Raw genomic sequence first — 1,141,733 nt, forward strand, 5'->3', positions numbered from 1 at the left:
CCTGGACTAAGCATAAGCTGAAGTGTGCTAACTGGAAGTAACCTTTGCAAAATACTGGTAAGGTGTTGGTTTGGGTTTTTTGCCTTTTTTTTAGTTGTTTTTTGTTTGTTTGTTTTGAGATTGCTGAAGCTAAAACTTTTTTTATTTCTACACACAGTTGAAGAAAGAGACTTGTTTAGACCACATTCAAACATATAATCCAGAAAATTAGGATTACCTTTCTGTGTAGCCTGGAGTTCCATTTGTGGATGAGCAGTTCTCCTTCATACTTCAAGGGGTTTTTGGCCATTTTTTAAGATTGCATGGTCAGAGGAGTGCTCCAAATACTTTTTGTGTGTTCTTCGGGAACACTACAAAAGATGACACCATGTAGTAATGAGCTTCAAACAGCTGCTTTTGCACATTAGAAAGAGAAGAGTTCCCAGGTTGTACTGATTTTACATCTACCATGCATTCAAAGAAAAAGAACAGGCAAACAACAATATTTACAGAGAATTACCATGGAATAATGCTCAAATGAGCTAGGAAACACTAATGTTAAAGTTATTTCAGCACCTTTGTTCCTACAGAGGGAAAAAAACCCAGTGAACTTTTCAGAACATTGGAACACCATAGTCTCTCTACTAAGTTCCTTCCCTCGAGGAAGAATTGTTCTGATGACATTGGCATGCAGACTGCAGTTTTTCAGAAAGCCTTAAGAGTGATTTAAACAGATACTTCCCTGTACTTGGGTATTGAATTCCCTATGGGCACTTTGAAATTCCCGTGCGTGATGATGGATGAATTTGCCTAGACAGTCCTCAGGATTAAATGTTTTGATTCCAAAAGCATTTGAGTTATTTCAGATAACTCAAATGAGAAATCAAGCACTGCCTCCTGTATGATATGAAAAGAACATGTTTCTAAAAATGTGATTTGCTTTTTAAGTCTTTTCTCTCAAAAGCTTAAAGAAGGAAACCCGCAACTTCACTTAGGAAATAATTCTCTGGCATAAACTCCTCAAGATCTTTCAAATACGGAGAGGGAAAGCTCACAAGGAGAGTCACCTACTAACACTGTACACTAAGACCAAGGATGAGCCATCTACTAATATACTCTATGTTCAGACCAAGAATCCCTTGCTAGTCATCTCTCCACAAAGTCAGCAAAGAGATTTATTTGACTAAGTCTTTAAAAAAGAACAGCCGGAAAAAAACATGAAGGAAAGTGAATTAATAAAATACCAGGTCTTTGCTTTTTATATGCTAGTTGCTGGCTCTGTAATGAAATGTGTGTTGACCACTTGTACAAGAGGAGATCACTGCAAATAATTCGTCTTGTCATGCACTGTGGAAGGCACAAAATGATCCGTATTAGTGGCAGTGCACAAAAATAGGGACAGCAAAGTTTTAACTGTTCCTAGGCAGGTACTGCTCCAGACCTCAGGGCTCCAGCAGAGCCTGTTGCATCAGCTCAGCACAGAACATGACGAGGCCCTGACTCCTCATCTCTCCATTTCAGTTGAGCAAACGTGTTAATAGATCTAATGCCATCTTATTTTCTCACTTTGGTTCAACAGAAGGTGACCAGACAACGAGTGTGAGGTCATTTTGGAAAAAGGACTGCTGAGGTAAGGGTCACTGAAGAGGCAAGGTGCAAGAGTTCAGGATCTTGCCTTCTGGGAAAACTAAAGTTTGCACTCTGATTTCTACATTTTTACAAATTCCTTATCATGACTTGTATCTCCACCTTTTTATCTTCCTCGCTAGAGATCATCTTTTCCTAGTTTGGTGGATAGAGAGAAATGTCCAAAATTTGCAAAAGAATATTCGATTGTGCTTAGAGAGCTGTGGGTGGAACATGTTCACCATTACTGCCCACAATTGTCATATATAATTGCAGTGTCTTCTTCAGAGCTGAGTTCACTTTATTCTGTGGAATAGAGAGGCTCGAAGTTGCTGTAACCTGTGCTAACTGCTTACAGCTGCAAATCGAAGTGCTGCTGCTGCAGCTGGACAGCCAGAGGGGACGATGGAATGAGCAAACCTAGAGGTTGCAATTAGAGTTGCATGGGAGCTGTCACAGCAGTTGCCTCTCTGACAGGATCCTCCAGGAGGATGAACCTGTTCATTCTAGAGTCACTTTTCGATAGCAGATTTGGCTCAGCTAGTAATTTACCATCAGATCAAAACACACAAAGCTGAACAATCCTCAGCTGTCTGCAGCAAATTCTTCTTAGTTTTACTCCTTCTTTTGCTTACTGCACATTCCCGACATCTTTGCTCATTCTGAGCTCTAGCCATGTGCCCAGAAGAGAAAACTCTACAGCCTCATTTCCAGATGCAGTGGAAACGTCAGGTTAGATTCTTTCACTGTAGTATTGACAGATACTTGTTTGATCCGAAAGGGGCAGGCTGGGTCAGCATGTGCTACCTGAGCATCAGGGACCCTCTGTTCCAAATCCAAAACAACCTTGCAGAAAAGAAAAGAATTCTGAGTGCAGCCGTCATCCTCCATGTGCAAATACTCACTATCCCAGGAGCAGCAGAGTAAGACTGGCCATTTTGTGAGAGTGCCAAAAAGACAGAAGGCCATCTGGTGCTACAGACTAATCTAACAGCACTGAAGTCAATACAGCCTGGTTGGTATACAGTTCATAAGGCTCTCTTGCAGACAGATTAGTCCCCGTAGTCAGGAGAGACTGAACATTATGTTATCTACACTAGAGAAGCAAATACTGACTATCTGTAAGAGACAAACTGGCAGTGTGGCCCTCAGAAAGAGCAGAGAGTAGGAAGCTGATCACAGATAGATTTGTCTGGGATTCAGAATTTTGGAAAAGAAAGGGGCTGAATGTATTGGACTCCGCTGCAGACTGATTTGTGTAAATTCCTGCCTGGCATAACTTAAGTCTTGTTATCATCTGTACAGGTAGTTTGCAAGAGCGTAAAGTTGTTACGAAGCTAATATGGGAAGGAAGGGTGGAAACTGAGATTCAGATGGGGGGAGTAAAAGGTTAGTGCCAACACATGCAATCACACCAGCAGAACCCAGTGCCTCAGTGGTTTGCTGTGTTTATGTCGATTGCATCGGATGCAATAGTACCATGTGCTTGTACAAACATACAGTACTGAAAGGCAGTACATTTATACACACAATATGTCACTTTCCTGAGTGGGAGGGCAGGATCAGCTACCACTCTCGAGGGAGGAGGGACAGTCAGTTTTGCACCTGTGGTTAGGTAGAAGTGTATGCAGTCACCCAGTGAATTGCAGACCAATGGTTTGCTTTAAATACCTGGTAAATTATTTGGTGATTATAAAATACTCAGAATATAATGGGACCTATACACTATGAGCTCTGCAAAGGAGCTAATCTGTTAAAATTCTTTGGGCAACTGAGTAGCGTAGTAGGTAAAAGAGAAGGCTGACATAATTTATGAAGGTCTCAAAATGCCTTTGTCCAAACCCTTCACAAAGAGAAACTAAATAAGCTAAGCAGGCAAAGAGGAGAAGGAGGAGGAGACAATGTAGTTGCACAGATCAAAAACGGTGAAGTAATAAGAAACAAAAAGAAAGAAAAATGGTTGCTCTGGCATGAGGTTATCCGTGGTGTGCCACAAGGTTCCATCCTCAGGCATCTGTTGTTTATCAGCTATCTGGAAAGTGTTTTGCTGACATTCAAAAATTATTTAAGTTGATCAAGACCAGAGAAACTGTGAAAAACTTTGGAGGCCTTAAGCAAGTTGAGTGAATAGAAAATATGATGGCAGATGAAACCAAATGCTGGCTAATCTCTTTAGCACACTTTAAAGGAAATCACTGGAACTGCTCACTTTCCTGGGTTCTAAGCTGACTGTATCTCAGAAAAAGACTCGACAGACACTGTACATGGATCAAAAAAGACCATTACTCATGAAGGAGCAGTGGTGGAAAAAGTAAGCAGTTACTGGGCTATGCCTCAAATATAATGGTAATAGGACAGAAGTATGATAATGTATGTCTGTATTGTAATTCAGTTAAGTAAATAAATCACTTGCCATCGTGAACGCTGTGCACAATTTTAATTACCGCTATCAAAAAGGGGACAGAATTAACTGAGATAAAAATTAGTAGAAATACACTGAAAGATTCTCCTGTGTTTGCCTTAGACAGAGGCAAGTAAGTGGGGGCACAAGAAAAGAATCACAATAACAAACAACATGCTCTCAGTACAAGAGCAAGGGAGCATTCACTGAAACAGGAATTTGGTGGCAATTTCCAAGTGGTACTAGGAACCTCTTTTTCACACAAAGTAAAATGATATATAATTATATTTATAATGCTAAATATTAAACAACTGATAACTATTGCAGGGATATTTCAGAGATTTTGGAAGAACACTTCTACACAGACAACCAACTCCCTAGCAATATACTGCCAGGCTTCTTGCACTTTCTTTGATATACCTCGTCCTAGCTACTGTTCAAGGTAGGACAATGTGCTTTGGATCTGATTTCCTCTGGACACATCTACAGATAATCACTAGGATAAAAATTATTAGTAATTTGTAGAGTGTATATTGACATTGAAGCTATTTGTTGAATGATTTTATTTTAAAAATTTGCTGCTTGATCTGTTTCCACCTATTTTTTAACTGGAAATAAAAAGCAAGGAAACCAGCAGCACACGACCCTTTTCTACCTCCCTATATTTCCAATTGGTTGTAGAAGGGTTGTAAATTCCCCTTTCCCTGATAATGGTTTGAGTGGGGGAGATGCAGATCACAACAAATATTTCTGTGACCATTAAGCTACTATTATTGATAGCAGATAGATGTTTATGTAACACATCACTTAGTCACTCACAGAGGCACTCGTATTTACCAGTTGGAGCAGCAGGTGGGAGACCAACTCCACTGTGTACTTGGAAGCAGAGGCTCCTGCTGAAGCACCGATGGCTTCTAGGTAGTTGCTCAGAAAGTCCTTCAGGGAGTCCTTTGTTTCATGAGGTGTGCAGATAATCCTGTAGTCTTTTCATACAGCAGCCTCCCAGGATGTGGTCCAAGTTACACAACCCACCGTTGACGCCGGTGTGTGCTAGTAGCCGTGTATCAATTCAGCAGACCCAGGGTGCCATGAGTTTATTAGTTCTTGCGCATTCAACCAAGGTTACATGTCTCCAGATCTTATCCTAAGGGAACTTTCACTAACTGCCTTCTCAGCACTTACTTTTCCCCTCCTTGGTTTGTAGATAGTTAGTATCCAGAGTTACCACAGGTTTACTGATTCAGTCAATCCTGACTTGAATTTTGTGCCAAGGCTTACAAGTAGAGGGAGTGCAAAGACACTTCTGTTCACCAACTTCTTGTTCCTGTGCAGGGGAACTTGCTCTCCCCACATGCATCACTGAAGTGTGGATATAAGCCAGAGTAGAAGAGGATCAGCTGAAATGGCAGGAGGGGATGGATCTATCATATGCTTTTTTTTTGCAGAAGAAGAGTCCAAGTTTTCTCTGGAAATTTGCGTTCATGTCATATCTTTAAAGTCTGCAGTATTAACACTTAACCAGAACAGCCCGTTGCACAGCATATCATATACCCCAGCTTCTTGGAGTCACATCCTCAGGGCACTCTTCTGTGAAATAACATATAAACATATAAATAGATATTGGTCATACCACATACGCCCGTGTAGCACATTCAACAGTTCTGGTCCTTGTTCCACAAATGCAGTGCAAAACAGTAATAATAACAAAGATATCAAAATATATTCATACTACTAATTTTTGCCAACAGCTTGGCATTTATGTTGTGCCCTGCTTTAAATATCACTGCATTAATTGAGGCCTGCAAAGAGTGGAAAGTCTTGGTTAAATTTTACAAAAAAACATGGAATAATTTAGGTTGCTTAAGGATCAACCGCAAGGTTGCCTAAATGATCAGCACTTAAATCAGACCTGACTTATAAGTTAGATCAGGTTGCTCACAGCTTTGGCCAGTCATGTTCTGAAGGATGGAGATTCCATGGTCGGTCTGAGCCCCTGTTCCAGTGTTTGCCTGCCCTCCCGATGATCTTCTTGATAGCCTTCTATAACATATGCTTCTGTAACCATGGTTCTGACTCTTCACTGGATTTGCTCTTGCATGTCACAGAATCACAGCATGGCTGAGGCTGGAATTGACCTCTGATGGTCATCTGGTCATCATCAACGCTCCTGCTCAAGCAGGGCTACCTAGAGCTGGTTGCCCAGGACTGTGTCTAAACAGCTTTTAAGTATCTCCAAGAATGGCGAGACCACAACTTTTCTGGGCACCCTGTGTCAGTGCTCAGTCACCCTCCTAGTGAAAAAATGATTCCTTATGTTCAGAGGGAACCTCCTGTGTTTCCATGGGTGCCCATTGCCTATGGTCCTGTCGCTGGGTACCACTGGGAGGAGCCTGGCTCTCTTCTCTTTGCACCTTCCCTTCAGGTATTTGTATACATTGGTAAGATCCCCCATATACATTGGTAAGATACATATCACACCAAAGTATAGACACCCCCCACACACAATGTGGCAATATTTTTCTTGTACCACAGCACCTCAAACTGGACATAGACTTCCAGAAGTGATCTCATAGGTACCAAGTAGTGGAGAATGATCATTTCCCTCAACCTGCTGCCCACTGTTTTACTAATGTGGTATGTGGTTAGCCTTCATCAGCACACTGTTGACTCATGGTTAAAGACCAGAACGTCATATGAACACTTATATATACAACCACTTAGACACTCATAACACGGTGAGAACACCAAAATCTTCCCATTAGCACACATACATCTACCGAGAAATGTCCTGTACTTGTCAAAAATAACTATAGCACATATGCAAAATATGTACCTATCACACATGCTGATGAATAACAAATATAATACTTACAGTTTTTCTTTTCTTTGGATTACAGTGGATGACCTGCAAAAATTACAGTCATGACTCATGACAAATTCTTAAGAAAGAGCTTGAAGACAGTAGTGCTTTACAATGTACTAGAACATATTTGAGGAAAAAACCCGACCAAACAAACAATGAATTTTGCTGTGGATTAACAGACTAACCAGTGGTAACTTCTTCCGGCACTGTGTGATGTTACATGTGGTCCCATGTGAAGTCTCCTCCTTCAGAATAATATCTGGGCAGTATCAGTCCTTGAGTGACATGCAGGGATTTAGTGGAGAGTCTGCTTTGGTCCTTAAAGAAGGAAGAAGCCAGCTCTGCTGGTGGTGCCTTTTAGGAAACCCTCTACAGGTAGAGTGGAGAATCTGGCCTGTAAATTTGCAAGCTGAAGAAGGATATGCTTGCTGAACTTGCAGAAGCAGAGAGACTGAAGCTATCCCTGTGAGGGAGACAGATGGCTCCTGTGTGGTCATGCAGAAGGAGAAGGTGGCAAGACTTGTTGGTGCTGCAGGAGGAGATGTAAAGAGAGAAACATCTGTAAATATCTCAAATATTTGGGTTCCAGAGCAGACACTGACGAAAAACTGATGTTCTTTCTGTGATGTATTAATTAATTGGCTTTATATGCAAATCTACTCCACAGCAGGAAGGAGGAAGGTACAAGATGAAAATAGAGGCAAAGTTAGGATTGTGATAGGAAGGGGGAACGGTGTCGCAAAAAAAGACACTATTAAATATATACTGAACAAATATATCCTATGCTATGTGCAAGTTTGAAGAGGTATGCAAATCAGACAAGAAGTCAAAACTTTTTTTAAGGCATTCCAAATTGTGTGTCATCATCTATGTAAACATGAGTCCACAAGTATACACAAATAGGGCATATCATCTCTCTGGTCTTTTGCTATATTCTTGTAGCTATTAAGTCAACTGATATGCAACATTTTTCTTCCAGCATGTGTTATAAACACTGGTTCCCAGTTCTTTTAATTCTTACCAACAAACTAAAGTTCATCATACCAGTGGCAACGTTAATCAGTGTGTGCCACTGTGCACCAGACTTAAGTAATAGAAACAGATAAAAAAGAACAGCAGAAAATTCAGCAACCTGGTCAAAATGCTTATCCATATTTTTAAGAGTAAAACTTTTTCTGTAACTGCTAGCAAACACAATGGTCAGAAAGATGAGATCCCCAAGTGATGATAATTTTAATTGAAATGAATCTCATTATATGCATATTCATTTCTATTATGTATGCTTTTAACTGGATTTGCAGAAAATAAAAATACAGGCATCTGTGTGTTTTTTCCTTCACAGATTTAATAGACTCCCTGTGCAGGTCATTTCAAATACGGGCAATATTCAAGGAGTGAAAAAATGTCACATTTTATTAGGATTACCAAGATAGCAGTGGTGAGGTATACCCCTCTGAAGTTGTTGAGACAAAATTATATGCATTTCATATTACTTAAAAAAGGATATATTCTGAGCTAGACTGGTATGAATCCAGAGAACTCCTCTGGAGTTATGCTGATGTAAACCTGGAGAGACTGAAATCCATGTCGATCCCAAAGCATGCCTTTCATTCTGAAATTTTCTGGAGAGTAGGTTCCCAAACAATATAAACTGGAATAAACAAGGAAATAACTACAACACCATCAGTATCTGTGATATATAACTACAAGAATGAAACCAGAATCCTGTCCTCAGAATTACAAATATTCCTGCTGAGTCTCTTTTCTTGGGATGGAAACAGATGGTGGATGCATCAAGGACAGATTTTAATCTCAGCTGCAATCGTGTAAGTCTGAAGCTGTTTTGCTGAAGTCTTTGCAGGGGCTTGTTTTCACAATAGAAAGTGGTCAGTGGCTTAAGGTATTCCCAATTCCTGGCTTGTTTTCATTGGCATGCTGTCTCCTCAGGGATCTGGGTTAAAATAAAACAATTAATAAAACATGTCTCTTTCAGCTTGGATCAGTTCCCTGATTTAATCCACAAAACTGTCTCCCAACCACTTGCACCAGCACAACTTGGAGGGTGATGTCCCATGACAAACACCAGAGCAACTGGGACAGGAATACTATTTAGTCAACAAATATGAAACTGCAGCCTCAGGAGGTTACCAATAATCAGAGAACTAACACAGTGATATAAAGCAAGAACTCAGGCTGGGAAAGGGAGAGAACAAGCTAGCGTTTGCTTTGATAAGTTAGAGGTTTCTAAATTGTATATACCTGATGAAATTTATTATGGCCTAGAGCTCATATGGAACTGGATAAAGCAATTTAAAGCCATTGACAATGATTTCTTACAACCTCAAGGATATAAGAGGTTCTAAAAAACTGGAAATAGGTAACCACCATGCTGGTTTGCACAGGGGGAAAGAGGAGCTGATAATCATTTTAACCCAACATATGCGTGGGTAGTCAATGGGCAGGGCAGTCATACTTTGTCCCACACCACTGGCCAACTCCCTAGTGGGTGGTAAACCAGGCCAAGGAATCCATTTGTCTGAAAACTCTTCCCACCTCCCTCTCTCTACCTTTCTCTTCTCAGTTGGGTTAGTTCTGCTGGATCAAATCCTTAATTTTACTTGGTGTATGGCTGCGTAGACATCAGTGCCACATGAAAGAAAGGAGCCACAGAAGAAAAAGGAACAAGCAAATGATGTGCAAGGAGGAAAACAGGCCAGCCCAAGCTTATTTTGGTAAAATAATCACATGATCATACCCAGCAGCTGGCCAGCCTAACTCAGCTCAACAAATAATCACAGAAAATATTTATAAGCCCAAGATCTGAGAAAGAGCAATGCAACAGCTAGGATACATTTGTTAAGATTAAATCAGGTCAGACCAACTTAATTTCCATCTATGACATGTAACAGGCCTCTTAGCAAGGATAGAAGTAGCTCCTGTGCTATAATTAAATATCACTTACATTCTGCCACTATTTTCTGTGACAATCTTGTAAGTCAGGTCGGGTAACATGGCCCGGACAACTACCTGCTAGATGGGCATGCCTAGGTGTTAGTTATCTATGACCGAAGCTGGAATGCAAAATGATGAATCTAGATGTGAAATATGAACAAAGGCAAATGAAAATACCACCATCAATGCAACAGAGATAACCATTTCAACATTATCGTGTGGGAGCAATATTTCAATACAGTCAGGAGCTAGAAGCAACAGACTTTCTTTATGCTACTCTCATTTGTGACAGAAACATAATGACTAACAAACTGACAGAGTTATACTTCCTGTGTTTGCTCAACTGGCACTTCTTTTTTCTTGGCTTATAATTCAAGTGCCTTAGAACTGTGCCATTTCTGGTGTTGTTTCCTTGTGACTGGGATTGTATCAATCACATCCCAGGGGAATCCAGTAGGAAAGAACCAAAAAGAGCCAACATAGAAGTAGGACTTCTGTTTCTGCCACACATACTTCATGTTTCAAGCAATAACTGAACTGACATACCCACTGGAGTCTACTTCTCTTAAAAGCAGCTGTATCCGTGGTTATATAGAAAAACAATTATATTTTATGGTTTAAAAAAGACTTTTTAACTATTGTATTTTAAATTATTTTAACACATTTTGTATTTCATACAAATAAGCACTTTTTTTCTATTTTAATTTAGAAGAACCATTGTGATTGCTATATTGATATGGCTGGCCTATTTCTCCACATGGAGATCTAGTTCTTTTCATCACATTTCTAAAATATCTGAGGAAATTTTATATAAATGACAAGTAATACCATCCACTGGTGTCTTGAGCAAACTCAAAGATTTTTCTAATCCCCACATAAGAAACCCTTGTCTATGAAAATGTACAATATCTTCTGGAGTTGACATGTATGTTCTAAATCTGTGACATGAGTTTGATTATCTATGCTTTTTGTATTTCTCAAAGGAATGTCAAAGAATGTCTGTTCTTGTAGCACTTAATTTTATTTCTCTCAAATAATTTTCCATAGTCTTCCTGTATCAGCATAATTAAAGATGAGTTTATTTTTATTTGTTTTCTTGTTAAATCATCACTTAAATTGCAATTTCTCTAACATGGGATTGGTCAGTTATTTTTGTTCCATATCTCCTGATCTCTCTTGACTATTAGGTGGCATATAGGTCATATTTGACTTCAGCGCTATTTAAAGCTCTGTAGGTATTTGATCTGAATCCTTTGTGAATCTACCTACATTTAAGCATTTTACTTATTAAATACACCTCCATTTAAGTTTTTTTTAAAACCATAAATATCCCTACAGTAACTGTTGAATATTCTAAGCCCCACTGTACATTAAAAACCAGAAAAGATGATCTAAAACGATCACAGTCTGTTAAACCAGTCAGAAATTCAGTGTTCTAGCTGCTTTCCCCTTGTTTCCTCCAATAAATACAGTACTCTGCAAGGGTATTATCACAACACAAAACAGTTGGGAGTAGCTATAATCACTGTGGCTAAGAAAAAGGTCCCCATAAAGCTTCCACAAATGATATAAGGATGAGCAGATCTAATGTAAACTTATGAGCTGAAAGCATGTATCCTCAGACCGTTGTGGTGGATTTGTGCTAATCTTTGAAATGGGGCGAGCTACAAGATAACGAAGGTAACTTCACTGAAGAGATTCCCACCAGCTTTGTAAATGTGCTGCTAAATATCTCCCAGATAGAGAAAAGCTTTGCAGAGTAACATGGTTTTATATTGTACACATGCTATACTCAGTAGAGAGGCTGTGAGGATAGCATATCCCATTAGTCACGTGAGAGGTATTCAGACTACTTTCTCTATAAAATCAGTATGTCCCTGCCAGCTCACCACTTACCAGGCAGCCTTCTCACTGGGGTTGCTTTCTTATGTCTGAGTCATTTGTTGTGGGTGAAGTTTTGCATATGAGAGTACCTCCAATATCAGAAAAAATGTCTCCAACATGAAACCCACAAATAAGTAATATGTACCATTCCTTTCAAAATACCCAGCTGTTAATTTTTTACCGGTGCACACTACTCCGTGTGATATAAACCAATTTAATACAAGGCTTGGCAGTTCCATAGTGATTTTGCACTGTGAAATGATACTCTCTCTCAGTTATACTAGTTATATGAAAATAGTTTCTCTTTACTATTTGATTTTGCACTGGTGTGTGTGGATGAGGAACCAAATATTTTCTGAGTATCATTTCATATCCCCTCTTTCTGCCCTGCACATACTCATGATCTGGAACCTGAAAAACACTTTGGAGACCAGAGAAACTATGGTAACAAAACCCCACGTCTGTCCATGTTCACAGTGGACAGAGCCTGCAACTCCTTTCCACAGCACAGCGGAGGGTCCGGTCTGCAAACCCCTTCCACTTCCATGGATCAGAAGCCACACAGAAGAGCCATGGGAGAGCAAGCTCTGACTCTCTCAGGGCACGTGTGCTCTGTCACAGCCACATGGCAGGGAAACTGAGAGACAACACGCGCAGCTGACACAAAATGGGTGTTGATTCCAGGTAAAAAGCACAGTTTTGGGTTGATTAAACATTCCTCAGCCACAGCAAAGCACGATTCTCACAAAGGTGCCTAAGTGCACTCAAGGTGTTTACTTTTCTGAGAGCAAAAACCAGGGTGAAACCCAGTTCCTGCTGAACTCAGCTGGAGCTTTGGCACTGAATTAACAGAATCAGCATTTCATTCTAGGCCAGTTTCTCTGCTGCAGGTTAGCAAGGAGGATCAGGAGCTTTAAGCCGCTCTCGTCTCTCCAGACTTCATTCAGCAAGAAGTGAGATGCAGCCTCATGAAGAACTGCAGCTGCAGCATGCAGCTGGCACACACACACACCACAATTTCTCACTCCGTTCCACTGACAATCTAAAGAGACCAATTCAGTATAACACATAACTCACCAATTACACTGGTTTCTAAAGAATTTACTTGGAAAATGCACGAACTGTACCACCACTCAGTCAAGCCACTGGCTCTTCTGCTCACAAAGCTCTCTGTTACCTTTTACCAGCGTTGCCTCATTCTGTGTTGCATTAGTAAAAGAAAAATGATTTACTGAACAGTTTTCTAACCATGAACCTTGCATCCTTTCACTTTAAGTAATGCTAGCAGATATGGTATTTCCCATTTACAAGGTAATATGAAGTTTACTGATAAACATTTCACCTTAAAGTATCACACAAATCTCCCATGCAATATTGTGTTTTAGCAGAGTCGTGTTTCAGAATGCCAGGATTTCCCACACACACACACCATTTTTTTCCTGTTAACTGGCCTATACAATACAGTATTTTTTTAATCCTGTGATTTCTGGTGTCTCCTGCAGATGAAGAGTGTGAGCACACTGCTGTTTTTATGTTGCCTGAAGCCACATCAAAATAATTAACAATTATGTTGCACTCAGCAATTATACTGCACCGTATACTTTTCAAGGGCTGTGCAAACATTCATTCAGGCTTCATGAATCTCAGTTTTTACAACTTAAATAAGGTCATGCCTGGTTAGCACTCTGAATGGAGACCTTCCCTTCTGCCACCCCAAATCCCAGAAGTTCAGAAGGGCAATATTTGAGATATACAATGGATGGTGCTATCCAGAAAGAGGAAAGAGTTTCAGAATGCAAGATTTCAGAAGATTAAAGAGGCTCACATTTTCATGGAATTATATTGAGCCTGGTTTTGTCAATGCCATTTTTAAAAGCTTCTTGAAACAGTAAGAAAACCATGTTTTCATACGGGAAACCAACAACAAACATTAACAAACAAAATACACACAATTTTGATTAAAATGTGTGAAAAAGATCCACGCCCCCAAAATATCAACATAGAGAGGAGGAGGGAAGGCAATTTACTTAACTAATTAATTTGTTTTTCAGTCTACAGTTTTTCTTATAACAATTCATAACGGCATCGCTTCCTAAGCACCGCTGACGAGCGGGAGATATGCTGATACCAGCATCACCAGGCGGCCTCTTTCACGTGAAGTACAAAGCCAACATCTGAACCACTGCTTAGTTCCCTCAACGTTTTGGACACTGGCAGCAAAGGAAATAGTGATATTAATTATTAGTAGGTTTTGTTTACCACTTGAGTTTTTCTACAATTCAAAATGATACAAACACATGGATGGGAAAAATACAGCGCTGTTGCTAAAACCCCACCCAATGGATTTAGAACAAACGTGTTTTTAAAGTTATCACAAGAAATTTCAGATTTTGTCATTTCAGACTGCTGGTAATTTATCTCTCTAGTTACTCATGCTTGCTGCATAGAGGAACACGTGCCAATATCTATACATCTAATGTCATACACTTTGATCAAAAATAAAATGGTTAAGCGTTAAGTTACTGCCGCTGGATCTCCAAGCTGATACTGCATTGACATTAATGGGATATTTCTGACCTCTCAGAGACACAACTGGAAGCTTGCAGAAGGGTAAAGGACCTTCACTACAACACTTGGTATTTGGTTTCTGTTTGTGCATCCAGATGACTCCATACAGCTCTAGAACTGCCCAGATTTTAAACTGATGAGGATGGCATGCAGACTGGAAAAGAAGAGGATGGAATTTCTGAGTTGTAACTATGTAACCAGGTTCTCAGTTATTCCAAGGGGTTTTAACGTGAATGAGACTGAAATCCTTACAGCTGATTTTTGCTTTGATGAAAACCTAAATTCTGGAGCACAGATGGCAGTTGAAAAAAAAAGAAGAAAAAGAAACAGCATGACAACCTACTGTAAGGCAACTCACTCCAGTCCTTGGATACACTCATTTTAAAGTGTTTTCCAATACTGCTATATGTTACTAGCAGTTCCATTGTACAGGGAAATGGGATGAGACTGATAGACAGCATTTATGTGAAGTGAATACTTTTCAAACTGCCCCTTAGAGTGAAGATTTCTGTGCAGATGCAATTTGTTATGGTTTCTGGGTTACACTATATGGCTCATTTAATTCCATCCATAGAGTTTTATATTGTCATATATTTTATTTTATTGAAAACAAAGCTGAGTTAAAATACCAGGCACATTATTTTGCCCCTTCTGAAAATCTAAAATAAGAGGTGTGAAATTCTGCCATTCTTACTCAGTTGTTACACTTTCAAACTCTCAGAATCCAGCTTTTGCTTTGCTTCAAACGCCAGACTTGTCCAAATCACTTGCAATCACAAAGTTTTCCAGACACACAGGTTGGAAAACTAAAGTGCTTTTAACAGCTGCATCCCAAGTTCAGAATGTAGGTCTCTTCATGCTTTGTTAGCCCTGAGGAGGGAAGCAGGGACTTCAGCATTTTGGCTATGTCTTCCCCTGTTTGCCTTTTACTGTCACAGCGGCGGCTGCTGCTGCTGCTAAGGACGACATCTGATGTTGACATCAGACATTGGGGACATAGAACAGACCTTCAGTATCTGCACTCGGTCACTGGGAGAAAAAGCCTTGACAAGAGCCATCACAAAAGGAGATAGTCTTCTCTTCCTCAACCTTCCACCACCTTCTCCTGCAAACACCAGAAAGCTTCACAGGAAGGCAGGCTAATGAGTCACCCCTGAGCCCCACTTTTAATTTATTTATGCTCTACCTTAGGGGAATCTCTCTGCAAGCACAACTGATAATGTAAATAAATCATTTCTGTTTTGCAAAAAAGTCGTATTTATTGAAGTAATTCTGAGGATTGGAAGCAAGCAACCACATACTGACATTTCTCATTCTTTCCAACCGAAAAACTACCTACATCAAAGGAAGAAAACATTAACAGAAAGAGATAGTGGTAACCCTGTAACCCACTTTAGTTTTAACAAGCTAAAGGGAGAACTACCACATGATTATCTTTACTGCCTACACTTACTATGTGAACGTGCATTGAATACAGAACTTCCAGAGGCACAGAACTCTTCAGAGAGCTTGATGCTGCAATCGTATGTCTGTTATACAAAATCTACCTACATGAGCCACCTACTTGCAATGGACTGAGTAACTTATATCTATGAGTTCAACACAGGGGTTGCTAGAGTCTGATCAAGCTTTAATTTATTAATTATTAAACTGAATCAAAAACTAAAAAAGCAACCACTGTAAAATGCTTGAATTTGCTGATGTTACCTCTGGTTTAACCACATTCAGTGTTAATATGATACAAAGCCTGAGTTGGAAGGCTTCCTAATATTTCTGTGAAATATAAAATATTAAACACTTCAGCAATGTAACAATGCTTATTCTAATAAGAATGAACTGAGTTAGGCACACGAAGGAGTGAATAAAAGGAGTTTTTGCCACAGTATGGTAAGCATATGCTCCACCCTCTCCAAAAAGCCATTGTGCAAGCTAGTTGGTGGGACAGGCTGCTGGATTTGGTGCTGACGGCTGCAACGGATTTATTGTCTTTCAAATTTATGTCAGCTGCAGCAAAACAAAGAAGTATGTCAGTATTTTAAATTACCCATCTTTTTCCATTCTCAAAAAGTGTTTCAGCACTACTTAAAGTTTCAAGTCCTCTGAGATTTTTTTTATCCATTGCAATTCATCTATCCCTCTTCAGTACTCACACATGTATTTCCAGTCAGAATAGGTACACAGTTCTGCTGTACATAATTCAGTCTAAAAATGCAACATTTGGTAATAAGCCAGAGATTTTTTTTTTTTTCCCCCGAGGGAACTCTGTAGTTTTCTTTTGAGAGAGAATAGGAATGAAAGGGGAATCCCAGACATTCCCCTCCCATTAGCTCTATGTTAGAAGTATTATTAACACTTTCACTTTCTCACTCCTACTCTCACCATTTGAATCTGGGTCATAACAGCATGCCTACCCTTCAGTACCCTGAGTGGGTGGCTGTTTTGGCTGGCGCTAAGGCATACTTGCTTTGTGACACAGAGTGCCCTTATGGTGACACATACCTGTCCTTTTCAGTTGCTTTTTATACTTTTTTTTTATCAACTCGTTTATTATAAAAGACAGACTAGAGAGTGGAACTTGTATTCATATTGTTTTAACAATGTGTGAAAGGAACTCCCACAAAATATTTTAGTCTATTCTTTTCACAACACTGGATTATTCCCTATAGCTTTCTTTTTTTTTTTTTCTCTTTCCTAATACCCTTTCCTTACTAAAATACGGTAATATATGCCCTACCCTCAAATACTACAATGCATCCCTGAAGTTTCAGGTTGGGACTCTAGCACTGGAGTCGTCAAATCCTGAATGAAGAATTTGAAGAGCTAGAATTAAATTATAGTAGAAATTAAATTCAGCTAGGGCCAGGCTGCCTATCTAAAGGAAGTGTCATACCTATAAGAAGTCCTGTATGAAATGGAAAAAGGGACCAAACAAATATGTGAAGGAAGCCTGATCTTCAAATTTCCCTGTTAGCAGAACAACAAAAACAAGAGTCTGGTGCAGGAAAGGTTTAAGCGATGTGCAGCAGAATGGGAATGACACCTGTAGATTTACGCCTTTCCAAACAAGTGAAGTGTCTTACTGACTCTTCGTGTATCCAGTCATGATGCTTCTTTCTATCCTTTTTGAAGGGTGGAAAGAGTCTGTGAGCAAATAATTCTGGACTTTTAGAAAAGAAGCAGAAAGATGAGATGCTATTTTTCCAAATTAAAACACCTACCTTTCTGAGCATGATTCGAATGAAGATAAAGAAGAGAGATTATTCTACATGGCTCTGTTCTACCTTCCCAGTTATTGTGAAATGGTCATTAACTAATTAGCAAGTCTTCTAAACAGCTGCTATTTTAAAATTTCTCTAAAATCAGTACCAACAACCTGTTCAATCTAGTTCACACCTGTTTTTTTAGCTAACATATCAAGTAGAGACAAAGTATTGCTTGTGTAGTTATTATATACACTATTAAAACATAATCCTAAATTTATATAAATATATGTACACTGTTTGCTTTTACTACTATCCTCACAAAGCAAACACAACATTTGCAACCTGTGTAATTAGCACCAGGGCTGTTCTTTCTAAATTGCAAGTGAGTATCTCTATGCCATCTTTTTTCTTTGCATCCAATTAAGGCTAATGCATACTGCCCTACAAGAATTTGCAAGCTGTACCGAGAAATAATGCAGTGTTAGTTTTGTAATTTAGTGCACAGGGCACATTTGTGCTAAAGCTCTGTAAACTGGGCCCGTGGTCAAAAGGAGCAATTAGCACTTTGTTAGTATGCAATGATGTACTAATCTACACAGTCCCCAAAAGCAATTGTCTATTCCTTTTGCCCTCATGTACAAATTTTCTACAGTATGCAATACTCTGCCCCTAAAATAGCCCAGCACAGCACAGTTGCTGTAAATCAGGTTTCATATGATTAGAATGTACATATCAATTAGAATTTATTTATTGGAAAAAAAAATATCATATCATACCATTAATCCCTTTTTCTGTGTTGATATAGCTGCATAGTTCTCTGAAAGCATTAATCAACTGTAACTGTTCTGTTAAAGAATAAAAGGGGGTCAAATTTAGGTGACAGAATATCTCCATCTGAACCTCCTCTAAAGGTTGCTCCTAACTAAAAATAGACTGTTGCAAGCTGTGATCACCACAAAAATAAGCCTAGTGTTAAAGTGGCTGAATGGTAAAAATCCTAGAAGCTACCATAACACCGACAACTGTCAGAAACAGTGGACTAAAACCTACTATTCAGTGAGTATTCCACATCCCCCTCTTGTGGCTGCTATGTAAAGGATGTGAATCTATCACAGGTACCAGCTAAATCATCTTTTAGGACAGAAGGGCTTTGTGATAGTCACCCGAGATGGTCCACAGGGAGGGCTGCCAGAACCAAGGAGAAACCCAAGGCAGCATATTGCCAAGCATCTGGGAGTGCCTAGTCCTTATTATCAAAGTCCTGGTTTCAAAGGCTATTTTCCACCAACCAGGCTCATTATAAGGTATCTCAGCTGGGGCACTCACCAGCCAAAACACCTGCAGTCACTAACCATTTTGGAAAATGTTGGCATTGTAGTATGTACCTACCCACTAAGGGGGCACATGCTAAGCATCCTCTCCTTGCTGGATCAGTTGCCTTGAAACAAGCTAAGACTACAGTTTCATCTCTCCCCAGCAAAACTCACAAGGCTGACAGCATCTACCACAGGGTTACAGTTTCCAAAAGCAGTATGGAAAACTAGGATGTTAGCTCCCTCCAAAGAAAGGTAAGGCATATTAAGGAGGCATAGCACTTCCATAATAGCAGAATACTACGCAGTTAGGATGAGTTTAACATCACTATCCAGCTAGGTAATGCGGAAGTTCAATCCTCAATGTAAAAGAGGAAAAAAAGAAAAACAAAAAAAAAAAGCAAGCTCTATGAACTGACAGCACCGTCAGTAACTTTAACAGAATGATCCTTCATGGGGACCTCTAAAGGAAAAGATATCCTTCATAGTCACTGCCCACATACCTGTCTCTGATTTTATGCAGACTAGGACAACAAGAGGCACACTCTGAGCTTTGACAGAAGAAAGGGAAGAACAATGAAAAGGAGTTTTACGTAACTGTAGTAAGCTAACAGAGTATTTCCCCTTTCTCCTTTCTTTCCTATTACATCTGTCATTGTTATGAATTTGGTTCAAAGAGCTTCTGGTTTCCATATTCCTTTTTTTTCTTCCTTTTATTGGTTTCCAGCGGGGAAAAAAAGGAAGAAAATAGGAATATGAATGAGGAAATGATAAATCAAAAACCTCACTGAAAAACTTTTCTACATTTAATTTTTTGGGGGGTAAAAAATTGAAAATTAACATTTTTAATGAGAAATATCTAATAATCCCTCTTCCCCTCCTCCGCCCTGACCTCTTCCTCCTCCCAAACCCTTTGAACAGTTTACATTGGCAGTTCTCTTGATAAATATTATATTCACTTAATGGGGACGCCGTTAACTATTCCATTGCTTCTGGCAGGAAAACTGTACCTACACAGAACTGGCCCCATGATATTCCTGATAAACCTGTCAATACCCACCAAGCAGCCATGGTCATCTTGAGACTGGGAGAGCAAGAGGACAGTAACAGACCTGAAAGTGTGCTTGTTTACCCAAATCTGAAGGAACCTACTGAACACAAGAATAAGTTCTGGGAATGCTGTATTCTTCTCTTAATTAGAGTACCTAAATGTTAGCTTCTCAGTATTTGCCATTTTGGTATCGAAAGCAAAAGTAATTTGAAGAAGTATTAGAAATACCATTATATTCACTACCTGCAACACTGTATAAACTAACATATTTCTTCTAATCTCTCCCTTTAACAAGTTAGGAGTCATAGTATCTCTCAGGGAGATGAAAGAAGGAAATTAGAAATGGTGGTTAAGGAGATGGAGCCTCTTGTGACGTGGGATGAGACTATTTAGATCAACTGTTAATGTATAGAATAGTCTAATATTATATATTTTATTAATGGGTGTGTTACACAGCAATATGGATCTCTAAGGTCATATCAACTACTTGTCCTCCTCATTCACTTCCTTGTGCAAGCAGCAGTATCTGATTCATTTGATTTCCTCCATCTGTCTTTCTGTTTTCCCAGTTCATCTCTCCAGGACACCACCTTTTGCAAAGAATGCTTTAAATTTGCTCTGGAAAGAAAATATATTTGCTTGGATGTCATCCAACATGGCTGGGCAATAGAAAAGATTTCAGAGGTTCTTTACTGGGTTTGCATTTAAGCTGCAGAAAGGTTTATGCAACTGTCTGAAATATTTGTAACAGAGCTGAATTAGTTTTCAGATAGTTCATTTAGCTTTCATTGTCAATGAGTTTTGTAACAGAGCAGTGGTAGGTGAGGAGTAGATAATATGTTAACAAGAAGGCTGTTCCTGTCTCTACTTGGTGTCAGCACCTGCCATTTGGGATTCTCTCCAAAATCTGTGTTCTGTTTGTGAGAATACTGAAAAACACTGAAGAGAGTTACTAAGAATTCTAGTTCTGCTTGTCTACACTCACATTTCTGGACTTAGCAAATTAATAAAGAAAAAGAAATGAGCATACAGAACTGTAAGTTTTCAGATATGTTATCCACAGTAGACAGAAGTAAGATCCTGCCAAAGATTTAGCATTTGAACAGATTGTTTAATATTCATGCAAGAAATTTAAACTGATTATGTTCCAAAGATATTTTTCAAGTATGACTTTGCTGAAAATTGTGAATTGCTCATCTGCTTAAATTTTTTTTTTTATAATAAACCAACATATTTTAATATATGTTGTTATCATGCTGTTATAAATATCAGAAATTATAACACTGGAGGAGTATTAAAAATTTAAACTGTTTCACCATCTGTGCTGTTTGTTTATTTTTCACATTTTATTCAACTTGGACAGTGAAAATACATTAGTTTGTTTTTCTCTTTCACTCTTATGCGCTAGCATAATGATTCAGTGTTTCTGCTACAAACACTGCAAGGGTATATTTACCTCCAAACTGCCATATTCAAAAATGCTGTTTTCATATAGTTAGAAAAAGATATACATACATATAAAACCAAACACAAATAACTTGACTTTATTAAATTTACTACGATTGGTCCTTTGTTTCAGTTTTTTATGTTGATTACTTTTCCCAACATATTACAGACATACCTGGGCTAATATAGCTCATGTATATCTAGCTGTTGCACTTGACCAAAGTCTCTTACAAAAAGAGGTTGTCAGGACAATGGATGCATGAAGTGTAAGGTGCACCTGTCTTTGGTAAGGCACTCTCTGTTATTTTTATGTGATGAATGGAAGACAAGTGTGAATACTTTTTTTATAGGCCCACCTTCATTCAGAATGTCTTGCCTACCTGACTGCCACAATTTAAAAGCACTAGACCCTTCAGCTGCAAAATCACTGAGGATGGAATGAAGTTTCAAGGTCCAGATTTACCACAGAAAAGAGTGGTGCCAGCTCTGCTATCCTGTTACAATTTTGCTGCTCAGCTGGAATATCTCAGGGTCATTCTTGTTCCATATTAAAATGAAGAAAAGCTTGAAACAACTGAATCCTGAGTTGATGTTCTCCCTCACAAAGAGAGGTCATATCCCAAGGCCAATTAATCTCTCAGAATCTGACAGAAGAGCAACTCCCCATTAAATCACTTAAATTTTAGCATGAAAACCAATGATGAATCTGTTTGACTTGCATTAACAGGCACCTTTGTTCCATGTTCACAGGCACAATGGCTAGAGATAAGCGTCATCTCTACTACTCTAAATTGGAGTAGATTCCATGCATTCCTCATAAAGTATTTTCCAAATCATGCCCCAATCACCCCACATTTATTGATTCCAAGCCTGGATTCAGTGGCAAAGATCTAGGCCTGAGATCTCCGTGTTTTCTCAAATAAAACAAAATAATACCAATTTCATATACTGCAAAAACTTCACTTGAGAGTGTTAGCTTTCTCTACTTACCCCTTGGTTACAATTCTCCTGGACAATTTCCAGCAACCATTCCACTGTAATCCGCTCATTAGCTGCAGTGTTCCGAAATTCAAGTAAACTTTTTAAGTCTATAGCAAAAGAGATGAATAGAAAGACAAAAGTTAAGGTTAAAACATCTTCTAAATTAATCACGTTTTTCTTGGCAATTTGCTCTGTGTGGACCACACAGTGACCAGAGCAAACCCCACCCCCCCAATACCATCACAATGAATCAGAATAACAAGACAGAGTTAAGGAATTAAAAAAAAAAAAAAAAAAAAAAAAAAAAGGTGTGACTTAGAAGGAACATTTAAAAACCTTTACAAATGACAACTTTATGAATGCGATAGAAATAAAGAATGAAATAAAGAATTATGAATGTGATATAGAAATAAAGAACTTGTCTAACAAATGAACTTGACCAGATAGATTTGCTTTGTCCTTTCATTTGCCCTTGAATTTTGACAAGAATTCCCTTGCATGCCAATTGCCTGGGATTTGAAAGGTCTGACGCACAATATTCATAGTAGCCAGCTTCACTAATAGTTCTCCACTCTTGTTTTTCAAGAAAAAAAAAAATCACACCTTTTGGAGACGTAATTTCCTTACTCATTTTTTCAGAAGGGATTAAAATGTTAAATCCTGTATTCCTTACCTTTGCTGAGTCTGGAATGGATTGTGAATGTAATATTGCAAATTGGCAGAAAGATCTTATTTTGTCTGAATTTTTGAATCACCCTCTCTCAAAGTGTCTAATCAAACCTGTCACTCTTATGAAGACTGACATGGCCAACAAGTGTGCCGCTGAACTGCAACCTGCCAGACTTAGCAACTCCTGCCATAAGCGCATTTGAAAATCTGGATTTTCTATTGATCCCAACTTGGTTTCACTATACAATGACTTCTGCAGCAGGACCGCATCGATATTTCTGTCAGAAAGGTTACACTGCATGTGTTGATCATGTCCAATTTACAAAATGTTGAAGTGACAATAATGGGGTTATCTGAACATTTATTGTAGAACAGTGAGAAACAATGTATTTGCTGATGTCGAGGAAGACTCTATACGTGCTCAGACACCAGCAAGCGCAGAAGTAATTTATCTATCCTTCCACAGGCCCTTGAAAGGGATTTTTCCTTCTTAGCTCAAAAGAACCTTAGGCTCAAAAATAAAGTTGCTTTTTTTTTTTTTTTTTTTGGAAACTGATATTCAGAACTAAGCCATGCTTTACTACTGGGGAAAATCATACTACAAAATGAGTAACCTTGGTTTTCTTCCCCTCCATAGGGATGGCTCCCAAACAGACATTCCCCTGTTTTCTCTCTCCTCCCTATGAATGTTGCACTTTTCCTGCTGCATTCAGCAACATAGCTTACACTCAGATCACAGCTGGGCTTTTTAGGGCTCTGGGAGGATTCTGAATCTTCCACCCAAAACTAATGCTTAGATTTTTAAAAGAAATATGAGAATTGGGTAAGCATGAGTCACTGAGTTCAAGGGGGCTTGAACAGCTAACTTGCTTCACCCCCAGTAGAAACCCAAGACTGGAATTCCGGAAATTTTCCTTGGGCAACACCCTGTAGGGAGTTTTGCTTCAACACAGATGTCAGGACTGGATCTTTACTATACCATTCTTTAGCAAATCTGACTTGTATCAGACTTGTTCCAAGGGCTTGTTTGCTATGTTATATTTCCTGAATGTAAGTAAACAGGAACAAAGGAGGCTGTATAAAGTGGACAGCATAAACATGTTCTGAAAGAACAGTGGCTCAGCAAGTGTCTGTGGGTATGAGGGCTACAATAATATTAAAAAGCTAAATGTTTTCAAATCAATCCAGTCAAGTGCCTATTAAAAAAAAAAAAAAAAAAAAAAAGAGGAAAAAGAAAAAAAGAAAAAGCTCTCTTTTTTCCTCAGCTGTGGTGGTGCAGCACCTGCCATTAGCTGTGGTGGTTCCTATTTTCATATTGTCTGACAGTAGCAGTTGGACTGAGCCAGAGCCAGTGAGGCCGAGAGGCAGACTCCCTGCTTCCACAAAGCTGAATTTAATAAGATGAGAACAGTATGCCAAGATGGTGAACTCCCTCCCTAGCACTTATCATGACACTAGTCACTCAGCAGGGCCCTTATTGCAGCAGTAATCTGGGTGAGCCTGGCAGAGCGTCCTGCTTACAAGTTCAATATAATAGAACAGCAGGGCACTGGAGGCCTGGCAGAAAAGCTTAGCAAAGTTAAAGCCTATTACGCTATGCTTGAAAAAAATGGCTCTCAAAATATTATATGCCGAGCAAAAACCTGGACATGCCAAGTGCAGTGACATACTAAGCCTCTTCCATAATGGTGCACTCATTAGTCTATAGACACAAGCAACGTGGATTTAAAAGTCCATAACTTGAATGGAAATGCATATGCAAATTCATCCTTTTCATCTGCTCGGCTTGAATTTAATAGGCAACACTACAGCACAATATATAGATAGTGAAAACAAAACTTGAATCTGCTCTGAGCTGCATTAAGATGTTGAAGTTAGAAAATCCCTGATCTGCATTTTATTTCCCTTATACTTTCATAAATAACAAAAACCACTTGGAAGTAATAACCCATCTCACTGATATACACTGGTATGTGAACATGAAATCTCAGCCTTGACAAGACCTGTGGCAGGGAAGTCATATCAGACACACCCTTAATATTGCAACATACCACACAAGCCCATCAGTATTTAAATTAAAGCAGAATAAAGATTTTATTGTGAGCTGTCCACAATAATATCTTAAATCAGACAGTTTCATTGGATTATTACTTATTTGATTGAACATTTTAAAGTCTGTTTTACTCCTGTCCCTATTTTTAGCTTCAGTGGTGTCTATTATAGCATGGAATTGAAATTCATCAAGAGTGTGCTGAACCAACCTTGAAACATGGTTAGTTTGCCTAGTTTGAATGGCATTTTGGAAAGAGAATTTTACTTGTTAGGAATTGCCAGAGAAGTCTTTCCATCTGGTCCAGAGACCATAATGATAAACTCCCCTGAAATTCATTCTAAAATGATAAAACAGCTAAATAGAGATGGAAAAAAGAGGTAGGCATATACTCCTCTGCATATACTTCACTTGTAATGGGAAGATCAATGTGTCACCTGGTCACTTTGCAAAGTCAAGCATTCTTTCATTTGTCTAAACACCAAACCCTCAAAGCCATCTGACATAGCCTTGGGTTTTCCACGTAGCCTATATCCATCATTCCAGAAAAGCTAGAGTCTCCTGTGGTTTCTGCACCATGTATGTCCCACATACAATGGAATTGCATATCCTTCCAGCTGGAAGGAATCTGAAGAAGTCTCCAGTCCAACATCCTGCTTAAAGGAGGGGCAACACCACATTCATATGAGGTTGCTCTGGGCTTTGTCTGGTTAAGTCTTGAAAACCTCCAAGGATGGACATTCCATAATTTCTTTGGGCCCCTGTTCCAATGCTTAATTATCCTCACAGTGGAGTATTCTTTTCCTTATTTCCAGCTATAACCTCCACTGTTTCAATTTGTGGCTCTCTTTCTCCCACTGTGCTCCTTAGTAAAGAAATTGGCTCTGTCTTCCTAGTAACCTCCTCTTAGATATCAGAAAGCTGCTGCTGGGTGCCCCACACCTTCCCTAAATGATCTTGCTCTCTAAAGAAGCACAGTTCCCACAGGTTCTCCTGACAGGGCATGTGCTCTAGCCTCCTGATCATCTTGGTAGCTCTGTGCTAGACTTCAAGTTTACCAGCATCTTCCTTGTACTGGGGAGCCCAAAGCTGAAGGCAGTATTCCAGATGCAGTCTCACAAGTGGAAAATAGGTGGGGATAATCACTCTTTGATCTGCTGGCTACACTCCTGTTGACAGCTCCAGTATGCTGCCTACCAGGAGCCCCAGGTCCTTTTCAGTAGCATCTCCCAATGGTAGGGTGGCAATTCATAAGAACCAGGGTCAGTGATCTGGTGGCTTCCCTGAATTGCTTAAAGAAGACTTCATCCATTTCCTAATACTGACCACATGATTTGTATCAGATCCCCACTAAAATGTTGCTCTTAGCAGCCTCTCCTTCGATCACAACCCACAAGCCCTCAGTCACCCTATCTTCTGTTCCACAAAAGAGCTCCATACGTCCAGGCTGCTCCCTCACATGGATAGCATCCCCCTTCCTTGTCTTCCCTGCCCGTCTTTCCTAAAGAGCCTGCATGCTCTTTGCAATGCAGAGCTCCTGCCACATCTCAGTTATTCTCATGATGTCTTAGTTCTGCGCCTACTCACAGAGCTCTAGCTCCTCCTTTTTGCTTCCCAGACTGTGTGCATTTGTGCACAAACACTTAAGGCAAACCTTCTTTCAACCTGTCTTATTCTTCCTGAGGGCTCTCTTGCTCCCGTCACCCTGTCCCATGTATTTACTGCCCCGACTTCTGTTCCCTCACTTATCTGCAAGCTGTCATCACCATCCCCTGATGTACCTGGTTTAAAGCCTGTTGGCAAAGATCATATGTGTGGATATCTTGGATACTCTAGGGCACCTCAAATGGAAAGTACTTGCGTTTAGACAGTTAAATCCTGCCTTTAGTGTCTGAGTCCAAGACTTACAAATGGTTCTGTCTGGTCATGTCTATTTCTTAGCCAGTTTTTTTCCAGTCTGTACCATTTTATCGATCATTCAAACAGTTATAGACCATTATATTCACAGGCGTTCTTTATAAATGCACAGAAAGAGTATTTCAGATGCAGAATTTTTTTTTTTTTTTGAGGAAAATCCTTCCTGAGTGAAAGAAATTAACTTCTTTTAAGTATCAACCAACAGAATCTAGCTGAGAAGTGCACAAGCTACAGCACAAACGTAGCAAAACCAACTAAAACATTCCTACCGTAGCACAAGGGTCAACAATATTTGGCAGATGTGATAAACACAGCAGGTAGCAAAATTTTAGGCAGCACACAGCCCTGAGTCAGGGTGCCTGAGTGCATAATAGGCCTTGCTGGCCCTGACCTGCCTCGGCTGGGGCCTCTGCCTACGCCCATGGCTCCAGGAGCATGACTTAAGTTCAGCCCTGCTCCTTAATTTCTTTTCTAAGCTACTGTTCAGCCGCAGCTATGCCCCTGCCCAGCAATGCACCCAGCTGGCCCTGGTCTCTACGGACTGACGTCCCAGCTTGACCCGGGGTCTGCCTGGCAATTGCTGGACCTGCCTCTGGCCTGCAGACGGACTCCCTGGCTTGACCTCAGACCTGCTTCATCACCACGAACTTGCCTGGTGATTTCAACACCTTTGGTTGGACCTGGCTACTATCTTTGGGCCCGCACTGCTCAGGTACCGCGGGGTGGCCCCTGGCTGACGAGACCCCGGCCCTGCTGCCCAGGTTATTCCCCTTGGCTGCATGCCTCTTAGGGACCCTCTTGCTGCTCTCTGATGAAAAGTGTAAAAAATGGTCAAGGCATGGGACTGAGAGCTAAGCATGTATTTAAAGCATTACTGTGAATAGAGCAGAGGCAGTACTTTGAATTTTACTGCAAAAGAGAAGCTTTCAAAAACATCACCTGTTTCTCTTTCAAATGTTTTGCACTGTTCTAGACTGTTGACAAACCTTAATATATACTGATATCTCTATTACCTCTGAAAGCCTCTATTTAAGTACTAGTTTTCTTGCCTCATACCCTTTCTGCAGTCCCTTGTTATATTCTGCCATGTTGTGGTAAGTGACAGTCCCCTAATCAAAGAATTTTAATTTAGCATTGGCAGGCTTGATGGTTTTTCCCTTTGAAAGGGAAACCTTGTGGCTTTTGTGGAAAACTTCAAGAGTCCACTTATACTGGAGAAGAAATTTTGTGTAGTAAATTATACCCATCATCATTCCTCAGTGTTGTGGCACTTCTGTGCTGGCAACAGAACTGAAAGTTTGATTTGCTCTGCATCCTGTCTCCCCAGGGAGCCCAATGGGGAGCTGAGGACATGCATGGTGTCTTACAGCCCCTGAACGTTAAAGGCCAGACATGGTGCATACCTCTTTCATACCTGCAGTTTATCTGAAAGGATTCCATGTTTAGCATAAGGTAAAAAATAAAACCCAACCGGCTTATGAAACCAACAACCTTAACTTTGCCCTGCAGTATGCTTTGGGATAACCATTAAATTAAGTTTTTTGGATATCCGTAGTTGTAAATTACATGGAATTTATTTGTAAAGATGCTGGAGTTGGGATTTATTCTTAATCTTTTTTTTTTTTTTCCCACTGGCATTTTGAAATATACACACTGCTGTTGCTCATTAGTGAGCTTAAACTACTATGTTGCTCTTCATCTGTAAAATCCATGAGACATTTTTATTGATTAATAATCTACATCCGCAGAAGAATTCCTGGCTAGGATTGGATGATTTAATGCAAATAAGCTTAAGAGCCTTGGAGAACAGTGGTGTCCCAGAATACTTTTCAGGACCTGTGGGCATAATTTGCATGAACCCGAGCAGCTAAGCCTTTAATGTGAACAGAACCTCAGTGAAAAGGCAATGTAAGAAGCCCTTGCTTTGCCATGTGGTAAAGCCTCTGGTGTTAGGAAGCAAGGGTGCCACTGCTGTCCTTCTGTGCATATCTAAAACCGTGAGCAAGATGAACAGAAACAGAGCGCTGCCAAATCTCACCAAAGAAGAATTTACTCCTATTTTAAGTCTCACTTTGGGTGATTTGTTTTAGTTTTATCACCTATCATCTAGTGGTGGAACATTCCCAGGCAAATGGTGTGTGCAGGACAGAGCAATATTAAATGCTCTTGGTACATTTCAGCTATCTTGTCAATGTTAAGTTGGTATTCAACCATTTCAGTGTCATATGAAGGATGGAGACAGCAGTAGTAGCTTCAAAATATTTTGTTGCTGAAGCCAAAATTAGAAAAAGCAAACTTTTCAAATAAGCTTTTAATATGTTGAGACATCAAGGGTAGCAATGCAGTTTCATGGAAAAAAGAAATCCCTCTGGATATTCTGATGGGACCATTGTGCTACTTGTAGAGAAGAGTGAAAGGAACCCTGTAACAGAAAGCACAATGTACGTAGTGTTACATAAAGCTGAATGTGACACTTGGCTTGTGATATAGCAGCTGTTATTCAAAACCATATGGGAATTTATGAAGACAACTTTTATTCTGAACTTCCTCGTGTGATTTAGTAAAGACAAATACGTAGTAATGAGAATGTATACTTGTGATGAAATTCCAAGGAAAAGGTGTTCCAACATTCTGAAAGCAAAGTCTTAATGCCTCTGCATTTTAGTAATCTCTTAGCTTAGATATTTAAGACAAGTCAAATAAATGTTTTATTTTTGTAGGACCAGATGGCTAACAGCTCACAGGCTAAAATACCAGCTGCCAATTTGTTTGTTGGTGTTTGGCTTTAAGTTACTGCATGCACCGGGAGATAAAGAATAAACTTCTAATTTCTGTCAAATCTATTATTTCACAATTTGCATTTTAGTTAAGTTCACATTGAGTGGAGCAACAACCTGAGGCAAATCCTTGCCCTTTTCTCTTGGGAGATATTTTTCTCATGTACTTATGTCACCATTTTGATGTGAAAGATGGGCAGTTATGTTCAAAAGATCCAGTTCTTGTGTTCCAAAGATCAATGTCAGATGAGTAGCTGACTGATTTACTTCTGGTGATGGCTTCCGCTTTTCTTCTGTTGACATCTATTTCCAGCAGCTATTCCAGTTATGCATGCAGTACATTGTAACTGATCTTTCATATTCAATCAGATACGTCTGATGACATAAAAGGCCATGATTCATTATTATTGATTTGTATTGCAATAGTGCAAAGATATTGTGGTGTAGCCTATGTCAACATTGTGCTTGAAGAAGTCTCAAAATTATTTTCTTGTTGTGGAGAAAAAACCATATATATTCTTCTTGAACAGAATTTTGAAGTATTATGCAATGGACAGACCAGATATGGTGCATACTAAGCCAGTAATTCCAGCTGACCCCAGAACCCTCTTCTACCAGACCTTGGCATTGAAAGTTTAAGGCATTATTGTTACCTGTACCCATGAGCTAGTTTGGATATGGGGGACTAATTCATCCTGATTTAACAAATAATTGAAATGCTTTTTGCAAGGCTTATGTAAAAATTAGTTTCTTGGTATATCATACAATTAAAAGCATCCCAAAGATACTTTCATATATTTTATAGTGTCTGATAATAACTGCAGAACTGCTTGAATAAAAAGAATAATCTATGCTAGAATAATAGTGTATAATATAATTCTGGTAGGCTACTAATAGTGAAAACAGGATAGTCAAAGTCAAATATTTTATATCCACAAAACAGATTCTGTTAATCGGGAATAAATTGATGTGCACCGTTGGGTAAACAATGGGAGGTAGAAAACCAGTTGTTTGACCTGAGTGTCAAATTTAGAAAACAAACCAAAGTGTGGATAGTGGATATACCAAAATAGGGATTTTTATTTTTTTATTATTCTGTGATCATCATATATTTAAATTCATTTTAAAACATGACAATTAATGCAGAAAATAAATTACTTCAAAATTGGAACATTAACAACCCGACTTTTAAAAATAATAATAAAAAAAATTATGGGATTTTTTTTTTTTTTTCAGGACAAAAGGGTCTTAATTTCTTCTTAGCTATGACTGGTTGTGAATCTGTAACTGAGGCATTTGTAGGACAAAAACAAACTGTAAAGTAGCTACACATCAGAAGTTACGTATTTAAAATTTTTTTAGGTTCTGTCACTGTTTTTATTTTATTCGGGAATGAAAATAAAGTCATCAATATTAAGTTTGCTTTTTCTCCCTGTCTGGGGAAATCCATAACTCAGTCCTATGACTCATGAACATTAAAATAATCAACAGTAGTCCTACACTGTTAGATTTCTGTAAACAAAAATCTATAAATCCAGTGTTGCCTGCTGTAATGGTGCCTGGTAATATGATTCAAGGGAATTCAATTAGCACTTTTAAAGTTTTCTTTATCCCATATTATAATAGTCAAACCAACACTGAGTATTATTTCTCATAGACTAGAAGCAATGCCTATTTTTCAGATTTTAGAATGTACTGAGTATATCATTATAGGTTTTCCCTCTAGTAGCATTCTCAAGATATTAGACCACTTCTAGTTCTATATCCTGTTTTTCCTTTGGTTGGTTGGCTATTTCACAGTCTTAATTCTGTCTCAAGAGTTAAACTGGTCCCTTCAAACACGCAAAGGCTTTTCACCGAAAGAACTACTTAATGTTTGTTTATTCTGAAAACGAGAGGATGGCACTAAATGAAAGTGTGCATATATATTTGATTCCAGTCTTGCACAGAGCAGGTAAGTGAGACAAGTGAGCAGCGTACAAACATACATATTCTGCTGTCTGCAGGTCATGGGATGGATCTGTATGGACTTATATAGTTGGTATAAATTACAGCTGATCTGACCTGCAGTCACTTCCATGCCTGTCTCTGCTTTGTGGTATAAGGAGCTGCTCAACTGCTGTAAGCCCTTGACCTTTCACTTGTCTGAAGTGGTAAGTGTGAAATTTGCGACCAGCTATACTTTGGTGCAATTTCAGAGCACATCAAGATCATGGCAGCAGATGGATGAATTGAACTGGATAGCGTAAGAGCCAACACTGCAGACTGAAATTCTGATAGAAGGTCCTTGGAGAGAGGATAAGATCTTTATTTTATGAAGCATTGATATTGTTCAATGCTTGCTACTATCATAACATTATGCCCATAGAGAGGATTCCACTTCCAAATGTTGCTATTTTACTCTAAAAGGATAATTTAACAGAAAGACATTCACCAAATAAAAACAATGTAACAATTAATTATCTCTACAACTTCCTCTGTGGTCAGGAAGTTAAAATGGGTACGAACTTGAGAATGAGAACTCAACCTTTTATATTTACAGAGGTGTTAATGTCTCTGTTTATCTTCATGATTTTACTTTATGAAAACAAATCATAATATCAAAGTAAGCCAATACTAAGAAAGAATCAAATCTCCATATTAATTTCCTAGTGGGATGACATGATTTTCTACTCCTTGCTGCAGATAGGTATAAGGCCACAGGCCAATAATCTTTTGAGGATGGTATGTCAGAGTCTTTTTTCTGAAAAAAAGTATATTACTCAACAACATTCAAAGTGTATTTCACAAGCCAATCAATAGTTATATCAATATAGTTATATATGAAAATATTTCAGTTGTGTACGCAGCAGCCAGAAGAGTGTGAGATGACTGTCACTGCATGTTATTAATACCTAAGCTATTAAAACATGACGCAGGGTTGCAGCTGTGTGACTGTTCTAGAAAGCAGCACTGCTTTCTCATTTCTTGTTACGATCTATAGGTGATTGCCCTGCCCTTAGTCTACTTCAGTCCCTTGCAGCACCTATTACTTTCCTGCTCAGGCTGATGTTTGATCAGAAGCATCTGTTCCTCTATTGTTTCCTGAAACTTCTCCATTCACTGTGCACCATGCCTGGTCTTCACAGATTCCAGACTCCTACAGTGCGTCACACCACCCTTGCTCATTACAGGCCTCCAGTGCTGCTCTCCAGCTATCTGCAACGCCATATGGTCTTCAACAGCTACTGTTGCCTGATAAAATTCCAGCTTCATGAATAATAGCAACAGCAAATGAGAAAAGTAAAGTACACCTCTACCCTGATGGAGAAATGCTCAGGGTAGCTGCGTCAAGATAAACAGATGGGAGGCCTGAGTAGCAAACGCAGTCTTGCTCAAGAGGGAGAGAAGGTTGACCAGGGGCTTAGGGGAGCCTGCCTCCTGTATCTACTTAAATTTCAGCTCATCTGAAACTGGGAGCTTCACAGTTACTTCTGTATAGGTGCACTTCAACATGACCGGGCTCTCAGGGCATGACTAGGACTTAATGGCCCTGACCTCCCTCAGCTGGGGTTTCTACCCTAAACCCTAGGCCAGGAGCTCTAGTTAACCTCAGCTTGGGGCCTTCACTCATTGCTCGAGCTTGACCTCGGACTGGCCTTCTCAGCAAGAATTTGTCTGAAAATCTCAACTCTTGGTCAGACCTGGCCATCATCTCTGGGTCTGCCTTGCTCCATTGCTGGGAGCAGTGGGATCAGGCCTGCCTGATGAGGCCCTTGCTTTGCTGGCCTGAAGTGCCCTGGCCACTGCTGTACCCTGACTGCTGCAACTCAGTATCAATGAAGTTTTAAAACCACAATCAAATTAATGAGTAATTAGTTATTGAGAAAATTTAATTTCTGATTCAGTGGACCATTGGCAGGACTTCTTAATAATTTCTAAGAGGGGGAAAAAAGTAGCCACACTAGTGTTAAAAAAGATTTATTGGAGACTTCTGTTCACATACTTTGCCAAATTTCTTTTTCGATATTCAATGAGGTAATTTAGGAGTTCACCAGGTACTTCATGCTGTACTATTAAATTACTCTGACATACATTAAGTCTTCAAAATTAAATACTTGTACCCTTGCAAAAGATAGCAAAGTTTCTCATTCTAACTGGAGAGTGTCCACAAGTTCTGCAATGAAAGTAGGTGGAATTAAAACCAACTCATATTCTTGTTTTGTGATCTTTTGTTTCAAAGATGATAATTAGCACACTACTGACTGCTCCTATAAGTACCACTGGTGTGATACCTGAGAGATAATTAGAGGAAATCAGAAGGCAAAATTTCAAATTGATGCATAATGTTATCACTGAAATTAGCTACTGTGCACCAGTAGGTCAAGAATGACCCAAATTTAGGAATCAACATTATGGTTGGGATTTTTACACTTCTAAATGCCTGTTTGATTCCAATATCAATATTAAAGTGACTGTCAGTCAACAGAATATATGAACAGAATGTATAGATCAGACTGAACCAAACAGACAGCAAATGGCTTAGAATCATGAATATTCATCAGTATATTGGACTAAAGCAACTGCTTGGACTAATGTACCCATTTATTCACTCTTTTCCATTATGTTAAAAGAACACTTGCATGTAGGCCCAATATAAAAAGAAAATGCTACTTAATTTCCTTCCATACTGACTCAGTTTTTTTATATATCAGAAAGACTGAGTATGAGAAGTTTAGTTTTGAGAATGTGGAAAAAAACAAGGCTAAATGCAAACCCAAATATGATTTAGCATGGTATTTTATTACAATTGTAAAAAATAAGCTTTTAAAAGGAAAATACTGAATATTTAATACTGCAAATAAGTAGTATGTAGAATTATGCCTGAGGGCTCTTTTGCTATGTTGAGTTAATTTAATTTCATTTAGAAGAGCTGAAAAAATAGTGTATGGTACACACTTTTCCAATCTACCAACTTTTTGTTATTGTTGTAGAAAGGCAGAAAGGAAGCTGTATAACTAACCTAAAAAAACCTCTACAGTAATTTAAGTAGGAGCAGAGTTATACAATGTTCACCTTGCAAACAGCACAGCAGAGAAAACTGCTACACTGGGAGTAAAAGATAATTCACTCAGACAAATATCTGTACTAACACAAGAAAGAAGATATTATCATCAAGCCTGCTCTTCTTTGTTTCACAGGTACTTCAGTAATATTAAAATACCTTTTCATTTAACATTGTAAACAAATTTTAAATACTTTTCTATACTGGAAATTAACAGAATGTAGAACTGTAAACTTAAAACAAATAAACAAAATCCCCAAACCCCAAAACAAAACCCCACAACCCCTCAGTGAAGAAGCTTTGTAGAAGTCACGTGTTTTGGTCAAAATTTGTCATTTTTAGTGGTCTGGTGCTTAGACTTAATACTGATGTTGTAATGTTATCTCCATGTCAGTGGAGTATTTAAAAAAAACCTCACAGGCGATAGAAAGCCCAAAACAATTCTGCAAATACATTCTGCAAGAATCAGCACCAAAAAAAAAGTACCTTATTTATACTGTGTAGATTATTGCTTATATAATCACATCTTGCACAAATCTAAAATGTTGTGCTTGTACAAACACAGGAGACAGACCAAGTCATTTGTTGGGAGTGTTGAAAAAGTGCAACTCTGAGAAGAGGTGTACCACTTTGCATTCTGCCGTGCGTGTCTACAGCCAATCTTAATATCTGAACTGTATCACCACTACTTACTGGTTTCACTGAAGCTTATTCTATGTAATTTATATGTTGTTAAATACATTTAATAAATAATGGCTGGTCACACACTTAACCAACGAGTATCTACTTTACTTGTGCAACAGAATTGGAAAGATTGGACATACTCAAAATGATATTGTGCAGTATAATACCTACAGCATTTCAGTAATACACAAAATTACATACATCCTTTTAAAGGATTTCACAGAATACATAGATTTACTGGTGCACCCAGTCAATCCTTTGGAATCTATATTAATAGTTATGTCTTATATTTGTTTTACCATTGTAACCAGATAAGGATATTCATTACTCTCTAATTTTATCTTAGCATTCCTGACAAGGTAGAAGTAGCATCTTTCTTCATCACGCTTTGAAAGTGAAATATTCTGACGCCTCAGAAGTTCTAAAATACCTATTATTACAAAGGTATTATTTAGTTAATTGCTTCATCACATATAACTAGCTATTTGTGTGATTAGAGATAAACATCTAAGTCTTGATTCTTAAATAAAAGGATTATATGCATGCCAGTGAAATGCTGTATGTATCCTGCTAGTGTGCAGTGTAACCCTTCGGGCATTTTCCTTTGTATTCACAGTCAGATTTTGTTGTAGAAGTGAACTGCATATATGATTCAAATGGGCTCCGGGCAGATGCTCAGATTTTTCCTGAAAACATATAAAGGCTTCAGGGAAACATCTTCCCTTGGTGATCATAAAAGCAGCACTTGCATGTTTCCATATGGAATATCCTTAGAACCTTGTTCACAAACACAGAGAGAACTGAGACGCAAAGCTGAGTGGTTCTGGCACCCTAAGGATTTTTGAGATAATAACCATGAGGAGAAGGTTCTTGTGTACATAGCAATGTGTTACAAGTAATGGAAGATATCTTACTATTCTTAAATGCTTGGCAGTGCTCTGCTCTGGGGCTTTACTCTGGTCCATTATAAAGCCAGATATTAATTTTGGACTTGTTTAATGTTTCTGTAATTCGGAATCATCTGTAATTACAAATTATAAAAACTAAAAGCATTTGTTTAGAAACAAACAAAACACTGCAAGTTTATTCATAAAGTAGTAGTAGGTGTAATGGATGGTAGCACTTCTTAATTTGAAATGGCTTGTGATTTCACAGCTGCTTTATGGAAGAAATGCTGCACTTAGTGAAATTATTCTAACAAGTTAATCTTATCATCACATCATAACTACTGCTAAATAAAAGCTGGTTATATGTATCTAAATTTTCATTTAGATAGTAGTGACGGTAGGCTAAGGGTGAGAGAAGGTCCTTTTTAAACCAGTATCTAAACCCATTGGCAAATGGAGCTGCATTCAGACTTGAATATTTCCATCTAGATCCAGGATCACTGTAACTGGGAGTGAAACATTTCTTTATTTGAATTGCTGAAATTCAATCCTTTTTTTCTTTTTTGTAACTTTGCAGGGTGTCTCGCCTATATAATTTGGTTATACTCAGTCATCTTTTTCCATCCATCCCCTGGTTTGTTACTTCCAGGGTGGTCTGCATTTCAGATTTTGTGATGGGATGATATTTTGGTTTCCTGTTTCCTTTTTCTCCCTGTGATGGATTCATGACATTCCCTCACTGTTTCTGTTCTCTTCAGAGGCAGAGAATCCATCATGTTTTCATGCATTCATGTCCAAGGTGCTTTACCTGCCATTAAACTCTAGTTTGCAGGCATAATTCAGGTCTCCATTGAGCTTTCTATCATGTTGCCCCCTATATGGCAAAGAAATTTCAACGCCTGTAAACACGTTCTAGTACCTGCATCCACCACGTGATGCTCAAGACAACCCTTCTCTTGGAATATCAGTACTTTTTAAAATGGGCTTTCTTTGTCAGACCTATTATGTGTGTCATTTAATCATGCCTTTTCGATGACTCCTAACTGTATCGCAACTGAAGTTCTGTCTTGTGATTTTTCTCTATTAATCTTTTCTGTTGGTGTGTTACATATTTCAGTTCTTAATATTATCTGCTCTCGTCCACCCATCTGCTTATTTTAGCTGCTTCTTCCTCTCTGCTGGATTCTGTACAGACTTCCCATCCCCCTGTCCACTCCTTTAAACTCTCCCCCATAGCTCTGTCTATCCTCTCAGTCGGTGCATTTGTGACCCTTCTGTTCAGATGGAACCCATCCCACCTATATAGGCTCCATCTGTTCGAAAATGTCCCACAAACCTAAAAGGGGACAGAGGAAGTTCTCCTCTACAGAATTGACGTCACTAGGTGGAATTCTCCTGGGGTTCTGGCCCCGGAGCATCAGTAGCATTTACAAACAATAAAAAGGCTTCTTGCTGAAAGGAATTCCTGCGAACAATGGTACCACAATACCTACCTACTTGCATGTATACTTCTCAGGACCTGATCCAAAGCCTAAGTCACTGGGGATTTTCCACTGATCTCAGTGGACTCTGGATCAAGCCTTCGTTTCACAAATGCAGGCGTTCAAGGGACAGGTTTAAAAAATATCAACTTCTGCCAAGACAAGGGTGTTTAATAATTCCAAAGCAATTCTCTTTACTCAAAAAAATACGGCAACTAAGAAAATAAAATATTACAGAGACACTTCTTTGGGAAACCATTATTAACAATATCTCTATGTATACTGGGACCTAGCAAAATTAAATCTTGTAGATATGATGCAACCTTTTGTCAGTGAAGTGATTTTTTTGGTTATTCTCCAAATGATGCTCCATATCTGCAGTATGTAAAGTATTAAAATCTCCTTGTGATCTGCTTCAGGGGACAAGAAAAGCTGGAAACAGATAAAAGCAAAAAACTCTCAAAAATGGAACCTGCTTTCAGCACTCGTAAAATCTCTAGTGATTTTTTTCTTTATAGCCTAAGGAGAAAAGTTGTATTAGTCTATTGCGTGAAGCAAATCTTTTGCTGTTCAAAATAAATAAGGACTGAAATCTGAAATTCACATTTATACTTCTCACTGAACAACTGTAAAAATGGGGAGGAAAGGCTGAAATTAATCCTTGGCAATTATTACTCTCCTCAGTTGCTGAGACGCACTTTAAAATTGCTAAAAGAAAAGAATCAGAACTGCTCTATACTTTATTTTTTGAATAAGGTTCCTTGCAATGATGGTCTCTCCCAGCTTTTTGCAAGGTACAGTAGCTGCAGCTTTGTTTATCTGGCCCCTACACAATATTGTCAGGATGCATTTCCATTTTCCAAGTGACTGCTGCCACTGTGCCACAATCTGTGCTCATTTCTCGAGCAGCTAAACCCTTTGACACTGTGGTTTTTAATTAAAATTACATTAAACTTAATCAGCCAGAAAGAGGCTGCTGTAGAAGGCAGGTTTGATTGCAACCTGCAAAGGGCGCTGGGGCTGCCAACTCGCTAAAGATGTGCCGGCAGATGCCAAGCTGCTTGTGTGAGCCCCATGGTCACAAAAATGCTATGAGAGGTCAGTTCTGTCTTCACTTTTTTCTAGCACTGTCACCAAACTATAATGCGTGATAACTCTTGATAAAGCTCAAAGAAGAGAAAGAAATACGTTGCTAATACAGCCAATGTACATCTTTTCATTTCTCAAATAATTGAGAGTCACAGAAAAGATGTATTTGACAAATGCCGTTATTTGGGGAACCCTGCAGGTGATACCCCTGTAGGTCTACCTGCATGTTTAAGAATCAAAACATGTGCAAAGGGTTATGAGATTGGGCCTTGTGATATACATAGCCCCTCATCTTCCCATATATCTTCCCTGCAGTGGGTTTATTTTTTGTTCTTGTTTGTCTTTGAATGGAGTAATGAATAAATGAGCAGGCCTAAGAGTGTTAGATTGTCAGTACTTCTTTGCAGAGCTAAGACTGATTCCACTGTACAAATTAATAGTTTTTATCTGAAAAGGAAAGTAAAGGTTAAAGTAGAGTTTTAGAATAGCATTCATAACCTTCTTAAATATCCTTCAATAGTAGCCCAAAGCAATTGTAGAGTTCCTAAAGCTTGGTAGAATATTGGTATCTTCTAAGTATTTTCCCACGTGTTGGTCATTGAACGGGGTATTATTATTTATATTATTTTAATTCTTAAGAAACAAACCAGCTCTTTGTGATTCCTCCCCCACATCTTTTACGTCCATTGCTTAGAATTGAACAAACACACAATGAACTGGAAAGGTACCAGTGATAGGACTAAGATGTGCCTCTGAAACCTATCCCCATCTTCTTGAGTTCTGGATTTTAGACTCACAATCTAGAGGGGCATGGTGGTTATAACAATCATGTTTCATGCTTGAAACTGTCTGATCTTGAGAGATCTTATTGTTTTGAAATCCCTTTTGCATTCTGTACCAGAGGAGGAAAAAAAAAGCCCAGGACCCTTTTGGCTTCTGGTATATGTTATGAAACCCACTAACAAGGCTTCTGAAAGCTTCTGGGCAAGTTAGTGTTTAACTCCATTTTCTGTTTCGTCATGTGGGCTATTTCATCCTTCTACCTATAACTAGTGATTCTGGAATCGCTTGATTTTTGCTGTGAGAGTTTGATTTATTTTATGTATTCAAGGGTACATTGTAATCTCATGACTATACAAGCTAACCAGAATATAATGTTTCACACGGTTTTCAGTTGTGTATGCCTGGAAGCGTGTTTACTGAAACCTGGAAAATCAGGAACAAATTGGGCAAAGTAAGGAAAGAAATGGAGAACAGCTGGATGGGAGAGGTAATGAAATCTAGGAGTCTAGTAGCTTTATAATTAGCGAGGGGAGACATCTGAAAAGAGAGAGTAGAGTAAGAAAGGTATCCCAGTGACTGAAGTGGTGGGATAGCAAAGTTATCTTCTTCCTACATATTCAGACATATCAATTACAGCGGATGGCAATTACTGTGTTAAGATCTATTAAAAACTCTATCAGAAAAGAAATACATTAACACGCTCATAAATTAGGAATAACACTAATTAAATGGGATCAGACTGCTCTAGGAGAAACAGGAATTTTTTTTTTCTTCAGCTGTTCACTCAAGAAAAGAAAACAAAAGAACAAAGAACTTAATGCTTGCTAATTACATTTGGTGTAGGAAGCAATAAAATATATCAGAAAAATTAAACTTGTCTTGAGTGACACAAAAGCATAAAATAGAAGTGATGGAATTAAGAAATAGTTTTTAAAAGTTTAGACTTCTTTTTTTATGGATATAGAGATTTAGGAAAAAGCAAAGAATTAAGCAATGACAGTTGCATCGTATTATATCTTAGGTGACTGTGAATCCTTTTCATCTCCCTTATTCTTGCAATCTCTACTGTATTTTCCATTTTTTTCCATATTATCTTTATGTACACACTTCTTAATTTTTTTTTGAGTGTTTGTTTTGTGCCTTGGAAGTATTCCTGCAACTCTAGCTTTGCTAATAATTTCCTGAGACTGAGCTTTAGCCTTGCAATGAAGAGATGAAATGTGGAAAGCATTACACAGCAAACTTCCCTCTTAATTGTTTGGGTAAAATAGGCATTAGCAATAAACATGAACCAAACAGTTTTACACCTTACTAAATGGTGTTTTTTCACTATATCAGCTAGAGCTTGTATCACATCAAGTGTGCCCAGTGTAGAGCAAGGTTCATGGCAAGAAACACTTACTCTGTATGTGAAGCTTGGCCAGTTACTTAAAAGGATTACACAGTGTGATCTCTATGGTTAGCAGGGACTGGACCCAGCGGTAAAATATTTCCCTCTAGTATAATGTTCTTAACAAGGAAGGATAAAAAAGCAGACAAAATATTCTTTCACATTTTAGGTCATCTTTTAAGCTACTTTGTGTGTAATGATGTCTACAGTAAAGCTGAAGATAATACTCTCTACTGATCACCCCCACAGCTTTATTTGGAATAGTAAGATATGTTGCTTATACAAAACAATAATGAGTAATTCCATGAAAAATAGAACTGCTGTCTTCTGGTTTGTCTTGGTTTTATCAGTAATTAATGCTTCTTCTGGGATAGGCCTTGCTAAATAGCTTCCTCTGTGGAGGATCTAATCTTAGCTGAATTTCCACTGAAATCTTTGTCTTGTGGATCATGGTCTATCACACTGCTCAGATGCCTTGTTATAGGCAACTTGATGAACTTCCAGTCTGAGACCTCTCTGTCAGATTTGATTGAAGCTGGTCAATAGGTTCAGAGAAGGGAGACAAACAGATATACATACTCCCTGGGAAATTGCAGAAGCCTTTCCTCAGAAAATGAGGCTAAAAGAGATATGTAAAAAAAAAAAAAAAAAAGACTGAATATTTATATATTGCCCATTTACCAGATTTCCTGATGTACAGTTGTGAGTTTGTGTTAATAAATTTTAAAGGAGTAATGGACAAAATGCTCTGTAGTTAGAGCAAGGTGCAGTACCTGCACACAAATTCTGCTGGCCCATGGAATGGTACAAACATCACTACCCCCAGGAGAAACGAGGGAGTTCACAATGATGTGTGCTATATGATGGGATAAAGATGGCATACATGGCAAAGGGCAATTTGATATGGGGAATTTCTACCTCTTGTATAATTGGGAAACCTTAGAGGTGTGATTGAATGAAGGCAAGGGTGATGGATACAAAAATGATGGCTTCTTAAACTAATATGTAGAGAACCCTGCCAGGAATGGTTCATGTCTAGATCTAGTTAACCAATGATCAGGCAGTAAGAGCAAATTAGAGTTGAGCCCTTGGGGGTCAAGTGACCATAATCTGATTAAATTTATTATAATGCAGAAACCAAAACCAATTAAAATAAATATAAAAATTATGACTTCTGACTGGCCTGCTCTGATGCCTCATGGAAGAAAGGGACCTTGGCAGTGCATGTACACTGGGGGAGGCAGAACACAGATCTTGGGCAACTCTGGAGTTCAGAGTATGCAAGAAAAACCTGGATTTGGTTCTGTTTAAAGCATGACATTTCAAAAGGAGAATAATTTTATTCCTCCTAGAAAATACTGACCCTACCAGTTGCACCAGTTACATTTTTAAAGTGGTGATTTCTTCCTCCCCAAAAAATATAATTAAAAGACAAGATTAATATTCATATTATTAGCACTCTGAAGGAAAAATGCACCTTTTTCAGAAGTTACGGTTAACATGGATATTAAGATTATGATATCATTCATTTGCATCATTAGTACGTCTCCAAGCCAACCACTGCAAACAGCCATATGGCAGGGAACCATGTAACTTATCAACCTGCACTCACAAAGCAGGATCTGGTAAGCAAAACAGACAGCGAAACACAACCACAATTATCCCCTTGTAGGTGGGATGCACAGTTTTTATTTGGTATCTGCACTGCATTTTGTAAGGGATGGGCACACATCTACACAACGCGGCAGCTGACCTGCAGCTGGTGAGTACTGCTGCTCAGCTGTTTCCAGGCAAGCTAAAACGAGCATATGTATGGAGCTATAAGACACCAAAAAAGATCACAGGCAGGAAACTGGGCAGTATAGCTCCTTCAGGGTTTAGGTAAGCACCCAAACTAGTCAACTGTCCACACAGCAGAAAAGTTCAAGTTCGTGCTGACTTTTAGTTTGGGTCCAAGCACACATAAGCCTGAAGTGTATGCAGGTGGGACATGACAGAGGGACCTCTCCTAGGATATCACCTGCCAGACTGGCAACTGGTATTTGTAGGAAGCCTCAGCTCAGGTTGCAGTCATACAGTGTGGATGCTGGAAACAACGTGAGTGCATAGCATCAGGTTGAGAAACAGCCTGTTCCAGTCTCAGTTAATGTGATCAACGGAGAACTGATTGGTGATTGGAAAGAAGGATTTTTTAAGGGAGAAGTTTAAAAGCCTCCCACACCACAGAACTTCTGATGTGCACTGCTGTGTAATGCTCTCTACAATCTTCAGGGTTCCTCTTCAAAAGACAATGCCATATCCATTACCGTACCAGCTCATGCTCAAAGGCAACGCGCAAAGCCTACAATGTCTCATGACCTCCTATCTCAGGAGAACTCACCTTCCAGCTCTGCTCTCTGCCCTGGCCTGAAGAACCAGCACTCGGCTCTCTTAGTACTTCTGACAGGGAATGCTGATTTTGATTAAGCCTGTGTAACACATCTCACATCCAAGAGTCAACAACATAGCTGATGAGTTACTGCTTTCTGAGTTTATCAGACTTAATGCTAAACCATGAAAAAACCTGAAACAAATCATGAAATGGCAAATGTAATTTTTCATCTATTAATGCAACAATGTGAGGTGCCTCAAAGCAACTGAGATGGTTTCTGGTGGTCAGATATACATTATTTGTAAGATACCCATCATAAACAACAGAATTAGTCATCACACTAAAATATAAATATCTCTATGTCAGTGAAGACAAAATCTTTTTAAAATAAATACAGCTTCCAAATGGTTGAGTCTGCCATTGATATATTTTCTGACTGGTACCATGTTATGTGAGCAACCCCAGTAATTTTAGTGAAATTAAACAAGAGGTAAAGTCCTGTATAATGTAAATATGAAGAAGATTCTAGTCTTTACTAAACTGAGATGGCAGTATTCACCTCCCAGAAGGGACAATTTTGACTTTAAACTTCTTCTAAAACAACAAGAGTGAAGCCTTGAAAGTCTTTTTCTGCACACATAAATTGATACAGATCTTTACATCCTTTTACCACAGGAGAAACACTGATTTAGAAGACAACATCTTGACAACAGAAATATTCTGTCTGGAAATTAAATGAAAGATACCACAGAAAAAGAAAAAAAAAAAAAGTTGAGAAAATACATCTTATAGGACTTGAAATTTTTCACAAAGTTTAAGTTATTATTCATAAATTTATCCCTACTTGACAGAATAGCTTTGATATTTTTCAGTGAAATTTAGTAATGTCCATGATGTGAGAATAAGTATGGGAAGGAACTAAGCTGGAGATAACTTAGCACATTCACTCTTCAGGAAGCTACCTGGAGAAAACAGTAAAAATCCAACAAAACAAATTAAAAAAAAAAAAAAAAAGCATCAACTCAATTCCAAAGTAAAATTACTGCAATTTTTTTTTCCACTTTACACTGTTCAAATTTCTTTCCTGACTGCTCTTTTGCTTTATATTTTTCATGCATTTTAAAGCCATTGTAGCTGTACACTTCAAATTTTGTGTTTAACCTCGTAAATGCCCAGAGACATCTTTCCCTTCCACAAAGGAACGGACCTGTGACTCATCTGGACCTATGACTGTACTTCATACATCACTGCTCATTAGGAAGCATGAGGGTCTATCATCCCACGCATGTCCCTGGCAGCACTGGGTCACTGCACTCAAGGGGTTAACTGATGGCATTTAATATACTTATCTGGGGGTAAAGAGGTTCAAGGCTGGAAAATACTTCCTCTCGTATTACCACTTGGTCAGTTAGCAACCTTTAGGCCAGAGCTATGTGTTCATATCCTCTTGTAATCCTGTCAGGACTCCTTACTCATTCACCAGTAATACAGTTCTGTGACTAAAACCTTTTTTTTGGCCAGGGTAGCTGAAAGACCAGCTTCTGATTCCTCACAGAAACTCTCCTATAGGCAATAAAACAGCAGTTATATCACAGCTGCTCAAATGGCAAATGTGAAGTGACTGCTCGACTATAAGATGCTGCCTGAAAAAAAGGAGATGGGGGTAGCTCATTTGACAAAGCTGTTCACACTTTTTCTGCACAGCTGAGAGACATTAGCTTCATTTCCCAAGATTGGTGTGTTTTCCAGAACGGCAAGTTAGAAAACCCAGCAGCTTCAGAGATAAGCTGGGTTTGATCATACATGTCTCAAAGCTCAGGCACCAAAAGCTGCTCCAATCAAACCTCACAGAAAGCTGAATGTTTTTGCAAGGTCAATAGTTCAAATAAAGTAAATGAAAAAGTAAAAAAGGCTTTGGTGAACTGTCACTAGACCATCTTTCCCCGATACCCTGTCTATCTCAGAATTCCATACTTTCCTTTGTAGACACTTGGTCAAAATTCACCTTTTTTGTCAAAAAAGAACAAATTGTCTATGTTCACACAGACTGGAGATGACTGGTAACAACTAACCAGTTCAGTGGATTTGGGAATTAAGGCAAAGCAGGACATAGTCAGCAATGAAGGAAGAAACACGAGGTCTTTTAATTTTTAGTTTTGATTGATGGCTAAAGCTAAACATCTATATTTTATACTGAACCACTCAGTCTGGCAGATTCATAATCAAGACTGCTGGTTACCCAGCAGCTTCCATTTACCTTGCACAAATCATTACTTCTAATGTATCAAACAATTTTTGGATGCCTAAATACGGATTGAGATTTTTATCTTGGGTAGCCATTTTTTTAACTTGCAGAAAAAATGTATTTTACCAACTTCATTCTATCACAGTCACTGATAATCAATATTCCCATAGAAAAAAATATGTAAAATGTTTTGGGTTTTTTTAATAGCATCAGAACTGTTTTAAAATATGCACTGTATTACAGTGCACTTATTCAGTGTATTATATGTAGTTATTATAGCCCAACATCTGCCAAAGAAAGTAGAAGCAGCAGAGGCTATTTGTCTAGAAAAGGTGGAAATCTGTTGATTTTGGAATGTGAAAATTTGTGGGATGATTTTTGTTCAATACTCCTGGTAAAACTCCTCTTTTAACTCATGGTATGTACCTGGTATGTACTAAGGGTCAATGATTTATTTAGAGTTCAGAATTTGTTCAAACTCCTGTCTCCTTGAACTAAAGCTACTCATACAGTAGCAGTTCAATATGCGGTAAAGGTAATGTGATTGAAGTTGAAAAGGCTTTCCAAAAGTATTTTGGGTTTTTGACTCTCTAGCTGACTGTGCATGCTCACTTTTAGCTCTGTGTAGGCAGGCAGTCCCCTGATCCAGCCTTTGTTATGCTGTGCCACTGTCCAGATCTGGAGGTGGAGGGGTTCTGGGTTTGGTTTGGTTCTTTCCTTTAAAGACATCTTTACCACTGGCTGCTATAGAAATATGGATATGTCAGAGGCCTGAGGATATTTTGAAATGATCTGTGGGAGCCTAATTACATTTAATTTTTGTAAAATTCTGATTTATCAAGAGAATCATGAGCCATAACAGCACCTTCACCTTCCTTCTCACATCAACTCTACGTAGGGACTAGAAAGGTATTTTGAAATTCTCTGGATAAGGAAAGGCTCTGATGATTTCAAATATATTATACTATGAATTCAGCGTTATATGTTTCAGTGAGCTTCCCATTTTTTTACCATTCTTCTTATGAACAACAACAAAAAAAGATGTAACCCTTTAAATGTATATGCATAATCCATTAAACTACTTAACACCCTCAAGGAGATCCTTGTAGTTTTTAATTTAAATTCAGAGAGACTGTCCTTGATTATCTTAATTTGGACTTTGAAAACCGGGCAATTTAGTTCAGATAAAATACATTACCCACTGTGTTCTACATTAGTTTACAAGGACGATGTATTTCTGAGGCAGACTTACCATAGAAGTCCTCAATAACAAGTCTTCCAAACTTTTTCAGCAGGAAACAGAAGCTGATTAGATATGAAAATCGGATACCTTACTGGAATGTTCTACAAGGTGGATATGCAAGATGAACAACAAAAACCTATAAAGAGTCAATATGAGACCCATACTTCGATACATTTCAGGTGCTTGTTTGAAATCAGTGTTTGTCATGTGAGAAATTCAGTGGTGAATGTCAAAACAAAAATCAGAATAACAGCGGTGATCACAGCTGGAAGTAAGTTTGAAAAAGAAACAACAAGGAAAAACCCACTCTCTAAATCGATACAACTGATAATGTAGACCTATACTTTTTTCATATTGACTGAAAGCTTGGAGTATGCTGACCTAGGTCTGAACCCACTGCCATGCCTTCTATATGTATCATGTGCTCTGAAAACTAATTGGTTGATGGACTTACGCATGGAGGCGTGAAAAACTTTGTAATGCTCAGTCACAGCAGGATAAGACCAGAAGAAGACATTAACGGGGACTGAAGAGGAAGATGACATGTTAACAAGAGTGAAGTAATGCGTGTCCTTGTAGGCATAAAAGACTAGGAAGATTAAGTAAGCAAAGAGACATTTTTCCTTTTTCACTGTCAAGAAACAGTCCTCACAGATATTCTCCCAGCTTTTGTCAAAACCAGGCTCCATTTTTTTATTGCACGTAATAGAGAACACGGTAATAATTCCATATAACAGAGATGACTGCAGTATAAAGGTCTAAAGTGTAGGCACTTTTCCTTCCATATTTTATCCAAATTTTTTTTTTGTTTTATACCAGCTAAAGATGGAAGAGAGATTTTTGCTGTTGTTTTAAAGAACCAACAGCATGTTTTACCATGATTTTCACTTTTAAGAGCAATAACTTTACTAAATTCCATTTGCTGACAGTTAATTCCAGCATATGCCCAAATTCAAAAAATATCATATCTTTTTTGTTAAGGTTTTACAGCTATTGCACAGTTTGGTGCTCTTCCTACTGCTTCCTCCATTACCACAGTTCCTCTCGTTCAGCTGGGGCATTCAGCTAAGGGAGAAGTGGAATACTTCTGTAGTGAATACATTTTTTAGAGAAACATTTTAAAAACATTTCTGTCATAAAGAAACCATTATCTGTACGACCACACAGTTTGTGACTTTCGTTCTACAGCTGATGAGCTCGGTACGTAGTTTAGCAAGCTAACACTAGCATTCTGCATATCAGTTCTTTGAACAATATCTTCAGTCGGCTAGGTGACTTTGGTGACTTCTCCAGCCTGCTAAACCATTATCTGCTTTCCAAAATTGCAGCTGTCCTGTGGTTGTTACAGTGCTATAGCAGTACTAAAATCATGCACAACATAACCAATACAGAGCACTGTGCTGTGTCTTCTCAGCAACTGTATACCAGGTATATCCAACCTATCCTCCAGCCCTTGTTCTGTTTTGCCACAAATATCAAAAATTTAGGGCATTCATTTGCTGACACAAAGAGTATCAATATGAAAGATGGCCTAATGCACACAGATGAAGGGGATGATTGCCAGCAATTTTCTGCCTGTCTCAGTGGAACTTTCAACAATCAGGGAGATCTTGTCTGCACAGAAGATGCAGATTTTGAAATGCTTGTTCGTTTCACCACTTCTTGAGGAACTACAGATCATCAGAAACCTCATGTCTGCCTATTCAAGTGAGAGTATATGCTTTTGAGCTTCCTACTATAACCTTTTCAAAATAAAGCCACTTTACTGAACACACTGCTACCTCTCTGGAGTCCCAGAACAAACATGACCAACATTAGTCATCTGCATGCTGCTTAACACACTGATGGCAGGCACATGGATACAATGGTAAAAAATATGGAAAAGAGAACAGAATACCTCAGTACAGGTATAATTGACGGGAAGTGCGTTAGCATTGTAGACTGTAAGAACAGAGAAACCTCTATAAAGGTTAGCTGAGTGTAAAGGACTATCAGTCGTTGAAATTACAAGCACTCATAGTTCCTGTAAAGCATGTGGTCTCAGTACTGAACAGTTATAAATATACACTACTTTTGCAAAACAAATGTGAAGTACTTTGGAAACTGCTAAAATAACTAAAATCTGCAGTAAACACTCCTTTTTTAAAAAAAAAATTACATGTTAAAAAAATTATAACTATGAGCTAGAAGACGCTAAAAAATATAAAAAATAAGTCAATAAGGATGAAATTTATTAGTGTTTTCCTACAAATTTCAAAGCTTCCTATAGGAGTAGCGAATATGGAAGCTCTGTCGGTGCTGCAAATGGACAGCACAAACCAGAGAACTCCAAACAGGGGCAACAGTGAAAATAAAACACTGTAAGGCATGCAGATGGACACTGATTTTGTAGCTGATAGCCACAGTTTGCATGTATTGTAGGAACTGCTATTTCCACCTTAAATTTTTGCTTGCTAAAATAAAGGCTGTTTCTTTCACATTTTGATAAACTGGAAAGTTAAGTCCACTGAGCATCATATGTACCTAACTTATTTAACCTGTAGATGGACTGCAGGACTGCAAATTCTTAACAACATGTATCAGCACAGATGAAGAGGTTTACACAGGTTTAGGATGGATCATCTGGTACTGTGCAGCAGTGAGTCCTGAGACTTCAAGGAATTCCAATCCAAATTCTCCTACACCAAAGAAGACAATGGAGATCATAGCAACATAGAAGAGGAGGGGAAATATCACGTCCTTAAATTATCAGAGGTGCTAGAAGGAAATCTCCTTCAGCTACTACTGGTAAAGTGTCTGTTTTAATACTCCCGAAGCTCACACTTCAGGAGGAGGGATGAGGGACCCAAGTGGGTAGGGTAGGAGGAATATTAAAAGACTTCCCTCTGGCTCAACCATTTCCAGTTTGCAAGATGGTTTTTGTTTTGTTTTGATTTGGTTTTAACACCACAGTTCTGCTGGCAGCCATTTCAACAGCTTGTCTTTGGCTGTGAGAAAGATTCATCCCTATGTGAAGGAAGACGTTCCTTTTGAATTTTGATCTAAGTTCACTACTAGAGAAAGTTATTCTTCCAAAGAAGGGGAAAAAAAAAATATTTGCACACAGCATATAAATTCTCAATAAGCTTTTTCCTTATTTTGTTGAATGAGAAGGAGGTTGTTAAGCTTTTCTTGTTTTTGAAATGCATTTCAGTAGTTCTATCATTTTTATTAGCATCAGAATAGGTTAAGAGAAGGTATTTTATTTATTGTTCCGATTTGCAGTGATGCTGCAAGATGAGAATTCCATTTCCTTTCACCCAACTACTTCAGTATTGTTATTTTTAAGGAAATGTGGTACTGCTGTCTAAAACTAGTGTGCAGAGCTTTAATTTCACAATATCAAACACAGATTTCCAAACTAGCAAATATACCTAGGCTACCAATATCTGTGTAATTCAATATGCTGACACATATTTATTTTCTGTCTCAGTAATGTCTCATTTCACTAACTCATTGCCATAGGCTACAAACAACTCTCACTCCCTGAAATGTCATACATAATTAATACATGGTAAATTTTAAAAGGGAAAGTTCTTCAGACCCATCGAACAGGGCATTTCTTTCCCTTTCTGTCCTACAGTATTCTGTAACGTTGAAGCAAATCATTCTGTTTTCATAGTAGCCATATTTGGATGGTCAGTGAAAATCTCCTATGCCAAGATGAAGATATTCTCAAACCTTTGGTTGTAGAAACATAAGCATAACAGTTCAGCTAAATACATTGGCCTAATTTACATGCTGATTCACCCACTGCAAGTGCAACTTACATAATATATAAATGTAGATATACTTCTGGCCCTATAATGTTTGTAAACTCATGCACTAAACAATTTTTATAAATCTAGCCTTTACAGTTTGTAAATATTTTCGGTATCTGTAGACAAACACAGCACTGTACACTTGGAAGATACATCTTCATTATGTAGTGCTATACTGAAGATCTATTCCTCCTGGAGTCTTCAAGCCAAACGCCATGCAGAAAACAGTTTCTGTTCCCCTTGTTTCTGTTTCACTTACTAGAAATGCTGCATAGCTACCACATGATACCTTTAGTCCAACAGCATGTGTCCACGGATACAGTTCTTTTCCACAAATGGTGTTTACTCACATAACTATTTGCAGATTTAGCAGCACGGTCAGTTTAAAGAAGTAAAGCAGTCCTAGGTCTGAACACCTCAACACAGTGAACTTTTTTTCAGAAGCAGAGACTCAACCACAATGATGACTAAAACCTTGCAGTACTGGTGGAGAGCAGCACAGCCTTCCTCTTTGTTTCGCTTTGCCACTCAGTTTTAACTTTGTTCCTTCACTTTTCCTTTCCTATTTCTATTTTAGCCATCAATCTGAATGCGGGTAAAGCAGTATTTATTGCCGTCCTTTAACACCAACTAGAATGTGAAACTCGGGTCTAAAAATTCTGCTTACATTAGATAAGGATAGTCATCAAACCTGTAGGTGTCTTACCAGGTAGATGCTAATGATGTTATACAGGCTATACAATTTAGATCATTTTAGTAAGAAAAACTGGAATGAAGCAGATTCAGCTCTGAATACAATTTTACAACTGCAACACACGGTATACTTAGATTTTCTTTATGGATAGATACAATATATCTGTTCCAGCCTACCACTGTAGATCTGTTGCACCACCAAGAAAAAGGTGGCTAGTAATCTCACATCTTTCTGGTGCAATTTATGGGCATGTCTGTGCGCTCTTGGTTGCCAGATTCAAGCTCCCAAAGCCAAATGGCTAGCGCTGACTGTGTCCACAGTGTCATCCCACATTCATTCACAACCGATGCCTGTTGCTTTCAACGCTATTTAACAGGCTTGTTGGGCTCATCTGATTTTGCACTCAGCAATGAGAGGCCTTTCCAGGATTAAACACGAAGTGATTCTTGTGTGCTTCACACTTCTTACGATCTCTCAGCACACTCTGTGAGAACCAACCTCGCACGTCAGTTCTTCATTTCCTCCATCAGGACTGAACTCCCTGCACAACCAAACCGCGTGACAGAGCTGATGAGGTCTGGGATGTGAACAAGAGGCATCAGGGTGGTTTGGCTCCCTTGCCTTGAAGCCAACATCCCTGGAGTTGCAGGACCCAGAATTTTTTTGCTCTTTAATCTTGCTAGGTCTAGGCACAGTCCCAGCAAGGAGGACACGTCTAGGTTTGCCTGGATCTAGATAGACTCCTGAGACTTGCACAACAGGCCCCAGAGGACAGATTTACAAAAATGCCTCTTCAAGTTTTCAGTGAACCACAAAGGCCTGAGCAACTATCACATGTGCTCCGCACTTCCAGTTGAAGCTTTCTTGTCCGGGAGATGGTTGTTTTGCACCAAAGAAGAGACTGAATGTGAGCCAACAGTGGGAATTTATGGGTTCTGGTATCAAATCTGTGAGTTTGCAACCTGAGTTACCACAAGAGCGCAAAGTGCAGTGCCAAGCGTAGTCCAGTTCTTACTCTCAGAGAATTTCTGTTTATTTTCACAACTGGGTTCCATTAGTTGGGTTACAGCCGAGAATCAAACCAAGCTTCCAGCAAGGCCACTTTTGTCACTCATTCATTCATTCAACTGTATATCATCGTTTTCCTTGCAAGCACATTCAAAAAATAGCTAGACATCACAGTTTAAGCAACAGTTTCAGCATACGTTTTAATGTCATATATCCTGCATATTTTCCACAATAAGAATCACCACTAAAATTGTGTTATAGTCCATGTAATTTTTCTACAGTTCATACATGAATTGTAAAAGCCAAAACACAGCCAGTGGCTAAATGGAGGAGAGGGGCAGGGGCAGAGTGAGCAACTGAAAGTAGCAACTAAAAGAGTTTTAATTAAGTTTGTCTGTCATCAAACTTGCATTTAAGAAGACTGTGTTCATGCAGTTAACACAAATTGATAATACTAGACCCACCACATCCTGGCATTTACTTTCTTAGATAAATACTGTTTTCCCCAAATGACTGCCCTATTGAAATACTCTATCTTAATGCTTTATAGTAATTCATGAATCATTTTACTGACAATACTCTAAACATCCAATGACCGTGTATCATTACGCTCAATGTTTTGAGTCTTAATGTTTCACTGTTGATTATCTGTGCGTTACTTATTGAATGGAACAAGTCAAAGCATTTCTTTATCACACTGTTTTTAGAGTGATATTTCAGACTCTCCAATAGCATCATCAGTTAAATGCTTAAAGCCTCCTGATAGCCTAAGACCACCATGTATTCTTCTCCAGGAGAAGGTTATTAACAGAATTAACATAATAAGGCTTTTAAGAATGCACTGTAAAAAACTTTTTTTTCCCCTATGGTGAAACGGGAAAAAATAGCACCATTCCACTAATGTCTGATGATACATCTGTTTGTAGAAGTTAACTATATGGGGTAATTATTTATTTTCTGTAACCAATATCTCACTGCAGACATGCATCTGACAAGTTCTACTATGTTTTTAGAAGTCCATTTTCAATTACAGAACCAACTACCTGGCATTTTAATTAATATAGAAAGCCAATTTTCTGCTTTGAACTGGATAAACTTGCTCTGGTTTTGACCTGGGTAAAGATGATAATGTATAGTCCAGCTTGCTTATATGAATGGTTAATAAAATGAAAATTTTCCCTTCCCTTCTTATAATAAAGTGTTTATTCTCTAATAATTTATCTTCTGTCTGGATTGTCTAATAACAGAAGGCCATTTTGTGCCAAATAATCAGTATATAGTGGGAAATTCTCTCTGTGGTAGGGAACATCCCCTGGTGCCTCCTGAACCAGCTGCCCTGTATTTACTTTAAGCAGAGAAAGACGTCAGAGAGGTTCCAGCACTCCCGACGTGGGCAGGTGTGATAACAAGGCACACAGTAACTGGGCTCCTTTACAGAGCAGGAGCTTTTCCAGACCTTGCTTTCCCTCCTGGTAGAAACTAGAACAAAAGGCTGTTTATGGTAGGTACTACTATTCTGCACCAACTCCAGCTGATATTTAGATATAGGGGAGAATGGAGGTCTGTATCACAAGTTTGAAATTTCTCTGTGAGAAGCATACAATATAGTGATCGCCATGTTCCATCAATATACATATATTATTGCATCTAACCGAATATTTCTTTAAAGCCAATTCAGTATATCTTCCTTTTTAGTTTTTCTAGTCTTCACATTTTTAGTATTAAACAGTGTAAAAATACAAGAATTAACAGAAGCTTTCCATCCATCACAGAAGTGTTTGTCTTCAGCAAGCAGTAAGACAAAGCGAAGTGCATATTATGGCAAAATAAAGGGTTTGGGGCACACTAAGCAGCAAAATCTCTTTCTAAAATTCATGTGTGATGGGTAGGATCACACTGTCACTAAGGCATATTCATAATCAAACTGGAAACACAAGCAGATCTTTTCACTCACAAAAAGTTCAGAGCTGAGAGTAATTCATTTAATATTTGTATGTTATTTATTGAAAATAATTTGTTAGTGGTTTTTTTTTTTTGTCTTTTGATTTTGTTTTGTTTTGCCAGATATCTCCTACGTACCTTTTACTTCACTAAATTATGATATCCAGTGCATTCACTGTGTACATATCTGCCATATACAGTTCCCAATTAAGTGACATATTTTACTGAGCTGGGTCTTTATCCAGGAAAAAAGTAGTCAATATGCATAAACTTGACAGTATTTTCTGCTGAAAATACTCCTAATCTTAGAGTCTTAAAGTCTGAGGTGATTTGGCACTGTTTCTCCTCATCTAGAGACTGAAAGAAAGACCATTTCACCTGAGCATACAAAAAGTGTTGTGCAAATTGTGCAGGTGAAGGAAATTTCTGAGTGTCAAAGATTTGAAATACAATGAAATCAGCACTGCTGAGTCAGGGAGGTGTCATCTCCCCAGAATAACAAAGTAAAACTTGAGTGTTCCAAGATGTTTCTGAGGAGAGGTAAAGCCTACTGAAGCTGTTCTGGGTTCTGTATTAGTTTGCACAAAATCACACCAACAGACCCTAAAAAGAGCTACTTCAAGAGGCCAAAATAGGCGGCATTATCAAACGCACAAAGACTAATAAACAAAAGCGCATGAAATGCAATCCCATCCCCTCCTACTTTCTCTTCAATACAGAAAAACATAAATCATAATTCAAAATGTCATTTTTTTCCTTATTTGGGTGAAATTCTAAATAAGCACATAACGGAAACCCAAGAAAGAAGTCCTTTCAAAAAACCATATAGGCACTGAGTTCTAATAATTTGAACCGTGGATGACGCCGCTTTACTGGGGTAGGCAGGCAGCCGAGGAGGGCTGCTGAGAGCACAGTCTCTTAAGATGCACATGAGAAGGGTTTTGCTGAGGTAAATAGAGATGACTGTATGTTTGGCATTTTTAAGAAAGTAAATATGAATAGGAAGAAGCAGCTCCACATTTCAAAATCAGAGATTAGTAATTAATGATGTGCAATTATCCCTGCCAAATTTATATAAGGACTAAATTGAAAGAAAACTACTGTTGTCATCACAATCGGTCAGTTTTGTTTCTTTCTAGACAACCAAGTGATCATGGCTAGGAAAATAAGGTAAAAAAAAATAATTAGCAGATTAATTTTTCCCTTTTAACTTATGCTGGAAGCCAATAGAAAGTAAGTTGAGTATTTTTCCATATAAACTGAATAGTTTTGAATATTAAGTAGATAATACAATTCCAGTTGCAGCCTCTCCTTTAATGACAGCAGTCATCTAAGCAGAAATGCAACATGTTTCTATCTGTTTGACATGTGCTGTTACCCTGATTTACACCAGGTACTGTATGAAGGATATCAAGATATGAAGGACTGAATGAAACATTATGCAATACATATAAACATGTAAGGAAATATACACCACAGTGGATAGATCCCATTTACCAGCAGGCACAACTTCTGAAAAAGCCCATTAAAAGTTGGCTGAGAAATGCTCAGGTAATTGACTACACATGTATTTCAGAATGTCCTTATTACACAACTCAGAGCTCCATTTCCACACTTCAGAAAAGTCACATTACTAATGTACTAAAATAAATTCTTATTGAGGAAAATCAATAATCACTGGCAGAAAGATAGGAATAGAAAAAAAAAAAAAAATTCATTACCTTAGAAAGAAAGGGTCCAAAATAATAACTGATCTCAGCCCAGCCTTCTGTAATCCCTTTTGTCAAGAAATAGAGCAACAAACGTGGTATTTCAACCAAAGAGGAATTTAACACAATTTGCACAAAAAAAAAAAAAAAAATTTGGGCCCCCACAAATTATAAAAGGAAAATAAATGAGCAACTAAATTACTTAGCTTATTATCAACATGCCTTTTTGTCACCTTCTTAATTCAATTACGTTTCATAGGGGTACAATATTTACCAGTCTCCCCATTTAACTATTCCTCAACATCAATCAGCATCATCCACGCAATCCACATTTTTCCCTTTTCTCACAGACAACCAGCATTCACCTGGGGCTTCTACTGTCTACAACACAACTGGCATATAGATCACTGAGATGAGGTTCAATCTCACTACACAACTTCTATAACATCTTTATGAAAAAACCCAAGAGAGAGGTTTTTTTTTCCCCACTATGAAAAATGTAAACAACTCTTACGTCTCAGTAGCTCCATTGACTAGCTTTGGTCAAACTCAGGTAGGTTACAAGGAATAAGAGAAATAGCTCTGCATATATGGTTTTATGTTTGAAAAGCATCTTATGTTTAAGATGTTATTTGAGTCTATGAAGTCTGCAGTTTGTGCGAACTGTGGTTATTTATATAATTGAACTCAAAGATATGTGAGAAAAATGTGCAAAATATCAGTAAGAGAGCATTTATACTTATTTCCTCTGATACAGTCAGTAGATATTTTTCTTAAAATGTGACAAAGAAAATTCAAGTGTCCTCTGAAGAGTTACTGCTTTAATCAGAGACTGAACCCAATCTTTAATGTGTGAAACAGAAGGATTATAATTTTGCTTTAAAAGAGAAGTATCAACAAAATTGAATTATGGAATTACTTCTGGTGCCTCACTGATACTGAATGTGCCATAGAAAGCAAAATAAAAGACTGTCTCACAAGTAAAGAACATGAATCTCTCTAGGTTGAATTAGCACAAAAATACTCTTACCATCTCTTCTGCAGTTGTTGCTTGTTCATTAATTTTTATACAAAAGATATTATCTATCATAATATCTCTGCTGTCAAAAACACATAAAACATCATTTTTTTTGAGTGATGGTTCAGGAAAAACCCTGATACAAAGAAAATCATTCATACAAAGAAAATCATCCAACGTTCATAATAATTCAGCTTCACTATTCAGTAAATAAAATTGTAAACTGTAATAAATAAATATGAATTATTGCAGGAGATATATCAAACCATTTAGTATTATCCTGCTATATTTGTTCATCACTGACGCAGAATTTGGGAAATGCTGCAGCAAGTGACATAAAAGGGCCAATGGCTATCAGGGGCACAGGTAGCCTGCTGTGAAAGGCTAGTGCCAAAAGATTACTCTCCTGTGTGTAGGACACCTGTGGGTGAATCCTCCATCACACCAAAAGCTGCTAGCTGGCAATCAAGTTCAAACACCTGATCACCAGATACATGTGTATTTTGCTTGTCCATCTGTGGCACAGAACATGTGCCAGAAGTTTCACTAAAAGTGAATAAGGAAGGAGCAGTGGTAAAGTGTATCATATGTTTAGGAAACACTTTGTTCCTAAATCTGCACTAAGTATTGATTACTTTTCTTATTCACAATCAAAATGCATGACAGGCAGCGAAAACATCAGATTTTCATTTATGGCCTGAAGGATTTACAAGCTATTATTATCACATTTTGGGGACTACTGTTGTTGTACTGCAATCTTCTCTCAAAGCCCTTGAAATTTCATAGTAAGAGAAACTTCTGAAAAACCAAAGTTAAAGTAAATAATTCCCTTACTGATTCATAAATCTGTCAGAATATGTTCAAAAATCAGATCACTGGTACTAAATGCAAACTTCCTGGTACACATGGGTGAAAAGAGATCTAATGCATGATGGGATAAAGAACTGCCAGTCTTGTTAAAAACAGAGATTAATCTAAACCTCACTGAAGATAATGGGACTTTCCATTAACTTCTACAGTCTTTGGATCAGGTCCTATAGTTTATTTTTCTCTGTCCTTTTATCATCTCTCCCTTTCAGATTTGTTTTTCTCCTTTATGTGTTACAAGAGCAGTACTGAGAGCTGAAATGGACAATGCTTAGCTGGCAGTCATTCTCTGGTAATTAGACTGAGTCTCAAACACCTGACCTGCACATCTATGGATATCAAGCACGTCTGAGTGCCCAATTACCCAGGAGTATTAAGAAATAGGTTTGGAGGATGGGCAAATGATTTGATTCTTAAACTCTTCTCTAGGTGACGCTGCACTTGCTTCTTCTTTAGCACAGCCTAGAAGACCCAAAGAGAGACTGAGGTCAAATCCTGTCTGAACCATCATATACTGTGAACAATTTCTTCGTGCTGTTTAGGATCTTTGACCTTTAGAAAGTCTACAGCATTCATAATCATATCTAAAGCAGCTTTGATGGTGTCTTCCTCTATAATGGATTCACAGACATGAATAATACTCCTTAATTTTCAAGTATTTCTTTTTCAAATTAATATTTCAAAGAGAAAAAGCCTTATCTTGTTAAGAAGAAGAGTTTTTAGGATTGTAGCTCTTGCATAGGATGATAGAGTTTGGTGGCCTCTCTTGTTAAAAATGTTCTAGTACCCATCTAATGCCCACTTATTTATGGATTTTAGACTAAAAGCCCTTTTTTGCCAGTTTTCTTCACAAGCACTTATCTCAACATCCTCATTAGATGGTTTTTCTCTTTTCTTTTTTTCAAGGCCTATCCATGCCCTTGGTACTTTCTTTTGTTCCATTCTGCAAAAGGAATGGCTTTAAAGGATCTCTCTCCACCAGTTTCAACTTTTTTCCTTTGTAATTAGCCTTATTTGAGGAGCAGAAAAGTAGAAGACCAGAGAGAAATAATAATAATAAAAAACCCTGGTGAACAAAGGAGATGATGTTCTTTACTTCAATCATATGCTGTATAGCCTGAGTCAAAGAACTTGCACATCTTTTTTTTTTTTTTTTTTTTTTTTTTTTTAAATCTGACTCATATGGTACATGTAAGCCATCTGAGAGAAAATTTTGACACTAAAGAAGAGGAATGTTTTATTCAGCTGCTTATCATTATTACCGGGATCTTTTTAAAAAGTTATAATTAAAGAAATCTTTTGCAGACAGCAATTTGGAAAGATATGTATGCCGTTATCTACTGAGAGGGAGTATGTTGATAGTATTAATACAGAAGTGTATAAGAAAGAATATATTTATGATGTTAACGGTCAAGTGTATGAATATGCATATTTGAAAAATAAGCAATGAAATAATACATCTGAACTAGAACAGAGCTTGAATATGAATTACTGTAGAATAAAGCCTAGAACTACTCGTATCATAGCTGACTCTGGTGTCAGTCTTTATTAATAAAATCGGGAAGAAGAATTTCTTTGGTATTCTCTTTCAAACTGAAAGGAATGCCTAATACATATTGGCAGCCCTGATAAATCTTAAAACTCTAGAAGGTATTTCAGCATACACAATACCTGCGGAAACAGAAATCTGAATTTGTAGTGGTTCTGAAACTCTCTTGTGAATGGTTCAGAAGAGTTACAAAGAAGAAAAAAAAAAAAGGTGCCTTTACTTATATAGAAAGTGAATGGGTTTGCTTTTTAACTTTTTTCAAACTCTTGTTTAAAAACCAAAGATCATTTGTACCTTGAATATCGGGTCCTGACTTCCTAAGTTTTCTTTGCTCTTTTTGTCTTTTTCCCTTCTTGATATACAGTTCTTGTAAGATGAGATATCTAAATGAAGGAACGTTCACCACCTGGAACAAAAGGATATTTGAAGCTTTAAAAGACATAACTCTCCAAAAAATCTTTCAAGCAGTTCAATTAAGACGACGTATAGAACTTCTTTTACTATCAGAAGTCTACAACTGTGAAATTTATTCTTTTTTTTTTTTATATTTGTGAAACACATAAATGCTTTTATCACTCTGAATAAATACATGAAATTTACTTTAACTGCCACCAAAGAGTAGATTAGCTAACTTTCATATACTTGAAGATGACTAAATTCTTGTCTTGTGTTGACTGTCTTGATTTTATGTTCACTCTAAACTGTTCATCTAAAGCTAGTAGTAATTTCCACAGATGTTATAAGATTATGTAATATTTACTATAACTGAAGCAACATTCATGTAAATCTTGATTATTTAATTTTTGTTTATATGTCTCGCTTTTAATAATTTTAGAGTTATCCAAGTTAAAATAATTTTGGTGGCTACACAGTTCAATTAAACATTTATATAATTGGGATACTTCTGTGAATTTTACTCTCAGTAAAGATCTTTTTGAATCTGCAAAACTAAATGGAAAGAGACATTCAAGCAAGACAATAGGTCATTTGTGCTGCTGCTTATGTCAGAACAACCACCTTTTTTGTCACTTATTCTTTTTAGTTGTTGATAGCATTTTAGTGAAAATAAAGTGGTATGTATCATGTGAGAACGATCTCTATATGCTTTTGAACCTTAAAAATGGATTTAAGTTTAGTTTGAACTTTGGCATTTGTTATCTAAATACGATCACTCTTCCTCATTTTGCATATCATGAACCCAGTCAATCTACCTACATTCTATGTATCGAGATGTGTAGGTTCACACTTGCAAAATGGGGGACAATTCATCAGTTTGCATACTGCTACAAAGTCCAAGTCTGAAGTGGTTACACCTCTCATTATTTTATCTCTGAATCTAGTCAGATATGTTCCTGTGGTCTCTGCTCACTTACAAAACTGTCTCAGCTAATGCAAATGCATTAGGTCATCCATGCTCACAATGGAACTATCAGATTTAGAGGTTGTGGCCTGCATTGTTTAAAGAATTATGTCTCTTTCTGTTAGTAATTGACCATGCTGCATGCTTAAGACACCTAGATGCACTATATTTTATCAAGTAAAGCTCCTTCTTTTTTTTTTTTTGTAAAGGGAAGTGTACTTCTACTTTTTATTTCATATTTTGTATGATTCCTTTTATACTTCCAGTTACAAGTTGACATTTTCAATTGATCCCGTAGATGAATCCAGCAATAGCCTAGATATGCGCAGGAAAGGCAGACAAGGATCACAGACTTTCCAAAATCTATAAATGTGCAAATACCTATGGTGCTTCACCTGCATGAACTTTGGCACAGAAAACATCTGCGGGAAAATTAGAAACGGATTCTTGATCAGGCTAAGGGCAACTGAAGAGATTTATAGAAGGATTTATAACTCCTTCTTTCCTTAGTAATCTCAATCTAATGTGCTGAGAAGAACGGAGCATGAAGTTATTTTAACTACGTCTTGGTAGAATAAGCATAATAGGATGTAATTAATTTTTTGAAAACCTCTTCAGTTACATTGCACAGTTAAATTTCATTTAACAGCATGTTGAATAGATTAAATAAGTTAAATACAAAGTATTTTATTTTTTTTTCCTTTTCATTAGTAGGTAACTTATCTACCTACTAGTGGTAACTTACTTTGTCTGGCAGGAGGCATTTTAAGGGCAAGTGTTCGCTTTCACACAGGACATTACTCCTTCCTACTTTTTAAAGTAATCAGAAGCAAAAAGCCTGAAAGGCATTTTTCTCAATCTTAACTTGTACCTATGCATGTACTATTTAAAATGCAAATGACAAACATTTGGAAAGACTTCTTTACTAGCAGAGCAGTGTAGTTCTGGAATAGGTTACTAAGAGAAGCTACACATCTCCATCCTTGGATGTTTTCACGACTTGACAACACCACAGCTGACCTGCTCCAGCATTGACAGTAATTCCACTTTGACCAGGAGGCTGAACTAGGTGACCTCCATATATTTCTTCCAAACGACATTTCTATCATCCTGTGATTAAACTGTATGAATCCACACTCTAATTAGGCACAGCCAACTTCTGACTTCATTATTCATTCAGAAAATAAAGATCAATATTGTTACTTAAACCCCATATTCTTCATAAAATACTTCTTCAAATACCAGAAGCAAAATCACCTCTGATGGTTCTGAATGCCATTTAAACAGAACAACTATGTTTTTGTTGCCTGGCCAAATATTCTTATACAACATCCTATGCCCTTCATTATGGGTTTTCATATTAAGCAGAGGAAGAAACCTGCCCTGTGCTTGACAGAGCTGAGGACAGTAAAATTGCTCCTGTCTTGCTGTGGAAAACTTGTTGCTTTGTTAAAACGTATTTATATAGGGATCACAAATACTGTGGGTCTACCATTTAATTAGCTCAGCAGAACTGGGATCCCCAAAACAGAAGATTTGGAAGAAAACAGATGATTTAGGGTCAGAACTATAATTGGTAACACACAGATCTCAAAAGTATCTTCCTATGTTACTCATGACTCATGTCAGATTCCTGCTGTTGAAGACAGCCCAGCCCTGCAATCTTGTTCATGGACCAATGAAATGACCTCTTTAAATCAACTTAGCTTGCTTTCTCCATTAATGTTTTAAAAAGGTTGTTCCAGAGCTCACTCCTCTTAAAGTTAAAACCTTTTAATTTCCAACGGTTTGCATGCCCAGATTGAATCTCATTTCTTGTGACAACTCAGTTCTTCTGCCACACTCCTCCTCACAAAGATCTTCTACCTGCTACGAAGGGTTGGGCATGGGTAAGAAAATTTGCTTCATGATATAAAATGAAACCAAGTTTACTTCTGTTTGCAAATAAACAAGCAGTGCTTTGCCACAAGTTCTGCCTGTCCCGTCAAATACCAAAAAGACAAAACCAAATTATATTCATTGCACCTCTTCAAACCAGTAGCACCACAGTAAGGCTTTGCCCAGCACCTCTTTCTTTGGACTTAGTATGTAAAACAAGGCTGTTGGGAACCACAGAGCAGCAGGAAAGAAAGAAACCTCCTTCTGAGTTCTGGGTGGATCAGCATCTACAGGACTTGGCCTCAGCCACGCGTATGTGTCATCAACACTAATGTTACGATGACACTCTTAATGCTCATAATATTGTCAGTAGCCTGAAACCATACACAGCAAACCTCACACAGTGAAGTCTGAGATGAAGGCATTCACTGCCAATCTGTTTTCACCATACTTTACAAATCTTGCAGACACCTAAAAGGGTTAGCTCAAGTCTTCCTCACAGTAAATAAAATATTCTTTAAAAGGCTTTTGGGGATCCTCAGGGCATTCCAGTATTGCCAGGAAGATGCCTTACCCTACCTAGTAGAGAAATACATAACAATGTGCTTTAAAAATTAAAAATTTAGAAGAATCTGAATAATTGCTTCCTGTCAATTTTCTAGGTTGGCACCATGTAATTCAAGAGTGAACCATCTCAACAAATTCATTTGGAAATGTCTGTCTAGCCTGTGGAAAAGCCATGTAAAACTGTGTATAAAGCACTATAGATAACGAAGTTTACATTTGCTTTGGGTTTGTCCTGAGGAACATACAGCAGTTCTGACATGGTATCTGTTAGCATTACTAGTTACAACATGCAGCCTAGTAGCAGAGGAGACTATTTCCTGTTCAAAGGCGAAACCAAAAACTTAAATAAATATTTACACATCAATTACCTTAAATTGTTTCTCCTTAAAAATAAATAACTGCATTATCAGAACAAATGAAAAACAAAGTTATTACGTATATATCCAAACTACAGGTCAGGACAACAAATCTATAATGAAATCAGTGATTTTCAATCTGCTTTTTTAGGTGTGCATATGCTACGGTCTCAGATCACTCCCTTTTGACCTGATCGTAAGAAGCAATCAAAGCTAAATTGATCAGGGTCTTTTACTCTAATTTGCTCAAATAATAGCATTTTGTTTTCTGACATGCAACAAATGGAGCTGTGTGCATAACCAGGGGTGAATATATCCCACAGGCAGAAAGACTCCAGTTTATTTCAGTACCTTTCAGGTTCTTGGAAATAGAACATGCAGGAAAAAGTAAAATGGTAAGACATATTAGTTTAAAGTATACATTCTCTAGATGCATGCACCAACTCAAATGCCATCAATCTTGAACAGATTTGCATACAGTAAAATCTCTGAAAAATGAAAAGTGCTGTTTGAAAACATTAAGGCAACAGAATTTCTCGGCAAAGCTGCAGTTAAGCAAACAAATACACAGTGAAAACAACATATTTTTCCTTAGTTTTTTTTTTTTTTCCAGGAAACAGATGGATTTTATTTGTTTTACTGCTTTTTAAAAAAAGTTAGACTCAAAGCAGACTCCAACCAGGAAGAATTTCAAACTGTATGTCTTCCCATATCTCAAAGCTAAAGGCTTATTAGGCCATTCTAACTGTCAGCATATTTACACTGTGACAAGAACAGTGCACACAGCACAGTGAAACTTCTGCTATGACCATAATATAAATAACTTTTGTATTAACCTTGATAACTGTTCAAGACTAAAGAAAGAATATTGTGCCTAAATACAATGTAGAAAAGTGAAAAATTATGTATTTGAGATAGGAGTACAATTAGATATCCTCAAGAGTTAGGCATTCTTGCAGATTCCCTGCTGCTTCCACCAGCGTTGTCAAGGTCTCCTGATTTAGATGGGTAATGAATCTATCACCACATTCCACTAGTTTCATGTAGATTATACACACATTCCACTAGTTTCATGTATTTATATACGTATTTTGAAGGAATCATTCTGACTACCGTGTCTGACTTCATGATCAAAGACTTCAGTTTCTGTTTGAGCTACAGGATATGGAGCAAGAAAACAAACATTTTGATTGGAAAAGGGGCTGACACCAAATCAATTACTTGGGTTGTTAGAAACTGAATCATACTACTCATCTACATTTGTCTTGCTTTCATTTCTAGCCTCTGAATCTTATCATGTATTTCTCTAATGGGTGCATACAGCATTTTCTTCCAATATTCAACTGCATGCTGGTGAGGACCAATCCTCATCTGAGTCTTCTTTTTCTGATAAGCAAAATATATCAAGGTATTTATAAATATCACTATAAAACAGGCACTGTTAATGTCAAATACACATATTACTTTTAGAATTCCTTTCCAATTCTTGACATTAAAAAATATTGACAACTAAAATGGACACAAACTATTTTGATTCTCCCATCACACTTCCTCTTTGCTCCCTTTCTATTTTCGATCTGGCTTCCTGTTTTTTTTTTGGCAACATCATAAGCGATGTCATGAACAACAATAATGCTACTCTTGCAGTAACTCAGTATTTCTCTGTGTATGTACATTATCCAGCTAGTAGAATGCCCAACAGTGCTGCACTGAATATTTTTATTCAAGAATTGTGGTAGGTATCCAGCTAACATATTTTAAAAGTCATAATTAGGACTAGAGGATTTAACCAAATGCACTTAAAAATACTTGTCAGATCTTGGTCTTAGCTATTAATCTTATTTTTAGTGAAAGCAGGGAAATACAACTAAAGAAAACCCTTCCATCCTCGATCCCCAATAATATATTAATATATTAAATATATTGATTTCAAACTTTTATTTTATTTAATTTCTGCCTGGCAATACTTTTACCAGACAACAAGCAGGAGGAGATTTTTCCAGAAGCCAGCTCAAATCTGACTAGAGCTCAAAATTTCCCAGCAGATACTCATGCACAATCTGGCCGTACAATGTATGCCTCATTCTGAAACAAAACTTTTCAGAAGGTATTCTAACTCTTAATATGCTTTGACCTAAAAATTCAGAAATAACACTTGTGAATCAGTATGAATATTATGAAGAGTTTAAAAAATGGTTATAAAGATTCTTAGAATTGTAAGGGTAAAAGGTTTTGGATAAGACATATTTTTAAAGCAATGTTCAACTCTTAACTTTGGTACCCTGGACACCACCACTTATATGACACAGATCAGTTTCAGGTAAAGAAAAGTCCAAGTGAAAAGAAAGAAAAGAGGAAGAGAGAACTACTCTTCATGGAGCAAACCACTTTCTCTTCATTTGCAGGAGGAGGGTAGTGAAAGTTTGAGAGCACTGCTTTTATGGGACCAGAGAGGCAATTTGCTTTCATCTTTCCCCATTGCTCTCCTAGGGCATAGTGCTGCCAGCTTCAAGGCAACACCAGCAGCATTCAATCGCAAGCCTGACGAGAGCACCCACTAGCTATAATCAAGGCAGTACTACCGAGCCCTGCCCAGTAATTACCAGGTACTACTGAGGTTTAAAATGATAGTTCTGGTTATTGAGCAAACAAAAAAATTTCCACTCAAGCAGTCCTGCCAGAAAGCCATGACATTTCCTGCACAGCCCAGTCCTTCCATACGGGTAGCCCATTCGCTGAGGCTCCCTCTTCAGTTTTGTACCCTGACAGCTACTCTCCTGTGGTGCCTTAAGATATTCCTGAAGTACTTCACTACCGTCTCGCTATTGCGTATTGGCTCTTCTCCCCAGCACTAGACAACAGCCTCACGCTGATCCTCTTCAGCTTGCCACAAAGCATTCCCCAGCTGCAAGGTGTCATGAACATGTCTTGGGAAAATGGTTCCTCTTCACACATTAGCAGAAAATGCTTCAGAGAAAACACAAACCCTGAATTTATGATTTTTCCTTGATCTACCCGAACCCTAACTTTAGCTAAGTTTACTGACAAAAAGCCCCCGAAGAATTATTAGGCAAGTACTAAATTCAGACTTTTAGTTCAAGAGTGGAAACCCTAAACTCCCACTTATATCCTAAACCTGGTTGCTCAGTCAGTAGGATTCTAATCTTTATATCTGTAACTTCTTTTTTATATTTTGCTGTTAGTTTTGGGACACAAAAGCAAACACCCTAAGCACTCCAGCATAGTAGAGGTAATTGTATCAGTGGGAACTATGGTCATGTAGTGAAGATCTTCTCTTACAAGGAATGCTTTTTAAACCAGAGACTACATCCACCAGCAGCAATGCCAGAAACTCATGGACTGTAATAAAATAATAAGTATATTTATACAAAATTTGCTTTTATGGAATAGAATATGAAACATATGCTTAAAGTATCCTCTTCGAATAACCCAAGACCTGTTACTTTAATTTATTAGCTATTTGGAATTGCATACAGAAAAAAAAAAAAAAAAAAAAAGAGGTGATATTTCTTCCTGAGCTAACATAAAGTAAAGTTGTTAACGTCTAATTTTGAACTCTACCTTTGTGCTCTAGTGGATCTGAAGACAGAGCTTGACAAACTGGAGTATTTATCCAGACAAAAATAGCCACTCAGCTGTGCTTTAGTGCCATTTTCTGTCACACCAGCATGACAGCACTAAGTGTTTAGTTCAAATAAGTGGTTCCACGTCCTCTGATAATACAACATGGTTCCAGCATTCTGTTCACTACAATTTCAGCTCCATCAGGGGTGGCACAAGACAGCTCAGTATTCCCAGAGATTTTCAAACTGTGGTGCATGTGTTCTATTATGCACTCAACCCGTCTGGTCCATTTGGACTGGATTCACCAGGGAATACAATTAGCTGGCCATTTTATTTACACAACCCAGCCTGCCAATTTGTCTGGAGCTTCAGTTATTTTTATTTTTCTCTTTCTCGCGGTTTTGAATTATTTCTGATATGGTAACTATCTGTAGCACAGATCCTTCTTCCACTGGGAATTAGTGTGTAAGGCAACCAACTGTTGGGGACTCATCTTGGGACAGTTAGGATCTTCAAATTAGAAGTAGTAGCTATTTCCTCAACAAACTCAAGTATATTGTTCTATTACATGCACCACCAGATAAGACTTCTTCCTAACATGCTGCCAAACAAATAACGAAGACTATGAAGGCACAGCAACAGAAGAGCAGACAGACAGCAACAAATCGTGCTCCCTACTGCATCACTAATTGGCGGTCCCAAGTCAGGGTGCTACTGTTACACTGAAGACCTGAATTTGACACAGAATATTTAGTATTTTAGGAAAAGAGGCAAATATTCAAAAAATGAGACAAGAAATTATCTTGACCAAAGGGCACAGAGCTTATCAAGCCTCACAGAACCACCACTGCATTTTGGGTATAGTTTCCAAAGTTCAGATAGCATATGTAACACAAATATTTCATGTCAAAAAATAAGACCAGACAACCAGATTATTACAAAAAGTCACTCTCATTCAAATGCAAACATCTGAAATGGTAAACCTATGAAAATATTGTGTGCTTATTCAAACTAGGTCTATGCATTATTGATTTTATGATGCCAAATATTATTTTCTACCAATGTCTTCTACTTTTTTCTTTCTCTTTCTCTGCCTCTTTCCTCCTGTACCAAAGAAAAATCTCTCAGCCTCCTACATGTTTATCTTGAGGCAACGAAGTGTTTCATACAATTAAAAGGAAAGAAGAAAAACTGTACCACCTTTCATCAGACACTGTGGTTTCCTCTGCTGCTACTCAACATAAATAGCCTGTCATTCTTACAATTTTCCTAACTACCCTAATTATCTTTTTTTCCAAAAATGTGCCACTTCTGGACAAGCCCATAGAATATGTCCTAACTTACCCTCTTGCCAAAAGCTTTTCCACAAGCTTTGATAATCAGCTTCATGTAACTTATTAATTTTTGTAATGATTTACAATTACATTTTGACAGGAAGCCTAGATTCTTTGGCCATTTAACTATAAAGTATTCAAATTACTAAAAATTGTAGTATACATTGCAATCACAAAATGACTGATGAAATTACGTAGCATCTCTCATAACCCTGACGACTTCTATCACTTTAAGTCTTTCCATGAGTAATAGTAAGTCAAACTGAAACTATCATCAAAATAGAGTTAACTAGAAAAACTTATCAGTGCATTTATGCTGACAGACAGACAGTGTAAACTCACTAGAATGCATGAGATGTTCACTCTCCTTACCAATACAGCATGTTCTTATTTACATGAAGAGGCTTGAGAGCAAAAACCAGAACCTTTATTCTGAGTACTTATCTCAAGTGTCCCTTATTCCTCAGGGCAGTCCACTGCCTCCCAGAATGCTTTCCCAAAGCACTGCAGATTTCCTCTTCTCAAGGAAACAGAAAGTCCTACAATCACTTCTCTCCATTCTGTAACTTCATATTGCATATTTGTTTGGTGGTCTGACATAGCAGTTAGAACAAATACTCCTGTTGTTCTTGATGCATGTTGGGTTTAGAGCATCTGGGAAGCTACAGGAGGACAGAGAGACACACTGTCAGGACAAATGGAGTGGTTGCCTGGTCATTCTGGCAGAGCCCACTGAGGTGCTGAACTGTGAAGGGGAGGTCTTAAAAGCACTGACAACATGCCATAGGCAAGCAACAGAACATGATGAAGGTTTTGCAACTTCATCAATACACTGGCCTTGGCATGTTCTAGAGTTTTGAATGATTGCTGGTAAATTTTACAAATCTAGTAGGGCATACTAGATTTGGGGTTTCAGAGGGTTTTTTTGTAAAACAAACTAAACATATCATTGCTTTCCCAAAATAAGACACTTCAACAATAAGCAGAAACACTTTCAGGAGACATTTAACAGCCTACGAAAACAACTGAATGCTAACGCTTGGATCAGGACAGCAATTGTCTTTGTTCTCCTCTCCAGCCGAGCAGAAGGCCAATTACACTTCCTTGCTGGAGTGGGATGGATGGAAAAATGTGTGCTCCCACACCAAAAACCAGAGCTGTCTGGCCACTGTAATTACTGCTGGGGTATAGGTCCCACATGATTTCTTCAAAGTGATTGGTAGTAGCCCTTTTAGTTATCTCAAGAGCTGTGTGATACCCTGGTGAACTTGCAAGACATTTATTGCTCTTCTTCGTCTCTTGCTGAACATGCCTCCTCTACTCCTCTCTTTCTTGTCCTCTGGACTCACAATTTTAAGAAGATTACAGAATCCATCTTCATAGGGCCATTTTTATTTCCTGATGAAAAAGGACAATCCCTTGGCAAATATGGAACAGGTGTATCAGAAAAATGACATCTGAAAAATGGGCAGCTATTGTTAAAAGATAATAAAAGCATAAAAGCAAACTATATTAAAAAAAGCCTGCCTGGAATGTTCCAGTTCAGATTTTCAGAAAACTCTTAAGTAATCATATCTGCCCTCAAGCCACTTGCCTCAGGACAGCTGCAGAGATCAAGCACAATGAGTATTTAGGGACACTTTTCAAAGCCTCTGGCTGTGAAGAGTAGAGCACTGGGTACTGTAGGTCACAGGCATGAGGCAAATAAAGTCTGACTCTGCTTGAGAGAGAAGGGATCTAAAGACAACAGCTGCTAAAGGTAGGCAGAGTTACCCTGCTGTTGGACTTTTTAAAGCAATGATGTTGTCAGAGCTCCTTCCCAAGGAGTCCAGAAAGGTACTTTAACACAACAAAAGAATCAATTTGGCCACATAAAGATGGCTTATAGTGTACCTGATTGGTAAGTGTATCCCATTTCTACTGGAAAAAGTGAACTCTGCACCAAGGTTAACTGATCTGGCAGAAGCGGAGAAAGTTTGCTCTTATAATCCAAACCCAGACAATTCAAAGACAAGCTCAGTCAGTCACTAAGAATGTGTCCATTTCTCTCCCTACCTCAGTATAACTGTTGAAGCGGTTTCTCTTGTGCTTGAACTTCAGACTGGAAATTCAACACACTGCACCGCATATGCAGACTTCAGACAAAAACCTTGTCAGCTGATTGACCAGTTCCTAGATTGCTTACAAGGACTTCTTTTTTAATTTATACATACAAGTATTAGGTTTACTTTTTCCATTTTCAATACACCGATTTATGCTTAGAAGAAATAGTACGTTCCTGTCCCACCAAATGCATGTGCACATTTGGAAATGTTTGGGGTTGCTTAAGGTATTCTTAGTTGTGCTTATGTTTTCAAGTACAGAAAGTTATTTTAAGAAATTATTTCAAAGGCAATTACCTGGTCACACAGTTTCTGCTGCAGTCTCCAGACAGTGGAAGTGAAAGGAGGCCAGGGGAAAGAGTGTAATTAATAAACACACTCACTTTATTCTGTGGTTTGTATTCCTAAATTTCGAGGGAAGGTTTGAGCAGTTTTAAAGGATCTGAATCTTTGGAGATCCTCGCAAAGAGACTGATGTCTGCACTTCTGGATGTCGCAAAATACCCAGTGCTACGTGACAGGGAGAAGATAGTTTTCCCAGCCAAAATGCATTCAGCTTTATCAATACATTTTCCTGGTAATATTAAAATATCAACAATTTTAATACAAAAAAAATCTTTCCTTTCAAGTGTGTGTCAGAATTAATTTTAACATTTCCAATAAGATCTGGACAGAAATTCATACATTTCTAGCTAAAAGTTTGGCAACATTCTTTAGGTTTCTGTATTTCAGACAGATGATAGAAATCTTAAATAAAACACCATTTAATTCCTACACACCTTAGTAGTTTTACATATTTTCCCATGGACATTTTTGTCATCATTCATCATCTGTGCAAGAAAATAACTCACCCTCTCTTAATCTCAATTTTTTTCTCTAAGATGGGCAACACTAATATTAACATTCCAGAAATGAGCCCAGTTCTTATGAAATAGTAAAAGAAAAAAATAAGTCCTTTGTTGATTTTTTTCTGGAAATGCTAAAAGGGAGAAAGAAAGAAAGAAAAAAAAAACAACAACCAAACAACACCCCCCCCCCCCCCCCCATTATACAAATGAACTTTTTCAGTACATTTGAACAACGCTGAGATTTGTTAGTTAAAAAAAAAGGAGAGCATTTCTGGTTCTCTGATAATTTTAATGGTAAAATGACCTAGGTGTGCCCCCATACAACCCAAATACTGGATTCTTCATCACCAATACCAACACAAGAGGAGACCTAAAACTTGACACTGACACATACAATATCTGGTAGTCCAGAAATCAATAAGAGCAGTGACCTGCTTTCAAATGAAAAGCAGAAAGAATCTCTCCCAAAGGCCCAAATGTCTATATGGCCATCTGAGTAACCACCAAAACACAAGGAAAACATGGAAGATTTATACGTGACTATAGAATGGACAGAAGTAAAAAACCCAGTTGTTCTAAGCAAGTATCATTCATGTTTATATACCCTACAAGTCTAGGGGTTTTACTGTAGAAGTCAGAAGTGGTCTGAAGTAAATGACAGAGGAGAGAGAAACTGAATGAGAAAGTGTTAAGAAGAGCTTATGGCAAAACCACCTTGCCAGAACTGCACAGCACTTACAGAATTATGGTAGTCTTCTGACTGATAGTGTGTGAAAAGCTGGGAGGGTATTTCTCATGTACATCAAACACACTAGTTAAAGCTGAAGTAAGATCACACAGCTCCTTCTCTTATCTGAAGCAAAGTATGAATTTAAGTCTGCAGAAATGGAACTGCTGTGTGTATGTCTTCTTCTGAGGAGGGTCTTGCATACGCTTCCTAGAAAAATTGTTTTACAGTAGCACAGCTTCTCACTCCAGTGAGTTAGGAGTATGTTAGTGCTTGCTACTCTCCCTTTGCCGCAGACTTCAGCTCCTCTCTGAGTCAGACTGAATGCACCTCTTTAAAAAAAACAACTATTCTGACAATATGTTCATCCTTCCTCTGGGTTTACTGCCAATTTCCAGAGCCTAATTGCTGCTGTGAACTGTGAGGTATATAATACTTCCAAACTGTGCCTGGAATGAAAAACTACCTTTTTCCCCTCTCTGTTCTCTCCCTATTTCAGCTGCAAATGTTCTCCCTTGATGCACGGGTGTGTTGTGGAGGATTTTTCCTTCACAATAAAACTAAAAGCATCTCTTGGTTTCCAGCATTGTTTGTTACAAATCAACAGCGATTCTGATTTCATATCTGACATTAGCATTGCTCTTTAAAGCAAATTTGATAGTTTCTCAGCAGTAGCATCACATTTCTTTAATGCTTATTGACAGGCAGGTCAGTAGCCAGTGACTTTTTTTTTTAATGACCGTATTCTTTTGTTCTCTTTGCAGTACCCACAAGGACTTGAATGACAGAAAGTTCATTTTTCTCCGAATGAACATCTGATTAGAGTAGCCCATGCTTTACCCCCCTTTGGGAGGCATGCTGTCAGCCAGTAAAGCCACGGTGGTCGTGGTAACTGTCACTGCCTATCCAACAGCTGCTCCGTTACACATTCCCTAACCTGGCAAGGACCGCGCTGCTGGGATTCTGCCGCTTCCCCCCGCCCGGGCTCTGTGCTGCCGCAGCCCCGTGCCTCCAGCAGGCAGGCTGGCGAGCAGCTCTGGCTGCAGCTGCTTCTCACCCTCCCGGTGCTGGTTCACCACCAGCAGAAGGGTCTCACGGGCAGCAGGAGGTCTGTCTCCCTCAGGTGCCTCCGATGGCCTCCACCCTGGAGACTGAATGTCATCCCCGTCCAGGAACCAGAGCTCCTCAGCTGGTGCCTAACCTGGTTGGTGCTCAGAAGTTGCAGATGGGGCTACACTGGGGGATTTTTGTCATACCAGTGGAATGAAATTATGAGGAAAAGATTATTCTGAAGTGGACGTTTTGAATTCTTTGGGTTCAAAGTAGAACATGGCTTGGTGAATACAAAGCCAATCAAATGGCCAACGTATGTTCCCCTGATCTCAAAAGAATTATGTCTGTGCAGTTGCCGTATTCTATCTGAGCGTTAGCTCGGGCAGAACTTGGGCTGTGTAAGACAGAATTCAATGGAAATTGCATTTAATAGATGGATGTCCTAATCTTCATCCAGACAGTAATGTTAGTTTAATGCTAAATTGTTCAAAATGATCTTTTAATTATACAAAGCTAGGTACCATAATATTTTATTTGGAACAATCCTTTACATCTCTGTCTTTGCTGAAGCAACGATAAGAACATGAATGGAGCTTAAACTGCCACCACAAATGGTTACACCTTCCTAGAGGTACTTTGCTTGCACTTATGCCGGATGGTTCTAGTTAGGATTATATTCTAAATCTCTTACATATGAGTAGCTCTGTCTTCCACAATGGAATCTACAACTGAAATCAATGTGAGACATCCTTAAACATCATATTATTCTAGAAGCTTAAAGATATAGCAAACTGCTTCTTTTTTTTTTTTTTTAAATGAACATACATTTCTGCTTGTGTAAACCATGCATGAGCTTAAAAAAAAAAAATCAAAATTTTCCCAACTTTTTTCACTAATAAGACTTCAAGTAAATTCAAAAAATATGAGAGCTGAATTACAAAGGTATTTATTTACTTTCAGCTACAGTATTAATAGCCATCTTCACCGTTGTAATAGTACAAATGCATTTCCGTACTTCAGAATGGTAGCATCCATGCATATGCAGTATTTTTAATGACTTGACATTCCAGGTTATGGATTGCTTTTTAAGGTGAAAAGCAAGTTAACGTATAAATGGCTGAGCAAGAAGCAGATGAATATGAAGGGAGTGTAAAAGCGCATCTGCGGAAACTCCAGTTGATCTGCATTAGTACATCTGCCAGTACTGGTACAGACCAGACGCCACTCACCAACCACAGCTTTATATTTAAAAAAGTAAACAAAAACTTTAATGGACAATGAAGGATGGCAAGAAAGACAATTAGTATGACAAATTTAGGGATGAACTGTGGTAAAAACCAAGTGATATTAATGAACTGGAGGATACTGGATGACAGCAGAACTGGCGTACCAATGAATTTGAAATTGGAACCATAACCAGAATACCATTTGACAGAGATGGGAGATAGTTTTGCAACATACTGCTGCTTCTCCCGATAAAATTGACAAAAAGTGATCCTTATGCATTACAAAAGGCCAGGCTGTCACTCTTGTAATAGAGAGCAAAAGAATAATGAATGTTTTTCTATGCATGAAATAGCAGTGGAAGACAAGATGCAACATTAAGATACTATACTTACAGTATATACTTCTGAAATGAAAAATCAAGAAGCATAACAAGAAGGTGTAAGAAGTATTTAAGAACTCAATAAAAACATACTGAAAAAAACATGGAAATAAAATTGTGATTCTCTAAAGGTGCTATGATTTCTTCAGCTACCCTGGCTGCCTCCATTTTGCTAAGATTTCCTAACTGGGGAAATAAATACCAAACTATGCAAATTTCCACATCTTAAAACCTTATTTTCTAACCAGGAAGATAGGATCCTCAAAGCAAACAGAAGTTTTATTTCTGTAGATGCTAGCAACAGTATATTGCACAGCCAAGTGAAAAAGTTATTCTGACATTCCAAGTGCAATGATTTTTTAGAACACAGGGGTTAAAATCTTGCCGTTACTCATAATCTGCTGTTCTATAACAGACAATGATGAAATTCAAACCTCAGCTTCCCCTTTCTACAGCGTATCCCAGCATGGGAATTGATTCATCATACCTTGCAATCAACTTTTTGGTACTTAACTGAGTACAAATTATGATACTGAGGGAGATTTTACAGGTTTGCGTCGTAGAACGCAATGCTCAGGGGGAAAAAAAAGTTGCTTTATCCTCTTCAGTGGATTTAGTTACATTTTCAAATTCTCATTCAAAGTAAAACACAGAAAGATTGGGAGGATGGGCATTTAAATTGTTTTCTATGCTTTTCTATGCTAATTTATGTAATTGTTAATTTTTAAAATAATGACTGTTTGTTTCAAGCCTTTGAGTTACCAGAAATATCAAATTTGCTCTCCCATAATTTTGTTGTAGAAGTTCTTGGAAATATCAGAGATGTTATGAACCTTACTGAAAGTTTAAAGCACTGACTGTTCTTTTCTCTCAAATGTGAATTAGTCACTGAAATTAAATAAAAGGTGTTAAAAAAGAGGGGGTAGAAAACCCCGAGAAACAATGAATTTTAAATAGCCTGACCAAAAATCCCTGCTTTTCTGTGTTGATTAACACTTAGCCCTAGTTATATAAAAACATGACAGAAAATTAAACCTTAGTTACACTTTCTCTTACACATCACTGTTCAGTCATGTCTTCTTTGGTGCTATGCTCCTTCCTAATTCTATAGGATGGAGAATTAAATACCTATATATATAATACATATACTGCATTTCACATATATTACACATGTATAATGATAGCAGGTGATATGCAGTACATATGTTCATACCACTATTTGGTATGTATGACGTTTGTAAAGTCTTCTTGCTCTCATTGCCCTTATTCAATTCTGCCTGTTATGCCATTTCAATTGTTTATACTATAAGTTTTGGAACAGATATGCAGATAATGCCTGAAGAAACAGACCCCAATCCCTGATACTGATGTTAAAAATGCACAATGATCAGATTAATGCTGGAGATAAGTAAATAATATAAATATTTACGTAAAATCTATAATCCCAAATTGCATCTTGTTAGGAAACATTGAGAAACACAGTACACAGATTAAACACTTACTTAGTCAGAGAGCAAAGAGATTAACTGTGAAATCCTGATTCACAGTATCTATATTCAACTTCCAGTTTCAGTTTGCCCTAATTTAGAATTGTTACCGCTGTCACTGAAATTTCAGAACTGTCTAGTACTCCCAAGATCTTATAAGATTTGCTTTACTAACTTTGCCAAGGGTTTCCATTGAGTATCCATTTTTGCATCCAGCTTCATTGCATTACATATCCTCATATAAATTTTTTAGTTGTGAATAAAGGTTGAACACTGGTTGTAAAGCAAAGGAGATGTTTAATTAAATTCTTTGCAGCGAAGAATTTTAATGCAGAAGTTGTCAGGCCTTTATGACCTTCTAAACACAACTAGAATCAATGGGATAAATATTTTGAGTTTTCATTTGGATTCTATGTATTACACCACCTCACATTAATCTGTCCAAAAAATACCTTAGGATTCTACAGACAATACTATGGTTTGCCACGTCAACAGTAACTAACCCTTGCTGCACTCCCGCCATCAGAACTGGAGTTGCACAAAACCTGCATTACTTAAGGATGTAAATATCCCACTAAGATAATTCGGAACATACCAGAATCATGTTGTGGGGAAATACACGTTGAAAGCTGAGTTTTCAAATCAGATCTCCCTTCCCTGCATTCAGTGCTCCCTTAACACTGAAATGCATGTCAGTAGATGAAAGTACAGCAGCTATAAGACCATAATCAGCAACATAAAACATAAAGAAGAAGAGAAGGGAGAAAGGGATAGAAACTACATTTGTTTGCAGCCACAATGAGATTTTACTTCTCATCTTGAAAATATGTGACGTGGTAATTTCACTGCCTTCAACAATAAGACTCCTGTACTTATAAACAGGCAAGTGTTTAACTGCACAACATAGATAAGATACTAGGAACTGAGAAGTTGATTTCCAAAGCAATGGATAAACACAAAGAAGCATGCAAGACTTTTTTCCCCTTACTGAACTTCAGGTTATGGAGTTTTATGACTGCCAATACCACCTCTTGATAACATCCATATCTCAGTAAGGAAAAACACAGAATCAGTGCCGGTCAGTTGAGGCTCCTTAGCAGAGTAGTGTTAAATTTAAAGTCAGATTGAATTTTCCAGGCTGGTGAATACAGAGAAGCTAAGTGTTCAGCATTATTATCGTTGCATCACTCTTATACACCTAAAAACTAAAGGGAGGGGAAAAGCTTTTATTAAAAAAACATGTTTTGATCATATCTGTCATGGTAGGAAAAGCATCTTCCTCTACTCACATCCTGTTTATCAGTGTTTAAGTGTCAAGTTTGAATTCGAAACAAGTGAAAGTGTAGTGAATGTATTTAATTAGTGTAAGTCTTAAGTAACATAAATCCCAGTATCTCAGACTGTTTTTTATATTTTATGGAGAAGGAGACAAACAACCACAGACTTCTCAACAGTGTAAACTATGGAGGTATGCAAATATAACATCATAAATAATAATGTAACACCATCCTACTGTAAATTTGGGTATAGATAGGTATGAGGATTTACTATAAGCTAAATATTGAGAGCTCGATGCATGTAAAAAGAAGCTATCTAGTGACAGAAAGATTTTTCTAGACAATATCAGCATCACATTCAGCAATGACCTTTTTTTCATCATTCATTTCTGCATCTTTCTACAAACATTAATAAGTATCTTTTGTCTCATCACTTTTGTCTTCTGCCTTGATGAATCAGATTTTACCATTTCCAATTACACCAATCCAAATGCAAAAGTATGGATTGTATTTAGGCCTAATTTCCTGAACTATGAGAAGTGTTACAATCTTGTGTCATCTCAATGAAGTATAAATCGAGGAGCTTGATCTTCAGATCTCCACCACTAGCATTCCCCCACAATGTCAGGCAAACTGCTTAAGCACTTTGTACTGTTGTTTCCCTGTCTATAAGACTTTTTGAGGTTGAGAGATGAAAGAAGCAACTACTGCAGTTGAATTTCAAGGCAGAATTATGAACCTACATTACAGGGTGGCATGTCCTATAAAAAGTAAACATTTCCAGAACTAAAGAAACAGACAGTGATTCTTAAGAGAATCACCCAGCAGTTAAGAGGATTTGTATCTCTAAGCAGGGCTTTACTACACAAAAAGAGTATGTACAAACAAGGCTAGTGCTCAAACAGGACCGACTATGTAGCGTGCTTCAGTTATTAAATGCTTATTCTTTTTCTATACTTGTAGTAACTCCTGACACCAAGGATGGAGCTGTAACACCTGTCTATGTTAAGGAATGGACTGGAAAGCACCTTAGAAGTTGAGAGCTTCCCTCCACAAAGGTATTCTCTGCCATGACAGAAAACCCCCAAACAAATTAAAACCAGACCAGTGATTAGGAAATGTCCAGGCTAGTACTAATGACAAGACAGCAGGAAGACTCTAGTGCCAGCTCACACACCTAAAGGACTGCACTACACAGTGGTTACTGTGGCCTAGAAGCCGCATCAAACACTGAACCACCTCCTTTCAAACATTTATGATCAGGACTAGTCCTTCTCTGTATGGCATTTTAAACAACAGGAAAGGATGAAGCAGGAGAATGGCTAAGTAGCTTTTTAAAGAAAACCATGAACAGAAAGAAAATTTATGACTGCACGCAGAGCTGCAAAGAGGGAAAATGAAAATCCAAAGCTTCAGTAATGGCTGAAATAAGTTTCCAAATAAAACCTTCAATGCAAGGGACAGTCACCCTATAATTGTTGTGAATGTATTCAGACAAGAAAACATTCTGACCATAACCTGAAAAGTAATTGTTCTTGTAAGCAGGGTAAATCAAACGATGGGTGTTTATAGATTGGTTTGTTTTGGTGGTGGACTTTCCCTTCCTTTTATATTATTGAGCTACTATTATTTGAAAATCTTGATGCCTGTTGAGTCATCTACATCTGGTATATATCTTGCAACTGTGGGGTACATCTGAATGCGTTGAGATAAAAGAGGAATTTTTAAGGAAACAAAAGCCAGTGAAAGATTGTGCTCCTGTGTGTGGACTTTGGGAAAGGAACTTAAGTGTTTTTCACTCTGCCAATCAGATCTAGTAGTGACAGCAAACGTGATTATTATTTGATGCAATTTTTCTACTTGAGCAGATGGCCTGTTCCCTAGATACTACTTCAGTGATGTCTTCCTAGAAAGGCAACAAACAAATTATGGTAGTCACCCCGATCGGACACTTCCAGCTCCCCTGAAACACGAGTGGAAAGGCTGGGCCCACAAAGGGGAAGGTTTCATTCTTCGTGAAGTGGTAAGAGACAGGCCACAGGACTCGACACAAGCACTGCCACCACAGACCCAGCCACCTAGCCACACGTCAGCTGCAGTTCTAGAGCAAGAGAGAGGCCAAGGCAGCACAGCGCTAGCGCTTGCACTGTGAAGACACTACAGAAGTCTCACGCCAGTTATGTGACACTTGACAGGCTGCAGGTTCCGAGGTCTGCAAGCTACTAGTATCCACTCGTTAGAACAAGCAGAATTTTAGATTAAGAAGACAGGACAGGAATAGTGCAACATGCCTAGTGCTTCCACTTCCTACAACAGCAGAGTCTGCCATAAAGACCTCCAATCCTTACACCTACAGAAAACAGACGTATGGATGGGTTTAATTTTATATGGAGGAATAAATACAAAATATTGCAACTTGCATAACATAAAGACACTATAAACTCCTCCATCTTTTTCCCTCTCTCGAAGACATGTCTCCAGTCAGTGAAAATCCCAGATGGCAATTGCAAGTAAGGCCATCAACAACTTTACAGTGGCTTCAGTAAAACTATGGTCCCTTAAGAAGAAAAGGAAACGCGTCTTTGATTCTAAAGGTTAATTCTCATTTAAAGCTCCCCCACATTTCTCACCTATGAGTGAATGTGTTTTACATGGGTAAGCTTAGCAAAGAATCACAGCCTTTTACTGGAATTTATAATTCATGAAACAAGATCAAAAATGTCAATAGCAAACACGTTGAAAAGGTGCCATCTGAAAATATTCCCTTGAACTCATTTGACCAAGGCTATTGTTTGGAGTTCAAAAAAAAAAAAAAAAAAATCACACCTGTGTGCAGATAGATAGGCTCTCTTTATCTGGTAAGAACAAGGTGCAGAGACGTGTGTGATAGATAATTAATCTCGATTGCTATCTATAGTTTCATTGTTAACACTGTCTTGGTTGAAGTGTGAAAATATGTTCACACTTTTGAAAATGGGCGATTAACTAATCAAATGACAATATGAATCTTAGAAGCACAGAAATGACTGTCATCTAACACTTCTTATGACTATATATTTAATTTTACAAGAAAAACGTTATATCAAGCATCCTTCAAGACTATAAGGGAAGTTACCAGCTCTTCCCTACTGTAATAATCAGTGCAAAAATTGCGACCACCATCACCAGTCTATTTTCACTAGAGCACCCAGTATTTTACCCTCAGGGAATTAATTGCAGGGAACATTTTCCTTGTATAGACGAGTTCCAAGAGACTGTAACAGACAGATGACATAAGCAGCACTGAATAACGAGGGGCAGACACTAGTAAGCAGTAGTCACTGTCCCATTAAGGCCCTGTCGAGGAACAGTTGTGTGTATTAAGTACTCCTGGACTTACATCAATGCCCCAGGAGATATCCCAATTAAGCAAGTTTTCTGGGTAAGTATGTCAGTTAAATGAAGCCTATGGTACTGACTTGTATTGAAGTGCTACACAGAAAAAGCTCACACATTTCACCAGAACTTCACACGGCTGCAGAACTTGTGCAAGTTTCGTACTTATAAAGATTTGACTAAACACAAATTACATACCCCAGATGTCACATCCAAACTCTCTCCTGGGATGAGAGTTAGACCTCACGTTTAAGGAAGACCAATTTTGCACTTTTTTTTTATTTTTATTTTTATTTTAATTAAACCATCCCTTTATATCCTTGGATGGTCCCACAGGATAGAGTTCACAAAACAGGCATTTCCACATTAATGAGGGAAGTAAATCTATCTCTTCTCTCTAAATAGGTCGATGATCTTACTAACGTCTAGACTGTATATAAAAGCATGCAGAACATGTATTTACAAAGTGTCTAGCTTTCTTATCGATGCTACTAAAATTGTTGACACGGCTCTTAACACTTCACATCTCTAACACAGTAACTTCCTTTTTTCTGGTGGTGAATATTGCTCTGCTTATATTCATTCAAACTGCTATAAGAAAATAATTTTATTGTGTCACTGAGTCAGCCACTGTACCACCTCCTGGGATCACTGCACTGACTCCCAAGTCAGACACAAGGTATTTATCTTAATTTAAAGCCCTTTGTGGACAGTTTCTGTCTTACTTATGCCATTTCTGCTCCACATGTCAGTCTCATTTACTTACCTGTCAAGATAACACTTTCTCTGATACTTTCTCTTTTCCAATACTTTCTAATAGCCCGAAATAACACGAAACTATTATTAGACCCACATCTGCATATGCCCTCACTCAAAAACTATTTCTGTGCTATTTTTCAAGAACAAAGTTGTTCTATCGATTTTTTTTCCTCTGTATTTGTTTTCATTTCCCCAAGATGTTTCTTACTGCCTTGTAGTTCTTAGCATTCTTCATTCTTGTCTGCTAGACATAAAAATAAGACTTACAGAAAAATCCTGGTTTTGCTTTCCAGGCCTGTTACTGGAAGAAGAAGCAAGAGAGGACAACTTCCCCGAGTTACAAAGGTGTTGGACTTTTTGTATTTATTGTATTCACCAAAGAACAGAAATACTACTTCAAAGCAAAGTTCTGTTTAGCTTAGTATCCCATTCCTGAAAACTGTAACATTAACACAATACACAGAGCTGACATGTGAGTTCAACGATCTTCGTCTTAAATAAATCTTCACAGTTATGATTCAGCAGAGCATGTATAAAGACTAGTAGCCATGAGTTTAAGAGCAGGAAAAATTACTAATGTCAATTATTTATTTATTTATTTTAAATTCAACTTACTGTTGTAAGTGTACACTTTCCTTTTTGGTTTTCTTGCTGAAAGCTCCTTTTTGTACCATGTATTTTCTTGTATTTTCTCATTGGATATACATAATAACTCTTCACAGATTTGCTGATTTTTTGTTTTTAACACTCTCTTACATTCATTGCAGAAGTGGCATAATCCAAAACCCCTTAATAAAACAAATACACATAAATTGACATGTTGCATTTTCACAGCCCTGTTCAATTAAAATTTTCAAATCAGTGTATAAACATTAACTGAAGCAGTATAACTTAAAGTTACAGAAAGCAACTGTAATATCCACATTTTACTCTAAGGAATGAGATCAAACTTGTGGATAAAAAAAAAAAAAAAACAAACCCAACCCCAGCATAAAGACACTTAATGCTCTAGATCAGTAAGGCCAAAAGCATTCGTGTGGAAGATCTTGCCTACATCACGCTCTACTAATTTCTGTGAACGTATCAGCATGAAGAACTTGGCTCTTAGCATGGTCTCAAGTTGAAACAATCCATTTTCAAATAAATGAACTGAATTTTCATATGGGGTAAACAATGTAAATCTGGGGAAAAACTGTGGACTTGAAACTTTAATGAAAATTTATTTTAAGAACAAATGACATGGTAATTGTGATCAAAATGTCTCTTACCGATTTTTTTCTAGACTCCTTATCTATTTGATTTTTGGGGAAGGCTCCAGGACATCCCACTTCCCTGAGAACGTAATGTTTAAAGCTCACATTTTCACTGAACAGGAAGTAACAGTGCAGGATAACTGAACAAATGCTATATTTAGAATAATTTTTGCAGTCTTGTGTAAGAGGCTTCTGCATAATATGACTAATTTTCCATATCACCTCTCAGCGTGAAATCTGTTGAAGACAGGAAAAGAGGGTAGTCTCTTTGAAAATTCTGGATTGTATTTGTCAAAATAAGTCCTGACTTTCAGCTATGTCTCATTTTTAACTTCTCTTAATTTCTGGGCAATTGGGTTTTTAAATGTATGGTAATTTCTTACAGTTTTTTTATTCTATGTTTTGTTTCTGGAAGCTGTCAGCTTTGCCTCATGCCACCAATAACTAAAGAAAGACTGGTCAGTTAAATGTCCTACAAACTCATAAATAAAAAATACCACCTGAATGACTCCTTTGCCACTAAAGTATACTTCGCATGTGTCTTAATGCTTACACAAGCAGACCAAAAGGACACACAGATAAACCAGTCATTTTTAACAGTATTAATCTTTCAGTGACACTATACAAGAAAGCATTTTGTATTCTATTGACCTTCTAATTCGTATAAACGCTTTTCATGAGCAATCACACCGTTATTCAAATTTTGCCTTAAAACCTGCATAATTTTAATAACCACGCAGCTACTAGCCCATATTCATTCCTCTATAGCACACTACACGCATCTGTACGAGCTTCTGATTGCCAGCATTTATTATGCAATGTTTTACATGGCAAGGTCCCGCTCTTATGTATGAAATGCTTGAAAAAAAAAATGCCAGGCTGTTGGCACAATATCCAATGGAGATACTGGAAACTTGATGGTGAACTGCACAAATAGAAGTATAAAAAAAAAAAATGTAAACTGTAAGTAACCAAGGTATGGAGAAACCCAACTGCTGGCATTTCGCTAGGCTGACCACCATGCCAACAGGAGCTTCCACAGTAATATTTTGCCCGAGTTTCTGGCGGGGCACTAAATTTCCTGATTCTTCTCCATCACCTGAACATCTGTCGCAGGTCCGTGGTCCCAGAGGCAGAGTCGGGAGGCAGCGTCTCCCGCCCACGGACGGGGAAACCCTTTTGAAAGAGCACATCGACCGACTCATCGATAAAAGCGGCCGCCCTTGCGATTCCCCCACCTCAAGCCCTCGCCGTGGAAGCCGCGGGCACCCCAAGGGCGCCGCCGGGCCCGCAGCCCTCTCAGGGGCTGCACCCAGACCCGCGGGGGACCCCCACGGAGAGAGACCCCCCCCCCCCCCCCCCCCCAAGGACCCGGCGCCCGCCCGCGCCCCCTCAGCCTGCCTCGCGCTCCCTCGCCGCCGCCCGGCGCACGCGCCCCTGGCTCCCGCTCCCTGCCCGGGGCGGGACTGAGGGGGGGGGGGGGGGGGGGGGGGAAACCGCGCCGCTCCGCGCCTGCGCAACAGGGGGCAGGGGAGGGCTGCGCGCTCTGCGCAGCTGCCGCTGCAGCGTGGAGCCGCCGATGGAGCCTCCCCCCGGCGCCGCAGGTAGGGGCGGCCGCGGTTCGCGCGTGTGTGTGTGTGTGAGGGAGGGAGCAGGGGGGGGGGGGGCGGCGGCGGCGGCGGGGGAGCGCCCCCTCTTCCCTTCCACCCGCCGCCCGCCTCGCCGGGGCTTCCTGTGGGGAAGTCCCCGTCGCTTTTCCCTCACGTACGCCCGGCTGGGCTGCACCGCCGGGCCGCTGCTGGGAAGGGCCACCCTGAGGTGGTGGGGGGGGGGGGGGGGGGGGGGGGGCTGCCCCGCCGCCCTCAGCGGGCTCCTGGCGCCTTCCTGCCGGGCAGCGCTCGGCCCCGCCGCGCCCTCCCGGGCATCGCGTCGAGGTGCCCGCGGGGCCTTTCGCCGCGCCCGCCGGGCCTGCTGGAGCGAAACACCGGGGTTACGTGATCCTCGGCTTTCGGTTCGGCCAAGGCCGCGTCTGAACAGTTACAGCCCCGAAGCGAGTTGGAGCACGTGCGGCCCCGCAACGTTCGCTCGCCCGCCCTCATCCTGAGGCAGGTGCCCGCGGCCGGGCGCGTTGCTGTTACGAGGGGAATCCCCCGGCGGAATGAGCCCGGGCAGGCGTGGGCATGCTGCCGCCAGCTCGGGGTGTTGAGGCACCGGTGGCTGGTGGTAAATCAGCGGTCGTGACTCTGCACCTGGGTCCATGCGGCCTGTGGCCGCTTCTCCAAAAGCCGAAGGATGCCGGCCAGGCTCTTAGTTTCCGATGGAAATCTGCCTTGGGCCTGGATCTCCAGGCCCCGCAAACAAGGCCTCAGTAGTAGAGTAATCAAGTTCTGGTTCTCTTGACCGTATCATCTAAGCATTATTCTGGTATTAACTTAAGAAAGTGTTATAAAACTTACTGCTGCATTTCAAGTGGTGGTTCTTCATCTACCGTGTAATTTTGCTTCCCAGTTGTCCTTTGGAAATAGTCTTGTTATCGCAGCAGCTTAATTCAAACTGTTGTGCGTTCAGTGTAGAGCTAAAAGGATGGCTCCAAACACTGAAGTTCATCAGCGTTCTGCTTCCCTATTTATGTCAATAATGACATTATATGTCCCTCCTAATCCATGTTGTAGTTGTATGTTAGCAGTGGTCAGACGACTAAGGATGTACTTTGGGTACATGCTGTGTGACACCAATACTGAGAGGCTGATCTGCTGAGCACTGGCATTGCTTACTGACACCTCTCTAAATCTGCTATCTTGTTATCCAGTATCTTTTGCTTACCTCGCCCCCGCTTCAGTCCCTGGCTGTTCTGGCTCTTTTGAAAACCTCAGAATGTGAACTAAAAGCGGAGATGTCTGAGTGAGGTTGTAGAGGAACTGGAACAATAGCTGCAAGAGGTGTGAGCTGCCCTGTTCATATCAGTAAGGTGTTAACTCAGATACCCCAGTGTGGTAGTTTTTAACGTCATCGTTGTTAACTGCCTCTTGGCTCGTATATGAGAAAAAAGAGGGAGAATCACTGTTTAGTAAATTGTTACCATGACTGATGCTTCATTTTATGGCCACAAAAGACACAAATACTCTCATGGCTTTGCCAGCCGATAGGGAGAGAATATCAGGGAGTCCCCTGAAGCTCAGAATGTACAACCTGTGAATTCTACTGTGATTTGTATGGGAGGAGTTTTTTGATAGCCACACTTTGGGAAAGAATTGTGTCTGCGTCACTAGGTGACTGCATCCAGTAAATAAATTGGTAGATAAATACATCGTCAAAATCTTATGTTACACTGTTTTATTTTATATTTCTTCATTATGAATGTGCTGCAGCCCAGCACTGAAGCTGATTTTTGTGTACAGCACTTCCAAAACTCTGTAGGGTGCTATTTTCAGTTGTAGAGGTCATGAGTTATTAGAAAGCTCATTTTTGTTTTAATGTACACTTGGTTGTAGCTGTGATTTTCAGATGGTGATGTCTGGATCCCTAGTTGAAGATTCACAAATGTGAAAAAAGAGAAAAGCAGGGTTATTCACAGTAGCTTAGCTACACAATGCATTTTTTTTTACCTATCTTGGACATTTTTTGGGGTCTTAAAACCAGAGGCATTGAAGACTGATATAGTAATTTTCCTAAGGTACTTAAAATGTCTGTTTCTTACTGTCGTGTGGAAATCTAGGTTGTTAAATACAGCAGCAGCATATCAGTGTAAGGAGAGAACTGGGCTTGCAAAATGGTTGTGACTTGTTTCGAAGTGGCATGGGCAGTAAGAGCTAGGGGAATATACTGAAAGGAATGAAATTATAGCTTCAGAAGACAGAAAGGGAAAAATAATGGGAGATAAAGCAATGTTGAATTTAGAGGGGAAAATATATAAGTAAAGGAAGAACAGTTTCAGATTTTAATTAAGCATCTTTTAGATAATTTTTGTGATTAAGAACGTAAGTTGCCACTGTCAAGAAGGGAGTTGAATGAGAATGACCTTTTTGATATTCTTAGTGTCTTTGATCTGTATTTGAAACGTGAAGGGAAAAGATATTTGTGATTTCCTGAAGTTATTTGACACCACATTTTAAATAACTGTTCTGGGAAACGAACTGAAAAATAAAAGATGTATTTGGACGCTTTTTATAATACTGAACGGCTTGAAGGGATTCTTTAGAGTTTAAAATCCAGAATAACATCTGCAATCCTTGATTTAATGTAACCAAAAGTCTTTCAGCCTTCTCTTTGTGTCAGAACACCTCATGCTCTGCAACTTTTGAAAACGGTGGTGTGTTTTGATCATATCCATGATGTTAGTTTCCAAGATCTTTATTCATTTGTATTAGATGTACTGATTGTTCACTAAATACATATGTACAGAAGTCAAAGGTAGGCATTGTTTTTTCTTGTCTCTTAGTCCCTATTCCCAGTTTTAAAAAAAAAAAAAAGGCAGGAAGAATGGTGTTTGGAACTGTTATTCAGAAGCCTTGCTTTTAATTTGTGTGTAGTGTTCATTACTTGGAATGGAAGGTGTAAATTTTATCTTGAAGGAAGTGATTAAAGAGCTAAATATTCAAGCTCTCAAGGAGTTTGAGCAGATTTTTTTTAAATTGAACTTTTATTTGTGATTTACTCTGCTTTTCTTTACGCCTTATCACACAATTCTGAAAATTAGTAGAGAAGAGTATGTAGTGCTGGAGCCACCAATTGGTGTTATTTGTCGTGGTGGGAAACATTAGGTGTTTAGCACATCATCCTGTAATAATTGGAGGGTTTCATTGGTTGTTAGATTTTCCTGCATCCCTTCTTCATCCAGATGTTGGGTACTTTGCTCTTTCTATGTAGATTTTACCTGTTACTCATCTGTTTTTTTTTTTTTCCTGATACAATTTATTGCACAGTTCTTGAGGTCACTGCTTAGCTCTATTTTATGTGGTCTGTTTGGTTTATATCCCTCAGATAGATTGTGATTTTTGCAGGACCTTTCATTATGTCTTACTCCATGTGGAAGTAAGCAGTACATTCTTGGACAACATCCACTGTTGGTTAGGTCATAGAAGAAAGAGAGATTGTATGCTCGTGACTAGTTTCAGACAAGAGGCACTCTAAAGTTTAGGCTTCAGTTAAAAAATGTGGAAGCCTACGTGTAGGAATCCAATTGTATCTGTGCTGTTACTGTATTTTTTTCTGTCCCCCAAAAACCACCCCAAGTCTGTATTTGGTTGCTGAAATATTGCTGCATGGTGTCCTTCTTTAAGTGACAGTGGGTTGTGTTGTGGATTTTACATCAGTTCCCAAGTGAAGCATTCAGAAGCCTTGCAATGGTGGATTTGAGGCTGGCTGTGCTAATTTAGTCCTTGGTCAGTTCATGGCCCTAGTTACTGACATTGTGTTTTGTGCATTTTGCTGGAATCCTCATCTACAGTTGTCAGAAGGGGTTTGAGGTGGGGTGTTCCCCTTATAGATAGCTCACACCCTAAGTTTTCCCAGCTGGCAGGTCTGTCATACCTGAGCAGTAGCTCAGGCTAGGTGTTAAGGAACCTATATTATTTTCAGTAGTAAATATTAAGACCTGATCAGTAATTAATTTTGGGGCCCTGTAACTGTGATCAAGAGTGTAAAAAAAAATCTCCTTGTGTCAAAAATCTTCGCAAGCAACTTCAGGCTTGGCTTTAGTTATTAATCACTAGATGTATGAGCATTTGCAATCCACATGTAATTAACAAATAAGTGTGCTTTGTTTGGTCTGCTTTTCCTTTTCTTTCTAGATATTACAGACTTGCTAGAATGTAGCCATTGTTCATTTTTAGCAAACAAGCTTGTCAGTATTCTTGTAATCCAGTGCTACCATATTGCAAGAACATGAGCCCCAGAGCAAAATGTAAGATAACAAATTCAGCCAGTGAAAAAGGTGAAAATTGACTTTGAGGTGATGATAGAATGGTGAGAAGTTAAAGCTTTGGAAATTTTCCCTGGTGTTGTCGTCCCTGTACTCCATCTTAATTTAAAATGATGTCAGTATTAGATAGAAAGATCTCAAAATCTGTAACTTTTTAAATACAAAAAAATTTATTCATACACATTTAAAGAAGAAAAATTGGTTGCTGTGTAGAGAATCTGCCCGGATCAGCCGCTTTTGCTTTAAATCAGAGTTTCAGGATATCATGTGTGTCATTTCACTTGGATTATAATACTTCTGCCACTTCGTGTTGTCCTTCTAAACCTTAGTAGAGAGCAAAGTACTTAAGACTCTAGTTCATATGTGAACACCTATGGGCAAATGAAATTGCCCAGCTTAGTAGCATTTCATGTATGCGTAAAGGTGTTTGGTCCTGGTCCCTCATCAGTCCGTTCACACTGGATGTTTTTGACTGATAAAATCCTTCTGAATGTTTTTGATGGGACCGAGGTTATAAAACAGTATGCTGCAACTGTTTGTCACTTTGTCCCCATGAACCTCTGGGCAGTAAGGGCACAGGAGCCCCTGCACAGGCTACAGGGTTGGGTACTTAAACTATTAATTACATTCATACATAAAATTACAATTGTGGGAAAAAAAACTCTTAAGCTTTAGAAACGTACATTATTTTTCCTCTCATGACTTTAATGGGTCTGTCTGTAAATTAATTTGTTTCAATGTGTGACTCTGTGTTTTCAAATAGAGGTTTTAAGTAGTTGATAATAGATTCAATGACACAGACTTTTTTGATAACTGTTTTTATGATGCACATATGTGCAAATGAGTTTGCATGAATTAAAGTAAGATTGGTAACATTTAATACAAGTGGATAAACTGGGCAGAATAAAGGATATGAAAATTTTGAATTGAATGCATTCTTTTCCTGGACGAGTAGTAAGCTATAATTATCTTTGCCTATTCAAAATCCTGCTACAAGTACAATAAAATAAATCTAAAATGATTTTTGAAAAACATTAACCTCTAGAGACAGTAGTCTGATTGATGAAAGGAATGTTTGCCAATAAGCGTGCAATTAACGCTGCCGCTACTTCTGTTATTAATAAAAGTATACTTTTTCAGTGTAGTTTCATGATTATCTCACAAGCAAGTGTTTTAAAATAAAACTTTGGGATGAAATGGAGTATTTACAGTACAGAAATAATTTTTACCAAGTGATATGAAAAATAACTGAATCACCAAAATTAATGCACTTACGCAACTTAGCTATAAACTTGTTACTTGCTCTCTCAAATAAGGGAATGATGGATAAACTCAAGTTTAGTAGGCTCACCACAAGCGATGGCAAGACCTCCCCTTCCAGGAAAAGACCTGTGTTATACTTCTTTAGAGTGGAGATTCTATTTAAATGTTGTATAAGTTAAAGAATGGGAATTCTGCACGTATCGTCTTATTTTTCTTCCCTTTCACTGTAATAACTATTATTTCTGCTTCTGAAGTTTTCATGAATACTTTTTCAAGTTCTGTTTGTTAGCTTAAAAAAGAAAGGCATCTTAGAAATCTGCTCACTGACAACTGCTTATGTTTGATGGCAGCTGGCAGGAAAAAAAATAGTAAGGTGTATTTTAAAAAAAAAAAAATCCCTTTTATGGCTTCACTGTTCTGAACCAAAGCCCCAAAATAATGAAAGTGATTATTTTAAAGTGTTTATATTTGGAAGAGTGTTGTATTTTTTTAACTTTGATTCTTGAACCTGGACTGAATTTCTACAGCTTTTTTGCTAGTAAATAACGTAACTGATGTCTAACAGTTGATATAACTGGGACTTCAAGGCAAACGTGAGGTATAACAGTTGCTAATGAAAATGTTAAAAACTTAATAAAACTTTATCCGTTCTTCATATATACCGTGATTCTTTCTGAAATAGCTATAATGTTTGAAGTACTAATTTGAGCTATTTTTTTAAAATGTGCATAGATAGACTGAACAAAGAAAACCCAAATTACAGGTTGTATAATGAGAAATGCATGTTTCAAAAACTGATACTGGAATTGCTTGACTTGCTTCCTCTTGGATGCAGAAGGTACAGGTACGAGGCTTCTGTAAATATCTGGGTAGACAAGTTTTCAGCTTTTTCTCAACTCTTCTGAGTAATCTGTGTCCCTGCTACCTGAAGTCATGAGAGGTGAAAGAAGAGCTGTAAACTACCAGCAGTATGTAGTGGCGTAAAGGGTGAATAAGTCAGTTACCCGCTGTGTTGAATGAAGAGGGGACGATACAACTTTTCACGGGCCACTCTTCTAGGAAAGCTTTTGTCTTGACATTCCCTTTTTGTAATAGTCTTCTAATTAATATGACAAGCCACTAGAGTTCCTTTCATTGTAAGGACTGTACAGCAGCTTTGTATTTCATTCTTCTCTTGTTCTCTTGAGGGTTTGCTGTCTACAGCACAGGTCTGCACCGTGGTCCTCTCTTTCTCAAGGCCTTCCTGGACCCTGTGGTCAGAGGCTAGAAAGCCAGGAGAGTATTTGTCATCTGTTTTCCGAGCTTCCATATGGAGTGAATTTGATGTGTATTCTGTGGTGTTCTGGTGGTTGTGATGCTGTCATTCTTACTGATGCATTTATTGACTGATTTTTTGGGGGGTTATTTTGACAAAAATATTTAAAACCTTTAAGTCGAATGGCTGTGGTCCTTGGCCTTCCATGGCAATAAATAGCATTTGCAGCTGAGGGTTTTGATTAACCACAGAAAACTATTACAATTGTAGTCTTGTGCCTAACATATTGTATCCAACCAGAGAAACATTTCAAGCATTGAGATTTGCCAAAACCCACAGATTTTATATAAAAAAAAAAAAAAAAAAAAAAAAAAGTTTTAAATGTGTTCTTAGTGTCTTGCTGAATGGGGATATCTCCCAGTTTAATAATGTTTCCTTCCTTTAATTCTTTACACTGGGCTGAGGTGGTACAGAGAACAGTTTCTCTTTCACAGAGGTATTCCCTTTTTTGTAGTTTTCTCTCTTTCTGTCTTTTTTTCCTGGCAATTGCAAGCTTACAACCTCTACAATGGTTCTTACCCTATCCTCCGTTCTTCATCCCCATGAGGAGCGGTAGCATCCTGGAGTGTTCTGATCTCTGTCTTTAGGAAACATTCTGTAGTTTCATTGCACAGATTCCTTGGCTGTAGCCTTACTCACATTTTCAAGGAGCTAGTGACTTAGATGCTGTAACACCTGCAAGCCTGCATTTGGTTTTAATTCTGGCTTAACTTCTCCGTATATTTTTACAAAATACTGAATTTTTATTGTTAATTGTATTTAGTGTGCTTTTTGTAACCTTCACTCAATTAACTTGTGTTCATCCATCTGTCCCTTGCAATGTTTGATAGCACGAAGAAATGTCAACAGAATGTAAGGTAGAGGTAGAACCTCAGAGTATTGTTACCCTTAACAAACATGCCTGAGTTTTGGCTAGTGGGGGAAGAAGGAAAAGCTGCTGCTAAAGTTTATCTGGCCCTCTGGAAGCTGGGAGGCAGAGTGTTTTTGTTGGTTCACTTTGTGGCCAAAGGCCGTGATCATCCCTTTCCTGGTCCTTTTATATTGTTACACAGTGAACTGGATTGGAGAATTTGTCTGGCTGAAAAACTGCCTGACAAGAAATGAATTTACCTTTACACCAAATTAACTTCCCTTTTCAGTTCCCCACAGGGCTGCAGAGCACATCTGTGTGGGCAGAGGGGAAGGAGCACCCGAGGGGTCGGGAGAGGCAGGGCTGCAGTAGTGCCAGCTTGCTTTGACTGGAGTCCTGCAAGGGGGAGCTGGGGCACGTAGCCTGGTGGTGCTGTTTCCTGCCATGTCATTCAGCTGAACTGATTTGTCCTGCGTTTTAAAAGCATGTGTAAAATTTGATGAGAGCTTTGTGTTGTCTGTAACATAGTAAGTGCTCAGTACAGGAATTGTACTGATATTCTGCAGAAAGTTAAAATGAAGGAAATTTAGTTGTAGTTATTTTATCTCACTCTTGAAAATTAGAGCATAGAAGCAAATCTAAGTTGTGAGCTGTTTGTGTTTGGTATTTTTGTTGTATTTACGGAAGACGGTTTGTTTTCTTTTTTTTTACTGTAGAAATTTCAAGTAAGAGATTTTTGAGAAGCTAGTCTTTAGTTCAGGTTCTATATGTTGCTTATTGTAATCCTCTGTTTCATTACCTGATTCCCCTAGTAACAGCACAGATTGAATAGTGTGTAACTTCATAATATAACCTCATAGGATTGGTAATCTTTAAAACATGAGGAGTTAGAAATGACTAGAGAAATGTTAGTGTCTTGCCTTTTGATCTAGAAGTAACTGCAGGTGCTCTGAAAAATAGATAGTGTTTGAAAGTGGTAGGTGACTTAAATTCTGTTTCTTTTCCTAATTTCAGTATATCAAACTTCTGATTTCTTTCATCTAATTTCTTTTATAAGTGATTTTTAAATGACAGTATTATCACTCAAAGTAAGTGTATCTGCCGTTAGAGTTTTTGTAATGCGACCATCACAGCTGATGCTATTCTGAAGCATAATATCAACATCAAAGGGTGAATAAATAGTGTGTTTGAGGAGGAAAGCCAGATATTTGATATAACTGTGTTGGACTATACAATGTTCTGAACAAATATCCTTTAAAGGGGTTTTAATTCAGAAGCGAAGGGGTAAAAAGATGTTCTTGATAAATTCTCATCTCTGTTTTGAAGAAAGTGGATTTGGAAATGCAGTATTTTTTTTCTAACTGCTCTGTGATGTTTAACTATTCATATTCACTAGCTGCACTCAGAGTACTGAATTCTGTTTTGGGACAACTAAAAGCAAACTGCAACTGTACTTCTAAGCACTGAATTCAGGCAGCAGCATTTGTTCTTGTTTTGAATTTCTCAGTGTAAAAACTCCTACATCCTCTAAGAGGCTTAGTTTTTATTTTAAAGAACTGAAGTCTTCCATGTAGCAATACAAATTTCAGGTTGTGCTCCAATATGTGCTATATTTCTCAGCTTTATGACAGTGAGTAATAAAAGCCAGTTTGTAGAGATAATATGCATAGAAAAATACTGGTATCCTGGAATAAAAGTAATTCTAAACCCTTGTATGCAGACTTTCTATTTAGTAAGGCAGAAGTTAGAATGTCCTGCCAGAATTTTCTCCATTATTTTTGGTCCATTGTGCACATTGAACAGAAGAGAAATATTCAGGATAATGCTCCTATTTGTATCTGAGCAATTTTAAGCCTTGGACTTTCTCCCCTTTTGGTCTATGTGGTCTTTCCATGGTACTTTATGCTGCTAGTTTGTGACAGTTTTAATATACTAGTGTATTTAATATATACAATGCTGTGTTATTTCTGTAGATTGACTTTCTCTGATGTATAGATAAGAATTTATTTTTCCCTATTTTTTTTTCACTCTTGCAGAAAATTCTAAGCTGAGACATGTAGAAAAAGATATTTTGATTCCACAAATAATGAGGGAGCGAGCCAGGGAGCTGTGTTCAGATAAAGTGCAAGGTAAGAGTCAAATATTTATTGGGAGATCAGATGTATTCACTTTTGTGCCCTGAATATAAACCTTGTTTCTGAAGTCAGGTATTCAGAGAATTAATATGTATGGTCTGCATCTTATCTGTTCACTGTGAAACCGGTAATAAAGCATATAAATCTGCTGTGTTGGATTTGGCTGCTTGGTGTTGTGGACTATTTTCCAAACTGACTTGTTCTTGAACGCTGTGGAATTTAGTATGATTAATATAAAAACTTCCACATCTCAGTCTAGACTACGTGATGACAGAGCAACACAAGAGTTACTATATTCCAGTGGTAATATTTAATAATTAAATAAATGGAATTCCCTCGGATGAGCCTTCAGTTAGGGCCTCCCTCATTATGATAAATTTATTTAAATGATCCCAAATAAGTACATCCTTTCCCTGCCCCAATATTTTAATGATACATGCACATAACCCATACGTGTTATTAGACAGACATTAAAATATGATGGTGCAGTCCACTTTTGAAGAGTACTGGAAAATAGCTCTTTAAAGTTGGGTATCACCACTTCTGCTGGCACCCAACTGTTCATATATTCCTGGAAGAAATCTGGAACTTTCTGGAGTAACAGAAAGATAGAGCTACTTATGTACAGGTTAGCTGAGAATGTTGCTGCAAGATGGATGTAAGAATGGAAAAAAAAAAAAAAATCAGGCCACAGAATTATTCTATGCAAGTGGCATGCTTTTAGTAGAGGGCATGTGCCTCTTGCCATCTAGATCTGCTCATTCTAAACTTCTTTAATCGTGCACCCTATCAGTAAAAAATTTCTGAGCACACAACTGAGATATGGATAATATATATTTATTTATAAATTCTATATGTGTACCACTGTACTAGTATATTATGTACATTATAAAAAAACAAAAATAGAAATTCAGAAATTATGAGATAAAGATGAAATAAACAGTAATTTTAATGCTAATTATCAGTGGTACAAAAAACTTTTTGCTCTAAAAATATTACTGTTAATAACAGTATTTTTATTGAGAGCTATATGATTGAATATGCTTCATTATTTTTAAAAATTTTTAACACTTTGTGATACAGCAATTCAAATGTCTGGTTCTGAGAACAGTTTATTTCAATACTTGGTTCGAATGGGTGTCACAGCTGAAAAGACACCTCACAAAGATGCGTAGATCCCAATGGAAGAAGGGCATGGTTTCACGTGCCTACTAAAATCATGATACTTATTTTTCAATCCCATCCACAAGTTTTGCAAAGGTTTTGCTTGAAATTGGGCTTGTAAACGACCATCTCCCCTGATGTCAACCAGTTGCTCTTCCAAACTAATCTAGAGGTGTTGCATCTTTATATTTTCAACAAATAGTTTCAAAAACCACTGAAACTCTAATTTGGAAGATTTTTAAACAGGTTAGAAAACTCTGTTTCTGTCCTTTAAAAGTGTCCAGATACCAGAGGTTTTTATAGGTGACAGGCTGACGCTGTGTTCAGCAACAAAGAACAAAACCAAACAAAAATTGCCGAAGGAGGGGAACATGGCCAAACATCTGTTTTCAAAGGGCTCTCTCCACAGCATAAGTTTCTTTTGAAAAGCAGTTACTTTCTCACTGGTTGTTAAAACATCACCTTCACCTTGAAGGGACACACTAAGGGCGTTTATTTTTTGGGAATACCTGCTAAGTAGCAGACTACTCCCAGCCACCTGTCATCACCAAAAGGGTCAGCAAATCTGGAACACTTGTGTTTTTGTAAAGGAAAAGGCATAACATTTGATAACCCTTTTAAGCACTTTGCCACAAGATAACCAGGGATCCTCTCCAGGGCACGAGAGATTGTCATGGTCCCTCCCCATCTCATTGCAAGGATGTGACTGTCTGAAGGGCTGGTTTTTATGCCGTTAACCCCATCGATGCCATCCCGTAACGCTCTGTGCACTCCTGGCTCCAACCCCTTTGCTGCAACAGCTCAGCTCGTCTGTGAGTGATGCAGCGAAGGAGTTTTCACGTGCGGTGCTGCCTCTGTGACCTTACCCTGGAATCCCTTTTTTATTCCAGTCAAAGCAGCCTCTCCATCAGTGGTTACGCTCACACAGTTCTTCCATAAAACAGTGGGCTTTTTGAAAGAAACCATTTCCTGTGGAGAATACATCTTCCGGTACAGCTCTCCTTTAGCAGCTCACCAAAAAAAAAATTAAATACAAAGTTCTTCATGTATTTCATTACTGAAGTTCAAATACCATAAGTTGAGAGAAGTTAGAAACTTCTGTACTTTCACCCAACTGCATGTCAAACCTCCCACACTGTGTAACTTGTTCTAACACTTCTTTCTTCAAATCTTCAGCAGTGTCTTCTGTGCATCTTCCTAGAGTATTTACTGACAAAGGAGTGCATTTTAGTTTGCTGCCGTATTGTTTTGCACATACTATTTCAGCTATTTTTACCATGGCAGAAAGAACATTTGGTTCCCCAATGGTACATGGCTTTTTGTCTTTTGCTATTACCTAAAAAACTTCAAAGGAGGCTTCTAGACATTTATCACTAGGTTTAATTGAAGCAGACCAGCATATTTTCTAGCAGCTGCTTTTAGGGGTTCTCCAAAAGACATAAGAGAGTAGTGCTGTAATAATTTTGAGATAAGTAAGTGGGAAAAGAGTTGGGAATATCTGGCAAAGGAAAGTGGCATCACATGAGAGATAAGTTCTAGTGCTGCCGGAAGGACTTAATATAGCTTTTTTTCATTTGAGTGATAGTTGAATTGTTTTGTACTTTGTACCTGCTGGGGGAAAAAAATGAAAAGGAAAAGCAATTATGTAATATCGTTCACTGAAAGATGTCAGTTAAAAATATTTTGAGAGCATGCTATATGTATAATTTTGCTTGGGGGTAGACCAAAGGGTATGTGTGTTTCTCTCCTCTGAACTTTCTCTTTGTAAGATGAGGACTTCTTTTTCAGCATCTTAATTTTCTGTGGCATCAGCCAATACTGGAGATTATTGAGCTGTGAGTTATGGAGCATTATGTTGCAGTTTCTCCATGGTTTTGCCTCCATAAATTTTAAAGCAAAATTTACTTTTTTTTTTTCTTTTTGTGATGTTACGCCAAAGTATGGGGGTTTTAGTCTTTCTTCTGAATACAGTTCAGTTGTGTATCTTTAGGAAAATGAGATTTTGTGGATGCATCTGTTTTCCCCTCGTTCCTCTGTCACCTGTAAGCCAATTTCAATCAAATTGTGTGAAAATCAGAGGTGGAAAGTGAGTATTTCTGATGCAATTTTTATGATCAAATAAATAAGCAAAACTCACATTGATACCCCTATCAATAAAAGGTGGTAGCATAAGTTCAGCTATTTAGTTGTACATCCTGTAATCTGAACAGGGCGGGAGAGACCAAACCATGGGAAATGAAGCTTAAGCAGTTTTGTGAACAGAAGAATTTATCATCTCTTAAATCTATTGTGAAATTATTCCTGGAATAAATTTGTCTTGTTCGTACACAGGGATAGGTGTTAATCAGAGTAAATAGGCTCTGGTTTTTATGCTGGAAACAATTATAAGCTGTGTAATTAAGTAATCAAAACTGCTGTGATTCGGTTTGTGTGCTGCAGAGTGTACCCATGTGCGTGACATTGTGCCGCTTACACTAAGTGGCATAGCTACTCATTTAACTTGCTCTCACTGTAGGATTCTTCTGCTTTATGTTAATTTTGTTTTAACAACTCCTATTACTACATCATTGTTTCATTTTGTCTTTAGGAAATTGTGGTCAATGCACCGGTAATAGAGGATATAAAACTATTCTAGATGTATGGGCCTTTACAATTTACTTGATCACTCTAGGTTCATATGTGTCCCTATGGGGAGTCCCTATGCATTCAATAGGGCTCTGCATGAGCACAGGGGTCCATCTGTATACAGTCGGTTACCTTAGCCTGCAGCTATACCACCTAGAGCTGTGTGCTTAGCAGAGCTAATAATGCAAGTAGTGACAGTCTGTCCAGCACGTGTTCACGAGCCGTCCAGGGAAAAGAAACCCCAAGGGTTAAAAAATAAATAAAAACTAAAGGTTTTGTTAACTCAAGAGGTGATCCTGCTATCCTAGCACAGTTAAATGGGTGACCCATTGCTGTGCTTGTTTGTTAGTCTACCAGAGTAGCTTAGGGATGAAATAACCATGGAAATGTATCCATCTGATAATTTTTAGAACAAGTAAGTATTGTGTCTGGTCATATTTCATTTCACGTAGGTTATTTAAATTTGCTTTGAACTTTTCTCAGATTGTTCCAATATAGTTCTTGTGTGTGCTGCATGTTTCTCAAGAATTTAGTACATCAGATTTTCAAGCACTTTTTTCAGTGAAAATGGATGTATATAGTGATTTTATTAAGAGGATAAACATGCTTTCTGTCAATTTTCCATGACTATTATGTAATTATGCTTTATTGTGTTAATATACATGCACTGTATGTATGTGAAAGAGTGCACTATTATAGGAGTATCAAGTGTCGTAAAAGAACAGCAAACAAAGAAACCCAACAGCATTGTCATACAGGAACTTTTCACTGTAGAAACTGCAGCGTGAATTTGTCTGAAGTAATATTAAATCCATGTGTTTCTGTATCACTGTGTCCTTGGCTTATAAAAATACAGGCGTTCAAACTGAAGTAGCTAAAAGGAACATTTATTTGCCATTGCCTCATCGATTGCTTTTATAAAGACATTTATTACACAAGCTGTTTTCCTTTAAAATTATAATGGTTTTGGCTTTAACGTCCAGTTACAAAATTTAAATTTGAGTAAACTTCAAAGGAAAATCATAGGAAATTTCAGGAACCTGAAGTTAGCATTTGTTATCAGAGAGGTTCTCTTTTGCTTGTCAGAACTTCTGTGGATTCATCCAACTATGCTGTGCTTTGCACGATTCCTCTCTGCTCTGAAACTAGGGACACTCACTAAAAACACCTGCAAGAGCTTTGGTTGATCTTGATCATAACTACAGAAATGTTCGTTCCATTTCATAAGAGCATTTAGTCTGCTGTTCAGTTAATGATTCTGGAGCTGAACTTGATGGGTTTAGGTAGAGAAAAAATGTTGAGTACAGAAATATACAAAGGTGGAAGGATTGTTCAGCTTGATTTTGGGTTACTTGGCTTGGAAAATAAAAACAGAAACAGCTGACTGACTTTGACAGCTTGTGGGTTTGGACTCTGAAGAAATTGTCTTAAGTTGGGATCCCCAAAACAAATAACTGGATCATAATTTTGCATTATATTTGTTGTATCTGTTTTGTGTATTTGTTGTATTATAAAGCAATTCTGCCCACCTTCCAAAACCTCTCAGTCTTTTCTGGGAGAAAAACAATCTTGCTCCAGAGACAAGGGGTTTTAGTTCTAAACTTTTTTCTTCTAAATTTTGTTGTTTACTCCTCATACCAGGTCTGGATTTTTCAAGGTCACCCAGAGTGACTTGCAGTTGTCTTCTGTAATTGTGACTCATTTGTTAGACTGAAGGATCCAAGGAAACTGAGCTACACGCTTTGCAGGGTGAATGAATACAGGGGTAGGTAGTTCAAATCAGCCTGGTCTGCCATTAGGAAGGTGGTAGAGTAAGGGAAACAATTTGGACAATTGAAGATCTGAGCCTCTCTGTGACTCTACAGAATGTGGTCATTTCTTATTTGGAACTACTTGTGTTGTGGGAGATATCCATCTGGCCAAGATAGCAAGTTAGTTGTTCTGTCTTTTTTTTTCTTTTTCTTTCTTTTTTTCTGTCAGGGAGACAGGAGATATTTCCACCTGTGCTGTGCTGAGGTCCTTTTGTGAAGAAAACTGCTACGTTGGTTCTGTTGTCTGTGTAATTAAGGCAACTGGATTCATGTTGCTAAAGAAACTCTTGATACTTGGCAAGGCTTTAAAAAATGGTTTGGAAAACATGGCCGGAAAAGGACATTTCCAAGCAGCCGCCCTCCTCCCATTCTCCAGTTTCACCATTAGCCCTCTCCTCCTCAGGGCTCATGTTGATACTTAGTGGAAATGATGGGATGCAACACTACTGCAGGCTTCTCTACAGTTGAGCATGACCAGTGTCAACCAGAGTTTTGATAATGTGCAGTTACTCAACAGTCCTGTCACTGACATTATTTCTGTCCCCGTCGGGACCACCTGCTCCAGACCATGACCCTTACACCTGACACATCAAGGCCCATAAACCCAAAGAAATTTCTGATTGAACTACATGTGATGCTGCACATTTAAATGCCTAAGCACACCTTTAGATATTCCTCCTTCAAAAAAAAGTCTTGTTATATATACTTTCGTATCAGAAATGCAGATAATGTGTGAAATACTTAGCAAATTTCATCTTGATGTTACTCAGTGACGTTGCTCCCTTTCCTTTGTATTGCAGGCCAAGTTCCATTAATTGGTACAAACCCTTGCTGAACGCTGGGGGAGGATTAACCTGTTGGTACCTACAGTCATAGTTCTGATGTTGACACTGGAAGATTCTAAGACTGATAGTAGTGGGAAATTACGTGACAGCTTCCATTTAAAAATGTTGATGAGTCTGATTTTCTTGAAGCAAATGAAAACTAAAATCACCATTTATAACTGAACTTTGCTCATCTGCTTTGCCTCATTGTGAAAATATAGTCCTTACAATTCTTTTTTAACATTCAGCTATTTTAGGAGTATCTGGGAGTGCAGTGATATAATTGACCAAAGCAAAAAAGATCAAGTAGCTGATAAAAATCAATGAGTTAACATGACAACTCCTAGTAACTTTTTTAAATTGAGCTGCTGTGACCAGAAATTGCTTATGTACGTGTGCTTGTGTACATATTGTTCAGAGTTTGGCGGAAAGCCTGAGAGTTTACATGGGACGAATCATAGATTTTATGACTAGAATAGCCTCGTCTTATAAGGATGAAAAAAAGAATGCTGCCTTATTACCTGCAACTTCATTTTTGTGAGAGGAAGGTTAGTATAATTCGAGAACACAGTTTCAATCCAGGGGCAAAACTGCAGGTGGAGAAGGGGAGAAAAATGTTATCCTCTGTTGCTGTATTTATTATCTAAATACTAAAGTACGTTATACTCCCATTGTGACCCCATGACCCTATATGAAGCTATTGAAATTACTGTTGTACAGGTGCAGGTGAGAGTTATTTGAATTACTTTAGATGTTTTGATTGTGTACAGCTGTATTTAGGACTGGTAATAAATTACTATGTGATTTTCCCTGGCTAGCATTTCTCAAGAGTAAGATGCTGAATTTTTACATGATGTTCATAATAGCTTTTATTTTGAAAAAATGATTCAGGTCTATATATTTCCAATGAACATTTACTCTCATCACATTTAACTATGTGAATTAATACAGTCTCTAGAGGGATTATGGTATATTGAGCTTTGCTTCAACAAACTGGGCAGATAGAACAGCTATATGTAAATTACAGTTTGAAGAAATGAGATCCTAGATCTCATGGCCCTTTTTTTTTTTAATGATACTTACAGCATTAACTACGCTAAGCTAATTTAGGGGATTTTATAGAAAAGAAATATGAGAGCATATTGTGTTGCTCAGTGATGGAAATTTAAGTATTCTAACTAGTGCTAGGACTTCGAAGAAAATGTTTGGGGAGGCAACTTACCCTATTTGATTATTTTTTTTTCTTCTCCCCTTCATGTCATTTCAACCCAGCTGATGACAAGAAATGGGTCAGACTGCTAGCTTTACCACTGCAACTTAGTTGTGTGGGGTTTTTTATTATTTTATTAGGGAATGGAACAGCTTTTACAGGGACAAAGAGAAATGAAATCACTTTCAATGAAAGAAAGAGGCCTCATTATAGCCACCAACAGCAGTTATTGACAGCTACACTTCCTATTAACAAGGAGCATTTAAGAGTTTGGCTGTTGGATCTTTGGACTTGATCTAATTTGCTAGCATTAATTAGTTTCTTTTGAGCACAGACACTTGGTGCTCACAGCTATAGATTTGGAGGACTAATTAGGACAGAAAATTGAACAGAATGGGGTAAGGCATTAACCTTCAACCATTACCAGCTGGGGCTCTGATAAAGACCACAGAGTCCAAATGCTCCTATTCATGCAAAGAGTACTCTAATGAATATCAATTTCAGCCAGGTTGCTGTATCCTGCAAGCGCCGTCTTGATTTTGATTCTCTTACCTGGTAGAGATTTTTAAGTATAGATGCTAAAGTGATGTTGGTAGTTCAGAGCTCACAGATGACGGACTCGTGAGGTGACCAATGTTTTGTCCAGTCTTTCAATTTGGTTTTCTCAAGTTGGAGATTTTATTGGTTTCTGGTTAAGATCCTAAATTCGAAATTGTTTTCCCTGTCCAGCATAAATATATTAATGTAGCATAGATTGATTACATGATGTTAACAAATGCTGGTTTAAATAGAGGATGCCTGCATGCTTTTGGATTATTGTAGTACATGGTAGTAGTATCCATGACAAGAGCACTGACCAGGCTATCTGCTGAAGGTTGAACAATAGGATTGCTTCTTTTGCAGCTTTTATGGTGAGATACAATCATTATATTGTGGTGTTAACCTGGTGATCAGTTTTAGGAGGAAAACTGTTCTTTCAGACTGTGGATTGATAGTGTTTTAACCTGCAGAATGGAAGAACTTTAACTGTATATAAAGAAAGGAGAAAACCAATTTCCTTTGTCCTTTTGTACCATTTCTTGGATTGTTGGAAGTGTTGGACTTGAAATTAAGATCCAGGATCATCAGTTGTTCCTACCCTTTAGTCATGCCACTAATCCCTGACAAATTCCCCATCAAATGTTGGTCATTGCTTCTCTCTTCACGCAGCTTCTGTACCTGGAAATTCTTTGCCCAGTGATGAGAAAAGTGTAGCAGTCTCTTCTTTGACATCCTTTCAGGAAGGACGCAACTATTAATGTATAACCCATGACTTTTGAGGAGTTGCATCTGTTGGGGTTGCGTCTAGTAGTGTTTAGTCCTCTGATGCTAAGATTGCCTTTTCTGTGCTTTAATTATTTCCAATTCTCCACTCGTAAACTCTGTGCTGTTAGGCTGAATAGCTGGTTCCATGTCTTAGCGTCCCGGTGTGGTTGGTTTGGTGCAAGCTGTGAAAATAGACAAATTCAAACTTCCTGTAGCTACTGATCTTGGGACATTTCATGGTATTTAGATGGGTCTTTAGGGAACTGCTTTTGCTGACTGTCTGTGAGGTGAGTGTCCCTAGGGCAGCAGCAAGTGGAGAGGGGAGACATGGTCAAGTTCTTCTCCCAGCAAAAGGGGGAGGCTAGGGTGGTTGCTGCTGCAGCCTCTTACCAGTACCAGGCTTCTATCTTCTCCTAGGTGTTATATACAGTATTTGCTGATTCTCATAGTTTTCTTTCCCAGTTGACGTGTTTTGATTCTCCTGTGTCATTCTTACTGCCAGCAAGTGAAGGCATACTTGGGATTCGGTAGGGTTTTTTGTATCCATTCATTGATGGTGGTGATAACCTGCAGAGGCCATAGCTTATGTAGTAGAGTATTACAGTATAGTGTTACTGTGGCATAGTTGCACATAGCAGTACATTGTTAATGGCAGTACATGAGACTTATGGTAACTTTTATTTTAACTGCATGTCCTTAATGATGTATTAAGTAGTTGCTTTGCAGTTTTGGATTATAAACCCCTCTTAGGTACTACATTCAGTAGTAACACAGTTAGCACTTTGTGTAAATAAAACTAATACTTTTAAGAGGTCATACTATATTCCCATTGCATGTGTATAAATATTTATATTGTATATGAATTATGAATATTACCCTGGGGTTACTTTCACACAGAAAATAGGTTATTTTTCAACTGTTGAAGTCAGAATGTGTTGTGTAGATACCATTAGGTTCAGAAGTGAAAAACAGAACTTGGTTTGGTAAAGTACCCACTGTATATTCAGAAATACAATAAATAGGGAGCTTTCAGATAGCCTACAAGTGGTGTATTGACCTTGTAAAGTACATATGATCTTCAGGGTAAGGTAATAGGCAAAAACTTCTGTCCACCATTCTTCAGAAAATGCATGAAGTTGGCAAGTGTATTTGCCAAAGAAAATCGCTCATCCGAATCGCAAAAATTGAAATGAAGTATTAATTCCAGTTGAGCTAAATGGGAATCAGAATAGTAGCTGCAGTTTCATCTGATATGCTTTGATTTTATGAGGCAGTGCATTATGAGAGTTGTGGTTTTGATCTCCATGATTTCCCGTTGATGGGAGAGCTATACCTGTTGTACGTGTCTTTGCACGGAACGTTACGAGTCAGCAGAGCGAGTCAAAAAAAAAAAGGCAGGAATCACAGGCAATAGCGGGATGCAGTTAAAGTTGAAATACAGTTTGGCAAATAAACACACTTTCAACAAGATCTGGTGGTCTAAGTGTTCTTCATGCTTTTTGGTGTTCTGGAAACATCAGAGTGTGTTTAATGAAATCTCAAGTTTTCATCCTGTTTTGGGATGAGAACATTTCAAGCTTGTTTTTCCATGTGGAACAGTAGTTCTAAAGATTGCTTAGCTTAAATTGAGTGAGTTATCCCTCTGGCACTTATTCTTTGATACAGAAGTTAATGGATCCTGCGGTAACAACACTGACAATGCACAACTTTTTTTTTAAAGTAGAAACAATGTTGTCTGTTGCTGAGTAAAACCACATTCTTGTACATTATTGTTCAGGTCCTTTTATTAACATCAATAAAAAGTAATCCCCCCTCTTTCCCACCCCCAAATTTAGTTTTGTTGCTGTTGTAATTGTTTTTTGATAGTTGTCTCTGTGGTGCTGCATAGAAAAAGCGTAGGGAGATCAGTGCTCTGAAGAGTGTTCTATTTGCAGGTCTGATGCCTACGAAGGGAGTAAAGGCCACAGGAATAAAAGGTCATAAGACACCCGTGCTCTATTGTCACCCCTCTGAATTTTATTTTTAACAGTTTATCACTCTCAAAAATCAGAAGAAAGAAACATTGCAGAAAAGAGCACCTGGAATGTGCTGCTAAGATCAGGATAGATACCTTTACATGAAGTGTAAGCATACGACAGAAGACGAGAAGTATTTTGCATGAGGAATCAAGAGCTGCAGAGCTGGTCAGAGGATGTGAAAGGGGATGGACAAGGAATAGTGGAGCTGTACAGAGCTTTGGAGGTATGGATAAGGCTTTAAGTTTATGATCAGGGAGCAAGAAAAACAGTTTAGCTCCTGTATTCTAGATTTGAGAGGGATACTGGTAAAGAATTTGAAAGGAATCATGTAAGGAATGGAAGGTAATCTGATGGGATAATGAGTAGGAAAGGAACTTACATTAGGAATTTTGAAGAAGATAATATAGAAAAGCAGTGCATGAAAATTTCCCTTGGATGGTATGAACAGATTCTTCTCTTGATATCCACTATATTGGGAAGGAGTTGACATAACTGTAGGTGATTTTGGAATTTATGGTGTTAACAGATCTGTCTCCTTACCTTTTTCCTAAAATGTGTTTTAAAAAAGGTTTCTTTAAGTCTGAAATGCATTTTTTTCACTTCTAATGGTCAAGTTCAGGATTTCCCTGTATGAATTTTATCACGTATATTGTCTTGCACTTTATAGCCTTCTTTCTTCTTGTCTGTGATCCAGAATCAAGGAAGTATCTAGTCATTCTTCTTTTTCCCTATCTTCAATGTAAACTAAATATACCCTCCAAGCCTCCAGATCAGCAATGTATTTTAAGGATATTTAAGTAGTCCTTTTTAAAACACTAAATCTTACAGTCTGCTTGTGTGTAAATTCATCATTACACTTGCATACCAGGCTTGATACGGGTCTTGCTTTGTTTCTTGGTGACAGAAATACCCTATATGCTTCCCTGTAGTGGGATGCTCTTAAAGTTCATGAAGCAGCACTGCAAAGGTGTGGCTTGAGGTATAAACTCACCTGTGGCTGTAGACTGTCAATTGAACCTTTTAAAAGTAATTTTTTTTTTTGGAGATGCAGCTTACGTTGGCAAAAAGGACTTCCGAATGCTATTGTTTGTTATGTGAGAAGTGTATAGGAAGTATATAATATGGACGCACCCAGGAGGGAGTTGAAAGCAGGACTTCTTGATGCAATCTAGACCGGTCTAACGGTGCTTTAATAGCGTTAACTTCAATTCTAAAGAGATTGTCAAACCTGAGTGCTCTAGGAAATTTCCTCCACATCGGAGGGCACATTTATCAAGTGTAAGAGGAATGCAGGGCTGGGAAGGACTTTTAGAAGATACTCAAGGCTATCATCCTCTCTGGTGGCCATATCTAGTATGCCTGTGTTTGTCCTATAATCTGATTAATGTTGCAACTTCTATAGTCAGGCTGTTCCAATGCTTAGTTATTTTTTACTGTTCAAAGAATTTTTTTGTTTTGTTTTCTGAGTTTTGGGTGTTTTTTTTAATGTCTAAACTAACTTTTCTATATATATATATCAAGCCATTTATGTTCTCAGACATGGAACAGATTCCTGGTAGTGGTATGAATAAAAGCAGCACTTTGAATGCAAGAAATAGGACAATCTGTTTTCTCTAAAAAAGGTGAAAATGGAAAATAAGAGGCTTGTTCAGTATCCATCCTGGAAAACAGTTTCTATCGCTGAGTCCCTGAGATTGCTTAGGGAAGGTGTTGGACCCTGAGATTCCAGAGTTGTTTTCAGGAGCGTGGAGAATTTAAAATGAAAAAAAAACAAAACAAAATCAATGTCATGATGTAAAAAGTGATGTTTAAATTCATGAGCAGAACTAGTGCTTTCAGGTTGAAGAGAATGGTATCTAGTAAACAAGAGTGGCCACAGTCTACAACTTCAAATACTATACTTTGTTGACCATTACTTTTTTTTTCTGTTTGGGGTGGTAATTTTCAACAGTGAATCTGACAGCCTGGTCAAAATAATCCATAAGGCCAATGATAAAAAGTACTCTGTATTTTTTCTGGTGTAAATAATCTTTGTCATTCCTCATCTGTCCCGATTTCTCCTCTTGTTTCTTTGCTTTGTTTTCTGAGTGTTTTTTTTTTTTAATGCTCCTTCTTAATGTATAGAAACTCTTTCAACTTCCAGTGTGCCTTCTGTTCATGAGTTAAGAAGTCTAACAGAAGTATAGTCTAAACATTGCTGAAGAAACTGAGCTCCTAAATATGGAAAACCTGTTTGTTACAGGTTTTTCAGAAGCATTAATTTGTCTGTGATACCCATCCGCGGCACGGCTATAGAATAGTAACCTGGAGAAGATGGTGCCTGTCTTGTGTGCTATCCCATTTCCTGCCCAACAGTGCAGCTTGCACAAAATTCACGTACGCAGGAGATGTCCCTTCTCTTTCTTTCCAGATTGCAGAGCACCTCAGTGAGGGAAATATTTGAAAGGAAAAGTCAACGTGGTTGAAGGACCATGGCATGCTGAGCGATACCCAGTGCAGCAGGGCAAGCACACAGACTGTCTGGGATTCAGATGGGCAGATTCCTTCTGACTGCTAGGAAGCTCAGGATAAAATTTTGCCAGGCCATAATGTTTACATTCTTACATTATTTTAAGGCACTGTTCTGCATTATTACTTTAATGTAGGCTTTGACATGTATCTAATTGATGAACGGAAACTTACCATTGCTTCCCACAGAATATGGGAAAGAAGAATATAAAAGAATGCGTACTGCTCGGGGTTATATAACCAAAGATTTAGCTACTAATTAATTAGTAATTAATTAATTCATCTTTAACAGAGAACTGACAGAGCTCAGAGCTTCTGTGGTGTCTTCAATGACTTCTATGCAATGTCCTATATGTAAAATATTTTATATTTACATTTAATGATGCTTCATTACTGTCAAGTAATAGTACTAATGGTTCTTCAGTTTTCTCTTTATAATAGAGGTGTTCTCATCTTATACTTTTGAAAACTATTCCTGATATAACTAGTTGGAAAATAAAAAGCATATACGTGTATATGTGATGGATTTTTTTTTTATTATTATTTTATTTTATACATTTAAAACAGCTTGAGAAAGTTTTAAGTCTTTTGTGGGGAGTGAGAATGGTGTGGAAAAGAATCCTCTTGCTTCAGCAAGGCTATTGTGTAAGTTCATTTTGATACGCTTCATCTGTTGAGTATGAAACTTTGGCAGTTTTAAAACAGAATATTGTTTGGGGAATCTGTCCTCTTCACTCTGCCATCAAATTCATGTAAGTATTAGTTACTGACTGTGCATGAGCTTTTGAGAAACATTCATTGTTGGGCAGAGAATACTTAGTAAATTACAGCCCCAAAAATTAATTTTGCACTTCTGTTGAAAGGGGATTTTTAATAGAATTGGCAACTTTTGCTTTAGCTGCATTTTCCCAACAGACTAGTAACTCAGATGAAGAGTTCTCATCTTTTTGTCTTATGCTCTTGCTGTTTAAATATCAGTTCAGGACAATATGACAAGTGGTTCATTTTTTTTTTTCCCCTAAGTTAAATATGCTACTTCCATTCACTTCTAGATAACTACTTACTTATTTGAATATGCATTTATATACCTGAATGTAATTAGTGTCTTGTTATTACTGTTGTTAATGAAAGGTAAGATTTCATGTTGGATCTTTAAATGCAAAAATATATTACTGTCTCTGTGGAAAACTGCTGGATTTCCATAACTACAGAATGAAGTTCTCTTCTAAATAATAACTAGTTGGGCTTAGGAAACCGATACGACATTTCACAGGCAATTTTGTTAGTGCAACCTAATTTTGATCTCATGGTCTTACCCAAGGGTTGCAGTTCACAAAAGTATTTTCACTCTGAGGCACAAGCAGTGGTTTCAGTGCAGTGCTGTTTGTTCCAAATCTGACATTACTTACCTCCATTGCCCTGGTGTTTGAGGTGCAATGGCCTGATTTGCCTGAAAGCTAATTCAGCTGCTCTAATAAGGAGGAGAAAAAAAATCACCTCTCTGAGTGTGTTAAAAGTACTTAAAGGTAATTTAATGTTTGCATTAGTGTATTTCAGGTCCACCTAGATACATTTCACATAAAGGGTAAGTTCTAACAGTAACTGTAATTGCTTTATGTGGAGTGGGTGGATTTTGCTAGATTCTAATGTAATGTAGTCAATGTCTTAAGTTTGATTACAAGGTTGAGATAGTAAAGTTTAGGCTCTGCTATGTGCTCTGGGCATCCGTATAAAGAAATACAGTAGTAATGAGTGTTTTGTGTGTCTAAGCCCTAAATGAACAGTAACTTTTTACTTGGGCAGGTTTTGTACTAACAGTTCTCCAGTGTTCAAGTCTCTAAGCTTTGGCTGAACTCGTGGCAAAAAGTCAGAATGATACCTAAAGCTTGTTCTGTTTCAAGCAATCAGAGGGATGAATCTCAATACGAAACTGTGTCTAGCCCTCCTCATCTCCCTTCTGCAAGTCTTTCAAAGCTCCAGTGGGGCAGCAGGTGCTTCACACTGTTCTGCTGTGTTCAGAGAGGAGACCCTTGTGTAGAGCACTAGCCTTGGGGACTGACATTGGTTCCTTGAATGATTTTTTTGTTAATTCGGGTAGGATGGGAGACATTTCATCCCAGTTTGTCATCTGGAAGTTATGTCTAGTCTAAACCAGTCATCTTGTTTAAATCTCTTAGGTGGGACCTAACTGCATTTTGGAAGTACTCTGCGCTCGCTCTCTGTTTTGTGTCAAGGCAACAAGGCTGACAGCAAGGTAATTCCAGAATCCGCTTTAGGTGAGACATGTAAATTTGAGATGGCTAAAATTAGGTAAAGTGAATTCCATGGTAGTCATTTTTAGTCTCTGTTCACACATGTAAATGAGGATAAGGCCATATATGAAGGAGAGCTAGCATGGCTAATGCATATGTGGCATTGTATTAGTGTGCATAAAGCAAGGATGGCTACGCTATGAATTTTTGTTAGGGTCTTTGATCTTCTGCGAAAGCCGTGTAGAAACCTTGGGGCTTTGTGAGCATTTGCTAAGGATTCCTTTGAGCAATTTTTTTTTTTCCCTCCCTATCTCAAGTTGCTTCCACATTGCTTGGGAGTCCCACTGCTTTGTTAGTGCCTCCTCTAACGTTAAACATCAGTGTGTCTGCAGGTTCTGTACAGATGTGGACTGGCAGGATAGTAAGTGTCTTTCAGCTGCTACTAAGATTTGGTAGAAAGTAGGGGAAAAGCTGTTGTTGCCTGCTACTTTATTGCAAGCAAGGCTTGGCTGGACACTGGAGTTACGGATTTTAACATTTGGGGAGAACACTTGGAATGAAATGAAGGTTTTTTTACAGCTCAAATGACTTCCCATTTTTTTTCTTTCACCACTAGCAGCAGGCCTGAACTCCAGTTGAAGATTGAAGAATAAACGAAACGATTTTCCATAACTAATTTGACATCTTATTTCCTGTTTCATCACTTTTTTTGTGTGTGTCACCAAATACTTATGAAATGTAAGGCTGAAATCATAGTATGTAGGGGAAGACAGGCAAATAACCTCAGCCGTACAAACTTAAATTTCTAAGTCTGAGACTTGCAACCAGCCTGCTGTACAAGAAAACAGATGCCATGCAATAAATTAATACTAAGCTGAATAATAAACAAGATGTATTGTTAAAGGTCTTTAATGCAAAGAAAGTGATTTCAGACTTTCATATGCTTGTTTTCTGTCTTTGTTTAAATGAGGCCCTTGCATGTGTTTTCTTTATTGTTCTCTTTTGCACACATTTGGGCTGTGCTGGGTTGAGAACTCAGTCTCTGGTTGGGCAGTGGTGATTAACTTACACTAAATAGGCAGCAGTAATGTGATTTGAGAATGAAAAGGATTCATTTCTTTTAAATGAGGGGAAAAAACCCAAGGTTGAGGGAAATAGTTTACATAATCTGTAAACTAGTTAAGGAGCTGAATATTTATGCAGGTTGAAATTGAAGCTTAGTTGCCCTCTAGGGGTTTTACATTAATACAGCATATGCTAGCTTTTGGGTGTTTTTTTTTTTTTTTTTCCTTTCAGAATAAAGGTGAGAGAAGTCTTTGGAAAAACTTACATACTGACAAATCTGTGGTGGTGGAGGCATGTGTACATCTGCATTCAGTGAGTAAAGCTCGCTTGGTTCAGAACCCAGAAAAGGGAGGAAAGATTTTTAGCCAGATTATGCTCTGGTAATTTCAGCGTAGCAGTGGAGAAGGTACTCACGGTCATCTAGTCGTAGCACTGAGAGGTCCCAACCAGGAAAGATCCTTCCATAGAAGTGGGGATACACCCCAGAGAGCTTTCAGCCCTAGGTAGCCACAGAAGACAGAAGGTTACAGGGGGATGTGACGGTGCTGCTGAGGTGGCCACGGTAATGGCAGCATTAGGACCCTCAGTCACTTTCTGCTTGTGTCCCCCCCCCACTGCGCGTGACTTTGACTTGCTAGTGTCCTCAGCTGACGCGCAGGGGTCCGCTGTCCCGTCTTGCCTGACAGCAGCTTGAGCACTCTTTACAGATTCTGTGACTCAACTTGTTAGAAACGATCTTTGTCTCCTCCTTTCAAAAGCAGTTGACAAAACCCGAGTGGTTCTTGTTTGGGTAGGAAGTATCCTCCTGCCATGGGAAGAAGTGTGACTAAAACGGCTTCTAAACTAAAGCCACATAAATATTTCTCCTTGTCTGAACTTTTAATGTCCCCTTTGCCAATGGTTTTGTAGCAGATGCATTGCTAATGTTTGTTTGAAGGATTGTTAAATAAATTCTTTAGAGTGTGGTTATTTTTCTAAATTTGGAAACCACATTTATGTTATTATTCCTCTGCTTCTTTCATAACAGTGTCGAGACTGTATTACTCTCAAATCTTTTTGCACCAGAAACAAGATACTTGGAGCAGGCAGAATAGGTGTGCTTAAACAAGCACCTCCTGCCAGACTTGGACACCTGTGTGCATACAGCTCGAGGAACACAGTGTGGGCAACTGTCAGAAGTTAGAGCGTTGTCCCTCTGTTTTCCAGAACCCAAACAAAAAACTTGAGTTGCAGTGCTTTGTCATTTGAAAAAGCTTTTGGACAGCAGTTTCAAAGATACAGGAAGAGTATGGTGGCTGGATTATTTTTCTGTCTGGTATTCAGTCCTTCATAGGTATCTGGTTATCGAAATAATGTATTTGAAACAATTTACAGAAGATGGAAGATAAATGTTATACAGTTACCACCAAATTTCCAGATCTTGCTAAGGTTTGGTAGTGTGCTTTCTTGTTACATCATTAAGACTCATCTCTTCAAAATCATTAACTGAATAGGGAAGTCTGAAATTCTGACTGCCTATGTAGTAAATTATATACATTCTTTTGAAAAAGTAATTATACATGTTTTATCACACTGTGGCCGCCACTGCAAAGGGTCAAATTACTCTTCAGTATACAGTTCAGAATATAGACACAGCACAATTTTGTTGGGGTTGGTTTGTTTGTTTTTTCCTGAAAAATTACAGCTCTGGTTCTGTCACCCTTATAAACACTGAATAGTACCTCATTCAGCAGGAATTTTTCCCACACCTCCACACTGGCATGTGCTAAAGGCTAGTCGTTTTTGAAAAAAAGAGACTAAACACATTCTGCAAAGTGAGTGAAGTACATGGTAGCCTGTTTTGGAGATGTTGGAATGATGGTTGGAAAGGAGTATAGGATGAATTGTGACCTGTAAGGGAAAGTCAATTCCTCTTTTAAAAGAGCGTAAGTGTTTTAATTTTGAATATTGTATCCTTGGTGGTAAGAATGTATCCTTATTGGAGTACCCAAAAGGCCTGAAATTTTGACCCTGGTGGTATGCCCAATCCCACCCAGCTGCAACTCTGGAATCAGTTTCACTTTTGTTTAGAGGATATTTTGTTTATTTCAGAGGAGGGAGAAATAATAATAATAATGATTGTAAAATAACAACAACAACAACAACAACAATAATAATATAGAGTTTAAATCCGACTTTTGGAAGTACAGTAAATTGAATTGAGGGAGGAAAAACCTAATCCCCGAAACAGCATGCTGTAAATTAGAGCCGGCCTCATGGTGGAATTGCCTCTTCAGGAGTTACATAAATGACCTGCTCTATCTCCACCGTGTGGCAGAAGCACATTACTGCTGTTCTGCTGCTCGCCGAATCCCTTGTCTTTTATAAATATTTTTAGAGCCCAGCTAAGGAGTCGGTGACTACGGGGCAGAGGGAGGGGGGGGGGATGTCGTTTCTTTTAACCATCGGTTATGCTGACCTCTCAGCCGGCCCTGAGCAGCCCAGCAGCTCCGAGGGCGGTGGGGAGGGTGGGCAGCCTGGCGGGTCGGATGCACTTGCTTATGTAGAAGCGAGCGGTGACAGACAGTAGCCGTGGGGGAACTCGCGTTTGTTCCAGTTCTGCCTCTTCCAGTGCCCGGTATGGTAACGCTTGATGTCAGGGATACTTACTGCAGGGTGGGAGGAAAATCAGATCGAGTCAGTCTTAAAGGAAGCGGTTAGTTAAACTGCACTGTTTCAAAACCAGGGCAGTTTAACTAGGTGGCTGTGCTCACGGGGCATGCTTTACCTGAAACCTTACACAGAAGGCAGTGCTCGTACTTGACGAGAACGTTCCTAAAGCAAGTATCTTTAGTAGACAAATCCTGATTTACCCAAGTAAACTCTTTCACAATGATGTGCTTACTTTGGCTTAAAAGGGCATTTTTTTTTTTTTTGTAATTTCCATGGGAAGAAAAGGAGGTCTGCTTTTCTTGACAAGAGTAGCCCAGCAGATTGTCATCTCTGAGCACTTAAATCTGCCTTGCCTGACAAAGTACAGTCACTGTAAAGCCTTACACATAAAACAGTCACTGCGAAGCCTTACACATGATAGTTATGCCCTTGCTGTTTCTCCCCTGTCTTCTGAGGACATAACCCTCTCCTTGGTACTGCTGTGCTCTGGGGGTCTTGCTCAACTCTTAAAGAGCTGGGTTGCTGGAACTTACTTCATAAATGTGACAGTGTACTATATATCTGTGTGTTTGGGGCTTAATACACACGCACAGGTGTGTGTACACACACACGTATCTATACACACACATGTATAGATACGTGTGTATACACACACGTACAAAAAAGGCTGACAAATCTGGAAATCCAGGATGTGGGGGATCAGATCAGGTCAAGCTTGTGCCCACTACACTAAAGTTAACAAGTAGGTATTTCTCTGCATCATTGGTGCCAAAGCTCCGTTTGCTGTTGAAGTCCAAGTCCTGTCGAAATTCTAGCGACTAAACACATATTGCTAAAAAATTGTCTACCACAGCATTTCATCAGCATTCAGCGATAGTCAGGAAAGTACTGTCTAACATTTTAAGGTGTATGTTTTTTAAAAATCCTCTTTTCTGGCTTTGTGATTACTTAGGAAAACACTTCAAGTTTCATGTGTGCATTCAGAATACTTGTCAAACTGAAAACTAACTTTACTATTTCCACCCCTCGTCCCTCAAAAGTAATTTTGGGCAGCTCTTGTGTGCAGGACTCATACAGAAATGTAGAATGAGGAGAGCTGACCTGTCCATGCCCAAGCAGCAGAGCAAAGAGCTGCTGAAAGTACTGTGAGATTGCATGTGTACGTTTTCTTCAGAACTGTTTTTTAACTCTAATTTCTTACATCTGGCTTATTTTTGTTAACAGTTTTAAGTATTTGTCTATTTTTTGTTAGTTGTACTGATGGGGTTGACTTGAATTACTGTGTTTGGTTGTGTTCCTTGGTAATTTTTTTTTTTTTTCAAACAAAAGAATTTTGCTTTCTTAAACTTACTGCTTTTCAGCTTCATTCACTGTCTCTCAGTGCTTATTTTGAAATTTAGAAGAAAAGGTCCAGCAATCTGCTGTGGACAAGTGTGGGTTAACTGGGACAGACAGATGTTCTTCCCTGCTGTTGCTTGGGGTTTCTGCATATACCTCTGACAAACATCCACAATTCTGAGTCTGAATGGGAGCAAATTTTAGCCTGCAGAGTATGTATGGTGAGTCCGGTGAGAGAGTTCCCCCAGTGTGAGCCTCTGCATCGTCGGGGAAGGGGATTGTGTCTTCATCATTCATGGCTTTCTTGGATTTATCTGTCATTCCTTGATATAAGTCTCTTAAAATCCTCTTTTTTTCCCAGAAATTCGGTCTTTAATGATCGTTGGGTTTGAAAACAAGAGAAATCCTGTTAATGTTTCTGTAATAAAAAGTAGATCAACAGCTGAGCAATGACTTCTGTTTTGAATTAAGTGATGTTGGAGAATCCCTACATGTCTTACATGTGTTTTCAGAATTGGTGTGGTATTGTGGTTTCTAAAAAAACCCAACAAACAACACAAATGGAAAAAACAATAAATTTTTTTATAACTTTTGAAACAGAAAGTTTAAAAAAGCCATTGATTTACTATATTATTTTGAAAAGCCCCTTCCAAGCCTTAATTTCAGAAAAGAAATGCTCTTGCCAGGTGTGACTGAACCCAGAAACTTTCAGTATCTATGCATTTAAGAGATGAAAACTCTGAAGACTGTTGCTTCTAAGTGAAGGTAGATGGTATTTACACAGCAAGTAACTGGGTTGTTCTGCAAAAAACCAACCCGACCAACCCCAGACATTTTTGCTCTGTGCAGCCTGCCTTTCCTCCCTGCTGCTGTGGCCTATTCTACGTCCAGCCGAGGGATACTTTGAGGCCAATTAATTTTTGCAGCAGGATTTTGAAAACTTGCTAATGAAAAAGGCATCCATGGTATGACACAAATAACCACAATTGCAATAGTTGGGACTTCAGCAGAACTTAAGCCAGCTGGGGCAGAGAGATGTTGAAGGAATTCAGGCTAGAGTATGCATGCCTTTTCAGTATTGGGGTGGTTTTTTCCTCTTTCTTCTTCTCTTGGAGGCTGGTCAGTTTAGACCCGCTGTGCAAGTCATCGTAAGGGTTTTGAAAGGCCTGTGAGAACTTTCTGGTTCAAGGTATAAGTCAAGCTTACAGTTAATAAGAGTTAAAAAGAAACTCCACTCGAGAAAATGTTTTTCCATAACCTAGACTTCCTGGCACCTTTTTCTCAAGCAGCTATTACTGGCTTCTGAGAAAGAGGGCGTACAGGACAAATGGGCCCTTTCTCCGATTCAGTATGTTATTTTCTCAACTCTAAATGTCCCCTAAAGCAAAGCCTTCAGATTTGTTGCTGGGATGTTGGTAACATGTATTCCTTACCCCAAGGCAATGTGTTTAGAGAAACAGTTTCTAGTTTTTTGGGGAAATATGCTTGCTCTGCAGCTCACAGTTGGGCGATTTGCCTTGCTGACAGTCCTCTCCTGCTGTATGTTCACCTCTCGATCGCGAGACAAGTGACTTTTCAGCATTTCATCCTGGTGTGCAAGAGATGCTGTGCTCTACTGGAGCATCCTGTGTTTGTATTGTATACTTTAGGACAAAGCTGGTTTTCTGTGCTGTGAGTGCCCTGGAAAAGATTGGGCGGGAGGAGAGATCTTTAAGAGGGTGAATATCCCTTCCCTAAAATTACTGAATTCCTGGAATCGTCTCTCAGCCCGGTCCTGTGTTGTGTGCTACTGTGTATTGCTCGTGCCCCCCAGGATGGATACCCCCAGCTGTATGTTGGGGCTGCAAAGGTGAAATGGAGCAGTTTTTTTGGGGGGGATGGTGACGGGCAGGAAAATGGAAAGTATATTATTATTTTTATGTTATAGCAAATGAGTATTTGTGGAGACAAAGTATTTGATCTGATAACAGAGGTTCACTTGAAAGAATCAAGGTTATTTTATGTCAATTTTCTCTTTGCCCTATAGAAGATGCATTTAATTATTTCATGCTATCTCCCTCTATTCAAATTAATCTGTCTTATATATATTGTTGCTCAAATTAGAATAATTCTTTAATCAGCTGTGTTATGCATGCCATAGTAGACTAGAATAGGAAAGCTATTGCTGGCATACTGACGATGCATGTATTTTATTTGTTATGTAATTTAAAAGTAAAATCAGAAATATTGATTTCTACTTGACTGGAGAGATGATTTAGTTTGAATATCAGACTGATCTTAATCAGGTGAGAATTAATTGAGTTGGAGGTATTAGATATTCAGTGATGTTAACTGAACCGTGATCAATCTACAGAGAAGCTTCCTTTTGTACTGTGTTGGAAATACCAAATAGCTCATACACTACAATGTAAAACAATCTTTTCATGTTCATCCTACTACTTCCTCTGGCTCATTAAATGCACCAGTAATCTGTTCTGTGCATACTGAGTAATCTTCAGAGTAACAAGCTAATAAATCACAATTTAATATGAAATTAAATGTATAACAACTTCACTATAAAATGTTGCCGATAATGTTTGGTGTAATTTTAATGGCTTTGTACACATTTTACAAACACAGATTTTAAAATCTTGTCCTTGTTTACGTTTTAAAGGCAACTGTTTCCCCTTCCTTCTGCCGTCGCCCCCCAAATCCCCATGGTTACTTGGGCATCTTTCCTCCACCCAGTGGTAGAGCTCAAGGAATGACCCAAATGTTGGACAAAGCCATTTCCTTTTCTGTGTAAAGGAAAAAACCTACCCCAAGAATAGAACATAAGTCTGGTCTGGATCATGATACAAGGTTGGGGTTTTTTTTGTTGTTTTTTGTTTGTTTTTTTTTTGTGTTTTTTTTTTTTTTTTTTTTTTTTATTTTAAGAGTGTGATAGCAGTATCATAAGTGTTGAGAAAATATAAATGGTGAGATAACACCTCTGTAGGACTTTCTCTTAAGTAGTAAAATTGTAAAATCTTTAAATAAACTAGTCAGACCCGAGAGGATCAATTTATCTTGATAATGGGGAATATTTCATTTATTTTGTATACAAGAACATCTGCAAAATTGATACATAATTATGACTGATAAAACCACAGTTCTAATATTATATGAATTGCACAACACTTTGCAATATGAGTCAATACGAAAGCGCCAAGTATTGTTATAATCTGAATCTACAAAACCCCCAAACTTTCAGGAACAGCCTTCACGCTACATACAGTTTGTACACTGAAAATAATAATGATGGTCCCTTGGCATTGTTAGATCAACACAGTTTCCATGTAGCCGGTTGTCTGGAAAGAAGTCTGAAACGCTTTTTGTTCTTCTTTGGCTTTGCACACGGAAAGACTTTCATGCTTGTGGAAAGAAATAATCATGTAGCTAATATTTTTAAATGTTTAAAGTAAAAAAAAATTACTTTTAAAAATCCCCTACAAATGCAATCTGCTTGCTGGTTGTTCTCCTTTATTAAATCGCAAAAAAAAGGAAAAATTCATTTATTTGTAATGCTTGGGGCAAGGTGTTACAGGTTTTTTCATAAAGTCTTTCCTTTACACGTATGTAGCTGAAACTTTTGCAGTCCAGCACACCAATTCTGCCATTTCATTCTGAAAGCAGCTCAGGGAAGAGACCAGCCCCCCTCTGTTTGAGGGCGGAGAGGTCTTGTAGGCTCCATAAAGAACACTTGCGTCTTAAATATGGTGCTTTGCTTTTGTTGTTTGCTGTTTGTAGGTCTGCAGACACTGAGATTAAGAATGTTAAATTTAACCTTGTCTGGTTGAATAGTGTGGAAGAAAATCATGTCTGTCCCTGAAAATCATAGGAGCTAAGTGTTCTTCCCATGACAGGCAGATCACCTGTACCTGCTAGCATGCCGCCGTTAGCAGGTGAGCACAGGCCAAACTCAATTGCTCTGTATTAAAATGTGGTTGTTCGGCTTTTGCTCAGCTGAAAGCAGACCTTTGTCTTGGCAAAATCCCGTTTGGCTCTCCGGGCGTGGCTGGTGTAGAGAAGGTAGTGAACTGCCGGCTGGCTTTAGCAGTTAAAGTCTCTCGACATGGTTGTAATGGCCAAAAAGTAACGAGACTTAAAATTCCCAGAACTGCGCCCAAGCTTCATTTTAAATTTGCCTTGCAACAGAAGCGCAAAGCTTGCTTTGGGAGAGAGAGGAAGGCGACAAAATCTGCCTCGGAGCGGTGATGAACTGTTCAGTGAACTATTTCTGAGGTGTAGCCTCGAGAAGAGTTCTTTGCTCCGTGTGCGTCCCCAGCCGCAGCCCGTGGTGCGGAGAAGGGCCCGGGGGGGTACCCTACGGGGGGTACCCTGTGGCAGGTATCTTATGGCAGGTGCCCTACGGGGGGTACCCTATGGCAGGTATCTTATGGCAGGTGCCCTACGGGGGGTACCCTACGGGGAATACCCTATGGCAGGTGTCTTATGGGGGGTACCCTACGGGGGGTACCCTATGGGGGGTACCCTATGGCAGGTATCTTATGGGGGGTACCCTACGGGGGGTACCCTATGGGGAGTTACCCTATGGCAGGTATCTTATGGTGGGTACCCTACGGGGGGGTACTCTATGGGGGGTACCCTATGGCAGGTATCTTATGGCAGGTGCCCTACGGGGGGTACCCTATGGCAGGTATGTTATGGGGGGTACCCTACGGGGGGTACCCTATGGGGAGTACCCTATGGCAGGTATCTTATGGTGGGTACCCTACGGGGGGTACCCTATGGCAGGTATCTTATGGCAGGTGCCCTACGGGGGGTACCCTATGGCAGGTATCTTATGGCAGGTGCCCTACGGGGGGTACCCTATGGCAGGTATCTTATGGTGGGTACCCTACAGCGGGTACCCTATGGCAGGTATCTTATGGCAGGTGCCCTACAGGGGGTACCCTAGGGGGGGTACCCTATGGGGAGTACCCTATGGCAGGTATCTTATGGTGGGTACCCTACGGGGGGTACCCTATGGCAGGTATCTTATGGTGGGTACCCTACGGGGGGTACCCTATGGCAGGTATCTTATGGTGGGTACCCTACAGGGGGTACCCTACGGGGGGTACCCTATGGCAGGCGCGGCCTCGGGGACCGTAGCTGCTGCGGGGGGCAGAGGGGGGCCACGTCCAGTTTCCATGGTAACCGGTAGGCGCCCGCAGCTCGTTGACGCAGTTCTGGGTCCGTCCTTAGCTGTGCACAGAGCATTCAGTGACGGACACGTGTAGCTGTCCGGGCAGAGCCTCAGCAGGGCTCGTTTTGCAGAGGGCAAGCTTTTTTTCCCCCCCTTTCTAACAAGGCATTTCCACTGCTGTTGTGTTAAGCTCCATCCCTCGTTTTATTTAGCTTGTATTTGTAGATCTTGGGGATAACTTTTAGTGTTTGAAACATCTCTTTCTGTTGTGTTAGTCTGCAATGAATTTACAGGCTGGCCCAAATTTACATGTCGTCTCGCTGCTACCTGAGGTTCTGTTTTGGTAGCTTGCTGCTTGCAAGAAGAGAGAAAACATTATAGCAGCCCACGAGCTTGTAAAGTCATGGAAAGCTGTTTGCTAAAGCCGTAAAGATTGGACGATGCCCAAGATTTCTAACAGATCAATTCTGCTCTGAAAGAGCAATTGTTCTTTGTATCACATGCAGTATATCAGGAAGGAGGTTCGTTGGAGTGTGAGACTGGGTTCCCCGGCGTTCTGATTACCACTCGTAGCTGCTAAAGTGTTAAACTACAATGGGTCTGTAATCAGATCCTGTGTATCTGCTCCTTTTGTGGTATCTTGCTACGCACCCTGAAGCTTTGGTCTACAGTGCAGATACTGCTTGAGCAAGGAATGAGTGGTGATTGTCAAGATTACGGCGATAGAGATTAATTCTTGATTTGAGATTATATCTGGAACTATTGTGCGTTATTTGTGAGATTATTCTCCAAATCAGCAGTTTTACCACTCTTTGTGTTGCTCAACACTGCGATGTTTTGCTTCATGAAAGAGTTGTGAGCAAGACAGAGCATAATTAAAAATAAAACAACGTTCTCCAGACTTCCGTAAGGTTTCTGGTAAGCATTTATAACTAAACCTGTCTTGCACCACACTCCTTACGTGACTGCCAAAGGGATTTTAAAGTGCTGGAAGTAAGAGGAGAAAAGGGACAGTCGAGTTTTGTGTGCTCGTATGAGGATGCCCAGTATGCTTTAACCTCCTTTTTTTCCCCCCCTCTGTTGTTAAGCATCAGCAACGTTACAGCGAGATAGCTGGAAGCAGTTTTATCACTTTTCAGCAGTGCCTGGCCACGTACCACAGGCGGAGCCTCCCGAAGCCAGGGAGTGCTTGCAATTGCAGTTCAGGTTTTGTTCACTGGGACATCACGCCTTCAACCAATCAAGACTGGTGAGCTAACAAGTGAGAGGGACCTCCTGTTGTCTTCAGTGGTTTTTTTACTTTCACAGCTTCCAGAAGGAATGAGTACTACAAAAAAAAACCAGCACAGCACTTAAGGAAGTGCCTGTAGAGAGTAGAAATCAAACTGGTGACTAGACAAACCATAAGCTTTCAAAGGCTTCTGGTGCTTTTCTCAGAAAAAAACAAAGGACATTTTTAGAACTGTGATAATAGGTATGATTTTTCTGAGATGTTGATGTAGGGACATTCAATGTAAACAGTCCAGGCAAGAACTGAAGAAACATCAGAATCACATTTAGAAACCAGAGAGACATTTTGATAACCTAGTAACAAATTTCTCCTATTGTTCTGAGTTTACACTGCTTCGTAAACTTTAGCTATCCAGAACCATCCTCAAAGTTGTGCATGTGCACGTGGATGATTTTAGGTCTACAACTAAGACACATACCAAACGAGATCTTAGAAACCGAGTATGGTTGTTAATAGATACCTTTGAGCACAGGTTACAGTGTCTTCCAAACGGGTAATTAACTGGTTAATTTAAACCCATTTTTTGCGCATTTTCAGGCGCCGCACGGTGATGTTACCAGCGTGTAACGTTAGGGGCTGGGTTGAAGCACATTTTAATTGTTCATCAGTAATATATTCCAAGTAGGTGACACGTCAGTTCTTTGCGGTTTTGCAAAGGTATATGTAGGTTTGGCAGGGCGCTGGAGACTCTCACCAACACTTCCAGCAAGCACGGCCTGGTTTTGTGAATTATTTTATCAAAACCCTAATTCGTATAGCCAGCGGGCAAGCACATTAGCCTCGCCCAGGGGTTGCTTGCAGCTGTTGGATCACCTTCTCTTTAAATTCTTGCCGGTAGCATCCAGGACTCTAGAAGGTGGATTCTGTTCCACTGAAGCCCACAGTTGCTTAACGCCCATATCAGGGGGCATCCGCTATGAAAAAAACGACAGGATTGCTGCTTTGATGGGCACAAATCTCTGTTTTCTTGGTTTTTGCAGTTTTGATGTAATGGCAATTACATCATTGTCCAGGATCAACAGTTACTTAGTAGGCAGCTCTGAAGCTCCAGCTAAATGTCCTGAAAACATACCAGGACAGACCCAGGCCTATGCTACAGTCGGTGCGTTTAACAGTCGTGCCTTACTTTCACATGGTCAATAACCTGCAGGTGCTTGATGTGGCTTTTTGATGCTCGGCCTGACTTCAGAAGGTACCTCTATCCAGGAAGTTTAAAGAATTGAAGTGATACAAAAATTGCTCTTTCTTGTAGATATTACCTATCTGGTCACTGTGTTCAAAGAGTGGGAAGAACCTAGTGTGAGTACATGAAGTACAAGTGTTTGGACAAAACAGAAAAAGAGCAATGCATTGAGCATATGTGTATACCTGTGATACTCAGTAGACATAACGTCTGTAAACACAGTCAGTGTACATACACTGAGTACAGACCATGTGAATTCCCCTTTGTATGGTGTGGCACCGGTAAGTCTTGATATTACTGGATTAGCTGTAAGTTTTGCTAATGATGTGCAAAACCAGAATAATTTCTGTATGCCCTAAATTTGCTGGATATTAAATCACTACCAGGAGAAGCTCAGAAGAGGAGGAATGGATGGAACTCCGGAAGGGGACATGGTCGATGGGACTTTGTTCATGACCTGGCTACTGGTTGATCCTGGACAGTTGGCTTTCCCCCTCTCCCACCTGCTAAATGCAGACGATTGCTAACTCGGACCCCTCATAACAAAACAGTTTGGAATCTCCTGATAGGAGTAACAGCTCATTCTTCTCTAGAGTTATTATTTAGTGCCCCGCCAGTACAGGGTGCTGGTGGTATAACTGTAGTTACTCCCAGGTGAAGCCCCCACCCTTAACCGTGGCTTTGCTGTTCTCTTTCAGCTTCTTACTGACTTAAGTCTCGAGATCCTGAAGACTGACCGGGTACTTTCACTTCACTGAGCAGACTGGGAAGAGACAGATAGTTGTCTCTTCCCCTTTCATATTCTCTTGTTCTTAAATGCCAGAGATCACCATCCCATAAATGTAGATGATCAGCAGTATTCTTGCGGGCAGTGCTCGTTACTCTAGCCCTCTGGACTTTGAGGAAACCCCCAGCTGCAGAGCAGCTACAGGCCACTACACAGCGCAGAGAAGATACAGAGAGGACAGGAGTCCTCCCTGGAGCACTGTGGTGCCACGGAGTGCAGCCCGGCACTCCCAGCTGATAAACCCCTGGCTTTTCCTGGCCCTCCCAGGAGGGATTTTTGGAAACGCCAGGAAAGAACCACGACCTCATGGATTCTTCTGTCCCAAGGGAACCCTCACAGGAGGTGATGGCCGGGGGCATTTCTTTGAGACAGTAGCTGCTGTCACCATTACTGCCCTCTTAATTTGGAGATGCAAACATGCTTCAGTAATTTCAAAAGCTTTCATTGCAGAGGAAACGTTAACAACCCTGGCTTACCTCATTTTTCACGCTTCCTTTTGTTTTGCTGCAATAGCCCTGAGTAGTCTGCATGAAAAGCAGGCATGAGAATCATGGATTTGCTGCAAGAATAACTTCAGAAATGTGTTGGTATTAGCAATGGCAGTATGTGTGTGAATGTGGTGCATGATATGAGGGGAGAATCCCAATTAAAATCTTGTTGCTAAACAAGTGACAAACACCTTACAAACACTATGAGCCTCCACGCCAACTATTGTTATAATAATAATAATGTATCAGATGTTGTCTGTGAGGTTTTTTTATATGGAATAGCATATATAACCAATTGTCGTTTGTCTAACACTAATTTAGTTTGTGTTGGGTTTTGTTTTCTTTTCCCCCCAGCATTCACTAAATGCTGTCAAGAAGCTGGTTTACTTATGGTGGTGAAGTGCCGGCAAGAGAACTCAGCACTGAAAGACTGTCTGGTCGGCTAGTAAGTCCCTCATGAGTTTTTGTTGTTTTTTTGATGGATGGCCTATACTAATCTAGCAATGAGTAGAAATTTTTAAGTGTTCTCAAAAGCGTTACGCCGGGTTAGTGATTTTGATGTATTTGCTGAAAATCGTATCTTTGCTTTATTAAAAAAACATACTGGTCAGGGCTCTACCTGACAGGATTTTATCTCCTTAATGAAGCTGCCCTATGGCTATAAAGGGTCTATCCTCGATTTAAATGGTGACAGATGTAGAGTTTCAGCCCCGATGACACGCAGCCCTGGATTCACTATGCTGAATTACACATGTGGGGATGGGGGTGAGCCGTAGAAGCACCTTCCTACCCTGTTAGTGAGACATGAGAGGTTCGGCTGGATTTTGCTTCTCGAACTGTTTTTCAAGATGTAGTCTTGGTCCTGAAGTCGTCCTGCTGTTGGGAACAGCAGCAGCAGCAATGGGAAATTGTTCGGTATTAGAGAGGCCAGCGTGACGCCACGGTGGATTGAAACATCTCGTAGAAAGCCCGATTTAGCCCCAGTGCCAGCAGGCTCAAGTGTTATTCTGGGCATTTCCCAGGGTGGGGGTTGAAGATTTTTTTTGAGTTTGACTGGGGGATGAGCAGGGTTGGTTTGGTTTTTGGTGGAATGTGTGTCCTGCCCTGTTAAAGCCGAGATTAAGGTGAAGTGCCTTTGATGTAGTGAGGGTTATTCTCAGGTATCTGGGAATCGATGAGAACGCGTGTGCAGCCAGGCAAGAGTTCAGGCCGAACTGCAGTGAGAACTCGCTGGGGGTGCTCAGTTGTCTTTGTCTGTGCCTTTGCCTTTTTCAAAAAAAAAAAAAAAAAAAAAAGCCAAAACACCCAAATTAAAACAAAACAACACAACTGAAAAAATGTGTAGTGCTTGACTAAGTGTACTTAAAATCCAAATGATGAGAGAAATGAATTGAATTTCGTGATGAAAGACCCACATGTTTACTGTTCGAGACACACTTGAACCTGTTCCTGGTGGTGGGTTGGGTGCATAAAAAACACGAGTGTACTCCAGCAGATTCCTGTGCTGGGGAAGCTAACTGCAAATAAAACCAAATTATTTAGCTGAACTGAAATACCAGATGTCTTTCCCTTTTTCTACCTTTCCTCTTCATGGCTTCACTGTAGAGGCTTGAAAAGGACGATGGCTCAAGAGAGAGTAGTATGATGAGAGGATGCAGACCAGCTCAGTATTTAGAGTTGACAACATCACTGTAACGCTTACAGGCTTTATAAAAAAAAAAGTCTTTTATTCTCAAAGGCAGGCAAAGTTTCTCTGGGTGTGAAAGGAAGATCAGTTATGAGTGTTGCTCATGCAATATCTGTTCCATATTCCAAGATGAAAAACAGTATTATGTATTTGTCTGTCTCGTAGCTATTCTGATCCATTATTCTACGAAGAGTGCAAAGCAGAATATTTGAAGCAAAGAGAAGAATACAGAGCAACTGGAATTAAGAAAAAAAGACAGAAGCCTACTTCAAATGTGTAGTTAAAACTTAAAAAGAACTTTTCAAATTTTATATCCAACTTTGCTTTGACTTGATTTAAACAGACTGAAATCATCTGTATCCCTCTGTGGAATTTAACCGAGATGCACAAAATGAATCTAAAATAAAATAGTCTCTGCACTTGAAAGTAAATTTTCAAATTTTCTGTAATTCAAGATAGAAAGCATGCTGTCACAGTTTGCAAGAGAAGTTGCAAAGGTCTGTTCCTCTGCCTGGACTTGAGATTTTGTTACCAATTTACCAACGGCCTTTTGGAATTTAAAGCTTGTGTCTGGGTAGGCGCGGCAGGTTACATGAAAGCTTAAGAGTGATTAATTTCAGTTGCATTCACCGGTCCCAGACTGGGTATACACTAAAATTTGTCTGTCATCGGAAGCTGAGGGTGGATGGAGATGCTCTTGAAGAGAAAGGGCAAATGCAGGAGAGCTTAGCTTGGATCAATTGGATTTACCTTTTTGACGAAAATGTTGAGTCATACGAGAGCCCGCTAGTACTTCTGCCGACCCTGACTCCGTTTTAAGACCCCACTCTCAGAAGAGGTGGAAGCCCCGTGCCCGCCGGTGGCCCGGCCCGACCGTTTTGACTCTGGCAGAAAAAGTCACCCGACGGAGACTTTCCCCAAGAGTGGGAGAAGCCACGCTGGAAGCAAAATCCTTGGGAGCTGCACCCTCCCCTGCTTCCCTCGTTCAGAATGCAGATGAGTGTAGATAAGCTTTCACACTTCGGGAGTGAGCGAGTGAGCAAAATTATTCTGAGTAGAGGTGAGTAAACAACTAAACTAGGTATGGAAGGTGCAGGTCGCTTCTTGCAGGAACTAAGCAAGTCCCTATTTAAAAGGCGCATAGCAGGGGTCTTGTGTATCCTGATACTCAAAGCTGCTCAATTGTAGAACTCTCAAACGCATAAATGGCTTCATTAGATAAGAGTCTGTGAAATTTCCTATTACTATTTTGAAGTATCTTTCAAAGTGCTTCAAAATAAAAAAATTCTTTACAAGTAAGGCAAAGCTGCACTTGGAAAACCTACTCACATGGTAACTTCAATGCCCTGATTTTTTTAAAAAAGAAATTTGTCTTAAGTAGTAGGATTTGTTACTTTTCCCTCAGCAGATGCAAAATGTGACACGTTTATTTTAGAACTGTTTCACCACAAAACCACTGCTGCTGCTCTAAAGCCATTCAAGTAGTAAATTCAAAGCAGGCTTCGAGACACATCTATGTGAAGTACTTGAGTTAATGTTGCAGGTTGGTCTTTGCCCTTTATTCCATACCTTTTGCTGGAATAATCAATAATAATGTTGCTTCTGTTATTAGCAAATTGGCTGGAGGACTAGGGCGTGCTTGTGAATGAAAAACTGAGGTGATGTGTAGCCGTCTGCCTTGTCAGGCAAACTTAAGTGGCATTTAGCTCAAACTAACCACCTTAAAATAGCTTCTGGGGAATTAAGTTTCCTACACACGTACTTGCTCTTGGCTCCTCTGTTCAAGCATTTTGGAAAACAAAAATATTCCAAATCAGTTATTGGAAAATGAGTTGTTTCCGTGTATGTATTTAAAAAGGAGGAAATTTAAGGTAGAAGGTGAATTTTCTTTTTTTTTTAAGGTAGAAGGTGATTTTTTTTTTTTTTTTCGTAAGGACAGCGACTGTTCTCTTAACCCACTGTGAACACTTCCAGCTGCGTCGCAGCCTCTGGGTGCAGGTGCTGCCGGGAGCACTTGCAGGGAGGGTTTGGGCTGGAGCGGGCGCTCCGGCCGAGGCAGGTGCTTCGCAGGATCCCCTGCCCACTGGGCAGTGCTGCTGGGCAGCAATTAATGCCGGGAGTGGAACAAAAGCCCCTTTAACCTGCAGGTGCTACTCCCCCCCCCCCCCCCCTTCCATAATGTGAACCGGTAACCAAGCTGGACTGTCAAGCCTGGAACCGCACATACTGAATTCCGCTGGCAGCCATTCATTTCCCTTGACCTCCGCTGCTGCCTCTGCGAGGAAGAACTGGGTTACTCCCCCCGTAAACAGCTCTTGTTTACCTCGGTGTGCACTTAGAGCGGGGCTCTGCCCTTGCCTCTGGCATCCACTTCCTCCCGGGCTTCATGGAATGTTTCCTAGTTTTGAGTTCTTGATTTCGCACCTTTCACTTTCTTGGTGTCGTGTGCAGTATCTTGTATTTGAATTGCATTTACATAGTTTACGTAAAGTTTAAAGGAAAGAATAGGTACTATGAAGTGACAGGTACTAGTAAATTGCTTTCAGTTTTGTTTTTTTTGTCTCAGCTGCAGCCTCTCCTGCCTAACTGGAAGCAGCCATAGAATCTGAGAGATGTAGGAAAACAGGGATAGTACTGACAAAAGCCTTCAGCTCTGCTTCAGCAGGGAACTGGAAGCTTTTTTTGCTACGCGCTGAACATCATTTAAAAAGCACATCTGTTTTGTCAGCAGATACTCATGAATGACAGGAGGGTCTAGCCCGGGAAGCCTGGCGATCTTCCCAGCTCAGCCCCTCCACCTCCCAGAGGAACACAGGGAGTGAGCTGCCGGTGCTTCCCCGGAGTAGCCAGCCCCAGGTGAGGAGGAAGGGAGCCAGCCTTGGCGCCTCTCGCTCGGCACCAGGGATTGCAACCCTGATTAGTGGTCCCCTAGACGTTTCTTCATGTGCTCTTTTCATTTTGAAATCAATTCTGCAGGGTTCTTACGCATCACTATTCTGCGTAGGAGCAGACAACGGGTCAGATTTATCTAGGTGTGGCTCCTGTGTTTTCAGGTGCTCCTGTTCATGTGAAATGGTTACGGTGTGCTCAGCCAGTTTAAAACCATCCACCACCACGTGGCACTAGTGATTGCCACGGATGGATTAAGGTCTTAAAACCAGAAGGCTGATGTGTCACCTCCCACCCTCGGGCCGTGCAGCCGGGCACCCATCAGTTGCCGCAGCACGGGGGGCCTATCTTTGCCTCTTCACAGCAGTTGGGAGAACTTGGCAAGCACCCAAGACACCCACATTTTCACCTGAGACGACACTTCCAGTGTATCAAAGCTCTCTTCAAACTCCTGAGACGAGCCCCCTACAAAGGCAAGATCTGAAAGGAAGGAGGAAAAGGGCATCATAGATTTATTTAAAAAGTTTGCCTTCATAGAGTAAAATGAAAACTCAGAGGAAAGATAAGTAGCAGTTTGCACAGGGTTTCCAGAGGTGTGGAACTGCTGTCTGAGCCACCGCCCAGCCATTAACCTGTAAGCCAGAAACCCGTCCTGCCTCCTATTTCCTACAGCCACGCTCCTCCTCAAGCGACTCCTGCAAGTAATTCCTGTGCTCGCTTTACTCTGCTGGTCCAACAGTGGTCAAACCCAGTTAAAATGCAAGTGGTCCATCTAGTTAAAAAGCAGTAACAGTAAGCCCCTGGTTATTTCTCTCTCCCCTAGATCAAACATCCAAAGTTAACCCCCACCGCCATCTTACTGCTTAATTACTGTGCCTGGGTGTTTGAACCACTTTTGTCTCTGCCATCTTAAAAGATAATGAAATTAATTCTGCTGGACACTGATCTCAGTTCACATTTACTACAGGGAACAGATTTGATTTTTTTTTTTTTTTTTCAAATGGTTCAACCGCAACTCCATTAAAATTAGTTTACCTTCAGCGCTGATACTATAAACCCAAATACTTTAGTCCACTGTCCTATATTCGTGCAATTGCAAATAGCACACCCGCTGCCCCTAGAGAAAGGGCCAAAAGCCTGACCCCCTAAAAAAACCACCAAAAGCAACCCCCCCCAACCCCCACCTGCCTTTTTGTAGCCAAACTGCACAAAGCAAGAGGGAAACACCTCACCCCTCCGCAGCTCCTGGAGCTTCTCCCTCTTCCCTTGTCAGGCCAGCGCATCGCTGAGAATACACGTGTCCCTGCCGGAGTCTCAAAGTACCCTCCCGTTTGGTTTTGCAATAAAATCCAGGGTCATAGTTCATACTCTACTCCCGTGGGCCTGGGTTAATGACTTGGAAGGGGCCTTGTCTTGCTGTAACTCTGCCCTGTGCCTGGTACCGCTCTCATCTCTTTCCAGCTGTAAAAATTTGACAGTGCGTCACAATTAATTTGGGAGTTTGCTTTCTTCAATAGGGCTACTTCATGTAAGAGGAAAACTACTCAGTTGTAAACCCACAGAAGTGGCAAGGAAGACTTAAAATGATGAGATTTTACAAGTATTTAAAATGAAACAAACAGTAGAAGGTTACATCTGAGTTATTAGAAAGTTCGTCCAACTCTCCAAGTGCACATTCATCAGCTGGCCTCGCGCTCGCTTAGACGCGCAAACTACCTCCTCCTGCCCCCAAAGCTGGCTCCCATTTCTGTTAAATGGAACTAGTTCTTTGACAAATTGGTGAATCAGGTCAAGTTTTAAAACGTTCAAAGTTTGCATCCAAGTTACTTTTTTTGGGGTGTCATTTATTATACTTATTTGAGGACTTTGGTCCTTTCCTTCATGGTTTCCTGTAACAAACGCCCACGTCCACACGAACCACCCCAGCCCCTTTCCCACAGCTGTTTCTGCACGTAATTTGCTGGCACCGCGCTGAAAACACTTCACTCCTGAAAATGAAAAACCGCCCCGTCAGCCACCAGCGGCAGGGATTTAAATGACTTTTTCCATCTCCAGTCAGAATTTGATTGCGCGCTCCGGACCAGCAGATGCTTCCCAAGCCAGCGAGCTCCGGAGTGACTCTGGATCCGGGGTTTTTCCTTTTCAGGCGTTCTGGCTTGGCCCCGGCAGCGCGGGACTGGACGGGAAGCGCTGCCTACACCGAGCTCTCGCCCTCCTCCAGACTCGCTCTCCCCGAGTCCCTCCGGGCAAACCCAGAGTGAAAGGCAGAGCCTGGAAACTCTCAGGCATGGCAGGGAGCAGCTCCACGTCAAGTTTCCCTCTCGCCCAGGCCAGGCCAGCCTGGCCAGGGACCTTCTGACACAAGGAGACAAAGCACAGGGACACGCCGCAGCGTAAGGTAACCCAGGCCGCCAGGAGAAGGCTTTTCGCACAGTACACTGCAGCAGGCTCCAGGGGATGAGGAAGAGGAGGAACCTCAACTGTAACTGGTCGCATTTGGAACGACTTTTATACGCAGTCAAGGAATCAAAACTGGAGGAAAAAAAAATTCTGTGCCAAATAGGGAAAGGAGATTTGTGAGTGAAACCGATTTCAAACAAAAATAAATTTATTTAAAATCTTACACAGTAGAATTCCTTCATTGAACAAATCAAAGTTTTAATCATGTTGAGAGCTGTTGGCTAATACATTACTTTTAATAAAAAACATTTGTGATGTTGAGGTGGGGGACCCCAAAAAGGAAGCTACATTAGAACTAGAGATCACATAGCTTATGCAGCCACACGAGAAATGTTTTCTGCTGCTTTGTTATTACACAGGTAGTTGGTTTTATCAGCTAAAGCCTAGGGCCTCGGATTTGTTTTATGCATATTGGGTTTTGTTCTATTACTTTCCAAGAGATTGTACTCCCCTGAGTCAGCTGTGTTCATTGGTCAGAATAAATTCCAGCATCTGACACTATTTCCATTAATCACAGACAAGCCAGGATACGTGAGCAAGATAATAGAAAGATAAAAGCGCTATCTGGTGAACGGGAAGCATTATTTATGTATGCTGTTCGCTAACACAGCGGAAGTTATCCGGAAGGCATTTTTTCAACTCTGACAGACAAACCCAAAGAGAAGAAGCCGGGCGTCATACCAAGTATTTACTCCACAGGGAAGGAGGCGTCTGGAACCACACAGATCACGTAGCACCTTGGTGACACTTTTACAGCCCTTCGTTACTAGGGCTATGCTGGTCATAGCTTCCCCAAGTATTTGCAAGCAATTTTAAGACAATTTGCTACTAGAAAGCTGTGAAGCTAATTTTTTTATTACACTGAGCTTAAACTGGGACCTGTGAAGTCGAATACTTTACCCACCCACACATCTGTAAGTAACATATTTATTATTAAGTGTCTTCCCACGCACTACAAGTATCATGGATCATAAAATACAAAACATTTTTCCTCAACATAATGAGTAGTCAAGGCATTTCACTTAACCCTCTTATGTTAAGCCAGATAGGAAGCAGAGCAGGTTTTTTTAAAAACAAACAAACAAGCATAAATTGTATTTGTTGTAAAACGATCTTCTTGGCCTTAAAATAACAATAATTAAAAAAGCAGCAGTATTTGGACACCCATAATCTATAAAGCAGGCAGCTGCAATTCAAATAACTAGTTCTCAGTGGCACACCAAAGGTACCACGGGAGTACTTCTGTCTGTCAACAATGCTACACCACCTCATCCAGTCCGATTAAATTAAGGCTTTGCTTCTTTAATAAAAGAAAAGTTATTAGCCTTCACCACCACACAGATAAAAAGGTCAAGGTCGTGGTGGTGTGCACAGGCAGCACCATCGGGGTGACTGCAGCGGGAAGGGGGTGGCTGTGCTGAGCTGGGCTGAGCTGAGCTGGGCTGGGCTGAGCTGGGCTGGGCTGAGCTGGGCTGGGCTGGGCTGGGCTGGGCTGGGCTGGGCTGAGCTGAGCTGGGCTGAGCTGGGCTGAGCTGGGCTGAGCTGAGCTGGGCTGGGCTGGGCTGAGCTGAGCTGAGCTGGGCTGGGCTGAGCTGGGCTGAGCTGGGCTGAGCTGGGCTGAGCTGAGCTGGGCTGAGCTGAGCTGGGCTGAGCTGGGCTGAGCTGCCCACAGCACGGACGGACGGAGGGAAACGAGCCGAACACCCAGGCTGCCGAGCGTTGAGCAGCGTCACTTCGGATCCCGTGTAATTCACAATAAGGCCCAAAATGGTGCAACCCGAACAGGACAGCCTAGGAGCGATTTTCCGCCTGCCACTATCTAATATAAATCAGGATTTTCACTCAAAGATCTCACCTGTCGTGGTTAAAACTGCATTTCTAAAGCAGAGGAATCAAAGTCCATTGAAAGGAGGAAGGGAGAGATAATCCAGCTCTTCATTTTCTGTCTTACTCTGAAAAAAAACGCTGTCAAAAAAATCAGCTCAGAGCCGGTACAGATTTTAGCACAGGGTATCAAGGATTTTCTTGACAACATACAAATAGCAAACAAATACAAAACTGGATTATTCTGTTTTATTCCGAGAACTCACTTTTCAGTGTAATCTCCTGCACCTGTACGCCATTTGCAGTACAAGGCTATCGAGGCCCCACGCCAGGTTTCTCTGCATTTCCCTTATACCAGCACAGCTCTAACTTCAAGGAACTTGTTTCTGACTTACAGCAGAGGAAGACTAGGCTTGCTGTTTCGGAACTAGAATTAAAAATAAAGAACGAACATTTCAGGCAATTTGTTTTCCCTCTTCGAAAGTTCAGGCATTAAGGTGCCGCTCTAAAAATGCCTCAGTTCATTCTAACAATTGTTTAACTCTTGTGCAGACAGTTTTGATTACACCGATCCAGGTAATCTGCTGGAGAGTTTAACAAAGTTGTTTTATTTCTCATTTCCCAAAACACATTCTCATTAGGCTTCGGAGGACTTGGGAATACCCAGGAATTATCTTCCAGAGAGCTCTTCCCATAGGAATGGTGTTCCTGAAACGTCTTGCCATCAAGTGGAACGGGTCTCTCATCTGTCCATGCTCGGAGAATCACCCTTTCAGATGGGGTTCTTGCATCTCTCGGCGGAGGGGGAGACCCCGCGTTGCTGAATACTTTATCATTTTTGGAGAGTTTTTTATAGGCTACCCCAGATGTCAAATTCAGCTTTGAAATGTTCAAGTCAACACATTGTACTGGTGCAGTAGAGGCAGCTGAAGAAAGAAGATAAAAAGGATTTTTTAGATTCCGTTATCTAATGCATTTTTCATACACTCCAAATCTGGTACAGTAGAGCAGGGATGTTAAACCCAGCGTCTTCGAGCTACAAATTTTCAGACCGTATTTTACTTCAGTAACTACTAAAAAGTTGCAAGCTGAACATACTAACCTCCTCAGTCTGATTTTGCAAGATGAAACAGAGATCCTGAAATTGCAATGTCTGAAATATACCCAGAGCCAAGGCAACCTCCCAGCTCGCACCTGAACACCGCTAAAGCGATGAAGCTTTTTGCCAGGACTGGAATGAATGCTGCAACAGAGATTCCGTGGAGGAATCGGCGAGATTCAGAGCACTGCTTAGGCAGAGCCTGCTTCCTCCTGCTCTACGGATTGCTTTAACACGTCGTGTTCTCAGGCTGCCAAGCAGCTGAATTCTCGCTGTCCATGAAGCAGCACGAGGGCAGCGCACGTTTCTGTGCTCCACTACTGCCTGACCTCTGAAAGCAAAGCGACAGGCTACAGCCTTCAGCCATCTCCAATTCCAGGGGAGTTTTAAACTCTGCTGGTGAGGGGAGGGGTTTGAAACAGAACAGCATCTTCCTGAAATGAAAGAGCTGTGTCTCAACAGATGGCCAGATACAACCAGGACATTTTTTTTTTTTTTTTTGCAGCGGTGATTTACGTAACGTGCAATGGGAGCAGATTCACCATTCCTGCGGTTAAGGAAACTCCCATGGTACAGGCAGTTTTCCAGCACAGCCGTGAATCTTGAGAACGCTCTGGGATTTGTAACTTTAGTTCTTAAGGGACAGAAAGAGGAGCCAGTGTCTTGGTCAAAGAATACAACTTCCGTTTGTCACTCTGAATTAAAACGTGGAGCCCAATTCGCCCATGTCAGCCAAAAGCAGTTCCCAACAGCCCAGGCACCGTATCTGAAGCCAAGGCACTGGATCCGGCCTCTTTGTGCTGACAGGAATAAAGAACAGTTAGAGGTCGACAGACCGTTAGAAGTTCAAGAAAAACAGAATCCACTGAAAATGGATTGCAAATGTAAAAAAAAAAAAAAAAAAAAAAAAAAACAAACCAAAAAACCAAAACCAACAAACAAAAAAACCCAAGAAACAACAAACCCGAAACAAACAAAGCCAAGACAAATAAAAAAAGCCTGCAGACACACGGTTGTTGAAAATGCCTCTGAACATAAAGCCAAGCAGAATCCACGTGTCGACTGACACTGCGAAAGTCTCACAAGCAGCCAGGAACGCACCGAGTTCTGCAGACTTTACACACCTCTCGTAGGGGCACCGGTTCGTATGTGGTAAAATAGCTGGGACTACAGGTGTAGGAAGTGGAGGCTTTAAGTCAGTAAGTCAGCTCTACCCACACTTTGCATAAGCCGAGATTTTTTGATAAAGTGAAGCACAGATCCGTCTGCATTACATGCTTAAGTGTGGCTGACGAGCAAGGTAAACAGAAAAAAATCAAGACGCTTTTAATTTCTGCTGAACCTGCCCACTCTTACATACTTCTGAAAAATTCCTGGAAAAAAGTCCACAAAGCAAAAGCAAAAATCCACTGGTTCCCAATCAATCAAATGCCTTTTATAGCCGTGGATATACAACCGCATGAGCAACTGCAGAAAATCAGACTGTTCACCAACCAGAAGAGAAAAATCAGCATCTGTGCAGTGGCAAGACAGATGTCTGCAAGTTAAAAATACGGACAGAAAGACACTACGTGATCCCAGCAACCCTTGAGAGACTTAAGGATTAAAAACTCCTTGTCGGTTGCCAGTTTCTCTGTTGAAGTTATTGGACAAATGGGTCTTGGAGCTGTAGGAACACGGCCTCAGCTGGTAAGGGTATGTCCCAGGCCACAGGACGTGTCGGTCTGTTCATCGGGCAAGTACCAGAGAGGGGCTGTTAACCACTGCTGGCCACGAAGGCAGCGACTGACCCGGAGGCGAATCCTCCCTGACCTCCCCCAGCCAGTCCGAGGTGCTTAGGAACAAAAACGTCTTGATCTTGTAATGGACGGGGACACTGGGGACTGTCACCCGCCCGTCGGAACCAAATGTACAGTCTCTCACCGGCGTCTTCTGTTTTCTGAACACAGTAAATACCACGACTGAAGTGAGCAGAAAGCAGAGGGAATAAACACAGCGATAAACAGGCAGGCTGAGAGCCGGCCCCCACCAGGGCCACAACGCGCTCCTTGGGAGAAAAGAGACCTATGGAACAGAACCATCTGCTGAACTGCTCGGAGAAATTATACTTACTTCATATGGAAATTATTTTCCCCTTAACTATTTGCAACGTAGCAGCAGAAAGGAGGCAGCTTTGCAGCCCCTCTGTATTTTGACAGTCAGCAAATGTCATCTTGCATAGCGTTTTGCCAGAGGAGACAGCTTTTCTGAAGGCCAACATAAAGAAACACGCAACCATAAGGGAATTTCAGGCTATTAAAGCCTGATTTTAAAATGTTGCCAAATACTTTATGTATTCTATACTGGGAAAAGACGACTGTGTTTGCAAAAAGATTTTTTTTTTTTCCCCCTAATATGAAGTAGTTGTGGTAAAAGGTCAAATACGAGTAAACTTAACACCTCAGCCTTGTGCACATAAGCAACACTTGACTGAGAAAAAAGCCACAAGGGGAACAGAATACAGTACTGAAGAAAAAACACATCAGCAACACCTTTATGTGTGAAGTTGACCAGTATGAGACAGAAGCAAAAGCAGAAAATGGGTAGGCTGGAACCATAATACAGTCTATCTTATCAACTTCAATTGATGAGATTCTGATAAGATATGATAGCTAGCTTCTTTTGAAATGGTACAGCTTGCATCAACCGCTTGTGTCTGTGAACGCTGTTACTGCAAACACTGACTTGCCTTTCTGGGTCGCCGTCGGGTTTGTTTTCAGTTTTCGCAGAACCTCAGCCTGCACGTCAGTCACCAGACGCAAATTAGACATTTCTCTCTTCAGTTCCCAGTATGCTGCTTGTACACTTCCAAAACAAAAATTTTTTAGAAGTTAAATAACTGGCACCTTTAAAGCACCCCCATGCCTACTGACATGCTCATCGAGCATTAACAGGTTTTTGCCTGACATACACTGCTAATTTTACTAAAGTACCATATTTCGAAATTAATCAGTACTGACAATTATCTTAAACTGATGGACTTTTGTACGCTTTGACTCTTGCAATATTACAATCTATAATGTATTATATATTAACATTCTAGAGGATTCTTTCAAGTTTCCCAAATGGAAAGAAATATGACGCATAGTCTCCAATTTCATTATTTGAAACTAACCATCTTACTAGAAAACTAGTAATCTCCAGGGAATACTTTTTAGAAAATATATTAAATGGACCCTAGACTGCAAACAAGGTAGAGTATTAACTTTGAATGGCTTCTGATAAACGACCACACGCACCATCATGTGTCATGACCCCAGTAATGTTAATTAACCATCGTTTTAAATCTCCACATCAAAAGCAGCATTGGGGTCTCTACGCCGCTCATTTTGCTACAGTGAATTTGGACTAGATACCCAAGAGCCAAACTAAGCACCCACACACAGACCAAACTGGAATATAAAATACACCGTTTCCTATTCAAGTCATCTAATTTATGTTAATACACTGCTGAAGAGGGAAGACATATGGAAAATTACAAAATTCTTGGCTTCACTGCCTTATCAGACAGTTTAAAAAACAGCGACCCAACTCATTCTCTGGTAAGATAGGATAATATGAGAAACATGGTCAGCAACAGCAGCACTGTCCCAACATTGAAGTTTCTGGTTATTAGCTGGTAAGAAAAATCAAGAACAAAACAACAACAACAAAAAAAAAAAATCAGAAAAGTCCACATCACCATATGTTTCTTGGTAAAATTTTGAGCAAAGGCTCACTGAACACAACATTTACGTTGATTAATAATTAACTTAGTGTTCAAAGACACAAGGATGCAGTTACTACAACTTAAACATGAAATCAATGATTTAATGTTTTTCTTAACGCTCAACATTCTACCACAACATTTATTGAGGACAAGTATCATGGATGAGATTTTTCAGAATATTTCTTTCTTCCTCACTATATTCACCTAGAAGACATGTATTTGAAAACAGTTCAGTGCCTCAAACTATTGTTGCGATGACTAAGAACTATTAAGCTACATAAACACTGTTTTTCCAAACATGAATATATACAGATTTGCATCCCTCTAAAATATCAATTCAGGATCAGTCCTGCATGAAATTTATCAGACATGAACGTGTTCAAAAGCACTCTGAGAAACAGCTATTATTCTGTTCTGCAAGTTAGTGCTAAAAGAGTTCCCTTAAAACAAAGACATTAAACTTGCTTCCATGCAGAGAAATATTTTCCCAGAATACAAAAGTTCAGATTCAAAAGCTCTGTAGAAGAACAGAGGAGGCTGTAAGGATCAGCAATTCTGAGAGATGGAAAGTTCATTTTCAGAACTGGTATTTCAAGAAGTTTGGCTAAACCCGTGGCTTTTTCACGGCAGAATCCATTTGGCTCTCTGAACTTGTAAGAGAGGGCAATTTAAAAATGAAGTTGATGTGGCAACCACAATTTATTCATCTGTTTTGGTCTCAAAAATAAGATCAAACAGAACCATCCAATATTTAAATATATTTACGTATAAAAGTGGTAAATATAAGAGCAGCTCAGCCTCTGCCACCAACCAGAAGGCAAGTGCTTCGTAAATTTTGTAACGTGCACTTTAGCACTTCAAAAAGCAACTGGCAAAGGCATGCAGGTACGAGAATTCCACTTAAATCCCACAAAACGTTTTAACTGTTTTTGGGAATACTGACCTAGAATCCCCCTGCAAAGCCTAATTTTCAAGCAATCTGCAACTGAAAACCAAAGGTTCCACACGCTCTGAAGTTTATCCTGTCCTGCCTTCTAACATGCAGGATAAACCTTGACGGTGATAGCCAATCTAAATCCTCGGCGGAGTAGATTTGCAAACTCAGAATTTAAAGTCAGATTTGCAGGCTGCTGACAAATGTGAAATAATTACTCTCTAAAAAGTTAACTGCAAACGCCTCCATCTCCCACAAACAGCAGGATTGCTTCCTACGACAAATGTTTCGCACAGGAGGTTTTTCAAGTGTTTTTCCACAGATTTCTGGAGAGATTTATATATTCAGTACACATTACGCTTCCATTATTTAGGTCAGATTACAGTAAATACTATACTGTACACAGGCTAATTCATATGGTTGCCACCCGAACATCATTTTGTGGAAGAAATCTGCTCTGAAAGATCAAAGAGCCAACTGCTTTACCTTGAAATAGCACCTTTTCTCAGGCGTGTAAGACTGACTACGAAGCTCCAGCAGAAACCACAAGAAAAAGTGTTAGCTAGCTAGCTAGCCAGGCAAGGTGAAAGTGTAATCTGTGTATAGCCCGTGTAGTATTATTCTCATTACACCAGAGAACATATGAAAAGAAATATCTGTGCCGTTCTCTTTCAGTGACTGATTTCCTTTCCCGTCTGTTCAAGAGGCAAGTAAGCAACAAGGTGTTCCGCTGAACCACCCGTCATTAGGAAGGGCCAGTCTTCCCTCTTGTGGAAAGTCGTGTAATTACACGAACGGGCATAACAGCGTAAGGGATGATGCAGTTAGTGCTTCATTTCTGCAAGACAAAACAGTTGGAAGCCTCCATGCATTCATGAATTGTTCTTTTGCGTGAAGAATCAAAGAATACACATATACTTTCCAATAAAGCACCCATACTCGACAGGATAACATAGTATAGATGCTTAGGTTTAGCACAATTATTATCTCAACAGCTGCAAAATGAGAACAAATGCTTTTTGATAAGTCAGCATTTTTCCTGGAAAATTGCTATTTCTTTTTGAATAGGTCACACAATGACTCCTCAGTATTAGGAAAAAAAAAAAATCCTTTAAAATGTCTTCTAATAGAAATATTATTGCACTGCACTAAGTAAGAATGCATCTTCCAACACTAAGCAAGAGATCTGAAGCCATCAGCTATGCAAATACAGAAACCTTCCCATACACAGAATGAAGATATTGCACAGCTGGGATTAGACTTTGAAATTTATCTAGCACCTCATCAAGTCAACTAATTATCAAAAAGCAGATTTTTAAATACAATATAACTTAACATTCATTTTCTGTACAACAATTTGAAGATGTAAATGTGTTCTTATCATCATCATCCTGGACTGCCAATATAACAAAAAAAAAAAAAAGAATTAAAATGATCTTGCTCAATCAGTATACCTAGACTTGAAAGCAGATTATGTAATTTCAAATAACAATTTGAACAGGCTGCAAGAATATTTACTTGTTCAAATACCTGTCCCTCAGTAAACTAAAACATGAGAGCCACTTGATTTTCCTACCTCTGGATGTCTTGCCTTTGAAGTAGGTCTCCAGTTAATGGATTTTCATCCTGAGCCTGGTCCTGCATAACAGAATGAGGGGATGATAAAGAAGGAACGACTGTATGATTTCAGATCCTCTATCTGAAATTACTGCAATGAAACTACAAGTTCTCTAATATCACAATTCAGGAGTAGTCTTTTGTGTTGGCTGCAGTGGTTTTCAAAATGGACATAAAGACATCTGCTAAGAATTTCCACTTAAAAATGCTTAAATTACCTACTTGTGTGAAAGCACTGCTCAGCCATACTCTCTCTCTTCCTTCACTTTTTTTTAAAAAAAAAAAAAAAAAAAACAAACCAAACAGCTGAGCTCTTGGAAATTGTGATTCTTTGAAAAGCAAAAATTGAGAAAGGTTTTTGACTTGAATTAAAAATTGAATCAGTCTTCTCTTGTTCCTTCCCTGTCCCAGTCTATAAAGACCTTTAATTTAAAGAAAACCATTTCAGTATAGATTTAATTCCACAAGTTACATTTATGAGAAAATATAATTTATCCCTTGAGACTGAAAGACTGCTTTAAATGGTGAGTACAAGCAGCCTCACTGCAGTTCACAGGGCCAGTTAACAAATCAAACACGGGGCTCCCTTCGTTAACCATGTTCGTATTAGCCCATCACCTGTGATGAGTTCCCATCCACATCCCTTCTCTCCATGCTCCCTTCCTGCTCCCATTGCAAGCAACTTGTCAGTAACGTACACACTGCACCAACTACAATGCAAAACCCAAATAAGAATATCTAAAAATAGAAAAAAAAAAAAAGAAAAAAGAAGTGTACTTACCTAAGGTAAAAAATATCTGAAAATTGTAACTAATGTAAAACCAGTAATAATGAAAATACCAGCTGGGTTTGAAACAATGCTGACTTGTCATTGCCCAGCGATCACATTTCCCTGTATTTCACCTGACAGTATTTCCCCCCTCCTGAACTCTTTCCCACCACCCATCACAGATTCTATTTCATTTAAAAAAAAAAAAAAAACAAAAAAAAAACAAAGCCCCACAATTGCGCTGTATTACCCCACATATGAAAACTTGTACCTTTTTATTTCCTCTATTAAGCAGTTCCCAGGATCAAAAAATGATGTTAACAAAAGAAAAAGGCTGTTCCTTATATTTGTTCTTTGCAAGAAAAGCTGCTGACATAAGCATTATTTAAGCAGTGTCATGCCTAGTACTCCTTACAACTGCTATTTGAGTCCATTCTTTCTAGCAACATTCCTTCTCACAACCCAAGCTGCAATCTTCAATTATTTATGTAGCTGTTACTCCATTCTGCAGAGCTACCCGAAGACTAGAGCTGCCGACAAGTCACCGTGTGCCTTCAGACTTTGCAAGCTGCTGAAAACACCTAGCAGAATTCCCCATCCAAGTGAAAACAACCACCAACAGTAACAGAAGTTACCCGAACCCCTCGCATGCCTGCCAGGTGACATCCTTTATCCCCACCTAGTGGAAAAAACAGATTAAACCCGAGACAAGACCATCGGTGCACGGACGTCTGTCGGTGTAAGCGGGGTGTGGTGTGACAGCAGCAGGTCTGCAGAGGCGCATTCAGCGCTGAGAACCCAACACCCCAACTACGGATGCTCTGAGAGCAGCAGGGGGGAAGAGCTTCACTTCAGGCTGGCTCTGAGAGGTTGGGGTGCACCTTCTCAGCTTCCTCCAAAAGGAACCCGGTTCCCGTACTCCTGACTGCACAGCAGGCAGTGGTGATTGGGGGATTTGCTTCAAAAGTACATTTCTGTAGTAATGTAAGCGTGCCCGTAAGAAAAAAGAGCCAAAGAAGCATTTCCAAATTAAAACCAAATCCTGTTTGAGGGCAGGGTGAGGGTCAAGCAAGGGTTCTACCTGCAAGTCTTACATATGTCAAATGTTGGCTCGCTCAAATATTACGTAATGAGGTTACATAATCATAATTATTAATGACCACAAGAAACCTAAAAGAGTCTGCCTCTTCAAGCAATCACATTTAAACCTTCTAAATTTATTGTGTAACTTCAATGAGTCCCAGAGCCTGCCACTTTTAAAGCAGTAAGCACGCACTAGACATGATTTTTTTTTTAAAACTTAATGCATTTTATTACTGTTAAGATATCTTAATTTCCTTTTTGAGATCCTAACCACATCTCCGTTACCCAATGAGTCCCTCACCACAGACATCTGCCCCAGACTAAAAGAGGTATAAGCAGGATTCTGGAAACCTTGTTACAAAAATGCACCTCCCTGACAAACTGCATGCAACTACCCTAAAGAAAAGTGCTTGAGCTCCTTAAACCAAGTTTGTGGTATCTTTTAACATAAGCATTTGGTTGTTTCTTAAAAAACAAAACAAACAAACAAATAAAAATAAATAAATAATAATAATAAAAAAAAACAAACCCACCCAACCAACACCAAAACCCAAGTAGGTTTTGCCCAAACTTTCCAAGAAGTCCAGCCCGAGACAAATACCAGCACAGGACACTTCGACTTGATTGGCTATTTATAAGAAATTGTAAAGCTCTATTTTCTGTTGTTCTGTGGGCAGTGGCTGGGAAATGTCACCTATGTAAGCGTACTATTTCCAAGAAACAAGCCAGTCTACGAGACTATTTAAGGTTAATTTTACTGGGATGTTAATCTTTCACTCAAGTATATACTTTATATATCTTTGTTTACCCTTTATTTTGCTTGAACAAGGGACTTAATCATACTGTACACACAGCCAAATCTATCAGTACAAAAATTCCTTAAAAAATAGAGGTACCTTCTGCTTGGATTTTTGCAACTCCTTCCTGAGACTGTTGCACTCTTGCTTGAGCTTCTCTAGATCCTGTTCCAGACTATGCACTTTCAGGTCACTGCTCAGCTTCTCTATTTCCCAGCTAGACTGAGTACAATTCAGATTTTTCATCACTGTAAAAAGACAACCAAGACAACCAGATTTCAGTCTCGGTTCAAGACACGCAACTCTTGTACATGTAAAGTTTCACTTTAACCAGCCCATGCCCTACAAAAAAATATCCTCTGTATTCTGAAGAAACTGCAGTCTATGACAACAGAGAAACAGTGATACTGGTACAGTTGCTGGCAGAGAAGTAGGATATTTTCTGAGTTTAAAGTACCGAGTCCTACTTTCCAATTATGCACTGGAGACTTTACATAAAAAAAAAGGAAGTGACAGCATGAAAAGGCACTGGGAATAATAATAATAAAAAAAATCTGTTAATGGCAAATACACAGGATACATACACCAACTTGCATACTTCTTACATGCTTTGAAAACATAAGCCTTCTCCTCCCTCAGATTTAAGTTACCTTAAGTTTTTCCCAAGCTTAATATCAAGAAGTTCCAAACAGAACTACACAAGATACGATCAAAACAAAAGAGTAAAGTCTAGACCTACATAAGTCTTCTTAGACAGAAGAAATTCACACGGTGTCTATTAAGACACAACCTAAGATAACCCTAGCATCAAATCAGTAGTAGGCAGATAGCACAAAAAGAAAGAACATGACAGGAAGAAAACCCTTAAGCCTTCAACTGCATGGTACACTCACTCCTAGATTTAACAATTTAAACAAGCTTAAACTACACTGATTTTTCTTAAACAAGGTACTCAGAGCTCACTTATGAGTAAAATTGATTACTAAATAAGGCTTGAAATCACCACATTTTCAGAGCTCTCTTTATAAACTCTGCACTTCTTACCTCTTTAAACCACCATGCCCTCGACAACGATACTACTACTACATGTGGCTTGTTCTTCTAGGTTTAAAAACTCGTGCAACTGAAGTAGTGCATTACATGCTTGAGGTCCTCTTGCAAAGCAATCCAATTCAAGCACAGTAATACGTACAAGTACCCTTCAAATACCTGATTTGTACAGAATCTGAAGTCCAGTCCATATCTCTAACTTTACACAGATGATATTTTCTTCTTCTTTTTCCTTGTAACAGTACATTAATAAAGATTATTTTTTTCTTCCATAGAGTTTTATTTTATATACCTATCATCCACACAGCACTCTTCACAGTGGCAGTGACAGAAGCTGGATTTGGGCCTTTGGAATTGCCAGGGTACACAGTTTGCTTCTCTTTCCTCTTTCCATCAGGCTCTCTACAACCAGGATCTTTCTACCTTTCTTCACCCCCAGCCCTTTAAAGAGCTGTTGTGGACTGCAGCTATTGCTCTCCAACATCCTCGTGTACCTGTCCCACCCCAACAGTGAAACAAAGCAATATACCAGATCATCTGCAGCTACCAGAGAGGTGGTATCGACTGGATACTGTCTGATACTCAAACAGGTACGCCCCTACCCCACCCTGAGGAAAAGCTGGTGGGGTCCAGAGATGCAGGTGACTAGCCTAATAACTGTCAGGTAGTGCACATCTCTCAAATTATTAAATAACCTACAGCCGAAGAAGATGACAGCCTCAGATTTTTACCAGGGAGCTCCTTGTCTGTGATAATCAAACATGCCTGTCACCATTTACAAGAACAAACACATGTCCAAGCTCAAGGTCCCTCACTGCAGGATATTCCTCTCTTCCCTAGCCACTATAGGGTTAAGCCTCTTCATGCCCCGAGATCATAATATAACCACTAAGACTAATCAGCGTACGTTAAGATGAAGTAACCAAATGCATACCTTGTTGAGTTTCCACTTCAGTTCTCAGTTGTAACAGCTCTACTTCTTTACACTGTAACTGTTCATTCAAGGTTTTCAACGATTCCGCACTTTCTTTCACCTATTTTGGGGGCGGGGAAAGCCACTTGTGAAGCTTCTTTCTATCAGATCTCAGAATTCAACTTCTTTTTTTACAACCAAGAAAACTATTGCTTTGATTTTTTTTTTTTTTTAGCATTAGCCTACCCCAGTAATAAAAACTGAGATACTTCAAATTGTTATTCCTACATAAAGTATCATCATGTACTTTAAAAACCTAAAGATGTGATAAAACAAACACCACAGATTTTCAGCAAATAAAATTAATTTCACAGTAAACATTTACTAACTGTGCAGTACCTATATAACATGCCTTTAAGTTATTACTCAGAGGCATACCATTTTATCCAGTTTGCTTTTCAGATTGTCTCGGTCAATGCAGGCCTCTCGGTAGGCTTGGTATGCCTTATTTACTTGCTCGCGTCCAACTGAACTGCATTCCTCTTCCAGCCGGGAGCCAAGCAGCTGAAAGTTTAAACAGACATGAGAAATAAGAAGTTTTGTATGTCACACTGAGAACTCCAAAAGTTTAAAAGTGCAGTAGTACAGTCTGCAACGTTAAACTAATAGCATTTTTTTTTTCTTTAGTTCAGAAAACAAATTAAATCCAACACATTGATATGGACCAAATTTTTTTACAAAAGCGCAACAAGGGCTCCTTACAAAATCTGCAATCTCTAACCATATTTAAGGCTTGCTAGTTTGTTGCTATGAGTATTTAAAAAACATGATTACTCATAATGACAACCCCTTAATCATATTTTTTCCAGGCTCTGATAAGGTACAAACTGCTTTTTGGAAGAAGAGTTTTAAGCATATAGAGACGTAACATAGAAAATTAAGAGGAAAAGTAACATAATTTTTTAAATGACTCATAATTTAAACAAAGATTTTTTTTCACTGTATTTATGTGGCAAAAGCCAAAGCTGAATTATCTTACAAATAACTATTAACTTCCAGATCACCACTGTCTCAATGCCTGCTAGAGCAAGAGACAAGCAAGGAGGAATAAGCACTACCGACTAGATTGTCAGAAAGAGGGGAACAGAGTTAAAATGTATTCAGTATTTTTAATGAGACAGCAAGAAGGTAAGTCTTGCATCAAATTACATCTGTCCACATAGAAAGTTCTCGTTTTGATTAAGTGTTGCATTAACTTTTTCATCCTGTTTATCCTGAACGTTTAAATTGTTGAGGCATTTGAACACATTCAGTGTACCTTATGTAGACACTTGCAACAGATTAACGTATATATGTTTTCTTAAAAATTAAGAGCCATACCAAAAACAAAATTAGAGAAATCAGAGGTGACAGTTATGTATCTACCTTAAATATCTCTTCTTTTAAGCGTTTGCTTGAAAGAAAGTATGGGAAGGCAAGCCATAAAGATACAAAGCTTCTGCCCTCCGCTTTTAGTATTGACCCTCAAAGTATGTTTACTACTCATTTTAAGTTTTGTCCTTTGCATTTTCCTTCCCCAAGTAAAGCCATTCAGATAGAAAATAAGCTTATTAAACTTTCTGGAAGCTTCCATACTCTTTGAAATTTAAAACTCAAGAGGGGTAACTCCCCATGTATTTTTTACCTTACAGATACACTAGCCATTAACAAAGACTCAAAGTTCTGCTACTTAACAGTCTGGGCCTTCTCAATGCCTCTCCCTCCTAGAAACATTTCACTGGTATTCACAAACTAAGCCAGAAGTTTTCTCTATGGAAAACAAAGTATCATCTTCAAGACAATTAAGCTGAACCAGGCCAAACCAAAAGACACAGGACTAAAAGGGATCGTCAAGGTCCAAGTCCTGTTTTTTGTGATTTTAAGTAACCACATAAAAGATGTCATACGCAGCGTGGTTCAGAGAATTTTCAGTTTAGCACTCTATTCCTATCACCATCACCCCCCTGGACCTTATATAAAGTGCTGAGAAAGTTTTGCCTTTCAGCAGAAAGTCAATCCTGTCAAACTAGTCACCAAGAATTCCTGAATAAGTGTTTCAAAAACTGTACCGAGTGTGACTCAAGCTCTTCATTCCAATGCCACGAAATAACACATACTTTGTAAGCTTTTAAGAGTCAATGGCACATATTTAGACCTACGTTCTAATAAATGTCTCAGCTCTAACTCTAGGATCTAGCTTTCTATCTTACATTAACAAGAAAGCAATCTGTCAAAGTCAAGACCTCCTGCAGTACAAAGACACTCACCACGGAACGACGGGTATACGTTAAACGACAGCATTCTTTACCCGGGGCAGAAAAGCCCGTGCCATGGTAAATTTTTAGCTTTCACAAACTTCACTAGACTAAGGCCATGACAAACTGCATATAAAACAAACTCCTAGTATTCCTTTACATTTTACAATTACTGCATCAAAAAATAGCCAGCCACCACCTCTATGTTAAGCATTGCAACTTGGTGTTTCATGTTTGCGATTGCTACTAGCTAGACCTAGTTAGATATTCTTAACAACCAATTTTTCCTTATCATTTTGGTAGGCTGAGCCCAAGAGATTCTTTTGCTAAAGAGGCTGATAAAGTACAGTAACGATCCAATGCAACTACATATCCTTCTGAATCAAAGCTAGTGTCTTTGCAGGACACTACTGCATTTCATCACATACATGCCCAGTAAGAATTCAAAAATCCCAGTATGATGTAACTAGACTACCAGAGGAACAAACTGTGTTTCACTTAAACAAGTAAAGCAACTTGCCAAAACTTTTTAACTTGGAAATTATTTTAAGTACGTATTTTAACTACTTAACCATCTGCTCTGCCATCTGGCCAGGAGCAAAAAAAGTAGCTACTACCAGAAGCTGGTAAATCAACTCTTTTCTTACCTTCTCTTCTAAAATTCTCACTCTTTTTTTTAAGAGGGAGTTCTCCTTCTCTGTCTCCTTTAGTCGTTTCTTGATATCTTCATATGCAGTGACAAGTGCGAAGTGTGAGGCAACAGACTCATCTCCACTGTAAGATGAAACAGGAATCTCCCCATCTCTCTTATGAATGTTGTCTGCTTTTTCATGGTTCAAAATACAGATGTCATCCTCTACCAACTCCTCCATGACAGCTGTTAAAAAGACAGATACGAGTGTAAAATTTTCACAAAGACGAATTCATCAAGAGTCTCAAGTCTGAAAATCTTCCAAAATAACACTGCTGAGTGTTTCTGTCTGACAAGACTGAAAAATTACGAAATATATTAATCTTGCAGAAAAATCCTGAAATACATTTTACATTGAAAATACATTGGTTATAAAAGAAGCATCTTTCACTGTTACTTGATCAAAATATTTTGAACACACATCAGATTCATGAACCCTCAAATTAAGGCCTAACACCATCCTAGAATTTGGCTGGTGCCAAATATTTGAACTCCAAAGGAACATCATACTAGAGTGTGTGCAAGCCAGCACTGAGCAGTAAGAGATTACAGTTGCAAGAAATCAACCAACTACTGCGGTTCCTGAGTGCACGTGCCAAATTTCCTTCATTCATGAATGCAAATATTTGTACTGTTCCCAAACTTTAAAATGGAATCGTAAGGTACACTTGCTTTAGTCCTTAAAGAGGCTGCGTGAGTAGCTATTCCTTACGTGGTCACAGTAGAAAACATCCTGCTGAACAACAGTTACAGTAATTCTTGACTGCAAATATGGTGAGAATGAGAACATAATAACACGATCTGCCTCAACATGCATGGAAAAAAACTGACAACTATCTGACCATAATAAAAGTATCACCCTAAAATACTAGGCAAATCCACCTGAATGACCAATGCAAAGTAACCATTACATTGAGTTTTTGCTACAACATGCATCATTCAGGCACAGCAACTATTCAAGAAGAAAATAGGACCTTTGAAAAACTCCATATACTTTCTTGAACTCCAGGTTTTAAGGGAAAAGCCCTAACAGCATTTTCCTTAATGTTACTAGTTATAAGGATATATACTAGCTATAAGGATATATACTAGCTATAAGGATATATACTAGCTATAAGGATATATACTAGCTATAAGGATATGTACTAGTTATAAGTTCAGGGATTTGATTTAAAATTAAACACCACACACCCCACCTCCCCAAAAATACCCCAAACCAAACCCAACCAACCGATGACAGAGCTCATTCTTACTTAGTTATGAAGATCAAAATTCCTTGCATTTCTGTGCAGTACTGACAAATGTTATACCGCACCTCATAACATCTGTCCCTCCCCTTAAACAAAGTATCGATGCTACTTCCACCAAAAGCAGATTTTTATTTTTACTTTTTTCCCCTCGAACAAATCTTTAGGTTCCTGATGATTAGCTAATGAACCAACAGAAATGCTGCAATGAAAGAAACGAGCGTGATTAAGACAGTTTGTATCGTAGGAAAAAGTTATTTCAACAGAAAACTGACCTGACTGGCAGAACTCTGCAGGAAAGGCAGGCATCAGTAAGGGAAAAACCCACAGCCACAATTGCTGTCTCTACTGTGTATTTGTTATTTAAATTCAAACTAGACTTCCATGTGTTTAGTGATACTAGGAAGTAAAGGGATCAACTGCCCTGGAGCTTATCTACGTGGTCAAATTTCTCTCACTGTGCTAGCAATGGAAAAGCTACATGGGCTGCAGCATTATGAAGAGCTGTAGCACAGCTATAGTTGAACAATGGTGCTGTTATCACATTTGTCTCAATTTGCTCCAAGCCAGTCAGACAACATGATAAAAAGCTGTGACAGCACATTTATACTAACTAGACAGCAGTGGAGTTGCAACAGTGAAAAAAAAGACAAGAACGCTACAAACGGAAACTGAAGTCCTTTTAAGGGTTATCTCCAGGAGGCAAACAGATGCCTTTATGCTGTATGATGTGTTCTAACAAAATAGGTAGCCTAAGCTTCCCTTGCCTGTTGCTCTGCCTCATACTTAAGGAGAAAGAGCCTTGCAAAAAAAGATTTGCTCGCTTTTCATTGTAAGAATAATACCACTCTATGCACAAGGTGACCTTGACCGAAAGCACTACATCTTTCAAACTCCACTAACTGAGGGAATTGCTCATTTTGTCTTCAAAGATGAGCATAACATAATAGCTCTTCCTCCCCCGTTTTACCAAGGGCCCTGTAAGTCTTGTCACCCATCTCATCAAATTCCAAGAGCTTGCCCTCTCACGGCAACGCATCTCCTTTCCTCTGAACACTAGACTCAAGTGTCATTAAAGAAGTGGCACAGCTTATCATTATCTCTTGAGGAAAGCAGCAGATGGTGTGACCTTGTACATAAAATACATCTTTACCCCCACACTTTCCTACAGCTCCTAAACTTGAGCATCATACTTTTCCTATTTCTTACACACATTAGTTCCACCAGGAGGTGGCATTAAGGGAAAACAGGAGACAACATTAGTAGACTAGACCGTATTTACTCTGTATTTTGCTAACTAAAACCTATTGCCTTTGTGAGCTTCCAGAAGAGCAAAACCCTCCAAAAAAGACTCAGCATACACAAATACTATTTTATAAATTCAGGTACACACTTAACCTGCACCTGCTAAGAGGACTAGTTACATTACCATTTTTTTACTTCGAAGACCTCATTTCGCTTACAGGATTATGCCACTCTGGTTTTCTGATGCTGCTCTCTAAGCCAGGACTGGATGCTATTTAGAAGATACGTATGTAATTCCACATAATTCAAGGGGCTTGCAATACACATTTTTCTAAATTTCTACACACAAGACAACTGTTTCGGAAAGATCCCATATACACATTTTTGACTAATCTTATTGGATACTAAGTGACAACAAAGTTCCTACAAAACAGAAGTCTACTGAGAGAAAGGTGCCCAAATAGGACACTTTCCTCTTAGCTCATCCCTTTAAAATCAGATCTGATGATGTAACACTTCGGAGGGGAAGTGGCAACACACCTTACGTAGGCTTAAATGAAGTAATTCAGAAGGAATTGTGCAATATTTAAAGTTTTTGCTTCAATTATTAAAAATAAATAAAATTACCACAAAACAAGCTTCTCTGTACTGGAAGTTCAACAGCCTGCCAAGAAGGGAAAATCACCCCAATATTCCTATGGTATATACTTTATTTTTATCTTTCATTATCTCTATTATCAAAGTATTAATAATATCCACACACCATATTACACTGCCACAATCATAAAAAAATGCATGTTACAGCTTTGCAAGAAACACAATTCAAATCACGCCCAACAACATGGAAAAAAAAAAAAATAGAGCCTTCAGACTTCACTTTCAATAAATGGACAGATTTGCATAAACTGAAATTTAAATGAAACTGAATACCAATTTACTGAGAATTTTAGAGCATCATATGGAGGAAATATAGTAAGATATTTACATTACTCTTAAGTTTAGCGTAAGATCACTTCAAAAAGCCATAATGTAGACAGTCAAAAAACAAAAAGCTGTTGGTATTTTGAGATTTCTCCCTACCTCATAAAGGACATTTCTGCTTTTGGAAAGGAGCACTACTCTTGAAAGTAAAAGCACCTCTTCTTCGCAAAATAAGCAAGCCACTATGATTTCAGAGGGATTTCACGATGCTACTGTCAGTAAATCTGAAAGGAAAAGTCTTTACGAATTTTATTCTAAATAAGTCCCCATTTCCTCCCATAATAGTTATTCTACAAAACAACAGTTAAATTAAAAAAAAAACAAACACCTGCAAAAATTGTAACAAATTTATAGAAGAGAAAAAAAAAATTAAAAAAATGCATTTATCAAATCTCAGGTATGAGTTAATACAAAATAATTTTAACTGTTACCTCTATTAGTAAAAATCAGTCTGTTGCCTGTGCTTACTAAATACTCCTTTTATTGCATATTTCAAAAAGTTTCAAATCTCAGTCTACAGAATTATATGACAGATAGTTCCTAGTAAAAAAAGTGCTATGACTTCTGTACTTTATAGGTGCATGATGACTCAAAACCAAGTTATAATACACACACTAACTGCTGTGTAAATTGGATAAGCATGAAGAAAAAAGTCACATTAGAAAAATAAGAGCAGCATTGCTAAATATATCCAAATAAATCAACACAACCAAAAAAGAAAACAAAAAAAAAACCCTGAACAGTTTATGCTGAAAAAAACACTTTCTGAAATATTTCCAAAGAAAAAAATAAATGCGAAGTTACTTCTCCAGCACCTGCTAAGCCTGTATGAAAAGGCCAATAAGAGATATAAACTCCTACAAGAATAAAACCTGGCTGTTAAACAGTGTAAGATCAGCAGTCCTATAAAGGTCATGGTGAAATGCGCAGTTCACCCAGCTCTTTGTTCTGCAGTCAGGAGAAAGGAAAAAAAGGCATGCTCACAAATACTTCTTTCTCCATAAGCAGCTCTTTCATGTTACTAAAGCGATAGACAGAAACCCTCAGAAGACAAATCCTCACAAACTGGGGCTGTATCGGTAAGAAACACCTGACTACAGCTGCAGCCTTTTATTTTACTCTTTCAGGACAGACATCAAAAACTAACTTCTCCAGTATTATATTACATCGTTTAAAAAATACGAACTGTAAGCAGAAATCAAGGATGTGTTTTCGGACACAATACACGCCCTAGATTATTGCACAAGTTACGCCGCCTCAAAGCTGGCGGTCGGCTCCCCCCGTCCCAGCACAGACCCCTGCCCCCGCGCCATTCCGCTCCCTCGGCTTCTCCAATTCGAAGCTACGCTTGGATGCACCGAATGCCCCAGAGCCGGCGCTCTGAAGCACCTGAGTGAATTCTGATCTCCCTCTGGAGTTGCAATTCACAAGCTAATCTGTACTAGAGTAACCAGTGGAAGATTTCCCACGAAAATATTTCAAGTAATATACAGACAAGTTAATGTGTATGACTACAACAGACGTCTACCTCGGCCTTCTTAAAGCAAGCTCTACAAACCCACTTACCACACCTCCCAATCCAAGAAAGGTCTCCCCAATACTTTTGCCCGTGACAAAGGAACATGTTACAGTTATACTTTTTTTTTATTTTTTTTTTAAGAATGATCCACACGTGAAACAGCCTATTTAAAAGGACTTTAATCTTTACTTCCAAAAATAAATACATCAACTGAATACCAGTACCAGTGTTTGTATTAAATAATTAATGTTCTAAAAAAACCCAACCCAATCCAAATACACTGTTGACAGGATGCAGTATTAAGTTCTAGCAAGAGTAATTAACTCCGTTTACAAGCATACAAGTTGGAAGAGATGGCACCACTTAAGTTTTCTTTTACATGCCACAGAAAAGAATGGTTTCCAAAACCCACTTCTGTTGTTCGTGGATGCTTAATGCAGGCTATAGAACAGCTTTAGGATTTAATATATTAAATATCTTGAGAATAAGAACGTTTTCCCATTTCTTACTAATACTTAGCAGAAATACAGCTCTTTACGGAATTTTACAAATATTAGTCATTAACACCATGGGAGGTAGTTAAATATAAAACACATTTTACATACAAGGAACACAGGATGCCGAGGCTCTAATAGCAAACAGATCGCTGCACAAACAGATTTCTGTAGTTTGAAATACTAATCTTATTCTTGGATCAAGAGGAAAGACAGTAAAAGCAGAATTACATTACAGTTTTCCCAGTATGCAACAGATTCCCATTTGTCTCATCTTTTCATTTGAAAGAGAATAGAATGGTTTTCAAAATATTTCCAAACGTCAAATGCAAATAATTTCAAGATGGTATTTTTCCTGATTTTTTTTTCAAGGTTACTGAGAGTCTGAACCATTTTATTTTGTTTACCTTCCAGACTTGAGGGGTTTGACTTCATAATAGTAATAGGAACGGTCTCTAGCTGTTAATAATGAGGGTAATTTTTGTACTGGTTTACCCTGCCTTTCATACACGGCTGTATATATGCATGCAGATATTAAAAAAAACCCTTAAATTCAATAAATTCATTTGATCCACAGGAATTCTGAATGAGTGTTGCAGCCCTCACCTTAATTTCAGAACTTTTTTTTTTCTTTTTAAAAAGACACTGCAGCACAGCAACAAAACCCACAGAATTTCTACAGTCAGCATCAAAAACTCCACAGCGTATACGGAGTATATGACACATGATGCTAAAACAAGCAAGACTTGCAGACTCTCTAAGCATCTATCAGTTTGCATCTCTCCCTCAAAAATCTTAGGCAGTCTTTGATTCCAGTCATGAACAGTCTGTTCTACAGAGAGAGACATTGCTTTTTACAGGTGGTTGCTCCATTTTTAGAGCAAATCATCTGCACGCACACATCTCAGTAGCTGCTAGCGTTGGCCACTGCTCGTCCTTTCCTACGGACAAAGTCCACAGCCCCAAAGCACTCCCCGAGAGTCCATGTGTACAAGGGCACAGCCCTGCAGCCTCAGCATACTTGTGGCTCTTTCAGAAACACGTCAGCACATCAGCTAAATCAGACCTCCAAATCGCTTTCATTTTTGCTGCCTCCAGGAAGTGGAAAGTTACCATCTCCAAGCTCACAAACCAGATCGCTGTAGTTCATTTGCTGTGAACATCCGAGTAAGCTAGAGGAGCCAAGCAAAATCTCCTTGGGTACAACAGGCAATTTTTTCTATCTCAAGCCATTTACAATAAATAATCTGCTCTCACAAGAACTAGAACAGTACTAAAACGCTCATGACAACGTGCTTGGTAATTTTTACTTTCTCTGAACAGTTTTGTACTCCAGTATCTTCATCGCTAATTTGCAAACCCTATGCATCCCCAACATAATGTATTTGATTTGCTTTTCTGTGGATGCTGTCACAACCACCACTTTCCCTGACAACTATCAGAGAAGGGGGAAGGGGGCGGGGGTAGAAAGCTGGAATAAGCTAAATATTGTCCTCTCACTATCATATAATCCTGTTTATCAAACTATTAAATTTATTCCGGAAGCTCATTAGAAACAATACTGCCAAAGAAACATGAGTAGGAGCGAGATGGTTTCTGGCTGTTAAACCTTTCTAGCATCAAATAGAAGTATATTCAAAGGTTACTGAAAAACCCATATGTTCTCATGCTAACAATGAATAATATTTTAACAGACACTTTCTTGGTGTTCATGTCTTCCCATTTCGAAACGTTTATAAAGGACAACTATTTATGAAAGCTAAGAGGGTTTGTTTGTTTGTTTGTTTTTTAAATCTTCTTTTGTAAAACAAACAGTAAGTCCTACCTCCCAGTCATAAATTTCCTCCCACTCAATTCAACTGTCAGATTAATTAGTGTTTAATAAGTTCACAAATTTGGTGATAAGGTATTACAAAAGCCTTGTATAATTGCATTAGCTTTTAATTCAAGTGGAAATACACCTCACCTCTTACAGCTATTAAAAGGCAAGTTAAACCTTGTCACACTTAAGGGCTGTTGGTCATCCTGCAATTCACTAACATCACATCTGGAGGTTTTCAAGACACAGCAGGACAGGGTGCTAGATAATCTCATTTAGGCTCCATTTCCCACAAAAGGCTGGACCAGATGATCTCTCCAGGTCCTGTCCAACCTGGGCTATTCTGTGATTCCATATTCAGGTTTACATCTCCTTATTTCAGACAAACCTGGTCATTTGAATGCAAGTTCCTGTTAGCAGCTTCTAAGTGAATAACCTTGAATGTTCAAGTTACTTATGCTTCACTTTCCTTCTCAAACTTCAATTTTTTCTCCCCAAACATAATGACAAATTTTTGTAGTATTTACGATTTTATACACAAAGAACACCACATAAAAAGATTATATAATCATGTAAATAAGTTAATTAATGCAATTATAGCATAAAAGTACAGCAAAACCATACGACTGATTGCAGTTGACTGTAAATAAATGACATAAGGAGTCTCTAAAAGCCCCCCTTAGCAGAACCCACCACCCGATTTAGAGTTCACTCAACCAGTGTTTTCTGCCTTCTGACCTCACTCAGAGTTGTTAGCTCAAAAATTGTGCTTTGAATCTGGGGCAACAGTCTCTTACTTAAGTTACGGTGCAATCACTTGACAAACACTTCTATCACAAGCTCTTCTATAAAATAGCAATTATTCAAAGAACAAAACGTAGTAGTAATCTTAGACTTCTTTTGGTTTCTACAGTAAAAATTCCAGGATACACATGCTAACAGATAACTGGTATTATCAGCAGCAGTAGCATCTGATCACACACCAATAGCCAGGAAATTAAATGCTTCCCATAGTACATAATAACACTTCTCAGAAAGCTCCATCTCAGATGACCACCCAACCTTTGGAGCCCAGAACAGATTGACCCTTACAAGACTAACCCTCCCCTCACTCCGCTTTTTCCAGACCTGGCTTTCAGTATGCTGATTTTACCGCACACACACAGCATAAGACAGCAGGGAAATAAAGGGATTCCTCAAGAAATGCAACAGCTCCTAAAACCACTCACTGGAACAGTTTACAGCACAACCCATTCTCACTTGTAAGTTGCTGGGGGGCAGAGTTATCTGAGGAGATCAGGGGCATCTCCCTACCAGGTGAAACACCGGGATTTAAAGTTGTAATTTCTTAAAAGCTGGAAGCATCATTAGCCCGGAAGACTACCTCAACACTTGTCTGTAGCTGGCCTCTCTCAACTCACCCGCACTCCCTTCTTCCAAACCAACAGGGCCTGCAACACCTGTACTCCGGTCCGCTCCAGTATTTCATCACGTTCCTGCTTTCACATCTTGTGCTAATAATCCCACTTTGCTGATTTCCTTTGCCAGATTCCCCTCTGCCAACGCACAAGTTGCTGCTCTAAAAACTCACCCAGTCTCCCAGCGTAATTAGGGCGCAGCTTTCTAACTACTCCTATTGCCTACCTGAGACCCGCTCCCAACTTGTTGGCCGAACCTTTACGCTTCGCTCCCCGTCCCCCCACGGGGATGCCCCTCCTCGCCCAGTCCCGCCTCGCCCGTGAGGCGAGCGCGGGCGGGGACACCACGCGAGACGCCGCCAGCCTGCTCCTTCGACGGCAGGGGCTCCACTTTAAGAAAATAAACTAAAAACCGGCCAGAGCCGCCCTTGCCCCCGGGGGGAACCGCTCTTCTCCCACCGGGCCGCGGGGCCGCCCACGGGCGCCGTGCCACCCGCGCCAGGACCAACCTCTCCGGGCCGCGCTCGGGCTTAGGCAGGCGGGCGGTCACCTCGGCCGAGAGGCGGCAGCGCCGGCCGCCGCGCTCCCGGCCCCGGCCTCCACGGGAAACTCCCGGGGCACCGGCCCCGGCCCCGCCCCCGCCGAGGAAGTGAGCGAACTCCTCACGTGACGCGGGCCACGGCCCTTCCGCCCCCGCCCCGGACGCTCGCGGCTCCCGCACGGAGAGTGGCGGCGGCGCCGCCGCCTGGGCGGGCGGACCGCGGCGGGCTCCGCGCGGAGCATCTCGGGAAGCGCCGCAGACCGAGGCCCGGCCCCGCCCGCGGGGCGGTTGCGGCCGCCAAGCTCTGAGAGCCCACTGACTACTTCGGGGTTTTTTAGTTTTTTGTGGTTTTTTTTTAGGTTGTTTGTTTGTTTTTTTTTCCTCCAAGAAGCACAGGTAAGCGCAAAGTCAGAGGTGAGAGGGGGTGCAGAGCCCGCTGGTGCACAGGGGTGACGCGGTCACCCTACGCAGCCTCGTCTGACAAAAACACCGCTTTTTTTCCCCCCTCGGCTAAGTTCAAAGTGAAGCAAGAATAAATCTAAACCGCAGTTCAGGACCTCGGTTTTAGGCATTAAACCAAGCTGATTGAACAAATCTAATGTAGATCTGCAGGGGAGAGCAGCTGTACTGTTCAAGACTAATTTAAAACTACCAGGAGTTTCCTCTTCGGCTAAAAAAACCCAGCAGTTTGCTTTTATGTTAGGAGAGCTCTCTGGCCCAGGGCCAAAGGGCCTTTTACAGCACTGCCACAGGGTCAGCTGGAGCAAGGGAAGTGCGCTAGCCTGCCAAATTGACCTGTATATGGCAGGATGCTGCAACGTCCTGTCCTCCTTAAATACTTCAAATGGAAACGGGACCTCACAATCTGCTGTGGGGAGGGAGTTGTTATTTGGACAAGGATCACATTTAAAACACCCACAGGATCTCCATTAACCATGTTCATAGACCTCGAAACAACTTTTTAAAGTTTTCAGCATACTGCCATTACTAAGATTTTCACCAGAAGTTTAGATTAGATACAAACTTTGCTTTTTCTTATGAGCCCAAGTAGTACACTGCTCTGTTTTCAGCTGTATTTGAAATCCTTCTCACCAAGAGCAGTGCTCTTCTTTTAAAGTCCAAAATACACCATTTCCAAGTTAAGAGCTGATTGTGATAACTAATGTCATGGATACAAACGTGGTTGTATGCCATTAAGTTACAGAACAAAGGTTTTATTACATAAATTAGCATTGATTTGAAATTGTGCCATTATGAAATCCAGAAGAAAAGCATGTAAGGATTTGGGCTAATCACATACGTCCACTATTTTTGTGAATAACATTAATAGACTAATTATTGTATTTATTTTTATCTATGTATTTAATTCATAGTCTTTCTCCCACTAAAAATTACAGCTGGGATCATATCTGCAGGACAGTTAAAAAAAAAAAAAATAGCCCCAAGTTATGGCCAATATCGTAAAAGCTGGTGGTATATATCTAAAGCCAGTTTAAAGACAGTAATATTAGAATTAATGTCAGACTTTATTCCCATAGTAGACAGCCTGTTTTTTTTTTACTTTGAAATGTTGAATATTTAATTGGACAACTGTTCACGGTGCCCCTTATTTTCTGAAACAACAGATAATTTCTGAAAATATAAAAACTAATCTATTATCACCCTATTTACACAGAAAGTATTACAACAGGGTATGGATGAAAAAAGCTAATTATAAACTGTAAAAACATATATAGTACAGCTGCATATGAGCATACAGTGTTTCTGTTGAACAACTATGTAATTAAAAAAAAAAGGAGAATGAAATGTACCGTTAGTTTGACAAGACTCTTCTTAAAACACCATAATGTTGCTACGTGGCAGTTTGTAAGATGTCCAGCCTAGAACTTGCAAGCTAGCAAGCATTACCCTATAACTAGCAAGACATCTCTGTGTACATCAGTTTGACATCCATGTTAAGCACCTATAGTGAAATATAGTGCCAGGTAAAAGCATAAACCTGCAGAACCAGAATACTGGACTTTTAAAACAAAAAATGAAATCTGCACCAAAACCAAATCCCAAATATTTTCAAACTCTTGCAAGTAATTCAACACAACAAATGGACACAAGGATGCGGGCCAGAACCTCTGATGTCAAAAGGTATATCTTTAACTGAGACTAGTAACTTTTCAGTACTAAATACATTCCAGTTTGATAACCCACCAGAGAAGTACATCCCTTAAAGAAACTGATTCCATAGCTTGTTTTTCAGATTTACAGAAAGACTCTGTGTTTTACTACAAAACATAAAAGTTAAAAATTACATAATGGAAAAATCACCAACCAACAATTAAATATAGTTGCTTAGTACAAGCTATATTAAACCAGACCACATCAGATCTTAATCTAGAAAATTGTAAATAGAAGATAGAAGATTCTGAAACGTTAAGGACCCAGTTGACAATTAAATAACTCTAATGCCTGAAAAGTATGTGCCTAGAACAGCTTATTCCCTCTACTCTGCTGAATTCTCTCGAGTATCCCTATTGTGCAATGTAAATAACATATAATTAGAACGATACAAAATTTTTATTGTATATAATTACAATAAAATGAACTTAATATCAAAATCAGCACGCTATAAAACATATTGAGTTAGATTTGCTTTGGCAGATGCAAAAGCTGTTTTAAACACTCCCATCTAGTCATTCAGATTAGCATAGCCTCCAAAATAAATGTGAGTAATCATAGGTATTATTCTCTCCTCATACAGTGCAAATTCTTGCAAATACAAATACAAGTTGCTCCCCTCAGATCCTTTCCTGTACTCGGCACTGTCCATAAGCAGCACAAAGATCATAAACCACGTCCTGCCCAAAGGTAATGCCTTACCAGTCTCTACACGCTCTTTGCAATCCTTCCGTACCAGTTGTTGGGTTTTAACCCGGCCGGCAGCCAAACACCGTGCAGCTGCTCGCTCACCTGCCCCCACACCCAGGGGATAGAGGGGAGAGTTGGAGGGGTATGGAGACTCGTAAATTGAGATAAAAACTATTTAATAATTGAAATAAAATAATAATAAAAAATACCAACGGGTAACGCACAGTGCTCACCACCCGCTGACGGATGCCCAGCCTGTTCTCAGCTAATGATCCCAGAGAAGAGAGAATCCTTAAACCACCATCCTGAAAAACCTGAGTGGAGCTTTCCAATCAACCCTTACCTATACACTGAGCATGATGTTAGATGATATGGAGTATTCCATTGGCCAATTTGGGCCTACTATTTTGGCTATGTTCCTCCCCCAACTTCTTGTGTATCTGTGCACTGGCAGATATGTGAAATTGAGAAGTCCCTGATTTCTTAGCAACAACTAAAAATGTCAGTATATTATCAACATTCTTCTCATATCAAATCCCATACTGAATCAAAAACACAGCACTATTCTAGCTACTAGGAAGGAAGGAAAAAAAACCCCAATTAACTCTATCCCAAACAAAAGCAGGACACTAGTCGATGTAGGACACAAAGCTGTATTACAGTAAAAACTTGGAAGTACTAAATACTAATATATTCAATTACAGTCGTTGCCATGTATTTCTCTAGACTGCTGATTAAGCACGAGTAACATTTAAATATAAAGAGCATTTGCTGAATTTTAGTTACAGGTTAACCTTTCTGTACTATATTAAGCATAAATTATTCTACAAGACTCACTCATTCCTTTTTCCAGATATATCATTTAATCTGAAATCACAAATACAGTTTTCAAAGTTACAGCATACTTTTTCTTCAAACACCCATTCGATTGAAACTGTTTCTACAGTACTGTTTCAACAATTCATTAAGGATCTTCAGGCTACTCAAAATAGAAATTTGTAACAAATAAACTGAAGTCTTTTGGAGAGAAAGCGTATGTACGCAGGTTCCTATGCAAAACAGGAAACCGGTCTGTTAATCCTTCAAAAACGCTGTAAGAGTGGAATTGCAGAATTTTCCTGTCTGCAGAGTATGTTTTATGGAGAGCCAGCTGGGAGCATAGCTCTCTATACCCATTAAGTGCAGCAAGCAGAATCAGGACTTCAACCAGTATGGGTTTGTTCAAGGTCAGTAGGTCAGTAGGTATTGGTAAAGGCAGAAAAAAGCAAAAAAAAACCAAAACAACCCCCAAACACTTTACAATATGATGTCTGCAGTCCATTGTTCATGGATTTCTAACAAAACCAAGTTCTTTATCAGCTGTGGAAAAAAGAAGTCCATGCAGTAATGCCCCTGGAAAACACTGGGCGGTGCAAAAACATAGGAGCAACACACCCCTTGCTAGAATTGCTACACTTTCTAAGATGACTTGGCTGGCATTTTTTAACCTCGCTGTCTTGGCAGACGGCAGAACATGCTGGACGGTAAATCTCCACATTTCTGGTGACTCAGGCAGGCAGGTGGAGCTTGTTCTGTCCTGGCTATTATCACAGGGCCTTTTAATAAAGGATACAGTAACACCAAAACCAACAACAACATGACAACAAAAAGACTCTCTCTTAGGGAAATAATGTAGGATATGTTTATACTTCATTACTTTTTCAGGATTTTTGTTAAGAATTAAAGCACAAAAGCGTAACTGGGTAATTTTGTGACTGGCAAAGAAAAAGCGAAGACTAAGAACAAAAGAAAAGCTCACCTTCATTTTTAAATCGAAGGCAGTACATTTCCCACAGTCAATTCTGAGGTATTTTCAGTCCCTTAAGAAAGCCATGACTGAAAAAAACCCCACGCAAGTTCAGTACCGCATGGGGGACAGATATGGGTGACGCTTTTAATGAACCAAGCTGTGAATAAAAACGAACAAACACTTAACAGAGACTATAGCAAGAGAGAACCTTACAGTATGTATTAGTAAATTTATTCCTATTGCAGTAGCAAAAGAACCGGGAAATTAATTTCTAAAGGTTTAGGGAGAAAAGAATTTGAGAAAGAGGTGTAAAAGCAGTTTTTAACTAGGCAGATCCGGCTGACCTGGGCACCAGCGGATCCTGGGGTGGGAGAGGTTATGAAGACACGTTTTTGTCTAGAAGCCGTCTTACCCAGCTGCCTGCGAAGAAGAAGAAGAAGCGAGCCCACTCCCAGCTGAAGAAATGCCCGCAGAGCCGCGGGGAAGGGCTGAGGGAGAGGGCGGGCGGTTGGCGGGAAATTCCGTTGGGAGCGCGAGGCCCCGCGGCGCCCCTTCCCCTCAGGCGGGCCGGGCCGGGTCACCGGGGCGGCGGCGGCGGCGGGGCCGGCTCCTTCGAAGGCGGAGGGGAGGTGGCGATGCAGGTTAGCGGTGCCCGGTTTGTCCGGGGGCTGGGCGGCTCGGGGGCGGCGGAAAGGGAGGAGGGTCGCAACGCCGCGACTCACCCACCTCCCCTCACCTCACCGCGGCCGCGTTTTCCCGGAGGGGAGGGGTGCCGCCGCCGCTCCGGTGCCCCTCCGAAGCGAGCGGCTCGCCCCGGGGCGGGGCCGGGGCCGCCCCTGAGGGCAGCCCCGCCGGCCGCGCACCTCCCCGGGGCCACCGCAGCTCCTCTCCTTCTTCTTTTTTTGCCGCCTTCTGCCTAAAAAGCGCTTCTGGAAGTTTATGAGCCGTGGTAGCAACCTCCTTAGAGGAACTCTGAGGTGAAGAATATTTTTTTAATCGCGATAGATCCATGTGTATTGCTTAGTTCTAATGCTGCTGCCTTGGAACTCACCTGAGTTGAAATGGTGAATCTTTGCAGAGAACAGACGCTTTGGCAGATGAAAAATTAAGTCCTATTAGAGCGTATTTAAAGGGTACTAAAAATATAAAATATTTCAGTTTGAACTTTCATCATCATCTGTAGCTCAACTAGTTGGTGTTTTTTGGGTTAAAAATCAATGAAAACCTTACACTGAATTCAGCTAAATTTCTTCTGTTGTCCCCTTAATGCCTGTAGATTTTGAAATGCTAAATTATTTTGCTCATTAAAGTTGAATGCTTCTTGTTTGTGCTTAGAGTAATGTTATTTGTAGGTATTTCTACTTTGTCCCCTCTCTATTTTTAGACTTGAAACAAAAATTAGCGTCTATTTGCATTCAAGATATTTCACTAACTTTTATTTCTGTGTGGCTAAATTACTTACATCAATAGGTCTTGTTCTATGTATCAAAAGAAAGAACTGTCTGTTTGAAGCTTTGTAGAATTTTACAAATGACTTGAAAAGATTCTTAGAAGTCATATTTTTACTTTTGTTTGATGTTGCTAGGCGGTAAATATGCATGTGAATGAGAAGAGAAAGGGAACGGAAAGAGATTGTCCAGAACTAATTTGGTGGTAAACCGTGTGCTTTAGAATGGTCAGTCATTTTTATGAAGGAAACAGTGTCTGAAAGACAATGTAGTCAGCCAAATTCATACACTTCAAGGCAGCACAGCATTGCCATTCTAAATATGGCAGTTTACAGACTTTTATTATGGTTTGTAGAGAAATAGGTTTTGGATAAGAAAGGAATCGGGGATGAGGGGAGGAAGCTTAGAGAATCACCTGAGTTTTGCCACTGGCTTAGTAAGTATGGAATCAAGCTAATTAAACATTTTTTTTTTTTTAATTTTAATTGACAATAGCTATTTTTACTTTTTTCTTACCTGTTTCGTGTTTGCATTCAGTTTTCTTTTTCAGTACAATTAGGATATGGTGCAAATGGGCCAGAGGAAACGCAGTCAGATATTTTTAATATGATAAAGAAATGCATCTAATTATTAGTATTACGAAATTCATAAGCTAAGTAATATTTTTATTATCAAGGTAGCAGTTAGCTCTTGCTTAATTTGTCTGTCAGATTTCTCCTAAATAAAAGGCATGATCTGTCTGCTGTTACCTTCAAGGATTATAGCAGAAGAAGGTGGCAAGAGCTGACAATACCCTCAGAAAATTCCAGTGTGCTGTGACACATTCCCATAGCAGATTGTTCTTACTGTTTGCTTGCTTCCACAGTCAGATTTCTTAAGGCTAATTATGTTTTCTTCCCTTGTGAAATACTTATACTGTCTTATAACTCTTCATTTAAATTACCATATAGGTTAATGACGTATGGATAAGTAGGCTAGCATCTTCTGTGATCTTATTCATAAGCCTTCTTATAGTAAGTCTTCATGTTGTATGAGTATTGCTATTTCCAGTAACAAATTGTTATTCTGTTCGAGTATTAAATACAAGGTAGAAATGTTCAGAACTTGTAGCTCTCTGAAAATGACAAATTATCTGAATTCAAAAACTGCCATATCCTGAGCCTGTCTTCACTTGTGGAATGCTCTGAACTAGTTGGTGTCTAATATTTTATTACTCTTTAGCAGCATATAATCAAGATATCTGAGCTAGAGAGACCTGATGACTGTCAGGACAATGTGTTTTGGTAGCATTTCAGCTAAGTGAAGAGAACAAGATCTGGTCCTGAGCACCTAACTCATTCTCATTAGTTGCAACAAGTTTGAACTTCCATATGATAAAAGCAGTTAATATTGCTTTACCCTTTTCTGACTAAGCTTTTAAATTTTGTGTTGGTGTTAACACCAAACTGCTCATCTTTTACTTATGAGTATTCAGAATAGGAAATTTAGCTGATTTTGCAGCTAAAGGGCTTCAGAGCTTGCTCAAATACAGACTTTCATATTGTTTGGCTGTCATTTTGGTTTTGGGTGTGTTTGGTTTTTTTTTTGGTTTTTTTTTTTTTTTTTTTTACAAATATTTAGTGAAACACATTAAGAAAGCATAGGGAAAGGAGAAGAATGTGTGGGTGTTTTGGGGGGCAGGGAGGGGGAGGGGAAGAGGAGTTTTGTCAGGAGGAGGACTGTAGGAGGGAAATGTTTGTACTCCTTATTCCCAAGTTATTGAGTGGTACTGTGATAAATAGCTGATTTGGTACTATAAGAAGAATGGGTCATTTTCTGCTGAGGTAGTTACATTAATTAGAGACTGGCTTAATAAGTCTCTGGTTCAGTGACACACTGAAACTGCTTTGTATTCTCAAGTCTTTCCTGACCAACGGAACTCTTTCGATGGCTTCAAGGTTTAAAATATTTTAGCTGATTCAAGAAAACTGTTACTTCTCAGGTCCGGAAAACTGACTGACTTTCTCAAGGCCTTTTGTTGATAACACAAGCGTTGTCTTGCTGCTAAGGTATAGATCTCTTGCATGAACCAGGAAGGTCCTTTGGCATAATTTTCCACCTCTGTTTTATACCATTAAGTACTGCTGAACCACTCAAGATCTAAGATGACGCTTTCAAAGCTGTAAGTTGGTAAGCATGAAAAGAAATGTACAGAGATGTCCTGGGCTGCTCCATGATGGATCTGCGTCATGCTTCAGAAGGTCAAGAAAGAGAATTAATTTTGTTAATTTTGGGGGAGTAATCACAGTTCAGGATAGATTGATGCACTCACCAGAAAAGCAGTATTTTCTTGAGGACTCTTTCTTCCATCTTTTTTTTGAACCATGAGAAGTGAGACAAGTATAGATAGGTAATACTGTAGTAAAGGTGAGCTCTGTGATCTTTGCACTAATCACCTTTTTCCTCTTTTCTTCTACTGTGCTCTTGTATGAGAATGCATTTTTTGATGTTTTTTTCTGGTAGTCTTGAATGTATCTGACAGGAGAGTCTGGACTAAGTCTGGACTTGATATCCTGGTATCTATACACATTGTTGATTTTGTCCCCCCCTCCCTGCCTATGTGCACCAACAATATCGTATTTTGCAGTTAAACCTTGTAAAACAGTCCTGGCTTTAAGTTCTGTTTAACATGCTCTCTAATCACTGGACTGACCTGGTAATGTGGGCAAGGGTCTTTGCTGTCATACTTGATCTTGTTTTCAAGCACCAAAGCAATTACTTTTTAAGAAGACTCCCTCCTTTTATGCAATATTCTGATTTAACGAAAAACAAAAAATGTGTAATAGTCATGCTTCCGTGATAAAACAAAGCAGAGCTGGCTCTGTAAATTACCAAATGAGTGAAAATAGAAGGTTACGTTAGAATTTTGTTGTTGAAATGCTATTAATGTGCATAGAATTAACTATGCATCTTAAATATCTGGTATTCTTTTGGATGTTAGAATTATGGAGAAATTAGATGTCTGAAGACACTGTACTGAAAAATATATTTTACATGATCCTACTTTACTTTTTCTCCACAAAATTTCTTTTCCTTTTTTTTTTTTTTTCCTTCTACCCTCTCCATTACTTGATAGAGAAGTAAGTAGCTGAAGTAATGTTACATATCCACTGACTGACAGTTTATTGGTATCTTTGTTGAATGTTAAGATAAAATGCTTTTGTTACAAGGTGTTACATTTGGATCATAAAAAGAATTAAAAATTAACATCACTAAGTAAACCTTCCTTGAACAAAATCTGTTGAACAGGGACTGTTTTCAAGTGATGATTCTATATAAGTTTATACAAATTAGCCATGGTATTGCAATGTGGCTACTCATCCATGATTTAGTAACTGTTTAGTTTCTGACAAGTATTTTCCTGAAGAGTCTGAGTTCCATAACAGTGGAAGTAAGTATATCTGTCCAGAGCTTCCTCTAGGAAGCAGTTCTGGTAAAAGTGTGCAATTGGCCAAGATAAGATTGCAGGTGTTTTAGATTTTGGTTGCTGTTTTCTTTTTTTTTTTTTTTTTTCCTTGAGACACACACATCCTTATTATGTGCAGAAATATTTTAGATGTGCTCTTTTTCTCAAGTGTACTTTAATATGAAAAATAAAAATTAGTTTTGAAAAAACACTATTATCTCAATCACTGTTGAAGCTGTGCTTGGTTATTGGGGGAAGATGATTTATATCTAATTTTCAGCACCAGTGATGTTTTTTTATTACCTTGTACTTCATGTTGTCTCCATTGATACCTGTTTAACTTTACTGACTAATGTTTTGTAAGAGGTCTTTGTTAAAAGTTTCTAGTACCAGTTGCCTTTAAGCAAAGATGACTTTTATGATGATCTAAGACTTCTTGTTAAGTATACAAAAACAATAGAAATGTGCAACCCAATTTTATCCTTTCAACAGACCAATATCTGACCTGCCCACCCCATCCCTGCATTTTTCAATGCTTTTTATTCCATGGGGATTTCTATTCATTTTACTCTCTTAAAAACCATACCATTATCTTGCTGGCAAATGAGTATGTTGAACTCTTCCAGACCTTTGTCTGATGCTCTCTAACAGACAACTGTTCTTCCCCCCATTTCCCTGGCGAAGCTCCCGCTAAGCGCTGCCCTCTCTCACACCGTGCCTACAGCACCGCTCTTGATAGTGCTCACACAGTCGCATGCCCTGCCTTACAGTTTCCGAGCCTGTTCACATTGATTCTGGACAGCTGCAGCACTTCTTGGAGCAAAGGTTAGCTCTTGCTTGCCGATTGTAGTATTGACAGAATGCATAGAGCTTTGCTGTGGGACAGGAAAGCATTCCAATTCCTTTTGTGAATTTTGCTTTTGCAAAAACGTTAAGAATGTGGAAATTATAAAACATGCATCTTGCATGCTATTCCAGTGGAAGCTCATTCCATTGCACTTTTACAATCATTACTTATTTTGGGGTCAGGTAATACTAAGTCGATCCCCAATTGAGCAAAATTGCACAACTGTGATATTTGTGTCATAGTACTATTGGACTTGAGTATTGACAGGTCTTTCAAAGTCATGGTAAGAATTTCTGAATGTCTATAAAGACAGTCACAATTGGAAATTTGGTCATTGAAGGATCTCTTAAGCTTTATGTTTTTGTGTTTTTAAAATTATAATAAGCAAATCCATAAAGTCAAAAAAAGGAACAGCTAGTGTGCCCTGCCACTACAGGAATATCAGTGAAATGGGAGACTAATTTGGGGCTTGCTTTCTCTTGATACACAGGTTTATCACAAAATTCGGATGCAGTTAGTATGGATGTTATAATTGTTCATCTTTACAGAGCTTTCAAAGTAAGATTATTTCTTCCTTCTCATGCATTCCATGCAGTAGTTGATGGTAACAGAGATGTGGATAGATCTCCCAAATAGTCCACATGTGAAGGCATATTTTCTTTTGGTTACTTCTCAGGGTGACCTGACATACTGTGTTCCAATCCTGTTAATGGGCAGTTCATGATACACGATTTATACGGCTTTGTTTAAAGCTATCATGTTGAAATCCTGGTTAGTCATGTTCCAGAGCTTGTGTTGCAGCAAAACATATTAGCAGTTATTCCAAATTCCTTCAAAGTTGGGAAAATAGTTACATTGTACATAAATGACTGATAGGATATTTTCAGATATGAGTTACTGTATATATTCATGCTTAAAGGTAGGTGGAAATTGACTTTGCATATTATGTAGGTATCGACAGACATAAGAATAATGTGATAATTATTTAGAGAATTTGGAGATTTTTTGACTGTCAAGTGAAAAGTTGAAAATGAAACCGTATTTTAGAAATGGAATAAAAGATTCTATTTAAAAGTAACATTTAAATATGAAGTAGATTTAAAAATGAAAGTTATGCATACTGTCAGATAGACCAAATGTGTATCTACAGCAGTTGTATGAAAAACAAGTACTATAACCAAAGCTATAGCTTCACTTTTGAAAAAAGAAGGTGCAAAAATATGATTGAAATTTCTGTGATCACAAAGGCAGTGAATAAAAGAACATGGAACTGTTACTTGCCAAATCTCACTGTACTAAAACTAGCTGGCACTCAAGGTAGTAGGAGGTGAATTTAAAACAGATAAAGCAAAGTGCTGCTTTATGCAGTGGGCATTGAAGGTTTGGAATTTACTAGAGACTGGAGAGTCAGGTAGTTTAAGTAAGTTCAAAAAGGAATTGTTGTGAAAAACAAAATGACAACTTTGTACCAAAAGGAGTGGGCAATCCAGTGCCGCCTATCATCCCCAACCCAACACCCACAGGTGCTGTGCGAGTGCGCTGGGAGACACTGGCTGGACATAGGTGCTCTCATTAAATAGCATTGCCTTTTGCTGCTCCGAAGAGCTGCGCTAGGTGGGCCTTTTGTCTGACTTAGCAGGACAAAGTTCTTACATAGAAAACCTTCAATTTTTTTCCCCCAAATATTTTTTCTACTAGTACTTGCTGGCAACCTCATAGGAGCTTACAAATGATATGAAAAAGGAAGAGCACTCTCTTTCTAAATTACTTGTAATTTATTTTTGTGTGTGTGTGTGTGTGTGTGTTCATTTTTGCTTTTTATAGGCATTTGGAACATCAGTATGCATTTCTTGCAAGTGTATACTAATGAAAATGTCAGATATTTACCATATAATAAAACTATCTCATGACTGCTGCTTTGACTGCTTTTGAGTGCTTGCCAGAGATTAGACTGTGGGTATAATTTTCTTTTAATAACTTCTTGTTGGGTAGCCCTGCACTCTAGTTTACTGAGAATTGTGCCAGAACAAATCAAATATGAAATAGATGTCTTATTTATTTTGGAATTATGAATGTAAAATAGCTTATGGTTATTTTAAGCGAGTATGTTCTGTATGTTGTTATCAACTATAATCCTCTCTTTCTCCAGTTATTCAGCGTATTAGCACTTGTTCCTCAGTGGAATGCATGTTTTTCTGGAAGATTTTACTACTTATATCCCACTTACAGAACTGTAAAACAGCTACCTCAAAAGTGCCATCTTTTTTGTTGAATATTATCTGAACAATTTTTCACATCTTCCTGATTTTCAATAAATCAATAATGCATTACGTGCTACTTGCTGCACTACCCATAGCCAATGCTTATTTTATACTGGTAGGAAGAGCAGAATGCTAATATATTTACACAGGAGTCTGTAAGTCTCCATATCCACTTATTTGGGCCTGAAACTGTTGAACTACTGTAATTTTTCAGTGTTGAGGCACAGCTTTGTTTGTAGATACCATAAATAACATGCGTACAACTAAACTGGAATTTTGCATGCTGCAATTAAAAAGAAATTGCTTTCAAATAAATAAAAGTAGTCCTTAGAGAGGTAATATTTTGTCCAGAAAGGAGTCTGGGATCAGTTTTTAAAACAATCTCTAACATTACCACAAACTTTTCTTATATATGTGTAGCTTTACCAAGCTAAGTATTAGTGTCCTTTTTAATTCTTTTTGTTTAGTTTTTAGACTACCATTCTGAGAGGAAAAATCTGAAAAGGCCATCTGACTTGTTACGTCTGAGAAGTGTTTGAGTGGTTTCTTTAGGAAAGATAGCATGTTGTCACCGATCTTTAGAACCTCCAACAGATTATTAAAAAGTTATGGTGTAGAGTATGGACAGATATGCTCTCAAGCAGAGTTGACAATTTAAATGGTTTCCAGTTTCTCTTAGAGCGGCTGAAAGATTTTATTTTATTTTTTTTTTCTTTTGTGTGGAGATAAGCTGAGCCTTTGGTCTTTATGCTGGACCAAAAGTATATGCCAGGTACCTGATACAACTGCTGTTTAATTCACCCAGCTCATTCATGTATTTTTTAATACACTTATTTCTGTTATTTTCAGACACTTCAGTTCTTTTTCTCAAGAAAGGCATGTCCATTCTTACAAAGAAAAAAATCTTTCTTAAAGGAATTACTGTGTTGCCTTTGACTGAAGCATATCTCACAGTTAAGGTTGTGAGGAAGCTTGCTATGCCACTCTGTGAGAGGAGCAAGATTGTACCTGAGATTAATAGTCCTGTTAACTTCTTTCATAGACTTTTTCCTAGTACCTGTCTGAGCAGGTGATTACCTACAGCACTGATTGGCAGCAAAATTAGTTCCAAACGGGTACTATACGTGAGGTCTGTGGAGCATTCCTCCAAAAGTCCTCAGAACCATCTGCCGGTGAGAACTCCAAGATAATATGCTTCAGGACTTCATTTCAATTTTCACACCCATCTGTTCTGATCATTAGACACATCTGATCGCCCTGTTGGAGAGGCTGTCTCTGACCGAGAGGGGCGGGGTGGGCGACGCAGCTTTATGTAAGTGTTCCAGAACTCTGACCCCTCTCCTTCTGTCCTCCCCTCAAAACTGAGCAAGAGGGGCATCTTTCAGCAGCTAACGCAAATAAGAAAGCTATATTTTATGGAACGTAAAGGAGTATATTTATTTTAATTCTGGTAGCACTTTGGGACTGGTGTCTAGCTCCTCAAGTACATCTGATGCTAGCTTTGCCAAGCGGGTGTAAAACTCTACCAGCAGGACTCAACAGCAAGTTTCAAGATATCACGAGTGCTGGTTAGATCATAATATTGCGCTAGGCTTGCTATTCAGGAGGTGCAGTGATCTACCTGTAGATAAATTATGGCCTAGTGGATAGGAAGTATTCTAAGTTTTTGCTGTCAAGTATAAGAAGATGGAAATTTGATCGTGAATGGTTTTGTGTTGGATTTAGTTTTGTGAGTTTCTGTTAATTCTAGTAGTAATCAGACATACACCGTGAATCACATTGTATAATAATGTCTTCTTCTATACAGATCAGACAGTAGTGGTGTAGACATTTTCCCACCTCTCTTACCAATATCTCCTTTCCATATGGCTAATTCATAATACCTTGTCTGATCCTTATCTTTACGTCATGGCTTAACTCATATAACACTGAGTATAACTGTGTCGAAGTCAAGATGTTATCTGGAACTGTGTATACTATGAAACATCACGCTTGGGAGAAAATGCTTATTTGTAGCAGAACAGTGTAGTCCCCCTCATTCTGTATTTATCTACTCACATTTTTTATTTACTGTGTTAGATATGTCTAGTTTCTCTGGACCTTTTATTCAGGTACTTCTCTCTTCCCTCTGAACTTACCTTATGCCTTGACTAGGAAGTAATACTTAAGTCCTTGTCATAAAAGTCATTCTGTTATGTGACTTCAACTTATTGATAAGAATTAGATTTTTCCTTCTGAAATGTTCAGCTCACTCTTTGGTTATGTTGCTCAAGACAGCATTTTTATTGCTTAAAAAAAAAAAAGGGAGACTTTAATCCTCACATTGCCATATTCCACAAGAATATATTTCAATCTCATCTAGGAAAAGCAGATTTGCAATTTAAATGCCAAGGGAGCATTACATATGCTCATTTTATTTAGTTAATATGAAATTCTTGTCAAGATTATAAGTTGCTTAAAAAGAAAAAAGTTGGTTAATGTGATTTGCAACACTACTGAGTTCTTGAGATATATAAACATTTTTTAAGCTGTTAGACCAAATACTAATTGAGATTTTGGGAGGAGAAAATCCCCTTGAACAAGCAATAGGAAAGTTTTGTAGGACTCTCTAAAGGTGTGAATTCTTTTGTGGCTACTGTAAGCAAATAAAACAGGAGAAATTCAACACAGCCATCAGGCAACATAGTAGCTTCAGGAGAAAGCACACAAGAATGATCGTCATGAGCAAAGCTCTTACAGTATTTGCTGTTGCTAAAAGGCAAGCTTCTGCTCTTCTCAGAGGAGCATTCACCACTTAAAATATGGACTGTAGAGAGGGAATGAGGGTGACTGCAAAAATCCAGATATTCTTCCACTTGCATGTTTCACTAAATTCTTCACAAATAAATGTTTCGATAAAGAAATATGGCTTTTTTCTGAAATCTTTAGCCAGAGACATCTCATACGTGAGTATGCATCAGGTATATTTATGTATTTAATTTATTCTTTAGACTATCAACAATAAAGTTTTGTCATTAGTTCCATTATTTAATATTTGCATTAGTTATTTAAAATAAACTCTATTGACCTGTAAGGAAAGACAATTAAGCAGTTTATTTTTAACTAGAAGTGTTGGAAATGCGGAGAATTAAAGATGAATAGAAACAGCTTATTTCACTACAAAACTTTCTTGTTCTGCTGCTTTCACTACAGAAGATAAGTGTATCAGTATGCAAGTTAAATAAAAATTGTGTGTTAAATCTATTTCCATGTAGAAATATTATCTAAATGATTGTAAGTAGGTAACATTATTTTTAAAACCACCTCCTGTCACTTTATTCATATTTTATTAAAGAAATACTCATTTTAGGATTTAATGTTTCCATCAACTAAAGTGACTTTTTATTTTAAGATTGATTCAAAATTTGCACTTGAATAAGTATCTCAGTGAATATGTTATCCAATATATTTACACTTTGAAATTCAACATTAACTATATGAGAATATTTACTTTTAAAATGAAATATTCAATCACTTCACAAACCTAAAAGCAGGTAAATGAAAGTAGATGTAATAGTTGAAAGGTCATACAATACCTGTGACAAATTCTATACGCCCCTTTCTTTTGAGGAGCTCAAAATAAAATTATTAGTATTGCTTTTGCTACGCTGAGCTAAATGGCTCTTAAATGGTGCACAGAGCCAAAACAGGGGATAGGAGCAAGTTGTGTTCCCAGAGGGTTTCCAAATGAACAGATACGTTTTGTCTCCCGTGCATGGGTCTTTTAAGATTCCATGTGTCCTCGCGTCTCCTGGAACCATACCATATGTATGTGCTCTAACTCAATTCCACTCACAGCTGAAGGAGCTTTATTCAGGTGGTTTATGATTTTGGAGTTTGGATTTAGTCTATTTTCCTCAATAACTGAAGTTGCATTTAACAATGTTACTGAAAGCATGTCTGTTTAAATCGTAGAACAGCATTTAAGTAAACTGTTTTGTTTTTTGTTTTTTATTTTTTGTTTTTTTTTCTTTCATGTGTCACCCTAGAACTTGACACTTTAAAACCCAAGATCTAAGAAGCCTTCCTGATAACCACTCTTGTTAAATTTTAGAAAAATAACCATATATATGGATATATATGTAACATAAGAAGTGTGTATTCCTGATTTTATTCTGCCCACCTCCACCACCCAATCACTGATCACGACTTCAGTGTCTCTGCTTTTAATATTGAAAGCAAAAATAAAGGTGCTCTACGGCAGATTTTTTTAATGCATTTACGTTGTCTGACCACTAGATGTCACACACCTATCTGTGAATGTGTAACATAGCACCATGGACTTCTTTTTTTTAATAACCTATTTGTAAATATTTTTTCTTCTTTTTTTTTCCAGAACTCTAATATTATCTTTGGAGAAGGGTTTATTTCTTAATGGCAGATATTTCTGTCTTCAGCTGCCTTTATCATTTGCTCTCTATTTGCTAATTTGGTAGTCAAAATACTTCTGTTTCGTGACAAACATTCATTTGGACTTTCTTCACAGCTTTACTATTTTGCTTTCTCTTTTAAGTAATGGCTTTTCCATTTTGTTGTTGTTGCAGCTGTTTATTTTTGTGAGGACATAGTAAGTCAGGAAATATGAAATAAAAAACCCCACAAGAATTCTGGAGGTCTCAGCTTCCCTTTTGGTTGTGGCAAATCTCTGAAAGTGCCATCACCTTGCTAATATTCCTTCCAGTGAGTTCTTCAGAGGCCTTTTGCTACCCTTCAGGCCAGGATTCTCTTGTTAGACTCCAAATTCTATTTTTACACCTTTACTGTTTTAAAAACCTGATCCACCTTCTCTAGTGATTCTTTTCTACTGTCAGTTTGTCGCTTCTTGAAAAGTACTCCAATATAATACTCCTGTGTTTTGGGGTTGTTTTTGTTTGTTTGTTCTTGTTTATTTGGCTTTGTTTTTATCTCCTTTTCTCATCTCGCATAATATATGCAATTTTCATTTCTTTATTCCAAAATCTTAACTTTTCCTGCCTTCATATTCTTCCTCCAAATGACTTGACATGTTCCCTTTCTGAAAGCAAACTAGGCTATGTGTACAAAACTACCAGAAAGTGTGGGTTTGGGGAAGTGGTGAAAATGAAAGTATAGAATGCAAAATTGTAACATAAGAATATTTCTAGCAAGTCAGACTGTTGGTTCATGTAGCCTACCACTCCTTCTCTGATCAGTCAATACAGAATGTCCAGCAAAGAGTATATGAACAATGCCAACATGTTGTAGTACTTCTCTAGGATGCTCTCTCAGCCTCCAATAATTTGTAACTATAGGGCCTTCCTTTACAAGCAAAAGTCGTGGTGGCTTGTTCTTTTCTTTTCCAGAAATTGTTCAGTTGCTTTTGGGCCCATATAAACTTTTATGTGATGTGCCAAGGAGTTCTTCAGTGTAACTACATATTTTATGAAGTATCTCCCTTCCTTAGTTTAGAGCCTACAGTACACAGTTGTTGTTTGATGCCACCTAGGTCTCGTGCTAAAAAAGACAGTAGAAATCATTCCCTATTCACTTTCTCTACGCTGGTCAAGATTTAGTAGGTCTTCATTTTATCACTTTGTCAGCCATCCCTTTCCCAAGCTAAAGACTTTTACCTGATGTAGCAGTACTTGGAAATCATTCTATACCTTGATTCCTTGTTGCCTCTCCCTCTTTTTTTGTTCTATGTTGTGGAACCAAAATACATGCAGCCTATAAGATTTGAAAGCATTGTGGAATCACGCAATGGCATGATGATGTTTTCCTCTGTTCCATTTTAGTAATTCCTAATATTTATTTTACTTTTTTGATTACTACTGAGCATTGAACCAATATTTTCATAGAGCTGTCATAATCTCAAGGTCACATTTCAGTGTCAGTTTTCAATTCAGAGTCTGTCATGTTTGTAAAGTTAAGATTTCTTTCACATATTCTATCACTTCTTGGTTTTAATTTATGCTGGATTTAATCTGCCATTTTATTGCTCAGTCAGGATTAGGAAGTTGTGTGGGGTTTTTTGTTTGGGATTTATTTTTATTTGTTTGGGTTTTTTTCAGTTCCTTGTCCTTATGCCTTTCATCTTTCTGGAATAAGTTAGTATCATCATCAGAGGATACTTAAAGATTCATCTCAGTGTTTACTCACTTTTTCAGTTAATTTATGAACATGTTGCACAACAAAGGCCAAGCACAGACCATTTGGTGATTCCATTAGGGAAATCTCATTACTGAGAAAACAGACTAAATAACCCAAAAATGGGTAAAAGGATTTTTTTTGTCATTGGTTTAGTCATTTGAGGACCCATATTCCATGGCATTCTTAATTGTTTTAAGAGCTTATGGTAAGCAACAAAGTGCCTTTCAGAAATCCAAGAAGATTGTATTAACCTGATTTCTTTGTCCAGATACTTGCAGACTTCTTCAGGGAGTTCAGGTGGAAGTAATAATCTTTCTGTCTATATTAATTCTCTACAGTAAGCTGTGATTCAGTATTCCCATCAGCTGAAGGTTCTTTGAAGATCAGTGGGGTTTTTTTGAAGAACAGTGGTTCTTCAAAGCAGCAATTCAGCAGCACTGCATGCACCTGTTTTCTCCATACTAACACCATACATTCTAGCACTGTATCCGAAAACTCATCTGGTGCAGCCTTTACACTGTCACTATGGATATTTCCTCAGCCATGGCATTATCTATCCCATTACACAACTTTAGTGTTAAGAAAAAGCATGAGAACTGGAAGATTATTCTTCAGTGCAAGTTCTTTTGAAAGAGAAAATGTCACTATTTGCATCATGATGTAACTCTGTATGCTACTGCCCTATGGTCTTAACATTTCAGTTTTCCGTACAGCAGAAAGTCTGTGATCAGAAAATAGTCTGAGTAAGAAAGGAAGTCCTTTGTTTTGTAGATAGGTAGTCAGATGAGGGTTTTGTTGTGTTTTTTGGTGTTTGTTTGTTTGGTTTTTTTTTTTTTATTTTTTTCTTTGTTTGTTTAGGGGCTTGGTTTTGTGGTTTTTTTTGTGTTTTTTTTTTTTTTTTTTTTTTTTTCTGAAGCCCTGTTTGATCTCTTTGCTCTTGAACTGTTTTTTTCTGTTGTTTTTTTTTTTTTTTTTTCTTTTTTTCTCGATGAATAGTTCACTTGTTGAATTCCTGGAGGCTCATTCAGCATCAACCCATTTAATTTCCCTAAAGCTTTAAAAGTATCAAACTTAAAAAAATACATAGTCATTACTACCTACATTATTCTATCTGAATGCAGTGCTAATAGAATTGAGGTGTCAGTCTGACTACCCTTAAGATGACTTTTGGACTCTTCTAAGGTAACATTCTAGCCTACTTCCCTGAAAAACTTGGTGGGTTATCCAAAGATTTTCTACATACTTAACTGGTACATCTTCATTTGTAACTGTGACTGAGGTTCCTGTCTTGAATTGGAATTATTCTACGTACTATTGCCTTAATTGCAGATACACAAATTAAAATCTGTAGAGTAGCCATAAAAGAGTTAATGTCTCTTCTTTATTAGTCAGTACCTTAATCTGTAATTCTGCTTTGTTTTTTGCTTTATACTTTTTCCTACATTTAACTACAGAACAACTCATGCTTCCTTATATTCTGTGCAACGTTTCTGACAGTTACTGTAAAAATGTACAGAGGTCCTTGAAGAAATATATTTTCCTTTTAATAATGGTGGTTCTCTAAGAACTATCACTGTATACACAAACTTCCTACCAGTGCATTTTATGCATCAGAGTTCACTTTGCTCAAGGTAACATCACAGTTGAAGCGATTTAACTCAGTATGTGGCTACCTCACTCTCAGATATCCCCAAGTCATGTTTTATGAATGCTTTCAAGAACAGTGCCACTGGAGGAGGAGTTCCCATCCTTCCCTTTGACTGCTTTTCATAATTTCCAACCTGCTTGTTGTCCTTGCTCTAGAATTTGATCAATGATCAAACGAAAAAGATTGAAATTAAGCTGACAAAAAGTGGATTTCCAGTTACGCCAGTTTACAACATACTTGTATTTGGAAACAGGATTTAAGACAAACACCAGTTTCAAATGCTGATTTCAGTGGCCCTGAGATTAGTTAAGCATTTTGTAAGTTTATCATCAGAGGCTGCTAATTCCACAAACAAGACAACGTAGAAGTAACTCCTAACAGTAAATTTTCTTCAACAAGATATGCTCAAAAAATCTGTATTCCCCTATTGACTTAGTCTCTCCAATTTCAAAACTCTCTTAAGGTGCTGATTTATTTCTTATAATTCACTGTGGCAGGATGTGGTTCATTAAGAGCTCCACGCTAAAGAGTGATATGAAGCAGAAGACAGGTTTTTTTCAGGAACACAAGGACACAGGTTTTGGACAACAGCAAACCATCAGAGTTTAGTCTGCTAATGCTACTCTTAGAAGGCTTTAATGGAACTTGCATTAGTGTGCTACAACTGTGGATTTGGTCCAGTGTGATTAAACTATGTTCCAGTCAAGGTAAACATCATGTTGAATAGGAACTGCCAAGTTACAATGCCATCCAAAAAATTTCAAGTATAAGCGTCCATATTTTTGGAAGTAGTCTTTTCATATGAGCAGTGCTTGGTCTCTTCTGATTCAAGTCCTGGTATGTGGGTATAGCAAAATCCAAGAGCACTATGAATGTGTTGAAGGTTACCTCTGTTTTCAAATGTGAAAATTTGCTGAAGTTTAGAAGACAAACACTTGCAGGCATTCACTTTCTTCTCTTGTCAAAAGGTGGAAAGCATGATCCCAAACTCCATCTGCTCTGATTCTTCATAGAAGATTTTTTGATCAAGTTACTAAGATTCAGTTCAGTGCTTTTCTATCACAACAGAGAATTTCAGATAGGCTTCTTTAAAGCTGCAAAACCAGAAACCTCAAAAGGACATGAGATTTGATCAGAAGCCATAAAGTAGATTTTAAAACTATAGGTCTTTTATTTTTGTATGTCTGCTCAAGCAGATTACAGGTATAGATATTACTATTGTTTTGTTAATGTAATGTGTTATATTGAAGACACTATGCTTAATAAACAATAGTATTGGGACTTGTATCAGACTTAGTTATAGTTCCTAAAAATTTTAATTTTAAAATACATTCTATTTTGCACTTAAACTGTTTCAGAGTCAAAATCACCAGTGTTCATGAGTAACATTTTACTAATTCAGAAATTGTAGGAAAATAATCTGCATTTCAGCTTAGGTAATGTCATAGCATGCAAGTCACCCTACCTGCTGAAACTCTAAAGTTAGTCAGAGGCGTAATGGTCCCCGAATGATTACATTATGTGAGCTGAACAGTGTTGACAGAGGAAGATAGAGAACTATACTGGATTTCCTACAGATGCCCAGAGAGTAGTCATGTTTCAGTAGCTATATGGAAAATTACAGCATTGTTCAATTTGTTTTGATCATGTTTTCAAGTAATGGCTTCTAAACTTGTTCAGTATTTGTGAATGTTTCATGTCTTGATTTATACTGCCAACTTCTGCACAATATCAAACAACTGTCATCTGGAGGTAGATACTATAAATACGCAACTGCGCTCAGTGATCGCTATTAGACTAGAATCAAGGCTGGAAACCAAGTTAAGGTGAGCCAAAATTGAAATAGAAGTTAGGAGTAGCACAGAGAATTGTTTTAAACAAAAAAACATCAACAAAAAGAAACATACTAAGGAATCAGACTTGGATTGAGAAAGCCACTGAATCAAAATGTATACTAGTATACTAAAGTGAAGGACAGGGTAAGAGTCTATTTAGAACTGGATTGAATATCAAGAATTGGTAAGCTGGCAGGCAGACTAGTCAAGAGTGGGAAGTAGAATTAAGCAGGTATTAACTGGATCTGAGAAACAAGCTATAGGAATGTAGTTGCAACTGATCACAAATAACTGAGAGCTCACTTGGGTGGCATCTCCAGGTCTGACCACGCCAGCATGCAGACAGACAAGTCGATCCTTAACTATTCAAACTGTTCAGACTTATTAGGCCTTGCTGGGCAAAATCCTCTCCCCTCAGTAAAGACTGGAAGTTTTAAGTTCTTTGTAGAGCAATACAATTCATTTACCTCCCTGATGTCTGCCTTTGTTCCAGCAAGTTCTGGTCCTATTACTTAGAAAATAAAATAAATATATGTAGCAATACCCCTTTGACACTACACCTGATAGCTTTGTCAAGAAACTGGTACTACTAGAAAACTCTTTTACCTGAAGCAGGGACTGCAGGGTAGTGACAGAAACATTTTCTTTTTTAATAGTAGCTGTAAGAAAAGAATGGGAAGAATTTGAGTTTTATATGAATATAATAATTTGGTTAGTGATCATCTAGATCAGAAGTCTTCAAAGTGCAGGGTGCATGCACCAGGAGGTACACAGGATGATCCACTGGCATGTGGGAAAAACAATATGGTAACTTGTAGTTATTTTCTATCAAAAAAAAAAAAAAAAGCTTACTAATATTTAGGATAGAGAGGGATGCTGGTGCCCTCTCTTGGTCAGATGAGCACATCAGGTATGGCACGCGACGTACCCTGGGCGAGGAGTGTTCCCCAAGGCAGAGGGGTTGACAGGGGCACAATCGATGTTTTCAGTGTATTGCTTTGTATCGCCTGCTTAAGTGGATTTACACTTTATATTGCTTAATTGTAACTACATTAACCGTCACAAAAAGTAGACATGTGGCGTAAAATGGTTCCTTCAAAGAAACCGTGATTGAAGATAACACTGATCACAAGCAAGCAACAAGAAAATGGCAGAACTGACACTTCTGTTCCTAGTGCAAGCATTTTGTCAGCCACATGAGATCAAAACCAATGGTGCTCTGATCAGATCTGACAGTAAATCGATCAAAAATATTAAAAATTTGAAAATATGAAAATTTTAAATATGGATTGATGTCCACTCTTGTTAATGATGAACTTTGCTCTAAGTGTGTATTGTGTCGTGAGATACTAGCTAATGGTAGCATGGAGCCATTAAGATTAGCAAGATGTTTAGAAACTAAGCATTCAGAACATGAAGACAAACCTTCACAGTTTTTTCCAGTGATGTTTCAAGTTGTGATGCTCAATCCAGTACTTTGCAGATTTAATGATAAATACCTAGAAGTTTCTTAGGTAATAGCAAAAGACCATATACCATTGGTGAAACAATTATTCTTTCTGCCATGGTAAAAATAGCTGAAATAGTATGTGCAAAACAATATGGCAGCGAACTAAAATGCAGTCCTTTGTCAGTAAATACTCTAGGAAGATGCACAGAAGACACTGCTGAAGATTTGAAGAAAGAAGTGTTAGAACAAGTTACACAGTGTGGGAGGTTTGACATGCAGTTGGGTGAAAGTACAGAAGTTTCTAACTTCTCTCAACTTATGGTATTTGAACTTCAGTAATGAAATACATGAAGAACTTTGTATTTAATTTTTTTTTTGGGTGAGCTGCTAAAGGAGAGCTGTACCGGAAGATGTATTCTCCACAGGAAATGGTTTCTTTCAAAAAGCCCACTGTTTTATGGAAGAACTGTGTGAGCGTAACCACTGATGGAGAGGCTGCTTTGACTGGAATAAAAAAGGGATTCCAGGGTAAGGTCACAGAGGCAGCACTGCACGTGAAAACTCCTTCGCTGCATCACTCACAGACGAGCTGAGCTGTTGCAGCAAAGGGGTTGGAGCCAGGAGTGCACAGAGCGTTACGGGATGGCATCGATGGGGTTAACGGCATAAAAACCAGCCCTTCAGACAGTCACATCCTTGCAATGAGATGGGGAGGGACCGTGACAATCTCTCGTGCCCTGCAGAGGATCCCTGGTTATCTTGTGGCAAAGTGCTTAAAAGGGTTATCAAATGTTATGCCTTTTCGTTTACAAAAACACAAGTGTTCCAGATTTGCTGACCCTTTTGGTGATGACAGGTGGCTGGGAGTAGTCTGCTACTTAGCAGGTATTCCCAAAAAATAAACGCCCTTAGTGTGTCCCTTCAAGGTGAAGGTGATGTTTTAACAACCAGTGAGAAAGTAACTGCTTTTCAAAAGAAACTTATGCTGTGGAGAGAGCCCTTTGAAAACAGATGTTTGGCCATGTTCCCCTCCTTCGGCAATTTTTGTTTGGTTTTGTTCTTTGTTGCTGAACACAGCGTCAGCCTGTCACCTATAAAAACCTCTGGTATCTGGACACTTTTAAAGGACAGAAACAGAGTTTTCTAACCTGTTTAAAAATCTTCCAAATTAGAGTTTCAGTGGTTTTTGAAACTATTTGTTAAAAATATAAAGATGCAACACCTCTAGATTAGTTTGGAAGAGCAACTGGTTGACATCAGGGGAGATGGTCGTTTACAAGCCCAATTTCAAGCAAAACCTTTGCAAAACTTGTGGATGGGATTGAAAAATAAGTATCATGATTTTAGTAGGCACGTGAAACCATGCCCTTCTTCCATTGGGATCTACGCATCTTTGTGAGGTGTCTTTTCAGCTGTGACACCCATTAGAACCAAGTATTGAAATAAACTGTTCTCAGAACCAGACATTTGAATTGCTGTATCACAAAGTGTTAAACAAAGATACTTTTTTTTATTTAAAGAAAAGCAGCATATGCAATAACATAGCTCTCACTAAAAATAGTAGTATATGTTAATTTATAAATATACATATGTGCTACTGTACTGAAATATACATTATAAAGCATATACAAATTAAAAAAGGATGAGATAAAGGAAGAAAACACACAAACATGTCTTATTTTGTTATTTATTAACAGTATGTTATTTATTAAGAATAATATTAATAGTAACAGTGACCACTGATCTACACATCTAAAAAAGTAGTCATTTGAAATGCAAGCTGAAATTTTTATTACTATTCTTTAGTGTGATATAATAAATCAATTACAACACCTGTATTAATATTTCGACATGTAAGGATTACGTTTATAGCATGAATAACTGGTATAACAATTTATTTTGTTTGTCAGAAGCATTTGGCTTCTGTTTTTATTGGTTTTGTCTTGGGTTTTTTGGCGATACTACAGGATCAAGCAGGTGATAATGATGCAGTATTGCTCAAGAGAAGAGTGAGACCCTGTATAAATTTTGTTGTAAGATATTAATTTCTAATGTTCTGATTAAAACTGATTATGAGCATGACATTAAGTTCGTATTTTTTTAATTGCCATATCCATGGTTTTTGCTGTTGACCACTTTTAGACCTTGAGCTCTTAAGGTAATTTGAAAAAACAACTTGATTAAAAAACCCCTGAAGTCTGTTGTTTATACCAGAACAGACTTTAAGTTTTTTCTTTTATTTTTTTTTTTAAAGCATATCTAGAAGACTAATGATGTGGTTTAAGATATGATAAAAGCAATTGTTTATAAATATTGAGTTTTGCATTTCTTTCATATTACTATTTTTTGCATATGTTTTTCAGATTTTTCACATGCTTTTTTTGTGTGTATTTTCTGTATTTTAAAAGTAGCTTTTCAGATACCACTGTAGAACTGTAAGGCACAAAGGAGACATCCTTTGAGGGGGAAGAGAGCAATATCGAGTCTAAAATCTGAGAACGTGGTTAATGTTTTTTGATGTGTTAGACATAGTTCAGGCTTATATGGTAACATAGGAATGCTATTTAAGAAGTGGCATGTAAAATATTTTGTGTGGTTACGCCCAACAGCATAATTCAATTAACTCTTAAACTATATGTCTCAATTTAATTAAATTTGTTAGAATTTCTGTAAAATGGTAACGAAACATTTTTCTAGTATCTAATATTCAGTCTCCACCAAGCTGTTAGAAAAAGAGATCCCTAAGTCCCTATTTCACTGCAAAGAATGTGAAAGCAAACAAACAAAGCAGTGCCCATTCATTGCTCACAGCGCGGACCTCCAAAGGAGTTGTTGCTGCAGTACAACTCTTTGGTATGAAAAGTAAGAGCTTGCCATATATGGTGAAATAAAAATGATTTGCTGTAGGTTGGTATGCTTCAAGACTCCATAGTTTGACAAGTTTCTTACGCAACATAACGGTCTCAAAACATGTTCTAAACTTGCAGCAAAGATTTCGGAGGGTGCCTTTTTTTTTTTTTTTTTTTTTTTTAACATTAAACTCCCAATTAAAATATAGGAAAACAGATTCCCTACATTTTGGCACTTTATTTTAAAAAAAATTAACTACATATATTTATTTTTGTATACTTTGTCTTTTTTGTGTTAAGTCAATGGATTTAGATACCTAAACAGGTGGACAAATTTAAAAAAATCATAATACTGAGTACTAAGCTCTCTTAAAAATCAGGTCAGAAGTATTTTAATGGATCCAAGGGCGTACAAGACACATCTGAAAATCTCATACCACATATAGCGGATTAATTATTTGAAAAAAGCAAAAAAGCTGTCCCAGTAGTTTTGGAATTTTAAAGAAATGGTACTTGGTCTGACGTTTCTTTTAACTTTACTGGTAAATACTACTATTAGTAATGTTTCCAGATGCCATAATATTAGTTTGTACAAGTGATATGTTTTTCATTTATTAATTTACCAACCTGGACTTCCTTGAAAATCAAGTTTTTTTAATATACTATACTCCAACACAATAAAATATATTTATTATGAAAAATAAGGAACAATTCTTAAATAAGGGATTGAAAAAGAACTTAAAAAGTACTGGTAAATAGCCGGTTGATGTACTGTAAGAACTGGTTATGCTTTTGTCCCTTTAACTAGAACTACAACTGTATTTTTGTGCTAGTTAAAAGCCTTCTGATTTTTGGCCTGAAGTGATTTCTGATGCATTTATAACCATTTTCTTCAAGCTTGAGTTGTCCTGATGTCTAAGCAGCAGTGTTCCTTCTTGGTGCTGCCATTCAACATGTATTTATTAGCAAACTCTCCACTTTCACCATAAATTGGCATTGCTGCTCTTACCTCAGCTTCAGGCCTTATTTTCTGTGTGCCAGGACAGACTCACATGCTCAGGAAATAAACCCCATCAGGAAACTGACGATTGAAATTAATTAGTTCACTGCATGAGCATTTGGGTTGGTAGAAAGGTTGCAGGCGATGCTGAGGCAGAAACAAGCAATGGTGGAATGGTGGGTAAGGAGAAAAATGTAGTGTGACATCATCACTTTATGCAGGCTTAAGTGTTTTTTTTATAAAATGAGGGATTTTCCATTCTCTGATCATCCTAGTAGCATTTCTCTGCACGTGTCCCAGTTTAAATCCACTTATCCTTAGTATATGTTGCCAGAATTCTGCAGAGCTGTGTACACGGGGGCTCATTAGTACAATGTAAAATAGCATAAAGACTTCTCATACTCTACTGAAATGATCTTTTATGATTTAAAGTCATGTTTTCTTTGTAAGGTTGCATCACATTGGTGGCTCAGTTGTCCTGAGACTGACTAATATGTTATGATCTTTATTTCCCTAATAGGTTTTCAGTGTATTAGTTTCTGAGGAACTGTCACAGAACTAGATTTAGGCATAAATAGTTGTGTACAGTGACAGACTGATGTGTCTGCAAAATCATCATGGTACAGAATTGCTCCCATAGCTCATCCTCTCTTAGCAGCTCAGGGTGCCAAGATCATGCAAGCATTAATTTCATGTGGCTGCTGCTATGCTGGCTGTGTACTCAGCCCCTTCTGCCCACACCTCATCTCCAGCCTTGTCAACTCGGCTGCTAGAGGGGATAACAAAATAGAAAGCGTTCCTTTCAGCATGGGGGAGTAGAAGATCAATTTAAGGCCTTAAAGCTGGCCCCTACTTCTAGCAGGTCTGGGTGGTTTTAGGTTTCATAACCACATATTACTGGGACTGGAAAGTTTTACTTAGTTGTGGCTTTTCTCCCCACTTCATTTCTTCAAATTGGAGATAGCAGAGTGTTCTGGAAGGATTTGGCCATTGACAGAGGTGAGCACCAAGCAGACTGTGGGATCTTGGCTATCTGATGCTGGAACTTGAAGTTCTTTTGACCTGGGATGTGCCTGTTTCAGCTCCGTGCCTCTGCGGGCAGCCTTGCGTTGTCCTCCTCGGGCAGGGTGCACGGCCCCAGCCCGGGGTCGGGGGGGTTGTGCAGGAGGCAGCGGGACTGGGGCTCTCTGTTATTGCTGGTAGGGATGTTGCTTAGCTCAGCAACACACAAACTTCTCAGGGAAGATGTTCTTGTCCTGGCTCCTCTGTCATCACCATGAAATATAGTTTTGATGCCTGTTCATGCTGAGAAAATAAGTAATTTTATCCTCTCCTTGAGGGCATCAAAATCCAATTTGGTATACACTGCTAAGAAGCCTTGAGCACTGAGCCTGTGTCCCAACCTCATACTTTGTATTATTAAATGTCATGACACTTCTATTACTCCAGTCCTCAAGTCACCCACTTTTTCCTTTATCATAGTTCAGTTCTCTGTATTGACACATGGTTAGGAGGCACTGACATCACTCCTACTTTTTATGCCAGACAGTTTTAAAAATATTTAATAAGATTGTTCCCAAATATGATCTTTGAGGAACTTCACTACTAACCTAACTCTAGGGCAGAGGTCTAGCACACAGGAGTTGATGTCTCCTCCATAGCTGCTTCCTTGCTTCTTACAATTGTAGCATTAATCCCCATTTTATGTAAAACTTCTTTGTAGTGTAGTACAGAGGTCTGGATAAATCCCATCCTACTTTTTCTCTGTCCACAAAATTTGCTCTTTTATCAAAGACATCCAGTCATTCTAACAGGATTACTTTGGTAGTCATGTAATTTTATCTCATTTTCCATTTACCCTCATATTTTTAATGACGTATTTTCTTCAGAAGTTGTTTTAGATCTTTTGTGCTCTAAGATCAGACTAGTGTGTTTAGGAGTGTAGATCACTTTTTTTTTTCTGTATTGTTTGCTGACATAGAAGTGTTATAGGAATAGAGAAGTAGGACAATGTTAGCTAATGGCATAAGCTAGACTATTTCTGTAATATTATTTTCAGTTATGGTTGTTATATTTCAAAAAGGAAAAAATTATTGAAAAAGTGTTGAGAAATAGCTGTAAGAATGTTTGTGGGCTTCTTGTAATGTGAGTTGTGAGAAGCTTGGGAAGCTCAAGCTGTTCAATATGTCTGAGTGAGGTTTCGGATGTAATTTGATTAGAGTCCACAAATAGGTGCATGAAAATGAGATTTGTAGTATTTGATGACCTTAAAACCAGTAAAGAATATAATAAGGTCCAGAAGCTCGAAACTGAAGGTAGACAAATTCAGACTAATAAATAAGGTGCGTATCTTTTAACGGTGAGGGTTACTAACCTTTGGATCACATGATTTAGGTGTCATTACTTGGAATCTTTACAAAGATGTTTAGTTTTGATCTAATAGCAGGAGATTCTGTGGCCTGTGTAGGAAGTGTGGTCATGCTAATTTAGTTATAGTCCCTCCTGGCCTTGATATTTTCCTACTTCTCTGTTAAAATTCTGAAATATAAAACAAGTCCCTCCCAAAAGCAAAAGAAAGGAAATAACATTAACCTCTATTTTCAGTTTGTCACGTACAATGCAGGTATCTTCATTTTCTATACTTAGAAGCAAACTGCTTTACAGAGTGAAATCTACTTGCCCTCCTCCCTTGATAATCTGCAAACAATGGCATTTTATAATCATAAACTGTTGGAAACGTTATCTTATTTTTATAATACAACAAAGTTTGTTGTTTAGTCAAGATTATTTGAGCTTTAATTAATTACTAGTGTAGTCTGTTTTCAAATGAGCATTGCTTTCTTTGTGCTGTGAGAACTATGAAAATAAAACAGCATTTGTATAAATATCGGTAGCCACTTAAAAAGGCACAATGTTGCACTTCTGTTATATGTGGGAATCCAGTTGTAGACTGTACAGGGGAGTATTGGGGATTTTTTGGAGCCAAGTCTTATGGAAACAGAGAAAAATTCACTGAGAAATATGGGCAGACATAGGGAATAGAAGTGGTGCTGATTTTATCAGCCATACAGAGTGTAGGAGTAGATGGGCCGATACTGGAAGTGACTGGCATGAGGATCTCTTTTTGAATAAAAAATTTACAACTTCTATGCTTTATTCTTAAACTCCAGTGTAAAAAATGAAAATTATTTAATCTTCTGTATCTCTCCAGGCTTCATTAATTAGTGAATAATTAAGGAAGAATTTTTTATTAAAATATTAGAGGTACTAGGAAACAATGAGTAAGCTTAAAAATACTGCATCTTAAAATATTTCATTCTATCACTTCTGTTTTCCTATGTCATATCACTTGTTTGTGTGTTATTTGAACAATTTAAAAGTTATCATCAGTTGAGGAAAAAGAAGTATGAATGAAGAGATAAACATTGTTTGTTTGTTTGTTTTTAATTTAGGAACATTTTCACTTTGAAAGCACTGAACTACTGATTACTGTGGTAACATCCCTTGACATTGCGCAAAAAGTAAAAGTCAGAAGACTGAATTAGCTGTGACCTTTTATGAGAAATCTTAACCTAGATGAGAGAATTAAAAATGGATGAACAATCTTTGACAGATGGATTGATAGATTGTCGCCTAGTAAACTTTTAATACCAAAGTTGTTCAATTAGTGCTCTCTTTTGAGAGAAATAAATTGACAGTGCCACTAACAGAAAGTCAGAAAGTTGAAACTGATACGCAATGTCATGAATCCGATAAAAAATCTTGAGAATCTAAGGACAGGAAATCACCTGTTTCTTATAGAACTCTATAGAGACAATACTGTATTCTTAGGTGTTTGATAACAATTATGCTTATTTTTTGCTTGACATCTGATTTAAGAACATAAAAAATATGTTATAGAATCTTAATGGAAAAGCCTACCTTTGCCTTCTAAGTAATGAAAGCATGAGTGGGCACTATGGTACTTAATCTTTGCCTGGAGTTCTGTGATTTATTTATCTGGAGTATTTTTGGTCCAGCATACTTGTGATCATTTGTGTGAGCATAAGTAGGTTTGAAGAAACACTTATTTTAGAAATGTGGTGAGGCTAATCATAATAGTATACCATTACATGATTTAATTCCATAAGGGCAAAATTTGAAGAAGGAAGTACAAAGTTCATCTGGATTTGTCAATTAGAGCAGATGTCCAAGATGAATACTGAATTATTTTAGTCTTTAAACAGGAGACTTAGAAAGCTTCATGTTTTGAGTTGCACTGGAAAGAGCTGTAAGAAAGAAATTGACTTTGATGTTGAAGATACACAAGTGAGCTTTTCTGTATAATGTACATTGTATAACTTTATTCTAAAATTGTAATACTGTTGCTATTTCATTCACAACAGTTTTTGTGTTTCATGTTAAATGGTGCCAAATTGGTAATTCTTGCAGTGATCCACTAAAGGATACAGGGATACTACCTAGTCCATTTTTAAACATTGAACTTGCTAAATAGTAACATATTGCTTCAGCAAAATTTCAGTGTACCCTTGTGCCCTGAAGAAACAAGTTAAGGGAAAATCTACAGTAGCTAGGACTAAAACCTTAATTGATCTGAAGTATATTCTCAGTAGAGATGTTTTAAAAATAATTGGCATATTGGCATCATACTTAGAGTTTCTTGTTAAAAAATTACACAGTTTGTTAGAACAAATCTCAACCCAAACATGGAATTTTCTGCTGCACTTAATTAAAAATGCTGTTTCTTCATATAACATCACTCTATAAAAATCACTTATTAAACAGAAGTGCAGGACTTTACATACTACTGTTTAGGCAGTCAGTCCTTGTTTGCTTGAAGTTACAAAGAGTTCAAATCTACTGTGAAAAAAGAGTGTTAAAAAGACATAAAATCAGTATCACCTTAAAATAAGTTAAACTTGCATATTGAAAACATTTAAATTGCTATTTCTTCCAACTACATGTGAACACAAAGGCTGAGGTTGTGGAATACATTATTACTGGTAAGAAAGAGATTTGCAGATAAGCGACACTCACAATAGAACCTAATAGAACAGTATTGCAGGGCTGAGAGTGTGGAGAACCAGATAAATGATAAGGAGATATAAAGCATACTCTTCTAACTATATAGTTGTTAGTATTATAAGGAAGGAAAGTAATAATTATTGTTATAACCAGCTACATTGGTGAGACTGAAGACTTGTAATAAACAGATCTGGAGAACAGTAATGCATTTTCATTTGATCGCATTTCTAAGTAGAACCTTCAAGACTTCTTGTCCTTCCAGGCATTTGAAAAACAAGTATAGGTGACTGCTGATTTTCTCTTGTGAGTGACTACACATGCCCAAAGACATTTTTGACAAGGTGGATAGGATCTGAAATTCATGACATTCAGGGAATGAGAGAGAAAGGCTTGGGGAAGGAAAAGGAACATTACTGTCTTATGTACAAGAAAAAGAGGCACGATTAAATTATAAGTTTTCTTCGGACAGAGACTTTCTGAGAACTACATATAATATTTATGTAAATAGAGGTAAAAGTCAGAGACCATAGTTTTTTATTTCTTTGCACAGAAGTGTTCACAGAGCTTACATTACGGTCCTAGAAACAAAGACAAATCTTAGCTGTGCAGTGGTTCGAGATTTGATGTGGGCAGAACTCCTTAAGCTGGCTTCAACACACAGGCTGATAGAATAAGAAGTAACTTTAGATTTTAAGTGTTAGGACAAGCAGCACTTGAGAAGAAAGCTATTTATTGTTTGGTCGATTTGTGCTTCTGAACTGATTGTGAACCATTAGTATTTTTTAATGATTACTTCTCTACCATTTATTGGAAATATCACCATAAATTTACCTGGTTTTCCTTAACATATACTAATTTAGAAAATCTTAATAAACAATAATAGATTTTTATTATATGTATTAAGTGCATCAAGAAGTCTACTCCATGGGACAGTGTAGAAATACACTTCCAAATACTTAAAAATGTATATAAATAGAGCTGACAGATAATCAGAAGGAAGATGGAGACTCAAAGATGTGAAATATGTAACCCAATATTTCACAACAGGTCAGTGGCAGAGTCAGAGGTGAGACCCACATCACCAGGCTGACTTAACCAAATGACCAGTGTTTAGTTTCCTTATAATATCGTGAAACTTTAATGAGCAATTCTAAGGAAAACTGGTGATGAAGAGCAGTTTTTTATATTAAATAGGTTTTGTTTCCTTTGACAATAAGTCTAGTCTTTTGGCCAAGAATCCATTAACATGGTTTTCCCTTTTCGGTATTTAGAGACCAAAAAACCCCACTATGTTTCAGCCAATGTATCAAGGCTAGGGTCTTAACTGTGCTAGCAAAATTCTCAAAGATTAACTTTTTACACATATATGCTTGGTGTAGCATCTCATTTACTTTTTAATTGGAAAAACTTCTATAACTATAAATTTAAATGTAGATTGAACTTCATTTTGTAGCCAAATTTATTAATGTACATGAGAAATAAATAAAGTGTTACAGCTAATTATCACTGAAATATCAGAATTTATTTTTACTCCCTTAGGGAGAACAAACTCATAAAAAAAGATATGGACTTGGACAAAAGAGAAAGTTTTGGAGTAGGCTTTAAAAAATGTTATTATATAATCTAATAAATTGTATAAACTAATAACTCTTCATTACTTGATAACACTGTGACTAACATGCAGAATAATTTGCTAAGTTATTTCTGCATTTTTTCAGCTAGTCATTAATGATCTGGATGACGGGATCAAGTGTACCCTAATGAAGTTTGCTGCTGGTGCCAAACCGAGTGGGGAAGTGGACACTTCGGAAGGGAGACCCACCCTGCAGGAAGACTTGGCTAGGCTGGAAGAGTGGGCTAACAAGAACCTTATGAAGTTCAGCAAAGAGAAGTGTAAGGCCTTGCACCTGGGAAAACAGAATCCAGGAGTGCAGCAGAGGCTGGGAACTACCCAGCTGGGGAGCAGCTCTGTGGAAAGGGACCTGGGGGGGTCCTGGAGGACAAGCAGCTCAGCATGAGTGAGCAGTGTGCTGCTGCGGCAAAGAAAGCCAAGAGGATGCTGGGCTGCATCAACAAGGGCATCACCAGCAGAGATAAAGGAGTCGTTATCCCATTCTGCTCAGCGCTTGCTGGGCCACACCTGGAATACTGTGTTCAGTTTGGTCCCTGCTATACAAAAAAGATGTGGACAGGATGCAGAGGGTCCAGAGGGGGTCCACAAAGATGATCAAGGGACTGGGAAGCCTACCATGGGAGAAAAGGCTGAGAGAATCGGGTGTTTTCAGCCTTGAGAAGCGAAGGCTTAGGGGAGACTTCATCACCATGTTCCAGTTCTTAAAGGGTGGCTACAAAGAAGCCAGAGACTCCTTTTTTACAAGGAGTCATGTGGTAAAGACAAGGGGTGATGGGTGCAAGTTACTCTGGGGGACATTCAAATTGGATGCAAGAGGAAAATTTTTCACAATGAGAACAATCAGCCATTGGAATAATCTCCGCAGGGAAGTGGTGGATTCCCCAACATTGGACACTTTTAAGATTCAGCTGGACAGGGTGCTCAGCCATCTTGTCTAGACTGGGCTTGTGCCAGGAAAGGTTGGACCAGATGATTCTTGAGGTCCCTTCCAACCTGATATTCGATGATTCTATGATTATATACCCATGGCTCACGAGGATACAAATGTACTTTTAGTCTATTTCAGCAAGGAGTGATTGAGGACAAATAGATACCCTGTTCTGGGATATAGCCAGTATTTCTTAGTAGTAAATTCATAATGCTGCTGAAAGGAAGAAGCTCCCTGTGGTTGCAAGATCCCTATAACAAAGAATTTTGAAGGAGAAGACACGGATAAGGTAATAGTTCCCTATAGAGTAAATATAAAATTATTTTATTTGGAAGTTAGAAGCACTCTTAAGTAAGAATTCCTTTTCCCAAATTCACATCTGCTTAGCTTGCTAAATAGCTTATTGCTACTTCTAATGAGTTAGAGTTTCATTGTGATTTTTATCAGGCTTTAATTTTTGGTTCAAACTATGTCAGTGGAAACAACAGCAGATGCAGTTCTTGTTGGGTAACAGCATAGACCATTTATACCTTGAAATGTCTCATTTATCAGTGAAATTAAGTACTTAAAGAACTATATAACTTAGATTAGTTTGCGACATATTTGGGCAACAGAGTTTTGCCTCATTGCTCATAGTCAGAAAAGCTGTTTTTCAGAATGTGTAACTGTGGAATTATTGCCCTGTTAATAAATTGCAGCAGAATGAGCTAAGTACTATAATTATTGCTAAATGGTGAAAAGAAACAGTCTTTTTTTCACAGTTGATGTCCAGCCACTAACTCTTTTATGAAATTATATTACTGGAGATCATATTTCAGCTTTTTGAAATTGTGAGTCTTATGGATATTTAATGACATCTCACAAAATGATACAATCTTTTTAAAGAAAAGGTGTGCTAAGATGTTCTGTTAAAAGAGTTGTTGTGGGTATGTAAGATACATGGAAGTCTTCTGTTTATTGCTGAGGATTGTCTCATCAGAAATTATTTGTATACAACTAATACACAATACATGTGAAATATTTAATCATTTCTCTAGGAGGATAAAAAGGTTTATTTCTGATATAGCAACAGGCAAGTCAGATGTGTACTGCAGGCCCAAGAAAAAGGCTTGTATGCTAATGCTTTTTTCTCCCAGCTGTATCATTTGTTTGATTGGTTGGTTGGGTTTCTGGGTTTGTTTTTGTTTTTTTTTTAATATCCTCAGATAATCACAATGCAATGGTACAACTATTAGTACAGTGAGTATATATAAATAGTATAAGGAAAAAAAAAATCCAAGACATCTGTTATTGTCATATCACATTTTACTTCCAATAATTTCAAGATAATGTAAATTACAAAGCAAGTAAACCCCTAATTTTTAGCAGCCATATCTTTTGTTTTTCAATCTAAGTAACTTTGTCAGTTTGGCACTGGAAGCAGTGGCAGAACACCGGGGTGGCTTGCTAGTCTGCTGGCCCACCTTATTGTACTAATAAGCACTGTAATGAAAGATTACAACACTTACTTTGTCTCAGATTGTTTGTTTAGTTGAGAAAGTTCTGTAGGACCAGCTTCAGTTTAAAACCAGTTGAACCAACTTCACATATAACTAATTTGCATGATTTGGATCTTCCATAGTAGAGGGCCAGGTTCTGTGCTATTCCTGTCACAGATTGTTTTATGCAGCATCTTAGGTGATCAGTTAATTTGTTTATAAACCGTGTGGAGTGAAAATACCCCACTCAGTAAGAGCTATGAAATTACAGAGTTTTTAATTTAATTCTGTTGAAAAATTGAGGTTGAAACGGTCATGCTATAGTTCCCAGCCAAACTCATCTTCATATAAGCTGCAGATCATTTGGAAAGGATGGGAATGCAGAGGGAGGGGCAGGATTGAGGGAAGAGAAGCTGGACTTGCTTTGCTTTTATGTTGGCTAGAGATTTAGTTCTGTATCTTCCATATGTAGAAGGTGAAATAAGTGAAATTTAGGAAACCTGAACTTCATCTGTATTGTTAATTATAAAAGCATTTTACAAATAAACAATAGTCATAGAAGTAATTTCAGTGTCAGTGAGAGGTTTTCTTTCCCCCTGTTTTGACAAGAGGAAGTATTCATAAGTTGTTTTGTCATAGTGCAGTTCCAGCTGTTTATGTGTAAACCTTTTCAATCTCTTGTATAATTTTCTTTGGTCAGTTTTGTTTTTGCCAGATATGCCTGTGCTTTCCAGGGAAATAGCTGACAGGCAGAAACAGAAAATTAAAACAGCTGCTTGACCAAACTCCATTCTCAAATAGGCTAAAAATGACTTAAAACCTCTAGACTTCACAACCAGTTTTAGAGCATGTATTTTTGAGGTCAGAAACCTTTTTAGATAAACCTTTGAAGTTACTCTGAATTACAGTATGTAAAAGTGTAGGAAAATAAGACTAAGTGAAATAACCCTGCAGTGTAATACTACCAATATACTAGAGGCTAAATAGCAACTATTTGGTTTATTTTGCTGGTTTCTCGTCTGGCATTCCAAACAGGCTAGCTGTGGTCCAGTTTGAAAAGCCCTTGAAAATATTGTATGGAATTTTGTGTAAGCCCATCCACAGGTGGTATTTAATAATATATGGACTGCAGTCAATCAGACACAAAGAAAATTAAGTCAGGTCTCCCAAAAGAAAACAAGACAAAACATCCCACAGTAATTAAAAGCAGATTTCAAAACCCCTTCCCCTTGTGCTTTTCAGATTTCTTGCTGAGCATGCTCAGTAATAACATTGAAAGTGGTTAATAGTATCAAGTTTTAGGATATATAATTTTTGTGTACAGCTGGGTTTCTTAGCTACATCTTTGAGGGACACAGTTTCACAAATATTCTTAATCCTCTGAAACAGCCTGAGTATAGGCTGCAATAAATGCAAAAAGCTGAACTTTTGACATTTCATGTATTTTTAAAATATTTCTCCCTGTTAATCTGTATGTAAGTTTTCTTCTAAAAGAGGAATTTTTATCAATAAGGAAGAAATAAATCATACATAAAATAACCGCTTGCTATTCTAATAGCTGATTTTCACATAAACAGCAAGAAGCTGCTGTAAATTAAATGTTTCCTGCTGATCTACTTCCTTTTAAAACACAGTAGGAGGGGCATTAGTTAACGTTAAGGCAAACACGGTTATCTACTGACTACATTGTATTAAAAATAGCTAACAGCAATAATTCTTTGGCTTATTCTGTCATTGCAGGTATCTTATGAAATTAGTTCATGTAAACATGTTGGACACCAGTAATCACTTAATGATTTCCTGTATGCCAGTGTGATCCTTGGTCATAAAAGTAATTTCTAGTAGTGAAGAAACATATTAACCACATTTAGTATGATCAGTTTAAACTTATTTTCAGTGGGCACAATGACAAAATATTTGTGGTAAACATGAAATGAACCCTATTTTTTTTTTTTTTACATAAATACCTATATATAAATAATGTATTTTTCTCTTATACTTGTTTTATACCCATGTATAGAAGTATGTAAGATGGCCATGTATGGTCCATTGTCCCCAGAATCCTGTTGTCTCCAGACAGAGCTTCCACAGCTAGCCTAACATTGTATCTAAGAGAAAGATGAGGAAAAAACAACCAAACAAAAAATCTGTAGCCCTTTCCAGAGAGTTCAACATCAGGAACCTTACTTTCTCATGTGGTGTTTCGTAATCATTCTTCCACAGTGTTTTGCCTGAAAAGATGAAGATGTCTGTTTTGATTTGTGTGTATAAACAAAAATTATTATTCATTTATTTCAAATAAGTGAAAACTCTGGGATAAGTTAAGTCCTAACCTAAAGCAAAAATAGTTAATCTGTGCTCACATCAGTATAATGAGAGCTAATTCTTTTTTGCTAGTTCTATATGTTTTGACAATGTGAAACCCATTTTTTATGGTTAAAGTCATCATTTTTCTTACAAATAGTGTCCTACTGTACCACTATTTAAAATGATCAAATAATAGAAATAATATTGCATAAAATAATACTGTATATGCTAGCTAAATTTTGCTTTTTAGGAGACAGCAATTATTTTAGAAGATCTGGAACTAATTCTGAGGCATGTTGCAGAGTTGTTTTAAAACAGCTTGTGGGTCATGTAGAGAGAGAAAGAAGAGATACAAGTAAAAAAGGTACAAAGTATACATATTTTTCTTATAACTGATGACTAGAGGAATTTTTGCATTTTGGAAGTATATTTATTTATAATTTTAAAATGCAAATTTAAAATTCCTTTGCAATTAATAAAAACTATTTCTAAAACCAAGGTGGTTTTTTTGCACTTACTGTATCAAGAAGAGTCAGCTATGGAAACTTGTTTTCACATTGTATTGATGTTCCTGCTGCTCTTCTCAGGCAAGGTAGGATGCACAGGTTGGGATGCTAGTGGTTTTGTTTTCTGTAAGCCTTCATGTGGGCCATGATATTCTTGATGAAGGTCTCAGGTGTACTTCTAAGCTCAGACCTTTAGAAAAAAAGTTGGAGCTGCTCCCTTCTGCCTCATTCTGTGTCCAAAAATTACACTCAAGATCTGCCTTTTTAAGTTTCAACTGGATTCAATACAAACTCTGTCTTGTGAATAGGAGAATAATATAAAGAACTGCAGAGAATGATGATAACTTGAGTAGTCTTACTATATGGTGGTATGCGCAAATTCTGAAGTGTAATATTTACATGAGACTGACAGTCACAGCAAACTTGTTTGGTTACACAGACCTAGTGTTCCAATGGTAGTTACAAACTTAAGAAAGAGTAGCACACACTTGAATTTGTAATAGAAATAGAACATTTGAAATGGAAAAGATAATGCCTGAGTAGGTCCCCACCTTGTGTGTATGCTTCAGCCCTTTGATTGCCACAGAAATTTGCTATCAAATGTTGGGACTCTGTGGGGATGTATATTTGGCTGCCTTTTTTATGCAATTAATTTCTAATTGGTTTTGAAGAAAGAAATTTTCATAACTCATGAAGATGTCTCAGCCTATTGCAGCATATTTTAAAACACAGCATTATATCTCAGTATTTGTTATTATTTGTTATTCCACATGTTTTCCTTTATTTGAAAAAGAATTATTTTGGAAATATTCAAATGGCAAATGAACTTTCTTCAGAAAAATGGTGCTTGTAACTTGGGACGCTTTTTAGAGTCTGTTATGCTCTGTGTCTTTCACAACCCTTGAAACATTAGTGGTCTGCATTGTCTTTGGACTTGAGAGTACGTTTTCTTTTGCTGTTCCCTCCTGGGAGCAGTATCCCAGGGAACCCCAGGGTTTGTTATATCTTATGCTACACTGTGTGGTTTCCACTACAGCATTTTTTATAGGGAGGCCTTGTCAGAGAAATGCTTTTGACATACTTGAGCTCTCTCAGCTCTCTTGTGTTTCTTGTCTTTATTTTCTCATCATGGTTTTTAGGTCAGACACAGTAAGGCTATGTTTATACAATCTAAATGTATTAGCATTGAAACGCATCCTCATGCACACTGTTTGTAGAGCCTCTTGGGCATGTTTTGGAAGTAACTTGTTTCACTTGTGTTCTAGGGGCCATTTTTGAATTAAAGTATACTATGGTGTGAAAGGGATAGGCGCTTCCTGCCCCCCCTTCCCCCGGAAAGGGGTCAGGAATTCATGTGCTTTTTTTTTTCTACAGATCTACATCTACTTAAAAAGCAACTGGGGAGGGCTGTACAGTGTTTACGTATTCTGCATGATCTGAAAGCTTTGTTGATTCTTCTGACAGGGTGGTTTTGTATTTATGTGCAGAGGGAGATCAGATTGAAATTAATACCATTTATAAGGCAATAGGTTATATGCTTTGCTTTACGAGAAACATTAGACTTGTGTGTTGTCTATAAGTGCAGTGTACTTTAAGAACAACCATATTGGCCTAAGGTATTTCTTCAACTGAAATTTATTATAAATATTTTCCAAAATGCGCAAAGCCAAAAGTTATTTTTTGAGACATCAAATAGCGTGTATTTGACTAAGTTCAATGCAAGGAGCATATTTTCATGTATACTTCATATATTTCAATGTAGTTGAAATCCGTTGTCGTGAAGGTGTTTGACCCAACACATCATTCAGCATATGGGGATGGAACTCAGAAAAGAAAACCCAGAATTGATTGTCTTTTAGGCTTTACCTTTGTATACATTAGGTAGAGAGTTTAAGTTAGGATTCTGAATTTGTGACAGAGGAAAACTGTAACAGTGATTGAGTTGTAATTAACTAAAGTTATGGTAGTGGTGTTTTCCATCTTAGTATGGAAGACATTTTTTTGTTCTTTCATTACTTCTCAGTAGAAATAAACTGTCTCCAACTGTTAGAAGCAAAATGGGAAAAAATACTAACTTGGTTATTTACTGCTTACATTATCTCCTGTGAAAAAGTTGGTTACTTTCAGTGTTTCCTGAAAGGCCTTCTAACAATTAGAAACTTTTCATCAAATTATCTTTGTCTTTTGGATGATTTTGCTATGGTGTTACATTCTTTAGAACATAATCTCCCAATTATTTTCTCTCTCAGCTTTTTGAAACAATTCTGGCAAGAAAAATTATGCTGTAATTTGTTATTCAGAGATTCAAATATCAGACTTTGATCATATTTCTTGAAAGTGAGCATGTATATGCAAAACATTAGGGATAAATTTTCTAAAATTTGTTTAGAAAATTGACCTCTTTCCATAAACCCTTTTAAGGAAAATAGGAGCAGCAGTTCCAGAAGGGACTGTACTCTTATACTTGGTACCCACTTGACCACAGTCCTAATATAATCTTCAAATGAAAAATGATCCCTATAATTATCAATATAGCTTAGTGACCCTCATGAAGCACAGAATGCTGTTCACTATCATCAGTGTGCTGCATTCACAGGGTGTTACCTCTCTTATTTCTATGCAGTTTTCAATCTTCCATTCAATAATATTTTATTTCACCATCTTCTTGCTGCAGTTCTGCAGTATCAGATCTTTTTAACTACAAATGCTTTGAAAGGCTTTTATATTTCAGGACACATCTGAGATGCAGGTATATCTGGGCAAAAACTTTGTCCTTCTGTACAATTGCATTGTTTTTTCCTTTCCTAGTGGCAAAATTAGTCCATCGTGATAGGATTGTCACAGAATCAGCAGAACAGTTGAGGTTGGAAGGGACTCTGAAGGTCGTCTTGTCCACCCCCCCTGCTCAAGCAGGACCACCCAGAGCTGGTTGCCCAGCACCGTGTCCAGACAGCTTTTGAGTATCTTCAAGGATGGAGACTCCACAGCTGCCCCGGGCAGCCTGTGCCAGTGCTGTCACCCTCACAGTGAAAAAGTGTTTCCTGATGTTCGGAGGGAACCTCCTGCATTTCAGTGTGTGCCCACTGCCCCCCCGGGCCTGTCACTGGCCACCACCTGCCTCCATCCTCTTTGCACCCTCCTTCCAGGTATTTGCATACATCGGTGAGATCCCCCCGCCAAGCCTCCTCTTTTGTAGGCTGAACAGTCTCAGCCTTTCCTCAGAGGAGAGATGCTGCAGTCCCTGAATAGTTTTCATGGCCCCAGCATGCCCACGCGTCTCTCGGGCTGGGGGGCCCAGCACTGCGGCTGCGGCCTCACCAGTGCCGGGCAGAGGGGAAGGGCCACTTCCCTCATCCTGCTGGCAGTGCTTTGCTTAATGCAGCCCAGGACACCACTAGCTGCCTTGGTGATGAGGGCACGGTGCTGGCTCATTATCACTAACGGCAGAACATTCTGAAGGCCGAGAGGAGCTGGATGCTGCTTCCTACCGCAGTTCTCTTCAGCAGCATATGCTATGTATATGCAGCTGCTTTTTTACTCTGTTTTCTCAGCATCATCTTCAGAACCGTGATGCCTCAACTTTGAAGAGTGCTCTGCAATCTGGTGATGGGAAAGATACTGCAGAGCCATCCAGTCATATATAATATATGATTATGTTGTACATATAGAAAATTATATAGCCATTCTATATGGAGATAAATATTTTCATAATTTTTATATTTTATAGGATTTATATAATTTTTAGATATTATACATAAGCTATATATATTATATACAGATTATATGGTATAGATAATTAGATATAATTTATATATCAAATAGCTATTTAATAACTTTTCTATAATTTATATATATAAAAATATACACCTTTATATATTTTTTATATATGTATAAACAGATATAATTAGCCATGCTTTAAAAAACAGCTGCTTTGTACAGTGCAGAATAGCATTTTAGCCCTTCATGAGATACTTTTCACACGATTCTTGGTAAATGTTGGGGGTTTTTTTGCATATAATTTTTCATATGCTAAGATGGTGCCAAAATAATGAAAAAAATGAATAAAAGTGGAATTAAGAAAGAAGCAGAAAGAGACAGGTAAAATATTAGTATTAAATGTGAAAGCTTTCACTTCACTATTCTACAGGATAACTGGTCATCACCCACACATGAATTTTTCAATGAAAAGCCTTTTAAAATTATTTTATGCTGTTTTTGAAATAATTAAAAATAATTATTTTTGAGGCTTTTAAAAAATAGAAGTATCACTTAGGTGATTCTCAAAACATTTCTGTTTCTGATATCTGTGCTTTTTAAAGTTTCAGATAATTACTTATTAATTTAAGTAATACATCGTCTCATTTAGGCCAGTTACCTTGTAGTAATTTTTATGGCCTCAAGCAAACATACGTTATCTTTGAAAATACTTCTTCTTTGCTACATTTTGCTTGTGACTAAAAGACAAAAGAACTGTAGGAGCAATGCAGTAACATAAAATGTAAAAGTGAAACTCTAAAATCTATACATTATTTAAAGTAAAAAAAAATATATATATATATTTGAAAAGTGTCTAGCACTGTTTCTGGCTTTTAAAAGGATTTGAGAATTATTACAGGTATCACAGTCTGGCAAACTTCTCTTCAGTACTAGAAAAACTGATGGAGTATAATGAAGGACAAAGTAATTAAATGCTTGGATAAATATATGCTGATAAAATCAAACCAGCCTGTTTGCCACAAGAGTAAATCATGCATTCTTGACCTGCTAAATTCTTTGAGTCAACAGTACAGTGTATAAAGGGCATCTTGAGGAAGTAATTTACTTTGATTTTTTTTTCAAAAGGATTTCTGATAAAATCTCTCACAAGAAACTAGTAAGAAAAATAAAGTAGCCATGAGGTAAGGCCAAAATTCTGAGAAGGATTAAAAGTGAGTAAGCCAAAATAAACAAGGTTTTAATAGCTCCTTCACAGACTAGGGAGGAATTCTTATCAGGCAATGTGAAAGGAAAAAATAAGGCTTTATGGTTTTACCCAATAGCGAATAGTTTACCCTGTTTTAGTAATTATGCTACCTAGATTGGTGCTTTCCAGGAACTCTCTCTCATGATTGCCTTTTCATCACAGTTTGCTATGGTAGGCCCACTGATGTGTTTTAGGTACCATCTGATTTTTAATCACACTCTTTTCTAATACTGTAGCTTCAAATCATCAAATTGACATTGCTGCAGTCCAGTCCTTCTGACTTTGGTGCTTTGTTTTTGTCAGAGTCACTTGATGCAGCTCCAGTATGTGTGTGGGTGTTTAGTAAATTAGATCAGGAAACCAATCTGGGTCAGAATTAATCCCATATCCCCTCCAGCAAAGAGTTAGTGTTTTGCCAGGTTACTTTGCTGATGCAGTTCACCATGTAACCACATAAATACCTCCGATGACATAAGAGAGGGAATAGAGCAAGGGCAGGAATACTGGCTGCAGGGGATTCCTTCTTTTGATGACAGTTCCTGTTTATGCTTGCTTCATGTCATTTTTGAAGCTGTGGCTAAATCCGAGTAGAACAGGTAGTGAAATCAATTATACCCAGTTCAAACTTGAACTCTAATAATTGCTAGCACAGATGCAAATGCAAGTGGTGAGAGATTTGGAATAATTGCAATGGTGAGAGATATCCTAAAAGGGCCGTAATAAAGTACGATACATCTTGATTTTCAACAAGCATCTATATTGGGATCCATTTCACTTCAGTGAAGCTTAACAAACAGTCAGATTGGTGATCATTAAAAGAAATACTAAAAATTATTTGAGTTAACAGAGTTTTGTCTGCATGATGATAAGAAAGACTTAAAAATGTAACCGGACTTTATAGAATGCTTGAAAGTTTACAAAACAAAATATAAGCATGCATGTTGTACTGTATTCAACATGTATATTAATATAACATTTCACGTGTATTAAAAGAAAATCAATCTTCAGTCTTTTTTTCAACTGGTTCGTAGTAATAGAGACAGGAAAAGCTGATTAGATGAAATGCTAGTCTGAGAGTTGTATGTCACACAGATCTCTCAACAGAGCCATAAATCTTTCACCATTCAAGTAAATAAGTGAATAAATAGCTCAACTAAGTTATTTAAATTTTTGCCAGAATAAGTCTAGGGGTGAGAAAGACGTAACAGAAATTTTCCTCATTTTTTGGTACCTTGATTGCATGTGAACATTTTGGCCAAAGGAAAGTAGTAATGGATATTGGAGAGAAGTAATCTCTGAGTGTTTTTTTCAGTGTTCAGGTACTTGTAGCAGGTGATTAAGAGCCAAAGCATTATGAGCAGTATGGGTGTAGTACCCTTTCTGGCTACCTTGCAAGGTGACATACAGCACATCACCTTGTGGCCCTCAGTGTTGGAGAGAAGTAGCATGCACAGAAGTCTAGGTTAGAGTTAGTAGTTTGATTGTGGCTGGATAGGGCACACTTCTGTGAAAGGTCTCTAGCTACACCAACAATCAGTGACCCTTCTACTTAAATTTAGTAAAACCTGAGTTTGTGAACTTTCTGAGGATAAGGTAGGAGTGTTTTTCTGTTGATGGAAGATCAGAGGGGTGCCAGTTCCTCAGAACCCAGTATGGTCCCTAGGCAATCGGCGCTACCATTTATTCCAATCAATCTTTAGAGAAACAGATTTCTTCAGGTTGCATGTTGCAAATATACCTTGAGAATGCAAGGAAGGAAGCCACACAATCTCTTAAACGTGTCTTATTTAACACTATTAATAATAATCTGAAAGATGGGGGTCTTAGAAAAGAAGATATCAAGTTTCACAGATGATGTTAAATTAGGAGGTGTTGCAAATATTAGTGAACATAGATAATACAGAAGAGAGAAAGGAGGTTACAAATACAGGAAGGAAGTATATAAAACAAAAAAAAGGTTTTTATTAGAAAATTCAAAGCTAACTATATAGAGAAAAATAATATGAAAGAAGTTCAGTGTTAGAAATATGGAAAGTAGGAACACTAAAGAAGCTACAGGGACAATAATTGCACGGCAAATCGTATATGAATGTGAACTGGAACATGGAAGAAAACAAGCAATTTGATTTGGGAGGAAAACTCCCTTCTCCAGCTCTCTGATCTGCAGAGCGCATAAATAAACTATATCATCTTTCAGGATAATGCATCTTGTTCTCTCAAGTTTACCTTGCCAATTTTGTGAGCTAGTTCCAAGAGAGGATATATCACCAGAATGCAGCATTTTTATTGTGCACCAAGTTAATGCACAATGTAAGCTACGTTGCTGTAAGCAGAGAAATTATAATCCCTCACTGTATCTTTGAGGCCAGAGGCAGATGCAGTACCATTGTTAATGAAAATGGGACGCAGCCTCCCCCTCTGCCATTGTTTCAGGTCATTCCCTGTAGACTGGGTCATGCAAGGAGGCATGCTGCCAACTTAAGAGCTGCAAAGCATATTTTTGCACTTATATTTTCTGGTGCTGCACAGCACTGCAGTTTCTTTCCAGCACTGGAGGAGCAAGAAAGAAACTGCAGTGCTCTGCTCGAGTCAAGACTGGAATAGTGAGTTGCTGGTGCAGTAGTGGAGAATGAGAGAGGAGGTAGAACACTGTAATAATAATACTGTCAGTACTTAATATCATTCTTAGCTATGAGCATCTCAGAGCTTTCTTTTCTCTACAAGGAAGAGTTGAAATGCAAAAAAACTTTTTGATACTGGCAGGGTTGGCTTGTGGAAAAGAGTAAAAGAACTAGACATATGTTCATGAATATGATTATGTCTACATTGCACCTAAGGGGCTGGACCACGGAGCTCACTAAAACTGCTGTGCCCCTTGATGTGTCTCAGTGCTTTGCATGGTCAAATATAGGACACCTGTAGCATACCCTACAGGCTTAGAAAGGCTTCTGGAGCTCAAACAACCTGCAAATCCATCTGCCTTTGTATTTCACAACAGTGGGACTCTCCGAGGACAATTCACATAGATGGCTTGTCATTGGCTATGTTATGTCACTGCAAGGCAGCTGATGCTTGGCCAGTGTATAATTCAGACAGAAGCATACTCCAGCTTGCTAGGACTTGGTCTAAGTTTTCAGTCTGCAGCATGCCCCAAATCTATCTCACTTAAAGTTCACAATAAACATATCATCCATATCCAAACACTGCGAGCCTGAGACAACTATGGGCCTTAAAAAATGGGCTTTAAACATACACTCCACAAAATCAGGGGTGAAGGTGTATATATAACATGTCTGACATAACTGAAGAGAACTGAATAAGCATTCTCTAACAAAATATATACTGTACAATAAAATGGAAAGAGGCATATGGAAAGAGTACCTGCACAGTTTAACATGAGTAATATGAGAAGATAATGTTAGGATGTTAGTATGTGCTGACTCTTAAGAGACCTTGGCTATGTATCCTGTATGCCGAAGAATGCTGAATGTACTGGAAATCTCCATTGCTATTGTCACTAGAATATTCTACAGTTGCATGCCTTTTTGTTGTGCACATATACCCAAACATAGCAAGTTTGTACAGCTATCATCTCCCGAGGGTGCTGCCACGTTTCAACAGCTTTATTTCATACCGTGATTGCATTCATCCTTTCTGGCTGCAGGTATCTTAGGAAATCGTGGTTCAGCCTGTCTCCTTAGGCATTGTGTGTCCTTCATACCTTCTTCAGAATTGCACTTGACATTTCAATATCCAAAACTTAGTGCATGTGATACATGGTGTTCATTTCCACACTTGAGTTGGGCATCAGGAAGAGTTCAATGTTCCTGCCCCAAAGAAACAAAATATTGCAAAGGACTGAGTCTTAAAAAATAAATTTGAGAACAGGAGACACGAGACAGAACAAATAATATAAAAAACAGTGCAGTATAAATATTTTATAAAAGAAATACTTACGCAGTGCACTATTGATAAGATTGGCAGACAGAAAGCAACCCTATCACATAAAAAATGGTCTAAAAGAGTAGAAAAATGCTAACGGTTGGCCAGCTGTTAGGCAAAAACCTTATCCAAGTTTTAAACACTAAGCTGCAAAGAAGCAAGGATCTTAATGTATCTGCAGCTGGGAAGCTGAGCATGAACAGGAAATCGGTGCCAGTGCAACATTCTCTCAGGGCAGGGCCCCGTTTTATCGTCTAAGCACTAACCTGAAGAAGTGGTAGTACAAATGGGGCAAATGGATGTACCTACTTTTGTCAGCCTTTCTCCAGCTAGACTAAGTCAAACCTTAGACTAATTCAGTTACTCTGAGATTAATTATGGCAGAAGTGGAAAATACGGTGTTACTGGTCTTTGAATATTTTCATTGGTACTTCCTTAGACATTTCTTTTTGTCCTACTTAGATTAAAAGCCTTAGTTTACACAGCATGGTCTCTAATGTCCAAATTTATCTTCCTATAAAGCATTAATGCCTACTGATGCTTATACTGATGCCTAACTGCCTATTTAAAATCTGTTAGCATTATTACATCTCCTTCAGTTTTCTTTTTTGTATTTGTTTTTTAGAGTAGGAGTCATCTTTGTTCTCTTTTTTGGTACATCTCCTAGCGCAATGGGACCCTGATCTGAGACTGATTTCCTTAAGTAAAAAAGTTCTAGAGGAGATGTATAGGGAGTAAAAATTTCAAAACAGATCTATGCCGTCTGAGTTTCTGTGCTTCACTGCATGACTCCCATTTTTAAAGACAGGGTCAGATTCAGGAGTAAAATAGATGGAAAGATAATGGGGGGGGGGAGCCGCTACGTGAGACTTCTGCCAAAAATAAGATCCTCCATCCATAGTTCTGCAGTCTCTGAGACTGACTTGTCATGTTGTGAAATCATAGACCTTGTGCCGGCCTTCATTTGTGTGGTAAGAAAACACATGGGAGGAGGGTAACAACTGTTTCTACCAAAAAAAATGTTTAATACTAAAAATATAGAAGTGTCATGTGAAGCTTTGATAATTGCTTAAATAATCATTTGATTGACTGAAATACCGTATCAATGTACTCAACAGTATTTTAATCAAAAAGAGTAGATACCAAAATATGTGAATCTTATATTAGTCAGTCAGATAATATAAAGTGAAAGAGTGAATATGTGAGATGAAGCAATAATTAACAAAAAATAGAGTTTATCATTATTAACATAGGTTTAAAATTTCTGGGTTTTTTTTTGATTGTAAAAGGAATTTTTAACGAACCTCTATTAAAAAACAGGGAAGTATTATGGAGTCACCTAAAGTACTTGCTGATAAGCAATCCTTTGAATCTTTGAAAATGTCTTGTCTTTAATAATTATACCAGCGGCCACCCCCAACCACAAAGGAAAACTTAAGTGGCCCAGTTCCTTAAAAAATGCAGCAGTTGTCTGGGGAGACTAAACAACATATTATTCTGCATTTATTTTAATAGATATTAACATGCATATGCAATTTGTAAATGCACATACTTTCATACTTATAAGCAAAAAGAACAAAAAGACCTCAGCAAATGATACTGTTGATGATTTAAGATTCCATAATCCCCTTTACAGACCCCTAATAGGTATTGCAGCAAAAACAAAAAAGGAAATTTTCCATTTTAACCAGGCCTCTTAATCCCGAGAAGTATTTAATCTTTTGGAAATGCCTCAGTGGCACATTGCTGATGGCATGCAATAAAGGTAGTTGACCTGTCCGCTGCGGAGCAAACCCAAGGCGACCTGCCTAATCTCATCCTGGGAAACACAACCAGTATCACTGCAACTGGAGAAATCACATGGGTATTTTTTCAGATGCCTTGTAAATGCATACACAAAAATTATTAAAACAAGCTTTGTTCGGTTCACAGTTTAGCCTTTCTGAAGTATCTCCCATGCCCTTGAAGAACAAAGAAGCCAACTCTAGTTAAATTCTGGTTTTAAGATTGTCTGCAAAATTACTCTCATCCCCTTGAGAGGAAATAAGTCAATCACCAAAATGCCGGGTTTCAGAGGAAATACTGGTACAATCAAAATTTAATATAAACACAGATAATTGGCAGAGCACAAAATCCCTATATTTATGACATTGTCTTTTCCCATTATTAAGTGTCTTAAGATATAATACAATTTTGCTAGATTTTAAACGCTCAAAGTTTTCTATGGCAGGTGTCTGCCTCAGGCTGAAATGCATGTAGTTCTTTACTTGTTTTGGAAGGCTTAAGCAAGCAGAGCACATCGGTACCTCACAATAGGTTTCACAGGAAAATATTTTTGCCCCTTTGAAAAATGTTGACAGTTACCAAGAACACTACACTGTATTATCTTCATGTTCTGGAGCTGCGGCCTAAAATTTGGCATGAGCTATCCCGTGAAAATCTGCCTACATTTGGCTTGCATTTATAACCTGCTGGGAAAAGAAAAAAAAAAAAAAAAAGAAAAAAAGAAAAAGCTTCCATGTTTTTAGCCATTAGGGTTTGGCAGCTATCTTCTCCAAGGCTTCATCTGCACTGCATCTGCTCCTTGCCTGGACTGAAGGGGCTGAGTGGGACTTTGTGCAATTCCTCCTCTCTTTGACAAGTATTGTGGTTTGGAGAACAGAGTTTGTAGCAGGAGATTATCTCTCTTTTAGTGTCAAAGAACCCCTGCTGATGCCACAGCAATAAAAGGAAAACTGCCTAAGTGGAGCAATAGGAGCTGGATCTGAGTGTTACAAGGTTGGGGACAGCGATGAAGCACAGGAGAAGAGAGAGTAACTGCAATTATTAGCCAAAAGATGTGAAGACAGAGAAAAGTAGAGCTAAAATGTAAAAATAATAGAGAGGAATGGGAACGGTCTGGATTTGAGAAAGGAATTATTTGACCGGGAAGGCCAGCAGGGAATCTATGACTGTCATATGGAAATAGCACCAGTGGAGGATTTATGCTTGGAAAATGATAGATCGGTATGTACCTTTGCTTGCCCCCCAGAACTAGTCTTTTGCTCCTACCAGGTAATAATTCTGTAGGGCAGATGAAATGCATGTCTCGCCTGCCTCTTGTGGCTGATCACAGAAGAGTGACAGCTTTTCACTACTCAAGTACTTTTCTAGATTGCATGTCAGAGGTCTGTTGTGCACCTAAAAACTCAAATCAGTTGAGAGTACACGTATGTGATGTAATTTAGGTTTGTAATTTTTGCTTTTTAAAACATATATTTCATCAGAAATTCATAACAGCAAGGTTTTCACTGAAACCTGATATGAATCAGTCATTCTTAGGGTCTATATGCTTTGTGTTGCTGTCATCACATGTCTCTGAGGAGGGAAACTCTATATCAGAATACTGAAGGAAAGAGAATATTTGAGACATATTCAAGCTCATAGAGCTTAAAAGACAGGGATATGTTTGTAAGCTCAAAATGCAGCTGCCTGGAAAATGTCCAGTGATGAGAAATTTGCAAGGACTAAGGACAGAAACTCAGTAAATCCCTCCCTGGTCATCCAGCTATGCTGCCCAATTTACTAGAGCTCTGGAGACAGGAATTGACCCATCCCCACATGCTTTGCTTGTGTTGATAAGCATTGAGAAGTTTCCTTTGCCTTTGTACAGTATCACTAACCGAGCTATTATGCAACCTTAATACTTTTTTTTTTTTTTTCTATTTACCATTTCTTGCTTGCTGTCTTTCTCAATAGCACTGATATTTACTCCTACCTAAAATTACCAATGAAGTTTTATAATGAAATAGAAAATAATATTTTGATTGTAGTTCTGCCAAGTACACAATGCTTTGTCATGGTAAATGCTCCCCACAGATATCATGTCTTATGACCACTGCTGCTTAGAATTAAGAAAAACCAAACGTCCAAGTGATAAAATCTTTTGCAAGATCAGTGGAACACACTGAAACTCCACTCTAGCTAGGAAAATTGAGTCATTGCCACGACTAAGAGAAATGAGATGACTTACTCATAAATTCCTGGTAATCTTTGTCTCTCAGACATCATAGCTAATGAATAACCATTTATTTACAAATAAGCTATATCATCCTCTGGTAGCTGGAAGTCTGTGCAGCTAGATCGTATTTATCTCTTTCTGAAGCCTTCTAATAAAGCTTCTAAAAGTTTCCCTTTGACTATCTTATGTCTATAAAAATTGAATCCACCTTAATCCCTTTGGATACCATAGTAGGTACAACTTTTCTCAAATCATACAAAAATCTTGAAATATCACTGTGAGGATTTTTTTAATGATGGTTTAATTGTGAGCCAGGTTAAGTGATGTATGTAGCTGCATTTCCTTCAGTCTTTAATTGTACGTAACAGGTTAATTACCTTTTACAGCTAGCATGAATATTTTTTCCTAAAACCTAGAGCTATCAGACAACTGAAAAGTTTTCAAGGTAATAAACAATGTTGACTGTGTCCTAGGTATTAGAGATGTTAAACAATGAGAAGTAAAACCAAAATTTGATTACCAATGAGCACCTGAACATTAAGGGGATACTGTTTTATCCAAATGATGCATTTCAAGAGAAATTTTTAAAACTTCTCTCCTCCTGGAACTATTTTGTTTTGAAATCTCTATTTTTCACTGTTGATAAAACATGTATTGCTATGGAATTCCTTGTGAAGAAGAGCAGGGATTTCACTCATTGGATCACCACCATCAGTCATAAAGGCTGTCCTTTTTTTATGTTACCCCTACCTCACATTCCTTTCGGTTGCTGCCTGAAGACAAAATCTCTTTAGTCAAGTATTAGTGAGATAACAAGAAGTTGTATTTTAACTAGTACAGATAACTTGGTTGCTGTGCCAGAAATTCAAGTTTTCATTTTTGACAAAGAAATCACTCCAGTGAATTTTTTCCCCACGACTCTTAAAATATACACCAGCACTACATCAACACCCTTTCATGGATTCACTTGAAGACCTGAGCTGTGAAATTTCAGTTCAAGAATTTAAGAATTCTTTGTACTATGACAAGTAATACATACTAAACTTGTTACCCAGAACTGGCCAAATGAGATCTTCCAATATAATGGTATCTTTTCATCTTTTTAGTGAAATCAATTTCTGTGATTTTAACTTTCCAGATTTTCTGAATTTCCGCTTGAGGGCATGTATGGCCAATATGATCCTACATCTTTTCAATTTATATCTCCTCTGTGTGCTACTCATGAATCATAAACTTGTTCTTCAGCCAGTCTGCAACATCTATTTCACTTAAACTTAGTCTTGGCACTCTGAATCAGGCTTCTGTTCTCTTAATATTTGACCATAATCAGCTACACCAATTAGTGACTTTCTGCTCAGATTAATTTATTTTTCCAACATTTTACAATTATTTCATCAATCAAGATTTTATTCTATTTTTTCCCCTGGAGACTGCTTTCAATTCTCCTTTGTGTTTGCAGGGAAGTTTCCAATTTCCATTGATAAACACTTTTTTTTTTTTTTTTCCTTAAGAATATTACTTTTCCCCAATGCCATAGCATTTCTTTCATGTAAATGCTTTTCTAGTTCATCCTGAAACATGGCAAATGGGACCGAGCTAAGAAGCAGCGATGGTTTTGTTTGCCACCTACCCTCCATTCCTTTTCACATATGGGGGTGTAGGTGTGTCTGTATAATATGGAAATATATATGCTTTATATATGTTTGTGCTTTATATACTGATATATACTCAAATACACAGGATCATCTGAGTGGATTTTTAAAATGAAACATAGAGATTAGCTTCAATATTTTCTTGTTCTCTTTGTTTTTGTATATGCTGCAGATACACTTGAAACATATTAAGTATTTCCTAAGCAGAGAATAAGAAAGTTCTCAGCTTGGCATTCTTGAAGTTAGTTTGTTGAGAGAGCGTGACCAAAGGGCCATATTATCTGCTTGTCCCTATTTAACCTTCCCATCCCTCTGAATCATGTCCCAGAATACAGGTTTCTTTAGTAGGAGGCAAATCTTAAGTAAGAGCTTGAATGTTCTCCTTAATTAGATTGTTATGTTGTTATGACAGGTAAAAAAAATAAATCAGCTATTAGATGTCATGGGGCTGTAGAATCACCAGATTGTTTAGAACTTCCGTCTGACTGATAGTACTGCACTGGAAGATGGAGCTGTAGAAATAAAAATGCATATCTAAACAACACTGAGTCATTAGCCATGTTGTTTGAAAAAGTAATGTCTACTGATTTGCATTTGCTTTGCTGTACCTTGGATTTTTAAAAAGCCTTATAAGATTCTTAGAGCATCAGACCTTTATATGGGTAAAGAGAACATCAGCAGTTACAGGAGTTAGTAAGGGATGTTTTTTACACTGTAGATAAAATTTGTTAATTTTGGCATAAATTAATCACAACGTGGTGGGAATTAAGAGGAAATATCTAGTACAGACTAGTTAGTGCACACTTATTCAAAACTTTTGCCTACTTATTTTCCTTTGAAGAGCATTTGGCACTGAGCGCTGTCAGGGTATTGGAGCAGGAGGCCTGTTAGTCTTATCTACAATGTAAATTTCTAATTTTCTCCAAATTTACTTTAGAAAAGACAGAAGTGCCTAATATAGCAAACACACAAATAATTATTTCAGAGCAGTTATTTTAGGGTTACCAAAACAGATAACTTGACAAGCTTATAAAGTCTCTATAAATATAGCCAAGTATGTAAACTATAATGTTTCTCATTAGAAAGTAATAGAAATGCAAACTGATTTCATGGAAGGCACATGAAATAGGTTTTTTTTTTTGCAAAATTGTTTTGTTATTGTGAGACATCAGCGCGATAATGCCACAGGAAACAGCAGGCATCTTGCTGTTGCTTAGTTCTCTGAAGACAGGGGTTTTCCCAGTACCAGACCTGCTCAGGTTAATGTGCAGCTCTATTATTTCTAATAATAACTGTTTAGCTCTTTGACTATCTTCCAGGCAAAGCTCTTACATTAAACCAGAAAATATTCACTGAATCTACTTCACACAGGCTCTGTCTTCACGGACATACCCTCTAGCTCTCAAACTTGAATTCCATTTTTAAATATACTAAATTCCGCTTTGGTGGAATACCATTTATCTTATGTTCAGGTGTGAACTGACTTTCATGAGAACACAAGGTAATTTAAGAGCTATTACTGCTCAGGGCTTGAATCCTGACTACTTTTACATGTACACAGAATGATGTGAGGACTCGGGTTTCACATGCTGCCACTGTGTTCCCAGAGGGCCAGACCTTAAGCTCTGGAAACCAAATTTCAATCAAGGTAGGTACAGGTAGATCAAAGGAAAGTACTTTTTGGAGGTTGAGAATAGATTAAGTGGCTGATGAAGAAGTAAAAATATAATCTCTCAGATTGCTATTGGACGCTGACTTCAACTGTTTTATGCAGTGCAGAGTTCTCCTGGTGCTCATATGAAATGAGATAAATAGCTGAACAGATAAGCTCACAGACTGTGAGTGAATGTGATTTATTGTATGAGGGATAGCACTGTCTCCTACAGGCAAGTGCAAGAGTTAAACTGGACAGTGAACGATATAACAGTCCGGTTCTTTTCCCTGGCAGCTGAGTCTTATGTTTCAGAATCTAAGCATTCACTCTAAATACATTTTCTCTAGCTCTTGCTACAATATCCTGTCAATCATAAATAAAAAATAATATATTTTAAAGGCAAATAGGCAATGCACTGGGATCCATTGGGCTGGGGTAGGTGGGACTGTGCCAATGCAGAATTCAGGGAAGGACCTAGCTCAGTGCTGAAGATGGCACAGGGAGATGTTTGCTGACTAACTCAGCCTCAGACCTCTCCTGATCCAGGAATTTTACTTCTGGTTACATGACCGGCACCATTGTAAAGTACAGACATGTCATGAGTGTTCAGCGCAGGATCAAACAAGAGTACCAAGAATTATTAATTGTGCCTACTCGTAGAAAAGGAGTAGTAACTTCTCTGAAGTTAACTGACCCCTATTGACTGTCAAAATTATGAACTACTTCACTGTCAATTAAAGGGCACAAGAAAGGGAACAGACAAACACACTAACATTTACATGTTGCCTGGCATCTTGTTTGTTCGATCTTAAATTGTGTATCTTATTTGGTGTCATTGCTGGAAATAGATTAGATTGTATCTGCAGCATTGTATTGTGGTTTTTTTTTTTGCTTTTGCTGAGTGCTACTAAGAACCAGATTTTTGAAATATGACATCTGGTTTTCAGGTTCAATTTCGAGCACTGCTTTTTCTGCTAGCAAATGATAAAATACACAGATATGCATACAAACCTCAGCTGTATGTGCTAACTGCATACAAACTAAGCACAAATGGGCTTTTACAGATGTAAATTCTATCATTTGCTTGTACAAGTGACAGTGATAAACAACCGCACACCCCAGTGATTTGCATGAACAAAGTTGAAGTTTAGCCCTGAGTGCTTTTTGAGACCTTATGTGTCAGACCCTGTTGACAGCATATTTGACCTGAGAACATCAGCTTTTTAATAAAACATTTTCTTGCAACTTCAGTTTATTTTCTTTATATCTATTACCATGTCTATTTATTTTTAATCTGTCATCAAAACATCTATCTTTGAATGGTTAGGCTGACTGTTGTCTTTTGCTGAACTATTGCTAATATAGTGGCAGGCACTGCTATTCAAGAACATTTGCCTAATTCTGGGTCTAATCCTACTAATTTTTAAATTAATGGACATCTTTCCATTGGTTTTTCGATTGTATGCTCCTTGGGGCAGGGATGTGTCTTCCATTGTTTTTTGTGAGTACAGTACTAGTGATGGTGTCCAAGAAATACAAGTAGACAATAACCTATTCTTTCAAGGAACAAAAGGATGTTCTTTTTGATGCATCATCTTTCATCTCTCTTGAGTTTGCCATTCAAAGTCAGAAAACTGTTTGCAGGGGTTTCCACATCCATCAGTCTCCTAGGTTTTTGCATCTTACAGTGTTCTCATCTATCCTCATTAACTTGCTTCATACTCAGTTGTTCAAATGTCTGTTTTTAACTTTACTATTGTGGGTAGAAAAATTAAACAAAAATAAATTTCTTATGTTGCTTTTGGAAAATGCATGATATCCCACTCAGCAAATGTTTCTTTAAAATTTTTACTGTGTTTTGTTTTGTTTTGTTTTGTTTTTTTTCCTATAACATCCTGCAAAAGCAGAAATAATAAAAATATGGCCTTTACAATTAAGGAGATATTGCTAGCTCCAGAGTACACATATATTTAAATTATTTATGGAATTTGAAATTATTTTGAAAAGGGAAATCTTAGGATTTTGTGTTTCTTCCTCAAAGCCCAGTCTTTCATTCTACCTTGTCATTATTGCACTGACCTCAAAACGGGTTTATGCTTGGCAAAGACATCAGTCAGACGCTTTCCTAAAGATTAATTAAAGTGGTGAAGACTATACTGTTTAAATATGTCCTGTCTGACTCACTGGATTCAGCCAGTTACGGATTAAGACCTGAAAATAGTGAACAAAACTGTATAACCCTAAACTCAAGTCCTAGCAGTTGAACAGAAGAGTAATTGATAATGTACATACTTGTTATCAATTTTTAGTTTTAAGAAGATGTAATGAATTGTGTTTGGTCTTACTTATGCTGAAACATACTTTATTTCATTAATTTATGCTTAGCACATTTTTTTTTTTTCTAATTCTAAGAGATTGGGTGAATTTAAATGCATTTCCAATCTGCAGAAGGAACCAGGAGAGAATGGAGCATATCTCAGCAGGGTCAACAAGTTACCAGAAGTTGGAAGAAGTAGTCAAATTGAGTCAATTTAATAATTAAAAGCATAAACATTTTAAGAAAGTGGTTTTGTTCATATTGCTTACACACAGGTACTACCAAATTGATTATTCATCTATTTTCATCATCAAGAGAATTCTCCAGACTTCAGTTTTGACAGTTTTAAACAAAACCCATCATCCCAGCTCAAAACTATATTTGCAGATGTATATATGCAGTCTGCTACAAAAAAAGAAAATGCTGTTAGCACATTGAGCCCTTATGCTTCTCTCTACTACAAGGGACAGAAGCAGTGAGAAGAGATTGGGAGAGAAAAAAAAATAATGAAGGAGGAAGGGAGGAAGGGATTAGTGGAGCTGAACACCTAACTGTTCTTGGCATTCTCCTTACCCCATGGCATATTCCAGATCTGAGGATGTTTCTTTAGGATCCCACCGGGCATATCGGAAATAAAGGCACGTAGGAACACTCCGTAGCATGGGAAATTGGACAGGAGTTAGTGCTCCTAAAACCTACACTAGTTCCTACACAAATCTTCTCTGCACTTTGCACAGCAGAGCTGTGTGCTGTGTGTGGGCTTCAGGTCAGCTGGTGAAGCAGAAATGCCTGAGGGCTAAACCCACACGTATTCTTGTCGTCTCTTGTCTCTCCCTGTTAGTGGGACTCTGAACTTCAGTGGACCAGTCCTCGCACACCAACCCTTGGCTGACACTGGAGATGCTGTATACCGTGGAGAGCATCTTTGTGCCTTTGTGTGCTCCTGAAAGTTTAGTCTCTGGCAATTAAGATTTGTCATCTATCAAGAAATAATATAGAACAATTATTTTTCTCTTGTTTTAATGCATCTCCCTTTTATTTATTTGTTTCTAACAAATTATCATTATGACAAATTACTTCTTTCCCCATTTTCTAAGTTAAGTGAACTCAGTAGAGATTTTCTTTTCCAAAAAACTGAAAACTAGGTCAAATTTTTCAATTTGGCACAGATCCAGGCTTACCACAGGAACTGAGAAGACTGCAGCATCACCCAGTGAAATACAGATGTTTTCAGACTGTGTGAAACAAATGTCTGTGTGGCTGTGCTGCCTGCCCATTTGCCTCAGAGCTGCGTTTCTTTTCTTTGAGTCTGCTAGGTTAGGCCTTCTGTCCCACCCAGTGATGTCTTGGCTGACTATGGGTCCAGGCCAACTCTCAGACAAGTCAGCAGAAATATTTGCTTCTCTTTCTACTTCACATAGCAATTTTGAGGGGAATAAAACCTTCCATACACCCTGCAAAACACATATTTGCATGCTCAAATTATGACACTGCTTTGGAAAGTGAGTTCAGGGTCTGCATGGCTGTTGCTCTCTTTGCAATATCTTGGGCAAGGAAGGATGAAGCTCTGGCTATGGCCAGAATAGTTTTGTTTGTCGGTTATATAGCACATAAACTATACGGAGCTATGTTCATATTTAAAAGTCATGAAGCCTATCAATTCTGTTTTGATGGCTTCCTCGAAAAGGAGCTATAGGAGCTCAGGAGACCTCCCAGGGGCTACAGGATTTTTTTGTTCCAAAAAAGGAATGGAGATAAATCTTTAAAAGACTCAAAAAATATTACTCAAGGCTTGAGTTGTGCAGCCATTCTCCGTGGTTTCAGTACTTGTGAGCAAAAATGTTAGAATGCAGGGGAGAACTGATTTTATCAAAATTGTGGGTGGAAAGCTAGAAGACAAGATGCTTTTGAAAATGCAGCTTGTAATGTATCCATTTTCATGTTGAACTGTGTAGAGAATGGTGGAATTCAAATAGTATTTTCAGCTTTTACTCTCTAAGAATATCCACAGCACATCTTTCTATCTCTGTGCAACATAATTCTTTTAAGATGGCATGTATTAAGCATATACAATTATAGACTTTCTGAGACAGAAAATACCTGCACAGCTAGATCCCAAAAGTTACAGGAGCTCCCAGGTTACTGAATGTTTGCATACTTGCAGTAAAGAACCTTAGAGAACAGAAGCAGAGATCGATGGCTGGGAAAATGACTCAATGAACATCTGTGTTAGCCACTTTGAAATGTATAGTACAGAGGGAATTATCGATAAGGTCAGAGTCTTCATGAGAAAGCAACTCTGTTTGCAACTCTCAAGCAATAAATGAAATAGCCTAGAATGCAAGTTGACAGATACAGTGTTGAGTGAGGCCCCAAGGAGCTTGCGTTGACAACAGGAAACCTTTGATTTGAATTGTCTAAGGGTGGTAAAAGGTCAAAATTATTCAAATGTTGAATGCAGTTGGTAGGTGAATCCTGAAGCAACAGATATGTGAGGCAACAGAAAGCCAAATGCTCCGTCTTTCATACAATGATAGCTGTGTTTTTATAAAGATTGCATATATCCTGCTAACTTTTATTAGTCATTTTTTTATATTTGGCATGTGACATCTTCAGTTTATCCACATTAGCATACCCGTGCTTGAGAAAGACCTGAAAATGTATTTGAACAAGAATTGTTGTTTAAGTAAATATCAATAAATTATTTAGTTAGTTTCTGAGCAGTTATCTTAACTACTGTTAAGAAAAAGTGACAAATTGCTAAATGAAACAAAAGACCAAAAGAAGAGACCATGGAAAGGGCATAGAAGTTCTGTTTAATCTGACACTGAACTACTTTATTATCTTAGGCAAATCATTTAATTTGTGTATGTCTTCCCACCATTTTTAGGCTTATTAATTAGGCCTACGGAGGATTCCCCTGCCATGTGGCTTGCACAGTATGCTGTACTATCATCTGATCATAATCAAGAATAAGAATGCAAAAATTACACTGGATTCTAGTAGAAGCAATCTTTGATCCTTTCCATCAAATCGTTCCGACACTTAGCCTGTAATTAAATTCATAGTGTCATCAGTCCCTATTTTTAATTTTTTGAGACATGAAGAATGTAGTTGGTCTTCAATTGGATGAGGAACCGACTGAGAGTTTATGCGTCAGGATTAGAGGGAGGTCGGGAAGGGGTGACATTGCAGTGGGGATCTGCTACAGGCCACCTGACCAGAAAGACTGAGCAGATGAGGCCTGCTATAGACAGACAGGAGCAGCCTCAGGTTCACAAGCCCTGATCCTCATGGGAGACTCCAACCACCCCAATATCTTTTGGAGGGACGACAAGCAGGGTATAAGCATTCCAGGAACTTCCTGGGATGCGTAGGTGATAACTTCCTTCTCCAAGTGATAGAGGAACCAACGAGGAGAGGTGCCATGCTGGACCTTGTTGGCACCAGCAAGGAGGGGCTGGTGGGGGAATGTGAAGCTCAAAGGTGGTCTTGGCTGCAGTGGCCATGAAATGGTGGAGTTCAGGATCCTTAAGGGACGAGGAGGGTGCACAGCAAGCTCGCTACCCTGGAATTCAGGAAAGCAGACTTTGACCTCTTCAGGGATGTGCTTGGTAGAATAGCATGGGATAAATCCCTGAAGGGAAGAAGGGCCCAAGAAAGCTGGTTAATATTCAAGGATCACCTCCTCCAAGCTCGGGAGCGATGCATCCCGACAAAGAGGAAGGCAGGCAAAAACACCAGGAGGCCTGCATGGATGAACAAGATGCTCCTGGACAAGCTCAAACATAAAAAGGAGGCCTACAGAGTGTGGAAGCAAGGACAGATGGCCTGGGAGGAGCACAGACAAATTGTACAAGCAACCAGGGATAAGGTTAAGAAGTCCAAAGCCCTGATAGAATTAAATGTGGCCAGGGACGTCAAGGGGAAGAAGAAAAGCTTCTGTAGGTATGTCAGTGATAAAAGAAAGACGAGGGAAAATATGGGCCCTCTCTGGAAGGAAACAGGAGACCTGATTACCTGGGATATGGAGAAGGCTGAGGTACTCAATTACTTTTTTGCCTCAGTTTTCACCAGCAAGGGCTCCAGCCGCACTACCCGAGATGCAGAAGTCAAAGGCAGGGACTGGAGAAAGAAGAACTGCCCATTGTAGGAAGAGATCATGTTTGAGACCATCTAAGGAACCTGAAGGTTCACAAGTCCATGGGACCTGATGAGATGCGTCCACAGATCATGAGAGAACTGACAGGTAAAGTGGCTAAGCCACTATCCATCATATTTGAGAAGTTGTGGCAGTCTGGTAAAGTTCCCACTGACTGGAAAAGGGGAAACATACCCCCCATTTTTTAGAAAGGGAAGAAAGGAAGACCTGGGGAACTACAGGCCAGTCAGTCTCACCTGTGTGCCTGGGAAGATCATGGAGCGGATCCTCCTGGAAACGATGCTACAGCAGATGGAAAATAAAGAGGTGATTGGTGACAGCCAAAATGGCTTCACTAAGGACAAATTGTACCTGACAAATTTGGTGGCCTTCTACAACAGGATTACAGTGCTGGTGAATAAGGGAAGAGCAACTGCTGTCATCTACCTGGACTTGTGAAAAGTTGTTGACACTGTCCCACACAACACCCTTGTCTCTAAATTGGAGAGACATGGATTTGATGGATGGGCCACTTGGTGGATAAGGAATTGGCTGGATGGTCACACTCAAAGAGTTACAGTCAATGGCTCGATGTCCAGGTGGAGAGCAGTGATGAGTGGCGTTCCTCAGGGGTCGGTGTTGGGACTGGTGCTGTTTAACATCTTTGCTGGAGACACGGCCAGTGGGATCGATGCCCCCTCAGCAAGTTCCCCGATGGCCCCGAGCTGTGTGGTGGGGGACACGCGGGAGGGCAGGGGTGGCATCCAGAGGGACCTGGGCAGGCTGGGGAGGGGGGCCCGGGCAAACCTCGTGGGGTTCAACAAGGCCAAGGGCAAGGTCCTGCCCGTGGGTCGGGGCAACCCCCAGCACAGATCCAGGCTGGGCGAGGAGGGGATGGGGAGCAGCCCTGAGGAGAAGGACTTGGGGGTGTTGGTGGGGGGAAAACTGCCCGTGAGGCAGCCCCGTGCGCTCGCAGCCCAGAACCCACCCATGCCCTGGGCTGCAGCCAGAGCAGGGGGGGCAGCAGGGCCAGGGGGGGGATTGTCCCCCTCTGCTCCGCTCTGGGGAGACCCCCCTGCAGTGCTGGGGGCAGCTCGGGGGCCCCCAACAGCAGAAGGACACGGAGCTGCTCGAGTGGGGCCAGGGGAGGCCACGAAGATGCTGGGGGGGCTGGAGCAGCTCCCCTGGGGGGCCGGGCTGAGAGAGTTGGGGGGGTTCAGCCTGGAGAAGAGAAGGCTCCGGGGGGACCTTCGAGTGGCCTCCCAGGGCTTAAAGGGGGGGCAAGGAAGGTGGGGAGGGACTTTTTACAAGGGCATGTAGTGACAGGACAAGGAGTAATAGCTTTAAACTGAAAGAGGGTCGATTTAGATTGGATGTAGGGAAGAAATTCTTCCCGGTGCGGGTGGTGAAGTGCTGGCCCAGGGTGCCCAGAGCAGCTGTGGCTGCCCCCTCCCTGGAAGGGTTCAAGGCCAGGTTGGACGGGGCTGGGAGCCCCCTGGGCTGGGGGAAGGGGGCCCTGCCCGGGGCAGGGGGGTGGCACTGGGTGATCTTTAAGGTCCCTTCCAACCCAAACCATCCTGTGATTCTGTGACAAGTTTTCCTTTGGCATTTTTGAGCATCATTGTCTCTGGAATCTGATTAGTCATCTCTACCTGTTTTACAGCACAACCCACAACTGCAAAATATGCAGAGGCGTGGAGCGTGTTTTAATGAATTGTATTGATTTCACCAGCAATATTTTAATGCCATTTCTCTTGAAAACAGAACAAGAGATCTGGACTCAGAAATTCTTAATGCATATTGTACATGGTAATAGACAGTCCATATTCACTAATGTACTTTATTATTCCACATAGAAGCTAAATTATATGCTGTTTTACCACAATGAACATGAGTGAAGGATCCATGCTAATTTTTTTCTATCTGTCAGTACATCTGGAAAACATTCAACAGAATGTTGTTTTCTCACAAACGTAGCCTTCCCTGTGTGGATTGCCTTGCCTTCCAGAGAGACTCTCTGGTTTCTTCTTCTCAATGCCTTGTCTTCCAAGACAATTGCCATGTGATACAGGATTCTGGCTCACCATTCTTCCACCTCAGCTCCAAATACTATTCTGTGGACTTACGTTTTGAGTTTGATGTATGTACCAAGTTAGTTGAAGGTACTAAACCTTTTCCTTATGCAATACTGATCAACTGTTCAGCTCTGTGGCTTGTTGCATTATTATGGTCCGTAGTATCACCGTTCTCTTAATGCTTACCAAAAATAATTCAGAGTAAAAGCTCACATGTTATTTTCCCTGGACCCAAGGAACCTGATACTGGTCAGAAGGACCACTTAGGAGACTGGAAGGAGGTCATATTTCTTATCTCCTCAGCCTGTTGGTTCAGAGTTCGTTTTCTTGTCCAGTTTGTTAGTATTTGTAGTTACTGTTTGTATTTCACAGTATGTTTGCCCTGAAGACCATTATTTCTCTCACAGAAATTTGTGATGACTATTCAGACCTTTACTTTTGCCTGACAAAATATGTTCTGATTAGGATTCTCTTGAAATCCATTGAATAACAGCAGCTGGGCAGATACCTGGTTTATGCAGAGAACAACAGGGACCACACTGTTGTGAAGAATTTTTTGTAATAATTTTATTTTTGCAATAATATTGTAAATCTTTTGGAGCTCAAAAAAGGAAAGATGGGGAAAAGAAGAGAAAAGAAAGGGAAATTTGAAATTCAGCAGACAAATACAAATCTTTGTAGGGACTTTCATATGGTCTAGGGCCTGCCCTTCTTTTCTTGTGTGTGACCGTGTTCACTCAAACCATTTAAGAAGTTTCTACTGGTTTTGGGGGTTAAACTCTCTTGGATTAGAAGCAGAGCTTTCTGAGTCAAGGGCCCCCACCTCTGGAATTAGGTTTCCTTGGTTCTCTGCCAATGTCCAGCTTCAGTAAGCTTCAGAGCACATGGTGAAATGTTTGTATTTGGGTTAGCTTTTCTCTATTTTTAGATGGTTTGGTTTTGCTTTGAATTTTACTTTACAGATCTGGAGATGGCAGATGGGGAATTGTTATTTTCTAACAGGATGATTTGCTATTACCCACCATGGGAAGGTTTCTATGTCATTTATCAGTAATTTTGTACGTGTGCATTGCTGCGCCTGAATGAACAGTAACTTTATTTTCACTTTTATCTTGTCATTTTCCAACCTGTGATGCTGGAAGTGCTTTGACCCAAACTGGAAAAGCTCTTGAACACAGAACGTTGTTCCTTTTGTGCTTTGTTGTGTGTGTGGAGGGAGGTGGTGACTGTGCAGGTGGACTGACAGGAGGGCGGCTTGTCATCTACATGGGCTCACTGTGTTGCTCTGGGCAATTCTGCAGCAACATCCACCTTTGTACGTGTTCCGCAGCCGTCGTGGCCACGCAGACAGATCCCCCCCAAAGTGCCTGTTAGTACTGCTGGTTAATGAGGCTAAAGCTGTATGAGTATCAAAATGTTTAAATCCTTCCACCCCAAAATGTGGACTATATTTAGACGATTCTAGATGAATCATTGTAAGTAAAGTAGTTTTTTATAAGCTTTAATATTCAGGTCTTGGTTATCTTATTACTTACCTCAGTTTTAAACATGGATGCTGATAGTTTCAATAGAAATGCTCCTTATTTGCACCAATCTGAGGAGATGGCAGGGCCCGCAAATACTTGACGTGCTTTGAGAATAATACTAAAGGATCTTCAGAGATGTTGTAGTTTAAAAATACTGCTTTGGTGTGTGACAAAGACTTTTTTCTTCTCTATTGTGAGATTAGCCTTTGCCCTTCGTCCAAATATATTGTTGCCATAAGGTGTGTTTTAGATTCCCACAGTAACAATCCTGTCGGGGAATAACGGAAGCCAAGGCGAGGAATAAAAGGGCACCATGTAATACCTGATAGCCACCCGCTTCCCGAAATGCCCTGGGACAGGTTCTCGTCTGGTCTAAACTAGAGCAGCTCCTGAGGATGTGGCCCAGTGTCTCTGCAGAGCGAGTAGTTGCTGTTGGAGAGGTCAGTACGTGCATCAGACAGATCAGGTGTAGATCAGATACGTATCTTGGCACTGCAGGCTCTCGGTAATGTTTTCAGTTAACTTTCAAAGCAGCTGCTCCTCAGGACAATGTGGTGTTATATTTAGACGTGCAGACCGGTCACCTGATGGTGCCCTGATTTAAGAGCGATCGGGTCTACGCTCACCATTCATCTCTTCAAAATGAAGAGGGGAATAGCTGAAGAGTTGGCTTGGTTCCGGCGCCACTAAAGAAATTCTTGTTTTGATATAAAACACTCTTAATGAGATTGCATTTTTCCCTACCATGTCTAACTTCAGTCTGAGAAGGAAGCTAACACGAGGAATAAAATAATCGTGTGCGTGCTGCCGTCACGACTGATTTAGCAGCTTACACCCGATTTTGTTTTCCTTTCTCTTCTTCTGTTTGTGTTGATAAAATCGGAGAGCCGGTGTCTGGTACTGATTTAGCTTTCCAGCCTGGATTTGCTCTTGTTTTTCTCCTTACTCCAGTTCTCCTTGTGCAGTGCTGCGTGGCGCTGGCAGCCTGAGAGAGAGGGAGCTCCAGTCACACACATTCTCTCAGACCACGGAGAGGAGATTAACATCAAGGAGCCCACATTTGCAATAGCGGGTGGTGCTGGGGGGGTGGGGGGGTGGGGAGGAGAGGGGAAAATAAAATAAAAGCAACAATCGGGTAAATGCTCGTCTCTTCTCGCCACCAGCACCTTGCACAGGTCTGAAATCGCTTGTTTTGCTTTGCTGTATTGCGCTTGCCTGGGATGTGGAGAGGGGAGGGGGAGGGGAGGAAGGGGGAGGTTTAACTTTTACTTGACATTACCGGGTTATTGTCAGTTCCCCCGTGTTAAACCCCGGTGGTTTCCCCTCGCCCCCCAGCCCCTCCCCGGGCTCGGCTCCCTCCAGTTAACTTTGTTCAAAGGGCTGCAGCCAGAAGGGCTTGTCCGGGCCTGGGACATAGATAGCGTAAAGTAAATAACCACCACAATTAGAGCGGGGCCGGGAGTTGATCTCGGTGGCGAGAGATCTGCTTAGTTAGCGTTTGCTGTTTCGGGGCGATTGAAGGCCATCGTGCCAAGGACACCCGCGCACACGCACACGCGCGCACACACACACACACACACTCATTCTCACACACACACACACACACACACGCTGGATACAAAAGTCTGGAGGATCTAGGGGAGAATTGCAGCCGCCGGATCGGTGCAGCAGCGGCGGCCAGAGCCATGCGTGTCACGGCCTCCTGAGGGGGGGAAAAAAGGAAGGAAGGAAGGAAGGAAGGAAGGAGAGGAGAGGAGGAAGGAAGGAAGGAAGGAAGGGGGAAAAAGGAAAGAAAGAAGGAAAAAATAAAAGAGGGAGAAAGGAAAGCGCAAGAGAGACGCGGGGTGGTGGAAAGTGTTTGCCTGCTTTTGTCTCGCAATACAGTGAACTGGAAGATGGAGATGGATGTTAAGGGAGTTTCTCCGTGCCCGGAGCCCATCCCCCCGGCGGCGGGGTCTGGCGGCTGCCCGCACCAGCGCCCGCACCACCGCGATGGGCAGCCCGCGGAGCCGGCCCCCGCCGCCGACAGCGGCCACCCGGAGCGGAGGCACGGCACCGAGAAAGAGGACAAAAAGGTAGGTCCGCTCCGCCGCCGCCGGAGGGGCCGCCTGCCCGGGGCCGCGCTCGGCGGGGCGGGCGGGGGCGGCGGCGGCGGGTCCCCTCCGCTCCGCTCCCCTCCGTTCCGCTCCGCTCCGTTCCGCTCCCGCCCGGCCGCGGCCGCGCCGCCGCGGGCAGCCCCGCGCCGCCCTTTGTCAGCGCGGCGGCGGAAGGCGGGAGGGGTGGGGGGGGGGGGGGGTGGGGGGGTGGGGATGGGGATGGGGGGCCGGCGGCGGAGGTTGTCTGAGGACACGGGGGCGGCGGGGCGGGGAGGCGCGGGGCCGCCGGCGGGCCCGGGGCGCCGGGCATTGTTCTGGCCGCCCTCCGGGAGCGGCGCCGCGGGCGGCGGCCCGAAAGTTTCCCTCACTTCGCGGGGCCGGTGCCGGCAGGGCCGCCGCTCCCCCCCCCCCCCTCCCCTCCCCTCGGCTTTCGCCCGGCGGCGAGGGGCCGGTCACCTGGGGGGAAGGAGCCCGGCGCCGGGTCCCTCCAGCCCTGCTGTGTCATTGTGGAGGGGGGGGGGGGGGGGGGGGAGACACGACGACGGCTGCTCGCCGCCGAGTGGAAACCTGCGGGTGACGGAGTTCAACGAGAAATGGGTCAGATCGCATCCTTTGGTGCGGATGTGGCTGCTGCTGGAAGAATCGGAAAGTAGGGAGGGTGGGATGGAAAAAGGTTGCCATTAAGCTAATGTCAGCGGAGTGCATTGATCAGTGCTTTTGTCTGTGGGCACTGTCTTCATTTCCATTCATTTTTCTCGGCGTGGGTTTACCAAACTGAAGCCGATGCGTTCTGCAGTGTCTGTAGGTCTGTAATAGGCAGGGACTGGTAAATGTGGAAGTTTCATCGTAATACGGTGATTGTTGCAAGGAGTGATCCGTGTGTGCCAGACCGTAACACACACCCGTTTATATTTTATTGAAAGCTGAGCAATTCTCTGAATGGACAGATACCCCCAAACAGATTATAAACCTAGCGTAAATGAAAAAAAAAAAAAAAAAAAAAGAAGTGTTGCCATGCACTGGATTTGAGCCGTGTTTCTTCAACTAGTTTTACTATAGTTTGGTTTTGTTACAAATGTGTAAGAGAACAGTAACACAATGAAGGAATGCAGACCGGCAGTGCAATAAATGAATGCAACAACTATGTCACACCACATATTTGCATGACTAGAGTTGCAATTATCCTGAGGAATACAAGGTATTTTGAAAAAAATGGTATCTCTGTCTGGAGACCCCGAGTTTGTAGTATTTACTTCCTTTACTTTTAGGGCTCTTACTGTTTGGTAAAATCTGTCCTATTGTTTTAACTAAAAGAGAATATCAACGACTGATCATTTAAACAGGGCCTGTACAGTTTAATAAGGTGGATACAGGGGCTTTACTTTAAAAATGATAACTGCTGGTTTACATATTGTGATAGATGAACACAGAATTTCATCTCCCTCGAGTTTATGAATATTTCATTCTGTCGTGACTGCATGTTACTGTACGTAGCTAAATGATTTGTGTGTGTGTGATGATTGCTTCTAGGATCCCTTTCCTTGCAGCATGTTACTTACTGGAACTTAAAATGCTTTTATTTCAAAATAATTAAAATGTAGAGCCAAGGTTGCCATTTACATATGAGTTGGTTGTGCCAGTGCCTTGAGCAATTAAAACCCCTGCCATCAGCAGAAATCCATGCTCAGTAGTTACTTTCTGATGTGCCACACAGTCTGTCTAGCGTTTTACCGATTGTGGACATGAGGAAGGCAAGCAAGGTATGACTGAAGGTGAATGAACACTAGAGGAGGTCTCATTCTCTACCGTGTGGCTAATTAACGTGTTTAGATGCCTCAGTATTGCATTGTTTTATTCTGTATTTGCCAACACTTTCTGCACATAGAAACAAAATTACTACCTTTTTTTTTTCTTTTTTTTTTCTTTTTTTTCCCTAGTTGTAGTCATATTAAAGTACTGTGAGATATATATATATATATTTCTTTTTTTTTTTTTTTTTTTAAATCCACTATCAGCTTTTCCAGGCTCACCATTGCCAAGGTGGTTGCAATGGCTAGCTTGTATTTTTGGGAAATGCTGTGATATTTCAAATCTCCCTAAATCTATGTATCTTTTCTGGATGCTGTCCCAGGACAACCAGTACTTCTTATTAGTGCAGAAGTGTTTTAGATATCTGGTAAAATAGTGGCACCAGAAATATGATGAGAAGGGGAAAACCCATTAAAGCAATAGTAAAATCCAACACTATTGTGGAAAAAAAAAATGTTCCAACCACAAAACAAAATCCAAGTATTGCTGGAAACATCATCTAAGAACTTTCTAAATAGATTGAAATAACAGTACCATTGTTTATTTGACCCTTAAACAAATGTCAGAGGCACACTGATACATGCTGGAAGTGTAAGCACTCTACGTGGAAATTGTAAAGGACACTGGAAACTGATTTCCTGAGACATGCATACTTATGAGTAACTAAATGTTAAGATTTTACAGCATCTTATGTTTCCACTGTCAGGACTTGCTTTTTGGGATCATGCTTCAATTATGAAAAGGCTTATATTTTATCATCGAGCTCCATTCCCACTGGAGGTAAAAAAGAGTTTTCCTTCCATTTAAGTGGAGCTGGGTCAAATTTATGCTCTAATAAAACTGGTTTTTGTCACTGTCTCCAAAAGGAACATTGTTGAATTAATGAAAGTATTTTCCTAACTCTGTGGAATTCCGGTGGAAGGTACTACCATAGTATCAATTACATGGATATTGGAGTTTTTTTTTTTCTGTATGTTCATTTTTTATTTGTCTTTGAATTTCAGTAAAATTGTGAAACATGCATAACTTGAAATATACCCCACTGTCTTCAGCTGGGATGCTGACATGCCAAACTGTATGCTTAAGTGCTTTGCTGGAGGAAGACCTGGGTTACCTCCTGTATATCTTTCTGTGTTGAAACCATCTCTGACCAGTGTATGAGAAGAGAAATTATGAAGATTGACTTTATAATTTATTAAGTATATAGTACTTGGTGCTTTAAAGCATAGTTACCATTCAGGTGGGGGGAAAATTAAGCAGAAATAGTAGAGTGTAAGATTTAGAAGACAATTGACTCTATAAGGATACTATTTTTTTTTCTCTTAAAGCAAAACACATAGGAAAATATTTTTCAGCACTCCTAGAGTGTTTTCTTTTATATCAGTTAAAAGCATATCGGTCTAACCCTATGTACAGCAGCATGTTGACATTCTGCAGCATGGCAAAGTGGGTGACTGGGGGGAGGGAGCGACAAGCAATCCTGGCTGTGCATTCCTGGCTGGAGGTGCAGCTGGTGATGCCCGTGACAGGTTGTGGGGGTGGCCGTCACACCGTCCTGCCCCTCCGTGGCTCGGTGCAAAGGGACGCAGACCCATGAATTTTACCAAGGATCCTTTCCAGCTTATACTGGAGGGATAGCATCTTTTGCAAGGGTCGGTGTAGGGAGCAGTTGAAGAGTTGAAGGCAGCTCTGCAATTCCTTTGCAGAGTGGTGACTGTGGGTGACATTTGTCACAGCTGACACCATGACCAGAATTTTCCCAGGGGTGGTACCCTGAGCTAGGACTTTCAAGCCTTTAGCTACAGCCAGTGTGGTACAGTGTTTCCATTTTCCAAAGTACTCTGTAGTCCCCAAGTCCTCCAGAAGTCGGACCTAGGTATGGATTTGTTAAGGTAACATCGCATACCCAAATAAGAGCATTGTGTTTTGTTTTCCACCGAGGAAAACCTATGTATGTCTGAGGTTTGCACAGATCATTTAGCACAAATGATTTAGAAGCACACCCAGAGCTTTCACTTTGTGCCTATATTCCAGATACAAAACCCCCTGTGAAATAGCTCCAAGGTGAAGAACTTTCTGTGTATTTACATGGAAATGAGCACACTAAGGTTACAGCAAAAGCAAGCCTATTTGGGCTGGGTACATTGTATTCTGGCTCAAAAACAATTTGCCAGTGTTCGATGTAAGCGTTCTGAAGTGTTTTGTGGGCTTATTTGTCTGTTATTTCCCAGAATGCTCACCTGTGATATCACCGTGCGAAAGTGGTACCCAGGTGTGAGCTTCTAGAGGGGAAATGCTGAGTGCTTTGGGGAAAGGCACTTGCTATTAACTTGGGAATTCTGTTCTGCTGTACACGTGATCTGATCTAATCGTCAGGCTCTGAAAGCCTTCCCCTAGTATTTACAGGACTACTGCTATCAACAATACGGTGGTTGTTCACTCATCATCCACAAGCGGTAGGTCAGGAAGAGTGGAAGACTCTTCAGGGGCAATTCTTTTTTAACAATTTCTCTTATGCGTTTAGTTTTGCTTGGTTTGAAAAGCTGTGTGTTACTATGTGTTTACATTTAGAGGAGAGAAGGCCTAAGAAATGCAGTTTATGCTTGAAGCAGGCGGTGGGAAAGTTCATTTTGGGGGTGGATTACTCCAGTCTCAGGTCAGATGTGCTTATCTTAGGCAATTCCGTTGTGGACAGGAGAGCAGTTGGCATCCACTGCCTTTTTTTCCTGGAGGTTTAGGTGTTTTTTTCAGACAACCTGGTCCCAGCCCATTGAGCAACTTGAAGTTAGGATTCAAAACCTGAAACTGAAATTGGTAGTGGATAAAGGGAACGAGTCTGGAGTGTGCGGGACAAAGAAAGCAGAGATAGACAACAGTACCAGTTGCTGATGGTAGCAGCTGCTCCTGACAATCGTGTAAAATGCAATGCCTTGTGTTAGCTGGAGTTTCCAAGTGCTGAAGGTTTTGCCAGGTATATCATGGGCTATGGTCCTGCCAAAATGTAATGCAGGCATCAACAGTCAAGGTCAGGCCATTGTCTGCCTGGATGGACAAATTCTTAGCCACCCAGAGATGGCAGAAAATTTTACTTGCGGCTGTTGCTGCTATTCTGAGAGTTTGATGTCAGACAGAAATTCCCATGTATCTTTAAAGGGTGGACAGAGCTGGAGAAAGATGGGTCTTTCAATAACACAATTGCTATGAACGTTTCAGAAATCATTCCTCAGCCCAGCAACATCAACTCTGTCTTTTTCAGGTCCACTTTTAAGCACATATTCTTCATTCTTAAGCTGCCCCTTACCATGCTGTAGGCCATCATGGTATTTTCATTGATCTGCATGGTACAGTGTCTTCCTGATGAAATGGTCTGAAAAAAGCTTATTCTGTACTAGCACCCTGTTCTTACAGAGTTCCCAGAGCCTGATGGCTGTCTGGATGGTGAGTCTGTCCCAAAGCCACAGACCCAGGAGGTGCTGAGTCTCTCATATTTGGGTGTTTGTCCCGCAGAGTCCCAGGTCACAGCTCCAGGGCAGGCTCCAATCCGTTGTGGTGTGGGGAGGCTCCCAGACGCACCTACCTGGAACGGCTGCACAGAGCCACAGTGCCTGGCAGGTGCCTCTGGAAGGGAGGTTTCAGTCCTTTGTATTGCTGCCGTGGGCAGCAAAGCTATTAACCATGCCATTAACCTGTTTTAGTGAGCAAGGCCCAGGGGCCATATGTTTTGAGGAGAATAAGAAAAGAAAATTCAGATTAAAAAAAAATAATCAAAAAGAGGAAATTCACTGTGAGCTGGAAACCTTACTTTGCAGGCAGCTCTACTTCTGCATTTCCATGCATTTGATGTACTCAGCCTCTCACATTTCTCTTGCCTTCCAGTGAGAGAATCTTAGATGAACCTAGGATTGTGCCTTTATTACAAAAATAAGCAGATGACAAGAACAGAGAGAAAGAGAGAAACTGTTAGTACCTCAACTGAAGGCAAGACTAGTAAACTCATATTTTATTAGACATCAGAGAATCTGTAAGGAGGAGAGATACTGGGAATCAGGCCTCATAATTTTCATAGCTCCAAAATTACTTTTTATCTCATATTCTGAGAATTCTGTCTACTGATATGGGAAGAAAACCTTACCTCAAGTAGAGTAGATACACTTTAAAAATGTATTTATTTTCGGGTAGCATACTGAGAATCTAGAACGTGAAGAATGAGGTCTAGTACTGGTTTTATGTTAGAGTTAAAGCACAAAGTTGGAGAGAGAGGAACTGACTTCCTGCGCTTCGCCTGTGTCTGTACTAAAACAACATACGTGGTAGTGCATATGAATGACTCTTTAAAATCTTACACAATAATGAGACTTCTGAAAGAAGAATACACTATTTGAAATAGTTTTCCCCTCAAATAAATTGCATGAGAAATGTTTTGGCAAAGAGCAAACAGCTGTTTAAATTTTTCAATCAACTGATCAATAAGCGGATGAAGCTTGAAAAGCTGATCACACTCTGGTTCCTGGGGTAAAGATAAAAATATTCATTGTAACGCAGAGATTTCGTGAAAAGTAAGTCCTACTCAGGGTTATTACACAGTGAAATTAAGTGCATATGTAGTTCATTCGGTAACAAATCCAGCGACATAAACAATGAACATCATGGGTGGGAGCTAAACAACACTCTTGAGTCATTGGAAACACAACCACAAATATTGTGTGCAGAAGACGCAGAACTGGCTCTCTGGCTAAAGGCAAATTTGTCTTGGCTGCAGAAGGGTTGCGAGGATTCCTACTCGGAGGAAGATGCAGCACTGAAAAGGGCATTGTTATCTCCTCTTGAGCAGCTGGGACATTGCCTTGACTCAGATGTAGTGGTATGTGTTCGTGCCTATGTGCTGAGACTGGAAAGCAGTCCTATTCAGGACTGCACATGACAGCCCAGAGCTTGGCCAGTGCGTGGCATATCCATCCCACTTACACAGAGCTTGTTCTCAAAAGCCCAGTATTCACAGGAATTCCTGTCCAAGGGTTGAGTGCCAGCTTGTAACGAATCTGAGGCTTCAAACAATGGATAATCAATGAAGCTAGAAAAGAACAATACCCATGTTGTTGCACGCTATTCCCAGTGTTTTGCTAGATGCTCACAGTGTTTTTAGACCATTTCTATCTGTGGTAAAAGCTTACTGTGTCATACTGCACCCTTACGGCACAGTAATTCTAACTATACTGAGGTTAAGGTTTACTTAATTGCTTGGAGCTAAGAGGGAAGTATAGTTACTGGTGTGTGAAGTGGTTCAGTTTTTGTTTGGTTCCATATTCGGTTGTTCTCTGCCTGGCTGTAGCCATGCCGCTCACATAGTGACTGGGATTATTTCCCAGCAGCTTGTGCTAGGTGGATTTCTGTACTGACTAGCTGCCAGTAGTAATTACTCCATAAGGGTATAAAAAGTCGCACAGTCTCAGTAGAGTTATTAGTTTCTAACAACCTGTCTCAGAAAATACCCAAATAGTAAAGAAAATGGGACTGCAGCTGTAAATAGGAAAAATGACAACAGGAGCACTAATAATAATTATTTCCATAAAAGTAGTGCTCGGGTCAGGTTCTAATGTGAGGTTTAAACAGGTAGAAGAAAAAAGGACAGATCTGAAAGATATTACAGATATTAATTATTCTACAGTAGTTGCTTTCTTTCCTCACTCCCCATCTTTTCTCCATGGCTCCGGAATTCTCTGTCTATAACAAAACCTTCTGTTTTGTTTCATTTCCCCACATTGCGTTCTGAGCTATGAGGGGAATATGAATTGTTCCAGGAACTACAGTAACTAGTGCATCTAAACTGGGATAAAACAAGACACAGTTTGGCTCATAGTATGGACGAGGACAGTCATGTATAAAATTTGTTAGACAGCCATGATTTACTAGAAAAAGAGTAATTCTTCCATGCCTAATGGTTTCTGCCATGTGTTTTAATACAGCTGTTATTTTCATTATACATTCTATTAAGTGAAGACCAATCTTGTTATAGAAGCAGAAAAGAAATAGTTTCCTTGACTGAAAAACAAGTGTTGGGTGAATAAAAATTACAGACGCAAGCCCCAAAGCTTGGTTAAGATACTGTTCCCGGGCTTCTGAGTTCATTCCATTGAACACCTTGGCCTGTAGTTTCAGAGTTTATTCTTTCCAAAAAGATATTCTACACAAGTTGCTCAAAGTGATAATGTGATTAACAACTGCAAATACTGCAGGGAGATAAAATGCCTATTTCCCCACTTAGTTCTAGACCATCTGCAAAGGATCGTTATCACTGACTGGAGAATGAAAATAAAATGGTGTGGAACCTATGCCTGTTCCGTTAGCATAGGGTCTGTGTTAATTGATTTCAACAAGTGCTTCAGGCACCACTGATACCTCTTCTTTGCTATTAACTAATGATGATTGTCTCACTGAGCTTATTACTGAGTCTACACTCATTTCCAGGAGCCCATAGCAGAAAATCTCTCCTTGGATCCAAACAAACATGCTCAAGATAAGTCTTTGTGCAAAGGGAGTTAAAGGGCTAGTACCTACCAAAGGTAATTGTTGTAGCTGTTATATTCGGTAGTCATTTGATATTAGCTATAGTATAATAAATATGTATTGTGCTTTGCTGAGAATTCAAAAAGAGTGCGTTATTACCTCGGGGCAGTTACCATGTGCATCAGACATAACACAGGAAGGATAACTGCAAGCGCTCACAGACGGGCAGGTGAGCATGTTGTGTGGGGGTGGGATGTAAGTAACTCCTGCTCTTAAGGTGAATTAAGAGTGAAAGGGAGTGGCACGGAGGGCAGAGAGGGAGTCCTTGCTGGAAAGCTGATTGAAAACAGCAACTTTTTTTCCAGTAGGACTGGAAGGAAGGAGTTTGTAAGGTTTGTATTTTAGACAAAAGACCTTTATGAAGTGTGTATTGGGTCCATGTGGAGATAAGGAAGCACACAACAGAATCTCGCAGCGTTCACAAAATACCTATCTAGGCTTCACAGACATTGTACAGTGCCTTGGTTAGCCTTGTTAACTTTATTGAGTGTGCTTCGAGGACATGCAGACTTTCAAAGTATGAAAGCCACTTTTAATAATTAATTGGCTCACTCTCTCCCACCTATTGCTTATTGCTATTAATAAAAGGCAACAGCGAGTCCTTGCCAAAACCAACAGATACAATAATAGTTAGGTTAGTTGTGTTTGAGATACGACAGGCTAGAAAGGATATCCCCAAAGATTTTAGAAGTGAAACAATCCCCATTTTTTGTCCTGTCTTATTTCTCCCATGACTCTCATATGACGAGCTGTTAGACTAAATTTTCCCTGATCCAGTAAGTGACTTCAGGAAGATCAGTCCGCTTTCAGAAAATGAGAAGTGTGTGCGTACGTCTGTTTGAACTGATTTATAACTGGAAGCACGTTTCAACTTTACTGTGTCGGGGAGACATGCTGAAATTTCCAGGTGATAGACCGACTTCTGCTTTAATAGGAGCAGCCACCATGCACACTGTCATCTACATCCATGCACGTGCAGTAGGACGCAGGAAATGACACACCATTATCGGGTGGCTGTTCAGATGGATGTAGGGAAATGCTGAGCTTGCTGGCATGACCTCAAAGAGAGACATCCACAGATGTTCTGTAGTCACTTAAGTGTGTGCAGTTAAAGTGTGCCTGTTGTGCACTTGGGGAAACTGTTGTTTAAACAGAGAACACTTAAGTTTGGAGGAGGCCATGAGTATGTTTCCAGAGGGAGGAGGGAGGAAGCCATCAAGCTTAATGGGAAGGAAAGGCATATAGATTTTCAAGAGACCAAGAGGAGCAAAGTGGTAACAAAGGGTCAGACATTCATCCTGAACCTGAACTTTATCTGCTCCCCACAGCAGGGAGGCGGCTAATGCGGTGGAAGCTTACTGTCACCTGGTATTGTAGCCTTAAAATGGGGACCAAACGTGCCACTTCTTGAACTTGTCAAGAGGACACACCCTGTGCAGAAGATAAATAAATGATTAATCAATTCTAAGAGAAGCCGTGTGGAGGCTAGAGAGTCAGAGGCAATCGAGGTCAATGTGGCTCAGTGAATCCTTACAATAAGGGTCATATCACAGGACTGTCACGAGGTGATCAGCCAGATCTGCACCAGAACTGGAATCACCCAGTGCTGGGAAATGCTGCTCGGGGCAGGAACAAGGCTCTGGCTTCTCTGTCTGGTCTGGTCTCTGCTGTGCATGTTCTGCTTGTTGGGAAGACTCATTGAGTTTCTCTCTTTAGGCAGTGTGTTATAGTCATATCCCTTAGCATGCAGTTGCATGCAGAAGTTACTAAGGTCTTTCTTACTAACTGGTCAAGTAATGCACAGTCACAATTATACCTAACTGTTATTGTTTTAGAGTTAGACTTACACCCTCACAACAGGCTGTCCGTTAGATCATGCTGTCCCATGGACTGTGGCTTTATTCCTGGTAGCTCAGAACTATCCATAATGCCCATGTTGTCTACAGGTACAAGCAAAGCCCATGAAAAGATGTTTTTCTGCAATGCCAGTCTGCATTTCCCAACTGCCCGTGCATGTTACCTCTGATCATATCATGACACCTCTTAGTCATACATCCACATCTGATGGTAATAAGTGGAAGAGACTAGAGCCATTAAAATTAGATAGCCGTAGATAACAGGTGTTTATGTAGTATGTACTGTATGTTATTATTAAGAACTAGGAGCAGGAAGACACAGTGATACAACACTTAAAAGTGCCTAAAGCGTTACTCTCTTATTTGCTGATACAGGTGACTTGTTTCTCATCGACGCAAAGGAAAATTATAGATGAATCTGTCCTAGGTAGAACTTTTGCCGTTTTTAAGATGCAGGTCCGAGCAGTTGCACCTGTTGACACACAGTTCTGTGGCATCAATAGTCTCAGCATGCAGTGTGGTCATTGCTTTGTCATACATCGTGGGTTCCCTTCTAATGCTGCGGCAGAGCCGGTCGCAGCCACCCCGAAGGCTGTGAGGAGGAGTACGGGACTTCAGCAGTCAGGGTCAGGGCCTCTGATAGCCAGCATGGAGATCACTGCAGGGAACTGAAAAGGTGAAGCACCAAATGATAAATACAGAAAGGCTCTGTGCACAAACAGAAGTATATGTATCCTGCAGAGTAGAGGCAGAAAATATTTCCAGCCAAGATTTGTTTCATTATAATGGTGTGTAAAATAGTGGGGGAAAAGCGTATGTGCAACAGTTGGACAAGAATAATAAAACTCACATTTAAAAGCTGAAACAATAGAAAGTGCATAAATGTAGCAGTGGGATGTAGTGATCCATTTTAAGTGCAAAGTTAAGGGAAAGAAGAACAAGACAGTTTATTCATCTTCCCCTGTTGTTAGCAAGTGTGAGGGAATGGGGCCTGCTTGTATGGCAGGCCATTGCTTGCTCTGAGGTATCTGGGGGCACATTCGCCATAGGTAAAACAATCTTTGGGTGCTGTCTGTTGAGGTAATACTGGATGCCAGTACAGTACTGGCCACAGTGGGAGACAAAGCGTCACCTCTGACCTGTAGTCTGTTACTGTCCCCTTTCCTCTTCCAAACCAGTGCCAGTGTGTGCGGCCACTGCTCCTGTGGGCTCAGCAGAAGGGAGCAGACACCACACCCTTGACACGCGCATCACCGAATCTCTGACGGCAGTTTTAGTACTTTATCATCGGCCCTGATGTGCAAGGGTTGAAAGGACTATTAAGTTAAAAAAATCTAAAAAACCAGAGTTTGGAAAAGTGCTTCTAATATTCTAACAACATTTTTAAAACTGAGATCTTATTTGTGACTTCATCATAAGCTAAGGACAAACTTTCCTACTGGCAAAGGAAGTTCACCACTTTTTCACAGACATGTTATATTTTACCTTCTTGAAATGATTTATGACTGAGTAAAACTTGTTATGAGAGGAACTGTGCAGAGGGGAGTGGAGAGTTACAGACTGTTACAAATAATCCAGAAGAAGGTGGATTAGGAGGCTCAGATGAGGTAGTCAGAGGTGTGTTGCCAGTGCTCTAGCAGTTTAAAGGGTTCTTATATTTACAGACGTAGGAGAAGGACATGCTATAGCATGAATGGGAAATTGAAACTCACTTGTGTGCATTAAGCTCTTCAAGGTTGTAAGAGAATTGTTTTGTCCGGTATAATTTTGGGAGTAATTTTCATCTTTGGAGAAAAAGGAAAGAACATGGACAAGACGAAGTTTGAAATAAGTCTCAGGGTTTAAAGTTTGTTAAAATAACAATTTTACTGAACATGCGTAGTCCAAATCTTACTCTGTTCCACACAAAAGACAGAAACTCACTTGATGAGATTTGGTTTGGGATTAGGAATTATCCCGCCTTGGAGCAGGAGAATGCTGTGGATCTTCCACTTCATTCTTGTATGATTCTGCACCGGAAAATGCTTTGAAGCTTTTTAAAATGAAACTGAAACACGGAGTTTTCAGATGCACTCAAACTCCAAAAGCTGATATGAATTACCTGACAAGTATATAAAATGAATGTAACTGTAAATAGAATTACTCACTCCAGCCTGACAGTCAGGTGTGCACACTTGCAGGATCAGATCTCACAGTTTCTAGCTTTTGAGCGGGAAATACCATCTCTCTCTAGGTATTTAAACACTGCTGCTACAACAAAACCTATATGCTTGTATGTTCATGTGGCACTAAGTATAATATTTCAACGGCATAAAATTGTATTTCCTACTATATCAAAAACAGTCTTAGAGCTCAGTAAAACAAGTGTGCTGGGTATGTGATATCTAACCCGGATTTATTTTTGGTAGTAGATAGTTCATATAAGGTGCTAGCGTAATAACTGAACAGTGGTTTGAAGCACCTTAAAAAGAAAACATATTTTAAAGTTGAAACCATCAGCAAACTTGCATTTTCCTAGGGTGATATGTTTAATGAGGTATTTAATTATAACGCAGTATTTCAAATTCCAAGTAGTCTCTTTTCTCCATGTAGAAGGGATGCGTAACAATGTCAAATGTTGCTACTGATACTAGAGCCTTAGCCTGCACAATAGCAGAATGCTTTGTCCTCTCGCTCTTGCAGGAGCATCAGTTTGAAGAGTAACACATCTGTAATAGAGTCAGGTTGCTTTTTTATCAGCAGCCGATGGTGACACTCTTAAGAAAGGGCCGAATTCTCATACCTACAAATACATTTGTCAACAAAATATGAGCATGCAAGACAACAGTTCAGCCACATTTCGCTTTCATTTTTTCTCTTTTGTGCTAGGGCGTAACTTCCAACTGTCAGCTCTTTCAGCTGAGTGTCAGCCTTTTTATAATTGCTGCAGCATGTCAACCCCTTTAAAATTACCATATGTCAGCTGTTTACCATACCGACTGAAAGCACGCGTGTTGGGTTGTTCCCCTTTGCCTTACCTGTGTTGCTTTTGGAGACAGCCAGGTGATTATTGTAGCTGACAATTCAGCCCCTGGCAGGAATGCCCCAGGTGTATCTGATGTGGCTGTGCTCAGTCCTGAAACTCAGTCAGTCGCAGGACCAGGCAGCAGGAAGGATGGGGCTGGGTGGCCAATGTGCTTGGCAGGCTGGCTAGTGGAGCGGGCAGGCTTACGGACCTAATCCCTTCCTTCCTTGCCTGAATATTTAGACAACCAGGAGACAATTAGGCCGTAAGTTGTGTGATCCCCGTGGGAATTTGCTCCTGAGGAGACCTGGCTACAGAAGCAGGAGAATCTGTTTGCCCTACTGTCTGCCTGAGTTTTTGACTAATGCCATCACTATAGGATGTGAGCACCTTGCAAATATTTTAAACTATTGCAATGACCCTATTTTTCCCTGTCTTCACTGACAAAAAGATGGATGTCAAAGGGCTTACTCATGGCAAACCTTGTGTTAATGGTAATGTGCCAGTGTGTGTCTGGTTTTGGACTGTGTCCGGTGACTGGTTCCTGACTGTGAACCAGAGCTTTTGCTGGCATTTTTCTGTGTCTGACATCCAATTTGGACCTGTACTGCAGAGGGAAACAGTAGTAAGCTAGTAACGGAGTGCCAGATAGTAAGAGGATGACAAGTCTTTTCCAGTCTTGTGTGAATGTTATTGAATGAGCAGTCAGTGTGCTAGGGGCCAGTGAGCCAACAAATATGTTCAGCGTTCCCACAAAATAGTCTCTAGAATAGTAGGAGGTGTGATTATGAAGGGGAGGCATTTGAAAGCTATAGATAGTGGAGTTAGGCAGGGGAAGTGAGCTGGCAGAAAGGTGTTTTGAAGCTAAATGGGGCTCGTAAGCCTTTCCCACAGCAGCTCTGCCCATCCAGCTAGCACAGCCCGCTGGCGCGGAGCAGCTGAGGGCAGGAGGCTGCCGGCACGTTTCCCTGGGGGAAAAGAGGAATGAAGGTTGCAGGGAAGCGTCAAGGACACACACACACCGGGTGGACACAAAGGAGTCTGACCAAGGGGTGTCTCTGCCGGGACCGCAGCCGTAGCAGTGACCAGGACTGGCCGTGTGCACTGCAACTTCATTCACCAAGTCTCTGCATATGGTGAAAGTGAGACCTCGGAGGCTGAATTGTCTGGCAGTCTCTCCTTTTATATTAGCTGTATTATTTACCAGTTTCAAAAATGATTCAGTAGGGGATAACTAGTGTTCTGAGCTCACGGTGGGTCTAGTCAGCTTTCTAGAGCACAGCAATTACCGTGTGAATAGAGGTGAGCGTGAGGGACAGGTGGGGTGGCTGCTCTCTCTAACCTGAGCATGTTTTGTCTGTTTACGTGCACACCTCTTCTCTGTGATTAGCCTCAATGGAAACACCGTTGCAAGGGTCCTGTTGGCAGCAACAACTTAGCAGGCAAAATGGAGGGGGGTAGGTGTTCTGTCTTTTTCATTTTTAATTACGTAAGGCAAAATACGTAAAAAGTGAAGTCTGATTTGCATGAAAATTTTTATGCATGTATAAGAAATCTTAATATTAACATGGGAAATTACTTTCTTTCAACTCAGTGGCCTGTATATTTGGTGTTTAGAATTATTTGCTTCTTTTTAACTTTCAGTAAGTTTCTGTTGGGAAATAGCGAAATACCCTGTGAAATACTCAAGCACTTTGTAGTCTAGTAGATAAGGACGTTGCCTTCTATTGGAAAGTACTTTTTATTAAAATCCATTGGCAGCTTTTCGATAAATTCTTCTCTTTTTCCTCTGTCAAATGTATTATTACGAGTATAACAATGAATGCTATCATTAAGAAATACCATGCATTTAATAGCCATAATTTAAAACTTTTATTCTACAAGCAAGTGTGCGTGTGTGTGTGTCTCTGTGTGTAAAAGCCAGTTTTCATTGGATTTTTGAATGCAGCTAAGTCTTGGAATGAACTAGGAAATATCATTTGTTTAAACTTAACAATGCTTGTATTTGATATTTTCAGAATTAATTTTGATAGCAGATTTCATTATATCTCTGTTGTGTTCTAGGTACAATAGGGCAGCTCACTTGCAGCTGAACTAAAATCTGTGGTTTAATAGCAGTTTGACTTGCCTAGGCAATAGATGATCTCCTGTAAATGGAGGTGCTATCAAGATAAAACATGTTAAGTTAATTCTGTAACAAAACCCTATGTTGCTGATGGAAAATATTCCAGAAGAATTACTCCCTGCTATGCATGGAGGCTTCATGAATTTCAGGATAATGGAGGTTACTATCTCTGAGGGGTCTGCTGAAATATACCCTTTCCCAAAGCACTGTCTGAATTCTTCTTGGAAGTCCTTGTGGATCAGAAACTGGCGATGGCCTAACTATACTTTCATTTGCTCTGCTTTAAGAAAAGGTATGATTTTAGTCTGACTTCAGGAATTTGGGGAAAAATCCTGTGTGGATACACTTAATTCAGTTAAACCTAGCTAATACAAATTTAATATGCACAGGTAATTTATAGGTATAACCTAAGCTAACAGAGTAAGTTTTTAACTGTTTACCTAAATCAGTTTTTAAACAGACAAGGAAAAACTTTCATATAGTACAAGATTGAGAAGATTGGGACTGTTTACCTTGGAGAGGAAATGAATCTGATGAATCAGAAGTGAGATGATAAAAGGTTACAGACAATGAAGGCGTAGGTTCTACAGAGCAAGAAATGCTATTCTACCATCAGGGAGGAACAAGGAGCATTCAGTGAAGCTTAAAAGCGTCAAAGTCAAAAGTAAGTAAGTAGAAAGAAATGCACCGCTATGCAGTGAACTAGGTGCTGATGGAACTCACTGTCACTGGGTATCTCTGAGGGCAAGAGTTTAACAGGACTCCAGAGGAACAGATGGTTACATGCAGGGCAGGCTTAGGCTTGACTTAACTGAAGGGGGAGGTTGGAGTGTAGGAGAAGGAAAGCTCTGCAGCTTGATGGTACAAGAGCATGCTGATGCTTAGCAAGCTCAGCACTAATGTGTGTACTCACCCGTTTAGGTAGATAACAAGGGTATCCGGTCGCAGTGGTAGAGATTAAAACCCCAAAAGAATGGTGGAAAAGGTAAAGGCCCATTTAGTTCAAGGTGCTCTGCTATTCAATGAGGTCAAAAGGACCTTTTTACCATGTCTTTTCTAAACGCAGTCGTTTGTGCAATCATTTGGTTGCAGGATTCTCGCTGGGTAGATCTCCAGTGGCAAATTCTTGCTCCTGAACAGATTACCGCAGTGGTACCCATTCCTTTCCAAAAGCTCGGCATATCTGGTTATGCCTCAAAAGCTACAGCAAACTCTGTTGCAGACTCATTAGGAGTTTGAGTCATTGCATTTCAGTGTTTCTAAGGAGCAAATGCTGACAATTTGTATGTAAAGGTGACTGTCTCTCCCACGCAGTTGAATAATAGAAAGTACCTTTGTCTGGTTACCGGAGTATGAAATAGGACAGGCCTGGAAAACTTTCAGTGTGGCTTAATGCTTAGTCTTTGGGAAAGGCAGTGCGTCATAGGCCAAGGGGGTTTGTTCATGGTTGTAGCTGCTAATCGAATGAACTGGGGTCCCTTTGTAAATAGCCACAGAGAAGCAATGCGGGCAGAGCAGGAAAACGAAGATGACCTGTTCTCATCCTGCTGCCTCACCCTGGTGAATCTCTTCTCTTAGACATACAAAGACACCTCTTGAACACAGTTTCTAGAGCTTAAAGGGCTTATGTTGCTGGTCAAAGCAGGAGAGCCCAGAATCAGGGTCCTGAGTTGGATTTGTGGAGGCAGCAGGAAGGACTGCAGTGCAGAGTTAACCAGCACTTCTGGGTTGGTCTCAGTTCAGCCCAGAGAGCTGTGTGCTACATGGAATAGAGGTCCGGTAAGTGACTTCTTTTTCATGTGGGCTCTTGCCTTTTTGTTGCTTACTGCTCTGCAGCCGACACTGAGGGTGTCTGTGCTTCCTCTTGGCTCTCCTTAGCCAGCAGCTGCTGCTTTGTTACCTGTGGAAGATGCCTAATAATCTCGCCAGGTAAGCAGCTAGGTTATTCTGGGACCCAGCTGCTACCTGGATCTTCTTTCTGTGTTGAAGCTGCAGACTGCACATCGTGGCAGGCCAAGAATATGTGCAATATGCTGTTTCTTTTGCTCAGCTAATCCTGCCAGGTTGTTTGAGCCACACACAAGTTCTCTCACTGTTTGATGTTTATGATGGAACGAGGTCACAAGTTAAGTCTAAGGCCATTTTATCATTCGCTTTGTCCCTATCACATACCCTCATATTCTGCCGTCCTCAGTCGTGCCTACGGTATCAGAAGACTAATTGCTCTATGGTGGAAAGACCTGACAAGCAATGCAAATCTGCCATTGTTCATTACCGTGGCCTGGTTTGCGCGCCGAGTCTTCTGACTGTCTCTCCTGAACTGTGTACTCCACATGGTTACAGGCTGTTGACAATGACCCGGTCATATTCAAAGGTTTTGAAGAATCCTCTATGTAGAGAGGATGTTTTTTTCCTTTTTTTGGTTTTGTTATTATTCTGTTGTTCTTCATTCATGTAAGTGAGAGTCAGGCACTGAACAAGAGAGTGAAGATTAACTTTTTTTACTACGACTTTCTTTTCCTCGCCTCCATTTCTTCTAGTCCTTCCCGGTGGATCTCTGAGGACACAGCTTCATCAGACCTGGTGAACTGGAGGTAGACTTGATAGGTCGATGTGGGAAGAGAGCTGGTCAAAAGATTTTTCCAAAATATTTAATTGGAAACACTTGGGATTTGATCTGATTCCAGTAAATCAAAGACAGGTTCTCACAGTTACATCTGGACTCATAGCAGGCTGAGGACTTGTAGCAAAAGCCTGATACCCTTGCACTTCCACGCTTGGTGGTGTGGAGTCAAGACTCTGGAAACTGTGGAAGTCCCAGCAGTAAATGGTGCTTACCTCTTAGGTCCTCATCAAAAAGCCTAGGTATTTCGAAAGGTCATCTAGCTCTGGAGAGGCAGCTGGAGCAAAGGTCTGGAAGCTCTGGTTTCCCAGCCCACGGCAGTGTGGCTGCGGGGAGGGGGCTTGGCTCTGCTGGAGCCCTGGCCTTGGGAGGCCCGGCAGCTGTTCGGAGAAAATGTCATGTTCCTCAGGCTCATGGCTACTGCTAGCACAAATACCAGTTTCTCTCAGCCTCAGAGAAGTGGTGGGGGGCCACCTCCCTCCCAAAGCAGCAGCCTGCAGACTGTCCCAGCTCTATGGCAGTGGCAGCTTTAAAAATTTTCTTTCTGTTTGTTAAAATATTGCTTCAATCTAAAGGAAAATGAAAGCAAATAGAAAGTAATTCCTGGCGAATGTGAACTGCTGTCTTCTGGCCGGCTCCAAAGGGGAACCTGAGAGCAGCTTGCCAGCTGCACTGGGGAGCAACTTCTTCCTTCAGAGAGATAGGGCAATGCATTTCTCTTCCCAGCTGGCAGACACTGCAGCTCATGTTTATGGCTCTGCCCGGTGGAAGCAGAGCTCTCCAGAGGACTCCTGGCTAATAGCACAGTCTGATGGAGGGGCCCCTGTGCTGGGTGGTGCTGAGGATGGAAGTTGGAGCCTTACAGCTTGCATTAAAAAGTCAGGCCCTGTAACTGAAAGCTGTAATGATTCATTTCCTTCGTGGATGGACTGTAGAGAGGCATGCGTAACAAACAGTGATGAGTGCTAGGACGCTAGTAAAACCAATATAAAACAAAATCGTGCCAGTAAAAGGGACGCTAAAAAAATGTCAGCGAAGAAATAAAACAAAGGTGATGCATGGCTCATTCCACAGGCAGGAGTTTTTTGCCAGTCTTTCTTATTGGAACATCAACTGTAATTCTGAGATAAGTAACATTAATACCGAAATAAGACTTCTGTGCGTGTGTACAAACACAGGTTTTAGAGAGGGTGGTAGTTTTAGAAAGCCCTTTTCTGATGCTTATCTATTGCACTTTTTTGAAGTATTGTTTGCGCGCTGTAATATGCCGCAAGTATAAGTGTGTGTCTTATATTTAGATCTAATGTTATGATGGCCATAAAATAACCCATTTAGAATAATATGCAATTGGACTCCACTAATTTTGTGTGTTAGCCTAAAATTTCTGCTGTGGCAAGGTTATTTTTATGTAAATAGAGAAGTTTGGATTGTAAAGTAAATAATTTCCATTCCGTATTCAGCGACTGAACTATATTTCTTTTTGACACTTTTGCAAAATGTGTTACACAGGATTAGTAAAAAAATCACTCACTAGAGCTTTTGTATTTAATTTCACACGGCTGTGCTAACTGAAAGAGGCAGTACTATGTTAGAAATACAGTATTTTCTTTGTTTGGAGAGGAGGATGTTACCTATGATTTGCTTACTTGTGGTTATTGGTTGTTATTGGGAACGCTAGCGTTTGGAGCTGAAATTAATACAGTTGAGATCCATTAAGCAGAGAAAAAATATAAAAGAGAAAAATGTGTGATCCTGTGAAAAATCCCTTTGTAGGTAATAGTATAGCTACGTGTCATTTTTTAGCTAGTGAAATGTAAAGTAGGTAATTGGAAAATGCCTACGTTTTTCAACTCCCTAGGATACTAATAAGCATACTTCTGATACAAACACTGCATGTAATGATTTTACCAAGTCAGCCTGCTGCTGCTGTGATACCAGTACCATCAAATCACTGGCCATACCAAATGTGGTTAGGTGCTGTCACAGTAAATTTAACCCTCATCTGTTAGGGAAAGAGTCCAGGTGAAAGGTCACTTCCAGCATCAAAGTGGCCATTTAATGCTTTTATTTCCTCTAATTAGAAATGATAATCAATGAGAATCATTTATAAAACTTGTCCAGAGTAGTGATTCTCTACTTAAAATTACATCTTCCGCCTAAGGCACTGTAATTGCAATCAGGTTTATGCCATATGATCATAATGGGATTCAGAATTTAATGATGTATATGGTTAACTTGTTTGCAGTACTTAGCAAATAGACCTGGGTAGGTTATTTCTCTGATAGGAACTTCATCGAGTTTGACCTTTTGTTATCCAAGGATCTGAGTAAAGTAATACTTTCTCTGGAATTAGGTGCTCGAGTAAAACGTTTCATGGGCCTGCTTAACAGTTCATCTGTGCTACAATAGCAATTAATGTCTGTGTAAGTAAACTTTCTACTTTAAAGGTCATTAATTTTCTTTACACGATACAGCTCAGAGAGCCTGCTACTAAAATAATTGGGAGCTAGAGGTATTGATTTATGAGGGCGGATTAAAAAGACTAAAAATGTAAAGATTAGCTAAGTGATGACTAGGAAGGGGTGTGATGTAAGTCTGTCTCTTGGTGTTTTGTTCGTATTGTGTATCTGGGTGAAGTTCTTTGGCTTTTGTTTCAAGAGAGTCAAACTAGATGTTCTAGTCATCCTTTCTGATCCTAAAGCCCATACACCCTACTTACCTAATTCTTTAAAACTTGAGGAGGAACACGGTCCTTCTTAACATGGAGGAATATTTTACCTTACAGATAAACCAAACGGGGCCAGTTCTGCTGTAAGCCTTGGGAGCAGAGAGGATGTTTGGGTGGTGATGTAGCTCCAGGACCACAGATGTGCCCCTACATTGTTTTCCTGGGTCAGGCAGCTCTTGTTCCACGCAGAGGCTGCTTTGCAGTGGTGTCACAACACTGTGTTAGGAGATCGCTCCTTGCTCTGATGGAAAATGTTCTTAGTCCTGGCTCTCCTTTACGCCAGTTCTGACTCAGATTGATGCAGGTCACCTGTATGGGAGTTACTTTGGTTTTACAGCTGTATTAGGGGCAGACTGCATTTCATTAACTTTATGAAGGCTACGCTAATGTGAACAAGGGTTTGTAGGACTGAAGCATTTCTCACTGATGAGATTGATTCAACAGTAATTCCTCTTACGGATCTGTTTTGGATTTGGCTCCTTCATTTGGCAGCACAATTAGTCCTGTAGCATCTGGAAAATGGTTGTGCATCATACATTGCCATCATAAGAGTCCTTATTATAGTATATTATTTATCTGTAGCAGTGCCCACAATTTATTGGGGCTTTCCAAAACGTAAGAAGATCTTTACTCTGAAGTAATCACAAAATAAATAATTGGTAGCTTACCAAAATTTAGAAACTAACCATTGTTGCCAACTAGATCCGTAGAGAATATTTGATGGCATGGCTCACAGTACATCAATTAAGAATTGCTGATGAGAATCCAACACAGTAAGTAACAAAATTAATGGAAGGGCAAGCAGTGGAGCTTCTTGCAGTATTTCAGTGTTATAAAGCTCCATTTCTAAATTAGCAGAGTGTGTGCTACCAGACTTTCAAGTTGTTACTGATCCAAAACTGAATGTTGCCCATTAAACACTATGGGACAGTGTCATCTTTGTGAGGAAACCACGTGATGAGCTATGCAGGAGAAAGCAACGTTTTCTTTGGCAATTAAAAAATAGGTATCTGTTTGAACCTGCGCAGAAGCTGAAGTGTGAGAAAGGCAGAGGGAAACTGGTCAAAAGGAAGGGAGACTAACCGGAGCTAAGCCTCAGTGAAGATGGGGGGAGGACTCCAACGCCTGGCTTCTCTGCCTTTGCTTTTGGTAGTGCTGTGGGGCTGAAGCTGCCTGTGTGTGTTTATAGACATACTTAATGCAGTGAGATTGAGATCCTTAATCTGGCACTCCCAAGCAACAACAATGGTTAATAATTCTGCTTCATATTTTTCTAGAAACTGATCAGTGCTCTGAATTGTAAGGAACAAATTCACAAAGAAGATGGAACTGTAGAATTCTATTGCTTAACCAACATTTTGCAGTACACGGGCTTTCCTTTCACTTTTTTTTTTTTTTTTTTTTTTTTTTAAGCAAAGAAGAGTTTAAAGCATCATGTAAGGCACATCTTCTGTTGGATTTGTTTTAGTTTTGTGTAAGATATTTCTGTGAATGAATGTGAGTTCTCTTCCCCTTAAGACTTCCGTTGACTGGCAGAAACCATCTGTTTAGATGTTTTTATGCCTGTTTAATTGATAATCAAGACTGAATCCTGTTGTTTAACAAATCTGACTTGCCCGTTAGTAAACTCTATTCCCACATTAAACTCTGAAGTATAGAGTACACAGAGAAACAAATTCCTGACCTGTAATAAAACTGACAACCTGCACCTTCTGCTAGTATCTGTAAGTACAGCCTCTTTAATCATGGTCTAATTGAGGCTTTGGTATTAGAAGGGAAGAGGAGACTGTTAGAGCCTGAAGGGACAGTTTATCTTAAAATACCAAGAAAACTTCCAGGGCTCCCTAGGACACAGAGTAAAATGAGTTATGTTCACCTGTCGGGAAGGGAAATTCAGCAGTTCTGCTAGACTTCGCAGTTCAAACCATGAATCAGGATCCCAATGATGAGTATGGCTTAGGACTCATGAATGATTTATGAATGACTTCTGCTTTTTAGCTTCTGGAGGAATCTTCTTTTCAAGTGTTTTCTTATGCTCTGCCCACCACCTTTCTTTAAGGGAAATTTGCAAGTGTAACAGAATACCTTGATGATTAGAACTGAAGTTTTAGGGAAAAAACCTAAATACTGTAAAAGTAGGAATTTGATCATGAGAGTTAGCAGGAATGTGCCTGAGGTTCTTTTTTTTTTTTTTTTTTTTTCTTTTGCTAAGTCTGCATGTCTCTAAAGGGTGTGCATAGTGGAAAACTCTTACTGCTCTCTCACATACACTCTCTGTTCTCATCATGTTCCCAGCCTGCTTCAGGTCCAACTGTTGCTAACTGCAATAATGCTTTCTACAGGAAGAAACTGCCAGTCTCCAAATCTTATTCTTAGCATGTTGGGCAGTAATCAAATTCAGATTCAAAGTAGGGGAAAGACAAGTTCTCCTTCTGCAATGGACTTGCCCCAGGAGTTGTAGATTGTGAGGCTCCAGGAATTTGAGCACAGCAGTGGCTGGTCACAGCTGCCTACAGGTGTTGTGCTACTAAAACAGTCTACAGTTTGTAGACTCCCAGTTTTCTGTTGATAGCTTCTGCAGGTGTCCACTGCCTTCTCTCTACCACAGAAGGTAACTAAAGCCATGTAAAAGGCGACAAAATTATAATGGAGCCTGAATCTACCCTGAAAAAAATGCAGGAATCTGCAAGGGAGGGGAAGGAAAGGGGGTAGGTGGTTGAATAAAGTTGACCTAGAAAGTTGCCAAGTAATTAAAAGAGGGATCTGTGGTCTAGTCCATGGTCAGTACAGTTGTCCTCAAAATGCATCTGTACACAGAAGTATGCATGAGGAAATTCTTGCCTTTGTAAGCAAAATCCAAATTATTCCCTGCATTATTTGTCTGAGGTAAGGGGCTCCTTATACCTGCGTGCAAGCTGTGTGGCAGGTTTCACTCGCCCAGAGTGGAGTTTCTTCTAGTTGTTCTGCTGCAATCACAGAGGTTTAGATTGCAGCTAAGCATTATTCTTGCAAGGCTGAATGCTGGAAGACAGGTATTTCCAATTGCTACAGCATAAGTACCAACATCTCTGTTTGAAATGGATTACGTTTGTGCACCTGAGACTTTTATTTACAGCTGTTGTCTGAAGTGTTGCATCTTATGCTCTGTCTTCACAAACACGGGGCATGTTTTTCAGGGCTGAAGTGTATATTTGTAAGGGTGAGAATGGTTTCAGTTGCACATGAACACACTGTGTGTGGCTTGTTTATATGGAAAGAGTTTTTGTGAAACACAACTAGGATTTGAATTGGGAGTGTAGTAGCACTGTGCCAAATGGGTGATTCTGCCCCCAGAGTGCCTCTGTAGTTCAGATTAGGTGGAAAAAAGGAGTCCCTAGTGCAGAGTAAGAGGGCCCAGGTGAGAGTTAAAGTAGAATAGAACTTGCTCCTTCCCCAAGTAGACAAACCCAAGAGAAATTTATTCTTTAGCCATCAGGCCAACAGAGACTCTCTTTCCTTGGATTCCTCCTTATATTACAAACCCTTTGTAAATATTTCCTTTGGCTCTAAATGCAACATTTCATAGTCTTAGAATTTTTTTTTTTTTTTCCCATAATGTAAATGTACATTTTCTTGTAGCTTAAATGGAACCAGTCATGATGCTGGCTTGTTTGCTTGCTTTGTATAGGGAATTCCACATGAGACCTTCTCCTCATTGTGGTATGGTACTTTCTTTCTTCAGTATCAGATTTTTTTTTAAATTTTATTCTGAAGTCAGTGATCACGGAGCAGAATATGTTTACTTGAAACCCTGGTGGACTCGACGAGCAGTTTCTCTACTTAATCCTCAAAGCTCTAGTGCCACTTTTCCACCGTCTTCCCGATTTCAGTCCCAGTTTGGCCCGCTGCATAACAAAAAGAAGCTCACGGGATGCTGTAAATTATATTGGCATGTACGCTCCCTTGGGAGGTAATGCGCTGCTTCATCCAAGTCCCAGGGTACCCTGACACCCATCTGCCAGGGAACTCCTCATCTGCCTAATGTGGGATTAGATGCTGTATGAAGCACTTGCTTTTTCTTCCTTTTTAATACATTTTCTGAATACTAAATATCCCTTTCTACACCCACATAGCTTACCTCTTTCATGTTGTTTTATAATAAGTATCCGTTATTAGCATAATAACTGCTCAAAGTGACATCTTACATTGTATTGTCAAAGATCCATGTATTAATATTTCCACAGTTCTGATGCTATGATACACTGTAGTACTGCAATTTTGCTAGAGATTATTATTTTTATGTCAAAGATCTGCCTATTCCATTTACATACCATACAGTGACACCACTACTGATAGTGGGCTTTTACGAAGCTTCTGTAAAGCAACGTGTCAAAAAAAGTATGTAAAAGCATGCCAAACCTCAAAGTGCTTTGATTGCTTCTTGAGTTGCTTGGAAAAGGGGAATGAAATTCATTCATGCAACATGTGCCTGTTGCGTATGTATTTGTTTATCTTAAAATTGTTTAGGCCTGCCTTATATCCTGTCTTCTAAGCAGTGTGAGTTGGCAAAGGCCAGCACACCAGTGCTAGCTCCATTTTATTACTTATCAAAAAGACTTTGTAAAAAGATTAGCTGTGTTTGCTCACTATTTGCTATTATTTCTCCCCACTGTTCAGTAAGTACCCCAAGCAGTTTGATAAGATGAGGGAAAGGTTGTCTGGTTTCTTTGTTGGTCCTCTCAGAATCTCTTGTATCCTCTGGCGAAATGTTATCTTGTACTTTGTTACAGTAATAGTCCTCAGTGATTCAAAACAGGTATTCTTTTGTCTCCTACGCTAACAATGCACGTAGGGGAGACCATTTGTTCTCTTTCACCAGCTCGATGCTGTTAACAAAAGCAACACTGGATCAGAAGAAGGGCTGTCTCTACACCCAGTATCAATAGATCGCCCTCCTCCTCCTGCATGATGATAAGCAGAGGGGGGGCCGCAAATGAGCACAATCATCTTGACTCTTTCCTTGCTCGGGAGGCTGCAGACTTCCTTTTCCCTCTCTGCTACAAGGCATGTTTCAGTGCGTGGTTAGAGAAGGTAACAGTGGTACTGGCAAATCCACGTGTGGTTGCGAGGTATCCTCCTCGAGATGCCCCAGTTCTAAGCCAGAGTCTATAAAATAATTTTAAAAATATTTACCTGAGGTGATGATTTCCTTTGACAATAGCATACTTATAAGGTGTGTGTGGATAGAACTGCTAAATCCATATTCTCTGTTTACACATAAAATTTTGAATCTAGGAAAATATTTCCTCGAGCCACACCTTTTTTTACCATTCACTGCTTCTTGAAAATGGTCTGACTGCCATCACATTTTTCAACATATAATAAATGCTGAATCAGTGGATAATGCTGGTTTAGCCCTCTTTGCTTCTCTTGGGGTGGCAGGGAGGAGGGGTTTGGGAGAGGAGTTTGTTCTGTTTTTTCTGGGAAACTTGGGAGAAAACATTTTACAGAGATCACTTGTGTGTAATAAATAGACTCAACCCTAAGGAAACCCACTTCATCTTGAAGTTTTCTAAAGAAAAAAAAAAAAAAAAAAGACTGAAGTCACATATGGGAAGGGGAGAGAAGAAAGAAGGAAATAGTGCTCATTTCACCCCACCACTGTAGATTCCAGAGACCTGGTCTGGATTGTGCTTGGCCTCGGCTCAGATCTTCACTTTGTGCAAAACCATCCCTTGCCCCATTTTGGGAACGCTCTCACTACAGAGCTATAGGTTCTCCTGGGATGCTCTATCAGCCCGAAGCTCTTCGATCACGAAAACTATAATGCTAATGGTCATAGAGCCAGAAAGAGAGTGAGAGCGACTTGGAAGGTTTCTGATTTTGTCTTCCATGGTTGTTTTGTATAAAGTGATAGAAGGCCAGGTAGAAATAGTGAAGAAAAATCTACTTCAGAATAGCTTTCAGCCTAGTGATTATATCTGGCTCCTCAGAAATTAAAGCCCTGGGTTAATGTTCCTTCCCTACCTAAGAGCAGCAACTTAAAATGAGGATTCTGTCTCTCTGTTTGTCATAAATACTAGCACCCCATAAACATGTGATTGTCACTGTAGAAATCGTAACCTATAAAGACTATATTCCAAGGTCTTTCAATATTTGAGGGGGGTTTGGGTTGTTTTACTGAGCCATAATTATTTGCCAGATATTACCTGAGTTTCTCATGAGCAATATTAAGATCACAGTGAATCTGAAAGGTATGCAGTAAAACCAATGTCCTCATCCCCTAAGCAGGCTTTGACCCAGCCCTGATTGCAGTCTCTGCTAAGAGAGAAAAAAAATTGAAACGGTGTTTTGGTGCACTGCAGCACCTAGACAGTGGAGTTTGCCATTCCATCCTCTGATCTAGGCAGGGATGGCAAGCTCTTGGTTTAAGGACTAAAAGATTTGTAGAAATAAAACCCTAGATAAGAGAGAGGAGAATCTGTACCTTCTGTAGTTATTGTAATGTATTTACTTGAGCTTGTTTAATTAAATTGTTTATGGCTTTAAATACTTTGGCATGATTTCCATCTGTATGGTGTTAATCATTTCAGAGGGTCAATGAGAAGTACAGCGTTTTCTGTACTTACTTCCATTCTGACTAATGAAACTTCTTGTGGTATTTAGCTATGCAAGAACATACTGAACGATAGGAAGAGACTGTGTTCATGAAGATCTGGAGGGACCTCCCAGACAGGCAGTTTCTCTAATATGCCTATTGGTTCTCTGGTTTCTCTGATGAGATTTTTGTTGTAATGTGCATTTATGATGAAAATTATAACTTCTGTACATCTGCAGTAACTCTAGCAAACTGCCCTGTTGAGAGTGGCTTGTTCCACAGAATTAAGATGTAAATTAGCTCATTTATTTCTAATGGAATAGGTGCTGTAGTCTGTAATTCTCACAGTACCTGGCTGAACTCTTCCTTACACAGACACAACTCTTACTGATTTCTGCGGAAAGTTTGCTGGAACAGCCTGGGCTAGGGCCACGCATACAGGTGTTCTTATACTGACTTACCTGCTGGCAAATACTGACTCATCAATTAACTTCAAAGACAAACAAACGAACAGCTTTACATTTTGTTTCTCTGCTCAATAATAAATTCAAAGTGGTAACCTGGACCAGTGGTAGGTAGGATAGGACTGTGATACTGATGCTGGTTGTATTTATTAAGAATACGTTAAGATGTAACATGGTCAATTTATGTTTTGCCTTTAACAATTCTAAAGTGGTTGGAAACAGTAGGTTACTGTGTTCTGTTGATGTAAATCTGAGTGGCTCCAGGGAAAACTGCTTCCCTCTCTGTCATCTGTGTAGGTAACCGATTTATTTATTTGGGATTCTGGACTTGGAATTGATTTTGTTTATGTGCTTTAAGCTCCTGTGAAACAGTGACAAACACGCTGGTGTCTCGGTAACACTGCAGATCTGATTATCCAAAGTCGTTGCATTATGTGACCTCTCACTTTCCGAATCTTGAATATTGGTATCTGTTCTAAGAAGGTCTTAGAGACCTTCTCCAAAAGGAAGCTGAACTGCCCCCAGAGTGATGTTTTGTAAGAATGTGTGTAAGGGGGAAAATATTAGTGCACTTTTTCCCTAAATGTTTATGTTCTTCATCTTCATTATACTAGTTAAAATGAGAAAGAAGTAAAAAGGCACTGCAAGCTCTTTCCAACCAGCTTTGGGAAACACGGTATTTGCTGTGTTGCTTAAGTAACAGAACAAGCTAAAAAGCTGTGGAGATCAACTTGTCCCAGGTTTACTGAAAAATACAGTTTAATGAGAATTTTTGCTTTAATAATAAATAAGGCTCCTCTCCTTGAGTCACAGACTAATCAAGTGGCATTTCCAATAGTACTGCTCCATTGGGCTTCTGATTAGTAGGAGCCTCAGTTAATGTGAAAGGATGCACTGCATCTTCAGATGCTCGACTGCTGTGAAGTACAGAAGTAGTACGTCTGTTTTCAGGAGGTGTTAATCACCTGTGCTATAAGGGCATTTGTGCATGGATTAATGCAGCAAGAGCCAGGGTAGAATTGGATTATGAAAATACTTGGACCTATTTATATAAATCTAAGTATTTTTTCTATTTATATAAAATATATCTATTTATTAATTCATGCCTTTATTGATTATCAAGGGACTTGATTACACATATGGGCAGCTAGGATCAGGACCTAAACATGATGGGGGACCGCATTTGGTGATAGAGGAAAGAAACCCTATGTGGAACAGTGAAAGAGGAATGGAGCTAAGTTTTATTCTTGAGATTGATACTTGGAAAAGGCAAGTAACGTTGAAAGCTACCCCAAGTGAGTTACTGCTGTCTGCCCCCCTCCTGCACCCTCTGGAAGCATCAGAATTGTCACAGCCAGATCCCTGCTGGCCCTGGGCTGTATCTCTGGACAGACACTGTTACAGAGATTCTTGAAAATGTTTAACACATTGTTTTTTCAGTAGCTTACTGTATCTCAGATTAAATATTCTATTAAAGCAAATTTTATTTTAAGAAAAAATACTACAGAAGAAAGGCTGTAAAACCAAATCTTTTCAGCTGTTCTTCCAGAATTTTCCCTATCTCATTAGCTCCTTATGATTTTTATGCAAAATTTTAGGTGAAAATACCCCTGACTCATTAAGTTAGCTCACTGCCATCCCCCCTTGGAGTTTAGATACATTTTTTTTTCCTTCTTCTTCTTCTTTTTTTTTTTTTTTTTTTTTTTTTTTTTTTTTTTTTTTCCAGTATTTTATTCACAATCTGCTCAGAGTGATTATGCTCTGCCCTGCTTTAGTTCAGGCTGAAGGAACCCTGAGCAGGATGACTATCAACACTTGTGCAAATGCTTGCTCACACCTTGAACACGCTCTTTGCTGGGAGGTGTAGGGTGAAAACTGGGAAGGGCTGAGATGAAACAGGAAAGCACCGGCCTCTCTCTGTGGGCTCAGATCCTGTGCCCTTCTCTGCGAAGCCGCAAGGACTAAGCCCAGCCCTGTCTAAGGCTGTTTGCTTTGGCACGTGGCTGTAGCAGGTTTCACAGGCTTGGATGCTGGCTCATGGCAGTAGGCAGATCTTTGCTCCAACCATAATCCAAGCCCCTTTTTTCTTTCTGTCTACTCCTTAATAGTCAGCACATCTTCCATGTGTGCCCCACCTTGCAGGTGTTTTCAATTTTCCACAATCCTTTTACTTGACCTGCTCTATATTCTGAACCTTTTTCCTCCTCTGGTAGATATTAGTTATATTGAATTTGGAGCAAACCCATTGTCTCAATGCTCTCTGTATCTCAGGCTGAAATCCTGAGCTTGCTGCTTCTAAAACGGAGCCTCTAAAATGGCTGTCCTAAAGGCGAAGATGGCTTTCTAGTTTGGGGGGTTACGTTTTTTGTCTTTTTTTTTTTTTTTTTTTCCTTTTTTTTCCCCTCAGTTCCTTGAGCTGTTGGTGATCTTGAGTAACTTGTAGCTGCATAAAACTGCCTTTACAACATGGGTAATTTGCTATAATGACCTCGCTGCTGGCTAATAGATGTGAAAGGGGTGCTTTTTAAACCCAGTGGAAATCTTTGGAGCGGTTGTGGCAGCCAGCAGACACAACCCAAACACAAATTCCTGTAATCTCAACAGACAGCAGCACTGAATCACTTCCAGCAGTCTCTTGCCAGCGTAGCGCTGTGTGTTTCGGAGGCAGGGGTATCTGCAACCCCACAAATCCTCACGGTGCTGGGCGCTGCTGAGTAGCCTGGCAGCACGTAAGCCGGGTCCCCAGCCCCGAGGGAGCCAGAAGAAGGTGGTGAACCTCGGCTGCTGCTGCTCAGTGCGTCCTTAGCAGAAAGGGAAAGGAAACGGAGAGGCCTGAGACTGAAAGAAGTAATCCCGGCATCAGGGTCACGACTGACAGTTTAGACAAGGAGCCTGATCTTTGTTGACCTGGACTTTTGTAATGATCCGTGAGAGCAGAGTGAGCCTGTTTGATGCCCGCGCTGCTGTAAAATAGCACAGGATAAAAGGCACCGACCAGAAATTCTCTCTGTCTTTCCACTGGCAGCATTTTTCTGTCCATTTTACAGAGGCGTACGTGACTGCAAAGCAATGGAAAAAATTGACTTTACTACACATCATTGTAAATATCTCCTGTCTCTGCCCAGGTCACAGAAGGGAGGAGGAGAGGATTTTAAATTTGGATTTTTTTTTCCAGAGAGCCTAAAAGATCAATGCTTTGTACTGTTTATATTTAGCCTAAGAGAACTGCTCACACACTTATTAGCATTATTAAAAACGGTTCTGATTTTGAGTACCAACTGGTAGAGAACTTGCAGCTACATTTAATAGTTGCTTTATTGTAGTTTGTTCCTGTTGGGAGACTGAAAGCCATATGTTTCAAGGTGATTTCTGGATGAACTTCTGGCTAGCATAAACACAGGTTCAGTCATTAAACTAGTGTTCAGTATATTAAATAATTCAGTCTGTACCCCTTTGCATATCTCTTAATTAATGTGTACCCAACATTTTCATATTCTGTTACTTGTTATACAGAGATAGCAGGCAGTGAGTTTCAAGACAAACAGACAATAATAGCTGGATCGGTGTGTTTAAGACCGATGGAGTGGAAGTCTTGGTGGTTTCTGCATAGTGATTTGGTAATATTGAATATAATAGAGAAATTTTATTTTTGCTTATTCCAAACTTCCATTTCAAAGGTGGGAATCAGCAAGTAACATCTTCTAGTCCTGTCTTCAGTGGACTTTTGCATGAAGGTACACCCTTAGGCGTTGCTGTGGTTCAGCTGGGGTTGCTGAGCAGTTCTGAGAAGGAGGCTCCTTCTTCCTAATTTAAAAAGAAATGGTAGAAGAAAAATTTGTGTGTAATGGTGATTTCAGGGAAAAAAAAAAATGTTAGATAGCCTCACTACTGTTTCTATTCCTCAAACCTTAGGAGGGAATTATTAGCAGGAGGCAAACACTCCTTGCCTCTCCTTCTTCAGAGGGTCAGGTGCTGACTGGCCAAACAAACCTCTCTGCTCTGGCTTTCCAGTAACACTCCCAGGCACCAGTTTCATGCTCTATGTGTGTCAGTACCAACCCAAGGAAAATGGTTTGTCCTTGTGGCAGAAAGTGTTCTCGAGAGGCTCTTCACCACATAGGGCATCACGCTTCTGTTTTGACAGTATCTCTTCTCACGCTGTCATGTTCTCAAGTCCTTCTAGGCTTCAAGACTCTTATGTAAAGGAGTGTGGGACTGAAATAAATGCAGAGGGCCAAACTGGTCCTGACTTGATCAGTCACAGAGACACATCCTGGTCTTGCAAGGAAGGCTTGTCTGAGAATGGCCTTTTTTGCTTCCCTAGGTAGATAAATGATGCATCTTTCTCCAACGGGGCTACAAGGTTGAGTATGTCCACACCCCCTTTTGTAAACATGCTGTCTGGTAGTGCTGGCTGGGAGCAAGAAAAGGACCCTGGCATATCAGCTCCTGTGGTGAAGTGTCCTGGGTACAGATGAGAGGGGGGAGGGATTATTTTACAAAGGTACGAGCTATTCCAACCCTCTTGGGGCTGGGTGACTTCCCACTGCACTTTCCTCGGGGCTGTGGTGAAATGCCAGTCTAGCCCACATGCTTTTGCTTGGAAATCTGAACCTCCAGGCGTGAATAACTTACTGGAATTAATCTTCAACTGTTGTCATCCACTATTCAAATATTAATGTGGCTGATCAGAATGAGGCGGTGCAGCTATGGTGGTCTTGCAAAATAGTGCATCGCGCAAGTGACATTTCCTAACATCAGTCAATGTTTGTTCTTCTGTAAAAGGCATTCTAACATTTTTTCTTCAAATGGCCAGGCTAAATGGCTTGTGCTGGCCCAACCCCTGTGCAACAAACAGCACATCTGCACTGAATGGCAAATATCGAGAAATAACATCTGAAGAGGAATGGGGGAGTAATGGAAATGCCAGCACCTCTCCTGCAAATGATCAGACTTCAGAGATACTACAGGTTTACCGAGAACTGCCTTTCCTTTTGTCAGCCATGCAACCAGCATAGCGCTGGGGAGTGAACGGTGCCAGGGTATGAGCGAAGTGATCCTTCCAGGAGACAAATGACCTGGTAGCTCTCAGAGTGGCAAGTGAGGCAGGGCCATGTTTCCAGATATGCCAGATTTACTTTGTGCTTTGAACTGGAAAGTGTTGTGCAAGTTTGTCAACTATAACAGTGATCAAGATTTTTTTCAGCCCGTTTTCTGAAGGGCAAGTGTTACCATGAACTAAATAATCTTGGATCTGGGTTTTTTGTTCCCATACAGGTGGCTTGTGCTGCAGGAGGTTATGTTGCACTGCTCTTCACTTCCAACTGACCTTCTGGGTTGCCTGGGGACCTAGGGCAAACACTGTTCTCTCGGGGCTCTGTTTTTCTCATCTGTAATGATGCTTACAGCTTTTATTTATTTATTTTATTAGATTTTATTTATTATGATTTTTTAATTAACTGATGGAAATTGCCATGCAAAACTTGGAATCACTGTATTTCAAGTGAATTCATGAACGAATCTCAGAACAATGCTCTCTGTGCTCGTTCATGAGAAGGAATGCTGTTCTAAGTCAATGAGGCTGCTCAGATCAGCTTTTACCCTAGTGCACAAGTGATCACCTTGTATGGTATTAGGATTAAAAATCTCTTTGAGGAGAAGGAGGCTGTGCTGTTAAATATGGCCATAACTATTTCTCAAGCATGTAAAATATAATTTTTCTCATCTCCTCCACAGTGCAAGGACTTTATGCAAGGACAACATGCACATTTCCCAGCAAGTGAAAGACAACAGAATTTCCTAACTCTCTTTGAGCTTCAAGTGAAGATAGATGAGTACAGTGTGAGGCAACATAGAGATGGGTCCAGCTGTAGGTAACCGAATCCAACCTTTTAAAATAAACCCACACGAATGGAGCAGGAGACATGAGTGGCACAAGGGAAGAAGTTGCTCCCTGACAACTCACTTTTTTCAAAAGCCAAATTAATGATATGGTGTGAAACATGCACCTCTAAGAGCCGCTGGGCAGACTGCAGCTCTTCCTGTCTACCACACTGAGCAGGACCACCAAGCATCTTCCCCACAGGCTGACATGAAGGGGCATCAGTCTGCTTTGCAGTTCACTTCACAGATATTTGACAGAAATCTCAACTTTTGGCTCAGCCACACAAAGTCCCCTGATTATGGATTTTCTTCTGATCTGTCCCTGCTTAGATTTTGTTATTTTCTGCCGCGTTGGTTTGTTCCCACTGAACGTCAGGCCCCAGCTCCTTTCCAAAGATACCTCAGCCAGTTGATACCCCTTGGACATAGCCTCAGCATTTCTTCTGCATCCAGGATCATCAGAGCTATGGCTCTCACCCGTTTTCCCACACCGTATTGACTCCTTGCCATGGTTTTCTTTGCCAAATTTCCGTGTCAGACTTGTGAATAATCTGTCTCCCTGACTCTCAGATCCCATTTCTCATCCGTTCCTATTTCAGCCTCTCAGGACAGTCATTAAGAGTTTAGGGAGACATTTCCCAATCTACATACTTTGTTGCCCTCTATATCTCCTTAACTTTGCAAGCCCAACATTTTTGTCTCTACTATGTTTGGTTCTGAAAACCTTCTCTTCCACGTTGCCCGGACCAAGCAGAGGATGTTGGCTGGGAAAACACTGATGGGGAAAGAGAGTATTCACGCTTTTGTTTCAGAGGTCTGGATCTGGCAGCATTCAGCATGGATCCAAGGAAATTCCCACTCAGCTGCGAGCTGGAGCAAACCTGCTGGGTTGGGAGCCTTCAGGGAATGGCTGAAATTGCCTAAGCAGCTTACCGGCTAAAACAACTAAAAATCAAATACATTTTTATTGACAGTTTTGGAACTAGAGTTTTTCTTTTCTGTTCTGCTTGAGGACTTACATCTTGCCCAAGCTCGGGTAGTTTTTTGTTCAGACATTTTCCTAACACAAAGGGCAAATTTTTGATGTGTCATATTTATTGTCAGACCTGAAGCACAGAGGTAGTGGTGAGCCTTTCTTGAAAAAGAGCTTTCCCCCTCCACACCTTTCCCCGTATCCTCTTTCTCAAAACTGCCTACATTATTACATCTTTTAAAAACCTTTTCCTCCACCCCAAATCAGGCTGCAGCACATATTCAATGCATTTCCACCCCAGATTCCCACTCAAGGGGGTCAAAATTTTGCAGAGTTATCGGCAACTAAAGAAATGAAATTTTACGTGGGGAAGTATCAAGTAACCTTGGTAACAAGCAGAGCTGTGCCCCATGGTACTCTGAGCTGACACCCCCCACCTTCCGCCTGTGCCTTTTCTTGCCGCTTTATTTAGCTCAAGGTTTCTTATGATTGAGCCAGTTCCTGTTCCCAGCTGAAGTCAGTGACAAACTTCTTGCTGGCTTTGGGGCCGGAGAGTTCACTGCTTGATAAAATGGGAGCACACTCAGGGGATCACTCAGAAGGTCACCGGGCCCAGCTGGCTGAGGCCACCGCAGGATGTTGTGCTGCTGAAAAATACAGAACAGAGTTGTGTGTGCTGTGCTGTTTTGTTTTAACTTTGTAAACACCATTTAAAAATTTTAAATAGTCTGCCTTATTTTTTTTTTTTTTTTTTTTTTTTTTTTTTTTTTTTTGAAAAGAAAACCATTGCTGGAGGTGTTGTAAGCAGGAAGAAGATAAGGTGTTTGATGCCGCACATGGCACGAAGCTTGGGGTAATGAAGGAATGGGTACGTTTCGGGTCAGTGTGAGTTCAGGCAGTGAGGTCTAAATAGCTGCCGGAATGGCACAATTTATCATTGTGTGCAAGAGAAGGTTTTGGTTGCCAGACCAGTTTGTCTGTGATCTATGTACCTTTTGAAATCAGAGTGCTTTATCTACCTTAGCAGAATAGAGTTTTAAATACAAACTTAAATACATTTTTTTTTAGCACACCGAGAGTTTGGGAGTGTCCAAGTATTGTGATAATATTATCTTAAAGTGTGAAGGTGTGGACGTACTCTAAACCAAGGTAAAATACCTGAGACTAAAGTAACACCTTTGTGTAATTCTTAGCTGTCATTGACTGTTTCCTTGTGGTGTTGGAGTGGGATAGAAGTGTATGGCATTCTTCCCTTGAGGCAAGACTTCTTTTAAGTTAATGTGAATTATCCTGCATTTGCCATAGTCCAAAAAAATTTACAAGTGGCCTCTTGATGTGAATCAGCAGATGTGCAGCAACTGATTTGTAACTCTGGGCCCTTACAATACCTTGACATATATTGTCATATCACTGGCTACTGGCAATGGGATAATATGTAGGTTTTGGATTAAAACAGTTAAAGACTATAATTCATTGAATGTACAAAAATTCGATGAGTTGGTATGTGTCAGGATACAGATTAGGTGAGCTTTTTGACAGCTTTCTATGTAACTACATCAGCAAAGAAGAAGAGGGGAAAGTATAGCTATTGATATTAGACTCTAGGATTCTTTTTGATAAAGGTTTGTGCCATGTGAAGTCATCACAAGGTAAAATTGAAGCACTTTTCTTATCACAGTTAATAGCAGGGAAATTAAAGATAGAGGTGGGGGAGGGAAGTGATTAACATAGCAGAATAAGGGAGGATTTAAACATATAGAATAGTTAACAGAAGAGAATATACTTGCATGAACAGTGATGAAAGAGGAGTGGTGCAGGGCGGAAGGTAGGAGTTAAGAGTTGCATGGCTGCAGAGACAGCTGATCATGAAGAAAAGCTGGAAAAAAATGCCATCGGTAGTGGTTCTGGGGTTTGGTCTTGTTTTTAAAATGCGCTTTCAAAATAAGCTTTTAGCAGTGTTGCAGGATTATCTTACTGCTGGCGTTCGTATGCACTGCTCAGCTGCAGCTTTCCATATGTGCTGGAGCTGTGTGAGCTGGGATTGGGAATGGCACACAGGAGATTTCTGCAGCATTCAAGAGCAGAGGAGACTAGAGGCTTGAATGACTACTATGGCTGAGAAGAAGAAAAATGTATCAGCACACTTGGGAAGTATTCCAGATGGGGGAGAAAACTCTTCCCTCTGTGTCAGTATCTGCCCTATATCCAAACAGATCTGATTTAAAGGCTTGAGGCTGGAAGAGGGGCAGGGCTATGCTGATATATAACTGTGGGTGCCTCTCTGAGAACTTTCTGGAAAGCTTAGGGGGTATACCAGGTTTATTTAGTAAAAAAGACATGAGTAAGGAAGGAGGAGCCCTGCAATGTAGAGGATTTTTCAAAAAGTCCATAATTTTGATTACTGAATGGCTGCCCTGAAATTCTACCCGGAGCAATATTTTGTATTGGATAATGAAGTGTGTCAAAGTTTTTAGGGGAGAAAAGATATTCTTACACTACTGTAAAAGGTAAATCAGTAAAACTACACTATATAGCAGAATTTCTAAGTTAAATCAATAACCCAACACACTAAAGTAGTGCTTTGTAAGCTAAAAGTGCTCTACGCATCATACTAATCCTTTGAGAGTGTAGAGAGTTTAGGAGATTGGTTATACCATCTGCAATATCAGTAAAATGCAGTATTAGGTTACATATGCCTACTAAGGCCGGCGTCGGTAAATAAGTATGTGATATTAAAAATTTGACACTTCTAAGTCATTCTTTGGTAGTGGAATGTGTGTATTGCTATGTTGCATCTACCTTTCTGTGTATGTGATCCGAGTGAAAATTAGTCCTTTGGTAGAGCTAACAGGCCACTTTAAGCATCTACCAGTGTGTGGATGAACCTCAGAGATTAACACGGTAATAGGAAGAGGAGTTGGAGGGCTGACACTAGTTTCCAGAGGTCTCTGGGGTGACTTATCTGCAGCTAGAGAGGCTGCATTTGCCATTAATTTTTAAACGGTGAATGAGCTGGGCTGAATCCACTCCCTGCTGCCGGCTGCTCTGCGTCCTGGGGAAGCAACGTGTGCTGCAGGAGGTGCAGTCCTGGCCAGGCTGGCAGGCGGTTGACTGCTCTCTTCCCACCATGTTTATGTCCTTGAAAAGGGAAGCTTGGGGTTTCCACTGGGTGCCCTGGGGAAATCTAGGGGGTGTGTCTAATGAAGAAGTGCATCTTTTAACTCCGGTGTCGACCAGTCACTGGAGTAGTCTCCCGGGAAGAGAAAGTACCAGCTACTCCTGTGCTATAAGGTTGCAAAGGGCAGAGCTCTGCTGGAGAAGACAGAACCAGAATCTTACCAATTTCTGTTTTCTTTAAGTTTGTTTTTTTTTTTTTTTTTTTTTTTTTTTTTGACTCTTTACTGCTTAGGAGCAATTATTTACTACTTCTGGTGCAGTACCTTGGTAAAGGGCCATGCAGGGCTTGAGCAGACACCTTTCTGTCCACAGCACTGCACTGTGAGGACCATCCGGCCGCGTCGGGGCTGGTGTGTGCCATGGGCCTGTACTCAGGGTGGTGGAGGTCCTGTTCGTAAAGAAGCTCCAGGTTGTAGCACAGCCAATTGCCCCATGTGTTGTCCTAGCGATCCTGGGGTTGTGCTTGGCTGAGGTTGGACTGCTGTCTGAAACTTGCAGTTCTTTTGGTTTTGTACTTTGCCACGCCTGTGCGTTTTGTTTGCTGATTCAGTGTAGCCAGCTTCATCCAAATAATTTGAATTAAAATCCTCATATTGGGTTTCTGTAGTTAAAGTGCATGCGTGCAATAAGAATTTCCTCCTTTATTACTCTCAATGGTATGTAACAGCTCGAGTCCCTGAAGGGTCATTGGCATTGTATTTGAGCCAATTATTTTATTTAGAAGATTATACTTATACATCTACTGTAATATTAAGTAACCAGGGTTGATGTTTTTCTCTTCCTCTAGCCTGCATTTGCTGAGCTATATCTGGGAACATATGCATCACATTCCTTTTTATTTGGTGGGCCTCAGAGTCTAAATTGGGACTTTTACGCTGCTCTTGAACACTGGGAAACCATATGTGGCATTGCGTTGTTTGAATGACATTCAAAACCAGAGGGTTTGTGTAAACATGTCATTGAAAATATAGCTCAGTCAGTGCAAGAACATGCACCATTGTTCAACCTATGCATGTGTACAAGAAGGCTGAGAATGAGAGAGAAGAGCTGCAACTTTTCTAAAGTAAGAAAGAACAGGAAAATAATCATTCCGGATGGACTCTGTGGAGCTGGTGTCTCCTACTACATACTTTGGCTTATGGTCCTGGAAGGAACGGAGCAATTGCAGCCTGTAACTGCTGGTAAACCCAAGGGGCTGGAATGGGCCCTCCTGTTTATCAGTTCACTGTGATTAAAGAAAGCATGGTGAGAAAAAAACCCCTTCGAAGGGAGGTACACGTTCCCCACAGGGGCGGGTAGCTCCTGTGGCTGGGGAGAAGTTGTTTAAGGGTATAGATATGTGTGCTCTTATTTTAAGAAGAAGCTTAAAGCTTGGTATATGAAGGGTAAGAGTTGCTTTAAAGGATTGGATGGTGACAGAGATTTTTGAGCTTCAGAATGTTTGTGTTTGTGTTACAATCAAATAACCAGATTTTCTAAGTTTTTTTTTTTTTTTAAGGTATACCTCCTCAAAAACTTTATATGAAATCAAACTGCCATGGAATAAGGGGCAAGGTCCTTACACGGATTAATAATCATTCCAGTTTAGGAAATAAAGGTTAGGGGAAAGGTGGCCAGCTTTTGAAAAAGGAGTGGAGTGGCCAGTGAGGTCTCTCTATTGAGTCTGGTGCTGTTCAGCATAGTCCTGAAAGAGATGGAGAATGTGACAAAGAAGCCTCCTCATAATACCAAGTCAGGCGAGGAGAGAATGTACCAGGGGACCACAGAGAGGCCTGACAATACAGAGTGACTGAAGGGCGATCTGACAGTTAAAATTCAGTGTTGATGAATATAGAATAGTGCAGAGGAGGAGAAACAATCCTAAACTGATATACACAGCAGTGGAATCTAAACTATCCCTTGGGAAGAAACCTTGGGTTATAATAATTTTATAAAAATGTCTGCTGAATGTGCAATAGGAATAAGAAAAGGAAAAAAAAAAAAAAAAAAACAAACAAACCCCAAACTGAATACTAAGAATTATTGGTAAAAGAATCGTGAACAAGAAGGAAGATCTTTCTGCTACAGTATAAATGCATGGCACAGTTGAGTATTGCATCCTTGATCCCTTATTTTAGAATGAATGCAGGAGAAGGGGAGACAATACAGGAAATGTTGACAAAAGATGTGGAGTGGCTCCCATATGGAAAACGACATGTGGGGATTTTCAACCTCTTGTCTGAGCAGGAAGAAAACAAAGGTCTATCAACTCTCAAGTGGCATGGAGAAAGCAGATAGAAAATAACTGTTCCCTCTCCCATACCACGGGAGCCAGGCAGCCTCAAGTGAATGGTTAGGTGACAATTTTAAAACTAGCAAAAAGGACTTCCTATAGCTGTGAAATTGCCCTGGGATATCGTAGATGCCAAAAGTTCCCTTGCTGACAGGGGTGTTTGGACATATCCCTTAAAGAAGACTCTCCTGGGGGTTATTGCACGCAAAAATGCAGTTCTGGTTCAGGGAATCACCTCGCCAGAGATTGCTGGGAGCTGGGGAGCCCCAGAGGCTGGGCAGCTGCGGGGGAGTGGGGGGGTGGTGTGTCCTGCGGGCAGTTGTACTTGCTGAGGAGGAAAAAGTGGAAGTTGTGAGTGTGACAGGACACTTGACTTCCTCAGTCTCGGAACGGATCCTGTCTGGCTGTTCCTGTGTAATTAAACCCACCTTGTGCCAGGATATTGTTTAAACACATGAAGCTCCTGCCCTTAAAGATCAATATGAGCTTTTGTGGAAGGATTTCAGTGTGTCTTTGCAGAAAAGAGAGGCAGAAGAATTGAAAAAGAGAAAAAAAAAAAAGCTGAGATGAACAAAAATGTATACTGGGTGAAGTCTTAATTTGCAAAGATATTTCAATACTTTTGGAGGGTCTTTTTGTCTTAATAGCTATACACAGTATGTTAGTATGTCACCCACATGGGAGTATCGGTGATGTTGATGTCTGGCGATCATCTCCAAATTGTGAACATCTTTGTATCCAGGCACTTGCTGTAGCTTTTCAGAGAGACTGAAATGCAGCTGACCTGAATAAAACCTGCCTATTGAAACACCTGATTTTCTTTTCTTTGAGGGTATTGTAATGTGTGCAGTGTATGTGCTAAATACGTTGCTTTCTAGTTGGCTCTCCACGTAATGTTGGATTGCAACAGACTGCTCTCTGTCACACCTGATGATTAAACCTGTCTCACCCACGCCATGGGAAAGTACTGGTGCATTGAGCCTTCTTAGAATCAAGCTGTAGGTTGTCCTCAGATTTCAAACCTCCTGTGCACTTTTTTTTAATATGGCCTCTATCTCAAGAGATACAAGCACAGATGGATTCCAGGCAACAATTAATCAGATAAGTATTTATTTATTTAACTCAACCTATAGAATTATGCTGGCAATAGTTTTTTCAGAGTTAGACTTTCATTGAGCAAAAGACTGTCTTTTAAAGACTCTTTTCTCTTTTTCAGGCATCTGCACTGAAACATTCTGGATTTCATTGGGCCTGGTAAGAAATTCCCTCCTAATTACAGAAAAAGAGTCAGTTAAGAGCTGGCTGTTTTGTTTACCTTCCAGATATGCTCAAAGTGGAAGTATGGCTGTGGAAACTAGATACATTTGGTTTATGTTTTGCATTTTAAAATAGCAGGGAAAGATATCACTGAAGCAAACTTACGTTGCAACCATGTGGGACAGTGTTTACTGCCGCAATACCAAGAAGTGGGTTAGAGCTGGCCATAAGCTGGGGCCGAGGGCCCATCAGAAATTGTGGAATGTCTGTCTGCGTGATGGAGAGAATTTTTTTTTTTAAACTAGATATCATAAGCACCTTTTAAATGGTCTTAGTGAGCATACAGTTGCATAGTTGATACTGTAAAAGTTGCCCGGCAGACCCGCGGTTACCAGAGTATGGGCAGGAAGCAAGACAAAGCCAGGCAACTGAGGAGGGTGCACTGTGCTGTGAGGGGAAAAGCTTGTAATATAAATGCTGCTGAAATATGAGGTAGTTCAATCTCATTGAGATGAAGGCTTTAGTCCTGCTGGCACAGCTGTGTCAGGAAGGGATTTATTATATTTTTGTCATCATTGCTATGCTAGCAAAAGCCCTAGTATACATGAAGTTACACCAGGGGAAAAAAAAGAAAAAAGGGGTTTTTTTCTTGGACAACTTAATTTGCTCGTGGAAGTGTTGTAAAACTGTACCTGCAAAAGGCTTTTTTGCTGGTGTAAATTGTCTATGCTTGTATAACTATACCAATAAGCTATTACAAGAGACTACAAGGACTTGCTGAAAAAATGATCTGTCTGAAGCTAAAGACAACAAGTAATCCTCAATATAAATTGCCTAATTCATACGATTGGACATGGTATGTAAAAAGTAAATACCAAATCCAGGGATGCCACAAGTTTTTTTGGGGGGTTGTTTTTGGCTGTTTTTTTGGGTTTTTTTTTTTTTTTTTTTTTTTACCCATCCCTCTCATCATGTGGTCGCTTTTTGCCTAAAGTTCAAGCTGAGAAAATTTCAAGACAGCGTCATGCAGACGTTTTTTACTCCTTGGGCATTTATTATCTCTGAGAAACTACTGGTGAGGCCTGAGATGGTGGGTCCCAGAAAGCCCTGCTGCCAGACCGTGAGAAGTACCACTTTCTTGGGCAGAGCTGAGGGAGTCGTTCTTTGAAGACTCCCTCCCACATCTGTATACTGGGCTTGAAGCCAAGCCTCTCTTCTGTAAAGAAACCTTGCTAAAATTTCTCATTTCATGCCCCTTTATGGAGAGAGACAGAGAATGTGAGGGAGACAGAGAAGGAGATACGTGCCAAGCGTATTGAAGGAGCATAACAGAGTAGGCTCGTGATTTTGTGTGTTTGGGGATAAGGGGGCAGCAAGGAAGGAGAAAGTTTTATATTAATTAGCACCATATTTGCCATCCCTTCCTCCCACCTCAAAAGTGATAGGTTCTCCTCCTTCTCCTCGCCAAAACACATCTATATTTATTTTAGACAACTGTTTATGTTTGAGTCTTTTGAACTCGCAGAAGCACTTGAAATAAATGCACTTACAAATGTGCCTCCTGCCAGCCTTTGCCTAGTTTGCGTATGGACACTTAAAAGAGTTGAGGAATATGTCTTACAGATCTCAGAAATATGCTAAGTTCACAGTGGTGGCACCTGGAATAGCTTTAATCTTCCCTCCCCCTTAGCATACAGTGGAATTGCTAGTGTATTATTTGATAAACAGTCACCAATTAGTCGCTCCAATCCTTGCGAATTCAGCAACTGCTCTCCAGGGCCTCCAGGCAGCTTGTATGCCGGTTCATGTGCTCGCCCCAGGTAGCTTTGAACTGAAGGAGTTTCCTTAATTGTTTTTGCCGCTGTGTCTGTTTAAAAGGTTTTCCTGCTCCTTTTGGTGAGCTAGGTGGTGTATTACAAACGCACGCTTGCTGTCTTACCTTTCCCCAGTGTGCCATTAGCAACATGAGTACATAATCCCCAAACCTAACGCTACGTCCTTCCGGTACCTCTGCACCGTGGGTAGAAACACCCACTTTGCACACCAAATTCGGGGTGGCCTTGATGAGTGGGAGCCGTGGGCGTGATGCTGCTTCACTTCCTCAGTCTTTTATAGGTTTGGGTACTTATGGGGGGTCTTCGTGCATAGCCCTGCTGCCCCTGCTCTACACCTGGTTCACAGATAAATCAGATCTCATTCATCTGCTGATCATAGGATGCAGGACAGGAAGGCGAGTTAGCCATCCTTGATAGATGTTAAATATTCTTGCAAATTCTGCTGAGCAGCAAGCTGTGGATGGGAGAAGTGTCTCTCTGCTAACACTTTTTCCTTATTCTTTTGTCTTACAGGTGCCTGTCGATGACTACAAAAACTGCTGCTGAAGCAAATTCTAGAGGAGGTGGCAGACCTATGGTTGTGGATCCTTTGCACATATAAATATTATTGTGTGTGTCTGTTTGACCATGGTAGGATATTTAATGTATCATAGAAATGAGTTTTGTACCTCCAGACTCAGTGTCACTCTCACCATAGATTCTTCCTTATAAACATTTTTTGCCTCATTTGAGCCTTTAAAAAAAAAAACAAAACAAACACCCTGGAAAAAAATGTAACTTCCTATGAAAAATATACCCTATTGTCATCTTCTGGGGAAAAAGGGAACTTTACTGTATCCACTGTTGTAAGTGAAATATGGTGTACAGCATGCTAAGTAACTGCTCAGTCAAATGTCTGTGTGAACCCTGAAATCCTCAGTAGAGGAAAATAATAAATATTTTTATTTTCTCCAAGAGCTTCCCTGTAAAATTCTTCTAAAGATTTTCTTTATGAGACAACAAAAGATTTTCTTCATGAGACAACACAAAACAAGCAGACGTGTGCCTCTTCACTTAGCCTGGCGGCAGGGTTGTTGGGACTTTTGGCCAAGCACTCTGAAAATATTCCAAGTCTCCACAAAGATGAAGCCCATGTTGTTAACCAGGGATATGCCTCATCTGTGGTGAGCAGGAGACTCGAGTATTAGATGTTTCTATTTGAAGTCACACTGTCACCCCTTCATCACTTCCTCCAAAGAAACTGCAAAGACGACTGATGTGAACATTCTCTGCTCACAAGGTCTGGGTAGAGAGTTGGGCAAAGCTGTTCATCTAAAGTAATTACCTTTTTTGTTTCCTTTCCTTACATGTGCAGTGACATCTTGCCTTTTGAAGTATATGCCATTTTTTTTTCCACATTACACTGTCTATGCTTCAGCATTTTCATTCTGATCTGTATATTTTCTTTTATAACCCTCTTAATTTTCAAACAGATTTGGTTCTTTCAATCCTTCAAATGAATTGTTTGGCCTCCACACACAGAATCTTCTAGACTTGTTTTGAAGATTGTAGAGAAAAGCTGATACCACAGCATAGTACATGCAGTACGGTGCATCATCTTGTAACCAGACTAAATAGCAAGGCATTACTCAGAAGGACAGGAGGTTAGATTTGTTGCTGCTAAGTTCTTAGCTGTTCAGCTTTAACACTGGTTTCTTTTTATGGAGTGCCTGTTTACTCTTGTATATTTTTATAGAGTAAAAGGGTGGTGGGGAGAATGAGGGTGTTATGTGCAGTAATGTTATAAATAACGTTGGCTCTCAGGTTATTTGCATTATATCCACTTGCCCGAATGCGTAAAGTTAAACAAAAAAGTCCTAAAAGGCAGAACAATGGCATGGATAAGAGGTCTAAAGGAAATGTTACAGAATATATTTATTGGGGAGCATTCCCTACCTAGCTAATAAGCCAGACAGAAAATTGCTTACTCCTCCCACAGCCTCAAACAGATCAAACAGATATTAACGCCTTAAAGATCCGGATGTAAGGAAGGAGGATTACTCAGCACCCATCACGTTGAACTGACAGGCAAACGGGGAGCATGACGGAGGCAGAGCTACATTTCCAGAGACAGTGACTCTAGGGTGGATGACATGATGAAATGCAGCTGTGACAGAGAAGGGGAAGCACACACATGGGGGTCGTTGTTGTTGTCGTCGTCCCTTTGCCCTGTGTGCTGTATACTTCGGGGTAAATAAACAAGAAGTGCTTACTTTTGCGCTGCGTTTCCATCGGTGTGGTGGTATTTGGTTCAATAATGAGACATTCAGTTACGTTGCCAACTCCTGAACAAACGAGGTGCAGGACAGGGATCCAGGGGCGAGTGGCTGAAGTTCCTCCCGCTGACCATGTGTGAACGCTTGCAGGGGAGAAGGATGCCGAGGTCCCGGTCCTGCAGCTGCCGGAACTGGAGAGGAGGCAGACTCCAGTTTCAGGCAAGGAAGGCCTGAGCCCCGAGGAAGCAATGCTGCCGTTGTGAGGGCTGTCTGAAAGATTTCAGAGTATGTCTACGCCTGTGATTTTTTCCAGTGCTGGAATTTAATTTCTAAATTGTAATAACACCAGTGCATCCTTGTAATTTTATTTCATTTTTAAATTATGGCTATCATTTACAATAACCCTGCTGTCATATTGGCCTCTGGTATGGTTTCAGTAGTCTCCGACTCTCCGTTTAAGGTGATGGAAGTGAAGTTGGAGCATTCCATACAGGCTAGGTTTTCTTTCTTCCTCTCTCCTTCTTCCAAAATGCTGGTTGAGTCACTGGGATTCTTTTGGCTCGTTCTTTCCTAGCATTCATCCTAAAAGGTACACAGCATCCGGGTGACCTTCCCTTACAGTAGAAGGATTAAATAAAACTCCTTGACAGAGCTGTGTTCTTGCAGCAGAGAGTATGAAAGACACTGTGTGCTCCTCATTTTTCCTGTCCTTCCTGGAGTGCTGATTCCCATCCCATAACAAAAATCTTAAATTCCTGCCTGGCAGCTGGGCCCTTGAAGCTGGGAATTCAAATTCTGTAGGGCTTTGAGGCAAGAGGAGCCCTCGAAGGACTTCTACAATAGCAGGGTATGTTCTGCTTCTCAGAAATAATACAGAAACACCTGTGAATCCGCATGGGTGCAGGGCAAATCTGCAAAGGCAAGCGGGTCAATATTGGAGCTAGCAAAGCCCTGTGAGAAGAAGTGGTTTGGCTAAGGGCTATGACTTGAGCACGCACTGCAGAGTGCTCCAGCAGCAAACCTCTGCTAGATCGATTGGTCCCATATGTCAGAGGACTTTGATTTGTGACTGGGTTTAGCAGTGATGTGAGGCTTGCGTCTCTTCTGTAAATGCTGCTGAAAACAGTGCTTCAGCTGAGAATCAGTTACAGGCGTAGTTAGTTAATTCAGTGATATATTTAAGTAACACTTTACATCTGGACTTGGCAACCGACTTGAAATCCTCATTTAAAAACAATAGTAAAGTACCGGAGAGATTCTGGCATGATGTAGCCAACCCGCATTTTTTTGTACAATGAGAGCTGATGTTTCAGTGGTCTCCTAGCACGGAGAACGTGTTGGAGGAGTCATGAGTAATTGGAAACAAAATGCTGTGAGTGACAGGCCTTCAACAAAGCTCTGGACAAAAGATTACAGAAACTCCAGTGTTGTGGAGCGACAGGCAAAATACTGTTATGGCTGAAAGTTGGGGAGGAGAGGAAAAAGAGAGAGTTAGGCTAATCCGCTGGGGTAGAAAGAGACCAATGTTGGGCTTTGGACATCTGCAAATTAACTAAGAATCCTGATGTTAACCCATGTATTGCTGCCATTGAGAGAGGGCTGGAGTCATGAAGTTGCAAAATCTGTAGTGGATATACTTCGTCTGTTCAGGAGCAGTAAGGACTATGAAGACCTTCAGAGAATTGTAAAGTTTTCCACCAAGTGAGCAGAACAGTGATGGATAAAGATCAGTGGTGAATAAAGAAAGTAAGACTGAGTGTGAACAGTCAGTCCTGCTGGATCCAGAAGAACCGGGTATGAGAGATCAGTGGTGACACTTGCTCAAATTACAACCACAGTCAAACCCCAAATGTGATATTAGGTTGCATATCATTCAAGACTACTAAGAAATAGAGTAACTGGGAGAGTATTATACAGGCTTTTGTACACAGCTGTGCCTGTGGTCTCAGCTAGAACACAGGGTGCAATTTTGGCCTCCCGAGCTCAAAAAGGATGTGGCTGAAATCCCCAAGGGGGATTGGGAAAAGGGTGACAAGAACATTCAAGAACCTGGGAAAACTCCTACCAGAAAAGGGACCAAAAGTTTAGCCTTACAAGGTAGAGAAAAGGAGAAACGATACAAGTATGGAGGATACTGCTTATGTTTGAGATGAGAGATCAGGAACTTACTCTCTTCTCATCCTGTGGCATTGGCCCACAGGGGCACGGGATGAAACTTCACAACTGTTCAAAAATAAACTAATTATGACTAACTGGGGAGGTGATATTAACAGTTCAGGCTTCGTATTGTAAACTCAACTTTAAGAGGGGGAAAAGATAGGTGGCAGCTGCAGTCCTACAAAGGCCTAACTGCTGATAAGTGTCTCTCTTCAGAGGGAGTTCCCTAGTTACTTCATGCTCTAGTTTTCAAACTGTTACTTGAATTTTTCCTGATTCATTCCTCTTCTGAAATCCTGTTTACATTCTGAAAGGGGAGTTAATAATTCAGTGTACTGTGCTCATTCACAAAAAAAAAAAAAAAAAAGCCTTTGATAGAGATGTCTAATGCTTGTGCTGTTACAGTGTCATTCAGCTACTGTGCAACTTTAAAATGTCTTTTCTAAGATGTAATATCTCATGATTCTAGTTTGTGTGCTTTGGAAGAAAATTAGGCATTTAATTGCTTGATTAGCTGGCCTAAAGCCACTTACTTAGATGCATATGAAACAAATGTGTGTGTATGGGTGTTTGTGTGCACGCAGACATGAATTTATAGTGAAACATGGTAGGGGATTGCTCAGTAGGATGCAAATAGGAATAACACAGTTGTAGGGGTCTTTTTCAGTGGCTTTCATGACCTTCTTTCAGGGTTGTACGCAGATGGCTCTTTCCCCAGTGGGTCCTAGTCCCCTTCACAGTGTCAGAAGGACGGCTGCTGCTTTGAGAGGTTGTTCCTTGAAGCAGAGTCATCATTTTTATCTTCCTTTCCCTTTCCCAAATATTCTGCTGCGGGTCCGTGTCCACACATTCCTTGTGCCACGGCAGTGCACAAGGTAAATTTTCCTAGAGGCATGATGCAGCTCTAAAGTAACGTCTCTGTTGACGATAAACTTGCTGGAGACCATAGAAGCTAATGCACGGACTTAGATATTTTTGCACTTCTTGGAAGACAGATTTTAATCTAAACATCCATGTGCCCTTTGTATTGATTTGAAGTATATGGAGACATTGAACAGCTGATCTCAGAAAAGATCTGTCATACAGAGCTTTCCCTCTGTTTAGCTTGCTCTGAACAGCTCTCAGGAAATTAGATACTTTTTAAAACTAAGATGAATGAAAATTCTGAAGCCTGAATCTTCTCTGTGACAGAAAGATTTTTCTTTTTTTTTTTTTTTTTTTTTTCTTAAAGAAACATAAATAAATTGGTTAAATTTTTAAATATAAATACTGGTAAGGACCACTCAGGCTTGTAAGCAGGGAAGTATTTATTTTAGAATGGTATATTTTTTCAAAGATCAATTACTAAATTATTAATTTTTCCCCGTTCTCCATTTTATTACAGCTTTAATTTCTAGGTGGCTAGAATGATTAATGGGATGTGCTGGGTTAATGCCTTGAGTTTGGCTACTCAAATGATAGAAGCAGCTTTGTGCAAAGCTTTTAGTGTGGGTGCAAGATTGGAAGATATTTTGAAGGCAGCAGATTGGCCATGGCACTTCCACTTCCCTCAATTTAGCCATAAATCAATTGTGAATGATTTTCCTACAGTAATTTTTCATAGTTTGAACTTGGGTAATGAACATCCCTGTCCAGGAGTGAAATTGTGATTTTTCTAGATCTTGTTGAAGACGTGATCAGGATTTATGAAGGGTGACGATGTAAACCCCTTACATTTTCCTCTCTGTTGTTTGCCTCTTCACCCCTTCCTTCCTTCCTGCCTTCTTCCCTCCCTGCCTTCTTCCTCCTTTCCTCCCTTCCCCGCACCTCCCAACCCAAGGAGCTTTCAACTGCCCACAGAGTACAGCCGTTGCATGACAGTGGCTCTTACTGCACGGACAGTCATTTATCCGTGGCCGATAGCAGGAAACGGCAATAACCCCGATGGATACGAGGTGGTTCAGATCAAGGAACAGTAGGATGTGAGCAACTTCCTACAGTTCTGAACATTTTTTTTCCCTCTTAAACTATTGCATTTGCTTTTACCATTGCTTGATATCAAACTACAGTTCTGCTTAAAAAGGAACTTTGTAGAAATGACCTTGTGGAGTCTTATATTCATTTTGTCCCCTCCTCAGCTCCTCTATCAAATGCTCAGGTTGAAAACAAAAGGATACTTTGGTTTGTTTGTTGTTTTCCTGGCAGTCCCCAAATCTTCTCTGGACTCCGAAGCTCAAAGGTAGAGCCATTTCTTCCCTCTGTCCCCCTTTCTCCTCATCTTTGCCTTGGACTAAAGTGAAGCTGCCAGTACTGCGTAACCCCTGTCTGCTCATGGTGCCCTTTGTACCAGCACGGCAAACCTACTTGACAACCACAGTGGAATACTGCATTTATGTATTGTGCAATATTCTGCAATACTGTATTTCTGCCTTGCTTGGCTGGTAGCCGTGATGTTGAGTTGCAATTTATTAGCCCTGGAGCAGAAAGCGTTTCCTTGAGAAGGACCAGCTAGGTCTCTCAGATGCATTTGGCAAGTCATACGTTAATAAGCGCTTTTGGTTTTCATCCAATAATAAATACACATACACATGCAAACTCATTTGGCTGCAGTCTGCCTGAAATTAAGTTGCAGATTGTATCTGGCCCTTGGGCCAGGAATTCCTTGTTCCTGTATTAGACAGTGTCTAATAGTAGTTGAAAGAGAAAATTTTTAGAAATCATTTTGCGAGTGACTCTGGAGAGACAATGAATGTAAATCCTTGCAGGCTTACAAAGACTGCAGTCAGAATACTGAGTGAAACTCAGAGTGTGACATAGCGGTTCCTCCCTACATCAGAAGCTTCAGAGATTTAGTATTCAAAAGAATGTGGGAAATCGGGTCATTTCTGTACAGTTTAGGAAAGATCTGAGGTTACCAACTTTCTTGCTTTAGCCATGCAGAACCTCTGAGTCTGGATTAGCAGGAGATCTGAACAGGATTTTCCTCTGCATTTAACATGAAAATCTAACAAATTTCCTTGAACTCAGTGGGTGAAATTTGGCCACCATTGCAATGGATGTCGATTTTTCCATTGCCTTTTGTTGGAATAGGTTATCGCCCAATAAACATAAAAACAAAGGAGAATCTTTAGGTCTTAAACGTAGTTATTTCTGTCAGGATATAGTTATTGTAAGACTTTTTAATATCTTATTTTAAGAAAAGCAGTTTAGCTTTCCTGCTCAGAAGTAAATTTTCTGCCTTTTAAAAATGGCTAAAATTTACTTTTCAGTAATTACCACTTAGAGTGACACCTTTAAGGATCTGAAGGTGGAGTTAATTACCATCAAATAAATACGTAATCGTTATCCTTCCTGCAAGAAGTTTGAGTTTCTGTTATTCTTACCCCCCTTTATTTTTTTTGTGAGTAATACAAAAGGGAGTTGCTGTAACAATTTTATAGTCCCCAAATAGTTTTCAGAGTTTATGGGATAGTATTTTATAACTACATTCTGTAAGCAGTGGTGTCTTTTGGAATGGCCATGAAATGTTATAGCAGAGATTTCAAAAAGACAGGGTCTTGGCATAGATTTCTGCAGGGAGAAATAATGACTTTGGACTGGTTTTGAGCATGCCTCATGCCAGAGGTGGCCCCAGAGCTGCCTGGTTTTGTAGGCTGATGGGTCTGCTTCATCAGGTGGGAATTAGTAGATGTAAGAACAGCCAGAAACAGGTCAGACTGAAAAGCCCAGGTTGCCTGTGCCCACCTTCAGCACTGGGAAGTGGTGGATGCTCAGTGAGCTTATGTTGATACCTTGTTCTTATACTTTCCCAGATTCGGGAACTTCATAAGCCAGAGGGTACAATAACAGAGTAGCAGTGGGGGGGGGGGGGGGGGGAGGGAAGAAAAAAAAAGCAACATCTGGTTTCTCTTTCTGTATTGCAAGGCTCTGAAGGAAGTCTTCCTTTATCTTTTTTTTTTCACAACGCCCCTGTCTCAGTAATTGCCCTGCTAGAAATTAGTACAACCTGACACTATTTTTACACAGAGCATGAAAGCAGTTAATATGTGAGTTACATGCAAGAAAATCTGACTGGGAAGAGGCTGAAGGAAAAGGAGAGAGTTAAAGAGGCTGTAAGATAAAGGCATGTATAGTTTCTTACTGTATTTTATTCTTAATTACTCTTTCGGATACTTCCCCTTTCCAGCATCTCAACGTGCAAGGTAAATCTATTTTACCCTGCGTGAATGCCTACTAAGTTGGATGTTTGTTTCTTTTCTCTACATCTGTTTGTTCAAACAACCCCAGGCCAACATTTTGTGTTAGTGTAGAATTTGCCCAAGATGTAGTAAATTTTGGCAAGGAAAAAAAAAATCTAATGGTATAATAGCAGTGTAAGTTTTAAGGCATAAATCGATGGTTCATATAAAGATTATAAGACATTTTGGTTGCAGGCTGGTAACGATGCTCCCAGTACATTACAGAAGTCTAGCTTGCAGTTGTCAGCATTCCAGAGTTTCACCCACTAAGTCATTAATTTGTTCTCATGTCTGGAAGATTTAGCATGCCACTATAGTTTTTTGAATATTAATTTTTTAATATGTTTTAAAGAAATTGTAACTAAACTATTTTTTGGTAATAGAACCCCCCAAATATCTGAGACTCCATTTCTTCTGTTGAATGCCAAAATCTAGACTAGTATTATTTGCATATTCAGCTGGCTGAAAAGTAACAGTTACACCCAGAGTTGAAGCCTGATGAAAAATCAGACTGAAAAATATCATACATTGAAAAATACAGGCACCTCGTTTTCTACGCATGTCTGAAACTGAACATAAAGTATCGCTGGTTGTCACGTGATAAGATGGACTCTGCTGTATTATCTCACAAAACATATTTGTCCAGTTTCTAAGAGGAACAGATTAAGATATTTGAACACCTCGGTTAGACTTCTTAGAGGTTGGCTTGAAGTTACTGAACATATGGTGTTTTGGGTAAACAGAGAGCCACTAAGAAGCTATTTGAAATCTTTTGGAATATATACACCAATCACATTCCCACTGGGATCTGACACTATTGCATGGAGCTCAGATCACGTAACTGCTGCTTAACCAGATCTAAAAAAGGGAGCAACTAGCCTGAGCTAATTCTCTGGGTTCCCTCTACAGTCAAGGAGTTAAGGAGGTAAATTCATTGCACTTGGTTTAGAAGCCTGTGATGGAATTCAATGAATCTTCAGCTGCCTTCAGTGTCCTCACTTACTATAACAGGAATTATCAGGCTAGCCTAGGACACATGCCTTAAATCTGAAATAAAGCAAGTTAGGCGATACAAATCCTGTCCCAAACATACTGCTTTCCTGCAATGTGACCTGGGTGGAGCTGTGGTGAAACGAACCGGTGTTTGTGTCGCCTGACAATTGTTATCCAGTGTAAACTGCATAGAAAAATGTTCAGGACAAGGGATGTCCAAAATACAGGATGGGGAATGGATTCCAGGGAGCCGCGGGATTGCAGCATCTGAAAACTGCTGGAGAAGTTTGGGCGGTTAGAGCTGCCAGACAGCAATTAAGCCTAGCAACACGGGCTGTTTGCTGTCGAGACTGAAGCATATGAGTTGAGTACACCCTGTTCTAGGGGGAAGTTCACGGGCTGGCTGTTTTGCTTTTGTTGAACAGAAATTCCAAGATGAAGGAAATACCCAGAGTTTGCGCTTCCCTTTCTGCTTGGCGACTGTCACTAAGGCAAGGGTCCGGGGGCGCTGCCGTTTGACTCGAGGCGGTGTAAGGGCAGGCTGATCTTTGCTCTAAGGCTGCGTGGGCGGCAGCGAGCAGCGCTCCTCCTATCAAAGCGGCGTTCTCGTGGACTTCAGTGGCACCACATTTAGGCTGGCATTGAGGTTTGCTTTTGACAGAAATTGAGATGACAGTAACGGATGCTCTGTTTGTCCAGAGTGTTCAGAAAGACAAGATTTGGGGGGGAGAAGGGAACCGGGTGCATACTGGACAAACAGAAATTAGCAATTTTAGCGTACCTTGCCCTTCCTCCCTTTCAAAACTAGGTGTTTCTAACAGTGACCTACACACAGGAGTCCTTCGGATGGAGGGATGAATGCTTGTGGGCTTTATAGCCTTTATAACTTTATAGCCTGCAGTTATCAGTAGGCTCACAGTAAAATGAAGTTCTTATTTAAAACAATTGTTATGCACTGCATCCACACAGTCACAAAGGCAATGTATCAAATTAAACTGTTTTTCTATGTCCCTCTATTTCTATTGTTTCAGACCTGGTCTAAAGGTCTGCTCCATCGTATTGTGAGAAAAGAAACAGGACCTTGGCTGGTTGCTTTCCTTCCCTCCGGGTTAGCCGATGCCAGGGTACCCGCACCGAAACGGCAGAACATGATCAGGACGTGCTCAGGCGCAAGGAGCTGCTCTGAGCTGGGTTAGGTACCAATGGCCTCTGGGCAACAGTTGCTGTACGCAAGTCACCTAATTTCTGCAACAAAGATGAAGGTCTGCAGTGTATCCATAGCATGCTCACCTCTGATCATGCTACACGGTGGGTCAAAATCTCACAGTATGCCATTTTAAGGTTTTTACACGTATCGTGCTTTTCCTGTGTCTGCCACCAAACTCATCCCTTAACCTGAGAGGAAGATAAGATCATAAATTCATAAGTACTTTCTGGTCTGCAGAATTTGAGGCATATCAGTTCTCTGGAGAGGATTCATGTGAGAGGGAGAACCTGGAGAAAAAATAACTGTTATGCCTCAGATTATGGAGAGCGTCTAAGAAGTCTTTCCATTACATACGTAATGTAAAATATTTTTTCTTTTTATTTATCACCTTCCCTGAAAACACAATAATCCAATCAGCACTAAAAGTTTCTTTGATGTCATTGGTTTGGCAAGCTAACATACTGCTTAATTTCTTGTTTCTTTCTGGAATGCCCGAGAAAATGGCAAAAAGCCAACCTCAGAAGCAACCGATCTCGGCCAATATGTTAGACCCTCTCAGTTGGACTTTGGACTAGAACACAGCAGAGATTACTTTTGTGTTACTGATGGATGATTTCTTAGTCATAGCTCATAGACAGATTTATTTCTGGCCTGTCTAGAATATTTGACATCGTGAATAACGCATTGCAGCTGATATGCCTTGAAGATCTTGTGAAGATGTAAGCAAATGATATGGATTCAATCCAGCTTCAGTGACTGAACTGTAATGCATAACTGCAAGTCTTCCCCCGGTGTTCTTCTTTGTCAAAAAGCCTGCAAAATGCTGTCCTCTCTCCTGTCTTGGTATAAGCACTATGAGAAAATTAACCGTACCTTAGCACGTATAAGCATCTGTCCTTTGCATCCGACTCAGAAAATACAAAATTCCTGACTATTCCTGTAACTACGTTGAAAAAAAAAAAAAACTTTGCTGAGAAGTTTCAGGCTAAAATCAGACTCTGGCAAAATAAAAGAAACAAAAAGGAAAAGCTAACATTTGGAAGACTAGATAATACATAACATCATCAGTTGCCCGTGAAATTATTCCAAATTTCATGTACTCTTCAAATGGGGTCTTCACTTTTTTTTTTTTTTTTTCCTTAGATCATGGCTAATTAATTAGTGATGACTCCCAAAATGTTTCCTCCCTCCTCTTTGCAAATTTTCTGTGGACAGATAATATTTTGATAATATTCCAACAGAACCTTAGCTCAGGTTATATTCTCCTTTCAAATCGAAAATCTGGTCTCCAGGATGTCAAACTACCTGTTTAAGTTCTCTGGGTAAAAATTGGCCCTCAGTATTATGGCCTGCTCACCTTCTTGGTTTGTGTTACATTTGGGACTGGGTGGTGAATCAGGCTTTACAGGGCTTATTGTGAAGAATCTATCTTTTATTTTATTTTATTTTATTTTTATTGTTACCAAAGCCTATCAAGCATTCATCCGCTGGGAGAAATGAATTTGGAGACAAAATATTCAGATGTCCAGCTCCCAGTTTCATAATTGTCTCTTAGAGATCAGGCTTACCATAAATCAACTTGAAGCTGATTTGAATAATCCAGCTATCCTTAACAATAACTCCCCTAGTAAGAGGCCAACGTTGTCCTTAGCTGGGGGACAGAGGAAGAAAGGGATTTGTGAAGCTGCAAGTGCGGGCTGATGCGCAGATTTCTGGGACAGGTGCTAAACGTTGCTCGTGCAGAGATGGCACAGACACTGGGTGGTATCACTTCGTTATCCTACACGGGCCGCAGGGATTTTTGTCCTGTTCTTGCCCTCCTCTTTCAGAACTAGCTGCGTGTTATTTATTGGCTTCATAAAAAATGTAGATAACAGTATCTGGATAGGTCAGAAAAAATGTAGATAACCGTATCTGGATAGAGTAAAATCCCCCAAACAGCAGCCAAATTCCTGTTGACTTCACCAGAACTAAGACTGCACGTGAAAACACAGTTTTACCCTATGGATCACTATTCTTCCATTCCTTCATAACATTTCAGAAGGTGGTATACTTCAAGGCACTTTCTTTTACGTGTTGCCTAAAACCATTTTACACAGTAAAGATCAAAAGAGCACGTAAAGATGTGGCTGTAGTTTATAACGATTATTTATTAATTATATCATTCATATTATATTTCCTTGCCATACCCTTACCGTATAGAGTGATGCTATCAAAGCATAACAGAGTCAACTAAGCAAACTTTTTAAATGCATTTGGGTGATTTAAAAGCTAACTGCATGTTTGTACTCTGAATCCTAAGTGAGACAGCCTGAGACTGAAACCCTTGACTGAGATTAATCAAGGTGCTTCCCTTCCCCCCTCACCCCCCAGTTATGTGCCCTATAGTTAAGTGTTGGGTCTGGTAGAAAATGGCAAGCGTTGAAGAGGATGAAAAAACAGTAAAATAGACTAGGTTAATTTTAAACTGTAATGGAACAAAAGCACACAAGGGATGGTTCAAAATTGTGCTAATTTTGTGAATGGGCTTAACTGGAAGGTAGTTTATTTTTTGGCCCCTTCTGGCATGAATTCACTGTAAACAAACAAGGGAATTACAAGGGGTCTAAAATAAGATGTCCCTCATGTGGCAGCGTAGCAGTTATCTTTCTTTCTCACTCTTGCATGATCTTTGCCCTACCTTGTTCCTCTTGTTGCAACATACATTTCCCAGGAGCAATGTGCGAAGTTTCCCTCCTCTTGTGAAAAACTAAGCATTTTTTTCAATAATCTTGAGTTATTACCCAGTGATAAATAAGGAATGATTTCTATTACCACCAAATCCTAGAAGAGATCCATTGTGAAAAGCTGTTCAAAGCCCAGGGTGAGCTTTTCAAAGGTATGTGCTTTTACGGGGAGTTGGATTCCTGTCATGCCATGATGTGTCTTTGAAACTCTCCCCCGTGCGACTAAGACCATGTGTGCGACTGTGTGCCTAATTTGTGAGTAGTCATAATGATCACACAGTAATAGGCATGCAACTGAGCCTGCGTTTTGTTCATAACTCCAAGTGCCTTTAGCTGAATTTTCAAAGAGGCTGAATTCTCACATCTCCTGCTACTTCAGTGGAGCTCCGGGACTGAAAATCAAGCTACTGACATACTGGAAAATTAAAGTTGAGGTATGAATGAGTCAATCACATATCTACTGTTCATTCGTAAGTCAGACTTAGGAACCAGGTCTTTCTGAGTTTAATGGAGACTGCTGACATAGTCTTTCAGGAGATTTTCAATTTGAGAATTTCCTCTTTTTGTCACCTTATCACCCAAACTTTAGCCTTATGTAATTGGTATTTTCTATTCACAGGCCGCTGACCCCATTTTATTTATTGGTTTAGGCATTTGGTAACTACAGAGCTCAGTGGATGTTCTATTTTTTTTTTTTGCCTTCGTACTGCATGTTCTCACACAACACTTCCCGTCTAGGTTTTCGATGGTCTGTTGGCTGAGCTGTGGTTACATCCCCAAGGCTGATACTCATTTTTAATACACAGAAACAAAAATGAATAAAATTTGCTATCCAGCCTGGGTCAGCAAAAAGTGCTTTTTCCACTAATGTTTGTCCCATATTGTGAATATTCATACATGTTCACACTTATGCATGTGAATAACTCCATTAACTTATTGGGCAGACTGGTATGAGCAGTTAAACAGGTATTCTTATGCTTGCAGGAAAAGGCATTTTCCTTATATTTTTTTCTCCAGTTCCAACCTTTATAAATCATGTAATACTTCAAAAACAGCATGATGCTGACTGAAAAAAAATACAGAGCTTTAAAACAAAACGCGCGTTCTTTTTATTTGCCTTCTGTTTTTTGATCTTTTATCTTCAGCTTAGTGATGTTTTCAAAACTTCTCTTTTCAATAACGAAGGCTAAGAGCATCTGGGTTTTTATTTTAAAGCAAAACATGTAATCCTTACATCCTTACATAAACATACCATTGAAGGACCTGGGCTTTAAGAAAAACACCAAATCAAAAGACACAAAATAAAATTATGAGGTAGAGGTAGAGGATCCTTAGACAGAGAGCAAACTAAGAGCATTCAAGAAAGAGTATCTTTTTAGCAGTTTGATGCTTAGAGGCACATATAAGTAAAGACCCTTGAATCCATGTGAGTTTTTAAGACAATGTAGTTTCAGGAGTCTCTCAGCCTTGCAAGGCTTAATTTAGACCCACTATCAAACAGGTCTGAACTTCACTTGGACAAGAACTTAATGTCTGGATTCTTGCAGGCACTAAAGGATTATTGATGAGTAGGTGGAGGAATTTTGTCTTGTTTGGTTATATATGTTGGCATTTTTCACTGCAATAGCTGTAGCTGTTTGCAATGCTGTCTGCAACCACCTCACTTGAGGATGAATTTTTCCTACATTTGCCTTTGATTCTTGTAGAGCACCCATCGACTGTGAAGAAAACAGCAGTGCTTAAGCATAGTCTATTCAAGTATATTCAAAATAAGTTATTTTTAGCATTATTGTTAATATGAAATGTTCCACCAACCAGCTGGAATTATGCAAATCCTAGCACATGCGTTCCTCACTAATCTGCACTCTTGGATGTACTCTTTACATTCATTTCATTTTATGAATGTCTTTCCAGCATACTTCCCTACAATAGGAGATTGAAAAGCCTGCAATTTTCTTCTTGCCTGATTCTCCCATTGGGTTTTGTTAGTATTTGAAAAAATAAATTGATGTCTTTTTTTTTTTTTTTTTTTTTTTTTTTTTTTTTTTTAGTCCAGATTGAGGAGAAAATCAACCTGCCAGCACAGATGAGTGGGGAGAAAAGGGAAGGCTCACAAACTGTAAAAGCTGAGTTCTTCAGGCAGTTCTTTGGTGACTCACTGTTTGCAGTAGAGGTAATTAGGGCAGTCTTGGAAGGAGCTCTGAAGGTCTGAGTAGTTTTTCAATAGCTTGATCTCAAGCCAAAAGCTCATAAACTCTGTCACCTTCACTAGTATCACCAAATTATCATTTCCAGATGAGAGGAAAAGGAAGAAGTGATGGCTCTGCAGTGTTGGCCTGTTTTATTTGAGTCTGTTTGTGGACTGAGACAACACAGACATGGCCTTTGTCATCGTCCTCATCACACCAACGTTCTTGCTGTGGAGATGCTGCACAACCTCTCTTACACATTTCTCCTTCCGCCTAGGGGCACTTAAACATGTTTTAGGAAGCTTCTGTGCGTGTCCTGGTCTTTATGTGGTTTTGCATCCCTGCTGATCCATTTCTGGTGTCTTTCTGGAGCAGTGCGTTCTGGTGGCTTCAGAGGCACGGCTGTGGGAGAGGTTTCTCTCTGGCCACGGTCCACCTGCTGCTGGAGCAGTTCTCAGCTTCTTGCTCTCTAGCATGTTCCCCAGGGAGCTGGAGGTGAGCAGCCTCATTCCCTGGTTTGAATTCCCATGGTTAAATGACATTCTAAATCTTTGTTTTACCCTCGCCTTGTAAGTTGTCTGTTTTAAAGCTTGGAAAAATTCAATTTTAAAAACTTATTTACACCTCTAGTTCACCTTGTCTCCCTATAAAGGTCTTCTCAGACCTGGTAACTTCAATAATTTGTTGTGTCTCTTCATTTTTGCTGAACTTGTGATTTCCAAATTGAATTGGTACAAGGTTTATTTGCTGCTGCTGCTTTAGTTTTCGCAATGGAAGATAAAACACACAGCAAGATAGGATTTTTCAGGCTTTTTTCTGACTAAAATAATAAACCAGCTCCAATTGTTGCTAATCAAAAGCTGACGATACATTTCACATTAAGCCTCCTGGGCAGAAGTGACCCACCCTGTGTGCACTCACACACTGCCGAGCACCTTCAGGTCCTACCCACAGAGTCTGACGGACGCTGGCACTTTTCATTCCAAGATTCTTGCTTTTCCTGAGGCCATCTCTTTCCTTAAGCAAGAAGGGACATTTAGAGTTGTTACCACTGTGCACAAGAAGCTTCTCACTTCTCTAACAAATACAAACTTGCAGATCCAGTGGCCTAGATACACACTCTTCCATGTTGACCTAGAGTTCCAAGGAGTGATAGGGGTTTATTTCTTAATTGCTTCAGGCAGTCCTGCCTCCTAACTACTTTAGTTTCTGCTATTTTTTTTATCCACTTAGGACCTGGTTTTGATCTGTGTTTACTAACACTGTTTTCTTAAACAAAAGGAACTTTCACTGAGCTTTTTTTTGCCTTTAAAAGAAGGCAAAACAAAAAGGTGGCTCAATCTGCTACCAGTTTCAGAACTTCCCTAAAACTGACCTTTATTTTCCTAGTTTAATATTTATCAGTATTTTGTAAACATTAGGTATCAGCAGCTCAGTCTTAGCTAATTCAAAAGAGATTGCTGACTGAGACTGATAAGTTGTATCTTGACCAGAGCACAACTGAATACTGATTTTAAGTATTCTGGGTTTGGAACTATTTCCTCTGGTTGTAATGGTTAACCATAACTGTTAACCCCATATGCTAATAATAGAACCCCCTGATTGCTTTACAACCACAACTAATTTTTTCTACTCATTCCTTCTACCAATGAGTTTACATTGTAAAACAATCTGTCCTGCTTCATTTGATATGGTTTCTGGCTTCCTAATGTTTTGATAGAGTTGCAAAATGTTCTTGTTTAGGATTATTGCTGTCCACATGACCTCTATTTCAAACCTAATATCTCTTGATATAAGTGATGTTGCTCTGTTTAATTACACCCTAAATTTGTGAAGGGTGGCAGCATAATTAGGTCTGTCAAACTCCTTATGAGTTTTGTGAAACAAAAAGATGTATCAGATGATTTCTGGACTGTAGGAACTGGTGATTTCAGAACAGAGTAAAGTGGATGAAAGAATGACAGTTTATCTTTTGAAGAATACAAATTTGGGTTCAGATAGATTTCTAAAACACTTTTTCCTCCCTTAGGTCAACCTTGGGCTTTGGATCCCTCCATCACATTCTGTGGGAAGAATTAATCTTTTGCCTTTATCCATTTAATGGCTGGTACACTGGAGTCCAGATCTCTGATTAGAGCTTCTATGTGGTATTGCTACACAAACAATAAATACCTTGCACAAGCCATGGACAAGGTGCATTGGGAATAGTGTAAGACTGGCAGCAGTACCTCTTTGCTGGCATTGATGAAATACTCTACATCCTCTTTTCACAAAGACACCTCCTGATAGCTGCTTTAAATAATTCTAATAGGCGACTCAAAAATCTGCAAGATTAATACTTCAGCATTGACCGATGAGGGCTTTAACCTCCCACTCAACTGGCAAGGGATTTCCACTGACCTGGTACGGGATTTCTGGTTTTGCTGGGTGTGTTCCAGTGTCAGTGATTTCCTCTGCGAGGTTTATATCCTCCTTGTGGTAAATGCTCCAAAAGCGTATGCTTTTCAAAATGGGAGTACAGGCGTGTTCAGCATAAGGCAATACATTTATTACAATCAGGTTTCTCATGTTTCTGAATTACAAACAAAGAATTACTTTCTCCTTTGTTGCCTTGCCATGAATCATGCAAAATTGACGTCAGAGGAGTCATTCAAGGATTAATTTGATTGCATACATACATGCATACAGAGAGAGGGAGGGAGAGAGAGAGATACGTTTGTCCTTAAACAGCATTTTCTATCTGTCTTCACTGACAGTGGATCATTCAAATGGGAGTGGAAGACTTTCCCAAAATAATTCTCTTTTTTGAAAGATGGAAACCTCTTCTCTTCCAAACATGAAGTTAACATATGCCCTGAAGCAGATGTATTAATTACACTTAAAAAAATCATAAACTGTAGGTTCAGCAAGATTCCTACCTGCTGTAATTTCCCTGCACGGAGAGAAATTCCTCCATACAGGAAAATTTCATCTCATAAGAATCTTTTCTGCAAAGTATCATTTTTTTATGCAGTGGGTGAAATAGGTGCAGAGTTCTTTTAAGAAACTTCCTAATCCAAGGAGCTGAGTTGCCAGAGGCTAATTATATACGATATAAAATTATTTCCTATTGTCTTGTTCCATCTATAAAATGTAAGCACAGTCTTAACAAGAATCAGCAGCACATGGTGCTCTTTAGAAGTCAAAACAGTTCCAGCAAATCTGACAATAGGACTGGAGAGATGAAATATGTTTCTAAAACATATTTTCCTGCTGGTGTGAGAGTGTCAGAAAGCGGGGAGCGATGGGTCAGAGAAAAATGGTGAAAAGAAATATTAAAGTGAGAAGGAAAGGAGAAGACCGAGGAGGGATTCTCCCTGAAATGTCCCACATTTCACTTTGAATGGTAACACACACCTCCCTTTTCCTGATCCTGGCTCCTGCTCCGGGCCCGGGTCTCGCTCTGCGGGGGGCGCGGGGGGCGCGGGGCTCCGCGCCGCCCTGAAGGACTCGCTCTCTCACCACACCGGTTTTGTTGCTGCTGTTGTTGTACGTAGCACAGGTATCAAAGGCTTCAGGTGCCTTTAACATGCGACTCAAACACTCTTTAAAAGAAAGTCTGGTACGATGGTGGGCTAGAACTGAAATCCGTTTCAATGGGCAAGGTTCCTGGCAACTGCCGATTCGGTTTCAATGTGAAGCAAATGAGTGCTGAGAAGGAATTTAAAGGCCGTGAAGGAAAGCAATGCGATTTAGCCACGGGGTCAAATAGAAATAAAACTGTTTGCCTCTGTCTTAAGAAATGTTGACAGATTTCAACACCCCGAGGGAAGGAGTGGTAGACGATGGATATAGCACAGAAAAACTTGTCTTAAGCAATAAGTTGGAGCCTACCAAAAAGTGGTTGCCTAGTGATGGTGCTTTGTGAGATCCAACAAAATTATGCCAGGAACTTAAGAAGTGGATCGATGCAGTCTCCAAAGAGAGGAGGTTTCCAGCTGCAGGCAGCCTTTTACACCGTGTCTGTCTGTGAGTGGACTAATGTTTGGAGCTGGAGGGCCAACTTCACACCGTCAGATTCTCATCCAAATCCACGCAGCACTGGAAGACGTGAATAACTGTGATTCGAAACGGGCCTACTTTTCTGTCGAAGGTTGTTTTGACACTCATGTTTTTGCCTGCTCCCTGCTCCCTAGCATTTGTTACTGCCCTTTACCTGTGCAAACTGTTCTGTCTTTTTACTGCCACAGCTGTGCTGGTTGGCACAGGTTTTTATTTAGAAAGTGGGAATATGGCTGGGTCTGTGGCTCAACCCACTCCTTCTGTTCCCTTATTCCCCCACGTGGAAGCAAAGTCAAAGTTAAACTGCAGAGCATCAGAATTGCTGAAGAGCAAAGTGCTAAGGAAAGATTATAATTGATACAGAGCAAAGTTACCGTATGGTGGAGTGATGTTATGCCAAATATTTTTGCAGCATTTCTAGAAGTGGGAGCATAACTTTTCAAACAACTAGGAAGTGCTTACAAATTGCCTGATGTGAATTGCTTTTCTTCATTTAGCAATATTTAGGAGAACTGAATGGTTTTGCTTGATTATAGCACATAATTTGATCTAATGCAATTGATGTAAATCATGTAGTTAGCCTGATTTATGTCAATTGTGCCAGCAAAAATTTGTTTATAAACCAAGCCCGGAGTGTCTTTCTTAACACCAAAAGTATTTTTGTGACAACTGCTGCTGTGAAGTGGAATACATATTGCCAGGCAAACAACATTTCAATTGTATTTTTGATTTCTTTATGGGTTTGGGTAGGGAAAAGACTTGAATTATTAATTACAGAAATGTGACATTTTGTGGTGATTTCTTAGTAGATTTGGGAATTTCATTTTCAGAAAAAAAAAAAAAAAGCTATTATGTTCAAAAGACATTTGGAGGAATACAACGGTGCTTTCTCACTAATGCATTTCCAGTAAACATGGAGATTTAATGATTTTCAGAGATCTATAATTGTATGCTGACAGTTTCTCCACCGAGGGAAGACCAATCTACTGAGGAACAATTGTCCCACATGTGGATAATTCAGAATTCCTTTTGCAAGGGATTTTGTGGCTTCTGTGGGCATTTATTATGACATTTTAAAATATCATGTACCAGTCTTAAGGCGGTGATGTTCACTGGCTGGTTCTTCTCTCTCAGGATTCTCTTCCATTGAATCTGTAGCAATTTCTCAGGGATCAGTGAAATTACACTGGTATAAAACTACTGTGGGAGGAAAACCAGATTAGATGCACGCAGGTATTTTTACCTTATGCCTCTCTACTGTCATCAGTAAAAGCCCGCTGTATATTTATATGTTTTAAGTATTTTAAAAGAATGGCTGGGTTTTGATCTAGAATGCTTTGAATAATGCATCTAGTAAGTGTTCAAGAATCTTTGAAAACCAGCATAGGAACAAACAGCTTAGGGTTCCTGTTACCTACTGCGTTTATATAGGTCTTTCGAGGGGCTCCAATAGCAACACCACTCGGCGTGCTCCCAGTCACACCTCTCCTTTCCCTATGCACAAAACTCCCATATGTTTCTTCAGTTTCTCCGTCAGCTTCGCTGTTCTCGTTCCTGTTAAACGCAGAGCCTGGCAGGTAGATGTGAATTGCCTCTGGACCAGGGCACAAGTAGGAAATGTGACCCCCTGGGAGGGAAATTCATTATGTGCAAATGCTGCCCAGTGGCATAAATCAGCCCCTGTGGAGGAGTGTTTCACCCTCTCGAATCTCTGCCAGTGCTAGTTATGCTGAGAGCCAGTTATAACTATGTCTTATACACGCTCTTCCTAAAGAAATGTGGGGTGTTTTTTACCAAGTTGTCTGTGTCCCTTTCCATTGAATAGAGCAAATCCCAATCCGCTATTCGGACAAATTGAGTAATTTGGTTTCATGCATTCTTGAGACACCGTCTTCTTGCTGTGCTGCCTCAGCCCCGTTCTCGGGGGAACTGTCACAAACCTCCAGCTAATGCAAGTTAGGAAAGCAAAGTTCCTGGCAGGGCTAGTTCCTGGGATTGTTACTATCCCCAAAATCTGGCTCTGTCCAAAATCCTGATGATGCAGTTCATCTGGCTCAGGGCAAATACACACTTTGTTATACATAACACAGACATGATTACATTTTCCATTTGGTAAAGTCATAGCATAGCTCCAAGTTCTCTAAAAATAGAGACATGATTCAAGTTGCAAACAAGATGGAAGGATTTCAAATGGCTGCATTACACATAGAGCAAGCAAAGTGAAATTAATAGGAAAAAGCTGGTTTGGGGACTAGGGCTGTGTTCTGTTTTTCTAAGCAAATGCTTAGCCGTGAAGCTGTGTAAATCAACAGTTCCATCGTTGCAAGCAGAAAGAGTCTGGTTTACTTAAAATGCAGGCTGTTGCAGGGTATACCCTCCTGATATGACAGAGCAAAGAAACAATTTTTCTTAACTCACTGACCCGTTTGTTACCTGCTGAGTTGCCAAATACGCATTTACAAAAGATATTTGCATTGGCTAGAAAATCAGTATGTATATATACAGTATTCTCCTGCACCTTTTATTAGGAGAGACTGAGGCTATTTTAATTGCTAGTTTTGCATTTTCTGTCCCCTGTTACCCACAGCAGCCTCACTGACCTCTGCAAAAGCCAATTTAAAATTTAATTGCAATTATTACTGTTCAGGGTAGGAGCAGGTTAATAAGATGTTCTTCTCGGCTCTGGGTGCAAGGGTCCGCTATGCCAAATGGCATTTAATGGATAAATAGGAACTGCATCTGTCAGGCCAGGATATCAAAGCCTTTTAAAAGGACGGCAGCATTAGTTTTACAGGGGGAATTATTGGGGGAGAGAGAGTTTGTCCACGACTGCAAAACAACACCCGAAGCAGAACCGTGAGGGGAAGTCCCAGGCTCATTAAAGGAGAAGACATGCTCCTTAAAAACACTTCTGGTTTTTATGTTCAGGAGTTAGGGTGGTAGACTCCTGGGGCTCTGGGCTTCCAAATCCCATTCAGAGATCTGTCCAGGCTCCTTGTGTGATCTCAGGTGAGTGAGTCTTTCTGGGCCTCCTACCTCTGAAATGGGGGCATTAGCAATTCCCTGGTCTAGAGGTTTGAGGAGGTTAAATTCGGGTAGGAATTTCAGGTTTACAGACTGAACTGGCCAGATACCTCGTATTTTCCAAGGACTGAGAGGGAGAGGGTTCCCTCCTCCTCTTACCGTTGCCAGTGTGTTGGTCTGCATCCCTGCTGCCATCTCCCTTTAGGAACCACAGATCCTGTAGAGGGAAATGATGCACTTAAAGTAAAATGCACCTTATGTAAGGAGTAGTTTGTAAAATAGCATATTTATATAGAAGTAATTAATGTGTGCTATAATTAACAGCAAACTTTACGCTTTCTGCATAATAAATATTTTAAAATTGGGAATGTATTTCTATAGTACCGAATATTTTCTTTTTCAGAAAGGTAAAATCCCATGCAAAGATGTGAAGCTTACCTCAAAATAGTATTCATACATGCTGCTCTACATAAGCATTCAAATATCCTCACTGTGGTTTTTGGATCTGTTAGGTATTTTTAAAATTTCTTTGCTCAGTTCACAGTGTTTTCAGTGTCAAACCAAAGCAATAAGAAGAGCAAAGATATAAATATTCTACTTAAGGTATCTGTTATTTCCTTCTTGATGCACGTGAATAACAACTATATGAACAGGAAAAAAAATGACGGGAAAGGTGAAAAAAACCCCTGAAAACACAGAGCAGTGTACTGCAGCACACACAAGGTTTCTCACTGTAACTTTAACGAGGTTTATTAGGTTTCTGATTTGTGCCGGGGCTGAGGTTATGACCAAACCTGACTCCTTGGTGCTCCCGTGGACCAGCGCTGCTCAGTCTGCCCGTGTTATTATCCAGTTTTTCCTGTCTAACTCATCCTTGTGGCAGCTCAGTTCCCGCGAGCCCCTGAGCTACCTGGAGCGCGCCGCCTCGCTCTTTCGGTCTCACCTGCTGGCACAGAGGATTTTCTGAGCGCGGTGGACGCGGCGGAGGCCACCAGACACCCGGACGCTCTTGTAACACAGGCAGCCAAGGGTCAAACTAATCCACCTACTCAGAGGTTCGGCCCGAGTGTTAGTGCGTCCCACCGGTTGGAAACTGGACGTATGGGGGGGGGGTGCCAAGAGTTCAGCGGTTTGCAGGGCTTCACTTCTTCATTCTCAAAGAACCCGCAGAAAAGCACCGTCTGGCTGCTGCCACAGAGCCTTTGGCTTATCACGTGCTGGCCTTGGAGTTTGAATGGCTCATTGACTTGCAGGGACGTTGCAAATCCAGATTAAAAAACCCCACGAAGTGTCGCTCCATTTTATCTTGTCATTTCCTGCCGCTAACAGCAGATAATGATGGAATAATTTGTTACTATGTTCGAGCTCCGGAGTATTGGAGATTCTCCTAATCTAGTTTAGCCCATAGGTAGTTCATGGGAAAAGAACATGAAATTTTCCAATAACTCTCTCTTTTCTCTTTTGTAAAGAACGTTGAACCTGGTTCTGTGCTTGAAAGCAATTAGTTTTGAGGCCATTAAGAATAAATTGCTGATACCCTAGAATCCTCTTAATTGCTATCCTGATCAATGACACGCCTGCTTAATTGGGATGATTGGCAGGTAAGTAATCCTGTGCAATGCATTTCAATTACTCTAAACAATATATTAATGGCCTACCTGTGTTTAAATGGCACATCTCCTGTTGTCTTCTGCTGCTTCGAGCTTTTCATAAGAGCTATAAAGAGAGCTGAAAGCTGGAGAGGAGACATGTCCTACTTATGCAGCCCCCTGCTTTCTTCCCGTTGTTCCTCCTCTTCTACATCACTCAACTTTATCCGAAATGTTTAGTACAAAATTATTGCATGTACACTTAAAGACAATTCATGAACTACAGCAGAGTATCTCCCAGCACTGCGCGTTCCCCTGGTCCCTGATACCTGGAAGAATCACTTACCTGGTTGGGTTCTGTTTGCACTGGGTCTTTTGCTAACTGGAGTGAGCCACTGCATGTAGCCTGTTCTTGTGGTAGCTTCACACTTCATTTCCTAATGGTATAAAAATGTGTAATTCAACAAGCCTGTGGTCTTTCTATTAGAAAAGAATACTGATAAGGTATATTGATGTTCTCTTGTTATTAGGGGAGCTTGTTTAAAAAATGTCAATGTTTCAATGATGAAAGAGATAGTTGTCTAGGAAAAAAAAGATGCATTTCATTTTAATTAGCTCTAATTAGAAGATTAATAGATTTTAAGGACAGAAGGAGTCGTTGTGATCTTTAGGGCTAGCTCCACAGGACGTAGTCACATAAACCAAAGCAGATTCAGCCTCTGATGGTACATCAGTGTGCATATAGCAGATATCTACTGCTTACTGGTCATGTAGACCCATTCTTCTGTCACTAGGGAGGATGTGATTTTCACCTCCTAGGTAAGACATCTAAAACAGTTTAAATTGACCATGTTCTAAAGGCACCTAGACTAAAAAGATCCATAGACTAAAAAGGGAATCAATATTGACTAGGTGAATATGATCGACGTCAAAATCTAGGTTAGATTAATCCCACTGTGTCATATATCCCACAAAACAGTGAAATAAGGAATTCTTCAGCAGCCACTGCCTTAGCTTGGAGGTGTCTGAACTTACAGAGTATTTTGTCCCTGAAACTCCCCATGCTGCAGTTCTCTCTGGTACCTGTGGCCAGGGCTGCTCCCATCTGGGCAAGCATTTCAAAAGTGAGGCAGTGAAAAGCCCCCAGCGAGGGAGGAAGCACCCTGACTGCGTGCAGCTCCCGTGCGTGGCTGCTACAGGTCCTTTGGAGGGAACCCGAGTGAGCCAGAGATGTTGGAGTACATGCTGGTAGCTCCTCTGCTCGGGTAAACGGGAACTGGGATTATAGGGAGCACCATCAAACATTCACACTCCACGGGCAGCTCTTCGACTCTCAGCTATTCCCTAAGCCACGTGCTCCTAAATCTCCTGTTGGCCACCACCTCAGAGGTGTGCTGAGTCCCCCCAACACGTGCTAGTAGGACTCAGTCCTTCATAGGATCATAGAATAGTTTGGGTTGGAAGGGATCTTAAAATATCATCTAGTCCAGCCACCTGCAATAAGCAGGGACAGCTTCAACCAGATCTGGTTGCTCTGAGCCCTGTCCAACCTGGTTTTGAATGTTTCCAGGGATGGGGCATCTGCCACCTCTCTGGGGAACCTGTTCCAGTGTTTCACCACCCTCACTGTAAAAAATATCTTCCTCATACCTAGTTCATCAGGAGGCAGATATGGCTGTTGTCTTTTTAACTCATCAGAGAAAGAGAGGGCTGTTTTCCATACGAATCCATATTGATCAGGAACGCTTTCAAGATACCTTTTTTTTTTTTTTTTCATGTAGGAAAACTAGAGTCAGTTGCTGTCTCAGTCTGGGGTCATTCAAACCCCACTGCCCTGCATCCGAGAAGACTGCTCTAACCCCAAGACTATTGTGAAAAATGTCACTGTGCAACTGGTATTTGAAAATTCATCCCTGCTTTTCTTGTTCTCTGGTGTCACAAATCCCGAACCACGCAGTGCTTGAGTTCGTGGGAGAAAGGAGAGGTGCCCTTTCTGTTTATCCCGCCAGCTCAGCAGGGCAGCCTGCCTCTGGCCCAGTTCTTACGCATTCACAGCAAGGACAGCATCAGTAGCACACCCTTCTTCTTAGCATTGCCCAGTTGCTCGCTCTAGATATATGATCAGAGTACAGATGTTTCGGACTGCCTCTTTGGAGCGTGGATCTCTTCCCCTGAACAGAGATACTGTCCGTAAATCTGGTGTTTGGATTCAGCCTGGCAGAAAGAAGGGGACATCGGGTTTAGGATTTGCAGATCCTCATAGGGAAGTCTTCATGTCTTCCCTTTTTTTGGTCGCATCCTTAGTCTAATATTCCATCATGGCTCTTGATGAACTTGTAGCTAAATTATCTCTGCCATGCTTCCAGGTTTTGCTTACCTAGCTCTGCCTTTGCTGTACAGCAATGAATCTGACACAGACCATTTTGATTTGGCTAAATTCCGCTTTTAGAAATCTTTTTCCTGTGTATCTGCTCACGTACTATGTAAGTACATAAAGCAGTGATCAAGTAGCTACTTATCTTTTTTTGGTAAGTAATAGATCACATTCCTTAGCTCTTCAGCTAAGTAATGGATAATAACTCTGGTATATATTGTTAATAAATACAATTTAAAAAATTTGCTAATAGAAAAAAAACAGGTCTATCCTTTATTAGAGATGTTCATTTCTGGGCATCTATTTCATGCATATTTGTTTCTGTTTATCCACTTACCGATGCATTTCTTGAGACGTGTTTTAGTGTAACTTGTGATGAACAGGCAAATGAATTGTTTTCACAGCACTTACATACGTGTAAAATAGGCTCTTTTATGCTCCATATTAAACCTCTAGAGAATTGTAAAGACGGACTTTAAGATTTCTACATTTGCTACACAGCTTTGCAGCCTTCAGTCTTATTATTTTCTTTATATGTATAATCACTACCCCAGGGACAACCTTCCTTCCAAGTAACAGTGTGTAGTTGCTGAATCTGTATTTTTAGAGAAATCTTTATTTTCCTGACAGTTACTCCAGAGAGCAAAGAGAAAAGGACAAGTGTTTTCTCAGATGTGGGTTTGGTGACAAGGGCAGGAGAGTGAGTTCGTTGGAGTATTAATGTGCTTTTTTAGGGGAACAGAGGAGAAAAAGGAACTGATGTGCAAGAGAAGTCAGAAATACAGAAGGAAATGTGGATGTGTAGGAGACAGGACAAAAGGAACGGGGCTGAAGATGGCTTTGCAGTGACACAGCGGTGAAGGAGCCGCCGGGAGCCAGCGGTGGCTTGCCTGGGGCAGGCGTCGGGGCAGAGCGAGGGCTGGGGCCCGGGACCAGCCGAGTGTCCCGGGGGTGGCAGGGCAGGACCTGGCAGCCAGGACCCGTCCCACCCCCGGGGCAGAGGCAGGGCAGGCGGGGGGCACCGGGGGCAGCCCCAGCCCTGGGCATCGGGCTCCTCCCTGGGGACAGGGACAGGCCGTTCCCTGGAGTATCCGTGCCATGCCACCCTGCCGTAGGAGAGTTGGGGGGGGGGGGGTAAAGCAATCCGTTTGCAAAAAAACGAGTTTGACTTCGCCAGGCAAGCGCAACAGCAGGAGGGGTTCAGCACAGCCACTGGCCAAACCCAGAGCTACCCCAGGGGGACACGCGGGGACTGCAGAGCGGGTTGCTCCCGAGGCGGACGGCTGTCACTGTTGGGACAGAAAAGCACTGAGCCAAACCTCCCTGCAAGGGGGGAATAGGGTGAGCAGGCACCAAATCTTTGGATTCATCTTTTTCCGCACAGCGTTATGGTCACAAAACCAGCCGTTTCTTTTGCTTGAACTGTTTCTCTATATGAATAGCGTTAGGATCCATGGACTGGGTATGTAAAATAAACGTAAGCCACCAGGATTGTAATTTCTGTGCAGCAGAAGATGGTCCTGGTAAGAGCGACAAGTGAAGGTGTGTGGAGAGATGAATGGGGGCCTGTGGACTCGTTGTGGATGTGTGTGGATGTGACGTGTCTGCCTAATGCACAAGGGAGGGCAATCTTTAGCTATGTCTTTGGATTGTCTTCCCTCTGAGGAATGGGATGGCACTTCAAGTAGACTTCTGATGGTCGTCTTCATGAATAATGCTAATTTCATCATAATACAAAAAGTTTAAAACTTTAGGTTTTGTACAGTGTGAAATGAATGAACAGTGCATCAGAAACATCTGTCAGGTTATAGAATAAAAGCTTAATTAGCATTTTTGTGTGGTGTGGAATAATTCATGCTGGGACATCAAAATTTGTCTTCTCAAATGTACAGGGAAAACACATTTTCTAGTCTTCCTTGTTGCTCTCAATAGACTGGTCCAGGCTGGGGGGAGGGGGATAACGGAGCTGTGCCACATTGGGCCCAATGAAGATCTGCAGGGCGCAGTGCAGTAGTATGAGCATCTTCAAAACACCTTACAAATAGGAATTAATACATTGACATTACAGAGGAATTCTGTATCCAGGATAATGCTTCAGTCCTATCAAGAGCTGAAGGGTCTGGTTTCTGAAAGCCCTTAAATGACTTTTATAGCACAAACTCAGTTCAGTGGCACTCAAGGTTCTGTTGCCTAAACCCTGTGTTGAGTTGCAGTATATGTTGGCACTGCAATAAAGATAGTAGCAAAAAAGGAAGAGATGAGGAAGGACCTCTATGAGTGAGCTGAGCTCTGGAAAACCTGTCTTGCTCTCATTGCAAATTCCATGTGTTTTAATTGTTACAGAGATGTATGTGCGGCTGTGGAGAAAGTAGCTACCTATTCTGTCTAGCAAATGAAGTATATTGCCAAAGACAATAGTTGGAAGGAACAGTTATCAGTAGGAGGAGGATGTCGAGCAGTTCAGAACAGAAGTTGGGGTAGGTATTTATTCTCCTAGTCTGCTTTTAGCTCTTGCAGGCATCTCGTTTAGACACTCTGACTCAATATGCTGGAGCTGACTGACTGCCTCTTTTCATTGACTGGGCAGGGAACTCGAGTCCTTCACTTTGATCTTTTGAATCATTCCTAAGCTAGATACCTAACATGGGCATGCATATATGGTGTGAAAACCTGCCAGGATGTATATTTTTATCAGTGAGGCTATGTTACAAAATTGAAACAAATAGCTGGAAATCCATAAATAAAGGTTGGATATTAAAAAAAAACAAAAAAACAAAAAAAACAAAAAAACAAACCCAACACTTCTAGAAACTGTTAGGTTTATAAAGGAAACCCTGAGTGAAATCCTATGGGCTTGTGTCACGCGAGTAGTCATCTCAGAAGAGCAAAATGGTCCCTCTGGCCTTAACATTAATATGAAAGTCACTGTAAGCTGCTCTCAAGTCTCTTACGCTTCCTGGACAGTGCATCCTGGGCTATAGGGTCTAAGGAGCAGAATGCAGCATATTCATGCTGCATCTTGGCTCCACTGTGGCAGAGAGGTTTAAGAAAATATAAATAATCGAGAATTTATTAACCCCTTGGTCTCAATTTTATTGTCCCTCCCCTTTATGTACTGTAGACACACAGAACATTTTAATTGATTCAATTATAAGTATGATGGGATGAGTTAATAGGATTTATATGCTTTGTATATCCTTCATAAATTCTGAAGCACTATAATGCATTGGAGTTATAGATAAATTATATGAAGAAGCTGGTGAATGGAATAATAGAAAGAATAATAGGAAAACAGTAATTGAAAAACCTATAAACTCCATTAATGCATGCCCTTCCTTTATTAATTTGTAATAATAACATAGTAGATAAATCAGTCAAGGATATTACAACAATAGGTGACTTAAAATGTTCTCTTCTAACGTGATTTCTTGCATTTTTATTCTAATTCCACGCACTGAGTGAATTAAGAATGGAGTCAGTCAGATACCGTCCTGTGTTATGCCGGACTGGTTTTGAGTGGAGCCATATTAGTGTAATTGGGAGCAGCATTTGGCCTTGAGCTCTCACTTACCATGTGAGGGAGGAGCGGGGAGAGAGGGACGCTCCCCAGATTTGCCCATAGTTTTCTCATTTGAAACTTGCGCAGAACGAAGCCCTGAACACAAGCGCCTCCGTATCAATGGCTGCATACATAATGCATAAGCTGTTAAGCGTTATGAGGAGTGCTCTGCTTGTTGGGTAGCTGCAGAATAACATGGCTAACAGATGTTGTGCTTCTAAAGCAGTTGAACTCCTGAGTGTGCTTTTATCTTCTGATCTGCAGCATACTGTGGCTCCCTCACTAGTGCGTACACAAGGCAGACAGATTAGCGTTAATTAGAGAGAGGTTTTGCTCATTTTTCATTGCCAGTTTCAATTTTGGGGAAAGTAAATGTTTCTCTCCGTTACGATTTCAGATGAGGGCATTTTAGTATAGGTATGGGGGCGGGGGGGGGGGGGGGGGCGGATTAGGCATTCATCAGCGATGCTTACGCTTAAATTGGCTGGGGCAGATCTGGAAGTGGAGCATCGAAGTCCCAAAGTGGACTAAGGCTGACGGGGAGGATGGGAAAGGCAGGGCTGGGCTCAGCGCTGGCTGTCGGGCAGGGGGCCTAAGAGGAAAGCCAGAGGAGCCAAGGGGCCGTGACATTTTGCAGCCCGGGTTCGTGAGGAGAAGCATTAGCTGATTATTCCTTCTAGGACATTACTGAGCTTTATTAAAGCATTTTGCACTGCTGCTAGTAATGAGAAAGGAAAGGGAGCTCTCTCCACCTTCTGACCCCCCTCCCTCAAGCACCAATGCAAGGGAGGATTTATTGCTTCATTAGCAGCGTGATCACGCTTCACAATGAGTATTAAAGTATTGGCTTACTGGGTTATTTAGGGAATGACTCTTCCCCCGGCTATCCCGCCCTCCCACCACTACTGCACCCCCACTTTATTTCATGTGCTTTTGCCATTTACCCACCACGATCAAAATATCACTGCTATCCCTTTCTGTAGTGATAGGACATTGGTAACAGAACAAATATTTTTAGGTTGACAGTATGTTACAAAATTGTAATGTGGGCAGGGTAAATTGAAATCAAAGCAAAACCAAATTCCACTCATTCTTCAGATTCCCAGGCAGACCGAGACATCTTTTGCAGTTCATTGATCTTTTAACGTGGGCTTAGAGATCATTCCCAGACAACGGGAGTAAGTTCCCAGATGGTGAAGGCTATGCACTCTGTTCCAGTTGTACTTCTTTTTTTTTTTCCCCACAACTCTGTATTTCCTGTTGTGAGAATACAGCAGGGCCTCTGCAGTGTCTGCGTTTGCCTACTACGCTCCTTAATTACCCCTATACAATGGTATTTTATCAAATGGCATGCGTTCACTTTATCTAATGTCTTCCTGAATATATCAGTGATAGAAAAGAACTTTTGCTTTTGCAAAACAGTAATTGTGGTGGGCTTGTGAATGTTGCTTTCTTCTATCATTAATTTCAATTATGTCCTGTTAGATTTCAGCAGCAGCTGTCCAGCGGTGAGGCTCTGTAGGACACCATGCCTTGGCACTTCAGATTGTGGTTATGTTTAGAAAAGCGAATTCTTATTCAGCTTGTCTACTGCCTGTGTGCTTTGAGTCATATTTGCTTACTTTACTGACACAAACACATTTTTATTACTGCTACCATCACAGTGCCAATATAACTCCAAGCTGCAGAGTGACCTGTAATCTGCTCTGTCTCATGTAGCCTCAACAACATTGTCAGCAATACTTTAATTGTAGATGATATTTTGGCCCTGATGCTTGGAGCGGACTCAGCTTGGCCTCCATCCACAAAAGAATTTGTGACAGTGTATATTTTTTTCCTGATATGTTAGGAGGCAATTCACTACGTGGTACTCGTTGGTTTTGTCATGAGTGAACAGTCTTTGATGTTACCAGAGCAGCGGTCAGAGAAGCTAGGGTCCAAGACGTTTCTTTAGTGAACCTCGGGGGTGTTCAGCAGAGGCACATGCTCACTCTCTGAAGTGTCTTCAGAGGCAACATCCTTGTCGGACCTGCTCCGTTTGTATGAGCTGAATACTCTGAGCTGCCTACCTGTTTCCCTGTTTTTTCTCGTGGACTTGTAAGACTGCTCTGCACACAGAATTTTGCTATCGAAAGGTATGATGCTTGTTTTGGCGCTGTAGCTGATACTTGTTTGGGCTCTGTAGTAATGAATGGGATTATTGTTAGCATGAAGCCAGGATAATTTGACAGTGCCATTGCAGTTTAACAAATTAACACTTTAATTTGTCATTGCTACCATCTCTTAGGAGAGGAGTTGTTCTGTAGGGTACTACAGTTAGCAGTGGCAGCAGGCACCACTGTAATCAGCAGCAACAGTTCCTGACTCCTTGCAATTCTGAAATGGTGCAAGCATCAGTGCTGGCATGTTTTTCATGGTACGGGAGCGCCTGCATTACGAGCACTCATGCCAGGATGCAATCTCTCTGTGGAGGAAGGAATAAGCAAGGCACTGCGGAACTTTTCTTCTAGTAATATTCGTACTGAAGATCAGTACTATTCTCACCTGTATTTCACCACTGGTAACGCTATGGCTGCCTCTCCCTTGGCTTTTTTAGGGCTCCCTTTATGCACTTCACACTGAGAAATAAGTTGTGCCAAAGGTTCTTCGCTGGCCCTGAAGCTGAGGGATGTGGCACAGGGTGTGTGCACACTGCTAAACTCTCTAGTCCCTCAAAACTTGGTGATCTGATTCAAACATCCCAAGGGGAACGTGAGGCCAGGGACTAAGATAACACCCAGAATGGCCAATGGCATGCAAGTGCTGGAGCCCATGACCTGGCGTTGTTATTTTAGCAGCACAGATGTAGTCCTTGAGGGCAAATAACTTGCTTGTCTCTTGTATCTTGGCCTGTATCTGGTATATATCAAGGCAGCCCTTGCTCTGAACACTAAACATTTAGGACCGACGTGGCTGTTGTGTAGTCTTTATTGTATTCCTTCACTGAATCTCGATGATGCCTTTCAAACGTGTGTCCCTGTTTCTTGCCCATGATGTGACATCTCTTGGTTCAGTGCTTTTGGGAAGCTCTAAAAAGTCCTCCAAAACCTGTGTGCACGAACAGAAAATCCAAGAAAGCGTTTTTCCCTTCCTTCCTTCCTTCCCCACACTAAGGCTCTCTCCAAGGGGAGAGCATCCAAATCCTTCTGTGTCCCCCTGGGAAATGGTGAAGGGATCTCATGGCACATGCCTGAGAGCCCTGGCCTGGCAGTCACGGCACAGAGGGTGCTGAGTCCTGTTCCCTGTAGGTACATGTGTGATGGAGCTGGTAGGGGCTCTCTGCTGCTTTGTCTGCTCCAGGGGGGCAGATACAGGCAGGTCCTCAGGCTACATTTGCCCACTTCCTCCTCACTTAATTAACTAGGAAATGGTGAAATTTGGGGGGTTTGGGGCTGGGGTGGTTGGCCATGGGGCAGCAGATGAGTTGGGCCCGGGCTAAGTTCTAGGGGGATCTGCTGGAGCCTGTAGGCTGCATATAATCAAAACGCGTATGATTATCATGCAATCACAATTTTTGTTGTTTCTGTGATTGAGAACACTTGGTTTTGTTTTATCTAGGCCCCAAGCACAAGCTTATCATTAGTAATCAGGAGACTGTTTTACTCTTTGTGTTTAGTTAAGAGGAAATTTTTCCACTATTCACCACATAACCACATCCTTTACCATCACAGTTTTATTTTCTGGCAATCCAAAACTTTGAGAGGGGAATACTTCTGAGCTCAGGCATTGGATGGGATAAATACCCCATTTTTAGTGGCAATGGTTGGCATAGATACTCATCATTAATATTTAGTTAAAGACATACTGGATCAGGCCACAGAATAACTTGAACATAAAGGATGCTGTCAGATTTTGGCAAACAAGAAAGTAAGTACCTGTTACAGGAATGAAAACAAATCAATAGCAGCACATTGTCAGTCATGATGTTTATTGTGTTTTGTTTTTTTTTTTTTTTTTCCCATAACCTTGTTTCATGGATATTCAGTTTCTGACTTCTTTTTCTCACAGTGTGAACGATATGTTGGGATTAAAGCATTAACTCTAAGACAGGGCTTTCCAGTTTCTAAGTTACCTCACTTGATGATGACTATAATTAAGTTTCATATTACAGCTCTTTAATTTGTAGAGTTTCCTAATTGACCCGCTTACAGAAGAGGGTTTTCCAGGGGGTTACAGCTGCATCCAGCTCTGCTTTAGTTTCTGCCTTTAACAAACACTTGAAAAACTAAGCCATGAATTTTACAGGGAAAACCAGTTGTTAAAGGCAATCCAGTCATGTCCTTTGTAACACATCTTCCCAGATACCAATTTATTTCATAGTTTGCTAGTTATTCTGTCAGGTTGAAAAATATTTTTAAAATATTTTAGGATACTAATCTGTTAGCATGTGGTAGATTTTGTCTGACCTTTGATGAATTATAATTTGAATTAGAAATTATAAATTCCTTTTCAGTGGCACTTTATGTTGAGAATCGTGATTGCTTTACATTTTCGAGGCTGAACAGCTGAGATACTTTACTTCTCGCTGGCTAAAGAAGGACTCAGGGAGTGCTCACAGGGTCTTTTGATGGTTTGTCAAGTTCCACATTAACCAGAGCTCAATGGCAAACCTCCATTTTGACGGAAGGTGAACTTCAACTGCTCCATAGCTGTTGGGGTTTCTCCACACAGCCCAATGTCATTCCTCCAGCATCTTTCCTCTCTTATGTCCAGACGAGAAGACAATAGAGTTATCAGCAACACCTCCAGGTAAGAGGCTCTTTGGGCAATATAAACCTTTATTACTCCCAGGAACTGTGGTAGGAAGGGCAAGAAATGGGAGCTCCATCCTCAGGGAAGGATTTTGATTTTCCTTCTTATGCATTCAGCAAGAAGTCTGGCTCAGGATTTGCCACTCAGTTAACACCCACATTAACTCCATTGCAGAAAACTATCCCAAGTTCCCCAGAAAGCAAACTATGTCATCAAATCAGTCTTTTTTTTTTTTTTTTTTCACCCCCCATTAATATGAAACTGCTGTCTTTTTCTAATGTCCAGCAAACTTCAATCCAGTAATGCGTTTGTATAGACAGACAAATTTACGTTTCCCTTTTTCTTTCTTCCTTTTCAGTAGCCTGAAGGACATGGATTTTTTTTTAATGTAGAAACAATCCACAGTAATCAGCTGGCTCTTGTAATCTTTGTACCCTTTCCTGAGCCATTCCCTGATTACTACAATGTAATTTCATTTGCTTTTATTACTTACTTCTTTTTGCTTGTACTGTCAGATTAGTTCTGAAATATTTCCATTCTAGGAGCTATTTAAACCTTCCTCCTTAAGATCCATACCAGATAATCAGGGCAATTTGATTAAAAAGGGAGGCTGAATTTTGATTCATGTTTCTTTTTCTAAGATGAGGGAAGTGAGTTAGGGTCATCCTGGAACCACACATAATACTAGTCAAAAACCAGTATGATAAACCTGCCTCTACTGGTCTTCATCTCAGTAGGAATTCAGTTCTGTTTATCTATGTGTAATTTCTATTCAAAATATAAATTAAAACACTGCAATTAAAAAAAAAAAAATGACCACTGCTCACACAAAATGCAGAGAGAATCATGCTGAAAAATCTGTAGAGGCATAAATCTCCTGCCAGTGCAACAGAAATAAAATGTGTCCATAGTTCTTATTAAGAAAAGAGCATGAGCAGGGAGATAGCAAAATGCACAGAGGATGTAACACTATTTAGATGGGAGAATTTAAGAGGGTACTTAAATATTCTAGTTGGATGATCGACACGGCGTCCACGGAATTTTTGTTCTGAAAAATGCAGATTAAGGCACGGTCAAAGGTAGATTTCTTCTGTCTAACAGTAACCACTCGGGAAGCAGAGCTGGACATCGCTGCGGGGAGTTCTGCATGCAGAAATGATCGAAAGGCAAACAAAATACTTGCTTTAGTAGCTTTCTTCCTGTCCCTAGAACTTGGACGTTTTTCTCTAACTGTATTGAAGCTGTTTTACATTTTCATACAGCTGAAGTTATTTTAAAGAACAATTGGTTTCTGCAGGTAGTAACTAGACTGATTTTTTTTAATTTTCATTTATTTTCTTCAGCACATTACCAAAGCAACTGACAGACATCTGAAAAGGTGACCGACTTCTGCCTCTGAATATTTGTGCATTTGTAAAATACATTTCTTTGTTATTATTTTTAATTGTGCAGCGTCCTATGTAATCAAGACAAATGATAATAAGTACAAGTCAGCTTTTCAGAATTATGTTTATATCTTCATTTTAGTTATAGTACAATTCAGAAGAGGACTACTGTGATGTCGTTTCTCTTCAGTTTCTATTCAGAAAAAATCTGCTAGATAATCGATGTATGTTGAATGTCTACCTTCACAGAAAAGGGTAGAGGAGAGGTTGTCGTGGTGTAGTATCAGATGCTGTCAGAGACTGCAAAAGGGGCTTTTCCTAATTGCCACCGCTTGACACTGGAGTAGTTACCTGATAAACACTATTTACTGTATTTCCCATTTTCAGGAGTTTTTGAGAAGCTTTCAGTGCTCTGAGAGTGACTGACCCTGGGTCCCCAGAGCAGCATGGCACATGGCTGTGCCTCTCCATGGTCAGCAGAGCAGTTCAGTTCATTTTTAAGTTTAAATATGTGAGTAAAGTTAAGTACGTGCTTCACTGCTTTATAAAAAGTTATGGCTGTCTCAATCGTGGCCGGTAAAGACTCGTTTGCTGACACTTGGGCAAGTTGCAAAGGCCTGGCCAGCTGGGAGCTGCCATCTCTCCCTTCTGCTCTGATCCAGAGGCGTCTTCAAGAGGTCATTGTGGTTGAGGGGCTGCCTCAGAATGCTGCAGATTACATCTTTCCCTAGCAATGCCTTTTCTCCATTATACCTGGCACAAACAATCAAATAAATGCAAACCAGAGAAGCAAAATAAATCAGACAGAAGCCTCAGAGGTAAATGAAGAACCTTTGTTTTCCATTTAAACCTGCTGGATGCGGTAGTCTGTATGCCAGACCTTGGATCTCTCGAAAATTACTTATTCCCAGCATAATTTGCCACCTACATTAGACTGAATGAAAATCCATCAGTGAATGGCTTCCAGGTAGAGACTCTGCAACATTTGGATTTAGTTCCAAATTTCAAAGGTCATTTAGAAAATCCAGGTCAGGACTCAGAGCTGAATTTCAAATGTCCCAGAAGTTCATGTTTGTTCAGACCTAAGCCTACAGATCTGAACCAACATGATAATGCAGATTTAAACAAGAACTTCTAGGTTTATGCAGAATCATTTATTGAAACCCTTGGTTACTTTTTTCTCCGTGGTATTATTTACCAGTCACAAGGGCATGTAAAATAACTACTTAATAATTATGAACTGCTAAAGCCACTCATTATGCACTGAAAATGTGTAAGTGCAAATTCTCTAAATGATGTGGAAGTTGGACTGTTGGGAACATTCAGATTGTACATTATCAAAGTGTAGGCTACTCTCTAGTACATTTGTCTGATATACAAGACAATTTCATCTCAACTTGGACGAGATACAGAAGCGTAGGCTCTGTGGAATAAGAAGTGGGCTTGGTGGAGCAGAGGGAAATTCATGTTATCTTCAATGTGCCTAGTAAATAATGAGATATTAAATTATAATGTGTTCCAGGAGTTTTCAACTGTGTTTTCTCTTTAATCATTTCATTACTCAGAGTCCTTTGTTTCTGACTTGTGTCTTTCATTAGAATTTTAGGACTCAAGCATGTGCGTGGGGAGTTCTGTAAAGGTCCCTGTGGCACCTCCACTGCATTAATTCCTTCAAATAAGAAAGAGATTTGTCCACAGCAGAATCACTTTTTTGTTTCCTGAGCTACAGATTTCTGCTATGGGTGTGAGCTCCTGGGCAAGCCTGTGAAGGCAGGCTTCATCCCCAGCAGCCACCGTGTACAGCCGGAGCTCCCTTGGACCGTCTCTCTCTTCCGTGGCGCCGTACTCCGAATGAGCAGATGTGAACCCTTTTTCCGAGAGACTTGCAGCAGAAGCAACGTAGTGTGACTGTAGGGGTGGAAGCAAAGGAAAGGGCTCTTGTAACCTTATGTGAGCGAGCGTTATTCTGCTCGGTGTTCCCGTCCCTTGGCATCGCTGGGTGAGCGTTGGACCAGCAAGCAGGATTGGTGCTTTCAAACAGATGGGCCTGAGCACAGTCTGAGCCAAGGGAAACATGTAGATGAATCACTTGTGGGTGTTAAGGGCAGGATTCCCATTTGATATTCTCAGCGTCGCAGCAGGTATAAGGTCCCAAACATTTAAACAGCGTAAAGCACTCGAGCCTCTTAAAAATGCACGATAGATAGTTAAATTCCTGTTAGTGGGAGGGGGAAGGAAGCTTCTGAGGTAGCCTCACCAAGCAGCAGAGGATTTTGGGGGTGTGCAGTCTCGTTTGTTACCAGTGACTCAAAGATGCCCTGGCATGTGAATTTGGGACTGAGGAGGCAAATAGGCTTCTAACGCATGGTCTCAGTGAAACTCAGGGACAGACTTTTCAGCTATTTCCCTTTGATTACTAAGTGCTAAAGTGTCTATTACAGGAAAGCAAGAAAAGTGCTTTAATTATGCTTCCATAAACAAGATCCTGATTTCCTGGACTGAAGCCTCAGGGAGCATTATAGTGTAGCAATTGGTATGGACCAGTGTACTGGTTGTTTTGTTTTACCTTGTGCTATTCAGAGGACCTTAAAGGTGTTTGATCCCTGGTTGCTCATGACTCTCTTACATTTCTTTGAAAATCTCCTCTTTAATGTTCACTGTAAAATAAACCCTGTTGACATTGGCTACGTTTATGGTACTGGACTGCAGGAGCTCTCCTTTCTGTGCTTCTCAGTCCGGGCATACAAAATAGCCATGCTTTATTTCTACAGGGGATAAAGCTTGGCCATGCAAGCAAACTGTTCTCCCCGACCTAGGGTTTTAAGGAAAGGAAACATGCCTGGGTAGGAGCAAAGACATGCTCCAAGAGATGTCCTGCCAGACTAGGCAAGCGGGAACACAAGTCATACATTAAAGTAACCCCACTGGTAAATCCATAGACTGAGAAAGACACTACTCTGTGTTTTAGTACCTTTTATACACACAGAATTTGTCCAAATATGGCACTTACTGAATACCCTGCCATACGATTTGTGAAAACACTTATTGAGGTGCACAGTTATTTGCCTTGCATGCACATGTTTGATTTTTTTTTTTTTTTTTTTTTAAATGTGAGTGAATGGACTGGCATACATGTATAGTTGCCAAGACCACAACTGGAACAATTTAGCCTAGTGTAAATGAAAAGCCAGAAAACCTTTGCAGTTTTGGATAAGGTCACACTTTCAGTGTGGGTCCAGGATTGGTGCCAATTAAACTTATGTAATGGCAGTAAGAGAACATTAAGGTTGGGAACATCGCATTCCAGAATTGGAAATTCTGGAGCATGTGTTGGCTGAATTCTTTGGTGCATAGTGGCATTGTCTTTAACAACAATACATAGGCACACGTTCACTTCCATTATCAGCCGATGGCAAATGTGCTCATAGATGGCACTCAGAAAAATGTAACGGTGTTTATGGCTTTTGCAGGATCAATAAAGTTCATTGTTGTGCAGTCCAAACAGCTGCCTTTGGTGCAGCTCTCTTTATGGCAGCTTTGAACAACAAAGCCCTTGTTGGAGGGTTCTGAGAAATGGTAATGTAGTTTCAAAGATACTAATATAATATACAGATATATATTTTACTAAATTGAAGCATTTGATAAATATTACAAAGCCAACACAGGAAATATTAAATGCAGTTTAATTTGGCTGCTGCTATAATGCAGGGTGCTCTCAAATAAATATGCACTTTTATTTCAGAAGATCAGTATTGTTTTGCTTTGCTGGTAAGAAAATATGCAGCACTGATCTGAAATGTGACTTGACACTTGAAAATATAGCCTAGAACTAGCAAAAGGAGTAAAAGAAAACATGCTGGCCTGCCAACCTGTTAGCTTAGCACCTGACTTACAGATGCCCTACGCTCAAAACATTTTTTCTTTTTAAATGCAGACTCATGGGTGTATTTATTTCATTGTCTCCATGTCTTCCTCCACGTACAGTTCCTTTTGTGAGCAACAGCTAACTGTGCTCTTGCATAGTATAAGCTGCCTTGAACCTTTCATAATATGTGCTTTCAAAACGTAATTGTATGAAGTTATCTGGGAGCACTGAAACCTTCAGAAATGCCGTGGTATCAGTCTTCTAGGGGTAAAGACTCCTCTGCTTGGCAGAGGTTCTTCGGTGCGCTGGTTGCCCTAAATCCACCCCAAATCTGCAAGTTGGTGCTAGACACCGTATGCCCTGTACAGCCTGTGTAGATGGGCCATACGGTGCAGATTCGGTGCCCTGCTTGTACGTCCCTGAGCCTTTTGCAGAGAGCTGGGAGGGATTTTCCCAGAGAAGTGCTGTTGATAGATGGGCTGGGCAAGGGTTAGCACCTTTTCCTTGGCACATCAAACACAGCATGAGCTGGGCTGCGTGTGCGAAGAGGAGGTGTTACGGTCACCCTTGCCTGCAGCTTCAGATGGGTGACAAATTCTCTCTGAACGTTTCATGCTGTAATACTCTATCCTGCTTCAATATGGCAAGGAGTCAGATTTGTACGTGCTTACCTCTAAATACAAATGAATATAAATAATAGGTGAATATTTTAATTTGATATTCTGTTCAGTGAAAGAATCAGTCAATTGATTAACCTATTATTCAGTCCATTATTCAAAAGGGTTTTATCACAATGAAGTCACAATTATTTATGAAACTTTGATTAATTTAAAATCTGTTCTTCGCTTTAGGCCATCAATTAAGCTATATAAAAAGAAGTAATTAGTTACTTTACCTTTTAAGAATTTTTTATATAAGTTCATACAAAGATTTATTTCCATCTTGAAAATACCGTAGCCATCTACTACTGTGTTAGTCTTAGGTCTGTTCTTTCTGATATTTCTGTTTTCATGTAATTCCAAAAATTTGCTGAAAGCTCTGAGTACTCAGCACCTTCACAAACTGGGCTACTTTGGTTTCATTGCTGAAGTATACATTCAGGCATTAGCTTTAGGTAGAAGTGTTTTGAAATGCTGGGCAGTGGTTTCTGGCAGGAATGTTAATCTTTACGAGCACCACCACTGAGATTTCAGTCTTTGAGGGCTACCCCTTGCGGTAATGAAAGCGCCTGTGTTTCAATGATCCTATCATCTCTGCTGGCTGGAGTTTCAACTCCTGGTAGGGCCACTTAAGTCTAACAGGTCAAAGAGGCCAGATGAAATGAAGTTCACTGTTTTGCCAGACTGGCAGATGATTGATAGTTCTATAACTTATACTCATTACAAAATAACGTCAAGCATCAAAAATACACTAAGGTGGTCACACAAGCAAGGTAATGGACTCGGCAATTTTTGCAAGTCTTTATGTGAGTCGTTGGTAAAGCCAGGCCTCTGCGACAGTCTTCTCTGAAGTTAAGTATTTAAGTAAATTTCTAGAGCATTAGAACAATAGTTGCAATAATAAAAGTTGATAGCGGTAATGAAAGAAATGGACAAAGGCAAGCCCTAAATCCTTGGAGTACGCAAACATCAGTGCTGACAAAAAGCAATTTAAAAATGAGAAAATCTGTAATGTATCCAAGGCTGCAAGATAGTTACTATTCAGTGAGCATAACGTTAATTCAGAAACAGCATCATCCCTCATAGGCTGAGAGCCAGTTATGACTGTGGAGTTACTCATCAGCATGCCCCAACTGACAGCATTGCTGGGCCGGTATCTTTGCAATAATGGCAATAACAAAAGTTGGGGCAGTCAAACTATATGAGAGAAACCAATGAGCAAGCACAATCCCTGTATTTTACATCAGCATGAGGAAAAAAATATTAACCAGTGCCCAGAGTCAGAGTTCAGAGTGAGCGGAAACCACTGTCAAATGTGGCTGTCCACCAGTCACAGGAGACATCCAAATGGAGTCATCAGGAATTGATTTAATTGGTTTAACTTTTCCGAAAAGGAAATTTAGGTCAGCTCTTGAAGACATGAGATGGTTTAGATGAGCTGGTATTAGGAGTTACCATATTTTTTGTTTGGTAAGACCGAAGAACAACTTAATTAAGAAAGCATACCTCTTTTATGCTGATGCTGCAAAAACATGAGTGACACTTTGGGACGTTTTAACTTGGCAGGAAGAGTGATCTGCTCCTCTTGGAACTGGTGTAGCTGCAGTTGAAATGAGGTTTGGGGAGATGGGCTTAAGAGTAGACAGACTGGATAGACCCCAGAGGAGGGTAACCGGAAAAGAGAATTAGAAAACGTGCTTATGGAAACAAGGTGAAGGAGCTGATTTGTCTAATTTAGCAAAAAGAGGCCTGAGGGGAAACGTCATCTCCCAAAACGCACACGAATGGCGGGAAGGAAGAGTGAGCAATTGTTCCAACACTGGGACGGTTGTTCAGGGCTCCTCATTAGAGGCTTTAAAAAAATGGTTAAAGGAAACTGTGCCAGGGATAGTCTACAACTGCTTGATCCCAATTTAATGCAGAGAGTAGGGCCAAAACAGCCTTGGAATTGTTTTTTAATTCTTATTTTTTATGATCCTAAAAAAAAAGCATAAGGAAAAGGCTAATCAAGACACAACAAAACAAATTTCCAGTTGTAGCGATGTCTACGTGTGTTGAGGCTCAGATCCTATACAAGCCTGCCCTGATGTGCCATTGTCTTTTTTGAATGGTGGTATCGTAGATGCTGCAACAGCTGTTACTGATTTTCAGAAAAGTGTCTCTGAAGTTTGCATAACTGAGGGACAGGAAAGAAACAAGCCAAAAAAAGCATTAACTCCTCCGAAATACCTCTGCAAAAGAGGCAGCAAAGAGCTGTAAAACGAAGGACAGCGCAGTACAAGGCAACATGAGTAGAAATGAAGGGAACCACAAAGAAAATTTTATCAAGAAGTTGAAACAGTTGGTTAAGGGGATTGTAGTAAAGTATTCTACCAGCTCAACGGATGAACTTGATGAAGATTTTGACCATTTTGAAATTGGTATTATGGCATTTGCTTTACAGGTACAGTAGAAGGATACGATAAACATTCATAAACTTGAGAACACTTCAGGTGAAGCTCAAACCACCAGGGAAATGCTTGTGAGAATGAGATGGCTGATAAATTACTGAACTCCACAGCAAAGCAAGGAACTAGCAAAATCGCACAGAATAATGGGGAATGCAGCATTATAGCCAAAATATCAAAGAACGAAGATGCAAGCCATCATAGCTGTTAGCAAACTAAACAACTGTGACTGTTATACTTCTTCCAGTGACAGGCAAAGTATTCCACATTGCCATATAGAACAATATGAAAGAAGTGGCTGTGCTGAAGGCTGGATTTCAACCTGGAAAATTAACCTGTCAACTGATTTTTCACATGAGGGTTAATCATTCAAGAGAACATCAAATGGCTTAAAAAAACCTTCATACCCTTTCTGAAATCACGTGGCAGATTTATTTATAAATTACTCCGAAACGTCTTGATGTGTCACGGTATGCCAATAAAAATAATTTTATCAAGGTGCAGCGTGCACAGATAAATCAATGTAAACTTGAGCGAATGATTTGATAATAGATAAATGTCAAGCATGGTTGTATTATCTCACCTCTGGTATTTGACTGGCCATTACGCTGAAAAATGTAGGTGGATACAGCACAAGCACTGTGTGACTCAGAAGCCGTACACTGCAGTTATTTAGATTTTGCTGGTTGCAGAAGTCTTCCAAATGGCAAAAATCCACCCCCCTTCTCCCTCTTCCCCCCACGTAGTTCAAGACTCTTCAGCATCATAAACATGATCTGGTTATCAATCAGGTGTGAGTAAACAACAAATATTGCAGCAAGAACCCCCCACATCCCAGCTCATACATTATTTTAGGAGGCAGAGCATACAAGCGGTAATACACATCCTTTGCAGTAGATTATGGGTCAGCACAGATGTATAAAAGGAAATCCTGTCAAATAGCCAATGTGTGCTTCCACTTAAAAGAGGCTTGATTTCCAAGGGTCTACAACTGGAAGGCTAACTGACAAATCAACTCAGAAGTTAATTCTGATAGAAAAATAATGTTCCTTAAAAAGACTAAGTGTTCAGTGGAATTAATCTATAAAAAATACCAGAATTCATTGGAGTTTTCAGATAATTATGCTTTATCGTTAAAGCTATTCAGGCAGGAAAATGGGAAATACTTGCTGGGAGTTGTGAACCAAGTCAGGGCATCAGCCGTGACAACTCTGCCATGGGGCAGTCGGAGGGGCACAAGAAAAAGGCCCAGAAAAAGAATGTCTCTAATTGAACTTTATGCAGTGTGGGAAATGGTGCGATATTTGACAATTCTGGGAATATGTGGAAAGCTGTCCAAGTCCAAAAAAACCTGGCAAAGCCTCATTCTGGCCCTAAGTTACTTTGGATGGCAGAGGAAAGAATCATCCTGGAGCTTAAGGATCTCTTGTGTTTCTATAGTCCTTGCAGCTATAAAAGGTTTGTGTATGGAATATAACTATTTCATCACTGAGTAATATATTACAGGGGGTAACTAGCTATTACTAGTTCATTTAAGAAAATACTTTCAAAAGGCACTGTGTGCCAAAATTGCAAGGCTAAATATATTGTATTGTAAAAAAAGGCATTAATGATTGCTTCCTGGAGATGAGCATTATAGGTTTCAATTTGTAGCTACAAAGCAATGAAATTTTCAGTACACTCAGAAAATTGTACATTGTCTATTAAGGGAATTGAAGACTTTGAAAATGTATATGGGTGTTCAATTTTTATATCCATACAACTGTGGAAGAACTAGGGAAAAATGCCTGCTTTGACTTGACTCTTGAAGGAAAATGCTGATGTAAAATTGCTAATTAAAAGCAAAACAAACAAAAAAAAATCATACCCATATCCCCCGACTTGCTCAAATGTGTTCAGCACAGGCTTCCTATAAGCTACCAGAATCACTCAAGTACTTGTAAAAATGAATAGAAAACTTCACTGGCTTTAAATCAGTGCAGGCTGGGCAATCACAGGCTCTGTTATCACTTCCGAAAATGACCTGCTTAGAGTAAATTGAAGCACTTTGATAGTTCAGATAGCTGTACAATTCACATGTTCAGAGTGGTGATCACCTTCAAATTTAAGCACTTAATTTAAGAGCTTCAATAATTTTAAATTGCTATGTGCCACTGAGTGGCAGACAGAGACCCGAGGGCTATAGTATTTTAAAAAAACTTTAGTGTTCTGCTTAATATTTTTATTTCAGGGATTTCAGAGAGAGTTTCTATAGTCGAGAGTAGAAATGAGAGTAGAAATCTCGAGAGTAGATTTCGAGATTCAGGTAGAAAAGTAAGAGACTTTATGTTTTTGAAAAATCAGAGCAAAGGTCTTCTCTGGGGAACGTACAGCTCCTAAGCCTGCGCTTGGCCTTTTCTCCAAACTATTTGACCAACGTCCTTGTGTGGACTGCAGCAGAAGGTAGAAGGAGAGGTAATGGCGTTTACACGGGCATCAAGAGACTTTTCTGTCTATTTACTCTCCCGAAAGAGCCTGCCCGGGTTAGGTTTGTTTCCATGAGGCATTTCTGCTTAACACCTACTTCAGCAGGAGCAACGAGGAATGAAAGCTTTACTGTTATTTGAACGCTTCCCCGCTTGTGGGTTCAGATATTTTTACCTGGCTGCAGGTTTGTTGGTTTGTTATTCTGGTTTTGCTAAGCTTCAATTTGATGTCAGTATAAATCCTTCCCGTGTGCTTTTAAGTAGCCCCGTACAAGATTTATCGCTGAAATGCTCTGCCGAAGACTGAGCTGAACTGCAAGTGGCTACCATGGACTTGGTCTCAGCGGGTAGGAGAGCTGCAGAGCGTGCCACAAAGACCCTCACAGCCCCATAACTGTCGGGCTTCAGAGGTGGGGAGCAGGATTTTTAACCGTAATGGGAAAGTCAGACTTCAGAGATGATTACTCACACCCCCTCGGGAGGAGGTGCAAGTCTTTGGACTAGGAAGGTGTCGCTCCAGCCTCCTGCAGCCCGGCTGACAGCAGGTACCGCTCTTCAGGCTGGGAGGGAAACGGAGCAGGGAGCAGCAAACTGCAGCCTCCAGAAAACTTGCAAATGAAATGCAGAGAATTACAGCTTACCTGAAGAGCCTAGGAGCAATCCGCTGGAGCCGCTACCTTGTGACCTCTCGTTTAGTGGTACGAGACCAAAATTAGGCTCCTGAGAGCTAAATGTGAATAGTGTCTTTCACGTCCAGAAAACTAGAATCTGGCTCACAGAGATTTTATTATGGAGGGTGCCACTTTAAATGCTAATCACTATTTGCAGGCTCATTACAGCTTCAGACTGGCCTCTTCAAAGGAATGAAGGGGTATTACGTGTTCATCTACCAGCGAAATTCAAACTCCTTTGAAAATCCCAGCTTGAAGGTAGAAGGACACAGGCCAAATGTGAGTTCAGTGATTGTTTTGCCAAGGCCCCTTTCAGTATCCGTGTGTGCGAGTACAGCCCCAGCCTACGCAATGATCTGGTGTCGGCGTGTCGACATTGGACCTAGGGGTCCTTACGAAATCTGACATCAGACCGGCAGCACCCGGCGGGAAGCCAAGTGGCTGTTTCTCCGAGGGAGCTGCACTAAGCTGTGCTGGCTGAGCACAGAACCACTCCCCAGTGCACCACTGCCGAAACACCCACTGGTTAAAATGGGAATTTAGAAGTCCTCATGTTAAACTTATTAATGCAGCCAGCGTACATGCATCATACTGGATACGACTTTTATGTTATAAGGAAAGCTGGCCTGCTTCAAATCCAGATTATATTTCTACTAGCCAAGTACCCTGATGCAGTACTTGGCTCAATACACTGCTGGTATTACACAGCTGAAACTCTGGTACACCTGGTGACGGACTCGCTGGGGCTCTGCTGGATCTCTGCCCTTGTTTGATGATTTTTTTGATTGAATTTAAGCAGGTTGTGTGGGTTGAATTGTGGCTTTTCAGCCTGCAATATGAACAGCCAGATTAAATTTTAAACTAATTTCTTCCTGCCCCACTCCCAATTGCTTGAATGGATTTAAGTACAGTAAAACTGTTGTGCAATTTCTTCCATTTTTAATGAATATCAGCTCACTTTCCTTCTTGTTTGTTGGCTTGCTTTTTTTTTTTGTTCTCAGAGCATGCTTTTTTTTTTTTTTGTGACACATCCTAGGAAGAACTGTTTTTCTTCTGTATTTCGGTTCTTACTGTGATATTCCAGACTATTTGTAGATTGGGTCTATGAGTGTAAGCTTTTCTCTTCCACACTTCCTGAAACCCAGTGCTAAGGTGTTTAGATCTACTTGTCTTACTCAAGAGTTGCATCTGCTGACTGAAACTTACATTTAAGGTTGTGAAAAGTTTGATACTCCGCCTTCCGAAGTGCTCAGGTGTTGAAAGCAGGCTGTGAACGTTTTGTGCATGGCCATGCTGATGCTTGTGCAGAGAGGTCAAGCGATCTAAAAATTGACTTGGCTTTTGCACATGGGCGAACCTGGCGGTCAGCCTAGGTCTGGCACTTGGCTTTGACGTGAAGGAAGGTGTTAGGAATCACCCAGTGCACACCTAGGGAGTTCCTGCCCAGAATAATTACACAGACCTGGAGATACGCTCTGAAGTATCAAGCTTTATATATTTCTATTTTGGGGGAGGTAAAACTAAAGTAATTCTGAACGGAGATGATGAGGTTACAGCAACATGTTATTGGAGAGGTTTGGGTATTTAGGGAGGGGTCTTGTTCGTTTCCCACCATTTTCTGGTTGGAAGTCTGAAGGTGAGTGTCTCAGAGGACCGTGAATCTTGCAGATTTTGGAATAAAGGTGTTGCTACATTCTTGATGTCTTTTGCCTCGAAAAAGGAGACAGGCAAAATCAAACTATTTCTTTGAGTGAATTTATCAGCCAGTGCTTGGGACACAATTAGGTTGCTTTCTTGATTTTATTTAAGGAAAAACCAGTAATCTTTCTTTGTCTTGTCCCTGAATTTACACTGGTTTCCTCTAATGTTTCAATATGAATTTGTATTTTATCCCATTAAAAACTTTCATTTCTTGTGTTCTTCATCGATTAATAAATTTCCATGGGTTCATTTACCTGTTCAAATCCTTTTTACTGAAACCTGCTGCCCACAGAAGACTTCTGACTGCTCAGGTTATTTACTTTTTGAAGTCCTGTACGGAGTCTGTAGGCTGTGATTATGAATCATCACTGAACAAAGTAATTTGTATAAGAATATGATATTAAGTTTTGGAAGTGGTATCAGGCAGTTACTGCACAGGTCACTTTTGATGCCACTTCTGCAATGTTGAAGGACAGCGAACGTAGCTGACAAGCCCTCTCAGCAGCCCGGGCCTGGAAGAAGTGGAAAGGCTTGCACGTAATGGGAGAAAAGAGCAGTGTTTTTACCCAAAAAAAAAGGCTTATAGTGCATTCTACAAAAACTGTTTCTTCTATTATTTTTCAAAGTCCATTAGCCTTGTCTTTTACAGGAAGTATGCTGCGGCTATCTTGTAGAGCAGCCTTTTAATTTTAGGATCCTCGTTTGAGTTTCTCAGTAACTCACAACAGGTACACAGCTGTCAGGACAGAATTTTATCTCTCTATACCCACGGCTCTGTCCTCCCGTGACTGGAAGGAGTACTTGGGGTTTTCCCAGAGATGTGACTTTGTCATGGAAACTGCACTCCTTACCAGTAAAATTGTGAACATTTTTAATTTCCTCCTGGGAAGAAGGAGAATAAAATTAATTCCAAAGCTGAAAATGTTGAATGGCATTCTCAGACTCACCAGTGGTTTATATAACAGAATCTGTCACTTCAGAAAATTCATAACCCAATCTCTCTTCATAGTACAAGCAGTCTTATAATTTAACAGCGTAAGAAAATTCAAGAATGCCAGTGTGGACACCCCTGTGTTTCACTGCAGGAAAGAATTACAGCACAGTTCTCAGGAATTCTATTGTGCGAGAACTAGCAATAGCATATAAAATGCTGGTATTCAACTAATATGCCTTTCTTTTACACTGTGTCTCAACTGAATGAAGGAAAAGTACACAAACAAAACTGTACTGTATTTTGATTATTACAAAATCATGATTATGTTTTCCATCGAAATCATTTTAGTAAGTGTATACCACAAAATCACAGAAAGTACTGCTCCTATAAATAAAGATAGCAGCACGAGAGGTGGCTGAGTCAGTGTGAAGAATAATGGGGTTTTACTGGCAAAAGGGCGATATTTTGAATACTCATAATTTATTTACTCTATCTATCTTAAAATTTCAGCCCATCAATTATACATGAAACTGAATACCAAAGTACAGGAGGGGACTAAAAGGAAAGTATTCATTTCCGGCTCTATCATCTCAGTCTTTAAACAAGACCTGCTCCTTAGCATACTGGTAAGAAAGACAGATGGATAAGTGTTGGTTGATATGAGATTTATAGTTTGGCATTATTTAACTTCGCCATAATTTGCTTGTCCTAGTGCCCTCAAGCGACATTTTTTCAGAAAGTCTGATTTTTCTACGTTTATTCTAGTAATGGTATATTGAGAGTTGTTAAGGAAATTAAAGTCCCATTTCAGGCCTCAGTTCAACAAAGCATTCAAGTAATGCTTAACTTAAATTATATCTTAAACCAAATTCTATCTATGAAAGGCAAAAAAAAAAAAAAAAAAAAGGGAAGCCTTCAGAGGGACTTCCCCCCATGGTTAAAGTTAACAGTGTGGGGTTTTTGTTAAAGTGAACTTAGAAATGCTGCCTGTATCATAGGCTCAAGAGACTTTTGGTGGAAAGGGACATTTAAAGGAGATATTACCTGTTGTTCAGAAAGCCCATGTGATGTGTTAAAGGAGGCAGGAAACTTGATTCAAATTTCGGAGCAGAATATAGAACTGGATTTGTCATGATTAAGGGAAAGGCTTTGAGACAAAAAAAAAAAAAAAAAAAACACAAGTTTTTTTTTGCAACGAAAAAGAGCCATATCTCAGCTCACAAACTTATTGGGCAGTTAGGCATATTCCCCCAAGACATCATGACATTGGAGGCTTTGCTGAAAAGCTAGAAAAAAGACCTTGTCTAAGGATGAATGGAGATAATTCCATCAAGCTGGCAGTTAAATTCCTTGTATCTTTCTGTCACTAGTAATACTTCCTCTTTTAGTAGCAGCGTCTCTGCTCCCTGTTCTAGAGCAACTTTAGGGGGGGCTATATTGACAGTTAATGACTGTTTTAAAAAGTTTGCCTAGTACGGTCCCAGGTCCTGTTAAAGGACTTGAAAATTTTTGATAGCTAAATATTAGGTTTGGTATTGTGCAATATAATCTGTATTTTCTTGTTCTCCTTGGCAGATCCATGATACACCTTTCAGTTTTCAAAGAAGTAAAACACAACTGAAAATATTTATGTCCACCTCACCTTCCCCAGAAAATTGGAAGCTATTATTTACAGTAGTAAACCCTGATACAGTTATTTTATTCACACAGATCATATTTCTCATGAAAATTCATTCTTATTCACCAGAAAAGTACCTGGTGGCCTTTTGTTTTGCAACCTGGTGAGATGCAAGATAAAAATCCACAATTTCACCTGTGAAGACACTCAGATGACCAATAGTGAGGAAAAGAAAAGTAACTTTCTGGCTAAGTAAGGTCAGTTTCCTAGTTGTTCACGAAGGATTTGAGGAAATTAAATTATAAATAGCCGTCAAGTATAAAACACCAATGGTGATGACAAAAACATTTTTCCACTCCCTGTTTTGGATCATTAGGGAAATCAAAATAGATCTAAATACCACGTATTTTTAGAGAAAAGAAGCAAGTTATCATGTTTAATAATTCCCCTGTGACAGAAATTCAGCACTGCAAAACGGGTTATTTTTCCATATGACAGTATGCAGAAAGCTCAGACTCAATAGCTTTCTTAATTAATTATGTCTCTGTATTTCAGCATATGAATGAGAGTTTTAACAGCCTTATAGAAAATGTATAAACGGATCTGTAGTGAGTCTAAACAAACACACATTAATATCTAGCTAATGACAAGAAGAACTTTATATAGTAGCAAATTGTTATGAAGCAGAAGAAAGTTGATATTATGTTGATATTGCACTGCACAGTTCATTTCACCACATTTTTATTTTAACTTCAAGACACTTAGAACTTCTTCTGGGTACCTTTTATTAAGTTTGTCTGAAGAGGGCAGCCTTTCCTAATGCACTTGGAATTTTCTTAATTTGCCAAGGTTACTGTACACTGAACAAACTGACAGCAGACATGCTCACGATCCCAAGTTCGCCTCTCATTATTGCCTATGTTTTCCTTGAAGTCTCTTTCCACGTATATTTATTGATCAACTCCAAAGAATAGTATTATTTTAAATATTTGACCTGCCTGCTAAAATGCAGTCCAATTTCACTTACTCTGTATGCTAAATGAATGGAGACTTGCTGAGAGATTTCTAGAAAGAAATTTAAAGGAAGGCATTAAGAAATTTCTGAAAACATCGGTGGTTTTTATTCATTCTGCAGAGCAGAAATAGGTGTCTTAACTGCTAAGAATGCATGTGAATAGATCAGGGAAGTATATGTCCCTTTCTGTTGACAGTTCTCCTTATCTTTCATGTTTTCCACCCTGAACTCCTCTCCAGGTTTCAAAAAGCAGCATTAGCTTGGAAGTAGGCAGAGTGATGCTACTTTTCCCTGTATTTTATGCTTTAATCATAAGGAAACAATAAAAAAAAAAATAATTTTACAGCAAATTCACGCATTGCAATGTTACCAGGAAAGATGAATGGCTACTCCACATTTAGCAATTAGTGTGATAGATTTAAGGGCTCTTAGAAGAATTTATTGCCATGGTGCGCCTCGATCCCGGTGCAGGGAGGAGCATCTGAAGAAGCTGGAATGATGTATTTGCACAGTTATTGCTGCTGTAGCCACTATTTCGCATCGCTTCTCTTGCAGTGACAGCCAAATTTGAATGCCCGTCTCACCTTCTGTGGTGTTGGGACTTAGATTGTGTGATAGTCCTGGCGGAGAGGGAGCGCAAGCTGAACACGGGGAGCAAGCACAGGGGTTTCGAACAAGGAGAACCTAAGGGCTTGCACTGGTAGAAGAGGGAGGCAGGTGGAGAGATTTCACAGCCTTTAGATAAATGAACATACTGTTTGCAAAATGATCGTATCTGGATTACTAGAATCTCTCTAGAAAAATCGTGTCCAACACACTGCTTGGGCAATAACAGCGGTGGTGTGGATCCTGTGCAAAACAGCCAGCTGACTGTAATCCCAGCAATTCTCTGTATAAATGTCTGCAACAGAATGAGAGTACTTTATGGACCCCGGAGCCCGGCGAGTTTGCCGTAGTGGCTGACAGGTAGTAAACCTTGTACCGCTTCACAGTCACAGCAGCTGTCACCCATGCTAGTTACATTATGCAAACACTGACTACAGTCAAACTGCAGTACAACGTCATCCCTTCACTTTGTCAGCTCCTTGTCGCAGCTGGTGATTAGGCAGTATCGGTGCTAATCTAGCCAAATGATCCCTTTTTTTTTACTTTGGGGGCTTTTTAGGGTTTTTTTTAGGAAAATAAGAGTATAAAGACAAATTTCCCAGCTGTCATTAGGGTCAAAGTAGGAAATAATAGATTTTTTTTTTCCTCCCCCAAATTTGTAGTATTATTTGATTCTGCCAGGTGTTTAATCTACCAAACTCATTTCAAACTCATGTCATTGCCTGACAGAAGGCTTGCTTAAAATCTTACCATTACATAGCTGATTTTATATGCTTGAATTTTTCTTGCAACGTTCATTGATCTGAAAACACCCTTTTGCTCCTTCCTTGTCTTTCCTACAGTAGCCACTTGCTCAGAAGTCAAGGCAGATAGCTTCAGTTCCTTCCAACTCCAGACTCTCCCAGTGACTGGACTGCTTTGAAAAAAATGGGGCTTCGTCCTCTTCTTCACTTAGCATTGGGTTGCTATGAAACAGAGCAGAAATTTCATTGTCTTCCTGCTTAGAAAACCCTCAACTTTCTGCACATCAGACAAACAATTTCATGCTTGTGTTATGGCCTTCTAAGATGTCAGGTCCTCTCCCTGCAGGCCAATGACCCACTAGCATATTCTTCCTAAATCCTCTAAGAAATTATACCTTAATTGTGTTCATAGCAATTTTTTTCTCCTGAGACAACATCTAACTGAAATTGATTGCTTGTTTTCAATTTTTGTGACTAATCTTGGGAAGGAACGTCATGCTTTTTGCCAAAGAGCAATACTCGCTGTATCTCAGTGTCTCCTCTGTTCAATGAGTATGAGTCTGTACAAGGTATGGAGGATGGATTTATGAGCTTGTAATAAGAAGAAATATACAAATAATTCTTACATTACCAATACATCCATATTTTGAAACTGAAAATGTGCCTTTATCTTTCCACTCCTTGGGAATGTTTTCAAAATTAGGTTGTAAAAAATTTGACTAAGCTTATTGTGTCCTGGTCTTAATAATTTCGGAGGAATTGCCAGCATTTTTCCTGATTCTCTAATTGCCTTTTGCATAGTTTAAAAATTTGATTCCTTTGAGAATGACTCATTTATCTAGAAAATAGCCTTTTGTTGTTCACTTTTATCTGTCTCACCATTAAAAAGATCATTAGAGTACCTCCTCCACCTTTCGATGATGACATTGTTTGCAAATAAAGATTTTAATTTTTGTACTTTCCTGAACCTTCATGATTCATGTCCTTGCTTCCCAGTACTGAAATACATGTAAAGTATTCTGATTAGTACATCTACTGTACACCATCTTTTACTTCAATTTCTGCACTATTGTCTTTTGCATTGTCTTATCAAGGCTTTTTTTTCTCTTCTGGCTTTATTATAATCTTCAATGTAAGCATAATTCTGAAATCTTATTATCTTTGGTGAACATTAATAAAAGAAGGAAAGATCCCCCCACACCTTTATGAAAACATTCATTGTTTTTATATTCGCATTTGTTCCTCTAATGATTCTTGATACTCTATAGTGTATCTCAGAAGGTCTCCTCCTCAGTGTCAGTCTTCTATGTGGTCACTTCATTATCTTTCAACATCTCAGACCTGATATTACTCAAAGATTCTGGGTCACTTTTCATATTTCTTGTCTGCTTTTTAAATGGGACGGGTATCTTTCTCAGGATAGCTGCTGGCAGAGAACAGCTCTCAGTACTATGAAATTCTTTTACATTCCTGGCGTTATTCCTTTGTCTCAAATCAACATATACCTGGTAATTCAATTTTTGCAGACCTGTGCAAACTTCTGAAGAAAGCTACATCTTTCAGTCCCACAAAACTAATCCCATTCCACTGCCTGTCATAACCAAGACTGTCTTTTTTTATAGTTCTCTACACGTCCTATGCCCCAGCATTTCATTTGCTTGGCAAAACGGTGAGAGTCCAAAGTACATAAATGATGTCATATGTTCCAAGTTCTTCTGATAATGCATCTTATATTTCATTGTGCATTCTTCCAATAGGAGTAGATGTCCTGGTATTAACAGTACTGTTGTGTTACCTGATTAAATTTACTGATCGCTGATAATATAACATTGCTTGATATAATACTATAATTGCTTCCTACCTTGTGGTCTTTTTTCCACAGAAGCAACAGCCGGTTTTTAAGAATCCATTTCCCGACTATATTATCTCTCACATAGCTGTGATGTGCTCCCCTACCTTCTCTGTAGTGCCCGAGAGAGTTCGTGACCTCAAAGCATGGAACGTTTCCATATTCTCGTTTCACTTTTCTGCACTCATCACAGCTGAGGTGATTTCTCCTCCTCATCATCGTGTGTTTCCAAGTCAGGTGACTTTCTAACAATTTCTTAACTGTACATTTTATGGCATAAGGATGCCAACTTCATGTCAACTCCATCTGGAAGACTTGAAGGTTGTTCCTTGATCTCTTTGCAGCTTACCTTCCAATTCTCTGGCTCTGGGGGAAAGTGCTGTCTGCACAGTAAATCATGGTGTATGTAACAGCTCCACAGAGAAGTTCTTCCACCATATTAAAATTCCTAAGAAAGAAACTGTTGCTTGTCACCAACAGTAACAGTTGTTCAGCTTGTTTGTCATTCAAGTACACTGCACTTTTGTTGGCCAATACAAATAGGAACAGAGAAGGAATTAATGGCTTCGGTATCGTTGGCCCGAGCTTGACCAGCCAGTTCTGTTCAGGTAGATGTGGTTTGAGATGCGTAGCGCAATCTCTAACATCAGTTCTTATTCATTTTGTCAGATACAAAAGTCTTGTGGACTTCATCCCCATTTAAAGATTTACTTTGAAATTTCAATTGCGTTCATTATTAGTTTTAACAATCAAGTAGGATATGGGAGGTCATGAAGTGAAGGTGGGGTTTTTTAGTTTGTTTTGTTTAACACAAAAACTCCTGGTTGGTAAGTGTAAAGAGAGTCTGAAGAGAGGGTATTTTGATCCCTGGATTTGTCCAGAATTTTTTTTCCTTCCAGGGTGCCAAAATACCTATATTAAATTGGTGAACAGGAGTGGACAAAGAGAAAAAAGAGGGGGAATCACAGTGTCATGACAAGCCCCTACACTGTGGTTCAGAGACCATATCAAATTCCTAAACTGTCAAGAATCCATTGTTGGGGTGAGTAATAGGTAAATTATACTACTTTTAGCAATTTCACCTCAAAAATTATGAGTCACTATGTTTATGACCAGGAGTAGACAGTGGATATAATATGCAAGTGAGTACGCTGAGTGCCTGAGTTCCTATAAAAATGTCTGCTGAATGCATTTGCTTCTTCAAAGCCCAAACCCACAGGTTCAGAGAGATGTACTCCTATGGTTGACAGCTCAGTCAATATCTCTCCTTCTCTGTCTCTTCCTGTCATAACATTGATTTCTGTAAGCTAGAGGAAGTAATCCCTGATGACATTGTGCAACAGTCTCGAGGAAAGTTTGTTTTCCCACTGTGTATTTTTTTCATACACAACTGATAAATGTATTTCATTTACAACTTACAAACTCTGCCTCTCATAATTCAATTATAGTTTACACCCTGACCACTGTATCCAGATCTGCTTCTTTTTTAATGCTTTCTTCTCGATTTTACACTCATATGGCATAACATACTTGATTCTCCTGCATCATCTCATCACTGCAAAACAATGACGTGACTTTGACATATGCTATTCACTCAGCTGCCAAGCTAGCTGAAGAATGCACCATGTGCCCTTTGCATGGAAGAGAAGACCATGCTGTCATGCCACGTACTGTCATTCCACTGCTGTCAACACCACTATATTTCATTTTGTGTCCTAACCCCATGATCAGCAATGTTCACCACTGAACGGTAAAAACTGCTGCACAGCTGTAATGAAATGACGTTCCTGTTATTAATCTAATTATCAACTTTTTCTGTCTTCATTTTTCTAACCAAAAAATAAGTAAATCCATCTCTCTCTGGAATTTTATATTGCTATTCTCACTAGAAAGCAGGTAGTTTTTCAGGCAGTTATGGAGGATTTTTAACTGTGAGGAATGAGAAACTGAAAATTAATTTTACTTCTATGGTGTGGAAGAAACCATGGATCTTTAAAGTATTTGAAATTTGTTTTGTCTTACATCTACAGCAGCACTAGCTATGAATTTCCAGCGTAACACTGATATCGTTGAAAAATACGTTGCAATAGTGCAAAAAATATGTTGAAAAATGTTCGAAGAAAGCAAGGAATCCTGTATATTTGTGGCACAGGAGTGAAAATGGCTTCGTGGGTGAACGGCACATCTGTAACGAACAGGCTTCAGCGCGGTTTGTCTCCCCATGGAGCCAGGCGTGAGGCCAGATGGGGAGCACAGAGCCCCCTGCCACTGAGCTGCCTCCTCCGATCCCCCGAGGTGACGTTTGTGAGGAAGAGGCCGTGAAGGATTTCGTATCACTGAGTGTGCAAGGACTGACCCCACACGGAGAATCAACGAGGCCGAAGGCAGTCTGGAGCCAGACCAGGGGCAGGGAGGGAGTGATGTGTAGGCATGAAGTCTATGTTGTTTCAAGAGATACTACCGGTTCAAATTTCAGACTCTGTAAATTCTCTAAGCACTATTGTTGATCAGATAGAATCGGATAAGTTGGCACCCTTTCTACTTGACTTGTATATAGAAATTAATAACTCGCCATTTTCTATACTGCGATGTTGTGGAATAAGCTCAGTAAGTAAAAAGAAATAAAACTCAGTACTTCAAAAAAAGCATCCCATCCCACCCAGTCTGCTACGGTTAATGGCGAAAGGACTAAAATTTCCATGTATTCTCCAAAAAGTTTTGTTTTTTTTTTTTTTTTTTCTGGCTTATTGCTTTGTCACATACAGTGTTCAGTAGCAGGAATCTTCTGAGAAAAGACTTTTCCTGCAAAGTGCATATAAGCCAGCAGATTTGCACAGACACCGCATCATTTGCTCTTCTTTTATCTGTGCCACTTTATTGCTATGAAAAGTACTTCTTTCCTGCTCTTGCTGGGCTTTGGAAGCAGTCTGAGGTTTCATCAGCACTCTTCATGTTCAGGTTTGGGTCTAGCCATGTGCTTGAAGCACACGTTGCACCTGAACCTACCTCAGATTTTCTCCTCTCACCCCAAGTGTTGGCTGGGCAGCACTGTGCAGATCACCAGCTTTCCTCACTCTCTTATTTTTTCCCACAACTTCCATCTCAGATACCAAACCCCACGTGTCCAGTCGGTAGTTTTATTGCCTTCAAAAGTGCAGTCTTTTGTGAAAAGTGTTACATCTTTGTGAAGTTTTCAGCAGAAATTCATTGGTTTTTGAAAGCAACCGGTGGTCACCTGCAGCTGTGGGCGATTAACCTCTCCACAGGTGGGGGGAATGAGGAGGAGGGGCAGGGATATAAGGAACAGCTTGGACGAGCAGCTAATTAGAGTAGTCAGTTGTAATTGGTTTTTAATAGTTGGGGGAGGGGTTTTTGTACCTACATATGGCTGAGAGAGAGCTTGCAGGGAGCAGAAAGGAGCTGGGAAGTTAAAATGGCTGGGGGTGAAAGGCAGCTGATAGCGGGGGCTTGTTGGAGTCCTCGGGGAGTCAAGAGCTGCTTGGTTTAGATGTGTCAAGCGATGTTGTTGGGGATCCTTACAACGTCAGGGAAGGAGTTTATGTCCAGGGCTTGTGCTAGTTGTGCCAGAGGGAGAGTCCTTAAATCTTCTGCGTATGAGCTCCTTTTCTCAAAAGGAAGAGTGATGAGGAAGGTGATTTTAACTGGCTAAAGGGATTTGGCTCGAGGGACTAAGTTCAGCCCATGTTCTCCCTGGTAAAATACCTCGTGAAAATGCAACCCTTTGAGGTGTCCTTTGTGGTGCAAGCTGCACAGAAAAGCTATGAAGCCAGCAGAGAGTGTGTGGTTTTGGCTGCTAGGTGTGGAGGGTCACATTATTAGAGGTAAGTGGTTGTTCTATTTCTACTGATTGCAATGAAATAGGAGTGAGAGTGTGTGGGTGTGTGTTTGGAGTTTGTTCATGCATACTTTTTTAAGTCGCCTGTCTCAATCGTTTTAACTGCTGAGATAAGTAGGGGATGTGGTGTAGTCTTCAGGTTTTTTCCTGTTGCCACTTAGAATTTGGAGAGCTGCTCGGATGGCAGTATTTTCCAGATCTTTCAGAATCTACTCAAAAAGATCTGATACAGAAGCTCCTGTGTGTGAGATTTGTAAGCCTTTACTCTATAACCTAATATTTTGATTCCCTTGAAAAATGCAAGTGATCTTACTCATTGATCTGTGGAGGAAAAAAAAAAGCCTGGGAGGATAGGTGAAACATGCTGATCTTAAACCTTCTATAGAACTATTTTTACACTTTTTTTTTTTTTTTATTTTTTTTTTTATTTAATGCCTACCTCTTAATCCAATTAGAAGATGGAGGCTCTGGTCCTTTCTTGTTTGTAAGTTTAAACAAAAAATTATCTTCTGCCTTTGTCTTTAGAGGTATTTGTCTCCTGGTTGCCTGACCTGGAAAAGGTTCTCTTGTTTCCCTGTAATATTGTGGTACTGTTTCTTTGTGGGATATCTTTCTTTGGCGTGTCCTTGAAACTGAGATGGAATAGTTCAAAAGAGCAATTGCTGTAGAGGAAATCTACCTAGTAGAGGTAACAGGTGTTGGAGTAAGTAATGAGACCAAAGACTGCTATTTATATGTTTAGACAGGAGGAATATGCAGTTTTTATTGGGCAATACTAAAGGCAGACATCCATTATATATATAACTTAAGAAAGGTGTGTGGTGCTTGTAGAAAGACGTCTTGCTGGAGAACAACTGCCATAAAAACTCCAGCTATCTCGTTATCCATAGATGGACCAGTCTGTCTTCTGAAGCAGGTGGAGCTAGTTTTCAAAACTCTTCCTAAAGCTGAAGTCAGCATTGTGTGCAGTTTGTCTTTTCTGAAGTTTTTATCAAAAGAAGGTGTTATTCTGTTGCGCAGCGTATCTGTTTATTTAAAAATGCCTATCCTTCTGAGGCTGTCTAGTAGAAGCTAAATACACTATACAAAAATGTTAATAATTAAACTTGTGAAATAACTGCTTTTTGATAGAGTAATGCAAAAGCACAATTACAACAGAGGCTGTTTCTCATTAGTGGGAATGACATACTAGCTTTAGAATATGTAATGATGCATAAGCCCTAGTGGTTATAATTGGCGTAGAAATGTACTATATCCTTGGGTGCTAAAAGCCATAAGCTATTTATTTTCATACTTACAAAGAGTATAGTACATTGTGGTATAAATCTCACACGGATTGTCTTACTTGCATTTTTTTTAATATAATTTATATCCATATGGTTCAAATATAAATTCATCCCCCTATTAGCATCCTGCTGGTGATACAGTGTACTGATAAATTAGTATCTCATGTCTGGAAAGCCTGTTTGAATTCAGATTTCACAAGTAGGTAAATCAAATCTACCTGATCTTCCTGATACAGTTAGCCTTGTTGTCCCAGGGTTTCTGTAACACCTGAGCTTGCACAATATATTAGTGATTCATTAGCTAAATATCTTGCAGGTGTATGTGGTGTGGGGGGGGTTGGGGGATTTCTTAGAAGCACTAAATTCACATATGTGAGGAGTGGATTTGAAGGAGCTCTGTGTCATGCTAGGCTCTAGCCTAAACTAGGAGTAAATGGTGTAGAAGTTCATGGTGTAAAATGATTTTGAAACCGGGGATAATGTGTATTAAAATAACTGGTGGTATTTTAGTAGACGCCATATTGCATTGATACTTCTGCAATTATCAAAACAAGTTTGATTATAAGATCTGCATGTGACACACATGGTGTGGATATGGAAAGATGATACAGATATGAAAGTCCATAGTACAGTGTTTTTTCTTGGTGCTTCAGAAGACAAATATACGTAAGTGGATGAAAGAAGTATAGGAATAAATCATGAAGATTGTGTTTTTTCTTCAAAAATAAGTTAGTAAATAACTAATCTCATTTATTACCTATTCTAAAAATATCTATATTTCACTTTTGAGTAAGGTGAAGTGATTCTGAAAGAATAATTTTATTTCCTATGAGTTAAAGAATAGCTTTTATGAAACTAGTATGAAGTATGGAATGGAGCATCACTGAGTTAGGGAGAAATACAGATATAACTTCCCACAACAGGCAGACAAACCCCTTTAATAATGCCTTTCTGGAATATATGTGAATTTTAGAATATATTTGCTTAATCTGAGTAAATTACCTGGCTGAAGGGTAGAGCTTTGCAGCACCAGTTTAGTTTAGGGCTCAGCACTTAAATTTGTAATCTAGGTGACATGCAGAACTTGAGGGGAAAACTGAGGTTCTGAGGTCCAAAGCTGAACAGAGCATTGGTAGAAAATTAAGCAAACTTTCACCTCTGATTTTAATGCTACAGTAGCATATTTATTGTTTCTTGAGGTTTTTGCTTAGTGTTTGTTTTTTTTTTTTTTTTTTTTTTACTATGGGAGTTTACATGGTTGAGATTGGTGAAGATGACTGTGTATGTGATGAAGATGTGTGTGAATATTTGACAAGTCTGTCTTTTATTTTGCAGAGAACTACAGCCAACAAGACTTCTGGTGCTCCTTCCTACAGCAGATGGTCCAGTTCACAGCCTCATCAGGTAATATGTCCTTGTCGAAAAGGATATGAAGCTCAGGGTGGCACGTGTTTCCTGCTGAAATGAATCTGTGAGGGGATCTGAGAGTTTTATCTACCTGCCTGAGCCCAACTAGGTCATGCTGATCTGAGGCTGTCGCAGGATTTCCTGTGGCAAACTGATGAATTTGCTGCTCATGGAGGGGGCTGGTACAGCTGTGACTCCTCCAGTGGTGGGGTGTCAGGGAGGGATATTATGGCTGGATTCCCCTATCCTTTGCATCTTATCACTTAAGTTACAAGTGTGTGTGTGATGCTCTCTGGTGACTTGTGAAGTCATCTTTTCCCATACTACTCCTCCCACCCTCAGTATTTTTAGCACTACTTAAAACAACCGTGTTGTGAAGTGGTTATGATGGCCAAAACTTTCAGGAAAACTTTTTATAAACCCAGATTGAAGCTGGAAAATTGTTCAGTGATAGCCAGGAAGCAATGTGACTTTTATAAGAATTTAAGTGGTGTTTCTCTTACTTTATCAAGGCCAAAAGACTTTTGATTATAGACAAGGACATGTAATCAGATAATGTGTATTTCAACCGATCGAACTTCCTCTTTAAAAATTTTTCAACTGTTTGTTCAGTATTTCTTGTATTAACATTGCTTTCCTACAACGGCTACTTCTGATTTTTTCAGACCTCCTAACTTCACTTCCTCTTAGAAAAAAACCCAAACCAACAAACCTTCCCCCACAACCTTGACACTGAAAAATGTAAATTATCCTGGTGAGCAAATCCTTGATCTGACATGCTGGATTTTTTTTTTTTTATGAAGGGTGTGTATACACTAACAGAAGTTGAGATTTGGCCTTGAAAACTAAAGCCAAAGAAATTATTAATTTCCCATGCTAATTTGAGTATAAATGAAAGAAGGTGGTCAAATGCTTCATGGCCTGTTAGCTACCTATTTCGCTATCCTTCCAATCTTAGTAGTTCTGCTTTCACAAAATATTATAAGAGTTTTGTGCCTCCTCCATATAAAAACACTCTCTTTTTGCTTGCTAAGGTTGCCATCTTTTCTTTTTCTTTCACTTTTTGAACATTGGGTTTTCACTGTTTGGGGGGATAAAATGAATATTTTGTAGGCAGAAGGTTAATTCTTCTCAGTGGTTATTGCTTGTCCAATCCTAGGGGAACAGATGGTAGGCAAGAAAAACTTCATGGAGTATAAATAATATGTACAAGGCTGAAATCGCAATGACTGTTCCCCTCTTTCTGCATGTCTGCAGTTGCCCATTAATGTTAATGTGTGACACATTCCTAAGTCAGGAGGGGATCATGCTCACAAATGATACGAAATGCACTTTACACACTTGATTTCCTTTTTGAGGAGGGAGGGAAAGATAAGTACATAATAAAAATTGTTTGTAGTGTTACAAACCTGTCAAATCGCTAGCAGAATTGAGAGATTAACTACCAGGAATGTTGTTTGAAAGTATGTCTAGACCATCCAGCATCTGCATGAAAAAAATTATTACACTGTATTCAAACATGCCTGTGGTAATTTTCCTCCACCTATGTTGTACACCACACGTTTTAATCTCATTTTTCTTTGTCATTTACACCCTAATCTTTTCTTTTTCATCCTTGTTTATTGTAAGCTTTTGTCTTCTGTGTTTTGGGTTTGATAAGCTTACAAACTTGCTTCACAGATATTAGAAATACCAGTGCCAGCCGTGCGGATGTATAGCCGTGCCGCGGTTCAGTTTGGGAGACCTGGATGCTGCTGTGCACTCCCATGAGCTGAGTGGCAAAATGTTTGTATTGGATCAGAGATTTGTATTCAGCCTTGCAACTTGCCAGCATCTATATATAGTTTATTTAAACACTTTTTTTGAAGATGGCTTTCCAGGAAAGAAAAAGATTAAAGTTCAAATTCATATTGTCTGCATTTTCTTCAGTCTCATGCAGTGAACCCAGTGAAGGCTTTTCCACATACATCTTACAAGAGTCCACACAGAAACTTAATAGAACTACATGGCTGAGACCTTTATTGCATCTAAGAAATGTTAAAAGTTAAATTGATTTCTTCCTTCCCTCCCCTAAGTTTTCTTTTTTCATTTCCTCTATCTGTGTGAAGTTGGAAGGTCCATTGTGTGAGAGATTTGAAAGGGGTTCTGCAGGTGGGGTCAATGAGTCACTGAAAATAACACATTTTTTCGCTGACTTATTTTGCTTTGTGCTTCCCAAACATACTTACGTTTTGTATCGGATAAGCTGAAGCATGTTTGTCTATCTCAAATATGCTATCTGGGGAAGGTTTTTAATAAATTCCTATTAACTTGTAACTCTCATGGACGTGCAGACCTTGTGTGCTCAGGTTTTTTTTTGATCTGAAGCTGCTCAGAGAATGTGGGGGGGTTTTCTGCTGCCCCTTGAGCCTGGGAAAGTGTTTTGTTGCAGGGGAGGTGTCTTGAAAACTTGATTAAGAGGCTCCTTCTGACTGCCCTGGGAAAGTGGCATTACTACCTGCTTCAAGCTAGCTTTTTCCAAGCACTCCACTTTCTCAATGTCAGAATAAGAAGCCAATAGTCTAAAAGGTTGATCTTTTCTGGAGCCAAGGAATTAATCTATCTAATTAAAGGATTGGGGGAGTGGGCAGGGAAGCCAAACCAAATCTAAGCTTCCTAACTGGCATCCACGGAGCTGTGCTGGACCTTACTGCCTTCAGATGCACTAAACTGGCTTGAGGGATGGAATCAAGGAGAAGATACAAACTGACAGTAATGAGCTGAAATTGCCTACGCTGCTGTTCTTGGCTAGTGGCATCTCTTGATGTGTGAAGAAGTCTGCAGCAATTTTGTGAGAAGCTCTGAAGAGAACTTGGTCCTTCTGTGGTATTCTGAAGATTGTGTGTGCTTCCTTCTTACTGCTGATGAAAATGTAGGAGGAAGGGGCACTTTATCAGGCATGATGATATAGCTGAGTTCTAAGATGCTGCTGCTTTTGCTGAGTGGGAAGGCAGCCAAGGCAGAGTGTCTTAGAGTGGTGGCGTATCCAGGTGTGGGACAGTCTCTGTCTCATTAGGAATTGTAGGTGCCCAGGCAGGGTGGGACACAAGGCACTTGGCATCGCAGCACAGCTGTGCCTAGAAGCAGTTTTTAATGTTAACAATTCACTCATTCCTAGTAATGACTCGAGAACCGAGTGCTAGAAACTATTGGGGTGGTATAGCCAAAGTAGATGTAAAAATGAAGGAAAAAAATTGATTTTTTTTTTTTTTCTTTGGAAAAACAGAAGAGATGCAGTATTTCATATGCCAGCTTAAGGTTGAGGCATTGAAAGAAACCGTAGGTGAAGTGTCCTAAAAGAAAGCAGAATGGGACAACAATCCTCTGAACTTGCCTATGTCCCTGCTGTTGATGAGAGGCAAAAAGTGGGTAGCACCTAAACAGATCTCACAAATCCACTTTATATGCAAGCAGAAGACAGTGATACCTTCCCTCTGAGTGAGATAGGCTGTCTGTTCTTGCTTGTGGGCACGCTAGGGAGCTGGTCGAGTCTGATAATTCACTTGGTCCCCACTGTTGGCTGGCACCTTCATGACCGTATTCCATGTCTCTTGCACAGGGGTTGTTAGCAGGAGTATTTTTAGAGATGCTGAGATTATATTACTTTCTAGAAATATATGAATGCGTCTTTAGTATTAGGTGCTAAATGAACCTGCAGAATAATTGGTGTGTCTTAAATGCCATTAAAAATAATATAGAACATTTCTGCATCTGTCCCCTCCCCATATCTATTACCAAGACATTAGCTTATGAGCTAATGATGTAAAAATGCAGAAAGTGAAACGCTGTCCAATGGGCCGTGGGACAGGAGGACTCAGCTAAACTTCCATAATGTTCCTCTGTCTGGCTCCATTGCTGCTTTCTTACAGAATTATTGCTCAGGCTTTCTGCTGTTGGCAACAGAAGCTTCTTGCTTTCTTGTGGGTAGTCAAAGCTTTGTCCATTGCTTAACTTGGCATCAGTACCTCAATTAAGGTCAGAATGTGTTTTTTTTCTTCAGTGTCCTGCTCTTTAAATGTAGAGATAAGTAATATATTTTAGCACCTAGTGGTCAGCAGTTTTCTTAGAGCAATCGGAACTAAGTGTTGATCAACATTGTGTAGGATCTAATTTTTAAATAGGCCAACTATTCTACCACTTCACTGTAGTTTATAATACTGCTTCCTCATGATTGAGGTGATGGAAATACCAGTCAAGAAGATGGAAGCTAGGAAGTGTGATATTCCATCTTTACTGAGGCAGCTGTTTCATTGAATTCCAGGCTGGAGATTTCAGTATGTAACTTGGTGCTCTTGCTTCCTCCCTGTTGTGTGTGTGTCCCTGCTTTTTCCTTGCCCTGTTTTTGCCCTTGTATTCTTCCTGTATTTGTGTTGGAGCAGCAATGTGTTGATAAACAGATAATTGCATACAGTGGTCAGTTCAGGAGTCTCTTTCGTAGTGCACTAGGTCAAAATGAACCTTGTGATTGATCATTCAGTATAAGAGCAGAGCATTTACTTAGCTTTAAGAAGCCATTCCAGGTGTGGCTGCTGGTAGTAGTTGGGATTGTTGCAGCCTGCTTGTATCCAAAATAATAGGGACCTGCAGGTGGAATTCATCACTTGTTAGAGCAGGGAGATGGGTAATGGTGAGTTCCCTTTACGGGCTCTGGCATCTTACCTGAATGCAAAGGTTGGTGGAGCACTTGTTAGCAATGGGTCAGAAGATCCATTCCTGTGAAGTGACTTTTCTTTTAAACTGGTGGAAGACACCTAGTTGTAAATACTATAAAAAAATCATGTATTAGGCTGTTTTGAATCTTCTTTGGGTGTTTTCCCTTCTGTGCCTCCAGTCTGACTTGGAAAAAGTCAGGACTGAGAAAGTCACTGTCTCCCTGATGACTCAGCTGTTTGCCTTTCCGCTGAGCCTTGCAGACTGTGGCAGTAAACCTTAGGTTAAGTGCTGGTCCACTAGAAAATGTACTGGAAACACCAACAATTTTCCCAGAAGCCACTGAACAGCTGTCAAATGGCAACAGCATTCCTTTACTCTTGACCTAGGTTTGAGCTGTACCAGTCTGCTCCTCTAAATGAGTGACCTAGTCAAACTACGAGGGTTAAACCTTATTATAAAGGTCAAATGAGATCTGGCAACTTTCCAAAACCAGACCAGACAACCCAAGCCACAGAAATATGTTCCTGCCTCCTGGCACTTGGCGTATTACCAAAAAACTGTAGCAAAATTCAGTGGGCTTCATCGGAGTTAATGAGGGGAATTTGTCAGTTTTGCAATACATTGAGTGTAAAATCCCTAAATACCTCCTCTCCATAATATAAAATCCCTAAATAGCTCCTCTCCATAATATATCTTTTCAGAACTATACATACCTCTACACCATACATCATCATAGTTTTACAACATTTGAACTTGATTCTCATTGCACTTTGATCCCAGTTACATTTTGTTTTAAATCATCTTTGGACAAGCACGTGGAATATACTCAAATATGTAATGAAGAAAGCTGAATTCTTAGTTTTTTTGACAAGTCAAACGGGCTTGCTGAGTTTCAACAAGCCTCTGTTAGGCTTACCTTGGATAATTCATTAAACTTGGATTTGAAGTGGAGACAGTGCTTTGCAGAAGGAAGTTTAGCTAGTTCAATACTTGTTGCAAGGCATGATGTATAAAAGAATTTTTATACTTTGAAGTTCACTGAAGGAGGAATCAAGTATTTGTGGTCTGTACTCAGTTTGCTGTTCTTGTTATATCCATAGTATATGCCATGTATGCACATAATAGTTTTGTGGGGTTTTGTCTACTGTTAATAAAGACTGACCCACATAGTAGGTAGCCAAGACAAGTACAACCCTGACTAATAGACAGTTTTTCTTGTTTGTCTCGCCTCTCATAGTACTTGCTCACCTCTTCTGCTAGAAGTTGCTGGTTTCTTCCAGTCAGCTGGAAAACTGGTGTTAAAGGCTCTGCTTGACTCTAAAGTTTGATGCTTCCTCAGTAAGATCTGTGGGCCACTGCTTCTAGTGTGATGCTTTTGGTAAGACATGGTAAGGGAAGTTTGAACCTGGCATCTGTTTTTTTAAAGCAGTGGGAATTTGCAGCCTGCACTGAGAAACCCAATGTTGCCAAGGTCATTGGCAAGGGCAGAGCAGTCCTGTTAATCTCTGACTGCTATGCAAGTAACAAGAGAGCGCAGCACGCTGGGTTGGCTACTCAGCTAAATGCATAGGTACAGCAAGATGTGTAAGCTATTTTTATTGTATAAAGATAACTCAGTTAAATGAGACTTGAGAGCTGTTGTATCTGTTGCCAAGCAAAGTATAACATAAACTTAGCTTTGAAAAGCTAAGGTATCTTTAAGCAAAATAAGAAGGGAACAAAAAAAAGTTGATTTTTTTTTTTTTTTTTTCGGGTCAGTGGCAGATTATAAGTAAATGTACACAGTGTTAGTCCAAGGTTGCTCATCCAAGTACGCTACCTGTTGTGTTGGCAAAATTACCAAGCAGCCCGCAGAACTGAATGTAAAACTGTTTTTTAAGCTGCAAGTAGGATGAGATCCTGTGCCTGGAGGGAAGCAATACCTGAAGATAAAGTCGAACCCCATTCTTTCTTTTGCTGCTCGTGGAGAAACACTTTGATAGCATCAGTAGTCTTCATCCTGCATGGTAGCTGTTGTGTATCTTTAGAAGGAAACTAAAACCTATATTTATAAGCAGGGTTTATGCTTCACGGGCTACTGTAAGTGACAATGCAGGTTAATGGTCATATGCAATCTATATAACTAGTCTCTCTAGACCACTCTGAGTTGGAGACATATATATATATATATATATATATCACCAGACATAGGATTTGGGCATTAGTTCCCATTACGAAACTACTAGAAGAGTCTAGTATGACAGTACTCAAAAGTTTGGACGGTGCATGCTTTGCAGAAGTTATGATGACCTAAGCCTTGGGGAACTAATGATGTTAAACTTCTGATTATGGGATACGAACCTGAAACTTTAGGTGTAATGCTTATGGAAACATACGAGGACTCTTATAAGATGCAGTATTGTGTTTTCTCTTCTACAAGTATGAGAGGAAAATAGAACTGGTTTCCTTTCTCATCTATTACTCAGTCAGAGATTCCATTGGTATTTTGTTGCACTTTCCAGATAAGGTTCAGAAGATTCCATCTATAGCCCAGCTAATCTTAAAATCAGCAGGCAAGGAAGAAAGCTTTTGTTCAAAACGATGTTTCTAGACAGCTGCCATAATAGAATTTTTCTAGACCAGCTAACTTTTTTATTCTTTTTCACTTTCATGTAATTTTTTTTGATGACAAATACCAAATGAGTGTATTATGCTAAGTGTCTGTTCAGTGTGCTCAAGATTGCCTAGAGAATTGTGTGCTGGGGATGAGGGGAAGTAACAGCATTTGTGATGACTTCCATAGGCATGAAACACTTCCAAAAAGTATGTCAGCTGCACTTATTTTGCCACTCAGAACTGTTTTTTTTCTAGCAGAACTTTATAAGATTTAAAAAGACTGAAACCAACAGCGTTCTACTAATTTTAAACCAATAAAGTCAAAATTTTCCTTCTGTCGTATCTTGTATTGTCACTGAAAGCTGCCCTACCTCTTTCAGAAAGCTCACTCCAAAATTGTGGAGAGACAATTTGAGGACTCCCTGGAAAGTTCCTCCCATAACTCTTTTGCCTGTTTTTCTTAGCCAGCGAAGCTTATTGATATTCAGTCTGTGAATGCTGATTGCTCCCTATAACTTGGCCTATTTTGACCAAATTTGACAAAGAAAGGGAAGAGTGCCATTTTCTGGAACCTTCCAGAAATGTGAAGTTTCTCTGTGAATTGTAAGAGCACAGCAGAGGAGAGAGGTTGGTAATGCCACACGGAAGGAAAGCATCAGATCATCCTTCGCTAGCCACCGGGCAATTCGTGGGGCAGAATGATGTCGTGCATTCCCTAACAGTGGGGCTAAAGACTCGGTGGTTGTCTGTGTTTCTTCAAGAGCAAGGATAAACTTTCTCTCCTGTGCAGATTTTCTGGTTAAGGGATGAGCTCACCCAAGAGCTTAAGGAATAATGCAATTAAAGTCAATCAGCTGCAAGACATGTGTACATTCACTAACAGGCTTAATTAGTTTTGTTGTTCACACGGCTACACAGTTGAATTCTAACAAAATTCTATACTGGATTGATTGAATTCAGAACTCTTTAAATCTGTGAGTCTTTTAAGGAAACTATCTCCTTGCTGCATCTAGCAACATTATTCCTGACTCTTCTCAAGGTTCAGATCTTGTCAGATAAACTTCACATATTATTTGAAGCAGCACTTAATCTTACAGTGGGGTCTTTCCATTACACTGTCTGTAATATCCCTGATGTGTACATGTTGACTAATAGCAAAGATTGACAAAGGATTTTACGCACAAATATCTTGCCTCACGTTCTATTAAATGTGTCATTGATATCTTCTATTGTAGTCGTCTTGGTTTTGACTTTGCTATGACATCTTCTTAAAAGAAAAAGAAGCTGCCAGCAGATGATGTTTTAACACTTGTCAGCAATTCGTCATGATTCTTCTTACTTCAGATTTAATTGTTCTTGGAATGAACAGTTTGTAGAGACTTTTCAAAATTCTGCTTTCTGGTTAATGCAATCAATTTGATGCAAAAGATAATTAGCATGACAAATTGCAGCCATGTGTACTACTGTGTTCTGTACCCCTTCCTACCCCCCATTTTCTTCAGTGTTCCAATGGCTTTAAAGATTAGAAGATAGGTGGAAGCAGAAGAGTTTAAGTTATTTTTAGGAGACTTTTGCCCCCTGTCCTATTATTTAAAAGTAACAGATAGATTCTGCTCTTCATGCCTCTCATCTTTCATACTCCTGAAGCCTTAAACCTGGAAAGGAAATGCAAAGAGATGGAGGCTGGATCTCCCATCAGCTGCACTAACAAAGGATTTGATGATTTTCCAGAGCAAACATGAGCTGAGGGGTAGGGTTGACCTTCAGAGGAGAAACAGCTGTTGTTGAGCTGTGTCCTAGAGAAGGTCTGGGGTTGGGGGTGTGTTTAGGGAAGACTATCAAATCAGGGCTGGTGGCATAGAACTGTTTCTCTGCCTTTCTAAACAAGGTCTTGACAAAAAGTTCTCTAAAACCTTTCACCTTTCCTATCTTAAACATGAAAGAAAGCAAAGCTGGCTGATGAATTGTTTTAATAATCTAAACGATGATCGCTCTGTTTGATAATTAACCATGCAAATCTGAAAGAAACAATTGGTGGATCAACAAAAGTAGATCTGCAGGCTACATTTGGGGGAATAGCTGAAAAGCTAATTTGGTTATAAAGATAGGTTATGCTTTGTAATGAGAAACGACAAGGCATTTTGCTGCAACTGTCATGGCAACTTTAGAGCTTCTTTATATAGTCTAATTTAAAATGTATTTACCCTGTAGCAATGAAATTGCAATCTATATATGAATCATAAAAGCTGGAGATGGAAAATACCTCTTGAACATATGGACCGGTTCTTCAACAGATACAAATCATTTTAACACAGAGTCAGAGAACAGATATTCTTTGTCCTCACAGTCAGTGGTTTTTGTCCTGGATTGTTTTCTGACTGTGGACTCCTTCTCGAGTCTATTTGTCTAATCTTAGAGCTGGTCTTGGCTAAGAGTCTTTCATTAGATATCAATATTTCAGTTTTACTTCAGCAGTTTGTGAGCTCTGCCATTTACTACGTGGCTCTACATAAGCTTGAATAGTCATTGAACACTGGCAAAAATCAGTTATATCAGGATGCCTACTAGTCCTCATGTTTAGTTGCCTACTGAGTTGAGATCTTGATTGCACGAGTGCTCCTTTTTTGTTCAATCAGGCTATGTTGATACTTGAAATAAAGTTGTATTTCTCAGGAAATGACAGCTTTATGCTGTTCTGTGTTAACAGTGCATCAGTTACTAGTTAATGCTAAGCAGTGGTGGAAGCTATCTGAAACACATGAATGTGGTGCTAGAGAGAAAATGAGACTTTTATATCAGCAATTGAATTCAACGTGAGGTCCAGGGTGATGGTTCTCCCAGCATATCTGGAGATCCTGTGTTATCCTGAAGCCTTTTGACTTAAAGGGAAATTTTTTGAGAATTTCTTATATGTGTCCATAGCAGAAACTAGTTAGGTTGCCCAAATTCACTGAAGCTTGCATTGCTCTATCTTATCCATAGTTTGGTATCCTACTGAAGAGTTCTGTTTGCAAAGTCAGGGATGATTGTCTTTAGTACCATGCAGTTCTGCCAGTGCCTGAGGACATTCTGTAGAGTTACCATCACCCTATCTATGAAGTGGGCTATCAGCTTTGACTGGGTTTATTTTAATAAGCACTAATGTTTCACGTGTTTGGGGAATGGGATTGTTACAAAAGCCAAGGGTCTACAAATAACTTAAAGTAATACCTCAAAGTTCATGGATGTCAGAGGGCAGGACCCTAATTCCAGCCTAAGTGAAATATTCAGCTCTTCTAAGCATCAGGCTGAAATAGGGATAATGCAATTCTGTATAAGCTTGGCTTAGAATTTGCCATAAATCCACTATATTTGTTTCAGCTGTAGTGGATGTGAAAGATAATTATTCATGTTGCAGGAGAAAATTTGCGCAGGAGTATAAACTTGAAATAAACCTTCAAAAATGAAGGAAAATCCCCTATCAAGCTATTGAGAAGGCTGAAGTTAACAAAACCAGAAATCCTACAGGCTTCATACGTGAAGTTGTGATCAGCAATGTAAGAACTTGACTGTAACAAAACGTGTGGGTTTGTTGGTTTCTTTTGCGATTAAGTGTAAATGGTGCTTACATCATTTCACCCCGAATGGAGAAAGCATCTGAACTGCAATGAATGAGTGACAGCGCCTCTATGGCTGAGATTTGATTTGAATCCCTCTTCATGTAGACGTTAAAATGCAGATTTTAATTGGATAGCTGAAAAATTAGGAAGGGGAAACTAGACTATTGTGTGCAGGTTGCTAACATACCCACCCAAAACTTGTGGAGGAAAATAATAATCTGGCAGAGTATGATAATGTGCCTTAGACTTAAGGCACACAAACTTTCATGATTTACATTTGTGGGCAGTGAAAGCAGTGAGCAGAATCATGCTGTGTGCCTCCATAACTGTGGCTGATTGTAAGACGTGTGGGGGAAAAAATGTTAATCCTCCCAGTGACGCTTAGATGGGTCTCCAAAGACTATACAAAACTCAAAGCCACTTAGAAGGGAGCTCTATGGTCTCCTGCAGTACAGTGCTTGCTTATCCTGCTAAAGATCAAGCTCTGCTTGTACCCATCTAATAGGAATATATTGAATCTTGCATGGAGTGCAAGCAGGACTTTGATCAATATTGCACGCAGTTTATTTGAGGACCTACAGCAGAGGCCCTACACTTAGAAAAACAATTGAAGTAGGTCTTAGGAACACTTGACAGAATACATAAACAGATGATGTTATGGTCTCAGTGGAAATCTAGCTGTATTGAACTGAAAATAGACCATACAAGGAGAAAATTGTAGAATACTTAGTCCTTGTAGTAGGATACCCTATACAGTAGGCCAGCAAGCTGTGTTTAGATTCCTTTGGAAAATAAAATTACATCAAAACTATCTCCCTTGAATAATATAGTGCACCACCTCATACTACCATGTGAACTTCTGAAGGAGGAGTTTCTCTGTCTTAGTGAGTGAATTATACTGTGGTTATCCGAGAGTAAATATTAATTGGCAAGAAGAGGACATTTCAGGAGTTGTTCGTAAGATCTCGCACTTCTTCAGGGGGAGGTGTGAATCCTAGGGTTAGTTTACAGTTTGGCAAAACAAATAAATGTATTACCCCCGAGCTTCAACGGCTTGTGTTCTGTGTCCTCCTGTGCAATGGGACAATGCTTATATCAAATTACTACATATTGACAAACTGTGGGTTGTGAAGCTTTATCTGAACTGGATGTCATCTGATGTTTGTTTGTATAACTTTGTGCATGTTGATTTTCATCTAGGAATGTGCCAAAACACTTATTTTGGAAAAGTAACTATGGAAAATTAAGTGAAAATAGCATTAAGTTCTGATTTAGGCCAACGTAAACAGCCAGTTCAAAATGAAAGGTCTTCCATGCCGTTTGTTTTCAGTTCTAGTAAACAGGCCCACCTTTTTTATCACAGTACAATAGTCTGGAATCCTTTGATTTCACTCCATTATTTGAATAACTAAATTGCATTCTTACTTTATCTTAAGCATTGCTGCTCTTAAAATCCAGAGACTTCTCCTAACTTCTCCTTAGTCTTGTTTCTTCTATGATGTTATTTCCCAAATGTAGGATCTAAGAAGTTTTATAGTTACTAAGCAATAGTGTCTGTACTAGCCTTTGAAGCACAAGTACAAATATAAAACCCTGCCTATAACAATGGTTGTAAAACTGTGGAGATAGCTGCATTAAGAAGTATGAGAAATCAATCATAAAAGGCCATGTGTTTTGACTGGTATGGGAAGTGTCCGTGAACTGGAGTGTTCTCATGTCACAGTTAAGTGGTTACTTTTTTTGCCAGAACTGTTTCAGAGTTCCTCATGTTTAAGGTTCCAGTGATTTATTTTTGTCTTCAGTGAGAAAGCTTTCATTTAGGGACTCACAAGCTGTACTTTTATTTTTTTTAATTCCTTATGCACTTTGCCCTATTGTGATATAAAAGCATCTGCAGAATTAATTTTGAGTCTTTCAGTTTTTCTTCCAAATTGCCCTTAATATGATCTTTCTCAAGACCCACTCCATTTTGGTCCCTGAATACAATAAAACTATCAGTTGGGATTGCTTAAGAGCCACGGGTGGACTAAACTGAAACCACCAGACTTCAAACTCCACTTTATACTTTGTGTCAATTGTTTTGGAGATACTGAATATGATGCCAGTCTCCCAAAGAGGTGCTGGGATCATATATATCGAACTTGCAGCTGGCAAGGATACTGATTAAAAAGTCTTATGCAATTTAGAAGTGACATGATGACATCTTCCTAGGGAAGGTGAGCATCTGCCTGAATTGTGTCAAGGAACTGGAAGAATCCTAGGTAAAAGTGCTATGGATCCTGCAACGTACTTGGGTTTTGACATTAAAACAGTCTGGCTGGAGTCCTTCACTGAAGGTGCCTAAAACAAACTGAAAAACTCACTAAAACCTCATAAGATGAGGAGAGGTTATTCTGTGGGTTAGTAAGATGTTGAAAGGTAGAAAAAAAACCCTATTCTTTTCTACTGTAGGGGAAAGTTGACATTAGGGTGCCATTTGGATTTGCTCTTGTGCCCATGCTCAGTATATTCCTAAATGATCTGAAAAATTAGATGCTACAGTTCTAGCAAATAAAAAGTGTTTGGGCAGAGTAGGCTGAAAGCTTAACTGCACTGAGAAAAGTCTTAAAGGCTGTATAGAATAAGTTACGTGGAAGAAACTAATAGAGAATCCATATCCTGTTGTCTGTGACTTCTCAGGAGCCTGCAAGGCATCAGTCGGGCAATCTGTTTCAGAACAAAAGGAAGATTGTTCTCATAGAAGGAATAAATAACATAGGGGAGTCGCTGCCGTGTAGTATTGTGGATGCAGAACATATGGATAGGTTCAACACGCTTGAACAAGACCTGACAAAAAAGTCTACGGAGATGTGCGCAGCATAATGATGCATCTCTAACTCTTGGCTCTGAAAGCTGTTGATTTAGGAGGGGTCAGGAGACAGGATTACGCGCTCCGGAGCAGTATCACTCCAGGCTTGCACTGTTGCTTACACTTTTTCCTGAAGCTACTCTTAGGATTGGAGGTGTACAGAACCCACTTGGACCTTTACTCTGAATTGCTACAGCTGTTCTGTTGTTTCTTAAATGCGTTGTGTGATGTATTCCAAAAGTGAAGGCTGTGTTAGGTGATAGAGAATATAATTTTCACGTGTAGGGCAGGCCAGCTCTTCCAGTTTCTGCTGCTGTGTGACAATAATCCATCAGCAATGCGTATTCTGTGTCAGTATAGCAAAAAGAAAAGTAAGCATGGCACAGACCAAGTCTCAAGCAATTTAAGGCTTTCCACATCAAAGCCACCAATTCCCTCACAATATTCATGAAGGATAAATGAGGTAAAGTCGGTATTCAGAAGGTGCTGGAGAACTTTGGGCTCAGCTTGCTAAGGCCTCCGAATGAGCGCTGGGATGCTGCTCAGCTTTGCTTTCCCTCGAGCTGGTGCCTTCAGAGGTTTGCTAAACAGCCACAAATTTGGGAAGACAGGGGGAACACCACAAACTTTCCGGTGAGTTTTTTCTTCATTTGTTTCCCTGCGACTTCTTGTGGTTTCTCACTCAGTTAAGAAATTAACTATAAAGCTGCGTTATGATGATTTTGGTAGGAGAGCCAAGGCTCCTGTGTTTTTCAGAGCTGACATGCATTTGAAGCTGAAGGAGCTCTTGATGGGAGGCTCATTCCAGTGTTTGCCACAAGGAGGCAGAAGCATTAAATCTTAAAATACTTTTAAACCAGGTCCTTGATGGGTATCTCTGTTAAAAGCACACTTCGGAGTATCTGTAGCTGCTTCCAATGTGTACAGATGATTGGGGGAAAGGAAATTTTGCAGGGAGAATCCAAAGCATCAAAGAAGTTTGTGCGTAGTGGGGTTTTAATTGCCGTTTTGACAAGGTGTAAAAAATGGTTATAAAAACATCAGCATTGATTAAAACAAAGATACATACCCCCCCGTCCCAGTACCTGCCATGTGACAGTTTCCCACCCATTGCATTTCATAGTTATCACTTTTGGTCCCTTGCCCTTTGTAAAGGCAACTCTAAAGTCCAGATCAGTGACAGTGACACATTAACATTGCAGTAATTGTATTTTCAATCTTGCCTGGCTTCCTGTTCAGCTAATATGCTGCTTACTCAGCTGCTTGCAGTAATTTAGAAGCGCAGCATGGCATATTCTTGTTTCTGGACTACCTTCTTGGTGAGGAAGTGGTCTGATTGCACTGTGATAATTCTCTTAGAGAAAAACTATGGAGAATTCTAAAAAGCGTGAGTGGTTTAATTGAGTCTGATCCCTGCACAGCACTACTGAATGCGAATGAAATCCCCCTTGCATCCTGGTGAACAGAGTATTGAAAGCTTGATGGTGGTTTATTGTAGATGCTTTTTATATTTGGTAATGCGTGTGAAAGAAATGGAGAAGGAGAGGCAAAATTCAAAGTGAAACCTAGTATTTTGTCCTTAATTTGGCCTGCTTTTCTTAAGTATCAAAGCACTTATGGCAGAAAGTTCACTTGGGTTATCTGAAACAACTGCAGCTCAATACACACCTGGACATAATGGAATTTGTTTAAGGACATGGTATAATCCATAATGTCAGCTGTCATAGCTGTTACCATCTGTGTCAGACTTCATCTGTCTGACTGTAAATACAGAGCCTCTTCTGCATGCTTTAGACTGCTGATCTCTGTTAATGTAAGTTAGTTCATGTGTTGAAATCCACTTAAAAGAGAAATTTCTTCCTGACCAAAAATGTGTGTGTAAGGAAAACCTCTTCTGCCTGTAAAGGGATGTTGCAGCCTATTGTATAAAGACGTATTACAGGTTTAAATTACAGATTAAGACACTTCAAAGGTGCTTTCTGATATTCTTGCAGCAATCGGACACGCAGTCATGATGTTCTTGTGGCTTAGTGGCTTACAACTAAATAGGAAGGGAAAAGGCCCTCGATAGCAGATCTGCATTTCTGTAAAGCGGCGTATTGTTTCGCTGTCATCCTGTATGCAACCACAAATGCATATTGCTGAGAGCAGGCTTCTGCTCCTCCGCTTCTGCTGCAGCGCACGAGCGGAGTAGTGGAGATGGTGGAATGCAGCGTGCTGTGCGATGTGGGGCTTGTAACCTTCATCTGTTACAAGCACTGTCCTTACGTTTCAGCAGCGTACTGAGGGCACGTCTTTACACAGCCCAAAGCTTGAATTTGGGATCACATCATCTAGCTTCTGCTCTAATGAGTTAAGTACACTGGACATTTTCATGCGTTAATTAATACCCAGTGAGACTGTATACAAGGTGGTGAGTAAATAAAGCATCAATATATTTACATTCTTTCTTGGGTACCTGTATATATCAAGGGGTGGTTATACCTACTTCTAAATGGGGAGATATTTTCTATCAAGCGTTGTGGGAGCTTTGGATTGAAAGTAATCATACACTTTTAATAAAATAGCTTCAAAAATGTCCAGGTTCTGACCTAAAATTATTTTCCTCTTCTCACCTTCTCAAATTAAATGCAGCTTTTTTTTTTTAAATGGTTGTTTTCATTTCATTCGTTGTTAAATGTTAAAAGGGAGATAGCCAAAACAGGTTAGCATCCAGGCTCTCTCCTTTTCTTTGCCCTTTCTCATGCTTTCATCAAGTGCTTCCAGAAGAAAATAATCTATGCTATGTGTTGTTCTGCCATAGGCTTTATGTATTGATAAACGTGTCTCTTGTGAGAGATCTCTGTCAAAAACACTGAGGAGCAGAAGATAAATGCTTTATATACATAAGCTGTTAAATGTCCTGTTACAGCCAGTAAGATCTACGTTGTCCTATTAATGCAAGTAATCACTTAACCTTTTTGGCAACTGACCTTTCTTCTCCTGTATTTAGGAGGGTTGTTCTTGCGCATCTCAAGGCTGTGCAAACTGTTGTGCGTGTTTGGCAGATGGCAGAGTACATGTCTTACTGTCACGCAGAAGCTGCCTGACGCTCGCTGCTTTTGGTGTTGCAGTATTTTATCAGCTGCTTCAGTTAAGAACGGCCTGCCATACATTTTTCTTTCTCGTCTTGAATAGCCATAACAATTTTCACTGCTATTCAGCTTTGCCGTTTGACTGACTTCTGTGTTATGGAAATGGTGTGTGATATGCCTGACTTCCCATTTCCAGGTAAATCACACAAAGACAAGGGAGCCCAGTTTACTGTAATGATACTTCACGATTTCAGAGATCATGGCTGAGCAAATGGTCCATTGCCTTGATTACAGTGGCCACTGAGGTAATGTCTGACAGGTTTTTTTTTTTTGTTTTTCAGTTCCCAGGTATCTAGATAGTAGTCTGTGCTAATGATGTTGTGTGCTTTTTGTAGCAAAATGAGTGATTCCTACTATGCTTGCAAATCTGCTGTGTTTCAGCAGGGCTGTAGCCTGGTGCTTAGTCTGGATGTCCCGACGCGCATCGTGGCTCTGCATTGGGTCCTGAACAGTCGTGGCCCTCCTGAGGAACACACTGTATCCTCAGAGCCTCCAGAGGAACGTTTCCAGTTTAGAGTGACTCCCACACACTTTGGAAAAACTTTTAAGAAGTATTTAATAGTTTACAGCCTAAGTGTTTTGTCTTGCTGTGTGTAACACTGAAGTATTTTTCAAATCGCCTTGAGAGTTAAAATGTTCTTAAGTGTCAAGTTTTTTTCCACGGTATCTTGACTATGCAAGTAGATTTGACATAAATTTTGCCTTATATATTTCTTTTTTGATTTTTTTTTTTTCCCCCCTAGCTGTTACCTTGAAGTGGTCTGAAATTGGTTTGGTTTAACAGTTCCTGTGATTCAGATGCTATGTTGTTCAGATGCTATGCTTTTCTGTTACAAGACTGTCTGACAGAAGTCAGCAATATATCCCTCTATTTTTTTTTTCCTTGTAGTAGTGCTAGCAGTGACCTTACTTTAAAGCCTTCTCTGTCTGCTCACTATAGTTCCTATGAGCAGCTTACCCCTCTTGAAAATGATTACAATGGTATGGCATGACTTTAAATATTTGTCAGATTACTATTTTTTTCCCCCTGTTTTGACAATCTTTTCCCTCATCAGAAGTGACCCTGGCACAAAAGTTCTGGACACTGGGATCTGCAGGAATGTGTGCTGAAAAGTCTGGTTTTCCTCATTGAAAAATGTCAGGACTGGGATGGCTTTTTAGCAAAGTTTCAGTGAGACACAAGTCCTTCTGACTACTAAATAACAGCAGCACAGTTTGAAGAGTTGAAAACTTCAGAAGATGTTTTTACATCTCATAAAACTAAATAACCTTTGAATTTACTTAATCTTTTTAGGGAAGGATGTGTGTTGTAATGCTCGTACCTCTTCCAGTAAGAGTGTAATCAGCATGGACAACAAGCATATGGTCTCGTATGTAGTTTGAATCTCAATCTTAGATTCATATTGGGTTTATCTTGCGTTTTACTTCACTGGCTGTTTCTAGCAGAGAGGTGAAAACGTAATTCAGATCTTCCTTGCTGTCTCTGGAGCAATTTTCTTACATTTATTTTTGTGCCTGCTACACACAAACATGTTCTTGGTGTTCATATTAGTCTGTGACTTAAAACTGTTCTCATGATTTTTAGTTTTGTCATGCATAAAATATTTAATCCTTTGGGACTCGCTGTTCTTTTGCTGCGGTGTGCTTTCCCTTGGTTTGCAAGGATAGGTATATCTTTCTTGCTGCACTTAGTAGCTTTGATTCCATGTGCAAAGTCCTTCCTACGAACGTTGTCATGGCTTTTCTCTACTGTACGTACTTGTTGCATTTCTGGTTAACTTTTTTTACCCTGTGTCTTTTGCAAAATCTATATTTTTCCTTCTTTTTACACTTTTCCTGTTCTACTCTGACTTATTTGTATGCTTGCTTCCCCAGCTTCCCAGAGTTCATTGTGAACTTATTTGCTGATACTTCTCATGTCTATAATTTTTGATGGAGTAACTCTTCTGAGTTCTGTCTTTGCAATTATGTATCTCTTATCCTTATTGTCAGTCAGAAATTATTTTTCCTGAAGTGTGTGTTATGGGATATTTTCTACTGTGCTGTAGCTTTGCAGGAGCCCTGAAAGCCAGAAGGTGTTCCTCTTAACCACTTATGTATACAAGCCTCCTCCTACACATACTATAGGCAGTACCCTTCTTTCTTCAGCTCCTCTCAGCCTGTGGCATAAGTCATTCAGCTGTGCTTCCTTTTCTTTGATGCTGGGTATGTCTTTATGTCTTCTAGTAATCTCCTATATTTGAACGTTTGGGAGGTTCACTCTTCAGAGTCCCTACTGCTCCTGGAAACAAAGTTCAATGTTTTTTAACTAGGCCATCATCATATGCCTTTGGTATTCATGCCAAATTTCTAACCACGTGTTGTGTCACAGTTGCTTCTCAAATTCATGTGGATGTTCTCATTACCTCTATTGCTTGGGAGAGGAGTGTGGTTCCCGGTGGGTGTTTAAATCTTGCTCTAAATAAGGTTGATAGCACTGCTTCCAGGACGATTTCAGAAAAACCTCCAAAACCACTCTTAAAGGCTGTCATCCTCAGAAGGGTGATCCTCCTACTTCCTACTCACCATTTGGACGTCACCTGTCCCATCAGGACTTCAAGAGATGAAACCAGTGTGATTCCAGTTTTGGTGCTAGTGGTAGCTTTGCTGCTTGACCAAGGTGCTTATTTGAGCAAGTGAAATCATATTTTAACACTTTGTTGAAATTCCTCATTCTTGCACTCTTCACGGAAGGGGGTGGGTTCTCTAATGAAGGCAGTGTAATTTTTCAGACCTGCTCCTTTTGGTGACTAGAACAGAACTAATTTTAAAATGGAGGCCAAAAGGTTAGGAATTTTTTAGAGATCATGTGTTGGATCTTCTGCCAGTCCTTCATTTCTTCCTTTAGGCATGCTGAAATGAAACCTCAAATTCTGACACTCAGCAACTCCCTTAATCTAAACCACAGGATAAGATGAGGCCTTCTAAGCAAAGGCAACATCAGTCAGCTCTTGCCGGAGACTTTTTCTGACAGGTCCACTATATCCAAGTGGAATTACAGAAAAATTTGCAAATTGTTCCTCTGCAACAGTTTGCCACTGGGGGCTCCTGGTAATCAAAAAAAGCTCACATGAGGAAGCTTGAATGGCCTGGAATCTTAACAGTAGAATGTCTTTCCCCTCCTACCTCCCCACCCTGCCGCACGCTCCACTAGCAGTAGGCATGAAAGCTCCTGCCTGCCTTGCTGTCCTCGCTGGGAATTTCCCATTCATTAATCCTTCATCATGTACAAGGCTGTCAGGAAACACAAGCTTTTATAAGCATATCTCAGTTCCCTGTTAGGCACCTGATACTGCTGACCTTGCAGAAGGGCCTGAGAACTTTTCCCCTCTGCCTCTTTCATCTTTGCCCACTACCAGTAAATCCTGCTCATTGTATGACCTGGGTCTGAAACGTGCCAGGAACAAACGGTACAAATTCCTCTCTGACCTGAACAGAGGCTGAGTCTTCAGTGGAGAAAACTGAGATGGTATCTGTGCTCAGAGGTACTTTCTTCTGCCTCGGCTTCATTAAGGCACTGCTGGTAAGCTGTGTTGCTGCCATTTGATGGCATCTGGGTGCAGCAGCCGGTCCGAGAGAAGCAATCAGGAAGTGTGAGATTCTTTGAAGTGATTTTTATTTTGATCTTTTGGGCCTTTATGGTCTAATGGTAGTTTGAACTGTAGAGTGGAGGAATCAGCCAAAAAGTTCTTTTGCTGGGGCCCTGTAAACATACGGATACCTTCTGATGAGAAATTCAACACACTTCTCGTACAACTTGCTATATCAAGTTGTGTGACCTTAAGTAGTGTTGGTCCCATAATACACCTACCCACTTATCTTTTGAAAAGGGAGGAGAGAAGACATCTTCCAGTTCCACTGGGATAAGTATTGTTAGCAGATACCAACTGACAAGCGCGTTTCTGGCTTCCTTGTGTGATGCTGTATGGCGTTTGTAGACAAATACTGTTATAATCCTTCACCTTCCCCAAGAAGTTCTAGTCCAAAATAAAAGACATTATTTTGAGAAGAACTATCTTCAGCATATAGGTACTGACAAGGCGCTGGCAAGGAATACCTGGGCAGAACTTGTTTTAGTTGCAGGTGAAGATGCACCTAGAGAGGAAAAGCGGCTCTTGGCCCTGTTGTTCTCCAGGCAAGGACTGTGTTTCAGTTGGATGTGGGGAGATGAACTTTTTGGGGATAATATTTGTATGTGATTCTGCCATCATATGCACTTTGGAAACATGTTTTTCCTGAATATATGAGAAAGCATATATGTTGAGTGATGTACTTACATATAGTTTCTAGGAATTACTTCTCCTCCTACTGTTACAATGTACAGATGGTTTTCACAAGCTCCTTTTATGACCAAGAGTAGTGCTACTCTTACTATCCCTTTCATCCATCCCTTTAAGAATTTATAAAATTTGAAGTTTTTTGTTTTTCCTTTTCTGATCAAAATATAAACTAGTGATGAATGTATCTGCATACACATCAATCTGTTCTAACACAGATCTTGTGTGACATCAGTTGTTGTCTTTTGTTGAATGTTTGCAGCTTTTTCAGAACTCTTAATTTCTAACTTCTAGCATGCCTGTAAGAGCTGCCTTGGCTTCCCCTCCCATTTTATGTTTAACATGTGTTAAAGGCAAGACAGTGAAATGTTCTTTTTTATCTTCCCGTATGTGTTTTGTGGTCCCTTTTCAAATACCTTCTGAAAGTACAGTTCCTGGAAAACTTCAGTTTCCCCTGTTAAAAATCTGTTTTATCTTCATTCATGTGATTCTGATGATTGCAAATATAGATCTTGGCTTTATTATTTTTTTTCATGTGTTATGGCTTTTTTGGTCCTCTTTAAATACAAGATAGTAGGCTGCATGCACAATAGAGTGGGTGTATCTGTTTTCTGGTCTATTTATGATGCACAACTTGTTTGGTGGTTTGTTTTTTTTTTTTCCCCCCTAAATGTAAGGTGTCAGCATAGCACCCCAACAATATGTGAATATGTGCTATATTGACCTCTCTGCAGCTGAGCTATGAGGGTCTGATCTTGCAAGTATTTAGATACATACTTAACCTTAGGTTCCTCAGCAAACTTACAGGTTTGATTTGACATTACTTGCAAGCCTTAAATTCAGAGTTCTTCCCTGCATATGTTCCTGTTGAACACAACACTTTTTTTTTTTTTTCCCCCTCCCCATACTGACTCAATTGCTATTCTAAGATAGGGTACATGCTAAGATACAGACCAATCACTAGTTAAATAGTCTAGCTGCTTAAAGTAGACCAGTTTAACTTGAGGATGGAAATAGTGGCTCTTCTATGTGATCTAATTAAAAGTTTGCTGACTTGGAAGATGGTATTTGCCACATAATTTGTTATTTGTCATACAGTAACCTTGAAGTTAGTGGGGTTATGTTGATAGCTGTAGCAAAAAGCGAGCAGTCACAGTACCCTACACTGTTATTTTGATATGATAGTAAGCTGCATTAGTCATAAACGCTGATACTTACAAATTAGGATTTATTCACAAGCCTCTTAGTTGCTCTTAAGTATTTACTTTTTGGGTATTATTGGCTTCAAGAAGAATTAACTGAATGATATCTGTTGGTTTGAAGGCTATGAATGTTAAGTACTTCAAGCAGAAAGACTTTGATTTATACTTGAAATCACTGGTAATAAATGGGACCATGACACTTAGATATGCTCTTAGTTTCCCTTGGTAGCTCAGTCGGAAGCAGAATTTTTCTATGGTTGTGCGTTTCTGGGTGTCTCAGCTGTAGCCTTGTAACTAGTTTGCACTTTAGCTTCGTGTGCATACATCAGATAGGTATACCATTTTACCTGGTTTTCTTCTTTATTGAAGATAGGTAATAATATGAAATGTCACAAGTGTTCTGAATTTGGACTGTTTTGCAAAGAACAGGGCAGTGTGAATACTGTAAATACTGCCTTCTGTTCTTAGCATCCCTTGACCTAGTCCATTGGACTACCGAGTGTTGAATTGATATAGTGAGAGACAAAAAAAAAAAAGCCATGTGTTTCTAGATCTATTTTACAGCTGAACGACACGTTTCTGGGCAGACAAAATAAAGGGTGACTGGGGAAAGAGTCAGAATGGATCTGCCAAGAGCAAAGCGTGCCTGATGAACCTTTCGTGGTAAAATAACTAGAGCTGTGGACAAGGGAGGAGCAATGCATGTCATTTACCTTGACTTTAACAACACTCCTGATGTGGTCTCCTGCGGTATTCTTGTGTCGAAGTTAGGACTGGGTAGTTAGCTAGAGGCATAAAAAGATATCGGTTTGGATGATCAGGCCTAGGAACTAGATCCAGATAGGGCTGTACTCTTCCTGAGCTGACTGAGAAGTACAGGGGTCTGTACCGGGACCTACCCTGTTCAGTGGATTTACTAGTGACTTGGAGAACATGACAGAGGACGCTCTCATGTTTGCAGATGACACCAATCTAGGGAGAATGTGTCAACGTGCTTGAAAGCAGGACTGCCATCTAGAAGGACATAGATGGGCTGGAGGAACGATCCGGGAGGAACCTTATGGAAGTCAGTGAGGGTAAATGCAAAATCCTGTGCCTGGTTAGGACACTGGCTAGGGCTATGGGGCTGGGAAAAAGGCCCTGGTGGATGTGGCAGCAGAATGGGTTGCCCGGAGAGTCTGCTCAGTCAGTGTCCACCAGTGCATCCGTGGATATTTGAGACCCATCTGGATAAAGCCCCGTGCAACCTAGTTTAAGTTCACAGCTCGTCCTTCTTTGAGCATGGACTAAAAACCTCCTGTGGTCATTCTGACCTGAATTTTCCCATGATTCCTATGACTTTTTGCAATGAAATCAAGGTCCACGTGAAATATTACTTACTTTCCTTACTTTACTTTTCAGTATTTTGGAAAATGCTCTTGTTTATTTAGGAGCCTGCCACATTTTGATTTAAGATTCAGGAAGAGTTATCTAATCTCTCCAAAGTAGTTATAGATATAAATTTCAAATTCAGTAAGCCTGAAGTTTAGTTTATTGATGAGTACAATAAACAGAAAAGTGAATTTAACCTGATAGTAATCTGGCCAGTAACACAGTAAGATGTGTGTTATAATTCATTCAGGTTCTTCCGCAGTACTCGTCATTGCATTGGAAACTGTACTTAAAGTGTGCACACAACTTCAGAAAAAGTGTCCAAGGTTACCTACTTTCTTATGAGCTTAGAAGTTGACAACCGCTTTTGTGATTTCCACTAAGTCTGCCATTTATCACTTTTTGCAAAGTGGTCCCTGCTGTTAGGGTTGGGTTGCTGATCGGGTGTCTTAACTGTTAACCAAGAGCATGCGTTGCCTTGGTTAATGCATTTACCTTGTCATAGATCTACACTTTCATGTTTTAGATCAATCCTCTTGCACATTTCACTTAAACTAGTGAAAATCAGAGACATCTCAATGAATTAGAAGTGAAATAAATCAGAAACTTGTCATTTTTTAGTAGAAGGCTCCTAATACGTTGCGTTAGGTGATGAAATGCAAGAGCCTCATTCTTGAAAAATCCATGGTGACCTTTTTAAAGTGCAAGTTTACTGACAGTACAGTGACAAAAGCTTTAACTCCAGTATCCTCCTAGAGCTTCCCTCAGAAGTGTTAACGCTTGCTATCTTAGCAGCTAATTATATCAGCCTTGCAGTGGACTGGTCTGTTGGCCTGGATTAGGTTCTGATGGCTAAATCTGAGATGACTCCCAACGACGAGCGTTTTTTTCAGGACACTGGTTGCTATCCAGTGTGAGCTAATTGGGTCTCACTGGCATGACAGCAGGGAAGATGATCATCAGAAGGGCGGAATTCAGTTGCTCAGAGCTGCTTTCCACCTCTAAGGGGGCTCATACAAGTCTTATATGGCAACTTGATATAGGAAATATCCTATAAGCCTTAATCTTGACCTGAATATACTTACAAGGGTGTTCTTCCCCTAGCATTTCTGCCTGTTTGGTTTTGGTTAGAAATTCTACATCTCCCATGGGAGGGCGCTTGCTACTTAGCCTTAAACAATGTTGACCTTTTTGGTCGCCCATGCACCCCAGAAGGTACTGTACGGTATAGGAATGACAATTTACTACAGCATCAGCTTCAGTTGTTAGGGGAAATAGCATTAAAATATCTTAATGTTGGAAGAGAGTTGATTATCTCTCTTAGTCACTGTGATACATTTGTGCAAAAAATTGACAGCCTGTAGCACTAACTCATAAATTTAGAAGCAGGGATTGTTTTGGTTTGCTCACTGCATAAATCAAACAGAGCCTTTAAGGAAGTATAACAAATAATGATGCTCCCACTGTTATAAATTTTCTGCTGCTGAATAAAAGGAGAGAAACTCGATATGAAACCTATGAAAATACAAAATGATAAAAGCAGGTATTTGGCTCTAGAAATTGTTCCCAGTTATTCCCAGCACTGGGGATTTATTCCTAGGTTATATTTCACCCTGAAGTGTGTGGCTGATGTTTTTCTTGAAACAGTGATCTGCCCACTCTCATCTGAGGGCTGATTTTGTTCCTCTTGGATTTTAGTATGTATATGATGTTCTTGTAGTTGAATTTGACATGGCTTCCTGTGATGAGCATTACAGGCTCCTGTGAGAAGAGGTATTGTGAAGGAGACTTGAGCTGCTGAAGTTTGGCAAGCCCCAACGGATCCTGTTAGAGATCAGAGGAGTAACCCACAAGCAAGGACATGGAGTAAACAGCGATACATCTGTCAGCAGGCAGAGGATGAAATTCGTGCTCTCAGTATGGTTGGGGATGAAAGAAAATATTCACATCGCTATTTCACCTACCTTGCACCTCAGCTTCTGGTAAAAGAAAGGCCACGCTGTTGAATATGGGCTGCTCTGTTCATGAGAGATCATGCTACGAGTGAATATATGGTATGGATATTAGCACATTGGGTTGCAGTGTGTCTACTTTGGCAGTCTCTGGAATAAATGGGACCAATGCTGTCTTCAGTCAATTAGGTTTTCTGTTCTAGAAGAAAGCCAAAGTCAAGAAATAGAATTGTTCAATGAAGGGTGCAGTAAAAGAGCTCAGTTTACACTGTTAAGACGTTGAAACTTTTGTTCTAAAAATGAAAAGTATATAAATTGTTCTGAGAGGATGGAAAAACACCTGATGAACATTTATTTTCCTGACTAGTCTCTCTTACACTTTTTCATTTAAGAAATTGGAATTATGTCTGCTTTTTTAATTGAGCAGTGAAAACAGGAGAGGAGACCTGAGAGACCTTATACATGTATAATTCTTTATTATTTTTACAGTAATATTTAGTCAAGGACCATACAGTAAATGAACAAAACTTAGGAATTGGCATTTCATTCTAGGCATTGCATTATGTGTGAAAGTAATATCTTTTTATGACAATTTCTTTAGACTGCTCTAACTCAGAGTGCTCCAAAGAGAACAGAACTGAACATGGAAAACAAGTAACTGGTCCTGCCGGTGGTCCTGCCAGCTGGAGGCAGGGAGCAGAGGTCCTGGCGCATGGCTGCCCCTTGGTAGGCTGTGCTGCTGGACGAGGGTAGGATGCTGCTCGGGTACACTCCTCCAGCCCGGAGTACTGTTTTTCAGCTGAGCTGAGCAGACATCAAGTGCAGACTAATTTGGTGCTTGACACACAGGTTAATTGTTTCAGAGCTGTTTTAACCTCCTTTGTAAATGGGGAAATGTATAAGATTGGGCCTAGGACCGTTTCTGGTAGAAATAACTTTTCCTTCTGACGTTATTCTTTGGTCTGAACTGCTTGGAAAAAGATTGGTTTCAACTGCAGTTGAAGGCAGAGTGTATCCCAGGTTGCACTGATGTTAGCATTTTTGTTCAGAGTGGTAATGCGGCTCTGAAGCAAGTCTGCTAAACCTCCCTGCTTCCAGGGCAGTGGCTTGATTCACAGTGTGGCTCTGGAGCACATGCACTGGATCCCGTTGAGAGCAAAATAAGCTTGGATGTGTCCACGTTAAGTGTTCAAGCATGCTTGCTAAAAAGCTTAACAGGGATAGAAACGTCTGACCCAGAGAGTGGTAGTGTGTGCAGCTTGAAAAAAAAAAAAAAAAAAAATTCAGGTCCTGCAGGTGAGGCCTCTAGTAGCCTTCCTTGATTGACAGCAGACCTGGAGGCCAAGCAGATGAAGTTATAAAACTGATATTACCACACCAGAAGGTGGAACAAAGCAAAACCGCAGCGACCCCCGAATTGTCTGCTGTGGGCATACTGAGGTGTAAGTCAATAGCCAGCTGTCTGTCCCACGGAGGGAGCAGCACACGACACTAGCTTTAAAGCTCTTCAGTTGCGATGATGATAGTTGCCACGTGAAGATGCGTCTGCAAAATGTTCCATCGTAGCACAGATGGATGAATGGCACTGTTTGCATTTTTCTGATTTAGTATTTCTGTACTTAGAATGTTTAACGGATGACCCAGTCCTTTAGCAAGAGTCCCTAAGAGAGCGTTGGAGGATCAGGATGAGGGAAAGCCCTCAGTCATACGACTGCTGGGCGAGGCTCAGAAGAGCCTTGCAGAGATGTGAACTATGGATAGAAATGGCACAAAGACTCAGTATCACCCCCCTCCCACTGGCCCTGGCAGGTTTTTGGCCAGCTGCTTTGGCGGTAAGGCAGAAAATCCCACTTTGTCTGTGCACGTGCTTAGTGTAGTTGATGGGGTTTGGTAGTTTGTGCTTTTACCTGTCGGAAGAAAGCTATTTGCTTCTGGGAGAGGGGTTGGGTTCATGTGGTGCCACAGTTGAGCCATCGAGAGCTGGAGGTGCAAATCAGTTCCGCACATAGGTGTAGGGGAGTGCTTAAATCTGAGCCCTGGCTACTCTGTTTATCGAGAGTCATCAGAGTTGGGTTTTAATGCGACTTCATTCATGTCTTTCTGGATCTTCAAAACGTGCTGAATTCACCTTAGTTTCTCTAACAAGTGTAACGTGGTTTGGTTCATAAAATATTTAAAAGAATAATTGAAACCTCAATCTGTGCAAGGTAAGCTTTCAAACATAACTAAGAAATGTGTTGCAGTTCGAGCTGTAAGCAAGATTCTATTGTTTATGCTCCCAAATATTAATGTCTGAAAAATTTCTACAGAGAAGGAATGTTCTGCAGGATGTTATTCGTGAGATGTAGAAGTAATTTCTAAAAGAAATTACTGAATTTTTCTGTAGTGGGAAACAAGGCTAGAAAGATGTCATTTTTAAGTTGAATTACATTTGCACAGCTTCTACCTTTTAAATTGAGAGGTAGCTTGTGCAAGAGCTCGAATGCAGTGTGTGGTCTTGTAGGTAATGTGTAGACATGTGACTTCAGTCCTAGCTGCTTATGCACTAGCAAATAAAATAGCTACAGTAACCTTTTTTTTTTTTTCCACATAAGAACACATTTTCAGTTTTCGGGTTTGGCCTTGACTGTCCATGAGTGACATCTTCCATTTGAAGTTTTGATCTCTGCTCACTGCTTTTCTCAGTTTAATCAGCAGCAACTGGTATGCGTTACTTTATTGAGATGCCATGAAATCCAGTATATGATGTGGACAACGAAACCTACATTTCTTGAATAATGCTTTTTTTTTTTTTTCAATATAAATTCAAAAGACCTCACCATGTACTACTTCGTACATTTGATGACATCAAAATGTGAAGGGTTGAGTTTGAGATCTGTTGCTGAGGCTTTCACCCAGCAGTAGCCAGCTGGAGTCCAGCACGTCCAGCCTTCCACCGGCCGGCGGAGCAGCGGCGGCACGGGGTGGGCTCCGAGCACGAAGCTGGTGGAGTCAGCCTGGGCACTTTCAGAATGGATGTCTGCCCTCTAGGAAGGAAAATAACCACTGTTGGCATTAATGACCTTCCATTTTGGAAGTTTAATCGGAGGAAGTGCTAAATCAGCCCAGACACTGAAAAAGCTACGAGAGGTGAAAGGCTGGTGTGTCAGTGTGATGCAATAAGTGCTATTGCTGTCTGTGGGGATGTGCTTTACTCTCCTGGAGTGTGAATAAAGGTTGCTGAGTTTTTAAAGGAGTTCTGCAAGCACTTAGTGAAGAGGAAGGTTGTTGTTGATAATGCTGACGTGGGTAAGGAGCTGGCTGGCCACGTGTCCATCCGACACTACAGGGCAACTGCCTCTCTTTAAGAGTCCCTGTGTACCTGTAGGATAGCTGCAAAGCAGGACTGAAGATTTTGGGTTTTATATGCCCACCTGAGTATGTCAGTATGATGAAATTACTGATGATGTTATTGAGATATGAAGGAACTTTTTTTTTTTTTGCAATTAATAGAAGAAGCTATGAAAAACAATCTTGTAGCACACACATAGTAATTAGTTTGCAAAACTGGTGTATTCAGTGCAGAAAGCTGCCAGACTATGTCTGTTTAATTAAAGAATCTTAATATTTTGATGCAAACCCAGTGTGTCCGAATGTGGATCTGGTAGACCAGCAGGCAGAATGAGGCTAGAGATGAATTCCCTTGCCATGAGTAGCCCCTGGCCAGAGAGCTTTTAGGAAAGAGAGTCTTTAAGTAGTAAGGATTTCAAATCACGTGGGATTTATGAGCTAAAACCTGTGCTTTAAGTAACGCTTTAAAACAAACTGGTAGTCTTTGCATTTTAAGACCATTCTTCCTTTTCTGCGAAGGGCTGTGCAATGCTGACATGGCATGTCCTGAAACAATTAGCTACAGCTGTACTAATTGCATTCCCATACTGTGGGGGAACATGGTATAGGAATGCAATCCTGCAAGTTGTTCCCCGCAGTTTAAAAAGGATGCGAAGGTGTTTGAACCCCTGCAGAGCAGGGCAGCCGAGCTGGCAAAGGGGCTGGAATGCCTGTCCTCTGAGGACACTGGGTTTGTCTCATTTGGAGAGGAGGAGGCTGAGGGGTGACCTCCTTGCTCTCCGCAGCTTCCTGGGGGGGAGCAGAGGGAGGTGCTGAGCTCTTCTCCCTGGGATCCAGTGACAGCACACGCGTGAATGGTTCAAAGCTGCATCCGTCAGGGGAGGTTCAGAGTTGATGTGAGGAAACGTTCCTTTGAGATGGTGGTCAGATCCTGGAACAGGCTTCCTAGAGATGTGGTCGATGCCCCAAGCCTGTCAGTGTTTAAGAAGCATTTAGACAATACCCTTAATACCATGCCTTAACTTGTGGTCAGGCAGTTGGACTAGATGATCATTGTAGGTCCCCTCCAGCTGAATTGTTCTAGTCTGTTCTTACTACCTCCTCCTTTCCCTAGCAGTACATGCTGAGGAAATCTCTGAGGACACTTCTTCCCAGCTCTGCACTAACAGAAGGCACTGAATGGGTAATCGTGTCCCAGGCTAGTAATTGTTTCTGTCACTTGGTGGGAAGCATGTGCCTTCTCATGAGGCTGAGAGCTGCGGATGGTCTTTAGGTAGTTTGGCCAGCTGAACAAATCTGCAAAAAGCACGTGTGAAGTGCAGTTCTTGAAAATGGTCTGTGTTCAGTTTAGCTGGGTTTCATATCTCTGACAGTAGCGGGGCTCAAGGCCTCAGCTTGAAGTAGGACATGCTCCTGAACTAAAAGATTGCAAGTATACTTGGTGTGAGCAATACCTGTTCATTTCCCTGTGGACTTTTTTTTTTTTTACACCTTGTACTCATTTTCAGAAATGCCCAAGTTGTTTCCCTTGGGGAAAACACACACAAAAAAAAATAAATTCTGAGAACAATACTTCATCAGAGTGAAGGTCCATCTTTCCCAGTACTGTCTCTGAAGTGGCCAGCCGTGAATGTCTGGAGCAGAACATGTGAGCAATACAAATGTACTTCTGCCAGAGTCCTGTGGGTGCTCAAGGGCTGGGACTGGCCTCCCCTGGGACCCCACCAGCTCCTGCCAAGGGCCGAGGGGATGTGTCTCAGCTTAGCCTGGGGCCTTCAGTCCCTGCCTGAGTGATCTTGTAGATATGCTCATCTCCGCCCCTGTCTCCTGGATGGGCCTGGGATCTGCACTGTGGAGAGCTGCTACTCTGGATGGACCCCTCTGGCCTATATTATAGGTGTCATGCGTAACTCGGGGCATAACATAGTATAACTATAATATTTTATTCCATTCCCTGTGTTCCCAGTGAGTCAAGTAACGATGAGACTGTTATTTGCCTGAAGTGCCAGGGATTTTTTCATCTTCACAAAACACTTTCAAGGTAGACGTATCATGAAGGTTACAAGTGGGAACAGAATTTCATTGCATTTTTCCGAATCTCTTTCGGAGCCGATGCTCACAAGCATTAACACAATGTGCGTGTGTAGCCAGGAGCAGGTGATGCATTCTTCAGTTTAGCTTGAAAAAACCTCCCTTGCAGTCTGGCAAAGGAGAGTCACAGACCTACAGAAAGTATCAGTGGGAACAGAGGCCAAAGCAGTTCGGGTCCTGAAGGCTGAGAAGGTGAAGGAGTGAGGATCGGGTCTGACCACACACAACGAAGAGGTGCGGGGTGCCATGGAGTATTTTCAAAAGTATGACATGTATCGATGACAAGCATAGCTGTTGCTTTCAGAAGCTTGCTCCGCTGTGCTGCTTGGCCAGTGACGCATGAAAAGCACCCTCGTGCCTGCCCAGCACTTGCATTGCGTACAGGGAGAGCTGAGAAGTGGCAGCTCCCGACGATGCAGCAAGCCTGGAGCACTTCCAAGCTCGGGCTGTTTTGCCCAAGCAAGAATACCTGGGGAAATGGAGCTGAGGAAAGAGCAGAGCTTGGTCCCGCTACAAGCTTGCGATGGGAAAGAGAGCCAGAGCGAGCCAGGGTGCAAGAGCAGCAGGTAAGATCCCAGCCAAAATGGACCAGAGGAGCCCTGACAAGGGGCTGTGCTTAATGCTAGAGAGAAGTAGTAACCCCTGGAGTCCCACCCTGGGGGAAGAGAAACCTTTCTCCTTCCAGCTGTGGCGCACAAGGAGAGCCTTTGTGGAGCACGAGCAGCAGGCACCTAGCCAAAAACGGCCCAAAGGAGCCCTGGCAAGGGGCTGTGCTTGCTGCAGAGGAAGGCAAAGCAACCCTGGGGACCAGTGCCAATCTGCTACGGGCGGGGAAAAAAGCCTTCCTCCCCCCCAGCTGCAGCAGGGCATGAGAGGACCTCTTTGTCATCTTCGTGGTGCAGGAGTTGCAGGAGGTAACCCTAACCAAAATGGACCAGAGAAGTCCTGGACAAGTGATCATACCCAGTGCTGCAGGAGAAAGCAAAAAACCCCTGGGGACCAGTGCCAGTCTGCCCCGGGGGAAAATTCCTTCCTGACCCCAGAGCTGGTGATCAACTATTCCCTGGGCACGTGAGCAGGACCTGTCTCCTCGTCCCACAGGCTGGTCATGCCTCACAGAAGATGCCCAACCCCTATCCTTCCTCAACCTGGAGCCATCTGGGGGTCTTCCAAGAGTGGCCATATGCCCCTGGTCTGAACAAACTTGGGGGGGGAGAATCCTTCCTGTGCCTGGCAGGACACTGGTGGGTTCTCCAAAACACTGGGACCCCTTACAACATCTGTGCATCCCATTTCTTATGGCTGCTGCCCCTGGCTCTGCAGAGGATGAGGACAGAGGGCTCTAATGCTCCTGAAGTACTTCTCGAGGAGGCATCCTGGTGGTCTTGCCACTGGGGGTTTGTGGTGGTTCTCCTCTCCCGAGGAGCTGGCATCCGTTCCCTGAAGGCTGAAAAAGGATTTCCACCCATCAGAGGGGCTTTGAACGTGGCCTCACCAAGAGCCGGACTTGCAGCTGAGAACATCCAGCAGCCTTGTCCAGCCTCTAATCTTCCTCCCTCCAAGTAATTCTGCCGGCTCCTCAAGGACTTCCTCTTGCATGTCTTCGGGCTGCAGCAGGACAGGGGAGGGTGGCCCCTTCATCCCGCCCCTGGGCAGGGGGGTGGCACTGTGCCCCGGGGGGGGTGACAGGGTCCTGCCTGCTGCCCCTCCGCAGAAGAAAAGCGGGTGCTGTTTTCTGCCAGTGCTGACCAGGACAGAGCAGGCCCCAGCTGTATCTGCACAGCCTGTCCCATCCACATTAAGGTTCCTGATCCCCCCCAAAATACAGAGGACCGTCTACCTTTTGAGCCCCTTTCATTTTTTTTTTTTCTAGTGAGCTCTTTCAGCAACTGTGCAAGACTTAAACCACCCCGTAACCCAGCATAATCTTTCTTGTTTCCTTTGAAAAATGAACCGCAGGTGCCCAGCTGTGGTTTCTGATGATGGCTCCCAGGATGGTGCACGCACACCCCCATACCTTCTAGCACCGGGAGAGGTCATGAAAACATCGGAGCTCGTGGGAGCTGGGTTCTTCCATTTCATACAAAGTCTTGGGACAAATAGAAAATCCTCTTCAAGCATATGAAGAACAGAACTTCACAATCTCATATGGAAGATGTACTTCCTTTTCTTCCCTCCTTCGGAAAAAAAATGAAACTGTTTTTGGTTTTAAGTATCTCTTTGTTTGCTTCGTGTAAGACAACACAGAAGCTACATTCTGAAAAGATCAGAATTGTTCAGGAAATGGCTTGGTTTGTTTTTCCGGAATGCAATTGTGTTTTTATAAGTGGCGTTTGTAACAAAGAAGAGTTTTCCCATGGAAATGCTATTTTGGAAAATGCTGGAATTATCAACAACTTGTATAACTGTTGCTCCCTGCCTCAAATAGTTGGACTTTTCCCCCAAGTTGTGTTATAAATTTATTTTATAATCTGGGAGTTTCTCATTAGCAAGCTTTGCCAACTGAAAATTAAATGCTAATCACAGGAGAAAATGATTCTATTATCTTTATTTTGGCTAAAAATATCCTTTCAACTAAGTCTAACAGGTTGTTTTGTTGTTGTGCTCTTGGGAGTGATCTCTTCTTGCTGTTTGTTTTATGCTGTGGGTTTAGATAATATCAGGATAAAGTACCATGTAAATCAAGGAAATAATCTTAATCTTCTGTCTGGAATATGGCAAGTGTTTCTAATTGTAATTAATAACTCACATATTAAACAGTCAAATTAGCATTGATTGTTTAAGCTAGGAACTGGTTTCATATCAATGACATGGAATTGTTAGGCAGTCTTTCTGAGGATCAGATCATCAGGTCTGCTATTAGGCTCTCATTTCCTTGGTCAGATTATTTTCACAAAATTTCTCCCTGTATGCGTGATTAAATCCTATTGAATTTCTTGTCATCTTGAATTTGGTTTCTTAAGGTAACATTAGAATTTTAACAAGGTTTTAACGTCTATCTGAAATGCTTTTAAGTAGTGTTTTAATCCATTATTTCATAATACGGTCTATTGTACAGTGTCAACTACATGCATTGCATTTTCAAATACATATGTCTGGCTCAGAATCATGAAAACACATGGTTTGCAAGTGTCTGAACTTCCTCAGCTATCACAGATTTACATCTTCGCATGCGAGTTCTCTGGTTTAAGAGCAAGCAGACCCTCTGCCTTGCCTCCCGCTCCTCCCTGGGGCTGTGTCGCGGGCTGCGTCTGCAGGTAGAGCGAGTTAAATGGAGCTCAGCAGTGCCTCACCTTTCTCTTTTTTTGGGTGGTTTAGCACCAGACTTGCTCTTGAGCAGAAGCCTGTTCTTCTCTAAAAGGCTTAACTGTTGTCTGCGTCATTTATGTGAAAATACAGTTACTGACTGGCACCCACCCTTCCAGAGAGATGCTGTATAGATTAAATTATGGAGCAGACCAGCAGCCCCTTCTATTTTTATTTCCTTTGTTTTGGTATGGGTGTTAGCAGCTCTTCTGGAAATATTTACTTCTCTTTCTCCAATTGCAAAATCTTGACATGTTTTTTTTTTTTCCCCCAAATTATATTTATAAGTCTCTTTCTCTTTTCACCAGCTGTAAGAATGTTACTGGGAAATTTCTTAACAGCAGATTCCCAGTTGTATTCCACATAATGAAAGCTGCTTTACCCCCAGACTGTCCCACACTGAATGGCAGTGATGTTGCTGGGTCAGAATCTTCTCTGGTTGGCTGTGGATGGGCCTGTTGGATTGCCCCAGAACTAAATTTATAAGTGGAGCTCCTTTTATAGCTCCTCTATATGCTGTGAATGACTCTGCTAATGAAGGGCTTGGGCAAGGTGCTTTCTCCTCTGTGGCTCGAGGCAAGTGCTGTATGAGAAGGGGAAGCAGGAGAAAATGAGGAAAAGCTCACTGCAACTAATGTTTTGCTGTGAGCATGTTTGCAGTATTAAAGCAAATTCATTTTTATAGCCTTGTTAGTTTTAACTTTATCGCCTCCAATTCAATTCATAAACTTAGAATGTCTTATGTAAATGCAAAACTACAAATACCAGTAGTGAAGAATTGGCAAAATAAAGAGTTATCTGTATAATTTATTGAAAGAATGTAAACAAAGATGAATGAATAGACAGACTGCTCTCATGGGGACAAGGGGAAAGCAATGTCAAAAAATGTACACGGCATGAAGCCCTGAACAGTTAATACAGCATAATGCAACGAGGCCTGCAGAATATTGGGTGAAGCCAATTACTGCCTTGAGCCCAACGTGTTTAACAGATTCAGTGTTCTGCCCTGTCCTCTTAACTAACTCACTTGGGACAACACAGACAGAGCCTTAAAGTAGCCACAAGATGTGACTTTCCTCAAACAATTTCTCTATCCTATTATCAGTCGAAAAGGTTTGCATTAAGATCTGAGAAACTTGGAACTAATATTTAAAAAACTTCACAGAACAGATTTACTAGAGGTTGTGACTGGAACAGAGAGCCTGATTCTTCGGTAAATGCCTTGGCCAAGTTTGTGTGTTTCACTCACTTGTTTGATCCTTAGAAGTTGTGTCCACAAAAGCTATGGGGTGGAGGGGGATTTTTTCAGTAGTTATTTAATACCTGGCACTTTCCCAGCTTGCTTTGAACGTGTTCCTTTCTCTTGATTTTACAAAGAGCTGAAGCAGCGCTACAATTACTTTCCTGTATCTCCTATGCTGTTAGTCCTAACTGTTCACAACAGGAACCCGTGCTCAGAACTGGGCAGGTTTAGGAACACCGTTGGCGTTGAAAACGCGTGGAGCCTGTGCAGTTGTATGTGGACGAGGCTGAGTTGCGGCCCCTCGCTAGCCACAGATAAGCCAGCTGTGGGGGGTGGATGTAGTTTAGCTCCACCAACGTGATGCTGACCTATAAAATCTGCCTCTTGCTTGTGTGAGGATTCTGCCAAGTGATCCTGTTGTCTCCAGCTTTGTGTGGTACGCATGGGATATGAATAACAGGAAGAGATAGAAAACTAAGGCTGCAATGCATGTCTTTCGATGCCAAGCTTCTCATCACATGCATTTCACACATTCTTTAATCAGTCTCGTATTGTGGCTGTAATTTTCCCAACTACCTAGATAAGGTAGCGTGGTGATAGCGTGGTAGGAAGGAATAGCTACTCTTTTCCCATGAAAATCATTAGAAGTTGGAGGAGATGAACTCTGTCCCATAAGTTAGGGAAAAAAATATAGCCAGTCTGCAGCTTTGGCTTCAGTTTACAGGCTTAATCCCCTGGCCTGATATAAAGACCATGTCCTTACCCCTCTTTGGTTCCCTTTGCCTGTTACATCGGTGTAGGGTGCAACCATCCAGCCCTCCGAGCTGTTTGAAAGTGAACTTGGATATAGTTTACGTAGGGCTGGATACCCGCTTCAGGGTATGTGGGTTTAAAGTGTTTTGCTGAAATGACTCAAGCGCTTAGTGGTTTGTAATGCTGGGGGCATTTATTGCTAAGTGCAGGACATCTCCAATATTCATGGGAGGACAGCAGCCCCATCATGGGACACCACAGCAATAACATGGTTTTTATTATGGCTTTATAGCTCTCTTGAAATAAAGACCTGGTTACAGAATTTGTGACCGTTCCCTCAAGCGCGTGCACGAGGACATTCTCTTTCTGCTGTTTAATTTCAAGCACCGATGTGAATCTTCAGTTTAGAGTATGTAGAGATTTTCACAGACATGGATGAATAAACAAACACCTCTGTGGTCAGTGAAATGGGCAGCAGGTCCTCCTCTTTTACACAGACCTGTTAGAGCTTTCATGGCTGCTCTAACTTTGGTGGGAAGCCTGAGGACAAAATTCCCACCAACTTCAGCCCAAACTGGTTCCACAGGTGCTTTCCCTGCAAGAAAGTCCACTCTGAAAAGGGATCTTTTACTGCTGGATCCACGGAGGCAGCGAGGTGTATAGAAACAGGATGTGTTGTAGCCAGGTGGAGGAAAACCTGTATCTGTATTTTAATGTTTTCAGTGTATGCATTGTATATATCTCAGAATTTATATTTAGGTCACCATAAAGCTGTAACTTTGTAAAGGTTGAACCTCACCTTTTAGAATGTGGACCTTTAATGATATCCAAATGAGCAATACAGCACAAGAGCCTTTGCTATAACACAATAAAACTTTTAGTAAAAATAGAAAAATAAAAAGTCAACTCAAGCTCTTAGCCAGTTTTGTTAAAGGATATTTTTAAAACAATGCAGATGAAAAAAAAAAATAAAATTGGTGGTGGTGGTAAGGAACTTGAATTTCAAAAGCAGTAGAGGAAATATTTTTGAAGTGTCAGTGGAATCGTGCCAAGGATACATACTACACGTCCTGGTTGACGGAGAAATTGCCTACTAGCAAAATTTTGGGAGACAGAAGCAGAAAAATGGATGTGCAACTAAAGGCTCATAGACTTGTAGTGTTACCTCCTGCTTTTTTAAAAAAAAAAAAAAAAACAACCCAAAAAAACGTAGCCACTGGACTTCATATGCTTATGCAGTTTTAGTTTTTTAATATGCACAGATGCAGTGGTGGAATTCTTGCAAGATAGCGTGTTCTGTATTATTCCCAGCAGTTGCTTAGCATGGAAATTAAGAGCATCTACTTAGTCAGCAAACCTGCCACAGTGGTGCAGAATGGAAATCTTGATTCTTGTGTTTCTCTTGGATGGAGAAATAACTCCTTCAGCAGCCTGATCGAATGCTGCTTGTACTGACACTGTAATGCAGATGAACACGTGAGGAGGTTGTGTTCTGTGTAGCATGTTGCCATGATGCGGTAGAAAGGGCAATGTGGTAAGTAGCAGATGACTGATGACTGAGCAATAAAAAACAATAAATAAATAAAAAGAAGATGCTGTATAGTTTATTGCAATTTTCTCAAACAAGAAAAGATATTGAATTTCTTTCAGGAAGGATCTCAAGAGCCTTCCTTAATGCACAACCAAGGCCAAGCTCTTGAAAGCCCCGTGTATTGTATAATATGGCTAACAAAGGAAAAACTGCAACAAAGCAGGGGAGGGGCTCGTATTGACTGAATGTGGACACGCTGTGATTGATAGTATTGCCTTTTTTCCCCTTTGTGCGCTGTGCACAATAATTACTGTAGGCAGAACCTCATGTTTTAATACATGGTACAATAGCCTCTCTTTTGATTGAAATTCATGTTCGTTTGATCTTGATAGCAATGCAAAGTTAGTTTTTTCCGGTAACATTTTTAATAATTAAACAAGCTATTTAAAGCTTGGCATTTTCATTATATTTGCACCAGTGCTATCCATTATTCTGATGATCCAGTGATTCTTTATTAAAACAAAAATATTACATTCAAATATTAAATGTCAGGCATAATTCATAAATGTAATGAAAGTCATATCTGGCTTGGAGATGCAGTCTCCTTATGCATCTCAGTGGCCAGAGATTGCAGCATCCTTTTATGCTGGGCCATCTGGGTGGCGGTGGATGCACTCCTAAACCTGGTGTCTGTTAACCCTGATGTGTTCTTTCTGGAGAAGATTCTCTCTTGCTTTTGAAAGTATTGTTTCTGTGGATGGAAACTAATCAGCGATGTTGCATCACAGTATTGTTGAAGCTGAAATGTCTCGGGTGTCATAGTCTAGGCCTGTTATCCTGGAGGGGCAAAAATGAAAACTGAAAAACCTGTTTAATCACACTGAGTTAGGTGAGATTGTGATATATAACCCTTGGAACGATGGCATTTTACAGAAAGTATGTTGTAGAAATATCACAGTTTAAGTTGGGAGCTTAGACTCGGCTTAACTTTACCCACTTCATATTTTTGCCCTTGAAAATCACCTAAAAATGTTTTCTATATAAAGGTAAGGAGTCAGAGAATATGAATTTCTTATTGAGCAAGCAATGTTGGTAAAATAGGCTATTCCAGCTGCTTCTCTTCTGAGCAGTACATACTTTTTGTAGAAAATCTCTGTCTGCCTGGACTCCTGCTGTTGTTTGGGGAAGGTTACGCCGTCCTGTGCGCCTGTCCCTGTGCAGCGCAGTCTCTCTGGCTGACACCCAGCAATACAGATGAGCCACGAGCCTCTTCATTGTCCTGATGGGCTCCTGTGGCTGTGAAGGGGTTTGTCCAGCTGATTCCCTTCAGTGGCACAATCCCAGTTCGGTATGTTTGTGACGGTTTATCCCCTCTCATTGCAGGGGGGGGGGGCATACTTGTTACAGCTGATCACGGTGATGTTGCTGCTCTAGCCACAGCTCCTCCTGTGCTCTCCGACTGCTTGCCCGGAGATGGGATCTGGTTGAGGAAAATACAGCATTTTGCCCTCATGTGCTTTTCACCAACACGCTGCTTTTGCTTGAGTTGGCCCAGTCAAAAGGAAAATGCCAAATCATGACGTTGCTGTGAAGAGAGCCGTGCCAGACGGAAGCTCACCTGGGAGGCGAGGATTGACCCTGTGGGAAGGCAATACATGCTTTGTCAGCAGTGGTGTCATTGCTTCTTCCCCACGTTGGTTTTTTGCGGAGAGGAAGGGAAGGTTGGAATGAATGGGGTTTCAACCTATATGGAGTCCCAAAAGGCTGGAATCGGAGCAGCGGCATCATCTGGTATTATTTACAAAGGGCAGGAGAGCTCAGGCCATTTCCTCACCTTCCCCCAAATATTTAATCTCTTCTGGTCCACAGAAATGACATGAAATGGCAGCTGTCTAAAATTCCAGAGTGTAACTTCAAATAGAGAGCAGGTACAACTAGATATTATAGGCCAACTGTGCGTGTAGATTATTCAAACAATTTTTGAGAACTTAGAGCTTTTGTTCAGCAGCGGTTTGCGGACCTCTTTTCCAGACTGTTTTTCTGCAGGCAGCCGGATATATCCGGAAGAGAAATCCGGGGGGAATTGTGTCTAAATGCTCCATCCGAGACACGGTGCTTCCTGGGGTTCCCCAGCTCTGGTCTGGTTTTACACTCAGCTCTTTGCTGAAAGCGCTGCTGGCGGCGGCCGCCTCCCCTCTGGTATCCTGCGTATTCAGAATCCCCTGATAGTATCCTCCAGTATTCAGAATCGCAGGGCAGCTGAACCTCTGGAGGATTTCCAGAGGGCCTCCGGGAAGGGGACGAGGTCCTCCTTTCAGTACACGGTCCTTTTGGTTGCTTTTTATTATCGTTCTGTTATTTCATTTAAAAGGACCCCCAAAGTTTTGTTATGTTTTTGTTTTAATAAGGGTAAAGCCATTAAGACAGTATGCTGGGATATTATTTCAGTATCGATGTTGTTGAAGCGCATTTTTCAATTTAGTCTGACTTTGAAGCCATGGGAGCAACTTTGCATTTGAAACCAATCAAGGAACTCTTGATGTAATAAATGAAACACCAGGGAAAAATCAAGGGTAACAATTGTATTTTCCCCTTTTGACTTTGGATTTTTAATGGGAAGAATCATTTCTGAACATTTTGAGAAATATTAAGTCTTTCCAGGCAAGCGTGCTTTTGCCTATTTGTTTTTTATGTATTCTTGCCACATAACAGTGGGAGATTTTTAACATACAGCTGAGACTGAAATATAAGCTCCCCTAATGAGTAAGATATATTGTCAGTGTCAAGTCAAATACAATAAAAAATGAGTGAATAATATGTGTACAAAAATGTACCATATGCCATTTCATGATGATTTTTATTATCATATTTATTCTTAAACTGATGCCACAGGCAGGCAAGTGCTTTGTACCTTGTGAGGTTTTCCTTTGAAATCTGTGTGTGTTTTTTAGCTGATGCTAATCTGCTTCTAGTTGAATAACATATATAAGTTTGCACATGCCTATAATGGTATGTACATACATATGTGTATGTGTTGTGAAAGTCATATGACACTGCTTGGTGACAGTGTCTTGTTGTCTCTTTCCTTTTTTTTTTTTTTTTTTTTTTTGTTCCTTCTTAACCCATGGACTCAAGGTGAGATGCAGTCCGTAACCCAGGCACAGGCCAAAGGCTCAGTGTCTCGCTGGGTGGTTACACCAGGCTCCAAGCTTGCTTACTCACCGCAGACACCTCATGCCACTGTACTAGGAACTGAGAATTAGTGAAAGCAAAGTCTGAGCCCTTACTTGGTTTTACTGGCAAAGCTGTTATTGTCATTGATGGGAACTGCATCATGTGTTTAAAAAAGAAATAAATCCTGATTTTGGCCTAGTTCTGTAACTTCATTAAACTTTCTGGTGCTCAGAATCTCATTTCAATCATATGCAGCTTTTAGCCTGACTTTCTTCAGCTACAACCTACTGATCTTTGCTGGTTGAGCAGGTCTGTGATTTATTATCCATTTTTCCCACCCCCACCTACTTCCCTCTGCTCTTCTACCCTTTCCACATATGCTTCTTCTCTTCAGGTCTTTATTTTTTTTTTCCCCAGTTTGTTTATTTTCTTTCCAGCATGCTTACATGTTTTATTGGCTGTTTTAGACCAACAGAAATTTAACTGAGGGGCCTTATTTGAGTGCCAAATGCAAGATGCTTTAAGAAATTTCAGTTTTGGGAAGGTATCTCGACCCTTGGAAAGGAGCTCTGTAAAGGCGTTGGGAACAGGGTACCCCAAACTTCTAGTCACTTTAACACCATTTTTTCAATTTAGTCTGTTTTGGATTAAGTACATTAAGATAACGTGACCAGAATAATTTCAAGTGATTTTTTACTTACGTTGAGTTCAAAATACTGAAAAACTTCGCTTTAATACTTCCTATATTTATAACTACTATGTGAGATTCAGAGGGAGGCCCATTCGTTCTTTCCACCCTATGAGAACTTTAGGGATCAGAAACGTATGAAAATCTGACTGGGTTGGGGGGGAAATGTAGTTTTAACCAGATATTTTGGAAGTGCTTTAAAATTACTGTTAAGTGGAGCGAGGATACGGACTTTTTTTTTTTTAACCTACATCTGTTACGTGTGCATTCAAAACTTAAATCGATTTCTTCTCTTTGAGCTGTGTCTCTTCAAAACCTACAAAGTAAGTCCTGAGTTGAAACAATGGGTAGAGCACAGTGGGTCTGGTTCCCTGTCCCAGAGTCAAATGATAATCAAATCACATTTTGTTCCTGACTTGTTCAAGGTTGTGTCATCAGCCATGGGTTTCTTGTTTAAATGAAGGGATGCCTCTATTCTAATGAGGTTGGATTGAAATAAAACTCCATTTCCTACCTCAGTTATCCAAGTGACACACTTAGGGTAGCATTCAGTGTTTGTAACTAAACATAAACCTCAGAAGATACCAGAAAATTCTTTAATATGGACTGGAGTAAAGCAGTAAAAATTAATACGATGTGCATCTTCCTCCTACATGTAAATAAATAATGGGTCCTGTTAGCAGGCTGTGAGGCTTCATTGTGCCATAGTCATGGACTTTTCCTGGCCAGGGGGAGGGAAATAAAAAGGGTGAAGCTATAGTTAAAAATGATGGGAACATGTGTGAATAATGTATGGAGGCTTCTGAATTCTGTGCTGTCCTGGGTTAGTGTAGCTGTTCCTTCCCTTCTTGTGGAAATGATGACTCATGCAGGGGCTGCAAGTTGAGAAACTAAATAATTTGAAGAATGTTAATGAAATATTTGTAACAGTTGCAAAATATGGGAGGAAGGGTGCAAGAATGAAGCAACTAACAAAATTATTAAAAGTGTAAAAATATGTAACGATCTGCCGCTTTTACAGCATTCCCAGAGATTCTGCTCACGTCGCTTTCTAGGAGAGATCAACTGTTATGACCTTAGGGCCTGATTCTGTAAGTGTTATATTGCTGGCATAATCCCACTTACTGCACTGGCATCACTTTGTGAGAATCCTTCCAACACCTGGTGCTTAGGATCCCAATTCTGAAAGGTTAAATTAATATTTAAAAATAACTGTAAATGCTATTTAGAGTGTGTTCATGTGCAGATGGGTGTATATATATGAAATAAGAGACAAGCAAGAATTTTTTTGAATCCTAGGTGAGCGAGTGTTTGCTCCATCAGCTCCCTCCGCTGTTCTTTGCACTCAACACAAAAATCTTGTGCTGTGCATCTGCAGTTGTATAAGAACTGTATGGTGCAAAATTTGTAAGTGATATGGCACGCTGTCTGCTCGTTTCCTCATTTTTTTGCTCATCATTTTGTTAACATTCAAGAAAGTGGTTCCAGCTCCCAAGAGATGAGATTGTATCAAAACTGAAACAGCGAAACATCAAATTTTCTGTTGTTCTTTCTTACCATATGGATTTTAAACCTTTAGGTTCACGATTTTACATGGTTCTTTGGAACCTTGAGGGCTGGAAACTTAAACATGCTTATATGGTGTTTATGTCAGATGCTGTGAGGCTTGCTGGAGTTAAACCAAACCAACCAAAAAACCCAACCCACCATAGATTCACAAGTTCATAATGTTAGAAAAGAAGTTGTTCAAACACAGAACGCTTTCTGTGGAAACGTTAACACCTGAACTGTTGCATTCCAAACTTAAAACATCTTGGGCTTTTGGGTTGTCAACTGCTGCACTGCAGTTTTGTTTCAGTATTTAATACAGTATGTGCTTGATCTTTTTCTTAATGAAATTTTGGAGAATGAGAGTGGGGTTTTTTTGCAGAAAATGTTTCTTTTTACTTCTGGAAAAATAACATTTGTCAATAGGAGAAAAGTTCAGGAAGATTATGTAGAAATAATTAGCTCTAGTGCTAGGACTTTGAGGGGGTTTGGTCACGCAGCTGTTTGACACCTCTCAAGAAGGTGAAACTTTATGAATTTATTTCCACCAATAAAAGCGAGATTCACTAGCCTTCAGAAAACCAAAAGTCTAACTGGGGGAGGCTGAAAACGTCTGCTTAAAAAGAATAACATAGCTGCGGTGGCATTTTTAATGATAAAGGCTGCATTAGAATGCAACCTGCTGTTGCGCTATGTTACATATTATATCAGCAACAATGAAAATTTCACTATATGCTTGCTGTGATATTGAGGATAAACTGTCCCTTAGATCACACGTGAGGTTTGTGCATACCTCTGACCTTTTAAGTCTTGCTAATCAATTCTCATCCATCAGGGTATCCACAAATTGCTGTACGACTTGCTAGAGAGGGGAAATTCTTCCCTCATTATACGCAGTACAAAAGGTTTGTCTCCCCCTGAAGCATGAAGGTACTGCTGGAGGCAGGTTACTGAACTAGATGTACAAGTGGACTTGATCTGTTTTGGCACGTCCTACAACACCAGCACAAAGACACCAAGAGTCATCGCTGGGTTAGAACATCGCGTTAGGCCACAACAATGAGCGGTGTCTAATCTGACAATTCTGCAACTACTGCTGTCAGAGCAGTTCTGTGCTGGGAAAATTTGTGGAAGTCAGGGGAGCTATACCAATAAAAAGCTAGAAAAAGCCAACGGTGAATTATATCCATGGAAGAGTATTTTATTTGGCAGGGGATGAATGCCTGTCTCTAAGTGCAGGATACTTCTTGGCACCCATGGGAGTGGTGGAAGTCCAGGAACTGCAATAATCCGGCTGTGAGAATCTGACTCTGCAAAGTCTTGTATGTCCCTGTAGGGTGAAGGGCACCTATATAATAGTAATTAATGAGATGTGATGTTAGGAGAAATGCAGGATCTTACAGGAGTCTGCTTTTAATATGATGTCCATTGTGTGATACTCAGAGCTCCTACTTCAATGGTTTGTGTTGCTCGTGCATGACATGCTTCGTTTGGGAGGGAAAAAACCTTCATTGCTAAAAAAATAACCCCCTAATCCTACAAATTCCTAGTGCATAATCAATCTGAACCCAAGTAAAAAGCAGCTTTTTTCTAAAAAAAGAATTCTTAGATCTGTTCGTTCACAATTTTTGCAGATGTTTATTTGAGTGCGAGCAACACAGTGTAATGAAACAAATGAGTCAGAAGTGTCAGAATGCCCAATTATACAACTCACTGCCCGTCTATGAGGCCGAACAATGGACACGACTAGGCATGCTTTACTCATTTAACTTTGTTTAAACTATTGGCACCCATGTTGCATTAATGCAATAACTTCTGTTGTGGCAATTAACAAACTGTAGCAATCGGAGACATTCATACAGTGTGCTGGGGGAGGATTGCAGGGTGGGCAGTTAGCTGTTGGGCTCATTTCCAGGTGGACCTGGAAGGAGGGGAGGAAAAGATTCAATTCTGGTTTTCTTCTCTCAAATCTAAAAAGGAAAAAATCCCCATCAAATCTGAATAGGACTTGCTGTTGCTCCTCCCAAAAGGACCTAAATTCTTCTCTTTGCCAGTTTATTCCTTTAGCCACCATCGGAATTTCCTCTCCTTACTTGCTCTCAAGCTCTGTGTCATAAAAAAAGATGGACAAGAGGAGGAGGGTGCCTTTGTCAGGAAAGAGATTGGAAGTGAACAGGGGGCAGGTGAGAATGAACCAGAACAAGGCATAAAAACTCATTATATTTAGGAAGAGGACAGCTGGAGTAGTAACTGCAGCTGGACCATCAGGGGAATGGAGATCCTGAAGATGAAAGAGCCAGTCCTGAGCTGCACACTAAGGAATTTTTGAAAGAATAAACTTGATCTTAGGCTCTGAAGGCAGCCGGGCAGGGCCTATTTTCACAGACATTGTTCTCATTGACTTATATTTAAGATTTCTTTGAACAGAGACCACAGATTTGAACCCATCTTGTTCAAATAGATGTATCTTTTATATATGCAAAATGTCACTTGACTGTAAATTATTTCAGTCTGTGCTTTCTCCGCTGTCTAAGTGGTAGAATATAAAGTGGCCCGAGACACACATTATGCAGAATTCTGTATGATTGTTAATAATAGCTGCCCGGCCACTTTCCTACAATTTTATGGCTTAAAAATAACGCTCAGCTGTTCTGGAACAAGAGGCCGTTGGAAAGGGGTGAGGGCGGAATCTTTCATAACCTCTGAGTGGAAACGGTAGTTGCTGATCTGTTGGCACAGGATTTACCCAAGCCTATTATTATTCTATAAAAAGTAAATTGTTATTACCATATGTACAGACCTCCGTTTGGCGGTGCAGAATCAGAACGGCTATTTCCTGACAGCCCATGCTTGTTGTAGCTGTGTTGCGTGTCATACAAAGGAGCTTCTTGGGCACGGAGGATAACAAAAACCACTCATGAAAGGATGACCACCTACTGTGCATAACTACAAGGGCTCTTCCAGGGGGTGTGTGACCTCCAAAATTCCTGTTGACAGTAAAACAATACAGCATCTTTCTTTCTTTTTTTTTTTTTTTTTAGTGGAGAGCAATACATGACCATGCTTCGTGGAAGCATGGTTTTAGTGACCAAGCCCACAATCCTCATTCCTGTTTAGTAACGTGTATTCATGGAGGAAGAAAGAGCAAATAAAGGAGTATAGAGTGGAGCTCTCTCTGGACAGTCGGTGCATTTGACTTGCCTAGCTTCAGGAGAACGTTAGGTATCTTTTTCATACTAAAGCCTCATAAGTGTATGATTTTTGGTTAACTTGAGGCTGAAAACCCAAAGCGAGGTCTATGCTAAAGCAACAACAGTTGTCTTCGCGTAGGTTAATATTATGACTTGACAATTTCTGTGTCAGATCACTGGGTGCTTTTTTTTTTTTTTTTTGGCAAACTGACTTCCAGGGAACAGTTTGCAGGAGTAATTACTAGTAACAAGTAAGGCTTAGAAAATTGGGTCTTAAGTCACCTGACAAATTTGGACTGTGTCCTCTCTGTAAACTGTGCTGAAATTTTCTAGAGGTATTTCTAGAAGCTGTAAAGTGTAATGTATGCGTGGCAACTGAAAGGTGGAAACATGCAGTGCCTGCAGCCTGCTTTTGAATAGTGTTGCATGAATGTCGGTTTGTGCAGAGGTGTCAGCTTTCCTGCAGAATTTGTATGTGGCACTAGATCATGGATGCATAAGAGTAATTGCCTAATTCTGCAACTTATCCTTATACTGGCATGGGGTGGGTTCGCTCCACTGGGTTCTCAAATCAAATATATTTTAAGTGTGAGGAAATGGCTCTTTATGTTCACATACTGTATGAAGTGCTTAATCATTCATAGCTGAAAATTAGCTGAGTGTGATTATTCACCAAGGTACATTAACAGCAGCTGGTGTTTTACTGCACTCCCGCAAGAGAATAAAATACTGGTCCAAAATGCATGCAGAGCTTTTATAGTCTTCTGGGTAAATACCTAGAGGAAAATGGACCGAGTCTTCCTGCTTGTACATTTCCTGACAGAGAAAGTCTTGTTTTCAAAGCTACTGTGCGAAACTGAAGGATGAAAATGTTTCTTGGGCACTGAGCACAGGGGCCAGCTCTCACCCCTTCTGTGTTCTCCCTGCCTCTGGATCGGGGCTGGGCTGGTGGAGGGCAAGCACTGCATGCTTGCTCCTTGGGGAGAAAGAGAGATGGAGCTTGTCACGTTGTCTCCTCTTTATTCCGGAATAGAAGCCAATTATTGTTGCAGACTGTACTCGGGTCTGCCTGTGAATTCTGCTGCCCTCCCCTCTGCTGCCTTGGTCCATGTTCCAAAGCTCAGAGGTGATGCTCTGAAGGTACCAAGCACTGTTCTTGTGAGCGCTCATACATTTTCAGAGAGAGAGTTGGTCTGCCAGAAGCTCAAACATGTTAATATTCCAATCACACTTATTTTCCATAGTTACAATGAAAGTTGAAAGAAAAGAAGGCTGTAAAGGAGAGGTCAATCTGTCCATCCACCTGCCCCAAGACAGTACAGATACAACAGCTATATTTCAGACAAACGTCTATATAGCTGTTCTTAAAAGGCTTAAGTAATGACAATCACAGGATCTCTGCAGGCCAACTATTCCAAGGCTTAACTATCCATACCATTAGAAAGCACTTCCTCAAGCCTAACCTCAATCTCCCTTGCTGCCATTTCGGCTTATTTCTACGCGTTCTACCCTTAGCAAACACGGAAGAGAGCTCGTTTCCTTTCTTTCTAGCGGTCTTTTTCTATACTTGAAGATTGTTATCGTGTCTCCCTTCAGACATCCTTATTTTTAGACTAAACAACTCTGCTTGTCCCCGACTTTCCTCCAAGGATAGGTTTCGAAACCTCTGGTGATAATTCTTTTCATCTGAACTCCTTCCAGTTGGCCTGCATTGTTCTTGCCTTAGATACTGTGCCCAAACCAGGCTGCAGTACTCCAGCTGTGGGATCCTTACGGCTTCTTAGCAAAGCAAAAGCTTTGCTTCAGCTGTCTCACGAGCAGTGCTCCTGTTTATATATCCCCCTTTGATACTTGCTTTCTCTCAAAAGCAAAACGTTCTTGTCTTGCATTCGGGTTGTGATCCACTGAAGACCTGCTGCCTCTCCAGTTGTTTCCTCTTTTATATCTTTTGTCAGCTGCACAGGTGTGTATATGTATATGTGGCTGGCACATTTCATAGTCTGCTACTTCATACTTGTTGAGATGCATCCTCATTTTCTCAGACACTTTCTTCTCTTGCTCAAGATTGCTTTGAGCCCTAAATCTCTCCTCTAAAGGATCTGTCGTACTTTCCCAGCTCGATACTCTCTTCAGACCTGGTGTTTTATTTTTCACCATACCAAATTATTAATGAAAATATTGAAAAGTCCCAGAATGAAAGCAGGTTCCTGCACATAATTCAGCTTTCCTATTTGGCAGTGAAACACTGCTTGTGTGATTTTTTTTTTTTTTTTTTTTTTTTTCAAATAGTCACGAACCAAACTGAACAGTTTCACCTAAACCTTAGTTGGTAGTCTTGTTTGTAATAAATTTGTGAATAAATAGCAAAACCCTTACTAAAGGCAAGACCTAGTATAGCCATTGCTTTTTCATTCTCTGTAAGACCAATCCTATCAAGGAATAAAATTAGTTTGTTGGATATGTTATGTGAGACATTTATGTTTGTTTATAACTTTCCTTGTGTGTTTAATTACTGCTTGCAAATAATTTAATTTTGTTCAATATCTTTCTGGGATTTGAGGTTACATTGATTAATCTGTAAGTCTACTCAAAGTCTTTGAAAAAGTGCAACGCATGTTATCAAGGTTTCCTTCATATGCTTATCTGGATACATATATTTTTCTACCCATCTGCTTGCATTTTGTTGTGGATACACTTGTCAGCAGCAGGGTCTGTGCTAACACGTACTTGATTTCCAGTCCCAAATTTCAAGGGGCTTGTCAGCTAGCTACAAAATTTGGACTGGCTGGCTGGCCTTCATCTCTGGCCGCTTCTTGCTTGAACCTGGTTCATTCAGTCCACAGGGAATGATTTTGTTTTTCAGTGCTTTGGGATAATACCTCTTCCTCACTTAAGCAAGGGAACTTTTGTTCAGCCTAAGCAGGATGAGAAACAGCAAGCAGGGTTATGCATAGGCTTGTGAATTTGTGATACATATTCTGCCTTGGTTTTGCACTTTATAAATGTATGGGAGCAACTGAAGGACTGAAGCTTTTACATCTACCTCTTGTTTTTTTTTCCAGGTCCCTAATGTGTCAGGATTTAACTGTGGCAGAGATTTGTTCCTGCAGCTTTGTTCTTTTGGCAATATAGCTGTCACTTCAACAATGCTTTGACATCTAGTATTTTTTCACTATCTTCCTCCTGGTGTCCTTAGTTGTACTAAATGATTGCATTCTGGCTTTAGTGATGAGCAGAGTTTAGACGTAATTCCTATTAAAACCCAGCCTGTGTCTCTGTGCCCTTCACATCACTTCAAAATCACGAGAGCAAAACACCACTGTAACAAACTCGGCTTTTGAGTTCTAATCAGGAGCGGTGCCTGTGCGAGATCAGCGCCTCTTAGTTTTAATAGATTCATTCGGGAGCTTTTCCTTTCTTTGCTGGGTTTGTATATTTTTGCCAGATTAACTGATTTACTTCCATGTTTTATAGGATGAGTCGCTAGCAGTGCCTACTTTTAAGCTGCTTAAAGCTTTCCAAAGATGCTCGCAGTCTTTCCTTTGAGAAGTTCCTGTCTTTCTCCTGTTTGCAGTGAGTCATTGATACGCAGCATGAAGAATGCCTTTTGGCTAAGGAAATGCCCCTTTTCATTGTTATTTTCTCTCCTATCCCACAGAATGACATCCAGCTTGTCCTTAGATAGAAAATATTGAACATTGTCACCTCACTTGTTGCCTTGTGTGCGGCAAAAAGTGCTGGCAGCCCACCAAAATCGCAATGCAGTTTAAAGCCAGGCTCCTACTTAGCCACAAATGCAAAGGTGGAGAAAGGACTGAGTCGCAGAAAGGCAATGGATTAATTATAGCTAAGTGGTTAAGAACAACTTCTTGCTTTCCAGGGAGCAGAGACAAACCTTCTCTCCTAATGCAGGTTTTGAGCAGCCTGTTGCTCATCTTACTCCAATCTACCACTTAAGGGCTGGAGCTTCTTGAGACGTTGGTGAGAGGACCCAACTGTTCTTCATCTTGGGAAAAAAACCCACACCAAGCAGCAATGTCCAAAACTTGGTCACGCGTTCAGCCGACACACTCTGAAAGAGAAGGACCAGTGACATAGTAGGCGATGGTCTGTGTTGTCACAGGGGTGGCTGAACGCAAGCTGCACCGGGCCGTTGTAAAGCCAAGCACTGGAGATGTTGGACAGGCCACCTTTACAAGCTGCGTAACAATTTCCCGAGTGCAGCAGAGTGAGGTGGCTGGGTGGTGAGGTGATCTGAACCTGATCCGTGCTACTGAAGCAAATGGATCCTTGCTGCTCACTCCAACAGGCACTGGCTCTCCGCAACTGCTCAAAATGAGCCTTCGAGTCATCTGGTGCCTCGTGCCCCCAGAAGCCAGTCTGCCTCTTCTGTGCAGCACCTGCTAAGTCTAGGCTGCTGCTCCTACCTGAGCAAAAGTTGCTGCTAATTTTAACAGAGGCCCTGACTAAAACGTAATGCTGTATGATATTGCGGAGGCGAGCTTTTCTGGTGATTACTCTTGCCCTTTGATACTAGCCTGTGTGCAAGGCAATACCCACTTCACTTGCAATATGTTTTCACATACCTAAACCTCGTGCAGGTGAGTCTCCAAGTAGTTCGGCCACAGTTCAACTCTTAATCCAACCAGCTTGTTCAACTCTGAAGGTAACGGTTGCAGAATCAACCTTTTCATCATCAGGCCTTCCGTTGTGTCAGGTACAGCAAAAAAAGTGTTTCCGTTGAACTTTTCCTTCCACCTGGGATGGGAACAAACATTCCACAGCGAGTTCTGTACCCTTCTACTCTTAATCCATTCCCCAGGTATGCGTTACCTTTTGTTGTAGGGAAGGATAAAAAGCCCCAATATTGAACTTGCCACGCTTCAAGGCAGTGGGTGTTGAGAAGCTTTGGGAACCAGAAAAGCTACCACTGGCTTCCAATCCTGTCTCACTGTACAGCTGGAGAGGACAATAGGGACTTAAGGAGCTGCCACCCATGCAATTTCAGGGCAAAAAAGGGCTTAAAAAGTGTTAATGACATTCTTTAATATGTCTTTACTATGGAAAACTTCAGAGCATCTGTCATTTGTTCGAAGTAAAATCTGAGTCTTAACCTGATGTATTGGTTAAATATGGATTCTCTGGCACAAGCGACCGTTTTTCAGTGTTTGCTCTGCCATGCTACGGGCTAAGAAATACGGCAGCAATTAACACAGATGCACTCTGATAACTTGCCTGTGCATCAGTGCTATTAATATCCATCTATCTGGCTAGTTTCAAGCAGGAGACCAAAATAATCCCCCATGCTGAGGCAATATCTTGCATTGTAAACTGTAATGAAATCAGACTTACACCACTCTATGAAATCTGTTCCTTCAAGCTCTTGACAATGCCCCTCTGTTATCAGGGGGGTGCTGTGTGTCTTGGTGTAATGCAGCCATTGCCACTTGTGTCTCAACTTGTCCAGCATTCCCACATCGTTGAATTTCCTGGCACTTTAACTTACATGATAAATGTAGCTTTCTTTTCTTCTTGAATCAGACGCAGCTATTTTCCAACGACAATAAACCTGAAGAAACATCCTAAAAGCTAGATATATACATGGCTCTTTCACATTTATTGTGGATGTAAAATACTCTGCAAAGAATATAAGCTGCTGCCAGGCATGCAACCACAAGATGGGTGTTTTTCTCACATATGTATCCATTTCTTTTAATAATGAATAATGGACTTTATATTTAAAAGTGACGTTTCTATGAATGTGCTAGATTGTGCTATATTTCTTTCACATGAGTATATTCCCATCATGGCAAACTTCTCACAGAGCATGCCTTGGGGGGGTTTTGTTTAAAGTAATGTACTTTAATGAAAAAGAGCTGCTGAAATTTGTCAGCTTCTTCCAGCGTGATTGTGCTTTGGTGGTGGTTTAAAAAAAGTCTTTATGCACTTTATGATCTTCACGCTTATTCTGAAATCCCTCTTCATTTTTAAAAGTAAAAAGATATATGTACACACATATTACTGAAAGCCCTAAAACTGCCTTGGACCTTTTGCATGAATAGTCTCATTGAAGTCAATGAGTAATAGAGGTAGATTTTAGCTGTGTGCAATTTTCAAGCTCAGGCTGCAGGGTAGATTTCAAATATTGCAAACAATTTGCAGATACACACTTGACATGGAATTTTCAAAGCCAGCATTACATTTAAAGGACTTCATATCTAATGAGGAATGGATGACTTCGATCTGGTGTTTTGGAAGTTGTCAGCCTTGACTCAATGAAGTACAGACATCTTTCTAAGACTAAGGATAAGTGAATGAAGTACTCCTGTAAGAGTAATGGCAAGTAAGTGTGCAACTTGTAGTTTTTTGTTTCTTCCGTTTTCCTTGGGAGAAGTTAAGCTCCTTTGGCTCTGGGACAGATGGGCATGACAAACCACATGGTTGCGTTGGTCTGCAACATGCCAGTTCTTGGTTATTTGTTTCCTCTTCTCCAAGGCGCTGTAGAGGAGACTAACTCAAAAATAAAATTAATTCCTGTGGGGTCAGCTCTCCTTTACCAGAAGCAGTAAGGGGCTGGGTTGCTGCAGTGCTGAAAAGAGAGGAATTATTTAGAGAGGGCAGCTCAGGGTAAAGCTTGCTGGAGGGAAGATGGTCTCTGGGGTGCTGCTAAAGTGTGTTGGAGCTCGTCTGGGGGAGATGTACCATGCTGTGGGGCAGCAGCTATGCTCCTGCAGCCCAGTCTGCCGAGGTGTGTACATACAAAGCACTGATAAAAGGAACGATCTGCTTGGGCAGGAGCCCAGCTCTGGGCTGAGCCAGCACTGGTGGGAAAGATGACCTGCGGCACAGGGATCTGGTAGCAGCTGGTACATAACTTATAGGTGACAAGTGCAGGGTGTGCCCCATTTTGTAATGGAAAAAACTTCCTAGCTGCAGGCGATGTGCTGGATTTACAGACAATTGGTTTCTGTGGTTTGGAGGAGCTAGTGGCCACTACGAGGCCTGTATTCAGGTCATTTTCAAATCAAACTGACTGCTTGTGTCTTATAAGTATCTTGGTGGATTCTGACTGTAAAAGGTCAATAAGGTCATCAGGAATGATAATTTTTGCAAGGGTATGTTCATTTATGAACGCTGATGGAAATCTGGAACTAGAAACATATACACACACACACACACTCCCACACCCCTGAGAAAGAGGAATACAAAGTGGAAATATTCCTTCAGAGACTTACTAAGCCAAACATTACAGGCTACATTAGACTGGCCCTTGTGAGAGGGTTACTGTGTGAGCCTTGCCAGCAAGGACCTGCAGATCAAATGAATCTTCCTGGCACAGAAACAACAAAAATGAAGATACCAGTCCTCAGCGTGGCCCAACCATCTGATCGCTCAATTTTCCGTACCAAAGATCAGCATCTGTTTTCCAATGGCAGGCCTTGGGCTATTGCTCAACAACTGTCTCGGTTATTTGGCAACATCATAATGTGTCCCTAATAGTTGGCTGCAAAACTGACATTTGGCCTCCCTTTCTTACTCCATACTGTTCTAGACAAGCAAGCATTTCCTCCGGAGCCTGGACTCATTTCTCTGTAGAGATGCCCAAAATTTCAACAAGCAGCACTATATGGTCTCAATCAAATGGTTCGGCAAGGAAACATGTTTTAGAGGTTATTAGGTAAAGATGAAACCCGTAGGAACTCTGTAATCTATAGGAGGAATGTAAGAGTAGGATTTCTCCAAATCAGTACTCTCATCTTTCCTTATAAATCTTTAAGAACTTAAAAAAAAAAAATCTCAAAACAAAATTTCAGCTCCTATCAGAACGTGCCCTGAAAGGGTAGATGAAGTTAGGAAGGGCCAACGTTTTTGTTATTGATTTGTATCAGATATTACAGTGATGGATAGCAGTAAATTAATAGTGCATGATCTTCAGTAGCATCCGTGCCCCCTTCGCGTTGTTTTATGTTTTCTGAGCTTGCTATTAGCTCTTCAGAGCCATTCTCAACTTGTTGGGAAGATACTTTGTCATGGAGCGATTTATTTTTTTTACCTTCTGCAGTGTGACATCCGTGCCAGCTTACTCCCCTACCCATTTTGGAGTGTTGTGGCCAAAATTGCTGCTGTTACTCCCTATAAGCACCAGTCAGGCAAATGCTTCCCACACAAAACCATTTCTAGACTAGCTGGTTTTGCAATTCACATATAAATGTCTAGTGGAGCTCTCTGGAAATGTTTGAATTGCAAGTAATAGACAGACTGAGTTATTTGGTAGTTGAAGTGTGACTAATACTTGTTTTACATAGTTCAAGCTGATGATTACAAACTTTGAAGCTTGGATGAATAGAATTTAGTACCTAATACTCTGCAGAGCTTGTTTTCATTTTACATTTAATCAATTGATTTTTCTTTTAATGGATTCTCTTTGAAATTTTATGTTTGTACCAATGCGTAGACTTCACCATTGCTATGTTTCATTACCAAGGGCAATATGAGTTTAAATCACTTTATGATAAAACTTTGCATAATCTGCTCATGCAAACTAATTAAATGTCAGGTCATTGTAATACAGAGCTCATATTATCACCATGGGTCACTAGAAACAGCAATTAGTAATTCATGTGTAATCCAGTTAAATTCAAATTAAGAAAAAGAATGTCAAGTCAGAGTTTTGTTCCTAATTCCTAGTTTTTATAATTTTGTACAGGTTTGTGGGGGTACCACCTAAAAACACAGCTTCAGAATTGACTTTTAATTTGATTTTATTTGATTTATACTGCTCAAGCATGGCTCAGAGGTTGTTCTAACCAATGGTCATATGAGTGACTTGTACTTAGAAATTAATTAACTTTAGAACACATACATACTTTGAATATGTTAATCCTTCACTAAGTACACTGTTATTTTGCTGATGGGTATTTAACGGTATGAGGGACCTCTGTGTTTAGCTTTCGCAAGCAGAAACAAAAGAAGTGGCTGGTTGTTAGGTGAACTGTGCAATTCATACTGTAGTAAGCCATAAAAAAAAGGAAAGAGTGCAACAGTAGAAAGACATGGAGGTTGCTGCACCCTGCATCGTGCTAGGCAAAGGCAAGAGAAGCCAGGAAGGGGTTTTCTTCGGCAGCCAGTTCTGCCCCACGGGGCAAGGGCTGTGTGCTGGGGAAGCACCAGCTGGGGCTCACTCCGTTGGGGTGTCCGCCTCGTCCCCTGGTTTGTATCGCCTGGCACCCGAGGGAAGATGCACTGCAGGATGCGTCGTCTTACCCTGCCAGATGTGATCCTGTTTCTGCAGCCAAGGACTTCCCAGCTGCCGTCAGCGCGTCCTTAACGTAGTACTCGGTCTTGCTGTAAACGCTCTGCAGCCAGAGCAAAATCTCCACTGCTGCAGTTCTCCTGCTATTGCTTTTTGTGTCAGAGCTCCAGATAAGAAGGATGTGCTCAACATTAGGTACCATCAGCTTGCTCTCTATATAGTCTTTATGGGCTTTTGCCTTTAATTTTCCTAGCTATATCGGGATTCAGTCATCTTAGCGTTTGCCTTCCTTTGGTTAAAACCTCATTAGGCTCCTGTCGTATTTCAAACTAAATAGAATATCCTGACTAAAATGTCAGTGACATTCTGATAATGGCCACGTCTGAAAGACGCTAAAATACTGGTTGTAATTTAGTTACATAACATGCAAAGGTTGTAGGTGATTTAGAGAGAAGTCTAAAGACAAACAAGCTCTGGTCATGTAATGGTATATCACAGATTATCTCAGCTTCATCCAAAGGCTTTTAGTTGGTGTGAGCAGTGTCAGAGCTTGATTAAAAGTCACTGTGAAGATACCCACCATTCCCAGCCCTGCTCTTCTGTACTCATGAGATCTGTACCCAAACAGTCACTGGTTTCACTGGATGTCGTATGATACCTGTCGGACACGGCTTTCTCATTAAGGGAGTCTATTGAGATAATTTTGAAATCCATTAAATATGAAAGGAGCAGCATATTCCAGGGCACTTTTATTTTGATGAGACTCCAATTTAAGTATTTAACTTCAGTTACCGGGTTTTAAAGAGTCTGCCTTCTTTTTTTCCTTAACAAAATGAACATTTGAATTCTAAATCACAATCAGCCAAGCCCATCACTGCCAAATTAGGGATGACAAGTATACCCCATTGTGCACAGTTTGAGAGGTGTTTTCAGAGATGAATTTAGCTTTCAACAAAGGCATGATTTCTTTGTAACTTTCCTGTCACATTCACTTTGTGATACAGTAATCACCGAACATTTACAAGTAAATAGTTACCCCAAAGTATTGCTTGTGCTCAGTTTATTATTCTGTGCGATACCGCTGTATGTTGGTAACCTGTAATATTGCAAAATACTGAAAACTTGAGCAGCCGAATCAAATAAACATGGAGATTAATCAAGTGCTATGCTAATCAATTTTTCATATTAAATTAAAGAAAGTGTTTTGCTTTGGAAAGTTGCCGTGAGAGCTGCAGATTTCCATTCACATCCCAGCAGACTGAGACTGAACCCAAGAAAACTCACCCCACGCGGTACGTGGGGCTGCTGGGCAGCTGGAATAACTGAGTGTGGCACATGGAGAAGGCTGTGGTACACTTGGATCTCTTCTTTTCTGGACTTAGTAAATATCACACGAGGCTGGATCATTTTACCTCAGCTGAGATCCTGGCCTTGTATTTTGGAGGAAAAAAAGTGTGTTTTGAAAAGAGGGAGAGACAGACTTACGAAGGACCTGGAGATGGGAAGTTGGCACGTTACCAGAGCAGCCCTTGCTTAAGTGGAGCTGTGTTTCAGTACTGCTGTGTTCTTTGCCATTGTTCCACAAAGGCAATTATAACTGAGTTCATTAAGATGGCATCACAGGCAGAGAGCTCCCACCGCCTCTTGTACGGCCACTGCAGCAAGCATGCGAGCGTGCTGTTCATATGCACAGAGAAGTGGTAGTGGGTATTTTGTTTTCCTGCCTTACAGCCAAAATTCAACATCATTTATAAACATTGAAGACAATGAAGAATGTCTCTGAAAAATAAGCCTGCTTTGGAGTAATTATCTCTCTGTGTTGTTAAAGGTTAATTTGGACAATACCAAAAATGGGAGTTTAACGTCTTTATGTACATTACAGACCGTGGCATCGACTCCCTTCCTGCTGATGTTGGCAGAAAACTCTCACTGGTTTTGAATGCTCTGGGTTTGGTTTCTAACTATAGTCTTAGATCTTGCCTGCCCTGCAGTGGCAGCAGGAGCTCCCGTTCACCTCACCTGGCTAGCCTAGGTACCATAGCAGCCAAGCCGCAGCCACGTGCCACTTGGCCCAGACAGTGAAAATGCAGGTTGCCCTTCTGAGGAAAGCCAGCCACATCAATCAGAAATCACAAGGCCATCCCCTTCCCCTCCCACAAAATCCCACAAAGCTGTTTAGTTTTAAGATAGATATATTCTATATTTGCTTGTGACTGAGTCTTTTAGCCTTCTAAACATAAGGGCTTAAATTCTAGCCTTTAGGGGGGGAAAAAAAAAAAGTTTTTTTCATACAGTTGCACAATGCTGGAATATGATGTTTTTTTAAGAAAAGACATCAAATGGTAAAAGAAGTAGGTAGAAGTTATCACTATCTAAAGTGAGCATCATCTCAAAGACGACACATTTTCTCATGGGCATTTAAATGTTTGGTGATCTTTAGTTATGACAGAAGTCCCGTCAAAGGATGCATATTGAAGTGACTTGGTCTACATGGTAACAAGGATGAATTTAAAATACAGTTACCTCTGAAACTAGGATGCTTTCATCACTGGTAATGGATGAGTCAAACTAAAGTACAAATATATTGAAGTTCTGGTAGGTTAAGTTGGGCTTGACCTGGAAGTGTAGCAGTGCAGGAGCAGCCTGGTCTCGCTGGTGTTGCAGGAGCTAATGGAAACGCCAGGATTAATTGCCTGTGCACCCATATGATGACATGAAGCTGCTTGTATACGCCTAGCAAACAAAAGCAACACAGATGTTTCTTCTACAAAAGCAGTACGTATCGTGGTGCCATCTTCTACAGCGAGAAGAACGACGAGGCGGCCACTGCTGTTGGTTTCCGGAGATGTGATAACAGCCGCATCACCAGTGAACTCCCTCCATGTCCCTTCAATGGGATATTTGCCAAAGCTGTATGCCATATGTTGTGGTCTATGTGGGTGAATTTGGAAAGCAAGCACTCACAACCACGCAAAAATAAAACGCAAATTGGTCTTTTCTGAGCATGTGTCTATAGGAATTTACCACTCCTGACAGAACTAGCCCGTTGCCTTTTCAGATTTTTTTTTTTTTTTTTTTTTTTGGGGTGGGGGGGAAGAACTGTAGCTATGCATGGACACTAGTGAATACTGGTGTAGTAATACTGCTTGATTGAAATATCCATTGCCTTCTGTGGACAGCCAAAAGAGTTGCCTTTACGCAGACCAATACTACCTCTGTGCCCATGGAAACAGCAGCCATTGAAAAGCAAAACCGCAAAATTTTTGTGCGCATTAGCAGGAGCATAGAGGGAATGAGATCGTGGTTGAAATAAATCCCTTACCTTTTTACATTCCTCCCGTTCACTTTGGTAACTGCAGAACCAAGAATTCTGCGTTCAACTTAATTCTACATCTGTTCCCTTCTTTCTGCCCCTGTAGCTCTGAGGCATTGGGCTCAAATGTTTCCCAGAGCTCCTGCCAGAGTACTGCGTTTCCAAATATGCTTTATGCAAGCTTTTTTCTATAACCACAAAATCCTACATGTTGGCCGGTGGACACTGAGAATGTAGACTGCCCCAACAGAGGAAACTGCAGGTTGCTTAAGTCTGAGAGGCAAAGCCATGCCATGTGCAAAAAAGATATTGAAAATGCTTCCTTTGATGGCAAGCAACATCACTGTTTGTGTTTGCTCCTAGAAAAGCAGTTCATTTAGGTTGCCCTGCTTTGTTTTCATAAATGTAATCTATAGAAGTAATGATAAGCCAAGCAAGCTCTAAGGGTCCTGGCACCGTCAGGCTCTTTAGAATTCATTGTAGCTGGGGAGAACATCTGCAGTCTGAAACCTCAGGAGTTTGGAATGAAAGACTATTCTGTGTGTTTAACTGGCAATGAACTATTTTTAAATGCCTCTTTTATTTGTTAACACCGAATAATGACAATAAAAAGGAAAACATGGTTCCATATAGCTTCAGAGGGGACTAGGCTATTTTCACCAAAATTCTTGTTTCTTCAGCCCCGGCTTCTTCCCTCACCCCTGAGTGAGTCTTGTTGATGACTGTGACGTTTCTAGAGGTCTGGATATATCCTGATGTCCAAAATCCTGAACGTGTGCTGAAAATGTTTGAGATTCAGAGAAGCTCATCATCATGCTGTCTGCCTTAAGTGTGTGGCAGTGGGCAAGCTTTCATTATGTGTCCCACCAGGGACAAATGGTGCATCCCCTCCCGGTGACTGACAAGAGGCGGTGAAATCTCATCTCTTTCTGCTCTCCATCAGCCTGCCTCAGCCCGTCAGCTAACTGACAGATGGGACACAGTCCTGATGTATAGGTACTGGGAGATTAAAGAACAACTCTACAGCAAAATAAACCCATAGGACACAACCCATAGTTTTTAAAATGACCTCAGGAGACGTGTCAGTCAGCGCACAGCCTGCGATTTTCTCAGGTAGGAATTGCATTTACAGACCATGTGCGTCGTTTAAACTATAAAACTCCCTACTGCCAACCATTTGCCCAGCTGTTTCTTCCTGAGATGAAGGAAGGAGCTGGATCTAGGGCTCCCTGTGTCCATAAACAGAGATTATAGACCTGTATCTACTTGTCTGTGCTGAATGTCTCTTTTCAAAATGACACTGGCTGAATTTTGTGTAAAGTGGAGCAGAATTCTCCTGTGACGTTGATTAGAACACACACTGCACACATTTCTTATTTCCAGGGGACAAAAACTTAAAAAGTTGTTGAAGCAGAGAGAAGTACACAGGCCTTGTTATAGTTTAATGGCAAAGCACAGATAAGGGAACCTCGCTCCAAGCAACTTCTATAACAAAAAATGGAACAAAACTTGACCCTGGACTCTGCACGTGCTGATCTCGGTGTGGGAGTTTCGCTTGCAGGAGAGTGGTGGGATCAGTCCTTTAATATGAAGGGCTTTGCCACAGTCTGCCTTTCGTGCCCTTCACCCCCAACCAAAGGGGAGAATTGTAGCCGAGGATTTTTTTTTTTTTTTGTCGTTGTGAGCTTTTAAAAACCTGAAGCAGATGCCTTCAGTAGCGGAGCAGTGAATGGTGCTGTGGCGAGGGACCGAAGTGGTGTCTGTGCAGCTTGCTGGTGTGCAGGAAGCCAGCCAAGTGTTTCCAGTGGACATCTTCCTCAGCTGGCATTAAATTAAGTAACTTTTTCTCTTAATTTGAGGATGGCTGATTTGTTGTATCACTCAAATATATAGATATTTTAGGGGAACAAGTCTTTCATGGGCTGATTGTCCCTTACATGCAAAATTATTTGCCAGACCACGACTCTGTGTGAGATACAGACCTCAGGCAAGAGATGTTCAACTACCTCCAGTGCAGGAGAGGGAGGAGAAAAGAGTTGAAATCAATGTGTTCACAGGTGAAATCTCAGGTGTTTCATGGATATTGCAAAAAGCTTATCTGTATGCTTGCCTTAGAACCAAATGATCATTTTGACTGCTCAGGAGTGATTCACTTTCAAGAAGAAAACTTGACTGGTTTTTTTTGACCATCAAAGGTAATAGAGATTCCTTTAGAATTTCTCATTTTAAATTTGGATATTTGGGGTTTTTTTGGTCTGTTTAATTACCTGTAGACTGTGCAGCACGGGGCAACTGTGAGTAGTGAGAGAAAGAGCAAAAGTGCTTTTGTAGCAGCTGGAGTCACTGGAGAAGCAGAGACAGACCTCTCATTAGTTACAGCAGGAAAAGTTGGAGAAGCTCTGCTGAGGAAATTAAAAATCGGCCAAGCCCAGTGTTTCTGTCTTGATCTTTCAGTCAAAACAGCCAGTCTTCTGGTGTCAGAGCTATAAAGAAACGCTGAAAGCACCTTCAGGGGCACCCCACCTTCTCGGAGAGCAAGGTGAAGCTTCATGAGAAGGGCAGCGGTCGCTTGCAGCCTGCAGGCCCTTCCCGCTGGGACGTGGCTGCCCTGGACTCTGGGGGAGAGAAGGTGCCGGGCCAGGGACACCCTTATGCTGCCGGCTGGTTACGCTCTGCCTCGCCCGTGTAGGAACCAAGGCCTCGGGTTTGCTCTAAGCAACGCTGGCAAATTTACAAGCAACCGAAAGCACTCTGCAAAGGCAATATATGTGATTTCATCTACCATGACATGCTGCAAAGAACTGAATTATTAAAATGTATGAGATTTTTCTCTTTGGAGCCAAATCAGGAGCTGCAACTCTTCTGTGATCTGAGGCCTGGCAGTAGGTCAGGTTTTTGCTTTCAGTGTACAGTAAGTACAAGACGTTGCTCCACCTGCTTTCCCTTGGTTTTCTGAGATGAAGGCTTGCCAGGTGCCTCCTCTTTGTGGCTGCCTCTAAGTGCTGTGGTCGTGCAGGCTGCAGCCTGAGACAACTCCACGTGGCTCAGCAGGAGTGGTGCCCAGGGGCTGCTCCTGCTGGAAAGTGAGTTCGGGCAAATTTCACTGCAGTTCTTAAGCACGGGAGCACAGGCTGAAACGTCTCCTCTTTCCCAGACTCTGCTGGCTACTAGTGAAGGACAAATAATGACCGCTGAAGTTGCCGTGATTCCTACCACAGGGTAAAAGGCACCTTCACGACACCCTTCAGGCTTTACCATTGTGTAAAAACAGTTGTGACTTAAGCAAAATCAAGACCAGATCACATCCCTTAGGAGAAGACTTGAAGAAGCTGTATTTCCGGGGGTTTTCATCAGGTTTCTCTTACTAAGCAAGTGCTCTCTTGCTGGATGGGTGGGTCTTGGGTTCCAGTAGAGCCATGAGGAAATGAACAAAAACCTCAGGAGGGCCAAGACCACTGGCATGAAGGGCTTGTCCTCCTGGCAGTCTCAGAGATGTTTTTCCCTTATGTAAACACACTGATCCCACACCACCACCACTACTCCTCATCCCAGTTTCCTGGCAGTAAAAGGCCCATAAAATTGTGCTGGTAAACAAGGCATCCTCGAGTACTGCCTTGGTGGCCATGTGTGACCATGAGAGACTTCATGTGTGGTCACCACGTGAAAGCATCTCATTGCAAAGAATTGCAAGTATAATACTTTCACCGAAGCCGGGGGCTTGACAGTTTCCTGGAGAGCCTCACACGCAGCTCCTGGGGGCTTGTTTGAGAAATGCCGCCCCAGGCACCTCTCATCCGACTCTTAATTTCCTCCTTGGGAGACAAGGGGAGGGGGGGGTGTGTGAGAGAGAGAGAAGGTGTCAGGACGGCCTGGTTAAAACTCGAGCGTGATGACGAGCTGGGCGAAGCTTTCAGCAGGCTCCCGCCGAGCGGGCGGGGGGAAGGAGTGTGAAGCGCGCCCGGGGCACACGCGTACCCTCGGCAGCCCTGAGACCCGGGGGGCTGGTGGAGCTCCTGGAGGCAATGGGGGGCCAGCCCAGCCCTCCCCTCGGCGCTGCAGCACGAAGCCAGCCTGCCTGGTCCCGGGAAGCTGCTGCCCGCCGTGGCTCTGCGCGCAGCTTACGCGGCGTAGGGAAACGCCTCTCCCTCCAATATTAGACGGGTGATCTCAGGCGACGTGGGGGGTATTAGCGGGGCTTCCCTCTCTGCGTTTTATTTCTGAGGCATAGAAAAATAATTGGAAAGACTGAGTTTTTAAAATCTTTAAGGGCGCCCTTTTTTTTTTTGCCGTTTTGTATTGGAGATTTTTGGAACAAAACTGACGCCTTTCCTGCCTCATTGTTGTGTTCCCAGAAGTGGTGATTAGCAACCAAGATAAGTAGCTAAGGCTTTTCTGCAGGGATAGCGTTCCTGGATGCAAGGCACAGCGATTCCCACGGCAGAGCTGCCTGCTCGGTCCCTGCTGCCCGGTGCTGGAGCTGAGACACCATTTTCATTGCGTTCTTCCTAGCAAATCAGAAATAGGAAGCTGGGTGGTTTTATTCCATAATGTGTATATAAGACGTAACTTCTTCCTCTTGGCATTAAGGTATTTGCCTTTATTCAGGATAAAGCACTTCAGTGGGTTATGGAATTACTCTTAGCTCCTACTGGAGAGCACATGAACTATATTCCTTGTGAAGCAAAGTTGTTAACACACTGTGTGCTCCAAAGCACTGATGCAGTATTTATGTTGTTCCACGTTCTACTGGCAGATTTAAGCATAATATTGTAGAGTGGCAGGAGGCTGTTATGATCTAAACTCCTCAATTATGTCAGTGTTTAATTTCAAGTTCTGTTGCACACAGCAATGTGTATCCAGTTACGTTTCTGTGTATGATTCTCCTTCTAGGAAGCACAGCTATCGGTGGTCGTGACCTAGGATGAAAGGCATAGAGTCTTCTTCTCACTCAGAGTAAACCGTGCGTGGTCTGGGCTCTATGATCTCAGTCATTTATCCAAAAGACATGCTTTTCAGTGCAACAGCAGGTGGCATATCTCTCATTGGTGCTGTGTTTTCTGTAAGTCCCACACTGAGATCCCATTATCCCATTTAATTTGGAAGCATGTGCAAGTACCGTAAGGAGGATGCAAGCGTAAAAGACCTTTCCTCACAATGCCTTTGGTTTTATGCCAGACTCATTCCTGATTTGCATTACGCTGGCAGGAGAGGAGAGAGTAGATGCTTCTCCCCAGTTCCCTTGTCTTCCCCTTGAGAAAGGTCCATCAGTGCTAATGTACATTGCCTGTGTCAGTCCTCTCTCCTAATAATTAATTTGTTCATTTTAGCATTTAATGCGGGGTGATCTCCACTTGGCTTCCTCAGCTCACAATCTTATGAGAGTACTGTAAGCTTTATGGGTGCTCAGCACCTATTAAACCATTAATTTTTGTGAAACACTCAGCTCCAACTTAAGCAAGAAAACATCTTTGCTTTGAAATGTTGCGCACCCACCATGCTTAGCAATTAGAATTCACAGGTAATTTTGGTTTCAAAAGTGAGTTTCCTGAAAACTGTGAGGCTTGCTGATCTGAATCTTAAGGTGCTACTGAAGATGTGGATGTAAGCAGTTGCCTGTTCCTGTTGATGGTAGCTGTGAGACTGATGGCTATTTTGCATGCCTGAAGGCTGTTTGCCTGGTATCCAGAAGTAAGCTGTCCCAAATGGTTGGCCTCATCCTGCAAACTGCTGAATTCCTATGGAAGACTTTTTAGCTTGGTTCCATCAGTAGAGATTGCATGCAAGAGAAGTTGCATTGTATATCTTTTTCCATTGTGCATGATGCTCATAGAAGTAGTGCAGCCATAGCTTCAGGAAGAAAGCACACTTAAGTTTTTAACTTTAAGGACAAGTAGGAATTTTTGCTTCAACGCTTAACGCTAAGAACATCCTTGAAAACTTAATTGCATTTGTGATAGTGTAGTCCCACTCCATAGAAGGCACTTTATTATTTTAGTTCAATATAAACACGAATTTGTTCTTGGCAGTTAAATATTGTGGCTGAAATTTATCCCAGCTAACTGAGGAACTGTAGCTTCCCTGTGTGGCCAAGGAGGAGAGGTCTACCTAATCATGTCTTAAGTGGGCTGTAGCACCTTTGCAAGCATCTCTCTCTCCACTGATTGCATCAGCTACTCTCCTAACTTAAGTACTTTGGCCCTTAAAGTTAAGAATTGAACGTAGGCCTGAGGAAGGCTCCATTTTCTGTTGATGAATAGAGGTAAAATGATTACAGTCCAACCAAATACTTTTCATTCCTTTATTTGCTGCTGTGGCTGTCTGTGAATGTCTCTCTTCCTTTCTATTAATGAATACAGATGTGCAACTGCCTGCACCCATCTGGCTTTGTTCAATAAATGTGCAGGCACAGACGTTTAAATCAAATATTGATAAATACAGCCTTTAATATGTAAATTTGTCTTGTGAACAAAACTATGTCTGCCTGTTTGTTTCAATGGAGAGGCACTTCTGTCATGGTGATACTTTTTTTGATTGTCATTGTATGCTGTCTACAGCATCACATGCATTGTTGCTTCAGAGTCGGAGGGGTAGGAACAGTTCCTGAAATGTATTTGGGGAGAGGGATAAAAAAGGTAGAAGGAGTTCTTTGGGCATAACAATTCTCCTTCTGTTTCAATAGCAACTTCTTCCTCACCCAAATGCCTTTTCAACAATCGGAGACGTAATGTGCAAGGTGCACTAGAGAAGTTCTAAATGGTCCCAAATAACATCCACGGGAGTGCCAGACAGGAGAACATTAAAAGGTGCACCTATGTATGTACACGTTAAAAAAAAGTGAGTAATAATAACCCCCAGCTCTCCAGATTGGTAACACTCTGAAAGTAGTGAACTAAGGCCCTGATAATATGTTTGACAGGTGCTTAATGGGGTTATCAAAGACTTTAAGGTGAGGTGCAGTATGGGAGAGCTTATCCAAAGGTTGTGAGCAGTCCTTTCTCAGAGTAGTTTGTGATCAATTATCACACTTGCTGCTAATTCTAAGATCTTCAGGACTTGTGATTTCAAGGGATATTCTTCTTCCCCGCCCCCCCTCTTTTTTCGAAGTTATCAATCCGAAAAATTCTAGTGGAAAAGCAGGAAGGATTCAGCTTTGATATTTTCACGGGAGAAAGTTGCAACTAAGTTTGTCTTTAAAAGAGACACCGCTGCTGTATGGGTGTTCAGGGAGCGCATGGGGAACTGATGCATGGCTGTGCATACTTTTCTCCCCTTCTGACTGCTCCAAACATATTTTATTTTGGCCTTCTCAGAAAATCAGGTATGAAATGCATCTTACTGTGGAGAAATGTGATAGTAAAAACATATATATATATATAATTTTTTTTTTTACAAGTTCATAAACATTCATTTATTTGCATTTTTTGGTTTTCTTCAATTTGCAAAAGTTTGTGCTGATTTGAACTGCTCATGATGGAAAGAGCTGTTTCTTATGTTGAAGTGCAGGATATTTAACTTCACCCTCCCCACTTTCCTTGGATTTTTTTTCTTCTCTGGAAGCCAGATGTAATGAATTATCAGGTCTGCAACTTTCTTCCAGATTATTTGATGCCCTTTGCATGCATAGGAAAGACTTGTCCGTCTAGTCTTGTTCGCTGGACAGTCAACTGAGATTGCAGCTTTCGTGGTACATCAAGTTGAAGGTTTTAGGCACAGGAAGGGAACAAGAAGCGAGGCATTTTTTAAACTTACGGTATAGTCTCAGCATACTTTATCTGAGGGCAAAAGAAGAAGAAGTAGCTCCTGCGTGCTCCAGTACCTCCCGCCCCATGACTTGCTGCCTGCTCTGCTGTGCAGGTACTGTCCTCCGTGAAGTTGCCCTCGAAAAAGGAGGAGGTGTGTCTCCAGGAGCCACGACTGGTGGGTTTCTGTCAGGGCTCTCAGGACAAGCCCTGCCACTCTAGAAATATAGCATTTATTATGCTACGAAGGAGAGTTTTAAGAGGGATTAAGGTAGAGATGTAAAACTGTAGGGTATGTATGGTTACTCAGTGTCATAAAATGGAAACTTAAGCTGTTCAGTCTGTTAAAATACTTTGGTTTCCTCGTCTGACCTCAGAACTTTCTATGGAGAATACTTGCATGTAACTTATGGCTTTTTTAGTATCTCCAGAAATGTCAGAAATTCTATTAGTTTTTCCAGAGACCCATATGCAGAAATAGATGGCATTATTTCAGTGGTTTATAGAAAGATTACTGGATTAAACTACCTTTATGTCTAGACAGACTCCAGCAGTTGCCCTGTGGTACAAAAGTAAATTTGGAAATGTATTAAAAATCAACATTTTATTTATTGCTGTAAATTGTACTTCGAAACAATTTAAATGACATTGCCATTATGTACGCAAATGGAAGGAGCAATGTCAGTAAGTTGGAAGCTCTGTGGGTTGTATTTTATGCTTTGTACTGCGGTAAAGGAATGTATCAAAGAAACCTCTCAAGTATACACATATGTTGTAAAAAGTAACACTATAAAACATCAGGATTTGAAATGCTTGCAGTAAGTGCTCTGTGGGATTACGCTGCCTTCATAAAAAGGTTGTCAGCACAAAGAGACTAATTCCAGCCTTAAATTAACCAGCTCAGGGGAGCATGTTTTGGTACTGAGTGGCAGGGTTTGTGAATCACTCCTGGAACATTTGCCCTGTGGATGGAGGAAGAACATGGTCCATAAAGTTCACAATGGGCCTGAAAAGCAGAAATGTGTGTTGGAATCCTGTCGCGCTCGTTGGCTAAACTCGGCAGCGGGGAGCCTGCGGTTCATCAGCTCTGCCTTCGTTTAGAAAAAAAAGGGAAAAGCACACATTAAAAAAAAAAAAAAAAAAAAAAAAAAGCAACCAACCAATCCACACATGGGGGAAGTTGCTGTCATCCTGAGATCCAGAGCCCTTTTTCTTCTGTTTTCTTACAGGTTTTATTGTTGTCCTGGGCAGAGTCTTAAGCTTTGAATTTTACGTAAATGTTTTCTAGAGAGTGGTGCTCAGATAGGACGGGATGGGGAGCACGTTTCAGCCCTCGGGTTCAAATGTATTCCAGATGCCAGAGCCCGCACCCAGCACTCTGCAGGCTCCCAGTACCTCCGGGTGGGAATGGCATCTCCTCCCTTCCTCCTCCTCCCCACCCTGTGCATATTATGGCTTGGTTAAACTATTCCCAAGTCCTTCAGGTCCCTCCCTCAGAAAGCACAACTCTTGTGAAGACCTGCTGCTCGCACCAGCGCTTCCCAAAGAGCACCCTAATAACCAGAAATGTGAAAATTCCTCCCGTAATACATCAGAGATTTTTCCTAATTCCCTTAAAAAGTTAGATCACTCTTGCATGAAAGGAACTGGAAAACAGTGTTTGATCAGTGTTATTTTGTTTCAGGAAAGAAAGAAAGAAAAAAAAAAAAAAAAAAGGCAGCAAGAGACTTCCCTGGAAATCTATTTGCATTCTACACTTTGTCCTGGGAAATAAACACCTACCTTTACTGTGTCGTTTTACCGCTGCCTTTAACAACTTTTGTGCACGCAAATACATATTAAGCAATACGATGCCTGTTAACTAGGTGTTCATGAGCTGTGATAGATTACTTTTAATGGCTGGCATTTACCTACTCCATCAAACCTTCTTTGATAGGCTGCTGCGACGGGAGAGCTGGAGCCGAACCTCGCGGGCACGGAAAGCCCAGCGCCCGGCCCGCGGAGTTCGAGACGTTGGCCAGGCTGTTAAGAGCGCTGGACTCTGTGTCTCCCGTGCTTTCCATCTCTATCTGGCTGGCCTGTTGCCATGTTCATGCCAGTCTCCATGGTAACTTCTTTGGGGGATAAAATAACAGAAATGTGAGTTAGCTGCCTGCCCACAGGAAAGCTGCCACGGTCCCGGTGCCAGAGCCCCGGCGAGACGCGGCCCCGGCACCCGCATTCCGCCGGGGTTAGGCAGGTTACAACAGCTGCTTCCAGTTAAAGGTGAAATCCCTCCTTCCCCGCTAGCCCTGCCGGGCACCATCTCATCAGCCCTTCTCTCACGTGCGGAAACATCCCTGTGTAATTCTTCTACGGATTACTCTTCCCCTCCTGTTTGCAGGTTTGCATGATTCATTTCACATTTTAAATGGCTTTGTCAATAAAAGCTTCAGTTTTCAAATGAAACATTAGCTGGTAACTGGGGAAATGCTACAGGAAAATGTTTACTAACAGTTGTTAGTAAATTAATGAGTTTGCTGTGCCACAGTGTACATAGGAAATGGCAATATAAAAAGTGATTTAGAGAGCCAGGCAGTTTATTAGGAACAAAGCACCTGAGTTCTGTCCTTCCCTTGGCTGTTCAGGTGGTTGTGTGACCTTGTGCAAAGTCGCTGTCAAGTCCCGCGCTTCTCCTTCCCTAAATGTGAAAAAAGCAAATGGTTATCCACACTCTTAAATGATTCTGGCGATTGCGAGTGAACTGCTTTCTAAGTGGAGGCCACAGTCGCATCGCTTGGGGTCCTCAGAAATGGATGTTTGTTTTTTTGGTGCTACATTAGGAAGTGACCTGTGTTTGAGTCCCCACAAACTCAGTTGTAGCAGGAAGCAGTAGATTCACTAGATATTTAGAATACTTCTTTTTTTTCTTTTTTCTTTTTTTTTTTTTTTAACACAGTCTTGTAGATTTCTTGCAAGTGTATTGCTTGCACTACCTTTTCTTTACAAGAAGTGTCATTAGAAATCACAACTCTGTTGTTTCAAGCTCCCTACCCAAAGCTCAGGAGAGACTTCCATGAACCACTCAGTCTAATTGGATGAGAAGGAGGCATGTTAGTAAATGTTATTAGCCCATTCTGGAATGGCTTCTGTGTCACACATCTTTGCATTTAGGGCTGGAATTCTTCTTAAACAGCTACCCCTCCTTCCTCCACTGACATGAACTGAAGTTACACAGGTCCTCCAGCAAAGTCAATGATTTAGGTAGCTGGTTTGAAAATGTTATTGTCTCAAGAACTGCTTGTTGTGGTATATAGAAACAATTTACAGGTTGGGGGATCTAGGCACCTTTCGTCCTACTTTCTTGAAGTGTCATATGGAAAAGAAGGCGGTGCTTGGAGTTTGCATGTCCTTGGCCAAGTACCGTGCAGAGCCTTGGCAGGCCCTGTCTCTGGCGTTGGGCAAAAAGGCGTATAACAGGTTATTGTAATTCCACTCCTCACCCCCAGTGCCCTTCATAGCAGCTATTAGGGAAATGAGGAAAAGAGGCAGTGAGTTGGCCCTCCATGGTCCCTCTCGCATGCCTTCTTTCCCACAAGGTTGGAAGCAAAGCCTTTGAAGTGACCCTGACGAATGGGAGCGTACACAGACTCCTGTAGGGAACTTGAGAAGCCTTTCTGTCAACCGCTGCCCTCTTTTTTTCTTTGGATGCCTTCTGCTAAATCTCCTCAGAACTAGAAAGTATTTCTAAGGGATGGATCGTAAATCTGGTGGTTTAGCAGATGCTGGCCTTACGCACTCTTCCCCCTTGTGCTGAGTGGTGAGCATTCACTTCAAATGTTGGTGAGGTGTATGGTATTATTTCATCTCAGTGAAATAATACACGCTATCATTAATTGTGGGTTGTTGACAAGATTTTTGTGGAAGCAGTGGAGAACTACATTCTGCTGTGTGGAGAAATTGAATGTATAAATAGAAAAGAGAGCAACTGGAGGCTTTCATTTCTGGCACTCATGCAAACAGGTGAAAACAGATTTTGAATGCAAGTATGTATAAAAATAAGGTGTTCTGAATGAATAATTTATCTTCATGTGGGAGTGTATGAAATTGATCATTTGCTCAGCATCCCCAGTTTGGAAATTGGAGCTATGTGTTGTATCGGCCTGACAACAACATTGTGTGCTCCTCTTACGTTGGCGTCAAGAGGCAACTGTTGGTCAGAGATCATTAATATTCACATGTGCAGACCAAAATTAAGCATGTGCTTTTTGAATTGGCTTCTTCATGGTAACTCTGGCCATATTATCTCTGCTCGGGGTGAACCCATGCAGAAGGGAGTGACGGCAGGGGGAATTTCTGCATTCTCCACATTGCCCATTAGGGAAGTCAGGTTCATACGATAGCAAAAAACTGGACCCACTCTCAAAGCTGCTGCTCCCACAGAAAGTCCATTTCCCTGCTGTCACTCTGGTCCCCTGCTGTGATAGCTTAATTTTCCTTCTAAGAGAGGCCTTTCCCTTGGGCTGTGACCTGGAAATGCAGTGTGGCTCTATTCTGGCAGGTCTCTACGGAGCCCAGGCAGATGAAAAACATCTCTGGGCTTGGCCTTTCATGGCTTAGTTCTCACCATAGTGTGTCTGGACCACCAGACCGCTGAGTCTCGAAGAGGTCTGTTAGTTACTGATGGAAAAGTATTGATGACACTGTTGTAAACACAGCTGTTGCCCCATGCTCTGGGTAGGAGTTGCAGATTTCTGAAACAGGGTGTTTATTTGTTAATTTAAAAATATAAACAAAACTGATACTGCTATCAACAGTGGTGATAAGAAAATAAATAAAAAACCCTACAAAAGCCAAAACCCATGCTATTTTCTTCATATTAAAAGACAACTGGCCCGTTACAAACACAGAGCAGGGGTTTGATTGTTCATTTTCTTGTTTCATACAGAAATACACAGACATCTTTTACATCTGTGCTGAAAGTAGTAAGGCCCTCTGTTCCTCAGGATATTTGCTTTTGGTCAAGTCTACATGTTAGGCAGACTTAGTGATGAGCTAAGCACTTCAGGCAGTGTTAAGGTTCCTGTCTGAGCATTTTTTATCTCCCTCCTGTGCCTCCTCCCTTTGCTGGAATAGAAGTGTTCTGGTGCCGTTGTGTTCTTTTTCTCCAAGTATCCTCTTTGGAGGTACACTCTTGTTTTTCCTTGTCCATAATTAATGGCACGCAGTACTGTCTGCAAAATAGAAGGACTCTGAGTTCACCTTAGCAGTTACTTACTGTCACCTAGTTGCTTTATTACTTCATCATCCATTTTGCCAAGTAACGTCTGTGGGTGTGATCAGGTGGAAAAAACGACTTGTCACCTTAAGGTCGGTGTGTGAACCCTTGTGCATAATGGTCACTTGTCCCTGTTCTGCAGCTTATAAATATGCTGCTGGACACAGGAGAAAAATGGGTACGCTCTGTTGGGATGTCATCCCCGAGAGAAGAGCCAGTTGGTGACTGCTGCTGAAACTTCTGAACGCTGCTAATCCAGCTTCCATTTCATCTTTCTTGCTGTTGATGCTTCTGCGGGAGATATTGCTGCTCTCTGCTTCTTTATACTTCAGGGCCCGCCTTACTGTCTTGGGACCATTCAGGGATACTCAGCAAAGTTTGCCTGGCTTATGTGTTTGTCTTCATGCCAGCTGCATAACCTAAAGAGTAAGGCACTGGGAAACACTGTAGTCTCATCTTAAATTTAGGGCCTTGGGGGTTGAGGATTAGGTCCTCTTCTCCTTCAAGGTCACACAGCTCCATAGCAAGTTGCTCAAACTTGCTCTGCCCCTGTTTCCCCACTGTAAAATAAGGATTGTCAGGCAAAATACAGCTCATGCTCATCAGATCTTATAAAACTACAAAGTGTCTTTGCTGAAGGTAAATATTTCTGTTTGTATTCACGTTATAGATTTTTTTTTAATGCATATTCAGTACTTAATATTTTGAAAGTAATTTAAAATAGATAGGAGCTCTACATGTAGAATTTCCACACAACTCTCAGATGAATTCTCTATTGCTAATGATATAATTCGGGATTTTAGAAACTAGAGGTGGTGGAGGTTTCATACCCGATTCAGTACGATACCCTGACAGTGAGGAGTATTTGTCTGCAAAACAAGTTTGCAGGGTGATGGTGTGTTCTGCTTAGACTGTGATCATTCTGTTTGCCAGCATTGTTTAATGCTTCCACACAATCTCAGTTTTGATTTTAACCCAGGTGCCTTTTATTGAGAAGAGCCTACATGGCACTATTTACATCCAACAGAGCTTAAATAGTTTTGTAAGATTTCACAAAGGCATTTGACAAATGTGGCACTAAAATTCAAATCTGTTGTGTCTGCCGAGTTCCCGTCATCACATTTTGGAGGCAGAGGGAAGAAGATCTGTCGAATATAAGAGTGATTGTTATGATTTCTTCCTCAGTGATACAGCTGCCTGGAGTTGTCAGTTATTTTCCTTCATAAGTATAGGGTGGTTTTCTTCCCCTTTTCTGACTATTCTCTGCATTGTTTTATAAAGAAATTACTTTAGACTTGAAACTGTGTGTTTCATAAATATCATCTGATTAATGGTCATTTGCTTTACTTTGTTCCTTGGGCATATCCTCATGACTTTATAACCTGAGTAGTCTTTGATGCCTGCTAGAAACCCATTTGCTTCTGTTGACTTAAATCTAAGTAGATGCTTTCAAGGCCTTGCTGCAGCAAGATCTCAGTCACCAATGGCTTGAGAGATTCATTAGTTAAGTTCTTTAAATACCATAAAACGCATGTCGGATAGTCTATCCGTAATCTGTGGTTTGGCTAGGAGAAGGTTTTTGCTTTCAGTTTGAAGGGATTTTTTTTTATTTTCCTTTCTCCCCTCGACTTCTTTGAAATAGGTTGGTATTTCTAAATGGAGCACAATCCTAAAAATTCCACTGTCCTTGAAAGGAATTTTCTGAATTCCCTGGTGTTTCCATAGCATAGACACCCGCTTTATTGCCAGTTAGGTGGCACTTCAAAGCTCTGGTTTGTGAAATTGCTGGTTGGAAGTCACACAAGAATTTTTTGTTTTAATTCAATGGGAATCAGAATCAGATTTGGGTTTTGTCACATTTTAAAATTAAGAAACCCCACACCAGCAAGACCACAAGCACTTGTTTCGTGCCAGCCTATTTTACGATGATGTTTCATCTTTTACTTAGGAGTGGGGATATGATCTGTCACCCTGTAAGCAGCTACACAGTAAAATCCAAGAAACCATTATTTCCTCTCCTCAGTGCTCTGCTCTTAGTTACATCCCTGCTCCCAACACTAACTTCAGTGGGAGTTTTAATGGGACAAAAGATTTGTTGACTCACTGACTTTTAGTAATATTGTTTGAAAAAGAAGTATTGAATTCTCTCACAGCTAGGATTGTGCTGTCTTTTTTATGATGAAGAATAAACTTTTTTGCACCATCTGCGTAAAATTCATGTTGTGGTAGTTTTACTCATCTTAAGCAGATCTACCTTCTTCCGACGAAAACCATGCGTTTGAACTGCCTTGTGGTCAACAGCATTAGAAAAACAGGTTGTCTTGGAAAAATACATTTGCCAGTGTTATTATGCATTGGAAAGTGATTTTTCCATCCTACCACTCGTATTCCAGTACTGATGAAAATTACAGCTATTAAGTTAGTCTGTTTTGTCTCAGCCCAACTAGCATTTTACTGCTAGTTTGTCACTGGATCAGGTTGAATACTTCTGCTCATTTTTTTTTTTTTCAAGGAAAAATACAAGTAGAATCTATTAACATTTGGTATAACAAGCAGCAAGGATGCTCTTCCTTTAAAAGTGATCTTTGCATGTTAGTATGCAGTCAACCGTAACTTCCTCAAAAATGAACGTATTTTGGAAGCCAAATGTGGGTTTCCTTCCACCTCCTTGCATTGTCTGGAGAAATCACTGTTGTTGCGAGTGGGATAGAGAAACCACTGTAGCCAGGAAACCAAATTGGTCTTTATTTGGGGGGGAGGGTGTTAAGAAATGCTAGATTTCCCAGGTTTGCATAATGTAACCAAGACAAAGCATGTGAAAGCAAAAGAACTGTAAGAATGTTAATATGGCTCCAATTGCTGAAACATATGGAGCCAATCATTGGCACTGCCTCAACACAACTGGGAATGGAAATTAGCATTTTTCTCTGAAAAATATGGGATATTTTTTCCTACGGTTTGTCTAATTTTTGTGGCATTTTTCTTGTATAAAAGAACGGATATTTTCAAGAGCAAGGCAAGGTATTTTGCCTTCAATATTGATTTCTGGTCTTATTTTTAATGCCTTAAAAATAGGAGAATTATGTGCAAGGAAAGAAAAATATGAAGAGGACTTGGTATGCAGTTGAGCATGTTCTCTGACATTGATATGTTCTTGCTGATCCTACTATGGTGCACACTGAGGGAGGAACTACTGATAGTTTCACAAAAAAACATGCTGGTATCTAGAAGGTGGTACCCCGACAAACCACAAGTTTAAATTATATTTGGGTTGCAATGCATCTTCTTTGATCTTTAACACAGATCTGTGTTTCAGTTCAGTGAAGTGATGAGTCACTTTTTAAAATAAGACTTTTTAAAAATAAGATTTAAAAGCTTTTAACATCTCAGATTTTGATCTAAAGAATCCTTTAATATTGACAATAATGATATGGTAACTTCAAAAATAACTGTGCTCCAAAGAAGTGATTGCTTGATTTGTGCTCCGAGTGAACTTTCCTCATTCTACCTCCTTTATTCCTTCTCTTCTGATTTTAGAATTGTTCGAAGTGGAGAGAGGAGGGCTTTTTTTTTCCCCTACGGCATCTGTAATTTTTAAAGGAGACTTTTTGCTGTTTTCTTTTCCTTTTGTAAAGAACTTTTTCTAAAGCTTTACTTTGTTTTTATTACTAATTCTTATTATTATTCCCTAATGGATTAAAAAAGTACATATTCAAGTTTATGCATAGTGACTTAAACTTACATAAAGCTGTTTGCTGGAATATCACCATGCGTAAGCACCAGCAGTTTAAGGACCACTTTTTATTTTATTTTATTTTATTTTAAATATAGTTAGTATTTCTCAAACCCCTTGCCTTCATTGGGCAAGGTCCCTCTGTTTCTAATAAAGCAGGTCATCCCTGTCATGGCTGCCAACAGCACTGGAAATAGTACTTAAACTACTTTGTGTAAAACAATGAAAGAGAATTCACGTATGGTATATTCTCCTTCTTTTGTTGCGTTTGTTTTGCCATGGTGTCAGAGGGGAAAAGTAAGATGCAAGGAAAGAGGATGACTTCCATTTTTTAGTAATTCGGATTCAATTTCTTGTAAAGTTATTTAAAGAAAGGCTGCACGTTCTTTCTTGTTTAAAATTATCAACTCAAAACGCAGTGTGTTTTGGTAAGCAGCAGACATAATTGAGTGCTCACCTTACCCGTGGCTCCCGTACACACAGAGACTCAGTGGGCGGCTTCTTTTGTGAACTCTGCAGTATCTTCATTGGTTTGGCTGGAACATTTCCAGCTCAGAAGAAAACTGCCACTGGGTTCTGTTACGTGGATTGTAAGAACTGGTTGGATTTTCTTAGTTATTTATTTTCCCTAGGTGGAAAGAGCCGGTTTTGTCCAAACCAAAGCGTTTATGGCAACATAACCCTTTTTGATTAAATTTTACTGGGAAAGAGCCAGGTAGAATTTCTCATGGAAGTATAGTGCTATTGCATATATAAACTTGAATATGTGTTGAATATGAAAAGCACTAGTTGAGAGCAGTCCTGCTGTGCTGCTTGCTTCCCCAGTTCCTGGCAATAAATGGCTTAATGGCTCTGAGATCAAGGTTACTTCAAGTCCACCAGCCCTCACAGTCACCACAGGATCTGTCCTCCAGGATCCATTTTGGGACTGCACAACTCAACTGGGCATCTTCTAAGAAAACTCTTTCTTCTCTTGGCTTTAAGTCTGGCAAGTAGCTTCCTTAGGCAGCCCCTCATCGTTGTATTCCTTGCTACTTCTCCACTTGTTTTGTTTTGTTTTGTTTTGTTTGTTTGGGTTTTTTGTTTGGTTTCTTTTTTTTTTTTTTTTTTTTTTTTTTTTTCCAAACGAGTCCTTTATTGCCCTGTTCTCCAGGTGTTGTCTCTTTCCCAAGGTGGAAGCTGTTTCACACCTCTGATTGCTTTTGTTGCCTCCTCCACTAACTTCTCTAGTTCACGTATGTGGTTACCATGAGATGAGGTACCCAGACAGCCAAGCACTATTTCAGATGCAGTTGCAGCAGAGCATAACGGGGCCCTTTTTGTTTCTCTAATATCTTTTCTTAAATAATTTGTAAAGTGCTGTCAATCTGGAGGCCACCTCTCCTTTTAGCCCAGGGCTCAGCCACTCCACCCTGGGGACCCTTGTGCCTCCGAGCTCTGAAAGGACAGTCCCAAGGCACGGCTATTTGCCAGTGACAGAATTCTGATTTAGCATCAAATAGCCACCCGCTCACCTGTAGTGGACCTTGTTAAACATTGTAGATTTGCATTCTCACGTACGTTCCTCACCTTTCTATGTCGTATCCCTTATCCTAGTAACCCTGCTGTGATAATCTGAGCCCTTCTGAAGAATGAAGTGTTGCTGATACAGATTTCTTTATTTCTGCCCCCAAATCAGACAATTCTCAACAGCACCTGACTTTTAATGACATATAAGAAGGGAAACAATTCCTGTTTAATGCCACATGAAAAATGGCAGATTTTTCATAGAAAAATAGGTTTTGGGTTTGGGTTTCTGATTTTTTTTTTTATTATTTTTTCCATTTTGCTTTTTTTTAAACATGGATGATCCTGACTACTGAGGTATGAGGAGAGTGGATGTGTCCTGCCTCCACTTCTGCTCTCTTCCTCTTACCAATAAAGTATCTGATACTCCCATGGGGAGATAACAGCTCCACTTATCCAAATCATTGTATCAGTCAGAGTGAAAAATGAGAGTGCCAAACTTGTCGGGTTCTTCAGCATGTCTCTGCATTTTATATCACATTAACATAAATTAAGGCAATGTTTTTGTTACCCAAAGAGTCCTCTCATGGTTCTATGAGGTTTAGATCTCACTAATTATAATTTCAAGCTATTTTTCTGTCTTTAACGAAAGTTTTTCCTCCAATCTGGTTCTACGGTTGCATTTGGTCTCTTGACAAAGTACAATGGTGAAGAAGTGTTTTCATTTTATAAAATGATTACTAAATGTGAAACATCTCTTTCCTCAAAAAGTTGGCAATAAATATAGGCAGTTTGATTGAAGGAAACACCAGAAATTAATTTGAAAATAAAAACCTTTAATGTTTGTAGGTTGTTTCACAAATAATGTCAGGGAAATAAGTAGAGGTAACAAAAATGAAGAAAACTAACCTCTAAATTACTGTTTAAATTCAAATTCTCAGCTTGAGTAAATAAAAACTGCTGTGCTGAAGTGACGTGATCTATTTTCACTTAAAACTATTCTATCTAAATCAGCAGAAATATGGTATTTGCACAAGCTGTCTACCAGGGTATCACGGAGATTGTCCTAAGAAAAACAGCTACCTTTTTAATTCAACAATGGGGTTTAAATACTTGAAAACTAAAATTAGACAAATAGTTGATGTCAGAGTTGCCCAGTTTATTCCTGCTTACAGTGAAGAATGACAAACTGGAGAAGGACTGGCAAAATCTGGATCCAGACTTACGCTAAATTCCAGTATTTTGGCTCCAGCGCTCTGGGTTAGAATGATGAGTAATTTTCTTTCTGTTGAAAGTATGTTGAAACTATTTCTGCAAAAAGAGGAGAGGGGTGATGGAACCCTCTGAAGTTCTCTTGCAAGTGGCATCTGACCTTCACATGGGAACTTCAATGCGTTGGTTGTCAGTTCAAATGAAGAGGAGCTTTCCAATCTGCTGTAAATAAACAACAAAGCATCAAAGGACTCGAGCTATGGCAATACAAACTGCGTGCCCTATACCTCCTGTATTGATTACATAATTCTTTAAACCTGTGGACATTTGACAACTCAATCAGCTTTCCCAAGTTGTACATCATTTTTTTTTTTTTTTGTCATAACAACTCAACTTCCAGCATAGTTACAATACAGATATAGAAAGATGCTTCAGCAAAAACACTAAAAAGACTTTACAATTTACTTTTGGGGCAAGGGTCACTGACTCCTTTGATATTTTCTTTTCCTCTTTCTGCATGGTTCATTAAATTCCCTGAAAAGACGTTGTATCTTGTACACATAAATGAAATAGCAATAACAAGGTCCCATCGCTTAGGTCTAGTAACTGGTTTAAAAAAAAAAACAGCAAACCCCAAGCCCTTCCACTGTTGAATGGGGCTATTTCCACACGAGTAGTATCACAAGCGCTTTTAAGTCTTTGTAAGTCAAACCTATAAGAATATATTGCACTAGTGAGTTGCAAAGACCTTGGTTAGATAATTAGTGTATTTGTTATTAATTAATGTAATAATAATCGATAGGTAATGGAGTTCACATTGTTAGATATTGATATATCTAGTGTTTAATGTTATCATTGTGTTCATGTTACAAAGTGAGCTGCAACCAAGGAGTTTTTCTGCTCTTAAGGGACAGTTGCTGCAGCTGGCAAGAATATGTGTTGAGGAGTAGCCTCGTGAATTCAGCATCTGTGACCCAGAGATTTAACCAAGTCTACTAGTTAGTCTACAGTTTATGGCACAGAAATGATAAATTCACATTATCCGTGTCCACATCTCCATTCACATTATTTAATGCAAATTAATGTAAAAATACCATATTGCTAAACATTATGATAATTTCTGGTTTATAGCTTGCAACCTGATTTTTGCAGAATTTTTCATGTTTTTTGCTTCAAGGACTCTCTTGATAACATTATTATTACTATTATTAAAAATATTGAAAAGATTAATATTATAAATAATAAAGAAGTGATTGTTTTCTTTATCAACAACTCCTGCAAAAATCCATTTTTAGAAAGAAGGTTGGTTTGTAAATAAGTTTTTGCATGGAAATCTGTCACATTAAGCTAATATTGATGTCATTAAAGGTATATAGTTGTTTTTACACTAGTTTTTGCTATCTCTCCTTTCCTTGCTTTTCAGGCCTTGAAGGAAGTAGGACTAACCTAGGAAGATTAGCCAGGTCACTATATCTGAACTTGTGAAGGATCAGCGCCAGTGCAGTCGGTGTTTATTCCTTCCTTTCAGGATTACAGATGCTTCTTTTGCAGCTAGAGTTCATAGGACAGGGGAACTGATAAAGCTAGGAAAGATGGAGCAATTGAGCAATTTGGGTGCAGTAACATAATCCCTAGTTAAATCCTTAATGATATCAATGTGCTTTAAAAACAACTTTTTTTTCTCACTGCCCGGTGAGGTCCTTACGTAATATTATCACATTGCACCCCAGCCACTCGCTGCCTCGAAATCACAGGATGAGTCAGTGCAAGCATCAGGAAAAGTCATGGAATCTTCTTCTCCTGTCTAGTCCTACACGGTGATCTCTAAAATATAACCTTGGAATTTGTCTGAGTGTAAGTGATAAATGAAACTGGACTAATAATGCTAGTAATGCAAGTCCATTTTAATTCCATTTTCTGCAGTAAAAAAACCACTTCAAGGTGAAGTGGATTATCTGGTGAAAATGCCTGACTTGAGGAAATAGCCAAAAAAGGGAGGAACTATCTAATTCAGAAGTGAAAACATTTTTTCTTGCTTCCCATTCCTGCAGTCCAAACTTATTTTCATTCCGTTGTTCTTGCTGTTTCATCCAACTAGATTACTTTTTTCACTTTTTACTTTTTTAAAAAATTCTCTCCCTTCCTTGTACTCATTGTGTTTTCTTTACTTGATAATTGATAGCTAAAACATGAGCTGGACAAGGAATTAAAAAAATGTATGTGTAAGACGTTGAGGGAAGAAAGGCCTTCAAGCAATTTTACTAATAAATATTCATTTTTATTTGTATTGCATTCAGGATAAAGGAAAAGGAGAACTAAGGAATTCTGCATTTGGTTTTTGCCATGGGAAAAAAAGTGTATTCTGAGGCATCGCTTGCTATTAATGAATGCTTAGTTTTGTCTGTCTTCTTAACAAATATTGATAATATTTATTAAAATAATAACCTTTTCTTCATTGTCCCTCCTGCTCCAACTAGTAAAGGAGCCAGATGGTCAGTGTTGATGTCGATTTAATAGTTTTAGAAATCAGAGAAGTTATCTGCTAGTTTATTTATTGTGATATTTATACGTGAACCCCTGAGTTCACACAGGTTTTATTTTGGTAATGATAAACGGGTCTGGCTTTTAGCTGTCTCACTGGCTGCATGGTTTTCTGGTTGTCCTCTGTTGCGTCTGAAGGTTTGAGGATGTCTTCTGCAACCCTGACATGACAGCATGGCAGGGAGCTGCTCTCACAAGTAACTTCCTTTGAGAGTGTTTCCCTTCAATGACAATCTGCTTGGAACCTAATGAAATGTAAATTTGATAGCCAGGATTGATCTATATAATGCTGGCTCCATAATCCAAGCATAATCTAACAATCTGATTAAGTAGCACTTTTTGAGCATCTCTACTCTTAAGATGAATTGAATGAAGTGGGTAAACTCTCTGAAATGTTTGCCTCCAGAGGCAAAAGAGTTCCCTGCCTCACTCCCACTAAGTTTCCTTCAGAGCAGTTTTTGGATTTGAATTTCAGGCGCTGTAGAAGTTGCGATGGTTGCTCACAAGCATCCATACCTGAAAGAGACAGCCGCAGAGATCCAAGTCTCTTTGGCTTATCCCACTAAATGTTTCCCTTACCTATTTCTTCCTGAATCATGGAGATTCCTGCTCAGTAGCCATACCTGGCAGGTTGTTTCTCACACACCTGCTGGCAGCAGTTGAAGACTGGAAGTAGTAATATCCAAACATGCAGCCCCAGGATTTGTCAGAGCAAAGTCAGCAGAAGAATACCAAGGCCAGTGGTTTTGCCACACTGGCAAACCTTGATGCAAGAAAACGCCATTTCAGCAGTGGCATCCGGGACATCAGGCTGTGATCAGGAATAACTAAAGTGCATGTTTCTTCTCCTTCCTTGACTACTAGTTCCTTGTCACGGTTAGTTTTCTGGCTTGGCACTTGAGCAAGCAAACTAGATCTTTTCCTGTTATAACTGTGCATGAATTCTGCTGTGGATCAAGCAGGTGAGAAGACTTGTAATTATATGTTGGAGAGGAGGCAGACAGAGAAGGTCCTTTCAATTTTTATTGTGCCAGCCAGTCTTAATATAAGAGATTAAGCAGCGGGGATAGGCTAGTTATGCTGTTTAGGTTCTTGGATGAGAAATGCAGCATGGAAAATTACCAAATCTGCCTGCTTATGAACATGATTTCTGACTGGCCACATTTGCATGAAAACCAGATACAACAGACTGGGGTTTTTTCAGGCACTGAATAGCGGCTTGCACTTGTTTATAAGAAAGAAGGATGTTAATATGAAAGGATTTTTCTTTTCTTTATATAAGCACAGATAGTGATGCTCGGAAACCCATGAGACTCAAAGATACTTGTTGAAGAGAGCTGAATGTGCAGAACGAAGAGATGAAGTGACCGAAGCTGTGCTTGCTTTATCATGCTTTTTTAGGGTAGGATCTCTAATCAAGAGCTGTTTTGATTGAGGAAGGCACAGTGGGAATTGTAGACCTCCTTGACGGTGATTGTATGACTAATGGAAATTGAATTTCTCCCATGTTAAAAATAAAAAAAAAAGTCTAGACAAATACTTATGGGCCATTTTCTGTACATGTAAAATAAAATAAAGATTATAGTAATAATTTTTAAGTGAAGAATAATGTGTAGTGCTCATCAAATATTTGGAATTGTGTCTGCCTGTGGAATGAAGCCAGACTAGCCCAAGCAATCTGGTGGTAGTGGTAAGAGCAGAGTCAGCTAGCCAAGACTTCTGCCAATATTTGATTATCTAGAATAATATTGGTCTGTATGATTGACAGACTTTGGAAATTTTTTTCTTTCTCAGAAGTATATTTGTATTGGTTTTCAAAAGGAATTAGCCAATTTTCCCTATTTCAAGAACTAATGAAGTGTATGAATTGTTCAAGACCCTGGCAGCCTTCAGAAGACAGTCTTTTGCTAAAACTGTCCGATACACGGCATGGGCCATTTGCACGTTATTAACAGCATTTTGATGATTTAATTTTGAATTGCAAATTTTCCAGTAATCTATAGATTATCTAGAACATCTAAACCAAGTGGGTTTATTGTAGTAGGAGCCACTAAAATTAGTGTTTTTTTATAGGACTTTAACATTTATGTGTTTATGTGTACAGTCACACATCCTTCATGATGCAAGAAGCATCCAAAAGATTTTCTGGCCTTACTTGAAGATGGTCTTGATCAGTTTTTTCCAAGGTCCCCAAAGCTTCTTTTCCTTCTGCCTTAGTCTTCAGATTCTTCTTCTTTTTTTGTACCTCCAGTACCTTCCATTAATCTGTTTGCACTGGGAGGCTTACACGTGTCCTCTGCTCAGAAAACTCACCTTTAACAATGTTTTCTGGTGCTTGCTCCTTGTTTGTTTTCTGAAAATTAGCGGGTGGAGAAGCGAGAGTCTTTTACAGTTGACCTCTTTAGTATATTCATTACTCTAATTAGTTGGAATCATTCTATGTTAATTGTTGTTGAGATTATCATATAAGCGCTTCCAAAAAGGGTGTGTGATACATGAAATGGTCCATGTCAGCAAATGGTTGTTCGGTGTGTGGTGGGAGAGAGTGGAATGTTTCACAAAGACCGTCTTCAGCGTGGCTTCATTCCCTACATTGCCCAGGGCAAGCCTATGTCTATTCATTGGCTCTGGTGGGAACACAGTCTCACTAGATTAAACTCTGCTTTTGTAAACACCCCCTCAGCAGTACAGACCCCTTTCATTAAATCAATCAGAATCGGCCAGTTGCACATTGACAAGTTTCTTAAACATTTGCAAGTCAGCTTTCTCCCGTGTGTCTTAGCGGAGCCCTTGTTTCAAGAGGAACCATTTAGCCATCTCTTGTGAAGTCGCTGTGTGGTTTTGGCACCTTGCAGGGATGCATGAAGCTCACTTGTTAGGAGGCTTTTTTTGCGGCCACAGTAGAAAATATCTCTAATGAGGGCTTTGGAGTTGATGACATGAACCTACCCTTGCTGTTAGATATGCAGGCAGAATCCTGGTCCCTGAGAGCTGGGGTTTAGGGAAAATATCTGAAAATTCTGGTGCCTGGCTCAGCTATGGCACTTCTAATTGCTGCTTTTTATATATTTTTTTTTTTAATCAGCAGTTCTCTTATTAGAATCAGTCGGCAGCAGTTTTTCTCCTCCTCTCCCTGCTTCCCACTTCTCTGTGAAGAAATGTGTGGCTCTTAGGGATTGCAGGGAGCAGCTAACAAAGCAGTCAAGAAAATTCTTCGTATTACTAAGAAATGGGATGATGGCTTTTTGCCTGAAGGTAAAAATAAATTTGAGCAGCAGGGGGCATGGGGAGTGTTTGTGAGCATAACTGCGGACTGCAAAGCTGGTGTCCTCTCTCTTCTGCACCTTGCTCAGGAGGGCCAGAGGAGAGTTCAAAAGTCAGCTTCAAGTGTGCTGGATTGCTCTTTTCTAAATCTCCCAAGTCTTGGGAGTCTGATTTTTCAATGAGAGATGGACAGTGCTTGGATGAAATACCCATTTGCTACCTTTTTGTGAGTCACAATGTCATGTGCTTTAAAAGAATGATTTCTATAATTATACCTGTATCCAGGATGCTATTCAGACCCTTTAGCATAGTAGCCAAGAGCTCTGCATGCAGCTCAGCCTGTGGTCTCAGGGGAGGCTGGTGCCCTTAGGAGGAGGACTCGTACCTTCCCTTCTCTTACCCTCCTGCTCTCCTCTCCAGCATCCTTTTGTACTCCTAATATTTTTGAATTGCTGTTGCCCCAAACAGAGGTCTGTAGAAAGGATTTTAGCCCAAGGGGTTTCTGGCAGATTATTTCCTCCTTTGTGCCCCTGAAAGGATGGGATCCCTTAATCTCCTGACTCATTTGGAGCCAGCCTGCCTGCTGCTGAGGGAGGGACGTGAAGCTTTTCTGCCACCATCCCTTTCAGATACACTGCTGAAACTGCCACTGAGCACGAGGAAGAATTTCCCCTTCCTGCTGGCTGATGCTCGATGCTCTTGGTTTGCCCTGGCTTGTGCTTCTGGCTGGTAGCACTAGGGCTTTGATTTGGAGCTCTGCCTTCATTTCCTTGTGCCTGGAGGCAGTTTTGGAAATAACCCTGTCTTGCCAAGGTAACAGAAGCAGGGCAAGGCACATGGCATGGCTTGTAGTCTGTCACCAATTTATCTGCATCTAGATCTCCCAGTTCTTCCTTTTTTTTTTTCTACAAACACCACACAGTGCAAAATGGGAGATCACTGGAAGGTCCTGTGCTTTCCTCTGTTGCTTCACTGTTGGACCCTGATGTAGCTTCATCATCTGTGGGTTGCTGAAGATGTGAATCCCTGGCCCCAGAACAGTATTTTTTTGTATTTGTTCTCACTTCCTTTTTCTAGCCAGGATCTGAGTTCCTGCGTTTAGCTGTAGGAAGGCAGCAAAGCACGGTTGTTGTAGACATGCAACTTCAGTCACGAATATGCTGTGTGTCCCTTCAGGCTTGTGTCATTGAACGTGAGAGGAAAAATAACTCCGGGTTTCTCATAGAGGGCTAATATGCTGCAACCAGATCTCTGAGGCACGGTCACAGCTGATTTTTACCCGTTTGTGCCTCTGTCATTGGAAGGAGTGACACCATCTGTCCTTGGCAGCAGGCCCCAGGAAGCCGACCTTGGAACTGTAAACATTTTTCCTTAGGTTTGATGTGATGAGCACATCAAAGTGCCCAAGTCAGTTTTGGGGTAATTTTTTAGATGCAAATTAATCTGTTACGTGGCAGAAGTGCTGCTCTGCCAACTTCACACACTACCCTGTAACGTCAACAGGCCTGAATGGTGATCTGAGCAACTGGGACTCCTCACCCTTTCTCTGTTGGGCCTGGTCACCCAGGAGGAGAAATTCCACCGAAGCATCTGCCCAGTCTGTGTTTTTTTTACCCAGAACCCTCATAGGGGTTATTACAAATACGTGCTGGGCAATGTCAGAATAGCTGCAGTAGTAAAGGCTATTTTTGCCGAAGTACGTGAATGTTATTAGGTAAGCAGCTACTTCAAAGTAAGTCAAGTTCACATTTAGCAGTCTTCTTGAACATATCATGTGCAGTGTTCTGGTGAGGTGGAATGAGAAGACTGGGTATTTGAATTGCACAGCAACTTCACAGCTCTTTACAGTACCAGACCACCGATGTTCCCAGTACGATAATGAATTTGCCATTATTTCTTGGTGCTTAGAAGTGGTGAAACAAAACAGTAATCTAAAGCTCTTCTCCTTTCCTCTGTATCTTATTTCAAGGAATAGGATCATTTCAATTGCTGTGGAATTTGCTTACTGTAAGTAGTATTGAATGCTATCTCAGGATTATCGGGACCATAATAAATTAAGGTGTATGGAGGGAATTTGTACAAACATACATAACCCTACATGTTATTAACTACTAATATAACTTAATTAGTTACTTAATGAACTACTACTATAACTTCTGGATCTCCAAACTGTGATTTGTCAGTGGTGGTCAGTTTGCACAGGGTCTCAAGGTTCAGCTATAGCGAGGACTTTCAGTGAAGAGTGTGAAGGTATGGCACATTATGGAAAGCCCCGAAGTCGCCTCACCTTTTCTGAGCTGGCCAGAGGTTTCATGGCAGCCTTCAGTGAAGCACAGATTATTTATTGTACAACCTTGCTGAGAAGCAGAATTCAGGATCTCACATCTGCTTATACCATTGTATAGAAGTACTGACATTTTAGTTAAATGTTTGGCATCGTTTCATGGTGGTTAGTGAACAATGGTGAAGACCGTCAGCACACCAGTGGCCCAAAATTTTGGGACTTAGTGATCTGAAAGCTATTATGAAAAACACAGCCCTGTTCTGAATGAATGTCAGAAATGCAGATTGCAGTGCAGTGAGAGAATGGAAGATGTTGCCTAGAAGCCAGTTAAGTATCATGTAACTCTTTGGAATTTTTTTTTACCTATTCATCCTCTGAAGGTACACTTCAATTCCTGTCCACTCTTGAGAATAAAAAATTGCTTGAGGAAACGCTTGAGTAAAATTTTATTTCTCAGCTTTGGAAATTTTGGAGCCTGTATGTTTAAATAAGAAACTGTGTTTCATAAAGCTATATGGTTACTATACATAGGTAAATTAAGTATGATTTCCTGTGCTGTGCTTGGCTTATTTTTTGTGTGTTATACCTGCAGATCTTATTTTAGGATCCATTCAGAAAGAAAACTCTTTGAATTGAGAATTTCTAGTCTTTCAGAGGGAACCCAAGAGACTCACGTAAAATTGGTGTCTTTATTGATGACATTGTTTTCCAGGATTTGCAGACAGAAGTCTGTTGTTTAATCTTCCTCAAATTTAAACAAGTGCTTCCTGACAGATTTCTATCAGGAACTATTGGACCACTATATCCCAACAGCTGTCAGACACTCTGTAAAGATAATTACCCCCATGGACTTGGTTGACCCAGTAAATTAAATTTGGATACACCTTTGAAATATAATTGGCCACACTATGGTTAACTTTTTCTCTGGTAAAATGTCATGTTTTTGCCAGGTGCAGGGAAGGGGAGGAAGCACTAAGGGGGGGGTAATGGAGAGAATGGAATTGATTATAACTGGTATAAATTTCAGATGATGTAAAGCATCAGCTTTTTGCACAGGGAAACCAGTGATTAAAGACCTGGATAGTTCTACACAATTGACTTACACTCTAGAGTGGTGTTCTCCAAATTACAAAACCAATCAACCACCCTAATTGCCTTCATTCAAAACCAGTCACCAATTTGATTCTTTTACCAGGCAAGTAAGACAGCATAAATCAGGCAGTATGAGTGTCGGGGAATGCACATTTGGGACGCGGCCAGATCTTATGCAAACCTAACAATAACATATTACATCCACGGCCAGGAGTGACTTGCAATACTCATTTTGGTACAGCATCTCCTTTCGTTTTTCTGTGACGCGGTGAGCACAGGACTGAAATGCTCCGGGTCTGGATGTGGACCCCAGCTACGACGGTGTGACTTGACAATGGCTACGGTGTAAGCAAGGGCTGAACGGGGCCTTTACTTTGTAGTGTCTGCTTTTATTAGGATTTTTCTATAAAAGGCTCTAATGGGATTTACTTTGCTCCCATTGAATCAAACTGTTACTGACATTAGTGAGAGCAAGTTCAGGCCCCAGTCAGCTTTTCACTGTTGTAAAAGCATTTGTTGGGTTCTTTTCGTGGAGTGGAGCTAATTCATTTTCGTTTTCGGCATGCGTTCTCTTCGGCTGCTTTTGTATGCATGTTCTATTTTTGGGGAAAAAAATATCATTTCCTTATTTTAAAATCTGACCCTTTTTCAGCATGCCTGTCACCCACTAGTATAAATGTGAAATGGAGTCGTATGGCAGCTTCTGGATTTTGGACAAATTGAATGACTATGGAAACAATTAAAGATTGCTCAGTGCCTGAGGAGTCTTTCCTTGGAAAGAGGACTGAACTGCTCTCTAGCTATCAGTAGGACTGAATGCCCATTAAAAAATTCTCCAAGCCCAATTTGAGTGTCAATTTAGGAGGTGCAGCCACAGATAGGCAGGAGAAGATCTTGCTGGGCAAACAGCAGTAGTTAAAAGCAAATAGTTAACTGGGTGCTTGAAGTAGAAGAATAGAGAATATGAGAATATGTCTGCCACTGATGTGGCCTTGTAAGATGTCTTGTAACACATGTTGACCACTATACAAATGAGTATAATGTGGAAAGTCATGACTGAATTGTCTAATACAAAAAAAAAAAAAAAAAAAAAGAGGGAAAATTTCAGGAATTTGGAGAACTTCCATTTCTTTCAAATGTGAACAAGAGGACAGTATAGGTGACTGACAAAATGACAGAATAAACCTGGAAAGGAAGTGCAGAACATTTCACTGATACATGAAAGACTATGGATGCCGTGCTGAAGACCTGACCTGTTCCTCTTTACAATTCTGCCAGTAATAAAAGAATATGGAAGTCTAACTTCTGATAAAATATAAAGGCATTCCATAAAAATAAAGTAATACTTTATGCAGAAAATATTGAGCCTGTGATTCTTCCACAGGAGAGTACTAGCTGTGGCCACATTGTGGTCATTATGATCAGTACCTTCTGCCTTTACAAAGATTTAAATATAAAAATAATTAATTCTTAGATTTCAAGATATAAATATAACTGAAAAAGAAACCTCTGCTGATGAATAGCATTACCCAGCTTTCTAGGTGTTTAGTACTGATTATTTACTGAGTTCTCTAATAGATTACCTCTAAACTAGTGAACAGGATGCCAGATTATAAAACAATGGCAAACATTTAACACAAGTGTCAAAAAATATATTTCCTGTTGCTGAATGTTTTCTGAAATAGCTAGAAGATACACTCTGTGACTTCCTTTGGCTCTTAAGTGGAGGTAGAATGCACCATTCTAAAATACTAAAGAACTGAAGACACAGGGACACTTGCAACCAGTTTCAAGTATAGGGACATTGTCATAACCTGTGAATTCTGGTTAATTTTATGAAATTGCTTTATCATTCATGGCTTTGTATCTAGAGGGATGTCATTCCTCAGCTTGGACAGGGGAGAGAAAGGGAGACATGATTGCACGTGCATGACCTGATCCATGAGGAAGGAAGCTGGCTGCAAAGCAGAGGTTGTGCATGAGAAGTCAAAGGAAGGGCAATAAGGAATTTTTTTTTTTTAGCAAGGTCTGAACTAAGCGTAGACAACACTTGAGACTGTTTAGAAAGCTAAAGAAATTTCTTGGCTGTCTGTACAGTCCCTTCGCAAGCTTGTGGGCCTGCCTGCCAGCCACCAAGGAGATGAACTGTGAAAAGGGTAACTAAAACTTTGAGGAGGAGATATCCTCACGTTATGAGAGGATGAGCAGGAGAGAAGTTGGCCTACTGGAAGCCGGCAGAGATCGGAGAATGTGGACAGCGAGGTGCTGGTTCTGTAAAGAAACAGAGAGCTGCTGGGCTGGAAGTGAGCTGAGGAAGGCAAGGAAGGAAACTGGAGCCTCTTCTCCCAAGGGCATCTTGAGTGCCTGCACAGAAAGCCCCTAGGGCTGGGCTTGGCTCTGCTCAAGTGCGCATTTCTCATCTGAAACCCCAAATGTGGTGATCTAAGGGAAGAACCTGAAGCGGTGCAGTGGAGCTGGACGGGGATGGAGAAACCCTTCCCCCACCCGCCCTCCCCCTTCCTATGCCGAGGGGAGTGTGGAGAATTCCTTCTGAAAAGTGGTATTGTAAGCTGTACAGAGGAAGGAATTGAGTGCCTCCCTGCATGAAATCTAATTGCATAGTAAATACTTTTTCCCTCTCTTTTTACTTGTCCCCTTTCTGTTATTTTCTCTCCCTATCTCCTGATTTTCATTCCTTCATAGTCTTTCACTTCTCTTCCATTCTGATTTCATCTGTCGTTTCATCATCCTGCCTTCTTTTGCTCAGATTTTGGAAACATATCTAAATAATTTTGATAAATATACCAGTGCTCTGGTCTTTCTGCCTTTCTCCTCTAAATGACAATATTCTGGATCCTGTGTTCCACCACCTTGACCCATGGACCACATCTAGCCATGCAGAGGTGACTCCTTCCCTTCCCACACCCCACGAAACGGAGAGCACTGAGGTCTGATATATATGGGATTCAAAGAAGCAAGCCGGAGGTGCATATATTCATTTCCTTCCTGCATCAGGCAACTGATTCTGTGGAAGCAGTGTTAAAACGAATAGGATTGTGTCCTGCCAAAGCTCGAGATGGTCTCAGCTACTTCTCTTTTTAGAGGGAGGAATGCATGCAACACATTGATCTTCCTTACCCCTCCGAAAAACCCCTGCATTTTTATGGTGACTGGTCTGAAAGATCTGATTTTGCAGGATGCGAACAAAGAATCCCAGATTTCAGTCTGCAGGCAGATGGACCTTTAAACAAAACTCCCTGCACAGCAGGGACATCTGTTACAATGTGTGATCCACAAACTTTAAGGATACTCAAAATTCAGCTATGGGGCTCAATCCTTAGCTAGACCCAGCAGGAGAAGTAAAAGGCAAAGTCTGTGTGCTGTGAGATTTACTGAGAGCTGAAATAGTTCCTGCAGCAAACTGGAACTATGTGAATTTAACCTCATGTTAGCCAGAGCATGGCTTGGACATCTTCCACTTCTTTATCCCAGAAGATCTGACTGAGGAGGTGGGGAGAGTGACCAGCACCTTGGTGGAGCCATTAGAGGGGTACTATACGTTAGGATGATATTTTTAAAAATAGATTGTTCCTCAAAGTGTGCCAATGGCAGTTTTGCACTCACCCTGTGGAAGCAGGAGCCAGCCATCTGCATTTAATACCTTCTGCATCTTCTGTTGGGAGTTAAAGGGTACCAAGTAATTTTTGTCGTTGGAGCCTGTAGAACTGTTTCTGCCCTACTTTAAAACAGGCTCATTAGCTGATGAATGATACGTAGTTAGGACAAATATAATTTTCTATTAAGTTCCAGGAGCTCATTTATTCAGTGTATCTTTTCTTTAACAGTTTTCAGGGTTTTCTGGAAAAATGATATGACACTTTTCGTTGCAATAGTCGCTTCCGATGGTGGTGCTAGCATTTGTGCAGACGTTACATGATGTTTTCAAGTGTTAATTATTAGATTGGATTTTTTTCCATTAATGGTTAATGCTAATATGGGATAGGGGTCATTTAAGATAGGACTGAAGTACTTTGCCTTATTTGTCACTCATTAAAAGTGTGTGCTTTCTTTTCATCAACTTCATTCTTTTGGCAAGTATTTCTTCATCTGCATTCCTTGCAAACATTAAGCGAGGGATTGGAGGAGCTTTAGTTAAATGCTCACAATGTGTTTTGCTTGGACAGATAGGACAAACATAATATTTGTAGGACTGTGTTGCTGGCACACCACATGCTATATTTTAAAATAATTCTATCTTTAGCCTCCCTGTTCCTGATACTTTTAGACATGAATTAGTATTATGTTTATAGAAGTTCTGAACTAATGGCTGTGAATATTTTCCCCAAAAATCCAGAAGGTGCAAACTTAAAGGCAAGCACAGCCAAAGCAATTTCTATTTCTTATTTTGGCGAATATTTAGGAGAAATATTTAGATATTTTAAGTCCTGCTTGACAAGTTTCCCTTAATATCTCAGACTCTGCTATTCCTAATTGCTGGTGTCACAGCTTTTCTGCAGTAGTGCTCGTGCCAGCAGAGGCTTGGAAAAGCCGTCTGTAATTTAAAACTTTATTTTGAAATTCATTTCACAGGGTATACCTGGCAAGAAGTCAAAGTGCTTCATTGTGTGATCTTTCCACTCTCTGCACTACACAACATGGCTATAGCTCTCCTAGCTCTCCTGGTTGGCTTCCCCCCTGCTCGATCCATCTCCACACGGTCTGACCTTTCTCGTTCTGGAGTAGAAATGTTGAACTACAGTGTGAATATTAATTTAGCAATTGAACTGTGTTCTCCAGCTACAGCCTTCCCTCTCAGATACAACAGGCAGAAGGAATTGATTTATCATCTGCTCACGTTAGACTGAAACCTCATTGTACCCCCTTGAAAGAAAAAGTAAAGTAGTAAATCTACTTAGCTCCTCCTGTTTCTTCATAGTTTGGGGAAACATTAAAAGGCAGAAACGTGTGCATTGTTGATAACACACCCAGAGTGACTTGGCCATTTGGAGATCTTTAGGTAATATTCAAGAGAAGAAACTTACTGGTTTTCACAGTGGCCTACAATCGATTTTATCTATCGAATAGTCCATGCTAGGTGGAATGTCCCATGATTGTATAGCTCTCCGTATTGCTTTATGTTATTTGTAGGTATCATTAAGCGAGAACAGTGTTTCACTCTATAATCTTTGCATAACAAAGTCCACGTGGAAATGTTCCCAGCTGTTTTCCTGTCATTTTCAAAATTTCACCCAGGTTTAGTCATCTGTGGATTTTTTTTTTTTTTTTTCAGATTATCACTTCTTTCTTCACTAATACGTAAAAAAATGGTGACAAATACATGTTGCTTTTTTTAGACTTTAGATTGCACTGGGAAAAAGGAAAACCCTAAATTGTGCATTCATCATGAAAGTTGTCAATTATTAAGTGGAAGGAGGGCTACCCCTGGGTGCTTCTATTTGCCAAATTGCAGTAAGAGATCTTTTTCTAAGGATATAATAAACTCTTATAAGATGCTAATAGAGCGTGCTTACAGGAGCATATTTGAGAGTAAATAGCAGCACGCCTGGGTTTCGTAGTGAGAATGAAGCTTGGAACGGTGCATTGCAGATGATTTTCTCTTTGAAACCCTTTTCACAGTGCTGCTGCTCAATTTGGGACTTAAACATGAATTCTGATTCCCCAGTTAACTTCCCCCATCCTGCCAACCAGGACAATTTTGTGACTGTTTTGCTTTCTTTTTTAAATAACAGTACCAGTAATAGTTATTATTAAAATGCAAAGTGAACCTTTAGGGGAACTGCTCTGCAACCTATAAATTCAAGTTTTAGTAGTAAAGAATAAGGTCCACGATATCTCTTCTCAAGAATGTTATAAACTTACGGCTATTTATCTCCACATAACTCAGTCAACCCCTGAAGAGTTTAAAAAAAAAAAAAAGTTTATATCAGCTCTTAAAATCCGTGGAGATGTCTGTGCTCCTTATTGGAGGCAATTAATAAAAGTATATTCCTTCATGTCAGGCATTTGGGTACTAAAGGTTAGTTGGCCATTATAAACCTCGAACTCTTTTATTACCCATTTAATTTTGTACTTTAAATGTTTGCTTGTTTCCTGAGAGTGAAATTAGAAGGGTATGAATTTTCAGGTGGGTATTCTTCATATATTGACCTAACTTGAAACTGTTAAAACTCTCTAAATAAAGAGAAGAGAAAAAAGTTTCACAAGAAGTGTGTGCAAATAAGTAAAGAGAAGAATGGAAGAGACACGGGTAAACTGGAATAGATACCCAAGATTTTAAGGAATAGCCTGAAGCTGGTGATAATTTCAAATCTAGCTGCAAGTTGCCTGCTTACACATACTTTGTCTGAAAATTCTTGAAATTTTAAGGGCAGATGTAAGTGTTCAAGTACAAATTACACAGCCATTTCTTTTCTGTTCGTTCTTGCTTTCTCATACAAAAATGTAGATTTTTTTTGAAGGTATAGCAGATGACTCACCTTTTGAACAATTTAGCCCTAAAAGTAGGTAGAAGTAAGAAGAATTCTTGTGTAGAAGAATATTGAAGGAAAAGGCATGACAGTGAAATACTTGAATTGTTTGTTCCTGTTGTTGAATCTTCTGTCTCTAGACCACAGCTGCACCAATACTTCCTCCAGGAAGTAGGAGACATAATGAATGGATGTGTTTTTTCCAAAAATGAGTTTATTAAAAGAAAGAGGTCAATAGGGCTCCTCACAATTTGCAACCCCGGTGCGTACAGAGGCAGTGTTCTGCCAAGCACTTACAAACACTATTGACTTCCCTTAAGTTCAAAAGTTTTGCGTGATGGCTGTATCGATTGATTTATTTATTTTTAAGTAAGGAAATACACAAAGGAGAGAAATGAATAATCTGACTATATGTTTTAGAGATTAGCATAGTGAAATTCTCTTGTAAAGATCAAATAGGGCCATGTGCACCCTCTGGTTTTGATTGCTGTATCACAGTGATCGATGCAGCAAGGCCATATCAGACCATTAAACATCTCTTGTTCCATGAGCCATTGCTAAATGCTTCAGAACAAGGTGCAAGATATCCTGTAGATAATAAGAGTGGAATATGATGCCCAGAGAGTATTAATCTTCCTAGCCTTCTTTTATAGCCTGCATCATGAAGATTTATATCCTTTTAAAACAAACAACAAAATCCCCCCTTTCCTATCTAAGTCTCTATCTCTTTGTTCTTGCAAAGAAATAAAATTTTTTGTCCTCAGCGCAGGATCAATTATCTTAGATATTTAAGCCTTTCAAATGAAAACCTGTGTGTGATTCTAGCACTATAATGGATTCTCCAGACTTCAGTAAACTTCCTCCTGTGCTTACAGGTGTGCATGGGCACGTGGATCTTGACGCACTGGGTCCTTAGCATCTAGGACAAAATTGACATCCAGCACCTGAATGGCATTTCCTGAAGTGACCAAATTTTTGCAGATGAATGGTTATCAGAATCTCGTCAAACTGTTTGGTTCTGATGTTAAAGAGACAAATAAACAGTATATCTGCTGCTTCATCTAACAAGTTTGCTACCCTTGGATCAGCTAGATGTGATCCATGAAATCAAATGAGTACTTAAAATTTGTCTTATCATAACCAAATTCTACTGTGTTTATAGCAACTATATTTTTTGTATATTTTTTCTTAAATTTGAGGCTACAACAACACATGTACTTTTTAGAGTTAAATGTTCTACTTCTTAAAAATAAGTTTTTTTAAAGTAAAAATGGTTTTGCATAAAGCAATTAAATTGTTTTGCATTAACTAATAATTTATCTAGAGAATATGAATTAAAATGTTTCTGACTCAAATCAGAGTTTTAGACAATGGCAAATAAAAAAAAAATCCATGAATGTTCTATCAATTTGATCTATCTAATCTAACAATTCTTATTAGGAAAGTCTGCTTAGGTAATATGCATTTTTATGTATCATGGCCAAAATAAGAGAGCACTGTGGAAACAGTTGGTAACCTCAAATCTTGGTATTAGTAGCATCTATTCAGTGTCCATTAATAATTTTTATTTTGTTAACAGGTTGACAATGTCATCAAATAATTCAACAGTTTATCTCTGAATATTCCATTGTGCAGCAGCATCTGCAAACAATTTGGGTCTAGGTACATTCTACAACAGACATTTTTTAGAATTAGAGGAGTTAGGGGCATAAATATATTTAATTTTTAGAATAGAAGATAATTTTTTTCTTCCCTATTTAAGCTGTAGCACATAACCTATTTTCCTGTGCCCTTCTTCATCCATGTTACATAAAATCTTAGCAAGTCAGTTAAAAAAAAAAACCCAACCTTTTCCTCTGAAATAAATGTTTCTAGATATTTCTTTCTAAATATAAAATTTAAAAAGAATATTCAAAAAGTCCTAACAAGATCTGGTTTTAATCTCTATGAATTAAAGAATAGCTTCACAACATTTCCCCCCTTATATAATATATACTTAGATGTATAAATGTAAATATGCTTGGATAATGAGATGGAGAAAAGCTCTGTTATTATGATTCAGCTCCTCAAATTTACTTTCTCCTGTCTTTGCTTTTGTATGTGCTTTAGCTTTCTTAAATCCACCTAATTCATGGTTGTGGTATTAGCTTCCTTAAAAAAATTACTCTGCCAATAGATTTAAACACCATTAGAAATATCATCTGTATTATGCCTGTGTTCTTCTTTATTTCACTTACCTATGCTTATGCATATATATGTGAATTACCAGAAGCCTCTCTGCGTCTTTTGTTGCATTCATTCCAAATTATATTAACTTTCATAGTCATTATAATTGAACAAAAAATTTATTTGGTGTTTAGGTGATTGGTGATTGATTTTGTGATTTGGGACACTGCTGTTCTGTACGAATGAAAAAAAGTTGTCATAACGTCTCCCAGAGGGTGCAGAGGGGCAGCAGTAAAACCTCTATTACAGAGACCAGGAAAGAGTTGTGGAAAGATTGAGTCACATAAGCCACCCAGTTTAGAGCTAATGGTGATTTTTGATCTTCCAAATAATAGTTTTCCTCTTTAGGTGAAAGACCATCCTTTTTTATCAGGTATAGTAGGCGAGATTCTTTTCCTTTATAAACGTATCCATTAACTTCCTATCTGAGTATCTACATGACAGTTCACTAAATAATAAAAGTTGCACTTAAATAATAATGAATCTATGTATAGGTGATGGGAGTTTTTAAAATATATTCAAAACTGAAAAAATAATGTATCTCTAAAAATATCCTTTATCAATCTTCAAAGATATTCCCACCAGTCATTCTGAACTGTTTTGGTAGATATAGGGTAAGTAACGTTGGAAGCTTCTGTACAAATCTTGTTAATACTACTGTTTTTTCCTGTTTCTGCTGTAAGGTTATGACACCCACACGTATCAGGAAATACAAAGTACAACTGAATATGCTATATGGCAAATTTTCCTGAAATGTATATTCTAAGCAGAGAGCCACAGAGACTATCTACTGACATAGAAATATGAAATTCAAAATACACCTTTTAAAGGAATTTCTGTGGTAACAGTATTAGTTTAATTTGCTTGTTAATCCTCTAGCATTTTTAGACCACTGTCCTTGTAGAGTGGTAAGAAATTCTATCCATCCTCAGGCTTTGGAAATGCCGTCATCAACTCTAGAGAGGATTTGACTGGAGAAGCGGAGGTTTCAGACCAGCTGGGAACAGTGTGACAGAAATCTGCGTCTGCATTCATTCCATGCCTAGTCTTTGGAGAAGCGGGCCCAAGAACACAAACCAGAAAACACAGCTGAGGCAGTGTAGCATGTGTTTATCCTCGGAGCCTCCTGCTGTGGTTTCTGCTCATCTTCTCCCTGGTCCTCAGCCTCTGTTCCTCAACTCTCCTCTGGGTATTGCAGCCTGGACGTGACTGCTGTACTTGCATTTTAAAATCTAGATGTTAACGTTTTTGCAGACATTTGGGGATAGGAAAGGGGGCTCTGGTTACAGCAGGGAGAAACACAAAAGCAGATCTTTCCTTCTTTTCTTCCCTTCCTTTTGCCCGTCAAGTTTATGATGTTGAAGGTGGATAGGAAGGATAGGAATTTTCTTCACGCCATTAGGCACTGGGGCAGAAGAATCCCGTCGACGGAGCTGCACGGAGCTATTCCCTTAGCTGTCAGTATTTCCTAAGCAAAGAAACGCAGCTCCACGTGCCAGGCTCTGAGGAGCCTCAGCTGGATTTCCTCTCTCGAGGGTCTATGACTTCTCTTATTTGAGCACCCTCCAATAAGATTCAAAAGATCTCTGCTTTCCACTTCGAGCCCCTCAATGTGTAATGTGTTGGGGTTATTTTTTCTCAGCAGTGTAATTTCATGAAAGCTGAAGCTATTTTCAGACCTGCATGAGTTTTTCCTTACTGAGGTAACCTTACTAAAATGTAAGTTATTGACATTTTGTTGCTGCTGTAGTTATTTTGGTTTGTTTACCAATTCGTAGAGTATAAAATGCCAATCTGAAACACTAATGGCACCACCAAAATGCAAGTCAGCCCGTAAAACTGTTGATAGTTAGCTGATAAGAGTAAAAGGAGTGGTTTGTGTTTTGAAGGAAAGGTACTGCGAGGGGAAGGTTGCTTGTTGGCATTCACATTGATACTTAAGAGTAAAAATGGTTTTATATATTTAGAAACATTTGATTGGCATTATCTAGAGGGAAGTTTTATTTTACGATCTGGCCACGTGACAGTGCTTTATGTTCCATAGACAATTCTGTAGGAGAGAACTCTGTTTAATTTAAGGAGTAGTTTCTACAGAGCTTTGTCAGGGATCTGTTTGCTTATACTCATGGTTTACTTTAAAGTCATGAGTAGTCCCATTATTTTAAATACGGTGTTGACCAAGGCCAAAGCAGCTTTGCATGGCCAAACCTTGAATACATGTCACTTCATGCTGCTTCATTAATTCATTTATAATATTCATTAAATTTTTAATAGACTTAATAGTATTTTTGCTGTTGCCCATGCCTCCTTCCCACTAGTTTAGACTACAGGATTGCCAACAATCTGCAGAATTATTTGGATTTTAATAGCCTTTCACTGCTTTTTTTTTTTTTTTTTTTTTTCCCCCCCCTTAGGTGAGTAAAAACAAAACAAAGACAAAATCCCATAAACTCTTTGGCTTTAACACACTATCGCTTAGGTATTTTTCTTGTCTTTTATGTTGTGAAATTTAATGTAATTTTGCATTGACATTTACTTAATTTTTCAAGGAAATTTGTAACTTTGTCTTCATATATCCTGGAAAACAAGTCTTTGCTACACTGAATTCAAATATCTTATAGTCAGCTTTCCAACCATAATTTGCTCATCCCTTTTAATAAATTAATGATATCTCTCTCTTCTCCATCATGAGTGCCCAAAGCTTAAGGGAAGAAAAATCAGCTTTTGTAGTCAATTTTGTAGCCCTGTGTGTATGTTCCTCTGTTCTGTATTTGATACTCAACAGATATCTGGGGCAGTTGAAATTGATTTTGAGTACCCTGAGAGCTGGTCTTGGATATGTCTTCTTATTTTCTTCTTCTCTTTGTAGTTCATTTTGCTTTCTCTTTTATTTTTCATACCTCCTATTGAAGTCACGGAATGGTTAGACCGACTATTACAGTTCTAATGGATTAGTTGAGTACTGGAAAAGCCAGAGGATATTAGCCTTTTCACATTCAAATGTGTCATATACAATCTATGTGGTTCTATGAATATTTAATTTGAGTGAAAGGCCTGTCTGAGTACGATTTCACTGAGTAAGAAATTGCTTTTCATTTATGGATTTCCTGGGTATCTGGTTTGCTTCCTTGCTTTTTAAAATGTTGACTGAACATTTCCAGCCAAACTGAAACCTTTGGCAAATCCTGATCCCAGTGACAAAATTCATATTGAGTTTTTGTTTTCATTTTAAAAGAGAATTTTATCCATTTGATTTATTTGACATTTGCTTCCTCCTCCTGTGTTCCCTCAGTTGGGGCTCTGTTGTCCGTAGGGTCCCTCAAGCAATCAGACATATTGGCACTTAACAGATAATGAGAGTTCAGACATGATGTTGAAAAAAAGCAAGCTGTAATTTTCCCTATATTACTTAATTCAAGAAGAAATGGTGCTGAAGTTCAGATTGTTATGCTGGAAATTATAACTCCGTGGTCAGAGAAAGCAATCTGTTTTATTGTCAAGGGAGGAGGAGCCTGTTCCCCAATCAGCAGTAAAACAATTTATGGGAGGAGTATTTGTTTCTCCAGCAGAAAATAAAAACTGTTTGCAGGGTATTGTAGCTAATGACAGGATGGATAAATCATGCACCTGCAGAACTCCCGGCGTACTATAGGTATAACATTGTGGGAAAGAAATCATAGCTTTGATAAATGTCCTAATCCCACAGTGAGATTTACAAAAGCGTGCAGGCCCATCCACAGGAGTTAGCTGTAGAGTGGTACACCGGGTAGCTTTGCAGGATTTATAGGATTCTTCCCAGTGGCCAAATGCATTTCATAACCGCATTGCATTCAGTAAAAGAAGAATTTTGTGGACGTGAAGACTCGTAATGTGCGTGTGATGGTGGAATCAACACTTTGCCTACTGCAGCTGAGGAAAGAAAGCTGACTTCTTCTCGCGTGGTAAAACTGTTGAAGTGGCGTTGTGCCATGGACGTTTTTTGCTTGTTCATAAGCATCCCTCTTTCCTGGTACATGACTCTGGGTCGCACTCACCGGTTAACATCGCAGGCTTGCTTAAATTGTCAGCCAGCTGTTGCTCTCGAGATTTTCTAAAAATAGTTGTATATTGCAGATCCAGTGTGAGGGTAAATAATTTTGTGTCCAAGACAGTGGTTGATTTATTGTTCAGAGAGTAATTCAATATACATGTAGTAAACAGACACATCAGAAAAAACATTAAGATAATGCGGAACATACTGAAATAGACCTTTGGGTACTGTAAAAGGGGAAGGAATTCAAGTGTTAATGAAATAATTATTTTTTTCCCCGAACTATCAAAAAATAATGAGTTTCATGAAATATGTTAGCTATATGTAAAAAGTCCTAATTTAGCAGACAGGTAAATGCTAAAATCAGTCATTGATCAGTACAGCTCCTGAACTTGTGCTTCAGTCAGCGGTACATAGGTCCGCATAAAAAAAAAAAAAACAGATGTATGTAAAAGGGGTTTTTTGACTTACGAGAAAACTAGTGCAAGAGCCCTCTGTACCCTGGGAGTGTGATCCTAGGAAATGCACTTATCACGTTACATTTTTTTTTCGATTTTTGAAGCACCCCTTTGCGTTGTCTCTTTTACCAAAGGAATGCTGCAAATCCCCGGTACAGCTGTGTAGTTTGCAGAAAAGACTTTAAGGGTGGCAACTGTCGTATACGAGAAAGGAATTCTTAGACCTTGTAAAAATACTACTGCAGAGATCTGCCAAGATCAGAGACTTAATATGGTATGTTTTATATGTAATGAACAGCCTTCCTTAAGATCAGTGTTCACCATTAGACCTTTTATCTGGCACAAATCCTCCCTTTCAAGTTCTTTGCCTCTGTGACGTGTGTTCAACAGCTCCTGGTTGAAGAACATCCTTTTCTCCAGTCATTCCATATAGATGAGCTGTATAGGAATATTGGACTGAGTGACTATTTTATATTGGCGACTTCTTTAGAAAGCAGAACTATGCAGGTCATCCGTGGTGGGGTCTTAACCAGTGCTATCTTGTCAGAATTTACCAGCAACACTCAGATCACGCTCATCTTGGGTTAACGTAACGCTTCACTACTTTAAACTATAACCTTGGTGGTGTAAAAAAGGCTGGAGGAAATTTAACAGATGCCAGTGTGTTTTATTTTCAGAAAATAATTACTTAATGACCTACCATTACAGGGTCACATTCAGTGTCCTTCTGAAGTTGTTAGGACTTAAATTTTTCACAATAGATTGACTAAATAATATTCTGAACAGTAGAAACTTTGACATGCCCTCTTACTCCTTTCAGAGTGAAGGAGGTGGAGGAGAAGGGAGGAGGAGGGGACCTGAAGTCAAGATATTCACTGTGTTCAAAGCTAAATTAAAGCTTTACACTAGACCAATAAGAATCCTATCTAACAACATACATTTTAATCAATCCCAGTTTACTCTTTACAAATAACCTAACAAAGATAAACAAACACACACAAAAAAAAATCCTTTCGAAAGTCTCCTTTCACTTTTCCTTCCGTGGAAGGAGGTCGTACAAATGAGCGGTCTGGGAGCATGAGGGTCCCCAGTCCCTGGGGCTGGGTACAACATGGGTAACAAAACCAGTACTGTTTCTCTTACGCATGCAAAATTCATTTCCTTACTCTGGAGAAATCAGTTTGAAGCACAGGAGCATTTCTCGTGACATTTACTTGGCCTTTGCATTGAGCTTGCCTGGTGGTAGCAATGCTTTTTGGGAGATGCATGTGTGCAGAAGTTTACAGGAACCCATTGGTCTCTTGCCTAGAGAACCACCAGGAAACAGCAACTTTTGATTACACCCAGGTCTTCCATGCAGGCTGCCAAGAGACTTTGAGGCTTTAATCTGAATTGTCACCGGCCTTTCTCTTGTTATTAATTCTTTGCCCCTTCGCACTGGCTTGGATGATAAACCAGCAGAAAACAGGGTTCTTCGTGGCCTCTTCTTCAAACCGTGAAGGCCTTCATTTTTTTCAGCTCCCCTGCTCACTGTCTGTAACTACAAGAGCAATGGTTCATACTTTGCCCAGGAAAAAAATGCTCTTAGGATTCAAGTAACAGTTAAAAGTACAACATGAGTTACAGGGTTGAGACACTGGAAATGACAGCAATTCTAACCAGAAAAGTGTGAGAATGATATATATTTTGTTTTCAAGGCATAACTGCGGAAAATTAACAATGAGTGGCAGACTCTTTTTCTAGAATAGATTCCTCAAGAGTTATTTAGATAATGTGGGACCTATCCTAAAAAGTGTCTCAACTTAGCGTGCCGATTGGGCCCCGGCTGTAGGTAATTCGGCTGTGAGGTGGGTCCTCCGGGCTCTGGGTCCCCTCGGGGTGCCTGCGGAGCGAAGCCAGCCCGCCGAGAGTTCCTCTCCCACCCCCCAGGAGGGAGTAGCCGTGCTGCACACCGTGGGTTTTGGCGTGATGTGGGCCAGCGCTCAGCACCCTTGGATCCACTGGATGAGCTACAGCCTTACGTGTATGCTGAGATATGAAACACAGCCTCAGCATTTCTCTGTGGTTTCAGTGGAATGCTATTTCTCTCAGTTGATCCTGTTTTTCCAGGTACACTGTATTGAGTTTCAATCCCATGTCTGGAAAAACAATGTTCTTCTTAAATTTGGTCATGTCTCTGAAGTTTTTTCATAAAGGTTATGAGACAAACTTGATAAAATCTGCAGTGGCCAAATATTAAGAGCTCAGTTCTTACTGGAACAGATGGAATCTGGTTCTAGACTTTGAAAGATTTGCAAGCTATAGTGAAAGATTATGTTGGGAAAAGTAACAGCACAAAATTCCTCATTCCTGCTACTATCAAAAAAAAAAAAAATCTGCAATGTCTTCCATGTTTAGTTTTCATAGCAACCCAAAAAGAAGAAAACACCCTCACTTTTCGATTTCACAATTACCATAATCTTTAAGGTCTCTCAGGTGGATTTTGTGATGAACTAACTTCAGATTTGGTTTGCCAGTTTCATATTTTCTCTAAGCAAGAAAACAAATGCATCATTTTAGCTCATGCAATAACGTTCCAGGGCAGCTATTTTCATTTCTGGCTTTTCCAGGTTATAGGAAAACTTTGATTTCTATGGGAACGGTAGTATTTTGTAAAGCATCCAGACTTTTAAGAGCATAGTACTGTGCTTTGTATCATGGTCTGATCCAAATACAGGCATATAGAGTTCCTGCAAGCTGTATCTCCAGAATGGCAGTTTCTCTACTTGGCCTTTCCCAACTCCTGTAATCATTTTGACATCCAAAATAAGGGATGTCACAACCCTTAAAGGGATAGGGGGAAGAGGGTGGACACCCTTTCAAACACACAAATTCAGAAGATGCATCTGAAGACAGAACCGTTCTGTCATCAAAATCCAAGTGACTGGAGACAGCTCAAATTGTGTGGGCTGAGAAAATGACATCATAGCTCTGGGAAGTTACTTTTAAAAGATGAGGTAGTGGGAGGCTGAATTCAGATGTTATTTACACCTCTTTAATCCCACTTCTCTCTTTTTTTTTTTTTTAATTATTTATTTTTTTTTTTTTTTTTTTTTTTTTTTTTTTTTTTTTTAAGTCCATGCATGTATCGAGATAATGTAGAGCAGAATATTTGAGCCCCTCTTCTTTTGGAGTGCCAAAGCCAATAATAATCACAGCATTTTGGAATAGTTGCAGAAGCGTTTGTAATAGATGTAGTCAGTCTTGCTTTTGACGTGATGTAGAATTTTAGAATAGCCACATATTTTTCCTGTTAGTTTACTGCATGATGGTGCTGTATTGCAAAAGAATGGAGAGCACGGCTGCGATGATGGGAAGACTACGTCTACATCAGAATTATTTATGTTGCTTAGGGTCCCAGTCAAATTGTGTGCTTTATTCACATACAACTAGGAAGGAGTGGCTAGTTCTGACATCTACTATAAACTGCTTTAAAAGTTGGAAAAGTTGCATCAGTCAAAAATTTTGCCACCATTTAACATTTGCGCAGTGCTTTGAAGATAAGAAGTGCTCCATAAATACTGTGTTCTATTTTTTCCACTGTTAGACTTCACACATCAGCTATTAAAAGAACTAAGAACTGAAAGCAGTTAAGCTCAAGAAATATTAATAATACTAATAATACTTTGCACTTCACTCATGCCTGTGTCCAAAAGTGTTCAAAACTTTTACAAACATGAGGAAAACGTTAGCCTGGAAGTTTTAAAGTAAGATTATCCATATTTATAAACCAGAGAAATTAAGGCAAAGAAAAAAAAGGGTCATATTTTAAAATATGCTTAGACATTTAAATTTTATTGATCTCAATTTTAGATTGCACCAGACCTTTAGGGTATAAAGGTACTGGAGTGACTTATTCAAGGAAAAGAAAATTCTCCCCTAGCTTTGTAATATTTGTTGTTTCTGGCAAAACATAGTAAGGAGGGCAACGCTTTGTTTTTGTTGTAATCTCATAATTTTCTGCAGATGTTTTCTGAGAAAAGCTGATCAGGTTGTCCCAGGAGTGTCAGCGGTGGTCTGCCATTGACAACTTAAGAGACATAAATAAGACAGAGTGAGCGTGAGAGGTGATACCTTTTATTGAAGTAATCAGTAGAGTTAGGGGGGAAATAGATGCACTTTCAGATCCTGAATAAAAGCCTCTGTGCCATAAGACCTGCCCATTTGTGGCAGGTTTACCTTTGCTGGCTGCCAGACACCTACCCAGCTGTTCTTTTACTCCTCCTCCTCAAGAAAACGGCGGAAGAAAATAAGATGGAAAAGCTCATGGGTCAAGATAATGACAGGGAGATCACTGAGCAATTCCCCTCACTGGCAAAACCAGCCTCAACGTGGGGAAAATGAATTTATTTGCCAGTTAAAATAAGCTTGGATAGTGAGAAGCAAGGGCAAATTAGGACAACAGCTAACCCCTTCCCCCTTTTCCCCAAGTTCAGCTTCACGCCTCCGTCCCTGAGCCTCTGCTGGCACAGGGCTGTGGCAAATAACGGCTCCTCTGTCCCCCTCCTCACGCTCTTCCTCCGCTCCAGCGTGGGCCACAGCTCCTTCAGGACACAGCCACCTCCTCCAGCATGGGATCCCCCCTGGATCCTGTTCCATCCCAGCTCCAGGGGGGCTCCCCAGGGGCTGCAGGGGAGCCTCCTCACCCTCCTCCTGCACTCACAGGGATGTTTCTCATTATTTTTTTTTTTTTTTTTTTTTTTTCCCCCCCCCCCCCCCTCACTCCCAGCCAGCGTCTTGCCCCTTTCTTAAGTACGTTTTTCCCAGAGATGCCACCACCTTGGCTGGGAGGCTCAGCGGTGCCCTGTGGTGGGTCGGTCGGGGGCAGCTGGAAGCGGCTGTTTCGGGCATGAGGCAGCCCCGTCCCTCCTCGCGGAGGCCCCTGCGCTGCCAGCACCTGGGCACCTGCCCCCCCCCCCCCCCAAACCCCGGGCACCCCTTTTCCCTCCCAGTTCTCCCAGCTGGCCCAGCAGCTTCCCCGCAGGCGCCTTTTCGCTGAGCTGGGAAGGCTGCGGAGATGTGCAGCGTTTGGCTTTTCAGAGGACGCCCGGAGGTCCCTGCTCTCACATTTTAGCTCCCCGGTCCCCCCACGTTAGAGCCGTGGGGTGACCAGGCTGTCCCAGGCTGGCGGAGCAGATGTCTCTCCTCTCTGGCTCACAACCCGGACAGCTTCAAGATCGCAAAGCCAGATATCCTGGGAGCGTCTCTGTGTGTTGACTTTTGGTTTGGTTCGGTTCATTTTTTTTGTTTTTTTGTTTGTTTTCTTCCTTTTTTTTTTTTTTTTTTTTTTTTTTTTTTTTTTTTTCCTGGCGGTAAGCCAGCAAAAAGAGAGAAGCTTTTATTGGGTCAGAAATACTGGCCCCCTTGCAAAGCTGTTGAGAGCAGAGGGCTCTCCTCGCGGGCACCTCCCTCCCGCGGCCGCCCCGAGGGGGAGCGGGGGTACCTGGGGTCTCGCCCCCCACCGTCCTGAGTGACCAGCACGGGTGGGACACCCAGCACATCCCTGCTGATCTGAATGGCTCCCCATTTCCAACGCCACCCCGTGAGGTGGGAGCAGAAGGGGGTTGGAGGGGCCCGTCTCCGCGCCTGGATTCAGCACCAGGGCTGAACGGTGCCTCCAGCGCAGTGACGGATACGGGAAGGGGTTTTGTGGAGCACACCAGCACAAAATAAAACTCAGTCAACAAGCACAAGGTTGCTCAGCATCTGAGGCAGGCTGGTTAAAAAAAACAGGCTTATTTTTTTACTCCCGTTCTCTGATACAGGAACAGGCGTTGTGCACATCTGTGTAGTGCTAATAGCATGTCTCTCCTTACCGTAGCGGGGTTGACTCCATAGTGAAAATAATCAGTTTACAATTATCACAGCTGACAATGCATCTTCACATCCCATCAGCCACAGATCTTTTCCCCTGGTCCATACAATGCAGACCCATCAGAAATAATGGGAAGCAGCAAAGCTATTGTTAGGATACAGTAGCTCAATATTCACAGAATATTTGGCCGGGGGTGAACTCCTGAAGAGAAGTTAGGAAGTAGCCACAATTGAATACCTGATGTTTATAAAGGGGAGAAATGTACACAATGTACATTATAGCTAAAACCCACTTGATCTGTCCGGGACAGAACCTAGCCTTCATCTCTCATGTAAAAGAAGCAAGTCTGCAAGGGCCCAGAAAGAGACATTTGTCTCTGAGCAATCTGAAAGATAAGTAATATGTCAAAGGAAAGAAAATGCAGTTTCTGCTCCTTGGGGAAAGAGGGTAAAAGGGGAAGGAAAAAAAAAAAAGCATTAAAACCCTTTAGCGTTTTTTTTAGTTTTGGTTTTTTTTTTTTTTTTTTAGCTGTAGCCATAGCCTCTTTCCTTTGATTTGTCATGATTTAAATTCATACAAAGAGATTTATTTCAAATAAGCCCCTTTAACTGTAGGGGCAGATTTTTTTTTTTTTTTTTTTTTTTTTTTCCCTTAAAGCCCTTTGTAAGAACAAAGTAACCACTTGTCACACACAGTGACTAATGAGAGTTTAGTGTGGGGTTTAGTGTTCATTCATACGCTTTGTGTTCAGCTAGTCGTAAGTTAAATCTTTAGAAATCACACCGCAGGAATCCTTCGCTTAGGGGTGGGGGCGGGAGGCGAATCTGTCGAGATATTGAGAACTGGTGAGCGGAAACTGCTCTTTTCGGGCGTCCTAATCGGCGGCGCAGGAAATAAACACACGCAGGAAGTCACTTGGCCTTTTCTTGAACTTCAAGTTTATACAGCCATTGATAACGGAGACAAACTTTGTGCACTTAAACTTTTGAAAGTTAAAAGAAATAAAGAGGACATGGTAGCCGCTGCTAGCGTGGCCTCTACTCTCAACAGCCAGCTCATCTAAATACAGTATTAAAAATTGGAAAGGTTACACAGGGTGTATATTTATAGCTAGAATGTGTCCTTGAAACCTTTTTGTATGTCTTCTCTCAGTCCCCTTTTCCTTCCATTTCACTAATCCTCTCCCAGTGAAACCGAGCTGAGGCATTGAAATGAAACTGAAAGTCAGTCGTGTTTACAAAGCTGTTTTCTCTGCTTCTACATTAGACTCTGCTCTTTCATCCTTTCTCCGACCTTCTCGTTTATCTTGTAAGCTCTTTGGGGTATGGATGGTCTTGGACTGTGTGAAACACCTTGCTCAGTGGTGACCCATATTGATATTTGGTTGATGCTACATATATCGTGTATAAAAGTTGTCTTTGAAGGGAGGGTGAAAATAAATGAAGCGTCGTTCTTGAATATAGCTTTTGAAATTGATAGTATCAGTTTACTAACAGGGATATTTATAAGCATTTGTAAGAAATATTATTTGTGTTCATTTTTCTCAAGCTTCCCCTGTATTACTGAGGTCACCGTGAATTTGAATGCTTTAAAAAGAATAGTTTCAGGTTTATGATAATTACAATCAGTTGGTGTAAATTTGATTGTGGTATTGAGAACACCTTTGCCAATAAAAAGAAAGCAAGCAGAACCCAAATGCAGAACAGAATATGGAGGAAAAAGTACATTTGCATGTCTTTGAAGACCAATCTAAATATCTGCTAAAAATGCATCCACTTCAAATGCATCTTTTACTTTTCTTGAAAATTGATTTTTTTTTTTCCCTGCCCTAATAAACCACCCCTAGCACTGCAATCATTTATTAGGAGTATTTTTTATAAAATGAGAACTAGAAGCAGAGAACTGCAGTTAAAGTAAAATGAGAGAAAGACAGAAAGAATGAAAGAGAATTTCATATCCATACTTTGGGTTACTTTCAGATGAAATTATTGAATTAACTTTAAAAACAAAATAATTTCAGATTTTCTTTTGTTGTGTTTTGTTGTTGTTGTGTTTTTTTTTTTTTTTTCCTTCTGCTTTTAAAGTAATTTTAAAATGTCCTGAAGTTTCGCAGTCTGTTTAGAAGGTTACATATTTGAAATGTTGGGGTTTTGTGACAACTTGGCTTTACCCAGCCACTGGATGGGATTTCAAGACTTATAGAAATATATCTAAACATTGGCCCCAAACTGCCATTTACTGTAAAATGGACATAGCTGATCAGGAGCTCAATAAATGTCAGTATTTAGTTCATTATAATAAATAAATATGGAAGTTTCAACTATTAATCTTGCATGATTGTACCCTCTACACATTTTTAGAACATCCCCTTATCTCTGTCACTTACCCATTGCCCATCTGATTTACATCCCAGCCTGAAGTCTAACTGTCAGCAGTCTTTCTTTGGGCATTACAACAACATAGCTGTTTCACCGATATCTTTGAAGGAATCATTTTTTTGCTCTTCTGAGTCCCTTACAGCAAACATTCAGGTTTGTTCCAGACCTTGTGGCAGTATGTATATGCACAGTGATGATATGTAGCTGCATTGTTTGTATTCTACCCTAAAAGCTATTTTTACGTTGCATTTCTTTCTTTTTTTGATAGTCCAGCTCCACAGTGAGAACGTACCAAAACAGTAAATCGAGAGTGACCATGAGCCCTGGCTTTAGCTCCCAGTGGAATAGCAGCCAACCTGCTTGGAATACATACACCTTTCCAAGAGCAAGCTTGCACTACCAGTCTCATGCTAGCTACACCTACTGTGCTGGACATCCTGCTGTAAGTAATTATAACCTTTTCTGCAGTTCCCTGGGTGAGCTGTGTGATTCCCCGGGAGGTGGAGGCGCTCGGGGGGCTGACAGTTTAGGACACTGCACTAGCACTCGTGTCCCAGGGCAGCTCCTGGGTACTAACCGTGGCTCGAGGAAATACGAGAATGAGTCGAAGGTGTAAGCGAATGCGAACGTTTCATGGCTCAGGAGAAATACACATATTTTTGTACATTTAGCAATCCTTCTCCTCGCATGAAATTACTGCTGTGTGCCTGGGATTCAGCGTCAGGGATGTGGGCTGGAAAGCAGTGTTATTGATGGCTTCTTTACTGTTTCTAGTGAGTCTGTTAGATGAATGAATTATTCTTTCTATTTCAGAGATTTAAAATTTTATGGATGAGTCAGGGAAGGGGAGGGCATTTCTTCTCATCATTAGACTTGTTCATATTCACTACTTTTTCATTAAAGTGATCAACAGTGAAAATGCAATCTTGTTGCTAAACAAAGACTACTGGGCTTCTAAAATTTGCATGAACTGGTGGCCCAAAAGAAAAGGGTGGGGCTCGCCATTGCTGTGTGTTTTGGTCTGACAACCCTGAAAGGGTCACAGCTGAAGGTTGATGGTGGGTTTTGTCATATTGGTGTAGCAGGCTGCTTACAGGAGAGCCCTTCCATTCAGTTTCTGATTTTGAGAGACTCCGAGAGTTAACGGGGGAAGACCTCATTAGTGTAAGCAATCTTCTCTTCTTCCCACTCTACGCTTTTTTGTTTTAATGTTTGGGTTTGAACTCAGCTTTCGATATTGTTAGAACTTCTTAAAGGACATTCTATCTTAACATCCTGTCATGTGTAAGTAATGAAGTTTAGCCATCCTACAGTGAATTCCAGTAGGAAAATAGGGGAAAGTGCAGCTTTTGCTACAGAGGGGAAATTGTGCTATGCAATCTTATTGCAAGCTCTTTGTGATTTGATTTAGATCTGCTATCTTACCTGCCAACAGACTTTTGGCCAGAAGTTTGGGTTAGGAATTGTCTCAAGCATTAACATGGTAATTGAAATAAAGGAGGAGAATAAATTTGTAAAATCTTATCTCTTTTCTGAGGTAGTGAGATCTCAGAATGAATTAAACATCTCTATGGATTCTGCCGTTTGCTCAATTCCATTATGGTGTCATTGAAAATGATAAAAACTGTTGTGAAAGAAAAAAAGGTATTTGGCATCACAAGGCCACAGATATTTTCCCTGTTTAGAATGATGGCTCAGAAGGAGTCCCTGCACAACTTAAATTAATTTAAACTGTGGCTATTCAAGTCATTAACTGCTCCTTAACTTTGATCATTTAGAATAAACATTGCCCTCTCTGTGAGTCAAGCTTTGACTCTACTAAGCAAAAGAGCATACAGGTAGAATGCTCTACTTCCAGTAAGATGGTTTAAAAACGAAGATGTTTTTGTATCCGTATGAATTAAATTGTCAGTCAAGGCATGGGAGTTTTTTTTTTTTAGCCTAATTCCACAGTTCCTCTTTCCTTTACTTAGACTAAAGCTGATGGTACCTCAACTAGAATTGCTTTACCCAGACAATATTTGTTTTCACTGAGCACCTTAATATGTAGTTGTTGGAAATGATACTTCAATCTCAAAGCCGATTTAGCCGCTTGCTGCTAAGTAGAGATTTCAGAATAGCCAGAGTTGCATGAACCTTTGTGCTGATGAGAAATGCCAACATCAAGTAGGTAGGTACAAGATAAATAACTAAATTTTTCAATTACTCCTGCCCTCAGCGTGCCTGGGTTCAACTGTTTAGAAAACTCGGCACATTTCTTGGCTCCTGCTCATCTGAGGAGCTCTGCTGCAGTGCTACTCAGCAGATAACTGGATTGATTTCCTAGACTGGCGCTCAGAAGCTGTAACAGGTTAGCTGCCATTGCAGTCCCTACCACCGCGATCCCGTACTTTTTCCGTACCTTCCCTACTTCTGCACGCCTTGAGGTGAGGCCGTAAGCGGGGCCCGGGCAAGGCACTCCAGCAAACTCAGCTCCTCCCTCCTGCAGCATCAGGTGAGGGTCAAGTTTTCCAAGAGAAAACAATGCCTTAATATTTGCTTGAATATCTGTTGCAGTGTATATGATAAAGTTAGGATTCGTCTGGTTCCTGTTTCTAACTTAGATTTGTTTAATCTGGGCTCCAACCAACGCTTCTATGGCAAAGACAACAATGAAAGCTGGATACGGAGCAGCTCCTTTATTCATGAATCTTCCCAGTGTGACACGCTCAACTGGATATCTACTCCACTTCAGAGGATTTTGCTTGCCCTCATCTGACACAGGTTCACCAGAACAAGCTGTAGGTTTTATTGCTGTATGAAGCTGTCTCTGCCAAACCTCACACATGGAATATGTCTAAAGATCGTTGTAGATTCCTGACGTTTTGGAGGCTAACAAACTTACGAGCGCTTTGCAAGTTCGAGGCAGAAAAATGTCAGGGACTTGGATCTGTCCTTGAAGGACTTAAAGATATTAGTCCCTGGAGAGAGAGCCAAGAGAAAAGCTTTGGATTTCTGTACTGTTTGGAGAAAATCTGAAGGAGACAAAAAAGATTCATGTTAATTGGGCCACATGTAACTAAAAAAAAAAATAAAATTCTCTGATTCATTTTTTTTTCTAAGTGAAGGAAAAAATATCATACAAAGTGCAGTGTTAAGAGACCCTTATGACTCTGGCTGGTCATGAGAGATATCTCTGAGCCAAAGGTGGGGGGGGTTATTTTATTTTATTTTATCTGAGAGCACACTGCATCTTCTCTTCTAGTGCTTCAATTGTTGATTACAAGAAGACTTTTCACCCCAGGAAAGAAAAAGAACAGGAAGTTTGTTTAAACAGAGTAATTTTTCAGCTTTTGGAGTTATCTAGTGGAAAAAAAATACTGCATATCATCACAGTCAACAGTGCAATGCAGTTTTTGAACAAACAAGACGACGCTAACTTCTAGCCATACTGGGAGGCAGGATACTCTGTAGGATATGTTTATATTAATATGAGTGATAATGTGGTAGATGGCCCTTACAAAAGTATATGATGACTTGTTTTTGATATTAGGGGCTAAAAATTCCCCTGGCATTCACATGCAGAGGCTTGTAGTCAAAGAAATTCAGCATGTAGTGCTCAGAAGAGGAGGAGACACCTAGCCATCTGACATGCATTTCTCTTGAACTTCCTTCACACAAAGAAGATAAAAAATAGTCAAAGTAATTCCAATTATTCCCACTAGGCAAAATAGGAATGGTCCTTTGAGCACTTTGACATCTGTGCAGGTTTCCTACCCATGCTTTTTGCAGTGTCTCAAAGACTCACGTAATTTCCCTTTCTCCACATTTACTGGAAGGATGATAGCATTTCAGCAGATCTTAGGAAGTCTTGTCCAGAGAATTAACTCTGATAAATGACAGCTCAGATTGTGCTGTAATTTTAAACAAGTACCTGTGTAAAACGGGCAAACAAACCACAGATTTCACCTGCTTTAGACCATTTCATTTGAAATTGTAAGGGAGTCTCTTACGTCTTTTTTGAATATTCATGTAGCAATCAGCTATCTGCCACGCTCACTTATGTAGAAGTCAGCCCTTCCTTATGAAGGAATTTGTCAATGTGATACTCTTTGATGAGGCACGCAGTACTGCTGCAGTCGGAGTTACCCTGTAGGGTTTGAAACCTTTATTGTTAGACCCACGGGACGACACATTTAGTTGCGTGTATTAATTTCTTCATGTGCATACATCTCTGTAGCATATGTGATGTCTTTACATTCTCTATCCAGATATGCAACCCAGCATATGTAAGACTTTCCGCTAGAATCTATTCTGCACTCTAACGGGATTTGGTCACGCTCCGCTAGATCAGTGACAGCCTTCAAAGCATGATTGGTTAAATCAGTAAAGTTATTATTTGGAGCTCTACAGATAATGTTTACAAGCTGTTACATCTGAGATGTCATATGTGGATCAGACAATCAGTTCGCTTAGCAGTACTCCTGTCCCCGTTCCAACAGTCTGTCCCCAGACTTCTTTCTGCTAACTTCTTTAAATGCGCGATTGCTTCTGAAATTATGCCGTTAGTGGGAATGTGCAAAGCAGAACTTAAAAAAAAAAAAAAACAGCGACGCAGGGCTCTGCGAGGCGCTACTGGCCTTCTTTCCCCCACTTCTCTGAGCCCTAGTAGGATCTCAAATCTTTAATCTCAGGAATCTTCAGACCCAGTAGAAGGAGCTATAGCTCCCTTTACACTTTCCCACTGACAATCCTTGGACAGAAAAGCAGAAAATAAGCAAGGCTGTCACCGTGGGCAACACTAATGGAAGATCCTACTCACTGTCAGCATGACTATGCAGAGTCCATCAGAAAAATTCCCGGTGGCAGGTCGGTAACCCCCACTGCCGCTGACGGAGCTGCAGGCCCGCAGTGTTGCACAGCCGCAGTGCTTTATGTAAAAGGACGGGTTTGATCGTTACCACACAAATTGGATTAAGATCGATACTGAGCTCTCAACGGCTGACTTTTTTTTTAACACCTCACTTTGTATACATTTATAAAATTGGAAAACCTGCCGTCTTTATGCGATTAGATAATACAATGTTTAGGGACCACCTGGGAATGCGAGAGACAGTTATTAATTTGTATGTGTGTATGTATATCTCTCTAATGGCTAAATTATTAGTTTGTGCATATATATTTATGCACACAGATCCAATTTTTGGCTGAAATCCTTGAAGGATGACATAGGAAGGTTTTCAATGCAGGGCTGCTCTCGGGTGTCAGTCCCTTGTCTTCTGATGTGATCCTGTCATCTGAAATGTAAACCTAGTTAGGGAACACATTCTTGTAAGTGTAATATCCTACTCAGAATTGGTTCTGTAGCACAGAAATAAGACTGACAGAAAGAATACAGTGATACATGCCAAATTCTTAAGATAGACTGTAAATGATGTGACCATACGCTATAATGCAAAGATTATGTTTTAAGAAGCAACTTTCCTTAAATTCAGGGAGTGTTCAATACATATCGTGTGGGTGTCCTATTCAAAATAGGCCGTTATTTCTCTAGAAATATCAGTAGAACAGATCAGCACTCCAATTTATTGTTTCTTTTTTTACCAAGTTCTTTCCAGTGAGTAATTGTGTTGCACCTCTTTTTCGAGAATGTGACAGTGCTAAGAGTTAAATGCTTATGCAGTATAATACCGTCCTCTATCATCACTACTTTCCGAGATTCCTGTTTAAACAGAAGCTGTCACTTTCTGATCTGGCTTGAGCCTCCTGCCTGATTCATTTTGTAGTGTCACGAACAGTGGATTGTGGATTCATGGAATAGAGCTGGTCTGATTAGAGACGAAGACACTTCCTTTTACACATGCACATCCTTATAATCAGTAATGATGGGAAAGGAAATAAATAGTACAGTAGGCATGAATTGGAAATGTCTCTCTAAGAACCTCAATTTCACTTGAAGTTCTGAAATCTTGTTTTTCTCTGTCCTTAGCATTAACCCTTTCTTGCCTTCAAGGGCCTTTTAGGTGAGAGTGATCCCTACTGTTCTGCAGTTGGTATTTCTTTGGTGCTACTGGCCACTGTCATAATAATAGCCACAGATAAAAAAAGTGGAAATGGATCCAAAGAATCATGCGCTGTTGAAGGACCACTGAGCAAAATGTCTGCTACATGACACTCTGGCCGCAGTCTTACAGTATATAAAGTGTAAGGGATGTATTTTGATCCTCTAAAGATGGTGATCACTTTACAGAGCACTGTCATAGCTCCAGATTTGGAAGCCCATTAGTTAATCTGGGGAAAGCTTAAGTGTGGGCTGGAGAGAGGTGGGAAAGAGAGTTCCAAACCAGGAGAAAAAAAAAAAAAAAAGTTTTATCACCAAAAGCTATTTTTTGTAATTTCTGATATGTTCCTTATGAAATACTGCAAGAAGTGAGGGAGCAAATGAAATAGGCAGTCATTAAAGTGAGAATGAACAGGATGACATCTCCGTTGCTGGGTGTCAGTTGTGGTACGAGAGAAAAGCTGTGCTGGGTAGGAGGAAAGTAAATGAAGAATGGTGGAGAAAGGAATATTTTTAATTGACAAGATGTCGTAGCTATCAGGTGCAATGTGTAGCTTAGTGATCAAGTGCAAATCCATATGCTAACTGCTGACATAAATTATTTATTCTGTTTATCTATTACCTCCATCTACAGGAACAGAGCCTCAAAAACATGAACTTATTAGGCCGCAAGCGTAAAACACATTTTCACTGTAGCTCAGCTTCTTTGGGGAAGAGAGGGTGGAAATTTCAAACCCCCAAACAAATATGTCTCTTAATTAACTTTTCTCACCATCTGTGCTTACTTATAGCTGAGGCAAGTGGTACCAGTGACTTGTGAGATTGCTTTCAATGCTGCCTCTTTAGGCCAGCTTTTCAAAGCAGCAATCACATGCAGTTAATTCCTATCAGATCAGCTTATCAGCTCGGTTCATTGTAGCGCTTTCATAATCATTCGTGTGTGACAGCCCATTAAAACTTGGCCAGGCTTTCAAAAAAAAAAAAAAAAAAAAATCAAAAAATTCACGGATGTGTTTTGTATTCAGCCTTTGAGGTATCCAGTGTATTTGTTTTGTGTATTAACCTTTGCAATTGAACTTCTGTGAAGGGTTGTAGGGACGTCACCAGTAATACAGGACTTTAACCAAAGTAGTTTACTGTATTTTACCTCAAAGCATAGTTTTATTTTAAAAAAATATATATGATGCTGTGATAATTGTGTTAAATGGCGTCTACGGCTCCGCTTGGCTCCTGTCAAGGTCCAGTGGTGGGGCTGCTGCCCGCCGGACCCGCTGGGGCGTGTGTGGGAGGCCACTGCCCCCGGGAGGTTCAGGTTGACCAAGTGAGATTTTCCTTTCTGGAGGAGTTTTGGTGGCTGGCAATTACAGCTTGAAGCCGATTGCCCTGGTCAGAAGCGGCAGGGCCTCTCAGGGTGGAGAGCACGAATAGCACGAAATGTTTCAACGGACCTGAAACAAATATTTTTTCAGAAAGTCTGGGGAGATGGGGAAGTTCCACCTAAATTTGAGTTTGGAGACGTTTGGTTTCAAAATTCTGATTTTTATGTGTGAATGTTGTTTTGATGCTATTTTTTCCTGTGTCCCACTACTCATTTACACATCACATATACTATGTCTTGTTATTGTTTCTCAACAGATTAATTAAAGAATGTTGTGGAATGATATTTGTTGACATCTTTTATAGATTTCTCTCTAGCTTGTATTTTAGGAGAAAAAATTCAAAATTTCCCCCAGAATTACAGGACAAAATATTTTTTTCTGAACTATTAATATTAACAAGATTGGAAAAAAAAAACCTTTATATGTAACTCTTGTGCACTTTCAATAAAAAAGATTTCTTTGTGGAAAATATAATTGAAATCTTTGAAATGACCAAAAAATACATGTAGATGTATATCCACAGTACTGGTAAAATATGTACTGCTGAAAAGTTTCTCACCACCTCCTAGTGCTACTAAGGTCAACTGTTTTGGAGATGGGAATGTTTTGTTTACAGACTCTATAGGAATTTTCTTGCTGATTGTACATTTTTATTCTCGTGTACTGAAGTGGTAGATACACACCATACCAAAGAAGGTATTTTTTGAATAGACTTGAAAAATACAAACCAGATGCTGCCTTTTTTTTTTATTATTTTTTTAAGAAAAGAAGAAAGTTCCCTAATTTTAGATTCTAAAATAGACTTGTAGGAGGCAGTAAATACAGATCTTGGTAAATGCCTATAATTTGCAGCCACAGATATATATCTACCTATACACATCTCTGCATGTATTTGTGTCTGCATTCATATATGTGTGTGTGTCTCTATGTATATACGTGCTTCAAATGCTTATTTTGGTTTTGGTTTTCTGCTTCAATTTAGCAAATAGGAGGTCCGTGGTTCTAATTTAGCTTCTCCATCTCATTTTCAGCGATCCAGACAGGTTGTCTTTAGGATTTGTTAGTCAAGGCGACGGGTTCCTCCAGGCTTCAGATAAAAACCTGGTATTAGGGCTCGGGAATAGATGCTACAAACTGCCAACCTGTCACATGTTTTGGAGACACCTGACACTTTTTGAAAGATTGATTATTTCAAAAGGCCAGCAACTGTGTTGCTCTCATTTTAAATAATTAACACACTCAGGAGACTTCCTGGTTGCACTGCAGCCCCCAGGGTGAAGAGTTTTGGACCAGTCTGAACAAATACTGCTTCAGATAATTTTGCTGGCGGAGTCTTTCTCTGCTCTCTTAATTTTAATTGGAGGTATTGATTTAATATAAACCCCCCCAATTTAGGGAAGGTTGATGAAGGGGATGAAATTTTTCCTTTTGCACTTAGACCTACCTCCTTGCCTTGTGGTTTTATTTATGCCAGTCTCGCAAATGGGATGATATTCAGCAGCACTGTCAACAGTGACCTCTGTTTACAAAGGGAGCTGGAAGAAATGCATGTCTGTGAGAAATACTGATCTGTCAAAATTTAAATGTTCTTTTGATGAAATTTCAGGGTTTTTACCCTTAACAAATTTCAGATGCTGCTTTACTGGAAACCCAAATGCTGACCAGAGCTCATTTGTCCCTTGCTGTTTCCTGGCATATGTTCCACCAGCAGTTTAGACACTTTGTTGGGAGCACATGATCTAAAAAATACCCAAATCCTAGAGTAATCTGCTAGGCAATCTGAATTTTTATCTTTGTCACCTTTATTGAAATGTTTGCTGTTGCTTTTATTAGCTGGGTTTCCTTTAAAAGAAAGACTTTGGGAGATAGTGTGATCTCTGTGTGTGTCTTTGGCCTGTTTTCCAGTCATTTGTCTACTTTTGGCCAGTTTCAAGATGAAGGTTACTGTGGGAGGACTTACTCTGTGTTGGGGAGACTGGAAGTGTGCTGTGTGGAAGATGTTCTCACAGGACCCATAAAGGAGGGAGCTGGACATTTTGAGAGGGGAAAGAGAAATCCACAAGAAACCACACTTTATTTTTTTCTGCTACTTAGGGAACGACTCATCACAGTGCTCTGTTGACTTTTTCCCGGCTAAGGGCTCTACTGATCTCAGAATTGTACCAACATACTGTAAAAGAAGGTTCCTGTCCCAAAGCAGGTAACTAGATGGGACAGAAAGTAGGAAGGGAAGCAGGGTCACAGGGAGGAGGGATGCTAACAAAGGTCATGCAGCTATTAAAGGAAAAGAATGGCAGTGGGCTTTAGTTTTCTTTAATTCTAAGTTGGTGCCTTATCTATGAAACCAGGCCGGTTTGCTGTATTTTTCCAAGTATATAACTAGGCAGTGTTTAATTTTGTTCTAAAACCTGTAACTATAAGGTGTTGGAGGTGTTTCCTGAAGACCAGACGTCTAGCTGAAAGCAGGTACCATTAGTTATGTTCTTTGCTTTTAACCAGCGTCTCTCCTCTGTGCTGTATCAGGTTCTCATTAAGGATGTTAAATACAGACATACGTGTTTTTGGGAAAGAGACACATGCTTCCTGCAGGGGCACCTCCCCACGAGGTGTCACTCATTTGTTTCTTTGCTTTTATTTTATTTGGGGGCTGTCGGTATTTTAGTCTAGTGTTCCATGGTGTTTCTCTTTACAGATACAAGATGAACTGCCTGGATTTTGCCAACCTTTAGGTTCCCCAAGGAGCAGAATATTTTCCATTTGGTCCATTCATGTGCAAATACCTATCTTCCTTGGGCATGCAGGCAGCTTCCAGGCAAGAGGAAAAATTTGAAAGGGCCTGGAAATACCGCAAAGATCTCTGCGGAGGTTCTCTACAGTATTGTCACCTTTTGTACTTTTTTCTCATCTTTCTAAGCCTTAGCCCTTTGGCACGGTCAGGTGCCAGGAGTCTCCTGGCACCAAAGGCAAATGCTCAGTTGAGGCTCTGTCCTTCTGCCCTGGTGACCTTTCCTTGGATGCCCGCGGCACGGCTCTGGTGATACCCGAGCCACTGCGGATCTCTCCGCCGAGCACTTGCGGGCAGTCAGAGCAAAACTCAGCCTTTATGTTCAGCATGGTCACAAACTCTCTACAGTTGGATTTGATGATCTTAAAGGCCTTTTCCAACCTAAATAAGTCCATGAAACAATGTGAAGGTTGTCTGGAGATCCAGGTTGCAGTCTCTTCCAGCATCTTCACTTCTGCTCTATGCTGGGTTCTACGACTGTGTCTCTGTGTGGTCTTGGAAAAGACACGTGGCATTATCTATCCCCACATCTTACTTTGTTTCTTCATTTGTATCACATAAATGAGAAAGTTTGCCCAAAACCACTTAGATGTGCAGCTGATTTTTTTGTTTTGTTTTGTTTTGTCAATGATTTAGTTTAAAATTAGACTCTTTTAAACTTCTAGAAAGCACTTCAATTCTTTCTTTGTTATCAGGGTACTCTTTCTTTGATTGAAACCTTCCCTTTCTTCAGAAGCTGCACTAGTAGAAATCCTTATATTGTATACAGCTGGATGAAAGGTTGGATTGAGTTGTTTTCCTACCAAACTATAAAGAGATTTTTTTTTTTTTTTAAATCTTTCTTTCCATTTGGCCGCTACTTAATATCTTTTGTCTGCTTAAGGAGGACAGGTGCAATTATTCACCTCTGAGGCCTGGGAAAGAAATTGTAATTCAGCATGGTCTCTTAGAAGCAAATGTAATTCACTGCCCCACATACAGTACATTATGCAGGTCAAATAGAATTGTGAAAGCTGTAGCATCGTCAAGGAGAGCACACGATGAACAGTGCTTGGTACCAAATCAGGCTGTTTATCTTAATACTTTATTTAGGACTAGAAACGTAGAAGAATTAATTACAGATCGAAGCTTGATAGAATCATCTTTTCTGTTTTTTAAGGACAAAATCTCTTGGTACTGATATATGAGGAAAAGGATGTGTGAAGGTTCTCCAACTAGTTCATTGGGGTGTAGATTTTAAAGTGCCGGTAGTAGATCTGTCATTATTCAGATAACTTACTCTTTTTTTTTTACTTTTTTTTTTTTCCCCTTTATTTAAAATTTTTTTACTGTGATGAAAATGGGAGCCAAGACTTCAAAAATGTAACACAGAATTTTTTTCTGAAGAGAGGAAGTTCTCACCCTTTCCTTAAAGAGCAGCCCTGCCCATCACTGAGTTAAGATATTCTGTCTGACTGCATAGAGGTTTCAGCCAAGAGTGAATATACTGAATAGATATTTAATAGATTAATGATGGAAGAGATCTATTTACAGAACAAAATTCTGCACGGGGTAAACTAACAGAGTTCCTAGCAGTGGTCACTTACAACTGCAGAGCAGTTGTGTTCCATCATAGTTGTTGCTTGAGAATTATACAAAATTAACAGATCTAATTTAAAGATATTTAGTTTGTGTTTCACGACCTTTTTTCTCACCTGTGGGGAAAATAAGTCAGGTTCCTGTTTGTGTGTATTGTGGCTAAATCTTTGCATTACAGTCCCAATTTTTACTTGCTGATAAGTTTATGACACTTGCACTTTTCCGGGAGAAACCCCTCAGGTCTGGTCTAATCCTAAAGGCAAGTTGCCACAGAATTTTGAAGAGAGTCCTTTTTTCTGCTTCGTAAGCACAGAAGTCAGATGCACATTTCTCACCTTTGCTGAAATAAATAATTTAATAATAAAATCTTTTCCTTCACCTAAATACAAGACAGTGGTTTATAGAATAGATACCAGTCTTTTCAGGCAGTTAAACGTTCATGCTTTTTTATTTCTCCCCTCCTACACATGATCAGTTAGTTCAGGAGCGGAGACATAAACTTGGTGCTTTCCAGTAGAGGGTGTCTGAAGCAGATGTTTGGTCAGTTTGATTTTTCTGAAATGCAAAATGGAGTTTTGTCTTTTTTGTCCTCTTTTCTTGCACCGGAGGAGTTAATTTGAGGTAAAAAGGGTAATATAAAGAGGACAGAGCATTCGATTTGTTGTTTTTACAGCCAAATATCATACAATAGGCAAACTGAATATGGAAACTATATCTGCTTATGGTAAGACGTATAATTTGCTTCAGAGAAAATACAGACTTCTGTGCAGATCTAAAAAATGCTCAGAGTCTGGGAATAAACAGCTGTGCTGCTGTTCCAGGACTGAGTGTACTACATGACAATCACTTTGTTTCTCTTGAAATGTTAGTGAAGTAGAAAAAAAAAAAAATCACATAGCATTAATAAAAGAAAGCCAAGCATGTTAGTGCTTTTGTGAAGGCTAAGTTGCACAGCCTCATGAATAACTGTTTTTTAAAGGGCAACCAGGATTGAAATCTTGTTAACTGACTAAAAATAAATTAATTGATTTGAAGGACTACATCTAATTTTGGTATTTTATTCTAAGATGTTCTCTGTGAACAAACACGTTTTTCTAGTCTTGTTAACACCATTAGGTGTGTTTGCATGGGTGGTGGTCTCTCTGGGTAAAGTAACTTGCATGGTTAAAAATATTTTGCCTTATTTAATAAAAAAAAAGGGAGGGGGAGAGGGAAGATTTTTTTCCTCTCAAAAAGGAATTACAAACTCACATAGAAGGAAAAGTGCCAATTAAATTATGTTTTGGGGGAAACAGTTAAACTGTCTATTAATAACATGTCAAATAAAAAGGATGGGAAAAAACTCAAATATTTCTTTCAGCAAAAGTGGACTTATTGTTGCCTGTTACATTCTTAAGGAATTTTGGTTTTACCATATTTAAGTTAGTCCTGAAAAACCCAACACCCTACCTTCCACCCTCAAAAAACCTCAGCAAAAAACCAGATCCAACAAAGGTGTCCTTCCCAGTCAATGAATGCTTTTTAAGCTGACCTTACATGATTTTAAAAGTCATATGTCTGGAGGAATAAGAACATCTAATTTCCTACACCCAAAGTGAACATACTTCATTCTGATTTAAACTGAAGCGAATCAAATGTCATTCAAAAGCAGATGTAAATAAGGCTAGCAATCAGAAAGGGTGAGTTACTGGTCCAAACAGGGAGCTGAAGGAGAAACTTAAGCATCGTCCTGCACGAATTACAAAGCTGGAAAGAGAAGCCTTTCTCTCGCTTTGAACAACACTTGAATTTCGTGAGGAAGGGAAGGTTTCTCCAACAAAGTGCACACTAAAATGATGTCCAGTGATGGCTGTGCTGTCAGCAGATCTGCAGCTGCATATAAGACTCCTTGCTGATATATTGGACATTAATAATGCAGCTTCTAGTCCGAGGAGGTGATGGGCTGCATTACTGCACAAAATGTCTCCCACAGATACTTCACTTTTGCTTTTCTCTCTGGAAAAAACCCCAAAGGATACACTTGCTCTTTCTGTGTAGAGAATACAACTGGCCAAGCTCTGAGTGACCCAGCGGTGATGAAGTCCCATTGGCCTCCGCCAAGACATGCTTGTTCGTATTCACTGATGGGCTGATGAGCAAAAGTAGCCAAAGGGTGTTTGACTCCAGCACGGACTTCTTTGTCATGAACTTAAGTCTTTATTATTGTATCGATACACTCACACAAGCCTGGTTCCTGTGATTCTAAGAAGAGGCAAATTGACTCTCTGAGTTTTGTCCTGACCGTGTTGCTTTGATCATGTATATGTGCTGGTTTGTTCTGTCCCATTCTGGCTTTTCATGAGAGCACAGGAGAAAGGAAAATACCTTTTTTACATGAGGCAAAGAGGTGGGCTTTTTTTTTTGTTTGCTTGTTTGATTTTTTTTTTTTTTTTTTCCCACTCTTTTCCTTCCTACGTTTTGTTCTTTCACCAGTGATGTGAATCCCCCACTTACCTGTGGGGATTTTAAGAAAATAATCTTTTAATGTGGAAGTGTTTATGTTCTCATTAAGGGGTGAACATAATATTGATTTCCTCTACCCTTACCCAAAATCTAATTGCAAACTGTAGTGGCTGGAGATAAGTCTGCTTACCAGGTTTAATGATGTTTTACTAGTTTAATTAGGCTTTGGGTTTAAGGTGTTTCATGAGAAGAAAAGGGCTTCTCAATAGTTGGATTAAAAAGGCAGGGAGAAACAACAGCCGTAAGGGCACTTTCCCATGTACTTGAGCATGATTAAATGTAGCAGGGGGTTCTTCCTTCACCGAGTAAATTACCTTTGTCCCACGTGTATATTGATATAAACTTTAAACATTTGGCTTTGCAATATATCTCAAGCTGCTTCTCTCGCTGCTGAGGGTCAAGAGGGAAATTCATGAATGCTGACAGGAAATCTCTTTCTAAGTATAAGGAATAGGTGTCCAGTTTCTCAGATAAACAGAAGATTAAAATTGTGAAATTCTTTGTGTGTTTGCTTTTAAACAATGCACATGGCAAATGAAGGAACCTTTTCACCAGATGTATATTAGTGATTCAGATGACGCGTATATTTCTCCAGTGTCATACATACAAAATCCCTTGAAAAATCTGTCTCTCTGTACAGATTATTTCAGCCTGGTACAGCGATTCAGAAAAAAATGTTGGTTTGGGTTATTTGTTATTATTTTAGAAACCAAAAGATCTGAGCATTCAAGAAACTACCTGACATTGCCAGATGCTACTGAAGTGATAGTCGCATCAGGGTGCCACAGGGTTTTAATAGGAAGAGTGTGCATTTCTTTTACAGTGTAGGAAATGGAGAGCAGTTCATAAATTTGTTAATTTTCTCTCCTACTCTCCCATCTCTATCCATCTTAAAATATTTTTCTTCTCTGTAGCTTATGACAGATTTAAGACCAAAGTTGAAACATAAGGCATAAATAAGTGAATACACGATCTTTTTAATCCAAATATAATTCATTAAAATCTGTTCAAAATCTTGTCTAATACAGTAACCTATATTTTAAAATTCTTCAAATCTTATCCCTTGTATCTGGAATCACGTTAAATCATTTGGGACTGCTATATGTTGGATATGTATTAAATAGAGTATCAATATATTTATATTTTTACATTTTAATTTACTAATATTGAACCAAATACAAAGTTTCCTTGAAGTTTAATATTAAGACTGCAAAAACTCGCGATGTGCTTTTCAGTCAAGATGAAGACGTTTTCTTGGATCCTGTTTTTATAACAGCATGACTAGAAGTTAAAACAAAAATAAAATGGTTTGAACCAGGGTGCGTAAATTTATAGGTACTAAAATGAGACTAAACCAACTGGAACACAACACTTGTGGATGTATTCACTCAGTCTACGTCTTGGTCACTGTGCTTCCCGTGGGCTTATTCCTTCTGAATTTGGGGTACACAGTCTTTGCTATGGAGGCAAGAGCAAGGGGGGATTCAGACCCACGAAGCTGTGCCCTCTAGGGGCAATTCACCCCCCAGAAGTCAGCAACTACCGGGAAATCTTGCCAGGGCTCTCATGCCACCACAAGTCTACACTGGCTCCCGAAATATCTTAAATGACATTTGCTCAAAAGCAAGATTTTAATCTCAGTTTCTAGAAGTACTTCAATGAATGCCCTTGTTCATTAGCGACATACTAGTCTTAAACATCTGTTCCATTTTAGCCACTCTTTAAGCATGCTATTTCTAGCTCTTGCTCTGAATACACTATTTAATAATGATGGTGAGCAGAATAACTTTAGCCATATCGCTAATAGTCATCTTAACCGACCTATTGTGCAGCTGAACAGATCAAGTTAATGCAGGAGGTGGAGGGGTTTGGAAGCAGTTTCATAAAAATATAAGACCATTCACTTCTACATTGATTCAGCTTTGAAAAAAGTAAATTGCTGATCTGAACAGAAATATATGCCAGTGAGAATAAATATTGGCCTCAATGAGAGTTATTTTGCTGGAGAAAGGGATCTGATATTCAGGAGATTCTTTAGCTGTGCTAGTTGTTGAGTATTGCTTATTCAGGCAGTAGAATTGTTGGGCTGCAGCAGGGAAAGTTTATTAGCCTTGCCTTGGGCATCAAACTATTAGATTTCATGTAATTTCAGCAGGTTTATAGGAAATATTTTACACCTCCATGAGTAAATGTGAAATTTCGGGCATTGGGAAACTATATGGGTATTGTATTTTTATACCATTTTCAAAATAGTGCTTGGTTCTTTGAGACCATATTGTTTTTATTACAATAAGCATTATTTGTCCCTCTGTACTGTTGGTGCTCACTTTCTTTTTTAAGGAGAATGTAAGAATGAGTGCTGATATAAGGTACTGCATAACTTTGTTTAAAAAGAAAGAGGGGGAGGATGGTGGGGAGCTGCCTCAGACAGATGAAAAATGCCCAGTGTGTCGAGGAAAATACATTCCCCGGTGCCATTTCATGCTCCGCAGGGGTCTGTTTTCTTGAGTCCGGTGCAAATGCATACTCTCAAGAAAGCCATTTTCTGCTTAATGTGGAAAAGAATAATAAAGCAATTTTTTATTCCACTTTTATGCAATCTTGTCAGGAAAGAGAGGTGGATGAAGAATTATAATCTTCAGAGATGACATCAAGACTCCCTAAACACAAACCTTATCAACCCCAGTCTGTAATCATGTCAAATTTCACAAATTAAGCAAGACTGGATTCTGCTTTGGACGCCTCCAGGGAAAACCCATGATACAACAGGAACTAGCATGCACACTTCCTAAAGCAGAGCTCTTTTTTCCTCTGAGTGAGGAGCGATGAGATGAATATGGAGCAAATATGCAAGCCCTCCCTTCCGTTCCCTGGAAGAGGTTCTCCACCTCCCCTCTCACCACCCCAAAATTAAAATTTGCTCTGACCTATTTTCATATTTGGTAGGCCTTGTGCTGCGTGCCGGAGAGCAGGCACAGAGCAGCACGGAGAGTTCATGCCCCAGCCCACAGAGAGGGGGAACGCGATGCACGGACGAGCTGAGGCAGGAGAATTGATCTCCTCAATATCCCGCTGGCAAACACGTCGCGTTCAGCTCCTAAAGGAGTCTGAGCAAAAGTTCCCTGTGCCATTTGAAATGTCGTAGGGGGTTATCCTTCCTTGCCCTGCAGCTCCTGCTCTGGGGGACCACAGGTCTCCCGCAGGTGTTGGGTGATACCTGCCAGGCCTCTGTGGTCGCCGGGGGTTCTCTAGGGCATCTCCAAGGGCGCTAGGCAGCTATAATTAGGCAACCTAATCGAGCCCTTAGTTCCTAGGACTGCTTTGCCAAATCTCTGATTTTAGCTGTCAGTGATGCCATAAGTGGTCATTTCAGATGCTGCAGAAAATGAGAATTTGTCACCATATGACCCACCAGATCTGCCAACCCGAATTAAGTGCTCGGCAAACCATGAAAAATTCAAGGGACAGCACCTGTAAATGGGAGTGTACGCCCAAAAAGGAACTTATTTTTGGCTAGACACTTTGCTTCCATTGGATTTTATGCATCAGAGGGGAGAATGCTGTGCGGTAGTAACAGCAAATGAACCCAAGGAGAAAAAAAACAATAAGCCTTCCTGAGATTAATTAATGTAGATATTAACACCATTGAATGTTTTGATGTATCCTTAAAAGACTCCAAATCTCATAAAATGAAATCGTACAAAGCATTTGCTTTCATTATAGGTCAATTTAAGCCTAAATGTTTGGAGAAAAACGTTCTTCATCGTGGTAGTATTTTATTAAATAAAGTCTATAAATAAAATCGTAACATAGCAATAATTTTTTTCTGGAGTACTGCATGATAATTAACTTTCTAGGATGGGTGGGGAGAGAGGTAGTAACACTATTCATTTTAACAAGCTGCCTTGATAATACTCTGCTGCATTACTTCCAGAATGCATAAGTAGTAATGTTTGGAATGGTTCTGAATGCAATTAGGAAAGTCACCTTTCATTTCTGTATCTACTTTTAAATGATATGAATATAAAAATAACAGTATTCCTGCAATTGGTAAAGGAGACACATGCGTAGTCTCTAGAGAATGCCATCTATGAGAATGCTCCCACAGCAAATCCTCACGCTCTTCCTATTGATGCAACAGTTAAAATATTTTCATGTTATATTCCGTCCCCATATGGTTTTCTTTAGTGTTGTTTTCTCAGTTGATGGAGGGAAATTCCCTAGACACATTTTACATAATTACTTGTATGGTTGCTGTTGCTTACATTTGTTCTGTCAATTGTGGATAGTTCTTATTTCCAACTATTTTGTTAGAAATGTTCAGAATGCTTAAAAATGCTGGAATAAAGTATATTTAACACAACCACCCACTTGCAGAGCTCTACGAAGCTGGAATTCATCCCTCAACTCTTCTCTCGGCACCCAGCTCTGTCTCATGGCAATACCTTTGCTGTTTTATTTTGCTTACTTTAACACTTCTTTGAGTTTATTTTTGTTAATTTTTATAAATTATTTTGGTAGTTTTGAAAGATGCTTTTTCACCACTGTTTTTATTTTCAAAGTGCTTTTGCCCCCTTTGATGAGGCAGTGCAGGCTGTTGAAAGAAGCCCAGGCTCTAGAGCCAGGAATTGTAAGGTTCCCCCAGACTTTGATTGGCAATGATTTTCAGATTAATTAATAAAAGGATTCTGTAGCATCCTACAAGTACTGGCAGCTATCCTCCATATTTCAGTGGGGGACCTTTTCATTTATAGCTTTGGAGAGCTGCTGTACAGTGAAATTAGATGAGGAGCAATACTGGGATTGGCACTTACGTTTCTTACTACCTACCACCTCACTAAATGTACCAGAAGGTTTTACTCACTTACTCACCTTTTTTTTTTTTTTTTTTTTTTCCCATGGCATTTTCCCCCATAGCAGAATGATGTTGCCATTAGCCATCCTGATGTTTTGAAACTATTATCAGTTCTGAGACAGCATTAAACCTCTGTGCACAGAGACGATTGCCTGAGGTAGGGATGAAGGTGGACTCCCCACATGGATCTCCCTGCAGCATCTGGGGTATTTTTTCCCCAAAATGTTTGATCTTTCACTTTGAAAGTTGAAGTACAAAGTCAAATGAAATCTGAGCTGGTCAAGTAAAGTATTTTTTCAGTAGACTTGCAGAAGCCTCCACAAATTGGATCTATGATTTAGAGAAGTTACATAGGTTTTAGGTTTTGCTTGTTTGGTTGTTTTTTTTGTTTTTTTAATTCCAAAAGAGTGTGCTGTTGGACACATTAGAGTTGACATGAGGGTGAACGTTTCTGAAGCATATGCTCTGCAAAGACCTGTTCAATACATTAATCTTTAAAACCCCAAGTATCCTGTCTTGTAATAAAATAAGATGACAAATCTCATAAGGCAAGTTGTATTTGGGCTTTCTTCATTTACTGAAAGACGACTTGGGAAAAACTACGTGAAAGTCAAACCAAAAGCAATAGATTGTGCCTGTAAGAAATCATAAAGTTCATTATGTACACAACGATGTGTCAAAGGAGGAGAGCTGAATTTTTAGTAGCACTGGATGAAAATTAAAATAATCCTGTGTAAGTAATATGTTGCAAAGTGATAGTTCAGTATGTTTGAAACTCATTTGAATTCAGCACTGATGATAAGTGAGATCTTAACAGAATATTTTAGAATGCCTTTTCAAGTCTGTAATCTGTAGGACAGAAAGGTTTTTATTTGATACCTGCATAAAACAAACAAAAAAAGTTTTTATCTTTCTTTCTGTAGGATGAATTTGCAATACTTGTCCAGTTTTATGTGTTCCCATAATAACCCTTCACTGGGGAAATAGTCTGTCAATTATTCCTGTTTTTCATTTCAGATTTTTACATTCTGCTTTTAACACAAAGAAGGTGAGAAGTAAAACTAATTTCCCAAGTGATTTTGTTTTTCTTCATAATGAGAAATGTAATTTGTAGTGTTTCAGACGATGTAAAAATCAGCTACAGATTTAAATGGCAGATTTCCACTTTCCATTAATATGCCAGTTCATGTCAGCAGAGTCGCCTTTCCCTGCGTCTGTGCCCATCCTGCCACCAGTCAGATAAGCAGGAGATGCTGTACTTGGGAGGGATGTGGGGTTGTTTGGTTTGGGTTTGTTTTTTTTTAAACTATATATAATGACCCATTAGTAATTAGTAATTTATCAGGATTCATTTTAGGGTACAGAAGGAGTACTTTCTATTTGTGCTCTATTTGCTATAAACAAATACCAAGCTGAGAACGCTACATAAGCCAGACGCAAGCAGAACTGTAGTTTCAGATCTAAATAAGCATAGAAAGGGAATAGCCCTGAGAATTTGATGATGAGTCCTAATCTGATGCCACAGGAAATTTAGGGTATTTCTAAAGGCTTCTGACAATAGATTACCATCCTAAAAAAAGCAAGTTATCTGCCTGAATATATCTATTAGACACAGGCCACTGAAAAATGAGGAATATTTATTTGGTGAAGGAGACTTCAGCGGGGTAACTTTAGTTCTGCCTGCTGTTCACTAGTCATGTCGTGACGGAGTAACAATTTTACCTCTTATTTTTTTATCTCTCTTCACCAGTGGCAACGCTGGTGACGAAGATGTGGCATGGGAGTGGGGCGAGCTCGCGGTGCCGGGCACTGCGGAGCTCGCGGCTGAGGCGCTTTCTGAGCCAGAGGTGCTGGTTTTGTTTTTTTTTTTTTTTTTTTTTTTTTAACTACCACTGTTTTCGGAGGCATTGCAGTAATTCTAAGAAAAGATGGGAAGAACAATTGTTCTCAAGGATCTTTATGGAGAGTTGCTCCCTTAGGCAGTTCCTGTGAAGGACAGCCTGAGGGAAACACGTATTTTTGACAATGTAATGCATGGTTAGTGGGGACCGAGATTAAAATTGCAAGTAGGAGCTGACTTACTGGTACAAAATGAGAAAGAATGCATAATCGTTGCATACGAGAGTGAGGGTCTCCTAAGAAGGATAGATTGCGGTTGTTTCTGGTGGAAATTAAATGAGTCACTTGCCTGTATGGAGATGCCTCTCTTTCCTGTAGTGTTTGAAGCAGAAGAGACACTGTCCCAAGCAGTCAGGGGACATTAGTTGTACCCAAACTGAAGTCAAGCTGCTCAGGGGCTGAAGGGCTGGGAACTGACTAGCTAGGAAGGACTCGAGCGCCTGCTGAGGTTTCACGTAGGCTGCTGCCAGCTAGCTTGGTACCTCTCATCTGAGCAAACGCTTGACCTGAAAATATTTCTGTCTTGTCCCACTGAAGTGTTTCATTAGTCAGCAGTAACTCTTGGGTGTATGTCCAATCACCTTCACGAACAAGTGGAACAAATAGCTTGAAATCTGAGGAGAATTTTTTTTTTTAATTGTAGAATTCAATAGTTTGTTTGTTTGTTTTCGGTTTTGTTTTTTTATTTAAAAAAACCCCTGCACATTCCCATGATATTTTTCTCAATAGAAGTGAAATATAGCAAAGTCTTTGTTTTTAGGACAAAAAGTTATGTTCAGTTTTAATTGTCATGAGAACCCCTGGAATGCATTGTCAAAGTATGAAGACTATCAATACGTATGGAACACTGTCACATTAAGTAAACATTTCCCAGGACATTTGTTATTTTCCTCCTCTTTCTTTTTGGAGTAATATAGTATTCAGTGAGGTAGACAACTCTCCATGCTGGTAGGTGTGCGCAGGAAAATGATTAATTTTTAAATTTAAATTTGGGGGAAAAGAATTAAGTAAAATGCACAATTAAAATTCGATATAAAATAAATAATACACAGTGTATATTAATTATAAACTATAGTTACTCTGTATGGGACAGATTTTGACTAAATCACTTTGCAAAACAGGCCCTATATGCTGATCAGAATTCTGGTTCTTGGCAGATAATAATCTTTCCTTCCTAGTAAGTCACCGATAAATTCTGGTTTTCCATCAATTCCAAAATGCTTACTGCTCTGTGGGTTCGATCTCTTCTCGGTTTGAAACGTGTATGCCCGGACATCGTGGGGTTTCAGGAGAGAGCAAGGTCAATTCAACCATCGTGTCCCGACCCAGGTGTCTTGGAGAGTGATGGAGAGGGGCTCTCGGCCGTGTCTGTGCGGGTGCAGGAGCACCAGGCGGGCTTAGGCCAGCCCAGAGGTCAAGGCACAGGACCTGTGCACTGATCTTTACACCGATACAGTTGTCAACCTTCAGTAGCATATGACTTCCTTACCCCAGTTAGATGTAAATCGCAGCGTTTTGGAACTGCTGATGGCCTTAAGATTTTTCAACCCTTCCATGTTTTTGCTCTATTCGTTGTCTTCTAGCAATGAGTTCCATGGTTGATCTGCGCTTGCTAGGAAGGAACATTTAATTAACATTTTGGTGGGTTTAACCTGTTGCCTGAATTGGAAATTACATATTTGGATGTCTTGCAGTGGTCTGTCTACCATTAAAATGGGCAGAGGTTATGTTACCACACAGCCGAGATAACGGTTTTGTCCTTTTCTACAAGCAGAGTTTAGGCTTTCTTGTGGTAACTGTGTGGTCGTGAGCTGTATCTACTCTTTCTCTAACCAGCTTTACTGGCTGGGGGTGAATCCCAGGACCTTGGATCAGACTTTAGAAGATTTAAAAAAATATTTCACTCAAATAATAGCAGGATCATTTATTTTTAACACGGAGAGTAGCTAGTACATTTTATTTTGAGATACTATTTATATACTGTTTAATTTTTTTTCTGTGAGACCCAGCTTGAATTTACATTCTTGTTGCTCTTTAGCAGTAATTAAAACTTGCTTTGTATGGTCTTAGCTATATAATCAGCTGAAAGAAACAATGAATTTCTGTAGCTTCTGATGTTTGCAAATTATTTCTTCTGGATATTTGCTGTCTGCTATTAAATCACTTCAAAACTTTGGTATTATCCCTAGGCATGGCAAATACGTTATATTTTTAAAATAAGTTGTTTCGAGAGTAGTAAGAATGTTTACTTTACAGAAATATAGTTTGGGTGAAACTTGTGCTGAAATAAAATCAATTACTGTCTTCCTCTTGAGGAGAGATGAAAACTGCATTACTCTTGGTGGTCAAGTGACCATTTCTAAGGAACCTGTCCTTTATTAACTTTCTTAGGGATAAGAGCAACAAGGAGTAGTTGAGGAATGTGAAAATAGTCTCTCTGAGAAAAACTGGTTACTTAACTAGCTAACTAGGAAGAAAGAGGGAAACTGTATGTTCATTTGTCCTGATATAATTTCTGAATAACTTCTGAAGTTGATCAAGTTTCTGTGAATTTCTTGGTTTAGACTATGGAATGAGGAGATGGGGATTTATCTCATGGAGCTTTCCCAAAATGGAAGTTAAACGTTTTTTTAATCTAAATCAAAAGGACACACAAGTTCTCAATTCTACCATATTAATCTGAGGGTCGAGAGAATCTCTTTCTCTAGGAAATTTTTCTACGGTATATCTGGTCTTACGTTTGAACAATATCTTATCTATGCATGAGGCAGTCACCGTCGATCAGCCGGTTTGCACTTTCTCGCTGCTGTGCAAGGCAGCCGGCAGGAATTCAGCAAGATCTGGCTGCTCAGCATCTGACTCGCCCTTGCGTGAGGTAGGCTTGTAGGATTCCAGCGCCCGTGATCTCACTCAGCGCTTAAAAGCGGGTTGGGAGGAGGGAGAGGGTTCGGAGAGCAGTGGTCGTGAATTGGAAAATCAGGCAGGGATCTGATGGGAGCACAGAAGAGATGATGTAGGAAGGCTGAGTTCCTCTTTTAAAGGAATTAAGCATGTTGAGGTCTCGTTGAATTCAAGGTCATATTTGTCCTCTTAAAGACAGTGTGTACCCATGCAAATAAATAAAAATCACGGTCTCCTTACATTCAGGTAAAGACAGTAATTTTACTTTTATATAATAATATAAAGCAGTTGTTCTGCTTTCGATGGAGTAGGTCAATATTAATGCATCTGAGTTTAGAATTTGACCTTAGCAGTATAATGAAATGATCTTCCTGTTGAAGCATGGCAAACATCACCACCTGGAGACTCCTGACATTCAGTGAGAAGGAAATTGGGCTAGCACTGTGCCCGCAGCGAGAGGGATGCTGGTCTGATTGACCCAATACTGATTCAGTCTTTTCAACTTTAGTTTCTATGGCACCTTGAAATCTTTGCAGAGTTTTCAGCCTTTGTTTCCTGTTAGTAATCCTTAGGACAGCTGTTGTTACGTGCTAACTTAAGGGATAATAAACCAAATCCAGCTTCCAGGGTCTTCTCTGTGCCTGTGTGCCACAAAACTGCGGTCATGGTCCTGCAGAAAGGCGTGCATGCAGAGTCATTATTTCCTCACTTGAAAGATGAACTGCGCATTACTGCCCGATGGAGCTTTTTTCATGTTTTCTTCTTACCCTTCAGTTCAGATGCACAACTTCGGTTTTGATCAGTTTGACAAGTTGAAACTCAGCCCGCATGGTGGTGTTTATTGCAGATTTGATGAGAACAGGAGAACTTAGGACTGGCAATATTCTCATATTACATACATATTCAAACTTTTTACCTGACTCAGGTGCTTACTGCTTTTATAGCCTTTCTGCCCAGCCATCACAAGTGCCTGGTAATGCCATATATTTCTTTTCTACATAATTCAGGTAATCCTCCATTGTTGCACAAATGTCAACAGTTACTGACGAAGCATACTTGGGGAAAAGTAACTTAAAATGCAACCAGAAAGGGGCTTTCTGTGGAAACAGTCATGGTTGTAGCATTACACCTACCCAGTGGTCCAATTACCTTGTCAGATACACTCTGGAAAAATGAAGTGGACACACAGCCAATGTCTGAAGATCAATACAGTGTTGGACCCATCCTGGATTTACTAAAAGTGTGGATAGCACTATGGATGTAAGAGGGATTTTATAGATAGAAAGAGGTATCCATATTTTCAGATCTGATAAGCAAATTTGATCCTCAGTGCTTAGTAAAAGGCAGTTCAAAATGAGTTGATTTTCTCAGAGTGCCAAGATCCCAAATATTAAAGATCTGGTCTCTTTTGGGGATTTCTAATGTAACATTTCTCCATAATGGAGGAAGAACCAAAAAAAGTCAATTTTTATGTCCTAGTAAAGTTCCTGGTCTCAGGAGCTTCCACATTATATATACTGTGATGTCAAGAAACAAATGAGAACCATCAGCTGAGTGTAAGGTAAAACAGACCACAAAATTGCACAATAGGGCTGTGTATTTTTGCTGGACATGTATTGGTGGTATGGAAAAGAGTCATCTAATAACGGTTGCCATCCTGACTCGGGTATTCTATCTGTATATTGAGATAAATGAACATGAAAATATTTCAGATGCTGACATTAATAATACAATACTGTTATGCTCTGCCCTTCACACTGTCCCTTGGTTTTCATACAGTTCAGCATAATGAAAACACCAGCAAAACAGTATGTGTGGCTGTCCAGTGTGAAAACACAGCTGACACCTTAGTCAGACGCCTCACAAAGTAAAACTGGCCCTGAAGATTTAGTAAAAATCTCAGATGTCACTGCTAACTTACACAAGGCAAAACAGCAAGAAAATGTTTTCCTCGGGGAAGATGTCCCAGTGTTGTCCCAAGACAACAGTGGAGAATCTGTTGTCTTTGAAAAACAGATGTTATGCAGGGAAGATGAAAGACAACTGGGAAAGCTGACCAGACTGAAAGATTATGCAACCATACATTGCTGCAAGACGGAAGTCAGATGTATCTGCTTTTTATTGCTAATGGGAGAAGCTTTACAGTAAACAAGAAAGTCACAAAAAAAGGGGTAGGAAGCACAGGTCAGGTTTCTTCCTCAACAATTCCGTGCGTTAGGCGGAGCAGACTGTTGCACCGCTTGCACCGGGAAAAAGGACAGCAAGGGCAGTCCAGTCACAGCAGACTGCGGATTTGCGCAGGGTTGCCAAAATAATGGCAAGTCTGAAACTGATCTGGAAGTTGTGTGGCTTGAATTCACCTCTAGTTTCAGACAACAGGGCCTGTGCCCTTCTCAGCACCGCTCAGTGGCTAAGCCTGTAGTGATTCCAAGTCGGTGTTATTTTCCTCTCCCTGTCATTTTAGGATTTGGCATCCATAGTTCTGTTTTGTGCGAATGTTCGTTAACCCCCCTCTTGGATAAGATGAGTTCTGAAAAGGTGAAGCTTGTTATACATTTAGACACATCCTAACTATTGATGAACACACTTGTGTACTCTCGGAAGTCTGTTGCATTGCAAACATACTGCAGGCTGTATAATCTACCTCTGACTTGAATGAGAGAAGTAATGGGTCTCTCCCTCACCCCTCAGTCCTCCACCTTGGTTATTTACCAGGCATCTTAAATTTCTGTTAAGGTGAGACTGACGACTGCCCTTAGACCTGGAAGAGAGCAGGGTCCTGCAAAAAGGCCAGCATGAGGAGACAGTCAGGAAAATTTGGTACATTTTCACTCTCCAGCACTTTGCGTTTTCAGTTCGGCATAGACTAAAATTGAGTCCAAACCACTGCAGATCTGTCTCTTTCCAAAACAGCTCCTTGCCAACATCTCCATTTGAACCATTAAGCATTGGCTCTGTATTTCTTCCTGATCACTATCATGTTAGCTAGGAGAATTAAACATCCTTCTCCACTCAATTCGACAAACTGCTTCTTCAAAACTGGCCCTGGAAATTTTTGCCTAAGACTGTCCTTCCTCTCTTGCCCTGATAGGAAAGTAGCTGTTTTATGTTTTTATCCTTCAACATGCAACCTCTACAATTTCTCTACAAAACTAGAATCCTCCCCCCATAGTTTGTTTGTGGAATTCTATCACAAAGTATAAGTTCTTCAGAGTATGCTAACAAAACCAAAATAAAATATGAAAACCTGGCACGCTTGGAAATGTTCGGCTTTTCTGAAGTATTAGAGAGTATTAGAATATTAATTTCTTTTTTCAGCAAGTCCTAGCAGGAAGCATCCAGTGTATTACCTACTCAGTGTTGCTGTTGGGTAGGGAACAGATACATTTCAAATCTACCTAAATGCTTGAGGTGGTTGTCGTCTTGTCTGTCCCCCACCCATCTGATAATTTTCACACGAAAAGCAGCAAGGCACTACGCTGTTTCTAACTTCACATATTTCAGTCCTAGAGGCTGCCAGCCCCCCGTGTTTAACGTTACCAGTTGCTTTGTAAAGATGCTATATAATGAGTAAAAGTGGTTGACTCCTTGTAAATCTCTCTGAAATACTGTTTTGTATCCTGCTTGTTGCAGCAATGATAGAAAGTCTGGCTCTTTTAACCTCTCACTGAGAAAAGAGAGAGCTGCACCCAGGTTTGAGGGTTGCTCCTACTATTGCCTGCAGGAGCTGTAGCTCCAGCAGAGTTTATCTCTGTGGGTATCTGGGAAATGCTTTGCACTGTGCCTGCGGTCTTTCAAATAAAACATTGGAAGGGTTTCATTATCTCCAAACAGTTGTACAATACTTTTTGCCATTACTGTACTCACTAGAAACGTGTTGGGAAGTCTGGTAGGCTTTGGCATACAAGTGTGAACGGGGTTAAATCAGCCAAAATAGATGCCAGTGATTGGAGACGTGCAGTTTCCCAAAATCTCCAGAGATGTACCCTGGAGTGGGTGGCCAGATGCTTTTTGAAAATCCTACTGAACCATCATGTATCTGTTTAGGAAACAGAAGACTCTTATCGTTCTGGCACCAGATACTCACAACTTCCCTGAGCTGGTTTAAAGTGAAGTTAGTTTTACAGATGAAGTAACATCGTTCCATTCAGGTGACCCGTAAAAATTTTGTTAAGTTTACCCAAGCTAAGTTACCAAATTACCCAAGTATAGTTGCCAGTTTTGATAACTGTAGTCCCTCAAATTTCTTGATTTCAAGGCTGTTTTGGTTACCTGGTCTTGATTTTGTATATGTTGGAGACTATCAGCACTCCTTGCAGGGAATCCTATTTAATGCAAAATCAAAGGACTACTGTAGCTGTAACTGCCCGGTACAAGATGAATGGCACCGTTGTTTGGGCTGATGTTGACTGTCATGGTATGTGTTCTAGCAGTGAGATCACAGCTGACCTCACTGAAATGTTAAGCTCAGCTTTCTCTAATTTATGCACAAGTCACCCACCTAAACCGAAAGCAAATTTAAGTCAGTTCTGTCTGGTCAGTGTCCAGAACTGTGACAAACACAAAGAACATGCATCGCTTGTTCTTTGAGGCAGGCAGGGTTTCTGGAGCTCTTTGCTAGTCAGCCTAGCTATCTTGGCAGTATAATGTGGCCCCAAAATGCAAGGCAAAAAGTGAGCCTTGGGCTTCTGATATCTGAATACAAGTGTTTCTCCATAATATCATACAATACATGAAAGGAAGCATCAGGAAGGAAGTATACCCTGTGGCATCAATCTCAAGGGAAGGTATACTTCCACAAAATGAAAATAAATGAGTTGGTATTATGGTAGTCTAATGCTGTGATGTTATGTACAACAGATGCATTTTTCTGCTAAGGGTTTAATCCCTTCAGGCCCATTAAGCAAGGGGAAAAGTTTAGAAGGGATGCTGTTAAAAGAAGACATTAATGCACCTTTAAAAGAAAGTAGTTGGAGCACAAATCACAGGAGAAATACAGTACAAAATAGTGAATGAAATATTTATACTTTCCACTGAAGCTGAGTTTATGCACTTGAGGGAGAAGCCCTGTTGAGATGGGTCTTCCCTTTTGTTCTGTATCTATTTTTCCAATTGCTCAGACACAGCTGTTGGTTTCACAGTCGCTCTGAGGTCGATTAGATTAGAACTCATAGGCCCGCCTGCTCAGCGTGGCTGGTGGCGCACAGAAAGTTTGGATGTAGTCTAAGCATGTAGTTTAGGTAAAGGAGATTTCTTTTTGTGTGCTTCAAGACGCGTATTTGTTTTTTCAAATTGTAGTGGGAGCAGATCGACTTTCTTGTCTTACCCTAAACAAAGCAAGTTAAGACGCGATAAAATGCTTGTATGTGTTCATATGAAATCTCACTGAAGGGCCAAATATGCAGCTAGAATAACATGGCATAGGTTCACTGACTTATCCAAGGCCCATGACTCTCACATTTATATACCATTACTTTTAATTATATTTGTTCAACATGAAGCAAAAGTGCATAATAAAAAAGCTATGAAAGCTTTTTGGGGAAGACTTTCTAGAGTAGACAAAAGAGGAAGGTGCCTGGCTTGAGAGTAAATTGGAGTTGGTGCCTTTTAGAAGCCTCTCTTTCTCTTTGGACTTTGACACTGAAATTGCTTATACAGGACTGTTCTCCTTTTAAAACAATTATTTATGGTTATTAAAAGAACACTATTTATTTTCAAATAGCTCCTGAAAGAGCAAAATTCAAAAGCAGTTTTGTTCCTTGCATTCTGCAAAAGGGTTCTCAAGTTTTCTCTACATGGCTCATTTCTTCCTAGAGGGTCTTTTCCAAGCATCGCCCTCCTATTCAGTACCACTTATACCTGCTGCTGGCATCCTTTATCAGTGACAGGATGAGGGGTAAGGGTTTTAAACTGAAAGAGGGTACATTTAGATTAGATATAAGGAAGAAATTGTTCCCTGTGCGGGGGGTGAGGCGCTGGCCCCGGGTGCCCAGAGCAGCTGTGGCTGCCCCCTCCCTGGAAGGGTTCAAGGCCAGGTTGGACGGGGCTGGGAGCCCCCTGGGCTGGGGGAAGGGGGCCCTGCCCGGGGCGGGGGGGGGCACTGGGGGGGCTTTAAGGTCCCTTCCCACCCAAACCATTCTGTGATTCATCTACCTACATCCCACACCACGACTACAGCAGTTGCCTTAAAGGAAAAAGTGAAGCCAAGGTGGTGTTTGGTTGTTTGGTTTTTATTTATTTATTTTTGTTGTTGTTGTTGGCTAGGGTTTTTTTTTTTTTAACCTTAATTTACTGCAGTTTGTGAATTTGAGATTTGATATAAAGGTCAAAATGATCATGGCAAGGTGTCCCTCTTGTGTTTCAGTTTCCTGAACTGTTTTTAAGCTCACAATTTTATGATCTGATATAACACCTTCACCTGCCTTTTTCATAGCTTTTCATTAAAACACACAGATCTCTTAGGCATTCACAGTAGCTCTTTCATACAGAACATTTAATACTCTTGTTTTTTTTTTTGCTTAGGAGTGGCCTTTGTTTTTCAAGGTTTTTAGATTTATTTTAATAAATAGATTTAGATTTTTAGGTAAATCTGAAGGTGCATAGATACAAGACCTATTTAAAACCCCCCGAAATGAGTAAGCGTCTAAATTAATTGTCCTCAAATAATTTTACAAGGAGTAGCAGTAACATGCTTTGTGCATGCTTATTTCTTAAATATATATAAGTATCTAAGACTAAGATGGGCTGAACATTAGAGAAAATAATTTGCACAGAAAATCTTAAAATTGTAGCCCTCAGGAATGGCTGGCAAACATGATCAGGGGGCCACTGAATAGCATTTTTATTTGTAGTGTCAAATCAAGAGCATATGTAACAGTGGAAACCATTCCTTGAGAACTGTCAAATCTAATCTTTCTTTGTTTTGCTGTGTTAATGAGTGATCGATATATAAAGAAAGGAAATGTGTTAATTCCCCCCTGAAAAGATCTTCTGCTCACTATTTCAATAGTATTAATGCTTATAGAGCCTTTTTCTTCCTCAAAATGTGCTAAAGATGTGAATTTAATTTATTTAATCCATCCAACACTTCACCGAGTCTGGTAGTTATATACTACTATTTCTGTCTGAGAGGGAGGAGAGGGCGGGTGACTTAGGTTGCTTCATTAACTTTTTTGTGGACAGGAAAAAGGGGCACAGTTGGATCCCACTTTAGAGCTAAGGATTTCCTGATTTTCAGTCTTGTGTTTACACAACTGCATTGTGCTGCTCTGACTTGAACTGAGTATTCCCTGGTTTAGGGGACTGAGGTGTTGTAGATGTAATCAAGATGTCCAAGTCTGCGTACTGCAGCGGTACTCTGTTAGCTGTCACACGGAGCTTCCTGAAAATCATTTGGTGTTGTCCACATGGATCTCATAGCCAGGGATCCGTTGCCTACTGGTTCATTTAGGACATTGTATTTTCTCCATAACTTTAAATCAAAATGCTGTAAGATGGTGGGCTTCCATATTTTACCGTATTGAACGGAAAGGTCCTTTGAGACATTTGCAAACGATGCATTGTAAGGACAAGGTAGCATTCTTCTTGTTTACTACTTCTTAGAAGTTTTTCTTTTCTGATATTAAGGACGCTTTTTCAGGGTAGAACACAGGGAATTTATTGTGTAACACCTGTTAACAAAAGAGGGACTTGATTAATTTCCCACTCATGGTGCTGAGAATGTTCCCCTTTGTTGTCATTTTCTCAGGGTTATTACTCATTACCCTTATTCATTCTGCTTTGATAGAAGTAAATAGCTTTTAATTCCCCCTGCCCCCAAACCTTCTTAAAGTTTCCTTTGACAGCTTGTTGTAATTACGCCCCTCATTGAAGACAAAGTCATTATTCTCTGTTGCCCTGAACAAGATTATTTAAGGCTCATTTTGGACTTACTCTGTGCACGTATGTTAAATGTGTTTCACTGAAAATTAGAAAATAGCAATATAGGGGCAGTGTGAGACAATAGTAAATGTGATACTGATCATAGATTGTATGTAGTTGGAGGTATTTCAGTGAACATGAGCAATGCCCTTGTCATTACACTACAAAAAAAAAAAAAAAAAAAAAAAGAAAAAAAAAGAATGCCGAAAGGATACAAGCAAGAAACTATCCAAGCTTGCTGTAAAATCTGTTATTGGGTAATTGTTACATACAGTTTACTGTTGAGCTGTCACTGTATCCTCAGCTTTAATAAAATATGAGCCCTTTTTTTTTTTTTTTTCCCTATAACAGTAGTCTTTTTTTTGGAAGGCATCTGATGGCATTATGAATGTTATTCATAATGTTATAATATTGCAATGCAACATTATTACATCCTCATTTTCTCCACTTCAGCTCCCCAGACATAACTTACTTGCCAAAATTAACAAGTTCTCAGGAGTGTCAAGATTCTTGCCTTGCCACAGGCCTTATTGTTACTGAGACATCGCAGTACTGAGGCAGTTAACGAATAGCTCAGGCCATTCCTGAGAGGCAAGGAGAGGGCACTGGTTCTTCATTTCATGTTTTCTCTACTTTCCCTTACAAAAGGGTGCTGCTTGGTAAGGCTCTGTTCCTAATTGCTAAGGCTGTTAATTCTCTGACAGACCAGACGGCAGGGGTAGTTCCAGAAACATACCTTTGCCCTTAAATGAACTTGAACTCACTTGAGTGACTATAATAAACGAGGGTTCCTGTCCAGAAAAAAAAAAAAAACAAAAAAAAAAACCAAAACAAAAAAAAAAAAAAAAAAAAAAAAAAAAAAAAAACAACCAACCAACCAAACAACCAAAACAACCCCAAACACATAACCTACCACAGGAGTTATGTACTTGCTTTTTCATATATATAAGTGATCGCATTTGAATTATCAGCTCTTGTAGAAGCTGCAGTCACATGTTTTCTAGCTGCATTGCATCTCATCTAAACAGATGTTTTTCATTTGGAGATAGCAGGTATCTTTAGCTTATGTCCTTAATTTGGTGTTCTTGCCTGCTCCTTTTTACGTTAGGAATTCGTATTGTTTTGGTATTGTAACAATGTTAGACTATTTAGTAGTAGTCTGATTCATTAAGGTATTGGCACTTCTGGTTATTTGAAAACAGTAACATGATGCAAGGAATGCTCTAGAGATTTAAGGGAAACAATTGTTACTTTACAAATGAATAACAAACACTAGTTCCTAGCTTATCTTCAAGAGTATCTTCAGCTACACTTTCATATTATGAAACTGTTTTGCTTTATGGCAAACATATTCCTGATGGGGTGAGTTTTCAAACACAGACATTGTTTTGCCTGTAAATAATCCATACTGAAATGGCTGCATGTGCATAGTTTTTTAACTGGATATGTTAAATTAAAAAAAAAAAGGAGTTTCTCTAATGGCACATCCCAAGTAATACATGTCTACCTTGGAAAGTGGGTAGCCTTATTTTTACAAAATCATAGGTGGTGGCTGCAGGCAATAGATATAGACTTGCAAAATGTACTTGTATAATTTACTGATTATTTTTTGCTTCGTCTAAGCCACAAAGGGTCGACAACTGTGTAAAGATATATATTGGAGGAAATAATTCTTGTTGAAAAGGGGGAGGCTGAATAAGGATCGAGAAGCAAAGCTGGGAGCACTATGGTGGTCTTACCTTGGCACAGTTTGTGTTTGCTGGCTAGTCCCAGGGTCCACTTGTTGCCCACCCGATGTAGACCTGCTGTGGGCAGCATCTGTCTACCTGGGATTTCTGGACGTCTGTAGCAGGGGCTGCCAGAGCACCAACAAATCCCCCTGAAGGAGCAGTTTGCACCACAAGTGGTGAAACACCACCCTAGCCAGCAGATTGCTCTAGGACCACCCTTCCTGTAGGAGTTTACCTGGGAACGGTGTACCTACACGCAGTGTGTGTGTGTGTGTGTTGAGCTGTGTCACTTCCAGATGTACATACGAGTCTGTGAGAATAAATACAACTGCTGTGTACGCACACAGATTTTTACAGGATGCTTCCAAGAATTTTGAACAAAAAGGACACAGAGCCAGTGCATATTTCAAAGATATCATCATCTATACGTGTGCTTCTCCTTGTTTTCCACTGCCTGAGCTCCTATAACTGGGAATGATCCCAGTCCAAGAACGAAAACGAGAAATAGTGCAAATAATGCAGACTCTTTTTTATCGTAATGGTCTGCACATGCCAAATCTAAATGTGCACACAGATGCCACTGAAATTGAGACAGATCCAAACCCATCTCATGCCTTTAGCCTAGCAAACACTTTTCTCATTTCCCAAGAGAACGTGAAATCCCTCACTGAATATGAGAGATTGTACCTTAAAAATTATATCAAGTGATTATATTTATAGGCTGTTTATGAGGCTCATTACTATGTACACGAGCACATAAATGAAATTAGCCTCACAAGAGGCGTTTATCCAAGGACACACAGGATGTCTGCAGCAGAGCCAGGAACCAGAAGATATCTTCCAAGTTTAGTCCAATATCTTAACCACAATGCTATTTTTGCTTGCTCGAGTCCCACTGCACTCCATTAGCGACCAGAAATCTTCAAGCAGGGAACTCTGCTCTGTCTTTCCAAACAAGATCACATGTGGCTTGTGTGTTCCTCCCCATTATATTAAGCCATCTCAACAAGACTATGTGCCCGTGTCTTCAGTCACGACCACTACGTCTAAATGACTGTAGCAAATAGAAAAAGAAAACAAAAGGCGTATGTAAAGTAAGATACTACAGATCTTTTTAAAAGGGGTGTCTCATGCTTCTGCTATAAAGAAATACCCTGTTCATTCAGAGAAATCCATTACCCAATTTGGTATGGAAGGGATAATCTACTGTGGATGTTAATCCTTTGGAGTCTATTTTAGCTCTTTATTTCGTAAAATTATTGCTTCATTCTCAGATAATTTTACAATTCAATATCATTAGTTTTATATATGGAAAAGGATTGATGGAACTGCTTATTGTTAAGGTTTCCCATCCTCTCCCATTAAAAAATCCTTTCTTTTTAGTTGCTGGAAGACTAGGATTAAGTTTACTGAGGGGGAAGGTTGAGATTAGCATGCGGGCCGTTGGCTTGGAGCGGTACCTGCCTGCCAAGCCTCAGCAGGTCGCTCTGCTGCCAGGGGGCTCCCGGGGCTGACCCCACAGGGGAGGACGAGAAGGGGTCTTGTTGCTGCCGACGGCTCTGATAGCTCCGTGCCCGAGGCCTGTTTGAGATGGAGCTGCAGATTGCAGCGTTGTGGAGGAGGCATGGCAAGGATGGCTCACCCGAAGCCCCCAGCTGACAGATGAGCTGGGACCAATAAGTGTATGGCTCCTGGCAGAAGCCTGGGCTTTGGCCGGGCCCGGGCTATGTGATGCACAGTATTCTGAAAACGGAGGCTTTTCCTGCAAACGTGCACCAAAACCCAGTGCCGACTTCATAGTTGGTTTTCTGTGTGCCTCAGTTGCCTACCTGTTAACGGGAGGTGAACATAGCTCTCCATCTCCTCAGCTGTTAGGAAGATAAATTTACATGTGATATCAAGCATGCCGTCGCTGTAGTTAAAAAAGCACCTACTCGAAAGTCTATGCAAACACTAATAATTCTGTCTTCCGAGCAGACTTTGAGTTCTGTACAGTAAATATGGTATGGCATTAAAAAGTGAACAGAAAATAGAATACGAAATATTTTGTCATTTGGTTAGCAACGCCCATCCAACACTGCGAACGAAGCGAGGGGCCCTCACAGTAGAATTAGATGTAGTTTGGCAGATTTTATTCTAATGCAGAGGCTCAGGGGGGTAGTTAAGGTGGAATAAGCAGTCTTAATTCTGGTACTCCAGAAATTTTGGCTGTTTACTTTGCAACTTGTCTTTTAATATCCTTTCTGCTGTGTTATATAAAGCGACGAAGGTGGAAATTTAGAAGCTCCATCACCAGGCTGGTGTAGAAATCCTAGCGTCGTATTCCAGAAATCCCAGGCTTGGTATGACACCTCTTCCCCGGCCAAAAGGCACTGGTATTCATGCTGGCAGCCGTGCAACAACCGCCAGCTCTGCGGAGGAGGCCAGAGCTGGGGACTGAGCGCCGGAGGAGGTGACAGCGGAGCCACACACCGAGCAGAGCCACGGGCGTCGTGGCTCCCGGGGGAGCTGGGGCGAGTGGCCGGGTGTGCAGCTTGCAAAGGCTGCTGCTGGAAAGTGGGTTTTAATAGCCGGCTCAGGAAACGGTTGCGCTATGTTTAAGGGGGAGTTCTGCTGAACCGGGCGGGCAGCGCTGTGGGACCGAAAGGGGCAGCGGCACACTGGCAGCTGCCGGCCTGCTGGGACCACGGGCTCGGCGGGTTTGCGTGCCGAAAGCCATCCATCCACCGTTTCAGCTCGGAGGCAGGCCTTTTCAAAGCAGTACGTCGGAATGTTTTCAGTCATCTTTACAGGAGTTACACAGCCAAGTGTCCATACATCACCTGATTTTTTTTTTTTTTTTTTTTCCCTGGCTGGTTAGTGCTGTTACAAGGCTAGCTCTTGAATTATGTGCTACTCTGTTTCCTTCGTGCAAGGAGGCGGCAACTAAACTATCGCATAAAATTAGAAGTATAAACTCTAATTCATATACTGTTCTTTGTAATGTTGAAGAGTAAGCGAATTACTTGCTGCCACAGTGAGAGCGTGGGATCTCTGTCACCTTTCTCTTAAAACCATGGACTTAATAATAGAAAAGACCAATTCAGAGAGGCATGCAGAGAGGGCTTTTCATTTGCCCTACCGTACTTCAATACTGTTTCCTCCTGCTTGATCTCTCACTTTACACCTAAGACATGTTTCTCTTGCTGTTTGAAGAGTGCTGAGTAGAGATTGGCTCTTATCTAATATTATTTAGCGTTAACTCCCCTTTTCCACTCAGCCTGCAATGACTGCTTCAGGGTCATGCGGCTGGAAATGAGAACGTGTGCTCCGCGGGTAGTCAAGTCACTGAGATGGTCCCCCAAAGTGTCTGCTCTTTACTGCAAACAGGTTTTTTTTTTTTTTTTTTTCTTTTATTGCAAATAGAAATCTCAGCTGCCAAGAGAACCACCTGCATATAAGCATGCAGGTAGTGTAGTGGTTGTTGCTAAACGGTACACATTAGGATTCCAGTCTGAATGATGCAGATGTTTAGGGACTTGCAAGTGGCTTTAAGGTGACCCAGAGTTGCCAGAGTGACAAGAAGTTGGGAGAGTTCTCTGGGGCATTTATTATTATTACGATACTTTGGAAAGAAGAACTTGCTAAGAGCTGACATTGGCAGCTAAATACTCAATGGCTGAAGCAATGCAAAAGCAACCCTTATTAATATTGGCTTTTCCTAGCAGTAAACTTGAAATACGGTGATAGTTTGTAAGCATGCAATGCCTCTTTCCAATTAAAAAAATGTGCCTAGTACCATGTCAAAGCAGGGGTCCAGCAGTGAAGGACAGCACGTACAACTGGAGTAATCAGCACAGTGTCAGATGAAAAGGAATCAGGAAAATGGTTGATGCCATGCTCTTGGCCACAACCCTAACTGAACCATTAAATATTTAATTGTGTCCTGAAGCCTCATTAACTTGGGTTCAGTTGTTAGACCAATAGGAGAAGCAAACTGCAGAATCAAGAAATTTTGACAGAACTGTCATAAATGCCGAGGCTTTAAAGCAGACAAACCAAGCCCAAGAGCTGGTCCCAGCTGTTGAGATAGGATTTATGAATGTGCGGAGAGGAAACAACCAAATACATCCCTCACTACCTCCTGGCTCTTGCTCAGTGAGGTAATCGCTTGCCTCTTCTCATATCCAGTGCTAAAATTTGTTTGAAACAGATCAAGGAAATGTGAAGACTGCAGATGGTGTCTAGAGATTGTTATATATCATTACACAGGCAAAAACAATGTTAAAAAAGCATTAAGGTTGCAAAGTCAAGTGTTCAAAAGGTATAAAATTACAGAGTAATGGTCGTCTACGCAGTTGTAATGGGCTTCTGTGTGAACACTCATTATCTTTTTATTATTCATTATAATTATCCCATTACTCATTAACCTTAAATGTGGGATCATGTGGAATTTTCCCCCTTGTTCTTTTAATTTAATTTATGTGTGAAAAAGGTTTTAGCTCTAAAAAAAAAAAAAAAAAAAAAAAAAAACAACACCAAACCAACAACAAAAAACCCCCATCTGAAAATGCCATCCCATGGCATATTGACAAATGGATTGTCAGCAAGGTTGAAATCTTTCTGTTTATCAGAGAGACGCGGAGAGTCTGGCAGCATTAGATTTTAATCATCTGTGTGGACCAGTGCTAGAAGGGGATGGATTGTTTTGCAGCTGGGCGTAGGTGATTTTTGTTGACAACAGAGGAGTGGTCAACATCGGGAATTTGGGGTTTATGGCCAGGATGCAGAAGGAAAGGGCTGTCCTCTTCTTTCCTCATACGTGTCTCTGCCCCCTTCCATTCGCACCCGTTTTGGCTCCTCTCTTGTCCTGCCTAGCCCCCCAAATCAATTCAGCTCTTCTTAACTACCTGGTTGCCCTCGCTGCTGCTTTTTCATTCTTAATTTTAGTCAGTTCTCAATCTCACGTTCCATTTTGCACAGGTATTTTCAGCTCCCCATTTGGTTTTTCTCCACTCTGGACTCTAACACCCCCCTTACGCTGGGCTGCTTTTACACCACCAGTGCCTTGACGTAGTGCCCCCGTCTCTCCCCATAACCTAGGCGTAACGCCTTTTTACTCCTCAGTCTTTTTGTTCTCCCTTCCTCTCAGCGAGTGATGGGCAATACCCCGACAGCACAGCGGTATCATAACTGCAAAAATTAATGCAATACCCCACGGTGCTACTGGAGTTGGGTGCCGGCGCCTCCCATCCTACCTGCGATCCTTGGCTCCTGCGGTGCTGCTCGGGTGCGAGCAGGGGCGCTCAGCACGGCTCCTGTTTCCGTGCGCACCCTTCCCCACAGCCGGGAGGGAGGTCTGGTGCCATTCCCTGGCCGTCTGGAGACATCGCCGCGAGGGCAGCGGGTGTAGAAGCTCCAGGGACGTATTTGCTGAGCACGCGGGGACCGTGCGATTTCAAGTGTTTCCCGCGGCCAAACGTGGAAAGGTTTCGCGAGAAAGGCAGCAGGCACATCCCTGCCAGAAAGAGCCACCCATCTGGCCAAATTTCAGGTCCCTCTTCCACATGTAGCAAGAAACTTTGCCTTCCAGCCACCATCCGTGGAGAAGAAGATGGATGGATCAGCCTGGACGTTTTGGCTTACATTTGGCACCACTTTATTCCAACACAGGAAAAAAAAAAAAAAGCCCTCTTATCTTTCTTGAGAAGTAAGAAAAGGACAAATGGTTTGACAGAAATCTCTCACCATGAATTCACAGGGAGGATGTGAACTACAGGATGGAAATACTCAGCTGAAATGGTAGAGATCTAACAAACCAGTAGTTCGCTCAAATGGAGGTCTGATATCATGGGAGATGTCAAACTCCAATAGTGACAAAACGCTACTGGCCCTTCCGATCAAAAATTCAAATAAGATGACGAGCACAAAGAAATACCTGTTGCAAAAATACAACTCCCAGATTAAATGAAATTAGGTTTAGTTTTGTTGTCTGTTTGTTTGTTTTTTTCTTTTTTTTTTTTTTAATCCTACAACCTCTTCAGAGTACACGTACATCTACCTTTGCCTGGTGGGAATGTACCAAATGGCCAAACCGCAAATTTTCTGCAAGCTGAATTTCAGATTGTTTCAGTATTTCAGCTGGAAAACTAGCAAAAGATTAATATTTTACTCCTACTCATTTTTAGTGTTTTCTCCTCGTCATTCTTACCCTGTTGTATGAGAGGTGAGAAATCTTTGGCAAAGACTGTTTTTATGTTTTTAAGCTGATATATTTTGCTGCCATAGGGTCCTGAAAAGACAAATGTGTTGATGTCAGGGGTGTGTAATTTGAAACTGTGAGAAGGGAAGATGTGTACATCCATACCTAGCAGGAACTTCTTTAAATCCCTTTATTGAAGAGAACTCAGTAAGAGGTGAGACTGATTGGATCCTCAGTTTATGAGACCCAGTTCTTCCTCTGTTAATGTACTTAATATCCTCAGCTTCTACTGTGTTTTAAACTCCCCAACTCTGTCCACAGCTCTGCTGAGGCACCTCGGCTGACATGAATTTAGATTTTTATGGCATACAGTGCTTTCTCCTCCCATCTAGCAGGACGGATCCAAGTTAAAAAGAACAGCTCAGTGGTATCTTTTTTCCCCCCATGAATATTTTGGTTCTACATTCAAAGAACTGTGACATAAGTAAGAAAACATCCGTGGAGCCTAAAGCATCTGTGACTGAGAAATCAGGGCAACCCAAAAAAAAAAAAAAAAAATTGAGAAAAGGTTAAGAAAAGAAAAGTACTTGTGCTGGCAAGAAAGGGGTTAGGTGGGGACAGGAATGAAGAGGAGACAAAACGCATGAAGGATTACAGAGTAAAAACGATTTGGGAATAGGATGTTGGGAGAGGTGAATAGGGTAGAACAATAGGGAAGAGCGTTTGCTGAATGTGAATAGAAATCATTATAAAGTTTCCACCATCTCCTAATAAAAATACAGTAGCCTTGAGTCCCTGTGCTTTATTAAAAACCCCAGCTGGAATATATAAAAGAAGGCAGGCAAATTATTCTCAAAACAGATAACTTTTAGATGAAGGAGAATGTAGAGAATTGATGAGATTTTTTTGAAGGCAAAAGATATTTGATGAACAAGGCTGAAGAAAAGATGCACCAGGGAGGGGAGGAAGGAAAGGAAAAAAAATTGGTAGAGGAAAAAAAGAGGGAAGATTTGAGCTATAATTAGCATTTGTCTGTTTGGAGGAAATAAATGATCTCTTACCCAAAGAATTTCTCTGGTACAGGAAAGTGGCTGCCCTAACTCGGTTTTTGTTAGATGTCGGGTGTCACCCTCCCTTTTGCTCTGGGAAGTTGACAAGTGTAGGACTGTGAGGTTAAACATTTCTACAGGGTGCTCTGTTCAGAATGGGCTTGGTACCATTTAATGGACAATAAGCTATATTGCAGCTGACAAAATACAGATTTCCTGAACCAAATATATTCAGTTCAATACATTTTCTTTGGTCATGATGGACAGTAATCTGGCGTGACATGAGGTTTGATTCTGCACGGCAGGTTGCATGGGTTCTGTGGTAAATGGAAGCTGTCCATTACAAAAAAAAAAAAAAAAATGCCATTATTCCTATAAAAGAGTGAACTGATTTGAAAAACGGAGGATTGGTTCGTGTCTCCAGCTTACCTGCACATGGAACTTTTTACCCAGCTCCCAGTACTGTACTTCTCCATTTGCTATGCATTTTCTCCCTATCTGGGTGAGATGGAACCTGAGAGCCGGAAATTCCCCCTCTGTTGGGAATCATTACACACAATCCTTTGATTCCATATTTAGTGGACACTTATAATTTTTCTTGTAATGTCACGGGGAAGCTTTAAATGTTGATAACAAGTCACTGGAGGTCCTGGTAGAGTGTTTTTACGTACTTTCCACTTCACAATTGTGTTTAGCTGAGAAAGAGAAAAATAGCATTTTGCTGTGGCCGAAGATCACTGTTTCTCATAACCTGTGTTTTTTCTTTATTTATAAAATACTCCGGACTGAATAGACTCTGAATTACTGTAGGGCTGACTGGGGCAAGCTAAAGTGCAGATTGCTTTTCCCAGTCATGAATTTCAATTAAAAACAAACAACTGATGAACACATTTCTCTAGAGACTGATTTAAATAGTGGTATTTCATCTGTATAATTCCTAAACAAGATTTTCCTACATGTGTAGAGAAGAAAGAGAATTTTTGCTTAAGATATTTTTGAAAACATCGTAGAGACTTTTTTTTTTAGACTGATTTTTCCTTTCTCAGGGAAACCAAGTAGGGAAATTTTGATCGCAGTTGGGCCAAGGCAGAATTTGTATGAGGAAATTAAAAGATCAAAATTTGAACCAAAAAAAAAAAAAAAAAAAAGTCACCTTTTGAGATTTCATCAAAACTATACAATTTGCAATGGTCGTGATGAAAAATCATTTTTATAAACACTTTTGAATGAAGTTTTGGGCTAAATTGCAAGGGCAGTGACATAATTGTACTGCACTTTAGAAGGGAGTCTATTAGCAGATGAAATAGAAATTATTAGCAAAGGCTCCTTCAGGCTTTATTTACAGCCAGCATTAGATGAAGAGTTATTTAGTGGGCAAATAAGCCTGCCAGATATGAAAAAGACAAGAAGAAATGTGTCTTGGCATGCTGGGGAGGGTAAGTATGGAGAAAGCAGAAAGTATCATATTTGATAGTGATGGAATGTAGCCTGAGATGACCCTCTATCCTTGCCTATTGTTAACTTTTTCCCATGCAAAGAAAAAATGCCACAGCCTGTGAGTTCTCTAGCAGAAGCTGTCCGGATGGTGGAAGAACAAGCTGCTGACGTACATTATTACAGATTTCTGACGATGTGTTGTTTTGGTACCCTACCAAACGCGAGGTTCCCCCGTGGTGCTGTAAAAAACACAGAGATTGTTCTTGCCACGGGGATCTTCCAGTGACAGCTCGTGAGACAGAGCCAGAAGGGAGGGAAAAGGAGAAGTGCTTTGTCCGAGGTCGTGGTGTAGGTCAGGGGCAGCACCGGCAGGAAAACAGGACCCAGACCTCTAGTATTTCTGGGCTTGTGTAAATCGGGGCATTTCCCAGCGTAATCGCTCCCGGGTAGGAATGCCCGCACGAGGCATTACGCGGGTGTAGCTCCAGCTGCTGAGGATGCTGGTGCAATTACGTTAGTAAACTTTCCCAGGCAGATGAGCCCTTGCTCCCAGGCTTTAACTGCAACAGCCCCGTCGCAAGGAGACTCTCTGTCAAGGAGCGTTGTTGGAAATTTAGCAAAAGGAAGGAAAGAAAAAACAAAACAAAACAGCCCTCACTTCAATTAGAGGAAAAGATAATTCCTTTCAAGTTGAGAGGCTTGACTCCTGCTGGCCTTTGTTCTTAAGCTTACCCTTGCTGTAATTTCATAGAGCGACTTGAATAATGCCAGTTTGTTCTGTGATTACCCTCAGCTGGAGCTCCAAATTAATATCTCGCTAAGTAATTCAGTACATGATGGGTGAACATTTAGTTAAACATGCCCTAAAAAGCTCGGATTTTCCATGTTCGCTGGAACTCTCTCAGTGACAATTAATTGCCCGTGTTCTTCTGTGTTTATGAGCCTCAGTAAACAGGCAGCATATTTACGTCTCCCCATTACCTTCAGAAATAAACTTCCTTCAGAAAAAAAAGTCTCATGTACCCTGATCACAATCTAATTTTAAGTAAACAGAGGGTGGGGAAAGTGACTAGTAAGCAGGACTTTGGAGGGAGGAAGGTGGGAAGTGGAGAATTTTCTCCCTCTGAAATCATACCACGTCTAATGCTGGTAGTGTTAAGTTAATATGCTGCAAGAATGAGAAGACCTTGGTTAGTCCTCTTACTGTTTGGGGCTTTGTTTGCCCTTTTTATCCGAAGAGTTTAGACTCAAGAACAAATGCACTATTTGCTAACTTGTGATTGAGGAGGTGCTGTAGAAAATACCACCTTTGAAAGCCCTGTCTTCTAACGTGCACAACCCTGGTGTTTTCTGAAAGCCCTAAATTATGGATGTGGGATCCTATTTGAGGGGTCAGCAGTGATAGGCAACAGCCAGTGTTCCTCTCCGGTTTCTTCACGTTGTATTTCTCTTCCATTGCACCGCTTTCTCTCCTACGAACCTCTACCAGAACAGAAAGGAGATACCAGTCCTTCTCCCCATCAGTCGTGCTTGCTCTGGCCTTTACCATGCAGCGAGGGTTTGTGAGGAGGGAGGAACCCACTGTTCTCTGCGCCAACGGGGGCATTGCCGCTGCCTGATTGTGTTACTTAATTCTCTTCCACATCACAGAGTGAATTAACACTTGCAAAGCACTCCAAGAGGCATAGGAAACAGACTGTAGACGAAAGAATAAGATAATATTATTTACTTTGGTTGTATCTATTAACATCTGCAGAAGGAGGACCTTGACGTGTAACTTTGGGCTGTCTGTACAACTGGCTGCTAGTTTCGTTTGTTTGTGCAGGTTAGAGACTATATCAGATGGAAAACACAATTTGGTAGCAGTGAATGTTCACTGTTGTTCACTTCTTCACAAAATTATTCACTCTTGATGCCGTCTGAAGATTTCCTTTAGGCTTGGGCCTTTCTCTAAAGGTAGACCAATACCTGAGCCATAGTGTTAAGATAGAAGATGATAAAGTGAAAAATAATGAAATCTAATGATTGATAGATGGCAAGCCTTTGCTGTTGTCCAAAATCTCCTACGTTAACTCTTCCAGATTTCCTCTGGGCCATCCGCAGCTCTGCCTAATTCTAGACTTTGTGGTGCTGCAGTGTGGAGAGCAAACCTGGCTCGTTTTCCATGCAGGCGGGAGGTGGGGGGGGGAGAAAGCCACCCTCAGTGATATTTGGCCTCTCGTGAGAGGAGGACATCTGAAAACGTTGGTGTCCCCCACCTCAGGGAGATTTTTTTGATCCCAGACACTTAATGCTGTTGTTGTTAAGCTAATGTTTTGTTCCTCTGTGTCTTCCCCCCCGGCCCCCCTGTTATCACATGCTTTACTGGTGGTTGCACCAGGATATATTGCTTGTTAGAAATTCAGTTAGCTACCCTTAGGCAAATCAGCTTGATTAATGAACTATTAAATAGCAAGATTCTGTGTTCATAAATATAGTTTTAACATACCTGGACTAAAGGAGCTGACAGATCTAGAAATAAAATCAGTATTCTTCTTGTAACCCATTGTAAACAAGCTGTCAAGCATCGCTATGGTCTCCGTTGAAATAGCTTTAATGAGTAAATAGAGAGAATAAAAGCAGAAAAACAGTGTCAAAAATGTAAGCTCAAGATAATTGTGTTGTTTTTTGTTTTGTTTTTTTTTTTTTTTTTTTCCCTTTAACCTATTAGATTGAGTTAGGTGGTAGTAGCTCTGTTTCTACCACCCAACGAGCAAATTTTCTCTAGTCCTCACTTAGATAATTTGGACATAATTTTGTCTAAAGTTAGTACTTCTAGAATATGTATTGCTGCTTTTCAAAAGCAAGGAGCTAGAAAACATTTGGATTTTTCCCTGATTCTGACACCTGTGACTTTAGAAGGTTTTCATAGGATAGTCAAAAAGCTTACCTAAAAAACAAAGCGAAGAAAAAAAGTGTATGTAGAATTGTATTTTAGTAAAGAAGAGCTCCTGAATTCCATTCTCCTACTAGGTGTCTGCTTTTTTCTTTGAACGCACTTCTTGTGAATGAAGAAATCTGCATTTTATGAAAGGTGAAAATACACCCAAACACACGTAATTTTTGTGCTTCAGGCTGCCAGTGGAAGCATTTTTTTTTTGTTTTGTTTTTGTGTTTTTGTTTTTTTTTTTTTTTCCCCATCAGTTAACTCCAGGTTTCTCATCCATGGCTTTGGTTGTTGCCGAGTTAATATCCTTTGGTGCCTGCCTTCGAAGGTATTTGGCCGTCTGGTTTCCAGTTGAACCGTTCCCATTTATTTTATTTCCTTTCTAAATTTCCCGTTGAACTGATCCTTCCTGCCCGCCTGCCTGGTGAATCCCCCCCAGGTCGGTGACACGGGTGGCAGCAGTGCCTTTGCTGGATTCCCGCGAGCGGGCCTGGCTTCGGCTTGATAATGAGCCTCCGGTAGGAGGAAAAAAAGTTGTCAAGTTTGCTCGCTGTTGCTCACTGGAATCGAACAGCTTGTCTTTTCTTTTGAGGAACATTTATACTTAACACTCGGTAGGCAAACTGCTATTTCAGTTTGCAAGTGGATTCGGTTATTCAAATGCACGGGCCAGAAAATGAAGGGGATTCTATTTAAACAGTGTGCTCCCGAGTCACAGATGATCTTTTTGATGTCTGTATTTTGCAAATGGAAATTTTCCATTTTCCAGCGCTAGCATTTGTTCAGTGGCTGTGTGTTATCTAAATCTGCTTTTGTGGCTGCTCATTTGCATTTTTGCTAGGCTGTGTTGCCTCCCGTCTTCTCCCCTTGGCCCCCCACTCTTTGATACTGAATTACTAGGTTTGCTGCCTCCACTCTATCTTGCCTCTCTGAAGGCTGAACCATGCGAGGTGCTGAGCACGCGGAACGAACAGCAGAGGCTGCTCAGCACCTCGTCAGGATTACAGGTGAAAAGGGAAATCCGAACCACCTGCATGTTTAAGACTTTTGCTGGGAGAGAGCAGGAGGAAGGTGGAGCCGTTACCCGCTCAGGTAACAGCCCGGCTTCTCCTGCAGCTCCTGACCAACTGCTGGCACTACTGGCCAGTGCGTCTGATGGGGGTGGAAATCTTGTTTTGCAGTTTTATGGTATGATGTGAAATACTCACAGTACTCAGGTGACGTAGCCAAAATGGTCCTTCCTGGACTTACAATAACGGCCACAGCAAACCTTGCATGTTCAGATAGATCTCTCGGTCAGAAGGCGCGGCTTTCTGCTTCCCTCGTACTTCTTTTTTATTTCACCCCGTACACGTGGGTTCTTTCTTCCCCCAAATCTGGTTACATCCACTTCTACAAGCAAACCGCTCAGCAAGAAAAAAATGCGTTAATACCCTGAGGGAAGAGTGAGAAGGTGGGGAGCGAAGCACAACAACTTAATTCTGGCAGTTGAAAGAACAATCTGAAAGTTGTCAGGCTCAAAGTAGCACGTACCGTCAAGTAATCACTATTCACTTCGGCAGATACCAACCCTCAAACAGTCTATTTCACCCTCGGGGAAAGCAGGAGGAGGAGAAAAAAGAACCTAAGCAAGGGTATCACTGGAGTATCACGCACTACCACGAGCGGCAGCGTATTTAAAGCCGAGCAGCAATATAAACCATATTTATGGCTCGGGAGCTGGGAGTTCCAGGCTTCTCCTCGCAGCCCCGTCTTCTTCATTGACCTCTGCTCTGAGCTTCCGAGGGACCACGCGGCCCTGGCCAGCTTGGACTTCAGTAGGAATTGAAAATCCTCAACCGTTCACTGAACCTGGCCTTTCTTCTGAACCTGCTTCGGCAGGTCGGGAAGCTGGAGCGGTGGTGGTGCTCCGCTGGGTGGGCAAGCGCCCCGTGAACGCCCGTGCAAAAATTCTCTGTTGCAAAAGTTTTTCTCCTGAAACCGGGGGCAAACACCTGTGTAAGCATGGCGTGTTGTCCCCACTGTATGGCACGGGACTGGTAGCTAAATACCAATAATTAATAATTATGTTAATGCCTGGTGATGAAAGCGGAGCGTAGGCACAGATATGTAGGCAGTATTTTGGGCACGTGTGTGGCTTCCTGCGCTGCCCGTTTCCTTCGACTGTTTTCTTTTGCCCGGGAACTGACTGCCTGGGGGGGCAGCTGTAGGAATCCGTAGCAAACCCCTCTGCTTACGAGAACAGCAAACTGCCAGAGTAAAGCGTGATATTTCCATGTTCCTGTCATGTGCAAGCACGTGCCCACAAACCAAAACACAGCTGGCAAGGCTAATTTTAGCTCTACCAGCCTTGAGAAGTGTCCCTTTAAAGAAATTCTTTTTATATAATTTTTTTTTTTTTTTTCCTGAAGCAATTTGGTTGATAATACAGCAGCTGACAATCCTGCTGCCATACTACCGACAATTTAAATAAAAACAAAAAGAAACTGCTGCCCCATGTTTTCCCCCCCTCCCCGTCCCTGAATTTATAAATAGGCGAAGCCACTGTAGAAAAGGCCCAGGAATTTGATGACGTGTTAAAGGAGTAAGTGATGGGAAAAAAAAAAAAAAAAAAAAAAAAAAAAAAGGAGAAGCGCTGGGATTTGTGTCCAAGAGGAAACATTTTGTTATTCACGCACTTTCTAACTGGTGATTTATAGTCCTGCCGCAAGACGGACTCTCCCCTCGGGGGACGGTGCGGGGCCCGGGGGGGCGGCAGGTGCGGGGCCGGGGCCGCCTCACCTGGGCCCGGGCGCTGCGGGGGGGCCGCCCGCTGGGTTGGGGCTTTTTTTTTTTTTTTTTTTTTTTTTTTGGGGGGGTGTGTGTGTGTGGGATGGGGTGTCGGGGAACGGAGCTGTGGGTAACTTTTGTGACGCCGTGGTGTTTCCACACGCGCGGCTGCAGGGCAGGGACCCGTAAGTCAGGCCGGGCGAGTTTCCCCTTCACCCTCTTCCTCCATTTTGTTCCAACTTTAAATAAACCCAGGCTTATATAAGCGCTCTAACAAAGTATGTATTTAATATGTCTGGCCCCGGGTCGCCCCTCCGCGAAGTGCGGGATGACGCTACGGAGCAGTTTTCTGAGGGGGCCGGGGGGAGGGCGGGACGACCACTTCCCTGCTCGGCGGGCGTGCTGCGTGACCTCCCCGAGCCCGTTTCTTTTTTTTTAAAAAAAAAAAAAAAAAAAAAAAAAAAAAAAAAAAAAAAAAAAAAAGCAGCGGCGGCGTGGGGCTGCCTCTCCCCCCTCCCCCCCGAGCCCCAGGGCTCCCCGAGCCCCCCGGCCGCTTCCCGCGGGGGCGGGGCGGGGCGGGGGCGGGCGGGGGCAGGGGGCGGGGCCTGCGCCGGCCTCCCGGGGGAGCGGCGCGCCGAGGCCCCGCCCAGCGGCGGCGCGGCGCGGAGGGGGTTTGAATGAAAGACAGGACGAGCCCCGAGCACCATGTCACTCCGTGAGGGAGGCAGCGGCAACTAGGCTGGGGAAGGCTCTTCCCTCCCCACCCCTCCCCCCTTTTTTTTTTTTTTTCTTTTCTTTTTTTTTTTTTTTTTTTTTTTCCCCTTTATTTTTCTTTTTTTCTTTTTTTTTTTTTTTTTTTTTTATTCCCTGTTGTTGTTGTTGTTGGAAGAGGGGCGGGTGGGGAGCGAGAGGGGAGGGCTCGGCAGCGGGGCGAGCCGAGGAGAGGGAGCGGGCGGGCGGCTCTGCGGAGGTTTGGAGTTGCACTGTCTTCCCGGCCCCTCTCGCAGGACGTTTCCCCCCCCCCCCCACACCCCCCCCCACACCCCCTCCACCCCTCCCCAAACCGGGCCGGGCAGCGGGCACCGCCGGAGGCACACGGCTGCCAGCGGGGCGGCGGGGGCTTCCACCCACCCAGAGCCCCGCACACCCCCACGCACGCCCCCCCCCCCCCCCCTCCTTTAACCCCCCCCCATATATGTGCGTGCGGGCGCGTTTTTGGCTGCGCTGGAAGTAGCGCATAGACGGCGAGGAAGTCTCGGCAGCCTCCCCCGTCGCCCGCGCTGTCAGGAATAGCGGCGTGCGAGGAAGAAAAGGCCCTGGGGCACGACACCCTGCCAACGAGTTCCCTGCACCAGCCAGAAGGACTCCAGCTACATGGGCAAACGCCTGGACCAGCAGCCAATGTACCCCCAGTACACCTACTACTACCCCCACTATCTCCAAACCAAGGTAGGGCACGGCGGGGCCGGGCAGCCCCACGGGCGGTTTTTTTTTTTTTTTTTTTTTTTTTTTTTTTTTTTCCCCGTCGCTTCCTCGCGTTCGGTGTCACGCAGAGCCGAGCTGGTAGGCAGAAAGCGGGAGGGAGCGAGGCAGGAAGGTTACCGTCTGCCCTCCCTTTCATTCCTTTATTTATTTTAAATATATATCTATATATATTCCCCCCCCCACACCCACCCCACCCGCGAAGGGCTGCTGGCGGCGGCTAATTCCTTTTCATTGTTCGGGGGGAGCGGTGCGGTCAGCGCTGTGGTAGCAGCGGGCAGGTAGCGTGTTTCTCCCGGCGTGGGCTAAAGATCGCTCCGGGCAGCCTGGAGGACGGGACGCCGTTTGGGTGGCTCTCCCGGTAACCGCTGCAGTTTCTTCGGAGCTCGGAAGCGTTTTGCCGTTCGGCAAGCTGGCCGCGGCGGCTCAAACTTTTTTTTAATCAGTTGAGGAGGAGATGCTGGGGAGCTCAGCGACTGCGAATCTGGTGGAGTTTGTTTCAGTGCGTTGCGCTCCTTTTAATATTTCATTAAATGTTGAGGATGAGGCGGCTGTGCTCTGTTGTATTTGAAAGGTCTGGAAATAGAGGGTAGCTACTTTTGGAGAGCGCGTCGAAGTGCAGGCTCTTCGGTTTTCTTTCTTTTTTCTCTTAATAATTTTTAAAATGCCAGCAGGCTGGAAAAGCAGGCCTGCGTCTCTTAAAGAGGCTGAGTGAAGTCAGTGCTACCTGGCCACGAGTTAGTTAATGAAAGCTTTATTTTTCTAATGCCATTGTATAATAGTTTGCTCTCTGAAAAGATTTCCTGTGTGGCCAAGGGACAGAAACAAAAGAAACCCCTAAACCGAAAGTTTGCAAACCCTGTTTAGGACACTGTATTGAAGAAAAAAAAAAAAAAAAGGGGGGAAAAAAAAAAAAGGGGGAAAAAATACTGTTCTGAAGTGTGACCTCATAGCCCCAGATGAACAGCTTCAGTCAATAAATGAACATCTTGGGGGGGGGGGGGGGGGAATAGGCAGGGCGCACACACGTGTGTTTGGCACTGCATACACATACACACATGGTGCTTCTGTGGCAAATTTAACACATGGGACATTTGACATGTGCGTGTGGGGAAGTGCCACGGGGGGAGGCTGACTTCTCCAGACTTTGGGTTTGAAGCACGTTGATCTGGCTGCAGTTCTGAAAGGCTAAGTTACATTTCCTTGTTAATAAAATTACTTTCCCGTTAGCGTTTACAGCCTGACTACTGCATTATATAAATTAACTAATTGTCAAAACGGCAATTCAGGCCGGTTGGAGTTGCGATGACACCAGAACCACTCAATATGATTACAGCCTTGTAATTCATGGCAGGGTTACCTCTCACTTCTTTGCTCTGCTGTTTCTTTCACTGTATCGTGCATATTTTTTTTTTGGTATAAATTTTAGCATTTTTTAATTTTGTATTTTGGAATGATTTTTATCTTTTTTTTTTTTTTTTTTTTTTTTCCTCTTTCCTTCCTTTCAAGGTCGATCCAAATTGCATTTTACCTTTGTGACCATTTAGTGTGTACTGTTGCTGTTGCAGCAGCAGCCCGTCACTAGCTTGACTGCAATATTGCCTATAGCTTTAACTGTTTGGGGGATTGGGGGACGCAGACTGATGCTATTCCTCAAAACCTGGCAAGCCAAGGACATGAAACAATTGATGGTGTTTTTTTGAAAGAACAATAGCCTCGAGTATTGGAGGAGAAATATTGGACATTCCATGCCTTTTACTCACGTAGCTTACATTTTGCCAGTCTTTTTTTTTTTTTTTTTTTAAACTTCGTAAAATAAGCTTTTTGAGGAAAATAGCCTTGTATTTGAGCTTAAAATAGTAAGGATAGCTTTTCCGAACTGTGGCATTTTTGAACCCAATGCTTTAAAAAATAAATTAAGCGCACTTTTATAGCCGGTATATAAAATTATCAACCCCGTGAAAAGTCATGTGTGTCTGTCTTTGCACACATGCACTATTGCTGTAAGGACAGGTAACGTTTCAAATCGGTGATACGTTTTATACGGCGTTATTTTTTCTTGTTTTCCTTGCTTCACAGTTAAGTGCATACATAAAACCTAAATAATAAACACATATACACACGCGTATATATACGCATGCATGCAAGTATTTCTCTTCTATAGACCTTAAGAGTTTAGAGTAGTGCAGACAGGCAGCATCTGGATTTTGTTACCTTAAAGCTAGCCATCAGCTTCTGGGACATTTTAAAGCAGTTAGATCCATTGTATGTCTAAAGCTAATAGTCGGGTAATCAAATAATGTTGTGGTGGAGAGCTGTATCTTTTATCGTGCCTATTGGAGCAACACATATTAATAAACCTCTGTGTGATTCCAGCCGTCCTGTGAACTCCAGCTTTTTATTTTCCCCAAACTGCTCTTTGTACCGAGCATGGTAGGATTCAGCCCTACAGAAAGAATGTGTTTTTATGCTCATAGTCATGCATGCTGAGGGGGGGGGGGGGGGATGTGTGTGTGTGTGTCTGTGCGCGCCTTCATTTGTAATTAGGAAAGAAATTCTGGGCTTTGCTTATGGCGCTTGTGTACAGCTTGTGAAATGCAGAGTGGCAGCGTGCTCAGCGGGCCAAGTTTGGAAATCCGTATTCCCCAGCACGCGGGGGTGAAGGGCTGCGTTTGCTCCGCTCCTTTGGCGAAGTTGTCTCGGTTGCTCCTCGGGAAGCACCCGCGTTCCCCTGCATCGCCCCCTTCTCGCGGGGGGAGCACCGAGCTGCCCGGGATCTCCGTCTGCCGCCCGTGTTTTTGTCTTCGAACATCGCTAGCACGTTGTTGTGCAGAGATGGTGTAAATGAATAGCTATATGGGTAATGGGATTATAAATAGCAAAAATGGATTCCATATGTTTGTCTGATTGCTTTAAGTTTTTAGTGTTCCGTGGCCTTTTGTGGAACATGAAGCACGCACTCTTATTATTCGATTTGCTTGTTTTCCTTCATTATCAGATGCCACCACTGAAGCTAAAACTTTAATTGCAGGTTTAGACAAACCTGTTGTCATCCAAAACTAGGAGGGGGAGGGGAGGGAGGAAGGTTAATTTTTACGAGACAATTGCAAGGAATTCAGTATTTGTCTTAAGGACAAGCTCGGAGTTTGAGGAAAGCCATAACCTTATTTTTCTCGTTTTGTCATGAAGCTGTCTGACCACTGCAGATTGAAAGTACAGTGTTGGAACTCCTTTAGGCAGATCCTGGGAGCAGAGTCCAGTTGTCCTAGGAGTTTATTTCAGAGTAAATATTTTTTTGGTTACTGTTGTAAGTGAGGGATAGTTCTTGCTGCAAAGAATACTGTATAGAGGTGGTCCAGCTCACGTATGTCTGATGAGAATTTGTAGTAGTTTTTTGTTTTATTTTGAGACGTTAGGTGAATTTCCTTAGTTGCATCCTTCCTGATGGCATAACTACTCAAAGAACTGGTTTACAGGAGTATGTTGTAAATTGTCACATATGAAATGATAATGATGGCAAATTTTGCATTGTGGTCTGAATTTCTTGCTTGCCAAAGCAAATTTTTTTTCTCTCTGCGGTTTTGCACAGAGGAAAACAAAGCTAAGCACCATGAAATATCATGCAATGATACGAAAAAGGGGGGAAGAATACCAAATGAACTATTTGAATATATTTGAAAGAGTCTCTTTAATTTAGTAGATATTGTATTTTATCTTTGTCCTCTGCAGCCTATGATTAGCCCTGGTGCTGGGGTAAGCTTTCTCTGCAAACAGTCTGCTGAAAAAAACCTGAATCACTTGGGTAGAAAGGAGGAGGCGCCACAGTTACCTGCTGACAGGAATTGTTTGGTTCACGATGGCTGGACCTGCATTTGGGGTAAAACTATGCCAGTTTAGCAGCTGTTTCCGTGCGGTTTGCTTTCATGGATTCTCCAGATCTTTCCTTACCTATTCGCCATGGTTCGGGTTTGGTAGTTTCACTCTGGAGGTCTTGGCTCTGCTACCCGGTCAGAAGGCTGAAATACCCCGAATGCAGAGGCAGTGCTCACTGTACCCGCCGTACCTCTTAGTCTCTGTATGCCTGATGCCCATGTGAACACTTGCAAAAGGAAGAACTGTGATTTTTTCCAACACTTCGGTAAATAAAATCCTGTCTCTGTGGGTGTAAAAAGTGTGCAAACTGGCCTGCAGGCAGGAGTGGCTTAGTGAGCGTGTCCGTGAAGTGACAGATACCTGCCCCAGCTGAGGGAAAAACTATTGGGAAATTCACACAGGTGTACTCAGAAGCGATTAAGCTTGATAAAGTAATTATCCGGGGAACACGCTTGGGTGTGTCCGCGTGTTTCATTATGTTTCCCCTTTGCCATTTTTAGGGCATCCTCTGGCACGAAGGAATTGGGGACCTCTTCCAGGTGCGTGCCACGAGCATGCCTCCCTCTTTGCTCGATCAGGCTCTTTTAGCAAGCGTGTTTTTTTTTTTTTTTTGAATTGGTGCAGAGCTCTTGCCTCTCTTCACCTTCTACCTACCGACCCCGCGCTCTTTTGTCACTCAGGCTTCTCTTTAGCGAGTTTACCGCATTCCCCACTTTTGGCCATCTGGCCATACAGAAGGCCTTGAAGAAAGCGTTCCAGATACGGAGATGCCTGACAGGGCTTCTCTGGCTGGTAGTGTTCAGATTGTGTTTGGTGCCTGGTGTGAAGCAGGGGTCAGGTGTAAGGAGTAATTCATCAACCACACACTGATTTCAGGCTGCATTTCCAACCATCTGCAGCTTGGATTGCTGCCAGAGCTCAAAAGTCTAGCTGGAGCCCATGTGATCGTGCCAAAGTAAAGGCAAACACTTGCAAATAGAGAAATGCATTTCTAGGAACGAAGTTTGTTCGCGCTTAGCCTCTGTTTGATTCAGTATGTTGCAGGCTGGTTTAAATGCCTCTGGGAGCTGCCCGATAGAAATATGAATTCGCTTAAATGCCATTTAAAGATATTTAAGCCTGGCTGTAATTTTGACAGTGGTATTAATATCTGACTCTGGTATTTTGCTGCTTCCTTTAAACAATAAGGAAGATAAAAGTTATGTTCCTCTGAAAAATGCAGAAGTATATGAACTCGTTTGTTTTCCATTACTGTTTGCCATCTATCCTTACATGACTGGATAAAAATATTTTTGTTGCTGTAAGGGACGCTATGATATGTATTAAAATGGTGTTGAATCTCTTGGTTGATCTTCCTTTCATGTGCTGCCTCAATGCAAGTGTGTTTAAATAAAAAACAAAACAAAAAAACAAACATAAACCAACCAACCAACCAAAGAAACCCACCAAAATGCCAAAACCATTGGAAAGGGAAGTTCAGATTTTTACTTCTTTGAACATTTGTTTGTTACTGTATTTTACAGAGATTTATTTTGCAAGGAGGTATTTTACTTCCGCAACAAAAGATGGAAGTTACAAGCAGTTGCCAGATCAGGCTACACAGATCCTGCTGTGGCAAATGCTGTGTGTTAGTAGTTATAATTTAGAATGCCTTATACAAGGTGCCACTTTAAAATAAGTTACGATGCTTCAAAACTGGACTGGCTTGGTTTTTAATGCATGGGGGCCTCTAAAAGTAAGCATGGTGGTACATTCACACTTCAATTCAAGTATCTTGGTAAAAATCATCAGACTGTCAGTTCTTAAATTTCCATGCATTAAAAACCAGATATGAAAAGATGCATTCCAAGTAGGATGCCTGAGTTCATTTCAGGTCTTGCTGTAAGTAGCCTGGATAGTGTTCCCATTGCATATAATTGCAAGCAGGGTTTTTTAATTATTATTTTTTTTGGTGTGGGGGAAGTGGGTTTGTCACTATCTATACTCCAGGCAGGGACTTTGAGTTCACTTGCAAACAAGCCTGTTCCGGAGTGTCCAGGAAGAGAAGCCGATTTTAAAAAACAAGTGGGCTCTTATTATTTTTTTTTTTTTTTTTTGTCTGTTTTGTTTTCCTTGAAGAAAAGTCTTTTAATGTTAGAAACTTTATGTAGAGGAAAATGGTTAATGTGTCTCCAGAACCGCTTCCAGTGCTGCATTAAATTGTGTTTTGTAACAGTCTCATCAGCTACAGCTGTATGTGATTAAATAGTGTAATATCAAAAGCATGTGTGAATAAGAGCTTTTATGATATAGTTGTTCCATACCAAAGACTGCAGATGGGCAGAGAAGGGAGATGGAGAACAGTGATTTACTCAGATATTGTCAGAGCCTATATTGTGAGTGTTTGTGTAGTGATGTTTCGCAATTGCTTTTCCACTGGTATGGGCAAGATTGAGTGATGGAGGGAACTTTAGAAGCGCTTTTACATAGAGAGCTACTCTAAACGTGCAGGGTATCAGCCTGAGAATGGTGCCTCCTGATGCTGAATGACATACCAAAGTTTTAAGTAGCTGATTAACAATAATATTATTGAATAGAAGTGCTAGCGAGAGGGATCTGTTCTGTTTCCTTTGGAAAAAAAAAAAAAAAAAAAAATCAATGAAAGAGCCTCAGTTGCCCTCAGGAAGGCAGAATCGGGCCCACAAAGCACATACTGTTCTCCATGGCAAAACCAGGACAGCTGAACAATATGCAGGTTTTTTGTGTGTGGGTTTTTGTTTTTGTTTTTGTTTTTTTTTTGGTGGGGAAAAAAAACAAAACAAAACAAAAAAACAAAACCAAACCAAGGACTGTCTATCAAAATGATTCTACATTGTACAAGTGGCTGAGGACATACCTCATCTGGTACTTAACAGCATTTTGGGTTTTCTATGGCTATAATTTCTATTTAACATTATTTACTCTGATTTATAATTGTAGGGAATGAGCAGCAAAAAGCAGATGCTCTGTCTTTCTGTCTGTTTCTCTCTCTGCCACAGTTGAGATATGATTTATACGTAGCGGAGCTCTAATTGCTACAGGAGATGTCTTGCATGGAGCCCGTAATGAAGATTAGCAGTTTCGCTGAGAGAGTAAGTGTGGTTAATCCACAAAAAGTAAAGGATAGAGGGGAGAGCTGGTTTTGCTTTTATTTATATAATACTTAAGATAAAAATACTGTGTAGCCTCTTTGAAATTTGAAACAAGTCAGTTTTCTGTGTAGGTCTTTTCTGAGGATACAGTCTTTCCAGGCAGAGACTGAGGCCAGGGTTGCTTGTCCTATCTGCAGTCGCAGAGACGAGTCTCCTGTTGAATTCTGCAGCCTGTCTTTTTGATGGTTTACAGCAAACTCTAATCTCTTCTCCTAGAAGTTTTTATTAGCTGAAAGACTTTTCAGGCCTGACACTGTCAAGTAAGAGAAAAAGATGCTTTTTCCTACTTTTGGATGCAAAGACTTTTTTTTTTTTTTTTTTTTCTTCTTTTCTTCCTTGTTTGTTTCTGTGCTTGCTTGCTTGCAACTGTGATGGGAATAAATATCCCCTCTGCTTATTTGTTGTAAAGTCAACTTCAGTATCCAACACGGCTGTTTATTTAAAAAATAAATATTTACATTTTTCAGTGTTTCATTTGTGCCAAATCTATGCAGATGAAATTTTCTATAAGGCTTCCTCTGTTAATTGTATTGGCTTCGTTCAGATGCAAATTAATGAAATAAACATCCTGACATCTATAGATCATAGTAGAAGCCAGAGGACGCATAAGATCGCATGTTTACAGTGTAAAGCTCTGATATTTTGTTCCTCGTTGGTGTCTCCATGACACGTGTTTTACGGCTGGTACCATGTGGCTGCCGCTGATTTATGGGCTGTCATGTAGTGGAAGTGATGTCACTCCTGTGTGATTCAAACTTACTCAAGACGAAAAGTTGTTGAACAGACTTGGATCCCCCTCCCCAAGTATAAATCAAGCAGCAGTTTGTTCTTACTCTGTGAGTTTGCATTAATGGAGTCAGTCCTGCAGCTGCAGCTCGACGCTCGGCTGCGGGGAAGAGCGGGCGAGTCGCAGGGGTGGACCAACGCGGCGGCGGTGGTTTATTTGACAGATTGCTCCCTCGGCTTCTGTCCCGCTGCCTTCCCCAGCCCTTCCTCTGCCCAGCTATATTTAGAGACCAGCCGGGCTGAGCCGTTCCAAGCTCAGCATCGATGCTGTGGAGGCGGCAGGGCCCGATGGGAGAAGCTCCCCGGTCATCTGAGACAACTCGCGATGCAATCTCGTTGCCTCCCCGGGGGGGGGGGAGAAGCTGGCCAACCTTGGCCCCGGGGTTGCCCGGAGGGTGAGAGGCAGAAGATGCAGTAGATAAGGCAGAGGGCCCCCGTGCCAAAACCTCGAGGTGCTGTATTGGTGACCTGCGAGATAAAGGGGGAATAGATTAGGGGACTTCAGTTGGAGGCATTTCTGCCAGAGGAGGAGATAAGGGAGCCTGGTGTACCGCTACATCACAAAAGGTTTTTAAAGCTAGGTATCCATAGTTACAGCAGGAGAGTTAAAATCTAGATTTCAGGGACTCACCTGGTGTAATGTCCTCCTTCCCTTTAAAGAAGAAAGTATTTGGCAGGTCTTAAAGCTGGAATGGTGTGCCTGCGTGAATTCCCTGGTGCTCGGAGAACTGCCTGTTTAAAGTTTGCTCTATTTTTCCCTCTTGTTCTAATTTTTCCGGCTGTGGAAAAAAAAAAAAAAGGCATTGCAATTCTTAGCCATATAAGGGACTTGTTAGTTTCTTTATGTGGTTGGGAATTGTTTCTCCTTTTGGTCTTCAAAGGCTGTTGCTGCTGAGTTTGCTTTAAAGGGAAGGAACTACTTCTTGCTTAGACAAAGGCTGCAATCCTTATTTCTTCTCTTTCTCGCATCTCGCTGACCTTTTATTGGGGGACATGCATATAAATAAATTCTGCTTGTTGGTATCGTGCAAGCTGATGGATGCTCTTACGAAGAGAGAAGTATAATGGGAAATGCAGTCTTCATTTCTGTTCTCTCATTTTATAGTGATGAATTTGGTTTGATGCCAGTTAGTAAGTACATGACCTTTTCCCTACATCTTTTGATTCATGACAGGGGGTGTCAGAGCTCTGTTAGTGATCTCTCGTTTCGCCTTTTAACAAACTATGAAATATTAAAAATGAATTAGGTCACTTGGAGCTCGGCTAATAAGTCTGTGATGCAGGGTGGTTATTTCATATTAATGAAGCGTAACACACAGCTGAAAACGCACAATTCAGATTTTTATGAACACACAAACAGCGTGGACGTGTGACTCGTAAGTCGGAATATTTTACCTTGAAAATGTTATCTTTTTAAGACAAACCAAACAAGATTTTTTGCAAAGACGGTGTTATCGGCAGCATTTGTTTAGCGTTCATTCCAGAAAATGGTATCTGCCTTTCAGCCTAATTAGAGCTAAGTTTTTTCAGTGCATTTACTTTAAGACCAAAACTGCCGACAAGACTTCTTTTAGTATCAGCTGAGATGTGTCTACACAGCTGTCGATGTTCTGCTTAGCTGATACACACAAACTGATAATCTACCATACGTAACTGAACGGTGTAATATACCCTCGTTTTGTGTGCAGATGACACTTCTGAAATTGTTTAGTGGAAGGGAGACTGGTGATAAAAAGAGCTGTGAACGGTACGATGAATAAGGTAAAGAATAGGACTGATAGCTCTTATACAAGGCCCTGCCTGGTTTTGTATTCGTGAAAACTACCTTTAATACCGCTCTATACCTGAAAGACATCAGAAAAAAAGTCAGAGGCACTGCAGTCCTTCAGATGTTTGACAAAGCGTGCGATAGGACTTGGTAAGCTGAATGCTTTACCTAGGCTGTATTAAGACAACGTTTACTGTGTCAGGGTAAAGCTGCACTAAGTACTGTTAAACAATCCTTCGTGAAAAACAGGCATAAAGCAGACATATTGCTGTGGCCTCTAGCAAAGCAGCTGGGAGCTTTCTGCCTGGGAGAGCATTGCACTTGCTGGATTTTTTGTTTGTGCTCTTTGTATCTCTTTGGAGCTTTTGCATCCTAAAGAAATACAGGGGTTGATCCAAGCGTGCCCAGAAAAAGCGTCCTTTTCAGTGGTGATTTTACTGTGGGTGCTGGCTGGTGGTGGAAAATAGGATAATAATAAACCTGGCTGACGTATAGTGACTCCAGGATGGCAATAGTGGGGTGCACTGATCCCGCCTGTCTGTCGTTGCCTCCCAGATACAGGTGTGTAATGCACGGAGTCATTCTGAATTTTGAGATTGCGGCTGCAATTCCCATCTCTCGAACCAGCCGTGAGAAAGCTGCCGAATACCGGCCCGCCAGGACATACTTGTTATCTGTGTGATTCAGAAGCCTCGCCGGCCACTCAGTTTCTGCTTTATATCTCTGCCATTTTGCAAAATCACTGTAATTGTGTACAGTTGTCCCTGCGCAACGTGCAATTTCCTGTAGTTTGAAAAGCTTTCAGCATGAGATTGTCTAAACTTAATAGCATAAACATTAATTTACTGTGTTAGATGGGTTATTGGGTGTTTTTAGCATGCATAAGTCTGGCAATAATTGTGCCGGACAGAATAAATAAGTTTTGTTTCTTTCACTTTCTGCCCTGCTTTTACTTAAATGGATCCCTGGTGATGGTAATACTTAGCATGTAGCAGTCATTTCAATTTTCAGTGCACTGTATAAACATTAACTAATCTTCAGAGCCCGTTCTGAGAGGTGCCTTAAACACCTTATTTGCTCATGTGATGGCTGCATGCAAATAATGGCCTCAGCCTTCAGAAGTCTTCGCTGGATTATGGAGAGTTTGGGGATAGACTTGTGTAGCATCCACACCTTCTCTTTTCAGGCAGAACGTGGAGGTGGGGAATGTTGTTGCTGCTTTATGAGCAAATGCAGTGTGTGAGTGGTATAAGAGTGGAGGCAAAGCTGGGAAAATAAAGGGAAAACATTTGCAGAAGGCGGCATGTTAATCTCTGGTTATCTGGAAGTGCTGTGTATCCAGAGCTCTGACAGATGGAGGTCTCCCAAACGTTTGAAGCGAGACCCAATACGACTCCCAGATGGGGCACCCAGAGTTACAGAGCACTTGGGAAAAAAAAAAAAAAAAAAAAAAAAATCACTTACCTGAAGCGAGTCCCTGAGCCAGCCTAGCTGGTTCAATGTTCCCCCTTCCAGCCCTTGGGCCGTTCTGTTGGAGAAGAGGAGAACTAGATCGAGGTAAAAGGACGTGCTCTCGGGCCGAGAGGAGTTCCCTGCCCCAGTGCCGGGGAAGGCGGCTGTCCGCTCTCCTGCTGGGGTGACCAGGTGAGAAGGACGTTCATGGTGTGTGACCGTGTGAGGAGCAGATGAGGGCCCGGCCTGTACTGATGCAGAGATTCAAACGGTGCTTGGCACCAGTTTTTCCAGAAGTAGTGAAAAACCTAGTGGACACCTAGGTAAGGATGCAAAGGACTACTTCATCCTTCCAGGTAACAGAGGGGAAGCAGTTTTTCAAGCAGTGCCCATGCACAGCCCCCAGCCTTCCATCGGGGGCGGATGGGGGAAGGATGTTGGAGACAATTGTCATGATTTGATCGACGTCACGTAAGGACTGGTCTGTGTTCAAGTCCTTCAGGATAATTTTTCCAATCTACAGCACCCTGTTAACCAGCAAGGGAATAGCAAAGAAGTTATTTATGGATAGGTGTCAGCTAAATAGTTGATAGATACAGATTCATCAGAGCCAACTGGCTTTGGTTTTCTCATGCCTGACGTTGTATGTCTTGCCAGGACTTATTTTAGATTTTTGTTGTCATTACTTTTTTTATTCCTCTCATCTTGGCTTGTAACGTTATCATATGTGCTTCCCTTACTGTTGTATTGGAATTAGTTGCATTTTCGAAAATTACAGCTTCTTTGACTCAAAGGAACATTGCATATCGGAGAGAAATAGATGATATTCCTGTTGCTGATAACTGCTTGTGTCCCAAGGGTTTTGTTTTAAATATGTGAAAACACTATAAACAAGGGTGGATTATTGGCGTTTTTAAAGCTGCACAAGGAACTGTGCCAATGGCCACAAAGATGTAGATTGTGATTTTTACAATGTGTGTTGAGGAATGAAGTATGACTGCCATGCTCCAACAGCAGCCGATGAAGTAGTCTGCATTTATGCTTCATCTCTCCTGGTCTTTTAGCAAGGGAGTAAATTATTAGTTGTTTATTTCTTAACCTTCAGTGGGTGACTTCCTTTCTGTGCTCGTCAGCTATTCAGGGGTAGAGATATGTGAATTTTATTTCCTTCCTCCTCTTTTCCACGTTCTCTTTTGCTCTCAGGGTTGTGGGGTAGGTCTGTGCCTTCTTTTTAGCCGTCGTGAGTGGCAAAGGGGCGATCTGACACCTAGGTGACAAGGACAGACTTTGAAAAGGCCGAGGCATGAGCTGTGGGCACCATTAGCATGAAACGAATGGAAGGAAAGCCAGAAGCCTTAGGTTTATTCTATGATTTGTCCATCTTTTGCGATTTAGCAAATCCACCTCTTTACCATCTTCTCTGTTTTGGATTTTTTTTTTTTTCCCCCCCCTCGTTTTGTTTTTTCTCATCCTTTCAAGAGCTCTCCTGGTTCTTGTTTTTCTTTCACCTAATGCTTATGTGTATGTCACAGTGCTTGTTCTGCTATTTGGCCATCACAACTTTTTTTTTTTTTTTTTTTTAGATAGACACTGCAATTGTATTTTCTAAGCCAGTCATACTCTTCCCCTCTTTATTTTTTTCGATGGTGTTTTACTGTTGGCAGACCGCCTCTGACTGTGCAGTTCTGTTGTGCTGAGCTGCATACAAACCCGGGCTAAGAGATAGTCCCTGCCTGCAAGAGTTTATGAGCAATGTAAATAAGACCGGCTCACCGAGGTGGGTAGGAACAGAAGCGGACAGAAATTAAGTGCCCGATGGGAGGTTGCGTTGCAGAGCGGTGCCAGGACCTGGGTGGTAGATGGTAACTAGTGTCTGTTGTTTACCCATACACCGTGTGCTACTCCATCACCTTGGGAATGAGTCACTACCTTCCCGGTTCATGCATTGCTAATTTCTTTCTTTTTCTTTCCTAATATTTAGGGTTGCAGCTGTACGCATTCAGTTCACAACTACCTTTATGTTTCCCTGGGCTTTGCTTTCTCCATCTTTGCTGTTTGGTGGCTGTTGTCCCTTGCGTTGCTGCCTGGAAGAGTTTGGGCGTTGGCAGCAAAGCAAAGGAAGCCCCGGCGTGGTTCTGTGGAGGTGCCTGTGTCAGTGTGCTGGCACTTCAAAAATAAACTCTTAGCTGATGCGTCTGGCTGGCTTCGTGGGGAACGAAATGGAACTGGACAGAAGAGCAAAGCAGCCGAGGTCAGTGTGAGACAGCAAGTCTATTCCCAGCAGATGAGAGCTCTAGAAATACCATGGTGTGCAATTGCTGGGGGCTCGTGCTCGGTGAGGATTACAGTTGGTATTTTTTCACATTTGTTTCCTATTTCTCTATGGCTTTAATGTTGCGGGGGAGCCGTGTTTCCCGTAACAGTTTGGTGCTTTTGAAAAAGTAAAAACTGGGGGGGGGGAAAGGGATGCATAGGTCTTGCACTTCTGCAAGTTGGCCGCTGATAAATGTTAGGCTGCAATTTCAAAGCGACAGTGCCCTGTACAGTAGCTTGGGGCCTCAGAGTCAGAAGTGCTGGTCACCTGCAGCTCCTATTAACTCCAACTAGAACCGTATGTACTTTGCACTTTTGAAGACCAGGAGCTCCTTAGGGCTTAAATGTTACTCTTTTTTTTCCTTTTTTTTTTGAAGAGCAGTTACAAGCTGACAGGGAAATCTTCTCTCATTTTTACCATATTTTTCTTAGCGGGGGGAAAAAAAGTGGTTTGGGAGACCAAGGGAAGAAATTCTTTTTTACAGCAGCGATAGAACGTATTTCCAAAAGCAAATACATCTGTATCTCTTACAGGGAACACTTCATATTGTTAGCAGCATAATGTTAGTGATTTAAATAACTTTATTGTTTGCTTGCCTTTGGCAACTTAGATTGGGTAATGAGGATGGACATAGTTTCTTCCTTTATATTTTTTTTTTTTAACTTTTAAAAATCTTATAGTGTTTGGGACGTAAGGGCTGTCAGAAAATTATTATTTGCTTGGATGAGGAGTAATGTGACAGAAGCTCCTCGAGCAGTTATGTGGAGTTGTTTTTATGAAACATGCGTTTTGAAAAATACTCACTGCTTTTGTCTGGTACCACCTCTCATGGTTTATAGTAAGTGGCAGGAATTTATTATTCCTAAAAGTACATTAGTTCAAAAGGATACAAATTTTCAATATGTGTGTTTCTATATGTACCAATTTTTATCTCCCTCTAGATTGCAGAGAAAAACTTGAATGTCTAACCCAGGTATACCTTAAAGGCTCAAAAATCACACAGAAAAGGCAGAATGCAGTTTTCTGAAAAGCTTGGGATGTATCGGCCAGTCTCACCAGGGCTCCCTAGCTTTAGGTGCAGGTTGCAGTCCCGAGTATTGCTTGAGTTTACAGACTGAGGTTTTGGGGTTAACACTCAGCTGATAAGTGACTTTTTTTTTTTTTTTTTAATTGGACACGTATTTTGAAATCCTGGGTTTGTGTTTCATAGTGCTGCCCAACGCTGCTCTATCTGTTGCTTAGTCAGCATTAACAGTGGGAACATGCAAAGCGGACATCTAGAGGAAAAACCCGGGCCTGATTTATTTAGTTGTGTTCATTTTCTTCCCCTCGTTACTGGTAGAATTGATTTACCGACTGTCGTGGTTTGGGCCTGGTTGGCAGCCAACCACAACGCAGCAGCTCTCTCTCCCTTCCCCTCCGGCAATGAGAAGGGACAGAGAGCCAGGCTTGGGGTTCAAGATAGGACTGGGATGGGGGAAAATCCCCCTTTTATGATCACGAGCAAAAGGCAGACTCGTTAGGGGAATCAAAAAAAAGAACATACATTTATTACAGACACTAACAACACTTAACAGAGTAGGACAGTGAGAAGCATTGCCACATCTTGAGAACACCTTCCCCCCACCCCTCCCTTCTTCCCGGGCTCAGCTCTGCTCCCGATATCTCTACCTCCTCCCCCAGTGGCGCAGGGGCAGGGAATGGGGGGTGCAGTCAGCGCTGCCACTTCCTTCATCTTCGGTGAGGGGAGTGTCCGAAACTTGTTCCTCCTGCTCCATCGTGGTCCCCCTCTCACAGGAGACAGTCCTCTACAAACTTTCTCCGACTTGAATTCCTCCCACGGGCCGCAGCGTTCCCCACACTGCTCCGTCATGGGTCACTAACTTCCTCCGACTGGATTCCCTCCCACGGCTGCAGCCCTTCCCGAGCTGCTCCGGCGTGGGACTCCCCTGCATGCTGCAATCCTCCCAGCACTGAATTACAGCAGCGGGGCTGCCTTTTCCCATGAGACCCCGGCCTTATTCGGGCACAGACACTTGATCAGTCAAGCAGGAGCCACAGGCCGTAAATCAATGTCTGCTCCACCGTAGATCTCCATGGGTGGCGGGGGGGGGCCGCCCTGCCGTCTCCCCACAGGATACAGGGGGGTCTCTGCTCCGGCACCCCTCCCCCCTCCTTTCTTCCTCCGTTCCTCCACTGACCTTGGTGTTCATGCAGCTGCAGCAACTCCTCCTCACCAGTCCCACTGCCTGTCACCACGTCCCGTCTTAAATACGTTATCGCAGAGGCGCAGCCGATTGGCTCAATTTCCCAAACAGAAGTGGAGCTGACGTGGAGCTGGGGGAGCTTCGAGAAGCTTCTCACAGGGGGCCGCCCCGATAGCCCCCTCCCCTGCCACCAAAAAACTCCACCACTCACTCAACCCAGGACACCGACAACCGGGTTGCCCGTGCTGGGAGACTGATAACTGGTGAGGTGTTCTGCCTTCGGGCCCCAGCCTGCGGTCTGCGTGTACTCGCAGCTGAACGTCACCTCGTGGGCGACTGCTGAGACCGCGGCGGTGCGGAATTACTCAGCGGGAGGAGCACGGGCAGAATTTTGGCCTTTAGGAAAGAAACTTCATTTTGTGAGCGTATTGCAAACAATAGAGAGTTAAGAGATGAAAAACTACCGCTACGTAGAAAAATAATACAGTTTCAATTTAAGCCTTCGTTTAGTAAGTTTTCCTGGAAAGAAACTTGCTCCTGCGGGCGTTTGATGTATTTTTCTCTCTCTTAGGGTTTTATACTGCTGCCCATCACTGCAGTATCTGTATGCTTTCTATATAGAGATTGATAGCAACTTTGAAGTCCCCAGTGAACTCTGCAATCTTTGGCACTTCTTTCTTTAGGGGGTGAGAAAAAACGTCGGGTGGGATTTTTCAAATCAAGTATTAGTCTTCCTTAATTTTACGTTATAATAGTTAAAGTAGTTTTTAAAAATTATTACTGTGGGAGATGTTATGTGTTTTTCATTTCTCTTTTCCTTTTATGATTCTATTGAGGTTCTAGGATACAAGAAGTGCTAGTGTTAAAGTCAGAATACAATAGTGACTTTCAAAAATGTGTTTTTTCTAGATGTTAAGCAGGTAAGGGACAAGTTATCAAATATCTAATGTTACAGAATGTTACAGAGGTTTTTTTTTTTTTTTTTTTGTTCAGTGTTATCTAGAGTGTTTGGAAAACATTCAAGTAATATTTACATTTTTATAGGTGATGCATACCAGCTCGTGAGAACTGTTAGATGCAGCCCTTTATCTCTGAAAATGATTCAAGTAAAAGTAAATGTTTAAATTAGTAGATAGGAATAAATTCTTAAAACTAGCAAGATTACAGCGAGAGGATTTACTAACTGCTTTGGATATTCAGTCCTGAACCATTTCAGTATTAGTCTTGTGTGTCTAATCTCTCTATCCAGCTATGGAGTCTGTTTAAACAAGGTACTTAGCTCTTCCCAGATAATTTCAAAGAGAAGTAAAAATAACATCATTGTTTTCTCTCTCTTTCTTTCCAGTCTGTCAGAGAAATACCTTGATTAGCTTATACTTAGTTTATATGTGTGGGTGTCTTCCTTGGATGGGAACAGTAAGAAATTTTTGAAGAAACTCAAGTAGTAGCAATGAGTCCTGTGGTTAATTCAGAAGATGACTCGTCCTCTCGTCATTTCTTTGTTGCCGTTTTTCCTTAATTTCACGTGATTGTGAGCTCCAGGTGTTAGAGCGAGCTCGTAGACCTGTCCTGCTGCCGGCATTGATGAGTGCCTCTAGAGGTGTCCTGGTGAAGATAGATATGTCTGGCAGCTTTTGACTGAGAAATGGTGCTGGTGGTACCTAGAGAGAGTCGAAGGTAAACCGCTTGCTATTAAGGCATGGATTTGAACTAGGCTGTGCATTTAGCGGGCAGTTGGTGAAGAAGGAGGAATTCTGGTAGAGTTCGGGGGGGAAAAAGGGGGAGAGCAGGAAGGATAATCTTACAGAAAAGTTTATTTCCTCCATGGACTGATAGTATTCTGTTAGAAGAGTTACAGTATTAGGAGAGACCTCAAGAAGTCATCCAGACCATCCCCCCCTACCTCAAAGGTGAAATCAAGTGGAATTCAAGTCTCTTTACCAGCCATTTCTCAGTGGCTTGCGTTATAATGAGACGCAAAGAATTCCCACCTCATGCTGAGAGGTGTGGCTAAGGAAGCTGCTGAAGCCCTCACCCTCTGGTGAAAGGTTCTGCTACCTACCCAGGTACCTCATCCAGTATGCTGATAATTTTAGAGTGAGGAAAGGCAAATTTGTCGGGTTCTTACATTTTTGTCCTTCAAGGAGGGCCGGTTGCTCTTCCCCATTAAGGACACTTCATTCTGAACAGAATATATGGAGGTGAAGGAGCACTCGGGAGTGGCAGCTCCATTTGAAATGTCTATTATTTTTTACGATACCTTTTGTTATTTTCTGCAGCTGTTGTTTTAACTTAACATGCTTTTCAAAGGCGTTACACATGTATGATCACGTGGGTAAGGCCGTTTTTACCAGTGGGCTCAAGAAGTCACCTGTTGCAAAAGCTAACTGTGTAGCCTTGCCTTATTTTTCACTATTGAGTGCCCGTTGGGTTTGGTGGGAGTTATTGTGTGCATAATATTTTTGGAAATCGGGCTATCGAAGTATACCTTGGTTATAAATAACTGTGGGCTAATTAGGTTTTAAAATGATAAAGATTCGAAAATGAAGCGCGTCTTTCTTACCGCTTACTAGTAAAGAGACCGGATCAACTCGGATGAATTCCTGGCTGGTGTGGATGGCATGCCCGTGTCTCAGTATGTTCTTTGAGCAAGAGTCTTTTTTGAGGACTGTGAGTCAGCAGGGTTTTGAAGTGGATGAGTCACGGGCAAACTAGCTGAATGATGGTTACCAAGTGGGTGGGGGAAGCAAGGATTTTATTCTGGGAAGGTGTAAATGTAGACAGAGGCCAAGTCTGGAGGTGAAGGAGGCCGCGGGATGAAGGGCATTAGCTGATGGGGAGCGCTGAGCTGGTGTTTGATGCTGGCTGCTCTCTGTGGTTCACTGCAGCGATGTGCTTCCTCCTCGTGACTGTTGGATGCTCCTGTGAGAAGGCTGTGCCTCTCTTGCGGAGCAGATGTGCCAGACGAACAGCAGTTAATCCTGACAGATAATAGAGAAACGTTGACTTTGCTGAGAGCCAGCTAGTTTATATCCAGGAATTAGATTTCTGACCAAACGAGAAATCAGGCTAGTCAATATTTCAGCCCTTTCATTCATGCAGAGTGTAAACCTTTAACATCTCTCTGTCTGGGACAGGCAGCATCAAGCGCTCCGGTGCAGAACGGATTAGCGTGCCGACCTCTGGAATCAGAAACAACAGTGGCGTATTGTATTGACCGATCAATCTTCTTGTAGGGCTTAGAAACAAGAACGCAAACCACATGAAAACATCCTGTTCTGGATAATCCCATTAACTGGTTGGTAGAGGACCAGAACGCCACTCCAGAGCATCCCTTTGTGTGTTTCTCATGCGTTCCTGCAACTCCTCAAGTTGTAATGGAATTTGAAATGAGATTTCCCTTGAGGTGTGAGGATTTTTTATTACACAGTATTTTGTAGTTCAACAGGAAACCAGAAAATATGACTGTATATCATTGCCACCAGAGTTAGTGCTGACCACATACCTCTGTGCGTTAGCAGATGGTGACGAAATCTGAATTTTCTGGGATACACACAACATTTTTGTGTGTGAAGGAGTGTTTGCTTAAAGTGGAATAGCAGAATAGCTGTCAGTCAGAGACCTTTGTAAAGGACTGAAGAGCAGTGGCTTAATGATCAAGCTGCTTGCAACTCTGGCTCTCTTTCCCTTCCTTCCAGTATGTTCGTTCAGATAGCCCAGCAGAGAGAGTAAAGTAAACACTTCGACTGATAGTATCCTGGAGCGTTCAGAAACTTGAAGGAGGAAGCTGTGGTCACCAGATTCCAGCTGTCCTGTTTCCTCTTCCAAATGAAAAGGCTTTTATCAAGATAGTGTATATAAATATTTTTCAGCGCAAGCTCAACTAATTCTAAAACTATTTTGATTGCAATGTTTGTGTTCTCTTGAGTTCGGATCTAGAAAATGCGAGGCGTTGAACTGAAGGCCGAGAGGCAATCTGATATATTCTCCACAAAAAATACAGAAAGAAATTTATCCAACCTTGTAGAACAAAGAAAGAGCCAATGGCTGAAAGTTGAAGCCAGTAAAATTGAGGAGATGACACGGTGCATGTTTTGAAAGGCAATGGTAATTTACCGTTGAAACAGATTGCCGAGGGATGCAGCAGATTCCCCTACCACGCGAAGCCTTTAAATCAACATTGGGTGCCTTATTCATCCTCAGCTTGCTGTGTTCAGTCCAGGGGTTACTGGGTGATACTTGATGGCTTCTGTTGTGCAGAAGGTCAAAGTAGATCATCGTGATATTCTTCCTGGCCCTACAACGAGGGTCTGTGGGCTGTGGCTGCTTGTATTGTTTGAGCAATAAATTCAATTGCTAATGATAAAGGAGGGCGTGCAGAGCCAAATCTCAAGCTCAGTCTAAGCGATGAGGAGTGTAGACGTGCATGAGAGACACACCTGGCTTCCCTAGCCTCTGTGTTATGTCAGCTTTGATTTCCTTGGAGTCATGCTCCCTTACCTGCTTGGCCCATTGTATCTCAGGAATTCTTGATGGCATAAATCACAGGCTTGAAATGGTAAAAGGAGGGATGATTCAGGACAGATTAACGAAGAGAACAATATGTAGGAAAGCATGACTTTAAGTGCCCTCGACGTTGGGGCCTTATAGCGTTTCTTTGGCATATAAATTACATCAATTCAGAGTCCCTCATGCATCAGTAGATTAGGTAGAACAAGTTCTAAGGGAATCTGAGTGAGCATAAGTGGGTATAAATTACATTACCTTACAGATTGCCTCTGAATTTGGCCCAGATTCTTTCCTTTATTTTCATTATGTCAACTTTGTGCATTGGCATTACGGTCTTTTCAACTACTGGCCTGACAGCTAATGAGTTCTTTCTACCAGCAGTAAATCAACCAAGTCAGACAATGCTGCTCCGTGTAAATAGTTCTCTTCATGTTCAGAGTATTCAGAATCCCATTAGATTTAGAACAGTGTGCTAGTAGAAATGCATGTAGAGAAGAATTGTAAAAAGTGATAATTATTCATAAGCCACCTGGTTTCTTCTTTGCTCCCCAGCTAACCATGTTCTGAGTCTTGGGGAGAATTAGAAGGGGGCTAGACAACACGGTAATGCTGAAATATAAACTGCTGTGTTGAAAACAATTAAGTCCAAATGGCTTTAGGAAGTTTTTTCGACTTATGCTTGTTTGTAATCCCTGAAATTCCTGCAACAAATAAGGCCAAAAGAAAAAGTCAAGAAATAAACTAGTAACACGTCCGTTCTTAGAGAGCTGAAACAAAGGAAACTAACAGTAGTTCATTAGGAAACAGAATAGAATTTTCCTTTTTTTTTATTGAATGGAAGAAAAATTGTGTTTGTATGTTAATTAAGTTACAGTAGAATTTGCATTAGGAATAAATTACATACATGCTATGCGATTTATTTAATCTCTCAGTTCAGAGTATATTGCTAAAAGGCTGAACTCTCTCCCAGATTGCAATGTTGATAAATATTTCTGTGTCACTTCATTATGTTTTAGAGAACGTTTTCTTTTTCTGATGTTGGCACTTGAGCATTTAAGAAGCCGTGGGTTAGGTAGAGCAAGGAATTCCTGACTGGTTTCTTCTTCTGCCTTCTACCCTGCTGTATGAACTGAAGCAAAAGTCACTATTTTCTGTCATCCTTTGCTGATCTGAGATCAGTAAGAAGCCTACAGAATCTTATGAAAGATGTTCAGAGATACTGTTGATGTCCTTTTTTTTTTTTTTAATATTCTCAGGTGGTGGGAGCTATATAAATGCAAACTACCCATATTATTTCCTATCATATAAGATTTTCTATCGTGCTTCTCTTCCAGAATCCCTGTGTTCTCTTGAATGATGAAATTGCAAATGTTCCATGAATGTCAGTGCAATTTATTATCATCTTTCATTCAGAGCATTACAAAATGATTTGCGGATGCAGGTGTTGCTAATGATTTTCAGCCACCCTCCTTAAAAATTGGAGGACATAATTGTCCCTGTTTCTATAACAAGGATGAAACTTGTTAGCTAAAATAAAAAGGCCAGTTTTGAAGGTGAGTCTGGGTTGCTACTACATCTTCTCGTGGCTCTTTTATACTTCTACTTTTTCAGTTATTTTTGCTTAGTGGAATCCATTGGCTGGAAGGGAGGTGGAAAATTGTTTTACATGCAGAAGGATGCTTTAGATGAAAAGAAGGGGATGAAGGAGAAAAAAAAAAAAAATTGCTGCTTATTAGGCCTAAAAAAGTATGTTCCAATATTTACCTGTGGACATTGCAGCTCTTCCTTTGTCATCTAAAGACTCTTAAACCTCTGTTTGCTCCTAAAATCTACTTCAACATCTTCACTTGTAGTGGCTTACAGATTGCCTCTGATTTTGGTTCTACAAAGTCCTTAGGTAATGGGAGGCATTATATAAGACTCTTACCATGGCAGGTTTGAAGGAGATGTGTAAAGGAAACATTTCTGGCCATATCTCAGACACTCCTTTGTTAAGCTTCCTGGTGAGGAGGTTCCCTGAGAAATCACAGCTGTAGATGGAGGCATCCTAGAGGCACAAAATGTTTGAGAACGTACAAATCTATAGACTTGACCCCTTGTTGGTGAGGATGTTGGATCAAAGGTGAGAGGAATGACTGTACCAGTAGAAAAAGGACAAGATTCCTTCTCTCTTCAGGACTGAGCAGGTGGGGTTTGTCCTGGTTGCATAGAGATGCACAGAGTTGTTTTTTTTTTTTTTTGTTTTTTTTTTTTTTACCCCGGCAGCCTCAGATGGAGAAGGTACTGTAGAGCACTAGCTGCAAATTAAAGCTTTCTTCCATTGGAAAAACCCTTGGGGTAAGGTTGGCAGCACTCTCCTGGGGCAAATCCTCTTAGGCGTTACTGTATAGGGAGATGCAGTTTGCAGCCACTGCCAGTGAGAGTAAGCCAAGTGGAAATGCCTAACGTGGCCAGTGTCTAAATGTATTTTAGTACAGCTGTGGCTATGAGATTTTTGTTGTTGTTTTCTGTTAAAGTGAAGTTGGACATATTTTGCTTGTGGCAGCTCTCGGAAGGTTCACTGGCTCGTTTTTTATTTGATTTTGATCAAAATCGATGTTTCTGCCAGCCTTAGTGATCTCGTGAGTGAGATAGCCGAGTTTGATTCCTGGATTTGATCTTTTACTGTGGTGTATGACGCGGGGAATCCCTGCCTCCCTCTAGGAGGAAGGTGGAGCTTCAGATCTCGGTGCAGCAACCCCTTGTTAGGGGTAGGGTGGCTTTGATGGGCTCTGTAGGAGGTGCCTTTTACCACTAATTGGCTGCAGATATGCACCAAGTAGGCATTCCCAGCAACCTAAACTTCCCAAACACAGAGCGGGCATGCTTTGTGCAAATCTCCCATCCCTCCCTGATAATCCTATTTAGTGTTTATATGGAGATATCTGGTCTTGTGGAGAGTAGGGCACTCCGTGTCCTAGGTTGACGTAGACCCTTGTGTTTCTTCACTCAGCAGAGGTGAAGATGGCAGGTTGTGATGTTGCTGTGAAATTAGGCCGGGATCGGAACAGCACGTCGTTGCTGAAGTATGTTCTCTATTAAGCAAGCTGAGGCAGGCTTAACGGCTTAGATAAACTATCCAAAGGTTGGTGAAGTAATTAGTAAATGTGCACTGTCAGACCAACTAATTTGCTTAATCTTGAACAGACAAAATTTATAGAAATTTAAATCATTTTAAGAAGTGGTTGTCCAGAGTCGTGGCAGGCTCGTGATCTAAGCAATGCTGCAGACAGACGGACCTGTTCCCTTCCTTTGCTGCAACGTCACTGAGCACTGAGAAAGCGGGTGCAGTCCTACCATGCTGCTGTCTCATGGTTATTTAATTCAGTCCTAGTGGCAGAGGTAATTCTGTCCTTGCTGGCAGCTGCTCCTTCCTTGGTGCAGGCATTTGCTTTCGTGTGGCTACCAGGTGGATCAGGCTAGGGAGCAGATCTGGCTGAAAGCTAAGGCATTCTCATTCATTGCTTTTATTTTTTTATATTGTGTGGAGGTTTTATGTGTGTGTGTGTGGTTTTTTTTTTTTTTTTTTTTTGTTTTGTTTTGTTTTGTTTTTGTCCTTGGGCTCCCTGAGCCAGCTCAGCACATGGCCAAACGAGCACTCGTGCTGGCACCAAGGAGGGAATGGGAACACCCAGCCAAGGGAGGTGGCAAGGACAGAGGCAACTTGCACTTTGGACAGCTTCAACTGGTAACAAAACTACAACCTGAGTTTACATGCCTGTTTGTGTAAATTGAATAGTTTACTGATTTCTGGCAGGAGTTGTGTTTGGGTTCTCTGGGTTCCAGGGACAAAAGTGTCAGAAGCTTCACTATAGTGACTGAGTCTTTCAGCTTCTCGTGCATTTCTTTGCCAAATTAAATAGAGCCAGAAATCTCAGCACCAGCAGCTGGAGGGAGTTAATCCCACCCAGATCCAGATTAGCCATGGCACATTCTTGTAACCATAGGCACGACAGCTTAGTGTAGACAGCTGTTCTGATAAACTGATCTGGGAATCCTGCCCTCGTAGCAATGTTTGATCTGTATTGGTCACAGAAGTTGTTTACAGAGTTATGGTGAGACAAACTGGTAGCCTTGATAGCAGTTGCATGCTATTGCCACTGTTGTGATGGCAATACCCCACGGTTACCAAAAATGACATGAGCAGTTTTGCTTTAGAAGTGGAATGAATCTGCATCTCTACCTGAGTTACACAGATGCAGTGCTATTACTCATCTCCGCGCGTTGTGAGGATGATGCCTGTTTTGCTCCTACACCAGAGGCTTGACACAGAGAAACAACAGGTGTAGAGATGGACAGCTTGCTTCCTACCCCGAGCAATGTTCTTTTTGCACAAGGATTTTCTTCCCTGCCAGTTTTGTTCGTGGCCAATGTTGGCATGATTCGTGATCGTGCAGACTGAATATTTGGTGGAAGGGGAGGGCAGGGATAATTGATAATTAGGGGAGTGTGGTGACTGTAGACAGGGACAACCTTTGGTTGGGTGAACGGAGGTAAAAACCTTAAGATTGTTTGGAGCTGTAAAGGTGGGTCAGCTTGGGTGGCTGTATGGGTTGAGCGCCAGACTTTGAATCTTAAGATTTGAGCACTGTTTAAGGAAAATGCATGATTTGCTGTGGGGCATTGGGATGCTAAAAGTTCACGTGGGTTCAAAATGAGAATGGTTAACTCCATTGCATAGAAATCCAATGGGGATGCTAAATACTTGGGAATTGCCTCCAGAAGACACTGCGAAATGCAAAACCCTCAAGTTGTTGAGGGCTGGGAGTGTGCTCAAGGGTATTATCTGTATGCTTCCTCTGTTCCCGTGCTCTTCTGTTGGCATCTGCTTCTGGTTGTTGTCGAGGACAGGAGCTGGGGCTAGATGGGCTTCTGGTCTGACCCAGCATGGCCGCTTTTGTGACTTGGAGGGGCGAATATTAGAAGTGAAGTAAAGTATTGTAACCGTAGGCCTGACAGCTTAGTGTAGACAGCTGTTCTGATCAACCCATCTGGGAATAGAGGCCTTGCAGGAGTGCTTGGTGTGTATGGGTCGCAGGAGCTGTTTGCAGTTACGGTGGGACAAACTCGTAGCTCTGATAGCCACCTTGGTAGAGCAGGCGGTCTGGAAGGAAATCCGTTATTTTCCAGGCTGTGCCATTGGCGTGCTGTTCAACTTGGGACAGGTTATTTCACCTGTTTGACTCGACTCTTCCATTCCCCTGGCGTGAACCCTTTTTCCATGTTGCCGTTTCAGTTGTCAGTTCTGTCAGTCGAGGACTTTTTTAGTCCATGTTTGCCCCGGGGGGAAGGCAGGGCAGCTCGCTTCCAGTGCTGCTGGAAGTTCCGTCTCAGCCGAAATTTGGTAGCTGACTGAAACGTTTCAATTTGATTGTGGATGTAAATTTAAGGCAGGTTAAATCAAACTGTCCTGAAGCGTTGCCACCAAAATGGTCTACCCTAACTTTGAAATTGTAGTCGGTCAGGAGCACACATCTCTGGGGTACGAGGGGGTAGCAGCATCCCAGGGTACATGAACTCACCGGCTTCCCATTGTGCCACTGTCCCCTGTGTTCTGCACAGCGCTTTGCTCAAAGGAGCTCTCAGTCCATTTTATGTCACTACTCGCTGTTCTAGGAATAACAATGATAAATCCGAATAGCAAAATGATTCTGCTCAGATGTTCAACCTCTGCTGCTCCTTTGATTAAGGAAAGATTTAATGTTTCAATTTGAGACATGTTTTGTTAAAGAATAGAGGGCTTTGATTTGCATGTTTATAAAGGGGTGCACTTCCTGAGCAGAATGGAAAACATTCTTTGCTGGTGAAGGATGTTGAAAGTACAGGCACTCCCTGCAGCTGATGGATTTGTTCTGGACTCGTATTTATCAGTACATCTTAACAGAAAAGAAAATGTTGAGGTATTGTTCCGCAAACAAGGTAAATTATATTCCTTCCCACCCTTTTGCTGAGGTGGGTACAAAATCTGCAACTCTATCCGAGTAATTTCTTGATGTTAGGACACCTTAGTGGCAGGATTTCCCCCCCACACCTTGATGTTCATTCCTTTCCTTCATATTGTTGTCAAGTGACTGTATCTAACTTCAGGAAGCATTTGGGAAGGATATTTGTTTGGCAAATAATATGCATCTTGAATGAAATGAAATTTTACTGTATTAGAAGATAATTTGAGTTGAAAATATAAAACTCCCCAAACAAACACAACAAAGTCTCCTGATGATTTGACTTCGTGTTTTTTTTTTTTTTTTTTTTTTTTTTTTTTTTGAAAGACTGATTCTGATAGGAAAGACAAAGATTTTTCTCTCTTTTTTTTTTTTTTCGTTGTTGTTTTGTTTGGTTTGGTTGTTGTTGTTTTGGTTTGGGTTTTTTTGTGATTTTTTTTTTTTTTTTTTTTCTTTTCTGAGGAAATAAAAGTTAAGTGCCTATTGTATAGCCGAGAAAGAACGTATATTACATAAACTGTTGGTCTTCTAGCTCCAGTTTGGCACTATGATTTTTATCAGCGCCGCAGAGTGTCACTAATATGACCCAGAGTTTAAACTTCCTACTGTCACTGTAACATGTGTTTCTTCTAAAACCATTATCGTCAGCCAGCTACTGCAAGCCCGATTCCACATTCTAGCATCCTCTACGAGAACAGCTAGGCTTAGCTTATCATCCCTTGGCTCAGGAAGGGATGTGGTTTTGAGCTCTGCAGGGTGCAGTCGGAGCTGAGGAGCGCCGTTCTCCAGGAGCAGCACAAAGGCAGCGCTGAGTTTCAATCTGCTTTCTCTTCAAAACCAGCGTGAGCATCCCTGGCTTGTCCAAAACTCAAAGAGAAGAATTGCCAGGGTTCTTAAAAGTAGGGCTGAGATTACCAGGGTTTGAAAGATCTGGAGACTGTCAGGTCTTGAGCAGAAGGAAGGCTTTTGGCTGTTCTGTAAGACTGGCCACGGTGGCCTTTTTGGGGAAGGTGCGGCATGCCTGTCCTTTCCCCTCGTGCACCGCAGGTGGATTGCTAGAGGAGTGACAAGCCATGACCTTCCCCAGGTGCTTTTGAGAGTCTAGCACTGGCCCACCCTCCATAAATTGGAAGGCTGTGAATCCTGGCTGGCCCTGCGGAAAGTATATATTGTGTTGTAGGTTCTTTGTGATCTTTTTCCCCTTTGCACACCGTCGCAGAGCTAGGCACAATCCAGCCCATTATCTGTATGTGAGAGTTTTCACTATTATAGACTTGTAAAAGTTTCTATTAGCAATTCTGATTTGGAAAGGACAATTGGAGGCTGAAAGAATGGCAAATGCAACCCGGATATAACTTTTTGATCCCAGAACCCAATTAAATTTGTGGTTTTAAAGTGCGTGTGACTCCTGAGTTCAGCTCTAATACTAGATTTATATTATTTCCTGGAATGAAAGTCACTGCAGACAATTTCCAGAGGAGCATAATAATGACCCAGTGAAGAATGAATCCAGCTTTTGATTTTTATTTTTTTTTTTTCCCCAACAGAAATAAGATAGAGAACCAATTTAGTTTTATATTGGCTATTCTTTTAATGATCAGTAACTTTGCTACCATCACTGACTTCTTTTTTTCCCAGATACCTTCTTCGTTAGTGCCGCTGTTGCTACACAGCATTAGCGTGCATTTGTCTTGACATGGCTAATGCTATAGCACTGCCACAAATTTGAGGAGGAGGAAAATAACCAGAATATTGGTTGAACAGAAACATTTCTTATCACATATCCTATTCCTAAACTCACTTTTCATGAATAATTTTCTGTGATCCATGTGTTTGTTTTTTGTTTTTTTCATCATGTCAAGGTCCTGTGCCTAAAATGATGCTGCAGCCTGGTTAGTTAAAGTAAGGGGGATGCTTTAGACAGCAGTAACCATGAATGCTCTGTGCTGAGCTGCTGGCCGGCTCAAAACAGCCTTCAGGCTTCTGAATTATTGTTAGAGACACTTAAGTTTTGGACTAGCAGTACTGTACTTGTTTCTCATTCCTAGTTATATCACAGGACAGTTTTTGTCTCACAAGGAGACTGTCATCTTAATTCTGTTGTTTCTTGGAGTTTGTGGCACCTTCTGTTCTTTCAGACCTCTAGGAAAGAGAGCTGAGCTATACCAAAGATAAAAGCGAGTGTCCTTGCCCTCCTCTTCACTCCCCTTACCAAGCTCTTAGCTGTGGAGCTTGGCAGGTTCTCCGGATAGTATGAGGTTTCTAGTCTGTAAAGTGATATAATTGAGAGCTTTGGGGGAAACCAGAAGTTATTCTCAGGGAGAAAGTGGCTACAAATTCTGTTTTCCATGGAAAGAAATGAAGGTGGTGTGAGAAGTCTTGCTTCTGTGGGGTTAAGCTCTTATTTTTCCTACCTTTGCTGCCTGACTCTTGATTTTGGAGGCACTGTCTACCTGTAACATTTATCATCATGAAATTTTTGTCCAGCAAGGCTGTGCTCTGAAGATGAGCAAGAACCAGAAGTCCAAATGTGCTCCCTTCCTGTTACTGATGGACTTGCATGGCCATGAATGAAGCTGTTTTTTTTTTTCAACTACCTGAGGTTGGAGCAGTGCAACCCATACAGCATTCTCTTTCTAACTCCACGTGATTGGGGAACAATTGGAGTAAAGCTCTGTCTGGCACGTGTCTAGGTAAATGCCAAAAATAGGTGCATCTTCACATTCTGTCTTCAGTCTGAATATGAATTGCAGCTTTGTTTTCAGCCTTTGGTTGCTACTGTTTGAATGTTTTCCCAGATAAAGCTAATGTAGTTGTGAAAAAAAAAGCATATTCACTTTTACTTCTTCCTTGACTTTTTTTGCCCCTCTGATCTGAGCTCTGTCCAGAGACAAAGCTGAGGGAAACATACATGGTAATGCAGTTTCTGGATTATCCTGGATTTGTGATAACCATGGACACAGTGGGATGAATGCTGTCAAGAACAAGTTTCAGCTCAGATGAATGTTAACTGAAGAGGAAAATAGCTATGAAGAAAAAGAACTACTGCTGCAAAGCCAAAACAACACATCCTTTTCGAGGCCTTTTGGGAAAGCCCTTCTTGCACAAGAAATCTTCTGTGAATCTCAAAGACATCCATTAATTCATCTTATCCCTTCCCCATTTCACATTAGAAGATACCTCGGCCATGATGATAATCATCTTTATTCTTTCTCTGCTGTCTTGACTGAGTACACAGTATGAATCTGTGGTCAGCCTGAGTTTCATTTCGGGTGCTGAGAGGAAAGGTGCTCATTTGTGTCCAAAATCAAAGGACAAAACATCCATCCACCTGAACGTGGTGATTCACTGAGATCTCAGAGCAGTACTTTTTCTGCGAGCAGCTGACTGGCTCAAACTGATGCTGAATTACTGAGCAAACCTGTCCTGGATGATACAAAGCTTATTGTAGCTATCAGCATTGCCTAATAGAGGGAGAACTCAGCAGAATGAAGACTTGACCCCTAAATAATTTTTTTTAATTTTCTTTCTTTCTTTTCAATCTAAGCCAGTTTGGTAGCTGACCACTTTGCACCTTGAAAGACCAGTAATGTGGCTTGTGGCCTCTCCATTCAGAGTGGAGCATGAATCACAAAACTGGCATGTATCTCGTCATCTGCTTTTTTCCAGACTCTGTGGAGAACAGCGTTATGGTATCGGTGCTGGTTTTGAGCTGGCGTTCCTATCTGGGTAATGTATCCCTTGGCATGGTATGTTGAGCTTGCAGAGCTGGTCTGCTGCAATGAAACCCAGGACCAGATGAGTTGAAATGGATACTTGAATGAAATCATTATTACTCTCACAGACACAGAAAAGTAGACATGCAGTAATGGCTTAGATGAAATGTATTGTTTAAAGACCATGTTAGATGAATTCCTTCAGGAGGGCTTGCGTTTTTATGGAGAATGCCGTCCAAGCAAGAAAGCTCTGTTCTTCTTTCATCCTAGAGAGTAATTGAATGTGATTTCGAAACTTCAGTCTGCTTCACGTGTTACTCTTCAGGTCAAATACCTGCAAAAAATAAATATTATACTACTTTTTCCATCAAGATAGATGTGCTCAGAGGCCCTGTTTCTAATCAGATAGTTTTTGAAGCCTAATATTATACTCTGAAATCAGAGCAGTAGTCTTCTCAACTGATTCACAATTTTTTCCAAAGTAAATCTAAGAGAATTCCTTTCTTCCATTAAACTTCAGAATGTATTCCCGCAGAACTTTTATGCTCTCAAGGCAGAGCAGTCACTTTGCATGGACTGACAGAGGCCAAATGGCCTCTGGGTTAGTGGTACAGAAATTCACCCATTGTGCTTCTTTGTCATCAATCTGCTACCAGTTCTGTAAGTATGTGACTAAAAGTGTTCTCTGTGCTGTGGTGCTTATTGAGAGAAAACCATATACAACTTGTCTCATTCTGGGTATTTATATTCTAAGGAATGCATCTCAGAGGAAGAGGTGGAAATTCTCTTCACAAAGGATCTTTGATCCCTATGATCGTGATAGATAGGAAAAAATGTGTCTGTATTTAGTTTAAAATCCTCTTTCTTTTACCAAGAAGATCCACAAGCACAACTCGGCTAGATATAAACAGGTCAGGGAGGAGAGGGTCAGAAAGTGACTTGGTCACAATTACTGGGAATGCATCCTCTGCTTTTTGTATATTCAGAACATATGTTACCATAAATTTACAAGTTGCTTATGAGTTTTTCCCCAGTTTGTACTTGGAAACTGGTGTGTATTTCTGCGTGTAGGGAATGACCAAGAAATAGAGTATCCCGTCTAAATGTTTTGTAAGCAAACAATTATATCCTTTAATTCTGGTTTCACACAAGACACTGAATGTTTATCTCGCACGTGCACAGACCCACAGACAGGCACACACACATGCGTTGCTTGTCAGGTTATCCATCTGTAGAGATGAAAGCTGTCTTTACAGCCGATGATGTGCCTTCAACCTCTTTATTACCAAGATGTAGTTATAAATAAGGTATCAACTTTCCTGTTTGCCATTTTATTTTCTCGCTATGTGAGTAAGTCTGTACATTAGTTCTGATTTGTGGGCTTTCTTACGTGTAGAAGTGATTTTTGGCAAGACTGTGTTTCTCTCCAGGGTTCTAATAATATAATAATACATTATTTTGAATTATGCGGAAGTGTTTATTTTTAATATCTGGTTTTGCTGCTCGGAAAGTGATAGGTTTTTGGCGGGCTGTTTGCATGTCAGAAGGGTATGCTCAACGCTATTGAAGGGTTTAGGTACGTTTTGAGGGGTTGCACTCTGAACAGTGGCTGTGTTGCACGATACTGAAGATATGCCTGGTGTAAGCCTTCATTTTGCTCTGAGACTTTGATGCTGTTAGGTAAAGTAATGTAGCTCATTAGCACAACTGCATCTTGCCATGCTAGAGTAGTATTCCAATTTTAGCCTAGCCTTAACTGATCTTAAGTCTTTATCCCACCTTCAGTACAAAGATACTATATAAAAAGGCACAACTGAATGGCGAGAGGGGTGTTACGAGTGGCAGTCCCCAGCACGGCTGAATCTCATTAGGATGGTTAAGAATTGTCATGAGAGTAAGACTGTGAGGTTCAAAAGGTGATATGTTTGTAGGCCTGGTAAAAAATGAAGCCCCATCGTTGACCTGACATCTTGTTTACTAATGTCTCGTTGTGCTGGAGAGGAAAGCATTCATTTCACATTAGCCATCTCCTGAACATTGTTCTTTCCCTTCCCCGCACCCGTCGCTGGGGGACTTATGAAAAGATACAAGGCTAGGTTGTGGGATGGTGGATATTTTTCGTTTGTTTTGTGTTTTTTTTTTTTTTTTTCTTTTTTTTTTTTTTTTTTTCTTTTCCCCTCACAGGATCCTCAAAGAGTGTGGTATCCAACTTCTATTTGAGCCTCAGTGGAAATTGGCTGTCTGATTGCCATTCCAACATAATACATCATGAATAGTAAAACTCCAAAAATGTGCAGCTGTGTGTGCATTTCTGCAAGTACTACAACTCTTATAAAAGCAAAGGCGAAATTTGCTGAGCTCTTAACAAAATACCTTCTTCCTTAGGAGATGTTTCAGAGTAGAGACATCACAAACGGGTGGGGGCAAGGGTTCACCAGCTTGATATTGCTGTTGGTGGTGCTGGCACCAAGAGCAGTATTCAGACATGTAGGAGAGGAGCTGTTTGAGCAGTTGCATGCAGCTCTGAAGAACCAGTGCAACGGTTTACAAAAATCTTGATTCCTTTTTGAGTAATGATGCAGTGGTTACAAATACCCAACCATTTGCTAAGGGCCCTCAGTGCTCGGTTTGGGTGGTAAGTCGCGTTTGAGCCAAACATAGAATCCCAGCAGTTTCTGTAGGACTGCCTGTGGAGTGGGATGCCACACAAGTAGCCCCAGCAAAATCTGGCCTTCATTGCTAAGAGAGGAACCAGGAACAAATGTTAAGTTTTTGGTTTTGTACATGCATCTTCATCTATTGATAAACAAAAATATAGCCATGGAAATTTATATGTCTTCCTTGTGAAATCTCTGCTTTTATAACTGTTTCTTCATACTGTAGAGCAAAGCTAACAAAAAAAGTGGTTTTATGAGGCAGTGTTTTTCCTATTTAGCTTTCTGAAAGCAAATCTGAAATAAATAGTTGTGCAACCAGGGTATGATTTGCAAGCAGTATTAGAATAAAGATAATAAAGAAGAATGATATTTCACTATAAGAACTCAGTTTTAGTTGCATCAATCTTAATGCCGTGTTACCTTCTCTGCATTTATAAAAGTAAAGGCATAAAGTGATAGTGGCCTTAAAATATAGATATTGCAATGTAGACAGCTGCCAGCAGAATCCAGTCTTCATTAAGAAAACAACTTTTAGTATTGCAATAAATTATTTTTTTAATTAAGACTTCTCTGTATCTTTATCCTCCTTGGACTCAAGGAATTACGAAGCTAGTGGTTCTGAAATGCAGGAGAGATGAATAACGTAGCTTTACAAATAAGAAAAGTGTGCAAGAAAAAACATTAGATTCCAGTATTAGTCTGTTACTGAATGTTGATTTAAACAAGTGGATGCTCTTCCATTCATTTGTTTTGAATTCTTATTGTTTTAGTTTGTAAACTTATTGGAGCAGAGACATCTTATTTTGAGCTTGTGTAGGCAGCAAGGTTTTGGCTTGGACTTGTCAGTACTCCTAGGAAAAAAAAACAAAACCAGCAACCAAAAATGTGTTTTTGAAAGGTGTGGAAATCACCAGAGGTGTGAGAAGTAATGCAAATGAGATGTGGAACTTGAACATACCACATTTCAAATTCTGTTTGGACTTTGGACCATCCAGCTCAAATGTAGGTGGAAACAGTAGTGAAAAATAGCTAAGAAGAAATTTTATGGACTTTTCCTAAGCACATTATAGGAGCTATAAATACAATGTTTATAGTAAAGTAAGAGAGCATGATTTTAGAGTGTATTTCTAGGAAGCAATCAAATGGGATTACTCAATGGCTGGTATTAAACAACCATTAATATCATTCTTAACCGCCTACCAGTATAATTTGATCAAGAGTTTTTTACTGTATATGCTCATTTGATTTAATTGAAGTTGTGATATAATATCAAAATACTTGTAATTTAGGCAGGGAATTGTTGTTTTTATTGGAAAAAAGATAAAGAGAATCCTACTGATTTGCTAAAGTAAACTTGGATGCTGTTTTCAATCAATACCTTTTAAAGAAACTTTCAGTCAAGTCTCGTGGAATCTAAAAGTTTGGCAAAGCGTGTTGTTTCTGATGTTTTAGGGCCAAAGTTTCCGTTCCCGTGACTTCCTTGCAGACGAAAAGTAGTTGACAGGATGACATCTCTTCCCTGTGTTTCTGCAGCAGGAACAGAATTCCTGCCTTACCCTGTTGGCGGTCTTTCCACTGCCTTCAAAGGGATTTGGATCAGACCCATAAATCCCTGCTCGTTTCTCCAGGCTATTTGAAGGCATTGCTGGAAGAATCCGGCTTCTTCCATTCCTGTTCAGTTCGGAGGATTCGCGGTATTTGACTGAAGGAAAGGCTCAGCGATGCCTTCTGGCAAACTCCCTCGTCAGGGGGTCGTTGCCTACCTCTCGTTATTGGAGAGGGCAGGGGAGGAGGGACCCCGAGGGCCCGCGGTGGCCCCCAGCCCGAGTCTGTTCGCACCTTTTCTGGGGCTGGAGAAGGCAGCGTCACTTACGGACGCCTTGCCCCGAACCGGGGGGCCTGTGTGCCTGTAAAAGGCAGGGATATTTCTCTCCATCACTGCCACATCCTTGAAGCTTTGTGTCTGCCAGAGCTCCCAGCTCCCTAGCAGGCACGCCTGAGCTCACCAGCTCCAAGGGCAGGATTACCAGGCACATTAGTACTGAGGTCCGTTTTCCGCCTTCTGGAAGTTCTTTCCTTATCAGCGCTTTGGTGTTCCTTCACGTGTTCCCTCAGTAATAGAGAAGTTGTGGTCTGAAAGCAAAGGACTCTGACCCTGTTCGTACCCGGTTGTTTTTTCTGTCTGTCTCTTCTTGCTAATGGATCCTTTTTCAAGGCGAGTGAGAGAGAAGGATGACTTTGACATTGTCCGCGTGGTTTTAAAACGGTTCAATAAAATTCTTTCGCAATCCTAAAAATATATTGCTGGCTCTTTACTTAATACACTGTCTTGAGCAGTGACTCTTATCTGGGCCTTCAAAATATGAACAGCTAGGTTTTCAAAACCTGAGGTGCATTCCTCACACTGGCCAGTGCCTGGACACCACAGGTCCTACCTTGTGCAGCAGGTGTATTGGATACAGCTGCCCAAAGATGCCACAGAGGACAGAGGTGTGTATGTTTTAAGAAATGCATTATTGCGCGGTCCAGTTGTCAGCATCCGGCTTTGATTCTCCTATAGAAACTGTTCTGCTGTCCCAATAAAGAGGAATTAAAGAGAGAATGGAGCTAGTACTTAAAAACTGACTTTAGGTTGGCTGCTGAGTGGAAGAAAGAGTCATGTGGTTTTAATAAAATTTAAGGGAAACTTTATCAAAGGTTTTCAAGATGACTATACATCTTCCCCTCTAGCCCCATCAAACAATAATTAGGGAAGATTCTGTGTGGAGGGAGTGGGGGTTACTGCACAAGAATCAGGGGGGTGGAGGGGTACTTCTGTCTCCTGTAACACATCCCCTCTTATCAGCCTCAATTATTCTTTTTGTATCTATACAACAGTGGGAAAGGATTTCCCTTGCATTAAAGCAGGATTCTTTAACTCTCCACTCCCACTGATACTTCATCCTATGAGGTTTTATTTTTAACCATGAGTTCTTTGAAAACATTTTGCGAAGGCTGCCTTAAAACACACGTTGGTGCTGATGGGAAATGTTGTGGACTCATGGTTTTGGTTATATGTCACATAACTGAATTTATAATGAGGTTTTACCATGGATAAATGAAGTCTTCTGTGGTCTCTCGTAATTAATGAATTTGTGTAATTGGTGTTGCAGTCATCTTACTCGTGATGGGTCTACACTGCTGTTTAGTGAAATATTAATAATCTTAGAAAAGAAAAATTTTGTAGTTTCTTCTTCCAAATATCAAACAAATTTGCATGTCTCCTGACCAGGGTACTTTTTTTTTTTCCTAATTTGTTTTGTGTTTTTTGAAACATGAGACTACACAGGTGCAGGGAACTGTGTTCATATAGCTTCACTGTAAAATGCAGTTTTATTGGATGGGAACATTACATTCTGCGATGTAGTCAGTTTGGGGAGAAGTTTCAAGGTAGCATGTGGGTGATAAGTGTGCAAATCACATTATTTGTTTACAGGATTATAAAAGATGAATGAAAAATTAATTCAGTATGGCGTGTTGCTTTTTCATTTGTGACTCTCGAAGCGTTGGTCTGTAACATCAGACAGCACAAAATCAGCATTCTTACACTAATTCTGAAAGTGTTTAGATTTGTAGTGGAATAGGGATAGAAAATGTACATACAGTGGCTCACTGGAAGGGGTAGGAGACTTTGTCCTCCAGATTCGAATTTCATTTTCACAGTTGTGGATAATGCGTAAGTTGGAGAGACCTTAACCTTTTTTTTTTTTTTTTTCCTTTTTTCTTTTTTTTTTGTTTTATTTAACACCTTTTGATTGAGAATGTGACGTGCCACAATACCTGTTACTTTCCTATAATCGCTCCTTTTACACATCTAACAAATATGTCCCATCAGGTTTGATTTTTCATTTACATACTGTGTCCTCGCCTGTGAAGGTCCTTTGAGTTTAGGTACGTTAGTACGACTACATCAGAATGAAGGGGAGGAGAATGAAGCCCCAAGTCCCCCCGACTGATAGGCCTGAGTTGGTCTCTTTGCTTGTGGCCATCTCCTGTCTCTCCGGGCAAACCGTTCCGTTCTTTGAGCTGCTACTTTTCTTATTAGAATCCCTTGATGATGAATATACCGGATGCTGAACCGAAGCTCAAGTTTCCCGTGGTGATATTTTCCTTCCCGGATGGTCTGTTACCGAAGACTCAAGCAAAGGGGAGGGGGGTGTGCAGGTTGTTTGTCCCGCAGCATCAAGTGGTGTCTGGATGGAAGCTCTTGGCACGTGAGGACCGATGCTGTTCAGCCAGCGCCCCGCAAATAATCAGTGGCTGACTTGGTCCCCCCCATCCAGCCCAGCCAGAAGTCCCCCTCGTGCCTCTGCCAGGAGGATGAGGGCTTTCTCACCCTTGGTGAGACCAAGTGTGTCACACCCCAAAGCTAATGGGGTGGAGGTGGGTGGTGGCTTTGCACTGCTTTATCTCAGACTAATTACAAAGGGGTTACTAGTATGCCGTGCTGGCTAGGATTAGCTGGGTCCTCGCCACGTGTGAATGTGAGAGTTAGGCTTGAAATTCTACAGTACTGCAGGGATGTCCTTAAATAGCACTGTGGAGCCTTATAAATTAAGGATTTGTTTAGCCTTTCATTGTTCTAAGGAATCCGCAATTATAGCGTTGGTTTGTGCATGAATGTATACTACTAAACCAGTTTCAAAAAAATGCATCATGCTTGGAGAGTGGCGTTTTGCAAAGTTGAAACTTGGCATTTATAAGTTCATTCTTTAGCGTTTGAGTGGAACATGAGGAAAGAGTGCAAGTCTCTCAGAAATTTACGCCTCGTGGTCCTTCTTTCAGCTAAGTAATCAGGTGTCTCCCCTTCGGCGATAACTTAAAGTATTTCCTTTCTTTAAATATTTTGTTGAAATCTGCAGGACACCCCTTCTAACCCATCAGTCCATCCCCATGTCCCTGCAGAGCATCAAGTACAAACTCCTAACAGATCTGCTTTATGCTGAAGTTTGCAGGCACCTCATAAATGCTAAGCCAGAGCCAATATGAGGTCCTCCATCTCTTGGGATTAATGAGCACCCTTCAAGGAAGGGGAGGAAAGGAAAGAGAAAGAAAAAATTAGTGCAAATCACTCTTTGTTCAAGGTTGCCTCTTACACCTTTGCTTTTGAACAGTTCTTGTAAAAAAGTAAATTTTTCATTTAAATTAAAGGTAGATTTTCTAGTTAGTCATGTTGTTTTTAGAAAAAAAATATCCAAATCTTATTGGAAAGTCTGGAGTCTGATCCTATAAAATGATGATATGTAAAGCACACATTGGGTTCTATCATTTTGCTTTGAATTTTTGAGACGTCAAGGTATATTTGGTTCCCATTCCCAAGCTTTTATGTACAACATGAGGGCTGGAAAAGTGCTTTAGGATGTGAAAGCTGACATTCTTAGCTGATAATTTGTTTGGAGGAGCTGGGGTTTTAAATAAAACAGCAAATATGAGAAAATCAGAACAACTGTCAATGTTGTCATTACCTGAATGCAGCTCAGCTCAGCAGTGTTGAAATGTTGTCATCTGATGGTTACGAGATGGCCTGTGACACAGAGCAGATTTCTCAGACAGGTGTGTATTAGGCTGATGTAACAAAATTGCTACCTGCAGAAAGATAAGCAGAGATGTACTTTCATTCCTCGTATTAACTTCACCTGTGATGAGGCTAGGAGACCATGCTAATTGCGAGGGTAAGAAATACTGAGCTATTACTCTGGGGAGAGAAGAGTCTGCATGTGCTGAGAACAAACCAAGGTAATAATTGTCCTGGATTTCGGCATTTTTATAATCTCAAAACACATACAAGTGTGGTTTTACTAGAAATCTCCTTTGGGTGCTTCATTTGTCTTTCAGCCTGTTACCTCAGTTCCATCAGAGAACGTAACTCCAGCTTTTTTATTTTAATTTACTTTTTATGTTTTGTGTGCCTGTGCATTGGTTGGAAAAAAAACCAAATCTGACCTGCCGGTGTGAGTCAGAAGAAATTTCAGTGTATGCTTAGGCAGAAGGATGTCTAGCACTTGGCTGAGGCTGACTTGACAGAAGAACTTTTAATTCCTGTGCAAGTACATGGAGCCCTGGCACCCGGGTCCGCGGGCAGTCGGGGTCAGTGCTACCACACACGTGCTCACGGACTGTTCGTCGCCTGTAGCACAGGAATCCTTGCAATCTGTTCAAAACTGACTGATTTCTGCTCTTAATTGGAGAATGGACCCAGGGATGTGCATGCTCCTAAACGCCGTTCCTGTTGTAGGCGAGTGCCTCGTAAAAGCACAGGGAGTACAACTAAACCCGCGTTGGAAGCGACAGGCGGAGTTGGGTGAAGCACCTCCAAACCCACAGTCAGCCTGGCAGAATCCTGAGTCCAGACTGAAATCTTGTGAGATTCAGTCCAGAGCCTCAATCAAAGGACTGTTCTTTTTGTCTCTTGCAGTCCTTCATTTTCAAAGACGTTCCTGTTTAAACGTGTCTTGACCACGTACGGGTGACCTGCGAGGAGCAGGAAATAATCAGAAAGCCTTCAGATGCTCTGTTACACTTTATTTCAAAGCCCTGACCTGTGCAGGATGCCTTCTGAATGTCTCTGACCAACTCTCTCATTTCTGGCCTCTCCATGGCAGATCTTTTGTCATGTGTTTCTGTAAGTGAGAGCAGAGAGGCTGTTGGCAAACCTTATGCCCTTTTAATAACCGTTTGAATGCATCTAAAGCAAATTGGGGAAATAATATTTATGTAGCATGGTCACGAAAACATTAACAAGCTGGCTGGCAAATCAAAATTTGTAAAAAAAGATAAATTTAATTAAGTGACGACATAGTGCAGTTTCATACCCTTCTCCTAGACGAGCATTCATTATGAGCTTGAGTAAATCTTAGGCATTTATCACATAGGATGTTAAATATTTGATTTTTCCTGTAATAGATATATATTCCTGCCTGGTGGGCTGCTACTTAATGTGGCATTAGAAGGAGAAGTTTCTCTTAAGTTGTTTTCTTGCTTAGATGTCAATTTGCAATGTACAAGCATTGAACTAATTGAAAGTAAGATTTTGCTATTGTGATTTCATAGTTAAGTGGCTACTCTGGGCATTAAGGCTTTTATTTCAAAAGAATCTTGTAACAGCCTGATCCTGAAGAGTCTGATCAGTGGCAACCAGCACCTGCAGCTGGTACTGTAGGGTGAAGGCACAGAAAATGGGCTGTTGGCTTTCGGGGGACATGTCCCATACTGACACTTGGCATAAGGGCTTTTCTGGAGTTGGGGTATTCATCAAGCGTGCTGTGAGCTCTCCTTGGCCAAATTTTCCAAGGCTCCAGATGTGTTGCCTTTCCCTCTGTTTGTGTTACATTACCCTTCTCATCGTTTTCTAGTCTCTAGGGAAGAATCTGCGGGTGATTCCTACACTTCTTGGACATGAAGTCCAGGGGGGCTGGAGTCATCGCGTTCCTCCTTGATTATCAGATCTTGGTAGAAATTTAAATGTAGAGTCTTGTGACTAGAGGTGTGCTTGGGGTAGCAAAGGACTGTGGAGCCAGAAGTAAATTTCTTAATAGGCCTTGCGTCTGGTTTGTACCTGTGCTACCAGCTGGAAGGGAGTTTGAAGTATGCAGCATAAGAAATGACATGTGCTGAGACTAGACTGGCAAAATAGGATCAGTTGTGTTAGATGTGATGTCTTCAGCAAAGGTATTCTCATGTTGTCTCCCTGTTACCTTCATTTTTTTTTTTTTTTTATTTCAGAAGACATACACCAGCTATTTGTAATTTTGAATGCATCAGGAACCAGTCAAAACAGTGACAGCTAGGTCAGAAAAACAGAGGCATTACTCCATCGTAATTGCATATGATAATCCTCTCCATTGTTGTTATTTTAAAGGAAATTATACTGATTTTAAATTAGTCTTTGATTTGTCTTCTGTGTGAGAACCACAGCTGAGTTATCTTTGCCTTAGAATTGACAAAACTGCAGTGTCACTCATTTAGTAGCAACCCAGCAAATGCAGTGCTGTTCTGCAACATAACTGTATAAATCAAAAACTAATATTTGCTACCACCTTTTAAAAAAGTTGCTGACATATTAGAGAGATGCTAAGTGAGCCCTATTGATGTTTCATTCTAATTAAATACAAGGTAAATGCTAGGTAATTGTGCCTTTCATTAAAATACGAATGTGTGATTTGCAAGCTTCCCAGAGTTGCCCTTTAAAAATAATCTGAAATTATTTTGGTATGGTGGCATTAAGTCACTATAGCTTAGCAATGTATTGATAACTTAATAAGTTGCTGGCATTTGTTTTGGAGAAACTGTCTTTGGTATGCAAAGCTGTCACGCTGCTTCACTTCTTCATGTGAAATAATATGATAAGGTTCTTAGCGTCGAGTTGAATGCTTTATTGGGACCTGTACTTGGGATCTTTGTGTGCGGACTGGAATTGCTTCACAGCAGAAGTATCATTTGGAGACAAACACGCCGATTTCTTTGCATCCATCTATCTCGTTTACATTACACCTACTTTCTGGTGTGCACTTAGGTCTGAGCTGTTGCACGTTGCGAAGGGGAACCGGCATCCTGGTTATTTTTGATGTTGTTGAAGTGAGACCATGTTGAACTTGCTCTAACAATACTGCAGGTGCGTTTGTGCCTCCTATGAAAGCCTGACATGCATTGCTTTGTGAGAGGAGAAGATGGGAAAAATTTACATTCTTGCCTGTTTTAAATTAGGATCCGTATTAACGATTTAGACTGTTGTGTTATGAGAACATCGATTTCATCTGTTCCAATGATTCCTTTTAATGAATTTGTTCAGGGCTCAGTTCACCATAGAGGAGCGGCTGCTCTCTGCATTATTGGAGCCAAGTTAAGGTCACAGATCTTGGCTCTTCCATCGTAAGAATCGCTCAATAGAAAACATGGATGGGCCAGAGAACAATTTTGAGCTAATTCCATGATTGCTTTGAAAGCAGTGGTGAAAAGCACAGGAGTTAATGAGTCTCTCCATTACTTACCCATTTTACCTAACTCAGCAAGCTAAATAAAAAAAAAAAAAACAAAAAAAAAACCAACCACCCAAACCCTGATTTTTCGACTGAAGCTATTTTTTTAGCTGTCCCCAAAATAGACCTGTTTGAGCTGTGGATGTCTGTGTCTGGTGAGACGAAAGATCAAAAGGCTGAAAGACTGATTCTCCTGCTTTCTGTTCTCCCGTCTGTCAGTGGCCTTGAGCAAGTCACTTCACCTTTACTTCTGTCTTCTCATTTGAAAAGACAGTATTTCCCACTTTGTGAGGATTCTGACTTTGCAGTGTTTGCGCTGCCTGAGAAAACACAAGTGCAATTAACAACAAAGTATTTCTGTTGGCTAGTACAATTAAAATACAACGTTTCCTGTTCCTTAAGGTACTTGTTACGTATTTAAAACAAAACAAAAAAACCCCAAACCAAAAAGCCACCACCAAACCCTCCAAAAAAACAACCAAACAAAAAGAAAGCCAGTTTACATCATCTGTGTTTCTTCACATGATGTGTCTAGCATAGGGTGTTTTAAAAGGAAAGCTAGGCAGTCAGAGAAGAGCTACGCAAGTACATGGGTTAATTGATAAACCAGTATCTAAAATGTTAAGGAAATTGTTTTCATTCTGTTCTGCATGTGTGTGTATTGAATTGGAAATATGTTGCTGTGTATATATATTATATATACTTATATAATTATATATGTAACATTGTACTATATGTATGGATATAAATATTTAATGTAATATAATCAGCATCTAGAACAACGACAAAGAAGATGTAAACATGTGTGTGCTTGTGTACTAATATATAGACAAAATTTAGTAGATAGAATAAGGATTGGATAGGTACAACAATCTGTTTCCTGTTCAGTATGCCTTTGAGCAGCTCTTCTCACTTCAAAGGTGTTTTCATATGTTACTGCCCCGTAAGTATCTTTACGGTGGCAAACTCGGAAAGCCTGTCTTCTAGGGCATCCTTTGTGCATTCCCTAGATAGCACTGATAGAAAGCTAGTTTCCTTGTTTCCATGTAAACAAGGAAGGCTGCAATTCAGAGTATTTTGTCTGGCACAGAAGAGACAAATGATAGTAATACCACTTACCTTTTCTAGAGCACATCTCCAAACCATTTGGCCTAACCATGAGTCAGGCGCTATCAGGGAACGCTAATTCCTTGTGTGTTGTTATGGCCCAAGTCCTGATCGCTCCCCAGGTCTTGGAGGGCTGCCACGTTGTGTTCAGGGATGAAAACGGAGGCACCCAAAATCTAGGCCTTTCATAAAGTGGAAGAGACAAGAAAATAATCCGGGATTATATGCTTCGAGAAACATGTTTTCAGTAGATGCAATTCATTCCTGAATGCACCCGAGTTCAGCTCTCACTTTATTCTGCCCCAGACACGGGTGGAGTTTAAAGATCCCGCTCTGCAAAGCGCAGCTGGGCTGTGATCCTGCCTCCGGTCTCCAGTCACAGCCCTGGCAGGAAAATGGGCAGCGGTAGCTGTTCCAGCCCAGTGCTCGTAGCTGGGCCGTGGGAGCTCGGGTGGGCTCATACGACAGTCGTGTCTTGGCTTCTCCAAGAGATTCTGCAGTAGGTTACTGCTTCCTTCCTTATCGTTTGTCTGTCTCTTGATCTAGCCTGATGAGAAAAGGGTCTCTGCAAAAATTCCTCTAAGAAACATACTGACGTGTTGGGAAAGCCCCCAAAAAAGAAATCTGCATTTTTGAACCGTGGCTTGTGCCTGACTCTGAGGATTCGAAGTGATCATCTTACCCTTGCACACAGTTCACTTTCAGGAATGTGCAGCTTTAACAGTTGTATGGAAATGACTGCAGGGGAAAAAATGCCAGGAAGGAGGGAGAGAACCTCTGGACCAGATTTTGTGTCTTAACTGCAGCGTCACTGCTGTGAATGTGATTTCCAGTCTCCTCGTTTGGTTGTTTTAGAGTGATGTATGACTTGTGCTTAGGCTGCTCTACATTTTTCAACCCTCCCCCCCCCCCCCGATGCTTCTAGACTCAGATGCAAAGAGGTCACCTCTGCAAGGAGGAGCTGACATGGTGAGCAGCCAGTCCTGAAAACTCTTTTTGGTGACAGTGGGCAGGAAAAAAATGTTTGATCGGGGTGAATGTGTAAGACTAGAGGATATGGGCGTTCATAATTACTGAGTGCTCCTTAGAAATAACTCAAGTGCTGTGTGGAGAAAAGCAAGCTTTGCAAGTCTGGAATGCCATTCACCTCCCTACCTTAAACTTGGTTTGTTGAAGTAGGGCAAAAAGACCACTTACACTCTGCGGATGATTGTACATTGCCTGGCAAAATAGTCCTGTGTTTGAGGCAGCCTAAAATGTTAGTGAATGAGTCAGGCAAATACACAGAATAACATATTTTTCAGAACTTACAGGTAACAAAGTCTTCAGTTCTTGATGCATAGTCATAAAGAGGAGCTGAGTGCCATATACTTGTTTTAATTAGACCTGCTGAACTGCAAGAAGTGGTTTACCGCTCTTCAGTTTTTGAAGAAAATTGCCCTACATAATAATAGTTGTTTTCCTTATGCCACAGTTTGGCAAACAACGCTATGTGCACATCAAAACATTCTCTAGATAACAGTGGAGATAGAGATAACAGTAAAGGTCTGTGAGTACCTGCATATGATTTTCTGTATTAAATTTATAAGGAACATTTTGCTTAGAATTGCTGAAAATTAAGATAAACGTGGCCACAGGGTTCATACTTACCCTCACTGTTGGTAGCTGACTTGTTTAATAGTGGTAATGAGACTTATGCAAATTTGCACCCTGATTCTTGGAAGTGACTTGTCACAGTGGTGTTGAGCTCCTGTAGCTCCCCCTAATTTAGAGAGCATTTAGAAGATGCGCAGGGTGGCTAATCTGGGTTCCAGGTGCACTGTGAATTTACTCTTGGTAGAGTATACTGTAAAAAAAATGACTCTGAATAACCTAGATAACTACTTGGGAGATTGCTACTTTTTTTGTTATTGTTTTGTTGTTGTTGTTGTTGTGGGGGGGGTTTTTTGTTGTGTGGTTGTTTTGTTTTTTTCCTTGTGTTTTTTTTTTTTTTTTTTTTTTAAACTTGTGATTTGTATGGCATCAATCTGACAAGTTTCATAATGCTAAATTCTCTGAGTAGAAAAGTAATTATAGGACTAAAAAAAGTGACCGGTGATATTGGAAATGGGGGGGGAGGGGGGCACAAAAAGGACTCCAAACAATGAAGTTTAAGGAGCAAGTAAAGTGTGCCTAGATAATTGCGACGTAATCTATCTCAGTAGAATTTTGTGCTGTGGAAATGCATCAATGATTGCTTTGTTAAAAGCTAATAACTGTAACTCATTCAATTAAGCTATTGCGTACGCGCTTGTGTATGCCCGTGTGTGGATGTGACGGGAAGCACAGAGCGCAGGAGTCTGCAGTGTCAGTCTGCACACGTGCAGGATCAGGACAGGACAACCACGGCTAGGCAGAAACCAATTTCTGAAAGTTTTTTCTGGCGAAGGATTTTTTTTTTTTTTTGGATCTGATTTTTCAGGTCCTATTCTTAGTTAAAAGCTAATTCTAGGTCATAGTGCGTGGCCACTTGGTTTTGTACATGTTTTTTTTTTTGTTTGTTTTTCTTTTTTGTCAGAGTTACATAAAGATTGTGGCATGCAGAGGGGCCTGGAGAAAGATTTCTGAGGTGGAAATGCATTTATAGTGAAATTGGCTCTACTTTAATTTCTTTGCTTGGAAATATGAAGGTTTTCAACTTTTTATTCTGTATCTGGTGCTTCTCAAGTGGGAAGGGAAACACCTTTATAGATCTTTGCTATCTTACATTGCCTTACTGAGACCCCAATTTTAACTAGAAATATATATATATATTTTAGAATTACTACAGGTTTATAAAAATAGTCAATTATTTTAGTTTTCTTTTAGTAGGCAAATATTTAATTCTTCCTAAATACACAAAGAAGTAATGTATAGGGAATGGAATCATGTGAACATGACTTATGATGTTCAAAGACAAACTTTTTTGTGGTTAAAATCCTAATTTCTTGAAACTCTTTCACTGAATAAACTGTTTAATGATGCATACATTTAATTCCCTTTTTCAATCTTGTATTTATCGGTTTTGCTGCGCTAGCCTGTGTTATGCTCTCAGTGATGCTGCTTGCCCATTGTACTTTTTTGGTGTTCTTCTACCAGCTCTAAAAATCATATGGTTCGTCCAAAACGGTAATTAGGAAAGAAAAGGCTGTGATCAGCATTACTTGAACAGGAGATGTTAAAATTAGGAATGGCGTGAGTCTTCTGATTTGTCAGAATTCGTCATATCAGGTGGCTTTTTTTTCCCCTTTTGTCGAGAGGGGAGAGAAGTGTACCCTCGGTGAGTGCCCAGCCTGGCTACCTCCAGCATTTGCACGTGAAGGACGTTTCAAAGACGAAAGCAATCCTGGCAATTACTGCAGGGGAAAAGAAGGGAATTGAGGCCAGTGAAGCTTTGCAGTAAAGGAGGACAGAATGGAAATGCAAGGGGGATATGTGGGCTGTTGCTGGACTTTACGTTTCGTAAAAGAAAGATGCAGTGGAAATCCATGGTGGGAAAAGTGGTTCAACAACATAAAAACAAGAGTGGTTTCCTCTGGGGGGGGATCGTCAGCTGAATGCAATAGATTTACCCCAAACTGCCCAATTTCAACCAGGATAGGACCTGTCTTTTACACTTGCATCTCTAATCTTAAGGGAAAAAGTATTTTTTATCACTGAAAAAAACCAAACCAGAAATCACACTATATTATGTGGAAAGTCGAAAGACTTCAATATTTTGCTGGCAAACATTTTAGCAATGTTTGTAAACTATATATAGATTCTTGAGTCATATTTCTTAAATAATTGCTAGGCACAATTTCAGTCTACGAGAACTTACAAAAGATACTATGAAACTGGAGTAGGGATGAATTCCTTACAGATGAAGTTGCCAAAGTAATGCTTAGACCGTTTTACTGTGTGCATTTAAATTCAAATTTTACCTTGGAACCTTGCTGTAAAGCACAACGTAGCATCATTTGTAAAATAGTGTTGTTTGATAACAAGCTTTTAAGAATACATCTTATAAATCTGCTGGATTGCACCAGTGATGTTTATGTAGAAAATATGTTCCAATACAGCCCAGACTTTTAGGAGACACAATTTGTCTGCGTGTTACTTTGCATGGGTAATGCTTTGACTTCATTATTAGCTGGCTGATGATACTGATGTTCTCAAACTGCTAAATAGATTCAGTACATTATAAAATGCTTTCCTGTGGGATATTCAGAGGACTTAGATCTAGCCTAGATTGTTTTCACTGCTTACTCTGTGAATGAAAATAGACACTGCAGATCTGTGTAAAAGTTGTAGAAATCCCTGGAGTTTGACCTTATGTATAATTATTTTCCCCCTTTTAGTTGCCCGGTGCCATTCAGGTGCTAGCTGATTTTACATACCAGCATTGTCAAGCATCAGATATTAATGTTAAATAAGTCATTAGAAATTTGGTGACAAAAATAAGGAGCCTCTTGCTTTACAAACCCCAAACGCTTGATATTTTAGCAAGAGAACTGCTTTCTGTATGGCAGGCTGTCCTTTTCTGCGTGTGTTATTTTTAATTCTTAAACAGCTGTGATACGGAACAAAATACTATACAATAGCAACTGGAAGCTGTTTTTTTAAGCTCAAATGAGGTGGAGCTTTTTGTGTGGCTGCAGATGCTGCGTTCAGTGTAGAGGGCTTTCCCAGTGCCTTGGGAAGCTCCGACCTCACCTGCCTTCTGGCAGGCTAGGGCAAATCTCACCTAGCTCCATCAGAAATGCTAGCATGCTGTCCCAGTGGTTACTGGTAGCTGATCAGCCGGAATTACCTTGAGGAATGCTCTGCCAGGGCAGTGTTGCATACTGAGGCCAGCAAAATAGCATTTGAGAAGCAGCATTTTTGTAGCACAACTTCCTGATGATCCAGAGTCTAACCAAGAGGGCTGTAGCCCTATTTTACATCTTCCTGCAGGATGGATACATATATTGCATTTTCAAATAGCTAATGGGTGATGGTTCTACTTGGTTTCCTTTTCTTGCTTCCTGCCACACACCTCTCACCACCACCACACACCCCCCCCAACAAAAAGCTTCCATGGGAATTTTTCAATCAATAGAACACCACCCCCCAACTCTAATATAATAGCCTTTGCTGTAGTGAACTGCCAGCTGTTATATTTGATGAGCAAAAATCTGATCTTGGTGTAAGTGCTGGAGGTTGGCACGGTGGCGAGATCTAGTGCCGCACCTTTGGACCTCATGTGTGGAAACCGAGGGACTCGCAGGGAGTCTCAAGGCATCTCATCGAGTTAACGGTTGGTGCCGGGTGGTGCCGGTGAAGCACATCACTTGAGTACCATCAGCATTGCGCTGGGGCGGTGACAATGACAGCATCAAATGTGTGTGTGGGGGGGGTGTCCTGCCTTTTCCCCCTCCTCTGTGTCGGTTGATATTCCTGCTGCATTGTCAGCACCAGCTGCAGTCCCCTTGCTCGAGCTTTGAGTGATACGCGTGTGATACCACCGCTCTCCTCCTTGCCCACCCTCCTCTGGCTTGAGTATCACACAAGAAGGTTTGTGCTGGAAGGGGTTTGGCCCAGAGGAGATGGTCCTGTTCCTTTCAGGCCTGTGGTGGTCTACTTTTTCCTGTTTCCTTCTCAGATTGAAAGACAGATGGGCTAGCCCCACACCAGGGAGAGTAGTGTACATTCGCCTCCACGCTTCCAGCAGATGATGCTTGTGGCAGGGAAAGGCTTCAAAGGTTCAACATGTTTTTTTTTTTTTTTAGCAGCTGACTGTGGTGCTCCCAGCCCACTTCTCCGTGAGGGGTCTGAAATGCCCGCCTGAGTTTTAGGCCAGGGGCCCCACAAGGGCAACGTGCCACCTCTGATGGTGGCATGAGGCTAACCCGTTCCTCCTGTCCTGCCCCAGCACCCCCGCGAGACGGGGGACATCTCTGCTCGTGGCACTTCAGCATCTGCCCACGTATTTGTTGTCTCGTGGTTTCTTGTCCCTTTTACAACCTCCTCGTGCCACCGGCCAGCCTGGCCTCCGGGGCAGTGGATTCCCGGAGCTCGACACTGTAGTGTGAAGTTCTCTCCCTTATATTTTTTTTTTAAGGCAATGATTTGCTAGTTTCAGCAATTTTCTGCTGGTTTGTAGCACGATGGGATTTAGGAAGTAGCAGTTCTGCGTTCAGCTCTTCTATTGCCCAACAATTTCTGTAAGCCTCACTCTTCCTACTGCCCTCCCCTCCCTCGCCAGCCATCCCCTCTCCAGATTCAAACGTCGCAGCCTTTTTAGGCTCTCATCGTAAGGGGCAAGCTGCTTGGCCAAACTTTAGGCAAAAAGTCTGACTTAAGGCTGTTTTGTTTTAAAATGGCTGTGTAAAATTAGGCATCCCCAAGGTACGGTCCGAAGGGACTCAAGGAAGTGGCCTGTTTTTCAAATTAACACCCCGGTAGTTCCTGTGCAATGATTAGAAACTGCTGAATCTTCAGCAATTTTGGAAATTAGGCCAAGGATTTAGTTGCCCGAGGGTGGTATTTTCAAAAGAGTATGGGTTAGGCCAACACAAAATGCTGGTAAGCACCTTGCTTCAGTGGCAGATTTAAGCATGTGACTTTACAAAAGCTAATACTTTTCTTAAAAGGATAGTTATTTAGCCTCATAGAGGGGCGGATGGGTTTTATGGAAGCTGAAGTGGGAAAGAAAATGCGAGGTGTGCATACTTTCAGGTGCTGTATTGTTAGAAAGTTAGCTTTTGAGAAATATTTCTGAGAAGACATGCAGAGCGGCCAGTCTGGGAGTTTAATAACATGGTTTTGATCTGTAAATGTTATTCTGCCGTGGTTAAAAGGTAACTATATTTTTCTTGTCCAGTAATCACTACTAGCATAACTGCAGTGTATTTCCTTTCAGGTCTGTGTGGTTGGTTATAGCAGAAATGAGCTATTGACTGGGGTCTTATCATTTATCTAGACTTCTTTTGGTTATTTGAAATGTGCCTGAGAGGTAATAGGTGGCAATTTGCATTCTTTTGTTCTGTGAATTTTACCTTACAGTCTTGTCTACAGGCTCTTTTGTAAGGTTTAAAAGAACACCAGGGATGGGAGGAAAAAGGCTGAGCAAAATCCTGACCTTACCAGCACATATTTTTGTTGTATCAAAATTCTGCCAATTTAAGTTTTGCTGAAGCAAATGCAGAAACAGGAAGGAGCACAGCTCATCACAAAGAGGAAAAAGCAAAGGAGTACTTTCTCATGGCGAGGTGTTTTTTGTGTGTGTTTTTTTTTTTTTTTTTTTTTTTTTGTTGTTGTTGTTTTCCTTCTCTGCAATACTTCCATTTAAACCAAATTTTCCTCTTACGGGAATTCGAATGAAAGACAAAAATTCCTGTCCTCCTGAGACATGACTTCTAGGAGGCTTGTTGTTTTGGGCTTTTTTTTTTTTTTTTTTTCCAATGTGCCTATGAAAATTCAGTTATATTTAAATAATTCTTTAAATTATTTAAAGTGACTATTTGTATGAAGACCTGCCTATAATGGAATCTCCTAACATGTAGTTTAGCTATTTAAAAGGATATTGAGTAAAAAAATGTATGGCAACAGGATCTCATTAACGAAACAGATTTGATTTGAAGCCCTGATGCAGCTGTTGACAGCATAATTAAAATGATTAATTTGGAGTAGAAGTAGTACTTTGAACTAATTTGAAAAAATGGCTATGATCTTGACCATACATCTGACTGGTGTTAGGCAGGTACATAGAAATATTAAAAGGAAAAAAAACCTGAAGAAATGTTTTAGCTGAAGAAGGGAAGGCTTTGTCTCAGATTGCAGGTTGTTTTTTTTGTTTTGTTTTGTTTGTTTTTTTTTTTTTCCTTAGACATCAAATATTTCCTAAGAAAAAAAGGGGGAGGTAAGAAAAATGAAACCAAACATGACCTAAACATATGAACAAAAGCAATTACGTATGATTTCTTTCCTAAACCTCTAGGGATTTCTGCGTGTGCTATTTTGTCACAAAGAATCATATTTAAAATCATAATTAAGGCACTAAATATTCTTTGCGTTTAATTCCATCTATTTTCCTCCTCTGAAATGCAATTGACTACATGTTGTTTGATGAATATATATGTAATTTTATATATACACACATGCATATATATATTATTTTTTTCTTTAATATCTTTTTCTTGTTCTCCCTGTCTGGATCATGGTGGGAATTTCAGTTAATGCCTGGGGCAAAGTGCCCTGCAAGGATGTTTGGAATTCCTTTGCTCCCCATAAAGGAGATGTTTGGAATCTATAAGAGGGTTAGGAAATCCGTGGTGGTTCTGTAACAATTGGCTTAACTCCTATTAGTTTCTTTTGTTGTCCTGTTATAATACTTAAATATATTTGATATGCTTTAATTATATCCTAAAACAAGAGCCGGGCTGCATTTTGTAGTTTTAAACAGGCTGAATTAGTCTGTCCCCCGTTAATGGCAGCTATGGCACATGCTGTTTTCTCATAGATGCTGTTACATATGTGCATTTACGCTCATATATGTAAGCTTTCCTTTTGATAGGAGGCTTTATATCTCGGCAGTTAATTGCTGGAAACTTTAACATGGGTGAAATTAATTGTTCACACAAGCCGGGTTTTGCAGTTTACCTGGTATTAACCTAGTCAAGCATTTATTTTTATGCTGCTTCTCACCTTTGTGTAGGCAGGGTTTATAGGGCTGTAAGGTACAGAGAGAAAATTAAAGCTGGGCAGACGTTTAGCTAGAGGAAGTGTTCAATTCCATAGTCTGTTAGTGTTTGTATATTAATGCTAGAATGACGGTCTTTTTTGAAATTTGGAGCTTGAGGACTAGCTTGTAGTTTTTATTTCTCTCCTCTGGGCTTCTAGCTTCATAATTGTTTTTCCTTACTTCTTCTTATGGTAAAGATAAAATGTTTTTATGGTAGGGGAACCAAACATTTTGCTTTGTAAACACAAAACCACACACACACTCTTCCTGCAAAAGTATTCTTGACACCGGCACTTGTCCCATCTGCATGAGTGTCGAGGCATGACTGGTCCATATGTGTAACATCCTTTTCTTTTCAAAGGTGCAAAAAAGTTGCTAAAGCGAGTGCACGGTGCAGTGTCGCATGCTCCCAGTTTTCCTTGTCCTTCTGCCTGAAATTGAGGCACAATGTACTGTGTATGCAAGAAGTTTTCTTTGCTTAAGATTCTGCATCCTACATTGCCTCATACTGCCTCAGTGATGGTAACCCATGTATTTTCTGACAGGCTAAGTGCCTGCTTAAAACATGATAGTTTTTCTTTACCCATATAAGAAAAAGAAAAACCAAAAAGCAAACCCCCTCCACCAAGAAAAAAAAAAAAAAATACCCAACCCCAAACCACCCAGCTTTCTTGAACAAATGATCTGCTTTTTTTAATCTTGGACTGACCTTTGGAGTTAAGCCTCTCTGTGGTGTATAAATAAGTAGTGACCAATTACTCTTGGGAAGAAGGAAGTTTGATGAATCACAGGAAATGGTAAATTATGTGGATTCCACATGATTCCCAAGGTTGAAACAACTTTTTTTTTTTTTTTTTTTTTTTTTTTTTCTCCCCTCTTCCCTCCCTTGCACAGAGGCCCTAAAATGTCACCGATTTGATGGGATGGTAGGCTCCAGTTACTTTCGGAGGGCAGAGTGAGGGGAGTGAGGAAGGGAAAGCAGATTTCAGTTTTTATCGCACTGTGTACGTTAAATTTGCTCTCTTTGTTTCCTCCCTGGAGGGTGGAGAAAAACAACTGTGGTGTGCTGAAGTTGTTCAAAAGCACACCAGCTATTTGGGGACAAGAACTGATGAAAGTGGGGCCTTTAGAGGGAAAAAAACCAAAGCATGCGAGGCATTGCTGCAGTGCTGATAACCTATGAAGTTTTACTTTGCCGGTCTCCCGTGATTTAAAGTTTCACCATATCCATGAAGTGGTAGTAATATATAAATAGTTAGGGTGGGGAAGGCTGCAAATACTAATAGCAAATAGACTCCAGGATGTGAGAGCAAATGTGGAAACGGAGCCTTTCCTGGTCTACTCTGTCTCTTCTCTGCTATTCTCTTGGCTTCCTTGTCAATTAAACTAATTGGTGCTGAAGATATTTCCCTAAAGGAGATCTTATACTAGGGCATTTCAGGCAAAAACATTTGCAAGACTTTTAATCTAGTCAGGATATATTAATAGTATGCAGGTTTTTTTATACGTGAAGGGAATGCTCTGAAATTGCTACATTGTTCATGGTCCATATAGCTAGACAAAACACTCGGCACTTACTGTCTCCAGAAAATGAAAGTTAATTTATACAGTGTAGCAACACGCTTTGTTGTGCAGCCACATTAATATAATATAGTTTGAGTTGCAGGAATTTTTACAATTTGATTTGGTCTTTATCATAACAAAAGTAACATTTTAATGTAAAAGAAAGAATTTCCTTTCCATTTCCTTTCGCGCTTTTTTTTTTTTTTTAGTTTGCTGTTTGCACATTTTACATCAGGAGGTCTGCGACCTTTATTTTACTTGAATGCCTGATATCTGCATTGTGCCACTAAAGGTTTTCACTCTGCGTTTGCTCTACAATAAAATTTATTTGTGGTGTATGGCAATAAAATGTGTTGGAAAGAGGGTGCAAGAATGGTAGTAAAAGTGGTGTATCTAGCTGGAATTTATCATACCTTTGGGAGAGTTCATTTTAAAACAACCAAACTAGCCTCTAAATTAAATGACAAGCAGTTAATTTTTTTTAGACGAACCTTTGTGAAGTCTGATTTTGTCACAGGATTTCATTGTTTGTGTATCCTGAAAGATATAAATGGCTATTTTCTAATAATAGCATTAGCTTACAAATATTACCGTGCTTGCCAGAGGTGAGCTCTCCTCGGAAAGGCCTCTGTGCCTAAAAGGGTGCCTTGCTGTGATCGAAGACAGCTGTAGGACGAACACCACTTCTTAATTGAAAATATTCCTTGCTTTTGGGGTGTATGAGGTAGTCCTAAGGATATAGGATACGCTTTATAAAGCGGCGAGATGGAGTCTGTATTCCTTAGAGCGTACCGTGGCTGTGCTTGTGCAAAGCTGTTGCACGACTGCCGTCGGGCTTACCTAGGTGAAGAGCTCTAGTAAAGTTTTTTGGTGTCGATTGAGTGGTTGGAAGCTGGGTAAGTGGGTTTTAGTCACCGCGTGAGTGGTGGTGTGAGCGCGTTGCAGCTTTCCACCGGGTGAATGCCTGGGACAAATGCGGTATTTGCGGTAGCCTTAAAACCGTTCTCCGTTCAGGCGGCTTTGGGGCCTCTTCCACGGGTCAGCTGCAGGGCTTTCACGCTGTCACACCTCTGGGACGCGGCAGGGAGGGGCTGATGTGGAGACTGGCACCTGGGTCTAAAACGCGACACCTTTTTTAGTAGTTTTAACTTGCTCGCGGGACCTGGATTTCAGACGGTTTGAGCGTGGCGCTCGGGGGAAGGCTGCAGTTCCCACCTGGCTGGCTTCCCAAGAGCACTGACCCGAGAACACGGCACTTTTAGGTGAGATACTTGGGTTAGGTGCCTCCTGGCTGAGGCACGATGAAACCGCTCCGTCCCGGGCACTGGCCCCTTGCAAGATTCCCTCTCAGAAACTTGAGCAGGTGAAGACCAGGAAACACCAGGGATGTAGAACTGCTGTAGTAACCCACCAGCTTCTCAGAAGCTCGTTTGTACTTGAGGGTTATCACCACCTGGGGACGTCCACTCCAAGCCACGTAGAAAGTGACCCGAAGGAGAACTGGGCCAAGGAGTGAGATGCATTGCCTGGAAGCTGAGTGTACGCAGGGCTTTCAAATCTGTTGATTAACTGAAAAAAATTCTTTGCACTGAATCAAATAAATCTGAAGGTTGCTATCTTAGTTAATGGTTCTTTGTCCTCTAATGTAAGGGTGCTTAGATGATGAAACCCCACCTTTTTCTGCTTGGAACGTCCTGTGTGTAGCTCACTTGCGGGTTTGTTTTTGTTGTTTTTAATACTTTAACAATGTCAACTTCAAGTGAACTGTTGAAAAGTGTAGTGAAAAATGTGAAGAAAAACCTTACCGTTTTATACATTAAATATTTCAGTTAATATAGCAGCTGAAACCTTTCTTTCACTGAAACTATTATCTGAGTTTGAACCATGGATAGCTTCTGTTTGTATTTCAAAATACAAAATACATTTTCCAGTGTATTTCATATTGATTTTCTCCCCCTTCCCCGATCTCCCTGAAAGTGTTACGTACTTATTTTTATTTGGACTTGCAGGTACATGATTAGCTTTCTACAAACCGTGACTCAACTTAATCCAAGGTCAGTTCAGTTTTCAAGCTTGCTGGGGCTCTCAGCGGGCATTTAAACCAATTTTCACTGTGACTGACCACTTGGAGAGAGTTGCAGGCAAAGCTGGGCAGGAAGTTACAGAATACTACTTCTTCCAAACTTAAGCTTAAGCCTTTCCCACTCAAGTACCTACCGATTTCAACAAAACTTTTTATGTAAACATATCTGAGATGCCTGGTGAGTTTTCAGTCAAGGCAGAGGAAGACTGTCCTCAGCATGGTCATTAACACCTTTTTTGGGGTAGTCACCTGCGGCGAGGATGAGCACAGTGCAAATTCCAGGTGCTTTCCAAGTTGGCTGCGGGCCCTGGTTTCTGGGTTTCCCACACTCTAACCAACGTGTTTGCCATCTCGTAGATTGGTTCCATTTTATAGAACTAAACATAAATTCATTCAAGAGGGACTGGCTCTGTGGTGGCATGGATCAGGCACTTACCGTGGCGCACACAGCAGAATGACCTCTTTTGAATCCTTCCATTTGTTTGAGGAGTCTGGCAAAGAGCTTTATTCCACGGTGGCACATTTGGTCGGTGACTGAGAGGGAGGGCATGGTTTATGGTTTATGTTTTTATCCTCCCTGCCAAAATACAGATGTGTGTTAGCAATGCCTCTTTTTATTATTATATTTTTTTTTTTCAATGTGAATAGAAAGGATATCTATGAAAAGCAGGGGTGAGGGAGAGGAGCTGGAGGCAGAGAGAAGCAGCTGAGCACCAGTGCCTCCCAGGCACTGCCCTGCGATGGTGCATTCACCGAGCTGCAGGCATGTCGGGGCACAGCCAGGGCTCTGAGCCAGACTTTGCTCCAGGTTTTGAATGCTTTTGGGTACCAGCAGCTCTTAAATGCTCTCCATACGGCCATCTTCTGCTCCTCATGAAGATCCATCGTGCTGACCATTCGTGAGCAGCACTCGTTGGTAAGATCGATGAACTCGCTCTCGGGCCAGGCAGCCCTTTTTTACTAAAGACTGTTCTTGACAGCTTCTTTTCTTTGAAATGCAAGATTTTACCCTGTAAAGGAACAAAATCAGTTGTAGGAAGGGAAATGCATGTATATACAAGGAAGGAAACCTCTTTTTGTCCCCCAGAACAATATTTTCTGCAAATACTTTCCCCTGTTTCTTCATCTCTAGAGGCTGTTGCCTTGTGGAACTTGAGGTTTCAGAAGCCTCCAAGTAGAATGAGAGTTGGAAAAGAAATTCCCTTTTATTGTATCTTCATGTTGTAATGGGAAAATATGTGGTTGCCAGCAGACAATTTCTTGGTGTCATCTAGTCTAATCAAAATGTTCTATCATTGGGCTGCTTTAACAAGGAGTCTCATTTGGCTCTCTTTCTCCTCATGGAGTAATGACAGCATCCTTTCATTCCCAAATGACACCCAGAAGTCCCCTGCTATTGAGAGCCAGACAGCAGTGTGATGCCTGTGACTTTCACACAATCTGATAAGTATTCATAAGTCTCAGGTTGTTTCTGTTTAGCTGGCGCGCATGAAAAGTGCCCACTTACAGCAGCGAACTGACAAAATGTCTTTGCAACTGGAATCTTGCAGTCAGTTTTGATGGGGGGGGGAGAAAAAAAACAGTGAATGTTCTTGTCAAATGGTTGAACATGATCTCCACTTCTGGACATGCCTCGCAAACCAGAAGTCATGCAGTGAAGGGGAAGAGAGCGCTTTTGATGTATGTGTTTATCTAGTCTTCCGCCATGGTGTGAGAAATGCATTAGCCAGCTTTGTTTACCCAGCTAAAAAGCAAATCAAGGTTACCCATAATTAGAGGTGGTTGAAGAAGAGGGGCTCTCAGATCTGAGACTGGATTACAGGCAAGCTGCAGTTTGTGTTTGAGGCTCAACGATCTTGTCTGGCTTCAAGGGCACTGAAACTGGAGAGGTGCAATTCTCAGGAGTATTTTGGCCTCAAATGGCAGAAATGCATGGTGTGTTGTTTATAACTTCCTTGTGAAGAGAAATTTTTGACTTGAAGTTTAGCCCCTGGTAGCTGATCTAGAGAATTTCACACTCCTGTCTTCTATGTGGAGCCATTGTTTAATATTCATTGCCACAATACATGAACTCCGAGGAGGCAATGAAGTGCCCTTTATGAAAAAGAGCAGAGAGCTGTTGCAGCAACCCTCATTTCATTATCTATGGGGAGATCCTGTGGGGGAAAAAAAACAAACAAACAAACAAACAAACAAAAAAAAAAACAAAACAAAAAAAAAACACAAAAAAACCCAAACTATGTGGCTTAATTGGAACTCAGTTTTCTGCCACTGGCTTTCTTTATTCTCTGCTACTGGATGATTTATGTGGATCATGGAAATGTTTCTTCTCCATTCTTGTCTCCCCAAAGAACTGGGATTTCATCAGTAAGGAGAGCGGATATAAACATGCAGTTACTAGGTGAGTGCATGAGATCTCTAGTTGATTTCCAAAAATCTAATGCTGGGGTCATTAAATACGTTTGTGAGTTACAAACAGCGCAGTAATAGGCCAGAAGATTTGTCGTGAATGTGCTGTTTAGGTCTTGAGAGTAAAAAAAAGAGCATGAAGACTTCCTGCCACCCCCTGCTCCCGCACCCCAGCTATTTGAATGATTACATCTTCACGTCTAAATATGCGAGCGTGGTCTTGGAATGCTAAAAGTGGATTCTTTTCAGGTTTATAGATTAATCTAACAAAGAGGGGTTAATAGTCAAATAGATTTGATGGTATCTATCTAAATGCCTTTTTACATAATTTATACTTTGCTAGCTATAAAAAGATGCTTTGGAAATGATTCAGAAAGTCCTTCAGGAATAGTCCCAATCTCTGCAGCCTTATTAAATGCATACAGGCATGTCTCCCAGTGAGAATCTCAAGCTGTGAAAGTCATTAGAATAATAAATTAAACTTCTCTGTATACAAGCATTTTAAACTTCAGGTGAAAATTCCTTATACGCCATATTCTAATTTTCAACTCGGGGGCTAAAGAAACGAGACTTTGGAAGTCATTGGTGATCTTCTTCAAAGTTCTACATGCATAATGAGTCACTGGGCTGCGCTGACTCCTGAAACATGTTGCAGAGCTTGAGATGTTAACACTCGGAAAGGTTCTTTTCCTTTCTTGATTCCTAGCACTGCAACAGCTAAAATCTAATTAAGGGGAACAGCCTATTTAAATGGTGGAAACTACACGGCTAATAGCAAAGTGCATGCTGCTATTTTGGATTGGTTCCTGTCATCACTTTCTATTAATATTTTTGTCAGTATTATATTGTAAAATGGACTCTTTGCATACATTGTGTAATCAGGATGACAAATGGAAATCATCAGGTTTTGCAACGGGAGAAACATTGCTTAAAAGAATAACCAAGAATCCAAAAGTCAAGGAGCCAATGGAAACAATTCTTTCATGGAAAAATCTGAGACTAGTGCCTGCATGAATCTGCAGTTGACTCTGGATGAAAGGCTAACTTTGCTTTTCAGTATCAATTTCCCCAAAACATCTTGCTCGCATTAAATTGCTTTATTTGATGAGTGTATTTGCTTCGATGTTTCAAGGTACTTAGCAGCCAGTTTATGAAGTGGGAAGAACCAAAGAATATACTTAATTTTCTGTCAAACATTGATGCCTCTAGAAGTACTAGGATTAGCTACTTGACCTGAAAAATATTATCTTTAGTCGTTCTGAATTACTCAGTGCATGTCAGGGTACTTACCAATGCCATGCATGTGAGGGAGGGGGAGGAGCACAATACGCATGAGGGAAGACAAATACAGGAGGAAAATAGTAGGAGAGTTGGAGAGAGGTTTGCAGGGGAGCTATAAAGTTTGTCTTCCAGATGAGAATTTGGTATATACATTGACTGATTGATGAATGCTCCCTCATAAATTTCACTAAAGTTACTTAGACTTCGCTAGAGACAAGAAGGTACTTGTATTTAGACAAAAGTTGCAATTTCTTCTATTTCCAAAATTCTGATTTTTGTCAGAATGGGAGAATTCAATTCATGAAATTGATTGTTGTGAGTTGAAGGACACCACCTAAAAGCTAGGGAGTAGAAAAATTAGAATTTCTTGCTTGATTATGTGGGAGTTTTTAAATGGCTGGAGGTTATGATTATGGAGGATGAGAGATCTTCTGATTAGACATTTATTTCTTTGTTGATACCTTAGGCTATGATTGCCAGATAAAGTAGTCTGATGGACTTTCTGACTAAACAGAAATTAGGAAGGGATACAACTTTAACTGGAATCAAACGTGCCTTACTGGCTTCAACCACAGCCAGAATGACATCTTCACAACACGAGTGTGGCCTCTCACTATGCTTGGGCTGAGGAACTTAATCGAGAACATTTTGATTCTCTCTCACAGAAACTGCAGAAGCTGTCAGAAAAAAAATCTACATGCATGAGGGTTTTGGGGGGAAAGAAAAAAAAAATTTAATACTGTCCAAGTAATAACACTGGATCCAACTCCTGCTCATGATGCTGCAAAGTAGTCTGTGGCAACAGCTGCTGCTCAAACAGCATCTATTTCAATACAAATAAAAATAGACCTAAAAATGCTTAGTCTGAACCTAATTCAGAAACTAATCCAAAACAAGTGTATTCTGGGAATTGGCTGTATTCAACAACTGGTCATTTTTAGCATTTCAGCAGGCTATAGCATGAAAGAAATATCAACTATAAAAGTACTGAAGAACCTAGTCAGAGGTGGATAGAACAAATGGTGGTAACAAGTGGTAGTGTTTCCATTGATTTTGGTGGACTTCCAACTCGTCATATAGTGACTGTTTGCCCAGATTCCTGCATCCCTTTTGGCCTGGGTGAGCGATAGCAATAATGGCCCTAATCTGCATTTGTTTTGCCTGATGTAAACCTTTTAGGATTTATATATGTAGCCTTTTTCACGCCTTCCTCAAGTCTGGATGAAAACCAGCCTCAGTGCAACTCCATTCTTTTTCCCTCAAATCTTTGGGAAACATCCCTCTTTTTAGGATACCTTCCAAGAACAATAGGAGCCACCTGCACATCGACTAATTGCATCATCAGCAATTGAACAAAAAGGCATAACCTCCTTTCAGCATATTTCCGAGTTCCAGGTGTGTGCAAATCCAGTTCCTCAGGCTTTTCAAGGTGTGAGGGGAACACTCTTCCTCCTTCTTTGCTCCTGGGAAGAGGACTCAACATACTTCTCAAAGAATACCCCTTGAGTCTCCAATTAAGACTATACACAGAAGTTTCCCATAATGGGTGTGAATGCCTATAACTGTCATGGCAAAAGAAAACCAGCATGCCATCTCATACTGCTCCTTTTGACTGTGTCTTGGTCTTCTGACTTGGAGAGACAGGGAGAATATTCTTCTCAGACATGCATTCCTCGGAAGATCTACTTTGGGTATCCTCGTCTGCGCCTGCAGGACTACACAGATTGCTAGTTCTGAGGCTGCCCCTTAGGTCTGAAATTCCAGTCTGGCAATTGCAAACTCCAGGGATGATGCCCATGCTTTCCAACTCCACCAACCTGGGCAAAGTTGCAGAAGGAATGAATACGGCATATTGTTTATATTGCTTATTTTCACAGAATCTGTATCCGTCTTGCATTCAGTTCCCTTGTTTTTTTTTTGGTTTTTTTTTTTTTTTTTTTGGATGTCAGAGTGCAATGTCCTGTTGGCACTGTCCTTTACAGAAGCTGTGGGTCACGTCCATTGTCTCCTCTACACCCTCTGTGCCAGAGGAGAATTAATGCCTAGGACACCCAGGCTTTCTTATTTTGTGCTACTTTGCTTGCTAGAGCATGTTGCTTTGGCTGGTGTGTTGGAGTTTGGGGTGGAAGTCGGGGGAAGAGCACCGAGGGCTTGACCTCGACCTCTGCCCGTGAGGAGTTCACAACCCAAAGGGAACGTTCTTCTGTGAAGCGACCCGCTGAAGGCACAGAACGAGGGTCGGCCCAGTGTGGCCTCACCTGGCTTAAAATTGCCATCCCACCACCGATTAGAAAAGCTGCAGGGTGGCCCACGTTGACGCTTGGCCCAAAGCTGGGGGCAGCAGTTGACAGGAGGAAGGTGTCAGAAGAGCCACAGCGGCTTTGAGGGCTGTGCTCAGATGCTGTGCTAAGCCCCGCGCCTCTTTTCAGGTGAAAGTCTTCTCTCCCTGCCTGTCAGCTGCTCTATTTGCAAGCAAGACAGAGAAGAGAAGATTTTTGTAAAGCTGTTTAACAGCATGAAATAATGCTTTCCCAAAATGACTGGAACCACTCCTTAAGTGAGAACCTGCAGGCGGAGGAAGAGCCCTTGCATTCTTTCTGTATTTCGACAAGAGGACAGACAGGCTCTTGACAGGTAGTAAGCAAAGTTTGATTAATTGACTTATCTATGGGAGATTGAAAGAACTGTTGCAGTCAGCAGTCTGCTGGCTTATACTTCCCTAACATAGTTCTTTGCAGAACAGAGCAGTCGAATGATGATCACATTTTCCACCCCCTCCAACCCTTTCCCACAAACCCCCCCGCCCCTCCACTTTCTTAATGAGCTTTTGCTGAGCCTGTAGATGTATTGGGCACATACCCCTGGTTTGATAATTGATATGCAGAGTCTAAGCTTCCATGGGATGGATTTGCAAAAAAAAAAAAAAAATTGTTAACAAGCAGGCTTAGTGTTTTCATCATATGTAGCGTCCCTTTTGAATTGTGGACTTTTTATTACTACTATTACGGTTGAGAGCTCTTCCCGTATTTCTGTCCTTTGGTTGCCTTTAGTGCACAAGACATGAATTTTAGAATCTGAGTTGAACATGTGAGTGGCCTGAGAACATAACTGCTGCTTAATCATGAGAAATCTAGCTCCTCCTCTTGTGTGGCTAACAGATGGATCCATCCACTATGTCATGTTAAAGGAATAATTAAAAGCTTCGTTCACATGCAATATGAAATGACCAAAAATGATTGCACCCTGCTTCAAGATGTGCTGTAATTTGTACTGTTACTTTGGATTGTTTTGGTTTTCTAAAAATAATAAATGACCCTCCGAATAGTGGTTGGCCAGAGGCATTCAAGAAGCAATCCATAGTATATGGATTTGTTCAATGGCATTTAAAGGACCTTGATTAAAATTCAGGCCAGGCTGGAGTGATGAGAAGACTGTTTACTGAGGGCTGTTTGAAGTCGTACGTTGCACTGCAGACAGACCAGAGGGATGCACAGATTGAAACGTTTTACCTTGCCTGCCTGAATCCGGCTGTCAGGAGCCGATGGCACTCTGCGAGAGAGGTATCAACATTCTTGAGCGGTTTGACTGCTGCCGCTTACGAGTTTTAATTTTCATTGTTTTCAAGTTGGCATCTGCGTGAGCTCAGCGTCAGAGATCGTGGCAATAACAACAGTCTTGTTAGCTGGAGCTGCATTTTTTTGTCAACTACTACAGATGCTACGTTTAGATATTTCATTTTAAAGGACTATGCATTTGAAAGTTTGTGCTGTAAAACAGACATCACTTTTATTTCTCTTTTCCCTTAGCCCCATTCAAGCACATCTCCATGCGTCTCTGAAGAAAGATGAAAGTATTATTCTCTCTTACTTCTCTATCTCCCTCTCTGACTAGAGTACGTAAGTACCATAGACCAAAAAAAAAAAAAAAACCAAAAAAACAAACCAAACCAAAACAAACAAAAAAAAAACCCACACCAAAAAGCCCCAGCAGGCAAGTACTGTGTCCAATCTCCCTCTTGTTTTATATTATGTTTTTTTGGTTGGTTGGGTTTTCTACCCCCCCTCCAAATGGAGAACTTGATACTTATTTTTTTGTAATAAACCCCTAAACATCTGAGTTGAACATATGATTTTTTTAAAAAAAATAGATTCTTTCATTTGATTTTTTTCTTGATTCTGGCTTTTGACTAGATTTCAGGGTTACAACTGTAAAAGGACCTTTCTTGTTCTATTTCTATAGGTATACTTTGCCACAAGCTGTGTAACCTTGGGAGAGATGCAGGTGGTACAAAAGGGTTTAAAAAAAAAAAAAAATCAGTTGAAAAAGTTTGAAGAGTAAGGTTTCCCTTCCAGAATGAATCCTACATAAAAGTGATGTAAGCCAGGGACGTCCTTCACTGTTAACACAGGCAAAATTTGCACTAGCTTCAGAATACTGTGCGCAGTACTTACTGCCTTAAGAGCCCGTGGAAATGTCTGTTATATAGATGGCACTGGTTAATGGAAATTCCGAGAGTCAAGCCATCATTAATAAATGAATAAAGTGGAAAGCAAAGTGCCATGATCTTCAGAGTAAAGGAAAGAGAAAAAAAAATATTCTAGATAATAAAGAAAATATTTGCAAAGGGCGTTGATGAAGACTTTGAAACACCTGACTTTGTATTTCAGCACTGAGGGTAATTCTGTTGGCCTGTGGTGCAGAGAGCTTTGCTGCTCCTGCTCCCACTCACTGTGGTGTGAACTGACAGTTTCGCTGTTGTGATCAGCTCGGATGCCTCTGCTGGAAGTTTGCTGGAAGTTTTCCCTTTTGCAGGTTGTCAGACACTTGGATGTTTTGTCAGCATCCAGTGTTATCAGGCTCTAGTTTGGCTAATCAGTTTCTGGGTGTGCTGGGACAAGTGATATTGGATGTGGGATATTTTTGTTGTTGTTTCGTGTCTTGAATGGGTTTGTGCAGCTAACGGGTGAGCGTAGGAGCAGGGAAGCCACAGAAGCGTGGTCAAGTGGATGTGCAATAGACAATTAATACATGACAAGTCATTATGAGACACTGATTTCTCCCAGTGTCTGCTGGAAGTGTGTTTGGCAGACCAAGCTCAATTACTGAAAAGGTGGAGGAGTTGCTTTTAAAAAAGATGGGGCTCTGAGGGCTTATTCATCCTGCTTTGTGTGTTGCACTTGGGTATAAGCATGTATTCTGAACTACCGTGGCCTCATCCATCATTAATCACCATTCCTGCATCGAGGCTATGGAGAAAAATATATCTGATGTATCAATATTCCTCTCGCAGCTTCACATGGGATCCTTGTTACAGCCTAGGCATTTTCAGGAAACTTCTAGCTGTGTGTATGCTGTGAATAGTAGTGATCTAGTAAAGTAAATTATGTGGGAAATGGAACACACTGGGGTAATAATCTATGAAGTTGGGAAAAATAAGTAAAGCTTGGTCCCGGTTTTGAGAGAAGTCATTGGTATCAGTTTAAAACTCCTTAATTGCTGCTTGTAAATGGTTATCGTTAGTTATTACCCATTTAGAAAGAGTGGGACTGCTAACATCTGAAATGGAGCAAAAAGTAGCAAGTAATTGAGCCTTGAGGGACTCCTTGTCACTTAGGGAAGCATAGTTGATGTTCATATTGCAGTTTATGGGTGCCTGCCTGTAATGAATGCACTTATGGTTAATTATTTTTTGCCTAACATTTGCTGAGCTATAATCAAAACTCATCCAGAAGTACAAATGATCACGAAATGCGAGGGCCGATGAGCTAAAAGGGTTCATGGTGTTGCTCAGCTAGTGGTGAGCATCTGAGTTGCAGTCTTGTGAGCTCTGGTCCCCACATGAGAAACCAGTTTGAGGTGTTCCTTTACTGTGCAATGCAGATGGCTTCGAGATGGAGGCTTATTTTTCAGTGACAAGCTGGTGCAGCTAGCTAGTTTGATAACTTTAGTCCGAGAACTTGGCACCAATGCAAGCAGAACCCGCTTAATGCTTTTCAAGGAAGTTGAAGCATCAGCCTCAAACAATAGTTTAGAAATTAGTAAAGCAACCAAAAAAAAAAATACAGGTATTCACCTGATATCTGGAGTGGGGAGGTAACAAGGTAACAAGACAGTTGAAAGTATTTCCGTTTTTTGTTTTTATTTTTTTTTCCCCAAGGATGCAAAATTTGATGTCTTATATTCTGTGCATCTGGTAGTGTCTTGGATGTCCTGCCTAACATTTGAAGTATGTGCTGATAAAAAAGTTTTGCTGTGTTGCTAGTGAGCTTTAAAATTTTTAGTGAATTCAGTCATCAGGTGACTGAAGAGTGATGGTGGAGGACTGTTGGACAAACAGTTAAACAAATGCATTGTGCAATGTAGATTAAAAGTTCAAAAATCAATGTTATTTGCACGTGGGATGGGGGTGACGGACTAACAGGGCTTGAGATATGGAGGAAATCGAGGTAGCTGGCAAACGAGAGCAGGGTAAGTAGTTCTGGTAAAAAACAAAGCAGTTTCATCCAGTGGTGGTAACTGTGCGTTTAGCTTTCCATGGATTATGTGACCTCATGTACTGAGGGACCATTTCCCAAAACGCTGTCGCAGACAATAAGGTGCACTGTGTCGCTTGACAGCTAATTAGGAAGCAGAAAAATCTCCTCCTCCCTCTAAAGCTCTGTCTATTAAATCCTCAGTTCTACAGTAGAAACACTTCTGAATGGTGCAGATTCATGATACTTCTGCACTGCAGCATTCATGGGAGTGCCAGCTACTTGATGCTAGTAAGATAAACACGGGTGATGTCTTCAGGGTCTCTTACAAAATGTGAATTTGCTTTCTCTAAGGTCTTTGTTAGTTCTCAGGCAAGAGTAGTTTGTAAGGCCTTTGCTCATACCCAGTGTCATAGAAACCTTTTAATGAAACCTATGCTTCATTTTTGAAAATTGTGCTAAACCTGTTCTTTTTGTGTAGGGAAAAAAAAAAAAAAAAAAAAAAGGCGTTTCCAAACACCTGTATGTCAGATTAGCACCTTTGCATTCTTAATCTTGAGTGCCTCAAGTGCGGAGGCCAGTAGAGATTTACTCCTGCTTCCTTGTCCAGTTTGCCACATGCTTCAGATCCCTCTGACACAATTTTTAGCGACAACTCTTTCCCCTTGCGTTCCCTTGACTTCCATTCTGTTACTAGGTCACCATCCCCATCTCTCCCATGAGAATCAGTGGTGATAGGTCTCCCTAGGTAGTTGATGTAGCAGTACCTTTGGGCAGGTGTCTTTATTCCTTGTTGTTGTGATTAACCCTTGCTCAGTTGAAGGCCATGATGCGGTTTGACTGAGCATACGAGTGCACATTGGGTGCATTTTGGTGCAAAGCTCCGGAGTGGATTCTTGCAGGGTAGTTCCTGCTCCCTGTGAGGTAGTCCTGGCTTTCCTTGCGGTGGATCAGTCTACCCCTAAGTCGTGTCAGCAGGAGTCAAACTGCACCTGTGATCTATTTGAAATGCAGCATATAACTCTGTTTCCCAAGGTAAAAAGAAGTAGATTTTCAGGGGCAATCTGAGTAGAGGGCGTATACAAATGTGCTCGTCGCATTCCCCTGGAAGGCTGGCAGTTAATCATGCACGCAACATCTGGCCTGCTAGGACACAAACTGCATGTTGGATGCGGCCTGTAATTTCGTTTTGTATGGTCTAATGCAGTGTGACTTGTATCTCCACGTGGGTACTGCTAAGGTCTAGCTTAGTGTGTGGCTTCCAGCAGTATTTCGAAGTCATGTTTGGCCTGAAGCAAGCAAAAATTTTCATAGTAATTTGCTAGACCAATGTATGCTGATCCTGTAAAAATTACCCTGTACTGAAGCAAGTAATTCATCTGGGGACAATGTACGAATTCTCTTAGGGTATATGATTTTGGGCAAAGGAATGCTCTACCTTCTGTTCTAGTTTTCATACCTGTATAGATGTTCACTTGTCTCTGAGATCTTGTAAAGTTCGTAGAGAACGTTGAAGTAGTTGTGTGAAGACTGGTTTGGTATTGAGGTTGTGCTTGTCAAGCACATGATCTGTGATTGAAGAGAGCTGTTGGATGAAGCTGATCAGTTCTGCGTTTGTCCAGAGTACAAATGCACACCATCTGCCATGCTGTAGTGTGGCTGTCCCTTAACAGATACATTTTTTTTTTTATTATTTTATTTTAAACTGGTGTTGTGTAAGAAAATAGTAGTAGATGATAGACCTTTAAGTGTGCTCCTCTTCTGTATGATTTTGAAATGTATTTTTTGATCACCCTAAGCAGGGCCCCGTGTATTTCGATCGAGAAAGCTGGTTTCACTGTGAGAACTGGATCAGGTCCTGCGGTGTAGCAGTGCAGCAGAAGGTTGTTCCTGTATGTGTGACCTTACTGCCACGATGGTCTTGTAAATTGATCTGTAGAGGAGGATTCCTCTTTCTCTATGGGCAGATTTTAAAAATCAATGCGGGTTATGACTTTAAATGCTCTCTGGTTTAGCACTTCAAATGAGATGTAGAGTGTGGGGACAGAGACTAACGGAGGCAGGAGGGGGTAACAGCTTTTAGAAAATGCGGTATGGTCCTCAGTGAACCTACTGCCAAACATAAGCAGTATGGGGAGAGGAAAAAAAGCAGCTTTGTAAAAAGGAATGGCTTTTTATATCGGTAGGATTTACCAAAGGGAGAGTTTGTTCAGGCATGGTTTGATCGGGCAGGTGGTAAAACTCACAGCCTTCAGCTGCGCTCTTGTCTTGCCTGGAATTATTCACCTGACAGCCAGTGTTGGTTTTGCTTATGGAGTAGCCACGTTCCATTGTGAGTTATGATAGCATCGCTGCCGTGGCAGTGTCAGTGCTGCGAGTGGGATTCTGGCTCTGCACTGGTGGCTGGAAGGAGGAGGATGTGTGAAGGGTTGCTCTGAGCTCTGAAAATGGTACCAAGCACTTCTTGCTGCTCTTAAGACCACTTTGAGTGAAGCTTGTGCTCACGTGTTGTCAGGAGTCTTCAGCACTGTTAGTAAAAAAAAAAAAAAAAAAAAAAAAAAGGAAAGGCTGGCTTTCTAGTTAGCTCAAATTACCTTGTTCTGAGTAAAGGAAGATTTAAAAAAAAAAAAAAAAAAAGGATGGGGGGGGAAAAGAAAGAAAAAAGGCTGTGTCCTCCTTGTTACGACAGATCTGGTTGTCACAGCCCGTTCTGTTGCAGTGCTGCCCTGCAAGGCAGCTGCAAAGTCACCCCGGTTGTTTGGCTGCTTTGCTAACAAAATAAGTGTTGTGGAGCGTCTTGCAGCGCTTGCTCAAGTGATGTTTCAAGCAGGCCACCAGCGAGAGCGAGGACAGCAGCCCCGAGTACTGTACCAAACCCACTCCTTTTGATGATGTTTTCCAGCGGTCGTACTGGAGGGCTTCAAGCAAGGGGCAGGGAATCCAGATTTTTGGGCTGGAGGCTACAGCACGAACAGCTTTGATGCGATGGGTAGTTGGCCCTGCTGTTAAGGGTGTGGGAATTAGGAGGGTGCTAGGCAGAGCAAGGCTTTGCAGGTGAGGCGAGGGCCGAGGGGTGGATGGTGTGTGCTTGCGGGTGGGTAAGTGGAAGCCCGTGGTGCTGGCTGGCGTTGCTGCTCCCCGTGTTTGTAGTAGGATAGAGTTTCGAAAGGATTAGATAACACGCCTGAGCGCCATGGCGTGCAGTTTTTAAACTGTGTTTACAGTTCAGGAGGTGCTGTGAGCAGAGATGATTATGTCCTTTAAGTGCTGTTTTTGTTGCAGCTTCTGTGATAAAAGGAGGCTCTGGTGAAGACGTTTTTGCTGGCAGATATATATTCTCTGAGCCGTGGCTGTGAAAACTTTTGGGGGATGGGAGCAACCTACAGAGATACCTCAGCACTTCCCTTTAATAAAGGCACATCATTAAGCCATTTCCTGCACATCTGAGAGGCTGTTGGAAGAGCAGGATGGTATTGAAATGAAATTAAAGAACTGTTTGATTTTTTTTTTTTTTCTAAGTATTATTTAATTTAATCTTTTTGGAGTATTACTGTTTCTGGGGAAAAATAATGTAATGAAGACAGCAGAATTACATTGGGTCTGTGGTCTGAGTAACTAGAAGGAGAAAATCCAGTCTCTTGTTTGCTTTCCCCTTCTGAAAATATAAAATAAGGAAGGCAGTACAGATTGCAAAATTGTTTTACCATGTCAGCTCTTAATGTGACTGATGCAATCCCTGTTTGAACTACAAAGAGGCCTTTTGCTGATGTGTGCTCTCTACTGTGGGTATATATATATTGTATACACATTATGTAGGCAGAAAAATACATGTCTGTATCGATTTAATGAATACATTATATTCTCATATAATGTGCTGTAACATAGCGTAACGGAAATAAAATAGAGGACAGGGAAACCAAGGAGCCTGTGCAGGCCCAGCAAACCTCGGTGGGCTCCAGACGAGCGATGGGTGCTGGGCAGCAGCGTGCTGGGAAGGACAGAAGGACACCTCTGTCTGCTCGGTAGTGGGCATGGTGGAGAGCTCTTCGGGCTATTTGGAGCAGAACAGCTAATAGGGTTTTGATGGTAAAGATGAAACAAGTAATTTACATTTTTGGTGACGTTTGGAATTGGAAGATCTTGCCGTCAGGGCGTTTCTGTTGGTATGTGAAGAGCCCAAAACTCGTGCTGGAAAGATATATAAAAAAAAAACAACTCGGAAGATGCAGCTTAGAGTATTCAACAAAGTCCTTGCATGACCTTTATTCAGCAAGGAGGTGGTCTTGCAGCACTTTACTGCAATAGCTCTTTGCAGCATATTGCTCAATATCATAATGGCTGCGGAAGAGCCAAAACATCATGCTCTTTCTGTCATCTTTAATATTTTTTCCAGAGTTCTGAGCCAGCTGCATCTAGCTGGCTCTTTCTTTTTTTTTTTTTTATAAAGGAGCTGACAATCCCACTGACTTCCGTAACAATGAGTTATCCTCAGTTCGTTTGTATATGAAAACTACACAGCAAAGGCAAGTCATGTCTTTGTAAGTCAATACTGAGACATGGATGAAATGATTATTTGGCATCCTAAGGATATGAGAGGGCTTTTTTTTTTTATTATTTTTGGTCTTTGAATTGAAATGTTGAAAATATCTTTCTTTATATGTGAATGTGGACATGGTATGTGCTGGATTTTTATCTGTCACACTGCATTTTACTGCTTTCCTCAGAGAAGATGAGCCTTTAAAAATATTTCAACTAAGAAAAAGTATTATTATTTTCTCACATAAAAGCCTTACGCTTTGAATAATGCTTCATGTATTAATGCTTCATGTTCAGAACTCTGTGCTAGTATATGCTGTGCTCTGTTTACAATTTATATGTTTAACCTTTAAAATGGGGGTATTTTTTAGGCTAATTGGTAAATGAATGGCTAAGGCAAATTGCTGGAAGTATAAAATCAGAAGAAATGAGTCTGGACTCAATCCTCCAGTTCTTTGTCTCCCGCGTACTTGTTTGGATTACGAATCGGAGTGAACGGCTTTTTAAGTTATTGACCCCAAAGCGGCTCTGTGCGTTCACTGGTGTTGAGCTGAAAGGCCGGGTCCGAATTTAGCGTGACATCGCGACAGCTTTCTGTCAGAGGACTGGGCTGGTTCCAGGTGCCAGATGGAGCAGACTAAAACTTGCTGCCGTTTATACTTTGCTGGTGTCATCCTGCTGCTGCTGCTCCGGGTTTGCTCCGAGGCACCTATGCTGTCTGGCTGCGGGGAGTCGTAACCGGGGGGGTGGTGATGTGATTTAGCAATAAAAGCTGCTCGGGAAAAGCGAGAGTGAAAGAATTGACAAGAATAATAAGCACCACCAGCATGCACACAGTAGCAAGAGAGTTTGTTAACTTCATATCTTAATTTACCAATGTCTCAGTGTAGTCTGACACCATAGGTCTTGCCTGAGGAAAGTGTCCCAACTCATAATCCCGTTAAATTAAGCATGTCTGCCCCTTCAGATGGAAGGCTGTCCCCACAGGACAGCCCCAAATCCCATACGAAATGTAAAGATCTCAGAAAAAGCAAAGCCATGTTCTTTACTGGCATATCGAATCATCTGAATTAATCAGGGGAATCGAAAGGAGGATATGTTTTAAGGGACAAGAAGTTCCTTGGCAAACATCAACTTGCTGGTGGGAATCTTCTAAAGGAGATTTTCAGAAGTCAATGTGTTTTCCTATAACGTAATGATTTAGTGTGTCAGGACAACCATTAAGTAAAAAGGATGATGTAAATTTTGAGAAGTTTCCCGTATCTGCAATCTTTCTGGGTCAAAGAAAGCTTTACTTCTGTTTCTTTCCAGTTTGAAGAATGACAGCCAGATTTGACAAGTGGCACTGCTAAAACTTTGCTGAAAACCAAACATAAAAGATATCACAGGAATTTTGTTTATAGTTGTTCAGTGGTTTGTAATTATTGCCTTTTTTTTAAAAAAAAAAAAAAAATAGATTTATTGCTGGGCTGTCTTATAAATACCATGAAAATTTCAGGCAAAATGTATTTCTAGCTTGCCTTCAGTCACATAAGTAATATTCCCATTGATGACATACATGGTGAAAAAAAGCCTTGCTGCTTTTCTGACGTCACGAATGGAAGAAAACTGGTTTTTAACTTGGAGTGAAATGTTCCCCACACCACAGATGCAAAATGAACAGACAGCTGATGAATCAGGTGCCAGTTTTACTGGTCCCCTTTTTCTCTTGGCCAAGAGAAGAATATATATAATGGGATCTGTATAATTGTGGTTAAAATGTTTTATAAGCTGTTCCAATATCTGAAATTAAAAGGTAACTGCTGAAAAGCATGCCTGCCTACACATACAAGATTGCATATAAAAAGAATGATTTGGGAGGGGAATCTCAAGAAACAAAAGCAGATAAATAAAAACGGCAGAAGTGCCCATTATTGGGGGCTGATCCAAAGATGCCTGTTTCTGTGTTTTAGTGAAATAGGTATTATACTTTTCCCGCATTTTGTGTATATTATCCTTTATTTTCCATATGTAACATAGGTAAAATGGAATATAGTTTTGGAATGACACTTAGCATTTATTATTTTGGATTCAGTACTATATGATCCTTTTTTAGTTTCTAAACAATTTTTTTTCGAATGGAGCTAGACACGACAATACAAAAAAGTTGAAAAGAGAAAGTGAAGGTATACTCTATGATTCAGAAACCTCGTAAGAAAGGACTGATCCTGCTTCCCTTGTCAGCTGCCATGCTGTTGATGAGTGCTGATAAACCAAAAGTGATGGGACCAAAAAGAGAAATACGTGAGTCTTCAATTTTAAAGAAACTTAAGGATTAAGATCTATTTTAATTTGATTGCAAGTCCTTTAAGAAGCAGTGAGTGTTTAGTGCCTCTGCCTCAGGGAAAACCCCAGCACCTAAACTTCAGCTCCCTTCTCTCCTTGCTAAAAGTATATTCTCTTTTCCTCTCCTCCCTTCTCCCTTTCTTTGCTTAGGGCTATGGTTACAGTAGTTAATTTTTAAAACAGGAAAATAGAGAATTAAATAGAATTAGAGAAAGACGCCTTTGTACTAGGTACTGTACAGTATAGTGTTTAAAAAGTCAGAAAATATGTTAGCAGAAAATGCCTAGACTGTAATTTAGATAACAACCCAGACAATGAGCTAGCTTGTTAATTGTAAAGGCTGGTGGAGAGCTGCCAGTTAGAGAACTTGTCTTTTTATATCCCACTGCTCCTCACAGCTCTCCTAGATGGCGAATGACAGAACATGAACTTTTTAAATTTAGGCTGGGATTTTTTTAACACTATTATTTTTCTCACCTTTATTTCACCAAAAAAAAAAAAACCCAAACCCCATAGTCCTTGTATCAGAATAGTTGTTAGCTGAACTTTGATAAGACTAATGATCAATACTGTGAGGAAGCAGGCAGGATGGGTGGTCTGGGAAGCAGTGTAAGCGGAGTCCTATGGCCTGAGAGTTGGTGCTGTAGACATCACTGTGAGTGCTCTTCAGACCAAGAATGCAGTCTGCAAACAGCGAATCTCGCCAGATTACTCAACTGAAAACCGTTCCTGAAATAGCAGCCGTGAGGTATGCAAAGTCACAGGCTAGCAGCCGTCAGATCCTTTTTTTTTTTTTCAGCCGCCTTAGAGTAACTGCAGTGACGGAGGGGCAAAATAGGAGTGCCTCTTCGGCCGGGCTGTTCAGCAGGTTTGTGTGTTGTCTCGGGGAGCTCCTGGTGTGAGTTTGTTTAGGGGAGATGAGCCCTGCAGCACCCCAGCCCTCCCCGGCACATTTCTGAGCAGGCACGGGATGGGAAGATGACCTGGCAGGCCGGTCCCCGACCCATCAGTCCTCAGTCTGCCTTCGTGCTTTTAGTTGACCGATTTTGAGGAGCAGAGGTATTAAACCTGGTGCAGGGGTATACAAAACAGTAAGTTCTGAGGTTCCAGCAAAGAATTTAAGCATAACTTATCCATAAACATCTAAGTAACCCTGCTGCTCCTCTGCAAAAAGATTAAGCATGTGGTTAAAGCATCCTGTAAAACGAGGGGCAGGAAGAAAGGAGCAATAGCTCTGGTAGATATGCAGACTGCCCAGTTCATCTCTGAGGGGTTTTGATGTGATTGCTTCTTGCTCACAGTTTAGGCTAGGATTTCCTGAGGAATTTGAGGGAATTAAGCACAGGACTGTCACTGCATTTCAATGTGGGTTTGGGTGTCTGATTCTTCAAGGGCTAAGCTTATGCAAAATGACAGTAGTCTGACTAATGGTGTGGTTTCAAACTGATGTAGTTAAACTGATGCAAAAGACTGTGTGCATAAGCCTAAATCAACATTCTCTTGGCTTTGTAGCAGTTTGGTTTAAATTAATTAGGACAAAGGTTTAAACTAAGGTAAAGTCAGTCACTTGTAAACTGAACGGTGAATTGATAAAGTTTAGTGCAGGTAGACATACTCTAGGTGCACAGATCGAGGGTTGCATTTCCTGGTCAGACCAGCTTAAATTCCCTGGGGTCTCTTTGCCAGAACAGCATTAGTTCCACAGAAAACCCCTCTGTTTGTATGTTTCCACAGGCTGTTCAATTTCTTTTGTAGTTTCCTTTAAAGATTTGTAGAAGTAAGTTTTGCCTTTCATTTACTCTTTGACTTAAGGAGTCCAACTGCTGGGCCTGGATACGCTGTAAGATAATAGAGAAGACAGCAACTCTTGTCTTGAGAGAAAACTCAACTGTCAGAAGGGCTGGACCTTTGTGGTTGTGTTTTATTGTCTTCTTAACTCTTTGTATTAACTCATTATAAAGTTTGGTGGCACTTTTTAAAATTTACCCTTGAAGTTTTGGAAGGGAAGTGGAAAAGGCAGGATTTATAGGCTCCCGCTGTAGTGCAGGTACAGGTGGAAGAGTACGTGTCTGTGTGTGTGCGTGCATCAACGTGCTAGTGCCAGGCTGGCTGCTTGTGGAATGGATTTATTTGGAAAGGGATCTCTTCGGCAGCTGGTGGTTTCCTCTTTTGACCGGTGCTGCTTCCAAAGAGGACTTGAGATGCTTTAGTGGTGATGAATTGGCAGGCTTGTCACTAAGCTGTAAATCGTGAACCTGCCTTGCTGTGTTGAGGTGTGAACCTGAGATCTAAAGGAGCTCAGCGTCTTAGACTGCTGCTGTATAAATAAAATTCTTAAACCTTCTTTAGTGAAGGAAGTACTGTTAATAATAATTTTTCCACTTTTACAGTCCCTTTGCTATTCCAAAATTAACTGATTGACATCCGTATTATCAAGTAAATGCATCGAGTTAAAAACAGACAAACCCCTTGGAAAACCCCCAAACAAACCTCCAAAGTCAAGCCCTGAATAATTTTGTTCTGATATGACTTTAATTTCTTCTAGTTCCAGGACAGATATAAAAGAAATAGGAAATCGCCCTTGTTTAAATATCACTTAGCATTATTTTATAAGACTGTTGCGTGTTATTTTGATGTTGCCATTAGGAAGATAGGTCTCTGCACGGTCTCTGGATTTTTAGACGTTTGATATTGTTGGGCTGCATATTCCTATGACATATAAAATACCTCTTTTTATACTCTGTGTACTTTTACAAGTTGTCCAAGGAACTGTCTACCTGGCATAATGCAACCTTAAATTAAATTACTTCAGCTCACTTTGAAGGAGCTGCTGGGTCTGTGCTTGTAACTGCAGAGCAACCAACTAAGGTACAAAAAGCAGTTTAACTCCACTATTAGACTTAGCCTTGTTATGACTAAGCCTCAGCTTTATTACTTCTGGCTCTGCCGTACTGGCCGTTTTCCTGCTGGTCATCCAGTCTGTGTCTAGAAAAGATGAAAGGAGGATGGGCCGAAATGCTGTACTGTATTGGTTAACACATTTTAAAAAAAAAAAAGTTGTTCAATTTATTTATTATAAGGTGACCACAACATTTTCGCCTAACTTGTAGAAATTAATTGATTCATACTTTCAGTAGATAATATATTTCTAATAGGATTTGGAAGTCTTAAAATGGAGCGATGTGAAAGAGTATTTAAAAACCCCTGTTATGAGCTACTGAGTAGATACATGCATATTCCTATGTAATTGAACTGAAGGAGGAATTTTAAATTGAAATGCTTATTTGCCACACTGAGTGTGAATTCTCTTTTCGTGATAAAAGTCCAGCAGATTAAAATCAGGTGGGAGAAAAGGTGGTTCTCAGCAAGTGAGAAGATTTAACAGCGTATCAGCAGAATTTCACCACAGAAGGCTTTGCTCATACACAATCTCATTATTTCAAGTACAATCTACAACAGCTAAAATTAGCATATATAATTGAATAGTGCCAAAGGCTGAAATAATTTACACTTAATCTTGTAACATTTTTTGTAACACTAAACAAACAGAGGTAGACACATAATCCAAGCAAAAACACCCTCTGGGCTTTATCCCTCTTCACCCCCTCTAATTAAATGGAGTTCAGAACCGGGCCTGAGATATGAGGATGGCTGAAGATGTTCATATGGAAATCCTGCAGCTTTTTAACACTTAAAGTGTTGACCTCTGTCTTTGGCCTAGATTTGGAGATGGCTATTAGATAGCTCTTTCGTGCATCACTCTAGGGTCTGATTTTGAATAGCCGTGGAAGTGGTAGAACAGTATTGCTGACACTAATAATGTTCTTTTAGAGCGGTTTTCTATCCAAAGATCTCACAAGTGCCTAAAAAGACATTGTTGCTCTCATTTTGATTTGAAGAAATGAAAGTACCGAGTGACAGCTTCGTCAAAATCACCCAGCCAACTAATGACAAAATCAGAAATAGCACCGAGGTAGGTGCACTCTGAACCAGGACCTACCTTCTTGGCCCTCCATGTGTTCTCGTGGTAGATGTTCACTCGACATGAGCAAGAGGGTCGTAAAGGGATCATGGATCTGCAGACCCTTCTTTGCCAAGGATCTCTACTGTCTAGTAGCATCACGTATGAGTATAACAATACAGTGTTGAAGTGGTACGGCTCAACTGGGTTAAATTCTGAGCCTGTTTTTTGTTGTTGTCAAAGATTGTGCAACACTTTTCAGTGTAATTTTTATACCGCTGTGTGTAGAGTTTGTTGCCGGAGCTGAAGCTCTCCTCGGGAAAGTCTCTGTTTGCATGCTTAATTTTTAATCCGATCTCTAGTAAAAGTTAAAAAAATTATTTTAAGCAGTGATAGACCCTCCAGTGTGCATTACAGGCAAGCTGAAAGGAACAAGTCTGGAGAAGAAGGCACAGCAACAGAATTTCAAGTGACTTGAAGGGGCTGTTTTTCGTACAAGTTGCAGTTTAGCCCTACTTTTCAATCACACCTTATTGCCTGGTAGCTGACTTATTCTAATGTGACTGAGAGCAGAATCTAGCCGGGAGGTTGTGGTGATTGCTGGGCAAATATGGAGTAAGTGTGCTTTTCCCTGGAGTGAGTGAGAGCTGCAACAACTCAGCAGGTAATTCAGCCACCCTCAGGGCTTGACCTTATGTTTCACATCAGGCTGTAAATTTTCCTTGCGAGTCCAATTTGAGTTTTTTGTTCTCCTTGTTAATTTGTTAAGACCCAGTCATGTGCGAGGTGCTGGGAGATGCGAAAGAAAATCTGGACTCAGGCCTGAGAGAGCCTAGCCTTAGGCTTGGCTCCTGTGCAGAGCAGCAGCAGCTGAGCTCTTGTACCTGCGTGGGGCTCTCGTGGTGTGATTTTTTTGGACTCCTTTAAGGCACAGGAATCGGCTCCATGCGCTTCTCTTTGTGCGGTTGGGGCCAAAATAGATCACCAATATAAGCAGGCTTTGGGAGACTGCAGCAATGTTTTGTTTTAAAAAGGGAAAAGAAACTAGCTAGTAATTATCTGGTCAGTGTTTTTGTTCTTCCATTTTGCAAGAAAGCTGTCTTGCTGCTTCAGCCCATTCCCAGGAGCAAGAACTTGCTACCTCAGAACTGGCTCCCAACGAGGCTGCATGTTTCTTTTTGTCTCTTTTTTTTTTTTCTTTTTTTTTTTTTTTTATCCCCCGGGGGGAAAAAATAGCAAGCAGTAAGAAGTGATATTGTATACAGGGCTATTACACTTTTGTCTTGGCCTGCTTAATGTCCTTGACACATACCCATTTCACCCAGCGACAGCCAGTATGCAAATTGGCTAAAAGCTCCATTAGGTTGTTCAAGGCTGGGGAAACCCATCTGTCAGTGTCTGTGACACAGCCGGGCTGGAGTCTCACGTGGGAATCTGTCCTTGAGATACCCAGGCAGCTGAGTTTCTTCTAGCCTCCAGTGTTCCCAGAATCAAAGGAATTGTTGTACACTCTTCCTCTTGCCGCATTTTTTGTATTTTCACCATTGCTTTTTTTCCTCCCAATCCCATCTCAGAAAAGCACAGGCGTATACGGTGAATTAACAGGGAAAAGTGTGGGGTTTTGTCTTTTAGTTGCTTTTCCAGAAATGAACAATTACGCATATTACTTGCGGAAACAAAGAACAGTACTTGTTGTCCAAAAAAGAAGAACAGCTTTATAACCTTTTTCCGTATTTTCCTGTGTGATCTGCTAATGACAGGCGTGAGGTTGTTAGTTAAAAAAAGATCTGCTGGGCATCAGCTGCGGTTGATACGTCCTCTGTGAGTGGACCCGAAGTGCACGATAACCTAACGAAGATCTCCAAGAACGCACCCGCAAAAGGCTTTCCTTGAGAGGATTTGGGTGTGGGGCGTGGGCCGGGGAGCAGAGCTCCTGCACCGAGGTTTGGGAGCAGGCTGGAGCCTGTGCCCGGGGGAAAAGTTCCCGCGATGCCAACAGCACTTACCGTACCTCTGCTTACTTGGGTTTTTCTGCTGGATGGAGGGTGAGCCTGCAGAGTGGCAATTTCGCTGGTTTTTTGCTTGCCTTCTGACATCTCCAACGCTCAAACCAGTGGAGCACGCCAGGATGAATGTTGCGGGAGTAGTTGTTAGCCCGTGAGTGCTACGGTTAGCGACGGTACAGCGTTTTGTAACGGGAGACAGGGACAGTGAAATAGTTCAAATTTTCATCGCCTTAGAGCAGGGAGGCCAGGCGTATGCCATCGGAAGCGGAGCCTTTCGAAGGGTGTAAGGTCTTTATTGACAGGCCTTGCAAATGCTTGATTGTTTCCTGTTGGTGTCAAGCAAGGGCCCTGAACACAGACTATCTGGCAAAATAGCTTGTGTAACTTCAAAGCCCAGCGGTGTTCAGATGCACGAGATAATTACAGCCTCCTCCATAGCAGATGCTCTCTTCTCCAGTTTGGCACTTTCCTCCTCCAGTGTGCAAATAATTTTCTCTACCTAAGCTGATGGCCATCTTGGTGATACAGAGATCATTTTTTTTTTTTCTCCACCAAAAAGTCTGCAATTTGTTTTTTATGGGAAAGCTTATATAGGTAAGAGAGTGCGATTTCCCTTTATTATCCTGCTGTGAATCAAAGCCCTTTTGATAAAGAAAAGCCTCCTACTCCGTGGAGACTGATAACATTAAGAGTTAATGTGTTCGTATAGCTGGGATCAGAATAAACTTTATCTTTCCAGAAATAGAAGTTAGATATTCAGCAGTTATCCTTCATATTGCTAAGTGCAACTTATTCAAATCATGACATATTCTGCTTTTTGTGTTCCAAACCCAGTCACATAATAAGGAGGCTTTTAGATTAGCATATTAGTTTAAATTTCAGACATACCATTTTAGTTCTGTCGTATGCTCCCAATGCTTTTTTTCTCTCTTTGTCTCTTGAGGGCAACGTAGACTTAGCTAGAATCACATGCTGGGGCAAACAAAATTAAAAATCAGGGTAAGAGATGGTATATGCATTTGTCTGGAAGTTAGTTGTGGTTGGATTTACACAACCTTTGCTCTCACAGTTGAGTATTTTTTCACACTGCCCAAATTATTTCTGTGCCAATGGGGGCAGAGGGCTTGCGATCTTGCTCAAAGCCATTTCTGCATGTATGTTTTTCTGGCTGTCTGATCAGAATGCCACATCCTAATGGGAGGCAAAACGTAATTAAACATTGGTGAGTTGAACAGCTTGCTTTGAAAAGAGGTGGACTCTGCTTTATGTGACAGTGAATCAGCCCTTTAAAAAAAAAAAAAAAAAAACAAAAAAACAAAACCAAAAACAAAACAAAAAAAAAACCCAAAAACAAAAAAACCCCAAACAAACAAAAAAACTCTAAAAAAGGTAGACTGTAAATATTTGTCCTTGCCTATGCAAGGGGTTGCTGTGCATAGGCAAAGCAGGAGATGAACTGAGGATTTTACATGCATTTAAGGAAATTGGATGCCCAAAGCTGTTGGGAACAAAGAATCTGCTTTGTCTGTAGAAAAAAATTAGGTTTAATACTCAAGCCTAGTTTGAGGAAAGAGTAGTCCTCAGGGCAAACTTCCTGAGCCTGGTTCTATATGGAAAGGGGCTGAGGACATGCCACAAGGAATATCTTCTTTGGTTGAGGAGGAGGGAGGGGCAGAGCCTTTCTCACAGCAGTTCCAGGGCACGAGGGCCACTGCAAAGCATAGGCTGTAACATTTGCTAAGTGAATGGAGAAAATGATGGGACTGTTTAAAAAAAGCAAAACAAAACCAAAACCCAAACAAACAAAAACCCCAAACCCAAACAAACAAAAAAAAGAAGCCACCAAACCTCTGCGATTTGCTAGGTTTCCGTGGCCTATTTATGAATGCCTGAGAAATGGATTTTAATTTTAGTGAATCCTCACAAGCCAGTCAGTGGAGCAGCACAGGGGGACACCGTTCTAAAATAGCTCTAGCAGATGCCACAATAATATGAGTTTTCCCTGCATCTCTCATTTATTTCTTGCTGTGTGCATTTCTCTACTAAATCTGTTCCCTTGATAAATGCAAGGATGTTCTTGCCATTGGATAGCATAGCTAAGTGCAGTTGTCAAAAACACTAACTAGCTTAACCTTCTCATTGCGTAGCTACTGCTGCTCTTAAATATTTCCTGGGCTAACAGACATCTTTGAAAATGAGTTTTAAAGGGTTTTCTTTCTATATACACAGGGCATGGCTGTTAAACAATGGCAGTTTGAATGGAAGCTATTTTAATGATAACAACAATAGTGTCAGTTATTTGGATAAACTGTCAGCTTAAAGGAGGAGACCGGCCATCAGTGGATCACTGCAAGGGAGCTTAGAAAATTGAGGAAATTAACCTACTGGCATAAGCAGTGCCACCAGATCTTCAGAAAGGATAATTATCCTGCTGCCTTGCTTCGTGTGTGAGTGTTAACATTTGGTACTAGACGTCAAGAGACCTCCGATCTTGCCAACTTTACCTTCCCTGAAGAAAGGGGGTTCTTTCGTGTCCTTGATTGCTTTCAATTCGAAATACGGTGAGTCGGTGCTGCTTTATGAGGCACCTTGGTGATCACTTACCCAGCCGTGTGAGGAGGCCGATGTTATCGATGCGAATATTTATTAATTGATGCGAAGCGCCAGCTCCGCCGCCCGCGTTAATCTCTGGGGGTCTCTGCTCCGGCGCAAAGTGAAGGATGCCAAGAGGGTACCGGGCGCCGTTGGCCGAGTGATGCTGCGCCGAGGAGCCCGGGGCTCCGCATCCCCCTCCCGCCGGGGCACGGCCGTGCACCCACCTCCCGCCGAGTCCTGCCCCCCAACCCCCTGGGTTGGGCCTTGCGTGCCCCCGCTGTCCCTCCTCGGTGCCTGAGCCCTTGGCTCAGGACCGCGGGATCCACGCGGATCCCCCCCGTCCCCGGGGGGGCTGGGGTGACGCGCGCACCCCGACTGCTGCCACCCAGCACCTGATAAATGCAGCTACGGCGCTGCGAGCACCTTGCCTGCTGAAGGCTTAGGCTGGAGAAAGTGCTGAGAGTTTTTTGGTTTTTTTTTTTTTTTTTTTTTTTTTTTTTTTGTGGTGGTGGTAGGTTTTTGGTTTGTAGGGGTTTTCTTGCCTTTTGTTTCTCAAGGAAGCTGAGGCCATTTTAAAAATTGGTAAATAGGAACGATAGAGTAGAGTCACAGTCAGCAAACTTACGGTAATTTGGATGCTTGTTTAAGATCAGCGGCTGCTTATGAAGGTGAAAGCGGTTTGTCCTGTTCTGGTTTCATTAAGGAACGTGATGTATATACATCAAAAAATCTCTGATAAATAATGAAATATTTCAAGAACCACTTGAAATTCAAAGTAATGAAATTAATCAGAAACAGCCACATAATTTGGTTAGTAATTTTGTCAGTAACTTTTCAGTGCAGTGAAGAAAACCCTAGTGCCTGGATTGTTGACAAAAAAATAAATTAAAAAAAAAAAAAAATCTTAATCCCATCTATTGTCTGTAAGCATTTCTTTCTTAATTTTCAACTTCCTTTTTCTTTATTGTTCTGTTTATAACGAAGCTGGGCCTTATTTTTGTTGCCAGTAGTTTGATGAATGGCTTGAAAGGAATTGATGGTGATGGCCTTGTTTGCTCCTTAGCCGTTGTGGCAGGGGAGGGGGTTTTGTGTTTGTTTTTAATTCCCTTTTGTTGGCGTAAATGGTTCTTATTAAACACAGAGGTCAGTTCCCAAACTTGGGATGCTGGGTGAGAACTGGTAATCCAGAGGCGTTTTTTGGTGTGTTGTGGGTTTGGTGTTGTTTTTTTTTTTTTTAAGATGTCTTTAAACTGGGACTCAAATTTAAACTGTCAGAAATGTTACTGTGATCAAATGAGTAGCTGATAAACACCATTTTAGCAAGCAGGCTGCTAGCCTGTGGAGATGCCCGCTGCCAGGGCGCCTTCAAGTAAAATGCTGTGGCTAATTTTAAAAAAAGCTCGGAACATTTTAGGACCAAAAATAGCGACGTTTGTAATTAGGGATACTGAAATAGAAGCAGTCAGATCCCTGGGGATTTGCAGGAAAAATCCCTGCCTCTCCCGAGCTCAGGTCTGCTGAAATCGCCGGGGCTTCAGCACGTCCCGGGTGCCGGCGTGGGAGTTGGTGGCCAAGCCAGAGCCTTGCTTCAGGGCGAAGTCACCCCTTGTCCTCAGCCGCGCGCGCCGCTGCAGCAAGAGGAGTAGGTGCGCGAGTCGAGCTGAGCTAGGAGCGAGCCGGCCAGGCGGTGATAAGCTTAGGAGCGGGTTGTCAGAGCCCCGTGGGAGCTCAGTCGTGCCAGCTGTGTGCGCGCCTGTCGTGCGCCCTGTGGTGTTACGCGACGTGGTGACATACGCCTGGGTTTCTGCGGCGCGTACGAAGGACTGTTCCCGCTCCCCTTACGCGGGAGAAATGAAGGTCCTGAAGGAGTTGATAATTTGGCTCCACTTGCTTTTTTTTTGCGTGCGGGCTGTGATGCAACTTCAGCAGGTGTGATTTTACCCTGCGTTGTGTTTGCGGTAGCAAATTGGGTTGAATACACCTGATTTTATGTGTGCCCTCTGGACAGGGTTTTGTAAAAGAGCGGCTGCGGCCGCTTTGCGTGGCTGTTAAGGACTGCACAGCACTATATAGGGGCAGGGGGAAAAAGATAAATATGACCTGGGGTTTTATCTTCCAAGTCCTGCCATCCAGCCTGCAATCAGCTGCACCTCAGTAGTGCAGGAGGGAGGGACGTGGCCTGCAAAGGAGTTTGTGATACTCCTGGGTGAAATGTAGAATAACAGTTATCAGTGGGGTGGACCTACGGAAAGGTTTGTGTTATCTGTGAAGAAGGGTGCTGGAGTATATGGGCAGCTGGTAATATAGTGGGGCCTAATAAAACCATTTGTCTGCAGCGTAGACGTGAAGTAATTTGATGCAAGCCAGACAGGGTTGGGAAGGAGCAGATTTAGAGGTGGTCATCTTTTTAAGTGTGCAGAAAGCAAATTACAACGCTAGTAACAGATGACATATCACGAGAAGCTGCTTGTGTAAGTGTCCTTTAATTCTAAACTGTTATGGAGATGAAAGTATTCAGACTCCACCTTTAGGAACATATTGTATTTCCCTATTTATGTTTGTTTCCCATCATGTGATGAGGTGCAAGGGAAGGTGTTGCTTGCTAATTTTAGCCTTGCAGACTGTCACTGCAGAAATCTGGCAGTTAACGCTTCTGGAGGGTAGTGCTCTAAGGAAAACCAGGCTGTACTGTGCGTCATCGTCCTCGGTGGCACTGGTGGGGAGAAATATTTCAAAGTCGTGTTTTCCTGGCTTGTGTTAATGTACTAGTTGGCTTCCTGCAGAAGAATTACCAAGGACGATACAAAGCATTAATGAGAAAAGAAAACCTGTTTCTTTGCTGAATAAATGTATCATATGGAGACTGAGAAATGCAGTGAATGCATATGTGTAACCTTACAGTCATTGCTGTATTTTTCAGAGCTGTGGTACTGATTGCAGGAATCTCTCTGCACATTGACCCTCACCTGTACTTGCCCGTTTCACCATCAGAGCCTGAACAACTCCTGTCCTTCCAGATGCTCTGAGGCATCTTTATGCAGCTGCTGATGTTTAGAAGTGGGGATGGAGGGAAAGGATGGAGGATGGGAGTAGGGAAAGGATGGTGGGGGGGAAAGGATGGAGGATGGCAGGAGGGAAAGGATGGAGGATGGCAGGAGGGAAAGGATGGAGGATGGGAGGAGGGAAAGGATGGAGGATGGGAGGAGGGAAAGGATGGAGGATGGGAGGAGGGAAAGGATGGAGGATGGGAGCAGGGAAAGGATGGAGGATGGGAGGAGGGAAAGGATGGAGGATGGCGGGGGGAAAGGATGGAGGATGGCGGGGGGAAAGGATGGAGGATGTCAGGAGGCCACCTGTGGCTCAGAAATCCTCGGTATACAACCTGCCAAGGAACATTTAAGTTGGTCTCATCCTCACCAGACCAGTGGATTGTCAGAGGTCTGCTGGCTGCAGAATCTTCCATATGTGTTGGGAGTGGTGTGATGTCTGGAGTGTGGGGAGCCGGAGCTGGGGACAGGGAGAGCCGGGCTCTGTATGGCAGCAGAAATCTCTGGCAGGGTCCCTCCCAGGGCTGCCGTGTTGCTGCATATATTTCCTCCTCTGCAGCAGAGTTTTGTCTGTTGGGGTGGTAGCACGAGGGAATTGCAATGATAAATGGACCTCAGTTGAAATATATAATAGCCTGATAACAGGTTGTTTCCTTCGTGGAAGGACTTTTTGCCCTGCAAGAACTGTGTTAACCCAGGGTTCCAGAAAGGAAATTTAGTGGCAAGCCCTTGCAAATAAAATATTAGGCATATGAGGGATAACACAGACATTTAACACCAGTAGAATTAAGAGTATCCATAGATTTTTAGTTTAGGATTCCATTTTTTTTTTCTTTTAGGAGGAACCCCTAAGAAAAAACATTCTTTTTAATATAGACTTTTGGGTTTTGAAGTATTTTAAAAACATCTGGCACTTTTAATATCTGACTGTATTTTGGCACATGCATCACCATGTCAACGATGTTTCTGTTTACTTCCAAAAAGATGTGATAGCAACCCCCCTGACGGGGTGGCTGCCACCCCCTTGTGTTTTTGAGGATTGTTCATGTAAGACATAGGATACAGTATGACAGAGTTTTGCACAAAATGTTCTGAATGGTAGGAAGGAAGTGGAAAAAGAACCACTGCAAAATTCTCCATGTAAAACAAGTTTGGGGGGAAGCAGTACCGATTTACTTTTTTTTTTTTTTTTTTTTTGGTGGCAGAATTAAAATGTTGTTTTATTTTTTTCTTGAACATAAAATTAAATTCAAAAACTGAATCCCACTAAAAGATTTTTAGAGGACTAAAGTCTAAATGGGTCAGTTTTTAGAGGACTAAAGTCTAAATGATCATGGAAGAGGTAGGAGCTTTGGTATCTGGTAGGTTGATGGTCCACGTCCAGCTTCTGGTTGGGAAGTCCCAAAGTGAACGGTGTACTGGGAATAATTACTCTCTGCTTGGATTTATAATGCCATTTCCCAAAACACCTGTTACTAACGACTCCCAAATGTAAAGCGCTCTGCTAGGTGGGCTTTTTGTTTTTCCAAATGTGGTGTTTCTTACAGAAAGTAACTGTCAGCTTGTTTTCAGACTGTTGATTATGTTAAAGGAAGTTAAGGTTTATACAGTCAAGGAGTCAGAAGGTAGGAAATGTTGGACTTCATGAGCCTGTGCACTCTGAATTTGGATCCTGTGTGAGTAGTTATTACCACACGCTCATTTAAATACTTGATTAGATATGTTCTGCTTTCTGCAAGACCTCAGCCTTTGCAGAGGTATTTAGTGATAATTTAGTTTCTTGTGTTGTGTCTGTGCTGATATCTTTCAGTGTTCTGTTGCAGTTTTAAGATTGCTGAAGAAGTTATTCAAGTTTTCTTGGGCCAAATTCCCCAAACTTGAGGCTTAAATTGTAGTTACCATTTTAGATCTATCGTGCGTGACATTTTATGTCTGAGATTGAGCCTCGATACTCTGAGTACCTGCTCTGAGAACCTTGTGGATTGGGAGCTATGCCTTGATGTGATTGATGGAGTCAGACTGCCTTCCCCTTTTTAAGGAGGTAAAAAAATCTATTTTTTATAATTAGGGGTGCATTTAATTTCAAAGCTTGCCAATATTGAGCTTTGATTATCTGATGGAAGCTGGCATTGGCATTAATTGTGTAATTTTTAGTCTCGGAGATTTTTAAAGATCTGACAGTTTATTTCATTTCAAATGATTGAGAACCAGACTGCCTTTAAAATGGTACTGGTTTTTCTTAGGCAGCGTTCCCTTCGACTACACCGTAGATCTCCAAAGAAGCTGAGGAATAGGATTTTCATCATTTCTGTTTCCTTTAACCCAAGGATATTGCATTAATGTAAACACTACTGCTGCTGAAATCTGTGTGGAACATTGTTGTTTAATAATGACTTTAGCAAATGAACTAAACTTGAGGTCAAAGCGTAGCACAGGAATAAAGTTCAGATGTCTCAGTTTTAGTAAATCCTTTGTGTGCAGTTGCATTTGATTATAGGCTGTATCTGCACCTTCAGAAATCACTTAGTAGACATTTGCTCTGTAAGTAAACCTGGAGGGTTTTTAACACACATAATGCGTGAGGTGAAGGAGTTTTGTGTTGAGTAGTTCTTTCTTACAGCACTGGGTGTGCAGGGAGGGATGTTTCGAGTCGGCCCTTTTCTCTAGGCCAGTCAGCAGCTTCCCCCCCCCCCCCCCCCCCCAGGCTGGGCGCTACCTGCAGTGGCGGTGAGGATGCTCTCCCTCCTCTTGCCCACCTTGTTGGTGATGGTACCGTAGTGCAAGCCTTGCTAAAGTCAGAGCAAACACCCCCCCCCCACTGCTCTCCGCGCTCTGCAGAGCTGGTTGCCTCAATACAGGAGGCAAGTAAGTTGGCCAAGTGTTACTTGCCCTTGCTCATCCGTGCTGGCTGCTCTCTGTTGCCTTGTCCCTCCCGTGCTTGACATAGCTCCCGTGAAGCTTTTCTCTTTAGTTCGCCGTGCTGCGGCCAGCCTGCGTGTCCCCTGGCTCCTCCCTCCTTTGAAGACAGGTGTAAGGTTTATGTCTTTTTCCGGTCACCAGGAGCATCCCGATGGCCTCCAGTTGCCACAGCCTGCCAGAGGCTGCGAGCGAGCAGCTTGGCGGTGACGTCGGGTGGCACTGCGTAACCTGTAACTGGGCGTCCTGGAGGTGTTTCTGACTTAATGCTCCTCTTCTGGGGCAGCACCTCTCCCCCCAGCCCCTACTACGGGGCAGAGGGACCCAGTGGCAGCAGACCTTGTCAGTGGGGGCAGGCAAAGAAAGCCCCAAGAGCCTCCATCTGCTTCAAGTCCCTTGTCACTAGTCCCCTGCCCTGTTCAGCAGTGGACAAGTGTTTTCCTTAGTCTTTGCTTTTGCTGCTGACGTGCCCGTAGACAATCTTAATGCCCCGGTATTCCTAACCAATTTCTACTCCAGCTGGTAACACGGTGTGTTACTGTTACAATCCGCTTATTGTTTTGTTCCAAGTATTGTAGCTGTAGCTCTTCCCCTTTCTGTTTATGTAAATCATGTTTTATTGTAGACTTGAATTCCTTTTATTTTTGCTCAACATTTAGTGACCGTGAGTCTGACAGTGGTATTAAATGGTATTAAGACTTTCAGAATATTTATTTGTATCTGATTTGAAATATAAACCTTACTGTTACGTGCCATCATTCTTTAAGCTTCTGTTCCAAAGCATGGTGCAACATTTTTAAGGAAATGTATTAAGGAGACTCCCTTTACTTATTCAGATTTATCATTTGAAATCACTTCAAATACATATTCTTGTCAAAGAAAAAAATGCAGACTTAAAAAATAAATCATGTGTGAATGAAGACTATTAAAAGGTCAAAAAGCCAGAAAGTTAACAGAAGAGGTTGGAGGCAATGTTGCAGTGCAGAAGGAAATTTAATCTCTTGTTTATTAAGGAATAGATAATTTGGATGAAGAACATAGTAAATACAGATGAATTTGTTAGAATCGCCTTTTGGTTAAAACAAAACAAAACAACAACAACAAAACAAACAAACAAAAACAAACAAACAAAAAACCAAACAACACTTTCTGATTTGTGTCAGGAATTTTAACATATGTATCCCGTTATTCTGAATTCCTATTGCTTGCAACAGGAGAAACCTCATTATCCCAATTAGTGTTCCGTTGGATTTTACATAGATGCGTAATGAAGCGGCTGGGTCCCCGCATTGCAAGGCTCTTCTCTTCTGAGCACACAAGTTCAGGTTCTCGGTGTTGTTATGCACAGTATGGAAAAAGTATATGGCACAAAGCCCCACATGGTTTGGGCAAAACGTCTTGAGCTGAACCTGGGTATGTTATCAAGGTACTTGGCTCATCATCCCACAACATTTAGCAGAAAATAATGATGATTTTAAGGAACTGCGAAAAGAAACTTGTCGCGATGAAATTAATTTCTGTGCTGGTTATGATCCATTCTAAGCATATCAGAAAAAAAGAGGGTAGGTTACTTTTACCAACCGGGAAATTTTGTATGGATATTTTGAGTCAACATTTCTGAGCACATGAGTCAAATGACATTTGAAACTTCGGACAAGCACGGAAGCACAATCTGTTGTTGAAGAAATGGGAAGAGCTTGAAAACTTATACCATCATAAATTTAGAGCTTTTTTTTTTTTTTTTTTTTTTTTTTTCCCCCTGCTCTGAGAAGTGCTAAAAACCAGAGATAGTGGAAACATTGAAGAAAAAAGTAGGAATTAGAAGGGAAGGAACTAGCTGCATAATACTGGATTGCAGCATAAGAAATGTGTCTTTCATATGTCTAACCAGCAGGGCAATTTTATTCTTGTTCAGATTGACTGATTTTGAAGCGAAGTGGACTTCCTGACGGTTTTTGTATACTACTTCAAAAAAAGTTCATTATTTTATTTAGATTCTAGCAAGACCAGGTGTCAAAATCTCACTAGCTGCTAAGAAATAGTTGTCATCTTCCAGTGACTTTAAGTATTACAAAATTCAGAACGAGACTTTCCTCATTCCATAGTGTTGTGGGCATTCCCACGGCCCCCAGTTATGACAGCAACGTGTGTGCTGGGCATTAACTGCTGTGATGTCTAGTTGCAGAGGTGGTCAAATACCCCTGTGGGTGGGCTGATCACTTTGGACCTTTGCCTCAGACTGCATTTGATGCGAATACAGGATGTATCCCGAAGGATTTAGTGCTCGGACTTCAATTCAGCTGAAGGTACATATGATTTCCTATTAAGAGTATGAATGGAAACAAAAATATGGAAATATTTTGTTTCCTAGATTCAAAAAGACAGCAGTGTTGGGGTTTTTTTACACACTCATAGCACGCTTAAGTAAATTCATCCTCAAAACCAATATCATTTATAGAAAGTTGAATTTCAAGAATAAAAATAGAAATGCCTGTAAATAAATGGAGTGCAATTCTGAAAATTCCAAAAGTAGAATAAAGAGGTTCTCTATTTTTGCATTTAATTATTTAGTAAGCTTTACCTCAAGTGGATTTGAATGATGTCTGGAAGAAAATTTAAACATAAATTATAGTGGATGCTTGTCTGCTGCATGAAATGTAGAGAAAATAGAGATTTTTATAAGACAGCAGAGTCTACGGTAACAAAGTGGAGAGCGTTTATCTGGATTCAAATTCCTTAGCGTATGAGTTGAAGGACTTAGTGATACGAGCTGAAAATGTAAGTGCTTAAATCCCCAAATGTGGCCTGGCAGATCTCGCTCGCCTTCCCAGGTACCTAACGTTCTGTGTGCTCCTGGGCTGTTGGGTCTGTGATGATGGAAGTTGCCTTTGACCCGATGGAGGCCTGGAATTCACCTCGTCGCCAAGTTCCTTTAAGGCTTACAGAGACCCATTCCTTCCCCTCAGTCTTTACATGGGCCAAACCACTTTCCTAGGCTGTGTATAATGGTGCCTTCATTATAAAGCTCACTCTTAGTTGGACAACTCGTTGTGAGCAGGTGGAGGAGTAGCTAGAATGGGAAAGAGAGGTTCCTGACGTGAGGTTTCGTGGTGACCCTTGCGCGTCCTGCCACCCTTAACCATTTGTGGGACGCTGTTCAGGGCTGCTGGGAGCACGAAGACCCCCCAGCCCCAACCTTGGCCAACCCTTTCCACAGGCTGGTGCCTAAATCCTAACTGGTACCATCAGATTCTTATCCCTGCTGTATCAGCTTACTGTTAGAAGGCTTTCCAGCCCTCCTTTAAATGCCATTGCGTCCATCAGTCTGATGAGGTTGGTTTCCTCCTCCTCTTCCTAAGTGAGGAATTGTAATGACTCGTATGGGCATTTTTTTTTTTTTTTTTAAAAAAAAAAAAAAAAGCTATTTGCTTTCATGAACTTATTGGAGGAGTTTGCACTGGAAGCGAAAATGCAGTAAGGTTTGTGATGGGTCATATCTTCTGTGGGCATCCTCTGGCCCCTGGCCTGGCAGCAGTGTGTTGCTGTAGCCCAGGGGATCCCAGAGAAAACATGAACTCTGGCTATTGTGGAAAGCCCCAAATTCTGTCCTGATGGTGTCACGCTGTTATCTTTGGGACAGACCTTTCCCAAACTCTGTGTTATGTGGATTCTTTTGGCCGCCGGAGGGGAGGCACAGCTCAACTTTTCATATAGTGCTGGGTGGAGGGGCAGAGGTTGCCCATACACATCTACAGAGATTGTTGTGGTAACGTGGGGAGATGATGGGGCCGTTCCCAGGGAGCCCTGCCACCCCTGATTCCTCCATCCCACCAATGCTCATGTCAGCAGTGGCAGATTTCCCACTTAATTCTTCCACAAGAAAGACAATCTGAGGAAACTTGGTCAGATTTTGAACAACCTTTTCGGTTGGGGTTTCATTCTGCAAAATGAACATGTATCTGCTTCCGATCTCTGCTCACCAGATTCTCCAGTGAAGAGGAAAGAGGTGATATCGATGTTTCAGTTTTATTCTGTGCTTTAAATTCAGTTTTATGCGTTGAACTTTTATTATACTCAGGTTCTTGCACAAGCGTTGATGCTGTGGTATGTGTGGACTGCGTGCAGAAAAGCAATGCCGTGAAGCACGTGCCTCCTACGTCTTATTTCCAAGATGCTTCTAGTCTGCTACGTGTAAACAAACACCCAGAGAGGAAATCTAGTTTCTCAGAACCAAAAAGTGTTTGTTTTTGCAAACATTTGGGAAATTAAGTATTAGTCTTTCAATTTGCATTTTTTTTCTTAACCTTCAAACGGACCGACAACTCATTAGTGTAGCCCAAAAATTGGCTACATGGGAATGTAAACAGAAACAATAATTTCTGTTTAAATTTGTTATTTTTCCCCTCATTTTTTTTACCACAGTTGTTGTATCACAGGCAGTAATAGCTGTCATATTTTGATCTGTGCGCTAAAATATTCTTATTAGAGGAATTACAATGTTTTATCATCCAGATTGCCCAGATTTAGTATTTTTAAGATCTAGATTCTGTTCACATTTAGACTCAGTATATCAATAAAATATGAATGGGTTGGATAATGAAGCAATAACACTAATTTATGTCAAAGAATATAGGTTATTGTTTACGAGTTTGGCAAAATACTTTATCTGTAGAAAGAATTCTTCTTCTCCCTTGCTGAGAAATAAATAATGCCACAGGAATGGTCTGTCGCGGGAGCCTCCTGCCATGAAATAAATGGGAGGAGACAAGGCTGTGAAGGTTGTTTTCTGCTCTGGAAAATATTTATTTGGTGACGCAGCTCTTATTCCTAGTCTTTGGCTTTTTAGTGCTAAGGACTAAATTGTACTCTCCTATCTGGGTGCAAGAAGCCCTAAATTCAGGATATCTACCATAGTGTAGCCCAGAGCAACAGGCAGTCCACGGATAAACAGAAAATTAATGTAGTTTTACACAGTTAGTTTTTTTTTTTGGTATAGCAACGTGTAGGGAGGAGAGGGTGACAGGCTGAAGTTGACAGATTTACATCTATTTAGTGACCAAAACCCCTGGGGGCAGCGATGGCTGGGGTGTTTGCAGCCTGCAAATGATGCTCTTCGCCTCTGTGCTGTTTAGTCTTGTCTTAGACTGGTTTTCGTTGGGGCCTGTTCATCCTCAGGTGAGGTGACCATCCGTGTCTCCTAATTATATGTGCTCTAATTCACTTTGATATTCAAACTTCGTCACACTTCAAAATAAGATGCTTTCCACCTGCAGTTTCCCATTGGTAGTGGTGGGAAACGGAGGGATGCATGGATTGATGTATTTCAGTCTATCTTAGTGGAAATAGAAGATGCTGTGATCGATCAGTGAGAAAATTTCCAGGTTTCTAGTGTGTGTCACCCACCCTGGCTAAAATCTCAGTGTTCTTAAGGATAGCCAAGAAGAGTAAATTGCTGTTGCTTTTTGGTTGGTTGGTTTTAATGCAGAAAATGGTATAAAATGAGACCTACTTTGCAGGTGCTGTCCAGTAAAGGATTTCCTCCTCTTCCCATGGATGCTTTGCATCCTATGTATTGTCTACCTGTAAGTGCTTATCAAATGCTAAATGCTGGGCAGTAGTGGTTTGGAAGAGAAGTATTTTAGGACAGAGAAAATGGAGCCAAATTGTGCCCAAGTTTAAGCTTTATGGACCTCTAGTGCTTTGTGGCAGGTTCAAGGGAACTGTAAGCCCCGGGAGTATTTAGCCTACTAATTTCAACAGCTTTCTGTGTGAAACAAAGATCTCAAAGTATCTTACTGACCTGTCAAATCCCAATTTTAATCTGACTGTTGAATGACTACTGTGTCTATTGGAGGACTAAGTTTTTAAGTTTTTTTCATAATCGTCATTTTTCACAAGTGATTTTTTTTTTTTTTTATGCTGTGTGAAAAGGGGAAGCAAAACACAGTGACACCTCTTTCCTAGGGAATAAAGATGTTATTTGGAATAGAATGAAAAAAGAAGGCTCAATGTATACAAGAAGCATGAGCAAGAGGGCACTGTGATTGCATAATTCTAAGTTTGTTTTTAAATAAAATAAAAATGATCATTTTTAATGAGAAAGTAATTGGATTGGCATTTTATTTAAGATTTAAAATTATTTCATTCGTTCAGTTTAGATACAGGGTAGCAAAATCATTGTATGCAGAAATAATTTTTATCTGCAAAAGCATTAGGGATAGCTTTAGTTGTTAAATTCTAATATTTCCTCCATCTTGAATATTGCAGTCCTCGATAGCATCTTTCTTCCAGCAATCACAGAGCATTATATAAGACTTGAAAAGGTAAGGAAGAGTCATTACAGACTGGTAAACTGAGACATAAGGAATCTGAATGACTTGCTTGGGGTAGCACAGTGATATAGTAGCGGTACACAGAGCGTAACCCAGCAGCTCTGACTCACCGGTTTTCTTGTATCCAGCAAATCACTTTTAAAGGCCTTGGAAGGTATTCAGAGAAATCAAAATCCTCTTGAGGTGTGTTCCGATTTTCTTGATTGAAAGAGCTGTGATAGAACAGACTTTGAAGCTTATTGTCTGTCTTCATCTTCTGAGTTTACTTACATTTTCACATGCCATTCCTTTACAAATGGAACGTGTTGCCAAGCGGTGGGCTGTAGCTTCTACACAAGCAGTCCGGGAAGCTTTGTCACCGTGCAGAGAGGTTAGAAAATATGTGTGCTGTTACATCTGTTTGTTTTCTGTTAGATGTCTGGGGGAAGACCTGACTGTAGGAAAGCGTCCAAGAGGAGCTCTGTCTTCCAGGCCTTCGTCGGCCGGATGGGAGCTAGACAGTAGTCATGGTCAGATTCTGCAAGGCCAGTGAATGCCCTACAAACTCAAGAAGAAAATTAAGACTCAAGCTCCCTTGACTGCAGACTTTCTAAAATACATGAGGTTTCTGTGTTGCTGGTTTCAATCTTTTATTCGCTTTTTTGTTCCGCCTGGCTACGGACAAGAAATACAGCTTACCTTTTTGTGCCGCTCCTCCTGGAGGAGCCAACCAAAGGCAGAAGAGTTGCTGTGGCTTTTATCTGGTTCTTTTTATTGTATTTGCCCTACCTATCTGTTTTCTCTTCAACTGTGATGCTTGTCTTTTGCTTAATATGAGATTTGCCATTCAATCAGCTCCAAAATCCCATCAACAGGCCGATAAGTTGATGGCATCCTCTCATCATTACCATAATTGGCCAGTAAGAACCCTCCAGCTCTCAAAAATTGCTCCTTTGTACAGTGGGGTGTAGAGAGAACAGTGTTTTGCTCGTGTGAGCTGTAAACTGATATTTGCACAATTTATTTGTATTTACTTTATTTTATTCTCTCAATCAGGAGCTGAGGGAATTGTGTGGCAATTGGGCTCTAAGTGAGATGAATCTAGCAGCTGGAAAACACTCTGTTCAGAGCAAAATGGATAGTATATGTTCACAATTGCTTAAATAATGCATGTTTTAATGCAGGACTGTGTGTCATGCGCGTCTTCTTAATGTAAGATATGCCCTACAATAGGAAAAGTCAATATATTGGCGTTAATGGGGAATCTTTCCAAGATCTTACTTTCAAGTGGATAAAAGAGTATGAATTTGGGATAGCCAAAGGTGAATACCAACAAATTGGCTAGTCCATTAGCATAGCTGTCCAGCTGCATCCTCGGCTCTGAGGCCACTCCAAAACCACAAGCCCGACCGCTTCAGAAGCCTGCCAAGGAGCCAGCTGCTGCTAATAAAGCAGACTCTACAACTTGGCATCTGGGGCCTGTGATTCCCATCCAAAAGGAGTTGTATGTGAAAAATATTTGAAATTTGTCTTTTTAAGTAGTATTTTGCTTTGGAAGAAAAATGCTTTAGACTAAACTCGCAACAAGTGAAAAACTACATGAGAGCACTGTGGTTGTCCTGGGAAGATAAATACCATTCTTGTGTAAGGAGGTTGGATGTCGGAGGGAGGAGTGGTATTCGTTTAGTAACCAAGAGGCTTCTGGTTCAGCATTTCTGGGTTACTGAGTAAGAAGGACCAAGGTATCTCATTATTCATGCTTAGTTGTGTGCACTTGTATGGGACACTGTTTCAGAGAGCTCAACAGTAGGGTTTCAGCGCAAGAGTGCGTTCCTGAGACTGGTTGAGAATAAAGCACATTAATTTATCTGTTTTAAATAATGAAAAAGGAGAAATTTCATTCATTTTTCAAAGATGAAAACAAATCCTATTAGCCAGCCATGCTAAATTAGTAAGCTGCTTGGAATGATCCACAAACCAGTTCATTCCCCCCACACTCCCTATTGAATAATGAAGCATGAGAATTGAAAAATGAGTCGTCTGCATTGGTTATTTGAAAAATTAACAGCAAAGCCAGCTCTGAATTCCAGCTCCCTTTTGAAGTAAAACATGTAGATTTTTGCCTAATACTTTTTTATTTTACTTTATTTTATTTTTTTCCCTAGCGCTGCAGGTCCTGTGCTTGGCTGTGTTGGCAAAATGTCTTTCCCAGGTTTCTACAGCTGGTGTCAGGGTGTTTTGAGCCAGTCTGGGAAGCTGGGCTCCTCGTGGCTGAGAAGTGCTTTGCCCCCAGCCACGGAGGGGGCCAACATCAGAACAAGGCACAAATTTGCTGCCGTCGGGCGCGCAGGCGGCTCTCCAGGCAGTGCCCCCCTTGGCATTGTCAGGGATCCTATAGCAAGTGGTCCATATCTGGGATCATCATCAGGTTGCCATCCGTTTCTTTCACTCCAGTTATTACGCGGAGATTAACAAACCCAGACCCTTTGCTCATTTTGGAGGCAAAATGCATACTTCTGCCATCAGTCATACACTCATCGGCTCAGGAAACGAGAATTCAAAGCTTTCTTCTGACCTGAAGCTTTTAGTCTGGCAACCGGCCAGGAGATGTCATCAGCCCTCGTACAGGCAATTTTGTAATCTTTCTGCGGACGGTATTCTGGGATATTGGATATGCATGGCAATTACTGTGGGCTGCAGTGGCTAAGATTTATTAGTGAAGAGGGTTTGGAATATAGCAGTGCTTGCTGGTCCGAGAAGATCAGCATCCTCCCAGGTGGACTGTGGCTGCCTCTCTGCCCACCCTTAAAGCATCTCCCGGGATGCTGCTGTGAACCGGGGCGTCTGCGGGCGCCTGCTGTCCGAGCAGCTCTTGCTTGAGAGACCACCTGTCCCATGACCTGATTTTCTGGGTATACTGAGGACTTTATTTTTTTTTTTTTTTTTTTTTTTTATAACCGTGGCCTTAAGATCGCTGTAAATGCAATCCGTGTTCACTTCTAGGTCCCTTTTCAGCTGGCTGAGAAGGATAAAATGCTTAAATTAGAATTAGGCCCCCAGTGCTTTCCTCTGTGTGAGGATAAAGATCTTACAATAGAATGAAAATTGCTCTTTGTATTTCAAAGATATATTTCCACTTGTTTTTTTTTTTTTTTTCCTTGCTTATTAGGTTGGTGTGAGAATAGGCCATTTACTCATTATCCCCTGCTAAGACATATATAATAATAACAATTAATAATTAAAGTACGTAGCACTTTATTGGCTTACAGAAAATTCTGTCCTTGCTTTACATCATTTGTGTGCATTCAGTGTGTACAGTAGACTTAGAGGTGTGGGGTAAAGCACTAAGAATCTTACCTTGGCTTTTTTTTTGTTTTGTTTTTAATTTTACATTACCAATGATCAGAATGTGCAAGGTTGGCACAGGATATTTCCTGAGCTCTTGGTATGCTGAAGCCGAAGACGTGCTAGACACAGTCACATCTACTTCTTCCCGGGCCCCGCAGTGCCCAGAGATTCAAGTATGCTTGCAGCGAGGATGTTTTAAGATACAGGTGCCTGTGAATTTGTTGGAGGCTACTGCTGCCTGCAGTTTCGCCCAGCCACGCCGTGGCGTGGAGCTGGTTTTCCCGCTGTGCCCACAGCACCGGGGCTCAGTTGAGGCGGTTACCCATGCTGGTACTGGGGGCTGCTGCTTCAGCTCTCTCTTTCTGGGACTGACATTGAAGCTTGGGTGGGTGGGGATTACCTCGTGGTAAAATGTGTGTGCAGAGAAATAGGATCCGTATGCATTAAGTGCTTTTGATTGTCAGCAGAAGTCTCTATGCAGATACTCGGGGAAGGAAGCTCATTGCCCTTTCTCTTTTAATGTAGATGAGAGTGAATGTCATTACTTGCTAGCATGGAGATTGCACTGTCTATTAAACTGATTTTTCCTTTTAATGGGTCCTGCTTGAGTCGCGTTACATCCAGGCCAGATTGCGGAGGGATTCTGATGTCCTGACAGTTGATGGTGTGTTCCCACTCTCCCAGTTTAAATGGGAGAAACTGGGAAGAAGGAAGGAGAAGGCAGAAAGAAAGGCATAGCTGCGAGTGTGGTGCTTTATGTATTTCATCAAAGCCTCTGAGCTTCACCTATCACTGATGCTTCCCTTATGTTCTCCAACATTTTTGGTCCTTCTAATTGAAGGGACTTCTTTGAAAGAGTTTAGAGCTACTAATTTAAAAATATCCATCTGCAGAGTCTCTGATTTTAGTGTGTGCATAATCATGAGCACTAAAATAGGGCCACTGAAATGAAAGGGGCAGTTGATTAGCGTGATCAGAATTACTCACAGACTTAAATATTTTCTCTGTTCAAGGCCTAAACGCAGAACGAGCACATCAGAAGTCACTAAAGTGTCATCGCTAATATAACAAAAATTGCAGATGCTTTGCTTTTATTAGTCCATTAGCACATCATAGTTAACTTAGCATTGGCCCAACCTTTACCTGCTGCTGTAACCGTGCATACAGAACGTGCCCATCAGCTTGTGGAAACCCGCTTTCCCCCCTCTCAGCAGATGGCCGTGTTCCTGGAGCTCTGACTCCAGTTCCCTCAGCTGGAGCCTGGGCCTGCAGCGTCCCCCCCCCCCCCCAGCTCCCCCAACTTCTCCCCTAGAGCTCAGATTTTCTGCGTCGGTCACAGCAGTGGCAGGACCTGGCCTCCTCCCGCCTTCCAGCCACTCCTCCCTTCTTCTGACAAGCATTCTGTGCCGCGAGTAAACGCGCTGATGATGCTCGGGGCACCAGGGATGGTTGCAGGGGCTTCAGTTCCCCGTTGTTGCCCCAGATCGGAGGCGCTTAGGTAATTTTTGTGGCATGCGTGCATCTGCTTTCATAACATGCATTTACCAGGGAGTTAGGGAAGAGCGTTGTTTTCCCTGTGCGAATGCCTCCCTTTTTAAGTGATATTTCTCAGCTGCGTGTGGTTTGTGGTTGTTCAGCAGCGGGTAAGGTTTTGAGAGCAGGAGGTCTTAGCCAGATCATCTTTCCCAAACCCTGCTTCTCTGCTGTGAAGGACGTCTGTAATGACAGTCTTTTCAGGATGCTTTGGGTATTTTTTTTTTACCCCATTTCAGGCTAGCCAACTCTCTGCCACCTGACTGTGCATGTACTGGATGCTGCTCATGTTTAGAAAAGACTAACTAGGCTTCTGGCATCAGCTTCTGTACCTTTGGCTAGATCTTCTTATTTGTGTCTTAGAGTATTCTTAAAGCAGATTGTGTTTAACTTCTTTTTTTAATACCAGTTACTCCTGAGTATCTGTCATTTCAGAGCTTTATTTTGTGATCTAGACAAAACAGGCTCACAATCTAGCTACTGTAATTCCAGATTAAAAAAAAAAAAAAAAAAAGCAAGCACAGTAATGCACTTCACAGCCGTGGCTAAACCCAAAATCTCGGTCCCGTTGGGCGTTTTGAAAGGCACTGCTGGCTCGGGGCGGGTGCACACGCGGTAGGAGCGGAGCTGGAGGTGGTCAGGGAGGGCAGGCCAAGCGTGTGCCCTCAGAGCATAGCTCTGGAGTTGTTAGCTGGGTAAAGCACGTGAGTCTGCCATGCTTTTCTTTTCCAGTAACAGCCTTTTTTTGTTTTGTTCTGTTTCCAGCAGTCCTATGCACCAGCTCCCCACCCCATGGCTCCTCCCAGCCCCAGCACAAACAGCAGCAACAACAGCAGCAACAACAGCAGCGGAGAGCAGTTGAGTAAAACCAACCTGTACATTCGAGGCCTTCCACCCGGCACCACCGACCAGGACCTTATCAAGCTGTGCCAGCCGTAAGTGCACTTAAAATACTCGGTGTCTTCGGGTCGGAAAATGTCAGAGCTGGCCTTTCACTTTACGCTCACCTATGTCGGCAAAAGGACATCAGTACCCTCCTGCACTCGAACGTTAACCATTATTCCTTTAGTTTAAACAGCTAATTAATGCCTGTTGAAAACCTGGTAATGAGTTTCGGGGGATAGAGAGGTGAGGGCCTTCACATTGGCTTCTGTTTATTTTAATCTGGCTTCTTTCTTTCATTAAAAGGAGAATTTGTGTGGGAAGAAAACCTTCCTAATGACAGATTTTATAGTTACGATGATCTGTGAATAACAACCCAGTGCACAGCAAAACACGGGTGTTCCCTCCTCATCTATTTATTGCTGTGTTACACATTGCTCAGCTCCAAAGATTGAGAAGTAGGAAACCCACTGAAGGTGGCCCTGTAGCCATCTAATTAACTGCAGTTCCACTGAAAAATGATGCTGTAGAAAGTAGCACCTTCTGCCTCCCTGTTTATCTTGAGTCATATTTTCAGATTGTACTGATGAATATCAGTTTGATCGTGTTTTATTGCTGTTGAAACTGGAGAGGGAGCAGAAAGGAGCTCTTTGCTCCTCGTGCATCGTCAAAAGAACTGTTTCCCAAAACGTTGCACCCTGTTACCCGTCCTCGCTCGACTGAATGTAGTGGGTAATAGGAGTAGAAATGAGAACCTGTTAGGATTTCCAAAGTCTTGACTATTATTGATGACGTGTGGGAGGGGAATAATCCATTTTGAGAGTCCAACCGGAGATCGCCTGGGTGGAATTTAGGATTGCACATTTCTAGTGTTGAGATAATAACATGGAGAGATTTGAAAAATAAAAATCCACTCTTGCTGTGATGCGGTTATGATACAGTGCAGTTGGAGCTTTTGACACAGCACAGTCTGTTCCAAAAGACAACAGTGTCTGATATGTTTTGTCACAAATCAGCCTTTCGAATCGGGATCGATAAGTGAAGGTTGGGAAAGTCAGGAACGGTCTGGGACTGATCTACTGACTTCAGTCCAAATGGCTGTCGTTTTGAAGCTTGCAATAGCAGTAACAATTTAATGGGGTGTTACAGTTTTACATCATCGTTCTGCCTTTCCTCATGTTGACCAAAAATGCTGAAAGACTTCCGGAAGTATGCGTTATGTGCACAGGGCTGGAACTAACAGTCTTACTGGAGCGATATCTGAACTTGAGCAGAATTTTGGGAGCTTGGAACTCTCTCCCGTGACTTTTTCCTACTAAAACTGCTACAGGTAGAACTGGCGCCCTACAGGAGTGGAGTGAGCTGAAGATTTTTTTTCATATTTCACGCAAGCTGAATTGCGAGTGTACCTGTCTGGCACTCGTACAAACTACATTCATTGACACCTCCCGCTTGCGACAGTCACAGATAATCCCAGTTCAAGGGCCAGATCCTCAGCGGGTATAAATCGACTGTAGCCTGCTGACGTTCAAAAAGCTGCTTTGCTAGGCATCTTCTCGCCGTCTGACCCTTTCCAAGTTCAGGCAAAGGCTTTCAGCCGGTCGGGAATGAGCTGGCTGCTCCGAGAGGAGCCTCGCGGCTTTGGTGCTCGGTGCCGCAGTCGCGGTGGGCGGCTGTGGCCCGCGCCGCGCTGCTTGAGTCGCGAAGTGCGGGGAGCACGTCCCTCCCCCTTGCCTGGGCACGGGGTAGTGCCCATCAGGTATCGGAGAGCTGCCTTCCGGCAGGGTCGCAGGGTTTTTAGTGCGCACCACTGGACTTCAGCTCGTCTATGATTAGAGGGGCTCCGCCTTGCTATCGTGGAGTTCCTGTGTGAATAGATGCTCTTTAAGAATGATGACACTCCGTTTGCTGTTTTTTTTTTTTCCTTTGGCTGAATGGAAGTGAGGGGAAACCAGGTAGTCGTTCTGTCTTTTTTTTTTTTTTTTTTTTTTTTTTTCTTCAGAATTTTAGAAGTATTTATCAAAGCAAAAGGGAAAGATGATGTAGGGAAACTTAAACATCTGAAAAGACAACAGTTTGTCATGACAGCATGTAGATCTTTAAAGTAATATATTGCAAGACATTACCTTTACAGATGGTTACATAGTGGAGGTGGGTTAAGGTCCAGCTCCCTTCTCTTTTTTTCCTCCCCTTCTCCCGCCAAATGCAGAAGGCATAGCAGCAATCTGCGGCTGTATGACCAAGATGTAAGTTTGTCTCTGGAGAAATGGCTGTCTTCTGTAGAGCTCTCTCTTAGCTTATGTTGCTGGGGTCTCACAGTGAGTTAAAGACTTCGTGTGGACAGGTATTCACAAAACAGCAGAAGGTGCTGGCTCTTAGACTTCCTGCATAGAAGTATTAGCATCATTTGCTACAAGACGTGAGGTGAGAACCTGAATTCCAATCCATAAACTATAGTATTATTTTGCAGTACAAGATTTTTGGAGAGCTGTGTTTGAGAGGTGTTCACCAAAGCTAGCTTATGCCCAGGACACTGGTTCCCCTAGGCTAAGTGCCTAAAATGAGCCCTTTTGAACCCATTTCCTCTGCTCTAGCGTGTGACAAGGCTGCCAGCAGTGCAACTGTCACTTGTAAAGTCTGACATTTGGCAGGTCTGAGGAATAAGGTTCTAAAACCACAATATTTCTCTATCAGCAGTACGGGGAATGCTGGAGATGCTTATGATTAAGTACATTTATCATAGCCCATCCCATTTCCAGGTTTATTCCAGATAGAAGGACACCCTTTAAGTGACGTGTAATCTTTTTTATTTAACTGTGTTTTGCCAGGTGGGTTATGGAATAGGAGCCCTTTAATCAGAATTGTTTGATAAAGTATGGGGCTGTTTTAGTGGATCCTGCCTGCTTTCCTGTATTTCTGCTGTGTGTTTTTTGGGTGGTGTGTATCGCACACTAAATGGAAAACAGCAGACTGGAGTACCATTGATGCTTGAAGTGCAGAGTCCATTACATGTGATGTCAGACATTTCTGACAAATGTTCCGACACTATCAAACCTTTTATCAATTTAAGAGTAACCTTGTCACAGTAATCTGTCAAACTGTTCATATAACTAAAGGAAAACAAGTCATCATAGGCTGTACAGTAGCTGAGTCAATAAAAAAAAAAAAAAAAAAAACAAAACAAAACCAAAAACAACTTCTGCTGGAAGATTTTCTTTTTGTGTGCTTCTGATCCTCAGTATTTGGTTTAACACGTGTCCAGCAAAGTTGCATCAAATTCTCTTTTGCAGCAGGGAGCTGTTAGGTTGCACTGTATCTTTTGGGACTTTATACAATGACTCTGTCAAAGTTTTTATCAAAAAAGAGTGAATAGGAAAGTTAATCACGCAAGAGTCTGTTGTTGTTTTATGTATATATCTTATTCTGGATTTTCATAAACACCAAGGAAAGGAATTTCCAAAAATGGACCTTGGCCTCTCCTGACATTTCTTGAGGTTTTTATAGAAGAGGTTTTATACCCATCTGTGATCATATCGATCATCAGAACTTAATAGTCTAAAATTTTTATTTTAAAATATTTAATTAAATTAATAGAAAATATCACATCATTAACATTTATTTCTGAGAGGTACACAGTCTCTGTGGTGCAGTGATACACACCATTATGCATGTATCTTTGCAGTCAAAATTAGCCTTTCATCACAAGGAAAGATAATCAACCTTAAGATGTAAAATTACAGATTATAGACAGAAAAATGTGCGTGATGTGTCACCGTACAAGCAAAATATAAATGATTATGTTTGAAATAATAATCTGTCACTATAATTTTCATGCATGGTGTTATTTCATCCCGAAGAATTATGAAATTATCTTAAAAACGTACACAGATGGCTTAGTCCCCTGTTGATATACTGGACACATCCCGTTCTTACTAACTACATCCCAGTAGAGATAGATTGAAGGAAATCACATGCGGAAATTAAAAATTTGAGCTTTATTACTTTGAAACATTTTTCATTTCAAAAACTCACGGTCTGTGTCTCAAGATTTTGGTCTCTGTCTTTTGCTACACGTTTACACTGAAGAAGATTTAGGCCCCAAATGTTTTTAAAGATAAAATAAGTTTTGAACAAGAGAAAGGGATTTTGGGAAGAGAAATAAACTATATCTTTCCCCCCTCACCTCCCCACCCATGATTTTGAAAAGTTGGCTTAAAAAAAAAAAACATTTGACAAAAAAAGAAAAATCATTGTGTCTTGCACAATTAAGACATTGGCATGTATTCAAAAGATAATCCCTGTCCATCCTGATTCAGTCATAAATTTTTCAGGCCAAGTCTATAGTGTGAAAGAAATCTACTTCAAACTTCTGATAGTTTAAACTTACTTATGTTTTCGTCCTGGCTTAGTCTTCTCCCCTTGTGTCTATAATGTACCTTCAGAAATTTATTTCCATCTGCTTTGTTCTTATTTGTATTAGTTATCTCATTAGTCTTCAAGTTTTGACTTCTTTGTGGTCCAGGGTAAAATGAAAGAACTTAATTAACAACAACAATCAAAATACATAAACCTAAAGAGCAGCAAGTCTGTATGCTCCTTGGGCTGACTCTTGAGGAGATGAGACTGAATCTCTCAGATAAAATGGTTTTCCACGTATGGTAAATCCCTACTGAATCATGATCATTTTGAGTGCTGCTTTCTCTAAATAGATTCCGGATCCATATTTTGTGCAGATTACTCAAGGTTTTGGGTTTTTTGGGGCGGTGATTTTTGTGTTTGGTGTTTGGTTTTTTTGTTTTGGTTTTGTTTTGTTTTGGTTTTTTGTGGGTGTGTTTTTGCATTTTTCTGTTTGGTTGTTTTTGTTTTTTCTTTTTTTCTGAAGGTATCCTGATTGTCTCCTTGACAAGTCATCAAGTGTGAGATTTTATCCTCTTACTTCCTTCTGAATGTCCTTGGTTTTGTCCTGTGGAACATCTGAATAAAGATTCAGGCTGCCAATGTTTGGATTCTACTAAAGGCTAGCCTCAAGGATAATGTAACTGAGGTTATTAACTGAAAATACACACATTGCTTTACTTAAATCCTAGACTGTTTTTCAAATGAACTGTGTGTATGCCTTTTGCCCCCCACAGAAAACTGCTGAGTTCATTGAGGTTTCAGAGGGTTCAAGGTGCTTTCCAGGACAGGGTCCCTTGTTAATAGCTGCAGCAAGTGCAACATTTTCATTTAGATGGAGCTTTATAGCAAGTTCCTGATGACCATTTCTACCATGTGTTAAGGCAGCAATTTAACATTCCTGACTATTTTTATTTTCCTTTTCTTCTGTGAAAACAAGAAGTCCATATTACGAGAATTGATGAAACAAAGGTATAGGGAAAGTAAGTTCCCTTCCTTTCCTTTTTTTCTGAATTAACATGTTAATTGAAAATAATTATCGTGAACTATAAATGAAATAAAGGTTAACCGAAATAAAATTCCCATAATAAGCTCAAAACAAAAAAGACCAAAAGAATCCCTGGAGTAAATCCTTTGTTCTACAGTGAAGCCAGACCAAACTGGGTACCCAGTGTAAACTGGTGTTCTTATCCCGGCCCTGGTGAAGACAAGACCCAAACTCTCTGAAACTTAATGTAGCAGCAGTGTTAGCCTGTGTCTGTGCCTGTATTTTTAAGAAGTAATCTCTGGAGACGTGACGGAGTTTACTGCGTTATGTAACCTTGTGTGTGCTAAAGCAAGGTGCACCGTGGCTTCAATATTAATTCAAACAGAACCACATAATCTGTGTCTCTCCTGTAATTAATATCAGCTGACACTGTTGCTCTGTGATACAGCGGGGACTGAAAGGGCACGCAGGTGAGAGGGCTTACGCGGTGGGATTAGCTCGTATAGGAACCATGTGGCATCATATAATCATATAGAGTAGTTCCTGCTTAAATCTTTGTGGATGTTTTGGTTCCGTGTATCCTGCTAATAGGAGAACTGGCAAGTAGCTCTGAAATCTGCTGAAGAGATCGGTCTTTGCGAGAACCAAAGAAATGCGCACACTGGAGGGGAAAAGAAAAAAAACCTCCAATTCACCTGTGTCCTGTTGTCCCTGTCCCCCTGCTCCCCGGCCCCCCAGTTTTCTTTGTTATTCCAAGTTAAATCAGGAAAGCAAAGTCCCAAGAAGGGTGGGCTGTTGGGCCAAGCACAGCAGAGGTGTCCTGCTGGGCTAAATACGCTGAGTCAAAGCAATAAGGGAACTACGTGAATTTGTTCCTTGCATTTGTTGATGTGTCCCTCAGACCAGAGGAAAAAACACTGATGGGATAGCTTGGAGAAATATGTATTCTTTTCAAGTTCTTTGTATCACAGACTTTTCCTGAAAGTTTATTAAGAGGGGCGGGAAAGGGAAAAGAAGTCAATTTTAGGTTAATGCTTAAAAGTCAAAATGCCTTTGATTGGGAACCAAATGGTGAACGTTAAGATGAGCAAAGTAGACGTAAAAGCAGAGGAAGCTAATGCCATGGGCATGATTTGCTAATTCTTGCACTGAAGACATCTTCATAGTGACGGTGCTTATTACTGCTATTAGAAACATCATGGGATTGCTTGTTGGGTCTGATTTGGTAGAAGGCATTGAACTCGTATTTCATCTCAGTGAGATCTTGGTTTCTGAAATCAGTTGAATTGCAGTTTTGCACTCAGATATACAAATACTACATCTTTGCAGTGTGTAAATACGGGCATGGATGTGCGCAGATTTTTTTTTTCCTTTACCTGATATCATTAAAAAACTTATTTGTATAATAATTGTCCATTAAAATAATCTTCAAATATCTTCCATTGTGAAAGACTAACATTAAAGTCGCCCCAGTAGGCAATGAGCTGCTCCTCTTCTTATCTAGCCTCTTTCATCAGGGAAAATAAAACTTTAGGTCAGCAAATGCCCACAGCACTACAGAGAGCTCCATCTGGGATGTGAACGTTCCCATTGTCAGGAAGAAAGGCAGAAAAATAATCTGCGTAAAGTAATAAATGAGCACCTGCACTCTTCTCTGTTTTGAATGTGCCTATCTTTTCACTGGAGTGTGACAGAATGTCAGTGAGAGTTTCTCATCTCCTTTCAAGTTGGATGAACCTGATTTAATGGAAGATAGGGGAGGAGGCAGCGTTCTTAGACATTGCTGCTGAAAACATTTCTTCAGATGAATTTTAATTAAAGTCCTTGGGAAAAAAAAAAAAAAAAGAAAAAGAAAAAAAAAAAAAAAACACAACAAAACAGAAAGCTCATAACAGAAATATCGAGTCTTCTGTGTAGTGGTGTGAAGGGCATGACTGTAACAGCCACTTGTTTTGCTTACTGCGCAGGGAGGTGTGTTGAGGTAGAAAGAGCGGAAACACTCTTAATGAGCTGCTTCTGACCTGTCCCCAGATGTGCATGTTTCCAGTCTTCCCTGGTCCTTTTTCTTTCCCCACTTCTTGGGCATATTCTGCGTTCAGCCAGCCAACCACGGCGTCACCATCCGTCCCCGAGCCTGTCTTCCTCTCGTTGACGTAAGCATTGCGGAGCCTGCAAAACCATCCGGAGGACGGGCGGGCTCTGCACCGTGCGTGTCTCTCAGGCAAATGCTGGGGTTTGGAACGTGGGTGTTGCTCTGGGGAAGGGCCTTCATGGCCACGGGACTCTTGACAGTCTGCGTTTGCCAGCCCCTCAGAGCGTTCTGTAAATCTCTGATGCTTGGTTTCCGCTTTCCAGTGAGGAGGCTGATGGATGCGCTGGTGGTCTGACAAAGGTTCCTCCGCTGCTGTCCACTGAGTATCCACAGGGTGGGTTTTTGTTTTTTTTTTTTAGTTGGTGTAGTGGCAATGGGAGTTCTGGTTGTGTCTGGTTCTTCTGTTTTGAAGCTCATCCACATCTTTTAGATTTGTCGACGTTTTTGGTGTTTGTTCTCCTAAATTCCGTGGTGTGAAGTTCAAAGGGTCTCTTTGATTCGTTGTCCTTCAGGCATTGATGGAAGCGGTGTGAGAGCAGAACCGATGGTTGTATTGCATGGGCAGAGAGTGGAAAATGAAGTAGGAAGTTCTCTTGACTGGGATGGGGTTTCTACTCCTTAGGAGTCCCTGACTTTTGGGAGGGGATGGGGACACACTGTTCATGTTCTGACATTAGTGTAGCAGAAATGTTTCTATAACCTTTCTCTAGAAGGTATGACGCAGGTAATGTTCTGATCTGGTTGAGAAATACATTGTCCTAAATCTTTGCTGGAAGGAAACACCACCAGCTATGCTTAATACCCCTCCTCTCCCCTCACCCCCCCAAACAGGAATAACCTGGGCACCGCTTTGGGCTAATGGCAAGAACCTTAGAGCATGCTTGTAATTTCTGTACAAGGGGAAGTGGCAGGCCAACTTTGGTGGCAAAGCTATTGAATATTATCAGCACGAAAACAAAAATGTCATTGTGTTCGGCTGCTAGACTTTCCCATACTGTTCCAAACAAGCGTCGACAAGAGCTCTGTGCTATGCAGCATGCAATGTCCTTCATTCCAAGTATTTGGTAACTTCCCGGAATTATTTGTATGACAAGCACTGCAGCTAGATTTGTGTTAAAAACTGAAAAGTCTTTCATTTTTTTAAAAAGATGTTCACTAGAGAAGGAATTTCTTAGAATTTCTGCAGCTACGTCAGAGATTTTGTGTCTGCCTTGTTATAAAACAGAGTCAGAGGGAATGTTTTCAGCCTGATTTTTAAAAGATGTTGATCTGACAGAGATCTGAAAAGGCTTTCTCTGTCTTTGGACATGTATTTTCTGTGTCCCTGTCATGAGCTCTAGGGAAAGTGGAGACCTCTGGATTCCAGTTCTCTTGGAAAGTACCTAGCCACCACTCCGGGGGCAACTCCAAATAAAATAATAAAGGTAAAAGCAGTGTAGAAATATAGATCCTACTCTGAAATAAGCACTCTGCCAACAGACACCTAGCCTCATATAAGCTTCATGGAAGCACAGCAGTCTGTTCAAATAGCAGTTATTGCAGGATCACAGCCATGTTATTGTTTCAGTGTAATACAGGTAATAAGTGCAGCATTTATGGCTATTACTGCCTAGTGATCATACAAAAAAAAGGAAACAGACATTATTTCCTTACTTCAGCTTCCCAATTCAGCATTTCCATATACTCTTGGGGTTATAATCCAATTATGAAACTTCAATTATTTTCTGTAATTCGCTGATTCAAGAAGAACATTAACTTTTTAGCTTCTTTATAGTAGGGAGCTAGTAACTAAAAGGGATAATTCACAGATGCATAGCATTTAAGGTCCAGGAGAGACCAAGGGATGGTCTACCATTATTTTCTGGTTGATTCAGGTCCTTAAATTTCCCTTATTTGCTCCTGGACCGAATATAGCAATTTATTTTTTGATGTAAAGAATATGTTCCAGAAAAGCACCCCACTGCATCTGAAGATACGAAAGCAACAGCAAACCTCCTGCTGGTGCTAACAGTTTGCTCCTGTTAGCTGTATTCCCCGGTCAGCATTTCTGATGCACTTCCAAACCAGCTTTCTGATGTTGATTTTTACCTGTTGGTTCTTGGTGTAATCAGATTAAGGACCTTTCAGATTCTCTCCCTCTCCCTCTGTCCTCCTCTGAGATGTACTTAGGCACTTATAATCAAGTCACTTTTCAGAGTTTTTTCTTTAATCAAAATAGATGGAGCTGTTTAAGTCTTTGATTATAAGACAGTTTTTTTCCAGCCTGTGTAGAAATTCATCAAGGACTGCAGGGGTCATTTAAATGTTTTTAAAACTAATTATTTGAGGTTAGAAATATTTTCTTTTTCATGTTTATGGAGATTTGTTATTATGTGTCGTTTATGTAGCCATATCTGTTTGTATATGTTCTTAAGTGGATGAAATGTATCACTGGAACATCTGTTTTGCTAAGTAGGAGGAGAAAGGATGCTGAAAAGCTGCCATGGAGTCCTAGCAGGGGTGTCAGGAGGTGCAGTGTGTGCTCTCTGGAGATCGCCGTACACTGGTACTGGCATTATGTCAGAAGCAGAAGCTCATCTCTCCACCTCTGAGGTCTTGATTATTTAATTGCAAATCAGTTGTCTGTCCATCCTTGACTTTGAGTGACAAAAAAACCCATAGAATGAGTAAACCGAAGCACCTGGAAGCTTTATTTTAAAAAGTAAGGAATTTGGTTCTAAGCCATACCTACCTTAATTTTGTCGAACTTAATTTCTCTACTCATCTTTAATGTTTCTCGTCCCCTCTGCTTTATCTAAATTAACACCATGTTTAGGATTGTCGATTCAATGGAGTATGGCTATGAAGTTTTTTAATTACTCTACAATAATTTAGCACAATTATTTCAATATGAAGTTTATTAAGTGCCTTATGAACTGCATAGCAAATTAATTTCTCTCACATATACGAACATACAGCCAGTTCAAGGAGATGTTAAGGATTCGTGTAGGGAAATCTCTTGACTAAATAAAATGAACTCAAAGCAACTGCTTCTGAATGGGAAGGTAAACTGGTGGTATAGTGGAACAAAATGGAGTGTGACTGGGTCGTTGGTGGGGTTTAAATTGAAGCAGGACAGCATACTCATGCCATGATTTTGCTCATTACTTAACATAAGAATTGGACTAAAGATGTGATTGATTGCACATCTTACAGACAGCGGAGACAGGCTGTACGATGCAGCTATTAAATACTATCAGCGCTTTTAGGACTTATAGTTGTTTCATTTCTATTTTCAGTGAGTGTTAAGAAAAACCTGGCTTTGTTGTAACATGGATTTGCAATTGTTAGTTCTTGTTAGATTCCTGCATTTGTCTGTTGGTTCTCACTCTACGCTTAGATCTAGAGGAACAAGAATTTCTGTTAATCAGAAGACCACGTCGCTTGTCCCTGCTGTGTCCCTGCCTTGCTGGTCCCCTGGTAGGCTGGGGACAAGGGGCTGTTCTGGCTGAGTCTCCCACTGCTGCTGGGTGAGTATAGCTCTACCAGCCAGGCTGTGAGGCATTTAGTGGGGAGGAAGAGGTGGGTTGGAGTGGCAAGAAGAGTGACTAGAATACATTGCAACTTCTTGGATGATATTCCCTGTCAGTACAGTTTAGCAGGTACTGAGCCAATGACGTGGAACAGACTTAAATCACTGTTCCTCCCTCATTCTTTTTTTTTCCATTGCCCCCCTCACCCCCCCCTTCCTTCCCTAATGCAATCCTGCTCTAAAGAGGGATATTTCCACACGGTATTTGAGTGCATCTTTTGCTTAGTAGGTGCTGGTTAGCAGTGCAAGGGTACCGATGAGAAAGCTTGGGTTAAATCTCCCTTTGGAGGCTGCCCTAGAATTGTTACAGCTCACGTACACGTGGTATTTTAATCTCTCTGCAAAGACTTTTTTAAAGGAATTTTAAAGGACCACAACCCTAGTTAGTAGCTGTCACCAGCGTGCGAGGCATGGTCTCAGCGGAGAATTTAGCAGCCCTCCGCTGCACCAGGAGTTGAAATGTTGCCGAGTAAATACATCTCTAGCTTTTCAGACGGCCAAGTCGTGGCGGGGCTCGGGACGTTGAGCCCACGAGAGGGATCTCAGCAAATTCCCAGGGCTGAGCCCTTTTTTCGGCCGGGGACCCGCTGCGGCAGGCTGTCTGGTGGGGACGCCGAGGCGAGTTCGAATGCTCGCAGGATTCAGGCCCTGTGCCAGCAGTAAAGTGCCCGTCGCCTCCTAATGAGGTAGCCCTCCAGTCCTGCTATCAGGAGGTCTGCAGCTGGTCTGCTTAATGGTATTTAGTAACAGTATGTGCAGTAAAGCATGCTCTCCTATTACACAGAAATCCACTAATGCTGGCATCAAGAGCGGTGCGTAATTCAATCACACCCACAAAAATGATATTAACATAACATTAAAGAGCTGTGTAGACTAGCAAAGGACAGGAAATTACGGAGTTCAGGCTTGAAACTTTATCCTTAACTCACCCATATTGTGCCGAGGTATTTGGAAATTTCCACAGAGCGTGTGATTTTATGGAACCTACAGTGGGGTGGATTGTCCTGTTTGTCTGTGGAGGATTTCCTCAGCTAACATCAGCCAGCATTAGTGAGAATTATATAAAGAAATCCTGGCACAATTTGCAGAGTGTAGCTAGACAATGTGAGCTTTAAATATGAATTTCTTGGCTGGAGCAGTTTACCTACCCCAACATTTCTGAAGTGCTGCATCAGGCGTTGGCTGTGTTGACTTTTTTTCAGACCACGTTCTAGTTCAATAGCTAAGTCCCTCTCCCAGATTAAGAACTAATTTTTGGGTTTGTTGTTTTGTTGTGTTTTTTTGTTGTTTTGTTTTTTTCGTTCAACAGTCGCTAAATAGATTTTGGTTTCTTTTAAATGTACCTTTTGATCTAAAGACAGTGCTCTTGTTTATTTCAGGTAAATTCACTGTATCTAAGCTCAATGATACTAAAAAACCCCAACCCACCTCTATACCCATCTCTGGGCCTTATATTTTTCCTCATTTTTGGCTCTGCTGAAACTGGTAATGCAACTCAGTAAGCAAGATTGACTTCATCACATAAAAATCCTTAACTGGAAATGGAAGAAAAGCTGTTGACTTACCCCTTCTTCCTTGTGGTTTCCAATCCTCTACTGTACCTCCCTGTACCAGCAGGGACAAGGGGATGTTCTTGCAAGGACCCCGTGTCAAGGAGGAGGCAGAGAGTCAACTTACTGTCTATCCACAAGATGTTTATAGAGAAGGCTTAAGCTGTTCTGTGAGTATAGTCACTTTATTTTACCCATTGGCATCAGAGCCACCGAGAGCTAAGGGGAGAATTGTCTGTCACCCCAAGGTTGGGACTTCACTGCAATCAAATGTGAGATTGCAGATCTTCCAGAGATGGTGAAGCCAGCAGGTACACTGCTGGCAAAGCAGCTAAAATGGCAGAAAGTACAGCACCTGGATATTTCCTCACATCTTTGGGCTGGTTTTGCAGCTGAAATGCATTCTGCCTCTGGATGCCAGTGCCCAAGTGAAAACAACCTGAGTTTGTCCCATCTGATTTCGAGATTGTTCCCACATGGCTCTGGGAGAGAAGGAACTACCTGATAGTTGTTATTTGAGGGAGATTTAAAAATTGTAATCTGGCGCGGTGGAAGTAAAAAGTGACAGAAAGCAGCAAGAATTATTTTACTCTCATAATAGCTCTTTGGGAGGTTTTGTGTGGTGTTTTTTGGAGATGAACTCCCGGTATGGGTAAGCTGTGAGGTGGCTCTGATTTTTCCCCGTGTCCTTTGTGCGTTAAGGAGCTGGGGAGGAGTGCCGCCGCATCTGTCTCTCTGGTGAACAGGATGGTCATTAATGACCATGCATAGAACAGTAGGATGGCTGTATCCTAGGGGAAATCAATTTTCTGCAGAGAGCCAGGCTTGTAAAGAGTAGAAAATTTCCACTAAAGGGGATGGGGAAAGCGGCGACAAAATTGGCAGAGCAGGAATTAAAAAATACAAAGGCTTCAAAAGTGAGGGAAGACTCAAAAGGCTTTCTGTTCAAGGTGGATTTCCACACACACACACCCCCCCCATCAAAATTGAGCAGGTCTCAAACATAGTAATCTTAGAGATGGGAGAGAGAATGGCCTTCTGCTTCTGTAGAAGCTCTGGGGTGGGGGACATGCATGGGGAGGTTGGGGAGAAGACTGCCTGAGGTTTGGACAAACAGTGATTCTTTTTTTAAAGTGTGTTTTTCTTTTAGATGGAGACCAAACGAGCAGCATTGGAACAGTGCTGTGCAATTAACTTCCTGAAGGAGCATCTATATTGCAGATGCTTCTGGGTTTGAGAGCCATGCCGTGAAATTTGGGATTAGGTTAAAGTGAGCTGAGGTAGCGCCACGCTTTCCTGCAGAACCAGCATGACCGTGGCGTGGAGAGGTCCTTGTGTTCCTCACCGTGTGTGGGTGTAGTTGGGAATTCACACTAGGGTCATATTCTTCTGCCATTCTTCACCCTTAGACATTTCTGTCTCTTCTCTGAATCCCGGAGTTTCACTGCGGTGCTGAGTCTCTCTCAACTTTGGGTGGCTCTCCCCCACACTGTAATGGTTTGATTCCCTCTTTTTTTCTGCTGATTCCCTGCTGCTTAAACCTTACTGCTCCAACCTTGCTGCTTCCTTGCAGACAGGCTGGAGAATGCTTGTTTTCCACTAAGTTGCTGTTATTTTACTCTCGTAACAGATTTTGAAAAAACTATTTCGCAAGGGAGGTAAGGAAACCAAACTGTAACTGGTGTTAAATATCATTATTCAGATAACGTCTCTAATAAGAGTAAATTTGCTTAGACTGTGTAAGTATGTTTGTATGTTTATGTATCTTAAAAATGTAAGCAGACATAAATCTTTACATCTCAAACAAGAGGATGATTCTTTTCTGACTGCTCAATATTAAAGGCTAAACCAGAGATAAGATAACATTCCCATAAATATGGAAGCTTGAACAAAGGAGCTGTTGTCCTGAGAATGTGGGAATCAAAAAGAAACTGAAGTCTGAACTTAGGAAATTGCCTTACAAAATGGAATGTTGCATGTAGAGTAACATTTAAAGGCTTTCAGAAATTGCAGAACTGGGCAAATCCATAGGTCTTTCTCTTGATCTCAGTGGTCTCTGGAGCGGGGCCAAAGAAAGCAAAGGGCATAGGCATATGGGAAATGAATAGCTGGAGTGGACCTTTCCTTTTGCTTTGGCTTCTTATTCAAGATGCTGCTCTTTTGAGACCTTCCTTTCTTAAACAGCAGAAAAGGAAAGGGCTGGAAACTCCTGTGGTCTGAGTAAGTGGGAGGAAATTGTGCAAGTGCTGTTGATGAACAAGATGTTTGAGGAACATATAAATACATGGCCTGATACCGCAAGTGCTTGTTTTATGAGAACTGGCCATTGCGTGCATTCAGGACTGTCCGGGGTATGAATTCCGTTGTCCATAGCTGTAAATATTTGCAGACTATAGGCCTGTTTCTTGGAGAACATGTCTTCGACTCCATGAGGACCGACTGTGCCCTTTTTAGAATGGTTTTGTGCTTTCACTGCTTCTGATGGGATGTTCACAGAGCAGTCAGCTTGCCCGCTAGGCGTGATCATTGTAAATTTTGTGACATTAACTTTTAAACCCAACACATTTGGAAGATTATGTGTTGGCTGCTGGAATATAATTTATCTGTATAAGATATACTTGCTGTTTATGTGTGTGATAACAGTAGTAAAGTGAGAGGCGTCAGCACTGGGGTTTTCATAAACCTTTAAATCCAGCTCTTTTACAAAGTGGGGAGTAGAACACAGGGTGAGTTTTGTTCGTTGTTGTTATTTTGTTTATTTTGTTTTCCTTTGCAAGGTTGTTTTCGGAGACCCAAAACATGCAACTTCCAAGCAGTGTTTTTTTCCCTAGCTGAGTATGTTCACTAATATTTGATGAAGATGTTGCCCTTGGTGTTGCCAACCCTCAGAAGTTTATTGCGAGGTTCACAATAGTTGTTTCTTAAACCCTTAGATCCCGAGGCATGTGATAAGATGGGAATCTCAGCTTTCGTTTTTTTTTTTTTTTTTAAATGTAGGTTTCTCTCCTTCATGGCTGTAGAGAGAGGCATGAAAATACAACCTGATTCTGTCACAAAGGCTCAAAATATATAAGCAAAATAAAAGGATATAGCAAATGTATTTATTTCTTAGTTATTTTTTAATATAAAAAGTTATGAAATTAACTTTTTTGCTGTATTGGAGAGCAACCTGAATTGTCAGTACTGTACTCCTTGAACAGTTACAGGAAGAATTGTGGGTTTATCCCAGTGCACCACAGTTCTCTCTCCCAAAGTATTCCCAATACTCAGAATGAGGTCTCAGTTTTTCCCTGTGTATCTTTATATGGTTTGAGGATTGTATCTTAATTAGTTTATTTGAAGGCACCTGAAGCCAGTAATATACAGAAGACTTTTCTTGAGGGCTTCCAAACAACTGAAGCTAATTTGCTTCCAAATCCAGTGTTCCTGATCAGATTTTGAGATGTGCTCACTGTGTTTTTCAGTGAGTCTTTTGTTCCTAGGGTAATATTTCTCAGCAGAAATGTAAAATATTTAAATTCTTGCTCCTTCCTCCAGATCTGCCCGTGTATTTGTCAGAAAGGATGGACTGTATAGCACATTTTTTTTCACATCTCTCCATCCACGGTTCTGCCTGGCAGGACCAACCAAGTGTCCTTTTAAGGACAGAAGACAGCCAGTATATAAGGAGTGTATTTATTTTAGTGAATCCTGTGGCTTATCTAACCCCTTCCCGGTCCACGTTGGCTGTTTCTGGGTGCAAGCTGAACCACAGCAGAGCACAGCAGTTGCCAGTGTTGGCTTTTCTTCTGTAGGAGACTCACGGCCAAGGTGCCTAGTGAGAGGGAGTTTTTGGTTGACTAAGATTTTGTTCGTCTCGGGCTCAGAAGTGCCGAGTGACGGGCAGGGAGCTGCAAGGCATGCTAATGATGCCATATTCCTTGGCCCTTGATGATATCTTGAAGTGTAACTTCAGTGCTCAAAGACCAGGAAATAATGAGGCAGTTGCTCTGTCGATGTAAAACGGGGCAGCCCACTGGACCCAGAAGGAGGGCACCATGTTTCTGGAAACCAAGAGCCCGATCCAAAGTACAGTTTTTAATGAGCTCTCCCTCTCCAAAGATGTTTACCAGCCTGACACAGGGAGGCTAATATGTTCAATGATGCCTATCTTTCTTTGGACAATGAAGAATAATTCCTGTAATAGACAAGGACTCTAAACTAAATGTATTTTTAAATCTGTAGATGTGTTTTTGTAACAGGTTACTCTTCATTTAATGCTGCGTTTGCTTTCAGGTTTCTAAAGCAAGTTGAGAACATGAAAAAATTAACACAACTCATAAATTATATATCTATATTGCGTGCTGGACAGCTTCTTTTAGTTTGAGTTTTATTGTTGACAAAGCTATCACTTCAGAGAAGGTTTTGGAGAATACCTGCTTTGAGACCCTGACCTGGGAGTTATGGTGAGTTACCAGCAAGAGCAGATTTGTCCTCTTAAAACTAATTACTGTAGTAATTGTAGGCCTTGCAAAGCACTCACTGACTAGAAACATGCACTTGCATGTCCTGTGTAAGTCTGTTTACTGTATCAGGGCTGTAGGGAGGACTTTCATACCAAACAAGCACATTAATTTATGAGCCTGCAAACATACTTTAGCCTTGAGAAACGTGGATCTTCCTGTTTAAGTTCAACTGGGTTTCTTCCGTGCCTGGGGTTGTACACGTGCATGAGTATTTTAAAATATAGTGGGCAAATAGCGTAATCAAATCCATTTTCATACCCTCTTCTGGGTCTGTTTTCGTGTTACAGAGTTGTCCAAACAAATGGACTGAAAAAAAAAAATCATTGCTTTTAAAAATATACTTGATGGAGTTAAAGAAAATTCAAAGAAACTCAAAACCAGAGGTATTCTGTCCCAGTCCTGGGCAAGCGGTGTGAACTTTTGTCCACGTAATTGCAAAAATCCAAATCTGTGCTTTTGTTGTTCTTCCCTGAAAATTTCAGTCAGAGAAAAATGTGTTCCTCTGCATTACTTTTGCCAAAGTTTGGCCCTTGGAAAATAAACACGGCTGTGACATCCCAGTGCTGGAAATAAAAGATTAAAATAAATATAATTACGAAAAAGAAGCAATTCTGCAACGTAGTTCCTGAAATATGTATCTTGCAATGTGCAAATCTTAAGCAACAGTTCCTTTCAAAACTATGTTGTTTCCAAAGGCATTCCAAGTACCTGGATTTTTCTAATTTGTAAATAATGAAATGGGAGCTCTGTGAACTCTAGAAGTCTTACTCACACATTTGATTCAAATGGCCTCTGTGTGAACTCTGTAAAATGCTTTAGCTTTAAATTATCAGTTTGAGTTCATGGGCCCTAGTGGTAGCTGAGGTTCTTGCTTTTTTCTTTAATTCTTTTTCTTGGCTATTACTGGAGAGGAACCATCTGATCAAGACACATATGTGTGTGTATATATATATTTTACAATATGTTGCAGTCATCGAATTATTTCAAGAGTAAATTGTTTTAGGGAAATGTCAGAAAATCTGCACAAACTGAACACTCAGAGCTCTCTTGAATAATGAGGCTATTGTTAAATGATTGAATACTTTAGAGATTAATATCATGGTATGTTGGCATGCTGGTTCATACCAACTGTAATTTAACAATGAATTCTCTGCAAGTAAGCAAGACTGTGAATGAGAAATCGGACACAAGACAGCACAGCATGCAAGAACATACAAAGTAAATAAACTCCACACACAGAAGTTATACGTTGGGGGGTCTGTTTCCGCAATATCAGAAATAATTGAATTGTTGTACAGAGAAGATGCTTCAAGTTTGAAGATCTGCTTAATTTCCCCCCCTGCCCCCCACCTGATGGGGAATGTCTTTACAGTAGAAAAGAGGGCTTTTCGATTAAAAAAAAAAAAAAAAAATTTCCCCTTCTGTTCTTTGAAAATTGGGGTATGCCTAGATTGTAATTCGTGACAGGCTCCACTAAACCACATCTCGTTCTGTGAAGGATTTCAGATCCCTGAGCTGTCTTCCCAGTAATGCATCCTATCATTATACAGAAAAATGTAGTGGCACTGCTAAGTGTCTGCAGACAAAAGTTGCATCTTATTTTTTTAAGACATCTGAATTCTTGCAAATATGGAATAATTAGTAGTTGAAGATTTAATGATGGCCCAGAAGAAGGACTGAAGTGTTCTGCATGAAATCATAGTTATTAATTTATGCATGAATTTCATTTTCCATACTTAATTTAGCAACTGTAGAATATTTTGCTAATTAATTATTAACACTGGTTATTTGTCATGGCAGAACTGTGAGGGAAAAACAGCTTTCTATCAAAGCAAAGATATAAATGTCAGAATTTTAATTTAAATATGATATATAATAATGTAATCATGTTTTAAATAGTCTTAAATAGCTTCAATATTCAAACATACAGATATGATATGAATATAACATATATATCACTAATTCAGAATAAACAGTGTTTAGAATAAAAACTGCAGCTAAGAGCCGAGTGTCTTGCTTGCAACAAAATGGGGAAAAACGCTGTAAAATGTCAGGCTTTTATGGGGAATGCAACTTTAGTAAGTGGCATTTTATTCTGTCTTGGGTATCAAGAGTGTGACAAATCTGTAGCCTTATTATAAGCACTGAATAGAATTTGAGCTTGTACCTACTGAAGGCAATGCAGAAATCAAAGGCAGTTTTTTCAAGTGTTGGATCAAGCCACTTAATTACATTTACATGCAGACAAAGTCGTCTGTCTCTTTTTTTGTTTTTTAAAAAAATTTTTATTTTGTCAAGGAAAGGAACAAGGCTACAGGAAAAGTTACTTCTGAACTACTAAAGTGATATACTTCTTACAGGTCTGAAAGTTCAAGTTCTATTTCTAGAAATGTAGTATCTGTTTAAATTTAATTTACTTTAACTTCTGTTTTACCTGGCTTAACTTCCCAGGTACTGAATACAATTAGAATATGTCTTCAGAGCCTATACACTTTCATATGGGCCTAGTTTCCAGAGGTGAATGTGCATACGATGTTTAAGTATATGAATCCAGATTAGTTTGAATAGGGAATATTACTTTCTTTCATGATAAATATCTGCATTGTCTTGTCTCACATTCAGGTTAGAAATGTGTTTACATCTCTGTCATTTTAGTGAAGATGAAGGTGAGATGCATTCCTGTGCTTTAATAGCAGTAGATTTTGGGGGTGCTGGAAAGGAAAGCTAGCGTTTTAGCAGTGGAAGGATTTTTTCATCATAGGTGTTCCTACACATATTTTAAGAGGTTTATTTACAGTATTTTCTGCCCTAGGTGGTTGAAATTTTACAAGAAGCAAACCTGACTAAAACTACCAAGTTTTCCATATTCTTCAATAAAAGAGCACTAAAGGACCTGTCACAGCTCTATTAGAGCCCTGTGATTTTTAGTTAAATGGGGCTTGCATCTTCTCCTGAAAAGCAGGATTTCTGAATATGATCTGTAAATGCAGTGTAAAGTAACTGGCATGATCAGTGATCTGAAATGCCTTTTAGGCTCTTTTCTCCTAACATGGAACTGTTATTCAAGAGAATGGTATGATCTTGGGGTTTATTTGTCCAAAGCAATAATAGTGTTCATAGACATATGCATGTAGTCATCTTTTGCTTTTTTATAGCTTTTTTCTCTCGTACTTCTGAAAAATATATTTTCCGTGGGCATGGGGTGATGGTGAATAATAGGCCCATGTATGAGTCAAATCACTACACTGTTAGTAGCAAGTATCTGTAGCAGAAGATATTATTGAATATGCATACGTTCCTTTATCAGCTTGCATGCTCTTGGAAATTCGCTTCTCATAGATGCTACAACTCTCTGCTTAAAAGTGGGCTCCTAACTGTGTTAGGAACAGAAATACATGATCTGAGTTTCAAAATAGCTGAGCAACACCTGCCCTTACAGAATTCACTACTGATGACTCAGGAGCCCTTCTGAAAGTCCAGGACCATGTTAGGTGTGCAACCAAAGGATTTAAGAGCCCCCCCCTCCCTTTTTCTGTGGTGTTTTTGAAACTCTTGGACAAGCTGTTCCTCTAAATTGCTGTACTAACTTGTATTATATACAAGTGAAGGAGTGATTTTTGCAGACTTGACAGCCAGACTGAAGTAAGTAGAGAAGAGGGAGCAGCCAAATGTTAAACTCTTACAGAAGAATGGTCTTGTTAATCCACTACGCTGTAGGTTCCCTGCAACTACCACCTCCTGTTTGTTCCTCAAGCCATGCACTGGTCTGTGAAAATAAAAGGTCCTCTGAATAACATGAGTTTTGTTCTTGTATTTTTGTGAGAATAAAAGAGTTTAACTTTTCCTGTTTTTCTTTATTTTTAATTTAAAAAAAAAAAAAAAAAATGTACAGAGAAACAACAACAAAGCAGCTCAATCTTTGTTGGTGGATAGACTAGTAATGCATTTTATTTTGGGAAAAAAAAATACAAGTATTGAAAATGTCAAGTAATAGATGAAATGCTGAGAAATGATCATGCAAATTAGGATTTTCTTTCTGAGTGAATTTCCCTTTTGTGCGTTTTTGGATGTCTTAAGTTCATATGTCAGTGTATTATAGGAGTGACATCTTTCCGAGAAACCCAGCAGCAGTTCCTTCTGTACTTTAGGCCTTTACAGTGTGGTCTTTTTTTTTTTTTTTTTTTTTTTTTTTTTTCCTCCCCAAATCCATGATTTTCCTAATAGAGTTTGCTTTAAACAAAATAAACCCAGTTTTTTTATTTATTTATTAATTCACAGGAAAGAGAGAGGCTCAGAGTTGCTTATCTAAATCCAATTACTGCTGGTCAAATTCATTCCAGTACAAAAGTTCCCAAGATAAAAGCATATATTACCTAAATGTCCAGAAATGCAGACTATTTTCAGTTGAGTGAATCTGCGTGAGGCCTTGAGTGAACCCTAATGCTGGGGATATAATTATTGAGATCTGAACTTGGAAATTACATGGTAAACCCGTTGGTTTAAGTGAGCAAGGAAGAACTCTGTACGCTGGTTGCTTGGGTTTAAATCCCATGTTTTCTGTTCATCTAAAACGTGCAAGCAACTTTTACCAAGGGATTGGGGAAAAGCAGTGTTTTGTACATGCCTGTGCATCTTCTGCCTTCAGGTGGGGATGGCAGTGGGTGTGTGGCACTGAGTGGGGCAAGCGGGGGGAGGCTTGGCCTGTCCTCTCTGATGGCCATTCTGTGCTCCAGGACTAGCCGTGGCCAGCCCAAAGCCTGGCTCGGAGGACAAAATAAGACGTTCCTATCCCGGAGGCTTTTGTTTTCCGTCGTGACATGGAAAAGCTGGAAGGTTTGAGTGGCTCCGACCAGTCTGGCCTCCCAGGAAAATCCCTTTGTGGACCCAGCAGCTCTCGGTGGCGGCGGTCCCTCAGCCGGCTTCTGTCCTGGGTTGAGTGAGTGGTGGAGGTTTTGGTGGCAGGGGAGGGGGCTATCGGGGCGGCCCCCTGTGAGAAGCTTCTCGAAGCTCCCCCAGCTCCACGTCAGCTCCACTTCTGTTTGGGAAATTGAGCCAATCGGCTGCGCCTCTGCGATAACGTATTTAAGAAGGGACGTGGTGACGGGCAGTGGGACTTGTGAGGAGGAGTTGCTGCAGCTGCATGAACACCAAGGTCAGTGGAGGAACGGAGGAAGAAAGGAGGGGGGAGGTGTGCCGGAGCAGAGACCCTCCTGTATCCTGTGGTGAGACGGCAGGGCAGCCCCCCTGTCACCCATGAAGATCTACGGTGGAGCAGACATTGATTTATGGCCTGTGGCTCCTGCTTGCATGATCAAGGGTCTGTGCCCGAAGAAGGCCGGGGTCTCGTGGGAAAAGGCAGCCCCGCTGCTGTAATTCAGTGCTGGGAGGATTGCAGCATGCGGGGGAGTCCCACGCCGGAGCAGCTCGGGAAGGGCTGCAGCTGTGGGAGGGAATCCAGTCGGAGGAAGTTAGTGACCCATGACGGAGCAGTGTGGGGAACGCTGCGGCCCATGGGAGGAATTCAAGTCGGAGAAAGTTTGTAGAGGACTGTCTCCTGTGAGAGGGGGACCACGATGGAGCAGGGGGGAACAAGTTTTGGACACTCCCCTCACCGAAGATGAAGAAAGTGGCAGCGCTGACTGCAGCCCCCATTCCCTGCCCCTGCGCCCCTGGGGGAGGAGGTAGAGATATCGGGAGCAGAGCTGAGCCCGGGAAGAAGGGAGGGGTGGGGGGAAGGTGTTCTCAAGATGTGGCAATGCTTCTCACTGTCCTACTCTGTTATGTGTTGTTAGTGTCTGTAATAAATGTATGTTCTTTTTTTCTTCCCCTATCGAGTCTGCCTTTTGCTCATGATCATAAAAGGGGGATTTTCCCCCATCCCAGTCCTATCTTGAACCCCAAGCCTGGCTCTCTGTCCCTTCTCATTGCCGGAGGGGAAGGGAGAGAGAGGTGCTGCATTGTGGTTGGCTGCCAACCAGGCCTAAACCGCGACAGCTTCCCACTCGGGCGTTTTGCCTGCCAGCCGTGGGCTGGGTGGCACCTGGCTCCTCTGCCTCGAGCGAGTCCCCGCCTGAATCTCCCTTGCTTCCTAACCCTGGTTGCCCATTTGCCTCCCCTGCACCCCCAGCTTCGTGCAGGCAGAAGCAGAAATGGCTTGAATCCGTTGTGTTCTGTAAGACAATAAATTCCCCTCGGTTCGAGAGCGGCGTGGGCGAAGGGTCAGGTTCCTGCATCTTCCAAGTGGTATCACTTGCAGCTGAAGTGCTTCCTTCAGGAACTCTCCCTTTTAACAGCAGTTATCAAATAACTTCCCGGGGACGACCGGGTCGAGCTTTGTCTGCAGCGTAAGTGCTGATCGACCGCCTGCCTGCAAGCTCTTGAAATGATCTATTGATACCGCAGCTTTGATGCACGTTCAGGGCTTGTTCTGCCTCGCTTGCGCCTTTCCTGATTCCGCTGAGCAGTCAGAAAACGCGGGGTGCAGTGGGGTGGGGCTCTTGGGGGGTGGTTTTTGATACAGCCGTGTAACGGGGCCCGAGCGGGGAGATCGTTTCTCTGTGTAGGGCACTGTGGGGTCTTCCCTTAGCCCTGAGCTCCGTATGACGTTGTGCGTGTTTCGGCCGTTTGCAAGTGAGGTGTTTTCAGGTGACCTCTGTGATTTTCATAGTGGAGATCCCATGACTTGAGCTGTTGCGCACCGAAATGTGCATGAGAAGGTAAAAAGGCTTGTGTTTGTAAGAACCTAAATTAACGTTCTTACAAACATAAGCATAATTTCCACCCCCAAATTAATGTTCTCTTGGAATGTGAGAACGGCTGGGCTGGGTCAGACAGGAATTTGTTTTGGCAGCTGTGGAGGTGCTTGATGTTAAATCAGGGACAACGTGATGATAATACTGTGGTATCTTCTCCCAGTTTCTGGCAGTATGTGACTTCCAGGGCCACTATTGCATATCTGCTTTTAATTTCGTGACAGATTTTCCATTCTAGCAGCTGTCTGATTAGCTTTTTGTAGAGATGCGCTCAGTGGGACATCGGCAGAGGCTGTGGCAATGAGTTCCACAGGTAATTCTCCGTTCTGGAGATGTACACCTTCTGCAGTTTTTAAACCTTATCATTTTCTTGTCAGTCCTTATGTATTATGAGAAACAATGAAGACAGCTAGTCGCCATCTCACTGCATGAGTCCTTCTTTAATGATCTGAAGTCCTAGTCTGTGCACTTGCTCCTGACATGGAAGCTCTTTCAAATATCTGACCGCCTGGTTTTGAATGAAAATTATTACGCAGAAAAACACTAAAAGCATAATTGAATATAAGGGAATAAAAGGATTTTTTTAAAAGCATGTAAACAATTTTATTTTTTGTTTACTCTGCATTTAGATAGCACGTCAGGAAGAATATAATTAAAAATGACACATTGTATATCTGGAAATCTTTTGAATAGCGATTTCGGTTGAGATGTTCAGTAGACACGTTCTTGAGGTAGCCGTCTTACAGATTCATTACATCTATTCCCCTGGATACTGTGATGCAGTAGGTTATCCTTAATGATGCAGTCATTATGTTGAAGGGTTGGTAATAAGGCATTGAGATGGACTCGGTTCCACAATTGCCTTTTTCTGACTGGAATTTTTGATTCAAAATCTTTGACAGAATACCTCCGTGCACCGTAACTCAGGAGGAAATTGAACAGTGTTCATGTTTTCTCATGACAAGCAAACCATACCTGGTATTTTTTTATATTAATGATATCAGTAGTTTGCAGAACAGAGGTGTTCAGGCTGTTGAATTTTATAGTAGCTTTCATGTAAATATAGGAAAACAAGAGGCCGGTTCTAGTGATGCACTTTATCCTTATTTCTGTGGGCATTCCCACTGAAGAATGCCTTTTTAGTACTTCTGAGTGAATCAAATCACAGTTGAAGGTCACACAAACAGAAAGGCAAACAACTTTGGAAAGAAGACATGACTTAATTGCATTTTCCACACATGCAAGAAAGAAATACGACTGCATTTGTAGGAACAAAATACCTTCCTGATTTCATGCAGCACACAAACTAACATTCTTCATCAGAACTGATGTTCTGATTACTGTAAAATAATTATTTGAAATATTTAGGAAAACAGTGTCCAAATTAATTCCAATTACTTTCCTGTGGTAGTGCTCAAGGTTTATAGCGGTGGACTAAATCACCTGCATATGGCTAATTGCCTATAACAATGTTTGTTATTGTGGTGCCTCTTACCACTCTGATGTCTCTTTTTGCAAACGTGAAGGTGGGCACGTAACTTTACATGCAGGAGGAGACCTCTTCTGAACTGAGCAGAATTACTTCTGTGAGTAAAATCTCTAGTGTAACTAAGTGTTTGCAGGATCACAGTATGTAGCAAATAACTCTGGGAAATCTGTAATAAAAGCAGTGGAACCACAAATGCCTGTCTCTGCTGGCAAGAAATGTTAACTTTTAGCTCTCACATGACTTGGATGAAACAACATATCAATTCATTAGGAGTGGCTGGACTGAAATGGAGGCTGGGTGTTAGTTTTTGTTGGCGGAAGTTTAGGTAGGGGTTGTGTTTTATTTGAGGTTGTTGTGGGTTAGCCGCTGATTTTTGTTGGATTCTTTTTCCATATATCTGTCAGAGGCCCTTTACTGTACAAGATAGACATGTTTTTGCATGTTTTTCATGTCTTTGATTTTAAATCTAAATAAATCAAATAAATGAAGATGCACCACACGGGCCAAATTTCCTGCTGAGTAAATTGGCCCACTGAACAGCCCTAAATCACAGTAGCAGGGAATTTGGCTTTGCCTTTTAAGATACGTGTTGTAATGTCTTCAAGGCCAAAGTCAACTTCAGGTATTACCATGAAGAATTATAAAATTAAGTGGAACATAAGTGAGTGTAAAGGCCCCGATTCTGGAAACACCTGAGGTTAGAAAAGCCTGTGATCTCGCAGTCAACATTAAATCTGTTATGTATGTGTTTGAACTGGAGTCAGCTCTGGCAAAATAGACCCACAGCTACCTGCCCACGTACCCATTGTTGTGGAGTGTACAATGGATTACGCCTGCCTTCTGAGCACAAAATCCTGCCTGCCTACAGAGCCAGCAAAAAAGGGGGGGGTGTGGCAGGGAGGAAGGCTTGTATGACTTTATTTTTTTGTTCCTAAAAGATGGTTGAATTGGGGCTGAGCTTAGACTGCACAGAGTGTTAATGCCTTTAGGTCAGTTTGTCCTCCTCCTGACTGGTTTCAGTCTGATATAAAGCAAAGCATGTTTTTCCTCCACAGAATGAGAGGCAAATGGAAGCAAATGCTTTTATGGGTTCTTAGGGAAAGGAAGAACAGTGAAATGGAAAGTCTCGCTTTGCATCAGTCATGAAAACAGAGTAAAGAGAGATGGAGAGACAGTGGTCTTTATCTAAAGCTGAGTGGTTACATGTCACTCACGATGTGGAAACTTCAGCTGAGAACTCTGTCAAGCACAAAATTGCCTCAAGTCTTCTTTGTTGGCATCAAAGAGTATGTTTAGACAGGCTGTTCCAAGACTTTCCTGTTGGTGTTGCTCCCCCTTTGTGAGATATTTAAGTGTTTGCTGGGTCCCAGACTGAAACCCAAAGGTCCCTTTTCCCCTGTGAGTGATGGTACCATTCCCTCCTTGGCTCCGTGTCTTTTTTTTTTTTTTTTTTTTTTCTCCCCCCCCCAGTTTACTGGGTATGTTTATAGACTGGTAGGACAGAGAAAAGTGTGGCCTTGAATATGTAGCACAGTGCTCTAGCTGCCCTTAGAGTCCTCTTCTACGTAGTAGGATACATGGGTTTCCTCCTGAGGCAGAGATGAGAATTGCAGCAAGGTCTGCCACATCCTGGTTTGTGGACTTCAAGTAGAAGTCACTAACACCAAATTTTATTGCTGTTAATGAAGATTAACCAAGTAAAAATTGGTCTGCAGTACACTTCAGTGCTTTATAATTGATGAACTATTGGTTATTTTCCATGGGTGTTGCTTTGTCACCAGAAGACACAATTTTATTATAATCTTTCATAGTACTATGTCCTTCATTGATGGGGAAGTGTTCCATGGGAAGGTCTTCCATATGAATCTATCTGTCAGAATACCATTGATGCTTTTTTAAAAAAAACCTGGGAAAGGACGTTTTAGAGGAAGTTCCCTTCAGTGAAACAGAGACCAAGACGTATGAGTGAACTGAGAAATAAAATTATTTTCCTTATTCTCCTGAAGCCTTATAATTAGCCATAACTGTCATCTTCTGTGAACTTTTACCAGGGTTTTGTGATACTTACTATTAAGTCTGTGTTTTTAGTCTTAACCTTTGTGAGGTAAAGATGGATACCTATTTTATGGTCTCTTTGCTTAATGCAACAAGCTGTAGCTGTCAGAATTCCCTTTTCGTCATGCTAAGTCTATCAAATTTCAGTGCAGTGCCATGCTATCTATGGGAGGTGGCATAAATTCCAACGAGTATTAACATACCTCTTGGAAAAGCTAGGAGGTGCGTATAAACCTCAAAGCTTCTGTTTATCCAAACCAGAAGTTTAGAGTGTATATGGGCAGGCATGGATGCAAACAGGAGCGTGGTTGTGTGTGCATGCTTGTAAAAAAATTGACCGTAATTCCTGTATTTTTGTTAATCCTGGCGTAATCTGGCCCATACGTATTAAAAGAAAACTTGTTTGGCAGCTAAAAATAAAAAAATATTTTTAGGCAGACCTAGTTAATTTAACCAAAGAAACATCCTTGCCAGTGCTGATGCCTTAAAATCCCTGCTATAACTGGCATTTATGCTGGCAGTGCAGCACAGTGTCCAGAGATGGACAGGTGGTGGCAAACAATCAGTGCTCTTCAGGTGAACCCTAAAGGTGTTTGTTGAACTGTAGTGGTGGAAGAAACCTCTCAGGAGTATCAGGCAAACGTTTCTCAAGAGCACTAGATCTCTTCTTGGTGTATGTGTTACATGTGTGTGAAAATAACTATGTGCGTTATTAAAATACAATAACATGTATTTCTGATTTTTGTTTTCTGCATAGGTATGGGAAAATTGTATCCACAAAGGCAATTCTTGACAAAAACACAAATCAGTGCAAAGGTATGTGCAAAACATCTACCCTCTGAGTTCATTGTCTGTTTGAATGATTGACTGGTGGCTTGACTGCCAAGGCTTTGGATCCAACTGTGCAATCAACATAATGTACGGTGTATTACAAACATATTTAATAATGCCAAAGCTTTGAGCTGTGTTTCCAGTAACATTGCTCATTAATTTTTTTCATTAACAAACAAAATGAAAATCACAAATCAGAACAAGTATCAAATTGCTTCAGCAGAAAAGTAAATTACCTTCTAACCACATAGTGCTGTCTGATTTGAATGATATCATCAGTGATGCAAATTGATTTCCTATATAAAAATGAGAAACCTTTGGGAAAAGTTTCCCAAGCACAGCCTGGTTTAATTTTTCTATTTTGCTGAAGTCTTGGCCTGCACTATTGGAAGACACAAATAGATCCACAAGTTGCAATACCAAGATATAAAAATGATTCCTCTTCCAGTTTCATGTTCTTAAGTTTTCTGTTAATGTATGAAGACATTTTTTTAGTGAATTATAACATGTTTCGTGTGTGTGTGTGTATAGCTATATTTGCCTAGATGAATATTGCCTAACATGTCTGGTAGTATCTCAGGACTAGAATTGTTATTCATTTACCAGTCTGAAGAGCCATTAAATCTATGAAGGAGAAGCTCTGCTTTAAAATGACTCTGTAACTTTACACTAGTGAGATACAGAATCCTTTTGGAGTAATAAGATCTACTAAAGTGGGTTCTTCTGATAAGCAGCACATTCTGGACAGCATTTCTATATGAGTTAGTAAAAAGAAAAAGCATTACAGTACAGAAATATCTCACAAGCGGGCAGATTGGGTGTGAAGAGAAGCAGCGGAGAAAGACATTTCGGGGAAATTACAAGACAGGGCAAAATCCTGCCAGCTGTATCAGTGACGTTCTCGCAGTTGGTAGAAGTGTCTGCCTTCACTGTTGCCTGCCACACGGCGTTTATTAGCCCCTCGAGAGCAAAGGAGGCTGGAAGACTTCAGTTCTACTACTTTGAAACCTCCACCAGCCTGATCGCTCCCAGGCCACCGCGAGCTGTGGTGCTGATGGGCGCGCGTTTTCCTTCCTTCGAGCACTGTTCCGTCAGGCTTCTGATCAGGTCGCTCTGTCTGTGCGTTACACCAGGGAGGCAGCCTGGTTGGTGGGGGGTTTTTTTTGTCCGATCGTTTTCGCTGTATTTGTGAAGGAACACCCCTGCGGGAAGACGGGCTGGGACAAGTGCCGAAAGCCCTGTCAGGGTGTCTGGGGGGGGACGCAGGGGTGAGTTGCTGCAGTTTCACAACCGGGAGGAGAAGGGCGCGTCTGCTGCTGCGGGGCCGGGAGGCGTGAGTTTTGGGGGCAAGGTGCAGCACGGGGAGCTGTAGGGAGAAGGGGCTCTGAGCTGGTTTAACAGGAGGAAGAGTGCTGTGGTGGGATGGGGAAGGCTTTGAGCCGGGAGAATTTGGGGATAGGGCTCTGGAGCAGGAAGGAGTTGGGGCTTAGGCCTAGGAGAGCTGGAGGGGCTTGAGTGCTGATGTGAGGGATGAGAAATAGGAAGTCTGTGGTCAAGTAGGTTGGGGTTGTTGTGCGGCCGCTCTTCACTGTCTTACACTTCACCTAAGACCTTCATTTGGGGACAGGGGCGTGTAGGTCCCCCTTCCCACAACCATACAAGACCAGGGTGTTTTCCGTTCTCTCATGTGTCAACTCCATCCTTTTTTCATCTTTTTTTTTTTTTGTGAAATTTGCTCATCTGAAATGGCAGTACAAGTCAAGCAGATGGAGCTGGATCTGAGCTGGACTGTGTGGTGAATAATGGAATGAAGTCCGTGGGAAAGAGAAACGTATTTGTCTCCTTTGATCTTGGTCATCTGAGACCACTGTGTTATCAGTGTAAATGCTTCAGCTGGGTGCCTAAACGTTGGTGGAGGGTATGTGGGGGAAGCACGCTCAATGATTGTTCTTAACTTTCTGGTTTTAAATGCATGTTTGACTGGTAACCACTTCACAAACGTGGTGCCCTGTGATCAGAACTGCCTTCTGCCCCCATTGCCAGCAGTAAACAATGAAAGCAATGGACCTGTCTGTGAAACACAAAATGTGAAGTGAAAAGATTGTAAAGAATATGAAAGGTAGAATTTTGAGAAGGAAAAACATCTGGCTTTTGGCGTTCTTTATATTGTAGTTAGCTTTGAGATTATTGTAGTAGGGGCCATCTAACAGTGAGTTGGAATTTTGTAAAAGTTTGCTTTCACGTTGTTGTATTAGACCGTAGGGCAGAGATATTTATTTGTATTTTCAAAGATGAATTTTTATGACAGAAGTGGTGCCATTAAAAGATTGTAAACTTAATTGGATTTATTAACAGTACGCTTTGTGGCATAAAAAGAATAGACATTTTGCTGCTTGAAATGCTGGGTACAATTACCTTTCTCTTCAGTAAGGCTGCAAAAAAAAAAAGCTTCCCAGGAATCAGAAGTAGAAGGGACCTGAAGAGGTCAGGACCTGCCTCGGGGCAGGATCAGCTCTAACCCACAGCTGAGGGGTGTTTCTGTAACCTTCGCTCAAAGGCCTCCAGCGGTGGAGATTCCTCAGGCTCCCCAGGCAATCTGTGATAGCATTCCCTCTCCCCGCTATAATGAAGCGTTTCCTAGTGTCTAACCCAAATCTCCCTTGATGCAATTTAAGCCTATTGCTTCTCTTCTTATCCCCAGTGGACATGCAGAGCGGTTTATTTCTTTCCTCTTTGCAGCAAACATACATCTATTTCAAGACTGCTGTGCGTCTGCTGTACCTTTTCCTTAGACTAAACACTTTCACTTTTTGCTTAAAGACAACTTGTTTTAAGTTTTTGGTTATATTGCACTTTGCTGGTGTTTCTCTAATTACCTTACTTCTTACTTGAAGACCTTAGAGCCAGGCACGGGGTATCAGATGGCCTAAATCTTACAATTTTAAATAGTGTGGAGAGGTTATTTCATTTGTCTTCTGTGTGATCACATGATTTTCCTCTTTGTTGATACATCCCTGTAAATAACTATGTGTATAGATATATTTCTGAGGCACAGGGTGTTGCATGAGAACAGCAGTGCTGATTTATGCTAAGAGATTCTCTGCAGCCCCCGGTTCTGTTATTCTTTTCTCCAGCACTGCTGCCAGCCAGGCATTCCTTATTGTGTGCTCTGCTCCGTGCTGTTGATTATTCCCTCCTAAGGCTAGTACTTTTCCTTCGTCTGTATTGAATTTTATCCTATTTTTTTCCCGGCTACTCCTTAATTTGGTAAGATTATTCTCAAATCTTAAGTCTCCAGAGTGCTTGCAGCACTTACCTCTTTAGTATCCTCTTCACATTTAATAAATGATTTCTCTAATCCACTGGACAAGATAATTTGGAAAAGACTGAATAATAACAGACCTGGGGAAGACTTTTGAGTAAACCCTCTCAGTACCCCAGGTAGTACAACACTGAGCCATTGAGAACTTCTTTTTAAAATTGGATCTGCTAATCAGTTTGGTGTCTACATCAGCAGTTTTAGCTAGATTGTATTTCTCCCATCTGCTCAAGTTATGAGCAACAAGCAAGGTTTAACTAAAATACGTAGTACTTACTTATCCATAAGACTAGTTACCTACTTCTAGATGGAAGTATGATATGACATTCTTTATTTGTGCTAAATCCCAGCTGCACGGTACTAATGACATGTAAACTTTGAGGGTCTGTGAGTGGATTTATATGACTATTTGCTCTAAGATTTTTTCCAGAAGTTGAAAGTCTCTCTAATACACTGGGGCCTACATTCATTCCTTTTCAAAAAAACAAAACAAAAAAAAAACCCCAAAACAAACAAACAAACAAACAAAAAAACAACCGAATCAGAAAGCAAAAAACTAGGCAATTTGTTTGCTTCTTTCCAGTCTTCTGGATTGCACTCACCTTCTGCAAAGCATGAGGTATCTTGTTAAATGAGCATATCACCCTGTGATGTGTATCCAGTGCAGTAGGGTGGATTAAATTCAAGGAGATGATAGAAGAAGTTATCACGATTGGAGATTTTTGAATCTATTTCAGCATCATTTGTGTGTTGACCAAGGCATAGAGTAGAGCTGAAAGTGGAAAACAGTTGGTACAGCAAAGAAATGATTTCAAATACACCGTGTAACAGCAGCTCTGTTAAAATAGGTTACTGCTTAGCGAGAAGTGTTAGGTTTCCTCATGGAAAAATGAGGAAAACACTCTGCAATGGACTTTAGGTCATTTTCCAGTATTCCTCAGATTTTTAAAAAGATACCCACTACATTCCTGTCGTGCTAATAGTGTTATATGAGGATTTCTCCCTGGTATGAATTAAGCAGTCGGGTCTAAAGTAACCATATACGCTGCAAGGGAGTTCACTAGGGAAACCTTTTGACGTAACCTCTCATTTTCAGATTGCTCTTTGCTGGTGGCATAACTGCTAAGTGGGGCAGGGGAGAAGTAACAGTCACCCTGTAATAGAACAATATATAAAACAAAATAAGCACGGTCATGACAAAATGGCCAGAAATCACTGAACAAAGCAGGGGAACAATCACATATGGAGAGTAATGAAAAACAGACACATGATTCATTCAGATGTTCAAACACAAAAACCCTAATGAACAAGTCGGAGAGTTTTGGCTGCTTTTGCTTTTTCCCTTTCCCTCCCCTCTTTCCCTCTCCTCCTTGCGCATTTCCCTTCTGGGTCTACTGTATTTGCTAATTTAAAAAGTAGAGGAAATGAAATAAAAGAAACCATTCAAGAGAAGCGTTAATCTGAAACGTGTAGACTCTTCTCTTTCCAGCCCTTGCCCCCCGCCCTTTCCAGACTGGCCTGCCTTTGATAGACCTACGTGCTTAGAGCCGAGGGAATGAGTAATGGTTGTTTCACAGTACAGTTTCCATACCTCATAGCAATGGAATACAGAACAGTTAATCTGCCAAATACACAAGCCCATTTCTTAGAGTATGAATTACTGTCATCTGCATCTGCCCTTGCAGACACTTTAATTGCATGCATGCAGATTTACTTCCTGGTTTAATCAGGAGCTCATACGATTTTGAACATTTTGCTAGGACCTTGGAAGATGAGCACAGGAGAATGAGTAAAAGTCCCAAATCCCACCTGTGGGAATTTTTTTTTTTTTTTTTTTTTTCAATAAATAAAACCTATGAATCACGGTAATATCTAGGAGACAAACACTTCGACTGCTTATTCTTCATTTTATGTATATTTTTTCAAACCATGCATGACTTGATTTGTTGAATAGCAGTGTTTGTCTTAGGAGAGAAATGTGCCTAACATGATGAGGGGAACTATAGAGACTCTATTTATAATTTTAATATTTCATGATGACATTTTTCTTGTTGAGAAATGTTACCAATGATCTATTCATTTTTAAAGTATGGAAACTGGGAATGCAGATATGCAGTCATTAGGATTGCGGTGGGTTTATGGTAAAAAAATGCCATGAGGTCATCTGTGTTAACCCACCGTATATCACACGCAATTTTATTTCTCCGTTTGCCTCGCTGTGTTTAGACCTGGACTTAAAATTTACCATGACCTGTTTTATAAATTGAGAGTTTATTTCTCTAAGAAAATTGGGATAACTGGAGGCTTACTGTAAGTGTTGGAGGTAATTGGAATGGCATGATAAAGTGGTGCTTCCTATCTCCCCAAAGGAGTCTGTCCTGCCTTGTGTCAGTGGTGCTACTCATCTGCTTAAGCTCACCAGCATCCCTATGCACACTAATGCATTGGAGCTTCAGGAGCTGGAGGTTTCTGCTCTGGCGTTCTGATAAACCAAGCTTATAAGCATGTAGCAGATACAACTTGGTGTGTATGTTAGACGAAATACTTGCATAACTTGAAATTTCAGTAAATAATTTTTTTTTGCACGCAGTCTATGAAGACTAAAGATTATTTGTGATTATGTGAAATTTTGTGTTTTCACTTTTATATTTATTAATTTCCATTCCTGTTGTACTTGAGGTGGCACAGTTTGGTTGTGACTAGCAAGCCTATGTAAAATAATAAGCAAGTGAAGAAAGAGCTAAGCCGCATAGAAAGCTATTTAGTTAATAAATTTTATTTATTGGGAATAAGCTCAAATTGCAATAACTGTGCTGTGTTATTTATGATTCTCAGAATTGCCATTTTGAGAGAGAAAAAAAAAATCCAGCCAAGTAGGTCTATGCCTGATCACAGACTGTAAACTCTTCACACTAGGAGGGCATGCACAGTGTGCTTGAAGGGGAAATGGATCTGGTAGAAAGTAAATAATTTGTAAAACAGACTTATTTAATTTTGAAACTCTAGACTTACGTAGCAAATAAATCAATCCTATTTTTGATGTCGGGACATACAATAGATGTGGTGATTTTCTTGTTCATGTGTGTGTTTGCGTTTCCTGTTCGTGTCTTTTTTTTTTGATCCACTCCGAAGTTTTATGTAATCAGTGGCATAATAGTTCACAAGTTAATAAAAATGTAGCGATATGGAATATTTTAATGTGGCAGATTTTCTGACAGTGAGGCATTTGTGAAGGCTGGATAGATGCTGAGTGTGGGCAGGTGCTCAGCAAATTTTATCTATGCCTCTGCTGATCCATCTCACTACTAATTTTTAGCAGCCTCAACTAACCTGGTCCTTCTGGTCCTGGGTCTTTTGAACAGAGAATACAAACTACGCTGAGTTGTGGCAATTTCGGTTAGCAAGCCAGCTGATAAACCCACATCTCCTGAGTTTGAAGGACAAAGTCAGCAGTGTCACTTAGTCCCCACTTCAAAACAGTAAAAAAAAAAAAAAAAGGCAATCTCACCATGCTAAGTTTTTAGTATTTTGCTAACAAGAGATACATTTAAACATCATGAGGTTAGTTGCTTAAAAATTGTAAACATTTGGAGTTATTTTTAGTTCATTTTTTACTTTTTGAATCTTTAGTTTCAGTCTTGTGGTTTTTTGTAAGCAAAGGTTGAGATTTTTTTTTTTTTTTTTTCTGTTTATTTATAAAAGTGATGTTACTGTGTAACCACATGAGACTAGGAGCCAAGTATTTAGGAAAAATACCTAAAGGAGACATCTAAACACCCTGAACTCAGGCAAACGTCAAAATGAAATGACAAGAATCTCCAATAAGAAACCGTGAGGTTTGTTCACTCACCGATGAAGTGTTTGTTGGTAAGCTCACACCCTACCTAATCAGATGAAAGCTTGTTTCATCTGCCGGCTCATGAACCATGATGCTCTCTATATCTGACCATTTTAAGAATTTACCAGAAACTAGGTGGGGGCAAAAAAAAAAAAAAGTGCATGTGTATATTCAAAAATATGTATGTAGCTATTCCCTTGAACTTACAGATGGTGCGTTTATGGATGTTTAGGTAACATAAAGAAGCAATGGCCCTCAGTGGGCGTGTGTGATGCCGGTGGGTGAACTATTTTCCTGGCACCTGTTGGGTTGGCCAGCAGGCATTATATGTGTCTTGGCAAATGCGGGAGAGTTTCACAAAATCTCGCTTTGGCTTGGAGGTAGAGATTCTCCCGTCTGTATATTTCTGAGTGCTTTCCACATCTGCTGAAGTGCAATAAGAAAGGGTTTGACGAGTTGTGCTGAGCATGTTGTCATAGTTGGATCGTACCAGCACCGGCCACGGCTCTGCAGTGGTGAGGACTCGGAGACATTCTCACCTGCAAAACGTTGCTGCACCTCAGCAGACCTTCCTGACTGCCTCTAAACAGTGCTCGGTCTCAAGCAAGTCCTCTAAAAATTGCTTATTGGGTTTAAAGCCGGGTCCTTCGCAGAGGAAACTCCTTTCTAATTAGTTCCCCAGACACTTTCTTAAACGGCTTCTTTGCAATTAAGGAAAATATTTCCTGGGTCATTATCTTTTCATAAATGAACTCATGGCCTAGCAAATATTTTCTATAAGGGGACCCAAGATGCTCGAGTACTCTGTGACATATCTAATCTGTGATTATTCTTAATTTACTGATTCCAAAATTTGCAGGCCCATATTGCTGGCAAATAATTGGTTTAATTTTGTTTCTTTCCAGAGAAATAAAAAAGTAAAATTTCCATTTATACACAGTGATTAATGTTTTGATTCACTGGTCTGTGTAAAACTTTGCCAACAGCTTGGCACGTGTTTATAGTGCGTTTTGGGACTGGGTAATGTTAGCAGGCTCTTAGTGGTCTCGGCAGACTTGGAAATATCTATTTCATATCACAGAAGTGAGCAGAAGAGAAATTTTTTTCTCTTTGAACAGTGGCTCATGATCAGCTCTGTTGAAAGCTTACTTGCAACCTGTTGGCTTTCTCGACTGTCTTGCAGAATCACTTCGCTTACATTTTTTTTTCTGGAACGCCACGAGACAGCATTTCATATGTCAGTTTAGCATCCGGTTGCAGGAAGGCGGGTCGTCTCTCCTGAAAGCGGTGGTACCCTGCTGAGAAGTTGGCCTCGCAAATGTCTCAAGACCTTTAGCGCAGGAGCTGGCCCGTGGAAAACCCTGGGCAGAGGCAGAGGAGGGCAGTGCCTGGCTCCTTGGTTTTGCTAGAGCCAACCGCTTGCGCGCTCGCGGAGTTCACGGCATGTGCAAAACAAATGCTTGCTTGATATAGTGACAACGGGATGATAAATCCAATCAACAGACTCTTGGTGAACACGGGTACTCAACGGGAACCGTCCCGAATCGGGTCTGTTAATTATAGTGTGACTTCACTTCTGCAGTATGCCAGCAATCAGAGCAGCCACTGTTCGTGTTTTCCCCTATTAGTGCACGTCCCTGGCTTTTGTTTAGAAGAGCAGAACTCTCTTACCGAAGTGAATGAAGTAATTGTGCTCTTTCTTGGTAGATAATATACCGCGAAAGTAAAACACTAAGAGACCGTGCTGTCATTTTTCCTAAATCTGTCTTTCTGGGTATTGAGGGCTGCCTGTCTGGAGATAGCGTAGGATTGCTAAAGTAGGAATAAATGTACAACACAGGAGAAATATCATAACCTCTGGCAATAAAGATGTAGCTCCCTCAAAGCTGAACAAAAAACCTACCCACACAGTTCTGGGCAAGTAACTGGTGGGTATTACTAATATTACTCCATCTGTTTAAGTTATGGTAGCCGTATAGCAGTAAAGCTCTAGGTGCTAATCAACTGTACAGAAAACAATTGTACTCTACAAAAATTAATTAAAAGACTACCTTGTCCTATGGACTTTGCAGCCCAGGGCTTTGAAAAAGAGCAGGGTCCACAATTAATTTAGGTACTGTGAGTAATCTTATGACTTTGAATGGAGTTAAATAACATTTTTTCTGAAATACTGAATTCTCCGAAAAAAAAAAAAAAAAAAAAAAAAAAAAACAAAAAAAAAAACCCAAACCCGTCTTTCAACTCTCTGGAGAATAGTCATACATTTGGATAGCATTTAGTGAGTTTTTTCAACCCATAATGTTTTGAGGAGAGCTAAATTTATGGATGAGAAGAGGAGGCCATGTCAGGGGTGGCAGAAATGACTTTCATACTTGGTGAAACAGTTTTTGTCTGACTGGGTCTTCCTCAGGACCAATGATAGGCTGATGTTTTCTTCCATTAGATGGCAGTGGTGTGATGTGTGGTTTCTTTGGACCCCCAAATTACAAGTTTGATTTAAAAACTTACAAATAATTCAATTTTTCTTTTATTTCAAGAAAAACATCTCTTAGTTTCAGAGTCTAGAAGCCTTCAAGTTTTATTCACATGGAATTTTACAACTTATTGGCCAATTAGACTGGGCCTTTCAAATCCAACCAAGTTAAATAGTTTCAGAAAATGGACACCTACGTAGAGTAGAAAATCAGTACTCCCACAGAAGGGCACACAAGGTAGGTTTACTTTTACTCCACCTAAATTAACCACAGTAAATCACCACTTGCTCATCTATGACGGAGCCGGAACTTGTGCTGGTTTTACCCAAAAAGGAATTTGGGAGGAAGATACAGGTATTGGGAGGGGAGGGTGGAAGCAGTACGGAACATTTTGGGTGGGGGACTCAAGTTACTACAGCAAGCTGTAGTGTTACCTTTGGGATAGGACATGGGCAGAGACAAGAAAGATGGAGCTCAAATGTATAAGACGACAGGCTTTGTTCACTTCATTGCTTGTAGAATGTTCTGGTTTATTCTAAACAAAGGAGAAAAACAGACTTTTTTTTTACATGATCTCTATGAAGATCTTTCAGCCACATGCCCTTGTTGTTTATGGTATTAGTCGCGGTGTTGTTATTTATTAACTTATTAAATATGGAGCAGTGAACACCATTTATTTTTAAATGAATTAAAATGGACTTATTGCCCTTCATGGCTTTTTATTAATTGAATATTTTTGCTAAGCTCCCTGCTTTCAGAGCAAAGGTTGCAGCTAGGAGATAGGGGTCAATCGGACCTCCATTTAAATGCATGTTATCTCTATGTTAATTGCCTGCATATTTAACCAACCAAGCATATCATTCTGCAGAAAATAAAGGTTTTTGTGGTCAACCTTTAATCATGAAACAGCAAGAAAAAGTATGAGTGACCTGGTTTGCCTGAGGTGTCTTAGTTGCTCTTGTCAGTCACTTCAGCTCACAGTAAATCGCAGGGTAAATTCCACATAACTGATGGAATGTATCTTGAAAAAAAGCCCTAAAACTGAGGAAAAAAAAAAAAAAATCAGTGTTCACAATCTTAGTATTTACTTTTTATTTACTTGTTGCACATTACTTTGGTAGTTGCTTCCTTTTTTTAAATAAAAACAGATTTTATTACTACTATAGATAGTTATCAGAGAAGAAAGTCACAGAACAGACATTAAATATGCCTTGAGTTTTGGAGACAGATATGTATTTATCAGGTTGGGTGAATTTGAGTTCTTACATTAGAAAGAATTGCATAGCTACTGCTTGCCATGCTCTACTTTCTTGGGCTGTTACTGTAGAAATGTTAAGATAGTTACACTTAAAGGAGAGGGCTGTATGCCATGCAACAAATCCTTCTGAGGTTGCTGGGATTTAACGAGCCTCTGTTTTGTAACTGCTGTGTTTTCTCTAATGTCTAGTAATGAGATTGAGTTTTTGGAACTCAAAGTATTTGAGATTGCTACCTGTCAAATTTGCTTGAATAGGGTCAGTCGGTTCAAAAGTTATGGGAAGGGAGGGGCTGACGGGGAAATATATGTAGATACTTCTGCAGTATATTATTTACCTTGCTTTTTACTCCTTTTGTAACGATTCCTCGAACTCAGTTTGCCCTTTTGAGCAAATATGGAGCTGACATTTCTATGGACAGTTCAAAGGGCATAATCTTATAATGTGGAACTGGAATTTTCTCCCACGTGCATCACTACATTTATCTACATCGAATTTCTTCTGCTGGTTTATTACCCAGCTGCTTGGCTTAATAAGGTCCTTCTGCAGTTCTTCACAGATGCACACCCCTTCTCCCCCATTTTCTCTCCTGAATAATCTTGTCCCTTCACTGCTTAGCCTCTTCCTCTCATTTAGAAACCGGTTGTGCAGTATGGGTCTTGGCGAAGCTCCATGAGGAAGTCCATTGGTGCCATTCCCCTCTCGTAAGAAAGATCATGCCCTCTACCCTCTGTTTTTATCATTTAACCAATTGTTTAACCAAGAAGCTTCCCTCTTAAACCACGACTGCTTAGTTTCCCAAGAAATCTTTTGTGATGGCGTTGTCAAATGCCGTTCAGAGATCCAAGCAGACTATATTAGCCAGATCACCCTTATCCACAGGCTCGTTGACCTTTTCAAAGAACTCCAATAGGTCTGTGAGGCAAACCTACAAAAGCTAGGTTAACTATTTCCGCTTATTGTATTTCCACTGCTTTTACTCTGTTTCTGTAATTTCTGGTGACTTAACACCAGGTTTACAGACCTGTAGGTATCCGGATCTTACCCGAGATCTTTTCAGAGCACTGCCACCATGCGTGCTGCCTCCTGGTCCTCAGGTACAGAGTCAGTTTTTAGAAAAGCTGCCGCACACCACTTATTAGCATGTGTAGTCAGCTACTGTGCCCTGGGGCTCTTTTGGGGAGGGTGAATGCCATCTGTTGTTGCAATTTGTTAGTGTTCACTTTTGTCAATTTGTCCCATAACCTCCTCTGTGGTCATTTCAAATTAAGAGTTGCATCTGTTCTTCTGGGCTTCCTAAGCAGCTGCTCCCTGAAACAGCACCTAAAAATGTGATCTTTGTGTTATATCCCATTTTGCCCAATCTGTGTTGGGATAATTAAAGTCCTCTATGAGCACTCCTCTCTCTGACTTTACGGCTTTTTTTGCATTTTCCTCTCGGTGTCGCAGTTGGTTGTTGCCATCCTGGCAGGGCAGTCGGGCAGGAGTACGGAGGTAGCTCCCCACTAATGCAGAACTCTTGTTGTTCATGTTTAGGGCTGGGATTTCAGTTCTCGCAGGTTGTGAGTTACTCGCTGCCACGCTCAGCCTGATCATTTTTCCACCACTAGCACGGCCTGCACTCCGTGCTGTGCATGTTTTGTCTTAGCGTTACAGTGGTCCACTCATTGCATCACTTTCACAGTCTTTCTAATACATGAGTGTTTTCTTACTGTAGTATTTACTCCAGTTCACCCATCTTTTTAATCTTAAAACATTTAGGGAGCTACTAGTGTTTCACTTGTGTTGTTGGCACCATACTTGAGTGACTCTGTGGTAACTTACCATATCAGTACGTCCACTTAATGTTCTCTGGCCTGTCGTTTTGTTTGCAAGAGGGATAGATCTGGTGATCGCCCTCTGATTTTCTCCAAGGTTACCAACTGCCCCATCTGTTTGCCTGGTGAGAGATGTTGCCATCGCTCCAGTGTGCACCCTCTTTCTGGTTAGCTCCAAGTTCTAGAGGGACAATTTCAATGCAAGAAGATGTAAAGTCAGCAGCTGTCAGTGGGGGGAAGATCCAGCAGTGGATCACGTCCTGCTGAATGCCACCGTGAGTCGGTGGCTGCCCTGATGGACTTGGCTCTGCTGGATGACACTGCTGAAATATCCTCTGTGAGCCTCCCCTTCCTCTCCGTTAGCAGGATTTGGCTTGATTGCTTGGAAAATGATGTCCCAGAAGGTGCGGCTGCTGAATTTCTCCATCTCATCCAGTCCCTCCTGTTTTGCTATCCTGCTCACAGGATCCAGAATCTCCTGCTGAATACCACAAGTTGTCTGCACAGCACATTCATGTGTGCAGCTCTTCAGTGGGAAAGACGTAGAAATTATAGTTGGCATAGTTAAGTGGGTAGTTCCCACCTTAGTTTCTTCTCTGTGAGTATTTGATAGGGTTGTTTCTTCAGATTCTTTCTATCCAGGTAACCTGTTTGGCCTCCCGTCCTGTTGCTGCTCTAAGGACAAAAGCTAATGTTTTCTGCTTCCATGCAGTCAAACTCATGCTCTTACGGGGTCATGTTACTTCTTGGAAATTTCGGGGCTCTTCTTACTCAAAAGAGTGTAGAGAGGGATTGGTGAGACATGGAAGACGTAGTAGTTAAGAGAACATTTACAACACCAAAACAAAATAGGAAAGGCACTGTCTGTGAAGAAATCAGTGTCTGGTATTAGGTGAAGGGAAAAAAATGTGTGCACAGTGCTGGCAGCAAGAGTAAGTAAGGGTAAATGGGCCGCAGTTAAATTACAGGTGAAATACGGATGAGAGTTCCTGACCACCAGAGCAGCAGAGTTTTGGTACGGGAGATGGAGTAAGCTCAGGGCTTTTTTTTTGACAGGAGTTGTGGCACAAGGCTACTTGAGAGGGGGGGGTGAGGGTTCAACAACCGACTTCTTGTCCAAACACGTGCACTTATTTTGTAGAGTTGTCCCACTGTTTTGAATTCAGAGTCAGGCAGATATCAGCTGCTGCGGTAACCCAAATAACCACACCTCCACAGGGGCACCGGGGGGGGGGGGGGGGGTAGGAGCTGGGGAGACGCGCTCTCTTTGGGGCCGTGTGTGGGAGCTGGGCGCCGGTGGACACTGGCTCAGGGCTCCCGGGGGGCTGGGGCTCCCTCCCGCACTCTCTGCCCCCTTTTTTAAACAAACCCATCCCTGGGGGATGCCTCCTGGGGCAGCTCTTTTACGAGCGGAGCCCGGCTCGCGGGCTGAAGCGGGGGCAGCAGTCTCGCTCCCCCCTTGCCGCACTGGGGTGCGTGGGAGTGGAGCAGGGGGGCTGCCACGGTTTGCTGAAATGCTGGGGAGCAGGAGCTGGTGGAGCCAAGTGGGACTGTGTTGCGGTTCCTCTCCTTGCAAACTAGGTGTGTGTTTGCCAGTGTGAGGCCTAGGAAATGCCTGTAGGTTTGCACGTTAAAGAGAATCAAAGAATTCCAAAATCGGTTTTGTCGAATTAAGCTTCAAAAGCCCAGCAAGGTGAGCTCTCTGTGTTTTGGGAGCGAGGATAAGGCAGAGGAATGGCAATGAAATGCTCCTTTATTATTTTAACTGGAAGTTGAGACTATCACTCAGTCATTTCATATTAATAAGGCTCATAAGAAAATGAGATTTTCAGATTACAGTTTTAAAGCCCCATGTTCCCACTGTGTTTTAGGGAAGAGTGGAAGCACATGTTGCCCACAGGATTAAGTGAAACCAGAACTTTCATTTCAGTATAGACAGTCTTTACTGACACTCTGCTCCTGGGTTTGGCATTCCTGGAAGGGAGAAGAGAAGTGGAATGTAAGAAGGGAGAAACTTTCCAGTCAACATTTGGTTTGAATTTACATATAACTTTTAAAAAGAAAGGGAAAAAGAAGAAGAAAAAAAAAAAAGCACCATTATAATTTCAGTGTAGGTCCACTTTAACCTCAGAAACACTAGCTGTTCTGTAAACCTCTCATATACCGTTTTTTCTATAGGCTGCATCAGTGTCTCTGCACCTTTATTTTATCCTGGTAAATACAGATTTAAATGGACAAAACTTTACAATACAGAAATATTTGGGTTGGCATATAGAAAAGTGTGCTTCTTTATTTGTTTTACTTATTTTGTTTATTTTGTAAATGAGATAGCTCCCCACATACCTTCAGGAAACAGAAATAAGATCTAATGTTATAGTTTATTTCCTCTATAGCAGAGTTTTACACTGTAGATTGCAGATCTAGGCTGTGCTATTCCAGGCATTGTAAGAAAATCTCTGAGTTAGGGTAAAGGCGGCCTTCAGTTGTAAGACTTCAGTTGCTCTGTGCAGAGCAGTGTTAGCAAGGAGCTTGTGAGAGAGAGATATATATAAATATGTGTATATGTGTGTTGAACTACTTTGTTAGAAGTTGATATATCAGTCCATCTCTCATAATACCTTGCATCATTGTAATTCAAGAATTGACAATTATAAGCATTTAGATGTAAGTTATGGAAGTTGCAATTCATAAATAATAACTAAAAATATAATTTTGGTCTGGTGATAAACTTTCCTAGAAAGAGTAATTTAATTACCAGTCGCAAGATTGGTGTTGACATTTGAAGTTGACAGCAGGATTCAACTCATTAATGTATTTCCATTTTGCAAGCGTCCTTTACTCTGCCTTCTGAATTTTCTGAACCTACAAAGGGCCGACTAAGGATGTGCGTACTTAGCATTAGATGTGTGCTGAAGCACAGTGCTGAAGAAGGCCTTGAGTTTCACTAAAATCAATCTTCTTCATAAAACATGTCAGCTCTGATGCATCCTAGTGTTTCAAAGTTCATTTTAGGACAAAGGATGCATAAGCTTACTATTATAGGACCCACAAATGCTACCAATTATACTGAGCCCTACACCTCAGTGTTTTGGTTTATAGTACTGTTAGAAATACCACGGGCCCGAGGGTGTATTTGAAAAGCTTCCTCCCGTTTTTGTGGTGATGTAAAGGTAGTGTTCCCAGGTCTGACCTGCTTGGAATGAATTCGGTCGTCACGGCAAGGCCGCGCGTCAAAAATGTTGTCTCCGTTATTTCAGTGAAACCCTGACGACATGCTTAAATGGTAGCCTCGAGGAGCACGTATAGCCCTCGCCTGGCGAGGACATTACGCTCCTGATAGTTGTGCTGGCTGGCCTCCATGCTTGTTTTAAGCATAATTCAGATCTTTTGGGTCACTTTGCAGATTTGGGACTGAATCTTCAAGTATTTGTTAACTGCTCTCAAAAGTGAGACAGAGGGGCATGCGAGGTGTATTACGCTTACGCGCCTTAAAGCTTACGGTACTTTTGGGAAAATAATACGTTGCTGCTCTTGAGAAATGCTTATTTGTTCTGCTTGTGCTACTTCACCTGAAGCTGCACATGGATCAGTGCCGGTGCTTCAGGTGCATTTAGTGGGTTATTTTGAGGCGTCGTTCTGCAAACTCTTACTTCTATGTGCATGAGCATGAACACCTCCTTTAATTATTACATGGGACTGCAAGATCAGTAAGAACTTCTGGAAAGCTCAGAGTTAATGCAGAAGAAGAGAAGAGGACCTTTTGCTTTGCGAGTTTCTGGGAGGAAAGAAGGTATTTTACACCAACTGGCAAAGAGCTTACAGGGCACGCTTCCAAACCTTCAGAAAAAGTTTCCCACAAAGACTTTTTTTTTTTTTTTTTTTTTTTAAGTCATGCTGCAGGAATTAAGTTGGAGATATCACTGACCGAAAGGACATTTTTTCTGAATGAGCCGAGAACCAAAGGAAATGACTCCAGGGTTTGAAATCCTTTTATTTCCTCTGTGGAAGATATCTGTGCAGCTGAAATGAACCATTCTGGCTGGCTCCAAGCCAAACTTTATGGGAACTGAGATTAGGAAGTTCTATGGTCAAAATAGCCATTGAACAAATTGCTTCCAGTTTAAAGCCTCAAATTTCCTGATAAAGCTACAGCGTTTAACCCTTCCGTTTTTTTCACTTGGGTGAATGACCTGCCCGTTATTAGGCACAAACTGTTTATCCAGTTGTGGCCCCCGCAGGGCTCTCAGAATTGCCTGCAAAGCATTTGCTGTATTTTACTTTTATGAGAGACATGCAGAGCAAAACCCAGAAAAATGTTAGAACGGGTCTGGGTGATGTTTCCTGCTTGAAATAGCAGGAAAACTGCTGTAAACGAGAAATCAGATTGCCGGCTGTCCTGCGGCATTTTCTTCTTGCAGCCCTTTTTTGAAGGGCTGCTCGGTTTTGTTTTTACGGTGGGGCTAGCCGGTTTGCTTGGCCTCCGCGAACCAAAGGAAGAGGCAGCAGCCGTAGCAGCTGTGCCTCTGAACTGCCGTATTTACTCCAGACAGTGCTAAAAACCAGCTGTGCCGGGACCTGAGCACGAGGTCTCGGCCTCTGGGTGCCGTGGCACGGGCTCGCCAACCTCCAAAGTGATGCGATACTTGGGTTAGAACAGCGACATTCGCCGTTCCTGCTGGTGGATTTCTTTCCCCGTTGCCTTCAGGCTGTTCTGCCTGGGGTAGGTAAGGGCGCTGAGGAAGGCTGGCAAAGGCTTTCGGTGCTGGCACGGGGCACAGAGCCCGGGTGTGCTCGTGGCTCCTCACCCCCCCCTGCCCGGGGGGCTGCGTGGAGCCGCCTGCGCGCCCGTCCCCTCGCCCACGCGCCCCGCTCTTTGCCCACGCCGCGGCGCCGGTCCCACGTGGGTGTAGGCTGTGTTTTGGGCAGCGCTTGAGGAGGGGGTTGGTGACTGTACTGCGGTCACAGAGCCGTTCTTTCTGTCCTCCCCCCCCCCCCCCAGCACTGTTTTATTCCCCCCGGGGTGTATATGCTTTTGCGCATACTTTACGTATCGTGCGTTAATGCCTTTGCGCAACCTACATTTTCAAGTCCTAAATCTTAGACAGGTGTTTCCGTCATTTCACCTGAGAGGCTAATTCCCGAAATAATAAAACTCATTATTAGTAAGGCTTTTTTTTTCCTTTATACTCAGCCTAAATTTTGCTTTTCCTAATTTAATCCCACTACTCTTCATTATCCTTCCTCCCCTACCTCTGGGCACCACGCTAATTAATTCATCTCCCTCTTTGCTTTTTGCTTTCTACCCTTCAATATTATAGTTCCATAGTAAAATGCATTCCTCTTTTCTTGTGTTTACACAGCCCAACAGATATATTTTAGCTCCAGCAATCTTTCCTTGTAAAACTGTTCCTGCTGACCTCTATTCAATGTTATTGTTCAATGTTACTGTTCATCAGTGAACAAACCCTCTGGTTTGTTTACAAATTGCTGGTATGAAAGTGATCGGAACAAGATGCATTACCCCAGGTAAGTGTGTGAGTGACATTATAAACTGGGAATGTATATATCAGTGCCCTTAAACCATTTTTGTTTGCTTTCCCTTGGTGCTTTTTGTCTGGGTTTTTTTTGTTTTTGTTTTTGTTTTTTTTTTTTTTTATTAATTTACTATTAGAGGGAGATTGATCATAGTTTTTAAGATCAGATTTGAAATTAAACCAGAGTCTGACACTTTTTGAAATATACTCAAGAAGTCCTATTTAATAAATATTTAGGACATAGGTGATTTTCATAATTTGATGATTTTTGAAATGTGTTATATATGTGGGTGACCTGGCATGAACCTTGCAAAAGTCTCAGTTTGCATGTCTCTCCTTTTCAATCAGCACTATTTCTGGAATGATTTCTGAACATTGTGGAGGCCCTTCTTTCGTATTCTACTCTTTGTTGTAAGACAGATAATCAGCCTCTCTATTCCTTGATGACATTCTCTCATGTATTTGTAGACAGCTATCACATCTACCCTCCTTTTTTTTTTTTTTATTTTTTTTTTATTTTTTTTTATTACCATTTGTGTCCTAAACATAGTATGCCAGTGTAAGTAAACTTAAGCAAGCCACTCATGAAACAAATGCTTAGTCTGTCATTAGTCATCTGAATCTTGACCAAACCATGATTTATTCTCTTCCTTTTTCCAAAAAGGGCACCTAGGATAATTTTTCCATTTACAAGTGTACCGTCCAGTTACAAAGGGAGACAGTACCATCATGTATTACCAATCACCTTAAAAATAAATAAAAACCCCAAGCACAAGTCCCAAATGACAAGCAAATAAAAACTGAGAACAGCATGTCCTTGTCATCTGGCAAATAAGGTCTTTACTGCCACAAAAAGCAAGAATTATGTGAGTTTTGCCTGGAAAAAACAAATCACTTTGTTTGTTAGGCCTTCTGCAAAAAGTCCTGTAAATTATCATTTGAAAGTTCCACAGGGCTTTATTTTTCTCTTAATCATTCTATCAAAATAGCATCTGTGGTTTTCTGTCACCTGAAAAAGAGGAAATGCTCTCTAGACCATGTTCCCATGGAAGATTGATTAGGAGGAAAGGCCGAGCTGTGTGAAAGCGGTGATGATACTGCTTGGCCTGAAGAAAATTGCTGTAGGACAGTAAACGCGGGAAAATGTAGGGAAACTAAGAAGAAAGAGCACCCTGAAAAGATACTCTGAAGTCATGCATTTTTAGTCCTTACCTTAGAGATGATGGAAGATTCCTAATTCATGCAACGGGAACAACTGGTAAGCTCAGACCAGAGAACTGTCACGAATAATGTACCGTTATCTTGAGAGGTTGTATTTAATAGGCATGTGAAGCAATTCTGCAGTGTCTGTATTTAAATGGATCAGCAATAGGACTAAATTATTAATAGTCAGAACTTTCATTCCTTAAAATAGTTTAATGAATTTAAGATCTCCTCACAGGAGTGCCATCAGTCTATTTTGAGATTCTTTCATGGAAACTGAAGCTACAGGAGGAGGGAGGGAGAAGGTTGTTTTTATCCACAGTCATCGAGGGAAGTGCTGGCGAAGATGGGATTAATCCTTCTGAGTTTTCTTTGCTGTCTTATGGGAATCTCACAAAACTCTTTACAAGTGTCTCCAGGAGGTAAAGAATTCATAAAAACCTTTTAGACCAGAAGATGATTGCATTAATCAGTATAATTAAGAAAACAAAAACATGGAGTCCTTGCAAGTGAAATGTAATTACTGAATGACAAATTTATAATCTGAATTTTGAAGTCCCGTGCAGTAAACCCGAGCTTAAAAATGGAGACAACCCCTTTAATTCCATGTTTTTCATGTTGCACAACTGTAGAAAATGTACTGGCTTCTGGTCATGCAAACTTCTAATGCTACGCTGAAAATTGCAAATTTATCTACTAAAGATATGCAGCAATACCCCTCATGCAGGTAATAGCTACAGTGACTCAGGTAAATAAAAATGTAGTAGTAATGCTGGATAAACAGTAGAAGATATGTTCCCATACATATGCTTTTAAATTGATAATGAGTTTATTCTGGCTGTACATCGTTGTGGTTATCCTCCATTAATATTTGTACACAGCGAGTTTCACTGCTGTCAGTGTTCTTGGAAAGTACCATTTAGATTAGTATGAGACACATTTTAGTCTTGGGGGGAGCAGAGTATTTACTCCATCAGCATTTGTCATCAGAAAGCAGGAGCCTGGTCTTGGTACTTTGCTGTTTTAAATATAAACTCGATGAGCTCAGCACTTTGTTTTTTTTCTAGAGGTAATCAGATGACCTGCTGAATGCAGTGTTACACAATGACAGGTTTCTGATAGTTAAAAAAAATGCAGACAATTGTACTTCCTTTTAAATGGTTGACTGGAATGCCTATTTTGTTCTTGGAAAAGCTTAAATCTGTTTGTGTATGTGATGTAAGAACTTACATAAAACTTAAATATCAAGTAGGCTGCTTTCTTGCCTAATCATATTCTTGAGTTCTGAAGTAGTGTTGTCATAAATTGCTATAAATTATTTCTTAATATTACAAATATATGATTTTTACAGGTGCTCTCATTTTCTTTAAAAAATGTGTTGTTCTGAACTGGACAGTTCTGGAGGGTTGAACTTGAAGAAATTCGTAATAAAACTTCTGGTGAAATATTGGTGCTTATTCCTTTACAGATACGGCAATACATTTTTCTGATTTGTAAAGACTTTTGAAAAACACTGAGTTTTCATTTGAACGTTTGGTAGCAAAAACGATCATTCTGTAAAGTGTTGATTTCCTGGGTGGTTTATTGCACATGGGAAATACTGTAGCTGTGTAACTGTCGTGATTGAATGTGGGAGGTATAAACTCTCTTAACCTACAAATATCTTCTTATCAGACCTATCTTTTCAAAAGTGCAGAGTTTGCAGCAGTTCCCATCAGTCTAACTTTAGTCTCTCCCTCCTTCTCCTTCCTCCTTTTTTTTTTTTTTGTAACTCTTGATCTGGTTTCCTAATCTATTGTTGCAAGCAAAACTAACAGGCACGAATCCCACGGGCATCTCTGTCCCCACATTTACGGCTTCTAAATTGCTATTCCTTGACTGATAACTCTTTTCTTGAAACCACACAGGCAGAGGTATTGCCAGTGGAAATCAAGAGTCATTCTTCCAATGTCATTAGTTACTACATTGCCATGAAACTTGTTTGGTAGTAGTGAGCCCCTCGGAGATGTAAGGTCCTGCAGAAGGATCGAAGCAGAGCTGGTGCTGCCACCTTTCATGGTAAAGGATTAGAAGTGACAGCCAGCTCTTCCCTTGACTGACTTAAACAATTGCTATCAAAATGAGTATAGTCGTGCCACATTCAGTCATTTTGTGCAGTAATATATGCTAACACCATCGATGGGATAGAGGAGATGGTATTTTATATTCATTGGGCTATGTAGCTGGGAATCTGCTAGTTGCTTGACTCCCATGGTCTTATTTCCAGTCATATTCTTCATGTTGAAGCTTGTTCCAAATGTGTGAAGTACTGGGGAGAGGAGGATGAAATTCTCTTTGCGGCACCCTCCACATATTTTTTTTGAGTGACGGGTCACTTAACTTCTCTCTGCTTCGGTGTTTCCCCATCTGGTATAAATGAGGATTATCTGTCTATCTTGGATTCCTCTACAGCTTGCATCGCTGAAGTACCGGAGTGCCTCACAGCCTCGGATGCATTTGATCTCCCAACACCCCAGGATGTGGGAAAAGTACCAATAATCCCATTTTAAACAATTTTAAAGAAAATGTGTGGTAGAGCAGACTTTCCAGGTCAGTGTTTGATAGGAGACATTTTTCCTTCTGGTTGACCATATATAGTACCCAGAGAAAGGTGGAGGATCTTGAAAGTATCATTTGCTTTTTGTTGTCATCATGAGTGACCACGTCAGTTGGGTCGTTGAGTTCGCTAACTCGTTGCCTATCTTAGCCAAGGTAGGCCCTGCCTGCATTATAATCAGGACAGTCTGTCAGGAGATAGGCCGTGACAGTGACCGCCCCACTGATATTTCAGAAGGAGCTGAAGATATTCCGAATCTGATTAGAGCTGGGTGGCCAAAGGCGCTGTTCACACAACAGCCTCGCCGCTGCATTTCCTGCACCAAAAGACCATCAAGAGCAGAGAATGAACATAAACTTCCTTTTTGTCTGTGGGGTGGTGCCCAGTGTAAGGATGGGAATACCGCCAGGTTGTGATAATGTTTAAAATATACTCAATCTTGTGTTTAACGTGAACTTAATACTGTAAACCATGTGTAGGATAAAGTAAGTGTCTTGACTTTGGCATGCAACACTGACATGTTCTACAGCACCAGAGGGGCTCATGTGTCGGCATTACAAACTTACAGGAAAGGTTACTGTCTCTGCCACTGGAGTTGATGCATTTCTTTCCCCAACAACTTATCTTGGGGGATGCGTAGAAAGGAATGAACTTGCCCTGATTCTTGTAGCAAGCTGTGAAGGAGCTGGTGGGGATGGAGCCCCCCCAAAAAAGTGAGGACTGTCCTGAGAAGTGTTGGAGATGCTCCCAGTTCTGTGGGGAAACAGGATTCAGACTTGCGCTCAGCCTTGCAGCCCTCTTTTTCCCTTGAACCAGCAGATTGCCAGGGTAAACACGTTTGCTTCGGGGACACTGCAAGACAGGACAAAGTCCCAGTACAAGTTGTGGTCGGATGGTTTCCCAGACTCTGTACAAAACTGTCATTGGGGGGCACAGGTCCTAATTCGGTATCAACAGCATCCTTTATTTCCTAATGTGTGGGGATGGTTCAGGAAAATAGCGTTCCACACTTGTTACTCTTTTCTCCTCTCTGTCAGCTCTCTCGGCAGGCAACAGGTACTGTGACTTTCTCTTAGTCTTTCTTTTGAAGACCTTTGTCACTTATGAGACACGTATGTCTTGAAGGTACCGGTACTTTCTTGACACTCTTCAGATTTGCCCACTAACTGAAATTAAAGAAATCTACTCGGCTGCTTGGTGTACGCTTGCATTTGCAGGGGCTATTTGCTCCGTCTTAGTGCAGAACATTCTGGTATGTGCATTTGTATAAACAGATTTATTTTCTTTTTCATAAAGCCTAGGAGAGATTTTGGAATTGTCTAGGATATAGTACTGGGACTTACGCCTGTTCCTGTTGCATTTCCCAAAGTGTTTTTCCAAAAGAAGGTGCTCTAGTTCAGGGATTGCTATTTTTGTCTTTGCTCAGGGTGACCAGCACACACACATCTGTGTCCCCTGTGGTTCTGCATGGAGTGATCCCAGGGCACGGAAGGATGAGCGCTTTCAAGGCCCCAATTTACTCCTAAGGCTTTTCAGCATGTGTGCTGGGGGCTGGTGATCAGCCTTCATTTCCTCCCTCCTGCTACAGCCAAGGACAGACTCCTATCTCTCAATATATTAAACCTGTCAATGTTTGACAGAAGCAACCAAAAGATTGATGAATGGAATGTGAAGCAGCTGGTTTTGGGGGTGTGTTATTTTGTTATTGATAGGCCACCCTTTTAAACAACAAAACCTGTTTCAAAGGTGTATTTTCAGTGATTGTTTAAGGTATTTTAAAAAAGAAAACCAAGTTCTGTCATAAACACCCGTGGTAGCTCATCCTGCGGGTCACCATTTCTGTACAGATCTATAGATCTTCATCGTTAATGACTTTAATGAAGGTGCTAGAAGGGGATTTGATACAGGCCTTTCCAGTAGTTTTATAAAAACATTTTTTTAGTCAGTGGTAGCGCATGTAGAGGTCAGGGATCCTGTGTTCTGCTCTGAAGCATGAGAGGACCCTTGTCAGTGTTTAGCTAGGATTATAGCCAGACCTCTGGGTGTGGAAGAATTGCTCTGAGATGCAGTAGGGTTTCTCTGTTGACCCGGGTCCTGCTCCTTGCTCTGTAGAAGTGAATACTTGGTCACCTTCTAGGGTGCAGGATATGAAAGTGGTTTCCCTCTTGCTTACTTGCTCGCTTACTGTCTCTTCCTCTCTGCTCTGGTAAACCCTGCCTTAAAAAAAAAAAAAAAAAAAAAAAAAAAAAAAAAAAAATGCAGCCCACTTCAGCTGAAATTCTGCAATATCTCCTTTCCTCCAGAAAGGCCTTCTTAAACTGCAGCCTAGTATTTTATACCCGAAACAGTCTTTTCAGCCATCTGCCTTTGTATAAGCCTTACATTTTCTAATGATTTTATGTTTTATTCTTATTGGAAGCAGTGTGAAGGGCTGAAATTGTGAGACTAGTGATGAACATATCAGAGTAGGCTGTTCCTGACTATCAAATCTCTCTAAATATCCTCTCTTACTAGTGGCAATAATTAGGAAGGGGAAAATCTATTTTCTAATCATTTATTTGACAGGAAGCTTTTTCTAGGAAGATAAGTAAATACCAAAGGAATGGTGGGTTGAAAAATATTGTGCAAAGTTTATGTAAACAAATTATGTGAAGATAAACAGAAAAATCCAGAGTTTGGGCTTTTGGCTCTTGATTAATGAGCTTTTCCTGTGTTTTGCTGGACAGGATCACTCGATTACACCATGCTGTGTACAAAACCCTTCTAAGGCTTTGTGCATCTGTTTCTGGAACTCTTTCACCCAAGATATGTTTTTATTTAAAAATCCTGATGCGTATCAGTAAGTGCAGTGGGCAAGTAGGTCTTCGTGCAACTTTGAGGTTATTGGAGTTATACCAGGGAGACTTTGGTCCCAGCATCTCTTCTCTCGCAGATGGCCACCCAAGTGCAGTAGCAGTGTACTTAGAAGCACGGATGTCTGTTTTCATCTATTTTTTAAGTTAAGCCTAACTCTTGTTGAACTCGTGTTGCTGTTGTGTGACAGACTGGGGCAAATGCTCCTTATTCAAAGGTGGTGTAGGTAATAGAGTGATCACATCCATGTTCATAAGTGAAGGCAAACCAATTCCCGTTCCCTTTAACATTTCAAGAGCAGATGAATTATTTTATTTTTTTTAAAGCTCCAGGACTATCATCTGAAACTTATGCCTTATTGCAGCCCTTAGGATCATCAAACACAGAGTTCAGAGGGAAGGATTTCTATTTATCTTTGTTTTAAACCACAGACTTCTATTTTGTCTCTAGATTCTAAAGTGCAGTGAGAAGCCACGTTGTGTCACAAGTAAACAGGATTAAACCTAAGGGAAAGAAGAGACTTCAGTGACTAAATCGGGATGTTATAATTACATATGACAAATACATATATTTAGTAAGTTTTTGGTTTTGGAATCCAGAATCTGGTTGCAAGAATAACGTAGTAGTTATTTATCAGTGCTAGCCCCAAATGCTCTGTTACACTTACATCCCACATTAAAGTAACTTGAGGATTTGCATTTTCGGCGTGTTTTGCATGTTTGTTTCAGTTCTTTAACAGTGCAGTGATTCAGCTATCCTGAAATAACACATGGATAACAGCTGTAGGAAATCATGCAAAAATTTTATTAAGCACTAGACTCTGAAATTGCCTTTTTCCACTACAAATGCACTGACATCTGGGTCATATCTTCTGGTTAATTCCAGTGTGTCTGACAGCGTAACACACGAACAAACAAGAAGGCAAACAACACAAAATGCACAAAAGACGGAAATAGAAAATCAGCGTTTCTTGTGTTTCAGACACTGTGCTCCGGAATATCTTTCAGATTTTCCTAATGAATCAATCTGAAGGTCTGACTTCTAGAGGCGATGACTACAGAAAGTCAGTATGACAGAGCTGGCTGCCACTGTTGTGGAGTTTTGAGGTTTATTATTTTCTACCAATCAAATGAAAATGGCAGGAAGTTATGTCCTGAAGGTAGAAGCAGGTGTCCTCCATGGGTCGTGTTACTGGACACTGAAAATAAAAGGGATCGGAAACCATTCTCAAGTTTTCTGAAAGCTTTTACAGTGAGGGATGAACATAATTTCAAACAGACTGTGACAAACAAAGCAACAGAAGTGCCAGCTGCGTAATGATTGACTGTCTGAATAGCCTGAAATTTATATCTGTGGTTTTTTTTGATAAAATTGAGATTTGTACATCCACTTCATACATAAGCTTTTGAACACAAATCAGTCTTTTAATTTACAGAGGTTAACGTGAGAAAAACGTGGGTGTCCTCAGAAGTGAAAAAATACTGCAGTTGTATATGAAATATGCGGTCTTTCTTCAGCTGGTAGTTAGCTTAATGCGCATGACATTTTGTTAGTTACAAAACATATTTATTACAGGCTTCAAATTATAAGTGACAGGTAGTATAAACCTGTTGTTGTGAGAGAGATTCAGGGTAATATCAGCGTCCATTCTGCAGTTTCAAGTGAGATTAAAATGGGGCTCTATAAAACTAATACTTCTAGTGTTGGCAAGAATTTCTGTAGTCCATCCACGTGATCTTAAGGCAGGCTTAACAATATCTGATTTATTTCCCACACTTATTCCTACATCCTATCCCCCAAAAGTTCCACGATTGGGATACTTGAACGCTCCCAGGCGATGCACGCTATGCTTACCCCTTTTTTTCCTGACATCTAATCTATTTTCCTTGCTGTGTTTTAGGCTACTGTTCCCAATGAACATGGAAAAATAGTTTTACCTTTACACATTGCAGCAACTGCTAATTTGCCAGAAGACTGTTACTCTGTCTCTCCGCTACCTTCTCCAATAACTGACCCCAATTATTTCAGTCTTCCCTCTTAGCTCATACTATCTAGTCCTGTAATCATTTTTCCCGTTCTTCACTCGGTTGTGAAATGTGGCTTTCAGAACTGGGCACAAACCTCCCAACTGAACAGCGGAAGGATGGTTTTAGCGGGTTCCTGTGCCCACGCTGCAGGGCGACCTGCTCTTCGGTGCTCCGGTGGCCCTGTTTGGGTTGCTAGCCCTGTGAGCGCCAGCGGGGTGTGTTTCAAAGCTGCTGCCAGGTGGTCATTCCCCTTCTTAGTTAAAAGCGTGTCCCCAGTATGACCTAAGCATCGTGTTAGATTACTTCTGTTGCAAAAATCTCTTCTTGCCGCTTTTTCTTCTTGCTATTTGTGTGACAAAGTCAACAGAGGGAGGAGAGGGGGAGTGAAGGCTCAGAGGAGCTAGTTACCGTCAGGCGGCAAGTTCTTGCGTGCTCCTCAGGGAGCGTTCAGGTCCAGGCACCGCTCGGTGTGCTGGGGAAAAAGCAAGTTCTTTTTGAGAGGGATTACCTTCAGCAAAGGAGCAGCAAGCTGCTTTGAATTTTTCATGGAGTGAGAACTTGCAAAGGGGGTAGCCAAACAGATGATGGATGGTAATTTGTTCCTGTAATGCTACCTCGGTTTCATCCTGAGCTATAAGAAAAACTAGTTAACGATGTTTTAAATACAAAGGCCTTTATAAGCATACCATATAACGTGGTGGAAAAGACTTCTCATCAAAATTAAAAATTGTAATGAGGAATTTAAAATGGTGAATTATTTTTATTCTTTCTATTAGCGATACTTTTTGAGCCGGCTGACTTCAGGGCACTCAAATTTTCTGGCAATAAGGAAAAAGAATCTTTCTATTTTTAATAATTCCGTTGAAATTTTTAGTCATCCAGTTAAAATTACTTGGAGAGGAATCCACAGTCCTGTTTTAGAAAGTCATATTTGAGCTCTGACTCTCATTTTAGGATATTTTTTCCTTACGTGCAAAAGAAATTCAGAAGTGTTGTCTTGTTTTTTTTTTTTTTGGGGGGGGGGGAAGAACTAAAAAAAAAAAACCCACACAACTGATTGAATCCCCCAAAACTGCATACAGTCAAGTTGCAGGGATGGCTATGGACAGATTTTCCCCTGCAAGTGAGGTAATTGATTTGGTTTTGAGGTTAAGCAGCTAGTTTTGAACACCTGTTGTGATATCTAAAGAGCCTTCATACGTCTGAAAAATCTCCAAAGTGGAGCTTTGAGCAGTGAACAAACGCCTTTTGGCACCGGCGATGCCACTTGGTTCAGCTGCCTGGAAGCTTCTGCTTCTCACACCAGTTAACTCAGAAGTGCTTAGAAACTAGTTGGGTCTACACGTACTTAGTACTTCGTGTCATTGTACACACAGACGGCCTGGAAATGCAATTATTTTCTATCCATGTGTGGGTTTAATGGGATTTCCGAATAGTTCAAGAGCTCATTTTTTCCGAGATGCTGAGGGAAACATGAACTCGTTCACAGAGTGGCTCTGAATTGTTTTACCTAAGCCTTTTGCATTGGCTCACCGTCTATTGATGTGCAGTATGAAACGGTGGACAGTATCTAAGGAGAGGATCAGAATATCCTTTAATCGAGTAAAAAGTCAATAAAACACATTTTTAAAATGAGCCTGAAGGCATGAGCTATTTTTCATAAGCTCAGTGCTTTCTTTTTTTTTTTTTTTGGTCCTCTTTTTTTTCTCCAGTCAGGTTTTGTTATTAAGCACAGTGGCTTTTTAATCAAAGCCCGCAGTTACCCGGAGTACATTTTGGTGCTGGCTCCGGCCCAGGCGCAGGCTGCCGAGGCTGCACATCGACAGAGAGCCCCGAGAAGCGTTCCTCAACTTGGACCTTTTGTCCCAGCTTGCTTCCTGTTGACCGACGAGTGGCCCTTTGCCTGGCTTCTTGTCAGGTTGTTCACACAGAAGAGAGTTCAGTGTTTCTAAGGGCAGCGAAATCTTGAAGCGGATTAAAAGTAGTATGTGATGCTCTTGGAGCAAGAATGCCAGCTTTTGTTGTGTTGGGTTTTTTTTTCTTTTTTTTTTTTTTTTTCTTTTTTTTTTTTTTTTCCCTTTGTGGGTTTGCTTAAAGGACAAAGGTTGCAAGGACGAGATAGAGCGGTTTGGTGTGCTGGGGTGTAATTACACTCCTGCTAGGGAAGAATGGCACAAGATATTTACGGGCTGACTGTTCTTTTTAATGGCAGGGTTGAATCCCTGACCATGTGTAAAGCCTCATGAAAATGTACTGTTACTTGTCAGAATATAATTTTAATACAGTTGCTACAGCTCTGTTGCAATATGTCCAGCGTAAGCACTGCATTTAGTAGCTGAAGGGAAGAACTGTATTTTGACACGTCCTTTAATGCAAGGCCTGTACTATGATGTGTTCATCATAATATCTGGAAAATCTCATTGTCTAGCTCTTTTCCTCTGCTACATACATGTGTGAGGCATGTATCTATGTATGCACATAGGAATATGCAGAATGATTTCAGTGTTTATCATAGGAGTAGAAATACAGTTGTAACCGCAGTAGTGCAGTGATGATACAGGGAGCCCTGCAAAAATCATCTGTGCCCCAAAGCTTTTCTCTTCTCCTCCAGCTATGTAAACTGGACTAGAGACAGTCACTACTACTGCCTGCAAATACGATAGGCTTTACCTTGCTTTTTTTAGTGCTTGTGGCAGAGGGGAAAAGTACTGTAGTGAAGACTTCTCCGCTCAGCTAAGCCTGTGTGCACAGCTCTCCTGGCACACGGGTATTTTACTGCTGTCCTGAGCTACTAGGGATTGATATGAATAGGAGATACCTTAACTACTCGCCCTGGAGGATGATTCGGGAGAGCGAGACGGAGGCTTACAGAATTAAAAGAAGAGAAGGAAGATGCAGTTGAACATCCGAACATCCTACCCCCCACTTGCTGAGACACAGCCTGCTGTTCGAGTCACCTCACTGAACGTGGCAGGGCATGGGACAGAAATGCCTGGTGGTACAGGCAGGGGTGGGAGGAATTAACCCAGCATTTTCCATGCCAAGAGCTCAGCCCGCTGAATAAAGGTGCATGTAGGTCCAAAAACTGTTGAAGTGGTTTTTTGTGTATGTGTGATTTCAGTGACTGAAGGCTTGGATTTTTTTTCACGAATTTCCTAGGATGCATCCAGGTAAAATTCACTAAGAAGGAGCATGCTAGTGAGAGGTTTTAATAGGAGGCCAGCTCACAGCAATACAGAAGTAGGTTATGAGTCCTAGTGCGTGTCTGTCTCTCATTCCTCATTTCTCTGTCTGCATTCCTGAGGGACTCCTTAATATCACGAAGCCCATTTGACTTATGACCCAAGACAGATTTTTTTTTTTTTTTTTTTTTTTTCCCAGCTCAGCAGAGGTGAAAGGCTAGGGCAGTATCCCACAACCAACCTAGCTTCCACATTTTTTCCCAGTCTTAAACATTTCAGTACTTGCAGATAATTTTCCACTGTCAGGATACCTGCTTCCAGTGGCTGGAGGATAAGGGGAAATTGTGGGGTTAATTAAACAATTTCACAAAGTCTGCACAGGAAATCATAAATAGTTCTTAATACTAAACATTTTTTTTTTTTTTTAAATTGAGGGGGAAAAATGCTGTTCACTTTTCTAATTGGAGAATGCCATTAGTTGTTCCTATCGTTTATCAATGTAATTTAATTTATTGCTGGCATTTTTTCCCCTCTATACATTTCTGGTATCATTGTATTTTTAATATCATGGCTATCAAATTATCGTAAAAAGAGAACTAATGCTTTGTGCTTATGCTTATGGCAACACACGTTATTAAATATGGAAAATTAAAATGTCTTTGATTTTTTTTCCTTTCTGTTAGATCTGGGTTTTTAGTTGGTATTTGTTACACACTACTTTTCTCTTTGTAAAATACCTTTATATGAATAAATAGCTGAGCTTATACATGGAAAATGATTGCTCCCACAGATGTTAGGACTCAAGAACCATCTTCTTTGGAGCCAGACCACCTATCCACACAGTTATTTCTCTGATTTTTCAGGTCATCTTTATGGTTTTGGCATGAGCCGCCAGAAAAATTAGCCCCCATTAGTCCATTTTTGTTCCCTCAACTTCCGAGGTTTTAGGTGCCTGAGTATTACTGTGAAACCTAAATCTTGGTCTGTAAAGTTATGCAGCTAATAGATCACATATAGTAAAAAGGAGAGGGCCAAATTACTCTACAAATGCCCAGAGGTAAAAGACATGAGGGGATTGGTTTGTGAAAACGAAGGCGAAAGAAGGCAATATACATGTTCACTGAAAATGTGGGTTTTTTCAGTCTTTGGGCAAGACCAGTGGTGACTGCAAGCTGAGAAGGCAGCGGGTCTTTTCAAAGTTTATTGGTGGTCGTCTTCAAAGTTTGTCCATTCTGAAGGACTAGAAAGGAAACACAGTGATATCAGAAGTGGATGCAGTTAAGAGGAGACCTTCAGTCTGGCCCCGGTGGCCCCAAGACTGAAAGGATGGTACAAAATGAGTGAGAAAAGCTTACGTACACCAGTGGCACAAGGGACACCAAGAGCACGAAGCTGCTGGCTCCCAAATGGCTGAAAGGATAAATGCTCAATTTGCACACGCAAAGAAAATGTTTCTTTGACAGAGCATGTCGAATTACACCCAGGGAAAATTCCACACACCCTTAAACAAAGTTTAAAAAATCAATATAGTGTTTTACAAATATATTTTTATTCCCTGGTTTCAGGGACTTGTGTAAGCTGCGTGTCTGATGCCTGGCTTCCAGGTCCAAGCAGCCATGATACATTAAGTAGTTGTGGTTTTTAAAAAACAACCTGTTTTCTTTTTGAATTAAACGAAATATCGAAGCATCTTCTGGCAAGCTCAATAAATTAATTGCTTTTTATTTTATATCATTGGTGAAAGAAGAAATATGCAGTATAGATGCATGCGTGAAAGCTCAGGGAAAAAACTTTAAGGTGATAGGATGTTGATGACATTGCTTGGCCTTTTGGGCCAGTTTAAAACATCTGTGCAGCTCAGCTGAGTTGTGTTTTTACTGGTTGGATAGCAAAGTTAATGCGTCAATACAGAGTTTGAAGTAACAGGACTATTTTCTTGGCTATCACTAAAAAGCCAGGAATGCAGACCATTCTGAAACATAAATGTTCTCTTCTGTAAATATTTCAATTCTAAGTAGGTGTAGCTGCAGATATCCATCTTAAACAGAAGGTCCTCAGATTCAAACCCCAAAATCTCTGCGCAACTTTTTGGGGTACAAATTCTCTCTTTTTTACCAGCTATTTTACCAGAAGATGCGTACGAACAAGCAGTGTCATCTGGAACAACAGTTTCATGAATTATTTTATGTTAGGAATAAGCTTTTGCGTAGCACTTTCCTGTGTCTATCTGGAGTGCTGTTTCGATCAGGGGTTTTTTTCCCCTATGAGGTTCAACTTCTCTGTCAGCTACAGTTAGCAGTGAATTAATACTTGTGGATGAAACATGGAAAAAAAATGGGTTTCCTATCTGCTAAGTTTTTGTAGAGGATTTTTTCACTTATTCTGTACTGGGGTGAACCCAGGATTTTTTGAAATGGAGGCAGGGCAAAAGAGAGAGGGGGAAAAAAACCCCCAGTCTGCTGCTTTTTGCAAATCTGAAGAAAAGCTTGTGTGTGCCAAAGTACCTTTTCCAACCATACGTTGGTGTAATAAAAGGTATTTCCTCTGTACCTGCTTCTCTCCTGTCCTTAGCTGGGTACTGTAACAGTGTCGTAACCACCAGAAAGGATCCAGACAGCTAGCTGAGAGGTGAAAAATTCAGGTTGGAGTTCTGGGCCTGACCTCCTCCACCCCCCCGAGGGTGTCCTGACCCTCAGGCAGCTCTGCCACCCTTAGCCCTGTTGCAACTTCAAGTAGAAATTACAACGTGGAGGTGAAAGGTCTGTGGAAACCACTACATTGTTTTGCGCTAATTTAAATGGATTGGTTGTTTTTTTTTTTTTTTTGGTTTTTTTTTTTTTTGTTTTTTTTTTGTTTGTTTGTTTTGTTTTGTTTTTTTTGTGTGTGTGGGGGTTTTTTTTGTGTTTTTTTTTGTTTTTGTTTTTTGGTGTTTTTTTTGTTGTTGTTGTTTTTTGTTTTTTGATTTTTTTTTTTTCAGAGGGAAACTATTTGTCTGGCAACTTCCCACTCCGTTCCGCTGCAATAGTTGTGTCTGCCTTAGGAACAAGTTGCAGCAAAGTGGTGAATGCCTGGGAGAGATGAAGCGTTGGATTATATATCCCAGGAAAGCGAAGGCGCCTGGGTCCTGGGCTGCTTATGGGCTGTACTCGGTGTGAGGAAAGCCCGGAGGCGGCCAGCGTAGCCTGCACCAGCAGTGAGGCTGTAAGACTAGAAGCAATTCGAACAAACCAGTAAGAAGTTCCCTAGTCTGGCCTACAAGTTTAATTTAATGAGAAGTAAGCATCCAGCATTTAGGTGTGAATTGACCACCAACACACAGCAAGTTGTGACTCTGACCCCTTGAAACTGCGGGGCATTGGAAGATAGGTATTGACTCCACTGGGAAGAAGTCAAAACCTTGCCGGCGTCTAGCAAGAGGTCATAGCAAACTGTGGGAATAACTTTGATTTAGCAATTAAATAGCTAGAGTAACCAGTATAAATACTGTAAGACCGAAGATTTGTGACTGGTAAGAGGATTAAAACAATGCTCTGCCATTAGACGTCGTGCCCCTCCCATCCTCCTCCCTCGGGTGAAAGTCCCTCCTTGAGCCGAGACATTTTGGTGGTTACCAGCTGAACATCAAGAGGAACGTGCTGTCAAAGGTTGACTCTAAATTAAGATGTTTGTTGTGTTAAGTGATTATCTCTTTAGGCATATGCCCCCAAATGAATATTTATGGAGAATCTTTTATAAATAATGCTTGTGGAAAATGATAATGATAAAGTGACTTGTTAAGGAAGAGAGGACAAGGACTCATGCCCTGTGGTGATGTCTTGTTTATTCTGAAGCATATAAACAAATGGTGCAATAATTCCTTCTCTAGAATACAAAGGTTATGTTCAACATAGAGATTTGACCAGGTCTTTCGTTCCCTCTCCCGTTCCCTCCTTCCTTCGCTAAGCCTATGTAAACAGTGTGCTAATTCTTCGCTTTTGTCTAGAGAAATCATCACAATAGCATAGTTACAGCTGTATATGAACTGTTTATTAACTGGGGATCCCAGTGACTTGTTTGTTTTTTTTTTTTTTTTCTTTTTTCTTTTCATTTCATTCTCAGTTGTCTTTCACTTTATTCTGTGCAAAGCAGCATGCTGTGATTGGTCTATCTCTATAAATTAGTGCATCTTGTATAATACATCTGCCTTCTTTGGATCGAAGTCATTAGACTTTCTGAGAACACCTTGGTTGAAATCTTGAAGGGAAATGATACACTTAGCCAAACACAGCCTATATGGATGCAACTTTATTTTCTTGGGATGGACATACGGTAGGGTAGCAGTTGTTACTCATTCCACCAGCCCCCTCAGAACTGATGCAGTACTATTGCAATACTTCATGGCGATGCTGTCAGAGACACCTCCTTTCTGATATAGAAGAGCTATTAAAGGTTTCCTATGTGATTTCTAGTCTGATGTATCATGGCCACAAGATCCTGTGATGTGCCATTATTTCATTTCATTTTCTCTAAATAAGGCGGAAGATAAAGATCTCCTTAAGACTGAGATCAGGCTAGTTTTTCTAACACTATCTCAGGTGTGCTTTACTGAAACCCCTGATGTGCTAGAACTGAAGACACAAAACCTCAGAATCCAATTTTAGCTTGGTCACTGTAAATTAGAATAATCTCTCATATCCTTGGTGTTCTCCAGGTATACATTAACATCACAGTCTGATCAGTAAATTTCAAGTTCAAATCTTCAGTGTGGTGACAAAGTAATTAGAAGTAGGTAAGCTCTGGTTACCCATCAAGCTTTAAGTATAGCTCCATGGTTTTCATCCCTTTTGCTAACATATCTGCTGACACAACACGTCACTGTCTAGACTCAGTAAACAGTTATAATAACAAAACCACATTAATTAATATTGTTAGAAAAAATAAAAAAGGGAGAATTAATTTGCCACCTCAAATGAAAATAATTTAAAGGGAGTAAGAGGGTGAAATTATCATCAAACCCAAACAAAAATGTAACCACAACAGTTGCGTGTTTTAATAAACATAGTTAACAAAAACTACAAAGCTAAACTTGGCAGGTGAATGTGATCTATTTAAATGTTAAAATTGCGTAATATTTTAAATGTACAGTTGATGCTAATGCATGACTTTTTGGCAATTTCCAGAATGCTTTTTATGATCAGAAAATGTGTTTTGCCTGTCTTACTAGTTGCACAAGATGACTTTAAAGTGCTTCTAGTCTGGCGCAGTAACATTAGTCCTTTGTGTAGCGCAGTGTCCTACAGTGTGCATAATGACAGTGTAGTTATCATAGCCGTTAACAAATGGGGCTTAATGGTTGCTTCAGTCTTTATGACTCAGGCGAGACCCTTTAAAAATTGTACTGTAAACTCATTAGATGTAATTTGAATTGGAAGTTCTAGAAATAGATGCTAGCTGATAGACTTTGTTGATGGTCATAGAGCAAAACAATTAATCCCTAGCTTATTTATCCTGGTGGGTTTATTCTGTGTTTGTTGATATCTCACTTGTTCTTGTTTCTTTCTCTGAAGACCTGTTAGGGCTTTTTTTTTTTTTTTTTTTTTTTCCCCAGAGGGGCAGAAAAAAAAAAATCTATTTTGTTTGTGTGAATTCGGGTCTGAAGAGCTTAAAAAACCTGGTTTTCACTTCTTCTCACTGCCAGCACTCAACTGTCCTGGTAAGCTGTGCTTTTTCACAGATGTGAGGCAGGCTGGTACAAACAGCTTTCCCCCTAGTAAAAAATTGAAGCATTAGATCAGTGTTGATGTAGTTTTTATTATTTTTTTTTTTTCCTTGAAGGCTAGTAAATAGTGGCTGAAGTTCATGTGAACAAGGATGTTTAGAACAATATGTTTTGGCTGCCTGACTCTCGACATGAGGCAATGTGTAATTCACATGAACCTTCTGCAGAAGTTTCTGGATCACATACCAAATGCAGTGTTGGCCTCATAGCACAGAGACCCTGATTGAAGTCCAGCTTGCAGTTCCACACAGACTCATTTTTTCCAGGATAGAGCTCCTTCCAAGAGCACAAGTGAGTAGTTAGATGATGTTTGGCTCATTAGCTGTTCAGTCTTATGACAGAGAAATAGTTCCCTTCCAGCATTCCCTCTTCTTCTGAATGGAGGTGCTCAGCAGAGTCACCCAGCTTTGGTAACAACCAAAAACATCCCCTGGCCAAGGCCATTAAAACGTTCTTTGTGAAGTACGCAGAGTATTGCCTGGATGAGCCGAGCGCGGGCACGTGAGCCAAGGGGTGGGCGTGAGCCGCTAATTAGGCAAAACAAAATCAAACTTGGGTTTGGAGCGCTGTATGGGTCAGAGCCAGCAATGTCTCCTGCTCCAGCAGTGATTTATGACACTTGCTCAAATACAAAACATCTGGGAAGAGAGATCGGTCAAGTCCCTTCGAGAAAGCGCACGCAATAGGATGGCAGCAGAAGGCAATCCCCATGAAAACCGCCAAAATCTTGTATAAATCTTTTTAGCGTTAAGAAGGCAAACAAATAAATAAATGTAGCTTTCTCTCTCCTTAGCCAAACATAGTATAATGCTCCTGATGGATAAGATCATTATTTTATTTCTCCCAGATAATGAGGTCTCATTTGGGTTAATCCTATGGCAAAACAACCCACTAAATTAGAGCCCCAGCTCCTGCCTGATCTGTTATGTCGTTATTTCCGCACACCCATTGTTTTACCACATAGTACATTTTATTTGGTGTAGTAGAGCCTTTCTGTTATGATACTTGCTGATATGGAACATATGATATTGTGACTAGTCCACGTTTTCTGTCATATTTCGCTAGCATAACCTTGCAAGTGGTATGAAAGGCTTTTACACCTGTCAGAAAGGCTTACTTAACTCATATGTTAGAGCTACTGCAAAACCAGCTTGCTGAAATGAGCTGCAAATTCAAAGCAGCATATTGAATTTTGTAATTTATTTGTTCACAACACAGGTCAATTAATTTATTTCACAGTGATGTAATATTTAATATTTGAAAAAAAATAGCTAAAGCATGGCTGAGAAGCTGTTCTCTGTTCAGCTGAGCAAAACAGCGAATGTTTCTCCTGTTTGCAGCAAATACAATGCGTGTCATACGAATAGTACTATCCTGTGAATAATAGACATGCTTGCTGAAATGGTTTGGACTGTATTGTTTTTTGTGTCAACAGAAGATTCCTTAACATTCCTTATTAAAAAGCATGGTACAATTAAACAAACAAATAACTCTTTCCCAGACAGGGAAAATAAATAACCTTTCTGGGCCTCCCAAGCTTAAATTGTCAGGCATATTTTATCCATAGTTCTTTGAGACATAAAATATATCTCCCTTTTTGTTTTCTACGAGGCTTTCCAATGTGGTGCCCAAGCTCACTGTAAGCCTTTCTTCTACACTATAACGCAAATAATCAATGATTATTGCAGCATCCTGGTTTTTTCATCATCTTTTCAAATAGCAATTGAAGAGGTAGCATTGTGTGCTTAGTCAGGTATGTTTATTCCAGTTCCTTAAGATTCACCTTTTGCCAAACCAAAATGTTTAAAACGAAAAAAAAAAAAAAAAAAACAAACAACAACAAATCACAAATGATTATGAACATAAACTCTTGAGTTTGACTTTTACATAAGTCACCAATACCGAGGAATCTGAGATGAAAGATCTGCCACCAGTATTTCTTTTATAAAAAGGAAAAAAACCCAGAAATGCTTGTAGGTCCAGTCATATGTCCTGTAGAGTTTAGGCAATGATAGTATAAGGACAATAAATGTATATAAATGATGTATTATAACTGGAACACATCCTGTAATCTCAAATAGCAGCTTGTTCTTGTACACATGTTGACACCCCTGGCCTGGTCTTGGTGCATTCCCTCTGTCAGGTCCCATATATTACCCCTTCCTGAAGAAAGGCCAATGGACAGTCTCCCTTACATGTTTACGTGGTGGTGCTTCTGCCAAGATAGCTGGTAAGGCTGTGTTCTAAGCAAATGAACTCGGTATTTTCATCCTATTTTTGAGCTAAATTACAGAGGTGAAATACAACAATTGCATCTTTCAAGGGTATTCATCTCTATCAGCTTGTTAAGGTGAAGAGTACTTGCGTTGCAGTCATAAGTGTTGATTTTGATGGCCAAATTTTGTTTTTGTTTGAATGAGTAAATGCTTGACAGTTTGCTGATAGGACTTTATGAACATCCTTACTAACGTTCATGCCAGTGCCAACATATATTAATTGTCATGTTTTCTCCTTCTTTACTTTCCAAATTAATTCGTGATTTTTGTTAACTTACCATTAACAGCATCTCGTTTGCATTCCGTTACTGTGCGTGAAGTTTTGAGGGCACGCCTGCGTGATAGTTGAACTGCAACTTTGCTATTTTGGCTTTGAATGCCAAACCTCCTGCTAGAGAGCTAAGCCAATGTTTAAATAGCGTCCATTCATCCATTCTCCGTACCAAAATCCGTGCTGGTGTCCTGCGGAAGACAAACAGCATATTTTGCTCCCATGACTTTATTTCATTGCTTCACTTTGATAACTCATTTTGAGGCTGGTCATTATTTTTAACTGGAACCCATGGCATATAAAGACTCGGGGTTGCTACGAGTGGGGCACAGAAGCCTGGACCAAAGCGGCAGTGGCCCAGCTGTCCATGCTGCCCATGGCAGAGCCCTAGGAACCCACGTTTTTTTGGTGCTGTGGCCAACAAGGTGTTGGGATGAGGAAGGTGATGGCTACTACAGGGATAGGGGGAAGTGTAAGAGCACTCTTTCCTCCTTGTTTTTCAAGACAGTAAAGACGACGAATAGTTTATGCCCTTCTCCTCCTGCGACAAGAACAACTCAGCCACGATCCCTTGTGTCAGTGACAGCAAAGGTCTGCTTTGCTACTGATCAACCTTCAGGTGCCTCTGTTAGTGTTTAAGTGAGCAGCGATGGAGGCTGTCAGATGCTATCAAAAACTGATTAAATTAACGTCATGGTTTAACCCCAGCCAGCAACTAAGTGCCACACAGCTGCTCCCTCACTCCCCTTCCCGTGGGATGGGGAATAGAATCAGAAGAGTAAAAGTGAAAAGTGAGATGAAGACAGTCTAACAGGTAAGGCAAAAGCCACACCCTCAAGCAAAGCAAAACAAGGAGTTGGTTCACCACTTCCCACCCGCAGGCAGGTGCTGAGCCATCTCATCTGTAACGGTGGCCTGGGAAGAGAAACACCAGCACTCTGCGTGTTCCCCGCTTCCTCCCTCTTCTTCTCATAGATTTATATGCTGAGCCCGATGTCATACAGTCTCGGATATCCCTTGGGTCAGCTGTCCCCACTGTGTCCCCTCCCAACCCCTCGTGCCCCCCCAGCCCCTCGCGGGGGGGGTGGGCTGAGGGGCAGAAGAGGCCTTGGCTCTGGGCGAGCACTGCTCAGCAGGGACTAACACATCCCGGTGTTATCGATGCTGTTTTCAGCATAAATCCAAAACACAGCCCCGTACTATCTACTCTGAAGAAAATTAACCCTCCCCCAGCTAAAACCAGCAGTTAATGAGCTTGTTTTGCCACTTGATGTGCTTCTCATTAACTGTTCTGAAGGTGAAAATCCGGTAGAGATGTGATCTGGACTCATCTACTTCACCTGTCACCAATAATCAGCGTAATTTAGATCACCTTTGATTTACACACTTTGTTTTCCTGCCTTTTCCTTTGAGGACATATTTTTGAGGAATTAACATTTGGTTTGACTTGTTCTCTTTCTTGTGCTGGTATCTTCACTTGTCCAGGCTTTCGGATGAGTCTTCCTGCAAACTGTTTGCAGCTGTAGCTTCTGCATCGCCTTCCATCCGTCATATAGGCAAAATTGTGGTGTGTCAATAGTGGCTTCCTGAGATCGAAGCCTAAGAACACTGAATCCTGCTCTTCAGTTTAGCTGAGGTTTATTTTCTGTTGGTTCCTCCAGCCTTCTGCTCTTGCTTTTCCTAACACTGTGAGAGCATCACGTTTCCCTGAACTTGATTTATGGTTTTAATAACCAGAAATTAGATTGCTCGTGATGTTAGTTCCTTTGATATCGCGGGGAGGTTGTCTAGTACATAGATATGTTTTAAATCATGTGGTAGGTACAGGTGTGGGGAAAAGGTGTTCTGCTGCTCAGCTTGGACTTCTACTGAGTAGGAAGTGGTTACCTGTGTCTGACTTGCCTGTTGTTTTCTCTACTCAATTGTCAACATCCCCAACGTTATGCTGAAGTTTCCCTTTCTAGCTTGTGGGAATTTGACAGTAAATAATTGTAGGTTTAATCTTTGATCTCATCATCACAGTCGTATTTTAGTTAGTAACATCGTATAATTGTAATTTTTACGTGTTTTGAAACCTACCTTGGAGCAATCAGTTGCTAATAAGTTCCTACAAGATGAGAAATCTTGTTTTAGAAGGTCTAACTAGCGATGCTTCCTGTGAGTGGTAACCATCTTGTCTCTTTGAGTGAATGTTTTTATTTTCTTATTTCAGTGGCTTTCTGTCTGTTTCTTATTATTAACTGTTGCTTATTCCAGGAGGAATAATTACTCCAGGATAAGATTCTGCTTGTTGATTCCTTTTGGAGTCAAAAATCTTTCTTGGTTTTTGCTGATGCAGCCGTGGTCCAAATGTTCCCAAAACCTCTTTCAGAAGTTGTTGCACATCCTCAGAGATTTTTGTTACTTTTCAGTTTTCAACAAGAGTCCATGCTTGCCAGTACAGAGTCTGTTACTTCGGTGTGTTCTGTGCCACACATGCCATCTTTCTGCATCACTGGCTAGCATAACTTTTCTTAGACAGCCAGAAAGGTCCTTTTTAATTGGAATCTACCCCTTAGTCCTGCGTAATTCAGATGTCATGAATAGGAGCGAAAACCCGTTAGAGTCTTAAAACCTTTTTGCAAAATCAAGGCATGAGCCCCAAGGAAGAGATTTATTTAAATTAAATGTATATGATATGTGTATGTGTGTTTGTATAGATATATATATGCATATACTTGAAACAAACTCTAGGCAAATCTAGAGATGAGTTAAATCAAGAGGGGTTTTGGCCATGAATATGTTAACATATCTGTATTTTTGGGAGGGAAAAACCTTTTCATTTTTTTTATATTGAGGAGGTTTTTTTTATCGTGAATCTGATTAACGAAAGCACCTAAATGCTGGTTTTACTCTAAGCATGTGCTTAAGGACTTCTGCTTTTGGGAATCCTGGCTCCATGGAAAAAAGCTGATCAGACAGTATTCTGAGCCACAAGGAGCTTTCTGTGAAATAATCTGACAACAGCTCCTTAACCAGTTGAAGACTGGAAGCACAAGCCTGCATAATCAGCAGTGGTCCTGCTTTTATTACAATTAAACTGCTGCCAGTAAGTGAGACTTGGATATTCAATCTGCCAGCTGGCATCTTCCCTTCCCCTCTGATTTTTGATTATTTTTACAACAATAACAATAAAACTTCATGTTACTGTAATGCTTTGCATCTGAGGAGCTTAGAGTGCTTTACAAATGCACAATAACTGGGTAATGGGATTAGTTAGTCTAATTGCCAAAAGGTAAATATAATTGTATTATTCCCATTTTACAGAAGAAGAGACTGAGGCAGCAAGAGTTTATGTTGTAGGAAGGTCTGCAGACTGTGTAGCCTTGGTGTAGTGAAGGGAATAAAAAGGGTAAGCTCAACTGATAAGGTTGTATCAAAAGGGAGATAAGGTAACGTTCCCTCTTTGGTGATTTAGGACAATTGCTGAGAACTGTATCTTTCATTTCACCCTTCGGTTTGTAGCCCTGTGAGCTGCACAAATTCAGTCCTTCCTTTCTGAGAGGATACAGTAACTCCCCCAAAGGGCAAGCAGAGAGAGAGAAATACTTCAGAGATTTTTTAGCAGTATTATTTTTGCTAGGAAGACGGATGGAGCGGGTGAAGTTATGATGTGAGTGGAGCCAGAAGAAGGGGGGGGAAAAAAAAAAAAAAAAAAAAAAAAAAAAAGTCTTACTTAGGCTGTGCAAGGAGCGAAAAATCTCTGCGAGGCACTTGCTGTGTTGGCGTGGACCTGCACTGACCAGTCTCCCTGGGTCCTGCAGCTGCCAGCGCGCAGGGCGGCTTGTTCGGAGCTCTGTCAGGGATCTCTGCACGTTTCTACCCCGTGACGGGGACACGCACGGCCAGGCTCGGCTGTACTGAGGGCACTAGTGACCTCCAGCAGCAAACCTGGTGCCGGTTTCCCGGTGACTGTAATGCAGTCAGCTGCTATTGATCCCCTGCTGGGAATCAGCCTTTGCACGTGTGGAGTTACCGTCGGCGTCCTTTTCTCAATTTACTGCCCTTGCCTGGCATGGAGAGATTTGGAAATTTATGTGTGTTGTGTATGAAGCAGGTTACTGTATTTCAGATTAAAAACAGTGGAACTGTCCTTGAAAGGGTACAGCCTGAGGAAGTAACAATGAAAATGGGCTTAAATTATTTTAGTTAAGAAGAGATTAAGGAAGATGCTTTGATCACCCCCGATAATGATGAACTTCAGCAGATGTACCCGAAGTCTGTCATTTTTTCTCCCACTTTCTCCCAGTTAAGTAAAAGACCGCCAAAATCTACAACACTTGCTTTCTGCATTTTTATTCCCAAGAGGAACTCACTGAGGATGAGTGAAATGCTCATTAAATTGGGCCAGCTTGGTAGATAGAGGGTTGTTTCCACTAGCTAGCTAATCTGTTGGGCATCAGCCATAATCAATGAATGATTACATCTGCATCTATGCAGCGAGTTGTTTGTTCGTAGATCTGTCTGTATCAATGCACATTTGTATTTCAGTGATAGTGCATATGTATTATGCAAATTTAAGAGGGCACTTCAGGATTTAGCAGGGTGCTGCATACTGGGGGGGGGGGCGGGATATGCTGTAAATATAGTAAATTGCACCAACTGAAAACTTGACCTCCTATTTTTATTTAGAAGTTATTATGCATGCATATAATAATGTGCATGATTGTATACTCCACCTACTCTGTAAGGGGGGAAGAAGCTAAAGAAGAAACAATTGGTTTTAATTCTCTCAGCTTCTTAAAATATACATAGTAGCACAATGATTTAAAAATATGTATGGGAGCAGAAGAATTTGAGGCAAAAAAGTTCATGCTTTCCAGCTAATACTTGCTTTTCAGTCTAAGGGCTTGCTGTGGTTTGCCTGCATGACCCAGCTGCAATGAATGCAATGGGGCGAGAGCTGTTTGCCTCAGTCTTTTCTATGTGCTAACAGGAACAAGTAGTGGTGACAGTTGTACCCTTCATCATCACTGGGAAAGAACAGAGAGGGGAGGGAAGAAAGACCAAGAGCAAATGAGAACAATATTTGGCCCAAATTAATTTTCCTGACCAAACACTTGGTATTTTTGTTCCAAAGGCCCTTGGCTCACAATGAAAATGAGCTAATCCCTATTAGGAAGTCTTTCTGGATTTTGACTGGGAAGCGTTTGGTGTTGAATGAACGAGCTTTGAGAGAAGCTTTTGTCCATGTTGTGTTCTCATTAGCAGAGCCTTGTGATAAGGGTGCGTTGCCCTAGTTTTTATTTATTAGAACTAAAATCCAATGTGCAAGTATCCCTGCCTTTTTTTTTTTTTTTTTTTTCTTCTTCAAAATTTCCTTATCCACCTATTCAGCGACTTGCACGAGTGCCTTGCCGCCCTGTCTCTTCCTCTGCCTACAATCCCAGCGTGGGAGTCTCGCCCTCCTTTCCCTTCCTTTCTTCTCCCTTTGGCAGATGCCACGAGCTGGCTCTTGCCCCACATAGTAAACTTGATAAAGGCTGACTAGTGACACTCGCAGAAGGAAATATTTGCCCTGCCCAGGTTTAGAAATAAAGAGAAAACTCTCAGTTCAAAAGCTGGTTTCTCTAGACTCTGTATATAAAGCTGCAGGGAGAAGCTCCTTCAGAAGGCGGTTCAGAAAATGAATCTGGCTTTGGTGCTCTGAAATGTCCTGTGGAGGAGCTGCTCTCCATTTCCATTGAGACATGAGGAACCTGGGGTTCCCATCCTCCTAAATTAGTCAACATTACCTGAACCTGGGCAGAACTGAAGTTCAGAAGAAGAGCTATCTTCAGCTGTGCACGGGTGAACGAGTTTTCTCCTGTGGCAACCACACTTTGAGAAGCCAAATAATAATCTTCTAATACATGCTCCCTGGATAAAAATTAGTTCTTGTAAGTGTGTTCAAAAACTTTCCAAGGCCCCATTTCCATCTTGAGTGTTTTCTAGCTGTGTTTATGGGACAGAGCAAGTGCCTGAGGAGCAAGTGGCAGCAGGCAACCAAAGGCTGTGACACCAGCCGAGTATTTGGCTTCCTCGTACAGCTCTAGAAATGTGCTGCAACTCTAAACTGCAGCATCCATCAAGATAAAGTTTCAGTTTCTTTGTTCTGTGCCCTTGGCTCTTCAGCTAGGACCAAGCTGTCCTTTGTCTTGGGGGATGTTGATAGAAAAGCCCCTCCTGAGGCACCTAGATTGAATCTTACAAAGTTGGTTAACATGTTGGAGTATTAAAAAAATTTTCAATTAAAAAAAAAAAAGGTTTTTTTTTTTAAAAAAAAAGATAAAAACTTAAAAAGTACAGCACTTCATGGGCCTGGTTTTGCTCAGGATACAGGGCTGGACTCTTTCATGAAATAAATTTTCCATTTAATTACCTAGTACTTTCTCTTTCTGATATATCTAGAAATTCTGGCATTTTCTCTGTCTAAGAGTCTCATTAGTAGGAAGACTCTCATGATATTTTGGCAGGTCTACTCCAAATTTTGGGTAAAATCAGTAAGTACAAAAGCATATTGGACAAGAAAAAGAATGGAAGTAGTATACTAACATTTTCTTTAACTGAAAAAAGCTTCAATTCCAAGCCAAGGTTTGGGTTAGTTTTCACTTTTTTATTCCCTAATTGGTTCCTTTGTTGTACTATCATTTCAAAACAGACCTTTTTGCTTACTTTTCACCTTATTTCAAAGCCCCTTTATTCTGTACTGGACTCCTAAGACATCTGTTGTCTCTGTAGTTTTCCTGTTTCAACTTTAGAAGCTGGTGGGGGTTTGTTTGTTTTGTTTTGTTTTGATTTTTTTTTTTAGAGTTATTTTTTGCGAACAACTGTTTCCCGTCTTAATAGCTGAAATTAGCAGACAAGGGAAATTGGGGGCTGGAGAGGCTAGAAAAACAGGTTAGGAAAGAGGAGATGATGGAAGAAAATGACAGAAATACATAAAATGTAGTAAAGGAAGGATCTGTTTGAAACATAGCAGGAAGTATGGAAAAAACAGAAATAGTGGGGAGAAACAAACAGAGAAGGAGAAGAATTACATTGCCAGAGCATGAGGTCTTCACTCTCTCCTTTCCTCAGTTGGCATGATCATGTATTTGCTGGAAGCGTGCAGGATTTTATGGCAACATCTTCCCTGTTGTCATCCCGGGATAGAATGATTCCTTTGAAATGACTTCTAGAATTGGAAAAGTCATTAATCAAGCCATCCTCCCAGCCTATGCATGAGTCTTTTTAAGTCACCTTAGAGGAGCAGGGAGAGGAGGAGCTGGAAAGCGAACAATAGGAGTGATCATCTCAGGGCTGGAAAGAAAATGGGCAAGGCTGCCTGGAAAAAATCAACGAACAGAACAGCCTACCACAGAGCTTCCTAATACCAATATATATCTAAAAAAAAAAAAAAAAGGAGAATATGTTTGTGTGTGATTTTCTAGAGGAAGTTGAGCAAGGTCAAAAAAAGCTAGCGACTTGATAAATTATTAGTTTCTACTTTATTTTATATACATTAAAGTAAAGAGAAAACTCCAATGAAACACTCAATTTTATTTATTCTTGTTTGGATGGTACGATGGCCAGGAATTGTTTGTTTCAAGGGGGTCTGCTTCACCTCTTTGTTCCGCTATGGGAACAAGCCTCTCATACTGTTTGTGTCTCAAGAGCCATGCCAGAAGTCTGCAGTTCTTGTCTTCCTGCACAGAACCGTTTTGCTTGGCCGTGAGCATAAAAGCTCTAGGGAGGCACTGTCTATTAAGGCTAATTCTGTTTCAGCCGTATCCAGTGCTTTTTGTCTTTTGTGTGGCTCTCTTGCACTGTGTAGTTTGGCTGTAGTTATAATCCCTGTGCCTCTGGCTTATGAAATGTTGTGCTGGTTCAGTTGCTTTCCAGTGGCCATGTTCCATACGCTCTTTCTCAGAAGTTCCCAGAGTTTAAATCTATATACTGATCTAATCTGATCTCCAGCACGGAACCAGCTACAGAACTTTGCGCGGCGGTCCCAGTAAATCCAGGCTGCACCTGAGCATGGCTGGTACTGACTGTGAAACGTAGCAGACGGGGACAGTGGAGATCTCAAAGCAGGTTGTGCAGGAACTGGGGTTTCCAAAACTCCTGAGCACCTAGGAATACTCCTCAGCGCAGTGCTGTGCTGAGTGGACCTTTCCAAGCTCTCACCGAAACCACTAGCACGGTGGTGCTCTGATAGGTCTTTTTGTACTTGATGAAAATCAGGCTTAAATATCTGGGAAGGTCCCTACGGCTAACGCACTGCTCTGTGCCACGTAGGCGTCCTGCCTTCTTCCGTGCTGGTGGGAAGGTCTCTAGTGGATGCTGGTGTGATATGGTGTGGATGTGCCTGTTGCATTTCATCAGCAGAAAGTCCCATTGACTTCCAGCGGCGCTTCCAGAAGGGTTTCTGGTAATCCCCCCTCTCACTGGTTCCTTTTGCGGTCCGCGCGGGTGGTTGTTGTTGCCACTGCGGCAGAACGGTGATTCGCATCATGGGAAGTCCTGGAGAGCCCAAAGAAAACCAAAGCGCTGTGATTCTTCATGCTTTTCACACATGTAGTAAAAACCAGGCCTTGCCCCGAGATCTTACTGCAACGGGCACTTTTTTTTTTGTGATGTTCTGCAGAGAAACAGTGTGTATTGGGGGAATGATTTTATTCAAATTCTTAAGAGGATACAGTGATGAAGAGCTTCGGTGCTACACACACTATCTGGGATGATATCCAAAAAGCCCAGATGTTTAGTCTTCAGTGGCTTCATTTTAAGCTATTAAATGTGGAGTTTATTTTTTGGTTGGAAGCTGACTTTTTCCCAATTTTCCTAGCATACACTGAAATGTTGACTTTCCTGAGGGAAGCTTGATTCTGTTGGTTAGCCCGTTAAACAAGTGCAGTGCACTTGTGCCACATGTATGTATTAGCTTTGGGATCACATGATTTGCTGGGCTTTTTTTTTCTTATTTTATTTTAAAGGTTTTCCATTATCTGAGACAAATATGCCTTGATGCAATAACTGCACATTTTCTCAGTGCCTGAAAACGCCTGATAGGAAGGCGAAGTGGGCATGCCGAGTTGGATACAGCTGCCATGTAGACTAAGGGAGGGGAAGGCTGCCTAGTACTGTAGCCTGTCTCCCATCATGTCACACCACTGTGTTTTGTGTGAGGTCCTTCACCTGCCCCATCTCCTTGTTTCTCCATAAAGGCAAAAAAAGGTTACTTCTTATTTGTGTGCAGTGTTTCTCCCAGCCATCCAGGGAGAAAGAAGAAAAAACCTAATAAAATGAGAGAAAAGGATGGTATGATTTCTAGAAGGCTAGAAGGTTTTCCCTTTCCAGATGTCTTTTGTTTCTGGAACCTCCTATTTTCTTCCAGTACAGGAGAGAGCACTAGTGAGGCTGAGTCTGTTGTGCCCTTTGACTAGATGTGAGAGTGGCAATCCCCGTTTCCTTCAAAGGCTCCAAGCCTGGTGCATGAGGGTATCTGCACCTCTGGGAAATGATTACTTGAATTAGACACCTGCCACCCTGAGGGGTAGGAACACAAGGAATGTTTTTTTTCCTTTCCCAGACAGATATGGTGAACGGGTCCATGTCCCCCTCGCCCCTGCCCTTTAGCAGTGAAAAATATACCTGATCTGAAGGTCATATAATGCTGTATCATCTCTGTGTAATAGAAATAGCCAGTACAGGATGTTCTGGTGGCATTATATACAGAAATACATGGATATGCCATTTACTGATTCATGCACCACCTGCCTGTGTCACCCGATGGAAGCTCTGGAAGGAGGAGTCCCAGGTCTGCCCCAGAAATACAAAATAGTGACTGGGAAGATGTGCAATGGTAGAGTGGCAAGCTGCTGCTGGGGCTGCCCTCTCTGCATAATGGAAATGGGATGGGTTGCCTCTTGTGGACGCCCTTTTGGTCATGGATCCTGAGTCACTCTGTGTGTTTCCCTTAATTTTTTCAGCCAACTAGCACCTCATCATCTTCCTCCCCACACACCTCACTGCTTCCAGTGTCTACTGGGAGTATGGGAAGTTGCTTTCCTTTGCGTTTGGTCACAAAAATGGCTTTGAGAGCAACAGGCCAGCAATAAAACAAGCAGCCTGCAATTTTTGTAGTACAATATTTGTACTCTAAGGAAGAACAACCATGCGTGCCGGATATTCCTCTGGCTTATTCTTGCTGTTGACAGGAAGCAGACATTCAGTCTGAAAACATTTACACATCTCTGTATTGACAACCCCAACATGTATTTGGCGTCTGTTTGCAAGAGGCGCTGCAGTCCCTTTGACTGTTAGCTGTCTTGCCTGCTATGACAAACGTAGGCCAAGTGATTGACCAAGGACACACAAGTATGCCAGATTCAGCACCATCTCTTGAAAGGCTAAAAAATAATTTTGGATTACCAGTTCTTTCTCTTTGATGCAGTGTATGAGGATGCTGATGGGCATTTAAAATGTCTTTTTTTCCTTTATAGGCATTTTGGCTTCCTGGACAAAAATATGTTTGATGGGTGTGTGTGTCCTGGCAAAAAAAAACCTCCCTGCTTTCTCTTTCATTTTGGTTTATTTGATATACTAAACTGATACACAACCACTCTCTGCAAACAAACTCAGATCCTACTACAGACTTGGCCATCTCAGTCATTTTCTGTATAATTCCATAAAAATTCTGGGTTTTTAAAAAATAAAATATCCCTCATAAATAAGAAAATATCATTATATCTGAATTGTCCTCACTTTCATTTTAAAAAAAAGAATACTTTAACACATAAATTCCCCCTCCCTCTCACTTATCTTCTATTGTTAAGCATTGAGATGCATACCTTTCTCTCAACTGGCTTCATGGAGTGAAAGTTCTCTGTTTATTTGGCTTTTCGCTGGCAATATATGTCAATGAGTTTGCTATTCAGTTACAGGTGTAAGGTTCGCCAGAGACCCTAACAAAACGGTTTTATGTTCAAAAGGTGCCTGAACATTTAGGAGGAGTACTGAGGATAGTCACTCCTGAATGTAGCTCGTTGCTGATATTACTATGATCTGGATGCAGGCTTGGACATGTCAGTCGACATCATTGGCAGCACCCATCTTCCTCTCTCTTTTTAAAGCATAGGACAAATTTCCCGTCTCATCTTTAATGATACTGCTACCAAAACTTCCTTGATACCTGCTTGCTACACAAAGTTGGGAAGCAACTATACAAAGTTAGGCAATTACACAGAAAGGTAATTAGGTGATCCTGAAGACTGGACTGCGAAAAACAAGGAACAAATCCAGTAGTAAAATCATCTACTTAAGAAGTAATAGGAAAAGCTGCATGGGAAGTTAGAAGCTTATCTATAGCAAATAAAGAAAAAGAATGATACAAGTACTTGGATGATCTTGTAAGTGTTCAAGCCCAAACGAGGCACAGCTATGAAGACAACAAATATGGTACAAGGATGTATCAGGTCAGATCCTTCCAGTGGGTAGGGGGTAATATGAGAGAGATTATGTGAGTCACTGGTGTTACCCCATGTGGTCATCTAGTGTAGGGTTATAGTTATCCACTTCCCAGAAAGTCCCAGGATACCTCTCCGGTCCCATATTTGCGTCTTTTCTCCCTACAAGCTGTGTGAAGGCCTGTTGTGGACATGAATTTCAGTGTGCAAGAAGCTTCCTACACATTGGCATCTGTGCACAGGGGATTGTCCTTCCACTCATTTGACCTCCTGATGCCTCACAGTCATCGTCCGGGCGGCTTCAGTACAGCCTCCAGATAGCGTCCTTCGTCATACCTCTGTGGAGCGTGCCTGCCCTGCACTGCACCAGCAGGTGATTTTAAATGCGAGCTGACTGTCAAAATAACACTAAAGCACTACCTTCAGTCACAGAAAGAAAGAAAGAATGAAAAGTGTTCACTTAAGATTAAAAAATTATATTATTCACGTGATTCTTTTAATATATTTGAAGTATGTGATTTGTAATGATAGGAAAACTTCTACAGGTTCAGAAATTCAGATTAGATTAAAAGCCAGCGTTTTAACCACTTTACTTGCATCTTCCGCTTACCCGGATTGTAGAACTATCTCAAATCTGAAAAATGGATTGGAGATCTTGAAAAGAGATTTTTCTGATGTGAGGAGTTCTCCACTCTGTTTTTTTTTCTTCCTTAGCCTGTAAAACTAATAGCCGTTTCTGGGGTACCATAATAACATAAATTTTGAACTTCAGGCTACAGATAGATGTGGTAGATTTATGACAAGAGGCTCAGAAGGTGCAACTGGTATTTAGTCATAAAAGGATCTGTTGCAAAAGAAAAAGAACACCCTATAAACAGTACTGGCCAATATAGCTATAAGGCTATAGGGATACTTAAATTCCGCTTGTCTAAAATACCGTGTAAGACCAAAATCATTGCGCATTGAATCTACATGGTATCTTTAATATAGGTTTTGTTCTGAGCCCTGCGCTGCCCATCCCTGCCGCGCTTCCCCTCCGTAGCACAGGTGCAACGTTGGTTGTGACCACCAACCATTTCTTGAAAGCGCAGCACCCTCTTGCTCAAAAGGTCGTTGGTATTTTAGCGTTATGGTGATGGCGGTATCAGGATCCTTTTCTTAGTATCAGAATCATGAAATATTCAGAAGATATTGCTCATCTCTGCCTAAAGTTCCAAGGCATCATGAGTGTTGATGGGTTGGAATAGGAGCTCTTTGCATGTTATCCAAAATGTTTATCATAGCAAAGGTTGACGTGCCAGAATTGGCCAACTGGCATGAAAAAAACATTTCACTTTCTTGGGAAAGTGCTATCACTTTGCTGCCTTTTAGAAATGATAGTTGTTTTCTGAATTACAAGTGGTTTGCATAAAGAACATAAATTGCTGTGCTCTTTATCACTGCTTACTGTATGACAAATATACAGTCCAATTTTTCAAGTGTGGTGTCTTGAAAATGAATGTCTATTTGAAATGAAAACCATTTCAGTACTTGAGCATCCTCCCTCTGGAACAGGCTGGATAATAACATGTTCATCACCTTGGGTTATTTTAATATTTCCTGAAGCCTGCACAAGATGCTTTCTATTTTCTTGTCAAAACATACTGAAATGAAAATTATTTTTAATAAAGTACAGTAATCACAGTGTGATCACCAAGTGCATCTTCTCTTGTCAGATTGTTTCTTCCTACTCACGAGTATTTACAGTTACTTAATGTTATGATTGCTGAGCAATCCGGTGTTGGGAGGAAGAGAATGGAATGTTTCATTTCTGACAAAGAGCCCTGGGTGATACAGAACATCCTCCTTTGCCTCCTAGAATAGCATCATTGTTTAAACCTAATGCTGGAAGAGTTGACTGCTGAGGGACTTCTTTTTTTTTTTTTTTTCCCCCCCGTCTTCTTTCATTGCTGTCTTCCACAGGTACCATACACTGAAAGCAGAGCTGCTGCTGATACTCGGTTTTGTCCGTGTTTTTCTGTAAATGCCTGCGGGAGTGCCATGCCAGATCCCAGGCCTGAAAGATGCTTGGCATGACAAAATTAACATTTGGTCCATGGGAGCGCTGGAGTTAGTCTCATAGCTTCTTAGGTTACATGCTCTTTTGGTGAACAGCTGGTGGATAACTTGCTTAGCTTTGGGTAAACTGAGGTCCAGTATTTAGAAGAGAAAATTGCTTGTCTACACAGGCACTGGGAGCTTTTGGAGATAACGTCTGAATGATTTTTTTCTAAACTGTTTCTGTACACCAGGTTTTTTATTCAAGTCACTCAGCTCTAAAATAAGTGATGGACAAATCTCAAGAGATTTGGTTTCATATCTTACCCAAACATTATCCAAGCTAAGTAAAGCTCTGGAGTCTTCATAACTGAGCATGAAACCTCAGAAGAACAGACTTTCTCATGAGAGTGTCAGTGTTTCCTGCCGGCTGGAAATACCAACAAAATAGTCTTTCTTGTGGTATTTTGGAACTTCAGCATCTGGACGTTGCTGTAATCAGAGAGAAAAGTGAATGCGAAAAATAATTGTTTAAAAAACAAACCCCGTTTCAATTTTGGGTGTGAGGTTCCTTTCAAGTTTTTCAGTGAAGCTATTAATTGATACCGTAACTCTCTATCCGAAGGTAGGAGATCTTAATCTGAAACTGCAAGTTCTGGCTATTTTGTTCTGAGTATTGCAAAATATTATCACTTGTGAGTCACTGAGTATTTCTTCAGTCAAGGGAAGAAACTGCTATTGTATCCTTCCCTCCCTTTTATGTAAATATGTAACTAAGCACTGCTCTTGGAGTACTTGTTTTTTGGGAGAACATTCTGCTTTCTTCGATCCCTGCTTCAAGTGTGAAATGTAGCTCAGCTGCAGAGCCACAATGAATGTCTCATTCTAAACAGGTCTAGTAAAAATAATCTTAATGACTGCATTATATAACTAATGCAGTGATAAAGAGTGTTATGGTACTAAATAACTGTAATGTGAAATCATGCATTGATATTTATAAGGAAATTGTAGAGGTGAGCTATACCTGGATTTAAAAATAGAGTTAATCCTCATTTTGGATTTTGACAGTGAATCAGTGGGACTCGCAGAGAGAGTAACTTCAAAAGTTAAAGATGGAAAAGTGTGTTTATCTCTTGTCCTTCTGCCACTGCAAGATTTACAATATGTTCTTTTCTTTATTCATGCCATATTTAGTAACTCGAGCAATGAGTTTTCCCATCATTGGGTTTGTATGATTAATCCAAGTTTGTGCTGTTAGCAGAATACCAGGAAATATTTCTCAACTTCCCTCTCGGTTTATTTTCACCAACATTTTAGTTCTTTGACAGGTCCTCACGAAGTCTTAAACCTCATTCTTCATGCTGGTCATATGCTGCAGTTTGGTTGCCCATAGGTACTCACTCACATCTAGGTTCACATTTAAGGCTTGACATATTGTTGGGGATAATCAACACCTGACATATTGTTGGGGATAATCAACACCTGACATATTGTTGGGGATAATCAAGTAGAGTTCTGCTCTTTGCAAATTCTGGATTTTTATGGCTATATTTGTGCTCTTTCCAGAATTTTCTCCAGTTTGCCACTCTTAGTGGTTCTGAATTACCAGGATTGCAGCATAAATGTTGAGAGAGAGTAGTCAAGTGCAATATCATTTTCCTGATAGGTATATTTGCTAAATTTGTACTGCTTACCCCTCTCCCCCTTGCTGTTGTTATTAAAACCACATTTCACAGAGAGCTTTTGTCAGTTTTGAGGTCTGCTTCTGTTTTTCTTTTTTTTTTGAGAATATGTTTTTGGAAGCATTAAATTCCAGAAAAATACACGTGCATACATATATACACAGTTATTTATTTATTGTATAAGTACTTCTTTCCCACATACCAAAATGTTACAGGTTTCTTTGTACCGTTACCTTTACTTACTGGAGATTGCAAAAATGTTTCACTTTAATAGCATTTTAAAATACAAGAAAATATCATCACCAGTTTCATACTTTGGTTTTGCATGTAAATATTACCATTAATTAGTTATGCAATTAATAATAGCCTGCATTCATATACACTGTGTTTAAATCAAAGTAAATGAATGTTCAAATTAAGAATGTGTTTGCAAACAGATGTCTAAAAATGGATTGTTAGTTAGTTACCTACAGTGCTGTTTTTCTCCAGTTCTGTTGTTATAAAGGGGATTCAAATAATGCAAGAGGCAAAAGAAATCACTGCAGGAACATAATCAAAGTGACAGTTTTGTGCCGTATTTCCATATCAAGCTAAAACAAACAAAAAAATTCAGCTGTATATGCATACTTAACAATGTAGGTGTGTCTCTGGGGAGTGATCGGAAATGAAGGGACTATCTTTTCTTTCTCTCCTTTAAGACTCTCCATTTCCAATTATTTTTCTAACTATATATTAGCTGTTTTAATTAAAAGGTGATGATTCACCAGTTTCTAGCCACTGAGAACATTTTTATAAAGTAGATGTTTAAAAATAGTAATAATGTAGGCTATTTTACTATTACTCTGAACATTTGGTGCTTGTAGGAATATTTTAGCACAATTTGAACAATGAAAGAAAAAGCTGTTTTCAGTGATTTTGTGTTCAAGAATGATTCAACCTCTTTGCATGCTAACTCTAATTTTCCAAGGCTTATACGACTTTAATTTGATTCTTTATCTGACCATAAAACAATGTCTGAAAATTGCATAGCACATTACTGGAGAATCACTTTTTTTGTGGACTACCTGATTGTCAGAATGAATACTGCCTTTTAAGAGACACTCTAAATAAGTGCTGGGCAAAAGTGAACTTTACAACTCAAATTGACATAAGTTCTCATGAAATCCATGTGGTTTCATCTAAGCATGAAGGAGAAGCGTCTCACTGATTATTAAATATTTGCTTAATTGTGCCTATATATTAGTGCTTGTGTAAAGACTTGGTGCTGGTGTCTTCAAATGTATGCATATAGGTATACAGATACGTGTGGAGGTGACGTCCTAAAGTTAAACAAAAAGGTGTTGGTGATAAATATATTTCATTTCATGGTTTCTCAATTCAAGTAGTTTTAACTGCTACCTCTTCCCTAGGCTGGTATTCCTCTTCCTCATCACAGCCTCTTTTGGGAGTGATTTTCCATTTCCAATCTCTAAGCAGCATTAACAAAAACATAAATGAAAGAAAGCAAGCACTCTCTCAAAATGACTCTATCCTCCTTTTTGTCCAAAGAGCCCCTACACCTGTTGAAGACCCAACATGTATGGTATGTTCAGTCTTGTCTGTTCTGGATTTCAGATATGATATAGTGAATTTTAGATGGCCAGAAACAAGGACAGGTATCTTCCTTACATTAAAAAGATGCTGTATCCCAGCGGGAAGCAGAGTTCCAAGCAGTTTGATACATCAGACCTAGAAAGACAGGTTTAGGTATAACAGAAGCGCTGTAATGACACATAAGCAAAATTGGGTATACCTTAATAACAGAAAATTCTCCACCGTTATGCAATTTTATGGAAAATTTACACCAATTTTACGTTGCCACAAAAAGTCATTGTGCCAAAGTCAAGCTCTCCAAGGTGAGCAAATGGCGGTGCTGGAGTCCCTGTTTTGCCGTAGCTTCCCCCAAAACGCCACGTCGGCGGCGAGCGCAGAGGGCCCCGCAGGGGTGGGGGTTGTGTGGGACAGCCACCGACCAGCATTTCCCGCCTCTCGGGCCGCCTGCCTCCTCCTGCTGATGCCTGCGCCAAACGGAGCCCTGCGACTTGTGATTGAAGCGCGCCGTTTGGCATCGGAGCCACCAGAAGAGCTCCTCGGCATGTGTGAGCTCCCCCGTCAGTATATTTAGGGGCTTTTTCGTTTTTTTTTTTCAATAACGAGATGATTTACTCAGGCACATTAGTCGCACTAACGGGCAGCCTCCGTGCTGGGTGCCTCAGGTGTCCCGTCTCCCGGCTGCGCGCGTGGGCGCGATGGAAAAGGCAGCGCGCTAGCTGACTTGAATTCGAGGGATTTAAAGCAGCGCCTGGTCCGAGGTCGGGCCTGGGACTTGGCCTTGTGGCAGGGTGAAGCTGAGAGCTCACCAGCCCCAGCTTATCCTCCCTCGTCCACCGTGGCTTCCCCTGCCTCGGCCCCTCGCCGGAGGTTACCGCCTTTGCAGAACCCCAGCTCAGCAGCGCGTCCGCTCCCGGCGCCCGGGAAAGCCCTCTCCTCCCGCCCTTCGTTTTTCCTTTCCTCGTCTTTTCTCCTGGGCCGCCAGGACCGAGCTGGGGCGGGTGCCAGGACCCAGCTGGCTGCGCGTTGCCCTTTCACAGCCCTCGCTGGCTGTGGGTCCGTGGGCGAGCCGGTTCAGGGGGGCAGAGCCCAGCGGGGAGGAGGGGGCTGCTGAGAGGCCCCGGGGGGCGCGGGGCCAGGGCAGGAAGGAGGGCAGAGCCGGGGGCTGCGGGTTAGTTCAGCAGCCGTGACACCTCCCTTTCTGACGGGGACAGCAAGGACGTCGGCCGACCGAGGCTCCGCCACGCGCAGAAGCGCCGCGGTGTGCTAGCTATGAGGACTGATTGGGGGACCAAACTTCCAGGGTACCCTGAAACCGCTGTTTCTGTTTGCTTCCAGTAACTAATGCCGCTTTCAGCAGCAGCAGAGGAGCTGCCTCCGTTCTCCAAAAAGGCAGCCAGGGCCTCCCTTCCATCGCTCGGCGATGGAGCTCCCCGGAGGCGGGCGGCGAAGCCCACGTGCGACAGCGGGCCCTCGCCTTTGCTGGGTGCCACCGCTCCAGCGCTTGGTGATAATTGCGGGGAACCACGAGTGGCAGGCAGGCCCTTAAATTATTTGGCATTACCCTTAAGTGCCTGATCAGTCGGGGCAATTCAGAGTTTGATGTCTAAGAGCTCTACACACCTGCAATTACTTAAATCCACAAAATTGCACCCATAGGTATTTGCAGGCACAAAAATGTTGGCATAAAATTAGAGGCCATTTCCTAAAACCTGTGCCTAAATTTTGATGATATACTATATGAGGGGTTGTTATTTTGAAATGGATTTGCGGAAAGCAATTGAAAATCTCCAGGCATCCCATCTGTGTTTAAAGTAACAACAATAACAAAACTTTAAATTAGCATAGGAGGTTTAAGACATTTCAGGAAAACATTGATTAAATCTGCCAATGGAATGAACGTGTTTGGCGAGTGACCTAATTAGTGTACACTTGGTTCTTTTTCACTGCACTGCTTACCACTAATTGCTGTTCAGCTGGTCTTCTCCTGACAAGTCAGAAAAAACAAGGATGAGGGATTTGTTGAGGAAATAGTGACATTCAGTTTTAATTCATTTGAACCTGCTGCCAAGCTTAATTATGGAACTGAGAAGCTGAGACCGGGAGGCCCCCAGCCGTTTAGGTTATAGGAGACGAGGATGTTCAGTCTCTGCCGGTGTACTTGGGTAGCACTTACTGCAGCTAGTTAAAAACTTGTGCTTGCTGATGCTTAGCTGTTTTCTTTCCCCCATAGGTAACAAAACCACTGGTTTTATTCCTTAAATTTAATTATTTATCTCTAATGGCATCAGGCCAAAACAAAACTACAGGCATTTTATTTCTTAGAGGAAAAGTTTAACAATTAATCTCGATAGTCTTGTCTTGGGGTTTGTGTGTGTGCTTACATGTACAAACTAGTAATACGTCATTCTGCAAAAAAACCCTTGCAATCCTGGAATGCATGTTGTAGCCTTGGAGCGCCAGTCACCCTCAGTGTAAGCACGCTTGAGCTGCGGGGCTCACGTTAGTGATAAATTTCAATTCCCGCCTCTCGAGGCAGCGGGGGATAACACAGCTTTCTGTATTTGCGTTTGGAGCTCTGAAAGGAAAAGGGCAGGATGCTTCATGAAAAAGGGGGAAATAGTTTTGGTTTTGGTTTCCTGTGGCGGTGATGGATTCTTGTGAGCAGAGTCTGAAAGTCCTGGCTTAGAATCCGGGTGTGTTTTTTTCATGGTGTTCTGCACAAAAACTTGGGGGGGGGGCGGTGTGGGGTGTGGGAATTATAATCCATTGACCAGAATTTGTACGAGGCAGTGCACACCCGCAAAAAAAAAGAAGCAGGAAAAAAAAAAAAAAAAACAAACAAAAAAAAAAAAACACCAAAAACACCAAAACAAAACCAAACCCAAAAACCTGTGGAATTTGAGGCTAGCAGAGGGTGGGGCTGGTGGGGCTTGCACTTGTTTTCAAAAGAGGAAAAAGAAATTCAGACGTTTTCTTCGAGCAGCAGCGTCCAATTGGCAGACCCTGGTCCGAATCCCTCCCTGGGGGATGCTTCCAGCCAGCCTGCTGCCTTTGCCCAGGAGGAGCCAGGGAAGAGTTACTTGAGCAGGGGTGGGTGCCCACCCGAGCAGGGGTCGGGGGGCCAGGGGCAGCCCGGGGGGGGCCCAGCCTGCGCCCGCTCCAGCCGCAGCCTGGGCAGGAGGGAAGGGCTCTCGGCACAGGGAGTCTGGGGATCCGTTTATGCTACAGGGAGAGCTGGAAGGGTTGTTCCAAGACCCAGCTTTTAGCTTCTGTGGAGACAAAACTCGATCTACCCTGAGAAGTATAGAAAACCAACCAAACAAAAACCTCGGAAAACCCAAACAAAAAAAAAAAAAAAAAAAAAAAAAAAAAGCCAGCACTACTCTGTTAGTGCCCGAGACCCAAAAAATGAAGTGAGATTATAAACAAATGAAATATGTTATTGTAGGTCACCGACATAGGCTATAAACATCTACATGGAGGAACGTAAACTACAAAAAGGCAGCACGCCTGGTTTTCTGTTATATAGCATTGCAGGGTTCTTGTAAGGATACTTGAATGCTGAAACAGCCTGGGAACTTGGCTTCCCTTGCGGCAGATTGATGTTCTTTGGACGGGTTTTCAGCCATGGAGTGATTTTGTCCTGATGTTCTGTGTGTGGTGGAGAGATGTGTCGGGAGTGGGGAGGGCCAGCAAAAGATACTTGGAATGAAAATGAACTTGAGGGGAGGAAAAAGAGCAGCTTTGCAGTGAGGCTGGGAGTAGTAATACTAGAATGCATAATGAGCAGCTAAAGATGCAAGGTTTTTTTGTCTTGAGACTCTCACTGGGGCTCTGTTACGGCTGTGTAGCCCCTTGTGCCCATTGAATAAACGTGCAGAAGATATTCATGGATTTAGATATTATGGACTGATGTTAATCTTCAATAATTCACTTTGTTAGATATACCTGATCTCTGTAATATACCAGCAGAATATTCTTACACATTCCAGTTTATATTTACAAGCAATACTAACTTAGATGTGAATACTTACCATGCTATCTAGAAAGTCATATTAAAAATCATTTCCCTTCTATTTCTGTATATTTGAATTCTACCGTGTCCACTGATGATAAATATAAAAATCTAACTCTGTTATCTGTTTTAAATGCCAATAGTAAAACTTATTTTTGCACTTTCATCTCCTTGGTTTTGGGCATGAACATGGTGAGAAATTCAAAGAAATTTAGTCTCCTGAGAAGAGCACCTTGTTATCCTAAAAAATAACTTGCTCTGTGTTTGATCCAAACCATCCAGTGGCTTCCTGAGGCATTTCAGATGTCCCACTTGGCAGCTCTGGCTTCTTGTCAGGATCTCTTACCTAGCAAGATGGAAGCTGCATCTAATTGTATCTCCTTCTTCCTCCCAGAAGCTGCCCTCCCAAAGGGCAAAGGCGTTGGAGAAATTCGGGGAGGAGTCTTGCTCTATGGTAGCATGATTCTTGGTTCAGAGCAGCATCAGCTTCACTCCGCTCCACAGCTCTTCAGAGGGCTTGGTTCACACTGCAAAGTAAAATGTGGTGTAGAACAAACTGATTTAAAAATGGCAAGCTCAGTAGCAATAAAAAGGGAAAATCAAACAGGGAAATCTGAGCAGGTAAATCACCCCCCACCTCCTCAAGATGACCATACTCCAGTGGGCTTCTTCATGGTGGCGTTTATTAGATTTGTTGTCCCAGTGTACAGTTGTTCTAGGCTTTCCCTCAGTTGGCAGTGTTGCCTTGCCAAAAAATCCACCCCAAACCAAAAAAAAAAGGTAAAACTGAGGGAAGAGCACAAAGGTTCAGATCTTGACTTTGTTGTCAAAATAGTGCTTTTCATACTCTTCGTCAGCAGTTTCTTTAACAATTTTGGCTATTTCTTTTTTCTTACTTCTTTTTCATTTTCTTAAAATTTTACGAACAATTTTAAGCCGAGAAAACAAAAAAGTCCATGTGTACAAAATTCTTTCATCATTGGACAAACCCCTGCATCAAACATTGCTTACATACCAAAATAATAATAAAGAGATGAATATAACTTGTGGGGCAAGGTGATCCCAAGCACGCGCTCTTATGCCTAGATTTGGTGCAGAGGGGAAGGCAATAAAGCTTCCCAGGAGCAGGAAGAAAGGCTGGCAGGAGAAATAAAAATGGATATGGCAGGAAAGCATGTCTGTGGTTGCCTCCTGCATGATGTGTATTGACCTAGTAAATGGAGATGTCTGCAAAGGAGCTGCTGTGCTATAAAAATGCTTGTGGGAATATCGTTAAAGCTTTCAGACAGATCAGTTTTGTCCGTATGGCTTCCCAGGGAGATGCCAAAGAGGTGGCCCCTGGCCACAGCTTGTCCAAGCAGCAGGTGACTACCTGTGCCGTAATTGCTTAATAAGGTGGTCTGGGGTTTTCCCTCCATGAATTGTGAAGTACATGCAGCTGCCTAAATAGGTGCTTGGTGAAACTTTTAAATCTTCCTAACTCTGTTGAAGTCTTTAGGAGCAAGACATTTGAATGCTGTTGAAGATCAGAGATAGCTCAGTGCTCAGAGATTGTGAAAAGTCCATTCCTTGTCCTCTTTGCCCTCCTTTGTATCTTCAGGAAAATAAAAATACTCCCAGAGTTGTTGATAGCCAGGAGGGGCTTAACAACACTGGTCTTGCTTGAACATACCAGTCTTGCTGGTTAAAGGAATGAAAAAAGAGAAGAAGAGGAGATAGGAAGTGACTGGCTGATTAATAAACTTAAATAATGCAAATACTGGGAGTTGGAAAGCCACTTAAAAGCAGATGATTATCCCTTGCCAATCCCTGAGATCTAACCTCCTTAAGCTGCTCTTCAGATGATACCCTGAAGCAGTTCCTGGTAGGGACCTGGCCCTTGTTCCAGCAGAGAGGGCGGTGAGATGAAAGGGATGTGGTTTATCCAGGCTGCGACTTTATTATCGTACCATCTTCTAGAGCTCTCTGGCAGTCACTTGTAGAGCGCAGGTGGAGATTTCTCCCTTAATTGCTCCCACCTGCTGGAAGATTCTGCTCCCTGCCCCTGCACAGATGGCCCCAGCCTGCCGCAGAGACCTGCTGCCCTCCTCTTCTGATGCTTAATCCTCGTACGGGTTCAACGGACAGGGAAAGGGTGGAGTTTTCTCACGAAATCAGCCATTGCAAGCTGGAGCTTTGTGTCCTAGGGAGGCCCATCCTGCTGCATCCTCGTATGGAAAAGATGAGGCAGGCCTCCAGAGCCCCACGAGCGCGTGCCTTACTGCTGCCAGAAACCTTTTATCTGTTACAGCAGTCAAAGAGCGGCCTTCTCTCCCCCTCTGCTGCATACCTTCCTGCACTTTGAAACTTCGGGTCGTTGCATTTTTTTAAACCTGAACCCACTAGGTTCAGGAGGAAAGGTGTGAGAAATAGAGGTGTGATGGCTGGTGGTGGTGGCAGTGCTACTGGGAGACTATGTGACAGTGGAAGAGAATGGAAAGGGTTTCCTTCTTTATAAAAATAAATTCTTTATCTATGCGCGTACACATGGAAAATAATGAAAATGTCCATTTATCTGCTTATTTTTCAGGTTACGGTTTTGTAGATTTTGACAGTCCGGCAGCAGCACAGAAAGCAGTAGCATCTCTCAAAGCAAATGGCGTGCAGGCGCAGATGGCAAAGGTAAGAGCAGCCATGTTGTTTCAGGATTACTTGAGCTGTTGAGTTAAACTTCCAAGCGTTTGTTTTGCTCCTGTTTTTCTTAAGGTTTTGGATTGCTTATTTAATTTTTTTTTTTTTTTTTTTGTTTCTGCTTTGGCTCCAGTGCCTTATTCATCCTATGGTTTGTCTGTGTTCTTGAGAGCTGTATCTCATGCGATGGGTTCTGCTCTGATTCTCTCTGCCCCTCTCTCTAGAGAGGGTTGTAAGGTGGAGAGCGGTTGGAAAATACTTTGTGCTGACTGCAGTGTGGAAGAGTTGCTTTTTCTTCACCTTTGAGTTGTCTTCGTTTGGTTCCTTTGCCTTGCAATAGTTATTCTTTTCTGATGTGCCTGGTGGACTTCTCTGAAGGGGTGATTGACTGAACATAAGGAAAGTTTGCTTGATCTGCCTTGGTTTGGCTTTTCCTGTCTTTTTTCTGTTGAGGACATAAATGAGAGCGTAGCAGGTTGCTGAAGGAACAGTTGCTGGAGGTTGTCTGGAGGTGACCGGCGCCTGTTGTTCAGCGAGGCTGCAGGAGCCATGCTGTACATCTCGCAGCAAATGCAGTGAGCTCAGACACTCCGGTCCTGGAGTGGCCCTTTGTCCCCGAGCAAAAAGGGGCTGCCGGGGAGACGGGGGTTGTAGTAAATGACTGTCATGTGCTCCGGCTGTTGCCTTTCTGAAGGCATAATCATGTGTCTTTGGGCTCTAGACTGTGTCGGCCAGCAAAAATAGCTGTTGCTTTGTACCTCAAAAATGCCTTGCTCTAGAATCACAAAAAGCTCTTAATATATTCCCTGGTTTAGTCTCTGCAGAAATGATGCTGGCGTAGAATCGCAAACAGTAAAAACAAACAGGTAATTACAAAACCAGAGGCAAATCAACTAATAAACAATCACCACGTTTGAAGATTGCCATTTAAAGGAATGCTGGTGATTGAAACCTTTGTTTTTCAGCAATATCATACTACAAACATACTTTAAAAAAAAAACTCGTTGGTGGTAAATGAGGTTCTTTTTGCCTTCTACTGAATTATACTCAGTGTGCCTTAAAGTAACTGGATGTTATCCATGTATTCCTGCTTAACAATGCCCCACAATGAGCTATGCTGTTTTATTGGCTCTTAGTTTTTATTGATATGTGGCGATAAAAAATATTTGCTTCAAAAGGGTAAAAGATGGCAAGCCGAAGAATGTGAACACCTACTAAGGACTGTGCTATTTTATTTCTCAGATATACTGCATCTCCTTGTTAAAGTATAGTCAATTTGCCACATTAGTCAGGCTGTGAAAAAGAAACCAAAGACAGGAGCTATGTTTTGTCCTCCTGGTTGATATCAAATAGCCATTTCTGGGGAGGAGTAAATCTCTAACTATATAAATCTGTAAAGTTGTAGATTTAAAATTAGAGATTTAAAGATAGGATTCAAAGATAAATCTATAGTCAGTATTCTCATGATTCAGAACAATGAGTGATTTCAGCAATTGCATGCATGGAAATACCAGAACAGATGATGACTTAAAATACTGTGTTTTGGGTTGTCCAGTATTTTGGGGGCGTAAAGCAAAGTCTGATGCTTTTAGAGTGGGAAGGGCTTTGCCAACCACTGAGGTTTGTTTTCTGGGGGATCTGTGGCAGGAGTAGTTTTTTTTTCCCCGCACGATTTTGAGGCGGCTGGCATGTACACATTTGTTTGCATAAGGCCAACTGTATTTTTACTATTTAGTCATGGTGCCTGGAATCCCGGATAGGTGCTTTTTAGTGCGTTTGATAGTTCAAGATAAATATACAGCTGATTTTTCCTATCTCTGAAAAAAATCGAAGTATTTAGAAAAACAGGGATTCAAAGGAAATTGAGACGACTCTACACAAAGTACCTCACATTGCTGAGAAGGTGGGAGCCTGGGAAAGCAAATCTATCTGGAGAAACATGTTAGTTCTTGCACATGTTGGGAGCCAAGTTGTGTAACAGGACTGAAACACAATGTTACCTGCCAGTATGGGAATTAACAGTGAGGGCTCAGAAGAGGTTTGAAGAGAGAGGCAGAAAAAATAAATTAGCCTCCACCTCTGCAAGTTTAGCCAGAGCAGTTTTGCTTCAAGAACTGCTTTAATTAGCGGTAAATGGTGGCTATCAAATGAAATCAAAGAAAAATAAGTAAGTGTGAAGAAACTACCTAAACTTTTTGCATGCCTTACCTTCAAAAAATATAGTCAGTGTCCTGTATCTTTTGTTCTGCGTCGCAAAGCAGTGAAACTGCCCCGTGTAGAGGCCTAGGAGAGCACTGCAACCTGTGTTCAGCAAATGTCAAAAGTCTCAGTCCAGTCATGGGTGCTTTTGAATAGAGGTGAAAGAGGTGTCGACCAGCTTTTGCAATGCACTGGCCTTCTCCAGTAGCAAGAGAAAGTATGCTGGAGTGTCGGTATAGTCTGTGATGTTTTCCTGGAGAGAAATCTTACTCGGAAAGAGAAGTTCTTTCGCAGTTTTAACACAATATAATTTTTCCCATAAAAATCCAGGAATCTTCATTGAAAAACAAAAAGCAGAACTGAACCCCCTCCCATGTTGGCTAACTGACACATCTTGTGGATACTTGAGTAAAATATACTCATTTTATCGATGCTTAAATACAGCCACCTCCCTCATTTTTATAGCATTTGGACACCTTTTTGGCTGATTTTGTTTCAGCTGCCTCTGGAAGAAGGTTAAACTCTGGTGGATGGATGCTCCAAGTCCCATCACTGTTGGAAAACTTGTTCTGTTGAGGCTAATACACCCCGTAACCCTAGGCAGGGAAAAACATCATTAAATGTGTTTGAATCTCTCCGTTCCCTTGGATGCTCTTCAGTCTGGTGGAAAGTAGTCAGGAGAGGGTTTGGATGAGGGAGAAGAGCAGCAGTATTATGCCTGCAGAGGTTGTGGTGGCAGCTGGGAGGCGAGGTCTCATGGGCCCACTTGGTGGGACAAGGACCCTCCTGGCCTCCCGTGACAACAGATCTCCTGTGAGATCTGGGGGGACAAGGACCCTCCCGTGACAACAGATCTCCTGTGAGATCTGGTGGGACAAGGACCCTCCCGTGACAACAGATCTCCTGTGAGATCTGGGGGGACAAGGACCCTTCCAGCCTCCCGTGACAACAGATCTCCTGTGAGATCTGGTGCGAAGGATCCTCCCGTGACAACAGATCTCCTGTGAGATCTGGAGGGACAAGGATCCTCCCAGCCTCCCGTGACAACAGATCTCCTGTGAGATCTGGGGGGACGAGGACCCTCCCGTGACAACAGATCTCCTGTGAGATCTGGGGGGACGAGGACCCTCCCGTGACAACAGATCTCCTGTGAGATCTGGGGGGACGAGGACCCTCCCGTGACAACAGATCTCCTGTGAGATCTGGGGGGACGAGGACCCTCCCGTGACAACAGATCTCCTGTGTGATCCACGTGAGGCTCTTGCACACTCACGTGTTGTCACCTTGCCTCTTTAGCATTTCCCTCACCCAGGTTCCCTAAGCAAAAGTTTTGACTACTACCACTGTCCCGCGTCCAATGAAGTTCATCTAAGTTGTCCATCATTTTCAAAAGCGCTTGTTCACAATTCCATTTCCTGAGAAGAATTAATGCTATGGAGGTGCTAAGTGGTGATTTCTCAGCTGGCCTGGCTTATTGGGCGATGTGCTTTCTGCTTGCCTTTGAAAGAAACTGAGACATGCAGATTCTTTTGTGTGTATGTAGTGACTGCTTGTCCAGGCTCGTAGAGTCCAGGTGGGTTTTTGTTTTTGTTTTCTCACTAAAAGCCACACAACTGATATGCCAGGGGATAATCTCACAGGAATTACTGATTTGTTTGTCTCTGTGCTAGGGACTGCACAAACATGACACAGCAAAGACAGTGCTTATGTGCATGGTTTATATATCAGTTTGGGTACTTCTACTTGCTCCTTTCTTGCATTTTCTAGAGAAATGTTATAGAGACAACATGGAAAATTAATAAGAGTCTTGGTAATATGGGAGTTGGCTCGGACATCTAGTCAAGGAAGCTAGTACACATGAAAAACATATCAGTGTTCTAATAAAATCTGTAGCCACATCTATTCTTGGGATTTGCAATAGTCCTTCACCCAGATTTACATATTCGTGAGGACACTGCTTAGTCTGCTCTATATGTTAGCTTTTAATGATGCCAAGGAGTCTAAATCACCTGAAGAATGAATAGAAGTATGTTGTCTAAATAAATTTGAATGTCTGAATTTGTGTCAGCCTGAAGTTGGCAGACTGTGCAATCAGTTTATACCTTCCCAGATATTTTGGGCTCCTCTGTACCATCTTTTGTTTCCAGTTCTAGTCTGCTGTATGATTGTGTAAAGTTTAAGTTCAAAGGTAGGTTCTTGCAGAGAGTTTTTAACAGCTTCTTTAATATCTAGCAGCCCATCAAGAGTGTTGAAACAAACACGTTCACCAAGGAGGTGTTTTCAACCCTGCTGTTATTCCAAGTGCGTTTATAAGGATTTAAAAATGTATTTGATGATGCATGTCTTCTCTGGGTTTTCCTTTTGTATGTATAATGCATTTAGACATCCCCAGCACCTGTGTGAGAAATGTGGACGCTGAAGAAAAGTTTAATTAGTGTTGACAGTTGTCTAAGTCCAAGGAACATTCCTTGTCTACTCTGCTGCAGTAATTGCTTTACAGAGGGTACACTGAAGGAACTGGTTCTGAAAAAGGACTGTGCCAATAGGCTCTGATGTGTTTTGCTCAACAAGGGAGTTACAGAATGTGATTTTGCTTCTTGTGTGATATTTTTCTCATCTCTCTATCATGCAGAAGCTTAAATAAAAGGAGTAATCACCATCTAGGTGAAACATAAAAGGGGAGCTGTTTCCCACAGGACAGAGCCAAGTATAAGAGCTTCTGAAGAGGAGCAGAGAACTGGTTGCTCTATAGTTAAACAGACAGTTTTTCTCCAGGGACCAAGGAAAAGGAAATCCCACAGAAGAATTTTATTTATTTTGCAGGCTTTTGCGTAGGTTTCAGGAATTGCTTTGGAATTAATCAGCTGACCAAATAAGTCCATTCTGCCTGCTCATTTTTCAGCTTCATTTTCTCTTCTTTTTAAATGACTTCCCTTTTTTCTCTGTCATATACCACTACTCTAAAGGACTGTTCATCAAAATGGAAAATGCAGAACATGGAAAGTGAAAAGCCTTCTTCCTAATATTTTTTTTTTAAATCTAGATTTTTAATGGAAAATTTTAATTCTCTTTATTTTGCAGTTTAAAAATATTTAATAAAAATGCTACCCTTACAAAATATGAAATACGGCCTGTACACTGAACGTCTGATACACTGAAATCCACAAGGGGTTTCTTAATTCGTGATTGAAACGTCTGCAAATTTTAGCTAACCAAACTTCAGGTTACCGGTTGTTTGTGTTTTGGGGCGATATTTGTGCGTTACAGCCTTGTTGACCGAGTTAACTTTCCTTTTGATACCAAAGCAGGGCGCTAGGATTTTTAGCGTTCAATACGGAAATTGTCAGGCTTCGTTTCAATCCCATTCTTTAAATATCTGTTCATTCCCTCCCTCCCCTCCCGCCCCTCCCCAACTCCAGCAAACCATTCTATGAAGTCAAATATTTATATTGGCTCTATAAAAATTGTCTTCATTTGCTGCTAGAGGTGGAGCTGGTGGCTCTGGAAGCCCCAGCGTACTCGGCAGTGCGGGAGAAGCTGAGAACCGTTCTGTGCTGTTGCTGGACAACTTCCACGTCATTTCTGAACGAACTGCGCAGCCAGGCGTGGGCTGCTGCTGCTTCACCAGTTGTCACAGACGTTGGGCACAACTGAGTGTATGTGTGTGGAGCACTCTGCTCCTCTTACCTTCCTAAAATGTTAACTATCTCTCCCTGTGTTCATGCACAGTACGTACTGACTGACTGACCAATACTGACCTGAAGCAATAACAATCCTGGGTTAAATGACAATGAAAAGTTATAGCTGAAAGGAAGTGAAAGGTGGTTCAGTTTAGTTCTGGAAATTACAGGTGCTAGTGTCTCTCTCCTTTGATTTCTTTTACTAAGTCAACCATACCAAAGGAGTCCTGCATAACCAGTAACCAGAAGCCCCAAGTTTCATGTGGTGCCTCGTATCAAAGCCGTGCCCTCCTCTTCCTCTCTTGCCTGCTTACCTGTCTTGTTTTGCATAAACTATCTTTCACACTTGTAATGGGGAATCATAGTTTCCCAGCTGGAAACTATGGCCCTTAAGTGCAGGTTTTGTAAATATAGGATATTTTTCCATTCCTCAAAGGATAATGATTGACAAAGTAAAAGCACTGAAGAGATGCTAAATTATTTGCTTGTATCAGATTTTTTCAAAAAATTTCTCAGGAAGATGTGCCTTTCCAAACCTGGAGCTTTTTTTTCCAGATGAAATACTGTCTAAATTCAGGATGCAAATCACAGATGTGCTATACAAAAGTGCTAACTTTAGATTTCAAAAAATCTGCAGCAGCAGATGACTGTGTCCTATGAGATTCCTAGACAATCAAGTCTAAAGCAGCGAGCAGCTTTGTAAAAACGGTGATGGATTGGGGTGAAAAGGAAGATACATGACATGAATGGTGGGACTTCATAGTCTCATCTAGCCTGGAAAATCTCATGCCTCTACCCGAGAGCTATAGGGTAGCCAGTGTGAAATGAGCTAATGATCTTCTTCCTGCTTTTAGATGCACGTTCACAAGCCAACGTAGAATGCATTAACTGGAGACATTCTCAAAAGAAGAACATGAAGTAATCCTGGGGATATTAAAATCCAGCTGTCCTTTCACACTTGCATGCATTGCTCCTAAAAACATGTAGGTCAGTATGAAAGGGGGTGTGAATCAGCAGTGCTTGTGCCACAACTGCCAAATTTATGCATTAAAATTTCTTTGGGGGTTTTCAGAAGTGCTTAACTTAGCATAATTCTACTCTCTAGGAGTGAATGGGACTTTACTGTTGGAGAGGAATTAGGTCAGTGCTATGTTCCTTTGTTCCCAAAAATCTTAGCTCAGCACCTTTCTTAACCACTAAGTTAGCTTAGAAAATCTTACAGCGCATACAATCATGTTTATTCTCTAGCTATCACCTCAAATAGACCTTGCCATGGTATTTTACTTCCCTTTTCAAGCACTGCTTTATTTTCTAGATTGACTTGATTTTTTTTTTTTTTTCATACTGTAACTTCATCTAAGATTAAAACATTCCTCTGCCTTTGAAAACTGCAATGTAAATAATCAGTAAATATATCCACCTCTATGCTACTCATGCCCTGCACCACAGAACAGATGCTGATAAGTGAAAGATGTAGCCAACTTTAAGGCTGGAGAATAGCGGAATTACTGGGTTCTTTTCAGGTTATGAACTTCAGCCAAACAAGAATTGGCCTTTTTTCATAAATACACATTGTTCTTGACTTTCCTCTGACTTGGAACACATTTGAATTGGTAATAATACAGCTGAAATCCACAGAGCTTTGGCAATTTAAGCCAGAGAGAAGAATGGAGCTCCCTATCTTTAGCACTCACATAGCTATACATCTTGGAAGCTCTTACGCACTCTTTGCAAACCCTTTATGTTTGCAGAACAGGAAATCTGAGTCCTGCAAATGAGTTAAACACTGGAGTCAGATTATTTCGGTTTTCCCTCCATACTCAGGAAACTCCAAACGCCCCACGGAGGAGTTATCCGACCACAACTATGCAGCCTGGGAATCTGCAACTCAGACCGAGAAAAACTGTGCTCTAAATTCAGTAAGCACATCTTTACTCACCAGGAAAAACCCAGTGCACTCTGAAATGATCAAAAAACTGTGGTTTTAGAAAGTATTACTGTGGTAGAAAATGGACGTAGCCATTCTTTCAGTGACATATCATTTAATCGTGTTCTTCTGTAGCTCAGCGTGAGTACAACGTTTTTGTAAGGTGAGAAACAAAAAATCACTGTATCTAGCATGCTTCCTCGGGAGGAGGAGGAGATGATTCACATGACCACCGGCGGGGAGATGTGTGCTTGCTTTCTGGGGTACCACTTAGTCTGGACCGAGATACAGATTCAACGAAGCAATGCGATCTGTGTGAAAATCAGACCACTTTCAGATCATTTTGTTTCATTTGGAAAGCAGGTGTGCAGACTTCAGTAGCATTTCTTCTGAGTTGATGCGAGTGCCTCTGTAGCAGCTCATCAGCCTGGAAATACACAGGTGCACATTCTACCAGTAAACACAAATCTACTAGTAATATGCACAGATATTCCCTTTGCACATAGGCATCCCCCTCTGAATACCTAAACATTACTGTATTAGTGAATACTCTGATTGTTATTTCCTTATTAATGAATGTCTCCCATTCAACTGACATATCTGAGTGTTTTAGCTGTAATCTAAATAAATTTAGGTTAGATTCAATTTTGTTCACTAATGAATGATGATTTTTGTCACTGGAAAAACCCCTCTGTTTTTCCATTGTATAAAATTATCAGGTTAGGCTCTCCTCATGATGCATGCAACAAACCGAGTCATAATGGCAGCTCACTGAATTTTTTTAGGATTTAGTCTTTCCCTTTATGTATTTGTGCTCAGAAAGGGAGGTTATGATGATATGAAGGGTTAAAATCTATTTGCAGTCACGTTAGACTAACTTAGCTGTGATCAAACTAAATGTAAGTGATATAAGAATCTAAAACTGGCCCTATCAGGCGAGGACAAAGGTCCCTCTGACATCAGATTCTCTTTCTGATAGAGCGCTGTAGCACTTGCCAACAGAGAACAACAAGAACCAGGCAAGCATCTGAGGATACTTTCTCAGAGTACTCTGCTAGCCTCCAGCAATTTGCAATTTGGGGTTTCCTGAGCTTGTATTGAATAGCCTTCTGTAGAACTGCCTCCCTGCTCCCAAATAAAGATTTGTCCTGCCTTATTTGCATTTAAAATTTTGGCAGCACAACATCCAGCGATCAGAAATTCTTCAGTTTAACCATGCGTTCTTCAAAGGACCATCTCCTTTGCTTGCTCTAGACCTGCAATATAGATTTTGTTGATTGCTTCCTAATTCTTGTATTGGAAGAGACAGAAGCCTCTTGTTCCTTACAAATCCTTTTTCATGCCACTTACGATTTTATAAAATGCAATTATAACTTCTCTTAATCCCTGGGTGTTTGTTTTTTTTTTTTACTTTTAAGAAAGATGTGCCAGGATGTGGTTCTCAGAAGCAAGGAGCAGTTGCTAAGTAATGAACATGAAGCATAGTAAAGTGTTTTTGTAATGTGAGAGCACAGCTGATAGGAAGCTTTAGAGGGTCATTTCATATCAATGTGCTGAACGTTAGGTGAGTAATGCTAATGCTGTGTAGTGCTGCAGCCTGGGAAACAGGAGAATGGACACACAGAGGAAGGGTGTACGTTTTGCTGGTATCAGATATTTTGTAAAGGTGTTCCTCATTTTGTATGAGGATAAATGCACATAGCAAAGATAGGAACATCAATTTTTTAAATAAGAACTGTCAGCTTTGGAAGAATGTACCCCAGAAATAATTGAAGTGTTAAAAAAAGTAACATAACTACTTCTTTAAAACAGCAAGTGAAGAAATAATGTATGAGGACGTATTTTCAATGTTGTGCCAAAAGGAAGTACAGGGAAACACCACCCAGCCCCCCCCCCCCAATCTGTCTATAAATACCTTAATAATACTGTAATGAATACCTGCCTACCTTAAATTCTGGGATTGTTTGATCTCAGCTTTCCTTAAATCTTAGACCAAATTAGAGTCTGTCATATTGCTGAACAATACCTGAAACTAATACCACTGGTGGATCAGTGTGTGGCCAGTTCTGTCCGGAGGCGTGAGGCTGTTACCTTTGCCAGGGCCTCCTGAACTACCCCCGTGCATTTTATCTTGCGCTGGCTGCTTGGGCATGATGTTACCAGAAATGCTGCAGCATCTGCCTTCATATCTAAAAGGCGAAAAGGACTGCAGCAGATCTCGTGCTGTGCAGATGAATCCTTACTTAGGAAGGATGTATATTAATGGTGTTGTGTTTTCCCTAGTGCTCACAGAGGAAAACGACCCTTTTATGAGCCATACTCTAAAATGGTGGACAGATGGGAGAGCCTAGGGACCCTAAATCGACGGTTTCTCTAGCTGTGTAGGCAGGAGTCTTTGTTTGATTCCCAAAAAACCTATAGAAAGGTATGTCCAGGGGACCTCTGGGAGGTTTACATCTACCAAAGACACCCCTTACACTGCAGTAATGGAGGTACAACAGTTATTTCCTGTACTGCGCCCCATAACTTTGTGGTCTTGAAAACCACGGAGAACAATGAAAACTTTGATGATAGAAGCTGTAAATGCATTTTTGTAGCTGCAAAAGTTGGACCTCCCCCGAGTGAACACAGAATTAGAATGGATATAATATTTGATAGGAAGTATATTTTTCAAATGTTAGAATGGATATAACTTTGCTTATCTGGGTGCCAGTAAGGAACAAAGTGAGGTGTGTTTAATAATTACCACTCATCAGTCATCTGCAGCCCTGATATTTTTATCAAGATACAAAAAGGAAAAGAAATAGTGAAGACGGAGAGTATGAGATGTTTAATTTTTAAAGTCAGAAAATGTTGGAGTTGGGATAGTTAAGGCTTGGTGCTGGAAAACTTGCCTTTGAATTCATCATAACAAGTGGACATCTTTCTGAGAGTTGTCCCTGAAGTCTTTGCTTCAAACGTCATTTCTTTATGCAGTTAAATCATTCTTGGCTCTTAAATGCATCTGATAGGTAAGGAAAGAGAAGGTGCCTTGAAGAAAGGCTTCCCCATCTTCAAAGGTATCTTTGCCACTGTCCCACTTAGTTAATACACCATGTTGTTTCAGTGCAGTATCACAGTTCTGTCTCTCTGTATATAGATATACAGGTTGTTAGCATGTGCATGCCCAGTTGATAAGTATTCAAGTAACTATAGTTATATAAATGTATAATATATATATAATATATATGTATAATATATATAATATATATGAATATATAATATTTATGCATGATGATTTAGCAATATTCTTTAGAAAATTTTGTAATATAATGCAGTTCTCACGAGTAGCAAAAAGTATTATTGTGGTATTTTTATAGTATGTACCGTTGGAGTGTGACTATTTACTAGTAATTCTTCTGAGCACTGGGAATAAAATGCTGTGTGTTTTTTAGGAATGCGCTGTAGATGTAGGAAGGAAATTAGAAGTAAATTATATCTTGGTCACATTCAGCCAGTATTTTTCCATCTGTCAGCAAAAACTGGCAGAAACCAAAACAACACCACCACTGTAAAGTCTGAGATGAGATTTAGTGATTTACTGTCTGCTTTAACTGTGCCTATGGCTTGAAGTAGAGCTACACAGCCTCAGGGTTTCCCAGATATTTCCATAACTTATTTGTCCATTTTGCATAAAAGGTTATGATCCCACCATTTATCTAAACATTTTCCTAGTCACCTACTCCAATTATAGCTTGTTACGGAAAACCAGGACTATCATTTATATGTCTGTGTTGCTTTATTACAGTGATGCAGCATAAAGCAGCCTGTCGAGTCAGTGAAGGGAGGGTCTTTGCAGCGTCTTGGCTTCCAAAAATTCTCTTCCCTTGCTTAAAAAGTGTTCATCAGTGAAAGGTCACCGCTGCTAATAGGATGACCAAATTCACGTCAGACTGCCTGCTTACAGTACAGCACATTTCACACGGCAAGATCATGGGTTTGGTAAAGGAGCTAGAAGTGATCCAAACCGGGGGGAAATCTGGCTGCAGTGGGGTTGCAGAGGTCTCGCTGCCTTGCCCTCTCTCCTGGGGCTGCTGGGCCTATGGTAATGGAAATGTTTCCCTTTCAGAATAAAATTTTAATTAGCCGAAATACGTAATAGCTCTCTTTTGTGTGATCAGTCTTCTAATTCTTTTTGAACTCAGGCTTTCTATGTTAAAAAGGAATGTTGGATGCAGACTCTGCTTTGCTTTGCTTGAAGTTCAAATAAATAGATTCATCTTGCATGATTGCCCTGTTGCATGCTATTCACTTCTCTTGAGTATATCAGTAATTTCCAGATTGGTTTATGAGAGTACATTGAAGAGGCTGGACATTTTATGTCAGTCAGCAATTAGATTAGTTACGAGGGTACCTCTCTGCACTCCTGGAAGTGACTATTGTACTGGCTGTCTTTGATTGTAAGACATCTGGGAAACCTGGTACAGGTTTATCTAAAGGACATGGTCTGACAAAGTAGCAACTTAGGCACTTTCCTCCTGGGAGCATCATCTAGTACCTTATCCTTTATACTGGATTTTACTAAAGGTTTCTCCGTTTCTTTGGTGAGAGGTCTTTTGAATTTGTAGGAGCTGAGACCTGAAACACTTTATACTGTGATAAAAGCCTCTCACAAAACACAGCCCTCTCAAGTCACCTGGTCTTAACCGTCCATAGATCAGATCAGGCATTGAATGGTACCTGTAAATGCTATTTATTGCCTGTTTGCTGCTATTTCTTTGATAAGCCCTTACGTGTTAGTCTTTCACTTAATATTTTGAAAATTTTTCGTAGTGATCTTTACCTTCACAAATGTCTTCACTTCTGTAGCATTCCCCTTCTTTCCCACGTGAACGCAGTCCTTTCACTTTAGTGTTTTCCACCTCCGTCGATCCACAGGAAGCTTTTGTAAAGCAGAACGATTTTCCATTCGCATCCTTCCTTTTGCTACTGTAAATATATTGCATTCTTTTTAGGGTGTTCCTCCACACTTCTCACCATCCTGTTTGCAGTCACATGAATTCTGGATCCGGGCTGGCCGGATGTTGCACAAAGCAGGCAAAGTCTCTCTTCTGGGAGAAACCAGCTCTTGGGATATTCCACTGATCAACAGCCCTTTTTTATACCTTTTCTACTTACAATCCGTCTTTCTTGAACGTGGTTGGGCGGAGATGTACACTGTTTTCCAGAGAGGGTCTTTGCAGTGTTGTAGTACCATGTCCCAGGTGGGGGGTACCTTGCCTAATATGTGTATTTTACTACCTTTTAGTCAGCTGATGAGCACCCTAGAGTTCGCAGCAGAAACTCTCGTTTTTAGGAAGTGTATAAACTGCATTATTTTGCATGTTGAACTGTTAAATTGAATTTGGTCTCTTAAATTGAAATCTCTGAATGCTTTACCAGGTTTAGAGTCAAATGCAGATGTTATATTTTATAAGTGCAAGTTTTAAAATGACCATCCAAGTGTTTGCAGATGTTCACAGCGAAAGTTCTGTTCTTTGGCTTGTCTTTAGCGATTATGTCAACTGGCTGTTGTTTAACAATACAAATGTGACAGGTCCGTATCTTGAGTTGTGCTAGGAAATTCTTGCCAGGTGTCCTAGAGCTTAATTTCTAGCTGTGTATAATTCTAAAAATGTAGTAAGCTAAATAGGGGATATAGAAAGTAAGTTAAATTTATGTGTTTCTAAACTTTAACTGATTCCTAAAATGCTGCATTTCACAAAGAAAAGTGGACCTGGGAAAATGGCAGTAGAGGGTAGATGAGTTTCTAACATACTAAATCTTCATATTTTTGCTCTAAGGAGCATTTCCTTCAATCATGATAAAATCTAATGTGCTTTAAGAAATGACAGTTAGGTTCCATGGAGTTGGCAGATTTTTATTACCCTTAAGATTATTTTAAAGAAAGGCAAGCACCAACAACTTTGTATTATCTATGTAGATATTTCACTGCTAAAAAATTTTAACATGAAGGTAGAACATACAGAAATATAGTCCTGCCTTATAGATCTGTAAGAAGCAAATGGGTATTTTACTATTTCTCCCATCATGTTTTTTGTTGTTGGCAGTTTTTTTTTGTTAGAATTATTGTTCACATAAACACTATGTAGAGAAAAAACATTGAGACATGCAAAATCTATTTGCTAAGAGAATGATCTACCCTGTTCGAATTGGCACTCTCAAAACATGCACTCTTGAGACATATTTGTATCTAATGTTTGTTCTAGACAACTATGAAATCTTGCTGTCCCAAAATAAATATCTAGATAAGATACATGTACAAATATTTCTCAGGGAATCGAGTTCAGTTGTTTTAAGACAGAACTCGATTTTTGTGAGGAAGAGGTAAAATCTGGAAGTTTAGGTGATTTAGATGACCCTCAGCCTTGTTGGTACTACCGCTTCTAATCGTGTTTAAAAATAAAATTGCTCAGAGTTACACAGCAGTGATTTGTGGTTCTGAAGTTTGCCACTTCAGAATACAGACCTATATTTTGGACTGAAAGTTAGAGATGCATTCAGTGTCCAATACTGGAGTACAGATCCTTCTGTTAGGAAGATGCGCTGGATTGTTTCAAGATTTTGGCATTTTGCTTCCCTAGCTGATATTCCACCTATATAAAATACTTTGCTGCCTCACTTGCAGCAGAAATTGAATATATTGTGGTTTTTTGATCAAAAAAACGATCTCTGTTGATCTTTTCACTTTATTCCCATCAGCACCTGATCTTAATTTTTGTTTTAAAAACAATAATGCAAGACAGTATGTATTTGACCAAAACCCACCAAATCTTTGGTACTGCTCTGCTTGGTCATCAATAATGCAACCAACATCCACTTAACATGTTGGGGAAAAAAAACCCACAACAATTCTTTTTTCATCAAAACCAAACAACTAAAATTGGTTTAGTATAGAGCTTCCTTCTATTTTTTACCCCTAGTGGTGTGGTGCAAGATTTTATTCTGGAAGAATTTAGGAACGAGGAGTCAGATTTGCATTTAAAACTCAAGTCCCAGCTAGAGGAAAATATCCTTATTAAATCATTCCACTAAATTCTTGTGTCTGTCAGTGGGGGCCCTACATGCCTACTGTGGATGGTTTTAAGCCCAAAAGCAAAGCAGAGGTAACAGAACCCTGCCCAGAGGTCAGAGGCCCGTCAAGCTGGAACCAAAATCGAGGAGTCTGGCTTTCTAGACAACTCTTAAATTATCGGCCACAGTCCGTGATGTGTGCGCTGGCCGGCTGAATCCACAAACCGTCTCCTCCCTCGTAAATCTGAAGAGCCGAAAGGAGGTGCAACAGAGGCATGTGGGGACCTAAATCACAGGTAAGGTTCCAGCAGTTTCTTCAAGAACCACTATCACATCTGAGTTGTATAAGCAGTGTACATTAAGGCAAATATTTCAGCTGTTTCAAGCCATTTTAGAGTTTCTAAAACCAGTCTTAACAAAGTAGAAACCCTCAATTAATCTGCTTGCTGCAAATTAGAGGTTGACAGCTTCTTACAGACTGCAGAGTTTAAAAAAGAAGCCTTGTTAACCAAAGCTAGTTTGGTAAGTCCTGTGTTTTTCAAGCTGGAACAGTAGCGTCGAGAGCATTATTAACTTCTGCAGCTCCCTTTAAGTGCAGAGATTTCATTTCTAGATGGTGAGTGACAGGATTGGATCAGGGACCAACTGTGAAAAGCTGTAAAGGTTCTGACACATCAACAAATTATTTCACAGTAATAAATTGGTGATTTATCATTCTTTTTCTGAAGGATAAACTACCTCAAATTGCTGCATGGATTTTCAGGGAAAAATATGTATGTGGATATTTTCTGAAAAGTGGCTGATGTGCAATAACCTGTTACTGGGCCAAAGTCCTGCAATATGCGCAGGTTTAATTTTAGCGGTCTGTGATGAGTAGGCCACATCCTAGCTGAATACTGTGAATTAGTAAATAAGTAATTTAGATGATTGCATTTAACACATGTATTTTCTATTCTCCCTCATCAGTTGAACACCAATTCTGTGCATAGCTCTGTAGATGGTACAAATTGAAATCCAAATTGCAGTGAGTAAAATACTTACCATAGCAGAAAATATTGGGATGCCTTGGCCAGAAGTTGATTTCAGACATTACGTGTCATTTCTGCTCGTCTGTATGTGCATGCCTGCCTGCCTCACACCCGTGCATTCAGGGAGAGAGGGATGAAAAGGTCAGATGCCTACTGTGGATATGATCTTTGTTCATCTTGCCGTGCTGATGAAGTTTTGTTGATTGAATGTAAATATGTCTTAACTCTTCCACAGCAGGTACATCAAAGAGAACTTTATTACAGAGAAGACAGGCAACAATGGAAGTAATACTGGATGTGCAATACTGTTTAGAGGTGGTGCATAGTGGTGTATGGATATATTTGCATCTAAATGAGCTGAGCATTTCTTTTCATACAGCTTTGATTTACCTCGATTGCTACAGGTTTTTATTCCTCTTGGGATCTGGGGAACCGTATTCCCATTATGCACTCATCTTCCCTTCACATACTGTCTGCCACCTTCACTCAGTGCCGCCAGACAAGTATCTATAATAAAGATCTTTTACATGAGATCTGGCTACTATGCTGTCAAGCCAGTTACTGTGTTCCGGGCCTCGGGAGGAGCAATGAGTGATGAGTACTGCATTTATTTAAGTACTACTTCTTTTTTATGTTAAGTATTGACTGTATCTGAACCTACTTCAGCATTATTAATGTTTACGGGAACGATTGGGTCATAATGCATAGTTCCAAATTTTTTGGTTTAGAATTGTTTTGAGAGCATTGATTTTCCTTTTAGCTTTTTGCTTCCAAAGAGCCTCAGTAGCCCATTAACAGGCATCCTAAAGGTCTGTGTCAGACTCCCTCACCCAGTGAGTTTGTAGATTGCTGTTGGATGTTTCACTTATGTCACGATGCTCCATTTGCTGAATGTGTCACTTAGTGTGGGTCATCTTAGCAAAAACATTTCTTGGCCCAGCTCTTCTTTTGGTTGCACGAAGTTGCACTTTAAATTGAAGTCACAGTAAATCAATTTAAATCTCAGTATAGTGCTGATGTATCTTCCAGGGGAGACAAAGCTTTGGCACTTTAGGAAAATGATGTAGAAAAACATTTGGGAAGCAAAATTTGTAAATCAAAATACAAAGGCATGGGTGAGCCTCTTGTGCTGCACGTTATAAGGTTTTGTTTTGAATTAGTGCAAGATAATTCTCAATTTCTCCTTTGCATTACATAACCATTCACTGAAGTTTTCTTTCCTATATTCTGCAAACTATACAAAACTTTCTGAACTATTTCATCATTGGAAAAGAGGAAGCTATCATTTGTTGGTCATTTTTATTTAGATTGCAGTACCTTCCAAGGAGTGCTAGACACTTACCAAAGACAGAGGAAGGTCCATCCCATCCCCTAAGGACTGTACGATTTAAAAAGGCAAAGGCAACTACACAACAAGGTAACAGCGGAGTTGTGTGTGTGCTCTCCTAATGAGAAGCAGAATCACTCCCACTGTCTTTGCTTTTTCATTCCCTTTTCTCATTTCAGTGAGGGATTTCAGGTTTCAATTCTTACCTGTTTACCCAGATTTTGTGTTTGAGTCTTACGATGTTAAGTACGTTTCCCTTCAGTGAAGCATCTCCAATATTTCCCTTTTTCTTCCTTCACCAGTTCACTGGGACAATCTTGTCCTTCTGACATACCTAATGGGATTTGTCAAGTCCTTGGTGTAACCGTGTTTTATTTCCATGAGTAATGAGATACTGTGGTAGGGCATCTTGTCCTGCCCTAAACGAGACATACCAAGCCAAACATGAAATGGAATGCCAAACGTTATGTCCTTTATGTTTGTCAAGTGTGTGATCTATTTTTGAGAGACCCAACTCGGTACACTGAAATATTTTACTACTTGTGAACTTTAGCTTCTGTTAATATGATTGAAGCAAGTGGAAATGGAAATTGTCAGGGCAATTTAACAAAGAGAGCCTGTAAAACTCATTACATCCCAGGTAGTAAAATCACTTTAGAAGGCACATTCTTCAAACTTGAGCTTTATTCAGTAAACTGCATTGGTGCCTGACCTTTTAAGAGCTTTCCCATCCTTGGGAGGGAGGAGAGGGAAAGGCCCTGTTGTTCAGAGCTACCTATCTTAAATTATAAACAGCAGCTAGACTTGACTCTGTGCTTTAGATCACACGGGATGACAGACTGTGCAACTGCTCCAAACAGACAGTTAAATGGCCAGCTATTTAGATGAGTTTGATGTGTATTTCATGTAATTGTATACTCCATAAAGCAGTAAAAAGCCAATGTTGTGTGCTGGCTGTATTTTAGCACAAAGTAAATCAAAGTACCAATCGCAAGTTTGTAATTCAACTTAATCTTTTCAAGACCTGATGCTTTTAAGAAGCTTTAGATTCATACTATGCAGTGGGTGTGCAACAGTTAAAGTTCCTTTGGGGAAAAATAATTCCTATTAGGTCTATATCTAATTTGCTTAGCAAGTTAAATCAGCTGGTAGAGAACTCTCCAGGTCCATGGCTGGGTTCCTCCTGCACTACAGTGTAATCATGCCCCTAAGTGTGCCTTGCTCTGCACTGTCTCCACACTGGTGTAAATGACTGTTTTTTCCTGCCAGGGTTGTGAATGAGCTATCCATCCGCTCTAGATAGCAAATATAAGCACAATTTTTTCTACTTGTAAATCTTTTATTCTTCTAATCATGTGTCACAAATTTTGATTAGTGGAATACGTGAAAAGTAAATGTGTTGTGGTCTGTGTCTCGACCAGTTCATTAATTATGTGATTATTCTATTTTCCAGCATCGAAACAATTATGGGCTGTAGGGATTGCATTTTCTTGTAGCTATCCTCTGCCTGGCTCATGGGCACAAGTCAGGTTGCTCATTAGTGAGCCGCAGTCTCAGGGTTTAGTCCAGCAACCTTTGAAGTAGATGGAAAGCCTCCCACATATTTATTGGGTGTCAGATTGGACATTTAGTGCACATTGTGGCATTACAGGATTATGTCTAATTACATGATAAGGCTTTTGCCTTATCTATGCAGTCTGTGAGATAGTATTACTTATGGGAAATACGTTAGAGCTGATTGTAGCAAACTTTGAAAAGAGAGAGCATTTGCCTGCTCTGCAATTTTCATGTTGTTTCATGTATGGTTTTGCCTTTGGTGCTATGCATTTTTTATTTCTCCTGGATCTGTCACCATCTTATCTAGAGGTTTCCTGAACATGTTTAATGGAAAGTTGATAAAAGATGTAAGTGAAAATAAAAGAAGGCTAAGAAACGATTGAGAGTGAGGAATAGAAACTTAAAAAAAAATGAAACTTTTGAGAAGAGGAACTGATATAAAAAAGAAGTAAATACTTCTTCTTTTTGGTTTACTATAGGCAGAAGAATTTTCAAATGCATAAACGGTACCGAGTGCTTCATGCAGAGAGAATAGTCAGGTCCTTAGGTGACAGATAAAAAGCTATGTAAATTCACAGCACTCCTGGTAAGATTTCCCCTTGTGTACGTAATCCATAAAAAGTTTGCCAGCATAAAGAAAAGATGGGAGATGGTTATACATATAGGTATTTGAACTCTGCAGTAGGGTTTTGTTTTTTTTTTTTTTTTCCACAGCAAAATGCTGATCTTTGTGTATAAATTGTTTCACATCAAGTAGAAGTTGGTAAGAGCCCAGATGTAGAGCCAAAGATGATTCCTCTTTGAAAATTTTGCCTTTTCTCATCCAGAAAAGAAATGCTCCTTGCTTTCTAACAGGTGAAATTTATTCCATTATTCCTGTACATCTGTAGCATTTCCTCTTCCCTGTCTAAATTCCCTTTTCCCAGTGTGTGGCAGTGCCTTAGGTTTGTAGCATAGAAAAGAGAGCAGTTATAGAAGAAATGTTAATCTTTCTGAAGATGCTAGGATGTAAATGATCCACTGTCCTGTAGAGCAGGAATGCAGATGAAACTTTGTAGATATACGTGGCATGTGTTAGGATTTTCTTTCATAAATACTCTTTCTTCTGCATGAAACAGAAATAGGGATAGTTGAGAATATACTCTGTTCCACTAATCAACTTGCAAACTGCCTGCTGTAAAAATACTTCCTTAATGTATTTCTTTAGTGCCTGGGTGTTATGCCCAGGATTTAAAAAAAAAATACTTTAACACAGTGTGTTTACTATCCATAGCCAGGTAACCTATAACTATTACTGAGGTAGGAAGTAGTCTGGAGTGTTTACATTTCTGTAAGGAAGATTGATGTTCAGTCATGGGAATTTATTCGATGATGAAAGGAAGTATTTATTTAAATATATTGCTTGCCTTCATTTATTAGAGTTGTTTATTTCATATGAAGCAGAGTTTTCCACAAGTCTTACTCTAGAACCAGCTACAAAGTACCAGTGGTTTCTGCAAACTCCACCAGGGAGATCATGAAAATAATCATGAATTGTTTTACCTTAGTCAAACATTTTTACCCAGCAGTATTTGTCCTGTCATTTCTGAAACGTCAGATTTTAAGGCTAATTATTTCATCTTTGAAAAACACAGTTAATGCTGTGTAAATACTCATTTCAGCAATCCCCCTGTCCCTGCATGCTCCCCTACTTGACATGCAGGTCAAATGGTGAAGAGAAGAAGGGAAAAAAGAAGAAAAGATTGCATTTTGGAAACAACACTGTGATTGAATATTAAATCTCATTCTCTATTTATATACTTTGTCACTATTTTCTCAGCTTTTGCAATACTGTGGTTACATTTTAATTTCTGGTCTTTTTTTGTCCATTTGCACTATTTTACATGTGCCGTTTTCAGTATCATCTTCTGCTTAAATGCTTTATTGTTGATAGCAACTGAATTATGAGTCATTTACAAGACATGTCTGAATGGGCTTATCAAGAAAAGCCTTCCATCTTTTTAACAGGTTCTGTGAAATAGAAAATCAAGGCCTAGTTCAGCAAAATACTTTTAAAATATGCTGCAATTCTAGTATTGTAATTGATCTGATTTTTGTTCAGGAGAAGTTGAGTTTAACTGTGTATTTAAACTGAAGCACGTGAACGGATCAGAAAGCTTTCCTATCTCTAACTCAGCTCTTTCCTGACTGCAGCTCTCTGATTTTCAGTTCACTCAGCGCATGGACAGAAGGAGTTTCTGGGGAAATCCCTGCAAAATTGTGCCATAAACACAGCCCCCTTGCTGACGAAAGGGACTGAGGCTGTCCTTGGCGCGCAGCGTCGTACGCAGTGACACCAGTCGGTGCGCTGGATATGAGGTTTCTAATAAATTGTGTAGCTTGAGTAGCAGTTTAGGATGGAGACTTCTAGGTCATTACGTGTAAGCAAGAGCTAGTCCCAGCCTTGCCTATGTGTTAAGACTGACTGCGGTTCCCTCCGCAGCTTGGGTGGAAGAAAATGTACTAGGCTGTATCTGGTTTAACTACCTGGAAGTATTTTAGAAAGAGGGTGAAGAAAACACATCTACCGAAGGCATCGAGTACCCAGCGTAAAGTCAAATGGAGCAAATTGCAATTCTTGGAAATTTTTTCCCAGGTAGACAGTAGGAATGCTTCAAGGCATAAGACTCAGACCTGCACTCAAACGGCATGACTGTGTGTGTTGGAAAGCAGATTCAGGTTTTTGCTGTGTACATCATTTTGCTAGTAATCTGAATCTCTCGCTAGCAAACTGAAATTATGCATAATTTTATAGAGGAGATGATAAGTAGTCGCAAGGAGAAAACCTACAGTGACTCCCAGACGCGATTTCCTTCATAGATTTCACCAAAAAAATAAAAAAGATGTTGGTGGGAAGCATATTCCCTTGTTAAGCTGTTTGGTTTTATTAGCAAATCACTCAATTTTTTATGTTAGTCACTGGGTGTATTTCTTTTGTCCTAGTGCTTATTCTTCCAAGTCATGGAATAATCCCAGGATATGATTAACTGCCAGTAATTCTCACCGATTTTAGTGGGGTTTGAAAGCTTTCAGTTCTTTGCAAGATACTGTGTAGAGTAAAAATATCTACCCTCTGTATACATATGTGTATATCAGAGGCTAGAGTGGTATTCGATAGAAGTAAACATTGCTGAGCACATTATGTATAATTCTATTGAATATAAATCTGTTTTCTGCAACACACTTCCTATTTTGAATAACTCTTCTTTCTTCTTCTCGGTATTGCTTATATTTTTTTTTCTGAAATTAGGTAAAAACCTGAGCAGCAAGAAAGATACGCTGAGAAAATATAACAACTAGGTGCATTTTTATAGGCTTCTGTCTTGTGTTCACGTAGTGGTATGTAAAGAATTTGTTGACATTTTAAGCTACACAAAGGTGAAGAATTCAACACAGAGAAAGGACATTTAGGAAACCTCACAGTGAACACAGTGACACCTAAAAAGCATACTGGTGCTTTCTAGGAACTTGGAGAAAAGAAAATATATTTTGCCTCATTGCAATAGCACGCTGTGACACTCTTCTCATGTCCTACCAAAATTGCTGAATTTAAAAAAAAAAAAAAAAAAATATTTTCAGTGACCGAGAGAAAGTACTTAATAAGTAAACTTCACCTGATTTTACAAATAATTGATCCAATAGCTGTTTCTGGAGTAGCAGTATTTTGAGTAAAATGTTGATCAGCATTAAGGCAGCTTAATTGGCTACATGGTGTAGCTGCACCATGCTCACTACCTTCCGATGGAGGTTTCCCTCTCTAAAAAAAGTAGTGTTAGGGTCTGAGTGTAAGCTAGAGGAGCTTCTGCCTGGTAGGGTATACTTGATCCAGACACTGTGCAAAGCAGGGCTTATAGTAAGTGCTGGCTTAAAATATTCAGCCTGTGGTTTTCTGCGGAAAATTTCCAAACTGGTAACTGTGTCATATTTTCTCTCAAAACACTATTTGCTTTCTGTAAACAAAGAGCAGCTTTTGTATAGGTGGTTGGAAGTACAAAGGGGTCCCTTGGCAAATCATTAATCTTGCTTATAATTGCTAGTCAGCACTGTAGCTCTTTTCCATAAATTAGAACAGGAGAGTTAGCCAAACGTCTCATGTTCCCTGCGACAGGGAGCAAGAAGAGCACTGATTGTCAGGGGCAAGAACCCCATTTGATATTTATCTTAATGTATAATACCTTATGCTTTACTCAGAAGTGGAGAAGGGAAGGGCAGAGACAGATGGGGAGAAAAAAGAAGAATTAAATTGGTTTACTTCATTAGAAAAGTGGAAAATAAGCTTAATTCCTCTCCAGCTTCCGTAGGTTAAAGAGTGATGGCTTTTCCGCTGCTCATTAGCAACGATCCGAGCGCCCATGTTTCCTTCATGCTTTGTTCCATGTGAGCGTGTGCACACGCACGCGTGTCAGAGCGTGCGTGGCCCCGGTCTCACGCCGCAGAGCGGGCACGGCAGGGCGAGGACCGCAGGGGGTGAAGCTCTGGCCCGATCCAGAGACCTTCTGTAAATGTCACCACTGGAAAAGGCGGATGGTCTCTCTCCTCCTCCTCCTTGAGGACGTCCATCTAATTACGATCTTCTAAGGGGTATGACTTCACCGAAGCACAGCTTGTGGCACGGGGGTGGAAGCTGAGACACCTTCAGAGAGAGGACTCTGGTCTCATTCCTGCCTGCGTCTGGATGCAGAGCTGTTATTTTATTCATTCAGGGGGAGTGTCTGAGTTTTCCCAGTCTGACAGTACAGACGGGGAAGGAGGAGACTGCCCCCTTCCTCGCCCCGCTCGTGTAGGGGCAGGGCTGCTCGCTCGCAGGCTCAGCGCGGGTGCGGAGCGAGCGCTGGGCTCCCCACACCCCGGTGCCCTACGGGGGTCATGCAGGAGGAGGGCTGGACTTCTGTGTCCCCCTGTCCTCCCTTGTTGTTCCTCTGTAGTTTGTTCCTAACTTTTCGTAACAGAAAGCTCTTAATTAGCCTTCTTTGAAGGGCTCTGACTGCCGCTCCCGAAGAGCTCTTTAGGTAAGTCAGGTGTGGGGTGTTCTTCTGTTCTGCGTTATAACACAGCTTGTCAGCTCAGGGATTTCACAGGCTGGTATGGCAAATACTGTTCTTTGTATGTATCCCAGGACCATTACTCTTACAAAGTGCTTTAAATGTATTTTAAAAAAAAGCGGAAGGCAAAACGCTTGTCCAGAAGAGCTTGCACAGTGCTGGTGCTTGTGGATTAAATATGTATAGCATGCAGCTATACTGTGCTAGCAGCTTTTAATACTGAAACATTCAACATTCCCCTGTGATAAAGGCCGGTGTGGTGCCTGCTTCCTTATATGCTTCTGGATAGGGCATAATGATACTGAGGATGTGACCAAGCAAGCATGCAGCTACAAACAATCCTGCTGTCAGGCAATAAGGTGTTTTTAAGCTTAGGTTTTTCCCTTTCTCAACCTTCCACCTGCCTTGTCTAGACTGAAACCTATTCTGGGAGTTTTCTTATGTTTTATTTTTAAATTGTCTATCAAAGTCCAATGCTTAACAATCATCATAAAAAAAAAAATAACACCAATTACTATCAAAAATGAATGGACTTCGTACTGAAAGATGCATATGGAAATTGCCTGTGTTACTCAGACCTTTCAATACACTATACAAAGTTCCTCTTTATCAAAAAAAAAAAAAACAAAACAAAACCAAAACCAAAAGGTGTTTCTCATACCACTCGCCTTCTGGACAGTAGCACTGTGACATTCCTGTTCAGTAAAATTTCCCAAACTCTTCTCCGGTTGAATGCCTGTGCAAAGATGCATGCACCATGGGTGCTGCAAAACAGTACCCCCAAATTCCTGAAAGCACGGGAGGCCACATTTTGTGTAGGAGCAGAAACGCTAGTCAACTTGTCCCCTTAATAACCTTCTCAAGGGTGGCAATCGTCCACCCCCAGCTGGAAAACCGCTGCTCTCCAGGCTAGGGATCAGCTCCAGCTTCCCGGTGTACAAAGTACAGGTACTAGTCATCTTTAGTTCTTATGTAGTATAGAAACCTGATTGCATGAACACCAGTGTAAAGGCAGTTTGATGGCAGTGGAGTTAATATTCTAAACAATGTTCACAGAAATATAGAAAGCAGAAAAACATGAACATGGGATGGAAGGGAAGTCAGTGTTTGGAAAAATCTATCTGCATGCAGCTCGGATAACTGGTGTTTTTCTGTTCATGTATGTTCCTGAATTCTCTTTCCCGTTTTATCATGTTTTGTTCTTTGCTTGGAATTTGCTGGTTAGTTTTCAAGATGAAGTATGTGAAGAAGGACCAGATGGTTATAGAATCAGGATTGGTGGTAGGCAGTGAGTGAACCGTTTTATAACATGAACAAACTTCAGGTTCTAGCCTGTTTTTTCCTAGATTGCAAAGTCCTCTGTTGAATTTCTGTTTCCCATATGGGTGCCCATAGGCTGAGATCAAGTCACCTTTAAGCCGTCTCTTTGATGAGTTAAATAAATTGATCATCTTGCATCTCACACTGTGAAGCAAACGCTTTGATCCTTTTGTCATTCTTCTTGCTTTCTCCCTTGCAACCGCTCTGTTTTTTCCAAGTCTTTCTTAGTATGGAAGTGAGAACTTGGACCTCACAGTTCCTCTACAGTGAGCACCAGAGCCAGAGCCGGCGCTGTACGTACCCACCCTCTATCTCCCTTCATCACATTAGCCTCTGGGAGCAGCGTTACACAGGAATTCATGTTCATCTTGTCATTTAGCTTGACCTCGAGGCTTTGTCAGAGGCACAGCTCAGGGTCAAGCTCACCACCTAGAAAAATGCTCTTTATTCCTTATTCCTAGATGAAAGCCTGTATGCTTTTTAAATAGCACATTGTTTCATTATGTTGATGCCTGAGAGAGCACACTGATGTCAACTTTTATATCAGTTTGATCTGGAGCTCTAGTGAGAATAAATAGTTTTTCTATTTCCACTGAAACCAAGGATTGACAGTATATCTGGCAAAAAAAAAAAAAATTACTTTGAGATGCAGGTGAAATGAGAAAAGGATCACGCATGGGATTGGTTTGGTTTTGTGTGTTTTTTTTTTTTTTAAACCAATCCATTAATTCTAACAGCCTAATTTGGAATATTAGTTTCAAAAGTCAGAGTTCTGGCATTATTTAAGATGGTTGTTTTGTGTTCCCATGTTTATATAACAGACCTCATGTAACTGAGTATAGAGGGGGGGAAAGAAAATCCTTTGATCCTTCAGCAAAATGTTTTTATGTAAGTAGCCTTCTCATGGTGAGCTCTGGAAGTCTGGACAGATCATTGTCCATCTGTTTTTACAACTTTCTGTGATCACTATCCAGCAAATGCTGTTTAATCTACAGAGAATAAACACTTCCAGAGTTGACAATGTGCTTCCCAGGTGCTGAGGGGGAGGGTCACGCAGCCAGGCCGTTAGCTAAAATGTAGGAAAACAGTCATCCAGAGAAAACAAATATCCACTGAGACTGGAGAGAAGAATCCCTTCTCTTTCATTTCCCTTTCTTTTTAGAAACCAGAGACTCTTTTGGAAGGAAATAAAAAGGCATCGCTAACCTGTTCTGTGCTGGAAGGGCTAGTGCAGGAGGAAGGAGAGATGCCAGTGACCTTTAGGATCGGTAGCTCCTTCGTGAAGAGCAAAGGGGTGCGAAGGAAACGTGTAAATATTTGTGCAGAAGTCTAACGAAACAAATTCCCATAACTGCATTTCCATGTGGAGCACTGTTGGCTGCTGGAAGGGGGGGGACTGGAGGCCCAGCACTGCAGCGTGGAAACTGGATCGTGTCATGGCAAGGAGGCTTAGTAGCTGTGGGGCGCTGCCCTCATCTGTGCTGTACCCTCACATCCATCCAAAAGGCTGTGCAGCGAGCAGATAACTAGCCCTCGTTATTGTTAATCCCAAGTGCCGTGCCTGGCTAGGCGACATTCAGGTTAGAAATTCTGTCCTGGTTTTCCTACCCCAGGATAAACTTGCAGGGCTTGGGCTCCCTGGCGCGGGACGTGAGTTGATGGATGCATGTCTTTATGTTACGGCAACAGAAAGGCGCGTGCCACTGTTGCTGGTGCTGCCCAAACTACGGCGCTGCTGGCTCCTCTCGCTCTCCGTTGTGCGTTTCGTGCACCTTTGTGAGTGCTTCTATTTCTCCTCACAGGGTTTTCCTCCATGAAAATCCAAAGGGCAATACAGAACCATTGCGTCAAACTTCCTGGGGTGAAATACCCTGCTTCAAATACTCTGCGCTTCTGAAATGTTCAGAATGTCCAGGATTCTTTCCTTATCTCTCTTAACAGTTCTTCACTCTGAAGTATACAGGACCGTTTATTCCTGGAGGGGTTATTCCCCACGATATTCAGGAGACCTCAGTTCCAGGCCTTTTTTGTGAATGTTTTTGGGGTCCCTCTCTACGTGGTTAGCAAGATTGGTGATATGTGTATGGTCCTGCCTTTGGGGCCAAATTAAATTCTCTGACATCCTTCCATCAAGCACATCAGCTGTGTGCAGCAGGGTTTCTGAAGGGGGAATGGGAGAGGGGATGAAGCAGTTTTTCTTCTTGACTGCTTCTCTGTGAGCTTTTTGGAAGGCGTGTGACAGGTCTCTACTCTTGATCGGTCCCCAAATACGTAAGAATAAATCTTGTCCAAACAATTCCCTTTCTCTAGCTGTGGTGTTCTCAATAGCAAGTTTCCCTCTGAGCTGGGATTCCTTTTGTGTTTTCTTATCCCATATTTAAGGCTTGGCGGTTTTAAAATGCAAGTAAACGTTTCCCATCTTTGCCTCTAATCCATAAATATCACATATCGTCGAAGCTGCTGAAATTAATCAGTGTAGTGAAGAAACCACATACACACCCCAACTGGCCTTCTTTTATGGCTGGACTAGGCCAACGGCACTGCCTGCCAGCAGTATCCATCACTGCCAAACGCGAGTCTACTGGATGAGCTGCAGTAGGCTCGTGAAGTATTTTGCCACTACAAGTCAAGCAACAGAATATGAATATTGTCAGGTTCACATTGCAAGAGCCTTATTTGATGAGACCTGCTCCTTCTTAGAAAATGGCATTTAAAATGGACTGTGAAGCTAGCTCAGGACTGAAGGGTCTTGTGGATCTGACTGAAAGGCTGTATAAACTAAAAACTGCTCATATGAGATGTAAAATCTTGGAAAATTCCACCCCCTGAATGTGGCTGAGTCAAGTTCAGGGTCAGATCACTTCCATTCTGGACAAGAAAAGTCGTACCCGTTCCTTGTCACCTGGGAACACCAAACAACTGAGATTACTGGGGTTTGTTCTGGTTTGCTAATCAAGGTGGGAGATATAACTACTTTTTGTTTATCGTGCCTTAGGGTACTTAGAACTGCATCAACTGTTTCCATCTTGCTAATTATCTATAGTAAGGAACAATAATGAACCCTTTTAAATAAGTCCTGCTGTCATTTTGTTATCTGTATGTATTCTTCTAGCCTGTCACAATTTTCTGTTAATCTAGAGGATATTCTTTATTCACCATTATGAAGTTTAAAAACAGTAATGAACAAAGATAATTTGTGAATTACATCACTTCAGAACAGACCTTTGAGGTTTAACTGCGAGGCCAAAGTCAGAAGGCACTGATTTTGACACAAGGTGCTTTATCATCTGCAGAGCTAAAGTTCTATTTCCTCTTTGAAGGCTGGGAGATGCCTGCTGAGAACTAGTTCATGTCAGGTTGACCTTACCAGCAAGAGACACTGTGAGCAAAGGTCTTTAAAAGGGGTACTGATGAAACATTTATTTACCTCGCAGTTACTTATAGTACTTTGAGACATAACCTCCTTGCAGAACCTCATTAGGTTCATAGAAGGGTAAAGGAAAGAATAGGGGAAAACTACTTTGTCCTGTCAATACATATTATTTAGATTTAATGTCTAAATGTGTACATATATGTGTGTGTATATAGACACAGAGCTCTGGAAAGAGAGAGGACTATTTAACCATTATTTTACTAAATAATTTAAAATGGCAAAATGCTTGCCAAAGGATGCAGGGCTCTGGTGTCGAGCGTGTCGCCTCAAAAATACTCCAAGCATGACCCACAGTGCTGATACAGAAACAAGATATACATCTGCTACTTCAGATTTTGTGCCTTCTCTCTGGGCTGCGAGGGCATGGATGACACAGTGGATAGTACCGTCCCCCCCAAGATTAAGAGGTGACATGGCCGACTGGATTCCAGTTTGGGGGAGCGTGGATGCTTTTCCGTGCTCTGTTGCTTGTCTGCTGTGTGACAGTGGTCGACTCGTGTCTTCTCACCATCTTTGTTACTCCCTCCAGATTTTATCAGTTTCTTACTTTCGGCTTTCAGATGCTTTGTTACTTTCTGTCTATGGAGGGCATACACAGAGCAGCACTGTTCTTGGCTTCAGTTACTGTAGCATAAATATTAGTGAAGAGAGAGAAGCACTTCTCTCTGGTTGTGACTCTGTGCTGCTTCCATTGCACTCGAGGGGATACTGCGGCCAGGCTGACGCGAAATTTGGAGACGGATAGAAAGAAAAAGGGCTTTTCTCAAAGCGATCCCCCCTGATCCCTTGGCACGGTGTGGATCCTGCCGTTGGGAAGCGGGGCGTTAGCTTCCTGTGCGTGATGGAGCTGGTGGCTCTGCTGGTAATACACCTGCTTAAGTGCTTTTCGCTGGATCGCAGCCTGAGCAAATCGCGAATTCCTTATCCTCTCGTATCTACACTACGGCGCGCTTCAGAGCCGTAGCAAGGCGTTTTGGTGTCTGGGATAACACCTTGTACTTGGCAGCTCTCCTGCTCCCCCGGCGTGGTCTCCGGAGTGTCAGCACCTGGGATGGGGGAGGCTCGGGAAGCCAGCACCAGCCGCAGGGCAAGCTGCTGCAGCTCACCTGCGCGGCTGCCTGGCTCCCGGCCCCGCCGCTGCGCCCGTCTGCCCCTCTGCCTTCGTCTGGAGAGAAGCACAACTGGTCAGGGAGGGCACTGCTTTTGCCATTTAGAAGGGACTGCTCTCGCTCCCTGTGTGAAAAGGTTTGGGCCGCGGCCAGAGGCAGGCTGCTGGGATGCTCCCACTGCCCGGGTTGATGCCCCTTCTACGCCTGGCCCTGCCTTTCCCCCGGAGGTTGCCCTTCCCTGCCCCAAGCCCTGCCTCTGTTGACGTCAAAAACTCACAATCTGTTTGTGAGCAGTCCCTACTTACGAGGAGGAAGTTTTACGTGGCATGATCTTATTTATTTAGACTGCTCCCAAATCCACCATTACGGTTGATCCATGTATAGAGCAGTCCCGTAACTCCTATAGTTCTGACAGTAAGTCCTTGTGGGTATGTCTACCTCCAGGAAAGCCTTTGAGATGATTGAAATGTAATTAAAAAGTGAAGACCAGATGTTCCTTCCCAGACTATGTTTTCAAGATCGCAAAAGTCCTTTCAAAAGGGAGGAGAGGGAAGAGAAACAAGATAAAACCTCTGCTGCTCTGCTTTAACAAGGGAATTTCCTAAAGAATATACAAGGAAAATCTGGATTTTGTTGTTTTTTTGTTTTGTTTTGTTGTTTTTTTTTTTTTTTTCCTCTTCTTCCACACTGAAGTTTGTAAGGAGTTTGAAATGGTAATAAAACAAAGTGGACTTTCCGTTCCATTGTGCAAAGCCAGCAGATGTGTTTTTCCCCAGTGCACCTGCTTTGTTGCTCAGCCTTTCCAGAGAGGGGAAAAAAAAAAAAAAAAAAAAAAGCTGATTTTTGTGCTGGAACAGTGCCTTACTAGTATTTTTTTTTTTTTTTTCTGGAATTTACTGCAATGAAAATGTTTTCTTGGATATACTTTTGAAAAATCTTTCATTCCATTGTATAAAGGCAAATAAAGATGTGGAGGAGTTGGGGGAGAGAACCCACACAGATCGAAAGCAAAAGAGAATGTTTGAATAGATGCAAATCCTCTATAATAAAACTGTGAGGAAACACAGAACAATAATGTAATTATGGCGTGGAACTTGCAAATTAGTCAAGATATGCTCCTGACATCTTTAAACAAGCCACTTCCTATACAGACAGAGGATGACTTGATAGATTGAGGTTTCTTCTAAGTATTTAGTTTTATTTTGTGGTCTGTGTTTTATGTTGTCCTCATGTACAGGCTTTGACAAGCAAAAGCCCTGTCAAAGAGGTTTTTTTCCAGGATGGTATGATAATGTTTTGTGTCTTGCAGACAGCAAATACGTAGGCAAACTTTACAGGTGTTTGCTTACTATCTTTATAAAAGGATAGGGACAGATGTGTTATTTATTTTACTAATTTAATCTGACTTCTAAAATTCAGGTGCTACTAAATGTCCTACAAACCATTCCAGGACATACTAAGTCTACTTTATGTCCGACAAATATGTTGTTCGTTACTCTAATCAGCACACACATTTGCCATGTCCATGAAAGCAGATCTTGGTTAATGGTCACTAGGACCACATTGCTATAAGTTCTGTTTCAAAGTGGGACCTACAATAACTTGATTTTTTTTTCAAGGTTATGGTACTTTTCAGGACAACTGTGAAAACTATTATGTTCTCATTAATAAAACTAGATTTGGTCATTCCATTTTTATTTTTTAAAATAAGAGGAAATGATTAACCAATCCAATTTCACACTACCGGAAGAGTATAAATACTTGAGTAAGATTTCTCTGGAAGTAGCACTAGTACTCCCACAGAAATCATGAAGGAATTTTTAGCAACTGGATCGGTGTGGTGGTTTCTTAAACTGATGCTTCAAAGCATTCAACGCTTCTGTCCGGGGGCAGCAGTGAGCAGTCAACCTCTCTATCCTTCAGTAGCCTCAGTGACGACTGAAAGGTGTTGTATGTTAGAAGCAATGTCCAAGAAGGTAAGAACAATGCTGGAGTGAGGCAAGGGGACCAAAATGATTACTGACCCTGAACTCCTCATTCACTTGATTCATCTTTAGATCAGCTTAATCCCATTAAACTCATAGAGAAAAATGGGTCTGCTGTTTTCAGCTGGGCAGCGTTTACTGAGCTGAGCTAAGAACTGTAGGGCTTTGCCCAAGTCTAACATTCAGGTTGTGTCTACAGTAGGAAGCAGAATGGACTAATGGGACCAGATCTGGGGAGAGAAATAGTGCTGTAGAGCTGACCTCCACATTGTGCATTTCAGTGGGGTTTTATTTTTGCACTAGTTCTTGCCAGGTCCTGTAAGGCTGAGTGCTTGGTAGTGGTGAAAATACATCAAGTGTAGTCCTGAACTGAAATTCTGGGTAAATTTAATTTGAAAAAAAAAAAAAAAAAAAACAAAAAAACTGCATTCCTGTGCTCCACAACCACTCTCTGATATGAACCAGCACATGGCAAGTGGGAATAATTAGGACATTTACATCAAAGACACATTTCTGATTCACACTGAAATGCAAATGTAGATGCAACTTCAGTGAGCTTTGTGCCTGTTTATACTCAGGCTACTTTGCACCTCTTGGAAAATGTGAAGGAAAGAAGTGAGAGTAGATTAGGCTGTGGTAATAACTGCACACTGGGCAAGTGAGAATCAAAGCTCGTAATTGCCTTAATTTATGTTGTAAATAACTTCATACAGCCATTATCGGGAAAAGAGCTTAATAGAGCAAGTAGATTGCTTTATAAGGTTAAAAGGAAATACCGGATCGTCTTTTGCCTGTATCATTATCTGTTCATCACAGTGCAGACTCTGTTAGTTACGTGAGCCCTTGATGCGTGATGTCCCTTTGGAACAAAATTCCTTCTCAATATATTGTAGAATCACAGAATGGTTTGGGTTGGAAGGGACCTTAAAGACCATCCAGTCCCAATCCTCCTGCCCTGGGCAGGGCCCCCTTCCCCCAGCCCAGGGGGCTCCCAGCCCCGTCCAACCTGGCCTTGAACCCTTCCAGGGAGGGGGCACCCACAGCTGCTCTGGGCACCCCGGGCCAGCGCCTCACCCCCCAAACAGGGAACAATTTCTTCCTAATATCTAATATAAACCTACCCACTTTCAGTTTAAAGCTATTACTCCTTGTCCTGTCATTACATGCCCTTGTAAAAAGTCCCTCCCCCCCTTCCCTGCCCCCCCTTTAAGCCCTGGGAGGCCACTCTCAGGGTCCCCCCGGAGCCTTCTCTTCTCCAGGCTGAACCCCCCCAACTCTCTCAGCCCGGCCCCCCAGGGGAGCTGCTCCAGCCCCCCCAGCATCTCCGTGGCCTCCTCTGGCCCCGCTCGAGCAGCTCCGGGTCCTTCTGCTGTTGGGGGCCCCCGAGCTGGCCCCAGCACTGCAGGGGGGTCTCCCCAGAGCGGAGCAGAGGGGGACAATCCCCTCCCTGGCCCTGCTGCCCCCCCTGCTCTGGCTGCAGCCCAGGACACGGGTGGGTTCTGGGCTGCGAGCGCACGGGGCTGCCTCACGGGCAGTTTTCCCCCCACCAACACCCCCAAGTCCTTCTCCTCAGGGCTGCTCCCAATCTCCTCCTCACCCAGCCTGGATTTGTGCTTGGGATATTGCAGCATGTACTGTCTAAAATGACAGTTATCTAAAAGCAGGGAGGAAGAAAAATGTGTAGTGCCTGCCATCGTGTCTCTTCACACAGGGTGTGGGCTGAGGACCTGCAGAGTTCAAAGTGGTGGGGGTACGGCCTGAGCTGAGGTGCTAAGGGCTCGGGGTGAGTAGGGTTGCAGGCTTGTGGACTCCAGCACACAGGGGGATTTAATATACGTTCCCTGGAGGACTGCTGTAGTGGTTTTGTACCTTACCTTCTAAGGATTTGGGGAGTTTTGTGAAGAGGGGTGTGTCCAGGTACTCAAAGACTAAATCATGAAGTGTAGTTAGGTGTCCTGTGTGGTGCCAGAGCTAGCCCGTGACAAAGAAGTAAGCAGAGTTAAGATGCCGTTTTCCTCTGGCCTCCTTTCTTAAGTAGACTAAAATTCTTTTGCAAATTGTAGCTATTTATAAGAGAATCTCATCTGGGCTGTCTCTCCTTAGATTTGCTATCATGGCAGTCCCCTGGCTCCCAAAAGCTGTGCTCTAATCAACCTCATTGACACCTCTAATTAAATGAGGAGACAGGAGGCTGAAGAAGTGAAAAAGATGATAAAGTAACAAGGAGGCCTTCAAAACAAAGCTCAGAAGTCTCTGGAGCCACTCCTGACAGAAGATTGTCAATTCCTGAGTTCTCAGGATTAAAAAAAAAAAAAATGGGGGGAAAAAAAAAATAAAATCAGACATTTGCTTATTTTATGATGGTTGGCTGCTGCATGTGTTCTTCCCCCGGTATTTTATATCAGTGCTGTAGATTACTGTGGTGGAGAGTATCACCATAGACCTCCGTGTCATTTGGAGCATCACAGTCCTATCTTAGAATGTAAAATATTTTGAAATGTGCAAGCCCAATCTGAACCTCCTCCTCCTTTTCCCTCTCAAGTCCGGTTTGTTTCAGCTCTACATCTTATCTCTCTCAGCTTCTTCATTCCTCCCCAGCTTCTTTGAGTCCCAGATGCTAAAATACCTGCTGAAACAAATTTTGATAATGGTTTAGAAAATAAATGCTTTGCAAAGAGTTGAGGGAGAGGAGAAGGGGTGACCTTTGTTAAATTTGTGGCTGGTTTGGGAAATAACCAGTCCCAGATGCTTAATGGAAAAAACTTGAGAGCTTCCAAACTTCCTCAGAGCCACCGATTTCACAGTGCAAGGCAGTGCCGGTGTGTGTGTGCGTTTTCACTGGATGTGTTAACCCTGAAGCAAGAAACCTAAAATAAATCAGAGCTGTAAGTTCACTAACTGCCTTAGGTTGAATTCCTTATGTATTTGTAGTAGATAGCTCAGAGGGAGGCTCTCTGTTCTTCCTTCTGCAGAACACGTTGGGTGGTAGAGGACAACAGGCGCTGCGGGTGGGTGCGTGTTGCCGTGGCTGCTTGTCTCTTGCTTCCTTTCCCCCCCCCCCACCCCCCCCCCCCTATTTTTAATGCTTTTCCTGCAAATTGCAGAAGTCCTCAGCAGCTCTCCTTTGAGCGTGCTGCCAAAGGTGTGGATGCATGTATATGGAGGGTACTGCCAGGACTGCCTGGCTTCCCACCTTTGCTCCTGAGGGGATTTTTGATGCAACTCCAGCTATTTCTACCAGTGTAACCCTGTAGCCTGCCCTCCTGGGCCAGGGATGCTGACTTCAGCTGCCCAGGCTGGGCCCTGTCTGTCTCTCTCACCCAAAATCTGCTGAGACTTCCTTTGCATTGGTATATGGGCACTAGCTTCCTATCCTTACCTGAAAGCAGATGTAGGTATTTAGGACAAGAGGATTTGTTCTCTAATTTTAAAATCAGGGTTTTAATAGTCTGTGCCACAGGTTGACATGTGTTGCTTCCTGATTTTCCCGGTATCCTTTCCAGCCTTCAGCCCCCTGCTTACTGCCTGTCTCGGGACAGGGTTGTGCAATTTTTCCATGTTTGGATTTGAATACCCCGAGCAGGAGCACGTGTCGGTGATTATCTCAGCAGGTCTAATTTGGACTCAGCACCTGCAGCTCTCTGCCCTCGGGGAGCACCATAAATGGTGACCGTCATAAATAGCAAAAACCTTGCTTAAACCCGAGTAGTATTCTCGGAGTACCAAAACACTGAAGAAAGCACAGATGTAAACATGTCCTTTATGTTTTAGGAGCAGGAGGAGTTCCTTCAGATTTTCAGTGCTCTCTGCCACGTGTAATCTTGAGCAGCACCTGAAAATGGCTTCCTGCTTCCTCTCCCCTTCTTACCAAAATTTTTGAACCGCTGTTCTCTCTCTCAATCTCTACACTTCTTCATGCAAACTTGTGCTTGCACTGGGGATGGAATACAGCCCCCCCCCCCCCCCCCCGACGGTTCTGCTCCCCCCACATATCTCGAGAGGGCTGGTTTGAAGCCTGGCTTCTGTTAAGCTTAATCAAGGCAGTCAGGAGGTACCTTTGAATCATTTACTGTGATTTTAGGGTTGTCACTGCCCATGTTACATGTGCTGTTCACAGCATTATTCCCCAGTGTCTCTGGGCCCACCGTGGACCCAAGACTTTGTCTCCCAAAGCTATGTGCTAATTAGCAGGTTGTTTTTCTGATGAGGCCCACACGGTGTTGATCCGGGCTCGACTGGTGACGAGGTTAGTGAGTGCCAGCCTGCAAGCTGCCAAAGGAGGACGGTAAAATGAGCATGGCCTAATGAACATACAGCTCTTCTGCAGCCCCTGGTAGGATTTTCCGTGTGCTGAAACACAGAAGATATGTTATTTATCTTCATGTGCAGTGTTCATTACCTGTGTAAGATTGCTCATGAAGCTCTTCTAAGAGCTTTCAGAGAAGTAAATTTTGCCAGAACAATGACTCAAAGCTTTAGTCTGCTAAGAAACTTTAATGAGTGTATATTTGTTTACTGTGTTAAATTATTATTAGGTAATGGAAGAAAATAGGAAATGACTCAGACTGCAATAAAAAGTTTTGTTTTTTTTTTTTTTCCAATCTCAGCAAATGCATTGCATAGCAGTTTGTGGTTTATAAGTAGATAAATAATGAAAGATGCTATTCCAAATAAACCTGCTTTGTTTTGTGCTGTTTTCAAAACAATGCAGGATATGTATTGATAGGTAGAAGTAAAGGGAGAGACCTTACAGAGGTGAAACACAGGCAAGCTTTTGTGATCTCAAATTTTTTTTTTCAGCTTTTATTTTCTTCCTATGCTTTGTGGTTTGCCCCTTTCAGAGTTCTTATTTATTCTCCTTGTTTATGAGGGGACTTTCTTGGTTTGATTCCCCTGTGTTTGCTTGCAAAACATTAGTGGTAAGCAGAAACTAATTGTCTGCATTGTACAGCTCTCTTGGGATTTTGAGCTCCTCGAGGTTCACTTGGTTATATTGCTGTTTTTCTTGCCATTTTCAGAAAATTTGACTGTGATTGCAAAGGATTTGTGTAGTTGCCATAATGCATTTTGTATGACAACCAGAATATTAAGGTCCCAAAGCAATGGAAATGACTAAATGCTTGAAAAGAACAATGAGTGGCTACTTTCTGAGATGAAAGATATGAATATTATGATAAATAACATATGCCGATGTATTAGCAATTATCTCTGACTTCAGCGTAACAGAAGACACTCAGCCTGCTTGATTTATTTTGCAATGTGTTGTGTGAACAAATTATCTTTATCCTGATCGTATATATTAATCTACAGTATGACCTGACTAGTTGCTGTATTCTTTGTTGAAATATGTTAGGTGAATTTATTTTTCATGAAGAAATTCTATTTATCAAAACCCTAAACATTCTAATACTTCAATTCACTGCTGAAGTCCTTCCAAGTGCAATTTTATGAATGCAGAATCAATGAAATTTCAATTTCTGTAGGCTGTTTATCAGTTCTCAGTATTTCTACCTTCTTCCTCCTGGACTTTAAAAACTTAGTTTACATCTCTCTTATTTCAGTGTAGGACCCTTCATCATGGATCTTGTTGGCCCACCTAACCTTGCTTTGCTTTGACACTTGCAATGGTAGATATAGTAAATATGGTGGTGAAAATGGTGAGGTTTTTTTGACCTTACTGTAGCTATAGAAATGTATTTAGACAAAAAAAAAAAAAAAGTAGCTCTTCCAAAATAAATTTTAATAGTGAAAGAATCTTTTTTTCCTTAGAACAGTTAATAATTCAGAGCTTAAAGAACTCATTTAGGTTGTGGTGTCTTGGCTTCGGTCCTGTGTCAGTCTAATTTGAAGCAGGGGCTCTAAGGAGGGTCTCTTACATGCCAGGTGATTGCCCCCCCATCAAATTATTGGCTGTCTTGAAAGAAGCCTCTCTCATTCTCTCTCACCCAGACTGAAAGAAGCCTCTCTCACCCAGACCTTTCCCACCTTGTATGAATAATTGAATAATCATTGGGGCAGTGCAAGAGACTGAAGTTACAGCCTGCTAGGTATCAGGGATGTAGGGCCCTGAACCCAGAGCTCCTGCATTCTGCCAGAGAACCCCGGAGTCCCTGGGGAACCTCGTGCTGTCAGATTTTGCTCTATGCTTTAATGTTCTTTTCTGGTTTGGGCAAAGGCAGGATAATCCACCAGCAATTCCTACCGACCCGCATTCACATCACTCCCTCAAAGAGACAATACAATGGGCTGCATAGCCACCTCTGTGTAGGTTTTCTTACTAATATTCTGCATGGTGTAAGACATACTACTTAATCCACAGAGATATCCTGTTGCACTCCTGGCTCTCAGGTTTCCTTCTTTTGTACAAAGCAAAAAATAGTTTATTCCCATCGTAAGCAATGCCTGTTGTTTATCAGTAGCTTTGATTGTCTGAGACTGCAAAAAACCCCTATCATCAAGCCCATTTTGTTTATAATTAAACCTAAGCTCATTTGGTGGTCAGGGAGTCTGAGTTTTTTGTTGTTTTCTGTTTTTTTTTTCCCTTCTTTTTCTGTACTAATTCAGTGATAATGATAATAATGCTAATAATGAGAATTAATCTGTGCCTTCTTCACTGAAATTCACTTAACCACTGTAGAGCACAGATATGGAGGTTTCAGTAGATGAAAAGCAGAAATGCTGGAGAGGGGAAATCTGTGTTCCCATAATGAGAGGCAGGTGTCGGAGACCCAGCGCAGACTTCTTGCTATTTAGCTTGCAGTATGAGCTGTGGACCTGGGTTAAGTGGTAGCTTCACTGAAGATAATGGCAAAACTCCCGTACATTTTGCTCGTGTTTTCAGAAAAACTGGCTCTGACGTTAACGTGGACACCATGGAGACTTTATTATTTGTGTTAGAGTAGTAATGGATTGGGCCCATGACTCCACTAGGTGCTGTACAAATCAAATGAAAAGAGCAACTCTTGCCCCAAATTAGTTGAAGAGATTCAGGTGGGAGACAGCAGCTGGTGACAGATGTGGGATAATACTCACCAAGCGTTAGAGGCTGGCCTTGTGCTCAGATGTTGTGGCATGTTCATGGCTGGCTGTGTATTTGGAGAGAGAGGGTTTGAATAAGCTTGAAGCTGTGCAAAGCTTAGGCAGAATTTTTCCCGCTGCTCGAGGAAATGTTTTGCCTGGAGGTTATGGCATTCTAAGAAATGAAGCTACTAGAATAGTTTAGTAGGAAGAGAAAATCCTGGATTTTTAGGCGTTGTTAACTAATGTTTTCACACGACTGTGGCAAATTACTCGGCAAGAAGTGGAAATGTCAGTAGTTTGATGCTTGTTTACACAGCATGTTCCTGCCAACTCTGTTTCTTCCTATACATCCATTAATAAAGAAATGCCGGTCGGAGCTGAGGACATGGTAGAGATCTTTCCTGTAAGACAAAACCTGCCGGTCTCAGCCCGTTTTGATTCCCATCTGCCAGCTCTGTCCCATAGCTGGCAAGGACACGGCTACAACCCACAGGACAAAATGGTGAAACGGGAAGGTAAAGGGGGGGTGTAAAAGAGGCACTGTCAGGTCACAGCTACGGCCGCGCGCCGCGGTTCCCTGCACGTCGGGATGCAGGTGGGGATGGAGCGGGGGCAGCTCTGGGGGCGGCTGGGTCAGGCTGCCCTGCACCCGTTCCCTGAGCCCAGCCCAGCCCCGTCCTCCTGCCTTCACATCAGCACACCCTCATTTGTTCTTACGTTACGGAAAGGGCTATTTATTACCATCAGCTCAGGAAATGACCTAATGTGGCCTTGTAAGGCAGAATTAATTTGCAGTGACTCCAGCTGGAAGTTGGCCGTCTTTTAACTTCATAACTGAAGAACTGTCAGCTTCTTTTGAAGTTAATAGCAGTTGTGATGTTGAAATAGAAATTTTCATAGAGGAAGGCAAACTTGACTTGATTTGGATTTGCAGTATGCAGTGTTTTTCTCAGTGGAATAAAGGGAGAGGGAGAGGGGTGTTTAGCTGTAAAACAAAAAAAACATTCCTTTTGTGTTTAAAGAGAACTTTTACTATGCCGTGCCTTTTGAATACAAACTTAGCAGTGATGTTTTGCAGTGAACGTTCAAGCTGGAAATATTTAAAATGTGAGTGACTCTTATAAGTTGTGTGTTTTTTCACAGCAGGGACCACACACTGCAAATAAATGCAAGCCTACGTTGGCTCTACCACATCTCACCCTGGGATGCAATTTTCTGCAAAGGTGTATGAAGCCCTGTTTTAATTAGTTTTTCCCTAACGATCAGAGGAACAGCTCAGCTGTAGGATGAATAAAGGATTTATTGCTCTAGATGCAGAGATTGTTTATTATTATTTTTCCTCTTTAAGTTATGTAAACTTAAACAAATTGGTCATTTTGGATTATCAGCAATCAGATCGCGTGTATGAATGTGAGTGTGTAAAATGTAGCTGTTTCTAATTTAAACTAGAGTTTATTACTGCCACTGGATCTGCTTCATTGCTGCTAATGAGGTTTTAGGGATCCTCATAATGTAACAGCCTGAATAACCTTTTGTTAAAATAAGGCCACCCAAAGTACGTGAAGTGGTGGATACTGTTCACATTAATGGGTTAGTGCATTTAGTTCCCGTGAAGGGACTGGATGATAGCCTTCCCAACTGAAGAGCACTCACTCCCAGCACACCTAAGAACAGGACGAAAACCCTCCTACTCCTACGATACTGGCTTTAATCATAATCCCACTCATTATTAGCCAAAATGTATTAACATCTGATAGTTGTTAGGCACGGTGAAAGGTGTCGGTGGTTTCCGCTCGGCTCAGGTTGGACAGCTGTCCACATCAGAGAAGACCTCCATCGCAGGGAGCGCGAGCACACGGGCTCACGAGGATGAAAGCCCAGGGAAAGTGGAGTTGCCCTGCTGCCACTGCCAGGAGAGGTTTCCTTCAAATGGCATTATCAAAGCAGACTCGAAGAAGGAAGAGTTACAGTGCAGTTAAGGAAGAACAGAGTATTTCAAATTTTAGCCAAGGTTTTATGAGCTCTTGACTGCACGTGCATCTGATACACAGCATAGACAGGTGAATAGTCTATTTGTACTTATGTCAGCGTTAGCTTTATATTAATCCATCTCTCACAGGTCATTTTCTTCCATTCCAATTCATCAAGCAACCTTAAACGAATGCCATTTGACTTCTGTAAAGTAGTCAAAGACGTTTTTCCTTCCTTTCCTCAGGTGATGGATCGTTTATTACAAGATGACTCCAAACCCCTTTCTGTGTTGATTTTAATCCCAGCCCACTGAGTAGTGATCAGAACATGTTTATACCCAGTAGCCCAAAGTTATCAACCCAAGGGTCTGGCTCATCAGCAATTTTCATATACACAGTTTTGTAAAGAATGTCATAGCTCTGGGATCAGAATGGGTGAGGATACGTGATAAATCATGCCCGTGATGGATACAAATCAGCCTGGCTCCATCAAAGTGAATGGAGATTTGAGGTTTTACACTAGTTCTCTGTTATATGGGCCCTAATTTTTGGGAACTTTATTTTTCTGTTGGAACTTAGTTTTCTGTAGCATTCAAAAGACATATGGAAATGGAAAGGTCTTTTCAAGGTGCTATGTTGCTAATCTCATTTCTGGTTGACTTAAAATGTAAAGATAAGAAGTTAGCATGTATTCACAAACAGAGTTAATATAAATATCTAAGCATAGATATTATTACAACTTTTATTACAACTTGATAGAAAGGATCTCACAGTACTTACTATCCCTTCCAATCTGTAAGATTGGAAAAAGTATTTGAATATTTTGGTCGAATTCTAATTCAAGAAACCTGTTATAATCCCTCTGCTGTTTTCCTTAGGTAAAGTGTCACTCACTTCTTACCCAGACTTACTGTTTGATGTTGCTGGGCACTGTAAATCAGCCGGTTCGTTTTTCCTCCAAGGTGGTTCTGTTTCAGTCACAAGTGAAAAAGACAAATAATCTGCACTTAGTTTTATAAAAAACAGAACCTGTGGGTGGGGGAAAAAACCAACAAAAAAAAAGTTTTTTTGATAATTAACTCCATATCATTAACTTGATTAAGTTTGCTATTCTAACTGTTGTTGCAAATCCTTGGAACTATTGTTCTTATCAGATATGATAAATATACTTTAGTATTGTAAATAGAAGCTATGTAACAGTGGTTTGTTTCTTAACATTGACTTTTGCTCTGTACATTTATAGTTCACTGTTTTAGCTGCTTATCTAGCCTCTGCTTTGTTGCAATTGTTTATAACTCTACGGTACCCCTTCCCCGTTTCATCGGAAAATAATCTCATGCAAATGTAAAACACTTCTACAGTTTAAAATAAATTTAAAAATTAAAACGTCATTAGAAGGCAAAAAAGGTATTAATGCAGATATAGCTCTACAGCTTCAAATGTTTTTGATATTCTGACATACATTATTGGAGATGTTCTACCTTTTCTTTGGCTTCCAACTCCTCTTTCTTGTGCAAGCTTCAAAAGATACATTTTTCATCACGTTGCATAAATTTCCCAGCGAGACCAGATGCACAGAAAATTTCACTGTTATTAACTAGCTGTGGAAAGACTCCAAATACGGCGCTGTTGCGAAATTTAAAGAAGGAAAAATACTGGAATGTCTAAAATGTAAACTTGTGCCTTGTTCCAAATGGCAGACCGCTTGGAATCCCCGGGGGAAAACCCCAGTGGTGCTGTGATAGCTGGTGGGTGTCCCAGCGGGGGTAGCTGCTTTGCTGGTTTGCTGTGGGTGTCTCAGTGGGGCAGCAAAGCGCCCGGCGTTAGGGCCACCAAGGGCTGCTCAGGGCAGTGGGAGACTCGCCACCCTTTTCAGCCGAATCGAGACCCTGACGCAGGTTTGGCATGTGCCCGTTGCTGTCTCTCAGAAGACTTTTCCCACCCAGTGATCGCTTCAGGGAGAATCGCCGAATTTACTGATCTTCATGAGACGAAAATGTACAGGTTTGACAATAGTAACGTTATTTGTGTAGTTTGGGTGGTAGTAATTCAACTTGCCATTCTGGTCAGATAACAGAGTTCATGTCAGGATCTTCAAGGAGAGAATAGAGGAACCAAATGCCACTAATCTACTGGTCACTGCTTTAACAACATGTGGTACAGGACCGGCTGTGGGTATTCAGGAATATGAAAAGCTTTCACTTCCCACATTAAGCAAATGTGGAAGATTCAGACATACCTGCCAGCTCCTTTCTTGGATTGAGCAGAACCCCGGAAAGAGCATGCAAATGAGAAAGTTGTTTCTTTGTGAGCAGACCTTTGAAATCTTCCTTCTTTACCCCCTTTAAAGTGTAATTTGATTTTGCCCTTCCATTAAGTAAGCGGCCAGATGAGTATTCAAAGCCTTGTGATTCCCATTTATCAAGTAAAATTAAATGTTTCTGACCAGGTTTATGAACTAGGTATGTTTTAATCAAATTTAATAACATTTTCAATGAGATAGTAAGTGCATTGGGCATTTTTCTTATTGGTCCAGTGGAGGTAGAAGAGGCATTTACATCCTTTGAACATGAAAAGCACTTGGTGTCAGTCCCTGTTTGTTATTGTGGAACATGACAGTTATCTGAAGAAAACCAGCAGGATTTAATCTGACAGCCCAGTAAGGGAAGAGTGCCACCAATCTAATTATCCAGTAATCTAGTCAGAATGGGAGTAATTCTAGGCCTTTCTCAGTCAGTTAATCACATTTCCCATGCATTAGCAACTGCGCATGCAGAGCTTTTAGGGATGAGCTCTTAGCACAGTGTAGCCCACAGTAGATACAAGAGGAGCATCGTGTCATTGGCTTTGTTTGTTGTCAGTTTGTTTTTTCTAAATTATGATAAAGTGTTTCTGTTCAGATTTGTTTTCAGTCTTTGAGATAACCCTCTGTTGATAATTTCTCAGTTCAGCATCAGTCATTAACTAGAAAAGACACTTTTTAAGTTTGGATGTCCTGAGATGGAGGAATGAGGTATCATCCTCTGCTATTGATAATATTGTCAAAAATTGTCCTTTCTCCATCCTTTTTTCTTCTTGCTAATGCCCTATGGTAAACTAAGTGGCATAATGAACCAAAAAAAAAAAAAAAAAAAAAAAAGAAAACAAAACCCCTTAGTGTTTAGCAAAGATTGTCAAGTTATCTTCAGGCCAGGTGTCAAACAACATGAGATATCTGTAGTATAAAAAGTGGGTTGGGGGGGATTATTCAGGGAGAGAAATTAATTTCGTTTGTGACAAAAGTTCAGAGGTTTGGGTTTTCTGCTTTTGTTGTTTTTTATTTAACAGTGCTTAAGGCTTGATTCAACTATTTGCTAGTTGCATGACAGGGCACATTTATCCTGCTTGTCATTTCTCCCCCCCACATTTTATTGTCAAGCCAGGGGAGAAATTATTTCATAACTCTGTCCTCAGAGGTATAACTTGCCATCCAGAAATATCTACTTTGGACTGTAAGTAGTTGGGGCGAAAAATGCTGATCCCTGAATCTTTCACCATTTTCTGCTAGGGCAGCAGACCTTGTGCTGTCATATATTTATTTCTGCAGTCCAACCCACTGTTCTCATAAGTGGGCAAGATATGTCTTACTCTTATTTTAGTGGAAGAAGAAAGATAAATTCTAAGTGTGCGCCTTTCCTACACTTGGCATTTGAAAGAGGATTCTTGGGGGCAGCCAGAAAATATTTAAGTGCTTGCTTCTCAGCTTTCCCTATGACAGCAAAGGGTTTGAACTCCCTGAAAGTTTAGATATCATCGAGCACCCTGCGGCTTGGTTAAGTCCCTGCAGGACTGCAAGGATTTGCCTCTGGACAGCATCACAGTACATGAACAAGATACCCATACATGAAGCAGAGATAAATTGAAATTAGAATAATAAAAGAAAAGAAAGTAAAGAAAAATGCACGGCCAGATCCCTTCTCTAAGCCTTGCTTAACTGGAAGAGCACTAATGCACCTGACTTGCCTGAAAGACCTCTCATCCGCAAGCCAGGCCAGAACAGCAACTCTGCCTGGAAAGCCAGGAATGGGGTTTTCTCCTGTCTCTAGAAAAGACCTGATTAATAAAATACTTGAAGTTTGGTGGTCTTCCCGTTCACCTTTGAATTGGGTCTTGGCGCTGTCCTGAAGCTCCCTGTCTCTCCCTCCTACAGTGACATAAGAAGAACTCTTTGGATCCAGATATTGCAGTTCAATTTGATTTCTGCTTTATCTGAATTCCTTTCATCTTTCTCATCTTGTTTGGATTAAAGAGATTGAACTGAGCAAAGACCATTTCTGCAGCAGCAGTCCATACAGACTGGTTATGCATTTTTTCAGCTTTCTTGTTACTTGTGTAACTCTGGATGTTGTCACTGACAGCAGGAGCTGATTTAAATGGAAGAGCTGGTTGTTTTCCATTCCTGTTTGACAGGGAGGTGGTGGAGGTCGGAAACAGAAGAGCTGGCATCTGTGATGTGGATTTTTCAGAAGGACAAATGGCTCCAATTAAAAATAACAATAATTCCTTAAAAAGAGATACCAATGTCTCCTTTGAAACACTAGTGACTAAAAAGTCAACAAGGAGGAATTACGTGCCAAAAGGGAGAATGGGAAGAAATAACCCTGCGAGATGAATTGAGCTAAAATTCATGCCAAGGTTGGCATTTCACTTGCAAATGAGTACCAGATCTGAGCTGATGGTCAAAAATACATTTGCAGAGTTTGAAAACAAAGTATGTAAGAGCCTGCTTTGCAAAAGCATCCGTCCTTTTTTTAATTTTAACTTAGTGGAAACAGCAATTAAACAGCATTTCTAAGAACTGGAGGTGCTACCATTACGTACATACTCTTGTAGAGTCATGTAAGCGGTTTTTAATACGTCCAAAGTAGTTACATTTTTATAATGAGTAGCACCGAACAGCAGTATATTTAATTTGCAAATATGGTTCTTGTAAACACTGTTTTATATTCAGGAGCTCCAGGTCTTCCCTTTCTAGTTTAATTTTTTTCCTGGTCAGAAGTCATCTGTAACATTTGGGAATATGAGTGATATTCTTCTTCTGAAGTTCCTCAGGAATCCTCTTTCATTGTTATTCTTTAACAAAGTGCAAATAAATTAAATTTTTGCTCTTGGATATGCTACCTATGTGCACAGTTTACTTATCTGATTGACTTGAGACCATGAAACCAGCGTATTGAAAGAAACAGAATTTGTTATTGCTTTTAGAGATTTGTGCTTTGTTTTAAGTATTCCCTACGTGGATGAATAAGGTACATATGCTTTGCTCAGATTTTTTCTTAAAAGAACTTTTGTAAGTAAAATAACTTCAATCTGCAGATAGGGGCCTGTGTAATCAACCTCATTAAGTAGAAAAAAAACATCTTCAAACTTCAACTCCAAAAGAGATAGAAGTGAAAGGCTTCCTTGTCTTTTGAGGTCCGTTTTAATTGCTTATTTAAACTGTGATTAATGAGTGAGATGTTGAGACTCAGAGCATCAGTTTTAGAGCTCCTGCTTAACAGCACAGCAACAATGCATAGGCATGTGCAAATCTGAAGGTCCTTTCGCTGCTTTATACCTTGGGTCTTACGTTTCTTCAGTGATGTTGAGATGTTTGTCAGCAGACACTTTGATTTCAGTGTTCAAATTAATATCTGCTGAATGAGCAGTGCTTTGCAGAAGTTGATCTTTGTGTCTTGTTCATTCCCAACAAGAGGGTCTGCTGCTGTCTAAGGAATTTCCCAGTGACAAGAAGGGCTTTGTGGAAGGAGTAAAGGGAAAAAAAGACCTTAACTGACGTAAGGGAATTATCAGTCTGCCTTTCTGTACAAGGAAATAACTAAGGACTTTGAACTCTGGAAAATGAAAATGGGGTTATCATCTCAAATCTTGATGTAATATATAGGGTGTTCCATTTTTATCCAATTTTTGACTTATTTGTTTCGCTTTGTTTTTTCATATTAATAATCTGTGGTCAAATTCCTGACTGATTTTATCCATGTAATCACTATGCTCTTTCAATCTGCTTTCCCCTATCAAGTGGAAATACTTTGGGTTGGAACTATGACATTTCTTTTTAACCAGACCACGAATTCCAGCCTCATTTATTAGTTTAGTTTTGGTCAGACTCGCTCAATCCTACTGCCAGACCATAAATACCAATGCTACCAATAGTATTGCTCCGCGTGAAAATATTCACTTTCCCATTTTCTTCTTCAGGATCAGCAGCTGACCACTGAAGTGGTACAGCATGATCAGGCGATGTTGAGAGACAAAAGGGTTTGTGGTCTGTATAGTATTTCTAAGACCACAGGAGGAGAAAGAATCCCAAAGAACTTAAATCACTCAGTCGAGGCCATTATGTCAGGCCTTGGCATTATAACCCGTCTTTTGGCTTCCAGAGTAACACTCAGGTGCCCCACCAGTCACAGGCTTACACTTTTGCTACATCAACCCTTTAGCTTTTAGTGTCCTGAGAGATGCTGTATATTAAAGTGTTTATTCCACAGAGCTTTTCAACACAACACTGAAGCTACCCCAGAAAGCCTCGGAGATTAGCTCTGAGGAGGAGGTCTTATGCCCATCTCCAGAGCCGAAGCTGGAAATGTTCCGAAGGGTTATTTTTCTTGGTTTTTCTTTTTGTTCTGTGTGTGGGTTTATTTTTACTAGAGCTCTACCTAACAGGATGTTAAATCATTGATTCAAAATGTTTAAAGAAAAATATTGAAGCAAAAGAAAATACTACAGTAGGCAAACCTAAAAGGTCAGCACATACCACAGAAAATGCTGTGAATATTGGAAATATGTGGCAAAGTCAAACTTATGCAATGGATGGAAAGAATGACCTTTTAAGGGTGCCTTTCCTCTGCACTCCGTGTTCTCCTTTTGACATCTGCCGCCTTGTCTTCAGACTGTCCCTTGCCTATGGCTTCCTCTGATTCTTATGTTATTTTTCATTTGTTTAAAAGGACTTAGATTTGTTTCCTTCCCATTTCATAATATGTTTTCGTTAACCATTACTCCATTTATTTTTGCTTTTTATCCCATCATCTTTTCCAATTTTTAACAAGTAGATTTCTCCCTGTTTCTAAGTTTTCCATATCTGTGATAAACTTTGTTCCTTCCATTTGTTTCACTCTACCACCTATAAGCATGCTTTTTTCTTTTTTTATTGTCCTATCTTAACCCATTTTAAATCTAGTATGAAGGTCGTGCTTGTATTAAAATGCAAATAATGAAAATTTATTAAGTTGAGAGATTGAGAAAATGAATTGGCAACTAAACCTTCCAAAGGTGAATGAACAAAGAGCTGAGAATTTAGATAGTCAGGACTTGTAGGCTGCTAGAAAGTGACTTTGCTAAATGCACCTGTCTGTGCAGTCCTCTTTTATAAGCCCAGATATTTTAGTCTGTCGGTTTTCCATTGGTTATCTACTATTGCGTTATTTTAAATGTGTAAAATATGTGGAGTGCAAAGCTGCCATGTTTGTGAGGCAAAATACTTTATCCTGATCAAAAACTCTGTAAAAGAAGTCGGGAGGTCAGTTTAAAGAACCTGAATCTCTCCACGATGTGAAATCCTTGACTTCAAAACTTGACAAAAGAACAGGCCTCAGTAAAAATGTAATGATGCAAAAATGCCTATCTGTTGGCCTTTTTGTGATTAATAGAATAACAGATTTAGAAGATAGACATAAATATTTTTTTTCTTAAGTGTAATATATTCTTTATTCTCCTAATGTGAATCATTCAAATACATTAAACATTTAAATAATACAAACTGAATTATTAATAGCAGTAATTGTCACCCCAGGTTACCTATATTACGTAAATACTATTTTTAATACAAATTGAGGTGGAATAACAATGTTGCTCAGTCTGTATTTTGGGGGAAATGGTGGTTATGTTAGCCAAGGCTTTCTGGCAACTCCCTGGGAACTAAGAACCAAAGCTCACGTCGCACCCTTTTGGCAGACACGCTTAAGGTGGGGAAGGGTTCAGGCCCTTGCTGGCAAGTGCCCCCTTGGCTCTCCTGCCTTCTCGCCTTCCTCTCACGGAGCTCCTTCACCAGCTTGCAAGAAACTGATGTGATAAGCTGAAGCCTGATTTTCCCAAGGGACGGTAATAATAATGTAGCTTGGGAAGAAGGGAGATGGAAGCCACGTTGACCCTTGAGACTGTCCTGAAGACGTCAGTGGTCAAAATAAATGGAGCGTTTCCTATTAAGGATTAAGTATTGTAAATGTGATGAAAGACTAGACTAGGGTCATAAAGGCAAACAATGACTCTTACCTGACTTAACCATCCTTATTTCACAAGGCAGTTGCCTGTGCTGCTCTTTGAGCTCCCAGGACATATGAAACTCCTGGTATTACCTGGTGAATCCCAACAAGAGAGGAAGGTGTGGGTTGTTCCTGTGGTTCTTCAGCCATTTACGCATCTAGAAGTCCCCAGCAGGCTGATGAAATGTCAGAGATCTTTGGGCATCTGTGAATTAAAAAAAAAACAAAAAAACAAAAAAACAAAAACAAAAACAAAACAAAAACAATCAAACAAACAAAAAAAACCCAACCCAAACCAAAAACGAAAGGAAGAAAGAAAGGTCCAGGGTTCAGAAGTCCCTAAGAGACCTTTCTGCTCATTTGGCCTCTTGCATGTGGCAGCCTCAGGGATCTGCTTTGATCCCTTATTACTCATCACAAGAGAGCTGGTGCACTGCAACCCTGAAGAGATTCACGGGAGCAGGCAGTTCCCTTCATCTCTGATCAGCCAGCCTGCCAAATGGGTAGAGATCCAGTTTGCATAACAGCGCTCCCTCAAACCATCTCCTTAACCTTGGTTTCTCCTCTAACTCTTCTGTGTTGCTTATTCAGCACTTGAAATCCATCTTCTGCCCTGTAAAGGACAGTGAATAACCGTGCTTCAGCCTTGTGCTGGGTTGGTAGAAGGGAGACCTCTTGAAGACATTTCTGTATTTCCACTAGCCTTCTTGCCACTGTTTTCACATGCAGGTTCATTACAGGGCTTCTCTGTGCTAGCTACAGGGTGTGGAGGTAAAAGGTGCCCTTCCACAGCATTCTTTAATTATAGTACTTGACAAAAATCACAAATATTTATTACCGCGCTGGTTTTAATTGAATATATGTCTGGAATATTGAATTGAATATACTGGACTGCTCAGGGTCTCCTTTTAAAGCAGAAAGGAGACATCTTGATTTCTGTTTGCAAATTTTTATTACTGCATCAAAGAAAGTGTTATCAATCTCTCCAACTCATTCAGTAACAACTTACTTGGACCAGGTACAAATGTTTCTTTTGCCACAGATTTATTTCCGAAGTCAGACTAGGCAAAGACTGAGACTTTTTTTTTTTTTTTTTTTTTTGCTGCCGTCATTAGCACAGCCTCCTTCAGGACAAATTGATTTAATATGTGGAGCACTAGGGCTGTGCTAGTTTTGGAGATATTTAGCTGCCTTCAGAGAGTACAGGGCTATCTGAAAGCAGGCACAATGGAGCAGTATGTGCAAACACGTCGCCTGCTCCCACTGCACTGCAAGGCATGTCTTCCACAGACAATTTTTGTCATTGCTTGCATGGATGCCGGCTTTTCCCAGGGAGCTGTCTCTTGGAACACATTAGTGGAATGTGTTAGACTACACCATAAATAGAGTTAGCACACAGTTGCATCCAAATGATAGTTTTCTTAGAACTGAAGAGAGAGATCTGTATTTGCAGGCACAGCACATGAAAATAGTTTTATTCCAAGCTTTGTCAACTCTCCGTCTAATTAAAAAGCATACCTCTCTAGGTATAGAAATTTAAATGCTTTTACTATTTTTTTTTTTTCTTTTCAAATGCCATCAGCATTCAAATAGTAATTTACAGCCCAGTTCTTCCAGCAGATGTCTTTCTCCTGCAGATCTCATTTAAGAAGGTGGTGTGCTGGAGGAGATCTAATGGGACTGAGTTCTAATACAAGGATTTAATTGCTCTTGCTTTTGAAGTAATGAGTTGGCTGATTAAGTTATGGAGGATAGATGGGAGAAAATGGGACACTATTGGCCAGAATTTTAAATTTATTTTATATATCTAAAGATGTAAATAGGCTTGCAGGGAGATTCTAAAAAGCAGATCGGTATCTAACTCCTACGCATGGAAATCTCATAAAAAACTGACCCAGAGTGCTTTTTTGGAAAGTCTTGGGTTAATGGTATGTTCTGAATTTTTGTCTCAGACAATTCAGCCTCGTGTGGACAGAAAAGGTGTCCAAAACTACAGGTTTTAGTTGTCTGTATTAGTTCTGTTTACTATAGCTGTGGGGGTTTTGTCAGGTTCTCTCTCAACACCCTTAAAAGCAATATCTAATCTTGCACAAGATTTATAAGGTGAATATGTATGCTTTCAGGGCCCGTCCAGGCTATCTTTACCGTTGTGGCTTTATAGAGGAATTACTAGCCCTTAATCCAGCCCTGAACTATTGAAAACCAGTTTTTTATCTAAGCCTACTGTTATCTGCACCTGTGTTTAAAATAACTTTCCCAAGAGGAGTCTAAAAGCAAAATTGAAATCTGCAGGAGGTATTTTTATACTAAGAGTTTAATATTCATTTTTACATGTGTTTCAAACACTTTGTCTCAAGGTAGTAGGTTAGTTAAGAGGTAAACAGGTTAACTTCAAAACTAGTTTTAATTCATTTTAATTAATTTTTTAATTAAAAAACTTAAAAGAACAGGTTAATTTTTTCAAAGCTTAATCTGCAAGAAAGCTCAGAAACATGGTGGTAGAACAGTGCTTCTGAGTTTTGTTCTCTTTGGGGCATTTAAGTGTTGTTTTTTTCATCAGTAGTACCTCAGTTGCACTCTAGCTGTAAGATTTGGAAGAGGAATATCAGGCTAACAGTTTGCAAAGCCTTCTTAACATCTGTGGGGTCATCACAGAACGTAACTGCTGGCAAGGAAGAGCCTCAGGCTGTAAGATGCTTGGGCAGATGCTCCATCTGATTGATTTAATAGCCACGTCTAGTGATTCGGAGGAAGAAGGGTAACCTGGGATTTACAATTTTATTTTAATTTAATTTTTATTTATTCTATTTTATTTTATTTTTTATTTAGCCCTGAGCAAGGAAAGCTAGAGCCACTTCAGTCATGCAGTTTGGCTCTGAAGGCAGCACTTGGAATGGGCCTGGGATGTTCAGCCTCAGAGGAGCGCTGTGGAGTGAAAAACTAAAGGCTTATTGTTTGCTTTTCCTCCCTTTCGGCCCCAATGGGCTACCACACTCTTGGCACAATCTAAGCATTGCATTATTTTTCCTGACATGAAGGCACATTGCTCAGCCTCTTTGCCTTTGGTCAGATATCAGCAACACAAAATGATGTCTTTGTGTAGCAGTTTTGTGAGGAGGAGTAGCTCTGGTCAGTATTTCATAGATCCATTTTATTAGTCAAGATCTAAAACCTTCCCTTTTTTCTCCCCGTATGAGGGAGGGATGCTGGTTCCACAAAAGACTGGTTCTCACAAGACAGTGGGACATTTATTTAAAACCCCAAATGTGAATCTTTGAGAACTTTTCTTCCTTCCTTGTTTTGCCTGGGACTGGAAACAAAAGGCAACAACCCCCCCTCCCCCCCCCCCCCCCCCAAACCAAGTACAGAGACTTTGTAGTGCTGGCCATGCCTCTCAAAAGCCTTCCATCTCAAACTGCAGCTCAGAATTTCCTTACATCCATGGAAACCTTTCTGTCTTTCCATGGCTGCAAATGAATGCCATTCAGAAAGGATGGGCTCAGTGCTGATAGTACAGAGCCCTTGCACTGGCACAGTGACGTCTTCAGCATTTTTACTCTTTGGCAAGATTGTTTCACGCACTCTGTACGATCTTCCTCTCTGCAACGCTTCAGAATCACATCTGGGCAGGCAGCTGAGCCACTCTTTCCAAACTGGAGTATCAGAAAACTTTGGTGAAGTAGTCTCTTCTCATCATTTCTCCAATCCTCTTCCAAAAAGACCTGGATAAATTTTACGAAGATTTGGGAAAGTGTTAAAATTTTGGATGCTTCTCTAACATGCTGCTTTTTACAACAAATACCCAGCAGTAAGAGGGGATTTATCAAACAGGGCACCCAGAAGCCATTCCAAGATCTGGACTGAAATGTTGTCTGGGGTTGACATGTGCATCAGCTTGATTCACTGGGCTTTTTAGTAATTCGGGCTTTTAAGCAATTCATCTGGTTTTATTATCAATTCTGCTACCTGCCACATGTGGTTTGGTAGCTCTGAAGTCAAAAGTCTGCACTCTTCTTCTGCCCTGGTTGTGTTGTCTGGGACACACTATGGATTGGAAGACGGAGGGGAGGGGATCATAGTGCCTAGTGAAGAACTGGATACTGTAGAGGCGTGCGTGTCAAAAATGGAAAGGAGATTGTGAGCGGATAGTGAAGAGAAAGAAGGAAATAAATGAGGCCCAGACAGGCCCAAAATGTCCAGGTGAGGAGGTTGTGGAGGGAGTCAAAGCCTGGAAAAAGAGCTTTCTGGTATCAGCTGCTTCTTGATATCAATCGCTCAGTCTGGACAAAGGCAGGGCTTGGCCAGAACATAAAGGATGAAAATAAGGTCTCTGGCAATGAATTTGAGCAACCGCTCTTCTGAATATCATTTAAGATACCAAGAAGTATGTAAATTGTGAATGTGGAACTCACAGTGTGTAATTGTTGTTGTTGGGTTTTAAGTTCTCTTTCCAGGCTTGTGTATCTAAATAAATTCCCACCCAGGAAGAATGGGTTGGAAACGTTTGACTAAACCAGATGTGACTGCAGCAGACAGCATTAGAATAGTTACTTGTAGCTAAAAGAAGATGCCACTAACGCTGCAAAAACATTTGCGGCTCTCTTATAATTTGGAGAGGATAGCAGTTGGTCTACAACAGGCCTTTCTCTGCAGTTTTGTTTTCATATTCCAAGTTAAAATCAAAGTATGTTCTTTTCTGATCATGGTACATAGTAGATTTGTAGGAATTTTGCAAGTTTTGGCCCAAATCTATTTACGAGCTTTCACAGGAACCCTACTGAGTAAACATGGGGCTTTTTGAATTAAACTTAGAGGATTAATTTCTGCCCCCGCTGAAGCCAAGGGAAGTTTTGTCACTGGTGTCAAAGGGGCTTGACATTTCCTCAAAATGGGCAAATTTATTCTATATCAGGGAGCTTAGTGGCTTCAGACTTTTTGCCATATAAGATATCAGATTGCTGTAGCTGATATATGTGACGATGCTCAAGTATAAAATAAATCACTTGCTATTAGATGTTCTCTGTAAGAGCTGATTTATTCTGCTTGTCTCCTACTCTGCTTCTCAGTCCTTCAAAGCAGACCTTTAGGAGTCTCCTTTAGGAGATATGTAGGAGTATTGCAGAACAAACAACTGTTATATACAAAATGGGCAAAGGCAAGTCAGAGACTTAAGTTTAATTTTTTTACTCATTTTCTGATTATTTTTTTTTTTTTTACTCACACAGTTGCATGCAGACAAAAGCTGCTGCACATTTGGAGATGCTAATTTTGGTGGATTTTGTAAGTAATTTTCAGAAACCCCCAGGATCTTAGATAAGGTCCTCCTGTCATTTCACAAATTTTTACCTAATGGAATGAAAAATTAGCCCTGAGATGGTAAAATACAAAGGAAGATTTTTCCAAGTTTGCAATTTGGAGCTGGGCAACGACCAGATGACGTGATGTGCCAGCCCTAACACCAAGTGGGCTGTCTCTGTGCTGCTTGGTGAGAAGCTCCCCCAGTCCAGTCTGGGCTCTCCACACGAGAGGATGCCAACCGTCTTTACACTGGCACAGCATCTTCCATCCACGGGCGTGAGTTTATAGATACCAAGATCTTGCCCCACTGCTCTTCGTGGATCCAGGTGCTGGGATCCATTCTGCGAGCACAGTCCTCGTAGAGCAAATGACCTCACTTAAAACAGATAATGGCGAAGAGTTGGAAGATCTTGATGGGCATCAGCAATGAAATGATGCTAGGAAGAAAGCTGTGGGGTTTTCTGGCTTTTGGGACTTACTTGCAGCATACATAGAAGTCCATCTGCAGAGGTGGCTGAGAGAATTTTTGCCCATCTTTGCTCTGGCTGCCAACCTCTGTAACAACCTGGACCTCCAAAGTAGATCCATATGGTAGTAAGCTTTCCGTAGAGGAGTAAGCTGTCTCGTACCCGGGCAATCATAGTCCTGCTGTGGTCATTACAAGATTAACCATCGATTTCAAGTAATTCCTGGCTTTATGCTGTTGCCAACATTTGGATCCTTTAGAACCATGGCGGAATTAGTCAACAGCTGATCTGACCTCGTGTGTTTAAGGAGAGATGAGGGCTCCTGAGGGAGATGCTGATCAACTTGTAGGTTTGGTGAAGGAAGGTATGTTAAGAAACAAAAACTGTAAAGGCTGATTAAATGAGAGAAAGGGGTCAATAATACGGTAAAGCTCTGAAAGAATACTACAAGCTTCCTCTAATGCTACAGAATCTGAGACCACTTTGTACAGTTTTACATGAATCTTTGCGTTGGTGACATGCATCCATCTTTGTACAGGTACGCCACAAGGTTTCCAAGGCACAGCAGTACTGCTCAGTGCTTTAGGCAGGTGGAAAACAGTGCTCAGACGTGAGATGTGCAGGGATCCAAACTGTGAAAACTGGAATTTAGCCATGAGATCAGCTTAAACAGATGCCTGCTTCTCAGAAAATTATCTCTGGAACATCAGTTGGCATGGTGTGAACTTGGCTCTCCGAGTTTCAACAGTGCACTTGCATCTTCCAGCTCTGCTTAGATGGAAAGATAAGACAAGATCACAACCTGGAGGGGTTCAAATCTATGATTTTTAATTTTTTTTTTTTTTTTTTTTTTTTTTTTCAAGGCAGGGAGGGAACTCAACCACCCAGGCAACAATAGGGTAGTGGTTATAGGGAAAAAATAAATAAATAAATAAAATTAAGGTGCTGTAATGTGCAAGCAGAAAAGAAGAGCAGCGCTGAGAGCCGAGCAATGCATCGGCAGCGGGCTTGCCGTGGCGAGGGAGCGCCTAAAGGCGAGCTGCCTTCCTGGCAGGGAAGGGGTGCAGGGGCAGTGGGAGCCATGGTTAAGTATAACAAAGATGGAAATGAGGAGGAAGTTCCCTTTTAGCACATTTAGCATGCTCAGCCACCTTGCAAGGTAGGACTGCCGGAGACAGTAGCTGGATATTAATAGGTGACATTAAATAATTGCCAAATGTAAATGCAATTGAATGCCTCTCTTTGCAACTAAGTGTTCATTATGCCATAAAAAGAGGTTGTTTTCCCCCCCTGTGTGGGTAGAAAGGGCTCACAGTAGCAAAATTCAATTTACATGAAAGATAAGAAAAGATGAAATAATCTTTAAGTCATTTTTATTCTGTGTAATTTTATTGTGAGCAGATAAACTGTGTATATCATATTAGTTTTGTCCAAGTTTACACTAGACGTTAGATTATTTCAGAAGATGAAAGAGTCAAGGGTAATAATGCAGGTCCCTGTTTATAAATCTGTTTTGTTGAAGTCTCTGACATAAATACAGGAAAGTGAAAAATCAGAAAATGAAGAAAACAGCACAGACATTCTCATAATAATTGTGGTTCACATAAAAATTAATCACTGAAGCGTCTAGCTTGGTCAGTGACTGCATTCAAAGTTAAGTACAGCCTGTAGCTTGTCTGTAAAAATCAAATGCTCTTTTTCAGCCTGTTAATGGAAATCTGTTACTCATGGCTGAGGGTGCACAAGTAATGCTTGTTACTAAGCTTCAGCTTTTCTTCTTAGAGTTGTTTGGGATTTTGAGAAAGCAAAACACTCGTTCCTGTTTGATAATATTCTAGTTCGGTGAGAGGCATCCTTGGGGCCTTAGCAGCAAATTTATTCTGAACAGCAAAGTTAGTGCATAAATTAGTCTGTTTAAATATCTAAAAAAGGTTTTGTTTTTCTGATTTCTGGCTTTACCCAATTCTCTCTCCACAGTATATTTTTTCCCCCAGCAGCCTGTGTCATTAGCTTGTCAAAAAACCTAGGGGAAGGTTAGGGGTATTAACAAGGAATAATGGATAGCCTTTGAGGTAACTTTTTATTTCTCTGACATAGTTTGTTGTGTCCATTCTTAGAGTAATGTTGACTGCTTCTGGGTTTCCAGTGGAATAATTAATCTGGGTCACTGCTTTAGCATCATTTTGCTTCTCCTGTGTCTTAATGCGTGGAAATTTCTGGAGTCTTTGACACGTATTGTTTCATGTATACTGTGATATTACTTAGAACAATCTCATTTGTACTTGAAATCAGATTTCAAGGTTTTAATCCATTCTGAGCTTAAATATTCAGCCTCACTTAAGGTGAATTTGATTTATGTCTTATCTGAAACAGGAGAAGTGGTTTCAGATGCTTTTGTTGACAGACTGATATATGGCGAAAGATTCAGTGTAAATGGCTGTGTTTGCTTATTTTCCAACAATGTGATGGCTCCACTCTGACTACCTTCGGTTTGATACAAATTGTATTAGGGCTCCATTCCTTCTTGCTTCTTTCCTAATTTATTAAACTGAGTAAAAGTCGTGTACAAATTCAGTGGGTTTGTCTGGGGTGTGATAGGGAAAACCAAGAGAAAGCTGGACAAAATGAAAGGAAGTACTCGGAGTTAATCATCTCTGATCAGCAATTTGGAGAGTCTGGGTGGATTTGAAAGTAGAGTTGACTGAGAACAAGCAAAATGCCGCTGCTGTTCGGCGCGTTTGTTCTGTGCACCTCCATCTGCCCGTGTAAAAATTGCCTTACTCTGCTAGTGTTGAGCTGAAGAAAACCGTTAGGAGGAAACCAGCCGCGAATGCAGCAGTGGAGGAGGCGGGCTTGGCGTCCCAGGGGACAGACCTGCTGAGAGCAGGGGTGAGCTGTACCTCCCCACGGGGCTCAGCAGCCCTCTTTGCCTGCACCAGAGCCTCCACGCACGATGTGACTGAACTTGTTAAAACCCCCCTCGTTTTGGCAAGGAAAGAGAAGCAGGGCGTGGATGCACAGAGGCCGCGTGGGAGAGGCCGAGGGCTTCAGGCATCGTCCCACCACCCCTGCAAGCAAAGCTGGGGCTTACTGCTTGGGTTTGCAGCTTTGGGGGACTTTGGGTGACCAGCTCTGTGTTTGATGGGAGCTGCTCTCAGCGAAGCGTTGCTTTACGCAGGCGCCGTTCGAACTGTCTTGCAGACATAGGGCCTTAAGGAGCATAAGAGGGGCAGGGACTGGAGGCTTGTTCCCCTTGCTCAGATCCGGGCTACCCTCAGGAACTGCAAAATTTCCCCAGGGAAAAACTAACGTAGCCAAGCTGGAAGGTCCAACAATACGGAGTTTACATTTAACAAATGTTTAGCTTGTTGGGTCAGATGGTTATAATGGAAACTCCCATAAATGTATTTAAATTATCGAATATCTTGACCTCTGAAAGGCAGTTTCTCAAGGTTTCTCAGAAATTGCTGTGTGGTTCTTCAGGCACTGACATCTTACTGCATTGCTACCATTTTGGACTAGTTTTAGAGATGGCAAAGGGCACGCAGCAACCAAGTGGCCCATACATTTCCATTCCGTTTGTAGCATTCTTCTTGGCAAGTGGAGTCCAAAAGTAAAAGATCAGGGTAAGTCTGATCCTTTCCAGGGAGATATTTTTCAAGGTCAATCTTGAGTGAAGCTTGAAGGGCAGTTTAAAACCCAGGGGTGATTTTGATGCTATCTGTATTGGGCCAAATCTACTGGAGCAGGCTTGCTACCCCTTCTCTGCTATCCACCGTGTTTTGTGCTTCCTTGGAAAAAGGCCTGAGCTTGATTAGCAGGTTGAATTTAAAACTCTTGATGGAGTCGCCACAAGATGTATCACAGCAGGTCTGGTCTGTAAACCAGGATGTTGGGACCGGCCTGTCTTCACAGGGAGACAGCATATGTTTGTTGAAATTACAAGCAGAAAATCCTCACTAAATCCTCTTCCCAACAGCCTGACAACATGGTTGTGGGTCAAAAATATGAACTATTGTCTTCACATGCTCTTGAGCTTCGTGCAGTCAATTAGCTCTGCGAGGTCCTGGGAGGAGCTCCCCATCCTTTCCCTGGTCTCTGAGGTAGGGGAGGAGGAGGAAGAGGAGGAGGAGGAGGAGGAGGAGGAGGAGGAGGAGGAGGAGGAGGAGGAGGAGGGCTGTCGCACTCCCCCTTGCTGCGCAGCAGCAGGAGGTGGCTCAGCCACAGGCTCACCCTGGGTCTTCTCACACCCCTTTTTGGGCCGTGCCGTCCCCTCTGCCCCTCGCAGGGGTCAGTGCCTGCTGCTGCATCCTCAGCGCAGGCACAAGCCAGTCAGGCCTTCCCCTGACTGCCTTTTCTCCCGTCCTTCCTTTCATTACCCAGATTTCTCTTATTTATGTCTCTTGTTAAAAGCTGATTTATTCATTTTAGAGTCACTGTCTTTTCTTTGTCCCAGCCTTCATTTATTAGTGACCCTCTTCCATCTTTTTTTCTGCCTGACATGAAGTATTTGTAAAAGCTTTTCTTACTCCCCTTAATCCCTCTGGCTATCTTGAACTCCCCTTGCTTTTCTGTTACTCTTACTTTCCCTGCAAGTCTTAACTGATTCTCAGCAGTCTTGTGTGGATCCTCTCTATTTCCACTATACCCGCTTTTTTTAAACCTTCAGAGTAGTCCCTTGTGAAGCCCCACTGTCTGCTCCTTCTTTTAATTTTTCTGTATCACAGGGACTACAACAGGCTGCGTTTTCATTAGAGTGCCTGTCAGGATTTTTCTGCCGCCTTCTGCACTCGCGGCTGCTCAGAAAGGAGGTTGGATTTTAAGCACCCCTTTGGGAGGAGAATCTACATCCCTCCTGCCCACAGCTTCCCCCTTTCAATTTGCAAATGAAAACTGGTAATGAGGGACAGATTAAACAGCATCATGCCTGGGTGCACTGATGCGAGAGGCTTTCGATGTGCTCGTGTTTTTCTTCTGAGGCATGTAAGAGTATGGGATGCAAATACAGACATACACATAATGAGGTCCCTAGGTTGGATTGCTCCATGCAGATTGGATCTTTTTTTTCCCTGCTTAACACTTCGTGAATGCACGCATCTAAAAAGTCCTGTGGCAGTGAGTTCCACAGTTTAATTAACTCTGTGTAATTGTTTTAGACTTGTTGCCTGACAGTTTCATACGATGTTCTCTACCTCTGTGGAGAAAAACAGGGCATTGCCTATCTGTTGTCACCTCCTCTATGATGTTTAAGATTGAATTGGATTTTATATGCTAGCAGGTCATTCAGTCTGACTATTTAAAATAAATACTTGGTGTCTTTAATAAAACCAGTGTGGAGTAGTTTGGTGTACACACATTTTACCTTAAAGCATTTTATAAGGCAGGCTAGCGACATTACTGTCTTTGATTTCAAACGTTAGAAGAGTGCAGCATATATGGAAAGATACATAGAGGTATATTTTCCTTCTGATAGTAGCAGATATTTTAGAAAAAAAAAAAAAAAGGCATCTTCTGTCTAATTATGCAAGTGAAAAACATATTCGGCATTAACTTGGCTAGTGTCCACAGGAACATCTACTGCAAATGAAGTAATAGGTGAATATTTCGGTGACCCGTGGTGATGAGTAATTCGGTATCCACCCAGTAATGTAGCAATTTAAAGGTATGTGAATGAGGCATGAGGCTGTGTCCAGTGCTAGAGTGTCCGTAAGCCCAAGAGCTGTGCAGAACAACAGTTGGGAAACCAGAAACACCTTCCAAAATGAACATGTGTCAGGTCCAGGGTCCCAGCCCCAGAGAAGGATTCCAGATGACTTTCAAAAATCAGGTTATTGCGTAAGTGCATAAAATGAGATGTCTGCAAATGCACGTGGTCACCGGAGCCTTGCAACCGGTCATTTTGTATCCGTCTCCTGCTAGAGGCAGAGTGCCTCTTCTAAAAGCCTTTTACCTCGCTGTAATTTTAAGTGGCAAGTAGGCAGAGTTGAGTCACGCTCTGTATTCCAGTAATAAGGAAGCAAAGTGTCATGACCCGTGTTCCCTTTTTATTCCCTCTTGTTCCGAAAACCCTGCGAGTTTATCAGCAGCACTGTTGTGAAGGGAAGGCAAAGCCTGGGATGACAACTGCCTCGTCGTGTCCTTGTAAGTGGTGGGAGCTGAGCTCTGCCGAGGGCTTGACAGCAAGAGCTGCTGAGCTGCAGTGGTGCCTGTTAGGCTGCAAGTGTGCAGATATCGGTAGCATCAAGTGGCTTGTTGAAAGTCATCGCTTCCTCCACATGAGGTGCTCTCTTTGCACGTGGGGGAATAATTCATGTGCAGGAGTTTTTGGCATAGATATTATTGTCATGGTTTCAAGTAAGAGTGAATATGTAGGTGGAGGCACTGGGGTAATAAAAGAGATTTAGAAAAAAAAAAAAAAAAAAAAAAAGAGGAGGAACAGGAATCCTTGCGTGGGTGTAAGTTGTTAAAAGCCCAGAAATAACTGTACGCAAGATAGCAATATTAGTGGCATGCAGGGGAGCTGGCTCAAGCGCAAGCCGTGCAGCTACAGTCCTGGTACTATCTGGAAAGGAAAGAAAGCACTTTTGGCTGCAAACAGAATTGAAAATGCTTAGAGGGTAAAAATTCTAAGCATAAATAAAAATAGGCCTACGTTCAGACTTTTAGTAATAATTATATTAAAATGACACAATTCATTAAATAATGCAATACATTCACATCTCTAAATACACAGCAGCTGTTCACTTCTGTCAAACACGATTCCTTTAGGGACTGAATAGAGAAGAGTAACATGCTGGCTTGCATGGTAATGTCCTGATGAGCGCCGGGCTGCAGCCTGCCCCCAACATTTATTAACAAAGGGTGTCTCTGCCAGCGCCAGATCCTGAAGGTGCCCCTCTGGCTGGGCAGGAGGTGCCAGCTGGGCAGGGGAGGGGAGAGAAAGGGTGGGTACAACACAGGACTTGGAATTGTCCTTCTCAGGCTTTGTAGAAGCTGAGTTTTAAAAGATGTTTCAGCCTAAGGCTATAAGCAGATGAATTTGGCAGGCTGTGATGTGCTGGAGTTGAAGCTCATAGGAAGATTTTACTTTAAAATAACAACAACAACAACAAAAAAAAAAAGGGCTGTGAAGAAAGCTTGCCAGGCGATGGCTAGTTGAGAGAGGGAATTGTCTGAACGTATTGTCATCTTTCTCCAGCCTTTGGTTATGGAAGTCATACATCCCTCCTGTTGCCAAATTTGTAATGCATAATAATTGACGTCAAAAATTTATTGATGCATCAGTTCACCAGCCAGTAGTTGTGTTTCCCTTTGCTTTCTAAAGAGAGGATCTTTTCCTTTACACCAAAACTGAGGTAATGTTCAGATGGTGTAGAAAATACAAGTGTCTCACCAGCAAATGATAGGCACTTGCGAGGAGCCCAGCCGCGGGTAGAATTCGTGGTGTTGCCGTTGTCATCATCTGGCTCCTTACAGAAGATGGTGAGCTGCATGTCCCCCTTACGCTACCGTGCTTCATTTAGAGACATCCCTGCGCATCGAGAAGTGTAATTTGGGCCTTAGTTTCTAACGATGGTGAGAAGGTCTTTGCATCTTCTACCAGTCTTTATTAAATTAAAGCGAGTCTACAGAAATAAAATCTACTTGCAATGGAATACTGCTCCTGAAAGTATTATCTTTGACTTCTGTGTCTTACCCTTTCGGTCATCTGAACTTATATATGAGGCCCAGAATTTGGCACACCAGCATTTATACGTGACGTTTTACTTTTACTTGTGCCAGACTTAATTTTCAGATTATATTAAATCTAGTATCGGGAAGCTCGTAGTCCCTCATTTGTGCAAACTGAGAATTCAGGGTTAAAGTTGGCTCTTGAAGCTTCTTTGTGCCAACATCTGTAGAGAAAATGGCAATAATCTACAAAATTAGAAACTCAGAGCTTGTAATTTCCTTGTGAATTATTCTTTCCTCGTTCCTTTTCTATCACTATACTTGTATAAATAGATCATGGTAGCTTATTTTTCTTTGCTGGTGATGCATCTGGAGTGTTTGTCACCTGTACTCTAATATGATTTGTTGTGATAAACTGAAGGTTTTTATCTTGGTAAAGATTTTTCTCTCTTGTGCTTTGTTTGGGATTTTTTTTTTTTTCCCCCCCCTCTTCATTGTGGTATTATTCAGGCACTAGCTTTTCATTCAGGATCATAACACAGGTTTGCTAAGAACACTCTAGAGAATGGAATTCTGACATGAAAAGAGGTTTTTAAAAAAGAAATCCACGATTTTATTAACTTGTAGACTAAATTGTGTGGCCCAACATTTGAAGTTTAAAATGGCTCTACGTGTTGGTGAAATGAAGCATAGGCACCGGTATACGGCATTGACAGACTTCTCATTTGGGTAACAGACTTCTCATTTGGGTAATATATCATTATCCGCTGCTGCTTTATACCAAACAGCTGAGCTTACCCACTCTTTCTATCCCCTGTGTGCCAACTAACCAGTATTCAGAACCTTCACCTTTCAACTTACATCCCCAAGACTCAGTCTTCTTGTCTTTGGAGACAAGGAGAGACAGGTACAACATTACTACAGCTTGCTGAGAGTTAGCATCTCCCCTCTTTTAAATCTTAATATAAACTATGGATTCTTTCCTTTGTCTTTTATTTACTGGCTTCTTTGTGCCTTTACCTCACACTGAGCTCACAATGTAAGGTGTAGGTGAAATTGCACTTCACTGCACCTAAATAAATGCATGGCTTTTAAATTCTTCCCCTTTCTGAACTACATAAAGCCAGGCCTCTGGAATGCAGTGGGAAGAAGCAGAAAAATCCATCTACAGGTGTCTTCTGGCTTTAAGGGAAAGGGGAAAAGACCAGGGTATCTGCAGTCTCTTTGTTTATCCTCTCAGGATCACAGAGGTTGTCTTTTCTCCTTTGGTGAGGTTAAGCATTTCCAGAGGTTACAGGAGTGGGGATGCTGCGGGTTATATATTAGCATATTTCATGTCCAGCAGAGAGCTGGCCTTGCAGTAAGGCTTTAACTCTTTCTTTTCTAGAGCCACTGATAAGCGTTGTATGACTTTTTGAAACTCTGTATTTTTCAACGTTTTCTACACATTATACCAGCAGTACATTGGTAGCACAATAATTGAAAATAAATGGTTAACATTTATTTAGTTCCGCTCAGTTGTGTTTGTCCTGAAGGGTTTATTTTAATTTCTGTTCTCTCCTGTCTCTTTCTGCTCATCCAGTTGCCACTGCTTTTCCCCATGACCTTTTTGCACAGAAAATGGTACGGTGCTGCTCTCCACACTCAGAGCATTTTGGACCTTCCTCTCTGAGTAAGGAGGTACCTTACTGCCCGCTATCTCATGTCTGTCTTCACAGATGGAAAAAAAAGCAAGCAACCAACCAACCAAAAAAACAAAACAAAAACCAAACCACCACCAGAAAAACCCAACAAAACCTCTAGAGAATATCTCAAGTTATATGATGCTTTTCCAGTAGGTAACACAATGCTGTGCAGTAAAGGCTGAGTAGCTAAATTCAAGCACCTTTGCTGAAAATGTCCATCTAGCATCTTTCCTGCTTGAAGAGTGACAGCCCTTCACATTTTTCTCTTAATTTGTACCCTTTGGTTGACTGTAGTATTGATCTGTGCATTAAGGATGATTTAATCTTTCTTCCACCCTCTTATTAAGAGGGTTTGAAACCGTACCTGGAGTCTTTATTAGCTTTTGACATCACAAAGGGAAATGTCAACACATAATGAGATAAATTTCAACATCACAGAAGACAGGAATACAACTTTCACAAAAGATGGATATGGGCAACACCAAAATAAAAAACAAACAAACAAACAAACGAACAAACAAAAAGTACCAAAAAACAACCAAAAAAGACAGAACCCTTCCTTTTCAGCATCCATCCATCTTTCTGTTTGTCTGTTGCTGCATGATAGTATTTATTAGAGTTTGTCTTGCTATACAATGGATTGCCAGAATCATGATTAAGAAGCTTATTCAAACGAATTAAAAATGTTTAAATGAAAAAGACCCAGAGAAGTAATTGCCAAAATTTAATCAAGGATTTAATTTGTAGCACAGACCAGCCAAATGGATTTTGCCGTTTTCACTGCACTGTTTGTACAAGGAAATTAAAAAGTATAAAGAGTCAGAGACTCAGCAGTGTAACCCTTTAAGAATATTGCAGTGTGCTCACTTATTCTCATTAGCCGTATTATATCAAACTTGCTCCTCAGGGCTTGCAGTTTGCAAAGCCAGACCACAGACGGTGGAAAAAAAAGATGATAACACTTTTTCCAATGTCATAAATTACTGCCAGCACACATTAGATGATTTCTCCGCGCGTTGCTGTAAGCATTTCAATGGTAGGTTAAATATCCCGCTTCTTAATGCCACTTAGTAATAAATGCCCTCGTTTTAGCATGTCATCTTTAGCTGAACTGAAATAACTGAGACGAGGGAGCTGTCGGGGTTTGAAACAGAAACATTTCACTTGCATTTACTGCCGGGAAATGCATACATGGCGCCATTGTGCCGTCTCTGTTTCATTGACGATAATAAGGTATCATCAAGCCTGGCATATCTGTTTGAACGTGTTTTGCAGCAGTCTAATCATTAAGTAATATGCATCCCGTTTCATCCATCATTTCCACACAAGGAGCCGTACAATGCAATCGGCGGAACAATGCTTTACGAGCCACGAAGAGCCGGAGCAACGGCCACTTCCAAGTGGCGCCTACCCGCCCCGGGGTTGTGCTCCGAATCACACCGCTGAAGGGGCGGGAGGAGACAGGAGAGGTCCCTGCTTGTGAGGAGGAGGCTGGGATCGGGCGCGCGTTTCTTTCCGATTAGTCGTAGTCGAGTGTCCTGGGTTGAGTGAGTGGTGGAGTTTTTTGGTGGCAGGGGAGGGGGCTATCGGGGCGGCCCCCTGTGAGAAGCTTCTCGAAGCTCCCCCAGCTCCACGTCGGCTCCACTTCTGTTTGGGAAATTGAGCCAATCGGCTGCGCCTCTGCCATAACGTATTTAAGAAGGGACGTGGTGACGGGCAGTGGGACTTGTGAGGAGGAGTTGCTGCAGCTGCATGAACACCAAGGTCAGTGGGGGAACGGAGGAAGAAAGGAGGGGGGAGGTGTGCCGGAGCAGAGACCCCCCTGTATCCTGTGGTGAGATGGCAGGGCGGCCCCCCCTGCCACCCATGGAGATCTACGGTGGAGCAGACATTGATTTACAGCCTGTTGATCCTGCTCGGCTGATCAAGGTTCTGTGCCCGAAGAAGGCCGGGGTCTCATGGGAAAAGGCAGCCCCGCTGCTGTAATTCAGTGCTGGGAGGATTGCAGCATGCGGGGGAGTCCCACGCCGGAGCAGCTCGGGAAGGGCTGCAGCCGTGGGAGGGAATCCAGTCGGAGGAAGTTAGTGACCCATGACAGAGCAGTGTGGGGAACGCTGCGGCCCGTGGGAGGAATTCAAGTCAGAGAAAGTTTGTGGAGGACTGTCTCCTGTGAGAGGGGGACCACGATGGAGCAGGAGGGAACAAGTTTTGGACACTCCCCTCACTGAAGATGAAGGAAGTGGCAGCACTGCCTGCACCCCCCATTCCCTGCCCCTGCGCCACTGGGGGAGGAGGTAGAGATATCGGGAGCAGAGCTGAGCCCGGGAAGAAGGGAGGGGTGGGGGGAAGGTGTTCTCAAGATGTGGCAATGCTTCTCACTGTCCTACTCTGTTATGTGTTGTTAGTGTCTGTAATAAATGTATGTTCTTTTTTTCTTCCCCTAACGAGTCTGCCTTTTGCTCATGATCATAAAAGGGGGATTTTCCCCCATCCCAGTCCTATCTTGAACCCCAAGCCTGGCTCTCTGTCCCTTCTCATTGCCGGAGGGGAAGGGAGAGAGAGGTGCTGCATTGTGGTTGGCTGCCGACCAGGCCTAAACCGCGACATCGAGCCAACCGCTCGGCAGCAGGGCGCCAACCGCGCGGCCCCTCCTGCGGCGGAGGCGCGGGCTGGGAGCCTGCCGCCTCGGGCGGAGGCTGGGAGCCTCCCTGCTCGTCCCGCTCTGCAACTGCTCACAAGGACGGCGAGAGAAGCTGGCTGGAGGAAACGTGCGGCCTGGCAGACGCGCGCGTGGCCCCTCGCGAGCCCCAAAGAGCCACAACACAGGGTCTCCCCTCAGCCGAAAACGGCGTCAGCGGTTTTTAAAAAAAAATGGGAAGGGAGGAACGAGCTTGGCGTTTAGTACAAACCTGAGGGGAATCACACCAAGTGTAACAGCACGGCATGGCAGAGAAGCGTGTAAGGCTGGGGGCAGGACTATTCCCTGCCTGCAGGAGGAAGGGTTTGGCGTTCGTTTACCAGTCAGGTTTAAAGGAAATTGTGTGAAGTCAGTGATTCTCACCCCTGTGTCCTTCAGAGAGACAAAGGTGATGTTTGCTATTTCTTGTTTTGGTTTTTTTTTGTTTGTTTGTTTGTTTTTTTCTTACTCCTGTAGCACCTAGCGAGTATCGGCTTTATAGCAGAGAGGTGGGCTCAGTCTCTCCCCACAAGAGGATTAGCGTCTAACACAATAAGATATTTTCTAAAAGGAAGGAGCCTTTCTGTGAGCAGAAGCAAGAACCCGCTGTGTCTTCATCTGTTTCTCTGCCCCTGCAGCCACTGACAAGTCCTGCTCGCTTCATTTCTCGTGTCCTGGACGTTGGAAAAGTAGAGGGGTAGAGCTTTTGGAGAATGAAAACTTCCTTTTCTTTTGATTCCTGAGCTCATGAGTGAGCTTAGCCTGCCTCTGCTCCTAGTCGATTTTGGTTTGCATGTTGCTTTTGCACAGTTGTTCTCTTCGCAGCACACTTCTAATGTAAGGCGCCTCTTGCCCGCTCGGTTACGTGGTTCTCATTTTATTTGCACAACAGAAATGTTGCTGATAAACAAAGTTGAGACTTTGGAAAAGGAAGGAGTCCAAAATCCAGTGGTTGAGTTCCAAATATTTGAATTTTGTTCCTTATCCAACGTTCTGAGCCTTTTAAAGATTGTGGCAGTGTAAATTATGCAGCTGCTTTCCTATTTTTTTTTTAAGCGGAACTTAAAAAGGTCATTTTGTTACATGGAATTTGAGTTAGATCCATGCATGTTTTTACTTCTTGTCTGCCTTTTAGAGACTTACTCTTTTTATAAACTGTGGTTATTATACAATGTAAAGTTCTTGCATTTAAAAGAACAAATAAATTATGTTGAACAAATGAGCAAAAGCATTATAGTATGAGATATCAGTGGATATTATCATTCCACATGGGCAACATTATTTTCACAATTTATTCTAAAACCAGTTTTATTTGCCATTGCATTTCCCCACACAGATCTTAATATTGCTATTGTAGAATTGACTGTATATTGATACCATTTCCAGTTGATGGAGCCCAACTCAGTTTAGCCACTTTCCTTGCTCATAAAGAAAAGTGTCGTAGGTCACTTTTAGATTGTACATAAACCTGAAGAACAGCCACATTTTCCTTTAATCTTTTTACTGCTTGTTTGAGTTGTAAACTAGCAGAAGATATTATTATTTTTTATTTATTTTTCTTTTTAACTCTGCTTTACTAGGCTATTTCAGGAATGCAGTTATTAGTGCAGGACTATTCTAAAAAGCTGGTTTTGAAAATGAGACTGAACAAATTTGCCACATATTTCTTCACGGGATTTTCTGAGCAGAAATATCTGTGCATGAGCCATGCAGCCCATGTGTTGTTTGAGACATAGAGGAAAATCTTGGACAAATGGCCTTTTTTTTTTTTTTTTTTTCCCCTCACTAGACAAAATTTACACCAGAAAAAAAAAAAAAATCAAAAGATAAGTCCAGAGAAACAGGAAACCATGATAGTCCTGGTCATTCTACTCTTAGCATGAGTCATGCAAGAAGAGAACGTGGTGACTTCCGTGTGAATTGCATATACCCCCAAATATGTTTATTTTCGCTGGTTGTTATGAAGGTAAATAAAAAGATATACAGGCTTTGAAAAAAAGGGCTTTTTTTTTTTTTTTTTTTTCTAGTGACATTAGAACAGAGCAGTGTTGTGTGAAAGCTTCTCATCCATAGCATAGCTTTAGCTCCTGAAGGGGCCACGGTCAGGACGCTGCTGGTTTCCTGTCCCTGCCAGGAAATAAAACAGGGAGTTGCTGCCTTGATCCAAATAGATTTGCACAGCATTTCATCAGGGAAACAGAGCCGAAGAGGAATGTTTAGACTGATAAGCTTTTAGAAAATATTTCTGGGAGTGCACTTTTTGAACTGGTGAGCAGAGACAGTCTGTCTGTATCAGGCACTTCTCCTCCTCTTTATCATGGAATTTACTATTTAAAAAAACCCCAGCACCTCCTTGAGCGCGGAGGGAACCTTTCACAATGCAGTTTCTCAGCAGCTGACACTCTGGAGTCATGCTGGAGGTAGTAAATGAATAAAGCCGTTTTAAAAAAAAAAAAAAAAAGTGAATAAAGCTATAGCATCTCAACTATGTTAGAGAATCAATCATAGGCTTGAGCTCATTTGTTCCACTAGAGTGTAGTCTTATAAGAAGAGAACTGCTTGTTCCAGAAAAAAGTGTGAATAATGTGATAAAACAAAATGAACTGCAGAATATATTCTAGCCAGCAGCCAAGAAATTATTCACACTGACAGATATTACAGGTACAGTACATTTTCTGTCTAGAATACCACCTTCTAGTTGCTCTTAGCATATGCATTATGGTTGCTGCTTTCCTGTTTCCAGTATAGAAACGCACCCGGCTGTGTACATGTGTTGGTGATACACTTCGTATTTTTCTATATCATACATGGTAGTCAAAATAATCATGCTTTAATTAGAGCAACTGACCTTGTTTATACAGTTACTCAAAAATGTTTGACTGCTTTGAAACTTCAGATATTTAGGATTGAAATAGGAGGTTTGTTTCTCTTCTGTTTTTACTTTGAGCTGGTGCACGTACGTGCACATTTATGTTTATAGGAAGACGAATAGGCACTTGGGCCGAAAGAGCAGACTTGCTGTAGTCTGAAGCAATAATTGTATGGGCTGTAGTTTTGCTTTAGATATGTTAAGAAACTCGTGGTTTTCTGCCCCATTACTTGGTGTGGTTTCTACTATATCCCTGTATATAACACACAGCCTAATGCAGATCTAGATAAATAAATCCATGTATTTCTTGAATCCTCATCTTTTTTTGTAGAATTCTATAAAGTAGTTGTGCTGATGTCAACAGCTTTTTTAGGTATTGCAGCCTTTACTACCAACTCGTGAGTATCGATATGTGCAAGACTTGCATAAATTAAGTAGGTTGTGTCAAATACTGGCAGTATAGCCCACAACAACAGAAAAAAAAAAAAATACCTGGGAGGAGGTTGTACAAGGAGTTTTAAAGGATGAAAAAAATAGCCTGAAAATGGACAGACCTAGGGAAGAAGTTAAAGGCAAGGGGATGAAGATAATTAGTGATACACGCATGTAACTGTACTCTTCTGCTTATAGATGCTGTGTTTGAAAAATATTACATTCCGTCTACTTCCTTCTCTTGTTGTATTTACAACCTGGAGCTTCTTTCATGTGCTTGATATGTGGTAGGTGGTCTTCTCTTGACACAAGGACCTCCTGTTTTTCCTCCTGTTGAGATTTTTTTGTGCGTCCTATGGAATATATGTATTGCGCATAAACAGCTGCTGATCATTTGTGAAACTACATTTGAAGCCACACACGAAAAACCAGGGAGCTTGTCTAAACCTGTAAGAGTTGAACTTATTATATGAGTCTGTTAGGGAAACATTGCAAATAACGTATTTTTTTTTTATTGCAAGTCATGGACGTGTTTGCTACCAGAACCCCCAGTCAGTGATCAGGTGTGAATGAAAGTGCGTTTGTAAGTCAATTCTTTGATTTTACCCCAAGTGTACTGTGATGGCAAGATCTTTCAGGATGCTGGGAAAATGGATTTATTACTTTACTAAGTGGACAGAAACGTTGTTACATCGATTACACATATGCAATTTGCCTTTCACTCTTGGAAGTGAACTGGCAGACACTGGTTTCATGTTTCACTCCACAAAATGTTTTGTTTGGGTCTGTTTCCCTTCGAGAGCCTGACTGGGGAAGAATGAGGTCATGCATTTTGAAAGTACATCACTGTGTGAGGATTTTCTTTATGCATAGCTTCTTTCTGAGTCAGAAGCTTATTCTGGCATGAGGAGCTGCTTATGCCATGTCCTATAAACTGTGTCAACTGAGGACATACCTTTGAGTCGTGGAGGGCAGAGAGAGCGCAGTAGCAAAGGACCACGGCAGGTTTAGCTGACCGTAGGGGTAAGCCTCCAGTTAATCTCTGAAGCCCGCACAAAACAGCCCCGTGACTTGGCTCATTGATATTCTATGTATGTGAAAATCAAGCTCTTCGAAGTTACCGCCGGATGGTCAATACGTGTTGTGCCCTTGACTTTATAGCGGCGGGGAGAGGCGAACGCCCTCAGCGGTGTTCTCCACGGGGCTTTCGCTTCAGCCCAGTCCTCCCGAGCTGCATGGGAGTTCTCTTCTGAACGACAAGGTAGTTGACATATTGTGTCTCAATTTAAGCCCCATTACCATTCATTAGACATGCTCCCAGTTAATTATTTTAAAAAATAAATGTAAATAACAAGTGTTAATTATACCCTCGAGGCCATTGATGTGTACCATGTTGGCATTTCATGTGAGAAAGGCTGCCTGAAATTAGAATGAAGAGCAGTATAATGCAAGGAGGAGGTTTCAGGAAATATTATTGCTAACATAATATTTTATAACAGCCATTTCATCAATTATAAGTCTTAATATTTAAATAATATTCTATTGAGAATCCGTTACAAAAAGCATTTAGGTGATTTGTTGGCTGTTAAATTTCCCTTTGCATTTGAAAGGCTTATTTTGTTAAAAATGGTTTCTAACCATCTATAACATCACACAGTGTTTCTGGGGCAGTCTCTGTACATGTTCACTTGTGGCTTTGTATCCTGTCACTTTTGAACAGTGACAACTTTCTAGAAGAAGGTTATAATAGTCCGCACCTCCCCGGTGTTGTTCCTTCTTGCTGTCTGGTCTGTGACTTCACTGGATTCCCCAAGAATTTTTTTTTTTAAACTCTTAGACAAAAATTTCTTCTTGCTCCACTGTGTAGTCAAACAAAGTGGGGTTTGTATGGCAAATCAGTTTGGATTCTTATCATTTTCTGGCATGGGATGTCTGAACCAAAATGAAACCAAAGAGAAGCTGCATCAGCTGTGCATTTCAGGTCCATTTCTCTCTCTTAAGGTCATGTACTATGTGATGTTCTCTGGATTTCATTCCTTTTCCTTGGAAAAAATATCTTCTCTGTAGATCCTGTAACGATAATCAAATGTACACTTTCAGATTCTCCTCCGGAATAATTTTCTGTGAAATTACATTTTGGGGCTGTTGTGAGAGAGAGCCAAGGCCGACATTTCTTGGCTGCAAAACTTTGTAACATGGAAGGGTAAAGCTCCACACTTAGGTCTGATTCAAGATTAAGGGATCAGTCTGGGGTTTGCCCCAAACTTCTCCTGGTGATGGCTGCTGGATCCAAGCCCCTGGCCTGTTGTTCCTTCCCAGGATTCCTCAGCCATGATGCCAATCGGGCTGTGGACTGGTGGTGTCCTTGGGTGATACGTGTCCGTCTCAACACCAAGAAAGGCTCCAGCCAGGCAGTCTTCTGCTCTAGGGAGTCTCCAGCCAGTTTGTACCATGGCAACATTTTTTACAGAGTCAAGAGGGACTTGGGTATTCACGACTGACTTCACACGGGGAAACCTTCACAATACTGGGCAGTTGCTCTGTCTGTACCCAGGAGTCACTGGCATCAGGACTTTCTGTTGGTGGAAGCTTCTGCTCCTGCCTGCAAGCAAAGGGTAAGACAAAGTCAAAATTAATGTCTGTTACTAGAGGACACAGTGTTAGAAGAAAGAGGGACAGGGGGAGAGAGGGAGAAGGAAAGAAGATAAAAGGAGAAGGGAGGGAGGAAGGAAGGAAGGAAAGAAGAAAAATATTTTTCATGTGGCTGTACATAGAAGCTTTTCTTGCAGCTTCTGCATCCTCTCCTGATGGCACACGCCGTCCTGCAACAATATATTGTTGCCTTCTCGTGATGTCCCTGCCTCACCAGAAAGCTTCAGTACTGTCCTGTCTACGTTCTAGCTCATGCTAACCCAAAAGTTGGGCAGACTGCAGCTCAAAGCAGAGTGGGCTTTGTGGAGCTGCGTACCTTGCACTGGATATCGTCCCTGATGTTTCCAAGCTCTTGTGGATAAATACGAGGTGTCACAGCCCCTGCAGATCTGGATAGCAGCGGCTTCTCTTCCCCCAGTGCCTGCCAGGCTCCCTGCACGGTCTGCCGCCTCCCCCTGCCTCTTCCTCAGCCTGGCTTTTACCTTCAGACCTGGCAAAATACTGGTGAGAAGCTGCAGGGCTGTGCTCTAGCATCTTCAGATTCTTGGGGTGAATGCAAGGACGCCCTTCTCCCAGGGATTGCAGATTGCGCCCCCTCTGTCTGCTGAAGCTCTCCGCATCACACCACACCACAGGCTTCCTTGGCGGACTTGAGAGAGAAAGAAGACAAACAAAATCTTTCCCTTCAAATCACGCTGTGGCTTTCCATCGCTTATTCTGCGCATCGGGCTGCAGCGATGCTGATGGATACCTCCCCGAGCTACCCGGGGTGTAAGTCTGCGGGGCCGAGTCTGGGGGTGCCGATAGTGCTTTGCTCTCTCCGGGTGTGCTGGGAGCCGGCCGGCGTGCCGACGTGAACTTTTCCTCTTGGATTTCGTGACCTGGGTAACGACGTGATCCATTCTGTGCTGAGGAGCATGTGTGTAAACTACGTGGAAACCCATTTGTCTAACCGGCTGGTCAGATTTTATATTGGCCTGTGATCTTTCCATGAAAAATAATCACAGGTCACCTTGTCTGACTCTTGACAGTGTTATTGTTTGTCCTATATTCAGTAATAATATAAGGAAATTCCAAGTAATTTTATCTTGTGTTTGTAGGGAAGGGAATGTGGGGGCTGCTCTAGAAATTTGAAGCGTTATGTAAACTGCTTCAGGCATTTAAATACATTCCTTTTGCTGCTCGGGGCATTCTTTAGCCCTAAAATACCCTAAAATTAACAGTTCGAGGAGGGGGTTATTAAGATTTGTATCCATCACTACTTCTGCTGGTTGCCTCTGCGTTAAGTTTGAGATTGAAATTATTTAGTTTTTAAATCTATTTAAAAACATGCACAAATGAACTTATGAGAAAATGTTGCCCTAAGCATAATTTTATGACCCATACATTTTGAATATTTAAAGCAGCACTAATAAAAATAAAGCAGTGAATATTCTCAGGGGCTTAATTTTGCTGGTGTGTGTTGATCTGATGGTTTGTGAGTTTTACTACATTTCATTAGGGAAATTTTACCAGAGAAATGGAGTTGAATATACAAAATAGTTTATCCTAAATTGGCAGCATGAATCCTCAGTAGAGCTTGTTTACAAGTACTGATTCACTTGAACACTTACTTTATGAAGAAACATTGTGGAAATAATTTTATTGCCTGTAGTACTTAAGCAAGAAAGATAGTAAAAGACTTACTGAAACAATCTTCTTTTGGATGGGAGTCTTTCAGATCCTTACAATTGCTCTGTACGTTTATTTATGTGTTGAACATTACTTTCCTACCCATCAATATATCTCGAGATAAGTTCAGTAAGCCCTTTTTCAGATACCTCCGCTGAATTTTTATTAATATTGAAGTTTGAAATCAAATAAATTCCGTGAAGTCAACAGCACTGAAATTTTACTAGATGTTGGCCTCAAAGGGGAAGACTCTCCTGAGATTAAAAACATTGAAGGCAAGCATGCTCTCTCCTGCAAAACTTGCAAGTTTGACTAGACGCACCTCCCTGAAACTAAACCCCCTTAGTATCACCTAACTTTCTGTTCATAATGCCAGAAGCTGTTAATCTAGCTAGAGAAAAAGCCCACACGTACACTTTTGAAATGCTCAGAGACAAATAATAAAGACAGTGGATTTAAGGGAAAACTGTCCTAATGCTGAAAACAGTAAAGAGAAATGTATCTTTTATTTCAAAACCAATTTGCCTTATCACTGGATTTGTAATTTATGCTTTTTTTTTTTTTTTTTTTTTTTAAATTTTGGTTTGTTTTTAATTGGGCCTGGGTTTTATGTTTACTGAATGGTCTCTCCCCCAGCCCACACTCTAAAATTCAGCAGCAAGTTAGATTACTGTTTACTCTCCCTTGGAGAATACTTGCTTCATATTTCCTTTTTAAGATAATGGAGAAACTCTTTGAAGTGAAGCATTTCATGGGAATTAACTGTTCTGTGGGGTGACAGAGTGATTTCAACCAGTGAGAGGTGAAAAGGAAAAAATGCGGTTCTTTTTATTCAAGTAATATTTCTATTTTCCTTGATATTCTTGGTCTTATTTCTTGCTATTTGAAGCCTGACTGCAAACAGGTGTTAGAGAAAAACATTTCTCTGTTCACACAAGACTTCTCCTCTTGATTCCAAGTCCAAAGAGATTTGGAGAGACGTTTAAATGACTACAGACATTTCAGAGCTGACTTAGCTTTAATACTTCTATCACGTTTCTCTACCTCTTCTATTGTGTTGAATGATGTTTAAACTGTGTTATTAGAGGGTGTTATGCACTGCACTCTCGCAGTCATGTTTTACAAGTTTAATGAAGACCAGGCAGGATAAATTTCTAACGTGGCCCATTGGATTGAATGGAAGCTCCAATTTCTCTGTAAGTCCCAACATGAGACAGCTTTGCAATGTGCTGAAACTAAGCGCTGCTTGCTGGGGTTGGGCCTGCTCCTCACAATGCCCAAGTGAGCTACAAAGCCATACCAGTTTGTCATCTTTTACAATTTGTGCCTTTTCTTTTATTAGAGTTTAGTCGCATTGCATTTATAAGATTATGGGGCTGGTAGAGAGAGCCATTTCCAGTTTCTTATTTGATAAGAATAAAAAAGCATTTAGGTAAAAATTTGGATTAATATAAACAGGACAAGAACAACAACCAGAATTATTTAAAGAAGTATAATTTATACGAGTATGCTTTAGAGTATAATACCAGCTACCAGTAAAGGCAATATTGTGTCTATACATCTGACTGCAGAATGTGACAGCTGCTTCTGAAGTTGCATTTATATGTAAGGGAAAATAAATGTACAAAAATAAAGTATTGAGTATACCAGCTCTTGTACAAGATGAATTTTGAACGTTTTGACCTGCCTAATCCTCCAGTTCGTCTTTCCTGGATTTCTTTTTCATGTTTGAAACTTTTGAACAGCATAAAGCACGCATCACTTTGGTGATCTGAAAATGAGGGGGTAGCCTCTGCTGTGATCTCATTTTCACTTTAAAAAGGATGGAAGCTGAAATTTTGGACTGGACTGTTGTCCAGTCTACAGGGTAAGAGCAGTTGCGCCGAACCTGGCCAAATGGAGTAGATCATCTGAGTGACTCTTAGCAGATGCTTAAGGAAAAGACAAAAGCACTGTGAAAGTATAGTAGGATATTTCTCTAAACAGTATAATAACACGCCTTTTGGTAGCTAGGAGGGGGAATTTTATTTCCATGAAACAAGAAGAGAAACACCCAACATCTCAATGATCTAAGATCTGCTTTTATCTCTGAGTGACTTTAGACTTTTAAATCCTAATACTGTTGCTGCGGAAAAAAACAATTTTCCGTAAAACTTTAAAACATCTTTAGTTATTCTTGTTCTCTGCTCTCCTTTTGATGGACGCTTTTTAACAAGGAAAGCTTATCCTCACAGGAAACCAGTGAGTAATATCAAAACAGTTAGTATGATTGTTGGAAACACTAACACATTCCTAAAGGAGCCTCCCCCTATTTGTGATGCTAAACTCTACATTGTCACATGTGCTCTGAGTGTGAGGGGAACACTAAATGAGAAGGAGCCTTCCACAGAGGCTACGTGGAACAATAAGTGTTTGTGAGCAGCTGCCTCTCTCCATATGTGGTCTCTCTAAAGGTCGTGAGTGTCCAATAGATGGCTTTTTGCACAAATCCAGCCTTAGAACCTCACCTAATTGACCTGCCTTAACCCTGAAACATATGGCTGAGTGTAGGATTTGACATACCCGTGGCAAGTGATGCAGTAAGGAGATATTCTGTATACTTTCGTATAGCACTGGCATGCAAAGGAGGGCTGCTAATACTAACAAATGCACTCTGCAGCTCAGCAGTCTGTTTCAAGAAGCGCGTCAAGTAAAATCATGTTTTGCGTTTGAGTGCAATTATCTTGAGGACGCATTTGTTTTCCCCTGAAGTGTTCATATTGAACTTGAATTTAGGATCATTAATGGCAGTGCCTATAGTGCATCAGGCACTTGCAGATACGGTGCCCCGCAGTCGTCACGCGCGCACCACCCTTTTGAAGTGCAGCGTTATCAATATTGCTGTTGTCTGAAAGAGTGCTTCTTCATAAGCAGTAGCTATGGGAATTGAAGTGAAGCGATAATGTTTCGTTATGCTTTGAGCCATGGAAACTGTGACTTATCAATATTCTTTGTGGTGTTTCCCCCCCCTTGCTAACAACGGTGGAAGCTGGGTAAAGACAGCGCATTGGACTCGACAGGTCTCAGCACTCTTAAAATCATACCATCCGCAGCGGTGGTGTTGCTCATTTTTCAACTTCATATTTGCATCTGGAGGAGTGTTACAAGCAAACTGTTCAGCTAGTCTGCTCTTGGTGCAATGACCAATTTGTGCCCACTTACGAATGGGCAAATTTAAGGCAGGTGACTTTTTTGGGGAAGTACATTAAAAGTAATGATGTCGTTTAAGCTCTGAAAGCAAGAATTTTCAGTGGCTTCTCAGGAGACGCTGGGGGCAGCCTGGTACCACTGTCACTCAGCTGCTGGCTTTGTGGAAGGATTAGGGCTTTATTCTGCTTTGAGGGAGACAGTGCTCTTTTCTTTAGAAAAATGTACCATGTCTACTTGTGTTATTCCGTCTTTAATCTGGAGGGGAAAATCCTCCTATAAAACATTGTTATAGAGGAGATGACTAAATAGCGTTTAGCCTTCCTAACGTTGTAGCCAATGACTGAAAAAGAAGTATAACACTGGTGAACAGTTAGTCTCCTATTACTCCCCAAAAGATGGATAAAGATGACTATAGTACTTGAGATAAAAAGAATATGGCTAAAAGAATAAACATTAATTTTTACATGGCTGTTGTATTTATTTTGCTGAGGTTTTGGTCTGTCCTTGTTATATCTGGATAAGACAAGAGACTGTTTAAGGTAAGAATTGCTCTTTTCTGTTTTCCTCAGCTAAAATAATATTGTGTTTCATTATGCTATATCCTTTTTATATGAAGTAGGTCTGCATTGCCCATTTCAGATAATATTAGAAATGTTCTGAACCCTCATTCATTCTTTTGGAACCCAACCAGGCACAGACATGCTAGAATTTTGGCTGGTAACCATTCAAATTACAACTCCAATTTTGTACTTTGCTCTATTTTCTTGGGCAACAGCAGGGCCCTCGCTTCCTTTCTGAGCAATTCTGGGGTTTTTGTCTGCTGTCCCATCAGGAGATTTGGAGGAGGCAGCTGTAAGCACCGGTAATAATATAGGGCGGGCGGGAAAACAGTTGTGATGGTGCTCAAGAACATCTACAGTCTCAAAAGATTTTTGGAGAGAGGAAGACAGATCAGAGCTGGGAGATGGGTCAAACTGACATAGACAGACCTCAGCTGCACTGGCCCATTTGGTGGTGGTGAATTAGATAAGTATATCTGCATATATCATATATCTGTATCGCATTATTTCTGATGTATGCCTGTCAGACTTTCCATGCGCTAAGTGCCGTAACCAGAATTGGAGTGAGGAGGTGGACTGGTATGTGCCTTTATTGGAAGATTGTGAATAAGAGTAAACAATGTCTTAAAGCAAGTGGTAGACCTTACTAATCTGTCGGAGACACAGAAGGAACCAGCGCACACTCTGTGTATTGAAAGCAATCGACCAGAATAGTTTAACTTGTAATAAAATTGATTTACTTGAATGTCACCTTCCATCTGAGAACCAGGGTATTTGGCTGTGTCAAAAAAGGGAGTAAAAGTTTAGTGAACAAAGGCTGCAGGACTCTGAATGAAATGAGACAAATCTATTCTAAAATATTACTCAGATGTTTATGTAAACATTTTATGTATTCTATACGTAAAGCATATTTTATGGCCAAAAGCACTGAGCAAGATGGATATTTTTTTTTTTATTTTTTTTTTTTTTTTTCCCTAAGTCAAAATGGAGCACTGGGTCAATTTTGAGAAACAAACATTGCACACTGCAGCAAATACAATTATGTTCACTATGATGTTATTTCTTAAATACATCATTCGGGCTACTAGACATGAATAATTTCAATTTTCTTGTTTAGATGAACATTCTCAAATCTAATTTTACTAGTCTATCTTTATTTGCACTTCCAATTAGTCTATCCATTGTCATAAAAAAGACCCAAAAAAGGGCATTTATTTCATTTTTCTGTTTTATAATGAGTTTACGAGTTGGTATAATATGTAAGTTTCTACACAAGAGTACAGACTTCCCCTGTTCCTGTCTTTCTCTCAAAAAAAGTGTAAAGCATGGCCACGTTTGTTTTAAACACACCGAAGAAGAGCGACCTGAGAGAGGTTTTGGTGGAGCACTCAGCAGCCACTGTTGCAAGAGTATCCGATGAAACGTTTCCTGTTGACCACCATGACGCTGTAAATTTTAACAGAAATTCCTTGACATTATAACTAGCTGGCCTCCTGAATTCACGGCATTATCTTGGGAAGCTGAAGTGCCACTATTCCCCCTGCGTGGTTTGGTTCCTCCACCACTGATATTTATGAGTGTTCACTGAGTACTACACTTTAAAGATTGCCTTTCTTGCTGGGAGGGGCAAAAAAAGAGGTGTCTCAGCCTGTAGGAGAGAGCTCTTTTTCTTTCTTTTCCTCTACACAGAGGAGACACTAGTAAATGCCGTAGAGGACCCTCTCAAAGAAGTTCTTGCTGCCATTTAGCACCTCATTTTTCAGAAGCGTGTAGAGACGATGTGAGCTTCTGGGGTCTTGGGTTTGTCTGTACGTGAGGGTTGTGCAAAGAGGCGGAGGGAGAGCTCAGCAGCCATGGCTGTACTCTCCCCACAAGACAGGTACAGCTTGTGATGCAGGAGTTCAGACTCTCCCCTACCTCTTGTCTTAAACTCCAGCCTCCACAGAATTGCCCCCCACATCGGTGTTTGGGGAGGTGGAGTGAGTGGGGTTTTTTCCCCCTTCTTTAGCTTATCATTTAAAGCTGCCCTAAAAAATAAAAAAAAAAAAAAAAAAAAAGCTGATTGCAATGGCAGCCTTCCTGGTGAAATCTTCATTAGAGAATGAGTTGAGGCCATCCATCATTTTGTGGGAATAACTGAAATGGTGTCTGGCAGCAACAGTGCTGACTTTCTGGAGCTGGACTGAAGAAACTACAGCCTCAGGGAAAAATGTACTTTCATCCTTTTTACCCAACAGCTCCCCCAGCCCCCCGGTTTCCACATAGCTCTATCAAGCAGCCAATTCACACACTGAGGGGAGTGGATGTTTTATGTGTAGTTGAACGGCAACTCTCCCAGGGCTCTTAAGCATTTAACTGATTTTTTTTTTTTTTTCTTTGGGAAGAAAGAAAAGAAAAGCTCCAGATGTTTTGAGTTTACTTTTCTGGAATTGGCGCATTGCAGACAGCTCCTGTGCCTCCCTGGGAAACAGGTAACTGCTACCCAAGCAGTCCTCCTGCTCGTGCAGTGGTCAACCCTTGATAACCAAGGTATAGAGCAGAGTTTCATAAAAGAAATGTTTCCCACTTTTTCCCATTAATGTCTTTTTCCAATCAGAATTGTCTGGGGGGATTTTCAAGGCTTTTTATTTGGGCAGTATATGAGACCTTTGTTAAACTCAACTCCACTTTCACTGCCAACTGTCTTAGGGATCCCTGGGGCAACTCTGCGCACTGTAGCTGTGTCCACGGTGTGCAGACGTTGTGTGGTGTAGCTGGAATCACCGCTCATGCATACTGCACCGTGTCGCAACGTGCAGAAAATCCAAAGCACTGAGCCGTGAATGTGTCGCCCGGATGACTTCTGTGAAACAGTAAATCCAGCATTTATTGTGTTGGGATTTACACGTGGACAAGTCAACTGTTTGTAAAGAAAATCTAGAGTATGATGTTCTTAAACTGAGTTTACCAAGTATGTGGAATAGTTACGGGCATAGATTTCTCTCCAAAAAGTTCCTGGATAAAAATTGGAGTCCACACAGGATGAGAAGTTCATAAGCCGTGGGTAGAAAAAGTATTGTTGGTGCCATTGATGTCATGCACTGTGTCTCTTTTTGCTTGCAAGATCCTTTGGGTTTAATTTGTATTATTAATTTTTGCATCAATAACTCAAAGAATAGTTGTCTTTCAAGACTAAATACTTGCTTCAGCACCAGAAATTTTCTTTGGATAAAACTGCTGCTTCATAGGAAACATATTCATTTAGAGTAGACTGTTGGTTTTGGTTTGTTTTTTGTTTTTTTTTTTTTTTTTTAATTTGAATAAGTGACTTGCTGTAGTGCATTTTTATACATTGTCCATAATTGTTTTCAGTTGCAGATAGCATATTTTCCACAGGATAATATATTTGATCGTACTTGCAGGAAATATTTGAGGTGTTTTCCTCAAAATTAATAACTAATAAAAATGACAAAAGAAAAATCCATGCCATTAGAGTTTATTACATAGCCTTGATGAAGGAAAGACACATTCTGGCTTTGCCTGAATTCCTGTTAAATTAAAGCTCTTTCATTGGACATAGCAATTACTCTAATTATAGTGCTGGGGATTTGGAGGGAAGCTGGTCTGCAGGGCTCTGCCTCACACCCAGCATTATCTTTGTGTGCTAAACTTCAGCTGAGGATACCCAGGGCCAGAGAGAAACGCTGCATCTCTAATGTGACCTTCCCTGTGATAAATGCTTGTCCTCTGGGAGAAAAGAATTGCGTGGAGGAAGGAGGGGAGGCAAGGAAGAATGGGAAGTGTTCCTCCCTGTCTGGCCTAGGCATAGGGAGGAGGGCTGTGCCTGGTGCTGAGCCATCCCAGCACTCTTCCATGCTCAGCAGCCCGGCAGCCGTCCTTTGCTTCTCTTCCAGCTCGCCTTGCTGCACGCTGGCAGGGTGGCAAGGGGAGCTGCAGCTCTAGGAATGGAAGAGTGTTTCGCCAGGGCAAGCATCTCATTCCTCTTCATGCTGACAGGGAAAGGAGAAAAACGAGCTCTTCGTTTTCTGACTGGTTCATACATTGAATGGGTGCTGTCCGTGTCCATCACTCATTCCTACCTTGTTCAGGCATGGAAATAGAAAGTGAAGGTGTCAGTACTGGTAAACCAGGAGCCCCAACTGGATGCCACAAAGTCACGAGAAGTGTTTATGACTGGTACTAAAAATGAAGATTTAAATTAAATTGACCTTTCCTTTCTTTTTTTTTTAAAAAAAAAAAAAAAAAAGATAGAAAAGGGAAAGACAGATCTAAAAGCTATGCTTTTTCCCTGAGTTCAAACCTAAAATGGGGATGTCTTTTTTTTTTTTTCATTACTATTATTTTTTCCTGGTAGTAAGGTATGCACATTCACTGTGAGTTCACACATTTCTGACATAGGAGTGACAGAAGCTCCACTTGTCTCTGAAGGCAGGATCCTAATTTCTTACGGATGTCATCTTCGGCCCCCTTCAGAAATACAGAGCAGATGTGACTGAGAGCTGTGTTGTCACTTGGTGAATCGCCACGTTGCCCCGCCACGCTGAGCCCCTCGTGCTGCAGGGAGGGGAAGAGAGAGTGCTTGTCCCTACAGCAAATTCAGAGTGGGTAAAGCCAGCAGCAGGAAACGAAGCTGATGGTCTGGCATGATGGACTGAGCTTGAAATCTCTGGGATGTAATGTGCTGGTGTTCTGCTGTTGCAAGGAATCCAGAAAACAGGGCGTTTGGAGGGTGAATTGCTGCTGTTACTGCTGTTGGCTTCCTGAAGTAGCAGCAGGTGTGTTAGTGAGGGCTTTGACTCCTTCCCCGTTGTCTAGTATCATTTTTATGTGGCTGGACATTAGTACTGAGCTATGGATGTGGCCAGGACCTGGTGGCACGGGCACCAGGCTGCCAGGTCGTTGTGACAGCACAGTTCTGTGTGTGCCACTGTGGCAAGTGGCATCAATTCTGTGGTGTCTGCCACTGGATGTCAGGAACAGAAAATTGCATGAAAACCATAGTATGACTGAAATTGCCAGGAACATTTAAATTACAGAATCACTGTGCTCCCAGGCTGTAAAATTAAATGTTACTGCTCACTGGAGTAATTGAGTTGAAATGGCTTGCAAGAAGGCACTCAAGTAATTGTAATTTGGAGAAAGTATTGTCTGCGTTCAAGTTTCCATATTCGCTTTCTGGACGGGGAAGCCGGTACGGTGCTTCTGGGACATCCATCAGGAGTGATGCTCCAGCCAGGCTGGAGCATGGAGCCCGACCTCACCTCAGACGTGCCACAGCTGGTGGAAGAGAGGTATGCAAGGACGAACAATTTCACACGCAGAAGCCCTCTGTGTAAATGAAGCTCAGCATTTTGCAGCGTCGGTGCCGATCAATGGGGGATGCAAATACAGAGGTAACTCAGGCAACCTGAATGTTCCTGTAACCCAGCCACCCATGGTGCAGGCGTATCAGAGAGCGGAGCCAAGAAAGGATGCTGCACAGTTAGCTGCAACGGTATTGTTAACGCATCATTCCCTGAGCACCAGAACTAACAAAGCTTAGTTTCCTGCAGATTTCTGTTGGAAAGTTGATTGATGGGGGTGTTTCAGAATCTCACAAGATCTGAGTGAAACTTTTTGCACGATGAAGGCATTTATAAGGCATCTCTCCTATGTGGATATTCTGCTGTCTAACAAAATGTGAACTCATGCTACTTTTTTTCTTATAGCTGGGTGAACTTGCTTGGTCTCTCATCTCCTTTTATGGCAAAAGGCACATAGATTTATGGTTTATCTTTGAAAATGTTAGCTTTCTGTTGGGTTTGGCAGTAAGCTGCCATTATGTTAAGAAACGAGGAACACGGGCAAACAACATGCATGCCTGATTTCCCTAGTAACTAGGATAAAACAACCACTGTTTACTTATAAGAGATGGGAATGTAGTCTAATTTGTTTTTCTAGTCATCTTCCAAACGTGGCAGGGTAAAAAAAACCAACTGAAAGTGAATGAGCATGTGCGTGTGTGTGTGTGCACACGGGGTGGAGCACACGTTGATGAGGGAGGCCATTCCCATGGAGCTATTCTCCTGTTCTCTCTGGCATTCCGGTAGAAGAAAATACTCACTCTGAGCTGCAGGTTGTCTTCCACTAGAAAAAAAAAAATCTGTGAAATTAGTAGTTGTGGTTCCTAAGAGCTTAGCTGAACAGGAGAAATTGCTCCATCCAGTTGAGAAATGAATTCATAATTGGGTGAAATAAGAACAACGTAGGACGTAGTTAATTCCTCAGTTAATTGTGCTGTAGTGCAATGCCTGAACGGACATGAGACTGAAAGCAAGTGAAAGAAGCATTGCAGTCACCTTGTGGAAGGTACCACACTTCCACTTACATTGCATTAGCTAAGTAGGAGGGTTTTAAGAGTGGTATTTTTCTTCCTATTTGTTATCTGCCCAAAGTGCTTATCAGTCTTTATCTCTGCGTATTGATTTCTCTGTGCTCCAAGCCCTAAGTAACAGTGAATCTGCCCTTCTAACTTGTGTTGAAGCATTGTGTTGGGAACTGTCTAAAATCAGGTTTGAAAATGAGGCGCACTGGTTTAGTTTCCTCCCATCAGTGGCAGTGCTGAGACTGAAATGTCCTTGCTGGCCAAAGGAGAGTAAAGTGAGAAAATTCTACCTCATCATCATTTGCAGAGATTTTTTTTCCTGGTATACTTTATTCCTCGTAACTAGATGTTTCTGCTGTCTCAGTTAAGCGTCAGTCACTGATGGAGAAGAAAAACTTTTTTTGCTTTTTGGTAAAGAAAAGTCCCTTGAAAGAAGATGGGTTACGTTCAGATGCTTGTTGCTTTATGCTGCTCCAGTGATGTAAAGCAGCTGCTAACTCACTGAAACCATTCAACTGAACTGGATTTACAATGCTTTGCATTGCTGTGATGATGCAAGGCAGCTGGAAAACACCAGTGAATCTGTTCTTTTAAATGAAATAAAGTACTTTGATAATTAAAAGTACAATGCTACTTTTATCTCTGTTTGACATTTGTTTTCTCTTCAACTCTGTTTATAAAGACCAGATTGTGCCCGTGATTTCCATAATCTGAAATTAAAGGGAATGTTTATGGAAGAGAGTACTCCTCAAACTGAGGAAGGGTAACGAAATTCAGCCGTGGGAGACACATGAGGAATAGCAGTCTTAAAGTGACAAACTTGTTTGAATTAGGATGAAAAACTCTTTAGCCATGTACTATTAAACAGGTATTCTGATCATACTGTCTCTTGGCCAGCTGTCCCATTTGCTAGCTTTACAAGCCTTTTTTTTTTTTTTTATTTTTCACCAAATCCATGCAACTCTATCAGTAGCCAGCATTGTACTTAAGGGCCTAATCCTGCCATATTGACTTGGAGCAGAGCGCATCTCCCCCTGCGCAGGTACAGAGCATCGCGGTGGCTTTTCTCTGGAGCCTTCTCAGAGGGTCTGTCCGGGTTGAACTGCGGCTTCCTGAGTCATCGTGCGTATCTGTTACACCAACATCACTGTCACACGCTGTGGTGAGAAAGTTCATCCCTCTTAAAATTTTCTTCCGTTTCTTTTTATCTGTATGTTCTTCTTAGCGAGGCAAATGTGCTGCATTTTGGGAGGTTTTGCAGCTGAGGAAGAGGTAAATAAACTTCTCCCCTTTTACTTATGCAACGTGTTTAGTTACAGTAAAAAAGCCGCAAACAGGGCAGACCAATGTAATATTTCATCTGGCTAGGAGTGAGTGAAACTTAAACAGTTTTTCCTTTTTTTTAAAAAAACAAACAAACAAAGAAAAAACCACAAAAAAAATAAAAACAAAGAAACAAAAAACAAAACAAAAAAAAAAAAAAACAAAAAACAAAAAAAAAAAAAACAAAAAAACAAACAAAACAAAAAAAAAAAAAACAAAACAAAAAAAACAAAACAAAACAAAAAAAAAAACAAACAAAACAAAACAAAAAAACCACAAAGCAAAACAATAATCCTGTTTGCTTCTGAGGAATGGTGATGGTGGAACGCCCGGTGAGGACGTATCGGGAAAGGCAGGCCGAAGCGAGCTGCTGCTTAACAGAAAAGCCGCAAAACTTGCCGAAAGGGGAAGTAGCCGTGTTGCGTAGCTGCACAAAGGGGTTTGTGTCGTGTCGTTCTGTTCTCCTGCTGGCGTGGTTCTGCCCCTTGGCTGGTCCGAAGGGCGGGCTGGAATGCGCCGTGCTGCGCGGCCCTCCGCGGCGCAGCAGAGCCCGGCGCACGGTGATTGATCCCTCCATTTAGCGGGGCATAATGCCTTCTGAAGCAGAGAGCGGATCAAAGACTTCAATGATTGACAGCGATTTATGCCGCTTTTGTTTTTTAATGCCTTGACTCCTGACGCTTTCAGATGGGACTTTATAAAAGAAGGGTGCCGTATCCTAGGGTTACGCCTCCTTTCATAACGGGGAAGGCCGAAGCAGCTGTGGAGACTGATACCCAGATTCAGATATATTAGTTTTTATTTAAATCTGAGGTTCAGAAGTTTGTGGGCATGCTGTTTCTGTTATTAAATCATTATGCACCTACCTGGGGGAAAAAAAGCCAACAATCTTACCAGGAGTGCCTCTATAAACATTTTTTACACTCCATAGTGTAAGGCTGGTATATTAAAAATTCTTGAAATAGCTGACCTCGACAGGTGTTTTATTTGAGCAAACAAAACAATAAATAGTAATATAATCCCTGTGGAGCTGGCATTAGGCTTTGTGGGAAATGCATAATTTCCTTTACTAAGTGTAGGAAGCCGCACAAATTTAATTTCTTCATTTTTGTCATTAATACAGAACCATTCCGGAGCTCTTTGCTCCTCGAGGCCAAGGTCCAAAGCCTGTTGCGCGCAGTTTACACGGAGGGTTTTCCTGTTGGTTCGTGTTAGGTTTTTCTCTCCTTGGCCGGTGCAGATGCTCTCGGGGGTGTCTGCCAGCCGGGGCGCAGCGTGGAGGACTGCAGCCTGGCAGCCCTTCTGCCCTGGGAGCGGGTGTTAGGCCGTTGTGCTCGGAGGAAAACAGCGAGCAATCTCTTTTCTGAGCGGAGCTGGGATACGCTGCAGAGCTTCGCGGGCAGCCAGCTCCGCTGTCGGGCCCTGCTGTACAGTGTAAAGCAATTTCTGTACTTTCCACTCCTTGTTTCTGGAAGGCCTCGTAATTTAAAGGGCTGGTTGGTTTGTGTGTTGGTTTTCATCTAGGCTGTATGTAGGTTGGAGTTTTAGTGGCTGTATTTGACGTGTTCTGGAAGGATGATGTCAACTTAAAAGCTAGGCTTTGCTGAAAGCCTTTTGCCATTCCTCTGTGCAGCAGAAGCCGTGATGTTGTCCTGGGGTGTCCAAAGAGGGGGACGGCGGCTCTCCTGGAGCACTGTTCCTGCCGTGCCAGGCGAGGCAGAGGCCAGGCAGGGTCCCAGTGTCATGATTTTTGTACAGCCCTGGAAGTGTCTAACCCAGCCTTCCATTTTAATGGCAAAGAACAGTCCTGAAGGGACTTTAGGCCTGAAATGTAAGTTACTTTAGGCTATTTTCCATGTTCTGCATAAAGCAGTGATGACTCTTATATTTTAATTTTCCCTTATATATGAGTAAACTCCAGTTATGTTAGTAAAAGCTACTGTTGTTCTTGCATTTTGATGACAAAACTGATACTAAAGGGGTGCGATCTTGCGGTTAGGTGGACCAGCAACCTCACCCAGGATGGCAAATGCAGCCTTTTTATGCTTACTATAAAGCCTGAGGTCCTACCCATTAAGAGATGATGGCTGAACTGTGGAAGCCATTAGAAAAGCCCATCACTGTATTTTATTGTTCTCATAAAGTTCATGAATTAAGATCCGCATTTTAAGCATCATTTACTGTTAACTCCTCTATTAACTATTTATGTATCTTCAGAAAGGACGTGGTCTTGTAGTGGTTCTCACGGGGGTTTAAATTATACTTAAATTCTAACTTGCGAATTCTGTTCAGACCGCTAGGAACAGAAATCTTTCCTAGCTTTGAACATGTTTTCATAAGAAGATTTCAGCTAAGTTCGGTCCTCTTTGTGTTGGCAAACTAAAGAATTTGGTTAAAACCATATGAACATGGGAGTCCAGTAGCCCAAGTACAGCTAGAATTCTGACAGTGTTAAAAAATGGGGGGGGGGGGGGGGGGGAATTAATGTTTCTTTATAATGCAGTGTGCACAAGCATAAAAGAGCCAAAACCCAGACCCAAAAACTGAGGGCAATATTTTCAAAAGTAATTCTAAACAGCGTTTGGTACATGCTTTCCCCATATTGGTTAAGAATGTTCCTTACTTTTAGGTATTCTGAAGAATTTTACGAGATCAGCAATGTGCACTCTTCTATTAGTTCTATAGCCTTTTGTCCTGGCATTTACAAACAAGTATTGTGCTTTAGCTTGTACATAGCCTTTCCAATTCAGCATAATTTGATGTTGAATCTGCTTGACCAAGTTCATATTTAGTCTTTGTTTGGTTTATGTTGTCAGTTTCAAGTTGGGTAATTGACAAACCGCTTCAATGAAATTGGACCAAAGCTTAGCTATTTTGTATCAAAAAAGCAAGAAGTCTTTAATTTCCAGATTTATTTATGCATACAGTATTTAGAGCAAAAGATTAGGAAAGGTATTCCTTTACAGCTTAATTTTGGTCCTGTTGGTGGCAGAGATTTTCAAATCGCTAGTGTAAGTTAGATCAGCAAAATGGTTGGCTGATTAAAACATCGTTGATTTATAGACTTGAAACAACTGAAACAGAATTTATACATTCACGTTTTCTTTTCTTTTTTTTTTTCCTGGGTTCTTTTGTTGTTTGGTTTGTTGTTGGTTCATTCGGTTTCTTTTTTTTTCCTGCTTACTGTCTGTTTTAGAAATACAGGTTCTGGTGTCGCATATACTTTTCAGGCCATAGCTGCACATTAGGGGTTGCTCATGAAAATGAGCTTTTCATCTGGCCCACTCTGATCCTTGAGCTTGGCCCTTTAACATCATCTGGCAAGGAAAGGCCAGGTGCTCAAAACCTCAGGGGGTTGCAGGGGATAGTACTGAGACCTGTATGAGGATGAGGTCTGAAGGGATGGTACCACTTTCAACTGCTGCAAGCGGCTTCTGGGATCAAGCCGGAACTGACTTAGGAATGAAAGCAAACATAACCCAAACTCTTACCCCAAAAATTGTTGGGCTGACTTAAGATAGTAAAGTTAAATTTAGCCTAGTCATTTCGAACGACTTCTTCCTCTCATTTCCATCTCTAAAAGGTTAAGCACAGGCAGTGCGAAGAAAAAGCTCTCAAAATCAGACAATCCTCAGGCTGGAGTCTGCAATCCACTCAGTCCTCTTTGCCTATTCACATGGACTTTAGCACCAGGTGCAGGTGCTAAAGCAGAGCAGTTTTGGATTAGGATAATTGAGGTCCCTTATGACAACAGCTTAAGGTAAAACATCTCATAAGTGTCTCACATATGCTGGAGGGAAACTATATGTGATGCGATACCTACTCCCAACTCCCTTCCTTTCTGCCGCTGTCCTAGTGCAACCAGGGAAGGTGAACGGGCTGTCGTCTTCTGCACGGCCCGAGGAGCTTCCTCTCCTACACTAGTATTCAGTTTAGCCAGACACTCCAAATACTGCACAGAAATGTTAATATTTCTATTGTGAGCCTTAAACTGTAGTAAAGGCTTTGCTTTCCGCAGTGTGCAGTCTGGACAACGCCCGGTAAATATTCAGGTTTTCTTTTTCCTTTTTGGAAAGCACAGCCCCCATTAACGGCCAAAGCATAATTAATTAATAAAATTAATAATTGAAACTGTTCTTAATAGTCAGTTTGAAAACTAGAAAATATTTTATTCTTGAGAGCACTGTTTTTAAAATCAGCGAAGTCTTTTTCCCTTTCCTTGAAGAGCCAGACTGAGATATGCAAAGCCAGGTGCATAGTGCACATCCGAACCTCCACGGTGTGGGCATACTGACGTTTGAGCACATACCTCTGCCTTCGTGTGCAGTTCAGTCATTAGCAAACAGCCTCAAGTGCAACAGCGTGCCTTCAGCTCCACATGCGCAGTATTATTCAACTGCAGTGACACAATTTTTAATGCAGTGAGTTGAGGTGCAAACTATAAAGTTTTAATTTCTATTTTTAAAAGATTCCCGGGAAAATCTCTGCAAGCCAAATCTTCTCTCCAGATGGGTACTTACTGTGTAAAAATACTGACCCATTCTCAAGAATAAATAAGATTACCATACCTGTAAAGGTGTACTTGCTCACACTGCAGAAGGAGAGATGCTTAGTTGCACTGCTTGCATGTAAGCATGGTTGTGTTTTTTTCCAAGAGAACAAAACTTTTGCCCAAATAAATTAAGGGTTTTTTTTTAAGATTGTGATAGAAGTTTACTATAGTGTTTGCAAAATAAAAGATGGCAAAAGTTCAATCACTCTACATTATAGGACAAGGAAACCCCTGAGTTGTCTGTAAAAGACAGCTTTTGCAGCATGACTTGGAAGCGGAGGGTGCTGAGCTCTGTTGGACTCAGCAATGTGGATGAATTCCCCAGTGATTCCTTCCCTGAACACCTTGCATCCCCTCTTACTTATATCATAAAGCTGTCAGCTTGGACACCCCAGTTTGTCGTAATGAAGTGATCTGACATAAGGAGTAGTATGGTTTCAGGAGGGAAATGCAGGACAAAATGCTGTTGAAAATGTTTCTTTTTCTTCTGGGTACCGTCTCCCTGATCGGATGGCAAAATCTGCTAAGTTACGTGTTGAAAAGCTCCGAGGGCTCCCTTCCTTCTTCTTTTTATTGTCTCCATCTATCAGTTCCAGCCCCCAAAACAGCCGGCCAGCTGAAACTGGTACAGCCCTTTCCTTACTGGGCCTGTTTTCAGGGAAGAAGTTGGGGTTTGCCACCGCTGCGTTGCTCGCAGTGTGTGACGTGCAGGCAGACACCTCCCGTGCCCACGCTGCTGCTGGCGGCTGGGAAGCAGCTGAGGAGTGCGGTCGCCGTGGGGGCTGCACGTGTGTGCACTCACTCCCGTGCGGGTCAGCAGGCAGGTTTTCCTGCTCTCCTCCCTTGGCATGGGCTGGGTGCTCCCAACGGAATGTGTGAAGCCAGAATAGCGTGCCAAAATAGTTGGATTTCAAAAGCAGTCGTATTGTGTTTTGTCAAGAACCGTAGGGCTTGTGTAGTGTTCTTCAGCTAAGATTTTGGAAGCTACATTTTTCGTTGCCCGTAACAAAACCACCTCAGTTTGTACACTGTCAAAGCATCTTTTGCTTTAACCACATGCCTTCTTTTTGTCATACTGTAATCTTCCCTCATAATGTTGCTTTCTTTGAGTTTGCTTGATGTAGACAGGAACACCCATGCAGAACCCCACCCCTTTTTTTTCTGTTATTAATTCTGTAATCTTTAATGTGAATATCTCTTGCTGAATCTTTCAAATCCGCTTCTGAAATACATAATCTTCTTCATCACTTTGGCATTGCACTTTCCTCCATTCCTTTCAAAAATTTTTAGAGGAGGAAAGGGAGCAATTTCCCCCTCTCAGGGAGACAATCCACTCGTTGCTTTGGGGAATAGTTTGGAATAAACAGATAGAGTTTGCACATAGAATTTAACAAGCCAAATAATAGACCCAAGACGGTTTCTTTCAGTTTTGTCCAGCACCAAGCTTATGATGGATCTTGTGAAATCTCTAGAGTAGTCACTGTTCTCATAGTTCTTACTTTTAATTTTTGGTTAGTTACTGGCTTTTTTTTTCCTTCTGTTTTTCAAATACCAAAGGAAGCGTGGTAGGTGGCCCAATGGAAATTTACTTAGAAACAACTCCTTCAGCTGGAACAATCTGACTAATGCACATCAGCATTGATAAATCTTGGCCTTCTTTGCCCTGGGGTTGGTGAGACCTGTAGATATTAGAGGCACAGTTGTGACCCTCCTGACTGAGGAGGAGGCAGAACATGCTGTTACCAGATCAAAGAGAAGGGTTGTTTTTAAGTGCTGTTTGCAATCGCTCAGTATGCAAAGTGGCTGGCTTCTAGCTGAGAAGGGTTGAGCACTGGTTATCCTGACGCAGTCAGAGAAAAATGTAATTTTGCTGAATCTCGGAAAGGTGCTGTCCTCTGACCGTCAGGACCGTGTGCCGTGCGTCTGCTGGAGAATGCATAGGAAACGTATATGGGGCATCCGCAAACTTGCTGAGGGCTCAGGATGTTTGTTCTGCTGCCACTTCGCAGGCACAAAAATCCAGCCTCTCAGCGAACAGGGCAGGAGGACATTTTCGCCATGCAGATGACCATATGCAACTAGCATTAGCAAAAACACCCATCAAAGTGCCAAGTGCTGAGCTTTGAGTCCAGAAGAGTGACACCCAAGGAAACAGAAGTCTACTTGGGCATAGTTTGGTGGGTGGCTTGGGAATTGTTTTCTGCCTCTGAAGGTATTATGTTTGGTGTTGATGGAGAAAATTGAATTATATTCTAAAAAAGTAGCAGCGATAGCTGAGGTTTTTGTGTTGGGGGAGGGCTACTACAGTATGCTGGTACATTTTGCTTTTCTGTTCAGAATATTAGCGTTGTTGTGGCTTTTTGTTTCTCTCTTCCAATGGAGGAGGTTGACGGAGAGGTTAGATACCAGTTCTGCCTCAGTGATTCTTTAAAGCGGAGCTGGAGGAATGGAAGTCGCCCTGTTCAAAGGTGTGGGGAGTGTTTTATTGTTCTGCACGGTGCTGTGAATGCCAACGATTTTGCAGCTGTGAAAGGGGCTCTTAATGAGTTTCAGCATTTTAATGTACTTCAAGTTCCCAATTGTACAAATTTAAGAAGCTTAGCAATTCAGTATCTCCTGAATAATAGCATTTATTTTATACACTAAATACACTCGGGGAAGTCTCAACAATATTGCAGGAAGTCTTGGTAATATTGTGTCTCCTTCCTGATGTAATAGCTTTAGAGGACCTAGTTGACTTGAAGAGTGGAATTGGTCCTTTAAAAAACATGCACACACAATTTTTGATTAATGAGCCCCATAATAAATCATTAATCTTTTTTGGCTCAAAAAGTGATTTGAATAGTTTTCAAAGTAGAAGAAGTTGTGTATGTTTTCCTAAACTGTCTTCATGATACAGTGCTTACATTTCAAAGCTATCATCTTAAATTTGCAGAATAAATAGCCTAACCTAATTTAATTTTTAGAAAAGCCAGTCCAAACTCTGAACCACTTGGTTACTAAGAGGCATGTGAAGAAACATCTAGATAGGAGTACTTCCTCTTAGAATAATAAAAGCACTGTAAAATGACCATGTAATAAGTGTCCTTCTTCCTGAAGGATCCCAAAGTGCTTTTACACATTTTCTATAGTCAATGTGGGTCATTCACCCATCACTTGAATGAAACCAGTCTTTACTGGCTGCACTAAACAACACTTTTTATAGGAAGGAAATCACAAATAACTCTTGCATTTGAAACTCTGGGGAGAATTTGAGGTAGGCAGATTGTAATTGCCCAATTTGGGACTGGGCCAGAACACTGTGATTAATATACCCAGGCTGTGCTTTTAATTGTCCCAAAGTAGTCAAGGCCTTGGTTTCAAGTGTGCTTTGTCTATGAACAGTATTTCTTTTTCTCCATGTTAATTTTGGATCTTATAGAATGGGTGGGTGACAGGTTTAGCAGAATTGAAAAGCAGGGAAATTTTTTACTTACGCGGGGAACAGCCACACTGGGACAGTGCAACAGAATTTTCTACGTGTATCTCAAGTGACAGAAGCTGGTTGTATATTTGGGGTTTTCTTCCTATTTTTCTGCATGAACTTCCGATTTGGTTGGCTCCCTCAAAATATTTTCCCCACATTTCACTATTTTGTCCTCTTTAAATATTATTTATGGTCTTAAAATTAATAGCAGAGTAAATGCAAATGGCTCTAATCCTTAACTTTTCACTTTCTGTGGGAATTGCTTGATCTTTTGAAACAGTGTAATATCTCAAAAACCTGTGAAAAGCAGCCTAGCAGGTTAAGTTGATTGATAAATTAAAAAATAGGGTCACGTATCTTGAAACTATTTCCCTCAAAAAGCTTTTCTCAGTGGAGCCAGCCTCATCCCCTCCCTGGCTGGGTAAGGCTGGGAAGCCTCTGAACGTCAGATCCCATCCTGAGGCTGCTGGATGCGCATCCGTCTGTGACAGTCACAGATCTGCGGACCCACAACTGAGTCAACACGAGGCTGAGACATTACTCAGTGGCATCCAGTGGATATTTATTTTTCTCTTGGGCAACCTGAGAGTTTTTAGGGAATTTTGTGGAGATACGTCCAATTTCCACATTTAGGACATGGAGGTGGTTTTTCGTGTTTGGGAGGGTTTGGTTGTTTTTTTTTTTTGCACATGACCCACAGAACACAGCTAACGTTAGCTTGGTCTGTTGACGGAGTTCTTGCAGCACAAATTTCTCAGGACTGCAAACTATCAAGTTTGGTCCCTTAGGTTTAAAGTGTTTACGTGGCTTGTTAAAACGCACACACGTCCACAGCTGTATGTGTTTTACCATGAGCCACCAGGAATTGCTACAGTCGTGATGGGAACTTCACAAGCAAACTCTGGAATTTCATAGGCATCCACTTAAAGGTGTTGTACATGGTACCTTTTGGTCCTACCTCCTTTAGGAACAACTGCATTTTACCTCCTCAAAAAATGGTTGAAGTTGTTTCCCGAGTATTGGGTGATTTTCTGCTTACGTCATTAACTGCTGATATCAGTTTCAGCAAGGATAAGCACTGGCATAAGAAGCGTGCCTCTGATAAAGCATTCCTAATTTACATGATAAAGTGGTGCTCTCATTCTAGTTCTTTGCCCTAGTGGTGCAATATTAGATAGCTAAGAGTTTAAGATGTTCAGCTTGTAAGCCTTCAGCTTTTCGTTTCACTAAAACTGATTGGAAAAAAAGTTGTGAATACAGCACCTGGGAGCAGTAATCCGGAAGCCTAAAGTGTTCAGTTGTTCAAATTCCTTTCTTTAACACTGTCTTTTTAGTTATGAAAAAGATTCCAAAGCCGGAGCAAAATGACTCAGATCATTTAAGGACCAACACAAGAGCCAGGTTGAGCTTTCAGCATCCTAGGAGGAGACACACACCACTCCCTCTATACCCTGCTGCAGATTCTCCTTTGCCTTTAAATCCCAGCCATCCACTACATCCAAAATTTCTTTCCAGTCTGGGACTCAAGGAATGCCTATGTATCTTGTCTCACAGTTCTATTGCTGCAGTAAGTTCTTAAAGTTCCTTATGACTTACAAGTGAGAAAGAGGATAATATCCTTCATTTGCTCGATTGATCAGCCATCGCTTTTTGTATGAATGGTTTATACATGTATACAAGTAAATGTAAAATATGATTACATGCAGGTATATTTAATCACACACAAGCATACCACCAGCTAAACACATTAAGTGGCTATGTATGGGGATATCTCCTTCGTATACACAGTTGCTCACACATATGTATGCATAATTGCAAATGTGCCTCCTTTTTTGGAAGTCTGGGTGTAGCCTTGTATGTCTTTACACATAGACATCTGTTTACCCAGATCTTCAAAACTGAAAGTGTGTTCAAACTGGAATGCATTTTTATGTGTATAATATATTTTGTTGTTATATATGTAATATAGAGCTGTACTTACGTACTTAAACACATCATTCCCATGCATATACACACATAGGGGCACATGCATATACATATATACATTATCCACAGCTGAAATACTGTATAGACGTAAGAAGAACAGAGAAGCAGAAGCCTCAGAGAGCTTAATATTTAAATGCTAGTGCATTTTCTCACAGGCCAGCTCAGTACAACACAGCAAATCGTTGACATGTGAGCAGTCACAGCCACTTGTGTGCTAGGCAGAGCGGCCAAGTCCAGATTTGTGGAAAGAGATGGAAAGACAGAGTTACAGGGCTTGGAGCATTTCCTTCTCACTTTCCTCCTCCTCACAGGGACTGGTCACGTGTACTTGGGTTCAAGCATCGTGCTCTTCCTTGAATTTCAACTTGTATTATTTTTCAAGCTCTGCTGTACTGTTCTCTTGTATCATCTTGTGCCATTCCTGTACAGTTTGCCTCCTGGTCTCTTGGTTACAAAGGAGCTGAACTGCACGAGCTTTTGCGGGTAGGCGTCCTTCCACAGCGACACCTCCGAGCGAGTCCTCGCTGCCCTGTGAGCAGCCCTGTGCTGCGGAGCTCCTGTCCAGCCACCCCAGCTCTGCTGCAGACAACTGCGTCCGTGATTTCAGTTCAAATGCCAGGCATCTTTGCTTAACGGCCTTCTTGAAGCTCCTTATTTCTGCCGCAAGAACAGTACATGTACCCTTTCACATCAGTTTCTTGAGCAGAGGGTAATTCTTTTTCATCTCCACAGCAGGACCAGGTTATGGCTCTTCATGGCTCAACAAAATTGCCTGGTAGTTCTGTCTTGATCCTTAGTAGGTGGATAGAACTGGCCACGTTACGCACCTTGGCGTACCTGTTCCCATTTCAGAGTAGTTTGCTGCTTCCTTCTTCAGAAAATTGTTGCCTTTGTCTTTTTTTTTATGTGAATATGCAACTGGAAACATTTATTGGCTTGGAAAACCTGAGTCAGCATTTACTGCTCAGAAAACTGCGCTCTCCTCGCTGATATGAAAGGCAGAAGGAACTAATGACAGGTTTGTAGGAAAACTCATGAAGGACTCATGCTTTCCTTGGTTTTGGAAAGTAAGAGAGTTCATAGACTCCTTTCTGGTTTGCTGCCCCACATCTTGCACAGAGGCTCTGCTCTTTGTAGATGGAAAAGCACAGTAAAATTCCCTCTTCTCTCTGCTTTCATCAGCTGGCAAGAGAAGAACCATGTTTCTGTTCCTGCTCTCTCTATCCCTGATTTTTCCCCCAATGTTGTAGAGTTGTAGGAGTGTCTACTACGGTCCCCTGGCTTTCCCTGAACCTCTGGCTAATGCGCCGTGCCACTCAGATCCCTATTTTCTGCCTACACGCAGCAGAATATACCCTTAAATAATGGCTTCTTCCCCCGTGGCGCTGGTGTTTTTGTGTCAGGGAAGGGAAGCTTTGACACTTTGCTCATCTCCCTCTGCCAAGCAGGCCGTGAGGAATGACAGACGCCCGGCCCCTCTTCCCTGTGATGTCCATCTGGAGACTGATGTGGCGTCTTCTCTTCTGCTGCTCATCCAGTGGCCACCATGAGTTATTGACTTGTCCGATGTCATTGCTGAGCTTTTCCTCTTCATCAGTTGTAGCCTCTGCTGCTTCCCTGGAGCTGGTCACAGCCCCAGGCTACCTGCAGTCCAGGCTCTGCTTTTTGACACTGGCTGCAGCTGTGGGGCAGTGGACTCCTCTGGCAGCAAAAACTTTGTGGGGCAGTGCCAGCACTGCTGAGACTGCAGCCTGCACAGCACCGGACCGTGCCTGCTTGATGTGGCGGAGAGGCAGGGTTTTAGCCCCATCGTTAACCCTTTTCCGTTGCTTTCCTGACGTTGGCCCCCAATCTGAACTTCATTTACCCAGGCATTCTCATCACAAGGAGCAAGAGTTGCTCTGATGGGCACGGAGGAGAGCGCGGACAGCTCAGATGCTTCTGCGCAAAGGGGATTCAGCAGCAATAACCACAGCAATTCAATCCTGCCACTTGTTCTATTTTAATATCTTATTTTTAAAGTAAGGCAGTGTTTCACTTTCTTCACTTACTAATAACATTTCCTGACTTTCATCTGTGAGGGTGGAAATTGAGTATTTCAAGGCCTTTTTGCTAACCCTCTGCTGGGACTTGCTGACTCAGCGTCAGATATTCCACACACGGGGAAAAATGTGGTATTGCTGTGTCTGTCGTGCTTCTGAGTGATAACCATCCCTTGTCACATTTGAAAAATGACTTGGTTGCCTTTTTATATCTGATGCACTTAGGAAAAGTATAAGTATTTCTGCAGTGTATGTTTTGTGATTTGTGCCTGATCTTAAATGGGAATGGTATTTTTGTCTGTGTTAAATACGGCTTTCTCAAAATAAAACTGTCAAGGCTGTGTTTTATGGTGGAATTTGTTTTCCTTAAGCAGTATCTATGTAGATTTTTTCTTAAGTTTCTGTAGTATTTAAAAGAATCCAGACTCCCTGAAAACTGATGCATCCTCAAGGACTAGTAGGTTTCCATTTCTGGCATGTGCATCAAGATGAATAACTGTTCTCTAGCAGTTTGTATGGACTCAGGCTAAGTAGACCTCAACCTTTATCCCAACAGGAATTCCCAGACAAGAAAATTCTGACTTCATTTATGGTTTATAGGAAGTAATGTAAAACATGACAAAAGAAAGTGTTTTGTTTTCTTCACAAGCAATCACATGGGATCTCTGTGCTGCTTGAATACGCCTTTGGGTCAATAGGCCAAATATTAAAAAGCATTATACTGTCCCAAAAAGTCCTCTTAAAGCTTCTAATGCTTTCCCAGTGCTGATAATTTACTACTGTTAATAGCTACAGTCTTTTTTTCAGTGCAAGTGTAGACAGTTAACTGCTAAGGCTTTGAATTTTACATGAAGAAATCTGAGTTTCCGGACTTATCCCCAACCTAGAGGAGCGTCTGAAGAGAAATAAGTAAGTTCCTATTGATCCACAGATAGATGCAATATTCATAAGAATTTAACCCCGCATACCTATGTAGCATTTAAAGTCCATATTGTCTTAATTTTGCTGGCAGCTTTGAAAGGAGATATTAAAGGTAAACAATAAAAGCATGATAATCATCAGAGGAGATGCATCCACTTGGTTTTTTGCACCTTTATTAATCTGAAAATAGTTCTGAAGATATTTTCCAAGCACAGTTCCTGATGCTGGCAACTGAGACCAATGAAACTTTTGCTATAGAATTCAGTTAGAGAAGGATCAGGCCATGAAAGAGCAAATATTCTGCCCTTAGGGAGAACAGCTGCTAGAAATAGTGGACAGAAAGTCCTAAAGCCACCTCAGCCAAGTACGGGTTACGCATGCATGGAAACATCTGTAACTTGTTCCTCGGCTGGCTCATCATGACAACCTGTGGCCACTGGAAGATCAGACAACAAAGCCCTTCCCTTTGTCACACTCCTGTCATTTAGAAAGTCTCATTGCTTCCTTTCCTGAGCTTGAGGAGCAACGTGCAACCTCTGCTCTAACACCTGGCACAGTTTCCACGAAGTACATGGGAGGGATTGATCCGTCGGCTGATCTAAACGCCTTAAATCTACTGTTTGAGGAACCCAAATTTGTCCTCTACAATGCCAGATTCTGTCTGCACTGAGTGAGTGGTATTACTGTATCCTGAGATAGATGAGGGAGAAAACAGTTTATTTCCACTACCATTTGCAATCCTTTTGATCCAGTTACTGTCATGAGAACAGAGACATCCTGCTTGAAACTTTGAGATAAGACAGTAGCACAGACCAGTCAGCTCCAGGAGTCACCAGACCGTGGCTTAAGAGTTGCCACCTTGACAAATGTATACTAAAAAAGTGAGATCTAGAAATCCTGTCATAATTTTAACCATTTACTCTAGAATCTCTATTGCTTTGCACACAAATCCAGCTTTTCAGGATCTGTTACCATAACTTTACAGATTTCAGCTTAGGCAAAGGGGAACTATAGAATTCTCGAAAGAGTTTTATGTTTTCTGAGTTGCATCTTGAAACTCCTTGTGATTATGTGAGGTGTTTGGCAGTATTATAAGTTTTAAGTAGAGCAAAAAGAATTGTAAATATTTTTTTAGTTATTATTACATTTGGACATTTTTGCACTGAACATTTTGCATACTAAAAAAAATTGCATTTCAGCTAGTTAGAGTCACTGGCACTGCAGATATTTTTTTAAAGAACTGAAGTAAGCAGTGCTACTAAATACTTACTATTTATGTGTGTCATGTTTTTCAAAATGCCAAATAATCACAAGAATCCATGACAATGGGATGATTTTTGTGCATATTTCTAAAATCTTTCTTTAAGAGCACTTTAAGTTGTTAATTTGATTTTACTCATTTAGCGCATATGGTATTTTAGATCGAATTAGTTTTCTTTCCTCCATTATTGATAATGGAAAGTTTACACCATGGTCTGGTCGCATGCTATGTCCTCTGTAAAGCAAATGATCTCTTCTGTGACCTCCTCTTTCTCTGTTTGTGTCAGTATATACATGCACACATACACACCTTTTCTGTGGGACAGTAACATGTAAAACACATTTCAGTGAGGATGCAAATAGTGTGAGTTGAATTGCAAGAATCGTTGATTCTATGCATGGGCAAAGGACTTTACTCCTGTCTAAAAATCAGTAAGAAAATCCTGGAAAATACACATTAATCAGCATGTCATTAACCCAGTATAGCATAAAGCAAATAAACCTACTCGATGTACTGTTGCCTTATGTGCAATAGGACGCGGTGTCTTAGGTTCACTAGAGCACAGTCGGTGACAAATCAAAATAAATAGGTAAGGTGTTCAATTTAAGATTGCAGCTCATCTGACAAATCGGCCTTTTGCTTTCAGAGATCATCAGTGAGTGTCTAATTTAGGGTTCACGGCCAGGAGATTATGTAACATTTTCAGAAATTGTTATAGACAGCCTTCAGATAATCTGAGGTAATTAATTGATTCTTGCTTAACAGCAATATAAATAGCAAAGGAGTTGTTAAAACAGTGTGAAAGAGAATATAGAGGCAACTGAACACCTTCAAAGCTAGAGCGACACTGTTTTTTGTAGAAGGATGAGTTGCCTTTTTGGCTGCAGTGCACTGTGCAAGTTGGAACCTGTGGAAATTTGTTTCTAGGAAAACGAAGAGGTACAAAGTTCTAAAAATCTCACCTTATAACAGCAGAATTATGAAAAATAGGGGTTTATATCACTCTGTGATATTTCGGGTTATGATTGTATTTTGTGGAAATAAAAGGAGGTACCATGTATCTTACGCAGTGCTTTGAAGGCAGCACCCATAGCGACTCAAGTCCGTATTTGTCACACAAGACAGAGGGCAAATCAAATCACCATTGGCAGGTGAAATGCATGATGGAAGGTTCTGCAGCAGCTCTGCACTGGACAGACCGATAACAATTCGTTTCCAGCAATATTTAGCTTTATCAAATGCTGTGCTGTCCATGAACAAACTTAATTAAAAGAAAGCTGAGTCCAGCTTACACAGCATGGCGCAGCACTGATAGTTTGCACAGTGAGAAGAAATCTTGGGCATATATAAACTGTGAACTCTTTTTAAAGTTCATGGTTTTAATTAAAACAGTACTTATAAATAATGCTCTACCGTGGAGCTGATACAGGTATTTGTGACAAATAAATTCCTACAGTGCTTTTGTTCTTATTCTCTGCATAGGTCATGGTTTTTAGGAATTTGCCTGTTTGCAATTTTTTGACAAAATTTGGTAGAGCAAATATTAGCCTATGCCATGTTTAAGAACTGCAAAGTGTGTTGCAGTGATGGCACAGTAAGGCCGGATGCCTGAGTCACATCTCGCTTTTCTAATTAGATGATCCCAGGTAAAAGATTCCAAATGGCAGGAGTTCTGTTCTTGGGTCATTATAAAGCTCAAAAGTGCTTAAATTTACTATGCAAATAGCAATAAAGTATTTCTGAAAATCATTGGGAAAATGCTTTTCTTCAGAATAACACCTGAGTGTTTTCTGTGTTCATGCACAGAACTGGCAGTGTGTTTTCAGAAAGTGACTTTGTTGTCTTTAACAGGCTTTTCATATGCCTTGTTGACAATCAAGCTTATACAGAAAACACATGCTGCAGGTTTAGTTTTAGAATGTTTGATGGACTGGGCTTAATTATTGCAGTATAGTAGTTGCATAATTGTGCGTAGGCCGAATCTCCTGCAGCTCTGTGGAAAAACCATTTTGCCAATAAATTTTGAACTATTGTAGTGTAAGAGTCGGGTAGGGTTGGGTAGGGAAGAAAGATAATTTATGAAATATAGTCAGCACTCAGTCTAAACTGGCACGGTGACTACCAGGAAGTAGACATCTCAGGCTGAAAGAGAGGTTTAACATCTCAGGATGTTGAATTTTTACATATTGGAGCCTTTGGAAGGCCATCAAACAGCACCCAGATTCTTTTGAAGGTACCTAAGACAAAATAGGCTGCTTTGAATACCCCGATGTCCTCTGCTCTTCAGTACTTTCCCTACAAAACCTTCAGTGTTTAGATACTGTCTTGGTTGAGGAGATAGCTCGTGCTTTTGGCAGTGCCTCCTGCAAAGAGCTTTGGAAGGACTCTTGACAAGGCAGCCAGCACTGCTTTTGCCAGTTTCCTTCTGCCGTATCTGTTGGATTATTGGTACTTAGTGCACTAATAAAAACCATGTAAAGTTTAGGCTTTCTGTACAGACTTGTAAGCCATTCGGTCTGCTGCTCAACGAGAGAGTAAAACCAGCCAAGGATCAATAGTTAACTGGCCATTGATTTAGCTGTCTACACTGTTAAAAACATGCCCACACAAAGGGAATCAAGTAAGTCAGAAAAAAGTCAAAGGGAACCCTGGCAGCTGCACTTGATTAATTCCGTTCACCTCGTGTTACTGCAGTGATGGCTCAAAATATGCCATTAACAATTCTGAGAGGCTGTGTGGTCGGGACCACTGCTATACCAAGTGTTTCATGTGACTTTGTTAGTTTGTTTATTCTTTCTTTTTTTTTTAAAAATGAAACTGTAACGTGAAAAACCTCTGAAAGCAGGGCTACTATCATTTGCTTCAAGTCAGTGTTTCTTCCTTGATTTGAAAGGCACCATACAGGTGTATGGGGGCACGATCCCAGTCCCCAGCCGCTGCACGGCACCCCTCCCTCCCACCCCCCTGAGGGGGAAGAAGAGGGTTTCCTGCCATTGCTTCTCTGATACTGGGAGGTGGTGGAGATTAGAGTGACTTTCTTCTAACTTTCAGACCACTGGCCCATATTCATCCTATCTAACTGTGATAACAAAGCTGGGAGCATCCTGCCATGCTTGGATAGGTCAGTGAAGAGAGAACCTCTCCAAATGTTACATGCAGACATTAGGTATTAGATCTGAAGTTAAACACCTGAATTATAAATTCAGTAATATACTGTGCCTGATAACCAGGCGTCTTTTACATATGTGCAAAAATATGCCACATTAATGTGAAAAAGCAGCAGGAATAAATGGAGAAACAATAGAAAACTGAGGGAAAAAAATCTTTTAGTTCAGATTTTTGATGTGTGAATCCACTCAAATGCATATCAAATCAGCTTTCAAATGAATGTCTATTTCAGATGTCCTGGAAAGTTCTCATGATCTGCAGAACCAAAAAAAGTAAATATTAAATAATAAAACAACAAGAAGAGATATTAGATGTGAAACTACTAAGAGGAAGTATTACATGCTTCCTCTGAATTTCATTTAAGCTCAGTGACTTGTGTAGAATCCAGTTTAGAAATAATCTAATAAACGGAAGATGACACCGATGCTACAGGACAACTGCAGTTTTCAAAATACGGATCAAACACTGGAAAATGTATGAAATGGCATATAAATGTTTCCATGTAAGTGATCTGTTTTCATATAAATGGTTCCACATAAATGGCTTTTTCCATAAAAAGCATAACTATTTTTATGTTGAGGGGAGTCAGAAGTTCAACTCAAATCTTTAAAGGAAAGAAGTAGTTACATACATAGCCTGAAGATGGCCATTAGGCAGGGATGGACTAGTTTTGGGAAAACACTAATTGAGGGTGATTTGAACCTGGATCTAAAATGTTCAGAAAGACAGGACCATGCTTCTAAAGGTGACCTGTGTCAGTGTTAATATGATGAAGTCTCAGTTTATTAGACAAGAAAAACGTATGATCTATTAATATAAATATTGACTATATCTTTAAAAAGAGGAGGTCAGAATATCATATTGATTCACATACAAAGTTATATTCCCAGAATAAGTTTGGAAGATGGAAAAAGGAAAAGTTTGAACTAATGATCAGCACTTAGCTTCCTAGAACAAGCTGCTCTAAGGAGAAATAATTTAGGTTGAATAAAAAGAATTGGGACACAGGGTTCCCGGATAAACCAAACACTCGCTTTCCGGCCCTTCTGAGATTACAGGAGGTTTGAGTTCCTTTTGGGAAAAAATAACATAGCCAAAAACTGCCCGTCCCTCCCTACACATGTGTCTCTAAAGAATGCATTACTAAATGTACTACGTAAAGAGGCTCAGCCTCTTCTTGCACAAGCGGGAATTGTTCTTTCAGCTTTTCATGCGTTGCTTCCAAAGATTATCTCAAGATGGGAGGAAAAATCCCATCTGAGCCCTGTCCTTTCTTTCAAAAGTGGGTGGGAGGGTTCAGCAAAGCAAACAGCAGACTTGGAGTTGCAGCACGCTCTCCACTGGGTTTTAGCTGTTTCAGATGCTGTTGGTGTAGTGCGTTTCAAATCCTTTGCATTATAAACTTCTTTAACCTCCTTGGAACAGGCCTTGGGAGCTGAGTGGCTGGCCCAGTTCTTGCTAAAAACCAGTGACAAAATTTCTGGCTGTTTCCCTGGTACAACTGCTCCTGACTACTGAACTCCAGAGCTTTGCAGCGGGACACCTGCTGCTGAATGCTGGAAATGCTCTGAGTTAAGCAAAAACTTGGGTTTGACCTACTGTTAGTTCGCAGTATTCACAATTTTAAGCCTTCCTAGCTGTGGTTTTGACCAGTTTGGGAGTGTCTATCATGTACACCCCCCAGCCAGAATGGTGTAACGTATTCATGCAGCTAATGCCCTTGGAGCCCACGGGCCAAAGCAGCTGAGGTACTGGGGCTACGACAGGCTGGGAAGGGAGCAGAGGGAGCTGCAAAAATCCCTCCGTTTGTCTGGAGAGGAGCTTCAACCGGCTTAATTTCTTTTTTTTTGTTGTTGTTGTTGGCCCATTCTGTTTCACTCCGTGTACCCGCACGGACCGGCACACACCAGGACCCCAGAATGAGTTCAGTCTAGTGTGAGGCTGCGTCGGGATTTCAGAGGGCTGGGGCTGACTGGCTGAGTTCACCTCTGTTTCTGCGGGGCTGCGATGCGAGTGAAAGCTGGACTCGGAAAATGTGACCCTCCTCGGGCTGTCAAACGGGAGATCTTGGGTAAAACGAACCTCGGGGCGGACGGCTGGGAGCAGGCTTTGGACGGTGCCTCGGGGCTGCGCTTGCAAGTTCGCATGCCTTGAGCATGATGCTGTTGCAGCTGGCACACACAGCAGGCTCCACAGCTGCCTTCCCGCTCCCTTTGAGGAGCAGCGACTTGGCCTGGACCTGTACCCGTTAATTAGCCGCGTTTGGCACAAGGGGGTCTGGGAAAGGCAGGGGAGAGCCGTGCCACAGAAACTGCAGCGAGCCCTCAGCCGCTCCCGGCAGCCCCCTTCCTCCTCCAGCCCCCAACCCCACCTGGCTGCGGCAGCCTGCCCTGCTCCCCCTCGGGGGGGGGGGGACGGGGGGACCCTTCTCGCACGGCGGGGATTAAACCCGAGAGGCCGCTGTGCTCTGGGAAGACTGTGTCAACAGGCATGCCGTTCCACCGGCAATGCGGGGCCGAGCCGGGTGTCCCTGGTGTGGCCCCGAGGGGGAAAGCGGGACGGGGCTCGCAAAAGCCCAGGCGGCGGCAGGGGAGGGGGGATCCCGCGGAGCCGCGGACAAACGACACGCCGGGACGGGTTCAGTGTGGGCGATAGAGCATCAATCAACGTGTGTCTTTATTGGTCCAGGGTACATATACTTATACAATGATAATTATTATGCCTACTAGTCACTAGCTGATTGGCTTAAGCTCTAAAGGTCGTATTCGCACGGTCCACCTACTTGCAGTTAGCTAACAGCACAAGCTTCTCACAACACTAAGTTTCTCATGATACTATTTCTGATTCCTGTTGACTTGTTTTCGATACACGACAGCACCGTAACACAATGTTTCTCAGACCACCGTTACCATAACGCTGGGTTTCTCAGACCACTATTCCTAATTCCCCTTAACCTGTTTTCGACACACCACGGTACACAGGGCTGAAGCGTCCTTGACATTCCTCCTGTATCAGCAGCTGCGAGCAGCTGCAGGCAAACCCTGGTGAGGCCCAGCATCAGCAGCCAGAGCAGGTTCTGATCACACAACTGCTCGGGGGGCTCAGGACCCTCGTCTCTGAGCCATTCTCCAACAGGATCCGCTCGGGGGGGCTGGGAAGTTGGCGGCGGTGGGGCCGTCGGAGGCGCGGTGCTGTTGGAGGTGTTTGTGGGGAGCGTGTGGCTTTGTGCCACCCCGCCCCTTCTGATCCTGCCCGCAACAGTGGGGGCGTAAGGGGGGAAAACGCCGTTTTGAAGTGACCGTATCGCGTGAACGACTTGCAGCCCTCTCACTGATGACTGCCCAGGCAGTCCAGTTTGGGACCGGGCACAATAACAAAGGAGATTTTAACATCCCAAGATGGGAAGTAGCATTTTTTAACGCCTAGTGAAAAGCCATAGAAAGAATTAAATGAACCAGAAGGAACATGGGCCACGCTGTGTGGATCCAGACGCCACCATTGCCACCAGTCCTGCGACCTTGGGGTGTGATCCTTCACTGAAGACAGAAAACTAACCATCAACTAGTTAGGATTATGAAAGGCTAGTAGTTTGCAGGGTGCTTGGATTTATGGTTCTGGGTAGGCTCTTCTGGTCAACAAACAGGCACATTTTGAACAACAGGATGCCTGACTTTCACGCTGAAAAGCTTGGCAGTTAACTGGGCCAGGGAAGCGAGTATGTCACGCAGGAGCTTGGGGAATCTGGGGTGAAAAGGCTCGGGCAAAATGAGGAGCATGTGTCAGCACCGCCACGTAGCAGAGGGTATCTCTGCACAACCGAAACAGGTCACAAGGAGTCCCAGAGGCTGGGAGCGGGGTGCTGAGCCTGAGAAACAGGGGTTTGTGAGAGTAGGTGGCCGTGGGATCTGGCTTCTCTGTGACAGGGCAGCTGGGCTCCACACCGCTCCTGTAAAGCCTGCTCAGCTCCCGGCTTTGTTGCTGGGAAGGTATTTCATCTTCTTTCAGCGTGTGGTGTGAGATACGGCTTCTGTGGGGTGATATTTCTCTGAAAAGGAAAGGGGTATTTCTCTAAATGTTATATTTGTATAGTAAGGAAAAATAATGTGGATTTTTTTTCCTTTGTTAGAAAACACTCTTGCGTTGTGGAGGTAGCATGAGCGGCCTCATCTGTCTCTCTCTGCTTGCAGCTCTTCTTTATCATGTTGATAAAAGATAGGCTTGGTAAATCCTTGTGAGAGAGTGACTATGGCCTGGCCTGCTAGTCTTTCATTCATCCTCAGAGTGTAGCTAAACTTTCTACAGATGTTTAAAACAACGGCATTTAATCTCTAACACAATTAAAAGACTTATGTGTTCCTACTCCAGAAGTGAGACATGTTGGCAATGGTTCTTACTTGTTTTATTTGTTTGCCCCAGCTTGAAAACTGAGTAGTCAAAAGAAAAGTTCTCATTTTAATATTCTGTGGGACTGACTTGCTTCAGTGAAAGCAAAGACTGTTGTGCAGTTACTGATGGATAACTCTGCTTTTCTCGTATTAGTCCTTTGGCTGTGGGGATCTCATCTGCATATTTTTTTTAAATATTGACAAGGGATGTCAGTCCCTGATCACTGATTGGTTGATTAATCAAAGTCCTTAACCAATCGTTGGGTAGAGGTTTGCATAACAATGTGATAATTTCTGAAAAACTGTGCCTATTGAAATTGCAAATGTTTCTACTTTGATTTGCTTCTGTAATGCCTCTGCTTTAACTGCCTCCATTGCTCACATTTTCAAAGTGCTTAGTAACAGTGAAGATGCTTCCTAACTCCTATATCTTTCTTTTTTTTTCTGGGGCTTGTGGGGAGGGGAGGGGGGGAAGTAGCAAGCAATAGAACTGAAATAGTTTGCACACAGAAAAGTGGAAAAATGTGGAAAAAATAAAGGGGAAAGAAAATGTTTTGGGTTTTTGTTTGTTTGTTTTTCCCAAAGCTAAAAGTATCATCTGAAGCTCATATTCCTCTCTTTTCTTGCCTACCTTCCCTCCAGGACTGTTTGCATGATTTTCCTTGCATTGTTGAAGCTGTACCACTTCTGACCCTTCACTACTATCTCTTAGTTATTGGAGAGGAACAAGCTTTCAGATCTGTATGAATGTAAATTGAAGTGAGAGAAAGGGAGATGACTGCAGGGAAAGATGACTGCAGAGGGAAAGAATGTTTTTCTAGATTTGGGGTTTGTAACTTCAGTTCAATTTGCAGTAGGTTCATGTATGTGTGGTTTTCCTCTCCTCTGCCCCTTACTATAAGGCGTGGTAATAACTGGGTATATTTTTTTTTATGGACAGCAGCTTGAAAATATGCCTACTTCGTTCTTTTATTTCTGTTTTGCAAAACAGTGGGGAATTCAACCTGCATGGTAATGTGTTGTTTCGTGGGGCAGTGGGTCTGGAGATGCAAAGCTAGAACGCACTGAGCATTAAGCAGTATGTCCAAAGGCAAGTGTTCACAGGTCAGAATCCAAATTATGCAGTAGAACAGTATTACACGCCTCCTGATTTTGGACCCCTTGGGGTATCCTTTGGCAGCTTTTTGTCTCATCCAAAAGGGCTAAAATTTCCCTTGAGCCTAGGTCAAGGGAAGCTGAAAACTTGTTTTGGCTTCTGATTCTGGTATTTAGCTACGCCAGACTTTGCTCGATCATTCTTGCCCCTGCAAAGATGGGGTGTGTGAATCACAGCTTGAAACGATTTCTGCTTCCATTTTGGGGGCCCTGAATGTGCAAGGCAGTGATGGAGCAGACATCTTGGTTCTGTCCTGTCTTCATACATTTTCTAGAAATAGGACATGTGGTTCCTTGTGTTTGACGAGACACATCTGCACTGATTTTAATGGAGTGTAATTTGAAACTAGTTTAGTTAAACCAGGGCAGATGGCTACAGGACTGTGTGTAATTTCTTCGGTGTAAGGTTGTGGTGCTGCTGCAAGATTATTAATCTGGTTTTAGGACACCTCATAGCAAAAAAAAAGGCAATACTCTTGTCATATAAATCTCAGTGTTGAACAAGTACAAATTAATTCTGCCCATTGAAATGTGTAATGAAAAAGGATCCAAAAATCTGTCTCAGAAGGCTTTGTCAGGTAAGGTATTGTCTGGCTTACTGCACAGCATAAAGATTGTATCTTACATTTTTGGATATTAAGCATTAGCTAAAATTATGTAGGCATGCCTGATCCCAATCAGGCTTCTACTGACAGGTGATCAGGTATTATGTAAAGCTTTTATCAACAAAAATGGAACCAGAGCCATGAAAACTTGCAAGGGCTTAACTAAATTGATTTAATGTAATCAAGACCTGTTTGTCCGTAGACAAGGCTTTTATTTACTGCTTTAATACACTTTACGTACATCATCTATGCCTCTTTCATGTTACTTTGCAGTAGTTCACAAGCAAGAATAGAAGTTGGAATGGTTGCCACAATGGAAGTTGAGCCTGAAAACCTGAAATAGAATGAGAAAGCTGTCTTCAAATTTGTTTTCTCAATTATTCATACTACAGGCTTTAGTTTTATAAGCTATTTTAATTCAGTCTGAGAATAAACATGTGTCCTGTCTCTCCAGGACCTTAGATTGAACTGCAGAACTCCCACCCACCCAGTTAGGTCTTGTTGCACATGATCAACCAAGACATTTCTGATGGGGAGAAGAAAAGGAAAAGATATTATGAAAAGTGTTCTGTGTTTTCAACCAACCTTGCTCATGATGAACAGGTTGAATGGGAAGTCTGCAGGCCGGAAAGCACATCTGCTTAAAACATGTGTTGAGAGTTTTTTATTTATTTATTTTAACAGTGAGCACACTTGTGGAAATCATTTTGTCTTCACAATCTGTTTGCTAAATTAGGACACAATCCCGATTACATTTGTGCATGAGAGTAATTTTCTATAAATGAGTAGTGTCACTGAGTTCAGTAAGAGCAGTCATGCACAGAATTAAGCACATTCATAAGAGTTTTCAGAAATTTTGCAAACATGTTGCCCTCATGAATAGATTGCCCAGCTTTCCTTCTAATGCAGTCATAAATTCTTGGCTTGGTCTTGTTTTGAGTAACCCTTGTTGTACGAGCCTAAGGTATTCTAATGTGCTAAGCCTAACTGAGGATATTTCTCTTATTTTGTCATAGCAACAAGAGCAAGATCCCACAAATCTATACATCTCAAATTTACCCGTTTCCATGGATGAGCAGGAACTGGAGAATATGCTGAAACCCTTTGGACATGTCATTTCTACCAGAATATTAAGAGATGCTAATGGAGTCAGCAGAGGAGTCGGCTTTGCCAGGTGAAACTTTTACTCTTTTTTGATTCATGCACTTTTTTTCGCTTTGATCCTTTGCAAGTGCTGTCTGTTCCGTAACTCTGAAGCTTCATAGCTATGGAAAATGCAGAGCAGCACCTTTATCAGATTGGGTGTCTGTTCTTTCCACTGAGCTGAAGAACACCAATACAGAAGGATGTTCATTTCATTGCTCTAAAAAGTAGTTCATTGTATGTATGTATATGTACATAAAAATGGCTAGGAATAGTGAGCTATCCATGCAGTATCAAGCTTGGATAATAATAAATGTCCTACAGCCAAAAGCACACACTTGGTGAAGAAACTGTTTAAATGTTTAGCAACGATTTTGCAACAGGGAAAAGTAAATTTAGCAGTTGGAAGAGCAAAGGGGAAGAACTATAACTGAAAAAATGTGGCTTCCTTGAAAGCTGCAGGCAACTCAAGCCTGTGAGAAGAGCTTGAGAAGAAATATTTGCATATAACAAGTCCTATTGAAGTAGTCAGATATTTTAGACAGAATGGGCAGCATGCTATTACCATGTACTTCATTGTCAGGACAGATAGACAAGTTTCCATGTTTACTCTCAGAGAATATTTACATAGATTCTCTTCAGCTTGAAACATTCTCAAATCAAATAGTTTTCTTTTGAAAAGCCAAGGAATAGAGATCTATGTATAGAAAGGTATTGAAAAGGCAAATAAGAGAGATTTGCAATTGTGCTGTAAATCAGTCTTCTGCTTCGAAAAAAAAGGAAAAAAATCCCAATTCATTGTTTCTACAGAATATTCATAACATTGTGCTCTGTAGAGGCAAAAAGGCTTAGTCATCTTGTGACTTTCTCTGAAAAACGCTCTATCTTAGTATATCATGGCACTTCTGTTAGTAACTCGTAACACTGAGTGAAATGGGGTACTGTATGATAAAAAGGTAGCTTGCAAGATAAGTGACATGGTAGTGTGACCTTTGTCCTTGATGTGAAAGATCATCACGTGCAAAGAATGTTAAGATAATACTGTCTGAATTCAAACGAAAAAAAGCAAAACATTTGTGCTGGAAGATGACTGTTCCGTATGCATTCTTGCAGGTAATAACATGAGTTTTTCTAGCTCACTAAATATAGATTAGTGTAACACACAGATAAATTTGCATTTTAAAAAATTGGCTTTGTTTGTGGAAATGTATTTCATTATGTAACTGATTTCAAGAAACCTATAGTGATCTACCATGAAGGTCGTGTAATTCACCATGCAAACAAGAGAGGGGTAAAACTTTGGCTCCATCAACGTATACAGCAGATCTCCCATTGACTTGAATGAGGCCAGAGTCAATCCAGGAATTCAGAACTATAGTTGAATGCTGACTCTTGTCTTTGCAGAATTATCAATACAGGATTGAATTACATGACCGTATGACCTTCTTTTTGAAATAAATTGCTATTTGGTATCTCTTTCCTGCATGTCAGTCCAAATAGATTAATTTGTTTAGCTTTGCTCGTAGTCATGAATGTTTCAGCCCAGTGTGAGCACACACTGAATGGGTATAAATGCAGTACAGGTAGGGGATGGCAGCTGTATTTAAGTCCAGATAAGATTTCAGAAGTTCAAATCGGCAACTCACGTGGTGATCCTGGCTACTATTCCTTGTGACCCAGGGCCTTTTGTCACAGTATATCTTGCCTGTTTGTGGAATGTGCCACGCTGCTAAGCATAGCTCTTAACTGAGCCACAGAAGCAGAGGAGAAAAAGTTAACTTTGCATATACTAAAATGATGCAATTTTGAAATTTGATGTTTCAAAATTATTAATTAAGCACTATGATGATTAAAAATCACTTTTTGTTTCTGCCCAGTTATGTGAATAGTCAGTCTCAAAATAAGTAATCAGAAGGAAAGACTTACAGTAGACAGCCATTGTCAGATTTTTCTCCTAAATGGATATGATTAGCAGATTTACAGTACTGCAGGTGGCTACTTAATCATTTATAACCTGGGTAACTTCAAATGTTCTTGGATCAAAATTATCTGAGTAATGTCTGGCCATGTTGGAGTTCAGCCTCCTTCAAAGTATGCGCGTACAAAGCTAGCTCTCTTTTTTTTTTTTTAAGCTGTGAAAGTATTTCCTCTCTTTTGCGTCCCTCAAAAGCAACCGAACAGATTTTCCCGAAACTTTCCAGAGCATTTCACTGTGGCTTGAACCCAACTGTGCCTAGGTATGCCCCAGGGGAGATTTTTGGGGAGGAGAATTATGAGCAAGGGGCCAGAGAAGGGAAGCTTCAGACTCCGACTGTGGCTCCACAGAAGTCCATCCAGTTGAAAGGGAATTGTTGTAACCCCTGGACAACCGCCTCTGCCTCGCCCCTGGCCTCTGCTTTGTATTTCAAAGCCGTGTTACCTGGCTCCAGGCTCTCCGTGGGAGCTGGCGTTCTGCAGGGCTCGAGTTGCTGTTGCCGTTTGGCAGCGTGGGTTTCTGCTGACACCAGCAAGCAGAAGCTGGGACTAAGCACAGCCTATCGTAGAGCAGGGAGAGAAATTAGGAGGAGGGGGAAGAAATACTTGCTAGAAGTAAGGAACTGGAAAAACGAGGCAGTGTGCATGAGAAGCTCTAAGTTCAGTCTGTTGTAAGGTTCTGTGTTGAAAGGGGGAATGACGCAGTGTTGTCCTCGCAAAGGATTTCATCATAAGACTTAAAACTGTAGGTGTTTCTCTCAATCCCTGTTGCTGAGAATCATCTGACTTTGGCATCTGATCTTTCATTTAAAAAGTGTAAGTGGATTCCTCAGAGCTTAGAACAAAAGTACAGTCCTTCATCCTCAAAAAAAAAAAAAAAAAAAAAAAAAAAAAAGCAAAGGAAAAAAGCCACAGAAATGGGATTTTAAGACTTTCTTCAAGATATAATTTTAAAGTTGATCTCTTATGATTTGAGTTTTACAGACTGGACACTAGCAGTGTTGTTGGTTGTGTGAGTAAAATGCAGATCAGAGGTAGTAAGTGAGAAGGTCTCCGAGGGAGGCCGGAATTACCAGATGGGAGAAGGTACTGAGAGCGTGGAGGAAAATATTTAACTCCATTCTGAAGATGTGTCGTCACTTATGAAGAGGTAACTCTGTGTGCTGGAAGACCTGGCTTTCCACAGGCCCATAAAGGGAGAGTTCCAGACGTTAAGGTTGGAGAAGATAGAGAAGTAAAACAATCATAGAGGTGCCAAAGCAGCGGTGCTGTTTTGCTAAATGAAAGGGGGGAACATTTAGAGGGAGATTTCTGAGGATTTTGGAGGCAGAGAAGCGTCAGTAGCACCAGGGGATAAAGAACATCTAGGCAGTTTAAGGATGCATTTATGAAGAAGGGAAATGCTTTGGGTTTCCTGATTCAAGGGTTTGATTGAAGGCAGTTGAAAAGGTGCTAAAAATTTAGCTTTAAGAAGTCTGTCCCCTGGGACAGTACTGCAGGCTTAGGTATTACGAGGGTCATTGCTACTTTCAGTCAGAAGAACGATCTGTCGCGTCCTACATATTACACAGGAAATTGCTTTATAATTGGATATCTCAGATGAAACTGGAAATCCCAAACATACCCCAAAGACTTTGTGTGGTATCTGTAAAATATTCCAATGCCTGTGGTGATAAATTTCCATTGAAAGGCCTCCCTGAAAGGGGCTCACATCATCACTGCAGGGTGCTGGGGAGGCCTGTGGGAGAATGTAGCTCTGAGAAATCGCACGTTTCCATCTGGCATTGCCACCTGGACCAAATTTTGGTAGTCTCAGTACATCCCTAAGAAAATTGTCAGGCATGGAGCTGCACTTTGAGGGAGGAGCAAACTCCAGAGAGAGACAAGTGGGTCAGGATCCCAGGACAAACATCAGTTGGACTCCATAACATGGAATGGATACGAAGCCCTTAAAGGTGAAGAGGGAAGGGTAAGGAAAGTTAGGATCCATCAGATAATTTGGCTGAGCAATTTTCATAATCCAAGCCCAAGGTACTGTGAGTTTAATGGAAAAACTCCTTGGGACATGGAAAAGGGGACAAGGAGGCTTTGGGATATACCTTGGACTTACTGATACCACTGAATGAATGAAATAAAAATTTAATTTTATCACCCCACAGTAAAATACCATTCAAGTATTATTTAAGTATCCTCCCTATAGATATAGTAATATTAATAATTCCATACATACATGCACCACACTCAGCTGAACAGCGGAACAAGTGTTTTATAGGTCCTTTTAAGTGGTAAAGTGCAAAGAAGGAGCTAGAAACCTCTAACTTTTTTTCTTTTGTTTGCTGTCTTGTAACTTAAAATGACCTTGCAAGATTCACCCCCCAAGCGACATTTTACAACGAAGTCATAAGCCTCTGAAAACAGAAATTTATGATGGAAATGCTGACAGTCAGACAGTCAAGTATTGCACTGCTTGCGGGCACCTGTATAATACTTAACCCGAGACTGTGAAGACAGTGGCATAAATCAGCCTGGGTCTAGGTGGAAATGACTGTGTGTTCATACTATTCTTTTCCAGTAACATGAGAAAATCTGTCCAACACGAACTGTCATAAAGGAATGTTATGATGCTGTTCCCAGCAAACGACCAAAGTCAAGACATTCTCAATTAGCTGTCTCTATCCTCTTAGAGCAAAAGGAAATATCAAGGAGGTGCTGCCATCCCTCTGTGACAGAGCTGGGTGGTCTGTAGTGAGGCATTTACCCACTTTGTTGTTGAGAGTTTGGGCTTCATCCTTGTCTTTTCCTTACCTTGTTCTTCTGGAAGAGTTTCCAATGGGATGCTTTTCTCTACCTGCGTATGTTTTTTATTAAGCTTCTCTCCTGCTCGTCTGCATTTCACATGTGTTAAATTTAGTCCTTGGAAACAACATTCAACCCAGCAACCGAAAGGGAGCAACAGAAAAGGGGAAACAAGACTTTGAGCCCCCACAGGATCATTAGTGTATTTATAGAAGTTTTGCATGGATTTCAGTAGAAATGAATGTGCTGCGGTTTCCGCTGAAGCCAAGGCTTTAATTGGTACGTTCTTTTCCTCAAAAGAAGCTGTGCATCTTTCAGGGTTTTTTTCAGAGTGACATAGGTGTCATTTAGTGATATTGGATTTCTTCTGAAACAAAGAGGTTTCAGCGCGGTGGCTCTGTGCAGAGTTGCTGACTCGGGCAGCTCAAAACGGTGGCGTAATGGGTCTTGCTGCAAGGCGTCATGCGGACCATATCCCCAGAGAAGAGGAGCCTTTTCTGTCCTCACCGGAGTGGGTTCTGCAGATTTTGTATGTTCATCTGATTTAGTAAACAGCCTCCTGTTGTTCATGCAAACAGGACTGCACATGGAGAATATACGAGCAAGACATGTTGGGAAAAGATATAATTTATGAGCGATGACGAGAACTTGTCAAAATTAGTATCTCTTTCTAGGCTGTAAATGACAAAAGGAACAGTTTTTCCAGCGTAAAATGGATTCAAACCAAAAATCACAAACATCTTGAAACAATTTCTTACCAGCTGAAAAGTTGGGAACATAAAATATCTAAGTCAGTTACAGAAGAGAAGAAAATTGGAGGTTGCATCTATATCAGGGTCTTAGAATGCCCGGAATTCAATTAGCAAAATAAATTAAATAAATTAGTGAACATGTTGCCACAGAAGGATGAAGAGTACAACATAAGGGGGTGCTAAGAAACCTCATACTATTCAAACCTATCTTGTAGCTTTAGACTATTTAAGACCTGAAGATCATTTTCCCTGACCTCTTTTATATATTGCAGGCAGTTGAAGAACACCCAGTTTCCTAATATTGAGATAATACTTGTCTTTTACTAAAGCACAACTTTCAGAAGTGATTTGAAGACATCATTAAGAATAAAAAAAGCTGCCTCTTTTCTATCTAATGCATGCCTGTGGATCATCTTCCTTGGAGTTAAATGTTTTTGCCTAATTTCTCTTTCAAATGTATCTGGTACTTGTCACAACTTTCTCAACAAGATTAAAGAACTACTTAGTACCTAGTTTATTCTCCCCACAAAGGTACTTCTGCACTGCTATCAAACTGCCCCTCTGGTCATCTTTTTGACACACTAAGGAAGTTGAGTTCTCCAGTGTGTATTCTAACGATGGCGTCAGTTTTTTGGGCTCCTTCACTGTATAATATTGCTTCTACCTACCCATGTCCATCTTTGCAAAATGCATGAAATAGTAAAGAAATATTGCCTCCCCCCCCCCCCCCGATTTATTATTCCTGCTATTATAAATATAAGAAAATATCAATATTCATATGCTGATCACAGCATGAATGTGGTCGTCACAATTTAATCTTTAAATATTTACTCTGGATATAAAAAAAATTATAGTCCTGATTTTCATTTACATTATTATCGTTAAGCAAAGTGACTACAGGGTATATGTAAACCAAACCCACATTTTACCACTGAGTGGTAATTACATGGTACTGAATATTTCTCATGTAATAATTTTGCAATCATCATGTTATTCCTTGTATATAAATTTTATTAAGTTGTTTCTTGACACTGCATCAATCTTTATAATAAGCATGTGTAAGAGCTTTAGTTTTTTTTAAAAACACTTCCTTTTCCTTTTTTTTTTCTTCATGGTAAAATTTCCCTATTACATATAACAACACATAATGACTACTTTGGAGCCACTGTGGTCTGTAGAGTAGCATACATTTTTTTAAATTATCTAACATAAATATTTAATAGCAATACATGAACATCAAATTATTTGGTTGTGATACTTGCTTAAGCACCCCCAATTTTTTGGTTCTTCTACTAATCATATTGAAATATCTTAACTTTGCAAACTATGGCTAGAAGAAAATAATAAAAACAGTCTTCCTTTTCAGATTTTTTTTTAAATTCACTTCCTTTCCAATTAGACAGTTTAGTTACTCATATTGTATCTGGGAACTTTACAACTTAGTTTCCAGAACCTGGAGATATATAGACACAGGTGAAAATAAATGTTCATAGTTTTGTTAGTTTCTTTTTTTTTAATCATTATCTGTACCATTTAAAATACCGTAAGAATCTGGCCTACGGCTCTGATCATTTTCTTCCTGCAGTATATTTCCCGATTCAAAATTATACTCAGATGCATTGTAGTTATCTCAAAGTTTCATTTAATCATGAATTATTATCTATGATCCTCTTAGGATCAGCACCAAAAACATACTGTTGAAGGGAATTTGAAAATTATACTTTGCGAATGATCTAGTCAGAAGCAATTTTCTGTTAGCATGTGAAGCTGATGTTCTCCCCTTTCCAGCATGAGAGTTGCATAGTCATTAGAAGGTTTTGAAGTATCTAAGATCTTTATCTTTTCTCCAGAATATTATTTACCACATTTTTCTTCTATCAATTATGAAAAAAAAAAAAAAAAACAAAAAACAAAAAACAAAAGCACCACACTAAACTAATGGATTTAAGAGTGCTCTTCCCCTAAGTTTACCTGTGCTCAAATGACATTCTTTTGTAGCAAACCTGTCCCCTGGAGGCTAACTTTTAACACATAACATTCCTGTTAATTATATTTTTATTAAATGCCACTCCCAATCAACGTTTTGAAAAATTCCTATCTCAGATCAGAAGAATTAATTCATGACAAAAAGCATATTTCGCCCGTCTCCCCCACGTTTCCAAGCACATTCTGTAAGAGAGGCGTGCCATAGCTTTCTGAAGAAGAGTATTTAGATTTTATTAGTGTGGACCTAAGGAAAGCATATTTTTATTGGGCCTCTTCCCAGGTATGGCTAGTCTTTCTGGCTAAACAAGTAAGAAGAGAACTTACTTGTTTAGCTAAACTTGGCTAAACTAACAAGTAAGAAGAGAAGGAGAAATGTCCGGATCAATGGGTGCAGAGAGGTTCAGCTCACGGGCAGGTGCCTGCCGTAGACATTGCCACCGAAGTGGTTGATGTTGGTCAAAGTTTTACCTAAACCAAAACTGGGCTCTTGCGCTGGCAAGTATTGGACAGTTTTAGTAATAAATCTGGTTGCTCTGTACCCCTCATTCCTCCCAGCCAGTGGGCCAGTGAGCTAATCGCCCCGCGAACACAATCTGGAAGGCTTATTTCTAAACGGACAGGTGTAAATTTATAATTTGTATTCCGGTGGCCCTCGCCGCCGTTTCGCACCGAGCCGCCGATGGTGCCGGTGTGGGTTTCAGGCGAGGCGTGTGCCAGATTGCAGGTGGCTAGCGACGGCATGTGAGAGCCGTTAATTGTGAAACTTGAGAAGAAAATGCGCGCGTCCCTTTTCAGAGGGCTGTTGGAAGGATGGCCTTTTCATCCCAGAGCACCGTGGGTTTCACTTTTATTCTCTTCCCACATAAAATGCATGAAGTGCACCGAGTCCCCTTCACTTGGCAGCTTATATATTGCATTCTTTGCAGGGACTGCTTTGGCTTGTTAAAACGTACCCCGTGTATTAAAATGAAATTGTCACTGCTGTGTGATGCAACATAACATGGTTTGACACCAAGCGCCTGCAGCTACAGAAAACAGACTGTTATTGCATTTATTCTTTCAGAGACAAGAGTCTCTAAAGGCTCAGTGCAGACACTCGCTTAGTTAAATCTGAATGAAGCTAAAGTGAACAGTCTAAGTTGCTGTCTGTGCTTGTAGAAATGGCCCAGCCCACATGATGTGGAGCGATACAACCTGCAAGGGACAATTTTTTAATGATTCCACCTGAAACAAACTGACAAAAGTCCTTGACTTGCTTGGAAGATTAATCAGGCAATCGAGACTTTGGGTTTGTGTTGGGGGTTTGGTTTTTTTTTGCTTTTTTTTTTTTGTTTGTTTGTTTGGGGTTTTTTTGGGTTTTTTTTTGTTTGTTTGTTTTGGGTTTTTTTGTGGTGGTCCTTTGAACTCTAGCAGACTTGTACCATGGGAGATAAACTACTGCTCTGCATGAGCCACTCTTTCCCAAAACTATGTGACAGCAAGGGTGGTGGATAAATTACGTTTTAAAAGATCCAGACTGATGAGAAGTAAGCAATACTTATGTCAGTGGAGTTATTTTGCAGAGAGTACCTGGGGGTAAACACTGGTGTATTGAAGGAGCACTGAACATGTATTTTGAACACATTTTTCCTAAGAAAAACAAAAGCAGTATGGTTTTTCTTTTTTGCTTGCTTATTAGCTTTCCACTTCTCTCTTTTCTGTCTTCAAATTTCCTATGCCCACTCTGTAGCAAAGTCAACTGTCCTCTGGACTGGTGTGCAGTCAATCTGCAAGACCTGAAAGAATGGTGAATTCCCAGATGTGGTATAACCATGTTTTCGGATTTGACTAGTAGCTTTGTGTTCTTTACAGTTCTTTCAATAGTACAGGTGTCAGTTCACTGTTGAGGCTTTAATGTCTCAATGCTGAAAGTTATCTTGAGATCATATGAGATAAACAGAAAGACATTTCACCTACCAGTATTACATATAAATTACTGTCTTCCCTCAAAATTTGGCTTTATGTTTATGCATTTGGCTTTTATGTATATGCATTGTCTTTCATTTCGCTGTACAGTCTTTCTTTGCACGTTACTTCTCTATGACTGTAATCCTTAATAATTATTGCTTAATCCTCTGGGTTCTTTTCCAAATCCTGTTTGGTTTGTTTAGGTTTTTTTGTTTGTTTGTTTGGGGGGTTTTTTTGTTGTTGTTGTTTTTTTTTGTTGTTTTTGTTTTTTGTGGGTTTTTTTGTTTTTTTTTGTTTGTTTGTTTTTTGTTTTTTTTTTTTTGTTTGTTTTTTTTGGGGTTTTTTTTGTTTGTTTGTTTTTTTTGTTGTTGTTGTTGCTGTCTTTGTTTTTGTTTTTTTTTTCCATGCCATTTGAAGTTATTTTGGGCGCACAAGGAATCTAGAAGCACGTCCTTTGCCTTCCCGAGCAGCGCGTGAGGGCACAGCGAATGTCCTTGTTCAGGGAGATCCCCCGGCGCCAGGAGGGGACTGGTCGCTGGCACTGCCGTGGCTCACACAGAGCCGCGAGCGCAGCTGCAGGCTGCGAGGGTGGCAGGTCCTCCCGAGCCACACCATTCCGTAATGAGCTCAACCAGTTTCTCTGCAGAAATAGGCAAGAACAGCTTTGAAGATTTCTCTCTGTGCTTGTCCTTTTTTTCCCCTCCTTTCGCTGTTTGGTTTCACTGACTAAGCACTTTCATAACGGTCTAGTAACATGTAATTGCCTCTAACCCCATCCTTCTCTCTTCTCTTTTCCAGGATGGAGTCTACAGAAAAATGTGAAGTAGTAATTCAACATTTTAATGGCAAATATCTGAAAACCCCACCCGGTCTACCAGGTGAGTCTAGCCATCATTATGAAATTTTAAAATCACTGAAGAGTTTAGAGTACAGAAACACTGGAATTTCTGTTGAGGGGTGGCTTGTATTACTGGCCCTGCTAGAAAGGCATGCGACCTCTCAGGTTTGAGCCTCTCCTTTATGACCCACAGCAACTTCTTCCTTGCCCAAGTTTGTATTATTCAAGCATTTATGCCTGACAACAGTGAATTTAAGTACATATAAACATCATGTTGTCTTACTGTGTTTTTTATTCTTTTAAATGCATATATGGTGTGTGATTTTCTCCCCCCTTGGAGCAAAGGCCACATCAGTAAATGCCGGTGCTTTTCTAGCAAACCACGAGTATAACTGGAGCAGCAACTGCGTTATAGGTTACAAAATATTCAGGATTTCAGATTGTAGTAACTTTGTGTTCTTTACAGTTACTAATTAATGTTACTAGTTATTGTTACTGCAACAACAGCTGTTACTGTTAATACTAACAGGATATTTCAGATACAAAGTGATTCTATACCATTTGTACTTGGCATAATTTAATGAAATCCTGCCATTTTCTGACAATACCAGTAGAATACATTCATTGGTGTGTCTGTGCCACATCAAAAGTCAAGTTCCAGCCAGTATTTTGCTTTTGAAAACGTCGGCTGTCATCCGTGTGGCCATCAGTTGTGCAAAGTTTAGTGATCAGTTGCCTGGTGCTTGACAAGACCTCTCTGAGGCCACAAATCTGCAAAGATTTCTCCCTCGGATTGTCCGAAGAGCTATGTTCAATGAGCAGGAAATCCTTGCAAGAACCATGTCCTAAGTTGTCCTTTTTCTCTTTTTTTTTAAACTTCCATTAAACTATTTATATTTGTTTGTTTGTTTGTTTCTTTCATTAAATTTCTCCTTATTCATTGCCTGGTTCTTTATGCAGAAGATGCACTAAATACTCTAATTAAAAGAGAGCCATCTGTACAGCTACTGTGTACATTAATTGAATGCTGCAATGTACATATAATTTTTATTCAGATCACCTTGATGAAAGAGTATAAAACTTTTTGTACAAACTTCAAGACTTCATTTAATGAATATCTTTTTCAAAAGTAGTCACTGACAATAATTCTCAACACCAGCTAATGAAGTATACCACCAACTTTGTGAAGTACAACAGACTCAGGCTGTGTACAACAATGGGCAAAGCAACATAGTCAGAGACCTTAAAGCTTTGGCGTGCCTTTCTGTATGCATACATTGAGCCACAGCAGTAATCTGTTTAATATCATAGCAACACCCAATGGAAAGAGTGTGAATAGCAAGGAATCCGTAAGTGCAGCTTCATCATTATAATCCTGCGTGCTCCATGGTCACGTGCCCGGTTGTCTCAGAGAGGACACATCATATTAAGAAATAAAGCAGAATATTCTTACAGCGCCTACTTGAGACAAAAAGGCTGCGTGGTAAAGAATGAAAGTCATAAGCTGAAAATATTTTCTTCTTTTTTTTTTTTAATTTGTAAGTTAGGAATATACTGGGTATTTCACATGAACAATGTGGGACATCAGAATAGGAGTCATGATAAGACAGCACAATTACTTTTGTTCCAAGAGATACACTGAAATTGGATTTTAACGGTTATAACTTTGGCTGCTTTCTCAATTAAAGGACATGAATCAGCTCTTAGTTTCCTGAAGAAGGTGTCCATGTGGGAAAATTGTCTACTATGATTCTCTCGTGATTGCTGTGATCAGATGGCATTTAGTTGCAAGGATGAGCTGGGAAGTGACTACTTTAAGAGTTTTCATTTACTTGAGTACCATTGAGATGCAGATAAAGCATAATGCAGTTTGGGGCAGAGCCACTGAACCAGTAACTGAAATCACTCAACTATGCACTACCTCTCTCTAAGATCCCATTTTGCCCTCCATTTTTGGAAGACAGATTTTGTACTTCCAAACACAGGTAATTAGACATTATCGTAGGTTATATTATCCACATAAAAGAAAATATTTGTGCCTCATGATTAGAGTAAAGCACTCTTCAAATCCATATTTAAAAGATTCTTCATATTCATTTGTCATCTTCTTAAGAAGCCAGAGGACAAACACGATCATTTGAGTAGCTGGGTAATTCAAGTGATACTGGCCACTCGTATTCATTTACCTTTGATCCAGTGCAAAAAAAAACAGTCTTCGTTTTCTTCTTCTTGACATATATTCCTATTAGAGCTTCTACTCCATTAATACATCTGTGCTATGAACCTGTGTTTAAGCCTCTCAGCAAAGAGAGAAGTGTCTTGCTCTCTCCCCCTCCTGGCAGTTGGTTATCTTCCTGCATGGAGAAAGGAAGGAAAATCAAGTCTCCTAGTGTACTTGGAAAATCACAATCAGAGTCTGAAAATTATCCTCCCAGCATCTCAGTAATTGGCATAGAAAGAAAATAATCTCTAGCTATTGCTGTGACCTCTTTGTGGATTTCAGTTAAGAAGGAACTGGAGAAAATTAGCGGAAGTAGGCAATACTATCTGTTATTAACCTCTACTGCTCAAAAACATGATCTTACTGCGGGAGAAAATTAATCTTTTCTAGGGTTAAATTAAATTGATTTAGGATTTTCAGCTGGCTTTCTTTCAAGCATTGCAGTGAACTGGAGGGTTTTACATTTTTGTCCACATTTCCACTCAGCCAAGCTGTGATGTTCTGGTTCAGACTTGCCAGCTAACAGAAGGTTGCATGAGGCCTATTGAGAAATAAATCAGTCTGGCTGCAGGTTGTTTTGTCCTACCCTGGTTCCCGAGTCAGTGGGATTATGGACCAGACAAACCGTTTTGGCAGCTGACTTCCATGCATGCTGTCTTCCCCAGTTGTGTTCCCTGAGATGTGATCCTGGTGGTGCAGTGGGATGTATGTGTGTGAGAATACAATGTCTGTAGGATAAAATGTTCACGTGTGGTGGGGACAGTTGTGCCTGGTTACCAAGCTGTGATGGAAGGACTGGAGTAGCTTTCACGTGGTGACGAACAGCCCATCAGAAGGACTGGGTACCATGGCTCTGACTTTCACAATGGACAATGAACCATGGACCGTGACCTACTTACATTCTCCCAAAGAGTTGTCTCAAACATTGATTTGGAACACAGAGCTCTTTCCCAACTAGTGTTTCCTTGGCAAATGAGATGTAAATGTAATTGGATGTGTGTTGTTGTTGTTGTTGTTGGAAATAAGATAGAAATTACAGGAGAGTCACTGTTGTGTAACTGGACATTTGAGCCCAGCCAGGAGTCACACATCTAAGCTGACCCAGGCCAGCAATATGGCAGGAGAGAGTAAAGCAGTGTTGTGTCTGCAAGGAAAGGGGGGCACACAGGGCAGTCTGGAGGCTCTGTATTCTATATGTTTCCAAGGCAAAAATATATCGTTCCTTGTTTGACTTTCTAACTTAAACTACTGTCTGTTGTCTCTTAAAAATTGTAGAGCAGGGCACTGGCAGTCCAGACAACTCTGCTTCAACCCAGTGACAATATAAAAGTTATTTTCTGGCACTTGGAACATTTTGCTGGTCAGATGTGTAATGCCTGGGTAAAATGAGCAGTACTGTGTCTGTGTTAGTGAATTATTCTTGTTAAGGGTGCTTCTCTGTCCAACTCCTTGGCTTCATTCCATTCCAAAGGGAATTGCTCCACTGTCCTGCTTGCTCAACTAATAAGCATTTTATGATGTTCAGTCTTAGATATATGGCACAAAATAATTGGTTGTCCCATAAATAATTAGTTAATATCTGCATTTCTTCCAGACTGAGAAAGAACAGTTGTCTCCAGAAATATGCAAACTCTCAGTGCTTGGCAGATTCCGTGCGAACTTCATAAATATTCTGAGTAGTTTTGAGTGATTATTTTTTTAGTGGGTTTTGGTGTTTGTTTTTGTTTTCCCTTTATTAGCATGGCTTTTCTGAGATAAATAGACCAGGGCCTACTGGGTATGTTTTCTTCCTATAGAGAGTTCAGCCCCGTGTGAGACTGATCGTATAGGTCCTGCGTTGGCACGCTGAAAGAGAAGTCAGCAAATGAATGCATCAGACTATAGCGCTGTACGTCTCCATCAAGATGTGAAGGGCACTACTGATAACGGAAGGTACCTCGCCCTCAGTCTTTCAGTGCTGCATCTCTTTGTTGGTGAATAGGAGACTTCATATGAAATCCTTCTGATCTATCACATTTTGCGATCGCTATGTTCAAGTAAAGATTCCTAGTTTTTCTGCCAGTAACAAATTGATTTCTCTTTGGATGGGCAATCTTAGGGTACAGTCTTTGCACAGAGCTTTTGTTCATTTCCCAGCATCCTTGGATGTCTTTTAAAAACTTCATTTTCTCTTTTTGAATAAACGCAGAGACTTAACGAGTTCTACTTTTCTCTCTGGAATTTCACAGGAACATGCCTCAATTGCAGTAATTATCCTGTGCTGATACGTCCATTATGCCCCCTCACAGCATCTTCTAGTCATTATAGTACTTCTTAAATTTCATTTGCTTTGTAAATACTTCTGTCAGAGGACATTGGGCCAATTCCTATCTCAGGGAAAATTCAAAAAAAGTGAGACACGTGAATGCTACAATACACAGTCAAGAATCTTCCTCTTTCATAGTGGCTCCGTGTAGCTTTTATTGCTAATTTTAACGCCAGGTTACAAATATCTGACAGAAAGAAATAAGAGGTAAGTGCTATTTTTGTGTAGGTTAAGAATGCCACAAATAACAAGCGACTGTGGCATTTTGGGACTAACTTTTACTAAAGCAGAAACTCTTAAATAGAAATAAATTATCTGCAATAGTACAGATGCATTTGCAAATACCTCATATCTTGATTTAATCATTGGCCATGCGTTTTTCTCTTGAAAAGGTCCCAAGCACTGCATTTTTAACATCTCATTTCACCAGAACGAATGGATATTTTCCTGCCTCTCTCCTCAGTTTAAATATTGCTCTTAGGTCATGTCTTCGATCCTCCAACCACAGAGAGTAAATTCAAAGGCTTAATCTTTGTTTCAGAGAAGTAGACTTAGAACATGGAGTAATGTATTTAGAGCAACATATATTTTAGGAGATTGTGGCTAAAATAGTCATGAGAAAAGGGTATTCCAGTTGAGGGTTAACTGTGCAACGGACAGTAGCAACATTTTCCATTGTTTTCTTCTTATCTTAGTGGATGAACAAATGATACCTTGTTTGTCATTAGTGATGCTGTATTTTTTTTTTTTCATTTAATCTTTTTATTTAATTATCTCTCTATTTATATGCATTAAGCACTGAAAAATTCTCCCAAGACTGTATTCTTGGGGAGTTTACCTTGCTTTATCAAGGTAAGCAACACATTACTGTAAATAGCCATGTCTTTCTATCTCACTCTCTGTATACGTGTATATGTATTAGACATTTTAAAGAAGGCCAAAAGGCAGCCAAAGGTAGAGACTGGATACGGGTTTGTAGTTAGCTTAAAACATTTGTTGAATACTACAAAGAACTTGAACAGAATAAAGGACAATATACTAGGTTTGGTACTGCTAATACTCAGTGGTGCTAGTTTAAAAAGGGGCTTATCTTTTACGTGTTGTTATCCTCAGAAATTATCTTTATCCAAAGAACCCAAATTGCCTTACTTGTATCCTAGTTCCTTTAACATATATGATGTTAATGTTATCTGAATTTTTTATATTGTCTACCTTCTAAGAATTCAGTTTTGTAAATATTTTCATTGTTATCTTCTGACTGCAGTATATAAATCCTTCCCTTCTGTATCAGAAAATACGATCCATCTAAAGACCTTTGTAAAAAATAACTGTTTAACAAATTTTCCATTTCTTTATCCCGTTTCCAATTTCTGGCTGTCACTTTTTATGGAATTGCTGCTATCTTTCTGTGCTCCATGAATGCACATGCTCGCCTCTTTGCTAGCAGAAATTTCTTTTACATCTTGCACCCTCTAAACATCCTTTTAACTTCTGTCGGTTTCCAGTCTTCGTCAGACAATTAAAAGCTTTAATTCCTTCTGTGACTGTCGTGCCTGAGTCCTGATGATGACCATGAGGCCACTGTAGCTCCTGCTTTGGACCCCAGGTGCTTCCCACGTCCTCAGCCACGTGCAGGTGGCAGTCCACAGCTCGGGTCTCTCTGACAAACTGCTTAGTGCAGGGTGGGCTCAGTGAACTTGTTGCCTGGTTCGTGTTGGATGTTAAGAGGTGCCTTGGTGGTATATGCAGAGAGTCTCCCTAGGAAAATAGTTTCATTTTTTGGACATCACGTAATGGTTAAACTCACCTAGACTTTGCAGGAGACGGTCATAAAGATGGATTTTCCAGGAAACTACAGAATGGGTACTGAGTTATGAGAAAATACAAAACCTGTAGCTTAAAAAGCAGTTCCCTGATGGCACCTTTGTGGCTCATGCAGATTTGTGTGGTGTGGCCAGCCTCATCGGTGCCACACATTCTGCTCTCCTGTTTAGAGCCACGGCTGTCACACACCACCAGCGGAGGCTCCTGGCTTTGCCCTCCTTCTGGTGCTCAGCCAAATACCAAAATGCCGCTTGTAGTCAAGCCAGCTTGTACTGACTGTTCAGCAATAGATCTCCAATAGACCGTAACTTCAGCTGAAATCAAGTGTTTCTTGGACTGTCTCCTTCCTTTCAAAGACGGCCTTTAAAAGTCAGATTATAATTGTGTTGCTTCATGGCATTCTTGAGAATTTCAAATGTGAAGTGTGTCATTTTGTGTCGCTGAACAAGACAGGTTTCTCTGTCTTTAGCGCCTTTTTTTTTATTTCTCCAGAATCATGTTTATGCGGCCTTCAGTTGTCCTTGCTGTGCTGACATTTGTGTAGATGCTTCTGGTTTCACAGCACACATTTCCATGTTTTGCTGCAAAGATCCATTCCAAATTTCCTGGATTTCTTGGATTTTGAAGACTGTATATTCTTTAAAGGCAAGGGATACTTTCTAGGAAAAAAAAAAAAAATCTCCTATCTCTTCAAGACTTGATCTCATTTCCATTTAGCTCAAACAAAGACTCCCTTTGGCTAGAAGGATAAAGAATTAGATGTTTACCCAGTAAACCCCAAAAGCTGGTATGCACTTATTTCTTAGAGGAACATGAGTTGAGCTCATTCGTATTTCAGATATTAGGATGTGTGTATCAGTGCTAAATCATGGCTCGTCAGGGAATTTGTGTGAGAGAAGACGAAGTGCTGACATTGTCTAAGACCTGCTTTTCCAGAAATATATAAAGACGTTCGTGATGGGGACAGTCTTAAAGATCTGATGTGCTCCATATTTATGTCTTGTTTTATTTGAGCTTGTACTGGTCTGTAAGTTCTTAGGAAAAAAACTTTTTGTATTTTAAATAGCCATATTATGAAATACTGACTTTCGTAATCTGGCTGTATAAGTAGTAATAAATTCTTTCACAGTTTTTTTTTTTTATTACTTCATAACTAGAAGTGATAAAAAACGTATAAGATCAGTTTGTTTGTGATATTGCAGTAATTCAGGTCATGATGTATAAAACAGTATTACTGCAGTTTGGATTAAGATCTTTCACTTGGTTTATAAGATTGACGTTAGAGAACAATATGGCATATAAATGAGAAAAGGTCTTTCTGTCGCAGTATCACCTGTCATATCCTTCTCAAGATTTCCAGAAGTCTGCAGCATAAATGGAGAATTGCTTTCCTTTCTCGTTCATAGCATCCAGTGGTAACGAACCATGTCACAGTTTATCTAAACTAATTTTAATGTCTACCTTTTTTCTTTTAACTCAAAGTGTGTTTTTTCAGCAAATCCATCCCCTTTATATGCAATGGCAGATATGTTTGTCTATGAACAAAAACGTCTCTTCTGTATGCTGCTGTTGCATAGCCAGCACAGCTGAGAGCGTGTGCACTGAATTCTGTCATGCCTCATACATCAGCAGGAGAAGTGTCGACAACTTTCAGGTCCAGGGACAGTGCTGTTCCTTGGATGCACTTGTAAAAACCAAGACGAGACAGACGAGTTGCGCAGGTGTTACGGCAGGCAAAATTTACGAGCCAGAAAGATTCACAGCTTGAATTTCAGATTGTTTAGGTCTAAAGGGCTGGCAATTTAAAACGAAGCAAAGCAAACAAATAAAAACATGCAAATCAGAGCATGAAACAATGTGGAACATTGTAAAGTCATTTGTACGTGATTCAGATTTCAGGGAGGAATTCTGCTTTTGCATCAGCTATGGCCAGCAGTGGCACAACTCCTCCTGTTCCTTCCTCTCCTGCATTAATTTATTAGTCCCTTCAGGACACTATAAATGATGGAGTACATCTGCTTTGCAGGCCCTACTGCTGCACTATAGTGTTGTCACACCTGAGCCAGCTAGTTTAAAACTCATTTAAAAAGCTAACTTGAGCAAGGGTATCAATCTAGCTGAACACAGACTAACCACTTGAGCTCAACCATATTACGCTCAGTAATATCCAGTAAGTGGTTTACATCATATTTTTATTTTTTTTTTTTAGTTATTTGACCCAGGAAAAATTATTTCCCTTTTAGCCATTTCGTAGAAGAATTCTTCCTTTCCTCTTCCTTTCTCCCTCACTCACACTTTTCCATTTGCTTTTATGTTAAACATTTTTTAAATTGGAAGTATAGCAAAGTTTAAGCCAGAAGTTTCAGTGCAAACCTTTGCCCTGTAAATTCCAGCTAACCTGAAGGAAAAAGTTTTATTGAAGCTTAACAATGTACAAATAGATATTTTTTGACACACTCCTTTGGGCATCCGTATTTCAGCCAGAAGTGGAAGCCTCTGGGACTGGACTTTTCCTATGTCCCAGTAAAATTGGAGCACTGGTTTTTCACAGGTTTTGGAACGCCGCTGTAAGTCAGTCAGCGTCCAGGTGATGTCCGCCTGGTCTGTGCTGCCTGCGGGGCTCAGCGGGGGCACACTTGGGCAGCAGACAGCCTCACGGAGGCTCTCAGGTGGGTTTGCTCCGTCAGGGCTGCTATGGAGGGTTCTCTCCAAACGCATTTTTCCTGGCGGAGCTTGTGAAGAAGTAGGTGGCTTGAAGGAGAGGACGTGTATCCAAACTTCAGAGTGCTTTTGTCACCAGAAGTCAGCCTGCAGGTGCTTGGGATGTCCTTAAGCGTTTGGGGAGAAATTTGGTGCTGATGCCTTTAGTGTCTTGGTTTGGGCTGAAATAGAGTTAATATGCCTTTTCAGGGACTAGATGAGTGCTGTGTTTTGGATTTAGCTTTGGGGTTGGTATGGGAAGGATGCTGATAGCACACTGATGTTTTCAGCTGCTGCCGAGACTTCAAGGACTCTCCGACTCCCCGTGTCCTGCCCGTGCGCAAGGGCACAGGGAGCAGGGGGGTAGCACGGCCACAGCACCTGACCCAAACTGGCCAGTGAAATATTCCATATCATGGCACGTCATGCTCACTGTATAGAGGAGGGGGGGTTGGGAAGGAGCTCTCTCTCTCTCGCTTCCAGGATTGTGATTGTGGGATCTTGGTATCTCGGGGTCGCTGGCCGGGAACGGGCTGGGGGTTGGTCAGCGGGTGGCGAGCAATTACGCTGTACATTGCCTGTTTATATATTTCTTTTTTTCCCCATCATCGTCATTGTTCTCATTTTATTGCCATTATCAAACTGTTCCTATCTCAGCCTGCGAGTCTCCCTTCCCCCCTCTAATCCCCTCCCCCATTCCCAGGCGGGGAGGGGGAAGGGAGGGTGACCAGCTGCGGGGGTTGGTTGCCCATCAGGCCCAAACCACAACATTTAGGAAGGACTGTGTAGTGAGAAATGGAGTGTAACAAGAGAGGGAAGGCATAACTAATAAGAAAGGAGTATACAGGTTCTGTCCTCCCTTCCTGGTCTTGCCTTTCACCCTCCTTCCTTCCCTCCCTCCCTCCTTCCCTCCCTCCCTCCTTCCCTCCCTCCTTCCCTTAAACCTTTCCATGCCACCAGAGGAGCACTGAGGACTCATCCGCAGGGTTCCCCTGCCCCCAAGTGAAGTGGCATGAAGTGTCTGAAGTGGCGTGTGAAGATCTTTCCCTTTGTGATTCACCCACACAAAGCAAGATGAGCGGTATCACAACAGCAGTTTCCATATGTTTTGAATACCAGAAGCCTCTTTCGTAATTGAAGTTTCTCTCTCCCTTCTCCTCCTCAAACGGTGCTGTACAACAAAGAAAAGCAATTCAGTCTGAAAGCACTGGGAAAGCAGGATGCTAACTTTTTTTTTTTTTTTTTTTTTGGTCACAACAACATCATTATGCCGGTCAGCAGTCCTTATCCGTGTGTAAAAGCCCCATTTCTTGCCCCTTTCTGTTAGTCTTTCTTGTTTGAATGGCAGCATTTGATCACAAGATCATAGGAAGGTCTTTCCCAGGTTCAATCACAGGCACTTGAAAGAGGGGCAAAACAACCTACATTTTGCTAGGACTGCCTTAGTGCCTATGATGTTTCTGCAATTTACCTTCTACAGTGTAAGAGACATCAAGAGGGAGGGGAAAGGTGCTGGATGACTGATTCTACGCTTTTTTTTTTTTTTTCTTTAAAGCTCATTAAAACAGCATTTTATATGTAGTTTTTCCCCCACCACCCTGTATATAATCCTCGAGTATATAGTATTTCCAGAAACGCTGCTGTTCAGCAAAGAAAAAGAAACTGAAAAACAAGAGAGGAGGAGGAAGGGAGTAATTTAACTTTTTGATTACATGGACATGGTATGAGAAAATATTTTTCAAAAGCCAGGTTTTACAATCCTTACTTCACATAAGAATTCCCATTTCAAAAAATGCAAATTTTAACCACAAAAAAACCCTAACAAAAAATGTCCTAATTGTCATGGGTGGCTCTTCAGTTTACAGTGTTACATTACTGAATACAATCAGCACCTTCCCCAGTTAGATTAGTGATTACACTGAATTCGCTAATTCTGAGCCTTTTTTGGTTTTCCTCTCGCTTTTTCCTTTCCTCTCCCTCTCCTCCAACCTCTCTCTCTCCCTTTCCTTCTTCTTTTCATGTCCTTTCTTCCTTTCCCTTCTTCCTTTCCCCTCCTCCCCTCCTTTTCTCCTCCTTCCTTCTCCCCCCCCCCCCCCCCCATTCAGTAAATACCATAACTGTGTGAGCAAATGCAAAGTTTTGTAGTTCAGAGCTGACACTATAAAGATTTTGAAGTAGGTATTCAGATTAAGAAAATAGGACCCAGCGGCCTATTAACTGTATTCTTGTCTGGATTTCCCCCTCCAAGATCACCCTCTATAACAGCACCATGAGTGAGCACCTGCCTTCCAAAGCACTCTTCCTTCAACGAGTTCTCCATCAGCTGAGTTTTACATTACACTGTAATTAAAACCTCAGCATTTGGGATTTTCAAAAGAAGCCTGGTAGCATAGGACTAAATATATTGTGAGAGTCTGTCTTTCACCGGTGCAGGAGTTGATGTCATTGGTTATTTTCATCTCTAATTTATCTTATTTCAGACTAGCCCCAAGGATGGCTCTTATAGAAACCAAAGAAAAATGAGCTGGGTTCTCTACAAGCAGAGAGTATTCTCCCTGCATGTGAGCGCCCGCACCAAGAAACGTGCCTTTGCCTTAGGAGGCTGTGATTCCAACTGGTGTGGTGTGTGGTGGATCCAAGTTTAGCTTCAGCGTTTTTCTCTTTTCAATACAAGTTATCTGTCTTTCAACGTACTGTATATAATGTAAGAAAGAATAGTCATTAAAAATCCTAAATGCAATTTTTTTGTGATTGAGCTGTCGGCAGGCAGTTTTTCATTTATGTAAGTATATGTTTTGCCTGCCGGTAGTTTCAACCAAATACAGTCCTTTTGTGCATCTCCTGACCCAAGTTGCTGGTTTTAGCATCGTGTACTAGGCATTTCATTCAAAGTGAGATTTAATTTCAGTGCTAAGAAGATAAACTATCTAGATGTGACAGGAGTAGTTCAAGATGGAAAATAATGAAGGTGTTGGAGCGTGTCTAAAGTTTAATTTTAAAACTTTTTTCCCAAGATGTTGTTTGTTTGCTGGCTTTGGAAAAGCAAGAAATGTTCAGCACCCCTAAAAACATATGTAATGAGAGGACTGCCTCAGGATTCTTCTGTTCTGATGATTTTATGTGATCTTTGATTGCAGAAGGTTTTTGTGGACATCAAAGTAATGTTGGGCGGGAGGCTTACTATTTTGTAAGTGGGCTCCATACTACTCATCTCATATCTTTTCCTAATTCAAAATAGTTGACATTTTTTTAAGTAGTTTGAGTGAGAATTATGTCAGTTCCATTAAAGTGCATGGATACTTAGGTACTGAAGTCTTTTGGGCTTAATTGAAACTATCGACCATTAATTGACATTAATATAACCAAGCGTATGAAAATTAATAGATGGAGCCAGGCTGTCAAACCTAGGAAATAGAACTGTTTCTTTATCCAACAAAAACAGCGTGGAAACTGAAAGCTTCTGTTTGTCACACAAGAAAGATCAACTCAGGATCAGGAAAAAGATCCACCCTTCCTTTAAGCAAAGAGTTTCAAAAAGATGCTAATTATATTGATTTTGATAGTGGTTTTTGTTCAGCAGATGTTTTTCTCCTAGGAAATACATGAGGACCACCAACATACTTCAAACAGACCCCCAAAAAAAGAGCAGTCACCACATAATGGTTTTCAGTCACCACTGGCGGGTCTGAATCAATGGCTAATTTGTTATCTCATTACCATTTCTCATGCATCAGATCCTGTACCTTAGCAGTGAACACAAAAACCTTTCCGCCTGATGGCTGCACATCTTCTAATAACAAACACAAACTTAATTCTATTTATTTTCATGTTTCTAACCTTCTGCAGGGGAAGAGCAATACAGGCAGAGACGAGCAGTAGCTGCTGTGCAAAATTGCCATTGTAATTATCCCTTTTTCCAGGAACACAGTGAATCCCAAGCAGTCCAGTCTCAATCTGAACCCTGTAATAGAGCCCCAAGGAGGCATCATGGAAGGCCGTAGCCAGCACAAGTGCATTTAGGAAAATTAAATGTGGCTGTCAGAACTTACAAACACTAGTTAAGAAATCAGAATCGCTCCGTTATCTAACAGAGCTGACAGATCCAAGCTATGGGTCTGTGGATGGTTCGTGTTACACCATCTAAGGGGGAGGTGGCAGAGGAGGGTCAGTCAGGGGAAGAGGCAGTGCCGGGTTAGTTAGGATGTCAGTCCTTCCACCAGACCTATGAGAGGAGAGACCTTCGTTAGGTACCAGAGGGGAAACTCCACAGCGTGTGCTTTCTGTTAGCTGCAGCTGTTAGACACACCATAGGTTTGCTCTTTGTTTTGATCCTCATTTTGGTACCTTTCTAGTGTTTCTTAACCAGCTGCTTTCTAGGTAAGAACAAGCTTAACCTGCACAAGCAACGACTCGAAGAACAGCTGACCGCATCTCACTTTTCCTTGCTGCCGAGCACCTTGGAGAGAGTATCTTGATTAATAAAACGGTTGTCCCTCACTCTTTGCTGTTCCCTGCAGGCGTAGCGCAGTGTGTCTTCCCTGCAGCTAGTGGTGCCTTGCTGTCACCGTCTCTTTTACGCCAGCATTTCAGAAATTTCCTCCATGGGTTTTGAGCAGCCTCAGCCGCACTGAAATTCTTGTAAATACAATCCTGCATCTACGTGTCCTGTGCCTGCAGCACTAGACGAGGGACCATCTGCAGCTTGTCACTTCCCTGCTCCTGAAGGAAGGGTTTTGGCGGCTGAGGACACAGCACAGATTCTTCCACTCTTGGTAGGCAGGCTGGGCTTGGACCGGGAGCCTATCCATTGCTGTCCTTTCCCCAGCTCAGTCAGAATGGCTTAATGTTTTATGCTGTGACAGATTAGACAGGAGAAACCTTCTGTTGTCTGATACCCTCTTTTGATAACAAGTTTGTATCATTAGAGCTGAATCCGTATGACAGCTACTCATCTTGCTTTGTCTGTTTTGCTTGGGCTTTCTGAGCTCTGATGTGTGTGAAGGACATTGACTTGAATATGCCTTGCATTGCTGATTTCTGTGGATTAAGTTACAGCCTAACAATCTGGGAAGATCTGAGTTGTGGTCCCACCTGTCATGCCAGAATCGCTGGCAAGCTCATTTTTCATCAGAGCTGATTCTCATAGGATTGTGTGCATGTCTATAAGCATATATATGTTTGGGGTTTTTTTCCCCAGAAATGTCACTGATGACCTCGATTGAGAAAGGTTTCTTAGCACATACTTAAATAACCCTTATTCAAATTTTAAGAACGAGCTTGATTTTTGTCCTGAACAGCAGTGGTCTCCCAAGTCGGAACTTTCTATTTAAACAGTAAAAGAGCAGCTGGGTGAGAGAGCAAAGTTCATTTTCTAACATCTGCCAAGGTTTTGAAGGACAGTTTTGAATCTTTTTCCTAAAGACAAATGGAAGTTAATCATTTTGGATAGATAAAAATCAATTTCTCTGAATTATTTGAACAAGCTAAGAACTCCTCTGAATCACCAAATGTATAGAGGTATACTGATGTCCAGTTACATTAAAAAACAGTTCTGTTCTTTTTGTAATTTGAATGCTTTGGACTTTTTTATTTCCTGAATATGCCTATCTATTTACGTTACATTCAATGCCTATAATACTAGAGCATCTTACAAATGAATTAACTCCCAGGATAATATACTGAATAATCTTTGGCCATTCTTTATGACAGGGAAGGTGAGACTGAAGAAGGGAAGATTTGCTTGATATCATGTAGGAAGTTTGGAGTCGTAAGAATGATGAAAGTAATTAATGCATAGATTTTCCATATACTTTTTGACTCGCAGATCTCAAAGAAGTCTGGTTTTTAATCCTACATCTTAGTTCAAGACCATTAACTCTTCTTAAAGTCAGACTGTGTTTGTTTTGATGGGTTTTGTTTTGGTTTTAGAGATTATAAATCCGTTTTCCTAGGTAAGTAATTATTTTTAAGGTATTAAGTTTCCTGGTATTTTACCAGGAAATTGTGTGACAATTTTTGAGACCATTGCTGCCTGCATCTTCCATCTGGATACTGCTTTTAATTTGTTGGCATGTGTTTTTGTGGTGAAATACCTGTCTCTTGGAATTAGATCTCAGCTGAGCTGGATGGGGAATTGAGCCATGAATGTTAACATTCCCATGCATCACTTAGTTGTTACGGGCTTCTGCAATTGAGCTTAGCTCTTAGAAAAGGACTCGTGTTCCTTTCAGGGAGGATATCCTCTTGCTCTTGTGGCACTTTAAAGGTCTGTCCCTAATATATACCAAAACCAAAATAACAATTCCTTAGGTATTTCCTGTTTTCTCTTGTTAAGAACTCTAAACCATCTATCAACTTAAATCAGTTCCTCCTCTTCCGTGCTAGCTTTTAAAAGTTGCGTCAGTCTTAAAAACAGCCAGTTCTCAGCACATTCCTTTGCATTCAATATCCTGATAGTTTTTTCTTTTGGTATTTTGTGTTCAATTTCATTCTTTCTTTCTGTGTGTTGAAATTTTTTCACTGCTTGTTGCCTGTTTGGAAATCTCAAAGTTCTGTTGCAGACAAAAAGACAGTCTTTAAGATGCTGAGTCTCCTCCTTTGCCAAAATTAGAAACATGCTTAAGGCTTCTGTTGGATCCTGGTTTTAATTTCCTGGTTAAAAGACTTCCCCTCCTTATTTTTTCTAATGCCGCCTTTATTTCCCCCCTGCCTTACTTGCCTTAAAATTGGTTGCTCGTGCCCATGCGCAGTGAGATGACAGTTCTGAGAATGTCTTTGGGCTTCTGAGCTCACAGGAAGAGAATGCTAGAGAATAGGCACTTGACGGCATCATCTCTGCTTTCCCATGGCTGTTACTGCTTGGTTGAAAGAGAAGATTCTAATCTACTCTGTTTATATTCTTTGCTATGATTATTGGGGGTTTTTTGTTTGTTTTTCATTGTATGAAAAATAAAAAGGGGCAAGTTTGGAGTCTCTGACTACTAGATTGTAAGCAGTATCATTTTAACAGCGCACAGAAAACGTTTTTCCTCCCGAGACTCTGATTGTCAGAGTCCAATACTCTGTGACCAGGTTCCTTCAGATATTTCACATGAGAAGAGTTCAATGTTTTAATACCAGATTTACTTCTTTAAAGATATTTGACATGATGTGGGATTGTGGTTTAGAAGAGCAATACAGCAATATGCTGAAACTACAACACAAGCATGATACAGCAATTATTATATACAGTGGAATCAAAATAGAAGCGTTATTCCACGGGCTGGTCTCTGTATGCTTCACCATTGTGACGCTGAGCATTCCCAGTCACGAGAAAGGAATATGTGGCTTGAAGCCAGCTCAAACCTATTGCTTTTTTCTAAGTTTGTTGTATTAGTTGTCCATATTTTATACTTTACATGGGCCTGAGACTTGCAGCCACTACCTCCGTGCTGGTCTGTCTGGCTCAGGAGGATTCACACCTCTTGGATTAACTCAGGGAAGTCCACTTAGACAAACAGGTGATGCACTCAACTGATAGTGCCACTGAAAACAGAGGCCACTTTACGGTGCCCTTTGTGTTGAGCTCAGTTCAGCTTTCTTTACAAGGCGGTGGTCACCCGCTATGTTCTTCCCTAAGCTTCATGATCACATACCTCACCTGTGCCCATCTCCTCTCAGCCTTTTTCCAAGGAGGAGGTGGTGTTGGCCAGTGATTTTCTACCTCCATCTCAGAGCAGCATTAACGATCACTGGTGTTTCACAGTGAGCTTCATACATTCATCACATGAATGACCAGCCCTCTTGCCTGGGCACAGTGAGGGTGAGAACATATGCCTGTAGGGAATGCCAGTGGGCCCACTCCCATGGGTGCGACTCTGTCCCTTTGCTCCATGGGGTCGACCCCATCATTATTTATACAAGCCCTGGTGATGACTCATGTGTCAAAGATGTCATCCCAGATGTCCCTCTTCTCAATCCATTGCCCTTCCTTGCCGAGACAAATGATCCAGTCCATGGCTCAGTGAAATGCCTCTTCAGTATGCCACCCAGAGGACAGCAGCCTCTGCTGCTCTGGATCCTGCTTGCTCCAGGTCTCCTTGCAGATGGGGAGCATCAGAAGACTGCTCTGATGGCCACTGTGATGGTAGCTGTCCTGGTTTGGGCTGGAATAGAGTTAACGTTTCTTTTTGGTAACTAGACTGGTGCTGTGTTTTGGATTCAGCATGGGGTTTGGTATGAGAAGAACGCTGATGGCGCACTGATGTTTTTGGCTGCTGCTGAGATTTCAAGGACTCTCCAACTCCCCATGTCCTGCAAGTGCACAAGAAGCAGGGAGGGAGCACGGCCGGAGCACCAGACCCAAATTGGCCAATCAAATATTCCATATCATGTCACATCATGCTCGCTATAAAGAGGAGGGGTGGTTGGGAAGGGGCTCGCTCTCTCTCTCTCTCTCTCTCTCACTTCCAGGATTGCAATTGCAGGATCTTGGTATTTCGGGGTCGCTGGCCGGGAACGGGCTGGGTATTGCTCAGCGGGTGGGGAGCAATGCATTGTGCATTGCCCGTTTATATTTTCTATTGCTGTCATTGTTTTCATTTTATTACCATTATTAAACTGTTTCTGTCTCAACCTGCGAGTCTCCCTTTACCCCTCCAACTCCCTCCCCTATTCCCAGGTGGGGGGTGGAGGGTGGGTGAGCGGCTGCGTGGTGTTTGGCTGCCGACCAGGCTCAAACCACGACAGTAGCCCGTGCATGTGGCCATCAGAGCTGCCTCTTGATATCATGAGCCACCTCACTGCCTCAATTCCTGAGTCCTGTAGAAACAGAGACCTCTGCTTCTGGTCCACAACTCACCGACCTCCTCATCCCTCTAGTGCCAAGGAGACTTGGTGGCTGCCAGACCTGACTTACTGGTCTATCCCACATGTCTGAGGCATCATGAGGGTTTAGTGTTTTTAGTACCAAATTTTGGTATTTGAAGATATTTGGTATTACATGGGATTTTAACTTAGAAGCGTGATATAGCAGTATGTGGAAACCACAACACAAGCATGACACAGCAATTGTAATACACAAGTAGAATATTGAATCACAATACAATCCTGATTCCAAATACCAGTGTCTATATGCTCCACCATCACAAAGAGGGAAGTTTTGTCCTAAAGTCCCAAACATGGATTGAATAAAAAGCAGCCTGGAAATCTTTGGATGGCCTACATACTAAGGCATTCTTACTACTTGTTTCCTAACAGTTTGCATTCTGCTGCTTCATTTATAACAATGAATGTTGCAATTTTTTTTTCCATGTTAAGCCGTGGCTCTCATTTTAGACAGTAGTTATGAAGGACAAATCTTGTACTTCACTAAAATCAAGTTCTGAAAGTTGTCGAGGGAAGAGGAGAGCCTGCATAATGCCAGAGTTGCTTGGAGATTCAGAGTCAAGGACGTTAGGGTAATTGTGCATGACATTTCAGATCTGAGATCTGTCTGCGCCGGGAAGGGGGACAACTCATTTGAAACATTTCCCAGGATCAAGGCTTTTTCTGGCTCCATCAGGAGTTTCAGGTTTAAATGGCAATTCAGTCAGATGTATCTTGTGCCATCAGCATGTGGATGCCAGCTCAGCTGTGCAGGGATAGGGTGGCTTTGTGTGCGCCGGTGGGAATTTACACCAGGATGTAAGGCTGCATGTGGCTGATACAGTATAAAATGCCATCACTGTTGAATTTTTAGGCTTTATGACTGAAGTGGGGTGAAATCAAAGCCACTACAGTTAATTTTTGATTTTCCATGCTAAAAAAAAGGGAAGGAGGGAGCAGCCTAGATAAGATGTGGGTAATGCAAATCATATATACATGAAGCTATCCTAACCTTTGATAAACGTGTAAGCAGTTTCTGTGGAGAGGAGGGGCAGCAGCTTTTTAGCAAGCAGCAGCCAAAATGTGGAGAGCAGTGGTCATTGTGCATCCCATTTTCTGTGCCATGGTGCTGGAGCCAGGGGTGTCTGATGAAATCTCATAATGAAACATTTGAATGCTTTGAGCAGTTGAACACAGCTCAGCAAAGCAGAGCTGAACTAATGTGGACTGCCTGTTTGCCAGTAAACAGATAATTGCACTCTGTTGTTTAATTGAATTTTCATGAAACTAAAAGATACTTTGGTAAAGTCCACCATGAAAATTATGTGTTCTGCTTGTGGATCTTGTGTACCGAGGGGAGGGAGGGTGTCTGTCAGATGCACAGGTAAGACTTGAGGTTAAATTGTTATCAAAATAATACAATTTCCACATATTGTGCAATTTAGATGTTTTTACCCAGAAGGTTTTTCATTGCTGCTGCTCTTATCAGTTGTGATCTGTTCATAGATGGATTAGAGTCAGGGAACATTATTAGGCCACAAAAAGTTCTTTTTTTTTCCTGAACAACCTTGCAGCTGTATCACTCATACGTTGTTAGTTTGCATTTCTTGGCTACCATCCATTCTAAATGGTAAAGAGCATAGTACTGGACAATGTGATTTTTTTGTGTTGCTTTTTTTTTTTTTTTTCTTTTTAAAGGAAAAATCAAAGAACCCTTCTGATTCATGTTCTTTCTCACGAGGCTATCATTTCAAAGGCTCGGCATGCAAGTTATGTCATCATAACCTCCCCTGTTCTTCTTTACTTGCTTCATGAACAATTTTCTCATGGAGGAGAGGCTGGATATTCTCAAGAACTTTTTACTCTTTGAAATAATAGAAATTTTTCTGGTTCCTCGAGGCACTGTGGGCAAGGTTGATAAATCTTGCTTGTTGCTTCATTCGCAATCGCTTTGCATCGGGCATTACAACCTCACTCCTATTCGCACTTCTGGGATTTGACCTTGAGCTGGGGAATCGGAGGTTTTTTTTTCTCTGTGCTGTCTAGGCTGCAGGGGGGAATCAAACATACGTATGTGACTCCCTCATAGCTCTTACCAATGAAAGCTGAAGAACATAGGCAGAGATCTTGTTTGCTTTTCAGATGCCCTTTTGGTTTAGACGCCTACATTTAAATACCTGAAGGTAGCTTTCAAAGGTAAAGACCACCCAAAGTTCCACTGCTTAAAAGAAACCTCAGAAAATCATGATCTAGATAAGAAAACAGACACTTTCAAGAACAGAAATACAAGGTGGAGGGATTGTTATAATTTTCAAATTCCTTCGTTTAGTTAGGTACCTGGAAGGAAGATCGTTAAATGTTAATGGTGTTTCTAGAATTATTACTGTCTCTATTTGTCATAGATAAAAGCAGTGGTCCAGAATATTTCTGGAGCAAAGGATAGCCTTGGTCTTCTGTCAGACTTCACAAGTTTTTGAAGATTATCATATCAACACCTTTAGAATTAGAAACACTCTCCTGTAAGTTTGCTGTGACAACTTTGTTCTCTGGCCTTATGGTCCATAAGAAGTGTTATACCATCATTTGGAAACATGCTGTAAGGCATTCCTGAAATGTCTAGAGTAGTATAATGGTTGTTCATAGAGTCCTGATTTGGATGCCAGCAGCATATTTTCTTTAATAAAATCCTGTCCTTGTAAGGAAGTAATCCATCCCCCAAGTCAATTTTAAAGTTTCTTGTTCACTTTAAATATTTCATTACATTAATTTTTCAAAACAACAAAACAAACATTCATCAAGTGAAACTAAGCATGTCACCCTTGAATCTGTACATCTGTTGCTCTCCTGCTGCTTTCCTGCATAATTCATTTTAATACATCTAAAGTGTATATCTCATTAAAATTCTGTACACGCATTTATGTATACAGTTTGCATTAAAAAGGAGAAAAGGTGGGAAAGAGCTTTATGGCAAGGAGGTTCATTAACATGACTGTTTCTCTTTTTTTCCTTAGTTTTTTTATGTATTGAATGTATACCTGTGGTCTGCCTTTAACTATCTACCTCAGCATACACTGTTGTCTGTCTCTCTCTCTCTCTCTCTGAGTCATCTCTTTAGTGCCATTAGAAATTTCCTCCAGGATATTTTCTCTTACTCTTGATGTCTTTGTTCCTCTCTAAGTGCATACATCCTCTTCTCTTCATCCTCTTTTACTCACTTCACATAATTTATATACACAATGTGTTCTGTGCATCAGCCCTGTTATCAGCCAAGAGAATATCCATCATTTGCTCGGATGCCCTAAAGAGTTCTTGTGGGCAGACTGCAGTGCTGGAAAGGGGTTTGATTTTCAAATTTTATTCAGTCTGTGGTTTCTTTTCTTCTACCAGTACTTTCAATGATTGCAGTGTTTGGTTTGGTCACATTTATTTTCACATTGTGGAGTTGTTGGTTTTTCTTAAACCAGCTGTAGAAAACAAGTCAGTCTGGTAGCTTGAGGTACCAACCTTTTAAAATCGACGACTTCTTATTTCAGTGATTACTGAAACTTGCTCTCTGAAATCCGTGATAGATGTTTCAAATTATGTGTGATTGTTACAAGCAATCATGAAGTGTTATTGTAACCCTCGACAAATCATGAGAAAAGCTTATAACTGCAGAAGAAAGCTCAAAATACTTTGAGAGGAAAAGTAGGTCCATATTTGAAAAGAAAAAATATAAAATGGTAATTTAAGGAATTACCTTCAAGAATCATTCTTGAGGAATAAATGACATTTTATGTAAGGTGGTATATGGTTCTGTCTACCTGGTTTCTTTAGACTTTCACATTTAGCTTTTGACATGTATTGCTTAGAATCCTCATGAGAGGTATTTGATAAATGAAATTAGGAAGTGAAATACACAGCGATTGTCTACTTGACTAACCTTTTTCCTTCTTAGAAATAGGAGTTGAAATACACTTTCTGGAAAAGTTTATTCAGAGTTTCCATGGGAAGCTCCTCTCTACTTCCTGGATATGATGCAATGTCAGTCAGCAAGGAAGAGAATGAAAGACATGTATGAGTCCTTTAAAAATATTATGTCAGATGCATTGAGTCACTTCATCTTCCTTGAAACTGAGTAACAGAAAATGCAGGTGTGAAGGGAAAATTGAGAGAGTTCCCTTCTGAGCAAAAGTTATTTCATTTTATTCAGGTTACCTAGTTCCGGATAAGCAGCACAGGTTTGAATTCTGTAGCATACAGCACTGTCAAATATAGGTTGTGAACTATGGGAAACGGGCTCAGGCCTGGCAGGTTGTGGGTCTGGAGGCAGCTGAGCTCGTGTGCACTGGAAATCCTCCCCCTTGCACCTCAGTGAGAGTTCAGTCTCTTCAGCAGCAGGCAAACACAATTTTCAGGTACAGACTGTCGTCAAATTAATACATCCATGTTCAGCATTGCAAAAAAAGAAAAGATTCTCGTGGTCTCTAAATCTGTAGTCTGTGTTGCCCCTGTACAGATATATGTTGCTGGGCTTTATAGTAATACACTTGTATTATTATGGGGTTTTATCTGGTGTATTATCTAGCCCAAGCTTTTACAACAAACATGTTACATGTTTGCATGTTGCAAAGATAGAAAACGTGGAGATTGGGAGCAGACTTTGAGCACAGCGGACTGCAACGATTTATTTTCAAAAGACCTTCGCGGTAGGAATGACCGATGTGAAATTCCTTGTTTGTGCTTTTCCTTTGCAGTCAAATGCGCAGCAGGGTTTTGCATGAAGGGTGGGAACCACACTATTTGTTTCAAGGCATTTCAGCTACTGGAAGCATGTGAAACGTAAAAGAGCAGAGTTAGGTTCACAGGTTGATTTTTCCCAAGTAGTGCTAGGTAATTTTGTATGTATTCCAGTGAGATTAATGAGCGAGAATCCTGCAGTATGTCTTGAGAGACTCAGAATGACAAGGCAAATAATGTTTTTTTACAGGCTGCTTATTTCATAAATGTCTATAGTTTGCTTCCTTGAACTTTCTTTTTATGTATCGGATACACAGCATTTTCTGGGGCACACTGGACGTCAGTCTGATTGCTGATTTCTGGTTTGCCGCAGCAAACACTGACTTCCGTCTGGCTGCTGTGTTCCTATTTGCTCTTCCTTTTTGGCTTGCATGGCACTGCGTAAAATTAAATTGGGACAAAAGCTACCAAAACACCCTGTCTTACTATTTTTATAAGCTAGAAAACTAAACCAAAAATGTTTCTTAATCAGAACCACTAATTGAACACCTAATTAGTCTATGAACCCAAGCAATTTTGTACTTTTTTACCCTTTCACTACTTTGTTCTGTTGCATCACTTTTATTTAATTTCATCCTAAATTATCTAATACTTTAATCTCTTGATGTCAGAGACTGGATTTAGCTATGGTTTGGAAAGCTCCCAGAAAAATGAGGCTGGGAACCATCAAGTGCTACTGCACTGCACAACATGGTTGATTAGGCTATGGTCAGGTCAGTGGCTTCCTCCTGATCAAGAGAGAATTTCGTGTCCCCATGTATTAAACTTCAATGATGTGTAGCATACTTTAGTCAATAAGTAGCATTTTGCTGTTCACGCCAGTTGGAAATAATACATCGTGCTGCAAGTATTGATTGAAGTGCTCTACTCTGTTAATCCCTCTGCTTGTAGCAATGTTAAATATTTACAGATTCTCCTTTAGTATCCTGAAGAGTGTTTTAGCCCTGCAGAGGATGGTCAACCTTTGTGTTTTATACGTGGTTTAGAAGTATTTTCTTCTTTTTTTTGCTCTTTTTTTTTCCAAGCACACATCCATCACATAAAGCATTGTACCAGTTTTAAAGCTTTATTGCATTAGCATGTTGTGAATGTATACATTCATTGGGATGATGTAGCAGTTTGGAATTAAAGAGGAGAATGCCTCAGAGACAAAATCCATCAGTGACTCATCTCCAAGAGGCTGATTTACAGTAAGGACAGTCAGAGGCCAACACTGTGCAGCATGTTGCTGTATGTGAGATGGCAGATAACAAAGAAGGCATATTGATATCAGGTTTATTTATCCAAATATTTATCGTAGGTTTACTTATCCAAATATTTATCGTAGGTTTATTTATCCAAATATTCATGAAATTATCTGAAAATTATCAGAGTACTAAATAATGAGTTATTTCTCTGCTAACTGCTTATTTATTATATCTGTATTCTCATCAAGAAGTCTCGGAGGTTTGTAGCAGAAGATAGAATGAATCGTGTAGGCTTTCTGTCTCCTGTACTTGTTCATTGACCTCATGAAAATGTAATCATTTATCCTCAATTTTTTATACTAATGTATCGAAGGCAGACTTGATATTGTCAGACATGCAATGGAATACGCTCCAGGAAACCTTCCTTCCAGTGGTGAGGTGACAAATGAAAAAGAAAATAAAAATGGATTTTGCAATTTAAAACATAGTGTGCTCAGGGAAGAATGCATAGCAAGCTATAATGTGATATGAATCATTTCTATATATGCAGGGAAGAATTTTACACAAAAGCTTTATGGGAGATGTACAGGATATTTAAAGTAACATGAAGACTATTCTACAGAATGGTGCTTGCTTTATCTATTACAAGCTAGAAGAAGGGTTTAAATACTCGTGTTTGCCCTCTTATCTTTCAGTAAGATGTCACATTATGCCTCATTCCATTACCTATTTAATCATCCTTTAGAGCTGGTTATGTGTTTAGAGGAGAAGGTTGGCAGAGAGAGTAAAACAAAATGCACACATGCTTCTCTCACTAAATCCCTCAAGATCTTGTTCGTAGTATGTAAAGAAATCACAACTTTAGATATCTGCAAAGCTGGTTCAAAAGAAGTCAGTGCTTTAATTGGAAAATTTTACATGACTTCGGAGGATTTCCCCTTCTTCTAGGTGATCAATTGCAAGTGGATTTTAATGGTTTGAGCTGCTGTGATGCTCACCAAAGATTTGGGGCATTTTTGTTCAGAGTTCAGGTTTCATCTGAGTGCAGACCTGAATATCCAACATTTCGGATCCTTGAAGTGTGCAGTTTTAAATGTCAACATGACTGTTAGAAGAGACAGAGCACTTTTAAGAACCTAATCTTCATCTAGGTGATTTTGTTGAGTGGAACTGTGTGAAAATCTGGCCATTACTGGGGAGAGGGTTTGGGAGAGTTCAGTGGCTGATGGTGCCACAGAGTGGCAAACGATGACTTCAGCTGCTCCTTTCTTTCCTCGTGCCCAAGGAGACAAAGTTGTTCATGTTTAGGACCAGCACAGGGATGCTGTGTTCTTTTCCCTGTCAGATCCTCTCAACAGGTTAAGAAATCTTATTTCTGTCAGCGGCATGCAAGGTAATGTTTTCTAAATACCGATTATTTTAGCTTCCTTTGGTTCCCGTATATGAAGAAAACCTCTCAGTTTCCCCAGTAAAGAGACTGAGGCATAGATACAGTGAGGTGATGGGTAGGAGTGCTTGGTGCCTTTTGTACTCGGCGTCCTGCTCGGATGAGTTGGCTTGGCCTTCCAAAGACTCCTGCTTTCTCTGTGAAATGCATGGGGAACTGAAGCCCCTAAATTTTGCCCACTGAATCGCAGAGGGAGTTGCTGTGTAGTCAGTGTGAAAACCTCCCAACATGACTCTCTGAGGCCTAGGCAGAAACAGAACCCACATCTCCAGGTCTCTAAGCCCGGGACTTAATTTTGAGACCAGAAAAAATGTTCGCAAGCCTCCTAATCTCTACTGGCTGGCCCTCAAAACAGAGTATAAGTCTTGGGATCAGTGAGAACTGATTTCAGTGTAAGTGGTTGGATCCTATGCTTTCTGGAGCATTTCTGTTTAAAATGTATTTCACTGATTTTTATTGGGGTGTTTTTATTTGTGGCAGACGGCTATATCTGGATATATGATTTATTGTTCTGTATTACATTTTTCAAGCTGATTTTTCACCATCTATATGTAAATAAATTGCGCTGCCAAAGTTGGGAATTGAACTCCCAAGGCTTGCCTAGCAGTCATGACCAGATGTATCCTCAGGTGAGTTGTCTGAATCATTAAGACTAATGACTCTGCGCTCTCCGCGCGGTATGAGGAGTTCACACTTACAGGAGCTACAACCACCTCTTGTCTCCTCCGTAACGGCTCGAGGACATACATCAGCCCAGGTGGGCATCCATGAGTGAGGAAAGCTGTCCCTGCTTCGTGCACAACGATGCGTTTAGCTGGGCAAATGATTGAAAAAGGATTTGAAGCTTGAAATTTTTCCGCAAGTATTTGCTAATACTCCATCCCATGGCACGAGGAGGTGGCCTCTGCCATCCCCTGCTGTGGGTTCTGGGTTTCCACGTTCCATGCATTTTATGCTCAAATGACAAAGTGCTGGTTGTTGCACTAGTAACCTGGATGGGATAGAATTTTAGTGCAAGCCTTACCCTCCGCTAAACGTGTTCTTGAAAGTACCTATAGAAATGCATTTCTTTGTATTGTTTGCTTGATACGTTTTCTGCGTTTCAGCAGTTCGGCAGTAACATGCGATTACTCTTAGGATTTAGCAGTCTGCTAAAACAGTTGCAAACTGGTGTCCTGTGGTGAAACTCAGCTGGTAACAGAGAATGCCCTGTAGTGGATGGCAGCTGTCATATTTCATCAGGAACAAAACAGCCAGTGATTCCTCATTCTGGAGGAAGAAGGTTTAAAAAAAAAAAAAAAATAAAATAAGTATCAACTTAAAAATGTAGGGGGTGCACTAAATGATAAAATTAAGAAAAAAATAGAGCTGAGTGGACGAAGACTCCAGTGGAATGGGCTAACAATATGTGGAAGCATGCTGCAGAGCATAAAATGCAAGGGCATATTATTTTTTAGTTTGGGAATACTTGTATGATCAGAGCTGTGTGATGAAGAGCTTTAACTTTTGTAGGTGAATGTTTAGGAGAGTATATTTGCTGCAATATCTGTCCTTCACAGCAAAAAGCACTTTTGTACCTTGTAAGCCCATGTGGCCTGACAGAGGTAGTTTTGTGTCGTTGCTGAGTGATTGCATGCTTTCTGGGTCGTTCATGTTAACATTTTGATTATAGTGGTGAGTTACAAGGGATGAGCTGTAGAAAGTGTGATGTCACGGTGGAATGTACTAACTCAGATGAAGAAAAAAAAAAACATTTATTTAGCCACAAAGCTTTGAGACAAAGTGAATCACATAAACAGATACTCTGTAAGGCAAACTTTCTGCTCTGTGTTCTGATGGAGGTGTCATCCGATGGCCTAATCTTGGTGTCCTTCAGTTTGTGTGTTTTATAGCAGCTGTGGTCCATGGAAGTCTGTAGGAAATACTAGGATGAGCTCAATGATGATAAGGTGCGAACCCTTATGAGAGCTCAGTTTCCCCAATAATTCTGTCGTGCGTTGGGAAAATATACTTGATCCTGGAGAACACACAAATGGAAATTGTGAGGAACAGAGAGGGGCGTAATCCTGCATGGATGAAAGCACTTTGCATTATAACCAGCTCTGTTCTGCCACTTAACCACCACCAGGAGACAAAAGACAAGAGTAAGTACTCTGCTGTTAAGCCTAAGTGTTATGTCTTGATTCTTTTCTGCCAAAACCACTTCAGACTAAGTGCACAGCTATACATTAGGCTCAAGATTCCCACTCGATTTAGCATTTTTACACCTCGGTGCATCTATATGCTGACTCTGTGCTGGATGACAATAGTTGCTGCTCTTTGCTGGACAGTGTACAGAGCTGCATGATCTGCCTCTAAATACAATTAATTCAGTGTTCCTTTGAAAAGCTACGACAGGTAAAACCCCAGACCTATCTTTGGCTTTCAGTGAATCGGATAAAACTTGAAATAAATCTTCTACCAGTCACACAGGGCAAACTCACCTTCCTTGAACTTGATTTTCAAGACTTATCTACCTCAGGGATCTCTATTGCTCATTCCCTGCCCCTTCTATGCATAGAAGTTTCATTGATCTCAACAGGATTTCTGTGCACTAGGCACCGTCAGGATATACAGCAGAGACTTGTGGTGCAGATAAGAGATGCAGAACACCGATTGGAAGGAAAATATGCAGCGGCGGATTGCCCACCAAGAACATGTAGTTAGCTCTTTACAAGGAGAGTGGCACTGAGCTGAATTTATGTACAGTGTAATTTATGTTTCACACAGTTTTCAAGCTTCGTTCATCTTTACCTCTGTGAATGCTCCAGGTAACCCTTTGCTGCCTTCAGGTGTAGGGTCCCTCTTTGACATTGGCTGAGATAGGCATCTGTGGCTACGAAGCACACGTGTATATAGTGCAGTGTATAAAATTGGATGTGGAAGAGGAAAGGGGCATGCTGTATGTGTTTTAATAGTTACAAGAAGTATTTATTTTGGGGGGGGGGACTATATTCTGAATGTAGTATCAGGTGCTAGATTGACCTGTAGCTACTGTGTCCTCTTGCATTGTCCCAGTAGGGCTGTGTGGAAGCTTGGAGAATTAGCTTTACAGTAGTACAAGTAGAGAGACATTATTGTAAGCATGAAGAAATAAGAGTAGGGCTGTCTAGTTTGTAAACTGGAGAAGAGTAAATGTTGCTCTGCTGTTATTTCAGCCAAATAGTTCCTCATACTCTGCAATGCCTGGAGTGTTTTGACTTGATTATTTTACCTTGGGGAGTCAAATTTAGGGGAGAAGCCATTCTCCTTCCATTGTCCTTGTCCAGGTACACAAAATGGTAATAAAGCAAGGTCAGAGAAGCTGTTAGGGATCTCTTCCTTGTTTTGGTGTTCGTCTCCCACTCTTCTCTCATATAGACTTTAGCTCTCATTAGGGTCTTTTTTTAATTTAAATTGTTTTTATCTCATGTTGCCAACAAATCAATCAGAGGACGAATCCCTATGAATAGAGAACATCCATGGAGGCCAACATTGATTTCTCCTCAGCTGCTTCTTATTATAAAGTTCCCTGGTGTGAGGAAGACACTAAATAGAAGCTAATAGACATTACATCTCACATGCATTTTCACATTCTGACAAATACAATTTGGGGATTTTTTTATTTTTTTTTTTCATTAAGAATTTAGCTGTTCGTTCTTGAAAAAGGTTAAAAATACATTTCCCCTATTTTCTTTTCCAGTGCTGGAGAGTAGAAACTTGCACAGGTATTGGGAGTCATTATTCACCCTGATCAACGGAGTGTGGTTGCCTTGCAATGATCACTTGCATGGTAGAAATATTTATATTTCCTGCTGTGTTAATTGGTGTTACTAGTAAAGTCTGGAAGACAGGTATTTCTCAGCTACCAAGAAGTCAGTTGCTAGCCAGTCTGATTAGTAAAGAGAGTGAAAGCCATCCAAATTATTTTAATAGGATTTTTAGCTTTTGCAGATGAAAAAAAAAAAATAAAAAAAATGCAGAAACAAAAATAGTCCACTTAGAAACCTGACACTTTTTCCTATTAACACCTAGCTCTCTGTTGCACATAAATTTGTGAACTACCGTGAAATCAATGTCCATTGTTGTGAAAGGCAGCTGCCTGAGGATAAGGAAACCTGGGATAAATAGACTTGAGGTTCCCATGTTGATAACAAAGGTGGACTATTCCTCTTATGTCATTGTAAAAAGGTGTCCCAAGCCAAATGTCAAAAAAGCCAGCTTATCCCTTTCCCTGAGGAGCGCTCCTTGGCTGGGTGTTCTGCGTATGGTGACTGTAGTGGTTAAGCATCTCCTTCCACTCTCACACTTGCACTTCCCCCCTCACCATTTTGGGCAGCTGGATGCCAGGAGTGTCCCAATGGGCGCTGTTGTCCCTCCTACTTCGAATTTTGTGGAAAACCCCCCCTGTCCTCCATGGAGGAGAGCTGTTGGCTCACAACCTTTGCTCACTCCAGCTGAAATTCTTGCTGCAAGTTCCTCTCCAGCATCTCCTTTAAGTCAACGAAAGTCAGAGTAGGCTTGTGAATGCATCAGGAGCATGTGAAGACAGCTTTCAAACAGATTCCTTCGGTTTTGTTCCTCACTGACCTCTTGTGCTGAAGGTAGTTGGTTGTATTGGCTAGACACCAGGATCAGGCCCGCTAGGTCTAAAAATCTGTTTGAAAGTTTTCAAAGATTTTTTTTTTGTCATTTTTTCTTTTTATCCCACCTTAGTGCTATCAAGTGGCTACTTCTCTAAATGGCATATATGTAGGCTGTTGGCTACTTTTGATCCCTGTATATGTTGGTTTGCAAAGATTCAGCCAACCTAAGCATTCTTCAGATGGCTACAGCTTTAGAATTTAAAGGTAAATTTATTTTAGGAGAAACAAATCAAACTCACATTGCAGACCTACAAAAACAATATTAATATATTAATATATATTAACCTGAAAGTTCTCAGTGGAATAAATTGAGAGCTTCAGAATTGCCATATCCAGAGACATTTAAATTCATTTTGATTTTAAATTGAGTTTCTTTCCAAATTCCAGGCCAGACCAGCAGCCATCGCTATTTCTCAGCATTTTTAATTAAAGCATCTGCTGTGCTGGGCTGATGTGATATAAGAATGAATGAATGGCTAAGAGAAGTAAGGGACTGACTATTCCGGAGAAGATAAGAACTGGGCCCAGGTTATGGATCATATATTAATGTCTTCTGTAGATAGAGAAAATTGGGCAATAATGATTTCTGTCAATATTTTTGTCTTTCACCCATCCAGATGGTGAGAACCGTTTCCGCAGACAAGTCAAAAAGAGAGAGACACTGTAGTCTTAATCAAACTCTTCATAATTTGATTCCTTTTTTGTTTTGCACAACAAAAAAGGCTGAAAATAATCCTTCACCCCAAACTCTCATTCGCATTCATCCATCACCGTGTCAGAAATAAGACCTGTTAAGCTAAAGGATAAATTAATCTAGCAGTAGCATAACCCAAACAAAGAAGATAATGTCCTCGTGCATAAGCAGCTTCACTTGATATTAAGAAGAGCTGATACACATACATACGCACTCTATCACCAGCACACCGATGTACACGTGTGCACAAACCCACATACATTTAATGTAGAAGATCAAGGTTCATTTTCCTTTTGACTTTGGAAAATGAATTCTGTTTACAGTAGGGCCACTTGACATAATACTGGCAGCATAAGGTGCCCTTTGCATTGATATAAATCAATGACATCAACTCCTGCCATGTCATCAGCCAGCAGCCGAGAAACTCACATTTTCTTAATCAGAATCACTAACTTCCATATGTAAAGTCTTGTTACCTGTTTTCTTAGCTGATTTTGTGATTTAACTGTCCTTTTTTCTACCTATTTTTAACATGATCAATATATTATATTAAGTATACCGCTGCCTTTATAGTGTTGGCAGCTGGAAGCACCTCTACGAGTAGCAATTCTAATCTTCAGGCTCAAGAGACTGAATTTAGTCACCAGAAGCTGAATGTAGAAGCTTACATCACCTGGTCTCCTCTCACAGTTAATGGAAAGAAATAGGCAGTTTCAATTCATGTTTCATCTTGTTCTAAAGTTGGTTATATGTCCCAAGTCACAAGTCTGCTCTTTTATTTCTTAGTTGATGATAGAGGAATCTCAGGAGGATCAGCTCGCATGTAGAGGTCTGTAATGCCCATATCAGTTTTAAGGTTAAACATCCTCCACAAAAGCAGAAGTTCAGTACCACGAGGGGATCTTGCTTAGTAACCACAGAGCTGATATCAAAGGGCATCTTCATTCTTGATGTGGTTCCACCACTTGCTCCATTTGCTTAATTCCTTCTGCTGCATTTTCCCTGCCTCTGGAGATAGAACATCTACACTAAGCAGGGTTTTCACCCAGCTAGTATGTATATAAACTTCACAGGAAACGTGATATTACTAGGTGTATGTCGTGGTTTAGGCCTGGTTGGCAGCCAACCACAATGCAGCACCTCTCTCTCCCTTCCCCTCCGGCAATGAGAAGGGACAGAGAGCCAGGCTTGGGGTTCAAGATAGGACTGGGATGGGGGAAAATCCCCCTTTATGATCACGAGCAAAAGGTAGACTCATTAGGGGAAGAAAAAAAAGAACATACATTTATTACAGACACTAACAACACTTAACAGAGTAGGACAGTGAGAAGCATTGCCACATCTTGAGAACACCTTCCCCCCACCCCTCCCTTCTTCCCGGGCTCAGCTCTGCTCCCGATATCTCTACCTCCTCCCCCAGGGGCACAGGGGCAGGGAATGGGGGCTGCAGTCAGCGCTGCCACTTACTTCATCTTCGGTGAGGGGAGTGTCCGAAACTTGTTCCTCCTGCTCCATCGTGGTCCCCCTCTCACAGGAGACAGTCCTCCACAAACTTTCTCTGACTTGAATTCCTCCCACGGGCGGCAGCGTTCCCCACACTGCTCCGTCATGGGTCACCAACTTCCTCCGACTGGATTCCCTCCCACGGCTGCAGCCCTTCCCGAGCTGCTCCGGCGTGGGACCCCCCGCATGCTGCAATCCTCCCAGCACTGAATTACAGCAGCGGGGCTACCTTTTCCCATGAGACCCCGGCCTTCTTCGGGCACAGAACCTTGATCAGCCGAGCAGGAACAACAGGCCATAAATCAATGTCTGCTCCACTGTAGATCTCCATGGGTGGCAGGGGGGGCCGCCCTGCCGTCTCCCCACAGGATACAGGGGGGGTCTCTGCTCCGGCACACCTCCCCCCTCCTTTCTTCCTCCATGTCTCCACTGACCTTGGTGTTCATGCAGCTGCCCCAACTCCTCCTCACCAGTCCCACTGCCCGTCACCACGTCCCTTCTTAAATACGTTATCGCAGAGGCGCAGCCGATTGGCTCAGTTTCCCAAACAGAAGTGGAGCCGACGTGGAGCTGGGGGAGCTTCGAGAAGCTTCTCACAGGGGGCCGCCCCGATAGCCCCCTCCCCTGCCACCAAAAAACTCCACCACTCACTCAACCCAGGACAGTGTAAAATATAACAGTTCTCCTGAGTGAAACCTGCTTAGTTTGTTTTATTTAGGCAGACTCTGGCAGAAGCAGGTAGCCATCATTTCTGTAGCATTAGGTGTCACTTAGAGAAATCATCCCGAGAAGCCTCCCCTGTCCACTTTACTTCTTAGAAAACAAACTCTTTGATTACCTACATTAAATATTGGGCTGGTGGTCTAAGTGTGTTTTTCATTTGGTTCTGATTGCACAGAGCAAGGGGAACAGCAGCATTGGTTTTGCCAGGTCTCTTAAAATGTGGCTTGGAAAGGTGCTAACCTGTTAGTAAGAGAGAAAAGTAACTTGTTCAATGTCAAGGCTAAATACTGAATGCAGTAGAATATGAGAAATTACTTGAACTGTGGATGGCACAGCACGATCTTTTATTATGGGCTTAGCTGTAATGACTCTTAGAGTTCATTTTGGCAGAGATGAGACTCCCCCATCCCCTCCCTCAGAAAGCCAGTGTGCAGATGAGCATGCTGAGCATAGTCTACTATCACAAGTTATAATAAAATACGCGATAACACAGCATGCTTGGCTTGAAGTTGGTAGTTTTTCAGCAATAAACATTATTTACTTTGTGCAGTGAACACAAAAACCTTGGACTGAGTTGTAATGTAGTGCTATGGTAATAGTGATTGATTTACCAGATGTTGTACTTTAGGTAGTGCCTGTTACCAGTATCAGATCAATAAATACTGGATTAGCACACTTACAGAAGGTGGAGTAAACGGTAAGGGATATACAGCATTGCTGTTATTACACAGGCAAGTTTTTTTTTATTTAAGTAGAAAACCAAAAAAGTATTTAGCGGCATGGCTTAAAATGCAAAAGATAAGAGAACAGGTAGCTATCAGCCTCATTTTTAAAGCAACTCATTTTTGAACTACTTACAGATGAAACAAAACATAACAATTATGGGCTTCAGAGAATTCTGGATCTAGCCCAGCTTCATCATTCTCTCACATTTCCCAAATGTATGCTACAAGCAGAAATGAACACCTAGGTAGAATTTCTTGGTGTTAACATCTTTGCAAATTTAGCAGCCCTGCTGTAGTGTGGTAAGATGTGTCAATTTAGAGGAGTTAGCAAAAAAAGAGCAAGAAATGTTTATATGGAATCTGTGTTATTTTCAATTCATGTATGTGCAAATGTGCTATTCAAAGGCTGTATGCATTTCTCATTATATTGTCTCCCTAAATTAGGTTGTGTGCTCTTTGTGCCATAGATATTATATTGGTATTTTGCAAGGCAGTATGCACACACTGCTACCACCATTTCTAGTAATAATTGAATAATCACTTACTGAGTCTTATTTCTGTGATTCTTACTATTCAGATGTGACACAATTAGGAGTTGACCGTTAAATCATTCTGGGTGTTGGAGGTGTTAGGATGTAACGACATGGGATTTAAGTCGTTGAACCTGTGTGCAATACTTTGCTTTTGTTGTTTCCAAAGAAATACAGGGAACAGCAGACAGTTCTTTGTTCAAGTTTAATGTTAGAGTTCGTTCCAAAGTGCCAAAAAAAGGAAACACCATTCTGTGAAATGTTTCATAACTTAAGAATTTTGTTTCATACGGTGAGTTAAAACACAATTTCAGTGTTTTCATATCCAATAAACTCTAAAGCACGGTGTATGTCAGATAGGTAAACATGAAATGTTTTAATGAAAACAGAGAATAACTAGGAGAAATATCTTAGGTGAAAATGGTGAGAAAAAGGACTCACAAAGGAAGTGTCAACAACAGCAATGCTGAACTTCAGCTTCTTTGATCTAATTTTCATTTTGTCACTCAAAGCAGAAGTTGGAGTCAAAGTTAGATATCTCTAGACAAGGGCACATGTTACAGAGCTCAGACAGAGCTGACAATGTCTGAAAGAAGTGCTGATTTTTTCCCATATAAAATTGAGAAGGAAACTTTTAAGTTGAAATAACAAAGAAAACTGAGAACAAGGACAGAAAATTTGAAAACAAATGGAAAACTTGGAACCAGACAAAAGTGTAGTGTTTTATGTTATTCCCAAGTATTTATTTCTCTGTCCAAAGTGATGTGATTTCATAGCATTTCACTCCTAAATGAAAATTGCAAAAATTCCTGCATTATGACCAAGCAGTTAAACCTCAGATATTTCAATGGTCCTGAATGTGAGTTTGAACTAACTTTCATTGGGGCTTTAACATCAGTTTTCTTGGTCCATCTCTACTGTAAAATGTGCAATCTTTTTATTTTGTGTGTGGTATGTATCTGGAATGCAGAAGCATCTGTAAGTCCCCATCACAGTTCTCCTGGTCCATCTTTAAAACTCTATTTGCGATGTCGCTACCAGAAAATTGACATGAGATATTATTTGCGCATAAAGAACAGAGCCAGATATTGTCTTATGTTTCTGTTGTTTCTTGTTTCGTATTTCAGTAGTAAACACTTTGTTCGTTGGTTGTAGAGAACCTAATATAATAGACTCCCTTGCATTTCAATAATTCAAACCCATAATAATGGTGAGGGTGATGATAGGATGTTCAGCCCACTATGCTGGAGTATTACAGGAGTAAAATGGTCCATTTATGCCTTTAGAGGGTTTGTTTGTTTGTTTTTGTTTACATTATTCTGTAAGTGGAATTAAAATTACTAAAATGGCTGAAACATGAAACTATGTTTAGTCCAGATTTTTACTTTTGATTTATTGAGTATTGTTAGACTCAAGTCAACCAATTATGTAGTCAGGAAATAAGTGTAATGGAAAATAAGATGTCATCAAATGTGGAGGCATTCAATGCCATTGGGAAAACAGGATTGGTAGGAAATTGGATCAGAAGGAGATTACCAAGTAAGAGCTGATATGAAATGTGCTAGAGCACAAGGTTTTAAGGACCATTTCGTTAACTTGTGTGATAAAGTACTGAAGAGTCCAGAATCTTCCAATACCCCACTCAGGAGAGCTGGAGGAAGGAGCCAGCAGAGAGTAATGATCTGACTTTTATTTTTTTGGTTTTATGCTTTGAGTTTTGTAAAACATATGCATTTTCATGGTACTCCAAAAATGAGAAATTTCATTGTATCTAGCTCTGCACGTATGTTCCAGCTATATCTCAAATGAGCTGTGCACATTTGAGAGAGCACGTGCTTTGGAAATGAGACCACTGCTGGCAAATACCCTAAACTGTGTTTCTGATTCCTTGCTTATTCTCAGTCCTTCATTTGCACCCTTACTAAATAAGGAGGAAAAAAAATGAAATGGCAACCATCTGAGCTAAGGAATTGTGAAGCTGTTGCACAAGTTACCTTACACACGCTTTATTTATAAAATATAAATTGTAAGAGGAGTAGCAGATGCCATTATGTAAATTCATTCTTCTAACAGTGATTTCAACCAAGTAAAGAAAATATAGTCAAAATTGTGCTTGGTGGATTTGCATAATTGCATGTCTGAAAGACTTAAGTGGTAATAACTATTGTTAAATTACTTTGTAATATGATTTTTTAAAATTCAAACTCAAGTTTCAACAATTGCTAACTGAAGGGAATTAACTAGGCTAGACTATTAAAAACAAACACAACCCATTGTCATTCCGATCTTAAAACTGAAATTGTATAATTTTCCTTGTTTAGCTTTGCTGGTTTCTCACTTGTCAACCTCGTCTTATTTCGTTCCTGGGGCCAACGTTCACATGTTTATATTGATCTCCAGAAAAGCCACATAATCTGTGATATGAAGATCTGATGAGATCCAGCTTTCAGAAATTAATTTTGACCACGTGTTGTGATGGGGTTGGAAATGAAGATTGCATTGTAGCAATTTAACAGCATGGTTGCTTTTAGCAAACTGAATAAAATCATGGGAATGTCTCATATAGACTGAGTGGGAACACTTTGCATTATATAGTAGTCCTGGACAACTGAACATATATTTTATTCTTTGTAACTACTTAATTTTGAAGTGACTGGAAAGATTGCAGAAAACCAGAAGGCAGACCTAGAGGAAGTGGCCATGCAGGGTGTCACCGTGCCTGAAACATCTGTGAGATGCCTAGCACGGTATATAGAAATACCCTTCCCGGGGTGGACCCGATGTCATTTTCCTCTTTTTGTTTACTACAATGATGCAAGAGAGGGCAAATACCAAGAATGTTTCTACTGGTGGGTCATTGAGATCCTTGTCATGAGAGTCCATTCATATAAATGAATGCAGTCCACTGCAAATTACAGTGTTCAGATAGGTCAGAAGCCATAGCAATTGCATTATGTACGGGGAGGCCGTACAGACAAATAAATCTCCTGCACGTCGTATGCTAACAAAGGTAGCAGATGTTGGATTTGGAAAAGAGAGGACCAAGAGACAGAAGATTAATAATGGAAAAAAAAATCTGGATAAATTTTTGAGCTACATGAAAAGCACATTTGCAGCATGATTTTCTTTTGTTTCTGAAAAAAATTTCATGCAAAATCTTTAGTTTTCTTTCTAATGGGAGTTTTCTTTTTAGGAATATAACTTGCGTCAGTGTAGAATAGTCCACACAGACAGTAGAGTAGAACTGTAGCCATCCCTGCATGTGGCAAAAAATTGCTTTCTGAGAGCTGGATTCCTTCAGAATCTCAGATCGCAAAGGCAGGAACTGTGCGAGTGTGTGTGAGTGCATGCAAAAAGGAGGAAATCATTGCATCTCCTCTTATCAGCATTTATTATTTTTAAAAGTTAAAGAGTGGCTAAAGGTAAAGCAGAAGGTGACAAAAGTTTTAGAACAAAAAGTGCCATGTTGAGATGGGTGCTCTGCATGGTTCTAAGTAATTATTCCGATCACGTAGTGTAGGTTATGTATTTATGAAATATCCCGGGCAGACATGCCAATTGAGTTAAACCCATTAACGATGAATCTTGCAAGAATCCCTACAGCTTCCCATCACTCAATATCAGGCATTAAGATTGAATATAGGCATCAACATAGAAGATTACAGTCTCTGTAGAACCGACACCGGAGAATGGAGACAGGCGAGTCATCATCAGGCTCAGAATTCTTCTGCTCAGAATAATTGCCTATTTGCTCTGCATTCCAGCTCTATTCCTTGGGCTTAGATCTCCTGCACATCTAGTTAGAACTTGCAGAATTAATATCAGGTTTCCTGTCACCTCACTCATTACTTTTGTCAGGGGAATTCAAGGAGGAAAGTCAAAAACATGTTTTTTAGAGGCTATTTCTTAAGGACTTCTCTTTTTTCTTTTTTGTTTAAATAGAAACCTGTCTGTTAGCATGTCAGGTTATTTCTTTAGGCTACACTGGAAAGGACATCTGAATAAATTGCGATTTTACAATACAGGTATTGTTGCTTGAAGATCATTAGTGTATTATCCTTTCTACCCACAGCCACACCTTCCAAAAAAAGGCACTTTAGAATGGAAAAAAAAGGTTGAATAGCAGATTGAAAGAGTTCTCTTTAAACTTCTCTTTCAGAAGACTTCTTCTGTTCTGAGTCTTAGAGCATGGGAGCAATGCTTTGAATAATGTAGCAATACAAAATCGTGCTTAATTTGTTTAATGTAGTGCTAGGAAATCTCGGTGGGCCTTTGTGTAAAGAATGATGATATACAGACAGCATATTGAGTATCTTCACCGGAAAAAAGCTTGATGTCTCACTTCTAGTCATGTAGGATTCTTTCAAAGAAAAAAAAAAAAAAAACAAAAAACAAACAAAAAAAAAAGGCAATGATCCTTTAAACTTTTAAATAGTTTTCTTTAGAAAGCTGACCTGCATTTTCATGCGTTTTTGATGGAGTGGTACATGGACATGGAGTGCCATAAGACCTATAAACACATAGTCCCACTGACTTCAACAGATTTATACTGACTGAGGAAGACCAAAAAAAAGCAGTTCAATTCTTCATGCAGAGGAAATTTAAATAAATGAATAAAATCCCAAAGATACACACAGAACAATTGCTACTACAACCTGCTTTGTTCCAAAGAGTGCAAATGCTGTTATGGAAAATAAATTACTGGACTTTGTTAGTCACTGCCACTGAAACTAGTGAGCATACTAGAATGCTCACTCACTACTTCTCTCCCCTTAACACTGAGGGTTTTTTTCATTATTTTATGCACACTCATATATGTCTCTCAAGCTCTAGCCATTATTTCCTCTCTCTGTGTTACAAAAATGTAAAGGATATAACTTTCATTTCTTAACAATTATCTCCCTGATCTGACTAATCATTAAGTAGCTAATAAATCCTTGCAATAGATTAACAATGCCAGCCAGTATTTGACAAAAAAAATACATGTATTCTTATGCTGAACTGTTTTGTTTTGTCCTCACTCAACTATTTTTACGTGGCAGATTTTTTTTAACAGTTCACATACACAAAGGAATTATTAGTTTCCAACATTATTTTGGAGCCATCTTGGAGAGAGTGTATACGAAGTAGTTCAACATGAAAGAGAAAAGTTGAGAATATGGGTTGATTTAGCTTCTCTGCTATCATTGATGTTGGATTCGTTGTTTTAAAATATCATTCTGTACATTATTAAAGTGAAGGAGCAAGAATTTTCTGGAAAATAGATTTTTATATCAGAATTGGAAATGAAATGAAAAGTAATGAGAAAAGAAATCAGGTTAAAAGGCCGGAAAACCCATTAGAAACTGTATGTTTATGTATTATCTAGCAAATCAAATGTCAGGGGAAGACATTTGTGAAATAATTATCAATCATTTAAAACAAAAAGGAAGCAAACAACAGAAGCCTACATTTTTATATTTCGGGGGATAAATCCAGGCTGCTAAATCCATCAATAAAGCAATTACATGGCATTATTCTAATTTTAAAAGATGTTGAACAGTCACAGCTTCCCTCGCGGTCACACTGTCAACAGCTTTGCTGGAAAACTTCACTCCTCAAACCTAATTTTCTGTTCAGAGGTAGCACGTGGTTGTTGAAGCGGAGAGTTTCACTTCATGCGCAGCCGAAAGGCAGCTGCTGAAATCACGTTCACCAGATTTGTCAGCGCCGTAGTACGCAAGCTGAACAATGTTGAGAGTAAATGTGGAGTGAGACCTGGGGATGGACATGGGCCTCACCAACAAGAAACTTGGCTTTATGAAAAAGAATATCAGTTGCAAAGCATCAAAGCGATAAATGCAGGGTGGGAGATGACCGTTCTGTTTTCCCGTCACGTTTCTCCTGTTCAAGCATTCGGATTTGGGGACACTATTTGCTAAGGCCTCAGTGTCTTGAACTGTCTCTTTACTTGTGCCTAAGACTGTTTGGCATAGGGACGTGGTAGGAAAATCCCAGAGGTTTGCAAAGGTAGGCGAATTTTGGATCATCAACTGTACTTTGCTGTTCTTGAAATCGGGCTGCAAAACTTCTTGAAAGAAAATAGGGACAAGTCTGTATTTCACTAATTTTATTAAGTGCAGACTTACTTCTGTCTGTCTTTGCAATAGCATAATCTTTGGCTTTATATGAAGATGACGGGGACATGAGCACAACCTGTTAGGTGACATTGCCCTCTAGAGATATAGAAGCGTGAGCTTGGAATAGCTAAATATTACAGTAAATAGTACAGGTTTGTTTGAAGCTTTAGGTAACTGCACTTTGACCATTCTGATGTTCTGTATTTGATAACTTTCCACAGATTCCCGGTAACACGCACATATATAGATATGTATATGTGTGTATACGTTATGTGCAGAGACACAGTCATGCACAGACAAATGTATATGTGTACACCTATAATGGCATCCAGTCCTTACTTTCATTACAGGCTCAAATTTTGAACTGTAGATCGAGCTGTCTTCTGATGATGCATTTTAGTGAGTTGATGGTGTCATTGAAAACTTAGATCGGTGAAAGAGATCTTCCCTGAAATAGAGTGAAGTGGGAAATGAGGCTGAGAAAATAGGGCACCTAGGCAGAGCTCTTTGAGAAGGGTTATCCTGTGAATAAATCCTGCACAAGAACCCAGGAGATCTGTACTCGGTGACTGTGTGACACCGGCCAGCTTACCATTATCCCTGTGCTGCAGCTCATCTCTTTGTGAAACAAAGAAATTACTTCACTACCTACCGGGAGGATGAATTCATTAGTGCTTGTGAGGTGTTTGCAAACAAAGTCTATGATAAGCACATTAAAAAGCCCCACCTTAAGTATACAAAAAGTGGCAGCAGAAGTTACCTCGAAGGAGCATGGCATGACACAGCTTGAGAACTGCACAAGCACACTTGTACCCAAATGCTGCAAGGCTAGTACATGTTGCATAATGTAAATACAAATAGTTCCGTACGAGAAGTGGAATTCTGAAGCAGGAATAAGAGATACAGGATTAAACCTGGAATGACTCTGTGTTCATTTTATATGATATGTAAACGCAGTAAAAACTGATAATAAAAGCAAGCTAGCTTGGTCCAAGCTGACCCTTTCAAATAACTGTATTTCCTACTAGTATTGTAAAGGAAGTCTTCCTGGAGCAAGTGTGAAATATTATTACGCCTTGGCACAAAGGCACCCTGAAAGCAAGAGCATTTGCCCAAATGCACTTTTATCTTTGCTTATCCAGGGGCAAAAGCAGTCTGGTGCAAAGAAGCTGGGCCAAGCCCTGGGTCACCGTCATTGCATCTGGTGTCACCCGCGCTTGTATTTCTGTCCAGGAAGCACATTCTGTCCCGGCTAGTTAAACACCCCGTGCACATACTATGTAGCTGACCAGTAAGTTCCCAGGAAGTTTCGTATGATTCTGTCCAACTGAATGAACAATTTGATAGATGCACTTTAATTATATGGCGCATGTCCAAGTAGTCCAGTTCTCTGAGCACCTCAGGCAGAGGTGGACACAAAGAAATGTTATGTTTTTCATCTCCTGCTCCACCAGCAGGTTCATGCTGGCCTATTCAGTAAAGCTTCCTCCACCCTCGGCACGGAGTCTTAGTATCACCGGTCATCTTATCTCCGGTATTAGAAGTTTGTCCTTCTCAAATCAGAGCTGAGTTTTAGACCCTGAGGCGTTGTCCTCCCCATTGGTCACAGCCCAAGAATTAGAACAACATTATTAACCATTTGTTGCAGCTTCTTTTAGGATTAACAATCAGTTAGAATCCTGATGCTGAATTAAATCTAGGTTTCTGTTATTCCTCTCCTCAACACTGCTATTAAAGGTATAAAACCCCCCACTTTCTACTCTGTTTTAGAGTTACAATCAAGTCTCATAAGGCAGTACAGTATTCTACTGTTGTGTTAATCCTGTAGCATTATTACTGACATCCATGTGTTGTGGTTCATTATCTAGAGATTTTATTTACGTGCAGATTTTAGTTGAAGTATTTGAAGAACGTTTAAAATTGGGGTAGTATTCACGCTTTTGTTAGTCTTTACCTTACCCTTCATTTAAACTTCATTTTTCCTCTTCTGACCAGCCTCAGATTTTTCTGCCATCTCTGGGTCTGTACCAGAACACATTCTAGAAAATGTTTTCTACCTGTCACTTCAGTCTGTTTGTCGCTGCAAAGTTTAGTACTGAGCTGGCCTTCTCATGGCAAGAGAAAGCCATGAAGTCTCTGCTAGGCCTGCCACATCCCTCAAAGTAGAAAAGTTGTTCCCCTTTAATTCTTAGTCTACTGTGTTGTCTTCAAGTTTTATTAACAACATGGAGTAGACTTTGTTCTCTGTCTCCAGGGAAATACTACATTGTAAGCAATAAAGCTGGCAAAAAGGGGAAAAAAAAAAAAAAAAAAAAAAAGGAAGGAAACTGAGAGCCAGATTAGCATCTCTGTTAACAGCAGAGTGAAAAATATGATCACGTTTGCAATGGACTCTTATTAAGCTGGTGGAAATTGCAGCCCAGAGGTCATATGCTTAGTCACTGGCAGCAGAATATTGTCACTCCCTGCTGGCTGATTCATGAAACCATTTGCTCTGAAGCAAATTACTGCTTCACATCAGCTGGAGATGGCTTCTGTCAGGCCAGACCCTGAGATTGCGGTTTGGTTGTAATCCTGCTTTGCACACAGACTCATCGTGCCGGTGTGGCTGCGTCCGCATGACGGTAAACCAAGGAAGGATCCCACACAAATGGGGACAAAACATTGAAGAATGGTTAGATTTTGGTGTCAAGAGTCTGTTACTGTTGCTCACAATGTATCTGGGATCGATGTCCTTCCTTTTTCATCTTTCTTGTAGCCATCTCTAATTTTATCTCCCATGGCACAGAAGTGTTGGAACATCTACGGAGTTTTGCGATGAGCTTTTAAACCGACTTTGATAACAGAGCCTTGGCATTTTTGTGTCTCTACAGCCTCAGTTTCATTCACGTTTTGATGAAATTCAATTACTCTGAGACCATCCACAGTCTTAGTGGGTTCCTCAGAGTGCAACATAACAGATCTTCAGTCTCTGTTTTCAGATAAAACCACCATTTTTTATGAACTTCTGTCATTCTCTTTGCTGTAGACAGTGACATTTAGCCCATCCATTTGCTTCTTCTGTTACAGTGTTTTCTTGCTGCAGTCTTTGTGCTTGTGAATCATCCTTGTCAACCAGAAATGGAGAAGGACATGAGTTGCATTTGCTCCTGTGTGAAGCTAGAACATTTTCAAGGGCAATTCAGAAGCATTCCTCTCTCTTACTCTTTCCCCCTTTCATTTTCTTAAGGTTTTTTGCTTTGCCTATATCTATACCTTTTTTATTTTCTTTTTCATCTATTCTTCCTTGTTGTGCTTGGCTTGCTCCTGTTCTTATTATTCCAGTATTTTTAACTGAAAGAGTAGAGGACTGATTTTTACTTTGCCAATCTTAGCACTGAAATCATATTCCTTTTGTAATTTTTGGACCCATGGCAAAGCAGGATCTAGCCTGACCTTCATACAACCTCTGAGACGTGTATTACACAGAGGTGAAGAAGAAGCAGCTATCCCTCAGTCTGTAATATGTAAGTTTGCTTCCTTGTCTACCCTCAGCTGAGAGCTCTGCAATTGAAAATTTCAGAAGGGTTTAGTGTTATCTATTTAATATTCTAGAATACTGTCTCAGATGGTAATAAAGGATTTTTAAGCTGCAAGGGTTAGAATTTTCCTTATGTCATAGCACATTAGATCCAGCGTTAGTATCATCAGCATGTTTTGAAAAGAGCTAAGAATTATGAGTAAGATCTTCCATTGTCTTGGGAAAAGATTAAAATTTCACTTTTGTGCCTTTCCCTTGGTTAAAGTGTCATCATAAATAGGTGACTTACTGGAAAATTCCCAGTGAAACCACTGTGCAGTTTTCTGTCATGGAAATCACAGGTACAGTTGTGCCTCGAAGGCAGAGACTTACTTTAAGCTGGGGCAAAGCCTGCATGTCCTGTCAGGAGCTCCAGGTGGTGGTATGCTTCAGGGGCTTCTGCCTTCTTGTCCTTCAAGGAAATGGGAGCCACTGAGCAATTTTTTTTTCCCAAGGCCCTTTCTTTCTTTCCTGGCACGTACATGCCAGGGCCACTTTTGCTCCCTACCCGCAGGTGGTTGGTGAGGGGAGCAGTGGTGTTCGGTTCAGGAGCAGCCAGAAAAGCCTGTCTTGCAGACTCAGAGGCTTGGAAGTTGCTGTGAGGAGCAGCCGATGCACCAGATTGGAGCTGGAAGGGGTTTTGGTGTGGCCCATGGGTGCTTCATAGTCAGCGGTCCACGTTCTGAGCTGCTGCTCGCCCCTCCTGCTGGGGAGGAGAAGGGAAGGGGTATCAGCCTTGTTACTTATATGTTGTTTCCAAAGTATTCCCTCCCTCCCTTTGGGCCTGTTTACAGGGGAAGGTGGTAGCACACGCAGTGAGACTTTGTGGTACACAGTGATTAGCCTGTCCAAGGTGTTTAGTGCGATTTGGATATTCTCCACCACAGCGAAATGAACCCCTGCCTTTAAGAATCGGTCAGTCACCATCTTATAAATGCTTTCTGCTGTGTAACCTGTCCCCAGCCATAGTTCTGACACAGTCAGGGTCAAATCCACTTTTTGAAGGTGTTCCTGCATTTAAGTGAGGAAGCTGGCGCTGCTGTGTGTTAGCTTCTAGCAAACTCGCTCATTTTAGGTCATACACATTATGCCTCTCAGTGAATGCAGAAGAATAAAATGAAAGAAGGGCAATAACAATAAAAAGAATTTTCCCTTCAGCTTTTCCTTCTTTCTCACAGTAGTGGCAAAATTATATTGCACAGCAATGTTTTAGATTATAAGTGGTTGGAGTTTTTTGCCTCTGCACCCAGTAGTCATTGGAATGTGTGTTAATTAGAAATGATTTAAATAAAAAGATTTTCATTAGGCAGTCTGAGAAAAAGAAATCTGAATATTTTTTAACTGTTGAACAGATCGATAGCTGAGTATATTTTAAATTGGGTTTATTTTTTCATTTACACAGGAATATTTCACGCGTCCACAGTAACCAGAGCTTTTAGGAATATGCTGTTTCAGCTCCGATATCAAGAAGGTCATGCTTTGACCATGCACAGGGTATCCTTACCCAAACCAAATCTTTTTTCCTAGCGTAAGAATTTTCTACTGCTACTATTTAACAGGCTATGAGTAGAGCTGCAAATAATGTTAGAATTATATATATGGCCACTTTTTTATTGCAGTGACCATTCACAAAGGCACAATAGATGTATCTTTCCCCACATTCAGTAAACAAAATGTAGTATTTAAACATGTGCATCTGAATTAAATAAGCTGTTGGTCATAAATGAAGCATTTTTCCTTATGCACTTTAACACTGGGTTGCATAAGCTCTTCTGGACATTAATGGCATGCATATGTTGGAGTGCGAGCAGAGAATGCCAAGACTCAACCTTAATTAGTCAAAAATAAATGTCTGTGTACAGCAATTATCATTATGCTGGTGGAAAGAAATCATTGTATTGACACAAGACATTTGGCCAGGTTTCCTTGTTTATATTGAAAACATATGTTAGAAAAGAATTTTCTTTTCTCTCCTGTTAGTTCTAGTAGTGTCACACAGACAAGGAATGATACGATGGTAAGGTTCTGGTTTATCTAAATAAAAACTACATAAAAAGTAATAAATAATAGAATACAATTAAATTTAAAATAAATTAATTCAGTACTAAATAATAAATACTTAAACAACTACATGAAATAACATTGTATTAACAGAGACAGAATTAATTCTTTGTACTGCATATTCCAATCATTTTGTCTCTGGACTGTCAGTGCAAGTAAGTTTTTCTTAGTGGGATAATAGCAAAGTCTCTGTGATCAATAATATTAGTTTATGAGAATAATAAAAATAGATTTTAGAGCAGAAGCACAGAGCCATTGTTTTGAGAAGCAGCTTCGGATAAAAGCTTTGCATTTGCTCTTTTCTCCTGAGACTACTAAACAGAACACTGAAAAGTGAAATGGGTGACCACAGAAGCAAGTAGGGTCACCCATTACCAGGGATTCATTTTACTTCCATTAGAGGGGAACTAGAAAGCATCTCACACTATTTGTACCTGATTTTCCATTATAAATTACGGTACATGAGATCATTTAAAAATCGCTGAGCCTTTCAGATGAAGCTGACTCTGTTGCTGTTCCTTAATAATTGAACAGTAAGAAATATAAGATCTCCATTTTCGTCCAAACAAAATAACTTCTGAGATTATGGAAGAGGGCAAGCAGGTATATGAAGTACAATCTCCCTGAGAGCTCGTAGGGCAGTCTCAGAGGGGGTTTTAAAGAGTGGGTTTGGGTTCACGTTTCAAGGGTGAGGTTTTTTCAGTCGACTTCTGCCTGCAGTTGGGAGTCCTGGGCGCACGTGCTCAGCCGGTGTCTGTTGGTGCAGGAGCATTCAAGTGGGTATTGGGTCTGGCTGAGGTGGAGGTAATTGTCCCCAGAGCATCCCCCCTAGTGCTGTGCATTGTAGTGGTGGCTAGAAAGGTGGTGATGACACAACAACATTTTGCCCGCAGCGGAGCAAGGCTCCACAGCATCAAGGCCATCTCTCCAGCATTCCCCCCTCACCAGCAGGCTGGGGGTGGGCAAGATCTCGGGGGGGGGGGGACACAGCCAGGACAGCAGACCCGAACTGACCGAAGGGATATTCCACACCACGTGATGTCTGCTCGGCAATAAAAGCTAAGAGACAGGAGGAGGAGGAGGGATGGCATTTGTTATTATGTCGTTTGCCTTCCGGAGCAACCGCTATGCCTACTGAAGCCCTGCTTTCCTGGAAGTGACTGGACATCCCCTGCTGATGAGAAGTAGAGAAAAAAATCTTTTGTTTTTCTTTGCTCCCATGTATGGCAGCCTTTGCTTTTGCTTTATTAAACTGCCTCTATCTGACCCACGAGGCTTTTTTTCCATCTTATTTTCTGCCCCTACCTCCTGATGAGGAGGGGAGTGATAGAGTGGCTTGGTGGGCACCTGATGTCCAGCCAAGGCCAAGCCAATGCAAAGTGGTACACCAGTATGAGGTAAATGCAGTAAAGTCAGGGTGCTACTTGTTTAAAACCATGATACAACTCAGACCTCTCCTGTAGTTCACTGCTGCACATATGAAAATCCAGCTTTAATGCTCATCTGGGGTGAGGAGCAACACAGTAAGACAGCAGAACCTCACTCTGTATTTTTTTTTTTGCTGAAAACTAGTTCCTGATGACAGGCTGGCAGTTGTCTTGACTTTATTAACATGATACTAATATGAAGGGATTGCAGCTTTAGGTTTAAAGACCCGATAAGACACTAGCACCTGTAATTTTTGAGCAGTGGCACTGAAAAAAAAAAAAAAAAATGGTGGGAGAGAAAACAAAGTTCATAAGAGAGACTCCAGCATAACTGCTGTCATATTTACCTCCTGTTCAAGTCATAGGCTAGGAACCTGTGCCACAACCCACTGAAGGTATTGAAAGAGTTCTCATCGACTTAATTGGATCTTATTCAACTGATATTATTCAACCAATCCCTCCAAATTCTTTGTCACGCATGGCAGAAGCATGTGCCTGCGTGGTAAGTCATGGTCTAGGAATTCACAATGAAAAACAGTAAAATGTTTTAAAATGATTTCAAGAATAATTTTTAAGTTTGGCATTTTTTTCGTTTCACTTGGAGGAATCCACTACTGCCCAAACATGTGTAGTCTAATGAGTCCCTGAAGCAGTAAACTGATGGCATAAAATTGGTAAAAGCGACCCCTTTTGTTTTAGCTTTTATTTATTTATTTATTTAATCAGAAGTCTGAATCCCAGACAGTAATTAGCATTTGCAAATTCCGTACAAAAACATAAAGAATGTATTTTTTGTTGTTCTTTGAAAACTGTTCACACTTATCAGCTATTGTCAACAGGGAGAAGCTCTTGGTAGGAGACCGCTGCACTATTGTATCTTTATTCTACCTAATTACTTGCATAGTTTCCAGAAGAGCTATGTAGGCTCTTCTTTCTTCAGTGTCTTTCTTAGTTACTCTGGCATGAGAGAAACACAGGGAAGCTGTGGCATATAAGTTCCACAGAAGAATTCTTCAGACATGGAAAGGTGGGTTGGTTTCTTAAGCATTCACTTTTTAACAGTGCTGATGGAGCAAGGGTGAGATTTCGCTTATTTAACAACAACAACAAAGTAATTTGTATCTACTTGTTTCAATGTTTCTTTGTTATATGTCTCACAGATAATATGTGAAGTGCTCTCAGTGTCTTGTAACCAATACTCCTTTTCAAAATACGATACTGTCTCATTTTTTCTGTACATGGCTTTTCCAGTGACGCAGGAATGCAAGGGAGGCTATCAGAGTGGGTTTTGAAGGAGGTACTAATCCAGTCAAATTCTGTTTTAAAAATTAAAATTTAAGTACTTAAACATTAAAACAATGTGCCCCAAATTTCAGTTGATTATGGGTCCTGTCCGAAAGACATGGAAAACAAGCATAGGTGCGTGAAATGATTTCTGGAAGATGGCACGCATACTTAGTTGGTTTGGTTGCACAGTTGTTTGACAGAAGGACCTTCTCTTTTGCTGTAAAGGCTCTTGGAGGAATTTAAATAGCAGCAAACCAAATTCCTCCTCAAAGACCCCCCTTCCTTTTCATCCAGTAGTTAAAGGTTGTAGAGAGCTGTCATAGCACTGGACATAAAGGATGAACAACAGCTGATATTTTTCAGCATTACGCCGGGGACCTCCAATAGGGCAGAACTTTGCTCTGTCATCCGATTTGAGGAAGCTGCTTTCTCTGGCACAACTCATGGGCCTGACTCTGCTCTTGCTCGCAGTTACCTCAAATTTAAATTTGGCCTCAGTGGGGTGGGTTGGGGTTCACTGAGAATCTCTCTCAAACTTCTGTGAGCTCCGATTCAGTCCTTTTGTTTAAAACTAAGGCAGGCTCCAGCATGGAAGTGCGGTGTATTATTTAATTAGTAATTGGTTAATATAGTTAATTAATGAACTCCTTATATCTGTTCTGGATTTGCTCCTCGTCCATTTATACTCTCTAACAGAGACCAGCACCAGAATTGGTTAAGAAATGGAATTTGTTAAAATAAAAATGTACCATCATATTACAACATTTCAGCTCTGTATTAATACTGCATTTCAGCTTTGCTATTTTGATTGATTTTATTTAAGTTTCAATACCATATTGAAGCATCTGTTTCTATATTTTATCTCCATAAAATAATGTATTGAGTTATAACAGTTTCTCCTTACTAGCAACACTGGAATGGAGCATTTTAATAGGCCTGAATCAGGCACTCTCAATCTGGTCTTCTGCTGAAAATTTATAAATGAAAATAGTTTTTAAACAAAAACAAACTGTAAAATGAATGTTCCATAGAGAGGAGACTCCAGTTTCTGATCTGCTCCAACAAATCATTATGGGGACTTCTGCAACAATATGATTAAGTATAACTTATCTAGGCAGTAGCTGGAGTGTTTGCATCAATTGCAACAAGATCTGGGCCTCACTGCACAGTTGGCATGCTCTTTCTCCAACGTATGCATACAGTTAGCTGTTCTGCCCGCTCCAAGTAATTTCTGTTTCACAGAATAGAAACACTAACTTTATGCTTGACACGCTATTTCTCCTCTGGGATTTACTTTCCTTTTCTAATATATTCTTGCTCTTTAGAAATAATTATTATACAGAAAGATGAAAGGATTGCTTCCCATTTCTTAAGACAAAGAGGTGAACTAGAGATAATTACTTAAGCTATAATACAGTTTATCAAAAGTAAATCACTTTTTTTTTGCTTGCTAGCCAAATAGATGTTTGCTTATTAATTGTTGCTTTGGGGTATTTTTGTGTTATGTAAAACTGTTTCCCCAATTTCTATAATTATATTGTGAAAGTGGTATGTTGTAGAAACTAAAATGCAGTGTTAACTAATTGGTTTGCCTTCATAATCAGCTGTACAAGTCCACTGAATATCATGTAGTTAAATTTAACTCTAAACCTAATGGGCAGATATGCTGTATATTGCTTGGCCTGTGTAAAAGTTCTGGCTCTTGCAAAACCACAGAGCAGCGAGGAATCATTTGAACGTGTAATAGTTCACTTTCATTATACTTCTGTGTGTATATGTTAGAGTTTGCCCTGTGACATCACATCCAATATCGTGGGCTTCTGGGGCAAAATCTATGACTCTGTCCTTCAACAAGTCAAGTTCTCCGTATGGGTTAGGCCGAAGTGTTTATTTGCTTCATTACTTAGGGTTTCCTTACTCAGCTAATGCTTTATCCTTACATGCCCTTTTGTCCTTTCATGTCACGTGCCATCTTTTGTAATTCTCCATCTTCATTCTCCAAGAGCGGAATAGCTATGGTTGTGTTTTCCAATATTGCTTGAAGCTTGAGTTTTGTTTATTTATGACTTGGGGATGAATGAGTACTGCGTGACAGAACTTTCCTAGAAGCCAGCGGTCTCACTAGAGCAGAGAGTCACTCTATTGATGGGTTCCTGAAACTTTTACAATTTTAAAGCTTACAACAGCAAAATTCGTTTTGTAAATAAACTGCAGGTTCTGTAAAGGCCGTAGTCCTGGGTACATCCACCTGAGCCCAGGTATAGAATCAGAACTTTACCTTCCTCTGTTCTGTCTTGCTTCTAGAGCTTTTGTGTGTCTCATGTCTCCCTTTAGAAATACTGCGTGAGTAAACATGTCTGCTTGCAAAGTGACTTCGATGTTACCACAGGATGAAGTTTTTCTTAAAGACTAAAAATGATCGATCTGTGGTAGACAAAGGGATTAGTTCTTGTATGGATGTTTTGATCAGATATTCTATGAGATTTCTACATGAAAATGTTATCAAAATACTTAAAATTTGGAAGGGAGTTAAGGAGAAAAATAGTTACCAAAGCTTGATCAGTTTGCTTGGTGTAGTTGTGAGCTCAGTTATTACTCTGCTCCGTTTTTTATTGTGGAGGAAGATTTGCCAAGGCTGAAAAATAAATTAGTCCAACTTTCTCATAAAAACATACTTTGAAAAAGATCATTGACTGTGCACTGACCATTCATTGATATATCAGTGACTTTCTCATAATTTTCCTTTACATTAACAAAATGAAGGTGTTTAAAGACCCACGTGAATGTTCACAATGCCCTTCTTGCTAGGCTGTCTACTGAAGATCTCACTTTGATTTTTTGCACGAGATGAGGAGATTAAACTCTTCCTGACATGCTGAAAAGTATTCTGTCTTCAAAAAGATTCATAGTGAAAGCAATTAAAATACATAAATATGTTCTTGTTATTACTTTTTTATATATGTAATTCTTGCCATTCCTGGACAGACTATAGGACTGAATCAGTAGATGCGGAGGGCAAGCTCTTCTCACTAACTCTTTAAGATAGAAAAAGTTTCAGAGCACCTGAAATAATGAAAAAGATTCATGGAATGCAAATGACAGCTTTCATCTTCCTTTATGAAGCACATGCTCATGAATATATACATTTTTGCATATGTAGAAGCTCAAGTGTATCTGCCTTCCGATGAATGAAAGAATAAGGAAATCATGTATTCAGAACTAGTTAGAAATTTTTTTTTTTTTTTTTTTTTTTTTTTTTTATTGAATTCCCCAATTTAATTGGAGTTGCTTTCCTGAGATGGAACATTTCTAAGAGGCTCCCAGATTCGAGAAGCGGGCACTGTTATCCCCCTCTCCTTCCGTCTAAAGGTTGTGCCCTATTTTAAATACCAGTGTCGCTTTTGGTGATGTTAACAGCCTTTTGGCAGTTCAGTGCTGTCCGTCTGCACAGTCTGTCCGTCTAAAGTAGCAGAGCCTGAGAAGCTGATCTCCTAAGGGAACTCCAACAATATCGACAGGCTTGATTGACATAAAGCCAGTCTCTCTCTCTCACCTCCACTGAACTCTTAGAGAAAATTCAGGGCCCGGCTGACGAGAGATAGGGCTTTAGCCATTGACTTCCATGGGAACAGAATTTGAACACTAGCAACTACTGCCGTCTCCTAAAGCAGCCCTGAATGTCTTGGCAAATGCTGTTTAGAAGCACTATCAATTTGATCCCACTTCCTTCTCAGGACTGAAAGCCAAGTTCAGGGCTATTTATGTCTTATTAACTAGAGCAGGCTTTGGGTGGGAACTACAGCAAGCATTTAAATCTTCTCCTTGAAAAATGGGTTATGGCTTAATGAACCTTGTTCAGGTTAAAGCTGTTATTTATTCTTGATATTTGTATCTGATACTGTCAGGTAGAAGTCAAAGAAAGAGCAGTGCCTTCTATCTTGAAGAGTTTATCAGGATAGAATAGCCTGAAATTTGTCTGAAGTGAATCAATTCTCACTTTTCTGACAGGAAAATACCAAAACTAGATTTTCCAGATATGCTTCAAAATACCACACTAGCTCAAAACTTTGAGGATTTCAAGAAGCATACAAAAAGATGTGCTTATCGGTTCAAAATATGAACATCTACAGATATCCAAATTCCATTTTCTATTAAGTCAGCAGTACAAAAGGTGAGAGGAGAGGCAGGGACACAGGTATTTCTTTTCAGTTGGTGTGTTCATACAGAGGAAAGGGAGAAAAGTAAAAATTCAGTCCATAAACTGAAGTGTGTCTGTCTGGAATGGAAGAAAGCCAGAGCAGAAAAAGTTTAACAGATTCCCCTTTTTGTTTCTTCCTGCTCTGAAGTATTTTGGGGTGAAATACCCCATTTCTGCTGCAATCCTCTGATATTATTCATGTAATGTTGATATTGTTTGAATAGTTCCTAAATATTTTTTTAAATTGATAACCATAGTACCCGATTGAGATTTTTTTCTTGTCTTAAGTAGTTATTATTTTTAAAGCACTTCTGACATATCATGAAACCATTAAAAAATAATGCTACTTAGAAATAGTTTTGTTGATGTAGTGGAATAGGATACGCTCTTTCTGGTATCTTCTGTTGTTATGCATTTGATTAGTAAGAATGATGGTACTAATGTCAAATATTCGTGTGCATCAGATCTTGCAATGCCTAGAGAACGTTTCTTACAAGAGATTTCAAGAGGGATGAACTAAACCAGAGATTTGAGTTCTTCTGTGTCCTTAGAGCAATGTGTTTGAACTCCTAAGATTCTGTTACACTCTACCTTGTGTCCTGAAAGAAGAGATTATTAATTTGATTTCTTTACGTTTTGAGGTTGGTTACCGTAATCCTTTCCAGGTGTAAACCATTAAGACTTACACCACTTCAGAGCTAATAAGATAATTTTCTATCTTGCTGGATGTTACATGCCTGTGTTTTTCAAAAAACCCTGAACAACCCAAAACCGTCTTATCTGGACTCTTCCTGTCAGAACATTTTCTTTTGGTCTTTTTGCTTATATTAATGTTGATCAACACAGGTCGACTTTTTCCCCAGAATTCCCCCCAGTTTGCTGTAGGGGGAATATAACCTCCCGCGCAGAATCCTGCCTGTGAAGGCCGTGGAACAATTGTCCTTTTCCATCTTCTTCCCTACCTCCTGAAAAGTCTGTACAGTGTTTTTCATGCTTTTTCTAGATGGGGGTGGGAAAGTTGTTGGGTAGTTCTACTCAATCTCAGTCAACTTTGAGAAGCCCTGAATCAACAAATAGGAGGTTGTCAGATGGTAACGCTGAATATGGGGAATTCCAGAAATGGCAATAGGTTCCTAATTGTGGTCGGCTAATATATAGAGAGGATATGTAGTAAACCATGTGATTTCCTAGCTTGCTCAACCACATCATAGTGTATGGGCCAACACCACATGTGTACATTAGCAGATGATGATGGCATGTGTAAATATCCAAAGTGCAGATTGTTTTTACATGTTCCTTCTAATGGTATCACATGTTGCTTGATAGTTGTTCAGTGCCTAAACCAAAAAGCTTTTGAAGCTTCAGATGTGATGTTTAATAGGTCTTTCTCTAATGCTGGCTTAGCACCTGCCCCTCTCTCAGAGTCCCATCAAAGTGAATTGCAAGTAACCACTCTGAAATCATGCAGCATCACACTGTGGAGTAAAACTGGTGAAAGTACAGGGCAGTCAGCCCTGTAAAATGTCTCCAACTGCAGAGAGAATCTCCATAGCCACCTGGATGCTTTTAAACCTTCATTATTTTAAATTTAAAATGGTTGGCTGAGCATTGCTTCTACCAAAATCTGATACAATAATCGAAGTCGGAGGTGGGGAAGGACTTCTGGGGTCACACAGTCGAGCTTTCTGCCAATAATGGATTGTTCCCTGCAGTTCAGTTTCTAGTGACCTTGGAAATTACTAGCCTGGTAAAATGGTAATGAAAAAACAAAGCTGTTAAAGCTTCAGAAGTAGCCAAAGTGATGCTGTCCCAATGAGAAACTGTGTTTTTGATGTGAGATTCTGTGTGCATTGCTCTTTGGTTGCAGTTTTCAAGTGATCACAGTTTTAATCTATACTTTATGACCCATTTTGAGCTGGCTGTATCTAAGAAGTTGGGGGAGGTGAGCTTGTTTTAGTATTATATGTACTTATCCTTTAACCAAATCATAATTTTTATTACAAATAAGTAAGTCAGCAACTTGACAAACCCCCTACTGCAACATTTCCTTCATATCCCTGTACTGTTATTCTTTCAACATTTCTAGTCTCCCAGAAACAGGAAACAAGGAGGAGAAACCAGATTCGTTGCTTTTTTTTTTTTTTTTTTTTTTTTTTTTTTTTCCATCAAAGCCCCTGGTTAATTAATAAGAGCCGCTATTTGTTCTTGCCTGGGAACCCAAAAGTTCCCCAAAAGATTCAGATACAACACATCATTTTTAGATTTCCTTCAGCCTACGCAATATTGGCATACCTGTCTGTTGATGCAGGCATTTAAGGGCAATCCTGACATACACCTAATGACGTTGGTCGAATTTGGCCCCTCTTTTAAGAAGGAGGCAGCAAGAGCAAGCTCCCACTGGCAAGCTAATTACAGTTTTGGCTGAAAAATATTTTAGGAGGCTGTTAAAAGCTGGGTAGATGGGAAAAGATCCCAAGACACAAAGTTCCCTTCCTGCTGTACCCATTTGATGTGTGGTAATTTCTTCACTAGGGGGCTCAATTGTGAGCTGCCTTTTGGGGTGTGCAGCTCTGTGAATATCCTTTCTTCCCGGGGCTCTGGCCCCCCGACTATTGTATTCACACCCACCAAATCTCAGTTGGAGAGGAAAGGGGTTTTCTCAGCTGCCAACTTGCTTAAAAGAGGAGCTAAGAGGAAAAGAAAGCTAATTGGACTCTGCTTGGCAAAAGTCTTTATTTTATTCTGTTTATTCAGATTTTTAAAGGATCGGGTGCCGAGAAACACAGAAATAGTGAGAACACTTATTCCTTAAACAGATTCTTGCAAAGTTTTTACAATAAAAACAGAAAGCTGCTTTAGTAAAGCCGTGTTTATCCTTGCACTAATACTGGTCATGAATACGTGTCTAACTTAGCTGGAACTAATGCCTGACTCTACTATTCCACTACAGCAACTTAACATTCTGCGTAGGCTGATTATTTTTTCAACAATATTTGCTAACTTCTTTTAAAGGCTGCCAGTATATGTTTTTTGAAGCTTAGTTAATAAGAACAGCTGCCAGTGGAGTCAAGGCTAAAAGAGGCAAAAAATATCTGCAGAAGGCAAGATTTTACTTCAAAAGATCAGTATGACAAAGCACTACTGTTGCTGGTATAATCACTTTCTTGGGGGGGGATGCTAATATAGACTGGGTTTCTTGTCTTCACAGCCCCCACTGAGCCTTTGCTGTGCAAATTTGCTGATGGAGGGCAAAAGAAGCGCCAGAATCAAAGCAAATACACACAGAATGGAAGGCCGTGGCCCAGAGAAGGAGAGGTAAGTGCCACGCGGCAATTATTTTCCCGGGCTTTGGCAGAAGTCAGCTGCAGACCTGGAGATCTACCTGAAGAAATCAGATTGCACGCAAAATACAGTAGTTTCACACAGAAAAGGGGATATAAGCAGGGGAGAGAGAGAGGCTTATAATAATGTGCAGAGTGTAAAGTTACAGGAAAGAAGAATTTTAGAGCTTGGTGTGGAACTGTGAGCAGCCCGGTCCCGGTGAGAGCGCTCTGTCTGCAGCCAGACCTGAGCCCAGTATTCTCTTACTGGTGTGCCACCAGCTCCTGTGGTGTACCTTTTATAAACCCCAGCTCAGTTTACACTTAAGCAACTCAACAGTGGTATTTCCTCCATATAGTTCCTGGTGATAAAACACCATTGGGGAATAGGTGGGTTGGTACAAAAGGGAGAGGTGCATTTGCACATCAAAACGTATGGTCCATGTAAAAGTTTTCTAAAAGCTTATCTGATCTGGGCTCTTCATTCTATCCGAGACAAAACAGTTTACAGTAGCCTCAGCTTCATCATGTGCACAAAGTGTAAAAAAGGAAAAGACATATAACGGTTGCTTTCTGTTCTGCTGCAAGTCATTACTGCAGTTTCCTTTCTGTGTACTTGTACATGAAGTGACTCCAAATGTGCATGGCATAAGAAAGGAATTCATTCGAGTCTTCAAGAGTTTGTTTACCCTTCTTGAATGTTATTATAGGATAAGACACTTCAATATACGAGGCAGATCTGGTCATAGTGCCTTCTTATGCATGATTATAGCTATGAAGGCTGAAGGACTTACAAGTATTTCTATCCTAAACATTCTTTGTGTTTATGATCTAGACTTCAACGAAAAAAAAAAAAAAAAGTATGTTGCTCAATTGTGACCCACTGGAATAAAACTTGGTGGGTTTTGTTTGTTTGTTTGTTTTGTTGGGTTTTACTATATTTACTTAAATTTTACAAAACAAACAAGAAAACTATTTGGTATTTCTAAGTTACGTGTTTCTAGAGGGTTTCTGCTATTTTGTAACTACTTGATTTTGCTAGCTTTTGCTTTTCAGACCATTAGCTTGTGACATATATACTCATAGCACAACTGGTGAGCTCCTAAAACAAACAGAAAGGCCTCTTGAAAGCACAGAAATTTCTCCCTCCAGCAAGGTGGTTATTGTACACTGTTCCAACAGCAATGCTCCAAAATATTTTTAGCTTTGTGGGCTGAAAGTGCCAGTGTGGCAGCCACATTTGCTACAAGAGACTGCAGAAATCTCCAGAGGTTCGCTGCAGTCTCTTATGTCGTAAGTCTCAAAAAAGAGAGACATCTTCTTAAGAGCCATTATGGTTTGTCATGATGTATACAGAGCTTGAAAAACAAAGGTCTATCTGTAGGAGATACTAATAAACCCCCAATAAGGTCAACAATCCATATTTTAAAGACCTGTAAATCTCTGTTTAAATAGTAAATAGCTGTTATCTCCACTGTTCTATACTTCCTTCAGTTCAAATCAATAAACAAGAGAATATAAAGTTAAAGACATCAAGCCACCATTATGCCTAGGGCCTCAGGGCATCAGCTTATTACATCATATGTAGTTTATTTGCTGCTAGTGGAGTGACTCATATTAGGCACAGTGATATCCCTGTGACCTAAAGGCAGGGTGGAGTTGGTGTGTTTATAGTATCAACATTTAAAACCAAGTTTTCAGTGCTGGGAGACATTCCTTATTGTTGTTCACAGCCAGCTACAGAGCTGTTGTCATGGTATAATCTACAAATGTGGAAAGATGGTAAAGATACAAACTCAAAAATATTTCAGGCCAGGAAAGTGCTCTGTTTTCTTAGATTTTCTTAGATTTTCTCTGTTTACTAGCATCTAGTTAACACCTTGATGCACACTGAATATTCGCTAGTCAAAGCATCAAAGACAAGAATGCATGTTCTCTTTTACGGTCACTCATTTATTGTATTTCTTCCCCATCAGTGTTAATTTTCTTATTTCCAATGTAAAATCCTTCTGTATAATTACTCTTACGTTTTATATGCAATAGGGTCTTTCTAACACTTTGTCCTTTAATGATCTTACTCTAAGCATGACGTACCATTCTGCTGTTCTCCGTGTAGCAGCACTCAAGTAACCTTCTTACAATTACTCCTGTCAACTTTAATTTCTTTAAAAAAGAACAGGCAGTGAGTAGCGAGAAATAATTGATATATGACAAGCGTCATAGTTCTGATTACAAATGGGATCTGGAAATATTCCCTTCACCTCTGCTTTTCTTGGTTTCTTCCCCAAAGAAAAGCATTGAAATAGTGTCCAAGAGATTACTCCCTCAGTATTTCTACCCTGGCCAAGTCCTGTGGTATCTAGACCAAGATGTTTTTTGGCTATTGTTCAGATAAGCCTTTGCATTCTTGAATACTTACGTGAAGGGCATTTCTAAAAGTTCTGAGGTTTAACCAGCATTAACACTGAGTGTGTGAGGATTATTGCAGATCCCAGAGAAATGATACTAACAGTTCTGTCACTGGCCTCAAATTTAAGCGTGCAAAGCAGAGACAGGCAGCTGTGCCCAGTGCTCTGCTCTAGGGGGGAAATGGCAGGAAATTTAGTGGGGAGGAGCAGGTTTGCTGCAGTGTTACCTCTCCGGCCATGGTGTTCTCGGAGGTTTTGCTTGCTTTTATGGAGAACTTCTGGGAAATTTTATGAGAAGCTTACTTTTTTTTTTTTTTTTTTTGGTAAAGTTTTCAGGCTGTACTGCAGAATGTAATAGCAAATCTTATTCCTACCCTACATTTTTGTAGATTACTTCATAACTGTATAGAAAAACTAGTTGCCTGTTAAACTAGCATACTTTTTAAAGTCAAGTCTTTAGGAATACACTGAATTTCTCCAGGGCTTTTCAGGGTTCTTTTTTGGTACTTGGTTACTTGGCCAGTTGGAACCGGGGAAGAACACCTGACCTTGAATTCCACTTTCTAGTCCTTACCCTTCCACTCTTGTTTGAAGCCTCAGGAAATACTCAGCAGTTGTACTGAGGATTTGTGATGGCTGAGCAGTTCTGGACTAAGGAGCCGAGATCTTAGATTACTGATGTCTTTGTAAAAGGCTGTCGAATTAAGCATCTAACATACACATGCAATAAATGTACAGTGAAACCTGCAAATGTTGGAAATATTTTCAGTGAAATTCTGACCTAACAATTGTCACAATTTCTGCACAAACTTTGATTTTTTTTCAGACTAGTTTTTCCTGAGTCACACTGGTTTAATTCAGCACTCTGTTTTGAAACTTTCCCTGACAAGATCATGCTGAGATGGTGATAGAGGGTAATCATATTCAAATTCCATTGTAAACTATTTGATTTAATTTGCCTCTAAATTGCAGTTGACAAGTCTAGAGATGGGTGACATATCTCCAAAAAAATGTTCATTAGCTGAAAATGCAACTGGGAAATCAATAGTAGTTATAAATTGACATCAGACTGGATTAAAAACTGCAATTTAAATTTTACAACATAATCTTGTATTTCAGATTTACTCAAACACTGTTTTGGTTATTCAGAAATAAAATCTTTTTATATGTGTATTTAAGAGAGGGATTATTTGAAATTTATCTGTTAGAAAGGGAGAATTCTCACATAAAATGAAAACAAATGAAATGCTTTGCATCAGCCCAAAGGTTATTATAGTTTACATTGTTCTAGAAAGAACAGTTCTAGAAATGGTATCCGTTCTATATCTGGTCAGCCCAAAGTGATCAAGTTTTTTCTTTACAGTCACGATATTTTGAAACCTCTGAAACTTCATTTGCAAGTTTCTGTAAAATTTCAACCATTTGAATATTTGCGTTGTCTTTCTTGCAAGAGAATATCACCATGACAGAAATGGTGCATATATCACAATAGCAACACGCACCATTGAATGTGACCTCCTGGCATTGAATTTGGTCTGATGTCTATAATGGTATTTAATAATTGCCACCAATAATTCTTCTATTGATTGCTTTCTTGCTTCTGTAATCTGGGTTACATTTTTGTTTCTAAAAAACCAAGAGGTTAACCTCTGTTTCCCCACTTCCCTCTCTTCCTCCTTTCCCCCCCTCTCTTTTGTTTTCTTTCAAGATCAGTTGGTGAAACGTCTATAAAGAATCAAACATGTTTTTAATTCTTTCTTAAAAAAAAAAAAAAAAAAAAAAAAAAAAAGGTGACCTAGTAGTTTGGGAATGTTGTTTTTGTTAACAGTTTCTCCTTTTATCTGCTACTCATTACGATTTTGTCTAATGCAAACAATAATTTAGAAAGAAAAACATACAATAGGTAATTTGAGAGACTTCCCGTTTTTTTTGTAAAGTCAGTACCAATGAAAGCCTGAAGCAGTTGATTCTGGAGCCAGTCGTCCCTTTTTTACTAGCAGCAGGCATTTAGAAATTATTAGTAGATCTGTGCCAGGGCCATTTATAACTCAGACATAGATTTCTTCTTATGCTTCCAAGGAGATAGGTAATACTTAGCCGTGTTTCATAATCCTCAGCATCTAGGGCTGATGTACTTTATACCCAGGCAAATAATTTTTTCTTTTCTGTGGGGGACAATTCCCAGGCCTGTCCAGATATGCAGTAGTACCCTCATATGCAAACCCCAGCGCAAAGACATTTACTCTATATTCAGGGTAAGTGTAAATTAGACATTGGTCAGTATTTTGCTTGCTTATTTTCAGCAGGAGATTAGTTTAGCAAAGAGAGGAATTGAACATGAAGAGAAGCCTACACAGAGGGAGAAAGTAGAAGGGGAAAAAATAACTGGCAAATAAGTGAAAAGATACAGATCAATGAGTTAAAAATTCTTCATGACACAAGATGCTGTTGTTGTAGGCAACATTTTGAAAAGGTGCCTAAGTGGCACAAGTACAAAAAAAAAAAACAAACAAACAAACAAAAAAAAAAAAAAAACCAACAAAAAAACCAACAGTTTAAATGGTTGGATTTTGAGCTTATAAAGCACGTAGAAATATTTTAAAATAATGGCCTATATGTTATTACTGTGTCTGAAATTACTATTTTAAAAGGGACTGGTTTTACTCATAGTAAGGGCCATGGTTTGCTTAAAGTAAAATCAGGACTGTACCTGCTCTCTGAGATTAGTTTTCTTAGTTTTCGTTTTGGCTTTGGATTTCCTTCTGCAGTGAAAAATGTTGTGCCATTTGCCCCCGAGTTTTTCTTGCAGTTGGGTTTTCCTGCAAATTCTGCCGCTAAGACAGTGTTTTCTTATGCAGAATAAGCAGATGTTGGAGACAGGGGACAAGGACGTATCTTCTTCCCCACTCTGCTGTATCCCCAACAGATATTTGGTGGGCTGTCATTTTCAGTAGTGCTGCAAGTTATCCCTGGAAGTCTTCCCAACTCACTGTAACACACACCTAGATGTGACTGTGACCCACAGCTGATTTAACAACGGATCAGACTGATGGCAAAATGGGTGTGCCAGATCCTCCAGAGCAGATGGTTCATAGACCTGAAGATGGGAAGGTTAAATACATGAGTTGGCTGTGGAAACAAAATAATTACGTTTTACTATCTGTCTCTGTGAGGAGGATATTATCCTTTTTGTTTTCTTTTGAACTTTTGTGAACTTCAGCACTTGTCTTTTAACTCATCAGATAAATTGAAGTGGGAACAAAGTGATGACCCCAAGAACAGAAGCCGTGTGGATCGTATCATAGATCACAGAATCACAGAATGGTTTGGGTTGGAAGGGACCTTAAAGATCACCCAGTGCCACCCCCTGCCCCGGGCAGGGCCCCCTTCCCCCAGCCCAGGGGGCTCCCAGCCCCGTCCAACCTGGCCTTGAACCCTTCCAGGGAGGGGGCACCCACAGCTGCTCTGGGCACCCTGGGCCAGCGCCTCACCCCCCAAACAGGGAAGGATTTCTTCCTTAGATCTAACTTAATTCTCCCCTCTTTCATTTTAAAAACATTACCTCTCGTTCTATTCCCACACCAGAGTCCCTCCCCACCTCTCCTGTCCCCCCTTTAAGCCCTGGAAGGCCGCTATAAGGTCTCCCCGAAGCCTTCTCTAGGCTAAACAGACTTCCAGTCCAGTTATGTAGAACAAAAACGGTTTCTTGTCATTTATCTCGGTATCTGAACTTGTCACTGTGCTTATCAGCTCAGCCTAAGACCTTTCGGAGGTTCATGATCCACTTCCGAAGTTTCACCTCAATACTGTATGTTTTTCTCTCCACAACCACTTTTTTCTCAGAACTTGCAGTTGCTTAAGGAGCACACATCACTGGGAAATGCCCCATTTCTTTCATATACGTTTATATATTTGAGAGGTGTCACATTTACATTCTAGATTTCTCCTTCTCTGAAAAGGAAAGGTGTTTTTTATTCAGAATTAAATTCAGAAATACTTCTAATGTGGAATGTTTCTGACAGAACTGTTTAAATAATCAAGGGAAGGAACTCTGCCAAGTTAACTTTTCTAGTGACTGAGCTTATTTTATTAAATCACTATTTTAAACGAATCTCTTTTGGGTTGTTGGTTTCTTCCCCCTCCTCTCTTCCTTCTTCAGAGTGTTTCAGTGAGAGCATCTGCTGTCAGGGCACAAGAGATCCTTCTGCTGTGATGCCTGTCAGATATTAGCGGTGGTAACAAAACAAGTACAGGAATTTCAGTGTTGAAATTTCAATTGATTCCACTGTAGTAGCCAAGAGTACACCCATTCCCTTAGGATGGCAGTCCTCCAGCATGAAAAATGAGGGGATGAGTCAGAGAAGATGGGGAAGAAAGACTTATCATCTGGTCTAACTCCCACATTGGTTCACCACACAAATCCCTTGAGTCTTAGGGTACATCCTTACTTTTCCAAATCTCACCTTAAGGAGGAGAAACCCAGGGAGCCTTCTGCTTGGAAAACCCACCACATCAGTGGCTTTCACCCCTTTTTAATTTATAGGCCTCTCAATTTTTTTTTCCGATGGGAGGGTGGCCCCCTGCACCGTAAGAAATCCTGCGGTGACAGCAGCCTTGCTTTGGGAAGATGCTCCAGCACGAGGTGTAGGCTGGCCAGAGCAGGTTCAAGGAGATAATGTGAAAGATTCAGCTCTGAGGAATAAGCATAGGACATCTCTATAGTAGGTCAATATTATGGTGAATTTTTGCACAGAGTGAGGAAAGGACACGTACACTGAGAGTAGGTGGTGGTGATGTGTTGGTGAAGTTGTTCATGAAAGCTGCTTCCCACAACACAGAAGATATCACGCAACCTGCAATTTGGTCATTTCTAGGTATTTGTGTTTGCTGGAACAGAGATACTGGGCTGATAAAGGCTGTTCTTGTGAGAGTTCACAGAGATTTGGAAGAAAAATAACAATAAACCCACCTTATTTCACATGATATTGAAGATGTGATCTTTTTTTAATAATCACTCCACAACGTAATCATTCTTTGAGAGATTTACAAATCCAATTTACATAAGCAATGCAAATGTGATGGTCTAAGAGTCTTTTTAATGAGGCAAATGTGCTCATTTATGTTCAAATCATAACAAAGAGAGGGAAAAAAACAGAAACAGAACACCTTGTCTTTGCTCATGGAAAATTTTTCACAGTAAAGTGTTGAACAAAGACCTTCAAACTTCCTGAGGGAACCCTTGCCTTCCAGAGGCTTTCTGATATTTCTTGCACTTTATTAAAGAGCTTAAATTTAAAGAAAGGTGCAGCCTGGGTCTCTTGCTATTAGAATCCCTTTGTTCACCGATGTCAATAATTAGAAAGCTGCAGCAACAAAATAGCAAAAATCTTCATTCCTTTGTCTTAAGTTTAGACACTTTAGTAAAAATAAGTGATAAGTAAACACATACCGTTTAAACAGTCTCTTAAAAAGATCAGTATTTTAAACGACCTGGTTTTATTTCCGTGTCACGTGGCATTCTGAATAGACCAATCGTTGAGAATGGGTTTTATTTATTATTATGTGTGGGACTGATAGCAAATAGCTCTTTTTATTTATTTTTTTTTTGTTTGGTTTGGGTTTTTTTGGGATTATTTTAAGGGATTACATGTTGAAATGTTGAAGTGCAGCTTTTTAATTCAGTAGCTGAGTGTATGTCCATTATCTGAGTGCTGTAAAAATTTTCTGGTTCAGTTGTTCCTTCATAGAAGATTTATCTGACAAATATTTTCCTAAAGTGGCATTCTATCATCAGTGCCACTCTCCAGGTGGCATTTCATCTGGAAATGTCACTATCACAAGAAGGAATAAGACCCTGTCCTTCCACTGAAACATGAGCAAAACGAGGGAGGAAAAGACCTGGAAGGAAATACTCTTCAGCACAGCAGAGGACCACTACTGAGGCATCAGCCAGTGCCTTGGTATAGTTCATAACATATTAAGCACAGTGACAGCTATATCCAGTTCTGGTTTTGACGGGGTAAGCTGGACCTCTATCTGTGAAAGTCTGAGGCCAACCCTAATATTCAGTATTTGGTAGTTTTGGAATTCCTGTTTGTGTGCTATGGAAGAAAGTGCAGACAATTTTCCAGTAAGTTATCATTGCTCATCAGTTTTTATCCCTGATGAATGAGGATGCTTCAGACCATAAATCTTTCACTGGTCCAGGCTAACTATTGCCTCTCCTGGGCTTCCAGCCAGCATAATTTTGTAGGGAGGAATTACACAACTTGGTAGAGAAAGAAGTAAATAGTCCCCTGTTAGCAGCTATTTGAAATAGCAGCTGTTTAAGGCTATTCAGCAGTGGGGGATGTTAGCAATATTATGGGGCAAACTGTAGGTGATGTTCCATACGCACATATTGCCACACGCTGTGTCGTATTTGTCTAATGTGAAACTTTCATTTACTGGGAAATGCGATAGTGATATTTATAGTTGTCACTGCTGAAGTACCTGGACAGGTTCTGGTCATCTGTCACCGTGCAGTATGGATGTGGAGCATGGATAAGGAGATGAGTGTCTAGCCTTTCGTGCTTTGTACTTGCCAGGACCATAGCAGTGTCCCTTATTCCTAGTACCAATAACGTGGTATGGTCATGATGCTAATACGTCGAGAACGGAGTGTGCGCAGTTTGTCTGCACGCACCCACATGTGGGACTGGGGAGTGATGGGACCGGGGTGTGATGGGACCGGGGTGTGATGGGACCGGGGCGTGATGGGACCGGGGTGTGATGGGACCAGGGCGTGATGGGACCAGGGCGTGATGGGGCCGGGGTGTGATGGGACCGGGGTGTGATGGGACCAGGGCGTGATGGGACCAGGGCGTGATGGGGCCGGGGTGTGATGGGACCGGGGTGTGATGGGACCGGGGTGTGATGGGACCGGGGTGTGATGGGACCGGGGTGTGATGGGACCGGGGCGTGATGGGGCCGGGGTGTGATGGGACCGGGGTGTGATGGGACTGGGGTGTGATGGGGCCGGGGTGTGATGGGGCCGGGGTGTGATGGGGCTGGGGTGTGATGGGACCGGGGTGTGATGGGACCGGGGTGTGATGGGATCGGGGTGTGATGGGACCGGGGTGTGATGGGGCCGGGGTGTGATGGGACCGGGGTGTGATGGGGCCGGGGCGTGATGGGGCCGGGGCGTGATGGGACCGGGGCGTGATGGGACCGGGGCGTGATGGGACCGGGGCGTGATGGGACCGGGGTGTGATGGGACCGGGGTGTGATGGGGCTGGAGGACGAGCCGAGGGTCTGCACCAGACCGCGCGCCCAAATAGCCATGAGACAAGTAACTGGAAGTGGTGGAAATGTGTGTTCACAGGTCGCCCGTGGACACTGAGCGTTGTTAGGGCTCCAGTGAAAGAGCTGCTGCCATTACCCTCATTTATGTCGAAGAAACTAAAATAAGAGCAATTGTTCATTTTCCCCTTTCCTCCCAGCCCGCCCTCCCCTGTTGCCGCTTTGTCCCCAGGTCACACTGATGTGAGCTGCGGGATATAGTGAGCTCTCATCCAGGCAACTCTAAGGACCATTAGAGCTAGAAACTCCCTTTTTCAGAAAGCTTGGATTTCTCCTTTCCCAAGGAATTTTAAGGGTTTTTTTTCTTAGTCTTGAGTGGATGTGTGATGTGATGTTAAAATGTCAACACCTTGATTTATAGAGAATATCTTAAGTTATTTTTAAGTTTAAAAAAAAAAAAAATGTTAGAACTAATTTTTCTGTCCCTCTAGGGCTTGTACATACTATTTAAGTTGTCTTTACCAGTGCAGGAATATAAAAAGAGGGCAATAACAAATTTTACAAGTGTTGAAAAGAGAAAGGAAAATAAGAGCGGATTTTTTCTCTAAAATGTATTGCAGACAAAAAATGTTTATGATATTAAAGTTTTATTGGCTCTCTTTTGGGATGAACTGTATACATTTCCATTAGTAATTAATGCAACCTTACCAAACAATATTGTATGCTGAGAACGTATAAGACATAAGAATATAAAAACATGTTGAGTAGATCATCCCTTATGATTTTCTAAGCTAATTTCTTTTTTTGCATCAACATTAGCAGTGGTTGGGGTCACCCCAAATTTGATTCTTTGACATTTTAAACTTGCAGAAATATCCATTTTTATTTTATTATGATTTGTATGAAATTAATGCATTTTTTAAAAATAGTTATATGTTCTTGGCCTTAGTCTCCTGAATTATCCTTTGCTTGAGAGATAATATTTTATTAAAACAATGGCATTTTCAAGAAGCAAAGGATTTGCCCTAGCATCTGCTTAAAAGAGTAATGGGAAAAATATACAAATTTAGTAATGAAACGAGCATATTTTTTTTTTTTTTTTGGCTACGGAAGGTAGTGTGGAGCCTACCCTTTCAGATCAGAAATTATTTTTGGCTTCTGCAAACTTGGACCATCTCCTCTTAGACCAGTGTGCAGCTGCCGGGCTAACCTGGCTCCTCCAGCAGTGCTGCCCGCTCTTTATCACCGGAGCATTTACCCTGGCTGCTCACCCGCCTGCATGGGAGCCGGCCAAGCCCAAACGCTCCCCTGACCTGGCTGAGCAGCCAGCGGGAAGGGGGGCAGATGCCATTATTCAAAAGTTCCTTGGTAGATGGGTCCGAGGGCGTTAAAAGCTCCCACCAGAAGCGCAGCCCCTGCCACGTGGTTGGTAAAGCACCCCGTCCTGCAAGCCAATGCTGCTGTTTCCAGTCTCAGGCAACGAGCGTCTGGGCTGGGGGACAAGAGGGGAGAAGCGCGGCGCCTCGGGGTGGGATGGTGCCACGGCTGTTTTTCAGCTGCTCCCCAAAGGAGAGCAGCACCCTGAGTAACGGTGGCCCTCTCCTCTCTGCTTCCAGCCCCGCAGAAAAGGAGACCTCTTCCCGTCTCCTGGTAGTGCCTTACGAGTATTTCACAGAGGGAGGGGAAAAAAAAAAAATAAGGAAGGAAGACAAAAAGCCAAAGCAAATGCAGTATGTGGGAGGAGAGCTTGTCAGTCCCATATCTTAAAGAAGATGCTGGGGAGCAAGCTAGTCCTTCCCACGCAGCCCCGACTGCTGTCTTGGGGCGTCAGGTGAAGCGGGAGATAGAGTCGCCAGCCCTGCTCCCTCCCTGCCTTCCCCGCGGTACCCGTGGGTGTATCAACCAGTGGATGTATCACCAGCAGTGGTGATGGTTGTTAACTGGACACCCTTTTTGGCACTGCCAGATCCTTTCACACAGGTCACCGTCTGTTTGGTTGTGAGAGGCAGTCAGAAGGCTCTGTGTTGCCCATTAACAAATTCTTTTGCTGTCCAGGCCTCTGAAGTATTTTAGAAGTCTTGTTTAAAAGCTCAAGCACTTTTTTTTTTTTTTTTTTAATTTGGATTGGTCTTTTCTGCTTCACAGCCCACTGTTAGTTTCTTGTCTTGTGGTAATGAATTAACTGTAAGACTGAGTGACAGCCTGGGAAAATGGTAGACGGGGGTCACACAGCCTTTGTAGGAATGATGAGGCTCCTTCCTGAGAAGCTCAGGAGAAGTTGGCTTTAGAATATTTACCGAGTACCTGTCTCACAGACAATAGCAGGATTTGTCCCTGTCTTGTTATAGGGAGCAATCAGATGTAAATACATTGATCTCAGTGGAGTTATTAACTGACACTGGTGCAACGAAACCACCATTTGCCTTAAATGTTATGGAGGGATGACAACCAACATACTGAACAGATCTGTTTCTCAGGGATCTCTCAGGCAGGGAAGGTAGCCAATCTGTCCGTGCTGCTTTGGGCCATCTGAGCTTCCCCAGAGAATTTAGATTTCCATCTAAGTTGCATTCAGTTTGTATTCATATGGGCTTAGAATATGTTTAATGTCTTCTCTTTTTTTCTTTTATTTTCTCTGCAGTAATAGTAAAAATCTGTTTTTCTTCCCTAACTATGTGCAGGCTGGCATGGCTTTGACTTACGATCCAACAGCTGCTATACAGAATGGGTAAGGAATGCATGTTTTCTTATGCCTTTTTAAAAATTATTTTGAATGCCATCTTGTTTTCTCTTTCTGTGGTGAAACTTATTCAGAAGCAAATTCTCAGTCATATTTTGACTGAAGCATGTAATGCTATATTGTCAAGTTCTTCTTTTCATTTCCCTTTTGTTTTTATGCCCTCTTGTTTATAATATCCATTTGAATGGGAAGTTGGTTTTCCTAATAGTTTCCATCTCTATTTGGCAAATGCTAGTGGATGGTTTTTTAATCTCTATCTGTCATGAAATGGAAACCAGTAAAATTTCCCTTTACTGACTTTGCTTTTGTTAAAATAATCATTGAAGATTTCATCATATTTTGGATAATAGAGCTGTTACTTCATCTGGGGTTCTCTCTACAGGCTGGCTAGCTTCCATGGCACTATCTGAATAGAAATGCCAAATAGGGAGAAAACCTCAAATCGGTGTGTAAGCAGATGGGATTTAGGGGTACAGTTCTGAGCAACATTCTTCCTCATTTCTCAGCTCCTGGTTGCTGACACAAAGAATTGTAATTTTTTTTCAAATTTAGCAAAGCAGTTACATCATCATATTATTTACCTGCGTGATTACATTTCCAATTATATCATCAGCTACAAAAACGGAGCCTTGAAATTTAGCTATTCTTTCAGATAGGCTAACAATAATTTGAAGAGAAATGGGAGTTTTGCCCTTGAACTCTTTGACAGTCACTCTTTGATCAGAAAGATGTTTGATAAGATTATCAAATTCTGTGCATACTTCTATCTGCATTCTCCAGCTGAAGGGGAAAATGTATTGTTATAGATGAGAATGGATTTATTTGTTAAGTGTTTGTCAGAGCATTGCTATTTGAAGCATTTAGGAAAAAAAATAACATTCCCAGTAGTTTGGTTTTGGTTTTGTTTTGGTTTTGTTTTTTTTTTTTTTTTAAACAATTCTAACAGTTAATATATTTAGCTTCATTGCCCTTTACAAGCAGTAGCTATGTAGGACTCATGATAGTTCCATGTTGTGGAGGAAGCAGCCAAATCAGAGCAACTTGAAAAAAAGAGGGCGTTTACATAGTTGTGATTGCAGAATCATCTGGTACTGTTTCCCTGTTCTGACCATCCAAACAAGTCTGTCCTCTAATGTCATACTTTTCAGTTGGTAACACATTGTCGTTCATAATCCACCACTGTTTCATCCAGACAACTGGCTTTTATTTCAAAGGAATTCCTGCATGTCAGGTGCATGAATGCCTTGGAAACTGTGATTTGAACGATCCTTTGAGACTAGTAGCATTTTACTTCGAGAATAATTTTTTTGAAATTATGAAAGTTATCTCAGAATCAGAAATTATTTCTATCAGACAGTTTGCATGCTGCTCAGGTATTCAGGCTTTTCAGGTGGTTTGGTCACTCAATTGTTTGAACACACTGTCAGTGATCATTAAGAAAAGAAATAGTACCCAATGGAGAATTTCAACTCTACAGTTTTTAAAATGTTCTTTTATTTGTAAAGCATGAAATAAACTACGGCACTGGATATCTCTCTAAGAGTGACAATTCATTACTGCTTTGACATATCTCTCCTTTCTAGAGTGTCAAAATATTTTCAGTTTCACCAGGACAAAACCATGTCACTCAGAATGCTCTTATGGTGAGATCTTGATTGCATGCAGTTTCATGAGGGGAAGCTCTTACTATATGGAAAAATTGATTTGTCCACCAAAAGTTAAACAACTGCTGTTCCATCCTTTGCTTGAATCTTTAAAATGCTGTCACCTGAGGATCACCAGGGCCCTTTGGTTGCACAGTTTCTTTTTAGCTCCCCAGGCGATTCACTTAATAGTCTCTACATATCCCGTAGTTATAAATTTTTACTATTTTTCATAAGCCTCTTTACTTGCAAGTACAATAAAAATCTAGCTCATGGGTTTTATTTTCCCTGAGTCCTGGAGCACCTCGGTGCTTTGCTTGTAAAACGTGCGAATGCGATTTGTTGCTCACTGACACAAGACGGGGGTGTCGTAGCAGGTGTGCGGCCACGGTGGGAGATTGTTAAAGGCTCTTCAGTGCGATGAAGTAAAACAGGTTAACTTAATCGTCAGTGAAGGGGCATTAGGCTCTTCACGTTTCTCTTCCTCGTAGCGAGGACGTCCTGGAAGTGAGCACCAGGCTGCTGCTTGAAGCCCCCCTCGTGCCGGTGGTGTGCCCGCGCCCACCCTGGGGGTAAAATTAAAATGCTGCGCGATGCTTTGGCAGCACGGGGGGGGGACCAAGCCCTCAAGGGTTGCCTGGAGCAGCGTTACCCAAGGGTCCATAAAGCAAAGACCAGCGGGTGTTGACCCTGCACGCAGCTCAGGACTTGCTGATGTGCGGTGGTAAGCCTGGAGCTTAGTGAACTGAGGCGGGAGACGGGAAATGTAAAGCTACCCAAGCCAAGACGAAGATGCAGGTGGGGGATGAGTTGCCAAGAAAACTTAAGAAGAAAGATTGACTGCTGTTAGAGTCCTTTATAGGGTTGATAGACGCATTTTGATGAGTGCAAGTTGCTAAGTCCGTGCAGGGTTATATGGAGGATGGAAGCCTGCTAGAGAGACACGTCTCTGCAGGTGCCGTGGGTTGGTATTTAAAATTTACAATTCCTTGAGAAGCATGGATTGTATTAGGTTTTGGGAACCTCAGGGAGGAATCTGGTCTCTTGTATGTTGTCCAGATGATAAGGTGGGTTCTCACTGTTCATGGAGTAGTACTATCACTTTTATTACTGTGTAACTGCATATTTGCCTTCAAAATCTATAGCAGGAATAAAACAAAAGAGAGTGAGAGAGAGGCTTTCACTAAAAATAGCAAAGATCTTTTCCCCACAAAGGAATAGATAATTTTCTTCTGAGTCTATTACGTTGTAAAGCTTGATTCTCCATTTCATTATATTGTTTTTATGCCCATGTAACTCTGTTTAAGCATCCAGTAGAGTTACATCAGCGTAAAACTGGTATAATGGAGTGGAGAATCCAGCCCGTAGTGTACCATAGCATTGCAGTATGAGTTACTGAAGACGTGGTAACCACACACTTCAGTAGTTAAGCTCTTTTCCCCTGCCAATCTCACTGTGACTTTTTTTTTTTTTTTTTTAGAATCAGCCTTTTCTGAATTGCATTTACCAAGGTACTCAGGTTTTATTTTGGGGAGTAGTGTGCCTGTTGTAATATGCGATTGATTTTTCAATTTGTGGTATTAATACTGTTTTAGTGGTTTAATGCACTCGTACAAAGAACGAAATAGAGCTCCTGTATTTGCACCATAAGGATGCTCATTTAAAATGTTCCTGAGGCTTGAGTCCTCCTGGCCATTTGACTAAGATTGCGACGTACTGTATCAGTTTAATATCTGATATCTAGGGGACTATACTGTGCTTTTGCTGGCCAATGGGCTCAATATTCAGATAGGCCTTTTTCTTCTCAAACATCTGACTGTGTGGCTTATTGCAACAGAAAATTGCTGCCTTGATAACACTTGGTAATACTCTTACATTATGTGAGCCCCAGGATACTATTTATGAATCTAACTTTTTCAGTAGTGCCCGCAGGCACGAAGCATGAGCCAATGGTGTTTATTGCAGTGCAAATAGGATCTTGTTCTTGTGCAGATTCTGTGTGGAAGCTTGCACATTCCCCCATAGGATGGGAACCATATGGATTTTTTTATTTTTTCTATTTTTTGGCAGGGAAATAGCGACCAGACGCTACAGATAATGCAGTTCCCAAATGCGGAGGAGGGTTGATGTAGGAGGGGAGTATGTGCTTTGTCTGTTAAGCAACAGAAACTGTTCTTAAAGCATTGCCTGTGTGTGACTGATGATGTACTGGGAACGTGGTTCTTTTTAACATCTTTTAAAAACATTTTCTTTTCAGCCCTTTATAAAACCCATCTTCAGGAGCATCCAGAACATCTTTTTGCCTCCTGGTGATGAGTTTTCCCCGTGCTTACGGAATCTGGGCGTGCTGAAAAGGTCTATTTTTAATGCAAGGGCAGTGTCCATTTTGCCTTTCCCCTGACACCTGCCTTTCTACGCTTTTGCTTCTAGCATTGCAATTGCAGCTGAGGAGCGGGGACACTGGCTTGCACCTGCAAAAAAAACTGCATGGCCCAATATGAGGATGTAAACTGCATTTGCAGAAAATGCAGCTGAGCCTTTTGGAGAGCTCTCCTTAGAGCCCACAGGTCAACTACCACAAAGCCTACAGCTCTCAGAGTACCATACCAGATACCGTACATTTTAATGACAGGAAACTTGGGGGCATAATTGAATGTATCTAAAATGAGTCAAAGCCAGTATAACTCATATCTCTTTCCACTCGTCTTTCTGATGTAAATATTCTGATGACTGAGAATCCTGTATTCCCTTGGACTTACTTACAACATACATCTTCCACCTTATTTCACCTCTTCCTGAGCCTAAATTTAAAAAAAAAAAAAAAAAAAAAAAAAAGTGAAAGCCTAAGATCAAATATGGCAAGGTCAGCAGCTGCAGATCTTGTTGGGATGCTGTAGGGAGAACACGCCACTTGCATTTTTGTTCCTCACCTCTTTTATTAGGTCCCCAGCACGTCACCTATGCCAATTACATAGGAGGACATTGGCCTATTTGTACGTAAAGGGAGTTTGGGGAGATAGCCCTGTGTCCCATGGGGGCGTGCACGTGGAGCCCTCTTTGTGAGCAGGCTCTGCCAGGACAGTGCAAGGCTCCAGCTCTGTGGCAGGTTGAGCACCCCGTGCCTGGGGGGAGCTCTGCTTGAGTCAGTCCCCAGCAAGGACACCCCTGTCCTCACTGTACCACTGGACTTCACGCACGGCAGGTAGCCACATCCTTTTTTTTTTTTTTTTTTTAGACCCCTTTGTGCACAAGTGGTGCTGTGGCAGGGAGACAAGCCTCTGTCTCCGGGTGTAAGGCATTCCCGATTGCAAGATGTTTGACCTGCAGCCCGTCACTGTGACTCAGATTGTTAAACTTGATTTATTATTATTAAAAATGAAATATATGAACTGAATTTTCTCACATTGTCATTTGCTGCATCAAAATTCCTTCCTTTCTCTTTGACGCTCTGGTGCATGAATTTTCACAGTATAGCTGAGTGTCCTGATAGTATGTTTTATTTGATGCTTATTTGAGAGCATTCCAAACTGCAACAGATAAATGGTATTGGCAGGGGTATTGGAAGGGTTGTATTTTTCACATTACCAGAGTGTATATTCTACAAGCTTATGTACTATTCAGATAACTGCATCTCTAAGCTGAAACTGAAATGGTTAGCTGTCTGTCAAGTTCTTGGCTTAGCAGGCGCTTTCTGTAAATTTGGTAGTATTTACTGGGATTTATTGGAGAGTTTATTCCAAAGAGTCAGCACTACTTCCAAATGGAAAGTTGTTTCGCCCATGCACTTATCTTTGTCCGAGCAGTTCAGACAAGGTATGAATATGAGCGCAGCACCCGTGCCAGGCTGATGGATGGAATGAGAACAGAATGAACAAAAATGTGTTGTTTTCTCAAAAGGGTTTTGTTCTCATACTGTCCTTCAGTTTAAGAGGTTTATCTGTATTTCTGTACATTTTACCCATAGAGTAAATTCTGTCCGACGCCTACCATTGGGTGTTTTCATTTGCTGCACACAGCCTTTCTTAGTTCATCCACTTTGCAACAGCATAGCCAAGGTGATTTCTGGTTAACTTTGATCTGGGAGAAGACCCCTATAAAAGGACTTAGATAACAAACGTGTCATGCTAATGCCGTAGATGAACCCAGCTAGTGCTGTAAAAATCCTTTCCCCCCTCAATGTTGTATGGACTTAACGCTTGATACAAGCAGTGGGATACAGATGACTCTAAGTTCTCATAATATGATATATATAAAATTGGGCAAAGGCACAGATTTAAAATAGTCTCTGTGTGAGCATTGTAAGGGCAGATAAATGTTCCTAAAATAGCAATATATTTCTATTAAACAAAAAATCACTCAGACGCCACCTGCTGCTTTTGGCATTTTAAAATCTTTTTTGGAATAGAGAGAACAAATGATTGCTTCTCTGTCTCCCTCTCCCCTCCTAACTTTGAATGTTTCCACCCAACCTTCAGAGACGGCAGCCTGTTTTTCCGAGGCTATTGGCTGGATGAAATTGGGGGTTATTTGAGCCTGCATCCAGTCTGAACTAGACTGATTAGTACTAAATCCGGGATGCCAGGGCGATCAGGAAATAGAGCACTTGTTTAAACACCAGTAATGATTCTTTTGTTGCATGGCTCTCGTGGAAAGCTACTGTTGATTGCCTCAGTGTGGGGAGAGAGGAAAAAAAAAAACAAAAAACCAAACCAACATAAAAAGACAGGGAATGTAATCCGCTTCACTGTTACAGAGAGAGCATATGTGCAAAATCTTGAGTTACTCGTAAGATTGGTGCCTGCTCTATGAGAAGGGTCAGCATGGGGTTTAAATCGGGCAAGAGAACACTGCACAGGAGTGTTTCTCAGAGTCCCAAATATCATCATTTTGACAGCTGTAAGATCACAAACTTTCTTCCTTTAAGCAATTTTCTTTTTCTGGCTTACAGTTAAAACTGAAAAAAGGGGCAAATGCAAAAATCTTTACAAGCACACACATATTAAGTACTTACACGATCCACCAGTAGCGATATTTTCCAAATGATAATTTTATCGATAATCATTAACCCACAGGGAAGGAGAAGGAATATAACTTTTATTACCATCAAGCAAGAGATAGTGCAACTTTTGTTCATAGCATGCAACAGTGGAAATAAAAACAACTAAGTCTGAGATTTTCAGTACTGCCTGGGGCATTTAGGCTCATAATTCCTGATACATTTCACTGGAAGGTGGGTTTTTTGCTCTCTGCCTAGATGAATATGAAAATTTCAGCCAGAGTTTTTGTAGCCATCCCTTAATAAAATAATTCAGGCATGTATGTGGAATGTGTTATTCTCAGCAGTGAAGCATTAAGGTCTGAAAAGAAAACAGTACCGCATGTAAAAATGAAATCAGTAATATTGTCTTTGATATCGTGCAAGAAATTTCCATTCACTAGCTAGCACTCTGGAAAATCAGCTGTCTTTGCATTTCAGATAATTACTTCTTGTATCGTGAAGTTCTATATTTGTGCTAGTTGAAATGAAAAAAATATGCTTTGTGTAAATATTCCTCCTCCTTTCCATTTCCAAGATCTGTTCAGTGGAGCCATCACATCTTCTTTATTGTGGTTTTGGAAATAGATGGACATCATTACCTGTGTAGACTTTTTTGTCTTTGCCCGAGAGGCAGTGAATTAGTTAGAGCCTAGCAGTCGAAAGGTTCAAAGAAATCTCGCTTTTGTTCTTTGTTTGCAGATTTTATTCCTCACCGTACAGTATTCCAACAAACCGCATGATTCCACAGACATCAATCACGCCATTCATTGCTGCTTCCCCTGTCTCTACATATCAGGTACGTCAGATTTGCACTTGTCTACTATGTTTCTCAGTTAATTATGTTTTGGATGTGGATGAAGGCAGAGTGTATACCACAGAAAATTGTATGACTGCTCGTGCTCTTGACTCATACTTTAAACAAAAGGCTTTCTAGTACTATTCAGGTATCATTTGGTGCAGAGTTTTAAGTGTTTCCTGCATTTTTTACACTGGAATTTAAAGCCACCATAATTTTTTATTTCAACCAGCTTCTCTAGTAAGTAGCATTTTGCTTTATTTCCAGTTGACAACAGCAGAAGTTTATCATTCTTATTTAAATGTTTTGTCATTTTGGCTCCCCTTCATTAGCCAAAAGTTTTTTTAGATGTGTTTTGTTTTTTGTTTGGTTTTTTTTTTTTTTTTTAGAATTTATGTTGACTGCATCATACTTTAACCTTTTGACCTCAGCTGTATTTCCTCCAGTAACAGCATCCTTTAAAAGTGCTCATTTTTATCCAATAATCCCTGAGAAAGCAAGTTACTTGAGGATAACTGTCCTCATATCCTTCTTTAGTCTCCCACACGTTTTGTCGTTCAGAATTTCTCTTTTCAGCATATCCCTCACAGATCTCCACTGGGAAATTATTGCCATGCTCTGGCTTTCTGAGATGGAAGTCAAAACCAGGTTGTATAGTTTTATTATTAACCATTCTCTGGGAACATATCACTTCACTCTGAAGCTGGTCAACGGCTGTACATTTTCCCATTCCAGTTATTTCTGCCCTATAGCATCAGTGCTCTTCCAATTCTGAGTCCTGCCTGAGACAAGCTACGCGAACTTGCAAAGCTGCATGGTGGGTTGTCCTTAATGTTAGGGTTGGTTTGTTGGGCGTGGGTTTTGAGATGGTATGCCGCTGCTTATCGGCAACTCTGGGAGGTTGTGCTTACGCTTTCTGTGTTTTAAACTTGATCCTCAAATGTCAGTGATTCTTGTCATTTTCTCTGAGTTTCGTGTCGTTTAAGTTTAGATGGCTTTGTAACACTTAACAAACAAAAGTTGTTTTGGTGAGATAAATTCCGTAAATTTCAGTAAGTGGCACCACCAGAGAAATGTCAGTGCTGGAGACATGCAAGTGCAGCTCACATGCACCTTTCTCAGTAGCAAAGCTGGCTTTAGAGGCATTCCCCCCCCCCTTTTATTCAGGCCACTGAATTCAGGCCACCCAGTCACTTGTTCCCATCATTGCTCCACAGCTCACAGTTGCTCTCTTCTCCCATCCTGACTTGAACCACTACGTTGGTTCATGGTTTGATGCATTTGCACCAGAAACATTGATTTTTAATTATTTTTTTTTTTAGCCCATATCATTCTCTGTAGATAGTTTGCAGTGTAAGCCCAAAGGCATTTGCCCTGCCGCAGAGGAGGAACTGCAAGGCTGCAACAGTAGGAGCAATGAGCAGCAGCAAGATGTGGCAACTCTACTATGTTTTAACTAGTAGTGATTCACACCAGAAATTCTGTTGTAGAGGTGTGTTTGCATGTGTGTGCGCTGATTTCGGTTCTAAAGATGCTCCACCGAGCTTGCTTTTCAACAAAAAAATCTACTTTGATAAACTTCAGCAAGCGTTAAAGCACACAATTATACACAATTAGTTCTCACCCCTTGCTTCATGAACGAAATCACAGGGCATCTGGAGAATCAGGACCTTGTAGCTTTCTCCTAGTCATCCCTGCTCATGCTCAGTCTGAGATGCCACATGCCCACCCATCTCCATGAGCTCGGGGTTAGCTGAAGCACCACTTTATTTTTTGTGTACTTCCTTTGCGTTGTGGTGCCCTGGCTGTTAGAAAAGGGAACTACAATACGCAGTTCTTGGGGTTGAGTCTGAGTTATGACAGCGGGTGTGTCATTCACGCTTGGCACAACAGGGAGTTCTGGCTCAGAGGTGCCACCACAAATGTGCAAGCACTCTGTAATGCATTTAATTGTTAGTAAAATGGGTATAGCCGTGGAATATGGTACCTGTCAGTCATAAGGCAGAACAACAGAGAAGGACTTCGGTGAGGCATGTAGACTTCTGCTGGGAATGGACCCCACGATACCCAAGTTAAGAGACGATCCTGGGGAGCAGGGACATCTTAAGCCAGCTTTGAAATGGAAACTTTCAATTAGAATAAGCTTCAAAAACTCTGAATTAGATCTACGGTTCTTACTGAAAATGGAATAAATCATTCTGGGAAAGCTGAAAATGTTATGCCTTTGAAAGTTCATACAGATACTTTTGAAAATAAACTTGGAGCATTTTATGTCTTCTGCACTGTCGGTTGGATGACATGTTCATGATTATATTGATGGATGAAAGCAAACAATACAAATGAAAAAAATGGGACAACATGGAATATTGAAGACTGCTTTATGAGATAAAACGGTGTGAATCATAGAAGAGGTGCAATCGCTCAGACTTCTGACTTCGGAAGAAAACGTTATCAAATGAAATTTGAAGGCTTTTTCCTTTGTCAATTACTTTATGAAGCATAAATGAATTCTGTGTTGAGTTACATGACCTACGTCTTTTGCCAAAATTATCTCCGTAGTTGTAATAGAAAGAATATTTTCAAGTAAAGCTTTGAGTTCTGTTTTAAACTTTTCTCTGCTAATTGAAAGTATTTGATATGCAGGTCCAGAGTACTTCATGGATGCCTCATCCGCCGTATGTTATGCAACCAACAGTAAGTGGATACTTGCTTATATCCAGCTAAGAGTGCTTGCACTGTAGCCTCGCTCTGCTTGTCAGCCACATTAAAGTCCTAGGTCATGTAAGAGCAGCCAGCCGCTCCCTTTGACAAGAGCCCTCCGTTGTGAAGATTCTGCTTCTTTAAAAGAGCACCGTTTGATTTAGTGAAAAGGGGAGGATGGGTGATGTGTTATCTAATTGCATTGATTATAAGAGAATAACAACCTCTAAAATGTGGCTGCTGAAGCTTTGCTTCAGGGACTGCAAGATAACTACATTCCTGCATACTTCGAATTGCCAGGATCAACATGTTACCCCTCCCTTATATGCTTATCCATAAAAAAAGTCTTCTGTAGTTGTATGTACTTTAAAAGATCCTCGATGGCTCAGTAATGCATTTCAAGTACTGGAAAAGGGCAGAGCACAGCTGTCTTACAGAGTCTCTGATAAATCTGAATCTGCTTTATGATTTGACCAGCCAACTTTTTTTCTTACCCCTGAGTAAATTGTCATCTTTCATCAGTTTGTAGGTACCACTTAAATCTTCATTATACTTCTACCAACATTCATTAGCAGTAGTGCAGGTGACTTTGTGTTTACCTCACGGAAGAGTTTTGATGCTCTTTGCCTAAATATTAGTGATATACCAGAAGGAAACAACATACTGAATCCCACTGTGTACAGATTACTTTCGTTTTGTTTCCTACCTTTGATCAGTTTCTCACGTATCGATCCACTTAACTGTGTCATTAATCAAAATTCAGGTGTGTATTCCACATAACCATCAATACATTGATTTATATGAGGAGGTTAAAATTAAAATGAAGGTGTATGGTTTAAGATTGTTTGTTATTCACATCTGTGTTCAAATATTTTGACTTCCTAATAGAGGAACCTCTGGTGGCAGTTAGCTACACAACAACGTGGATATAATTACACTACAAACCCATTTAGTAGCACAGGACTCTCATCCCAATTTAAAGTCCCCTTCCACATCCCTCAACTATTTGGAGACAAGTTCTTCAGTTTTCTGTCACCAGGCTGTGACCACAGTGTGGGACTGACTGCCTCCTGGAAGCCCAGTTCCTACCGCGGTGGTGCTGCCCCTCTCTCCAGACCCTGGTGGAAGTTTCCATCTCAGCGGAGGAAAGCTACTGCTGTTTTCCTTGGAGGGAGATGAGCAGTTAAAATCAGTCCCGTATTCTAATATTTGGATTTAATTGCAGACCACAAGAAATCTTAGAGGTGTGTATATGATGAGTTATCAGACTTGTGGAAGCCAAGCGATCTCTGATCCCTGCAGAAAGACTCCCTTTCTAAAAGGAAAACTTCAGCCCTTTACCAATCCCAGTTTGTGTGTCTACGTGTGTGTGAGTTTTATTTGACCATGTTCAGCAAAGCATTTTTCTGCAGTACTAGAAGAGGTATTTTGGTGTAGTAATTGTATGTCTGTACCCCTTGGTAAAGGGCTGTGAAGAGAAAAATAACTTTTACAGGAGTGGCACTCTCAGTATGCCAAGATAAAATTTGTGTTCATTGCCAGCCAGAGCTGTGTCAATGAAAAGATATGTGCTTGTAGGTGGAAAAGCAGAGGAACAGCGGGTAAGTGGTGTAACTTTCCAGTTCCAGTGTCACTGCCATTGTGGGTTACCTCCATTTGTTTTGCTGTAGCAATCCCAGTCTGTTCACTGAAGGATTTTTCCCATGTGTTTCCCAAGATTATGTTCTTAAATAAATGGACATGAGGCATTTAGTACTGAAGAAGTATAAAAGCAAAAAGGCAGAACTACCATTCCCCAGGTTTCATTCAGAGATGAATTCTTTATTAGAAATGTCTGAAAAGTTGTCAGAGAATTACTACACAGAGGACTCAAGAGGCAACAGAATTAATGGCCTGTTTTGAAAGAAAATAAAGAATCTGTGTCCATTGTAAGTTTGCTGTAGTTTCATGCCTAACTATAGGCTCTATTCTAGGCACCTCCACAGCTCAAAAAAAAAAAAAAATGAAGAAAAGATTATGATAAAGTTGGCAGAATTTAAGACATGAGTTTTGGTAACCCTATGAGCTGATGAAACTGGGAACTTTCTAATTTGGTTAGCTGTTTGTTTCTTCATGTAACTTAGTTTGCCATGTTATTATCTAAATTGCCACCGCTCTATTTCATAACATTTTATGAGATGATTGATTGTGGCACATGATGTCCCACTGGAAACCAGTGCAGATAAATATTACATACCCCTTGCCCCAGGAAGGAGAACATTTTGTTAAGCCTCTGTTATTCTTTGTGAGGAGAAATGAACTCATAGAGAAAGCACAGTTTGAATTGCTCATATGCTGGTGGTTAATTCTTTGTTTTGATTGTAAGTGTCGACTAAATCATGTTACTGGATGATTAGCTTTTCATTTCCGGCAGAAAGTCCTACTTGATATTTATGTATAATTTAACACCGCCTTGTGTCCCTCATGACAGAAAAATAGGCAGGACCATGCTGTCGAGGAGACAAAGGAGGTTTTTCATTCAGCGTGCTGCACACAGGCAGGACGGTTCTCTCTACCCTGTGCCTGCCTGTCCCTTCGCTGCCTGCTCCTCATGCCTCCTTTGCCACCCGCCTGCCCACTCACTAAATGCCATGCTCTTTCTCCAGTGATGCCACCTGCAGTAGGTTGGCCTGCCAGACAGGTTGCTCATTTATTTCCCTTTCTCAGCCAGATTTTCCTGATGTGTGCATTCTGTATCTGTTTACTTGGTGGATTGAAAAAAAAAACCCAACGCTATACTAAAATATTTTATCTCCAATTCCTTCCGTAGCTTTTTAACTGCAACCAGATGAACCCCTGACCCTAACAAATAACTATAACATATCTATTAATTGGAAAATATTTGAATATATTGCTTTCTATTCCCCAACCTTGTTTGTCTTCTTACTTTTGTGACCTCCTTAAAAGATAACAACCAAAAGGAAATTCTGTGAGAAAAGAACAATCAGAGGGTTTTTTTCCTAATGGGAGAAAGTCAAATGGGCAGTCAAGGACTCTGCAGGTATATCATAATTTACTCATGATATTCCCTGTAATTTTTAACCGTGATGTCATAGATTGCTGCCAATGAGCAACTGCTAATACAATTTTTAGAGGGTTTTTATTTTTTGTTATCAGTGATTTTTGCTAGCCTTATGCTAAGAACCATGGAAAATTAATAGCAAATAGGTTGAGGTAGCATTGTTATTTCAGAATAAATAGTATTAAAAATAATCTGCTGCTGGCATAGTAGGGTCACATGTGAAAACCTCTCAAATCTTTGTGCTTGCACAGCCTTCAGGGTTTTGGAAAGCAGGATTCCTGGATCATGATGAAAAGTTTACCTGGAGGCTCATGTGCGACTCAAGACACTTTTGAAAAATGTACCCTTTATAAATAGAGCCTTCACCATGTTTTGACCATATTGACTGCTCTGTGTCCGAGTTAAGAATGCCTTAAATTTGCCAGTTTTGTTGCTCTGGCACGTGCCCTGGTCCCTCTCACTAGCTCTAATGGAAGACAAAGTCCAGAAGAGTTGTGGCAGTGTGGGTTTGGATTTATACTGGCATAACATTTAATGCACTGATGGCAGTCTGGGCTCCCTTTAGTTAACTGTAGCTTTCAAAGTACAGTGCTCACTCATCCCTACTTGAAACAAGTCTTGTATTTCATTACTGCCTCAGGATAAGGATAGATGGATAGCGATGACAGAATCAAAACATAAATGGGATAAGAGTTATTCTGGGGATTTATAACATTTGCCATATTAGTGTGTTTTTCCTGTAGTCCCCGAAGGCTGTCTGATGGTTCAGGGAAAACTTTGAAAAACATGTTGTTTAGAGTCAATTCACATATATATAATCTTCTTTTTTATTAATGATGACATTTGCGTAAAACTCTTTTGATTCAAATCTTTATCACGAATAATAAATGTACTGTTTTTTTCTAAAGGCAAATTTTTTTAGCGAACCAACAGAAATGTTCTACCCTAATACTGTATGTGCACACCGCTTTTAACCTTACCCTCTTCTATTTGCAAGTAAAACTGTGTGACCGTAAGTAATCACTGGGTACACACAGATATATGTTCTTGTCAGTCTGGAATAGTTTCTGCATAATAGCTGCAGAAGGAAAATGCCAGTGGCAGCATGAAGAGTGCAAGCAGAGCAGCATATGGAAAAAACCTACTATTGATAATAATAATAAAGTGTGTTGGGGAGAACTTCTCTTCTGGACATTTCTCAAGCCCTTACAGCCCTTTTAGAAAGGTCAGTGTCTTAACAAATGCCCTTATTATTTTTTTTTCTGTCTTCCTTCCTCTGGCCCGTGGCTGACTGTAATCCGTCTGTCTTTAAAAGCAACAACAAAAATGTTTCTTATTTCATAATCAGTGTAAAACCCCTACTTTGGTGAGAAGTGAGGCTGAGTAAGGGCTCCAGATTCTTGCCTTTTGATTGCTGTGCATGAATGTAGCATAAAAAGTACAAACTGTCCAACTGAAATATATCGGTTTTCATTTTCTCACTAGCGACTCTGTTGTTTTGGATAATACCCAAAATACCACAGCAGTTTCAGTGTTTTGATTCCTACGCTCTTGAACAAAGAACTTGCTTGTGCTCTGTTCAGTGTCCCTCTCCCAAGACAGCTTTCTCTACCTCCCGTTTGTTGCTCTACCTTTTCAGCAAATAGAGCCCAGAATCCATCTTGCATTTGCCCGTTGGAGTGTAAGGGAACAAAGTCTGTCCTCTGCAGACAGCTGAGTCCTGCCTCCAAGATGAAATGTGAGAATTCAGCTAGCTGGTATGAAAAGTAAACAGGAAATAATCCTTAGAAACTGGAATCTCCAGCTAGTCTTTTAACTTTTAGATGTGTATTTTTAAGAGATCCTTTGAACGTGAACTTACTTGAACTTTTAAGTCTAAAGAGTTTAGAGGTTGAAACAACTAACCAAATACCAATGGCAAAGTTCTGCTGAACAATTTTAATTCCAGTGTTTCCCGAGGCAGAAAATCAAGGACTGCCAATTCTATAACTCTGATAATCAAGACAGTAATTGGCGATGTTCCTTTGGGACAGGCAGGCTCGTTTGAGGTCATTTCTACCTTCCTCTCACCCCGCACCCACTGTACATAGATGACTCACTGCCACTAAATGGATAATTTCAGACTCAGCTGAGCACATGCTTACTGACCCTCTTGAGCGCCAGGTGCTGTTGTGTTGAGGAGAGTACCCAGGACAGAAAATCCATGCCCGAGCTCAAGCAGGTCAGGCCACTAAAAGGAAATGGGTGTAAATAATTCACCCGAGTTGCATCTCGTACTCAAGTGTAGGGGATTGTGCGTTTGGTTGTACAGCTCTTCTGGAATCATCTCAAAGTATTGCTGCAGTCATTTGTTCTGCTGTTGTAGAAATTAATATGAATTACCATGAATGGCAGAAAAAGATATATTAAAGTTAGATTTCCAACCTCTTTTGACACTCTACTAGAGCCCCCTAGTGAAACTGGACATTTTTTTGTGATGGCAGCAAGACACGCCACATATGGATTCACTTAGAAAACATGGACGGGAGAACCACAAGCATTTCCAGTAGACAAGCCCTTGTATTTGAGGAACTTGTGCTTTGCTGTTTTATCCTAAAAAGGCTTCAGAGTTCTAGTAAAATTTTCTCTTCTTTCAAATATTCTACAGATAGTATGAATACTAAATGGATAAACCATCAGTCTAAGATTTTTTTTTTTAAAGACATTTACATTAGTGGAAAAAACATATATTTCATACAAATCTATAAATGTAAATGGAAAAGATATTTGGAAAAGAAGGTGGCTGACACTAAATTTGAAAGGTACCCCAGAGATTTTGAAGCCAGGAAATTCTGGTTGAGGTTATGGAATATTGATTTCTTTTTAACAGAAAAGATGCAACCTTAACCGTCAGCCTTCATTGTCAAGAAAAATCTCAACACAGCAGCTGTTTAAAAGCAGGAAGTTTTATCAAGGGGGGCTATTTTTTTAAAAGGTAGTTATTAATTTGTAGACATTAGAGTACCTTCTGTGAAAGAATGTAGTGCATATTTAAAAAAATCAATCTAAATTTTGTACAAAGCCTGCAGTCTGTTTTAACTTTTCCAACTTCATGTGCATCAACTAAGACTGAAAATCAGTAATACTTTATTTATTTCATATGATATATGTAATGTCTCTGGTTGCATGTAGATTTGCATTTATGTCAAGTTCTAAACTTACACCAAGTCAAAAACCTGAATACGAACTGTAAGGTTCATATGTCATGTTTGCCATTTTGAGCAAAAATTCCTCATTTGTTGAGCACTGGTCAATTTAGTTATTATCCAGGTGGTAGATTAATAAGTAGGCAGAATGCGATAGGATCAGGAGAGAACGATTGACTGGTAAGCATGTGGTATTAATTACAGGCCAGGAGTTAGATTAATGAGTGTGCAGAAAGTAATAGGCTCAGCAGAGTGGTGAATTAGGTAAGCATGTGATTTGTCAGATGATTTCTCAGTTTAGCTTATCATCAAATGTTTTTCCATGTGTATTGCATCGTGGTTATGCGTGCATATGCATGCTGTGAACTGGAGAGGCACGTGATACATGTATGTTACAGCCCTCTCGAATTTATCCTCTGTCATGGACCATCTCTTGTTTTTTTTTTTTGCCTGGTATTGTCCATTATCTTGCAGCTGATGCTAATATTATCCAACTTCTGCAGTGAGAACTCTGCTACGCCGGCGTAAGCAAATCAGACGTTATGCATGTAGTTAGCAGGACGCAAGCCTGCGCGCAACACAGATGGTCGTATAGTGCCATTGCCAAACGTGCAAGTTCTGTGAGGGTGGAAAGGAAAGGCAGCAGTTTTCATCCGCCCCGGGCAGCTTTGAATAAGCTCTGTGCTCTGGGTGTGCAGAGGTTTCGCTCTGGTTGGTGACAAGGCTGGGAACGAGCTGGTGGGTGCCTGCTGCATGGGGCGGTGGGTCCCTTCCCCACGATGGAGATGTGGTTCTCATTTCCGTAGTGCAGTTAAGGATAAAGGACGTTGCTGCAGGGCAGTTCTCCAGCAGAAAGGGTCCTGGATCTCCTTTCAGCTTCCCAAACCCCATCCCTGCGCTGCGGAAGAATCAGCATTTCCATTACAGGTGAGACACTGGGCAGCTTTGGAGAAGGGAACAGCCCCATGAACCCAGAACAGCGTTATTGAGGAACAGCTGTGTTATACAACTAGAGTAATGCTAGGGCAGCCCTGTAACTGTGATGACTCCAAAATAAAGACTGGCACAACCTGTCAAAGTTGTAAACGTGAATTTCTGCTAGTGAAGGATCAAGTCAAGTTTTAGGCTATTGACAAGATGTCCTTTTATATGCAACTGAGCAGGAAGGGGGTTATGTAAGAATCAATGTGTACGCAGCAAAGTTAATTATTGTATTATTATTTTTTAACATAAGCTATTCATATGGGGTTTTGTCCCAGAGGATTCAACTGTTATTGTAAGCAAATTCCAAATGAAAATCACACGTACTTGCTGAGCTATCAATGTAATGCACAGTTATATTCATCCTTGCTGGAGCTCCTTTTCGACCTGAGCCTGCCTTTCCTCACAGTTGTTTCAAAGGATGCACATAGGCTTAGAGCACTTAGTGACAGATACTTTTTCTTCTGCCACTGATCCGTTGTGTGACCTTGGAGAAAGCATTTTTCTTCTCAGCCTCAGTTTCTCATTTGTCCTATTTGTCTTTTTTTTTTAAATCCCAATCTATTTAGATTATAAAACTGTCATACCGCTAAATAGCTTTTATTAGATATTTGTGAAAATTCTGGTGGAGCAAGGGCCTGTCTTGACTGAGGCCTCTAAACACAGCCTCACAATGATACCATTAACATTTAGGGTTTTCCTGTTAAATATTAAAATAAGCCTGTCCTAGCTACAAAGGGAAATATTGGATCTGATTTTTACCAGTATAAATCAAGAGTTAACTTTGCTTAAGAAAATTAAATTGCATAGGTGTGAAACAGTGAGACTTAGAAGAGAATCACGCCTGCAGCAATAAGTTGATGAAGGAGACTCTGGCACCTTCTTAATCCTTAGAACAAATGCACTTCCATAAATTACCATTATGTTATGCAAGTGTATTCAAGGAGCGGTTTACGTAAGGAGGGAAAACTAGCCAATCTATATATTACTTATGATTACATCATGGTTTATCTAGTGCAGGAGTTGGGTAAAAATTATAATATTCTACTCTAAGGACTTAGTGACCGGTTTATAAGACTCAGGATTCCTGCTGTATCCAGGAAACATACTGTATAATCCCTTCCAAAACCTGATTGAATAGTTTGATTTGTTGCCTCTTGATAATCCTGTCAGGAAGCTTGTTTCAGAACACCTTTTCTCTGAGGCTTAGCATCTCATTTTTAATTTCCAACCTAAAGGTACTCCATTTTACATCCATCTGTTCTTGGTCAAACGTTCTCCCCTACCTTCAGTAACTTCTCCCTTCTTCATGTTCACCACATTAATTTATAGACAAAAATCTTACCTGCATCTTCATTTTCTAGGTTAACTATATAAACGTCACTATGTGTTTTCAGTAACTTGGGGATTTTGTACCTCTGGCTGTGACAATGACCCTTCTTTGGATCTGTTCCACTTTGAATTCATTTTTCTGGGACACTTGATGCTCACAGTATTCCAGCCTTTTGTACAACGGCATTAATACTTCTTTCTCTTTGCTGGGAGTACTGTGCTGCATTGTCAAATAACATCTTTTTTCCCTTGTGCGCATGACCTTGCTAATGCAGTCACCGTGTAATTCACCGATACACCTAGGTTTTCTTCTTCTTCCAGGTTTCCAGCAAATGCTTCTATGTTATAAAGGAAACCACATATTAGCCTAATTGTCTTCATTAATTTGTGTCTTGATCTGTTTAATCCAGTCCTTCCTGTAGAGTAGTTCAGTCTGCCACTTTACTGAATGTGCCTCACAACTTTGTAGTTTCTCCAAATCTTGTTATTCAAAGTCATTATTAAAAGTATTGGATGAGAACAATCCTTATGGAGATCTTAGTGACCCTCTCACTGAAGCAGTATAGCTTGTCTTTTAGCATGGCCGGTTGTCATTTCCTTTTTAGTTAATTCTTTATCATCCCCAAAGTTTAGTAATTTCTAGTGTAGCACTGCCTAAAATACTTCATTGACCTTCAGAGAGCTTAGATCCGCCGCATGTCCTTTGTCTAGAAAATAGGTCATTTTATTTTAAAAAATGAGGTTGGCTAGCTCTATCTTTGGTTTATCTACGTTCTGTCTTCATTAATGTCCTTTAGTCCCGGACACTGGACCCGTGCTTAGGTGTGCCAGCTCTTCCATTGCTCTGCAGTAGAGATGATCCACTCCTGGTTCCTCGTTTCACTTGTACCCATCCCTTGAGTTCAGTGACTCCTCTGGGTTTTCCATCTCCTTGGGCTGTATTCATTCCTCTGCCCAAACTCTCATTCTCAGAAAGCTGCCTCTTCTGTCTGATGGCTTTTGTGGGAAATTAAGGCAATGTCCTTATTCTGTTGGGGCTATTTCTGAAGTAACTTTAGTCTGTACCTCATCCTCACCGTACAGGGATCTCAGCTCTGGGTTCTGTCCTTGGTTTTCATTTATTTATACGAGAAACCTTTTGTTAGGTGTTTAAGTATCATTTGCAAAGTCTCAGATAGACTTTTGGTGAATCTTACTGTTGGCCTCTAGATGTAGCTTTCTTTGTAATTTTTTTTTTCCCTTCTGTGTTCATTCCTGATAAACTTACTGAGGTGTCTGAGTAAGTGTCTGACTAATTAACACCTCCTCTACTGTAACTGGTGAAGCATCTTAATAACATAATTATTTTAAAATTATTTTTGCAGAGAGAGTGCTAACAGTTTTTTTATATCGATGTAGAAATGTACACTGTGATTTGACATCCTGGAAGTTAGAAACATCCATGATATTGTAAGTAATAGCTTACTATTGAATGTAGTCAGGTCTAACAGTATTTGCCATTCATTTTTTACTCTATTAGATAAAATGCTTTCTTTTCAGTTCAAATGTCTTTATAAAGAATGCAGTATTGACCTAAGCTTTGCAGGACAGTGGCAAATCCAGATCAAATCACGCGTATCTTTCCTAAACTGATTTCAGTCCCACTGAAGTGGAGTGATTGCTTAATTATAGTTTGCACATTGTAACCTTGTGGCCTTATTTTCCTCTCAAACTGGTGTAAATTAGGAATAAATCCATTCTAAGCCCATGCATTCAACAGTGTGTGCCAAAAGGTTCTTGTTACAAATCAGTGGTATCTGCAACGTTGTTGAGAGCATGGTTTCAACCTCTTTCGTACATGATTGCAAAACAAATAGTGAAATATGATAGCGTAAACACTGAACATTCTTTGACTGTTTCATAGTGGATTGATGAAGAATGAGTTGTGTAACACGGTGACAGATCAACAGAGTATGAAGAATTTTGAGGGAGTGCCGAGTTGTTATTTAGCGAAACCACTGAATGGTTATTTTTTGGACTACCTGCCAAAGAGAGACGCACTTCCAGCTTTCTTATCAAATGGCCTATTGTTTAAAGGAAGATGGAAGTTAGGGGCTGAAATGTCACTACTTCTAACCGTGGTTTAAATGCGATTTGTTATTTCTTATTACCAACTACAGCCTTGAGCATACCGAGTTCAAGGACGTCTGCTGAACAGCTTTGCCACTCCATGCCTTTTAAATAAGCTATCTGGGAGGTTCTGTAGCATCACTGCAGGCCTTGTTGCCCAGGAGAGCCCCTCTAACATCCATCCCAGGTGTAGCCCTTCACCACTGTGCTTTTCAGAGTGAGCAACTGAGTGGAAGTTACATTTTCTCTACAAGACACAAACCACCCACACATCCCAAAGCACGAAAAAAATTGTGTTCCTCACTATTAGAGGTCCACTTCCGCCTCCTAAAAAGCTGTATAACTCACAGAGGAAAGCTATGTGCAGAGTCCTCATCCAGGGCTCGGTCCAGGATAACTTGGACGATTTCTTCAGCTCCAAGCTGAGGGTCACGGGGTTGACACCCTGCTACTGATCTCTGTGGTGGGACAAGAGGGCTGCACATGATTCACACAGCAAACAGCCTGCTTTCAAACAGCCTTTGTACTTTTCCAGTGCGGCAATCTGTAAATCATTACTCACCCCCTCTTCGCCCAATCCACACAGGATGTGAGGCTGTGTCAGCTCCCAGCTTGATAGCCTTCCTCTTTAGTGCGATCAATAGAAAACTCCTGCTTGCAGCTTTGGAAATTACTAGTTTATCGCCTGCCTGTAGCCAGGAGGGTGGGTGTCGCATTCACAGATGTCCCACATCTGACGGGGTTGAGGCTGGAGGCATATTTTCCGTTGGCAGGTAGGGGAGGAGGCCTGCCGTTGTAAAGCTGGTCCATCCACACCGCCGCAACTTCTCCTGGCTAAGCCCGGGTTCCAGCGGGCCGGGAGCACCAGCAGCGTTTCAGGAAAAGCGTCTTTGTACACACTCCACCACTGACATGCCTTCCTGCTGGCAGGCCGTGTCATTTCTGTGGAAAGGAGAGGATTGCTCTAGGTCTACTTATTTTAAACGGGGATGAAATGCGATGAGCGTTTCCTGGTGCTTGTCACCGGTCTTGCTTAAGGGAGAAGAGGGGGTGGACATTTGTCAGGAGCAGTTTGAGCGTTTCTGATAGACAGGCAGATGCAGTGCCCCTTACTCCCTGATTCGTGTTTGTGGAAGTAGCAAAGCTGTATTAGCTCCTTCGCTAACTCATGCTCCAAGTTGAGCAAGCAAAGCCACTCATCGTGACAGCTCAGGTTGTGACAGGCCCCGTCTTGCCCCAGGAGCAGCACAGGAATAGCAAGAATTTGAAGGGAAAGACCTGTGCAATTCCCCAGGTTTCATGCTACAGACAGTAACGCCCAGTTCACATCTTCAACCTCCGGTTGATATCCAATTTTATAACATTTCAGCCTAAATCTTCACGGGTGTTCAGCACCTTGGGCATGTTGATTTTAACGGGAAGTGAATATGGAGCCAATTTTAGGCAGCTGCTTAGGGCAGGGTGATGGGGGGGAAAATGGTCTTTGAAAGGTAGTCGTGGTACTGTTGATGCTGCCAAGAGAGAGTTTGGGCTCAGTGCTCTGATTTGGACTCACAACAGCAAACCTACCTTCAATCCATGCCAGTGTTCATGGTAAAGGCAGATGTGACTTTTCTGGAGTAGTTCCCAAGATCACCTTACTAGTTTTGCCCTTTCCTTTGTTTTGCTTCCACTTTCCAAGGTAACTAAGCCAGACCGTTTTCCCTTGGGTGACAAAGTTCAGTCTTGACTATAACACAGAGGAACCTTTAGCTGGAACTGCACAGGTGATGTGCACATGTTTTTGATTATGGGATTTGTACTTCAGAGGATAGTAACCACAGGTATTTCCACAGGGATAATATAAATAGGTCGATGTATATAACTGCGATCCATTCTGAAAAAAAATTTTGGAGATGTTTGTGCTATAAGCTGGGTGAGCTAATTGTGAAGATTTTGGAATAGAGCTTGAGGAGTTTCAAGTACCATAATCTAAGAGAACTTCCTCGCATGGGGACTGGATGTTCATTTGTCATTCTTCCTGGAGTTTTACCTGCCGTTCAAGTCTGTCTTCCAGATAAGAATCAGTGATACAGGTCGTGGCTTTGAGAGTGTGGGCTATGGTGATCAGCCATGATCTGTTTGTGAAGACCTCTGCTTGTCCCCCCAGTACGCAATGTATTTGAGTCCTCTCTGAGCCTCTTTTCATCATTTTGTTCAACAGACAAGGGAAGGAGTAAGTAGGAGCATGCCGTGAGTGCTGTTGCGTCAATGAAGTATGAGACTGTGCCTTGCTCTTTCCTTTCATCTTCTTGGCCAAGCTGGGACAATATATAACTGGGTTTTATGCCATGTTTATTCTTCTTCTCACAGAAGAAAAGGCTATGTTAACTCTTTTGTGCTGGTAAAATTCTTGTGGATAAATACAAGTGATGGAACTCTTTGAAGTTAATAATTCCAATATCCAGTATAAGTTGTAGGCACGTCACAGGCATTGCTTTTGTATATTATATGTGCTAAAGGACAATAGTTTTGCTCAAATGTGGTGGTTTCCCTCTGAGAAGTATTTTCTCTATTTCAAAGAACTCTATCTATCATTATGACATGCCCCAAAGTGTAAGCCCAAGCCAAGCTACAGCAGAATCATCAGAAGGTTAGGATATGTGGCAGACAAAGACTTAAAATCCCAAAAGAGCCTCTGTCAGGCACCCATTTTTACCCTAGATATAATCGGCTAATTAGTTGCTGTGAAGTCAGTGCACACTGATGTGAAATTGTTTAGCTTCACTGTGAGAGAGTCCATTTTGCTGACCTCCAACTTAGGAGCTACAGTAAATGTCAGGAGCTGCAGCGAGCTGTTCAGGCCTTCTGCAGTGATCTACTTAGACCTTGAAGCAGCTGACCCGTAGGTACACCCAAATAGCAAGTTTATAGCAAATGCACCCAGAAGTAAAAAGATGAATCATCTTCTCTAAAATAGAGGACAGTTGCCAGCAAGTTTTAAAATTTTCTCTGCAGAGTTAAGGGACTTGGAATGCAACTTCCTAAAAGTGATGAATCAGTTCTGATGATTGATATAAGGCTCTAATTTTCCTGAAGGTTTTCAAAGGCTTCTGAAATGTTTCTGAAATATTCCAATAATTGGTGTTGTACAATATTAAAAATCCTGCCAAGCTGCCTAATGAAATACAGCCACAGTTGCTTCTCAAAACCGAAATTAACTACTTGGTTTGACATGTTGTGAGCCCTCTTACACAGGTGGATAATTCAAGCTCCACAAGGAGTTTTGGTCACCTAGTTTCTCAGTTCAGTGGATTTGCGATTGAATCATTTCCTCTTAATGGGTGACTCGACTAAGTGGTTTGAAAGTAATTAGCAAACCCAGTGGATCTGATATTGAAGTGTATGATCAGCATCTTATCAGGAACTACTAATTTCCTGTGGGAAACTGCAGTTGACTTCTCAACAAATTCAGAAGGCAACTTGTTGCACCTTCTTCTGAGGAAGCTAATCAAGGAATAGTTACACCATCCCAGGCATGTTTTGACTTGTGATGAAGCAATCCCAGCTGATTTTAAAGGCATGTTCAGAAAGTCTAATCTCTATTAGTATTGGATGTTTTATTTGGTCACTTTTAAGAAAGCAGTAATTGACTTCTTACAGGCACAGACCATTTTTTATCCACTAATACATTTTAATCTTGGTGCACAGCTATTAATGGGATATGCTTCCACTCCAGAGCAATTCAGATTGATTTTGTTTCTACTTCAGAAATATATTACAGTAGACCCACAGTATATAAAAGTGCTCAGTGTGTTGAGATGAACTAGTCTCATGGTATTTGCAGCTTCTAATGGGAGCTCAGTACATTTAGAGAAGAAGTGGTGATTGATTGCCTGGTGCTCGGGCTAATTGATACGACACTGAGTTAGTCAGAAGCTCTCAGCTCCATCAAAATCACACATGACATTGCTCCAGTGCCTCTTAATATTGACTGGGTAGTTCATATGATAAAAGCAGCATGTTTTGGAAGAGACTTCCAGAGCTGGGTGAATCTTCCTTCAGCATCAGTTACATTTTTTCCAGAAAGGCTTCCTGCCTGGAGTAGCATTACTCCTCCGCTGGAAATTTTTTAAAAGGATGTTCTCAGGTCTGTTTATTTTTTATGGGCTTGGATGCGGTCACTGAGATCCTGTGAGATCAGAAGAATGGAATGAAAGTGGCCACAGATGACACTTGAGCTATTTCCACAGCTGGATGCACACCAGCCAGAGTAGGCGGTCCTCTGCCGATGAATTAGTTCGTTGAAGTACATGATACAAAACATCTGTTACAATGAGAACAAACAAAAACAATGTGCCTTTGAAGACTGTGATTTGTTGGGAGCTGCTTGCAAGGGTGCTGAATGAGGCAGTTGTCAGCAAGGAAACATTTTCAGGCTTGCCCTTGTGTGAACTAAAGCAAAGCTACACACTCAAAATATCTAAATTCAATCAAGCAAAATACCTGCTTTTCCCAAATTTTGTTACTCTGATCCCTGATACGGCAACGGGGAGGGAGAGGGCCCTTCTGTACCAAATGGTTTTTATACCCTAAACCACTTTTAATACAACGGTATAATTCCAGCTGAGTGGCTGTAAAAACTTAGAAGCTATGCTGGTACAGTAACTGTTATTCTGTCAGTTGTTCCCCGTACTGCTTTATTACCAGCTGTCTTGAAGTGCAACAGACGTTTTTCATTGTCACTGCCACCTGATGACAAATAAAACCTTCAAAATGGTTTTGCTCTGAGGAGTAGCTCGCAGCTCCTAGCCAGAAGTAGACCTTTCACGTCACCTTAATGAGCAGAAGCGATCCAAATGTTCCCTCCCCATTTTACTCTTAGGAGGCAGTTACTTTTGGCTGCCTTTGATTTTCTTCTCACAGTTGAGCTGATGAGGAAGTAGAAATACCAGATATTTCTGGAATAAACAAACAGACTGTGTCTATAAAGACTGAAGACAGATCAACCAAATCCAGGTGTTTATCGGTTATTACAGGACAGTATCATTTCGTAGACCATTTAAAGAAAATGCAATACTGGTCACACAGTATTTTATCAATGGTGAGGATGAATTAGATGCAGGTTCCTCTCCTTTTTTTTTCCTGAAGTGAGCATACTAACTAGCATGCAGATCTGATAGATAAGAACTGTATTCTGTGTGCATAATAAGAAAAGCCTGCACTACCAAAGCATGCTCCCAAAGAGGACTGGTGCCCAGTCTGTGTGTGCACATAAAGTAGACAACAGTAGCAGAAGAAATAAATAGAAGTTAGTCCTTCAGATCAGGTAAATAGTAGGGATATGTAGTTTTGGATTTGGAGATTTTTTAATTTTTTCCCTCCTCATGGCCCACTGTATCTTCACAAAGCAACCTAGGTTTTTGTTTGTTTGAGGCTTTTTGTGTGTTTTTTTTTTTTGTTTGGTTGGTTTGGTTTTGTTTTTTTTTTTTTGTGTGTGTGTTTTTTTGTTGTTTTTGTTTTAGTTTTTGTTTTGTTTTGTTTTTTTAAAAGGCTCAACAACTGAAACAGGAGGTCCCGTGGGTCTCAGGGTGTCAGATGGGCCATTGGCACAAGGCATCTTTCCTGGCTTTGCATCTGTGATCCAGTGGTGGGTGTCAGGAGAGGTGAGAAGTTGCTGAGGAAGCAAAGTTAAACAAGATTCTTGTTTAGTTCAATTGATTCGAGTTTATGCTTTCCTGATGAGCAGGCTGTCTGACTGTATACATAGTCCTAGTTTATTATAGCCGTACAAGACAATTATGTTAATCTTACTTTTATTTCCTAATATTCTTTGATCTCATACACATCAAAGATGTAAAATTTTAGTCTTGTTGATAATTAGCTAGAAAGCAAATATGTTGTCTGTCAGTACAGAGGATACAAAGCACAAGGAATTGTCCTGGGGGAGTCTAGATTCTAGTCTAATTTTTATTCTCCTCATCATATTTTTATTTCCCTTTCATCAGTTGCCTCAGCCATTAAATAAATGTACTGGAAGTAAACTTTGCCATTGTGAAATTCATTCAGCTTTTTAAACCACCTAGTCACTCCGTATGGATCCTCAGTTGAGGAGAAGCAGTTTGGTACATCAAACAGAAATGTACATCAGTGTTTCCCAAACAACAACCCCTTGCGGTCTGTGTTGACAAAGGTTTCACACTCGCTTGCTGTTAGTTTTAAGCAGACCGGGGCTAATGCTGTGCACAGTTCTGATTTGATTCACCCATTATAGTCCAAGGGCTTTGATTCCTAACTTGTGATTAGTGGTCTGGTCAAGAACAGCAAATTAGTATATGCTAAATTATTTGGCTCTGCAGTTGCTCTTCAAAGCTGTCTTTCTAGAAGGAGAAAACGCACAGGGATTATTTTACAATTTCTGCCCTGAATCTCTGCAGCCCTACTTTATGCCTACAGCTGGTGGATTTATACATTGCAATTTATTCTGGGGATTGACCCCTCCCCCCACTTTTCTTCATGAATTGCAAAGAGATCATTATCTTCATAAATTTGTTTACTGTCCAAAACTTTCGTATGAATAATTTATGGCAACATTTCAGCCTAAGGATTGTTCTCAGTGCGCATAACAAGTATTTATTAGATGGTTTCATATTGGAAGTTGTTATTAGACTTGCCGCCTTCCTGTTCCGAGGTTGGTTGTTCTTATCTTTATTAATTACTTCAGCTTCTAGACAAGATGACTGTCTTGCCATAAAATAAGATTTTGTTTCTTGATTAAACAAGTCTGCAGGAAGCCATAGGCTGCCTTTATAGCATGTAGTCCAGAAAATAAAAATAACACAAGATTTTAAATTGAGTTGTTGAAAAACAAAATCACTGAATTGCAGTCTGAATCTGAAAACAAGAGCAAAATCATCTCTGCTTGGGATAATTAATTACTAACGATCTCTCTGTGGTATAAAGATCTATTGGATACCTGCATAGTAATGTACAGTTTGGCATCTGTCTCTGAGGATTAAAACAATGTGAAATCCTGGTAGCATTCAACTTGGTGACAAAACTCTAATTGCTTTCAGTGGGGCCAGGATTTCAGGCCAAATTTTTCAAATTCACTTAAGATCTGTATGTTACAGTGATTGTTGGATAATTAACGTTTTAACCATTGAAATTGCAAGCAGCCTCTGCTAAAAACGTGGCCTCATCCAGTTCCGATGTTATGCTTCAAGTGTGTGCATTTCTGCATTACTTCCCTGCATTTATAACAATTTGCACTGACACAGGGCTGAAACACCACAAAACGGGGTCCTTCGTGATACCGCAGTTCCTCGATAGTAGAAATAGTACTGGAAGATGCCACAAGAAATACTACCAGAAAACCATTTCATGTACTTTTCAGTCCCACGAATGAATTTTCTGTGCGCCTGGAAAAGCCACTGCAGAGCAGAAATATGGCTGCCAAGAGGTTGGTCTCTACTGGAGTTTATCAGAACATCTGCTGTTAGTTATGTTGTGCCTTTTGATGTCAAAGACAAAACAAGAGTTTGTTTGGTTTTTGGAGGAAGGGGGTTCACATGGAATGAAGATTCACCAGCATGCAGTGCACAGAGTCCAGCCCTGGAGTCCCCGTCACTCTGGAATTAATTAGAGAGCTCTTTTTTCAATCCACACAGCTCTCAAGAAAAGATGGGAGTATAACCCATTTGCCTATCATCTCATTCCTATTTATCTTCCTTTGGATGTTTCTTGTTTCCTTTTCCTCTGAGGCTACCCTTTGCCTCTGGCTAGGACTGACAAGACTATTACATATATAGTACTCTGTGAATAATAAAATCTGGCTTTGTGGGCAGAATCAAATAATAATTCTAAAAGTTGTCTTGAAGTGAAAATGTGCAGAAGGAGAGGGTAGTGACATGGAAAAAGTTGTGAAAATGTTGTTTTGACTTCTCTCCAGGAGAGAACATAGGGATTGGGGAGAGGGTAGAGAAGAAGAACAAAGACAAAATATCTATAATCTTTCTGTTTTCATTTCTGGGTTATTGAACTAATTTTAAGCTTTTTTTTCCCTTCAAATTTAGATAAATTCTGAAATGACATGTCATTTTGAAATATGGTGGAAACATTGCATTTTGACAGCTCCAATTTTTTCATTCTTTTGGTCACAATTATGTGCCAAGTGTGACCTGAATTCACAGGATGTTTTATTCTCCCTCAAAGTGTATTTTTCCAAATAATTTAATGTTCATCTCAGCAAAATGTGTATACCGTCCAGCTGGCCTTTTTTTTCTCTAGCTTTATTTATTCCTCCCAAGCTTAGAGATCTTCTTAGCTTCATGTGAAGACATCTCCCTGAATTGATAGCAGACTCAGCTGCCCAATCTGTGCTTCCCAGAAGGCTGAGCATCCAGTTTGGGTCAAAGACTCACTCTGGTACATTTACCACAGTAGTGGGCCACCACCTTATTCTTCTCTGGCTGCAAAGCAAGGTGCTCTATGTTGCCTGAGACAATTTCACGGCAGTATTTGGTAGCAGGCAGTTCCTAGTCAGCTGGCTTGTAGCCTGAAGACTGACCTTTGTTGGGTAGGTATAAGTGTAGGGTTTAGGAAAAGACCTTGACAATTCTTGAACTGCTCTTTTTTGGCTTGTCCTTAGGACCTCTGAAAATAGTGAGTTGACCATGTTGGTAGTTTGATTTTCAGATGCCAGAGAAAATAAAACAAAGGTTTTTTCTGATAAAACTGAGCACGTCTACAGTATTCAAATAGCTGAAAGATATTCAGGAAAGCAGCCCAGAGAAGCATCTTTGACTTCAGCCTAAAATTCTGCAAATCGGACTGTGTGTGGAGGACACAAAGCCATAAAGGAATAAAAAACGTCTTTGTCATATGTCAGGATCTGACTGCTGTGCATTCACATGGGCTTGTACACAGTTACTGGTGGGAAATGGTGGTGCACCAAAAAGCTATAATAAATCAGAGCTTTTTATAGAGATTCCTGCAGCATGTATGGATAAATGTGAATGAGAGACTTACCTAATTTATACCAATAAATCCATTCACATTAGAAAACTGAAGCTTGGACTTCATTTGCCCATGTTGCTTTGGATATTTTTTTGGCTTTTGGTTTATGACAAAAGGCTGCACTTGAGAAAGGAGCCTGATTTTGAGAAATGTGGAAAACCATTCATGTGCTTATGCAAATATTGACTACTGTTTTGGGGTAGGTTGAAATGGATTATAATTTGATGCAGATAGCAAGAGGTTGCCATCTATCAATGTAGAGAGAGGTAATAATAAAGTATTTGGTCATTATAGGCATTACTGTGACTGGGGAGCTGAAAAAGTACTTTGTCATCTGCTTTCTGCCTTCATTTATTTAACCAGTATCACCAGAATTCCTCTGAAACCGGTAACGTGGCAGGATAGATGTGGTCCATTCACTCATGTGGAAAGTGGTCTCTTTCGGGATCTGTCTTCAGAGGTTAACGACTTTCTGATAAAACAGAGTGCCCTGAAAAGGCACAGTAGCAACGGGCTGGTGCTGGACACCCTCCGTAGACTGGGCAGCGTGCGGGACAGTGCCCATGCAAGCCTTTCCCCTCTGTACCGTCAGCACTCTTCACCGTGGGGCTAACCTGTGGGGATGCATCCCCCCACGTTTTGCAGTCCTTGGCGAGGCTGTTGGACCTCACCAGTTGCGGTGATGCATTTTTGTGATGGAGAGTTTCTCTGTGGGTAGCCGTTGCCTGGACAGAACTGAACAGCTGTAGCTTTGGAATGATTTTCGGTCCCAGCAATGACCCAACCTGGTGACCCGGCATTGAGACTCCCTATTCTATCACCACTCCTCTGAGCCACTCTGTTCCCCCCATGTATTTTCAACATAATTAACATGTTACAGCTGTGCTCGCTGCTATACAATAGTTAAGTGGGCTGCCAGCATTTCCACTAGGAACTCATATTTTGAGGATAATAATTCAGCTGTAAAAATGTGCTCCAGGCTGAAACTTTATAAGGAAGATCTCAGCCCAGAGTGACTTTATCTGGACAAAAAAAAAAAAAAAAAAAAAAAAAGATAAACATCTCAATTTAGTCATTCTTAATCAGTAGAGATATATTAAAAAGAAAGTAAGTAATCCTTGCTGGATCAGTTATTTACTTGTTCTTCTTTTTAGCTTAATAATAGCCAAAATCTACACCTTTTTGAACTTTTCACATCTACTTTTTAGACCAGCTAGATCACTTGCACAATGAAGTTTTACTCACAAGGATCAGTTTTAAGGTGCTTTTCCTCCGCGTTTTCATCTTCTTTTAAAAGACAATAAAGTGTGGAGCAAAGTAGACTCAAGCTAGCCATTTTCTGTTTTTGACGTCAAATCTGCTCAGCATAAAGTAAGAGGTAGAATGTTTTCTTTTCTTGATTAATTTGGACTGGAGTGTGTGATTCAGACCGCCTGTTCTCTTCAGGCCTGCAACGGTGGTGACTCAGGCTGTACCCTCAGTCTGAACTCATAGATTTGGGAAAGTTCAGGTGTAGATCCAGACCCATCCTCAAACCCTAATAAGAGACCAGCTCCCGAGTCCTCTATATATCACACGGTTTGTAAAGCACTTAGAGGTCTGTGGTAGGAGGGAGACTTAGAAATGTCAAGCATTTATTGTAATAGTCACTAGAAGTTTCACTGGAAGTGCCTTAAAGTAAATGAAAACTTAAAATATCACACTTCTAGTTATTAAATGTGTACACCCTCTGTAGACTCCTACTTTCTGACTACTGACACAAAACCGAGGGCTTGAATTTGATTTCATTTACAGCAGTTGTACCTTCACTGATTTAAATGTGGTTAGCTTTGAAATAGGTACTCTTTGTCCTTCCTGCTATCAACTTTACTTGTCTTCTTGTGGTCTCATGCATCAGGGACAGAGTTTTTAGGTAAGGACATTTTTGCAGCCATGGTTTCTTCAGACTGGGCCTTTCAAAACAATAGAAGACTGCACAGGTGTCACTGAGGGCATCATCCAAGGATGGTGGAGTTGTCCAAGTGCAGTAAAAGCCATGTGTTGGTGGCAGTTGGCTTGTCCAGAGTCGAGTCCAAGCAGCAATTGGTCTGGTTAGAGTCAGAAAAAACACTGTTAAAATATGTAAAGGCACGAGTGAGGCATAGGCTCACATCACTTTTAATGACAGGATATAAGGTAAGAAGGCACTATTGAAAATCTGTGCCGCAGTCTTGGTTTTGAGGTGTGTCCCAAAGCTGGCACTGCCAGGTAGCCAATTTTAACCAGTCAAAGGACAAATCCCAATACAGAACCGAGTGGATTTCACCCATAGCCTCGCCTGAGGGGTTACAAGGCCAGAAAATGAAATGCAATTTGGAAAGTGGGGCAGGGCATTTAGGCTATGAAAACTTGTGGGTTTAAATTAGAGGAAAGGCAGGACTGGAATAGTTTTCTTTCCGTTGCTGTGTGAGAAGGGGCTTTGTTTCACATAACAGATGACAAATGTAACAGAACATGACAGAGACAGATCTCTGTATTTGTCCTCTCTAATAAGGAGACATTTCTAGATTCCAAGATCAGAATGAACCACTGTGATCTAGAACCGAATTGATAGATAACATGAACTGTGGCTTGGTACAGGATTTCTCCTGTCTATCAACTTCAAGTCTAAAATCTAGTATTGAATGGAAGCATATCTTTAGAAAAACATCCTTACCCACTCAGGGTTTCATTTCTAGCACCTTCTGCTGTCTTTCTGAATAGGTAGGATGAGGATTCCTGGGAGGTTTATGTGGATATTACTTTCCCTTATGAGCCTTCCGCAACTTTTAAATTTGGAAAATGAGACGCAGAGGGACAGGACATAATTTTCTCACCCTCCATACCTTTAATCTTCCTTTGTGCAGGAGCTGCACAAAAAGGAGTTTAGGCACAGGCAGCAGATGACCGTGCTCCACAGCTGCGCTCTCACGGAGGACAGATGCTGGGTTTGTAGCTGAATTCAAGAGTGATGCAGCAACATCAGCCTCAGCGTTTCAAGGTGGCTCTCTTCCTGCCCCGTGCAGCTGGATACTTGGATTGCATGGCAGCCCTTGCATCAGCATGGCTCTGAGGGTGCAGCTCAGATTTGGGCCCAGCCTAGGACTTAGCTCTGATGTCCAAAAGTTACCTTTGGCTCAGCATTGCAAGGGCCACCATGCAGTCCATGAGCAACTGTGTGAAGCATTCTTACTTCTATTAACCATCACTAATAAATTCTGGCTTGCAAGAGCCTGTCTGATATGGGAGTAGCAGGGAGACATTCTGGCATCCACCCATCCCTTGATCATTCTTCCCATTGTCCTCTCAAGGATTAGGGATCTCATAGAGGAGTGCTCTGCTGTCTGCTATCCTGGCACCTTGGTTTGCCTCCTCGGTGCTTCATTCAGTGATACCACCTCACTTTTCAGAAAGCTGAAGATATTTTGGGTATTTCCATCTAAGTCTGGTTGTAGTATGGTCCTTCTGGTGTTGTGGAGTTAACGCCAGGCACAGCCATACCGTTTTCCTCTGGGTGCAGTTGTGTAGGATGTCATTTTGTCATCTTACCTCTCATGGATACATAGGGTTATATTACCCACCCATTGTTTTGGTTTTGTTTACTTTTTTCCTCTTGTTGGTAGCCAGTTCCTCAGCATTTCTGATGTCTCCAAGTGTCCGTGTTTGTCCTTCTAATGAGAGAATCTTTTCTTCCAGCACAGCCGCTAGATTGCAGCTCGCACAGCGCGAGTCCCTCCTGGTTTGGGGCAGGAAATGAAACACAGCACATCTGTTACAGATCACAGCTGCTGTCCCGTCACTGGCCCTTGTAGTGTCGAGGCTAGAAGTGCACGTAGAAGAAATGTCACAGACATTTCCTCCCCAAACCCAGTTAGCCACTCTCTGTGCCTGGCAAATGACCTATGTCCTAAATCTCACCAGAGAAGCAGGGATCAACAGCACAGTGTCTCAGACATCTAGTCTGATCAACTGTCTGTTGTCATGACTTCACGGGGACACACAGCCAGGCAGGGCTGCCTCACCTTGCCTGGAAGGCTTGAGACCCAGGGAAAGCCAAGGTCCAGCCACATTAAACATGAGATACTTGCTCTCATACCACCAATCTGCTCTGCTGCTCTACATCCCAGCACAAGCTCTGGAGGCTAATCTTGCTATTAGGTGTTTTTCTTGTCTTTTGAGGGTATTTCCCTGAATAAAGTAAAATAAGTAAGTGTTTTCAGCCATTAACAGAAGCTCTTACTCATAGCTTATTAAATGTTGCTCATAAATAAGAAGTTTAAAAACCTGTCACTGTTGCTTTTAGTTACTTTTGTCATAATAAATCATGGACTGAGAGTTGCAAACATGAAAAAAATTATCCACATGTTGAAAAAAACAGTGTGGCCTGAGTGGATATAATAGAAATGTAATAATTTGCCTTCCCATATGCAATTATAAGTGTGTGTATATCTATATATATTTGTAAGATCAGACTATTGAGGATTCAAATATGGCATCCTTTTTGAAAGTTACATTTGCACCCAGTAAGTCAGGGAAGTGAAAATTTAGGCTAAACTCTAGTGCTGACTCGTATTTTAATTGTGCTGTTTAATAATTTCCATTTTGCACCTTGTTAGAACTAGGATGTGCCATCAAGTCAATTTTCACACCTGGTTATAGGCATGAAAGGATGGAACACAGCAGAACTGTTGGAGACAAAATATTATTTGGATTTAGCTTTAATAGATGAAACTCCATTCTAGCGCTAAAAAAAACTTAGTCCCCAGGAAAGAGACTCCTGATTCGCATTTATTAGGATGGCACATCAGCCACTGGGAGACAGTGGATGAAGGAATTAGTCCACATCACAAAATACTTACAAGAACATAAACAGAATGGAATTGCCAAGCACAACACCTCTGCATGCATCACATACTAATTAGGTATAGATCAGGAGTTCTGTGCAGGAAGTGAAGATTTGTTTTCACTAACAGTGTCGAGGTTTTGAAATCTGTGCTTGTTTTGACATGGAATTAAAAGACCTTTGGATATTTTTTGTGAAATCTGATATTGGGAAGAGCAGGAGAGGATTTGTTCTGTATATTCCAGTGGTTACGTCCTGGGCAAATCACAAGCTCTGTGTTTCCTTTTTGTCTTCTGGGGATGCTAAGCCTTATGTGAGCATTGTGAGGATGCTTTTGTTAGTGAGGGCTGGTCTTGACAGAACAAAAGCACTGTTACGTGGATTGGATATATAAAGCCAGCATACAGCCAAGTGCACCTTTAAACTGAAGGATAGGAGGGAAATAAAAGAAATGTGATTTCTTGTTCCCCTCTAGCATATGTCAGAAGAGGGAGCGAGAGCTGTCTGTAGCCTCTCGGCCTTCTCTAGCACTTGCTAGAACGAATGCCCAGCTGCAGCAGGTCATTTCCTAACTGCTGTGGGCTCCTTGTCAGCAGGCCTCAGCAAAACTACTCCCATTTATTCAGGCACATAATACCAGTAATTTTAATCCTGGAGAAAGTTGGAGAAGGGAATGTAAACTACTGCTTCTCTCAGTTCAAAGAGAGGCACGTGGGCTTGTGGTCCAGCCTGCATGTGCAGACTGTAGGGGCAAAGATGTAGCACTGGGCTCTCAAGATCTGCTTCAGAGTCCCTGTGGCAGTTCAGGTATATTTTCCCTTCAGAAATATTGTCCTTTTGTTCAATGACCTTTCTCTTGAGATCTTATTTTGGGTGGAAGGATTTAAGTCACCATGCAGAAGTCACTTTAGGCATTGAGTGACACGGGCAACTTTTTGTTTGCAACAGAAATGCTATCTCTTTTTTTTTTAAATTCCTTTTAGATTAACTGACAGCAGTATGCTATGAAACTTAGAGTTTTTTTCAACCCTGGTAGGAGCATAAACTGCTGACATAATATCACAGTGGTACTCCTTGATGTAATACACTTATTAACTGGTACCAGTATAGTTGCAGATATTGCTTTGTGCACGCAGTGATTGATATAAAACTCTTTCTATTGCATTAACTGTGTTTTCCTTCTCTCTTGATGTTCCCATGTCCTTTTAATCTGCATTTATACATGTAGGCAGTATCTGTATATTATCAGAAGTTGTATTTCAAGCTCGGAGACAGGACACAGAGTTAAGTCAAGAAGGACAATGGGAAAGAAACCATGAAAAACCTTGGCTGTTGTTGTAGGAAAGGTGGTGCATACACAAGGGTCACCTTTGTTCGTTATTTACCAAAATATATTTGAATTCTTAATCCTTTAAGACCAGTTTCTTCTGGGTAGTAACTCTCTTGGACCTACGACATATACTTCCAGCTGAGGAAAGAAGTTCACAGACATACAGAAAAAAAATGAGAAAGGGAAGGCAAATGTGTCCATTGTTCCAAGGAGACTCAGCTAAGGTATGAAGGTGATGTTGGATAAGAATTTGAATTCATGCCCAAGATGAGAAATATTACAATATGAAGCTGTGCTTTAGAACTTGCCACAGAAACAGGACTCAGAGTTGGTGAAGGTCTGTAATCAGGGTTTGCCCATTCCAAAGTTAAAGCTGCTTTAATTTAGTGCAGGGTTTGGGCTTCCTGCTCACTTTACCGCATTTTCAGCAAGCTTTTAAATTCAACAATGTAATGAAATGAAACCAAATCCTAAGATCTGCAGAATATACATTACTATCCGATGTTTGCTGATCATCTTCACCATACCCAAATCACTATTTAATCTCTGATTAGTTAGTAAATGCCAAGGCACTTCATAACTTTTCACTGGAAAAGGGAAAATCAGTTTTCTTTGATTTTGAAATATGCTCATTTTTTATGGAATATCAACAAGTATTCCCAGGAGATATGATGACAGAGGACAGAGAGGATTTCACTGCCAGCTTTCATCTTCCTACTATATTTATGAAAGTTTGGCCACTAAATGCCAGTTCAGAGTACTTTGACAGGCTCAATTCTCTGACAAGGGGACCCTGTTCTTTCTGCTGCCTGTAAGAGGCAGCCCAAGGAGATGAGACAAGTCAATCTAGACAGACCAGTAAATCAATAGAAATATGGTTGTCATTTATTCAGTGTGCAGAGAGAGTATATTTATCTGCAGAAAAGTATGCATGTTGGGTTTTTTCATATTAATTCTTGATAGAGGTGTCTGTCTGATAAGTATAAGGAAAGTCATCCTTTCACTCGGTTTAATAAAACCTCAAGAAACAGCATGTTCTTGATAACATAAAGACATTCACTTGGTAGTATGGTAATAACTTTCCAGATGGAATGACCTGGTGCTTATATGACTGCACAATGTGTTTGTAAACATAATTGAAAAGTAAATTTGCTGCTATAATGTTTATTGGCTTTACGTTGGCCAGTATTTACAGAGAAGAATTTGTAAGTATGCTTAACTTGTTAAAACTTCCTAAATAAAGAAAGAAGTAAACTGTACAATAAGCAGATGCTTACTTTAAGCTTCAAAAACTATTTATTCAGCTGGTATTTGTGTCTTAATTCTAATATCAGTATTAGAACACTGGAATAAAGTAGAAGCCTTTAAGACAGTTCATTATTCTAGAAAACTGGTACTAACTAATCCTTCCTCCCACTCGCCCCCAAGTGCATCTCTCAGCTAGTAAACTCTGTTCCTAAAGCCCCCTAATACACTTTTTATTTCTGATGACACTTTTCCACCCTTCAAGGCACATAAAGTGGCATGTGTCATTGCACCAACATCAATTTTATTTCTGCTGGTGCCTCTTGGTATTGGCAAGTACTTAAAGATACTTTACTTAATATAGCAAACAGGCTCCCTTTAGTGTCCTTCCTGTGATTTCAGTTGGTTGCCATACAGGGAGTGTACAGCGTGTGTAGTTGATAAAGTCAGGCTTCTTTCTTCGGAAGTGATAAACCAGAAAACACTCTGAAATAAATATATTCACTTTCTTATATGAAAAGTATGTCCACAGAGCTTAGAGCATTTTAAAGCAGCAAGGTCTTTCAATTAAATTGAAAAGGAATTAAAGTCTATATGTCAATGAACTGATCTTGGGTTTATCACAGTGTTGCAAAAACCATGCACTTTCTACTGTACCTTGATTCCTTACCCTTTACCCTGTAATTCTTAATTTCTTTTAAAGCCACTATAGCATCAACAGAATTGTATGACAAATCATATGCCAAGCATATCTTGCCAAATTTAAAAGTCATTATAGTAACCAGTTTCTTGCAGGAATTATAAAAAATTTAATCATACTGAGGTAACAGGGCAGACCTAAATAATTGGCAGGCCAACTACTTGTTTTGGCAAAGACAGTGGCAAAAACCTCATCATAATTTCTTCTACAGTTTTTTTCAACTAAGCCGGGCCTTCAGTAGTATTATGCCATGCTAAGATGTCTCTCTATACAGATTACAAACTCAGTAAAATCGGACGTTCAAAAGGATGAAGGTGAAAAATATATTCGCTGTAGCCTTTGCCAGTCGCCAAGTGGGTGTTTATCAGCAAATACCTATTATAGGCTGAAAAGAATCTAATTACTTGTAATATGATGGCAACATTTGATGCAAGACATTGTTGTCTTCTACAGCTAAATAAGTTGAATATGAATGGACTTGACAGCATGTATTATGAAACACATTATGATCTGGAGACTGGGTGTTGCCCTAACAACCAGACGATATTTCCTTAATTAAGTATAATTTTTTCCCTACGTGATCACAAGAGGATTCTGCAAACTGGTGAATTAATGGTCTGGCAAATGCATGTAATTCTCTGCTCTAGGTAACTGTCAGCTTCAAACACTTTAAAATGTCTTAGGAAAGCTGCAGATATTTGATTTGTTCTCCCAGCTTCTTTTCCTAACGTATTAAATGGTACATGTTTAGGGACTAAAATATATGTATTTTCTATTTTAAAATAATATGTTTACTGTCTCTGAGCAATTTTTTTGTCCTTGATATATTTTCTCTCCAGTCCATATTTTTTTTAATGGTTTATTTGCAAAACCTGTCTTGCTTACTTATTTACTGAAAGACATTTGCTATCAGATTTTTCCACTGTGTGTCTGGCACTTGTGTTTGCTACACTAAATCATAAGACTTCCTTCACTGCTGCCCTTTCTTCATTTCCAGGTTCCTGAATTTATACTCAGGAATAGCTATCAGTCTGTCGCATCTGTAATCACAGCAAGTTCCTCCAACCATACCTTTGCAATAAACATCTTTGCAAAGAAAGCTTGGTATTTTAAGGCTTCGGGACATCCTAAATTAATTGCAGCCACCACTGCTGACAGTGCAGGGCTGCACAAAGCTGTGGTGCAGGTGTGACTTTCCACTTGCCCCCATCACACACCACAAGTGGGAGATCACCTTGTCTGTCATGGAACACCCTGAGGCAATTCTCCATCTCTAAGCCAAAGGAGAAAATTTGCTTGTAGAGGGAACTGAGAAATGTTTATCAGCTGACAAATTTGGACGGAGCATTTATGGTTTGGTACAGTGAAAATTCTGTTTTATGGTGTGGATCATTCTGAGCATAAAGCTCACGATTTCTTACCATAACCAAAAAATGCAGGTAGATGTCCAAACCCCAAGACTTCATCTGGCTGCGTGGTATCCCAGGCCCACTGATTCTGAATATACAGCAAGAACATAATTTTCCAGCCTCTTGCACTGAATCCACTGTGCAGGGACTGCCAAATGGTTGGAATGAGCGTATGACCTGCAGATTTTCTTTCAGACTCTTTCAGCAAAAGGGTAGATTTTTTTTCAGCAAAAAGAGAGGAGCAGCATAAAGGAGAAGAATGTCATGTAAGGAAGAAAGAAGAGCTTTTTGAATAAAATACTGACTCTGCTGAAAGACATTTGGAACAAATTTTGTGGTGAAACTTCTTGATTTGTAAGGACTCATGCCAACAAGGAGAAGGTTAACACTGTGGTAGTTCATTAGAATGAGTTAGTCAAAGGGTTAATCTGTGCAAACCAGTACAAATTAATATAGCCAAGAAAGAGGCAAAAGTATTAGCAAGTGTTGCAGGTTTGATACGTGCACGCTGATCAGCTTGTTTTATAAGCATTTCTTTGGAATCATGACAGATATTCTGTGGAGGCTAGTTCCTGTAATTGGCCAAATTTCCTCTAGTCGGTGCAAGAAACATAATCTGCTATGTAACATAAAGTAAGCATGCATGTATTTCATATGCTGAGGGTCAAAAAGGACAGACCAAGCTGAGCCTGCCTCCTCTTTACCATTGCATGCAAGTAATGAGTTCGCAGAGACTGCAGAATCTGTGCTTCTCAGGTAGGATGTGCATAGAGAAAATCTCACTGGAAGGTGAGAAAAGAATGAATTGGTACTTCCCCGGCATTTAAAAATTTTGTTTATTTTTTGTTTGTGGTCGAAAATTTGAAATATTTTCCTTCTAGTCAGATCCTTGGCAATGCAGTCACATAGCTCTACATAAATGAGATAGACACAAGAACAGGTGTGCTGTGGTTTTCAGAACCAGTTTATTTTAAATTCACATTTATAGGTGGACTTTGTCAATAATCTCAATGGAAAAAACATCAGTTTTCCTTTTTTTGAAACAGATACTTTCATCCACATTTTCCATGCTTTGTAGCAGATGTCATGTTGTGATTGTGCAAATCTATAATGAGTGCACACAAACATACGTATGCACAAAGTAGAGCTATTATTTAATATGAAGAAATAGATGGAAATGCCTCCTTATTTCACTATTTGCAAGAAAAAAGAGCAGACCACTCTGTTTCTGACTGACTTTCTGTAACAAAAACAGGAAATAGCATTTTACACCATAGAACTGAAGAGAATCAACACTTCATTAAGGCATGAGGTTGCCAACATGGGACCTTGGGGAGTGGGAGAGCAAAAACCAAGGAATATGAATGGCAAAGCAGCATGTCTTTTGTTTCATTTTTGTTCAAAGTCTTGTTCTTTCTTTGGTTCATATGCTGTTTGTTATTAATGTCTTTGTTTTTCATGTGGAGAAAAATGCTTTTAAATGCTGTGTATGTGTTTTAAATGGGTGTCACTACCAAACTCACTGTCAATAGCTAGTCTTACTTAATCAGCTATAAAATGTCATGAGTAAGGGTTCTTAATTGAGACTGGAAAAATCCAAGATAATTACCATAATAGGTTGAAGATCTCAGAGACTGAAGGTTTTAGAAGTCAGAGAAAATTGGGGACATATGTGCTCTGTCTGTAAGATTGTTCTATACAGGACATGGAAAAATAGAAATGACAGGCATTTTGCAAAGTACAGTAGCATTCATCACAAAAAGAACATATGCATTTGTTTGTCAGAAGCAATGAAGTAAAAAATGATGCTTAATTGGAACTGACATAAAATGGCCTCATTAGTAGTACAAATAATATATGTGGGTAGCTTGGTTGTCAATAGGAACAAAACACATTTCCTCTGACAGATATATTAGTCTCTTTTAAGATTCATGTCAAGTTTTCAGCCAGGTTCACTCATTTAGAGAATACTGCTTTTTCTTTTTAAAGTGAAATGTTGAAGTGTAAATTATGTGTTTTTGTAGGGTGCTGTGATAACACCAACAATGGACCACACTATGTCAATGCAGCCAGCAAGCATGATGGGCCCTCTGACCCAACAGATGAACCACCTTTCCTTGGGCACAACAGGAACGGTAGGACCCTACATTATACTATTTACTTTCTATTTTGCAAAACATTTACTGCATACTGAGTTTCTCAAGGTAATTTATTAGTCTTGGGTTTTCAGATTTTACAGTTTAATATTGCCATGGTTTTACTCTGGTTTTTCTCCATGTCCAGAGATGTCTGTCCCTGTCCGGGCAAGCATGTCAAACTGCCTTTCATTGTGGCCCAAACATGATGTACTACACAAACAATTTCCTCTTTATTGCTATGTCACACGAACATGTATCTACCTATATGTTTCTAAAACCATTGTACAGTCAGCATTAGGTATTACAGAACAGAAATTACATAGTATGAATAGTAAAACAGTAGGTCAATAAAAACTGCTCTGTACTTAGCAGGAATTATCTATACTAATTCTAATGTAAATATGGAAGTACTCCTCTATCAATTTGGTTTTGTCAATCTAGAAAGTTTTATGTCACTGGGAAACGGGAGTACTGGCTTTGTGGTAGGATCTACTATTCACTTCTAAACCATATCAGCCAGCCATATGTAGTTTGCTTCAGGCTCAGAAATTTAATTTTGGGTCAAGGTCAGCTGTGTTTCCAATATATTCTATTTAAACATGCATATTTCAACAATTATTTTCTCTTTAAGCTGTGTAAGTCAGACTCACTTAAATCTCCCAGAGTCAGAGAAAGGCAAAAAATACTCTTAATAAAAATTGTTAATGCTCTCTGAAATGTTCCTAAAATACAACAGCCTACACACATTATATGGTGACTTGGTATGTGAGTGTGTGCACACTGCATGTACGTGTATGTTTTTACAAAAATGCAGGCATTAACATTACACTTCTATGTCTTTAGCACACACGCTCTTTGTGTAATAATTATGTGAAAGATCTAATATGGACATTTTTTTTCTACTTCACCACTGTACTGCTTGAAACTAATCTATAGGAACACAGTTTTCCAGCTTTGGTTTGTTATTTTTAGATTGACTAAGGTACCGAATAAAGTTACATCTGTACAAAGTTATTTAACCAACTGTGTTGGGTCTTCTCTTCCTCTTCCTGATCCTCTTCTCTTCCTCTCCATTTTTCTTATCTGTTGAATTTAATTCTGACTCCAGTGACTTTTCCCCTCTGATAAGATCTGAGATTTCTCTGTTTGATGAAACTTAAATATGATGGCTTATTGTTTATTCTTGTTATTTCAAATGACTCATTCAACAATCAAAAGTAGGAATAATATCTCAAAGTTAATATCAGCATTTTTCCCCTCTGAAGACATGAAATTAAAGGAAACACCAGGGTGAGTGAGAATTTCTGCATGTGTAATTACTGTGATTCAAAAGTGTGTTTAAAAATTAAGACAAGTAAATGGAAAATGAATTCTGCTTGTGCTGCTGGGTAGCTCCTATGAATTTTTCCTTCTGTCTGTCAAATCCATTTCCATGACTCTTACAGACATTGTCTTATGCGCTCGTTTTCTCACAATCGTAATGCAAACTAGAAAATTCCCAGCTAATGTTGTCTTCTGACTTGAGACCATTATTACAGTGCTCATAGTAACAAATTCATAGTAACAAATCCACTTGGGGAGGCAGGGGAAGAACTCTGAAAGGCAGTGGGTGATCTAGTGGGTGATAATAAGATCCTGAATTTGTTTTACTGCAACTGAAAGAAAATCTTTCCTTCCTTTCTCTAGCTCTTTACACAGTCTTATCTTTCAAGGTCACAGCATTCCCTGTTAACTTCTTGAAATACATTCAGAGGTACACCATACAGGTTCATGTTTACTATCTTTAAGACTCCCAACTCATTTATAGAAAACTTAAAGAGCAAGAAAGAGTAAATGATTGATGGGTGTTAGAATATCCACAGGCTTTTTATAAATCTCAAATGACACCCTATTTTATCACATACAGGACTTCTCTTTGGTTAAAGCAGCATTGGCACTGCACTCAGTTAAAGTCCTCATGCAAGCAGGATAATTGTGGAAGTCATTGGGAATTCCTCCTGTGAGGAATTAAAGGGAGAACTTCAGGATTTGAGCTGCCAGTAGCAGTTTTGTTGGATGTATCCATCCTGACTTGAAATTAAATCTTCCTAATGTGTTCCGTTACAGAAAAAAAATGCGGGGAAAATGGACAACCTATTTACAGATATGATTTATTTAGAGGTATTTTTACTTCGTTTATTCTGAACTATGTATTTCAGTCCAGAGAGAACCATTGAGAGCATAAAGCCATGACAAATTGAGCCAAGTCCAAACCATGCTACTGTGAGTACCTCAGCAGGACTAAGTTTTATGGGAGATATAAGACATAGACTATACATTTCTGTTATTAATATATTTTTTAATTTTATCCTTAAAACTATGCAGTGGGGTGCCATAAAGAGCCACCAGCTATCCTTCAAGAATCCAGCCAGAACTTTTTAAGCAAACAAGCCAGAAAGTCACAAACAATTCTGTTCCGTGTTGGCTGTAACTCTGTCCCAATTTAATTTAAAAGCTTGCAGTATGCAAAGCAGTTTTTATTAAAAGGCTTTCATACGTCCACTTCCTTAAACAAACCATTTTGTTAATTAGCATAGCAGATTTTTCAGCCAAAACAGTCCTCTGTGGTCACTTAAGTGAGAGTTGACTTCAAACCCACTTCCAAACTTGCCCGATTCAGGATGAATGCTGGGCTTCTAAAGCATTGCTTCAACAGAAAATCTGTTCTCTGGTAAGCAAGTTAGAGAAATAGCGTAGGGGCCTATGCATGCCTCGTATCTTGTGGGAATTACTCTGCCTTTTGATGCTCTCTAAGGTTAAAATACTCTGTCCAGGCTGGAGCCGTTCCAGAGGGGAGACCCTTCACAGAGGAGCGCTCTTTAGCCCTTCGGTGAGGTGAGTTACCTGAGTGAGAGCGGCCTCTGCCCATTCCCGCCTCGGCACCAAAAACGGGATTTGAGTTTTGATCTCTCAGGCCTGAAGTGCCCGTGAAAACCCCGCGGGAATTCAAGGGGCAGCTGCTTCCAGCCTTGCCTGCACTTGATTATTTAGTCACCGGGCCAGGGGGTGCGTTTCCGGCTAAGTGCTGGCAGGGATGTTCACTTCCAGCTGGGACCGTCCAATTCAGCAGCCAAAACAGAGCAGTTTTCCTACAGCCCCACTCACAGACAGCTGCCTCCCCCTTGTGCTACGGGAAGCCTTCAGTTACTGGCCCAAAAAAGCACACAGAATTTTGTTTAGGAAACCATTTGCCAGGAATTGGAACAAGAAGTTTTCTTCCTCTCCAAACCTCCCAAAATATGCGTATTTAATTTTATTTTATTATCTTCTTAAACATTTTTATTTCTTATCTGTTATTGAACTTTCTGCATAAAATCAGACATCTCTGCTATACTAAACACTCGTCTGATCAGGAGGATGCACGAAGGCTATCAAGATGCCAGGCCAAGTGAAAAGCTGCAAATCCATCTTTACTGGTTTATAGTATCACCAGAAATCTCTCAATGGAATAACAGGCTTGTTATGCGGGTACATCAGTCTTATCTTTCACTTTGTTAGTTCTTTTTGTTGCCAGCAGAGCTTGATGATATCTCCAGAACCCTTCAATGGAACAACAAGCTTGTTATAAGTTTTTTATCTTTTATTTCCTTTGGATACTTCGTGGTCACCGGTGGTTTAAAATGTCACCTAAAGGCCTCAGCAGAATAACTGCTTTGTTAGATAGGGTTGTTTTTTTCTTGTTTAATCTGCAATTCTATTTGCACATACTCCAGCTACATGGAGCTGAAACATCATCGTATTCCCCTGATGTTCAGATCCTTGTTCAAAAAGCACTCTCTGTTATTCTAATTGTATGTTGCAAGGCGCCTGGAGAGTTACAGGAGCAAAGTTTCTTTGCAGTCTTGTGCCTTTCATGTTATCAGGTGCTAATCTTAAAGCTCTTTTATTTTATTTATTGACTGACTGTTTCAGTTACTGTTTGTGTGGAAAATACAGGACTGAGCCCATTGCAAATGAAATTAGCTTAGTTCAGGCTGAGCTAAGATCATCCTTGTCCCTTTACTCAGCCAAAGTCCAGGGTAAATACAAATGATTAACAACATGAGGCTGTCTGGGGCAGGAGATCCATTTCAGGGGAAATTCTTCTGGTTGGAAAGGAGAATAGCATAAGCTCTCTCGAGATTTATAAAAAACAAATAACTCCACCTGCACTTTCCTTCCCAAACAGGCTCTCGAAAGGCAGCTCCAATTTGCCTGATACATAATTTGAGATTAAAAAGGGGCACTTGGTGCAACTGAAAAGCACCAGATTCCAAGCAGTCAACAGAGAACAAATAGCTTTTTGATGAAGCATTTAATCAATTTGCAGAATTTTCTGCCACTAAATATTATTGAGAAAAATAGGTTATCGACCTTAAAAAAAAAAAAAACAGATTTGATGTTTCTATAAGGAAATATTTGCAGGTGCAACAGCAAGGTGGAAAAATTATTAGTTCGATGGTATAGGCCAAACACCTGGTAGAGTGAACAAGGAAAGATGTGATCTTTTCCCTTTTTGGACCATCTTGAATTCCCACAGACTCTTGTAAGAACTGGGCTGGTCAGCACTTGTGTAGAGGAGGCTCTTTCTAATCAGCTGTCTCGGCATGGGTTCCACAGTCTATGTTTGACCATAGCTGTGGGTAGATGGTATTTTTGAATGAATAGAGTTTATAAAATCTCATTTCTGTAGTGTTCCCCCTTCTCTTCTGAACTCAGGTTTGCTTTCCTACCATTTGTGGCTTACTGTTTGCCTTTATGTGCAAGTATGCCTACATTCAAGCCACTGCCCGCCATGGGCAGAGATGGGGAATGTAGAGAATAAACAGATGGAGGGAATTCCATTTTTGGTTCAAGCAGCCCTTCATACGATCCCAGCATGTCAGTAGCTTTTATTCTGTGTTAAATTTTACCTTCACATGACACTTCCACAAATGAACAAGTGTTTTTGTTGAGGACTCCTTCCCTCTCTTTGAGGTATCAGCTACTGACTGAAAGCAACATTAGCCCAGATTCCCGTTCAGAGAAGGACTCAACTCCCTGATTGTAGTGATAAAAAGTTAAATCAACACGAAACAACAGTAATGGATCAGCAAAGCAAAAGGTATCTGCCAGAAGTGCCATAAGTAATATAACTTAATTTTCATCATCATACAATAATGTCATTCGTATAATTAATTTGCAGATGGCTTCACATATCTGTGAACTAGAATATTTAGAGGCTTGTTTCTCATGTATTTTCTTACATATGACTGCTGTAGTTCTATTTTGTGATTTATAGAAGTGCTACCAGGAAGGACAATGGAAACATAGTTCAAAGCCACCTCTTCCAATGCATGTTTGTTATATAGTGATAGCCGTGCACTGCATATAAAATAAACGTTTTTATTTTGCAATAGTGTGTATAAACCAAAATCCATAAGACTTAGATTATCTGGCATATAGTTATTGGACTGCAGCATATCCTCCCCAAAAAGGATCACCTTTAGTCCTACTCCCTGAAGTTTTTGTTCATACGTCTGCTAGAGACGAACCAAGACCGTGAACTCGTTGTGCTAGCTACTGGTAGATCATTCCCCTAAAAACACTGAATGTTAAGAGGAACACAGCATATGTTCACGAATGTTCACGTGAAATCGTGCTGATGCCTCAAATATCAGGACGGGTTTTGGGGAGAGAAGGTTTTAGTTTAGTTTGGTTTGATTTGGCTTTAGTGATTTGTATAAGATTTAGCTGGAAGAGGTTCCTTATTTAACAGTCAGGGAAGTAGAAAAGAGGAATAAATAGTATTTTTTAAGGAGCTGGAAGTAATTCTAGGTTTGAAACATCCTACCACACCTACAACTGACAAACTCAATAAAAGATGGAAAACAAAATACTGTAAATGTCAGGTCTGTCATCTATTTTCTTGCTGTGTTTCTCTTTTGTAAATGTGTTTTCCATTTTGTAATCAAGAATGTAACTCTTTGCCTTATTAGAATGAAACTTGCTTTTATTGTCCTGCCTGTGTTTAAAGTAGACTCATGTTGTTCTGACAGAAATGATGAATATGGATTTCCAGAGAAGTAATGAATCCAAATCATCAGTGGTGCAGACAAACTCTGTAGGGCCTCTGTAATCCAAGATAAGTTTGAGGATCTCAGAGAGGTGAGGGGGGGTTTTGCCAAACTGTGATCATGTGAAAAGCAAGAAGTATCTCCCAGAGGTGATGCTTCCACAGGTCTTCTCTGCCAAGAGCTGGGAAACAGTCCTGTGGTCATACCTTCACATGCTACAAGTGTGTGTAAACACAGCAAGAAGTCCTGAGATCCTCGAAGGGTCTGTATCCTCAGTGGAACAGGACAACATGATAAATTATATGAAAGAACAACTAGTTTCTGCTAAGCACTGTTGCAGTCCTTCACACAATATCAGTTCTGTCTAAAGGTGAAGTACTTGAATTGTATCAACTTCAATCACAGATGTCGTAAACTTTAGCTGAAAAAAAAGGGCATGAAGGTGATAGACAACAGTAGCTTATAACACAAAGTAGGTATGGGAAGGGCATCCGTATACAGGAGGAGATGGCTGTAATGGTGCTAACAATATAAATAAGGATCAGAAAGTAAAATAGGGAAAGCATAATTTGAATTTATAGCAGAAATCAGTAATATATTAAGACTAGTGTTTGAAATGAATCATGGAAAGGTGATTGTTTGGGACATCTAGCATCAGCTCGGCCAAACACCGTAGAACCATCAGGAGAGACTTTCAGGTGTTGACACAAAAGCAGAGGAATGCCCTAACAGCCTTTTTCCATCTCCAACCTCTGTTTTTCATTGCGAAGAAAGATTGTTCTTGCAGTTCAAAACAAGTAATAGTAATTTCATTTTTATTTTCTATTCATTTAAGTACTGAGAATTCAGGAAATTATAAAAACTTTTAAAAATGTTTACTGAGCATGTTGTACCAAGACTCACAAAAGATCTCTACATCAAAATAACATTTTATTTACAATGTCTGAAGTTTATACACTCAAAGAATAGACATATGTTGCAAGCGACCATTCACAGTATTCACTTAGGGGAAAAAAAAAAAAAAAATGGGTCCGAATGTTAATATTGACTCATTTCAACATGTGTTCTGTGAATTACTAAGTATACTTCTTGCTTTTGGCTTTTTTTTTTTTTTTTTTGTAGATGGGATGTGTACATTTTGTTAAGCAAAATGTTTCTACCCTGAGAAGCAACCTGTGAATTACATTCCCCGTGTTTTCTTATAAGGAAAACTTCACTTCCAGGGGCACTGTGACTTCACAGAAACGCTAGATTATAGATGCTGCAGTGTTTCTGAAGGTGACACATTGCCACATTATTCAAAATACATACAATGGAGATGAAAGTGAATTTAATTTGAAGGATATCCAGTATTTTTCATGTTTTAATGACAGTGACAGAATAACATAATCTGTGTGTTGGGCAAAGGCCTGGACCTGCAGATGCTCACAAAAATAATATTCCATTGAATTTCACTGCCTTTTCCCATGGCATATCCCACTGAACTTCGGTGCACAGTGCATTTCACAGTTAATCCACGTGGTTTATCAGATGGTCGGCAAGCTGGTAGCCCAAAGGTTTAAACTTCCCCTAAGACAAATTGCCCGTGCTTTTGAGGTATCTTTCTTGTGTTCATCTGGAAAGAGCAGCCTGTTCAGGGTTCACTCATTTGTGAAGCAAGGTTAAATGAAGGAGCTAAAGTTACAGTCTTCATACACTGTGTAAGACACTGGCATCCCGTATATACAGTGATTTCAGCCTGAATTTCTCAAAAAAGGGTGAGCTTTGTTCGAATGATTTACAGTTCCGTAGGGAGCTGCTGATGGCAATAACCTCTGTGCCCTCAGATGGTATTTTATTATTTGTGAGTTATGGGTGATTCTGTGTCAGTGCTAAGGCGCTGTAGAATCCTCTTGCTCCTAAAAGACTCAATTTGGGAGGAGAGTTCTGCTATAACTAATATTTACTATGAAACAGCTCAGTCAGCACATTTCATTAAACTGTAACAAGGAGTTTGAGAGCAGCTGCATCGAGTGAATTTGGGAGTTTGCTGAATTGAGTTGTTTTTCTAGCAAGGTAAATGAACTGTTGAACACGGCAGATTTCTACTGTGTGGCAGATGAGAGCTGCGGCACGTTGGGATGGGTCCAGGGAGCAATTGCATTTCAGAGAGGCGCATCCTTTTCCAGTTCCACGGAGGACTGCTCTATCCTTTGGGATTCGTTATAATTTTCAAATGTGATAGGCACATTTGTAATGCTTCTAATTTTGCCTTTTTAATTTTCGTATTTGTAATATAGCAACAGCCAGTTTCTTAAGAGCTTGGTATCTAAACGTCCAAATTACTGCACGTTCTACCAGCCTCAATTCCCTGTTTTCCTGTGCTGAGTGTTTCTCTTGCTGTGGTTTCCCTCAAATCAGTATAATATTTCTATGACACAAACAGATTTCACTGATGCAAAAACTTCATGCTGTTTGTGTTCTCTGGCCTGCCGACTACTGTTGTACACAGGGTTTGCAGCATAGACCAAAAATGTTATAATTTCCAAACTGCCTATTTTTTTTTTTTTTCCAGCCTCTAAGGCACCTGACTATTCCCTTGTTCCCCTGCTGTGTACTCTGATTCTGCTTTGCTGCCAACCCTTCCCACCTAAAACACCTCCACTGGGCTAAAAAATGGGTTCTATTTGTTCGGTTTTTCTATGACAATTTTTGACAGTGCTAGTCGGAGTGACAAAAATATAATAATGAGGTAAAGTGAGCATTTGGCTATGATGGTATTCCCACAGATGATCTTACCTAGTCTATACACAGAACCCAAATTGGTGCTCAAAATTTCAGTAGCCACAGTTAATTTTCTTGCAAAACCTATTTTGCTGCCTTTCTTTTAATGTACAGGTGCTCCTAACTAGCTATTAGTAGGGCTGATCTCCTGTGAAGATAATGGACTTTTCTTAGAAACTTTAGTTTTCTGATAATAAATGGCTGATTCATCAAGGTGGCCATCATTTGATTAATTGTATTTTAATTTAATTGAGGCTTTCTTCTTTGATGTAAGAAAAAGGATATCTTTTTTCATTTATACTTTCTGGAAGATTAATCATATTACACAAAATTTATTAGGAAGTAGAAAATAATACAAGTAGCAATAACTTCAGATTTCCTTGAGGTGTTATGGGATGTAGGGAAATAGGAGAAACAAATTCCATTTGGTGCATGGACACTGGTTGAATAAGTTTTCCTTACTAGATTCCTATAGTTTGTGCCTGATCTATTGAGAGCGGAAGACCACTGACCTTCCTGAAATTTCTATTCTATATAACAGAGTTGGAAATCAGAAAATGATTGATGGAAAAATTTAAAGTAATTAACCTGCAACAGAAGGCAAAGAAAAGAATGATACATTTCAAGGCTTAAAAATCCACTTTTCCTTTTCATTAATTTTCATACAAATGTCATGAGCAGCATTATATTTTCTTGTGTTTCAAAAGGGAAAAATATGCCTTAAGCAATCCGGCATCATCTTGAGTTTATTTTTAATCTTAGGATTTTTACTTTGTTGCATATACTATTGGATATGTGTTCTAAGGAATGGTAATATATGATTGCAATTACAAGTCTGGCACAGAAGTGTAAAGGATTAGTGTCTTTGGCCTGTAATTATTCCGTAGAGATCTTTGAAGGCAGAGTTAGGCCCATTGCAAACTAAGAAATTGCAGCACTTAGTGTTAGTTTGAAACACTTCTTTCTTAGGCAGATCAGTTTATGTAGCTGTGGAGTTTCTGTGGAAATATTTTAACTCCATCTGTACATATCATGCAGATTTCTGTCAAACGTTTCTTCTTTTTTTTTTCTTTTTTTTTTTTTTTTCCAAAGTACAAGTGATACAGGAGGGAATCTACAGCATTTGCTGTTTGTCCCAAACATCAGAAGACTCCAGTCTTTTGAGAGACATCCTGAGGTAGAAAGCAATTGACAACAGCAGCAAACACATATATTGCATTTTGTATTCTCAAAGTGATTTAAAAACATTAATTAAACCTCATAGCACCACTTAAATAAATAAGCAAATTAATGCAAGACCTTTGATTTCCTTTGAGGACAATGAACTCCTTACAGTGTAGTCTTTCTTATAGTATGGACAGCAGCTCCTATTCCAAAACCAGGGGTGGCTCAGTTAGATTGCTAATGCAAGCAGGACATTTGAGGTTAAGCCCAGACTCTTGGCATGATGGACTGCTGTAGGCTGTTCTGGTTGTGGCAGCTGCTAACTGGCCCCTTCTTCCCAGTAAGAAAATAATAGATTTTACCAGTTCTGGTTAAATTTGGCTTTACTCCTTACCTCTTCGGTGTCCATTTAAATTTATTTACTTCTCACTGAATAATCTGTAATAATCTGTCCTCTATAATAATAATAATGAAAAAGATTGCAAAACAGAAGTTTGCCGTCAACATAATGTTCTAAATTCCCATGCCAAAATACATCATGAATGTCAAATACATTTTTGGCATTTATATTTCCTTGAGTTCACTAGCTATATGGACAGCTGTGTCTTGGTGGCTGTATTTAATGGTTTTAATCTCACTCTGTTTTCATCTTCACGCTCTGTGTAGTCTTTCTCATGATCCTTCACAACAAGCAAAAAGTTCCAGTCCTGAGGCTAGGATGACAGTCAAGCAGATGCTTAATTCAGTTCACAATTACAATTCCTTCAAGGCTATTAGGGGATATTACGGCTGGACAGGCTGGCACATCACCCCCCCACACCCCCCCTCCATCCTAAGATTAAATTCATTGTCCTTGACACCAGCCACTAAGTGAGAGGAATCTGCAAATGCCCTTATTCAGCTTCAGGAATAGCCATTTTTATACTTTCTAAATGTTAACTCTGCTAATTTGTATTTTAGACGTGAGGCTTGGGAGTTCAGTATAACACTCATATGTCAGCAGCGATCCTTCTTTGTAAGGTGAATCATGCAAAGTCCTGTGGTTTTAAAGGTGTTCATATAAATTTATTTGATGGAAAACTAGCCACTTTGTCATCTCTGTCGTATTCTTGGACAAGAAGACCTGTCGTGCAGTTAGGACTTTGTCCATTGCAAATATTTGCACAGCACTTAATCTTTTCTTCTGAGTGTAAAAGGAAAGCAGAAAGGGAACATTTGGCTGCTCTTGATCCATGAGTGCCAACGCAAAATGAAGACGTCTGAGCTTTCCAGTCAGCCCACGTGCCAGAGCCAGAAGTGCATCAGAAAACCAGAAAGGACAATTTAGCCTAGAAACTGATACTCGGCAAGATGCTCCTGAGAAGAACGGTTCTCTGACTGGGGTGCAGGGTTTCGAAGAGGCCAGGCTGGTTCTCCCCATCCTGCCTACTTGCCCGTACAGGCTGAGGTGCATTTGTGCAGTGTTTGTTCCTTTTCACATGAGTGGAGCAGAGGGCTCAGAAAAGTTCACTGAAAACTCCTGTCAGGACTTGTGTAGAATTTTTTACAAATGCATGCCTTTAAGGAAAGCTAAAGATTTTCGAATTTCAGTTTGATAGCTGTAGATGGGCTTTATCAGCTGCGATTAATATTTTTTTCCCAACAGTGCATGTGGTACCCATGCCTTGTCACCAGTGACATTTAAGAGGGTACATTTCTCAGTATTGCCCCTCTGATGAAAGGAGGGGTCGAAGAGGCTTTCCAGATTCACAGTCCCAGCGTTTCTTCTGACTATTCTTTTAAAGCAGATGGGGGAAAGTGTTACAGCCTTTTCTTCTATTCCCAGGTGGATCTATCTGAAGCAGTCCCAAGTATCTGTAAAAAATCAGCGGTGTCCCACAGAGGAAAGCTAGATGCCCTAATACAGACCTGGGAGAGGGCACAAGACTGTCTCTGCTGCTGGTCTTATCACTTGTTACAGTTTTGCCATCACTGACAGTAATGTTTCATTAATCTGTCACATGGGATTCCACATGAGAGGAGGCAGTATGTTAAAGTTTTTGTCAGTTTGAATGCTCAGCAGTGATTTATAATATTCTGTGAAATTAATCTATTATTAAAAATATGTCTACAGCTCTGACTATGCATTATGACACATTCAAAGGATCTTGTCCTCTCTTAGAACACCCGTCTCCAAGCTCTGCTCATTTCATGTGCCATTTGGAGCATGTATCTTGTAGCATTTTCAAGCTGTAACCATGCAGCCATTGAAAAGGGGATGAAAAAATGTCTCTAAACTTTGTATTTCAATCAGGTGTAATCTTGAAAAAGTTCTATGCCATCAGGGTTAAACATGTAGAAATCGTATAGTGAAACGTCTTAGCTGATATTCCAGAGTATCCTCTGCAAACCGAACAGTTCATCTCTCGGTACATTTTTTTGTTTGATCTCCTTTGTGATGAATAGCTCACTGGTCCACAATATTTCTTTTCTTTTGGTGGAAATGGTTTTAAAATGTGCACCACTGCAAAACTTTCCTTAAAGCCAGTCATGACTGGGGCTTTTCTCTTCTCCATTTTCCCTCTTCCCAGTTTTGCCTTTTCTTATCTTGAGTTTGCCTTTGGGCCAAGATTTACGCCCATTTTTGAGCTGGATGCAAAGTTTCACAGCCCCTCGCCCCCTCAGTCTGCTCCCACCCCGGGGAAGTGCAGCTCAACCTGATGATACGGAAACGCTTGAGGGACACGGCAATACGTTGCCTGGGTGAGAGCTGACACTGCTCTGAGAAATATGACAGTACCTCTGCCCTTGATCAGGCTTCCCATTTGAAAGTTTTCATTTTGGTAATTACATCCTTCCCAGATAGTAGCTGTAGTCATTGATCATACTAATATCATTATAACTGATTCCCGTAAGTCACCTTTTAAAGACACTTTCTATGGTTTCTTTCCCCCCTATATCTTCTTCCTCTGCAGTCACAGGATAAGACTTTTTCCGTCTACCCTTCATCTGATTGATTAGAAATGCCACATGCTTCCTTTACGTACGGCCTGGTAATATACACATCACATTTCTTCCCTCGGGATCTTAATCAGAACACGTAATGGCCTTTAGCTTTTCTCATTAGCAAAATGGAAAAGCATCATACCCAATCCATTAGAAATACAGCATAGTAATATGAGCTTATAGAAAAATGGCTGTGTGCCAATGGACATGGAATGAGTTTACCTTAAAGGATTTTTCAGTTAAAAAAAAAAAAAAAAAAAAAGAAAGAAAAAAAAAGTCACCCTTTCTGTCTGGCAAGCAAATGTTTTGAGCCATAACTTATCACGCCTGTCTGTCAAGCATTTTGCTGTTGCTCCTTAAGTGCTGTTTGGACAGCTCTGTCATATAAAGGGCATTCATAAGGAGGAAATATGGGTGTTTGTACATGTATTAATGTCTTCCCCAATGTTGATTCCCTTCATGGATTATCCTCCTCATATTCCATCTCCTATTAGAATTAGAGAGAAGGGAGGAAGTTGGCAAGAATTTGTTACATTTTGCTTTGCTTTTAATTTTTCACAGAATGTGCGAACATGAAAAAATATAACAAGAACAACCATTACAGCATACTCGTCTATCAAGCATTTACCTGAGACTGCTGCTAGGCTTTTTTTAGCCCTGTCTAAAACTATTTACAATCAGTGCACTGAGAGTAAGGACAAGACTGATTAAGAGGGTTTTTTCCCCACTGAAGTGAATTGCTTTTCACTTGGCCTGGACTTTATTAGCCCTAAAAAATATTAAAATTCATACACCAGTATTTGTGCTTATACTGCCTAGAACTGTAAGAGGGTGTTAAAGCAGAAATCCGTACCGATTGGCAATTGTATGTAACTTGAATGTATATGAGCTGACTCTGTCTCCTTTGAAAAGCCAGCACTGAAGGAATACAAAGAACAGCCTTGGATACGCTGCTATTTCACCAGCAGTAAAACACATCTGTTTTACTGGCCCCTTCAAGCATTGCTAATGTGATTCCTGGGAAAATAAGTACTAAGTGCACCCATAAAGCTGTATGAAATAATGTCTTATGGTGAATGGGTGCTTGCACTTATTTTTTTTTTTTTTTTTAAATATACCTCAGGTTTCCTGGGTCTTAAGTTGCTCACCTGTACAAAGTGAGGCTCAGAGCTGAAGCATCAAGCTAGCATTCTTGGCTGCTTCACTTATGGTTCATCAACTGTGCTGGTCACACTTTCCCAACAAAATAGAGTGTTTCAGCACAAAGTAAACAATACAGTGAAATAGTGTGAAAGATCTGCAGTAGTCAATAGTCAAAAATGGAAGACATTCTAAAGAGACCTCTTTAGGACAGTTTAGGAGGGAAATTAGTGATTAAATGACAAAACAGGAAGGCTTAAGGCAAGGAGGGATGACTCTTTTTTGAAGTATTGGGCAGGGGTTTTTTTTGCTCTTTCATTTTATATATTGTTCTTCTGGTTTTTGGTTGTGGTTTTTTTGTTTTTTTTTTTACTTTTTGGTATTTTTCCTCCTTCCCTCCCTCCCCTCTTGTCATTTGGATGACAAACTGGGAGACATCCTGTGTAATGTTTACCACAAAGCAAGTTTAGAAGTTCAACACTGTAAGCAGATCATTACATGGTAGACAAGCTCATGACATAGCAATATAGTTCAGTCCATTTAGCTGGCACCCTACTAAAAAGAAAGACTTCTCTTTTGGTTATGCAGGCCTGGAGCTGATGTATCTCAGAGATCCTCCCACAGCTGATAATTAACATACTTAGGGGCAGACTCTGGAATATTCTTACTCAACCACACTCTATCAGTAGGATATTGACATCAATTTTAAGGGGACCTTTCTCCCACAAGAATCTCAAGAGCTTGTGGAAAGTGGGGAAAAGGAAGCCCTCACAAAAATGCTTACTATTGGCATCTTCCAGAACCCTGCCATGTAAGAAAAGATGGTGATCATATAAATATGTTTAAAGATTTTAAGAGACCACTTCATATGCTAATGAGAAGTAATATTTTGTACTGCATTATTTTACAACATAGTACTTTAAATGTATTGAAGTTGCCACTAGCCATTAAAGGTTAGTACTCTCTATTATCCCCACCTTTTCCAAATATGAACAGGGCTGATCCTTTTGCCCAAGATACAGATAGAAGAAGACCGGGCTGAGCAACATCCATGCTTTCCAGTTGGTGGGAAATTCATCTTACGAAATTTGGTTTCATTCTGATTCATCTGTTAAAAACCCAAAACAAAAAAGAAAGATTTTCCCATGAGCCAGAAATTCCAAACAAAAATTAATTTTCGGAAACAATGGCTCGTGGTGGTTCAAATGCAAAATACACTTCACAAGATCCTGACAGCTGCCAACTGGTTTAAACATCCCTCTCGGTTGCTTCCCTGCTCCCTGTCAGTTTTCAGGCAGCAGCTGCAAACCGCTCCCAGGATTTCATGTTCCAGAGCAGCTTCACCACGTCCGATGCTTTGGGCAGGCTTCCAGATCTCCTAACGAGTCGGCTTACAGGTCTGCTTACTGAGGACCAGATCAGTCCGAGGAGCCAAGTCAGGGAAGCAGGGCACCGGCTTGAAGTCCGACCAGGGACTGCCAGACCCCAGGAGGGCAGGAAGAAGCAAGGACAGCCCAGAGCTTCACCCAAGACCCAGTTTGCAGGACGTTTGGCCACACACGCCTGACACCGGGCTGATTTTCCTTGCATTCTCAGGCACAGGGGCCCAGCATTTCCCAGAGGGAATGTGTTTCCTCCCCCTGCCTAGGCCTGGACTTGCGTGTTCACCATCGATGCAGGAGGCCAGCCTCTTTGGCATCCCTAATGCCACGGCTAGCTCCCCCTGTAAGCCCCAACAGGATCCGTAGGCGATGCCTGCAAGGTCTTTTGTGCTCACTGAATCGGCAAGTCCTTCAGCTCTAAATGCAGGGTCCTTGTGGACAGGTGGTTCTGATGGAGTTTTAATCTGGTTTTCTTTTTTTTTTTTTTTCTCCCTTGTGTTTTTGTTTCTGTTTTTTGTTTGTTTTGATTTGTTTTTTTTTTTTTTTTTTTTTTTAAGCCAGTGATATCCTTCATTACAGTTTACCAAATATTTTGTATTCTAGGGATCTTTTAGAGACAAAGGGCCGAGCAATACCATGCGTTAGCTGCTCTTAAGAGCATCCAAGGTGTAGTTTGATGGTGTAATGCTATTATCTTACTGCCTTACATCTGTCAGGCATGACTGCATTTTTATGCAGGAGGTGATGCAATTCCTCCTTTTTCTGGGATAATTAAAAATACTAATATTCAGGTGACTTTTTGTGTGTTTCTACTGTGCTGCTTTTTTTTTTTTTTTTTTTTTTTTAAGCTTGTAATTGTCCCTGCTTTCATCTGCTTCATACTTGGACAGCTGGCCCATGGGCTGTCCACTCTGATGTCTGGTCTGAAAGAGCAAATGGAAGGTGTATGTGATTGATGAGCAACTGTTATTTAACAAGTCTATGCAGTTCTTCTGTTGTTTGAACGACTTCATCCATACAGTATGGACATTTGCACACAGCAGTCAGCTTATCTTTAGACTCTTCAAATTCATGGAGATTTAATAGCCTCCGGAAGACATGTTCACCTCTAGAAAGCAATTATTTGTTCATATAAATGGATATGTTATTAATAATAGCTTAATGTGCTCGTGTGTTGAGAGTTTCAATGACATGTTTATTTATTTACTTATGTTGAAAATATTAAAATTTACAGATCAATCTTCTTTTACTAGCAGCCATTCATCAGGGACTAATTGAAAAAAAATCATATTCAGATGGAAATTCCTAAGAATTTTCAACTGAGGGGGTGCATAGGGAATTTTTATGCCAGAAGAAGCTGTTATAATTCTGCTGCGTCATCCCTTTATTCTTCAGGATACAGGATCTGAAAGAAGACTATAAATGTGACAGAATCTCAGTGATTCTGTCCTTGGCTGACCAAGACTGATGCAGTATACTCTTTTGTTATGATATAGCCACTATACCCTGGTTTTATACAAGGTGCTGCAGACAGGACAGTCAGTAATAAATCATGCACTAACCCATGCTCAGAAAATTGCCTCAGAGATCTCATAATGTACATCCACAGAACAGGTACATAGAGGGTATTAGAAAAAATGTAAAACGCCGCTTTTGTAGGGAAATGGATAAGAACTGAAGAGTTAAGAATTGAAAATACAACAAAACACCAGAGTCTTGGTCTTTGTGTTAAGCATAAGAGTAGTCTTGCTCTCTTGCAGGTGTATACGTCAGATCTATGGCGTTATTTGAATTATGCAAAAAAAGCAGTTTTTACAACTTGAGGCTATTCGTATACTCAGTCATACCTGGAGAACCAGTCTATGTTTCTGGACAGCCTCCATGTATCCCTGCCTACGGTGGAGGCTTCATCACAAGAAAGACAAGAGTGAAAATATCATGGGCCTAGGTACACTGGCATGGACTACGAGGATCATTGGCACCCTGAAGTCCAGTTCCATAGCTGTGTATAAACTGGTGAACATAATATGAGCGACTTGTTATAAAGAAGTATTCCTATAAGAAGTTTCACTTGCCTTTAATGAAAGATACAACCTAAATGGGAACTTAATTTTCATACTCTGATGGGTTTTCCTCCATTTTCTCATTTTTCAGACATTGGTGAGATATTTGAGACGTTCACCAAGTTCCTTTTTAATGCCAGCCTTTAAACTCTAAAAAGTGGTTAAAACGAACGAGCCAGGTTTTTTATTTATCTGTTTCTATAGACGTTCCTGGAGTGCTGTTTGCATTAACTACAGTTTTTATGAATACAGGATTTTGTATGCTAGTGAGAGCGTGGTGCACAGCTGTATGTGGTGATCTGACTGTTCTCACATTTGTTTACTCTAAATAGTCTTTATCTGATTAGTTCTGATCACTTTGCTTTAGTAGCAGGCCTGAATTTCAGAAATAAAGAAAAAGCCTGTTAGCTGTGGGGGGTTTAGCTCATCTACCCTGTTTCTTTTATACCTTTGTATTACTCTGAATTCCAAAGTTAGGGATTTGTGAAGGATGCTTAGAACTCCTGAAGAGAAAAGGAGATTAGTTTGTAAATATAGTTCTTGAAGTTTTATTCTCTCTACCTTCATTTAACTTGCTCAGAGATTTAGGTAACATCTCATTAGGAAGGTTGAAAGGGAAGTGGTAGCCAGTGTTCCTAAATACATTTGTATTACTGAGCAGCAGGGAAGGAGGTTTAAATCTTGTAAAGATTTCTATTCTTTGCCTGAACAATGAGTGCAGTGGCCCAGTGATGGGATTCTGTTGAATGACAGTGCTATTCTTGATAGGACTATGGTAATTGTGTGGTAAAATAGCATTATATTATTATATTTCAGGCCAGACTGATAATTATTAGCAAAAATATTGTAATATATGCAAAAGCTCCATACCTTTTATTCTCACATTCTTTAATTGGGAAAAACTCAGATTAATAACAGCCATTGAATAATTAGAGGATTGAGCTGGAAAATGAGAATGCTTCTGGGTAGCAAAAGATATTTGAAGTTTGAAGTGAAAACTGTGGTGGCTGAATATTGTATTTCATTGAACTGCCACTGGTGCTGATGAACTAGATGGTCCTTTTCTCTTCTCGAGTTCCTACATCTCCATGCCTAACTATGGGATAAGAGGACACAGCAAGACAATGTTCTTTTCTGTTGGAGAACAGGGTATTTTCAAATGAGAAGGTGGAACCAGGGACAAAAAAAGCAGCAGTTTTATTCTACATTTCATTAAAGTTATAACCACTTCACAGTGGTCAAGGAGAGATGCAATTTTTGTTCTTTGAAGGGGAAGAGATTTGGAAGTGGAAGGGCAGGTTTCCTTTATGGGAAAAAAAAAAAAAAAAAAAAGATAAAAATAATCCAGCCAACAGTCTCATTTCCTTCAGTTTTCCAGTAATGCAAATGTTTTCATATAATTCTGTTAGTGATGCAGTGTCTAGACTTCTCAGATGGTTTAAAAAAAAAAACACAAACAAACCCTGGCATTAATTCTGAGAATCCTAAAAAGCTAAGTCATTATCACTGTGCTATAGCTCATGCAGTGATATGAAACCACAAATAGTCACTGAAGACCAGACTCTGAAATCCTTGCACATTTAAGACACATTGGGTTCGCATTTACTCGCAGAAGATGGTCCCATTTAATCTCACTTCAGCAGGCTGCTGTGGTGTGAATGCTTACCAGCATATGCTGGTGCAAGGCTTCTGCAATCTGGCTCTCACCTTGACTGAAAAGGGTCTGTGCCTTCTCAGGATCATGGAGGTTGATGAAATAAGAACAGCAATCTTTGATTCTTGCTGCAGATACACATTTATATAAAAACAAAGCAAAACACGAGAAAGGGGCATTTACACATTGATTTTATACAGGATCTCTTCTTTAAAATTTATTCCTTGCTCATTGACCCTTGTCCTTAGTAAGCCTACTAATTCTGAGTAAATGTTGTTCAAGGTTTCCAGTTCTACTGCAAACTTAGGTAAATGTCTCGTTTTGTAAATTCTTTCTTATTTTCTTTATACCAGGAGACTTACTCAACGTTGATCAGGTTATCATCTGTAAAATTTCACAGTACTCATAGTGGCCAATAGAGTTAATGTATATCCAGTAGCCACCTTCTAGTCACAGCTTTATTATTTTATAGATAACTAGACCTATAAATAGAATTGTACTTCAGGGTAGTTTCTTATACTTTCTCTTAATGATGACCTTCAGAATTTAAACAAAATGTGTGGCTGAAGTCTTCTGGTGGTATAAATGAATTTGTTTGGTCTTGCAAGAGGCACTCACTCTTTCAGGCACTCTCAGTTGAAATTCAGTAGCTAATAGCCTGTGTAAGAAGTGTTTGCTATGTATCTCAGCTCTTAGGCACTTGCCTGCCTCTGCATTAACCCGGGCCCAAGAAAGGCAGGCCAGAGGCTTGCTAGGGCAAATGAATAAATGGACATTACCTGTGCCATAGTCTCGATGTAAAAGCTCCTGCAAATTCCCTTCAGGTCACTCAGCTCCACCTTTGATGGGTGAATTATCCTACTGCAGCGTGCTGCCTCACTCTGCCTGGTACAGGCAGCCTCCTTCCTCCTTGTTTTTTTTTTCTTCCCAGTGACTGCCACCTTTATGGGTTTAGTGTTTGCTGCAGGCTTAACAGGAGTCTTGTTGGAGCCAAACTGGGATACCCCACTGTTTGCAGATCTGTAAGACATGATGTCGCTCTCCAAGCTAAATGTGATCCTTCCCACAGTTTCATTTTGTCCCTGCAACCCACCTCCTCATCCTTAAGCACCCACCTCTCATACTGAAGCAGCTTCTAAAAGGTGAAAACAAAAATCCCACTGCACAAGGTGTGAGTATAAGTGTTCATGTAGTATGTAGGCCAAACTGGTGCCCTGATAAATGCAGTCTGAACTAAGCAGTCAGGCATTGCAAAGTGTGCATTATATTACAATAGTGTACTTCCTCAGTGCTGAAAATACGCATTCTGTATACTGTATGAAGAAAATAAGTTTGCAAACAAATTAAGAGCACAGTGCCACCAGCAGTATTTCTTTTTTTTCTTTCTGTGGTAGAAATTACCAGCTTTTAAAGGATCATAGTGCCAAAAAAGCTCCCTTATGCCCTCCAGATCCATCATCTGTGCCTGCAGAGTCGCTATTCATTTTACTGTCAGAAATAAGCGGCTTCTACTTTTAGACCCACAAAGCCTCTACAGTTGAGGAAGAATGAACAGTGTTTTCTTCTGCCTTGCACATACTTTGTTGAATGACCATTCACATTACAGCTCAGGAATCTTTTATCCTGGTGGAAACACATGACAAAGAAAGAATGGATTTAGATTTTTCAGATTCTCTCATTTCAGTGCTTACAATACTAATATTTAGAGGAATTAGCTGGTTACTGCTAAGCTGAGCACGTGAGTCGTGCTGTTTCCCTTTCACACGTACATGTGGATAAAGAACTTTAGCGAGTCCGTGTGGTTCACGGAGAAAAGAAATCTCAGTGACTGTCTTCTGACATAGATGTCTTAGTATGATGTCTGCCTAGTTCCAAGTTCCGTTAGTTTCTTGAGGTAGATGGGACGCCGCATGCAGGCTATGTACAGCTACAGCACCTGTGGTTCCCATGGAGCTGCATCACCACGGAGTCCCTCAGCCAAGGGATGTCCTCCAAGCAGAATCTTCATCCCAGGTGGTCCTGAGCAGGGTAGATATAGAACGTTTAACTTTTCTTCTGAATCCCGCCGCTCTTTCTGAAGCCCTTTTCCACCTCCCAGTGTGAGCAGCGCTCACTCCAACACATTTAAAGCACATTGTTTCATGGAACAGCTGGATCAAATGTCTGGGGGACACAGGGAGAGACGCAGACTCCAGCGGGCTCAGTGTGTGCTGGGTATGGAAGCTACTGAAAAGCAATGTTCAGGAAGCTTTCTGCTAACAACCAACTGTGAATTCTCATGACAAGGAATTCAACTCTTCCGTTATCCAAAACCATTGATGGAAGTATTGACACTGACATTATGCCTTAGCACTATGTAATCTTTAATGTATTTATCCTGTGAGATCAGAGAATGAGGATTATGTAGTTCATAAAGGAAAGAAATACATGAGAACTCACTTGAGCTAACGTCAGTTGTAACAAAAATGAATCTGTCCTTCTTTTTCATTATACTGTTAGTAAACAAACTAAACTAAACCAGCTTCTCAGCGCTAGTCTTCCCATGGTGACAACAGACCCAGCAGGGCAGACTCTCCTGAATTTGTGTGGTCTCAGCTGGGACTCCCTGCGCATGTGAGGGGACTATAGATACTTAAAACCAATTGTGTGTCTCTGAGAACTAAGCCCCGGTTGTCCTTTAGAGTTTTGTAAAGTTTGTTACTGAAGCCTCAATGGATCCTTAAGTGAAAGAGAGTATGGAGACTGAGAATCAGTTCCAAGCCCCAACAGCATGTCTAACTGTAGACCCAGTTGCTCTTTTCTGCAGTGATGTGGGTATCTTCTCATTTATATAGATAAATACATTAAATATATTTGGATATCCTGCTGAAGGGCACGGTGTGTGTACATGTTGTATAGATCAGTCTGCTGCTGTATGGTCAAGGCCCAGTTGTTACACAGCAGTAACCTGTAGGATTGAGCCTTGGCTAACTTTTACTAGCACTAAATTCTTTGCCTCAAAAACTGTGTCTTCACTTGTGTCACTGGTGGAACTAATTTGGCCCACATCATTTGTTTTAATGGTAGAGCTCAAAAATGATTTAACCAAGAGGTTGAACCACCGTTACAGTGAACACTTAGACAAGCAGAATACACTATCTACAGGGGAGAAGTCACATTCCTACAGTTCTTCAGGGAGTCTGGCAAGTAACTGGACGGCTTTGGTCTCCAGCTCTGTAAGTCGCTTCCTGTTTGGATAAATTCAGTTAAAATTCATGCAAGAAAAATTAAACTGAGAGAGTATGGGCAGGTGTGAGTGTCCGGAAAGACCAGGACAAGCAGGATTTGACCAGGGCCACCGGTCACGCTCGGGTCTACAGAACAGTTTCCCCTGGAGATTGTGTATCAGTGAATGAAGCAACGTGAAATAGTCTGGCAAGTAAGATCAGGATCTGCCTCAAGAGGTAAACAGTAACAACAGAGGTAAGAAGCTGCACAGCTACCAAGAGCAGTGATTGCAGAGTCATCAAAGACACCGATTAATTCCTGGACAGTTTCAGTTGTTGTGCTACAGAACTTAATGCCAAAGGATTTTGCAAAAAGCAGAGTGGTCAGAATTAAAAGGCCGTAGAATAATGTGATATTTGTGTATTAAAACACATATGTGTTTGTGTGTAAGGTAAGAGAATGGCAGACAAATGCGTCTTATAAGAGTCTGGGTGCTGATCTTCTGCTGACTTCAAGGAAAAACTCAGAGGGAGTCCAAGTTGAATCAGGCCACTTTATTCTTTAAATTAATACTTTTAATTCAAATCTGTATATTTTTGTCCAAGTGAAGCTAACCTGCATAGGTGCTTAAAAACCTTGTAGGTCTTTGCAGAACTATGTGAATGAGTGCTTCAGGTTAATGTTAAATATTGACAAAGTTAGAACAGTGCTACACAGCAGATGTCGTCCCAACATGTGATGGCAACATTACAAAGCAGAACGAACGAAGGGGCAGCAGCTCTGGAACACGCCGCTGTATCATTCTCATTAGCTCCTAATCCATAAGGCAGGAGAGTAGCCTGACTGTACCGACTACAGCAGGGGTAGCTGGCCTAATGTCTTTGGTGGGGTAACATTCATCAAAATCTATGGAATTTGATTCTCTTTCTGAAGAACGAGTTAAAGGAGCTGCAGAAAAACATGGCCTGACTACAAGCACACAGACACTGGGGACACTCCCATCTCTTTGCTCAAGTTAAGGAAAACACTGTGAATTTTAGCAAAAATATTCTAATGGTTTTCAACACAATATGCTGCTCATATTGAAACTATACATTCTATGTCACCTATGTTCCTCACTGATTTTTTTTCTGTAGAAAACAATTTAAGTATTTTTTTTTAATTCTACTTGAGTGAAGACTTCAGAATTTAGCTGTGGGATTCTTAAACATGCCGTTCTCATTCCATAAAGCTTTTCTCCAGCATTGCTGCACAGTCTGCACCCCACTATGCAATTTCATAATGCATGTTTGTGACAGGCATATCAAACCATCCAGTTAGTTTAGAATTGAGGTGAGAGAGTGCTTTAAATGTAAATTTTACTATAAACAGCGGAATAAAATCTTGCAAGCACTTCCTAGCTCTGCCAGGAAGCAAAGCTATATTTAACTCAGTTTAAAATTCATCAAATACATTCTGGGCTGATTCAGATCTTCGGTGTGTCTTTGAAGATAACATGTAGTGGAAGTGTCATACAGTCAGTTGTGGGATTGGGCACATTCTGAGATTCTTGTCAGTGAAGACATGCAGTTAGAACTGGATTGCAGAAAGAAAAGTACATATAGATTTGACAACTTAGTATTGATACTTTATTTGAAGATTTGAACAATATCTGTTGCATTCAGTTCAAGAGCTTTTTAAGAAGTGCTGTATATAAAGAGATTAGTGCCATACCAATGGCATAAATTCACATGCACTCATGAATTTTAAAAAAGACTGTCTTGTAGTGCTTGGAAGAGACAGTATTTTAGAGAAGCTAATACAAAGAGTTGCTGTAATAATCATTTGCAGAAGTTTCAAACTGCATAGAAAAGGTCCCTGGATATCGAGAATAAACCATAAGAATTTAACTAGGGATTCTGTGTACAAAAGGAGAAACTCACAGATATATCTTCCTCTTTCTTTATTTTTCCTGTCTGGGATTGCATCTCCTTGCAGCTTTCTGTCCCTGTAAACTCAACTGCTGTTATTGATAGGACTAAATACAGACTGGAATAAACCTGTCAAATTTCATGCTTCATGTTTTTGTAGGTGCCATTAGATAAGATCAATAAGACTCCAAAAGATTGTTTAGACTGTTTTTGTATCTGTGACCACCATATATATATATATTAATATATATATATATAAATATATATATATATACACTGCTATTGTGTCTCTACTGTTTTTTTTGTAAGTACAAATCGGAGTCTCTCCATTTTAGAAACCTTGTGAACTATCTGAAGCTATCAGCAAGATGTTTGTTATTGCCTGTATTCAGATATGACCTGACTTTGAAGTTCAAGATTATGATTTTTAATAGCTAGGTAATTCCTACCATTGCCTAAAATCCTTAAAAGAAATAATAGCCTCTACACTAACCAAAAAACTCTGAACAGGAAGTTGAAACAGTGTCATGCTTCTAATATGGTTTTAATGCATCTTGCTTGTGGTTTTCTAATGTTTATTTGCCTTTGATTTGTTCTAGTACATGACTGCTGCTGCACCTATGCAAGGGACCTACATTCCCCAGTACACTCCTGTGCCTCCAACAGCTGTCCCTATTGAAGTAAGTTTATCTCCATCATGAAAGTAGACTGAAGGGGTAGCAGAACTCTTATCTGTTATGCCTCCTTGCCTTTGTTGTTTGAAGGGGCCTAAAGTTACTTTATGGAACGGTGGCTGGAACCTTCCAGCTTTTAAAATTAGGACTGCACATTTCTTTCTTTTTCTTTTCCTTTTTTTTTTTTTTTAATTATTATTTGCAAGGGCGTTTGTTTTGCTGTACAGCAGGACATGGAATAAAACATCGGTGATTATGACTGTTTTTTCCCCATGTCCTTGGGAGGGAGATGGGAAAAGACAGGAAAACAAACCCAGCAGGCAGACCACGAACCCAAAAGAGAGTCCAAGAAGAGAAGCTTGCAAGAGGGTTTGATGCGGTGCCTAGCAAGTATAGGTAATTGCTGAAACATTTAGCCACCAGAAAAAGTGATTGAGCAACGGAAACCTTCCTCTTGTATATACAGACGTGGAGGATGCTGCACTGACTGAGTGCTTTTCATCCTTGAGGAAGGATTCGCTCCCTCCCTCCTTGGGGCTGAGTCATGCTGATGACAGTCTAATGAGTAAGTATTTACTCAACCCTGTAGACCACAAGCTGCCGGGAGAGCGTCAGCTCGGCCTCCACTTCTGTGAAGCTTCGTAAGGGCCATTGGGCACAGCGAGAGGAGGGAGCCTTGGCATCCTCTTCCCCGTGTGCTTCTCTCTGGTGCCACGCTCTTTCATTAATAACTTCGCCCCTGCTCTGGGGTAATGTGAGGAGTGCCAGGGTCTCTGTACACACGTCTTCGGCTGTGTGGACTTCGGAGTTTGTGCTATTACTACTACTCTGTGCTTTGAGGATGCTGAATCAGTGGTACTGTTGGCATGGCTTCACCAGCAGTCGAGTGGACTCATCCTGGTTTCTCCCGGTTCTTTGCTGAGATTCACAAATGAAGTCCCACAGGAAAGGCTGATACCGTCCTGTCATACTGAGCTGGTTCTGTCTTAGTCTTTTTTGCCTCGGGATAATTTTGCCCTAAAACTTGTTTGTTTACAAACAGGTCATGGGTGCCTCTTTTCAGTTGCCATTCTTAGATATTAAACTGAGCAGATGCAAATCCTAATTAAAAGGAGATGATGGGATGGAGAGTGGCTCATACAGCATATTGGCTGCATACTGTGCTGACCAGTGCAAATGAGAAATTAAGTCTTTCTAAGCCTTCCTCCCCATCACCCACTGGTATATTCATGCCTGCTGAAGTAGCGTGATGCCATAATTATCTACTGTAATAATCAAAATATTATCTGAATATATAGCCTGTCTTGCTCTGATCCAGGGATGATGATTATTGTTATTGTTTATCTGTGTTCATGTAACACCATGAACCAGGACCCTGCTAGGCTGGATGCTCCACAAGCAGAGACCCGAAAATACAGTCTCTGCCCCAGAGAGCTTACAATCTCAAAATGAGATGGACAAAAGCAGAAGGATAAAGACAAGGAAGTAGACAGAAGAAGATAATACTGACAGTCTGTTAAGCAATTACATATGAAGATTTTCTGAAAAATGAAACTGATGTTTTTAACAGATATTTCAAAATAACCTACCTGTTGTTTACACAGGACTCAAATGAAAACAAAGCAAGTGCTTTGTGCTCCCTCTTCTGGCTCTGTTGTGTGCAAAACAATAATGAAGCACATTCCCTGAAGAGACCTGCTAGTGTTATTCATGTGACCAACACACCAAGCATGAGAGTAAAGGAAAGAAAATACAGCTTACTTTGAAAGTGTACAAAGAAAACTTAATAATATTCAGACTGTCTAAATTGGATAAAAAATAGTGAAAAATGTTAAATTCATACATATCATCTTCTGTGTGTTTTTCTATTTTTTGCAAATGTATAAATAAAACTTCACTAGAGATTTGACTTAACAGATAAAAGTCTTTAGTGTGAAGTAAATTTTCTTTCGAAGGGAACATGGATAAAAGCAGTGTGTGGAGGAGTGCAGTAGTTTTTCTAAGGCGACTAAAATTCTGTTGGATGTGTAGTAAAGCAGAGAGCGGTGGACCTAGATTCCGCATTTATCACATTACGAATCAAACAAAATAAATGTGAACTCACCATAAAGTTGGGGTAGGTAAGTGAAAATGAGAAGAGCCATACATATGTCATAAAAAAAGACAAGAGGTAAAATCCAGACTCCACTGAAGTCAGAAGTTTTGCCTCTGGCTTTGGATGGGCAGGGAACTGCTCTCAAAGGTGGAGGTGTTTTCCACTGCAACCTGTGAGAGCAAAGTACTACGAGGGCTGGTATGCTAAAGAAGCTTCTTGTTGCTGGATTAAGTCTCGAAAACTGGATGGATTTTGTTGTGTTAGCATGTGGTTCTGCTATCCAAAACTCTCTCGACTTCTAGAGAAATACAGGAATGGTGAACTGATGCTGAGCTTTTTTACGTAATTCACTGCAGTGAGTAAAATCAGTAAGTTTTTCATCTTTTCATTTGATTCCCTAGGGTGTTGTTGCTGATACTTCTCCACAGACAGTAGCATCTTCATCACAGGAAGCCAGTGGTCAACAGCAACAGATGACAGTGGAAACATCCAGTGAACATGCGCCTGCATATTCTTACCAACAGTCTAAGTAAGTAGGCATACGTTTTGTACCCAAAAGCTTTTGTTTCTTTTTTATAATGGGCCAAATTCTGCTCCCCTTTTTGGCAATATAAATTCTGAGTAGCTTCATTAAGTTGAGATGAATTCTGAATATATAGCAGTGTAATTAGCAAAAGGTTTTGGCTGATGGCCTCACCTTGGCAAAATGTGCTTGAGTTCCTGCCTGCAGTGATGTGCTCTCTAGCTGTCTGCTGCTTTTCTGGACCCAGAAGGATCCCAGCAACTGCGTTAACCATCATCACGCTGGGCTGAAGCAGCATCTGGTGTCAGAGGTTAAAAAAAGGGCTTGAATTTTGCAGTGTAAAAAATATTGGCATGGTACACATGTAAAGGTTTCTTTCTCAAAGCAAAGCTAATGAAGCAAAATAAATTGCCCCAAGTTGGTATTTGTGGTTGTGCAAAACGGGTGCCAGGCAGACACTTGAGTGGGCAGGAACTGAAAATGGAAGAAGAAGGGGTAAGAAAGGGATAGGGAGAACCACTGCTCTGTCTTTCTCCTGTCCTCTGCTCCCTTTTTTTCCTTCCCATGAAATACCTTGAAAAATTCAAAATTTATACACTGGCAGCTGGATCTAGAACTCATACAGTCCTAGACTCTAGAGAGTCATTTCTTCTTCAGAATAATCCTCAAACACTCCTCTTTGCCACAATAAAACTGGTCGTCATGAAGGGAACGTTACTTAGTGACAGGGTACTCACCAGGACTGGTCAATGTTGGACAGATTCTAGGAGCCCAAACCCAGTCCTTTATTAATACGTGTATATTGAACACCAGCATCACTGCGAAAAGAGAATTACACATTTTATATCTTGGGGAAAGAAGAAGACAAATAGCCCCGAGAGAAATATGTTAGATATGTCAGTCAATGCATCATGAGATAGTACTTCTAGAGGCATAAGGTATGAGCTGGTATAGGAAAGATTAGAATTATACCAATCTGTCAATTGCTTTACTTCACTTTTGACCTCGGGAAGTTGAAGATGCATTTATTTGTCTAACAAGAGTAACAAATGGTTTCCGATCACACAATGTCCCTTTTTGACCGCCATAAAAAATAAGACCTCACTGTTTCTTCTGTCATGCCCGTGTTTGTCTGTATGTCCGTATTACAGAATTGATCACAAGCTTTTTGTTGATGCATCCAACTGGAGACAGTCTATGCATGCGTTTCCCTTCTAGCCATCAGTCTCTCTGGCACCTGTAAATAAATGATGGCAAAATACTTATAGAACTTAATGGGCAAAAAGAGAAATATACGTGACCATACCATCCCATTGGCTTGTTTTGATGACTGTTTTCTGTGGGGGTTTGGATCTGACCATTCCTCTGTTCCAGTTCCTTTTCACTTAAGTCTCAAAGCAGAAGGACTGAGGTTCAAAAGCCCTCATAAAGTAGCTGTGAACAGCAGATTCTGGCATTTTTCCTGCATAGGAGGAAACTAAATTGCAGTTCTTTACTGAAATGGGTGCTGTGTTTCTAGCCAGTGTGGTGAATTCCCACCTTCTCTGAGAATGAGGTCCCTCATCTTTCCTTGTCAGCGACTGCCTTTTTGCAATGATGGATATACTTCTAATGGCACTGGCATTTATATTCAGAGGAATTTCTTTCTTTTTTAATCACACAGGCAGATCCACTACAGATTTTTTATTATGATTATTTCAGTATTTTTTTCCTGAAATGTGCCCTCTATTTATATCTGCCAGTTGCAGGCAGAAATGCAAACTGTGGGAAGCTGTAGAAGCAAGCCAAAATACACACAATCTCTGTCTTTAAAAAAAAAAAAAAACAACTTCTGCCGGAATATTTCATTAACCTTTAATATAAAACCAAGTCAAGTTAGTTTGTAATTAAAATATAATTTTATTATTCTGCTTTTTGAAGGGCAGATTTATTAATAGCAAGCATTATGGCCAGTATACAACAGCTGTTTTCAAAGCAAGAAGAGAGGAAGTAATTAACATGACCAGACAATGTTTTGGTCAGATATAGGAAAAGGGAGGCACTATAAAATTATTTCATAGGAGCTGATCGGTCAGGAGAAAAGTTATAACAGTGTATTTCATTATATTTATTTTCTTTGCAACAATCATGAAATTGCAGGCAACGAAGGAGAGGCAGTGTACTCAGAATGAACTGGGTGGTATAAGGACTCTGTACTCTCTTTGTAAGTAAAAATAAACCACGAGACTTAAAATTTAAATTCCACTTTTTTATTCAGTATACACATTCTTTTACTTAACATGCTGGCTGCTGTACTTGAGGATCCTACCCGTAGATGTTCAGAAATGATAACTTCATGTCAAAAACTTGGCTACCTATTGTGTAGCAATAGAGGAGAAACAGCTTTGGTTTCTGAGCAGAGGAGTCTGTGAGGAAGTCACCTTAATTATTTTAGACCCATACTCCCTTTTTCCCTTGTAAATCTTTACTTTTGCACATAAAAGTGTGAAATCTATGAAGTGGAGCTAAATGGAGATCTTTCCCCCAGAAAAGTATACTCTCTTACTTCTAAGCAAAACTGCTGGACAACGTATTCTGATTTTAAATGTGGAAAGGTTTACATTTTTCTGGAGCCTTTTGTGGGCAAACTCAGTGCCAGGTTAGATTAGAGAGTGTGCGCTGTGACCCTGTGGGGGAACTGGTCTTTCACGTGTAGGGTGGCCACTCGACCCCGTTGGGCAGTAAAACCTCAGGAGGTGAGCATCCAACCTGAGTACTCCTACTGGAAGTTATGCGTAGAAAATCCTAAGAAAATAATGAATTCTTGCTTTCCACATAAATCTGTTGTTACATTAAAAATATTAATTTTCAGGCTTCACAAAATGAAAAAGCTCTTTGATAAATTTGATATTTAAAATTGAAGTTAGCTTTATCTTTACCATCCCAGATAAATAGCTCTGTGGCAAATGTTATATCATCAACATTCTTCACCATTTAACTGCTAATATTAAAATTCATTTAAAACTACACAAGGCAAATGCATTAATGCTTGCAAAAGGAAAGGTGCTGGATTTTCTTGTGTTGAACTTTATCTGGAAAAGGATTTTTTCCATGCAAGTTTTGAGGACAGTAGGAAAAGCAATAGCTAACCCTTACTGATAGCTCTAGACATGAAACAGCATTTATATATAAGTTCTGTGTCTCCCCAAAGATCTCTCATAGTCTTGCTTAGATAAGTTTGATGTGACATATCCTTAAGTGACATGAAACCTCAAAAACACAAGAAGAGAGTTATCTTCCATAAGAAAAAGGTTGATAGTTTAGCTTATTCTCTGTGCTAAATTTAGAAAGATTTGACACTATATGATCAAAACTTGTATTTTCCTAATTAAAACTGTCTTGAATGTTTTTAAGTTAGCCATAACTGTCTCATTAAGCAGACTGCTCCACAGTCTAACCATTCTTGCCATCAGAAAATGGATTCTTTTTAGCAAATTGGATATATCCTTTTACTGTAATTTTATCCTTCGTTTTATTATTAGTATCCAACATAAATAGTGCCACTTATTATTATGAAAATATTTGCTCTCTTATTGTATTACTCTTGAAATATTTACACAGTGTTAAGCCACATATTCATCTTATTTTGGTGTAGTTAGACTGCCCATTAAGCACGGCATTAACAAGAGTAAATTCATCTGCTTAGGATGTGTTAACGTCCCCAAAGCAGGAGTTCCCTATCTCTGCCTGACTATTTTCAGCTTAGTGGTGGTATCATATTTAAACAGCTGCAAAGTTAGTTTAGCTTGGATAACTTTTAAAGGGAATTGGGTGAAAAAATAAAAAAGGAGAGGAGCCTATTTCAAAGTTGTTTTGACTTAATGACCACTTTAATTCAATTGTTTTTACAGACAATAAACAGGACTGAAGAATGTCGGTCTGAAATCTTTGCCTTGAATGGAGAAACTTCACTGAACAAGAAGTTGGCTTCCAGTTTGCACAGGCGTCAAATGAATGCTTTTTTTTTCTACCTTTCCCAACGAAAACAAAACAGTGTTTTTATGTGCTGTGCAAATGGTTCCGTCATGTAGTCTGACAATTTTATTTTTGCTATAATTTTTTTTTTTAACTAAAGGAAAAACCCAGAGGAAAAACGCTGGGTTAACATTTCATCTGGACGAACATTTGAATTCAGAATTTACCTGGAGGTGTAGCTAGATTTTTTTTTTTTTTTAACAGAAAAACTGATGATGTCAAGAGGGAGCAAGTTGCGATGAAAACCAATTGTCTTCCTCAAAAATTAAGCTACTCTTTTTCTCTCATTTTATTTTTCTTCTTGTTTTAAATCTAGAGTGTTTTTTGGTTTTTTGGTTTTTGTTTTTTTTTTAAAGAAATGTTTAGGTAAGGTTTATCTTGAATCTTAATTGCCTTAATTTTAAGGACGTCAAAGGCTCTCAAGGCAAGCTGTCAACGTCTTGTTAGAAAACCCGAGAATGAATTGAAACTGCTCACACCGGTGCTGGTGCAGAAGTTTAACAGACTGAGTTTTTGGGGTGAACAAAAAATAAACTGTACAGTTTAAAAGAAAATGATTTTCTTCTTTTGAAGAAAAGTTGATGATAAAGGAACTGTGGCAACTGAAAGGATTGGAAAAATGCTGGGACTTTTATGAACTTTGTCTTAAGTGTTGACAGAAAAGAAATCTAGAAGGCTAAAGCATTTTACAGTAAAGTTATTGAATTGAGAAAAAAACTTGCTGCATTGTAGAGAATGCAGGGTTTTTTTCTTGCAGAATGCAGATTTTTTTATTTACAAAGCGTGATCGCTAGCAAAAGCATTAGTGCTTTTTATCTGCAGTCTTTTTTATGAGCTTTAAGAAGTTTTTAGTCTGCTTTGCTTGTCACATTGCAAAAACCTAGCTTAAGAGCATTAAAAAAAACTTAAGTAGATAGGAGCTTATGGTCAAAAAAGTGCAAAAAAAGCAATAGATAGAAGAAATTGTTGACAATTTCTGTAGTCTTTCCTAGTTGTGAACAAATGCAGCCTATGGATGGCCTATTTTATACCAAAGATGAAGTGACACCCTAACGCAGTCCAGAAGATAGAGGTTTTTTTCTTTTTTTATCTTTATTTGACCTACATGGCCGGACCAGTTCTTACTTTCTTGTTTGTTTAAACTATCTTCCACTGGTGTTTTACATACTGCATATGTTTATAGTGGAAATTTCAGAATAGTTGGTAGTAGAAGCTTATTGATGGTGTGCTTTGGAGAACGCCCCAAAGCAAGGGGGGAGAGTGTTGCCAACTAATCTGTCCAGGTGGGCTTTAATTTTGATGAGTTTTTCTGTTAAATTGCCTGATCTTTGGTATTTCTACTGGAACAACAGTCTTCCTTCTGAATTCCGACATACCGCAGATTCATTTCTTCACCTCAGTCTTTGTCATCGTCCACCATGCATAGCCACCTTAATTCTACGTTTGTTTTTCAGTGATGTGTTTGAATTGCTAGACAGATGCAAGAGAAAGCAAACTTGATCTTTGTTCTTATTTTAGCTCTCCCATGCAAGCAGAAATGTTGAAAATTACTTTGTATTGTCATGAGGGCAGGAAGTTAAAAATTATTCTTCTCTGCCATGATTTCTGTTGTCTTAATATGTTGGCTGACAATCACTAATTAGTATGATTAGGCAAAAAATGACACTAACTAAATTGAATCCACTGAAACCTGGTTTAGGAATGACAGTTATTTTCCGTAGAGAAGTCTTGAATATGGCCCTTACTTTTTTCAAACAAACAGACGAAAAAGGTGAGAAGCAAGAGAAAAGATGATTTTTTTTCCTTAAGGAGGCAGAAGAGAAGCAGCATTTAAATATATACGTACATACACATATATCTATATGTTAAAATTAAACCAAACATTTTCAAACTTTCCTCCATCCAGAAGAGAGGGGAAGCTTCATCACATTTATTGTGGTGCATTAGAGACAGGGTATCCATTAAAAATAATGAAATTAAAACATATATATTGGATCAATCTGATTCAGCTGCCCAATTCTAAAGAGAGATCTGTGTTTCCCTAACCTGACATTTTGGGGGAAAAGAACACAATTATTTTTTTAAATTGCTAAAACAAGATCGTATTTTTTAACATAGTGTGGGGGGGAGGGGGTTTCCCAAGTAAATGGCTGCTAGATATGCAACGTAGAAAAGAGAGAAATGGGAGGTCGCGTGGTTCTTCATGATAGGAAAAGGGCCTGATTTTCAGAAGTGGTAAAACTTCTGCTTTCTCCAGAGTAGTTGTTGATATGCAACACTTCTGAAAACCAGATGATGCCAAAGTAAATGAACAACAACGTCCACAGCATGTTTTCAAATCAGAAAAAAAAAAAAAAAAAAAAAAAAAAGAATTCTTTGTGTTTCACAGGCTGTCTCATTACTTGTTGCTTTTTGAGAGTAACACTTGAATTTTGTCCTTGGATAAAAGCTCCCTCTTTCTTTGGAGGGCATATGAGGGAAAAAAATCAATCTAGCCTTATTTTCTTCCTTTCTACACGTACTCTCTTTCTGTCTCTCTCTGAATTCTTTGTACAGAGATAACCCCAGGCACAAGTCAGTTAAATATGAAATAAACACATTTGTTTCCGTGTTAGTTCTAATGCGACACACAAAAGTCTCATTTACTATCAACAATGAGGCTACAAGGTAGCTACCATGTGGCTGATGAATATGCTGAGGTACCTTCTTGTTTCTATTCAGAACTCTGCTGCTTTATTTATACATTCAGAAACATTTTTCTTGATTTTTTTTCAGCAAACAAAGTTAAACAATCTCAGTGTTTTTTATTAAGCCGGACAGGAAACATGATATCACAACACCTGTCGCTTTAAAGTGTTTCAAGTGCATTCTGTATTAGAACTGTTTCCTTTTTTCCCCATGCTATAATGTTCAGTAGTGTTTGAAATCAAAAGAAACAAAGCAAAGAAGTAGAGGAAGAAGAAGAGGAAAGAAAATGGATCCCTTAAATACAATTGAGCATCTTTCTGATCCCCAAAAAAACAGTGAACTGGTACTTGAAAGTCTATGAATTATAAACAGTGTGAGCCTTGAGTATAAACAGTCATAGATCATAAGGTAAGAAAAAAAAACTTATTTGAAACATCCAAAATGCTCAAGAAGTGGTAACGTTAAAGATGAGGTAAAAGAGAACAGAGGAAGAGCAACACACTTGCTGCATGGGTGTTGTCATAGAACAGGAATACTTGGTGGCCTCTGAAATCTAAAACTGGTTTTCTTTATGTTCTGGCTAATAAGATTTTTTGCAAGATACGTAATTATTATTTGTTTGAGTTTCTGTTTTCCTTTTTTTTTGTTCTTTTTTTCAAAGACCTGAATTTGTAAAGACAATATCTATGTCCGTCTTACCAATTTAGCTTTAAATATCTGGAGGGTTCCTGAAAGGTTGCAGAAACAACTCTAGAAGTCTAAGGCAAGGGTGCCTGGCCCAGAGGTCTAGAAGTAACATCAGATCCATAAGCTGAACTGCGTATGTACTTTCCATCACACCTGAATTCTTGTAAATAGTCAAATCTGGATGTTCAGGTTTGGTATTTTTGTTTTTACCGATAAAAACAGAAGGGGTGTCGGAAAAATATGAATTATGGCTAGAAGTTTCTGAATACCTGGGCTCGTCACTTAACACTGAGAAAAAAAGAAACTGATACAGTGGAACTGAAGAGGGTGTAATATTTGCAGGTGCTGACCCGAGTGTAGATCAGGGCACTGAAAAACATCGCTGTTCCCAGTGAGATTGCTGACGAGGGACTCTTCTTCCTATCTGGCTCTACTGCTGGTTTTGTAAGCACTTTTCACCTGTGACAGCCAGGCCTCGAATTGTGAATGTCCTCTTATTGCCTTCCAGTGAAACAGACTCTTGAAATGTCCTTAGTTTGTGCTTACTTGTGTAGTTCTGTTTACCAAGAGACTGCCTTGGTTGTGTTGGTCAAGAAATCCACCGTAATGCAGGATGAGGCATATTTGAGAGCAATTGCATCACATTGTGTCATCTTCTGCTATGGATGCATGCCCAACTGTGGAAGATAAAGGCTGGTGATTAGAGAAGTGAGGGCTTAAACTTTCAATGGGCAATGGGCTGACGCTTTCGAATGGATTTTTACTCAAGTAAAAATCAAATGAAGGGTATTATTTATGTATGTATGTGTACCAAAACTCAGCAAATTTGAGGAAGCCTGCGTTGTAATAAAGTTTATTTTTAATATGTCATAGTATTTGGATCTATATTATGTTGTTTATGGTACTGAAGGATGAGACTGATACTAAGTGTTTAAAAAATTGCCACGCTTCATGATTTTAAGCTTGATAGTGCTCTCCATGCCACTTCATTTTAATGCTGAGGTTGACATGAGCAAAACAGGTTTAGGCAGACTCGATGAACTCCACCTATATCAAGAGTCATGCTAAAGAGTGATAATGTGCTTAAAGTAATGAATCAATCCATTTTTAGTGATGAGACCAAATGTGGTAGTTGAAGATAGTAATGTTTGATACACGCATGGTCAACATTTCCTTTCAAAACTTTATTTAACATGAAATTGGTCCGGATATAAAAGAAGTGCCCTAGGGTAAGGGATTTTCCTGGTCTTTCTCGGTAGCCCACGTGAACTAAGAAAACAGTCACGGTGTGATGGAAATGCAAAACAGAAAACAACAAAAATGCTGACATTTGGTGTATTAGTCTTTTCTGTTTAACGTCAATTGACTCCAGTAATGAAGATTTCTTTCGTTTCCAATACGCATACACACAATCATGCACGCACACTTTCTCAGAAGGAGCAGACTTCTCCTCTCCCCCAGTGGAGCAGATTTCTAGAATCTCAGCAAGCAGTAAAGATGCAGTGTAAGGAGAGTTGTTTTCCCCTCAAAAAGAGCACCGACTTTTTCTATACTGCTCCTGTCACCCAAGTAGGCTAGAGCGCTGTATGTACCCCAGAGATTTATTCACCTTTGTGCCTCAAAGCAGGCAGAAGAGACCCTTTCTTCTCCCCTTTATTAACATGCTCTTTGTTAAAATTAACCAGAAAATTATGAGAGAAAAGCTGTAAAAAAAAAAAAAAAATTAAAATCCCAGTGTTGGTTTATCTTTCCATGATGAGAAAGATTCTTGTGTTTATTTCAGTTGTTCAGCTCAGTTGTGAATTTCCCAACAGCGACAGCTGAGTTCTTTCACCTTAATAAAAATGTGTAATGAAGTGAAAAATGTCATCCTTTGGCAGGTTCAAAAATCCATTTTTCCTTGTAGGGGCCAAAGCCTGCAAGGTGTAAGCACCTTCCAAGATCTGGATCTGTTGTCCTTAAGAGACTATCTGCCCAACGTTAATTTTTTGCCTTTAAGTGTCTTTTTCTTGGGTAATAATTTTATTAATTTGGTGAAACTTACAGTCAGTTATATTTTTTAAAGCCCAAAAATACAGCCTAGAGAAGAGAACGTGATGTTTATGTAACTAAAGTTTTAAATATGCTGTATTCCAGAGTGGAAGAAAATTCTACTATCTTTTGGAGGCAAAACAATTTTATGTAAAACCAGGAAGCATACAGAATTCACATAGGAACTTTTAATTGTTTTCCTTTTTAAAGGAGAATGAACAGATTCTGTCTGTAAGAAAAATCAAAGCAGCTTTGAAAGCAAATGAACTTCCTATCAAGAAAACATTCATCACAGAAATGGGACAGAGGTTCTTTAAAGCCCTTACAGACCTCACTGTAGCCAAAATGTAGAATACAGAACCTCTGTGATACATTAAATTATGAATCTTATTTATATGGGCATCTGTGTGCTGATGTCTCAGAATGTCTTTGAAAGATCTGTACTGCTATGATTTTTTTTTTTTTTTGATGTTTTCCATTTGTACCACAATCCTAAATAGCTGCCATTTTCCCACTCCTGGGGCTTTCTGTAGATCAGTGGATGTTAGGTTTAAACTTCTGTTTTCTTTGATGAAGCTTTCAATAAAAAAATAAAGAAAGAAAAGAGCTGGGTGACTCTGTGTTCTTGTGACACCTTTCTGCAGAGGCTTCCCAAGGCCGTGGCTCTTGTGCTGAGCACAGAGGGAGCAGAAGCAGCAGCTGCCTCCTCCACATCATCACCAAATGGAAGGAAAGAACCGGAGAGACAGGACGGCTCTCTCGCCCTGTCAGCAGCACAACCACCCCCATGTTAGGACGTGAAATACAGGAGGAAGTTTTTCCCACACCAAGAATGAGTTTTTAATACTAACATGTATCTGCTGTCCAGGCCCTCAACTGTGCACCTGCTAGAAGAACGTTGCCTCTGTTTCTTATTTGAAAAGAGTGACTTCAGGGCAAAAGTTGCCACGTGGAAGACCGAAAATCTTTATTCACAGAGTAAGTACAGCCTAAGCAGTGGTAGTGCAAGCCGTGCTTCATCTTGGAAGGGAACTGGAAAGTAAATTGCCTCCTTGGCCGCATCTCATGGGGAGGGAGAAGGCTATTTGGTGCACTTCCCCATGGATGTTTTGGCTCGTGTTGCCATCTGCATCTCTTCCCCCAGGGGCCACTTCTGTGACGGTGGCTAGGGTGGGCTGGAAGCGTGCAGTGACTCTCCTCCCCAGCCAAGGAGCTTTATTCTCAGGTTGGAAATCGCTGATTGCTCCTTCTTACCTACCAGGGACGTGGCTGTCTCCTTCAGCACTAAACATGTTCTGTGGGATCACCCGCACACCTTCCTTTTCATTCTTCCTGCCCAATGAAATACCCGTGGGTGTGCTCCTCACTCCCTTCAGCCTAATCAGGAAAGACCAAAGAAATCTTTAGAAGATAGAGGAAGCAGGTGAGAGGGCTTTTTTTCAACTGCATCTATGCTGAAATGTCCATTGCTGCTGGCCCTGATGGTGGTGAGAGGAGGAGGAGGAGGGCAGGAGGCTGAAGCTGACGAGCCTGGGGAGAGCCCAGGAAAGTGGGACACCAACAGAGGTGGTACCAAGGTCGTTTATAGCTGGTGGTCTGGCATCAGGTTTAGCTCTGTCAGTGCCAGGATTGCTCCGTTTCCAAGATCACTCCGCTTTGAATTGTACTAATGGGGATATCGGTGACCACTGTGGTCTTAGTGGTTTTGGTTTTGGTGTCTGTCGATTGGCTGGCTGTGTGCATGCGGAACCAAGCTAAGGGGGCTTTGCATCACCTTCTGCAGAAGTGTGGGTAAGAAGGCTTTCTCCTCTTATCCTCTCGGTCCCACCATCAGTGTCAAAAAAAAAAAAAAAAAAAAAACAAAAAAACCCACCACCTAATAGTTCAATTATATGATTGTATTTAACACTAAGTCTCCTATCTATACTCTAGAGTTAAAATAACAAGGACAAATGTGCCTTTGTAATATTAGATGTATGTTGCTTCCAGAGGGAGATGGTAGTGTTTAGCAATAGTCTGCATCTGGAATGGAAGTGCATGACTTCCATGTGGAGAAAGCCATGTGCTCTCATTGTTGCTCCCTCAGATTTCAGGCAGAAGGAGAGGAAAAAAAAAAAAAAAAAACAAAAGCAACAGCTGGTGTAGAAGAAATTGAGGACAGTCCCACACTTACCAGGTTTAAATACATTTTGGTTTTATTCTTTTGGCTGACCAGAGATTGCAAATGAAGAGCAAGGTCTTAATGCGCCGATAATGATCAGCAAACACAGAAGCAAAAGTTCAGGAGCAGACAGGACTGCAGCAGAAGTTACTGAAAGCGTCAAACAAACCAAGACACAAACCTAAGTGTCTGCGTGACTGTTTGTAAACTTGCTGTAGCCCTTCTCTGTGCCTCGGCTCCTTGCCCCATCCTGGTCAGTCTGGTCTTCAAAAGACGGTATGCTATGCAAAAGTCTCCATTTGACTTAGCAGAGCACAAGCCACGGTGATAATTAATGGCTAGCAGGAGTAATCCTGAGGCTGCACGCAGCAGGGGACGATTTTGCCAGGCAAACAGCAAGCTTGCCTGGGGGGGAGCGTGCTGCTTGGCACATCCACGCAGCCGTGTTGATGGGGAGCAGGCAGGACATGTGCAACCCCCCACTTAAGCCCTCCCAGAGCCTGTCAGTTCAGAGAAACATGGTCAGCAAGGTTTGTTCACCAGTGTTCCCGAAATAATCCGCGCTGGGGGAGAGATGCTGTGACTGAACCATTTCCTTCCTTTAAAAATTTGTACATGTAAACCTCTGTCAAAGGCATGCTCGCTTTTATCAGCTTGCTTTGCACTAGTACATCACTGAACTTCTCTGGAGGGACATAAATGATAACTAAATAATCTACTTTATATGTGCACCACTTTAAATGGAGGAATTGAAAGTTGATTTAGTTACGATGATGTAGCTGTTCTTTAAAGTTGAACAGACTTGCATTTATAGTGTGGCTAGTTGAGGCCTTAAGCTGTGCTGCATTGAAATACTGCTGAAAAATAGAAGCGTCCAAGAAAAAGATGGAAAGCATGATTTACACCCATTATTTGACTTATTTCACCATTTGTTACCAGTCAATATATTTTCTATCTTGTGTGGAATTCAGCTGTTGATGCACGGCCAACTGAAAATTGTGTAAGCTCCTTGAACATCATTCCTGTGGGATCTAATCCCACATTTTTCACTCAGAAATCATTTCCTCCTTATTAACAGTAGTGCTACACCACACAGCAGCCCACTAGGATGCTCTCTTCCTCAGGTAGAGCAATTTCTACCCAGTGCCAATCTCAAATGAAATACTCCGTAGTGGAACTCGGGCTCCTCTGAGCTTTCCACACAAGATCTGATTATATTCTAGTTAATCTTGGTGACATGCGAAGGAGGTGCTTGGCCACCACCGAATCCCTTTTTAGTACAGAGGAGGAGGCAGAAGTGGAGGAGTAGACAGATCTCATCAGTTGATACCAAGACACAGCAATGATTAGCTGGAGAAAAGAAAGGAAGAAGTTGGGGTTTTGAGGAAGGTAAAGCAATAGAGAAATCAGGGTTTTTTAAAACTTCCCTCACTCTCTCTTTCTCTTGCTTGGAAGGCATGCACAGCCAGCCAACAATTAAAATTGTGTATGTGCGTTTTCAAGTGCGGTATGCACCCGTTGGCATAGCTAAACATACACGTCTTCCTGTTCGTAGCCACTCAGATGCTCACCTGAGCCTTAACGTCCACCGTACAGTGAGCAGAACTGAGTAAGCCATCGGGAGAAGTGGGGATTGATCCCCAAATGCTTCCTTTCTCCATTTGTGCTGCAAGTTCCAGCAGGTAACAGTTGCCTTCTTGACAAACACCCCGACAGTCTGGCTTTGTCACTGTAGAGGTGAGTCTTCGAGCAGCCCAGAAAGTTATCACTTTTAAAAAATATAATAATAATTGTCTCATTTTTGACGTGTCTCTTCCCTATTTCTCAGCTGTCTCTCTTTGGTATTATGTCCCATGCGTGCTTCCAAATGAGCAAATAAATATTTGTTAGAGTAACACACAGAGGCCCCAGTCTCCACTGGGTACTGTGCAAAGACAGAAAAAAGACATGTTCTGCTAGGCTTATGAGGTCAAGGAAAAATGATCTGCTTAATCCATTAAGTGATTCATATTTCTTCTAGACCCTCAGACACAGCTGAGTACAGTCTGCTTCAGTGTTACTGGTTACTTTTTGCAGCAATAGCTGGCTATAGCACCGAGTTCAAGGACTGCTTTCCAAAATCTGTTTCCCTTTTCACATATTGATTGCACTGTGAGGGCTTTGGGATGTAAACAGCTGTTTGCAGATGACAGTTTCTGGAGAAGATCCAATTCTTTTTTTTTTTTTCCAGAAGAAAACATTCTCAGAAGAAACCATTCTCAGAAGAAACTTCTACTGCTGTTTAGAAAAATAGTTACCCGGTAGTTTGAGTTGGTAAAAGTGCTGGCACCAAAATCATCTGAGGTGTATGGCTCACCCCTGTGAAGGCCCATATGGCTTGGATGAGATATTTCTTCAATCCAAAAAAAAAAATATGTGAGAGGCCTGACTGACCTTTAAGTGATGTTAAAGTTTTGAGCTTGCTCTGAGCAGTGATGAATGTTGTCTATAGCAATGACTGAGGTAGGATGCTCACTTCAGGGATGTTTCTACCATGCCAGACAACGGAATTGTCTTTATAGAAGAGGGCCTCACCTAAACATAACCTGGATGGGAACTTTTTTTTCTTTAAGGACTTGTACAGTGAGCTAGCCGTAAAACTGTTCCTTCTTTTGTCTCACTTTTGCGTTGGGGGCAGGGGTTGTCTTTTGACTTCTTTAGAAGTCTTTTTGACAAATGACATTCTCTCCTTGCTTCCCCTTTGAACACCATCCTTTTGGCACTCGCTGCATACTGGCAGCAGTGTCCGTGCTCCTAAGGAGGAATCTGTCCCTGCACAGAGGCGCGAGAGGCCCCTGGACACAGAAGGTTTCCTTCCACGTTAAGGACTTCCCTGGGCTGCAGCAATAGTCCTTCCATTTGCCAGCCCTGGCTGCATGAAATATGTTTATTATTGTAATATGTTTCAGCTCTGTAGCCAGCTCCTCCTGACAGAAGTACGAGAGAATTCCTCCCTCCTCCCTGTCCCCTCTCCACCAAAGGAAAAAAAAAAAAAAAAAAAAAGAAGTGTCAGAAACTTCCTCCAGCTGTGGTGACCCAGGATCAGGGAACTGCAAAAGCAAAAACCTCTGCTCTTCAGCTAAATTCTAGTTCATTATATTATAACTTCCTATTCCTCCCAATCCACTTCCAGCTCATTTATCTGTCCCATCCACATCTTGCATCTTGTCTGGCATGCAGAGTGTGAGCTTTCTGAGGTGATTTCCTTTATTTGCCTGCACAGCACCTAGGAGAAACCTTCAAAAAGTACCCACAGCATGAGCACCAAGTTAGAACCACAGCAGATTCTCTGCTGGGACTTCATTGGTTAGTTCTTCCCAAAGCATATTATTTTTTATTAGGCTTGGAAAGAACTCTTGTTAAAAAATAGGGATCTGATCATCAAAGCTCACTCTGGTAGACTGTTTACCTGAGAGAAGCAGTTCATCTGCAGAGGAGGAGTATTAAAGGCTGTAGATAATTGGACAAAAAGGGGTGAAAATAGACAATCTTCCAAAAAGAGGCAGAAAATGACCTTCCCTAACTCAGACTTTGCAGGCTAGTGAGGCTCTGCCCCATTTTGCCTTTCCTTGGAGGCAGCTACAGTTTAGGAAGGTTGAGATAGACCGAGCACGAGCTGCCCTGGTGAATGAATTAGCAAATAATTTCGATTAATTCTACGCACAGATAAAAGGGAAAGAACCGGAGCAGGATGGATGGCTGAGGTGCACACAGGCTGTGAGGAAACAAGGAAACCTGAACGTCAGCTAGCAAGACATCAACACCTGGCCCCGAAAATCGCCTCCTCCTCACTGTGGCACAGACAAGCACAGACAAGAAACATGGGATGAAAAATTTTATAGCAGGATTGCTTTTCCCAGTAGGGATATCTACAGTGATCCGAAATAAATGATTTACAAAATAAATCCCCAGTCCCTTCCCTCCCTCAGTTACTCGTTGCCCGCTCCCCACCCCCAGCACACACAGCCAGGCATTTCATCAGCACAGCTACACTTGACTGTAGGCATCAGTAGAAATGCAGTGAGCCCTGAGTATTTCAGACTTGTTTCTCTTGTCTTCCTCGGTATCATTCACAGTCTAGGTGGTTGATTTTCTTTTCCAAGAAAGATGACATAGAGGTAACTGAATTTAAAATAATACAGCATTAAAAAAAAAAACAAAAACAAAAACAAAAACAAAACAAAACCAAAAACAAACAAACAAACAAAACAAAACAAAACAAAACAAAAAAAAAAAAAAACAAAAAAAAACAACCAAACAAAATCATAAATTGAATTGCTGTAGAGGGCAAGGTAGAACTACACCCTGAAATTACTTCCTCAATTTAAAAAGAAGAACTAAAAAATAATTTTACACTCTAAGATTCACACTTGTGTGGTAAGTTTCTTTGCAGACTAAGGCACTGACTAGAGGCAAGAAAGATGGGTGCTTTCGGGCCTCTGCAAAGTTCTGCTTGCCTCGGCCTATTTATAAAATGCCATTTAAGAAAGGCACTGTGCCGTGGATATCAATGTACGTGCATGTATATAAAGAGACCCACAGTAATTTTATGTGATAGGGACTCTACGTAGCATTATCTTCAATCTTCTTTAAACCATAATCCATCCTCAGAACTCGAATGAAAAAGCAAACTGCACGGTCGACAACCCATTTCTTTCTTCCTACAACACTATCAGTAACAAAAACTGCTCGGTAGCAGGGCCTATGTGTAAAACATGCCTGTACATTTGATCTGCCTCACTGCATGCCAGGGCAAACTTGGGCTTTTGTTGCCCTCATTTTTAATGGCTGCATGTGCCATTCGGTGCAACAGAGACAGCTGAGAGATGTGGTCTGTAGAGAATAAACAGACCGAGAGAGTACACAAGTCCAAGTCTCCAGACAGGAAAAATCAAACTCTGTGCAAAAGTGAGAGAAAGACCTCAGCAGGGGAATCTTTTCACCATGATGAGCAACAAAAAAGCTTTTCGGCCTTCTCCCACAGCTTCACTTAAGAAGCCTCTGATCCTCCTTTCTTTGCAATAGACTTCATAACTCCTTTTGGCTGCACAGTAGCCCTCTGCAGCACTGTCTCCACTTCCCACCAAATGCAGATCTGTTCAAAATACTTGGTGTTTCTACAGGTATGGAGCACTCAGAATGCAGAAAGCCAGTAACAGCTGCGTGTTTGCTAGCAGAGCTTGGTCCAACAAGGCACGATTCCATCCATGGCAGCTGGTTGCTCTAGTAAAACTCTCCTGGGCTCATGAAATAACTGACATGAAAGTGATGTTTGGATCAAGAGACGGAACTCATTTTTCAATTGATGTTAAAAAGGAAATCATTTTAGTGTCAGTTGATACTGCCCAGGCACATTTTCAGTAATTAAGGCTCAGAAAAAGCAATGGAAATACCTATGAGGTGTGTTAAGAATGAAGCCAGAAGCAACATGTGAGAGGTGCGAGCTGAAGGAGTCCCTGCGCTGAGCACTACACGTAATGGGAAACGTTAGGGATTTCAACTACAGAGGGAACAAGAGCAGCCCAGAAGAATCACGCATGGAGGAGCCTGGATTATGCCTTTGAGTACAGTGCGAGAACACGGGAAAGACAGAGGTGATTTCTGAAGATGTGCGAGGCATGTGGTCGTGTAAGGTCTTCTTGTGATTCTGAGGCACTGAGGAAAAAATGCTATCATATATTCCCTTTTGCCTCGGTTTTGACACACTTCCGATCCCATTCCTTCCCTCCCTGTTGGCTAGTACAGCATCCACTTGTGACTTGGTTTGGGCTTTGTTTTGTTTTCTTATTTTGTACTCCTTACTAGATTTCACTTCTACATCCAGTTACAGGGTTTGGAGGTTTTCCTGAGTGTTTTGCTCTTACTTTTTCCATATTACATTATGCAACATTATAATCACTTCAGAGATACGTTCCATTATGCACAAAATCAGATTACCTTCCTACATTTTTACAACCAAAAACCATTGAAAGAGGAGTCAGCTTGACCCATGGGATAAGCATATCTTTTACTATGGAATCTCCAAATCCCTGGAGGATTCTTGTGCTGTATCTCCCTGACAGTTCTTGAGGCCCCAGCTGAAATGATAGTGGTTCCCCTTTGTTAGCGCTAGGCAGAGGTGGATATCTGAACTTGCAAGGCAGATACCACCAAATCCCAAGGGATATATTCTTGGTCGTTGACTGGCTAAATACTTTCCAGATTACCAGATGCTACCAGCCCCTGCTTTCCACCCTCTTTTTTGTTAATATGTGCCACTACCTATGAGCAGAATTTATTGTTGAGTGACGATGTGCAGCAGCACCCAGAGAAAAGAACGCATTACACCCACAGGTGATAAAACTCCTTTGTGAACCTGCAGAGAGATCACTGAGAACAAAAAACAACCCCCCTTCCCTGCTCCCCAGAATTGTGACACCTTCCCATTTGCTGTCAGCTTCTTTAGTCAAATGTCAGTTTGGGTGAGTGTTCATAAACAAATTGTCCTCAAATTACTTTTTCAAGGTTTTATGAGGAAACAAATCAGCTCCCTTGTTAAATTTCAATTCTGCTTCATATTCTGGTTTTCTTATATCCAATAAGAGCCCGGTCCCCCGCCCATCATAGAGAAAAGACAACATTCCCAAGAACTACAAAAGGAATATGACCATGTTCACAGTTTTGTAATGTTTGTTTGTCTGTTAAGACTTGCTTTTTATAAATCTTTGCTATTTTCTGGATGTAAATCTTCATAGCAGAAAACACAGTTCTCTTATTTATTCCTGACAGATCCTGTATAAATTTACAGTTCTGCATCAATAATAAGAGTCATTAATCATAGTAACAATGCACATCACAGGGTCTTCCAGGCATTTACCATTGAACTTGCTGAACTGTCCTACAAATGTACCCCTCCTCTCTCAGTAATTATTTCTGGGCTTACACAGAAATCAAGGAGCTTCGTTAGAAAAACTGGGAGAAAAAATATTATTTTCTCCCAATGGATTTGGTGGGTGATGGGGATGGGGAAGAGTCTGAGTTACAGGAAGGCAGAAAGTTTCATTTTTGTAGTAAATGAAAGTGGTTTTGAACAGCTCCTAGTCAGTCAAAACTATGGACAAAGATTCTGTTAAAAATGTACAAAAATTGTTCCCCAAAATAGCCATTTCTTTTGTTTAGCTTCCATTCTTCCAACAACCGCATTAGCCAATAAGCACAACTTCTCTATATTCATTGTTTATTTACATAAAGGAAAGAAATAGCAGGAGGAAAGTAACCTAAGAGATTAGAGCGATGGACAGTAAATCCAATTCTATACCCAGTAAAGTCAATAAGAATTATTCTGCCAGGTTCACTGGCTACAAGAAGCAGCCTCTGATTCAGACAGCAAAATATAAGAAATGAGAAACAAAGGAACACCAGAGCAAAAAGCAGTTGCAGAAATAAAGCAATGGCAGAAACAGAAGTCATACATTTTAACTTTTTTCTTTTGTTTTTTCGGTTGGGTTTTTTGGGTTTGTTTTTGGTTTTTTTTTTTTTTTTTTGAGTGAGTGAGTGAGCTTTGAGAACATGTTTTGACAATGCTGAGTTTTGGAGGGCAAGCAATTCCTTTAATTTGCCGGCTATAAAGATGGCTTAACCACAACTCAAGACCTAAAACCTTACCCAAGATTCTTCTCCCTCTTTATCAAGAAAAACTGACATTGGATTAGGATGTTATCTCAGCAGGGATGGGATTATTATTTAGTCATGCCACCTTTCTTCCCCACTGCCTTTCCATCTGCTTTATTGAGAGGGTTTGATGGCTGTCGGGGAGGTGGATGGAGCCTTGCAAGAGCCTGACAAGGAAGTGGAGAAGTGATAGAATGGGCAAAGGGTAAGAGAACCCAGGGAAAGAAAAGGAAGAAATGTAGGTGGCACCTTTGCCTCAGCTGAGGAAGCTGATTAGCAGCCGGTATGTGGACATGTATTTGTGCTTGCTCACCTGTGCACGCACTGCCTCTGCTTCCCAGAGAATTTTCTTTGTGGGACACAAAACCTCTGACATAATTTCCAGCCTGTTTTGAAACATGCCCGATTATTATTTAATTAAGTGATTCGTTTCAGGATCTTAATCTGCAAATAAGAAAGCTGAAATAGGTCAAGCTACCTTTGAAAGAATATGAACAAGATATAATGTCGCCACTCTTACTGACAAACGTTTCAACTTTGTTTTTGTTTCTCTACAAGACTCTGGTTTCCTGCCTTCATTTCTACCATGGAAGCCTTAACAGTGTTACGCCTGATCCTTAGACCTCAGTAAATACACAGTTACAAGTATATAATAACTCTGTATAAAAGAATATTCCCAAATGTCAGAGTTTTGCATGACATAGTGAAGAATTAGACATTACTCTTATTCTGCAGACTCCCTCAGGCCTTGGTCTGTTCTGATGTGAGTGCTGTCCTTGAAGATAAAAGCTTTCTCTTAGAAAGTAACTAGTCCATTTATACTTTCTTTTCTTCAAAAACTAAAGGGAATGTTGAGAAAGCCAGCCCAAATTTTTCAAATAAAACATGAAGACTGCCTTCCTCTGCCTACATGGCAAACATTACTCCCAAGTAATCTTTAAAATACATGTTTGCTTATTATTGTCTAGAAGCCCATTTCTATCCCCAAGACGGTGTCTACTGAGAGAAATGGAGACAACTCGTCATGCCAGATGAAGTTGATGGGGCAGCAGAAGAAAATAGCTGAGCTTGTATTCATGTAAATATTCGCTCACTGATAAAAAGTTCACTATGAGATGCGGATGTTGAAGACATTGAAGATGTTTGCTGTTCGGTAAATCTGCAGGACTCCAACCCATCTACCTCAGACAGAGTCAGGGATGGAGACAGTTAGAAATGTCGGGGAGTCTTTACATTTTTCTACAACCCATTTAAGCTTTTTGTGGTTTTAAAAGCTCATCAATGACTGCTGATCCATATCAATGAGTGTGACAGTCTGGGACAGTCAAGGTAAGAAACTTTAGGGTTTGAGACAGACTGGAACTGATTGTTTTCTGGTCAACGCCCCGGCTTCTATAAATCATATGGATCTGACCTTCCTTCTTTGGGGGTTTTATTCATCCCGTCCTTATTTTAAGGATACCTGCACTTACGTTTTTTAACAAACCAGTAGAGCTGATGCTGACTTCTTTCCACCAGATGGCACCACAGACTGTAATCCATTGCCACGATCTATATGTGTGTGTGTATATATATTTGTGTAAATGTATATGCATATGAACACAGGCACAGGCATGTATTTGCCTGTGCAAACATTTGAGTGCTAGACCCCTGCAAACCTCACCAACTTTACTTGTCTCTTACCCTACCACAGAAGGAAGAGAAAGACCAACTGACACTTTGCGTTGAGACCATGCTAGAAATAGTGTTTCTGTATTTGATACACTCATGGTACCGGCACTCTACACTATTTTATAAAAAAAAAAGATGATTAAAGGGACAATACATATTATGAGCTTTTACTTTCTAACACAATTTACAGTAGTCACTTCCTTTTAGATTGCATTACCTGCTGCGTGGTCCTTCTTAAATTCAATTCAGTTGTTGAAGAATTATTCCTTGGAATCCAAATCTGAAATCTTTTTCAATCCAGCTGTCCCACATTACAATATGGGCTGTCTACCCAATGCTTTAGGAGGAAATGGAAAGGGAGTGCTTTTTCTATCCTAACTGTTTACCTTCCTTTGACTCTTTGATAGTTTGATCAAGCACCTTCAGTGTAAGAACACTATGGAGATCTGAAAGATGAGCAGAAATTAATAATGCACACAGAAAAATCGTTTTACAAGAAATTGGCAAATAAGACTCATAAAATGTTCATTATACTGTGGGTTATATAATTAAAACACACTTGACAAATTTGATTGTTAGTGTTCTCGTGCTTTTTCTTAATTAATTCTCAGTTGTCTCATTTTGCTTTACAAACAAAACCTTTCCTTGATCTGAAGAGTGTCTTCAGTGGTATTTTTCAGCTGGCTGCTTAATGTCCGAGGTCTTATCTTCACAGACATGGTAAATAATACTAATGTTTTTGAGGACAACCATATTTAACTGTTATTGTAAAGTCCTTGCTGGAAAGGTGCTGTTTCATGCTGCAATGTAGGTTAAAGTGGTATGACTATGCTTTGCAAACAGTTTATCAGATCCATAAAGTCTTTTTTGGTCTGTGATTCATTTCCAAGCTATTTTAATTTCTGACATTTTCATAATGCCTAATGTTCTTCCCTCCATGCTTTAAAGAGCTATCTTAGCTTGTGCTATTATCACTACTTTCTTGCAATTCCTGTAATCTATCACAACAGTAAAAGGCACAACAGAAATTATACAGTCTTAGGTAGTGTATATGGAAGAAAAAAATAGTGATTGTTGCATTTTTTTCTTCATCTGCCCGTTTCCAGCTGTTCCTTCCCTCACTCCCGATCAGGTGTCACAGCGGTGAGACAGTCCTCTTCTCACCCTATGCCTTTAAAGCATAAATTTCCAACCCTTTCCAAAATGGGCAGGCACCTGCTGCCTCCAATTCCAGCTGAAGACATCTTCAGCCTGCTTTAGCCTCTAGTCTTTGCTGGGATCCTAAGCAATCCCGAGTGTATTGAAAACTTGCATGAGAGCCACCAAGAAAGAAAACACATTTCTGATTTACAACGGGTGTCCAGGAACCAGCAGCAAAGGAAAGGAATAGCCGTTGAGTTACTGGCAAACTCATAATGCCAAAAAGCAAGCTGAGAGTCTCCATTTAGGTATCCTCAATGGTAGCCTAGAGAGAGGGAGAAGGAACGTAGTTCCTAGGACCATTAAACCTGGAGAAGGCTTTTATGTGACATGAAAGCTGCTCTGCATTCAGAAATCTGGAATTTTGGCTCATAACATACCAGTGTCCCTGCTCCACACGGCACCCTGCAAAACGGTCTCTGGGTGGGAGGTCCTGAGGTTGGTACCCACGCTGAGGTTGTTAAGCTCCAGGGTGAGCCTGCCTCTCAGGACAGGCACGCTATATAAGCTGCAGCATGTGTGGGAGACAATAAATCATCCTCTTTGGAAATAGTGCAATCATGAATGACCGGGAAAGATAGATAGTTGACCAGGGAAATATGTGGAAATAGGTCTTACCATGGTACAAGGGATGGACTGAGATGCTTGTTAATTGTTTTCTTCAGTCATGAATGTTATTTCTTAAAAGCATACTGTAAAGTACATTTTAATGCCTCATCCTTTAATTCTCTTCTGTTTTCCCTTCTTCGCTCCCTGTAAATGCATTGGCTTGTGGGCTTGATAGTACTTAATTTGTACATTTTTGCTTAATTTGATGAGCTGTAAGTGCTCTTTTAGCCTACTGTGAGCGTTCAATAATCCAAAGTGGCTGTGAAGTATATAAGTCCTGTTGCTGCTTTATAGTGCCTGATTAAAACAGAAATAATGTATTATGAAATCCCACTCAAATGTCTTTATTGGATCACAGCTATCCATCATAACTCAGATGTAAAAACTGTCTTGGCTTCCTCTATTTTTTTCCCTCACGCTCAGCCTACATTAATAAGTGTGATGAAGTTAAAGCAGTAGTCTCCTTGTGGTTCTCGGGGTGTTTTCTATTAACACGCAATTTTACATTTCAGTTTAGTGGTAATGTCCCCATCCCTTCACGTGTGCTTGTCCAGTCCAGAACTTTGCCTCAAACTAACTCTAGGGAAAGGTTCCTCAGTTTCCCCATGTGGACAAATGGGAATAAGAGTAATTTCTCAGCACCTGTTGGAAAGCATAATTCGTCATGTTTGCAAAGTATTTTGGACCTTCAGAAACTTCTTTCTTTTAGGAAAACAAACAAACAAACAAACAACTTTTTTATTATTATTATTTTGAAGGATGCAGCACAGATTATTTTCCAGATTTGTCTGTATGGCTTGTAAATGACAATGTTTTTCCTACCTTCTCCCCCTAAGTCTCCCCCCTCCCCACCCAGATGCAGAGGAAGCATGACTAGAGGTGTGATTGCTCAGACCTGACACTCTCTGACAAAAAAAAAGCACACTTCTAAACTGCTGAACAGGGTGTGATAATGCCATCCTATGTACTATACATCAGGAAGGATTTCTACGTGCATTACCTGCAAGGACATGTTTCCTAGATGAAGACTCCCTACCTCCTCTTCCTTCCCCCCTCTATGCTTTTCTTTTTTCTTTTTTCTTTTTTTTTTTTTGTTTTTTTTTTTTTTTCTTTCTCCTTTCACATGGTCCTTAATATCAGGATGCTCTAACCTACTTTTATTAAGAGGTTAAATGAAGCCAGAATGCTCCAGAGCAGTGTTCTGTCTCATCGACCTCCCCTCCAGGCTGTGTTCTGTAATTTCTCCCGCTGTGCTGAATTGATGCTCCTCTCCGTGTGTGAAATAAGCAGTCGCTTCCTGAGAGGAGACACGCTGCCTTCTGAAGTGCCTGTTCAGCACCGCAGAGGACAAACTGTCTGGCAACAGGGGTGTGATTCAAGGGCTGCAATATATGGAAAAGAACAAAAGGAAGGAGGTGCAAGGGAAAGAGGTTGGAAAACAGAATGAGGAGACAGAAAAAAAATGGGGCAGAGGCTTAGGTTAGGGAACAAAGGCTAGCGAGACCTGAATATTAAAAGTATAGTGATGGAGCACCCAAAACATAGCACGTTCTTTCAGACACATAAAACCTGCCAGGCAGGCTTACTCATGCCAGCTAGCACTATGCTGTGAAAACGGGTCCCCTGAAAGCAGTACTACATTGCACTGGTGCATGTCTTTTATTTTAAATAGAGATTGATTCTACTGAACTATAGAATACCTGAAATCTGAAGCTTTTCCCCCAAAGAATTGTTTTGATTCATTTCCATTTTACATAATATTACAACATATTAAAGATAATATTACAACTTATTAAAGATAATATTACAACTTATTAAAGATAATATTACAACATATTAAGCCAAACTCCTGTTTTAAAATATAAATTCCAGGTTTTCCTGGCCATTAAGATTGATATTTAATAGCCCTTTGCCAACCCATCTTTCTTACTTCACTGAGTCCCATCAGGAAAGTATTTTGGAGAGTCAGATTGTATCAGTCACGCAGCTGGGACGTGTACAGGGGGACTGTACTTAGAGAGTGCTCTCCATTGGAGTGCTGCACAGAAGTTGGAGCAGAAAGCCTGGAGAGACGGGAAAAAGTTTGGTGTTACTCCAAGTCATCATTTTCACATCAGAGTGACCACGGAGCACGTGCCTGAGCAGGAGAGCCAGCCCAGGCAGCCCGTGCCACCCGTGATCTGCGTGCACATGCCCCGTCAGATGCTGCAGTCCTCAGTAATGACCCTTCGTGCTGCTGGCCACAGGTGCCTACACCACTTTTCCACCACAATTTCAGTGGCCTTGGCCTTTCACAACATAAATACCATTGCCTTCACCCCCCACCCAGGTTAGTTTACTCGGGCAGGAGCAGATCTGCTTCTTGTTGCTTCTACGTTAGTCTGCGGCAGCTCGCCTGTCTTGGGCGATCTCCGATCCCAAGGCAGATCCTTGGCTGACAGAATCAGTTTCAAGTAGGGAATCGCTCTATAAAGGGAGATTTTATGAACTAATCTGGGACATTCGATTCTTGTTCAGGGGGGGAAAAACCCCAAAGCTCTGTGCTTGTGTCTCCACTGTGCGTTTATTTGAAATTGAGTCATTTGCAATAATTTACGGGACAGAAAGCTGGGTTGTTAGGAAGCAAGATTAACCTCTGGAAAAGCCACCTATAAATCATGAAAAACACCCACTGTGGTATCAGAAGCACAATAACATTTGCCTGCCTTTGGGATTTACTACCAAAACTAACACCTAGATGCCCTGCAAGCCATGCTGTAGGCAACAGCCAGGTTGCTCGTGGACTCCCATTATCACCTTTCCCCGGCAGTGGGTGTTACCCAAGCAGCCCCACAAGCTCACCTTGAAAAAATTAACACCCAGTGCTTGAGACCTTCTCTGGCAGCAGGACTGCTGGGCAGGGTGCTGTGGGTGCCCAGCAGCAGCACTGAGCATGCTCAGCAGTGGCCCCGCCTACCCCTGCCCCTTCTAGAAGGTTCTAGGTGACACCTCCCGCTCTCCCCAGCCCAGGCACAACCTCTGTTTCTGCCTTTTAGTGAAATCCTTGGTGTGCACCGTAAGTTGTAGGTGAGCAGGTGGCACCCACGTGCTGTCCCTGACAGGGAGTTTGTGCTGTGCGTGAGCACCCCTGGGGACCCAGAGGTGGGAGAGGGCGTGCGGCTCCACCCCTCAGGGCCCTGCAGAAACAGGCAGCCATCTCTTCCCCTCAGGACAGCTCCTGATGGCCTCTCGTCTTGCTGGAAGAAGATAATCCCCAGGGCTGGGCTGAATTTCACGCAGGTTTCAGGGATTAGTGCATATGGCAGGAAAAGCTGAGTCAATCCTAGCCGCATCTGCCTTTTCTAGAGGGCTAATTAGAAGTGCTTGCAGCTGATGAGGAGAGATGCCAGGCACGCGAGGTTAGATATGATTCTCTTTATGTGGTCCTGGATGCTGCACTGGGGGAGCCTGGCTGTGTGGTGCTCCATCCTAGGGTCATCGTTCAAGTCCAAGGAGTGCAGCGAGGCAGCTGAGTAAGGCAACTGTAAGTAACAACTGCTGTTTGGGGGGGCTAATGTGTGATCGGAGTCATTTGGCAAGGTGGAATTAGGCTGTAATTCTTCAAAGAGGGTTCATTATCATAGTCAGCAGTTTATTTAGTATTCTTGACAGGTGGTCTCGCATTTGCTGTTGCTGCAACTTTATCAGTAGTTTTAGGCTCTGCATGTGCCCTTTAATTTGTTATGAAATTACTACTTCTAGCTCCTTTTATTTTAAATTTTGTCAGCACGGAGCTCTTAGGTTGCAAGGCACAGTTGTGCCATGACTGCAGCCCATAGACATACGCAGCTGATAGCATGTATTATTTTCCCTTCATCTCCCAGGAGCTGCAGAGTAGCTTTACATTTCTTCTTGTCCTTCTTCATTGCTTCTGAGCTCTGGAGTGTCTCTGTAAGAAGGACATTTACTGACAATGTGTATGGATTTCAGTGTAGACTAAAATCGTGCAGAAAACAATTAGGAGATATTTGGGAAATTGCTGCCCATCATCTTTGCCTGCTAGGCTGCTTTGTGAATGCTAATACCAGTAAGCAAGCCAGCCCAGTAACTTGGTGATTTCTGTTAATATCCCTTAAAATTCAGGATCCTTCTGTGCACGGGTAGGAAACTTAGAACAGGAAGGATGTGTTCTGTCTCTGTTGTTAACTCATTGAGGGACTTCTTGTTATGTTTCTGTGCCTTTCTGTGCCTTAGATTTCCGATTTCTAGAGTGGTTGCATCTGTCAGTCTCCCCAAACTGTAAGGCATCAGGTGCATTCAACAAAAGAAGCTTTAACTTTGCATAGATATTAAGAACTTCCTTAGCAGACTGGCAAGCCAGCTGATCTATGCAATTTGCACTGCATGTTTCCTTGGTGCGATTGCAGCCCTGGCCTTTTGTGTGCAACCACTCAGACCGTGTAAGTACTCACTAGACATGAGATGTTCAGAGCTTTGGCGCAGCCCCTTTGAAAATGTAGCCCACTGTGATTTCCTCGAATGGTTCAAGACTATTTCGTTGTTATTTCCTAAATGATGTGATGCTGCTTGGCCATTTGAAGTGGCAAAGTGCTTTCAAGCACAAAGACTTCATGTTGATTTTTCTTTTGTTTTAACTAAATTCTTTAAGAAGAAGAGCAGGAAGGAGGCAGCTTTGTGAGGTGAGTAAATGATAGCTGGCTCAGCTGTGGGTATGAGGAAATAAGGCTGTATGCACAAACACATGCAGGGTAATAGGCTACTTCAACAGTAGGTTCCCTTGCTAATTTGGAAAGCCGTTCTAGCTCTGGCTTGATTCCATTTCAACCTCAAGCTGTGAATAAGGAGGGCTTTTAAGTTGTCATTTTGTTAAAGCCTACTTTTAAAACACAAGAGGAAGAAGCATCAATTACCAAAGCAAACAAACCTATGGAAATAAAATTCTTCTTCTTATGTAATTCAACACTGACAGCCAATGCTACAAGATTTTACTTTATTTTTTGTTTGTTTAGTTGGTTGAGTCTTTTTGGTTGTTTGTTTTTTTTTTTTTTTTTTTGGTTGGTTGGTTTGGTTATTGCAGGTTTGGAGGAGGGCTTAATGATCAGTAATCTTGTTTTGGCAGGTGAAGGTGTTAAGACATGAGTATGCAGCAGGTGATTTGATTTGAGGTAAAAGTCAAAATGGAGGTAGTGAGTTAACTAACTAATATGCAGTATTACTGGATTTGTATTGATGTTTTTCAGTACTCGTGGGAACCATTTCTGGGACTGTAATAAGGTGTCATTTTGTCTTTTTTTTTTTTTTTTATATGTTATTTTCTGCAATTAGGATATTAAACCGTATTAAAGCAGTGTATTTCAACCCAACGTATGACTCCCTGATGCAGTACAGAAGCCTCGTAGAAAAGCCAACCCTGTTTTTAATGAAATGAAGGAAACTTCTGGTTTATGAACCGATTCTTTAGTATTTTCTATTAAGATCTAGAAGACACAACTTGGAATGGAACTTTCTCAGAAATAACTGCTAATGAATTATTCCAGAAGTGATATGGGGCAAGGCCAATAATCTCTCGGTGATAACAGAAGCCATGCCTTCAACTGGTATAATCTACCATCACTGCATTAACAATAGTGGAAGTATACCAGATCATCCAGTTGAGATCCTTGGTCTGTAATTACTTAAGCTAGTAGTTGTGTGGTTATACTTTCATATTTCTTAACGAATGAGCTGACAACCAAATACATACACTAGAAGTATAGCCTAGCCTGTCTCAGACAGAGCAGTGTTTTTTTCTGTCTGCTTGTAAACTTTTAATGCTTCGTTTGACCTTATGCTGAAAACAGGGGGCCAGGCCTGCCCTTGTGTAGTCACTGGAGTGGAAGCTGTACACCTATGTCTGAGGATAAATAATTTCCTGTGTTTACTTAATATATGTGTATTACATTGCTGTGTCAACATATTCAAGAGGGTGTGCTTCCTAGAAATAAAACACATGGTAAAACACGGTCAGTATGCGTTCAGAGATGAAATTATGATATATGACTGCCTTTGAATATCAAGGATTCTGCAATGTTTTTAGAGGACTGTCATTTTAATGTAAAATCAATTTTTATACAAAATAAATAGTGCACAATTGCCTGCCTACTTTAGAGCTAGCAAGGGAGACAGACATATTAACAAATTCATTCTCTTAACCAATATCTAGCACATCTCCCACTAAGATTAATTTTCAACCATCTTTTTTTTTTTTTTTTTGAGTGCAAGAATACAAGACTGTTGCATGACAGTTTGAAAGCATATGTAGACATCTCTTTCACAGACCAGTGTGAAGTAATAAGCATTAGCTCTCAGTCCATCCCTCCTTCATAGTGTGTGTTTCTGAGGGTACTGTATGGGAGAAGATGGAAGAGGGATGTCAGGTTTGTGTGTGTGATTGTGAAAAGCTTGATTTGGTGGTGGTGTACTTACTTTTCAAAGAATCACAGGATGGTTTGGGTTGGAAGGGACCTTAAAGCCCCCCCAGTGCCCCCCCCCGCCCCGGGCAGGGCCCCCTTCCCCCAGCCCAGGGGGCTCCCAGCCCCGTCCAACCTGGCCTTGAACCCTTCCAGGGAGGGGGCACCCACAGCTGCTCTGGGCACCCTGGGCCAGCGCCTCACCACCCGCACAGGGAACAATTTTCTCCTTATATCCAATCCTAATCTACCCTCTTTCATTTTAAAAAACTGAACCCTGGAGCCTTCTCTTCTCCAGGCTGAACCCCCCCAACTCTCTCAGCCCGGCCCCCCAGGGGAGCTGCTCCAGCCCCCCCAGCATCTCCGTGGCCTCCTCTGGCCCCGCTCAAGCAGATTTTTGTGCTTTTCATGTTGGGGGCCGCAGAGCTGAGCGCAGTACCATAGGTGGGGTCTCACAAGAGCAGAGTAGAGGAGGAGAATCCCCTTCCCTAGACCTGCTTTTATTGGATTCTTTCCTGTAGAAATAATGAGCAAACTGGGAAGAATAAATGAAGCTGTCTTTTGTAATTCTGAACAGGAATACTGAGCACAATAAATCAGTTGCATCTAAGTTAATGAAGCCCGAGTTCCTATGGCTTTGGATCTTGCATGCTCTTTACTTTCCTAAAAATCCAAACAGACATAAAACAATACAAAAATGTAAAAATCCCCTTAGTAAAAATCAAACCAACCAAACAAACAAAAACAACAAAAAAAAACAACACACCCCCCCCCCCAAAAAAAAAAAAAAAAAAAAAAAAAAAAAACACACAACAAACCACCCAACAGAACAAAAAATGTACAAAAACCCCACCACCCAGATTACTTATTTTCAATCACTCTTTTTGTGGTGTGGGGATGGGGTTAGGGATGTTGGTGATCCTGTGGGTTTTGGTGTTTGTTTTCTTTGGAGGTTTGGGGTTTTTTTGGTTCCGTGCATGGGAGGATTTTTGGTCTTTTTTTTTTTGTTGTTGTTTTTTTACAAACTGAAAATGCTTGCTTACACCAGAGTGTAAGGAAACAGCTCCTGCAAGTGCATGGTATATTCCTAGATGTATTTGTTTTAGTAGAAAAGGGAGATTTTTTTTTTTTTTTCAAGAGGGTGGTACAGTGAAGCCACTGAGGGGAGAGGGAACAAGGTATCACTCTAAGGTGAGGGTGTTCAAATTGTTTGAAACACGCTCACTGGTATCGTTGCTGTAGGAAAATGGGGCATTAGGGAACTTGCTGCAGCACTGCTCTTGAGTCAAGGGAGGAGTCAGGTGTCTGCACCTTTTGAAATTTTAACTTAGAGCCACTGTCCTTGTTTCAGCAACCCAGTTAATACCAGAGCAGCAGTGTGGAATACCTGTCAGGAATCTGGCACATCCTTTTCATTTTTGATAACTGAGACTACGTTTGTAAAGTAAGACAGAGGAGCACATCCCAGACATTCCTGAGTGCACAGGTTGAACAGGAGTGTGGTAGATGCTCCTCTGCTCCCTCAACTGATTCGCTGGTGAGCAGGGCTGCTGAGCACTCACAACATACTTTTGCTGCCATTTAGGCATAAACTGTGCACACTTGACCTTTAGGTATCAGGCATCTACTGGGGAAAGAAGGAGATGAGGGGGAACTCATGGAATTTGAAGTAACCTTGGAGTGTGTCAGGGGCTGTAAAAGCAGATCTTGAGAGATGCTTCAGTGCGACCCCTGAAGTGTAAAATGGGAACACTGAAACAGGCTGAAAAAGCATCAACGTGTCAGACTGAAGTGTGAGGAATGAGTGATACTCATCAGAAAGACGTGTTATGGTGTTGATTATAAAACTAGTCGGTTACAGCTAGCCTAACTCTCTGGGGCATATGATTTAAAAGCAAACAAAAAACAACAAAAAACCCCTACCCACAAGCGGCAAGGCCTTCCATCAGATCGGTGCCTATTTTGACTCCAAGCCACTCTTAGGAACAGTTTGTAGATGAGAGCTAGGCATGTATCACAGGCTGCGTGGCTGCAGGCTTCTCTCAGCTATCAGTCTGTCTCCTGAGGTTTATCTGGAAATTGCGACCGCATCTTGCTAGGCAGGGGTTGAAGGATAAATAGTTGCTACAGGTAAAAAATTACTGATTCAAACTACCCCAGTTGCCACAAAGAAAGGTGATGTGGTGGAGATTATCTGTCTGGACTGCGTTAAGACAAGACACAAGTGCATTGATGCACTTGCAGTGTGTCTAACTTTTAAGTCATATGTGTAGTGAGGCAATCTGAAACAGACTTGTAAGATCATATCTAAACTGAAGTATGCCTTCAGTCTTAAGTACCAGTCTAAATCCGAATCTCTTTAGAGGTTCAGAGGGCCGAAATACATATTTTTGGCGTAAAACCAGGTTTGCATAAACTGATTCTTTTCTGTCTCAAAGTCCTGCTCATACAAACTCTTCCTTATTTGCAGCAGCTCTGCTTTGAAGTGGATCTTTCATCTTTTGGATTTCCTTCTAGTATGTGGTGGAGTATAAGCTTAATGTGGTGCTATGTTTTAATTGTCTACTCAAGCAGACAACTGAAGTTAAGCATTATACAAAGAAATTACACTGCAGCAGAACTAGGAGGAGTGTGGTGATGGGGAATCGGACCCTGAAAGTCTCAATCACTTCAATGTGAAATTGCTTCAACAGAATGAATTAGCTTGGGATGGTGTGGGAAGGAGCAGAGCCAGTGAGGATCAGAACCTGTGGTGGTGAGCCTTTTCTCCCTTTTCCTCTCCCCTGCCCAAGTAATCCACTGACTATAGCAAGGGCTTTTTTTTTTTTTTTTTGCTTTTTTTTTTTTTCTTTTTTTTTTTTTTTTTCTCATTTCTGCCTGTATTTTTTACCTGCAATTACCTTTTAAAAAGCTGTTGCCGACAGCTTCATTATTTCAGTCCCCTAAGCACTGCCGAAGAGCACAGGAAAAACAGCCTTCCGGTGCATACTGACTATTAATAACCTTTGCCAGGTTTGAAGACTAAGCAATGCAAATAGATGTCATTTATACCACCAACATATTGTCTTTCCTAGTGGAAATGTGGGACATGAATGTATGATCACCTTTGACTACTGGCTGTAACACATACACACGTGTAACTTGTGTATCTAAGTAGGATATTAAGCAATCCTCGTAAAAAGCAAAATGAAACAAAAATTCCTCTTCTTTAAGTAACTCAGCTAATATTAATATCTTCAAAAAAACAAATGCAAAACCCTCTCATGTTTACAACACTAATGTTCATTTTCTACCGAATTGGTGATGAGTTGTACTGCCCTTCCATCTCACCTTTAGGATAACAGTAAATCTTGCTTGGCTAGTGAGCCAATATCATCTAAAAATAGCCTGTGTCTGAGTGGGAAATGCATACAGCTCTGTTCTTGCAGCCTGCTTGTGAGACTTCTGTCAACTTGTATTGGATTCCAAATATTTGGTTAATTTCTTAGGTGAAAATGCAAATGCCCTTGCTTCTATTTGGGGTGTCTTTTTGTGGGAGCAGAAGTGGACCAAGATTTCATAGAGCTGATCTGGCCAAAAGCACAAGTATTCTGAGTGATAAGTCAAAGAATCCATTTTGTGCTGAGATGATGCCATTAAGACGATTCACAGTGCACAGGTATTTCTAGATCCTGCTTGAAATGTAATTGCAAATTCTTCCTGTGATGCTATGAATTTCTTGAAAGAGTCATCCTGTTCTATCTCTCTGTACTATTGATCTGTGTTTCTATCCTTTTGGTCAGATAGAAGGAACTTAAATTGGAGATTGCTAGTAAGGGATTTAACAAAAGAGCTGCTTCAAGATTTCCACCGTGGGTCTTGATAGCATAGAAAAGAAGATTTAACCTAGCAATGTCAGCTATTATACATTGTTGGGTTGGTGTTATCCTTCACTGAAGAGGCAGATGCTAAGCTCGATTTTAGAGAGAAAAGCAGTGTGACTAGCAATTTTATCATGTTTATCAGGTTACAGTAATCTTACCCACACTGTAGAAAACTATTGTCGGTAATGCAATGCTTGAACTTTTAAGTTAGCTTTTAAATATAATGTGTCAATAGGGATTTTTGGCTTTTTTTGCAGCAAAGTTTGAGGTAACAAACTTTGACTTCTGTACAGCAGCTGTTTATCTATACCATGTCCCTTTATTAAATTGCAGTAGTATTTGTTTCTCAGCTTTGCTAAAAGAAAAGGTGGATTAACCTGGGTGTAGTACTGCACAAACACAGCCAGATTATTCTTGTTACCTCTGCATCGGACATAATCAAGCTGACGGATTGGCATGGTAGTGTGCCATGCCATGTAAGTCCACTGGGTCTCTTCCAGCTGTTGGATCTGTGGCTTGGTGCTGCATTGCCCAGCAGGTACGATTCAGGTAAGAGCTGAAGTAATAACTTAACCTGTTCTGGCTGAAGAAGAAGATGTGACACCGTACTGGTTTGTGGAAACACATGGGATATGTTGTTCTCACTTCAATTTGGCGTGAAAACAAATACTGAAATAATTTAAAAAAAAGGTAATTGAAGTATCATGAAATAGCTGGCTCTAAGGACTAAGCTTGTTGAGAGGTGGAAAGTACAAGGGGAAAAAAAAAAATGCAAAAGGCAGAAGTCCTGAGCTTTTAGAACATATCAGAGGTAGGTTGTTAAAGTACTTGCTTTCTAAGCCTTGTTGTTTCTGAGTGCAGAAGGCATATTGCTAATGTGTACTACAATATCATACATTACAAGTGATATACGTTACTAATTAAAAACACAGAAAAGTGTATTAATTCTAAGCTAGGTGCTAAGCCATTGGGTGGTGATGCTTACTAAGTTGCATTAAACTGTTGCAATGTTTCATGACAGTGCAAGTATCTGTTCAATACTTTTCACTGCTTGAAGAAAAGAGTGTAAGTAGGTCAGTAATATTTCTTACAGTATAGTATTAAGGAAGCACCTTCCTCTGACATTGAGAGACTTGGTGTTGTAACTCCGAAAGGATATTTGCTAATTAACAATCTATTTCAGATAGCTCTTAGATAACAGAAATTATAATATTTTCCAAAGTATGTTATAGTCCAGCTTTTCATGCTTTAAGATGCAGATGACCCATTGATGAAGATAGTGGTATATAAACTGGATGTCCTCAGTGTAAATGTTACAAAAAAACCCCACCAAAACAAAGCTGCCTTTCCCCCAGCACCACAAATAGCTTTAGAAACCATAAAAATAATGCCTATTTTCCCCATATCTTGTGTTGTAGGATTGGTGGGGTTTGTGGTTGTTTTTTTTTTGTTTGGGTGGTTTGTTGGTTTGGGGTGTTTTGTGTTTGTGTTTTGTTTTTTTTTTTGGTGGTGTTTGTTTGTTTTTGTTTTTTAATATATTTTCTTTCTAATCTTCCTATGATGATGAAAATCCTGAAATCAAAATGGTTCTCTTAGGTCTTGTTTATGACTGTCATTGATGTACATGTGATCCAGATCTGCAAAACATTTAAATACAGATTTAAGTCAATCTCTGTTCAGGAAAGCACTTAACCATATGCTTAATTGTAAGGGCAAGCATAAATTCCATTTAACTCAAACCAACCTTACAAGTTCTCCACAACTAAAACCATGCTTTTAATGATTGCAACTATTTCGCAAAGTTCATTCTGCTTTGAGAATTTGAGACTCTCCTCTGATTCTCGTATTTGTAAACATAAGCACTCTGAATTCTCTGGGTTTTTGGAATAAGTGCAAACATATACCTTTGGATGGGACTGGGTTTATTGGGTATTAAGAATGAAGTTTGGCCTTTTTATTGTTTTTAGTTACCAGAGAGATGGCAGAGATGCTTTTTCCAGAGCCATGCCCCTTGTGACACAGTGGAGAGGGATTTGTGATCTCCAGCCAAATCTGCATGTGTCAATAAGTAGTGGATAACCACTGAGCCAGCCTACTTCCATGATACCACAGAATTCATTGGACCGGGCCATTAAGAAAGTGGAAAATGTTATCTCGGCAGTTCCTCAGTCTCTTGCCTGCCTCAATTTTGTGAAATTTAGAGCCAATTAGATTAGCTGGTCAGCTGACAAAGGGGAAAATAGGAACAGAAAATTTTCTTCTCCCTCCTTTTCTGAAATAGTGAAATATATGCTGACTGGACTTTTGATCTTGAAAATAAAACACTCAGAGGACAGTGGCTCTTTAGGTTAATAAGTAAAACATGTTGCATTTAAAAATTCCAATCCTAGTATGATAGGGTACAAATAATCTACTCTGCTTTGGCACCCTACGTTAGAGAGAGTTTGATTCTGAGCTAGTCTTCCCTAGGTCTCGTCTAGGGAGAGGGACCTTACAGAAGCCAGTGCAGCTCATCCTAAACCAAGCTCTGAGAAAGGCCAGATAACTCACTCTCTGGAGGCACTAGTTTATCTCCTTTGAATACAGAGAGATTTGGGAGACTATACTGCATTTGGAAGTCCAGCTCGAGGTACCCAGATTTAGGTGAGATTCTGCCTTAAGGTAGTCAGAGGAGGGACTGTTTCCCTTTCGTGTCTCAGGAAATGGCAGGTTGCAGGACCACAAATGAGTTTGTATTCCATCTGTATTTCAAATTCCAGAGTTTGTTTTCTGTAAGCTGTCCCCAGCGGGTGATACTGTTATCTATTGCTACTTGGAGTCGGGGAGGGAAGGGCAGGCTAGTAAGGACAACTTTGCAGGGCAGCAACTTCGTTACTCTTCCTGATTGCTTTACATTCTTGATAGGGACCCATCAGCATCCTTATTTCCTTGTACTGATTTCATTTGGCCTTGGAAAACAGTTGCCTGCACAGTAAATTTTGTTTACAACCATCAAACAACCAGTTTGGGTCCGGCAGACCACGTCAAGCACATAATCCTACCAAGCCGATATACGCAGGAGTGTCACCCAGATGAAGGGCGGTCCTGTCGGAGGTATTCACTGCCTGCAGCTGCAGAGTTTGCTCCTGTTGCTCTAAATCTACAGGACATAACTGAGAAACAATGTGGCTGCAGCCACTTTGTCGCTTCCTATCACTTCATAACCTCCAGCCTGCTCTTTTGGGCCAAGGGAGCGCTCGCCAACCTGACTGATCTTTGGGCTGCTCTACTTTATGGCAGTGGGGAAAACGTACCCACAGTGAGCTTAAAAGCACACGTGTAAGAAAAACAGTACCTTTGCATTTTTTCCTCTCATGTTGCTCAGCATGAATCTGGGCAGACCTCAGTGTCATAAGAGTGAGCCAATTTGTTTGCACTGTGCCTCTTCCATGAGAAAACAGATGATTTGAACCTCCAGGGCTCTTAGCCTAGCAGCTTTCATTGAGGGCAAAATCCATGTTCCTTGATTTGCCTGAAAAGGCAACATTTCTTTCATTGAAGGTGAGGGGAGAGGAAAACCTTGTCAGTTTTTCAGATAAAATGAATCCTCCGAACTATTACGGAACTGAGTGATTTATCTTTTTTTTTTTTTTTATTTTTCATTTTGATTTTTTTCCTTGGGGTACTTGTATAGTACAGAATATTAGCTTTGTATTTTAGCCACTAGGTGGAGAAAGCAAGCCTTCTGTAATTCAATAGCATTTGTAGTATAATGCTATTCTGACCTAAATTCCATAGATATTTTGGAGCAGAAAAGTTCCTTCTTTCCAGCAGTACTTCAGAAGGTAGAATAGCAATGAAGAGTGGAAAGTGGGTAGCTGGACCTTTGCTGGAATGTGATTTTAAGAAAATATGGTAGAAGATCAGTCTTAAATATAAGGGTAAGTATACCGCAGCCAGATTCAGGTAGTCTTCTGAACTGGAATTGTGATCATCGTTGCTTCTGATGCCTGTGCTACTAGGAGTAAGGAGTTGGGCTGCCACTGCAAGAAGATGGTACATAGAGGACAAGCATCTTTTCATAGAGATAGATCACTTGTCACATCTTCATTGGGATAGAAAGAAGAGTAGTAGATGTCTACTGACAGCTTGTAGTGGGACTCTCCTTTTTGAGGGTGAGATAGGAGTCGTTGTTTCAACACCTGTCTGAGCACACACATGAAGTTTAACAGTCTCAACTAGGTACGTTGAAAGACATTAATTTCAACACAATTCAGTCAGCAGAGGCCTCTGAGTGAGGCCCTGCCCCAAGCTGGCACGGGTGGAAGTTGATCATGGTTCTCTTGTCTTTCAAAGCAATGTCTTGGCTATGAATACAAGCATTAGAAGGGAGAAAATGGCACTACATCTTATTGCAAATGAGGTCTGAAAAAATATGAATGGTTTTGTTTTGTATTTTTCAAAAGGGATCACTGTAGTGTTCTTTTCTCTATTTATAAATGTGTATGTGCTAAATTTTACCCAAATAAGCTAATAATTTCCCCAACCTGCCCTGCCACCCCAATCTACCAACACTGTTTCATCTATATAGTGAAAACTTTCCTTGGCCTAATTATGAAAAGATTTCAAGTGTTCATGGGACAGCATGTGCACCTTTTTAGTCAACATAAATTCCCATTAAAGGAAGAGTTTCTACCTGAACTTCTGGAAGTCCCCTTCTGGGCAGCAGTGTGGTTTTCATGCTTGAGGATTGACAGAATTCTTCTGCAATCCAAGCCAATGGGAAAACATGATAAATCTTAGTCTTCCCTCTCCATCCTACTTCTATCTTGCCCATGCTGCCCAATCTTGGGAATGAGTTGACTGACTACAGCATCATCTACTCCAGAGGAAGGAATGTTTTAGATTTTTTTTTTTTAATATGCTTACAACCCATTCTTTTTATGCCTACTTTGTCATAACAAGCTAGTGTGGCTTGTGTTGGCTTCTGTGGGTAGTAACTGTGGCCCAATGGCTTCCTATACCATAGTCAGGCTGTGGTGCTTTGCGCCTTGAATCGTGAAGACTTACTTAAGTTTGATTTGGACTTGACTCAACATTGGCTAGAAACAGTTTCTACTGCGTAGCCCTGTCCCGTGTAGTAAAGTGCTGCATAGAAGTGGTCTGAAAGAGAATGCACGAGCGGTGCATCTTGTCCAGTGATGTATCAGTCAGAACTATTTTTCCAAACCATTTACAGTCTTCCCATCTATTTTGATCTTGCACTCCAGTTGAAATGAGATAATTTTCCTGTCTAAGGTGCAGCTTGGGTAACTCATCTCACAGCATGCAGTGTGTGATGAATTCCTGCAGGTGAAAGATGACATTAAGATAATGAAATATATAGAGAGAGTAAAATAAATTAACTGGTGCTGTTTATAAACACCTTTCAAGATAAGCAAAGGTCTTCTTTAGATGCTGTCAGCTTTGTTGATCATTGCAGTTATCTGCTGGTTTCCATCCCAATTAAATCTTTCCATTACAGAGTTCACTATAAACATTTAAAATCATAAGGATCTTTAGAATAAGATGTTCATTCAGGTAGTTCATTAAATGATGTCTGCAAACTGTTTAGCTTCAGTTTTCATTCGTGATCACTATCAAATGACTCATTAAGTTCAATATTTGAGGATTTCATGCTACTCTTTTTTTAGTGGCCTCTGTACAGTTAAACGGATGAGTTTTATGTATATGATTAAGGTTAAAGCTGAGTTTCACTTTTTTTAGATATCCTGCCATGCCTGACCTTTGGTGTTTCTGGCTTTTGCATATTTTCTTACAAAGCAGGAAAAAAAAAAAAATAAACAAACCACTGGTATTTCGATAAATTCACTCTTTGAATCAAGTCAAGTTAGCTTTTTCTGAAATTATTTTTTATTTTCAACCATAAGAATTACTGTGCTGCTAGAAGTTAAGCCTCATCAATAAGTTATAGTTGCAGTAAGTAATTTTCTTGATTTCATGATTCAGAAAATACATGTATTCTATAAACTAGGTTTCCTATCAAATAAAGAGTTTATATATATACTTCTGGACCAACTGCTGTCCAGATCCCCAAGGAGGTTTGATTTTGTGGTTTGGTGACTTGCTCTGAGCCTCACTGATAGAGGAACAGTAGTACTTATGAAACACTATGCAGAAAAAAAAAGGAACATTGAAGTACAACTTAAAAAGCAAAGCCAGTATCTGTCTGTGCCACGGTTACTGCTTTGTCCTTGTGGGTTCTAAAGGGAATTACAGAGTGCATGTGATCCTTTTTTTAGAGAAGTATCTTGACTTTTCCATATCTTTCAGAATACCTGTAGTAAGCAAGCTGAACACGCATGCTGCCATGAATGGGATCTGATAGGGTCCCTGTTGAAGGGCAATGTGAGGAATCCTGTGAGCTTTAAAACAAGACAAATGGGGATCTAAATGCCCGCCAGATTTATGTGGATTCATGCCACGTTTCCCACAGCAGCTACTAGGTTGTACAGGCAAACACACATGTTGCAAAGGGCTGTGAAGAAATCGGTAGTCTTGAGATAGGGATGGGAAACATAGGAAAAATTAACTAGGAAGCGTAAGGTTGTTTGATCAGAAGAGTGGGAGGATACAGCGTAGCAGCCTTCAGATCTATAAAATGGTGCTGTAGGAAGGAAAGAAGCTTTGCTTTCCATCTCTGTGACAGATGAGACAAGAAGTGGTGGGCTTGGATTTCTGAGAGAGTGATTTCTTTTCTAGCAGGGGAGAATGCTAACTTTAACAGTTGGTGAGCACTGGGACAGGCTAGGGGGAATATGTTTCTGAGTACAGATTAAAGAAGCATTTCATGGGAATGATTTAGAATAAATATTAGGTAATCTGCCAATTTACTAGTCTTTGGTCTCTGCAACTGTAGAAATTCGACGTAATTATCTAAAGAAGAATACTTAGATCTATTAAATGTAATTCAGTTGATAATAGCATGCTAAATCTTGTATCTCTTGGAAGACTTCTGCAAAACCGCAATTATCCAGATTCAGATTCTGGAGGACAAGTTGTATATACGTATAGATATATTTATACACATACGTATGGATAGAAGGGAGCATGGGGAGCGAGAGAGATTCCAAGGGGCCATGTTCTCTGTGTATTCCTTCCAAAAGAGACAAGGAATAACTGAGCACTTCGCTCTTGCACCGCTATGCTTCCCAGTGACATGGTAAGAGGTTTAGCTCCAAGATCTCATTCTTCAAAAATGTAAATCATTAGCGAATACGGTAGCAGTCCTTTAAAGCTGCAGATGAATATTGAATCTTAAGTATAATCAGTAAGTGATGTATATTGATTTCAGAGGTGTGTTTTTGATCACACCAGTAACAAAATGGCAAACTAGCCTTACCAGGAAAATGTTTTTGCCAGACTTATGTGCTGCATTTGTAATGACTATTTAAATACCAAAAGTGAGGTTAGCTGAGAACTGGAGCGGTTGAAAATTATAAATATTAAATATATTGTTGACTTTAGTAAGCTCAGTCCTATTTATGTAGTAACTAACAAATTAAACCCAGTGACCAGTGGAAGACTGTTGGAGATTTTTTTAATGCATTAGATTAGTGCGCTCTCTTGTAATTTATATCACTGTAGTGCCTGAGAGCTTTTGTTAAGGAATAAAATCTCATACGTTCAGATGCTAAAAGCTGGTTTCGGCACCAATTTGTTTAGTGTTGCATCTTGGATAACCAATATCAAATGCAAATGAAGGCAAGGATTGCAGGTATGGACAGTGAGGTAAAAGTCAGCATTGTCACAGTGAGTGGCAGGTAAATTGAAGTTAGGCTGTGATGCGTGTAAAAAGTGAAGAGAAGCAACTTGGATTGGATTCAGTGGAGTAAGAAAACCAGGGGAGGAATAAAAGGAGATATGAAACATGAGATGAACAGAAAGATGAGCTAAGAAAATGATCTTTGAATTGCTGAGGGTAGGGCAAGGTTGTATTTATCTAGGTTGGAGGAAGACCTGTTGCAAATAGTGTGGTGGGAGATAAAGAGAAACTTGGATAGCATTTTAAGTGATCAGACTAGGGACTACCACATCTTAAGTTCTGTGGAGTGAAACTAATTATTGGTTGTCCCTTTCAAAATGAGGTTCAAACGGATGTACTTTGAATATTAATAGGCACGTGCCCAATTTTAAATGTCCGCATTTTCAGTTCAGTCTTTGGTACTTGTCCATTTAAAAGGAGAAAATCAAAACAAAATTCAGGCTGTTGGCTAATAGTGTTAAAGGTTTCTACCTCAGTTGTGTTTGCAGTGGAGAGCATTCCAGCTAAATCCGTATCATTGTGTGGGCAATAGCGGCCAATTCTCTTGTCTAGATTACAAGTGTAGCTTTGTATTCTCACACGATTGCAGCCTACCCTGGACAATCGGGCACTGTTTCAGACTGACTGGCAGTAGGCAGTCAGAATTCAGATTTTGAAGCCTGCTTGCTTTCTTTCTCCAGACTGGTTACTTTTTCAAAGCCCTTCTGGGGGCTCTTTCCCAACAGGGCAGTGTTATGCAAGATTGCACAGAAATAAACTTTGACACACTGGCAATGCTGTCATCACCTGGATTCAGGAGAATCTCAGGGGAATGGCCTGGTAATGGAAGTCTGTGCACCAAAATCTGTTTAAATTAAAAAAAAAAAAAAAAAAAAAAAAACAAAAAAAAAAAACACCAGAGGCATACTTCTTATTTATTCAGAGACATGGCATAGCATCCAAGATTATCAAGAGAGCCTTACACAGGCCAGATAGATTAAATTACCCTTGCAAGCATTTCCTATTCTGCATGCATCGTCAGGGTGAACTAGGGTAGAGGGCTGTATATTTTGTACTGCTACAGTAACTGGGGCAGTGCCAGTGCAGAGCTGGCCAGACTTTATGTTCCTGACAGTTGGATGTAAAATTCTAGCTGTGAATTTGATTCAGATTTTGCCTCTACCTTTTCTGGGAGTAAGGCTTACCTTTAAGGAGAGATTAGTTTCTTAGATGAAATATATTCTCCTCACAACAAACAGCTGCCACAGGGCTTGCTGTGCAGCAACTGACAGTAGTTTATTGTTCTGTTCACAAGACCCTTCATTCTGAGAGCTTTTTCCTTTTTTATTTAAGTACTTACCTACTTCTTTGGGCCCCAAAAGGATTTTAGCACAATATCAAAGCTGGCGTTAGAGATAGAATTGTTTAATTTAAGGAGGGTGTGTAAATTAATTAAAAACTCTGTCAGAAGATTTTACATCTCGCCTTTCCCCTCTGGTCCCCTTCCATAATTAACAAAACAGAGGGCCGTGGGAAGGAGAGTATTTCTCATTCCTTCAACTGACTGGTCAAAAGACTGCCATTCCTGACTGGGTGACAGAGATTCAGTCAGTGCAGACCATGCAGGTTTGGTTCAGTCCTAACTTGTCAAGCTCAGTTCCAAACTCTCTTTTCAAATATAGATATTGGAGGTTATTTTATAGGAGATCAAGTTTGTGGCATGAAGTTCACACCCATGCATCAAAGAATGACTTGGTGTCCATGAAGTTCAAGACAAGCTGAAAGTGCATCGCAAATACCACTTGTCCCTGTGGCTACCTTTTAATTTCAGTATTCAGTGGAAGATTTCCTAGAAACAGAGCAAGTATTGAGTTGACCAGTCACATATCAGTGGTCCAGACTGGTTTATGCATGTGCCTTATGAAACACTGATACATCAGTAGCAGTTTTTTTAGGAGTAACAATAATGTACAGGAATTGGGCAATCTGTCTTTAATAATAATAACAATAATAATAAAATCATTGCTAGAAGTCATTTAAAAAGGAGGCATTACTTCCTTAAACAATGTATGTTATTAAGCCAGGTTTTGATCTTTTCTGGTGTTTGCTCTGGAGTGTCGAAGCACTTGCTAGTGCACCGAGCACCCACCACCTACCAAAAGTGTAATGCGGTACCTTATATGCTGTTACCAAAACAAGCAAAGCCAAAGTGCAAGCCAGAAACTGAATTTTTATAAATACCGTAGTTAGATTAATGCTTTCTGGTAAACAGATAATTTGAAGCATAGAAGCGTTTGTGTGCCTAAACTCCTGTGGAGTCCTATCACAGACATCTAAATGGCACTGAAGAGGGTCAGTGTAGGGCTCTTCAGCTTTGAGCATATTTATATAAGAGCACTGTTGCAAAGCCTCGTCAATGTAGAAATAATTTTCAGTGTACATTTAGGAGTATAGGGCTGGGAGGCACTTCAGAAAGTGTGCATGAGAAATTCCTCTGTCCTGATGCAGGACAAGGATGCCTAGCAGCCCTTCTTGGAACAATCTTAAACACAATAAATTGTAACGGAAGAGATTTCTTAATCATTACCTTTCCCTAAATAACATGTTGCAGTTCTTGATTACAATGAGCAGCTCAGAATTTTTCCTGGGCTACCTACAGTAGCATTTGATTTTTCTCCCTTTGTATACTGGAAGACAGTTGTAATGTGTATTTTAAACTATACATCCTCTTATTCTTTTCTTTCCAGAGACTTCTTCACCAAATCAATCTACTTTTCTTCATTGGTTAGCTTTATAGCACTCATGCCATTTTTGTTGACATTTCTCCAATTTGTCATGCCCAAAACTGAAAGGAGTACACCAGGCAAATTTCACCAGCACTACGTACAGTGCACCAGAAGTGATGCCATATTTTGCTTCAAAACATATTTATTGTCTAGCTATAATTCCCCAGCTTCTCTTTTGCTGTAGAACAGCTTATGTATTTTATCCCACACCTTACACTTGATCTATCCTTCCAGCATGTAGTAATTTACATTTGTTTTATACCTGTGTTATTTCAACTGTATGTTGTTTTCAATGCTATGATGAATTCTGCCCTTTGCAGTCCCAGTTATTATCACTCCTGAATACATAAGCATATTCTCTCATACCTCATGCAGATCATCAAGAAAACATTGAGAGGAATCAGGCCTAGAATAGAATCCTTCAATAACCAATTTGGAAGACAAAGCAATCACTTTTTCACTCACTGTATGATAATTTGATCTATATTTCATAGATTGCTGATAGAAATGCTATGCCAAAATGAAGATATATCGTATCTATCATATTTTTACCCTCGATCCCTACCCCAGCCCCAAGGTGGTTACTGTAGCATAGGAGAAACCTTGGGTGATTGGACATATTTTACCTGGTCAAATCTAGGTCCTTTAAATAGTTATACATCATTTCATAGAAAAAAAATACTCTTCTAGAGTTCTAAAATCTCAAGAACAAGTCATTACTACTTTTTAATGATGACTTGTCATGATTCAGAAGATTGTCTTCAGTGATTTTTTTTTTTTTTTTTTTTTTTTTTTTTAATTGCATTTCCTTCATAAACATGTTTCACCGGAGTTCTAACTTCAGGGGCTTGCAACCAGTGATTGAGATAAGTCAAGAGGTTTATGCCCTAGTTCATGATATTTTGTTTTCTGGAATCCAGATTTAGAAAAGTGTTACAATGCAAATACCTTATTTTAAGGGCTTGAGAGTGATAGATTAAAGGGGTGCAGGCTGCCAACAGACTAACTGTGTTAGTCTCCAAGTCCTTTAATGGTAGGTACTTGGCTGCACCATTGGGTCTGTTGTAGCTTTGAGTTCCAGGAACACTTCAAAGTGCTTTTCCACAATTAATTTATGTTTAGTCACGTTGTCTTAAGCAGTTGGTACTGAAAACCCAAAATAACGCCATAAGTGTTAGAATACAAAAGATTCATACTGTTATTTATGAACTAGTATAATCCACAAGCTGTTGTTTACAGTGTGACTCCATAGAGTAGGGAAAGTGGCACGTTGCTTTGGGTAATGGAGCAAACTGTTGGTGCTGAAACAGTTTCAGCCATTACCAGTACCCTCTGCCCCCTCCCTCCACATACTGGGCATGTCTACCCTACCTTTTTTTCCGCAGAGATTTCTACCACTAGTTTTAGTATTTCATTAGTGCTTAAGAATATGCTCCATCAAATGCAGCACAAGGTGGTGCTCAAATTTTTTAGAACGTGCCAATGGAGCTACTTCTGCCCTCATCTGGGAATCAAAGGGGGCTAGCTGAATTTTTTGTAATCTTATTTCTACTACCCATGCATTCCTTCTGTAGTTGTGTGCCTCTGAAATGAAAGGCCATAAATGCAGAGGAGAATGCCACTGACTTTCCCTGAGAGGTCAGGCAGGATACGGTAAGTTGGTGCTGCATTTTGATTTCTAGCCTGCTATCCATTCATGCAGAATGTTTTTGCATTTCCTTTACCTTTGTTATCTTTATTAGCACCGTTTCTTTTTGCTGCAAATAATAAAGTCACAAGACAGTAATGGAATTTTTCAAACTCATTGCACAATCTTTGACAATAATTAGGAGGAAGCAAAGGTGACTTCTCTTATTTTCAGTTGTTGTAGTGTACAAACTCACTGTGTGTGTCGAATGAATATAGTGGGATCTGTTGTCACAATACAGTGGTAAATATATTTCCTTTTTCCAACAAAGTTCACATACATGTTTTGATTGGGTGTTTTTCTCTCAGGTTTTCTTCACCTTCAAAGGTTGTGTTTTGTTTTCATAATTGGGGGAGGGAGCAGGGAGAAAGGAATATTCATAGTCTCTCCTTAGCACTAAGCACATTCCTAGGATGGGAAATTAAATCAAATTTAGCAAGCCTTTCAATGAAAGGCTATTTTATTTACATAGCAAATAAATATGTACTGAGTAGACAGTGTGCAGAAGTTCTGTCTGTCGTCACTCCCAGAATACATAAATATAAATATCTCTTTTTGAAAGCAGTTGAGTTTAGGAACATCAAGGTGCACATACACTGTTTAACAAAATGGGACCAGATGATGCTCAAGCACTGGATCTTGGATTGTCATTATTAGTGCCCGTCCGTGCCCCGGCTCTGTTCTGGGCAGCTCAACTTGGCTCTAGAAGCCACTGCATGTGTACAACTCTGTGAGAGAGCACACTCAAAGGATCGCCCCCAGAAAGCTCAGCGGGTAAGTCTGCCATAGGTCTGGCTGTGTTTTCCCAAACGATCTGTCAGTGTGATCCCAGCAGACTTTACCCCTTCAAGCATCCTCATAATATGCTCCTGCAACACACAACTTCAGCTTCATGCTACAAACTCTGATAGCTTACAGCAGAGTCAGTAATCACATCGGTCAGTCTGAAGAGTCTGAAATAAAACCAGTAACTGGTAATTATGTCTTAGGGCCATGGAGACACTAGAGGGGACTTGGGAAGAAATGCTATGTAGTTTGCACATTAGCAGTTTGCCACAGGGGGAGTACCTGGAAGCAGGGTGGCTGTGCTCCACTTATCAGGTGTAAGGAATGGTCCCTGGCTTTTTGTATTTTATTTCTAATTTTATTTCTTTGTGTACTTTTTTTTTTTTTTAAACAGCCTAGGCACAGTTGTAGATGTCTTCTGTTAATTATGATTTTATTATGCACTAACAAATCTGGGTTGAGAAGCAACCTTTGTCTGCTGGCATGCTACTGAAAATATATCCCTTGCTGTTAAGGGGAAGAGAGTCTTGTACCCTATTTCTTACAGGCACGGGATTGAGATGCAGGAGGCAGAGATACAGCCATTAATTCTACCGCATGTTTTCTGTGTAATTCTGAACTTATGTGCAATCAACACTCAGTTATCTGGGGGTGCTTTAACCAGTCTGAGGTTTAATCATACTATGGAAGCAGAGATACTTGAGCTTTCCTCTTACCAAGCCAGTGTTGGGCTGCACAGACTTACTAGCTTAGGCCCAGTGCCAGATAGAGACAGCTGTACTGCCTTCCCAGCCAGCTTGGGTCTGCGAGCAGTTTAGCCACACTGTGTCTGCAGAATACAAGCTAATAGCCCCAAAGACCCAGGCTCATTTTGTGGAGTTGTCAGGAAGGCTTCAATACCACATTCCTACTTCCCACAAGGACTGGGACTGCACAGAGGCAGTTCAGAGCCAGCCAGGCTTATTAACTGCCACCTGAACATCTCTATACCGTGCAGGAGGTTCCAAGAAGGTTTATTAGCTCGGGTTCAATGCCAGTCTAATAAATGCAGTTGTTGTCTTGTCAGCATGTCTGCTTGTATTGTGGCTAGAGCAAGCACCTTATTCAGCAAGAACTTTCTGAACTCAGCTCGAAGTTTCTGGTGAAAAAGGTATCACAGTTTAGCCTGTGGTGTCTCTGTGCTTCAGGTCCCAGCTTTCTGTTTTCTCATGCGATGTGTGCACTACTACTACGTGGGACATGGTAGGCTTTTAAATGGGATTTATCCTGCCAAGTTACTTGTAAGGATTGAGAAATCACCCAAATGGTATGGTGAAATAGAGCAAGTTACTAAGAGGCTGCATTACCTCTTGTTTGTTTGGTGTGAGCTCAGGGAATTTACATAGCATTAGCTAATCTGTGACAGATGCTTTAGAGGATACTTCTACCCTCTGAAATAGGTTACTGCTGTTGTGTTAAAGGATAAGCCACCACAGGCTGCCTCCTGTTTGCTGTAGCTCATACAGAGGGGCACTTATCGTGGAGTAGCTCATAAGCTGTAAACTCATATCTTGGGTTTGTAAGTTATGGCTAAAACCCCAAGTATAAACTTATTTTCCATGAAATGAGGGGCAAGTTGCACTTTTATATGTTTCTTGACAGAATTTCTTATGAATTTCGTAAGGAAATGATCATTACAGATATCTGAATTTTTGAATGCTTAGCGAGAAGAGAAAGAACATAATGACCTCTCAAACTCTTGTCTGTTTGTTTTCCTAGTGCTTCCTAATTATATTTAGAACAATAATATTCAGCAAAGAATCTTTCAGAAAAAATTAAGGGAAAAGTCTACAATGGAGGTTAATGAAATTGTATTAAAGGACTCCCACACATGACACAGAGACCATCAAAGTAATATTCCATTTGCATTTGCAGGAATTAGTTGAAATAAGCAGACATGCTGCTCTGCCTCAAAACCTGTATAAGTTCATATTTGTAGGAAGAAAGAGAACATGCTATTCAATTAAGAATAAATGTCAGTAACAACCTATGCTGTTGATCCAAAACCTAGTACAAAGCTGTGAAACTCAGGAATTTTTGACTCAGGCTCTTGATGCCTGGAAGCTTCACTCACTGACTCTGGAATGAAAGCAAGTAGGACTCTATACGTTATTACACTATAGATTGTCGTGCCTCGTTCAGTCAGATATAAATACTTAATAATAAACAAACATACTTTACATAGCATGAGCAAAAGATACTGAGAAAGTAACCCGTTCACATCTATGGGCAGGTCAGATTTATTTGTAGAAGATATTTGATTTACATCCAGGTGGGTCCATAGGAAGAATTATGGCTCTGTGATGAAACATGTGTGTCCTGAAAGCATTAGAAACACACTGGTACCGCTTGGAATCCACCGTAGTTATCTCTCTCTTTCAGTAGGCTGCACTGGTGTCATAACACTGCTTCCAGTTCCTGAGTTAACTGATTAGCTCTGTGGCAGTGCATTTAGCAGTGTGGACATGTCCTAAGAGGACCCTCTGCTGTGCTCCTCCACGGTGCTTGTTTGGGTTCTGCAGTAGGCACTGCAGCCAAAATAGTCACGACCTGAAGCCCACGCTTACATTTTCAAACTTCGTTTTGTTTGCTTTATTTAAGTTTCTAAATATAGTTTGAGGGTCTGGAATGGGATTTGTGCTCTTAGCTCAGACAGGTCCTTTTGAAAATCCACTCCTAGAAAACAATTGTATGTCTTGAAATGTTTGCTTACTAAGGCGGGGACTGTTAAAAAAGATGGTGTGTTTGTTTTCCCACTTAAAAAAAAAAATAATGTTAAATTTTGTCTATCCCTTTGACTCGATGGGTTTAATCTAGGAAGCAATATTTGGTTGAGTTCAACACTGAGAAACCCGAAGTGATCAATATTGTTATCATCCAATAAATGCATACAAATCAGAACTATTTTGATTGTTATAGGTATTAATATTTTTCTGGTTTACCCAGGCTGAACAACTTTGATTTCATTTGTCTGTGCTTAGTAAACCGCAAACAGTGGGTCAAAATATCAGCTGCAAAGTTCTGGGAAGAAAAAAAGAAAAAGGGTGGGTGGGTTCATGGAGCAGGGGTTGAGGCCAAAACGGGGAAGGAGGAGAGAAAGGAAATACAGTGAAGAGATCTCGGCGATACTCCATAGGTGAAAGTGTGGAGGGAATGAAGGGTTGTGGGGTGTTGAGCCAGTGCCTCCTGTCATCTATGGAAGTCTTTCCATTGACTTAAATAGATACTGAACAAGGCCCTACCAGAATGAGTTTGTGCCTCTGTACAAATGTCTGAAGCCAAAACAAAAATAATTACAGTACTGAATGGATTGCATTGGCTGACTTCTTCAGTGTCTAATGTTCTTTGGCAATGCTTCATCCCGATTATTCCATCTGGAGATAATTGTGTGATATCATCCATAAAATTAAAACATAAATCAACCCAACTAGTGATCAGCCCCATGAGCTGCTGTTTAAACACACGCACGGAAATCTAGCGCTCCCTGCCTTTTTAGTAGGATGTTCAAGAAACCACCGAAGTGTCGGGACAAAATAAAATGAGCTAGTAGTCAAAACCTACAGATCTTTTGAGCAGTAACAGTGCTGTCAACACAATACATGGAAAACAATAGAGGAACTCTTTATTTTTCCTTTTAAGTTAAATACGCTTTTAACAACAGATTATATTTGAACCTTAAAGACTTCAGCTATTTTTTGGAATAATGGCCTCAACTTTGTATGACTGTAGTGCAGCAGTAAACTGCTGTCTCAAAGCAAGTAATCAATTATTAACACTTGAGAAAAGACATTCCTAATGGAAGAATAATTGTCTTCTGTAGGGCTGATAAAGCAATACCCTTATACCAATAAAGTCCTTATGTTCCCTTTCTGTCAGGATGGACATTATATCACTTTATGTGATATTAACTTCTACCAGGTAGTCTTTGAACCATGAAGAACTAAGTCAAGTTTTATCTTGCATTGTCTTGAGAAAAGATTATTAGAAACAAAGATTAACACCTATTCATTTTGGCTGTTAGCAATTGACTTTTGTTAGGATAGATTCAAAGGGTTAACCTAAGTCATATTGGAAAAGGCCATTTAGGAGATTAAATTAAACTTTATTTCTCTTGTCTCATTTTGAAAGCTTTAGGAAATGTTAGAAATGGAATCACTGCAAGTGTCTTTCCATCTCTAAAAAAACTGTAGTATTTTAAGCACAATAGGACATGAAAATTTGCCTGATATGCAAATTTTAGTATCTTCTCTTTATATTATGCACACAAATGCTTATGGAAAGCACACTTAGCTCTCTTTTGGGGAATATTTTATTTGCTTTCCCTTTGGTAGCAACTCTCAATCATATGAAACTTTGCAGAAAGCAAACAGAAGAACATTATGAATGAAGTAGTTATCTTCAAACATTCAACTGAATCTTCACATCAAGTTGTACACGCAGTGCTCAATCGGATGTGTTTACTGAAAGCCAGGTGCTAATACCTTGATTCACTCCGAATAGAAACCTATTGCGAGAGCAAAAAAACTTACTCTAAGATTCTTTGAAGGTAGATAAGGGGTAAGATATTACTAACCTTGAATAAGAATGGTACAGTTTTACATCTTATCTATAACAACTATGTATTATAAGTAAATTAGAAAATATACAACATAAATAGTAAACTTCACTACATATTTTTTTGAGTTCAGTTTTTAGTGCCCTACACCTTGCTTTATCTAGATATTAGTCTAACTCGCACTAATGCTTTGTCACCAGATATCAGTATACAGAGCTTCTAGAAAACCTAGAATGAAATGGGCTATAGTGTTTGCTCAGAAAATGTTTGTTGTATCTAGGGTGTGTGGTTCTTGGCTTTTTCCTTAAAAAGAAAATTAATTAGAAATTACATTTAATACATTTGATATTACACATTTAGTATAAAGTCTGTATCAACAAAAATAGATATATACGTATGTGTACTCAGGGTATTTATATATTGCTTTTATACTTTATGTGTATATGCACAATTTGATTAATACTTTGATAGGATACTTATCTAAGAGAAATTACAGATGTTAGGATCACTTCATCTAGAAAAGAGAATAAAGAATAGAACTTGATTCTTAAGTGATCCTGAAGGTCCTACATGACATCCTGTTTAATGTGGTAGAAATAAAAATAGAACAAGTTTGTCTTACTGCTTCTAGTGAAAGGTTTAGAAACTTCTTTACCAGTCTTCTCTGACTACATTATGACTGGAATTGAAAGACTGATCCTTCCTTTGAAAGAAAGTGAAAAGGTGGGAGGGAGAATGAGTCTGTCAATCCCAGAGTAGATATCCATAAAAGCATATAAGAAGCCAGGAGAATTGGTAGCTGGAGAAACAACGTCATCATCTCGAATGTGTTGAAATTATATTTGATGTTTGCAGATTTGATTAGAAGTCGGTATCTAATTGCCAGTGTTTTCAACCAGGTCCATCACTCTGGAAGCATATTGTCTGCATTGGGAGTTCATTAACACAGAATTGCGAATATGCACAGCATTCAGCTCAATGGGTAACTGCAGAAGAAAAACTTGTGATCTCTTAATAGTTATATAGTGACTCAAGATTAGAAGACATTGCAGTTCCTTTGAAATTAGAACTGGCACAATTCATTATTACAGCAAGAGAGAAATAAAAGTATTTGACATGAGATGACATCTGCTTTTGGAATTATTAGACCATACCCTGAGGAAGGAAAACAAAGCAGGAGGGACAATATCTCATCCTTTTGCCATGTGTCGTCTTCACATCGCTCATTTTTCATTTCAGAGTTGGCTCAGGTAGATCCTGAAATAGAGGCAAATCCAATTGCTACATGCAATAATGCAGTTAAAATCTCTAGAGGTTATAATGCTGCCTGTGTAACTAACTAGCTGTATTGCAGATTTATCAAGCTATACCTTTGAGAGTTGGGAGAAGGTTGCTGATGTATATGACTTCACTAGATGTCTGGGCTGATGAGTCATTTAGAAACATAGGAAAATGAAGAAAGGACAAGCAGCTCTGTGCCATCCACTTCATCCTCCTATGAATGCCAACTCCCCTCTATAGAACATTACTTCTTGGAGTTTTGATCGGTTTCAATGCCCTGGCTAGTAAACCCACCATAATTTCCTACAGGGATCTTCACCACAGTTGTTCTCTTTAAAACATCGTCTCGCACTCAATCAGAACATCACTTTCTTTAGTTTCACTCCTAGTTGTTTATTAACTATAATTCCCTCGTGCTACTTAACTAGTTCTTTTTCTGATGCTTCTAATTGCCAAATACTTATAGACTATCATCCAGTCCATCATCTCTCAGCCTACCCTGGTAGGTAGGTAGTAAGGTGGGATATGGGTCAGCACAGATTTAATGCTCCTGCTGCATTCATTCAGCCCTGTATTTTGGTAATGGTTTCACTGTAGTGATAAAGTGCTTGATCCTAACCTATTAGGATAACTTGATTTCTATGGGCATTGAGTGAGACTCATACCAAGGATCTTTTACCACCTTATTTTGTGCTTTTTGCAACATGCTGTTATGGCCTTTGTTGATGCTGTTGTTCACTTGAGTGAAGTGGTCAGAAAATGCAGCTTTTTGCTCTCCTCCTGTAACATGCAATTGTACTCTGCTAGTTGGCCACAGGTTTATGCTTTGTATTTATCTATCTGTGACTTGTGTTAGAACAGCTGAAAACACACCATTAAAAGTGGGAAGCATTCTATCTGGGGCTGACGGAGCATCTCAGAAGGGATCATGCTTACCTTAAACAGTCTCTGACATAAATCAATAGATGGAAAAGGAGTGGGGAGAGAAGAGGGAAATGAAAGCCAATAAAGAAATGAGTCTTACCTGATGTTCATGGGCTGTTTAGTTATATCTAGTTAAAATGTCATAGAATCATAGCTCATAGAATCACAGAATGGTTTGGGTTGCAAAGGACCTTAAAGATCACCCAGTCCCACCCCCCTGCCCCGGGCAGGGCCCCCTTCCCCCAGCCCAGGGGGCTCCCAGCCCCGTCCAACCTGGCCTTGAACCCTTCCAGGGAGGGGGCACCCACAGCTGCTCTGGGCACCCTGGGCCAGCGCCTCACCCTCTGCACAGCGAAGAATTTCTTCCTCATATCCAATCCTAATCTACCCTCTTTCAGTTTAAAACCATCACCCCTTGTCCTACCCCTACACTCCCTGATAAAGAGTCCCTCCCCATCTTTTCTTATTTTGCTTCCTTTTCCACATTTTTTTGCCAAGTGTCTATATGTCGTTTACTGAAGTCATGCATGCAATTGTTATGGAAGTAGAAAATTAGTTTTGTAGTAAAAAGAAAAAAAAAAAAAAAAAAAGGCAAACAGGAAGGATATTAAGTTCCTAGTGAATTTAGCTGTGCTATGTAATTGGATGAACTCTAACCATTCCTCTCATGGACAAACCCTGTTGTGGGGTGAGTAGAGCCTATTTCTCCTCAATGTCGTCTGCCAAATTCTTGAAATTGAGCCTCCTTTTGGGGAATAGAGACAGCAGAAGTGCTGACACCACAGCTTCCTCCTTGCATTCTCTACGTTCAGATGGAAATAACATTCTGTACTTGTAATAGCCCCATTTCTTACTATGCAGTGTAACAAAATAAGCTGGACAATTTGTTTACTGAATTTCCATGTGTACATTTGTAAAAGATTGAATAATCAGTGGGATCCTAGCCTAAAAACATCTGATTTTCTCAGTAGTTCAACACTGCCCGTCCTTTCGTGGTTTTACAAATATACTTTAATTGAAATGGGCCGCACCAGGGTGTGCATTAATGGGCTGCTGTTGTACTGCTTGGGTGGTAGAAGGTAATTGGTCTCTGGTCCAGTGCTTCACAATGCTCCAAAGGCATGTGCCAATGGTCTGTTAATGCACACCCTGTTGTGACACTGCTTAATTAAAATCTTAAGATATCAAAAGCCAGAAAGGTCTAATGAAGAAGTTTCTTTCAAGCTGGTAAATACAACTGTATGACATATTAACCAGTGTAATGTATGCTGGCTGGTTCTGGCCTGCTGAATGCTTAGTCAAATCAATGAATAGAAAAGGAGTCTGCACTGGGGGGTGTATCCACCATTACTGGAGTGTGCAGTGCCATAACCAGACTTGTGCAGTCAGGTGCAAATTATTTTGTGCTTTTGCTATGGATCTGTTTCTTGCCTAATGAATTTGAGCTTTATGCTAGCAATTGATAATCAACTACATTGAGGTGTTGTCTAATGTTTTGCAGTAGATGGATTTTAAATCAAAAGACTAATCCAGATTTGATTATGTGAAGATATCCTTCCCCACCCCCCCCCCCCCCCATTTTCATTGGGTAAAGCAAGATGAAGTACTTTATAAATCAATTATTTTTCCAGACTTTTACCAGGAATGTTGGTTTGAGCACACCATTCTTGCCACTGTGTTATACAATTCCAGTAGTCTGACTGTCAGTTTGTGATCATAGCAGTGCCATCTATAAAATGAAATTAAAAGGGGGGAGGCCTTTTCAGTATGCATTTTCAAAAGGAGCCATACAGATTTTCTGGGTGTGGTTTTTTTTTGGGAGGGAGGGGGAGACAAGTGCAACCTGCTGAAGACGTTGCTATAAATTTAAGAATTGGTGTTTTGTAAGCTGGCTCACCAGATGTGAGTATGTTTCCAGTAGATAACAAAGGTATGGAAAAAAACAATAATCTGCTTGTGACAGAAGATATATGGAAGGCTTTTGGAACCACCAGTCTGCTTACTCTAAAATGACCTTCAAGGATGCCTGTGTTTGTTGCACTGATCCAGTCTGTGGAGTCCATGAACATTACATCTGGCTAGGTGTGTGTGGCGATGCTGTGCATGCAGTCCTCCAGCTGCCTGCACAGGCATAACCATGAAGAAATAGTCCTGTTAATCCCTCTGTTTCCTCAGGAACTCTGTATCTTCTAGAGTCACTCTTAAGGTGCGGATTCCTGTCCATCTTCTCCTTTAGACATCCAATTACACAGTCTAGCTGTCCAAAGTCCAAGACAACATTAAATCCTGCAGGTTCAGCCTTCAGGAATGGAAGCTGCAATACAACGTGCAGAACAAGCCTGCAGCCCCAGATACAGGCTTTAAACTGTCTTGAATATTAACTTCATATAAATTTCCTGGTGAGGTATGTGCAATTCTTTATTCCCCTCACTCAGGTAGCCAAAGAGCTACAGTGTCTTCTCAAAATTGTTCCAGAAAAACTGGTTTTGAACATTTGGCAGCTGTAACAGGCCCACATGGATACTCTGCTATAGGGTAACCGGGCCTGTACTGAGCTTTATGTTGATATGGTTAAATCGTGTCTGGTATTGAGTAAGTCAGTTTAAATCCAGGAGGAATCTCTTTAGCTTACAGAGTTCTTCAGCACAGTTCTAACTTAAGTAGCTCTTCAGGGGAAAAAAAGATATTTTTCAGCTGGCTGTTTATAATATTTCTAAATAGATAACCATGTCATTTCTGGAAGGGTTATTAGCTACTGTGTTTTTTATAGGGAACTAATCTGTTTGGCCTTAAAGAACCTACAGTTGCTAAAACATGAACAAGAATACCCAAACAGACCCAGAGGAAAATGAAATGGAGGATTCGTTTCAATCAGAGAAGAGGGATTCAGAGAATTTGTTGTCTAGTTTATTACTTGGGAGCATTATTTCTACCCTCTGCTGATATCTGCTTTCTTTCCTGTGTAATTCAGTAACATGTAACGTGGCTTTAATCTCCTGTTCCCTCCTGTCCGTGTGCTGTGAGACAAGAGAGACAGATGAGCTGGGAAGTCAGGGGGCAGTGGAGCTGCAGCACACAGCTGCGTACCTGTCAAGTCTCCTCAGTCATCCATTTGATCACGCTGCTTTCAAGGCCTGTGGAGATCAGAAAAAGCCTGTACACGCCGCAGGTCCCCAGGGAGACAGCAACTGAACCTAGTCAGAGAGATGTGCAGCAGAAGAGAGAGGAGGTCTTCCGAGAAAAACAATTTTAGGCCTTCTGCTGGTGCAATAAGGTCTTGTCTAATTTGAAGGGGGTACAGTTGCATTGGTAGAACTGCAACAGCAAATCCTGCTATGGACAATATGGTTTATGCTAGAAGGAATCCTAAAGCGTTCCTTAAATGGAGTGATCTGTCCGTGTCTCTGTAACTATATGTATTCCAAAGAATTGGCTGAGCCATATAGGTGTTCTGGCACATAAATTCAGATGTGGCATAAGCCTAAATATTTAGGGGAATGGACGTGCTTTAGATGTACTATCTGTAAGTGCAGACTTTTCCAGGCAGAATGCTTCTTCCTGCTGCCTTTTGTAGGCCCAGGCAGCATGGAGACACTGGGCAGATATACAGACTCAGGAAGGAAAGGAAAATTTCAGAGCTTGGTACCCAGGCCAGCTGAAGTATAAAGACTGCCCTTTCTAGTCATGGTCTCACCCTACGGCTAGATTATTACCAAAACATATGTTTCTCCCATCCTGTTTTTTTTCCACAGCAGCAAAGTAAAGGCATGTTTTATGCCTTTGGGAAAAGGTGTACTCCCTCTCATGTCCATGGGAGATCTGCAGGATGCTATGTAAAGTGTGTGCCAGATCTCCTTCTCGTGCCATTTGAAACCTGCTGACATGGAGATGTACCACATTACAACTCAGTCTGGGCCTTTCATTCCTCTCCTTTTCTCTTGGAGGAATTTTGTTCTTTAAAGTCGCGTTATATGTGTGCTTCAGTGACGTGGAGTCCTCCTTTCCTGCTTTTAATGTTGTGTGGTAGTTTGTCTTAAATTGTACGCTGTTGGTTTTGATTGTTTAACTTCTCTTTTATTTCTTTTTATGCTGTCCTGACCTTCCCTGAGCCCTTATCTTCATTTTTAAACCATATCCCAGCAAAAGATCTTTGAGATAAAATCCAACCTTTATAAATTCGGGCCTTGTGCATGCATGCGTATGCATGTATACATACATATGGGCTGAGACATAAAACTAAAATAACTCTCTCATTCTTTCTAGCATTTCTTTCAAAGCTGTCTCACAAAGCTGCAGCTCTCACATATGGTCTTCTGAAGTTTCATGTTAGTCTTCACAAGCTAACAAGGAGCATGATCCTTTAACTGGAGAGTCCTTACAGGAATGTAGAGTCGTTCTCTGGTAATTTTATAAGGTCCTTATCCAGCTAAGAGCCACTAGCCCTTCTAAAAATCCCTGCTTGTAGCATGCCATACGAAACTATTCTCACCAACTCCAAAAAGGTTAGTCTGAATTAGTACTTGGATGGAGGAAGTTTAAGGATGATGTTGCAGTCACCCAACTAAAGTAGCACTGAATCGATAAGTAATTATTTTAGAGTGCACACTAATTCCCACGCCCAGAACAGTCTAAAAAATAATATACATAATATTGCTACTAATGGCAACTGAGGACCCACGGGATACTTCATGTCCAACAGTCATCTGCCCAAATTTTTGACTATATTCTGATTGCTTACAGTCCTTCTACAATTTCAGTTAGATTCAGCAGACTCGGTTGGATTCCTTCACAGGCTATTTTGTGTATTCCAGATGTGACTGTGTTTCAGGGATAGCATATGGAGTGTCATGTCTACCTCACTGAGCTGATGCAAAGCAAAGGCATGTTTGTGCGGTATTTGAGTCTTCCCAGTAGAAAAGGCTGCTGAACAACAGTTCCTCAAAATGTGCACGTTGTCTGATTTGCCATGTTGCTTTTGTTACACAGACATCTGCTTTGCTAAGCTCAGTGATTACTTCAATTGTATCCACATCACATGGCTGCAGCAAGATAAATTTTCTGATGGTCATCAAGCCATCAGAAACATAGCCAGAACATACCTGAGGTGTCATCAGCTTTACTGTATTAATGGAAAAAAAACTTTTGCAATGGTTATAATGCTCTGTTTTCCTTTAAGTGGGGGAATGTCTTTTGTTAAGTGTATTTTGGAAAGATAAAGTTAGAGCAGTGTTGTCTAAGGCCCAGTGCTTTTGACACAGAGACTTAGTTTGGAGGAAAGGCATCTTTAGGGGACTGTAGCCAGAGAAGCTTCTCCTAAAGCTTCATTGTCTTGCATAAAGTCTTTGTATCTGGATGTCACTAAGGTAACGTATTGCTGTCGTTTCAGTCAGATATTGGGCACGTTCCTTGCATGCTCTTTTTTAAATAGGAAGGGCAAAGTTATTTTGTTCTGAGTAACAGTAACATTATTTCACTGTTGCTAGGGGTAGGTGTGTGGTGCTTGGTGAAATTGATATTGTCTCTTTTGGTTTGTTTGGTTGGTTTTGTTTTTTTGGGGGGTTTTGTTGGTTGGTTGGTTGGGGTTTTTTTGTTTGTTTGGTTGGTTGTTTTTTTTTTTTTTTTTAATTCACTTCATTGGGGTAGAGCTGTCACACCCCTGTGTTTCCTCTTCTTGTGGTGCTTACTATTTCTTCCACAAATATGAAACCAAGAAGGAACCTGTTATTGCTGCTTCCTTACGCTTCGCTTTCAACCTGTTTCATGTTTCTTGGTGTTGAACTCTTATAATATCAGATCAGGCTTCTTGGCTGCCCCAACAAATAGTTCCTTCAGGCCCAGATTATGTACCAGAGAAATGGTTGCAGGAAACCACAGGGTATGTCAGTATCTCCAGGGCTGAGAGTCTCGGAGCTGGGGAGAGGAGTTGCTCATTCGGGTGCCAGAAGGGCCAAGCCTCTGGGGTTGAGCACTTTCTGGTTTGCTCTCTGGCACTGGCAAGTTCAGGCAGAGACATGCATGGAAGAAGAGCAGAGAAGGCTTATAGTCCAAAGGTATAGGTGGAACCACTATCCTATGTTCCTTCTCCCCTAGACTCCTGCCCCGTTCCAGTTGCTGGGGGATGCTGGGGCTGGGCAAACTGGTACAGACCTGGTACGCGGGGTTCAGTGTATATGCATGAGCTAACCAAATCATAGGCAAAAGGAAAGCTGAAGTCATTGCCAGAAAGTTCAAGACCCAAAGACAGTCTCCAGTGCTCTGGAGAAGCCTGAAAACCTTGCTGAGTACGTAGAGGCAGGATGTTTTAGCCTGGGGCACCCTCTCTAGAGCAGTTCTCAAGAGCAATCTATCAAAACGGTGGTTAGAAATCAAACTGGAAATCTGAGGGTTAACATGCAAGACTTGGCAAGAAGAATAAAAATATGTGGATTTTAGAGTAGCCCAAGAGCACTACACTTTCCTGGTTTGTTTTGTGGTATTAAATAGCTTCTCTACTTGCATGTAAAATATAAACTCTTAGTTTTTTCTGTTGTATTATCTGAAATTTTGATTAGTACATTCACACTCTTCTTCTCTCAGCCTCCCCTGTTCTGCTTCATGTTCCCTTCTCCCATCGTCTGAATGTCACTGTCACTTGAACACTGGGTTCTCTTTTGATATTATTTTTCTCTTGTTGCTGAAGCACACAATAGCCATCAAGGAACATAATGGGGTGCACTTTCAGCATGGGCAATTAGATGTGCAATGCTCATTAACAATAACGGGACTTGCACTGAAAATTTTCCTCTATAAATCTACCAGCACAAAGCCTTTCCCCTTATGAGCAACAGATGGGTTTTCCATAATGGCTCATTACCTCCTTGCTTTGTCATGCTGCCAGAAATGAAATATAAAGTTATTTATGGTTAGAGAAAGATGCACAAGTCACTGTAGATCATTCCTTGCCATCTTTTATAGTTTATCTAGTTAGTACTTTAAATCTCTCAGGACTAGGAAGTTTCAGAAGATGACAGGGCGCTGCCTAAGAATTAAGATGAGTGTCCTTCTGTCTGGTTATTTATCCTGATGGTCTTGCATCTCCAGGGTGATGCTATGGTATCCACCGGGACTAGTAATTTGGGTGTTTCAGTAGAAAAGAGGCCATTTCTCAAAAGAAATTTTGTCAGCTGTGACAAACCATTTCTGTGAAATTTGACTACTAGGGGCAGAAGGCAGCACTGTTTTACCATGCCTCATAAATTTGAAAAGGTAAACAAGTTACTTGATAATATTCCTTATTTGAAATTGGGAGGGGGAAGGGTGTCATTGCTTGGCACTTCAATGAGAGATGTCACTCCACTGACAACTGATGGTGAAGGCCAGGAAAACGTCATTCTGATGAGGACAGTGCTTTTATTTATACATATTTCATGTTATTAAACTCTGTATATTGGAGTTTATACCCTGGGTGTACCCACAGACTCTCTATTACCTCCACAAATCCTTGATGAAGACCTTTTCCTGCTGCAAATGTATTCATCTATCACCTTTCATAAGTAATATATTTACAGTGACTAATCTGGCATCAGCATTCTTAACACAGAAGAAAAGCTGGTGGCAAAACACAAGATATTGTTTTAATACTACTTACATTAAGAGTTTTTTCCTGGAAGGATCATCAAGTGAGTTGATCCCAGCACATCTGAGTCCTCTGTGAAGTATGTAGGTCTCCCAACAGGTTGAGGGATATGCTTACTTGGAGTTCCTCCTTGCTTCCATTCAGGAGGGCATTTTAAATGTATTTAAATCTAATAGAGATCAGTCTGACTTCAGCACATGCTTAAATATTTTCCTGAATATGGGTAGTCCTAACCACCTTTCTGGACTAGAGCCTTAGATGATAGGCCAGAGATTTTGTTTATCTTTGAACTCAAGTTTTGTTTCTTGTTAAGGATCTATACGACCTGAGGAAGTTCAGTGAAGTAAACCCGGTCGCAGGAGAAGGAAACCGGGACCTTTTGTGCTAAAGAGGTTATGAAAGTGTATTGGAGTGTGATGATGTATGTGTGGCCTAACAAAAATATGGTGTATCCCAGATGTTTCAATTTTCTAAAATAAGAGTTTGCTGATTTCACAGATCGCCAAATTCAGTGACCTATTTATAGATATAGTAAGAGACCTTTCTCTGATTGTAATCAAACATGCTTTCTGCACGTGTTACTTAGTACTGCTGGGTCCCAGTCTGTGGGAAATGCCGTGTATAGCTCCTATAATGCGTGATACATAGATGATCATAGGACAGTCTTTGTCTTCTCTCAGTGCTGATTAGCAGGAAGCATAAAAAATCGATGGACAGTTGGTAATAGAATTACACTGTGGCCGAATACACCAAACAAGTCTCTCTCCCTGTTATTTCTACAAATGATCTCTCGAGGCTCACACCATGCCATAGGGTCTGGCCTAAGGACAAAGGGAGGGCTGTAAAACTAGATGCCATCTAAAGAGGGTGCTGTCTGTTCTTAAATGGCCCATCAAAAACTGATCCATGCCAACCTGTTTACCAGCTAATATTAGTGACAATGGCAAGGTACTACTAAAGTAAGAAGTATGAAAGAAAGGGAAAAGTCATGTTTGTAAAAAGAAATTCTTATTACTTTCTTGAAAATATATAATCAGATATATTTCTGGAATCAAAATTTGTATCAGTTTTCAGTGTCTATTATTGTCTTACTGTCAGTATGTTCTCTCTTCTTTATTACTTTTTTCTTTTATTATTTTACTACTCATTTAATCAATGTACATTTTAGTTTAAAGATTCCGTGCCCCCCCCCCCCCCCCCCCCCCCATTTTGTGGCTGCTGAGAAACACGAACAAAAGGTTAATGCAAGATTTCATGCTTTGTTGTTCTGGAAAAATTTAAGTTCCACATAAAATATTTTGGGGCATCAAAAATTAAACATTTGAGATCCACCATTATCTTGCCAAGCTATCAAGGCTGCCTTGTCTAAGCTTTTTATATGCCCAAGATAGATGGCTTGTCTGAAAAGGCCATTTTCTTCTTGTTGAAATATGTATTTTGTTCACTCCAGTGCACACTTCCTTATTTTACTCTTATTCCACAGTTCTACAGTTTTTGGAACGTGTTCTTGTGGCAGCTTCCGCTGTGTTTAGCAAAGGAAAAAAGGCGGCATATCTTTGTTTCAACTTCTCCCAGTATATTGGCTGCAACGTTATTCAGCCTCACAGTTACCTTGTGTCACCGCAGCTCGGGAAGCACATTGAAGCGTGATCAAAGCCCTTTTTGGCCTTTGGGTTATACTTGCAATTCATTATATAAGACCATTTCACTACGAGAATTAAATGCTCTTCCACACAGAAGGGAGGCTATTTCTGCATTAATATATTCCCCTTCCTTCGCTGTGGAATTATACTGACTTAGAAAATGCCAAGTTTATGTCTGTTTAACATTCAAAGCACATGTCAAACTGTTTTTTGGTGGTTATTTTTTTTTTTTTTTTTTTTAAAAAAAAAAAGAGTGTGCCTACTCTGGTGCATATTTAAAGTTTTTGAAACTATCCCAAGAAAAGACCACTGATTTTCTTAGTTTTATTTCACAAAGCCTGTTTATTAGACACCTGGTGAGCATTACTGCACCTATAGCTTGTCTTAATAAATCATTGACCATTTGGTGCTGCTGAGGCTACTCAACTTCAGGTTTGCAAGGCCTGCTTGCCTGAGCAAAATAAATGAAGGAAATAGCCAGGGGAGGCAGTTAATAATTGTGCATGGTATTTTAAAATCCAGATGCTAAAGTGGAAGCTTTGTAATGCTCCCCCCATCCTTCCTGCTGCAGTTACTATGGCAGCAGCAGATGCTGACTTTGGATTACTTTAAACTATTGAGTATAGGCAAAAGATAAATGCCTAGGGAGGATTTTATTGTAAGGAGTGGCGTGATGCCTCAGTTTAGGTAGTATTGGTAGACCTGATAAAATGACATGGTTTTTTTAGGCACTCAGAGGTATCATGATCACCTTGGGGAAACTGCTTGATCCTGACTCTCAGAACTGAACGTGAGATTTTATCACACGGGCAAGAATGGGCTCAAACAAAAGGCCTGTCTATTAAGAAGAAAGATATCAAGAAGGTAAGATTCAGTATGATAGTGTGAATGGATGTGAATGCAGTTGGTTATAAGCCTGTACCCACCACGTGCTCCTGTCTCAACATGGGTTGTAGCAAGGGGTTCAGCGAAGCCTTCTGCACCAAGATCTCTGCACACGAGAGGCAAGCCATCACAGAGCTCATCACACCTTTTACTCATCAGTCTCCTGCTTTGATGATCTTGTCTGGAGGAATCAAGATAGTTTACTTGCAGAACACTGGCAATAGTCTTACGGACGCTGAAGCCACTGCCCTGCCTTCATCCCTCCCCTTATTCTTATATTTGAGTACTAAAGTCAGTTTGAACTCCATTAACTTATGGGGAAGGAGGTGAGAAACAAGACTGGATTAGTATGGGAACAATTCCCTTAGAATAAACCCCTAGGTGGATTGAGCTTGAGAGTTAAATAGCTGGCCATAGATCATCTGCTTTCCCATAGGTAAAGTCCTGGGGATAAGTCAGGCTAGTGTGAAACTGTTTTCTAATATCTATAGCAGATGTCTTTGGTGGGGGGGGATTGTTGTGGAAGGATGGGGCAGGTGAGGTTTCAGATGAAACCTCTGATACTACAACTAGATACTGCAAGGGGCCTTTCTGGCCAGGCAGAAATCAGTCGTAACGCTGAGGTTTAAATCTGGCAATATTTCATCTTTGGATTTAATGTGTCTAATGTCAAGTACCTGTGTTATGCATCATCATATTTCTTTTGTATAGACTGAGACAAGATGTCTTGGTTACAAAAAACCCTCTTTGTGACAGCTAGTACCAGCTATAGTATCTGTGTAGATATGTACTCCATGTGAGTTGTAACAAAGCAGACCATAAGCAGAGTTTATAGAAGAAAAATGGCTATTTCGTCTGTCTGGGTGGGTCCACCGTGCTCTACATTTCCCTACACACAGCTCTAATCTTGCTGTTTCAGCCTCATTTGACCCTGTTCTTGTTGTTCAACCCTGCAAGTTTGTACTCCTTAAAAATGGAGACAAGTCCCAAGAGATGACCTCAGCTGGCAGGTAGCCAGCACTTCTTAAAATTTATCAGTTGGGTAACTCATGCTATGCCTCGGGTCATAATATAGTTGCCTGTTAGATGACTCTCTTCTCCCTTACTTCTACTACGCACAACACTGCCAAACTGCAATACATTCATAATAATAATGACACTGTCATAGCTATTGATCATTCCTCTATGGATCTCAGAGGGCTTCATAAATTTGTAATGAGTTTCTTGACCCTGTGAAGCCATGCATTTAAAGATCCAGGATGCTGAAGATGCTTTGGCTCATGTAACTGGTACAAAACTTTGTGGATTTGTCTTCTTTACAGCCCAGTGGGAAATGGTGCGGGCCAAGACCAGAAAAGCCACAGGCTGAGCAGCCTTGGTCCTCACAACTTAGCCATGCTTACTCTTGACGTTACTGTTCAGCTGTGAAGCCAATTCAGCAGCATTAATTTGAAGCACAGGTTGAATTGATTTGAGGAAGGGGGTGGAAAAGGCTCTTGAAGTATTCATTGAGTAGTTTGCCTGGGATAAGATGGCCAAACAGCTGGAGCAAAACAGAAGGATGAAAGAGGTAAACTTGTTTTTCACTAGCTACCGGGGGAAGGAGATAGAGAGTTTAGCTTTTGCATTCAACTAATTGCCCCTGTCTGCTCTTACTTTCAATATGAGGTTATGGTTAGTAGTATGGACCTATTTCAGTCATATATGTCTGTATCCAAAAAGAAGGAAGTCTGTGCTACTTTATGAGAATGGTTGGTTATAATGGTGAAGCTGGAAGAAGAAAATAGTGCAGGAATGGGCTGGGGGGGGTTTTTTGTTGTTTTTGTTTTGTTTTGTTTTGTTTTTTTTTTCCCCAGCGCTGTTATTTGTCATGGACTTCATGCCACACCTAGCAATGGTAACTAGGAAAGCGGGAGCAGAAGCTACAGTTCTCTTTATTTCTCTGTAAAATAAGTATGTGCCTGGGAAATAATATATTCCAGTCCCTATTTAATGCAATGTATTTTAGCTTTTCAAATATTTGAATTATATGATTGTTTATGGTTCACAAAGCAATTCAAGGGTGGTTATTTATCTTGTTTACAAAGCACATAATAACGCCTCAAACAGTCTGTGCTGTATATGTATAAAACCCTCTGAGCTCTTCTAAATTCACAAATGTGCCAGGAACTTATATATACCCTTATATAAATTCCTTGCACACGTGCCTTAAATACAAATGTAATTTTTCTACATTGTGTGAGGTGGACATCATAATTATGCTTTCATGTGTCATAGTTTCTTTTTTAATGCATTAAGAGAGCAAAATTCTTAAACACTTTGAAAAAGAGTAAATTCCCTGAAACTGTTTGCCTGGAGTTGGTTGGTTAGTTGCAGTGTAGGTACCTTGCAATCCAAGAGTAAAATTGCCACGTTAAGTCATGCAGCTGTCAGGCTGGTACCTGATATGTTACATTAATAATGCATAGCATGTACAGCTACTTTAGTCTGTAGGTCTCAGTATTATAAAAGCGGTTAAATTATTTCAGTCACAGAGGTGAAGTGGAATGCTACAGTAGCATGGTTAGGAAACTGCTATTTGGGGTTGAATCCATATGGCTAACCCTAGCGTTCATCTGCAGGATTTTGGTGACTCGGTTACAGTCATTCCTCAATTTAGGATTGTTTGGGCCAGCAGACCTCTCCTTGCTGTCGGTTCCATTGCGTTTTTTGGTGACTTGTCTTGTTTGCTTTAAAGTGCCTGAATTAGTATCCGCCTAACATTCTATACTTGAAGGAAATTAAAAACTCACTGCGTGTCTTGGGAAGTAGACCAAGGAGTTGAACGGGGAAGGACGCTGGGCTGTCTCTTCTTAACTGCAGGAGGCCTACCCAGGTTAAGGGTTGATTTGCTCGAACACAGAGGGAAGGGCAGGGAGTGGGAAGGAAGCAAACTCTGCTTTTCCTTGCTTTCAAATTGTTCTCTAGCAAAAGGAGGTCAGCTTCTAGGACAGTCCCCTTGACTCTTTGCAGGTGTGCTAAATTTGCTTAAAAAAAAAAAAACTTAAAGGGAAAAAAAAAAAAGCACTTTTAAAAATGATGCCTTTTAAAGAATAGACTGTATTTAATTTCCTCAGATGCAGTCAGAGACTACACACCACCGCTCAGCTCCAGAAGTCTCAGAGTTAATAATTTTTCTAACACTGCTTTTATCTTGTGTTTGGAAAAACCAACTTTGTCAAATCAGAACCTTCTGTCAAAGCTTTCAATGACACTTCATTTTGGAAAATATCTACCTAGCACTCTCAGTGGTGCTGACATTGCTGGGAATTAAATTATTTAATATTTCATTTCAAATCAGAATTTCAGTTTTAAATAAAAATATTTTGAATTCATGCCAAAATGAAACTTTTTAAATAGGAAAGCAATGTTAGATCAGGATCCCATTTTTCCATGAAAATTCTATCCTGTTAGGAAAAATCCACTGGTTTTGTGTGTGTGTGTGTTTTGGTTGATTTTTTTCCCAAGTGGAAATATAAGCAAATATTTAATTACTAAAATTGTTTCCATAGCAGAAGTTCTGCAGTTTTTTATACCTCTAGCACAAAGCTGGATGTTAATTACATCAGTATATACTGACCATTGAGTCTGTTGTGCACTAGGGTAATACTCAATTATTTCAACACAATGCTGTTACGCCAGCCACAGTGATAAGGGGCACGCTTGGTCCCTGAAGGATGGTTGTGACAGCAGGTGTGCACTGCACATGTCCTCCAATTACGTGGCTTTCTTGTAACAGTATAAACAGTTTTCCAAGATTGGAAGTGAGCAGAGCATGCACTGGCATGTCCTGAAGCAATTCAGCCCCGTGCGTTCCACCATCCTAATCCTTCTGGTGGAGCTTGAGCACATAACTTAAACCACCTCTCAACTGTATTTAAAGATGTCAGACAATGGAGAATTCACCTTATTGTTAAATAAGGGTTTGTTAGTTATTGTCAGTACTCAGATGTGTGCAGTATTTCCAGCACAAACTGTCTGTCTTCAATTTTCACATTTTTGGGTTTTATGCAACTTCATCATGAGAATTTTTTTGCCCATGTAGTATAAAACGCAGACAAATAGATCTCTCTGTTCTGAAAAGCTGTGTTTCGTTTCTTTTATTGTATGCTATATTTTCCACTCTGTGTGGCTGTTTTCTGGACCATTTCCAATTTGCTAAGAGACACTAACAAGCAGCAGGCAAAACTTGGTACTCAACATATATTTACTTATTGCTATAGCACCCCATTACAACAACATCAGGAGGCAGGTGGCTCTCCTGATTGCAACTGAGCTGTAATGTCCTGCACCATGTAAAGGATTTGGCCCTTTTTCTCTCTTCCCTGCTTTTGCACCTAGCTCCTCTCCCTGTGAGGTAAGTGTTCCTATGCATTTTGGCCAGACAAAAAGCTGCCTTTCAGAAATATTCAGCACAGCTGTGCAGTCTCAGTAAGTCCTTAGCTAACCAGGTGCTGAGCAGCAAAGTTCTTCCTTGTGCTATTACATAGAAAATGTCATGTAATAATAATCTGCTTCCTCCATAACAAACCAAGTGCCTGAGTCAGAGAAACTACGACTTCCCTTAACTCTGAGCAGCTCTGAGCTACTTCTGCAGGTCCTTTCCTAGCCAGCTGTGAATTGTCTGGGCAGAAATTGGACAGGAACAGCTGCTGAAACACCTGCTACGAGGCCTTTGATCTCTCCTACTACAGCAATAACTTTTGAGGCTTTGAAAGTTTACTCATCTGGAGGAGAAGCTACAGTTGAAACTTCACTGCTGTCAGGGCTGCTGCAAGGTGAATGTGTCAGCATGGTGGCACGGCTTCCAGATGATTCTTTTATATAGCTGCCTAAATTAAGTTTCAAACTGTTTAGGGTCATGTGGTGGTGAAGATCCCTGGGTGTTTTCCTGCAGTGTAGAGCAGAGCAGCACATAGTTGTCATACTCTGGGCATTATACACTCTTCCAACCTGGCCAGTACCACACTTCCAGCCTGCTTTGCTTTAAGGACACAGTTGGATAGTTGTTTTTCTCCTCCCACAGTTAAATTGCGCTTATAACAGAGGCAGAGATACTGAGGCATGGAGGGTTGTTGCTCTCCATGTTCTGCTGCTCAGGACTGTGACTGGGTTTGTGATTCTGCTTTAGATAATGTTTGGTGCTGTTTATGTGATGCTGATTGGTAAGAGCTCTTAGTGCCTGTCTGCCATCTGAGCTTGCGTTTGTTCTCTCTTAAATAACCGCTTCCATGGAAGTATGAGAAGGATGGTTATGATCCTCAGCAGGGAAGTTTAACAGCTGCTTATGAGTCTTATGAGGTGAATAGCTGGTCCAATTAGTATGATATAAACTGAGGAGTTGCAGTGGGACACTAGATCCTGTGTGCACTTAATATTTCTATCATGTATTGGAGTCATCTCCTGCTTGATTTCTCCTAGCCTGAAACTAATGAAATATTGATGAGAGCATTTGCCATATGCACTACAAAACCTCACGCTACTCTTTGTATATAAGTTTCTGCAACACTGATGCCTTGAATCCTCTAACTTGCATTATTTTGACACAAGAACTAGAATTTTAGTTTTTGTCATAGCTGTAGTTCTAAAGGTAGGAAAAAAAAAAAAATAAAAGGAGAAGAATACTTACAGGTCAATAAGCAAAATCTGGAACCAGTAGAACTTTTTGTGTTTTTATCTGTTCCTGAATAGCTTGGTATCTGAGATGACCAAATCAAGGTAAGAATGACCATGTGGTTTTTAAAACTGAAATCCCCTATGGCTTTGTCCCTCTCTACTTACAGGATTTATTACCAGCCGATAATATCATTCCAACAGTAAATAACCTTTTAACAGAGCAGTTAATTGTTATGAGTAACTGAGATTACAATTATGTGAGCCACAAATTGGTTTTATAACTTGCAGCTGGGAGAAAACAGTTTTGGGGATGCTAATAAAATTTCTCTTTTATAAACTTTGGAATTCTATGAATGCTGGAAGTTTTTCTGCACCATCCTTAGTCATTCAGTGAAATTCAGGTCTATCTTGAACTAGAACCCTGTCCGTGGAGAAGCATACTAATCTTTGAAACCTACATGATAAAGTTCAGAAACATCTCCAGCATTCAAAACTACACAGTTTGCTTAGATAAATACTTCTAATTATTCACATAATTATAACTTTATGAGATGGCATTCAGTAACTTATATGCTTATGAAGAGTGGTGTTATTACAGCTTGTCTTTTAAGCTTATTTGAAATGGATAGAAAAATGTGATTGGCCAATAGTATTTACTGACACTGTTTCTCCTTTACTTCCAAAGCAGATCTTTCTCAGAGCCTCTCAGCGGTATAGGCAAAATTGAATTTTGTTGTTGTAGATAAAGGGCAAAGTCTTTCCGGTCATAGCCAGGAACAGGGGATAAGATGAACTTGAGATGCAGATAGGAAAAAAATAGGTTTATTGTTCCAGTTGTTGTTAGGGAAATGGACCAAGAGGACTCACAAGTGACAGTTGCTGCTGTTGGGGTGGGATATCATCTCCCTGAAGTAACTGCTACGCCATTTATTCTAAAATCCTTTGGCAAAGGCAACAGCCTTATTTCTGATTTTTGTGATCCAATCTAGGCAAGGCAGAGGACAAAGCTTTTTCCATGCTACAGCTTTTGTACCCAAGCAATCCTTTCAACCCTTCTCTAGTCTCACTGTGTAACAGGCTACCTGCCTATTGCTTAGATGCTTCCAGGCACAGACAAAATAAATAACTATTTTGCCAGGAGCAGGCAAAGTAGGGCTTTCATCAAGGGGAAAAACAGTCCTAACAAGCAGTCTTTACGACTTGGTTAAGGCAGTAAGCCCTCTATCAAAAGTTGGTTGTGACAGAAAAGTATGGTCTTGTGCCATCTAATCACACTGAAGTTTTCCATTAGTGTCATTCACCAGAAGGAAGTCTGTTACTAGCAACAACAAATAAAATCTCTTTGGCCTACATAATTTTATAAATTGTGCTAAAACAATGCATGACCTGTTCTGGCAGCTATTGTGTGGCTCTGGGACCTTCCAGACTGTGTAAGGTTTGAGTATAGATTCAGAAGGCATCTGACATAAATTCTCAGACTTTCTCAGCATTTCTAAGGCTAATTTTTAAGGTCAAGGTCTGGCAAAGCTAAACAGTTCTGCTGGTACCTACGTCTAGAGCTGGAGGCATTTGAAGACTGGAAGGGAATCACTAGGGACCCTGGAGATCTGCCATCCATTGAAAGCTCTTGGGAGCAGGGTAGGAAACACTTGTCAGACCTAAGTAAGCACACGTGATCTAGCCTTTGGGGTACGATAAGATGCCTCTGCGAAAATTTCCAGTTCTAGCTGAAGTATCACAAGAATCTGAGTTCCTGGCTCAGAGTCCATACAAAATTTTTATAAGAATTTTGGCAACGTTTTTCCTGTCTGATGCTTCTTTTGTAAACATAGCAATGTCTGCATAGCACTGTCACAGTACTTTCTGGTAATCACAGGAAGGTTTTCTTCTGTGCTGCAACATTTACCCCCACTCTTGTCAAGCCAGCCTGCCGCGGCAGTGTTTTTATTAAACCTTTAGTTGAGGCATACATTAATTTAATTTCAAAACTGAGTCATTTTGACCAAGGAATAAACTGTTTCCTTTTAAAAACGTCAAAACAAGATGATAATTTTGCAACTGTGTAACACACATCAAACCTGACCTTCTGCTGCAAAATTGACTTTCCCATGACCTGTTTAGTTTTTGTAATATCTCCTTAAAAATTAAAAAAATCACAGAAAAATCCCACCCAGCTCTAACAGTGGTATAGATTCCTGGAAGAGTGTGTGCTAGTATCTGGCAATGCCTAACATTAAGGAAAAATAATGTAAAGGAAGATGAAAAATGCAGTTGAGTAGGGTGAGATGAGGATGAAGTAGTTATGTCGGATTGGTCTAAGGCAAAAGAATATGAGAGCTTCTCAAATCAGTATTCAGCATATCTGTGTTAGGTCAGAGTAACATGAGTGCCCGGAACTCTTTGTGGCATTGGTATATTGCATTGGCAACTTCTTGAAGCACTGGGGAGGGGAGGGGAGCCACCTGTGGGAAGAAGAAGAAGAAAAAAACAAAAACACAAACAACAACAACAACAAAAAAAAAAACCAACAACAACAAAAAAGCAAAGCCAAAACAAACAAACAAACAAACAAAAAACCAAACAAACAAACAAAAAACAAAACAAAAAACAAACCACCCCAAACAAACAAACATGAAAAAAAAAATGACAAAACAACCCAAACAACCCACACCTTTTCTTGTAAATCACCAGTTTATTTTCAGCCTGTGTTGCTGTGGAATTTGATGCCCCATTATGCTGAGCTCTGTACCTTTACACACACTAGCCTGGACATAGTAACAAAACTTTCCTTGCCAGACTCATTTTCTTCAACATTGATTCACATTAGCTGACTATCTGGCACTCCATATTTTTCACTAAACTGAGTTGTCTTTTCCCCAGTGCTCAAAGTATTGGTACCTATAAGAAAATATTAATGAGTGATAACCAGAAGCAGATAAATCTTTTTAACAAAATGCAAGGTAAGTAAGTTTATGACTATAGTGAGCAATGTAAGCGAGTTTATATATAGCATGAAGGCTACACAAATCTTTTACTATACCTATAATCCAGATACTCTCAAATGAGTTGATTTGAGTAGATAGTAATCTAGATGCCTGTTAAAATTCATTATTGCCTTATGAAGAAACATTTTGTAGGATACCACATTTATAAGACATGTTGCCTGGTGCTACTTAGCCACCTCTGTTATGTGATAAGGTAAACTAGGTATGTCCATCATTATGTGACTTACTATGATACTGTCAGAGAAGGTAAGCTTTCTATTGTTGTTATTACCCACAGAGTTCAAAAATGTTTGTTTCATTCGTTATTCATATACAGTAGCATCTACAGGTCTCAAATAGTTTTTAAAGACAAAATGGCTCTTTGTTTTGAAAATAATAGGTCAAATAGCGTCTGGACAAACATTTGTGCCTTAGAATTGTCTGTGATTAACTATATCATGTTAACTCCCACTTTTGAAGGCTAGTTTGCTCGAAGATGTTGTAAACAACAGCTGTCATAAAATGCCCATGAGACAAGGAATCTATTTTGGTGTAATAGATGGCAAACAAACAGAGGCTGCGTATGTATTTTTACTTAGTTGGTTCTTTTTGCAGTAGAGAAAATAGCTTTACTAAAGTCAATGGAAAAATTATATGGTTCAGCTAGAAATGGCCAGATCGTCTTCCTGCTAGCCCTGTAACCTCTTGGATATGCATCCCTACAAAATACCTAATTTTTATATACCTTGCCAACTTTCCTTATTAAAGGTTTGTTATAAAGCTCACTTAACTGCAAGGCAACCATGCTGGAAGTCCATTTTTTTTCTCTAGGCTTTGAGATCTGCTCTTGAATAATTAAAGGCTTGAAGCTTTGTGTATCATATATACTGTATGCCTACTCAATTCTATTAAGATCAACTTCTCCACAAAAGCAACAAAACTTCACCAGGTTATTGGTAAGATAAATTGTGAACTTTACTCTTTCTTTTTTCTTCAATACTTTCTTAAAACAGACACACAAATGAACTAACCAAATTTTAACAAATGCAAGATACTTGACATGCCTCACTTGTTGCATAGTAACCAACCCTCTTTGAGAAATGCAACTATGCAAGCTGAGAATTAGGACTCATTATGCCTTTGCTGAGGGCTCATTAGGATTGCATGCTGAGGGTGCCATCTTAATTAGGGATGAACTTGACCACCTGAAAGTAATTCACACTGGCAGCCAACTGTAGTATTTTCCAATTTCTGATTTGTCTGGCTTCCATCTGCCAGCTTTGTCTTAGCAGTGCCTCTTTCTGTTGATATTTGTAATCTCATGAATTGCACCCTGTCTCTTGGGTGCAATCAAGTTCGACAGTTCCCTTCACAGCGTGACTCTGTGACAAGGGGGACTGCTAGCTATGGGAGAGTCATGATCAAGATGATGAAATATGAAACATCAAGTATATGACAAGACATGCAGTAAATGACCTTGAAATGTAAAAATCCAAAACAAAATGTTCTCCTCCTAAAAAAAAAAAAAAAAAAAATGAAAAAAGCATGCCCTTACACTTTTTGCCATCATTACAAGTATACTGAACTGATGCATAAATCATACAAAACATTATACTTCCCTATGCTTCCTAGGATCTATTGGCACCTATTGCAATATCTCAGAGTCTGTGTTGCTGTAACCCACCGAGCAACTGGAACTTTAGCTGGAGCCTTTTATTTTTATGCTTGTCATATGCTAGTGCAGTCTCAGGACTAAACAAGGTGGATAGATGCAGATGCTATGTAGATTGTTTTGATGACAGGACAGTGATGTAAGCAAATCTACATAAGAAAACCTACAGAGGTTCAGGAGTATGAACTAAATTAAGTGACTTAGATTCTGAATGAGATGCCAAAAATCAAAAGGGCTGAAAGTTCTCTCCTTTCTTTCAAATACAACATGAAACCATAGGTATGCTGCTAGTCTGTTGAATACAGAAAAAAAAAAAAAATTAAAAGTTCATTTAAACTACAGTAAAATGTTTGTGATTATCAGACCGTACTGCAGGCAGACACATCCTCCTCACCAGCCAGGCTAATAGGAAGTGGAAATTGCAACATCTTAAACTCCATTGAGATTTGTTTAGTTTTAGTTCTGAGATGGTCGTTTACTGCTTTCATCTAGCCATGTTTCTTGAAAGTTAGGGATTAAAAATTGAGACAGCTTTTGCCATGTTGTGCGAGGTTAACGGAATGGTTTCCCCAGGAGATCTTTTTTCTCCAATTGCTTCTGAAAGTCCGATTAATAGGAGAATTTAGTATGCTGCACTCCTTGTCATGTTGATCATTCCTACTGAATAACAGTACTTTTTCAGGTATTTAATGTCTTACCTTTCACTCAGGGGACTTCCAGCATGGTTTGCCTACTTTCTGTGTTTGGGGTGGAGCACAACAGTGTTTTTACAGCATGAATGTGAGAATACTTGTAGAAAACATTTTCTCCAACTGAAATAATAGGGAGATATTAAGTGGAAGAATGGTATAGACAAAATTTGATTAGACTTCTCTGTTCGGATCTGCAGAGAGGTTTTACAGCATTCCCGCATGCTCGGTGTTTCTTGATAATTGTAAGCCTAGTCCTGAGCAAAAAAAGAAAGATCGGTGATGTTTAGGTGTCACTGGGCACGTTGGCTTTAACTTAATATTCTGAGGTTGGAGCCAAAACGAGTAGAAACCCAAAATATTTATCACAGCTTTGTGCACGGTCCCTCTCCAGCTGGCACCGAAGCACTCGGTGCCCAGCTCATTTTGCACTGTGCTTATGATGGGGACTAACAGAAAGTAGGGACGTACCCCACTGAACGGCCACCGTAGCGACGAAAGTCTTGCAGGTTCTGTATTCCTAGGAGTTCCCAGATGACATTCACATCTCCACAGCAATCAACAGCCACTGCACCACAGACCTGGACAGGTATCTTTAGAGCCCCACTTCTCCTCTGTTGGTTCCCAACCATGCATTATTCTGGGTTGAGACAAAACACGAGTCTATCTCGTTCCAGCTGCTAGGCTTGTGAACTGTTTTACACAGAGATGCCACACTTACAAAACTCTGGCTTTTGAAAGCAAAACAGCTGTGTGACTGATTAGAGAAAGTGACACACAGCCATTTTCCTCACCATTCTCATGTGTAGTGGTCGGTGCAATGTAGGAAATACAAATAATTTAGGGACTTTGTATTCCCTAGCATGCGTATTTCATATAGGTAAAAGACAAACCCCAAGGCTAAGGAATTCAAGGTAGAGTACTGTGGGTTTAAGGCTGTCCACACCTGTACGCAGTGTTGCTTTTTCTGAGTTCTGAATTTGGATGTGGTTGAATTTCTAGTGCTGACTTGGTGTATACCAATAGATTTAGTGAGTTTTTAATTGCTAATTTACTTTAACAAATTACAACAGATGCTGTTGTTTTATCTAAGGTATTTGCTTTGAATAGATAGGTTTTTCAATATCTGTATGAGAAGTGCTCACTTGACCATCACCCTCTCTATGACCCGCTCCTGTCTATTTTGATTAATTAACTTATATGCAATAGTCTATGCTGCTATTTATATTCTTCCCCTCGCCCCACTTGCACCTCATCTCTCTTTGAGTGGGATAAACAACAGAACAGTGCAGACAAATGTTTATATAGAGAGATTGAAGTTGGCTGGGAATCCTGACTCTTATGAAGAAAAATTCTTGCACATTATGTACTGGTGGAACAGAGCACACAAATACTGTGTTTTGTTGAAAGAAAGCCAGTTATGAACAAGCATGAACAGTAATAATATAAAAGATCACCTCACTTAAGCTTCAAAATGAATACCATCTGCAAAACTGTTCACAAGCTGCGGTAGAAAACCACAAGTGACAAAAAAATCTCAAAAGAATATTCAATATTTGAACATGACTGTTTATGGTAAAAAGAATTAGAAAATGGCAGAGAAGATTTTTAACATTTAAAAAAAGAACTGAAAAAAAGCGAATAGCTGAAAGGGTTCCTATCTATTTCTAGCAAACTGGAGCATCCCAGGATGAACATAAATAAATAAGTATCAAGGTGCAAGGGACGAAGGAATCACTGTTTACTGTTGAAAAAACATTGGCAATCCTTTAAAATGTAGAATTTAAGAACCATGGGCGAATCTTAAGAGAATTCTCCATAGTGAATTGTTGTTTCTCCTTGCCCAGGATCAAATCAGTCAGCAAGCAATAATAAAGTTAATGCTGATACACAGATTTTCTTGTTTTTTTGTGGTGTTGGTTTGTTTTTGTTTTTGTTTTTTTTTTTTTTTTTTCCCCAGTATGAGCCTATAGAACTAGTTTTAAACAGCACAGGTTGGGAAGTCAAGACCTGTCTGTAGTCAAGAAGGTATCTAAGGTAATGAGGCAGAATGACTTTGGTCTGTTGGGTATCTGATGGTTGGTGTTGCCCTAATGTGAGTCCTTACATCCCTTTTTCCATCCACTTGAAATTTCTTGGGAAGTGAAAGCTGAAGATGGTGTAGACTGTAAAAGCAAGAGATCATCATGCTTAGAGTATTAATGGCTATCTAGACAGCAGTGCCTCTACCAGTAGTCAATCACTATAGTCCTGGCAGTTTTAGCGTTAGAACTTCAGTACTACTGACCATGAGGATGTGTGTTCTGCTAGTACATGAATGTCTTTCTGCTGCTAATCATTCTACTTTAATTCTTTGATCTACTAGAAGCTATATAATTTTTACAACTTGATGAGACAAAATCTTTTGTTTTGAATAATTTTGGCACGTAAGTATAATCTTGTGTGGGAAAGAGGTTTATTTCTCTATTGAGATAGGGAGGAATTGTGGGAGATAGAATTTCAAAAGATTTTCCATCTTCCCTTTGCCAAAGAGTTGCTGGGACTTGAATTCTGCGTTTTTCTTTTTTTTCTGCCTCAAGTTCTCGCATTGTGCTACGCCACTGACAGTCTGTCAGGAAGAACTATCGGTAGGCTGCCACTGAAGTCATTCTTGTTGATGCAGTTTGCTCCAGATCAAAATTTGGGATTGACCATCGTGTCCTTCCTTGGTCATGTTCATGTCTGTCTTCTCGGGTTCTTGATGGTCTGTCCTTAGAAATGCGTAGGATTCCGGGAGCTGCGATCGGTAGATGGTGAATGATGAGGAAGCGGGCAATGAAGCAGCTCCTGTGGTGTGAATAATTTACTGGGATGATGCTTCCAGTCAGGCAAGACTGTGAGAGCTGGCTGCTACAGCGGACTCTAGCTGGGTCACTGTCAGCCACCACAGATTAAAGCAGCCTGAAGACTGTCATTTATCTTTTAGGGGAAGAGAAGTTCTGGAGGAATAATCAAGCACAAAGAGCGAACAGAGCTTTAAGGAAACAAGACCGAAACTCTCCCTTAATTTAAGTCTTCCTTCAAAAAGCTCTCTTTTCTGCAGGGAGCACTCTCAAATTTCAGATTGTCTTCATTATAGCTTAAATCAGGCATTTTTGACTGTCAGTAATGTATCCAAGAGCAGAAATTTCTCAGACACGTTGATGGGCTCCCTTGACCAGGTACTTTCTTTTGCACAATTTAGTTGTTGCTGAATTTGCACAGCGCACAGTCTCACAAGCCTCTGCATCTTGACTCTGGGTGGTGGTTGTGTTTTTTTATGGGATGCTCTTCATCTGCTCTCAATCTCTTCATCCATTCTACTTCCTAAAATGGAAGCACTGCTGTGGGAGACAGCAGCCAGAACAAGCAGTGCCCTATGGCTGCTTTTGCTCCTGTTTAACATGACATCTTCTCTTTTAACATTTCTTTAATGAAATGCTCACCTGGAAAAGCATGTAGATTATAACTAGAGAGCTTACTTGAGAAGATCTTTGAGGTGCCATTCTTCTCCAGTAAAAGATAATTTTTCGTCTTTCACTAAAGCACTTCATTCTGGGTAAGGTTACTCAAAACTTTCCCTTTGTTTTACCAAGATCATCTGAATGTGTCTGCTGAAAAGCTTTTCAAGAGTCATGCACTGACGTCTGTTTGGGGTTAATTTTGGAAACCTCCAAGAGTCAGCCAACATATTGTTATAATAACCTGTGTAAGGTGAGAAGTAGGGGAGACAATGCTTGCATAAGAAGTGAGAAATTAATCATAGCTAGAATGATAGAACAACAAATGATAAGCAAACCTTCAGAGTGCAACGTGAAATTTCTTTCTCTTTCTTTAACTTTTCCTTTTATGAGGCTCCAATGAGGTGTACACAATGCAGTGGTTTTGCTAGATAGTATAGAAATCTTCTAAAAGCAGGATTAAGCGTTTGATGTTGTTTCCATTTGGAAAAATTCAAGCTGTAATTATTCAGTATTACAAAACCAGAAACCAAGGGTATTTGATAGTGTCTGCTTTAGGCTTTGGGCTAGAAAATAGTCTCTCACTGGCTTGGTACTTGTTTAGTAGCCTTCAAACTATACTTTGTTCTTCCTACTAAAAACCAAAATTTATTTAAGCATCCTGAAAATGCTGCTCTTGACAGCTGCAGAAAAGACAGCATGGTAACACCAAAATGGATTAACTATTAACAGTTGCTTTCTATCGACAAAGCAACAAGCGATGCAATAGAGATTTGTGGAAATACTATCCTAGACATTCAGCTTTTAGATCTGAGAATGAGACCCATGTAAAGACTCAAATGGTGTTTTCTTGTGACTTGTAGCTGCTCTCCAGAAGTCATAAAAAGGAAAAGGGAATATTTCCCCTTGCAGTTCTGCCTGTGAGTGCCTGTGCACAGCTTAGGTTGATGCGAACTATTTAACGTCTAAAGGCAGACTATGCCTTTTATGACCACATTATGTAAGTAATTCAAATATACAGGCTTTTTTAGCATACAAAATTATGGATTACTTAATCTTATTTCTTTCTACCCTAAAATATTGGTATCAACAGAAGTTATTTCATCAAGAAGTCTTTGAAATTGTAATTTGGGGGGGATTCTGAGTATTTCAATGTGGATTATCCCTATCCCATTTCTGAATCAGGATTTGATTAAGTATAGAATTGTGTTTACCAAATGGAGGTCCATAATCCTAAAGAGCGAAAGCATCTACAAACAAGTATAAATTGTAATCACATTTTTCCAGTTTATAAGCTCAAAGCTTCTTTAAGTAAAATGGTAAAAAAAAAAAAAAAAAAATTCTAAACAGTAGACAGTACTGTGATTGTTCATACGTTTTATAAATATAGTGCTTCAAAGTCATCCAAGTCCTATTGACTTCATTGGAGTTGCAGAAGGCTTTGGAACTGAATTTCAGTTATAGAACCACACCTTAAATTGTTGCAGCCCTTTTAAGTGTTCATCGGTTTTAATTTTTTAGTAGTTCTGAAAATGCTAATACTTGAAAGTTGCTTCAGTTTTTCTGTCCTATGGCTTTCTTTTTTTTTTTAAAAAAAAATATGGCTTAGTTAATTTATTTTTGCTTCCATAATATCAAGAAATTGGGAGGGTTAAGGAAGAGGTGATTATTTGTAGTTTTGTGAGTAGGGGGAAGAGGAGTTTGGCAGCTCTCTTTTAGACCTCCCTGTCAGAGCACATATTGTAAAAGTAGTCTGAAATGTATCCAAAGACGACAAACATAGGAACTGAAATTTTAACTCTTATTGGCAGTGACATTAGTAGACTCAACACAGACTCTGGGGTTTGGATATATTTTTCTTGTTTTTAACTACAGGGATAAAGCAACTAATACAGTTTCAATTTCTTCAGCCTCTGTGGTATTTTGCTTTAATAGTGGAATATTTTGCTCTCGCCTCATAATTGAAAGACCTCTCTGATGTAAACTGGAACTTGTACTTATTCTAAAAGAGTACAGTAAGCCCACAGCACTGCACACACATCAATGTATGTATGTATTCCAGAGAGCACTTTCTACATTTGGTTATTAGGAACTCGAGAAACCTGTTTGTGTTTCTGTGGCTTTCTATCTAATTCTGGCACTGAGATCGTATGGCTGAGAAGTCAAATCTGCCCTTTTAATTTCTTCCCAAATTTGTTGATCCCAAGATTGGCATATTTTCCTTCTGGGCAGTGGGAAGTAGTGACAAAGGCCAGGAAAAGGGAGGGACTGGGACACACCAGTGAGTGGGCAGCAGGAGATGGCTGAACAGCTGTAGTGGGTGGAATGGGTGGCAGCAGTTAATGGAAGCAGGGGAAAAAAAAAAAAAAAAAAAAAAAAATGGAAGGACCAGGCTGCCAGGAAGGTTTCAGCATGACAGAAGGGATTTGCATAGACCGGTGGTTCCTGTCTTTTCTGTGGCTGAGATGTACTTGAGAAATTTGGCATTGTGTTTCACTTCACTGAGCTCAGCTCCTCCTCTCTCCTCCACTTGGACATTCCTGCTGTCTCTGTGTCCCCAGCCCACCCTGTGGTCGCCGTTGCTGTCTTCAAAAAGGCCAGAAGGCACAGGACATGGCTCCACATCGAGACAGGGTAGTTCTGGCAAACTTTATTCCCTTGAGCTTCATTGCTTATCAAGTCTATGTTGTTGCCTCAGCAAGGACAACCACATATCTCACTGGGAGCGACCATTTGTGGCTTTCTCTTTCCTATTAGTAAATTCCTTTGTACTGGATGAATTGGCTGCCTTTACCCATGGCATGCCCTGTTCAGAAGCTGAGTTGTCTCTTTTCACCTCACAGATGCCAGACTCACTCATGGAGAATGCACTGCTGCAAAAACTAGGAGTCTTGCCGCAGTCAGGTAACGACAGGCATCAAAGATATCACAGTAGCCAATGTCAGAAAATTGAGTAACATATATGCAAAGCATTGTGTGGCAACGGCAAGCAGAGAGATAATTTTATCACTTCTGCTCCTCATGGCAGAGACACTGGCAACAAAATTCACTAGGCTCAGGCTGCCTTTCCTTCTCCACAGCTGTAGTTTTCTATAATTTCCCCATATCAGCTTTTTGTTTCTCTCAAGAAATGTAAATAGCTTCAGTGTGTGAGTTGAAGCCCTGGGTCACACTATAATGACATTTCCCTTGATTTACAAGCACTCAATCTGTGGACTTTACTTACCCCTAGATTAAGCTAGAGGGTCTGCAGCTTCTTAGGACTTGATTTATTTCTATGTGTCACATTCTCTTCTCTCCAGTCTACCTGAATATTTTGTCCCTTGTTGTCTTAATTCTAAATCCTGCACTGATATTTCACACAGATTATGCGTGGCTTATTATCACTGTTCACTCATAGTTTATTCCTTCAACATCCAGCAGTGTACAGCCTGGAGTTGTACAATTCTAGGGAAGTGTATCTGCCTTCCATAGCTGCAGCTGAAACTTACTTAATAATAAAGCTGTACTGATTTTGTTTGGTCTCGTAGAAATACTATCATTTATCTTTGTCTCTTTTGATCTGACATAAACAAGAACACTATTTCTCGGGAAATGTCGTACTTCTCGGTGTCTGGATTTTCACCCAGACTGCAGTTTTCACTTGTAATACATGATCTAGTCTCCATCAGTCAGTCCCAGCTATCCGAATTGAACTAGGAAAAATGATGGACAGCTTGTGTTCTTTAAAATCTGACATTTAACCTTCCTTTATCTCCATTTGAAAAAGCATGAGAACCTACCAACAGAAGAGCAGGGACGGAAAGAAAAGTTTGGCTCAGAATTTTGCTCTTTTTTCAGTCAAGCATTGAAAACCATTGTCCAAAGTACGCTGAGAATTAGGGAACAGCAAATTTGTGCAATTGAAAACAGTTATGTAAATTGAAATGCCAAATTTCCTGTGCCAGATGCAATATGAATTCACTGTAGGGCAAGAACTATCATTAGAGCTCCCTAGGAAAGGAACTAGAATAGCGAAGTAATGATTTTAGGGTAATATGCTGATGTTATTTGAAAGCTGGGATTAGGATGCAAACATTTGTGCAGCATTTTGTTTTACGCAATCCCTTGTTAATGCATCTGGTATTCATTTTAATACCACTAATCCTAATGGATTCATTTAGTACTCATGTGGATGTCATATGCACTTCCTGTAGGTGTTGTGCTGTGATGAAGTACTGGTTACTGGACACTTAAAATAAAGTGTTACCACATTTCCTTTGATTATGTAAATTTTTTCATAAGCTGTCACAATAAAATTCTTCCTGGTGTGTGTTAGCAGAAGCAGCTGTATGTGGAGACCATTGTATCAGCTGTATTTGAATAATGTCATGGCCAGGGGGATTCAAGCCTAATAGATAAAACATTCAGTTATCCTTGCAGTAAGTGGAATTTGAAAGTGTTTCAGAAAAGCAATCTTGGTTGCACATAGGGATAGAGCAAATGTGCAGGTTTTGTCAAGGTGGCAAATTTTTTTGAAAAAAAAGGCAATCAGTCAGCATTCACTTTATCCAGAAGAAATTTGTTTTCCGGCTTTTGTGTGGAGCAAGGGATACGAGTGGGGCAATGGGGCACTGTGGTTTATTCAGCTGGGTGCTTGCTCTTCAGAAATTGGTTTGCCTATCTTATATGTTTGTGAAGTTTGTAATGGCATTTATTCAAGAATAAGCATTGTCTTGAAAGCTTTCCAAAAGCCTTATTTTATAACAAAATAAATAAGGCTTGCAAAGTGATTACCTTCAGGTTTCTTGGTGTTTTTTTTTTTTTTGGGGGGGGGGGGGGGAGGGGGGGAGTGTCGTATTTTGGGGTTTTTGTTGGTTTGGGGTTTGGGATGATTTTTCTTCATTTGTTTTTTTTTTTTTTTTTTCGAGGGGGGAGGGGAGTTGTTTGTTTTTTGCAGTACAGCATAGGAATGTCTGACAGAATGGACTTGAACATTTGGTTATATGGTTTGAATTATTACTAGATTTAGAAAAGTACTTGTTTGGTAGGGCTGTAGCTTTCTATATGTGGGTTTGTCTCGCATGTCACTGCATGTGATGCACAACGTAGTACTTTAAAGTCAACCCTATTGAAATTCTGTTACTCCTTATCCCCACTGCAATAATAAACCCCCCAAAGAAATGCTTCATATAACCCTGCCCTTGTCCACATGCTGTTACTGTAATATCCAGTCTGCTAAAACTTCTCACCAAGATCTATCTCTAAATGGGCAGAGTAAGGCTCCAGATCAATGTTGGGATAACACAGATTCGGGATACAGCATGTGAAGCTGGGTCTTAAACTTTTTAATCTGATTCAGCTTCATCCAATTTTTCAAACTTACTCTTTGCATCCATCTCTTTCTGGTAGAAATGTAAGGGAGTTACTTTGTTAACATGGGTAGTGTATAGAAGCCTATTCAACGCTCACAGCAAGAGGAAGTCCTCTAAAAGGGTCAAGAGAAGATAGAAGCCTGTTGTTCTTCCTCTGTGTCTTCCAACAATTGCCCTAGCTTGTGGAGGAGACAGGGACAGTTTTCAGAAGGGTTGGCGTAAAGTAAAGTTATTCTGGCATTGTATCCTTAGCCAGGACCAGGGGAAAAAAATCACGTATCTCTAATGGCAGGAGAAATCATGGATGCACCTATGGCTACAGAGGAGGTTTTCTAGCGGCTTAGTTTGTCATGCAGGAGGTGGTATAGCTTTGCACGTAGCAAAGCCTGTTGCCAGCACCTGCCGTGTGTCCAGCAGGAGCCCGAGAGCATGGCTGTGCTAGCGTACCTGGAGCTACAGAAACCCCTGGAGCAAGACTGTGAGTGCCAGCAATGGAAACGCTCTTGAAAGCAGGGCTTAAAACCTGCACGCTGACAGGAGCAACCTGCAGCTTCTCAAGCTGTAGTGTTGTCAGGTGTATCAAATCACCACGAAAAAGACTCATCCCCTTAAACTGCCCATAATATTGCTTATATAAAATAATATTAAATGTGAATTCGACTGTGTGTGACTGCTGAGAGCTGAACTAAGTTATCATTCCTGCAGTCACTCATTTATCTGTTCAGAAAGGGGAGTTAAATGGAGTCTTGCAATACTGAAATGAGTAGATCATGTTCTCTCTGGTCATGTCAGTCTTCTGAGCTTATGTTCTTCCACAAATTCATAGAAAGGTATTCCTTCTGAAATTTAGGTCTCACGCTTGTACTTCTGAAGTAATAAAGCTCAGACTGCCTTCTGTCATGTCTTTTTTTGCTAAAGTAAGTAATGCTGTGAAAAAAACATCTATAATAATGTGGATACAGCAGTTGATGACCAAACCAACCGTATAATTCACAGATAATTGATTTCTGTTGATTCAAAAATAATAGCTTTTCTTAATATGATATGCCTTTCTTACAGGATTCCCCTTCAGGGTAAAGGATAAGTTCCTCTCATCATCTTCTATCTTTTCTTCCCCTCTCCAATTCCAGTCATTCCATTAGTCCATGTTAAAATATCAGAAAGCAAATCTAATGTAAACAAATATCTATAGAGACATCTAAGGTTTTGTATAACTATTTTATGACTGTGACCCCTACCACATGCATGTCCTCAAATAATTCCTTGAATGAAGACTACAATGTGTATGGTTACATTTTCACACGAAGGAATATGTTATTTCCCATGACACTGTACATTATTGTAGCATTGAGATAATGAGATATTATTGACTGTTAAAAATCACTTTTTACCTGTAGGCCACTACTTTTCACATTCTTGGCCCCCTGGAAAATAGCTGAGGTTGTAGAGGGAATTTTGCGTAGCTCATGGGGATTATACTGTCAGAAAGGAAACATTGGAATGCACTTGTTTGGTTTTTTTTTTTTCCTTTCTTTCTTTTTCTTTTGAGTTAGAGCTTGGGTCACCAATTAATGGGCTGTTGCCAAAATTACCTTTGACTTTAAAAATGTGAAGTTAATAAAGTAATTTCTCACCATTAAGTTTTGTCAAAATGATTTTGAGAGAAGGGACCTGCATGTGTGTCTTACATCTTCCTTTCTATTCCAGTCCATCTGCGAAAGTGATACCAAATAAAGGGTCTTCCCCATATTCCACTCACTTGAGAGCCCCTGAACAAAACATTATTTCCATAGAAGAATTCCTACAACCCAACATGGATTAGTTTCTATGTGTAAAGCATCTTGGATATTTTTGCCACCTTCAAGGCTTGTTGTGTCATAAGAATGCTGGGCTCCAGCTGATAGGTTTTCTTTGCTGTGTTTCAGTATTGTGTCCCAATTCACGCAGACAGAATCAAACTGGCATTGTTAGTAAATCCTTTTTTCATTATAAAGTACTGCTTCCCACCTGAGGTATATCACTCTTCCTTGGAAAACACATTGCCAGATTCTCGTAAAGCTAAACAAAAATATGCTATGTGTAATATATTAAAAATGGTTATTACCCAAATATAATCAGACCCTCACAGTATCATTCCTGTTTATAGCACCTCTAATGCTACTAATAAATTTCCATTCTTGGGGCAGTTAAAAATATATTACTTTTCTTATAGTATGTACAGCACTTAATTCTTGGTATTATCGATTCTTCTCACTTAGACTTTCAGAAGACCTCTTTGGATGCTCACTTCAAAGCTAGTTGTCCTTGCTTCCACCACAAAGTTACCTGAGTGGAATGGACAAAGTACTTTACTAACTATCTGTAATAAAAATTAATTGCACGTGGTAATCTGGACCTGCAGTGTAGATAAAGTCTGATAGCTTTTTAGTGCATATCTATTTTCCGAGTATCTTTTTAACTTGTCCGGTCTTTGTATTATTACATGCCAAGGCAAGTGATTGACAGATACCCAAGCTTTGTCAGAAGAGAGAATATCAAAGGAATTCTGGCTGCTTCAAAGCAGCAACATTTACAACTTGCTGCATGTGATTCCTGGAGTTTCTTTAAATGAGCTGCTATGTAGTTCTTCAGGAAATATCATCAGTCACTGATCATCAAAAGGAAACCGCAGGCAAAGATCAGGCAAAGACTGGACAACTCCTTTGTGTTCTAGCTTTACTATGAAGATCACACCACGTATGTATGTCTTTTGTCTGATCTACCTTTTTTAGTACTTCAAACAATGTAGTATTTGTGTATCTACATCACAAACTTAAGTGTCTAAGATGTTGTAATCTACGGCATATACTACATAACACTTGTCTATAGGTGGCCTTAGAAAAGCTATTTTTCATCACAGGAAAAATATCAATGTTCTTCAGAAAATGTTACTGTTGCTTAATCTATTCAGGAGTATCAACCTTTGACTTTAGTGGTTAAATATGGCAGAAGTAGCTTCACTTCTCAAGGCAGAAAAGCCTTTCAGATCAGTGATCTGCAGCTGAACGCTACTGTTCACATATCAATGGTCTGTACTACCTCACTTGAGGAAAGGTAGAACTGAGACTAATCTTGTGTCTTTTCCGGTACTCAGTTTTTAGTTCCCATGATTGTTATTGTGGTCTGAGGAAGATAATAAATAAATATGATGTCGAATAGCTGTGAACTATCCAAGCAGTTTTGCTTCCACACAACATCATAATCTTGCTGCTATCCATTCTGGTGTCATCAGGAGTTTCCTGGTTGTTGAAAACTTTTTGAGCAGCATAATTATATAGTGTAACTTTCAGAAAGCTTTTCAATTCCTAGGGTCTAAATTATATCCTGACTGTGGTGTGGACAGCATAACATAATGGCATGTTCATCATACCATTGACTGGACTGCTGTGTGACCAAAGCAGAACCTTCGCTCCTTGATGTGGTGCATCTGGTAATTTTCCTGGTTTTGCCAGTTGCTTCCAATGACATTTTGCATTTCTTTTTCTCTGTAGAAAGAATACACATACATATGTGGGTATGCACACATGCATTTCCAGTTTCACCTTTACAAAATACTGTTGCAAAGGTGGTGTCACAAACCCAGATTAAGAAAGGATATTAATAACTGGTGTTTTAAAGCTGGCTGCTCTCCTTCATTATGGGACAATTGGGAAATTATAAGAACTTATTCATTGCAAACAGCTGTGTTTATGAAGGAAAAAAAAAAAAAAAGGCAAGCTATGTTGGCATATATCCATTGTATGCCCGTAAAAGCATAAGCATGTGCTAGTCGCCAGATATGCAAGTCAAAAATGTAGTACTTTAATTAGCTTTGGGTTATGTCTATGTTCCTAGTTTCAGGGTGCTAGTGTTTCTTACAGCTTGGATACTTTAAAATTAGGAAGAATGGTCTCAGCCCAATAAACTAATCTTATAAATGCAATCAATAACATCTATTGCTGTTGCTAATGTAGTTGGTAGTCATAATTCGTTGAGGGAAGATATAGATAATTAACATTTCACAAAGAAAGCTCTTCTTCCAGGATTTGCCAGGAATTTGAATTAGTGGCGTTAAATTAAAACATTAAGGTGAGGCAGGAAAGAAAACAAGAATATGACCACCACATGAGATACAGAATCATATGGAGGTTATTATAGTTGTACTGATACTGGGAGTAAGTAGCTGTTTCAGTCTTACTCTGAACCTGGCCTGATTGGATATTTTTAACCAATGAATTTGGTTAGAGAATTAAACAGAATTAGCTATGCTATTTAGACTCATAGTAAAATTTGGGTTGTAAGTGACCTCTGAAGATTGCAGAGTCCAAAATCTTGGTCAAATCCAGTCTAACTTTAGGATGCCCATGGCATTGTTCAGTCAAATTTTGAAAATTTCATTAAATTAGTTCAGAAAGAAAAAAGAAAGAAAAAAAAAAAAAATGGAAACAACCTTACTTAGTAAAATTTGTTATTCCTTCTGAAATTGTCTGGTTTCATTGATAATAAAAGAGGACATTTGTAAGCATTAGCTCATCAGGAAAATAATTGCCTTTATCTTCTTCATGTTTTTATTTTAACAGTGAAAAACAAACCTCAGCAAAAAACCCCAATATTTTGTACAAAAACCTGTTTGTATTTTACAGTCTTAATTCAAATAGAACTACATTTTTTGTTTTCCAGTTAGTTCTCCTGCCATCTTGAGAATTGCCAAATAAAACTACTACCAAAAAAATGAAGGAAACTATTTCAAAAAAAACCAGCAGTAAACACAGTACTTTATATATCATAAAGAAGCATCAAATAACGACACATATTCCTTGTTTGCTTTCATTTATAAAGAATGGTAAATTAAGTATAATGAAAGCATGAATGCTTTTCAGTAGCAGGAGTATGGTTTTTGAACATAATTCTGGTTTGCCGTAGACCTATACAGAGCAATCTGTGCTTTGAGTTCATTGTTAATTTTTATTTTAGTATTGAAAATAATGTAGTTGCAGGAAAATTATCCTAGCAGGCTGATATTAATCGCAGGAGGTGGATACGGTTAAAGGGAAATACACACTTAGAAGCATTTTTACAAGCTTGCAGTTCTTTGCTGCTTGAAGATGTGGGAGTGGTGGAATGGTGCAATGCAGGCGTGCTTAGGGGAGCATGGAAAACAAAATAATCTCCTTTCGCAACAAATAGTAGGCTAGCATGTATTTGCTAATGCCAATTCATGGCACTGGAGACAGAATTAGGAGCCTGACAGACCTCCAAAGCTAACTTCCAGGCCAGAAACCCCTTCCTGGCTCTCAGGTAGATCTCAAGCTGGAATCCTTTCTGATGACTCCCTGGGATGGGAGTAGGGGGGGAAAGCATACTCTATTCATTTTCCACTAGCTCAGTTCACTCGTGTAAGTGAAGACCAGATTTTGTTCTGCCTGGTTTCAAAACATCCAAGGGCTATTTTAAATTTCTGCGTTTAGGCATGTGGTCTCTGCACAATGGTATGTGTGTTGAACTTGTTGCTCTGTATTCGTGACACGTCCAGCTGCATCCTGTACTGTCATAGCACAGGTCACTGGTGACTGCCAACTAAAACACATCGCTTGTGTTTACATTCTGCACTGAAACGTGCTGGGATGAGATACTGAAGTTTCTTCAGTCCTGAACTGTAAACTGTAAGGAATTGGTATGCAGAAAAGCACTCAGAGTGTACTTTTGAATGCTCAGGTATGTAAAGTTTTTTTGTTAAGATATAGTGCTGCTGCAGCTCCCTGTCACAGCTTTCCTAAAGTACAGGGTCCCTTGTTGAACTATGAAGGCGACTGACATTTTCTACAGTGGTTTCCCTGGAGTCACCACGTTGCATATTTGTGCTTCTTTCCCATATTGTACAGACTTACCTAGAACACATAAGCTACCACTGCAGAAAGAGTCTAGAAAGGCTGCCACAGTTTCTTCTACTTTTGAGGAAACTATTCTCCTTGGAGTTTTATGACCTGGTACTCCAGGTTCAGGAACTCACTTGTTATTTTTCCTTGTTGTTTGACGGGAGTTAGGTAGAATATAATTTTTCCTAGGACAAGTGCCTTGTCTTGGATATGTTCCCTTGAAAAATAAATTTATGCTCATATTTGGCAAAGTTGAAAATAGGATGGCTTTGTTCTGAGAACTTTTCATCCTCTGATATCAATAGAGATTTCTTTATGAGTTACTATTTGGCAGAAACTAGGAGTTATTCCTTCAGACATACTGTCATTTTTCTTAGAAACCTAACAAGCTATGTCAGTTAAGCTGTTGCAAAAGTTCTTTGCAGTTTGTGTTGGGCTGGGTTTTTGGTGGTTGGAGAGACTAACTTCTTACATTGTTGTGAGCATAGCTGGCTGGATTTATCTCTGGCATCTCTCCAATGGGTCCAAACTTTTTCTTCTTCTCCCTCCATTCCTTCTAGTAGGTCTCTCAGAATTATACCAGACAGTAAGTTTATGATGGTGTTTTCCCAGTTCAGGGCATTTTGAGCTGACTTAGAATATTCTTTTTTCTCGTTTAGCCAAACAGCACAAGCAAAGATAATATTCTGCCCTAGTTTGCAGAGCACCATCTTACTCACAGATTCGGTGGCGGGATGATGGAGTTGGGAAGCACTCCTTCCTGGGAATCCATTACTATACAGATGTGTCTCCCACTGCCAAGAACATTAGCTGTTCTCTCTTATTAGGTCACAGTACATAGTAGGGCAGAAATGGAAAGGTGAGGAGGAAAGTAAAATAGCTATATGATTTTTCTAATATATCAAGTATAGTTGCATTTGTACCATTTCACTTCACATCAGTAGCTTTTTTGTTGTCAATTTTAGTAAGTGTAAGACACACTGTGACAATTCTGACCCTTTTAAAATAAAATAGAAATTTTGGGCTTCTGTGTTCTTCCTGTTTTAGGTTCTACTGGATGGATTTGGAAATTTGTCTGTGATTTAAAGAGGACACCAAATCCTCTTATTTCATTGTCTTGGGAAGAGGCACGATTAGATTATTAACCATTAGGAAAGTAATTACTGTTCCCACAATGTCGCTTTATTTTAAAGTCCTCATATTCAAATTCCATGCCAGTCAGATTTGTTTCTAATCCATTGCTCCAAAAAGCACATAGGAGAAAGTAGTGAAGGAAGCCAGCCAAGAAATATTGGGCTTGAATATTATCAGTTGAATCTAATTATTGTTCAAGGGGTGACATAAAGTATGATTGCATATCTCTGCATGCCAACTCTAATGTATTTTCCTAGCTAGTAGGTGCTCCGTGTGGATGTTTAAGTTTTTCTCTTCCTCAAGGAGGAGGGAGATCACTTCCTTTTTTAGAGAGTCACATATCTCAGCATCCACGACATCTTCCCTGCAAAAATGTGTCTCTTCCCCCTCTACTGAAGGTATAAATTGCTCATAAACCACAAATGCTCTGTTCAGTAGGTAAATTCGTTGCTGCAATGCACAGCTATTATCATCTTTTTTCTCTACAGATATTACAGAAACAAGAGTGGTGAACATTGCTCGCGAAAACCTCGCCCATTTTAGTAACATCTGAGGAAAATAAAAACAAAACAGAAACCTCTGAGAGGACTAGGAATATTTGATAACATTAGACCACATAATATCTGATTTGTGTAGTTCAAGGAATTACAGGCTTCTGTGCGTAAACAAGAGGCATGTAGTTATGTTTGCCAGATGAGAATTAATTTTGATAATTTAACACACATTTAGTAGTCTTTTCATTAAGAAAGTGTGATTATTTGCCTTTTTAAAATGTTTAAATCTGCTAAGTTTTCCGTATGTCTTGTGGATCAGCTGTCAAGTCCCCCTTGTTAATGGGTGTGTCAACGCTATTTCCTCCAAGTTTTCAGTTTACATAGTGAAAGCACTTTTGTTCACTCTCTCTCAGTACTCTGGCTCTAGCAATCTGAGAGATTTCCCTGATCATTCTTTACTCCTGATAATAATTAGCTCTTTTTTTATCTTAGTGGTTGCGTGAATTTGTGTGTTTTCTCTCTACTTAGAAAATCCTCCTCTTTTCGAACTGTAGCTTTTGTTTGCTAGCCAACCACTCCTTTTTAAAACAAGACTAATTAGCTTGTGTCTAATGACCATTTTCAAGATACTGCATAATAGTTTTATTTGGTTCTTTTGGTATTATTATTTGATTAAAATGGAAATTTGATTACTACCAAAGCCTGACAAAACATCAGAGCTTTAAGTAAATTGTGATTAATTTTTCTCCGCTCTTCAAAGCTGTTGTCTTGCAAAGCAACAATTACTGGTATGCAATTGGACCAAAAGTACCTTTGAATGGATTACAAGGGAGGATAACTGATCTGCTGTGTTTCATACTCTCCATGATGGAAACCACAGGGTCTGCAGCAAATAACAGTATGAAGGATATAACTGTATCTTTGTGTGAAGCAGGAAGAGTGGGATATAAACACAGATAAAAAGCTTCAGTTATAATTCAGTCCCACAGCCTTTCATGCGATTTATATGCATCTTTTCCTCTCTCAAAATCAGAAGATCAGGGGATTTGGCTTGTAAATACATAATGATATAAGCGAGACATCTACACCTCCTCCATAGCTCCCTCAAAAGGAGCCTTTCACATACGCCTGAGTCAGTGTATATATAGATCTAAGGAGAAAGATTTTACTCCCTTTGAAGAAGGAGTGTTATATAGCGAAACATAAAATAGTAAGGCAATAAAAATCTCCCTCTAACACAATCCGAAGTTGAAATGAGATTTTAAAAATACTTCTGTATTTAGTCCAAGTCTTTCACTCTGGAAATTAAGTATCTCTCTTGGACCGTGTCAAAAGTTGATCTTGAAATGTTATTTACCCTTATCCATAATTTATTGGTTGAATGGGCAAAAATAAATAAATAGAAATCCAAAGAAGCACAATTTCTGTCTGTCTCTGTTTTACTTTGTTTTGTTTTGGGTTTTTTATGTTGGCAGGTAAAGGGAATACTTTTACAGATGTTGGCAATACAGTAAGACATGGGTGATAAAACTAAATGTGGAAAATTGTTGCATAGCACAGAAAGAGTGAAATTGGAAATTGTTTCTGTGACATTATGCTTCCAGTAGAGTAATATTCCATATGAGCATATTTGAAAGCTTTATTTTAATTGTGCAGCTTTTTAAAATGAATTACAACCAAAATTTTGTTCAGGTGTTTGTTGTTGTGAACGAACAAATGTGTGAACTTATTTTAAATTGTATCACATTTGATGAAATGAATAAAAGCATTGGTGATGATCAGGGTAAAAAAGTGTAAAGAATGGGAGGAAAAAAAACTATCAGGAAAATTAGTTAATGTAAGGCTTTGGGTTTTTTACTACATACTGCAAAGCATTTGACTGTTCTGAGATCTCATAAGTAGGGTTAAGTTTAATGTGCATTGTGACATTGATGCCACAGTTCTCTCTGCGGCCATCGACTCTACACAGCTCTCAAAGGGAAATGATGCTTCATGCTAGAGCAATACCTCTGTCTATACTGTTTTCACTAGACTACAGAGCAGCCTCTCCCTTACAGGAGTTGCTCCGTGCAGGTAGGAGCCCAGTGCTAATCTGGTGAGCTTTTAGGACAGCCTGTACTGCATGCCTTGCCTCACCAGACCCAGACTTTGAATGATAAGCCTAGCTTCTGAGTATGTCTGAAATTGCTGATACTGATGTGAATCCAGGAATTTTATTTCTTATATTCCCAGGGATTTTACAGTGGGACTGTGCACCACAATTCCTTTGTATGATGCATCGCTGGCCTTGAGACCTAAGAAATTTCTGCTTTTCATGGAAGAAGTTAGGGTCTGAGTTCTTTACCTACGTAATATATATATATATACACGATGTAGTATCTGTATTGTGCACTGTGAGTTGGGAAATGCGTGCCTGTGATTTAGGTCTGGGCCAGACAAGCTCAGAAGTGAAGAGAAGGTTTTATCAAGAAGCCTATGATCAGACCAAGCCAAGGCTCAAAACCAGGAGACCCTGGATTAAAGAGGTGTGAGGTAAGCAGGCAGGAATGTAGCTGTATGCAAGCGGCACACGGGGTAACTGAGAGCAAGTGGCTGGATTACCTTCTAAATGTGACCAGTTGGCTATACATTGGGTCAGCTCTCCCCACCTTCTTAGACTACTGGTCGCTGAAGAAGAATACTTGAGACCTGAAGAAGAATATTAGGAGACTTGAAGAGACAGTGGGGTTTTCTTTTACTTGCGTGAGTGCTTTGCTCAGTTCCAGCAGCACAGGTGACCAGTTCCTGTGACAAATACAAACCCTGGTGCTCAGCAAAATGCTTTTGTAGCCACACCTAGCTTCCAGCACACCACCGCACTTCTGTGCGCGTTCTGGGCCCTTCTGTACCTGTCCCAGAGCGAGCAGTTTGCATACAAAAAGAGCTCATAGACCCTGCTTGCTTTCACATTTCCTGACTTCTGAGTAGTTTCGTTTCATAGCCATGCTGCAGTTTTGCTTGTTTGTTTTATTGTTATTTTTAATGTCCAGTATGTCGATTTTGTGAAGGAGCACCTCAGAGTTCTTCAAACCCCCATCCATGAAGGCAGCTTTCTCGTAATTTAGTACTGATGCTGACTCGCAGAACTGCCTCTTGGCATTGTGGTGTCTGAAGTCATTCTTGGCAGGAGTTGTTTTAAACTCTTAAGTGAAAAGGCAGCATCTAAGTTTCTGAGGAAGCACTGGAGTTGTACTGAAAAATGTCATGCACAGCTTAAAAGGGAGTTGTGCAACCCCACGTACCAAGTGAAACCGCACTAGGATTTGCGAAGAAGAAACCATTGACAATGTTATTGTGCAATCTAGCATGGTTGTTGCCTAAGGCTAAATATGAAACCCTTGAAAAAATAGCTTGGTGTTACAGAAAATATGAGACTATATGGGGATTATAAATATCAGAGGAGAAAAAAACAATTTTGTCTAGGAAGTAGAACAAAGCACCTCCAGCTTCTGCAATCAAAGACTCATGTTAGAAATTCAGCAGTCAGTGTGAAATTTGTCTTGTTTAATGGAAGTGAAATAGCAAACAAATCAGTGTTGGTTGTTTTTGTTTTTTTTTTTTTTTTTTTTTTTCAAGATTTATCTAAACAGTTCCCAAAACTATTACCTCATTACTTTTCAAATCTTCGATGCGATCTCTTGTTGGGAGACAACTAGAAGAAATACTAAATGACAAATTATCCTAAAATCTCTCCATATTTTTCATACAGAGCCTAAACTGTTTCGTGTAAAAGTTGAGAAGTGAGAGTGCAAGTGCTATACATCGAAACAAGGGCAGAAGATACTGGAATGATTAGTGTAGGATTGAAATAGCAGTTCAAGTGTTTGCAAGAAATATATGGTGTCACTCATTTCACCCTTCATGCTTCTTTATCGTATGAGTTGTTGAGGGTAGTAGAGTCTGTAAGGAAGCATGACTAGATTCTACTGCTGTTGTTTGGGGTTTTTTTGTTTGTTTGTTTTTTTTTGTGGGGTTTTTTTTTTGGTTTTTTTTTGTTTTTTTTTTTTTTTTAATGCCAGTCACATCTTTACGGTGTGTTTTAGTTTCACTATCCATTAACAATGTCACACAGCTTATCTTTTGTTCTGATGTTCCATAGAATCATAGAATGGTTTGGGTTGGCACTATCAAATCCTGTGAGCAAAATTAGAAAACACTGTGCAACACTGAGGGAGTTAGAGGAGTGCTGGTACAGTGAGTACAAGAAGTTACACTAAGACACCTGTAGCCATGACTTTGTGGTTAATGTCAAACTAATTTTTCACCAAAGGAGCTCCAAAAACTGAAACTTCACACATTATTCTATGGAAGACTCCATCATCACAGTTGAAGTAATATTTTTCTAAGGGAGTTTGTACTCTATCAATTAGAGTGTTATTGAAGCAATAAGAATTAGCCTTTATGTGTCTTGAGGCGAAGATTTTGTCTTCCTTTATAGCTGAAAAGTGAATAGATTTTTTTTGCAATTACTGTGAATATTAGAAGTGATATCTTATATGTATGTGAATTAAACAAGGCTTGTGGGACCATAAGCAGACCATCTACTATCTGCTTAATTTAGTTATTGTAACTGCTTCTCCATTGACTGGGGAAAGTGTCTATCTTTGGGAGGCCTGAATCATTCATCATTCTCTTAACCCTAAACTTTAGACTAAACCTCTAGTAGGCACTAGTGGTGGAAATATGGTATGGATCTAGAAAATTACTAAAGAATGCTGGTAGTAATGGGGAGTAAAGAAGTGTATCTAATGTTTTATTTGAAACCCTTCTGGAGACTTTTTGAGATCATTTTAGAACTACTGTGTTGGCAGTTAGGTTCATTGCAAAGACCACAGTAGCACTGCCATAATATCATCCTGGTTTGTATGTTATGCATTTGGTCTTCTTAAATGAGATTGGTGGTGAAATGAAGACTACAGAGATCAAAATTTCTCCACAGAGCAGTGGATGAGTGGGTGAGCATCAGTTGCTTGTCAGTGCTCCACCAGTATAAATCAGCACCATTTTGAGGTTTTCTAAACCCATTCAGGATTCAGACATCTCTGTGGAAAATGCTTCCAGATGGCCACAGTGTCCACTGATGTTAATATTGTTAATGCTGCTGTTGATGGTTAAAAATAAGTGGGTGTTAACACAGGTCTCAGGGATTATGGGACTGGGAGATTCCAGAAAATGTGTATTTGGGCAAACTTTTGATGTGAATTCAAGAACACCTGTACTTTTCCAATGCTTATCTGAGCTCTTAAGAACATTCAGATCTGATAAATAAGGTAATCTTTTGAGGACCTCCATTTAGAGGAGGTGCTGTAGAAATACAAGTGGGTATCACATATTATAGTTGTATGCAGCTCTGCTGGTCCTTCCAGTAATAAATAATCAGTCCTCTGGACACTTAAAAATATGGGAAAAAAATCATTGGCTGTATTGAAGAAACAGTTAAAGACTTTAAAAAGGACCTTTCTTTTGCAATGATGTGGTGCTTTTCTTATTCCACTACGTAAAATAGAACCTGGACAGCACTGACCATGTACTGACAACCACTTTTAATCTTGTCTAGGATGTAGTTCAACTGTTACAGAAAAGTGAAATAGTCTTCCTTTTTTCTTTTTTTTTTTTTTTTCTTCAATCTACAATGTCACTCAGGTACCTAGGGTTACTATTGTCACTAATGTGACGGTGTGAGGACAAACTTGGTGACATACAAGGATGGAGAAGTTAATAACCTGTCGTGGAAAAAGGGGCAGAAATAACTCTAGTTTTGCAGCATCCATTACCCTAGAGGAACAACCTTTTATACGGCTCGTAAAAAGAGAGAAGTACCATCCAAAGAGTGCTACTGCTCTTATGGAGATTTAAGGGTTTTTTGAAGAAGAAAAGGAGGGAGAACTTAGAGTACAGAATGAGCAAATTTGAAGCAGCAGCTCTCTCTATAGCCAAGTTGGAGGAGAAGGCTTGGACTGAACTTCACGTTATTGTAAATGTCTTTGTTCGTGCATCCAAACCTCAGTAAAGAACTGAGGACTGACTTAGCTTTGCATGTTGACTATGTTTGTGAGAGGAAGTGAAAGGTAATTGCTCACAGATGGCATGGTGATCTGTGGTAATTGGAACTGTAGTACCAGCTTCAGGGAAGAAATTCTCAACTCTCTATAAATGTTGGGTTTCTGATAACTCACGGGGAAGTAAATGCTTTCCAGAAGCAAACTGTAACTTTTTTTGAAGGCTAGAATGCAAGTTGTATTCTGTACATCCACATCATACTTGTTGTGATTGTTGGCTTCTGTTAAACACCTTAAGCCCTTTAAAACAGTCTCAGATAACACCCTATGCTAATGCAACTCCAAGTCCACTAAGGTAGATAATTTCAGGGTGTAAGGGGATGTTATTTTCCTGAAGAAGAATACAGCTATTTTTAACCCAGAGACTTCAAGGGGCCCATCTTCAGGGCATGATATACATAGTTAGGGATGGTCAGATTTTGGAGGGCTAGTTTAAGTGACTCTTCTGCATGCTGCTTTGAATAATGTAGACAGTGATGATCCATGGTCATGAAAGAATACATTCAAGTGCTACAACTCACTGGTACATTTGCCTTGATGCCTCCCTGGCCAGCCCCCTCTCCATTCTGGGCCAGGGCATCCAACTCTGGTGCCTTTCAAAGCATCAGACACTGCACAAAATGTAGATGGTGCTGCCTACCTGTCCTGTGATGTATAAAGGAAGAGCCTTGACTTACAGTTCTTACAGAAATAGTGATTTATAGCAAGCATTTAATAACACCAAAAACGTTTTGTGAATGAGGTGGAACGAATAAGCCAACTACTCCCATTTTGCAGAGTGGGCAAAACTGCTTTCACAACAAATGACTTCAGAACTTATTAAAAGAGAAAACTGCAACTTAATTAAGGAGACAGGCAAGTAGAACCAAGAGTGAGTGGGAAATAATGCCTCTGCCTATCTTGAAGCAAAATAAAGTGATAGTGGGACTCAAAAATGAGTAAATAAATAAAATGTCATAAAGGGTCAGACTTTTCCTAGGTAACACCTACAAGTCATGTGTTAGACCTCTCTTCTGCCTATCTGAACTCATGAATAAAATGTCCTGATTCAAAAAGGCTAGGTCAAAAAAAAAACCCACATAAAGCATAGTTAAAATCTCACAAGAACACTGGATTGGAGAGGGGAGATAAACATACTCATCCAACTTATATCATGCTTTTTTCTGTCTTCTTCAGTTTGGCATATGCTCTCAAACCCAGAATACACATGCCAAGCTTTTAAAAAACACAGTTTAACCTGTCCTGTGACAAAACACATACTGCTGTGTGCTAACAGGAAAAATGCCTTCTATTAAGGTGAAATTGTCCCGAGGCAGAGAGCCTACACAAAATCTAAACATTTCATCTGGTTTTTGACTGATAGGCAGGACCTCGCTCAGATCAATTTTTAGTTGTTTTGGTTCTCTTTCTTCTGGAACTTTTATTTTTTAGAGTAGCACCTTCTTGATAGCTATGGGCCTGACAACATGGGCCTTACAAATGTTTTCAGGGCTCTGTAGTTCATCTGTGTAAGAACTTGCATCAGTCCAAAACTCGATTCAGTAGGTCTGAGCCTTTGGCTTTGCACCACCCTGTTGCTGAGCTCATCATCTAGTCACGGAGCCTTCTAGGTTCAGTGGGCTTCAGGGAGGTAGAGCCTACATTCAGCCTAAGCAGAAAAAGAAATTTTGTCAAAAATAGATGTTTGTTTCCATAAGCTGCTTTAGTGTCTTGCTGGATGCACTCACTCTTGAAGTTAGTGAATTTGCATTAATTTTCATTCTAAGATCATTTTATTTAGGTCTGTCTTGTTTCACTGAAGTGTTGAAACCTCTCTAAACTGTTCAAGTTATTTTATAGAATAGTACAAAAGAACAAGAATAATTTGTTGCAGACATGGTCATATTTACAGTTTACATTAACTTTTATCTGCGCTAATGCATCAAGTCATTAAGATTTGAGGATATCATTTTGGGATCTCTCAGGAATTTCACACATTCAGATTTAAATCCTCATTGTCATTCTTTCAATTCCTAATTCAGTCTATGTTCCAGCTTTTTAATGCACCTATTACCACTGTCAGTGACTTGTAATTTTTTTTTTTTAGGGGATTCAGAAATTAATTTCTGCCTTGATAATATTGTTTCTTATTTTTTATATCTTACTGTTAGAGGGAAAGAGGAATTACCTATTTTAATAGTCGCACAGCTTGTGCAGGCCATTTCCAGTTCAATGCACAGACCACTGTTGAAAGAGTTTGGATACATTTAATGTCAAATGATACAGTTATTTATGTTCTGGGTACACAAAGCGATGTCCAAGGCCTCCTTACTAAACACTGCTAATTTGATCAGTCTATTTGCGCTAGGAGAAACTCTATTTTTAAAAAGGGTGTGACATACAAGTCTGAAAGAGATGAGACTGATAATGGAGCTACCTTCAGTTTTTAAAACATCTGGCATTTGACCACTGCAAAATTTGAGGCAACTGTCTTCTGTTTCACTCCTACTATGTCTAGATTTTCAGTTATTTGCATGTGGTCTTCTTGTGCCAGTGGATTCAGCAGGGTGGTGTGCCCAATTAAAAACCATCACTCAGAGGTGGAGACAATGGCTGACTCAGGGCAGTGAATGCACACACTCAGCTCTCTAGACCATGGGCTACGAAATAAGAAAGAGCTTTAACGTAAATTACAAACGGTGTAATAAATCACAGCGCAAAGCTGCTTAGAGTGGTACTCTTCCCTATCTCATACTGGCTTTCTAGTTATCTGGAACCTCTTCCTGCTGTCATCGACAAGAAAGAATTTTGCCAGTGGCATCCACAGGAGACAGTTTGGTTCCTTTCTGGTGTGGAAATCAGTCCAACAGTATCTTGTGTTTTATATAATGCTTTGTCCTGAAAGAGCCCTTGAGCATTTCACAAACCGAATTCAGTCATGCCACAGGCCTTGGGCAAAGCACAGCCCATTGTGTTTTTTCCTCCAACACAAGGCAGGCTGAGCGTTACACACTGGTGTTCATGTTCCTCCTTGCACACGGTAAACATTGCCTGGGGAAGACTGGGTGCCTCGAGAGATTTAGGAACCAGAGTGGTCAACAGGGGGTTGTATATTTGGTCTAACAGCAGAATGCAAAGCACTGCTGTGTTAAATCCTAAATCCCACCCACTCCATCCATACAACTTTACAAAAAAAAAAAAAAAAAAAAAATACTCCCTCCCTGGGAGTTCCCAATACCCCAACTGCAGCCCCCAGTACCTTCTTTTTAAGGTAGTTTGCCTGGAACTTATCTGTCAAAAAGAGTGAGTAACTGTTTTCCTTTAAGTGTAGGAAGGCATCTCCTGCAGTAGGACAATCTCAGTGGCTAGAACACCGATCCAAGGTGGAGGAGATAGTGGTCGATTCTGGTCTTCACCACGTCTTCCAAAAGTGAGCACTCCCAATGGCTGTTGGCCATACTCCCCTCCCTTCTGTTGAAGCTGTTCCACTTAATGGAACCTTGTTGCAAATTCACTGGCCCAGTGAGGGGAAACATGATACTCAGTGTACTTTTTTGGACACTTATCAGGGAAAAGAAAAGAACTGCATTTAAGTTACTGCTTTGGAGAGGGTTTGTGTTTTATGAAAAACAGCTATTGGGTGTAGTCCTTGTGTTGACTTTAGAGCAAGTCATGGAACTTGGAACTTTGTCTTGCCTCACTTATTGTAGCCATTAAGTAAGGAAACAAAATTCTCTACTCTTCCTCTACAAGCAGCACAAAATAGCTGTTCTCTGAAGTGCATTACATATTTGGGGTCTTCTGAGAATTAGCCTTTCCAGGAAGCCTGGCGGATGGGCCTGATGGAAATCATGGTTTTAAGGATTACAGTTTTGATGTGGCTGATGTTTAGGCATGAAACACCTCCTTTCAATGTGTGTCTAAGCAACTGATCCAACTTCGCCAAGAAAGTTTGATCTTCTTACTTCAGAACTCAAATCTAGATCTTTCAAGCCTCTGACTAATAACGAAGAACGAGGTCACCCTTCCTCTCCTGTTGTTCCTATCCACTGTTGAAATACATTATCTCCCCGGAAAGCTATGGAGCTTTTCAGCTGTTAAGGAAACACTATACAGAAGGTAGGATATTGTATTTGTTTGAAATGGCCTTAGAAATGCAACCATCATAGGTAATAGTATGAAAAGCAGCTTGGAGTTTCTGATCTTTACAATGGTTGTGGTCTTAATTTTATGCCTATATTCAAAAGACACCATCATAAAAAAAAGAAAAACAAAATCCGCACGCACACTCCTGCCCCCTCACATCATGTTGGGCAGTGATTCAACACTGACTCAGACCTTTCTACTGAGACAGCCACACTGTTTCCTGCAGCAGGAAAGAATCTCGGGAAACGGAAACCCTACAATTCCAGGCACAAAGTAGTGGCCTTGGGTCCCCTTTGTGCTTTCACAGAAGATCCCATTAACATTAATCAGCATAAGGGACACAGCAGCTAAGGAACAGTTCAACAGAGAATGCTAATTTACTGTTTAAGAATCTTTGTTGGGTTTGATGTCTCTCTTTTTTTTTTTTTTTTTTTTTTTTTAATGAGAGGAAACTACAAGCTATTCCCAAAGGAAAGGGAAGATAGTGCTTGTAGATCAATCTGAAACTTGAGCACCCGCAAAACAGTCACTGAGCTGCACAAGGAGGAGTGTGTCCATGGCTAGGAGATTCAGGTGAGCGTGGGCAGTCCTGGACGGCTCCTCCAGGACTGACTTTTTCTACAGTTTAAACATGTATACAGTCTTGGGAGGCAGCACAGTGATGTGTCAGACCTCTATGCTTCTCTCCCGGCCCTGGCATTGTCGTAAAAATCTATGCAGGGACACGGTAGCCACTGAAAAGATGAAGTATGCTTTCCGATCTCACACACACTTTGTCTGGCTAGGTGCTTTTCTAAGAGCCCAGTTTTGTTTGAGTGATACAATTTCTAAATAAAGCTACCATTTGAAATAGGAGAGCTGATACTATTTATTTCCTTCAGCATCTGCAACCTCAAAAGTGAGCTCTGCTCACCTGATTGAAAAAAAACCTTCGTAAGCATCTACTCTCAGGAGAGGATTTCATCTTGAGGGGGTTTAGGCATCTGTCCAAGCTCTAGTTCAAGGCTTTAAGCCTCAAAGAGGTGCAGGATTTCAGGTAGATCCTGGGTTTAGTGTTTCCTTCTGTCTTTCTCTCTAGAAAGCTCCCCTTGCATCTTGATGCCACTACATTATTGTTCTGACTGTTGGTCATTTATAAGGGTCTCAGTACTCAAGCATGAGCTTGGTATATATTTTGAAGGGGCAGGCATCTAAACATGAGATGCTGCATATTTTTTACTTACACGCTACTATGTCCCTTATTTGATCTACCATAGGTAACAACTCAGTATACATTGTTTAGACCGGTTAAGCAGGAGATTAGATTTTTGTCCAATGATTTCATGTGTGACTTTCAAAATGTGTGACTTAAATCCTTTCAGTATCTTAGCCTGTCATCTGTTTTCTTGAATACCCTGCTGTTTATCACGACTGGCTCCCATCTCAAATTTTTCAGTCTGGATTGCAAGCTGGTTTAGACATGCACCATCTTTTCTGTGTTTGTCTTATGCTTGATACATGAAGTTCTATCCTTGAGTCATAACTAGTAGCAGTGCTAATCCTCCACAAGCAGATGCTGAGGCCACGAATGTTGCTTGGGTTCAGGTCATTTGCCTTTAAAATTTTCTTTAATAGGAACTGAATGCATTTTGCTTTTTGGAGGAATGAATTCACTTTCTAAGATAGTGATCAGTGTTAAAAATTATGTGTTGGCTGAGAAATAGCTGGAATTTCTTGTTGCCAACAGTTTTATTAAGTTGCTGGCCCCTGTTCTGGTTAGTATATGCAAATGCAGCACAGCACACTGCAGTTTCAGTGCTTCTTCTTCATTGCTTGTCATTTTATGCAGCAAGTCAGTCTGGCTACTTCACTTTCTCTGCAGTCATAGCTTTAAAGAGCTGGTGATGCATCACCAGCGATAACCTCAGCACCATTCCAGGGAAAAGCTGTCAAGATTTTGCTTTCGCCTTCTGACTAAGTGCAACTCCAGGGCATTTTACAGAACTTGCATGTTTATTCTCTTGATTAGCATCAGGGTTTACAGTGGTGAATAACTCATTTACTAGTGCAACTATTTAACGAGCTTTTCCTAGGTCCTCCTTAACATGAATCAGAAATACATGAGTGCAGTGCACCCTACAACTGAGCATCACCTTATCTGAGAAATGATCACCTTATTCTTTCAGCAAAGGATTAGTTTTGATTTGTCTGTGCAAAATAAACAGCTGCAGTACATATTCCGTGGAATTTGTGAGGTGGTTAAACGGAAATTTTGCTACTTTGCTTCTGGTCAGCTTGCTTTGTTTTACCCTGTTTTACCAAAAAAAAAAAAAAAAGACGATGGCTATCTGAAATTGAATAGTTTAAATGTTCTGCTGTGCTGTCTTCATGGTAAAGACATTAATTGCTTAGTTTTTCCTATTCTCCAGTGCCTTCTAGACTTAACATCTTGCTGCAGCTTTGCTTTGTTTTCCCACTGTGTTCCGAATACCTCTGTGAAAGTGTAGTGGGGGATTAAATCTTCATGCTTCTCAGGTACTCTAATTTTGTCTAGAATACTCCCATTTTTTCAGTCTAATGAATCTGTTTTCCATTGATCTCTTAATTATTTCTCTAATTTCTACTGTCTATGCTGTGAAAAGGTGGTTTTCTCTGAGCAGAACTTAATGCACAGAGTTGAGACAGAATCTGAAGGTAAATCTCTCCCAAAGCTTTTACTCCAGTTAACCCAAATTTTATTTAGGTAAAGAATGATAGCTTAAAACCTTACGTTGTGCCTCATCTTCACTAATGTCATGTAAACTGATCTATAGCTGTCATGTAAGGTTTTGACACAGTCTTGATTGTTTTAACTCACATTTATAAATAACACAATTAAGTGCCAGTTATGGCAAAACTGAATAACTGCACAGAAAACCCTAGTAGTGTAGTGTAGTGCAAACACACTGAAAAAGTAGCAGAAGAAAGACTATGAGGCGGTTGAGATGTGAATTGGACAGGTATTTAAAGACACAAAAGTCATGTATCAGTTATGTAAATTGTAATGGCTATGAATATTTGCTTAGCAAAAAGTGGCTGTTAGGTAGACGAATTATTTCTTATTATCTGGGTATATTTTATGAAGTCAGTATAAAGCAGTTCCAAGAACTTGTTATGAGCAAGATTGTTTTGATAATAAATAAGAAATAGAAGGCTCGGTTAAATAGAACAGGAAAAAACTGTTTCTTTGGTCCTATAAGCAAACAAAATGTTAGCTTATGGTTTTACTGTTGAAGAATGAAGTGTTCTGCAGATAAGCTGACACAAATTTATTTCAGAAACCTTAGTTTCCCATTCTGATTTATTAAAAAGGAAACCTTGAGTTAAATAGCAATTATTATAAAATGTTAATGGAAGAAGGCAAGTGTGTAAGGGAACAAACAACAGCTTGCTCAAGTGGAAAGTAATCTTTGAGTTATTGAGTAAATGAGAAAGATGGGTTATGTGTTCTGCGCAGCTGGGCTTATCCTGTAGTTTGTCTGCCCTTTTTTACCTAGACTGAATCTTAATAATGTTAGCTATGTAATTTGCTCTAAAATAATAACCTTGGAATTGGAGCCTGCGATATTTTTAGCAATGCCTTACTTTTTCTTTCTGTTAATATTTCCCAGGCTCTCCCCCACCTACATCCTCATTAGTCACTACTGCAAGAAAATGAATGGCAACTTGCATTTTGTGAATTTAGAGTTCCACACACTTTCCTGCACAACTCACTTCACTCACTTCAGAATCATCAGATGACTTCAGTCTGAGTGAATCTGCCATTTCTTTATTTATTTAATATTAGTTTTACTGAGTTGTGGGTGGAATGAATGGTATCAAAATGTTTAGCTTGTGGTGGTTGGAGCCATTTTCATCATATTTTCCTGTTGTTATGACACTTTTGTCTGTTTATTTTTTTGTTTTTCTTGCAGCAAGTGTGCATAGTCCTAAACTTCTGAGTTGTTTATGAATTAAAGAGTTGTTCCATTTTTAGTATGCTTAAGAATAATTTAGAAGCTTTTTTAAGTTGTAGTCATGTTTCAGGATTTGTATGCTTGGATGGAAATCAAGGACAGATTGAGGAAAGGCCTGCTCTACAGTTTCAGTTAACCTTTCTCAGTATGTAGATTTTTTTTCCTCACTGTTTCGTATTAGGCGATGGCCAGTGTACAATGTAAACTGCGAAACTGTAAGAGCAATTACTCATATGCCATGCAACAGTGAATTTCTTACCTAGGTATTCTTCATGAGGGCATAGTTGGGAATAGCTAATGGAGTAGTCAGTCCTAAATGGATGGCAACCCTATTCATGAGTTAACTCCCGAGGCAGGGTCAGTTCCCCATGCAGCAACTTAAGGCAAATCAGTGCACAAGAGTTTCTGCTTTGATGTAGCAGCATAAGAAGGAGTGAACAGAGTGTGGTAGCCTCAGTAGCAGTCCCAAACTAAAACAACGTTCTTCATGAACCAGTACCGCTAGAAGCACTATTGTTCTGGTAATATGTTGGAGAAACAAAGGATTAATCCCAGTTCTCCAAGAGGCCAGCTGCTTGACTGGGACGGATCTTTTCAATCAACATTCCTGTTGGTGATTAGGCCTTGTTAGAAAAATCTTTTGACCAGCTCTAATTATCAGGAATCAAGGTGAAGAGAAGGAAATGTGTTCAAAATATATGGGATATGTATGAATACCATCCTATTCAAGTTTTTTTCCATGTTATGTACATTGAGGCGGTACATCAAAGGTTCAGAAATTGAGGAAAAAACCCCTGTGAACATGTAGACAGACTATTCTGATTTTTTTTTTTTTCTTGAAAACACGGGTATTTTAAACTGTTAAATTTCAGCTAGTTCTGCCTAATTGGCAGGTGGCCAGAAATGAACATGGTGAAGCATTGCAACCGGAACAGAAGAAAGAGAGCAGAGTCTCAAGAGCTAAAGGGAAGAACCTTCTCTTAGACATCAGTAGAAGTGAGTTGTTCATCAGCAGGAAAGTAGAGAGGACAAGTGGTTTTTAGTCATGCAAATAATGAGGTAGGAGGGCTGTACTGCAAGGCAGATCTGAGAGCAAGACCCATTTAGAGGAGTGTGTGTCAGTGCTCAGTTAAGAGCTCTTTGATTATCAGGAAGGGCGCAGACTGTCTGGAGTTTTCACTTCTAGCTTCAAAGGACATTCTTCTTGGCACAGAGGAGAAAAAGGTTTATTTTCAAATCAAACTAAAATGGACTTTGTAGTAAAAGAAACCACAACTTGATTATTTACTAAGGCACACGCAAATCTATTTAGTTTGAAAATGGAGATATCCTCTTGACTACACTGTTTCAGCCTACCAATTGCTGTCTTAATTGCTTCTACCAGTTAACTTAATTGGGAAATCAACTGTTGATTTACAGAGTTAACATTCCAGATACATTTGCATACATAAACATACAGCCTTGATTGATGACTTTTTTTTTTTTTAAGATACCAGAAAAATACTTAGCCACCTTGGTGGCCTTGACTGACTCTCCAGAAAGAAAACTACTCTCTGCAAACAAAAAATGGACTTGGACTAACTTATTAAAGAAAATTTCTCAGACTGTAGCACCAACACACAAATGAAGAACTTAACATTTTCATAGTTCACCTAAACTGTCGTTTCACTAAATGCTTGTTACTGTTTTCAGGCTTGTCTTGTACATTGCCTCCATGACCCTCACCTCCTTCCTCCACTAGCTCAGGAATTTACTGCTACTCAGTGTAAGACATCCATCCAGCTGAGCAATCCGACCTTGTCCATGAAAAGTCCAGTTCCAGATGTTGCTTTGCACCACCATTTTTCTATCAAATCAGGCATGGCTTTAATAAATGAGTTGTGTTTCTCACCCGTAATTCCTAAATTGTTGATGTATTACTCCAGGCTTGCAGGAAACTTGACTGCACCTTGTTTAGTCCTGCTAAAGTACAAATACACAGTATCAGTCCTATGCCCACAGGCAAAAATGGTGTGTGCACAGGAAAAAAAAAAAAAAAGACAACTGCTGAGAATGAGGGCTAAATGTTTCCAGAGCCTGTATGTGGACTAGCTTGCTTTGTGGTTTTGTTTTTGGTTTGTTCTTTTTTTTTTTTTTGTGTGTATATCTGAAGCAGTGTAGATCAAAATGCTGGGTGGGGGGCACAAGACACACCTCAGGACTGTCATATCTGTACAGGATTGGATGGGTTGTTGAGAAGACTGAAGGTCAGAGAAGCTCAGTTAGAGGATTGCCATGCTAATACGAAAGGGACAGTATTGCCTGCTGCACTCTGGATGCTGAAAGGCAAACTGGTCACTGAATTTGTTTGGGATGTGTGAACATGGTGGTAACGGGGGGGAAGTTTGGGAATTGCTGAATGGCTTGGAGTGTGTGTTGAAAGGAAAATGCTGGCCTCAGAAGCTTAGATCTCAGCTACTTTGCTTTAATTGCACACAATTATATCACTTTTTTAGAGGGTTTGATTGTAGTTCTAAAACCACTAGATTACTACACAAGAAAACTGGATTACATGTTTCCACAGTAAGAATGTTGCTGCTGAGACCAGTATTTGCTCGAGTCCATCATTATTCTATTGAAGAGCTTGATGCTCCTGAAGAGAGACGAATTATTGCTTTGAAGAGCTGTGCTGGCAATGAAGAAAATACCAATGATACTGCTGGCTAATTATTTTCAAGTCAATGGTAGGGCTATGTTATTACTGCAGAGACTGAAATGCAGTGTTGAAGAAGTTGCAGTTACCAATGAGCTTTTCATTCTGAAAAAGTACTGGCTTGCTGGCAGACAGACTTGTCCTGCTGCTAAAGGGAAATTGGTAGTGCTGAAAGATTGTTTTTGAGACCTTCAAGAGGGAAAGAAAGCATTTTAGAGAGTTTCTCTAAGGCAAACTTGAAAAATAAAACCACAATAAAAAAATCCTGCTCCGATAAATAGAACAATAAAACATCCCTATTAAAGCCCACTCTTGCTGGCCTTTTTTGAAAGGCAGAGACCCTTGAACACCAGTGGAAGTTTTGTATGCTTTTAGGGTTTATTCTTTAATCTTAAATTTGAGTTTGATTTATTTTCAGGAATGTTCATTCTATAAGTGGACTGCAATATAGCATTTTGTCTTATGTATTGTGAGAAAACAGGACAAGAAGAGGAAAATGAGAATACGAGGAAAATAATGTTGCAGGTAATGTTTTAAGGGGGGAATTGACAAGGGAGAAATAGGACAGAGAACAAAAAAGGATGATATGGATTGAAGCATTATGTGATGAATGGTTTGCAGGTTGAAAAAGTTTGAGGTAAAAGGGGGGGAAGTAACAGTACTTCAGAGCACTAGCAATAAGCCAGAGAACAGTCATACCTGTGGAGGATCTGTTGTCATGTTGTATATTGGTTTTAACAGATTCATTTCTTCATAACACACATTGAAACGTTTTGTCCACTATAATTTTAAGCATTCAGCTATGGTTGCTTTCATTTTTTTTTTTTTTCTGAGCTTTCTGGCTTTACTGAAGCGTACACTAAAGATATTCTCAAGGACATCCACACAAGGATCGGTATTTATTATTATAATTCATGAAAACTACAATCTGTAAAAAAGGCAGGTGTTTTGCAAAACACCTTGTAAAGTGATTATTCTGCCTTCACAAATTATTCACCAACTATCCCACTTCAACAAGAGTTTGCAGAGTGGGTTACTTTAATCAAAGCACTGTGCCTTTATTAGAAGTGTTCAGTCTATCCAGGGGAATACCTTACTAATATGAAAACACTGGAATTGCCCTTTGAATTTTTGTTACTTTCTCCATTCTTCAAGCTTCACAGAATTTGAGCCTGGCTTTATGTCGTTACACACTTTAATGTGTAAGCATATCTAAATATAGTCAAGCAGCCTGGTATAAAACAAGTGCCAGAGAACCATAAGTAAATACGGTTTTCTTGGCTAATTCAGTGCAGTATGCCTTTTTGTTTTGAACAGCAGTATGTGAAGGAGTGGTACACCTCCTTTAGGTAGGAGAGAAAGAATTGGTTTGCCCATGCTGGCACAGGCAGGCTTAAGTATCTTTTGCTATATCCCTAAGACCTGTCCTGGATCCGATTGCTTTTACTGAACCTACCCACATATCAGGGTATTTTCCAGTGAGCCAAAAAGTCCCCACGATGTGGCTTGCTGCCCTTATTTGACTGATTGTTTAGACTACAAAGGCTACTTATGACCTAAAATGAAAAATGTATTTCCATGTATCATTGCCATTTTTAAATTGTCTTAAATGGTTGAAATTTAAAACTAAACTTATGCTTTTATTCTTCATGCTTTACTGTTTAAAACTTTTATTCATTTTACCAAGCTGCGTTGGCTTTAGTATTTACATGTATTGTATTATATGGTTCTCTGTTGCCAGTGGCTAAGCCTCTAGATTAATAAGCCTATACATTGATAAATAAATGGTACATTTCTGTGAATATGTTGTTAGCCTGTGTCTTAGTTACATTCAAGTGTTTAAAATATTAACTGATTCAAAGAGCATATTTTTTACAATTCATTTTCTAGACTGAAATGGAAACTTTTCCAAGCATTACTACTACTATATTATTTTTCTACCATTATTTTCTTAGAGTGATGAAAGTAGCAGAAGTTACTTCATGAAGAACGTAATAAACTGTTTACAGATTATCACTATTTTTTATTTCTTGCAGCTTTTAGATAGTCCTAAAATAGACTAAGTGATAAAAATATGCGGTTTCCTGTCATCTTCGCCTCTGTCTTCTACTCTACATCAGGTTGACTGTTTCTACCCTATAACTTGCAGGCAGCATGTTGCCTGTGAGATGTTCCAGTGTTGGTCACAGCAACGGGGAAATCAAAAGTTAAAATGGGAGTGCTTGATGCCCACAACACATCACATCCACATTATTGTTATTCCTGGGTCTATCAAATACTCATGATTGCTGTAGTGAGCCATAAATTTACTGTGAGTTTCAGTCACTAGAGGGCACTTGAACGGTTTTCACACCATCCAGCAAATGAAAAAAATACATACCGTACTCTGTGGGGGTGCAGACTGGGAATACAAATATAACCTGTGGTGCACCAAGATTTATATAAAAAGGAGACTATACAGGATAAAAAGAAGATTCTAGTGCGTAAGAGAAATGAGTAAAAAGTAAAACCACTAACAATGTAACAGGAAGGCACTGATTTTCTAGTTAAAAATGATAGAGAGAAATTGAATTTTTTTTTTCATTAAAACTATGAAGCAGATTTATCTGTTGCTATAAAGGAGGAGGTAGAGATAGGCTTTGTTTTATCTGTACTTGAGGATTTTTAGTTTCTTTCCAGACTACCTGTAAAGCTCATATTGCGTTTCTTCTCCGAATTACCTTTAGTAGTTTATGACGACCAGGCTCTGTGTTATGGAAGAAGTCTTCTTAGGTCGATTGAGGCTTTTTCTTTTTTGAGCTAATTCCTGCTGAGAAATTTAATTAAGATCTTGAAGGTGATGTATACTTTGGTTTACAGTTAAAAGACATGTTTACCTCTTCTTTTTCCTACCAATTAGTATTCCCTTTCACAGTGCGTTTCAGTCGCATACTTTTATGTCACAAGGCTTAGCCAAAATCATGGTTCTCTCACCTCTAATATTTATTTCTTTGTTGAAAGTAGGTTTTTATTTTCTAATTTATTTTTGTTTGCCAAAATGCAGAAAAAAATTGTGTTTCTTGTAATGTAGGAGCTCATGGGTTTGTTTAACAAATTGGAAATAAAATGATCAGATTGTAGCCTTTAAGGTCAGCTGTGAGCAAAAGGGACTCTGAAAGATCTATACAAAGATAAGGCTGAAATAAATCTTGTTCCATCCTGCACACAAGCAGAACAACTCATCATCTACTAATCTAAAAATTCTTTGTGAATGTCCCAGGATCAGAAACTGGCCCTTTAGATAATAACGTAAAGCAGTCTTTCTAAGGAACAAAATCTTATAGAATCATTTAGGTTGGAACAGACCTTTAAGACCATCAAGTCCAACTGTAAATCTTCCTAGATATTGAAAATTTTGGAGGTGCTACCCTTTTGCAAGTCATAGAAAGCTGGAGCCCTCCTAACAAGCAGGAACTAGTATTTGTTTGGGGTAGACTTGATATAGGCAGCCTTTTCAGTTTTGCTAAGAGGCACTGGACTTGTTTAGTTCCCCTTCTAAAATAATTTGCTCTCTATTGACTATAAGTCCTAAAATCGCCCCACATAATTACTACAACTAAAACAGGTAAAGGAAAATAGAAATGTGTGTCACTTTCCCAGAGTTTCTCGTTTAACAAAAGATGGTGGCAAAACAATTTCCAAAAGCAGAGTATCTAGAAAAGTGTCTCCACATATCTGTTGCTATTTGAGAGACCCCTGGAAAAAATGAATAATGCTTTCCTGCTGAAGACCTTAAAAAGGAAATAACAGTTGCACATATTTGAAGTTATGCTGTATATAAATAGGTCATATGGCTTCAAGTGTTGATGTACTTTTCCAATTATGCCTACCATCTAACATTCACTTTTTCCATTAGTGAAATGCTAGATATTCCCTTTGGCAGCGCTGCTTAAATCATTTGGGATTCGCATTTCTATTTTCCTAGGGTGACACATTCTACTTCCAAGATTGATACTGAAACTTGTTTTGCATCTCTAATTGTTGCCTTATTTATGCTGTAACCTCAGGATATAAAAGACTAGACACTGAGCTGATAGCATTGAGATGAGTTGGAGTAACTCCACTGAATTTAGAGAGAACTCCTCATCTCAGTGAAGTAAATGGGAGATTTGTCCTTGACTTAAATGTCAGGATGCTACCCGGTGAATTTATTCAGACTGACAGCAGTGTAAATGAAATTAAAATATGACTTGTTTGGGGCTGTGGAATAATAAAGGATGCACTGGGGTCACTGGATTTACAAATCTTACCAGGTGGATTGTGCAGGCAGGCAAACCATGAGTCATAGGAGAACATGACAGTTTGGGGCCTCAGACTTTTCCAAGCAATTCTTGGATGACTTTTCATTTTCTTGGAGAACATATCTTTCTCCAGTGGGAAGTGGGATGTTAATGGTGCTTCCCAAATGAGCTAATTAGCTGTATTTGTATGTGTTAAACAAATTAAAACAGAAATTACTCAGGGCAGTACTAAGGCTGGACTTTTTGTTTTCTATGTTTGCAAGTTGCTGTTTCCAGAAAACTGAGAAGTAAACTTGTAGAAACTTTACCTGATTAAAATGCCTCCCCTTCTATACTGATTTTCTTCAGCCATGGGAATAACTATAAATCTTGACTTCTAGTCACAGTTTGAGAAATTCAGTGTTGTGAGTCTTACTTGTCGAACCTGTTTAGCCTTTATCACTAGAACATCATCATATCCCAAGTAAAATGTAGGAAGAGATCTCATCTTACATTTCTAGTCTTTGGGACTGAAATCTGTTCACAAAATTTGCTGAAGTACTTAAAACTTTGACAGAAAACTATGCTTCATATTTTTACTTCACGCCTCCGTTTAATTTGGCTTGCTCATTATGGAGAAAGATTTTAATCAGTGAAGTTAGTGAACTGGCTAATCTGTCATTATTTTGCTTTTCATTACCCTCCAAGATCATTCCTGTGCAGCTCCAGTATATTTAACTAAAATGAGGATTTAGCATTCTGAGGCATCAGCTTGTAATGATTCATTATTTCTAATATATTCAGTTCATACCAGATAATTTCAAAGTAAATCCTTTTAACTAGTTCCCTCCGGTGGTCCTTATTTGACCACTGTGCTCAGGACTCCTGGAACCACTGTCCATTACAACATCTCAGGGAACAGGAATTTTGCCTTAAAAAGAAAAAGCAAATTAGTGCTGTTTAATGAGGTCTGCTCTAAGTTCATTGACTTCACTGAGTTCCCAACAATATACAAGATCACTGTCAGACCCTATATTTACTGAATATTCCTCCATGAACTGTCCTGTTTGTTATAATGTAATGAGAATTTGTGCCTCTAGATTGCCTTTATTCAGATACAGAAATGAACTGATAGAAAATAGGTGCATGGATATTTGATTCTCAACAACAAAAAAAATAAAATGTAAGTTAGAAATGTAGGATTTAAGAACAGATTCTGGACGGAAAGGGAGTTATCTGGCAAAACTCTAGAATGATAAAATAATCGAGCAAAATGATCCACAGGTCAACCCTGTGTGATCAGATGGAATTTTAGGGAGAACATATGGTTCCAGTTTTCCTTCCCTTGGCTGCAGTAGAAAGGTTTGACAATTCCAAAGGATTCAGCGGTAAAATTCATCTTCAAAAGCAGAAAGGAAATACATGTTGTTTTTTCTTTAAGGTAACATAATGGAAGTTCTTAAAGATTTTTAGCTGGATTTGACATGTTTGTTTTGAGGAATTACTTTTTTTTTTTTTTTAATATTGAACAGGTTCTGTAGCTAACTGAAATCCATTTTTGATTAATACTTTTTGTCAGTAAATGTAGTAACTGGAGAAAGATTAAATTCTGTGGCTAATGGACACAGTAGATAGAATTGTTAGCTTCCTAAATGTCCTCTCAGCCCAGAGCTTATCTAATGCAAGGAACCTGCCTTCTTCTGGTCTCTTCTTTCTCTAAAGTGATGCCAGTACTATTTAACATGAATAAAATATATAGGTATGTTAGATTTAAGTCAGATAATTGAGGTTCATAAATGACAAGTGAATTGTTTTGGGGGGAATACAGGCCTCCATTTCACTCTTATGGAAGTCAGTGACAAGCCTACGTTAGCATTCTTTGGTTTAGGAGTGGGGTCACAACTGGGATAGTTATATTCACCTTATTCAGTGAACTGGGTTCTAACAAAATCATCTGTTAGATTAGTTCAAAGTGTGAAGGGATCACAGAGGGATAAAGTGAGTCTTCAGTGTGTGAAGGACTAAACCATTTAAACAATAGAGATTATGTAAACTTTATTATTTCCTTTTCCTCATCCATGTTATAAAGCATTTTATTAAAGCTTACTGGGAAACAAAAGTGCAATTTTATGAATGTTTCTCACTAAGATCATAGGATTTTTTTTCCCCCAATGGAAAAAACCAATATCTAGATGGATATGGAAACCACACATTCAAGTATTTGCTCTACGTTAGACAGAAGAGGAACAGCAACCTAGATCTTCTACACGTCCACTGCATGACCTAATCACTAATCTCTAGTGTTCAGCCATTTTTAAAACACTCTTGTGGGTGCTCTTCAGCTCAGTATAGCTAAGGACTCACTGGATCAAATTAAAGAATTCTCTTTAACCCACAGAATAGACTACTCACTTGGGAGACAGCAGATACTTCTTTAAAACATGGTCCTTGAACCACGTCTCATCCAAATGCCAGATACTTAATTACACCAATCTGTGCATTATTCATTTTTAAATTTGTTTTAGAATTTTGCTGTTACCAGCAAAGCTTCACTTCAAGCATTACTTACCATTGGTCAGGGGGTTTGCTTAGTGGGCATTTTCCAAAGTAGAAGTCTTTTGCTGAAAATAATTTCTGAGCAGCTCTACCTATTGAATGAGAAGGTAAGTACACTGCTAAAACAATTCCGATCGCTCCTCAAAAAATTTTAGAAGCAAATTTAAAATTTGCTTTTGAACCACAGGCTGTCAGGTAATAGATAATGTAAGTATTAATTAGAGGAAAAATAGTATCTTTTAATTAACTGTAATTTAAAATGTTGAATGCAACAACCATTTTTCAGTGCGGTTTCTTTTTTGTTGTTTTTTAACTGTTACTTTTGACCCTCTGAGCTTCTCAGTAATCCAAATTAAATCTTTCCCAAAAGACCCGATTAGGTCTTTCCCAAAAAAACATAGCACAGAAATGTCGAGAATAACTTCTGCAATGTGTTGGGTAAAGGACAAACACCCTTGTCAAAACAGGATACCTGGTCAGAACCACAGATCACTCAGCACTCTCCCTTCACACACATTGCTGCCCAGATTAGAGATAGCCAGGAAGTGCGTGTTGTTTACTTGGAAGCTGGCATGAGAACTGCACTGATGTTCCAGCTCACCAGGATGGAGAGGGGACGTAACAGAGAATGCAGCAATCATCCACAACTTCCCTCCCTTATCCTCCATGACTTTTTGACCATTAACTTAGTTTACATTTAACAATGGGGGGAAAAAATAGTCATGTCATCCTAATCTTTTCTTTTTAATGGGTTTCAGTTTAGCTGTGGTTCCTTGGGTGGGTTTTTGTTGTTTGCATTTGGGGGTTTTTTGTATTGTGGTTTGTTGGGTTTTTTTGTTGTGTTTTTTTTTTTTTTTCTCATGTTAAATTCAGTTTCTTTAAACTACTGTCCTCTGTCTTGTAAAATGTTGTTAGTTGGTGCTGCACGTTCAGGGGACCAGCATCCTGTGTTTGGAGTCTGGTACAATGGCAGTGACAATGTGTGTCCTCTGTGACACGATGGCAAAATTCTATATGTATTGTTCCATACATTCTCACACATGGGCTATGAGTTTGCTCTGTAAAAAATGCTGCAGGCAGAGAAAAAACACAGCCTTACAATGGCCATGAAAATAATGTTGTCTACAGGGCTGAATATCAAAGATGTTAAAAGGCAAGAATGCCCTTGATGGTCGCTGCTGTGTGGTATACTACTGTTCTGGGTTTCTGGAAGCTCAAGGGGAATATAATGTCTCGGACAAGCAGTGTTCACAAAAGTTTTGCAATACTACAGAACTGGACCCAATAATAGTGTGCTTTCATCTCCTTCTGCTTCTGGGTTCTGTCTTTTTGACATGTCACCAAAATCACCCAAAACCAGGAATAAAAAAAGTGTCAGGAACATTTCCTTAGTTATTATTTTTGCATGGAATAAATTGAACAATGGCCCACGACAGGTTTGAAGGTAGAGCTATATAAGCACTTGGAGAGTTAGTAGTTTTTCTACAGTGCTCACTTAAAAGAAACCTTGTGGGAAAAGCCTGCCTCATGTTAAAAGACACAAAAGGCCAGTAATGACAGTTCTGTGCACACGAGTCCACAAAGCGCACTGAATGACTAAAACTACTGAATCTTCTAGAAGCTTTCACAGAATGATGCAAATAACCTGATAATGGAGACAAATTTTCAGCTCCGAGAGCTCTGACTGGAGCAGGGGAATACTTTAAAAGCTTTCCCTCCACTGTAACGCTGACTGGACTCCAGCAGGACTCGTAATCTGAAGTCCTAGGCTAAGACTTTCAAAAGTGTCTTAGCCCATTGACTTGTGGTGACATTAGAAGACAGTCAGCTTTAGAAATCCCACCATACTTCTCGTTTGGCCAGAGTTAAATGGCAGAGAGAGTTGATACAATGCCAGTTACCTCATTTCCAAGTTACTGACACTAGAGTTGAAGAACACTAGTAAGGTACAAAACCCAGGGGTGCAATGTGTCTTATGGGGCATATAGAGCTTCAGTAGAAGACACCAGCTTGAACCCAGAATGTTCAAAACCTATCTTTTTTCCTTGTTTGAGGACTTTCAACCCAGACTATTCAAGTACTAACTCTTTATGCCATTGAGGAATCTCAAGGAAAATATTAAGCCAATGTCATCTTATGGGCTGTAATTCACAGGCTCACTTTGGGCAGAAAAATATTAATCCAAAAGCCATCAAGTCTATTAAAAAAATGTTTACAACAAAAAGGTGCTTTTATACCCTGAAGTACTACACGTGACAAAATATATTCAAATCACTACAACAAAATGTATTCAAGTCATCCTTTCTGAAGATAAAAAGTTTCAAATGTATCATGTAGGTACACTCTATATTTCAGTTTGTGTGTTGTACTTTCTTGGTTAGGCAAGCAAAATGCCCTGGCAGCTTAATGTTCATTAGCGTGGAAATACTATAGAGGAAAATCTCAAAATTGAGTTTTGACCTCATTCAAAGTAAGGCCTTTGTTGGATTTCCCTGCTTTGAACTTGTACATCAAGGGACATAAAGGAAAATTAACTAGAATTTACATGTATTAACTATTCTGCAGGCATTTCGAGTAAAACTGAAGATAGAATTTCAAAGCCAATTCAAGTCTCTGTAAGTGCATCTACACAAGAGTGCCTTAAAAGGCAATTCAGATTAACTGTGAGAATAGAATCTGATTCCTAAGCTGATGATATAACTACTTGTACTTTGTACAGGAAACATGTAGCTACTTCCTTCAATCTGTGATTAATGTGATTCAATCAATCTGGCATACTAAAATTGTTTCTATAGCTGATGACATTTTTTAACAGCAGACTTGTAGACAAATTTCTGAAAGTTCCTTTAGAATTTTTCAGGTTTATTTTTGAAGAGGTTAAAGCGAATGTGATGTTTAATGTCCTCATCGTTTGAAATGTATGTGTTCTTGACTTTATTACTGAGTGTAACCTACTCAGGTTCATTCTTTGTACTTGAAGAGCTTCAAGTCATCGTCATAGGTGGATAAAAGTTGGGGTTTACAGGACCCAAGTTAGAAAACATTAATGCTCTGCTTTCTGTCTCCTCTTGATGAGATGATAGGAAAAGGTGTAACTTGCTGCACTTGTGAGTTTATAGGTGTGAAGCATTAGGATCAGAAAATTATGAAGTCATCCTAAAGCCACATTTACTTACTGAGTAGTGAATATGTTTAATAGTTTCCACTCAAATTCTGAAGTATTGTTGAGACAAGAAATCATCCAACCTTTTTTTTTTTTTTTTTTTTTTCAAATTGCTGCAGAATTTTCTCTCCTAGGAAGGATACTCTCTGTATTGTTTTTTTTTGTTGGGTTTGGGATTTCTTTGCATTTTTCTTTTAGCTTAAAAGCAAAACAGAATGAAATACCACAATGGTTTTGATGCACATACTACTTTTAATTTTGTTTTACTCTGATCACAAAGATTTATTTTTCTGTAAGAGCACTTTAAAGCTTCTTTTTAAAAAGTGTGAATGTGATTTCCCTCCAAATCAGTTATTTTTGTAAATTAACTTTAATAATGTATAGAAAGGGTGTTGGTTTTGATAAGTAAGACCAATAATTCTTCTAAAAAAAATGTCTCTCTACTAACTATCAATATATACAGCCTCAATACCAAATAACAATTCCTGGAACAAGGAACACTGATTCTCTTCTTACTTAATTAGAAGACTTGTTTCTCATGGGCACTCATGCTGATTTATGAATACCTATTGTTCTTAATTTAACTGCACATTCAGTTTTGCACAATGGAAGACATATACACTCTGGCCTTGGTTCATTCAGCATACATATGAGACCCAAGTTTATGTGTTTTACTGTTAAGCACCTATTAGGTGCTTAATTCTAGAAACCCTTGGGCTATAATAAATATAATTTTATCAAGCAATTTAACCCAGTAATTCTGTGAAGAATGCAGGGGGAGGTCTAATGTTCTTTAATTTGGTGAATGCCATAAAGTCTAATAAAAAGAGGGTTTTGTTTCAAGTGCTTTAATTGGAGAAAATTTAAATAAGCTTCTAAAATTTCAGGGGCCAGATTCTTCTGTCAATAACAGTGATATAAATTTACTAAATTCAAAGTAAATATAATTATGGAATAGCATTTTTTTCCAGTATGATTTGAGCTTATTGGTACCTCTTTGAGTCTGCAACACTAATCGCAAAGTCTCCTGAAAACAAAGATGAGATCTGTGGTTAGTAGTGTTCTTCACCACTTCTCTCCCCTCTTCTTCCTCTCCCTTATTCTGTTTTTCCTTCCTTCTCTCCTTACTGTTACTCTGTCTCTGGTCCATGCAGGTAGAGGTATACAAATATAAGAAGTCATTCTGAAATAGTAAGTACGATTTGAATCTTATAAAAGGTGTTTGTTTGCAGTTGAAGATGTCTTTCAGGTAAGCTTTTATCATTTTAAATAATTAGTGTCAGGATCAGCTAACACACGCCTACTTCTTCAGGGCCATTATAGATATTTTTAAGCTATCAAGAGGGAGAAGAATAGTTGGAAGATGATTTTAAAATCTCCACTTAGTTTAAACCTTTGTAAAGACTTTTATCAGCTTAATTTGTAAAAAGCAGCAAAGCAAAAATAATTTTGAAGGAATATGGACTTGCGTGCACCATGTATGTCCACCCAGCTCTTCCCAATCAAAATGTTTTTGATGCATCATACACATGATCAAAACCAGGCACAATTTATCTGTTAAAACACTCTCTGACTCTGCATTTTGGTATTTCTGTCAACACAGCTTACTATGTTTGATCTGCTTGCACATGAGATAGCTCTAGGTCATAATTTCTTCTTTACCACCTTAGTTAGCTTTGAGGAAAACTAAGTGTTGTCTTGATCAAATTCAAACTCATTCTCTCTGTTTTTCAGTTGGGGATGCTACAATCAAACTTACAACCCTTCTGAGACTAATGTCTGCTTTCAGATTCCCCGTAGCATGTTGGCACTGTGGTAGTTGAGAAGTGACTTGTGGATTAGGCATCTGATAGTTAGAGCCATTTCGTCCAGGTAGATCCTCCCCAGCTTTGAGTGAGTGGAGAGTTAGATCAGGCAATGCAATCAAACGTGGTTTTCACGCTACATCAGGAAAAATGAATAGTGCAGATATTTATGTGAAATATTAAAGGAATGTAACTTATTCCAGGAGAATAGAATCAGAGTCTCCTATGGAAATCACCCAGCTATCATCTTGTGCCAGTGTCTTTCCTGATTACATACATGTCTCACCACCGATGGAAAGGTTGTAGAGATTCCTGCAACTTATTGCAGTTTTACTTCCTTGCTGTTATTAAGCTCCTCTCAATGCCCATCCCGATCTTTGTCGCTGTACTAGTCACAGGGAATGAATTTTCCTTTTTTTTTTTCCAGCAGCAGCCTTCTGTATGTTTGAAAACTTATCAACTCCCCTCACTCCACCACAGATCATTCAATCTTTCCTTCAAGGTTGTGTTTCCAAAAATTTATGTTCCTTTTTGCCCCTCTCATTTTTCATGGTTCTTGAGTTCAGATTTGGACACAGGGCTACCAGTTCACTCAACACTCATATAGCATCAGCTGAAGGAAACTGGGGGATGGCTTCCTATACCTTGAAAATAGGTTTATATATGTACCTCCATCTAATGAGTTGCCCTTCCTGTTACAATTATACAGTTATGCAGATAATTATTCTTACCTAACTGTAGATCCTCAAATTTATTCTTAGTTACATCCTAATTTTTTAGGTCATTTCTCTAATTTGGGAGGAACATTTTGAGTTCTAATCCTGCCCTCAAAGGCACTCACAATTCTTCCTAGTGCTGTGCCACTTGCAAATTTAATAAACACATTCCTATAATACATATTGGTTACAAAAAAAACCTGAAGTTTTTCCATAATGGTGAATTATTGCTGACTTAACTATTCATATGAATGCTGCTGGTTTTTTCTTTAATTGCTGGAAATTCACTGATTATGAAAATGCTAGTGAACAGGATATACTGTGGATTGCATATTGGTCTAGAATTCTATAAGTCCTGAACCGCAAGTCCAGATTTTACATCAAGTTTTTCTGGAAATCCTGTATGACAAATTTTCAAACAGGATAGCATTTTAGTTACATTTTCTTTCTAATATCACTTGAGGCACTCAAATTTTAAACTGCTTTGAACTGAATCCCATTCTTTTCCAATTTCCAAATGGACATCGGTTTCTTTGCATGGAAAGTGAATGTAATAATTCTTATCTTCCACAAAGAAACATTTTAAGGATTTGTGGTATTGCAGTTTCAGCGAGGACTTCACTATTAAATGTGTTATGGTACGGGGGTGGTAAATGTTACGAGACAACACTGTAAAAATTCTTTCATTTGGCTGATTATTTTTTCCAAAACAACAGCCTATCTATGAATTATGATCCACTTCTCTGAGTGAATGCTGTTATTTGTTTTAGAAATCTACATCTGTTTAAAACAAGCCTTCGCTCAGTTTGATTTACTGAGCATTTAAGCCCCGAAGGATGCATAGTCAATGCATTCCATTAAAGAATAGATACACAAATCTACTGACAGTGGCCAGAATTTGCTTATTACTTGTTCCATTTACAGCACAGGTCCAGGCATTTGGGCCTTTAGTTTCTGCTACTGACTGTGTGTGACTGTCAGTAAATTATTTAAACTTTCTGTACTCAAGATCCCTTAGCTGGGCATTTTACCAACCTCAGAGGGGTATTACAAGATTGAACTAAGAACTGGCCTTTTGAGTTCCTCAGATAAAGTGTTTTCTAAGTGCCAGGCAGTACTGAAAATCTAGAGGGACTGTGCTGACATTTAGGACGTGGTTCTTATTTTCCTTACTGTTGAGCTTCAGTAACTTCAACAGTTATTTATGCTATTCATCTGCAGACAGAAGAATCATGTCCTTTGTATTTTAAGGGGCAAGGAATAACTGTTCTTCCAACAAGCCAGTGGGTAAAAACTGGCCAAGCCTTTCTATTCATCTTCCCAGTGAGGAAGAAGCAGTTACAACAAAGTATATGTATATTCCAAACATATTCTTGTTCATTTAAGAGATAATATCCATCTTGGAGCACAGATGGGTCAGCAGGGTCAAGGGCAGGCCCTTCACTTTGGATAACAGTGCCTTTAAATCCTTGCATTACCTTGGATTTAGTAATGATCTGCTGAGAAACGGATGCCGAAGGCAAATTTAGTGACAGTTTTGGGTGACTTCTTGCTTTCTGCAGGGCCTTGTGCAGCAGAAGTGAATGGCACTGCAGGATGTTTTCCTTCACAGCTCCATGCTCTGATGGCTCTTTAGGAAACAGGAAGACAGTCAGGTCACTTCTTGGCAACACTTGCAGCATTATCAGCTGTAGCAAGTCAAGGCCTCATTTGAAATAAAATTACCAGTATTATCATGCTATTTCTATATCCCTCAATGTACAGTGTTTTTCTCTTCCAAGATTGCATGCTTATTAACTTCAGATTCCAAGTAAGGTTTCATTTTTCATTTTCCACACCAGGCTAAAGGTGCTTTTTGTGATTCTCCTCTTATAGCTTCTCCCTTCTTCTTTTATCTCTCTATGGGCAGCTTGTAACTTCCCCCTGGGATTCTAGAACAACCTAGTCAAGCAGTTGTACCAATCAGATTTGGTAAAAGATTGTAAGGGTATTTTGTTTTGTTTTAAACTAAGTTTGGGAAGGAGTGTGTTGCCTTCAGCCCTCAGAACCTTTTTGGATAAATTTGTGTTATTTTTTTAGGTTTTTATTAGTTCGTTGTTCTTATGGTTCTGCAGTTTACAGGAAAGCAAACAAACAAACAACATAAACAAAAAAACATGAAATTTTAGATTTTGTATTTGACTTCAGATTCCAGCAAGTGAAAAAACAGCAAAAACTTAAATATTAACATTATAATCATTGATTTCAACAGAGCGTTCAACTCAAACACTTCTCCAGTCAGCTCAAGACATAAACTGTTCCTCTTTTTACTGTACATCAGATCAGTTAACATTTTTTAACATTCTTTCAATCATACTTCTTAAAGCTATTTCATTTCTACCTCACATGTCATCACACAAATATTGTTGTTTATATCCAAACTAGATCATAAGTTACTTCTGTATAAATGTGTGTGATCTTGAACATCTTATTGGAATTTGGAAACAAGAACAGAAGCAACATGCCTTCTTATATACCAGCTATGAAAGAATATGGGGGTGGGGAAGTAGACAAATGTTTCCACCAGTTAGAGAGGAATTTTTCAGTAACTTACGTTCAGTTTAGCTGCAGAGATTTCTGTGTGTTATTTGATCCATCAAATGCTGGTGCCATTTCCTGTAGCTATGGAAATGTGTGATTTATTGGCTCAAGACTAATAATATGTTCATTTATGTAAACATATTTTCAGTAATGCAGTGCTTCATTTCTAAATGGTTCTGAGTTAAACCTGGAATTTTTTAGAGGTAGTGAAATATATGGCTTACCTAAAATATGAAGTCCTTCCAAAAAAAGTTGACCAAAAATTAGGGAAATTTGTTGTTTACAGTGAGTTCTAAACAAAAATATTCAATCAGTCATTTTTAGCAGCTGACATTCACAGACTCAGAGTCATTATCCCTGACAAACAGCTAAATGTACTAACTTTTAATTATGAAATAGTGAAGATTTTCTATTCTCCACAGCTCCAACTAGACCAATCACAACTTATTTTATCTCCAGGCAGATGCAATCTACCATTTAACAACCTACAGAATAACTGCAGTATCCTTAAGGAATGCCAATATTATACACAACAGATAATAATCATGAATGCTACCACTAATAGGATTCTCTATGTGAATTTTTTACTACTGAAACGGAATGTATGCATTGTTTAAACTGGCTGTATTTTCTACCTGTTTACCACGTACTTCTGTGTTGTTCTGTGTTAAATTGCAGTAACATCTGATTTTTTTGAAAACAAAGTACTGGCCACAAAGAAATTAAAGTATTCGTACTTCACGTGGAAAATATTCTTTCTTCATGTGAATACAGACCAGTACATTGAACTAATGCAAGTAATCTCAGTGTCTCTGCAGATCGAAAGATTACCAGATAGAAAAAAAATGTATTAACTCATCTGAGCCTGATTTTTTTAACCTCACCCCTCAAAAGCATTTCTTATCTCCAAAACTGCTAATAAATGCAAGTTACGACTTCGCTTCAAATTAATTAACAGGGAGCCCCGTTTGAAGAACCTGGCTCATTTTTATCATATGGAGACTCCATCAGTGACCTGATTAGTCTTTGATAAACCTTTTTAGGATTTAGAAAAGCTGAGCAGGGTGACAAAGGGAAAGCGGTCAAGTTAAACAGCAGCTCAAATGGGGGAATTGTAACAGCCGGTATTAGAGGAGACTGACTTTGCAGGCTTTGAGAAGGGCTTATGAAACTGCATCCACTGCACTGATTCTCCCATCCACTGGGCTGTGATTAACACAGTTCCATATGAAGCTGGGGAAAAAACAGGATTTAGTAATATCTGCAAAACGTATTGTTCTCAAGGAAAAATAGTCTAGTTTGGCTGGTGGGTCTAGAGGAGGTGCCAAGATATCTAAATCATAAGCACTCCTGGGAAAGAGTGTGGAAAGTCCCCTGATTTTATACAGTGTGTTAAAATAGTTCTTTTGTTTGCATCATGTTAAGGTTGAATAAGATACCATCTGTGCTGAGTTTTACATCTTATGACAGGAATAACGACCATAATTGGTCTGTTATCAGCTCCTGCTACTCGTAAAAAAAGATGTGAAGATGGGTACCACAGCAAAGCAGTCCTGGACGGGTGCCCAGCTGTGGCTCTCGCCTGCAAAGGTTCGAAAAATGCAGTAAGAGTCTGCATAGGTTGGAGGTAAGAAGCAATGCTCTTTAAAAAATTAGCTCAAAATAAAAATAATTAGGAAAACTTTGGGAATAGTAACACATTTGGGGCTTGGTTTCCATGGTAAGGAGGCATAAGCAGTCACAGATTATGTACATATGAGTGAATTGAATATGCCCAGGATTGACTTTGAGGCCAAATGGCATGGAAGAGCCTGTCCATACTGTTAAACTTTCTGATCCTCCAAATCAGGGTGGCTGCATCCAAATTGCCATGGGGAATGATCAGTGGCCAGTGTCAACTTCTGAACTGGGCCCAGGACTTGTTTGCAAGATGGGCTGTCAGCCTTGGGCCAAAACTGTACCTGGAAACATTACATCGATTTGACAATGTTGATGACTGAGACACAGTGTCCAGGACTGTTCCTGGTCCTGCTTCATTGACAGCTGTAGATGTAGTCTCTGTGTTCAGGTATATCTCTGGCTGTGTGTTCCCTGTGTGTGACATTTGAACCTTGTTAATTTAAAATTTGATGTAGAGGTAGAAATATTGACCATGCCAGTGGTCCAGGATAATGAAAACAGGTACAATAAAGAGTGTTTAACTGAAGCAAAACCCACAGTGTGAGTTACATCTCATGTACATCCTAATACACTCTTTTTTTCTCTCTATCTCTGCCTTTCTAATTTGGAATTTTCCATTTTTATTGGCTAAACTGCTAAGATTGTTCTTGAGCATATATTTGTGGTTCCGAAGGTGCTTTCATAAGTGTCAGGGGAAAAAAAAAAAAAAGTGAAAATCATACTCTCGGTGTACACTTTAGATCAAAAATTTGTCACTACAAACATCTCACCCTGATTCTGGTTTTGAGTTCCCTCAGTAGTTGGAAACCAAGTTCACCAAACTGTAGCTTAGCCAACATATCAGTACATAGGAATCATGATGAGACAGCAGTATTAACCTCCAGTGTTCCTTTTGCCGTTGTTAATTTGTTTGGGCTTTCTGCTAAAGTGTTTAAATTTCAGCAAATATCTGGCACGTGGCTTAAAAAAGGGCAGGGTGACATTAGTCAGAGCCTGCTTAGGGCCCTGGGTGGCTCAGACGGCTGAGAGCCGGGGGCCCTTGCAGGGCGATGGCCCCGGAGGCTGAGCCACCTCTGCTGTGGTCAGTGGGTGAGACGGCAAAATGCGGGAGGCTTGGCTGGCTAGGGATGAGTAAAGGTGTCTGAAGACTGTTAAGGAGGTAACTAGATGACTTGGTGGTTGTTTCAATCCTGTAACACACAAAACTTTGAGTGACAGAATCTGCCTCTTACTGCTCTGTGTAGAAGAAAGGTAAAAAGGGCTGTGGCAGTGAACTTGAGACTAGAAGGAAGAAACGGGCAAAAAGTATGGGAGGGGTGTCAAGTGATCTGGCAGCAGGACATTACTGCCTTATGTAAAACGATAGGCATATAAGCTTTTATTGGTACTGGTCAGCTTTGCTTAAAACGACATCTTCCTTGAAAAGTTACCTCCTATTAGCTGGTGTTTCAAAGCTATGTGGGAGCATCAGCAAAGAGTTATGTCAGTGAACACATTGCTAAATAACCTTTGTGCTGGCAGCTGCGTGGTGCTGGAACTTTGAATATCGCAGAGAAGTGGCTGGCTGCCCCATCGCAGCGTCCTGCCTCTTTTAAGCATATGAGCAACCTGAACAGCAAAAGAGAAGTGTGTCGTTTGAGAGGCAAACAGACGTCCCCTGCCAATGCAGACAGGAATCTTTCTGTTGCAGGTAATTCTGTGTCATTCCCAGGCTACAGCAGTATCTGATCGGTCTCAGTTCTGAGTCCTTCTACTTTTATTGGCACTCTTTTCCAGATGGGAGACTGAGGCACAGGAAGCCCACGATTTCCCGAAGTAGTAGGGACCATCTGTACCTAAGCAGGAAATGAACTGGGGCTCCAGAGCTCCAGAACAAGGCTGTCATCGTAGGGTCATCTATTTTCCCTGTGCCATGATGCTTCTTGTGAAATAGAATGCCTTCCTCTGCTCCCCTGGGAATCTAATTCTGCGTACTGAATAAATAAAACCGTGAAAGCAGGAAGAGGAATAATTTTCTTTCCCTTCTAACGAGTCTGCAGGCTAATTTATTCTGTGTTCGTATTTCACTTTTCCCTATCTACCTTCCACATTGTCTGCATTTTCTTCCATGTTTAAAACATGCTGTCTCTTTCACATGTCATTCTTTCTTAACAACATAATACTTGACATAATCTGCCCTCTGGATCCTTTCTGTGGTGTAATTATGTTATCTTTGTTGTTATTGATTTCTGTTGCTAGGGGATGAGGTCGTGCCACTTCTGGCCAGTTGTTCTTTGCAATTCAGCTGTATTCTTTTAACTCTTAAAGATTTCCCTCCTGAGAACACTGAATGCCAAGTTTTGAAGTCATACAAAAATGCCAGCAATCCCAGAGGATGATTTTTTCTAAGGAAAGATTGCAAGATTTAATTATAAAATAGGAGAACAGATAGCAACTGGGAGAGATTCTGATCTTAGCTGTTCCTTTCTGAGAGCAGAATTTGGTCAATGAACTTTGATTTTTTTTTCTTCAGCCCTGCTATGTTATTGTTCAACAGTTTGAATGCTTCCAAGTAAAAATATTATAGGATTTCTTTATCAGTTGCACACTTCCAATTGAATACTTGTTTGGGGGTTTGGTTTTTTTTTTTTTTTTAAAGGGGTATGTCCTTTTGAAATACATAAACTATTTTTGCTCTTCACCCAGTTTCTGCTTTTTTATTGAATCTACATTCCATTTTCTCTGCAGTACAGAAATTTGTTTCCACAAAATGAAGGGGCTGATGCAGAACTTGTAAGATTTGAATAACAGTTGAAACCAAAGGGAAGGGTGAAATAGCCGAGGGAGGCTTTTTAAAACAAAACTGCTTCTTTCAACGTAAACCGGGATTTGTTTTTGTCTGTTTGGTTGGTTCATTGTTTTTTTAAGGGAGCTTGAGACTGTTACATGCTGTGCTCCTGGGTGAGCTTTTCATATGCTCTTGGGGTAAAATCTATAGCTCCAGACTTCCTGATTGAATTCTCACAATCTTATTGCAGCATTTTACTAAGTACTTTGACTTCTGCCTGCTTCTCTGAGAGCCCGCGGGTACCACTCAAGGGTCATGGAAGTTGGCAGTTCAGCTGCTGAAGTACTGAAGTCCTCCTGCCTGAGCAGGTGATGGGAAGTGCTAAGGGCTGCAGTTTTCTTTTTTCCTCTGTGCTCTTTTGAGCACTTGGGTTTACACGGAAGGCATTGACCTAATCATCAAAGACCCAGTCTTCAAGCCCTTCCTTAATTTCTGCTCAGTACTTACTCAGGCAAGGATCCAGCTGACTTCCTTGAGTTCAGCCTCAGCAAAAAAACAAATTAAGGCCTTGGCCTCAGGTCTGATGTCATACTCCATTTCTTTTCACTTTGACTCCTCGTTTTACCAGGTAGTGAAACTGCACTAGAGAAGGTGGAGAGGGCTTGTTCTGATCATGGATTCTTCAAGTTTCCAAGCACTTCCCTCCTTTTTTTTTTTTTTTTTTTTTCTCCCCACGACATAAAGTAGATGTGGTGGCTCGAGAGTGCTGTGAGGAAATGTTGGCATTGTCACTAGCATGCAAGAGCTGAATGTGGAAAATGGTACTAGCTTCTCTAAATACACAGAATATAAGCAGTTATTTGAACAACTGATTTCTTATAAAGACTCTGCAGCCCTCTTTAGAGCTCTTTATCTTATCTGCTGCAGGACATGATGGCATTTCCTGGCTCAAAGAGGACCCCAAAATGCCACAGGATAAGTGCTGTTTCCTGCCCTGGCACACCCAATGCTGCCTGCCATGCCCCCAAGGGCAAGGAGATTTTGTCTCTCTATTCTTTGGAGGAATATATATATGTATGTATGTATGTATGTATGGGTTTTGCAGTGGACAGACACCACTTCTTTATCACTGTTTGTTGATTCAATTTATTCCCCATTTGAGAATGAAACTGTATTCCAAAGAAATGAATAATGGGGAGTGCCAATTCCATTTTTCCCCCTCTCTGTTGTCGGGGAAACTTCGCTGACTCCAAGCTCTCCATTTTGAGGTCAGAGGCTTAGGCATGAGCAAAGCCTCCCTCAGGCTATGCTCCATTCTTGCATATTTAGGCTCCAAAGAACAAGATGGAAAAAAACTTAGCCTTCTAGATCTCCTACTCCCAAGTGCTTCATGAGCGCTCTGAAAGGGCCTTGCCCTTTCCAATTCAAGTTAGCATCTCTGATTCAAAAGACCAGACAAATGCATGATTGTTCCGTAGATATGTCTGCCTCAGTTGAATGTCATTACTAATACTGGAATGCTGTCAGAGTAGACATCCTGTAGTTTCTTTGAGCCAGATGCATTCTGCCTGTGCCAAACGTATTGGCAAACACACAAACACACGCAAGTACACACTCACGCAAATACATTTGCGGAGGGTTCCCAAGCAGCATAGCTGCTTGCAAATATGAAAGATGGCTAAGGAAGCAGAGCACACAATAATCCTGGACAACCCCAACAGATGATGTTACTGTAGATCCTAACAAAGAGTGGACGGCAATGAAATTCTCTGGGTCCCTCCACAGAAGCGACACTTGCCTCTGTGAGAAAATAGCTCACAGCCCTGCAGCTCAGTGAGCGAGGTTTGGAGCAATGTGAAACTCACACTTCCCCTTCAGCTAACAGGTTTCAGAATGTTTACAAGCTGAGTAAAATACACTCACAGACCTTTCGAGTTTCCTTTGTGCTAAAAGTACTTTGGTAATTTCCAGTAGGCAACCAGAATTTATAAACAACCATGTGCTCCATAATGGATTGTTGCAGTTCTATTTTTGCATGTGTTTGAATTTTGATAAGAAATGCACTAAATGGCCTTAGTTACTTCATTGGAATTTGCCACATGTTGCCTTTTGCATTCTGTTTCACGTTTTTTACCTATTAATTAACCTTACTGAGGCACCAAACTTGATGGGCTTCCCCCCACCCCAGCTGTCCCATTTTTCATTTCCTTATGACTCAGTTTTTCACAGCTCTTTCTTCCTTCAGCAGAAACATCATGATTCTTCTTCTGTTCTTCCCTTCATTCCCACTTTCCCCTTAGTACCTGCGCATTCCCTGGGTGCAAAAGAAAAAGTAACTGAAAGATTCTGAGGCTGCTCTGTGGCATATGGGCTCTACCTTTCCTTTCACATTGTAATAAATGTTTCATCTGGAGAGCTTCAGCTGGTGTGGATTGCTGAAACTCTCTTGCCCTTCAGTGGAGCTGTTTATGGCATATACCAGCAAAAGACCTGGTGGCCTTTAGCTTCTACTTACTTCTTCAGCTACTGAATCTTCAGGAGACCTGTCCTGTGACATATGTGAATTGAGGAGCAGCAGTTCTATAGCTATAATTTCTGGATCCATTTTAATGAAACAGACCGGAGCATCACTGTGCTGTTAATATTAATCACATTGTCAATTTGGGGCTCCATCCTGCTCCTCCTCAGGTCAATCAGAAAAGTCATACTGCTCCTGTAAACCAGAACTGCCCTACCCGAGGGTGAGAATAAATACCAGTCCAATTCTTCAGTCAGTCCTCAGCCCATGAATCTTTAAGTAGTTTCACTGATGTCAGTAGTAATGATCATACAATCAAGCACCCCATCCATAATGAACACAGCTCCTACTAAAAATGGGGCATTAATTGAAAAGCAATTAATCTTCCTCACCAAAATTCTGTCCTCAATCAGATGACTCAGCTTTTTAACAGAATTTAAAAACCAGTCTTGTGCAAATAGTAACTTTCAGTTGTATTCAAAGGAAAACTCAAATCTACTTCATCCGGTTATATTTATGTTGCCTTGTTCCTTAGCAAAACTGAAGAAGGAAACAAACAGGCTACCTAAATTATTTTTATGCTGGCTGGGGACCTATCTGAGGGTAGGTCTATGTCTATGGCCAGCCACCTATGCCAACCCACAGCAAGAGGAGACCTACGCCAATCACAGAAAAGGAAGATGTAATTCCCATCGGCAATAAAATGGAGCATAGATGTTAAATTTGTGGAATGCAGAGTGTTTCATAAAAAGAAGCAAAGGCCAGAACTTTTTGAATCTTTGTATTTGGAGAAATCTAAAAATTATTTATTGTCTTTCAGAAAAACTTGCATTTATTGTAAATACTTCACAGCTAGTGAGGAAATACTATATATTTCTTTTTCGTTGACTCCAACAAAGGCAAGAATAGTACAACTTAACTCCAGACAAAAAAAAAAAAAGTTTGTTAAAACAGCCTCTTTTTCTAAAATGTCCGACCTCTGACTGTGATTTACTGTGGATAGTATTTAAAGACCAGATCTTTCTTGCTCTTACCCATATTAAATGTTTTGTTGCTTCTACCAGTGCATGGTCATAGATACTAGGAGACCATGGTTGTGGATAGGGTGGTTCTGTGTGGCATGCTGATCACCACAGTATCTGAAAGTCCACCTCCACTGTTCAGCAGGGTGACTAACACAAGACCTTGCAGTACCAAGGTAGACAAAAAACACAACTTCTGTTACCTTAGTACACCAGAGACAGGCAGAAAAAAATGCATCTTAACATAACCTCAGGAATGCACAGCTCTGATATTTTGTTTTCTTTTCTGTGTAGGAGAAAAAAAAAAAAATCTAAATTGCTTGGACACAACTGAAAATTAACTTCCCTGTTAAGTTTTTTACAAAGTAAGTCTCACTAATGTCGTGAGCAGTACACTAGCATAGCATAGAGTCAGGATCAAGTGTAGAGCATAACAACATTCTATCTCTGGGAATACTTCCAGGCTTAGGAAAAAGAACAAAGGTTTTGTAGGTTCTTCAATTTGCAAGCAGCATCCCGTGTAGCTATATTGCTCTACCTTGTTTGCAGCAAACAGCAGAGCACTGGAATCTCTCTGATAAGAAAAGAATTTTCAGTTTCTCAAATATCAGCATTGCTTTTACTAAGTATAGGTAGGGCTGATTTCAGTGGTGCTGGCTAGAATTCATCTTTTATTGATTTGCATTTAGTATAAACATTCTAGCCGCATGACAAAGGGAATTTTATACCACACAAAGATGGTTGGGTTTCTTTCAGAAGTTTTGTTTACTTAAAGCATACCATGCCACAAGGCTGTTCAATGCCTACCTTCCACACCATATTCCTGACTCTCACTTAGTCTTCCAAACTTCATAACTGAGCATCCATGCCTCATCTTCTAGAGGTCTCTTTCAGTGGAAAGAGTAATTAGAGACTTTACGTTCTTCATTACAGAGCTGTCTGAGGAAGAACGCTCAGATCTTTCTTCTCAGCTTTACCTGTTCTCTGCCTTACAATCAACACTTGCAAAAGTGGAAGTGTTTCAGAACGTTGTTTAATTTCAACATAACTGAGAAAAAAAATATTTTGCTATCGGCGAGTTTGGAGAGTGCAGAGACTGGTAGCTAATAGCCACCACCGGACCAGACCACTTATTATATACGTTTTAGACCAAAAAATGAAAGTCCAATTAGGAAAACAAGGCTTCAATTTTGCAAGTTAGTCTAAGTAACTATGAGAACTAGAATGCTCAGGCCCACTGAATATACAAAATCACTTTCCACAAACCTCTACTTTTATAGACAGTTCTGGTTACTGCATCCAAACCCACAAGCTCTTTGTTACTTAAATCATAACTATCAAATTGTATTTCACTTTTTTTGACAAAACCACAATAAAGTACATGATCCTAACAAAAAGAAAAGCAGGTGGAGAATGAGGATACAGCTAATTTTTACCACCTGGAATCAGAGAACTCTTTCCTTATAAGATTTTTATGTGATTTGGGGCCACTGAAGAAATAACAGTCTGTAAAATTGAATCAACACTCATTAAATCCAGTAGGTGAACTTAGTCTACATGCAAAATAAGCTGAAAAATCAATGACCTACACAGCTTCTGTGTGGCTGTTTGCGTTAACTGCTTTCAGGATTAGGGGAAAACTTCTCTCTGGGTAGATCAGTATAATTCCCTAGAAGTTAACTGAGCTACTTAGAGACTGAAATCAGTCCTTTATGATTCGAATGTTAGTGGTTCAAGTTTTAGTCTGGAAAGTATTGGTAGATACCACAAGGATTTTCCATTTGCATTTTGCTGCCGTATCTCCTAGCCTACACCGGTGATAAGAATAGCATCTTAGAGGGCCCAGCTGTGACTCTGAGGTCGGAGCTTGCTGAGGAGCTGTACCGCAGGAAAAGCCCCGGGGAGAGTTCTGGCTGACTCAGACAGGAAATTCTCTTCAGCAGAGTGTGCTGCAGTGGCAGCTCTGCAGCCAGCACGTTCACTCTGGGCACATTACATCCCACTTGCAGCCCAGGAGCCTACGCCCACTGTACCATAAAGTGGGGAAATCCCAAGGCTATCCTCAGCTTAAGGAGAGAGAAGGTCTTCACGAGCTGGCAGAGGACATCCAGCAATTCAGCCTTAAAGTTCCACAGGGAAAGCATCTTGTAAAATCAGTGGTTTGAATAAACTGTGATGGGATAGCATGGCAGACCGATATTTTTTTAGAATATTGAGCATATATACTGGCATTTTCCAGATGTGGACTACAGAAGAAACAGAGTTTTAGACTGATAATGCAAAAGCTTCTTCATTGCCAGAGTGTGATCTCTACATTTCCATTCTGACCACTCTGTAATTCATGAGTTTCCAAATGCTTTCAGTGCCTCCTCCTCCATTAACACTCAAATCTAATCTTCTTAGACGATCCAGAAGGTATCTGGGTAATAGTATTTAGTGATGTGCAGTGGTAGGGAGAAATGTATGTTTGTAACTTCATGACCTCTCCCTAAAGCAGAAATTACTACAGCCTACTCCACACCAGTGGTTTAGATGTCAGTCCCAAACTAAAGGATGTGGGTCAAATTCCTCTTCATTTGTGGGAGGATTGTCTATAAAGGAGAAAGCCCTTTGAAGGAAATGAGCAAAATCATCAGCACTGATGAATATAGAGTGGGCAAACACGTTTTCTCATGAAAATTAATTTTAAAAGGTGAAATGCCCAACATACATCAAAGTTGATGTGTATTAATCTAATCGCAGAGTACAAATCATTTCAGTTGTTAACCATATAGGCACATAGGGGTTATTTTCTGCTGCCTCAGCACTGTAGCATAGTTTTTATGCCTCCTCCCCAAAGTTGCTTCTTTTGTTCTTGCTACTTACAAATTCCATTTTAAACTAACATATTTCATCAGCTTCATCCCCTTCAAAGGAATTAATGTGCAGCTGGAGCAGCTGAGGTAGTAGGACAAGCAGTAGTACTAGAGGAAGAGAATACATTGCAGCTAACAAGAGGCCTGTATTGGCAGGCCCAGATTGCTCAGGGCTTTGTCCTGCCAGGTCTGCCCCTGCTCTACAGCTTCATTATCCTCATAGTAAAATTACTTTCATTATATCCAGGAAAAATCACATCATTCTGATTTATGATGATTGTCTCTCATTCTGCTACTGTTCACCTCAGTGAAGAGCCTGACTCTCTGCTTTCAACAACCTCTGTAGGTACTGGGGGGGCAGCAGGTCACCTAAAGCCATCCCTTCTTCTCCAGGTTGAACCCATCCCTTCTTCTCCAGGTTGAACCCATCCCTTCTTCTCCAGGTTGAACCCATCCCTTCTTCTCCAGGTTGAACTCATCCCTTCTTCTCCAGGTTGAACCCATCCCTTCTTCTCCAGGTTGAACCCATCCCTTCTTCAGGTTGAACCCATCCCTTCTCCAGGTTGAACCCATCCCTTCTTCTCCAGGTTGAACCCATCCCTTCTCCAGGTTGAACCAGCCCCACTCCCTCAGCCTCTCCTCACAGGGCAAGTGCTCCAGCCCTGGCTGCCTCAGCAGCTCTCTGCTGAACTCACTGCACTTTATTGACAACCTTCTTGTACTGGGGGGGCCCAGAAATGAACCCACTATCCCAGATATGGTCAAGCAAATGCCGAGCAAAGAGGAATAACTGCTTCCCCCATCTCCTGGCTGTGTTCCTGCTGACACAGCCCAGGGTGCTGTTAGCTCTCCTCGCTGCCAGGGGTCTGCTGGCTCGGACCCACCCAGCTGTCCCCCAGGGCCCCCAGGCCCTTCTCCACAGATCCAGGCAATCCCAGTCTGTTTCCTGTTGGGTGTTAGTCTGTCCCAGACACAGGGCAGGGCATTTGTCCTGGCTGAATTTCATGAGTTTCTTGTCAGCTCATTTCTCCTGTCTAGATCCTTCGGAATGGCAGCCCTGCCCTTGAGCGTATCAGCTGCATACACCCCCAGCGCCCCCTCCATTCCGTGTCATTGCAAACTTGATGAGGGTAAACGTGTCTCCTTCTCCAGACCCAGGACAGGCCCCTGAGCAGCTCCACTGGTAACCACTTACAAACATTTGTGTGTAACTTTTTTCCATCGGTACTTCATTAAAAGCTAAAGTTGTTGCAAGTGCTGTACTAGAAAAATTTTTAACGGTAAATCTGTCCAAACATGATGTTTCCAGCAAACTTGTTGCAAGATGGTCTAAAGAAAATAAAATTAGGCTGCCAAGATATTTTGTAAGGCAGCAGGAATTGATGGAGTAATTTTTCACGTTATTTTAGCGTTTTCCTATCTAACAAATTTATGGGGCTGGTAAGAAGTGACCTAGACTTTGGTTATGGCTTAGCTCCAAAGGACCTCCAGAAACACGTATATAGGAATGCCAGCATGGCCAAAACTGAATTGGAGACCCGTATAATGAAAAGGATAACCTGCAGGGTACTGTTCAGGGAGCTAAAATTCCCTCTGGTCTAATTTTATTTTTGCTTATCTTTGAGCTCAATTCTCTGATGCTCCTGTGGCCCTGACCTCAGAGTTTGTTAGCAGGGTATTTCATTGGAAAAAGCAAAATGAAACATTCTTTCAGTGTAGGATTTCTTTTCACTACTAAAACACATATACACACACAAAGAGGCAAAATGCCAAAAAATGTCATATTTAAAGCACAAAAGATGCAGAGCCAGAAATTCCCTGGCTTCATTAGAGGTGTGAATATTGCTATGTAGTTTTTACTCTGAGTTTTGGCTCTGTTCTCACTCAGTTGTTGTCTTTATTCATAAGCTCAGAAATTCTGCTGAGTGTGTCAACCTCCTCTTCTGCAACTATGGCTGAACATGCTTTCTTCTGTTTTAGGAATATTCCTTGCAGGTCTTCTCTCTAACAATAAGTTCTTATTAATTTCTTGGATTGATTTTGCTGAAAGGATGGGACGGGTACGAATGCAAAGAAAAGAATCCTTTCTCTTAACTCCTAAGTAGTTTTGCATTTGCCATCTTACTTGCGTGATTAACAGGTTAGCTCATATGGTAGATTTTCCTTTTCAATAGATTTAATAGGCAAAATTTTGCAATTGTGTCCTACTACTCACACTTGAGTGTCTGTCAGCTTCAGGGCAGCTGACATGCCATGGGTTTGTATGCCATGGGATAAAGTGCTATGTTAGAGATATCTGGCTACCCTGAATGACTTGGTCTGTACACATAACACAACTCAGCTCCAAGCAGACACTAGCTTCAGAAATGGAAGCAGCAGAGCTGCACCAGCCCAGCACTAAGGCCAGGCTAATTAGCCCCCCTGAGAAGCTAACGGCATTACCCAAAGCTTTTCAGCATCTTAGGTCACACTTTGTTTTTCCTCCTCTAAACATGTGGTATGGCTGCCTGATGTCTGAATAGCACTCTTGAGCATCACTCCAGTGTGTCCCCATTAATTGTAAATAGGGAGCATCTTCCTGACCCTTGTAACAAAGATTCCCAATCTTAAAACCCCTTTGCTTTTGGTACCTGGCTTGTTACTGGCGTCAGCATACTTAGGTAGCAGGAGAGAGACACGCTGAAACCATTGTCAGAAGCATAGCAAGAATGGTTCTGTTATCTGTAGATCTGAATGGGAAAAGTATGACACCTTTTACGGAGAGAGCTGCTACACATAGAGTAGCAAAACTACCTTTCCCAAAGAGACTTGATGCAATAGCACAGGACAATGACACAGGATTTATTTGAAGATGTCATCATCCTAAGTTTTTCAGCTTCAGCTGTACACTCTGTCTACAACCATAATAATGATGGCTGAGCCCAGCAAACTTTAAAAAGCCAGCTGCAAGGATGGCAGATATTTGCTGCCTTTGTTTTCGTGCTTTGCTAGTGTCATTGGATTTTTTTTTTTTTTTTTTTTTTTTTTTTTTGTGTCAGCTGCTTTCTTCTGATAAAACAACTGTGGGCAGAATTAATTGGGCAGATGAAAGAGGACTGATGTTGGTGACATCCCCCAGGGCAGAGGTGGCTCAAGGTCACAGCATTCAGACAGGGTCCGAGCGGCCAGCTGGGCTCAGCTCGGCTCTGAACCCCTCCAACCCCTCTCCCGCCCAGCCCGCTGAGCCCACAGTATCCAACTTGCTGTCAGGGCTGTTCCGGTGGTTCTTCCATGTGGACTTAATATTTTACTGCAGTAAAGAGCCTTAGCCAATGTCAATAATAGCTGGTTAATGTGTATTTTTTCAGTTGTAGAGCAAAATGCAGCAATATACGACTAAGCTGGTTTTATTATTTACCTAAGAAACCTCAGCCTAGAGTAAAAATCTCTTCTTTTTTAAATTTGGCCCCAAGTTTATCCCTTTTCCAGATGAAGTACGTGAGGTGCCAAGAGGCCTTGTGACTTTCGGAAGTCAAAGACTTGGCTGGTATAAATTTACGTTGTCCATTTAAAATTAATGGAGCTAATGTGATTCTTGCTAGCTCAGGATCTAGCCCCATGACTCAGTAGAGGATTTTACTCAAATTAGAAACACCAGGTGTGTTACTGTTGTTCCTCCGAGTTGTTTGTAAATAGGCTGCAGATGTTAAAACATAAATGATTTGCAGTGTCTGAGCACGAGGTCCAGATATTATCCACCGTGTCTTCAAAAGTAGGAGAGGAACAGAAGAAAACTGGTCTGTCCACTGTGCTATAGAAAAAGAAAATATTACTGTGCAGAGACTTAGGGAAAAGTGCAGAAGGGAGAATGTAGGGATAGCATAGGAATTTTGTGTCCATTGATGTGAGAGAAATTTACCTTTGAAACAAGGCATTTAGCTTGCTTATCTAATACAGTGTTACAGTGGCAGAATCAGACAGCCTCCAGTTTTAACTGATTATCTCTTCTTAAAAAATATTTAGGGTGAGCAGACACACTACTTACTTAAATACTGCATAAGATACCATTTATCAAAAAGAAATAGGTGCCGTTTGGCACCTGCTGTAATTGCTATGATGGAAATAGCAATACATAACTATCAGAAGAAAGGGTGCCACACTTTTAAAAAGCTTACAGCTATTTTATGTATTTCTAATGGCCAATGAATAAATGATGCGACATACATTTTACATATCTGTGAAGTAATGAATTTGAGATTAAATCATACATAATGATTTTCAGGTGCTAGACATGTTTAATATACTGAGGAAAAAATTGCTTTCGATGTGAAGCATGAATATAGTTGCAAGTATGTTGGATAGTTCCTGGGAATACCTTCTAGAATTGGCTAGAAGGCTGCCCCATGAAGTGGTTGAGTCACTGTCCCCGGAGGTATTTAAAAGATGTGTAGATGGGGTGCTTAGGGACATGGTTTAATGGTGGACTTGGCTGAGTTAGGTTAACATTGGACTTGGTGATCTTAAAGTTTTTTTCCTACCTAAATGATTCTGTGGTTCTGTGATTTTACACCTGAAGAAAATTATTTGGCTTTAGCAGTGGACCCACCATAATACACGAAGATCAGACCTATAACACTCAACCCAGATACTTAGTTCATCTTCTAGATGTCCAGTCATTAAAAACAAGTACTAAATATTCTTGATTTTACCTGATCCTGCCACTGCCTGCTACTATAGTCTTCAACGTGAGCCATTACAAGGCATACATAAACACATCTGAACATGTTCTTAAACAAGTGGTGAGGAATTATAATAATCATCATCATCATCATCATCATAATGAACAAATTACATTACCTTCTTCCTAAAAACTAGACAAACAGAAAACCAAAACAACAACCTCTGTTCATCAGTTAGAAGTACTGTTCAAATAGTAATAAAAAAAAAATATTTTTTATTCTGAACAGTTATGTCTGATTTTTTTTTACTCACTGGAAGGAAATGAGATAATCTTTAAATCATAGAATATTTTAGTCATTTTTTAACTCTTATGGAGCAAGTGCATTGTCTGCCAGGCAGATGAATCTTCCATCAAAGAATTTCAGATGTGATTTTTTTCTTAATGTAATAAGACACTATGTATTTTGTCCTCAGTCCTCTAGAAGGGATTTCAAAGAAGCAATTAATATCAAACTGAATGACTGACCAACCATCTGCCAAATCCAGCACATTCAATACAACTGATGCTTTATTCAAATACAGAGTCAGAGTACAGACTCTGCCACCAGAAGAATTGGTTTAGCTCAGATAGGAAGGCAAGAATGATATGTAATTATACGTACAGTGAAACCTGTTCGTCTAAGACCTTGGTTCAGTAAAAGTCTTTTTATGCTACAGTAAAGGAGAAAAGATAACAAGAAGCTTTGAGTATATTGCAATGTGTAAAATTCAAGGCAAGTCATACTGAATCTTTGCTTGTCAAGAAGTTGTCTGGGGAAGGGGAGGAGCTGCCTCATTACAGGAGGTTTTGCTGTTTAAACTCAGATATTCAGAGATGCTAAAAGGATTAAACACTCAAATCTGATTTATTTTGGTGGACTTGGGCAACATAATCCTCAGGCAACACTTAACTCTCATGTTTTGACATCACAGAATGCAGCTGCAGGGACAGGAAGCTATCCAACAAAGGGAGAGGAAATCCTGGGTTGTTTGGTTCAATAGAATATAAATGAAGAAGACATTACAATGAATAAGGAATCAAAGCTTGCAGAAGACATTTTATCAGCCTCTGACCGCTGATTTGGTGACAGCCTATAAATCAACTGCAAAGTCAGCTGGAAAAGCCATGTGAGGTTTTCTACAACCTTGGGAGAACCTATAGGTCCGCACTACATTTTTCCTCAATTAGTTTACTTAGCTGAAGGGGGATGGGTTAGAAACTTGTCTGGAAACAAGGGCATAAAATCCTCACATGAGTTACCATTTCCCTATTTATACAGAAAATGTCCTCAAGTCACTATGCAGGATGTGTAGTGAAGTTAGAAGAAATGGGATTTGTCAAAGTACAACTTGCATGGCTGGCTGTAGATATTCTGGGTTTTAATAGAGAAAAACATCGTAATAGTGTTCAAAAGTTAATAGGATAGTTCAGAGAATGCCTACCTTTTATTCTTTTTTTTTTTTTTTTTTTTTTCCTCAGTAAAAATAATGCTACTCTGCAATGTGACATGGACAGAAATCAGGAAGGGTCATACCAACTAAGCTTATCTATATAGCATGGAGTCCTGGCAACAGGCACAAAGCACTCAAACTTTCACAGAAGTGAAAGTGCTAGGTTATTTGTTCCTGAGACTGTTAGAATCTCTGCTTTGGTATTACACAGAGCCAGTCATTAAGAAGAAGTTGATTTTTGATTCAGCAACAGCTCTAGGATATGAGTAAATTACAGTTCAGGACTTTTATGAGTAAAGATTGAAAATAGAACTCACTTCTTGACCCAAATGCTCAGGCTTTAAGATTAGCTAAGTATCTTCATTGTTTGCCTGTTGATTCTTATATGAAACAACTACAGAAAACATATGCTCTACATACTTCAGATATCATAGGCAGTCAATCCTTCCTCCTGAAGAACACTCCTTAAATCAGCTGTTTAAAGAGCAGGTGCTTTGCTTTAAATACAAATTGAAACTAATTAGCAGCATGTGAAAATGATTGCTAGCAATTAAGTCAGTGTACATATATCCAGACACATGGCAAAGCTGGGATAGTAAGTTTTCTGTGGTCATCTATGGAGGACTTAAGTGTTTATGTTCAACTGTATTATAACAGCTTTGTTATGCTTTGCATTTCACAGGTCAGTGAGTATTTATTTGTTTAGAATAAGGAAAATGAATTCACATTAATTTTCAATTTCATTGCTATAATTTTGTGTGGAGGAAGGAGACTTTCTGGGACTGAACATTAGCTGCTTCTGTGTAATCTCACATTCTTGCTGTATCTGCCATTTCTTAAATATTGCTGTTGACACTTGTCAACCTACCGAGCCCAAGGAAGTGAAACTTAGTGAACTTAAAATAATTCAGATTCCTTAGCAATAATTATGCTCACTGCTATTTCCTGCCACTATGGGGGAAAAGGGGTGGAAGACCCCTAGACTGAAGTCTGGGTTGTCCACATCCAAACTTGCTTCTTATTTAAGGTTCTTGCTCCGTCTATTCCATCAGACTGCACCTCCAAACTGGTCTGCAGGTAACGACGCTCTGGGAAAGTTGGTTGGAGTTCCTGATATTAAACTTTACTTGCCCTGTGTACAGCTGCTGCAAAGAGAAGCTCTGTTTTGCCTTTCTCAGCACCTTCCAGGGGCAGCTGTAACCCCCAGGTTTAACTACCTTGCTGTGTTGGCAGAATGATTGCTTTGATGACCGTTTGCAGGTGGCGAGGTAATTCTGTAGATATGGCTGTTTGCTCTGCATTTCTAGATAGTGTTTCCTTCTTTCTGTTGTTGAGCCTGTCTGGTCCACAATATGCGGTGTCAGAGGAGCAAGTTTTAGCCTGGTTTGCTGGTTCTTCAGGCTGCCTTGCCCAGTTCTGTTGCCATGCTGAGAGCTGCCTTGACTGAAGGGCAGCCCCTCTCCAAAATGATCCACAGCACGTTCACCCTGTCACCCCGGAAGGTGCCATCACGGGAGGACTTGCTATCTCGGAGGGAAACAAGGGCATTGGCAAATCTTTAGGCTGTTTTCACTTATACTAAGAACTGAGTCAAAATGCAAACAGGATAGTTCTCTCTGCACCAGTTTCTTTCCAGCAGCAAAGAGCTCTGTGCAGGCTTAATGATTTGGCTGCCTGCTGAGAGATGTAATATATGCAACTATCTCCCAATAGATTTCTTCCCTAAAAGGTACCTTTTTCATTTTGTTCCTTTCATCGTTATGCCACCTAACATGAAAGTGGAAAGGACAAGTGACATTTTTTTTGAGATATTTCTTATTGCAGATGTGAAACTCTTAGTGGCCCCCGTGAGTTAGTACACGTCTAAATACATCATCAGACCCTGAGTATCCCAGGAACAGCTGGTGTGTTGGCTGCTAAAAGCTCATCTTCATTTAAGATACTCTGATTGCAATTGAATATAGTGAAAAGGTATGACTCTCAAACCCCCTGCTGCTCAGAATGTTCTGTTTCTAGTCCTGCTATTATACTATTTTTCCTAAGATTGGGAAGATTAAAAGATGAATGAGATCTCAAAATTGAAAGGCAACATGTAGCTTTATGAAAATTAAATTTTTATTTCTTCGTGATAGCATTAAAGTTAAAAATTAACCTTATATTTCTAATTCCCTTCTCTGAATTTCCAAATCTGTGTTATTTTTAATGAATCTTTGTTTAATAATACATGAAAAACCCTGTATCACCTTCAGCTACAGTGATGATTTGTCATTTCTGTTGTCTCAAACTAAAATAATAAAAAATAGAAACCATTTTTAGAGGATGAATAACTAAATACCTCTGGTAATCCAGCAAAACAAATGACACTATATATTTCTTAGCGCCCTTGAGTTGTCAGATATAAATTTTTACTTTTTAAAAAAAATCACTATTTATTTAAACAATTAATGATATTTAATAGTGGTATTTATTTGATTCTTAACAGTTGTATTTAAGTAATACGCTTTGACTACGATTTCCTTTTATGGACTTTTTCTCAGGTTACGTTCTTATATTAGTAGTTCCTGTGCTTATAGTGTAGGTCTTCAAGTCTTTAAGTGTTTTTAACATTTCTTAATCCCTTTTTAGGCCTTCTCCTTTGCTTTTTTATTTAATTTTTTAACTAACTATTTTAAATGTAATTTTAAAGTATATTTGACACTTCTGCAAGTTTTTAATCAAAACTATTTGCCAATCTTTGTGACTAGTAGAATACTTTCAGTTGCCTCATCATTTATCTTTGATAAATTCATTAGTCACAAAAAAGATATTTCCAAGTTCCTCACAAAGACTACTTTGTAGATAATATTACAGAAATGCAGAATTATTTGGGTGAACTCGGTGATCCTGAATGTTCATTAACAAGGGAACATAAAGACTGAATTGTTTCAGTAGGGTATATGTAAAATGGATCTCTAGGTTACAGTGAGAAAATAATAGCAATATTATTTCATCACAAAAGGAAATACCACTGTAGGAAATGAGAAATCATGCAGACAAATGATAAGTCAGTGCAGGAATGCTTCACTGCAATGGAATGATGAGGCTGAATATATTTTGGAATAATTCTTGGGTTTTTTTTTTTAATTGAAATTTGTGGTTACTGTTTTACAGTCAATACCACAGAAAAGACTACAAACTGTATCGGTATATAATTTGGAAATCCAAGCATTCATCACTTTGCAGGCTTGAAAACAAATATTTTTCAGGTGTCTCCTCAAGGAATGGGTTCTCCCCTGGTTACATACGGGGTTATCATGGCAACTTGAGTAACAAAATTAATTTTAAGGTGTTTGATAAATGTAGTGCAACTCGTTTGATGGTTCATGATATGCAGACTGATTTTAAACTTAAAACAAAAAAAAAAAACTTAAAAAATCATGGCTGTAATTCCCAGTGGAGTACTGTTGTGTGTTCAGTTTCTTCTGCATTTAGGTCAACAGCATCTGAGAAATGAAAATAGCAAAAAAAAAAAAGGCAGATGATTGCTCTTCGGTCTCACCTCGGGGCCCCTAGCCAGTGTCTGAAACATAGGCTGCTACTCCGCTTGCATTTGCAGGACTTCATGCAATATTTGGCATTATGATAACTTAGTTTGGATAGTCATTTTCAGAAGTTTATTGTAGCACTTGTGAAAAGATCTCAGCTGACAGCTTTGTACAGTGAAGTCTTCTGCTAATTGGTCCACAGAAATTTTGCAGTAGCTGGTGCGAGGTCTCTGCACGTCGGAACCGCCACCCTACAGAACTGCCTGGGCGAGCAGCAGGAAGAATCTCATTTCTCTGCCTGCAGCATTGCTGGGATTAAAGGTATCGATAATCAGCATTGTGTAAAAATCTTCAGTGTGCGTAAAAGGAGAGCAAAGCACTAAAGCAAAAGGTACTAGAAATAGTGTAGGTCTTAACAAACCTGCTTTTTAAATGAAAGTTGTTTGGCTTCAGTGTGAACAGTAGTAATTTACAGCACAAGACTACCATAAGAATGTTGCAGTTAGCAGAAGGTATTTATACATGGATTTTTAAAGCCCATGGAATGAAGATTAAATTCACAACCCATCAAACACTTGAAAGTTTGAAAATTCATTGTTAAGGTCCACAAACATATGTGTCTCACTCCCATGGATAGCAGCCTCCCAAAATTCTTTTTTATCTATATTACAGTAAATATTATTTGATCAAGCAGTTTTTAAATACTTTAAGAAGTCAAAATTTTTTTAAAAACCATTGCCCTTGTACTTCTACAGAAAATCCAGGAAGGGATCTATGTGTGTCTGTGTATTCATATTTTTGGCTGGCTCTTCTCTGTCCCTGAGCTGCTGATGAGCTAAAATTACAATGTCAGGATGGGTTGCTGGGAAGTAATCACCAGTAAGCTCTGGTTCTGCGAATTCAGCTCTGACTGATATACCCGTTGAATCATGACGTATCTCACTTTTTTGTCACGTTTTTTTCCTGTGAGATGGCAAAAACTGAGGAAGGAATGTGGGTTTTTCTGTTCTGTCTCATAAATGCTGAAAAACTGCCTGTCTTTGAATTCCTGGAAGGCACAGAATACTGTAATAATTATAAAATTCTCTTTTCTACATTACCAGAATCTTAGGGGAAATGGTGTCTTAGCCAAGTCAGTTGAAACTTGACTTGGGGAGCGTGAGGGAGTAGGGGGGCAGACTTTAGAATGAGGACAAAATTACTGATAATCATGAAAATTACAGATGAGGCATTATTCATGTATGGTCTCCAGGAGTATATAGGAATGTGTTTTCAATACACATAATAGATTCTTCAACTGTTACCATTGAATAAATAATTTATGCCATTTAGCAGTGAGCTTTTCACTTCCAATACCTGTGTGTTGTTTGAGAGTTACTAAGTCTATATCTCTCGTACAAATCCCAAAGTAGCAGAGGTACTGAAGAGTTCACAGCAGAGCTTCCAGAAGCTTAAACAATGTCAAACTTCACTCATGCCCTTTCCAGTCATGTGGATCCTGCTAGCTTTGCTTCTGGATACAAGTCAAGTATAGCTGCCTGTAAAAGTAATGCAGAAATACGTTACCAGTGTTTGTTTTTAATTCTCCTTCTGACCCGGACAATTTATGAACAAATTTGGAAGCCAAATTAAAATAATGCATTGAAAACCGTCACTAGATTTGAACACGGTGAAGAGGTAGTGACACTTTTTTTGATTTAAAAACAAAGCAAGGTGGGAATCGGGGTGAAAAATAAAATCCTCTGTTTGATGGTTCCCAGGGATTAAAATGAGCGCACGGTGGAAATGTTTGGAGAAGTCTCAGTTTTCCATTCCTCCTTCTTGTGTATTGCAAACACTATTATACGAGAACTGCAGGTAATATTGGCTCTAGGGAACAAACGGCTGACAGTTTTCCATGCTAGCAGCAGAGTATCCCTCGCCCTGTTGCTAGCTGGTGAGGAAGACCAAAGTGTTTTTAATAGCTCGCAGAGATAGCACTGTTTTGATTTAGAACCAGCACAGAATATGCCATTCCCTGCTTATCTACAACAAGCATCTGTCTTAAGATTACAGTACTTTCTATAGAGCTGCAAAAATGTGTTGACGTGTTGTACGTTAAAGGGAGATAGAGCTCACAGGGCGCTCACCAGGATACTGCTCCCACCGCAAAGTTTGCTGTGACTTCATATACATGAAGGATTCAGTTCCAGCTTCTGAGACAAATATAATGAAAAGACAATGAAGAGAATGTACGGGCTGGGTAATAGCCACATCCTGAATCGAGTCACTAAGAACAGAGACAACCTCTGACCCTGGCCAGCCAACTGTTTGCCAGGAGGTAAGCAGTTCTTACCTGGGATAAAGCCAACAGAAACTTCTCCCATGCTTTTCATTTGTTTTTGAGGAAATGTGGGTGTCAGTGTTCAGCTCTGTAGCCCCCATAGTGCAGTGAAAGCAAGCACACCGTGATGCAGTTTGTTTGGCTATGAGAGAACATATACAAACTAAGATGACCTACAACCACCAACCTCTTGAGATTGTCTCCCAGATGTATCTATGTATTTATAATTTTTCCTGGAACAAGGTTTTCTTATTTAATGTCATCAACATAATATATGCAGAAACACGCATATGCACAATTTACTGTATGCTCAGGAAGGAAGTGTTAATTTTGTACACCATAATATTCAAGATCAGCAATCATCTACTGCAGTTATAAATACCAATTAAGGTTTTCCACTGTCTGATACTAGCTAGGATCTCCAATGCTTACCTTTCTACTGACATATGGCAATGCAATTTGTCTTTCTCTGTGATGCTGTAACAGAATTAAGGTTTTGAATTGGCTAAAATGAATCTTGAGGAACAGGTTATATTTTCTTTAATTCTTGAAACTCCGGGTTAAGTTTAATTGCAATTAAGAACCTGGTGTCTCATCTTTATTATTCCTTTAGAAATAACCACTGTGTTAAAGTTCTGTATCCCATCAGCTCTGTATTTTACATTTCTGGTTTTGTAACCTTCAGTACTAAGAAGACAACTGGGAGTGCAGGGGAAAATTCTTAGAGAAACTGTGTTCACCTCTTTTGGAGAGTTGTAGGAGTGTCGGAGGGATTTAGTAGCGCCTTTCAATCAGTGCAGAAATAATCATCTTAGTGTGATTCAATTTGATTGTGTGCCTTTGTATTCTTGGGTGATTTGAGAATATCTGCAGAGATGTTTTCGTAGGAGGCCAAGGTAAGCAGCAATGCGCCCTTTGTTAAGAGGCTGTGTAATTTACATGGACCAGTTTCGGTGCGATTAGTCTAAACAGCAAAGTGCTAGCAGGTACTACCTGTCAGTTGTAGTTTATTACATAAATATGTATAGTACAGAGATAATAGAAATTAAATCTCCCATATTTTTTGATCTTAAGTCTTAATGCCTAAGGATATTGAAAATAAAATCCCTCCCAAATGCATTGTAACCTTTTTACAGTAATTTGTTCTCTTTCCAGCCAGGCCTACACAAACTACCTAGTTATGTGTTATTTATCTTTTGGACTTGATTCCATGTAGGCCTTAAGACCATCTTGTCCTTTTCCTCTTGTGACTGAGGGTCTATGAAGACTGATGCAACTTGAAGAGAACTGGCAAGGCGGTACCTGCTGGTCGCTTGGTAGGGTGCTGCTGAGCAAGCTCTGTCCCAGACATCAGTGTTACACCCAGGAACTCCCTTTGAGTGTGATTCCCCTTTTGTTGCAGTTGGGAGTAATGGCTATTCCTCAGGTTTTGATACCTCCAGTGTGGCAAATTTGGCTTCCCATGGCGAAGAGTGAGCGAATGAGTAGGAAGAGAGACAGCTATGGTTGATGGTAGCCACAAGTAAAGTGGATTTCCTCGCGATTGTGGTGCCACTCGTAGTTTCTGAAATGCTTGAAACAGAATAAGTATCCTTGTTATTTTCCTCTACAGCAAACAAGACCTTTTTTACTCCATAATTGATAGAGAGGAACATGATTGAGAGAGATTAACATTTGTTGACTGAAGTACCAGAAATTTGGAGAAAAAAAATGTTGTAACATTCCCTTATTGCTTTCTTGACTGAAAATCTACATAAGAAAATACTTTGACTTCATTCAGGCTTGAAAAATAGCAGGTGCTCTTACTGAGGCTGCCACAAATGATCTGTGAGACTTGCGTGCTCTGATAAAGCAGTACAGATGTGAGGAAAGCAGACTACGTCCATCAGCAAGATGACAGAAAAGGAAACAGGGCCTTCCCACTATTACGTTCACAATGTTTGGTTTCTTGAGGCTTGTTTCATATGAATCTGGGGGTTCCACAGTCTGTCTGATGTGTCTGTCATGACTAATTACATAATCTAAAGTTTTAAGCCACTTAGTATATGGAAATGGCAAAGCTCTTACAAAAGGATGACCAGCAATATATATAACCCATCCTAATTACACTGCTTGAATCAAAACCACTTGCATATAAGCGTTAGCTGGATAATACAGTGAATTTCTGCTCTCTGTAAGTGTTAAACCAACCCTAGGAAATCTTGCACTGTTATGAAATTTTGTGATTTATATTGGCTATTAAGAAATATTAAAAATCTCCAACTATGCAAAAGTGCAGTATAGCTGGAGGGGATCTGGAGGTGCTCATATTGTGAAGAGATCCTTTATGAGAAAAGCTCTTCTTTACTTGACAGCTGCATTATTCACCCTATGCTATGCTTCCAAAATATTTCAAGTTGTGGATTAGTTGCAGTGTTTTAATTACTAAATGCAGGCTTTTTTAATCAACCATGCTTCTAATGCCTGAGGAATTTGCCCAGTCCTCTAGTAAATGTTAAGTCTTTGTTAGTGAAAGGCATTTGAAGAATAGCTCAGTAGTCTGAGGGCTAAAGAAAATCCATATAAAACAAAGATATATTTTCATTTTTCTGGTTCTGCATATGAAAAAAATGCTGATATGCCATAAACTATGTAGCCTTCTGCCATTTTTCTAACCCTCAGGGAATGCAGTGCAGAATGGACACTTGTTCAGTTACTATAACTTCTTTTCAGCCTCACAAAGACTTGGCTTCCCAACCTGATGAAAACATTCTTAGGAGTTTATATATAGCATGAATTCTTTGAGCTGTATTGTTTGGTGACAATAATAACATTATTGTTTTAGTTTCTCAAAAGCTCTCTTCACAGCAGTAGTTGAATAGTAGCAGACTGAATGCCACAGTACAGTCCTATGTGTTGTACTATTTTCTTCTGCACCCATCAACATAGAAGATGCAGTTGTTAGTTTCTCCCACCAAATGTGTATTGGTTCATAAAAGTATAATTGCATGAAACATACCTTCGCAGAATGTGAATACAGCTTCATGATTTGTAAAATAGAAGGAAAACAGTGATTTTTTTTTTTTTTGGAGCAAACTCCCAGCTGGTATCAATTAACTCAGATTTGTTGAAGTCTTTCTTTTGTCATATGCCACCATATGGTTTAAGGGAAACATTTTGGCACAATCATTTTATCCTGGCTCAGGATTCATCTACCTAGAGAATTTGACAGCCTCTTTAGTGATATGAAGTCAATACAGAAGTTGAGCACTTTTTCCCCCACCCTGTCAGGGTGCTCTCATTTAGAAGTAGACTTCTTTTCACTGCAGTTTACACAATAGAGTATTTGAAGTGCTTTTAAGGATTCTTTTTTTTTTTTTTTTTTTTTTTTAACTTCTAACATTAAGCCTAAGCTTCCAGAGTGCCTCTGAATAAATACGCAAAGAGAGTCCTTGACTTGTTCAAGCAGTTTAACTGCGTATGTGTTTGTGGTAATGCAAGTCATTCATGTAACAGTAATTCATAAATCAGGAGATCTCTAGGTTTCTAATTTACTGTTTAGCACCCATTCTTTTAAGGCTGCCATTTTGCTTACCCACAGTTGTTAGAAAACCCCATTCTTCCAACCCCAGTTTTACATTATGCTCACAGATGTAGTATAACTTCATGTAATTGATACAGTCCCTCGTGACATGTTATAATGTAATAGGCCAGCTGGTAAGAGTGAAATAATGAAGAAATGTAAGTAACTGTTGATGTCAAGATAGGACTGAGGAGAATGCTGTGCTCTGGCCAAATCTCAAATTAGAGCAAAAACCACAGCTGAGATAGGTATGGTTTGAAGCAGCATTCAAAATGTTATCATCCTGTAGCAATGTGCAAAAAACTCACTAGCTCACTAACTTTCAGAGGAACTGAGGATTCTCAGCACCTCTGAACGAGGCCCCTTCCTGAAGAATAATTCAGGGTGAAGTCAGAATGCATGAGAAAAGTTACTTTGCAGAAATCCCTCAGCAAGAACAGTGGTGCAGTTTACATCAGTCTCAGCCATACTTTCTCAGAAATCAAATTATGTTAAAACCCAGGCTCCTGAGGATGTGGGCACATTCTTACAGCATTGCTCCAGAAACATTAAGCCAAATCATATTGATAAAAAAAGAGTTGTGCTTGCTTGATTATGCTGAAAGATACAGGATGTGCACTGGCTAAAAATCACTGTAAGATGCTTATCACAGTTGACCTCTTGGGAACAGAGCTGTACTTGTATGTACAGCTGGTCAAAATTCCATTTTTATAAATGTTGACTCGAGCACAAAAATATTGGAGGTTCTTGTCCAGAATATTCTTTAAAGGAGAGGAGCGTTTATTATCTAAAGGAAATATTTTAAGAAAAAGACCCGTGTTTCACAAAAAGCAGGTTCACACACACAACCCTTTACAAATGTTCCTGGTTAACTAAAAATTCACTTTTTGTCTTTGCTTTTTTTTTTTTATGATGTTCTGACTTGGAACACACGAAGTTCCTTGCCTAGTGTACTGATAAAGTTACCAGCACTGGAAGTTAGAGCAACCCACTAGGGACAGTAACTTCCACAGTTTTTCACTCGGTGTTCAGAAACAAGCCTGAGACCCAGAATGGTTGAAGTTTTGCAGCTTCTTTGGCCTCACTCCTGTGCTATCTTCTAAGGGAGCATCTTGAGGTTTCACATACAAGTTTAGCATCACACCTGTGTTATGGAAAATTCTCTAAGAAGCTACTGAGATTCTCTTACATTGTTGAACAAGTTTAAAATCTGACCCATAATGCTTGATGGTAATCTGAGTATGAGTGAGCTCAGGAGCGTTACTTGGAGTTGAGAAATTTTTTCACTTTGAGTTCAACAAATACAGGCTCTGTCTCTTTAACACTCATTTTGTTCAAACTCCCGAAGGTTAGACAGTTTCTAATTTGGTAACAAATTGATCTTGTCAGTGGAAATAACCAAGTCCTGAACATGTTCAAATAGTCTCTAGCTTCCAGAGATAACACTTCGTAAGCATTAAGAAAATGAAACTTTAAGTCAGCTGTGGAGTATACAAAGCACAACTTACTGATGTAAATGTTATTTGCCACATTCCGCCTTTCCAAATGGAATAAGATGACCAGCAAAGGGCAGAAATATCTTTAAAAGGGATGTTGGAACAGATTTTTTTTTTTTCAGATGGAAGAAGCAAATAAATGGCAAGGCACCCAAATCTATATTCTTGTGGCCAAGGGGAAGAGAGAATAAGAGGACACCTTGGGGCAAAGAGCAGTCTCCAATTAGTAGCTAGTATATAAAGGAAAAGCTTTTCAACTGTTTTTATTATTACAATGGGGGAAATAAATGAGAGTGTTGAAATTAATACAGACCATCTCCGGAAAGTTTCATCTGATGATGTTGAGATGGTAAGGTTAGCTGGAAGAACCTAGCAAGCTTATATTTCAATAGAAAATACATATTTAGTTTAGAGGAACTGATTATTCACTTTGATTTACCAAAGCTATGTGGTTACCTCAGCTCTGCAGTCAGCAGTGAGATATGGTGGACTCAGTGTTGTGCTAGAGAAGAAAACTGTCTTTCACCACAGAGAGTCGGAGTGATCCTGAACGTGACACGTCTGTTCATGTTGGTCATAATCAAGGGGGTTGTTCTCAGTCAGTTCTGTAGAGGAGACAAGGAGAAAGTAGATGGAGATGTTGTAAAGTACAGAATTATGAACGTGACCTTAAGCATCCATGTGTTCTTTTCTCTCCCTGTCACATAAAATCCAAAAATCTGAAATGACAAGAACAAAATGAGATGGGGAGGGGAAGGAAGAAGGCAACTGTATGTGTATTTCTAAAGAAAATTAACACAACGAAGACAAGATAACCTGAGAAAATTCAATTTCAATTGATGTTGAAATCTTGATTCGTATTTTTTTCATAGCCATCAAGCAATTGCTTGGCCTTTCTTGTTTATGAACTGAGATGGGAAAAAAACAAGAAAGAAAATAAAAAACTTCACCCTCAGATTGTCATACTGCCCACACATGACCTAGTGTGAATCCTTAAAGAATTCCAGTTTGAAATACAACATGGTAGAGAAATGAACAAAACAAAATACAAGAATTCTCCAGTTCTAATGATGTGCCTTTAAGGGAAAATCATTCAGCTTACATAACTCATTACTCTTTCTGTGTAATGGAAGAAATATTTACCTACCTCAGAGGAATTTATGAATTGGATCCCGATTCTGATTTTATGGTCACATAAATGGTAATTTTACCAATTAACATTTTGGCTAGTAAAAGGACAGAGGAAACAAGACTTTTTTTCAAAATAGAGACTTTTGCAGGTGCAAAGCAGCAAGCATTAGTATTTCCTTAATAATATTTGACACCACATAAAATTATAAATAGATGCCCATCTCTCCAGATTCCCAAGCCACTATTAAAAATAATGATACAAATAAAAGCTGTTTTGTTTTGTGTCATGTTTGGAATTGGTAGATTGGGCCGTTAGCTCCATCTGGAAATTTTAAAAATATATAACAGTAGTGTAGTAATATTGCTTTTACAATACTGTCTGGACTTGAAACAGAATTTGCCTAGAAATGCAATGAAAAGACATCAAAACAGAAGTTTGCATCTAAAGAACCAGAAAAATTAATGTGAAGAGGTTCTGAGTTCCTTATCCTCTGGAAGTGAATAGCAAAACTCCTGATGACCTGGAGGGTGGCTTCAAACATCTGTCCATGTCTGGTAAATTAGTAAAAATTGGTAATTCAACACATCCTCAGGCCTCAAGAGTCTAAACTATCAGATCCTTGTCAATTTGCTGCTTCCTCTCTTTCATGCAAACCTTTTTCCTTCTGGTTCTTTGTTGCAGGCCATGCTTGCTTTGCTGTGCCTGTTCTCTACACGTTTAGGATGGCATCAAAGGAAGACAGTCACTCTGTGCTTGTAGGAGATAATTGTGTGTCTTGAAATGGTTAACTTCAAATATATAATAGTCGCCGCTCTGCCTCAAAGACTGCTTTTGCTCTTGTGTGAACTGCTTTCTCCCTCATGTCTTGGCATATTCCCTCTTCATGAAAATGTTAAGATTTGAAAGTTAAAATGTTTCATTGCCCCAGACTTTCTCCCACTGGCAAAGGAAAGGAGACAGTGTCAGTAAACCTTGGTGCTTTTTTCAGCCAGGCTGTTTCAGCAAATCCAAACAAAATCACATAGGTTTAAATATAAAAAGCTTTACAAGATTACCAATTCCCTTTCAAATAAGTCTCAGTGCTAAAGGAAATTATTTGATTGCTTTGCACATTATAAATTATTATGAAGGATATCTGCAAAAGTTCCCAACTTCCAGTGTATTTAGGAGCACAAATCATGACCATAGTTCCCTTTCCTGCTTTTACTCCCTAATATATAGTTTGCTGCTACCAGACTGTACTGTGCTGGCAGTTCTGATACAGGATGAGTCCAGGCATCTGTGCCTTGACTTCAAGGAGGCCAGGAGTCTGCCCTAAACTTTTCTTAATCAAGAAGTCCAAAATGCAGATGAACATAGCAGAATCCCTTTTTCACGTAAGGAGTCCAAGTGCAGCTGATGGTTGCTTCACTTTCTTAGTTCTTAATCTCTCACCCCATTGACCTTGGTTAGAGATGTGAAAGCTTTAGTACCTTTGAAACAGCTGCAGCTTCTGTCCTTACGTCAGAAGATAAAAATATTCTGCTCTTTGTGTCTAATTCTGTTCAGTTACAGTAAAATTAGTGCTGAAATTAGGGATTCTGATTTTCAGGTTACTAAAAATAAAAAATCTGATAAAATTGCATCATCTATAAGTTTCCTAGAGTCAAAGTAAACATATTTGAATGGCAGTGACACATTTCCTTTAAAAAGTTTTTTGGGAATTCACCTTCTGTTCACACTGTCTGCCGCATAACATACACATTTCTTCCTGTTCATGCTCTCTGTGGTTCACATGTGTATTGGTAAAAGTAGTATCTTAAACAGCTTTTTATTTGTGTACTAAACTCCATGTGGAACCAAATCCTAAATGAAGTAATGGCAAAGTTTGTATACATTTTCCTCTTGCCTTTTTGTCTGTCTTGTAAAACAGCTCATTTTTGCACAGGTTTACATGGCCAACATTCAAATCATCGTGTAAAAATCAGTTTTCTAAGACTTTACAAAGTACTAACCATTTGTAAAAACAGACACTAAGTCTTCACTAATTATACCACTAATTAAAAAGAAATCTCTCTCCTGGAGCTGTAAATAATTCATTTCGTGTTATATGCCCGGGAAGAGTACAGTGTCTCTTTTTTTCAGGGGAAAAGTGTTGGAGTTTATTCTAAATGTTACAAAGTCAAGGATAGAAAATACAATTAAAAATGACATTTTGATCATAATCCGCCTTTCAGATACGGTATGTAAAAGCAAAGATAGATTTAGTAATGGATCATTTCACAGAAAGTCTTAAAATGTCATTGCTAACCATATTTTCTGCCTTTGCTCTCTGTATGTAGATAACCACTTGTTCCGTTTGCTACCTACACACTGACAAAGCTTTAAGCCCCCTTTCCCAGGTGAAAGGATAATCCAGCGGTTAGACTGAAACTTGAATTTGATGAACTGCTATGCCACGAACCCATATCTGGTGACCTGCCACAAATCCCTTATTGCCATATGCAAACAAAAGGCAGTAAAGCTGCAATGTTTAGGTCTTTTCTGGTGGTATCTGGCTTGTGCAGACTTACCAGGCCTAACTGGGCTTGCTGGGACACTTTACCTAGAGAGTGCCACCTTGAAATGTAGGAACATTCAGTCTGGGGAATCAGTCCAGCTCAAGCCTGAAGTAAAACACTCAAAATTACTTGCACGGGATCCTCAGTACCAACTGCTTGATCTGTTTTTATTCCACCGCGCTTACTAGTGTGATTGACTCCTGGCTGTGTTTCAGCATCTCATTTCCACGACTGTACGTGCCGTCTGCTTGCTAGATTTCCTGGGGTTTCACCTGGAATGGGATAACTAGGACTCTTTCTGGACAAAATTAGCAGCTACGTAGGGTTTAAATAAAGATCATTCCACTGGGCAGGAGGGTCTTCTGGTCATCCACAGCCATTCCAGAAACATCATATCAGCACATGGCCTCTGCAGTGGCAGAGAGAGTAATGTTTAGAGGACCTTTATAAGGTTTTTAAGACGTCTCAACCCAAAAGAGGGACCACAAGGAACCGGGGGGGAGAGATGGGATCTTGATACCAATGTTCTTCAAGCTATTCCACATGAGATAGGAGAATTCATGACTTGATATTGGCCACGTACAGGGACGTGGAGTGGCTTCATCTAGAGGTGTTCAAAACCAGCACTGAAACTAAATAAGGCCCAAGGAGGGAAACTACCACGTTGAGCACAAGGCAGACAAGTGTTGTGCGTGGCACGGACCATGTGCTAGAAATGCCTTTGACAGAGGCAAAAAGGTGTGTGGGACAGCTGTGGAGCCAGGGCTTGCATTAAAAGGTGTGCAGTGTGGAACTGGCTGGCTGGTGCTGCGTGTGGCTTGGCAAAAGCAGTGATGACACGAATTACTCTGGACCCCTTGGCCAAGGCAGTGAGCCCCACCCGTAAGTCAAAACCACCAAAAAGGGAAACTTCCACGGTGATAGAATAAACATTTCACTATCAAGTGTGTTGTGATGTGAGTAATTCAGAACCACCTGGACATTAGAAAACAGTTTCCTAAAAGCAAGTACTAGATATGCAGTGGATACCCATTAGCCTTTGAGTCAGCAAGGCAAGTGTTTACATTTTCTGCTAAACAAGGGTGGATTTAAATGAGAGCATAAGGTCAGAGTCCCCATTTTGTTCCTCTTTGCTTTGGCCCTAACAACATCTGCTGCACAGCATCATCCTGCTAAACACATCAGAACAGTCAAGACAACACTTCTTTAAAAAAGCCAGTTGTCATTTCATACTAATTTCCTTACAGGAATGAAGCTGAATTGGTTAGAATTTTTTTTTTTTTTCAAGGAACATCAGCATTTGGCAAATAAGGATGCATAAAAATAATTGAATATACCATACATTTCACTAGAGCAGGCTTGAATAGTTCCTGCACTAAATTACATATGTGAATCCCACTGTTTCATCTGAGATCATCTCAGCAGGGATGACTATGGAAATGCAAATTTACACTGCTGCTGCGTCCTTGCAGATTTTACATTGCGTGTCAATAATTCGCTTAAGGATGTTGGAATGGTTTGCTTGCTTTCTTAACGTTTAGCAATTCAAACATTTTGCTCTCCAAATTAGATAAAATGATATAAATCATAATGTTCTTTTCCATATCCACTCTGGGCCTCTTCTCGCTTGCTGCAGGACATTCCAGCTTTCCCTATTTCTCCTTTGTGCAATGTATGTCCGTCACTTAATCTAAAATGTGGAGTGGACTTTGTGCCTACAGTCTTTCAAAAAATGGCAAAATGTTCGTTTTTCGTATAATTTTTTTATTTTACCAAAACCAGACCCAACACAGGTGACAATATTGCTATTCACACAAAATCCTACAGTTATTCTGCCATCTGTTTTTATAAAGCTTCCTTCAGAATCACTGCAAGCTGTGCCAATGTAATAACCGATGAAGCACTCTCTGTATGAAGTTGTTAGATACCTTGTTAGACTGACTGATACAGTTGTTAAAAGATAGCCAAGGTTTTGCCTGTGCAAGCTGTTTTCACCTTGTCTCACACAGACTATCACAGACAGATTGACTCCAAGTCTGTAGCTATCCAAAACGGGCAGCCTCCTAATTGCATTAAACCTTGTACTAAAGAAGCAGCAGCAAACGGCCAAGACTGATCTGCTAAAAGTTGCGGGGGGGGGAAATTCCTAATAACACTATCTTGCTTTCTTCTATTGGAAAAAAATCCAATTTTTCCATCAGCATCGAAGGGAAGGAAACTTACTTTCCTACCAATTTCTTTGGTGATTGACTCACGGCCTCAGATGCAAGGTCTTGCTTAAGCCTTACTAACAGTGAGGTTGTTTAGAGAGGGGCTTTTGATATTGCAGACTTTCAGGTATCTAATAAACACTGCACCTTTTTCGCTCACAGAAGGCACTGATAGCTTGACTCTACCAAGCCTTCATGGAGCTGCTAGGAACTTAATGTCTCTGAGACTGCCCTCACTCTGCCATGCTTGCTTGAGCATATTATTGGGAACTGGATGGACAGATAAGCGCAGCACTTAACAAGTCACAGGAGGGTAGGTACCTTATTAACAAGGGTAGAAAACAGCGTTGCTTGTAGCTAGGCTAGTCAAACTCACATTTCAGGACATACCTGATTTTCAAGGGATCGTTAACTTTCTTCCAGTTTACTGTACAACTCTGAGACATGCCCCTCGATCTGCCAAAAGTCAATTGTAGAACAAATTTAGGGATGTTTAAAAAAAATCAGTCATTCTGAAAAGTATTGGATTCATTTTCTTAATATAAATCGTTCTGTTATCTCTGCGCTTTAACTCTGTTTCTGAGGGGAAAGATTTTTGACAGACACAGTGAAAGGGATAGCACCTTTGTGTGGCAGTGCTGAAGGTGCTTTTAGCTTGAAAATAATGGTACTCCTTGAAATGAGATACTCGTGGGAAATGTGCTTGGAGGCCTGACTGACTGAAGCATGCTGCTGTGGGCTCCATTAGCTGTGGCCGTGTTTTGTTGTAGGTCAAAGAACAAGAGGAAGTCTAGTACGATGGAATTTCTAGCCATCCCAAGAATAGAATGGGTTGGATGTTCTCCAGTCAAACCATTTTTTTTTTTTTTTTTTTTTTTTGTCAGAAAATGGTGACTCATCGCATCTGGAATGATTTGTGGGACTCTGTCAGTTTTAGCAAACTGACAGCAAGCTGTAAGGAGGTTTTCATCATTTCATGCTTGTTTGCCTGGCAGGAGGTTGTAGACCCCAGCAACAGTCACTCCTTCAGCACCATGGGACTTCCATGGGTTTTTATAGCTGCCAGGAACTGTCACAGGCATTTGGAGGCCAGAAGCCCAAGGAGCCTTTGGTCCACTCGCAGTTTGGCCCACCGCTGTGCAGCTGAGAGCTCATGCTGGGGGCCTCTCTCAGGGCTTTCATTTAGACACTGTTGAAATTTTCCAGATATAAACTGTTGTGTTTGGGTTTTTTTTTTTTTCTTCTGAAAAAATAGCTATTTATATCCATACAACTAATTTACAGTTACTCTGAGTGAAAGAGAGAGTCAACACATTTCTTTCTTAAATTGACCTAAATTTAAAGTTTAAAAATAAAACACCACAAATTCTCAAACTCCATTATTTCATTCTTCCCAGAACAGTCTTCCTTCCATATTTGGGAGAAAGAAAGGTTGAGACATTGTCTTCTGGTTTTTGATGGTGGCTCATGTGGAAAATAGGACTTAGATAAGCCAACTAAAAAGCCTGCTTTGTGTAAAAACCCTACTCTGGACACCTTTAACAGTGAACTGGAACACTCATTCCCACACTCTGAGTCTGCTGCCTTACTCATGGACTCTAGAGGCTCTGCCTGTTGTTACCCTAGGAGCTGAGCATTAAGAAAGAGTCTGTCATGGTTTCTGGTTTCAGTTTCTTCAACATTTTTGACAAATCAGTCATTTTAGCTATTTGAAAAGAAAATATTTGGGAACTTTTCACTTTCGTGGGAAACTCCTGAATTTTCTATCTTTTTCTTCCAAAGAAGGAAGAAAAAATCTAGAATTTCTAACAGAGAAGAAATGTCAACTTTTAATGTGGTGTTCACAGGAATATCCTTGCTAGAGGCCACAGCATTGCATCCTCTAGGAACAATGGGAGCTGGAGAGAATAGCTGGAGGCAATCTGAAGTGTCTGTTTTCTGTGATGTCATTTTACTTTTATCCAGGAACAGCAGAGTGCTAATGCCTTGACAGCCAAAATCGCAATAAGCTCTAGCTGTAATGAATGCAGGGATGCAGACTTGCCTGCAAATCATAAGATGTGTGAGTTTTGGATGCAGTCATCTGTACTGCCAAACCTCACCCACATGTTGTGCTGTTCTCACATTGGAATTTTTCAGCTGTTATTTCTATCAAGAAATAGCATCACTCTCAGCAGTTACAGAAAATAATTTGGGGAAAAAGCAGAGCATTTTTGAAATCTCATCTCTGCCACCCTCTCCCCAACATCCCATAGTCACCTTGTCCTTCCATAAATGACTTGGAATAATTAGAGCTTTTTAACAAATCTGAAATTACCTGTTTAACAGTGAGTGACGCTATAGTTCTTCAATAGCACTTGCTAGCAGGGAGATGTTGATTAGCCAATCACCCACAGTTTCTTTCCCTTCTCAATCTTGGGAAATGATCCTGGTGAGATTAAAATTACATCGAATATGCTGTTTTCTAAAGAACAGCCTTTTGGTTCCATGAAAGGAGAGTTGCCTTTTTCACTGTGCTGCCAAAGCTTTTCCTCTGCACTTTCAAATTAGTATGAGTCATTTTTGCAGAGAGCTGAATATCTGACTGCTAGTGAGGCTGCAGGTGTCGGGTGTTACTCCCAAAGTCCTCTTCACATTCCTTGCTTGCTGTTGAGTTCCCCCAGCACTGCCACTTTTTTGCCTGCTGGATTGAAGCATGCATTCAATTCTTGCTGGGCCTTTGCAGTGAAGCATTGATCATGGTCTTGTTCAGTAACCTCTGACACTAAAGGAGTCTGCATGTTCTCTTTGAAGCAACTACAAGCTTGAAGGGAGAAGTCATAGCTTGCATTAGACCAGCTGGAACGCTTGGTGAACAGAGACAAGTCACGTATGCAAATCTTTTTTCTGGTCCGTGGAGGGGGGGGAAGCAGCAGGCAGGCTCACACTAACTAATTTTGCTCAGCCGTCGTGGCTGCAAAAATGCCACTACTGTTATATTGTAATGCTTTCTGTAAAAATGCCAGAGAAATAGCAAATAGAAAGCTGGGGAGGGGCGCTTTATTTTTTTAGTATTCTGAATGAGAAGCAGTTCCCCAAACTGAAATAATTTTGTTTGGCATTTTTCCTAGATTTGTACTTTCACAGATCTGACTCCAGAGCAAATATGATCAGTTAACAAGGTCACAAATGTATTTATCAACAGGCATCTTTAAGATTGCCTTCCTCTCTTTCGCCTTGTTTCCGTTGCCAGGCCGTATTCCCTCAGCCCTGTAGAGCTTCATTTTCCTTCCAGCCTGAAGGGTGGTTCTCTGGTGTCTATTCATATCCATAATAATGCCTTTATGTTTACAAAATATTATGAACAAGCATGAGACTTCAGGTTGTAAATTAGAGCAAAATCTATCAGGCAAGCAAGGAAGCAAGAATTCATCATTTAAATCCCAGATTAGAAACTGGGTATAAAAAGATGCTTGAAACTATATCCTGCATTAAAAGAAAAATAGAGCTTGTCATTTACTCACTGGAATTTACATTTTTTCTCTCATTCAAGAAGTGGGCTTCAATACATGGGTCATATTAATTAGATCTTAACTTCAGCCATTTTAAGGCTGGCCTCTTAATCTACATGAATTATTTTAGCTCTGTCTGGAGACAGAGGAACAGAGGCAGGCAGCTCCTGAGAGTAATTCAACCCACCTCTCCTACGAGAGGATGAATAGTCCTGTGTGACTGTCTTGGATTGCCTTTCTTCAAGATATCTGAAGCTAGGTAAAATGAGCCCTATTTCCCAAAGTGAATCCCTAGATTTTTTCCCTGTCCCCTCTTCCTATTAACTGATCAGTTTTTCTCAGAAGCACTAAAGGAAAAAAAAAAAAAAAAAAAGAGTGGATATAGAATTAGTTGGCAGGTTCCCTGCAGGATGATGACTCTCTTCTTACCATGTATTTCTTTTTTAAAGACAAAAAAAAAAAAAAAAAAAGAAACTGCAGTGATATTGTACAATATATAAAGAATTCTCTACATTCGGCAAAAATAAAATGCGAAGCATTTATCCTTGGATAGTTTAATCCTGGGTATCCTAGTGGTAAAGGCAATAGGGCTGGAGCAATTTATGTTTGTTTTAAAGTCCAGAAGAATGATCTCCATGCTGACAGAACCAGTGGGGCACATGGAGGCTTGTATTTTGCACAATCAGTCCCTTATTTATAGTTCCAATTGAAAATGGTATGAGATAAATTTTCTTTTTAAGGCCAGTGAAATATGACCAGAACAGTCCACTTTGGGGGGAGGGATGTCATTAAGTTCACAAAAATATTTAACACGGTGTGGCCTGATCCTAAAATGAGCTGGAGAGCAGTGGCTCTTCAGACTGTGTGGTGAACCCCCTATGTAGAGTTCCAATATGGGATGCTCTCTCTAATGCGGATCACATTGCCACCTAGACATGGGACTCTGAAAAAAAGTTTCCAGTCAATACACAGTAACAACCTTTATTGAAGAAAAATGCAAACTTGCAGATCCCATAAAAAGACCCTTTTCCTTCAGCCTTATTTGGAACTGGGGAGTGACTCATTTCAGTACTGAAGTAGAGCCTACTCTGCATCTCACAAGTATCTAAACCACTTTCTAGGAGCTTCAAAACCCACAGAAGTAATTTCTGGGTAAACCTTAATCTGGGTATTTTGAAACAGATTTTTTTTTTCCCCAAAATAAAGGTGCCATTTCGCATTGGTTATTCTACTCTCTTTGCGTTTCTCTTTTGCTTAGAAAAGTCTGTAACTGTAATAATTAAACTGACGCTTTTAAGAATAAATTTATCTTAAGCCTCTTCTACAAATACAAAACCATTCGACTTTGGCCTTTGCTTCAGATTTTGGAAGGAACCCACTTCTCCTTACAGTCAACTCCATTCAGCCAAAAAGAAAACTGTCATATAGAGATACTGTGCAGCTGGATTTAGAGATTGGACCATTTATGAGTTTTGGGCCAAATCTCATCTTCAGTGATTACCTCGTACCACTCTATTCACTCTAATGGATTTGATGCGAAAAGAGATGGAGCTGATAGAAGGTAAACCTATGCTTTCAAGCCAAGGGCTGTAGGCAACAAATCCAAAGCACATTCATTTAATGCATACAGATAAAGCCAGTGTCCTGGCAGAAGAATTCAGTAATTCAGCAGTGTGCTTAAGTGAGCAAGACTAGTAGCCTAATGTGTGCATGGTTCAGTACAAACAATTGCACCTTATATTGGCAAAGTATGAATAGTAGGAATAAGAAATCCGACTTCTGATAAATAAACACTAACATTTGTTACACCCAATAGCTGTGCAGCAACAGAAATGGAAGAAAAATGTTACCGCCTGAGACGCCCAGTACTAGTGTTGTTAAATTTTAAGCATTCTGATCCCATGAAACATGCAAATAAACCTAGTTGCAAGCATCTGAGTAGTCACATGGAATTATTAGCTCCATTGCCTTTTCTTCAAATGGATAATGAAGTCTAAACTTGCAGCTTCTTTACTGGCTGATGCTTTGCACCTAGCTAAGATTCTGTGTGGCTCTGTCTGTGGAGATGGCTAAGGACTTCCAGGAGTCCATTCACTGAATACAGGTGGTGAATATGTTCCTAATTTCCAGCCCTCACTTAAATGCCTGGATTTGCTTGGAAATAATGCCAACCCTAGTCTTTTCAGGAGGGTAGCAAAAGCCAATTACGTGCAGTCAAGAGGCAAATCTCATGGTGCCCAGAATAGGTGTAGGAAGCACATGAGAGATCATCAGTGTACATGACATGCCCTTGAAATTTCTCATCCAGAAACACGATCTGTTTCTGAAGAGGGGACTAGTGCTGGGAAGCAAGGCTGCAAACCCACATGGCTGAAAGAAGCAGTTGAACTGCCGTGTGTCTTGAAAGGCATTTGGGAAAGAATGAAATGGGAAGGCACCACTTAGGGTTACCCTAGTGTCAAGTTTGAAGTTTTACAATTGCAAAAGGAAAATAGACTCTGTAAATCTCTTCGCTATGATGGGAGCACATGTAAGAGGTCAGTTTTCTGGAAGCTGGTCATTTGAAAGTCATTCTAATCTGCATCTTCTCATTTGAACTTTACTTCCCCTTTGCTTCCTGAAATGCATGATGTTATCTTCCTAAATAGAAGATGGATTAAAAGCTGCAAAAAAGCTGTCGTCACTTGATTCTTTTCACTGGTAGAGCTATTGTTGCATAATCAGCATAGGAACATAGAAAAAAATTAATTGGGAAGGGACTGTTGGAAGTCAACTGATTAAACTACTGCTCAAAGAAGGCTAATGAAAAAGCTCAGAATTTCTAACTTCAAAATCTTTGCTGGCAGTGGCATAAACTGTGTTCTTTGATTTCAGTAACTGTGGTTACTGTAGAGACTGGGGAAAGAGAGAGAGATTTTTAACCACCTCTTTGATTTTCCTGTATTTTTGTGCTCTTAAGTCTGACTGGGTCCCACTGTAAATTGAGACCTCTCTAAAGTACGTCTTGTTAATGGGCCGTGAGAAAGAAAATACAGTTTTAGCATTCCCTACTCTGCCTGTGTCTTTTGTTCCCATTTTAGAGGAGTGCCATTACAGTAGGAGCTGAGAGAAGAGCTGGAATAGGGTCATTCCCACAACCTGTGCTGATGGGGGAGGCTCCTTTGCCTAGTCCTGCAGTACCTTTCATGCCGAAAGATCAAATGTAAACCTTTCTTACATCTTCTGTGGTACTCAAAGAGATAGTACAAAGGACCCATACATTTAGGTTTCAAATAACCACGTTTGCTAATACACAGGGCCCAGCTTCATACAAACCTCTGCTATCTGGAGAGAGTTGGAATCCATCCACATCAGCTGGATTTCAAATTGGCACTTTGTGTCTCTCAGAAACCCAATAAGGGGCACGTAAAGAAATGAGATATATTTTCCAGTTCAGAATTTCCCTGTAATTAGAAATATTTCAAGTCCTCTTTTTCTATTTCAGTAATCTAAAATGGAAAAACTCATCATAAGAAAAAGGCAAGCAATTTTCAATCTGCATGTGAGACATCATTTATCATTAGGAGCTATGAGAGCATGACCATTAATTTTTTCCCAGGTCTTTCATATCTTGTATTTTTTAACTCACTTTTGTATTACGTTTTTGAATGATAAAGTGTTCAATTCACTGCTTAGGGATTGTTCTCAAACTCTTTAATATAAACCACATCCATACAATATTGAAGGATCTGACTTAAATTAAATCTACCGAAGAAGGGATATTCAAAGTTCTCTATTTTTATGAGTGTATCATTCATCTTCATCTGTCACGTCAGTGTCTCTCTGTACTGTAAGGCTGTGTTATCTATTGCTTAGATATCCTTGAAAATCCAGGAAAAAAAAAAAAAATTAAAAAATCAGGAGCAGTGAGAATTTTGTCATCAACTTCACGGAGCCCAGAATTCAGCTTTTAATGCGAGGAATGATACTTATATGAAAGTATAAGGGAGTGACTTCCACCAATTTTCCAGACATTGCGTTTTCCCATATCACTGCAGCGTGAATGGGAAGCTATAAGCAGCAGTAAATAACAGAAGAGGATATGATAAAGTAGGGGGGGAGGTTAACTGTAACCTTCCTGTGAGTTGCTTTCCTTCGATGCATTGCTTTCCCCTGCAGTTGGTTTGCCAGCCCATAGAATGTCAAGCTGTTGCAAGACACTGTTTTAGCACATCTGTCACTTCTCCAACCGGTGTGCACTTGACACACTCTATATGTGCCACCTGGCTTCCACATATCATCTAAGAGGGCACATATATATGCACGTATGAACTTGAGATGTTGTTCAGGGAGACTTTCAGTGGTCTGGCACCTTTGGAAACACAGTAAATCATCTGATAGCTGGGAACCAAACTGTGTAGTAATTTGCTCCTTAAAAACACTTTTGGTACCAGAGTTTCAGTTCTAAAATTTGTCCGTGATCAGAAATAGGCTTTTCTAGTGTCTGCTACTTAGAGTATCTGTGCAGCGTATACACTCTAGAGAACATTTACATGCTTCTGACGCAGCTTAGAAATAGTCATAACAAAATATAATCCAGTATAACTCATCACTAGCAACCTAGATCATTTTTAGAGCTTAAGCACTTCTTCCATTTCCTAGTGCAAAGCCTTGAGCCACTTCACTGTGCTTTCTCTCATGGAGAAACATTATCGTGCAAAGGTTGTGCTACCTCAGCTCACAGTTGCAGGGGCATGCACAGATACACATCAGCAGTATCCTTAAAAAACTGATGTCTCTTATGAGCCATTTTAAAGTAATTTATTACTATTTACTATAGGGACTGGATTTATTAAAACATTTGATCGAAAGTTTTGGATTTTTTACTTAAATATATGATTTTCTTATTATTTGCGCTGCTGTAACTCCATTGCTTTTAGTGTCGCAGCAGCCAGTGCAATTAAGAGGACAATTTGACTGTTTAAATTTACGTTCATAATGAAGCTACTATGAAATTTTGTTTCCATTTCCCTTATTCTCAGATGAACCCTTATGAGAAAGTAAGTTCAGGACAACACTGTTTGGTCATGGCATATCTAAGAAATCCATAAGGTTGGCTTTCAAATTAAAAAAAAAAAAAAATCAGTAACCAGAGGTGATTTTTGTTTACTACTCCCTACCGTGTCACCGTCCTGAGGTGGAGATGTGTGGATTTTTAACATTCTGGTCTGGACACCTGCAGCTTCTCTCTCTGTTAACAGCTTTCGAGACTCCAAACCTCCAGCAAGAAGATATGCCCGATTGCAGCGCTGTGTCCTTGCTGCCCAGCTGGGGAAAGCTCTGCTTGTCTTTACCATCTGCCTCCCCCCAGTGCTTCTAAGAACACCATGCAGTGGGGTGACTAACGGGTGAAATGCTCTTCTGGGAAGAGTTAGCACAAAATACAAGGAACCTGAAAAGAATGAACTCACTGGGGGGGGCGGGGAGGGGATGTGTGCATGAAATTCAAACCAAATGTCTTTCAGAATTAAGACTGGGTTGCAGAGAGACCTCCCGTGTTAAGATTGTAAGGTGATCATGTTCTGCAAACAGAAAGAGATGAAAAATGAATGCCGTAGACCCCGCAGATTCATAGCCACCTGGGAACTTGGGCACATGTGAAGCTTCTGACATGTAAGCAGCCACACTGAAGTTGGTGCCCATGATTAAGCCTCTTCCTGAATTGGGACCTGCTTGTGAACTATTGGCTTCGTTCTAATTCTTGCCACATGGGACTGCTTTTAAATCTAAATTCATTCATTAATGTTTATAAGGCGCACTGAGATCTTCCAAAGTGTATAGCACTATGGAAATGTTAAGTGTCGTTATAACTCATGCTTGCAAAAGCAGCTGAAGATGGATTTGCCTTACGTGGCAGACGGTAATGGCTCACTTGGAACAGTTACACATTCTATTGGGTAAATAACAGGAGTGTTATAAATTGTAGCAGTGATATGTTTACATAATAGATGGTAACCACTCCAGAGGAGCCATAACAGTCAGCTTAATAACATGCATTTTGAAAATGATGTAAATATATGTATATGTGAGGAAGCAAAATGGCTGTAGGAGATAGAGAGCTGACAGTTCCTGGTAAATACTGCACGTTTTCAATGCTGTATTTTAATGTTTTCATGCAAACATGTCCATCCAGTGGCTTAACAGGATAGCAGAGCAGAAAAAGGGTTGTATTCCAGGGGCTGTCGCTAATGTATACACCAGTGCTATTGGACGCACTGTAGATGGGCTATACAGTGGGATGCTGAGTTTTCAAGTCAGGCAGTGCTGCTAAAACCTTTCAGGCGTGTTTGTTCCCCAGGACAACTCCCTCCACCTTCTCATCCCCCTTTTGGCTGGGTACCTTCCCATAAGCTTCCTCCTACACTTTAAAAAATGCGACCACTTCATTTCTGCCAAGCACGTTGCCTGTCCTCCATCTGCACAGTGCCTCAGGAAAAAAAAAAAAAAAAAAAAGTCCTCCCAGCTTTGTTCTCTAGCTCTGTAGCATTTACCTAGCTGCTTCTACCTTATATTGCCTTAATTTTTAATATTCTGGGTAGCTGTGGTAAGGAATGCTGCTCTATGAAATAGTATGAATCTATATCTTATGTATACCTTAACCACACTGTTAATGGTTGTACTCACTACATCTGAGGGGAAATAATGCAGTAGCATTAACTGTAAGAGTGAAACCAAATTCTTGACTGGAACTATTCTGCGCGTGTTTGTGAAACATTTTTTCAACAATAGCAAAAATGCCTTTTTGACCAAAGGAATTTTTTTCATGGGAAAATCATATTTTGATCAAAATCATTCATTTTGGAAGGGAAAAAGGAGGGGGAACATACAAAAATGGCATCATTTTAATTTCCTAAGGAGGAAAATCATGATACAACTTTTTTTTCTTTACAAATATCCTGTCGTAAATAATAATATCGATCTGCTTTATTTCATAGCTGTATTGATACACTTAACATCACGTAGTTCATATAAGAGCTTTCCCCATAATTCCTCCACCATTTTAAGAAAAATACCTGGACTATATCACTCTCTTTGGTTTCCCTTTCTGTTAAAAAAAAAAAAATAACCAACAACAAAAAAAACCCACCAAACTTTACTCAAATAGCTTTTTAAGTATTATAAATAAGCTAAGAACACTTTAAACCTTATTTTTAGGATTGAAACTATTTTTAGTACCCTAAAATAAGAAGCCTAATGACAGGAAAAATTGTCAACGAGGAGCTCTGTTAGCCTCTGTGCTGTGGTGGCTGTATGACAGACCGGGAGAACTGTATTCTTACAGCTTCTGCAGAGTAAGAATCACACTGCTCTTTCCATACTTACCTGGTTTCTGTTTCTCTCTAAGTCTGTGCAGTTTGGGGCCCCGTGACAGAAAAGTTTCGGTGGGGCAAGCCACGTGGGAGTCCAGAACTTGAGCTGCCTTTTCAAATCTGAGCAGTACCCTGCCGGGACGCAGCCTGGTGCCGTGGCTGCTGAGCCACACGCGTCTCCCGGTGGGCACCAACCCTTCAGCACAGCCCACGCTGGGGGGGCACAGCAGAAAGCCCCGTTCCCTGGGGAGGAGTCCTCTGGTCCTCCTTGCCCCAGCTGGCACTGAGAGTGTGATTCCTCCCCTTGGGTCATCTGGGGTGACACGTGAGGAGGAGGAAGTCTGGTGGAGGTGGAGAGAGGATCTCTGGGGGTACAGTCCGTGGGCAAACTGGGATCAGTTTGTCCATTATGGCTAGCAGTAAAAAAATCGAAAATTTTTCTTGAGGGCTGGGACTGATGGGGGAGCACTCCACTCCCCCGGAGCTCTTGTACATCCAGTTTATTCTCTCTCTTCACCAGAGGATGAGTATTGGTGTAGTTTTAATACCCCCTTGAAGCTTAGCCCCAGTGCATCCCTCCCCTCTGCTCTGCGGCTCTTGAGTCTCTTCCTCTACATCCATAGCAGGAAGCCAAGCAAAAGTCAGGAACAGAAATGTCTGGACACGAGTCCTGTGTCAAAGCTGAGAGAGAGAAGCAGCTTTGGAGATGATATGGCTTTCCATGTTCTTAATAAGGGTTGCTTAGAGTTAGAATAAAACTTACTGTAGGGTTTTGATTTGTTTTTTAACTTATTGGCCTTCAATACTGTTTAGGAGCTAAATAGATTTCTACTATTACCTATTTCAGATGCCTGTTTTAAAATCTGTTATAATACTTTGATCCAGATTTATCCATGGTTTTATAAAGATTTTGCTTCCTGAGGATTCTCTTCCCAAACTACAAGTAATACGTCAGTGTTAGAGTACATGGCAGGTCTAGAAGTTTACAGGCAAGTGGATGAAGCCTAGACGAGGTGGGGAGTTTGGGTTTCATTCTTATCTGTGTATGCAGCAACTGGGTTAGGATGAGGACACGCTCAAAAGATTGATTTTCTTTTCCTGTAAATACAATGGAGGGATGAGTCTTTTCAACTACAGAAAAACTACACCCTGCCATAACAGGATCCCCACCCAGTCTCTGCTCAGTCCTTTTGATAAAAGCCCCATGCTGTGGGCAATACAGTTTAGTTTTTAGATGAAGCAAACTGGAGAGCTAATTACTGGGAGGGGGGGGGATGGTCTCTGACTTCCAGTAAGATCCATTCTACTTATGTAGGAAAATGTCTAGGGACCACAACTCATCTTACCCCAGCAGTTGCTAAGAGCACTGTGTCTCACCAATGTTTGGTCCAGCTGTGGGACTGGGACAGTTCCAGTTTTCATATGAAATGGCCTTAGCTCTTCCCAGGCACATGATTTTAACCAAAATGTGGTATTTACAGTATATCCTTTTCTCATTTATTTTGCAACATCAACTATCATAAAAAAAAAAAAAAAAAAAAAAAAAAAAAAAGAAAAAAAGAGAGACTTACAGGAAATATTAGGGGAAAAGGCAAAAGTACAAGAGTTTCCATCAGCAAGACACTGGGAAAGTGAGACACACAGACCAAAAAGGAAAAACAGAAATTACCAAGCAAACCCAGCTGACATGGGTTGACATTATTCTTCCTAAAGTCAAAATGTCATGGCAGCAGTAAGGAGTGAGATGTATAGTGTGATATTTTAACCGGGCTGATTCGTGGTAGACTCACAAGGGTTGCAATGAGACAACACCATTTGCAAGTAAATTTTAATCAAGATGCAAGTCTTTCGCTCTTTGTCCTAGAAGACGTATCATGACCCCAGAGTGACTTTTGCTTTCTTTTTCTTATTCAAACAGTAAAAGAAGTTGGATGGGAGAAAAGAGATAATCTATAAAATAGGCCAATTTCTTAAAATTTGGATTTTGGACAATAGATTTGAGAGTGTTAATTGGGGGACAAACCATTAGAGTTTTTTTCCAAGTTCTTTAAGGTCCAGCCCAGTAACTCCAGTTAAATTGTTCTGAAGAATAGTTTATCATGTCCAGAGAGTTCCTGTCTCAGTATCAGAGTGAGGAGTAGGATTGACTCATGTGCATTATGTCTAAACATTGAATTTGAATTAAAAAAAAAAACTATTTCTCTCTTCTCTCTCCCTAATATCCATTTTGTGATGATGACTTGATTGTAGCCCATATTTTGCTCGTAGTATTTTTGGTTGGGAGTTTCAAAATGCCTAGGCAAGTCTGATACTTCTTGCCACTGAAAAGCAGGGTTAACTGGGAATCATAACTATTTTTTATTAGCTTCAGAAATCTGGTCTTTTATTTTGCCATCTGTTACTAATTTTTTTTAATAGATTTCTTTTTTTGAGGCGTGAAAAAGACAAGCAGCTTTTATTGGTTTTTTTCACCTGCAGAAGCTGATTAAAAAACATCTTTCTGCACAGAATACACTTAGGCTTTGACACTGTGGGTAGGAAGCTCTTCTGAATCCTCATGTCACATGAGATAGATTTAGTACATAATTCACATTTTAGTATGTAACATAGTTTTCTTTCCAAGCTGTAGCATTTTCTAATTATTTTGGTGACAGCATTTATGATCAAAAGGAATATATGTAGTACATGTATACATATGTGTGCATATATATACATACATGTATTTCTAGTGTGTGAGAGAGCGTGGTGCTTTATGGAGCTACTAGGCTATATATGCTATCTGAAGGTACTGATGTCTGCATTGTAAAATCTGAAAAAAACGTAAATCAACTCTTGTGACACCAAGGGAGAGTCGGCAGCTGAACAACTAAGTACTTCCTTGCATGCCAACCTGTACAAGGGCAGCAGGGCTGGTGTTCTGTGACACTGAGTAGGACCTTGTGGTGGTGCTGCTTAGTTCCTAAGGCATCTCTACCTCTGATTCCCTCTCCTTATTTCTATGCTGAGTAAAACAGCTTGAAGTTTGAATATTTTGTCTTCTTCTTTTCAATTTTTAGAGGCATTTAAATAAGTTTCTTTTGAAGAAGCTCTTTTGCCTGGCTGCAGGAATTGTTCCTTAGAGGAAGGCAGCCAGCAAAACACCCTAGAAACAAAAGAAGAAAATGAGAAAAACAGCCCCGATGGGAATGATTTACAGGCAATCTCAGTGAGATTAGCAAATGGAATAAAAGCCAAGTCTTCAAAAGGAGGCAATGCAGAAATGAGATACTGATCTCTCTGCAAGAGACACTGTCCCAGAATTTGGGATCAGCTCAACTGAGCAGCAATAAACAAACAAACAAAAACCAACAAAGCTTACAGTAGTCGGGATCATAAAAAACTTAAAATGATTCTTCAAGCCATCTTAATACAAAGCCAACAGGAGAAACAACAGAACTTTTGAGGAAGCTACAGTATGCTGCACCTCTTAAAAAATTGCCACCTCCCAACATCTAACATGAATATGCATTATATTACAAAACCTCCTTATCACTGGCTGACCATATCTTGGTATTTTGCAAAGCACCTGACGTGCTGGGCCTTGTTTCTGTTCAGCTATTTCTGAGAGTCAGTGCCTGTATTTTTTCTCCATCCTCATCCCTTCCTGAGAAACTTGGCCTCCAAATCCACACAGTCCAGTCAGCTCTCGGAAGGTGGTTTGGAGCATTCCACTTTTTTTTTTTTTCTCATTTTTTTCTTTTTGGTCAAAAAAAAAATTAAAACTAACTTTTTAAAGGATAATGTATCACTTATGACAAAATTTTAATTGGAAAATATTTTCAGTTCCAGGAATTTGGGGTCCAAATGTAAGGGTAACAAATTGTTTCAGTCTAGGTTTTAGTATCTGGTGTTTGGAAGAGATTTTTCTAGATTTAAGGCATGGTATCTGTTTTGGTTGCCTGATCTGTTAAAAGGACCTGACAATGGATTAGAACTAACAGAACACTTGCTGTAAGCTGCTTGGTGTAGACTGTGAACATGAAATTATATTAGCAAAACACAGTCAAGCCATCCGAAACAATATTTGGTGCAACACCATGGTGGATATATCTGAGCTACCTTATTCTGTTCCAGCTCTGGGCCCCCTGCACTGCACTCTGTTGTACAGCAAAGATACAACAAATTCAGGCTTTGAAGATTTTGCCAAGTTTCACATCAATTATGCTACAGATCAGATTTCTTTCACATTAATAGTCACTGCCCTCTGATTACTGCTGAAGCCCGCGCTTGAATAGTTCTAGTCATTTGCCCAGTCCCTATTCATAATCATGTAGCCAGACTCCTTAGTTCACTAAAAATAAAAACAGATCCACAATTTCCAATCAGCACATCCATTTTGTATTGTAAGAGCAGATTGTTCAGTGCTGCGATGTGCTATTCATGATGGAATAGCACTGAGGCATTTCCCACACTACAAGCTGGGATCTCTTAATTAGACTCGAGGGATAGTTATTCCCTGACCTGCTTTTCTAGCTCACGGACACGGTGGAAAGAAGTTCAGCCTGAGAAGCCCATGTGGCACCTCACATTGGCTGAGAGCTTTGAGAGCCTCATCTTCAAGGCCAAATCCTGCACCGTCCTGGAGTCAGCCCTGACCTCTCAGTTGGGATGTTGTCTGCGTGTTAGAGCTAGTTCACAGAGAGTTAGGACATAAGGCATAAAGGCACTCAAAATCCAGCTTGTTCTGCTTTGCTACTGGACGTGTGGTGGGGGAATTAAGAGCAGTCACCTGGGGAAGTAGGATGGAGAAGTCACTGCACTCCAAGAGAGCTTGAGGAATAGTGTCAGGAAAACTTGCTGTACTGCTGCCAGAATTCGGCGTTTGCTACAGAGAAAGGTCTTTGGTCTGTAGTTCTGCTCCAAGCTGGCAAGCATTACACTCACTCCAAAAGTGTTTAAATAATTTTTTTAAGGAAGAGAAGATAGAATTTGTGCTGTGAGTAAGGGAGTACAGAAAAGGAGCAAAGGGAAAAAAAAAAAATAATAAATGCATAAAAGTTAATTAAAGATTATTTGCTGCATGAAGCAGTTATGTCATATGCACCTAAAATATAACAACGGTAAGAAATCAAAACATGGATTTCTTTTATATTCAGAATTGAACTCTTCACTACAGTATCCAGTAGCTAGAATCACTAAATAATCACTAAATAATCCATATTGGAAGCGGTTTTGAGATTATTTCAAAACAAAGGGAAAATAATAAAAATCAATGAAATGCCATGGTTTGGAAAGACTTTTCCTGGAAGAGAGGTATAGCTTTTAGGGTATTCATGAACCAGTGGGACAAGTGCTTCTGCTGCTTTGAAAAATGACCTTTTTTGCTGCTTCAGAGGGAGAGCTGCTTTCCAGAGTGAATGGAGCTGGGTGAATCACATGGTCTATGGCAAGCTCTGGAGTGCTTAGCAAATGAAGTCATCCAGACAGGATTAAACAGAGTTATGTCTCCGTAGCAGAGCCTTGTTTATGGAAAATGAGTTTGGGCGATTGGCTTAGCCTAAGGACATACTGTTCTTTTTTACCTAGGCACATACGGCTTTCTTCAAAAAAGTAATCCTGTCCCAGGCAGCAAATGTTCCTGGTTTCAGTTCATAGAGGTGGAGCTTGGGGGAAGGAGGCTGGACTTTCTGTTCCTCTGATTTCCCATAGCATTGGCAAGCTCCTCAATGTATACAGCAGTCTGCTGTTTTTTTTTTTTTTTTCCTAATGAAATCCTACACTTTTTGAGGTCCCTGTGTCTTTTCCAAATGAAGCCGCCAAGAAATACATGAAGCATATATCAGCTGCAATTAGAAAATGGTGTTTTAAAATTATGTCGGTATTTTAAAGCATAAATATTCCTATTCATATGCACCTAAAATGCATAAATGCACCAGCTGTGAGGTTTTTTCCTTTTACTTCAGCTTATGAAAAATTCTGGGAGATCAGAAAGTTTAGAGCACAAGAACAGTTTATTTTTATACCTATTTCCCTTGTCATTTCCTTTTCCCATTCCAGTCCCTCTGAGAAGAACCAATTAACTTGAGACATTTCCCACATTCATTAGTATCTTCATTAAAAAAAAAAAAAGCAGAATTGTTTCAAGACTGGTATTTTATGCCCAGTAAACTGTGATAATGTTGCCCGTCAGAGTGCAGCAAATAGGGGAAATGCTAAAGATGTAAAATCTATGAATAAATAAAGCTGTTAAATTTTGCATCTGCACCTGTATCAGAATGGAACAGACGCCATTACAAAACAGCAGGTTGCTAAATAAAATGTCCTTTAAGAAAGCAGGTTAGTGGCCATAAATGAAAAGGTGATGCCGGTGCTGTTGGAGCTAGTTGCTGGAAAATGACTGGATTAGCACTTTTCAATAGATGAACAAATTGTTGTGACTTCAGGAAAACTCTGACACTACCGGGCGAGTAAGGAGTCACCAAAACGTCACCTGGGCTACGTGCCACAGTCAGAGAGACAGGAGTGCCCTGTCTGGATGCCATCTGGGGAGCCCTGGACCCCCAGGGCATCTGCTGCTGGCACTGCCACTCGCTCCTCTTCCCCCCTCGCCCTCCTCCCATTTAGTGATAGCACAGCCACCCTGCCACGAGCACAACCCGCAGCAGAGGCAGGTGATGGGGGGGAGCACGCTGTGTGTCGGGGGGGGAGAGCTGGTCCCTTCACGTGTATGGCCTCGCCTGATTTGGCTGGCTGGGGATGTTGCTCTAGTCCCAGAATGCTCCTTATATGTCTGCTCGGGTTTGGGCCTGATGCTTTGCTCGTTTGCTTCTCGGCCTCAGCAGAAAAACAATAGGTCGGTAATAGTGCAGGAGGGTTACTTCTGATGTGTACATGCAGTTCCCTGCTGTTTATCACTATATTTCTATGGATTATGTTACATACCATTTTTTCATCATCATCATCATCATCATCATCATCATCATCATCATCATCATCATCATCATCATCATCATCATTGTTATTATTATTATTATTATTATTATTATTATTATTATTATTATTATTATTATTATTATTATTATTATTATTATTATTATTATTATTTCTAGTGAAAACACTAACAGGTTCTTTTCCACTGCTCTTTTTCTTTTTTTTACTACTGAGGGGGCTGGAATTGGCTCAAGCTGTCCAGCCAAAATTGTGTATAATATCCAAAAGTCCTCAGATGGCAAAAGACCAAGGTAACTGTTTTTTACATCTACTCATCTTAATTCTTTGCTGTGGAGATGTGAAGTCCTGTGCAGATTTTTCCTGTCCTTCAAAGTTTTGTCAAATGATGTAAAGTGAGCATTAGACACTGACCAATAACGTACACTGGAGCAAGCAAAAAAAAAATTTGGGTTTAGGATTTAGAAAAGCCTGTGCATCAGCAATATGTCTCGCTTCCTCCTGGTGCTCTCTGTATTCTCTCCTTCTTGCCATGCTGAGCAGGTTGTCGTAGAGCTATCGGTTCTCGCTAGACTGGCAGCAACCCTGCTCTGACCCATTTACCCCAAAGGGCTTTACAGTTTCTTGCAGTGACACGTCCCCAGCACAGAGAGGTCTGACACTGTTTTCTGGTGAAGCTCCATCAGTGTACTCTGTAATTCCTACCTGAATCTGTTTTTTTCCTATTATTAGGGTTTTTAAGTTGCCAAGCTCAGCCGGCATTTCAGACTGAGGGTTTGTGGCTAAAGTCAAGTACAGTCAATTCTGAAAGCAACTAGGGTCTAGCTGCTGCTTGAATAAAGTGACTTGATCTTTAGTAGCGCCATCTCAACTGTTAAAGGGAGAGAGAAAGAAGAGGGAAGGAAAATAAAAGCATTTATGACAGAGCAAAACAGAAATAAAGTGGAGGAACCTTTCATAATTCTTAAACTGGTCTCCCCGAACCTCTGATAAGGTGAAAGAGGCTTTTAGGTTAGATACCTTTAGATCCCAAGCTCCTGTTTCTTCAAGACCCCACTCAGAAATTTCAGTGTGTTGTGATGTGAAAAATTAATGTTTTCCTGACTAAATTATCAAGAAAGATTACAACTGCCTTCAGTAACTGCTTGCAAAATACTGTTTCTCTGGGGGAAAAAAAAAAAAGGCCCCATTTTTAAAGAAAGGGCTTTGCATACGACTGCTACACTGTAGGTTCAAACATAGAAAAGAGAATTTTAAATGCAAAATTTGATACGAGAAACGTAATAGATGTTTGAGTTATTGATAGGCACAATATGAATGATGATTTTCTGATCTTCATCACAAACAGCACTGAATACAGCCCCCACCTCTCAGTCCTATTTGCTGAAGTAATTTAATATCTGTTATTATGTTGCCTAAAAGGTTTCATTACACATAGAAGACAAATCTGAACCAGGTATCTCAAGCATCTTTCAGAGTCTGTAAATACAATACCTTATAACAGAAAGCATTTCAGTGTCAGAACACTGCAAAAATCTCATGCTTAAGAATGTTCTATGTGAGACAGTTCACCTCAGAAATTATGTTTAGCTTTTTAAAATAACATTTTTTCCGATTTTAATCAGCTTAAATCTTCAATCTCCTATACTTAAAAATACAGGAAACAAGAATTAGACAATGGATAAAAGAGCTCAAAATAACTAAAACAAAATTTCCTCCCATGAAGTCAGAGATCTGAACCTTGCAGGAGTATCAAAGTACTGCATATATTTTCTGTGCACTAAACTAAATATTTTAAAATACCATAGAGGCTTTTAAAAATAAATACCTTACTTAGAGCACTATTCCTCCTAAAAATATTTTTTAGAAACAGAATTGTGGTTTTAGTTTCTATATTGTTCAAAAGAAGAAAAGAAAGTCTGATGAAGCAGAAACCAGAAAACAGCAAATGCTGTAGTGCTCATGTAGAAAAGTAAACAAACAAACAAAAAACCCCACCGTGAGGGAAGATGTACTGAGCTATCAAGGGCAAGATTGTGGTGGCAGTGAAGGGAATCACATATGCCACATTACAAAAGAGAAACCAGATGTAAAGCTAAGTCAGTCCCACTACATAGTGTAAAACAAATTTCCTAAGCATGCACGTGATTTCAGTTGGCTTTACTTGTCCCTACCACACATGTATGGATTTCAGTGGTTGATTAAGGATTTGGGAGGTTTTTACATTTTCATGGGTTCACTGCTTTCTTGGGGATATAAACTCTCTCCTTGACAGTATACTGCGTATGAAAGATGGATGCTTGCAAAAAGAAATCCGAGCGTCCTCAAGCCAAGCTTAATGCTCTGCATTTCAGTGTTGTCCATGGAACTAGTTGTGCAATATTCACCCTGCTCTATTCGTTAGTGGTATCTATGCCTGTGCAACAAGGAAGATGGAGTGACAGTCATAGCACCTTGGAGACTGTTCTGATGGCGCAGGTGACTTTACGGTGGAAAGGTCAGCAACAGATTTTACCCAAACCAATATTTGATTAGTGCAGGAATAGCTGCAGCTCAAATTTGTGAGCCTTTTGTCTCATGAATTATGACTTCAGGTTTGATCCAGCTCCTACTGAAGTCAACAAGAGTCCTTCCATCGACATTCAAGAGAAGCTGGATATAGATAGACCTACAAACTCAGTAGTCTTTGGGCAAAACGCCTTTGGCTTCAGCTGGAGAAAAAACAGCCTAAAAGAGTCTGTAAATATTTCAGGATGGAGTTATATACTTGTGCTAACACAGCAGACAGTTTCTTTTTGTCTAGACATAAAGAGGATCTCAGCCTACTTTTGGATTTTAGCTGGTTAGACCAGAGTTTTAAAATCCACACAATACTGCATTACAAGTGGCAGATGTATTCCTCACTGCTGTGGGTCGGTGTGAAACAGTGGGAAAGCAAAACAGCTTGAGTGAACTTGCCATGTGCCATGTTGATGGACATTCACTGACTGACTGCATGTTCTTGGGGGTTAACTGCAAGTTTGGATTTGAGCATTTTGGCACATCCATGGATCAGCAGAACTCTAATGCAGCCTTTCTTGAAGTTATTGCATGACTGGACTTGCATAGTGTGAATGATTGATTCATAGAGGCTGAGCCCTCCTCCCCGTGCCCAAGAGGATCCTTTAGAGAGACATTTTCTGTGTTTCCTCAACTTTCCTGCGGAGATTAAATTTGTGGAGCGAAGCTATTACTAGAACTAGTGAAAGGGGTGGGAAAACCCCCCAGCTCTTCACACCCAGAAAACTGCTATGGGATTCAAGTTCTCCAGCACAAGGACACGTTAAGAGTGGGCAAAGAACAAAGGCATGAACAAATCTCTGAAATCCTCAAAGGGGCCACATGGGATTTAAGTAAATGGGCACTGAGATATCCATGTCTGGAAATAAACACACTGAACGAGGGACTAGAAGTATGTGCTTGGTGAGGATGGCAGGAAATTCTGTTTCCTCATTAGAAGATCTGGCATGTGTTGTGCATTGACTGGTGTTAATGAAAGCAGACTACATTTTCATCATTGTCCGGTAACTCTGGCCCTACCAGTGTATTTGTGCATGCTCAGTCTGTGTGCGTAAAAAGGACATTTTTCTCTACTTTTCCTCACCTTCTCTTCCCTTCAGTGGACAAATCTGGCAGGTGGTTACTGCCTTTACCTCTGCTTCTGCATGACGTCTCCTGAGAACAAACACTGTGAAAGCTTTCCCCTGCAAACCTTTAAAGCTCTGCTAAAAATATTGTACACACACACTTAAAAAGATGTCTTATCAGCACAAAATAATGTGGAAGCCCTTTTAGAGTAAATTACTGTAGGAAAAACATATCCTTCCTCTCCTCACACAACATCAACACATACCATTCTTACGTATGTGTTCCTGTCTCGAGTCCAACCACATGTACTGCTACATATTGAAATGTCTCTACATTAGACAGTTACTTACTTTGAGCAGCTTCAAAAATCACAAGCAAATTTTTAAGCACATTCTGTGCTTCGTCCTTATGGCCCAGTTCCTGTTATCCATCAAATCTGTTTTAAAATAGGACGCGTTTTTGGTACTGCAAAGTCAACAGCGCTGGAAAGTTGGCAGGTATGCTTGTTTAAACAACATTCCCAAGTAGTCTCCTGGCAGGTGTTTCCAGAGTACTTTGAGCACAATTCTTTGGATGGGATATCTGCCAAAGTACATAGCAACAGGGAAAAAAGTGTTTTCCTTTTACCACAGTTGGGACAGTGCAGTGTTTTAGATGCTGCGCTGTGCATCCATTTCAGGAGCTTATTTTGGCACAGGGTCAGAGCCTATACAATGGTAAAATACACAGCATCTTCCTGCCTGTTTAATGCAAGTGTGTTCCAGAATACCAACTGGTAGGTTATCTTCCTGGCAATGGGCCAGCCTCTGACATGCCTCTTGCACTGATCTAGTCTTTCAGCTACATAGACACCCTTCACCCTAGAACTCCTTACCATAGACCATCGTGCTGCAAGGGTTTCTGCAAGTTCAGAACAAACATTAATTTCATAGCTGGCCAAAAGAACAAAATGGGAAGGGTGGTTGAGGCGGGAGAGGGATTGGAGAAGCCTTGTCTACCTGGCACTGATTTCTGTTACAGCTGAACCTAGCTTTGCTTAATTGGAACCTGTGCTTTAGATTTGAAAAACACATGACTGGTTTTATAATCCTTCTGGCAGCCCATCCACTTCTCAGTATGTGTCCTAGACCTAAAATTACCCTTTTTATTATCCATGCAGAAACAGTCTCTTAGATATGCATAGTCTTAGATACATACAAATGGTCTCTGACCTAAAATAGAAACAGGTATGTAGAACAGTAAACAGACATCAAAAGCTAAAGGAAACATTAACTGAGGGATATGCTGTTTTGAAATTTAAACTTCAATGTTATTCTGAAATAAACCCTGTTCAAAGACATGGTCACAGCATGTTTGGTTGTTAAACAAGTACTTAGTAGCCTAATACCAGAGCTGCAACCGCAGGTGACCTGTGCTCATGCAGCCTTGGCACAGGTTATGGAGAGTGCTCTATGGCACAAAACTGGTTTCCAAAATAAGGGCTTTCATCTCAAATCCAATTCTAGCTCTTGGTTATAAAGAAAAAGACCTGAGCCAAACCAAAGCGCTTACATTTTCCTAGGTGTGTAGACAGGCTAACACAAAAGTTTCAGATGTGACCTACTCCAATCACTTCAGAACCTTTCACTATTGAAGAGACTGTGTAAGCATCCGTACTGCCAGTTATTTCACCTGACCTGTTACTGTGCATGTGATACAACTCCATACTGCTTCCTTACTCACCTGCCCCACTGGCTGTATAGCTACCAATACCTTCACCTCTCTCATTTGTAACCTCTGCAAGTTGGCATAGGTGCAAAAAACCTGTAGTACTCTGTAAGCTGCAAACGACAATATCGTGTGGTAAATGCTGCGGGAATACAAGCAGTGTGGGTGGTAACTTCCTTCTGCTTCATTTTGTAAAAATCTCCAGTTCTCTATTGAAATTGTCTGGCACACAGTTTTCAGGTTGCGGGAGCAGGCTGTTATCAAATCCAGCTGGCCTGGCTACAAAATGTGAGGACTGGCAAGGACTGGCCCTTGTCGTCTGTAACAGCCAACCTCCCTGTTTCACTGAGCCTGTCCTGTTTCCCACCCAAAATTCACCTTGGCCTGAGCTGGAGACACTCTTCTCTAGGGGCTAGGTTTCTCTAGGGAGTTGTGACTTCAGTTGTCTTCAAAAGTAACTTCAACGCTCTCCCGTTGTGAATATTTTATAGGTTCCACTACTTTTTGGGTTGGTTTTTTTTTTTTGCATTTTACCTGTAAGTAGGAAGGGGAGCTTGTTTTTATTGTTGTGTCTTATATAAGTTAGAGAGCCTCGGCATACAGGTGTGGATAGGGACTCTGTGGGACTGGGCCCTGTGCGAACACGACACAGACACGGGCAGCCCTCCTTGTCCAGGTGTAAGGGGTGGATGAGCAGGAGAGCATGAGGACACGACTAGACACTGCAGGGTGGCATGGTAGCTCTGAGTAGCCTTGCTCGTATTACGCTCTGCCATGGTGAGCACTGCAGCCAAAGAAAGCCTTCAGAGGGCTCTGCTTCTAAAAACTGTCCAAAACAAAGTCACAAATCATCACTTCAGGGGAGCCCATCCCAGATAAGATACCTAAATGCTGTTATTCTGGGGGAGAGTTTACAGTATGTTTTTTCTAACAAGTCCTTAATAAATTGTTTTATATTACTGTCACATCCTGGGACATGACCATTGCTTTACCTAACTGTTTTGTTTTAAAGAATGAAACACGAAACAAAGAAAAAGTGCAATGGATCCAGGGGAATCAGATATTCAATTCTTAGTTTTGGTGTTTGACTTACAAAACCACTTCTCAATGGTACACATAGATGCTTGAGTATTACTGGGGCATTATAGCTATATTAGCTAAGCGTCCTTTTCATTTGCTTTGTTAACATAACCTTATTATCAAAAATTTAATATTCTTAGGGGGTAACATTCACTCTGATGCAGGCTCTGTCCCCAGGGAAAAAAGTAACCCAAAAAAATAAATAGAAATGCTTTAAGTCTGGGTAAATTTGAGTGAATATCTCCAGAAATGTTTATAGTATTTGCCAGTCTATGTTGCTCTGATGAACAATAGAGTGAAGAATACTCGTACTAGTACTGCTCATAAAAAAAAAGCTGTATTCTGAGTCGTTACTGGAATCCTAAGCATTTCCAGGTGTTGTGCATGGTTTACAATAGTAAGGATGGAAATTTTCCCAGCCTTCTTTTCCTTTTTGTTTTGACTTTTTCTACAGTTGTGAAGAATACTAGACTGACAAGCCTAGAGAATACTCATTTGTCTTACCACAGATCATATACACTCCTGATGTATGGGCTTTCCCACTCTGACCTATGATCACATTTCTTGTTTGACTTGATTTCTTTATGTTGAAGCTGCCTGCCTTCTCCGGATAATGGAGTAAGACCATCACCATTTTCCATTAAAAAAAAATTTATTCCATTCAAGTTGCATAAACCCACTATGGACATCAATATGAACACGATCACTTTCAGTGAGGATAATGCTTTTTAGTCATTACCAAAGTAGGCCAGATGTAGGCTAGTGACTTAAAAACCTCAGAATTACTTCATTAATTCTGTAAATCTCTGGATTCCTCAACCAGAAGGTGGACCTGCTGCATCTGACCAGTGATCAGGCTGATTGGCATTCCTCTTCAGGATAATAAGGGATTTTTGATTCCCTAATAATTTGGACGAGGCATAAATTTCCAAACAACTTGCTTTTCACTTCTGGAATTTTCTGAAAGCTACTACTTTTGAAGAAGCTTCTTTTAGCTAGTAGGTGATTCTACTGGGGAGGGTGCATTATTGGTGTAGTTTTTCTTAAGGAAAAATCTTTAAACATATGTGATCTCACAGATTTGAAGAAGTCAGACAGGGCCTTGGAGATGGAGCTTTGGAAACTGCAACAGAAATTTTGGAAGAAGGCATTTCAGAGGTTTTCCAAACCTTAGGGGACACTCACTGCCATTCTTACAGATACTTTTGAAAGAGGAATATTCCTGAATATTTTACTTCCCTTGAAGTGCTGGATGTGATTTTACTCCAATGTTGGCATAGCTTTCTCTAGAGCGGGCAAAGGTCTTGCAACCAAAATGGAATTTCTGTGAGTGTGGTTACAACACGCTTCCTCCAGAGAATCTGACAAGGAAAACAGGGAAGAATGTGCTGAACAATCAGTGTGGGGTTTTTTTGCGAAGCATGCTAATGCTTGTCATCCTCTTTGAACAGTCACTTTTGAGATTTGTGGGAGTTTATCAGTAGCACTGCCAAATTACCAACAAGGATCCGGTATTAAATCAAATGTTCAGACTGCAAAGAAACCACCACATCTTTTCCTCTGTTGAGTGCAAGGTGCATAATAATAATTCAGTAGATATTTTCCATAGAATAAATCACTAAAAGCTTTAGAACAAAATGTTTTCTAAGCCTTGCTGAATGGTCACAAGGTTGCTGAGTTGGACCCAGCTTTCTGATCCCTGTATGTTTGAAGCTGTGTCTAGGCACGACTTGTAAATCAGCTTACCAGCACACCTCTGTGGAACAGATCCTCTGTCTAGTATCTGTCATCAGCATGTGCTGCCGTAGTGTTCAGCTGCCAAGGACCCACGTATCAGTTCTGACACATCTCATTTCCTTTACTCGTCTCACTAACTGAAGTATGTCCAGAGCTCTACCCTTTGGATTTTGTGACCAGTTAGTATAGGAGATAGAGAATCAGCTGGCTGAGTAGTCTGTTCCATCGTAAGGAACACAGATGTGGAAATCCCAGCTCACGCAGGAGAGAAATCTGGAATAAAAAAATTTAAACATAGGAAGGACAAAAAAGAAGCAATGCATTAGAACTGCCTATTGGAAGGCAACTCACTTTCTAGCAAGACATGAGGACAGGGCTAGGGAGGCAAAAGAGATACCAGAATCTTTGGAAGGATGCTGTGGCCAGGACTCTCAGGAAAAGATTCTCAGTGAAGGCACTAATTGAAAATTGTGTGTGCAATGTGGACTGTTTTCTTACAGGCTGTTGTCCCCCAAGGTTTGTCAATAGGGCATCTCATTTTAACAGCTGTTACTATTGTGTTCTGTTCTGTGGCACCACCTAGTTCTAACTATTCCAGTCTCGTTTTAAAAATAACTGCAGGACCCAACAATTTGTTTCCCAAGCCAAAACCTGAACTTATCTTCAGACTTCTATATGCAAGCAAGAATTGCTAGGCTTGAAATGACCAGTCCTTCATAACATCTTAAATACCAGAGACAGCCAAATGATTGCCCACATTTTCTTTGAGAAGAAATCTAATGATTATAAGGCAGTAGAGATTCAACATTTCCTTTTGTTTTGTAAAACCTGTTACTAGTTCAGTGATAATTCTCAGCTTCTAACTTGCTGAACAAAAGTAGTGGATGTATTTCCAATATATCCTCCTCCTTTACTTTTTTTTTTTTTTTTTTAGGAATATTGTAGCAAATCAATTCACTAATAGCATTCTTAGGAACTATGAATTTTAAGTGCATATCAGGGTTCATCTTCAGAAAATAAATTTTCAACTCATGAAACCTAATTTTTAGACAAGATGATCTCAAGAAATCGTGTTTCAGCATCTTAAATAATTCCATCTCAGCTCAAAATTATTGCCATGCGACTGAGTCATTGTAACAGATCATTGCCATGCTTTTAAACCAGTGCAGAGTCAAATGAGTTACTGCAAATAGCCACTAGTTGTTATTCTGCCACAGAACAGGAAAAATACTGTGTGGTCAATGTATTCAAACCAGACTAATCCACAGTCTTTGAATTTTAAGTATTGAATATCCTTACCCAACTGTCTGCAAATGATGCAGTCACTGAACTTTGAAAAACATACACATTGGAGGAAAATTGGAAGGTGGTCGCAGATTTTTTTTTCCAAAACCTTTATTTCATTGAAGTATGTGATTTTTTGCAAATTATTTACCAGTTCCACTTAAGAGAGATACAGAGAGAAGAAAGTCAAGTCATACAACAGCTTCAAAATAGAAAATGGAAGTAGCATTGAACGTCTCAGGCTACAGTGTAAGGAAGGGATTTGTGCATACAGATCAGGCTTCAACCGGTGCAGCAAACCATGTGAAATGGAATTCATATCCTATCACTTCAGTCATACGGAAAATAGGTGTTCAGTTTAGTAGCAGCCTCAGTTCGCTCTATACCCGGTGGCACACAGGCACCTCCTGAGAAAAGTCAACCGCTTCAGGTAGGTTGAATACTCCTCCACACTGATTACAAACGAAGCCTCAGTAACCAGCCCAATAGCTCAGACAACTGTCTTTCAGTAGGTTAATGTTAGGTGAGACAAATCCTACCCAGCTTCCAGCCAGAGCCTAAATTATGGGCTAAAGTTTAGCACGTGCGGTAAACGCATTTGCATTATGGAAACAGTTCTTTGTCGCAAAGGCCTCCAGCTGGTGAGGGCCAAACACGTCCGTGACATGGTTGTCCTGTCCCTGGAGTGGTTTGTGGCTCTTGCTCTGCGAAGCACGACAGCCTTGGGGCTGGCAGCGCTGGGAAAGAGCGGCTCAAGGAACAATGGGCTCAACGCACAAATGAGGAGAGGAAGCCATTTATCATCTCTAGGCCATAATGGAGAGACACTTCCTATTAATTAGAGAAACACAGAAATGAAAAAAAGAAAACAAGAGGCTTACGTAATATGATCTCAGAGCTGGCTGATCTGCTAATGTAAAACACAGGGTGGAAAAAAAAAAAAAAAAAAAAAAAAAAAAAGGCTGATAATGTGGAACAGTAGGGCATGACTGCTGATCTCATAGAAAAAACATGCGGAAAATACTATTCAAAACGCTGGCAAAATGACTTCATGTGAGAGGCAGATTTCTTCCCTTCCAGTGGGCAGAATGTTCCAAAGGAACCTGCATGCATCTGCCCCTGTGCTCTTTCCACTGGCAGGCGTGCAGACGGTGTGGGCATTGCAGGGCCAAAGGGGCAGTGTTTGGTTCACATAATGTGTGTATCTTTGTCCTAGATTAAGAACGTGTTAGTTTGGTTCTGAGATGTTTTTCCAGCTTGAGCCCTGGCTGTAAGGCTAGGAGCATTTTCTGTGGTTTCATGGGTTTGGGGAGCAAAAGAAAGTTCCTTGTCAGATGCAGTCACTCACCTCTAGCTCTCTAAGCCCAAATGGTAACAGAAGCAGAATTAGCAGCAGCAGGCCAGTCCATGTTTTTTAAAACTGGAGTCTGGAGCATTGGCAAATGATCCAGGGACACTCCCTAGTACTTTCATTTAGTAACCACGTATACTTTTTATTGTTTTCATAGTAGTTATGAATGACTGAAGAAATAGGTGTTAGTTCAGGTAGATTTAAAAAATCACTCATAACAGCGTAAAAAAATGACAATTTACAAGACAAAACTCCCCTTCTCTTTCATGTACTGCAAAGAAGGTTTAACAATGACTGCTTTAGGAAGAGATACTGTATTGCACTAAAATAGGAGATGTCCAGTATTTTGCATGGAAGGTGGTGTTCAAAATCTTTAGTAGCTCCTAAAAGTTTAGGAGGAATTTCTCTATGTGCTTATGAATTCTGGCTCCCACTATTACACTTTCAGGCACTACACTCTTTTGCTATTATTGGCAGGAAAATGAGTTTGTCAGGGGCTGATCGGAGGCTTGAGAAACAAAAATGCTGGCCTCTGTTTCTCATGCTGTTTTTCCTGCCCTCACAAAATCTATAATAAGCCTGAGCATTGAATGAGATCCCACACATGCTGAGAAACGAACAGCTAATAGAAGGAGATCCCAGATGTCCCTTTGGAGGTGAACGTGGTCCTCTCCTGAACAGGCATCTCTCCATCGCTTGACCGGAGGTAAATGAGCTACATCAGCACTAATCGTGTGACCACAGTCTCTGTCACCGCCTTCCTTCCTAGAAAACCTATGCTTCCTATCTGTATATTTTTAGAAATGTCAGAGGGAAGACAAAACTGAAGTTTTAACCCTTGCCCAATACAGAAAAGCTGTGGAGTCCTTTTACTCTGGGTACTAGGTGCTTGTTTGAGCATGGGTGTATTATTTGGTCTTTAGTTACCAGCTTCCCTGACACCTGGTGTTATGATACAGAGGCACTTTCTAATTCTTTGACAAGCCCAGTGGCTAAATGAATTATTTCATTGCTCATAACTGTTACATGCACCATCTTGCCTTGGAAGTGTTGTCATCTGGCTTAAACTAGTACACTTCATGTAAAAGCAACTAGGAGCGCCCAGATTTAGGTAACACTATTTTTGTTAGGTCAGGCGCTGAGCTGACTCAAATGTAGCTGACATGGACTTTTGGTTCTTTTTGAAAAGCTGTGCAGATGCTGTGGCAACGGACCCAGGCTGAGAGAGGCAGGCTGGGCATTGCTCAATGGGGCTTTGAGCTTTCTAGTGCAGTTCACTGTAGAATAACCTGACCTCCATATATGTGGCGCTCAATCCAGATTTAAAGTATTTTTTTTCATTAAGAAAATGGTTTTGTATGATTTCTGGCCTGAGGCAAAACAGTCTTGGCATTTGCAAAGGCTCCAAGAGTTGTTAATATTTGAGCAGTCCCTATCACTTCAGCAAACCAACCATGGGAACGGCATAAGGGATACAGAGTGTATCCGGAGTTTGTCTTTTTCTGTTATTCATATAGGAGACACACGGTTCATAATAAAACTTTATTCTGAATCATTGCATTTGCCAAGAATAGATCTAAGAGCTTCAATACTCCACAACAGAGATCAGCAAGAAAGGCAGGAAAGCCAAAGATGGCACACAGGCACTTTTTCGTGCTGTGGGGCCTAGAGTTAGGAGCAATATTGTAAAAAAGAGATCTGCAAACGGCAACAGCTCCCTGCTTCTGTTTAAATCTAAATTGAGCTGGAAACCATTGTCTCATAAAGAATTGAGATCCCATCAGTAAAACTTTCTCTCTTGGAAGTGCAACATGTCCTGGATCCTGGTATATTTTTACTAGGCAGGTTTTAATCTCTACTTTGGGGGAAGAAAATTATATCCTGATGCAACCCTTTCAGATAGGTTGCTACCTCCTGACATAGAGCACTGGGTGAAATACCATATTGTCTAGTTAAGGAAGTTTTTGTAATGTAAATTGTGCCCCACATTTTCTCCTAAGAAAATTTTCTTTGCTCCCGCTTTCATTTTTAAAGCAGCTGAAAATATGTCATGTACCTTAATATAGGGTTGAAAATCTAATCCCAGTTTTATGAGGTCTATGAAACCAATATGTATTGTTCAGTGTGGGAATTAATCCCAGGTGACCACTAGGCAAGCCTGGTGTCTCTAGTTATCAAGTACCGGTCTCCTGCAAGTACATATGTGATCTGTGTGTTTTCCAGTGTGTACAGTGTATTCTGTGTTACAATTTAATGAGATAAAAGTGGAAGGTGCACACTTAGTCGGTTCAGATGATAGTATTTCCTAACCCCCATCACCAGGAAAGGATCACAGCTGCTCTGCCTCATTCCAGTGAATAATAGCTTTCAAAGAAAAAAACAAACCATAAAAAATAGTAGAAATCTAAATGTAATTAGAAGCAACTGTTAATCTTTCTGTCTTAATTACAGCACTGCGATTGTTCTTACTTCAGAGAGAGAACTCCTGGGAGAATTTTGCCCACTGGACTTTTTGGGGAAAAAAAAATTAAAAACCTGAAAATTTTTGTCCATTTCCTCTTGTGTGTTTTCTTCCTTTATCCTAAAGACTTTCAGGTTCATGTCCTTTTAATTTAATTGCCTGGAAACCTGTTAGCTGTGGCATGGAAGTGACAAAAAGAAGTTGAGGGTTTCTGAAATCTTATGGAAGAATTAGAAAAAGTACTAAGAGAGCATGATTTGCATCACTGTATAAACTAGTGATTTATCATTTTCAAGGGAAATTGTTTAGAATATACTTGAAACTAGTTTTATGGAGTGGGGTGTATTACTTCTTCTGTTTTGAACTTGGTGGAGCGTACGTGTTTCTTCAAACTAGATTTACTTTCTTTGCTCCTCACCCTTCCTATCACCTTTCCAGGACGTGTTTCCCTAGTGCCTGTTTTTGCCCTTTGCTAGATTGTCCATATTCTGAACAAACTTGTTCTTCTCTTTTTTTCTCCTCTTCATCTTCTCCACTGTTATCTTGTCTTTCCTTTCCTATAATAAGCTGTTTAATCCTGCAGGTTTTCCAGAAGAGACTGTTATGAGTATACTCTGGCCATCTTCTGTAGGGCTCGTCCTTCCATCTCAGATGTCTCTCTGCTCACCAGATCCCGTCCACTATTTCATTTGACCATGAAGGTGAGATTCACTCATCTAAACATAGGTGTTCATAGACATTTTAGTTTTCCATCTTGAAATCTCTGATAGGGCCTGAATATCTAAGAGGATGTCTTAGATACTCAAAGACATCTAAACAGAACTTGTTGACTGTGTTTAGGTAACTGAATTGTTTCTTTTTAGCTCCTCTTCCTCTTCTCTGGCAAATCAACTTATTCTGTGACAAATACACAGCCTCCAGGCACAAGGCAGCTTGTCAAATGGCTCCTCTCTGGCATATAGATTTCCTGGGAAGCTCCAGCTGCTGTTCCCCTTGAAATTTTGTTGCACAATATCAACTTCCAATACTTAAGAGCCACTCTGCCACATCAAGGTTTGTCCCTTGATAAACCACATTTACCACTGGGATATTGAAGAAGGACAAGCAAATTATCACCCATACTTGAATCCATGTCCTGGTTTACCTCACTATACAATTTCACAGGAGGCTTGACAGAAGGAAATGCTTTCAGGATTTTGTCCCACTTGTAGCACTGAATCCTTCTTTCTCAGTTTGTGATTTTCACTTCCTAGTCTCTGATAACCCTCTTTCTTTTTACTTTTCCCACATGAGTTCCAGTGAAAATGCAGCCCAGTCAGGAGTTTTGGGTGCAAGTCTGAAAAACTGAATGAGAGCACCACCAGGTCAGATCCTGATACGGTTTTTATTGTCCTAGACCCTAACTCCATACAGAGCCTTGAGAGTAACTGTGAAGCTCAGCACTACTTCAAATAAATAGGGCTCAGAAAATGGTGGCAACAGCCTAACTTTGCACCCACTCATATCTTGAGAAACCCCCACTGAAGCAAAAAGACTCCTCCTTAACCACCTTTTAATGCTTTCCTTAACTAGGGCTTTAAAGCATAAAGGAGGTACAAAGAACCACGTTCAAAACTCTTCAAAGGATAAAGAATGCAACTTTGCTGGTAAAAAGAAAAATAACCTAAATACCTCAGTTCCAAATACAATGATTAAGAATCAAAAATATTTTTTTATCCACTCTAACACCAGATTTAGGTAATAACATTCAACAGGAACTTGTATGTCATTGATTATTGAGTCAAAATATTTTCTATGACAGGTCACAAAATGGTTTTGCAGCATTTCCACACAGCTGGAGAAATAATCATACAAGCAAAAGGGCAGCAGCTGTGAGATTTCAAAGTCTTACCAGGAAAGGAATTCTGGAAATGTAACAGATACTTTAAAGTCCCCATCATCTGTCCAATTGCCCTATCTCCCTCCTTTTCTTGCCTACATATGTCTTAAGCACCAAGTAAAAGAAATTACTGATACAGTATAGTTCTCGTTTACGATTTGTATTACCTGATATTGGCCAAAAAAAAAAAAAAAAAAAAAAACAAAACTATCCATAAGTAAAAGTAGAACTCTTTGTCTTAGGGTTTGGATGTCTCATCTTTAAGTATTACAGTGTTCTTTAAGAGCCCATGAAATATGGATACCCATTTGAATCCAGTAATAGCAGGCTGTGTTGTGAAACAAAGACAGAAAACAAAAGCCTCCAAAACTGTAAGTGCACAGCAGACATTGACTAACTTTCAGCCCACCAAACAACTGAATATACAGCTTGCCTTTTTCAGAATACTCCTAAATCTCATAGAGATTACATCTTACGTGCGCTGTGGAATGAGCATTTTCTTGATCAGCAAACACTGATTATCCTGGGACTGCAAGTTTGAGGAATATGGATGAACTGCAGGAAGAGAAAATTAAGTACTAGGCAAGTGTAATCAGCATAGTGATTTTACTTGCTTGCTCTCTGTCTTTGGGAATAGTTTGAGTTTGTGCAGATTCTCTTGAACCATTCCAATCTAGACCATTTTTCCTCACACAAAAGGGATGCTATTTTCAGTTTGCAAATCTTCAGCTAAAGCAAAAGAAGAGTTTATTTTGCGCTCTTGAATGCTGTTTTATCTATTTCACATACATCCACTCAGCAATAGTATAATGCAGAGAAATACTGACCAGCATATATTTTGTTGTTCTTAAAACTAAACCTTGCTTTTACTTCTTTGTTAATTATGAAGCAGCTTTTCACTATGGGTGCTCAACTTTTACCACCTTCTGCAGGTACAATCTCTGTGGCCATCTGTAACAATACTCCTCTTGACCTCAAATGCAGCAAGAATGTGTGTTAGGCAGAATCAAAGAACAGCATGCTGAGAGCACTCAGAAAGCAGGAACACTGAGCAGATGGCAGTCTCAGATTTACAAGCTGAGGATTCACTGGTTTCATCAATATATAAATAGCTAAATGCATCTAGTGGTTATTTTTTCATACCTATGTATGGGGCCACAGCAATGAAGAATGTATTCTGGAAGGACTTAGCAACCCCATGCAGGGACAGATTCTTGGAGCTCAGTTCCTTTGGGCCATTTCAGTCACAGACTGTCCAAGATCCCTATTGCTCTTAGGAATGGCTCTTTATGGGCACCAAAGTGGGTTTTGTTTTATTCCGTTTGGAAAGCTCCTTTCCCGTTCCTGCATGGGTACTGGGTCTTTTGAAAATCTGGTCATTTATTTGAGATGTTCAGCCCTTCTGAAAGGCATCTTGTACTGCAGTGTTTTGCATGCATGTTCATATGGGACAGAAATGTGGGAAAAAAAAAAAAAAATCTCTCTTAACCCGCACAGCCTGTTAAAAACCTACCAGCAACACAAGGTAGGCATGGCTATGCTGAAGAAAAGGGTGTCTTCTGCTGCATTTTGTGTCCTGAGGCGTCATTCGGAAGGTCTCCACTAGGAGGCTCTGCCAATTAACGCCCATTAACCCAATTCCCCTGGTTCAGTTCTGTCTTGCAGGTGAGCTCCTACCAAGTGATAAGGGTTGGCTCCTTTTGCTAGTTGTTCTTGCTAATTACCTTGTCTTGTTTGTCTTTCCGTACACCCCCCCGGTTGAGCAATGCAACCACCGTCACTTATACGGTGTCAAAATACGTACTAGGAGCTATGTAGATGAAGAACAGTCAGCTCGGGCTGAATCCAGGCAAGATCGAAGTGTGTCTGACTGAAAGGGGAAACGCTTCGAAGAGCTGGCCAAAACACTGTCACCAGCCTTCCTCGGAGATACACGGCCCTTAGTGATCAAAGTTATGGCTGACTCCTCGCTAGACTTGAATGATCAAATTTGCAGCAATTCCCAGAAATGCTTTCTCTCACCTTCAGCTCACTAGGACGCTCTGTCCTCTCCTTGTAGATGGGCATCTTGCCCCAGTGGTTCAGGCAGTTGTCACCTCTGGCCTGAACTCCTGTAACAGGAGTGGAATCCAAAACCTGTGAATGGGTGCAGAAGGTGACTGCTGACTTTTTCCATGCTGTAAGGTGCTTTTAGCACAGTATGTCTGAACTCAAGTCCCTCAGCAGGCTTCCACTTTCTCTCAGTACCTGTTTACAGCCTTGGCCATAATTTTCAGAGCAACTAAAGAAATGTTAGGGACAGCTGCATACCTCTGATGTGCTTTAGTTCAGGAGGTTCAGGAAAAAATGTGTGAGAACTACTCACGATATGAATCTGGTTTTGCTTTGCTATGTCTGCACCTCTTGCCAAGGTAATCCTGCTGTGGAATTCTCTGCTGGATTCTGATTATCTTCATGAAATATTGCAGTTTTCCCTCTGTGATTGGGCGGGGGAGACAGGGAGCTTATTACCATATATGACACAATTCAACAGCTGTTTTTGTTCCGTAATCCCTTCCTTCTTTCTTCCAGCTTTCTCCCACCAAAAAAACCTTAATGAATTTTGATCCCACAGAGCATATGAAAAGAATCCCATCCAGGCAACCAAGGACTTTACTATTACTTTTGATGTCTTGTGGAAGGTATTCAGATACTACCTTGTTCTGTTTAGGATTTAAGTCTTCATAGCTCATTTCTTCACCTTCAGGCTCCTTCCAGCTTTGGTTACTTTTATTTCAAGGGACGCCATAAAGGTTTTCAAGTACTCTGAGTTTTAAAACAATTTGAATTCTGAAGTTCCATGAGTGAGACCTCCTGAGGGCAAAAGTCAGTTCATGTGGTTTATTCACTTGGCTATGTGTGGAATACAATTTGTTTCAAAATGCTTAAATACTGAGATGTTTTCTGCTGCTTCAAACTCAATTTGAGGTTGTTAAGATTTTGTGTTTCTCATATGAAAACAAAAACGTTGGAATTAGTCAAGTAAAGGCAACTTTTTCATTTAGAATGAAAACACAGGAGGGTGGAAGGAGATAGCATTTAGAGCTTGTTTCTAAAACAGTGAAATAGTTTATTATTTAGGGTTGTTTTGACAAGTGACTAAATCCAAGGGAGTACAGGTCAAACCACTGTGGAGAGGGTGTTCTTCGTATGGTAGTAAAGAATGTGAATAAAAGTAAACTAAACAGAAAGGAATACTCCATCAAAATGCACATTTTTCTTTGGAAGAGCAGGACAGTAAGTGTTGACACAAAAGGCTTAGATGAAAGTGAGGAGACGCAGATTGTTACTGCACTGAGGCCAAGACTTCAAAATGCATGCAACAGTATGTAAAATGCATAGCAAAAATGCCTTTGGTCTCCATAGTATAAATCACCCTTGAGTCAGTATACCCATCTCAAGCAAAAATCATGGGCAAACTGGCTTGCCTCCATCCTTTTTCATTTTAGAATATCTTGTAGATCTGAGGCCCATGGCCAAAAATTTTACCTGCCTGTATGGACCAGTCTCAGATTTTGGAGATGTGCTTGAATCTAAATTGTGAAGCACCAGCTGGGAAACAAGGAGCTGCTTTGAAATAAGCCGAGCAATAGATCTGACTGGAAATCATATGACACAAAGCCATCTGAAAATCTGTGGCCAACACAGATTTCTATGGAAAGGAAGATTAAAAGCTCATTCACACCAATCAGGGATTGTTGATGACTGTCAATGTTTTGGAAGTAAGGTCTGCCTTTCGGTTCTGTGCGTTCAGTGAGTTGGGCCAGATGATCTTTTGAGGTCCCTTCCAACCTGGGCCATTCTGTGATTCTGTAATTAAATTAATGGTTTGCTCTATCTCATGTATATCACAACTGCAAGAAAAAGAGAAATAACAATTCCAAACTGCCATTGTTGTAGGAAAACTGGGTAGGTAGGCAGACAGGCACATATGGCACAGACGTTACTTGTGGGAGCCATTCATGGGAAGAGCCATCTTCCCCTAGTGATTATTGCCGGGGAGAATGGGTAGCCCAGAGAGTTTAAACAAGGCATTTGGTGTGAGGTTATTAATGAAATTCACACAAATACTTTAGCATAAATTTCTACAACCCTGCCAGACTGAAGTTGTTTGTCCCAAGACAGACCCCATGAAGCTGAAGCCATGGCTCTTCCTTTCTGCCATACGTGGAGGAATTTCTACATCCAAATTTATACAAGTAAAAAGATTCTGGTACAAATGTCACAGAAGCAAAGATTAGTCCAAAACTAGAAAGTTGAAGAATCTCACTTTCCTAGTAGCCACGGATTAGAAAAATGTACTTCCCTGAGCCTGCAGCCAGTGAGAAGCAGCAGCTGGAGCTAGACAGATAGAGCTGCTGCCCACACTTTCCCTACTATTCTCACACTCTTTCACAGATTCCTGGAATTTACAGCCAGCAAGGGCTATTAGTTTAGTCTGACCCACTTTTTTTTTATTCTTACTCCGGTAATTTGTGTTCAGTTGCAACACATCTTCTCAATCTGAAGACATCAGGAAATGCAGAATCCACCACTGCCTGCAGCAGTTTGTCCAATGATTGCTCATCCTCACAGTTTTTAAAAGAAAGTATCTAATTTCAAAGGCATTTCCTTTAAGCTTCTGGTCATTGGTTAAGTATGGGGGTTTTTTCTGGTATTTTCTCCAGATAAGGGTAATTAATGGAGACATCTCTGTCTTATTCTAGGTAGACCTCTCCTACTTGTGAAGGTGACTTCCCACCTGCATTTATCTGTAAGGATATAAGCCAGAAGTAAAGCTATCTAACAGTGCCCATGGAGACACAGCATTGTTTTAGCTCAGATAATTCAGTTTAGTTCTGTATTTTGCTTAGCACAAAAGACTCTCCCTCATCACCATCCTTCTTTAGAGACCTTGGACATTGCTACAGTACAGCTAATGTATGACCATGGACATGTCATTCTGTCCCTCACCATTCATCCAGCCCTGTAAGACTATAACCCTTTCAGATGATAGCTGTACTTTCATTGTGCTTACATTTATTTTTGTACAATAGTTAGCACCAACGTCCTGATCCCATTTGTATGTCTTTGTAATAGTGAACACTAATGATTGATGAGAAAGCTCTGATGAGAACAAGGAAATACCACTGCTCTTCAGTCTCTGCAGGTGGGAATATATGGCAGTTCCAACACTTTGTAAGCTCTTCCAATATAACCACTGGCCATACTTTTCATTTACACATGATCACTTTTATTGGATGTGGAAAACATCAACAAGAAAAATAACTTAAGAACACAAGCTAATGTGGCAAGTTGTTTACAGTTACCTATGTCATTCTTTCCACCTCCAGCTGTTCTGATGAATCTTTTGAATCCTGCCACAAAAGCTGCTGTGTTCTTTATAGCAGGATAGTAATAACAGTCACCATAGTTATTGCCAGTGCTTCTAAAACCCAAAAGTTAATGAAAAAATAAATTGCATGTTACCTTTAATGAGAAAGTTGCATTATTTTTAATTTTTTTTTTTTTATTCAGAACTGGAGAAGATCCTTCAGGGCAGTCTGAAATTAAACTTTAATGTTTTTCTAATTATTCCTCCATTCAATAGTTTTAAGGGCAAGATGGGGTGTGCAGGGGGAAGAGGAGCAGCAGTATAAACAGAAAGATAAACTCTTGAGAAAATTCTAAATATTTTTAAAATGTTTTAATGGAAGATGCTTGGAGAATGAAATGCCATTCCCTTTCAAAGCATACAAAATATGTATTTCTTTAGATTTCCTAAAAAGTCTTCACCAAATCTCAGTCCTTTCTAATGTCATGGATAAGGGGAACTCCTGGGGAATATGGGACTAAGCTGGTTGATCTAGCAGATCCTCTTAGGGAAATCATAAAGAATGTTTCTTACGCAACTTTCTCAGATCAGGGAAACCTGATATATTTGCTGCTTCCCTGTTTTCCTTCCTTTGTGAAACAGAAACACAGAGAAGTCATTTCTCAGGGGTGTCACAACAAATGAATGCATGGGTCCAATGGCTATTGCTCGCACTGAAAGGAAACAACATTCCTGATCAGCTGAGCAATATGAATTGCTTATGCTCCCAGCGTGAGAGTCCTTGCTACCCAGTAAGACTTCAGTGGTTCAGGATCACTGACATTAGAAATTATAAAATCACCCAGAGTAAATAACAGTAAAATAATTACAGTCCCTGGGAAAAGGTTTAGTGTTTTGCTTTAGCATTAAAAGCAGCACCTTGCTAGTCGAGCTACAGGAGCACCAATACCTTCACCCTTTCCAGAAAAATTCACACTGAATCCTGATTGTCCAATATAGATTGACATTAGCAAAGGTAAATAAATCCACAAATTCCTCTCTTAAGACACTGATTTAATCTATTTGGCTATGATTACAATTCAAGAACCTCTGAGAAAGGCATGGTTTACTCAACGAAGAAGGTTGAACACCTTTGAATTTGACTGCCCACATTTTATTCTTTGCCACAGCTCAGAGGGAGACCCAGTCACCTGTGGAATTAACTGTGCTAAGCAAATTGCGAAAGTGCTTGAATTTGAATACTACACATTGCAAATATCAGCCAGTTTTAAACAATGTTTTTGTACAGTGCTCCATCTGAACAAGTCCTATGTGTACAGCACTCTTCTCCTCCAAAGGAAGGCCAGATGGCACTGCTGAAAAAACTCTTGCTAACTCTGCTCATCTGCTGGGTGTAAACTGGTAGTCCTTGAAGAACTGCTTTTTGTCACTGGTGAGCCATTTCTTTCTAGTTCTCACCAGTAAGAATTGCTCTTCTGGTTTTAATCTCTCTGTAAAACCATTGTAGGTAAGTCTGCTGCCACAGCAATCAAACAAAATATTGTACAGTGCCAAGACATTATGCTACAAATGAATTCTCAGCACATAACTCTCCAAGAACATCTTTCCACCCAGTTAAAAAGGGGTGGGACTATTTCTCTTGTTTCCCTTGGCAGTCTCTCCAGCAACTCTCTCCCTAATTAAAACAATTCCATTGCATATTATTTTGCCTGAACTTACTTTACTAAAAGAAATGATACATACTAAGAGTTTTAAAGCACTTTGGGAAGGTACCGTACAGGAAAGAGAAGACATACAGTGTAAAAGGCAGGACAAGGTGTGGTTCGTGAAAGAGAAAATGAGCTAAATACCAGCTTGTTCCCACATATCCAGCAGCTCATAGAACTTTAGAATCTGCCTTTTTTTTAATTTCAATCTTAAGGTATGGAAATATTTTTCCGCTGATGGTATGCATACCTATACTGAAGTATTGCCATCAGCTTGAACAGTCTTTTTGCAGTAGAAGATGTAGAGACACTAAATCTCCTAGAACAGGCAGTGTACAGCGAAAGGCCAAGCTGCCCTGACTGGAAAGGGCTCACCTCTCCCTCTGCCCCGTGGTGCTGCAGAGGTTGCTCCACAGAGGGCTGTTCTGATGGCTCTGGGAGGGGTGCACAGGCGTGCACTGCTGTTTCTCTTGAAGGAACAATTCACCCTCATGGTTTCTTGCAGAATTCAATTCTTCCCTTATATCAGGACTATCTCACCTAGACAGTAAATATCCTACTTCTTTGAATGGCAAGGAGAGTTCTCATGTATTGACATAAATATTTACATGACTTGTGCATGTACTGTGATGAAGCTGTTTACTGGATAAAAGCCTGAAGCATTTCACTGAGGCATAGTGCTAGGGAACTTCTGCTTATAGAAAAGCTGATATGTGGAAAGAGTTAAAAACATGACCTTAGTAACAGAGGCCTTCACTTTATCCAGGTACTTCTTTGCCCGCTTTCCAAATGCTGGAAAGTGTCCCCCATAGTTACATGAGCCACACAACGCTGTTGTATTGTGAGGCTAACCCCTTCAACAGTGCTCCCTGCCCCTTTCATAAATGTGAAAGTATTCTGTCTTATTTTCCAGCAACATGGACACTTAGTATCTTGTTCCTTGCAGAACCTTTTCTGTGTGCCTTGAAATCTTAATCTCTTGCCTATCCTCACATCACAAGAGCAGAACTGAGAATTGACCATAAGTAATCACATGCATTTATTCCTCTTTCCTTCCTTACCCAGCCTAACCTATATGCACAGCAGTTTGATGTGACAGGTGCTGCTGCAACTGCAGATTTTCACAGGGCTCTGTTCCGATCTCTAAGGTCTGATAAAGCCTTTTCGCTCTTGCTACTTTTCTGAGCACTTAAAAACCAGCTGTCATTATCGGGCCTCTGAAATTAAATTCAGATATACGAAGATTTCCTTCATCCAACACAATAAAGTTTCACGCAAACTCTGAACAGAAACCACTGTTCTGTTTCAGAGGCCAACAGCAGCGCAGGAGCACTGTACAGCGCTGTGGAGGAGTGCTAGGTTAGTAATCAGAGGTCACTGAGACTGCTTAACAGTGACCACAGCCACCCCCTGCTACTGATAGTGTTTCTTTCTACACAGCTGGAGAAGCGACTGTTTATACAAATAATCTTTATCACACTTTTACCAGGAAATTGCTCAACATGTATCTGAAGCTGAGCGTGTTCAAGTTGAGCTCATTTCATTTTAAGCCAACTGCTGTTTCTGTGCTGCTCAGTGAGCACAACCCATTCAATTTTAATTTTGCTACAAACAAACAAATGTAACTAATAACATACACTTTAGAAATACTCTTTTTCCTAGAGCAAGATGTTTTTCAAACCCCTTTCCAGCACAGAGCTATGAGCAAAAACTGTTCTAAAGACTCCCGGGTGAGCCTGGCGAGTGCTGCACGCTGCGTACACTGCTCTCGTTTCCTTCAGTGTTCTGAGCCATTCAGCAAACCATCGGCTCTCACCTGCTCGGGTCAGACCTTGGTTTTACACAATGGCAAAAACATAAAAATCATTGCCTTGGAATGGCTTGGTCGTCCACTCTCCTCTGTTATTCTAACTCAGTGCTAAATCTGTTAGCGAAAACAACCCACCAACTATTAGAATATACAAGGTCAAACGAAACAAAGACATTTTTTTGGACATGTTTCTTGAGTTAATACTAAACAGAGAAGGCCGTATGTCTAATGAAATAAAATGTGATCACAAAATGGAGATTTCTATAGACCTACGGTGTCTGATTGGCAAGAAAATTTTAGGCATGTGGGAGAATTCCTGAAAATTCCAGTTGGCATTGATCTTACCTATATGACCTAAATGCCTTTTTTTAAATATAGCATCAAGAAAGCAAGACTCTACTGACTTCAGTGGGAGGGACAAAGGTCTGGCCTTAAATTTTCCACATACAGAGTTTTCAAAAATATGGAGCTAGACCAGAACTACAACCCCAGAGCCCAAAGCTTTGAGGAAGTTTTTGGCTGGAAGACAAGCTTTGCCACTGGGCTTTGACCTGAACGGGGCAACCCCAAACCTAAGATGAGATCTCTTGTGAATGCTGAAGAAAATTGTGTTTGGATCCAGATGCAGACTTTACAACTTGGGGCCCATCTCCTAAAATGCTGTAGACGAAGACCAGAAATGGCTGCCTGCTATAAAAGGAGACAGAAAGCCCCCCCACCAGCTGCATGCTCTGAGCAGCCTAGCTGCCTTTGTACAACAGTAACAACACCGCAGGGGTAAGCCCACAAGGAAGTCTCTGTGGTGAGCCGGTTTGCAAAAGCTGAAAGTGGTGTGCATCCTTTGTAGCACAAGAGCAGAAGGTATTCTCTGGCTGCTGCAAAACAACCTCTAATTCCTGTCTAGGGCTGCAAATGCAGCCTTTGCAAAATGTGCGTTGGGCTTTGAAACCAAAGTTCACGCTGGTTCCTGCTTACCACATATTGGCTTACAGGCTCTATCAGCACCTGCTAGTTCTCAGTTGTCACCACCTCTTTCACACCTGGAAGCTCACTTTGTGGGGTCTATGATTGGCACCAAGTTACCAGTAGTAAGTGGTGATGTTAGCACGCCCCAGATGAATTACATTTGGTACTGCAGATGCCTCCTTAAGAGTCACCAACATGAACACTGCAAAGAGAATGATGTTTGCACCTAAAGGGCCATGTAGAAGAAAACATACTAGAGTTATGAAGTACATATATCATTTATGGGGCTTTCCACCTGGGAGGTAAAGTAGGCCTTATACACCCTAACATATAAGTCTTATCCACACTATGGGGTAGTAATTGTTACTTCCACGAAAAAACATGTCCACAGAGGTATGAGTTATCCCCCCATCTTGTCCCTTCCTGTGCCACGCACAAAATTAATCAACAGAAATAAGAACAGATATACAACCTCGTCTAAAAATCTGCTCAGTGCTGTAACAAAAGGGACTGTCTTCACCGTGCATTCCAGCTGAGGAGATCTTTGAGCACTTCACAGGGAGTAGTGTGTCTCTCTGTGAGAATCATTGGGTTTCCTCTGATTCTTAGAAAGCTCCTATGGCTCCCTTGAGAGAGGTGCAGGCTGTCGGCATGCATGGTGCAACTGTGATAATTTGTAGTTTGAGTGATTTATTGCAATGCAAATAAATAGTTTTTTGCAAAAAAAAAAAAATAGCAGAGAAAAAAAAAGACTAAGGTCCTTCCAGTGGTTACCTCCAGCCGTTGACTCCAATGGAAGATTATAAAATGAGTTACACTTATGGCTACTTGACTGCAGTTCAGTGAGGTAAAGGTCTCTGTGTCTGTGTGGAACAAGCAAAACGGTACCTGGCTCCCTCCATCACCTCCGTGAGCTGCCTGCCTTCTGGTTGCCAGCGAAGCCCCTTCAAAGGCACGGCTTCCTTTGCCACGAGGTGGGTGGACAGTAAGCAGAAAACAGAAAGGCAATGGAGCTTGGCACCACGCTCCAGCTGTATCATGCAATGTGACCGCAGCTGGCCCTCTTTCTCATAGCATGTGGGAGGAATTGTGACTTTCAGGGGATGTTCTGCGTGACTGAAGACTTTTGGAGCCTGTGATGATTGGGCTGACAGCCACATCTGGCTTGGTATGGGGAAGGAAAGGAACAGTACTTGAGCTGTCTGTGTAAATTTGTTCTTTGCCAAATTCTTATTGTTCTCACCGACACCCAAGAGGATGAACGACATCAAAACTAATCAATAAGCAGCAGCTAGATATCCGAGTTCTTAAAGAGTCCAAGAAACATTTTTGGTGAAGAAAAGCAGTGATGAAAAACCTCATGTCAATGATTATATGACTGTGGTACCAGCAAGCTTTAATTGCAGTGTTAAAGGCAATTCAATGCTAAAAATCATGTTTACCTTTTAAATTATTTTGCCCACTGCAGCTAAGTAGCGAAAGAAATTCAACAGTGACCTACCAGGTGATTTAGATTGCTTTTTTTTCTTAACTGCTTATTGGTTTTAATAAACTTTACATGAAGTACCCTGTAAAAGTTGCCACAAGAGCCGTGGAGGATGATCCATGTGGGATGGGCAGGGACACGTACCCCAGCATTCCTCCGAGGGGCACGGCAACTCAAAGCAAGCACGTCAAGCCCTGGCAGCCGGGGCTGCTGCCCAGCAAGCCGGGCAGGGGGCTGAGTGGGCCAAGCAGGGGTTGGCAGCTGGCAGGAACTCAGAGAGGCCAGAAATAGCAGTGGGGAGACTGAGAGAAGGCTCAGGAACTGGAAGGAGCGGGTGCAAGAATGCACTGGTGGCCAGGGGGAGGAAGGCAGGACAGGAAGGAGATGCTCTGAGACTGAAACATCCTGCTACAGTTCTGGGTTATGGTAGAAGCCTGCCGGTGTTTTAGCTTCCAGTTCAGTTACATGGAAGGCAGGTCTTCACTGCAGCCAGCATAGGTTCTGGTAGCCTGGATCTGAGTGTGAAAGTTATCCTGATTACCTCTGTCCCCTCCGGGTCGCTCAGGGCGAGCGTGGCATGCAAGTCTGGGAGTGCGTCTTGGTGCAGCATTCACCCGCGCTCGTGATCCCGTCCCTGGGAAGGGTGGCAGAGCCCACAGCCAGGGCAAGCTGTGGGATAGCACCGGAAGATGTTCAGCGCTCTCAGGAGTCAAATTAAGCACCATCTTTGCAGCGAAAATAGATTCTGTACTCCCCAATATGCCACTAAGCTTCATGAGCCGATCAGAGGAGTGGAAACGGGTTCCGTACAGGAGGCCAAGCTCATTCTGCAACACCAACCCCAGTCCAGCTACCCCCTGCCAGCACCACACACACATAGGTGATTGCACTGGTAGAAAAAGTGGACCTCAGCACCATGGCTTTTTCCAGGGCTTAATACATCATCTTATCAGCACATCTGAGAATAACTAGAAGAAATTGTTGAGGGTGGTAATGGAATGGAGCCCAGCCTGGGCTGGGACTCTTAATTGTGGTTAGCAGAGCAAATAAAAGAGCTGTAAAGTATATTATGCCACTCCCATTTTACAGTGCCCTTTATTCTGGTCTCTGACTAAAAGACGCTATATGAGACCAAGAAGTTTTACCAGTGAATAAATTAACTGAGTGTAGCTGTTGCCAGTTGTGAAACTAATTGTCAGGAATTTCTTCTGAATAAAATGTTCATGTGCACGCACGGACACACACACACACAAAAAGCAGACACACTTTTGAAGAAGCAGCCTGTTAAGTCTAACAGTACCATAGTTTGAAATAGCCATAATTGCCAGGATGTTAAAAAAAGGATTTATTTCTAAAATAGCAGTCTGTAATTGACACCCGAAGGAAAAGTCAATGGGGATAAATTAAAACACTCAGAACAAATAAACTGAAAGAAAAGAAGGAAAGAGATAGAGAATAGGAGAAATAAGGGAAAGGAACCCAAGGAAATGAGGCAAACAAACAAACAAAAAAAAAGGCAACAAAATGAAGAAAAGACAGACATGACAATTCAGAACAGCATGCCCTTTAAAGGAAAAACATTGAAATCATACAAGAGAAATGTCATGCAGACAGCTGTAAATTACTTTTCATTGGTGATGAAGATTACTGAAGTTATTTTTTCAATCTTTTCTTAGTTTTGAATCACAGTAAAAAATCATCAAAGAACTGTAGAGATGTAAACCAAGCTAATATTTATGGCAAGCAAACGCATGCATCAAATAGCAAGTACTATAAAAGGTTTTCATAAAATTCAGTCCGACTTCAACAGGATCTCCCCACTCACTAATGAGCATCACTACGCTTCTCTGTACAACATCCTGTTCCATTGCCTGGCTGTCTTGTTTACCTCACCATAAAGCCTACAAACTCCCCAATTTCTAAGCAGTTTTTATATTAGATGGGCAGTGGTCTCTCAGGACAAGAGGGCTCCAACTGCTGCATGATTCAGAGATCAAACTGTGATAGCACTGGACAAGATGTGTCCTTAGCTGTACTTCAAACCATGCCAAGGGACAAGTGTTCACTCTCATCCCTTACCAGTCTCAATTTTACTTCAATTTATAGTAGGCAGGAGAATTACCAAATCACTTTCTCCCATCGTAGGTCACCAGAGACACGAAAATGTTCTTACAGGCAGGGTAGAATTGAGCGAGAAATGTTATGCTCCTTTGTATAGAAGGGAAGACTGACTTTAAACCACCAATGCTCATTTGTTCCCTCACTGCAGTCAATCTCTGGACACAGAATCTGGGGAACTGACACTCCAGAAATGCCAAATTGACAGAAAATGCATACTGTTATTTCTCCATAGACAGTGGAGTCAATCATGCATCTTTTATTAACTGCAAAGCATCTAATTCTCAGTTATATTAAGGACTACTTATAACACTTTAGTATTGTAAAAGGTTAAGAAAAATGGGTGTAAACTGCACAAAAGCTTTCTCTAGTAGCCCCTATATTGTTATAGTGATGCGGAGAGCCTTGAATATCACAGAGGCTATTGATTAACAACCTCTCCCTGATCTTTGCAGAAGTCTTTATTGCCCCCCAAGGCGTGTCCCAATCTACCAGAGGGAGCTGGTATCCTTCGCACCTATTGAGAGTTTCAGGTGAGTATCATGGAATTTTCACTGCCCGGTATTAGGCGGCTCCAGACAAGAATTGAAACTATGGGTGGTAGTCCGGCTAGTCTGGCCTGAGTTGTGGAGGGAATTGGCTACCCAACATTCAGGGCTGGCAGGATTGCACAGAGAGCATCTTCCAACGGGGGAGTTGTCATACCAGCTGGAAGATGTGGGAGACTGTGTGTGCACAGCCTGAAAATGGGGCTCACAGGCTAGCTTGGCGCTGGTCTCAGTCACAGAAAAGGGAGATAGCAAAATTGAATGATATTAGTTGAGTTATTTGCAAGCCACAGTTAGCCCATTTGTTCCAGGGTCAGCTCTGTTGGAACAATATCCAACTCTCAAGGCATTCTGGATCCTCCTGTACTGCTTGCTTCTGACCTCTCAAGCACAGTAGCCGCCTCCTGTGACCGCAGATCATAAAGTTGCCTTGCAGATAAAAATTATGGAACTACGCTTTTCCTTCCTGAGATGAACAGCTGTGCTATTGCAAATAAATTTGTTTAAAGACCCTGGTCAAATGAGTCAGTTTAACGCCATCAGTGTACTGCATTCCTGAATAACACAGACATGATCTTCTGCTTGGCGGGGTGGGAGGATACTTTCTTCGGTTCTGGGGCTCTGCGGTTGCAGTATTGGGATTCTTTCAGATTAGATTTGGGGATATACCCTATCATAGATTCACAACTCCCTTTTGTTCCAGTGGGAAAAAATGAAACAGAAGGGCCTCTGTGTTATGCTACTTAGGGTTCTTTGATAGCTTCAGATATTTTCTGAGGCTTGGCATCCAATGTTCAAATTCTTTCTAATGAGAGTCTAAAATAACAAGCTTTGATGCTAATAAATACTACAAATTATGTGGTAACGGAGACGCGTTCTACAGGTAATCATATTTTTGAGCAACTTAAATTATCTCCCAAGTATATCTGCATATATATTATTATTTTGTTCCATGCCTTTTAAAAATGCCACTTCATCTAGTCTTATTTTTGCTAGTTCTTTGTACACGTTAAAGAGTTAAAACAAAAGACAGAACACGCATATGGAAATGTGCAAGGTTTTTCCCCAGCTCAGATACCCGTTGTGAGAAGTACAAGAAGAAACAGCATAAAATTCTCCAAATGTCTTTTGCTTTTGAAAAAATAGAATGGAATTCTTCGTGTAAAAGGTTGTGTGGTGAGGTTAATGGTGCTTTCTGCTTCTGGCAGGGCCTGAAACACTGCAGGAACATTATCTCTTCTGAGACTAACCTACTTCTGCTTTCAGTATTGGGGGTATTTATACATACACAGTAAACACAGAACAAGCCAATTCAGTGAAGCTTAACCATGGTTGATTTGCATTATAGCTAAAAGTCAGAGATCATGTGAACAGCACTGCCCCGAGAGTCTAGTGCTAATTTGAATAATATTTCAAAACTTTATTTTGCTAAGTGTCATTCAGGAGATTTGTACAGAAAGCATTACTAAGATAAATCTTGAAGATAACATTATTCTTGTTGCCTCTGATGTATGCAGGAGTTGATAACAAGCCGATTGCCGCCTTCTGATGGATGATTACACACAACAGATGTTTTAATTTGATTATATCTGTGAGATAAGCATAATGCTGTGCTAAGTCCAAACATTTTTACAAGTCTTTCAAAATATTTTGCAATGAACATAACCTTTTGTAAATGCCCTTGCTTGAGTCTGTGTGTGTCCGTATAATGGTGCAAATTATTAGCAGCAAATTGAAACCAGTGATTATGCAAAGGAGAAAAAAACTGCATTTAATAGGAGCTATAATTCTGTGCTATAAGATAACCTAAATTAAGAGAGAAATATGATGTCAGCAGTGATACAAGGCACAATAGTTTAACACTACCCCAAAGAGGGCTATGTGTTCTTCAGCGAATGATGCACAAGACAGGCAGAGCTTTTATCAAGAATTATGAAAGGCCAATACTCCATGCCAAGCAGCCTCAATTTGAAAATTAGCAAGCAAATTTCAGCTTTGTGAACAGAGTGCTGCAGCCAACAGAAGTTTGGGGTTGCAGATAATACAGGGCTACTTTGGCTGAAGAACACATAGCCCTCTTTGGGAGCAAGATACAACACACCGATTTCACTGCAGTGAAGGACGAGGTGTATTTTCAGGGAAATGTTGGCATTTCAGTTCAAATCAATTTGGGGTTAAAAGCGTACGTTGCGTACAGTGAAACAACAGCTTTTACTAACAGTGCAAGTTTTGTGGAAGCTTGAAAGTGTTCTTCGTATGACAGTAACACTGTAGTTCACATGGGATTTTGACAGAAGTATGATACTGCAAGATGTGAAATGGTTGGAATACTGAAGACAGATCATTCATACTCAGTAGTTTTTATGGACTGTTTTAAAAGCTGTACCTAGAACTGCAGCAAGAAGCACTTTGCTGGTCTTCACTAGGAGGCTCCAAGACACAAGAGGTACTAGCTTGCTTGTGTTCTGGGTATCTCTTTTTAAGGCTTGGAAAGAAAACACAATATTCAGTGCTTCAATATTTTGCCTTTCTGAGTGGCAAACTGACCCTTGCCATGTCAGGCTGAAGTTAATTATTTACAGCTTTAATCTGTGGCTCGTTGAAGCGACCTCTTTCTTACCTCAGTGAGGCTGAGGTTAAATATTCATGGTTTCAGTCTAGAAGTAAGTAATAAACTGTCATCTGCAAATAGGGAACTGGGAACTATGAACAAAGAAATGGAAATAAATGACCAGCTTAAGTCTTGTTTTATATATTTTGGTTGTCCAGGAAATCCTGATTAAGCTGCATTTGGGCCCTAACAGGGAAGCTCATAGTACTCAAAAAGGCAAGACGTGAGCTTTTGTTAATAAGCCTGTGTGGAACGAACCTGTGAACCAAAGCGGGGTTTACTTCAACCTTCACGTTGACTTTTGGTGACAAAGGTACTCCTTCACTGAGGATATCCAGGTAAGATATACTCCTTCCACCCA

General features: G+C 40.5%; 3 protein-coding genes and 2 long non-coding RNA genes across 11 annotated transcripts; 2 read left to right on the plus strand and 3 right to left on the minus strand.

Annotated features, from left to right (window-relative positions):
* Positions 1-82,204: 82,204 nt before the first annotated feature.
* Positions 82,205-84,370, minus strand: LOC122154763. Its single transcript, XR_006166849.1, has 3 exons — positions 84,150-84,370; positions 83,066-83,287; positions 82,205-82,585 (listed from the first exon to the last, which is right to left on the minus strand). It is a non-coding gene; the product is annotated as an uncharacterized LOC122154763 (long non-coding RNA).
* Positions 84,371-84,545: 175 nt separating this feature from the next.
* Positions 84,546-126,334, plus strand: CMC1 (C-X9-C motif containing 1). The gene is made up of 4 exons (XM_042806288.1): positions 84,546-84,654; positions 94,435-94,527; positions 124,576-124,666; positions 126,074-126,334. Exons 1-4 carry the CDS (start codon positions 84,630-84,632, stop codon positions 126,186-126,188), a joined length of 324 nt encoding a protein of 107 aa, XP_042662222.1. The 5' UTR covers positions 84,546-84,629; the 3' UTR covers positions 126,189-126,334.
* Positions 126,335-133,316: 6,982 nt separating this feature from the next.
* AZI2 (5-azacytidine induced 2) lies at positions 133,317-157,444 on the minus strand. Of its 2 annotated transcripts, none has more exons than XM_042806286.1 (8): positions 157,309-157,444; positions 148,033-148,262; positions 145,530-145,655; positions 145,113-145,212; positions 143,228-143,376; positions 140,439-140,500; positions 136,909-137,024; positions 133,317-134,007 (listed from the first exon to the last, which is right to left on the minus strand). In XM_042806286.1, exons 2-8 carry the CDS (start codon positions 148,255-148,257, stop codon positions 133,619-133,621), a joined length of 1,167 nt encoding a protein of 388 aa, XP_042662220.1. In that variant the 5' UTR covers positions 148,258-148,262; positions 157,309-157,444; the 3' UTR covers positions 133,317-133,618. The 2 variants fall into 2 exon arrangements, with proteins under 2 accessions (XP_042662220.1, XP_042662221.1); XM_042806287.1 differs by lacking the exon at positions 157,309-157,444 and adding an exon at positions 157,026-157,280.
* Positions 157,445-161,130: 3,686 nt separating this feature from the next.
* LOC122154746 lies at positions 161,131-163,118 on the minus strand. The gene is made up of 3 exons (XR_006166815.1): positions 162,404-163,118; positions 162,001-162,148; positions 161,131-161,797 (listed from the first exon to the last, which is right to left on the minus strand). It is a non-coding gene; the product is annotated as an uncharacterized LOC122154746 (long non-coding RNA).
* A 61,058-nt stretch (positions 163,119-224,176) lies between these two features.
* RBMS3 (RNA binding motif single stranded interacting protein 3) lies at positions 224,177-945,765 on the plus strand. 6 transcript variants are annotated; one of them, XM_042806473.1, is made up of 17 exons: positions 224,177-224,243; positions 224,953-225,143; positions 329,869-329,937; positions 439,401-439,574; positions 586,994-587,163; positions 615,265-615,323; positions 677,104-677,195; positions 787,609-787,766; positions 797,989-798,068; positions 854,034-854,140; positions 866,516-866,562; positions 873,955-874,051; positions 876,695-876,745; positions 907,986-908,096; positions 933,041-933,121; positions 935,612-935,739; positions 939,624-945,765. In XM_042806473.1, the coding sequence occupies exons 2-17, from the start codon at positions 224,964-224,966 to the stop codon at positions 939,628-939,630; spliced, it is 1,611 nt and encodes a 536-aa protein (XP_042662407.1). In that variant the 5' UTR covers positions 224,177-224,243; positions 224,953-224,963; the 3' UTR covers positions 939,631-945,765. The 6 variants fall into 6 exon arrangements, with proteins under 6 accessions (XP_042662407.1, XP_042662404.1, XP_042662405.1 ...); XM_042806470.1 differs by lacking the exon at positions 224,177-224,243 and adding an exon at positions 224,442-224,495; XM_042806471.1 differs by lacking the exon at positions 224,177-224,243 and adding an exon at positions 224,442-224,495 and having other exon boundaries at positions 586,997-587,163.
* The last annotated feature ends 195,968 nt before the right edge of the window (positions 945,766-1,141,733 follow it).

The sequence above is a fragment of the Tyto alba genome, unplaced genomic scaffold (genome assembly GCF_018691265.1).
Source record: "Tyto alba isolate M040663 unplaced genomic scaffold, T.alba_DEE_v4.0 Super-Scaffold_46, whole genome shotgun sequence".
NCBI lineage: Eukaryota > Metazoa > Chordata > Aves > Strigiformes > Tytonidae > Tyto > Tyto alba.

Coding starts and splice junctions, on each gene's coding strand:
- CMC1 (XM_042806288.1), top strand. CDS start 84,630: ATGGAGCCTCCCCCCGGCGCCGCAG. Junction 84,655..94,434: donor GCCTCCCCCCGGCGCCGCAG/GTAGGGGCGGCC, acceptor TCACTCTTGCAG/AAAATTCTAAGCTGAGACAT. Junction 124,667..126,073: donor AAAGACTGTCTGGTCGGCTA/GTAAGTCCCTCA, acceptor TCTGTCTCGTAG/CTATTCTGATCCATTATTCT.
- AZI2 (XM_042806286.1), bottom strand. CDS start 148,257: ATGGAGGAGTTGGTAGAGGATGACATCTGTATTTTGAACCATGAAAAA. Junction 145,656..148,032: donor TGAGAATTTTAGAAGAGAAG/GTAAGAAAAGAG, acceptor TTAAACTTTCAG/CTGCTTGGCTCCCGGCTGGA. Junction 143,377..145,112: donor TGAAGTGGAAACTCAACAAG/GTATGCATTTGG, acceptor GTCTTTTTACAG/TGATGAAAAATCTGAATTGT.
- RBMS3 (XM_042806470.1), top strand. Junction 677,196..787,608: donor TGCAGGCGCAGATGGCAAAG/GTAAGAGCAGCC, acceptor ATTTTGTCATAG/CAACAAGAGCAAGATCCCAC. Junction 798,069..854,033: donor AACCCCACCCGGTCTACCAG/GTGAGTCTAGCC, acceptor TTGTCTTCACAG/CCCCCACTGAGCCTTTGCTG.